The 1,022,033-nt window shown below is 36.6% G+C and overlaps 4 protein-coding genes, 3 long non-coding RNA genes and 1 pseudogene across 20 annotated transcripts; 4 read left to right on the forward strand and 4 right to left on the reverse strand.

The window, feature by feature from the left end:
- Nucleotides 1-9,774: 9,774 nt before the first annotated feature.
- On the reverse strand, nt 9,775-227,026 carry ABLIM1 (actin binding LIM protein 1). 12 transcript variants are annotated; one of them, XM_088131674.1, is made up of 25 exons: nt 182,100-182,227; nt 127,590-127,724; nt 107,651-107,834; nt 105,806-105,915; nt 95,570-95,696; nt 94,403-94,496; nt 76,008-76,095; nt 72,896-72,954; nt 70,573-70,635; nt 60,933-61,010; nt 59,713-59,868; nt 55,928-55,966; nt 54,139-54,174; nt 53,670-53,799; nt 40,560-40,664; nt 36,959-37,006; nt 31,694-31,840; nt 28,707-28,798; nt 28,510-28,606; nt 26,287-26,351; nt 24,601-24,661; nt 23,759-23,766; nt 22,536-22,610; nt 18,328-18,408; nt 9,775-15,920 (listed from the first exon to the last, which is right to left on the reverse strand). In XM_088131674.1, exons 1-25 carry the CDS (start codon nt 182,170-182,172, stop codon nt 15,807-15,809), a joined length of 2,265 nt encoding a protein of 754 aa, XP_087987800.1. In that variant the 5' UTR covers nt 182,173-182,227; the 3' UTR covers nt 9,775-15,806. The 12 variants fall into 12 exon arrangements, with proteins under 12 accessions (XP_087987800.1, XP_025022780.2, XP_025022784.2 ...); XM_025167012.2 differs by lacking the exons at nt 9,775-15,920; nt 18,328-18,408; nt 22,536-22,610; nt 182,100-182,227 and adding exons at nt 191,519-191,545; nt 226,806-227,026 and having other exon boundaries at nt 22,665-23,766; nt 28,707-28,801; XM_025167016.2 differs by lacking the exons at nt 9,775-15,920; nt 18,328-18,408; nt 22,536-22,610; nt 182,100-182,227 and adding an exon at nt 226,806-227,026 and having other exon boundaries at nt 22,665-23,766; nt 28,707-28,801.
- Nucleotides 89,229-136,779, forward strand: LOC148213591 (uncharacterized). Its single transcript, XR_015794272.1, has 3 exons — nt 89,229-89,510; nt 100,500-100,537; nt 135,494-136,779. It is a non-coding gene; the product is annotated as an uncharacterized LOC148213591 (long non-coding RNA).
- A 13,755-nt stretch (nt 227,027-240,781) lies between the features above and the next one.
- On the forward strand, nt 240,782-281,872 carry FHIP2A (FHF complex subunit HOOK interacting protein 2A). Of its 2 annotated transcripts, XM_088131856.1 has the most exons (18): nt 241,078-241,230; nt 251,235-251,313; nt 252,166-252,335; nt 253,490-253,594; nt 253,795-253,917; nt 260,196-260,234; nt 262,253-262,537; nt 264,046-264,242; nt 264,514-264,628; nt 264,725-264,801; nt 264,902-265,094; nt 266,546-266,715; nt 270,541-270,684; nt 273,379-273,469; nt 274,227-274,370; nt 277,636-277,776; nt 278,098-278,201; nt 278,290-281,872. In XM_088131856.1, the coding sequence occupies exons 1-18, from the start codon at nt 241,186-241,188 to the stop codon at nt 278,393-278,395; spliced, it is 2,328 nt and encodes a 775-aa protein (XP_087987982.1). In that variant the 5' UTR covers nt 241,078-241,185; the 3' UTR covers nt 278,396-281,872. The 2 variants fall into 2 exon arrangements, with proteins under 2 accessions (XP_007432455.1, XP_087987982.1); XM_007432393.4 differs by lacking the exon at nt 260,196-260,234 and having other exon boundaries at nt 240,782-241,230.
- A 30,539-nt stretch (nt 281,873-312,411) lies between these two features.
- On the forward strand, nt 312,412-316,774 carry TRUB1 (TruB pseudouridine synthase family member 1). Its single transcript, XM_088132583.1, has 3 exons — nt 312,412-312,547; nt 314,066-314,170; nt 316,168-316,774. The coding sequence occupies exons 1-3, from the start codon at nt 312,412-312,414 to the stop codon at nt 316,395-316,397; spliced, it is 471 nt and encodes a 156-aa protein (XP_087988709.1). The 3' UTR covers nt 316,398-316,774.
- Nucleotides 316,775-327,024: 10,250 nt separating this feature from the next.
- On the reverse strand, nt 327,025-327,533 carry LOC112541140 (alpha-crystallin B chain pseudogene; annotated as a pseudogene).
- A 47,480-nt stretch (nt 327,534-375,013) lies between these two features.
- ATRNL1 (attractin like 1) lies at nt 375,014-953,200 on the forward strand. Of its 2 annotated transcripts, XM_088131807.1 has the most exons (29): nt 375,014-376,942; nt 404,669-404,752; nt 405,928-406,041; nt 407,052-407,180; nt 408,937-409,145; nt 421,608-421,782; nt 423,219-423,306; nt 431,271-431,526; nt 445,859-446,042; nt 450,856-451,010; nt 460,959-461,043; nt 462,802-463,010; nt 469,836-469,954; nt 481,648-481,780; nt 483,287-483,468; nt 494,250-494,463; nt 496,361-496,549; nt 510,517-510,735; nt 515,112-515,249; nt 527,886-527,979; nt 554,544-554,596; nt 571,752-571,846; nt 573,875-573,953; nt 579,869-580,026; nt 609,912-609,973; nt 648,642-648,720; nt 758,830-758,937; nt 871,263-871,377; nt 951,301-953,200. In XM_088131807.1, the coding sequence occupies exons 1-29, from the start codon at nt 376,638-376,640 to the stop codon at nt 951,423-951,425; spliced, it is 4,155 nt and encodes a 1,384-aa protein (XP_087987933.1). In that variant the 5' UTR covers nt 375,014-376,637; the 3' UTR covers nt 951,426-953,200. The 2 variants fall into 2 exon arrangements, with proteins under 2 accessions (XP_087987933.1, XP_087987934.1); XM_088131808.1 differs by lacking the exons at nt 648,642-648,720; nt 758,830-758,937; nt 871,263-871,377; nt 951,301-953,200 and adding an exon at nt 611,569-614,146.
- On the reverse strand, nt 793,415-845,660 carry LOC148213592 (uncharacterized). Its single transcript, XR_015794290.1, has 3 exons — nt 843,429-845,660; nt 797,613-797,823; nt 793,415-795,902 (listed from the first exon to the last, which is right to left on the reverse strand). It is a non-coding gene; the product is annotated as an uncharacterized LOC148213592 (long non-coding RNA).
- Nucleotides 851,378-853,604, reverse strand: LOC103056808 (uncharacterized). The gene is made up of 2 exons (XR_456401.3): nt 853,459-853,604; nt 851,378-851,726 (listed from the first exon to the last, which is right to left on the reverse strand). It is a non-coding gene; the product is annotated as an uncharacterized LOC103056808 (long non-coding RNA).
- Nucleotides 953,201-1,022,033: the final 68,833 nt, after the last annotated feature.

A 1,022,033-nucleotide genomic window follows, 5' to 3' on the forward strand; every position in this document is an offset into this window, starting at 1 on the left:
TCCTTGGATTAGTAGTAGCTGTGCTTAACAGGAAGAAAGTAGCAGCGTGTTCACTTTTAAATGGTGTGAATGCCAAAGCTACTTCCAAAGCTTTTTCCAAGAAAACAATCTTTCTGGGCAAATGAAAGTGAACATGGAAATCTGAAAAGGTTTGAGATTGGAGAGGTGGCAGACAGTTGCACTTTTGCATTTCTACAGTGACAAGGGGCTGATCTGCTCCTCCAGTGTGAAGACAACCCAATAACCATTTCCTGAGGAGGAAACACAAACTTGCCCTGAACCAGGTTCAGTCCATTGTGAATGCAGCCTCCACCTGTCTTGCTCCAGTAAAAAGAAGTGTCTTCTCACTTTCGCCATAGTTTCTTGATAGTCTTTAAGGACGGCTCCATGCAGAGCATATTATAGTAAGTAGTTCAAACATGAGATCTCGGCTGTCAGACCCTCCAGCTCCAGAAAAGGCTGCAATGGAATCTAAGCTTCAGTCCTGGCCACAGCCCCTACCAGTAGCAGCCAGTTAACCCAGGAGAATCCCAGCTGGTGCACCTGCTCCTTAGGGGAAGTGCAATGCTGTCTAGAGCCTTAGATAGAGCTGGCCTGGAGCAAGAGAGCTTCTGAAGAAACAGCAATTCTGTAATGCTAAAATTCAGCCTTTTGTCCTATCCAGGTCCCTCCAGGCACCAGGTCGTATCTCCTACTTGGCCTGGGGTAGAGATATGGAACTGGGTATCAGCATACTGATGATATCTCACTCCAGATTGACATATTATCTCCTACTGGTTCATTTATTGTAAGAATTTAAAAAGAATGGGGCCAAACACCTAGCCTGGAGGCATCCTGCAGTGGAATGACTGAGAGATCCAGCTCTCCTTCTCCCACTGAGTGAAACTACAATAAGTAGGGAAACCACTGCAAAACAGTGTCTCAGGCCCTTAACTCTCGCCAACAGTCCAGAAGGACACCATAGTTGATGGCATCCAATGCCCCTAAGAGATTAGGCAGAACCAGAATAGTAAGCCAGCATTGTATACCAGTCAGAATTTTATCAGATAGATTCCATATTAGGTGAGGTTTAAAGCCATCTTCAAAAACACTACATCCCAGTCAGACAGTTATCAGAAAGAAGGTCACTGTAATTTGGCTGTCCTTCAGATATTCCTTGCCCCAACCGCCCCAGCTTTCATTCCCCAGGCTGTGAACCTACCCTCTTTAGCCTCACTTAGAGTCTGCAAGCCACTGATCCAGAATGCATCTGCCTTCATTTATTAGTTGTCAGACCATTATCTGGTCCTGAAGAATATTTCAGTACCTGTCCAGCTTCATCATGATTACCTGATGCAGAGAAATAGATTGGATATCTATTTATATAGATAGTATATAGTATATTTCAGATCTTCAGCTGGTGTCACCAAACAGATCTCAAAGAGAACAGGGAATTAGGGAGTATTTTGTCATAATGTTTTTCGTGTGGTTTTAAAGATGCTCCAACCTGCCTCTTTTTATTAGACCATTTAGTATTGTTCTGTTCCACCAGTGTCATCTGAGCATGTACAGAGTAGCACTATTCAGAATTTAGATCTGGAAAAGAAATTCTGAAAAAAAAAGTAAAATATTGTGAAGTAGGGTGAGTTAGTCAGTTTCACTCATCCCACAGGGTAGCTCTGGGGGAAAATTTAGCTCTCATACAAAAAGCAGAATAAAAATGCAGTTGTCATAATCATAGTCACCATACAAAAGTGAGCAATGACAATCATACTAGTTTTGCTTCTTCCATGTGATATTTAAAGTTTGGAAGATCAAGGTTCTAAGTCATGTGGGAAGTCTTCAGGAATATGAAATGTAAGTAAATATATTTCAGACAAGATGGAGGATTTTGAAAATGTACTGTGTTAGTCTTTATTAACTTTACAGTAAATTTGCTAAGGATGATAATTTTCATATTACGTCTTTAGTTTCAAATGCAAACTAACCCTTTGCACTTGGTGAAAGTTTCAGTTACTCCAAAAAGAATTGGCAGCTGGTTATCTAGTGGGATGGAATACAGTTTAAAGCTATCAGTTTCTGCTGGTTGAATTTTTAATTGAAACGTAAATGACAAGAAACTAGATACATGTGGTATATCACACATTGCTATATTAGTAAGAAAAATAAATGACAGTGTTTCTGCTTAAATTGATATAGGAATATGGGAATACAGGCAGTTTTTTTTAAAAATCAAAATCTATTAGTATTCTGGAATATCTAGGTTTAAATAATAGATTGATACTGGTTTCAGCAATGAGTTGTTAGCATTTAGCTGCTACTGGTTCTCACGGTTAGAAAAAAGCTAAACGACTTCCATTCTTGATGTAAAGAAAGCTTCAACAGAGTAAATCAAATTCAGAGTCAATATATTTAGTGGTTTAGAACAGTTTTCCCAAACCTGATGGCTTCCAGATGTATTGGAGTTCGACTCCCAATATACTGAGCGTACCCTGTCCCCATTTTGTATGGAAATATATGATAATAAAGAAAATAATTTAAGGCAAATTTGACCAGATTGCTTGAAAATCTTTTTATTAGACTTATTGGAAAAGAGATAATTCAAACATATATGAAGAGCACATATTAAAAATCCCATGTTGCAGATCAGGTGAATATCCTTCCAATATTATATAACCATTCTCATGGCTACAACCTAACCATGGGGCATCTATAGCTCAGTGTGTTGATAGATTCCATATACCCAAAATGCAGTTGAGAAAAACATGCATGAAAAGTGATAAATGCTGTGAAATTATGTTGACGGTCCTATGAATTTCAAATCAAATTGTAACAGTAATAGAACAGGTCTAAACCATATAAGTTAATATTCCACCTTTCAAATTATGCTTCCAACTATAGAATGTTTGCAACCACATCTTATTAAATATTCTTTGAGGTGTCCAATTTGATCTCCATTTTGAGTTTAAAAGAAGTTTTTTTTTTTTACTGTTTTTAAAACCACCTGTAGAATTTGATACCTAAGATCACATACCATACAACTTACAATGAATTTGACCTTCCATTTAGAAAGTCTCAAAATTCATCATATTCTGTGCTATTGCCCCACACAGACTCATGCTTGCCAATCCCACCTCTCATATTTAAGGACTTTTGATTTCACAAGGCATTTTTTTTTATCCCTTAATGTTACCTGAAACTTATCCTCCAAATCAGATGACTCAATGTGCCTCACATTGCTCCCAATAATTTTATCTCAAGGTAAGGGTGCCCCTGATAAGAATGTAAGATCTTCTCTTAGAGTTTCCTGTGAGATCAGTGGTGTTTAGCTTGAAACCAGACAAAGAAGTGAGTTGTGAAGAGTGCCAAGGGACACAAAAAGGAAATGAAATGCCATATTGAATTGTGGGCTGAATCAGTTCCCTGTCAGCCTAGGCCATTTTGGATAATGCCTCTGTGTAAATCAGTGTTCTCAACCTGGGAACTTTAAGATGTGTGGACTTCAACTTCTAGAATTCCCCAGCCAGCCATGCTGGTTGGGGAATTCTGGGAGTTGAAGACCACACATCTTAAAGTTCTCAAGGTTGAGAAACACTGGTGTAGACTGAACTGATTGGAAGAGATGGTGACTTTACTTTTTACAATGGAGCACTGAGACTTCTAGTGACAGTCTTCAATCTCACAGAGAGTTTAGGAGCAGAAGTCCTAATGCTACATAAATTACTATTGGATCATGCAGAAAAGTGATTTCACAGAAGCATGTTTTTTTTTTTCTGAATAATCCCAAATGTAAATGTTTTTTGTTTTTTCCCAGTTCCAATTTGGTCCAGCCAAAGTCAATAACCTTCTAAGTCTTTCAAATCACAGCTGCATTTGCAGGGAAAATAATATTTTCTGAATCTCTGATATAAATGTGTGTGGGGAAAGGGAATATATGTACCGTATCATCAATTAATAGGTAGATTCAAAAGTCTTCTGTCACAAATGTGACACTGAACAGTGTGTTTGTGGAAATAGCTTCTGCTTAGCGCATCTGTCGCAAATGGCTCCATTTCTTTCTCATAGCCTTCCTGCCCTCCTTTTATGTACACATAAGAAGTAAATTTTGTAAACACAAAATTTCGTTCCTCATTTTCCCATGCAGCCTAACAGTTTCCGTTGTTGCTTGCTAATACCATTAGCAATAGGTTAATTGCTGGAAATAGGACATATTCTGCCCCTCTTAATTAATGGTAATATGTTTCCTTCTTTGTTCTTTCAGAGAAATTGAGGCAATTTCTTTCCTCCACCCCACCAAAACAAATAACAAGAAACCAACCCAACCAAACAAAACTCAGCCATACATTCTATAATCCAAATTGCTGTTCAAAACTGCCTATCTATCGTGTGAAATCAGGGAGAAGCAATGAAAGCATATAAATTGATGTCCAAAAGAAGGGAATTTCCAATAGGGAAGAAGCAATTGAAATTTATTGTGAAATGGTAAGGTAGCTGACTGGAAATACTGTTCTCCAACACAATTAGAACTTTATATAGGACTTTTACAAACATTGTTTGTAAAACAATTATCTGACCAAACATCTTACATATTTTACATACATCCTACATATCCTAAGTATTTTAATTTTGTAGAACAGAGGCAGTGGCCTCAATCCTACCAGTGTCTGCTCTGTGTGTGTGTGTGTGAGAAGACAGTCACAACTGTGTGATTGAAGTCATCTTGATTTTTTTAAACCCCCACCCCCACCCCAAAGTACAAGTTCAGCATATTTGATTTAGAGACCTTTAAACCAGTAGACAAGACTCACTCTTTAGTCTGGAGTTCTAGGTAGGCCTAGTTATGAGGAGGAAAAAGACAATCTAAGCAACCTATCATTGCCTCCTTATTTATGGAGACTTGCTTCCTTTCATTTATATATTAAGGGGAGGGGGGGTGTTGAAACTAAGCAATCCAGTTCAGAGGACTGATTGAGGGAACTGATCTGATCTATGTTGCTCTGAAAGTGTTTCAGTCATAGTGCTCATACCTGGAGCAAAAGTCAAAACAATAGCATTGTCCTTTCATAATGTAGCATGGAAAAACATAAATGGTTATAACCCCCCCCCCCCTTTTAAGAATAGGAAAGCTACAGAGGCACAATATGGCAGGTTCACAGAAATTAGTAGAATATGTTTTCAATTATGCTTTTTATTTTTATTTTTCAGACAGAATACAATCTCTCTCAACCCTCAGGATATTTTCATCTCTTAAGAGGCATCCTGAGAATTGCAAGGATCACTCTAGTTTGAGGACAAATCCATTAGTTACAGAATCCAGTGTTCCCTTTTTTCATTTGGCCTTGAGATCCAGGCTTGGCCAAATCCAGTGTATCGCTCTATCATGTAACTATTACCTAGATGTTGTGGGATCTTTCTGGATTCAACCAGAAGCAAACCAAGCTGCCATCTGGATAAGCATTTGCTCATTCAGTTCTTTCTTCTTAATAGAGTGAGTCAGCTTGGGCACTGGAACTAGTAGAAGAGTCAAATAATGAAATGTGTGTGATCACATCATCATGTAAACACAACTTACTGTACTATTGTCAGACATCTGAACACAAGTACATAATTGCAGCATTTGCCTGATGACTTCACTATGTACCTATCATAAATTTGGCACCATTTTGGTTGCTGCTACAACTGATAGTAGAAACAAAGAAAACATTTTACATACTCCCTCAAGAAAATCAGTCCCAGAGGTCTAGGGATGGAGGTAGGAGAGAGGGACAGTTGATAGGACCCACTAAACTCTTTGAATAATTAAATGAAAAGCAGCAGTCTAAAGCTTTGAAAAAAAGGAATGAAAACGACTATGAAAGTTTTAAAACAATATTGTCGTTCTTTCAAAATAGATATGGACAACGTGTGAGCCTAGCACTGGATGTGGCTTGTGGTCTCATTTCAAAATTGCTGAGGAACCTCTGGTAAGATGTATCTGTTTCTTCCTGCAGCACAATGGCCCCACTGCTTGCTTACTTTAATCCTGCAGATCATAAGGCCTGTGCAAATTACCCCTGAACAAATGCAACTCTTATCAGAAAGAAGACTGCCCAGCCCAGTTTTAAAAGGAGTCAAAGAAAAGCATGATGGAAATTACCAAGAGGATATTCCAGATCAGTTCTTCAGAAGACTGTCTCTTTCTTGTTTACTTGCCTGATATGACAGAGGAATTATCTTATAGCAACTGTACTTAGTTACACTGACAACATAAATATTCCCTCAAGCCAACCTCATCTTTTGGGAGCTATATGGACATGCCCATATGACTTTCTTGGCACCACATGGAAAAAGTTTACCGTTGTCTTTTGGTTTCTCTTTGCCTAGTCAACAGTCCTGGGATTTTCTATTCACCCCATCTAAGTATTAAACTGGTCCAATTCTCCTTAGATTGTTTGGGGACAACTAAGTTCATTTAGGTGCAGCCACTGAATTGGACTTACTGAATTTAAATTATCTCAAATTTATTTTTTGTTCTCACCCTGCTGTTTTTTTGTTTGTTTGGAGTTCAGGCTTGATATACAACTGAAAACCATTAGCCACCAAATTGCACAAATCTGTTTTAAAGAAATGTGATGTTTATGGCATACGTTTGAAACATTCATTTCTTATTTACACAACATCCTTAGCAAGCAGTAAGGCTTAAACCAAACTCTAGTTTTCTCAAGATCACTTTTCAGCTGCAGTAGGAAGATACTCTACAATTTACCCATTTTCATATTAATTCTGTAGCCTTTTTGGCATTTTTATTACATTCACAATTCTATACTCTCACAATCATGCATGCTCAAAGATTCTAGAGTCCTGATCTCACTAATCTGTCAGAAGAAACAGCAGCCCAGAGGCTCATCTAAACTATAGATTGTTCTAAGCTCTCTGGGGGTCTAAATATAAAAGGCATAATCCATAAAAGGACAACTTTGAAAGGGGCATGCCTGGAACAATGACCCATATTTTTTTCTTTATTCAAGCCCCGGTACAAAGTCTGTACATGTTCCTGAGGCCCTTTCATCACAGAAAACTTTGGATAAGGCTTATTCCCAGCCTGATAGAAACTCAAGCAAAGGAAACTAAATGTGGAATGCAGAGGGAGGGGGAAGAAATTGGGGGGGGGGAGTTTTTTTTCCTGTGTTGGTAAAGAAAAAAAACAACATAGTGTGTTATTATGTAGTTCTTAAAGGAAGTAATCCCTGGGAAGCATATGTATTTAGCAGCAAATTAGTGTTGACATTTGTCTATGTTTCAATCAGATCTGGTTTTTGGCATCATTATCTGTATTTTTAACATGCTGTGAAGATTCACTTTACCAGCTGCCTTGCTGTGTTGGGAGATGTAATACATTCCTCAATCCTTACTCAGAGGTCAGAAACTCACAATTATTTCTGTATCAGGAAACAGGAAAGAAAACCAGACTTTTAGAATTTGGAATTTATTTTTTTCATTATCTGAGAAGAAAATGCTTTAAATAAGTATGAAGAATAATGATGGTGAATCATTTGCTAGGGTCAACGTGCACAGCAAACATCAGGGTGGTTGGCTAAATGATCAATATCACTTTTTCTTGGCTTCTCAAATATGAAATAAATTTGGCTTTTGGCCTGACACTTTTATATGTAGTGACTGACATATTTCACTATTGGTTCATTTAAACAAACAAAAAAGTCTGCTGACCAGGGTCAAGATTGTAATCTGAGATATCTACCTAGGATGAGTATGATTGCCCTCATCTGGTGCAATGGTTGGTTTATTCATTTATTTTTACATCACATCTTTCAGTTCTGGGGAATAGGCAAGGCAGCTAACAGCATTTAAAGGACAAGAACAATATGAACATTTTAAAATGCAGATCAGAATTAACACTAAATTAGTAAAGTTGTTGAACAATTAAAAGCTTGGTGAAAGGGATGTGTCTTCAACAGATTTTCAAAACACTCTTTTATGAAGTCTTTTCTATTACATAGTCGAAATGTGTCTTCTATCACTTAAACCGATTTTTCTGGGTTCTGCACTCTGGAGTAATACAGACTGTGCCTTTCTCATGTGACATCCATCCAGATACTTGAGTGCTGTCCTCCTCAGTCTTTCCAGAGCTAAACATTCCCAGTTCCGTCACTTATTTTCACAGGACTTTTTACTTTCTTTCTTGTTCTTGTTGCCCGTATCTGAGTTTAAGTCTGTCTGCCCAGAATGGACACAATAGTTGACGTGGAATCTATCCAGTGTAGAATAGAATTTTTCTTCCCATGATTTGGTGAACTAGACTGCTGTTGATGCAGCCTAAAATTCTATTTTTTTTCTTTTTTTACAACCACATTGCTGACTTGTATTCATTTTTAATCAATCACTGTTCTAAGTTTTTTTTTCATTTCAATGTTTTCTGTTGTTGAACCAGATCTCCTCCATTTTGTACTTGTGTTTATCTTCTGTCTCCCGTTGCTCTGCATTAATGTTGTGACTTGCTTTTGCATAGCTCTCACCAGTTGTCTATTACTTACACTACTAACCATATTCTGCTCTAATTTTAGATTTTGATGATTAAAGTGATTACAAATTCATGCTCCTCTGCAATGAGTGAGAGATTAAAGACGACTGATGAATTTTACATTCTAAAGCCATCAATTTTGCAAAACCTTTACAACTGTGCACAACTCTTACAAAGCATGCTATGTTAATTATAGGACATTAGGAGAGCTGAACTGGCCTAGGCAACAATGCTGCTATGAAATTAAGGTTGAGATCTCAAAACCATGTGTCTGTTATTTATCAGTCATAGTAATAATTATTCAATAATTTTAAAAAATTGTGGCCAAGGGAACATTCACCGTTATTTTAAGCATTCCCCCAAGTACCTTTTTAGAAAATATCACAAGATCTTCAAAATGTGTAAAGACTTTTCCATATTCACTTCCTAACATAATTCATTCACACTGACTCTTCACGTATCGTCTAGCTTTGGTACTTCAACCAGTATTCTGAGGGATGGGAATTGAATCCCCCTCATCTCCCAGAGTTTGTCACAGTGACGGTGTTACCTAGATAGTCACAGCATCAGCAGAAGTCAGTGATGGTAAAACAAAACGTAACTTGTAGAATGTTTTTCCCCCTAGTTGGTTGAATTTACATGACCCAAGTCTCAGGCATACATGTGTGCAGGCCCCACCAAATTTTCCCCATTGTGTATGCAGGTAGATGCTTTGTTAGTTGGTCTTAATTCCTTAATTCCCTTGTCAGAGACTAAATGGAAGCTACTGGAAAAAGGATGGGGGGGGAGAGAGAGTGGGAGAAGATGGCTGCTGCCTATATAACCAGGACAGCCCTTGTTTTCTTCAGTGGTACAGGATTTTAAGCTAATTCATGGTTTACCCATGGTTTGCGCCTGACTAGGTCAGGGTGTGTGGTTTTGCTTCAGCATGTCATTAAATACAATCTTAGGTCAGTATTATCCTCTCCATTAGTCAGCAGATAATTAAATTATTAAAACGGGATGTCTAGATGGGAGCATGAAGGTACCAGCTTTGAACCTGAGCCTTGTGTAGATTAAAACAATTAGCATACCTGTCTGTAAATGTCTGTCATGGGAGTAACCTTCCCTAGAGCCTGAAGATAATTATCTTTTTATCAATAACTGTTCCCAACATATCCTCTGTTTTGTAAGCAGTATGTTTCTCACAAGCTGTATCATCAAGCATAACCAAACCGATTTTCACAGTATTAACATGAACTGAATAAAGGAAAGAAACAAAAATCCAAACAACAGGGTAAGAATAAAGTTTTAAACTTTATTCATCTACTTGGTTTGAGTACAACAGCAATGTAGATTATAGTGGCATCAGGGTGACATTTGCAAACAGCATGAACAGCAACAATGGCCAATGTTCATTTTGCAAAGAAGCAGATTTAACTCTATCAACAGGCATTGGTGACTTTCTTTTTCAACAAAGGCTCTTAATCAGAGCTGTTCCATAACCAAAAAAAAAAAAAAGGTGGGGGGAGAGACAAACAAAAAGGGAAATTCTGAAAAAGGCTTTTTCTCAGTTCTGAAAATGGGCTGGTCATGGGAAGAATGGATAAATTAAAACCTTGAGATTTGAAGCAAAATATATTTAATTAAAGTGATGGTTCCTAAAAATCAGGAATATGGCTTCATCACTATAAAGATTGTCAGTAATTTAAGCTACTGTATAGCAAATACTGCTATTAACAATACACAGTATAACTGAATAAACAGGTTCTTCTCTAATCTTGGTGGCTGAGAAATAGCCTAGTATTCAACCTTTACCATCTGACTCAACTGGGTCTGATTTGGGGTCATAAATTACTTTGCAAAATATAGTGTGCAAATTAGTGCTCATTCCCCTTGAAGAAACAGAACCAGGCAGGGCTACCAGATCTGGACTGCAAAAATCACTAGATGCCAATAAAGAGATTTTTAAATATCTTATCCTTCTAACTCATGGTTCACCAGATTCTTGTAACCCAAATCTGATAGCCTTAGATTTGGATGTAAGATCTATTCTCTTGAAAATCTTTACTCTTGAAGAGGGATTTGCCATGAATTTACCTTACAGCAGCAAAACTCAAGTTTTAGTGGTTTTAGATAGAAGCCACTGGAAAACAGTGATCAAACTCATGTTGGGTCATTATTTTCACACATGGATGAATACCCTAAGCATGCAGTACTAAACATATTCATTCCTCCCTGTTAGAAATAATTTTTCACAGTGAAGGAAACATCTGGAAGATCCTTTTTCATATTTTTTGACTTTATATTTGGAATTAAGCTATGCTTATTTGACAGTCTTTGTAGAGTTGTCACTATTTTTCCAAGCAGGAAAAAAAAATTCTAACAGCTCTGCTTTAGAAAGCAATTTAGCTGGTTGTAATTTCTTCACATTATATTTCTGCTACAGAGTGAGAAGATGGCATTCTTGAAACATGAAAAAGGGTGTGAACCAGAATATCTACCTCTTTAGTAGATATTAGAAATGCAGAAGAAATGCATAAAAGAAGAGTGGGCATCATAAAATCTCTTAGATAAGCACCAATAAAATCTCCTTCCGGAGATTATTTTTTTCTCGCATAGAAAGTTTCTGAAGCTTTTTTCCCAACACTACAAAGGTGAGTTGAACAATATATAAGTCCTTCATAATGATAATCTGCATTTTGCAGTGCTTCCACAGTGTTTATTCTGCAATAGCCATGTGTTGCTTACTCATATTTTTGTTTGGCATTTACCTGCATTTTTAAGATGTGGTTTTGCTGTGTGCAATAATTTATCAAATGAATTTCTACATCACTATCCATCTATTCACCACAGCTTTGGTATTACTCTTTCCATCAGTGTACAACTGAATTAATGCTTAAAAAAAAAACCTTAAAATTTGGGCTAAAATGTCTTTTTGGATACATATAAGGTGGGGGATGGGGATGGTGGTAAGTAGGAAGTTAGATAACTGAATTATTTGCACAATACCACTTCAAGTCATTTTAGCACATTTTAAAAAAAATGATAGAAAAAGCTCAGTTTTTCTAATCAGCTCCATTTTAGCACCACATTAAATATGCTTGCTGGTCTTCTGTCCTTTATATTTATAGTGAGACCGTTTTTAGCCTGCCTTTAAAAAATGAATAAGGTGATTGGGAAATAGTGTCCAAAATAAATTGTACTTCCTCACAAAATAAATAAAGCATTTTAAAAGAATTATTATTCTGACATAATTGTCAGCCTTATTACATTGGTATGTCATGCTCACATGTTGGCAAATAATTGTGGAACACGCATAACACACATTCATTAACGTATAGAAAGACAATTGCAATTTCATATGCATTTTGCAACAGAAGAGTACAATTACTGATTAATAATGCTGGGAATTGTTATTCTGGAAGCATCCACATCATCTCTAAGTTTTCATTTGTGAATGGCTTTTTTTCTGGAATTACAGACCAGGACTGGTCAGGGATAAAATAACTGCTCAATCATGGATTCATCTGCACTTGAAAAGGGGGGGGAAAAACCCTATTTTTTGTTTCAGAGTGTAAGAGAGATGACAAGGTACTTTGCAAAGCATTGGAATGATGTCTTAACTAGCCATTTCTCTTAAAGGAGGTCTATTTACAAGGAATATATTACTTTCTGAAAGTTAAAAAGTGGCGTTATTCTTGGAATAATATGTGTGGAAAGTGAGAATATAGAATTCAGGTTTCATTAGGTCAAAGCTGATTGGCTAATCAAGAATGAGAGGGAACACTGGATTTTCTTTCTGGTTGGAACCAATAAATGCTTGGCTTCCTGGTCAGTTTGAAGCATATGTGGAATGATTTCAAATAGCAGCCATGCTGTAGGTTACATCTCTTACTGCTCAGCTTAGGAAAATGCAATTGAAGAATGAAAGGTTATGGAGATATCATTCCTTGGGGGGGGGGGGGAGCAACTGTTCCAATTTTCAAGATATAAACATCCTGAATAAAAAAAGAGGAAGCCCAGATATGGCCTGCTGTTGGCTAATTTGATGCACTGCAATCAGGATATGCTGCTTTAATCCTTTCTGTGCACCAGATACAAATGTCTATCCAGAGCTCGTTGTACAAAAGCACTGAACCAAGGACAAAAAAGCAGAAAGGATGCCTAATCACACAGAAACCGTTGATGGGTTGAAGCAACAGCATGTACAGGGAAGAGGCAGCCCAGCTAGCTCTCTTCAGTTGATTGGCTTCCAGTCCAGAATTTGCTTTTGGGATAAAGGCCCCATTTCTCTGATAAACAGCGCATTCCTTTGTAAATCACTCATCAAATTGTCCTCTTGGCTAAATTATAGCTAGTTTAATAGGCCAGTCGAATACATAATTACAGAAAATTACAGAAATGAAACACAGCTACATGTTGTCACTTTAAGGTTTTCTTGACCCTTCTGACTACTGCTACAATTTGTTTTAATTGATAATATTGCTTGAGATAATAGGACAGAATTAGAAAGATGAAAAATGTCATATGGCATGTCTGTCCCTCCCCTCCTGAGATATTTATTTTTCTGATTCCTAGACATCCTCCTCCCACTATTCCTCAAGAGTGCCCTTCAGCTATTTTGGATTTCAATTCCTAGAATATCAAGCAAGCAACACTAATCCTGAGATGGGAGGTTGGAAGGCATCAGTTTGGGGGAAGCTGTGCATTAGGCTAAAGAGAAATTTTCTTTGGCCAGGTGATAAATTCCCATAAACAATAACATGTCACCAGTATGATCATGCCACTCCTCTCTTCCTCCTATTTGCAATATTTTTTATTTTCAGCATTTGTCAGAGTTAACATTTTACATGAATTCTGCCACACAACCTTCTAAACATCTGTACCAATGTGCTGAAAATCATCCTTATCATTTTGTATATAGGCTGCAAAAATCACTAAATGGCAGCAAATAAAACTCTTCACTCTTTGCTTCCACATAGTGGTCCCCAAGATTTTTGCAGACCAGATCTGGTAGCCTAATTTAGAGGGATAATACAAATAGGTTAAGTAAGAGCAAAGAGATCAGCCATTAGTATCTTGATCACCTGTTATGGATTCAGATAGTATGGTCACTGGAATCCACCTATGCTTAGCTCTGAAATGTAAGAGCAAAAAATACCACTTTCTGCATAAACCTTATACTGATAGGAATTACTATCTAAACAAGGGAAGAGACAGGGAATCTGTAGCCTTACAGATATTGCTGAATAACATTCCCAAGTGCTGGTCCCCATGGCCAATGGTAAGAAAAGCTGGGAGTTGGGGTCTTGCAACATCTGGAGAGCAACAGGTTCCTCATCTATGCTATACAGACTTACTAGAAGGCAGGCTTCATTGAATTTAGTGGATTTTTACTACTAGATTAGTATAAACTATTGTATATACACATACAGGATTATACTGTAGGCAGAAACTGCACATTAAAAGAGAAAAAGTAAAAATTTATATAGTGGCAGTCATCACTCAGGTAAAAAATTAATATATCACTGCACCCTATTGTTGGTCAAAAACAGCTTCTGATTCTATCAAAGTAAATTTTATGTGTCCTTTACAGAAGATGCACAACCTACCAAGCAATTTAGGTAGACAGAGGCCAGGTCACACAATATTTTCTAAAAAAAGGCTGCATGTAGCTGAGCGGATCATTTGATTCAGAAACTGCCCAAGGTTTTTTTTTTTTCCCCAGGCACTGATAGTAAATAAGAAGGGAAAAAATATTTGCAACTCTGTAATAGTAAAAGAACACAAAATTCAAGTCTTCTTATATGAATGAGTGTTTGATTACATGAAGAAAATCAAATTAAACATAGTTTATCATGAAATATTGTGCAATATTATCAGTGCATACAAGAAAATAGCTTGAACGGTCACTGTTTAGCAGCAAAGTCACTCTGTATAATAGTTAAAATACCATAATAAAATTCAGAGTTCACTATTCCAGTAGATGTTTTTAAAAATTCAAATGTAACCTTTGCAGTGGGATGGAACTAGGTATATGAAAAATACTGTTCCAATCCTGGAACAGGCTATATTGAGTACTCTGAAAGTGTCCAACCTCCACTGGGATTGGATGTGACTTGCTTGGTATCAGCTGATCTCACCAAACACTCTTCACCTTTCAGCTTCACAATAAGGATGACAGCATGGTTACTTTCAATGCTACCTATGCTAGATCCTATGAAAGTTGATCATGTATCAGATCCTGCAACATATGGTAACACCATGAAAAGAGAACTGGAGAGCTTCAAAGTTCATACAATATTTTGTGCCTTTTGGTTGACCCTAATAAGACATTGCCCTAGTACAGACCTTTTTTTTCCTGGACCAACATGATTAATATTGTTTATTTTAACGTGAAAAGTACAAACATCAACACATTGGCCCACACAGTGCTTACTTTCAAGCACAATCAGAGCAATGTATGATCATACTATGTCATAGTGATTCTCACACAGCAAAGGTCACATCTAAATTAAACCTAAGATTGCATTTCACTATGGCTTACATTTAACATGACAGTTGAAATAACGTCTTCACAATTAAACTAAGAAACCAATTTTTGGTTTACTTGCTTGCTGTTCTTGTTAATTTTCAACCAAGTGGTTTAAAGCAAGAAATATATTCGGTTAATGCAGGAAAAGATGGAGGAACAAAGAGTTTCAACAACAAAACATGGCAATTTACTACCAGATATGTGCAAGTGCAAGCTGGGAGCTTGTTCTCAAAGAATTTGGCCAGTACACAGCAGAATAAAGTACCTCCGTTCAGCAGCCTGTTTTATTGATGGGTACTGCGGAAAGAATAAGCCATTTGACAATAAGGCCAATTAATTGTAATAGCTGTGCCCAGAGGATAAATATATTACACAGGACTCCTTCCTTAAATACAGAATATATTCATTCATTGCTTGGAAAGTCCATGACCACATAATTGTGGGCTGGCATCCTATGGGCACTTCCTGGGTCTTCTCAATTATTGTCCTTGACCTTTGAATAAAAGTCAAGGGGAAATGAGGAAGGCAGAAGACTAAATATATACGCCATGTAAAAACTTCATGAGTGAAAACCATGGCTGAGATTTGAACAAAGAACCTTTCATGTCACCATCTATGGCAAGCTTGACAGGCCATTGCACAATCTCAAGACATTAATAGGTGCCTTTCTCAGATTGTCCCTTTTCCCCCTCCCCACCTTTTTGAGTGTTTGCTCTCCAAAAAGGGTTTGGACTTAATTATAATATATTATCCTATTACGTGAGATCTTTCCCCTCCCAAGGACAGAAGAATTCAGAAGAGCTTGGCTTTCTTCTTCATATCGTTGCGCCTCCAGAGAGGTAACTTATCAAATTCCTGTATTGTCATGCCAAATATTTCTTGAAAAACCTCAGGTGCTAAATGACGCTAAAGAAAGACAAGGAAGAAGTACAGCCATCACTCCAGTGGTAGAAACAAGAAATCTATATACCATAACATTGCCCTCAGCATATTAGATCTGATATACCCTTAGCCCAAACTTGCATTTGGAGACTAATTTTTTAATTTTGTTTGTTTCCCAGAGATTTTTACATGGAAGTAAGATCTACCTTAGCTCCAACAGAATGCTGTGAGCACCGGTTGAAGGCCAGTATCGTACAGAACTATGGGGCCTTCCTGGATTTTTTTTTTTTTGGTTCCCAAAGCATTCAAGAGCAGATGAAGCCATTTTTGTTTTTACCCTTAGGGCAGTGTTGTCCAAACTTGGCCACTTTAAGATGAGAGGACTTCAACTCCCAGAATTCCCAGCCAGCATGGCTGGTTGGGGAATTCTGGGAGTTGAAGTCCACTCATCTTAAAGTGGCCAAGTTTGGACAACACTGCCTTAGGGGATTTTAAGTAATGAAATGGAAACCATAATCTCTAGCCAATAGGAATCCCAGTGTAACATTGCAGTAGATAGCTCAGCAAACAATTTAGAGATTGAGCAAAAAGTGATAGTAGCCTTTCCCAATCTAGTGCCCACACACAGGCTTTCACATGTATCAAGACTTTACATTTTCCTTTGAATGACACTGACAGGGAGTGACACTTAAACTGGAACACTCACATGGTATTTCAAGAATACATAACAGCTTATAATTCCCAAAGTTTTAATCCAGTTGGCTATGCTGATTGGGAATTTTAGGGATTATAATTTCAGCATGTAGAAAAGACCTTTGCTTAGGATCCCGATGAGATGCTACATGGTATAGGTAAAGTTTGATTAAATGGATCAACTGACCAGGTTTTATTTCTATGAATATGCCTGGACATATGTCTGTATTTTTAAAAAAGATACGCATATCTTATATTCATATGTTTCCAATTGATTGCTACTATGAACATGTAACGCAAAGTATTTCTATACAGCAGGGATATGTAGCTCTCAACCCTATTTTTAAATATTCCCCTAGAATTATATTACCAAAATTAGATGGCAGTTGCTATTTTTTTTTTAAACAGTTTAAGTCTTAAAATAGATGCATTAAGCTGGGGGTGGGGGGACTGAAAAATTGGGCCCTATGCACTCTGGTGACATCGTTATATTATATGATTGAAAACAGTTTTACAAATAGAGTGTAACCTTGAGGAAAAACGTGGCAATACACTATGATACCTATGGTTATTCTTACAATTTAGTTATGCTATATTGGTTTTGAGAATTTTAGCTGCGACAAGAATTTCTGATTCAACTAGAATGATACCATAAATCATCAGATTCATGCATATTTTCTGATTCAATAAATGCTTGCTCTTATAAAGAAGCTGACTTGTAAGTTGTTGTGATGGAAAAATAATAAAATAAAGCTGGAAACTCTCTCCCCCCTCCCCCTTGCCTCTCTACAGCAAACTCTTTCCCCCATTTCCCTCTGCTGTTCCTTCCCCCCACTTGCACATGTAAAACAGGACCTATGGGATGACCCAAGGATGACCATGTTTCCACTGCTGAAATAGCCCTCTTGACACTATTACAGTAAAACAATGAGAGGGCCATCACCTGTCTAGTTAAGGATTTGTCCAGAGGGGAGCCTCAGTGAGAAAGCCTTTGTTGACCAGGTGAGAAACAGCAGGAATTCCATTCTTAATAAGAAAATCACGCGCCTGCTTTTCTTAACCTTCCATTCTCTTTGACAATGGATTCCTTGACTCAGGCTGCCTTGTTATAAAAGCATGGTTTTTGTTTCACTATAGAAAAACACTTGTCCCCTGTTGAACACCTATCCAAAACTTGCCCACCAATCAGATGCCAAGGATTTCCTGCCTCTCAACCCCAAAGTGTGTAAGAACCTCTGCCTTTCTATTGTTCAGGGTCCCCCTTTCTTGGAAAGTAGGCACCCAATGATCATTGCAATAAACACGGCTCTTCTCCTCAGCGCTGTGCTGTCTTTGGCAAAAATTCCACAACACTGTGGTTTATGCTTTAGCACAATCTAGTTGGTTAACTTATTTTTAAGCAATGATGGCTTAATGCAGTACATTAATCTAATTACAAATTTCAAGGTCCTGATATTAAACACATGCTGCTTATTCATGGAATGTCATTTGTGTGATAAATAACCATAACTCCAGCTCCAATCCTATACATATTTACTTCAGAAAGGATCACTCAACTCAGTGAAGCTTACTTCTGAGTAGGCATGCATAGATTTGTGCTGTTAGTTTAGGTTTGTTTTAACAAAGCAGTTATTTCAGATTAATATACTATTTTGTAAGCTTATGAATAATAAGCAAACCATATCCTTACAAGACTTCCTTCTATTACCAAAGCAGTAACTAGACACAAAGTTCTTACCTCCAGCCTGGTTCTATCAACTTCTCTTAGAATTTTATTTCGCCCTCTGTTGGTCACCATGAGCATTTCATAAGGAAATATCTGTTAATGATATAGAAGAGGCCTTTATGTAGAATTTATTAAATGCCACAAATAGACATAATCAAATTCACAAGCATAATGTGGTCATTGTTGAAAGACAGCTGCAAGTTCATTAAAGGGCTGCTTTAAGTACGCAAATGCAAAGTGCAGTCTTTTATAAGCTTCCTTGGATTATTTGTTACTGAAAAATGAATTGTCATAATTATAATGATGTCCACATCATCGCTCTCTCTCTCTCTCTTTTTGCACAAAACAATTTTTAACTATTTGATGAGCTCACTATCTTCTTTCGTTTATAGATCATCTTTGGTTTGCCTTTATCTTCTTGGTGTATGCACACAGAAGCAAATACTTTGTTAAAGAGTTATTTCATTGGTCCTTCCTTTCCTTAAAATTGTCCTGTCCATTTCTCTTTTTAAGTTAAAGAAAACTAATTTGCAACTGTTTTAATTTGTTGTAATTAACTAAAGTTACTTTCCTACATATCCATGTATGCATTGTACCACCACCTATTAAGGTAGTTATAGGTGATGGTGTAATCATCTTGTGCAGAAACTTTGGGTTTTAATAAAATAAATATTTTGAGACTAGGAAAACAGTAATATGTACAAGCTTCTCTATGGCTGTGTTCACATATTGTGTTAAACCAGAATGTGATTTGTTTGGGTTTGGCTTATTTATCTGAAGTCAGACAACCTGGCTTTATGCAATGTGTGAACTCAATGTGACAATGGAATACTTATATTTATGGTCTCTGAAGATTTCAACTCACTATACTCTGAGATAAATGTGTATGCATTGCAGCTTCATATGCCATTAATTTTCCCATGACTATCTCTCTGCACAATGTACAATCCCAGGTTAGGACTGGATATGTTAAAAAATGGCCAGGATGTTGTACATTCTGAGCATATTTCTAAAGACCTAACTTGATATCCTGTATCAGAGACCATTAGCCAATGAATAATAAAAATGAGGTCCCAGAAAGGACAGTATCTGTAAAACACTGTGGCTAAAGAAGTGGTTCTCTCTGGCCATGCAGACCTACCTACCTACTTACCTCTCTCTCTCTCTCCCCCTCTCTTATATATATATATATATATATATATATATATATATATATATATATATATATATAATGGAAATTAATGGAGAAAGTGGTTCTTTCTCACTGTCCATATCTCAGTTCAAACCTATTCCTCTTCACATCTTAAAATCACCTCCTTCCCCTTTTTTATGCTACATCAAAAATAGTGAGATGTGTATGGACAAATAGCAATTCCTGCATTCTTTTTGGTCTTATTAAGAAAAGAAAATGCGCAGCCCTAATTAGTTTGGTTTTGGAAACGGCCTTCCATTTAACAGCCCCTTCCTGCACACATACTTTGGATTGCTTTGGATATCAAATTCTGAAGCATGAGACTTTGGGAATAAACCTCATTGAATTATTAGGATTTACTGCTGAATAAAAATGAGCACAAAGACACCGCATGAAAGGCTATGGACTCAGAGAATTAGATCATCTGCTTGGAAAGTTTCTGTCGCTTAGTTTTGAAATTACAAATCTAACATTTGTTTTTTCTAGCTCCATGAATATATGGGAACAGGGTTTCCTTAATAGGTCAAGGATTAGGAATTTACTGAGCTGGTTAATTATAGATAATCAAAATTTGTGTAAGATTTGCATATATTAAAACCTAGGATATAAGGCCATACTATCAATCTTTCCTCCTGTTAAAAAATGCTGTCCAGTTTCTAAACATTTTTAAATTTAATCATTAAATTATTATAATAAATTAAAGCTACAGCAACTGTCTTATTATCTTATAAAGCATCTAAGAAGCCTAATATAGAAGATTCAGCCATTGGTAAACATACACCACTTAATTTATTGTAAGTACTTAAATAATATGTACCTGTGTACAATGTGGAAAAAAATTAGTAATAGACCAACAATTTCACAGTAATACTGTTAATTACAACTAAGAATTTCATTACATTAAAAAGTATTTTTAAATAACAGTAATAGCCAAAATCAACAAAATTTTGTTGAGATCTTTGATCTCATTATTATGTTCTTACATTTACAAAATCACAACACATTGTCGGTATGACTGCTTTAATTTGATCCTAAATTGAGGAGAATCTTCAAGTTGTTTCTTTTACATGATTATAAAAATCAGCCTCAGATTTTTAAATTAGATCTCATTAGCCACAGTATGGCTAGCCTATCTGGAGATTTGTTTTTTTTTAGAAAAAGAATAAACAATACACTTTTCCAGAAAAATTCAGATTAGCTTTATCCCTTGAAAAAAGACTGTGTTTTATCTTAATCAGCTTACTGTTTGGGCTTCCCCATAGCAATAATACAAATGATGAATACCTGTGCAAATCAAACAAGCATTCATGAATGACACTATAGTCTAACAGACCACATTAAACTTTAACCTGTATTTTTATTGCAATTCAAGCAGTGGTATACCAGTGACCCCAGCCTCAATTTCCCATAGACAAAATGGGAACAAATGTAGCATCCTAACTAATATTAAAATATTCCCAGTTTCACATTGTGTTATCCTCTCCACTCCTGTACCCAAGATTTCATTTACTGCATTGTTCAATATCTTACTCTGTTGACCTGTTGTGGCAGAGAAGTCTTATTCCTCCACAGCTCAGTGCTCTCCATATAGGTTTCTAACCACTGTCCATGCCAGTTAGGAATACTGAGAGTTTTAAGTCCTAACATATATGGAAGACATCAGGTTTTGGAAAGCTACACTAGATTCTTTCTCCCTAGTGGCTTCCCTTAAATGTGACAGGTCATTTATGTACTACCATTTCTCTTAAAAAGTTGTATGAAGGAACAGTGTAAACTTTCAACATGGAAGCATATGTAAAAAGACAACAAACAAAACAACCACTTCATCTAACCTAAATACATGATTGATATTTAAATGATGAGGTGAGGTTTATTAACTGCATCTATCTTAGAATGTTATTACACATTACGTGGATTTTGCTAACAGCAACCCACACCTCACTCTCCTTTCCTCCAATGTACACACCCAGTATTGCAAAAAACATCATATGGTATTTTTCCCTTAGCTTCTGGTTTGCACATCTGGCAGCCTCAATGAATGAGGCCATGTGGGGAGGAAGGAGATTTGAAGCACAGTAATGGTATATCACACATGTTGGTTTACTCCAAAGATAATTATAACAGAGAAAGATAGAAAGGTCTTAGCTCCTGATTTTACACTTTATAATAGAGCTACTGATACAATCAAGGATATGTAAATGCCAAAATGTAGCAAGCTTTCTATTTTCTGGGAGGAGGTGTCACAGAATATCCTATATCCTACATGGCTCATAGAAGGCTACTGCAGAATTAAAAATAAATGCTCTGCTCCCAGTATCAAGGTTCATGAGTAGTGCATGTGCGGAAGATTTGCCTTGGAACATATGGGACTAAGCTTTTGGGCTGGAGTTCTAGAGTGTTTTGTGATAGCACTGTGTTAGACCCACATCTAGAACAGGCCATATCTACAGCAACACAGAGAACCATTGAACACATTTTCAGTGCTGCCACCTTTTGTGGGAAAGAGGCCATCTAGTCTAAGTCTAGCAGCAGCTCCCCTGGACTGTTACCATTATTGGAGCAGATGATCCCAACCATCATTTTAGTGCCTGGAGAATCTTCCAAGTGCATTATTCTAATCATTAATGTGCATGGTCAATCTCCCCTTTCCCCTTTGATTTCCATTTTACTATTTTCATGCCCACAGCACAAGCAAGAATGAATTCTCCCCCACTGCATTCTCCTGATTTACTGCAATTAATAATGCTGTCACATTGTTAGTAGATCTAACTAGCTTCACACTAGTTAGGTCTATTTGTTTTAGGTCTGCACAGAATACTGCTGTCTAGTCTCCTATATATTAAATCTCTTATCCCGTATGCTCACTACAAATAAAGGGGGACATCCTACTGACCTGGACAAGAGAGGGCTGGCAGATAAATAAACATATTAAAAAGTGGATGCAGCAACATTTTTAATACCATGCTATCATCATTCCAAAAGTCACCCTTCATTGTTGTGAAGCCAAATGAATGAAGTCAGCACTTGCCTTTGGTTCCAACATGTTAGGCATAGATACTCCTCGGTCCATTCGCATTCCAGGGACATGACCATCCGGGTGGAACTGTATCAGATACAGGTAAGCATATAGATTACATCCACACCCACGCAAACCCACCCAAATAGAGTAAAGGCATTCCTGCTGAGTATGGACATGAATTTCTGCTACGGCTCCAAAGTTGAGATATGTATAATAAATGTAATTATGCCCAATACATATTATACTTAAATATTTGACTCCTAACTGAAGCGGCCTTTATTCATGGTCCTCTCTTTGAATTATGAAGATTCCCAGGGACTCTTCCCAGAGACTGATTGACAAGATAAGAGAACTTTCTGGTCATAAAAAATACAAACTGTTAGATCAGTTTTAAAAAATATTGAACATTCTATTTTTAGGCCGTAGCTTCTTATTTAAAAACATAGCCCCTTTTGCTCATCCAGAATATCCATAGACCATTATTCAGGGAATGAGGAATGGTAAGAAAACTGCCCCACAGAGTGATTCATTGCTGTAGTTCTAGCTATCATCTTTACAGTATTTGATTGCTTTCCAGCTGAACTATATTCTGAGCATTTTACCCTTTTACTTTTTAACAAGTAAAATTTTTAATTCCCATCTACATCAATTAATTCCTATGAACATGTCTTTCTTTTTAAAAAGGCATAATGCATAATAAAGGCTTTCCTGTAACTGTTTACCTAGTGTATAGAAACTTCCATAACAAGTAGTAATATTCAATCATCTAAAGAGAAGGATTACGTTTAGGAAATAATGGCCATTTTATAAAGCCTCAAAAGTGCCTGTTTTATATAAAATTCTTTGGCAGTTTTTTATTCCAAGCCCACAATAAAATATAAAGAAGACGACAGGGAATCAACTGGAAAAGAAGAGGAAGGATATAGCTACAGAATAAGCAGGATTATATTTAGATTTTCTTTGGATAGTACCAAAGTGATCAGGAGAAATCCATCAATGAGAGAACTGTCATTGATTGCTTCTATGACAATCTTAGGAAAGCTTGCTAAGAAAATCACAAAACTGACTGTTGAAGATACTCTGTTATTTATGTCTTTTCCATAGTGATGTAATTATATCATTAATAGTAATAAAACATGCAGATTAATATGTGCTAAGAAACTCCTCTCAGATGTGAATGCATTGTTGATGAATTTGTTTCTGTTACTTGATGGACGAAAATCTCTACCAACCTGGTAATCTGAAAAGTGATATATGGAGAAAAGACACACAATCAGAATGAGATTCTGAACAATAAAGGTTTTAAGCACAGAGTCTTTCATAAAGATTATTACCCCATAGTCTGCAAACATAAACTGATCAGAATGAAGCAATATATTGATACACATATGCCTGTCTGCATTAAACTTCAGTTTCATTTTTACAATGTCCTCTTCAATTTGAGTATAGTATTGAACCAGATCCTCCCCCCCGACTTTTTTTTGGAGAAATGGCAAGTATACCCATATTCCAAGATTAAAGATGGTGTCCAAAAGCTATACAGGTAGTCCTTGCTTAAAGACCACAATAGAGACCATAAAATTGGTCATTAAGTAGGGCAGTCATTAAGCGAGTCACCATGTGACCAGACCGATTTTACAACCATTTTTACGATGGCTGTAAAGCGAATCACATGGTCATTAAGTGAATCATGTGGTCATTAAATGAATCATGTCATTGTTAAGCAAATCATGTGGTTGTTAAGTGAATCCAGCTTCCCCAATGGATTTTTTTGCCAGAATTCACTTAACAACCACATGATTTGCTTAATGACCACAGTGATTTGCTTTACGGCCGTTGTAAAAATGGTTGCAAATTGCGATCACATGACCACATGGGTGGTGCGACACTTTTCAATGGTTATAAGTGTGAGTACAGATCATAAAGCACTTTTTCTAAGGCTGTCGTAACTGCAAACTGTTGTTAAATGATGTTTAACTACAAAAACGTAACAGAAGTATCCTAGCAAGCATAAGGGATGATGAAAACACACCTATAGCCCAAACCCCACACTCTATTTCCTTTACAAACTTACCTCGAGCTGCACTGCTTACATCACCATAACTGCTGTATTGACCAAAGTCTGTGGACATCGGCTATATATATATATGTATATATAAAAAAAAGTTTGAACAGGTAAATCACATTATCTGCACATTGAACAATAGTAAAAAGATCAGCGCAAAGCCCATGTGAAAACATGTCAATACCACTCTCATCTTATCTGGAAGTATCCATGGCATTCACAAAATGTGCATATAAAAACTGACAGAAGACAATGAAAGGGAAAATAAGATAGTGGTACAGAAGGAATGTTATTGTACCATATGCCTATAAAGCTATATGTAAAATATACACTGAGGGTGAGAAAGAGCAGAAATCTCTAGTCTACAATGTTATTTTATGACTCCTTAAAGTGTCCATTTTTGTCAATAATTTATCACTATATCTTTCCTGAGAGGAGCAAATTCAGATTTTTCATATTTCTGCCCATGGAGCCAGAATATCTTGCACCAGCTTTATATGGACAGTATTGAAATATGTGCTCAAATTAAACTGTTTCTTAACTATCACACGGCTTCCACAAATAAATAATATTTATGATAAAATCCACCAACAATTTAAAAGACATTTTATGTAACAATTGATTATCATTCTTGGTTTCCTATCTGAGTTCTGCAGCTTATCTTTAGATATTGCCTGTAAAGATTTCCCCAAAGAATGTTCATAGTCCAAGATGTTCAGATAATGTTCAATTCTTTTTGATAGAGAGCTAGAGAGGAATGTTCTAAATATAAAAAAGTGATGAGATGGAGATAGCAGACATAAATCTCTACTCCCTCTCCCCCGAGACAAGGATGAGTAATCAAGGTCTATTTTTGAAAAAGAAACAACAGAAAGTATCAAGAGCCTTTTTTAGGACTCTGAGAGACTGGAGTGGGAGCAGAACATTTATTTGAATCTCTTATTTCTTTTCACCATATCTTATGACAATATAATGTTTTTTTCCATTGGATTTTACCCACTGAAATAAATGACCCAATAAAGGGGAGACTGTCACCTCCACTAAGTAGATCAGACCACAGAATCAATTCCACAGGATGTCTACAACCATTTTCATTGAGATTTGCTGTAATAAAAGAATCTTGCAAGTCTGATTTTGCTGTACCTCTTCCTCTTCCTTATTGTCCAGTGAATTAAGGAGGCGTTTGTCTGAGCCACTTCTGAACATTACCTGGACATTCTGGACTTATTTAGATCCATTGGATCATTTCAAATGTTAAGCCCTCCTCCAGGTGAGGTGGCCTTTGTAATTGCCCCTTTTGTTTTCTTCCACCACACACATAAAAAGCCTAAAAGTACAGTTTGAAGCAGGAAATAAGGCAGACTGGAAGAAAAAAATGGAAGAACAATCTTGAATGCTAAGTAAGAACTTCTGTGCTGTTTGTATGATGTTTCTATTTTTATTGTTTTTTCCTATTTTGTTTTTATTTTATTTTTAACATTCCTGATGTATGTTACTTTAAGCATTTTTGTTTTATATTGTGTTTTTAACATATGTATCTACAGAATTTTACTAAAGTGTAGTTTTGCTGTTATACAACAGAAAAAACGGTTTCAGAACCAGTTAACTTTCCCCCTTATTTAAAGCTTTTTAGAGGCTCATCAGAATTTGAAATTTGAACTGCACTTTCTTGTGTGTGAAGAATTGTCTGCTCACCCTGTGAAGTCCATTTCGTCCATACCCAGGGAGTGAAGAAGTTTTAGAAGCAGATGCATGTAAAGCTAAGTGAGAAGGAGAAAACAATAAAACTTTCATTATTAGGACATAACAATACATAGTCAAAGTCGCAACATCTTAGAAATCAGTTAAAAATGTTGAAAGTGTAAAATTGGCAATAATTTTACCTTGATTTTTTATCCAGCATATAACATTTGGCTGTGGAATTTTCATTTCCTCTCTAATTTTACAGACATAGTTGGATTTTAACTGTCTACAAGTCACTCTACACGTTACAGAGCAACCATCTCTTGCAAGTTGTGCCATATGTTCATGGTTCAGCACAATGTCAAATCCCGACTGATTCAAATTGGTTAAAACATACTTTCTCTCTTAATTTATTTTCTTGCACACACTAAATAAGCAAAATGCTGCTCTTCTGTCCGTGGTTATTTGCAAGCTGGAATTACTATTGTTTCCATATGGTACAAATAGGAGGCAGAGTCTGAGGTTAAAAAAAAGTAGCTTGTCTAAGGCAATCTACTAGCTTTATGACTCAAATGAGGTTTGAACAGGCTACTCTCTGTAACCATACACACAGACACATTTGTATACACTGAAGTGAGTCATTTTTATAGGATTTCTGCCTTGATGCAGACAGATGGAATGAAAGCTATAATCACCCTTGTCCTTCTTTAGTTCTGTTACTGTCATGGCCCTGGATCTCCTGGCACAGGTTTGTGTGTGTAAAATATATTTTAGAGATCTGAAAAGGGCATCAAAAGCTCACAAATTATAATGAAAATATGTGCACATAAGCATACACACAATTCCTGTAACAGTAATTATATCTTTGCTTATTCTCTGAAATGTATCACAGTTTGCCCCAAAGACCTGTCTGATGATGTTGCTGAAAATCCAGCATTTTGAATGCATTGCCCCACTCATTGAGGCTAATTTCCTCTCCTAATGAGGGAACATCTAAAAGGCTATGAGAATCAACAAGGTAAATGTTGCTTTCTCAATCATTATTCATGAATTTACTTGCTGGATTTTTAGAGACACCCATATCCTTTCATAAAGATGCCCATTATAAGAGTGGGACACAGTCTTTTTTCCCTAAACTTTTTTAAACATTTAAAAATGGAGATGCGTTTACTGTCTAAAATTTATTTTATATGAAGAGGTAGTAAAATCTTGTATTTTTAAAAAGTACTGTGTCACCATATGTGATTTCTGCATAGATTAGCAGTACAATTTTCTGCAGCCAATCCTAAATATAATCTTCTCACAGACTTGCATTAAACTGTTTGGTGCATGTTCTTCAAAGGATCCACTGACAGCTCTGAATGACGTGGAAGAGACAGCTGACTGGTGGCAGATATACACTCAATACTGGAAGGATTTTATCTTATAAACTGTAAAATGGGTCAATAAAAGCTTTTCATCAGAGATGATCAAAACATGAATTAGAATTTAAATTAGTTCTAATTTAAAGAGGTACTGAAACACAATATATACCACAGTATCTTTATATTATTTTAGAAGCTCATGCAAGTGTGCTTTTCAAGAAATCAGCATTGCGAGCTACTTCTCTGTATTACTGATTAGCTATAAGATAACATAAAATTTCAGAGAGGTAGCCAGTTTTAGTTTGCTGCAGCAAGGACAACTGTTGCCCACAAAGGCTTAGCAATAAACTTTTTAAGATGCTACAAAATTTTCTGCCTTAAAATAAAATGTATTCAGATATCCTAGATCTTCCAAACAGTTAACAGTTTCTGGTGTAATTGCAATTATAATTGGAACGCAGTTCCAATGGGAACACAGTTACTTTTTGGGCATTTCTTCTTTTGATTTATTCAGTAGATGCTGAGAAACTTGCATTTGGAACCTTTCTTCATTTAAAAGCATCAGATAATTAATTGTGGGAAATAATTAGAGTTATAATGGAGACTGGTGACAAATTAGAGAGAAAGCTACTTCCTTGTTATTATTTAGAAGCTATGTTTTGCATTTTCAGAAACTGAACTGCAATAACTTAGATGAGATGCAGCCTTAATTTAAACACTTGACAATACAATTCTCTTCTGTACAAGTCTATTCAAAAATAAATCTCACTGAAGTCAATTGGCCCAATTGTCAGCTATGTGCATATAGGGATTGTAGACCTAGTTCACCATGTCCCATAATCCCTTATAGTTTTCTAGATTTGCTGCTTACATGAATTAACTGGAGAGTCGTAACGACTGCTGGCAAGCAATGACCTTTCCTTTTCCATCTCTTCTTTTAGTATCAATTGTCCCAGACCTGAGTTTAACTGCAAATGAGAATTTCAAAGAAAAAGTAAGCTAGTGAAAAAGATTCACATTATGCATACTATGGCACAGACAGAGAATTTACATTAAGATGATAGCCACCTTCATTAATTGTTCCTCCTGCAGCTGCCGACGCCTCTGAAGTTCTTCAAGGTCTTCATCTCTGCCAGTGGATCGGCGTCGCATATCAGAGCCTACTTCCATAAACCACAGTAAAAGAACTTCTTATTTCAAGTGTAGGTAAGGAGTGATAATCAACATCTTTCCTCTGAGCTGATTGTTGAAGAAATAAACTAAATACCTAAGTAAATACATAAATAATCTACCAATTTTGCCTCAAAACAGTCCTAATAAGATAATCTCCTGGTTCTGAATCAAGTAATCATTTTTTTGTATGTAAAATCATTTTTATTGCCTCTTACTATCTAATGCATGCTGTTATGTTCTGGAGGGATATACAGTAATAGGGCAGAGTCTACAGCATAAGTAGTAACATTTTGATTAATACTGACAATTTTGTTAAGTAAAGGGATGTGTTGAGAAAAACATCCAACTTCTACAAAATTGTTTGCAGCAAGTCCTTTCATCACAGCTATTATTCTGGTGAAAATATCTTTCATCACTGCATTTCCAATATTGGAGTAATAATTTGACCCACAACCATTTTTATTTATTTCTTCGTTTATTTAAAAAATTGCTGTAATGAACTAACTTTTCCTAAAATGTTACATGTCAATCTCAAATGCTAAATTAGTCTGAAAGGTTACAGGTTAGGGTGTCTACAAACACACTAGCAAAAGATATTATGATGGTGACGCTATTCTGTACTGTTCCTTAGGCCAGATATATGCTGTTTCGAAAACAATAAATAATAATCAGAATTGGTTACTGGATAAATATTTGGATCTGGAAGCCTTGGATATAATAACTTGACATCAGGCTGCCCATACAGATGTACCTGGTGAAAATCCTATTAAACTCAACAAGATTTATTTCTGAGCAAACATGCATAGATTTTATTTCTGATTTTTAAGGACTGCTTTGATGAAAATGCAAACAAGTCAAAATAAAAAAAGAGTGGGCAGGGAAAAGTTCATTAAACCCATTTTTCTCTCCTCCCCAAAGTTAATTACTGAAAACTCTCCATAATTGAAGCTATTTTTCCTTATAAAAAACTATCACTGACAACTTGAATATACATATGCAAACAGAATTGAGGCCAAAGAAACTTTGCTTCTGGATCTGTAGCAGACATAAGTGACATTTTCAAAATAAATATATGGAAGGATTAGCAATTCACTTTAAAAATAAATAAATAGTCTATTTTTATAACAAACATATATTCTGTATTAGGACAATAAATGGCAGCCTGATCTTTCTTTCTTTCCTTTTCCCTTTTTGAGAACTATAAATCCTTTTTTGCTGTTATAATTCCCTCCTACTTTTAATTATGGTGATATCAATATATGATTTTAACAATCTCAATCTTTTATGGTAAATGTACTAACTTCACACACCTAACTGTGGTCAAAATTGGTCAGTTCAATATAGTTTGGTGTATGACAAGGAGCAGCAACTGATCTCATCTCAAGTTACTCTACATAATCCCAAGGACAATCAAATTACTGTGACATAAAAGACAGAAGATTCTACAACTGGCTTTTTGTCATCTTTGGATTTTTAAAAAAAGAAATAGTAATTTAAATAATTATATACATTCTTTCCTTTCATGACACCCCAAACCAGATTCCTGAGACAAACATCTTATGCTGTCTAATGGTAAGTTACACACTGCACAGGGCACACATAATTGTTTTTATCACCTAACATCTTGATACTACTGTCCTATTCCTTATCATTTTGTCTAATGGTAAATCAGTTGTGGAACAGCATGTATGGCCTAACCCATATTTAAATATTCAGATTTATAATATATACTATGAAAGTAAAATGTCACTAGGAGATGTCTTTTTCTTGCATGAAGCTGAGATATAATGCTGGCAGAAGAGAGAATGAATATGGTCCACTAAAATTGTCTCATATTGAATTCCTTAAAGAAGGAATACATGAATCATATTTCGTCTATGCAGCTAGGAACCAAATGATCAAACATAAACAAGATGTCATGGCACACAGGGTCTAAAATAATATTTAGAGAAATGAAACGTAGAATGGAAAATAAAGTTAAGAACTTTAAGGCATAAAAATGATACAATGGCGCCATAATAAATTTTGCTGCTTCAATGTTATTCATGCTGTTACTGTCAACAACAAGCCAAAAGAGACTGGTTTCAAGATGCGGCAGTGACTACACTGCACACCAATTCCAGGTAGAGAAGAGGACTGAACTGGCAGTGGACTTGTACTTCAATATTGGCAGTAGGCTGGCTTTCCTGAAGCCAGCAAACTAGGTTAAGGATTGCATTCAACTTTGTCTTCCAATATGTCAGCATTCATAGCTCATGGCTGATCATTGCTTGTTTGGATGAATTGTGTAGAAGGTGAACAGAGCAATGCATGAGAAGGTATAATGTATGTGTAACCTGGGCTGGATGCTTTACTCTGTGTGTATCCTTCGGGAGCAATATCTGTACACGCCAGTAGAAAGTGAGTAGGTGAGGCAACCAGTGAATCCAAGCCAGGAGGAAGTAAATGTTGGCACGAGATGCCAACTCTGAGGAATAGTTGTAACCAGTGGGGTTGGGCACTATATACTCTGGCGGTACCTTTGCTTTTTAAAACTCCTGTGCTAAAACCCTTAACACCTTTATAGATTCCAGGGAAGCCATTCAAATGAAGGGACTTCTAGTGAGGAGAATCTTGAAGCATCCACCCCTCTGTGATGTAGACTTTGGGGACTGAAATCCCCACAGGTAATTCTAATGCCATCAATCCTATAAAGTTGGTGACACTTCCTCACAACCCCAATATTAATGATATACTTAGCATAACACTCCTAAGAGATTAAGCAGTCAATGCAAAAAAGTTCAATACCCCCCGTTAGATGCTTTCCAGCATTCATAGCAGTCTAAATGTGCTTATTGATAGCAGGAAGCTGTGCATGGGTTTTCACATCACTTGTTTCATACCTACAGCCGCAAGTGAGGGAGGACCTGGCCAGTATTCTGTCTCAATCTTTGGAATCTCGTTGGGTGCTGGAGCATGGGCTGCTGGGAACTTGGAGGACTTGACGATATCATCAAAAGGCTTGTTCTGGGCTGCCAGAGCAGCTGCATCTAGATGGTAATTAGGGGAACTTAAAACTAGCCAATTAAATTGCTGTGTTATGGCCTACATTAATGCTATGGATCTTTTGTATTCCAAGTTCTCTTACAATTCACATATAAGTACTGTTTTTCACATTCTCTTTTAGTAACAGATGAAGTTCATCCAATGAGTCCCAATTTCTGTAATAAAATCCTGAGTTTCCTGAAAACTGCAGTTGTATGGTGCATACAAACAAAGCATTAAAACAAGAATCAAAGGGGGCATTTTTCTCCTGGACTGAGCCTCGTTCCCTCCTACACAGTGTAAATGAGGTACACAGAGCAATTCAAAAGCTGATTCAGCCATCAGTCTTGCCTGTCCCTCGTGTTTCATTCATTCATTCACTTATGAAATTTATTTATTCATTTAAATCAAAGGTCCTTTGGCAGGAACAAACTGGCCTTTCAAAATACCTTGCTGGGTGGCACAAAAGAAGGAAGGGGAAGAGATAGAGGTAGAGGGTGAAGGTGGAGTCCCTCGCAGAATGAAGCTCCTGACAAATTACCCGTGGCTCTTCACAAAAAACAGAAAATCTCCCCAGTTCTGATTTCAATGGTCCCTATTGCCTTATTTAAAAAATAATAATAAATGCACAATTAAAATCATGGCAATCTACAGTGTGTAAAGCCAGTGTCTCCAACAAATTCACAAAACTAGATTTCCCTAAGCTCAGTCCAATAGAGAAAATTGGTCATTCTCAGTGTGGTCCAATTATGTATATAATGCTAGATCTGTATGCAGCTTTTGAATGGCTGGGAATATGTAAGTTTATTGGAATAACAGAAGCTCTACACAGCAGCATTTTTAGTATAATAATGACAATAATGGTATTTTTCCCCATGTGTAGGGAATATACAGTATGTTCAACTTTTCTATGTTACGTCCTGGTCAATTCATTCATAAATATTTGCTCACAGGTCCAGAACTATAGATACATAACTGAAAGATAATTAACTGAATTTCTAGAATTTATGTCGGAATTGCCTATGAATTTTCATTTTAATTCCTTATATATCAGGATTCATTCAAACAACACAAATATCATTTAAAATCTGTTGGAATATTTAGAAGCAATACACTAAAGATGAAGTTAGGCCTTGACTATCTATAAGGAAGCATCACCATGAGATGCACCTAAATTGTGGTAAGGTCAGCATATCATTGGAACTATAATGTTATATTCAGTGCAGAAAAATGACAAAATTCCTGAAAGTTTTAATTAATCCCCTAACAGTTTTTAATTACACTATGTATGAAGCAAGTGGGGAAAAAAGATAAAAAGCATCTGAACAACAACAATAAAATAGAATAGTTCCAACATAGGCTGGTCTGTTGGGGGGCAAGTGGGACTTTTTCAGATGTCAGAGAATTTGAATCAACATATTTTCAGATGTCAGAGAATTATTTAAAGCACAGAAACCTGGTTTTGAATGTGTAAGCAAGATCTCTGAAGGCATACTTGCATCAGGAGAGATTTGCAGCACTTGAACATATTAAAATAATTAAAACAATAAAGGTAGTAATTCTGTTAAAATGAATGAAGCTTTATCAGTGCTCCTTTTTAAACAAGGAAGCTTTGCCCATCCTCTCTATTGTACACCTTTAAAATCTGACCAGTCCCTTCTCATTAAATAAATTCAAGTCCAAGAAAATTAAATAAATGGACTTTTAAAAACATGGCAAGAATAGCAATGAAAAAAGGTATGGTGTCCACAGCTCTGATGGAGTTCTACAACTTTTTTTTCACAATCTGTGAAAAGTTAAGACTTGTTCAAAACATGGATTAAAAATGAGCATGATTGTAGAGGGTTGTGGGAGTGTTGTTGCCTTGTTGGCAAATAGCTACTTAATTATTTTTGCCACTAAACATTATTTCTCTTCAGAGCCCCACTGTGCTTCAGTTGTACATGTTGCTGACAATTTGCATATTCGGTGGGATGGCTGCAAAGGAGAAAGCTATACTGCAAGTGAAACAGAATTCCTGATTGTTCTGGAATCTTGATTTCTGGGGCATCAAAACTTCTACTTACATCTCTTTGCAGCCATGATGTGCTGAATGATGAACATGAAGGATGAACCAGCAGCATGTTTTAACTCCTTCCCTTTCAGATTTCAGGTATGCCACGCACAGAGATATTTTGCAAGCAATATCCAACACAGACTACTCATAATCAACTTCTGAGAGCAGTAATCCATGCTCTGTCTGGGAAAGAAAGGATTGTATTTTCCTAGCTACAGACTAATGGATTGCAGATGTGTTGTGACCATAACATCCAAAAGTCAGCTGCAACTTCTGGATGTTATAATCTCAACACATCTGGGGAGCAGGAGTTTGAAGAAGGCTGGTATTTAAGAAAGAATCAACCAGAAATAGGTATTAATTTACTGACTATGTGAGAGAGAACTTTTGGGTATTTGTTTTTAAACTGTAGCAACGACTGCTCAGAAAAAATACAATCAACTTGGGGGGAAAAAAACTGGACTAGCAAAACAAATGGAAGCTGTCCCAGTGTCTGATGTACTTTCTTCCATTTCCAAGATAACATATTTTAGGAGAAATCCTTGAACAGTGATATAGTTTTAATGGATAAAAAGCAGCTACCTTGGCTCATTGCTTGACACTACAAAGGCATGACTTCAAACAATACTTACGTATTGGAATGGATGAGTTCAGTGGTAAAATATTCACAAGTTAATGGGAGATGAGATGACACAATAAAATCATAAAGAAATAAAAATAACATTATGAAAAAATGAAATGACAGGGTTAAAATTTAAAATAATATAATAAGACACTGTAATATAAATACAATGTAATGATCAGCATTTGCACTCAAGCAAACGAATCTTGTTATATTCTATATTCTGGAGGGCTTCATTTTTTCTAGGATTTTGATTTGCTCTAAATCTTTTTATGGAACCTTTATTTACTGAAACTTTATAATGGTCATTTCTACTGTATTTCCAGATGCCATGAAGAATGTATTTTCAAAAAAGAGAAAAATTAAACGCAATCCCTACAGAAAATATAGCAATAAGACCTTTGTTGTTAATTAGGAAAGTTTAACTTGAGGAATACTCTAGTGCATACTTTCTAAAATGAACACTGCTGGGACTTAAAACTGGAAATACCTTGGGTGTGCAAGAAGTAACAATGATTACTGACTGGGAAAAGGAAGGCACTTGAGGCAGATCTTTCTGTAAGCACTGCCTCACTGTACCTTCTCCAGCCAGGAGCAGTAGATGCAATCAGTCAATGTGGGATTCTCTTCTTTGACTCCTTTACATTCCCTTTTTGGGATTAGCTACCATGTCTCTAATTGATTATTCTCAGACTGTCATCACTTCCAGTTGCTGGTCCTTGTTCTCTCTCTCAATTCTGGTAATGGGATAGATATCATACTAGGCTCTTTATGGGCTAGAATAGTACATAATTTTTTTCCCCATTTACTTAGAATAAAGCTAGATTAGGTGTTTTAGGCTTTCTATCTAAATGTGATTTTCTAATAAAAATTTGTTATTTTTAAAAAGAAAAGCATTAGCTTCCAGAAATCCTTCTCTGAATTACTCTATTATTTTTATTTCTCCCTTACCAGCATATTCTGCTGTATATAGCTATTCCTACACTTGGCACATGTACAAATATACTGCCATTTGTGAGTTTAGATGACTTGCTGCTTGGCTTCAACTTGGAAAAGAGATTCTCATTAGTTACACTTCAGTTTAAGATAGGTCAAGCACAGCAAGACACAGTAGGGACAAGATGTATTCGTATGCCAGTTTTTTTAAAAACCAATAAGAGTTCCAGCAGAGATGGATTTGTTTGGCAGATGATGTCTCTTATTAGATACCTTTCCCATTGCTTTCCATATTCCTAAAGTGAATAATCTGTCTATATACAGTATTTGGAGGAGGAGGAGGGGGGGGAGGAAGAGGAGGAGGAGGAGGTGGGTATTTGTGTATTTTTTTAAAAAATATCTATTTTCCCAAGTCAACAGGAACTGAAGGCCTTTGAAAATATATTACTCTCAAGCTACCTCAGAATGTATAAGGTAGTTTGCAAGGGTAAGCTCTTAGCCAGTCCAGGATGGGAATCAGGGGAATTTAACTAGGGAACAAATTTGGCTGAGAATAGATCATTTTGCCAACACTTCTTCCATTAGGAATGGCACTGAAACTAGTCCAAGGTCTGGTTTATTTTCTTAGGCAGTCTGTTTAGCCAGGTGAAGTTAAGAGATGAGAGTTCAGAAAGGAGAACCACAGCAAGACACCGTCTTGTATGTATTTTTAAAAGAATGGCTCCGTGTGTGATCTCCAGACTGGTAACCATTATGGTTCTTAGGGCCAAAAATCTTCAGGAATGGGTGTTAATAAAATAAAATAAAATTAAAATTAAATTAAAATTGCTTTTAGAAATAGAGCAATAAAAACTCCAGCTGCAAACAAGGTAACTTGTATATGCAGTATATGCTTCTGAATTAGTAATATTTTAGGGTTTCAGTTAAGGTTGTCCCTTCAAATATTCTTAATTTGCCATGACCATTTCTAGAAATTCAAAAGCCAATCTAATATAGAGATTAAGTTGTTGGACCAAGTTTGGTTCTGTATAACCACAGAGCTCATTAGGTGACCGTGGGCCGCTCATGCTTCCCAGCCTATTGCACAAATTTTATTGTGGAGATAAGGCATTGTCAGTTTCTGGGACTAGTTTAAAAACAAATCCTTCTATTCTAATTTTTAAAGTGAAGTAAAGGCAGTTTGAAGTACTAAAATGAACACCAATGTACATTTTTGTGTCAAAGGGGGCCTGTGTAAATACAGTATATAATCATAATGGATTTGCATGCCATACGTAGCAAATGACAAATTAAAATACAGAGGCATATTAAGTATGCCTACATAATTCAAATCTATCTTATTTACATCAACACAGAGAAAGAAAAGAAAAAGAAAAAAAATAATAGTTTTGAAAAGTAAGCAATAACAATTAATATGAAAATTATATGATAATACTAAAGAATTGTATTATTATGTAGTATTTAATTATTTGATTGTCCCATTTTGAAGACAGAAAGAATAAAGTTTACCATGCTGTTTGTAGATAGGCGGTTTTCTATAAATATTGACTCCTTGATCTGTAAAAAAAAATAAAAAATAAAAAGCAGAGAAATATGAACAAATTTACATTTTCAATTATTTTGCAGGAAAGAGAAGAACAAAAACCCCAAACATAAAATTAATGGATGTTCCAAACCAAAGACTTGGCACATGAATCGAAAAACTGTGACACCAAAGTGGGAAGTGTCTTATGAAAGACACCCGCACTCACACAAACGTAGAAAAATATCACAGACAGATGATAAGAAATTTTTGACATTCGTGATTGGCCACGTGGGATGTTCCTAAGGTCTAAGCCCTTTTGCTTATATTCTTAGGGGGTTGTTAGTGAGATAAACATTTCAGGGGAAGTGTAATGAGGATGCCTCAGTTGGAGACAAGAATAATTTGCAAAGAACATAACCCATCATAACAACTGGGAAACTGGGCCACAGGAGCTCAATTTCTTCTCCAACCACACACATCAATGAGGTGCGTTTACACAGAGGTTTCAGAACTTGCTTCTGAAGTTCCCTTTTGAACTACAGCTACTTCCTTCAAGTCTATGTGGCACCTTAGAGAAGATTCTTGCCATGTTTCTTGGTTTGGACCTGAACCAGCTTACATTGCAAAAAGGTTATCTCCCCTTTCAGGAGAATTTTAGGGCAAATTTTCAAAGCTCCAAATTCCAATAGTTTTAAACAGGGTGTTTTTTTTTTAAAATGAGTTTGCTATAAAAGGAAAAGTCCCTATTGTGCTGAAATATAGAAAAACAAGAACCCTAACCATTATTGCATTGTGACAACACAAAGGGGATTCTTAGAAACTGTGCTGTAAAACCAAAATCACTCTTTGGCTTAAGAAATTCTCTCATCTATGTTTACTCACCAACCAGAGAAAAATGGGAATGCTATCGAGTCTATTCCTATCTCAATCCCATACATGCTTACACAGAAGTAAGCACGACTGTGTTTAGTGGAGCTTATTTCTAAGTATGCATATGATTACAGAAAGCTGTATGCATTATATAGTACAGCATTCTTATATTAGACAGCTTGTTGCAAATTAATTAACATGGCCAATCAAAAACTTGGAAATTATAAAAATGATGTTAATAGCTATTATGAAGGGCAATCATTAAAAGCTGTGTTCGCTCCAGAGATTTCAGAAAAATTTCTCACTACCTGCCTACACCTCTTTTGTACACTAAGCAATGCCACTATCTTATTTTTTTATTTATAAGATTCCCAATTTTCCTATGAGAGCTCAAGAGAGCTGACAGCACTCTTTCTTCCATTTTTTCCCCACAACAGCCCTCTGAGGTAGGTTGGGTTAAGCAGTAGTATTGGCTCAAAGTCACATAGTCAGATTTGGAGTCCCCTAAGCATGCACTGGAAATCGATGGCTGTGAAGTTAAATGCTCTGTTGAAAGCAGGTCTATTTCTGTGCTTAAAGAGTTACAATCATAGTTATCACTAGAAAAATATAATTGACATGTTTAACAGCAAATATCCCTAAAATTATAAAGGGACTGGCACATAGCTTCCTTCTCTCTTCCAAGCACTTTGAAACAAGAAAGCTCTGTGATACACTAATTTACCACATGTAACAGGGTCACTTCATGCTGGCAAGGATATTTATCTTTGGATAATATCTAGGGAATGGTACATAACGGATAGTTTTCTTCATTTAAGGAACTTTAGATAAATGATCTGCTTGCCAACAATTTATTCTTCCAAAAAAATTATCTTTTACCCTAAGATATGACCATCTCTAAAAGTATTCCCAGTATCAGCAGTGGATATTGTATAGTCCTGTAACAGCCAGATTAAATGTATGCAAGACTGAAAGTTGGGCTGTACTACTAGAATTCATTTGAGCTCTTGACTCCAACCTCTTGGGATGTGCAGGAATCCATTCTTGAAATATAGCTTCATAGCGGGAAGAAAGCTATTGGAGCAGGGAATTCCCAGATATAATCAAAAGGTTATGGTCCATGCCATAAGGCTTAGTTTTATATGCTGTCCCAGAGCTTTAGATACAGCCTTCTGACCCTTCTAAATGTTGGCTGGAAAATATTAAATATTCTTAATTAATTTCATTCATTTAAATCAAATATAGTTCTTGTCCTGCTCTGTCCATCCTTTTGTCCTATTCTACTAACCATTTGGAGTGCAATCTCCCCATAGACCATACCAAGTCTGTGAATGGTTAAAGTAACTGTGACCCCTTGTCTTACAGCTCTCCTCGCACAGCAGTTCTGACGTGAAAGGGCAACATGAGTTGCAGTGAAAGGTGGCAAATGGGACATGTCAGAAAGCTGATCACTGCTGCCATGTGCCATGGGTGCTCCATAGTTGTGCCAGCCTGCCAGTTTTCCTCTTAGGGATTCTTGGAATAATGAGAGAGACAGCAATGCTGACCAAGAAGGGAGTCCTGCAGTCCTAAGTACTTCAGGAACACCTTCTATCTATCTGACATTTAAATAATATGCCTACAATATTATTTATAAATAGTTGTTGGGTTATATTAAATTAGGTATGCAAAGGTACAGGGAAAGAACTAGAGTATCAATACATCAAATCTAAATAGAAAGTTATTTTGGCCTCTAGACATATCTCTATTGACTGAGAATTATAAATCACAGGGAGTATTAATTCATGTGGAGAGGAGGCAATCAACCTGCCACACTGAGTCACAGGATGCAGCTGTGTACCACAGGAGACAAAAGCTATCTACATATTAATTTGAAGGGTTTTACTGGAAGATTCATGTTCTTTTTTAATTATGTACCAATTGGTGGCTGCTAATCAGAAGACAAACAACATGGATATTCCATGTTCCTAATAACAGCAAAAAGGCTAATACCATAAGAATGGAAGGATACCCCTTCTTTTTCAATTATACAATGATATCAAGAACTTACCTCTATATCGATATTGATAAAGCATTCTGTTGCCATGAGGTTTTCAATGGAGGCCTATTTAGATGTTTTGTCTCTTTATACCACCGTGTTTAGTTAATTTCCCATTTTTTCTAAGACTATGTAAACCAATCAATTGCATAGTATGATATGAACATATACATAAGGCTAATTGAATAATCTAAGAGAGATGATATTCATGTAAATTCTTCCTTTCACTATCCTTAGTTTTTTTTTCTTTTGCAAATTTATAAGAAAAGCTGATCATGTTTACTTACTGTACTTTCAAGTATGCTTAGGACCACATCCTGTATCCTGTTCTTTCTTAAAAATACTAACCAATAGGTCAAATCTCTATGGTGTAATTCTGATTTAAGCAAGAAGAGACTTGGGCCTTGCACTAAACTAAACCACTGTGTATCGCTGTCTTCTCGATGCTATAATTTGGAGAAATATTCAATTTTGTAACTAAAAACCTCCCCATATCCAGCATTTTCTAACTCTTCCCCAAATAAACGAACATGTCTGGATCTCAAACCAATTCAGGGTATACCCCAAGTTCAAAAAAACGAAACAGCATGCAGTGATGGAGACAAAAACAAAGGGTTACAAAGGCTACTACAGTCTACACTTGGACAGGACACCAAGACACATAATGCCACTCCTACCTGGAACATGGAAATGTTTAGGGGCCTGAGCGTAAGTTGGTGTTAGAGGGCGACTGTCGGGCCGATAAGGGGCAGGGGAATTCCGACCGCTGGACGGCTCATTGCCTCCAATGAGGAGAATGGAAAAAACAAACAAACAAACAAACAAACAAAACAAAGAGAGCAGTAAAGAAGCAGGCATAAGTCAAAACCCAACCAAAAGTCAATGGCAAGGGAAAACCAGAGAAGGAAAAACAAGCGAAAATATATACAGGGGGGTTAAGAAATGTGGCTAGTATTGGAAGGCACTGCTATTATGTATTAAAGGAGTCATTCACCTCAGGCTGGAATTTGGCTAACTCGCTCATTCATTCATATCCACCGCATGCGTAAGGGTACCATGCATTTAAATTACATGGAGGAGGTGTGAAAAGGAATGGAAAAAGTTGGTATTACTGGAGTTAAATGTTTCAGTATACAAGTCACAGCATTTGGCAAAATCATTGCTAGGCAAACTGCAAATCAAGTTGGTTTCCAAGTTAATTCTCATGCAAAAGAAGCTCTCATACTTAAAATGATCTCACATGAAAAATGAGCAAAGAGGCTACAAGTTATTCCAGTTAATGTCTGGTGCAGTTGTTCATTCCTTATTTAAACCACATTACTCCTCATTGGAGATACATTTTGTTCAATTGGAGAATCATCTCCAGATAAGCTTCTGGGGAAGGAAGGCTGGCCCAAACATTTTCTTGCCTGAGACAGAAGAGTAAATGCTGTGAGTCCTTCTCCCCTCTTCCCCATGTCAAGGCACATATATGATTAGTACTTAAAGCAGAAAATATCACAAACATATTTTATTGGAAAGATACAGATATAGATAGATAGATATAGTTGCTACCCCGTTTTACTGGAGATATCTGTTATCTGTATCTGTATCTATATCTAATCTCTCTGTATCATTGCTACCCCATTTATGACACCCAAATGAACTGTGCCTAATGGTAAGGCTAGCTCTAAAAAACGCATGGAGGAAAGAACAACAAGGAAGTGTTTGAGTAGCAGTTTTTGAAGCTTTGTGGAGAAAATGCACAGCTAGCTTTCCTCTCCTGTCAACTGCATGGCTAATTCTAGTGATGCAGTCACTTGGAAAAAGTGTAGGTACAAAATTGCAGATGAACCAGTAATGTCCTCTTTGACCTCAAGCATGTTTAGATTTCAGAATCTTTCATGGCCAGCTACATGAAAGAGTTCCTTGTCTTCATGAAGAAGATCACTGCAAATAATAAAGTCCCCCAACTTCTGGCTCACAACAGGATTTATTGATTGACTGATTGCACAGATATACTTTTATTTATTTATTTATTTAAAACATTTATATATCCACCCATCTTGTACAAAACTCTGGGCAGCTCACCACCACCAGTTAAAATAACATCTGTGCACAATAAAAATATTAAAACCACAAATATTAAAACCTGGCACCACAGTTAAACTTTCACTTGCAGTCCACCATGAAGTCTTCTCTTCAGTCTCATCCTATCCCAGCTTTTGGAGGAAAAACCAGGTCTTAAGTGCTTTTCAGAAGGTATTAAGGGGTGGGAGTCTGCCAAAGCTCAGGGGGAAAGGTGTTCCATAGGACAGGGGCAGCCACAGAAAAGTACTTCCGATGGGGAAGGGACTAGGAGCGTGCCCACCCTACCCAATCTGGTAGGACAGGCAGATGTTCTTAGGGAGAATTCTTAGGTCCTGTGCCATATAAGGCTTTAAAGGTAATAACTAGCACCTTGAATTACACCCAGAAGGAAACTGGAAGCCAGTGCAGCTTGTGCAACAGGGCTGTAACTTGGGTAAATCTAGGGGCACCCATCACTGCACACGCCATCACATTCTGGACCAGTTGTAACTTCCAGGTGGTCTTCAAGGGCAGCCTCATGTAGAGCATTTTGCAGTAATCCAAATGGGAAGTGACCAAGTCATGAGTGACCGTGAGCAAGGCCTCCCAGTCCAGGAAGGGGCACAATTGGTGCACGAGACAAATCTGTGCAAAGGCCTCCCCAGCCATGGCTGCCACCTGCTCCTTGGGCAGGAGCCATGAGTCTAGGAAGACCCCCAAATTCCACATCAGCTCAGTCCGGGGGAATGCCACCTCATACAGAGTCAAAGATGAAGTATCACCTGGGCCTGGGGAGCCAAAAACCCAGAACAACTCCATCTTGCCAGGGTTGAGTCGAAGCCAGTTTCTCGCCATCCAGACCCTTACAGCCTCCAGGCACTCAGCCAGCACAACAGCATGACTTGTCTGGCTAGGGGTGGAGATGTATAACTGGGTATCATCAGCATACTGATGATACTGTACCCCATGCTGTTGGATAACCTCCCCCAGCAGTTTCATGTAGATGTTAAAGAGAAGAGGTGAAAGACTCAAGCCCTAAGGCACCCCACACTGCAAGGGCCTAGGGCTCAACCTCTTCTCCCCCACCAACACCGACTGGAACCGGCCATGGAGGAAGAAAGAAAACCACTGTGGCACAGTGCCTCCCACTCCCAACCCCCAAAGCTGGTCCAGAAGGATGTCATGATTGATGGTATCGAAAGCCACTGAGAGGTCCAGGAGTGCCAGAATGGTTGCATCACTCCCATCCCAAGCTCTCCAAAGGTCATCTACAAGTGTGACCAATGCTGCTTCAGTGCTGTGCCCTGGCCTGAACCCAGATTGAAAAGGATCCAGATGATCTGCTTCATCCAGAATCCTTTGTAGCTGCACGCCAACCACATTCTCAACAACCTTCCCTAAAAAAGGAAGGTTGGAGACTGGACGGAAGTTGTTTAGCACTGTTGGGTCCAGGAATGGCCTCTTGAGAAGGAGTATCACCCCCTCCTGCAAAGAGGCATTAACCACCGCTTGGATCCAATCACGTGTCACCTCCTGAGAGGCCTTGACTAACCAAGAAGGATATGAGTCCAGAACACAGGGGGCCAAGCTCACAGTCACAAGGATCCTGTCCACTTCCTCAGAATCAACCAGCTCAAACTCCTCCCAGATAACAGGGCTCAGACATGTCTTCATCACTTCCAAAGGATCTGCCCAGCCAAAGTCCAACTTCAAGTGAAAATGAGCAACTTTATCTGACAGATCCCAAGAATATTCCTCACAGTGGCCTTGCTGGGCTCCCCCAGCTCCTCTTTATCCAGGAGGGACCTAGCCACCCAAAACAGAGCTGCTCGGCAGCTATCTGCAGATGCAATAAGGGTGGTGAAGTAAATACACTTCGCCACCCTTATCACCACAAGGTAAGTCCTAATATAGGCTCTTACCTGTGCTCGGTTGGCCTTATTCTTTGTCTTCCTCCAGTGGCACTTTAGGTGTCTCTTGTGTTGCTTCATTTACTGGAGCTTCTCAGTAAACCATGGTGCTCTACGAGATCCACGTACACAGAGAGTCCACACAGGCGCGATTCAGTCCATGGCCCCCATCACCTGCTCATTCCAAACTGTGACCAGGGCCTCTGCCAAGCTGTGTACCAGAGTTTTGGGAAAAACCCCAAGCTTCCTCTGAAATCACACTGGGTACATCAGGCATCTGGGGTGAGCCGATTAAACAGGCTCCACCTCCCTGCGGTGGGGAGCAGCTATAGAGAACTCTAGGGCCAAGAGAGCGTGATCTGTCCATGGCAAGGGACAGATGTTAATGTCCCCAAAATCCAGATCATGATGCCACTGCCCTGAGGCAAACACCAAGTCTAATGTGTGACCCCTCTGTATGAGTAGGACCATGAATAAGTTGGACCAGGTCCATGGCTGGCATGGTGGCCATGAACTCCTGGGCTACCTCAGACTCTGGGCCCAGAGAAGGCAAGTTGAATTCCCCAGAACCATAAAACTGGGGAACTCCACTGCCAACCCATACTCCTGGAGTATACTCCTGGAGTATAGTATAGCTAGGTTATCACAGTTGTCTCTTGAAAAAAAAAACTTGATGAATAAAAAGATCTTCAATAGGTGCCCAAATGTAACAAAGATAATGGTAGATGTAGAGAGAAGTTATAGATAATAGATCCTAGGGAGAATTCATGTTTTAAGTGTTACTCTCTGATCCTATTCCTAAATAACTTATGACATTTGAATGCAAAACTTGAAATTTGAGGCAAGGGAGAACTAGGATGCTGGGAAAAAAGTCCTACTCTACAGTATTCAGTTTTTAGTTCACCTATCCCAGATGCTCAAAGTCAGTAAAACATTTGCCAAGCATCATTGTAGCTTTTCAAAGAAATGGATTAATACAATCTGGCAGCAAAACACCTAAATTATTAATAACCTACAGTTATTAATGAATATAAATTGATCAAAGAATACACATAATATCTTTCAGTATAGTACATTTAAAACATGTTATGGTAGCCTCCCTATTATCAAGATCTGGTAGATCTTAATAATTTTAATTATAGCCTATTCATGTATTGTTGTTGTTCAGTCGTTAAGTCGTGTCCGACTCTTCGTGACCCCATGAACCATATTGCGCCAGGCCTTCCTGTCCTTCACTGCCTCCCTGAGTTTGCTCAGTTTCATGCTCATTGCTTCAGTGATGCTATCTAACCATCTCATCCTCTGCCGTCCTCTTCTCCTTTTGCCTTCAATCTTTCCCAGCATCAGGGTCTTTTCCAAAGACTCCTCTCTTCGCATTCATGTATATAGTATGCCAATAAAAATAACAGCTATCAAAAATCCTAAATAGATCAGATTTTATATGCCAAATGGAAGAAAAACATTTAACAGACAAAATGGATTAAATTGGGGTTAACATGCAACTTTCAGATCTGTATGATTCTCCTACCCAATAAGTATTTGCCTTTTATCCAAAAAGTAGAAATGAGCAATCAATATTTGATCACACACAACAACACTGGCAGTTCACCAAGTGTGGTGTGTGTTTTAATGATTGTAAAGTTAGCATTTTATTATCTTTGTCATTTGGATCTCCAATAGATTGTTTCTTAAATGTTCTATATAGAAATATGCAAATTGACAGTAATATTTATGCTAAAAAAGGGTTGAAAATGCACTGATAACAAATATTTAATGGAAAGGACATACAAACTTTGACTCTTGATTAAAAGCAACAATGTTTTGATATAGACTAAGTCGTATATTTGTAGTTTTGAGCAATGCCCGCAATGAATGGACTGTTAAATAATGCAGTCAAAATAACCTGTCAGTGGGCAACTGCAACTTAAAAGCATTAAAGATGGTGTGACGCTTTGTTTTAAAAAGCCAAAAAACCAAAACCAAAAAAACCCCAGATCTACCAAGGATGCGGCTGATGAGAAAGCTGAGAAATGGCATTCCTAGGTAGTGTGAGAGGAAAAATGCTAGTGGCCTAAAACTTATTTTAATATAGATATATGTTGCTTAATCACATTTAATAATAAAAGCAAGGGCTAGCTTGGAGATGACCCTTGGGGCAATGACAGGAAATAAGTAAGACTTGAAAAACTAAAGCAAACTGTTAAATAAGCAAACTTGTTGATGGGAACAGATGTGACAGGGACAGAGGGAACAGGAAAGTGTGGTGAAATTAGCCCTGGGAACGTTATGAAAATCCTGAGAGTCATGATTGTGCTTTGCGGTTTTAAAGGATAAAAAGGATTGCACCTAAGTGAACGGGACCACTTGGTCAAGCTGTCTACCTGACAGCTCGGTCCGGTTGGTCCGCATTGCAATGTGTATCTAAGTAAGTACCTTGTATGTCATTGATTGCATTTTGCTTGCTTACTGAACTAACTTTTAATAAAGCTTTTAGAACTTTGAAGTGACTTGTTTTATGGTGTGTCTGTTTCCCGTGTTTAATGTGGTTTTTCCCTGACAGTAGAATGAAGCAGCATCTGAAAAATGTAAAAGGAGAAATTCATGTAGGGGAATAATATGTAAAAAAAGTGGGGGGAAACAGGAAAATAAAGCAAAACGATAGTATAAAAACTTAGTGCTGATTCTTAGCATTAAATTAACAAGAGTCTCATGACAGAGGGATTTCATAAAATGAAATCTGTGACATAATTGGTCCTTGTGTTAAATAAACTTAATATCTACTATCAGTGGAGCCACATTTTCTGCCTCTGATCAATTATTTTTGTGATTTTTAAAATCTGCATGTAAAAAAAATCTCATATTTTATTTGTCTATTTATTCATTTACTTTATATGGCTGCCCATCTCAAGTTAATGACCCTGGGTGGTTAACAATGTTAACAATACATACATACACAGAGAGAGAGAGAGAGAGATAGACAGAGAGACAGACAAGACAGACAGGAAAAACAAAAACAACAGAAATAAAACAGCAATGGTTGCTGCCGCTATAAAACAGGGTGGTTCTTTGGATTTTGCCTTCTCATTACCCACTAGTTTAGAAAATGGAGCTGTGTATAAATACTTAGAAGAATGTTAAATATAACTTTAATTTGCAATATTTAAATTTATAGAGAAAAATGTGATTTAGCCATTGATTTTCACCTGTGGTCAGTTGTTTTTAATGCTGTTGTCAGGTAGAAGGGTGGAATATAAATATTTGTATTTAAAAATTAAGATCAGCTTAATTGTGTATTGCCAGGTCTCTTTGGTGCAGTATATATGTTGTTAACATGGAAGCCACAAGCTTTTCCAGTTCTTCATGTTTAGCAAATACTTACTTCAGGAACAGCTTCCTTTTGTATTCCTCCACTTGGCTCATATATTATCATGGGAAAAAAGAAGTTGTTCCTGTAGCATTCAAATCCTTTTCCTATCCAGTTCTTGATGACCACCAGCCAGCACTTGCTTTGATAGATTCTATCACTTGGCTCTGCAGCATGGCTCATGGGGGCACCAATTTGCATCAGATAATTTTCTTGATGCCTGCCAGACTCCTCCCACATACATCTTTCCAGGCTTCTTGTCTCCAGCACTAAAAACAAAACCCTCTGAGATGGTGTCAGACATCACCAGTAGATATGAGTTTCCTAAGGTTAGGAATCATAAAGCCTGGATTTACTGGACATGTTTAGTTTCCTTCTAGACAGACATTCTTCTACAAAGGTTGAGGTTGATGGGGTAAGAGACTAATGTTTCTCATATTTTAAATACATTTGAAAAAACTGCACAAGCCAAATTTTACACCTGTGACATTCCACAACTAAGCTAAAGTAATCTTGGTTTCAAGTTCACACTGGATATGACACAACATTGATTCAGGAGTAGAGTCTAACATACATCGCCACTATTATGATGATTTGTCCAGAAGCACACAAATAGTTCCTTAGTTAGAACAGCACACAACATATTTTGGAATATTGTACTTCAAGTTTAAAATACAGTGGGGCAAAAAAGTATTTAGTCAGCCACCAATTGTGCAAGTTCTCCCACTTAAAAAGATGAGAGAGGCCTGTAATTTTCATCATAGGTATACCTCAACTATGAGAGACAAAATGAGAAAAAAATCCAGAAAATCACATTGTCTGATTTTTAAAGAATTTATTTGCAAATCATGGTGGAAAATAAGTATTTGGTCACCTACAAACAAGCAAGATGTCTGGCTCTCACAGACCTGTAACTACTTCTTTAAGAGCCTCCTCTGTCCTCCACTTGTTACCTGTAGTAATGGCACCTGTTTGACCTTGTTATCAGTATAAAAGACACCTGTCCACAACCTCAAACAGTCACACTCCAAACTCCACTATGGCCAAGACCAAAGAGCTGTTGAAGGACACCAGAAACAAAATTGTAGACCTGCATCAGGCTGGGAAGACTGAATCTGCAACAGGCAAGCAGCTTGGTGTGAAGAAATCAACTGTGGGAGCAATAATTAGAAAATGGAAGACATACAAGACCACTGATAATCTCCCTTGATCTGGGGCTCCATGCAAGATCTCACCCTGTGGGGTCAAAATGATCACAAGAACGGTGAGCAAAAATCCCAGAACCACACGGGGGGACCTAGTGAATGACCTGCAGAGAGCTGGGGCCAAAGTAATAAAGGCTACCATCAGTAACACACTATGCCGCCAGGGACTCAAATCCTGCAGTGCCAGATGTGTCCCCCTGCTTAAGCCAGTACATGTCTGGGCCTGTCTGAAGTTTGCTAGAGAGCATTTGGATGATCCAGAAGAGGATTGGGAGAATGTCATATGGTCAGATGAAACCAAAGTAGAATGTTTTGGTTTAAACTCAACTCCTTGTGTTTGGAGGAGAGAGAATGCTGAGTTGCATCCAAAGAACACCATACCTACTGTGAAGCATGGGGGTGGAAACATCATGCTTTGGGGCTGTTTTTCTGCAAAGGGACCAGGACGACTGATCCGTGTAAAGGAAAGAATGAATGAGGCCATGTATTGTGAGATTGTGAGTGAACACCTCCTTCCATCAGCAAGGGCATTGAAGATGAAACGTGGCTGGGTCTTTCAGCATGACAATGATCCCAAACACACCGCCCGGGCAACGAAGGAGTGGCTTCGTAAGAAGCATTTCAAGGTCCTGGAGTGGCCTAGCCAGTCTCCAGATCTCAACCCCATGGAAAACCTTTGGAGGGAGTGGAAAGTCCGTGTTGCCCAGCGACAGCCCCAAAACATCACTGCTCTAGAGGAGATCTGCATGGAGGAATGGGCCAAAATACCAGCAACAGTGTGTGAAAACCTTGTGAAGGCTTACAGAAAACGTTTGACCTCTGTCATTGCCAACAAAGGATATATAACAAAGTATTAAGATGAACTTTTGATATTGACCAAATACTTACTTTCCACCATGATTTGCAAATAAATTCTTTAAAAATCAGACAATGTGATTTTCTGGATTTTTCCCCCCATTTTGTCTCTCATAGTTGAGGTATACCTATGATGAAAATTACAGGCCTCTCTCATCTTTTTAAGTGGGAGAACTTGCACAATTGGTGGCTGACTAAATACTTTTTTGCCCCACTGTATGTGTAGAAAGATGCAAATGGGAGACGAGCTAACAGGAAAAGAAGTAAATTAAAATGGAAGGTCAAAAGCAGAACTTCTAAAACAAGCAAAACAAAGTATCATTAAGTGCTTGGTAATTAAGCAGGATCAGTATTTTCTGTTATAACGTCATGACCTGCAGGGAAATCATTTGGAGAATTCTGACTGAACCTCGGAGCTCCCCAGCTGCTCAGCACACTGATCCTAGGTTTGAGGGACCAACTCAGTAGTTAAGTGTTCCTAATTTGAAAGTACCTGGAAAGAAGATGGATCCTGTTCTCACAACACCTCTAGGGAAATAATTCTAAACAATGGAAACTACAGTTAAAGTGTATCAGTGAATATCCTGTTATTGATTTTTTTTCAGTGTTAGCAAAGATCATTTAGTGACCAAATATGTATCCTAATGACCTTAGGATATGTGGTTGACAGCATCCTATTTCTCATTTTTTTTAGTTGGGTGAAAAGAATTCCTAGGAATTCCTTATATTTTGGGGTGTGCAATGTAAGTATTATGAAACCACTGAGCATATTTGCAAAATCAATGCTAGGTTCACAACCATCACTATTAGCAAAGTGTAGAAGCAAGTTGTCAAGCAGCACAAGTTGAAGCTGCCAGTGAGTATGGACTGAGAGATGAGAAGAAAGTAACACTTAGTCACTGACACTCACACTCATTCTTACAAATCTTTGAAGTACCTAAAACATACAGAATCCAGTTAGTATTCTTCCACCAGATTTTTTACACCAGTGAATTAGGAATGGAGCAATCTCCCAAAATGTATCAGCAGATTTGGAGGGCATGGCAGGACTTTGTTCTACTAATGGAGATCTTTCATTATGGTGAAGGACCTCTAATTTAATTCCACTTAATTCGCCTAGATACATATATTTCCCTCCCCACCCCCTGAATTTGAAATGCCAACCCAAACCACAAATTCCATCTTCCAGATAGATTTATATTTCAGGAAATGATAACTATGAGTTGATCTTTAATGAAGCTTTGCCATGACAGATTTAAAAGAGCCAGTAGGAGGGAGAATGCCTTAGAAAGCATGAGATAAACATGGAAATGTAGAACTAGAGTTTGTGCATCAAGTGCATGCAAATATGAGCTGTGCCTTTGTTTTTAAGGGACCTCATGACTAAAACCAAGTGAGAAGAAAGGTTGTAATTGTATTTTATACTAGCAAAATTAGGAGATTGAGATCTACGTATACTGATATATTTATTTCACATAAATTGTTTCATTTGCTTTTGGAAGGCATGCATTTAAAACTTGTTTCCCTTTTATTAATTAAGCCAATTCTACTGTTTAACCACTCCTGAGTAAGTAATGCTGAATAAAGGGACTAGGTGATGCAATAGTTTTTAAGGAGAACTAGAGTTCTGTACAGGAAGACCAAAGTGGTAGATGGAGCAAGAGAACTGGAAGAAAATCAGAAAATTCTCAGAGTGTAGCTATTATGTAAGTTAAAGGTATTACATCAGTCTCAGACGATGAAATGTTGTACGACTGACCACTTCACAGTGTGAAGGGTCATAGTTTTGTGTTAGAATACATGTTTCCCATAAACAAATTCACAGGTTTCCTTTTGAAACTTCCACGTACAGCTGAGAAAACCTCTTGACTGAAATGCTAGAGAGCCACTGACAATTGCTATAGACAAGATATAAAGCAGCTTTCTACCTTGGGGATTTAAATTTGCAATTTAAGCATGCTCCATTATTCAGATCGCAAGTATGTGGGATGAAAGGGCACATTTAAACATAGTGTTCATCCCAAAAGTTTGAGACAACATTTTCTTGGGACTTTGTAATCTAGGAAACTGTCCTTTTATACAAACATACGTATGTATGTATGTAAACCTACACTGAAAGCTAGTATATATGCAAGATATCCTTAAGCTTCATGCTAAACTGGTACGTGGTCTGGGAGTTTAAGTTTAGGAAAATGTGAAGCATGTCAATGTGTTTGAAAAGAGATATGAACTTACAATGATAGTTTCCAAATTGAACTCCAAAGATGATAAATATCTCAGTTTTCAAACAGTCACATTTTCTTGAGAAATCTTTACTCCTGACCACTTCATCTATGGAGGACCCTTAGAAAGGACATACTTTCTCAAAGAAAAGAAGATATGCCAGGTCTAGCATAATCGTTATGACAAAAGTCTGAGCATGCTGGCACCACAGAGTTGATAGCCATCTTATGGAGATGTGCCTTATTAGCTTCCCTAGAATGCTAATAAATCTCCAGTCATTTGGACACTAGCTTGAATGGCCTATCTCCTTACCTTTGACATAGGGAAAGAAGTGGTGTCGGAAAGGGGAGTAGGGGCGGGAATCATTGTGGGTGGAGATTGGACTATTAGAGCGCAGGAGGGCTAACCGCTGTACACCATTAGACAGCAGCTCTGCGGCAGCAAGGATTCATGAAGCAGGACCAAGCAGAAACAAAGAAAAGAGAAGACCAAATAAGACAGAAGCAGGAAAAGTGGTTGGAGGCTGAGGGAAACACAGGAGACAAGCTCTCAACAGCTAGGAATCTGAAGACTACACAAAGGAAATGGAAGAAGTTTCTTACTGCAGAAAAATTCATAGGAAGAAATGTGAAAAAAATCAGATTTACATTGAATACTCCTTTGCTTCAACTTAAATCTGTATCTCCTTATATACAGACAAGCAAGGTATAATTGGCATTCACAGAACTCACATTTTTAACTCAAATTATTTTCCAAGGCACAATTATCTGGGGAAGAACTGGGCCAAACAATTCTAAATGTAGGTTATAGAATTGTTCTTTATATGTTGTGCTAAAACATTTTAGAAGAAAAGTTATAGTTGCTTGGCAAATATGCAGCTATATAAATCAAATAAATAATTTCCACAATAACAACAAAGAACACCTTGTGATGAAAACATTTAATACAGTATAAACACTAGAGAAGAACCATATTAAAAATAGAATATAAGTTCTAATCACTATAACTTTTCATTTGGTTTAACAGAAGAAAACATTCAGGAAATAAATCAATATGAAATTGTAGAGGCTTACAAAAGGTGAAGACAGATATAATATTTTAGGTGGGTGGGCACCCATAAAGACAAGCTCTCTTTCCAGTGAAATCCAAAGTTACCTTTCTTCTCCATCAATACGATCTGGAAAAATAATCAAGTCTGAGGCTGTCTAAACTGTTGATGGTGTGAGTTGGTTGGCTTCTTATGACATCATCAAAAAGATGATATTCTAAAATCCCTCAAAAAAGTATTAACTTTATATTGTTGGTTTTAAAGGTAAAGTAAAATGACAAATGGCTATGTAAGTATTAACAAATTACTAAATTAATATTGATGCAGAACTTTAAAAAAAAAGACCTAAGATGTAAGAGGAGGGAACTAATTGAATCAAGATGGCAGTATTTACATGACTTTGGCAGGTCATGGAAGCTAAACAAAGTTGATTCTAGTAATGCTTGGATGAGGGATTGTTCAGGTAGTTCAGTGCTGTTGACTAAATTGGGTAGTTGAAAAGAAAATCACAGAAGAAAGCAAAGATAGGCAACTTCTGTAACATTTCCCAGGCCACCAGCAATTGAGTTTGAAAGGATGGCTTTACTTCTGTATGTATGTCTGGCACTTCAGCTGTGAAACTACTTCATGACAACTTTTTTTAAAAAAACAATTCTTTCCCTCTTTTACAAAAACATTATATCTGTCTTTACCCTAGAGTTTAACAAAGACTTTTTTTTTAAAAAAAGAATGGCTTTACATTTTCATCATCAAAGCAATGAGGAGAAGGAATTAAGGAATATTCAAACAATCAGAAAACCTGACTTTATTAAAAATGCCCATAACCTGAAATTCAGAATTATTTGCCATTGATGAAAGAAACTACAGAAATTTAATTTTCCATGTTCTCCTAATAAATTATTGCCTCAAGTAACTTAGTTCATTTCAGGAAACTGTTTAATCTCTAATTAGCAGATATTCCTGTTCTCCTTTGATAAAGAAAGATCCACTTAACAAAGAGTGATAAGGAAAAGGAAACAGTTTTATAATGAATAGTTTTGTAACTGAAAGAAAAAGATCATTTTTCTGTGTAATTGCAAAAGGTAAAGAATGATAGTTTCTTAAATTTGGTTCTATGGTTTCATTAGCCTTACCAGGTCTATGGAAATGCTGTGGCGAACGTGACATAGTGGGAGTGTAGCTATGACGACTGTATACAGGGGAACCAATGGAACCCTGACTGGTTGACCGGTGTATCATTCGATCTCGAATATCCTGATAACCCTGAAGAAAATATTTCATGTATTATAGCAGATGATCCAATAAAAGTCCTTCATAAGCTACTCATGCTTAGCAGGTACAGTAAGTTATTCCAAAAATGTTTCTCCACTTGCTTGATGATCAGAACCAGACTAAATGTTATAAAGAAGCATTTCTCTTGCAGTCCTTATATGATGGAGGGGAGTCTATTAACAGGACAATCAGCAAGTAGAATTAGGAAGGGGGCTTGATCTACTAATTCTCTTTTACAGAAACAGTTCTCTGACCATCATATAGCAGTCAATTTAACAGGATTACAGAAAGTTTGATTGGTCATATATAGCACATATTCATCAAACTTACTTCTGCAGATGGAGTTGGAGAGAGTGTTCTTGGTGACTGAAAGACACAGCAGAAAGGAGATTACAGGTAAGACATTTTACTCCAATCTGTCATAAATGCTTTAATGGTAATTTCATGAGAAAGATTGTTTGATCCAATTAAATCAAGAGATTTCCAACAGAATTCCCACAGTCAGATTCCTGGATCTAAAAAAATGCTTGAGTTCAAGGCCATAATTATGCTAATATGTGCTTAATGTAATCAGATGTTAATCAATGACTGTAGTAATTATTTCATGTACTACAAACTTGATAATCTTAAACATTAATAATGTGACTTCTCTAGTTCTACAGAACGAAAAATAAACATGACAGATTTTCATTGGCTTTTGTCTTTCAGTGACCTTTGAAATTTTATTAGGAATTTACCAAATATATCTGACACTGAAGGCATACTTAAAAGAAACAATTTCTCTATAAACTATGGCCAAACTTTTAAAGAGAAAGAGGAACAAGTCTTTTTTGACACTTCTTGGGTAAAAATGTCTTCACTGTTTACAAAATTTTGTAAACTCTATCTTTATTGTCGAAGGCTTTCACGGCCGGCATACGATGGCTGGTGTGGGTCTTCTGGGCTGTGTGGCCGTGGTCTTGAAGTTTTGTTTCCTAACGTTTCGCCAGCACCTGTGACCGGCATCTTCAGAGTGCAGGAGCACAGACAGGAGCAGTTCTCTCTGCGCCCAGGGTGAAGTGACCCTTCTGTGGGTATTTATAGATTCAAATCTATAGATTTATAGATACAATTCAGTAGAAGAAAAAACCCTGCCTAATCCCCAGGAAGATACACACAGATGCTGACACCAAAACAAGCAGCCACTCAGTAACCCAACCCCACCCACACACACCCATCCCCCCCTTCCCCCCCCCCCGATCTCTATAAATACCCACAGAAGGGTCACTTCACCCTGGGCACAGAGAGAACTGCTCCTGTCTGTGCTCCTGCACTCTGAAGATGCCGGTCACAGGTGCTGGCGAAACGTTAGGAAACAAAACTTCAAGACCACGGCCACACAGCCCGGAAGACCCACACCAGCCATCTATCTTTATTTGCTGATCCCAAATAAAACGGCCATTTCAGACCAAAAGGAAATTTGTTTAGCCTTACCATCTACATTCTCTGATGTATATAAAGCAAAGAGACAGTTACCAATACCATTCTGTCATTTCCATAGCCAGACAGGTATTTAAAATAACATCTAAGTCCAATTTTATGCCATTATGACCTATAGGTTCTTAGACATGCCTTGGAGAACCTGAATTTGTGATGAAGTTCGGCATATCTGTTTAATCACATATCTTTGCTGCAGCTCAGTCCACGCTGCAGTTCTTCAAAATGGATCTAAAAAATCTTAGTGGAAGGCAAATGGCAAGAAATGCTGCTTTACAAACGATTCTACAGGAACTTTCACAACAGTTCACAAGAACCTAAGAGATGGGCTCTCTAGCAGTTCTTCTGCTTTACAAGAAGTTGCACAAACTCATGCATGTAAAAGAACTAATCTTCGCTTTTTGTGTGCAGAGCTGTAGTAGAAATCTGTACACCTTGTCACCTACCAAGCTGAATGCTTATGGTGTAGAAGTTAGTATCTTATAATTTAAACATATTGATATTTTATCCAACAGTTATTCTTCAGATATATGTACAGATAACATGTACATAAATCAACCAAACTAGAGACTGTCTCATGCCAGTTGCTTTTATATCATCACCCATTACTTTATGGATTTTGCACCTTCTGTTTCCAACTTACACTTTCATCATGCACAGGGGAACTGCCGTATCTTGAACTCTGAGGGGAAAAAAATGGGGTCGTCACTGCTTTTATAAATTCTTTTTAACAGAAAACAGTAAAGTACTGAACCTCCCTACTATATAAAGTCCAGTAAGCTACAAGAATATACCAAGCCGCAATCTAATAAAAATGGAAAATCAAATATTTTGTTAATATCTGGGGTCTAGCATCTTCTGAATATTTCATAATCAGGTATTAATCATTTTTTTTCCTGATGCTTAATATGTAAACTATAAGGGTTTTCATAACTGGTAGTCCTGTTTCATAACTGCATACCCCACTTGTAAAGGACATTTTATCAATTCAGAGGTAATTTTACAGTGTGTTATGCCCATAGTTCTCTGTATCCAGGGACAGAAAATGTGACTAGCCTCCAAGTATATGAAGAGCCCTTGGATATATTCCTGAGAAGAACTGAGTAATGCTATTGTATTAAATACATTATGAGGGGTGGGCGGACTCAGATAAAAGCCTATCTAGTCCAGCACACTGTTTTCACAGAGGCCAACCAGATGTCTATAAAATCCTACAAGCAGGACTATTCTGCTTGTTCTCACAGCACCCTCCGTATGGGAGAAAATATGCAGTCATCATGAGTAATAGCCCTTTATGTTTTTATCTGCTGCGCATCAATCTAATCTACTTTTACAGCCACTGCTTTCTTTCTTCCTACTGAGACTAAGCACAATACAGAAAAAGAAATGATAATATATGACCCAGCGAATGGAACAAAGTGAGACCTATGTGATTCATTTGCCTATCTACCATGCCCCTAAATTAAGTTATTGGACTATATGAGATAACATTTTCACACATTCAATATTTATCAAAACTTCAAGTATTCAGTAAAATTATGAACAATTGAAGCAAAGTCAGTAGAATTCCAATAAATGTTAATCTTCCAATAACAGAGAGGAAGCTTTAAAATCTAGTAAAATCTAGGTTATTTTGTATTGTTTGATTCATCTAAGTAAAGTTTTCCAAAATCCATGCCAGGGTTGATATTACAATAGGGATTGCTCACTTTACGATGGAAATCAGACCTGGCCACAAGAAAAAGGCCATCCCTCCAAGTTCTCAAGAAAAGCATAAATATGCATCTACCTAAAACCATCTCAACCCATTTTAATCACTCCTATTAAAATCTCTAACTATGCTTTTTCTTTTTAACATGTTTGGGTTGTTATCTACCCTGCCAACACATATGGAAATATCATCTACTCTACTAATAATATTGTCTGTGCTTTGTTAATGGATAAGGTGCTCCAATAATTACATAGCAGCAGTGAGCTTATTCGAAAATACACTGACTCTTACAAAAGCAAGGGTGAGAAAAACATCTCATGTGGGTGAGAGGAGCAGCCAATCAAATCAAATCAAAAAAGGAAGAGAGCAGAGGCCCTTGAAAAGAAATGCAGCCTGAAGTGCATGACTGAGTAAATGTGCACAAAGACAAAATGGATCAGAGCTATACCACAAAAGCAGTAGATAATCAAATTTTTCCTTAACTGTATATAAAAATTGTATATAATTTTTATTAAAGAAATTTTAGCAAGATAAAAGCAATACAAATATTAGAAAAGAAACATAGAAAGTGAAGAATAGTGAATAAGAAAGAAAAAGAAAGAAAAGAAAAAAGAAAAGAAAAAAGAAAAAAGATTCTTAAAGAAGTTTTAGGCTCACTAGCAGAATAGTCTATGCATTTATTGGCTTCCACTAGGTGGCACTCTGTGAAAACATTTTGTGTAGGAGCCTGAGTTACAGTCTTTCCAGGAAAACACATTCTATGATCAAAGACTTTTAGGACAATGCTGTGAATATTAATGTTTTTCTTTTCTCTTTTGTACATCTATGTTGTGGTTGCTACAGAACTTTTCTTTTGCATCTGAATATACGTGTGCGTGTGTGTGTGTGTGTGTGTGTGAGAAAGGATGTGGGCAGGGAGGAACTCTCATCTTAAAATACTGCGCAGTTAAGATAAGATGTAGGAAATGGCCAAGTACTATAAAATGCAAAACAGATATTTATTATGCTTGAAGAGTTGTGAAAAGAATTCATGCAAATTAAATGATGGTCTCTTATCCTCTTATTTATTTATTTATTACAAATATTTGCATGCTGCCTACTTGTATGATCCTAGGTGACTTACAATATCCCTAAATTAAAATCCATTAAAATCAATCCAGTATTAGAATAATATCCATTGTTGTCCCATTTAAAATTTTCCTCACTGAATGCTCTACAGGAAAGGATTGTATTCATCAATATCCTATAAGACAAGAGGGTGGGAGCTTACTTAACCTCAGGGAGGTTCCCAAGTGAGACGTTTGCCATTTTTCAAGTTGCAATCCTCCTAATCACTCTAGGGGGGGTACCTGCAGCATCCTCTTTCAGCTAAACATATCTAGCCACATGGAAGATGAAACCAGAAATAATAAGAGAAAACATCTGCTTTTGGAGTAAAAGACATAGTGTGGAGGCCCCTCTGTTCTCCACAAGGAGAGGCTCTTCTGCACAAAGAAAGGTAGTCCTTCATCTATGCCAAAGCAGACAGGAGGTGATTCCCTACAGGCCAGTTTTCCTCATGACAGGAAGTAGTTGCTCCTTGTCTCTCTCAACTAGGAGCAAGGGAGTCCTCCTGATGAGGTTTCCAAAAGCTTTGGCCACCAAATTAGGTTCCCTCCTTCTGGCACAAAGGATGTTTACCATACTCTAAAATAATGTTGAATGAAACTTAATCTCTAGATGAAAAAGTAATTTAGGAATTTGGAAACATTTTGAAAAAATGCAGTCCAGTGGGAAAGTGGAACTGCTTAGAATCAAGCTGGAAAATCATTATCCACAATACTGGAAGAAAAAGAAGAAAGGTTCAGCTTTGAGTCTCTATAAAGTGGCCAGTACTGGTTGTCTCTTTGAATGACCAACCAGAGACTTTCTTGCATTTTCACATAATCTGAACTACAGACTACATCCTGAAATTAAAACAAAAACAAAAAACAAAAAAACAAGCTTTACATGAATAATGGCATTTTGAAAATGAAACATCCCATACAACACCACAGTTAGAAAGCAACTGTATTCTTACCTTGATCCTCTTAATGTTTTACATGTTATATTTTATTTATTTATTTAAACAATTTATAAAGCCACCCATCTCACAACAGTGCACAGAGGATTAAAACAATAAAACAAAGAACCCTACATTAACAATAATACATAAACATAGCTTATGTCTGGGTCCAAACATTCCATATTCAATCCATACAGACTGAAACAAAATAATCTACCAACAGATCTGGTTCATCCCCCTGGTCCAAGGAGGAACATCCAGGTCTTCAATGCCCTATAAAAGGCCAGAAGGGTTGGGGCCATCCTGATCTCTGGAGGAATGCTATTCCATACCAACTGAAGTAGCTAGTTTAATTAAGAAATATTTCTGTATAAACACAGAAACTCCTGCCATATTTAAGGGACCCCAGAAGACATTTGCCATAAAGATACTTTGATAGTGGTTCCACATTATTATTAAGTGGAGCCTATTAAAGCAAAGAGCAGAATCAAAAGTCAGGATTTTGTGATTCTGTCTTGCCTACCTAAGAAAAACCTATGATTTTTTTTGAAACTATGAAGCATTTGGACCAGTGCATCAGCTGTTTATAAAAACAACAGAAGCTAAGCTAGCTTTTCATAATTATACATATAAGAAGTGAATAGGGTTCCAAATTGAACTCCCAGATCATTACCTCTCCAAGACTCTGCCTTTCTTGTCTCTCTTCGTAAGCAGAAGTGTAAAAAGGTTCGTAAGTAATTAGGTCTGGACGCTCAATGTCATAGATGGCCTTGACTTTGGGAATGGCTGCTAAGTCCTTATAATCAAGGATCTCATTGTCTACTTTTGCCTAAAAATCAAAGACAACAGGTAATTTGAACATAGAAACACAAATCTGTAGATTCGCTTGAATACCATCCAGTTCTAAGTGATTTTGCTTATAAGAAAAACAAATGCTGTTAGGCCACAACTTTTAAAGGAAAGAAAACCTTTCCTCCTCCACTCCCCAAATTCATTTTGGATTTGATAATACACTGATTTCAGCCTGGATTTGATAATACATTAATTCCTTTGGAGAGCCCCTGTCCTATTAGTTTAGTTTTCCCTTCAGCAATATCTGTCTCAAACAGGTATAAGGAAAAAAAGGGCAGCAGTCAGAGGGTAGAAAAGTGGCAATTTCTAAACATGGTGACTTCCCTCCAAAGTATAATTGTAGCTTGAAATCAGCGGTCCACATCCATCACAGAAGAGGTGAACAGAAAAATCCCCACTGATTTTATTGGTTCACTAACGTGGTTAATTTGTAACCCATGGTTTATGGCTCGGTGAATTGTAAGTACTAAGCCAGTTGTGATTTATTCATAATCATAGACATAATAATTACGGCTTACTGTGAGCTGTATCCAGCATCAATATCATGTAACTGATTAATTATGTGCCCTATAAGAACAGTATTTGGAGACCATACCCACAGCTGGCACTCATACACTTGTACATTTTGATGGTTCACAGCAGGTGTCTATCTAGCCAAGCTTCACAGAGCATCACATACAGACAGAAAAACAAATCTTCACATTTCCAAGCTTTATTATTTTGTCAGCCACTCATTATGGGATAGAATGATATCCTTAAATTACAATTTTGGAGTATTACTGACAATACCTGAACAACAAATCAACAATTTACAAAGGAGTCTCTCTAAGTTTTTTTGTAAGACATGTCATTCTGGCAGAAGTTTTTGAGTTTAACTGATAAAAATGTGAATAAATTGAGTAAGTAATTCTGATTTCCCTGATGACAAACTGCTCACCGTTTTTCTTTATGAATGATAATACATCTAAATAAGTATATCTCTAATAATACATCACTAAATCAAAAGCTAATTAATAAAAAGTTTTATGAAAGTATACATACATAGATTGTATGCCCTGGTGAGCCAGGAATACTGGATCCAGGCCTAGAATAAATACTCTCTGAGGATGTCCGTGTAGGCTGTAAGGGGAAAAAAAAAACTACTGTAAAAATATGGTTGGGTTAGATATCCTGTTTGGGACATTCAGAGCTAAGCTGATTTTCAAATGTCCAAGTTTTTTTTGTTTTTTTTTTAAGAAAAATTCAGCGAAAACCTTTCTTGTCTTATAAAACAGGCTGGATTTACCTTTGCAGAGAGGTTACTAAGCGTTATGGACTGGAAAACCTTTTCATAGTAAAGTCTATACAAGGAGGAATAAAAACCACCGAAGTGTTTATTTGCCTACTCCTGGGAACCTTTGGAAGTCTGGAGAACAACCTGTATAGCCCTATACTTCAGGCTGGGGATGTCTTTTTAAAAACCATGTTGAATTAGGAGATCTGACAGGCACTGCTCCTTTGGATTATTTGTTCTCGTCCCTTTTCCTGGTCTTTCTACAGGATTATATAACTGCTAGGAGGCAGGAAGACAGAAACATCTGGATGGCGTTTTCCACCTCCTTATGTGGTGGCATCATTTAAAGGTCTACCTTAGTTAAAATGAGATATCCAGGTTGTGCCCTGGCCATTTAATCCTAGCTTTATCTGTTCCCTTGGGATACATCAATAATCAGTGAAATAAGATGGTTAGGCAGAATTTTCACATTATACTTGACCTGAGTTGTTGTTGTTGTTTTTTAAAATTATTATTATCTGTGTATGTTGGGAAATATGGTGGTTCAATAAGCTCAGTATACAAATACTCATAGAACTACCTAAGAGCCGTCTCATTCCACAGGAAGAAGCATTTGGATGGTCAAAGGTGAGCCACTCTACCACTTCTCCCATTATCAGTCTGTTCCTTTCCCCAAACTCATATTCTCTATTGTGTCAAACTCTCATACCTTCCAGACGGTGTGGTCAAAAGATTATGAGAGTTGAAGTTCAGTACATCTGGAGAGCCTCAGGTTGGGTAAGGCTGCTCATAAGATTCCCTCACCCCCGTTCTTTCACTGAGAGCTGGAATTTGCACCCACAGAGTTTATAGTTAAAATCACATCTCATAAGCTGAAAATTACAGATTCATTAAGACTGCATATAAATTGAGAGACAGGAGGGTATTGCCAGACAGGATAAAGTTTGCCAGGGTTGTCCTACTGCACATTTAACTAAAATAAAACTGGAACAAAAATTGGGTTATGTTTCAAGAACACTCAAATCTAACATACAAAACACAAAACACAGACAAACAGAAAAACAAAAACTGGGAGCTTGTATTTTATTATAGCAGAATAAAATTAAATCATGGCAATACACTTAAGCTTTGTTTTTCTTTAAAAAGCACACACCAATAAATTCAACTGAAAAACAATTAATTGGTAAAGAAAAAAGATGAGCATGCATGAATATGATTAAAAAGAAGTGCAAAACATTCAGATTATCTGAACAGAAACAGGATTTACCTTCAACAGAACTAAGTACTCGCTAATCAAATTCATACTAGGAGCTTTGCTGAACTAGATCCAAAATTGAAAAGATTCTTACCTGATTAAGGGAAATAACAATTTAGCTAATATCTGAACTACTTTGAGATGGAAACATTCTTTTAGGGGCAAAACCCTTTCATATTTAAATAACACATTATCTATTGCTGCTTATAGGAATTTGTAGGTTTCATTAGTCCCTCTCTATTGCTGCCTAGTATTACTATTTCTGGGAGAAAGGGTAACCATCCTTCATTCCAAGTAACTAAAACCATGGAGCCAATACCACTGAGGTCAAATGAAGCCAACCCTTCATTCTCCACTAAAACAGACAGATGGGATAAGAATGCCCCTACTGCAAATCCAGCTTGACCACAAGATCTCTCATCTGAATTCAGAGCGAAACACCCATGTTGTTTATTTGCCTCATAACCAGCGCAGTAGGATCCACCAGAGCTGGATAGGGAAGACTAGAAAGCCTCAACCAATTGCCTTGCTAATATATACACATTCCCTCTCTCACAAATGTTCTTTCAAGGTCCAAGAAATAATCAAAATAAATGCTTGCCTTTTTTTTTTTTACTTGAACCAAACACCATTTATAATTAAACTCTTGGTGAACTTTTCCTTGTCTCTCACTGGCTAGAAACCAAGGATGAAGATTTGAGAAAGCAAACATTATTCATTCCAGACATTACTGTGGAAATATTTGTAAAGAGATAGGAGCAAGGCAATAAGTATGTTTTCCTTATTTTGTAGAAGATAAAGGATCTTCCAATTTTTTGGTGGGAAATCCAATCCCCAACTTCAGCAAAATGCTGTGTTCCTTTTTCTTTTTAAAAATGGGATGCAAGGGGGGAGAAAAAAAAGCAAGAGAATGAGTTATTCTTGCATAATAGTCTGTAAGAAAGAACAGGAGGATCTTCAGAGGCAGTAAGCCAATACAGAAAGGCAGAATGAACATGCCATAAGACATATATCAACTATATAATTTTTTTTGGTAAAGCAAGATTTTTTTTTAAAAAAATATTACTATTGTGTCATATTTTGGATATTTTGCAAACAAATACTTGGTGTTTGTTTTAAGAAAATTGGAAAGGCTATGCTTTTCATTTGCTTTGCAACTCATTCTTCTTTTCCCATTATCACTGATCGCAATTAATTTTGTCTGCTGATCAACTTTCTGTTATATTGATCTTTAATAAAATGACTATCTGATTCTTTTGCCAGTCGACACGTTTTGGCTCATTCTTATTTGGCTATCCTTTTGGATCCATAAGAAAACTTTCAGTTTTATTGGCAGATTTCTACATTCGCAGGGTTTTTTAAAAATCATTTCTGCACTGTGCAAAATTCGTGGTTGTTTGTTTAAAGAGACCACCTATTTTTAATGACCTTTTCCTAAAGTGTTAACTATTCTATTCATTCAGACTCAGCTTCAGCTGGAAAGCCCTTTTTTTTTTTCCAGTCAAAGTCATGGAAAGTTAATTTTAATCATTTTCCTCAAAATTTTTCCAATTTACTTCTACTCCTCTGTGTGGGAAATCTACACAAATCTAAACATTTAATGTTGTTTATTTATTTATGGGAAAAAATGGTTCTGAGTTTTAAAAAATGCATTTGCTGAAAAGTATTAGTTTGTTTTGTTCAACTTATTTCCTAATAGCTGTAACACTACAATATTGACTGACACCCCCTAAAAAAACACCCTTCTGACTCTTTTTACGATAATTAGGTTTGCAATTGTATGGACACTTATTGTGAAGTAAATTTCATTAAATGTAAGGAACATCCATCTAAGTCAATTCAGGTATGACTGCTGCACAAAAAATATGTATATAGAATAGATACCATCCAAGGGAAGAACTCAATTTTTGCTGAAATGCAACCTTAAGATCAGCTGATATAAGTATTACAGAATGTCCAACACTCCAAATATGAAATGCCAATGATATAAGGCATGTACAATTGGAGGGCACTGTACATTTGTTCTGACCACACTGGTAACCAAATCTGTCAATATTGTTCCTATACCTCAGGTAACTAATGGACAACTAAGAGTCTGAATCTTGCTATCCTTTAATTAGCTCTATTTGCTGTTACTTTATATACTCACTCCATTTGTTGTGATGATTATGGTTTCTCTCTTCACAATATTTGTATTTTTATACAAAAGTATCCCTACATGCCTTTTACACATTAGGACAAATTCATTTATTATTCTTACATCTCACCATCCATGGGGAGGTTCAAGGCAGCATACAAGGGGCTCTCTTCTCCCCTCTGCCCCTCTCCCTTTTTTTTTTTTGTGCCATTGAGTCAGTAGCGACTCCTAGCTACAGCCTGGATAAGTCCATACAGTTTTCTTGATAACATTTTAGCAGTAGTTTGCCACTGCCCTCTTCCTAGGGCTGAGAAAGAGTGACTGGCCCAGGATCACCCAGTTGGATTCATACATAAGGTAGGTCTAAAATTCAGTCTCCTGGCTTTTACCCTGGTGCCTTTAACTACTACACCAAACTGTCTCTCCTCCTCCTTTTATCTTTATAATAACAGACAAGTGAAGCAGGTTGCTCCAATGATATTAAATTGTATGGTGAAGTCCCAATCCAACATCTGAATTACTACACCACACTGACACTACATTTGTTTTAGTTGCTATTTAAAAATGCCAACTTTTACATGCAACATCAACATTATCCCAAGGAACTTGTTTCCTTTGTTAATAAAAAGTTTAACTGGTTCATATCTCAAAAATCAACACCTCTACTTTACTGTGACATTGATTTTGCCATGCATGGCTTGTAATTTACACAGATAATCTCTAAAAAACAAAACAAAGCAACACTGGAGCCATCCACATCCTTCCGTGAGAGTGATGTGATGCTGCCCATCTCTGAACTGCAGATGTTCAAGTCATGCTCTGGAGAATTATAGAGGGCAAGTTCACCATATGAATAATAATCCCTTGAACATCAAGCCAACTGGATGCACTACTACTAGGTATAAGGACACTGATCCAGCGTGGCTTACAGTACCTGCCTTAACGTTTTGATGGTGTTCAGTATACAAGATGGTGAAAACAGCTGGAGAAGAAGGAACAGTTTGGTTTGGGTTTGCAATCATACTATATTCATATAACATTATCATGTAATAGGCCCAAGAACAGCTCCTTAGATGCAGAAGAGTGTGGCTCATACAGAGATAAACATATGCTTAGACTACAGTTACTTTTTAGATAGAATTTTTTTTTTTTTACAGCAGGCATGCACAACTTCCATCAGTTGAAGGGCTACATCAGGTTTTGTGTGACACAAAGGCTACAATGGGAGGTGCCAGAAACCTTTTTGAAGGAGTTTGAAGGGATTTTAAGTCTGAGAAGGATGTAAGAATTTTGGCCCCTTAATCTTCCCCAATTCTGTTATTTTTAACCAAAACGGCTAAAAAAACATTAGGTCCTACCCATTCTGGAGTAACTTCTGGGGGGCCACAAAAAGAAAGTTGGCAAGGTCACTTTGGTTTTTGGAGACATGCTGGTTTACAGAAATAATTTTATGACATCTTTTATATTAGTAGTCTGCATTTGCACATGATGTTAGGCTATGATTGATCTTTATGAAGAGATACTGTAGTAGTGAGACTTCAGTCTGTACATTTTTGTTTCTTCTACCAATTAACCTCTGTGAAAACTAGAAAATTTTAACTTTCTTTAAATTTTAACTTGCTTTAGGATAGCCATAGTTTAAGAGCATGTCCATATCCTAAACTGTAATTTTTAAAAAGATGGAATCCTAACACAGGGTTTGGTGCTGAGTTGTTTTGATGATTAAGACTGCCTAGGTCCTAATATCATGGCAAGTTTTTTAGTTAATCTAAAAAAGAAATTAAAGCTTCTGTGGCTATGTTGGAGGAGAAAAGAAAAGTTCCAAGGCCAAGTGTTATTTGTTTTAGCTTGTCATTGCAAGGTTAACTATAGTTTAGGCATTATATATAATACAACTACTGAATTATGTATAACATGAGCACCATTAATTTAATAAGCTCAGAGTAAAACTGCAGAAGGTTCACATTCAAAAACCTTTTTAGGAAAATGACACTTAGGCTGCAGGAGAGGGGTGGAAATCTACATTTTTGCATTTAAATTTCTTCCTTTTTGTATATGTATATAAGTGGTACAAGAACAAAAGATTACACATTTCATTTACAAGTACTGCTGTTGCAATCACATTTGAACTTTCCTCTTGAACTCTCCTTTTTGAAAATGTACGAGATCCATCATGGATCTTTTGACATCCTGTATAATTTGGTTCTCAATGTATTACTGAGCTTTTAAAAATTATACTCCCATCAATTTCAGGAATTATTAAATGAACCAAAACAATGCATATTAGCTCCTTAACTTATATAAAAAATAAAATTTTGTCCTGAAATTTGAGGTTGAAATCTTCAGTCAAAAAGACCCCTCTAAATAATCAAGCTCCTAAGAGAGGCTAAATCCAACATGTAGGGTAAGAAGTTAACTATAACATTTTCTGGCTGTTACTCTTGCAGATAAGAAGACACTTGTTTTGCAAGGTTTTATCCATCAACTCTTGATGGCTTGTACAATTCAAGACAGCTATTCAGAATGAAAGAAATAGCATATGTGTTTTGCTTGACCATCAATCTCTTTTGTTTCTCCTGGCTCATACACTGTCCCCAAAACAATCAGTTAGAATCTATTCTGCAGTGAAATAATTAAAGACATCTAAGATGGGAGAAAGAATAAAGTATTAAAAAACAAAGTGATGTCTTATATGAATTCAACACACATGGTCAAAGAATACTGCAAGGAAAGAAAGTAAGAAAGAAAGGCTGTTTAAAAGTTTAAGAAATCTTTTACATTTCAAAACATAAATTAAGTCTTTCATAACATTTCTGGCTTGGTCTTTAACTGATACTTGATAGATTGAAATTTAGTAGATGAAACGTTCTCCAAGTCTAGTGACAGTAAAAAGTTATTCTATTCAATTCAACTTTTCAAGCTGCTTTTAAATGACATTAGATGTTCAGAACTTTTGTCAGAGAAGTCTATAAACTTCAACTGTAAAAAATTAATATTGGACTTCCAGGGAAGCAATGGAAGACTGAAGATGGCTTTGCTTTTAGTGGAGCTGACAAATGGATTGGTGCCTTGAAATTCCTCTCCAGATAAAGGGAGGACTTGGGATTGCCCACAGTGCTCCATACAGATGCTCCCTGTGACAAGACCATAAAACAGTGGTCTCTGGCAGGTTTTAGAGCTTTGGGAGCCGGGAGAATCAGCTTTGCCCAAGCTGCAGTTCAGAGCCTTCAAAGGGACACTGGGTTTGCCCACTTCCTCTCTTAAGCACTTCTGCAAATGGCTTGTAATTGCTTTTTAGATATTAAGAGACTTCAGAAGGGCAAGTTTCATTACACTGGGTGATTCTTCAATCCTCAATGAAAGAAATTTCATGTAAGTTTAAGAACTTAAAGAAAGAAAATTATTCGGAAACAAGCAGCAAAAGGGGGATTAGAAAGTTGATTTTGGAAGTTATAAGCAGACTAAGGGACCAGATTGATTGGAAATAAGACTTTGAAACTAATTATATAAATGTTTCCTCTGGTTTGTTTAAAATCCTATTAAAAATATATGAAGATTTTGAATATAAATGTAAGAAACCTTTCCATGGGAATGGTTTAGAGAAAAACATGATAAGAGGAGACCATGAAGGCTGGTTACTAGAGGCAACCAGAAAGAACTAAAGATTATAATTAAACAAGAAAACCCACTAATACAGAATGGAGAAAAGTATTTTAACTCTAGAAGAATTCAAGGATATTTGGTAACAATGTACTCAGAACTTTTTCTTAAGTTTGTCTGATACTATAAAAATAGATTTTAAAAAGGAAATAGAATAGGATACAACTGAGAATCAGGCTGTTTTGGATATGGATTCAAAAATGACAGGATATGATATTTACAAAGATACAAAGATATTTACAGGACTTACAAATGGAACTGGCTGATGTTTTAATAGCTGACACACAAATAATAAATCAGAACAGTGATGTGTGGATTTCAACTCAGAAGAGTGATTTGGACAACTTTCTTATTTTGGACCTACAAAAGATATGTGTTATACTTATGAAGGAGTTCCTGAGAAAGATAAAGAGAGAATGAAAAGAAATCAGCTTTTGGGACACTATTTAAAAGGAATAAACATCAAGACTTATAAAAGCAAAAAGAAGGATGATAAAGTTGGCTTATTTGATCAAGCTTAAAATATATATGATTTTTTTTCTAGTAGCTTTTAATGGGCTTTTCTTGACCAGGATTGAATAACAAGGCTTTAAAAAATTGTCTATAGATATGATATGGGAAGAAGAGATTTTTTGTTGTATGTTTAGAGAAAGTGGTAAGCTATGGTGTTAAAACTGAAGGAAAGTCTTAAACTTGTGAAGGGACTTCTGAGAGGAGACAAGAAAATGATAAGAAATTAATTTGTGGGACATTATTTGAAGGGATTAAAGATCAAAATTTTCAATATATTGGTGTTTCCGATAACTCTTAATGGAATTTTTCTTGATTACGTTTGAGTAATAAGGCTTTAAAGATTTGTTTAGAGATATAAGATATAGGAAGAAGATATTCTTTTTCTTGTAGTTTTAGAGAAAATGTTAAGTTACTGTGTATGAAATATGAATATGAATCTGAAATATGAATATGAAATCGATTTACTTGTCTAAAGTTAAAATATACATATTATTTCTCGTAACTCTTAATGGACTTTTGCCGATTAAGATTGAATGATGAGGCTTTATTATTTGCTAATAGATAAAAGATGAGATATGGAATGAAGAGATTTTTGGTTGAAATGGTAGAGAAGGTGATAAGTTAATGAAATAGTTTGTACTTGTCTTGATGAAGGGGGAAGTCATTTCTTTATATATTTTTTCTTTATATTTTTCCCTTCTCCCCCCTTTTTCTCTCTCTGCACTTTTAATTTTTTCTTTTTCTTTTTTATATTTTTCTTAGTTTGTATTAGTCTTTTATCTTTGTATTTTTAAACTTCAATAAAAATTATTATAAAAAAAAATTAATATCAAGAAACTGTCAATATTCAATCTCAAGTAGTAGTAGCATGCATCTACTCATTACAGAACAGCAAACAGATACCTCAAACACATGACTTAGTGATTATTTGTTCTGTATCGTCCATAAAATTTTACTGACAGTACATTTTACAATAAGTAACAATTTTAATTACAGCCAAATACTTGACTTGAACAGCAACCAAATAAATTGGGCATGCAATACATATATATTACCCATGCTATCATGCTTACACAAAAATAAATACAACCACAAACAAATATACATAACTGTTTAATTTGTGCAGAAAATCTACTACACTAGAATAAAACAATGTCAAGTAGCTGTGCCTAAATACATTGCTTACTTAGTGCTACCAAAATGGAGAATATCTAAATTGAGTCTATGTTGAAACTTGGGGGTATAAACTGTGGACTCTAGCTTGAGAAGTAATGCTTAAGTAAGTAAGTATGTGTAGATGGCATGGAATGCAGTCTGATATTTAGGCAAATGAATGCCTGCTTCATCACTAAACTAGGCCCATTGAGAATTTAAAAAAAGACTGCCTATACTTATTTTAACCCCTTCTTTTAGGCAAGAAAGAACTGTAAAGTGGAAGGAATATCTGAAGTATTATCTGAAGTGAGGTTGGGCTACCATATTTACAGGTGGTGTTTTTGTATAAAACAAGGACTGAAGAATGTCCTTTTTCCAAAAGATGATCTGGATGATTTATTTTTCTTTTAAAACAGTATCTTCCAGAATTCATTTTCATTGCCATAACCTTGGGCAAACCTTGGACCCTCAGTATAGTCTTTTTAGCATCCTTATTCATTACTTTTTGCAATCTCTGCAAACATACACATTAGCAACAACTAGTGACATTTGCTTGTGAAAATTCAAAATCAAGTGTGCATTATGTGGTTTAAAAGAAGAGGGGGCAAAGCGAAAAGTAAGGGTGGTGAAAGAAGTGGGAGCAGCAGCAGCAAACTTAAGTGCAGAAAGAAGTAACACAACTGCAAACCTCTGAAGAGCGTGGCCTGCGAAGAACCAAACTTTTTGGATAAAAGAAATCAGATGAGGAATGCTGTCATAAAACAGAAACAACAAGGAAAGTGAAAAAAGGAGAAAGGTTTCCCAAACATACATTAAAGAGAGGTTCCACGCTCTCCACAAAAATTATTATCTCCTTAAAATCAGTGTGATAATGAAAAGCATGGTACATGACATTAGTTAGAGTTATAGTCAACCCCCTTCAAAAAAAACCCTTATAGGCAGTGTTTGAAAAGAATAAACACTCCCCGCAGTTTTATACCTGATTACTTTATTTCCTGCTTTTTCTGGCATCTGTAACCTTCCATAGAAATATCCAAAGGGGAACAGATCTTAAATAATCATTGTTTTTTATGGACTCCACCTAAAATCTAACCCAGCAGGAACTCTTGATAATAAGAAGCATGCAGTCCAAGATCCGTTGTAGACAAAATGCTGTATATTGTTCTGATGACAGCTGAAGCTATTTGAACAAGTAATTCTGGTTGTGTATTTTGGCTATCAGGGGAAATACAATGAGAACAGTTTTGATTCTCTGTAGCACTGCACACTTTTTGGGACTACCATTTCTCAAGAAATAGACTTTATATTTTAGATGCAAATCTCTTACTAGGCTGAACCAGAAAAGATCACTTGCTCGTATAGGAGAGAAAGGAAGGAATGACTGCAGTTTCCTTGGAAACTGAGAATAAGTCTAAATGGTTTTGAAAGGTCAATAACAATTAGCTGAAGGATTCTTACCACACTAATAACAACAGATAAACAATCTGGCCAACAGCATCTGTTTACATCTTCAATTTAGAGATGAATTAATCCTATCACAAACGTGTTTATTAACATTTATATCCTGCCCACATCCCAAGACACCAGGTGGCTAACAACCATTCAAAAAGAACCATACTTCTGGCTTTACTATTAATCAATAGTTCCATCTTGATGGCTAGTTAAGCTGGCTTACAGATTTTAATGATATCCAAAGTTGGTATTTAAGGAATTAATCTATATACCAGGAGTCAAGTCTGACACAAAGGTGCACACACACAAAAAGAAGAAGAAGAAGAAGAAGCCGAATGAAGAAAATGAAGCAAAATATAAGCCAATGTATTTTTGTGGAACAGAAATGGATACAACATCCAATTTAATAATAAACATAATGGTTTGTTCATACAAGTAACAAGAGTGAATTTTGCTGATGCCTCTTTCCTTTGTGTTCCCCCCCTCAAAAAAAACCATACTGCTCCAGTGTAACGAGAAATCTTTTGGGAAAATGTGGGAGATAAATTCAACTCCTTCCTTCGCCCAGTGGGAACCTTTCAATTTATTTCAGGAATAGAACAATAAATCCAGATCCAGCATTATCAGTAACAGTGGAATGTATTACCTTGAAATCTGCAAATGATGGAAATTAATTTATGTATTTATGAATTGTATATACTGCTGAACTGTATGATAATGTAAGGGTGCAGAAAGAGGAAAAATGTCAAAATGACACAGGTGGTTTAAAGTAATAGTAAACTGCACAACAGTTTTCTCCAAGGCCTTCTTTGGGACACTGGAATACCATTTTCCTAGAAAGGCAATAGACATTTGCCAAAATATCACGGAATTTCACATGACTGTTTTCCAGAATCTGAGAATACTTTTTATTTCTTTGTTACTGTTCCTTTCTTTTTCCTCCAGGGATCTACAGTCATGCATATGATGTTTTTGGGAAATGCACAAGCAACTTTCAATTTAGCAACTGTTCAGAAGCCTTTGCAAGACTAAAATCATTACAGAAATGGAAGACCCTTGAACAACAATCAAGCCACTTGTTTTTCTTTCATGGAATCTGGACAAAGCCACGTGATCCACCTCACATATGTAAGATTATTCTATCAGTTATGAGTATGTACGCTTGTAAGTATATGGGATTACACGATCAGTTTATAGCATAATCATGTATTCAGATGACTCCCATTTTCTTTACTGGGATTTAAAATGATAAAATACATAAATTGGCAGAGATCTTATACATGATTTATTCCAATTCTCTTGGAATAAATACTGATACTTATCCTAGAGTTACGTTAAATTTAAATAAACAGCATTATATGCTTAAGGCTGTAAGAAAGCTTTCCCATTCCTAAAGAAATCAAATCAAAACAACATTTTATTTATGGCCCAAGACCAAGAAAAAGACCAACAATTATAAAAAGGAATTTTTTAAAGTTGCGAAAAAAGTAACATTTTTTATATAAAAAAAAACAACAAACAATTTAAAAAATTACCAGAAAATACAAATTACTTCTTACCCGTAGCTTTTCATCTCCCTTTGTAGACTGCTTACAGTCGGGATGCCAAACTGTAGAACCTAGTGTGGAAAACAACGAGACAAATCATATTACATTACATTCAACTCAGAAGAAATTTAAAATAGTGAGTTTGATACTTCCCATTTTCCTTAACAGTAGAACCTTCTGCAGTAGCATCTCGACTTGGATCAGTTTCATTTTTAAGGGAAGACCAATGAAGACCTAATTTCTGTTCTGTAATATTCTCTTTATTTACAATTAATCACATATTGTAGAGTTCCCAGGAGCAAGTATGCAGCACACAGTGCAATGTCAGTGCATTGAAATCTCAAAAACATTTTCTGCTAACAACGTCTTTTGGCAGACCCAATCTACTGTCTGTTCGCTTTTTCTAAGCCCCCTCCTTCAACCTTGATTCAGCTTGAGAAAATAACTTTCAGAGCACCCTCCATCAAAATAGAAAGGTATACTGGTTTTCCATTACTTCACATCAAAAAAGATCAGACTAAATCAAATATTAATTTTGAATAAACTTTTCAGTCAACAAATGTGTTTTCTCTCATGTTCTCCTCTAACCTCCATGGATCCACCAACAGACTGGATGTCCCTTCTCTCACACCTTTTTGGGTACCTCAAAATTGGCTCTGAAGGTTGAAACGTTTCCTTGAGACAGATTTGGGAGGCACCAAACAGATATGTGAATGCAAAGCAAAGGGAGATGTGAAAAAAGGGAAATTCAGTTCTGTGAACATAGAAATATGACTAACATTAGATACATTCATTTATTGCATTGACAATTGTACTAAGTCTTTTTTTGTTTTGTTTTGTTTTAGCTTACCATATTGCACGGATCTACCCACAGTGGTTTATAAACCATGGTTGAAGGCTTAGTATGCTGTGTGAATTCACCTAATTACTTTTTATTTAATAGCATGTTTAAGTAAATTAAAATTCCATACAATGTTGAACCGAGACACCTAAAGTATGCCAATTAGGTTTCTAGTCATTACACCCTATCAAATCCATTCTGGGGGCATCCCATAAGTGTCCAAATTCCTTTCACTATCATGCTCATTTTGTATATTTTCTATTGTTGGAAATGGAATACTACAAGAAATGGATCTTTGATTGGTTTTAGAACAGAGGGGGACTCTTATACTCTTACATTTATTGGGTTTATAAGCAGGCAGGGTTTATTGGTTCACTTTTATATTTAAAAGGAAATGTTACTAATAAACTCCTTGCTCCTTGGGAGGAAAGCTATGGCAAACCTAGATAGCATATCAAAAAGCAGAGACGTCACCTTGCCGACAAAGATCCACATAGTCAAAGCTATGGTTTTTCCAGTAGTAATGTATGGCTGTGAGAGCTGGACCATAAAGAAGGCTGAGCGCCGAAGAATTGATGCCTTTGAACTGTGGTGCTGGAGAAGACTCTTAAGAGTCCCCTGGACTGCTAGGAGTTCAAACCAGTCAATCTTAAAGGAAATCAACCCTGATTGCTCATTGGAAGGATTGATAATGAAGCTGAAGCTCAGATACTTTGGTCACCTAATGCGAAGAGAGGACTCTTTGGAAAAGTCCCTGATGCTGGGAAAGATTGAAGGCAAAAGGAGAAGAGGATGGCAGAGGATGAGATGGTTAGATAGCATCAGTGAAGCAATGAGCATGAAACTGAGCAAACTCAGGGAGGCAGTTAAGGACAGGAAGGCCTGGCGCAATATGGTTCATGGGGTCACAAAGAGTCGGACACGACTTACCGACTGAACAACAACAACAAAAAGGGATTTTTGAAAAAAAACCACTATTCAATCTTGCCTACACAAAAGTAATGACCACACTAAGCATCCCCATTTGACTGAGGAAGGGAGTATAAAGACCATGCCTGATACAGCAAAAACTAGAAAACTCCGTCACTTTTTCTTATTTTCATTAGCTATGTGGCATGCTATAAAGTAAAGAACATCTTTTTCTCAGAAGGCGGAAAGATTTATGGAGTAAATGTCAAGTTTCCTGCATTTACCATGCAGGACCTTTAATTAAAACACCTACATTTAGCAGTAAAATAAAGGACAATTTTATTTTATTAATGGCACACTCCATTGTAAACATTAATTCTCATGAGGACAGAGGAAGCACTTAGGTTTCGACTGGATGAAGAGAGAAGTCCAGATATCTTCAGCAGGAAGATATGACAACAATTTCCATATTGTAAGATTACTTGGCTCACAGACAAATCTAATGTACAGTGAACATACTACCCAATTTGAAGTTTCTGTCTTTATACTTTCTGATCATATAGCTTCGTATTGCATTACTTTCTTCAAGAAAAGTTACAATACTTAAAAAAAAAACACTTGCATTTTGTATTTTTGATGCTGATAAATAATGGAAGTAAGCTCTAATCACAAGAGCACCAGAAGAAACATCTTTTTCCATGGGGAAATGCTGGTACTTCTTATTTTTGTTAAAAAAAAAAAAAAAGAAAAAGAAAAAGAAAAAGTAAACAAGGGTCTATTTCTTTTTACATAGCATCTACCTGTGTTTAGATTCAGGAAGTTCTAAGTTGACTTATATTTTAATCCCATTTAGCTTTAGATCATTTCATAATGAAACATCTGGATAAGGATATGCACTGAAGCAAACCGGTACTTTTATATTTGGTCAGAATCAGAATCAGAAAAAAAGAAATGAAAAAAAATCCACACAGATTAATCAATGAAACAGAAAGCAATACAGTCTGCTATAACCTCAGTTCAGCCTTGAAGACCTTGTTAAGATGTTCCAGAGGACAAGTATTGTGATAGAGAAGGTGTGCTTCCTAGGTCCCATCAGAAGTTACTGATTAATGGATGGGATCTGGAGTATGCCAACTATGCCTGATTGTACAGGATGAGCAGAAACTGTGGAAGTTCCTTAGATAACCATGACATGAAGGGCTTTAAAGGTAATGACCAGTACCCTGAACTGCACCTGGAAGCCTACTTGTAACCAGTGCAATTCACAAAGCAGAGGTGTTATATGGGCATGTTGTTGTATGCCCATAACTGCCATGCTGCTGCATTTTGCACCACCTGCAGCTTCTGAGTGGTTTCAATATATAATTTCCATACCTTGCAGATACATTTCTTCTCCTTCTGTGAACATTTGGTTGCATCTGCTGCATCGTGCACAACTTGGATGGTAATGTTTGTCACCTGCCTGCAGAAAAAACAAATGCAGAAAATAGAATGTGATCTACATTAACTTTCACCAGTACTTGTACAATAATGACATAGCTTCAGCTCAAAATGCTATCCATGAGCTAGCCTAGCCTAGCCTTTCATGAGCTATGTTTTTTAATGTAGTGCACCTTTCTAAAACTAGCATACTGCCCAATCTGAGAAGGCAAGTTGCAGTCCTATCAGTTGGATGAGTTAGTATAAAGTATGCCAATCTGTAGTCATATTCCTTTCTTCTGTGCCTTTTCTTAAGGCCCATGGGGTTATTTATAGAAAATATTTTTTCATTCCCTCCCCCCCCCCTTTTTAACTTTCACTGCTATTAAAACAATTAGGAGGTATTTTGTCTTTGTATATAAGTGGAGCTGGCACTTTTATTTTATTTACCTTCACCGCTCACTGACTGCAATTAAATACTAAATATATTGACTTCAGCTGGATCTGGACTACTAATTGATCCAAATATACTGAGGCACCCAAATCTCCTAAATATATTATTATGGAATGGACTACACTGAGTACATTTGCTACTGAGTACATTTGCTACTTTATTTACATACCTTTTTATTTCCCAAGGTGAATTCAAAATGGTGTCACATAATAATTAAATAATATAGTAATAGCAAACAAATCCAATATAAAATTGAAATAAATAAGGTACCCATTCAATATATAATAGAATCATAGAGTTGGAATGGGCCATTTAGACCACCTAGTTCAATTCCATGCTCAGTGTAGGAATCCAACATCCCTGAGAGATGGTTATCTAGCTTCCAACTGAGCACACCCAATGGAAGGAGCCCAGTAACTCTTAAAATAATTAAGTCCACTGTCTATCTGTTGTTACAGTTAGGAAGCTTTTACTAATATGCGGTTGGAATTTGCATTCCTGCATACTAGAATAAGAAAGAGGAGGTGCTGTCAGCTTCTATTTCAATCTTCTCAAGACTAAACATTTGCAATAACTTCATGAGACTTAGTTTATCCTCATAATATGGGAGATCCTTCTTTGAACCTGTTCCAGTTTGTTAAGTTTGTCTATAAAAGATCTACATGTTTAAAAAAAGCATCATTCAGATTATTCTTGATTTGGCAGGTGATAGTACTTGCCAACATTGTTTTTTTTTTTATTATTATTATTTAACCAGAGGCTCTCTACAGGTCTTCCAAGTTAATTGGAAGTTAAGTTTGGATTTCTGAGCTCGAATGGATATTTTTAATATACAATGAATTCTTTTTCCCTTTCTGTTGCTTCTGGGCTTTTTAACATATTGATTTCTTCAATTGCTATATTCTAATAATGGGAATCAATTCCATTATAACTATTTAATCATGTTTGCAGGTGAGCCTCATTTAGGAAGCATTTCACATGTGTGACCATACAGTATTGCTTTTGATAATGGCAGACAGAGCAAGACTTCTGAATTGAAGAAGGCAGTCTTTAAAGTATCTATGGATTGCAATTTATGTTCTGTTTTCTTCATACAATTAACTTTTGCTTGAATTTTAATTAGAATTCTGATTAACTTGGTGTATCTCATATTGATATATTTATCATGTGAATCAAGATATTGAGATACTGTTCTACTTTTCTAACTGCACTGATCAGACAGAATGGAAACTGGCAAAGTTCCAACTTACACATTATAAAATGGAAGTGAACCTATTGCTTTTTAATACTATAAATGGCAATAATTACTTATTCATTATTTTAAGATGAATTTATACCCTGTGCATAAATTACCCTAATATTGCTGATATTCTTCTAACTGTGTGTATCAATTAACTCAAGAGTACTATGGTAAAAGCTTTAAATACAGTATTACTCCATACTGCGGTTAGAAAATAAAGCTAAAGGCTTTATAATGTAAGAATCTACTATCAAATGAAAAGGAATTGTAGGCTTATATTTAATAGTAAACTCTTACTGCAAATAAAACCAAAAATTTTGGCCTCGAATTTATGTGTATCTCTCTACAACGGTAGCTGTTGAGAATTACATCCTACTTCTAGTGATAGAAGCATTTATATGCTTTTTGAACAATTGCACTATTTTACTCTTGGAGACACTGTACAATCCTTGAAAAAGCCTACTAAAATAATGTTAAGGTCAGTACAAGTGTGATGGAATGGAATTATGAAGGCCAGGCTCAGGGAGATAAACATTTTCTTAGCTCGCCAGAACAGTGTGGGAGGAACAAGAGGATGAGACTGACACCTCCCTGAGGAATTCACACTATTGTGGCTGGCTGACTTTGGGAGCTGGGGTTTCAGTCTGGGAAGATTCACGTCAAGCCTAGCCCAAGGAACTCCAAGAGACAATGCAAATTCAGTCCAGCTATGTTTATTAGCTACAACCTCTGGCAAGTTTCCCAGACTGAAACCCCAGCTCCCAAAGTCAGCCAGCCACAACAGTGTGAATTCCTCAGGGAGGTGCCAGTCTCATCCTCTTGTTCCTCCCACGCTCTTCTGGCGAGCTAAGAAAATGTTTATCTCTCTGAGCCTGGCCTTCATAATTCCATTCCATCACAACAAGTTACTATTTGCAGATACTTGTATCACACATTTTTTTTCAGAGTTAAGAAAGGATGAGTAATGAGTAATGGAGAATTCATTTTTGATTACAGAAAAGGTATACCATGAATATATAGATGTATCCATATATTTAACTGGGGACTGATAAACTACGCATATTTGCTAAACTATGCATATGATTAATAAATATTTACTTCTCAGTGAGAACAGTAATACTGTTTCAGATAATTAATCCAAAACATGAGATTATTTCCAAACAGTTTGCCTTCAAAATTTGGTAGCAATCCTTGGGTCAAATAAAGAAGAGACTTTGGGTATTATGGAAGCAGCAGTCGTAACACATCTGGAGGGCTTCAGGTTGGGGAAAAATGGTCTAGATTGGAGGGCTTTTTTTAAAATTTGTACTTAGGTACACAATTATCACTGATAAATGGAGGCTAACAGATTGTTTTCTATTGTGCCCTTTCAGGCAAAGGTTAGCATTGGCAAGATATTTAAGTAGTATTGTAAGTTAATGATAAAAATTACTTCTTCCATAAAGCTTTCATATCTCTATAGGTAAATCAGGGCAAGAATAACTGTCTGAGAGTTGTCTAAACTTACTAAGAAAGAAAGATTTTAAATAGCACAAACATCAGTGTCTACAGCTGCCAACATTTGCATAACCATGAACTAAAGGACAAGACACACACACACAACAAAATTTATTAAATTAAAGTGAGATAGTGGGATATCAGAAAGCTAACATCTTCTCATTCAAGAACATAATTCACTGAATCAGGCACTGGCCTTACTTTATTCAGAAACGACCTATTCTTAACAAGCCAGTAAAGCTAACATTAGAGCTTCTGAAAATCTATGAAACCTTCCTTCCCAAAACTTTAGGCTGCTTATATAAAATAAATAACAACATCCTTTGCATGGGATTAGAGAATCATGAGTTCAGGGCTACAGAAATGTACCAAAGGTTATCAGAAATAGATTTAACTGACCACCTGGCAAATATTTAGATAAAGCCTCTTTGGTTAAAAAGTCAAATTGTTAATTATTGTGTCCAATATTTAAATGACAAAATTCTGTTTGCAAATCATATTATTTAAAGGATATATTCCTTTTATAGCCATTGATATTATTACAATGAAATCCGATGCATGGCTACTTGGAAATAAGTCATAGGAAGCTTAACAGGATTTATTCCCATATAGGACAGTAATCTTGAATGTTCGTAACTTTCTCTATGGAGCACTGAAAATGCCCAGTCCTAGCTTGGGGATCCATATATGTAAACGTGTAGATACACACTCCATATACAACCTTATATCAGGGTGGGTATTTTTCCTGGCTTTCATTTCCTATTTGTAGACTGTAAGTGTTCTTGGAAGTATATCGTGAGAGATGTTTCTTCCCTGTGTCAGATTAAGAGAACATAATTTTCTAATACTTCTGATCTCATTGTGTACTTTTTTCCAAAATAACGGCCATTGGGATGTAGAAATGCACATTATCAGGCATCACAAGGGCTACTTCACTGCCAATGGATGTGGAGGAAAGACTAATTACAAACAGATTTTTTCTTTTGGCCAAAGAATACATTTTTATAGTATTACAACTGAACAGCTGGCGCAGTTCTTCTATCTTAATAATTCTATCCAACCATTTGAAAAATAATTACTTTTACTAAAAAATGAAGCTATCGAAGATAGCACTCTGTTTTGTCCATGGTAAATGGTTTCTCTTTGCACAACAGTAATTCAGTCCACTGACACCTGGGTCTACTAAAATATTTGATGATATCCTATTTCTTTATATCTTGCCCTTGTTTTAATGTTCTCCAAGGAGCAGTATATACTTAGAAACAGCTTATTTTATGACCCTGGAAATTTAATGGAACACCTTATGTAACAGAGACATTGACTGTTCATGGTGTGGCTTTATTTCAGCTACTTCCCAAAAGCTATAGATAACTTCCTTCCTTTCTTCTGGTGCCTTCTTAACATATTTTTCTAATGTTTGGTTTTATAACTTTTAATGGTATTTATGTTTTTTAGTGTGTTGTAAGCTGCCCAGAGTCCCCCACTGTGGGGAGATGGGCGGGGACTAAATAAATAAATAAATAAATAAATAAATAAATAAATAAATAAAATATTACAACTCTTGAATTTGCAATGGTTATTTTATAATGCCATGTCACTTTCACAGTACTTCTTAGCTTGGTAGCACTAACTAAAGGTTGCATTTGGAGATGGCATATCACTTTCCCTTGCTTCCTTTTTACTAACACCATAAGTGAATATCATTTTTCCAATGTGTGCTCATTTTTGTGAAACATAAGAAGACCACTCAAATGCCAGTCAGAAAAATTATTACAATATAGGCAGTAAGGGATGGAAGACAAAACATCCCAAGGATTTCAACTCCTGAAACAGGAAAAGCCAAAATACAAAAAAGCTTTCTAAAATTTGTATCAATGTTTTCATCATGAAATGTTCTGTCCTCAGAGTGGGCTGGTGCTGAGATTTGTTTCATTTCAAAACCAAGTAAAGACCTGACTGTTGGCCCAAGCTCTGACATCTTAATGATCACAGCTTGGTCTTCATTCACCATTCCGTATATACTGCACTGTATAGTGTATCTCTAAAAGCATAAGGATGTTATGCTTTTAGAGCTTTATTGTTCCTATGCTTTTATTTTGGTACCCACTTTTGGCACTCTGTGTTTTAAAAATATGCCAATAAACAATTTATAAATATTTCAGGTGTTCTATTTTTTATTTTAATTTCAAGAACACATCTCTTGACTCTGTATGTCCAATATATCACACTGGTAGATAATTCTATATAAGATGTATATGCCATGGGGAACATTGCAAAGGCTGGTTTTACTTCCTGGTGACTGCAAAGCAAAGGTATATATTTTGAAAGTCATGAAAATACATTACAGCAACAGATTTCTAGTTCCCAACTGTTTTTCCAATAATTGTGTAATTAAATACTAATGATGAATTTCAGCAGAAATACAAAATCTTTGCATAGTGACATGGGCAGCTATACAAGTCGAAGAAAAAGGAAGGAAGGAAGGAAGGAAGGAAGGAAGGAAGGAAGGAAGGAAGGAAGGAAGGAAGGAAGGAAGGAAGTTAGTTAGTTAGTTAGTTAGTTCAGGCCAGTACCCACATTTCTATACCACTAGAATCCAAAGAGACCTAGCAGTTCATATAAAATAATATAGTTAAAAGACAAAAATAGAGTAAAAGATCAACTGAAGTACCACCATTACTTCAGATAATGGCAACCAACACTAAGTAATTTTTACATCAAAGAAAGTGGAAAAGCATGATTGTGTGGAAAGGAGGAGCAGCTGGAACCATTCAGAAAGAATTTGAAATGAAATGAAAAGAGAAGGGCCAAAGCTTAGTGGCAGTACACATCTTTGGCATGCTGAATGGCCCAGTTTCAATCCTTGCATTTCTAGTTTAAAAAATCAAGTAACACAACATATGGATCTGTTGGTCACTATTCCCCTTTAAAAGTCAAAAGGATTTTGATGGATTCAAGAAAGAGGCCTTAAATAGGTTGAATGCATCTGCCAAAACTCTGCATTTCCTGATCTTATCTAATGTTACATGAAAAAAATATAAAGCCCAATATCTGTGTTGATCCAGAAAGGATCATTTCAAACTATGAAGAATAATCAAATAGAACTGTATTTCCTATGAACATCCATTTTGCATATGTGACACAGCTACCCTAAAAAGGGAAACCAGTGATAGGGAAAATGAAGTTCATTTCACTATAGATGAAAATTCCATCCAACTGGTATTATTGAGATGTTACTTAAAACAGCAATTAAATCAAGTACTATAAAAAGAAAAAACCCTCTCACCCCTATGGGTGGTATGCGTTTCCCTCAATCTTGGATCCTCTACCAAAAGCCTGGGAGTTTGAGGGTTCTTCACAGTATCTTAGCTGTTCCTAGCACTGCACTCTTCTGGACAGAGAGCTCTGAAGTTGTTCCTGGGATCTGTTGGAGCCACTCTCCCAGCTTAGGAGTCACAGCCCTGAGTGCTCCTACCACCACTGGGATTACTTTGGCCTTTACTTTCCACATCCTCTTTAGTTCTTCCTTCAGGACTTGGTACTTCTCCAGCTTCTCATATTCCTTCTTCTTGATGTTGCTGTCACTTGGCACTGCTACATCTATCACCACTGCTATGTTCTGGTCCTTATCTACTACCACAATGTCTGATTGACTGGCCTGTACCTGCCTGTCCATCTGGACCTGGAAGTTCCACAGGATCTTAGCCCTGTTATTCTCCACAACCTTATGTGGAATGGACTTGGGTGGGTCTAGCCCATACACTGTGCAGATGTTCCTGTACACAATGCCAGCTACTTGGTTTTGCCATTCAGTGTATGCTATTCCTGCCTGCATCTTACACCCTGCCACTAAGTGTTGGACTATCTCTGAGGCCTCTTTGCACAATCTGCACCTTGGGTCCTGTCTAGTGTGGTAGACCCTTGCTTCTATGGATCTGGTGCTTAGTGCCTGTTCTTGTGCTGCTATGATCAGTGCTTCAGTGCTGTCTTTTAGTTCAGCCCTTTCCAACCACTGGTAGGATTTCCCAATGTCAGCCACCTCAGCTACCTGTCAATAGTACATCCCATGCAGGGTCTTGTCTTGCCATGGCACTCTTCTGCTTGAACTTCCTCCTGAGTCTGTTGCTGCATCAGGCATTCTCTCAGCAACTCATCTTTGGGGGTCATCTTATTGATGTACTCCTGGATGCTTTGGGTTTCATCCAGGAAATTGGCTTTGACACTCACCAGACCCTGACTGCCCTCTTTCTGGTTGGTGTACAATCTCTGGGTGTTGGACTGAGGGTGGAAACCTCCTTACATTGTGAGGAGCTTCCAGGTGTTCACATCAGCACCCTCCATGTTGTGCTTTGGCCAGCTCACTATGCCAGCAGGGTATCTGATGACTGTCAGGGCGTACGTGTTGATAGCATGATCTTGTTCTTCCCACTGAGCTGGGTCTTGAGGACCTGTCTTATCCTCCGATGGTACTGGGATGTTGCTGTCTTCCTTGCCTCATCATTATGGTTCCCATGTGGCTCTGGGATACCAAGATACTTGTAGCTGGTCTGTATGTCTGCTATGTGGCCCGCTGGTACTTCCACCCCATCAATCTTAACTACCTTTCCTCTTTAGGAGCACTTGGGGCTGTGACTCCTAAGTTGGGAGAGGGTGGAGGACCCAAGATTGAGGAAGGCACATATCACCATAGGAATGAGAGGGTATGTATGTGTGTATGTGTGTGTGTGTGTATAAAATCAAATATATCATAATCAGAAAATGTATCACAAGAGGGATCTGATTATCACCTAAATCCTCTGTCATGTGTAGTTTGTCCTCCCCAAATGTAAACCGTCATTCACTGAAGACTGTGCATATTCAATGACATTCAAAGGTATGATCCATTGGAAAAAGATATTCAGAAAGGGAGAAAGAAGGACTCAGTTATCATATTTGACTTCTTGTTAGCTAAAATATCCTGAAAGAAGGCATGGCTAGCAGTAATCCTGTTATGGATGAGGATATACTGCATCTTTTTCTACCAGTCCCATTTCCTTTATTTGTACTGTTACAATCTTTTAACTGACCCCACCCCTCAACAGGAAGACTCCAACAAGTTTGATAAGCAAACAAAAATAATGTTAAAGAAAGAAAAGCATTTCCTATTCTGATGTACAGCCAACCAACTAGGAAGATATTGCAAGCCTTGGGGAGTTTTCCCAATGTGCCTCCAATTTCAGTTTATGCAAAAGTGAAGTATCATTGGATTCTTGTTAATGATTCAGATAGCCTGAACAACTGGATCTATAAACTGTGGTGTGGTACAATCTACAGAATAGAGGCACCTTCGCGTGGCATATGAATTAGGGGTCCATATACATTTGTTGTGTATGCATATGCAGGAAGATGTTCCAACATTCCTCATTTCATGGGGAAAAAAATTGGAATAGCTCCCCCCACCCCAAAAGTCTTTCAATATATAAACATAGTGGCTTTGACAGATGCCTAGAGACTACAAAATCCAGCAAGAAAGGACTATACATTTTACTCAGGAAGACACCAAACATATCCCAGAATTGACATGTGCTGGGTCTCCAAGGCTTTTATGTAATCCATCAAGGAAGGAGAAATTCTCTGAATGACAGTTGCAGATCATAACCCTATTTCAATAATGTGGTTCCAAGAAGAAGAAAAAATCATTCCTTTAAATGGTGGATTGTTACTTCAAGTAGCCATACTAAGGAAATGTAAATAAGATTTTTAAAAAATTGAATGTAACTCCAGGAATGTCAGAGAAAACTATATGGAAGACAAGTAAAGCTTATATGAGAAGAATTTTTATGAGCTTTGCAACCATTCAGAAAAAAGAATATAACAGACAGAAATCACAATTGGAAGAAGAAAAAAAATCAAGGAGAACAAATACATAAAACCAACTCAGAGTGACAGGTATTGAGAAAATTCAAGTTAAACAACTGTTTCACTTATTAGACATGGAAGCACTCCAAAAGAAAGAAATATGTCAGAGAAAATCATTTTGAGAATGCAAATAAGCCAGGAAAAGTTTGCTATATCAAATTAGAAAACAGAAGGAAAGAAGGACAATAACGGCAATAAAGAAAGGGAACAAATTGTTCTATATAAGTTTGGAAATCACAGAACTTACAGAATTTTTCAAAAAAATTATATTCTAAGCACAATATTGACAAAGAAGATTTGAACACATAAATTGGTGACTCAGAGTTCAAAGAATTTAATGAACAAGATGGACTGATAGCCCAATACTATAAAAAGTTAGAGGAAGAACTTTTGGAACCACTGGTAAGAACAATGAATGAAATTAAAGAGATAAACATAATATCAAAAACATGGGAAGAAAGGTATATAACTCTGATCTATAAAGAAGGGAATGATCTGGAGAAGCCTCAGTCATATAGACCAATTTCTTTACTGAATGTTTATTAAAAGCTATTTACTGCAATATTTCTGAAATAATACATACAGATCAAATAGGTTATATTTCAAGAGGAAAATTAAGGACAACAGTAGCTTTATAATAAATGCATTAGAAGATATCAACAATTTTTTTAAAAAGATGGCAGTAATATTTTTAGACACAGAAAAAGTGTTTGACAACTTGGGGTAGGCTTTTTTATTAGCAGTTTTAAAGAAAATGAACCCAGGAGAAAAAAAATAAAACTTGGATGGAGAGTATATATCAAAAGCAAATAGCAAAAATTACAGCAAGTAGAGTATTTGCCATGAGTTTTCCAATAAGCAAAGGGATCAGGCAAGGGTGGCCACCTTCTCCCTTATTATTTGTAACTGCTTTAGAAGTTTTGGCAGACAAAGTTCATAGAGACAAACAAATATTTGGGAATAAAATTCAAGAAGAGGAACACAAGTTGAAATGCTACATGGATGAAGAAATACTAACCATTATGCAACCACAGAGCTCCATAAGACAGATGTTGAACACAAGCAAAGACTTCAATGAATTCTTCAGATACAAAATTAATTGGGGGGGGGACCCAAATAAAATAACAAGATATTTCACCCCGAAGAATGCTTTTGAAAGTCCTAATGTACCAGGTTAACACGGTCACCTCCAACCACATGGCGAGGATGGAGGTGGGGATGGTGAGGCAGGGGTGGTGAAGCGGGATTTACTTTTGCGGAATCTGTGCTGATTTTTCTTCAGTAAGGTTTGTTCTCCTACGTGCTTGGTCATTTTTGTTTGACTATTTTTAGCAGTTTTTCCAGAACAGACACTGAACTGAGCAATGTATAATTTTCCCTCAGTCTATAATCTTCCTTGGGTCCTTTTTCAAAAACTGGTGTTACAGTGGCTACCCTCCAATAGCTCAGCAATGAGCCTCCTAGGAATTTGTTTTTGAGTTCCTTATAAATTCTTGGGTGGATGCCATCAGGCCCACCTTTTTCCCTACTTAAACCACAAAGAATTCATATCTAGCACATGTGCTGTGCATGTGGAAATGTCAATGTTATGTATGTTTCAGAAAAGCACTATTAGTAGAAGACAGTCCCTGTATGAGAGAAGCCCAGAGGACTTACTGTGGAATTATTTAACAAAATAAAGAGAAAAGCAGATTTTTCCTTTTTCCAAAGAAAGTTATGTTTAGTGTAGCACAGTGTTTAATATAGTGTTTGCAAATGAAATACATAATGATAAGACTAATCAGAAAAAAGATGTGTGGCTGAATTTATATAAGTAAGATTAAAGAGTCCTCAAGCAACAGACCCACAGCTGATCTCCTTAATGAACAGGAGGCAGAGACAATTACAGACCTGTTTTCATACATTCTCCCATAATTCTCTGCACTACATAAGCACCCAGTCCAAACTTCAAAGATGTGGAAATGAAGAACCCCCACCCCCCCTGGCCTCTGCACTTGCATTGTGAGGTAGCACAAGTTTTGTGGCTTGCTAAATGATCCAAGTTTTGTCATTTATTCCCCTACCCTGTCTCCTTCTGCAGCACCATAAAAGATGGTGAGACAGTAGAATCCCTTACTCATTCATTAAAACTAAGACAAAAGGTTGAAAACAATATGATTCTGTCAGAGTACTGAGAAAAGGATGGAGGTGAAAGGCAACAGCAAGAGGAAAAAAAAAACTTTAACATATTTCTGGAACTCTTTAGCAAATGATTCCAGATTTTGAAAACTGATTCTAGCGGACTTAATTTCTCCCATCCTTAAGAAAGAGACTGCAATGACATCCATTTCTCTTTGCCTTAACGAAGTGACAAACTGCTGACAGCTTGTTTCATTAAAGGGGCAAATTGGAGCCCATCAAAAGCTCGTATGACAAACTGGGTTGGCTGCAAAAACAGTATGATACCTTCTAGGCCAATCCAAAATTCACTATATTGTACTCCCTGATTGCATTCATCCATAATATAATAATGATGTGTGGACTTAGCTATTCTAGTTAGCATTATGTGTGAACCCAGATACCTTTTCTGGAGACTCCACATACATTTCTGATATACCACTATTGCTTTGGCTCTCTTTTCAGAACCTTCTTATAGGTTTGCATACTTTCCAGAGACTGAATCCAAGTGCCACACAGCCATACTAAAAATCCCTTAACCTGTTTAACTAAACTGGATTATGGATAAAATAATACTTGCACATGTATCATGAACAATTATGTATCTACTAACCCATTTTCACCCTCAGAAAAACCCACTGTACTAAAACACAGGAAGAAAGGACATTTGAATCCTGAAATTTTGCAAGTACATTCAGGAAACCTGGCCAATATTTTTTGACAGGCAATTTAGCATCTCAGAATAAAGCTCACACGGAAAGTCTTTTCTCCCTCCTTAAATGCCATCAACTGCCACAAGCTTCTACAGAGTAAAAATGATATCTGAGTTTCATAAAACATATGCATGGTTCTACTTCAGTGTTCTCTACTGTCGCTCATTAGCAATGTGCAAAGGTGTTGGTCGATGCTGATAGAAATAAGGCTACAAACCAACACCCAAATCCCTGTCCCAAAACAGCTAAGTGGCTGACCCCCTTTTGTTGACACATTTTCAATTTCCTGCATTGTGAAATATGGTCAAGCAGAAGCTTGAAATCTTTCTGCAACTGAAAGATCTGTAGACTGGCTGCTAGTTGCAGTAAGTTAGAATCACACACTCTTATCAAAAGCTAAAACTGTAATGGGGAGGTATATATAGAAACTATAAAGTTTCCTGTACAGATAATAATTATTTATTTCAAAACATTTTTATCCCACTTCTCCTTAAAAACAGTAGTGCACAATTAATTACAATACAACGTAAAAAAAAAAGATCACCTCTTTTAAAAGGGTGTCTTTAGTGTACTAATTCATAAATCTGGACATACATTTTCAGACTCCAATAATGAAAAGTAGGCTGTTATCTATCTCAATATGCCTCTTGGGTAATGATTGTCTATATGTGTGCATGCACGCCTGCATCAGTTTTAGATAAAAAATCTCTTTCACCAAAGTATGCATGAACTATAGCTACATTCTCCCTTTCTATATGCTTACTTAAAGGCAGGTACATGGACTCTTAATATTTCTCCCACATTAATGTATTAATTCTTTGGACTTATTTCTCAATAAATATATACATGATTGCTTCTATATTAGCTAATTAGAGAAACATCTGCCCATGTATCATATTTTTAAAATGGATAGAAATAGCATTGGTTAATAAGAAATGAAATTTAATACACGCACATACTACTGATTCCTTTAATATCTACACTCCCCAAGACAAGAAGTCACACCAAATTCACATAAATGTATTTTGTTCTTGCTATTTGTTTGCTATAAGATAACAACACCCTATCCTTCCTTCCCCCATTCCACTCCTCCTTTAAAGTTACATGCTTTATTTTAAATAATTGTAATGCTACATATTCAAACAATTTTCTCAGGAAGATTAATTTACCTTCTGCTAAGACCTCTTTGATACGTTTTCTAAAGCTTCACCATCCAATGAGTTGTATGTTCCATTTCCCTCTGACTCAAATAAATGTGAGAATCATCTTGCTGACATGAAAAAACTTCCAGATTATTTTATCACAGAGAAAACTCTGGCAATATCGTTCCTAATCCAAAGTACAGCCCTCTCTTCTTTCAAAATCACAACTCTGTAGTTTGGTCCCCAATGACTCACAGTGCAGAAGCAGAGAGATTTTTCTAGCTTTTCAGTTGAAGCTAGCAATCAACAGACCAGTCCATTATAGAAAAAAGAAAGAGGGATGTCCCACTGCTTCAGGTGAGGGTGGTACCATTTGTCTATATTTATCTATGTACTATACAGTAATTTGAGTAGAACTGCTCAGAACCTTGCTCCTTATAGTAAAGTGCTAAAGCTAGGATCTTGGAGATTTTGTTTCCTTCTACAACCAAACAAAACAGAGGATCAATTCTTCTCAAAGAAGCAGATATTCGATACCTCAAACTGTAGTTTATATTTTAATGAGGAGATATGCATTGTTAAGATAAATCTAAATCTTTTCTGTTCACGTTCAAGAGTCTTTACATTCATAATTGATTTCTTTAAAAACTGCCTTTAATTCAATTATCTTGATTAGACTCCTATCAAGCTATACTACAACATTATGTGAGCATGCCATTTAATAGCAAATACCTAATTAATGCATTCCTCTACATATACTGTATACATATAATTTGAATGGTTTGAACTGGATAACAACTGAAATCAGTGAGAACTTTGTACGATATACTTATTTTTATGAAGCATTTCATATATTCCATTTTCCCTGGCAAACATTCAGCTCAACTTCATTACTAAATCTGCAATCTAATTGGGTTACCCCAGTTAGGTTGGGTTAATTGTAATTTCAGTTTGGCAGTTCAATTCTTTTTCAGTGAGATTTCATTCCTTAAGGGAAAAAAACCTGATATAATTCTAATTAGTCAAATTCTAGTGGGAAAGATAGACAGATATAAATCTAAGATGTAACACCTGTCAAATATATTTCCTGAACTGAAAACAAGATAACTCATAACTCCCTAGGTGGCCTTAAAAAAACAATTTAATGGTATCTAAAATTTAAGTTCAAAGCTACTAATTTTAAGAGTAGGATAGAGAATTCACTGTCAGCAGTCACCACAGCAACTACAATGACACGATCATACATAATGTTGTCATTTAAACCCTCTCTCCCCCATGGGCACCCATGCTATCTGTGATGGGCAATGGTCTGGGACTGAACTCTTGTAATGGCCATGATTGAAAATGATAGTGGGCACAACCAAGGCTGGCATCTCTATAACCCCCTGTTCTCTCCCAGTCACATAAAATACAGTTTAGGCATAGACCTCAGTAACAAGGCACAATAATGTCAGAATGGCAGTATGTGTATCATGACAACATCATACAAATAATGTAATTGTGTACTTTGAATTATGATGCATGATGTAGTCATTTGCTCCCTTGCATCCCCCCCCCCCAGAAGCCTGTGACTTGGGGTTGAGATTTACACATTATGCTAAGCTGTAACATAATTTGTTTGGTTTCAGTTAAATTTGATGTGTGAACTGCCCATTGTGGTTTATTAAATATATTTTATGGCTTAGTACAATATGATGTTAATGCTACAAATTGGGGATTGGCCAATAAATCATAGTTTGGATACTAAATTCAATTAAAGCTTCAGCTGTCCTACACACATACACATGGATAGACTTACACATCAGAAATACACACACAAGTGATAGGGTCACTTATCGGTGGAGAGATCTTCAAGGAAGTACAGCAATTTTGGCTGCATTAAGTGTGCTGGCTTTGAAATTAAAATCTTACTGTTTGTTTCCAAATTAGCCAAATTACTAACCATACCACCTAGGTGATGGCTGTACAATTGAGCGCTGGTTGTGATCTCCCAAGACAAGTAGAGAAAAACCATGGGTTATCCATCTATGTTTTCAAAGAATAAGCCAGGTCTTTTTAACATATCTATTTCTATATATCAACTGTACTGAAATTTAATAGGAAAGTTGTTGAAACTGACAAAACAGTGTAATAAAACAGCAGTTGTTTCTGAATGTTGTACAGGTAACTATTTCTGTTTAACCATTTGTTTTACCATTAGATGTTTTACACTATCAAAATTAATTCATTTGAGAAAAGCCATTTTTAAAAAAATCATTCTGGCCTCTCCATAAATTAACAATGTATACCTGATGGCTTTATTTTTGTTCATCTATGACTAATTACAAGAAGCTATATGGTAGCTCCTAGAAATCCAACCTAGCAGGTCTTGACCTGCACAATAAATCTGCTTGTTATACCAAAGTTAGACAGGTAGATCAAGGGTTTTCTTTTTTTTTGGCACAGGAATGGATGTCTTTTAAAAAAAAACAAATCCTCTCCCCAGATTGTCAGAAGATGAGTCAAAAATTAACTTGTTGCTATATACCATAAAATAAATTCAGTATCTGTTTATGTGTATGTGGTGTGTATGTAGATATGTGGAACAAATATTAAAATAAGTGTCTCTCTATTTTCAAGAGTTTTCCATTCTCCAAGATGCTTGATTGTGATGAAAAAGGGATGAATAAGGGTGTTCTGTTCTGATCACAAATCCCTCTGGAGGACATTATCTGTACCTGAATCCCATACTCAACTCCCTTTTGCTCCCCATCATGGCATTTTACACAAATAACAAAAACTGTTTTCCGACTGCAGCTGCTTCCTGATCATTTTGTAATGCAACAATGCTCTAGATAAACAAATCAGAATGAGAGCAGCACAGAGGCCCAGAATTACAATGGAGTGAATTCACCCATCGGTTCCGTTCTCAGGAAGAAAGATTTGTTCCAAATTATCCCGCTCCTCCTTGAGATCCAACATTTGGCCAAAACTGAGCCACACCCTTAACATTTTATCTTTACAATTCCAAAAGATTTGGATCCAAGTAAATTAAGAAGTGACTCTTCCAAACTTTCCAGTAGTGAGAGAACAGTATTTTCCAGTATATCAAGAAAGGAGTGAAGATTTTTAATCGTGGCCCCTGACTGGGGAATGCACTCCCAATGGAAACACAACTGGCTTCTTTTCAACATCAGGTGAAAAACCTATTTGCTTGTCCAGGCAATTTAGACTAGTTTATTTCCACTGACTGATGTGTATTTTCTGTCTTCTTTCACTGTAGGTAATTTAAATATTCTGCACAGTACTGGCATTTTAAAACATTTTGCTAAACATTTAATACCTATTAAAATATGTTTATGTTTAGTATTAAGAGTGAATAAATTAAAAATTAAAAACAACAAATTACATCAATTGCCCTCCTTTATGTCTCAAAACAAAATTGTCTGTTTTCTGAAGTAAAGAAGTTTGTGTTTATATTATATTTAAAAATACTATGAAGGGGAAATTTTGGGAGGGGGGGGTTCCCCACAAGGTCACATTCTTTTCATACTACCTGCTCTAGATAACAATAGCCAACAGAAAAGATGCTGCTTATGGCTGATGTTACCTTTTTCCCCACTGACAAGTGTGCCACAATAGCAATAGTCAATGGCATATTTATACCATAAACACTAACAGTTCTTGTTTATCTCACTGATATTTATCAGCTTTTAATGAGTTTGTATAAAGTTGCTGCACTTCGTATATAAAACAAGCAGCAAAAGAACAAGGAAAGAACTGACACCTTTCTTCAAACATGTTATTTTTCTAGACAAATAGATGATGAGAAAGTGGTAATAAGTGACGCCTTCTGTTTGCCTTAGCGAGAATGTGGAATTTATTACATCGAGATTCCCTCAATCTATGCTCTAAGATAACAGAAAAATCCACTCTTTTCTTGCTTTAATGACGATGTAAGGTACCAAAAGGGATACCTGTTTGTTTAGATATGCAAACATTTCCTCCACTGTAAAAGCAGGAAGTCAGTTTATTACATCTTAGCAGGTCACAGTCCCTATGTTAATGTTATGGTCTCCACTGGACAGGTGATAATAACTTTAAAAGAAATTATGAAAAAAACCCAAAAACCTGCTACTTATGCAGTCTCCATCAATACAATTACTTTTCTTCCTTACAGAATCTAGTGCTGCCCTCTGGTGTTTACTTTTTACTATTATAGTACTGCTTACCACAACTTAACTGAAATATATTTATAACATACATTCAAATCTCATTATGGAGCCTTGAATAAAAACATACTGAGGAAAGCTTTTAAAAGTACACAAAGTTAGACAAACTTTTAAAATAATAAGTAGCCGTTATTTGAAAATATTTAAACATCTACTCCTACTAAAACCAAAATACAAATGATAAAAAAGTATATGGAATATTTGACAAATGCTTGCTCCTTAATTTGGAAATGAGTGGAACACATTTGGTGATTGTTTTGTTATTACAAACTTGTATCTCTGTACCATATTTAAGAGCAGAGGCATCCACAAGGCAGCAAGGAAGTCAGACTGCTAAAAGTAACATTAAAATTCAAGTACCTCCCTTTTCTACATGCATTGTGAAGTTGCCTCCATGCCCCAAGGAGCGGTTCTTGAAGCAGAGTCCTGCAAGAGGGCATTCAGTTGAGGAAGGTTGTCGTGAAGTATCTCCATTTTGCTGTAATAATGCCTCATATGTAAATTAACAGTGAAGACTGGAGGAAAAAGAATAGATGCTGGATCCCCCTACACAACAGTGTCCCCTCCTTTTCCTTCATCTGCTCTACACTGAAAGTTCTGGTCAGGCAGTGGTTGCTTCTGTTAGCTTTAAATCTTCCCACCTATTTTTGTATCAATTAATTCACCCCACTACACCTTGTAAGGAAAAATTGGACTGTTTATATCCAGATGACCACTACAAGGCAAAAAAAGAGTTATTTCACTGTGTCTTTTTGATGTTATCTAGTGTTAGTCAAGATTCTTGCAGGCCAGATATGCCAGCCTAAGATATGCCAAAGATATCTTCATTGTGTAAAGTCCTTGCTGCTCAGTGCTTCTGATGTCAAACAACATGTGGAGTTTTTCCAAAACATGAAGCCTTGGTCATAGTCTATTTACATTAAATAATATGTGCCTTTTCTTCCTTGTATAACATAAAAATACATATACATGCACATACATACATCTGTAAAATACAAATATATTAAACAGCTACACTTAATTTTGCATATTACTTACTTCTAGGACCTTCCCAGTGATGAACTGGTGACATGCTTCACATTTGACCCCAAAGAGAACTTGATAGTCCTTTTCACAGTAAGGGGCACCATCTCTGAATGTAAACCACAAGATAGGAATTAGCTTCACTAATACAGTGGAACCTCGGTTTACGAACTTAATTCATTCCGTGACTCTGGTCACACCCCGAATTGGTTGCACCCCGAAGCAAATTTCCCCATAAGGTTCAATGTAATTACCGTTAATCCGTTCTGGCGTGGAGGACAGGGAGGCAGCTATTGCTTGGAGGGAGAGTCCCCCTCCCTATGACCACGTGTCAGGGGTGGAAAATGGCCACAGACCACGTGTCAGGGGCGGAAAATGGCCGTGGACCACGTGTCAGGGGTGGAAAAATGGCCGTGGACCGTGTCACGGGAGGGAAAATGGCCGCGTATCCTGCTCGTATCCCGAGGCGGAGTTCGCAAACCGAGGTAAATTTTTGTGGCCGGAGCTGGTCGTAACCCGAAAAGTTCGTTAACAGAGGCGTTCGTAACCCAAGGTTCCACTGTATGTTATACACATTATTTTACATCCAATTCCCTTGGATGTCCTCATATTTTAGGTTGAACACAAGGCAGCTATTAATGATGGTGCACTCAGAAACATTAAAAACAGTTTCTTAGATTTCTCATCAGCTATATCCCACTGTGCACTTATTATTACCACTCAACATAAATGCATTTCTGACAGCCGAAGAATATACACATTAAGTGTTGGAACTCTGACAAATAAAATCCAGATTTAAATTTCTTTTTAGCCAGCAAACTCACTAAGTAACCATCTCTTGGCCTAATCTACCTTCAAAGAATGTTGTAATAAAACATGAAAAAGGAGGAACAGGAACAAGTAAGCTTATGCCTCTGTCAAAATCTGGTCTCAGCATTCTAAGAATATCTTACTACGTGTTTGGATGTGATGCCACATGAGGGAGGGCCTAACACACAAGCGTTTTCTTTCTCCATGATTCACATGATGCTTCCTTTATAGGAATGAATCCTGAAGGGCAAAGAAATTATTCACACCTGAATAAAGAGCAGGTATTTTGAGTCTTCTTTACGATAGTAAAGGATTTAAATGCCAGTTGTTTAAAGACCCCATCAAATAATTGTGTTTTCTATGTGGACTTACTTGCTGATGTATTCTCCAGTTAGGACCTTTGCACAGGCCTTACACTTGAAGCAGCCAAGATGCCATTGCTTGTCCAAAGCTAGCAAGGCTTGTCCATTTTTTATATCTCTTCCGCAGCCTGCACAATCTGCAAACAGACCAAAACACATATGTCAGAGTACTCAATTTTACTGATCTGTATTTACTGAGTCTTCCACTCCCAGATTAAGCCATGTATGGTCGTTTTAAAACAATTCAACGAAAAAAACTAGAAATTGATGCACAGATAATATTACAGATAGAGGTGTGTGTGTGTGTGTGTGTGTGTGTGTGTACATACACACAGACATACAGACAGACCTTTCCTTACAGAAGGATCCTCTATAAAAAGCAACAGACAATTTTATTTCACCTTTGCCTAATAATGATTTTAATTTCATATGCTGGTTTATCAATAATACTGATTGATTTTAATTTTGCATATAATTTCCGCATTTTAATTTTAATTTTGCATGTTCTGCATTTTAATTTATTTTAATTTTGCATATAATTTCTAGAAATAAATATATTTTCTTAGGAGGTTGACAATCCTGTTTTTCCCTCTCTCTTCTCATTGATCTTTACAAATTATCACATTTCAATCCTCTAGATGGCAGCAACATTCTAAATGTTTGTATAAAACTAGCAAAATAAGAGAGAAACATTAAAACTACCCAACATTTTATCATGATAGAGGTTTGATACGAAACGAAACAGTTCCCTTAAATAGATTCCGGTACCAGAATCAAGGGACTTCCTTTTCAGTTCCAAAGCATTTATTTTCCTATCTAATGAAAATGAGTGACCAGGAAAGGCAAGGTAAGCTAAAAATGTAAATATGTTATCTTTTAATGTTTTTGTTTTTTAATTATCTAGTTTTTGCCTCTAGCACTGATTTTTCCTGGAGGTTTCCTATACCATAACCAGGCTCCAACCTTGCATAGTTTTCAAGAAAGTTGGCTAGGTACCTTGAACTACTGTGATATTCAATTAAAAAAAAAAAATCAAATAATGGGTTGATCCAGAGTATGATGCTTAGAACAAACCCATCAAAATCAACAGGAGTTAAATTAGACATGACTAACTTGTCTCAGAGAACCAGTTTGGTATAATGGTTAAGACACCAGGCTAGAAAGCAGGAGACTGAATTCTAGTCCCGCCTTAGGCATGGAGCCAGCTGGGTGACCTTGGGCCAGTCCCTCTCTCTCAGCCCTAGAAAACAGGCAATGGCAAGCCAATTCTGAAATCTTGCTAAGAAAACTCCAGGGACTAGTCCAGGCAGTTGCCTGGAGTCAACATTGACTTGAAAGCACACACATACACACACACACCTTGCCTCAGTGAATTCAATAAATCTAATTGTAAGCATGATTTTTTAAAAATTTAATCCAATCAAGTTATGTCAATGAATGTTGGACTAGATCTTGGATGAGGGAGATTCTGGATGTTGTTATACTCCAACTCCAATAATCTCTGACTATTGGCTATTTTGCCTATGGATGCTCAGTAGTACAACATCTGTTTTGCATGCAGAAAGTCCAAAATTAATTCCCTGGTATTTCCAAGGAGGGCTGGGGAAGTTTCCATCCAAAACCTTAGAAAACCACTGCCAGTTAATTAAGTCATCGTTGAACCTGATAATACAGTGACATAATCCAATACGATTCTGCTCCTATTGGAGGAGAGACAAGCTCCCTACCCCTGGACCAGATTGTTATATTGTTCTTCTTAGGCTACAATCTTCTTGAAACATTTAAATACTGTTATCAACAGAAAGAATGTCAGACAAAAAGAATGGATTCAACCACTCATCAGAATTGCCAATGTGTCTTACTTCCTATACTGTATTTTAAGTTGAGTTGGATGAACCCTTAGTCTTCATCAAGTAGTACAGATCAGGTATCCTCAGATGCTCTTGATTCACAATATAAGCCTTAAACTGTCTATCTTTTAACTACACATGATTGCTCCAGGATAATTGCAATATGCCCAGTACTCTCTTTGATATAAAATCAAACAGCTCAAATGGCCCCAGGCAGTCATTCAAAATAAAAAATTTAAGTGTCTATGGTGTCTAGTTATAAAGCTTCTCTATGTTCTCCAAAAAAAAAAAAAATTCAAACATTTAAAAAAGGAAAAATAATCTAAACTTGAACAGTGAGTCAATATTCATCTGTCCATTTCAAAAATCCCCCTAAACTATGCTTCAAAAGCATAGCAATGTTCCTTTCAAGTCTTCTGCATTATAAAATCTTTGACAGGCAGATTTATCTCTAGAATAATAAATCTAAATTTTGTACCTTGCAAGCAAGTAAATAAAGTACACAAAAAAGAATAGATTATGATGCCCACCTACAAATTAGTCAAAAGGTTTTGAGAAGAGCTTTCAAATGCATAATTTAATGGTATGATAAATACTAGAGGCAGAAGCAGGAAGAAGGTCAGGGCACACAGGAGAGGGACACGAAACAGATTTGTACAAGATGTTATAACTAGTAGTAGTACATGAGTCTTGTTCCTTTTCCAAAAGGCCCAGTGCATTAGGGATCTCTAAGAATATGCTTGTTATTTAGGATGAAGGTAAAATGCCTTAACAACCACTTCAGGGTGACCATGGACCATCAACCTAACATATAACCACTACTGTGGGACTACCAAAGTGCAGATTACACATTCTGCCAGTTCCTCAATTATCAAGAGCCATCCATTCTCCTTGAAAATAGTAACTGGATTAGATTTCCTCTAAAAAAAATGTTCTTTGTTTCTATTTCTTGGTCACATATGAACACCAGGATTTAGTTTTAAAAGCAGATTGACAACATACTTTTAAAGTTATTAAACAACTGAAAGACTTAAACATAAAAATGACTTAAATAACCTAAAGTGGAAAAAAATATTATCCGTTCCGGTTTTTCAAGCTTTCGGCTTTTAGAGAACACTTTATTTATGAATACAGCAATGAATGAGCAATATTCACCACAAGAGCTTTGCTCTGAAGAATATGAGATGTGCTTTAGAGTGCACAGGTCAGCTTCCTACTAAACAACTATCAGAATCAACTGGGCCATTATCATGTGGAAACTGACTTCTGACAAAGAAAAAGGATTCTCCATGCCCTTATTTATCAGCATTGGAAAGATAAATACAAGTCCCCAATTTTTCCTTGTTCTGCAGAATTAATGTTATTAAAACTCTATGAATGAATGATTCTTGATGTTGATAGCTATAGATGATTATAATGAAATATGATTACCATTCACTGAAATGCTTACTGGAATACATCATAACAAATTAATTCACTGTAGAATGAAGGCTTTTCACTGAAGGTTAGGGAGCATCATACTATTCCTGTATGGTTTGGTAGACAGATGTTTTTTGACTCCCAAAGAGAGAATGATTGGTCCAAACACACTCAGCTGGTTTCTGTGCCTAAGGGAAGACTAGAACCTGGGTCTTCCCAGCCTAGTTATGCCCCTTAACAACTACACCACACTGGCTCCCATGTATGTAAATATGCCGTGAATATATGTCCTGTATAGGTTTTTTTTTTTTTTAGTTTTCATTTATTTCATTCTTGCTTTATAAATTTGTGTGTTGCTTATTTTTCTCTGTTTTTATAGTCAAGTAATAAAAGTGCACACACACATACACACTAGGCATAACAAATACTTCTCTGAACAGTACAAGGCTCTACAATCAATATGGTGGTCAACTATCAGTCATTAAAGCTTGTCTGTCACTACCTCAGGATTTAGTGAAATCCAGTTTGGAAACTATGCTTTTAGAGTAATCTTCTTCACCCATGATCTTCCAAATATATTCCATTTGCAGTTCCCAGAATTCCCTGTCAGCATGGTTTACACGAAGCAACTTGAAAATGTCAGGTTGGGGGAGGATGGTCTAAACAATTGTTTGATTTATTCATTTGTTACCAAGATTTCAAAGTTTGTATTAACCAGAAGTTGAAAAAAGCATTTCAGCAGATTCCTCAGAAGTGACTCCTTATCACCTTACACGTATCTCCTTTATATAACATAAAATAGAACTTTTAAAAATAAAATAGCAGTTAGAAATATTAACACTATGCAAGGAAATAACAGCATTACAAGGACAAGGCAAGACATGCTATATCTGGGCCACTTTTAAGCTTTTCTTTTCCCTTCCTCCTCCCCTTTTTTATTTTTATGCAAGGGTGTGTGAGAGAGAGTAAGCAGAGAAATAACTTCCACACAGTTGGCAAGCAAAGAAAAGAGAATGGAAGAAAAAACCTGGGTGTGTCATGTAACTGACAAAGTTAAAATAGTACAACCTGCAGATGTACAATCAGTTGCCAGCAATGATGTTAGCCGATGTAATCTTTTCAAAATAAACATATCAATGAACCTATTTTAAAGGGCACTACCAACAAATTTAAGACTTGAAGAAAATGAATATACCTATAGGTTGTAATAAAACCATGCCTATTGCCTAATTTTGAATGTTGGCTTCTCCCCAGTTTAATTGTGTAACTTTATGAACATTATATGACATAATCAGATCCTAGCTGCTGAAAGTAAACTGCATAGGAAGTTAATGGTACAGCTTCCCACACTTCATGGGAACAATTGATTAATGTCAGAAGGGGGAATTTTTATGCCCAAATCTAGGAAACAGCTGCAAATCCAAACCTGGCCTGATCTCCAATAGAAACAACATCAAATTTGCTTCCAAGATTTAGTTACTGTTGTGCCATTTCAAAAAATAAAATTTCTGGAAGACTCTGAGAGCACTTATTGAAAAAGAGAAAAAGTTTCTGATAGAGATGCCCCAAGTTACAGACTTGCATCTCTGTTGTGTTCCTTCAAAGCAGCATCTTTGCCAACAGAGCAGCACTGTAAATAGTAACATGATGCATTTTCCCTCTGCATTGCAGGTTACAAGGAGACCAAGACCAATAAAAATTGTTGCCAGGTAAGAGTTTTAGAGCTAATTCTTGAGACAGAGAGACGTGTGTGTGTGTGCCTGTGTACGCGTGTGCCTTTGTTAAAAGCCTTTCCATTTTCAATCAGTGAGCAAACTGGGATGGTTACCAAGATGATCCAAGCTTTGGCCTACAACAATGACTCAGTGTTCTTTCTAAAAGGACAAAAACCCTGAATTCTCAGGCTAATGGACAGAAACAATACAACGTTCTCATTTCCAAGGTTCTTTCACACTTGAAAGAAAAAAGAACAAATTTACAAAAGCCATGTCATGTTCACAGAAGCATATACGCTTCATAGAAGTTTCAAGAAGAAGAGTCAAAACAGCTTTGCAGACATGTAATATATTACAATACTGTGGGAAGATGGTATTTAAAAGGCAACTTGATTTAATTTATTTCCTCTGAACTGACAAGATGTGCCATTTTCTAGGCTGTTTATAGGTTGGGAAAAAGATAATAGGACTTGCTGACTAGAAACAATTTACAAGTTTCCTGTGTCTCAAGTAAATACGGTACCAACATTTCCAGCATTTTATAACAAAATGCGCAAACCATATTGAAGCATGGGACTAGCTTATCTAATGGATCACCTCCTTTTGGATGAAGTTGTATGTCATCTGGCAAACTTGTAAAATTTCAATTATTAAAAAAAATGAGGGTGGGCCTGGGCTGTGAAAACTTTGCCTGAAGTACTTTAATTAATCAATATATAACCTTCACTTTCCCTGGATGGCACAGGTATTGTGACTGATGAAAAAGAATCACTATAGTGCAGTGATCAGGGGGTTGGATTAGGATCAGGGAGACCCAAATGCAAGTTCACTTTCAGCTGTGGAATCTGACTCGGGGATTTTGGGCCATCACTTTCTCTCACTCCAAACTACCATACAGGATTATTGTTGTGGGGAAAAAATGAAGGGAGATCCAAGTCCTATACAAAACCACATATAAATGTAACATGAATTTAACAGATAACAACAACACATTCTCACATTAACGTTTTGCATACCATGCATAATTTTCTACATCTCTATCACTTCCTCCTACTTACTGAACTACAAAACTCTAAACATAACCTTTCTTAATCCCAACAGCTCAAAACAAAATATTTCTTAGTTAGTCTGCTGTCCATTTCTGAATCTTAATCAGCTCTGCAATATCCGCTTTGAGATATGACGGCAGAAACTATGTATAGTATTCCCAAAATGGTTGGACCCAGAATGCTTGTACCATTTATAGAGAGATATGATGATACTGTTAATTTCTGAACAATTTACAACATGAAATTTATCTTTTTCATGGTAACCTTGAAGGGGTTACCATGGGTCAAGGTTTTGATTAAGACATCCCATTAAGGAGTAAAACACTGTCTTTTGTCTGTTCTCTTCAATCTTCCTCCTTGAATGTATTAGTTCACAATAAGTACCCTACATCTTCAGTTGTCAAGACATACACAAATAATTGGTTTCTTCAATATTCCTTTCTTCTTCCAAAACTCCTTTAACTTCAACAGACTGGTCACCAACAAAGGTAAATTCCTGCTTTGGTATATTTAATTTTTTTTTTTTTTTACTTAAATCCTTCTCTTTCCTGCTTCTCTTTCACACAGCTGTTTTTTGAGAAATGGTAATAACTGAGATGTTTTGATACTAGTAATTAATGTCTTCTGACTCCCATCAATCTAAACAACTGGATGGACAATGGAGTAACCCTGAAAGAGATCTAGACTAGAGCTTGGTACCATCTGTCCACTTTCATTTTTTTAGCTCCTTCTCCTAAAAAGACTGTTTATCATTACCATGTTCATTCTTTATTCTCTCTCTCTCTCTCATTCAGGAGCTACAACTTATCCCATAAAATGTATGACGCAGCTCATAACTGTATTGTCACTAGGTGGGGCCATGGATCTGGCTTGATTCATTACTTCCGTCTAACCTAGTCTTATTATTACTTATCATGCCTTTATTATTTTATTATATAATTTTATAAGTAACTCAAGGCAGTACCTAATACTCCTTCCTCCTATTTTCCCTACAACAACAACCCTGTGAGGTGAGTTGAGCTGAAAGAGAGTGACTGGCCAAAGTCACCCAGTCAGCTTTCATGCCTAACCATGTCCTGGTTTCTAGCCTTGTGCCTTAACCACTAGACCAAACTGGCTCTTATCTAGTCTTCTCTTTTCCCAATAAAAATGATCCAGAACTATGCCAGTTCTCCAATCTTTCTTTAATGAAATACAACATGACTCTGGCTTTTTCTCCTTAAGCCATACCCTTTTTGAACTAAAAAGACACATTGAGATTATAGCAATAACATCACAGCATGTAAGGTAATCCTCACTTAATGACCACAATTGGGACCGGAATTTAGGTCGCTAGGTGATGTGTTCGTTAAGCGAATCATCATGTGACTAGACCTGATTTTATGACCTTTTTTGGGGTGGTTCTTAAGTGAATTTCCCAAGGTCATTAAGTGAATCATGTCATTAAATGAATCATACAGTCATTAAGTGAATCACACAGTTCCCCAATGATTTTGCTTACTGGACGTTGGTTGGAACGGTCGCAAATGGCGATTACATGACCTTGGGATGCTGCAACTGTCATAACTTTGGACATCATAAGTCATTTTAGAGCCATTGTAACTTCAAACGGTCACTAAACAAACAGTCATTAAGTGAGGACTACGTGTATCCCCAAAACAGAGTTAGGATCTCAGTCTTACAAGTCTTTAGGGAATCCCACAAACGCAGGAAAAAAAATTAACATTAAGTTTACTTGATCCTTCTGTAACACAACGTTCTATCTCAAAGTTTCAGATGCTTATTCAGTGACATTCTCCCAAAAATAAGCCTGTAGGTGCAAGACAGTTCTTATTATCTGGCATAAAATTTCCTGCTTTCCCAGACTTCAATTGGACCATTTACAGCACAAATGCTTCTCTTTTCAATAGAAAGGACAAGAGGATTCCATTAAATTTATTTCAAAGCAAAGTATGTTTATATTCATAGCAGATATAATACATTATACCCTCAATACCCAAACTTGTTCTCATTACATCAAAACTGCTCTATCTAAAGTTATAACATTCTAAAATTTTTGTTTGGAAAATATTAGAATATGCTTTTGTGCCAGTACTGTGTTTCCTTAGAATTTCTATACTGTTTTGTTAAAAGGAACTCTAGCTGTAATTACAGACTGTAGCAGACAGATGTAATAAGAATGTAATGTGAGTTATTCAATGAAATGTTACATAAGAACCCCAAGCCTATGGAGTTTCTGATTTGTGATTTTTAAAATGAATGAAAGGCACACCTCCATTTATTTCTACTTCAGGTAACTTAATGGAGAAATGTATCTGTTTTAATGTTTTCTCATAGGAGAGAGTCTTTTTGATGTTTCACTGCATTGTTCCCACAAAAGAGGACATCTTGCAGGATTTAAAAAGACTCAGTTGAAACATGCAAATATTCTCTCCAGGGCCTGTAAAAAAAAAAATGCCTGAGGGCCTTTAAGTTGATTTATTCTTTAAAGAAAAGGATTTTGGAACTCTCCAAAGAAAACAAGAATATTGGTCCAAACAACATGCAATCACATAGAGGAGATGACTGTGTCCCTTGGTCCCAGCCACAATGTTAAGTTCCCCATTATTCATGCCTTAGTGACATTGTCTATAAAAAGAATTCTGCAATACATATGTAAGCTCACCTTGTTACTTGGAATGATGTGCAGTTATAGATGGGCAGGACTAATATAGAACATGATGTGTGTTTCTTTAGGGATATATCTATATGAACACGCGCACACACACAGAATAGTCAGTTTAAAGGAGGAAGACACAATTGACAGCAAGCCAACATTAGTGAAAGCAAGAAGTCAGTTCCACGTTTTAGACAACAGCTCTAAAAATATGGCACAAAATCCATTTGCTATATCTGGTGGAAAGACATGTTTAAGTCTGTGGAATGTGCTTGACCAAGAATGATATATGTGGAGTCCTTGGGGTTCTCTGAGCTTGGTTGTTTTCTTACAAACATTTCGTTACCCAGCTAGGAAACATCTTCAGTGCTAGAATGGAATAGTTCAACACTGAGCTGCACATATTCTCTTCTATTAATGATATATGTATGCACCTATAGACAAGCGATCGTTACCTTTATCAACGGAATACATTATTTTACAGGCACTCAATTTTAATAAGTAGCTATTAATTCACATATATGTATGTATGTATGTTCTGCCCTTGTGCCTATGTATATACACAATACATTGATGGAGAGGAAAAAAAATGTCAGCTGCAGTTGGGCCACCCAGGTTAAGAAGGTAGGGAAGAGAGGCATTGCATGTGTCTATAGTTGTTTTTTGGCCTATCTTCCTTTTTGTGGGAAAATGATTTAATTCAGTCTTCCCTTCAGGTAATTTGCTACATGCCTGAAGTTTTCCTTCCAAAGAAATATTTATTATATATTAAAGAAGACACACAAGACACACACAGAGACACATGTTATTTACTATTGAGGAAATAAAATAAAATAAGATTAAATTAAATTAAATTAAAATTAAATAAGCAAAAAGGTCTGTGTAGAATTTGGATTCAAATACATCCAGGAGAAAGTTGGAAAAAGAAAGAGCTTCTAGACCAGTTACATCAAGAAACATACCCATTAACCAATTTAGCCTGTTTTGAAAACTCTCTGGCAAATTCGACATCTTCTCATCTAACATCCACAACTAATATAATCTTAACCTCCTTCTGCTTCTCTTAAATATTTCCCTTACCAATTTTCTTAAAAGCAAGTAACTACAGAACAGAGATATCTTATAAATGGGTTTTACTTCTGAATAGGAAACATTTTTAAAGCAATTACCTGAAACTCTGAAAATGTTGTAGATGCTATTTTAATACACATATTAGTGCTTCTAATGTTTCCAACAGGTCAAAACTAGAATAACATAACCTCTGAATATTTGTCAACAAAAGAATTTGATCTCTTTTGAATGGCAAGAATCACACTGGATCTCCTTAAGGGACATATGCACAAAGTAATTTCCCCAGATGCATAAACAAAAAAATAAAAAGCAGTAGGCTGGATAGGAAAGGGGAGATTGCACAAATTCAGATTTCTAGAATGCAAACCCACCTCGCAGCCAAAGTCAGCACTACACATTAGAGTAAAGTAGCAGCACAAAATAGAAATATAGCCATTGAGGCTTTGGAGCTATTTTGGCATTTAGTAAAGATGATGAAATACTTACTACTGGAACTGGAGAGTTCTTTTGGACTGGATGCCATTGGTTGGGCACACATTTGACAGAGACAGTCTCTTCCATTAAAGGTAACCCGGTCTCCTGGTGGAAAAGGACGCCTGGGAAACAAAAGAAGCACTTCAATGCAAGTGTATCTCTGGGGTTTCATTATCTTTCTCAGCTCTTTTCTGTTGTTGCCACTGGTATAAATCAATATCTTGCAGGAAAAAGGGCCAAAGCATGTTGAAAATGCAGTACTGGCAAAGCTAGGCATTTGGAGAAAATCCAAACACTAAATGTACCTCCATAAGGAAAAAAAATGATGCTAGAAGAAATTGACCAATACATTTTTATTTCAGAAGGTTTGCTTGTTTAAAAAAGCCCGGGCCTTTATCAGCATTGTCATTAGGAAATGAAGCCTGCTTATTAGTGGTTTGAGTGCTCATGTGAAAATAAATATTTAGAAATTTCCGTTACTTTTTTTTCACAGAAAGTGTATGTTGATTAGATAGCTCATTTTTTTGGCAATCAATGTAAGCAACAAATCCCAGAATTTAAGCAGTTCTTGGTCTTCTGGACAATCAGAGAGCAGCATTGAGTATTGTATTCTACAAGAATGCGGCTACTGGACACTATACTGTGTGTTTCATTACTCAGAGCAAGCTGAGCTACATTTCTTTAGGAAAAGGATGAGTTGATTAAAACTAGATACCAAAGGAATGAACAAGTCCTGCAACTACCGTGAAAAAAATTAAACCAGAAATTCTGGCATGAGGCAGTTTCAGCCTTCAACAATAGCAGTAAAGATCCAGTTCTTCAGTCAGTAGACAACAGATAGGAATAGGAATATCTGCCTTATAACAAGTCAGACTAATGGTCCATCTAGCTGTCCATTACATCGATTGATTAGCTAAAGCTCTCCAGAGTTTCAAAGAACTTTTTTTCCAGTGCTATCCAGACTCTGTGGGAGGGGAAGGAGGACAATCCTCCTGGACACCCCATGGAGATGAGCTCCATTCAAAGTATATTTAAGTATGTGCAATTATCACACAAATAAATACATTTTCCAAGGCACTGATGTTTATGAGTGAAAATGTAATCCCAAAAGATACTTCAGTATTTTGATATTACAGATGCAGAGTGTAGCGAGAAGAAAGGGAGGACCAGAAATTAACATTCAGCCCCTAGAATTCTCAGAGTCTTAAAAGGCCTGACACCCTCGGCATTTCTAGAAAGTGCTCTAACACAGAGATATGGTCTTTCCTCTGAACGACTGGTGAGAACCATATAGTCCTCCAAATCTTATGGAAATTCAAAGCAAATCATTCTTGACCATTGACCATGCTGGGTAGGGATGATCAAATCCAATACTTTGTTTCTTTATCTTGACCCAAGGAGAAACAGCCAGAACCCAATCTTCTCAAGATGTCTTCCATTTAAATACTAGTTAAAGCAAGAATTACATTGCTTAGTTTCTGTTTCCAGGTAAGATTAGGTGTATTGAGGATTACACCAATATTTAACCTTTACAAATGAGTAGCGAAAAAATGAAACACCACAATGAATTTATTGGTCTTCTACTTCAGGGATAAAAGCATATATTTTAAAAAATCTGTCTAACTCTTCCATGGGGAGAAATGGTAGAACAGATTTCAGCAGGAGAGGATTACCACTGCTCTTCCATGCCTCTTTACCATTTATATAAATGTTACAATATATGTACGTATGTCTGTATACACACACCCACACACACATATATGTGTATATTTATCAACATTTCAACAAAAATCAAGATTTTTTTTTGAACGTTTTTTGTTTTCTTTAGTATTTATAATCTTTAAACAGTTGACTTACTTGCACATAGTGCAGGCAAAGCAGTTGGGATGATAGGTTTTTCCCAGAGCTGTTACAACTTCTCCTTCCACAAACTCCCCACAGCCATTGCATCGGGTCCCATACATCCGCTGGTAATCCACAGTACAAAGGTATTCTCCATTCTTAATGAAAAAGCCTCCTTGAGCCAAATCACACCCGCACACTGTGAAAATACAAAAACCAACCAAGAACAAATCAGTTTGAATATAGAAAAATACAGCCATTCATAAGACTTGATGGAACACAGTTTGTTCCCGTGTTAGTTTCTGGAAGCCTACATAGCGAGGTTGGAAAGAAGAAAAGAAGAAAATTAGAAGATGGCAAAGAGGTCAGGAAATTTTAAAAAACCATACAAATAAAGTAATAAACAGAGACGGTTGATGAACGAAGCAGGCAACAAGAAAGGCATCAAGATGGTTGTTGGAGACTAGTTGCTTTTATAAATAGAAAGCATTAAAAAAAGAGAAAATAATTAGAAGAAAAAATAGCATAAATAATGGACCAAAGGAACAGCGGTCTGTTTCTAAACCTGCAGCTGTGACTAAACTAACACAGAATAAACATCAGATTTGAAACCAGGTTTTCCTTCATAGTTCCCTCAATTATAAACGAAATCCTTATATAGCTGTTTAGTTTGGGAATTCACATGTTTCTTCCTTAAAGGAAACTCAAATATATTTATTCATTGTTCTGTTTAAACTGAATGTATAGATACAATGAATGTTTAGCTCATATAGAATGAAGTTCTATCAAAGGAACCATACACTTAATAAGGGCCAAAGATACATGATCTTGAAGAAGCCATCAGCATATATGATGGCACCAACTTCTAAATACTTATTTGCACATCAGCTTGAAGAAAAGTAAACCTAGCTCTGCTTTATATTCTCTTTTATTAGCTTTATCTTCAAATAGTTTATGGTACAAATAAACATAATTGCAGAAATAATTTAAAAATCCTACTGAAATTGCCATACATTTCCTCTCTCTCTTAATATTGCTTGCAGAACAAAATCAACAGAAAAAATCATCTCTCATGGCTTAAAATCTAATTTCAAGCACACCATGAAGTTGCCTTAGTTGAAATAAATTCATCTGGCTGACAGTTACTTACTATTGAAATGTAACATTTTTATACATTGTTAACTTATCTACTACATTTAGTTTGATAGGCAGCACAGTGTCATACTAGGCAGGTTAACACAAAACAGTAAGTTATAAAGTTGTTTATTTAAATTTGGTTTAATGTGCTATACACTGTGGTTTGTTCAACAAGCCACTGGTATAGAAATCCTGGTTCAGATATGGCCCAGATCACTGTGCATAGTGAATTTCTTGATTTTTAGCCTTTTTTATTTCTGCAGTGGAATGACTGCTTTATATTCTACTCACTCCAGCATATGAGTCACAAATGCAGCATCTCAAGGTTAAAAGATCACACATTTGCAAAAGCTTTTTTTTAAAAAAAAAAAGAAAGCCGATACATGATATAATCCTTTCTTTAGTTGTTTCTGGAAATGTTGCATGTGGAGCCAACAGTATTCCAGTAAACAAGTACATAAATAAAAAAGAAAATTAAGAAATAAATAAGATTATTTTAAGTAAATGAGGTTTACAAGCTTTACAAATGCTGCAAAGTAGGAGAAGACACACTTCTGACTTTTCCTCTGGAGCATGCCTAGCCTTTCCACCCAATATGCTACAGAAGAGAATAGCTTTCCAATGGGCAGAAATAAAAGGAACGTATGCTCCAAGTGGTCTACAAGACAATGGCATCTGGATTCACTGTGCAGAGACTCAGAGTCACTGGGAATCTTTCTCTGAGATCTCCAACTGCTAAACAAAGGATCTCTTCTCAGGATTGCTAGGCCAACTCTAAGAATGCTCTAAGAACAGCATTCACAATTCAGTTGCATAACTGCATAAAACATCACAAACTTGAAGCAATCTAGAGCATTCCATAGTTACTTATTACCATACATATAATAACACACACAGGGCATAGCCTATGCATTTATACATTTAAGTTCAAAAACACTTTGCTCTAGGAAGTGTAATGTTAACCTAGGTCAGCATTTGCTGCAAAATAATTTAGCGATTATAAATGATAAGAAATTCAGAGAGCCTCATGTTTCTCAAACTAGATTAATCATATGGGACTCTGATGTTATCACTTTGAAGTCTTTGCCACACCCAACAGATTTTCTTCTTGGACTCAATTAGCCAGAATATCAGCATAAAAACTTTGGCTTCACAAGTCTTAAGTACTGATCAATGTTAAATTACATTTTCTAAGTGGATGGAAATACAGATTACTTATGAGGTGCTTTCTTTTCATTGGCTCACTAATTGCTATGTCCCTACTGTGGCTAGAAAGGCTAGATGGAAGTAGTCCAAATTGTATACATCCTTGGGTTGGGAAATCCCCATTTAGCACAAGTGTGAGTTCCATGCTGTTAGCAGGGAATTCAGCGCTCCTGCTTTCTAAAATGTATGTTCCAGGAACTTTCTTAAGTAGCTTACTGTGTAAATGTGGATAGTAACTCCAAATTTATAGCAGACAGCCAACATACAGTACTACAGAGCTGAATGTACCTTCTTCCTACTCTTTTCCTTAAGCTTGAATGATACTTTAACACCATGTCCTGCATTCAGTTCAAATTAAGTTCAGCTTTAAAATAGAAAAGATTTCACTAGAGCACACTGGCAGCAGCATTTTCCCCTAAATGCTCGTTCCATTTCAGTGTTTTACAACTGGCTGGTGTTACTTTTCAAAATAATTAATATTTCACAAATGGCACATGATTTGGGAAGTACAGCACATTACCTTTGTTTTTAACATTTCTTAGAGTTGGGCAGTTCCTACAAGCAATTTGTTTTCTTTCCAAATGCAGAAAAATTTGGGGCTTTTTCTTTGGGAATAAAAATGTTGTGTTGTTGTTCATTAAATTCACAATAAGTACAATAACAATAACAACTACTAGTAGTTGCCATCCAGCAGATAATGAAGAAAACAGTCCATGAAAACCAAGGATGTTCTGAAGAATGCATCAACATGATCTTGATCATCCATCATTATTTAATATAAGTTTAATGTATGACTGAGAGCCCAGATCAATTAGGGAAGAATGACTTAAAATTATAGGTAGATCTTTGTTCTTCTGCTAATTAGGTACTGGAGATCACTGGAAATTAAAAGTTATTGAAATACAATCTTGGTTAGAAAGGTAATAATCTGTGAATTTTGTATTAAATGATGCTCTTAGTATATCCCATTTACAAAATACATGCTAACAATGCTATGTGCACTTCAACATTAGAGCTGAAAAATCCAACAAAATGGTAAAAAGTTGTGTATCAAATATGATTCTAGATCTTTAAAAGGAGTTTTAACTGAGAGTGAAATAAATGAAACAGCATGGCTGTACACTGACAATGTAAAGGTCTTTTGGTATACAGTATTAAAGCTATTTTCAACCTATCATTGTATTCAAGAGAAATTTCTTGAATGCAATGAACATAGTCATCTAGTTCTAATAAGTAAATATAGTAGTTTGAATCAAACCTTGGTATAACAAAAATCATTTGACAATTAGTAGCTCAAAGCCTAAATACAAACATTGTTCAGTGACAAATCATGTGTTTTAATTGTCTGTAAACAAAGATCCCAGATTCAATTAGTTCTGTGTCTCTAGGCAGACATGGGAACCACTCCTGTCTGATACTATGGAAAGTTGCTGTCAGCATGATGACCTGACTAAATACAAGGCAGTGTCTTATGAATTCAAGATATTATTTTGGATCACAATTCCTAAAGGTCATTTGGACTGCTCTGCATCTTTGCTGAGTTTACTATAATAGGAGAAATAGGTATCCATACTGAAATAAGAGATGTATAACACTTGCAATTTTGGAATGTATTTTCCTCAAATCTCCTGAGCAAGCAGCAGCAAGCTATAAATGTTACCTTTACATTATATCACTATGTTACATTATATTACCAATGGCAGCATTATCCCTATCTATTTCAGTTACAAGTCCACATAACAAATAACTTGAAAAAATGTTACTTAATTAAAAACTGCAGTAAAATTGAGAAAAAAAGATCCATTTCTAATTTCCAATTCTCCCATAGCACTATTATTTCTGAACCACTTAATATATCCATTCTTCAACGTATGGTCTCTCCTCAGTTTTATTAAAGTGATTTCTACTAATTACTATGGGCCTCTTATCTAAAAAAAACAGGCTCCTAAAGACGCTACAGGTAGTCCTTGAGTTATGACCATTCGTTCACCATTTGATGGTACTGAAAAAATGGACTTATGACTGGTCCCCGAAGTTTCAGCCATTGAAGTGCCCCCGCAGTCACAATCTGGGTGCTTGGTAACCTATTCGCACTTATGGTCAGTTGTCAAGCACCCCACAATCATGTGATTGCCATTTGCAACCTTCTCTGCCAGTTTCCCACAAAAAAGCCAATGGGGAAGCCAGCAGGAAAGGTCATGAGTTGCTTGGGTAAGTCTCCGCCACCCACCCCGGCCTTTCTCCATTCGTTCGCATGCACCGCACCCTCCTTCCCCCCTTCGCTCACATGCAGGAGGAGGAATGTGAGGCACTGATGACTGGCTCTATCAATGAGTCTAGCAACAACTGAAGGCAAAAGTCTTATATTCACAGCAGCTACACCAAATTTTAGGTTCCTGAATTTCTATTCAATACAATCAGTAAGTCACTTAGAGGATTACATTGCCATACAAAACAAGGTCAATCAATTCATGTTTCTTAAGCAAAATACTGCTGAGTAAAATACTACTGTTAATACAGATTTTGAATTCTGAACAATTTTAAGTTTTGGATATACACATAGAACAGTGACAGAGCAGTTTCTAGTGACTCCAATATATGTTTCTTGTCAGCATCCTGTTGGCTTTGAATATAAACAAGCAGCCGTAGATTCCTTAAAGCAACTGTTCCTCCCTGGAATCATGTGGGTGCCTTTTGCAGCTGGAGCACGATTTTGGAGAAAAATAACTTATATGGTTTGGAGTTGTAGACAGTATCATATATACACCTACACACGCTCTAAAGCACGTTTTTGTCTTTGAATCTGAAATGCTGCACAGCCATATTATTTGTATCTCTCCAAAAACAGTGCACGCTCTACATGGGAATACGTCTGTCTTCAACAAAAGCACATTAAGAACTGTTGAACTGAAATAGCAGACTTCATACACAAGGCAACAACTGAATACATTTCAGATTCAGTTTTGTACTCCACACATGGTTCATCTTACAGTTAAACATATCACTGTTGTGTTTCAAGTTCAAATGTTCAATTGCTACTTCTGACCTCTTCATTCATCGCTCAAAATTTGAAAAAAAATTAACTGAATCAAAGAAGCACTACTAAGGTTAGACTCTTCTCATAATCATGTCAGCAGTTTGATTTCAGTCCCTTGTCAGGCACTGTTATAACACCAGCAAGTGGGAATTTCTGGTTTCCTCCAACTTATGCACTAGTGTACTCTTGTTTTTCACTCAACATATCCAGTAAGAGCTCAATTTTAAGCAATTTCTCTTCTTCATCTGAAACATACATACCCAGTAACAATTTTAAATTTAAGTTATGTAAATTTTACCTTCCCTCATATTTTGCAGGCAAATCTAAGTGTAAGCCAGTACTGCTTTCCTAAAGAGACTGGAGCTTTTTCTTTTTATATTTTTGAGCTAAGATAGAAGTTGAGAGTTTTGTAAGACATACAGAATCCCTCACTATTTATCTTTGCATTTATTTTTATTTTTTAATGTCTTATTGATTTTACTGTAATTTCTTTGATTGTTGTGAGCTGCCCAGAGTTGTTGAGAGTCAGGCAGCATAAAAGTTTAATGAATTATTTTTATTATTCCTACAGATCGAAGCTGCTAGGAACTGTAGTTCAACATTTGGAGAGCTAACTTACCTAACTTTGAATTTAAGCAAAACAGATTATTTATAGCCTGAAACAAAAAGTAAAGTTAGCTCACACGTCTCAAAGAGTCACAGTTGATTGAACGTCTTGTCTTTCTGATACCTTTTCCGTCTGTAATAAAAAAGTATTTCCTCCTATACAATATGACATGAACCACAGAGATTGTTAACATAGGAAACTGGATTTCTGTGGAAGGTAAATTCCTCAGACCACAGAGAGACATTACTGCTTACAAATCATAATATATTTTCTTGGAATGGGCTCTTCTGGGTCTTCCATATTATTCTCAGATCACATTACAGCGCAGGGCTCTTCACTGGCATCCTATTTTGACCCAATACAGAGTTTAAACTATGGGTGCTTATGTTAGAACCTCTCATCGCAAACTCCCCAGGATCTGTCTGCCCTTATTACTCCCAACCATCCTGCTCATTCTTTGTGTTCTGCTGAGCAGGGCCTCACTCCAGGGTCCTGATCTCCAATCTCTGGGCCTTTAGGAGCCTAGCCCCACAACTATAAACTCAGCTCCTTTCTTTCCTTTTTCTCTAAGGAAATGTAATGTCTTTTAAAAGGCATTTAAAGGTTTTTAAAAAAACCTTTAAAGGTTTTAAAAAACCTTTAAATTAGTGTAAGGTCTACTATTACCTTACCGTTATAGGTCAACAATTGTTTGATGTAAATTATTTAATTATTAAATAATAAAAACAATCTTTTAGGCTACAAAATAATCATTCATTATCATTGTAATTCAGAAAGACTACACCTAGAATACAACATGCTGCGTATCAGAATATCCAAGGGAAAGCAGTTTCACTTGTAGATGTGGCAATACCAAACAACAGTAGAGTAGTTGCAAAGGTATTGGAAAAGACTGTAAAATATTGGGACTTTATAAATGAAATACAGAGGTTATGAAACAAACCAGCAAAAGTTTTCACCATAGTTACTGCAGCTTTAATAGAGTTGTTAAAAGAATTGAAAAAAACTAGTTATTCAACTTTACAACCTTCAGCTTACAAAACACAGCTGTGCTTGAAACCACATAAATGTTATGGCAATAGCTGGACAATACTTAGGCTTTGGAATAAAGCCTGAAGTGATCTTAAACCACCCACATTGGCTGAGCATTCTACAGGAGAGAATACATCATCATCATAACCATCTAATTTAGGTAAATAATGAGTTGGTGATTCTGACGCACTTGTGGCATGAAAAAAATCTGATCACAAAAAGATATCATAGATTAGGCAAAAAATAGGATTACTTAACAGAACAATGTGGCAGCTTCCTCACTTGCCATCCCAGGATTTTCTACATTCCTCCACATTCCATCTCCTGAATCTAATTATGGCCATCTAATGCAGCAGTGCAGTAGATCAGAAAATGTATAGCTTTATAAAAATATTGTTCTATTGTGTTCATAAATTCTCCTATAACAAGATTAAATGAGTCATTGTGGTGCCAGACAGTCTGCCCACAGAAGAATTTATTCAACAGGAAACTACAGTATTGGATATAGAAAGGTAAGTTTCTTCTGATAAATCTACCAGTAGAGAAGAGTGTGTGTGTGTTTATGTGTATAGGGATGCGTGTTTGTATAATATGCTAATCTGTGTGTGTGTCTATAATATGCTTCTTGTGATGATAGCCATAAAGGTATTTTCAAACACAATCTAGATTTATATCTATTTCAAATTCTCAAAATGGCACGTCCAATAAAATGATTTTTGAAATCTACATTAACCTTAACTTTGTCATACCATAAATACCTATGCCACCAAATCTCAAATCATACTCTTCCAAGCCCAGTAACCTTCTCCTATGCTAACCATAGAAATGAATGTGAAATTCTGCCCTATGTCTGCAGCTGGGTAATCATTACTGTCTAGCTATTGCTGCCTTCTGTGCCAATTAATGAAAGTAACCCATGACTGATTTAGGCCTGTTGAACACTCAAAAAACCTTCAGCACCCATTGGCAAATCCTAAGATGTAGCAGGATTGGGTCAGCTAGTGTGACTGAGAACATTCACAGTTAATTGTAAGTTATAATGAATATGTCATTCAAGTACATCCATATATATAAATGCTGTTACATTATGAACATTGTTCAGGAAGCAGCTGTTATGACAATACTTGTATTATACTCTATATCCAATAACCACTGTTAGAAACCAGATACTTTTCTATACTAATGATTACACTAATTTTCTTACATTAATGTCCTATTTATGCCAAGTATTTCTTGAACCAAAGGTAGACTGTTCATGTAATGATATTCTATTTTGCCCAGAGAAACTATAAAACAATGAATATGATTTTTTTCTCTTAGCAACAGATCTGTTTTCTGCTTTAACAAACTCAAAAAAACAACAACAAACAAACCAAGTTTTACAGGTGCTGATAAACACTAACCATTAACATCATCCATTTATAGAACTGCAGAAATAAAACTAGCTTGACATTCCACAATTTAGAAACATATGCACTGTTAGTGGAAGTGTATACTTTTGCTGTGAAACTGCAATTAATTAAGTTTGGGTAGGCTTTACAATTTATAGAAATAATTAGGTAATGAACAGGAAGAGGAATTAATTGTATTAGTAGATGCAGTTTGAATCCAGATATTTGTTAGGAACATAAAAAGCTGCTGAGTCCAAGCATCTGTGCAGCTACGTCAGCGTTGTGGATATTTTCCAGTCCTATCTTGACATAGCAGATATTGAATCTGGCATCTTGTACGTGCAAAGCTTGTGCTACCTCCAAGCTATGGCTTTTCCTTTAGCAAACCAAAGCCAAAAATATGTATTAGTAGTGCTTACACTTTTATCAGGAGACAATGCATTACATACCAATTTTGAACATACAAATAATGTTTGTAGCACTTAACCAACCTTACCTGGGCAGAGAAACTAAGAAGGATTGGCCTTGGTTACTAAACAGATAGGAGACTACTAGGAAATCTTAAGGCTATAAACTAGATTGGGAAATTGCAAAACAATCCCAGAAGAAGGTAATGGCAATTTACCTCTATTCTCACCAGGATTCAAGCATGGCCTGGGAGTGCCTTTATCCATATTTAACTGCAACATTCTTTGCAGTCTATTTCTTCTTTATCTTGTAATAAGGCAATCAATATAGCACCATAGGCACAATGTGAGCCATGTCAATCTTAAGTGATTTGTCCACAGATGCCCCCTCCCATTTTAAAAATAAAGACTGCAATCTTGTGAGATCACCAAATCTCATGAGATTTCCACATACTCACACAAGGTATCTTGAATTTTTATGTAACAAAATATCAGCAGATTTGGCTAGATTTGGTATGCAGACATGAGATCACATGAGAACTTCCAAGATTTTGACCATTTAAAACATACGTTTCATTTGGCACCTGGGCCATTGTACAAAGTCCACAACGGCGCCAAGCACCTGAAAAAGTTGCCAAAATATTTTATTTTATAAGAACAAAAAGCAGGACAGTTTTGGCAAATATTGCAAAATGTCAATTAACCTGACAACCTACCAGGTGGAAAGTTAAGCCTATATACAGTGAACTACCATGAAGTCATAAGCAATTTCTGCATTTCACAAAAATAAAGCAAACTAGGTTTGTTTATACTGCTAAAGGTAAAGTCTTCTGAAATCCTGTTGACTTCATGGACACATAAATGTAGTTTCCTTGATGGCAATACTGAAATGGCTTGCCACTGCTTTCTTTCAGGATGTTTTCTTCAATTTTCCTACCTAATATAGAGCCCTCTGGGGACTGAGAATAGCAACATACTTTTCCCACTAACCAGTTTTATCTTCTTCATAAATATAAAATGTACTAGATATAGCTTTTTCATATGTCATTAGAATAAAAATTTTAAAATGCCCCTGTCTGCTGCTTATGGCTGTTTTTTTCCCCCCCGAAGAGGATTTAACATTCTTGCAGCCTGAGAACCAGTCAATTTTATCTCATACTCCCTACACATTTTGTTCATTTTATTTTGAGACCATCAGTCAAGGCACTTTAGTCTCTTCAAAGAACAGATGGGACATTTTTAAGAAACACCAGAATCTTTTTTATATTATAGCTTTTATACACAGTAATTAATGCTTTTGCTTAAAATTCTGTGAGCCACAGTGTTTCAACCCTTTTATTTGAGTGCTGAATTCAATTTTCTGTGTGGTTTTCCCTCTTGAATTATTGGGTTGAAATGGGTCATAAAGCAAAGGTTAAAAGTTCTAATGTTCTGACTATATTGCAGATTTAACATGCCCACTTAACAGATTCCAGTTTTCTAGTTCATAATATGCAAATAATACAAGTGAAAATCTCTAAATGAAAACTTAAAGTTTTGTGCCTAAAAGTAACCAGCATGTTTAGTAGTAAAAGTCAGGTCCGCACTAACCAGCTCTGCCATCCAACAAAGAGAGGAGCTCAGAAGGAAAGGTAATAGAGGCTGTTGCTATTTTCCCTTACCTCCTCACCACTGTAGACCCATACCAGGAACTGCCATCCAAGGTTGCAGAAGATATTGTTTAGGGAAATCAACAGGTTGCTTTAAATGTTAGTGTTATTTGATTATGTGCCATGAAGTTTGTGTCAACTCTTAGCAACCACATAGATAGATTTTCTCCATGGTAGTAATAATAATAATTTAATTTGGGCTCCCATATTGGGCAAAAAAATTCAGATGATCAGTAGAGAGAAGGAAAAGACACCCAAAAATGCTAGTTCTTTGCTGCAACTCTGTGGTCCTTCAGATTTTTGCAGTAGTTACTATTATTAATATTTTAATATTAATTAATATATTAATATTAATATTATTAATAGTTACTACTAAGAATAGTTTACTTGATTAGTGTCTGTAACAATCAATGGCTCATTGTCATTGAAATTTAAAAGAAACAAGTAACATTTGAATTATTATAGTTATCTCCTCACTCTGCTGAGTCTGCAAAAGTTCTGAATTCCCTCTAGGAAAGGAAAATAGACAGGGGAAGTATTTTTTCACTTTCCCACAAGGTAGTAGGTTATAATGGCCTCTGTGAAAGGAAGAACTGTTTTGTTCAGGAGATTCATTTGCAGAAAAAGAACAATGTAAACCTTAAATGTTATAGTAAATGGCACTAGTATGTAACAGCCCCACCCTACTTTAGATACTGCCTTGAATTCATTTATGTTTGATTCCTCACCAAAGGCAATAATTACGCTATGCAGCAGAGATATTTTAATCTTGATAATGGTCTCAGCTTGGCTCATTTAGTCTCAGTATTGTTATTTGCAATTATAGATGTGATTGCATCAGGGACAGTTCTATGGTGATCATGAAACTGCTGGACTATTTTTATTTCACAGAAAGAGAAGAATAAGGGGCATTTGGATAATGAACCACAAGGCTGGAAGCGGTGTTATCTGAGAGCTCAAACTCAACATGTAGTTGTGCCTTGCATTTTTCCACTGAGATTACCCTGATATTTTTGTTCTAGCTGAGCAGTTGAGCAAAAGCTTGACAGATTTCTAAGGATGAGTATAATCCCTCAAGTGTCTGTGAAGAGGTTAAAACTTGGTAGCTTCTGCAGATTCTCCTTCATTTTATTTTAAAAAGCATCCATGTTTTCACCAGCGGAGAACTCCCAGAACATCCAAATGCTGCTAGACTGGCAGAGTCACCACCCATTCACATAGAGATACGTCCATATTGGCTGATCTGCAATGGGGGGGGGGGAGTAGCCGAAACTTGCAATTTTCCCAGCTCAGACACTTTCATGATACCTCATGTTCTTACATCTCTTTACTGATCTGTAACATGACTTTTCATTTTATGCAATAGATTTAAAAGGATGAATTTTCCCTTCTTACTTCCAGAATATATTACAGATTCTTTTGTTATCCATTTTAAGCCATCCTAAAAGCCATTAATAATTCTTCTAAAATTGTGTCTATACTTTGTTTTGAGTTCTATAACTGCTTTTAGGCATGGGCATCAGGGATCTCTTTTTAAGTTTGGGACCTCAGTTCATTTTTGGCTTTTAGTTCAGATCAAAGACTGATTCAGGAATTCAAAGATCATACATCCTGATCTAACACTAGGTCAGGATCTCCAGTGTACTTTGATGCTTTCCCCAGGACTAAAGTTACCCATTTACTTTTCTTAAATTATTTTGTTGCCTTGTGAGTAAAATGATCCATTTATCTTATTCATTCAAAAAGAAGGGTTAACACCTTGAAAAGTGCTTGTGGAATAAAAATGCTGGTCCTGTACATGGTACAACGTAGGCTTCTTTCTCCCACTTTCGGGAGAAATAATCCTAAATATGATACCTACCAAGCTGGGTTTTGTGACCAGTTGCAGTGATGGTTTTATTACCATTTACATACTTTTTACCCCTTGAATTGTATGTGTTTCTGTAGTAATCTAATAACAATTGATCTTCAATTTAATTTCTGCTGTGAGAACCTGCTGTGCTAGAACCTCTTTTTGTTATAACATCCAGTATTTTATACAACGGTGTACTTATGTTCTTGACCAGCTTGAGGTTTTTTATGCATTTTAGATTCATAATCAAAAGTATCATTTCCCCATCTCCATCTTTCAGTATCTCTGCTATAATGGTTAGAAATAGCATCCCTGTTCACATGTTAGATGAGAGTAGATATAGCTGTCAAGCTGTTTCACCTTGCTGTAATGTATCTGCCTATGTGCATGTGTATTTGCAAAATAAAGTTGGTAACTCTGGACTTGAATATTTTAACTTACTATTACCACTTTAGAAGGAGCTATTATCCAATTTGTAAGAGCACTGTACATAAATCTGCTGTATACACATCCCTTGAAAAACTCTCTTCTACATCCATTGGTACGTTTATTCACCAATGTATATATTTTAATGAAGGACAGATGATAACTGTGAACGTAATAGTAAGATACAATTTACTGAGTCTTCTCAGAGCACTCTCCATATTCTTTTTCATTATGAAAAATTTCTACTTCTCCTACTTAAAAAAAGAAATCCTATAGAAATCCAGGATTTTACACTTAAAATAGTTACCATCAAGTCTGCGCAAATGCTACAGTGGGGCAAAAAAGTATTTAGTCAGCCACCAATTGTGCAAGTTCTCCCACTTAAAAAGATGAGAGAGGCCTGTAATTTCCATCATAGGTATACCTCAACTATGAGAGACAAAATGGGGAAAAAAATCCAGAAAATCACATTGTCTGATTTTTAAAGAATTTATTTGCAAAGCATGGTGGAAAATAAGTATTTGGTCACCTACAAACAAGCAAGATGTCTGGCTCTCACAGACCTGTAACTACTTCTTTAAGAGGCTCCTCTGTCCTCCACTCGTTACCTGTAGTAATGGCACCTGTTTGACCTTGTTATCAGTATAAAAGACACCTGTCCACAACCTCAAACAGTCACACTCCAAACTCCACTATGGCCAAGACCAAAGAGCTGTTGAAGGAAACTAGAAACAAAATTGTAGACCTGCACCAGGCTGGGAAGACTGAATCTGCAATAGGCAAGCAGCTTGGTGTGAAGAAATCAACTGTGGGAGCAATAATTAGAAAATGGAAGACATATAAGACCACTGATAATCTCCCTTGATCTGGGGCTCCATGCAAGATCTCACCCTGTGGGGTCAAAATGACCACAAGAATGGTGAGCAAAAATCCCAGAACCACACGGGGGGACCTAGTGAATGACCTGCAGAGAGCTGGGACCAAAGTAACAAAGGCTACCATCAGTAACACACTACGCTGCCAGGGACTCAAATCCTGCAGTGCCAGACGTGTCCCCTGCTTAAGCCAGTACATGTCTGGGCCTGTCTGAAGTTTGCTAGAGAGCATTTGGATGATCCAGAAGAGGATTGGGAGAATGTCATATGGTCAGATGAAACCAAAGTAGAACATTTTGGTCTAAACTCAACTCGTCGTGTTTGGAGGAGAGAGAATGCTGAGTTGCATCCAAAGAACACCATACCTACTGTGAAGCATGGGGGTGGAAACATCATGCTTTGGGGCTGTTTTTCTGCAAAGGGACCAGGATGACTGATCCGTGTAAAGGAAAGAATGAATGGGGCCATGTATTGTGAGATTTTGAGTGAACACCTCCTTGCATCAGCAAGGGCATTGAAGATGAAACGTGGCTGGGTCTTTCAGCATGACAATGATCCCAAACACACCGCCCGGGCAACGAAGGAGTGGCTTCGTAAGAAGCATTTCAAGGTCCTGGAGTGGCCTAGCCAGTCTCCAGATCTCAACCCCATGGAAAACCTTTGGAGGGAGTGGAAAGTCCGTGTTGCCCAGCGACAGCCCCAAAACATCACTGCTCTAGAGGAGATCTGCATGGAGGAATGGGCCAAAATACCAGCAACAGTGTGTGAAAACCTTGTGAAGACTTACAGAAAATGTTTGACCTCTGTCATTGCCAACAAAGGATATATAACAAAGTATTGAGATGAACTTTTGATATTGACCAAATACTTATTTTCCACCATGATTTGCAAATAAATTCTTTAAAAATCAGACAATGTGATTTTCTGGATTTTTTCCCCCATTTTGTCTCTCATAGTTGAGGTATACCTATGATGAAAATTACAGGCCTCTCTCATCTTTTTAAGTGGGAGAACTTGCACAACTGGTGCCCGACTAATTACTTTTTTGCCCCACTGTATATTTTGTAAGCAATTCTATGCAGATTGGTGAATACAGGAAAATTCTCCCAGATAAAGTTAAGCCTTTACTGTTGTTTATGTGACCTCAAACAACAACTTGTTTAAAAAAAAAAAAAACCTCACACCTTGTACTTTCCTTCAGTACATTTTTTAGATGGCTGCTGAATAAGTGAGATGCTTTGCATATTATATGAAGAGTTCACTTCCTGGATAGTGATATTTGTAGCTGACTGGGACTTTATCAGCCTTCAGCCAGTTCTAGAAATAGCCAAAGGTTCTCTGATCATGTACGACTAGGACATAAAAGCGTCAAAGATTATTTTTAAAGGGTACAAAGGGAATAAAGGTTGTACATAAAGGTAAAAGTTACAGCTGTTTCTAAAATAATAAGTATAGCATGCATTTCAAATATGGTCTTCAGTAAGATGAACCTATCTTTAATGCTTAGCAAAAGCAGCTTTCTAAAAAAAATATTTAAATCAGTGATATTCCTCTCCTGTCCTTTTATGAAAGTTGTTTCCCAAGGTAATACAGAACTTCAGTAAATAATTGGCTATGTATGTAAGTGTGTGTACATAAAAACCCCTGACAGACAAAACAATTTTAATTGATGCTTAAAGTTAGCAATGTAAAAAATCCAGTCTGAAATTTGAAATGTTAAAAAAAAAAAAAGAAGCTTTAGCTGAAGATTGTAATATAAAATGAGTCAATGAGAGAGACATGGGCAATCAGCAGTCTTAAAGTTAGATGAATTTCTCAGTCTAATCTAAGGAGCCCTTTAGCTTCCTCTAAAACTCAACTATACTTGATTAATTCAGCCCCTTGGCAAAATGATCTATCCTTTTCCTACCAATCTACTGCATTAAAGAGGAGAGAGAGACAGAGAGAGAATCTTGTCTCTCTGGAAGAGAAAAAGCAGAACAGAATATTATGAAAAGAACAAAGAAAGAATGGATGACCATTCCTACTTTGAGTTTTTGTTCCTTTCACTTCTTCTATAAGCCATCATCACCAATAAGTATGTACCCCTTAAATGGTTATCCCTGACAAAAAACCTATTGTCTGCCCTTGCTTTAGAGTCATGTTAATTCATACCCATCTTGTCAACAGCTGTGCAGCACTCAATTGTTAGATAAGCAAGTTTATTTTTATTTATTTAAAACATTTATATAGCCGCTTATATTGAACTCTGGGCAGCTCCCAACAAAGTTGAAGGTGGTTGGGGACGGAGAGATACATTGACCCAGTTTTCCTAACAACAGAATCAAAATCTAGATTTTCAAAACAAAAGAGGACTACTATTCAGGGAAGCCCAACATATCTTCCAGGGAGATTGCAATTACGTTTTTTTTTTTTTTTTTTGCTCATGCTAGTATTGTTTTAGGGCACCAGAGCATCCTCAGAGGTCTGCAAACTTTAATATCAGAGTGGGTCTTCATGTCCCACTCTGGTATTAAAGAAAATGTCCCATCTTGCAGTGACTACAAAATATTACATGGGAAAGATATCATATGGTAAATGTTTTAAAACTAAGTTTTCTTATTGCAGAAAACCTAGCAGCCTACAACTCTTTAAATATATGAGGGAATTCACTTCACACCTCACACAGAGGCCATGAATCCTCATAACCCTGGGCTGTGGTACAAGAATCTTCTCTCTCTCCCTCTGTCTCTCTAATAAATAGACAATACAAAGATTATGATCATGCAAACATGAATTAAGATTTTTATGTAGATTGGTTTCCCAAATAAAAACTGCAGGGTGGCACTGCACTGGCAGTAAGGGACACTTTGGACATTTATTTATTTATCAGATTTCTAGACTGCTGCAATCAAACAGCTCTTTATATTACTTTTCACACAATAAAGGTACCTATGCTACAAATTCATAGGATGAGCTAATGATTTGTAATGATTTTATTCACTCTTATCCATTTAACTCTGATTTGGCAACTCATTGCAAATAATTAATATATTACCAGCTTATAAATGTCTTCATCTGCAACAATACCCCAAAATTAACCCCAAAGTTGGAAAAAACATATAGTTCTAAACATGATGCTCAGAAACTTATCTTGGTTATTTAGTGAGAAATTTGTTTTTACATAATGAGTTTATGAATCAGGATTTAATTCATTCATTTAGTCCAACAATGTGACATCTACCTCACATCTGACAAACTACCCAGGTCGATTGGACAGTGGCCTGTCAATGGTGGAACAATTCCTTACGTTCGTATCTAGTAAATGGATCTCAATGACAATAGTATCGTTTTATAGTATTCAGAAGAGCTGCAAACAGAAAATTTGGCAAAATTTAATACAGCAAAATGAATTCGTGTAATTACGGTGCATAATGCAGAGCCACCAGTCTTTCTGTTTATCCTTGGAGAAGTTATTCACTCTTATCCGTGTGACTCTGATTTGGCAATTCATTGCAAATAATTAATATATTACCAGCTTCTAAATATCTTCATCTGCAACAATATCCCAAAGTTAACCCCAAAGTTGGAAAGAACATGTATTCTATTAAACTACACGAGAGGTGTTCAGTTTCTGCCAGCAGATATGAAATTCTACAGGATGAGATACAACTGGGGAGGGAATATAAGCATATAGATGGATAGCTGTGCAAGGGAAAATAAAAGATGTAAACAAAGGCACTGAAATCCTCCTGTTTCTGCAATCAGTACTATTTCTGCATTGCATTTAAAAACCTCCTGTGATTTGTGAAGGTGAAATAATAGCATATTGGCAATTTTGCAATCACTTGTTTTTCCCAGTAGTTGTAACCATAGTTGTTTTGCAAATGAACTGGGAGAGGGGAGGATATAAATTCTAAAATATGCACATAGAAAGTGACAAGCTTCAGAAACAGGATGTTAACTCCTGTGGAGTGGAGTGGGTGGGTGGAGGAAGAATAATGGTTGACTTGAACCCAGGAACAATAAGGCAGAGGGCGGCATTATTATTCCTAATTATTGTATTATTCCTAATAATCAATAAATCTGCAGAATGAAAATCTGAGCCAAATAAAGCTTTGCTGCAGTTTCTAATAATCATACCAGAATAAAAAAACAAATGGACTCAGCTCTTATAAACAACCAACACTGTCAAATAAAAAAAGTTTTTAAACTGATCCTGAAGTGGTACAGAACACTGCTGTGGAAATGCCCTTAGTATCAAATCAGGGACACAGCCAGCTTACTGCTTAGTCTAGTGATCACATAAAACAGACTCCTATTAATCAAAGCCAGAAACAGCCTATTTGCAATTACGTTATGAATCAAATTTCAACAGAACTTTTTAACATCCTACCAGAACTTTTTAACATTTTACCAAATCGCATCCAGTTTTTGTAGAACTTGCTTATTTCTGATATACAGGTAGTCCTCACTAAATGTGAGGTTCAGCAACCATTCGAAATTGTAACAGTGCTGAACGAAGGGATTTACAACTGGTCATCAAAGTACTGGCCGTTGTAGCGCCCCCATGGTCACACAAACAAAATTCGGGCCCACTTGAGCCCAACCACATTTATGACCACCTTTTGGCCACCCACTTACCCGCTATCATCAGCTGCCCCCACTACCCAGCCCTGCCAGCCACTGCTGCGCCCTCTGCATCATGTGCCAGTACTGTATCAGCTACAGCTTCCTTCAGCTGCCTTCTTTTACACTACTGGCTACCGGGGCCCCTCTCACAACCCAGCCAGGGCCTCTGTTCGCTCCCCGGCCAAGGCCTCCATTTGCATGCCAGCGAGGGCTTTCTTTCACAAAAGAAGGAGCCAGCTAGAAGGGGGCTTCTTTCAAACTGGTGCAGCTGGGGCCTTCTTTCACGCACCTGCCTCAGAAAAGGGGTGCATCCCTGGACAGGATGTCAGAGAGTATATTATGATGTAATCAACATTTACTTATTATCTTTCTTTTTTATCCCATTTATCCCAAGTGCTGCAAGAGGACAGCAATATTATTATATATACTCACAACATATTTGAAGAGTAAGCTAAAGGCTTGATCGAAACAGACCTCTTAATAAACATCTGAATGGATTTCTATTACTGCTCAGTCATTTTCAACAGTTCACTCACAATTATAACCGTGGCCTGCTGGAGCCAACTCATACCGGCTCGCAAGAGCCAACTGTCAAATTTTCAGGAATTTTGTGAGCCAGTTGAGAACAAAGCTGAGCCATGACTCCCAGTATGCCCATCAGCTGTCTGGCTGGGAGTGGCACAAAGGTGGCAATGGAACCAGCAGAGCTAGTAGTTATACATTTATTAGCGTGCAACTGAATATACTATACTGTATATGCCTCACTGGATTGCTGATATGTGCTCTTTGCCAGTCTTTGAATTAACCGTTTTTCAACAAAGGGGCAAATAAGACTTTTGCTAAATTTGGACAAATCTGCTTGTTTTGTCTATTAGATACATTTTCAGACTCATATATACGTGTGTCTGTGTCCATGTCTCTGTGTATGGTATTTATTAAGGCTGTACAAACCTTTGAAAGAGGCATTTTATAACATGTGGGAGCACATGCAAACCAGCTTCATTTGAACCACAGCTTTTCTAGCCATTCTGGAAAAAATATGCTTCAATGGCCCAAGCAGTATTTTATACAAGCTCCCACATGTTGTAAAATATTTTTTGAAGGGGTTGGATAGCCCTTATAGCTGTTAACCTGTTAATGCAAACTCTAAAGTTTCAAATGGGAAAGTATTTGAAAACTACTGAAATTGACATTTGTAGTAGTAGTAGTAGTAGTAGTAGTAGTAGTAGCAGCTGTAGTACTGCATTTATATGGCTGCCCAACCTAGACCATGTAACTCTGGGTGGAGAGAGGGAGAGAGAGGGAGAGAGGGGGAGAGAGGGAGAGAGAGAGCCAGTTTGGTGTAGTGGTTAAGGCATCAGGCTAGAAACCAGGAGACAGTGAGTTCTAGACCTGCCTAGGCACAAACCCAGCTGGGTAACCTTGGGCCAGTTGCTTTCTCTTAGCCCTAGGAAGGAGGTAATGGCAAACCACTTCTGAAAAACCTTGCCAAGAAAACTGCAGGGACTTGTCCAGGTGGTCTCCAGGAATCAGACATGACTGAACAGAATCTATAAGGAATACTTTTATCTGTTCGTTTAAGTGAAGTTCTTTCTCTATAGTTTTCTTCATGGGTCTAAACCCAGTCACAAACCCATAAAAGAGATCCAGCCAATCTCTTCTGAATAAAGAAATACAAACAATTTGATTGCCTCAGAGGCTAGCAATAAGATGTAATACGGTACCTTTGCAGGTAAAGCACTTGATGTGAAAATGCTTGGCCTGGACTCGAAGCACTTCTCCTTTACATTGCTCCCCACATTTGTGGCAGTGGATGACTGGCTTCTCTGTGGAGTGATGAGGGTCCTGAGGATGGGCCACTGTAAAAATAAGTTTTGTATATTAAATGTATACATTTTTCTACTTCTCGTAAACGATTACTGAAAGAAGAATATTTTTAAAAAACAACAAATATTCTATAATGCTGGTTGGAGAGCTATGGAAAACCATATTAAACTGTATGATATTCCTAAGGTCACTTCCTCATACCAGAACATATGCTTCTGATAACATCCTGTCCCAACAGCTGTTTGCCTGATCAACTGGGCTTGGGGGAATTACATTATCTGTGACTTTAACCCGAACTGTATGTAACCTTTAATCTAATTTCAAAAGCCTTCTGCGTAAGATTAGTTCAGAACTCTAGTTGGAAAGGGTGTATGTGTGTGTGAGAGAGAGAGAAAGAGAGAGAGAGAGAAAGGGCAGCCATTAACTGTTGGCTGTAGTCCAACTCACCAACTCTCCTTTTGGCTTCTACTGTGCCTGCTTCCAGCAGGCAGCCCCAAGAGCTGACTTTTCATGCTCGAGCACAACCTAGGGTCCTCCAAGTCTTTAGACCAGAAATCATATTACACTGACCAAGCCATTATGGCTAGGGCAGAAAGGTATTGTAATTCTGAACATTCCTAAAGCACTCGGCTATGAAAGTGTTTAAACGGTTCCTTTTACCACAATGAATCAATAACCAATTTTCAAATACTAGAGAAATTAAAATATGTTTCCACCTGAGATAGTTCCAAAAGGAAAAAAATCAGGGTTTTTTGTTCATATGACACAATCAGCAAACCATAATCAAAACTGTTTAGATTTGTTGGCAATGTCATATACTTGTCAATGGTTTTCTTATGTACAATTCTCAGAAAGGTTTAAAGTGGATAAAAGATGTTATGATTTTGAACAATGCAAGACTGAGCTTAAAACAGAATTATGTACAAATGATGAACATGTTATTGCTAAAATGTATAAACTTTTGCTGAAATATGAGACTGAAGAACAAGTGAAAGAATGTATGATAAAATGGGCTAAAAATTTTGGCTACAATATGCAAATGGATGAATGGGAAAATATGTGGTTGAAAGGATTGGAATTTACATTATGGGCTAGCCTTAAAGAGAATTTTTTTATAAAATGATGTATCATTGGTATTTGTCACCAGAAAAATTGTCTAGAATGTATAAAGGTACTTCGAATCTTTGCTGGAAATCTCAACAACATGAGGGCACATTTTATCAGGTATGGTGGACATGTAAAAAGCCAAAAAAAAAGAAAATTAGATACAAATAAATACATTAATTTAGAAGATTTTAAAGACTAATGTGCAATTGAAACCAGAGACTTTTCTTTTGGGATTAATGGACAGACAGCTAGAAAAAAGCCATGGAACTTTGTTTTTATATATGACAACTGCAGTGAGATTACTATATGCTCAAAAGTGGAAAAGTTCAACACTACCCACAATAGAGGAATGGTTGGTGAAGATGATGGAATTTGCAGAGATGGCTAAATTGATTTCCTTGATTAGAGAAAAGTCAGTATTTATGGCTGACTGGAAACTCCTTATAGACTTTTTGCATGAAACAGAAAAAAATGGACTTAAGACTTGTGACTTTGATTAGAAAAAAAATTAGATAACAGACAAAAAAGTTTTTTTTTTTTAATCATAGAGTAAGAGATAACTTTGTAATCATTTGCTGCAAAGGAAAATGGAAGCTTCTTTTTATTTCTTTTTATCTTTTCTCTCTGCACTTCTGTCTTTTTTCCTTTCTTTCTCTCTCTTTTTTATTTCTTTGTTTTCTTTATTCTGTATTAGTTTGTGTTAATTTTATGCTCTTTTTAAAACCTTTAATAAAATTTATTTAAAAAAAAGATGTCTTGGCAGCGTCCACTGGAAGGAATCACTGGAAGCAACTGGAATTGCCTATCACAACCTTCTGCTTATTCGCTGATTCACAAGAACTCTGGAGAATTCTAGTTCAGTATTGACTGTGAACAATGAATAACTGCTCTGTTTTTTTAGAGAATCTCATGATGACTGCAGAACCTGTTTTATAGCACTTTATACAGAACAAGCAAGAAATAAATAATGCCCCTCTTAAAAAAACAAAACAAAACTAGAAGCTAATGACTAGGAATACAAAATGCTTTTCCTCTTTTCATCCCCCAACCAGAAGTTTTTAGATTTATATGTACAGTCCTCTGTTATTTAATCCATATAAGTACAGAGGACACTAAAAAGAATGCCTACTAATATTTCAATTAGAATTATTTTCAAAAAAAGACTTTGATATAACATAGCCTTCAGTGAGCTGTCCTAATCTTTAAGTAAAGAAGTTCTATTTCTGAAACTTAAGGACTGGGTTATTGGCTCCCCCCCAAAACACAATGACAATAACTGGTAATTGTGGTGACACATTATTTATACAAAAGGGTGGACGGGTATACAAAAGGGCAAGCCCAAGCTATTAAAAGTAACATTATTCACTCAGAACCCATTGACATGAAAACTCCAGTGTGTAAAACTTGAAACAGTAACTGGCTGATCCTCAGTTGCCTACATTCTAATCTTTTATGATATCAATGTGCTCTAGGAACAGCACTGCAGAAATCAGAAGTGTTTTATGCATGCCTTTCTGATACTAACTCTTAAACGGATTTCTCTAGGAGTCAATGATATAGAATTACTTTGCTCATAGTGGTTTTCATATGTGCTAGCTTATCCCACAAATTAGATTGTCCTTTAAATAAATAAATAAATTTGTTCACTTTCATGCCAGCACTGGTTGGGGAATTCTGCGAGTTGAAGTCCACACGTCTTACACTTGCCAAAGTTGAAAAACATTGCTCTAGCGCCTTCCTCCTCTCCTTCCTCGCTCCCTCCCTTTCGCCCATACATAAAAGATTATCATGTCATTGGTGGGATGACTCATATTAGACAGGTGCCCAATGCAAATAAGGGTTGTAATCCTCACTGAAAATGAATGCTACTTCTGTTTCATTTTCTCCCCAGGGTGCTGGGAAGACTGCCCAATAACTGAAGCAACAAGCAAAATGCTAAAGAACCTACTAGGGGCTTGGAAACTCATACTGCCATTTCTACTAGTACTCAAACCAGATTAATTATGTGTCTGCTCAAGTGTAGGGCCAAAGTATGGGGAGGAAAGCTGGTAAGCACACGAGGCACACTCTCACATCTCTAAGTGATGCTCAAGTGCTTGGAAAAAATCTTCATGTACTGGTTGAAATAAAGGTTCCAAAGTAAAAACTGCTATGGTCCTTCTAATATTATTATTATATGTCATAAACCACTTACCAACAATATTCTCTGATGCTGGCAATTATAAAGCTGCACTTACCATAAATTTCTAACTGAAGCTAGACAGCTGACTACAGTTCCTCTGCAAGAAGCTAATATTTGAAAATCTTGATCCCATTGGAATCTTTGCACTAACAGAGAAGACCTTGCATTCAGGAGAAAGGATTCACAGGCAGACAGCAGTGAAAGGAGGAAACCACTATTTTTGTCAGAGATTTTCATTTCTAAATCTCTCATATTGTCAGAATTTAAGTCCTCTGGGCAGGATCTTGGACAAGAGTACAATGCATTTACCCAAAGCCAATAAAATGGGCTAAACCTGCTTGTTATCATGTTGAGCACTGCAGTACAAAAAATATTGAAGTAAAAACAAAGGATATTCAAGCTGAACACTAGGAGGAATTTCCTGATGGTAAGTGAGCTGTTAAATAATGGAACAGTCTTTTAGAATAATGGTGGACTTAAACTCACTGGAGATTTTCCAATGTGGACTGGGCTTTTCAGGGAAATCTAGTGGAGTTCTGCAATGACTTATAAGGTCCCTCCCAGTTCATATATTCCAGGTTTCTATAATTCTATTTAGAAACATATTTTGGAATCATTCCAACCATGCCATGATGGTCTAAGGATTACAACTGCATGATTCTAGTCATAAACAAAATATGAATGTTGAAGCCTTAAAATAAGCAGGAGCTATGAGCCCAGAATGTAGGTAGTAGCTTCACCTTCAAAAGATGTTCATTAAGAGCCAACCAGGACCTCTTTAAGATAAATTGTTGCCTTATCACATCTATAGTTACAAGTGCCCTCCCCTGCTGACACTGTAAAGAGGAAATTCTGGTTTTCTATAGTACTGTATATGCCAATAATCTCAATAAACTCAGTAGCCACACAGTAAGTGCATAACAGATACCAATACCTCTACTCTGCAAAGGCACCATGTGGGGGTGCCTCTAGCCACAGAACTATTCCTCCACATTCTTCACAATTTCTATTTCTATTCCCTGCTCTGATATTGCTGTGAAATTACCCAAATCAGGAAAGTTATTTTATTTATTTATTCCCTGCCTTTCATTCCAGAGCTCAAGGCAGGGTACATACCATTACATTGTCCTATTTTAATCCACAACAACAACCTTGTGAAGTGGATTGGGCTGAGTGAGCTCCCATGGTTAAGATGTCTCCCTTCTCCAACCTTATAAGCAACTCCCATCAACAATGGTATAAAACTGCTGTACAGTAATAACAAACCATATTAAAAAATATATGTCCTTTCATGACACTCAAGAATCTGCTCATAAATTGGCCACTTCACTTTTCCTACAGATAGGATTGGTCCTATTATTTCACTTATCCAGGAAAACTGCAAATATGGATAAACAGTAGATAATACACTACTTGGCTATAAGAACAGGAAAGTTTATGCCAGGCCACTGAAATTAAATGGCCACATTTCTAGAAAACTTTATGTGAATAAACAAATACCCTATTTTCCTTCTGTATCATCCTGTTAAAGAAAACATGATATTAATATCTTCCATTAAAGCATTATCATCTTCTTCCTCTTCCCATCTTAACTCACTTGCAGAGTTGACCTCAGTGATCAATATAAAAGTTCAGAGACTCAGAATTTAACCTTAACTTTCCCACCTGAACAAATAGTATGAAAAAAGAAACTGACTAAATCCACAGATACTGGTTGCCACCTGAACAGTGGCTTCTTTCAGGGCCACTTCAGATACTGCAAAATGTCTACAAAAAAGCACTTCTGTTATACACAGGATATAAAACAATGCTATAAAACAATCTGATATCAACAAACGTGTTCAATTTCATCTCTTATAATCTCTTAGGCAGAATGATATATGGAGTTGAAATGTACCCCAAAGGGCACCAATTTGGGGAAGGTTGTGTAAAGTGTGGCCATTCCTTATATTGTGTGTATGCAGTGCTTTATATACAGGGTGTTCTCATGTCTTGATTCATACCAGAAGTGTACAATCTGCAGGACCAAGGTCATACATGTCCCAAAACATGTAGATGTGCCTTCAGAAACCTTTCAGCTGTTATTGGGTTAAATTGTAATGTTCCAACGTCGTGGAAAAAGGATTGTATTAAATATGAAATAGAGGAGGAGTGGGGAGTAATTCTGATCAACCACAAACACTGCTATCTCTACATGTAACATCTTAACTATGATGTGCTTTTTTAAAATTCTTTTTATTTTTTACGTAAAGTGCTTCAGTATGTAATCAAAATCTTTAGATATACATAGAATATATTTTTCCAATAGCTGGAGGCTTTCAGTCTAACACTGTGTCTTCGTTGACCTGTCTGCAAGGATATTGAGTATGCTCTGGTATCCTTGGCTCTCATTCACCCTCTGTTGTAACTAGCTCTGAGATTTTTTTTTTTTTAATTCTTCTAACTTATCAAATGCACCATAGGTCATATTGACCTCTGAGTCAATTTAAACAGTGAAATGTGCCAGGTAAGCAGTTTGTGCTTACTGTATCTGAATGAAACAGATTCCACTTTGCTAGGAATGAAAACAATCTAATGTGAATGAGACATTCTGAAATGGTATCAAAAAGCAACATCAGCTGCATGAGCCAAAAATATCTGATATCCACAATTTGATTAGGCCAACTGGAGACATGCGAAATGATTGCAGCAAGTTTTCAAGTTTCCAAAATTTTACTAGGCAAGATCTAGGCATAATAAAGAAGGATAGGAAGAAAATGTAGCTAGTGATTAGTCACCGAGGACTGTGGGAGTGGGAGTGCCTGTGACTCTGAGGCACAGATTATATACTCTGGTCTAAAACTTTCTCCACTCTTTCATACTTTGCTGGTAGCAATCAAAACCATGTGCATACCACTACCAATAGATAAAACACCTCTAGCACATTACTTTAGGAAGCCTTAGCTGCTATCATCAATCTTTCATCAAGGTAAAGTCACATCAAAGAAAGCATCTATAGCAAGCAAGCAATCTCTGCATAAGGACCATAACTGGTGACATTCTTCATTCTTCAATTCATTTATCTTGATTTCTAAAAGCAATGCCTTGAAAAGACAGCACAAGTTCTGAGGATGAGGAAATTAACAGGGAAGCCAGATTGCTTTTGACTACAAAGAGACTGGTACATTCACCTCAGACACGAAAGCCTTCTCAACTGCATGTTCAAATGGGGGGGTAGGGGGTGGAGGGATGGAAGGGTATAAATATGGTAATTTTTAACAGTCCATCAGCAACTGGGAACACTGTGCCATCATTTAGTTAATTCTTTTTATAGACTTGATTTTAAGATAGAGACGATGGTTACAAATTATATGCTTTTGTGGGGCAGCTATCTACACATGATGATGGATCATTTGCAGTTGGTCCCGTTTGCTTTGTTTTACAAATTAGTCTGTAAACATTATACATTAAAGCACTAGATTGGCTCAGATACAGAAAAAAATAATTTTTCCTGGGGGGGGGGATGTGACAAGGATTCACCCCCCTCTACGGTGAAAAGTGACCTAAGGAGAAGTCAGTAAGTCATTTTTATCAGAAAAATAAAAATGTATTCAAGTTGAGTTTTGCACTTCCCTAGGTCTAAATCATACAGAGGGACAGATAACCCAGATCCTTGTGTTTGGGACTACAACTTTCATAATCCCTTATATGCCGAGGCTAATGGGACTTATATTTTCAAACATGTGGAGGGGAGCAGGTTTTCTACCTTGTTCTAATAGCTATTCACTTTACACCAACATTCAAACATTTACTTACCATTTCTACTAAGCATCAACCCTATTGTGCCTTGTGGGATTTGCCTATTTTAGAGCACATTCTAATTAAAGGGACGTAATGTTCTTTATACATCAATCATTGAATGCTTGATGCACAAGATCTACTGAACACCTATTCTAATTCCAGAGAAGCTACTGAACAATAAAAGGAAACCAGAAATAATAACACCATTGTGATATCACTCATGCAAGTGACCTTATGCATTACAAATTTTAACAAGACATTCAAGTGATAAAATCCAGTTCCTGGATTTTAGGTTAAGCATTACATCACATTAGTCACTCCACGTAATCTGGACCTGATTTTGAGCATCTCATGCAGCTTTCTAGGACACAACCTATGTCTGTAAGCCTATACAATGGTATACATTCTTCCATGTTGAGATATTTTATTTAATTTATTTACAATAACTATAGATGGCTCCAATCATGAGTTCTGGACTATGTTTAACAAGATAGAACAAAATGAAAGAGCAGGCTAAAACACACAACTACATACATCCTATGGTGAATGCCTACAATCAATATTAGCCAAAACCACATTAGAATAAAAAATGTTTAAACCGCTCTGTATGGTTTAAGATAGAAGAAGGGAAGGTGCGACATGCACTTGGAGGAAGCCAGCCCTTTCAGAAAAGGACTTCACATTAGGCTGGCTACAATGAAGTTGACTTTTTTTTTTTTCTTTTTTCCCAAGGATGATCTAAGAAGCTTGTCTTCTAAGACAACAACCAGCACACTTCCTTCTGTACATTATTTTAATATATATCTATTTTTAATTAACAACAATCTGTACACTGCCTACTCATTGGACTCTTTCTGCATGGGGTTACTATTCCCCTCAGAAGACAACAAAGTGACAAAGACAATGAGGTGACTGCTCCTACCTTGGCCATTATGCACCCAGAAAATGAGAATATACAGGCGGGATTTTAATCTTCACCTGCAACAGTGTTAACACTGCATTCACTTTTATCTGCGCTGTAAGCAACTAATCAGGATAAGAAAATGCTGATGATCCAAACATGTTTAGAGTATCTATTTGCTAAGATCAGCACTTCAAATGGCGGACAGCAAGCAGCCTTTCCCCGATACAAGGATGCAGCTTGAAAATGACCCAGGGAGAAGAAAAAGTGATGCTCTTCTTTTACAGTAGAGAACTGTTTTTCCAAACCTTCTCTCTTTAGAGAATCATCCCCACATCCAATTTATCTGCCAGGCATATTGCAGAGAATTCTAAAGGAGGATAAACACTTACCCTCAAGCCTTAGAATGCTGGTCTTCAACCACGGACTCAGCATTCCTACTGGAGTGGCTACAGAAAGCTGCAATCACAATTCCACTACTGTACTAATATGTGGTAAGTAAAATAAAAAGTATGTTTGGACTAAAGGTGGATCCTACATCAGAAGATGTTGGCTTCTACTGCCCTAAAGCACATAACAACCTTGTATAATTATATCCAAAATTGATTTTAAACCAAATGGCATTGTTAGCAGCCCCTCTAATTATTCAACTGCTGAATGCTTTACTGTAGCCCACAGCACACCTTTAATGCACTTTTTCCATGATGTCATATAATGGGACACACTGGCATGTACAAATGTACAAATCATTTATTAAAGGGGCACACATATTAAACTAAATAAATGAATATATCAACACATATTACCAGAATTCTACTCTATTGTTGCAGGGTATAATAACAGAATATTGAAAGCCTGACAGAGTCTCTCTCTCCCTGCTCTTATAACAAAGAACATCAAGACCAGACAGTCCTGAGTTTCCTTCTCATTCCTTCCAGAATAAAAATGGATGTCAAGAAATACTCTGGTGCTTCATCATTTTCAACACATTGTTCATTTTGTCATATGCTTTATGTTTCTGAAGCTTCTCATATCTTTTGAATATGTAGTTGAATTTAGTGTGTTACCTCATTATTTATTATGCCACTTAAATTATTCTACCATTCAGGAAGAACTAGTTATGAATATGATCCTACTTTATTCACAGTAAATACTTTTTCAAAAGAATTGAACAGTACTGTGCAAAAGTTTTAGGCAGGTGTGAAAAAATGCTGTAAAGTAAGAAGGCTTTCAAAAATATATATTGTAATTGTTTATGTATATCAATTTACAAAATGCAAAGTGAGCTAACAGAAGAAAAATCTAAATCAAATCAATATTTGATGTGACTACCCTTTGGCTTCAAACCAGCATCAATTTTTACACTTGCACACTTTGTACACTTGCACAAAGTCAGGGATCTTGTAGGATTAGAGTCAGGCATATGAGTAACCAATTATACCAAGCAGGTGCTAATGATCATCAATTTTATATGTAGGTTGAAACACAGTCATTAACTGAAACAGAAACAGCTGTGTAGGAGGCTTAAAACTGGGTGAGGAACAGCCAAACTCTGCTACTAAGATGAGGTTGTGGAAGACAGTTTCATGTCCCAGTCATACACCATGGCAAGACCGAGTGCAGCAACAAGACACAAGGTAGTTTAGACTGCATCAGCAAGGGCTCTCCCAGGCAAAAATTTCAAAGCAGATTGGGGTTTCAAGATGTGCTATTCAAGCTCTTTCGAAGAAGCACAAAGAAACAGGCAACACTGAGGACTGTAGATGCAGTGGTCGGCCAAGGAAACTTAATGCAGCAGATGAAAGATGCATCATGCTTACTTCCCTTTGACATCGGAAGATGTCTGGCACTGCCAGCACAGAACTGGGAGACACCAGTGGGACCCAGGTACACCCATCTACTGTCCAGAGATGTCTGGCCAGAAGTGGTCTTCATGGAAGAATTGCGGCCAAAAAGCCAGACCTCCAACGTGGAAACAAGGCTAAGTGACTCAACTATACATGAAAACATAGCAACTGGGGTGCAGAAAAATGGCAGTAGGTGCTTGGGACTGATGAGTCAAAAGCTGAAATATTTGGCTGTAGCAGGAGGCAGTCTGTTCACCAAAGGGCTGCAGAGCGGTACAAGAATGAGTGTCTGCAGGCAACAGTGAAGCATGGTGGAGGTTCCTTGCATGTTCGGGGCTACATTTCTGCAAATGGAGTTGGAGATTTGGTCAGGATCAATGGTGTCCTCAATGCTGAGAAATACAGTCAGATACTTATCCATCATGCCATACCATCAGGGAGGCGTGTGATTGGGCCCAAATTTATTCTGCAGCAGGACGACGACCCCAAACATACAGCCAATGTCATTAAGAACTATCTTCAGCGTAAAGAAGAACAAGGAGTCCTGGAAGTGATGGTTTTCCCCCCAGAGAGTCCTGATCTCAACATCATTGAGTCTGTCTGGGATTACATGAAGAGACAGAAGGATTTGAGGCAGCCTACATACACAGGAGATCTGTGGTTAGTTCTCCAAGATGTCTGGAACAACCTACCTGCTGAGTTCCTTCAAAAACTCTGTGCAAGTGTACCCAGAATAATTGATGCTGTTTTGAAGGCAAAGGGTGGTCACACCAAATATTGATTTGATTTGGGTTTTTCTTCTGTTTGCTCACTTTGCATTTTGTAAATTGATAAACATAAACAATTACAATATATATTTTTGAAAGCATTCTTACTTTATAGCATTTTTTCACACCTGCCTAAAACTTGTGCACAGTACTGTATATAGTGGAGAAATTATTTGATGGAAGACAAGCTCTGCTGCAGACATCTCCAGAAAATATTAAGACATTTCCTGAATTTTATACTGATAGATATTTTCATAATGCTTAAATATATATGTATTAATATACATCACAGGTGCCAACTTGTGCAGTCAGGGAAACACCAGAGGCCTTGTTCAGAAATAAGACATTTGCTCCTAACAGTACATTGTTAAATTGTGTGTTATGTTGACAGTGCCAGAAGCAAATGCAAATAGAGCAGTATTAGGTATGGGCCAATGAACAAAGAAAAAGGAGAAAAACTGGGCAAGTTGGGGAATTTGAATCTTAGAAGTCAACTGCTGAAATTATGTAATGATGGTTCTTCTTCAAAATTCCAGCTCGAGTGGAAGATACTACCATAACAGTCAAAGCCAATTAATTCATTTATCATAGAAATGAAAAAGAGTTCTTTACAAAATGCCACAGTGTTGGTGACATTATGAAACAAGAAACATAAACCTCAACATATTCTGAAATAGGGTCTAGTTATAAATCATGCTAACATTTACAATATGGGTGCCCTTTTAAGAAACAAAATTGCTACAGATTTTAGAATTAAGGTGCACACATGCTTGACATGTCTACTACCTTTTTCAGTAAGGCAAATTCAAGTTATTATGCCTATTTAATATTTGCTCACCAACTAGAGAACTCAGATTGTTGACTTCCACTAAAGAAATGGTGTTAACAAAGGACTGCCAATTTGCTGGAATGTCCATGGACACACTGTGTTACATTCCTTAGTGACGTTTCTAATTCTAATTGATGGGTAGATGTTCAAAACATAGATAGAAATGGATAAGTACACATAATCTGATTCTGTTTTTCATTGCCTCTGCTTTTACAGAAGGAAAAAAAATGTCCTTGGATACACACAGAAAGGACAGCTTAGAGAAATATATTTGGACACATCTATGTACCTCTCAATAAGACGCATGTGAGAATGAAACAATGGTATCAGATACATACAGTGGGGCAAAAGAGTATTTAGTCAGCCACCAATTGTGCAAGTTCTCCCACTTAAAAAGATGAGAGAGGCCTGTAATTTTCATCATAGGTATACCTCAACTATGAGAGACAAAATGAGAAAAAAAATCCAGAAAATCACATTGTCTGATTTTTAAAGAATTTATTTGCAAAGCATGGTGGAAAATAAGTATTTGGTCACCTACAAACAAGCAAGATGTCTGGCTCTCACAGACCTGTAACTACTTCTTTAAGAGGCTCCTCTGTCCTCCACTCGTTACCTGTAGTAATGGCACCTGTTTGACCTTGTTGTCAGTATAAAAGACACCTGTCCACAACCTCAAACAGTCACACTCCAAACTCCACTATGGCCAAGACCAAAGAGCTGTTGAAGGACACCAGAAACAAAATTGTAGACCTGCACCAGGCTGGGAAGACTGAATCTGCAACAGGCAAGCAGCTTGGTGTGAAGAAATCAACTGTGGGAGCAATAATTAGAAAATGGAAGACATACAAGATCACTGATAATCTCCCTCGATCTGGGGCTCCATGCAAGATCTCACCCCATGGGGTCAAAATGATCACAAGAACGGTGAGCAAGAATCCCAGAACCACACGGGGGGACCTAGTGAATGACCTGCAGAGATCTGGGACCAAAGTAACAAAGGCTACCATCAGTAACACACTACGCCGCCAGGGACTCAAATCCTGCAGTGCCAGATGTGTCCCCCTGCTTAAGCCAGTACATGTCCGGGCCCATCTGAAGTTTGCTAGAGAGCATTTGGATGATCCAGAAGAGGATTGGGAGAATGTCATATGGTCAGATGAAACCGAAGTAGAATGTTTTGGTCTAAACTCAACTCGTCGTGTTTGGAGGAGAGAGAATGCTGAGTTGCATCCAAAGAACACCATACCTACTGTGAAGCATGGGGGTGGAAACATCATGCTTTGGGGCTGTTTTTCTGCAAAGGGACCAGGACGACTGATCCGTGTAAAGGAAAGAATGAATGGGGCCATGTATCGTGAGATTTTGAGTGAACACCTCCTTCCATCAGCAAGGGCATTGAAGATGAAACGTGGCTGGGTCTTTCAGCATGACAATGATCCCAAACACCCCGCCTGGGCAACGAAGGAGTGGCTTCATAAGAAGCATTTCAAGGTCCTGGAGTGGCCTAGCCAGTCTCCAGATCTCAACCCCATGGAAAACCTTTGGAGGGAGTTGAAAGTCTGTGTTGCCCAGCGACAGCCCCAAAACATCACTGCTCTAGAGGAGATCTGCATGGAGGAATGGGCCAAAATACCAGCAACAGTGTGTGAGAACCTTGTGAAGACTTACAGAAAATGTTTGACCTCTGTCATTGCCAACAAAGGATATATAACAAAGTATTGAGATGAACTTTTGATATTGACCAAATACTTATTTTCCACCATGATTTGCAAATAAATTCTTTAAAAATCAGACAATGTGATTTTCTGGATTTTTTCCCCCATTTTGTCTCTCATAGTTGAGGTATACCTATGATGAAAATTACAGGCCTCTCTCATCTTTTTAAGTGGGAGAACTTGCACAATTGGTGGCTGACGAAATACTTTTTTGCCCCACTGTATATACAGTTTATTTGATTTCCATTTCACTATGTCAGGACACTTAACATTTATCTTATTAAAATGAAACTTGCAGTTTTAATTTAATTCACTTAATTGATTTTTCCAGAATGCTCAGGATGATGGAGTTCCACCTAGGCAAGAGAAGCAAGAAGGTAGAAAACAAGCTACTTCCTATATGAAGTTTTAATCTGCAATATTAGTGTTGTGTGCATTAGGCTATGCCTAAGTTTTTTCCATAGCAGCACAGCCTTTGCATGGGGCAGAATGTCAGTGGGTGTAGTCTATGGTTCAAGTGTGGTATTTGCAGCTGGAAAAAGCAACAGCTTCTATGGAACATTCAATACTAAAGCCACTTCTAATCATCAGTAATTCTTGGCAGTAAGATGAATGTTTCAGCTGCTCTCTTATTCTTCTGATATTAACAAGACTCAGATACCATACCTCAAAGGAAGAACACATGCTTTGCATACAACAGTTTCCACATTCACTCCCTGGCCACCATTTCCCGGCCAGGAAGGGTTGGGGGAAAATGCTCTGGCCTGAAATTTAGGAGGAACACTGCCAAAGGGAGTTTTGTGGGAAATAAGGAGCACAGAACTGCAGTTGTTATTTTGACACTATCAGTCAAAACAAGACAGCCAAACCTAGATGTTTCCTTAGAACCATTTCCAGTTATTTCAGGGGAGAAAAAAAAGTCTACACTGAGTAGTACTTTTCTTCAGAGATTCACAAACTAGCATGAGCTGAAGTTGTCAACATTTTATTGGAAGAATTCCTGTACTTTTAAAAGCAGGCCTGACAAACCAGAATTCTTTAACGTTTCCCACAACGAAACTTCAATGCAGAAATCTCTCCGCTTTATTTCTACCGGGTATGAATCTGTTAAATGCACCAGAACTGAAAAATTAAACTTTACTACAATTACTTCATATTACATGTTATGTTCAAAAATCATACCTGTTGTTTTATTCATTTAGAATAATATCACACTCTTCTTTTAGGAGCTCAAAGCAGCAAAAACAGCACTTCCTCCTCCCATTTTTCCCTGCAGCAAAGACCCTTTGAGGCAGTTTGGCCTGAGGGAGATTGATTGGCCCAAAGTCTCCCAGTGAGCTTTTGTGGTTTAGGGTAGCCTTGACCCTGGGTATCCCAGTTCTAATCTAACTCTTTATTTTTTATCTATCTGTCTGTCTGTCTATCTATCTATCAAATTTGTCACTGCCCGTCTCATTAAAAAAGCGACTTTAACCATTACAACAGATATCCACATTAATCTTTTGATTTTTATAATATAGGGAATATAACCTCTCATGCCTACTTACACCACAGAAATATATTTGCCAGACTGGTTTCCTGAGGTTTTGTTTTGTTTTTAAATAAGTATGTATTTTAAAACCATATCATCAGAAATAGGCCTTACCTATTTAATCATCATGATATTTAGAGACCTCCCTTGAGTCAAGTACAAGCACAGTGCTGAAATTAACCTTTCTTATACAAAGGGTGTGTACCCACACACAAATAAAACAAAACAAAAAAGAGAGACTATATAAACAGTCATGAGTCAATTCTCAACCCAATGCTTATTATTTCTGGAAAAAGTACAATAGTTTTTTTCTAAAATGGGTGAGTCCTCTGCACTTTTCTATAAATCTAAAAGTGAATAAATTAGAACAGTTGCTTCAGAATAGCACCACATATTCAACAGCGCTTCAACGTGCAAAAGAATCCTCGAAATGTACTTTGTTAGGCTGTGAACCATATGGTGTTCAAGGTTCTTAAACTGCTTTTCTAGTCAAGTTTCAAGATAGGACACTTCTAAGATATGCAGCTTCAGAACTGAAACTGTATCGCATTTCAATCCAGTCTCAAGGTCTCCACTAAACAGATTCCTAACTAAGTACTTTCACAGTAACCTTGTGAACATACCCCATGCAATAACTCCTTTAATTCAAAAAAATATTGCCCAGAAGATACCTTTTAATCATACTACCCACCAAAAACTGTAAGAAATTTAAGAAACAACAACGAAAAACACCATGGAAAAGCAAACCTAGGTGATCCCCTATTTTCCCAGTCTCAACCTACAAGGTACATATGATTCAATTACCTTTTTCTTTTACCATGACAGAAAAAAGTCACAGCAGCAGCAGCAGCAGCGGAAAGGCGGAAGTTCAACTGAAATGTTTTATAAACACGCACAGATATATATCCATATACATACACTCGTCCTCCTTTTCCAGAAGTAATGAACAAAACAAATGCCCAGAAGGCTGGCTATTCCAGAGAGCTAGTGTTATTTCTCCCACCAGATCTGATGTAATCAAAATGCTTGGTGTCGTCTTTCTGTCTCTCTCTTTTTAACTCTCACCACTTTGCTTTTCCCTCCTGCGTCTGTTTTATTTGTCCTAATGACACTTCATTCCCGGAGCATGAACTCTGCTCCCTCTGAATGGGAGGGAGAGAACCCAGCAACAGCCACTGAGTAACGAAGGAGAAATTTCACCGTCTCTAATCTAGTCATTGGCACCACCTTCTAACAAGGTGTAAGAGAGCTGGTAAGCTAGGACTCCCCCAAGTGACAGATTTTAGAAATGTCATGGGAATTGCTTCTATTGACAACACGGGCAGGAGAGATTTATACTAGAGTGAGCATGTGTGTGTTCTTCTTGATCTTTCTTGTGGCCAAACTAAGAGAGAAGAAAATCTATCATAAATATACAAGACATGCCTAAACTTAGGGCTGAATAAATCTTTTGAGGAAGATGCTTTAGAACACCTGAGAGCATGTAGAAAGCGCTTTTTTTTTTTTTTTGCTTTAATTAACTGAATACAAAAACAAACAGAAAGAAAAAATAATGCAGGAAGTTATACAAACAGAAGATAACTAAAAGAAAATGAAACAAAAATATGCAGGACATATACTCATGGATACATATACAAACATAAAAGTTCTATATAAGCATTTCAATTAATGGTAGCCATCGTTCACTGTAATCTTCCATAGCTAATCTATGTCAATATGTGGTTCATTGATAAATTACTAATAACTTCAACTCTGTAGACCACTGAATAGTTGAGGCTGTATGTTTATCTTTCCAATGCTGAAGATTACATATAATTCTAAGTAGGTTACAAACAATCTTTCTTTGTTGTCCAGATACCAATTTTCATGCAATAGGAATATAGTTCAAGACAGTCTTGTTAAAGCAGCTGCATCTTTTTCCATTGGTTTAAGAGATGACTAGTTTAGGGAAAGCAAGGCATTAAACTCTGGTGATAAAGGGCTTTCAAAGAATGTGTAGGGGACTATTATGGTATTCACAGCATTTTCCCCAAAAGCTCAAATTCTGGCACTACAGTCAGCTGGTAAGTGATCACAGCCATTTGCTTGACAGAGGGACAGATGGCTGCTACATTTTAGAAAGCTGAGAATGTACAATCATTGTTACATTTTATTTGCTGCAAATATTTTCAAGATTGTTGTATTTCTTTTTTAAAAAAAACACATACTACTAAGTATGACAAAGATGAAGCCATCTGGGTTTTCTTTCTTCTTTTCTTAGTCGTCTAATTCTGCAATTGACATAGATGACTCAGGCAGGAAAATGCATAAGAAAATGTTGGTATTCTTTCTTAACTAGAAGTTCAGCTTCTGTAGTCACCCATAGTAAGTAGAAGAATCATAGCCCCAAAGGACTGACATTCCAATTGTTGCGGCTGATTAAAATTACTAAAAATAGTTCTAGGGCCTCACAGTATGATAATAGGTTAAGACTGTTATGCACTTAGAATACTGGCCTGGCTTGGATGTAGCAATAAACAATGACTTATTATTTTATTTAAAGTATTTATATGCTGCCCACCCAGAAATACAATTAAAATAAAAGTGCAATGGAAAAGTGAATCCTGGAACACTATTAAAATAATGTTATAAAACAGTAATCATTCAAAAGGCTAAAGCAATTAAAATTAAGACAATTAAAATGCATAAGTAGACAAATAGGTTTTAAGTCCCATCCTAGCTTATAATAAGGAATAGACCTGCTTTAATTCTGACATCTTGTTCCATAACATGAGCTCCAATAAAGAGAAAACTGAGTGTAGCTGTCAAATGCACATGCAGTAGGACCCTGAAAAGGTGCCATGCTGACGATATAACAATGTGAAGTAGACCAAATGGAAACAGAAGACCTGCAAGTAACTTGATCCTAAGCTAAGACACTGTATACCAATCTGTGCACTTTGATACGGAAGGCAACAGGTAATCAGTGGAGTTGTTCCAGTACAAGAATTACAGGGGACCATCAAAAGGTATCACTAATTACCTTGCTATTACATCCTGAATTAGGTACAATTTCTGACCACCTTCAAGAGCCACCACTGAAGGAGGCATGATAATAAACCAAGTCTGAGGTTACTTCGGTATGAGTCACTGAAGCCAGGTCCCTCTCATTGAAGTAGGGCCATGGTTGGTTTGTTAGCTGAAGCTGATAAAGGTTCCTCTTGACACGATATACACAACTGTCTAGCAACAACGTTGCATCCAGGACCCCAAAAGTGCAAGAGCTTTGGGTTATTCATCCTTTTCTTCTATCTTCAGATTTTTGCTTTCAATTTAAATTGACCGGTTTAATGTTGCATCAATTGGGGTTAATCTTAATCATCATTAAATATATTATATGAAGTTGGACTATTTTAACTAATTGCAGGGGGTTTTTAGTTCAGTGACAGTACTGAACATTCAATGATTCTAAACAGAAATAAAAGCTTCTAATTTCTGAGCATTCTATAAGTGAGGGAAACAAGGATTACATAATAATTAGCCATGGTTTATTATTACATTCAAATGGGGACACTGTCATTTGCCATTTGGACTAATTTACATATTTGCTGTATTCAGAGCTATGAAAGAGGTATATTACTTGGCTTTTGTTAATATACTTTCCCAAAACTGCCATAGTATTCCCCTCTAAATCCCTCCTCCTATTCTTGTACACGGGGGGGGGGGGGGGGGGAAGAGTTTTGGTTGCAGCGTCCTTTTTTTAAATGTTTTTCAGTAGAACTTATTTTCCATTCCAAAAGCTTCTGACGTGTAAGAGCAACTGCTGGAGCCTGGGACATTAACTCATCGAGTGGCCAAGTCCCATTTTTCACATGTGATGAGGATTAACACTGTTGTGTTTCATCTCTTTCCCTGTTTCAGCCATTCTCTACAGCAACAAGCTGGAGAGAGGAGTAAATGAAGCTTAGTATCCACCTAGCCTACAAATGAAAGCCACTGAATTCAAAATATATCACTGTATCTCTTCCAAGAAGATAGATTAGATTTGTGTCATTAACCCACAAGAAAGAACCACATGGCCACATACATTCTGGACATTACACCAAAACAATTCATGCATCCCTTACTCCATGATAAAAGCACTGCAGAATGATAGCTAAAATAAAACTGGTGGGGAAAGTCCAAGATTAGATGTGTGGATACATGGAAAACCCAATTGCAGGGGATCAGAGCTGTACTGCAAGAGAATTAACTCTTTCTCTATACCAAATTTGTAACTAATCTCTAAGCCACTTTTAAGTATAGTAAGGAAACTAGCCAGGCATAATCAAACAAGGCTCCTTCCATGATTGCTTTCTGCAAAAGAAAAGAATGTCAGGATCTGCTAAGTCCTATTAATTATGACTTCTATTTATGGACATTGCAACATTTTGTATATAGAACTTTTCTGTTTGGATATAGGGGCTTTTGGTTCACTTGTAAACAGAAGTGTATTGTGATTTTTGTAGAAAACAATTAAAACATGGATGCTTATATATCTTTAAATATATATTTTACTTCCACATTTTATAATCTGTTCCAGAAAAAGAATAACATCTACTTCAGCTGAAGCTTGACTCCTGATGATTTTATAGACTTGTCAATGTATTTTTCTTATTACCGATAAAGAAGTGGTTTTATCCTTTTCTTTTTCTGGAATGTTTTTCAACTGCCCTCTCTGCCCTGAAAACCCTGGTGTTAAAGCTCCCCATCCAAGGACTGACGAGGCCCAACCTTGTTTAGCTCCCAAGCTTCTGCTGAGCCCCACATACCAATCATCTATAGCAGTGTTTCTCAACCTTGGCAACTTTGAACTGGGTGGACCAACTCCTGGAATGCTGGTTGGGGAATTCTGGCAGTTGAGAACCACCCAGCTTAAAGTTGCCACGGTTGAGAAACTCTATAGCATTGCCAAGAGATTTGGGTTCATGCTTCCATTCCCTATTCATACAACTAGTGAAATACCTTCTCTATAAGCATAGTAGGGCACTGATGTAAAGAAAGCTGAAGTACGTCCTTATTCCTTTGGCTCAGTCCGTGTTCACATCAATTCTAAGTAGTTTCAGTGTCAAAATATATTTTAAGATACATATGCGGAGAAATTTAAGGCTGGGACAGGCCGTAGAATTAACTCTGGGCCAGTGACTTTTTCAAAGAAGCAAGAATAGGACATACAACTTATCTACACAGTGCTTGGCATATGACTTGTCTTTGAACTGGAATTCTGAAATGATTAAGGAGACTGGCTGAAATATTAGCAGTCTATAAATTATAATAATCCAGAAAGGAAATCTGCCACATTGAATAACATGCTTCTCTTAACAGTAGTGTGCTTAAGTTGACCTCACCAATCACAGTGGAGGTATTTGCTTCTGGTGGTCGTCTTCTCCTCAGAGAAGGGGGAGTCTTCTTGTGACTATTACTGTAAAACATTGGCCCACCAACAACAGTCATAACAGCTACTAACAATTACACTGAAGTGTATTCCTTCCATGATAAAAGTACAGGGGGAAAAAGGGGGTTTGTGTTGATATTGTCTGCATTTTTAAAAAAGTGTTTGGGTACATTAGTCTGGCTTCAGGGTATAAAGAAACAAAATTGTATCCTTCATGAAACTTGCCAAGTAGCTGGCCTAACATGCCTAATGCAAACTGACATTGACCAATAAATGCTGCATGCTAGCCTCTCCGAATCTTACTCTGTCAGTTGCATTGCGCCTGTAACTCCCAGAATTTTAGCCTTTGACAAACTGGTAATTCTGGGAGTTGCAATCCAACAAATAGGAAGAGTGCTAGGTTGGGGAAGGCTATTGTGGGTCAACTAAACCTGCAATAATATTGTTCTTTAGTTGATACTTTCTCTTTCAAAAAGGCTCCAGATTAACTCTTGAGCCTGTATCCTGGGCAGATGCAGAAGAGTCAGCTGAACCAGATGAGTTACCAGCAATGTGAAGGACTTAGCAGAAAGAGGTGGCAGAGGTTATGGTGGCAACAAGAAAGACCAAGAGCATGTCTGATTCTGTGTGTAGGGGGTTATTCTAGTCCTCTACACCACATCAATGCATGGATATGAGTCGGGTACATCTCTCCTACCTTTGCATGTGGAGGAACATAAAACAGCCTTAGACAGTAAGATTTTAAAAGTAACCAGGGGCACTAATTATGCATAAAATTGTTATGTGTGTATAGCTCTATCCATACAATGATCATTCTCAAATTTTGCCCATGGAGGCTGATGAAGGGTCAACAACCACAATCCCAATCCTTCTCCACATTTCATTAGATTATATATATCATAATATTAATATCAGTGGCCAATTTTATTATCAATGAGAAGTGGAATGAGAATTAGCTTTTTAAAAAAGAAGACTAACATGCGGGATCTGTCTTTCATCTTCTGTCCTCCTCCTTTCCAAAAATTTAATACTCAGAAATCAAGAATGTTCATAATAGAAACTAATTTAAACAACTTCACACATTATGAGCTAAGAATCTATGCATTATGGGTGTATCAGCAAATATACGTCCTGATATGCATCTACAAAAGTAGATGCATAGCAGATAGCTTGAACTGGCTGCAAATGCCTTGATTACATTCAAGGAATCCAATATTTATAAATTGCAAATGTGATGATGCATACCTCTGTCCCCTTTCTTAATGTGTAAGCAACCATTAGTAATGCATCCAGTATAAAAACTCCACTCCACACAATCCCTTTCATTTGTGCTATGCTTCCATCTGTTTCTAGAAATACAAAAGTTTTAGGGAAATATCTGATTAAGAGAACAAGTAGTCCTGTTAGAGTAAACAGGATCATCATGTAACACTACAATTCTGTCAATGTTCATCTGGCAGTAAACAGCACAGAATATACTGGGGTTTACTTCAAAATGTGAAATTGTGAAGAAAATGGGCCATATATGGATTAGAATATAGATTGATTAGCTTTTTTTTTTTTTTTTCTTTTGCTAATGCTAAGCAAAGTTTGTAATTGACCATAGGGGACCAAAACTATTCAGTAACATTTCAGATTTGAGGCAAAATATCATGTATCTTGTACTATGTTTATCAAGTAGCATAAAGCCCAGAGGTTGAGGTTTGATGGTGGCAAGGTCTGTTGGCACATATGTGAATGGGTTACTTTCAGGTCAACTTATGTATTGCAGGACTGACTCTAGATTTAGATTCACTATATACTGTACTATCACAAAAGAAGACTTACTTCTTTGCATTGTGATGCACAGCTCAAACTTGCCAAAACGATGAAATAAAAGGACTTTCATAGAAAGACAATAAAAGCATGATTTTCTTTGTTCAGAGATCATTTATATTTCTTACAACCAATTTCAAGAAGATAGCAAATCCATTTTTCAGTCATATACTCACTCATAAGAAAATTATTTGAACCTTTATTGCATTTTTTTTCCCCACCCAGAGGCTAAACTCCAATGCAGTTATTTTATGAGAGCTGATGATATCAGAAATTACTGCTAAGGGATGAGAATGCCTAACTATCACTACTAAAATCAAACTAAAATACACACCCTTGCCAGCCTTTTACTTTTTGGCTGAATATTCACAACCAGGCTGTTTCAAACCCTGCATCTCTCCAAATACTTGCTACCAGGATGACAGACCTGGAGGCTTCTTTGATCTGTCATGTCTCCCAGCCCTGGCAGCTGATCCCCAGGCTGGGAGTGGTGGCAGAACAAGGAGGAAGGGGCTGAAAAAGTTGACAGGCTTTAAGGAGATTGAATGATGCAGCAGGAGAGAGACTCCCACTGTATCACAGAACACCCCAAGTGATACAATGCAGTTGTACTCCATGCAACTTCCCCTTCTGCACCTGTTAACTGCAACTTAACAGCTGACAGACACTTGGGGTGAAAAGTTGCACATTGTGGCTAGAGATAGATTCTTAGGCAACATGCAATCCACATCAAGCCTGTTAGGTTATTTTATACATAGATTTAGCACTCCTTCAGAAGAGTGCTAGACCTGTGTTTAAAAATAGCCCACCTAACCTGCTGTGTGGCACAGCCTTCATAACCCGCCTGTCAGCAAAACCTCCAGGCCAGATTGGCCCAGAGATCTAGGAGGTACAAGGGAAGAGCCCAGTTTGAAAGAACCAAACTCTCCCACTGCCCAAAGCTAATGGCTCTGGAGGATATGCCATGGATCACAGTGGAAGTGGCATGCTGTAGATCAGATGAAAGCAACACTGTGAAGACACAGAAGGTGCGGGGGGGGGGGGGGGAAGTTGCCTGGAATGTCTGTGCATTGGTTGGATGCAAATGAAACGAGGCTTTTTAACTGTGGAAGTGAGTTTTCAGGAAAGGGGAAGTAGTCTGTCAATGGCATTAGGGAGCTTCCATTTTACAAAATAAACTGCAAAGTTCTGAGCTAAAAATATAATAATTATGTAAAACAAAATGCTGCCTTTTGTAAAGGAATGTAGAGCTGACCTTGAGGATAGGGAAGGAATGAGTGTGATCTTAAGGGACATTCTGCAGAAAAGATTACTCAGTTTTGAAAAAGAAGAAAGTTGCAAGAATGAAATTCAAAACCAAAGGGGGCTCCCCTGCAGCCAGAACCCCATGTTTAGGTGAGACCCACTGAAAAGAATGGCACTGAAGTTAATCAGTAATAAGTTAAACTTCATAGTATTTTCTGGGGGGAAAAGCTATACAGTATGTTAACAGTTCAGTTCAATTAGTTACAAGTCAAAGGTAATATATTAGAAGGACAGAATATCTTAAAATTGGCTTAGCACATCTGCAAACTGTTATGGCTAGTGGCCGTGCTGTTGTGAAATCTTCAAAACAACTGAGAAGCTGAAAGGGAAAGAGCCAACTGTGGATGAAATCAGTAAGCTGCATCTAAGAGAAGCAGATGGTCAGTTCACCTCACCAGTCCTGTGTGAGATTTGCCCCGTTCGACAGAGAAACTCTCGTGACACGTGTGGTTCACAAAGAAGGTTTACTCATGCGTAACGTAGTAGTCACAAGCAAAGCCAGGACTGGCTTGGTACAATTGCATCACTTGTTATATTCCCCCCTTCCCGCGCTTTTTCCCGCCTCGTGATCACGTTGCTGCTGCGGATTATTGGCCCCCCCAATAATCCCCCTTGATTGTCCATGATGGCAGGTTCGGTCAGGGTCCATTGTCCTTGATGGGCAGTCCCCCCCGGCTTGGGTTGGTCCCTCCCCGTTACGTGCAAGCCCGCGGGTTCTGTGCTGCGCGCGATCTTGTTTCGCTGCCTGCGGCCCCGTTCATTGTTGGCTCGCGCCGTTATCAGTTTATAGTTAAAAGCTTCCGCTGCGGTTTTCCTGTTTGGCTGGGCGCAGGTGGCCCGTTAATTAGCGGCGCTTTCAGTTCCTCTTTTCCTCGCTAGCTGCCGCCGGTGGAGTTCGCTGGCTACGAGCTTCCCCGAAGCCCCGTGCTGACCGAACCTGACATCCTGTCTCTTAAAGATAAAATAAAGTGCAGAAAGCAGATGGAAGGAAGGCAAAGGGATTGTATGGGATTGGTGAAGAATAAGACAGTGGGGGTAGCTACTCTACAATGCATGGATACATTTAAGGCTAGTCAGAAAGGGAAGCTGGAGAATACTGGATTTCAGAGTTAAAATCTTTTCAACCACTGTCTTCTGACAAACTACAAAAATGGTTCAGACATTATTTAGAAAATATAAACATAACCTCCAAATTGAAACAAAGGAATTTTAGGCTCTAAATTAGATCCATCTCTTCTTATGTAAGCTTTTCTCATGGGTGAAACACACTTCAGACAAGGTTTTTCTTTAAACAGGAGTTTATTGTTCTGCTGGGCAACTTCACCAAACTTCTTAGAAGAAAAATGTACAGTTAACACCTGTTCTTGGTTAGAGAGGTGGAAGTAAGTATTGTAAGTAAGTAGATTTATGCACCGTATTATGATAGACATCACTTATTCTTAGTATTTTGAACACTCCCCAAAAAACATGTGTGTAAACCAATTTATTAAAAGTGAAATACCATACCAGTTGCCTAAAAATAAACTGCATATGTATTGAATTTATTATTATTATGGTTGGTCGCACAGTCAGCCAGATGTTTAGACTGGATTTGGCGTTTTTATCCACCTATTGAGTCCTTCCTAAGGACCTGGGATAGGAAGATGTTGTTTGATGGCATTAGAGGTATCGTCGCAGGATATAAGCTGTTCCAAGTAAAGCTGCCTTTTGCAACTGACTGATGGTGATTTTGTCCATGCCTATGGTGTTCAAGTGGTGCTCCAGAGGTTTTGGGATAGCACCTAAGACACCTATTACTATTGGTACTATCTTTGCTTTCTTTTGCCATACTCGTTCTACTTTTATTGGCAGGTCTTTATATTTTGCAATTTTCTCCAGTTCTTTCTCTTCTCTTCTGCTGTCTCCTGGTATCACAATGTCCACTATCCAGACTTTTTTGTCTTTCTTATCAACAATGGTTAAGTCTGGGGTGTTGTGTGACAGGTGCTTGTCTGTTTGAATTCTAAAGTCCCAGAGGACTTTAGCTTCTTCATTTCTATTACTTTGTCTGTTTTGTGGTCCCACCAGTTCTTGCTTGCAGGCAAGTGGTATTTCTTGCAGATATTCCAATGCACCATTGATGCTACTTTGTCATGCCATTGTTTGTAGTCAGTCTGTGCGATCTTCTTCAAGCAGCTAATTAGCTGGTCCATTGTTTCTTCAGCTTCTTTGCAGAGGCGGCATTTGCTGTCTGTTGCTGTCTTTCAATTCTGGCTTTATATGCATTTGTTCTTAAGGCTTGGTCTTGTGCAGCCAAAATTAGCCCCTCTGCTCTTAAGCCATTGCCAGGTCTTGTTGTTATCTGCTTTGCCTGCTAGTTTTTTGTGTACTGGCCATATAATACTTTGCCTTGTCATGTCACCTTTCTATTCTTCATTTGGTCTTTCTTATAGGCCAGTTTGATCTCTTCAGTATTCAGTAAGTCTTCATGGTGTAGTAGCTTCAGTGCATCTTCTTCACTGTCCTTCAGATATTCTTCCAATGCCCTTTTTCTTCTTCAATTGTCTGGTGTACTTGTAACATTCCATGCCCACCCATGCTCCTTGGTAAGTAGAGACTGTCAATGTCACTTCATGGATGACTGTGTCTTCCACTGTGCCATTGATCTTTGCACAAAGTTTCTGATTAGCAAATGACTGTATATTCTCTCCTTATTTATTCAACCTATATGCTAAGTATATATTGAGGGATGAATTGGAAGGTGATTTTTAAACCTATCAATAACCTAAACTATACTAATGACACAGCCAAGGAGCACAATGAAAAAAATGGGACTAGAATTAAATATAAAGGCCAAACTAATGACAACAGGTACAGCAACCAGCCTTAGAGCTGATAATGAATCAGGATCTAATGAATTTGGAATCCCCTATCAACAGTAAAGGAGCCAGCAGCCAAGAAATATCCTGCAAACTAGCACTTTGTGGAATAGCAATGAAGTCCTTGGAAAAGATAGTCAGATGCTTAAATGAGTCTATCGCCACAAAGATCAGAATTGTGTAGGCAATGGTTTTCCCTGTGAGACCTTATAGAAGCAAAAGTTGGATTTTGAAGAAGCAGAATGGAAAGATTATTGATGCCTTTGAACTCTGATGTTAGAAAAGACCCCTGAGAATACCATGGATAGCCAATAAAACAAAACAAAACAAAACAAAAAAAGAATCATTAAACATATCAACCCAGAGTTCTCACTCGAACCACAAATGTCCAGGCTAATTATTATACTTTAGGCATTATATAAAGACTTAGCTCTCTGGAGAAGTTTATAATTCTGGGAAAGGTGGATGGAAAAAGAAGAGGACAACCAGGAACAACATGGATGAATTCAATTATAGACACAATGAAAGACCTGAAGGACTAGGTTGGAGACAGATAATCATGGAGAAAATCTATCTGTGTGGTTGCTAAGAGTCAACACCAACTTGATGGCACATGACTGAATAAGTCTGAAATCAATACAAACCAATTCAAGACCATTGTTGGTAAGTATATTGCAAGTAAATTCAGGACAGTGTGAAAACTGATCAAATGGGATTTTATTTATGCATTTGGCACAAATTTTCTTTGTGTTCAACAGGTGCTTTTATCCTTTTCAATTCCTGTTTTACCATTTTGAAAACAGAGATAATGACTACTATTATAAAACACTTTAATCTTTTACAGTGACAGAGATGAGCAATTTAAATGCAAGAACTGTTCACCCCACTGCCTCCTTTATCTTGATAGTGGCAGAAATTACATCAATTCAAAGGGGGGAAAAAGCAGTGAATAAGTCTGCAGCTCTAGAACAAGAATAGTTAGAGTTGGTAACTATCCATTTTAAGAGGATAGGAATGTAATGTTTCTTATTATTTAAAATTACCATCATTTCATAATAGAGACACAAGACATCTTAAAATGTTCCAAGATTTACTTAATTATGCTACCCTTTCTGATCAAACTGAATACTCAAGGCAGCTTACAATTCAAAACAATATATACACATACACACACAGGTATAGAAATATTAACCAAAGCTTGAGGAGTTCAGAAACAGTCAGTGGTGGATAACTAGAATTAAAAAGACTATGACATAATTGTTATTTGCAGTATGATTATCATATTGCAAACCCAGAACTTTGGAAAAGTAAGAGCTGCTTTTCATAATATGAACTATCTAGACTAGCCTTCCTCAACATAGTACCTTCCAGACGTGCTAAGATGCAGACCTCAGAACTACCCACCATATTCAGAGAATGCCAACTTGGCAAAGGCTATTTTGGATGTTCTGTTCGTTCCACTCCTTCTGCCAACAGTTTATGCTCATCAGTACTCTTAACTGGTTATCAAATGGCTGATGTACTCTCGCATATAAAACAGAATTAGGTTCCCTCACTTACCTGAACTTTCCAATTGTTCAAACAACCATTCATACAAATAGTAGCCATCTGGTTTCAAGTATGGCAACTGCTTCTTTGTAGGCTGCTTAGGGACACGGTACAAGACCTCAGCAGTATCACCCTCCTCTATAAGAGACATACTTTGGATAGACTTTTTGTATTTCATCTGCTCAGACACCAATTTTTTTTTTTTCCCTGCTCCACAGAGCTTCCCAAAACTCTTTAAAATAGGAAAAGATAGCATGTTTATGCACCTATAAAGTGATGAGCAAAGGAAGTCAACCTTAGTGAGACAGAGAGAAATAACATGAAGTTTCCCAGCTATCTATCTGTCATGCTATGCTCATACATACCTTCTTCTCTTCCTCATCCATAAAGTAGATTAAGGAAGAAGTATTTTTAGCACTAAGCTTTGGAAGATTATGAGAAGCACACTGTATAAAGCAATAGCTGCAAACACTATTGGAACCAGCAATGCTTTGCTAGCGTATACATAAATGTGAAGTAAAAGCTGTGAGTATGGCACAATCAGATTAGTATCTTGAGCAAAAAGTTGGATATAACTGAGAATTACTTTTGGAAAACATTTAGTAAAGAGGCAATAATCTTGTTAGGATAGAAGCAATGTAACCTTGCAAATTTACATGTGCATTTAATTTACCCCAAACCCATTTTAATCAAACTTACTATGCTTCTTTTTCTTTTTATCTTGTTTACAGAAATATATGTGAAGGGTGATTCTCTCCTACAGTTTAGTTTAGTTTATTGCTGAAACAATTTCTGTCCAATAGGATTGTTGTTGAAATGCATTTAAGGGAGTCAGGTTCAAACGTTAATTGCACATGTGAATACTATTTGAGAGTTAGTGAATACAGGATGAACATTTAACTGCTTGACAGAACAAGTCAAAAGTTGTTTTATTCAATGCAGCAGATCCAGTAAAATACAGAAGTTGGTTCTTATCTGGAAACAAATAAATCTAAGTGGTTTACTATGTGCTTCATGTGTGGTAACCATTCAGGCTACCATATCTGGACTGCAAAAATATAACTCATAGTTGGCCAAAACAAAACACAGAAACAAAAACTCTCTTTGCTGCCATTAAGGTACATCAGGACTTACTTATTTAATGAAAACCTAAGGGTAATCTTATTGTGACATATGTACTGTTGCATCATTCAACAACGTAATTCTAATATGTTTCAGCCACATAGATGGACCACCTATTTCACTTACTTTATTCTTCAAATGGATATAGTATAAATTGTGTGGTATAAACAGTTTCCTTTAAAAATACTTAAGTGTGTTTACTAGAAACTGTAGAACATTTTACGTGATATCGATTTAGATGTATTTACTATGGGAGAGCTGCAACATAAGGAATACTTGGTCAAGTCACTTAAGACAGATTTAATTTACCCAAAGGCTAAGTTTAGTTATATGATTTAAAAGCAGGGATGTTTTTAAACGAGAGAGAGAGAGAGAGAGAGGGAGGGAGGGATGGATGATAAATATATAAATTTTCTGTGACCATATTTGCAGTGCAAATATTAATTTCATCACCTGCAACATAAATACAGCATGCCAGCTTAACATTAATGTGTGTGCCTATTAATTGTTTTACACACACACACATACACACACTCTGCAGGCAATTGTGTAGCAACTTCTTTATGAAAAAAAAAATCAGTAGGTAAGTTTGCAAAGCTAACATTTCTGATTAGTTACTTAATTTGGTAGAGGCAAATACCACATTCATCAAAACCAAGTCAGGAGGTAGATGTTTAAGTACTATATCCTGAAGAGTCAAATCACAAATTTATATTGAAATGGCTTTAAAAATGTATCAGAAATAAATATTTAACATATTATAATTGTCAATTGATGCAGGATTGTAAACTCTCACCCAAGGAACCTTCAGCTCTCAGACTCCTTCCAATTCAATGCCATTTCAGATCACTGAACTTTTTTTAATTAGCATTCTGCTTTATGTAATATACAGATGACATATAGCCACAATATCTGACCAGGTACATATAAGGTTTATGCCATTAATACATTTGTTAGTTTAAAACAGTACTTCTCAAATTTTCTGCCCTTGCGAACCACTAAATAAAAGTTCAGAAAATGTGGGAAAAAATTAAACCAACACCCATTCCTTATATTTTCAGCTTTAAGAGCATAATGGGAGTTCACATATTTTGGTGAAGAAGAACGGTTATAGTTGTTTTGTGAATGAATTCCTGTTTAAGAGCTTTTTAAAACTAGACCTCGCATTTAAAAAAATCTAACCCAAAATTCAGTACTTATTTTACCATTTGTATTTTTTTAGGTATGATGGGTCATAAAAACAAACAACTTTTAGTATAAACATATTGGTCAAGAATGATCTTCATAAGAATCTCTGAGTATTAACAGGCTAAGGTTGAAAGAATCTTTAGCCCACTAAAATCCTATTTTTAGATATTCGTTGTTGTATTTCTTCTATGTACCTTGTACATAGGTTCTTGTGTGAGATCAGAATAGTTACATGTGGACTCATAATCAGCAACTGTACCTAATACATGTTAGCTAATGTCAGTTTTCTGAATTGTATCCCATTGCTATTTATACTATCACTTGTATGCTCCAGTAAACCAGTTTTCAGCCACTGATCCATTTCATGAACCACTGACTGGCAGTGAACCCAGTGAGGTGGGGACTGAGGCAGTGAGCAAGCTGTGGCCTGGCCAGCTGACAGGCAGTGAATGTGGGGCCCCAATGGACCTCAGAAGACAACTGGTAGTCCATGAACCACAATCTGAGAATCACTGGTTTATAAAGTGCTATATAAATATTGGCATAACAAACTTTTCTAATAACATATGGGTATTGAGTTCTGTGGGTTTGAATTTAGTGGGACCTTTTCTAAAGTAACTTCCATTTTGAAAAATATGCTAGGTATGGTTCTTTGGAAGTATAAAGGCAAAAATCTACAGGAAAATATGTTTAAATGACAGACTTTTATATTAAAAGCAGAAGTCATACTATTCATTGTGTGAATAGAGCTGCCTTCACTGCTTCAGTCATAAAAACACAAACTCCAGCTCTTTTCTTTTCTATCACTCTTGTTTATTGCTATACACAAAAGGTCAAATTCAACTGAGGCTAATAACCATAGCACAACAGAAAAGATTGGCAGCTTAATGTATAAAGTTTTTTGTTTTACAAAGCTCCAGTTATATAGAATCAAACAAACTCAAAATCCTTCTTTTTGGGTTTTGTTTTTTTTAAGATAAAACTGCCAGCTTTTGTGGAAGCGAGGCATTTATTCAGATACTCCTGAATTGTGAATTGGGCTGTAATAACAATAACAAACTTCAACTATTGTTCCAGGAAACAGAACAGGGGGTGATTTATTTCATCTCTGTTAAAAAGGGTTAGGGTTAGTTTATCACTCTAAAAAGTGATAAAACAATAATGACATCATTATTAAGTTCTTCTCATACAATATTTTAAATTGATTTAGGCTCAGTTTATTTCCACAAAGTTGGTATTAGTGTTACAATTTATATTTTCATTCCATGTGGCTTATTCCCAGGTAAGTATAGTAAGGAATGTAGCTAACCACTTAACCGCCATAAAAATAATACTATAGACATATCAAAATTTAAAGATGCAATATAAAACACTAAGGCATTCAATTAGTCAAGCAGCTTCATTCAGTTACAAGCCATAGTAATTTACAACTACTACATTAAATTGTTCAGAACAATATGCAACAGATTATTCACATTGAGAATCTACAAGTTCAAGCATGCAGAAACACAGAAAGAAGAGTTCACCAATGACCTGAAAACAAACAGCTTACTCATAAAAAGAAGATTCACTGAGTGATTCATCCTTTCAATAAAATGTTACTCTATTTTCCCTCTTACACCAATTCTCTTACCTATCCCTCCAAAGCAAGCTGTGATCTTCTGGGCATATTGGCAAAAGCCATTCTTGCAGACAGACCCTTCAGTCATTGTTCTGAACGTTACCAACTGGTTCTCCTAGCTTCAACTTGCTGGAGACAAGTACAAGTTTCCTTGAGCTTTCTCCTGCATGTTCATGTTCTCTCTATTAATAATTCAAGCACAACTTAAAATCTGCTTGGCTCTTGGAGTTGATTAAAGCAGCCATTTTAAGCTTTGTCAGTAAATGCATGCGTGCATATGCACATGCATGTGTGTAACATATATGATTATGACATTTCATTACTTTATAGAAGCTGTCTCCAAATTCTCCATGAGGCACAGATAAATGCTCACTTCAGAAGCAAAAAAGGATGTAGAAAACATTCTGCTGACAGCTAGTATAATCACACCGAGTACTACAAAATTCACGTATGCCCTGAAACCTCCTAGACTTTGTCGTTTCTATATGTGCAGCAATTTTAGTATTCTGTTGTGCAGTATATAACATATATTTAAAAAAACCCGTCATTCAAAAATTAGAATAAAAAGCTGCTCCTAAAATTTTGATGGGATCTAAAACTACATTTCTGTATTTCTTAAACACAGTTTATACTGTATATGGACCTGTAGATTATCTAGGCGAAGAAAAACTAGCAAAACACAAAACAAAACCCCAAGTTGGCATGAATTGTAGTGTCATACCTGTGATAATAATTACTTTATTTCCCACTCATTGAAACTTTTTGTACATTATCAGTTAATAGTTTCAGGGGCAAGTGAAATGATCCAGTATCAAAGATATAAACTAGAACAACTAGTATGAGTCAGGTTTTAATTCCTATTAACTTTCACTCACCATATAGTACAACCCTTTTCAACCTGGTGTCCTTCAGATGTGCAATTATTTTAGCTTCACTTTCTGGTCATATAATGGGCCTAATGATGCTCTTCTACTATAAAGCTCCTATAGATGAGAATACATTTGCAGTAAATAAAATACCCACCCTATTTCATTAATAAATTATTAGGAGAAGATACATAGTAAAGAGCATTAAGGATCCATGCATAAGCCATTACTTGATACAATATTGCTCTTTATTGATTTGGCCTAACATTTTAACGTTTTAATAGAGCTCTAGAGTATCTTAATATGCCTTACTTGCTTCCTGTTGTCTCATTACCTTCAACCACAGAGGTGGGCTCTTAAGAATGTCTACAGTACAGATATAACAACTACTGGCTGTATTCTATTGTATTCTGTGAAATATAAAAAAAGATGCAGAAGCTCTTGGGTAGCTAAGCCACTTGAATTACAATTAACAGTCTACAAGTCACCACCCTTTGAAAACACTTTCACAATCCTTAGCATTTTTACTTATAGATTCTCCAAATGGTTCATTGTCTTCCATTTTAATTTAAATCTTAAATGATACTTTTTCTAAACTGATAAAATAGATAACTTCATTACTCATTTATCTAGAATGATTTTACATATCTTTCTAGAGGTAATCTGTGTGTAGCTGATCTGTGTAGGTAGCCAAATTCCAAGTGAATGGAGTAAAATCAGCCCAAATAGATCTACAACAAATGCTTTCCAAAGAGACAATAAAAAGATGGAAAATGCTACTTTAACTAGCTTATTTAAAATGTTAATATTACATGCCTATACATTACTAGAGAGCTTCTTTCCCATATAGAGAGATTACCTCTAGAAAGCCCATTTCTCTTTATTCTCTTGTTCTTACAATCATAACCACACATAGTAAGAACATTATTATATCTATCTTCTGACAAATTCAACTGCTTCTCTTCTTAGGCACTTTTTAACATTGTCTAATGTATTCTGCAGAGCAAATTCAGATATTTAGATACTAGAATATCTGGACCAAGCTTTATGCTAAGATATGTTAAGATACCAAGAAGCCTACAACAATCATGGCGGCAGGGATATGATCACCCTCTTCAAATGCCCCAACATATGTCATATAAAAGGTCAAGATGGTTTCCTCCTGTTCCACAGTGCAGGATGCAGAATAATAGATTTAGGTAGAGGAAGACGGGGGGGGGGGGGAAAACCTGCAATAAGCGCAGTCCCTCTTGGCTTTCAGAAAGCCTTGGTTGCTCCATCAGGCCCTGGCGGCAGGGTTGTTGTGACCATGCCTCAATATTACGAGGAGATAGATATATATAGATATATAGATATAGATATAGATATATATATTTGCTTTTGAATGTTTAGATTCCCAACTGATGTTATGGGAAATTGTGATTTATGGTTTTCAGTTTGATTATTGATTATGTTGTTAATGATGTTGTGCTTAGCTTTGTTTCTAACCAAGATAAAGAGTTTGGGAATTGTATGCCCCTCAGGGTCAATCTGATTTGAGCAGATTATAAGCTCTGTAAATGAATGAATAAATAAATACCCAGAGAGATGGTGGGTCCCCATTTATTGGATGTTTTCAAGCAGAAGCTACACAGCCAGCTTTAATATGGATTTCTGCCCTGGGCAGGAGCTGTTCAGCCTAAATAGAACCTCTCAGTTCTATTACTGTATAATTCTATTTTGCAAAGTTAAGGTTGCATAAAGGTTGCAATCTCTGGTACACAGTAACAAGAGGAGTTTACTGTTCTATCTAGCTGCCATCTATCCTTGAAATAGCAAGCAATAACTGAGACAAATTTCCTAATAAATTAACAGCTGCCAGTATGGAACATAGCTTATATGTTGTGGAGTGACTATTGTCATAAATAAAAAGACTGAGGATACTAAAGGTCACACAGGGATAAACAAACTTGCTTGACAATATCTCTGATAAGACATATGAAGAACTCTCCAGAATAGCTTGCTTGTTTTCTGAAACTGTCTAATAAATTAGTGCCAGATCAACTACCAAGAAAACAAAGCCCTAACAAATCTGTTCCTTTCCTCTCCAAAAAAAAAAAAAAAAAAAAAGGAAAACTGTATACGGATTTTGGAAACCCTGGGCACAAAGGAGTGTGGATAATGACATATGGGTTAATCCTTTGTGGTAGGCCAGGTCAAGATACTACAGGGATTCCAAGAATGCTATTTCATTGTTGCATGGAATAATATTAAAGAATCTTAGAAGCTAACATGTACCCCAAGCTGTTTATGCTGAACAGCTAGAATAAAAGGCATTAAAATGAAGGCTTATCAATGATCAGCAGTGACATTACCATGGCACTATAAAACATTGTGGGAAAATTACATAGAAGTCCCAGATACTGCTGAAATGCTTCTACCACTGTAACTCCCAGGCAAGCTGGAAGATGCCATGGTATATTTGCCCTATCTCAACTCTTCCACTTAACTCTTTGCTAAAGATGATCATTATTATGTTGATCAGTTGTTCCATTCTGGTTGGCTTCTACAGATGACAATAACACACATTAGGTGGATTCCTACCTCTTCCTCTTTTTTTCATTATTTTTACAGAAATTATTAAGCAGGGGAGAAGTCCAAGAAACCAAGGAAACACATCACAACAACACTGCATACTTTTAAAATGGCAGATTAATTTAACAGGGGAACACATTTCTATGTTTGCCTGACACCATGTTGTTTCCATATTCATCTGGCACCTCAAATGTAGAAAATAACTAGGATCCCATTTTAACTCAGAGATTTAAATTCAGATTTGGAATGAGAGGTCTTCCTATTCAGCTATGAATAGGTCATTAGGTATAAAAAGAAAGGCTTAGCTATGCTCCAAGAATCATTTAACTACAGCATAAGAGAGGGAAAAGCCAATGCACCATACTAAAATCCACTTTTAGCCCTAGCTTTTAGCAAGGAAGGTGTGGCAGCAGATGATCCAGTCTAAAGTCATTTTGGCACTCAATAAAAGCTCTATTTTCTGAAACATATAACAGGTTATTTTTAGGGCTGTTTCTAACACTAAACCCTTCCTCTGGCTTCCATTGACTATGCGAGGTTTAAAGACTGTTTGGGATAGTAGCATTTGAGAGCTCCTGAAATTTGGGGAATTAAGAAAAGGATTACACTGGAACTCTGGCCATAATTTTACATACACCGTCATATGGCTTTGCTTGTGAAAACTCAAGGGTGTTCAAACATATCTGATTGCTAGAGATTTTGATATATTTTTTTTTCATCAGAAAAATAACTCTGCCCTGTCTCAGGGCAAAATTACATGTGATATTAGCTACTACTTTAGTAAGTGTGCTTAACTCAGCATTTTGTGTTTCATGGAAAAAGTAACTGCATGACTTCAATACAAAATGTATTCTTGATATATTTATAGGAGGATGTTTTCTGCAGGGTCCTCCCCACCTTCAAATCTGGTCTGCAAGTGATGTTTGCAATAATTAGGAAGTTGGTGAGCACAAAGTCTTGTCTTCCCCATGAACAATTTAATGCTTTGTTTTGGAAGCAAGGCTAATGGAATGGGATTGTAGGAGTGATCATTTAAAACATTTAAAGAACACATGGTTGTTCATCATTAAGGAAGCCAATTCTGACCTATGCAGGTACAAGTAAATTATCTGTGTTTCTATGTATTGAAAGCTCAAGCTCTTAATATTTGGCTAACTATACCTGGAACCCCTATTCAGGTATTCTAACTATATAATCAATGAATGCATCTAGAAGTCAAATAGATTCTGCTTACCCTCATATACTGAACAGCTGAGGGAAGTCCATATGCATACAACCTATGGAAGGCTCTGTCCTCCATAGCTGTATGTATTGAAATTGAAAACCTAAGTTTCAGACAAATTCTGGTTCTTAGAGGTAGAAATCCTCCATGCTTAACAGCTATTTCTGTTAGGTTCTAGTCAAGCATTCTGTGCAGGGGTCATCAGACACATATAAATTGAACATGTTATCTGAATGCCAAAATAAGACTGGAATCTCTCTTGTTTTCAATAAAACACTCTACCAGCATGTTTTATAAGTTCATTTTGCTTTTTGCTAAATCCACAATGTGCTGAATAAATATGTTTGTCTTGCTTATTCATTTATTGGATTTATATTTGGTTGGGCAGCATTTGAGATTCAGTCTCTGAAATATGCTTTGGAGCATGAGGATGAATGTAGCATCTTACTGCAACAACTTAAAAGTAGTTGCAGCTTTTCCTGGCATTCTGCAGAGTTGCTTTAAGGTGTTGCAGATAGGTGCTATATTTGTGCTCCAAGGCACTTTTTGGAGACTGGATTCAAAGCATGCATTGCTCTAATTTACATCCCACCTTTCTCTGAGCCCTCAAGATGGTATAAATGAGTGGTTATTCTAATTTTATTCCTTCCAACAGCAATTAAACAGAGCTGAGAGACAGTGAGTGGCCTCTCAGCTGGTTGAGCTGAGAGACAGTGAGTGGCCTAAAGTTGCCTCATTAGCACCATGGCTTAGAAAGGATTTGAACTGGGTCACCTTGTTCTAAGACCAGCACCTTAATGTCTATACACTGTCAGCCAAGATTCGGAAGCCAACTTTATATCATCAATCAGCTAGGCAGAGGGGGATACATGTACAATTTGTTCTTTTCTCCATGCTGAGATGGCAGAGGGGAGTTCCTGTGTCTATGGGCGTATCTGATGTTGGTAAAAAGTCAGAGAACGTTTGTGAAGACGTTTGTGAAGATGGAGAACAGGATAAGAAGCTGCTAGTTCTGCCCATGTCCACCTCTGGTATGTGGCCCGTGATCACTGCATGCAGACTTCAGAGGAAAAAAAGCTTGCCCTCTCCTGCTTTATCCTTTAATCAGTTTAGTCACAGAGCCATTCTCAGATCTACCTGATGGGAGCAGGAAAACCTAATCTCCTTTCTGGTGTAAAAGTTCATTAGAAAAAAAAAAAGCGAGGGGAAGGATCTTATTAAAGTAATTACTTTCATGCTGCTCAACTCTATTCATCTTGCTGATTCGACATGCCCTTTTCAACTATATGAAGAAAGAGATTAATGTGGAATAGAATGGAGCAATTCATCTGCAAGCCACTTTTATGAGTCAAAAGCCAGTAAAACTGCTGCGAATGGGATGTAGGGCTAAGCTCCTAGTTCGTTTCTACTGTTGTACATTTAGTTGTTACCTTACTTCCTACTTCATTGATTGTGAAGACAAAAGTAAACTCAATCTCAATCTGTAAAGAAAACAAGAGTACTTTCCTGTGGATTTAAAATCCTGATTAAAATGATCAGACAGGCAATGACAAATTTAGGCAGTGATAGCAGGCAAGGAGTTCTCAAAGGATGGCAACATCTCAGCCTAAAACTTTGAACTGTAATTGTGTCCCAAGATGCTTATCCCTGCCTTCTTTATGTGCAATTCCTGAATACAAAATCCCTTGTTATTGTAATGGACTAGTGTGGTCACTGGCAGTTGGCTTCTAACTTTACCATAATTAACTCTCACATTAATTAGCATTAAAATAGTAATGGTTAAGAATGAGAGGTCGAACATCCTTGTTCATCTATGAATTAAACACAATTCTTGGGAATGCAACCATGTGCCTTAAAATCTACATTTATAATATTAGTTATTTTTTAAAAATGCATATGCTACATTCTTTGCCATTCAAATATTGCACTCAGTGTGGCAAATAGATAAGTATGCTATGTTGCAATTATGCAAGTTCTATACTTTCTTTCTCCTCCCCATAAATCATCATCCTCATCATCATCACCACCACCACCACCATCAGTCAATTGCAAAAGGCAGCTTTACCTGGAACAGCTTATGTCCTGCAACAATATCTTTAATACCATCAAACCATCAAACAACAACATCTGCCTATCCCAGTTCCTTGGGAAGAACTTGATAGGTGGATAAAAATGCCAAATCCAATCTAAACTTCTAGCTGACTGTGTGACCAACCATAATAACAATGTGATAATAATAAATAAATAAATAAATAACGAAGACCATCGACATTGACAAAATCACCATCAGTCAGTTGCAAAAGGCAGCTTACTTGAACAGCTTATATCCTGTGATACCTTTAACATCATCAAACAACAACATCTGCCTATCCCAAGTCCTTGGGAAGGACTTGATAGGTGGATAAAAATGCCAAATCCAGTCTAAACATCTGGCTGTGTGACCAACCATATTTATTATTTAGATAGCAATACTATTTGTAATTGTTTTTATGTATTTATTCTTTTTAATTGTTGTACACCACCCAGAGTCACTTTGTGTGAGATGGGGAGCTGTACAAATATGACAATAGATAGATAGATAGATAGATAGATAGATAGATAGATAGATAGATAGATAGATAGATAGACAGACAGACAGACAGACAGACAGACAGACAGACAGATCTGCCCAATTCATCTAATTTCTTCTCCCTGTTCATGTTCCCAAAGCAAATACACATTAGCTATAAACTGAATATTATCACTTTGTTTTTGATAGCATTCTTTCTGTTCTAAGGCAGGAACAAGGACTTTTATCCCCTATCAGAATAGAAAGCAACCAGTTTGGAGGCTGGGATGTGGAAATCAAACAATATTTTTTTTCCTTGACACATCAAAATAAATTGTGAATGTGATTGACAAAAAATCTGCATTATTCTATCTCTTGGGTGTATGTGCATTACAGAAACCAACATACTGTGTTCCCAGCATAACAGATCAATAAAATTGAGGCTTCAATCACTGTGCCAGGAAATCAAGGTGCTGACTCACTCCTTATAAATGTAGCCAATCAGCTTATCTGTTACTGAACTCTTTCTCTCTCTCTCTCTTACAGTGAAAATTTTTTAAAATAATAATAATGAAATACAAAAGCACTAAAAGAAAAAAAGATTGTGATTACACAGTGAAAAAAGAAAGTTTAGATAAATTATAATGATTAAAATAAACTAAATGTGTTTAAACAAACAAAAAAGAATAGCAGAAACAAGAAAAAAAAATCCTTATAACTATAGTTAGGAATATAAAATTTATTTAATCCTTAAGCATATCATTAGACCATATAAAAAGATATTGCTTCATCTTCTCATTTTTTGAGATTTTTCAAAAACAGGTTAACAAACTCATATTCTGGATCCATTCAAATCAGGAGGGAAAGCTTTCCAATTGTATAAAATTATCCTTTTTGCCAAGCTCCTAGCTCAACAGAGCCAGACCCAAGTTGGAGCTCTATATGAGATGACAAATTCTATGTTTTAGGAATATAGTTTAACATCTGATTAAGGTCCTTAACTATAATATTTCTTCCCAAAATTTTACTGACAACGTATAGTCAAAGTAAATGTAGAACAAGCTCAGAGTTCACTGGGACTTTCTTGAAGTTTTGTTGTTCCTAATCTGTAATAATTAGGAATTACTACACCAGTGTTTAGATGTTAGTCCTGAAATAACTTAAGCAAGAAACAATTAAATTCTGAAGAATGAATTTGGAGTACAATTTCTTTAAGTCCTCCAAAAGTCATATGGTGAACTGAACAACAAAATGAAAATGCAATGTTATTGAGTTAAACTCTCTGTCTCTCTGTAGTCTTCTAATTTCATTTTTCTACCACATGAGAGAAACACCAAAGAAACCCCCTCTGTATCATAAGAAGTCAAAATATTAAGCAGGGCCAATTGAGAAAAAGGTGCTGCTTGACTGGTGTAAAAGAATGTAGACCTGGCCTTGGAAAGGAATGAGCAAACCATTAAGGGAGGACTTCCAGAAAAAAAGTATTCAGTCCTGAGAAAGAAGAAAGTGTGAGAAAGAAACTGAAAATAACCCTGTCCTTGCCCACTTTGAAGAGCTGACAACTGATCACAGCAACCACCTGTCACAATTAAATAAATCAAGCCAGTAAAATGTAAACTGTGCCAAGTACAGGCAGACCACTGGCCTACATAATAATAGAACTGAAAAACAAGTTTAAAAATGGCCAAGTATGTATTACCAAGATGTAGATTTAAAAACACCTATCAGGCAATTTTCATTCTTGTATGTGGGAGTTCTATCTAAAGACATTAATAATAGCATTACAGACAGGAAAACACAGTACTAAACAGTAATATTTGTCAGATAGAATTATATTTCATGTCTTATTATACTTTCACTTTGTTAAAGCTGTCAAGAAAGATTTTTCATTTGGTTGTGTGGGAAGTCCTAGTGGGAGACTTAGGAGAAGCCAACATAACTTGGGTCAGGCCTCATATGCAGGCTCAGCAATAACTTATCAATCTCCAGACACTTAACCCTTAGTTTAATGCTTTGACTTAACTTTGCAGAAGACTCACAAACATGGTTTGGTTATATGAGAATCTTTATTGCAAACACAAGTGAAGCCTCTTACACAACAGCTGATTGCCCAGTACAGTGCAAAGATGTTGCTAGGCTTCTTCCTCCTGCCCTTTGAAGTTAACAGACACTTGGTATGCTGCTTGGTGACCTCATGTAACTGTGAGATATTTAAATAATTTTCATCTGTTGCTTAGGAGTCACTGGTTCTACCTCAGCAAGCTCAACTCTTACAAGCAGAGGAAATCAAGGGCAGGGCTGAATAGAAGATTTATCTCTGATGAATGGAGAATCGATTAGAAACGTTCAGGAGGAGGAGGTTACTAACAGGTGAGACAGAATAACAGGTGAACCATAGTTGTTGAAGCAACAAAAGTACAAGAAGAATGAAATTGACTGAGTTGATCATGGGTGGAGAAATGTAAAACAGGAGTCTGGTTCAAGAAAAAAGTTGTTACTGACTGGTAGGACATCTATTCTATCCCTGTTGCAAAAAAAAAAAAAAAAGTGTGTTGCAAAGAGGATCATCTTGGATTTCTCTAATGAGATTTGATAGGAGCCATCACTGATTAATGCTGTTCCATTCAGGGGTAGCTGTCATGGTATGTTTGAGAGTGTCAGAAAGACTGCTGTTGGTTCCCAGGATATGGATTGCTAGAATGAAGATGGAGTGACCTATGCACCATTGCCAGATGTGGAAGAGTAGCAGATTATGTGCCACCTTGCTTGCATATGTACTGGACCAACACATAACTGTCCAACAGAAGATGACTGGCCATGGAAACAGTCCCAGGTCTGGAGAGCATTCCAATTGTGAAGACTGCAAACTGACTGATGAGATATGATGGGCATTGGATAAGGACACATATCAGAGAGGGAGATGGAATGACCACAGTGAGAATGTCAGAATTTGTCCACCAACAGAGGGACTCACTCACACATGCAGATTCATAATGACAGTAGGAAGACAATTTATCTGACAGTATCTGTGGCTACCCCAATGAACTGAATAATCTGGAAGGGAATAACGCCTTGAGTATGTGGCAGAAAACCAGCTATCTAGATAAGGAAACACAATGAAGCATTGGAAGAGGAAGGAAGTGATTATAGGTGCCATATACTTAGAAAATTAGGTATATGTGTAGCTCCAAGTCAGATGAGAAAGGAATGATGGCAGGATACTATGGAAATGTGAAAATAAGCATTCTACAAGTCACATTCTGTTTTATAGGAGAAGTTTAATGGTAAATTCAGAGCCTACAAGATTCACATCGTGGCCACCTGGACATTTCTCTCTTATCAGTTAAGAGAATAGTCTTCACACAAAGTCCAAAAATAAAAGACTGAAAAAGTATCTTAACAAGCTGAGAGACAAATTAGATTCTAAAATAAAAGCAATCCAGTTCTATAATCCTAGCCTATTGTCTTTCAGTAAATCTTATTTAAAAATTGCTTTCTGTTGGTTGAATCATTTGTTAAAATGTGCTGCCAAGAACTTGACAGGGAAGATGGAAGGAATTTGTATTATCCTGAAGTGAGGGAGCCTCAAAAAATGATTAAAGCAATGAAGATAGAGTATAAATCTGGGCCTGCCATCCTTCTTAGGGACCATAAAGTACCAAGAAAAGAAGGGGGTTATAATCCCCTAAAGAAATGCTCTCAATTACTCCAGTGCCAAATTCCCTTGGAATTCATTCATTCATTCATTCATTCATTCATTCATTCATTCATTCATTCATTCATTTATAAAATTTAGATGCTGCCCGATTCCAAATGACTTTGGATAACTTATATTTAAAAAAAAAGAGAAAAAGAAAAAGATCATATCTATTGTCCAGAAGACAAGCTGTCTATAACAAACAAAACATCCTACAGGGGCTCAACCAGCACCCTACCCCAAAGCCTGGGAGAACCACCAGGTTTTCAGTGACTTTCTGAACTTCATCAGGATGGGAGCCACAAGGATCTCTGGGAGGATGCTGTTCCAGAGGGTGGTTTGTATGGGGTTAAAACAAAACTCAATATGATAATTTTGAAAAAAATATTTTTTAAAAAATTCATTGGTCATAGAAGACCGTGTACTTTGAAACTGGGCCTTGAATTCATGCATGTTCTATAGGGAGAATATCCAGGTCAAGCAAGCTGCTAAAATCTTTGAGGCTCATGATGATCACTTTGCTAAGATAGCATGAAGATACTGCCAATGTCTGGCAAAGAAATCCCAGGCATAGGGTAGTAGGTTCTCTGTCTGAAAAGGCCACTTTTGTTGAATCACAAACTGGAACATAAATGTGAAATAGAAGTAAGGAAATTAGATTGCTGTAGACCCCATTTGCAGGCTGCTGTACAAATATTTTGGACTATATCCAGAGTACCTCCAGTCTTACTGAATAGACCATTCTTGCTAGATAGAATATCTACTTTACTTCCAATGAGAGGTCAGTGGAGCAGAGCTAGGCATGATGATTCAAAGCAATCGAAAATGCCATACCACTGGCTACCAAGGCAGCTGCATGTTGAACAATGTTTAGTTCCTGCTTGGCAAAATAAGTTGTTTTCATCTAGAAAACTTGGACTATATGTCTCTTGTCCTCTGGCAAATGAGACAGAGGAAGATATGTTACTTTGGCATACAAGGTTGCTAATAGGCAATACGAAGGGAGAAAGTCCTCAATGATCATAACTTGAGCCCAAGGTAGTCTATGTTCTGCCCTCTGTATCTGTGGGTACAGAATGTTGTTGAAGATGAGCTCCAGTTGCAATGGATGATAAGAGAATGTAGTGGTCAGTGCTGAATAAGAAATGCCATCCCTCTTCTCTTATCTATAGAGACCTTTGAGGGGACAAGAGTAGAAGCATGACGCCTGGTAAAATGGCAGAATTTTGGACAAAGTAGTAGATCATGTCCTTTACTGTCTGGGAAGGCTGCTGAACTTCAAGGCCAAGAGACTGTGCCATTTTGCTCATGGGTTCACTACAGGTACAAAGGCCTTCTGAGGGAGAGCCTCAGTATATCTTGGAGTGTTCCAGAGAGTGGTAATCGTTTGATCAGAACTGTAAAATGTTCAGAGCCAAGAAACCCGGTGATCCACTCCAGAAGAACAGCAATAATGGAAACAAAGGAGAGAGGCACTGCTTAGGGTGGGCACAAAGCAATTGACCAGGATCTCTGTACTCTCAAAACAGACAAAAGGCTAGGCTACAAGTATCCCCGTGGATGAATCAGCAATCTGGGGAAAAAGATCTCAACGGTGATCATTCAGGAGCCTCTCCTTCTGAGAATTACCCATAAGAGGGCCAGCATAAGCTGGACAGTACAAATTGGAGCATCTATCAATGTCATAACTGGCAGCAGCAGATTCGGAGAAGGCCATAATGCAGAATAATTTGAGGCGACTTAAAATGGATGAGTTCAGCATCCTAGCTCTGGCAAATGAGTATTTATATTGGGTTTTCTCCCCTTTCTTTCTGTTTATGCTTGGGATGGAATTGGGCAAAGCAAGCCACTTGGGTTGATTTCAACCTCAGAACTGATAATGGCACAGCAAAGACCTGAGGTTTTACCATGGAGTGCATTTTGTCCAGTCTTTTGAAGAGACAGGAGCCATCCAACAATTTCTGGAATACTGTGGAAAACCTAAGTGAGGGAGCTACAATAATTGTGAAGACTATTTAGTTTAGAGTCTGCTCAGAGTCTGAGAGTGGCCCACAAGTAGGAGGAACAGCTGCATGCAGCCTGTTTCATAAATTTTTGTGAACTTGCAAATAAAATGAAGGAAATAAAGATGATAGTTAAAAATTAAGAATTTCAATAAAAATTAAGATCCTCAATAAATGTATTGCTCAAGGACAAGTATGCTATTGCTGTGTTTTCCATAAGCTCTAAAAGGTTCTGCACAGGGTTCTACACAGTCACTTAATCCATGTGTATGAATTACAGAGAACACAATGAAAAGGTATGAAGCTGCTCAGGGCATTAAAACTGCATACATAGTTTATTGAAAACTCTACCAATTAAGTAACAAACACAGCTGTGTGGTTCTGAGACTTCTCCAAACCACCACAGCTTTTCAAGCTTCACTCACAGACATGAATTTGTATGTGTTTATAGTCAAAATATGGCAAAGATATTTGGAGCATATAAAACCCTGCTTACAATAGAGTCTCAGTAAATCAGTATTGGGTTCAGTATCTGCCTAATACTGAAATGATACAGATATACGTCTCATTCACATCCAATTCCACAATTCCACAACATCCTGGACATAAGAAAAAGAAGCTGTGGCAGAAAGAGAAGAATCATTCAGAATAGAACAACAAAAATCAAGTAGCCAAATAAGTTGATGTAAAGAAAAGCCTAGTTTACCAGTTCAGATTTTAATCATATTCAAATAATGTGTGTGTGTGTGTGTGTGCCAACCAGTAGCTGATGCCAAAAGATTCTCTGTCTTTCCATCTGGTGGCAGCCTAATTATTAGTTATATTTTCATAAAAGATTTGTTCAAGTTACCCACATTTTTGTCTACAAGGAAGAAAGTCCTGATATTATTTTCTACATTTAATCTGAAGAGTTCATTATTTGCAAGGCTGCTGCATTATAGTGTTTTCAGTGATCTGCAATTTAAAAAGCCATTCAGCTGGTGACAGCTAGTCACTATGTCAGTTATATAATTCCATTCAATTGTACAAAGCACAACAAAGCTTTATTATTTAATAACTTTAAAATACTAGATTGCCAAATGAAAACTAAACATCTCTAGGTCTTAGCCATAAAGATCGTGACAAGGTAATTGGTCTGTTCCTTGTATTGAAAAATTAATATAATACCTGCCCCATGTTACACTCTAAGGCACAGATGTTCAAAGTCTGAAATACTGCAAACCCCAAATGACAAATGAATCCTTGTGATACTTACTAAACAAAGCCAGTGTTTTCATTGGAACTAGGGCTATGCAAGAAATAAATACACCACTCACCATCAATAATCAAATTTCAATCTGCATCCCAACCCAAAATGACAGGGACATGCAACCTCATAAAACAAAACCCTAAGCATTTCTTCACTAGGAAGGATAAGCCCACCCAATTCCACACAGCTGAAAGCTGTTCCCCATCTTCCAGCAGTTCTCTCACTATCTACCCCATACTCACTATGGTTCAATATTTGCTGTCCACAGCATCAACCACAGAAAATGTTGAGCTTGCCACTTATCAATCCAGGAATAAAATGCAACAGTGGTCCAGCCCCAGGCAGACATATCATGAGTACCCTGAGCTGGATCCCTTCATGATCATGCCAGAGCATTGCTAAACTGTGCTCTTGATCCTCTTGGAAAAGCACCTGTCCAGGTAGAGCAGGAGTGACTTTGTGTAGTAAACTTGTTCTGCCTGTTCAAACCCCACCAAATTTGCCACCCCCATCAAATTTGCTCACAAATCCCAGGATGATGTGATCCAGTCAGAGGAGAGGTTCATCTTCCAATGTATTCATCCATACTTTCTTACATTTTGCAAATAGCAAACTTTCAACGAACAGTATTCTGCATGATTATGATTTATCAATGATGTACAGAACATAGTTGCACTGGTCATTATACTAGATCATGATATAATTGTGAGAATCTGTGACAGCTAGTTCTGGCAAGGTCTGAAGCAGTCTAAGATCAGAATGGTCCATTACAATAGCAAGGCAGGAGTGGCAACCACTTTTCCCATCCTAAAGTGTAAGGCCTCCAGACCGTTGCACAGTATAAATAGGAGAAAAAGGCAGAAAAATTGAACCTTGCTTCAATAATAAATGGAGCTTGGATTTTATTTTTCACTATTATTTATTGTAATTAGAATTACATACTAATTGTACTATTATCTTTTGGGGAGGGTGGTTGTTTGGAGATGTTTAAAAAATTCTTGTTTGTATTTGGTTTTTTCTTTTCTTTTTTGTACTTTATAGCAATAAAAATTTAAAACATAAATCTAAAAGTTAACAGCAACTATAATTAAAACAAGTTAATTTTAGAAACAATAGTTTGAAGTAAAGATTAATCATAGTTCGTCCAGGTTAATATGGTAACATGGTATGATATCCAAAAGTCTAAAACTAAAGCTACTGAATGTCCATTCACAAACACATCAGAGGAAAAGAAAAAAGCTGAAACATGAAAGCTCAGGATTCACTGAGGCTCATTTCCATGATCCTCAAGCACGGCTGTGCACAAATATGCTTAATTTTATGCATAAACAAGCCCTGTATGATTAATCAACAGGACTCTGGACAATATTGGCTAGATATATTTAAATTCCAAATTGTAATCCTGAAAAATATACATATTCAGGATGCTGTGCTTTGCTTTATTCCAAATGAACAGATTATTTGCCTGACAATGACACAAGAACCATCTTCTAATTAGAAAGAATGCTGGCTTTCTCTCTCCCCCTTTTAAATACATATCTAATTGAGGAACCACTTGAAATTGTATTGATACTTTCAAGAGGAATACTTTTTAATCCTCAAAAATAGATTATCAGAGGAATTAGCCATTAAAATCTTTATGTTTAAGCATATTCTGGATATTTATTTATTCATTCATTCATGCATTCTGGTGCCAGTTAGGCAACATCTATATCCCTTTCACTATGCCCAAGCTGCAAGCCAATTTTTAGTGTTTTGCAATCCTCTTTGTTTTAATGTATATTATTTTCCTCTAAGTCAGACATCTGATATATTTTTTTAAAAAGTAGTATTTTCTCCTTCCCTCCACACTCCATGTACCTATCATTAAGAACTAAAAGAAGAGCAGAAATTTCACAGTCTCAAAGCACTGCTTTTATCACCTTAAGGGTCTGAAAATGAAAACATCCAACTGTCATGTTCTTGGGAAGAAAACAATCTATGAAAGTGAATACAGTACATCTGTTACTCAAACCAGTTCAATAATCTAAAAGGAGAAAAATAATTGCAACATATATATGGGTCCTCTTTAGTTACAGACACCACGTAGAAAAGCAATAAAATCAGCACTGCCTACTTAGACAGAATCTAAAATATGCAGTAAACTGTATCTTTTTATTTAGGAATTATGTTTAAGGCTGTCTAGGAACTGAACAAGGAACTCTGAACTAATTTCTATATAGAAAGTTAGGTGAAAGTGGAAAATCTAAATTTGATTCCACTAGTCCTTTCCTGGGAGGCAGACTATCCCAAGGGCTTGTGGGTTCAGGAGAACTGATCTAACATACAGCACACCAAACGGACAATGGCATAAAAGATCAAATATATGGAATCTCTGGAAGGGATCTAAAACTCTAATCCTTCAATTGGTTCATACTAGTTTGGAAGATAATTTCGGTATACTTGCAGTAACATAATTTCTTCCAAAGAGATGGAAAAAATGTGAAACACTTAGTGACAGCTGTTAAGAAATGCATGAGAATGAGGAAAGACACTTAATGTTATAATTCAGGCTAGTGGCTATGGAATTACCATGCTTTTTCTCCCCCTCTCTAAGAACGCATAAAACCTCAATCCTAATGTATGCCGATGACATGCCTCTTATTTCCTTCAAGATTAACCTTAGAAGATTGTTGATCAGATAGGCTGACTGTTGTGAAAGGTAAAGGATAAACCATGTCAAAACAAAATAAATAACAAACATCAGTGGTCAATTAATGCCCATCACATAGAACAATATTTTTCCTTTAAATACTTAACTATCTGTTTTAGGATCAACCATCAACAGTAAAGGAACAAGCACTCAAGAAATATGCCACAGACTAGCATTTGGTAGAGCAACCATGAAGGCCTTGGAAAACATATTCAAATGCCGTGATGTGTCTATACCTTCAAAGATCAGAATCATGCAAGCTGTAGCAAGAGTACTGATGCCTGGTGTTGGAGAAGACTTCCCAATATGCCATGGACAACCAAGAAAACAAACTGATGGATCATCGAAGAAATCAACCCAGAGTTCTCACTCAAGACACAAATGACCAGGCTCAAATTATCTTACTTTGGACACATTATGCAAAGACCCCGCTCTCTGGAAAAGGCTCTAATACGGTAAAGGTGGAAGGAAAGGGAAGAGGTGGATGAACTCAGTTACAGTGGCGATGAGTGCACCATTGGGAGACTTGAAATAACAGATTAGAGGTAGATCATCATGGAGAAAATCTATGTGGTTGCTAGGAGTCAAAAATGACTTGATGGCACATAATCAATTAATCTTTTTTCACCAGTCTTTTGGTTGAAAAACAAACATATTATTTTAACAACTGCCCAACGCTCAGTGGGGCTTATCCTAAAGTTTTTCTACTCCAAAGGAAGGCAGTTAGTAGCACCTGCACTCAAAATATTTCATGTTAAAGAGATAACTCAGGTCTTATATGGGGCTGACATCTGGTATGTGATGAGAAGGTCATTGCCCAATTAGAAGTAATCCAGGACAGTTTCCTAAGGAAGATTCTGGGCCTCCCTGAGGGTATTCCTGCTGCCTCTTTTAGGATGGAAGTTAAATTACCCTCAATCTCTGTAAGTATTCTTGCATTGCTAAGGTACTGTAAGAAATTAGAAAGCATCCAATATCTCTGCTTAAATTAAACTTTATTTCTTGTATTACATGGATGGAAATCAATTACTAAACTCCTATCTCCTATCCTACAAATGTATTCCCTGCTTTCTTTAAGGCAACTTAGTTCTTGGAACAGTGAAAACATCAGAGATAAACTTTTCAAACAGCATGCCTGTAGAGGTGCTATTGTGGTGCTGGCTTCAGTTTTCATCTTGGAATCACCCTTATAAGAAACATAGAAGCCTCTCCCAGGATCTGCCAACTTCACTAACCCTTCATTGAGAAAACTTTTATATTTTTCTGCTTTCAGACCAGGCCACCACATACAATATGGTACCTTGAAGGGAAATTCTGTAAACATCCAGCTGAACAGCACTATTACATCCTCTACTGCCCTGTCTATAATGAAATCAGGGGGGAAATATTGATAATTAAAATTAAAAGGTCAAATGCTGAACAACTCGTGGATGTGGTTTCAACTGTTGTCAGGTTGCTACCCATGCCATGTTTAAGTTGTCTGCTTTAGTATTGGTTCCATATTAATTCTGTTGCATACCTTTTCTTTGTTGTTGTTGTCATTTCTTTTTTTTTCCTATTGCTAATTTCATTTCTTTTGTTATTCTCTGTAAGGTTGTTACAACCTGTGCTCAGCAATAATAATTAATTGATTGATACTCTAGGCAGCAAACATCATTACTAATACCATCCTAATTTTTTTTTTCAAATTAAGATAGTTACATTGGGAACCTAGCAGGCATTCGTACATCTTCTACCAAAACAGCTACTGCATGTTTAATTTCCCTCCCTTCCTTTTAATCTCCCAGCCCACCCATTCACTTGTTCATGAAGGAACAAAAAGGGGGTCTTGCCCTTGTGAGCAGCCTATATGATTTCCTGCAGGATATCTCAGCCAATTGATCTCTCACACCACTATATCATATATCTGTCACCATCTATAACTAGAAACGGTGCATGCCAAACATAATTAGTCACAATTAGCCAATGTTCCATGATCTAGAGGAAGAGGTAGAGATATCCTTGAAGAAGGTATGAAGAAACAAGCAAGGGAAAATAAATGGTCTTGGAAAGGAGAAGGTGTGAAAAAGAAACTCAAAATAACCCAACTTTGATTCTGTTTAGTATAATATCGGCAGAGAGAAATTGTGGTGGCTAGTAGCCTGTTGCAAGGAATGGATGTTGATCAAAAGAAATGAAAATGGTTGTCTATAAGAGTATGCTTTCCCCACTTTACGATATAGAAATGAGAATTAGATATGTCATGAGAAGCATAAATATTAAATACAGCATGAATGTGTTTCTTAAGAAGTGAATGTGGTAAAACATAAAAATAAATTTGCAAAATGCAAAAACAAATGGCCAGTTACAATGATGAGAGCATTTTAAAGATGTGAATGAACTTCTGAATTATTTATATAAAATTTGGAAACTGATGGAACGTAAGGACTAGCAGCAAAAAAATTACTGTTGAATACTGGAAAAATAGTACAACCTCAGGTTTACAATCTGCAGCCACCAATACATGTTGCACCATGGGTAACATAATGTTTTTATTCCTTTCTTTTCCCTTCCTCTGTTCATTATTTTTCTTTTTTTCTCTCTTCTTCTTGTCTTTTTTCCTTTGGTACAGTTGCTATTATTTAGTTGTAGCATACATGATTTGGCATGACTGATGTGCTAAACTACCACTTTGCATTTCTTCATGAAGAATTTTGTTTGCAACATGTTTCACTTCCTTAGAGTGACCCTTTCAAACAAACAATTCCCACCAGGACCACTTGTACTGAGACTCCACACATATATGTTCCCTTTTGCAAATATCAATATTTCCAATGATGAATGTAGAAAAAGCTGCTATATTTGTAGAACTGCCCACGCTTAAATTACTTCCCACCAGTTGTATGCTCTCCCAATGGAATCAGCTATTTTTAAGAACTAAATAGAAGTCACCATCATCTGCATCATTTTCATAAACAATCTGCACAATTATTTGTTATTCTTTTTGTGGAAAGTAAAAGCTGTTTCTCAGGGCTTCTAGCTTCAAAAAGACAAGTTGGAAGATGAGCAGCTTATACAGAGCAGCTGTAGAATCTCCTTAGGAAATACCGAAATGCCAGTCGGATTGAAACTAAGTTACACTTTACGTGGCTCTCCTATGTGGAGCAGATAAGTAATCAATATGCCTGCAGAAATCTCTCTTGTAAACTCCCTTCTGGCTAGTTTTAGCTTTTAATATCTTATAGTTTATCTCCATTTTTAATAAACATTTAAAAAGGGAATTCACATGCTAGAAAGTAAAGCACAAGCCTCCAAAATAATCCTTATTTCTAATCATGTTGTTAGATTCCAGGTAGCCTGGGGGGGGGCACTCTTTAAAGGATTAGGGTACCACAACTCAGCTTCTCAGCTGCTCTGAGGTCCACAAAAGGCCATCTAGATCACCATTAGGGGTATGGCTGCCCTTTTTAAGGTGTATATTTGTGGCTTTTCTTGGAGGGTGGAGTGGCAGCAAGTGGCCTCCCAGAGGCAAACCAGTCCAATTTCCAACCTTAAAACTTTCCCAAATGGCCTTTTTGGCCCCTTTTTGTTACCTTTTGGCATTATGTGTTGGTTCTAAGGTAGAAATGGAAGCCAAAGCATTCTGAGAAACAAGCACACCAATTATAATCCTTAAAACCACCCCATCACAAAATAGGCTGAAATCACACAATCAGAATCCAGTTATTCTGCTGGAGTGATGGAAGGGCTACAAGCAGCCCATGGTTGCTCACCTCTGACATGACCCCTGTGCTGTTCTTAATTTTTTTTTTTTTTTAAAGATGGCTGGATGCAGAGCTGTATGTTGTTTGCAAAGATGGCAATGAAGGAATGGAGAGAGTGATTGGAAGAAATATTAAGCATGGCTTAACAAGATGCGTGCACCAGGACTATTTCAGTATTGCTCTAACTGGTTCTCTAGGACCTTAGGTGGAGATATTTCACATTTTCCTCTAACTGAAGAGAACAGCAATCAACCTGGAATTTTCAGCATGCAATATATATGCTGTTCATAGACACTGAACTCCTTTCCCCATTCCTTCTACATATTTAATAATAAATTTCTAGAACTGGCTTATCTCTAGGGAATATTGCAATCACAACCATTAGCTGACTAAGTCTGGGACACCAATTTCACATTTATGAAGATGTGGCATAATGAAATTCTCCTAGTTAGTTTTTAAACTGTCAAGCAGTAAGCATTAACCTGAAAAAGTATAAGGCGCTAATGACGCTTCTTCAACCTCATTGATAAAAATCTTACAAAGCTTATGGATACATGATTCTTTCTTGAGTAGTCCTCTAAATTAAGAATTCTATTTGTAACCATCTTTTCCATAAAGAAAAGGAAATAAGGCCTGAAGTACATTCACCTCTATTTTCATATTATGCTTTTATGCCAATTCAGCCAAAAGCAACCAAATTTCGGACCTTGTAATTATAGTTATGAAGCCTATTTGTAATTTAACATCATTCTAACACACATGCATCCATTCATATAGCCATAATAATATGCATAACGAAAGGTGGGAGGGGGAAGGTGAGCAAAAGACAACATGCCAAGGATTTCTTCTAGTGTATGCTTTAGAAGGGTGTAATGTGTGTGTAATGTGTGTGTGTGTATAATGTGAGTAAAAAGTAATATACTTACTATACTGCAACACATTATTGATATGCATTGTAGATAATAAATAAAAGATTAATGTTTTCCCAAGACAATGCAACAAAAAAAGCCAAAAGAACTCTCCATGAGAAGCAATTATTGTGCGAATGGTATGGACCAACTCCCATCAGGGGTGACAACACAAGGAAAATTTACATAACTGTTGCCAAGAATTCTTCAAATAATATTTCATTAAAGGCAGTCTTTGGATGATGAGATCCACCACACTGGTTTGGCTAGTTCTGTTTCAAGAATAACCTTTTAATTCAATTAATATGATCCTGTGTGTGGTTCAGATCTTGTCAAAGATATCTCAGTTGCACAATTTTCCTGTAAAGACTCTTTCTAAACTTGCCACTTGTAAGGAACTGTGGTAGGCATTTCTCTAACAAGCATACACATGCAAGCGATTGTCATCATCAACATCATGCCTAAACAAATACATTTCTCAACAGGACAGCTAAAGGAGAAAAGTGATCAGGTTGGACACACCTGTTCCCAAAAATCTGCCCAAGGATCATCATACAAATCTGCATGATCTATGCATAAAAATTCCATATGAAAAGCTATCAAGGCAAGAATTCCTTATCTCTGGGGATGAACATTTATCCTGATATATACATTCCATTTCTATTTTTTATGCTTATCTTCCTAAACCCACACATCTTTGAAAAGCATTCCTGGAAACTGAAGTTTTAAACTGAGCACAGGTTAATTTATAGATTCATGAGCAAAATGAACAATATACAGAGCCAATACACAGCCTGCAACTCGGTTCATACTACAGTAAATGCAAAACATTCCTTGCTTTGCTAAACAGATTGCTTAGAGCATTAAAGCAAATAACACATGTCAGTCTCTTTATATAGGCGATCCATATTTAAATAAACACAGAGTGAATTCCTTTTCCGACTACAGATTCAGTATATCCTGAAAATGTACACAATTCCTTCAGCAACAGTGCAAAAGAAAATCAATCAAGCCACTTTCTTGCCTTTCTTAGTTATTCCAAGAGCAGAATTAAAAAAAGTGAATCAGACACATCAAATGCATGGAGGAGATCCATCCATCCATCCATCCATCCTTCCTTCCTTCCTTCCTTCACTATCCTGATGAGGCCATACCATAATGGACCCCAGATCTGCATTTCTAAACAACTGCACTTTCTGCCTGCACAGTCTGACTGAATATTAATAGTTTTGTAACCCAACAGCCCATATACTTGCTTCAGTCCAGTAAAACTTTCCTATCAGCTTCCTGCTTGACGAATAATATCCTGGATACGATATAAACAATATACCAGATTGTGAGACATTTACATAGCAAAGCTGCTTAGGACAGACCTTGGCTACTTGCAGAACTGTGGTGTATTTGTAACGCCATTTGTTTTCTCCAGCTGCAATATCTCCCCAACATAAAAAAAAAAAGCTACAATTTCTCCAAGTGCAGAAAGGAACAACTCGTCCCTTGAAGTGGCTGTTCTCCTTCTGGCTGTTCTCCCTCAACCACTTGGCGAGTGTTCAAAGCAAGGGAGGAGTGGCCATGTCAAGCAGGGTGTGCTGCTGCTTCTCCCATGTAATGCTAAAAGAATAGGAAGGATTTACTCTTTACAAACCTTACCTTAGTCATCCTGCTTTCTGATTCAGAGCACCTGTGGAAGGAGGGAACTTTTTGCAGGTTGCAACATAAACACTAAGAAAGCCAATATTATTGATCTTGCAGTTCTTTCACTTGGGCAATGGTAAAGGGCTTTGTGAAGGATAGATCCGGCAATGTCAGAAATAAGGCACCTGTGAGTCCAGATTGGTCCATTACAATAACAATACACTACCGTGAACCTCACTTGCCACCAAAAGTGGGACTCTCTCAGCCCATTATACCACACAAACGAGAGAAAGAAATCTAAGATTTTAAGGCTCGCATCTTAAACTCATGTTTGCTCAATTTCTTCATTAACAGCTTTTCTTGCAATAAAATTAGCTTATCGAGATCTGTGTCCTTGAATCATTGCCTGTGAGGCTTCTAATCCTAGTATTGGTTTGGGGAAAGCCTGACAGCCTGATGCTAGATAGCCTTCTCAGCTACTTCTGTTGTGTACAGAAGTCATTATGACTGCTCTGCACCCCAGCTTTGTGTGCATAATATGCCCCTGCGCATACTATCTATATCACATCCAAGTCACATCTTATCATTCTACTCACTACATTTCACACATATTAACTTTTGCACAGAAAATGGTGAGTTTTTCAATTCACCTGACTATATTCCAACTGTATCTGAGCAAAGCCCAAATTCACAGACATTTCCAGGTAATTAAATCCAATCATATTTCATTTATTAGTAGTGAGTGAGATACACTAGCAAATAACAACTGAGGTTGTGGAACAATGAACAAGGGAGGGAAAGTTCTTCTTTAATGAACTTGTTGCAGGAGTTATTATTGGGTAGTCTAATTCCATCTTCAGACTTCAGCACAGAAATACACAGCCAGATGATCTCATCCAGTTTGTTGATGTTCTGAAAAGCTAAAGGATAGAAGTGATATAACATCTTGTCAAAATGTACATGTATGGCATAATAATAACGGATGATAGGACAAAAGGGCAAAGTAGAAAGATAGATGTAAGCACTTCTTGTTTGTTTGTTTGTTTATTTATCATATTTATATAGTCGCCCATCTCACAGAAGGCGACTCTGGGTGGCGTAATACGATGTTTTCTATTCAAGCTCAGGATTATGGTTCAGATTTTGGCTGCTAGTGTTCCTCTGTAATTTTTCTTGTACCAGTCATTCACCAAGGCCAAATGTTAATTTTTTTTTTTTTTTTTGATGGGGGACTATTTTTTCCCACTTTAATCGTTTATTATAGAAAGACTTTCAATTGTGCTGATCATGTCAAGCTGCAGAATGTGCTTAAAAGAATGGGAATCCCAGAAAGTATCATTGCACTATTAAGCAAAACCTTATACAAAGGTAAGGAAGCCACAGAACATGGCAAATCAGACTGGCTCTAGATCAGCAGAAGAGGGAGGCAAAGCTGAATATTCTCCCCTTATTTCTTCAACCTATATGCTAAATAGATATTAAGGGGAGTTGGATTAGAAGAAGATGAGTATGATTTTAAAAATGGAGAAAGAAACATCAATAACCTGTGCTATGCTAATACTACTACTCTGATAGCGTAAATATAAAGGATCTGCAAGCTCAAGTAATAGAAGTCAACGAGCAGAGTTAAAAATCGGTCTAAAATTAAATATAAAGAAGACCAAACTAATGACTACAGATACAATAACCAGCTTCAGAACTGATAGTGAAGATACTGAAGTGGGAGATATCTTCTGCCTTTTAGGATCAATTATCAACAGTAAATGCACCAGCAGTCAAGAAATATGCCACAAACCAGCACATGGTAGAGTAGTCCTAAAGTCCCTGAAAGAAATATTCAGATGTTGTGATATGTCCATACCTACAAAGATCAGGATCGTGCAGACAGTGGTTTTCCCTGTGACACTCTATGGAAGTGAAAGTTGGACTTTGAAGAAGCAAGACAGAAAGAGTACTGACACTTTTAAACTTTGGGTTTTGGAAAGAATTCCTGAAATACCATGGTAGGCAAGGAAACAAACCAATGGATCATCAAACATATCATCTCAGAGTTCTCACTTGAGACACAAATGACCAGACTCAAATTATTCTACTTTGGACACCTTATGCGAAAACCCAGGTCTCTGGAAAAGGCTCTAATGCTGGGAAAGGTAGAAGGAAAGAGAAGAGGATGACCAGCAGCAAGGTGGATGGACTCAGTTACAGTGGTGATGAGTATACCATTGGAGGACCTGAAGGACCAGGTTACGGACAGATCATCATTAAGAAAATGTATCGATTTGGTCCCTAAAATTCAACACCAATCTGATGGCACATAATCAGTCAATCCCCACTAGGCAAAAGCACTCAACCTGACACGGTGAAAAAAAGCCCTGAGCAAAGTGCAACCCTAGGGCAGGGAAAACATGTGCTTTGCAAGGAGAACTGTCAGGTTCAGCCCAAAGAACTCCCCGAGACAGTGCAGATACAATTCTGTTGCGTTTATTGGCTTCCACTTCAAGACAGAAATCTCTCCAGACTGAATCTAACTTCCCAAACCAGCAAGCCAAAACACCGTGAATTCCTTAGAGTGGTGCCAGTCTCATCTTCTTAAACTTCCCACACTCCTGTTGAGGGCTAAGGGAATGCTTATCTCGAGCGCGGCCTTCATCCAACCATTCCTTCACAAGAACATCCCAGATTCAACTCCTAACATCTCCAAGCAGAACTAGAAAAACTTTCCCGCCTGATGTCTTGGAAAGCTATTGCCAGTGAGTTGATAACAGTATGCTAGATGGGCTCCAGTTTCGCTTACTATACTTTTAATTTTCATTTCCCAAGTGTTAATGCCATTCATATGATTTTAGGATAAACTGTTTAAATTAGTGCTTCACTTCTTAAATCAGAAGTGCCAAAATCTGTCTGGAAAGCAATACTTTGGACCTAGAACAACTTTTGCTTAATATAAGTCACATGAGTGGTATTATTATTATTATTATTATTATTATTATTATTATTACACAGCTGCAATGTAAAAGCATTTGCTATAGACTTAAAACTACTTTCATTTCTATCTCCATAAGCAAGGACTGGGCACTGAAAATCTTTTATAGAGATTTAGTACTAGTGAAACTACCTCTTCTAGGCCTTCCTGCTGAAATGGCCCTATCCTGTTAGAAAACTAAAACTAACTCATGCAAACTTTTTTCCCTTCTCCTATCACTTGTCACTCTCTTTTAAACTCAAATTCATTGCTTTAATCATTCTTCCATACCAACATTTGCACTTACATGCAGATTCCCACACTTTTCTCCATGGCAAGCAAATGAAACTAACCTCCCTAATAGACCAGAATAAAGAAAACTAAACAAAAGAACTGAGTACCTGAAATATCTCAGCATTATTCAGGGACAACAAAGATTAAAAAGTAGTTTTTGATACTAATGTGAAAAATTCCATTGATCCTATCTGCTGGAAGACTATAATCACTCAAAGCCATTTAGGCCTAAAAGATTTTTTTTTTTTTTTTTTGGTCTGCGCTCAGTCATTGCTGACCCTGCAGTGACTGCTTGGACGAGTCCTTGCAGTTTTCAAGGCAATTGTTTTTCAGAAGTGGTTTGCCAGAGCCTCCTTCCTAGAGCAGAGCCCAGCTGGCGAGCGCAGGAGGCAGGGTTTCCGTTGCTTCGCGCCCTTTTCGGGCGCGCACGGTTTTTCACGCTTACCGGCAACTGCTCCCGACTCCTTTTTGCAAGGCGCCGCCAGCATTTTTCCTCCCACCGGAGTGAGAGTCCCCATTTATCTACTCACGTGAGTTTTCGACCTGTTGGGTTGACAGGAACTGGGGAGGAAACAGGAGCTCACCCTGTTTAACGCGAAGGCTGGACTCAAACCTCTGAAGCGGCGACCATTTCTGGCCGGCAACTTTCAGCGTCATTAAGCCGCTGCGCCACCGCGTCCCCCTAAACCCTAAAAGATTAGCCTTTAGTTAAAAAACAACAAATAACCCAGTTTTCTTTAGTTTATTGTTTTACATATTGTTGGAGCAAACCATAGCACTGAATGCTAGTTTTAAATCTCTACTGAAGATTTACACTTGACATCTCTTTTTTAAAAAAGACACAGGGATTCCCAATTTGTCCTGGGATGATGACATAAAGGATGGTACTAGACCTTTTCATTCATGGCATTTTTGTTGTTGTTGAACTCTTCCCCCTCCCTTTTTTTCCAACTTTGGCTGACCTCAAAAATCTAAGCAGTGCCAAAAGTAGCTGATATTTGGATATAAGACCACTGGAAAATACCAAGACTGTAGACTAAGCTGAAAAGTTAAAATATCATCCAAGAAGAAGGCAATGGCAAGCCCCTTCCATGTTATTGCCAGGAAAACTACACAGATGTGCCCATAAAATCATTACAAGTAGAGCTAAAGTTAAAGGAAACTTTACCTTCTTTTGTTCCAATTTGGTACATGATTTTATTAAAAGCTAGGAAAAACTGTAAGAAATCTTTGACAAAAAATGGTTACTATTACTCTTTTAGTATTAACTGCCTTCCCCAACCTGTTGTTCTTCAGAAGTGTACATTGTCTCCCATTGTTTTCAGCCAGCACAATCCTGAAACTAGCATTCCTAACACATCAAGACAGTGCCACATTGGGAAAGGCTGAGCTACATCATATATTTAGAATATCTATTTTCGCATGGAGCAGTTTCATACAAAATGCCTAACTTCCTTTATACTGTATTTCCTTCTTTCATTAACTGCATCTAAAGTTCATATTTAGGACCAAAGTACATACAGTATTTATTACAAGAATTTTTATGCAAATGTTATCTCTACGACAGATCCTTCATCATATGTCCCAAGCCATAAAAAATAGAATTACTACAAAAATGGGTGCTATAGAGAAAGCCATAATAATATTTTTAAAATATTAAAAATATAAACTGGGGAGAGCAAATTTTAAGAACAGTTGTTTCCACATTACTCTTTCAAAATTTCCCTAATTCCTCTTTCCTTATTTTGCTTTTCTACCTAGAATTTTTTGGAATGCTTGTTTCCAAACCCCTAATTAATATCCCTTGGGGGTAAATATTAATGGGTATCAGGGCCAGCCCAAGATCACTGTGAATTTCAAATTGCCCTGTAATTTCAATTCTGTAACAATTTAATCAAAGAATATGGACACTGAAACAGGCAAAAGACTCTTCTGTGCCAAGCTGGCATAGACAGAAAATCTGGCGGCTCCCAGTATTCATACAATAGACCTTGTACATTCTAATTGTGTCAATATATTGGTCAGTCTAATGCACATGTTCTTTTCTCCACTGAGCAAGAACTTAAGAATGACAAAACAGTCACTTGGCATCTAACTACAAAATCTAATAATAATAATACAAAAATCTGGGCATTAAACATACTGTAGTTATGTTAAATGGGAATGAATAAGTACATTCTGGTAGAGGTAGTCCTCGCTTAACGACCATTTGTTTAACGATGGTCCAGAGTTACAACAGCCTCGGGAAAAGTGCTTTACAAGCCCAGTGGTCACGTAATTGTGATTTAACAGTCATTAAGCGAATCACCATGGTCGTTAAGTGAATCACATGGTCATTAAGCGAATCACATGGTCGTCAAGCAAATTCCAGCAAAAAAGTCCATTGGGGAAGCTGGATTCGCTTAATGACCATGTGATTTGCTTAACAACTGCAGTGATTCACTTAATGACTGTAGTAAAAAAAAGGGTTAGGCTCTGATTAGCTTAATGACCAAATTGCTTAGTGACCTAAATTCCAGTCCCTATTGTGGTCAGATAGCGAGGACTACCTGTAATCATTGGAGCCTCTCAAGCACAGAGGATTCCATGAGATCACAGGGAAGAACAACCAATGGGCAAAGCAACCCCATTATTATAAATATGTGCTTATAGGCAATGCTAATTACCTAGATAGCTCATTGTGGTATCACAGTAAAATATATTACATTTGTTCAAATGCTCCTATACTAGATATTCATTCACTTCCATCATGAAATTGGATTCAATATTTGGATTTACCACTATGAAGGTGGTACAGTATGATATAAAGCTCAAATCAAATTTAAACAGAACATTCAGCATATCACTCAAACTGGAGTTTACGTCAATAAAATGATGGATATAAGAGGCAATAACACTGAGTGCCAATAGTAATTGTGTCTTCTGGCTTGTCCCCATTTATAGTTGATAAATGGAGGACAGGATCCTACCCTAACCCTTTGATTGCTAGAAATTACATGCTACTTAGATACAATTTCCATTTATGTGTTTAATAATAAAGCACACATAATTTAATGTACTGCAGACTTTTTTTACAATATTCTCCATTCATTACATCCTCTTTGATTGATTACACAATAACATTTGTGAAATCTTCATTATCACCCAGCTGAAACCTTCACAAACACTGTTCATTTGTATCAAAACTGTGTATCTATTAGTACTTATTAGGAGTATGATAATCACTCTGAGGGTCCTGGGAGTTTCTCTCTGAAGTCAAGGATCTAGAAAAGCAGGACAGTTCAAAAAATGGAAAAAGAATAATTAATTTCCTCAAATTAAAATTCCCTTTGCTAAAAAGAACAAGAGGACTAAGATTGGTGGATCGCTCATTGCTTTTTTAAGCCTTCAGTCTTGACCATATGCTGTACCCTTTCTTTACGTTCTTCCATATTTGGGCACAGTTGGAAAACCTGCCAATTCTAATCACTTTTCTTTAGTGGACAGCAAGAAAGAGATAAGAGTGGATCTAACACAGATTAAAAAAAACTGGAAACATGAGCTATATGATAAGGGGATTTTCTGCCAAGACAGTAGAAAGGGGAATCAAACACTGTTTAACATCCTCTACTTAATGAGCAGACACATTCTTCACTGCTATGTATTGACTTCTCCTTTTGATAGCAAAATGCTTTTGTTCAAGGACATGCCCGGGTAGTATTTGATTTTTTTCCTTTTGCAAAAAAAAATGAACTAAAAGGACAACACAAAGTGGAAAGCACAATAAACCATGACAAAAACAAAAACAGCTGAAAGGGAACAAATAAAATAAAAGCTCACCAATGCATTACTATATGATGTTTAGGAGAAGCACAAATATTTTAAAAAACATATTTGTGTATTATGTGTAGAATTACCATTGTATATACTAATATTTGGTATGTGTGCACGTGCGTGTGCAACTTCAAGTCAATCTTGTCAAGTCAAGCCATGTTATTTTCTTGGCAATATTTCTGGAAGGAAGCTGTCATGGATTTCTTCCTAGGGCTGAGAGAGAGTGACTGCCCAAAGTCACCCAGCTGGCTTCATGCCCAAAGCAGGATTAAAACCCAAAGTCTCCTGATTTCTTGGCCAGAGCCTTTAATCACTACAATAAACTGGGTCTCATGTATTAACCTATTTTAAAAACATGACTCACGTAGCCAATAAATAGTGACTAAATGTGTGTATATTTATCCTTTATTGTAGAAGAAATTTGTGTATACAATATCCTTTATTGCAGAGTATTCCAAAGGCCTTGGTCATTTCATTTTCCAGCTAAAACAATCCCACATTTTAAAAATATCCTTCAATGGGTCAATTGTGTTTTAGTTTTCCAATGTTTTGCAATAACAAATCTGGTAGATAAAATACAAATAGAATTCAAAGTTACATCAATGTATTCACTTTAGGAAAAATGAGCAATAAATCAACAGCACGATTAATTATAAAACACTGATTTTCTCAATTTGTTCAAAAAAATTTTAATTAAAAGAAATAATTAGATATTCTCACCAGACATGTATCATGGGGCTTATGACTCCCCCAACATAGTTTAGAAAGATTACAATTAGGATAGCAGGATGTAATATGGATTGTGTCCATGTTCAATTTCTAATAGCTTGCGAAAATATATTTAAGTGAAATTTTAATTGATGACCAATATTGCAAAATAAAGCTTCATATTAAGAATTCAATATTTTTGTTATCCTAATATGCTGTGATGAAATTACTGTAAGATTAAGTTAAAATTAAAATTACTGTAAGATTGAGCAAGAAAGTCAAGAATAGGAATCTTTAGCGGCCTTATTTATTTGAAAAATATTTTCTCTAATCAAGTGATGTTGTACCAGTTAATTATTGCTTGTGCTGGTTTATATAATTTATTTAATTATAAGGATACACTTACAATCAAACCCTATTTCCAAGTATTTTTAGAATTATGTCCCACTATATCAAATGTTTTTAAAATATTTAAAGGAAACTAAACTAGTAGAGTTCGGGTACATTTATTATACAGTATTTTATTTCATTCCTACTCTTCTGATTGAATCCAGGTATTTCTTTAAAGGACAAACCCAAAGTGGACAGGTCGTATATAATTATTTTAAAGTGTGTTTAACTTTTTGTCCAATATGCAATTAATATTTTTTTATCTTGATTCCACAATTCAGGAGGCCTAAATGACGTCTGTTCATTATCTTTATTTGGTTTAAGAACATGCTAAAAAACTATGAATGTCAGGTTAGAGTCTCTTCTGATACTGATATATAGATATAGATTTATACACGCACAGACACACGCACACATAAAACGCGCACACACATACACACACAGCCAGTTTGGTTTAGTGGTTAAGGCATCAGCCAGAAACTGGGAGACCATGAGTTCTAGTCCCATCTTAGGCACAAAGCCAGCTGGGTGACCTTGGGCCAGTCATTCTCTCTCAGCCCTAGGAAGGAAGCAATGGCAAACCACTTCTGGAAAACCTTGCCAAGAAAACTGCAGGGACTTGTCCAGGCAGTGGCCAGGAGTCAAGACTGACTAGAAGGCACAAAACACACACACACACACAAATGCAAGGCTATGTCTAAACATGCATTTCTGCAAATGAATCATAAAGCAGAGGACTCATAAAGAGAACAAACTTAAGATAAGAAAAGTATGACATGTGTGTGATTCAAGGTGACAGCAGTCCAAATATATAAACGGTAAGAATCGTGAATCCAGATTTGTCATGTAGATCAGACACAGAGGAGAGAAGAGCCAATAGAATTTTAATGATATCAGCCATAAATTGGAATAGATGTAATAGGAAGGCACAAGGGCATAACATTTTAAGGTCAATATTAGATGCATAAACTAAGGGAGAAGATTACTTACATTCCAATGAAACTGGACATACAGGAGCTACAGAACAAATGAAAAGTAGAAAATGAAATGAATAAAATAGATATGAATAGAGCTTATGCAGATAGACTGAACATATGTTTTTAAGTAAGTCTTGCTTCAAATGAATCATGAGAAATTCTTCAGGGAAGAAGAAAATATTTTAATCTGACCATATAATCTGCATCAATTAAAGGTGAACAATATATATATATATATATATATTTACACACTGAAAACATAATTTATGAACCTTTAGGAGAAATGACAGGCAGTATCAAGGCATTTGCAATGTCTTATTCAAAGGTACCCACTGGAACTGGAGAGCTAGAGGGCAGAGCAACTTATTTTAAGTGAAGTATGTGAGGGCAGAACTGGGGGTCATAATAAGTAGAATTAATAATATGTAGAACAAAAGATACAATAGGCAGATAACTTCAAGTCAAAAGTAACTTCAAATCATGACTATAAAACAGAGAGCTGGAGGAAGCTCATGAAACCCTGACTCCAAACCAAAAAATCCAAAAAACAAAAGAGACATCTCAAGAAATGTCTCACCACTGGATATATATGGAGGATGAAAAGGAAATATGACAATGTCCCATATGTTCAAACTAATACTGTATGAAGAATATTATGGAAAGATTAGTCAAATGCATCTAACTTCAGTCAGAAGAATCCAGATATGGACTGCTAGTTAAGAATACCATTGACCAAAAAAGGAGTCATAGGATAGAAAATGAGATGAAACTGAATATGAATGTATAGCTCAAATGAAAGATATAGCACAGACACAGAATTTTTATGCAAAGCAACTCCTTCCATTTCAGAGAAGCCATCTGTAAAAATAAGAACGCCTCATCTCGATTTATCTCCCAAGATGAAATGAAGAGGAATAAAGCAACAGCTGTAAAACATTTGGCATATTAAAGCATCTATATAACCAATTATAAACAAATTCTTATTTTAAAAATGCTTCTACAAATAACCTTAGCTAACAGTTTTGTAAAAACTGCTGTTTACTATCAAAACACTCTCATCTCATTTCCACCACTCTCCAGAGGGAGCATTGCTGTGTTTTGAGCATCCATAATTTAAAACAATCTTCATTAAATCTACTTACAAATACTCTCATGATTAACTACAATCATATCTGAACTGCAAAGTCCTCTTACTTATCCCTGCAGTTTGCTCAGAGCTGTTGCAATATTCTTTTCATCAAAATGTTTATATCTGAATACAGTGGGCACATGCAGGTCATGAATGCAAACCAAGATAATTTTTTTAAAAAAAAATTATTGCAAAGATTTAAAACACACAGTCACACATCAAGAATAGTGGCCAAATAAGTAAGAGCCAAGCCTGTGAGACTTCATGACAAACTAGACAAGAGCTTAAGTTTGCCAGAAACCCACTTCCACCTATTTTCCCAGTTGCAGTGGTACTACTGCTAAAAAATCATTATCAAGAAACCTTTAAAAGATGTATTTAAATCAGTTTTACTAGCCAACGATGGGCAACTCATGGGTCACAGAATCTCTCTCTCTCTCCCCCCCCTCCCTCTCTCTCTCTGAAATATATATAAGCACAGCACCAGCCGCAGGGAGAATCTGTATTTCCAACAACGCAACTGAACCCCCACAGATCCAAGAGACATTTTTATAAAATAAAAAGGTGGTAATTTTGAAAGGATGACTACCCAGCCAGATGTTTTTTAAAGGCAAAGATAACTTAAGAAATTTAGAGGGGACAGTGAGGAGCAATCTCACCAGTGTCCCTTCTAATAAAGAGCTGTTTTGTGGTAAGTCATGCCCACTGTGGTAGCCATTTTGTCAAAATGTGCATGATATGCTCTCAAAATTCCAAATGTGCTGTTAGCCATATCATTTCAGGACCCCTTATTTAGATGGATGTCCTGGCTGGAACACTGGCTTTTAAGGATTATAATCCCCTACTTTCCTCTTATGGAACTGATGCAGTGAGCCAGGTACTTCTGGTTACATGGTACCTGTAAAGAACCACAGATATGATCTTGGAGAAAGAATATGCCAGTTAAGAAAACATGAATGAAGTCTGGGAAAGAAGAAGGCATTAGAAAGAAACTTAAAATGACTCCACTTTAACTCTCTTTGGTATAAGAGGGAAGTAAGGGAAAACACTATCAGTCTTTCAAGATGCTGGTACTATAGCCTATATCAATAAAGTAGAGTTCCAGTATTTCTGGTGGAGTGTCTTTCCTGATCTGGTGTACCTCAAAGACTGACCATACTGGACTCTTATCAAAATCTAATGACATACATTTCCTTAAAAAAAAAATGATTTCTTACATATGACATCTTATACCTAAACTTTTAAGGCCTACTTGCTGTTCTTTAACAACAACACACTACTGTTTATTATGTTTTTATTTAATTATAGTCTGTGAGACAGAGTAGCAATACAATCTTTATTGGGAATACAGTACACAGGAGAAGAAAGAAAAAGGACTTGAAAAATCTACCAGCAACTTTCTTCTTCACATTTTTTTCATACTACAGCCATTGCTAATCAATTTTAACTAGGGAGCAATATGGAATTTGGATCTAGAGATGAGGTTTAAGTTAAATAATTATTTTGATAAAATTAATTTTATAACATTGCCTTTTGGGAAATTTAAGTAGGTTCTAATTACTTTCAAATTTGTGTCTGTCTAGAATCTTTTAATTATCGAGTTACACTCCTGAGGATATGTAAAGAAAATTCTAGCTTGACAATAACTCCGAAGAAGAAAACAGGTCAAATTGGTGCATCACTTCTACGTTCCAATTAAAAGTTAAAAAGCAGATGACACAATGGTTCTACACCATGAGGAAAGCAAGAGTTGGCAGTAAAACAATTTATCCAAAATACTCAGGAAAAAATATCTTAATTTTTGCAACAATGTATAACTTGTTGGATTGAAAATTAAGTGCTAAAGATGAACCATAGTAACCATTACACAAGATAGGGATTCACAAACTATGGTCAAGGAAGAAGAAATTATCTTTTTCACATGGGCTGCTTATTCAATTTGGTTTCTAAATCAACTCACATTTTAAAATCCATATCTTTACACACAATTTTCTCTAGTATGCACAATGTGTGCAAACACTTTCCCCCAATAATGCTTTTTTGTACACTATTTTCTTTATTAACTAGCTTTAATGCATAATTTTTCCTAATTTACCTAAATTTCATACACTATACATGTTTGATTAGAAGACTGCATTACACTGCTCAGAGAGATGCAAAAATATTTCAATTTAATTATCCATATTTAGCTTCCTATCTGCGGTATTTGTTGGGCACTGGAAGACCTCTAGCAAATGAGAATACCGCAATAACTGTCACAATGCAAACTTTGGCAATAACCAAATGTGCACTTTCTTTTAATGTTTTATAAGCTATTACTGTATATATAAAGCACTTATTTTATATTAAGGGTACAGTTCAATCAAAATATGCTATCAAAGGCTACGTCTAGGCGGCTGCTTTGCTATACTCCCATTTTTATCCCAGAGTTGGCAGGAAATTGTACCATCTTAAATGTTGCTGCATGCACAGCACAGCTTCACCACACACTTGGAACACATCTGTGCTTTGCTGCTGCCCATACATCTTTAATGCACAACGTTCTAAGAGTTGTGATTGGCATCCCCCAATTGAAATTCCAGCCCCACCCAATCTAATCCAGCATATGAAAAGCCTCCTCCAATTAGCATTCACAATTGTCTGGTTACTCCATGCTTTGCAATTTATTTATTTAATTATAGTGTCAACCAACTTAATATATCCATAATTTAAATATACACACACAGACATATTTAAAACTATGGGTCAACTGGCTGCAAAGAATTAGGTTGTCTTGTATCACTTGGCTACCTCCTAGTGGCTATCTGGATTTGTGCAGTGGAGATACAGCCAACAATTGAGTGCTGCTGAAGAACTGGCAGACAGACCAAATAGAACCATAAGATTGCTGGCACAAAGCATGTAATTTCAGGCTACATATCAAAATGGCCAGTGTTATCTGCATATAGCATCTTGAGGCAAGATACTCAAGAAAACACCACTTCCATAGCATAGCAGCAATTTGCAAATTAAATCATGCCTTTCAGTAAGGGATCAGTTCTCAAATTCCTACTTTCATCACATTGCCCATTAGTTATTTTTATTGCCAAAATAATTTCCAATCTCTCTGTGTGTTAGCATGCACATGAAAAGTTTCTCCTAATTCCTTGTTGTTGTTGTTTAGTCGTTAAGTCATGTCCGACTCTTCGTGACCCCATGAACCATATTGCGCCAGGCCTTCCAGTCCTTCACTGCCTCCCTGAGTTTAGACATTATAAAAATGCAATTCCTTTCCTGGGAATAAGCCACATTAAAGACAGTGTCCTTGTTTCCAAGTATAGATGTTATCAGGTTGCATTGTCAGTCAAGTATCAATACACTGATGATTGAATTAAATGGTACATTAGCATAAAGTGGCATTAAAAATAATTACACCCCAGAAGCCTAGAGAATGCAACAAAGAAATAGGACTAACATGTAAATAATTATAAATCTAGGCTGTACTCTATCTAACTAAAGGTAAGTTGTACATTTTATTCTGTTGCTAGGTTTCACTTTTTATTAGGTATCTCTACTCCAACTTCTTACTATCTTGAAATATATAGTAAGTGGAATAAAAGTGTACCTGAGAATAATAATACTGGGGGGAGGGGGGGCGCAACAACCTAGGTGAGTCCCAATTTGCAACTGCTGCAAGAATGACTCAGGAAAGTGAAAGTAATTAGTTTGCTAACTGTTGCTAATAATACCAGTATTATTGTTACAGCTTAGAGACATAATGATCTTCCTGTTTGTTGAACTTAATGAGAGAGAAAAACACGTTATCTATTTTTCCAAGAAATGAGACTTGGATGGCTCAATCTAATCTGGTTTAAACTTTTCTGGGGATAACATAGTTGCGAAATTTGCTCTTTCAATGGGAGAATCACATATATTAGAATGCTTGTTTCATTTTCAGAATAAGTTGGATAAATGAGAATAAGCTCACCATATTTCATAATTGCCACTGTTGTATTTATACCAAGGAGATAAGGTACTCCTGGACCTCAACTACAGAAATCTAGATCAAGGAACCAGTGTGGGAACAGCTGTGTGCTCAGGCCATCTCTGTCATCTCCCTAGCATACATCTGTTCCCATGCTTGTTCCATAGTTGCTGTAGATCTCTCAACATTTCAGTTCCTTTCACTTCCAATCTCCTCACTCCCACTTTGTCCAATCCTTGTTTCTCACTGATGCACAGGCCATACAGCCAACCATTCTGTTGTCTGCCTTCTATTCTTTCTCCACACTCTCACATTATGTTGCTCCAGGTCCTACTCAGTCACTTTTGTCCAGTTTTACAATGAAATACTTTTTAATCCAGTGCAACAGAAATCCCAAATTCAGCCACAGCCCAATTCTGGAACTCTCTCTTTCCCTTTCACAGTCATGTCTCAGGAAGAGTGTAGATGTTGCCAGATAGTATTCAGCTCCATGGTATTACCAGCCTCCAGCCATCATGATGGATACTGTTTGTATCCTTGCTACAAACAGGTACAGACAAAAACATATTGATAATGAGCTTGGATGACTCCTTCAGTCAGGTCTGGAAGAGACAATGTCCAACTGAGTCTCAAAGGGGTACTTATATATGCAACAATAACTTACAATATCATACCCCAAACAGCACAAGTCCACAGACCATGTATTGGAAAGGATAGTGTGGGTTAGTCTTCTCTCCATTATACAAGATTGTGATGTGGCAATACTTATGCTCAATTTAAAAGTAATAATTGGTCTGATCAACACACTTCCTGATAAAGAGGCCACATGGACCCAAAGAAGGCACTAGAAGTTTTCACTTCTCAATTAGGTAGCAGCTAGAATGCTACAAGAAAGGGGAAATACAAAGCATAGGTAAATTCCAAATATATAGAAAGGACTAATAAAGAAAAGAGATACGGAATAAAATGTACAACTTACCTTTAGTTAGAGTACAGCCGCGTGTGCGTTTGCGTGTGCGTGTGTGTATTGGATAAAATCCAAAAAGAGCAAGAAGCCAAGATTAAAATTCAAGTGGAGATAGGAAAGAATGTCATGGTTCTCAAGCACAACCAGAACATGCTCACAATATGATCCTTCACTACAAGAACATGTGCATTGCATTGATCACAAATCTTTACACCTTAAACATTAGGCCTATAGGCTACAAAACCCCAAGAAATAAAGGAAAACAAAACTTTCATGAATCCCTAAATCCAAATTAAAAGTATCAAACAAGAAAAGAGAAAGTGGACATGAGCTTAACGACAAAAACACAAAAAGTTATAGTTTTTTATGGGGGCAAAGGGTAGAGGCAGCCCTGACCAAAACCAGAACTGAGCAATACAAGAAGGATGGTTAGTGTAAGGCCACCTGAGAGCCACCTGACTTGGGTATCCAGGATGACTCTGTCCACCACATTCTAATGTGCTGGTTTAGTCTAAGAAGGTATGTCTCATCATCTTGGACAAAAATCAAAACAAGGATACGTAAGGAAACTGTGCTCTCTCACAGAATACCGTTTCAGAATGTTACAGGAAATGGTTCTTGATTTTTGGCCAAGATATTGGAACACAGTTTCTTAAATATTGGACAGAGGACCACACATTATTTACAGTATATTAAATAAATCCATTTTTACAGATTCATTATCTGATTGGGTATATTGAATATAACTGATCTCAAATATAGCCATACAACATAATATTAACTCTACATTTTATATTAATGGTCTCATAAGTATGCATCAGCACTAAAGTGAAGGGGCAAGAAAGAAGCTGGCTACCTAACAAGCGATGGTTAGCATTCATTGTATTTCTACAGCAAATACTTTTTGTAAATGTAATTGATGTAAACATTCTTAGGATCACAGATTGGATCAAATAACAGATACAGGATATAGTCCTTGCTTAACAACCATTCATTCAGAGACTACTTGAAGTCATGACAGCACTGAACAAATGGTATTTATGACTGGTCCTCAAAGTTATGGCCATTAGAGTGCCCCCGTGGTCACATGATCAAAATTCAGGTGTTTGGCAGCCCACCTGCATTTACTATCATGTGTGCTTCAACTCACCCATCTCCCCCCATCTCTGCCCTTTTGGCCACCCTGCACTCCACTGCCCCTGCCACCTGTTGGATGCCCTCCATCACCCCTGCCACCTTGCACTCCAATGCCCCTGCCACCCTGCCATTTTATTCCTCCCACTGCTGACGAGGCGCACCTGGCCTGGCCCTTCACAAGGCAGCTGCTGGCCACGCAAGGGCTTCCCGAGGTCGCAAGGGCTTCCTGAGGCTGCAAGGCCTCGCAAAGGGCCAGGCCAGGCACTGCTCCTCAGCAGTCAGAGGAAGAAGCTGGGGGTGGCAGCGGCAGTAGAGTGCAGGATGGTGGGATTGCAAGGCAAAGGGTAGGGCAGCAGGGGCAGTGGAATGCCAGGCAGAGTGCAGGGAGTTGAAGCAGAGGTGAGAGTGGCAGGGCAGAAGCATGAGATCCTGGCCTAATGACAGCACAGTTCTGGCCTAATGACTGCAACCGGATCTACCAGAACTGCTGTCACTAAGTGGTGTGGTCATATGATGTTTTACCTAATGACTGCTTCACTTAGTGACAGAAATTCTAATACTTGTACCCAAATTCTGGCTTATATGCAAGTAACTCAGAACAAAAGAATGAAAATAGATTGTGTCTATATATGAAAATACTGTCAGAAGCAACATATTTTTCTTACAGCAACTACTACAAGGAGTTCCAGCTCAGTGGCAGAATATAAAAGATCCAAATGCAATCTCTACCAGGAATTAGAGCTGGAAAAACTCCAGCCTAAAAACTAATCACTGTCAACAGAGCTTGGCTAAATTAATCTATGGTCTGACTCACTGGCTGTGTTCTCACAATACATTAAACCACACATTCGCCGACTACATTTTAGCCTAGCACATTGTGTGAATCCAGCACAGACTTCATGATACAATGCATAAACACTGTATAAAAAATCTCACGCAAGCACAAAAAAGTAGGATTTCAATAAACCATGATTAAGGGTATTGTCTGTGAACAGAGCATGTTCTAGGAAACTTTTGTTTCCTGGTAATTAATTCTAGTTAAGAATGCATAAAAGTGTTGTCCTAAGCCTATTAGAATCCTGATTCATGGTATGAATCCTCCAATCTCTCTTTTTTCTTTTAGACTTTTTGTTCAACTGTTGCTTAAAAGAGATATATGTGTAAAAGTAAAAAGCTTAATAATGGTTGAAAAAAAAAAGAATTACAGTATTGCAGACTGCATGATGAATTAGATCAACAGCAACAAAAGCTGGAACCAGGCAGCAGACTTTGGCAACAGAATGTGCCTTCTAGGAACCAGGCCAGATAGAAAGCACTTGTTCTGAGTGGGATGGGGGGAGAGGGGAGAGAATTTCAGGATTGGTACTTGCCTTTTCAAGCAGCTATTTGGAATAATTTTGGCATTTTTACAGGAGCAAGCTGTTAAGACCAGTTTGTTCAAGTGCAAGAATGAGATGCCACACACCAGTTGCAGCTGTCATCGAGGGAGGAAAAACAAACTTATACCAAGAAATAATACACCCCAATAAAAGCATAACGTAAGAGGTTTATCAACAAGACCATTCAATGGGATTCTGACTGTTACAATGTCAGGTCAATTTCTGAAGATGTCTTGAATGTCAGTTGCTTGAGGAACTACTATACTAGCAACATCTGAATCATAAGCATGCATTTAAAAGCATTTGTAGGAAAAGTAAATTCCTGGTTGGATATTTAAGTTGTAGGTACATTGACATTTATTCAGTGCCATTATAACTTCTACCATATGGCCTTGTAGCTTTCTTGTTCTGAATTCTATTTGTTGAAGAGCTTAAAAAGAAAGCTAGCCCTTTCATTCAACCCAGAGTTGAGGCACAAATGATCAGGCTCAAATTATCTTATTTTGGAACATTATGCAAAGATCTAGCTCTCTGGAGAAGATTCAAATGCTGGGAAAGGTAGAAGGAAAGAGAAGAAGAGGATGACCAGCAGCAAGATAGATAGACTCAGTTATAGTGGTGATGGATGTACCATCAGAAGACCTGAAAGACCAGGTAAGGGATAGATCATTGTGGAGAAAATATATCTATGTGGTCACTAACAGTTGACACCAATTTGATGGCATATCATCAATCAATCAAAAAGTCCTTTCATACTACACTGTTGTGTATAGTGTATACACAAAAGAATTCACTGGAAGTAGTATCAAATCTACCAAAGTATAAAAAAAACACATTATGTTTCCTTTAGCTTCTTATAACTTTGTCTCATATATATTTGTTACGCCTTATCTAAACTACTTTATGTTTCCCAGTCTGGATCTAAGTTTCCTTCAGGGGCAGAGGAATGAAAGAGGAATAGAAAACATAATCCCACATCTGACAGGCACATATGACCACTAGGAGAATTACTGAGCTGGGCAGTGTAAAAATGCTTGCACATAGTTATTGTAGACTGTTTCTATTTCTCCTGGCAAGCTCACTAAAGAAGGAATTTGGTGGGGACCAGAGTCAAATGGAAAATTTCACTCTCATCACCACCACAATATAGCTGAATATCCCTTTGGGTAATAATTAACACAAATTAGTATTATTCAAGAGTCTAAGAAAAGAAAGGAATCTTTAATTCATTTTGCCTTCAGGAAAAAATGAGGCCTCTTTGAAACTGTAATGAACTGTAACTTAACACTGGAAAGGAGGCTTTTTAAAAAATGAGCATTGGAATGGGACCACTCACACATAAGATTTATTTGGAGACAGGATAGATAAGTTTGGTTACCACAGGCATAAAGGCCTATAAGTGACAGCATTTTAATTTCATTTGACATTCCAGAGCATGGAATTATCCCAAATCAGTTTTCATTCCCTTATGCAGCTTGTCTGGAAGGCAGTAGTACTAAATTTGATGGCAAAAACAAAAACAGGAGAAAACAACTAAGGGCAAGAAAGAAAAAGATCTGATTCAGCATGGAAAATGCTTGCAAAGCCATTCTTTCGGACAACTGTATTTGTTCAGCTCTTGCTAGCTCCCTCTTGAATAATGGAGATCACCACAACAGGCATTGTTGACACCAACACTTGGTCAATAGCCAGGTCCGACTCAAGTTCAACAACTCAATTCTATATACGTTTATTGCAAATAAACTCCACTGAACTCAGGACTTACTGAGATATCACTTTTCCCCAAAGGAGGAGGAGCAATTAAAAGATTTTAATGTAGACAAAACAATTAAAAGGACTAGTTAAAAAAAGTTGAATTTATTATGTTATTTATTTATTGCTTTTTCATATCTACATAAAGCCACTGAACAAGGTCATCCATTGTTACAGGTGAAGTATCAATATGCTGATGACATCTGCTTGTACATCTCTGTCCCGGGCCATCCAAGTGAAGTTACTGAGGTTCTGTCCCAGCATCTGGAAGGTGTGAGAGTCTGGATGGGGAAGAACAGATTGCAACTCAACTCTGATAAGACTGAGTGGATGTGAATGTTAGGTCCCCCAGATCTGGGAAATGGAGTGTTTCCATCTTTGGTTCTGGACAGGGTAATACTGCCCCATTCAGATTCAGTGTGCTTCTGGACTCAAATAGCAGTTGGAAGCTGTGACTAGGGGAGCCTTTGTACAATTGTGTTTTGTGGATCAGTTGCACCCATTTTTAGACTGGCAGGCTTTGTTCATGGTCACTCACATCTTAATCACCTCCTGACTGAGCTACTACTGCAATGATCTTTACATAGGGCTGCCCTTGAAGTCCATCTGGAAGCTTTGGGTGGTCTAGAATCAGTAGTGCAAGTAATTATGAGCACAGCTCATTATGCCCATATTACATGTTATTCCACAAGCTGCACTGGTTCCCAATAGGGTTCTGTGTGTGATGCAGGATGGTGGTATTCACTTTTAAAGCCCTACATAGCATAGGACTGGGTTACATGTGGGATCGTCTTCTTCCAAGAATATCTGCCAGCCCCGCATACTCCCATAGTGTAGAGAGTATGGAAGATGACCTTGACAGAAATATGCAAGAACCATGACGTAGGCAAAAGCTGAAACATTTTTTGAAAGTTCAGAACAATGAGATAACATTCAGAACAGCTCAGGCAAACACGTCCCCAATTCACTGGAGTTAAGAAGGGGGAGAAGGTACAGCACAATCAGACTTGTAAGATTCTGTTACTATAGCCAAACTCAATAAAAGTAGTTTTAGCCTTCATGTAGAGTAGATTTCCTGGTCTGGTCTACCTAATGGGGCTGACACATAGGGAGGGCACGCTCCAGAAACACTGCCATCTTATGGGACCTAGGAAGTGTGCCTTCTCAGGGACTGCCTCTGTTCTCTGAAACAATCTCCCCCCCCATATACAATGGGCCCCCACTCTCCCTTACTTTAGAAAAGCCGTTTAAACCTGGCTTTTTCCCCAGGCATTTGATTCCAGTTGAGTAGAATGCCCTTTCAGTTGTTTAATTACTCTATTTGGTTTGTCATTTTATATATTGGGGTGTTTTTTAATAATGTAGGGTTATTTTTGTCACTGTTTATTTCTGTTGTATGCTCCCTAGAGTCACACTGCTTGAGTTGAGTGGCCTTACAAATGTGTGAAATACATACATACATACATACATAATCTTCTCCATGTTTACTCTTGTTAGAACAAGAATATAGATAAACAAGCCAAAATTTTAATAGAACAGTATCTATAGTGGAAGAGATTCAGGCATCCTGAGTCAGTACATAGAGCAAGCCATCTGTTCCAGATCTTACTGAATGTGCAGATATCGCTAGGAATATGTTAGTCTAAGATACCTACATCTATGTTGGGCCATAAGGATGACAACCAGAACATTGAATTGCACCTGGAATAAACTGATAACCACTGCAGCTCTCAAATTAGCAGTGTTATATGGGTGAACTATGATGTACCCATATCTCCTTAAGGAGGCATTCTGGACCAGCTGTAGCTTCTGAGTGGTCTTCAATGGCAGCCCCATGTAGAGCTGCAGTCCAAATGGGAGACAATCAAAGCATGAGTTCACCACTTTAAAAGCTCTTACAACAGCACTCTTTTATTCCACAATGTCTTTTCTTTTATTCCCCCCTCCCCATTTATAGCAAAACATTATTACCAGAACAAAGGGAGAGAATGTGAGGAAACCAGCAACAAAAACACTCTCAGCAAACAGAACAATACCTTTCTGGTGCAACATTTCAATACTACAGTACTAAACAGGGAACAATAGCAGGCTTAAATTTGAGGACAACCTACCAACGGTATGGACATACCGCACTCTACTGTGGATGGATGGGGAGAATTGGGGGCATGGAAGCACCTTTGTTTTCATGTTCTGCTCAAAGACTTTCTTTTAGAAACATCTGGCAAGCTACTATCATACATAAGATGATGTACACAGATGTATCGAGTAATCCAAAAGTGAATTTAAAGGGATATTGCATTTGCATTGAAGAGCATCCTTACTTTACTGCTAGTCACTTTGCTTTTGAAGACACATAGAAATAAGCTTTTCTTGCCTTATTGGGAAATGATGCAACATAACATTTACAAATAATACCTGGACAGTAAATGACCACTTCTTATTAGTTAAGGGCAGATGAACCAACCTACTGATATAAGCTCACTGTTCTAAATCATCACTATATCAAGGCTTGGGGTTTTTTCCACATATAGAAACAGCCACTCAATGCTTCTTTCTTCATTCTCTCTAAATATTTCCCAAGTCTAAAACAGCTCCATGAAACTGATGTCAAGAAACACAAGGGGGATGCATAAGTTTTCAAGACAAAAATTGTCAGAAGAAAATCCCAGTCCCAAGAACTAATACAGCCAGTTGGAAATACATAAAATCAAGACATATAATAACACCTTCTTTACTATACAGAGTAGAAATTACAAATTAGGAATTTTCTGGAAGACCTTCTGACAAGACAATATTGTATAGTTTCTCTTCTTCCATTGTTACCCAGTAGATGGCTAAATAATGTCTTCCTAAGAGGAAGAGTCATACTGTTGTAGAAAGGATCTGCAGTTTCTGAAGATCCACTGCCAACATGTTGCAGCATCTTCTACACCACTACAATGCTACTAAAAGACACCTCTAAATTTAGTGCTACCATGATGGAAACTGTAAGCAGCCACCATATCAATGTTGATTGTAATGCTATGCACAGACTTGCCTGCATTTTTTTATCATTTCTCATTTAGTTACTGTGAAAGAGAATTTGCCGTTAAAATTTGTTTCAGATGAGAACATAATTTTGGTGAAATTCTCATGGATGATGGAAGGAGTTGTTCTTGCACTTATTTAATTACTCACTCTTAAACATTTTGCAGCCTCCATAGCTTTTCACAAGGAAAGACATTTTTACACACTAGGAAGTAACAGCAGCCAAGGGGGGTTTACAGAGATGGATATATGGGCAACAGAAAACTACATCAGCACATTACCCTCTGCCATCCCTGACAATAACATAAGCATAGTATAATAAACATGATATCAGGAGACAATCAAAAGAAATCCTCAAACACTCAAGAATTCAGTAGAAAAACAGAGACTTCTCAAGAGAGAGAAACAAATCTTTGAGAAATTGCAAGACAAGGATTGGCCCGGTCTTAGCTGAATGTGGAAACAACTGACAGACAGGCAAGCTTTAGCTGACACTCTTTAACTTTATTTTTGATGAATATAAATATGAATATTTGTTCATTTATTAATATAAATTTCATACCTGTAGGAACAAATATGATTTTGAATTCGGATAGCAGAAGAGAAAGCATTACAACATTTAAATCAAAGCAGAAACATAAGACAGCGTTAACACAAACAAAGCACCCACTTATAGTTTCAGAAGTCTATATTATTGGATGCCAATCTGTGCTAGCCTGAGTAGTGGGAATGGGTCTCAGACACATTTTCTGCTTCTCCCAATACTCTAGAGATGATGTCTTAGGATGTCAGTACCAATTTGAAACACTCTGCAGAAATTTCCAAGCTCAGCAACTGTCAAGAAGCACTAGAGGGTTTCTCCCCTCCACCAAAAGGGAGAATCATTTGTTTGTGTTTGAAGTATATAGTACAGTATCTGGAAAGCAAGGACATTTTCAGAAATATAAGAACTATAAAAAGGGACACCAAGCCCCATTTTTTTGAATGAAATATCTTGAAGAACTAGGCATAATCATTCAAATTACTATATACCAAGGGAAGAGAAAAATAAATAGGATCACCTTTAAAAGAAAGGGTATGCTTAGTACAAATAAGTTAAGCCAGATCAAAACAGTCAGTCATACTACAAAGATAATTGTTTTTTGCTTTCTACGGCCATTTATTTCATCATAGCAATAAATCCGATTTGTGGCACTGACAGCAGAGATGAAAGAAGAGCCATCATACTCTGTCTAGTAGTGTGGACAGCTACTGCATAAAGCACCACGTGCAAACCTGGAAGCAGATAGGAATTTCCATGGCAATCGCTAAACTGAACTACAAATAGTAGGAAAGCTACTGCAACTAATGAAGCTGTTGGCAAGCTCTATTTTATCCTCCTGTCCATCCATCTCCCAGGCTGAGCTGATAAAGATAGCCTCAGATTTGCATTAGGTGTTTCACTGATGTCACTGCTTTTATTTTGTGGGGATATATGAAAAAAGCATAAAAATGTATCACACCAATTATGGCAGCCTGTTTAAATCTGGTCTTGGTTTAAGGATTTCCATTAGCAGCCAAAGAACGGCACTCAGACTTGCAGAGGGATATTGCTAGCACATAAATCTATTTGAAAGACTGCAATTGACACCACACAGAATATTCAGGTCTCCATGGAGACTGCATATAAAATACTGCAATCGAGTCACAAAATATTGCTGATTTCCTTTGTTTTTCATAGACTGCGGCAACTGCTAATAGCTTTATTTAGCATTTGTCTAGTAGTAACCAGATTTGGGATATTTTGTGTATGTAATTACCAGTCTAGTTTCCACTCCACTGTAAATTAATTGTGTGGGAGAGGTGGGGCTGGGAGGAAAGGAGGAAAAAAAGCTTTCTTCTTTAGGTGAAATAAATGTGTGCTGGTAGATTAATAAAAACTTAATTAATAAAAACTGGACACTAAATCTATCACTCCTTGCTCCCTACAACACTAGATTTAAGAAAACAATTTAAAATTTAATCATTGTGGCAAGGTCATTCCCAAACTCTATGCTGATCTACTTGGAGGATTCTCAAATGCATGGCAGGAATGCTTTGAATTTTACTAAAACCCTAAGGAACTCCAGTTGGGCCAAAGTTTAAGATACAGGTAGTCCTTGTTTAGTGACCAATTTGGACCCGCACCTCTGTTGCTAAGCGCTAGGGTCGCTAAGCAGAAAATGTGATCATGATGGACTTACAACCTCACTTCTGCTTTGGTCGTTAAGTGAATCACTGCAGTTGTTAAGCAAAATATCACATGACCATGACTTGGATTTTACTTCCAATTCTCCAACAACTCTGCTTGTCGCAAGCCAGTTGAGAAGCACACAAATGGCAATCAGGTGACCACAGGACTCAATTTTTTTTTACACTGTCATAACTTTGAATGGTTGCTAAATGAGGCAGTCGGTAAGCAAGGTCTACCTGTGCTGACAGGGACTTAGCAGAACAGAGGCTAGTTCCAAATCCATAATCAATACCAGCATCGAGCTCACATGTTTTCTCATATGCAAATCCCAACATTCCTTTTCAACAATTATTGCTAATTATTGTTATTTTTAGAACATTGGGAGTCAGAGACTCTTACTTAATTATAACTGTGATACCAAATACAGATCATTCTTCACCTAGCCTACCTCAGTGCCGTGAACTACCCTTAAGCATTCTGATATGTACATCAGAAGATATTCAGAAATCAGAAGCCCCAGTAAAGTTGATCCAGGAAATGCCTACATATTCTGGAAGGAAACTACTCAGCTGGGTCTTCTTCCAACTCAGGAAAGTATCCAAGAGAATTGGAACCATCTATTAACTGCATTCTCAACCCCAGTATTTCAAAGAATGCTGCAACGATTCATTTTGAATATTTGAGGAAAGAGAAACACAGTAGACAGAATTATTAGAGTTGTTATATAGATTTTTAGAGGGTACAAATCTTATAGCAGGAAAAATATGCCAGGGTAGGGAACCAGGTGCCTACGCACCACAATATCATGATGCCTGCCTAAATAGCTTTGATTTATTTATTTTTTTTGAGAGTAGGAAGCTGAAAAGCTATAAAGTTGCACAGTGCTACTTCTTAGCATCATCTTCATTCACAAGAATCCCTCTGAATACTATGCAAGTATTCTGAGAAAATTAATATTACTTAGTTTGGAAATACACCCAACCTGTTCATTTTTTTTTTTTTAAAGTAAGCTGGATCATCCCCTTGCTCCCCAAGTCTCACTGTGCTGCTTTGCTGTACTGGAGGTGTTTGGTGGGTATTCCTGGGAAGGATGAGCAAAGCACTCCAGGAATATACACTAAGGGTATGTCCTTCCAGCAGGGTCACCAAAACATGAAGAACATCCCATTTGTCCAGATAAAGCAAGTAGATACCTATATCAGGCAGCAACACTATAGGAAGGTGCTGGAGGCAGATGATCACTTTAGTGACACTGACAAAGCCAAGCCATTGTTTCATAGCGTGGAGAAGGTGGTAATGGTAATTTCTGTTTTGTTTTGTTTTTAACCAAGGAAACCACATGGATAGACAAGATAAAGTGATTGCCAATATAACGCTGGAAGCAGTCAATGTGCTACAGAGGGAGAGCTGAGAATCTTTTAGAATACAAATAGTGCTATGAGGCAGCCTTCCAAATATCTAGTTGCTGATTTTAGCATGAAGAAAAAGAAAATCCAAAGCCGCAAAGACAGAATTACAGTAGGAACATGAAATTAAGAAGTACAAACATGGGAAAGCTCAACACAGTGAAATATGAAATGAATACGTTAAATAATGACATTTTAGATAACAGTAAATTGACATGGACTAGAACTGAACACTTCAACCCAGATCATACTGCTTACTACTCAGGACATGAAAAACAAAACAAAACAAAAATGATGTTGCTTTCATAGACAGGAAAGATATACTTGAGTGCAATGCAATCAATGGCTAACTGCTATTAATTAGATTTCATGAACAACCCTTTAATATTGAACTGCTTATGTGGAAGCTTCAAGTCACGCTAAAGTGGAAGAACAAAGCCAAACAGTTTCCAAGATATGACCTGAAGTATACTGCATACCCGATATATTCTAAGACAACATCAGGAACTGCTTTGAAGTCCTGAACCTCTTCGATAAGAAACCAGAGGAACTGTGGAATGAAATCTAAGAATTTGTTAACAATGAAGGTGAAAAGAAACTGCCAAAACCAAGAAACACACACAAGCAACGCCCCCCCCCACCCCCAAACTGGGTATCCGAACAGATGGTGGAAACTGCCAGGAAGAAAAGAGAAGCCAAAGTAAAAAAAGACAAACATCTCAGGAAGAAACTTAACAAAGAATTTCAAAGAGCTGTTAAAAGAGACAAGGAACAGCATTACAACAATATCTGTAAAGACATCAAAGATTACAACAAACAGGGAAAAACAAGGAAAGTTTTCCAAAAGATATCTGAACTCAGAATGAGGTTCCAACCTTGAACTAGTATGCTAAAGAACATTTATAGTAACTGATTCAAAGATTAAAAGAGATGGAAGTAGTATACTGAAATACTGTACATTAGGGATGCCAACATCTAAGATACCATAAAAGATATTCCCAAGATCCTCTAGTACTAGAAGATGAAGTTAGATCAGCACTCCAACTATTATGAAGTTGGAAGGCTACAAGAATTGATAGAATAGTTACAGAAATATGGCACGCAACAGAAGAATCAATACGCTAATTAATCTATATAAGCACATCTTGACAATGACATAGCGGCCAACAGATTGGAAGAGAACAATCTAATACCAAAGAGAGGAGACTTAACAGAGTGGGCATAATATCGTACAATATCATTAATTTCACATGCAGCAAAATAATCTTAGGATCACCCAACACAAATTAAAGGCCTATGTGGAAAAAGAAATGCCAGCTGTTCAAGCTAGTTTGAGAAAAGTCTGGGGAACAAGAGACAATTTGCTCATGCAGATTGAATGACTGAGAAAGCCAAAGAATACCAAAAGATAGCTGAAAATGCAAATGATCTACAAGCTTTAGTAATAAAAGTCAAGGAGCACAGTGAAAAAATGGGTGCTATAATTAAATATAAGGAAGAACAAACTAATGACAACAGGTATAGCAACCACCCTTAAAATTGACAATGACTAAATAATGAATAGCATCTGCCTTTTAACTATCAACAATAAAGGAGCCAACAGTCAAGAAATATGCTGCAGAACAGCACTCAGTAGAGTAGCAATGAAGTCCTTGGAAAAGATAGTCAGGTGTTCTGACATTTCTATACCTACAAAGATTAGAATCATGCACATAGTATTTTTCCCTATGACAGTCTATGGAAGCAAAAGTTGGACATTGAAGAAGCAGGATAAAAAGAGAATGAATGCTTTTGAATTCTGATACTGGAGAAGACTTGAGAATACCATGGGCAGCCAGCAAAACAAATGAATCATAGAACAAGTCAATCCAGAGTACTTACTGAAGGCACAAATGACCAGTCTCAAACTATAATATTTTGGACACATTATGTGAAGACCCAGCTCCCTTGAAAAGTCCATAATCCTTGGAAAAGTGGAGGGAAAGAGAGGGTTGTCAGCAGCAAGATGGATATACTCACAACAAATGTATGCACCACTGAGAGACCTAAAAGGCCAAATTGCAGACAGATCATCTTGGAGAAAGTCTGTCTGTGTGACTGCTAAGAATCCTCACTGACTTGAGGCACATAATCAATGAAGCTGGATCAATAGAGACCAACTTGAAAAGCTGTAGTTCTTCCAGTAAAGACTGTATTGTGACAGACCAGCAATTTTGGCAGCTGTTTTATAAGAATGCCCAGAATGTGCTGTCAACTTTACAAAAAATATCACCAGTTCTCAAAAGCTGCCTATCCCTGCCATATCCTTCTAATATATCTCAGTTGAAACAGAATCCTGGATTGATTTTAGGCAAAATATTAAATGAGGTGGATCCAGAACATTTCGGGGCTCCATATCTGAGGCCCCCACCCACAATCCATATAAATATATCAAGTCATAGATTTTGGATTTCATGTGCATTAATCTTAATCTTATCATGACTTCAAGCAGTAGCAGATCTTTGGAGGAGTAATAGACAGATTTTTTTCATTATATGTTGTGATCCTGTTTGTGAGTTTTAAAGTATTTTAGAGCAATGATATGGTAAGTTTATTCCTTAATTGCACAAAAATATGCATTAAGTATATTCCATGTTGACTTACATGCTTAAAAAAAGGCTTGCTAAAAATTCGGTTTCAGAAATGCTTATTTGGGTATTAAAAGGAAGGATATTTATTCTATTTTTTTTAAAAAAAAATCTCTACAGTGAGACTTTCATGCCAGAGAGAATATGCCTATTTGCAGTTTTAGAGGTCAGTGCTTACAGATGTAGCTATTTTATTGTCTGCTACAGGAAAAACAAGGAACCCTGGCTAGCCATATAAATCATGTCACCAAACATTAACAATAGGAATCAATAGTTAACCAGGCAAAAGAACATTCCAACAGCTCTCTGAAAAGGGAGAATGCTGTAGAAAAGAAACACAGACAACAAAACGAGTTTGGCTGCCAGGATGCTGACTTCATGTACTCTGGAGTCTGCACATGATTGTTCAGCCGTTACATTTATCCACTAACAACTAGGTTTATTCATATAGATTTCAAAGCAGGCATTTATTTCTATAGCACAGTCCTTAAAAGCACTTGATTAATACTTACAAAAAATGCATCCATCAAGGCTGCAGCATATTTCAATAGTCTGTGTGTGTGCCTTTTAATGAAGCTACAGAGGTCATTCTCAAGGTCTCCCTGTCAATGTCTATTTTGTACTGATTTAAGCAGAGAATCAGCTCTTCTTCACTCTTGTCTTGATTCAGAGCATCTCCCATCTGCTAAACTACAAGGAAGTATATTCTACTGGTAGATTGAAAGCAATATATTCTTCTATTTAGAATCAATTATATTTGAATTAGCAGTTATTTCCATTTAAACATTTCATCCTGAAATACATTTATAAAGCAGAGATTAATAACCTGAGTTTTCATAACCCTATGCAGCCCTCTGCTTAATTCTATTAGTTCTTGGTCTAATTTGAACCCATCACCATCCATAAATTTCCTGCATTCCACTTTTGAGGAAGGAGAGAAGAGGATATCAGAAAGAGAGATTAATTTTCAGAGAGAAAATGGATGTTACCACCACTGCTGGCTTGGGTACCACATGATTCGCTTCAATACTCTCCATCATATAAGCCCCCACCTGCCCAAATAACATCTATGTAAAGGAATGTGGCCTACCATGGAAAAAAAGGCTTCCCACACTTGTTACAGAGGGTCTGCAATTAACATAAGATAGCCTGTTTTGTCTTATGCTGTCAAGAACCATTAAGATCTTCCCTTTGTTATCAGTTAAGTACTCGAAATTAACTGAAAGTAGCTTTGCCAGTTCCCTTAACTTTTAATAGCAATGCAAACAAAATATTTATATTTCAGCTTTCAGAGATTTTTGTTATGGAAAAACTTCAAAACATAGGAAGCATGTATCTACTACAACTTATTTGATAAGGAACAGCAAATACATTCTGGCTAAAACAATTGTTTTATGTCTTTCATTTGAACAAAATTAGAAAAGATCAGCTTTGCAATTGGAAATTAAAGCAGATTCTGTATTTATGGTAATTAATTGCCTAAGTATCATGATATCCACTCTCAGCCTATCCCATTATTGTGTCCCTAGATGTAATTGGACTAGAATGCCCATATTCCACAGCCAGAATGACCAAATTAAATGGATTATATGGGGTTGCAGTTCCTTATCATGTGGAAATCCAAGATTGTGAAAGGCCACATAAACTCCATGTTAAAGAGGAAGTATGGACAATGTTTTCTCACTTGGTCCTTCAACTGGACCACATTGCCATCTTCTGGAACAAAGAGGCAGATTTAGTTTTTTTAATTACCAAGAGAAAATTACTTCAGTAACCCTAATGAAGGACCATTTCTTACACTTCAATTGTCTCAAAGAAGTATTTCTTACATATTACCCACTTTTTATTATGGGATTCTCCAATTATTTTTTTAACTTCCTGAGTTAATTTTTCTGCCAATACCATTGTGACATAGGGTACAGTTACTATAACCAGACAGTTCCAAACCACAGGGCGTGAGGCTTCAGTCATGCTTACTCGCCCTCAAGCATACATGGCAATGTGATGGTTCTTTGGCCCTATTCACACTAGTAAGAGCATCAAAATGGACATTCACATGCACAGGACATTGCTTCCACATTGCTTCAGAACATGAATTATGGTGTAATAATCTAGACAGTGAAGCAACCTCATACTTTAGGTTAAATGCCATAGACCATTATCCTGGGTTCAAAGGTTATACAAGGTTATCCCTTTCCTGGTTTATTTATCTCCTTATGGAAACTGAATAGAAAAAGAGGACAAAATAGGTTGTAATGCTTAGCAATTCTCATTCACATTCTGGTATAATCTATACTACATCGCTGAAAATCATGCATGAATGAGATGATGTCATCTTAACAAATCACAATAAATAAAAATTTCTAAAAGTGGTCCTTCTAAAGTTCTGTCCATCATGAAAGTGAGCATAAATGTTCAGAATCTATTGGGTAGTTTAAATATTTTAATAAATTCTTACTTGATTTTATTGTAGATGTTTTTCTTCAAATTGTATTTTTTAGTGTGCTTTATTGTAAACTATCCAGAGAGCTTTGGCTATTGGGCAGCTTAAAAATTTTAATAAAAATTCAGTGTTCCTGGTCATTAGCAGGATGAGAACAGGGGGTCTTATCAGTGCTTAGCAGTGGACCTACATTCTATGCTCTCAGCTTGCCATCTGCTCTTCATGTCCAATCTGAACTAGGCAAATACGCCACACATAAATAATTTTAAAGGGGAAATTAGAATAAAAAAATTCAGTATGCAATTCCAATATTAATAGAGCCAGATTAATTGATTTCTAGGAGCTGTTTTTAATATGATATTCTGGAAGCAGCTCTTCTTTAACATATTATTTGGTAAAGATTTAAGGAGTAACTGAATGTTTACTTTGACCCAGGAGTATTTTGCTCACAATTAGCATAATCCACAGGGGGACCCGCTGGTGTGTATTTCTGATCTTTCCTCAGCTACAGTGATCTCCATGATATTTGTTAGCAGGCCCATCCCGATCATAAATCAAAGATAGCTTGCTGGGAACCAGTTTCCTTACACTTGACAGATCCCCCCAAGACTGCTGTAGGAATCTGATCATTTGTCGACAAGTGACAAAATGCAACATGGATCCCATATGACAGTTTTCTCCAAGTTCAACAAATGTCCAGACCAAAACTGAAACATACTGCCAGCAAGTGAAGCTTAGACACAGAGAAGAAATTCTCATTCTACCTTGAAATACAGTAGGAGAATTGTTATCATTCCAGGTCCAAGCAGACTTCTTCTGGTAGTCCTTTGTGATGGTTAAAAAGGAAGACATGGGCATAGTTCACTGAACCTGGTATATTTCTGTCCAATGCATATTTTCCTCAGTGTCATGATGAAATAAATAAAGGAAAACCTTTCACCTTTTCATAGGGCATTTTGGACATAGAAGTTTTGAGGATTCCCCCTCCCTCCAGCTAATAAGGACAAAGGCAGCTGCTTCTTCCTTTGATTCAGGCTAGATTATTAATTGCGCTGAAGAAACAGAACAGCAGTTGCATATGCCAAGAGACTTGGTGGTTAACACAGGGAGTTATGTGTGAATCAGTGCCCATGTTAAAAGTTAAATCCTTTGCAGTTTTAAACTGAATGGCTAGGCGACTTTGCCAATGTGTCCTTCTTATGTCAAAGAGCTCTCATGTCTAGATACTGGACACATGGATCTGGGACTTGCAATCTCCCAGCAGATATTACATATACACCAAAGCCAGTTACAAGCCTGTGATATAACTAAAGAACAGAAAGAAAGTTAAGTCATTTTCAGACTAACAATTTCCCCTTTTTTAAAGCAGTTCTCAACCCCCCAAAAGTGTGCATGTAATATGAAAGTGGCATACAATATGTTTATTTTAATAAAAGTTGTTTGTAGAATGAAATGCTTTGATATTCCTAGGATATTTGTATCCTATGTACTGGCTAAAATCAAAAAGGTATCCTGCCACAAAGAGAATGTGTTCATTGGGTAATGGCCAGAAGATGTTCTTAGTCAATTGGGCCACATATTTTTGTAATTCAGCTAACACTCTTTTATAGCCAATGCACCACAAATAGCATGGGACAAAAGGGGAATTGTGTGATCATACAAGACTGACTGTTCTCAATTTTTCCAGACAAACTGTTTACATTATTTCATACCCAACTGTTTTATTTGCCACTATTCAAGTCAAATAACCCATGTATGTATCAGAATTCATTTTTATTTATGAGTGCATTTGCTATTATTATCATTGGTAAACAATTCTGATGAAAACCAACAATCCTGTCACAGATACCTGGAGTTTTTGTTGTCATTTTGCTGTTTCAAACAATATCTTCTCACAGTTCTTCAATGTCTTGCATTTATTTATCATTATAGCTGTCTTAAGCAATAACTTCATCATGTCCCATAGCTCATGCCTTTGAAGCACCTACATATTTCAAAATGTAGAAGAGAAAAAGTAAAATTTTGCCCTATACACAATCTTTCACAGAAAAAAAAGCATACGTCATATGAAAAGGGCTATGGATATTGGGTATGGATCATATTTTATATATTCAGTTATGCGAACATACAAACCACCCAGAGTCATTCAACGAGGTGGGCAGTGACAAATTCAATAAACAAACAAACCTACTAACCAAGAAACCCCAGGAATATTAAAGCAAAGTGACTGGGTAAAAAGCTGATTTTAGTCTAATATTGCTGAATCTGTTCCCTCTCATGTTCAGATGTCAATTGCTTATGCAGTATAACACTGAATTAATCAAAAGCTACAGACTTTCTTATTGTCAAGAAAGGCAACCTACAGCCCAATCATTCCAACACAGTCCTTTGCACTCACAACTTAAGTACACCACTGGCCTCAATGGAACTTATTCACCAATAACAGCACATAAAGGTTTCAGCCTTAAAAAGAACACTGATCTCCACAAAAGGAGAATACTTTTTAGGCATTTCAGGCATAGAAAACTTCAACTTTTAAAATTATCCTGTACTTCTAATTCATGTTAACCACTGCATAGAAGGCAATCTCAATATGTGTTTCATCAGTTATAGAAAGGCCTTTGATTGTGTCAGTCACGTGCTCAGAAACATGGGAATCCCAGAACATCTCATTGTCCTCATGAGAAACTTATATACAGATCAGGAAGCCACAGTACAGACCGAACATGGTGAAGCAGACTGACTCCAGGTCAGCAAAGGAATGCAACAAGGCTGTGTACTCTCCCCTTATTTATTCAACCTATATGCTGAATATATATTAAGGGAAGCTGCATTGGAAGAGGATGAGCATGCACAGTGAAAAAATGGCACTAAAATTAAATATAAAGAAGACCAAATTAATGAAACAGGTAAAACAACCAGCCTTAGAATTTACAATGAACATATCAAAATGGTGGGTAGCTTCTGCCTTTTAGGATCAACCATCAACAGTAAAGGAACAAGCAATCAAGAAATACACTACAGATTAGCATTTGGTAGAGCAGCCATGAAGGCCTTGGAAAAGATATTCAAATGCTGTGATATATCTAGACCTACAAAGATCAGAATCATGCAAGTCATAGCATTCCCTGTAACACTCTATGGAAATGAAAGTTGGACTTTAAAGAAGCAGGATAGGAAGAGTATTGAAGCCTTTGAACTTTGGTGTTGGAAAAGACTCCTGAGAATACCATAGACAGCCAAGAAAACAAATTGATGGATCATCGAACAAATTAACCCAGAGTTCTCACTCGAGGCACAAATGATCAGACTCAAATTATCCTACTTCAGACACATTATGTGAAGACCTAGCTCTCTGGAAAAGGCTCTCATGCTGGGAAAGGTGGAAGGAAAGAGAGTTCCTAGGAGCAAGGTCGGTGGACTCAGTTACAGTTTTGATTAATGCACCATTGGGAGATTTGAAATAACAGGCTAAGGATAGACCTTCATGGAGAAAATCTATCTATATGGTCGCTAGGAGTCAAAAATGACTTGATGGCACATAATCAATCAAATAATTCCAATTCTATGTTTGTCACATCCTTTGACAGGACTGAACTGATGCCCCACCCCCACCCTTCCACAATTCCATGTAATCAATGAAATAATTCAAGCAGGATGGGCTGGTTTAACATGAAGTAGAAAGTCTGATCCCTTTCCTACACTTGTACAACAACATGAAATATAGATATTAGCTTAAATGTGAACAGACCAACTACAGAAATAAAGCAGATAGGGCAATGGAAACTCGTGATACAGGAAACAGAGTGATCTACTTCTCTCCTGTTTGCCAAAGACAACATTATGTTTCAGGTACAGTGATAACAACTCTTGCTGGCTGTTACAGTTTATGATGGCTCTGTGAGCCAAAAAAATAATAATAATAAAAAAGAATTTTACTGCTGTATTTGTTGTCAAATATCCCAGTAACGAGGTACAGTCTTATCCAACTCTAAAGAATAGAATGAGTATAGTTGTTTTGATCCTCAAACAGCATAAACCCATGCAGAACCAAAAACAGAAATTCCCTAGATCCCCCAAATCCACAGTGACTTGGTCTTGCAAGGGTTGAATTTGACCTGTTTTCCCCCATCCAGTTCCCCACAGGCTCCAGACGCCAGCAACATCACTTAGATGGCCAAGGGTCAAGATATATAACTGATATCATAAGTACTGATGTTACCTAACCCTGTGCCAATGGATGACCTCACCCCCAACAGCCTCATATAGATGTTAAACAGGAATGTGGAGAGAGTTGAGCCACAGGTACCATACAACTCATGGGCCAAGGACTGGACCTTTCCCCCTTCTATCAACACCAACTAGAACTGACCCTGGAGGAAGGAGAATCACCACAATATCCCACAGAGTCCAATGGGTACCATGTGCAGTGCAGAAAATAGATCTAACAAACAAAATGGAGGCTGTACCCTTTTTCCTCCTTGTCCTTTGGACATGACCAAAGTCAAATCCAGCTCCTCTCTGCCTCATTCTATCAGACCCAAAAAGACCCTCCCTGCCCCCAGACAAAGCCTCTGCAATCCCATCTCAATCAAAGAATAGAAGCCTTGTTCACTAGTTCACAGGACAGCCCTAGGGCAACCTAACAAGGGAACTGCAACATGGTGAGAAACGTCAATGTTCCACCCTCAGTCAAGGACACTGGCCTGATTACCTCAACATTCCATCTTAACCACGGTCTTGGCAGTTCTGCTGCCAAGTTTTGCCTAACAATAGAAATAACCCCAGGTGTACAGATAAAGATCTGTCTAAACTGGCCAGCAAATCAGATCCCTAGGAATTCCCACCTTGTAGTCCTCAACTTCTATAAACATTTTTTGTTTTCCCATTGTTCATGGTTCCTCTTTCTTGTAAAGCAGGCACCCAATGATCTTTGCAATAGGCATGGCTCTTTCTCCTCAGTGTTGTGCTCTGTACTTCTGAATTTTCCATGACACCATGATGGTACTGAAGGCCACGAAGAAATGAAGGAGGGCCAGTATGGATGCATCACCTCCATCCACAGGTCATCAACAAGTGCAATCATGAATCATCAAAAAGTGTGATCAGTGCTGTTTCAATACTGTGACCAGGCCTGAAACCTGACTTAATGGGGTTCAAAAGCTGCAGGCTGACCATTTCTGAACAATCTTCTTCAGAAAGGGAAAGTTGGAGATAGGATGGAAATTATCGAATGCCACAGGGTCTAGCAGTGGCCTCTTGAATTAACTATTTGCAGCATTTAACATATAAACAGCAGAATTTCTTGGTGGAAGGTAAGTAGCCATCTTCAATGTGATTCTACTAGGCCCTTTTGAAAAAAAAAGATAATCATAATTTCTTTAATTCTTTTCAAATCTGTATACCAGAATACCTATATTTGTTTATCATTCAACCATCAGCAAGGAAAATACACTTCTGAGAGGTCTGCCAGCAAACCATACTTGGTCAATGAGCATATTTAAGACTCCCAATGACTAAGAACAACTATATTTTCTAAGATTCATATCAACACATAAAAAGGAACTTAAGCAAATAATATTTCTGGTGGTCAAGCACAATAGCTTGGATCCTAGATCTAAGTTAATTTTCTAATGAATGAACTGGGAGTTTCTAGCTTTTCCTTTCCACTAAGGGTTAGATTCCCATTCCAAACATCATTTCTGAGAATTACCTTGGGAAGCTCTTCTGAACAGTATTTGATGTATTTGATGCAGCTAAAACAGTAAAAACAGTGGTTTTGTGGGTCTTCACAGCATGCTGAATCCTAAATTAATTACACCTGCTGGCTTAATATAATGAGCTAAACTAAAATGTGGCTGAGTAGTTTATGGTTTAACTGGTTTTGCAAACATAGCCTAAAACTTTAACTCTCTCACCAACTCCTTCCACATATCCTCTAATATCTGTTAGTAGCAAATGACAAAAAGGAGATTCTTCTAAAGACAAGTATCATAAAATCTTTATACCATTAAGGCTCCATAAACAAAGCCATGTGGGCTGCAGCTGTCTGACAAAAATTATGCAATTGAGCACGAATCATATCTCACTACTGAAAACAAAAAGGCAATCACAATTATAATTATAATGTAAGGGGGTCATCCCTAATTTAAAGATGGATGGCCATGCAATTCACCCAGCTGGATAGACTTGTAGACAAAAGGGGTCATTAGAAAGATCCATTTTGGTTTGATCAGCACAGCCTGGTAAAAGAGAAGAAAAGTTGCCACAGTACAAATAAAGAAAAAAGCATGGTTATAATGGTGGTTTTATGGTATTTTCTTAATATAAAGAAGACCACATAAGATTATAATGTTACTGAAATGCATTACTCCACTCCAGCAAGTTACAGATACTTTTATGAAGTCAGAAGTGATGCAGACATCAGTATCAATAATGGAAATAATTATCAAAGTCAGAATAACAGAAAGTGTTTAGATGTACTTATATGATGTACTGAATTTATCTCTCAAGAAGACCTTGTTCTCCCAAATAATTTATCTTTAAAATGGGAGGCTTATTTTAGATTCACTGAACAAATGATCATGGAGATAGGAGATTATTTCCTGTCTTCTGTTTTCAAAGAGACCATCCTAAATTTAATATAATATTTTCTGTATATTTTCCATACATTACCCATACATGCATGTTGGCCAACAACTGAAACTGGATTGTTTAGGGTCTGGGATCTGTTCCAGTAAGTCATGACTTCCCATGATGCTTCTTTAGTTCTATTCTATATGATTCTATATGTTCATGTGTGCAAGTATAGTACAGGAAAAGAAAAGAACTATATCTCAGTTTGGGATCTAGAAAACTAAAATGGCCCCATCATGTTTATATCCACTCCTGCAACTGGTGAATAGGAGTTCAGAAGCAAGAGATTCCTATTGTTGTAGTTTTATTACCCCTTCCTAGTCCATTTGAAGATAGTGTTGTAGGCAAAACACTGAAAAGCTTAACTGTGCTTTACAAAGTTAATTTCAACATCTTTGAGTGGCAGACTCAGATTTCTGAATTATGTTTCCCACGGTTGTGTTCCTTTCCTGCCACTCTTCCTGCTAATTGCTATTTACTGAATATTCACTTTGGGAAGCCAATGGCCACAGCTGTTTGTTTTTTTTTTAAGTGGCAGGCCATGGGGATGTGGCAGTAATATAGTAGAATCACCAGGGGTGGTGGCATGAAATTTTCATCCCCCCCCCATGATTTTGTTTTGTTTTAAAATAAATAAAATAGATTCAGCTGTGCAGCACAGAAATAGAAATGAAAGCATCCCTAACCAGTGGTTCTTCACCCTCTTCCTGAACACATCCAGCAATAGAAGGCTCACCTTCCCCACTCATATTTGGCTTCACAGTTAAATGACTTCCGGCAATTTAAGTCTTTTATTCCATATCCTGCATTCTCAAATTACAGACAACAGGCCCTAATTCTGTGTGACAGCCCTTCCGAAATGTGAAAACGTATTCATTTAATTGGTGCATAAATGCCCAAAACTAAACAACATCACAGGAAATTTGGCCACTGCTGTCTTTACGCACAGGCAACATCATGAGCAGGTAACTTAATGATTAGTTGGAGCAGCAGGATCATGCTGGCTTGTGTTACATTTGTGTTATTGTCTCTATTGCTTGTGAAGCATAGCATTCTGATTATATTAGGTTCAAATAACTTCCCTCCTTTTAAGGAACATCTGAGGGGCCGCACACCTGCCCAAGCTGATGCTGGTGACTGTCATACAGTTCTGTATATATTTACATGGGCATCCCGCTTACTGAACTCCAAGAAACTTATTTTCAGCAACCATGCACAGAATAGCACGGTTAACTGTTTAGCCACAGGCTAATCTTACTTTCTTTTTTTAAAGTCATACAGACGCATGGGCATTCAAAATAGCTTATAGGTCATTGTACTGACAAACAATGACAGGAAACTAGCAGCTTACAATCATTCTGGTGCTCATTAATGCTGACCTATTTATAATTCCCCCCCCAGGAATTCCAATGAGCTTGTAACCAAAACAAGGAGAGATTTTTTTTAAAAAAAATAAAAGATGCAACTCAAGATGAATGGGTACCTTGTTTTTGTTAAGTCTAGCACCTTAACAGCTTTTTTTCCTCATGAAAACCACATTCTAATATAGCCTTCGAGTTGTGAAACTAATTTATGGTATGTTAAAAAGTAATCACGTAATAAAATGTATCTAAGTAACCTAACAAATACCTATAGCAAAAATACTAACCCAGACTAGGATTTTATTCTGCAATCATCTTGCGTTAATCAGATAATTTTACTAAGTGTCCATACATCAATACCTTCCATTTGTAACATGCCCATGCTTTCTCATCATTTTTATTTCCATGCCTCCCCTAAAATCTGTTAGAAATGGAATAGTCTGCTGGCTAGTAGCTATGGAACTGGTCAATACATTTGAAGAATACCAAGTTTGGGGAAGCTATTCAATCATAGAACATTAGCCCTTCACAGTCTCCATAAACTCTGCTTTTCTGTAAAACTGACAAATATATGCCCATCCAAACACCATATCAATAGCCTTATAAAATACGAATATAACCTGATTTTAATTTTGGGGCTCAACCATGGAAAGTTCTACATGTACAATTAACAAAACTGTGGGGATATGCAAAGTTCTTTTCTCCTTGGCCATCATTCTGATATTATTACCTTACACTTCTGTTTTTAAAAACTAACCACAACCCTTATAACAGCTAAGGGACACAGAATAATTAGTTGCTTAGTTGTTGCATTTTAGATGATTAGATGACAACACTTGACTATGTCTTCCGAGAATTTAACATTTTGAAAAAATATGTTAAGGCACTCGGCTACAAGGAACACTGAATTATCAAATTTGACTCCCTTCCACAAGTACCCCAAAAATATTACTTAGGCCTACACATATGTTGTTAACCCCTGAGTGCCAAATGCATTGAAAAACATCAGCTGAACTTCCAGGCTTGCCTAGAGTCTAGGCCCACGTTCGGTTTAAGGTTCTCAGGTACCACAGACAGGATACTAGGAAGAACACACTAAACAGTAGATTACCTTCAGTCAATAGGGAAGTGAAATTCCTTTTTAATACATACTATAGTTTAATTCCAGAATTCCCTTCTCCCATCCTGAGCTTCTTGGCCTTGAAACAGTGTGATTATTAATTGATACAGCCGATATCTGAACTATACTAGAAAGCATTCCTGGATGTATGGTGAAATGTCTGCAAAATGTGATCAATACTGATACCTTAAGTCCAGAGACCCCCAACTAAAACTATGCATAACTGGTATCTCTGCTGTGAAGAACTGGCTCTCAAGTGGTATAGCTGGTGGGTTTTGCAAAGCCATCAAAGCCATAGATGCAGCTTTTATCCATCTAGGATGATACGTGAGCAGAAGGCTGAAGCCTAGTCATATAAAAGGCTGCTGGTTACAAATTTAAGCCACTGGGGTAGGAAAACAGGAAACAATTTGTGGATGCCATGTTGCAGGGGAACCTGGTCAAGCCCTGTCAACTGACCTCATTTTCTTGCTTCCAGATACCTACAGGAAGCCTGTGCTTAAATCAACTGTTATTTTTAATTTTCTTTACCTCTTCTTCAGTTGATTGCCATTCTTTTGGTGGTTCTGGTGTTTACATTCAGCCCTTAACTTTTTTGGAAACTGTCTATTTCTGTTGTGTTCTTTCTCTTTCTCCAAAGTCTTCAAGGGAGTTGATTGGCTTGCAATACTACTCAGTAGTTAAATTGTATATTATCCAGCCCTGGTGAATACTATTAATTCTGCTGCCCACTTGGCCAGAAGGGGCAGTATGACATAGAGTTAAGCTTATAGTATGATGGTATTGTGAAGAGTGCAAGTCTGGCACTAGCCACAGATAAGCCACTAACTCAGTAGTTTGTAGCCAGATGATACGCCAGCTGCAACCTTTACGTTACAGTATTGTTCATTTTAACAAAGCTCCTGGTTAGTTGACACGTCCTTGATTTTTTAAAAATATAAAATATTCTATAAAATAAGTGACCCAACTGAGGTCATAACCATTATGGACAAAGTGGGAGATGGGTGAGTCTCTTTTCATATTATTCCCCATTTCTGCATCCCCCATATACCAATAGGGGTGGACAAAAGGGATGGGACCCATAGAGAAGCTGCTTGATTTTGTATTCTACAACAGCCTGCTGAGAAGCCAGATGGGGTAGCTTACCAGTAGTTAATTCACACACCTGGGTTTGAGCAACATGCTAATCCATGGTTAGTTGAGTAAACCAACAAACTGTAATTTAAAATGTAGAAAACAAAGTTTTGCAATAATAAATATGTCAGTCTTTAAATGACTTTTCTGTCCTGCCTATAGACTGCTGGTGCTTACTAAAACGACCATTTTCACTGGACTCTGCCAAAGATTGCACCCCAAATAGTTCTGATCTCATACGCAGGCAACTAAGAGGATTTGAGTAAGGCTTGATTACTCTTATCTAGTGGGATCCTGAGCATTCTGGTATGTAACCAAACCCTGTGAGCACATATGGTTTTGTCCTATGTGTACAGATAGCTCTGTCTGGTGGCTCTGGTGAGTACGTATAAATGGAGAATATAAATATAGCTTAGCACAAAACAGATCATAGACTACTTTAACTGGTATAGCTTTAATAAAAGCAATTTTTATAGTAGTCATCTGTGTTTATATACTTTACCTTATCTATCTTTAGACACCTTCTTGGGAATACTTGAGACCACTGAATACAGCGCTCACACATCTGAATCTGGGACTGGTAGCCAAAGACCACAGAAGATGGATATCCAATAGTATTTTTGTGTTTAAGTTCTTATATCCTTTTATTTTTCCTTTTTGAAGGGGGGTTGTTGTCAAGGCAAGAAGCAGCACGATCATCAGAAGGATGGAGTAGCATGCGCCCCACAGACTACCATTCCTGTTCAATACCATAATTGGTTTAGGCCTGATTAGCAAAATAACAAGTTGTCTCAATATAAACCTGCCTGGACTTTTACAATCTGCTTCCCAAGGCCTTTTTGACAGATATCTCCCAAACTGCTGAATATGCTGTCTTCGAAGCGGCAGTTAGCCCCCACCCTTTGCTTTCCAAAAAGGTTCCAAGATGATACTTTACATTTGGCTTTCTAAACTCTTACATTAAAATTAAATGTAAAGCTACCAATGTTACTTCCTTACAGCTACTAAAAGCTCCCAAAGCTACTACATTCTAATATGACTGGATGTGGTCATTTTTTATGTTATAATCATAGTATTTTAAAGTTATACAGTATTTTGAATATTTTTTAAAAATTCAAGAGAAGGATATAAAAGTTTGTCTTAAAGGACTTGAGTCCACTGGACTATGTCTAAATTATTCAATAATGTTGATATGTATAACCATTTCCAGCTCCATATTTCCAGCATGCTGGACTGCTGAGAAGCATAGTACAGTATGTGGTATCCAATGCCTTTCCCCACTTATTTCTTGCAGAAATGCAAGAACATTGAAAGGAGACCAGGACTACTCACCTCTCTAATAATAAGGGCTGCTCCAATTTTCCCTATTTTACAATAATTTTACAGCACGGTTTCTACAATGGTTAACATAGTCTTGTAACTCAAGAGCTGGCCAGCAATAGATGTTGGGAAACAAAAAGCAGCACAAGGTTTTCCATTCAACAATTAATCAAAAAAGATGAAACAATTGAAGGTGAAGAGATCTGGAAGTAACTGCTTTGTAGGACTTGTAAATCAGAGTAACTCAAGAGCACCCCCTAAAATAAATTAACTAAAGGCGCTTTCGGATTTCAGCTGAGTCAGTACTGTGACATCACAAAACTTAGAAGAAACTAGGCAATATTAAGGAGCCTTGTCAGAATATGCAAAGTTCCTCCCACATCTCCACCTTTTCTTTTTCTAGTTCCAAGCATGGCCACACCCATGAATTTGCAGACAAATCAGTATTTGCAGATTTCTACAGGAGTTTTGTTCTAGTCAGGGTACATATCATCTAGTTCAAATATTAATGAAACAATAATCACAGTATGAGTAAAATAAAGCAATGCATATAGTGTCAATCAGAGAAAACATGTCTTTGATCCTGTTATTTCTTTTCAAGCACACACATTTAAAAGATCTTGCATAAAGTATACACAATGCATTACAGCTAGAAATATCAAATGTACTGGTTTCTCAGAAGAAATATTTTCTGCCCTTGTATCACAGCACATAAGACAGATATTATGCACCAGTTCCAAAGAAGAATTTCACATCTGGGCTTCTTTATATCACAATCCTATGCATCTATATTCAAAAGGATTTCTGACTGGGTGCAAGGAAAGTGTGTAAATGGCTGTTGAGAAATATACATGTTAAAAATTATAATATTTTTATACCCAGATGATAAAGGCTGTTTGTAGATTTCAACAACAATACTAAGAATATGCATTTCTATGAATAACCCCCTTACTGAATAATCTGTAACACTTCATTAACTCAAGTACCTACAAGGCTTAAACTGACTAAAATCACTGTACCAGCAACTTCATCTAGCTCAGAAAGGGGAACGTACCAGTATTATTTTTCTGGTATTTTCCTTCACTTCCTATCAGTGCAAAATTTTAGCTCCCAAATTCTTCACAGAAAGATTTCTTCTTTAAAAAGACAGCCTGGCAAAGCTCTGAAATAATGGTGATGTTCTTTCTTTCTCCATTCTCCCTCCCTCTTTCCCAAAAGGATTCACTGCAGCTTTAAACATCTTGGTGCATCAATTCCTGAGTTTTTCCATCAATGCTGTAAAATGGTCCAAGAAGGGTGGGGTGGAAACAAAATCTCACCCCACCCCTAGGAAGGTAGGTTCACAGACCAGGCCAGGCCAGGCTTCCTCGCATCCACAAAAGGGAGCTGTGGTGTAACACAAACATTTGCTAAAGGATCCCTCAAGCTTAGCTCTTCACCTCCCTCAAAAGGATCAAGCAAATGCAAAATTAAAGGGGAGGTACAGCGAAGTTCTTATGCACAGCAGGTGCACATTGCAGGGGAATGGGGAGGGGGCAAAGAGAAGGAGAAAAGGGACACATGAATGCAACTGCCGGCCCAGGGAGGAAGATACGAAAGAGGCGGAGAGTTGGCCTTATCGCTAAGCATTAGCTGGATGAAAAGACGTTGATCCGATCTACTGTCCCGACCCAGATGCTCACTCACCTCTGGCGGACATGGCTCAGATGGAACAAGAGAGAGGCGGCGGCAGCAGCGAGCGCAAGAAGCGAAGCCCCCCCGACGTTAACCGGGCGCAGCTGAGAGGCATCTCCTCATGTGCCGCCGGGACCGCCAGCGAGAGGGCGGTACCTGTCTGCGTCTCAAAGCGAGGGAGCGCCGCGGACTAGCACAACAGCCGACCGCTGCAGCCAGTGCGAGCAGCGACCGGCTGGGCCTGGGCGGGGCCATCGCCGTTTCGCCAGCCGCTGCAGCACCAGTCGGATCTGGCTAAAAACAACCGCCTTTCCCGGCCCAGCAATGCATCCTTGGGGCCTCCTGCGGAAGAGCGGGGAGGCGATTTGCGCGTTCATTCCTTGATGCAATAACATTCCGGAATGAGTTCTGGCTTAGCAGCCGGATAGAGGAGCCAAAGTCTGTTTTACTGAGGGCAATCCAGGACATTTAAGCCGTTTGAAAAGAACTAGCAACAGGTACTACCGTCATCCACGGTATTTTTAAAAGGGGAGGCGGCGGAAACAACGGTAGCAGTTGCCTCCGGGGGCACGCAATGAAGGAACCTCATCCAGTCTGAATTGATATTTGAAATACTATCGGTATTTTGATCAATATTTTGCATTCAAAGCAGCTAAATCAGTTCAAATCTAACGGCAAGAATTATTCTAATGGGATAGGTTCCCCATACAAACTGAATTACCGGAGTATTGCCTTCAACGGACAAAGAATAATGGAGGGGAAAAAAATATTATATTGAGGAAGGATGCAATAAGAAAAGGGAGAGGTATTCAAATGATCATTCTGCATTCTGGGCATTTCAGAGCCTTTAAAAAGTCCTGTTGTCTCTTTGTCCTATGAAGTACTTAGAGTTTGTGATGTTGTACGTACCATAGAGTTCGTGTGAATCATGAACTGAAGCACAACCATATCATGGTTACAAAAACAGTAAATATTGTTGATGCCTCCTGGTATGGAAGAAATGGAAACTCACCTCAAGCGTGGCTGATGGGCTGCATTTTCCAAGAGGGAGGTGACAGTGTTCATCTTGCTGTATTATTGCACAGCTCATTCTTTGGGCACAAATGGCAAGACTCCTAATCCTGGAAGAGCTTCCAGATGGATTTGTTTTCTCAGAGTTTGCAAGGTAGATGGATGGTCAGGATGCTATCACAGAGTTAATAACAGTAATGTCTGAAATGTCAAGCAGTATTTATTTAGCGTAGTGCAGTAGTTAAGATATTGAAGTAAGACCAAGGAGACCCGGGTGAAGGTTCTTTAGGCCCCTGGTGACCTTAGACCAATCACTTTCTCTCAACCAATTTCACAGATGGTTGCTATTCCCATAAGCGGAGGCAGAAATACTATGTATGAACTGATGGAGAAAAATGTACATCTAATAAATGTTGCAATTAGCAATTCATATTTTTCATTGTTACATAAATGGAAAGGCCTAACAAAGCTGCATGGTACATTTTACAAATATATACACTTGCATTTCTTTTTCAATGTGGCACAACTCTTTTTATTTATGTGTGTGTGTGTGTGTGTGTGTAGGATCCACGGTGAACGTTTCTATTTTGGCTAAACAGTTGCCCCCATCATTAGGTAATGGAAGGTTGTCATATCAGCAAAGGGCAAGTATAGGCGAATAAAGTAGCCTCAGTCCTGTATGTAGACAATGCACCATCCTTTCTATTTTCGAAGCGGGCATGAGACAACTCCTTTGGGCTGTTGCGTCATACTATAGAGAAGATAAGCTTACTATCAATTATGGGGAAAAACCCCACAAAAACTTAACGTTATGGTATTTTCCAGAGGCTCCTTTAGGCATTACCACTTCTGGAAAATTATCAGTATTTAGCACTGAACAAACCAGGTCATTCAAATATCTAGAAATTCTAGTCCAAGCCTTGACATCTTGGTCCAAAGAAATGCGACCCATATCTCTGCAATTTCAAGGTATAGGAAGCACCATCCTTCTACCTGCAGTGGAAATAGGTATATAGTGGCCACAACCAAAATGTTCAGAACAGCTAAAGTAGTGAGTTATCTGCTCTATGCCACACTATGTACAGCTATCACAGTGGTTAAATCAAAATTTCTGAGAGCCCCATTCTGTGTGCCTAGGTGTACAGGCAAGTCTTTAATAAGTCTAGAAACTATCCTGATTTTATCAGAAGCGTGAATTGGACTCTGCCATATGAGATACAGGCTCAAACTGATATCTGAAAATCCTTTAGTGGTGTTGACTTTGCAAGACATTTTTTCTCCTCATGGCTATTTAGATTAAAGTCCAAAGATGATGGATTTCACACTCATCATCATCATATTTATTTCGGTCATTGACCAATAAAAATAGATACAATAAAACAGGCAATATTACCCCTTTCATCAATAACTACTAGCAACCATTTGTGGGAGGAGCTTACACATTATGTAGCAAAATTTTGCAACTTTTAAAGAAATAGATCTGTTTTGATTATTTAACAAATAATGCAAGTAAAAATTATCGGAATGCCCGGGGAATTTAAATAAAAGAGGGGTAATTTACACTCAATATGTCGTCTCAATTGGCTATGAGCAAGTTATGTTGGAAATAAAACAAGAGGACTTAAACCTTACTCCAAAAATGTACAACTTAGGTATGCCACTTGCAGCGCAAAATATCTTACCAATATTTCATGCTCAGGCACAGAAAAGCTTTTATATTAGCTAGATTCAATGTCTTATCTTCATCTCCTCTGGAAAGGAAATTTAACAGCACATCTATACTCAGAGGACCCCAGAGGGGATCGAAAAAGTCATAATGGCCATCTCAACTGCGTGATCAACCCCTGTCTCTTTGTCCATGTGTGCAATTTCGATGTACATGCAAAAGAAGGGTTTTACTTGTGTTGCCATGACTACCATTTTGACTATTTTGGCCTCTCCTGCAGATACTAGGAGAGCCAGTTAGGTGTAGTGGTTAAGGCATCAGGCTAGAAACTGGAAGACCGTGAGTTCTAGTCCTACCTTAGGCACAAAGCCAGCTGAGTGACCTTGAGCCAGTCACACACTCTCAGCCCTAGGAAACAGACAATGGCAAACCACTTCTGAAATCTTGTCAAGAAAACTGCAAGGACTTGTCCAGGAAGTCACCAGGAGCCAACACTGATTCAAAGGAACAAATACATGTACACACACACACACACACATATGTGTGTGTGTGTGCTTTTTAAAAGTTCAGATACTCTTGAAATGGTACTGTTTTTATTATTGACCATAATAATAAAATTACCTAAACATCTACCCTGTGATATCTGCAATAACCTCTTATTTTCACATGCAGTGGAAAAGGCTGCCCTTCAGCAACGTTGAGTAAAGTTCACTTGGCAGTTGGCTGTTATTCATACTGTTAGAAATTGTGACAGGCATGGAACTTCCGGGGGAGGCATGATGAACTAAATACATCTCCGAAAGAGTGGAGATGAGGACCACAGCAAAGAGTAGCCCAGTTCTTTGGAACTTCTCCAGACAAGGGAAGGATGGGAGATTACCCACATGTGTGCTGGATGGCTGCCCTTTACGAGGAGACCCCAGGACAGCAGTCTCCCATGGGTTTGAGTGCTGAGAGATGAAGGGATCAGCCATCATGCTCGCAGCCTTTTAAAGGACACTGAGTTCGCTAACCTCACATTCTAATCACTTTCAGAAATTGCTTATTTAACTACTCTAAGGCTATTTGAGACCTTCGGAATGACAAGTTTGAAAAGGCACCTGGTGAGTTTAGCTTCCTTGGACAAAAGAAAATTTAACTATAAATGTAAGAACTTAAAATAATTGAAAAAGCTAAATACTGTAAGATTTTAATCTAACAAAGTTATAAACAAATTAAGGGTCCAGACACATTTGGAATATTGAGATTTTTACTTGGATTTTGGAAATAATTAAATAAACAGTTTTTTGTGGGAACCAAATTGTTTCATCTATCTTAAGACATAACTGAGATCTGAGACTTTATGATTTCAGAAATGACACTAGAGGGGACTAAAGATTCCAGGCAGAAAAGAAAAAGGGGGAAAAAAGTGTAAACCTGCCTTTGGTTTTTAGTTAGTACAGGATTTACAAAATGACACAAAACACTATAACATTTGAAATATTTCAAGAGATTTTCAAAGAATGGGGCCAGAAATTAGTAGCTACAGTGTCAGAAATATGAACTATGATGTCTGCTTCCATGGGTAGACTATGTCCAAAATATGCTAATGAATAAATAACAGATATGAAACAAATTTTACCTGATGCAGAAATAGTAGAATCAGAAATACTGTATTTAAAAAAAAGTGTGGATTACAAGATATAGAAGGCAGCTAAAGTGGAAATACAAATGACAAGCCAAGAGAATGGTCCTGATAAGACTTTTTACTGGATACACAAAAGAAATTAGTTAAAGCTTTGAATATCAAAGTGGAATTACAAATGATAAACCAAGAGAATGACCTGGATAATGACTTTTTACTGGATTTACAAAAGAGGTTTGCTAAAGCCTTGAAGAAGCCTTTGGGATGGGGGGAAAAAAATTGAAGAGAGACCAAATCCTATGACAACATCTGAATGAATTAAAAATCAAAATTGTTTGAAGTAAAGAAGAAATATAAAGTTGATTTGTTTGAACAAGGTTAAAATAAGACAAGTTCCTATAAAGCTCTGGTAACCTTTACAGACTTTTTGCTGACACCAGGACTGAAAAGTTGATGATTTATGTATTTGCATATAGATAAGTGATGGGCTATGGGACGAAGAGATACCTGTTTGTAACCTTATTGGGTGAGGTGTTACCAAATTTGTTTATACGTGTGATGAAGATCAGAACTCACTTCTTTATATATTTTTTCCCTTTATCTTTTTCTTCCTTTTTCTTTTTCTTTCTTTGTACTTTTTCTTTCTCTTTCTCTTTCTCTGAGTTTTAGAAGGCTCAAGAAGATACAATATTCTTGAGTTGATACTAATCAATCTGGAAGACATGTTGATTAGTATCAACTCAAGAATATTGTATCTTCTTAACATAGTTAAAGAGGAACTAACATAGGAACATTGAAAAGTGGCTGTGTAGTGCTGGAGTTTGTTACTTTCAATTTCCCTTAAAGTGATTGTAGTTAAATGTGTATCTTGGACTTAAAGCTTATTTCATCGGAGCATTGATAGGTAGATCCCAGAGCATGAAAATCTAATGAGAAAAGGAGCTAAGGTGGGTGGGAGTTCCTAAAGAAGGAGATACCAAAAGCACTATTGCAAATAATTCCAATTAGGAAAAAAGATCAGCAGAAGACACCTAAATGGTTACACAAACACTTTCTGAAGAACTGAAAGCAGAAAAGGTAATATGTAAGAAAATTTAAGAGGGCCAGGTCACTAAGATGAGCAAAAGGCTTCTTTAGATATCTTCAGAATAAAAGGAAAAGAAAAGAATTTGTAATCCAGTTGTTCAATGAAGGTGACAAAATGCTAACTGGAAACAAAGAAAAGGCAGAGTAATTTAATTCCTACTTTGGTTAAATCTTCTCCAGTAAAGCACAAAAAATTAAAATTAAAAAGTCACAGGTAATTGTAAGGAGTAGAATAAATAGGGAGGATTGAAGTTTAAGATTAATGGAAATGTGGTTAGGCGATACCTTTTTACTTTGAATTACTTAATCTCCAGGAACAAATGAATTACATTTTAGGGTACCAAATAAACTAGCTGATAATCTGGCTGAACTCTCATATTATTTTTGAGAAATCTTGGGCAACTGGTGATGTGGCAGTTAACAGGAGGGGAGCAAATGCAGGCTGGAGAATTCTGGGAGTTGAAGTCCACACATCTTAAAAGTTGCCTACTTTGAAAAACATTGCTCTAACTCCTTATATTGATGATTGCAAAACAATTATTCAATTAGCCTATACTCCTTAGAATATCATGTAACGTGATGGAACCTACATAAGATCCTTGCCCGGGGATCACTGTATTCCTTTGCTAGTTTAAATAAACGAGTTTTATTTCAAACTCTCCAGTCTTTGGGCTTTCTTTAGATGAGTGTTTCCATCACAGATTGAAAAACCAGGGTAAGTATGTATCTCATTAACCAAAACAATGAAAAACACATGGATCTCATTAATCAAAACGAGAAGCACTGGCAGCAAGTGATAGAACACTTAACTGCTTTGGGGCTTATCCTCATGTTCCTCTAACTGCAGCAACTCATGCCCCACTAATCTTTACTATATGAACTATCCTCATAACTTACCTTTATCTCAGCTTAAAATTGTCATGACCCAATGTTTTGATGTAGCATTTTTTCTTCTTCTTCTTCTGATACTTTTTTTTTATATAGTCATGAACTAGGACACTTCGTTTGTGGACAGTGTGATTAATGACCTGGTCCTGGGCTGGGATCTGCCCAGCTCCTATTTGTTATGGACATGTTCCCTCTCCTCTGGTTACTGGTCACTGCCTTCCACTGTCATTTTGGCTTGGGTTGACTTCTCTGGAGACAACATTGTTTTTGTTAGGCCACTTTTACTGAAACTGAGCTCCTACTCTCTAAGCACTTCTGCCACTCCTTAAACTTTGTGCTAAATTCCATATACAAAAAGAAAATAAAAATAATTAGTTTTCAGTCTTCGTTTTCTCCCACAACTGTCCCAGTTTCCATCTTCCCTGCTATGTACCCTAGCCCTCACCTTATCCCTTTCCATCTCAAAATTCCCAAGTTCAAATTCAAAGTCAGCAGTCTTGTTTTCAAATTCAAAATCAACCAGGTTATGTTCTTATCATCATGAGCCACTTCTGCCACCACTCACATCTCAGGATTAGTATGTCAAAAGTCCCACTATCAGTTCATCAGAGGTATTGTGACTTATTTTACCCACCTGCCTTCAACAATAACAAAGGTGCATTCATGTATACTCTGAGTCCTACATGATGGGCAACAAAAAGTTATTTTTTCAGGGCCAGAATCTTCTCAGTTTTTCAGGTCCCAGCCTTTATTCCACTCAACTAAGACATTGAAAATGAACAAACACAACCCTGGCCATTTTGTCCACCTTTCACTGCTTCATCTTTTTCCTGCTGAGGATGATGTCATCATGGCTGCCATCCTTGTCAATATTTGTCTCACCAGCTAGTCCAGTCCTCCTTCTCCTCCTCCTGTCCCATTATCCTGGTGGCCCCCTATATTGTTGATGCTGTCACTGCTCGTTTCAATTCAGCAATGGCTGGCAAGACCAACAAAAACAGCAAACAAACCATTGACCAAGGGGGGAAGGTGTCAGCTCTACTAGGTAGGCCAGATCATGAAATCAACTCCGCAGGAAAGCTAAAACTACTTTTATTGAGATTGATTATAACAGAATCTTGCAAGTCTCATTGTGCTGTACCTTCCCCTTCCCATAGTTCAGTTAATTAGGGATGTATCTGTCTGAGATGCTTCCAAATGCTATCCAGACATTCTGAACTTCAAAAATGCTTCAGCCCCTTTTGTCTAGGCAACAGATATTCCTGTCACAGATCCATTACAAATTGTTGTTGTTTAGTCGTTAAGTCGTGTCTGACTCTTCGTGACCCCATGAACCATATTGCGCCAGGCCTTCCTGTCCTTCACTGCCTCCCTGAGTTTGCTCAGTTTCATGCTCATTGCTTCAGTGATGCTATCTAACCATCTCATCCTCTGCCGTCCTCTTCTCCTTTTGCCTTCAATCTTTCCCAGCATCAGGGTCTTCTCCAAAGAGATCTCTCTTCGCATTAGGTGACCAAAGTATCTGAGCTTGAGCTTCATTATCGATCCTTCCAATGAGCAATCAGGGTTGATTTCCTTTAAGATTGACTGGTTTGACCTCCTAGCAGTCCAGGGGACTCTCAAGAGTCTTCTCCAGCACCACAGTTCAAAGGCATCAATTCTTCGGCGCTCAGCCTTCTTTGTGGTCCAGCTCTCACAGCCATACATTACTACTGGAAAAACCATAGCTTTGACTATGCGGATCTTTGTCGGCAAGGTGACATCTCTGCTTTTTAATATGCTATCTAGGCTTGCCATAGCTTTCCTCCCAAGGAGCAAGCGTCTTTTAATTTCATGGCTGCAGTCTCCGTCTGCGGTGATCTTGGAGCCCAAATAAATGAAGTCTGTTACTGCTTCCATTTCTACCCCTTCTATTTGCCAGGAATTGATGGGTTCAGATGCCATGATCTTAGTTTTTTTAATGTTGAGTTTCAAGCCAGCTTTCGCACTCTCCTCTTTCACCCTCATCAAGAGGCTCTTTAGTTCTTCTTCACTTTCTGCCATTAGGGTGGTATCGTCTGCATATCTGAGGTTGTTGATGATTCTCCCTGCAATCTTAATTCCGGCTTGTGATTCTTCCAGCCTGGCATTTCTCATGATGTACTCTGCATATAGGTTAAATAAGCAGGGTGACAGTATACAGCCTTGTCGTACACCTTTCCCTATTTTGAACCAATCGGTTGTTCCGTGACCGGTTCTAACTGTTGCTTCTTGGCCCGCATACAGATTTCTCAGGAGACAGGTAAGGTGGTCTGGTACTCCCATCTCTTTAAGAATTTGCCACAGTTTGTTGTGATCCACACAATCAAAGGCTTTTGCATAGTCAATGAAGCAGAAGTAGATATTTTTCTGGAACTCTCGTGCTTTCTCCATGATCCAGCGAATGTTGGCGATTTGATCTCTAGTTCCTCTGCCTCTTCGAAACCCAGCTTGTACATCCGGTAGTTCTCGGTTCATGTATTGCTGAAGCCTAGCTTGTAGGATTTTGAGCATAACCTTGCTAGCATGTGAAATGAGTGCAATTGTGCGATAGTTTGAGCATTCTTTGGCATTGCCCTTCTTTGGAATTGGAACATAAACTGACCTTTTCCAATCTCGTGGCCACTGTTGCGTTTTCCAAACTCCAGTGGACCACATTTTGTCAGAACTCTCTGTCATGACCTGTCCGTCTTGGGTGGCCCTACACGGTATAGCTCATGGCTTCACTGAGTTACGCAAGCCCCTTTGCCACAACAAGGCAGTGATCCATGAAGGGGCCATTACAAATAGCACACCAGATTTGAATCATAATAGTAATGATGGACCAAGATGTAAAGTGTGCCAAAAAATGTAGAATACATTTTAAGAAAATTATGAATAAATTGCATTAGATTGACTGGTATGAAAAACAAGTCCTATGAGCAAAAGAATTTTCCTTGCATTTTGTACACATTTCTCCTATTTATTTATTTATTTGGTAATTTATTCATTTTTACAAATCTTTTTTTAATAAAATGAAATTGTAAAATCCAGGTTTTTTGAATACTTTGAATAAATCAGGTAGGTTTGCTTCAAAATGCAAACAAATTTTTTCCCCATCCACAGGCTAGTAGCACCCACTTTAAAATGTGTGAACCTACTGCCATCTGTCGGGCAATATCTGATCTTCTCCCCCTATGCTCATTGTCTATTTCCTCAAAATTAGAGAATTCTGCACAGAATTCATTTCTATTTTGTTTACACTGTAACTAATGTATGAACAACTTCACAAATCACTAGATATCTGCAAAGGATAGTATATGGCCTACTTCAGTATATTTGACTGAATGAGGTGGGGGTGGAGATATTTGAAACAAAACAAATCTGGCTGAATTGCTTGTTATCTTCCATGACCTTTCTTGAAAAAAGCCTAATTAAAACGTTGAAAGAGATCAACAGTTATCAGCAATCCCTGTAGATTTATCCTTGGTATTATATAATACTGAAATCAGTATTATATAATACTGAAATCAGTATTTTGATGCATGAGAATTGCATAGTTCTTGATAAATTCCCAAAACTGGGGATTTAACCAAGCATAACACACGCATCCTTAACCCACAAGTCTAACCTTTTAAAAATTGTCCTGTGGATTTTAACTCCAAATCTAGTGGTTTCAAAAAAATCAGACTACATAGGTTGTGTTCCAACTCCTGGTTTCCATCTCTCTCAGCAAAGTGATTGCAACCAACCCTTATTAAGCATTCTCTGCGGTGTCCATTATAGCCAAAATTTTGCTGTTGCATTAAATTCATTTTAAGATAAAAATAAACTATTTTCACATCATTTAAAGACACCCTCCACTGATTTACAAGAATGGGAGATTCTTGCTTGTTCTTTCAAAGTTGTCTCAATTAGTATCAATTTTTAAAGTTTATTTCAACTTTTCAGAAAAACAGGTTTAGAAACACAAGGCTTAGGAGCTTTAACTGACTTCCCCCAGATCCTCTAATAGTGTGAAACCTTAGAAACACTAGTGGTAATAGGACCAAATAATTCAAAGAGCAAGTACTTAACATAGATGATCTGTAAGAAGCTTTCTTAGATAACTCAAACTTAATTTTAAAAGTTTTTAAAATAGCTTTGATAGAACTGAGTTGATCCAAACTAATAAAATTACAAAAGAGTCATCTGGGTTGCTAGGTATTTTAAACTCCATTTATCCTATAGAGTAAGCATTTCATGGGTAACAAGGTCAAAATAATATCTATAACCTAAATATTTTTCATGTCTAACTTGCGGCATTAAAGAAGCCTAATATCCTGTAATTACCAGGAGTGCAACTGGGGGAAACATTACTTTTCAAGCTAAGTCAAAACAGGAGCTGAATTCTGAAATTCTTTATTCTATCCGGTGATTGAAGCTGAAATAAGTGTCCAATGTTAGGTTTGAAAATATGGAAAATTAAATCCATGGTTCCCAATATTCATAATTTATGCAAATCTGCTGTAGTCAAAGTTATTGCGCTCTCTGCAAACTTAGTACCCATTGAATCATTAAATCATCATTTAACAGAAGCAAGTAAGCATTAATTACATGTTCTTTAGTCAGACATTAATGCTTGTCTGACTAAAGTGCCATTTTGAATGGAAATCTAGTATATTAGCAACATCTCTTGCAACTTTTCAGAAAAGCAGTATTGCAAACATGTCTAGCCCTTCTTTTTTAAAATTACATTATGCCCTGTTTTCAGCTATGTTTTTAGTGCATGATACCAATTTCATTCCATCAAAATATATTTATTAGCTATCTTTTACACTTCTTTCTCCTGGCTTGCCCTGGCAGAAATCACACTGTCTGACTTTACTGAAACCTTTTAGAAATGATCGGCTGGGATACCCAACCTTAGATATGGCTGATGACATCCAGCTATACATCGCCACCCCTGACTGCGCAAATGATACCGTCAAGGGTTTTTTGGGTGTCTGGAGGCTGTGGGGATTGGGATGGGGAGCAATAGGCTTAGGCTCAACCTCAGTATGACTGATTTGCTGTGGGTTTTCAGACCCACCCAGATCTGGGGACTTTCCATCTCTAGTTCTGAATGAGATAGCATTACCCAAATAGAGCTAGTGCACAATTTAGGGATCCTCCTGAACTCTTGGCTCTTGCTCAAAGAGCAGCCTTGGCCAGGAAAGCCTTTAAACAAATCATCCGGTGTGCAGTTCTGCCTATTCATGGAGCAGGAGGCCCTTCTCATGGTTACGCATGGCTTTGTCATCTCCCTTTTGGATTACTGCAATATGCTTTACATGAGGCTGCCATTGAAAACCATTTGGAAGTTGCAACTGGTTTAGAACGCAGCAGTGTGGCTAGTTATAAGTGAGCTGTGCTGGCTTCCAGTAGGCTTCTGGGTATAATGCAAGGTGCTGACTATTTTTTTTTTTACTCCTTCATTCATTCATCCGTCAAATATGGAAGGGCATATAAGGTTCTTGGCTACCCAGAAAACTTGAAATCAATCAACAGCCCAAAATAAAACACTTCAAGCAGGGACTTCTCTAAGCAGCATTTTATTTGGCCAAGCAAAAGTCTGGGTGCCCACACCATGCACCAAGAGAGAGCAGGGTGGCACACCCTTGGAGACAAAAACCACAGCCTTTTATAATATTTTTTAAAAGGCACATCTTAGTACCATTATAATAAAGATGAGTTTTACAGCCAAAGAAACTTAAACAGAATACATTATTTCCCACCCTTGTTTGCTTACATTAACTCTATTCCCCACCCTTGTTTGCTTACATTAATTTAAAGGAGTTCCCCCTAACTCTTATATCTTGTCAGTCCCTGCAGACCCTTGTTCTGGGTCCTCCTTCCTTATCAGGCCTCAGACTTAGTCTCTTCGGGAGGAGTTTTCCCTATTACCTGAGCTAGCTCGTCTGTGGTTAGTTGCTTCCTCCTGCAATTTCGCTAAGTGCTGTTAGTATTGAAGCTTGGCTATAAAGAACTATGCGCATGCTCTACAGCTATGAAGTTAACATTGCCAATTTAGATATTGCTTCATTGCCACTTTAGATATTGATCCTTTCAGGCGCCTAACTCCATAAAGTCTCTGGATGTACAACATTAAAAAACAGTAAGAACAATAAAACAAAGAATGACGTGTATCCAGAAGAGAGATCATTCAGACTAACATATACAATCCTACAAGGGTCTCACCACCCACTCTAAGCCAAATCTGGGGGAAAAGCCAAGTTTTCAGACTTCTTAAACACAGTTAGAGTGGGACTGTACAAATCTCTAGGGAATGCTGTTCCAGAGGGCAGATGCTGTGACAGAGAAGGTCTGCTTCCTGACCTGATAGATGCCCATTCTATCCAATCACAGAGGACACTGATGGTCCCTCAGATAGTCAGGACTTACAACATGAAGAGCATTATAGCAGTGTTTCTCAACCTTGGGAACTTTAAGATGTGTGGACTTCAACTCCCAAAATTCCCCAGCCAGCATGGCTGGCTGGGGAATTCTGGGAGTTGAAGTCCACACATCTTAAAGTCCCCAAGGTTGAGAAACACTGCATTAGTGTAACCAGCACCTTTAATTACAAGCCAAATGGCAACCAGTTAGTTTGCGAAGCAGCAGTATCTAGCCATTACTGCCTTTGCAACTGTAATGGATTGTGCTTGCCTGGCTCAGCCTTATTTCTTACTATCACCACAGCCAGAGATACTTGGGTGGGAATATTTGTTGGCCAGAACTAGGTTCAGGAGGAAGTGCACAACACAGAGCACCCATTGAACAAAGCTGGAGAGGTTCCTCACCCTGAAGCATTTCAAATACTGTAGTCCTAATCCCCACTTGTTTTTGGTTCTTCTAAAAACTTATACTATTTTAATCCGCCTAAGCATTATGCTAGAAATTACCTAACGATTTATATACAGTAGTAACAGGTCCTGATGGCGGTTTTCATTCAGACTACAATGTATGGGAAGTTTGACTTCTTCCTTCCTTCCCATTCAATCCCACTCATGGTGCCAGGTAAACTCAAGCATATTCTGTTTTAAGAGGTCCATCAGGAGCACTTTAGAACTGTGTTTATCAAGATGTGTTAACCCATCCTTTGTGTATGGATTGAAAAGTTTTATTGATATAGCAATTTATTCTACAGTAATCATGCATTCCCTTAAAGGCTCCCTGAAGTTGAGCTTAATTCTCTGTTGTCTGTGTGGACATAAACCTATGATTTTTCTGCAAAACATGGAAGGAGTTTGCCTTTGCCTTTGGGTATGCTTTTTGGACTTCCCAATCTAGCCAACAATATTGCCTGGTGATCTCAGTCCCTGTACTAACAAGATTGAGACCCTAGTCAGCTTTTCATCAAGATCATGTAGGTGCTACCATTTGCTATGATATTCTGTTTAATGATCCTTGTCATACACCGGTAAAATATAGAATAGTTATTGAAGTCAAAAGAAAAGAGACAGAAAGCTGTCTTATCAGTGACAATAGTTTCTCTTGGAAGTAAGCAAGGGTTAATTCGTTTAAGAATTAACAAATAGGCCCTCTGAAAGGCAATGCTAAATGCTACCCTTGGATTTATAAATGAGAAAACAGGGTATTGTTGGGAGTGAGCTGCAGCCGACGAAAACTTTAATAAAATTGAATCTGAAGAGGTGCTACCAGACTCCTCTTGATTTCTGGCTCCCGCAAGAAAAGCTGAGAGAAGCTGCGCTCAGCCTGCAGTTCTTTCCTTCTCTGAGCCCACGTTGTTTTCCTCTTCCGCGAAACCGGCTCTGGCAAAAGGGCTGCGGCACCGGTGTCCGCGGAGGTAGCGGCTCCTGGAGGCCCCTGAGAGGGGAGGGAGCAGAAGCAGCGGCGCCGGGCGAAGGCGTTCGGCTTCCGGGCTCCCTAGCTGAGCCCGGCGCGGGTGGGTGTTCGCCTCCGTCAGTGCCACGGTGTCTCTTGCGGCAGGCAGAGCTAGGCAGCCCGACTTGCTTCGGTAGCCGATCCGATCCCCGCTGCCCGGTCACCCGCATGCAGCCCTCACCCTGGAGCGGAGGCGGCGGATCGAAGAGCTCTCCAGAACCTCCCGGCAGCGGCTGCTTCAGTCCAGGGACAAGATGTTCTCCAAGTTCACCTCCATCCTGCAGCACGCCGTGGAGGCGGTAAGGCCACCGGAAGCGCCCGCCACGCAAGGCCGGGGCTTACCTCGGGCCTAAGCTGGGGAAAACTCGTTTTCAGGGCCCTCTCGCGGTTTCCCTCTCCTGCTCGACCGACTTCACCTTTCTGCCTCAGATCACCTAATAGCTTAAACTTTATTTTTTTTTCCCTGTGGGGGGGGAAGGGGGGACCCCACCGGACTCGAATCCGGATCAGATGGCGAGGTAGGAGCTTGACGATGTAATTCTTACTTCCTTTTTTCCTTCTAGTCCCTAGTTGAACTCAGCTACATAGCTCAGTTTAGCTTCTTTATTTGTTCGTTTATTGGAAATATTTTATATTTCTCTTCAATTATGCTTCAAGGGCGGTTTACAGGAGGGAGTTTACAACCAATAGACAAATGTTTATGTTAAACAAAATTGTAGCCAAATAAAAACTAGCTAAAAGGCACTGGTAAATAAAAAGGTACTTGCTTAGCAATAAAGGACAATTAGACAATTAAAACGGGTGTAGTTCTGTTTTTGGCTCAGTAGAAGCTTTCAGAACAATGGTAAACGGGCCTTGTAACAAAATATAGCTTGCCTTGTGTATGAGTCTTCCAAACTTCATTTTCAGAGGAGGAGGATGCTCCCACAGTGAAGGAAGAGGTGTTTGAAGACAGGATAATAGTCTGTTATCCATGATTTTAAAGATGTTCCCTTGGGGATGAGAAGCGTAGAGATAAGATTGAAGGCTCAGATCTGGCTCCTTGACAACCCTGGTATAGAAACCTAGGAGTTTGTTGGCAGGAATAGGATGATCTGAACTTTGGCCACATATCCATTGAGGTTCTATCCTGGACACAGAGGAGACAAAGTCCCCTGTTGCATGTTCAGCACAGAAATCAAGAAGATGACAGCATAGGCACAGATTGATTCAGGGCTCTATCGCTGTTGTGCCATGCTTGAATTCTGGATGTATAGGAAGCATAGCTTGTTCACTTTAATTTTGATTGATTGATTATGTGCCATCAAGTTGTTTTCGACTCCTAGCGACCACATAGATTTTCTCCAAGACGATCTATCCCTAACCTGTTCTTTCATGTCTCCCAATAGTGCACTCATTGCTTCTATAACTGAGTCCATCCACCTTGCTGCTGGTCTTCCTCTTCTTTTCTTTCCTTCTACTTTTCCCAGCATTAGAGCCTTTTCTAGAGAGCTGGGTCTTTGCATAATCTGTGCAAAATAGGATAATTTGATCCTGGCCTCAGAATGTTCAAAAGCATCAATACCCTTCTATCCTGCTTCTTTAAAGTCCAACTTTTGCTTCCATAGGGTGTCACAAGGAATACCTGTGGCTTGCACAATCTTGATCTTTGTAGGTTTAGACACAACAATATTTGAATATCTTTTCCAAGGCCTTCATGGCTGCTCTACCAAGTGCTAATCTGCAGCATATTTAATCATGGGAGTCAACTAAGCTAGTGGAAAGGGCAGAAGTGAAAGTGTTTTATTAGTAAAACAGGGTTTTAGTAAGCATATATTTTGCATATAAGGGGCTAGCACAAGTGGAAATGCATCCTCTACCTGTACACCTTGATGAGTAAAAAGCAGTTGGAAAAACTCAGCACGATGACAGAAATTAACTGTAGCCTTATACATATTTAACCAGAGAGTAAGCTCTATCAAACTTTGCAGGACTTTTTGCTAAGCAAACCTTGGTTAAAACCTTGATTAAGATTAAAACTTTGATTGATTCTAGGAGGATAAAAATTAGCCTTACAGTTTACAAAGCACAGATTCAAGTACAATGGGCATTGAAGAAATATAATATGAGTTGACATACAGGGGAGTTACATGACACCCACATGCATTGAAAACTTGTCAGTAGGGGCCACACAGGCTACCTCTGCATTTAATATATGCTGAAGACATGCCATTGTCTGTTCCCCTGAAAAGGAAATGCTTCCCTGCATGCTGCTTGACTATGGTAAATAAGGGCATACATATGTATTATAGGTATGCTTTATGTGGTGAAGGGATTGCATCCCAGTCAAATATATAGATTATGGAACTATTTCTGCTGCAAGTACCAGCAGTATCTAGGTTTATGGTATCTAGATGGAATCTTGTCCCTCTTTAGGTATTATTGCTATATTGGCCTCTTTCCTCCCTGTAACATAGAATTCATCATATTTTGTAAAGGTTGTAAAAGTTAATTCTCAGAACATAATAAGAACCTGATAATCTATCTGGTCCAGGCACCTTTCCTGGTTTAATCATTTTTATAACTTCAGAAACTTCCCTTATTGTTATAGATCCATTCACAATCTGTTTCTGTAATCCTTGGGAAAATTTTGTTTCTTTAGATATTAATGTATTTTCTCTGGAGAGATGTCACTTCCTTTATACAAGCTGGAATAATATTGATGAAATGCCTTTTGTGTAGCCACGCTATCCGCTAATACAGTATCTCCCTCTTGTAATTTCAATATAATTTTCTTTTCTTTTTCTTTTTGTAATTTATGTGCCAACAACTTCCCTGTTTGTTTGCAGACTTTTTTTTTTTTTTTTGCTTTACATAGTTCATTTTTATTTCCATTTCTCTTACTGTTAACATAGATAACTGTGGTTGTAAAAGCTTAATTTGTTGAGAAATGCTTACTGTATCTTCTCTGGAAATTTCTTTAATTCTTTTTTTCTCTTTATCTCATCCAAAATAGCTTGTGTTTTCTCTTGACTCTTCTTTTTGAGTTCACTATTATGTTGTATAAAATAATAACAAATAAAAACTTTACTTGCTTCCCAAACCATTCTTAAATCAGTACCTTTATCTAAATTATATTTAAAAAATCTTTTAATTTATTTTTACAGTCCTCCTCTATTGCTTCTTTCTGTAGCAACATTTCATTTAGTCTCCGCCTAAAAGAACTGGATTTCCTTTTATAAAACAAACTCACAGAATCATGATCTGAAAAAGTCTTCAGTAGTATCTCTGCTTTAGAAATCTTAGTAGCCAGATTCTTTGAAATCCAAATCATGTCTATTGTTGAAAAGAATCTATGTCTTTCAGAACAGTAGGAGGCAGTTTGGTCTAGTGGTTAAGACACCAGGCTACAGACTGAGTTCTAGTTCTGTCTTAGCCATGAAAGCCAGCCAGGTCACTTTGGGCCAGTCACTCTCAGGGTTGTTGTTGTGGGCAAAATATGAGGAGGAAGGAGTATTAGGTATGTTCACTGCCTTGAGTTATTTATAAAAATAATAAAGACAGATAAAAAATCTTTTAAAAAATTGCCATTTTTCTGCCTCAATATATCAACCAGCCCTAAATTGTCTATCAAAGAAAATCAAAGAAAATTTTTGGTAATTTGCCGTGATTTTAATATTTTTCTCAGAAGTTCTATCCAGTTGTGAGGAGATCATTCCATTTCAATCCCCAATCAAACACCAATTTTCATAAGAGAAACCATTAATCTCTCTATAAGTCCTTTATAGAACAGTACATTTATATTTGGGGCATAAATTCCCAATATCAAATTCTTAGTCCTGTGCAAATTAATTTCCAGCCCAACAAATCTACTGTGCTCATCAGTCAATACAAGTTCTGGTTTTAGTTGGGGATTTATATGCAAAACAACTCCATTTCTTTTTTAGTTCCTGCTGAAATAAATTCTTCACCCAAATTTTTATAAATCAAATATTTTATGTCTTTTTTCCTAATATGTGTCTCTTGTAGGCAAATTACATTTTGTTTTGATTTTTTCAACTAATAATTTTTTTTCTCTCTTTTGAGGAGCATTTGCTCCATTTATATTCCATGTTAAGCATTTGTAATCCATAATCAAGCCAAAAACTTAGAAAAATCGATACCTGTAGCACCTAGTTCAGTATCATCCCTTTCAGTTTCCTGTTGCACCTGTTGAAGTTTTTGCGTAATCTCATCTGATACCTCCATTTGAATTGCCAATTCTTCTTTAAATTTTTCTAGAAATTCCCTTGCCTTCTGGAGAGAATTCAGTTGAAACCTCTGCTGTTTAAAAGTAAAAATTACACCTTCCAATTTGTCCCATTAAAATGGAATATTTTTCTGTTTTAATCTGTCAGTCAAAAAAGAATATTCTTTTCTCTGTGTTGCAGGTGGACTAAGTCCTGAAGGTTTTTCTATTTTTTTTTTTTTTTACATATGTATGTGAAAGGATGTTGTGAACATTTTTGGGAAATCTGTGATTCAGTGAAAGCTTGAAAAAGGAGGTAATTAAAATTAGCAATAAGTGAAGGCTAATACTAACTGAGGCTTGCCTCAGTTCTTGCTCACTTTCAAGTATTCAGTCACCTCCACCCCACCGCATGCACACACATCAATACTCAGTGCATTGCAAGGGATCAACATGTGAAAGTTATAAGTGATCTTTCTCACTTTTCACTCTCACGTGATCCATCAACCTAACCCATTTATTTCTAGCCCATCACTATAGGTATGTAAAACATTTTGAGTTGTTTCAAATTCAGATCTGATGCTGTTCCAATGATTCCAGAAGAGTTTTGAGCTCAAAACAGCTCTGTTTTGAATTCAAAACAAGTGTCCTGGTAAAGGATGTTCCTAAAGCTCCTTCCATTTGTGATGCAGAAAAGGAATTAAAAGAGAATTTGCAGGCCACTGCTGCTTAGTATACTGTATTTTTCCGACTATAAGACGATACTTTTTTCTAAAATCCTTACCCTAAAAACTGAAGGGGGTCTTATTCAAGGAAGTCAGCCGAGAATTGCGGTTGGAAAACTGCCAAACTTTGTTTCTGCAGAGAGGCTTCTTCCTATTGCTAGCCTCCAATCACGAGTGAAATAGCTTGTCTCCCAAACAGACTTCCTCCAATCACGAGCCTGATGTAACTGACGTCAGCTGATGCTGAACAAACCAATTAGAGGAAGCCTGTTTGCAGAGACAGCTATCTGCAGTTTCACTCGTGCTTGAATGTAATCAGTTATGCAAAAGAGCCTGGAAATAGAGCTGCAGAGAGACGGTTTGGACCTCCTCCCACCGAGTGTATCAGGTAAATGTAAACTAATTACTAAATAAAAAGTGTTCTGCACTATCTTTAAAATATTGATTTTTTAATTTTGGGCTGGAAAAGTGGGGGTCGTCTTGTACATGGGGGCATCTTATTGTCGGAAAAATACGGTATGTTATCAGGTCAGGAGAGAGAGAAAGTGACAGTAGGCAGGGGAAACTCCAGTTTATCTAAGCTCTGGTTTTGGAAATATCTGATATTGTGGAGTTTAATATTGTAATAAGGCTTTTTGAATTATTTTAATTTCTGAACTCTTCCAAAGAAAACTTTGCATCTGTCATTGATTAAAAACAGTTGTAAAATTAAGGGGCCATTTAGCTTTCCTAATATTAGATATTTCCAGTATTTAGTTGATGTTTCTTTGTTTGTGGTATATTTTGACAGTCATGCCAATTAGGCAGTAAGCGTCATATATCTGAAGCCTATCAGAATTTGATAGGTGGGTTATTTTTGGCCATGATTAATAAAACATGCTTGTTAAGATGCTTCATATACCAGTGCACTTCTGTTTATTAACACTACTATTTTGCCTTTTGTAAAGCAGGCTAGGTTATTCCAGCTGATTCTGTGACCTGTATCAGAGAATTTTAAAGGTGGATTTGTAAATTTTTAAATAAGAAAAATTGGTTTAACTAACTGGTTCAGTATACTTCATATGCAACAGACGATTTTTCTGTTTGGACACACATTTAACATATAAAATCCATTGTTTCTGAAATATTCAAGACAACTTTTGTCATTTGCATCAATTTATGTCCTTTGAGTAATGACATATTACAAGTTATCCATGGTTTCTCATTTCTGCGATAGATAAATAAAGGACAAGCCTTGGTATATATGTAAAGATTTTAATGTATCCTTAGTTTTGACCTTGTGCTTTGTTACTTTACGAAAGCATAGAATGATGGATGGGCTTTGTTACTTTATGAAAGCATAGAATGATGGATGGGCTTTGTGGTTACATAAGGTAAGTTTTTTAAGGATAGGGGTTAGGTTGCCTGCACAATGTATGTATATTTGCTCATTCTCATGGTGGAATTCTAGTTCTACCACTGAATGCTAGTAGTACTGCAAAAGACTGCATGCAATTTAATTATTGCAAGCAATTAATGGGCAGTGTTGCTGTCCAGTGCTGTGATCAAGAGATCCCTATGTTGAGATCATAAAAGAGCAACAGAGAGCAGAAAAGCTAGTGTGACCCACAAGATGCAAATGGGGCATTTCCATCTATCACCAGCCAAGCAAATTCAGTCTGAAGAAGAGACTACATGAAGCACTGTCAGGCTGACCTAGTGAGATGCACCATGAGTGAGCGAGGAGGTACATTGCACAGATGATAGCTATGGAAGAAAGAGAGATGAAGTTCTCATTGGAAGAAGAGAATGATCATAGGGTCTGGAGTAGAGGCTGATGGGTGCAAAAAGAAGTGTGAGCAACCAAATAGGCATCTCCAGAGCTGTGCCATAATATGATTTGGATACTTTGTTCTCCAGAAAGTAAGATCTCAGCCACTGCAATTGAGAATTTATTAAACTGAAGCTAGGAAACTAATTGCTAGGCAGCAATTAGAGGAAAGCAGGATTTTAAAACCTTGGGATGATGTTTTCAGATCCTATTTATTATAGTACCTAGGACTGGGTGTAAGAGGGAAGTATAGTTAATTAAACAGGATGTTTTTAGTTGAAGTAAAATATGGTGATATAAGCATGGAAGGTGCAGACAAAAAGTTTGTGCATATCTCAGTTAAATAAATCATTATAAAATATGTACCAATATCAAATTAAAGTAACCTCTATTTATTGTTTTATATATTTTATGGAAATTGGGATATGAACAAGAATTCTGATTCTAAATATATTTAATTAATACATAGAGTCTCTGGAATATATTGGGAATTAAGATTACACAGTTTTATATTTTAAAATGTGCTGGTTTTTACTAGCCCAAATTGATAATGAGAATGTGTCTGGACCTACATTTAAAGATTAATATTGAAAGTTCATCTTTATCTTTTTGACATACATGTTCATAAATATCATATACAGCAGGTTATATTTTCTCAACCTCAGTTCTTTACAAGTCATTCCATTAGACTGCTGCCAAGATCTGGTGTCACTTAGTGTCATTTGGGGGATGCCAGGTATTGACATAGCAATAATATTAAATCAGTCATGTTAGCTTAATTAGAATTTTTTATTTATGCATTTACAACACTTATAGGCTGCTCCAGTCAGAACTGATCCTGAGCAGTATGCAATTTTCTCTCCATAAAAGATTAAAAAGATAAGAAACCCCATCATATAACATAATAATGCAATGGTAGCCTGTGAGTTATAATATCAAAAGTTAACCTGCTATCATAATTGTTCTGTTTCAGGTTGCAGGCACATGCACACACAGACATAGTTGCTAAGGAGTTGAGTTTTTTTCTACAGCTAAGCAGACAACACCAGACAAAATCGTAAATCAAGGACTTTGCTAAGAGTGCTTGCCTGAATAATTCCATTTAAAGTCCAAGTAGCAAGAGAGTGGTCTAAATATATTCCAGGAGTCACAGAGAGCCAAGTCAGGTAGTCAGACAGTCCAAAAGTCAGGGATTCAAGAGCAAGATACAAGAAGAAGAGCCACGAGCTGGAATTTTGAACAGTTGATTCCAACAAGGCTGAAGGCAAAGTGGCTACGTCTATCTATCTGCAGGCAGCTAGCTGCAATTACTCAGGCCTCACCCTTTGCCTAGCGAGGAGCCTCAGGGAGTGGCATTGCTCTGCTCACTGTTGCATGCGTCGAGACCTGGGGCATGGAGGTTGTGCCTCATCATCCAGCTGATCAGGAGATGCCTATGGTTGATCAGCCTCAGATGAATCGTGGCTTGATGATTCCTGTGGCTGACATTCCTGAGGTTGACAAACCACAGGCTCAGTTGAAGCAACTTTGTCAGAGTCAGATTCTGAATCGTGGCTCATAACAATAATGTTTGTATTAAAACTTGTGGAAAGTATGATCAGAAATAGGTACGCTAATAACCATAAGGATTTGTTCTGATTCTTGGTACAGGTAGTCCCTGGGTTAAGAACACCCAAATTACAGGCAACCCATAGGTAAGAGCGGAGCCTATTGTAGCAAAATTCAAGTTAAATACACAGTGATTCAGGTTAAATAAGAATGTTTCAAGTTAATTACACAATACTACTTATACAGTTTTATACAATAATACAGTTCCGACTTACGTATAAATTTGACTTAAGGACAGACCTTGGGAATGGAACTCATTCTTAAACTGGGGACTACCTGTACTAAATTTCATTTGTGTTTATCACACTTGAAGTGTTTGCTCAACAAATCTGATTCCTCTATTCAGAATGATGGGTTATACACATTATATTAGAAGAAACATTTGTCCTGTACCAAACCTGGATTTTAGTAGATTTCATCTTTATTGACAAAGATACTCATTGGAAGTCTCATATTTCTCAGGTGCTCATTGGTGGGATGGCAGAGCAGAAAATAGAATGTCCCTTTGCAAAAGTTTTGGAATAAATATGAGATATAGTGGCCTTTTCCTTTTATTCTCCCTCACATACCCTGGGTAGGAGATGTAGAGTTGTTGGGAGTCAAGCAGCATATAAATTTAAATAATAATAAAAATTATGGTGGTGGTGATGATGTAGTGATGAGAACATATATAGCTATTGAACTTTGATGGTGAAAATACAACATTTTTATAAAATGAGTGGAAGTCCAAAAGAGCAGACGGTCTTTTCAAGGTGGCATTATTTGTGAAAGTGGTGTTATTTATGAAAATCAAGGTGTAGATAGTTTACATATTGCTGTACAATATTTAAATGAATAAAACCTGCATATTAACACATTAGATAAGTCCCAAGTTCACCTAGAAAAGTTAAGATTGAATAAAACAGGAACTACAATGCAAATCTCTGAAGATAAGATATGATATCTAAAATCATTTTTATTGACTGTTCAGTGAACTCTCATTTAAAATTTGAGGCCTAAAAAGCTAATAGAACACAGCTTCATCCCCATCCAGTTCTCTGCAGTCTGTTTTAGAAAGTTATGTTTGTATTACACATCTAAGAAATAGATTCTAGTAACAAGTGAAATTATTTTCATAAGTACATTAGAGGAATGTGGGGGGTGGGTGTATATGTTTTTTTAAAGCTTGAATGGCAAATTTAGGTGATAATGGTTATTATTATTTTATATGACTGCATTTTCCCCAGGCTGTGGTACACAGTTCCACAAGGGTTGTGTTTCACCACCATTTTCAGAGTTTACAAAGTCTGTAAAATATCTCTCTTTCACCAGACTTTTCACTGTTAAATCATTTTAATACCAATTTCACTATTAATTGTAATTCATGCTTATAACTTTCAATATTTTGTTTTTGTTCTTATTCTGTTAACCTATTGGGTACTTGAAGGGTAGAAAGGCAGGATAGAAATGAAATAAATAAAAATATTTTATATGCCAAAATATTGGAGTTATTACTTATAAAAATGGAGATCTAGTTCGATATCCATTGTTGAATGGAGAACCTTCATGAAGAGTTATACATTTCTGAAAGCTTCTAAAAGGCAGAGTCATTGTAGTATCCTGCAAGCTGATCTGATAATTCAATTTAGCAATATAGCCCCTTCTCATATAATTGCTATTATTTTGTTTTGTTATAATTCTTCCTTATGTTCTTTCCCCTAAAGGAAATCAATAATATATTTTGTAAGTAAAAGACAATACACATAGGGTTATGGACCATTTCTTCAGAATTATATGACCTGATGTAATGAGTTTAGGACAAATGATGACTGCATTTTATATAATTGTCTTGTTAAACAATGTATTGGTTCATGTATTTGTGACAACTTTAGAAGTAAACTGCAGAGATTATTGGAGGAATATAAAATACATCTTTTTGGAGAAAATGTCTTATACCTGGTTGTATTTCTCCAGCTTGCACCTTCCCTTCCATTGCAAGAGGACTTTGTTTACCATTGGAAGGCAATTACCCATTACTACATAGAAACATCAGGTAAAAGAAAGTTCATTGTTGTCACAAGTAGTGATCTTTGTTGTCACAAGTAGTGATCTAAAATAATCTTCTTGAATTTATTGCCCTCCAGCTGGTTGTACCCTATGTTTGCTAGGATGGGTAGGATCTGGCATACACAGAATCGGATCAGAGAAGTAATAAAATTAAGGGGAATCTTGTTGATGACCTCTGGATGGTGTACTTGGCAAGACTTCTAAAACACATTTGTAGTATTAGCAGAAGTCCAGAATCTTCAGCTGTTGCAAGTTGTTCCTATGACTTTGACCTTCTTTACATTTAAATATCATTTATTTGTAGACAGTTGCATGGGGGGGGGGTGATGGAACAAACTTTCCATGGGTTTATTTATAATCTAACAGTTTCTTTAGACAAAGTTATATCACCATTGCTTTTAGCATCCTGAGACAAATAAATACCATGTAGGCTTCAGTTAAATGTATTTACACCAATAGTATAAATGTTTTGTTTGCTTTTTCTCATATGTTAAATATATTTTATACTGAGATTTAACATCAGAAAATATGTGTAATTAGCAGCATGGAAGATGTGGATATGTAACTGAAACTTTTTTCCAAGGACCTTTCACCAAGATTGTTTCTGTCCTTTCATGCCAAAATGTTGTCACCCATTTGCTTTAATAGGAAGCTAATAGGACAGATAATGCACCAATTTCACAGTTAGCAAAAATAACAGATATATTTGCCTTTTCTATTTCTTCTATTACATGAGAAATTTTAAAAGTAAATAAAAAGAATATTTGCTGTAATGGTAAATTACTGTGCCATGCTAATGATACAGAGGCTGGATCTTTAACGGAAATACTTTCTATAGATGACAAAGCTCCTGTGACTGATACCAATATTCCATCACATCTGGAGCAAATGTTGGACATTTTGGTTCAGGAAGAAAATGAAAGGGAATTTGGGGAAACAGGGCCTTGTATGGAATATCTGCTACATCACAAAATCTTGGAGACTTTATACACCTTGGGCAAGGCTGATGTAAGTATATAAGGTTTTATTAAGAAAGGCCAGATTTTATGATTGGATGTAAATGTGTTTACTTAACATATGTATACTTTTTTAGTATTGGGAATATTAAGTCATCGTGTTTTTCCAGTCTTCTTGAACAAGAAATGATATGTTGGAAATGATAATTCAGAGATATTGCTAGATAGATAGAAATGTATAAACACATGAAAATGATGACATCTGTGAGGGTCTCACAAGTTATGCTGATTGAAAACTATTGAATTCTGAATTTGTTGGTTCCTAAGTTAATCAATCCAATTTTCTTAAAAAGTACATTGCCCAGTTTATATTAACCTTTACTGGAATTATCAATCTGTGATTGATCTGAATTGTAAATCTCATCAAACTCTGCAATACAGCTTAAAGGCACATCTCTGTCAGCCTTTCTGTGATGTTGCTTTCATCATTCTGCCCATCCCATGCCTGAGGTCGCTGCTGGGACAGTGACAGCATACATGGTCTCATCTATCCAGTTTTAGGCCCATAAGTGCTAATTACATTTTCAGTAAATCAATACCTAAACTATATTGGTAGCTTTCCATACAACCAGTGCAGTCATGCCAATGCACAGGGCTCATGTATCTCTGTTAGTTTGAAATGCTGGTATGGCATAAAAACAGGTCTGTGCAGAGATAGATTCAAATGGAAAAATGTGAGTCCGTGTGGGCAAGCACATAGCACCTGGTGGGAATCTTTAAAGCAGCTACATCTTTTTTTCAGCTCATGCAGGTACACTTCATAGAGGATGAACAATCCTAGGAAAGATATACTTATTTTAAGGTGTTTCCAACAGGTACTATGTGTTCAGCTCTAATATATAAGGTGTGTTACAAAGATGCTGTAATTCTAGAAAAGAATTCTAGATGCTATAAAAGATGTTTTCATAACTATAGTAATTGTGTACTAATTCTTTGTTATAACATTAATCCAGTATTTATTTTTTTATTGTATGTTAATAAAATGGTATCTGTTACCATCTTTCAATCAAAATAGGACTCAAGAGAGCTAAATACAAATTTTAAAAAATAAAGTTTTATATAACATCAGATATAAAAATAATATTGAAAATAATTATTTTCATCAGTATCCATATAGTTTTTAATTTTTGCTCATTTTTTTTCCAGTGTCCTCCAGGCATGAAACAGCAGGTTTTATCTTTTTATACTAAACTTCTGGGAAGAATACAGCAACCTCTTCTTCCACACATAAATGTACACAGACCTGTGCAGGTATTGGATTAATTTTAAAATGACACATTTTTAAATAGATTCTTCTTGATTGTTAAATATATTTCAGTTTTGCTATTTTAAGAACATCGAAAGCAGCATTATACAATATACTCAGAAATAAAAATTGTTACTTTTTTTAAAAGAAATCTATTTGATTTTTTAAATTTGTATTACATTTTCTATATGTTTTTTTTCAACAGAAATTAATCAGACTTTGTGGTGAAGTCCTAGCAACACCTACAGAAAATGAAGAAATCCAATTTCTCTGCACAGTATGTTCAAAATTGAAACAAGATCCATACCTGGTTAACTTTTTCCTTGAGGTAAGTAAATCCATTGACTGTGCTTTTGTTACTGAAAAGTCAGTTTAAGTGCTTAAAAGTCCGCTTATGTATCAGATTTTCTTCTAAGAGTGTCTTTTCAATTTTACAAAAAAGGAAACAGCTACTTGTACTTTAGTAGCTACATCAGGACACAATAGATTTAATGAATTATTTCAGCTTTGTTAAGTAAGAAGCATATTTTTCATGGTAGATTCATATACATTCATAAATCCAGCATAGCCTTTTACTTTAATTTCCTACCCTAAAATTCCTTGTAATAGGCATTCATAGTACTTTATTACCTTGAAGCAATTTAAACAGAGTTGCTTCCTAATTCATAGATTCCTTGGATAGAAATTTTTAAAAAGATTGGATCTGCATGGAAAAAAATGATACTAGATTAGTTTGTAGTACTCATAATTTCCTCTTGATTTCAAGCATTCTGCTTTAAATTGAGCCTTAAAGCACTTGAACTTAATGGTTAGGGTCTGGGATTATTTTAGTAATCCCATTGCTATAAGGAGGGAATTTCCTCATCAAACAGCAAAAAGTAACAGCCTTCCAGTCACTTTTGGACCACATACCCCCTTTGACCAGGGTATTGATGATCATTGTTCCTGATCCACAGTCATAAATGTTTCTCCTGGGAATAGCTGACTAAATCAACTTTTTTGTGCAAACAGGGTTAAAAAGCCTTATTGTATATCTTCTATTTCATCCTTGAGAGGTTGCTGAACGGAATTATTCTAGGTGAAATAGAATTGGTGATGAACAATCATCCCTTCTATGATAAATTTGCTAAATACCTTTGAGAAAAAAAATGTATTTCCACACAGATTTGGATATACAATTACAACAGTTATGGAAGAAGTTTTAGAGCACTTCCAATTCAAGTGTTTTCAGAATAGTTCCAATTAGTGTGATCTGAGGGGGGAGTCAAAATGTTTGAATTGAAATTCTTCACAACATTTAGCTTGACCCTATTGTGGCTTGTAAATATTAATTAGATGTGTCCAGTTAGTAATAAAATAATGAGGTCATTTTCAGGGAGACAGTAGCACAGCTTCTGCTGAAGAGGACCCCTCCACTAGTTTCGGAGAGACATGAAAATTAAGGTACTGGAGAGACAGGTGGTTGGTTAGCTTTAAGTGTTCTTGGAGGAAACAGATTATCTAGAACCATTACAATATGGTTTACGTTAAGGGGTTGGAACCAACATCATGTTGATCATCCTAATAGGTGGTCTGCTGTAAGAGAAAAATGTGAAAGTATAACCCTGTGCTTCTGGATCTCTCAATCACTTTAGATACTACTGACTATACAGTAATATATTGCTGGACTGGCTCTATGAGTGGTAGCTGGAATCACAGTATTGTGGGATTAGGGGATTTTGCTTATCTCCATAATGAAGGAGTGGTGCAGTGTGGAGTGCCCCAGGGATCAATTTTATGTCCTGTCTTTAATATCAGTATGAAGTTGCTTAGTGAAATGATCACTTAGTGACTCTGAGTCATTGCATCAGAGTTAGATTCTAGCCTACTTTGTTTGGACATTGTAATGGGATGATGAGGACTTAAAAACTGAGGCTGAATCCTGTTAAAAACAGAAACTCTGGAGGGTTGTTTTTTTTTTTTAAAAAAAAGAATTACTGTGTTTATTTTATAGGTCAAAAGAAACTAAAAAGAGAAAAAGGAACACCCCCCCAATCAAAACTAATATGACAAATTCATGTCATGTTATACAGGTAGTCCTCACTTAATGACCATTTGTTCAGCAACTGTTCAAAGTTACAGTGGTGCTGAAAAAATAACTTTATGATCATTTATGACCTTTGCAGCATCCCTCAGTCACGTGATCACCATTATAGTCAGTACACCTGACCTGTGTTGCCTCCCCCTTGCAGAGCAGAGAGATTGGAGAGGAAGGGATTGCAAGAGAGTAAGCTGTTTGCTTTTCCACACATTGAAAGCAGTGTGATTGAGCCAGCAGCCCAGGGCTGGGAACCGCAGGCGCGCTATGCAAACAGCTTACGTTACTCTCTTGAAATCTCTTCCTCTCCAATTTCTCCACTGGAGGTGGGAAGCAAGCAATTTCTGTAGGGAACCTCTCTTTTGCCTAACCTTTTCCCCCCTCATAGAGCAGAGAGATTGGAGATGAAGGAATTGCAAGAGAGTAAGTTGTTTGTGTAGTGCACCTGCAGCTCCCAGCCCTGGGCTGCCAGCATGATCGTGTTGCTTTCAATGTATACAAGACCATAAGCAGGCATTCAAGCATTCCAAAGGGTGGGGGAGTGGTTAGGAGGTCAACAAAAGCTGAAGGTGTGAAACTGAGTAGTCTTGTCTCTTTCCAGCCAGAAAGCACAGTCGCAGTCCGTTGATTTCCCACTTAGCGACCACTTCGCTTATTGCCAGAGTTGCCGGTTCCAATTAGGGTCATTAAGCAAGGACTACCTATACATTAAAATTATTAAAACTTAAAGCAGTTTATTTAGCAAAAGAAAATGCACATGCAGTCCAAGTTTTTGAACAGTCCTCCAGTCAGGACTTCCAATGGTAACATGTTTGATCAAATACAGATAAAGAGGTACCATTGTGGAACTGACTGAGAATACATATGGTTAAAATCTTCAGAATTTTTTGCTAGCGTAAAAGCATGCAGTATTGACTTCTGCTATCCTTTTAATTTTTGAACCATTCGTGAGTAATTCAAAAGATCATGAGGATTTACAAAAATAGTTAGTCTTCCAGAACAAAATTAACGTGTAGGAAATTCCTTTCATTCCATTCACAATACAACACATAAATCTGTGCTGCATTTTTCTAACAATTTAGTTGAACCCATTGATACCTTCTTAAATAGATTAAAAATGCCAACATAAAATATTTTTATTGAATTAATAATGAATTTAGATGTATAAAAATATCATGCATGAAATGGTCTTCCTCAATGTTATGTACCAGACATTCCATTTCCATATTCTCTGCCTCTTCACCTTCTAATTTAGTATATTTGAAGCTTATTATTTTGTATATAAATTGTTAAAGCTTCTAGAGTTGGAGGGGGCTCTGAACCAACATTGATTACCAACACATACCTAGATGTCAGAAGATGTTTAACTGAACATATTGCTGGTCTGCATTTTTGGGGAGCTATAATTTAATAACAGCAATTATTCCATTAATCCTATTAATCCTGCTAATTGCTCTGAGATATATATTCCAACAAAAACTCTGTGTTTGCCAACAAAAGTATTGTCTGGCTATTTTTCAGTGTGGATTCCTTGTAATGTTTACTTAAGAGAATAATAACAATAAAACAGGCATTAGCTTAGCATTGCATACCATGGCTCTCTAGAAAAGAGTATAGAGGGAGAATTCATCATTGGATGTTTAAATTGCCTTTTAAATTTTTTTGTAAAGTGAAAAAGCAAGTGCTAAAAATAATATGTATTTGGAAAAAAAGTAACCCAAAACAATGCTGAGAGCAACTAATAAAAATATAAAAAATAACAGATAATTGGAAAAATGTATCTGTGGTCTTCAGAGAAATACTATTATATTATGTATCAATTTTCAATATTTCATCTCCCAAAAACATTTGAATATACAAGGGCTATCTGTTAGGAAAAATGCTATTAACAGAGCAAATACATAGTAGCCAAATTGGATGGAATTTGTCCTTTATTGTGGAGTTTTTCAGAAATTTTTGTTGTTTATTTTTTGACCAAAGCAATTTCACAAAATCAAGTCTTGGTGGTCTACCGCACAATTGTAATTCTCCAGTTCTAGTAATTCTCCATACCCTGAGCTCAGCTGCTCTTGGACACAATTTGGAAGTTATAGTTAGTGTATAATATGGCAAATAGCATACATAGATTATATGGAAACAGTTGAACCAAACCGCATGAGCTTGCCAGTATATTTCCAGTGATTTCAAGGTATTAGAGGTGATACTAAGTGCTAAAAAGCTTGATATTTTGATACATGAGGATATGCATCTCACCGTGCTCTGCAGCTCTAGGGCTTTTCCTTTATTCTCCATCATTAGAAGCAATACATTATGTAGAAAATGAGACAAATTCTTCTCAGTTTGGGGTCCTGACTTTGGTATACTCTCTAAATAGAAGACTGCCTGGTTAGCTGGCGCTGATGTTAACTTAGCCTCAAGTTAAAAATGGCTACTTACCCAAATACTAGAATTTTATTGATTTTGCTAATTGTATTTTGTATGCTTGTGGTTTGTTATTTTGTTATTCTGTATTATATGCATCATACCCTAAGATCTATAGCTGTAAAGTGGATTTAGACATAAATGTGAACTGGAAATTCTGTGGATGCAAATATGCTAAGTATTATGTATAGTTTCCAACACATTGTTGTCAAAAAGTAAATGCAAAATATTAATTTCAGGATTCTGCTTTCCTTCTGCAGCTTCTCAGTTCTTTTGTTAATCATACACTCAGTGTGCATCAGTAGGAAGAGGGGAGCGGTATATGCTCAGATTTCATACTGTGTGACTTCCAGTTGTAGATTCATTGGTTACCAACTAAACAGCAGTTCTGTAGATGAAGTGGGCTCATGAGCAATAGATAACTTTTTAACATTATTGAACATCCTTTGTTCAATAATAAAGATAGTAAATAGCAAGAACAACAGTAGTCTCTGAGAGAGTCATCTGGAAAAGGATTACATTCTTTATTACTGCCCTGTGGTAGTCAGGTACTGCCCTTGCCTTGTCCAAATAAGGCTCAGGATTTGGATCAGTCAGCCTTTTCTCTTTTGTTATAGTTTCTCTCTAAAATAATATTCAGTTAATGTAAAATTAATTTTTTTAAAAAATCCTGTGCCCAGGGATGAGTTTTTATTTTCTTTTTATCACTTTTTTTTATCACTTTTTATCAAGGGTTGCACGTGGCTGTTAATATTGTTCCAATAGCCAGTAGAATCATTCACAGTCCAGTAAGGCAATATATAGAATCTTTTGAGGGAAAAGCCAAGGTTCTTATTCACCCTCCTTGTCATCTCAATGGTTATTAAAGCTGATACCAGGAGTTAAAAAAATGTTGAATGTGATATATAAAGCCTTGGTTATCTAAAAGTCTGCTAAGGTTTCCTATTCACAGACTGATTGCTGGCATGCAGGCTTAGCTTACACAAAGTAGTAAAGAATCTGTGGGCAAATAAGAGTCCCAAGTGGGTTTTATATAACCTATAGGCAGTCTGCCATTAAAATTCTGAAACTCATATTAACTTTGAAACTAAATACTTTTCAGCCTTCTCTTTGGAGACACTTTGTTGTATTTAAAGTATCAGGACTAAGAAAAGCATAGCCAAAATTTTTGAGGACATACATTGACAATTTTCTTCTGTTCCTTTTGTACTTTCAAGATAAGAAGTCTTTACAAATATACATAATTCTCATTTTATGGAAAGAAAGAATTATATAAACTGAATTCGGTTTAAGAGTTTAACAGCCCAACTGGATTAGAGTAAAAGTTTATTTACTTCACTATTCCCATAATGATCAACCAGATGTCTGTGGGAAACTCGTAGCCATGAAACATTGCCTATGGAGCAAAGAATAGTAATCTTGAGAGAAATCTTTCAAGTCTGGAATTGTGTACTTATTTTTGGAAGTATCTCCAACTGAATTTATTGCGACTTATTTCTGAGTAGACATGTATAAAATTAAACTGGACTTTTGTTGAAGGCATTAAAGGTTTTAATGAATGATAGATGGTTGAAAGCAGTTCACCTTTTGAATTTTTTTAGAAGCACTGCTTTTTAGAAAAGTGGCAGTTATTATTGCAACTATTTGCAGATTTATGTGACAATATTACAGACAGCTAGAATATGTAGAACACTGCTGCATTTTTCAGTATAGTACTTTTTCTGATAAATAATGCTTCCTGTCTCATGAATTTATGTGTTTGTATTTTTAATTACCCTTGTTCCATGATTTTGTGTCTAATAGAGTGAAAAGTGAAAACGCACAGCATACCCTGACAGAGTGTGTATGATTACATTTGTTTGGATGTTTTAGTTACCACAGTTAATTATTTTGGGTTTTTTATGTAGTGTTTGTTTGTTTGTTTGTTTGTTTGTTTGACAAGATGCTTTCCACAGACCTTTTGCTGCTGAACTGAGTTGGCTTTTTTCTTTCTGTTAAGTTCAGCAAACTGTTGCTTGCTCTTGCTATCCCCAGTGGTCTGGTAGTGAAGTCCCTTGGTGATGATGATCTTGAATCAGAAAGCCTATTTCATTAAACTTTCCTAATAGGTGATTCCAGGCCCTGTCCTACACATTTCTTCGAGGCAGGTGAGCAGGTGGGCTTCAGAACTGCATGAACAAATCAGTGAATCTTGACTGTTTTGCATAGTGTGATACATAAACCATCTCTTACTGCAACCCCTAACAATAATACAGGGAGCAACCACCACATTGAAATGTCTTACATTTTTTTACTGTTTCCAGGGAAAACCCTGTTTCTTTGATAGGAGAAGAAACATCTAGTTCCATATAGTTTTCTTTGACTACAAATCCCATAAACCAGCAGTGTCATACTGCTGGAGCTTTTAAAATTATAGTACAAAATGCTGGACAGCACTAGGTTCTCCATTCTTAATTTAGGCATAGTCATCAAGTCTGTGTCACCATTTGGCAGGTTGATTCTTTCTGCAGGTTGTTCTTTTTAGAAGAAGACTAACATGGGCAATCTCGCATCACACCTCTGCTGAAACCTCGCTACAGGTCTGAGGTCTATTTAAAAGAGGCATTGAAACGCTAAGAATACTTATTTTGTGAAGTTACATACAATAATTTAAGGTCTCAGTTTTCCAAGTGTCATTTTAGCATAGTTGGAATCCATGAATGTTAAAATGATGCCAGCTAGTCATGCATGAATTACTGTCTTTTATAGTTTCACTTTCAAAAGCCAAGAAAGAAAGCTATTCTGTTTGGAAACTGTATGTGTTCCTTCTTGTAGTAAAATATTTTCAGGCAAATGGTAGGCTTCTCTGCAATATTACTCCAGTCTTCTTTTTTTATCTCTGATGTTCATAATGGGTATTATTCCAATTATGTTGTAGACTTAAATATATTACACACTTATATGTTTGTTTGCTGTAATGCATGGAGTATTGCATGTTCTTCCAAAATAACAGAATATTACTCAAGGATAATGATTATAACCAATTGTTTATGCAAGCTTATTATAATACAGTTGTGCCATCTTGCCAAGTATAAAAAAGGAAACTGTGAGGTCCATTATCATCATTCTTAAGGATTTTTTTAAAAAACTGGCAAAACTGGAGCTTTGGATCTGTTCTATCATTCACAAATCAGAAGCAGATATATAGACAGGAGTGCAGTCTTTCCACTTGAAGTAGGTAAGGTAAGAAACTTTAGGCAGCCTTTAGAAAAGTTTGCACAATTCTCTGATAATGTTAAGTACAGATTTCCTAATTCTAAAATAACATCTTTCTTTCTCAGAGGTGTGCAGTTAGAAGCATGATTAGATTAGCACCTAAAACTGTTTTTAGAATCAGAATAACAAAGTGAATTGAGGTCTTAACCTCAATATCCACATTTTCTGTTGAACTTGGAGGCATTAGAAGATTCCTTGCATGTTGTAAATGTCTGCATTCATTTGGAAAGATAGTATGTGTAGACTATCACACCTGATTGTACTATTTCTAGCAAATTTTTGCAGTGTAGTTTAAATTGTTGAAGGATGTCCTGTTTCTTCTATTCTTTAACATGTAACATGACAATTTTAACTAACTTTATTGATGGGAAGTGTTTTAATTAGATAAGAAGCAGAAGAAGTAAACCACTAGGCCTAACCAATCAAGTGATAATGTGTGAGTTTTTTTTTTTTAAAGTCGAAGTATATAAATGTATAGGTTGCAAGTAAACACGAGATAGTAGCTGATGAAATCAGGCTAAAATTCATGGAAGATTGCTTGATGGTTATAAATTTCATAGTCTGTACAAGATATATAAGGCAATAAACTCTTGCAGTTTTTTCTGCTTTAAGATAAATTGCTTGTCTGAGAATCAGAGATACATTCTGTGATTAAAAGTTCTTAAAACATGAGAGGCATAATGAAAAGCTTCCTTATGTTACAGTCTTCATAAATTCAGATGCATTTTAGTGACTGAGAAGTTGAGAGCCTCTGGAATCATCTTAACATTTTTGGTTTCTTCTACTGTTTCTTCATTTCCTTTGTGTTTCTTCTTGATTTATTAAGGAAGCACCAGATTGCTGTGTTTCTGCTATAGAACAAACATTAATTTTATCTTTGTAATTCTACATTTTGATTTTTTTTTTTCAGAACAAGCAGAAAGGATTGGCTTCAAAAGATGCAGCAAACTCAGTCATAGAAGACGTGGTAGAAGGGCAAGGTTCTGGGGTGACAGATACAGGACAATCCATTCAGTCTGAAGAAACATCAAATAGGACAAAACAAGCAGAGAGAGAGAATAACCTTCAGCAAGCAGATGACTTGTCTGCAAATCAAGTTGAATTAAACATCCCTTCATCTCCAGAGGCTATAGCTGTTCGCCCACATGGGGACTATAATTTGGTGAATTCTCTGCTCAATCTTACCAAAAGCCCGGTGAGTGACTATCAGATACAGCAGAATTAATGTTGGATTTAAAGAGGGAGATCATTTCTCTGTTGATGTGTAATGTACATGGATATACAGTCAGCATGTTATATGCTGAAACTGCAAGTCACATATTTTAAATACACTGATTACTCTTCATATGTCAAAATATTTTGCATGAGATTAGTTTTATTTTGAGGACAACTACTCCTCACCTAATAGGAAATGCAGTGCATTCTCCCCACTTTTCAACTAAGCAATCCAATCATGTAGGATAAAAACAGAGCCTTATTACTGCTAATTCTGAGTCCAAACATGAATCTTACCAAAGTTTTAAGCTGAACTTTCAGAGGAATGGAAGTTTCACAGTGTGTTATGTTTGGTGGTTGTTTGACTGCTAAGCAGTCATGGTGATGACACATCTATTTTTAACCAAAATTCATGGGAAGTTCAGAATTCTTCCAAACTTGCTCAGTCAGGGGTTCCCAAACTGTGGATCAGGATTGCTGGTGAATTGTAAACTACAGGATGGGGGCGTGGGGGCGAATGTCACAGATGAGGCTTTGGCAGGCAAAGTGGTAACATTTTCCAAATGCTTTCTAGGCTTTGCTTTTCATTTTCCCTATGCAGTTCATAGGGGGAAACTGTTGTAAAGGTAAGTCTGAGAAACCTTGCTGTACATGGAAGAAAATATAATTATTAAAAGTGGTTTATTTATCTCTTACCCAACATTAACACCAACAATATCATTAATTTTTCTTTGTAGAGGAGTCAGTACATTAATTTACTATTTTTCAGGAGGGCAAACTACAAAGTTAGAGGACCACTATTGTAAGTTGCTTAAGTCTTGCTCTAAATAGTATGCTATTTAGTACCCAATGTACTAAATAATGCTTTAGTTTAACAAGGACTTTTAGACCTTGTTAAAACTATCAATATTTTGTTGGCCATGTTGGTAGAAGTTCCCATGCTAGCAGTGTTGTGAAACCCATTTATTTTTTATAAAGTTAATAAAGGTGCCTTTGAGAATGGAAACTTTCTCACTCATGGACCGGCTAATTTGGTATCTCTGTCAATATTTCTAGGAACCAAAGTCCATTTTTTAAATTTTTCCGAGCTCTTTAATTTTTATGTTGTTATATCCTTTTAACTATTTTGTAAACTGCTAGGAGTCAATCTGATTATGATGGTCTGTATGTTTAATAAATAAACAAACAAGCAAAATTAGTCTTAAATATATATTCACGCCATATTATGCAATAAATTATTAATCTTAATCTGTTCTACCCACCCCTACGTTGTGTTTTAGCCTTCCTGTTCTATGTACTTTCTGTTACATTTTGATTTAAAATATTTTAAATATAAATAAACTTACTGGAATTCCTTCTTCATAAGCATGCATAGGCTTGAGGTTCAGAGTCTATCATAAGCTGTCTGATTTCCTTATAATGGGTCATGGAAACTATGGTAAGTAGAAGTGCTTCAACTAAGTAAAATGGATTGTTCTTCCTTTGCAGGATGGCCGAATAGCAGTGAAAGCTTGTGAAGGCCTCATGCTTCTAGTGAGTCTGCCTGAGCCAGCAGCTGCCAAGTGCTTAACACAGAGTACCTGTTTATGTGAACTGCTGACAGATAGGCTGGCCTCTCTCTACAAAGCCCTTCCTCAGTCATTGGATCCCTTAGATATCGAAACAGTCGAAGGCATTAACTGGGGGTAAACATTCTGTCCTTGCATATTTGTATTACATTGTGGACTCTTGGGCATGTTATGGGAGTTATTTCTAAGCTATACATTGACTTATGTTTATAACCTACCTTATGCTTGAGATGGGTTAAACTTTCAATGTGTCTCAGTTGGTAAAAGCATCCAAATATCAATAAAATAATGAAAATTATCTAAATGTTTAGAATTGTTGCTTCTCGTTATGTTATCATGGTAGTCAATATCAAATATGTTTCATTTGCCTTCATTTCCTGCACTCTAGTTTGGATTCCTACAGCTACAAAGAAGATGCATCTGCTTTCCCAGGGAAAAGAGCTCTGATTTCATTCCTATCCTGGTTTGATTACTGTGATCAGCTCATTAAGGAAGCTCACAAGGTTTGTAATCCCTGTATTAGTCATTGCCAAAACAAGTTCACAAAGCTATGGTTTGTAAACCATGAAGATGACATCTTGATGCCCTCTATGTTTCAGACAACTGCTGTTGCCATGGCAAGCTCAGTGCGGGAGCGTTTTTTCATTGGCGTGATGGAACCTCAGCTAATGCAAACGTGAGTAATCTTCCATTGAAAAATGAAGAGGGCTTTCCCTGATCCTTTTTTTAACTAAGGAACCCATGTCACTTGTTTAAAAAATTCTTATTTTGATCAGTTCAGAGATTGGAATTCTTACTTCAACTGCCCTGTTGCATCGTATCGTTCGGCAAGTCACATCAGATGCCTTAGTTCATGAAATGGTTTGCTTTATCCTTGGAGAGCAGAGGGAGCCAGAAAAACTAATGGATGTCAACAGGCACCCATTGCGACATCGCTTAATTGAGCACTGTGATCACATTTCAGATGAGGTAAGAAATTCAAATAGAGCAAGTGCATACTGCTGTTGGATTCAAAGCTACTCTGTGCAGAAACAACTTGTCTTCAAATGTTTAGTAATAAGAGATCTTTTAAATGGTGAACAGCATTGCAAAATAGTTCATCTTTAGGTACCAGATAACCATAAATAAAATATATTTTAAAACATTGAATGCAACCTGAAGGTTACACTACTACACCTTCTACTAGTCTCATTTCTAAGTGACAGACCACTCTGAGGATAAATAATTTAGTGTAACCTATAAGGTGCTGAAGAACAAATACTTAGAAGTGCTATATTCAGTCCCCAGCATATGTGCTTCCTTTCCTATCTGACAAATATAAGACGCTAACATTTTGGGAGCTGATACAGAGATGGGTAAGAGACAGAATGGAAAACTGTGAGGCAGAAATGCCATTCAACACTTTCAGAGGCTGAGCAGATCACTGATAACCTAAAGTGCTCTGCTGGTCTAGCGATTAGAAAACTAACATCTCAAGATTTGCCTCAGGCTAGCAAGCCTGTAACTAACACTTACTTAACTGCTACTTTGAACTTGTGGCATGTCTTGTGTCCAGTGTCTAAGCAGTTAAAATAGGCATGAGAAAGTTGTGGTCCTCCAGTTGTTGCTGAATTGCAGCTTCAGTGATAGTCATACTAACCAGGCTAATTCAGTAACATCTGGAAGGGTAAAGATTTCTCACCCCCAACCTAGAATAGTTCATTCAGATGGACTCTCAAAATATTATTTCGTACAGCAGCTTTTCCTAATAGCTACCTATAGAGAGCCACCAAATTAGGACATACAGTGAGGGAAAAAAGTATTTGATCCCCTGCTGATTTTGTACGTTTGCCCACTGACAAAGAAATGATCAGTCTATAATTGTAATGGTAGGTTTATTTTAACAGTGAGAGACAGAATAACAACAAAAAAATCCAGAAAAACGCATTGCAAAAAAGTTATACATTGATTTACAGTTTAATGAGTGAAATAAGTATTTGATCCCTTATCAATCAGCAAGATTTCTGGCTCCGACGTGTCTTTTACTATATACAGATACAGTATCACTTATTAAACTGCAAATCAATGTATAACTTTTTTGAAATGCGTTTTTCTGGATTTTTTTTGTTGTTATTCTGTCTCTCACTGTTAAAATAAACCTACCATTACAATTATAGACTGATCATTTCTTTGTCAGTGGGCAAACGTACAAAATCAGCAGGGGATCAAATACTTTTTTCCCTCACTGTACTAATGATTATGGTTGTCTGAACCAAAGCCTATTTTCCAAGTTCTGATTGCAGTTCTAAGTATAAAGTACATATCTCTATAAGTTCACTTTCTAGTGACAAGCATAATAACACTGAGAAGACATGTGAAAAAGACAATTATTCAGCCCTTGCCAGCATCTTTTAATGCCTTTTTTCCCTTTATTTCTACAGATCAGCATAATGACCCTCAGAATGTTTGAACATCTTTTGCAAAAGCCTGATGAACACATTCTTTATAACCTGGTTCTTAGAAATTTAGAGGAGAGGAACTATACTGAATATAAACCACCCTGCCAAGAAGATAAAGATGTGGTAGAAAATGGGCAGATAGCAGGAGCAGTGTATGTTTTATTATGTTCTGAATTTCCTCTGAAGTAGCTGGGATAGGTTTCACTGGTTTTTTAAAAACCAAAATTATTTTAGAGTCAAATGGGTTTATTTTACTATGAAAATAATTTTGAATGTAGATGTGATGCTTTAATCTAGGGTTTATAGAAGTTACAGGATGTATCATTTTAACAGGTGATGAATTGTAAAAAGTAGAAGCAAAATCTTGAAGGTTTGTTGAAAAATACCACAGTTTCATGCAAGAGATATGAATGAAGAATGTGCATCTCCCCCTGTTTCAAGAGCAACCTTACCTGGCATAAGATGCTCTGAAGAGAGTTATTCATGCCCTTGTCATCTCTGATTAGATTACTGTAATTCACTCTATATGGTTTGGCCCTTGAAGACCACCTGGAAGCTTCAGCTGGTCTAGAATGCAGTGGCCTGCATGCTCACTGACCAGTCTTTGTAATGCCATGTTACACCATTGCTGCAGGAGCTGTCCAGGCTGCCATTGTGTTTCCTTTTTTTAAAATTAATTTTCATTGAAGAATTTTTTTATAGCATAAAAACAATACAAATTTTTAAAAAAGGAAAGAAAAGAAAAGTGATAAGTAAGGAAGAAAGAAAAGAGACAGAAAAGAAAGAAAAAGTTATAAAGGAGTGGTTTCCGATCTTCTTTACAGCAGTTATAAATGCATTTATATTTTATCCTCTCTATGGTTACACCATGGCTCCTTTCTTTCCATATTCTACCCTTTCAAATCATCAAACCCATAAATCACAAATTCATTTTTTTCCATTTTCAGCAAAAAGTCCATAAAGGGTTTCCAGTCACTAACAAATGTAGTTATTGTCTTTTCCCTAATGAAACAAGTCAATTTTGCAATCTCTGCAAATTTTGTCATCTTCACCAACCATTCTTCCATTGTGGGTATTTCAGAGTCTTTCCATCTTTGTGCATATAATAATCTTACTGCAATTACCATGTACAAAAGCAATCTTCCATTAGGCTTTTCTAATTGTCTGTCCATTAGTCCCAGCAAGAAAAGTTCTGGTTTCAGCTGAATATTAATCTTTAAAATTCTTTTTATCGCTATATATATTTGAACCCAAAATTTTCTAGCTTTTTTACAAGTCCACCTAGGATGATAAAATAACCCTTCATGTTTTCCACATATCCAACATAGATTTAAAGTACCTTTATACATTCTAGATAGTTTTTCTGGTGTCATGTACCAATGGTACATCATTTTATAAAAATCCTCTTTTAAATTGTAACATAATGTGAATTTCAGTCCTTTCAGCCACATATTTTTCCATTGTTCCATCTGAATGTTATAACCAAAGTTCTTAGCCCATTTTATCATACGCTCTTTAACTTGTTCTTCTGTTTCAAATTTCAGTAAAAGCTTATACATTTTAGAAATTACATGTTCATCATTTGCACATACAGTAATTCAGTTTCAAATTCTGTCTTATGTTGCTCAATTCCAATTGTCCTTTTGTTTACTTTGAATCTTTCTGTTAACTGTACATATGAAAACCATTGAAAACTAAATCCCTCTGCAGTCAGTTGATCTCTTGACTTCATCTTGTATTCTCCATGTTCTTGTTCTAACAACTCTCAATATGTTAACCATTTCTCTTTGTCTGCTGTTTCTTTCCTATAAAATGCTTCTTGTGCTGAGATCCGCAAAGGCATTTTTGGCACAGTCTGGGTTTGTATCTATTCCATATTCTCACTATGGCACTTCTAATATAATGATTTTAAAAGTCTACATTAACCTTAACTTTGTCATACCTTAAAAAACCATGCCATCCAAACCAAAGGTTGTGCCTTTCTAATTCTAAAATTATCGTATTTCTCAGTAACACCCACTCTTTCATCGAAACCAAACAGCAGGCTGCAAAGTATAATTTCAAATCAGGCAATCTCAGTCCTCCTTGTTCCTTTGCATCTTGAAGAATTTTAAATTTAACTCTTGGTTTTTTCCCATGCCATATAAACCTAGATATATCTTTCTGCCATTGCTTAAAGGTGAATCAGTTGTCAAAATAGATATTGTTTGAAACAGAAACATAATTCTAGGTAATACGTTCATTTTTATCATGGAAATTCTCTCCAACAATGATAATTGTAATTTTTCCCATCTTAACATATTCTTCTTGATTTCATTCCATACCTTATGAAATAATGTTATTATTTTGAAATAACATACAATTCATATTAGTTATAACAATACCCAAGTATTTTACTTTTTTCTCAGTCTTAAAACCAGTTTTTTCCATCAATTCTATTTGGTCTTCCATTTTCATGTTTTTTGTTAACACCTTCGTCTTTTGGTTATTAATTTTAAAACCAGCTAACACACCAAAATCCTTTCCATTAATATTTCTATTCCTTCCAAAGGGCCTTCCAAAATTAACCAACAGATCGTCAGCAAATGTAATGGAAGGCATGTGTAAGGAGGATACTATCCTGGGTGCAAACTAATAAAGGTCGTCGTTCTTGGGCTGGGCCTGACATCATTCTTGCCAGACTAAACCTATGCTAAAGCAACTAGTGGCTATACCCCATGAGACTCTAGGGAGGGGCTAGTCTCAGCTTCTTCATCTTCCCACGGTCCTGCTGCAGGCTGAGGAAGTGCTTGCCTGTATCCTTTCCAGGAATGCTCCCCCTCCCTCCTGATAACCTTGATCTTCCATTCCAGTATCCTCCCTGTACATGCCTTCCATTGCCGCAAATGCCCAATTACAATTCAAGGTACTGATGACTTCCTTTAAAACTGTATATGGTTGGGCCTGGGAATCTAACAGATCACCTTTCCCAAATCATGTCTGCCCATCTAACCTAGGTGGCCAGAGAGTGCATACTAAGGGTCCCCACCTACAAGGAGGTGTGGCATGAAGGGATCCAACGTCAGTTGTTCTTGGTGGCAGTTCTCTTCCTGTGAAACAGTTTACTCCCTGAGATGAGGATGGCCCAGCCTCATAGCCTGCCAAAAGCTAGTAAAGGCTTAGCTTTTCTGGAAGTCCTTTGAGGACTGACTGTAGAATCACAAGTGACTAGTGTATGTGTGCATGTATTATTATTTGATCTTAATAGTTACAGTAACAGTATACTACCTCAAGGTAGACTATCTCATCCTCTACATGATGGTCATGATGATACTTGAGGATAGTTATATCTCTTTGAAGTCTCCTCTTCTCCAGGCTTTAGATACCTTTTACCTTCAAACTATTCCTCAGTAGATTTTTCTTCGAGGGTCCTTATCATCTTGGTTGCTGTCCTCTGGGCAGACTCCAGCATGTGAATACCCTAAAAACACTGTGGGCCCTTATTAGGCACTGATTAGCAGTTTTTTTTTCTGACTCCATGCATGTATCATTCATTTCTGATTAATCTATGTGAACCTGATTAAGTATATGTTCTTCAAGACAGTGTGCCTGTGTTTTGTGTTGGTAAAGTTTGATGGAACTCAAAGCATTTTATTTATTTGTTTGTTTATTACATTTCAACTAAGATTATGAGGCTTGCTTAGAATCATTAAGTTGTTCAATCTTTGAGATTCTGTTTCTCAAATATGCTTCAAATATTTTGAGGTTGGAATGGCCTATTTTGTGATTAAGTCTTCTGTAACAGAATGTTTGCATATCTTTTGGAACATATTTTAAAAGCTGCTTGTAAGTTGAAGGATGTAGTTGAAAGGGAGAGGAAGCAGAAATTGTACTGGATGTATCTTCAGGCTGCAGACATAAAGTTGTCTTTTCAAACAAAGCAGTAACTTTTCAAACAAAGGAAACCAAAATTCTGTCCTTTCTTTATTTTGCTACAGAGACCTAGAAGAAGATCCTTTGTTTACAGATCTTTCTCCTGATACTGTATTGTCAAATCAAGAGTGGCTTAGCGCTTCACCACCTACAACCCCAGATCATCCAAAAAATGATGGGAAGACTGAAGTCCATAAAATTGTAAATAGGTGTGTTAAACTTAATATATGTTCTTAGGTTACTAATTCTATAACACTTCCCTTAGGTTTTTCTTGTACTGATTTCTGCAATAACAGTCAAAAAGATTCTTAAGATTGGTGAAGTATGTATTTTATTTATTGTTTGTTATATTCATATCTGACCTGCCTTTCAGGAGTAAAAGTGACATGCACAGCACTTTCTTGTCAAGTTTTTCTCACAAGAATAACCCTGTTTTTCATAGCTTAGATTGGACTTGAATCTGAGTCTTCCTGTTCCTACATATGAACACCTTAACTTCTATACCACATTACTCTTATGTGCACTACAGCAAGCCCTCTATTTTACAAATCTTGGTTTAATAGAATTTGGACAGTGGACAAAAGCTTTGTGCTTTATGCTTCTATGCATGCTAAAATCTCATTCACTATTTTAGATGTGCATAAATTACATATGCATAACATCCCATTCCAATGTTATGTGTGCATTAAAAGCACATGACCATATTCCCTTCAGATTTAACAACATCCTGATTTAAGGATTAAAATTAGGACACTAATTCCCCACATTAGTCTGTTAAATCAAGAGTTTATTGTAAGTTGGAACTGAAGAATTAAAGGAGAGCAATTAATTGATCACTTTTTTCTGATGAACATTGAGCCATCATGTGATAGTATGGGTTAGGGTTAGGGTTCTTGTCCATGTGTGTGTGTTCACTGAGCACGAGAGAAAATTGCAAACATAGTGTATGCAAGGTAGAGAAGGGTAAGTACAAATGAGTAGATTGCTTTGAATATAATGAATCAGCCAGAAGGGAGTGACTGACTTATCATACCTGAGCTGGATTCCTGCAATCTTAAATTTAGTATTTAAAGCCTTTTTTAATATATTCAAAATCATAAAATTAGTTACAATACATGGGCTTGATTATGCAACAATATTCACTCTTCAACCACTGCACTGAGAAGTATGTCAAAACTATTACAAATAGCTCCTTAGAGTACAGAATTACAATAGAAAGCTAATAATGAAATCCTGAGAGATGTGCCACTAGATAGTAATGCTTATCCCTTAAATTCATTAGAAAAATAATCTGAAATGCCCTTTTCGGTCTTTATGTCTAGTGGGAGTTTTTCCCCTCCTTACAATACCAACATAATTTGTTGCAATTCCATGTAAGATCTCAGCCAGAATGTTTGGTTGAGACAATTACTGTTTCTCCTAAACCCAAACCTGCATTTTTCTGAAGTAATTATTTTGTTTATTCAACTACAATATTCATTATAATTTGTAAATATTACACCATGGTATATTATTATGTATAAGTTTAGAAAGAAGTCCTTAATAAGATACTAATGCATGTTTTGTAAGTACTGTATTGCTATAATTAGCTTAGTAGTTTAGAGTAAAAAATTAATAAACATAGAAGAAAGGAACAAAGTATAAAATGTAAAAAATCAAATACATTAAATAGTTTTTTTAACATTCTGTAACAGCAAAGGAAAATGAAGGACTTTAACATTTATGTATATATAAGGATTTTAAAATGTATGTATATGTAAGGGAGTATATCAGTATGTGAATGAAATATATGAAATGCTCTTTGATCATGGCATGATGCAGATTTTTTCTATTTTTTTATATATGTTTGATTTTTGATCTCTAAAGGGCATGTAATTGATGGACACTAAACTGAAATAAAATATAAATAATCTATGTAAGTATACCAAAATGAATAAAAAGCAAAATAAAATGAGTTGGGGATAATACAGTAGACAAGAAAGAAAAATGTTTCAAACCTGATCAAAAGCTGGGAAAAGTGGAAAGTTCTTAGTTGAAAAAGAGAAGCCTACATTTTTTAGGATTCTGTAACACCAACCTAGTGTTCTCTGCCTTTAAGTAGAAGTCAGGTGTGAGGCAGCAAGAAGGATAGAGAGACAGATGACAAGAATCTGCAGAAATTAGTCTTTAACTCTGGATCTTCCATTGTTAACTAAGATGATAAAATAATTCCAGTATTTCCTGTGCATCCTTTCTTTTGAAAAAGTTTTCAGTAGCAACGATAATTCATTTTTACATGCAATAGGCTCAACATTTTGTTAATCTAATACCTTTTGCTCTCTTTATGGGTAGAAAAATATATTGTCTGAGATAAATCCAAATATTCCAGGAAGGTTAAAAATACAACATATTTTACATAGATTAATATTTATTTAAGTTTTTATTTCTTCAGAGTTAGGTGCTGTACTGTTAACGTTGTTGCTGTTAATTATTATTTGGGCATGTTAATTTTCAGATGCTGTATTAGTTTTATTTCAGTACTTTTTAAAAAGGAATTAAATATCTCATCCCATATTGTAGTAGGATCTTTTTTATCTTTTATGGCTTCCTGATCTTGATTAGTTTCTTCTTTTTAATCCCAGCAAATTAAACAATTTTAAGAATAACTCAATTTTGGATCACTTCAAATACAAGCAGCCTATCTACAGATGCTAATATGCCATCTGAAATAACTGGGAGTGGGTTAAACATTCTTCTCTAGCAGTGCAAAATTTCAGTAACCAGATTGCGTGAAACGTCCAACTGATTTCTTTGTATTCAGTTCCATAGCAATCCATCTAATTAGCAGAGGTTAAATAACATTTGAGATGCCCCTTGTTCTAAAAGCATATAAACAAATCACCTTTTTTTATATGTATTTGCAGTTTTCTCTGTCTTGTACCAGATGAAGCCAAATCTTCTTACCATGTGGAAGGAACAGGTTATGATACCTACCTCAGAGATGCCCATCGACAAGTAAGCGAAAACAGAAAATGCTATTTTATATATAATATAATGGATTCAGAAAAGGGGGAGGAGGAAGCCAACTTTATTTCATAGATATATAATGTTATAAATCACTAGAGATACTGGAATATTCTCATTGAAGTCCCTTTTTATAAGAAAATTCAGTTCAGCCTTTTTAGTTTCAGTCTGAAACTAAAGAAATGTTGATGTATTTCTAATGCTTCCATTTCATTGGGTTCAAAAGTGTCTCAGCTCCTGACACTTTGCTAAATTGTTTTTAAAACAAGCAACCAGATAATAGCTATATCTCATTCTTCATTTTCTCTATCAAGCAGTATGAACTGAACCAGTGTTTGAGTAATAAATGGGCATGGTCTAGATTAAATTTTGTAGGGTTCTAGCATCCTAACTTGTCTCAAATTAGTACCTTAATTTTTCTTCACAAGTGATGTTTGTGATATATTATGTACATGTATACTGTTTAAACATACAGTTGTAGCCTGACAAAGAATTCAGAAGTTTGTGTGCATGAGATATTTCCACAAGAAAATAACTTTCATCAAGTTCACAATGCTTTTTACAATATTCTAAGAAGGATACTTTAATGCAGTTAATAAGACAGACAGACAGAGTCACTTATCGGTGTTTTAGGAACTCTTGTTTTTTAGGGAATTCTTTCTAAAAAAGTAGATAATTAATTGCTTCCTGTAGTGACTATTTCTTCTTCAGTTTATTAATTAGTAATCAACTGTGTTTCTTTCTTTAGTTTCGGGATTATTGTTCCACATGCTTACGATGGGAATGGCCAGGATCTCCTAAGCCTCTGGAAAAGTGCAATTTAGAAGCTGCATTCTTTGAAGGACATTTCTTAAAAGTTCTCTTTGATAGAATGGGCAGAATTCTTGATCAGGTAGATCTGCATTTTGTGATGCTTCCTCTTGTGATATGGCTGGTTTTCAGGCACAACATTCCTACTGGTAGGGAAATTAGTAGCAGTTTGCTGCCCACACTGTAGGGAGTGATTTTGTGTACCTGGGGATTGTTGAATGTGCATAAACTCAGCTTTAAAGAGATGGTACTCTCCCAAATGGAAGAGCTAAGAGTCATGGAATCTGAACAGAATAAAGAGAGAGAACAGTATTAATTGCTGAGTGTGCTAGGTTATACTAAAGGAAGAGAAGCTGCTGCTTTTTCTTTTTCTTAAGCTTTAAATGCTAGCATTAAAATGCTAATCTAAATCAGAAACAAAATATTCTTATGCACCCATTCCAGATTAAAATGAAAAACTTGATTTAGTTATTTTAACAATATGCTCTGTGAATATTTACTTACAAATTGAATACTATTCTGTTGACATAAGTCTTAATTTTGTACAGGCTTTATTAGTGGTATAAAGCATGTCATGTACTACTGGCCTCTTTAGCTGTATAATTTGAGTTTTTCCTGATCTTCTTTTATATAGAAACTGAAATTCTGTATTTAGAACTTCCAAATTACAAAATTTTGCATATTATCACATTGCCATAAAGTTTTGAAATTTGCAAAACACCCCCCCCCAAAAAACACTAGTCATAGCTATTCATTGTTAACATCAATGTTAAACACTCAAAGAATATTGGTGACTTTAGAAATTTTTAATTCTATATTCTGATTATCATTTTGGATGTTCCCCCTTTCTATGAATATAATGCCACTTTACTAGACTAGAAATTGCTTTATTTAATTCCAGGTGTTCTTGATTGAGCCTGACAATCATTCCAATCATGCTGCCACTTTTCAGTTTAAGAAAGTGGGCATAATTATTCAGTTATTTACTTAAACCAAAAACAAGCAATCTACAGGCCATGTTAGCTAGGAAGTGGGAAAAAAGATCATTCTACTACTGATATTAGCATGAAATTATCATTTTTTAAATCAAAATTGTTGTGGGAGATTACTTACTAGCCATATGATTTGGCTTCATCTCCAGATTCATTGTCCATTGACTCAAGCAGCCATTAATAGCAAAATATTGCCTGCTTTGGATTATATAAATGATCTTTTTTTTTTTTTTAGAGTAGTTGGTACCACTGAAAGAAAATAGTGCTTTAAAATTCAAGTACAGTGGTACCTCAGTTCATGAACTTAATTTGTTCCACGATTCTGGTCGCAAACCGAATTGGTCGCAAACCGAATCAAATTTTCCCATAAGGTTCAATGTAAATATGGTTAATCCGTTCTGACCTCTATGAATGTGGTCGCCAACCAATTTTGGTCGCCAACCGAATCAAATTTTCCCATAAGGTTCAATGTAAATACGGTTAATCCATTCTGAAACATATGTTGTTGTTTTTTAAACCACAAAAATATGAAACAAAGTACAGTACAGTACAGTATGAAGAGAAAGAACACTAACCTTGGTTGAGGTGACTTCTGGCGTGGGGGACAGGAAGGCAGGTGGGGAGGCGGTTATTGTTTGGAGGGAGAGTCCCCCTCGACAGGAAGCCACGACCACGTGTCACAGTGGGGAAAATGGCCGCGGGTCGTGTTCATCACCCGATGCGGAGTTCGCGAACGGAAGCAAAATTTTGCGAACGGTGCTGTTCATGAACCAAATTGTTCATGAACAGAAGCGTTCGTGAACCGAGGTATTACTGTACTTAACATACAATTATATGCTTCCTCCCACAGAAGGAAATGCTGCTGCTTTGGGTATGCTTGCAGCAACTTGAGTGCATCAACTAAAACAAATCGCCTTCTAAATATTATTTTATACACATGGACATTATTTATTGAATTGATTCGTTCCTCATTTAACTCATATATTGTAATTAATTAGTGACAATCTTTTTTTTTTTTATGATATTCCTAATACTATAGTGGAGTGCTTGGATTCACTTTGGAGCATGAAGGGGTGTGAACACAGTACCCCTTGATTGTAGCCGCTGCATGATCCTGGGAAAAGATCTAGTTGCTTTCAGAAATGGCAGACAGATGCTACTTTGGCACCAAAGCACTTTTTTGGGAACTGAATCTCACATGAGCCACAGCAATAAATCCTAGTAGAAGTTGCTCATTTACAATATTCCAGTAATACTTTTATCATCCATAATACTAGAAATTGATAGTGATTCACATGCTTGATTCCTTATGTGCAAGATAGCCCCTGATTGCAGGTTTAGCATGAGTGCTCCGTGCATTTTCTCCTTGTCTGTTAAACAGCTCAAAGCCAACATCCTCTTATTTGCTTGATATTGATATCAATAGGTTTTTGCTAATCACATTCTTCATTTTTTATGTAAATGAAAAGTCTCAGAAGGCTCTAAGCGATCTATTTGCTGCCACTTCTTGCTTTCTGTGTCTGCAGGATTGAATTTCTCTTACTGTTCTATAATAACTGTAAAACAAAGGGTAAAGTGTACTTTTGGCTGATAAGAAAAAAATCCATTAAAGTGACTTTCCATCAGTCAGTGTCTCTAAGCCCAACCTTTCTTACAGGGTTGCTAATATAATAACGTTGGAGCGCTGTATGAATGCTCTCTTGAGCTATGGGCAGAAGATGGAATGTAAATCTCAACAAACAAGTGAATGGTTGTACATTTACGAAAATTGTTTTGTTCTATCAGCCCAATTTCTGAGAGCTTCATCTGATGAGACTCTTCTTTTGCTGAAATGTATTCAGGGACCGGAAGTAGAGGCAGAAAGAAAAAACAGATTCTTTTATGCTGTACTCAGCCTGCTATTAACTTTACAAGAGTAACCATAAGATTCTCTCAATCACCACAGTCCAATATAGATGACAGTTGTCTAGTGTCTTGAATAGGACACATAGAAACCTCCTTCCCCACGCAGTCTAAACAGTAATCATAACTGATCCATTATACACCTTCTGTCCCATTTCTGCTTGCAGTTTGTGGCTTTAAACCAATACCAGCCCTAAAGAAATAAAATTGAAATCATAGCCATTGGCTTTCCTTGAGTAATATAATGGAAATTTTTAAAGGCTGAACAGGAGACTTTGATGTTTTAACTGTGTCAAGACAGTTAAAACATCTGCTTGCATGGTTGATAAAAATCACTCGTAAATCTTGCATATGGAAAAAAGCAAGGCTAGTAATTTTCTGCTGAAATTCAGGTATCTGCAACAATGAATGTGAATATTTGGGAAATATCTTCTTTTGCTTTTTACCCCACAGCCATATGATGTCAATTTACAAGTCACATCTGTATTGTCCAAGCTCTCCTTGTTTCCACATCCACATATTCATGAATACCTTTTGGATCCCTATGTAAACCTGGCTTCTGGCTGCCGTTCTCTTTTTTCAGTAATTGTTAGAGTAAGTATGCCACCTGATTAGTCTCATAGTTGTGTAAATGTGAATGGTGTTGCTGCTGAGCAATTGGAGACAGAAGGCAGCTTTTATTTTTGTTAATGTTCATATTTTCTTCAATGCAATTTCATCAGGTGGACTAGAGTGGGAATTGATGGGGTTCCTGGGACCCGTATGGGCCACAGAGAGGGGCCAAGAATTGCATGAAGCCCACATATGTCCATATGTACTTTAGAAAGTTGAATTTGATTTCTTATCACCAGATGCAGATCCAAATAATTACACTGACTCTTTGCTTCATTTCATTCAATGTTTTGGGGATAATAGGTTGTTGGGGATCTCATGGTACGGATTCAGCGCATACCTGATTTCACACCTAAACTTCTACTGGTCAGGAAGCGTCTTCTTGGTTTAGAACCGGAAGGGCCTATGTAAGTATATGCATTACCAGTCCAATACAGATTGTTTCCTAATGACATTGTATGGCTTCTTAATTAATTCCTTGTCTTCTCTTCACAGTGTTGACCACATGACATTACTTGAAGGTGTGATAGTATTAGAAGAGTTTTGTAAAGAGCTGGCTGCAATTGCATTTGTGAAATACCACTCTTCATCAACACCATGAGCAGCAATCTTGGGTTGTTGAAATTTCATGATCATTTAGGGTTTCAGTCAGAAATGGCTGATAAATCTTCCCAGGCAAGAAAGCAAAAAAGCAAAGCATTGGCATTCATTTGGAAAGTTGATATGGGACACATTCAAATTGTAGAAGTGCTTTCTTCGTTCATTGGCAGTAGCCACTTGGAAATGCAAAACAGACATCTTACCATCAATGCAAATCAAGGGATAGTGGCCCAAAAAAAGTGCATGCTTCAAGAGTTACAGCGATTGGGACTTTAGTTAAAACATTTTCTTTTAATAACCTTCTGGGAAGTAGGAGTTTTTTTTTTTTATTTTTATATATATATATATATATATATATATATATTAGGGTTCATAGGCTTTAAATAATAGCTTTTGTCTCATAGCTAAGGTGTGTTTTATCCCTTTATATAAAAATCAGTAAGCGATTAAAGCGTTTTAAAATATTCCAGGCAATTAGAGGAAAAAGAAAGAAAAAGAGGCTGCAGACATGTACAGAAACTAGATTTTCCCTATTATCTTTCACGTTCTTTGAATACTTTCTCCCTAGTGATGCCCAGTTTAATATAAGTTTTATTTGAATACTTGTTCATTATCTCGTTATGCTACATATAATTTTATTTGTCTTTGAATTGGAGTCCTATAATATTCGATCTAACTGTCCATTTATAAGAACGGCAAAGGGCTTTTTATATGATTGTTTGGCTGAGACATATTTTGTGCCTTGATTATTGAAAATACACACGTTTTTTGCTATTAAATTACTTTACTATCCAGCTAATTTGAAAGGCTTATCATCTACCACAAGGGATAATTGATAGGCTATTTGGATCCAAAATCTTTGCAGGCTGTTACAAATGGATTGGCTTGTAGATTTGTGATGTTATTGTTTGCGAAAGGAATTCATTACAAGTCAGAGAGAGAAAAGAGCTCTTTGTTTTGGTGTAGTCAGTCATTGAATAGGCTAGCATACCAAATAATCTAGGGTAGATAGAACATGAGAAACCAAATGCCCCTGTTATTCATCTCTTCTGGTATCCCATGGGCTCAAAACTCAGAATAAGCACATTGTCCATCCTGTATATTTTTATTGGTTTTTTCCTCCATGTGAGAGTTGGGGTTCATAGAATCATTAAATGGGGAAAAATGGACCCTTTATATCACTTTTCCTTTATTTGTTGTAACAACAAATAACAACAACAAAGTCAATTTTAATCCCAAAGATTTCTTCAGTTCTTTTTGAAAAGTCGTGGGCATTTAATGTAATTTTAGTTCTGCCTTCATAATAATTTCCTTACATGTTTGCTAACTATTTCAGATATCATTTGGACTGGTGTAAATTTATTGTTTTGTTTTGTTTTGTTTTGTTTTGTCTTTAGCACTCTGATTTGTATTTTAAGAAAAATACAATACCTGCTTGGTCATAATGTTACATAAATTTGCCAGATTTGAGCACAGATTATTGGAAACAGTATAACTTTGTACTTAAATAACTTAAATGTAGAACTTTACATTGGGAAAATTAAAATAATGTTAAAAGGTATGAAGTAGGGCTGACTTGATGACAAAAGAGGGCTGAAAGAGTAGATTTGTCTGTGGTGCTGCCTCTTGGCATTCAGAGGGGTATTTTTTAATGCTTTTGTTCGTGAACGTTACTGAATTTGGCTGTTGTAACTAGAAAAACATTGACTCAGGAAATAAATAAAGTTTTATGGAAATAGATCCATCTATAAAGCTTTTAAAATTGTATAGGTATCTTAAGTAATTTAGTCAGATTGTTGTCATAGATCTTTTAAATATAATGGAGCTTGAGTAAATGCCTGAAAATTAGCCACAGTCTTAAATTCTGGGTAATGTTCTTGAGACTTAGGGAAATACTACAGTTTGAATGTTTTAGCTGTTTTATGCATTGTTGGCTCTATACTTTTAGCTGATAAGTATAGTCTATGTCATCCAGATAAATCGTACTGGATTCCACAGAAATCAAAGTGCCCCAAAGTAAGCAGAAAGACAGACTCCACAAAGACAGCCCTGTTTTGCTATTAGAAAGGTCACAGTAAATATCTAATATTAAAATTAATGCCTGAATATGCCATGCACATTAAGGAAATTCACTATGTACTAAATATGTTCATTTTGCCAGTAAATTCCTGAAATATTAAGGAACCAACATTTTCCTGTATTTTTTAAGATTTACAGCTGAGGATTTCTTTGCCATAATAATGCATTTCAAAGCTAGAGAAAGCTTTACCCATTCTCTAGTCATTGAGTTGTTTTTATGGATCCATAAAGTTTAGAAACTACATTTTATTTTTGTAAAAACAGGTTGAATTTTCCTTCCAAAATGGAGCTCTTTTAATCTTCTAAATATTGTGATTTCCATGCACTTTTGTTGTAAAGGCTAGTTATTTTCTTCCTTGAATTGGTTGAATTATGCATGTCATAACAACCCTCAGCCTGAAGAAAGAGTGTTTATTGTGTGTGTGGATACACGTATATATGGTTATTTATTATTCACACAGATGAACATACAATCCATTCTACAGAATTGCCACTAGGTTTAAAGAAGTTAAACCTAGTACTCTTAAACCTAGTACTCAAGTACTCTTTGGTACTTGTTACCATTACAGATACAGCAATATATCTGTATATTTATATACGTGAATGGATGAAGAAAGCTGGAATTGTATGATTCTGGGATATAGGTCTAATTTTAATTTTTATTCTGAATGCACATTTATGTAAATAAAGGCACCTTTTCATCTTTCTGTCATTAATTGTATCTATTTTAATTTTAATTTAGTTTCTGATGTTTAAAATGTTGTAATAAGACAAGAGAACTAGTAGGATAGCTATTTTTCCTTAAGCTATTTTATTATTATAAATGTATTGGTCTAGTAATCATATCTTTTCTTTGTAGCATTCTGATACTATTCTGTATTCATTGGTGCAATTTCACAGTTGTGATGCAAGGTACAACTTCAGGCTGGTTGTACATTACCTGTTTACATATGTATATTTGTATATTAATGGACTAAAACCTAGTATTCGCTTGCAGTATTACCAGGGCAAAGATCCCAACATTGTACAATCATCATGGTATTTCTTTAAAAATGAATGGCATCTTTCTAGGAGTTGCTGAATCTCTATCAGTCATAAACTAACATCCTCATTCAACTTGTCGAGACAAACAGTGCAAACACTGTATTTTCATTGCTCCCATGGTATGAAAAAATTGGATTAATATCATTTAACAAACTTATCAGCATAGCTATGATTAATAATCCTTATGCCGTGTTGCCCACTGCTATACAAAATTCTCTCCTCCTATCCATCCATCTATGCACATGAGTTGAGTCCCCCCCCCCACTGTTTAAATGTAAAATGTTCATCAAACCCTTCCTGTTGGACTTTGTCCAGTCTGATGACACTGTTTGCCAAAGTTTAATAGATTCTTGAGGAGCTGTTGGAATTACCACATTATAGAACAATTATAACTTATGTCAGAAGTTTCTGTTGAAAGACTTTTATGTTGAAAACGTGCATGAAGGATTTAAAAGGGATATTCATAAAAATAAACTAATGTAATTTAAACAAGTGACTGCTTATTTTTGTTGAAGTCTGAGCATTTTCACTTTCTATGCAGAGGGGATAAGCCAGAGTGAAAAGATGTTGCTTTCCTACCTTTGGTTTGTCTGCCCAGCCTCTCAGTCAAAAAACCTTCAGGATTAACATTACATGGTAACCCTGCAGATATTGGTGGCAGCCCTAATTAGCCTAATTCCCTTTCATCGTTTTCTTATTGGGTTTTCTGGGTAAGTATAAGAGAGCAAAAACGTTGCTCTCATATACTAATACATAAATAAAACTAATACATTTTATTTATGTATTAGTTTTTATGGGAATAATCAAAGCAGCCATGAAATATAGATTTCTGACTACCTTGGAAGTGCATAGATTGGGTATTGCAGGAAAACAAATCAACAACTGATCTTAAATACTCTCTTATGTAATTATTCTTCATATCTCTAATGCCTACAACTTAAGGCTAGCACAATTCCTTCCTTTTCAAAATATTTTAATCAGATAATATATAACACAGTTCTCCAGAATGTTCTAAAACTATGGCTGCATAAACCTCTTAATTAAAGGCCTTTTTCTAAAACAAGTGTTTGAGAACAACTGATGTTTAAACCATGATGGATCAGTGCAAAAATGAGGATTTGGCTGTCATTAAATCATGCTTAGTATATACCTCATTATAGTTTTATCCTTAAAGTGTTTCCTGCTTTAGGCATATGCATACATGCATAAAATACTTTTTTAGACTCTAGACTCAGACATTTATTTTGAATAACTAGTTGTGGTCAACCTATGAAGCTTGAAGTCTTATACACATCCCTCAGGATTCCCCCTCTTTTTTTTTCTTCCTTCCAGATGCACCTCTTCTCCACAACCTCATTTTCTAATAAAAATCCATCATGTAGTTTGTATATTGGTTTCTTACTTATCCTCCTTCTATTTGTTCTTATATTCATTTATCCACACTTACTCGGCAAAACAGAAATAGTCTGGTTCCCACTAGGTGCTTTAATCCATTTGATCCCAACTTTTTCATTTATTTTTTTCACTTATGGCACTACATGGTAATACTGGCACCAATGGCATGATGTTGCCAACTCATACTCTTAAAATTGTTTTGATCCATCTTGAACCATGCTACCATTGCAATTGCTCATTTAGGTCTAAATGTAGGGGTATTCTGATTATGAAGTTCAGCTCTCTTCAGTGCCTGTTCAGTACACAGAAATGTAAGCAGCAAGCATATTAAATATGAATGACCTAACAGACAAATGATGTGGCAAGCTTCTCTGTTTCCCTAAGTAGCCTTAAGAGAAATGCACTTCAGATGTATTTCAGAGGTGGAATACAGGTAGTCCTCAACTTAAGCAATTGGGACCAGAATTTCCATTGCTAAGTGATGCAGTTGTAAAGCATTACCAAATTGCTTAAAGACGGCAATCCCTGCAGTCCTGATTGCCGTCATTAACCAAATCTCACGGTGGTTAGGCGAGGCAACTTCCTAACAGCTTCCCACAACCAATCAGTGGGGAAGTGACAGGAAGTTGCAAGTCCCAGGCTGGCAGGCAAGTAAATGGCTGCTGCTGAGGGGGGGAGGGGGGAGGGGATGTGCAAGGGAGGGCCAGGGAGGTTGTGCAGTGGTGCACAAGAGGCACTTGGTCAGGGAGGGTGTGCAGGGGTGCACAGCAGTGTGTGACAGGCACCATGTGGGCGGGGAAGGGTGCACAGGGGTGCACAGGGGTGCAGCACAGGTCAGGGAGGGTGTGCAGTGGTGTGTTAGGGTTAGGGTGCAAGTGCACAGGGGCTGGGGGAGAGTGCACAGATAGGGGAGACTTACCCCAGTGACTTGCGATCTTCCTTGCTGGCTTCCCCTTTGACTTTCTGGGGAAGCCAGCATGGAATGTTGCACATGGTGCTCATGTGTGTGTGGGTTGCTTGGCAACTGGTTGTAAGTGCAAACAGGTTGCCAAGCTCCCAGAACATGATAGTATGATCGCAGGTCTGCTGGGACGGCTGCAACTTCGAGGACTGGTTGTAAGTCTCCTTCAGAGTCTCCTAACTTTGGTCGCTGAACAAATGGTCGTAAATTGTGGATACCTATAACTTGATGATTTCTAGAAAATATACTGGTGGAAAATAAGATTATTTCAGAAAAAATGTCAATCCCATTTGGCTACACGTATTGTATACTAGGGATGTACAAAAGGTTCTGTACCTGAATTAATGTGTTAATATGTGGGAATAACCTTGGGAGATAAGAGGAAGACCCTTGCCTAGGCTGCAGGTCTTCCTCCTGTCTCCCAAAGTCATTTCCACATACCATAATACAGCAGTCCACATGCTCATGCATGGACCTGGAGCACTGGGGTAGGAGATCATAGGAAGAAGGAAGGTTGGTGGTGCATAGTAGTGGAGAGGTAGTATGGGTTCATGAGGTATCTGTGAAATATCAAGATTTCATCCATTGGTTTGTGATCAGGTGCCATTAGTATTATATCTCAACCCTGGGTCAATCAAGTGATGCTGGTCTTATTACAGTGCTGGAGGCTGTGAGGGTCTGGATGGAGAGGAACAGACTCAGACTCAACTCTAGCAAGACTGAACGAATGGGGGTATTTGGACCACCTGGTTCCTAACTATTTCCATCCAATTCTCTTAGATGGAGTTGCATTGCCATATATGGTGCCTAGTGTGTAATCTGGATATTTTCTTGGATTTGCAGCTCCTGGTCAAACAGCAGGTGGCAGCTGTGGCCAGGAAAGCCTTTGTATAGATTCCTCTTGTGTGCCAGTTGTGCCTATTCCTGGACTGGGAGGCCCTCCAGACACTCACATTTTGTTCACCTTGGAACCTGCAGCTAGTCCAGAATGCAGCTATACAGCTCTTCATGGCATAGGGCCTAACTAAGGGGCCATTTGTCTCCAGTAGTTTCTGCCCATATGTACAGAGAGAGTTGGCATGTTCTTGGTCCTACCAATTAAACAGTGTCATCTGATAGGACCCAAGAAACAGGCCTTTTCTGTCACAGCCCCAGGCCTCTGGAACAGCATCCCTCAGAGATCCATACCGTCACTGCTCCATCTTCATGTAAATGGCATTAAAAACAGCTTTTCCCACAAGCCTTGGGCTAAGTGGGTAGTAGGCCTCTAATGGGACTATATTTGTTTAGGTCGGATCTTTCTGGGCTCCTGGATGTCTACTGTTCTTTCTTAGAACTTGGTTAGGTGGGGGTGGGGGTGGGGGTTAGACTTTTTTATTGCCATAAGTTGGCCAGTGTTGTTATAGAGTTGGGCAGCTTTATAAGTCTGACAGAAAGAGAGAGATTAGATAGATAGATAGATAGATAGATAGATAGATAGATAGATAGATAGATAGATAGATAGATAGATAATTAGAATTCTTCCTTTTGCTATAATGAAGTTGCAGTAGTTCATGAGTTCTTGTCAAAAGAATTTGAGGGAAGGTGGAGCTTTTGGACTAAGTACATCACTAGTTGCAGCCTCTTTCTCCAATCTGTAAAATGATTGATGATGATGATGATGATGATGATGATGATGATGATGATGATGATGATACCACCACCTTTAACCCCATCAAACAACAACATCTGCCTATCTCAGGTCCTTGATAGATGGATAAAAATGCCAAATCCAGTCTAAACATCTGGCTGACTGTGCAACCAACCATAATGATGATGATGATGATGATGATGATGATGATGATGATGATGATTGATGATGATGATGATGCCATTTATACCAATAAAGTCGCATTAGCAGATACAGCTTTTCTCCCTGCAGTTATGCTTTCCAAATGGAATGGCAAATACAGATGAAGTCATATAAATGAATACTTAACATTAATGTATACTTGTAGTTTTACATTAACATGTCTTTAATAAATAAACTGCAATTCAGAATAATTTGTCTTTGCAGTTGGGATCCATTACCAGTATTTTAGAGAGGACCAAATTCCAACCACAGAAAGCAAACAGAGATAGATTTGTAAAAAACTATAACATCCTTCGTTCAGTACTGCAGGCATCTTCAGTAGTGTAACAGATTAAATAATCTCAGTTTAGTATATAATATGTAATGAAGTTTCCTTCAGTGTAGAAGAAAAGCCTGTAATAGCTTAAAATATTGAATAATGCTGTCAGAATACTTTAGTAGTCATATTCTCCATAGATCAGCAGGAGAATGATATGGAATATATGGAATATATTGGAAATGGCACAGTTGGACAAAGCAGTCTTGTGAATGCTGATGGAAAGTGCTGATTCCATCAGCTGATACAAGGTTTCCCAGCCCTGCCCTAATGTATATCTGCCTGATAACAGCTTCAATATCTTTCTACTTCTGTGTTTGATAAGTTCAACGTAAGAACTACAAGCTAAAAGCAAAGTTCAGAAATGATATGCCTCTGAAAACCCATTGGGAGCATCATCAGAAAAGGAATACAGCTTCTAACTGTGCATGACGTATCTGTGAAGGGTAGAGATGGGCTTTCCCTACTGACAGTCTCCTTTTTGTTAAGTGTTTTCCCCAAGTAATGCCAACAACCTGATACTACAAGTTGATCTTATTCTGAATAATTGAACAAGCAGCATAGCTGCTTGGACAGCTTTCGAATCCTACTGCCAGGTATTTTCTCCTTTTAGCTTGTGAATTTTTTTCAGTATTCTTGTAATGCTACCATGAACCATTATTAGCAAATGATTCATTTTTTCCACTAGTGTTTTGGATCAGTCAACTCGGTGTTTTTCCTCTGTGAGTTTACTGGCAAAGTGGTAGCTTTTTGTTTGTGTATGTAAAAGAAATGTGCACCTGTAAAACATTATGAGAAAATACAAGAACACTTGCCCTTTTGTGTGTGTGTGTGTCTTGATCTGATCCTGGGTATAACTCATGGTCATTGATAGCCTTTTGTAAACTTTGTCCTTAAGCAATCAATTCCCCTTGAGTCTGGAGACTTATCATCCATTCTTTTTCAGACCATTTCTTGTTGCAGTCATTACCTTGCTGAAACTCTCAGCATATTGATTTGGCTCTTGTGAGCCTAGCACTACAGTTGCTATATTCTGGCACTAACGCATGCTAGAAATATCAAACCATGCCGGATCTTTGGATTTACTATCCTAAAACCCAGACCCTATCAAAATCTTGCAAAATACCATAAATGTGTAAGGAATAGTTGAAAAACAATGCAGTCTCAACAGAGAGTGAAGATTTCAGGGATAATTCTAAAGAACTGCTTTTTAAAAAACAAGGAAACCATAGATCATGCACATAAAGGAATTTATTTGGGGGAAGAATGAAAAGGGGAAGGCAAAAATTAGACATACAGAAATGCACATACAAATCTGCAAATAATTAAAATTAATTCAGTTATATGCTTAAGGAGAATCTTCAGGTCAGAGCACCTGTAAAGTTCTTTGTGGATCCTGTAGACCATCTGCCTTTGTCAGGCATCTCACCAAGATGCTTCTCAGGATCCAGACTACTAAAATATCGTTGCATCTAGAAATCTGATTTCACACAGAAAACTTTGCTATTGAAGGTGAACAAGGAACAAAAGTATTGAAATACTGATGCTCATACTTAAGAGAATCTGAGTGTATTTTACTAGAAATATTGCCTATGTCAACATCAGACTCGGTGACAAGCTGGGAGGTTAATTCCTGTCAGAACCAATGGATCAACATTCAGTTGATCCAAAAAAAACCAGACTCTGCACCTGTGGGAAAAATGCTAGGAAGGAAAAAAAAATAGCCTATATTAATGCAAAGCACTGAACTGCAAATTAGCAAACCCCATTTTAGCCGAGTATACTGGGCAAACTCAGCCCAAATGATTGGTTTACAGTTAACATAAAAACCTGGTAAGATAAGCTATGCTGAGAGACAATTGACTCTCTCAGAACTTCTTGGATAAATGGGGAATTGAACTGGATCTCTGTAGCTAGACATGCTAACCATCTGTTGTGTCTATAGCTTAGACAGAGAACACATATGTTCTTATCTCAGACAGCATCCACATTTTCACAAGGGAAATATGCTCTTTGCCATATACACACAGAGAGAGATACCCTAACCCTTCCCTAACTGGGGAAAGAAAATTTGAAACCTTTTAAGATCAAAAGCAGAACTGGCCATTCCATTATACTACACTGACTTTCTATTTTCAGACAGTCTATAGTGGAACTTATTAATATTTGATCACCCATTTTCACCTTGCTCTTGATAATTCACAGTCTCATTATTGCTACTGAAAATGAAGCACATCAAGATACAGCAACTCCCAGCATTAAAGACCTACAGTGAATATAAAGTAGGATATTCTTAGGGCCCACGTCTTAGATAATGACAATTTTCTTTTGAACTGATATCATGCTATCCATATATCTAATTTATTCCATTATGACTGCCATCTTATTGAATCCATATCTTTCAAGTACTCTAGGGCCTTGAGTGATGAGTTTTTCACAGTAGTTGAAGGAAACAAATAGTTACAAGCCTGCACTTGGAATTGTTTGTAAGGCTTTGTACAAGCAGTTAAGATTAATAGACTGAGCAACTGATCAGTGTCATATAATTATTTTAAGATGTGCAATGAAGCTGCAGTGACAATCCAAGTGATGGGTAAAGAAGATGAGGGAAGTGCCAGCTTTCTGAACCAATTGTTCAGAAAATAGTGACACCTCTTTGTTCAGAGTGATGCATTGTCTCTAAAAACCCTTCCACTTTCTTACCTGTAGAAGCAGGATATAAACCATGACTTGAAATATTATTTATTTTTAAATATTACATCCCAGTGTGATATTAAGGAAAATAAATTAGTTGATTATGCTCAAGGAAGCTGTCTCTGTCATCATCTTCTCCAGGTCCCAGTAAATATAGGTAGTCATTGGGTTACGATGGCAATTGGGACCGGAAATTCTGTCACTTAGCGATGCAGTCTTAAGTGTGACATCATGTGATCACTTTGCTGTTGTTAAATGAGGACTGCACTGGTCATTAAGTGAGGACTTCACTTCCAATTTCCTGCCGGCTTCCCCATTGATTTTGCTTGTGGGGAGCTGGCAGGGAATGTCAGAAATCGCAATCATGTGACTGGAGGGACACTGCAATGGCCAGAACTCTGTGGACCTACCATAAGTCCCCCTTGTTCAGTGCTGTTGTAATTTTGAATGGTCATAACCTGAGGACTACCTGTAATAAATACATTATCCTGGTAGCATACCCTGGAATTCCCGGTGCTTTCCCATTGAAAAACTTAGCAGGTCCAACCCTGCATAGTTTTTATAACAACACCTCGGTGGTCTAGATACTATTGCCTTTCTGGGAAAGGAAAGAGGGACAGAAGAACATACATACAATGCCTGTTTTGTGTTGTTTTCTTGTAGCATAATAAAATAATGTTTTTTTCTACCTTTAAAAAAAGCTGTTGCTGAATAGCACACCTGTAAATTAATAATATGCAAAATAATACTGAGTAAATCCCATAACAAATTTACACATCTGAACAAAATCAACATGGTTTGTTCAGTTTTGGCCCAGTATATTGTGTGAACCAAAAGCTCTGCATTTTGTAAAACATGGTTTATGTTTTAGCAGTATTTGTGGAGTCAGCCAATTGCAGCTTAAGCCCTTTCCACAAACAAGGGCTGCCCTGTGTCTTTACAAACTAAGTAGAGAAGCATTCAGCTCTGATTCTGAGGAATGAAGCAGGGAAGGACACAGGGCACCAGGTCTTCAGGAGAATGGAGGGGAACCCTGGCAAGCATGGGGATCGCAACTCCATGCTCAGCAGGGATCCCACTCACCTTCTTGAAGGCAAGGAGTTTTGTTTCTTCAGCCATGTCCCCCACCACCATTCTGGTCTTCCCCATGGCTCCAAGGAAACCCTTTGCTGGATTGAAAAATGAAGCAAAGGCTGAAGATAGCCAGGGGACGCTGGACAAAAGTGCTGCAGATAGGGTAGTGGTGAAACAGATGGCTGGGTGGAAGTACTGCCACAGTAAATCATGGTTCCAAGGACTATCAGAAAAAGGGAACTACTTGTTTTCATAACCAGGATGATGCAGTCCTATTTCTATTCCAATTTACCTGAAGTTCTGATATGGTCTTCAGAAGGTTTGTACCTCCTTTATTACAATTGTTTTCAAAACTCTGTAGTGACCCATTTTTACTCATTTTATGAATACTTTTATTTATTTCACTTATTTTTTTCCCCTCCTGTTCAACTATCCCATCCAAAAAAATCCAAAAGCCTACTGGAGCAGGAAACACAACCAGTAGAAAAAGAACTTGTATCATCTGTACTAATGAGTATGAACAGTTCTGTTCCCCTCCTGGTATACTATATGATTCATACTGTTTTAATTTCAGAGTATTTTAGGCTACCTCAAATAATTACACTATGCTGGTCCAGAAGAAAGTCCTCAAATCATGCTGGTCAAAGGCTGTAATAAAGAAATTTCATTTCATTTCCCAATCCACAGATGGACAATATTTTTATTTGGATCAACCCAAATATCACAAAATGAAAAGCAAGAGTTTGAGTCTACTAGAATTTTTAATATGATTGGAAGGTGGTTGGGAGACAATTAAAGTGGGGAAAAAACCAAAGAAAAAAGTATGAGATTTAAATCTTCATTTAAAACTAGTTATAAAATGGTTTGCATGCTTTCTGCAAGGTGCTACAGATACCATCTTACAACTAGGTATCATAATGGTGTTAATTCTGTTCTAAAGACAAAGGTCAAGCTAATCATATTGCTGAAACTTTACTGCTGTCTGTGTTGCTTGTTTGGGGGGGTTAGGGTTACGATTTTGATTCTCTTTTTGGCTACTTCCAGTTTTCTATTTGCATGTGCATGTGTGTGAGTGTGTCTTCCTTCAGTCTATATATTATTTATCCCTCAGTTTTATCATTTATCACATTTATTTCTCTGCCTACTGTTCAAGTAAAATTACTTAATGTTTCTTTTAATTTGTCCAGGTTGTAATAATATTATTTGGTTTTTCTTCTTTATCTTTCTTCTGCTTTTTGTACTCTTTATTGTTCCCATAAAGTTCCCTATCATCTTAATCAATGATTTGTTTTTATTCTTTATTTTTTATTATTCCATTTCTTGATCATATATCTATTATGCTAGTTTCAATTATGTTTTTTCTGTCTCTAATTTGTTCTCTCTTTTTAAAAAAGTAATCCTTTCCGTTGCCTTGCTATCATTGTAATGGAAAAGGCTGACAAGGTAGTAACCAGCACTTCTGAGGCTAGAACAGACCATTATGTAAACATATTATAATCACCTACTTCAAGGTCACCAAGCATCACACAAGTATCTAGTTTGAAAGAGCGGGTGGAAAAAGCTTTGAATATATAAAAGTCCCTGAAATCTTTGCAACACAGGAGGCAATGGACTCTTCTTCTTGTTGTCTTCTTTCTTATTTGCAGTAAAAATTCTTATCTAGACACACCATGTCTGCAATTCTTCTGCCAAACCAAATCAAGAACTAAGGTGAAGTGTTAAGAGATCAGGAATTTATTGCTGAGTCCAGGGGTGAAGCCTGACAGCTTGATTGCCCACAACTGCTTTCATCTGTGGAAGAAGAGTCATTGCCTAGGAGTCAACTGAATAGCTACAGACTTCATAGGAACTCATCAAGTTATCAATATCTTGCTCCTGTATCAGAACCAAGTACAAGCTCAGGCTGAACCAACTAGCCTAGCAAGTAGAATAGAATCTACCACAACTGGTGGTCCCGAGCCCAAGACTCGGCAGCTGTTAGAGCTGGCATTGAGTACCTGGACAAATAAAATGAGTACTGCCTTCTCACTCAATGTATGTTATATATCTTTCTAAGACAAGGTAATTTCCTCACCAACTGGGAAGCAATTATCTGAATCTTGTGACATGCTTGAGACCTAACTTTGAAAGTTCAGTCAAGCAAGTGACTGCCAGCCATGAGATCAGTCATAACACGGACTGGTCATTCTGTGGAGTTGATTTTCTCACATTCAAAGATGGTGGGGAATTCTGAAATTGGTGTTTCTGATGAAGTAGTAGAAGAGGAATATCCCCCTTCCTGCTGCTCTCAATCAGGAGAATTCTGAAGTGGAGTGACTTCTGACAAAGAGAGATAGAAGGGGAAATATTCCCCTTTCTGCTGCTCCCAGTCAGCCATGAGGAAGACTGGAGAATGTTGAAATGGTGAAAGTTTCTGACAAAGGAGATATGGAGATGAAAGGAGCAGGAAAACTCACTACAACTGCCCATGACCAGAAAGAGGGAGAAGTATCTGATATGCCAGATTTAAGGGCAAGGCAAAATTGGAAAATAGAGATGGGAGTGGTACTTGTTTGAGGCTGGCAAGGAGCTAAATGTTATCAGGTGGCTATTATGTATGCATACCAAAACTGTCCAATTTCAAGGCTGCTAAGCCCATTACCAAATATCCATTAATTTGGAAGGCTGGGAGGAAACCCCTTGAATTTAAACCTTTGGGAATCAATAAAAATCTCTGACATCTTTTCGTTGGAGTGGGCAATCAATTGTTATTTATTTGCTTTATTTTTGTCTGTCATAAATAATCCATCTGAGCTGTGTTGGGTATCTTCTGTCAAGTGGATGAAGTGCCAGAAGATTGGTGTTTTATTACTGAACCCAGTTTGAAGCCTGACAAGTGATAATTCTTTGAAGATCAAGGATAGAATTTATTGTTCCTAACCTACTGATGTTTTTTTAAATTTTCCTCAACATGATGGATTTAATACTGTTATTTTTTCCACAGATTTCATTGTTGGATTAAGTTCTATTAATACAATTACTATAGTTGTAAACTATTAGAATTGTTGTCCTTTCTCCTGTTACACAGGCTGCTCCCAGGTTCGGCTTATGGTCACTCACACACAAACTCACAGCCTGTTGAGGCACGCGGATCTTGTCAGCCCCCCTTGCTTTTTACCTGGGTTTTCCAGATAGGTGCAGCTGGAGCAGACAGACACACAGCCCTGGTCAACAGCCGGGTGGGAAATAATAGGGATACACACAAATCACTTCCAACCGAACACTGAGGCACAAGAGGTTCTTTGTAATACACGGAGACCCAGTGAATTTAAAGGAACAGCAAAACTTTACTGGTTGCAAGGTACATTTGCTCTTTCTCCTACACACACATACACGCTCTTCCACACTTACCCACGTCCTTCCCAACTAGGCTGCCAGGCACTAGCTAGAGGGATGGAAGCCGCCAAGTCTGGATCCAAAGGTGACTCAGATGACTCAGCTCAGACTACTCAGACGACTCAGACGACTCAGAGTGGGCGGGCTTTGGGACCCCTTTTATCCCCAAAAGTCCTTGCTTTGTTGATTCACAAGCCTGGCAGTTGTTGATGGGATTGGGGTTTCCATATGCTCAGACCCAACTTTTTTTCTGGTTTAGGTCCTTTGTTTTTTTCCTTAACGACTTGCTTCCTTCTTATCTACCTCCCCAAAGGGATCCCATAGATAAGTTTCCTGGCTTTTGTCCTCTCTGCTTACATGCCTGCTTCATCTTTAGGTTATGGCAGCTTCAGCCTAGTCTCACATTCCCTGTTCATTTAGCCCACTGTAATATTTCTACTTGGTTTTCCTGGTCTTATATTAAGAACCTTTATTGTTATGTTTTGTATGGTATAAATAATTTTATTTTTCTTAACTGATTTTCCTTTTGTTTTATGGTAATTGGAGTCTAACACCAAGTTGAGGAAGGGTGATCTAGCTTCAGATTGATTTTAATCCCAGGCTTCCTTATGTTCTCCTTTCCAGTTTTTATTTTTTTGGTTCTTAGTTACTTATTACTCATTATTCTTCTGTTTCAGGTTTTCATACATTTTTCCTATTATTACCTGCCTGTGGAATTCTTTGAATAAACAAAAACAGTTCAGTTGATGTTCGTTTCCCCCCCAGTGCCTTGACTCATTGGATGTATATTCATTTATACTTTAGGATCAATAATACGAATAGGTGTGTCTTTAAAAATTCCTTCTAATGTATGTTCATTTTTTCCTCATTATCCAGTTTTATTTTTATCTTTAATTCTCATTTTCATAGGGCATATTTTGGATGATTGCTTTTGTGCAGTAACCAATATAATAGGTGTTTTACAAAGAATATATCCAACTGACCTTGCCCCTGGTTCCATTTTCCGAATTTGTTAGAGTGGAGAATTGATGACTTCACTGAATATGAAAGTATTTCCACAAATCCAATTGTGTAATTTGAAAAAAAGTAAGAAGGGAAAGCATTTAAAGGTTAAATTTATACACAGTAGATCATGCATGGCAAACTCATATAATAGTATAAATTTGGAAATGCCACTGTTACGTATATAGTGCTGCACTATATACGTAAGTTTGCAGATGGTACATGTGTAACCTTATTGGTTAGTGTCCTTATTTAATATATATTTATATATATTATAAATATATATTATTTATATAATTAGGCTTTTTTAAAGTTAGAGTGGAATTTTGTTAAACTGGGAATTTAGTTGAGAAAGTAGAAGCAAATATATATATATATTTGTCATTGGAAACATTTTCAAATGTGCTTTTGGTATATATTTCTACTGATCTTCCTTATTAGATTCATCTATTATAGAATCCTATTAATGATTACTCTTAATTTCCAAGATACACATTTGATTATACTCAGCATTGCTTCCCTTAAAATCTAGAATTCCAACATTATTATCACTTTCCCCATGATTTTTGCTTCTACTTTCTCAACTAAATTTCCAGTTTAACAAAATTCCACTCTAACTTTAACAAAGCCTAATCCTTCCTTTTGGGAAGACAGTTAGCTAGAAGCCAGCTTTAGTTTTCTTTCATGATCTTTTCCTGAGAACAAAATTAAAGGCAAACTTCAAATCCATGAAGGCAACAAAGAGGCGCACATCAGATGCTGACATGTATGTTTCAGCCCTGTATCTTAAAATAATAAATCTATCCAATGTTGAATTACCTTGCCTAGAAACTGCCTGCTCAGGGCCCAGTAATTTATTATATCGAACAATCAAGTTTTCCATTAAGATAAATGGTATATATAATGTATCAATTGCTGAAATCAGGGTATTTCAAACAGTATCCCTACTAGTTATAAGTAGGGATGATAATAACTTGCAGCTAGGATATAGGTGTGACACTTCAGACCATGGTCTGAAATTTAGTTGTCTCAGTAGCAGTTCCTCTTTCTCTTTTAGCACAGCTCCAATAATATAATGGGCCATTACCACTTATTTAGCCCTGTCAAACAGCAAATAAATCAAGAACATTAAAATACATCCAACAAGAAGCATTCTCCATTCTCCATTCTCCATATCCATCCATCCATCCATCCATCCAATATTTAAGCCACCTCAATAACTGAAGCAACTCCAGGCAACATACAATACATTCAAAATATTAAAGCAAAGAAAAAAACCCACTAAAGTAGTAACAAAATCATACTGGGGAAGGAGAAGATCCTAAGTACCAAGGGAATAATGTCCCAAGATCATTGCAGGGTGACGAATCACTATTCGTCCCATCTCAAAGCAATAACCCACTGAGCAGGACCAAAGCGGGGCTCACTCTTGTCGCACGGGAGGCCGCCCCAATTGGTCTCACAGTCTCACTTCCAGGGCACGGTGCAGCTCCCATGGATGCAACCAGAGAAGAGAAGGCATCTGTCGCAGAGGGGACCTGTCCAGCCATAATGGCACCTGAGAGGGGAAGGGTAGTTACTGGTTGTAGAGGGCACAGGGAATGGCCTTGAAGGGAGAGCCTCTACTAAGGCAGTGGTTGGATAAGAAGGGCTTGAGTCTGGGCCAAGAAAGTAGCGTGAGAAAATATCAAGAGAGAGAGATGTTCTAGGCCTTGCTGAAAAAGGCCTAGATGACAGCAGAGTTGGGACCATGCAGACTTCAGGGGGGGTTCTTTAGAAGTGCCTGGCAAATTTGAACCCCATGCCTTGAATTTGCCACGATGCCAAATTTGGGGAGTGTTGCAGTCTGTATACAGCAATGGGTACAGTGCAGATTCTAGCTGCAAGAATTAGACCTTTGTTGCATTAAGGACTCACTAAGTGGAAACTATGAGTATTTACAGCTCTGTCAGTGCATTTCCTAGGCCCTAGAATGCAACTACTTGGAAGATACCTTGTTTTGAACAGAATGCTAAAACTACTTACTGATACTTGCTCCACCAATCCACAAGGTATATTCTGAGGCAACAGGATCAATAATGGTCCTTCAGCAAAAAAACACAGTTAAGCAAAAGTCCTTTAGTATGAAATGCAGCCTTTTTTTCAAGTCAGGGATTTCAATTTTTTTCTGGGAATGAGAGACTCTGTGAAAATCTGTGCTATGGTGTCCATTCTCTAGGTGGTTGAAAAATTGCTTTTTGAAAAATGAAGAATTACAGACTAGCTGCTTTTTTTTCTCCTAAACCCCTAGGAGTTAGCTAACATATAGAAGATTAGAACTGACTTTCCTACACTAATTGCGATTTCTCATTTAAGTAGTACAGGTGACCTAAGCATTTGATCTTGAAGGTTGCCATCTCTCTAGAGAGCTTTATTATTAAGATGTCATCTCAATAACATTACTTCCAAGCTCCAGATGACCTGTAAGGTTAGGGATGAAAAAAAAATGAAGGGAACAAGAGGAATAATAGCTTATCATGGTCTTGAACCACTCAGATCTTTATAGTCAACTAAATTCCCAGGGATCGATGGAAGCCATTTTAACTGTCTATAATCGAACTGCAAACTTCAAAAGAATTCTTGGAGCTTAATGGTTATTTTCCTCTAGACTGAGACTTTTGCCAGCTTATATGTTTTAACAGCATCCTTCCCTAGTGATGTCTTCCTTGTTTTTAAGGCAGGATGCCTTAGTTTTAGATCACAAACATGACATATTTGATACGTTGCATGTGCATTTCATACTCAGGAACCAAGCATCCAAATAAACAAACAAATAAACAAACAAACAAACAAATAACTTGTAGAATCAGATGTAATGTTAAAAAGCCATTTTATAGAGATAATTATTAACAGTTGATGCAAAAGCAGCTTAGATGCCTAAATGGAAGCAGAGTTGATTCAGTGAGCAACTTTCTCATCTAATATTTCCTATTAAGTATAGGCTGGTCCTCTTGTACACTGCAGAACTGAAATAACATTGGATGTCTTCAAAATCTTCCTATCCATATATATGGAATTGTAGAAATCAAGAGTTAGTAAAACAATGTGAAAAGCTGGTGGTATTTGCCCTTTTGTTTCTTGCCACATTGCACTTAGTTTTTAATATTAATATCTAAAACTGTGAGCATCTAAAACAATTTAGATATGATATCTAATATTCTAATAAGCCTTTGGATCTCCTAAAAAGATGCATAGACTCCTGTTGATGAAGCAGGATTACCATGGAAAGTGAAACATCTCTCTTGTCAAATATGCATTTAACTTCTAAGTGTGATACCTCACAATGGAATACATAATGGTGCTTTTTAGATTTTTTCAGTCCTTCTGTCCTTTTATTTGTAGATTTATTCCTTGGCTTCAGATTTTATATTTGATTGTATTATATTTCTATACGTTACTGCTTTAATCTCTGTTTGTGGACTGTCCAGAGAGCTATTAGCTACAGTATTGGCATTCTAAAAATGCATCAAATAAAGCATCTGGTATATATTGCATTCCAGTTAATTGATAAGGGCTAGATGGCTTTCTTTTCTGAAAACGGATTTTTACAAACTGTTCTTTTGGATAATAGTTAGCTTTCAGCAACCTTGTGATGCTGCATATTCAATAGCACTTTGGCTAAACTTCCTTACTGCGAGAAGCTCTTCATTTTAATGGAAATGCTAATTGGTAGCAAAGGTGTAAATTTTACTTGTCGCAGGGCAAAGCTATCCTTTCTGAAATCTATTAAATACCTGCAGTGTGCAAGTAATTACTATGAAAGATTATAAACAATTTTAAATTGGCACTCAGTTTTCATGAATGTATTTAAGTCTGAGCATTAGTTCTGCTGAACAAATAAAGATTTAAAGCTACTTTACTAGGCTGACTTGGTGCTTTGTTATTTGTAATGCCAAACTTGCCATTTTCCCCATTAGTTCCTCATTACTAAAATAGAACTCTTGGTTCTATTTTAAGGTCTATTCAGTTGATGAAAGTTATTAAATCTTAACCATTAATAGCAAACTCTTTAGTAGTATTCCCCCTAATAGATTTGTTCACAAGAGAAAAAAGTTGATCTAAAAGTTGCTTCTGTGTAGTAAATTGATAACAGTTCATCTGCATGTACAGGTCATCATCTCCTTGTGGAATCATCAAGGAGATGATGGCGATCATCAGGATCTTGAAAATGCCCTTATTTGTTTGATAGAATGTGAGTTGTGATGTCAACCTGGCTGCTCTTCTAAGAACACTTTCCTGGAGTAAACTATATGGAAATCAGTTTTGAAACTATAGGTGTCCATTATGAATTACAATGATGGGGAAAAAATGACACAATATGTGTCATACTGTCGCAGTGAAATCTCCTGGATTTGAAAAGGCTTTGTTCTTGAAAATTAGAGGCAGAATTTTGGGGAACTGGTGAAGGAAAGTACTATGCTTGCTTTAGGGTAGGGGTCTGGTAAATGGCTGGAATAAACCACAGAGGATGTAGGAACTGCAGGGAAAAAAGCAAAGAACTTTGCTTTGGGATTCAAGTTTAAGAAATAGATAAATGTTTAAGCAGAAGTTGTATTAAATTTTAATTTCTTTCATCTGTATGTGCTTACGTATATCTTTACACAAGTTCAGTGACTGTATATTCAGTATTTTATGCCAATAACAGAGTGTGAATGAAGATAATTCCTTTCTTTCAAATCTCTTGAGATCGTAATTTTTTTCCATAGCAATTATTTGAGCTCAATAAACCTTGCAGGCTAATAGAACTGTAACAAGTCAGTGCCATCTTGTGGTCTTTTGGATTTTACAGTTTAACCAGTTTGCCAGCTGCTGTATATTGGAAATTGGACAGCTCTATACTCTAGAGTCTGCAACATTGTATGTTTCATTTTTAATATTTTAAAGTTAAAAAGTGATTTTTATATATTTTGTCTTTTTAAAATTATGCTTGATTTTTCTTTATCTCTTGTGAGATTGGTCTGTTTCCCAGGGTGGTAGGGACAGAGAAGGGCTGATAGGAGTAGTCACATGTCTCAAAGATATATGGCCGGGTGGCACTATAGTAATTATTTTATTATTTCATCTTTTACCTGTTTACTTACTAGAAATGCAGCAGCGTGTAGGACCCTTATCTTTCTCACATACCTGAGAACATGAAGTAAAGTTTCCCATTTAGGTGGGATAGGTGGTGGCAACAGGAATTTAAAAGTCACTACCCTAGGGCAGGAGGTGGAGCAAGGGTGTGAAGAAGACTCAGGTTTTCTGGGAGAGGAGGCTAGAGACCTCCAGTTTACTACACTGTGGGTTCAGTCTTGTTCCTCCCTGAGCCCAGTTGCCTCCCTGACACCCAGTCATGAAATAACTTTTAAAAGTGATGTTTTGTTATTACATCTCAATGCAGTTAATGTACTCGGAATATGTAGAACAAGGAATAGTATATTGGATTGATTTAAGAACAGTTTTTACACTATGAAAATAATAGTATAGTTTCATATACAGTCATAATGTTCAAGTTTGAAATACCAATTCATTTGAACAGAACTGTATGACATTGGTATGCAATCTCATATGGCCTTATAAGTCATTGTACCAGCTTCCTGGCTTTCCAAGAGTAAGAAGTTCTTTGAGTCTTTTTAGTTATCTACTACAGATGCTCCTTTAAATGCCAATGCCTATTATTTGTCTTTGTGGAAATAAAGTTACCTTGGGACTTAGTTCACTCTCAAAGTAGGGATGACTATATAGAATCAAGCAATGTGCTACTTGTAGGGTAAAGATCTTCAGCAGTGGCAGGACAATTACAGCATCTTGTAGTAAATACATACGATAGATAGATAGATAGATAGATAGATAGATAGATAGATAGATAGATAGATAGATAGATAGATGATAGATGGATAGATGGATAGATAGATAGATAGATAGATAGATAGATAGATAGATAGATAGAATGTATTTACTACAAGATACTACATATGAAATTGATGATCATTAGCATTGGTATAATTGGTTAATCATACACCTGACTTTAATCCCACAAGATCCCTGACTTTGTGCAAGTGTACAAAGTGTGCAAGTGTAAGAATTGATGCTGGTTTGAAGCCAAAGGGTAGTCACACCAAATATTGATTTGATTTAGATTTCTGTTATGTTTGCTCACTTTGCATTTTGTAAATTGATAAACATAAACAATTACAATATATATTTTTGAAAGCACTCTTACTTTACAGCATTTCACACCTGCCTAAAACTTTTGCACAGTACTGCACATTGCTGTGTTATTACAAAGTCAGCCTTTTCTTGCTGGGGAAGAATAATGCTAGAAGAAGATACAATATTGGTTGATATTAAGACATCATATTGGCTGTTAAATTTAAACAAGTTCATGATGCCTATAATTTGCTCTTTGTCCCAGATTTTGCTCCGAGGGCTTGAATTGCTTCATGTTTCTGCATTCATCTGATCTGCATGTTTGAAATTCCTTGATTGTATAACTGGGAGGGGATAATGTTTACATTCTTTCATAGCAACGTAGAGGAGAAAAAAATTAGTTTGAATTTGTATTTTGCACATAGGACTCTTGGTAAAAACAGTAAAAAGCTGTTGTAATTTCTCCCCACAACATTCTACTGATATTGTAAGAATTATACATCTCATCAATTCTGAGCTAATTATGTGATATAATAAATAATAGGACTGTGCAAATCAGTTGGAAGGGCTCTTCACTTGAAGCAACACCACAAGCCAAATGTTATTCCTCAAACCATTGTAGCAGTCATGTTTATCCAAGAATTTGGTGTAGCCTTTGCAGGTCATCTCAACATGCACATTCCTGCATGGAAGACACAGCCTTCTTTCACTTCATTGCCTGTTCCAGTAAAAGTGGTTTGGGGTAGATACACGACATGTACAGATGACCTGGGAAATTTCTTGAGGTTGCTGTACAGGACCTTAGAGAGGATGCAGCCACTTCCATGCTTTGAGGAGTGGTGCTTTTGTGTTGCCACAAAGTAGCATCAAATGATTGTTCCAGTGATTTGCATTGCCTTACTAAGTATGTCCTGCTAGAATCATATGTTTTGGGCTTATCCATAATCACTTGCTTTGCTGAGTAGATAGAAAATATCTGGATATTATGTCTAATCTCATCTGTGTGAGAATTTACTTTATGATTACCATTCTAATATCCCAGGAGTAGAATTCCAATCATGGGATGCTGCACTGGAGGAAAATTATCACATTTTCATTGCCTTGCAATTCCTGGTGTTTTTCCCAAGCTATTTCGGAGGGGTCTCAAATTCTCTCAAATCCAGCTTCCACATTGTGGATGGAATAGAGGAGACTTGGGCAAAAGCAGTTCAGTTGGGTCTGAAACCCATCTGCAGTCGGAATGAAATGACATGAATGAACGTAACTTAAAGCTAGCTAGATCCTCTAAATAATACATGGAGTTTCCTAAATGATGCAACTCCAGGGTGCTTGCTGTTCCAGACAACTGCATTACTTAATCTAGACAGTGCCCTCTCAAATTCCTTGCAAAGTTGAGATGATGTTTTATGATCTCCCTTCTTTCCAGAAATTACATCTCTAAACATTCTACCATTCCAAGAATTGCCTAAGTTGCTTTTGTTATTGGAACCAGATGGTTAATTTCCTCATTATCAATCCTTTCATTGCTACTTGCTCTTTCTATTCTCTTCCAGGTATATGCAAACGTGTATTCAAATAGACATGAGAATAGGAAATCTTTTCCAGAGGCATGGAGCATACATAGGCTTATGTACTCTATTTCATAAGAATAGAGAATAGCTGCTGTAAACAGAATGATTACTCAGTCAGTCACCAGGTTCAAATAGTTTTAGTATAACTTGCATACCCATGCCCATTACACAAGAGAAAAACATGCAATTACTACATCTACTTCATAGCACTTGGACTGGTACATTATTTTTCATTGTCAGTATAGAAAGAGATGAATGCAGAGATGGAAGGAATTTCCTTTTTTTATCAAAAAAAGGAAAAGGCACGATGGAAATGGTTGTGCAGGAGTTCAGGAAAAGTTCAAGCCAGCTGAAAATAGCCCTGGGTTGCATAGAAGAAATGGGTAATAATTACTTCTTTCCAGAGTAAAAAGATGTAAAATATTTTGCTTTCATATTATTTGAGTTAGAAAAAAATATTCCAATAATAATTCAGGTAAATTTAAGACAAACAATGTTTCATGTTGCTTATGCGTATACAACTTTATTCTGTTGTAAAGAAAACCCTGGACAGTGTTCCAAAAAACTATGGTTTATTATGCTGGTACTAAAATTGTTATGAGAACATATTTAGAGAATCCACAGTCACAACACGCACACACATGTGTGGAGAGACAGAGAGAATAAATACTTTAGATTGGCAGATCCTAAATTTTGGGGGGCATTGATGCACACAGAATAGGAGTGGATGCTCCCGTTGTTGTGTTGGCATTAGAAGCATATTGTTGAGAATGAGCAAACACCAGCTTAAGTGGCTAGAAAGATTTCTATATTAAAACTTCTCCAAATATATAGCGTTCCATTGTGGGGTCCATAATTTTCCTTGAAAACTCTATTCTGTCCACCACTCAAACCATTACATCTGATTTCCCTCCAACATATGACTAGAAAGTGATCAGTTACTTTAGCTAGAAAATCTGGAAAATCTCTCTTCCAGAAAAGAGCTTTGTATCTTTCAAGATGGGGCCACCTGTTTTGTGGCTGAGGCCTACACATTTCTTAATTTTCTTTCTTTTCTTTTTTTCCAGCCCCAGTGGTGCAATTATATCACTGGAAAGACATGAGGCTAACATTTTGGACCTTTGGGTGGTGATAGTTTTTGATGATGATGATGATGATGATGGTGATAATGATGTTCCTATTTTGCTTCTTCCTTTCACAACTTCCATTCCCCACCCCGCACCCCCACACACACTGCTGAATTTCCGTGGCATAACCAGAGTACATGTGAAGAACAGTAAAAAAAATCACTTAAGGGATCTTGGATTCTCCCCCAGTCCTGCTTTAAATGGAGACTTGATGGAAGGGACTTTGTGGCTTAATAACTGATGTTTCCTTTCAGGTCCCACTAATTCTCTGAAGTGAGATCTTTTTTCTGGATCTTTCTGCCACCCCTGAATGATCTTTTAAGTTTCAGACAAAAAGCTAAACAAAAAAACAATTTTATCCATGCAATACAGGAGTGCTCTTCCAATAGCTAAAATTATTGCTAGGCTTCCGCTTTGCTGCTTGGCTTGTGAATGGACATACACACAGATGAATCTCTTCTGAGCTTCTGAGGAATAATATTCCACTAATTGGACAGCAACTTGCAACTATTGCCATTAATTCTTTTACAAGTTAAAAAGACCCGGGGGGAGGGGAAGCTATAGATAGCTAGTCTCCTAGCAACTGCTATGCAGGACTCAGTATTTATAATTACCAATAGCAGGTATAAATGGTAAATTATCTGCACTTGCTTTGTGGTTGTGGTAGAAAAGAGATCCTTGATGGATTTTTCTTTCTGTTTCTTGCATGAGGTCTGTTCTTGCATTTTGGCATTCTGTCGAAATGTTGTTAAGTGTGGTGGGAATTTCCAGAACCTATATTTGCTATATATTCAGAGCTGATTCATGTTCATTGTTCACTAAATAATTACCTATTGGCTCAATATGAATGATTTGAACCAGGTATAGGCAACTACAATTTCCACAGTCCACTATCATTGGACATCCTGGCTAGGGTACTAGATCGCTTATCTGGATTTTTTGTGATTACGCTCTCAGAATTTCTGGCTAGCATGGATGTTGGCCCTGGTGCCTAGAGATTTGAAGAGCTGTATTCCCAACAAATCTGGAAGGTGTCAGGTTGGACAGGCTAGTTTAGATAATCACAAATTAACTGAAGTGACAATAGGCTTGTTTCTTACTCATGTGAGAGGAATTATAGAATCAGCTTCACTATTGACTAAATCACTATTTCCACCAATGTCTTACATGGAAGATGCTTCCTTTGAGTTTTTCTGGAAGTGATTTCACCTAATTTAAAATATGTATATACTTTTTTTTTTTGGGTGCCTTCAACTCAACTTGAGTCTGGGTGGGAGTCAGCTGTTTGAGATTGACCAGAGCTTGAAATAGACACCACAAGAAATACAAGAATTCTACTGATACAGGCTATGATAAAAAATTTTCTGAAAGCTTAACAGTGTTTCTCCTCTCCTCCCTTTTATATTGAAGAAAGTCAAGATAGGGCAATCTTAAGTTTCTTCTTCATGCCTTCCTGTTTTCCAGGGCTAAGTTTATGTTGTCCTAATAGTGCATCTCCATATTCCTCTACAATGGGAAACAGCAAGCATATACAAAATTTAAATAAGCACTAAAGGGCAAAAAAAAAAAAAAGTATCCAAAATTCCACTAATGATAATTCATAATTAACTAGGGTAAAAGTATGTTGGAATAATACCAATTTTAGCAGCTACTGGAATGCAAGTAGGCTCCAAACAGACCGCTCAGGGAAGGTTATCTAAAGAATGGGAGTTATCATTGAGAAGAACTGTCATTTTGTCTGCATCCATGTATCTCTTAAATACATGGGTGGTGGGGAGGAATCTCAACAGGCCCACCTTAGATGACCATACCAGATGGGCAGATTCAATTCTGGCAAGGCACTCCTTATCATAACCTAGTGCTGCAGTATAAAGGGTTTTCATAGTGTCTGCAGGTGCTTTGTCTTTCCCATTCTTCCTTAAAAGGCTCTGGATTTCTCTAACAAAACCACTGGGGAGGAATCTGCAGATGCAGTAAGTACAAAAAATACTCTTATCTCTGCTTGGATACATCCACTTCTGGTCTTCTGTCATCTTTGTTCTAAGTGTCTGTTAAGTTGCTGGATTTTCTTCAAGGGACCTTTTGGGGTTGTTGAATGCACAAAAGACTTGCTGGAGCCATCTCATCCAGTGTTCTACTTACCTCCACATTCCACAGATCAACCAGATGTGAGGTTCAACAGCCCATCTAATTGTTGGGAAAGACTCTTAGCACCCTCTGAAACCCCAGGGTATATGTGATTCAGGGTGACAAAGAAATGATCAGACCATAGCCAGACTTCAAAGCAATGCATCATGGAAATGTTTGTGTTTTGTATTCAGGAGCTCCTCCTAAGTAGTTACGTACCACAGAAACATCAGCAACAACCATGCCTTGTATCCTCTGAGACACAAACCTACATTTTTAACTTGCTTCTTCTTACTGCTGAGACCATGCCTTGTTGCTTAATCCTTTGAACTTGCTGCTTGTATTTTGCTCATGTATTGTGACCTCCGGACCATTTTCTACATGTTTTTCTGCTAATTCTGTTGCAATTATTTAGATAATTTAAGCATCAGATTAATTGCATAAGCTTTAGCACGTTGCCTAAGACAAATCACTGCCTTAAATGAGGTGTCTATCTGAAAAAGAATAAACATATTTTCCTAGGAAAAGGCATAGTTTCCAAATGCATTCATAGACTAGAACAACCTGATTAACTCCAGCTTTAATAACCCTGGCTCTCAGCTTGGGCACTCCTTAAATACAAACAGGTATGGATAGATTTACAAGATGGTGGACTGATGGCTTGCAAATGCTTATGATATATGACTATAACGACAGTCTTGTCATGTCATTGTGATAAAATTTTAAAAGGTATGGTTTTTGCCATGCATGGACAAAACTAATGCAATATACTGTTGATGTTGAGCAAGCGTGACTTAACCTCATTCTTCTTCTGCCGTTGGTATGTACTGTAACTTGTAACAACAGATGCCTCACTTTTTCCCCATGCTGATATTTACAAAACCTCTGTTATCGCAGTATCACTTTGATGGCAGAAGTGCAGCACTTAAAATTCTCTTTTCTTTGAGCATTATCTTTGTGAGAAATATGTTGTTGGGCAGCCAATATAAATGGTGTAAATAGAAGATTCAATAAATAAGAGATTGATCTTATAAACCCAACAGGGAATACATATCTCCTTAGAGACTATGCCTTTCTATTTCCCCATTGCAGAATATTTGTTTTCTTCTTGACTGATTTATGAAATGCCACAGCATTATCATTAATGATATTTCATTTAAACTGCTGCTGGGCACAGTAGAAGCATCTGCCATCAAGAATCCAAATGTTCTCTTTGTATAAAGTGAGTTATTAAAGTTGTTTCCTTCTGATACAGCATAAGAAATGAAATGTTTTCTTTTCAGGGAATAACCTTCTTATCTGTATCATGAGAGCCATCTGTTCAAAAAGAGAATTGTAACTGCTGGGAAGATTAGAGAACAAGTATAAAAGAATAATGGGAAAAACCCATTCATATTTGCTTGCTTCTTCTGCAAAAGCCCATGGTATTTGCTTAAACAAAGAAGGATGAGATTAATGATGGAACAAGCAATAAAAATATTTTGATCAAATTTCAAATGGCTGAAGTTTCTAAATTCCATATATGATTCTGTGCTCAGGTGACACTTCATGCTAACCTTAATTTAGCATGACTTGAACAAATCAAATCAAGTCCTGGGCTTGTAAGCTTTATTTACTTCCATATACCCAAGTTTTCATTTTTGCTTCTGTTAATCATAGTTCATTATCTCTCTAGACCAACAGCTATGGTTAACTTTAGGATTAGATTCAGACCAACCAATTACAAGCAATAGTTACTGGAGCTGTCTTTTTTAAACAATCAACAGTTAAACTTAATCCCAGGTTCAAGTTTGGGTGAGGCATAAATTGAGGTTCCTCAAAGCTGATGCCCAGATCCTCTTCCCAGCTCTATGTTCCAAACTTTGATTAAGTGCAATGAGTAAATGTATTTATTTATTTATTCAATTTGCATGGCTGCCCAACTCAACAAGTGACTCTGGATGGCAAACAAAATTAAACATAAAATAAAAACAATTACAGTAATACAAAGATTAAAAAAATAAAAAAAGATTTGTTTTAAATGATTAGCAGCTGAGAATAAATCATACACCCTAATAATGAACATAACCAAGAAATGGGTCCTTGCACACACTTGGGGCCCAAGGTCCGGACACAGAAACAGACTTATAGAAAGCCAGCAGGGTTGGGGCCATTCTGATCTCTGGAGGAAGAATGTTCCATAGGGTGGGTGCTACGGCAGAAAAGGTATGTCTTCTAGGCTCCACCAACCAGCATTCCTTAGCCGATGGGACCCGGAGCTTGCCCATCTTACTAACCGGATTGGAGTATGAACAAAGAAATTGGATGAAACTCAGCTGAAGATGTAATTGAGAGTCTTTATTAGTTCTTGGAATATTTTTTGCCCTTTTGATTTGACAGGAATTGTTCTTGGTATGTTTCTAATTCTTTGATTTTCTTGACATAGGAAGACTAATTACAAAGAGATATTTTAAATTTACTGGACTGAAAGAAGCCTCCCAAAAATAAATATAATGCACATATGGATCTACATAACTGAAACATTCAAATATTATATTGACATTTCCTCTTGAATCTCTCATAAGAATAAAATGCTTTTTTCACTTGATATTTCACTAAATGTGTCTACATTAGCCTTTTCTATATTCTAGTTATTAAGATTAAGGTTAGTACATCTGAAACAATTTGACAAAGGAAGAATTTCATAACAGTATATAGACTAACAGAAAGAGCATTCAAATGAGAGTGTAGCCGTATTCTGTACATAAAGTTAATCTGAAAAAAAAAACACTGTATATTTTGCCTAAAATTGGAAGAGTATTTCAAGTAACAGATGGATTATATATTTTTCAAATGAGAGCTCATTGATTCTCCATGCCAGCAGTTCTTGGGCAAGCCCAAGGCACTAAGTGAAACTACCCTAATACCTGATTAAGCTTAATTTATCTGTTGGCCATCTTCTTCCACAAACTTCATGCAGACTCCATGGCTTTAGCATCAACCCCTCTCCCTCCCCTTCTCACACACTTTGCCTGATGAAGAATTCTGGAAACCCACAAGCCTGCCGGTGAGGTTGTGGCCTAATAAAGGTCTTGCTTATATGGAATATGTAGTCATGATATTTTATTTAGCAGCATCCTCTGAGGGGAATCACAAAAGTCAAGATGGCAGGGATGATGCATATTAAAAAGGAATCGGGCTTTGATTGCATGGTTGTGCCTGACATCTTTTTTTTTTTTAATCTCCTCCCCTGACATGGATGCCCCTGCTTCTAATTTTTTTCCCTTTGGTATTATGAATATATGTGTGTGTGTGTGTATGTATGTATGTGTATGTACACACACACATATACTCCGAGATAAATACTACCAAAACTAAAGTGAGAAAGGGGTTTTTTTTAGCTGCGTGTTCAGTATTCACATAGGTTTCACAGCTGCTTTGCGACTTAAGTCAAGCTGATAAGTAATGGCCAACTCAGACTCAGTGAATTTTGTGGCAAATGAGGATTTAAATCCAGGTCATTTCAGCCCCATTTGGCCTTCAGAACAGTACAGTACATTAGCTGTCCAACATTAGATTTCAATAGCACCAGCTGCTACAGCAAGAGCTTGTGCTTCTTCATCCAAGTTAAAATACAGGTAGTCCTCGTTTAGTGACTGCCTCGTTTAGCAATTGTTTGCAGTTACGATGGTGATGAAAAAATAACTTTATGACCAGTCCTTACATTTATGACTTTTGCAGATCTGTAAAGCAAATGAAATCTGAAGATTATAAGCACATTTGTGGTTTCACTTACGACCACTTTGCTTAACGACTGAGTTGCTGGTCCCAATGTGGTCGCTAAAGGAGGACTACCTGTATGGCTTTCATAAAAACGGAGAAAAAAATACACCTTGCATTTAAAGTGAAGCTCAGGTGGCTTACATTATTTTGGGGTTTTTTGTTCTCAGTTGCCTGCCATTTCTGTTTTTGGGGATTATATGTTGTGTGTTTCTACATGTGTTTGTAGTATTGTTTTTAATCTTTAAACATGTTCACTGCCCAGAGTCACTTTGGTGAGAGAGGTGGCCATATAAATCTAAATAAATTAATTTTCTTTGTGGAATACGAGGAAACAATGGAAATAAAACCCAGAAAACACTTTTGGTATTTTACCTGTTTTGCAGTCACAGTTTCAAATGCTCCGAATCATTTTTGCAATCAAGATACAGATTATCTTTTATTGGCCAAGATCACATTGCACTTACTTATTTTGGAGGACCAAAGGCCACAACAGAGAGTGGGGTATGAAATTTATGTGTGGCTCTGCCTCACATGCAGGTGGATTATTTTGGAAAGAGTCTTGGGGACTTTCCTTTTACATAATGTTTGCAGTCAGACTTGCTCTATTTTTTGGGACAGTTTCTGAAGACTACAGATAGGAGCTGATTCTAATACTATCCAAAAATGTACATCAGGGTTTCTCAAACCTGGCAAATTTAAGATGTGTGGACTTCAGTTCCCAGAATTACCTACCCAGCAGCTGGCTGGGGAATTCTGGGAGATAAAGTCCACACATCTTAATGTTGCCAAGATTGAGAAACACTGATGTACAAATTTGGCACTGCCTACCCAGTTTCATCCCTGGATATTCCACAGCAGTTGCAAATTGTGTTAGAATGTCTCCAGTTGCAGATGGCTGCTATTTATCTTCCAGAACTGTGCAGTCTGATTTGCATCTCATATTTGCTGCACTGTCAGAATCCTGCTCATAGGGAAGTCAGTGCATGTCCAGCGGACACACTAAGGCTTTTCTCCCTGCAGACAATTGCATTTAATGTGTAACTGCCTGCAGGAAGCTGAAAAGGTTGTAGACTGTGATGGATCTTTTTATTCTCCTGCCTCAGATTCATGCTACTGGCCCTACAGGACTTTGTTTGGGTTGTTGTTATTCTTGTTGTTTTTAATATAAAATTGAACATGCTCAAAATTCATCAGTTGCTAAATTAATAACCAATGTTGAAGTGGAAATAGAGATTTTATACTTTCTGGCAGATGGGTGACCCAAAGAAAATCTTCAGAACACCCTATAAAAATTCACAGGGAAGATTATGCAAATTCCTCCCTTGCAAACGTTTTGGTAAATTGCAATCCTGCAGAAAGCTCATTTTGCCTACAGAAAGAAGTAACTTCTGTGCAACAGAAAACTGGCAAGAACAAGTCAACCTGAAAAGGACGAATTAACTTGACAGAATTACAGTAATACTTGCAAATGGCCCTTGATGCTGGCTCCTTAAACAAATTATCTTCCAAATTTTCAGTCACTGATAAACTTTTCTCTTCCCTTGAATATATAAGTAAAAAATCAAATAGCTGTAGTGCTGCTATTCATTTGGCTTGATTATATTAAAAATAGAGATTTTTCCCTGTATGGCAGGTTGAGTTGGTCCACTTTGATTTCACATTCCCTGAAATGCTGAGGATTATAATGTCATTTGCTTTTGGCCAATACTAATCCCTAAATGGCATACTAAGAATGGGTCATGTATGAATGCAGTTATAATTATGAAAATGAACAACTATTTGATTTTTTACTTATATATTCAAGGGAATATATATGTAATGTATGTTACTAGAAATTTAATAAATAAATAAATAAACTGTGTTACATTATACATCATTGCAGAAAACTGAAGTTTCTCCTTTTTAAACGGGCATTTTATTTGATGGTAACCAGTTATTTTTTGAGCTGGTTCAAGAAGGCTGAGTTTTCATTTATGGATTATTTTTCCTATTAACCACCCAGAGTCAAATAGCTAAGGTGGAATAAATATTTTATGAATATTTATGAATTAAATGAATTAAATCAGCAGGGTTATGTCTTTTTGATAATGGTGGCATTAAATGATGGATTGCTTGAGGATGTGCCATTAAGTCAGTGCTGACTCCTGGCAACCACATAGATAGACCTTTTTCAAGAGGATCTATCCTCAACCTGGTCCTTCAGGTCTTCCAATGGAGCACCCATAACTGCCCCAGTTGAGCCCAACCACCTCACTCCTGGTTGTCTTCTCTTTTTTTTCCTTTTTGTCCAGCATTATATGCTTCTTTGGAGAGTTAGGTCTTCACAATATGTGTCTAGAATATGATAATTTGGCTATCCAGTTTTCTCAGGAGCTTTCCCCAATACCAAAGATCAAAAGCATCAATACTGTTTCTATCCTGCTTCTTCAAAGTTCAACTTTCACTCCCATACAGTCTCATAGGCAAAACCATTGCTTCGATGATTCTGGTGTTTGTAGGTATAAACATGTCATGGCAGATGAATATCTTTTTCAAGGCCCTCACTGCTACCCTACCAAATGCTAGCCTGTGGTATATTTCTTGACAGTGGTTCTTATACTGTGGATAGTTAATCCTAAAGGACAGAAGCTATCCATCACTTTAATATGATTCAAAGACTGTCTGCTGTACCTGGTGTTAGTCTGATCTTCTTCACATTTAACTTTAGTCTCATTTTAATTAATTAAATTTATTCAATTTTGGCGCCTGACTGTGCAATGTGCAATAAAACCAAACAAAAGAGAAAATACAATATAATAAAATTAGGGAAAAAAAAGAATGGAATAAGAAATGGAATAAATAACAAGTTTAGATGGCAAGTCCAACTAACAATACCTGCACCCCCAAATATATCTGCCAGGAGTCCCAACCACCCAAACTCAAGGTTTGGGAGAACATGCAGGTCTTCAGGGTTTTCCAGAGTGCTATAATTGTGGAAGCCACATGGATATCAGGAGGAATTCATTCCAGAGGGTTTGTCAGATGCTGGTTTCCCAACTTATGATATTCCTCAAGGTGATGTTGCATATGATAGGCTGCTGAACTCAGCCAAGCTAGCAATGCCTTCACAGGAATTCAAATACTTAGTTAAATTCAACCTATCAAAATGCATGACTACCTAATACTCACAAGCAGAAGGAAAGAGAATGCACACTGTAGTTCTGCACAGTTCTCGTTTAGATGCTCTCCTTTTCACAGTTCTGGTACAGATGTTTCAACTCCCCCCCCCCATGGTTACAATGATTATTAAATCTTTTTAAAACTTCTACCTTATTCTGAATTAATTCTATCAGATTTTTTCCCACTGATCACCTTTTAGTGAGAGGATTTAAAACAGTGAGAAGTTTTAATATACAAAAAACAGAGTGTGTCAGCTACTTGTATAGTTGTTTTTTCCCAAAGAATCATTAATCTCTTGTATGCTTTCTTCAATGAGCTATTCTGCCCTGAAGAAAGAAGAAAGGTTGTCCACACTGATTAAGAAAAGAGAAGCTGTGGAACCAAAGCCTGCCAGGCCAGCAATGGTCAGCAGTCTCACTCTGACAAACTTCAAGCCACTCTTTTTTTGTGGGTTGGAAAATTCCTATACATAATTTCCAGTTTACTTTGCACCCAGCACATTCCCAGTCAATCCCTACATTCAGATTAGAGCAAGTGCACATGCACCACTCAGTTCAGCTAGCAAAAATGATGTTTGATTATGTTTATTAAACATTAGCAAACATCAAAAACAGTTACCTGGCAAAAATGAGATAAAAGGCAGGCAAAAGCAGGGAGAGACATGAACAATAGACAAATGATAAAAGGGCAGAGGACTTACTATCAACCATCGACATTATCTCTCTCTATAGCTCTATACATCCATCTATGTCAGTGTTGTCCAAACTTGGCCACTTTAAGATGAGTGGACTTCAACTCCCAGAATTCCCCAGCCAGCCATGGGAGTTGAAGTCCACTCATCTTAAAGTGGCCAAGTTTGGACAACACTGCATTAGAAGCAACACTGTGGGTGATTAGCACAGACAATCTCAAAGGGTTAGAGAAAAATCCATCTAAGTACAGGTATGTGCTTTAAGATGGACTAGGTATGGAGTGGGCATGCAGTCCAAGTCCCCTCTGAATCCCTTTCTCTGTGCAAAGGAAGAGATGTGTAGGAGAGATTTGAGCTTAAGGGAGGAGCTTCCTCTTCCAAAACCCTGTTTGGAATCTAGACCACTGTTTCTCAATGTCAGCAACTTTAAGATGTGTGGACTTCAATTCCCAGAATTCCCCATCAGTACTGCTCAGCCTCAGCGATTTTCTGGGAGTTGAAGTCCACGCATCTTAAAGTTGCTGAGGTTGAGCACCACTGATCTAGACTGCTTGCGGATAAGGGAAGAAGATGCACCCCTTGGGCACTATTGACTTGATTATTTTTCAGATTTATAGACAAATATATATCAGTCCCTTGATCATTCTGGGAGGCTACAGCAATATCTTAAAATAGCCATAAAAACACTTATTTAAAAATGTAACCAGTAAAAATATAAACAAATTCAAGAAAATCATAAAATGCTTTTCTGCCTGAATAAGGAAGGTTTCAGGGGTAGAAAGGCCTTCTCACCTAGTGAGAGTAGGAAGCTTTATTCTATTTATTTTATATTTATTTTATATTTATTCCCAGGAGCAGCTTTTTCTACAACAGGGAAAGATTGAACCCTGTTTTTTTAGCTTTTGCTAGCATTTTAAAGTCACCTTTTATAATTACTGCTGGGTGATTATTATGACCTTTTATGACCCATTTTTCCTTCCTCAAAGGAGGGGCCTAAAGTATTTATAAAAATCCTAAGATTAATGGTTATATGGTGAACAATGGTTGAGCCACTACATTTTATTTCTGTTTGCTTTTCACTCTTTGCTGACTTCACAATCTCACCCACCCATATGTTACAGGATGAATAATTTATATTAGAACCCATAAATATTTCAATCGCTCTCTTGTTTGCTTAGTGCATTTCTGCATTTCTATGTAAAATAGATTTTTGTCCTACATTGGCAATTTACCATGTCACAGTTAACTTGTGGTGGCTGTTTTTATGCAAAAAGCTCGGTCGGTGACATTGGCAAAGGTAGACGGAAAGAAAGAGCAGACAACCATGTGGGCACCAGCGAACAGGGATGCATTTGCTTCCATATCTCTGGCTGCCAGATGTGAGTGCTGGGGCCAGGCTTGCTGTTTTCTGCAGTCTTTGTATGTCCTTAGAGCAAAAAGTGCACCTGAATGACCTGATTGTACTGTGGTCCATTGAGGACCGAAACAAAGTGGAATTGGGGGGAAGACAACCTCTTTTTTCTTCTGCCAGATGAACAGATTAGGTAGGCAAGGCAAGAACATTCTTATCTTTAAAATAATATTAAGACACCATGCTTTCCCTCTCCCTAGGTAATGATAATTGATAATACTGACCTGAAGCAAGATCTATTAGAGGAATTTGGATGTGACTGTATTTAATCCAAAGAATCACTGGGTTAGTTATAGATATTTATGTTATGTCACCAGGCCTGGGGTTCCCAGAGAACCAGAGACATGCTTAGATGGCTCCATTGTTGAGTTAGCTACCCTTATTCTCTCTTGCCTTGAGTTTGTATATTAGTTCTTTATCATATTTATCTTTTAATATTGATTTTTATATTTTTACATGGATTGTTATGTATATGTTGTTTTTAATTGCATTGTTGCATGCTGCCCAGAGTCGCTTTTCTGTGAGATGGGAAGCTATACAAATTTAATTAAGAAGTAAATATTTGCTCTACTTGAATCATGTTTCGAAATGCAGCTACATGCCAACAAGAACTGAAAATATACTGGTAGCTGTACAATTGGGATGGACAACCTTTTCATGTCTAAGGAACACGCTTGCTGAATATTTTATGGCTGCAGACTGCAGACTGACACTGAAGGGCTTACAAGAAAAATGTAAGACATAAATAAGAATACAAGAAATTCCATCTAAGCTGCTGCAAAACTATTTTAAAAAGTTTAAAGGGTGAGGAAAAAGTTAAGGGATCACACTAAGATACCAACTTCAGTGCTGTATGTTGAGAATCACTGATTAGGTCATAATGGTAATGTGCAGAGGGATGTCATGACGCACACTCCATGCTTATTACTTGCACCTCAATTTCTGATACGTCACATTTTTTGCATCATGTGTCTTCATCTGTCTTCTGACCTCTCCCTATAGATACTATGCTGATAGTGACTGTTTTGTAAAATGAGAGGCTGCGTCTGTTTTTCATTTTTAGAGAATTCAAGGGAAAGTTGCACATAATTGCTTATTTATTTGTGTGATTGGCAAAAAAAATGAGGCTTTTTAACAAAGATTATATATATACCTGCTGTGTTCAGAGTTCCTATGTATTAACTTTACAATCCATATAACAAACTGTAAGATGGATCAGCGTTATTATCTCCCATACGCAGGTGTCTGGGAGGATATAACTTGAGTGCCTAATGAATTCGTGGTAAATAGAAGATACAAAACAAGGACTTCCAGATAGTCTTTAACATAGAACATGTACATAGTACAAGTTCTCCCTCAACAGAAGTATTAAGTATTGCCCTGAAAAACAAATGGATCTATTTGCAGTGATGTTGGATGGGATGGAGGAATTAATAATGAAAGGAGAAAACAGCAGTACATGAAATGTAGGATAGGGGAATAAAATTAGCCACAGATAGTGGTCAGTCACAAAACAGTTTATGATGTGACACAAGCATTCTTGCACTGATGAGCTGCTTCATTCACTCAGTGCTGTAAGAACTCTGCCTGTGTGAAGGTGCAGCGTGTTACATTTCTTCCATTCCAGCTCAAATATGTTATGATGAAATCAATCATTATAATCTCTTTGTTCAATAATGGCTTTAAGATCAGTGACATGGTATCCCAAGGAGCTGAAATAATCCCTTTGGTTTTCAGACATTGCCTTTTCTAAGGCAGAATTGTGCATTTCTTCTTTTATATAGGCACTGGCCAGTTTATCCTGCATAGGAACTGGACCATTTATTCTTTTTCCTCCGGGATGCTGATTTAAATTCTGTAAAACATTGATGCATCTTTCACTGGTTTGTCTTTTGTTTTGTCCCTTCCTTTGCTCTAGAACTGCCCTCCCGTGCCAGCATGCAGAAGCTATTTCAAGCCAGTGAAACAAGGGACTGTTTACACTAGAAGAGCATGTGCTTTATGAAGACAATTGGACAATTAATAAAGTTGCCCGGGCCCCAGAATGTTGCAGGCTTCTTCTCCAGGCAGAGCCATCCCATAAGAAAGAAATGAAAAAAGAAAGAAAGAAAGAAAGAAAGAAAGAAAGAAAGAAAGAAAGAAAGAAAGAAAGAAAGAAAGAAAGAAAAGAGCTGGCTAAAGACAGAACTGTCTGAAGACATGCCAAGAGCTGTAAAGATAAGAGATAATTTGTGTCAAGGAGAGAGACTGAATGACTGAGAAGGTTTAAGATTGCTCTGGGATTGGCTTGTCTTATCTTCCCCTGTATATATACAGTCCTATGGATGGAAGATGACAAATTATAATCCAGTAAGAGCAATGCCTTTTCCTTGTCTTTTTCACACATTGAGAAACAGGAGACTCAGCCTTTTTTTTTTCTCTCCCATGTCTGTATTGTCGTCTGGATATATTTCACAGGGAAACAGATTCATAGCAGTACCCTTGAGAGGAGCTTGTAGGACAGACTTTTCTTCAATTTTATTTTGGTTTTTAATGGTATTTGTTTAACTGCATTTGTATACGTGTCCTGCTTTTCAACAACCCCCCCCCAAAAGACGGGGAGCATTCAATATGCAAATGAAATAAATGTAATATAAAATAATAAAAAATGAGTAGTAATCAATACAGAGAAGGCATGCTTCGGACCCCCTCAGTAAAAGAACTTCGATTAGTGGGGTCCAGAAGGCGGGCCTTCTCTGTGGTAGCCCCCGCTCTTTGGAACATTCTGCCCCCGGAGGTGCGATTGGCCCCCACACTCCTGGCCTTCCAAAGGGCCTTGAAGACCTGGCTCTGTCACTTGGCCTGGGATGGGGAGGGAACACTTTAAGCAGGGGGATGGCTAGCCCCATAGTGGCTGGCTGTCCTCAGCCCGATTTTCTATCTTCTTGGATTTTCCTTTTTTAGTACTGTTTTTAAATTTTAGATGTAGTATGTATTTTATATATATTTATGGTTTTAATGTTTTTTGTAAGTCGCCCAGAGTCCCCCATTGGAGGGAGATGGGCAGGGGAGAAATTTGATTAAATAAATAAATAAATAAACAAACACAATAAAAAGGCATTCACAGTAAAAATGGAATTTAAACACTCAAAACAGGTTTTAATAAAATGTGACTCAGCTTTGCTTGTATTTGTATTGAGAGATGAGAAATAACCAGTCTTTATAATAACATTTGATTTCACAACAATAATAGAGTGTTGCATTGGCATGGAATAATGTTTACACAGCTATATGTAAGGGCTTGAGCAATTTTCTCTTTTTCCCTTCTTTCCATTTCTCTTATCAGCTTCCCCAGCTTTCCCAGTTCAGTATCTGAATAATACTAGCACGCATTGCTGAAACGAGCACCACTGATCATAATGTGAGTGTGCCTCTTAAGGTGCCTTAAAGGCTTAGAAGCACCACTGTTATCTGTGCACTTTGTTTGCAAGGTATGACCAGCCATATCAGTAGCCAGTAGGTTCAGGGCAAGCACAAGAAAGAGTCCTTTATTGCTGTACACAATTTAAAGAATTGGGTAATTAGATTCATTCATTCATTCATTCATTCATTCACTCACTCACTCACTCACTCATTCATTCATTCATTCATTCATTCATTCATTCATTCATATAACTTTGTTTTATTAAATAATAAATTAGCCTGCAGATAATGCAGGCATGCATAAGGTTCCCTGGTGACTTTCCATCTAACTGCTAGCTAAAGCCACATCGCTGTAGTGTTAGTAACATTGTCTGGGATCATCGCTTAGTTGTATGTTTCACCTTGCCCAAAGAACAAAGCTGCCATTGTCACTGGTAGCATACATGTAATCAGAAAATACCGAGGGGGTAAATTATTTCACTTGTTGGATCTTCAGTCTAATCGAGGAATGCAATGTTAGATAGTACAACTCTCTCCCCTATTACTTCTATAAGATTTTGTACACCTCACAAAGAAGGCTCTTCTCCCTAGCCCATATAGATGCTCTCCCTATTAGGGTGACAGCTGGTTGATGTGCCAACCTTTCATATGAAGATTGAGTATGTATTTGCTCAAACACAGAGGTTGAGTCTGTTTTACACATCCCTTTAAAGTGCCCGCTGTACTCTCATTGGCGATCAGAGCTAATATACCCATACTTGAATTTGATAAACTCTACGCATGGTGAGGAGATTGAGGCATTCTTACTAAATGATCAATACCCAGGTGTTTAGAAGGCAGTAGCAAAATGTTTATTTATAGCCTTAGCTTATAGAAACCGTTTGGTCCTTCAGTGAATTGTTAGTTTTATAGGACAAAACTAACTCTTAGATATGCATATATTGGGACATATGTATTTTAAATTCTGTGATTTGGTCTTGGACCATAAATTAACAAATAAATAAATACGTAGTGCAAGATTCAGCTGTTTAGTTCTGGTTAGTCACTTATCCAAACTTGCTTACAATGGAATGTTTTTGCTGCAACATTTTAGAAATTTAGTAGAAATAATATTCCCTTTGTTTGCACCCTAGATCAGGAAAGCTTAGAGAGAATTGTTGTTATGGCACAGCTGACATAAAACTCTTTTTAAAAAGAAAAAAATGTTCCATAGTTCTATACTCACATTTTTGTTTATAAATTGGAAAAAAAAAAAAAAAAGGCAAGCAGCACAAAGATTTCCAAAGTTTCCTTGGGCATAGAAAGAATAATGAATGACAGTTAACATTTTAACAAGTTCTTTTCCCCAGAATAAGTGACTTGTACTTGGATCTTCATGGGTATACATATTTTGGGAAGCTTTAGACCTTTGATTAAGTATATTGAGAACGCAAATACAATGTGGCATTTTGAGGACCCATTTCCATCTCTGTAAAAAACAATCACATAGAGTTTATTTATTATTACAGTAGCAGTATTGCTCTTGTAATGCAATAATGCATTATTTATTGTGTGAAAAATATTGACCTAGAAGCCTAGGATTACAGATAGCTGAAGGTCAGTTAGGACCAATGTAGATCAGTGTTTTTCAAGTTTGGCAATTTTAAGATGCGTGGACTTCAACTCCCAGAATTGGCTGGGGAATTCTGGGGGTTGAAATCCACACATCTTAAAGTTGCTAAGTTTGAGAAACACTGACATAGATGTACCTGTGGACTTATATGAAAAAGATTCACAGATACTCTTCACAGTATCATTTCTTTTCAAAGATTCAACTCAAGCAGAGCTACCCTGAAGTTACTTCTATTAAGAATTTTATTTTTCCTGTGTAAACTCTCTTTTAAATGCTCAGGACATTGTTTCTTAGAGATTATAAATGTTCCTAGAGAATCTTACATTTATATGAACTGTCCTCCATATGTTATCCTGCTACAAATACAGATATTAATGTATTGTTAAGCTTTTCAGGTGCAAAGCTGTAACTTTAAATACTTTTTGGGTTTTTTTGCAACATCTTTAAAACCGCTGAAGTAGTGGGATCTCTGCAATGATGACAGTGGTGGAGTCTGTATCCTCCAGGTGAGGGTGCAGATGGTGCATCAAATAAAAATGTTTAAAAAGGACTCTGGGAAATAGACAATACCTCAGCATCAACAATAAAGCTGACTCTAAGAGTTTGTGTAAGTTTACTTTTATATCCAGATACTTCTACTCTTCTCCAGGAGTGTGGTCTTCACTAAAAAATGGCAACTCCTAGGTGTGATGGTAATGCTTCTTCTAGTTGCCTCTCCTTTTGAGGTTAGACTGCTGGCAAATGTAGAAAAGGATTGTCCACCCATGTTCTAGACACTAGAGAAAGTTCTTTCCAAACCAGCACTACTACCAAGACATGTTATGACAATCAGATTTAATCCACCGCAGAGACCCAAAGAACAACAAAAATAAACCCAAACACACAAAAATAGTTAATACATAATATTGCTAGGCAAAGTTTATTCTTCCAAACCTTGTGAACTGTTACTATTGTGTTTATCTGCTGTTATGTTCTTATCATTGTGCATAGTACCAGTATTGTTTTACTTATCCATTCTCCCTGTGAAGGATATATTCATGTTTGTATTCAATCTTAACACATGTAGCTTATGCACGTATGTAATTAAAAAAAGCGGAAAAATCTTGCTAGGACAATCATTATCACCAAACACTTGGGCTCAGAGATTAAGCTCACAAATCAAACTAAATTAATTGGGATTTGTTTAGTTTTGGCTCATATTGTGCAAACCCAACCATTTTTGCATATTAATCATGGTTTATGGCTTCTCTGTGATCCAGCCTTTTTTGCTTTGCTTGATGCAGAAGAAGTGGATGACTTTTACATTTAGCTGTTTCAGCTATAATATGTGATATGACCTGCACTACTTTTTCCGTTCAAGCAATTACTTTTAATTGGAGTTGTGAATAAAAATGAGTGTAGCAGTGAAAGAGTAAGTACGTATTTTCTAAAGAAATATTCTCCATAGCACACCGTATGAATATTAACAACTTGACAGAACTTGAAATTTTTTCTTCAGGAAAAAGGGTTAGCTTTTAAGGTATAGTTGCACTCTGCAGCTGTATGTCTGCATATGCACTGATTGGCTTTTTGCCCCATGGAGTTTGATTAAGAACTAATGTATTGGGAATTGTGCAAAATAACAATAGCCATCAATGTTTAGTGACTGTTTTGGTGCATGTAATAATTTTATTGATCAAGATAGTATGATTTACAGAAGTTTTGACGTGAAGTTTTGTGCTTCAGCTTCCAAGATTCCAGTCAGTATGAAATCCAACACACCTGGAGTACACCAGGTTGGAGAAGGCTTAAAAAAAAAAATGCTGGGACAACCTTCCCATGCTCTCCTCTGAGACTGGACTGTATACTAGACTGGAAATGTGAAAAAAATCTCTGGAGACAGCAGTGGGAAACTACTTCTGTATTGCTGTCAAGAAAACAGTAAGGAGATGCCCATGGAACTCAATTCAAAGAGGTTTTTACCTTTGTCATATGCTAAGACAAAACATAGATAATTTATTATTATTTTAGCCACTTATATTCTGTTTCTCCTTAGAAAATCACTTCAACAAACCATAAAAACATGCAATAAATCCATAAAACCCCTCCAGTTAAACTTGAAGAGAATAACATACTTTATAATAAATATTTTATGTAACATGGAAAAATATCAAAATTACCAATAACATAAGCATCACCAGTTTTAAGATTTACTCAGTAGAGGTTTAAAAGTACTTCCTGGAAAATTAAAAAATGGACAATAAAGAGGAAAAACAAAAAGCAAGTAGAAAAGAGATTTAAAAGCTATATAAAACTGAGTAAAAATTTCAAGTTGGTGTTGACTCTTAATGACCACATAGATAAATGTTCTCTGCAATGATCTGTCCCATCCTGGTCTTTCAGGTCTTCCAGTAATGCACCCATTACCATTGCAACTGAGTCCTTCCACCTTGCTACTAGTTGTCCTCTTCTTTCCCCCATCCCACAAAGTGCTGCATACCATTATTACAATCAAATCAATATTCAGCAATTAACAAAGGTTGCCAATATAATGAGAATCATAAGTCAGAATATAATTAACAAGAATTTCTTTTGATCTACAAAGTTCTATCCTTGTTTAACAAATCAGACAAAAGTTAATTTATTAAATCCTGATGTTAAGAGAAACCCAAACGTTGCATCTGGTAGAAGTCCATATGTGGATTTGTAATCCATGAATGGTTTCCAAGTTGAATTAAATTCTGTATCAGACATACTTTTCAAAAACAAAGTGATTTTTGACATTGATGGCTACTCCTCCAGGTTAGTCTGGCATTGTTCTAAAGAGAGAATCATATGTGATTTCCCTATAAGCGGCATAAAGTATTCTAACAGCTGTTATCAAACACAGAGCCAATTCTGTATACTTTGTAGACATATAAGGTTTAGTGTTTAACAGAAAAGCAACTGGAAGGAAAGCATTCCACCTTTAAGATTTGTTTCATTCTATAATAAATCACCTGAAATTGTTGAGCTTCGTAACATTTCCAACAAATGATGCAATCTGATAATTGCATTTACAACAGTTTTTAGAAAACAAATGACCTCTTTTGGCAATCAGCACTGGAGTATTGCACCAATGGTAAAACATCTTGTATCAGGTTTTTTTTAAGATATTTACAATAATTTTAATATTTGGCTTCAATTTATATTCCCATTGTTGCATGCTCATTGTCCTTTTTAGATTTGGCGTCTGTAACTTTTTCAGTTTCTGAGTCATCTTTCAATAACAACTTGTAAATAAGCTTTGAGTGGTGTTCTCAGTTTTGTTTCTCAAATTCAATCAAATCTCTAAGTATTCCACCTTGTTCTTGTAATGTCTTATTTGAAGATACCTATTTGAAAATACTAAAATCAATGATATTATTCTGACCTCTATTCTGAGACTCCAAAGAAAGAGTCTCAAAAGACTTCATCTTTCTTTTATTAGGACTGAGTCTTGTAATCTATTCATTATTTTTTTTTCATTGGTTAACATTTTTGTACATTCACCTTTATGAAAATAAATATTTAATATTGAGCAAAGTGTGATAAGTCTGGACTAATTTTTTTCAAGTGTTTAATCCAATACTTTTAGTATGCTCTTTGTGAATCTCATAGGTTGCACATTTCTGTTTGTATCCAGACAAAGATATTTTTGCAAATCATCTGGGAGTCCTGCTATCTCAATAGAAGTAACCTAGTTATAAGGTTATTTAATTTAGTATGCAAACCAAGTCAGACAGCTGGCTTGATAACATAAAATTTGGTTCTGCCAATCTATCTCACTATTTCATGTTTTATAAAATCCTAAGCTAAATTCTTGATCTTTTGTTTGACCATATAAAATTATGTTTTTTTGTCTCTGTACTCATTTAATATGTTATCATCTATTCTTACTGAAATCATTTGAAATTTTTTAAAAATTGAACCTTTATTTTTACTGCTAACATTCTTCCTAGCCAGAACAAGTTTAACTTGCTCCATCTAAAAATATCAGCCATTATATTTCTCCAAGTATGTGAGTTCTTATATTCTTAAATAAATATTTATTGCTTTTTTGTTAAATAAATTCTGATTCTAGGGAATCCCTTGGTGAGTAACTGTAAGAACATCATAAGCATATAATTTTGTGTTCTTAAGTTGTCAATTTACCTGCTGAAATGTCACTTTATTTTCATATCTTCGTTGCCAAGGGTTCTAATGCCAATAAAAATAAAGAAGGAAAGAGGGGGCAACCTTGTCTTGTTTCCTTTGTTATAATATATTTTTGTGATAAAAATAAATTTACTAGTAACTTGGCTTTCTGATTTTCACAAATACTTTCTCTCCATGTGAGAAAATTTAGAGTTTATTTATATTGTTGGTAGCATTTAAATATCTCTGATATTATCCCTCATATATCTCTTTGGGACAAATCCAGTCTCATCAGGATGTATTAGATCAGTTAAAAGGCCATTTGATCTCTTTGCATCTCTTTGTTTTTGTGTAACCATAAAAACACTGTAATCTACATTCAGTAGAAAGGCCTATATGACTCTGTATGAGTTGGATTATTCTTCTCTGCCTAAATGAAAGGAATGAAAGCCTCTTGCCACAAGGAAGGGAGTACCTGACAGTGTTGTATCTCATTCATTACCTGTGTTAATGGCTTGAACACAATGTCTTGAAAGGTCTGATAATATATTGCAGAAAAAATGTAAGAACTCAAGCAGTGCCCTGCTGGATCGGACCCCTGGCCCACCTAGTTGAGCAGTCTGTTTCTGCAACCAGCTGCACAAGGAGCCCCTACTCTCCCAGCAGATGGCCTTCTGAGGCAGTCTCACCACCATCTAATAGCCACTGATTCCCATGACTTCCATATTCCTTTGATTATCATTAATTCAGCCAAATTTTGCCTGTACTTGCATTACGCTTATAATTTCTTTTTACATGCTGACCAAATATCATATATTATGCTTGATTTATTAATAAATCACAGCTGTGTTTATACAAAATGTTAAATACAGTACCATGGTTTACGAAAGATAATGGCTGGCTTTGAGCTATCCGCTAAGCCAAGGCCAAACAAGCCACATTATGACTTAAAATACAGTATATGTTCCCTTTCATGTGTGCAATGCTCAGGGGTATCTTCTGAATATTTGATTTTTACCCCAATAAATTTAAAGAGTAAATTTAGGGATACTGGAAACATTTACTATTAAAATGTTAGTATTAATAATTAGTCTATGAGATAAAAATTATTAGCTGCACATCACTCAGTGAGTTTCAGAGTTTGGAAAAATTTGAAGCCTCCTTGATAAAGCATCCAAAATGTCTTAAATAGAAATGATTTATCCCTAAATTGAATGAATGAATGGCTATTAAAATATATGTTATATGTTATACATTGTTTTGTATTTTTGATATTTACTTTATGTAGTTCTTATTGTGCACTGCTGTGGAGATTAGCATAAAGCAGCATAAACCATTTAAGGACTTGAAGATTACAACTAGCTTTTTAAATTGGTCCTACAGTAAAAGTTTCTTTTCTCAGTTTTGAATCTTTTACCTGAACCTACTTCCAATCATGTTTCTCCCACTGTCTAGTAATTGCAGTAATAAATAAGCTGCAACATATTGATTTACAGCTAAAGCTTTCATACAAGCAAAGACTATTATTCAAACTCTTCAGTCATGCAACCCAAGTAGAATACAGAATTATGTCTACTAAGAAATGGATTTCTAATTGCCCTCTGATTCATAGAAGGACATTAAGAAATAAAATAGCTGATGAAGCTATTTGGAAGCAAATTTTATGACTTACTTGTAAACCTAAACTTTCCAAAAATAAGTCTGATTTTTTTCTTTTTAAATGAGGTTGAAAGTTTGGACATGTTATATGAGAAGTGAAAAAAATGGAGGATCCCCATGGACCATTAAGTCCAAGTTGAACATTATTTCAATGGCAGGAATTATTGCACCTCCAGGCTGCAAGTATGACAACAGCATGGAAGAGAATTCTGAGTGAGCTGCAATCACTTGCCTGAAATTGTAGGTGACTGTGAAATAGGCACTGGTTCCAGTAATAGCTCCATCTCTGGTTATTTGAAATGATGTTTGGTAAAATCATGCAAAGGGAAAACAGGAAATCTAGGATAGTATGCCATTATAAAATATTCGTATGAATGGAAGAATCGTGGAAGGGACTAAAGAATCCCTTGGGATTTTCAGTGGTGAAAAGATTGTTTCCCTACTACTTTTAACACTTTTATGTTATTCCAGTCAGCTGTATTGGCTAACAGAAACCTCTTTTTCAATAGAACTATGTTTTACTTTGAAATAAATTAAACACAGGGGCAGGAAAAAATACAGTGCAATACAAATAAAACAAAGGAACAATGACAATCCTTATCATTTCATGAATGATCTTGTGGGACTGCTGCACCTAAGAAGCAGCTTGTTATCAAAATATTTAAAAATACTATTAATCACAGCAGGGTATACATCCACACTAGGCCTCTTTTCTTGATGATGATGGACTGAAAAGTGAGAGATGCTACTTTTGTCCCCCCCACTCCTCCTCATCTTCCTCCTCCTCCTCCTCCTCTGCCAGAGAGATTCTGGTACTTGGTTTTGTTTTACTTGAAGGGAATATATACTGTTCTGGGAGAGTTCCACACTTCCACATTTGCATATAGAAACTTGTCTAATCACTGACATTTCTGAAAGAGAGGTCTTTCAAGTAGGGTCAAAAAACAAAACAAAACCAGATTTGAAATATACAGCCAGAACTGCTAATTTTGTGGTGGAACTAAAAAGGTGCAGGTATAATTTAGGTATAATTACCTTACTTCAGAAGGTAAGGTAATACCAGATTTTCTTCCCAATATCTCCTTTGAAACTCCTTAAGGTAGCAGACGTGGTTACTTCCTGCCTGAGTTGTTGGAAAGCTTTCACAATCTACTTGATTGCACAAGACTGCCACTAATCTATCCTTTAGGGGATAATTCTAGAAATTATCCCAAAGCTGCTGGAGTATTCCCAGCTGTGAATGCTGTTTTAAACTTTGGTATACTGATTTGGATTATGATCCTCGTTCTGAACTTTTATTCAGAAAGGTGTCTGTAGTTGTTGCTGCTGCTGTTATTGTTGTTGTTTTTACAATAATAGCTTCCAGCTTATTAGCAAGTATCCATCGAGAACATTCGGCTTTTAAGCAAAAGGTACTTCATTACAAATGGGTATATATAGAAGGAAATAAATTCGACATGAAGAGTGAGGCAGAGTAAGCATGCAGAAGAAAGGATACTCCTAGCCAGAGGAAGAAAATCGCCCTCTCTTCTCCAATACAGAGACTGAAATGTTAAGGGAACAGAGTCTTTGCTGTCAGCATCCCAGCAGGAATCAGGAAAGGAATGTCACTCCCTCAAAGGCTTAAGAGTGAACAACCTTGTACCTACAAGCAAGACGACAACAAGTATAATGGAAGGCATGTGCGAGGAGGTCACTGGCATGGAGGATCAAGGTTATTGTGAGGGAGAGGGGACATTCCAGAGCAAGTGCTTTCTCAGCCTGCAACAGGACTGTGGGAAGATGAAGAGGATGAGGCTAGCCCCTCCCTAGAGTCTCACGGGGTATATCCACTAGTTGCTTTAGCATAGGTTTAGTCTGGCGAGATTCTGTCTATTAGGTGCAAGCTAATAAAGGAACTACACTGGACTGGATTGCCTTGTTGTTGTTCTTGGGCTGAACCCGACACAAGCTTACAATGCTGGTACATAATGGGGAAAAAAATATTACAGATGTTGGGCCAGGCCGCTTCCCCCTTATTTTCCAGTGACAGCTGGCTTCTCTTGGTGAGTGATAGGAATGCTCCATTCCAATGTGGGGGCTTTATTGGGGACAATAATGGAGAGTATCCCATCTGGAGACAAGGCAGTTGTGAGAACTGCTGGATTGACCCCTTGGGGATCATGTAGTAATGGTGGAATTTATGGGAGATGTAACCGTGCTTGTATAGACACTCCTCATGTTTGATGTGTACTTCAGTGTAGTTGCCTACCACCTTCACGTTTAACTCCTGTGGTGAAACATAATTGACATCTAGCAAGACAGAGAACTTATCCTTGTCCAGCTTCGTCTCTGATAGTCCTGTGTCCCACATACTTGACATCTGCATGCTTAAAAAGTGCATGTAATATGGGCAGAGGGTGGCCAACATCAGGTTGGTCTCCAGCAGCACCTCTCTGAAACTTTGGTTGAAAAGGTGAGGAGAGAAAAGCAAAGGGAAGCCCATGGTCTGGCAGAACCAAGGGTGGTGGATGCTAATGTCCATGATGCAGGAGGGAGCAGCAGCTGAGCTCTACCAAACTAGCAAGTGTTGACTGCATTGTTAAACATAGACTAGAAAGATGTCTGGTTTTTGATATATCCTGCCCAACAGCAGCTCTCTTAAGTGCCAAAAAGAGGTCACACAAATCTTATCACCTGAAGTCCTTTATATTGGAAATGCCAGGGATTTGACCTGGAACTTTCTACACGAAGAATAAATATAATATTCCATAGTTATAGGTCTTTTTCAAACTATTGTTGGACTTGTTTTCAAATAACCTTTTTTTCATTAAATGAGTGCACATAGTTAGAAATAACATTATTATCCTTGGAAGGATTCTTTTAAGCTTTCTTTTAAGCTTTATCCACAGCTTACAGGGGAAGGAAGAAGATTATAGCTGGGATGTTGTTTTGTGTGGGCCACCTTATAAGCTTTGTGAATGATCTGAGAAGACATACTTGCATTTAGGGACTGGTTTTGTCACAAATCAAAATGTACCATGTTTTAATAGGAAAAATCAAAAGTAGCCAACAGTAGTGAAACTGTTGAGTTCATAGTCAAATTGATAGCAGTTTTAAAACAAATTACCACTTCCTGGCTGGAACTAGTAGCTTGCCCTAGTTTACCGTAATTGCTGCGTCTAAGATCCAAAGCTGAAGCTTAAATTTGATCTTACAATTGGCCGCTTTTACACTCCTTTAAGGGCTATTTTTATTGCTAAACCTGAGTAGAAAAAGCAGGGTAAATTGGTGGGGGGGGGGGAAGACATGGCAGCAGCAATTCTTCTTTGTTGAGTTATCAGAATTGCACTGATGTTGCCTTAAAGTATAAAACTAAATTCCTATATCTACGGTATGTATTTACATATTAGGCAGAAATGAACTCTGCAAATTGTCTGTGTATGTAAGCAGTTTGAAAAAAAATGATCTTGCATCATTTATATGGTATTATTTAGTCACGCAAAGCACTGGAGACAATTCAGCTTACTCCCATGTTAGGCAAGATTTAGAAGAGACACCAGCAATGATCTCTTAAACAAGAGCTGCAACAGAAAATATCACCCAGAAACAAATAAGCCCACCACCACCTAATGATTAAATTCTACAACGACACTAACTACAACCCTCTAGTTTCTAAAACTTACAGGAATTGCCCATACACTTCCAAGCATATAAATCATATCTTCTAAAAACATGCTTAAAGGAAGCTCTCCTACTGAGATTGTGGCTGATGGGAATAGTACTAAATCATACGTTTTCTTCGGCACTTCAGAGCAAATTTTCACATTTTTTTCAGCCATCCTAACAATCAAAAGACCAACAAGGCATCTAGTAAAAAATCTGCTCCATTTTATTCATGTTTCCTTCCTTTTTCTTTTTTGAAAAGGTAGAAACCGTTTTATCAGAAACATACAGTATATGCATACAAAATAATGATGATTATATTTTGTCACCGTATTTTATAAGCTATGTTCTGTGTGTAGGTCATTTCTGCGACATAGTCATATAAGTTGTTTAAATAAATGCCTGTATATTTCTATGAGATTAAATATATGATTCCATATATCATGGAATATATTATATGAATTAGTGTATCGTTCAGTATTTACTTTATTGTGCAAAGCATCCATAGTTATATCCACATGCAGTGTTTTTGCCTTACAGCTCACTAATAAAAAACAGCTGTAGGATTTATTAATAAAGTGATCCGGTTCTAAAAACTGATCTAATCCAAAACTAAGATCAGACACTGAGGATCTGTCGCTGCATTCTGAAGTGTAAAATAGCCAATCCCATGCTCAGAGAAGTTTGTAATGGAAAATGGATTCAGATAAGATGTCCCAGTTAGTACTGTGTCCCCTGAACTGGCTCAAATCCTCTAACTACCCCGTAACAACTATCCAGTGATGTAATTAAACCATAAATATTGCTTTTGCTTTGTTTGTATGACATATTGCTTGCCATAGCGCACGTTTGGGATGAAGGTATTCTGAAAATAGTCTACAAAAGAATAAAGAAATAACAACCCATTAATATTAAAGATGGGGAACTTTGTTCTATGGAACCCAGATATGTATCTATAAATAGATATCAGTCTTCAACTCTATACAATCTAAATTTCTAAAAACAATAGCACACATCCCTCAACCCAACTTCTAATGCTGTCATTCAATTAGAATTGGGTTGCATCTCACCCAGGGGCTGTATAAGATTATGCCTCTTAACATCTTGGGTAAAGCAAATCCTTTGGGGGACCTTTTTGGTTCAGCTTACCCTGATTTGAAACCACCCTGAGAAGGCAGATTGAGATCACTGCTTTCCTTTTAAGTGACCAATTTTTAGATGTATCAAGGCTGGTGGTGAAATATTTATTAACAGCATTAGCTTATAGGAATTGACTGGTGCCTTCCTCACAGTTTTGATAGTTTCTGGATTTATTGTAATTTATATATATGCATTGTTAACTATTGTATAGGTTTTAATGCTTGTTGGTTTGATCTTGGATTGTAAATTAAATAATATTAGAGCACTAAACCAGCAACAATTTAACAATGCAGCAAGTTGGAATGGCTGCCAACTCTAAAGACCAGAAAGAACCAAAAGCATTAAATTAAAATTAAGCATTTTTAAAAGTACAGAAATGGATAACTATAGAATATAAAGTTATAGAGAGTGGATTGGTAGATATATTAGAAAGAAAATAGGAGAGAAAAATAGAAAACAAAGCGCTAGATTAATTTCTAGAAATAATAATAATAATAATAATAATAATAATAATAATAATAATAAAGAAACAACTCCTTGTATTTCACAGAAAACTTTATTTTTGTAATAAAAATCCATTTTAAAGGAATTGTGCGTCACCCTACCTCTGACTGATGCCATCTTGCAAAACAAACCAATGACACAGTGTTAGGACTCAGCTCTGTGGCTCTTAATCTGTTTTAATTTAAGATACGCATTTTACACTATTATAAATAATGCATTGTGCAAAACCACTCTTTCTTGTGTTGCAATGGAAATCGGCTTCTCTGCACTGTAAGCTGCTGTAAAGAGAATAGTGTTCCTTAGCATTTTGCCTGCATTATAGATGTCAATATCCATTGCCAAGGAAATTCTAAAGTTACACTAATAGCTACATGTTATATTACATAACATTTTTCTGAATGTTTCCCCAAAGCCTTTACTCTTGCTTCTGCTGGTTACCAAGAATTTGAAAAAAACCACCTTGTTCAGGAATCTGATAGTATCTGAGTTATTCCAGTGTGATGCCTAGATGTAATATGAGATGTAGAGACAAATGAGCCCCAGTTTCATATAATCTGGTGCAGGGAAAACACAGTTACTTTTTGTTTTAGCAGAATCAAAGAAAATATGTTGGCAAGCAAGAGCTTAATGAAAGACAACAAAGTCCAAATTTTAACATGCTATGAGTTTTGAGATATACCATTGAAAACTATGATTTTAAAAAACACGTGGCCATAACTTTATGGTTATGGCCTTATGGACAATGTGATAAAATTTGCAGAGAAAATAACCACTACAGAAGAGATACTGTAATTATGGTAAAAAATGGTATCTGATTAGAAAGAATACAGACTCATAAATCTGGATCTGCCCTTCCCTTCCCTCTCCACCGTGGCATATATCATAGTTTTTATTGCTGGTGGTGATTGTGAAGTTTCCACAGCTCTGTTCTCACAACATGCCTGAGCTCCAGGGAAGCTTAGAATCAGACTGGAGTACATTCAGACTAGAAAAAAGGAAAAAAAAAAACTGTTTTAAATTCCTTTGCTCCATCTTGTTACCCAGGATATGGCCAAATGCAATGTGTGATTCTACTGACGGGCCTTTGGGTAGTTCATACAGTATATTGTTTCTGAATGCATACTGTATGGATGAATTTTCAATAGAACCAAGTAATACAAGTTCAGTTTGTACTATTTCAATTATTGGATAGATATATGATTCACACTGACCCTGTCCAAATCATCACACTCAAATATATTAAATGGCACATCTTAAAAGAAAAGAAAAACATTGCTTCTAGTTTCCACATTAACTTTCTATAGGTTCTGAGAGGATATAGCATCATTAGCTTATAAAGTCCAGGACAAAAACTTTGCAAGTATTCCATATATATATATATATATATCCACACATACTAGTTTTCGAAATAAGAGAGTGTGTTACTATATAAAATTTGGCTGCCTCAGTTCTTAGTGGTTTTCATGGGACAAAATAAAAGGGTTGTAATTTGGAATATAAAATCTGAGTATATTCCATGAGTGAGTGGTTGCTATTTGCTCATGCGGTGAAATATAAAAGTTACAGCTACTGCACTGAAGATTAGAGCTATTTGGTACTCCTAACAATGGGCACTGCAGAGTTCACCAGCAAGAGATTCATATAGAGACAATTAATAATTTCATGTCTCCTCTAGGAACCCTATTTTATATTAATGTCCATCTACCATAATTATTAGCACATAACCAACCATGTAAATCCATTTCTGAATTCTGCTATAGATCCTTTTCTTGTCTTCTCTTCAGTATATTGTCTGAATGCAGAAAATTTGCAACCATTACCCTTTTGCTGAGTAACCATTACCTTTAGCTCACATTGGGCAGACGTTGAGAATGGAATTGCACAAACAGTGACAAATTCTGGTTGTAGAAGAGACGCTCTGCATAGACACATTTGCACATTATTCCTACTTCTGTTCTACATGTTGTCAAATATGGAGCAAAAGAAAAAACTAGAGCTATTGTTTTATCTTGATCAGGAAATAGAACTCAACAAAAGTCAGTTGTTTGCTTCAGTTCAGTTCTACATAGTTTCTTCAAATGGTACAAACCAGTATCTTCCTTGATTTATAATGCTGAACAGGAATTCAAAGGTAATATTTTATAATTGTACTCCCCTCTATTTCATCCAGTCTTAAGTGTTCTCCTGGGTCAGATAATTTGCAATATTGTATTTTCTGTTAAAGTCTTTGGAGGGTGAATATTTTGCTTGAATATCTGCTGTTTAATCTGAAAAAGAAAAAAAGTATTGGTATGTATTAGAATTCAGAGAAGAATTAGGATAATGAACACTATTCTGTCCCTTTCTCTCTCTTTCTCTCTCTCTCTTTCCCCCCACCTCTCTGATGAACAAAGTCAACAAAACCACTTGCACATATCGAATGGGGTAACTGTGGCTATTAAGACTAAATCTGAAACTGCAGTTCTATTTGCTGAACTTGTCTCAGTAAGGGGTTATTGTTCATATTCAGTCATTCTCCAGCTGGAACTGCCAATGCCAATGCTTGCAAAACTAACAGTGCATTTCAAAATCCATCTGATTGTATTTGACAGATTTTAATTGCTCCTTTAAACATTTATACACTGTGTCATTTTAAAAGGATCCTGGTTTTGCTTTTAGTCCCATTAACACATAATATTTCTTCCTGTGGGATTAGAACTTCAGGAACATGCTTTTCCATTTGGATTATATGGCTCCAATTTGAGGGCATGAGCAGTATGCTGATTTTTCACATTCGGGGGAGTAAATGGATATAAAGAACCATCTGTACCACTCTACCCAAACCTTAAAATAGTTAAATAGGCAATATCCAAAAGCGATTAGAAGTGAGGTTAGCGAACTTAGAGTCCTTTAAAAGGCTCCACCGTGGTTGTGAGCTTAATGATTGATCCCTAAAGATTGATCTTAAGCCTATTAGAAATCTTCAGAACAACAAGTTTGAAAAGCCGCTTGGTGAGTCTATCGTCATTTCTGAATAATAAAAAAAATTAACTATAAGTTTAAGAACTTAAAGAATTTGAAATAAATGGCAAAAAGTTAAACACGTTTTTGAATCAAGAAAGTTAAAATTAATTAAGGGTTTAGATAAATTTGGAGCACTGAAACTTTTACTATAAGATTTTGGAACTAACTATATAAAATAAACAGCTTTTTGTGGGAACCATAATTATTTTGTCTACTGTAAGTCATAACAGAGATTAGAGACCTAATGATTTAGATTGGACACTAGAGGGGACTAAAGATTCCACCAAAAAAACCCAAAGAACAAAAAAAGCCCCAACCAACCAACCAACCAAAAAAAAACCTCACGTGCCTTTGGTTTGGTTTTGGACTGGGATTTACAAAGTGACACAGAACACTATAACATTTGAAACATAGGAGATCTTCAAAGAATGGGGCCAGAAATTAGTAGCCACAATATCAACAATATCAGTAATGATGTCTGCTTCTATGGATAGACTTTGTTTAAAGTATGTTAATGAAGCAATTACAGATGTAAAAGAAATCTTGTTTGATGCAGAAATAGTACAATCAGAAATATTGGATTTAAAAAAGTGCGGATTACAAGATAGAGAAGGTATTTAAAGTGGGAATACAAGTGGCAGGCCAAGAGAATGACCCTGATAAGGACTCTTTACTGGATATACAAAATCAGCTGGTTGAAGTTTTAAAAATTAAAGGAGAAATGTAAATGATAAACCAAGAGAATGACCTGGATAATGCATTTTTATTGGATTTATAAAAGAGGCTTGTTAAAGCCTCAAAGAAGCCCATGCGGTGGGACAAAGAATAATGGAAGAGAGATAAAATCCTATGACAATATTTGAATGAACCAAAGATTAAAATTTTCAGAGGTAAAAGGAAGGAATATAAAGTTGGTTTATTTGATGAAGGCTAAAATAAGATATGTTCTTATGAAATTTTGGCAACTCTTTATGGACTTTTTGCTGACACCAGGATTGAAAAGTTGATGTCTTATGGATTTGCTTATAGGTAAGGGATAGGTTATGGGAAGAATAAATTCTTTCCAGACAAGAAAAGAGACATTTTCAATATCTCCAACTGAAACCTAAAGGGTAATAGATATTAGTGTGGAAATAGCATGAAATGGTGTGTTTAGAGGAAAAAAGTTTTGTTTTGCTTAAATCCCATCCATTCTCTTTCATTTTATCCAGTATTAAAAACAAAACAAAACACTAAATTAAATTTGGCAGCAGCTAACACGGTGGAGGCTATAGGTTATGTTTAGTTCCCTACAGGTCTTCAAAACAGGAGCTGTGCAATTGGGTATTACTGTGCTGATAAGTTAAAAGGACAAAAAATGAGCTTTTTATGTTAAATATGGTCCTTGACTGGGCACCATATCTGAATACGCAGTTGATAAAAGCAAACAGCACATTTTTTCCAGGTTCTACTGGTATGATCGGAGCAAATATATCGTATGAAATTAGACCTCATCATGGTAATTGACACCACAGTTAACTCCAGATTGGAATACTACTATATAATTTACATAAGATTATGCTTGAAAAGCAATTTTCAATTTATCCCAAGTGGGACATATTAAAACATCTCAGATGTGCTACAGATCATGTATGCTACCTTCCTTCCTAATTATGTGTGTGTATACCTTTCATATGTAAGGCATATTTTTTCAATGTACCTGGCAAGTTAATTTTTATTCAATTTATATCCCAGCTTTCTGTGCATTTGATCACTGTTTTAGTAGAAAGCAAGCAAGCAAACAGAAAATATACAGAAAACGTGAGATGCTCAGAATGCAACGATCAACATGTACAGGCATGGCTAAAGAGAGACATCTTAACTGTTCTTATTCAGGTGGACAAAAGAACCCCAAGGCAATAAATTCCCAGGCAATGCATTCTGCCATTTGAGAACAATGCAGAAGCTCCTCTCCCACAGGTTTTTGAAAGTCAGTGTATCTTCAGAATAACTCACCTGTAGACATTAAGGACTGTCAGATTTGTAATAGGAAAGACAGCGTTTAGATAATCAGCCTTTAATGTTTAGTGTAAAATACTGATCCCAAAGATCCAAAAATCCTGTTTAGATGTTACCAGAATGTTTAGATAACATGGGATTCTGTGAAGCATTCACACATTAGTAGTCTAGAATGGTACCTAGATGAAAGGCTATCTAGCTCTCTTAGAGAGAAGCAGTAAATTGGAAAAAGAAAACCTGGGTTTAACAATTATCCTATATCTGGAATCTTGCTGTCATTCTTTCCCCCCAAAGCACCGAAAAACCTATGCCTACTTTCAGGAGATTTGACAAATGTCCTCAAGTACAATTAAATATCTATACCATGAACTCCATAAAACCACTGAATACGCCTGCTGAGAATTGTGCTCTTGATGTATTTTACTCTTCCCGTGTTTTCCCACCACTCTGAGAAGAAGAATATTTTAAACTGGTTAAGGTTTAAAAGTTTTATAATGTCATGCCCAGCACCTGAAGCAACAGGAGATGATGGTAGCATTTGCAATCATTAGTCTTTTCTTCAATAGTAGCCTCCCTGTACAGCCCTGAGTTCATTAAGCCTAGTATTCTTATTTCTCAATATTTGGAACCAGAAATCAATCCCTAATTAATGCTAACAACCAGGGGCTTAAAATTAGTCTAGTTGAGACAAATTTGCTTCCTAGTTTTCAGAATTACCCTTGAAGTTGACATTTTAGCCGTGAAATGAGGGCTGAAGAAAATAAAAAGAAGTACCCTAACAGGCCTGCTGGCAATGTAGTCAGTTCCTTCATTAAAGGAATTTGGAACAGCAATTTGAAAGGTCAAATTGCTGCCGATGAATTCATGATTTGTAAGCCATGGAGAAATGGATATGATAATAGCTTCTTTTTCAGAAAGAAGGAATTGTTCTAAGGGTGTTTCTGCCAAATGCATCCTGAAGAAATATTTAACACTCATATCATACCCCTGAAACCTTGCATAAGGAAAGGAGAGAAGGGATGATTCCAAGGAAATGTGACAAAGTTTTAACACATTTCCCTATTCCTTTCTTTTAATTTCAGAGTTTTTTCTCTCTCTCTTCTTCTTTCCCTCCCTCTCTTCACTGTAAACTTCTATAAACAATGATATATCTCTATCTCCATCTCTAGATCTTGAGTCAGTCTTGACTCTGGTGACTCCCTGTGGGTTTCTTGGCAGCATTTTCAGAAATGGTTTGCCATTGCTGCTGCTTAGGGCTGAGAGAGAGTGACTGGCCTAAAGTCACTGAGCTGGCTTCATGTCTAAGGTAGGACTAGAACTTAGGTTTCCCTGCTCCTAGTCCAGGGCATACATGCATGTAGCACACACACACAGAAAGCCATCTATTTTTATTACTTACCTATGCATTAGCATGTGAAAAAGTAGTTTTTACACCCAATTGCTAAGGAAACATAAATGCAAGAAATAAATTACTACTGGAAACCAATATAATGCTCCTAATGGTTAATTGGATACATTTGTTTTATCTCTTCCAATACAGCTGTACAATGAAGAATGGAGGAATCTGTTTCTTCAAGGATTTCTACCAAGTGATTGGTATGTTCTAGAATTATTTGTAGCTACTTAAAAATGGAATCTGTAAGAAAATATTCCAGGGTGGAGTAGCCTTGTTTAGAGTTCCAGTCACCCATGCCTATTTTTGGGGTAGCCCATTCCATATTGCCCAACTTTTCCTCGAATAGGAAACTTTTATTAAATGGAGAGACATGAGACCACTTCAGGTATTTGGCTGAGCAAAGTAGGCCTGCAATCTGTGTAGTTTATTCCCTCCATCCTCCCTTCACATTTCCCCATCCTTTCAGTCTGAAACTTTATTGCATTGTATAGCAAATCTGGAAGGAAATTCCCTTCACATTCAACTGAGTGCAAACAGCCATCCCATTTTCAGCATGGCTCCCACTCCCATTGTGAATGTGAAAAAACAGCTTCTTGAAACCTCGCCATACAATACAGCAAAATCTATGGTGAAAGGGGTATACCTACACAAAGAAGATATAGGAAACTAAGCCAGTGAGTGAGTCTTCATTTCTATTTATATTGCAGTATTCATCTGTGACTTGTCCAGTTACTGAAAAAAAACCCCTATCCTAACATTTAGTGGCTTTACATCATGAAATGAATATTTTTTCCATGTAAAGGCCAATTCTTCTTAAAAGGATATAACTTATAAAAACATTACATCTTCTATTTCCTAGAATGTTTCTGATTATATTGGAAATAGGCGGTTGTGTGATTCTTCAGTTGTTTCTTGGTAATAGATTTGCTGTAGCACTTTATTTTCTTATTAGTAATACTGGTCAATTTCATTCAGATGCCCTGTAATTCCCAAGAATCTGCAAAAAAATTGCAAAGATGTATCTATTTTTAAAAACAGTAGCATTGTGTGTATTTTTCCCCATTATAAAACCAAGTTGTAATGTACTGTACCTCTGTTTTTTTCTTCTTAGCAGAAAATTCTGAACTGTAAGTACAGAGAGATAATATTGAGCAAATTGCAGGAGAGCTGTGTTAGTCTATGGTGGCAAAAAATCAGGAGTCTGGTAATGCCTTTTCCAGCTAACAAAGTTTATTAAAAGGCATACCCTTTTAATTTTTTAAACTATTTTTTGTTAATAAATATACTAGTCTCAATTATGATGACAAGCTGTAGTTTTTTGTGTAGATCAAGAGGCAAACACAACAGCACAGGCATTTCTTGGGGCATACTTCACAAAGGTTAGGCCAGTTATATTAATGACTAGTACTACTTGGGTGTCAGAAAAAAGACAGGTGGAGGTTGCTAGTTAATATATATTTTCAACATTGGCCCTGACTGTATGAGTTTGGTAATTTTAATTGCTGGGCTTATGGTCTCACGCCCCCACCCATACATGGAAATATGTGTGACTTCATTTCTTTGAGTAGGATCTTGGACCTGTGCCCTGGACATGTTTCTCATAACTCTACTAGCAGTAGCTACCCAACATTTCCAAATGCAAGACTTCCTTTATCATTAGGCAGAAGAAGGGATTTATTTACACACACACACACACACACACACATATATATATATACATATACATACACACATACACACATACACACATACACACACATATACATATATACACACACACATACACATACATACACACATACATACACATACACACACACATACACACATGCACATACATACACACACATGCACATACATGCACATACATACACACACATACACACATACATACATACACATATATACACACACATACATCCACATACATACATACATATACATACATACATACACACACACATACATCCACATACATACATACATACATACATACATACATACACACAGTATATCCTAGCTAAAGGCAGGGAAACATTTAGTTTTCCAGTTTCCCATGTTAAATTATTTGGATTGGTTCTACAGTTAAACTGCAAATATAGACCCTGGCCTGGATGTTTATCCCATGCATCAGCCTTTTCCACACATGGTACACTTCATCTACTGACATTTTCCAGTGATTCAGAGTAAAGCAGGAGTTTGTTGTAAAAGAAAAGAATGATCTGAATCAGTCTAAATCAGCTTTCTCCAACCTGGTATATCCAAACACTTGCAACTTCAGTCTCAACGTACTATATCTAGAGAGCATTGTTGGAGAAGGCTGCTCTACACTACTTGCAGTTTTCTCCAGAATTAATTTTGCAAAATTGTTAGGGGAAGCAGAACCCTATTTAAAAGATGGATTCCTCTGCTTTGACCACGAGAATTTGAAGGACATAAGTATTAATCAAATCTAATTGTTTTCAGTTGGGGGAGAGTTTTTTTTTATCTCTGCAAAGTTAGCAGTAATTTAAAATTGGTAATCTCATGTACATTTCTAAAGTGAATTTTAAATACACACACACACTCGTAAACAATCAGCATCACTGTAAAATAAAATTAATGAACAAATACATGGCTATGGTTCATAACTGTCTTTATGATTTTTTCTTAAAGTTTTGAGAAATCCTTTCCTCTTAGAATTCTTGCCTAGTTCTTATTAAATTTGCAAAAATGTAACTGAAATAATATTGTTATAGTGAAATACGTTTTAAAGCAATGATATTGTGATCTGCATTGGCATGAAGTACCATTTTTCTTTCCCACTACTGGTAGAGAATTAAACACTGGGTTTCTTAAAACAGTATTGATTTCCTTTAAGTGAATAAAAAGGAAATTCCCATCTCAAAAAAGCTGCTGACAAAAATCCATCAATAATAGAGGAAGATTAGAAGGCAGCAAGAGATAAAATGGAATTACATGTGAGTGTTTGTTGTCTCCTTTGAACTGACTCTTTAGGGATATCTAGCAGGAAAAGAGAAAATTCCTTGGGCTTCACTGTTGATGTTTTTGTCATGACACCAGTTCTATTTAACTGTTATTTAGAAAGAGGGACGTGTGAAAAATGAAGTTTTTAATTAGAATTTAGGAAATTGGTGCATAATTCCAATTACTCTTGAAAGTATTTATTAGCTTATTAAGCAGAGAATAATAGCAAAAAACCAATTGTTGTATGCTAGCATAGGACTAGGAATCTGATGGTCATCAATTTAAATCTCATCTATACCTTGACATCACCATGTTGTTGACATCTACTTCCTGCAATGGGGAGGTTTTAGATATGGCATCTCAGCCACAGATGATGATGTTGATTGTTATAGCAGTGGTAGGGCTTGCTAATGTCCTTCTTAGAACGTACACCTAGGGCCACTCAGGGCAGTGACCCAAGTAAATGCTCTGCTTCCAGATATCCTAGTAACTTCTGACAGCTTCAGAGGACTGTGGGTGAAGCGGATTTTCTTTTCAGTCAGGATTCAGACCCGGGTATGGAATGGAAACAGCATTGGCTGTGCTTTTGGATGATCTATGGCGTGGACAGGATGGTGGTAGTGTGTCCATCCTTGCCTTACGTAACCTCTCAGCAGCTTTCAATACCATCAACCATGGTATCCTTCTGGATCAACTCAGAGAATTGGGGGTGGGTGACATGTTTTGTGCTGGTTCATCTCCTTTCTCCAGGGTTGATTCCAGTCGGTGGTGATTGGGGGGAGAGATCCTGTCCTTGGCCCCTACTGTGTGAGGTGCTGCAGGGGTTGGCGCTCTCTCGTCTCCTATTCAACATCTACATGAGACCTCTGGGTGAGCTCATCTGTCGCCATGGGGTGAGGTGTCATCAGCATGCTGATGATACTCAATTGTAGATCTCTGTTCCTGGCAATTTAAGTGATGCTATGGATGTGTTATCCTGGTGTCTGAAGGCTGTGAGGGTCTGGATGGGGAACAAGAGGCTTCAACTGAACCCTGGCAAGACTGAGTGGCTTGGGGTTCTGAGGCCCTCCAGTTCTGGGATTATACCATCGCTGGTACTGGATGGAGTTGCACTGCCCCAAACAGACCCTGTGTGCAACTTGGGGGTCCTCCTCAACTCATGAATCCTGATCGATGAGCAGGGGGCAGTCGTGACTAGGAGGGCCTTTGCACATCTTCATGTTGTACGCCAGTTGCGTCCGTTCCTGGATGGAGGGGCCTTACTCATGGTCACCTACCGGTTGGACTACTGCAATGCACTCTACATGGGGCTGTCTTTGAAGAGTATCTGAAAACTTCAGCTGGTGCAGAATCCAGCAGAGCCGAGAGTTATGTGTGTTTCTGGTAGAACACACGTTACACCTCTGCTTTGCAAGTTGCATAGTTACTAGTCTGTTTCTGGGTCCAATTCAAGATGCTGGTGTTGACCTTTAAAGCCTTCATGGCATGGGATGGGGTTATTTGATGGACTGCCTCTCCCTGATTTCATCTGTCCATCCCACTACATCTAGCAGAGCAGGTATGTTAGGGGTTCTGTCATCTATGGAGCTACATTTGGTGGGCCCTAGACAGTGGATCTTTTCTGCTGTGGTGCCTGCATTGTGGAAACTTCTGCCCCCAGATATGAGATCAGTCTCATCATTCCTGAGTTTTTGAAGGTCCTTCAAGGCCTGGTCATGTCAGGAGGCCTGAGGACCCCAGGGGACATGTGAACTTATGAAGTGGCTCTATTATTAACATTCCTTCGCCTATTATTTTCCTTTTTTGTTTTAGTTTGTTTTTATAGTTTTTAATAATTGCTATATTTATTGTTTTATTGGACTGTGGTATACCACCCAGAGTCACTTTTTGTGAGATGGGCAGCCATATAAATTTGATAAATAAATAACTTGGATGGATGGATGGATGGATGGATGGATGGATGGATGGATGGATGGATGGATGGATAGATAGATAGATAGATAGATAGATAGATAGATAGATAGATAGATAAATGTAAACTGGGTAAAGCCAACAAAATGCTTGGCATGTTCCATGCCTTATAGCAATTTTGCCCAACCTGAATGCCCTTTAAATGTATGGACTTTGATGCCCAGAATTGTGCAACTAGCATAGATGTTGCTGAGATCTGTAATCAAGCCCTTCTGCTAAAGATTTTAAGGATGTCCTTAGGGGGTATGCTCATACTTGAATGATATTATTTAACAATAGTCTTGTTTATTTAACTATTTAACTATGTGACTATTTAACAATAGTCACATCACATTAAGTCAAAATGGTCAGGAAGTGCTGAAAGATTGATTTGTGCCCCACCATTCACTCTTTCCAATAAAAGAGAAGAGAATTTGTATTCACCCTGATCCTGCCCTTGCAGTCTATATTTTCATGTCCAGCTCCATGCATTATAATGCCTGTGTTCAAATGGCACACTTAACCAGGACAGTGAAAAACCTTGTTGTAGGAAAAATGCCTACTTAAATAGGGAATCAAAGCTTTTGGAGATAAATGCAACAACATATCTTTTATTGCATGTACAACTACAGTCATCACTGGCTCCTTTCCAAAGGAAAGCAGAAGAGCCCCAAGCCCTGCAAGGTTACAAGTTATATACCCTCTGGAAAAGTCACTTAAGATTTACAAAAGCAGTGTAAATTATGAGACGACCTTTACTGCAGGAATGTAGGATCTGCTAGCAACATAAGGTGGCCTTACTAAGGGCTGACCCAGCACCTCTATATTCTACTCTTCTAAGGAGACCCCAAGTCCATCCTTTTTACTGATAGTAGCATCTTCTAGCATAAAGAGTGTTCTTTATTATACCCATATATTGACTCCTTCACCCCACAGAAAAAAGACAATAACCTGGTTTTTGTTATCTGTCTTCTTCCTTTCGAGGGTCATTGGGCAGCTTCAGTTTGCCTGCTCTGCCTCATGGAGAATATTATTTGCCTTCCACAACCTAATAGTTGCATATGCAAAGTTTGGTAGATTTAGTCAGTTTCAAACTTGGTGTTGTAGCTTAGCATGTTTTGTGAACCCAGCCCATTTTGTTATTTGATGGCTGAATCTATAGGGCAAATCCCAAAAATGAGTTAACTGAGAATCAGGTTAAGAGTATTGTGTGAATATAGACAATGTGTAGATAATTGCATTTCCCAACATCTGGTTAACATGAACAGCAACAATAACAAATGGGAAATTACCAAGACTTATACTAGAAACAGGAAGAATTTAGCGAGATAAAATAGGCGTATTAAAATTGGGATTTATGCACAATGTGCATTTTCCCATTAAACCTTAACCAATTTGACACAGTTCTTTTCTCAGTCATTCAGAAACCAATTTTCTTTTGCTGTCCTTGGTATTGTAAAATTATTTGCTCTCCATAGTCATGTGTCCTTCTGCTGCATATACAGTAACATAGTCTAGACTATACTCTGGAACAATGCAGCTTTTAGCAACCTAGAGGACAAAGGTTTCATTATTCTATGCTACCGCTATGCTGTAGTAGGAATTCAGTGAGAATGTCTAAAAATAAGGACTTAGAAGCAAAGTCAGAGAAAGGAAAGCCACTTGGGTCTTCGTACTACTTATGATGCTCATGTGATTGTTAAATTGCAGCAGTGTTCACGGAACAGCACAATGCTGGGCTTGTATTGCCATTGTGGCAATAGATAAGGTTCGAAGAGCTACCTATGTACTTCAGCATACCCAGTGTAGTTTGGGGAGAGAGACATTTCATTCTAAATGAATATTTGAAATCTACCTGAGTTTTTCAAAATATTTTGCTGTTTTTTAAATATTGATAAAAAATAAAATAAAATTGAATAAGCTCCTATGCAAGTACAATAAAGTTGAAGTACATATTTATTATTTAATATATTTTATGTTGATACCACTTTCTATACAAAATCATCTCAGAGGAGCTTGCAAAATATAAAACATATCATAAAAGCCGCACATAAAAAACTATATTAAAAAACCACATGCAGGGGAAAAAAAGAGGGGGCAAGGAAAACAACAGCAGACATAAACAAAAAATATAAAGAGAAAGCCTGGATGAAGGCAGGGAATGTCATCAGTCACTAAGAATGTTTAATACTAAGGACCACACAAAAGTCAGGGGAGACAGCATTCCAGAGGGTCAGCCCCATCCCATAGTAAGCTGCCCTTTAGACACCACACAAAGTTATTCTGCAGTTCTTAGACACATGCAGAAGGACCTCCACCTATGACATCAGCGTTCAATCAGATTTGTAATGGCAAGGCTGGTCCATCAGCCATCTGGATCCCAGATGGTTTCCAGCTTTCTATGCCATAAGCAAAACCTTGAGTCCTACTTGGGAACTATAAATACAGAAAAATACAGGCTTTGCAATACAGCAGCACAGCTTAGACTATATTATCAGCAATGCACCCTAATAATTTCATTTGCGTAAAACTCCTTGCTCGTTCTGTATAAGAAGGCTTTCTTAATTAGAAATTGTTTTGTGCTTTTGAACACTGTGCCAGCAACCCAAACCATTTGATTTTGTACAATTAACAAAATAAGTACTGAGATTTCTAAAAACTCAACACTCATTCTTTTGCCAAGATTGACTCTGTCTAGGTTTTAACAAATATCAAGGATTAAGAGCATTTGCAAGGCTGTATTTTCACATAAACAAATTGCAGGAGCACAAAATGGAATGACTTGCTAATTTGCCTCAGAATTCCATGTCTGAAGATTTAATGTCACATGCATCTTCCCTTTTAAGTTATAACAATTTGGAGAATTGCTGTCACTTTATTACAAAGCCAGAATGTCATAAATGATGAATAGTCATCAAACTGCTATGCTACTGTACTGCAACGTCTCACGCACAGAGATGCAATGGAAACAAGATACTGTATTTCATAAAAAGTAAAAAGTAAATGCTGGGTTTATCCTTTGTTCAGAATGCCTGTACAGTAATATAAATGAAAAACGCTCCACAGAAGAAAGAAGTGAAAATTACAATTAGCTTTAATAAATAAAGTTACTCACAGGATTACAGATTCTGGAGGACAAATCAATGTTATTTGCATCTTTTTGTGTTTATTGATAAGGGTAGTGCCCTAATCCAGCAAGGGAAATCTGCAAAAGAAACAAAAAATCAAGACATTTTAACATGTTACTTTATCTTCTATATAGCCTGGATTTACTGTATATCCAATTTCTGTTAGCGTCAGTCTAGAGTCAACTTTGGTAGCGTATGCAGATTGGGAAACACCATCTCCCATGTTGTGCCTGTTCGACCCATTTTGGCATTCAAACAAGTTTCCGTCAGAATGGTGGCCTGAGTCCAGGACAGAATTTAATGCCTTTCAATAAGTCTAAAAGAAGCTATTGTAAGATAGTTGTTTAAGAAATATTCCCTGTACCTTCCAATTTAAATATTTCTAAATTCAGTGTCAGATTTCCCTTTCCTGATAAATATGATTGTAAAACACAAGCAAGCCAGGTTTTCTTACAGTCAAGGCCAGGCCAAGATACTGCATTGCCTGGTTCAGAGATTTAAGCACTGTTCCCTCACCTGGTTAAGGAATGGGCTACCTAAGGCAGGTCAAATTATTTTGGCACCTAAGGCAGAAAAGGTCAGAACTATGCTTTCTGCCCTGTTAGTAAAATATCTTCCTCTTCAAAATGTCATTCTCCTCATCTCCTTGCTGAGCCCTCCACATTTCTTCTGCCCAGAATGTTTACTTCTATGAGTGCTCATATGTATGGGTATGTCACATTTATTATGTGACATTGCTCATTACATGTTTTAAAAGTATTAATTTCCTGGTATGTCACTTAGCATAATGACAGTTTATCTTTAGTTAGTCGATGTTTGTAACTATTTTATGAGGAGACTGATCTATAAACCTGTGTGATGCATTTGCTATTTATTTATTTCCTTTATGTAAGAGAAGGGCCATAGATTTGGATGTCCAAAGAAGCAAGAATTGATGAATTGTAGCACTTTCATCTTTGCAGGGAGAAAAAATGCTATATTTGAATATATGGTTTGTTTTTGTTCTTTTGAGTGATTTTAATTTTGTACTGATTTCAATTGCTGCCCGCCATCTTGAGCGATATATATGCTAGGAGTCAGGAGATCCAGGTTCAAATTCATCCTCAGCTACAGAACTTGGTGACTTTGGGCCAGTAACACTCTCTTAGCCTAGCCTATCTCACAGTGTGGTCACTGTGGGGAAAAAAACAAAACACAAAAAACAGGAGAAGGAAGAGATATATTCAGCACTGTGAGCCCCTGAATAATAAACAGGATAGCAATCAATCAAATCAATAAATAAACAAATGATATTAGGGATAGTGCGTAACAAAAACATTTTAAGGATAAGCCAGTGGCAATATTCCTGTTCCAGGTCAAAAGAGGAAAAAAGTGGGTAAAAAAGCAGTAAGAACTGTTAAATAAGTTATAAAATTAGAAATAAAACCTGTACTCCATAACTGGCCGTAGTTATTGTTCAATACAATCCTGGCACTCTCTACAGAGATGAATAAACTAATCATGGTAATTATATAATGTGAAGCAGAGGAGTGGGGAGAGAAAGAAAGCTTGACTGCTTAACTTTTTGAAATACATGGAACTCAAACCATTTTTAAAAGAAGAACAAGGGAAGGGTAAGATAGAGAGTGAGATAAGAAAACAAAAATAAAACATAGCTCAGAAAAAACTGCAATTCATAATATTAACCTGTAGCCAAAGATATAACAAGCAAATACTTCATTAGGTACTAGAAATAAAGAATTTAACCACCTGGATACAAGAAAACCATAGCATGGAAAAATTCAATCCTTCCCCATAATAACTTAAAGAGATAAGACGCATTCCGAATATACACCAGTACACTGCATGGACCTCCAAGTTAGGGAGCTGTGAGCCATGGTATATTGGCCTGCAAGGTAATTTCTAGATTAGAAGCTTGATTTTACATAAAATAGCTTAAGCAGTCTTAAGGTAACCCTCAACTTTGGTAGCACTTGTTGCCTTTAGGTCAGAATGGAACAAAACTGGCTAGTACTTCCTTACCATTAAAAAGAAATTATGCATGTGGCACAGATTCAGCTAAGGCTGATAGCCTTGTTTAGACCTTCTCTATATTACAAAAATTATTATGTGAAAACCTCCGTAATGGGCATGGAGGTCAACAACTATGGATCCACCTGATGACAACTGTGATACACAGAAGATTTATGAACTTAGAATGTAAGAGAAGTAAGTGGAAAAGGGCAGGCATTAGCAAATGAAATGAAAGAAAGAAAAATATGTTGTATCTCTGTGAAACTGAGAGAAAGGGAAAGGATGTAGTTAGAATGCAGAAGGCACGACCTTGTGGAGTGGAATTGATGAATGCATGCAGAATGTAAATGTAGGTTTAATTATGAACGAACATGTATGAAATGGTGTAATCTAAATTATCGTGGGTGCTAATGATAGTAGGAATACATAGGAATGTAATAATTGAAAGTTACATTCCAGTAAATTGTGATAATGGAAGAATCAGAGATGAATTTGGGGGAAAATTGTGCAACATTGTGAATGAATGCATCTGGGAGGGGGATTATTCTGTTAGGTAACATGAATGAATAGGTGAGAGTAAGACATGAAAGTACAGAAGTAATTGGGCCTTTGGGACTGAAAGAATCAGTGAAGGTTGCATCCATTTTTTTTTTTTTTGGAAGTGACTTAGGAAAAAAAGAAACAGGAAAGAAAAGGAAAGAACTTTTAAAAACTATGGTGAAAGTACAATGACTGCAGGATTTCTATATGAGAGTTTTTCCAGGTAAGCTATTCTACTAATAGAATTAATGGAACAAAGCTGTAATAAAAGAAGTTCCAAAAAGCTGCTTAGAAATGAATGAAAAGAATGTGTGCAGCTGTGCTAATAAGTATGAAAAGGATTCATGGTAGACGGGTGAAGTGAAAGAAACTGTGAATAAGCAAAACTGTAATATAAGAGAATGGCTTAAATGCAGCTATAGGTTGCATATTTTATATGCAAAAATGAGAATGAGAGGAAGATACTGTGTACAGAGAGAAAACTTTGTCAAGAGAGTAAGGATCAGAAAAGATCAAGGATGTCATTCAGAGGGAAAAGGGCTAAACAAGCAGTTTCCAGCAGAGTCAATGGAATGATGAATAAAACCAGCACAAATAGCATTTTGTTATTCCTAAGTTCATGAAGATGATGGACATCTGTTCAAAAATACATGTTCTTGCTTTTCCTTTTGCAGTGCTAAAATCAAGCTTTCTTAGAAACAGTCCTTTGGATGTTTTTTCCCCTTCCATTCATTCCATAGCAAATAAATTGTCAAATTCTTTTAATGATGAAATGTTGAGTTCTATCCTGAATGCGTGTTAACACAGCATTGCCACTCGCACTTGCTGATTTGCCCTGTGAGTCAAAGCCTGCTTGATAGCTTTCATTCAGTCAGTTAATGCACCAGAGATCTATAACTAATTCTGGAAATGATGAAAACATGTCATCTTTCTGACATGTGTTCATAATGAAGAGGCTTCTACTTGTCTCTACACATACAATAGACAGCTTGCAATATCTTCATATCATCTGTAATTTTTTTTTCTGGCCTATGCTGCAAAATATTTTATTCATAGTACAGAGTGCTCACTTTCATAGGAGAGCTCTATTGGCCTCACAAAAAACAATATCGCTGTAAGAACATGTAAAAACAACAGATCAGAGCCCTCCATATTTGATTTGGTGTAAATAGGCTATAAACAGTTGTTTAAAAAAAAAAGACAAAGAAAAGCATTGTCATTTAGTTGTGCATAGATAGTATCTTTCATAGTTTAGGTTTAGTGCAGTCATAATCCACTAAAGTGAAACAGCTGGACTGCCCCTGACATTAAGGGAAACGTCTCTAGTTTCTAGTATTTTTACACACTCAGTAGCAAATACACAGAACTATCATCCATTCTGGCATATTAACTAAGGAAAACCAAAAATATTATCAACAGACACTGAGCACCAAACAGTGTTTTGACAATAGAGCAATTTTTTTCGATAAAATAATTTTATCCAAGCACCTATATATAACTGACTTTCATTTCTTTATTGTGTGTGATCATTACTTGCTCACAGTTATCGGCACTTAGAGAAGCAGAGTCTTAAAAAACTATTTATAGCACATTCCTCACAGGTAGTGGAATACGAGCAGATGCTGTTTATAGACCTTTGTGTTGTTCATCACTGTTGAACGCTGGTGTGCCTTCCCATCTCAATCTTCTTGTTCCCAAATCATCTTATTCAGAAAATAATCTTGCCTCAAATACAAATCTTTTTATGCAGGTGGTAGGGAGAATATTAACAAAAGGAAGCCACTCTCTACCTTGCTGTTTAACTCAAATAAATGCATCAATTTAAGTTGTTGGACAGTAGCATGTGCCAGATCATGAGCCTGGTCTGCATACCTTAAAACTATACTGGAAAAAATTAGATTGGAAAAAATTGACTTCGTGAAATAAAAATGATTTGAGAGACAAAATGTGATTTGAAATAGTCTGTTGACAGAAAACATATGGAATAAAATGCATAAGCTTTTTGTCTGGGAACAAACAAATGTACAGCCCACTGGGAATGAATATGTATTCTTGAACAGAGCAACAATGAAATGATAGTTTTATATGTTCTTCATCATTTTCTATCAGTGTTGAATGAAAATAATGCCTCCATTGTTATAAATCACCAACAGGTGGCAGTACTAACATGCTAGAAGCTCTAACATGTTCTTTAGCATCTGTTCTTTCACTTCAGTTTCTAAGAAGTTGCTGTGAGAAAACATTGTGTTGCTATTTTTTGTGAAATGGAAGTCTGTAGTGAGTACTCGTCAGTGTGCTTTAAGCAATCTGCCATGACTGAAGTTTTGACTGCCAAAGGAGTCCCTCCAATTGAATTCACCATCAAATGCAGGTTGTTTATTTTTTGGTTTTCCTTAATATGTCAGGATGGATGACAGCTCTGTGTATTTGCTACTGAAATGCATAAGACTACTAGAAACCAGAGATGTTTCCCTTAATGTCAGGGTCAGTCCAGCTGTTTCACTTCAGTGGATTATGAATGCATCACTGGGCAAAAAATGTATGGATGGTAAACTGGGAAGAGCTGATTTGTGTGATCAAGAATGAAGTGGATGACCTATGAGAGCAATCAATAAGTTTCACCTGAGAAAGTATGATAAACTGATTAAGAACAATTGGCAAATCAGTTGTTGGGAATTGCTGTAAACCTTGGCATTTCACAGGAATGTTTGGGTCTCATTGATGTTCTTCAATATTGGAAGGTTTGTGTAGGATGGGTTCCTTGCATGCTGGTGGCAGAGATGAAAATTTCAAAAACTGAAATTTGCCATGAATGAAGAATGAAAGTGAGAAATTTCTTCACAGCATCATAACAGCCAATGGATCATCTTCGTGACCCAGAAATTAAACATCAGTCCATGGAATATGAACACAAAGCTTCACCTTATACATGTGGGGGGGGGGGAGGAGGTGGAGGTGGGTGGAATTCAAACCCAGGCTTCAGCAGAAAAAATCATGGATATAGTTTTTTGGGATGCAGATGGTGTTATTCACAAGGTTTTCCCTGAACCTGGTATTGGTTTCAACTCAGACCATTAGACTGCAACACTCAAAATTTTGAAGCAACAATTAAACAGAGTTTGGGAATAAAAGAAGGGTATTTTGCTGCAAGATGACAATGTTGGACTTCACACAACGTGAGGCAATTGCAGAGTTGGATCTCACCATGTTACTCTACCTGCCATATAGTCTGGACTTGGCACCATGAGACTTCTACCTTTTCCCAAAATTGAAGGAATACCTTCATGGCAGGCTTAAATAGGTTGAGCCCTGAGCTTGTATTTTGCTTAATTTTGGAGGTTAAAATTGTACTTTTTCTGGCAGGACATATCCTGTTTGATAACTTTAAGACTGTTTGGTACAGGATTTTAGAGAGGAAATTGGGCTTGTATGGTTTTCCCCATATTTTTTAAAATTTCTCTGGAATATGAGAATGCTAAACAGATCTTCAGATAGTGAATTTTTGATAATAAATGGCAAAGATCCATTCTGAACTTATTGACTCATGTAAACTCATGTAAAACCCCCAGTTACCTGAGTAACATTGGGACCTAGAGTATTCACAGTTTATATAATGTATGTGTTGGTTATTTTTTTCTCTGTTTGTGGTATCTCTCTTTTTGGTCAAGAATGATAATAAAAATTTACTCACAGATACAACTGTTTTGTTCTTCTGTAACATTAAGTTTTCATGTGAGAAAATTTCTAGGCCACTTCCATTGCTCAGAAATGCACAACACACTTTCCTTTGCCCCTTCAGAATGTCCTGACAACCTCTTATAAGTTACTTCTTTTAAGGATACATCTCTTTTTTCAGCATGAGTCTTTAGCATTGCTGCTTGAACATATTTTTCTGAATGCAGCTCGTCAGTGGAGACCTGTGAATTCCTCTTTAGTGATTTATCAGCAGCAGTGCTGTGCTTTATGATGTGATATTCAGTGCTTTATTCAAATCTCTCCTTGTTCTCCATTTTTTTCTTCATTTTTCCAGCACTGATTTTCAACAGAACTTCAGCTGCCAGAAAGGCTGAAGTGAAATTATAATTAATTAAAGGTGGAATTGAGGAGTGGAGCTGTAGAAAAGACTTATACTTTAAGTCACAGCAGGAACCACAGTAGAAAATGTTCATGTGTATTTAGCATGTGTAAGAGTGTAGTGTTATATATTGTGAAAATAACAAAGAAAGGAAAAATGTAATTTGATAGTGCAGAAAAGAAAGGATAGTACCATGTCAAAGACAAGACAGTAGATATTTCTGAAATAAAATCAGTGCCATTCCAAACACTATGCACTAAAGTTCTATTAAATGGGATTAACAGAAATTAACCCAACACGTTGACTCACAGTTTGTTTTCACTCTATTCAGCTTCTATATTTTCCTCATCTGGACACAAAAAAATATGTCATGTACATGGGAGGGGTGGAGGATATAGGATTCCAGAGATTGGTAACCTTTCAAAAACGTATTTCTTTTAAAAAGCAAGTTATATAAGTTTTATGAATATATAATTGCCATACTTACTACAAGAACAACAATGACAACAGAAAAAAAAGACACAGTCATGAAGGAGGCACGTCTTACTTGGTTATTGATACAGTCAGCAAGATCATGGCAAGGAGAATCCTGTGATATTATCTGAATTCTATCCTTACATTTTTAGAAAACAATCCTTGGAATGTATTGTTATTCCTGAGCAGATGGCATGATTATAACTTCATTTCTGATTAGTTTTATTTATGTTGTACTACTGTGTTGACATATCAGAGTAAATCTTTCTACCACTGATAAATCAAAGAGTTTGAAAATGGTAAATGTACAGCGAAGAGGAAGACAAACAGACCAGAAAAAACCAGAAAGCTGATTCTTTCATTCTGCAGATGCTACAGCAGTATGGCATGTTATTTCTGTTAGAAACTGCAGTGTTTCTCAACCTTGGCTAGTTTAAGATGTGTGAACGTCAACTCCCAGAATTCCCCAGCCAAGGATGAGAAACACTGGGAACTGGATAGAGACCAAAATGGACAGATGTTTAAAGCTGAGAAAAGAACAGATTTTTCATACTTCCAGGGTTTTTAAAATGTAAAATTACTATCATCTATGCTTTTGAGAAAATGTTGAAGTATTTATACTATCCTAGAGACATATGAGCCTGTTGTAAATGATATAAATTTCCTTGTATCCTTAGTTTGTATATGAAATCTATGCCATAGCTTGAAGATGTGTTGAATGGTTCTATTTCCATGGCTACATATCTGATGAGATCCAGATGAATAAATTATCTCATCAAAGGTCAGTTGTGTAACAGCATAGATCCTTAATACTGCATCTGTGCTCAGTTAGGGAAAAGGAGGCAGCTCTTTAGACTGTGCCTCATGATAAACAACATTTTTTATTATTCAAGTCATCTTAATGTCTGCGGCCACTGCTGGAGCAAAATATTGCCTACAAGTAACTTTTTTGTATGTTTGAAATGCATTAATTAGTCTACATCCTTTAGACAGATGACACTAAATGTCAGTTAAGTGAAAAATAAATGAAACTACTGGGTTACAACTATTCTTTCTTTGTTTTATTTCTTTGCTACACTTTTTAGTTTGTCCTTCCTCTAATAATCTACAAGCAGTGTATTAACTCTCCTCTAGCCATCTGATCCTCACAAGAACCTCGTGAATGGTTAGACAGATAATGATCAGCTCAAGGTCACCCAGCAAGCTTCATGGCTGAGTGAGAATTTTACTCTGGGGATTGCCTAGTCAGAATCCAGTATGCTGTGAGGAAATTATACCATGTATTACTATAATCCCTGAGAACGAACCGGGAAGCTAGATAGCCACAGGGTAAGTAATACTGAAAAGCAATCTATATTTTACAGATTTTATAACAAAAATTTTAATATAGCAGCTATTTTACTGGATATATTATTAGCTTATGTATTTCCTATGTGTTAGACATAATACCAGAAACATAACTGCCTACTATAAATAGGGAAGACGCAGCATCTGAAGGAAGTAGACGCCAACATTATTTATTTCCTGTTTATCAAATTTATAGCCTATGTTTCCTTTAAAGATGTCACTGCTTCAAAATAGGTAATAAGAAAAAAAAGTTCTTAGGCTTTTTAATTTCAAAATCTATACCCTCAGCTGTGTCTAAAAGATAACAGGGAACAATGATAAAAATTTTTATTTACTTACTTACTTACTTATAGGACATATGGGCTGCTCCAATCAGAACTGCCTGACACAAATCAGGGGTAAAGCATCCAATACAGCAAATGCTTTTCTATATAATAAACACATGATAATCCAAGTTGTATCAGGGCCATTGCATTTGACAAGAGGAACTTAATTTCTTCTTCCACACACACAGACTTGGTGTGTGCATGGGAAAGTGATGACTAAAAAAATCCTCCCTTGATGTCAATGAAGTTTTTACTGTCGTATCCCAAATGACTGCTCTACCCTCAAAATTTATATTTTTAATTTCTTAAATGAACATTTCATAATGTTCTCTGCTGTTTACACAGTTACATACACAGTCAAGTTCTGATAACAAACTCAAAGTATTTATGGCAGTTTGCAAAAGAGGCCAGAGAGAGAAATCTTAAGTTCAGGAGATCCAAGAATAATCCATTTCCATTTGAAGGTTCCTGGTAATTGAACAACAGAATACAGGCAGAGTCACAGGTAGAGAATTAGACTATTATTTGCCACAAAGGGCCTCTTACAACAGACATTTATTTTATATAGCCTTGACTAATTGGCTGAGTTGTGCTTCTTTCTTTCACATAGCCAGCTTGACTTACTTTGCTCCTCTCTTCTTAATTTGTGGCATGGAGCTGGGCTAGGGACCTTGCCTAGGTAGGACTTTGGATCAGCTGACTCAATTCACACTGGTGTCTTTACAGGTGTGCTCTCTTCAGCAAATTCCTGTGGTGCAGGCTCTTCAGCTTCCGAAACAAAAGACTCAGACTGATTCCTAACAAGATAATCAACTTTCATGGATTTCAGCAATCATGTGCAATTTTAAATAAGAATGCCAACTGTATGACATCTTGTGAAGGAGAATGTTTGCATGAGATCGCTGAGATCTTACAAGAATTCACTGTTGTCATATAATCTCTCATGAGATCTGTGAGTGAGATCAATAAAATCTTGTGATCTTTTGTTTTTAGATGCAACTGGGCCATATACATAAGAACAGTAGAGTATCTACTTTGTGGGATCATACAGATTTTACTACAATCATTTTCTCTAAAGTGTGGGAAACATGGTTGGTTTGAATTTAAAAAAGTAGGTTTATCCACAAATAAAAATGATGAAAAGAACTATCAGCTATTTTCAAACTCTATGTGAAAAAAATCAGACAGTGACCTATAACACTGAATGTCAGGAACTGAGCTATGTCTACTACAGGAAAGAGTTACCATGGGTCATACAAAGACCCCAATTCTCAGCTGCAACACAAATTCCTGCCAATTTTCAGAGGGTGGTGTGTTAAGCCTCAAATAGATGTCAACATTGTTGGAAATGTTTTGAAACAGAAACTAGGGCAGAAATAAGCTAAAAATCTGTTCTTACCCCTTCTGATGACCTTGTTTCATTTCAGCCTGATTTACTACGACCTTCAATTCCCAGGCATAAAAATGAAAAGAAAGAAAAGCAAAGAGAAAAATTGGGTATAACTTCATTTGGCTCATCAAAAACCAGTTCTCTCCCCTAGCAATGTGCTGATTTAGGAACAAGTCTGCAAGTCTAGATTAGATTAAAGGAGTTGTGCAGCATTAATATTCAGTCAACAGTGGATATTGTGGATTCTTATAAACTTGAGAAGGCAACTTTTATATGTATAGTGCAACTGCATCATGAAAGGATTATTACTGTCCGCCCTTTAATGTAGGGCAGGTCAAGAAACATACCACAGGAATTTGGGGAATACTACTTCCTTATTGTAGAATATATTAACAGAATTTTGAAAGCCTGTCCAAGTCTATCTCTGTCCCATATTATACTAAACAAAATCAAAGTGAGGTTATTTTGAGTTTCTTTCTCATGTGTCCTTCTATCTCTGGACTATATAATCCCTTGTCCAGGTCCCTCCTTCATGGCTTACTCATATCTACCTCCAGGTCAGTTCTAAACTCCTTTACAATTATGAACCAAAATAATTTGAAAGATTTGTAGTGCTTTCATTCTAAACACATAGAATACATTCAACAATTTTTCATATGTTCTGAATAAGGAAGTAATTTTTATAAGTGATCAGTCTTTCATGTCTTATTCCAAATATGGTTTTACAAAGACAATAGTCTGTATACATCTTTAGAGAGGATGGCTATTCACTTAACTGAAGATAGTGTATTCCTGTCCTGAATCAGTGTATTCTTTGCCTGGAAATTAGGCATTCTTATTGTCCCCTATGATGGGAATCCAATTCATTTCTACAGAAATGTCCACAGATTTACTTGACATCTTAAGGCTGCTATTTTAAAGATATTGAGTTTTCAGGTTTTTATACATAGTTGCATCCAGTTTCTTTATTCGCTAATATGAAGACTATGCTTGGTGAATAATCACTTGTTACCTGGACTTATGTCAATCTTGGCTAGTGAAAGGTGACAGGAATACTCCTGATTCAGGAGATTTTTTTCTTTGAAGAAGGTCCAAACAATTGGAATGCTCTAGCCTTCTCTCCTACTGCCCTTCTAATGATGCACTGATAGTCTTAGCCAGCAAAAGATTCAGTTATTCCCAGACACCTTTCACTAGCCAAGATTGACATAAGTCCAGGTAACAAGTGATTATTCACCAAGCATAGTCTTCATATTAGCGAATAAAGAAACTGGATGCAACTATGTATAAAAACCTGAAAACTCAATATCTTTAAAATAGCAGCCTTAAGATGTCAAAGTAAATCTGTGGACATTTCTGTAGAAATGAATTGGATTCCCATCATAGGGGACAATAAGAATGCCTAATCTCCAGGCAAAGAATACACTGATTCAGGACATCATTCACTATATAGGACACCTCTATTGTAAAATGTCTTACAATGAAAAATGTAGTTCCTTGTTTATTGTCACCACCTATATATCTAAAAGGCTAGTTTATCCAAAAACAAAACAAAACAAAACAAAACAAAACAAAACAAAACAAAACAAAACAAAACTGTCCAGACTCTATACCTGTCCCAATGAATAGAAAATAATCATATCAAGAACCAGTGAATATTCACAGGCAATGAGAACTAATAACTCCTCAAGTTGTTATAGACCCTCTTCTCAATTCCCATTTGTGGAGAAGGGGAGTAGGAGTATAGAAGCAAGCCCTTTTCCTTGCCGTAAAAACCATCCATCCATCCATCCATCCATCCATCCATCCATCCATCCATCCATCCATCCATTTATTTGATTTATATAGCTGCATACAACATAACCCTGGGTGACTCACAAACCACAGTAAAAGCAATAAAAACAATAAAACATTCATATACTTGCATCTGCAATTTAAGGTAAAAGCCTGTTCCCTCCAGTATGAATTTGTTAAGGGTGAGTAGCTGAGTAGTTCAGCTGAAGCACTGGAAACAGATGTCCAGGATAGCCCTTTTTTCTGTAAATACTTACCCACTACCCAGTAGGAATATCAGAACAAATGAAAAACATGCTTCCTCCCTTGTTTTAGAATAAATGTTTTATATGCAAGTGTCAGCAGCCATTTAAAATGTAACAAGACAATAAGGCTTTCAGGCAATTTCTACTTAGTTGAGGTAGAACAAGAGGCACATGGTTTATCGTACTTTTCTGTTATTTCATACCTACTGATTAAGAACTATGAAATACAGTAATTAGTACATGAATCTGCAAGAATGTCCTTTGCTTTATTAAACAGAAAAGGAGAATCTACTAGAAAACCCTTTCTTTTCTACTAGAAACCCCTTTCTTTAAAGCAATCTGTCTATGCTATTCTACTAGGTTTTTAAAATATTATCTTCCCTTTTCTCGTTCTTTCACTTTCAAATGAATTCCTCTTTGAGAAAACAATTTACATGTTAAAAAGAGAAAGCACTCCCACACTCTGGTTGGCACTGTGATGAGATTCTATTCAGAAGGAAGATCAGGAATAAAACAGCAGGGGATATTGGCAGCCAGGAAATTAGCTAAATTAGAATTATTCAATGAATATGCCTGTGAACTGTCTGATCGCACAGATTTTGTGGATATCTGTGGGCGACAAATAATTGCCCAGTGAATGCAATGAATAGGAGACACAGAATAAAACAATTTGTATAACACGCCTATGAAAAGTCTGTTCATGAAGCAGAAAAATAACTGCCAGTGAAGTAGCAATATAAGCTTTTCTAACATTTCCAAAGAGTTGATTGTACCATCAAGTTGGTCAACTCTTAGTGACCACATAGATAGACCTTCTCCAGGGTGATCTATCCCCAGTCTGGTCTCTCAGGTCTTCCAGTGGTGCACCCTCTTTCCTTCCACCTTCCTCAGCATTATGAACTTCTCAAGAGAACGTAATGTGTTCAAAATATGATAAATTTAACCTGGTCATGTGTGCCTCAAGCAAAGATTCTGGACTGATTTATTCTATAGTCCATTGGTTTGTTTTCATGGCTGTCCATGGCAATCTCAGGAGTCTTTTCCAACACCAAAGTTCAAAAGTGTTAATATTTTTTCTATCCTGCTTTTTTGAAATTCAAATTTTACTACCATACTACCATATCATAGGTAGAATCATTGCCTAAATAATTCTGGCCATAGCATCTAAATATCTTTTCCAAGGCCTTCATGGTGTCTTACCAAGGGCTAGTCTGTAGTGTATTTCTTGACTGATGGTTCCTTTACTGTTGATAGTTGATCCAAAAGGCAGAAGCTATCCACCATTTCAGTATCTTCACAGTCAATTTAAGATGGGTTGCTGTACCTGTTGCCATTAGTTTGGTTTTCTTTATATTTAATCTTACTGTTAAGAGCTTGCAGAACACTTGCATTTTCTGCTATCAGAATAGTATCATCAGCACAGGATATGCTATTGATGTTTATTTCTTCAGTTTTATGTTTATCCTTTTCCAAACCAGGCTCCCTCAATATATATTCAGCATATAAAATGAATACATGAGAGTATAGAGCCTTGTCTAATTCCTTTGCTGACCTAGTGCCAGTCTATTTCACCATGTTCTATTTGAACGGTGGCTTCCTATCCTGTGTATAGGTTTTGCATGAATACAATGATATGTTCTGGGGCTCCCATTTTCTTAAGAATGTTTCACAGCTTGAAATAGTTGACACAACTGAATGCCTTTCTATAGTCAGTGGAACGCATGCTGACTTATTTGGCTTTCTCAGTTATCCAGCATGCATCAACAATAATGTTTATTGCTCCTCAATCTGTTCTAAAATCAGCTTCAACATCTGGCAATATAGGGCTATGATCTGTGTTAGATGTTCCTAAACATTATTGTGTGATAGTTTGCATACTCTGGTACATCTCCTTTCTTTGCTATTGGTATGCAGACTGACCTCTTCCAATCTGTTGGCAGCTATGATATTGTTCAGATTTGCTCGTATAGTTTGGTTAGAACCTTACTGATTCTTCTTTTGTTGCTTGCCATATTTCTGTACTGTAGATATTCCATCAGCTCCTGTAGCCTTCTGACTTGGTAATAACGGGAGTACTGATCTAACTTTATCTTCTACTACTGGAAGTTCTTATAAATTGGGAATATCTTCTAAAGTATCTTGGATCTTGACATCCCTACTGTATGGAATTTCAGTATGTTCCTTCCACCTTGTTTTATCTTCTTTGAATCCATTACTATCTGTTCATTGGCATCCTTTAGCATATCAATTTGAGGTGGAACTTCTTTCTGAATTCAAAGATCTTCTTGAAAAACTTCCTTGTTTTTCTGTGCCTGTATCCATATTCAGTTTTTTTAGAGGTGCCATTGTAATTCTGCTTTTTGTATTCTCTACCATTTTCCAAAATTCTTCTTAAGTTTCTTCCTGAGCTCTTTATCCTTCTTGGCTTTGGCTTCTTTTTTCTTCTCAGCAATTTCTACTGTCTGTTCTGACATCTATTTTGGTTTCTTGTTTTTGTCTTTGGCAGTTTCTTTTCCCATTCACTCTTAATAACTTATTGGATTTCATTTCATGATTTCTCTGATTCCCTATCAGTGGGGTTCAGAATTTTCATGATTTTTGATGGGTAAAATGGTGGACATATGTCAAGATTGTATTGTGATAAGTGGTTGATTTTGTTCTTCTGCTTTAGCTGGACTTGGAACTTGCATATGAGTAGTTTGTGATCTGTACAGATTCATATTTTTCAATCCCTGGACATAATTTATACCACTATATACTCTTGAAACCTGGATTTGCTCAAGTTTAGGAATCAGAAAGATAGTAGTAACCTTGAATTCCCCTAGAATATCCCATCCACCTATGCAGTAATTCTTACAATGTCTGGATTTATAAAGGATGAAAGTAATATGATAATTATGCTTGTTCTACACATTGCTTCATGATATAGTTTATTTGATTTGATGTTAACTCAATTTGTAATTGTACTTTATTTACCTTATGTTATGATATACCCATGTTCATTGTGCACCAGGCCACTTTGACTTTCAATAAATCCTGATTAAAAGAAAACATGACTTAAAGCATGGTTTTCTCAACCTATTAAGTAATAAGTAGTATTTTCACCATGTTTTAACTATATGTGATAGAATGATTTCCCCACATTCTTCTAGTGAATATTGATTACATGTGGATTAAGACATTTTGGAAATGGTTAATTTCATTACTGTAAATAAGAAGCCAATGGTTTGGATTCTGAGTATGAAACAGAAATGGACAATGGGAGGACAGCTTGCTACTTTGCTGTATCTGCCTTACCCACTGCTTTCTTGAACCCACATTCAGACTCAAGTCAAGGTATACTGATTTTGACCTAGAAAATGATCTTCTATTTAGTTCCACAAAAATCAGACACTTTCTTTTTTCATAAGAAAATAGCCACTTTCTTCAATAAGATGAGTGTTATAGATTCATATGTGGGAACTCAGTGAAGGCTTTTCTGCTTTAGAACCTTTATTATGTTTCACTTGCTGGACACATCAACAAAATCTTACTTAGATTGACCTTTCAGCCTTTCATTTAATTATTTACTGTGCTTAGATTTTTTTTCCTGGCTTTTTAATGGTGTATATTTTTAAAATGTGTGTTAGCATTTGTAGGTTGATTTTACTTTAATCTAGTGGAGGACAGGTATTGCAACTATTAAATATATCAAAAGTAAGAGGAAGCTGGCCTTTCATCAGATACTGAAGGTTTGTATTTTAGCTTCTGTGACAAATAATGCTGTATAATCTATCCCCTGCTTGTTTCATACTTGGGGGGGGGCTGTTTTAACAGAATACAGAGTGACATTAAAAAAGGATTCCACTGCTGGTTAATAAGAATTCTGGGAAAGCTGAATAACAGATATGGGAAATATTCTCAGAAGAAATTCAGTAGCAGATCAAGCCTGTGAGTATGTGTAACTTTATCTGTTTGTACAAATGAGTGCATGAAAAGTAATAAAGACTACATTCATTCATGTCTGCCTTATATTATTAATTTGGTGCCACTCTAACTCTAAATGCATTCAGACCCTGACTTTATGCTTTGTTGTGAGTGATGGGCACTGTGTGGTTTTAGTCTCTCAGCTTGAATCAGCACTTTATTCAAGCATGTTAGTTTTTACCAAACTTAAAACAAGACTATGCAGGTCATACTTCAGAAAACAGACAGACAAGTAATACAGTGCATTGCAAAGACCAATGCTAGAAAGAGAATAACAAATCATTTCTTAAATAAGGTTTCAGATACAGATTTTCCTAACTGCAAGAGGTACAGTACATTCCAATAGTTGCCAGCTAAGATTTGAGTCCAGAGATATCTTGGCCAGTGGAAAGACACTTCATTTGGAACCAAGAAAGCCTCATTGCTAAGCAGACTTTGTGTTTGTGGCCCTTTCTTCTACAGACCAAAGGACTTCTGCCCATGGAACTTTTTGCTAATCTGTATTGTTCCAATTTTAGTATATGTGCTGCCGAAGCGAGCACTCCATGAAACTTTTTAATATGGCAGAGAGATGCAACTGGCAGCAGAAGAATGGCAAATTTTGCTGAATTTCCCTTATAATCGCTGTCACTGTGGGAGATATGGGATGTAAGGTCCAGGTTAGGGATATTGAAGAATAAGCAAAAGTTATCTCCTCACTTCTGTTGTGGGGAGATCTCTGAGTAGAACTTCTGTTATGGCTGATGGGAGACATCAGTGCTGATAGTGATAGATTTTTGGTAAATGGTCCACTTACTTTATTTATTCATTTGATTTCCATTATGAACTAAGCTGTATAGCTTACCTTTCAAAGAGCAGGAATAAAGTAATTTTATTGGATGATACAGAAATCTAAGCAGAGATGGGCGTGGTTACTACTTGGATGGAAGGCCGCTTGGGAAGCCCAGCCCTGTAGGCTAGAAAGGAAAGTTAAAAAAATATCCCCAAAGAAGACAGTGGTAAAGGGCTTCCATGATAAATCAAGAAAACAGCATGGATGCCTCCATGCAAATCAGCAAGAATCCAGCATAACTTGAAGGCAATATCCCTTTTTATTAAAAAATTAGCTAAGTCATTAAAAGCAGACATGTTCTAAACATGTATTCATGTCCACTGTCTTTCTCTTTTAAAATATTTCATTTTCTTGTCCGTGTGTTTTATTTTAGAATTAACCCCCTCCTTTTCAGTATTTATATAAAATAGCAGGAGGACCACCAAACTTTGATGTATGTTATGCTCTCATTTTGGAAACAAATATTTCTAACTTTCTTCAATATTTACTGAAGTTGCTGTCATTACCAAATTTGAAGCAATTTCTTCCTTCCTTCCTAGAAATATGCTATGATTTCATTGCTCAGTCTCCCAGAAGATCTTTTGTAGCATCTATGGCTTCCTGCATATATTTATGAGTTTCAGTATTGCTTATTTACTGGTGGAGAGTTGGATTTTAAAATACATTAACACTTGATTGAGCACTGGATGAGAGCCAAACAAATCCTGGATCTGAAATATATGCTGTATCAGCTTCTTGGAAAGTGAACTGATAGACAACCCCTTTAAGAATTCATTAAGATAGCTTCTAGTAGGTGATGTCTAGCAAAATTAGATGAGAAATAAATCACTAAACTACCAGCATATAGTTGAAGACAAGGAACATTTTACTCTATAGAACCTGGAACTGAAAATAAATGTTCCTGTATCTCAAGGGCATTGTAGTGTTTGATTTATAAATACAGTATCAATTTGGAGATAGATAGATAAAGTGTGTGTGTATGTATATATGCAAAAGGCAGTTGTGCAATCCCAGGAAAAAATATACATGTAGCTGTTTTAAAAAAATGCAGAAAGGTGTTATGTTTACATTTTCACATGCTCTGAAACATATTTTCTGAATTATGTCTGAAACGCTACATAGTCCTATTATTGTTGGTTACATAATCAGCCAGATGATTAGACTGGATTTGGCATTTTTATCCACCTATCAAGTCCTTCCCAAGGACTTGGGATAGGCAGGTGTTGTTAGATGGCATTAAAGGTATTGTCACAGGATGTAAGCTGTTCCAGATAAAGCTGCCTTTTACAATTGACTGATGGTGATTTTGTCAATGCCAGTGGTATTCAAGTGGTGCTCCAGATGTTTTGGGATTGCACCCAAGGGGCCTATAACTATTGGTACTATCTTTGCTTTCTTTTGCAATACTACTACTACTACTACTACTACTACTACATTGGATTTATTCTCCGCCCCTCTCCCCCCAATGGGGAACTCTGGGCAGCTCACAAAGTACAACTTTAACAACATATACATATACAATTAATTTATCTCTGTCTAACATTAACAACTATACTATATGGCCAGCAGCGGTCACTAGGGAGTCACAGCACATCCGGGCTTTTTCCTTCTCCATAGGTCTTCTCCCACCGATCGCGTCAGTCATGTCCAGTGTTATGTCGGGTCCAGCACCGGTTCCTGCTCCCTGCACAGCTCCACCGGTTCCTCCCACCGAAATGGGAGTACCTATTTATCTACTCGCAGATGGAAACGCTTTCGAACTGCTAGGTTGGCAGAAGCTGGGGATGAGTGACTGGAGCTCACCCCGTCATGTGGAGCCGGGCCCAAACCGCTGGAGTGCCGACCATTTCTGACCAGCAAACTCCAGCATCATTAAACCCTGCGCCACCGCGTCCCCATATTCTATAGTCATTCTATTTCTATTTGCAGGTCTTTGTATTTTGTGATTTTCTCCAGTTCTTTCTCTTCTCTTCTGCTGTCTCCAGGTATTGCAATGTCTGCTATCCAGACTTTTTTGTCTTTCTTATCAACAGTTGTTAAGTCTGCGGTGTTATGTGGCAAGTGCTTGTCTGTTTGAATTCTAAAGTCCCAGAGCACTTTAGCATCTTCATTTTCTATTACTTTGTCTGCTTTGTGGTCCCACCAGTTCTTGCTTGCAGGCAAATGGTATTTCTTGAAGATAATTATTAACATTGCAGATAAATAATATTACCTATTATTATTATTATTAATAATAATAATAAAAGTAGTAGTAGTATGCTGGCCAACTCTAGGCAGTTTACACATTATTTAAAACATGAAAACAAGATGTAAATAAAAAGAAGGGTAGAGATGGCAGGATAACAAATCAGGTAGAAACAAAAGAAAGTAACCTAGATTAAAAGGAGGCTTCAGTCATCCTCACCAAAGGCCTGAATGAAGAGCCAGGTCCTCAGGCCCCTTCAAAACACCAGCAGGGTGGGGGCTATTTGGATCTTGAAGGCAACCTTATTCCAGAGGGCAGGTGCTGTGACAGAGAAGTCATGCTTCTAGGGTCCCAATAGTTTAATCAATGGAACCCAAAGTGAGCCAATTCTGCCAGATTGAATCAGATGGACATATACTATAGGACACTATACAGGTAGTCCTTGGATTACGACGGCAATTGGGACCAGGATTGCCATCGCTTAGCGATGCAGTTGTAAAGCGCAATGTCACGTGACTGCATTGCTTAGCCACAGCAATCCCATCAGCCCCAGTTGCTGTTGTAACCCCAGGACCATGCAGGTCTTTAAGCAGGAAGAGGCAAAAGTCCCAGGCAAGGAACATGGGTGTGTGTGTGTGTGTTGGTGCTGTGGGGAGGGAGTGAGGGATGCTGCGGGCAGGTGCTACAGAACACAGGAGGGCCAGTGGGGGGCCTCAGATAGGCTGGCAGGGTTGTGGATAGGCTGGCAGGGCTTTGGACAGGTGCTATGGAGCACAGGAGGGGCATTGGTGGGCTGGCAGGGTCCACAGACAGGCTGATATGGGCTGTGGGCAGATACTATAGAGTGTGTGTGGGTCAGTGGCAGCTGAAGGTGGGATGGTGGAAGCCACATGTAGGTGCTACAGAACATGGTCAGATTGGTGGGGGTTGCAGGGGTGCACTACAGAGTGCACAGGGGCAGGAGGTGCTATGACTATGAGATGCTGGACGATGAGATCCTTGGGATAGCATAGCAGGGCTTCTTAGGAGAAAAAGCAGTGGGAGCAACTTGCGACCTTCCCTGCCACCTTCCCCATTGACTTTGTTTGTGGGAAGCTGGCAGAGAAGGTCGTAAATGGCGATCATGTGATCATGGGACACTGAAAGGATCGTAAGTGCAAGTAAGTTGCCAAGTGCCTGAATTGCAATCACATGACTGCGGGGGTGCTGCAATGGCCAGAACTTTGAGGACCGGTTGTAAGTACCACTCGTTCAGCGCTATCTTAACTTTGAACAGTCATAACTTTCCTCAGCTTAGACTATAAATTTAATTTAATCTGAATTTAATCTGTTTAGTGACTAGACATTATTGTTCCTTTTGTTTCCATATTCATTTAAATGTCTATTTTCTGTCAAGCTGAAGGGCAAGTAGAGATGAATTCCATGCTGCTGTTCTTCAGACTCATAAATTGCTGTTTCTTGCCAGGCAATAAAAATCATTGTTTTTGAAGTCACATTAAAAAAATTGTGTAGCAATTTTATCCTATATCCTTGGTAGCTTTAGAATTTAATTTATAACATTTTTAATTAAAATTAATTTTAACTATTTTGAATTTTTTCTAGAAAATTTAGCATTATTCATGCAGGCAGCCTAATCGTTATACTTTTTCTAGTGACTACAATGAAAAGACCTATATTAAAAGTGTTTACTGAAACAGCTGCTTATTTAGATTGAAGGAATATTTTTCCCATATCCCATCTCTTATCTATAAACAAACCCATAAAACCTCGTCATTTCAGTCCTGATGTCAGCAAAAGTCAATTAAGGGTTATCAGAGATAAGAACATATCTATTTTAACCTTGATCAAATAAACAACTTTATATTCCTTCCTTTTACTGCTAACAATCTTGATCTTTAGTCCCTTCAAATAATGTCCTAGAACTTGATTTCTTTTCATTTTTCCTTTGTCCCTCCTTACAAAATTCTTCAAAGTTTTAAGAAGCCTCTTTTATAAATCCAATATAGGAAAATTATCCAGGTCACTCTCTTGGTTTGTTATTTGTATATTCCTTTTAATTATTAGCATAAGACATGAATAAATCTTTCTTGAGATAATGTTTTATTCATTGTGCCTCTGAAAACTGATTGATATGTAAATATAGCATTCTATGGAGTTTAATTTTTAATATTTTTCCTATGTATGCATAACACATTCTCAAATCCTACTAAAAACTCCCACCATGAACTTTCCTTCTGAATAAAGCTATTTTGGCTTCTCTAGGAAGTGATGTTAAGCACAAGTAATTTTCATGTTTAATACTATATATTGTCAGTCTGTCTATACATTGGGACAAAAATGTTCAGAATGGGAAATACTATATATAAGGAAAAGAGTAATCAATTAAACATTTTACATGTAATAATATCAGTGTTGCTTTCACTCAGATTTCTCAGGTTCTTTGAATTGAGAGTGTTCATTATTAAATTAGCATAACCAGCTACAGGCATTTACAAATCCTACACAATCTAGAATTTTGACATCTCTAAATGATGCTATATGACATTCAGCAGTAAAAGAAGCATAATAGTTCTTTGTTTCCTTAATTGTATGTGCATATATTTCAATCTCACAGTGTATAAAAATATATAGGCATAACATGAACAATATAGCAATGAGAAAGGAAATACAATAATAAAAAGAAGATATAAATGCTCTTGTTATTTAAGCATAATCACAACTACATCTCTGTTCATTTATTGTATGGGTGTAACCTAGTACATGCAATAATTCAGAATGAATAAATAACAGAAGCTCCTTTATCGGGAATGGCATTCCATTATTGTACAGCAAAATAAATAAACAAACCCTTTATATCCAGTGTTGTTTTTCTTTGGCTTTCACAGAAAAGCACGTGATGTTTAAGTATAATATAAAGACATGCTTAAACTGGTGGGATTTTTAAATTGGTAGAATCAGGTAGAAACAATAAACCCAGATTGCTTTATTTAAACTACAGCTGATTGGAGGTCTCATATTTTGGTTCTCCTAAAACAGCCCTGCCCAATCTGATGTGTTGCAGCAATAAACTCCTAATATTCTCAGCCAGGATGCTCATTGTCTACACTGGCTAGGAATTCTGAATAGTCTGAACACAGATGATGGGCATGAGTTTGGTCAAGGCTGCCTTACTGCCTATGTTTCTCTTATATTTTATATCTTTTTGTCTCTAGATGGCTGCTATTATTATTACTATTATTATTATTATTATTATTAATTATTATTATTATTTAATATAATCTACAGTTAGATTCACGGTCTAAGACTGGTGGAAACTTAATCAAGTCCTAACCAAGAGTCTAAGAATTATTAAGATAGCGTCTAAGAATATAGGCAGTTCTTAAGCAGGGTGGTTTTTTGTATTAGAGCATTCAGGTCTGATAAATTCAATATTTCCAGATATCGAGGGAGTCCTTTAGGTATTGCTCTGAGAGTTCCAATCATGGTAAGCATTACAAATCGTTTTCCATAGGTGTTAAACTTCAATCTGCTAGTCCCAGTATTTCATAATTTTTTCCAACTGTTTTTCCTCAATCCTAGCATCACCCAGTACAGCAACATCAATGAACGAGACTTTCTTCTTTTCAGTAACTGTTATATCAGGCACGTTATGAACAAGATGCCTGTCTCTTCGGATCTTAAAGTCCCATAAGATCTTAACCTGCTCATTTTCCAAAACTTCTCAACTTGATGGCCCCAGTAGTTTTTACTCAAATTGAATCCAGACCTCTGGCAAAGTTTCCAATGAATACTTTTGGCAACTTGGTCATGATGCTGCTGGTAGTCAGTTTATGAAATTTTGCTGCAGCCACTGATCAAATGGTTAATTGTTTCATCCTTTTCACTACAAAGGTGACATTTGCTGTTGTTTGTTACAGGTTGAATTTTTGCCTTCATGCAGTTAGTTGGTAACGCTTGTTCTTGAGCTGCTAAAATAAAGCTTCAGTTTCTTTGTGTAACACTCCTGATCTTAACCAACTCCATATGGGGTTTTTATCAGCTTTTCCTTCTATATCCTTCAAGTATTGACCATGCATTGATTTGTTCTTCCAATTAACAAATCAGTTTTCAATTGTGTCTTTTCTATACTCTGCCTTCACCTTTGTTGTTTTCAAGAGCTTTGCTTGATTGACGTCCTTCAGCAAGGGTTCTTGGCTTTTCTTAATGTAGTCATTCAGGCCACGCTTTTCTTCCTCCACAGTTTGTGTCACCTACAGGAGTCTTCTACCCCCTTTGGCTCTGATCAATACAGCTGATCAATATCACTTTTTGGGTGCAAAACATGGTACACTGTCATTAGTTTTCTTGGCTTCCAATCCAGGTTATCAAGTTCCATCTGGGTTCAGTCAACTATTCCTGCTGTATATTGAATAACAGGGACTGCCCAGGTATTAATTGTTTTAACGATGCTTCCACCATTTAGCTTTGATTTCAAAATTTTCCGAACTCATTTGATATATTTGGTAGAAGTATTTTCTTTGACTTGATTCTGCAATAAATCAGAAGCTTCCAAAACTCCCAAATATTGTAGTCTTCTTCTGGTGCTACTACCTTTATCAAATCTTCATTGTCAAGCTGTATTCCATCATCTTCAACAATTTTGCCTGCCTTCATGGCTATGGTTGCACACTTGTATTCCAATATCTTTACTGAATCCTTTTGTGCTTTTTAATAAGGAGTCTGGTTTATTTTCGTTTTTCCAAATAACTTTAAATCATCCATATAGAGTAAATGTGAAGTTTTTACTCCTTTTTTTTTGGCCAATTCATATCCACAGTATGTCTTGTGCAAAATTGTCAGTGGGGCGATTGATAGTATAAAGAGTAAAGTGATAATGAGTCACCTTGGAAAATTCCACATTTGATTTTGACTTCTCCTAACTCTTCCCCATTAACCATCAGCTTCGTTCGCCAAAACTTAAGCAATTCATATATTGTTGAATGTTTCTGCTAATTTCAAAAATTGCAAGAAATGTCTCAATCCAGCTATGTGAAACAGAATTGAATGCCTTTTTTTATAATTTATCCAAACCATAAGCAAATTTGTTCTTTTTCTTGAATTCTTCAAAACCAACTTGTCCTTCATTCCTCTCAAATTTTTGCAGCACCCTTTTATACAGGGAGTAAATAATTTATTTTCAAATAGCTGTAGATTTGATTTGCAAATAGGCCCATAAGAAGCTTCTATGTTGTTGGCAAACAAGTTATGGATCTGTAGTTTCCAGCCTCATTTCCTTTCTCCTTCTCCTTCTGAATTAAGAAAGTCCTTCCAGTTGGTAGCCATTCTTTGTTTTCTGGTGCTTCCAAAACCTTATTCATCTGGTCTGCCAGCCTCAAGTGCAGATTTTTCAATGATTTTAGTCAGAATCCATGGAGCTCATCTGGTCCAGGAGCATTCCAGTTTTTGTGATTCCTGTTGTTTTCCAACAAACTTTTCCAAAATTTTAGGGTATCTTCTTTGTCAGGCTTTTCATTATCTGTGGTCAATCCTTTCTCATTTTCAAGGGTTTTGTAGAATTGATGCTGATTTGCTCTAAACTGCAAATTCTCCTGGAATTATTTGATTGTCATATTGCTTGATCTTCTCTGCAATAGCCATGACACTTTGTTTCAATTGTTCTACAGTCCCTACAATTCCTTTACTCTCCAGTTTGTACTTCATGCACAGACTAGTTTTGATTTTCTTATTCTTCAAGTTCCCTTGCCTCAAATTCTTCAAAATGCTAAAAATTTATGTGAATTTTCTTTATTTTCAATTCTAAGCACATTTTCCATTTAGGTTTTCCTTTCTTAATGACTTCATTCCTTCATATTTTAAGCCCCAGTTCTTCAGCTGGTTCATTTGGTTCAATGTTTCAGTTGGAATAATTTTAACACCTTTGTTAATAGTCTTTACTGTTTTAGCCAAAGGCTTCTTGTTAATTTGATTCAATTTTTGCAAACGTATTCTTTCATCATCTTTCATTTGGTCCTTGATTTTCCCAACTAGTTCTCCATTAACCTATAGTGTTAGCTCCATGTCCTGATTGCCTAGCAGAGGGAGCTGAGCCCTACAGCAGTTTTTGGTGAATTCCCAGGAGCCATAGCATCCAATGCGACTCTAGTTAATCCAGACAACAGTCGATCCAGCATGAAATTTGAATTGCGTATTCTCACCATATTGAATTTTTTTTTTTTGGAATGGATTTAGTCTGACCTTTCAGCTAAGACCTGTCTGATATGATTGCACCTGTTCAGCATAGCCATTAACATCACTAGAGCACGCAGGCCCTTCCACCATGACAAAGTACTGTTCCTTTGGAGGGGATTATTATTATTAAAAGAAAAACACATAATTTCCTAACATTTCTACTAGTTGCTGAGAACTGGACAATACATATACCAAAGTATCACTGAATATGGATTTTGTTCAGGCAGTTGCCTGAATCTGTAAGCACTCATAGTGGGCCTAGAATCATTCATTCTACTCTGATGTCATTTATTTACTGCTGGGCTACTCTTCCAGATATTGGCCTTGCCATGTCGAATAGAAAGGTCACTTTACCAAACAGAGAAATATCAATTCACTGGTGAGGAACTGATATGTGACTGGGAACATTTTCCCATTATTTTGTACATTGTAAGTTCCTTTTGGAGAACTCCTAATCAAAAAGCAGGAGTCTGAACGATCATTGCCAAAAAAAGTGTCACTCCGTCCTTGTTGAAATCCTGGCTTTTGATCTGTCCTTGCATCCCTTTGCTTTAGAAACATGATGAGCTTTTGCTTATCTACCTGTTTGAATCTTATGTACATACCTTGGATTGTCTATTGAATATATTGTAATTTAATGTCTTTCTCCATTCTTGACCTCACTCCTGATTAGCCTGGTAGCCATATTCTAAACAGGGTATACACTGACACATGTCATTGTACTATTTTTCTACTTGAATACCACCAAGAAAGAGAGTAGTTATATATAATATGCAAAGTAAGTCCTTATGCCCTAACCAAGGAAGGTGAAGTTGAGAGAATAAAGCACTACGTGTCTGATACATATATGTTACAAGATTACTAACATACACAAACACATGTATGTGTGTGTGTGTATAATGATATTGCATTTTTTCACTACTTAACAAAATTATTTTCAACAAAAAACCAGGTGTTAGGTGGACAAGCATAAATCTGTAGCAGCTGTATAGAGATCCATATACAAGAGGAAACAGATGGCTTGGAGAGTGTGTACACAGCATAGTTGGCAATGCCTTTAAAGAAGCTGCATCTTTTCCAAGGGTCATATGTATGTCTACTGCAACTTCAGTATGATTGGATGTAATAAGTTTAAGGAATTGTTGACAGATACTATGCAAGCATGCTCTGAATCAGTTCTCTGCTAAGTCATTCTAAACAGAGTTATCTGATACTATAGGAATAATCTTTTAATATTGGGCTTATTTAACCAGCAATTTTAAAAAAATGAAAGTGCCTACCTGGTTAATAAAATAAAAATAATGATATTTAATTAAACTGTTCAAAAGACTTTCAAAGTTTAAAGAATATTTAAAATTTCTCCTTAGTTGAGCATAGGTTGCTTAATCTGGTATGGAATGAAAAAAAAATGAGTTCATTTAATTTGTAGAACAATACATAATCTTAAATTAATGGAGATGCTGGTTTCACTTTACTCTTAAACAGCAAACAGCTATTCACTCGACCTAGTCCTATTTTTTTCTGTGCCAATTAACAGACTCCTAAGCAGTACAGCACAAAAGTGTTTTTACTCACCACAAAATGCAAAAACTAAGACATTATTTTAAACTAGACAAGTCATTATAGTATATATTACAATTAGAGCCTGTGACAAAAATATCAGATCTGAAATATTGTGTTACATTACTGAGGAATGGATAGAACAAGGTATTGCAAAGTGACAAGAAGATAACAATTTCGGCTGATTGGTTGATACAGTGTAATATTTTAAAGAAGGAATAAGGTTTTGAAAAAACATTTGATTTACTTTTTTGGAAAATGAAGGAAATAGAGATAAAAACATTACTTACCTTGAGAAGTCAGTGTAATTAGCTTACAAATTAAAAAATAAGAGTGTAACATACTGAGCACTACTTCGTTTACCTTTAAATTACATATTCCTCTCAGTACATATCTATTTGGTATAGCTATTAGCACATTTTCAAACATTCCAAAAGATATCTGCCAAAGCTGATGTAACTCTGTATTATTTAATGTTTGTCCTCCTAAGTTTTTCAATTTAGAATATTTAAACTATCAGTCTAAGAATGTTAGATTAATCAATCTGGATCAGTCTAAGCTTTAGATTATCATCTTTGCATTTTGAAAATAAAACTGTCCAATACTTTTGGAAGTATTATTTGAATTCCATACACTTTTCCTTTAATAACCTTAAATCTTATATAGTTTTGCAGATATGCAAAATCTAAATTTACAGTTCTTAAAAATACTATGATTATACCTTTGAAAAATTTGAGTAGATATCCCTCTGGTCTCTCATAAACTGAGACATTCTGCAGAGTATATTATTTGCTCATTACTTTTACTGTGATTACTCAATCCACGTTAGGATTGGTTTTGCTCAGACACACCCTTTTTACAATAATCCCAGTAATTACATTGTGATTGTTATTTTGTAATAATATCCCCAAAGTAGGTTCACATTGTCTTCTCTGAAGTGCCAAAGCTATTGGCTATTCCTCTTGTTGACTGACAAGAGAGAGAACCTCTGTTCAGAATCTACATTCTAATATTCCACAGGGGTAAAAGATATTTTCTCTCTCTCTGAGTGACACATTTTTCTTAGTTCTGGAGGAAAAGCCCATGTTTCCTCTCCCCATTACACTGATGGTAGACCTTGAAGCCCTCCCAAATACATCCCTGCCCTCAACTTCGATATCCACATACTCCTTGTCCAGTCAGATATGTAAGCAGATAAACTATGCAATTGCTAGTATGGGGTACACATCTCCAAATCTGTGGGCTGAGTTTTCCAAAAGATTAAAAAAAACCCTTGAATTAAAATTGGGAAATCTGCACCTGCCATTTGGTGGATAATTGCTTTCCTCTTTCACTTAGAGCTGCCACCCTGTTAATTACCTCTTACGGTGCAGTCTTATCTATTCAAGCATGCCTCAGCCACTTCAGTCTTTCATCTTGATCATACCACATTGGCTTACCTTATCCCCAGCTCACAAGCTAAGCAGCCTTATGTCACAAACCTGAATGTTGCAATAATTTCCCCCCTTAATCTTTCCTGCCCAACCCACAGTTTCAAGATGTGAAAAATCTAGAATGCTTTTCCACCCATTACTTTGGAGGAGAAGTTAAGTGGCATGTGTGACTACAGGTGTATTTTAAGCATGTTGAATAGTGTAAACATATGTTCTTCCCTGTAATCACTAACTGGTCTCCACAACTCTTTGAGTTTGCACTTTCAAATTAGTGGTTTGTTTCCTACTACCTATCAGCTCCCATTTCTGAAATCTAGTTTTCTTTAATTTTCAATCAGGCACAGGGGAGAAAAGCATGCTATTTTCTTCTGCGGAAAAGGTGTATTTGTGCAACTCTGAAATGGCATCAGTGGGGAGAACTTATCTAAATGTAACACTCCCACTTTTCTTCATAGCAGTGTCCTGAAAATAATGGAAGACCCTAACAATAGCTTTTATTTTTGCCAGTATCTCTGCATTTGTTAGTTTCAACCACTTTTGCCAATAAAGAGAAAGGCATCTACTCAACTTCAGCAGCTAGTTAATTTCCATTTTAAAAAAACTAACTAGCTGAACAATAAGACATTTGTTGCTTTTACTCTTTCTCAGGTGCTTCCCCCCGCCCTTGCTGTCTATACTGATCAAAATAGAATCTGATTGCACTCCTTTAAGGTTTTTTGGAGACAAGTAGTTTTGATTAGGAGCTACCTTCTAATGTGTTTCTTCATTTAACATTATTTTTAACTTACAAGAAGTTCAAATGGATTGTGAGAGGAGGGTAGACAAAACAGTTTAGAGAAGCTGAGAGGAACTTGCAGAATTGCTTAGTAATGTCAGATTCACTCCCATTTGTTCATTATTGTCTCAGGTGTTGCATCGTTTGTTGTAGGATATTCTTGTACTGAAGGGGATGGCAGCAAAACCAGAGGAGGAAACCAGTTGGAATGCTTATAATGAGACACGATAACCCAGTTTGGCAGATAGCCGCAACAGAAACGTGAGAGGGATTAGTAATGTGGATATCCAATTTTACGATAGCATTGTTTTGTGCTGACATAATGAGGCTTTCATACTACTTTAACTTAATATTGGGGAAATGGACTCTACATTCAGTGAAACCTATTCCCTAGTAAAATGGCATAGGATTGCTGCATAATTCTGATGGAGACTCTACATCATAAGTACCAATTTTTAAATCAATTTCAGGTCTTTCTATCAATTTGGTATACTATTTTAGCTTTTAGAAAGAGAAGCAGAGATTTTCCATTTGCAGGTTCCCTTAAAAGCCATCTCTATGTTATATGGCCGTACTTGTAAAAAAAGAAAAAATTCAATGCGAGGTGGGCACTGCAGCATAACACTAAGAGGGAAAAATCTATGGAAGGCCATCAGTTGTTTCATTAGAGAGGAAATGCTGCCACTAGGGGTTCAGCATAACTTTTTTTCAGTGTTCAGCAATTTCTGCATCTCATTTTATGGTCTGACCAAATAGAAGACAGTTTACAGCTTAGACAGGAAATCAAATGAAAACCTTGGAAAAGAAAGAATGGAAAGCTGATTTTAACAAGCAAACACTGAATGTAGTTATGGCTATGGAGCAAAGCAAATCTTAACACCATGTTTCAGATCACGTCAAATAATCAGAAGAGTTCTAAATATGCTATCTACTGCCCTTGGCACTAACAAACAGGATGCAGAAAAATTATACTTCTGGTATAATGGATTAGAAACAGAACTGGTACAGTATAACCTGACTTTAAGGTTAACACTTTATTCTTCAGCATCTTCATTTGAAATAGTACAAAGTTGAACCCTACTAAAGCATGAAACCATGGAAATGGTGGGGGGATAGGGCAATAGCAAGCTCCACTTGTTGCAAGTAGCTATACTGTGAAATGCAACAGAGCCATAATTGGAAAAAAAAAGTGGTAGCTATAGAAGACGCAGAAGTCATCGAAACAATGTTGGTAGCTTCCCTTCTTATTGGAAATTTTGCTGCAGTGAGTCACGACGCTTGCACAATAGGTTTGGAAATGGCTTCCAGTCTCGGCTTTGTTTGTTTCGTTTTGCACAAGAAGTTCAGGAACTCGCATTGTCTCCTGTGGAAAGGGGGACAAGCCTTGTCCCCCTTGCGCGTGCTCCCTCGCCTTCTTCCCGAGCAGACCCAGCGCTTCTCCTTCGCGCGTGCCGTCCTCCTGGCAGGTCACGCTCAAAGTGATGCAATGGAGATACGCGCTGCGCCTTTAAGGGGGCTCCTCGGCTGCTGCACATGCTCAGCTCTTCTTTGTGTAGTACTTTCTTTCTAGAGCTCCTCTGCAAAGCTGGCGGGGAGGCTGAAGCAGCAGCGAGCACGGCGTTGCAATCCCAAAGACGGAGATTTTCCTTTCGATCTTCAGGCCGCCGGAGTCTGGGGCAAGAACTTTCCGGGGCGGGAGGGAAGCGCGCTCCCCTCACTTTCAGCTGGGCTCAGAAACGGAAGGGAGTCTTAGTCTCTCCATCCTTTCCAGTGCAGTTGCTCCAGCAACGGGGATCCTGAACTGGAGTCTCTTGCGTCTTCCTGGCTGGGGATACCTCCAGAGAGAAGAGCCGCCGTCGCCGTCCTTCTCCCTGGCTGAGGTGGGGCCTGCCTGGTAGTCAAAAAGAAAGGGACGGGTCTAATCAGACCCGGCGGAGCGGGAGGGGGAAGAAGGAAGAGGAGGGATTCGGCCCCAGCCAGCCTCTGAAAGCAGATTACAATTAGCCTTTTAAAAATGGCTGCTTTAAAACTGTCAGCTGGGACAGACGAAGGCTTTTAACTCTCGCCCTTCCTTCCCACCCCCGCTTGGACGGCGGGGAGCAGAACCCGGAGCCGCTGCTAGCCTCCTGTCTCCGGCCCGCCGCTCTGGGATGCTGGGAAGACGCTGAGGAAATTTTCACGCTGCTCTCTCCCGGCGCCCTCCTGCCTGGAAAGCGAGCATCCCCTCCGCTGCCGTCCTTGCTCCCCGCTGCCGCTGCTGCAAGAGTCGGACTACAGAAGACGGGGGAGGTTTTGCGGGCGCGGGGAGAGAGGGGGACGGAGAAGGGGCATGTTGTGAGAGGAAGCGACAAGGGCAGGAAAGAAGCCTCTGCTCATGGAAAGCGGAGGGCAATGAGCCCTAAGGACGACGAGGAAGAGGAGGCGGGAAGCTGGTCGCCAGCGTTGTACCTGAAAAACAGGGCAGAGGTGTTGTGAGAAGCGTGGGGGAGAAGGTTTTCGATTTCTTATTTAACTAATTATCTTGAGGACTCCACAGCCCGTTCTCCGCACCCCCCGGAAGATCTGCTCTGTTTCTTCACCCTGATGAAAAGCGCCTTCTTTCTGATCTGAGTGATGTGCGTGGGGTGGCTTTGCTCCTGGTAGAACCTGCCCAAGGAACTGGATTAATCAGTCTTCCTGCTCCCATCCCGGCTCTTTAGGCAGGCGGGTTGCGGATGTGCTTTGTGGCAAAGATGCTGGATCTGTTGGGAAAAGTCCTGCGCAGAATAGGAGGCCCTCCTGTAATTCTTGGAGCCTGGAGACCTTTTTCTTGTTCCTCCTGCTGCTTTTCTACCTTCATGGATATAAATAACTGGCTGCTCTTTTATGGAATTCTCTACCTGGTGCTGTATGCCCAAGTTTCTCAGTCTAAGACTTGTGAAAGAACCTCGTGCTTTTCTGGTCGATGTGTCAATTCCAGCTGCCTCTGTGATCAAGGCTGGGTGGGGGATCAGTGCCAGCACTGCCAAGGCAGGTTCAAGTAAGTCTTTTGATGCTACCCTTTTTATGGTACTAGTTTTAGAGCTAGTTCATAACAAGACAGAAAATACCTGCCAGGGCTCCCCAGACCACAGTGTAGTTGGTTTTAGTGAAAAGATTTCAAGAATAAAATAGAATCTTGGTGGTGGTGTTCTTGTAATAATTCTATGTCATCTATTATTCTAAGTTAACAAGAAGTTAATGAAAGTATTTTTTTTCAAAACAATGCTATTTAAAATGTTCTTAAATAACTCTCAAATTACATTTAACATTGTCTGATAAGCCCTTATGGACTTTTTCTGGGAAACAGAAAAAAATGAACATACGATCTGTGGTTTTGATGATTAGATAGGATAGATTATAGAAAGAAGAGAGTTATGATGTAACTTTAGAGAAAGATGTAAATCTACAATTGTACTTATATTGTACTACTGCTGAAAAGACCGGAAGCTACTTTTTTATATATTTTTTTCTTTTCTATTTTTCTTCTATCTTTTTTTTTCTTTTTGCACTTAGCTTTTTCTTTTATTCCTTTTTCTTTTTTCCTTCTTACTCCTTCTTTTTTCCTTCTTAGTTTGTATTAATTTTTACTCTTGTTTTTAAAACTTTCTATAAAATTTTAAAAAATTAAATAACTCTCAAAGGTGCAGACTATTAAGTCAGAAATGCCTAATAGTCTGTGGTTTTGCTTACGATGTCATGGATTCTCTAAAAGTGATTATTGCCATCTTCAGCAATTTGACAAAACTGTTTCTTAAAACTGAATGGGTGAGTCAAAAGTATTAGCAAAAGAAGATTGACAACAAATATTGAGATCCCATGACTGTCTTCTCCATTTGTAGTAACTACTTCTTCTCCTCGACATACTGGCTAGCAATGATAGCCAGTTTGATATATTTAGAGACACCAGGTTGGAGATTAGCCTAGTGAATAAAGTTAACGAAGTGGAGCTTGGGAAATTGTCTTCAGTCCTTATGATCTGGGGTTTAACATTATGCAAGTTAGTTTGTTGCTCCATGCTTTCTTGTTTAATGATTTGTAAAAGGAGTTACACTTACTATTGGACACTGAACAGTGGTCTAAACTTTAATAGAATGTGACACCCAACTGCTAAATAAAACACCAATGTGTATACTATGGCTATTTGGGGACACTGGGTAAAAAACCCCATAGATTAAGTAGTATCTGTATTTTGGTATGATAAGGAACTGGATAGAAGCCACATCTTACAGAAATATGATTTCTGTACAGTGAGTGTTGTCCCCCACCCCATTTCCCTTAAAGTAGTGAAAACATACTTGCCTGAAGAAAAAGTTTTTTTCTGAAGAAAACCAGAATTTCAGGTGACAATTTTCATTTGTATATGAGAAGTTTTTAAGATAAATCTTCAGTATCACTCAGAACATTCATCTGCTGATTCTAATGTGATTCCTGAAAAAGATTAGCTTATATGAGTGTTAGATGTATACTTTTTACTTCTGGTACTACTTAGGCAATTCCCTGCCATAACATGTATAAACCTTAGAGTTTATATCATAACATATGAATCATGACAGTAATCAGTGTATCCTGTGAAGATATGAAATGCAGTTATCTATACCTCTTGATGGGATTTTCTTGATTATTTCCTGTATTTGCCACATACAATATTAACACTGTCAGAATGAATATTAGACCAAGTTTACTTGTGGACAACAATCAAGATTTCCTCCCTCTGGCAATGCATTAGGATGATCTGACCATGTTCAGGGTATAATTCTCCGCCTGCAAAATAGCAATAAGGTTTCAATATAAGGAATTTCAGGGCTTTGGAGGAAGTAAAAAATAACTGATCCTTGCATATGTATTAAAAATGATAACACGTGAGTCACTTGAACAATAGATTTGGAAATGCCTTTGTAACAATAAAAGAAAAAGACTGTACTGGAAGAAAGGTTTATTAGGCAAAATCAAGTGTTGGGTTATGCAGCTGTCCTTCTCTTATAATCCTAAATTAACTGCATAGCACTTTGAAGTGAAGAAATATAGTATGATTGATTTTCCCTTCCTGATAATATGAAAGTCACCTGTTACTCATATGTTTAACAAAATACTTAGCCTATATTCCTGATGCCTTATATAATATTTATTTGCCACTTAACAAGGAGCTTTTATCTGAGAATAGATATAGTTGCAAGTGCAACTTGAAATCATTGTAGCATCTTTTTAAGCCTACTCTGAATTAACTTGCTTCCTTATTTTATTTAAAACTGACTCATGATGTTGGACCCAGCCATTTTTCCTGCCTAATTAACATTCCTCCCCCCCCCTCTGCTTTTTGTGTAATGTTTGAGAGTTCTGAGGAACTAAAAGTTGCAAACTATTCTGTGTTTTTTTCCTGGGGGGCAGATATCACCATATCATGGAATTCAGAGTTTTACACCAATATTTCTCTTTATAAGAAAATTGTTTTAATGCACATTTGTTATAGTGTTTTGCTAATGTGAGCAGTGCTTCTTAGTACACTTCTGTCTGTATTTGACAGCAACCTAGTCTGAAGAAGAAATATCTAAAATTTGAACTTGCCAGAGTATCGAGAAGGTTAATACATATTGTACTAAAATGACTGCATGCTGAACAGTTGATTTAACTTGAATGCACGATTTCTGTAAGGATGATAAATAACTTAATTTAACTATAGTATGGAAGTGTGCAGGCCACAGACAGATTTTGTAGGAGTAATGAGTTAGTATATGACTAGACCAGCTTATGGAGATTACTTCTGCCAGTGTTACAAAGGTTACCCTATTTCATAGCTTGTACAACTTAAGGTTATCAGACTGCAGAGAGCCTTCTTCAGGATGGAATTGGGGCTGCTTCACTAGAGATATATCCTAAGCAATATGATCTAATTGGGAGAAATGTTTTAAATATATTAAATGTAAATGTATTAAAACACACTCATTGGTATTTTAAAGTGTTTTTTTTAATGTTTTATGTCTATTTTTAAAAAAATATAAATACCTTGAACCTTTTGTTTTAAGGGATAGTGTATACAGTTTAATAGAACTTTAAATCATTTAATTTTAAGGCTTGGATTTATTCCATGATTTGTCAATGGATTCAATAATATGAGGATCTTGTACCTTCCCATTCTCAGATTCAAAGTGGTATGTAGTTTATTTATTTATTTGTTTATTTTTTATTTATACATAGACTTATCCCCGCCCATCTCCCCACAGTGGGGGACTCTGGGCAGTTTACATCAAGTTAAAACAATAAATACATGATCAAAATTTATAAAGTTAGCTTAGATCATTGTAAAATGAGTGATTGACATTAGCAAACACTACTGGTATTAATACTCTGAAAGAATCAATCTGGGCAACTGGGTGTTAATTCTCATGTGAGGTTTTTTTTTTAGCTGAAAAAGAGTAGCTTAGCAGACATATCAGCAATGATTGATCAATCTTGATACGCATGTGTCAGCGTTAATTGACTGGTTCCATGGTAACGTGCCATTTCCTCTACAGGGAATTTGTTAAAATGATAAAATTATTCTTTGAAAGGTGCTCTGAAAGGGATGAATATTAAGTGATAAAAAAGAAGCAGTTGGGGTTCAAAGGACTAAGAGTTTGAAGAGTAACTACCTGTTATTTTGAACAAATTATCACTGTTTCATTAAAATGTCATGCTTCGGACCATTCCCTTTTACCTTGAAATGTCAAATAAAGATGACTATGCTAGAACTTAATGAACAAATCATCATACAACTTTGGCTAGAGTGAGGAAAAGGGAAAAGATGGATTTTGAAAGGTAACAGACTTATGATACTAATATTAAAAATATAATTAAATATAATATAAATCTACAGGTTCTTTTGTACTTCTGTTGAACTTTACGACAGTCTCCTCCGTGACTCTTTCCAGTCAATTTGGGCTTAGAAACTGAAAGTAAACATATCACTTTTTTGTCCGTTCAAAATGCTCATGTCCAAAGGACACTGAAATCTGGTCCTGGTCAACCATTTATTTCTTATTTCCAATTTGCTTCCTTAGGCTGTTTGCCCAAGGATCCATGTGGCTCTCCACTTCTGCCATTATCAACTACTTTGCCAGAACAGAATATTCAAAGTATTAGTAAAGATGTGAGAATTTTGGCATTTCAAATTCCTGAAGAATAGTCATATTTACAGCATTAAAAAATGCTATATAAAATAAAAGGTTTGTTTTATGTACTTATATAAAACTTACGCTGGAATGATCTTTCTTTATACTCTTCAGTGTGGAAAGTGGACTAATGGCACAGAATGTTACATCATGGATGCTAAAACAAGTTAAAACACAATGTCCTGGAGGGCAATCTGATAATTGTCACATTAACATCTCTTTGTTAACCAGACCAAATCTATGAGGTGGCACTTTTGCGTTACCTTGTTTGTTTAAAAAAAATGCAAAATAAAACATTGACTTTGTTTTTAAGTCTTCAAACTTTATATGAGGAAAATACTAATTATATTTTTAAACTATCCAATAACAAAAGCTATTTATCTGATTTATTTTTTGTAATATAAATAGGCCAGACTTCCAGTGAGGTTTTCTAGGCTTAATCCAGATTAAAAAACACACGCAAAGGTGTTTGCTATGTCATTAAAGCATGTATATTTGTATGCATTTATTATAAGCATTTTGAGGCTGCTTCAAGTAGTAAATCTGTGACATATGAATGAAAATACAATGTATATAACAAATATCAATAGCCATAATTTAATCAAACTTTAAAACCACAATAGATGACTTCACACATACCCAAGGTACCAAAGTAATTCCTGAATGCCTGCTTGAATATCCAAATTTTCAGTAGCTCCCTAAATGCTAATAATGAGGATGGAGTTCTTATTTCAAGGGTAAATGGTTTCACAGAAGGGTAACTTTGCCAGAGAATGTTGCTTTCAACTGCTTTTCACATGATGCTTTGACCCTGGATCAATGGAAGTCATTACATGGTGGAATAAATTTCTTTTGGTAGCCCACAGATAATAAAATGTAATTTATATGAGCTTCCATATAATTAAAACCATGTATTCCATTTGGAAGTAAAATAATTGTATAAATTGGACCTCCAGTTAGAATGATCAATTGGCAGATAATATTAGCTGTAAACATAAGCCTGCTACTTGTCCACACAAAAGGATATCAGCTGCCCGATTTTTATGAATATTTATTTATTTGATTTGGTGCCACCCAACTACAAATGTCTCTGGGTGGCTAACATAAACTAAACAATTAAAAAAACAATAGGAACAACATATAACAAAACCAAACTAGAAAAAGAGAAAGAAGAGCAAGATGGCAAACCCTAAAACATTCCTCTACCGTCTAACATCCAGCAAAGGGGACACCAACAACCCTAGCCCAAGGACTGAGGGCATAGCCAGGTTTTTATGGCCCTTTGGTGGGAGCCATCTGAATCTCAAAGGGAACCAGATGATACTGAACCAGAGTTATTCTTAACTTAGCAATAAAGAAAAGAGACAGATTAGGTCTAACTCTGGTTATTGGGGGCTACATGGCTTGAAGTGCTTTCCCAAAAAAGGCATTCTACTCACTTCCTCCTTCATACTACCCTCACACATTCTTGTCCCATTCACACAGTCAAATAGTTCTCTATTTAAGCATACCATCTCTCTTTCCATATGCTGCACACCCTCCATGTTCTCCACATTTATTAACTGACTCCCAAATCTTTGGGAGTCAGTTGCCTACAAAGCCTCTTTGTAGGCAACCTTAAAATAGATTATATTAACATTAAAGTTATAAAGGTAGATTTGGCAAAGCAGTATGTGGTTATAGGGAAAGGAAGATTAGAAATGCACATGCTGTTCTGCCTTCTGGCAGTCATGACAACTCTCAGAACTGCAGGAGTGGTTCCACTCTCTTCCATTCTCAGAAACTGCTCATTTGTAATGCTGAATCAGGCTGAAGTAAAGCCAAGATCATTCATGATTTGATCAAGGATCAGGGAGTCTAAGTGGAAGCTGTAATTGGCTTTTCCTTTGGCTGAACATTTTAGGTACTCTCCCTTTTCTAGGTCCAATAACACTTTTTTATTTGCTGTCTCTAATCAGTTGGTTTTACCTGCAATCCTATTCCCAGCAGATTTATGAGAGTACATGCATAGGATAGTCCAATGAGCCTTTTGTCTATGTATAAATATAGTGTTTTTAAAAATTATTATTATTTGAAAGCTACTTAGTGAGTCTTACCACTGAAGGAAGTCTGTGCTGCAGTACCTCTCATTTTAAAATGTATATTCTAATACCAGCATATGACCTAAATCAACCATTCATCCTAAATCAAACTTGGTGATTCTACTCAAAAGCTCTACCATAGAATATCACAGTAGCTCTATTATAAAATAGTTTGCTCAAGATTTAGCCAACTGCAAAATGCAAAAGAGTTTCCCAAAGAAGGCATCAACTCTCCAAAACCACTGCACGTGCTTTCTTTCTTAGAAGCACATTCTGTCTGCCTGACTACCAGGTAGGGTTATAAATGGATCAGAAACAGGTTTTGTTGGGATATAAGATCTGAGAGATGTGTTGAATTACACTGAAATCCCTGCATCTATAAATTTGTACCAAGAAGCAAGTTGACCATAGCTTATTTCCCACTAAATGTGAATAAGATCATAGCCTTAATGTATCATTCCTTGTTCTCTGGCTAAAGGCTCTTTAATTACATGTTCACATTTATCACAATTATGAAAGTGTGATGAATAAAATTCAAGAGTTTCACTATAGACCAAGGAATTAACCATTAAAAACATGACCTCTTATTTATTTTTTAATTTGCTATTGTACCTTCGATTAAAAAATATGATCTTTTACTAAAGATAAAATATAAAGTGAAGATGAGTATATAGTTAAAAACTAATCAGAACTCATTATGGAACTAATCTGCCCATCTAGTCCAGCATTCAAATGGGATAGTTGCTATTATTAATGCTATTAGATCCACAATATGACATAATTGCAATTGCACCCCTCCTTCAGTGGTATTGAGAGGCCTTTGATACCAAAAATAATACATGTCAGCCATGGCCGGTAGCCACCATTAATCTTATTCTCTATGAGTTTGCAAGTCTGTTTTTAATGTTCTACAAGTTGGTGGGCATAATTATATTTTGTGGTAAGGAAATGAGTTTTGCAAACAAGTACTCCCTTTATCTCTTCTAAACTTCCCATGTTCAGTGTCTCTAGCTCTAAATATTTGTGTGGGAAAAAAATCACTTCCTTATCCACAGTCTGCACATGATACATAGATGTGTGTTTCTGTCATATTCCCAATGTCAGTTCATGTTCTTTTTTGCTAAGGTAAAAAGTCCCATAAATGTCCTTGTAGAAGACTTAGTCTAGCCTTGTGTTATTCAGCACCTTATCTATAATGCAGTTTGTGGTTGTGCTGTAGGTTTGGCAGTTTTACTTTTGATTACTTCCCTAATGATTACTAGCATGGGATTTACCTTGTTCATAGCAGTTGCACAGTGGGGTACATTGTCAAGCTGAGAATACATGCTCAGCTTGGAGAGTATTCCGGTGGCTGATCAAGTCAACTTCCCTTTCTTTTATCGAGTTTCTCTTTTCATAGCAATCACATACTGGGTCCATGTTTCATTGAATTATCTACTCCCATCCCAAGATCTCTTTTTCTCAGTCACTGCTCACTCATTAATATTTGTAAAACGTTCATTCATGTGGACGTTTTGCAAATATGCACATCATTTTACAGTCATGAGAGATTCTTTTGGAGAGCTTTAATATCCCGTTCTTTAATCATCTGAAATAATGTATTATTGGCAAAAATTTAGCCACTCATCATTTATTATAATCTGGTTAAGAATAAGCAGTGTTAAAATGAAGCTCCCCTGGTAGAGAACGATGCAGGAATTTACTCTTTATATAACTTCTTTGCAAAAGTTCTTTGCAGTTTATTCAAATTATCCAAATTATTTTGAAATGGGTACTAGATTTCACCTATTTCTGAAAGTCTCAAAAAAATTCTTAATAGTAAAACATGCTTCATAATTTTGTATTTAATTATGGCTTTCATCAATTTTCCTGAAGTAGTTATTACTATAATTACTCTGCATTTTCTTATATTCTTACCCCCACTTTTAGTTTGACCATTTTTTAATCTTCTGATACACAGGTGAGTTTAGTGGGCAGTTACATATTTTTGTTAAAATTTAGCAATTTCACATTGAAATTCTTTTCAAACTTTTGGATATTTACTGCCAAAATTATGTTACATTTGCCTCTAAGTTCTACAACTTATATTCTGTTACTTTTGCTGTCTCTATTTCTCAGTCTTCCTAAATTGTTAGTTTGCACAGGCACATATAATTAATTAAGTTTTGGTGTCTGTGTGCGGGGTGTTTTTGGCAAGCTCCTTATATTTCTTTAATGCATTTTTTTTTCATTCTTTATTATCATATTGCACTGAAAAGCAAATTTTGTGTCCATTTTATTCTCCTTATTTGGTAAGACTTGATTTTTTTCAAGAAAACCACCTTAATAAGTTCCTTCCTTTTTGATTTTTTGGTTATATGCCATCAAGTCATTTTTGACTCCTAGCGACTACATAGATAGATTTTCTCCATGATGATCTATTCCTATTCTGTTCTTTCAAGTCTCCCAACAGTGCACTCATCACCACTGTAAATGAATCCATCCACTTTGCCGTTGATCATCTTCTTCCTCTCTTTCCTTCCACCTTTCCCAGTGTTAAGAGCCTTTTCCAGAGAGCTTTTTCCTTCCTTTACATTGCTTTTTATCTATGCTGTGATCTCTTGACACAATGGTACTTTGCTAGTGCAAATTCTAGTTACTATTATTGTAGTTTTGAATAATTTACCCTTGCTGCAATTTACTGAAAAAAATACAAGAAAAAAATAACACTGCTATTACCCCTGGACAGAATAAGAAACACTGGGGTGTAATGACATAACAGTGTGATCTGGATTCTCTCAGCATAAATAAAGGATAGTAATTACAAATGAAAGGACCATTTGGAGACAACTTTTGTATCACAAGGTTAACTAAAAACACAGGTAAAATTGACTTTAGAAACATTTAAAATTAGCCTGTATTTCACATTTTATAAAATGAATTATGAAAAATACATTGAACTTAATTTATATTTTAAAGAAAGAGACTACAGCATTTCAGATTTTAGAGTACTTTTATTTTAAGATTACTAACAATCCTCTAAAGCAACAGAACAGAGAGTTGAACATCAGTCATATTTACTGTATGAAGTTTCCAGTCATGCTGCTATAATTAATACAATGCTCAAGTGAGCTTAAAATTAATTATTAAAGCATTGGTTCAGTTCTAGGCACATGCAATTATGCTTGACAGTTTGCACCAAGATAGAGATGCTGGATTTGTATAAGTATCTAAGAAACAAATTTGTATATTATTTTAAAGAAATTAACCCCCCCCCCCCCACACACACATTCTCAAATATAACTGTAAAAATATTATCTGGTTTGACAGGCAAGAAAAGGAAGGCTCTGAAAGTTGGGCCTCTTTGCCTACAATTTACCTTGCAAAAAAAGCAGGGGGCCCCAAACCTTTCAGCTCATTGACCCCTTCATGAAGTTTTAGATTGTCATTGACCCCCAAACATTTATTATATTAAATAAATGCTACTTTAACTAATAGTACTATGAATAATAATAACAGCAGCATTGAGCCATAGTACCACTGACCCTTGGGGGTCAATATTGACCACTTTGGAGAACCTGCCTTAAAGTAATAACTGCATGGATGTAGAGTTGAAAAAACGTATGCTGGGTAGGCAGTAGTTTCCTATGGATATGCATCTGATTTACATCTAATGTTTCAGACCCTGGAAATAATTGAAATGAAGAATATACAGAATATATTTCTGGATATGGATATCGGTGTGTAACTGGATTGGAGTGTTCAGATACTTTTCTATATTGGATCCAAAATGTGAAAGAATAGCAGAGATTACTGTCACAAATTTACCAATCAGTATACTGTCCTGAACTGATACAGTTTAGGTCTCTAAACTGATTTGATAAAATTATTAATTAACAACAATTGAGAATTCTGCAGGCAATGTTTGACTGTAGTTTTCTTTCCTTTCCCTGAATATGTTATAAAAGACTGGTACATAGTGTTGTAATTACATGTGATCCAAAACTCAAATCCTTTGTTTTGTCTACAGAGCTTTAAGCTTTAAGCTCCCAAAATATATATCTTAGCTTCTGCGTTTTTTTATAAAGTAACACCTACTCATCTTTTATCAGATGAGAATTATTGGGCTACAGTATATTGTTACCTGGTCAGTAATTTCTCTTCAGAGGAAAGTTAATAATGAAGTTAATAATAAAGTTGATAATTTTACATTACCACTTCCTTCCCCAAATCTCTGAATGACAGCCAAAATAACTATAGTATTTGAAGAACATAATAAGATAGATAATGCTTAAGAACATCCTTATGCAAATAATGATATTTGCTGAATTGTCCAATAATTTTTATCTTAGAATGCAATATTCATTTAACTGCCATTTAAATTTAAAATAATGTGTCAGATTTCCAAATGCATAAGTTTTGGGGATTTATACAATAACTTATGGTTCTATTGTACAATAAAAATAGATAGAATGATAAAGGTCATGAAAAAATATTAAAATCTTTATCTCTTGTGAATGACTTGTTAAAATGTTGACCTACTTGAGGTTGAGAAAGCATAAAGTGACCTACTTTTTTTCCCCCACACTTCAAGCATCAGTTAACTGTATGTGTCTGGCACACTTAGCTTGAATGCTGATTTTTGGGGTTATAGGAAACAAACAATAGCAATTTAAATGTTCTAAAATAAGTTATCTATGGAATATATCTACATAGCTCAGGTTAATATAAAATGTTGAGGTATTACTGTATGATCAGTTCAGTTTAACTACCAACTATATAAATTATGTTGTTTAAGTTTGGTGATATGTTTATTATTACATCTGTGATGGTTTACAATCCATATTTATAAATTGAAGCAATTACTTCAAATATTACAGAAAAATTATTCTATGTGTTTCATTCTGTCCATTTCTGTTGGTTTCTTTACTTCTTTGTTGAGGCCTGAAAAATGTCTATATTGCCTTTGATACATATAATTCTAATCATAAAAATTATTTGAATTCCATAACTTCACTTCTAATCTTTGAAGTTCTGTAATTCTGTCAAATCAGAAGAGGAAAGATGCAGGTGATAATTTAAAATGAATTGTATACTCTGATTAAGTTACCGTGGAATATCTACATTAATTGGATGGTGCTTATGACTCTGAGAGTTTTATGAATTTATTTTTCGGACAGAATATCCAGAAGGGAAACTAGACAAGTGAGCTCACCTTATGTGAATAGAAGTAAAATGCACGATTTGACTTCTTGTTTCCAGTCTCAGTCATTTCAGCATTTGGGGAAAACAGCCATCCTTTCTTTTTGAAGTATGTGTTTTTTATTGTCTACTATAATGACATTATAGTAATGTTAAAACACATATGAAGGATTTCAAAATTGGGAAACATAACATGATTTGCTTGGCCTAGTGCAATATATGAACCCAACTATTGCAGTTTAAAAACTATAGATTATGGTTTGTTCAGATAACCATAGTTAAAACAACTAATGGCTCAGCACTATATGAATTTATCTATTTTTAAAACTTTAAATATTTTTAAAATAACTATACAGAACATTTACAACTCAAAACATTTTTTTCAGAAACTGCACAGTGCAAATAGTTCCAGTAAACATATGTAAGTATTAAAATGTTGCCACTTGGCCAAACTCCTACAACCAGTCTTAAAATCCATACTGTTTCTGAGGTTAAGATGTGATAAATTGTGGACAATTATTAAAAATTACATTCCAGTTTAATCATGTCTAATCTACACTTTAGTGTTTAATTTAATTTATTACATTTGTTACATCCACCTACTCTATTAGACTTCAGCCAGTTTACAAAATCGAGAAACAATAAAAACAATTAAATGCATATAAACACACAGTCCAGACTAAAACAACCAAACCAAATCCATACAGATAAACACATTAACCCCAGGCCTGGGCACAGAGCAAGGTTTTAAAAGAAACCCCGGGAGGGTGGGTGCCATTCATATCTCTGGGGAATGCTGTTCCAAAGGGCATGGGCAACTTCCTCAGTCCCACAAGATGGCAGTGTTTATTAGCGGGGACCTAGAATGCATCCACTCTGTGCAAAAGGTAGGGAGAGACAGTTGGAGATAGGTGGATCCTCAGATAACTAGGTCCTATGCTATGTTTAAAAGGTATGACTAGCACCTTGAATTGTATCTAGAAGCCTACTGGCAACCAATGCAGCTTGTGTAGCAGTGGTGACACATAGGCATACCCATTGCTGCTTGTGTCACTGCATTTTGTACCAGCTGTAGCTTCCAGATAGTTACTGCCTCCTTCAAGACCAATAGTATCACCCCCTCCCTCAAAGAGGCAGACACCACTGCATAGACCTATCCCTTGGTCACCTCCTGGCCACCCTAACAACCCAGGAAAGGGCAGGGAACAACAGACAGGAGGCTGGACTGACAGATCGGAGAACCCTGTCCACATCCTTGGAATCAGTGAATCAATCTCAGTTTAGATAACCTCACAAGACTGTGCTCCAGGCAACTCACTTGGACCTGCCCAGTCAGAGTCTAGCTCTGAGCGAATTGGAGTTATTGTGGAAGGCAGAATAAATAAATTTGTTAGCCATCAATTGTCATGCTATGTTGTAGCATTTGTTAGAATGTGTAGTAAAATTAAACACTGTAATTCATTTTATAATTGAGTACATATACAAGTATTTAAGTCTTAGTACAGTAGATGCAATACTTGGGAGTGTTACACTTTCAGTTACTAAATTTGGAACACATTTTTTACAAGCACATTTCCATGAACACTATTCTGTTCATGGGTAACACAGTTTCAAATATAAAGCTTGTGAGAGGAAAAATATCCATAGAGTAAGTACATGATAAACAGAGATGTGATGCAAATAAACGAGTGTCTTCTGAATTGCTTTTCCCAGTTCCATTTTAAGAAGGTTAAATATTAGTTAAGAATACATTGGATAAAATACATTGCCAGGTTGTTATGAAAGATAAAGAACTGTTTTGGGGATATGCTTTCTTGATTGATCAGAGCTTGTCTTCAGAGACTTTATTCACAGCTCTGTATTGCTTCAAGTTGGAATTGGTGCACTTTCTGCTTTGCTAGAAGAAGTAAGGCTGTTGAAGAGTGAGCTGGAAAGAAAATAGATTTTGTTGAAGGAGGACACCGTGCTGATCTTTTGTCAAGTTGTGCTACCTTTATCTTTTTCTATTAAAAAATATGTAGGGTATATTCACTGTTGCAGACAAAGAGGAGTTTATAGTTGTCGGAGTGGACTGATGCCTACATCAGATTTAGAAATAGGTAGCTGATGTCTGTACGTGCAACAGGATTAGAAGCTACAAAGGGCTGCACATTTCAGTTAGCGAGCGAACTGCTTTGGTTTAATGCTTCCCCATGTAAAAATAAAACCAAATCCCCTTCCCATGCATTAAGTAACAGCATGCTCTGATAATTCACTAACTGCAGGGAAAAAATCCTTTGACATGTAAACGTATTAAATAATACGATTTTTCAATTGCATCTGAAGTCCACTGTTTTCTGCCTCAAGCCACAATCTGTTGACAGGGACAGGAAATACTTATCTGAAAAGGAAATGCAGTAACCAGTCATAGCAGGGAAGATATAAGGGCATTTAAGCCAGTGTACAAATTGAAATGTAGCATACAATTGTCATAGAAGCACCATCCTTCTCCATAAGAAGCTTTGCCTGTTTTGAGAACATTGACTGGTATTTGGCTACTAGCCTCCAATGATTAATGTGAGTATTGCTGTGGAAGAGAAGCTAGAATAATAGTCTAGCAGCATTTTAACTGCTAAAGATTTATCTGATATCAGGAGAAATATACATATACATACATACATACATACATACATACATACATACATACACATACATACATATATATATATATATATACACACACACACACACACAAACACGCACACACACACACATACTCTGTGTGTGTGTGTGTGTATATATATATAGTTGTTACATAATAGATAAATGTAAAGAAAGAATATAAAGAAAAGATAAATAAGGAAGAAAATGTGAAGGCAAAGAAAGAAAAAAAAATTAAAGAAAGAAAAAGAGAGTAACTTCTGACCTTTTCCACAGTCATAAACAAACTGATTATGCCTCCTCCCCTACAAAAATCCCTCCAGCCCCTTATTTAATCCCCTTTCAGTCATCAAATCCATAAATCATCACTTCACTTTTTTCCATTTTCAGCAAAAAGTTTGTAAAACGTTCCCAGTCTTTTATAAAAGTACTTGTTTTGTCTCTGACCAAACAGGTCAGTTTTGCCGTTTCTGTCATCTTCACAATCCATTCCTCCATTGTGGGAATTTCAGTATTTCTCTGTCGCTTTATATATAATAATCTTGCTGCAGTCACCATATATAAAATCAGTTCTCATGAGTCTTTTCTAATTGGCTATCCGTAAGTCCCAATAAAAAAATTCTGGCTTTTTCTTAGTGTTAATCTTTAAAATTCTATGTATCATTGTATGTATTTGTATAATATTTTTTTAGCTTTTTCACCAGTCCATAATGCATGGCAAAATGTGCCTTCCTGTTTTTCACATTTTCAACACTGAATTCAGTATCTTTATCCATCTTTGATAATTTCTCTGGAGTCATATACCAATGGTACATCATTTTATAAAAATTCTCTCTTAAATTGTAATACAATGTGAATCTCATCCCATTTAACCACATTCTCTCCCATTTGTCCATCTGTATATTATAACCAAAATTCATGGCCCATTTTATCATATAATCCTTAACTTGTTCCTCTTCCATTTAGAATCTTAACAAAAGTTTATACATTTTTGTAATCACATGTACATATTTGTACTTAATTAAGCTTCAAATGCTATCTTATGTTGTTCAATTCATTACCTTTTTGTTTACATTAAATCTTTCTCTTAATTGTTCATATGAAGACCATCAAAAACTAAATCCCTCTGCTGTCAATTGTTCTCTTGACTTTATCTTAAGTTCTCCATCTTCTTGTACTAACAAATCTTGATGTTAACCATTTCTCTTTGCCTGCTGTTTCTTTTTTATAAAATGTTTCCTGTGCTGAGACTAACAGAGGTACTGTTGGGCACAGCCTGGGTTTGTATTTATTCTTAATATGGCACTTTTCACATAATGATTTTTGGAATCTACATTAACTTTAATGTTGTCCTATCATAAAAATCCATGCAACCAAACCTCATGTTATGTTCTTCTAACATTCTTTTATTTCTCAGCAACACCAACTCTTTCATCCAAACAAATAGCTGGCTGCAAAATACAATTTAAAATCAGGCAATCCTAATTCTCCTCTTTTTTTTTTTTTTCATCTTGAAGAATTATATATTTGACCCCTGGTTTCTTACCCTGCTACTGTATATAAATCTGGATATATCTTTCTGCCATTGCTTAAAAGGTGCATCATTTTTCAAAACAGGTATTGTTTGAAATAAAAACATTCTGGGTGATAACACTCATTTTCATGCAGAAATTCTTCCAAACAATGATCATTGTAACTTTTCTCATCTTATCAAGCTTCTCTTAATTTCATTCCATACCTTGACATAATTATTTTGAAATTACATACAATTCATATTAGTCATAGTAATGCCAAGATATTTTACTTTTTTCTCTATGTGAAAACCTGTTTTTACCATCAGCTGTTTTTGATTTTTATATTTTTTGTTAACATCTTTGTTTTCTGCTTGCTAACTTTAAATCCAGCTAACGCATCAAATTATTTTAGCTTTTCCATTAATGTATCTATCCCTTCCAGAGGATTTTCCGCAATTAAAACCAAGTCATCTGCAAATGCCCTTAATTTGTATACCCCTTTTTTTCACCTTCACCCCAGCTATTCTTTCAGTCTTTAGTCTCTGTTAAGAACTAAAACGAACAGCAGTGGCAAAAGTGGACACTCTTGTCTTTTTGTATTTCACAGGGTTTACGTTATCAAGAGAAATGGGATTGGGCAATCAATACCTCCTTTAAGCCTCCTGTGTTTCTTTGCTGGTCATCTCAGGGCCCAAGTAAAATGGCATCTCCAGCTCCCTCCATACTTGACCCCAAATATAGCTGTATTGCTTTCCTGCAAACTTTTGATGACTTATGGCACAGGTTTCCTGCTCAGCTTCCAAGACGGCTGCTGCTAATCTCTCTCTCTCTTCCCCGCAACACTGTCTACTACCTAGTAGTAATTGACAGCATGACATAGCAAAATACATAATCATAGACTTTTAGGAAATTTAGAGGTAATCTAGTCTTATTTACTAATCAGTGCAGAAACACTGCAGCTGTGGTGTTCCTTGCAGATGACTTTGTATTCGCTGCTTCAAATATCTCCAGTCTGCTTTCTTAGTGAACAATCATCCCCTTATCTCTTTATCCCACTTTATAGAAAGAAAGTGTAATATGTAACAAATATTTACTGGCAGAGTTCAGATTCTCAATTAGTTCCGGAGCTCCCACAGTGACGATGGAATCAATACAGGGTTGTTCAGCTACTGCCCATTCCTGGGATCTGTATCCAGCATTCAATATATCGCTCTGTTTTGTTACAAAAGCTGAGTTTTAAGTGTTAAAAATGCCTACCAGATTATATTATAGTTACATGAGTGCTTTGGCTGGTGTACAACTTAAGAAAGTGCTTATCTTAAAATAAAATAAAAATAAAGTAATAAACAGATGAATGTGGTAGAAGTTGCCTTGTGATTTTCCATTTGCATATACTGTTCATACAGATGTGAATGTTAACAAGTGCAGATGTTACGAGTGTCTTTTAATAATTTAGCACTACGAGAGAATACAAAACTTATTTATGCAAGTCTGTGATACCCTGCAAACTATGAACAGCTTTTTAAAAACAGTTTTATTGCCTCTGTTTCAGGATTTTCTACAACTTATGAAAACTATGGGTGAAACCTAAAAGACTAGTATCTTAATGATTTGGTAGTCTAAGCAGCCATGTAGGAAGTCATACACAGCTTCTTTCTTAAAACTAAAATGTTTTTGTGCTCCTTTAATGACACACAGTATTATAGAAACAGGGCAGTGCGTGGGCATGTGGTTTGGGACAATTTCCAGTAGTTTAACTTGTTAGAGGTGAAATAGATGGCACTAATTTGCCTTGTCCTCAGTTCAAAACGTTCATGAAGCTGTATGTTTGATATAGTATAGAACTCTGCTGGACATTAAAAAATGCTGTAAAAATTAAATCCTATAAAAATGGGCAATTTTATGTGAATAAATGGATTTTTAATATCCACCTAAATCTTGTTTCTGAATAGTACACAGATTCAAAAGTGTTGATTGTGACAACCATGCTAAAGCTGAGATCAGTCTTAAGAGTGTACTTTTAATACAGCTATCCTTTCATTCCATTGAGACTTTGAAGATATCGCTGCACTATTGACCCTTGTTAGAAACTTCAACAAGTATTGTTCAACAAATACAGTATTTTCTCCCTTTTTAACCACAGAGCTTTGTGCCTGAATATGTAATTAAATTATTAACTTCATAGTTATTAACTATTTATTTATTTATTTATATTTCAAATTTAGTCACCGCCCATCTCACTCAAAGAGTGACTCTGGGTGGTTCACAATAAAAACAAGAATAAATACTAATTAAAATACAGTAAAACAGTGTTCTTAAATAATGTATTCCAAAGAATAGATGGTAAATAAAAAGTTATTGGTCTACGGGAGCCTCTTCAGGGTGCTAGCCATAACTATGATTGGTTAATACCAAAAATGAGAAAAAAATGAAAGGAAGGATTGTTTTGCTTTTTAATAGCTAGCTTGTTATTTATGCAGAATATATAACTGATACAGTTGATGGCTGACTAATCAGATAAATAATATATTGGTTTAAGTTTTGTACAATTTATTTTAGCTATTGTTTTTGCCTCTTTGAAAAGGTAATTTTCTTGCCTAAAGAAGAACTGCAGCAACTATTCCTGTAATCATAGTAGCATAAATAGCTACCATTATCTGGTTGACCAGTTGCCTGCAATTTTCCAATTATCAGGAGGAAGGTAGGAAATTCTTGGTGGAATCTGTGGAGCTTACTTCCTGACTTCAGGTTAAATCAAATAAAGCAAAGTTGAGATTTAATTTTTTATTTTAGAGATACAAGACATCCTTATTCATATCCAAGGACTATATAAAAGTAAAAATCCTTACTCTTTAGGATCTGAACTGCGGTTAGTGGAGTATGCTAGCATGGACTAAAACACACATAATTGGTGTGCTCAGTTTTGGCAGTTCTGGCCACTGGTCAAACGATGCAATATCCAAGAATCCCTGGAAGGGTGGAAGGAAAGAGGACAACTAGCAGCAAGGTGGATGGCGTCAGTTACAGTGGGAATGGGTACACTGTTGGAAGACCTGAAAGACCAGGTTAGGGACAGATTGTTATGGAGAAAATGTGTCTGTGTGGTTGCTAAAAGTTTACAGTGACTTGATGGCAGATATCAATCAGTGTGCATCAACATACCCTAAATTGCCTGAATGCAGCTTCTGGAGGTGGGTTAAGTGGAAAAATACCACTTCTGGAGCAGAGCATATAAAGTTGCCCTTGGTGTATTTCAGCTGCAGGTGGATGATGAAAGACAGGCAGTGACCCATGGACATACATTCTGAAAACACTGTCCTCATGCAGTGAAGCTGTGTGGATTTGCTCATAGACAAATCAAGCAGGCATACCAATTCCCTTCTTTTCCTCCATCCTCCCTGCTGCCTATAAATGGTAGGAGGGATGTGGGAGAGAGACAACAGAGATCAGACAGCTGTCAAAAGAAAACCTACTTCCATCCCTTCTCCCTTCTGTGAAGTGAATTGGATCTTTTGAGTGGTAGGAGAACTGGTGCCCCAAAGACCTGCTTGCTGCTTCTCCTCTCCCTGCTTCTCCAACCATTCCTAGGTTATCAAGAGAAGTGGGCAAGAGGGCTTTTTGACAGTAAGGGCTCTCCCACTGAAAGGTAAATGAAGAAAGAAGCCCTCACCTCTAGACTAATCTGCAATACGTTGCTGTAGATTGACAATAGGAGAATGCTTGTGCTGGCAGTGCCAAAACCACGACTTACTCAGCATAATATGTTTTTAAATTATTTATAGTTTTTAGCCATCTTGGAGAGAATTGTATTTCTTCGTTTTTATTGTGAGCCGCCCAGAGTCACCCCTGGGGGAGATGGGCGGCATACAAGCCAAACAAACAAACAAACAAACAAACAAACAAACAAATAGCTAGCTAGCTAGCGGCTGCCTTCATAGTTAGCTGGAGATGGGCCGAGGATGTTCATGTCCTTAATAAGAAGTTAGTGGGCGATGTACAAATTATTTCCTCATTTGAAGTGCTTGGATGAATAGAAAAATATTCCTTTCTTTCTTTTTTTCTTTTTGATAGTTTATAAAATTCAGTTTGCACATAATCTGTATGGAAGTGTGAAAAAATGATGTGCTGCTCTGAAGAATCTTTGGAAAAATCTATTTCAGTTCAGTTGTTTCTTTATTTGAAAAATTACTGATAAAGAAACCCTTAGTTCAGATCATTAGGATTTATGTTACTCTAATGAATTTGATTTGTAATAGATTGCTTGAAATACTGCTTACCCAGCATGTACTGTAATGTATTTAAAAATATTGTCTTAAGATCATTGGCTGCTACCTTAGGCAGCTTTTACAAATTAATAGTTCATAGATCTCTCAGCAATTTATAATCATGTTGTCTGAAAATTGCACTGACAAGTATCATACTACAGGAAGAAACTCACAATACCCTCTTCTGTCATCAACTAGTGAGTTTTGAGGATGATTCAAAATTATAAAAATGTAAAGCCTCCATGGAGTTGAGATTAATTCTTGCTGAACTCCCTTGTAATTTTCTTGGAAACAGCACAGAAGGTATTTGCCATTGTTTTCTTATGAAATATTTTATGAACTTCCTACTTCTCATAGAGATTTCCTGGTAGTCTCTCATCCAAGTATTAACCAGGTGTTACTTGCTTAACTTTTTCAGCTCAGCGAGGTCAGTTAGTTGCCTCAAGTTAGTTAGATTACAACTATAGGTTTTTATTTTTACTTTGCAGTAATAAATGGTCACGTAGGCAACTTTGCCACTTTATTTAAAATCAGAAGGCACCAATATGAGGAGTTACCATGTTACTTATATGTGTGAGTCAGCTTTTAGTATTCTCCTGCATTAATTTATTATTATGCTGCATTAATCCATAACTGCTTGTGGCTAACTGTTATTTATGATCAGTTTACACTGATAGAAACAACATTACTTTTGTTCACATTTTTTATTTATAGAAGGCTGTAGAGCTGTTTCAGAATTTCATTTTGACATCATAAAATGAAAAGTGCCGTTTCAGTTACAGTTTTCTCTGCTTAGAAACAAAACTCCATCATTAATATGATATACATTCCTCAATACTAGTAAAATCTCATAAATGTTGTCTAGGAGATATTATAAAATCTCAAAATATAGTGTCTTAAAACAATAACTCTTGCCCACCATATGTTATAATGTACTCTAATTTGAGAATTAATATATTAAATTTTAAAAAAATAAAACAAAAATCATAGCCTTTATATATATGTGCATCAAAGACTTTTTCCTGGATAATATTGGCCATTATTCTATAGCACATTTAGAGTAAGAATCACACATGCTGTTACATAAGCCAGGTTATAAGAATGCTTATTACTAATATGTTTTATCAGTTTTGACATATGAACAATTCAAGGAAATATAATAGAGTACAACAGTGGTTCTGAAAATTCATTGCTATAACCTGTAAATTCAGAAGATTCATGTGCAATGTTGATTCTTCAGATGATTTTTTAAAAATTATTTTTTAGCAGAGCTGCTTTGGTAACACATGGCAAGATGTTTTTGGCTCCCAACTTTCAAACCTTTCCCATGGCCACCTCCCCACCTTCATATATGTGATAATATTTCAAAGAGTATAGGGAAAAATAGAAAAATACACTATGTAGTAGCCAAAGAATTGTATTGCAATACTTATTGCATCTCCTGAGACTTGCTATTATTGAGATAATGCCAACAGTAAGAATTTTGTACGTTCAGCTAAAAACAAAAAACAAAACAAAACATCTAGCAGTGGGCTGTTGACGATTTTGGCCTGTTATTGGAGTCTAGGAACTTAACTGTAGCAATCAGTCTTATAATAGGTTGTGCAGGAAGTCTTAGCCAAAAAAGAGAATAAAGAGAAGAGGGGCAGGGCACCATTACCTATGCCCACATTTACATTCATGCTGAATTGGATTTCTGTCAGCTAGATTTAATGTTTGGGAAATCTGCCGATTACTGGAAGTTTCCATTCTCTGACTTCAGGAATAGCAGCAACTTTGCTTCCTCTTGGTTAGTCAAGGCTGCATTTTACTTCTTACCCTGAAACTTTATCTCCCTTGCAAGAAAAAAAGACTGGGTACGTTTTCTTGACATAAAGAGAAATAGGGGAAATGAATACAAAACAGCAGCAAATGTGATGGTTGGAAAAGGAGGATGAAAAAAATCCACCTTAGAAGAGTTCTGAGAAGGAAAGAGCACGTCATATGTGCATTAGGGTGGGAACGCAACAAATTACCATTGATGTTTTCTATGGTAATTTAGAATATGGTCTCCAACAATGGACTCTGCATTAAAAAATTCCTTACTGTAAATGCAGCATATGCTGTCCTTGGACTCTGTTCTGGGAATGTAAAACGATCTTCCTCTCCTACTTTACAGATAATCATATGGAATAAAAAAAATCATGTTCCTTTTGGAGATACTTGAGTGGGTACTAAGTTGTCAGCATGCTAAGAAGAAGATATAGTTTATATGTTTCTAATCGTAAACAGATATACTTATACATACAGTATGCAGTATATGTACTAATACTAATGCATCCTATACATAGCTGTATGCTCATTTTCAACAGTGTGGATTCCAGAATACTTTAAAATTCTTTTATGTTACATACTCTTTTTGTGATTCCTTCCTTCAATGCTGCTTTTCATTTCTTTTATATTGGCAGGTAATTATATCTAATAAGACTCTAGCCTTTTTGCTTGCTTGGTTCTGAATTGTTTGAAGAAATTTAAATTTGCTCCTGAAAACCATGTACTGATTTGTCCATTGGTTATCTGTTCCTGTAACAGCCAGTTTGGTGTAATGGTTAAGGCATCAGCCAGAAACTGGGAGACCGTGAGTTCTAGTCCCATCTTAGGCATAAAGCCAGCTGGGTGACCTTGGGCCAGTCATTCTCTCTCAGCCCTAGGAAGGAGGCAATGACAAACCACTTCTGAAAAATCTTGCCAAGAAAACTGCAGAGACTAGTCCAGACAGCTGCCAGGATTCATTATCTGACTTGAAGGAACAAATCAATCTATCTGTCTGTCTATCTGTCTGTCCGTCCATCCATCCATCACATAAGATTTTTTTCTTTTTTTTATAAACTTAATTACATTTTTTAAAAAGAAAGATAAAAACAAACAGAAAACTAATATTTAGAATAAAGAAAAGAAGAAAATAAAAATAAAAAGACAAATTCTGATTAGTTCTGATTTTCTGATTTTTATAGCAATTATAGGTATATATGTAAATTAATTTTAAAGTTTATAATATAAATTAAGTTTTCATGGGACTATTTGAGATACAGCAGAATACTATTAGGTTTTCATTGATTTCTACTGCATATAAATTATTCGAGGAATGGAGAACTGCTTGAACGCTATCAGCACTTCATTTAACTATACATTTCAGGTGTTGAAACCTAATGTATTTTGTTATATGAACCTACAACTGTGCACTGCTTGGCTTTTTGCAATATTTATTATGATAACATTCTAAAAATATTGGCTTATATGTATTTTACATGTTTTAGAAAAATTACGTTCTAGTCTTTGACTTACATTGCTCCTGCTGTAAGAAATATACTGCTATTACATTGTGAAGAATACATTATTTCCTAGCCTGCAGTGGAAAGCTTATTAACATTCTTTGTTAAAATATCTACCTAAAACACAAATCATAACCATGTTTACTGGGAAATAAGTCTTAGTTTATACTGTTCAATTCTTCTACATATTTAGTATCATCAGTATCAGCTGCTGCTCCTGAGAGTAGTATCTTGTACTCAAATTTCTTATAGGCATTTATTTGCCACTGTGGATCACATTCGCTTAATCAGCAGGGTTCAGTCTTGAGAAATTAAAAAATAGTCAGTGTAGACCAACTTCAGAATATATTTGATATTGGTGATATGTCTACGATACTGAAGTACACGTGGCATGGGTTTTACTTTTTTACTTTTGCTGAGGACACCTTAATAGGTAACGTTCTTAACTCAGCAGTTGGCAATAAGCAAGGGTTATTGTGGCAAAATTACACTTTTGGTGGAAGAAGCTGGAACAGATACTTGCTACCAATCTAGACAAGAAAGCTAGGAAAAATAAATCTCTTCTGCCTTTCCCATTCCAGTTGCAGGAATGCATAATTACTTAGCTGTATGTGGTGGTCTCCTCCCTCTAAATACTATATGTTATAGTACATATAGTGAGTGAACTGATCTGCATGAATTCTGTTATACAGTTACAGATTTGGATATGAAGAAAGGAAATACAAGTTTTTAAATGCCCCCCTTGCCAAGTGGCCAAGGGGCATTCAATCTTGGTGAGATGGTAAGTAGATTGTAGATGACTTTTATGATGTATTCATCTATTGGCTTAAAATACATTCCACAGGACAGGATATATTCATAAAATATAATAGGACCCCCAAGGAGGAAGGAATTGTTGGAGGAATTTCTATCTTCTAGATAATGTGTGTTTTTTGTTCTTTAAGAGAGTTGTTGATTAGATGAGGCAATTTAATTCAACCTGGTGGAGAATACATTCAACTTCCATAATTAAGAAGCATCCTTCCAAAAACTCAACTGAGTTCAAAGAGGAATTCTAAAAACAAAACAAAACAAAACATATAAATTGTGTATTAGAAATTTATTACTAAATATAGAGGCCTTACTCATTTGTTTGAATAATTAAACCTACTATCTCCTTTACTATATTTATATCTTCTAGATCATTAAAAACACATTCTTGAAGAGTTGCCATTTTCAGCCATTTATTTGTATAAACAATATGTTTAATATAAATCTGAATTATAATATAATGATCTATACTGTAAATCTGAATTACCAGCAATACCTGAAGGTAGTCTATAATTTTTTAAATCAAATGTATCAATTAGATAGAAGTGTGGGCTAATTTATTGAATTAGCACTTCCCTTATTTATTTCATGAAATTACCTCATGCAATAATGAAGTGATTGTGTATAATGAATTAGGCAGAGATGTTTTCTTCAATTGTGCAATTATATGAATTAATCTTGAGGTTTTGCCATTTTTACAAATTAGGCAGATGATCTGCTTGTTTAATGACACAACATAATTCATGAATTAAACAATGCTTTAGCTCTTTCATTACTGTGGCACTGTTTTCCTGAAGTAACAAAATTGTTTGATTAGATTAGTACACTTTAAAAACCCAAGAAGCAATTCAGCAAATACTGGTAAATTCTCCACTTATTTTTGTGGATTTGTGTTCTGGGAGTCCATATTTGCATAATTAAGGGCAGAATCTATAAATTGTATTGAATCAGTATTTTCTCTTTTCCAGTGGGTAACTGTTTTGTCTAAACTGTTTTATTTGATGATACTAAAATAAATCTGCAAAGACTTTGCATACAAAGTTTAAAATAAAATACTCAACTACTTTTAGAAATAACTGTTTTTATAGATTTTGACAACAATACTGTGCATTCTAAATGCTTAAAGAACAGTTATTAAAGCTATACTTTGCTGCTTTTATAAACACTGAAGTCAGCATATAGCATTAAAATCAAATTAAAAATTTAAAAATTGACAGTGAGAGCCATGCAAGTTAAAAACAATGAAAAACAATGCCTTTAAAATAATTTAGCAGTTAAAAGCTAAAAAATATAAGTATTTTTTTACTGTTTTCCTAAACACAGGGAGATTGGAGGCTAAACAATGGGATAGTGAGGAGTGTACTCCTTAGCCTTGGAACAACACGGGTCCTCTCCTGTATAACAGTTAAGCTTCTGGAAGCAGGAGCATGTCCCCAAAACCTGGCAGACTGTCAGCCAAGGTTGTAATGGAAGGAATGTCTGAAGGTAAAGACATGCAACCGATTGAGATACCAAATTTGGAAAATATAGAGGATGATACAGTCAGAGCCTTGCATCTTCTATGAATATATCAGCTTAGTCTGGAGTTGTACCTTGTAGTCTTAAACAGTGCTGTCACCACTGAATAAAAGATAAAACATTTGAAAAATGGTGGATCAAGGCTTAGGAGATGAGCACCTAGGAGTAGAGAATTGCCTTCTGATTAACAAGTGCCAGCTGGGCCCATGAGGGGCCTCCTGCAGGGACTCTGAAAAGGGAAACTTAGGAAGATTTGTTTTACTGTGAACCCCCCAAAATACAATGCGTGTGATGACATCATCATGCAACCATTACATACCTGTATCTTTATCATCATACAACCATTATATATCTGTATCTTGTATGTATGACTGAAAACGTATGTGAGTTACAGCATTTGGGTGATGACACATACATTGCTGTTGTTTATCCTTCCTTGCCCCCCCATATTGATTCCCGTGGTTCAGTCCTTTTGCTTTCTGTGCTGGAATGCCCTGATGTATTCAGTCTTTTGCCTACTTCTGTGGACTATGTTTCTATATTGCTCCATGCATTGTATTGTACTTTATGGGTTGAAAAACTGGATTGAATGCTATCCGCATGTTGTCATATACATACTTTATTCCTGAAAGACATAACATAGACATGAAGGAATGAACTCTGTAATCTCAGCATGGCTATTAAAGTCCCCCAGTAAGAAGTCTGGGATCTTCCATTGCAACACCAAAGATCACCCTGGCCAACTCAGGAACAGACTGTTGTGCAGTGCAATAGGGCACCAAGAGAATCACACATTGTTCTGATCACCGTGATGAATTAGTAAAGACTAAAAAGTGGCAGATACTTAGAAGTTTCTAGTCAATGAAATGCAATGCCTGCATCCCATATCACTTTCCATCTCTGTAGCCCTCCACTGATGAACAGATAATGGAATCACTGCAGAGTGGCTTCAGCTGGGCCAAACCTCTGCAGTGCTAGCTCTGTAAGAAGATCAGCAGAGCAGTTGTTACCTCCACAGCTTTACTCCAAATGAATGCTGGTGTTAAGCAGGCTCAGGGCAATGTTCCTTTTACAGCCAGGGAGCAGGTAATGGACTCTATGCAGAGTATCATCAATCCTGGTCCTTCAGAGAGAATTAGAAGAACAGTTCTTACCTTCATTACTTCTTTTGATATGGTTGGTGAGCAGTTTTCCATATCTACCAAAAGGTGGATTCTCATAATGATCATTGACAGTAGAATTACAGTGCCCTCCCCATTGATGAAAAGATGGACTATCAGTTCAATATTGTGTGGAAGCAGCTGTATTTGCAAAGGATGAATAAAAACAGAAGTCAATTTTATTTTATCGAAGTTTTGATTGCTAGAGAGCAACTAATGATGTAAAGAACTAATTTAGACAAAGTGTCAAAACAGTACTATTACTTTAGGAAACTGCCAATTAATACAGTGATATTACACTAATTATGAAATATTTTAGAAATACATTACAGTTCCCAGAATTATAGAAGGAGGCATCCCTTTGTATAGCACATTACAGTAATCCAAATTAGTAGTGATAAGGGTGTGAGTTACAATTGCAAAGTCCTCATGCTTCAGGTAGGTCTGCAGCTGGTGCAATCTGCAGAAGAGATTCTATTCTGTTTGTCTCTGTCTCTGTCTCTCTGTTGTAAATTATACTGATAGAGAAATGTCCCTGATGGTTTCCAAGTTCTGAAGATTCTGTTGGAAAGAAGTTCATTCTATTTTTTTCCCTTCATGTACTGATGATAATTTATTATTTTCAGGGGTATTATAATATATAATAAATATGTATGCAGGTCATTTAACTTATTTTACACCTTTAATCTGTGGCTGCAAGTTTTTATTATGAATTGTATGTACTGATGTCTGCTCGTCAATGACTAAGCATTAAGTTTTCCTTGTAAAACATTTTCCCCAGTGGCATCATTTCCCTGCTTTGAAGACTAGAAAGATCCTTTGGTGCAAAATAAACTTGAATATAAGTTCACTGACATTACACTGGGTGGTGTCAATGCCTTTATTATCATGCCGCCAGCCACTTTATCACACGTTTATGCAACTGAGAAATATTTGCAAGTGGGAAAAGATAGGAGATGCTTTTATTTCAGTTCAAACAGAGTTTTATATGAAGTGTGCTTTTAAACTTCATTCAGATTGTAATATTTTTGTATGTACTTTACGAGGAAAATAGCTTTTAAAATAACTTTTCAAGCTAACTTTTTTTTTTTTTTGGTAGGTTAACTGAATCTTCTGGATATTTAACGGATGGGCCAATAAATTATAAATACAAAACTAAATGTACATGGTTAATTGAAGGATAGTAAGTATATATTTTGAATTAATGTTGTTTCTAAATTGTAGCTATTAAGAGATATCTTACAAAATTTTAAGCAAAAAATATTGTGAGTCTGCTATGACTGGCTGTAAAGATTGTACCATCTTTTGGTGATTTCCTAAAGAACTCTTGATGCGCCAGTTATATTTCAGAAAAAGATTGGGACATTTACTGTTGAGAGTTCAATGTTCAATTTAAAATTTAATTTACTGTTGAAATGCAGGCAAGGAATGTATGACTAATTCCACTTCCACATTTCAGTAGGGTTATGATATTGTGGCTGTCAATGGCCACATCCTGCCCACTAACTTTGAGCTTATCTGGCTGCGCAAATGGAGCTATAAAGCCACCTGCCATGGAAAATGTCCAGCAGTGCCTGACACTGTGAGTTATTTTTTGACTAGCTGCTGTTGCCACATAAGCTCATGGGCTGGTGGTTGCTTTGTCCTGATAATTGCCCAAAGATGTCTAAGATATGTTTTGTTCATACCTTTGTTTTTATAATAATCGATATGGCAGTTCCAAATGACAGATATTGGCTTTATTGCTTGTAAGGCAGATATATTTTGAAACTGGTATTCTTAAAGATGAAAATAATGCTAGTTTGAACAAGTGGATTATTGCTTTTTGATACTTTTCAGGTGTTATTTGAATAGCCAATGAATTGAGCTAAAGTGTTTTATATAGCAGCCTGTTCTCATCTTGGGTACTTTTAAACCCATGGTTTAGTATCCAGGTTTGGCAGCAGCACTTAAGCTACTGTACATTTTCTAAGTTTAAGCATCATGGCAAATGTGTTGTGATAAAGTATAGTTTGCTGCACAAGGTGAAGAAAAGAGTGTAAGGGTGAGAAGGGAGCATGTAGGCACAGAGGCTACAGGCTGATATTGCTGTGTCTGAACCAGCAAGTACATTTTAGTTCCACAAGTTTCAGCATATTGACTGGATTTTCTCAGATGCAGGTGAAATACGTGTCTAAAATTTAGGTAATAGTTGCATATATACTGTATAATACACTTTAAAAAACACGTATAATCACAAAATTGACAGTGGCATTTGCATACACGTCTTGCCTTTAATACTATACTGACATGCTCATGTGTATATTTCATTATAAAATGTGCTATTTCTGAATGCTATTTCTTGCTTTTCTCTTCTAGCCCTAATTCAGTTTTAAGATTAAGATTTAATCATTTTGCAACAGAATGTAGTTGGGACCATATGTATGTTTATGATGGAGATTCAATATATGCACCTTTAATAGCTGTATTTAGGTGAGTATTTCAGCTTAATGATTTTTATTAAAGTGTTATAAAAATGTGCATTAAATAGAAGTTTAGTATTAACAAGGTTAGGCTGGCTTTCAGTATGTAATTCCTCCTACTTTTCTGTTGCCTTTTTAAAGATCCTTCTTTGACCCTTTTCCGCATGCTCTACTTTGAACCAATTTTTAGTGAACCCATCGTTTTAAAGTTTTACAATGCCTGATTTTCTTGCATGTCATAGAAAGAGAGAGAAAAAGAGAAAGAAAGAAAGAAGTTTTACCATTCTTCCTATCTCTTGTCAGTTTGGTAAAACTGGTAAAAAAAAAAAAAAAGGAGAAGGAGAAGGCTTTACTTATTCACTTGTGAACATATTAAAAAATGGGTAGAGGGAGAGGTTCACTGGCTAAAGACCCTTCAGGCAGACAACCCAGTAGGTCAGGAAAAATTTGCTATGGAGAACAAAAACATGGCTGGAGGAGAAGGGAATTCCTTTCACAGTAAACAATAGGAATAGATGCTTTTGCATACAGTGAAATGAAGTATAGTAGGTGAACCAGACAGCATGGCAAAGTTAGAAAATACCACTTTGTATTTGTAGCAAGAAAAGAAGGTGGTGGTTGCCTTCTCTCTGGAGCAGGTACAGGGGGAGGAAAACATGTTCCTATCCTCAAGAAACATTTAGTGGCAACCTGGTTATACAGATGACGCTTAAGCCAGTCTGCACGAGAGTTAAGTCTATATTATAAACCTGTATCTTTGAAATCAAACATATGTTTAGAAGTTGCTTCTATGCATTGATTTGAATTTTTATTTTTTTTAAAGAAAATATTGCCTTTATGCATTTTAACTGCATTATTTTTATGGCAAGCATTTCTAGAAATGAATTGCAGAGTTCTGTTATTTTAAACTGCTTTGCATGGAAATCAGACATTATTTTTAAAAATCATCTGATTTGTTCAAATCCTGAGGTTTTTACTGTTTATTAGTAATACAAATCTCTTATGTTTAAAATTGTGCAGTGGTCTTATAGTTCCAGAAGTGCGTGGAAATGAAACTGTTCCTGAAGTAGTAACTACATCTGGCTATGCACTGCTACACTTTTTTAGTGATGCTGCTTATAATCTAACAGGATTTAATATTTTTTACTCGTAAGTATTTCTTATCAGTCATGTTCTTGTTAATTAATCAGCAGAGATGTAATTCTGTTAGTAAATAAGACCTGGAGCTTAAAATATTTGAAATAAGCTTATGCAACCTTGATTTTGGCAAGAATATATATAACACACATACATTAGCTTGAAAAATGCTAATGAAGAGGAATTCCATCAAATAGTCAAGAGTTCTTTAAAGAATAATTAATAAGTACTGTCTTTAGTATGTTAGTTATTACAGGTGATCCTCAGTTAACAAAGATAATTGGGACTGGGAATTCCGTCACTAAGTGACCTGATTGTAAAGCACGATACCATGTGACCACACCAATTTACAATGGCAGTTGTGGCAATTTTGGTTGCCATTATTAAGCGAATCCTACACAGTTGTTAGGTGCAACATCACAATGCCATTTGCAACCTCCTGCCAGTTTCCTCACTGACTTTGCTTGACAGAAGCTGGCAATGAAGTTTGCAAATGGTGATCACATGACTGCACAACACTGTGATGTCGTAATTGCGAGCCAGTTGTCAAGGGCCTGAATTGTGATCACATGACTGGGGACGCTGCAATGGCTGCAACTGCAAGAACTGGTCATAAGTCTCCTTGTTCAGCACTGTCATAATTTTGAATGGTCACTGAATGAGTGGTTGCTGAATGAGGACTACCTGTAGATGTTAGTGTGTAAAGTTGGTTATCTCAGAGAAGATAGATTGAAAACAGTGTTATGAACCAGTTAGGTCAGCACAATGTGTTTAAGGGAATATATAGATTTTGAGTGTCTGTGTATCTCTATCTCTGCCTCTGTCTCTATCTGTTCATGTGGATATACACAGTCACACACAGTCATTCGCTCACTTGGCTAGATTGGTTTTTCTAAGTAGGACAACTAGAAACAAATTGCTTAGACTGCAGAACAAACTTGAAGGCCAGGTCTTTATAGAATGGGAGCATGACAGCATTGGTCCATGGACAGCTGACTGATAGTGCAGCTTAAAAAGTAGCACCCTTGTTCCCCAAAGTTCAAAGTTGTAAAAGCAAACTTCAAGTGATACGATGATGAAAAGTTTTAGGACTCTGATTTCTGATACTTTCAGTATATATATTCCCCCATATTCACTTCCCTTGGAATACTTTGCTCCTTTTACCAACTGAAAAATGAGATTGCACCTATTTGGCTCTTAAGATATTAAATGTAATTACTTTAACTTTTGTGTCTTTGATTGATAAACAGTATGTTCTAAAAGGCCAAGTTAGTTACCTTTTCTGTTTGTCTCTCCCAAAACACACATTATGTGAACATTATGTTTTGTAAAGCTAGTATTAAAATAATACAGTGGGAATATTTCAAGTTCTATTAATTGAAAATCAAAGTTGTACGTTGATCCTGCTTGTATTCCGTTTGCTTCAGTGGTATAGAAATGCCAAAATCCTAAAAAAATTGGAAAGATACAGAAAACTGTATTTTCAACTCCTAGTTGTCCTTGGCTTATTCATAGATGTGTTTTAGCCTGTAGTTGGATAATAAAATATTACGGAAGAAGTATAAAAATGCATCCCATGAAATGCTTTTCACTGATTTCTGGTTTTGTTGTTTGGTAGCTGCATTTTACTTTAAGTAGTCTGAAGGCTGCTGTTCATAATGAAGAAATTGCTTACATAAAATAAAAAAAACCACATAAACATATAAATAATGACTATTTCTCTTTTATTACTGTATTGACTCATTTCTTCTGATCTTGTTCATTACAGAATTAATTCATGTCCTAATAACTGCTCAGGGCACGGGAAGTGCACAACTAGTAGCTCAATACCAAGCCAAGTATATTGTGAGTGTGACAAGTATTGGAAAGGAGAAGCCTGTGATATCCCTTATTGTAAAGCTAACTGTGGAAGCCCTGATCATGGCTACTGTGATTTGACAGGAGAGAAACTCTGTGTCTGCAATGATAGTTGGCAAGGTAAGTTGACAACATTTTTGCTAAAAGCTATGCCATGTATTTCATGGTATGTGAAACACAGAGTTTGTCTGTCTGCCTGTCTACAAGACTAAAAATATTAATGAATATACTACAGCTGGTTGTTTGCCTAATTCAACTTCTCTTAACTGAGGGACCCTGCATTATCTGTCAATAATTATCTAACATATGAAGTAATTTTAATTCCAGTGCCTGTGTTCTCATTGTTTCAGTAAACAGTCACATGGCTCTTTAATTTTTATTAAATAATTTCAGAACTTTGTAAGTACCTGGCTTCAAAGCATGGTGTACCTCTATGAACATTCCCTAGCTGTTATATTGAGGATTATACAGGTATTTCTGGTTGACTAATTCTGGGAGAATTTAGTGAATATCCTGGCATTGCAATTGAACTGTACAGCTGGAACAGGCTGTTTAGGCCAATGAGTCTAACCTATTCAGGGTAGGAATCAAAATTTTCATCCCTGACAGATTGAGAGCTCACCACTTCTCTAGGTTATTGGTTCCCCTGTCAATGTGCTCTTTTTGTTAAGAAGTTTTTTCTAAAATTTAGTTGGAATCTGCCTTCCTGTAAGTTAAAATGTGTTATTTCATGTCCTGCACAAAACACGTTTTGACCTCCTTATGCATGATATTTTATCAGATATTTAAATAATGCTGTAATACCCCCCTCAGTCTTCTCAAGACTTAATATTCCCAAATTCTTAAATCTCTATTTTTTTTTCTGGATTTGTTAGCCTGTTCCAGTTTTTCTGAATCCTTCTTAAAATGTGTTCCCTGGAATAGGAGACAGTAATCAAGCTTGGGTCTGAATAAAGTAGACCTATTCACTGATCTGAAGACTATGCTTCTGTTGATGCAACTTAAAATTGCACTTGTCTTTTTGTAGATGTATCACATTGCTGATTTATGTTCAGTTTATAATCAGCTGTTCAGAGATCTTTTTCATAACTACTGTTATCAAGCCAGATATATCCTATCCTTTACTGTGCATTTGGTTCATCTTTCACAAGTGAAGAATTCTGTATTTTTCTCTGATAAATTTTGTTCTGTTATTTCCAGTCCATTTTCCAGTATTAGATGTCCCACCTAGTTTTGATAACCAACCCCTCTACTTCTGCATTCAAATAAAGTATTGGATAATAGGGATTCTTTCCATCAAACCTTGTAGCATCTTTTCATACCTCAGTCCAGTTTGATTATCAATCAGTTATGCATGCATACCTTTTAAGGCAGTGATTTTGCCATTTAATTGTCATAACATCCAGCCAACCTTAGCTAGCTTGTTAATTACAATGTCATGAGATGGTTTGTCAAATGCTTTGCTGCAATCATGCTACTGTGTTCCCATAATCTGGTATGAAAAATTATTCAATTAAAATAAGATTAGTTCAGCAGGGCTTGCTCTTAACCAATTCATGCTGGGTTATCACTAAGTTTTCAAAATGCCTATGTTTTATGATTTGTTCTAGAATCTTCATTGGTCTGTTGATCCCTTGATCATCCTTTTTGATCTTAGAAACAACATTTGCCTTCGTCCAGTCATCTGGCGCTTCATCAGTCTTCTGAGATTTCTGAAATATAAGTTCTCAAATAACATTACTCAATGCTGTTTCAAAAAGGACTCAAATAACACTACTAATGCATAAAAGTTTAGCCACTCCATCAGCAATTCATATGATTCTGGAGATTTAAATTCATTCAGAGTGAATAGTTATTCTCTTACCTTGTTTCTGTCAGTCTCAAATTTCAATCCTGTCACTTCATGCTTCTCTTCCCAGTGTAACAAATACAGTGGTACCTCGGGATACGAATTTAATCCGTTCCGTGACTCTGGTTGCAACTCGAGTTGGTCTCAAGCTGAGGTAAAGTTTCCCATAAGGTTCAATGTAAATCCGGTTAATCTGTTCCGCCCTCCGCCCGAATTTGGTTGCAACCCGAGGCAATTTTCTCTTCAGAGCCTTACTCCCGCCAAGCCTGCTCTGCATTTTCTTTGGAGCCATGCTAACACGCACACCAAAAACCTTTGCAAAACACTGCAAAACACACCACAAGCCTCACCGAACATCTCCTTGCTACCGCGACCTCTCCCACAGGAAGCCGTGACCACGTGGCAGCAGGGAAAATGGCCGCAGATCCGGTTCGTAACTAGAGGCAACTTCGTAACCTGAGGTAAATTTTTCCTGCCGAAGCTGGTCGTAACCTGAAATGTTCGTTAGTAGAGGCGTTCATATCCCGAGGTACCACTGTACTAATACCTTATTGTGGGTAAAACAAATAAAACAAGATAGATAAAGGTTGCAGAGCAGGGCTTCTTGAATTCTTTCCAAAACTTTTACCAACAATGGCAAAGAAGATGTCTGTATTTTCTTTTGTGTAACAAAATAGTAGATTATGTCTTTGTGTGCACCTTTTCCCCTAGAGACTACTTAGAGAGGTTGCATATGTGTTGCCTTTGTGTGGCTTCTGCTATCCCGTCATTTTGCGTCTGTATATTGTTTATGTGTGCGCACTGGAAAGCATGAAATGGGCTTCATGTGTTCTGTTGTGTGTTATGTATCCAGGAAAGAGGAGGTTTAGCATGAAGCAGTCAGCAGCATTCCAGCCACTGACCAACTTCCTTTCCCGTAGGTGATTTTTTTCTTTTGACTACTTTTTCTGTCACACTAAATTTGGCCCCCTTCTGTTCCATTTTCAGAGAGTTATCCTGCTGAAGGACAGAGTTTTGAATCCCTTTACTTCAGGGTTCTTAACTTTATGTGCTTTTGATCACTTTGGGAGTCTGGTGAAACCATGGACCCCTTTGCAAAAAGTGTATTTAAATGGATAAAATAAGATACATAGATATAGAAAAGACTTCTTGGAAAACAAACACAATGGATTCTAGATTTCTAGAATCATAGGATTAATGGTTTGTATGAATATTTAGGTACAAAAGAACCTTGGAAATGTAAACTGTGTTGACAATTATCAGTTACATGCTTTTGAGGAAATGGTACTTTACACAACCACGTGTATACTAGTTTTGCTTTTTAAGGGTATAATAATTTTAGATACTGTAGTGAAATTTAAGTTAAACATCTTGGGAGTCTAGAGGCCATAAAATACTTTGTTGCCAACATTCATTACTGAATGAAATTCGATTTCAATTACTGTAGAGGTTAGTGAAAATAAAGTTGTAATTTTTTTTCCTGTTCAGGTTCCCAGCCCCTCTGAAATCTATCCATGGACCCCAGATTAAGAACCCCTGCTTTACATAATTTATTTTAATACTCTCTTGGGTTGGAAAGAAGAAAAATAAATTGAGTAGCTTTGCCTATACTTTGTTACAAAAACATAAACTTTCAAGCATTTCCAGTTGTGGACACTTGGATGCCTACAGGTTTCAGATATAGCCTAGGGAAATGGTACTCTTTACTGGGTTCTGGAGACAGGGATTGCAACCTAGTTGGCAATCTTATGCCAACACAAAAATAGATAAATAGCAAATCATGCTTGAAAATGTTTAGGAAAGCTTATTTCTCTGTATCTAGTAGGGATGTGTGATGCAAACTTGCTTTCCCTTAGCACTTTACTTCTTGTGATGGAGGTTGTATGTTCTCCTTTGAGCCTTACTTTACATGTTGGAGATAATATGTGCTATGCCATATGAAGCAATGAGGAGAGACAAATCTTCTTCATTCATACTATTCTGCTGCTTAGAAAGGGGAAGCAATTTACAGTTTTCCTGTAATGAGCGAGTCACTTAAAGCTTCATCAAAGTGAAGTGTCCCTCTTATGCTGATATGGTTCTAGAAGCCAGCTTCTAGCTGGGTTCATCAAGTCATGAAACAGTAATACAGTTTGTTTAGTTGTGTCTAAACAAACCAGCCAATTATGGCATATTCAGTAAACAGTGCTTTAAAAGCCTGGTTTTGATTTAAGTTTGTATGAACCCAGCACTGGTAGCCTTCATAAGGGAATTACTATTGGGAAGAAGGGATTGTGAGGGAAAATATACCCTATGGCCACGTTTCCACAGTTTGTTTGGGTTTTGTTTGAGCATGATCTGTGAACTCAGCTTTTGTGATTTGTAAACTCTGGTCAATGCCTTAGCATGAATTGTAAACTTATCACATTATTTCTTTCCCACATTGGTACCTGGAAAAGGTCCTGATGCTCTGTTTATATTTTGCTGCTTGGGGGAATTGTTTATAGCCTGAAAGGGAATTATCAGGATGATAAGCATGCACAAGTACTTCTGAGAAGGATTTCTTTCTGTTTTCTGAGCTGGGCTGTTTGAAGAACCTTTTTTTTTTCCTTGTGGTAATGTCTTTCTATTATGTTTGTGCAGGAAAATATTTTTTAGACCCTTTATGCAGACTGTTGAGCAAATGCTTACTCATTATGTTGATCTTGGATGCTTGTAATTGACCACCTGGTTTATTTTATATTTATGTGTTACACTGTATTTTAAATAAACTGAATTTGAGCTGATGGAAATTTGACATATTGAAGGTTAATGTATTTCAACTCTCAGTTCTGTGAACTGATATGAGCACAAACTATCAGAAAAATGGGCTCTATAGAATAACTGACCATAGAGATTTGCTCAAGTCAGTCAAAAGCAGTATGGGAACCAAAAAACCCAACATTCTGAATAGGTACCATATTCTTAAGAATGGCATAGGATGTTAAAAATTTAGCTATCATCTACTTCTTTTTCTTCCTCTTTACACATGCCTAGGAATTTTTATCCTCTCTTTTATTTAGAAGGAGGAGATTTAATACTTTTTTTCCAGCTCATGTTCCCCCTCCCCCCCACCATTAAATTTGATATGGCTATGTCTTAAGGAAAAAAAATGGCATCATTGGGTCTCTTCTCCTTAGCTTTGCAATTTTTATGTTGAGGTGAGGCTTTACTGGTGAAGAAGTTTAGAAAATTGACTTGACCACAATTTCAACTGTAGTTTATAGAAAGTTAACTGAACCATGGCATGTTGTCTGGAAGTGTAGATTAATCCCCTTCTGTCCCCCAGATATATAACTGTTTCCAGACACACTTCCCGACATTTATTGTTATTTTATTTGCTGTGAGGGTTGAATGAAAAGTAATGCTTCCATCTCTATGATGTTAGTTTATATAGGGATATTTTAATAATTGAAACAGAAAAATAATCCTTGAAATAAGCTCTTTTGTTATTGCATTGCTTCTCCACATAAACACCATCATTCGCTGCATGCTTCTGCCAACAACGGACAAACCTCTTAAAGCTGTCGTGAAAGAACTCCACACTTTATCTCTTCAATCAGGTCCTGACAGTTTTTTACCACCTCCTCATTTGGGTAAAACAAATGCCCATGAAGATATTCCCTCAATGTTGGGAAAAGGTGAAAGTCACGTGGTTCCAAGTCTGAACTGTATAATGGATGGGGCAAGACCATGAGACCCAATTTCACCATTGCCTCTTGGGTGGCTCATGAGGTGTGAGATCTAGAGTTCTCAGGTTGCAGCAGAATTTCCTTTTGGTGATTCCAAACTCTGCTTAATCATTGTTTCAAAGTTTTGTTGTTGCAATGTAGCACTCAGGCAGGTTCAAAGAAATGTATATGAGTAACACCATTTTTATCCCCGAAAAGTGTAAGCATGAGTTTTCCTGCTGAAGACTAGGTTTTGAATTTTTTTTTTCTGCAGGTGAAGCTTTGTGATAATATTCCATGGACTGACACTGTGTTTCTGAGTCAGTGATGAGGCCATGTTTCGTCAGCTGTTATTTCTTCATGTGATGCTGTGAAGAAATTCCTCACCTTCATTCTTGTAATGTGACAAATGCTGGCAGATTTCAACTCTTGAAGTTTTCCTTTCTGCCATCAGCATATGAGTAACCCATCTTGAACAAACCTTCCAATATTTAGGAACATCAATTATGCGACCCATGGGTTCTTGTGAAATGTCAAGTTTGACAGCAATTTCTCTTTAAGTTATCCATCAATTGTCCTTAAACAGTTCATCAACCTTTCTCATGTGCAATTTGTGCTGTTTCAGGTTGTCCACTTCGTTCTTGATCACACAAATCAGCTCTTCCTAGTTTACCATATTTACATTTTTTTGGCCCAGTGATGCACAGTACTGATGTCAAAACAGTCATCATCATAAACAACCTGCATTCTGTGGTGAATTTCAATCAGAGGGACTTCCTTGGCAGTCAAAAATTCAATCACAGTGTATTGCTTAAAGCGCACCGATGAGTACTCACTGCAGGCTTATATCATATCATGAAAAACAACAATAGAACCTTTTCTCACAGCAAATTCCTGCCAACTGAAGGAAAGAACCAATGTGAAAGAACACATCGGAGCTTCTGATACATCAGTACTGCCATCTGTTTGTGACTCATAACATTGGAATCATTACTTTTTATTCAACCCTCGTATATTTAACAATTCAGAAATTTAGAAGTTTTGCTATAACATGACTGAAGGTGCTGACTTCATTATTAATCAAGAATTGTATCAATCCCCCTGTGGAGTTGGCAGTATCAGAACAATTACTCATGAACTGCTATTTATCCCATTTTACAGACATTTGTAAAACAGTTAATTATTCCACTGTTATTATCTCTCTCTGACAATTTTTCAGATATTTTTGTGTTTTTTCTGCTAGCAGATTGAGATGGACTTGTGACAGTAAAACTAACAAGTGTTTACATCTATTTAAAAAAAATATCCTTCATAACACATTAAGATAAATTGTAGCTTCCAGTGAAAAAGAAATGGAAATTATACTCCTGAGATGCCTGAGCAGAAAGAAGGGGAGGAGACATCCTAGGGTGTGGCATTTCTGTCAGCTTCAACAGAAAAATGGATGGAAGTAGAAAAAGTAGTACAAGCCCTTTGGTTTCTTACAACTAAGGAGAAGGTGGGTGCGGGATGCTCACGGCATCTCCAGGCCTGTGGAAGAAGGAAAAGGACACACTAGAAGGAAGATGGTGTAAAGTGTGAGGTTGGCAAGCTAGAATTAGGATCTGAGACCACATAAGACATACCAAAACATTGTGGAGGGCTACAAACTGTTAGCAAAAAGTTTGTTACCATGTAAGCTTGAAAAAAGGAGCTGCAGGATTTAAACTTGAAGCTGACATATAAATATGGCTAGGTTCCTAGATTCTTCAGTAACAGATATTTATCATTACCAGAGGTTCTTTTGCAGTACATATATCAGAGCCTCATACATGACTCCTCCACTGGTAAATAAATTAATAAATATTTTTGTTCCTAAGAAAGAGATTTTTTGCATGCTCAGGTGAAGCCCTGACACAGTGTTTTATAATGGAGATTTTTTTTCCCCTCCTAAGTTTTGGCCATTGTCATGCTATGCTGTGAGTGAGACAAAATAGTCTTTTTGTTGTGAAAGAGCTAAGCCCACACAGTCAAGTGTGTTTGGGAAACAATGCTGTCTGTTGCTAGCATATTATTCCTGTCTATCAATCCTATTTTATAGGATCATTTAAGGTATACATAGTTTGCCTTTAAGGACAAAAAGCTTCCCAAGTTGGGTTTGTGTGTGGGGGGGTGTACCTTCAAGTCAGCATTGACTGGCCCAAGGTCACCCCGCTGGCTTCTCCTGGTTTTTGACCTGATACCTTAACCTCCAAACTGGTTCTCTTTTCAAGTTGGTTTGTATAGAATAAAACTAGAACTTTCCTTGGAGTAAATCTTTTCTCCAAAGTTTCAGTCAGTTTTAGTCTTAAATATATTTAATATATTCTATTTATCTTATAGAGAGCCAGTTTGGTATAGTGGTTAAGGTATCAGGCTAGAAGCTAGGAGATTGTGAGTTCTAGACCTACCTGAGGCACAAAGCCAGCTGGGTGACCTTGGGCCAGTCACTCTCTCTCCACTCAAGATGGAATGGAAACTACTTCTGAAATCTTGTCAAGAAAACTATAGGGACTTGTCCAGGTCACATCACTGACTCAAAGGCACAAAATAAAATTATATTATAAATATCTTAAAAGCTAGTGATAGGATCCTGACAAACTTCAGATAGCAAAGTATTCCAGAATTTAGATGCTGCAGTGCAAAAGGTCTTTTAATCAACCTAGTAGTCATCAAGGGAGGACAAGAGAAAAAGGCTTCTGTTTCTATTCCAGATCTTAAAGCGTGGGCAGGTTGAGATTTGGGTGAATCACAGGAACATGGTAAAGAAATGTGAAATACATCAATAAGAGTAAGAACTGAGTGAGATTAGCGTTAGCAGGTTGAACCAGAACAGAAAGTGGTTTTAAATATAGTGTGAATTAGGAACTGAGGAGAGTTTAGGAGAAATGTAGGGAATAAATTGGATTTGTCTATATAAGTACATCCATTGGGATCGGTGCAATAGATACTTGAAAACAGTGCAGTATCTCAGGCCAAGAAGTTAAGTTTTTAATGCTTAATTGGATTTTCAGGTATTTCTTTAAAACATTATCATTTATAAAGATAGATATTTCTATCCATTAAAAACATTCTTGTTTTTTAATATATGCTATTTAAAAAAATACAATATCAGTACAAAATTATGCAGACTTCAAGTCCATTCAGCTCTATGTTAGCATAAGTTGTTAATGGTTAACCAGACCCTTTTGGTTCAGATTATAAAGAGTTTATTTAGCATTCTAATATGTCTTTTTAAACAATTGTGACCTCTGGTGGATACACTGAAATGAACATCTAGAATGGTAGTCAAAGTTATGTGTGAAAAAAGCACTATTGTTCAAGATCTTTCTAAAATGTCCTTTTGAAATAAATCCTAATACTAGTCTAATTACTGAATCACACTATAATGTTTCAATTACAGACTGTTGTATACATTTCAATAATTTCCAATCTGCACATTTTAGCATTGCTGTCTCGTACATAGTGACATAATGAAGTGGAAAATGCAGCCTATTGTACATTAGTCATAGTGATATACAGTATCATTTACACCCATGCTTAGCTCTTTTAGCAGTGAAGGAGATTATACATGCTTTCTTATTATTAGAGACTTTGTTCCACCAATATTATGAATCAAATATACCAAAGAGAAGTGTTAAAAAATACAATGGTAAGTTATCTCTCTCTAATTCAGATTAGCAGGAATACTGCATTTTCAGTCTCAGAATTACAGTTGATCTCAGTATAATATATAGTGATATAAGATGACTAGAGCCTTTAAAAATGACAGTCTTGCCTAAATTCACACCAAATTCATTCCAGGCTAGTTTATAAGAATTAGACTTTAACTAGAAATGTTTTTCAGGCAATGAATAATGAATTCCTTCGGTCATTGTTTAATTATAACAGGTTTTTTGTTTTTTTTACTACACTGTCCATTTTTGCTTGGAAAATTTAATATATTGTGCAGATTCTATCTTTGTATATAACAACAATTAAATAAGGTGATTAGGGATATGGGCAATATGGTGGTAATTTAAGGCATTCCCAACCTGTGCAACAGATGTGCTCCAAATCAGATTTGCTGATTGAATATAGAGCCCTACCAAACAGTATGACATTAGGATTCAAGCAATGTGTTTCTCTTTATAATAAGTTTGATTAATGCAAATGTCTGTCACCTCTGGTATGGCATTGCTGGTACTGGAATAAGTAATGGTGCTAGTAGTGAGCTGTCACAATCTGGAATTCATTAAAGGAAAGTTGGCGCTTTGTGTTATTTTTCCTATTTAGTCTCAAAATTCTGTAACAGGACTCACGTGTCAAACATATTCCCTTATATGTCTGCATAACAGACTTATCAAATTAATATGGTATGTTAAAATAGGTAGTTTGTAAAATAAGTCAGATATCTTGTCTTCAGATTTACAAGCTGTGATATGTGCTGGTCCTAGTTCTCATCTTTTGGCTAGAATTTCATATGTGTACAGATCTATTATCCCCCTGCTGCATCTTAAACTACCGGTTCAAGTATACAAGTTTAATTAGACTATAATTGTTTAGAAAATTGTGCGGTGATAGATATCACAGTTCCAGCAGTAAAAACAGTTCCTATGTCATGGTATAAAAGGTGCGACTTGAAATATCTTACAGATCTCCATTATATTTAACCCTGTGTTATCCCCCCCCCCCCCTTTTGGTGCCCATGGATATAAGGAGCTGTCCAGTATACTGGATCAAGAAAATGAGCATTTATGTTTATTGTAGATGTAAAGGGCGCATAAATGGTTCATGTAAATGTAGACTTTCACACTCTATGATAATTTACTATAATATTGAGTGAAATAAGTATGAGAAATAAATAACTAATGTGTAAATTACTTCTTATTGTGTATATTTTCTTTGGTTTTTCTATAAATAATTATTTTTAAGATTATTCTGATTCAGAAGATAATACTTAAATACTTTAAAAAGTAGCAAGAAATATTGTATGTATTACAGTGCAATTCTCTGTATTGGGTACTATGGAAAAAACACATTTTCAAACATAGTTTCATTTTTTGCTTTTTTGCTTTTGTTTTTATTAGAATGGGATGAAATTTCTAGATACAGTAGATCTTTATGTTCAGTCCTGCCAAATTTCATATAAATAGATGTGAGGGGTTTCAGTCCTTAAACCTGGCTTTATTTTTAATGCATGATCTGTTTGTTTGGGATGGAAGTCATTAAAATTACAGCAATAATTGTGCCTTACGGGCCACAATTGTGAGGAATATCTATTACATACTGAGGAATTTGGAGACAAAGGGAATAAGTGTTGATAATGAACTATGAATACAGAAAGTCATATGCATAAATAGACTGTTAATGACAGATTCTTAATGATGTGTACAGCAGGGGATAATAGATAATAGATCTGTACACATAATAAGCAAAAATAAGCAAAATTATATGGAACAAATCTATAATAAAATCAAATAATAAAAAAAATTACGAGCGTATTGCTAGATATACTGTTATTAAACAGCTGCAAGTCACTGAAATCCAATATTCTATTATTCCTTTGCTTCCAACTAGCTGTTGAGGAAGAGGCTTCTGTAAAGGTTTAGGTGATACTCAAACTGAATTAAATTGTTCCTGTTTTATGAGGGGCCTTAAATATCTATTCAAATTTTAAAAATTGTCCAAATGGATAAAATTAACATAATTATAGCTGCTTAAAAAAAAAAGACAGAATGGATCCAAAACACTTTAATACTCATATGCATAATTTGCATATGGCATGCTCCAGAGCGGAACTGTGCTCATTTTGGCTCTGTGTCTGTCAAGAGAGGCTCCTGACATTATTGAGTCTACAAGGACATCCCTACAGACACTAGGCAGTAATGAATATACTTAGAAGCAAACTGCTGTCTGTCTGACCTCAATAATTCATGGCTGATCATCACTCAGCTGGTTTATTGAAAGGTGCTCTATATGGGTCTCCCTTTGGAGATAACCTGGAAGCTGCAGTTGGTACAAAGTGCAGCAGTAAGATTATTGGCAGGTCTGACCCACAATTTAGAATTAGACCTAGGCCCAGTTCAAAGTGCTGGCCTGCTGAAAGTTCTCTCCCATTGTGAGGTTAATGGGATATGAGGGTAATGAGATACAGGTCTTTTCTGTAAAAAAACCTATGGTATGGAATACCTTCCCCTAGAAGTACATGTAGCCCCCACCTTGCCACAATTCCATAAACAAAACGATTTTATTCCAATGTGCTCTCAGTCCCAGCTGATGACTGTGGGGGCCTGTGTTGCATTTTTTCTTGGGTGTTTGCTTTGCTTTTGTGGTTAATTTTTGTTTTTGATTTTGACTTAGTTATGTTTTTCTTTTTGCTTGATGTTGTACACAGCCCAGAGTTCTTCAGGACTGGGGTGGGTTATAAGTGCTTTAAAGTAAAATGAAGAAACCCAAACATAAATATTTCAGGGAGTTTTTAACATTCAAGATGAATTGGGTTGGGGTTTTTTTGGGGTGTGTGTGTGAAACAGTGGAACACATTAGTTTTCTCTGTAATATATTGTATCTCATAATTACTGTGCTGCATCAGATTACAATGAATCTGATGAACCATGAATTACACGAAAAAGAATAAAATTTTATAGGTGAATATATTTTTTCTTATACATAATTATTTTTGTTTAATTTACCACTTGGTGTCACTGTTCTTCACAATGTCTTTCTCCTACATGCTAAAAGTAATACAAAAGCATAACTTCTGTATGCCCTTAGGATCTTCTTTAAAGATATGAAAATATTTAGAGTAAAAATAAAATTTATCATCTCAGAAACCAATATGCTATTTAAAGTACATGACAATGCAATTTTTCCAGCTTTTAAAAATTTTCATACATAGTAAGTGTTCTACAATATATGAGGTCAGGTCACTTCATATATTGGACTATCTCAATTATAATTGCTACCAAAAATTATTGTGTTTGGATTGATAAGAGGACACCCCAGGTATGATTTTGTTCTCCCCCTGTATTTCTTTTTAAACAGGTCCTGATTGTTCTTTGAATGTTCCCTCAATGGAGTCATATTGGATTCTGCCTAATGTGAAGCCATTTAGTCCATCTGTAAGCAGGGCTTCCCATAAGGCAGTTCTGCATGGAAAGTTGATGTGGGTAATTGGTGGATACGCATTTAATTACAGTACCTTCCAGATGGTATTGAAGTAAGTTATTTCTTTCCTTAGTTGTATTTGTATTACTTTTGTGTACATTTGTTAACATTTAATGAAAAGCATTCCTCTCTCATATACCTGCCTTGCTTTCATGGCTGCCTCATGGTTCAATTGAGAACTTCCAGAAAAAGAGATGATTGAAAGTGAAGTTCTGTGGATTCATGGGCTAATTGGGGGTTTTTCTCTGGGATGGCAGGGCTGTTTGCTTTCACTTATATTTGGCTTATATACATGAATTTTATAAAAAAAATTATAAAGCTTCAGAGTTTTCTCCCTTAAATGATGCAAAGCTCTGCAGTAGTACTGCTGGACCTATTTCTCCTTAAGGAAGTGGAGACTGCAGAAATCCAGGGACTCACTCATAGAATAAGCAGATATGTGTCCAAATATAGCAAGACTGATCTACCCCATTTTGGAATTTGCCTCATTTCTAAGACTTCCTTTGGCAGTCCTGCTACCAATATCTGGAAGAGACTTCTGTGCGTGTGCAAAAGCATTTTCATAGATGAATGTCCACCTACTTCACCTCTAAAATGTGTGAAATTGTTCATAGAGTTCAGTATTTATCCTGCAGAATCATAAATATTACATATGTACTAGCAAAATTATTTCTACCTGAAAAATGGAGACCTGAACTTGTACAGGGGGACACACCGCAGGTTTCACTCTAAAGGAATGAAGGTAAAGGAAATCAGGAACAGGTCTGGGCCTTAGAATTTGAAGGAAATCTGCTCCACTGAGAGAGGCCTGAGAAAAAAGGCTTTATTTTGCATTAATTAATTAATTAATTTCTTTGGGAGTTGCATTTGACTCCCCACCTTCTTAGTGTTCAGATTATCTGTAAAGAGACATTTCTTTCACCTGGATTTTAATTACAAAATTGTATTAATTTTAATTTATGTCCTAATATTTTGGATTTTGTTTTTTATAATTTGAGTACTTGATTGACCAAATATCAAAATTGTGTTGTGCTTAAAGGTTTGCCCCTTCTGGGAGGAACATTAAATACCTTTAACTTCAGTGAGAAACAACTTGGCCTGGCATTGTCAATGTCAACTGATGGCTTTTTTGACAATGCTTTAATGAAAATGAACTGCCCCACAAAAGAAATACCTGCAACTTTCAGAGAATGCTCACCTCATTATTAAGGACAAGCCATAAACCCATTGAGAATAATCAGACACTCAGTAATAATCAATTGAAAATATTGTTTGAAATGTTATTTAATGTTTAAAAGTGTTTTATTGGTTAAAAATATTGGTGCGGTCAGGAGAAAGTTGCAAAAATAGGAAAATTTAAATTCTAATTTATTATATTTATTAGATGTTATATTAGGAAGAAACAGAAAATGATACCTTAATTTGTAAGAATATATAAGCCTAGAATTTGCTTCCAGGTAATAAACTATTTATCTATTCATTTTTTAGCTATAATTTGGAAAGCAGCATCTGGAATGTGGTACCTATATTGAAAGGACCTCTTCAGAGATATGGACACACTATTGCTTTATATCAGGTTTGTTCTATTCAGGATTGAGTTTGAAAGCTTCTATATTATTATTATTGTTGTTAGTTGCACAGTCAGCCAGTTGTTTAGACTGGATTTGGCATTTTTATCCACCTATCGAAGAAGTTAATATCAAGGGAGGAATCTTTTCAAGGAGGCTCACTATCATCACTACTGTTTGTCACTGCATTGATTCCTCTGTCAACAATACTGAACAAGTTAGGCCATGGCTATCAAACATCAAAAACATCTACCAGGCTATCCCACCTCCTTTACATGGACTATCTGAAGCTGCATGGAAAAGCACCATCTGAAATGGAATTGCTGCTCATCACTGTCCATATATACACCAAAATATTGTAATGGAGTTTGGATTGGACAAATGTGCCACCTTTACCATCAACAGGGGAAAAATAGTGAAAACTGAAGGAATCAAGATGTCCTATGGAAATCACATGAAGAGTCTGTATGAAGATGATCATTACAGATACTTGGGCATCCTTCAAGCTGACAACATCAAGCACACTGAAGAAGAAGGTTAGTAGTGAATACATCATGAGAGTGAAGAAGATCTTAAAGTTCCACTTCACAGGAGGAAATACCACCAAGGTGATTAACACCTGGACAATTCCAGTCATTAGATATACAGCTGAAATAGTGCACTGGACTCAAGCTAAACTAAAAGCCCTGCATAGGAAGACCAGAAAAACAATGGCAGTGAATCATGCCCGTCATCCCTGCACCGACATTGACAGACTCTATTTACCATGGGGCATAGATGGGCGTGGAATGTTGCAAGTACACTAGACAGTTGAAGAAGGAAAAAGGACATTAGAAGAAGTTGCACTGAAGATAGTACAACATGAAGACTTACTGAATACCAAAGAGACCAAAATGGCCTACAAGAAACACCAAATGAAAAGTAGAAAAGAGACATGGCAAGGCAAAGTATTACATGGCCAGTACACAAAAAACTAGCAGGCAAGGCAGATAACAACAAGACCTGGCAATGGCTAAGAGCAGGAAAGTTGAAGAAAGAGATAGAGGGGCTAATTCTGGCTGTACAAGACCAAGCCTTAAGAACAAATGTCTACTCAATTTTGGCTTTGTATACAACAACAGACAGCAAATGCTGCCTCTGCAAAGAAGCTGAAGAAGCAGTGGACCACCTAGTTAGCTACTGCAAGAAGATTGCACAGACTGACTACAATGGCTTGACAAAGTAGCAACAAAGGTGCATTGGAATATCTGCAAGAAATGCCATTTGCCTGCAAGCAAGAACTGCTAGGATCACAAAATAGACAAAGTAATAAAAAATGAAGAAGCTCTGGGATTTTATAATTCAAACAGACAAGCTCCTGCCACATAATACCCCAGACTTAACAACTGTTGATAAGAAAGACAAAAAACTCTGGATAGTGGACACTGCAATACCTGGAGAAAACAGAATAGAAGAGAAAGAACTGGAGAAAATCACAGAATACAAAGACCTGCAAATAGAAATAGAATGACTGTGGCCAAAGAAAGCAAAGATAGTACCAATAGTAATAGGTGCCTTGGGTGTTTTCCCAAAACCTCTGGAGCACCACTTGAACACCATTGGCATGGACAAAATCACCATCAGTCAATTGCAAAAGGCAGCTTTACTTGGAACAGCTTGCATCCTGAGACAATAACACCATCAAACAACAACATCTGCCTATCCCAGGTCCTTAGGAAGGACTCGATAGATGGATAAAAATGCCACATCTAGTCTAAATAACTGGCTGACTGTGCGACCAACAATAACACAAGTACTGCTACTCAAGAGTCAGGCAATCTCCCTTGCTCCAAAGATTTTTTAAAATTTCTTTTATCTAACAATGAATGGAGAAGTGATTGGGTATATATGAAAGGGGTTTATTAAATAGTGTTATGAATGCTGTTATGAACAGTGTTATGAATGCTTTCATATATACCTAGTGCTGTGCACTATTTTTTAAAATTATTTTTGGATTCTGTAGGGTAGAGAACTAGAAAAAGAATGATGTTGTGATGCTTAGCTGAAGTTTTCCTCCTCCTCCTTCGTCTTTCAAGAGTTGATTACTAACTGTTTTAGCCAGAACAAGTTAGGTGTTAAGAAAACTAGAGGTGTGTATCTCCAAGGTGGAATAAAAATCTGTATTGGACCCTCTGGGTACTTCTGTTTCTTACCCCTCTTTTCTAATTGTGCCTTACAAATATACATGCATAAAAAGGAGTAAGGAATAGTTTGCAACAGTAGATGAGAAAAACAGTGAGATGAGAAAAAGGGTATTGCAATTGTTCACTCCATTTTGTTTATTTACTTGTTTACTAGGTCTTTATATGGAACTCCAGTGCAGAATGACTGTGAGCAGCTTACAGTCCCCTTTTTATTAAAATTAACATAATAAAACAATGTAACAAAAGACCAAACTAACAATTTTAAAGAAGACTCTAGCCTCTGAGGAATAATAAACGTCCAAGCACAATCCAAACTGAGGCCAGTTTATACTAGATCCTCTCCCAGGGCTCTCTTATAAAGCCATGGTTTATGGCTTTCCTAAAACTCAACAGATTGGGGACTACTCTCTTCTTGGGAGATAAAGTATTCCAAACTAAACTAAAAATGATTGATGCTTTGGGCCCTATAGATTACAGTTCCTAAGATATAGGATGCAAAGTGAGCCTACCATACTTGATCTTATTTGATAGGCAGACACACTGGGAGTAAACAGTTTCACAGACATCTAGACCCTGAGCTGTGTGATATCCAGCCCCTTGAATTGCACCTGGAAGCCAACCAACAACCAGTGCAGTTCTAGCAGTAGGGGTGTTACCTTGAAGAACTTGGCATGGATGTCACTACTTGAATAGCTGTATTTGGACCAGTCGAAGTTTCTGGATGGTTTTCAAGGGCAGCCCCACATAGAATGAATTTGAAGCATTCCATTTATTTGCCATCTGCTTTACTTCCATCGTATACTATCCTTGGTGCATTCAGCATGAACTTCCAACTCAGTATTTACTCAAAATATTCCATAATCCAAGCCTGTTCATTTTTACATGTGCATTTTCTAAATCAACAAACATATAATACGTTTCTTTCTGTCATTCTTAATGAAAAATATTTTCCTCTTGATTGCATTCATTGTCAGCCTTGTGAGGTAGACAAGACAGGAAGCATGGCCAGATGAACTAATTCTACTTTATCGTATCGTAGGTTACATTAACAGAATCTTGCAAGTCTGAAAGTACTTTTCTCCCCCATCCCTTTTATAGCCCAGAAACTAGGGATGGTCCCTTCTGAGCCACTTGCCCCACCCACATTCCTGCTGTAGGCTAAGTTGCCTTTTATCTGACCATTCCCTTAGTTGCCTCTCTTCTCCTTATCTACCAAGGTCATTCCCACATACTGTTACATTCATTCAGAATCTTGCATACTTTTGCAAATCCCTGTACCACTTTCAGTATAAATGGAATGCTTTGACTCCCACAGTCTAACTTTCCTGCAAACTTTATCCCATTCTATCAAAAAACGGTTGTAGTAATTTTGTGTTTTTCCCACATTAATAAACAGTAGAATTATACCTCCTTTTAACAAATTTTCTTCATATATGGACAATGAGTTATGTGGAGTCCTTGGTGTTTTCTGAGCTTGGTTGTTTGATTGCATATGTTTCATTACCTGACTAAGTAACGTCACCAGTGCTAGTTAATCAAGCAGACAAACAATCAAGCAGAAGACAATGCCCTAATCAAGGAACTACCAAGGAGAAAGCCACAACCCCACCAACACTGGCAGGGCAAGCTACTGTATATAAACAGAGAACAAACCCCACACTCAGTAGCACTGATAATGTTACCTAGTCGGGTAATGAAACGTCTGCAATCAAACAACCAAGTTCAGAGAACATCAGGGACTCCACAGTTCAATCCTGAGCTTCATATATTCTCTTCTATTGGGACAATGAGTTAGTTGAGATTAACACCCTCCCCAAAGATCCATCTGTTTCCAGAACTCTTATTGACCTTCAAAGCAGATCAGAAGGTTTCTGCACATCATTAATGTAAATCAATGTACTGTGAAAGACTGAAGATAATTATATATAAAAATGATATGACTCTATCTACTAGTTAACAGTAAAAATATCTCTGATGAGCAAGGAGAATAGACTAATCTTGATTTATAGATTTGTCATTGTCTATATTGTTGCATGGTCTGAAATTCTTAAAAAGGATGCCTGGTACTGTTGACTTGAACAATGCTGATCACCTGCTGGAAAGAGAGGATGGTGGATGCAAATAAGTACCATAATCAAATTGTCATTATTCTCAGCAGATAGAATTAGTCCTGTCAGAACTGATAGCACCATCTGTTAGGTGTCCATATGGCAGCATAGTATGGTTCACGTGCTATTAGGTATTACATTCAGTTGTTCTCTTTTTTTGTATTCTTTTGCATCATACTTCTGTATTGAAATCCTGGAAGAAAATATGGACACTCTGTTAGCATTGTTTTCTGGATTGTAACAATCCTTTAAAAGGGAAAAATCATTTCCATTCTGTTTCTGAATGGAAAAGACTGGAAAACAGCCAAATCTCAAACCACAATATGATTATTTATAAAATCTTTTAAATGTTTTTTCTAATCTGCTAAGTTTCAATTTATTGATTTAAGTTATAATGATGTAAGAATAACTGATTTTAAATTATTTTATTTAAAAACATTTAATATGTATTTAAAACAATTGTTGCAGCAAACATAACATTTCTTTCAATTAGAATTTGTTTGGTAGTTGGAGACTGATGGTATGACTTCCAGTCATCTGCTACTTATCAACATAAAGACTATTGAGCATAGTTAGGAGTAAGAGAAAATGAATCAATAATTTTGTCTGCTTGTATTAATCTATTGCCTCTGTGGAGTTTGACTGTAATGATTCTGAGAAGCAATGACATCTTGAAAAACTCAGGACTAAGACTGTTGGTTCTAAGCATTTCCAGTTGTGTAAATAAAAAATATTATACAAAGGAAGGATTATTTCTCAGAGGGTTCTTACCATAATATAATTTTTACAGATTTATAATTTATTTACCAATAATGTTTAAAAAGCAAAGTAAATCTGAAGTATATTCAGTTGTAATCTATAGAAGATATTCAAATAGTAATTATGTTGATATTAAAATGAAACTACAGGTAGTCCTCGCTTAACAACCCTAATTGGGATCAGCAACTCTGGCCCTAAGCAAAGTGGTTGGTAAGTGGGAAATCATGTGACCACGACTCTGCTTTCTGGCTGGAAAGAGACAAGATTGCTCAGTTTCACACCTTTGGCTTTTGTTTGTCCCCTAACCACTCCCTGCCCTTTGGAATGCTCGAGTGCCTGTACTCGAGTCTGTCTAGTACTGTCTTGTACACGTTGAACGCAATGTGATCACGCTGGCAGCCCAGGGCTGAAAGCTGGGAACATGCTACGCAAACAGCCTACTCTCTTGCAATCCTTTACTCTCCATTCACTCTCTTCTGCAAAAGGGGGAAAAGAAGAAAATTACAGATCAGGCACAGGACACGGTGTACTAACTGTAAAGGTGATCACATAACTCAGAGCTGCTGCTAAGGTCTTAAATATCATAAATTGGCCTAACATTTTTTTAGCACCGTTGCAACTTCAAACAGTTGCTGAATGAGTAATTGGTATAATATTGTATAAATGCAATATTTATTACTATTTTGCAATGTAGAGGTTTTACAGGAGATGTCAGGAGAGGACTTTAAAAGAGTAACATGAACAAGATACTATAGTGATTTGTAAAGAACATTCATTTATGGTGGTACAAAGCACATTTTTAATGTACTAAAAATTTTTGCGATGATTGTAATATACATTGAGGGAAGACAATAGTATCAAAATGTTAACGGCAATCATGTTTTGTGAAGAAAACAGAATGATCATTCTGCCTCAGAAAGAAAAGTTCTTGCTAGTTTGAGCTAAAAGGGGAGGATTGGAAAAGTCAGTAGAACAGGAATCCTAGGACATGAGGAAGCTCGGGACAGCTTGGCTTAAAAAGGCTATCTGAGGCCATTTGAGCATGTAAGGCTGCTTTTTACAACTGGAGTACAGGGCAATAGTCTAGTACTGTCTGAAAGCGTTCAGGTTTAAAAAGAAAAAAACCCCACTATTTCCCACCCAAAGGTTATTCTGGTTAGGAACAGAACTCAGAACTGAGTGAGGTAAGGTTAGGAAAGAAAAGGGCTAGTGAAAAAGTGGAATATTGAGAAGCTAATATTATGCAACCAGTATAATATTAATTACACATATATTAATTTTCTCTAGATAATTGCCGAACCAATAACCTACTCTGAAATTTATACACGTGAGCTGTTAGAAAGTATTTACAGTGAAGGCTGCACCAAGGTTCCTTTGTAATTTATGGTTATATGCTGATTTTTTAAAAAGCAACTATATCATAGCTCATTAATCAATACACCTTGTAATTGGTTTGTCTTTAGTACAGTAAATTCTTGCTGGAAAAAAAAATGGAGTCTTTTCGAGTTTTTTCTAAGAAGCCACAGAAATAAGGCCCGAAAGTGGGGAAAACCATGGATTTAGCCATAGTAGAACAATGAGTTAGCTATAAATATTGGTCTGTACAACATTTCTCTTAAATCCAATTGAAGATATAAAGCAAGTTAAGCTAAAAAATCAGGCTGTCTTCTGTGATTGTGTTAGCATTTTTATTCACATTTTTGGTTATTCACTTAAAATCAGTCAACAGCCGTTAAAGCTTATTTTTTCCACAAGACTATTTTCTGTGTAAATTGATTGTATTATCAATATACAATTCCTTGATAAGTTAAACTGATAAATGAAGTACAAGTGTTTTGATTTTTCTTCGTTGATAATGGTATCAATCTTTCACACTTTTTTGTGCAGCCACAAAAACTGCTGCAAAAAGATGAAGATATATAACAATTCTATTATATTTACACTGGAAAGAATGATATTTAACCTGTTTCTAGTCTCACACTGTGAAAATCTTATGTTTTTAATAACCTACCAGGACTATCCTATGTTTGTTTTGGAAGATGTGGAGGACAAATTCATGATGAAATTTGTAATTGTTGTAGCAGTAGCAGCAGTAGCAGTAGCAATAATGATAATTATAATAGTAATAATAATGATTTTATTTACAAAGACCAAGACACCAAATATAATAATCAAAAATAAAATGGGAAATTAACACAGTAAGAAAAAGAAAAGAAAGAATGAAATGAATTGCAAGCCATCTAAATAGCAGTAAATTAAACAATAAAGAATTTCTGGAATTAAATTTAGAGTCTTCTTACGGCAGTCACAGAAAATTTTATATTTCTGTAGGCTAGTCTGTTAAGTAAATTACTGTAAAGTGTTCTTATCAGGCCCACCAAAATGGTTGATTAGTAAGAGTGTTATTAGTTCAGAACACCAGAACAGATACAAAAGGTGATACAGACCAACCAACCTGCCTGGTATGGGACATATATCATCTTGTATTGGTATATTATTAAACCTGCCCTTTAAAACCATAGATAGCAAACACTGAGTTTGAGTAGTAAAAATACTCTGCTATGTTTTTCAGGAAGATGGATAAAAGTAATTGATGGATAAAAATCTTAAAAACTGTTCTGATAAACTATATAAGTTCACAGGGCTATATTTTAATTGTTGACATATATAACTTGGGCTGAAACAAAGTCAGGGAAAATATTGGTATGCTGTTTATTAGAATTGAAATAACTAGAATGGATTTACCAGGCCTATTGAGTATTTAGCATTCAACATGAAGAATGGGGTATAAACTAATATACAAGTCCATGTCATTTCCACTACGCAAAGAATTATATTATCACAAGTTCAAAGTTTATTGTTTGTGTGTTTTGTATTTTATCTTAAGTTTAACTAATAATCATTTCCCCTTCTTTAAAACAGGATGATATTTACATGTATGGAGGCAAAATTGAAACAAATACTGGTAATGTCACTGATGAATTATGGATTTTCAACATTCCAAGTCAGACTTGGAGCACCAGAATTCCAGCAGTGCTTGTTCATGGCCAGCAATATGCAGTTGAGGGTCACTCAGCGCACATAGTGGAGCTTGACAGCAGGGATGTTATCATGCTTGTGATTTTTGGTTACTCTGTAATATATGGCTATACAAGCAGCATTCAAGAGTATTACATCAGTAAGTTGACTTTCTTTTTTTAAAATTATTTTATTAAAACTTTATGATGCAAACTAAAAGAAAGGGAAAGATATGCTAAACTGTACTTACAGCTACCAACCTGGTATTTTTTAACCTATTACAGATGTGCATCATTCAGTTTGGATAGGAATTCTAATATGGGAATTAATGAGGGTTTTAAATCCTCCTCTTCTGTTAATATGGACTACAGTTCTTGCTCTTTCAGTTTGTATTAACAAAAATGATCCATGTGTTTTAATAAAGCACAGTCAAAGCTGTACTAACCTTGAAAAAATGAAAAAATAACATTCCACATAGGAAATGCCTCTTTTAGGGCAACTTTGAAAAAAAAACCAGTTATAAATACAAAAGTTATTAAATGTTTTTATATTAAATAAATTGTACCAATTACATTTTTGTAAGGAAATTGCTGCCACAGAATCTCTCAGTTTCAATTAGAATATCAGCGAGAACGAACCATTATATCCCTGGATCTGGTTTCCTATACTTGTTTATATAGTTTTGTCTTGAGAGGGAGAAAAAAAAATCAGTAATTTAAACATTGTTTTTGGCCTAATATCAATTTCCTCTTCTGATCAACTTTCCTGCAGATATCTGTGGGAAACACTGGTAGTGGTAAATAGCTGGGGAAAGTTGCTTGATTGCGGCATCTTATACATTCAATAAGTAAATACTGAAGTGTGGATGAGTTTGACAAATAGGACAAAGTTGCATATTTTATCCATTTTTTTAAAAATTACACTTAACTAATTGTGATAGGGATGTAGATGTTAATTTTAGAAGTTACATGAAAAGGATATCCTTGATGCAAAGTGAAGATTATTTTCACAAAGTAGCTTAGAATTAACCTGTGTGAATAATGTACAAACAGGTACTTTCACAATGACAGTTGTGAAAAAAGCTCTCAGAATAGGATGCCTTAAAATTAAGTTCCATGAAAGCCATGAAAAATCCTTCATTCAATCCTTTTTTGGAAATATATGCTTAATATTAATATTACTGACATTAAACTGTTGGTTCCACCTCCTTTACTTTCTGAAAATCAGCTTTCACCCTTGATTTTAATGCCATTCAAGATAGTATTTGAGGGTATAAATTGTGTTTTTATGAATGAATTGATACTGTACAATTTTGAACTCTGCAGTTTCACTAAAATCCAGCAGGATGCACTGCTGTACCATGTTGTTCACTTCTGAGCTCATAAAAAATAATTTTCAGTAATTTACTGTTTTCTTCCAGACAACAAATTCTTTTTTGGTTATAATAATACTGAAGTGCATTGTTCTGTAGTTGGAATATGAGCAATATAGGTATTAATTAGTAAGCTTACAGTCTCCAACGGGGATATAAAGAATTGTGTTTCTTTCTAAAGTTCTTTGGTATTTAATTTTTTTAAAAATTGTGCATAGGATTCTTTAATCTCTAATTGATAGCTGCAGTATTTATATCAATGAGTCATATGTGATTCATTTTTAAGTAAGCAGGGTTATGACAGTAGCTAGTAACAATAACTATAATTTCAACTCCAGTTATTATGCTTTTTATAAAAATGCAATGGGCTAAAAACTAGCAATTGCCTGTTCATTAGCCGGATTTTCTTCTTTTTGTTCCCAGTCATTGCCTGAATGCTATAGTGCCCTAATTTTAGATATAAGAATAGTGAACAGCAACAAATAAACTGCAGTTTCTAGTGAAGCTGAGAAAAAACTAAGGTGACAAGGGATTTGAGTATAGGCAGGTAAGGTATTGAGAAGCAGGAACATCAGAAGAGTCCTGATGAAGCAGACCAGAAATTCTTATAATCAAGCATTTTGCATCCCCCAGAGGCCAAATTAGATGCCTTTGGATGCTCGTAAGCATACCATGACTGCTTTCTCCTAGTGTTGCTCACTAGCATCTGTTATTCACTTGCGTATTATCCCTGAATGTGAAGATTCACTCTGTCCATCAAGAATAATGTCTGCTGTACATATTCACCATGAATTTGCTTCCCTGTATTTCCTTTTAAGTGACAAGCTGCATATTAGGTTAAAGACATAGATTGGAGCTATGTATCTATCCATTTTTTTCTGGTGTGTGTATGTGGGAAAATAAGAGAAAGTATGATATTTGCAGTGAGATGCTTATCTGTGCAAAGAGATTATTCCTTCTCAGCGATGGTTTTAAGATAATTCCCCTACTCCCAATTATGGAACTGAAACAAAACGTCCCTAGTCATGCCCATAGTGGTAAATTGGGGAAATGATTGATTACACTGCAGCTGGAAAAGGACGCCTTAGCTCTGTGGAAATAAAAACTGATTCTTCAGTTGTTAAAAGAAAAAGAAAAGCTTCTTGCTGCACTTTTAATGTAATACACAGGCGGGCAACATGCAGCTCGTACATTCTCTTTTTATAAGTCCTGTAGCCTATCCAACTGAATACTAAAAGCTGATAGCACTGTTTGCTGTCATTTTCAGGTGTAATATAAGCCCTTAGTAATATTTCTGAGATAAAGTGTGTTGATGTTAAATGATGAATTGTATCATTAAGATAAATATATTATGCTCAAAATCTATTACGTAGCCTTAATACTAGTGAGATGTATAATTTCCAACAATGTTAACATTGGATGCATTTTTTTGGAGTACAAGTCTAACATTCTCACTGGAATTCTGCACTTGAAGTAGAAATACTAGACCTGTTAATTCTTCCATGGCAGACAGAGTTGAACTCTCATACAAAGGCTAAAGATGTACAGTTTTTAATGTGCCAGGATTGTATGCTTAAAAGTGATGTGGAAATGCTTTCAACTTTAGTATCTCTCTGTTGTTCATTAATGCAGACTGGCTTTTTTGGGGTTTTGTGGTGAGCCTGCGGGGGGAAAAAAAAGTTAATATGACTCTTAAAACAATGGCAACTTTTTTTCAGGCTCATACAGAAGCCTTAGAAGAGTTGGACTGCTTTAATGAATAGTAGACAGGTCTGCATTCACATACAGCATGAAATGCTTCTTCTGAATCATTTTCAGAGCATGCATAGCTCTATTGTGCATTGCTAAAATATAAATAATGAAAAAAGAAGAACAACATGAGAATCATACCACAAGTAACTTGTTACTGTGGCACTGTAGTGTTCATTAATAGTTAACATTGTGAAAATTATATTTCTAAGTATAAAGTCCTTGGAGGAATTCCAAGCAACATTATATGGAAGATATATGGTTGGCTAAATTAGCTTCTGCTTCACTTAACAACTGAAATGAAAATTTCATTGTCTATTGAATAGTTTATTACTGATGCTATAGTTGAAATCCAGGACTTGATTCCACTTTATAACTTCCTTAATAAATAAACAAATATACATATATATATATGTTTTTTTATATATAAAACAATTTGTAAAGTAGATTCTACTCCAAAGCACATTTTAATAAACTTCAGTTCATGGCTTTAAACTGTTAGTAGTGGGAATTTTTTTTTGCATAGTTAGCAGTTATTATTATTCAGGATTAATCTCAACTGTGTATATTTCTTTATAGTGATAATAGACTGTCAGCATCAAATATTAATCACGCTAATACTGGAAAGTAGATTTTGCCATTGTGAGAATTGTAGCTAGGAGTTCTTTTATTACCAGGGCCATTGGATTTTTTTGTAAGCATTCATTTGTTTTACAAAGCTTTAGTTTGCAGAATCTGGTCTTTACTTTGTAGTTTATTTTCTGAGGTTGATCATTTTATGTTTCATTTTACTTCTGTAGTTTTATTCCATGAAGGGTGAGTGCATTTTGTAATATGTTTTCCTGAATTCCTGTACAGGATTTATCTCTAGACCTGCAGCAGTAGGATTATTTTAAACTTTAAAATTCCAGATGGTGACTCTAAATACAAACTGAGTTTTGGAATGAAGCAACACAGAAAGCAGATTGGAAAAATCTGAATAGTAATATATATTGTTATTATAAAATGACAGTTTTATCCTGTTAAGAAAATGAAAATCTTTGAAAAGGAATTATGCTCTTCATTTTAAATCCCACTATTATTGTGTTACAGTTTTGAACTGGAATTCTTACCCCTTATCTTAATAGTGTAACTTTGTATATGTTTTCTTTCATAAAAATGATTTATTTATTTGAGTTTTATACTGCCTCAATTGCATTTGACTTTTAAGTATTTCCCAAGTCAAATAGTATAAACAGTAAAATCAACAATTCAATAAAGAACAATACATTGTTGTACAAATACAAAAATGTATCCTCATACAACATTCATTCATGGCACTGCATCTCTCTCAACAGTCTAGTCCTACACAGACTTTGCAGAATAGCCAGATTTTCTTTCTGGAAGATCATGTGGGTTGGGACCACCTTTGTCTCCAGGGATAAGATAGTCCATGAGTAGAAAGCCTGCAAAGAGAATGTCTACTTACATGTTCCTTCCTGCCAGACATCCCAGTAAGGAGGGACTCTCATTAGGCTTTCTGTTTGGATACATTGGATGGGTAGATCCTATCCAGAACAAGCATATAATGATACCCAGATCCTAAGGCTTAAGCACTCTGAATTGCAGTCGTAAACAAACTGGTACCCAATGCAGCACCTGTAACAATGATGTGACATGACAATCACAGGTCTGACCCATAAACCCACAAATAGCCCTATTTGTACCAACTGTAGTTCATGGTGGTCTTAAAGACAGACTCCTATAGGGTGAATCACACTAATTCAGTTGATAACAAGGCATGACCAACTGTCCTCTGTTTCCTATGTTCTAGAAAGGGTCACAACTAGTATATTAGTAAAAATTGGACAAAGGCCTTTATGGCTGTGGCCTTCATCTGCTTCTCAAGAGGGAGCTGTGAGTCCAGGAAATTTTCAGGTTGCAAGCCTGTTCTTTCAAGAGGAGCACAACCTCTTCAGGGGCAGTTGATACAATATACTAGAATCAGTACATTTATGAATTAATAGCAATGCCACACTATTCAGGCTGAGTCTGAACCTGTTTCTCTCCATCCCTGACAGCCTCCAGACATTGATTCAGGACTATCACCACATGTCCCATTTGGTTTGTGATAAAGGTTTATATCTAGGTATGTCTGCATTTTGATGAAATCACACCACAAATGGAAGAGTGACCTCCCCCAGCAGCTTCATGTAGGTGTTAAACAAATTAGGAAGAATGTCTCTAATCCAAAACTTGGGGCACCTTTATAACACAAATATTATCCTTCCTTGTATTGTCGAAGGCTTTCACGGCCGGCATATGATAGCTGGTGTGGGTCTTCCGGGCTGTGTGGCCGTGTTCTGGAAGTTTTGTTTCCTAACGTTTCGCCAGCACCTGTGACCGGCATCTTCAGAGTGCAGGAGCAATAGAAGAAAAGCTGTGCCTAATCCCCAGGAAGATACACACAGATGCTGACACCAAAACAAGCAGCCACTCAGTAACCCAACCCCCCCACACACCTCCAATCCCCCTCCCCCCAGATCTCTATACCCACAAAAAGGGTCACATCACCCTGGGCACACAGAGAACTGCTCCTGTCTGTGCTCCTGCACTTTGAAGATGCCGGTCACAGGTGCTGGCGAAACGTTAGGAAACAAAACTTCCAGAACACAGCCACACAGCCTGAAAGACCCACACCAGCCATTATCCTTCCTTCTCCCTCTGGTTCAACTTCACAAGTAATTCCTCATAGCTGCTCACCTGTGGAACAGTACTTCTCATGGCACTCCTCTCCCCTTTCTTTGGGTCAGAGCTCATGCAGTGACAGATCTCAGTGAGCCACTATCTTTTCTTCCGTGATTGGATGAGAACAGATTTATTACTGAAAGCTAGGGACTCAGCTGCATCAGCCAGGATCCCAGCAATCTAGCTACCTCACACTTTGAATTGGGTTCTGAAGATCAGAAGTAGAAATTTCCATCTTCCCTTATAACATCCACCTTCATTTCTCATATTTCTTTCATCTACTGTAATTTTCCCTTCCTTACTGTGTCCCCTTTGACTATCTCAGCCCAAACCATCTCAGGCCACTTTAGGGGCCTCCAATTGGTACAAATATCTTGAATCAACTCAGGTAATTTTCTAAGATATTCCTCTTAGTTCCCAACTAACCTTTGTGTAATGAACAGTCATTACCCTCTGATATAAAACTAACCTCCATCCAGGTTCCCATTCCCGAAGTCTTTCAGCCAAACTTTTACCCAGCCTAGAATCAAGGCTTGCATGTCATCCTGTTCTTTCACTTCTGGGAGTTCTTCCTACTGGTCCAAGTTTCTCAAGCAAAAACCATGTTCTATAAGCCACCCAACCAAGCAGAAGATACAGTATAGAAGCATGTGGCCATGTGTCCCAGAAACACACCACTTGAATTTCAACTACCTCAATATTAACTGGGAATCAAGCTCTTCAGCAAGTAGGATAGGAGATCCAATAGGATATCCAACAAGATCTTGATGTGTCTTGCAAACAACTTCATCACTCCAAAAGTGGAGAAGGAAACTAGGGGATCAGCTACAACTGGACTAAATATTTACTAAAAAGGAAGAAATGGCTGAGGAAGTGGAAGTTGTACGAATTTCAGGAGAGAGTGACCATATAATCCTAGAATTCACGCTAATGCAGCTGGGATAATTGAAGGTATCAAATAGTGTTCTAGATTTGAAGAGAACTGAGTTCAATAAATTAAATGAAAAAGTAGGAAGGATTCCATGGACAGAAATCTTGAAGAGAAAAACAATTCAGGAGCATTGGGAAATTCTGAAAAATGATATAATTAAGGCCGAAGCACAAGCAATATCAGAGAGAAAGAAGAATGGAAGACAGCTGATGAGAACTGGTGGTTGCACAGAGAACTCTCTGGTAAAATGAGAAACAAAAGGGTAGGGGACCAGTTTAAAAAATGGAAAGAGGAGCATGTAACAAAAAGAAAGTATCAGGAAATAGCCTGAATATGTCAGGATGGAGTCAGGAAGAATGTCCTGAGGGTTGCAGTGGATGCCAAAAATAGTTTTAAAAAGCTCCTTTGCGTATGAGGAGAACAAGAGGAAAATTAAAAAATGGTTGGTCTGCTGATAGGAGAAGTTGCGTTGGACAGCAGGGAGAAGGCTGAACTGCTAAACTCCTATTTTGCACCAGTTTTTCACAAAAGGAAAAAGTGGTCCAATCTGTCAGAAGCTGCACCATGGGGGTGGGGGACGGGGAGCAGAAGAGAAATGCAGCCAAATAGGCAGGGAAGTGATGAGAGGACACCCAGCTGCTTTTTTTTTATTAAACTTTTATTGTGATATATAAAAAGCACAGTTAAGTATAGCAGAGAAAGGAGATAGAACTAAAAGAAAAAAGACAAAAACTAAAATAGTGAAAGTAGTTAGAAAGATGAAACACAAATTGACTTCCAACTATCTCCAATACAGATATGAGTACAAATTTTGAAAAAAGTTAATCTCTTACCACTAATTAATCGAAATTTACGTTATTTCTATCAACACAAACCATCTAATCATTAAATCCCACAATCAGAGCTTCATTTTTTTCCCACGCAAGCACGTAATCTAAGAAGGGTTGCCATAAGGAGACACATTTAGAAACAGTATTATCTCTTATTAATACTGTTAACTTCACCATTTGAGCCAAGTCCATTAATTTAATGATCCATTCTTCCACTGTAGGTATTTGTGGATCCTTTGATCTTTGCACATATAACAGTCTTGCAGCTGAGATCATATACAAAAGCAAGGTTCCATATTGTTTCTCCAGTCCTTTCTCCATCAAGCCCAATAAAAATTCTGGGTTTTTTTGGATGTTCACTTTAAGACTCTTTTGAATAGCAATACATGTCTGATCCCAAATTTTTTTAGCCTTTTCACAGGTCCACCAAAGATGATAAAAAGTTCCTTCACCCTGCAAACATTTCCAACAAACATTTGTTACACCAGCATACATTTTTGATAACTTATCAGGAATTAAATACCAACAATACATCATTTTATTAAAAAATTCTTTTAAATTATAATTCAACGTAAATTTCAAACCTTTGTTCCACATATTTTCCCATTGTTCCAACATAATATTATATGTTATATTATTATTTTTAGCCCATTTAATCATGCATTCCTTGACTTGTTCATCTTCTAGATTCATCTGTAACATCTTATACATTTTAGCAATAACATGTTCATCATTTGTGCAAAGTTGAGTCTCAAAATAAGATGTTTCATTAACAAATCTAAAATTCTTTTTGTCCAGCTTAAAACGTTCAAACAATTGCATATGAGTAAACCAATGACATATAAAACCTTCTAGCTCTAACTGTTCTCTTGTTTTAAAACTTGGTTTACCCTCCTCAAAATTTAGCAAGTCTTTATATTTTAACCACTTCATTTCTCCCACATTTTCTCTTCTAGTAAATGTTTCCTGAGATGACAATCACAAAGGTACATTAGGAGACAATCTTACCTTATATTTATTCCAGATCCTCAGTAAGGCATTCCTAATATAGTGGTTTTTAAAATCCTTATTAACTTTAACTTTATCATACCACAAATAAGCATGCCACCCAAATCTTAATTCATGACCTTGAAGTTGTAATAATTCTGTTTTCCAAGGTTATTCAATCCTTCATCCAAAGCAAACAACAAGCATCAAAATACAATTTTAAATTAGGCAGATCCAAATCTCCTCATTCCTTGGCATCTTGTAACAATTTATATTTAATTCTTGTTTTTTTGCCTTGCCAAAGGAACTTAGAGATGTCTCTCTGCCACTGTTGGAATGGTAAATCTGTAGTCGAAATCAGTATAGTCTGAAAAAGAAAGAACATCCTAGGCAAAACATTCATTTTAATCACAGAGATTCTCCCCATGAGAGACAATTGTGATTTTTCCCATCTTACCAAATCTTTTTTCACTGCATTCCAAATTTTACCATAGTTATTCTGGAACAAAACATTATTTTTGGTTGCCAAAATCACCCCCAGATATCTCACTTTTTTTTCAGTCCTGAAGCCTATCTTACTCATCAGCGATCTTGATTAGGCTGGGTCATATTTTTAATTAACATTTTTGTTTTTTGTTTATTTACTTTAAAACCTGCCAGTGAGCCAAATTCCTTCAGTTTCTTCATCAGATGCTCTGCAGATTCCAGAGGATCCTGTAGTATCAGAACTAAGCCATCAGCAAAAGCCCTCAGTTTAAAAACCTCTTGTTTGATCTTTAAGCCCTTTATTTGTTTGTCCCTTCTGGTATCTCTATTAAAAACTTGGAGAACCAAAATAAAAAGCAGAGGCGATAATGGACAACCTTGTCTTCTTCCTTTTTGTATATGACATGGTTCAGTTAATTCTTCATTCACAATAATACTAGCCTTCTGAGGGATATATATGGACTTTATTCCCTGTATAAAATGTCCTCCAAAATCCATACTTTCCAAAACTTTAAACATAAATATCCAATTCAAATTGTCAAAAGCTTTCTCTGCATCCAAAAAAACGAGCTGACATTCATTATGATATTATAGATATTCTATAACATCCAGCACAGCTCTGACATTATCTTTTAATTGTCTTTTAGGCAGAAATCCACATTGATCATGATGAATAAATTTCTGTAAGATTTTTTTTAACCTTTCTGCCAACACTGAAGCAAATATTTTATAATCATTATTCAACAGTGAAATTGGTCTATAGTTCCAGATGTATCCTGTTCCAAGTTAGTTCCAAATCTAGCTAAGAATTCCTTAGCCTTAGGAATCGAAGTTAATTTGAATCTTTGTTGATGATAGGAAAAACTTATCCCTTCCAATTTTTCCCAACGAAAAGGGATTTTATTCTTTTTCAAAACATTTGTCAAAAAGGCATATTCTTTTCTCTTCCTTAAAATCCTTACTGGTATTTCTTTGAGGACTATTATATCCACATTTTAAATGTCAGGTTTAGGATCAAAATGCGCTTGCAAAATCAAATCCCTTGTTTTTCTCCTAGAAAACTGTACCAACACGTCTTTTGGCTTGCCCTGTGCAATTGCATATCTAGGATTTATACAGGATTTTTTTTCTATCTCATTTGACATTTTATCTTCTTCCCAGTCAGTTAGTTCTGCCAAAGCACGTGTAATCATCTTTGTTAGATTTTCTTCTTTAGCTTCAGGAATTCCCCTGAGCCTTAAACAAAACTCTTTATCTCTCAGCTCCAATAATGCAATTTTATCCAGCTCTTTCTCCCTTTCAATTTCCAGCAAAACAACTCTCTCATTAACATTTTTAATCCCTCCTTCCAATTTCTTTTCCATTTTATCAGTTTTTTGATCAAGCCTTTTTTCAAGTTCAACAAACTTTGAGTCAAGTGCTTGAGTAACACTTTGAGTAATCATTTGTGTAGTTTTTATAGTATATTCTTCAAACATACCTTTTATCCAGTCAAATTCACCAGACCCAAGACTTGTTAGCTTTCTGGTAGCCATTATCTCTATTTCTATCTTTTTCTTTCCCCCCTTGCTTAACAAATTTGAAAAAAAACTATTTCTTCCTTTCAGTAGTCCAATAGTCCAAATATAATGCTGAGAGGACACCCAGCTGCTTTGAATGGATTCAGGTCTCTTGGGCTGGATGGATTATATCCCAGGGTGCTAAAGGAACTGGCAGATGTGATGTCAGAACAACTGGTAGATGTGATGTCAGAACCACTATAATCTTTGAGAAATCCTAGAGAATAGGGAAAGTGCCAGAAAATTGAAGAAGAGCTGATGTTTTTCTGTTCTTTAAAAAAAGGGGGAAAACTGGACTCAGTAAATTACAGACCAATCAACTTGACATCAGTACCTGGGAAAATCCTAAAAAAGATAATTAAGCAGTGGGTTTGCAAGCACTTAGAAAGGAACAAGGTGATTACTTGAAGCTATCATGGGTTTGTTAAAAATCAGATATGCTAGAAAAACTTTACTGCATTTTTTGCAATGTCATTAGATTAGTAGATTGTGGATATAGCATTCTCTAGATTTCAGTAAAGCATTTGATAAAGTTGATCACAGCCACCTCCTTGATAAATGGAACAGTTTGGGATGGATGGTCCCACTACCAGATGGATCTATGTCTAATTGGAAGAAAATACGTGGTGGAGTATCTCAGGGTACTGTCCAGGGCCACTGCTCTTCAACGTTTTTATAAATTAGACATATCTTCATCAAATTTGCACAAGATAAAAGGACAGGGCTGGATGGAATTGCTAACACCTCAGAAGACAGACTTAAAGTTGAAAAGGAATTTAACAGACTTGAACATTAGGGTTTATTCACAAAATGCTGGTCAATGGTAAAAATGTACATTTCCGCACTTAGGTTGGAAAAAAAACAAAAACAGATGCACAGATACAAGACAGGCAGTAGCATGTGAGAAGAATCTAGGTTTCCTGGTAGACCATGGATTACCTATGAGCCAGTAGTGTGCTACAGATGCTGAAAGAGCCAGTGACAACTTTGGCTGTATCAATAGAGGCATAATCTTGAGATCACAGAAGGTGATAGTTTGTGCTCTGTTGCACCAGTCAGACTGCTCTGCCCAATTTTTGTCACCATATTAAAAGAAGGGCTCTAGAAAGACCACAGACAAGACTACAAAGATGGTGAGGGACTTGAAACTAAGTCCTGTGAAGAATAGTTAAAGGAACTGGAGTTGTTTAGCTTAAAGAAGACAAAGCTAAGGGGAAAGAGGATAGCAGTCTTCCAGTACTTGAAGGACAGTGACAGGGAGGAAGGTAGGATAAAAACCAATGGGTGGAAGCTTTACAGAGAGATCCAAATTTGAAATAAGGAGGAATTTCCTGACTCTGACAGCTATTAAGCAGGGGAAGAATCTGCTTCCTAGAGTTATGGGTGCTCCATCACTGGAGCATCAAGTAAAGGTTGGATAGCCATCTGTCTGGGATGGTCTGAGGATTCCTATACTGGGCAGTGAGTTGGATAGAAGACCTTCAAGATCCCTTCCAACCCTATGGTTTTGTAAAATATTTCAGTCTCAAGGCCTTGGTTTCAGTACTGGCCTTAATCTTCTCATCACCCTGTTGTCCCAAACTGCAGGTATTCAGGTAATACAAGACTTCACAAGATCCATCAGATTTAAACTTCAAACAGATTTAATTCAACAGGGCTACCCCAAAACAATAATAACACAATTATCACTTTGATTTGTATACCTACAATGATGAAACTAAAAAAGAGTTAAGGAGAGGACTGCAAAAATAGATTAAACCTAATTATCATTACATTTCCATAGTTTCTTTTTCCTTGGAACATTTTGGCAAAATCTCAGTGGGAATACAGAGGAAACCATATTACTTTCATAAGAGGAGGGTGGGAACAGCCTTTGTTTAGAGCCAAAAATGCTCTTATTTTCTTTTCTTTTTTTTTTAATCTAAAGAAACTCTTGACTTTGAGAGCAGACACCAGCTGGTTACTAATGTAAACAAGTCTGTGCAGTAGAAATTGTATTTCAAAATTTTCTAAGATACTAAAACACTATTTTGCTTTAGCTAAAAAAAAGCAATAATATTCTCTATATTCTCCTTGAGACTCATACTGAAATTCTTACAGAGTTTATGAAGTCTTGCCAAACCAAAGGAAAACAAATTTCCCAGTGGATTAGTCCAGAAGCACTTGCAAGTTAATAAAAGCATCCATACAGTTCCCCTGCTGATATTTATATCACAAATGCTATACTTCTCACAACCGTCATAGAAGGTGAAAGAAAGTTCCTTTGCTTTAGCGTGAGACCCAAAGGTGGTGATGGCACTTCACGAACAAGAAACACAATTCTGAAGTTTACACTGAATTTAACTGAAAAAGTTAGCAACTTCTTGATTTTTATTCTGTCTGAAAAATAAATTAGCTGATTAATTTGTCATAAGACACAAAAATGTTAGCCATCATTGTTTATTATACAAAATATATAGAGAAGAAGACACTGATAATAAAGATGGAGTTTATGTTTGGGTGTTCTTAACACAGATACCTAGGATTGTTTACATGGAATTGGAGCTGGAGAAGATTTAGTTTCTTTTTTTTAACCATATAGAGAACATACAGTTAAAACATAGTACATTATCATGATAAAACATCATGATAAAATGCCAGATTTCATTTTTTATATAACAACTGCAGTGAGACTATTATATTCTCGAAAGTGGAAAGGTTCAACACTACCTACAATGGAGGATTGGTTGGTGACGATGGTACTGCTTGCAGAGATGGCTAAATTAACTTCCTTGATCAGAGAAAAGCTATATTTATGGCTGATTGGAAACTCTTTATAGACTTTTTGCATGAAACAGAAAAAATGCACTTATGACTTGTGGTTTTAATGATTAGAAAAAAAATGGATAATAGAAAAAAATGGGCTTTTTTTTGTAACCATAGAGTAAGATGTAATTTTGTAATCATACTTACATTTGCTGCAGAGAAGATTGGAAGCTGCTGCTTTCTATTTCTTTTTATTCTTTCTCACTGCAATTTTGGTCTTTTTCTTTTTTTCCTTCCTTCCTTCCTTCCTTCCTTCCTTCCTTCCTTCCTTCCTTCCTTCCTTCCTTCCTTCCTTCCTTCCTTCCTTCCTTCCTTCCTTCCTTCCCTTTATTTGTATTAGTTTGTGTTAGTTTTTATGTTCTCTTTAAAACTTTTAACAAAATTTATTAATAAAATAAAATAAAATTTCTGATTTCACAGAACATGGTAAGCTATAACTTTTGCTTCAAAAACTACCATAGCTGATTTGGACAGCACATTGGGCCATAACCAAAGAAACCAAATTGTGGCTTATGCATACATATCCTGATATATGCTTCCTGGTAATGACCACACCTTATCTGTGATATTGTACATTTTAATGCTGGCTTGTTTTGGATTTTCTCCATTGGCTCATCCTCAAATTAACTAGGCTTGGCCAAAGTGATAAAACTTTTTTTCAGGATTATGTATGCTAGGTTTTCTCCATGAAAGTTGTTGAAATGTTTGAACAGTGAGTAAGTATTGATGATTAATTTGATATTAGGTATCATCAGTAACATTAATATTGGTATGTATTTTGTATTGATTGAATTTTTAGGACATTGGGTATTGTATTTTTAAGACAATGTTTATATTCTGTTGATCATTTTGACATTATTGTATACACTTTTATATATCAACCTTAGCCAGATAAGACTTAATTTTGGAATGAAATGTAAGGAGTAACATATGAAATGAAATTCTTGTTTTCTAAGAATGTTGATTATAATGTAGGAATTAGTAAATTAGAATAAATTTGTATTATATTTCCCTCAATTATTGCTCTGTTATACCTTTGTTTAAAGGATCAAATTCTTGGCTAGTGCCAGAAACAAAAGGAGCAATAGTACAAGGTGGATATGGCCATACCAGTGTCTATGATGATACAACAAAGTCTGTTTATGTTCATGGAGGCTACAAAGCATTGCCGAGTAATAAATATGGGTTGGTTGATGATCTTTACAAATATGAAGTTAATACTAGAATATGGTAAGATTTTGTTCCTAAATATTATATATGTATATATATAAAATATGAATGCTCTCATACATTTTGTCAAATGATTGAATATTCAGGTTATATAAGTGCTTTAAGTTGTGATACTGAAATGCAAAATTTGTGCTGGGTCCTTAGTAAAGAAAATAGTATTCTAGCATTGGGATTCAACCCGTTTTCTTTTCTGAGACAATAGTTTATATTGTTAAGCTTTCAATGTTGTTAAACATCAGCTTTCATCATCCCCAGTGTTATCAGACTGCCCGGAGGACCACAATTTTCCCATATATGTATTAACAGAAACAAAATCACACTACAGTACAGAACTTAACTCCCCTGCCCGCTTGGGTAGAATTGTGGGAAATATCAGTTCACATGTGGTAGATAAACAGAGGAGTATCGACAACAGTGAATAGGGAATTGTCAGGTTCAGCCCAAAGAACTCCACAAGACAAGTACAGATACAGTTCTGTTGCGTTTATTAGCTTCCACCTCAAAGACAGAAATCTCTCCAGACTGAATCTAAATTCCCCAAGCCAGCAAGCCAAAACACCTTGAATTCCTTAGGGTGGTACCAGTCTCATCTTCTTAACCTTCCCACGCTCCTGTTGGGGCCTAAGGGAATGCTTATCTCCCCGAGTGCGGCCTTCATCAAACCATTCCTTCATAGGAATCATCTTTGATCAATGTGATGTTTTTCCTAAAAGTTCATAGACTAATTTATACTTTATAATCTATAAATCTAGTTAAAACAAGCCATGAATTCTCTCTGGTTTATTGTAATCTTAAAGTAATATTCATCTGGATTTGCAATATAAAAATTCCCCTCTCACCCCTATGGGTGGTATGTGTCTTCCTCAATCTCAGGTCCTCTACCAGAGGCTGGGAGTTTGAGGGTTCTGGGCAGTGGTTCTGTGCTGTTCCTAGCACTGCACTCTTCTGGACAGAGACCTCTGATGTTGTTCCTGGGATCTGTTGGAGCCACTCTATCAGCTTGGGAGTCACAGCCCTGAGTGCTCCTACCACCACTGGGACCACTTTGGCCTTTACTTTTTACTCTCTATTTCCTCCTTCAGGCCCTGGTACTACTCCAGATTTTCATGCTCCTTCTTCCTGATGTTGCTATCACTTGGCACTGCTACGTCTATAACTACTGCTGTCTTCTGGTCTTTGTCTACTACCACGATGTCTGGTTGATTGGCCAGTACCTGCCTGTCTGTCTGGATCTGGAAGTCCCACAGGATCTTAGCCCTGTTATTCTCCATGACCTTCTGTGGAATCTCCCATCCGTACTTGGGCGAGTCTAGCCCATACACTATGCAGATGTTCCTGTTCACAATGCCAGCTACTTGGTTGTGCTGTTCAGTATATGCTATTCCTGCCTGCATCTTACACCCTATGTGTTGGACTGTCTCTGAGGCCTCTTTGCACAATCTGCACCTTGGGTCCTGTCTAGTGTGGTAGACTCCTGCTTCTATGGATCTGGTGCTTAGTGCCTGTTCTTGTGCTGCTATGATCAGTGCTTCAGTGCTGTATTTTAGTCCAGCCCTTTCCAGCCACTGATAGGATTTCCCAGTGTCAGCCACCTCAGCTATCTGTTGATGGTACATCCCATGCAGGAGCTTGGTACTGCCTCCACTTGAATTTCCTCCCATGTCTGCTGCTGCCTCAGGCATTCTCTCAGCAGCTCATCTTTGGGTGCCATCTTACTGATGTACTCCTGGATGCTCCGGGTTTCGTCCAGGACAGTGGCTTTGACACTCATCAGACCCCGCCTGCCCTCTTTGCGGCTGGTGTACAATCTCTGGCTGTTGATTTGGGGTGGAAACCTCTGTACATTGTGAGGAGCTTCTGGGTCTTCACATCGGCAGCGTCCTTGTCCTCCTTTGGCCCGCTCACTATACCGGCAGGGTATCTGATGACTGTCAGGGCGTACATGTTGATGGCATGGATCTTGTTCTTCCCATTGAGCTGGCTCTTCAGGATCTGTCTTATCCTTTGGTGGTACTTGGATGTTGCTGTCTTCTTTCCTCCTCATCATGGTTCCCATGTGACTGTGGGATACCAAAGTATTTATAGCTGGTCTCTATGTCTGCTATGTGGCTCACTGGTAGTTCCACTCCATCGGTCTTAACTGCCTTCCCTCTCTTTACTATCATCCTGCCACACTTCTCCAGTCTGAATGACATCCCAATGTCCTCACTGTAGATCCATGTCAGGTGGATCAGTGAGTCGATATCTTGTTCCCTCTTAGCATACAGCTTGATGTCATCCATGTAGAGGAGGTGGCTGATGGTGATTCCACTCTTGAACTTGTTCCCGTATCCAGTCCTTGTGATTGTCTGGTTGAGGGGGTTTAAGCCTATGCAGAAGAGCAGCGGGGACAGTGCATCACCTTGGTATATGTCGCACTTGATGACTACTTGTGCGAGCTGTCTTGAATTGACTTCCAGTGTTGTCTTCCACAGTCCCATTGAGTTCTTGAGGAAGGTCCTTAGTGTCCTGTTGACTTTGTATAGTGCCAGGCATTCACAGATCCATGAGTGTGGAATTGAGTTGTAGGCTTTCCTGTAGTCAATCCAGGCTGTGCTCAGATTGGTCTGCCTAGACCTTGAGCCTCTGGTGTTGTTCCCAATGCCCTTCTGAGCTGTGCTCATATACTGGCCCATATGGTCTTGTAGCTTGGTGGCTAGGATGCCTGATAGAACTTTCAATGTTGTGGGGAAGCAGGTTATTGGCCGGGAGTTGGATGGTGCTGTTCCCTTGTAAGGGTCTTTTATGATCATCACTGTCCTTCCTTGTGTTAGCCAGTCTGGGTGGGAGCCTGCTGCTAGCAGCTGGTTCATTTGTGCTGCTAGGCATTCATGCACTGCTGTTAGTTTCTTTAGCCAGTAGGTGTGGATCATGTCCGGGCCAGGTGCTGTCCAGCTCTTCATATTCTTGGCCCGCTGTTAGATGTCTGCTACTGTGATAGTGACTGGTTCCTGTTCTGGGAAATTGCTGTGGTCTGTGTTCAGGTCCTGCAGCCACTTTACAGTGGTGTTATGTGTCTTCTCTTTCTCCCATATGTTCTTCCAGTACTGTTCAGTTTCTGTTGCTGGTGGCTGTGCTGTTACTCTGTTGTTGCACTGCAATTGGGAGTATACCTTGGATGGTTCTTTGGAGAACAGGGCATTTATCTTCTTGGCCTCTGCTTCTCTAGTGTATCTCCTTAGCCTGGCAGCCAGTTCTGTGAGCCTTTGTTTAGCAGTCTCTAGGGCTTTAGATGGAGTCAGGCCCATGCACTTTTTCAGTAGCCGAGTCTTATCCTTAATCTCCACACCATTCTGTAGTTCCACCAGCTGACTGACTTCTCTCTGAGTTGCCTTGATGTTAGCCTCCAATCTCATTTTCCAGAGTTTCCAGGTATATACTGCTGTTCTTCTTGATTGTGTAGCCAAGCATTTCCAGGATTACAGCAGCTATAGCATATACCAGTTCATTGGTTTGAGTTATGGTGGTAGTAGGGATTGTCTGGAGGGCTCTATTGGCATCTTCTAGCATACTATCCAATGGTACTTCTCCACTGAGCCTTGGTAATCAGTTTATCCATTATCTTATGCCTCATATCAGCTGCTGTGCTCTGTAATGGAGGGGTGGCAGTGACGTTCCAGCTTCAGGTGCTGGCTGCACATCCAGTTGTTCTTCCAGGTTTGCTTGAGTCTGGGTTGTAATGTGGAGTTGGTTTATCTCAAGTTGTGAGAGCAGCTTCCTCATCACTGTGTTGAAGCACTGGGTTGTTGTTTCTCAGTTAGTGTGGATGTAAGTCTTCTATCCATAGTTCCTTCATACATTTCATATATCACCTCTCATTAGGTCTGCTGTTGTAGTAGCATTCCATCAATTCCAAATTCTCTTGTCTCATCCATGTATGGTTTGTTCCAGTAGCCCACTTATCGTCAGATTGTCCTGGTTCCCCAACATCTGATGCAGACCTTGTTAATCTGGGCGACTTCCGGCATGATCCTGTTAGTTCGTGTCACTTTCATATTTGAGGTAGGTAGGTAAAGCATTAGGGGGTCTTTGCCCAAGGACCCCTACTTGTAAGGTAGGTACCAGCCAGGATTTGAACCCCGGTCTTCTGCGTCAAAGGCGGTGTTCTAACCACTATGCTATCCAGCCACCATACATACATACATACATACATACATACATACAAACAGATATAAATACCATCATCAGAAAGTGAGCTGTAAATATATTGTTGGTACTCTTACAGCTGGGGAACAGGGGATTAGTAATGATGCTCATTAATAGGTTTTGGAGTACTCATTATTTGAGACACAAGTAATAAAATAGCACATACAGAAGGTCCACTGCTGCTGAATTGTGGTTTTCAGGTCTTAAGCTACTTTACACATTCATTCAGGGGTGGTATCAGTAAAACTATCACAGGTCACACTCCAAATTGTTGTAAATGAATTCATATTTTTAAAAGTTGTTAGGAAACACTCCTTAAAATAAGAGGGGAAAATATTGGATTTGCAAAGAAAATATAATGTCAGCTAAATTATAGATTGTATTTCCACTTTAAAGCCTCCAGGGTAATAGGGAATTTTAAGAAAAGGATGAATAGTTACAGCTTGTTTCTTTCCTGACCTATTTCAGGACTATCCATAATATAATTCTTGAAATTTGTTTGTGTGAGGATTTAACATATGTGTTTGCTAGCATTATGGCTAAATAAATGTTTATGATTTTACAGTTATTCTACACATATCACCCTGACTCCCTTTCCTGCCTTACATATACTTCTTTTTTTCCATAGGACAATTTTAAAAGAGAGTGGTTTTGCAAGATATCTCCACTCCGCTGTTTTAATGAATGGAGCAATGTTAATTTTTGGTGGAAACACTCATAATGATACTTCATTGAGTAATGGTGCAAAGTGTTTTTCTGCTGATTTCCTGGCCTATGACATTGGTAAGTATAAGAATTAATGTCTGAAAGGTTGGAACTCCAAATTTAATATATAATATAATATATTATAATATAATAAACAAAATTCTGTTTCTGTACATATACAATATCCTGTTCTATAAAAGTACTTCATTGCATAATTATGAATCTTTATAGCCATTTTTTTTAATTCTAGGACAAATCACATTTTTATCATTGCAATCCTGAGTTTGATCAATAGATACAAGATTGTGATGCTTCTGACAGCAAATTTATTTATTTCAGTTTACAGTATTTAAGTTTCAAGAGTCTTGGTTTAGCTTATATTTATTTATTTAATGTTTTTACACTGACCAACTTCTAGAGACTCTGAGCAGTTCACAGATTAAAAAACACAGAGAACCATAGAATAATGCAATCATAAGAACAAAGAACAGAAGATGATAACAACCAAAGCAAACCCACATTGTTTAGAAGGAAGCTTCAATCACTTTCCCCAGAGGCCTGGGTGAACAGCTTTTTTTGCTTCCCCATTATACATCTATAATTCTTAATATAGTAATAATTTCCTAGGTTTTGGCATAAAGATCAAGAATACATTTAGATATTTAAATGAAGTTAATCTTTCTAATGCCACTTTAACAAATTTATGGATGTTAAACTAGAATAGGGTAAGAAGGGGATAAGCCCATGTTGCATTACTATCTCCTTATTGATTAACATCACTCAACACAGTGACGTTGACAATCAACTTTTAAAAATATTCTCCAGTATGTCTAGTTGTTGTGAAAAAAAAATGTTATACATGATTAGATCTCGAAACACTGAATATTCATAGAGGGAACCTGTAATGTTTTCGATATTTCATATGTTCTAGTTTAACAGTGTTATGATTTGATATGATTGAGTTGAAGAGTTATGGCAATGTGTGATAGAAATAAAACCTTTTCTGAAATTACTGATGCTAGAAAAGATTGAAACAACGTATATCAGTGTTTGTCTGAGGAACTTAATTCCAAAATGAATGGAAAACAAGTACAGTGGTACCTCGGGATACGAACGCCTCTACGAACAAACATTTCAGGTTACGACCAGCTTCGGCAGGAAAATTTTACCTCAGGTTACGAACTTGCCTCTAGTTACGAACCGGATCTGCGGCCATTTTCCCTGCTGCCACGCGGTTGCAGCTTCCTGTGGGCGAGGTCGGGGTAGCAAGGAGACGTTCGGTGAGGCTTGTGGTGTGTTTTGCGGTGTTTTGCAAAGGTTTTTGGTGTGCGTGTTAGCATGGCTCCAAAGAAAATGCAGAGCAGGCTTGGCGGGAGTCAGGCTCTGAAGAGAAAATTGCCTCGGGTTGCGACCAAATTCGGGCGGAGGGCAGAACGGATTAACTGGATTTACATTGAACCCTATGGGAAAATTTGCTTCGGGTTACGACCAACTCGGGATATATCCAGAGTCACGGAACGGATGAAGTTCGTATCCCGAGGTACCACTGTATATATCAGATAATAAATATTTTCTTCAATCTTCCCCACCCTATGCTGTTAAGACTCATAGGGCCCACAAAATGTGCTATAGATAATGAATACATTTATTGTTTCTTCTTTTAATGGCATGAATTATATTAGTTGTTAAATCAATTATTACAATTTTAATACAGAGTTCTAAATGATTTAATACAAGAAAAAGTACCAATAGCTTAAAGGCAGTAATTTTTATTTGTAGCATTAAATTAAAATGTGTAGGCTCTGTGATTGTCTTCAACAGATTATCTTTAATGGTTATATTTTCTTGCCATGTAATATAGAAATGGTAATCAACTATGTGCATGCACTGAGAACATCATGAATGTAAAACTAGAGACTGCATTAACTGATTGTTATTTTAAAACATAAAAAATTACAGTGTGCTTTGGTTCTAAATTGTAATGCTACATTATTTCTTTTTCCTAGATAATTAAAACACTTAACATATTATCTATAATTTTAGCAGTCTCATTTCCCATGCATTATTAATCTGATATAATATAAATGGAACAGATGTAATTTCTGTCTTATTTTAATATTTGTGTGAAGATTAATTACATGTGAGTTTAATCTTCTATGCTATTCCTGAAGCCTAGATTAAAAACACTTCCTTACAATATCTCTCTAACCTAAAATACCAAGCATAGAAAAGGAAATTTTCTATTTCTCTATGAGTGTATATCAAAAATAAACAGAGGCTATAATATCTTTTTAATTAAAAAAACCTCAAATAATTAAGAGAATATTAGACATCTTATATTTTTCCTAATAATGTAGATCCTTTATGGCCAATAGAGATTTTGAACATTGGCCTTACTGTGGAAGAATCTGTTCCACTCAGCTCATGCATCAATATTTCCCCAGGGAACTAGAAATGCAAGGATTTGAACCTAGGAACTTTCCAATGTTGAGCTTGTCCTTCAATACTACAGGTAGTCCACATTTAGTGACTGCCTTGTACAGCGACTGTTCACAGTTACAATGGTGATGAAAAAGTAACTTTGCGACCAGTCCTTGCATTTATGACCTTTACAGGTCTGTAAAGCAAAGGAAAGTTGAAGTAAGATCATAAGCACAGTCACAGTTTCACTTAGGGACTGTTTTGCTTAGTTGCTTGTCCCAATGTGGTCGCTAAAGGAGGACTACCTGTAGTGATGACCCTTCTTTCAGTATACCTGGGCTTTCTGTGACTTGAACCTCAAGCTTTTGAAACTAAATCAAAAGGTGGGGTGTTCAAGCTGAGAGGGCCTGAAAGATTTTTAGAGGCTAAATCCAAAATTCAGTGCCAAGCCTGGTAGTTAAACTAATTACATATATGTTTCAATAGTACTTCTGGTGTATACAAGACTTAACAGTAATTAGAATGATGTAGTTGGAAATAGTTAAGCTTTTTAAAAAGTTTAAGTAGAGGATACTTTGTTGAATTTATAAAAGCTTAACAGCTTATTAGAGGAGTTCTAAATGCTAAGGGACTGAACCACAGTATGTTCAGTGATGTATGAGACTTGACATGAGAGCCAAGGCTCAATATTGCAATATTAGTATCTCAATTAGTTATGAGTGATGCATTAATGCTCAGTAATGGTGTGTTTCAGGTTAAAGGTAATGCTTTAGGAAAAGTTTTTCAAACGTATCTTTTCATAGCAGTGATTCCTAATCTCTATTGGCTCATGTTTCACAAGCTGATGAAAAATGCCCACAAATGCAGACAAAATTTAGCAATATTTTATTGTACTGGAAAATAATAATAATAGTAATAATTTACAAAATATATATGTTGATTGACTCCCAGCAACTCTGGGCGGTTTACAGTTGTTAAAAACATTTTAAAACAAAGAACAATGCAAAAACATGAAAACAGTCCAAGAGAAAAGAACAACAATAGCAAAGAAAACAAACCTGGAGGGGAACAAAAAAGGAAGAAAGGGGCGTCAGTCATTGATTTTGATTTATTTTTATTTTTATTGATTTTCTTCACATAGCCTGAATATGAAAACAAAGAAAATGGTCTTTCTCTTGTTTTTTTAATGCAAAAATTAACACTTTCTAAAAAAAAAAAAATCCATTTATTCTCCATTTACTCATTTTATATATGTTCATTGTAAAGCATAATGGAATATGCAGGATTTGAATTTAAATTCACAAATAAGCAGGTTCTTAAAAATGGGTGGAAACTGTTGTGACCATAGCAATGCTACCTGATGCTAAATAATTCTACATAATTTAATATAAATGCAGTTACCCATATTAAGCTGAATGAAATAGATGTAGGATGGTTTTCTCTTTCTGGGAAAAAATGCTATTTTGTAATTAATGTCGTTTTCACTTGTAATTAAAATTCATTTTATTAATATCAAGCTAGATTTATCAGAGCTATTTGAGGACAAATTTGACATAAATATTGTAGTACTTTGTTTTAAGCAATAATGAAGATCAGTATTCAAAAGGAAAATAAAAAAAGGGGGAAAATATGAGATGGTTTTGATTTGATTGATTGATTGATTGATTATGTCCCATCAAATCATTATTGACTCTTAGCAACCACATGGATATATTTTTTTCTTCTGTAATGATCATGGCTTTTATTGGAAGAGACTAAATACAGGCATTTGAACAAATTATTGACATATGCTTTCCAAAATGTAAAGTAGCAGTTGCAAAAGATTAGTTTAGGCAGGGCCATTAACTGCTAATTTATGTAGCATTAGGAAAGCAGACCAAAATAGCAGAAGACCATAATTGTTTCATTCAGTTAGCAAAACTAAGCATTTCTTTTAAGAGTGCTTAAGAGACAATCTATTCTTAAATCTCAATGTGGTATAAAGATAATATGTTGCTTGCTATTTCAGACAGACCTAAGTTCATGTTTGGCTGAGAAAGGCAATTAAAAAAAAACCCGAATAAAAATTTTACTCAGATTTTGGAACCCATGTAGTTCCAAACTTTAAATCCATGGTGAATGATGCTGGCTGGCTGGCAACAAAACAAGTGATTTTTTTTTTAAATTTCCAGTGAAACCCAGCTGTCTAAATGTAGGTTCAGGGTGTTTCATTCTAATAATAGCATTTACAGTTATTTGTGTTTCTGAACAATTGAATATCCCTGAAGTTACTTTGGTCAATGAGGCTAGAGTCCACATACTAACACTTTTATATCTCAAATGCTTTTGTTATGAGATATTTAATTATATATGTTTGTCTTTAGACATAATTTATGTGCTTGCACTGTTTACTGTAAGCAAGGACAAATAAAAATGGTTGAATACATTACATATTATGTGGTGTACATTCTCCTTTGAAACAGTTGCACTTGATAATGAATGAATATATACTTCATAAAAAAATCTATTTATAGGATCTTTATACCAAACAAATGACTTTTTTAGCCCAGAAATTTGTTCAATGTTTAGCTGTTACTGAGAAGACTAAAGAAGATAAGAAAGCCTATTTGTAACATGATTCTTTTTCTTTCTATAGCCTATTGAAAAGACCTGCCAGTATGACAAATAACATGAGCAAAAAAGGAGTTATATCTAGAGGCTGCAAGGATTCCTTATCTTAAACTTGGCTTTTAATAATGATTTTTCTTCAGAACTAAAGCCCACTTTCCCAGAAAAAAAAAAATCAAATAAAGCTCCTGAATTGCTCCACCCTCGATCAAATTAAAATGAATGGCATACATGTCTTTTAGTTGCAGGGTTCTCTTCCACTGACCACTATACGTTAAGATCTTCCAATGCTTCTAGTAAGCAGTCTGAGACAATTGAATTATAAGAAGTTGAATTCAATTTATAAAATAATTGAGAAGCTGCTGAGATAAAATATTTCTTCCTTATATTGTTCACATGAAAAATGTGTTCCTGAAATAGAATTCACTTCATAATTATTCAGTCTTTTTTATTTTCCAGTCCATAATATCACTTTATTAAGATTCATGTAAACTAAATACTCATAATATGAGAAATACACATTTCTTGTTAGCGTCATTCTCCCCTTGTTCTGCCATTTGTGATCAGCATCCTTTCATTATTTTATTATTGTAACATTCATTTTATGTGCTTTTTTAAGGCTGTTCCTTCAAGTCAGTACCTTTCTTCCAAACATTCTTGATATTCCTCATTGCTGCTTAAATCACTAGCAGAAAAATAACGAACCATCAAGAATATCAGTCGTCCTGGCAGGTTTTTGGCACATATGAAGATTCTATGTGTATATTTTGAATCAGTCCATAACAGCTGAAAGATTAATGCATGTTTCTTATGAACACTTACTAACTATATGTAATCAGATGACTTTTTTAAAGAAAGCTGTTGAGAAATAATGCAGCTTCTACTTTCAGACTATTTCTCCCTGATAAAGTATTAGCAAGAACTGAAAACATTAAACTGAGAATGTTAAACAAGTAGATTCCATGCATGCCATGAATTAGGACTGTGAAAATTATTAGGAGCAGTACTTCATTTGCAACAGTGCTGTGGATGAAGTATTGTTTCCTGAAATGTCAAGGTGGTGATGTCCTCTTGCTGCAGCTCTAGTGATGTAAAGGAATGTAGAGATGAAATTGGTGAGGAGCTGTTGAACGAACTGTTAAAGGAGAAGGAACAGTAACTCAGTTTTGAGAAGTGGAAAGTGTTGATCAACCCAAACTTGACTTTGTCTAATATACAATAGGGCAGAGTGAAACAGCTCTTGAAGGGCTGACGTCATCTCTCTACCTCAAAGATGTAGACCAGATCAAGAAACAAGACACTGCAGGGATTCCAGGAATATTACTGTATGTTGTAGGCTACAATGACAGAATCTTGAAAACCTGTCAGACTTTCTTTCTGCCTCATCTTATACCAGACAAAATCAAGTCACACTATTTTGAGTTTCTTTCTCATGGTTTTCAGTTTTTCAGAACTGACTTTTTGTTTTTCCTCCCTCAGTATTTCACTCCTTCCTTCCCCAGGGTCTTTTTTTACATTCCTTTACAAGTGAAAATATGGATGTTCCAGTGAAAATGCACACATAGTGGCCTGACCATATATGCAAATAATCTCATTGCCATGAGTGAAATATTTCACTCATGGCAACGCTAAGAGTGAATCATCCTTTCAAATCATTTGCACAGCTTTATTTGAAATATTCATCCTCATTTACTTAGGATGATGTAAGACATGAAAGTACAATTCCAACTATTGCTAATAGAATCATTAGAGGGTCTTAGATATATTATATTAAAGGTTCAGGGTAAGTTTAAGCTGGATGGGGGCAAAAGGGATCTAAAACACCACTAACACGAGAAAGATTCAGCTACTGCTTTTTGATACTAGAAATGTAGCAGATAAGTGGTCACAGTGATATTTTCTGGTCCTCAAACAGACAAGTGATATATTATTTGCAAAGTTTGAGGCACATTGTATTCCACATGTACAGTATCTGTGCAGAGGAAACTCTTCTGTGAAAGCAAGGAATGACAGGCTAAATCCATAAATAAGCTGTTATCTTAGGGTGCAAGATTTTTTTATACTCTATAATGTAGATGATATGATAAAGAACAGAATTCTAGAAGTATAGCAGTGAACAATTGCAGAAGGACAGTTTGACTTTGGGTGTTGCAAAGTTTATAAGAGTTCGTGCAATGGCAAAACCTCAGATGCAAACCCTATAGGACAAAGGAGAAATGTATGTAGTTTGCAAACAGCATGTCCACAGCAACCAACTAGAATGTCAGTACAAAGTCAGTATGCATATACTTGAGTTGTACATAGGAGACATTTCAGAAAAAACAGTTCTATTTTCATAGCCCTAAAATGAAAACAGTAAACAGATTAAAACTGAATAAGAAGAGTTAAAGAGATGAAAAGTAATGCAATCCTTTTCACATGTCTTTACAGGATTAGAATATATATCAAATTTGGGTCACTTCGAAAGCAGATACTGCATCACAAATTAATGTGCTTAGGAAGGAGTTACAGTACAGCAAATATAGTGATAATCCATACAAAGTCCATACTGGCTCAGTATGACATAATGAGAAGTTGGTCTCAGTTCACAGACCTCAATATAGTTCAGTAGGATATGGAACATTTGCCATGAATGGGGATTTAAATATGAGCATCAGGTCATACTTTCTAGAAATATTGATTACATATTGATAAAAATATATTCATTCATGAAAAACATGATTAGAAAATGATAACACAATAGTCGGGATGAAAATTTGGATAATAAACTAAAGAAACATACTTACATTAAGTACAGCATTAAGTGCAGCATTATAATTGCAAGCAAATCACAATTGCCAGTCAGGCTGCTGGATAAATACTACCACTACTACACTAACAGAACCCCAAGAAAAATCAAACAAAAGACATGACTCAAAGAAAGGGAATCTATTGCTACTACAAACATGGCAAGAAGAAAAAGATGGCAAGAAGAAAAAGAAAAAGCCTGACATATCTCTTTGTCCAATTGTATCGTTACCAGGGACCCCAAATACAACATAGCCAAAAAACTTACAAAAATTTTGGACATCTCACAGAGTGGAGTGAATATTATATCAACTCCCCATTACACTGCCTCCAGAAAATCAAAGACCTAAAAATAGAAGATGAAATTATGTTTTCATTCAGTGTCATAGCACTCTTTATGTCAATAGATCCAGAACTAGTGAAATAATCCATGGCAGCAGTACTACACAACACATCCGCCTGAGCCAAATACACTAGCCAAATACACTAAGATTGAAATATCCAGAATCGTGGACCTCATCAACCTTTGCCTCACTACCTACTTTCAGTTTGGTGGACAAATGTACCAACAAATCAGAGAAGCATCCATGGGATCACCACTCTCAGGATTCGTAGCAGAGACTGTAATGCAGCGTCTAGAAACTATGGCACTCCCACAGATACAACCAAAAGTATGGATCCAGTATGTAGACAACACCTTCAACCTAATAAAAGGAACAACTAGAGAAGACACATGAAACAATTAACAATTTCTTCAAAGGAAAAAAATTCACACTGGAATAAGAAAACAACACATTACCCTTTCTGGATATCCTGATCAGCAGAAGAAATGATGCAAATTAGAAACACAAGTCTATTGAAAAATAACCCACACTAACCAAGTGCTCCATTACCAAAGAAATAATCCAACCTCCCACAAGAGAAGCTGTTTAAGAACATTATTCAAATGAGTACAAGCAATTGCAGAAACCCAGAACACCAAAAACAGAAAACAGACGGCTTATGCAACATCTTCCAATACAATGGATACTCACACAACTTTATTAAAAAGTTGACCACTCAACCCACTACAGCACAACCAACACAAGCTATGAAAAGGATAACACTACCATACATCAAAAACATATCAGAAACAACCAACAGACTATTACAACCACACAGCATCACTGTAGCACACAAACCAACTAAAGCCCTCCAAAACATTCTAAGTAAACCAAAAGACCCAGTAGCCCAAGAAGAAAAAACAAGAGTCATCTACAACATGCAGTGTAAGGACTGTAACAGCCACTGTTTAGGACAGACAGGCAGAAGACTAGCAGAGCGCATCCATGAACACCAACTAGCAGTCAGAAGACATGATGAAAACTCCTTAATCTCACAACACAAGGACAAACTCAACCATAGCTTCAACTGGGAAACTCTGAGCATCCTAGACCAAGCTAAATCCAAAAATGCTAGGGAATTCCTGAAAGCTTGGTATTCAGACAAATCAGCCATCAGTAGACACATAGAGATAAACCACATTTACACACCATTTTAAAAAGACAATAAAAACGCTAAGAAGGAAACAAAAAGACCAGAACACATCCTCTCCAGCAGCCAACATCCAAATAAGCAGGGATTAATACCAGACAAACAAACAGAAAGCAATACCCTAATCAAGAACTACCAAGGAGAAAACCTTACCCTGACCAACACTGGCAGAGCAAGCTACTGTATATAAACAGGGAGCAAACCCCACACTCGCTAGCATTGATGATGATACCTAGTCAGGTAATGAAATGTCTGCAAGTAACTGAGCTCAGAGAGCACCAAAGATTCTGCATATTTTATTGCAGATCGTACATCTGCAATAAGATGATAATGTTAATCTATTTTAGAAGGTTGACTGGATTACAATGAATTGAAATTACACTGAGTTCAATACATTCAAGTACTGAATGTATAGTATTTAAATTAGTTAAAAGTTGTGTACAGATATATCAGTTGTTATTTTAAAATGCTGGGATATATTTTCTTGAAGCTTATGAACAGGAAATTGTAACCATATTTTTTACATTATTATTTTCGGATGAAAATTCTTTGTGAACTTTATTTTCATTGTGATGTGAGAGATTTGGGTTATTCTATAATTGTTACAGTTTCTACTAATACTGATTTATATTCTTTTGAAGTTCAATAACAGCAAATTACATTCTCTTCCCTTATTAGCTTGTGATGAGTGGAAAGTTCTTCCAAAACCAAGCCTTCATCGGGATGTGAACAGATTTGGTCATTCTGCAATTGTCAGCAATGGGTAAATATACATCTCTTACACTGTCAAAAGAAAACACCTCTAATGGCTGTTTCAGGATACAAAATTCATGAATAATATGAATTATTGTCTGACTAATATGTAAGCCAATATTATGTTCCATTTAAATTAGAACTTGTAAAACAGGAATATTTTCACTATTATAATTTACTTATTTAAATTTAAATACCAGCTCATCTGACCAACTCCTGGCAGTTTATAACAAATAAAATATAATGACTAAAATGCCATATAAAACGAAATGTATAAATAAGACTGAAATTAAAGTTTAAGATTAAAATCCCAGTATTGCATAAATCATAGGCAAAATCACAATTATCCTCCCCCAGAACAATTCCGTTTTGGACCAAGATCATCCCGTAAAAGTAACATTTTTGGGCCTCAGTCCCATTCACCTTTTGAAAATGGGTTGCTTTTCTTGGGGTAAGCATCTCAGAGAGGTCAAGTCTCAGAGGAGGTGGTTCTGAAGTTTTCTAGGTGCCAAGCCATAAGGATCAACTCCAACACTTTGAATTGCACTCTGAAACTTATTAGACTGCCACATTCTGAAACAATTGCAGTTTCTGAGTGGAATCTTAAAAGGCGTGTAGAGTATATTGAAGTGGTCCAGATGAGTATTGTTGAAGGCTTGAGTTGCCATAGTAGTTTCCAGTGTAATCTTGATCCATTCATTGTCTATTGTCTGATCTGAAGACAAATGAGAAGGGGAATCCTTGTCTGCCTTTTTTATCTCCACATAGAGTTCTCCTCTGATCGATTTACTTTTTTTATTATTGGTATTACTGTGTTCTGTGTAACTTACTGGATTGGTTTTATATTCATGGAAAAGCGGTTTCGAGCCATTGCTTTGACTTACGTTTTCAAATGCTTATATAAATGCTAAGATCAACATTTAGTTTTAAGATTGTTCACTTGTGCATCATATATTTTATGATATGCAAAAGTTGTGAACACAGTGAAAAATCATTACATGGATTTTCTGTGTTCTTCTATTTAAACAGGCAGCCAAACCTGTGAAGTTTTAAATTAAAACTAATTTAAATAGACATAGTTAATATCAAGTTGCCTAAAGGGAAAATGGAGACAATCTTGATTAAAACTATGCTCATGATAATGTTGTTTTGTATATATGGAATAACCTAGTGAATTATACAGATCTGAATGAATTTCTTTTCATTAGAAAGCTAAAAAAGTACTTACATGAATTCATACTTAATTCTGTCAGGATCTGCCTGGATCATATAGTTAGGTATATTATACTTTTTCCTTTCTATGAGTTTAGCCAAGAGTGAACAAGTTTGGGGACCTTCATTATTTGGATCTTTTTTTCAACTGCTCATGTTTGCAGTGCCAGTAATGTAATGATATTACTGGAGGAAACAGTGCTACCTTTTTTTCAGTCCATTTCTTCCATGTTTTGATTGGAAAGTTTAACTTTTATGGATGTGTAAAGTTGATTGTAGTCTTTTCATCTGTTTTATTTAGTTTCCTTCTGAAAATTGGCAGAATTTATTTAGCAGCTAGTTGCTCAGTTTCAGCAGAATGAGCTTAATGGGTTCAAGGGGCTGCAAAAATGGACTTATTAGCCATAGGCTGCCTACCTCTGGTTAGGACAAGTAATGCTAAAAATATACAGGTGCACCCACATACACTTTTAAAAGGGGGGTGTAAATAAGGCAGGTTCATGGCTTTGATATCTGTTCTTGTAGAAACACAATATTACTTTGTTTTATTTAATAGGTCCATGTATATATTTGGAGGCTTTTCAAGCATTTTGTTGAATGACATCCTTGTATACAAACCTCCCAATTGTGAAGCATTCAGAGATGAAGATCTTTGTAAAATGGCTGGGCCAGGGTTAAGGTGCTTATGGAACAAAAATCACTGCGTGTCATGGGAACCTAGACATGATACTAACATTCTTAGGGCAAAATGTCCCAGAAAAATAGGTAAGTAAATTGTCCTGTAATATTGATAATACATATTAAACTGAATGCATGAATGCAATGAGTGCATTGCCCTGGCCTATTCTGCCATGAAAATGCATTTAGCAGTACAGGTGTCTGTGCAAATGCAAGCTACCTAAATCAAAGCCCCAACTATACAGAGCAAGTTTTATATATGCAGGCTTTTTCACACTCCAGTCAGCACATTTATAAGACAGACTTATCATTCTGCTTCCTTTATGTACATGCTTGGTGTAACATTTGTAAAAATACTTACAGAATCTTTCAAGGATGTTATAAAGGCTTTTGTTTATTCCCCTATGAAAGATATCAAACAGCTATCTTAAAATTAACAGTGATAGCACTGTTTACCTCTAAGTGCCACATTAACTCATGGGATTATATTAGCATACTGTACATCTCTTCATTTTCTTCAGTAGGTTCTTGAGAAATAAGTTTTTCTTAAACTGAAATTCACTTGTTTAAATATGAAGATGTGTGACTAGAATTGGTGAAATAAACCTTTTCTTCCTACCTACCTGATGCGGTATGTTGCATCTCAGATACACCTAAGGTTTGAAGAACACTCTGGAACAAAAGAGAGTGAGTTAGGTAACTCCAATATAAAAGAGAAATGGGAAATTTGTTACTGTTGTGTGACATTATATGTTTTGGAAATCTTCAAAGAAAAAGTAATGATCATTTTATTATTTAGAGTTGACTGCACATTCTAAGCAGAAAGAATGGATGTAGTTCATCTATTTTGACAACTGATGTAAACATGTGTGATAATTTACTATGCTGTTTTTTTCTTCTATTTCAAAAGTTATTCAATGGTGCAACTTTAAATTATTAAAACATGATTATTCCGTGGTGCAACTTCAAATTATTAAGATCTTTTCTGAAAATAATGGATAATAAATATAACAAAAGATGAAAGAAACAGTATAAGATGTTGAGATGACATATTACTAATGCTTTATTAGTGCAGGAGAACATAGAAGGTTGAGAAAAAGGATCTTTAGTTTTAGAAGATATTACAAATAATAGAGAAAGTAACGAAGACATGATGCTAGACTAAAAGGTGAAATGATGTGAATAACCTTTGAAAAGTAGTCAAGGAAGGAAGGAATGTAAAAACCACTTAAAAAGGCCAATACAGCTTTCGTGATAACAGGCTGAAAAGGATGTGCAAAGAAATCAGGATGCTTTAAATGAGTTCCAAATACAGGAATCTTAAAATATAAGGAATAGAAGGAACCTTACAGATGAACTAGTCGAACCTCATGCCTAGTGCAGGAATCAACTACTACCATGTCCTCAATAGATAGCCACCTCCAGTCTCTGCTTAAACATGTCCCAGGTGAGAGAGTCCACCAACTCCTGTAGTCTGTTCCATTGTACAGCTCTTACTTTTGGGAAATTTTTCATGATGTCCAGCCTAGCTCTGTTTTCTTTTAACTGAAATCCATTGTTTCTTGTCCTGGTTCTGGAACCTGTGAACAATTCTGCCCTGTTTTCCAGAAAACAGCCCTTCAGATACTAGAAGACACCAATCACATCTCCTTCTCTTCTCTTCTCTTCTCTTCTCTTCTCTTCTCTTCTCTTCTCTTCTCTTCTCTTCTCTTCTCTTCTCTTCTCTTCTCTTCTCTTCCCCTTCCCCTTCCCCTTCCCCTTCCCCTTCCCCTTCCCCTTCCCCTTCCCCTTCCCCTTCCCCTTCCCCTTCCCCTTCCCCACATACCCAATGTCTCCTACCAAGTTTTTTTTTTTAAAGACTATTTACCATCTTGATTGCATTCATTCTCCCCCATTTATTCAATGTCTTACCTAAAATACACAGCAAAAAACAGGATATAATATTAGAGGTACATTATCTGACCAACACAAAATTAAGAAATGTGACTTCCTTTGGTCTTGACACTATACTTCTATTGATGTAGCCTGGGATTCCATGTGCTTTTTTTTTTTTTGGTAACTGCATCAGACTGATGCGTCATCTTCAGCTAGAAATCCACCAAGACACCCAGATACCTTCCTTATGCCCTGCTCCCAGCATGGTCCTCCATTCTATACCCATATCTTGGATTTTTTTCTACCTAAATGTAGGACTTTTCATTTGACCCTGTTGAAATTCACTTTACCATTGCCCATTATTCTAGTTTGTCACTATCCTCCTGAATCGTGTTACTTGCATCTAAGCAGTTTGCTATTTTTACATCTTTGTGAGAACTGTACATTTTCCACCCTCTTTATGTCAGCTTTTTTGCTTATATCCATTTTGAACAGAATCAAGGCAGGGTTATTTTGAGTTTCTTTCCCCTTTCCCAGAACTAAATTGTCATTTCTCCTCCTTAATGGCTTCTCCATGCCTTCATCAAGGCTATTTCCATATTCCGGTGCATCAGATGACCAATCCCAAGAAAATAATGCACAGTAGAAGGGAACAGGCTGAAACAGGCAGCTGCTAATTAGGGAAATAAATGAAAGTATTTCTTAAAGATTAGGGTGTTACTAATCTACATATTGGTAAACTTGGTGAGGAGTAAAAATTTCAAGATCCCAGCTCTGCCTATAGCATGTTCTTGAGTGCTCTCAGATCAAAGGTAAGGATCTCCTGTGCTTCTGGGGAAAGGCATAATTGTCAGAGACTTTGTCAGTGATATGAATAAAATTCATTTCTGACTGCAAGATGTAATGAATTGGCCTGCCTGACCTAGGCTTGCAGAGTGAAAGGTATTCAAATAGGTGGTCAGTGAGTGAATTGTCAATCATGGAATTGTGATTCCAGCAAACTCCTTCCAGGTTCCCTTTTATCAAATACAATAAAGTTAGGCTAAGATAACTTTCTTTCATAACACTTTTACCATTTTCAAGGTTGTATTTGCTGTGTCATTTGTACCCATGCGTCTCAGTAGAAAGGGATATTTATTCGTGGACTTAAAGAATCTTTTTTCCAACACATTCTGAATGTGTGCCACAGGAAGACAGCAGTCTCTTGACAGACTGGAAAGCAGATTACTGTTTTGGTTCTCTAGTAGGAAGTCTCCTGTTATTACCATCTATCATTTCTTTCCCTACTCTGTAGAATCCATCTCTTTGCAGATCCTAGTAGAGTTCTCTATCTTATTATTGAGGCTTGTAGAAGCTCTTCTTTATGCAGGGGTCCAGAAACTTTACCAGCAATGAAACCTTGGAATCTATTCTGAAGCCCCAGAGAATAAGATCTCTTCTTGATGGGCTTAGGGCATGTCATTTTATCTTTCCATCTCCTCTATTTCTTCTGTCTTCTAAGATGCTTCTTGGTACTAATCCGTCCACAGGCACTTTCTGTGCCTGATTCATCTTCCCTATAACTGAGGAATAGAAAACTTTGCCTCTAGCTCCTTCACTTCCTCCAAGAGGGCAGTCAACCTATACTTGAACCATATGTAGCATTCTTACTATGTTCAGGAAAAAAACAAACAGGTGTATCTAGTATAGGTCACAAGAGCAGTTTCCTCTGTCTCTGTCTTCTCTGATGAATAACAAGTGTCTCTCCTTTGACTTCTCCAAAGCTCCTGTTAGCTTCCTCTGTTGCTTCTTCAGTGAGCCCTGTCTTAGAGAAACTGGCTTCCTTATATATACCCTGTAGCTGCCTCAACTAAATCAGTAGCAAGTAGTGCTTCAGCCACACACAGTAGGCAACAAGCAACACTGTGTGCAATCAGCAATATGGAAACCATCAGCAGCAGTCAAGAATCAAGTAGTAGCAATCAGGAGTAAATAGAATGCATGATTAAAGCAGGAAGTAAAGACAGTTGCTTTTAAATATATTTTTGATTAATGCAAATGTTTTTTTTCCTACAACTATTTTTTGTTGTTTCATGGCTTGCCATATAGTTTTCTTTGGCAAACAGTTGAACTGATTGTTTCCATTTCAGCTTGGACAGTACTAGAGATAAATTAAATGTCTTGATGAATTCTTTAGGACACATTTTAAAATTTATTTTACATTGAGGACTCTTGGTAAGTCAAAGAGATATGTTTTTAAATATTTGTAGTCCTTGCAACTAGATGTCCTATTATTTTGAGTCAATCTTGAGGATGTAGATAGGGTGTGTGAAGACTTTAAGGCTACCACCTGCATGGCTTGCTACTGTGGCTGATTAAATTACCAAGACAGAACAGGCCCCAAGGTTAAAAGAGTTATTCATTGTTTCCTTGTGGTATGGATTTGTTTCTTCTTGCTAAAGGGGGCAGAAATTATACCTCCCCTGAAAAAACCTGCACCTGACCTGAATATTCTGTAGTTATGGAACAGTATCAAATATTTTGCTTTCGAGAAAGGAGATTGGGAAAAGGTGGATCCCATGGGGATGATGCTGATTATCTGTATACTTTTCAAGAGGTGTTTGGTCAGGATGTTATTGAAACACTTTGGTAGAAGACTTACACCAAAAAATGGATGGGGGAGTGTGGTCCTGCTAATTCTTTCGGACTCCTTGGCAGCTTTCATTATCATCACATTTCTAATAAATTAATAAATAAATTATTATTAATAATTTATTATTATTATTATGGATGGTCACACCATCAGCCAGGTGTTTAGACTGAATTTGGCATTTTTGTCCACCTGTTGAATCCTTCTGAAGGACCTGGGATAGGCAATTGTTGTTTAATAATATTAAAGGTATTGCCACAGGATGTAAGCTGTTCCAAGTAAAGCTGCCTTTTGCAATTGACTGATGATGATTTTGTCAATGCTGATGGTCTTCAAGTGGTGCTCCAGATGTTTTGGATTTGTATCCAAGGTGGCTATTACCATTGGTACTGTCTTTGCTTTTGTTTGTCACAGTCGTTCTATTTATATTTTTATTTGCAGGTCTATATTTTGTGATTTTCTCCAGTTCTTTCTCTGCTATTCTGCTGCCTCCAGGTATTGCAGTGTCCACTACCCAGACTTTTTTGTCTTTCTTATCAACGGTTGTTAAGTCTGGGATGTTATATGGCAGGTACTTGTTTGCTTGAATTCTAAAGTCTGAGAGCACTTTAGCTTCTTCATTTTCTAGTACTTTGTCTGGATGTGCTCTTTGTTAGTCCTCCTATCAAAAAAGATGGTAGTGAAGTATTGATTTTCAACACATAGGTCACTGTCTTATGTGACTGTCTATACGATTCCATCTTGTCTGCATGAAATGTCTTGGAAAGGTTGTCCACAGTTTTACCAATAAGTTCTAAGTGATCTGTACTGTTGTATGTTGTCTAAGTCTGGTACTGGGCTAGTATACCACTCTCTAATAATTTAAAGATGTGTCAAGGTTATGTCAACTTTTTGTGAGAAGTTAATAAAATGAGTAGAACAGAGCACAGTAGATTCCCCTTCAAATGGATGAATCCACTGATGTTTCAAGTTTAGAAATCAAGCATGTGTTTGTGCTTGTGTAGAATTATCTGTTGAGGAAGATATGCTTATTTACAATCCTCTTCCTCCCAGAACCAGGGAAGCAGAAATATTTACTTTGATTATGAGGGAATATGAAACCCCTTGGTATTTGTGTTGCAGTATATATATACACTGATGGAGTGGCAGCTGTAGTTGGAATAAGGTCAGGTGCTGTGGCCCACATAAAAGAACAGATCCACATATTAAGCATAACCACTGCTGTCTTCATTGTCATGCACCTGCCACAGGAAACACATGCCACAAGAACTCAAGGTTGTATTCAAAAGTTAAAACTGTGAGTTTTATAAAAGCAAAACCATTCATCCTCAGGATATTTACTGTTCTGTGTGAAGAAATCGGGAGCCTGCATAACTGATGCAAAGGGAAATGAGATGGCTATCTCATGAAAAAATGTTGGCATGGTTCTATGGATTGTAAGAAAAAATGCATTTTTATTGGAACATTATTCTGAACTGGCACAGAAATTAAGTGACAATTTTGAATACAGAAGGTGGCATCCATAGCTGATATAGTTATCTGAATGGCATTCATGTGTCACTGCGAGGTACAAAAATAACTAGATTCACACTTCAGAATATAATGGATGCAGTTCAAAAATCTTGCCTGCTTTCCAAATTTCAGCAATTTTTTATTGACAGATTTCTTTAGTGAAAGTGTTAAATCTTGATGATATAATGCCTGTCTGATTTCTATGACACAATTAGCGAATGTTTTTCCTTCCAAAAAAAAGTATTTGATTGGGTTCAGAATCCTTTAGTTGCACCTATTATTACCATTAAAGGAGAAATAATGATTTAAAAATCATTTTGTATTATTTATTGTGAAGATATAATAATATACTAAGATAAAGAGACACAGTAAGATGATGCCAGGCTCCTTCTTTACTTTGTATGTGCTTTGAATTGAATACATATCCAATAAATAAGAACATACAAACAGTCCAATATTAAAGAAAGTATAATTTGATCACAGAAAAGACCAGATCTTATTTTTTCAGATTTAAAAATGTATTTTGTAGATAGTTGCTAAAATTTGTTGTGACATTTTGTTAAATTAATGAATGAAGCAATGAAAACATTATACATTTTTGTTCACACTGTACAGAAATTAGAATTTTTAAAATTTTGTTCCAGGAATGATTGTTTGGTTGGCCTAAAACTAGAAAGGCATCCAGTAGAATATATTCATGACTGAGTTTAAATGAAAGATAACCTGTATTATTTGCTTCTTATTAAAGAATGTTAATCTTAGACTAAAAGTTGCATTTACAATTAATAGTACAAAAATACTGTTTATAGCAACAGTTGAAAATGTGCAAATTAAAAAGCATGACATTCTCAGTCTCTCATGTTGATGTTTTGCTATGCTTTTCATTTGTCTGATAGCCGCAGCAGATGACAGATGTTATAAATATGCAGACTGTGCCAGTTGCACTGCTAATACAAATGGCTGTCAGTGGTGTGATGATAAGAAGTGCATTTCTGCAAACAGTAACTGCAGCATGGTGAGTGTTGATTACTACATTGTGGTTTTGTTAATGGTTCTGCTTTGTAATCATTAGCTTGCTCTTTGGTGCCATCAAATGTAAATGTCATATTAAAATCAGAAGTTTGATGCTAATACTGAATTAACATCATGCATTAATTGCAAATGTATTTAATATAATTGAAAAGAGAAATAATGAAACTTGTACAGCAGCTTATTTTCCCATTCTCCTTGCCAATAAAGCAAAACACTTAAGCTTGAAATAACTAACTTAATAACCTAACATACTCTGAAGCATTCTTCTTATCTAACCATTTGGGAATTAGGAATTATCATCATGCAAAGGCCTTTTGGCTGTTTCCCCCCTTCTTCATAAGCTATCTCCAAACTTGCAGGATTAGTGCAGATAACAAAGGTGTGCATATCAAATAATCAAAATACATTTCTCAGAATAAAATAGAAGTTCATATCCTCTTTAGTTTATCAGAAAATATTGTTCACAACTGACATATTCAAAATGTTTTTCAAATTAATTCATTTCAAACATCACATTTACAGGTAAAGAGAACCACTGAAATAATAGAATTGCAGGGCTGAACGGGACGTTGGAGGTCTTCTAGTCCAACCCATTTTTTTTTGTATTGTGGCAACCAAACCCAGACACAATATTTCAGGCTCAGTCTGACCAGTCCTGCATAGAGCAGAACTGTCACTTGTGATTTTGACATCCTATCTCTGCTGATGCAGCCCAAGATTTCATTAGCTTACTGTGGCACACACTGCTGGCTCATGCTTAATCTGTGGTGTGCCAAGACACCCATATCTTTCTCAAAACTACTATTGCTGAGTCAAGTACCACCTATCTTGTACCTGAACATCTGATATTTCATACTTCAGTGTAGAACCCTAAATTTCTCACCAGCATTGTTTTCTGAGCCTGTTTTTTGAGATGTGGGCAATCCCTCTGAGCTTGGCATTATCTGCAAATCTGATGCACATTCTTTTTATCCTTCTTTTATCCTTTATTCTTTTTATGACTTCTTGTTTAAGTCATTTATAAAAAATGTTGATGAGCTTAGAACAGAACCCTGAGGCACCCTGCTTGTAGGGTAACTCTCTCCTTGTAGACTTAGATCCATTAAGGACCATGTGTTGGGTACAGTTGTTCAACCAACTGTAAATCTAACTGGTACTGGGACCATCCATCCCTCATTGTTCTACTTTATCCAAAAGGAGACTATAGTCAATTTTATCAAAACCAGTCTAGGTACATTACATCCTAGACTAAGTTACTTTGTCCAAAAAAAAAAAAAAGCAGTAAGATTTTTCTGGCACCACCCATGCTGGCTTCTAGTAATCACCTTCTTTCTTTCTGAGTGCAAACCCATTGCTTGATGATCCTTTCTAGGATTTTCCCAGGTATTGATGACAAATTAATTGGTCCATAGTTTCCTGGACTGAACTTTTTCCCTTTTTTTAAAAAAGATTAGAACAATAGCTCTTTTTCAATTTTCTGATACTTCCCTTATACTCCAGGAGTTTTCAGAGTTTACAGTCAGTGATTCTTACATCACATCTTACAGTTCCTTTAGCACCCTGAGATGTAATTTATCCAGTTCAGGAGATGTGAATTCATTCAGAGCAGCTAGGTATTCTCTGACCATCCCATTGCCTATTTTGACCTGCATTTTTCTTCTGCCCCCCATGGTACACCTTCTGATACATTGGATTACTCATTCCTTTTGTGAAAAGGCAGAAGTAAAGTAGGAATCAACCAGTTTAGCAGTTTGTTGTGCACCCCATTTGGCATCTTCTCCAACCAGAAGATTTTCTATTTCCTTAACTTCTTGTTCCTCAGATACCCAAGAACCCTTTTGTGTTATTTTTTAGTATTCTTGCAAGCCTTAACTCATTCTGAGCTTTAGTCTTCCTGATCCCATCCTTACAGATTCAGACTATTTCCTGATATTCTGCTTTTATTATATGGTCCTCTTTCCATTTTTTAAACTAATCCTTTTTTTATCTCAACTTATCAGAGAGCTCTTTATACAACCACCTCAGTCTCTCATCAGATGTTTCCTGATTTTTTTTTTTTTTAATTTCAGGGTATTGTGTTTGGGCCATAATCATCTCATTTTTCAAAATTTCCCAATGCTCCTGAATTGTTTTTTTTTCCTTCAGGATGTCTATCCTACTTTCATTTAGCCCCATAGAGTACAGTTGGTCTTATTCTGAGGTAAATGTATAAAGCTACAGGGCCATAGTCTCGTTTTTATGCCTGCAGTGTGGAATGTAGAAGAAGTTATAGTATGAATTGGATATTCTTCTTGATGTTGCTGGTCTTTATCTCCTAGGTTTTCCCACTGTTATCCATGCAGCCTGAAGCTATTACAAATTGGTTCAGCATTATCTGGAGGGCCTTAGACTGTCCCACTGTTAATATAAATGAACACATAAACAAAGTAAAAGATTTATGAAGATACATTGCAGAGTAATGTTAGGAAAAATGTGGAGCATTTGAGCAGTTTGATAATGCAACTAGCTAGTTAGGAGATAGTGAACTCTCCTTTGTTGGGAGTGTTCAAGGAGAGGCCAGACATCCATCTATTGGCAATGTTTTGACTCTGCATTATATTGGATATTGAACCTGAAGGCCTAAATAGCACAATTTAATATAACTCTAGGATTGCAAAAGTATTTTGCAAAAAGTATAAAAATATTTAATTTTGAAGATTAACAATAGCGTCTTAATTGACACATTTGGGAGCTGCATATTCTGTTTGGGTTGATAGCCTGATTACTAAATATTCAGGATTAATTTTACAATAATAGTGTATATTCTCACAATAGTGTTGCTCTTATTAATATTATTGCCTTTTGTTTTTATATGATTTTTTCCATATTTTAGAGGCATATAACATTGTTTTTAAGAAAACATGGGGAATATTTTTCTGCTGTTTAGTTTCCTGAATTTAGTAAGAGAATATACTTCAACCGCCCTCCCCCCAGACACCTCTAACCACCCTGATATATGTTCCCTTGAGGGAAAAACATGAAGATGCTTATCAACAGTGATGGACTTTACTTATGTGTTATCGGTGGCATACAGTAGCGCTTTTGACAGAAAAATAAAATTGCTTGTGATAAGGCAAAGTCTCAAAAGTACATAAGAATACTATGGATATTTCTCTGAGTTGATAAAACCATTTATGGCTATGATAACTATTTATCTTTAAAAACATACAAATATTAGAAAAACTGCATTTACACAAATATTTTTTTAAATAATAAACTTCCAAATAACAGGTTATATGATTTTTCATATAGGATGCTTAGACAAGAGAACGTAAACAATCTAGATAAGAAATGAAGAAAGGGAAAGACCAAGAATATTACATTATGTATCATTTAAGGCCTAGTAGGCAAGGGCAGCTGGGTAACAAACAGAAATTATAGTTTAGAATTTTCCCATATCATATATCATCTTCACTGAGAAAGCAACGAAGCTGAAATTTCAAACTGGTCATGAATGTTAAAATACAGAAAACATAGTTGAAATGTAAATGTGTTAAAGCTTACCCTTCTCAATCACTTGCTTTTGCCAAAAGCCTATTAGTTCTGTATCAGTCAGGCTGGAGTCATCTATCACATTCACACACAATACGGTACAACCAGATCTCCTGCAAATTTAGTTTCTCTCTGGACCAATTTTTCAATATTTTCTTTGATTCCTACCCTTGTAATTTTCAACATAGAAGTCCCAACTGGTTGTATGCACATCTTCCATGCTCTTACTGACATTGCAATTGTTGCCTCTTAGTGAATTGAGTCCTCCTGGACAAGTTATTTCCAGGGTCCAGAGGTTAAAAGAAGGCTGTCAGAGGAACTATGGTTACTGCTAATTAATAGAAACTGTACAGATATTCAAAGTACTTTTTTTTCTCCACCCTCCCTCCCTCCCTGTTTTATTTGCTTGAATAAAGGAGATCAAACTGAAGTTTATAATATGTCAAGATATATTCATGATTTGCCCAAGAAAATATTTTTGAAATTTAAGTGCTAAGTGGCTTATGCAAGTAGTTTGTTCTTCATAAGCATCTTCATAGTTCACTGTTACCCTTAACAGTAATAATAGAAAATATTTACATTGTGAAACTAGATGAAATTGGTGCTTTTTAACAAAAGTCTACTACCAGTTGGCTGGGCTCATATGTTAATTGCAGGGCTAGAAACAATGCTAGAGGTATACAGTATTTGGATTTGAAGAAGTACGAGTGCTTTGGATCCTGTGGGGGCACCTTATCTCTACTATTGGTTCCTTCTTAAATCTCTGTTGCTACCTCCTTAACTCAAACACATATTTTCCTGAATCCATACAGGCACAATGTGGACACAGGAAAAGGCACAGCTTCTTTAAGGAGCAGGTGACAGAAGGTGCACGTGTCAGATCTGAAGTATCCTTACCTGATTGAGATCTGAATACTGCACACATTTACAGAACTCAGTTCCTCATTCATATAATGTGTAATGTTGAAGTAAATTATAGCTGTGATGGCCTGATTTACAGTGTATGCTAAAATAATGTATGGGTTCCTGATACATGCTGCACTACAAGGTAACAAATGTCATTCCAGCTTAGAAAAACATATTGTGTGAACTTTGCCATTTTCCAATAGAAGTATCCCCTTTCTCTGAGTCATTCTACAGGATCATACTTGGTAACTCCAAAGAACAGAATATCCTGTTATGAGATTGTATATAGCTAAGGATTCTTCTGCAGTATTGGATCACCTCTGGATATGATGATTAAATATGTAAATATCATCTTTGCAAAGCTTCTCTTTTCTCATTTCCATTGGAGCATTAAATTAATATCTAGTTCTTGATCTTATACCATTTATATCCTTGAAGTTAGCTTCATTAAAGACTTCTGAGAACAGCTGTTATTAAATGTTGATGAAAATAACTTCACCAATTAAAGGCCTTATCTGAGAGCCATTTCACATCTCCAAATATATGGTAACACCATCATGGTAGGCTCAGATTCGGAGTCAGACTGAAGAGCAGTTTGCTTCAGAAGTGCCCACAGACAAGGAGCCATCAGCTCCAGAGGCACCAGACAGACTGCCATCTGAGCAGGCAGAGGAGTTAAGTGATCAGCAGACACAGTTGTCCCCGCTCTCTGAAGATGAAGGAGAGGAATTACCGCGCCATCCCAACACAAGACGTTAGCGGCTGCAAAGAGAGTAGAGCAAAGATGTTCTGTGAGATTACTCATGAGGAAGGAGTCTTGCCCCGCTAAATAAGCTACACCAGAGCTGCTTCTATTAAAATGGGACAGCAAGTTCAGCTTCTCTGTTGTGAGAAATGTCTGTGAACCCCTGCTCTGTGCACCTTGCTTTTGGACCTTTGAACCTCAAGACCTTGACTTTAGACCTGGACTGGCTGATGAATCTTGTACCCAGTTTTGACCTTTGGACTTTGCCTGACTATTTTCTCTCTCTGCCTGCTGTTTTGGACTGTACTCGCTAAGGCAAGCTTGCTAAGCCTTGGGGCTTGTCGCTTTACTATGTGTATGTGTTTGCACTTGTATTTACTTTACCAAGCCATTTATAGTAAAGCATTGCAACCACCTCTTTGTGTATGTGTGCTGGCCTGGAACAGGACAATAACACCTGCAGTTTAGATGAGCTGCCTTTCAACTGTAAACAGAGGAGGGGTCTCAATGATCTAATCATGCATGAGATCTCTAAGTCTCTCTTTATCTTTTATAGTAGAACTGGGAAATTGTAGTAAAATGGCCAGATTCTTCTTCATCACTTATTTATAACACAGCTAATAAGTGAAACTACTAATTCCCCTATAAGAAATATATAGTAATTAATTTCTTCTGCAGATAATTTCCAATGTAGTTACAATTTTCTTTCTGCTTTTGTAGAAAGCACAACTCTATTAGGTAGCCAGAAGCACTGTGTGAAGGGATTCAACAGCATCCTATTTTGCTAATGCAAAAAAAAATGAGGTTTGGGCTGGCAATCTACTCCTTTTTAGTGAGCACACAACTGAGAACAAAAGTGTAGTTAAAGGTGCTCATAGTTTCCAGAATAATTCATAGGCCTTCATAGAAAGGAAAGTAAGAATATAATAAAGAAAAAGAAATAAAGTAACTTCCCACCTTCATCACAAGTATAAACAATTTTAGTAACTTATCACCTTCTCCTAAAATATAATAAATGTTCTCTTCTTCCCATGTCCCATCTCTTATCTGTAAACAAATCCATAAAGCATCATCATTTCAGTCCTGGTGTCACAAAAGTCCATTAAGGGTTGCCAGAAATAACAACATATCTATTTTAACTTTGATCAAATAAACCAATCTAGAATTAGTAGGTACCTAGAATTAGAATTGATTGTGATGGTGTAAAAATATGATAAATAAATAAATAATGTGCAAGGGTCATTCATGATAATCTGAACAAAAGCTATGGCCTTGCTAAATAAAAATCTTACCTGAAATCTAACAAATCATGGCTAGATGGAAGGAGAAATATGAGAAAAAAGTACTGCTCCTTCTGTTAGAGAGAATGGTTATGTAAGTATCTTAGAATTCTTAGAATCTAACTTTTAATAAGTATCTAGGCATTCATAGAAACTTAGGAAGAAAGAAATGTCATTTGTAGCATTAAAAAGAAGCAGGGGAATGCTTAAAATATCTAGAAAACTGGAACGAACAAAAGAAGCCACGGAGCACTATAATCAAGCTGAGCCATTGTATATACATCTAGAGCTTAAGGGAATTAACTAATGAATGCAATAAACCACTAACAATTACTTTTGATAACTCATGGAGAACAGGAAGGCAATAGAGAATATGAAGAAATGGAAAAACAAGTATTGTTTCAAATTTATCAATTACTACTACATAATACAAACTTCAGTAAAGTAATTCTGGAGCCACACAGCAGCTTCAGCTATGGCTAACTTTCAGTGCTACTCCAAAAATGAACAATATTGTTCCTGGGAATGAAACACAGACCCTTGTGTCGATTTCCTTGATAGTCCCTAGACAGCTATTTTGGCTTCCTATATTCAATATAGATGGTGATTAGCAGTTAAATACAGACCATAAAATAAAGCTTGCCTCAAAAGCCTGTCTCAGAAGAAAATACAAGTCATCCTCATTGTTCTAGCTAACTTTCTATAAATTAACATATCCATTCTAAATCTGTCCATCTGATATGCTATCTTAATTTTGAATTTATTATTTTAGCTCTAACTGCAACCTTAGTGTAAACAAGGATTACTTACTGGATTTGCATTTATACTAGACTACCAAGATTTTTTCCGAAAGCAATGCATACCTTGAATATAAAAATAGTATAGGTTAGGAGCAGGGCCTTGACTTTTCTTTTAAACGTGTTTAAAAAGCTTTGGATTATCTATAATCAGAAAGTCATTATCTACCAAAAATGGAAAAAAATACTTTTTTGGAAAGTTTTTTGGAAAAATGGAAAAAAATACTTTTTTGGAAAGTCATTATCTACAAAAAATGGAAAAAATTACTTTTACTGAACACTGCTTTCTACCATATGGATTCATTTTCAGGAGTAGCCTAAAACTGTTCAGGAATTTGACATTGTGATAATGAAGTGTTAACAAGGAATATTAGGTAGAGCTGATATTAAATGAGCAGATGGTGCTTGCAATTTAAAATTCATTGTAAAGTACCTATCAGGAAGGATTGTCAATAATGTATAATGACTGAACCAACCTAAATGCAAAAAGGTATAAAAAAAAGTTACTGGAATTTATCTGTGCATATTTTGCAGGTGACTTTTGTGTTGCTTCCAGATAATTTGTTTATATATAGTTATGTGCTGTTGTGTTTTCATGTTTGCCATTACCTTGTCAGCCAGTTACTTTGTAGACTATTTTTAGGTTGATCTTAAAAACAGAGGCTTTCTTTTTATTACCTATAGTGAAATGCTACATGGTTTAGTAATTGCTTAGAATAGCATAAGTTCTATTTCTATTCAACTGAAAACTATTGTTTCAGCCAATAATGGGAAACTTTTTTTCCTCCTAGTGGATACATATCTAATTTACAAAATTAAGGTGACATACTAACATTCTTCTCCCCAATAAATTTATATTTGGAAATTATATTTTCAATTAGAGGGAACAGAGAAATGGCTAGGCTACTCTCATCATGACTGCAACAATGACAAATTTTCCTTCACAGGTACTCCACATCCCACTGTTTCTTTTTGTATAGCTGTTATAGCCAATGGAGTTTTTTTCTTTTTCTTTTCTTTTCCTGATATTGCTACCTTGTTTCCCTCCATCTGCCCTTAATCTGTGCTCAGCATACTCATTTCCTTTTAACTTTCTCAGATGCCATGCATTTTCATTTTTCTGATCTTCATTTTTCTGATCTTGCAATTCTCACTTTACTTTTGCCTTCTAATATGGATGCCTTAACATGAAACACATTTATCTTTCATTAATTTAGAAAGGAACATGCATGTATACTAGTTGCAATTGGAGGCTACAACTGTCTTAATCACTAATTCCAATTAATGGTAAGAGATGGCATATTTTCTGCATGTCTGGATCTTGACATCTGTACAATAAATTTGCAGAAAAAGAACAGTTTATGTTATGCTTTAAAAGCATTGATACTAGTCTGGGCAAAGTTGTGAGAGGTATTTTGCAATGTGTGGAAACACAAACCAACTCTCCTTGAACCATTAAAGCAGCTGCATCTTTTGCAGGGCTACATGATATTTGGTGGCTGTTCCCTGCACAACTATTTGCTTTGCTGAAAAGAAAGCAAAGCTTTACTATGAGTGTGACTAATATTATATTTTAAGTTAGTATGAAAAGTTAAAAATACAGTGATTTAGAGAATTTAGTTTTATAGATTTATTTATAACTATTCTGTGGATTTTAGCCTTATTGCTATTTTTATAGATTTTAGATTCATAGACGTTGACTTCTAGTTTTCAGTTTATAGCTTGTAATCTCATATGTATTTTATAAATATATTTTGCATTGTTAAAACTTAGCATTATAGGTAGAGACTTAATTTGGGGATTAATTTTGTGTTCTGTGTTTTTATGCATGTCAAACACTGAAATAAACTGAACACTAATATTATAGATTTTTATTTAAACACAAAAGAAAAAAGCACATAACATCAGTAAAATTGCTTAAAATAAAAAAGAATTATTCAGGCAACAAATGTTGTTAAAAAGCTTTGTTAAAAATATTTTTAATCAGCTCTTGTAATGTCTTTAATGAGATGAGCCTTCTCTGAAACAAAGTGTCTCTTCCTCAAATATTCCTAATTAAAAGTATTATTTATTTATGTGTAGTTCCTGTTTTAAGGCAGAAGCTGTCCTGAGTTTGAAAAGCTGACTCTTTCAAGATCTCTCCAGCTCTTTTGCAATTTACTTTAAAGGCTTGATGCCAAATCTCCAATCAGCTTGGGGGGTTAGGTTCTAAGGAATGATTTCTCTCCTCCCTCCTGAGACACCAAATAAGCAGACCTCTGGTTCTGAATAAAGAAGACCAGTTGGTAACTTGGTGTAAAGAAATAACTGTACAGATATACAAATAATATCATACAGTTAGAAGAAAAAGTTTAAACAACACTAAGCTATTGAATTCTTTTGGATGAATTTTGTTGTATTCCACAGCAGCCTATCCCGTTTAAGGATATTTTTAAATAAACCAACTCTCCCCCCTCCTTTGCATAACCTTTAAGACATGAACTGGGAGATGTAGTGCCTTGGGAGATTCTTTTGTGCCTTGGGTTGGGAGTCTGCTTCTGTCTTGGCCTGTTTGATATAGGTTGCTCATCTCTTCACTTTTCAGACTCAATCCTTATCCAGGTAATCCACTAAGTGTTTTTGCTTTCCACATTGCTGAAAAGCTATCAGCTTCCCTTTTTCCATTAGCTGATTTATATTCCCAATTCGTTTGCATCTCCCCAGCTGTAGCCCTCTTTCTTATTAGCTGTAGCCAGTAGAACATCGTTTGGCAGAGTATTGCAGGGAGAACAGCCTTTAACTTTCTCCTTTTTTACCCAGAGCTTGCTCATGAGTATTCTTAATCTCATGCTTTAAACCATTATGTCGTACTACCTTATCTCTTAGCCTGTGCCTTTCCATTTCTTCTTTTCCCTGGACATGGCTCCAGACTAACTTCTACTTCTTTCCTTTCTTCCTACCCCCTGGCATCTCTCTGTCTTGTATCAAGGTCCGCAATGTTTATGCCTTTCATAATTGATCTAAAATTCATGCCTCTTCTTCCTTGGGACATCTCCTTCTCTTGTCCAGAGGTCTCTGATTTATTTCTTTGCTGACTCCAAGGTGTCTGTCAGCAGACAGTCTCTTCATCTCTATTCTCTGTTTGCTCTTTCTGAAGGTTCTTATTTCTCCCCGATTTGTTATTGACAGTTATTAGTTATTAGGAGTTACTGACAGACCTAAAACCTTGGTAGCCAGGTTTTATCATCCTTATCTCTCCTGGCAAAGTCCTACCAGTTTGTACCAGTTTGTTATTCCTTTAATTATACCTGTGCTTTGCTGCACCCTTCTGGGTTGCATATGAATGACTCCTTAATCTTGTGGTATTCTTTTTTCTGTGATGGCTATTCAAAATGAGGACGTGTTGAGAAGAATTCATTTCATTGCCAGGCACTGCCTGTAGCCCAAGGGGAAGTTTAATGACACCACTTGGCCAGCAGGAGCCAAGACTGGGGCAATCCTGGGAAAGTGAGTCCCTTTCCTGAGCTGCTTCTAAGTCCTACAAGGGAGTTTTGCATACAGACTCACCAGCTTCATTCTTAATTGCTATGAACTGAGGTTAAACACTTATTGAAAGGGCCAGAAAGGAATTCTGTCACTATTGCCACTTAATATGAATGCCTTCCTCAGAGACACCCTGCAATTTGAATGTTATGTATATGGGCTGTGCTGAAGTTGGTCTGAGTCTGCTGTCACTGCCTGCACTGTCCCAGCATATATGGCAAAATAGAAAAAAATCAGGGCCATTTTAATATTATTCAGACTATCTGTAGTCATTTCCTTCTTATTTAGACTCCTTCCCTCAAAATAAGTGTAGCAGCTCTCTGTGGTTGCAGGCAGAGAAGCTTTCTATCATCAGCTTCCTGGCTATTTTACTACAATATTGTACTGAACCTATGTTCTTCTAATGAATTATGGCTCTGTGGGTATAACAGAGTTTTAGGTAATCTGTTGAAATCATTCAGAAAATTCAGAAACTGTTAATGCTGTTCTTTCTTCCAAAAGATGCGTTATATGGATAAGGATATACAGTAGATAAACATCAAACCCTAAATGATAACTGCTGATTTGCCTGGCAGTATTTAATTACTAATAATAATATCATCATCATCATCATCATCATCATCATCATCATCATCATATTTTTATCCTATTTGTGTGTGTGTGTGTGTGTGTGTGTGCGCATGTGTGCCCAAACACACCTCAAGTCAGTTTTTGACTTCTGGGGACTGCCTGGACAATTCCCTGCAGTTTTCTTGGAAATGGTTGCCATTGCCTGCTTCCTAGGGTTGAAAGAGAGGGACTGGCCCAAAGTTGATCATAAGCTCCTTCACTACTTTTTGTTATTTCTCCTTCATTCTGAAAATTAACAAAATTTGTACATATGCTTATATTTTAGTCAGTGAAGAACTACACCAAATGTCATGTAAGAAACGAACAGATATGTAATAAATTGACTAGTTGCAAAAGCTGTTCACTAAACCTCAATTGCCAGTGGGATCAGCGACAGCAAGAATGTCAAGCTTTGCCAGGTAAAAAAAAATTTAAAAATTAAAAAATAATATTTGAATAATGCAATATTTAATAACAAATAATCTTTGCTATTAAAGAAAGAATGGGGCAATCAGATCAGGAATGCAGGCTGTTCTCAGTTTGACAAAACTGTAATATTAAGTATTCAGTGTAATCAGTACAATAGTAATAATAATGGACCAATGGGGGGGGGGGTTGTCCATTGTTCCCAGTTGTTGAAAGTACTGCATTGCAGTGATTTTCATCATTTTGGTCATAACATAAATTATACCATTTGTTTTTCAATGGAAATGATGCAAATTGCTGTAAGTAAGGTCATTATAACTTTTTTGTGTTTACTTTTTATGTGATGCTTTAAATGCAATGGACACATTGTTTCGGGATGTCTAGACATACATTTTGTCTTTTGCATCCAAAGCCAGATAAATGGGATTCCATTAAATCAAAGTCTCATTGTATTTGATTCAAATGTAGTTATTTTTCTGGAAAACACTTTAGTAAATTCCAAAACACCCCTCAGTGTGTCCTCTAAACATTATGCAACGGATAACTTTTATGATTCAAAATGCTTATTAATCCCCTGACATTTTTGGCATAACCCATTATATAGCTTATTATTACTTATAGTTTTACTTTAGTCATTTATCATGTTAGTACTGTTTGCTCACAACAACAACAAAAAGGGCTTCTTTCTTTATGTTGAAAATAAAAGGAAGACAGTAAAATGTAATAGACAGTAAAATGTAATACAAAAGGAAAAGCAGAGTACTAATCTCTTGTTCAGTTTTGTGTTCTCCGAGGTACCTCTGAAAGGCAAGATGAAGGGGCAGGACTGAAGCCTGAGACTGATAGAAACCTCATTAAGGGATGTACTTTTACTATGAATGAGTTTAAATTTCTAGGGCCAATATATTCTAGATTATTGAAAGAACAAGCTGATGGTCTGGCTGAACTCTTAGGTAATTTCTTTGAGAAATGATAAACTCTGATGTAGTATGGCGTTATTGGAGGAGAGCAGATGTCCTTATTTTCAAAGAGAGAAAAAAGGAGGAGCTAAGGAACTACTAATAAGTTATTCTGATATCAATATTTAAGAAGATTGTAGAGCAGATCATAAAGACCTTGATCTCTAAGCACATTGAACATATTGCAGTAATTAGCAGGTGTTGAGCATGAAACTGAGCAAACTCAGGGAGGCAGTGAAGGACAGGAAGGCCTGGCGCGATATGGTTCATAGGGTCACGAAGAGTCGGACACGACTTAACGACTGAACAACAACAACAAAGCAGGTGTCAGTGTGGACTTATATGTTATTGCACTAATTTATCCAGTTTGGATCTATTGCTTTGTGTATGTACTTTTTCCCCTTAAAGCAGATATAAAGCTTAGTATATAATGGACATGATGTGTTTAGAAAGTGTTTTAAAATATGAATTCTTTTGCTGTTCAAAATGGATTTTTTTAAAATTCACAATTACTTTTAATCTTGTGTAATGTTTTACTAGCTCACCTATGTGGAGAAGGATGGAATCATGTTGGAGATGCTTGCCTGCGTATAAACTCTAGTCGTGAAAACTATGACAATGCCAGACTTTATTGTTATGGCTTAAATGGGATTCTTGCTTCACTAACAACCTCCAAAGAAGTAGAGTTTGTTCTGGATGAAATACAGAAGTACACTATCCAGGTAACTTGAATAATTCATAAGTGGATGTGTGTATGTAAAGTACTGCTTGGCTTTATTTTAAGAATAGTGATGACAAATCTTAGAAAAAATATGTATCAGCATTTCACCCAATGTGATACCAAGTTTATGTACATCGGATCTACTGATGTATTACAGTAGGTGAGGTAGATACTGAAGGATTTCTTTTTTCTATTATTCCATATTAGATTGAACCCTTCTGATTTGCAATATAGGTCTATATTCTATTTTTAAAAAATCAGTAAAAAAATTATTGTTGAAAGAATTGAATCCAAACCTAGAGAAGTAATTTTTTAAAAGAAAAAAATAGTTAAATTTAACATCACTGCAGTGTTTGCAATTATTTAATCAGCTGATATCATAGCTGGCATGTTGTCATTGGTTTTATCATTTGGAGAATAGCTATAACAATGATGGCTGAAGCCGTTCTGAAAACAGTTCGGTTGCATTTCCTTCAGTTGGGTTGAATTGAAAACCCAGTTGTTGTTTTTTACCATACTGTACCACCTGTACATTGATCTTTATTTATAATTTTTATTTTTAGCTTTTCCACTATTGGGTAAATTACTAATAAATTTAGTACTAATGAAAGAAAAAAAAAAAAGAAAAACATAAATCTTGTGAATGGCTCAGTATTGCATAGGTTGCCATTGTAGCCACATCTACATGCCACCTACATCTGCAATTCTTTTCTCATCTTCCAATCAGTAACAATTACGTAGTGGATGGAGACAAGAAAGGTTGGGATGTATGTATCCTTTTAATAATGTAGGGTCTTCCTTCTGGAACTGTGTGTTTATATTTGAAAGAACTGTTCCTTCCAATTTTGGATAGAGATATGTGGCTAACAATTCACCTGGTTCTTTCTTTCAATTAATACAGTAGCTACTGATTTATTATTCTTGTTTATTAATAGGGAAATGATTTCATAAAACATAAATGTTATTCATAGATGCTACTAGTAAGTATAATTGCCAGTAGACATAATCTTCTTTATATTAAGTAAGGTTATTAAACTTTCTAGTGCAGTATAGACTATTCTTATATTCAGTAGTAGTTAAAAGCACAATATAAATATAATAATACTAAACAGCTAGCACAACTATTAAAAGATGCCAATACTGTGATATCAAATATGAGCACCAGCTCACTGCAAGAAACAAACCAAATGATGTACTGCACAGCTGCAGTAATAACTGAAGATCATGGATGCAAAGTCAACAAAAAAAGCAAGTAACAGCATAGCCAAGAAAATCAGCAGATATGAAGCTTGAATTGCACACTATAGGCAGAATCTCCAATTTCAGTCGAATCAGAAACATTTTTATTAATCCATCAATGGAGAGACTGCAGTGAACCAGCCAACACCTGACAAAGAAGAAACAGCGCAGTTCTGGGTGCAGCTATGGGACAACCCAAAGAAATACAAGAATGCAGCTTGGATAAAGGACATAGATAAGAATAAAAAGGGGGCTGAAATGAAAGAACTTGTATATCAGCAGAAATGGTAGAGAAAATGGCAAGGAAGATCAAGAATTGGTCAGCACCATGCAAACCAGCATGGTTTTTGGTCGAAACATCTGACTGGTTTGCACCCACTTATTGCCAAGCAGTTTAACAACATACTGCATAGAGATGAAATTGAAGATTGATTAACATCTGGCAAAACCTACCTGATAATGAAAGATCCAACAAAAAGGACAGCACCAGGCCAATTACCTGCTTGCCAACAAATTGCTAACTGGTGTGATAGCTGATGCAGTCCAGCAGCATCTAGTAAATAAACAAGCTCTTTACATCTGAGCAGAAAGGAAACCACCCAAACAGCAGAGTGACAAAAGATCAGCTCCTAATTGACAGGATGATTTTGGAAAACTGTAAGATAAGGAAGACCAACTTGAATGTAGCTTGGATTGGCAAACTACTGTTTGTCATTGCATTGATTCCTCTGTCAACAATACTGAACAAGTCAGGCCACGGCTATCAAACATCAAAAATATCTGCTAGGCTATCCCACCTCCTTTACATGGATGATCTAAAGCTGCATGGAAAAGCACCATCTGAAATGGAATTGCTGCTCAACACTGTCCAAATATACAGCCAAGATATTGCAATGGAGTTCAGATGGACAAATGTGCCACCCTTACCATCAACTGGAGAAAAATAGTGAAAACTAAAGGAATCAAGATGCCCAGTGGAAATAACATCAAGAGTCTGGATGAAGAGGATCACCACAAATCACCTGGACATCCTTCAGGCTGACAGCATCAAACACGCTGAAGTCAAGAAGAAGGTTAGCAGTGAATACATCATGAGGGTGAAGAAGAAATACTATCAAGGTGATTAATACCTGGGCAATTCCAGTCATTAGATATACAGCTGAAATAGTGGACTGGACTCAAGCTAAACTAAAAGCTGTGGCCAGGAAGACCAGAAAAATAATGACAATGAATCATGCCCTTCATCCATGCAGCGATGTTGACAGACTCTATTTACCAAGGAGCATAGGTGGGTGTGAAATGTTGCAAGTACACCAGACAGTTGAAGAAGAAAAAAGGGCATTGAAAGAATATCTGAAGGACAGTAAAGAAGATGCACTGAAGCTAGTATACCATGAAGGCTTACTGAATACCAAATTGACCAAACTGGCCTGTAAGAAAGATTGAATGAAGAATAGAAAACGGACATGGCAAGGCAAAGTATTACATGGCCAGGATGGATGGATGGATGGATGGATGGATGGATGGATGGATGGATGGATGGATGGATGGATGATTGATAGATAGATAGATAGATAGATAGATAGATAGATAGATAGATAGATAGATAGATAGATAAAAAACTAGCAAGCAAGGCAGATGACAAGACCTGGCAATCTCTAAAAGCAGGAAAGTTGAAGAAAGGGACAGAGGGGCTAATTCTGGCTGCACCAGACCAAGCCTTAAGAACAAATGCATAGAAAGCCAGAATTGAGAAGACAGCAACAGACAGCAAATGCTGCTTCTGCAAAGAAGCTGAAGAAACAGTGGACCATCTAGTTAGCTACGGTAAGAAGATTGCACAGACTGATTACAAACAATGGCATGACAAAGTAGCAACAATAGTGCATTGGAATATCTGCAAGAAATATCACTTGCCTGCAAGCAAGAACTGGTGGGAATCACAAAAAAAGTAATAGAAAATGAAGAAGCTAAAGTGCTTTGGGACTTTAGAATTCAAACAGACAAGCATCTACCACATAACACCCAGCTTACCAACTGTTGATAAGAAAGACAAAAAAGTCTGGATAATTAATGAAATTAATGGACATTGCAATACCAGGAGACAACAGAATAGAAGAGAAAGAACTGGAGAAAAATCACAAAATATAAAGACCTGGAAAGAAAAGTAGAATGACTGTGGCAAAAGAAAGCAAAGATAATATCCTTAGTAATAATCACCTTGGGTGCAACTCCAAAACATCTGGAATACCACTTGAATATCATCAGTATTGATAAAATCACCACCAATGAATTGCAAAAGGCAGCTTTACTTGGAACAGCTTATGTCCTGTGACAATACCTTTAATATTATTAAAGAACAACATCTGCCTATCCCAGGTCCTTAGGAAGGACTCGATAGGTGGACAAAAATGCCAAATCCAGTCTAAACATCTGGCTGACTATGCAAGCAACCATAAATTAAAATAAGGGTAGCAGTTCTATGTAGTTACTTCCTGGCTATTTTACAGCAAAGAACTGAACCTTTGCTCTTTTAGTGAGTTATGACTCTGCTATGATGCAAAGTATAGATTTATTGGGGTAGGGGAATAAAATCTCACATTGATTTAATAGAGTAGACAGGCTGTATTATTGGTGGGCAGAAGCTATAATATATTTAATAATGCATTACCAAAGACCTGTGGATAATGTGCATATATTTACACTTGGGCTTGCCTAAGATTACCCACCTCACAGGTGCACGATATTAAATACCTGCTACTAAAAATATAAGATTTTAATCTTATTTAATCTAAAAATGGATAAATCAGTTTGGACCTTCTTCCTGACTTCTTCCTCCCCAAGTAATAAATTACTCCTCCAAATTAACTACCTAAAAATGCAATGGTAAATTTAGGAAGAGTTTTGTCTCAAACCATGTATTGTTTTAATTTCTTTTTTGAATGATACAGAAACACTTAAATCCAAGAATCTGGTTTCTGGTGACTTGTCATTTTGATAAGTTACTGATTAAAGAAATGGCTGTTCCATTTGTTGTTTTTTTAAATTTCTGAAAGGAAACATAGTGTTAAACTTCTTGAATTACACCTTGAACTACAGAGGTTTTATTAATTTGAAATAATCCACATGTGCTATTCAACCAACAGAGACAAATGCATGCATTTCTTTGATTAAATAATCATTTACTTATCAAAAATTTCTAATGAAATATTATTGTGAGTTATATCTCACTTCTGATTTTCTCTTCACCCAAAAGTAATTTCTTTTTCAGTCCTATCTATATCTCCCATTCTATTTATTCTGTATGTCATTCCGAATGTGTTATCAGTTGCCAGAGATACTTGTTGAGATTTTCCTTGAATTTCCCTTATATGCCAGCTGGAACCTTCAGACTACAGTCATGATGATTTAGAGCATTTGATTTCATTTTAGATGACCTTTTTGTTACAGAAACTTTAGTAAGTTTCAAAATGGAGGCAGAGGAATCCTGTTAATCTGGAATATTTCTGATCATTTGAGTCATAAAATGTATGTTTCCCCAAACAGATTCCATTTTTAATAATGCGGAAATATGAATATAAATTTTTAAATTTAAATAAAAACTGGAGGGTTTTTATTTAAAATACTATGTCAGCAAATACTGTTAGCCAAACTATTATAGGGATGCTAAAATGATTATTATTTATATTATATAAAAATATTAGCAATTGTCTAGGCTTTCATTCTTCTTTCCATCATGATGATAAACACAAAACACATTCGTATTATATCTCCAGACCAGTATGATTTCCATATTGGATTCAGAATGCATACTTGATTTTTGAAATAATATCAAAGGCTAAAATGTCACTTCTGATGGTTACACAGATGAAAAGTTCTTATAATGATGGATCTTCCACACTATTAGCAAGAAGAGAGGACAGTTGTATCCTGTCAATGTATGCATCCTTACAAAAAACTTTTATCTTCTGCTTTTCTAGGCAAGGAGGTATGCAGCGATTTAAATGTAATATGCTTAACGCAGAGAAGAGACAATTTAAAATTAATTTTGTTTCTCAATCAACCCCCATAATTTAATTTAATGGTACAAAATTAGTCATCACTCATAGTTAATTAAATAACCAAGTGAAACATAATCTTGAATATGCCAACAGTTTTTTTTTATGATTAGCATTCTAAAATACTAACAATATAATGAGCACCTGACATAACATTATCTCCATCCCTTTTTTGAAATGACCGAAGTAACCAAAGAATCACCAGTAGCTAAATTCATACATCTTGCCAGGCTATGCCCTTGTTTTTGGATCATGGCTGCAGGAAGTCTCCCATAATTTAATACAATGTTTCCCAACCATAACAACTTCCAGTTATGTGAGCTTCAATTCCCATAATTCAGCATGCTGGATTGGAATTCTGGAAGTTGAGATCCACACATCTGGATGTTGCCCTGGTTGGGAAACACTGATTTAATATATGGTAAGACTTACATTTTTTATTGTAAGATGTATTATAAAACTTACATTTTTATGGTAAGATTTACATCAGACTTTTATTACTGTAATCCATCTGGAATTGAAGAAATGTTGGTAAGAAATAAGTGAATGAATAAGCAATTTGTTTTGCTAGTGATACGGGATATTGTAGTGTCACAAAATATATCATGAAGGTAGATTCTTGTCTGTTAACAAAATAGGTCCTATACACAGTATAGCAAAGCCTCTGAACTATCCTCTCAAGTCCCATGATACTGTCTAAGCTACTACTTTATCATTGTCCTTTTTCTGGGCAAGTGGACATATTTCCAAATATATTCACTACTGGCTGGATAAATATATTTATCAATATTTATATTTGCTAGGAAGTCATATGGTCCCTTGTGGAGTTGAAAGGTATTCTGGTTTGTTTTTGCAGTGTGCGGAAATCTCATTTATCTTTTTTTCAGTTGAAAGTATATAATCAAATTAAGTCAGGTCAATAAGAGCTACTGTGATGAATATTGCAGGTATCTGACAGATAAAGTCACTCAGATGTGTTGTGAGTTGGATTCTGACTGAACAGGTCCTACTATGTTGGCTGGAGTACCCTGTTATCTGGGAGGAATTTCAACCTGTGGATTTTGAGGAAATGGATAGGGTTCTCAATATGACCATCTGTATATCAGATCCATGTTCCTCCTAGCTGGCTAAAGTTGCCTGGGAAATGATGTATGTGTCAGCCTAGGGAGGTAGTCTAGACAAGAAGCATGCCCAGATGAACTAATTCTACTTTATTATAAGGTTACATTAACAGAATCTTGCAAGTCTGAAAGTACACTTCTTCCCCACCACCTTACAGAAAAGAAACTAGGCAGGGTCCTTTCTGAAATGTTTGCCATGCCCACATCCTGCTACAGGCTAAGATGCCACTTATCTGATCATTCCCCTGGCTGTGGCTCATCCCCCTGTCTCCCAAGGTCATCCCCGCATACCATTACAGTGTGGTTGGTCCAAGCAGTGGTGAATTCATCCTTGAGTGATGGGGTGGTTTCACCTGTCTTGAAAGAAGCAGTGGTATGCTCCCTTCTCAAGAAGTCATCACCAAACTCAGTAGGATAATTTCCTGCTAGTCTCCAAACTTCCTTTTTAGAGGAAGATTGTAGAGAAGGAGTTGGGGCTGCAGCTTTTTCCTAGAGGTAGCAGATTATCTGGACCTTTTTCGGTTGGGTGTCAGGCCTATATAAAGTACTGAGATGGCACAGATTGTACTTGTGGACAGCCTCTGGCAGAACTGGGATAGGGTTGGTTAAGCTCTCCTGGTCCTTCTGAATCACATTTTTCAGGCATTGGGATTAGGGAGCACTGCATTGCAGTGATTTTTCTCCTTTCTCTAAGGTTGGTTCCAGCTACTACTGGGGGAGAGGAAGAGATTGAGCCTGAGATCCCTTCTGTACAGGGCTCCTCAGAACTTGATGTTCTCCATGCTTCTACATAACATCTACCTGTGTGATGCATGCTGGCATGGCATCAGGTTTTATCAATATGTAGATACTACTTTATTATATATCTCAACTCCTGGCCAGCCACATGATGCTGCTGAAGTTCTGTCTTGGTGTCTGATGCTTTTACAGTATGGTTGGGAAAGAAATGGCTCATGCTTAACCCTAGTAAAACTGAATGGCTGTAGATTCACACTTAACCCTAGTAAAACTGAGTGGCTGAAGATTCACATTTAACCCTAGTAAAACTGAGTGGCTGTAGATTCACACTTAACCCTGGTAAAACTGAGTAGCTGTAGATCTATGGTGCTCCATTTCTGAGACCTACCAACTTTAGTTTTTGATGGAGTTGTACTTTTCCATACAGAACTGGGACATAATTTGTGTGTGGGGGGGTCTTCCCTTTTTTTTTTTCCAAGGAGCAGTAGCAACTGTGGAAAGAAATATCTTTGCACAGATCCATTTTGTGCACCAAGTATATCTTTTCCTGAATTGGTGTGGGGGGTGGGGAGCTTAGTCACCTTGTAGTTGGACTATTGTAACATACTCCACATAGTGCCGTCTTTGAAGAACATTGAAATTTAAGTTGTTCATGAGTGGTTATTGGTGCATTTGTTTCACCTGGGTCAAACCTCTGCTGTGTGAACTGTATTGGTTGCTAGTTAGCCTTTGGGTGAAGTTCAAGATATTTGTCATCAACTATAAAGTCCTTTATGGCTCAGGACCTGGTTAAGTGTGGGACCACCTTTTTCCAGTTACATCTGGTCATCCGATTAGTTCTAGTAGAACAGGCATGCTGTAAGTCCCAACTGTTAAAATTATATTGGTGGTTGTGGATCCTTCAAGATGTATGTTTTCTATGGCTGCCCGTGCCCTGTGGGATAGACTGCCCCCTCCCCATTGCAGTCTACATGGCCTGTTATCATTTAATAAGTATCTCTCTCAGTAGGCCCTGGGGAGCACAATTTGTGACCCTGCACTGATATTGGGATTTATTCCTTGGTTCTTGGTTTCTTATATTTTTTATAAAATATTCTACCTTTATTATGCACAACCCAAGGCAGCATACATAATGTCTGTTCCTCCTATTTTTCTCACAACAATACTGTGAGATGGATTGGGCTGAGAGAGAATGACTAGCCCAGAGTTACTGAGCCAGCTTTCATGCCTAAGGAATGACTAGAATTCACAGTCTTCCAATGTCTAATCCACCACCTTAACTACCACACTAAACTGACTCTCAGATATTGTTGTTGTTTAGTCGTTAAGTCGTGTCCGACTCTTCGTGACCCCATGAACCATATTGCGCCAGGCCTTCCTGTCCTTCACTGCCTCCCTGAGTTTGCTCAGTTTCATGCTCATTGCTTCAGTGATGCTATCTAGCCATCTCATCCTCTGCTGTCCTCTTCTCCTTTTGCCTGCAATCTTTCCCAGCATCAGGGTCTTCTCCAAAGAGATCTCTCTTCGCATTAGACCAAAGTATCTGAGCTTGAGCTTCATTATCGATCCTTCCAATGAGCAATCAGGGTTGATTTCCTTTAAGATTGACTGGTTTGACCTCCTAGCAGTCCAGGGGACTCTCAAGAGTCTTCTCCAGCACCAGAGTTCAAAGGCATCAATTCTTCGGCGCTCGGCCTTTTTTATGGTCCAGCTCTCACAGCCATACATTACTACTGGAAAAACCATAGCTTTGACTATGCGGATCTTTGTCGGCAAGGTGACGTCCCTGCTTTTTAATATGCTATCTAGGCTTGCCATAGCTTTCCTCCCAAGGAGCAAGCGTCTTTTAATTTCATGGCTGCAGTCTCCATCTGCGGTGATCTTGGAGCCCAAATAAATGAAGTCTGTTACTGCTTCCATTTCTACCCCTTCTATTTGCCAGGAATTGATGGGTCCAGATGCCATGATCTTAGTTTTTTTAATGTTGAGTTTCAAGCCAGCTTTTGCACTCTCCTCTTTCACCCTCATCAAGAGGCTCTTTAGTTCTTCTTCACTTTCTGCCATTAGGGTGGTATCGTCCGCATATCTGAGGTTGTTGATGATTCTCCCTGCAACCTTAATTCCGGCTTGTGATTCTTCCAGCCTGGCATTTCTCATGATGTACTCTGCATATAGGTTAAATAAGCAGGATGACAGTATATAGCCTTGTCGTACACCTTTCCCTATTTTGAACCAGTCGGTTGTTCCATGACTGGTTCTAACTGTTGCTTCTTGGCCCGCATACAGATTTCTCAGGAGACAGGTAAGGTGGTCCGGTACTCCCATCTCTTTAAGAATTTGCCACAGTTTGTTGTGATCCACACAGTCAAAGGCTTTTGCATAGTCAATGAAGCAGAAGTAGATATTTTTCTGGAACTCTCGTGCTTTCTCCATGATCCAGCGAATGTTGGCGATTTGATTTCTAGTTCCTCTGCCTCTTCGAAACCCAGCTTGTACATCTGGTAGTTCTTGGTTCATGTATTGCTGAAGCCTAGCTTGTAGGATTTTGAGCATAACCTTGCTAGCATGTGAAATGAGTGCAATTGTGCGATAGTTTGAGCATTCTTTGGCGTTGCCCTTCTTTGGAATTGGAACATAAACTGACCTTTTCCAATCCCGTGGCCACTGTTGCATTTTCCCTCTCAGATATAAATATGTCTATTTCTGTTTTCTACTTGTTTTATTGTTTTAATGTGTTGTACATAACCTAGAGTTGCTTGGATAATTGAAATGACTTATAAATTGAACAAACAAATAAGAAATTGCCCAGTGCTAAGAAGATGTCCACTATGTTACCTAAAGTGTCCTTTAAAGTGTTTTGTTGTTTAGTCGTTAAGTCGTGTCCGACTCTTCGTGACCCCATGAACCATATTGCGCCAGGCCTTCCTGTCCTTCACTGCCTCCCTGAGTTTGCTCAGTTTCATGCTCATTGCTTCAGTGATGCTATCTAACCATCTCATCCTCTGCCGTCCTCTTCTCCTTTTGCCTTCAATCTTTCCCAGCATCAGGGTCTTCTCCAAAGAGATCTCTCTTCGCATTAGGTGGCCAAAATATCTGAGCTTGAGCTTCATTACCTTTAAAGTGTACATAGAACAAAAAGGATATTTGTTCCATCCCCAAATGAATGACTTTTGCATATCTCTAATATTTACCTTTATTAGTTTGTCAGGCTTTGGGGCTATTTTGTTTTTATTTATTCATTCAATTATTTTATTATTAGTTATAGCAACAAACTATCAGGTAGAAAATAGTCCTATGTGTATTCAGTTTGAAATTAGAAAAAATAGTCCAGAATTAATCTTACGCAAATAGCATATGTTTCCATTGTTTTTAGGAAGACATAACAATAATTAGTAAATTGTGGTTAATGTAAGTATATACAAATACAATACAAAATACTTTAATGACCAAGTATAAAATATATCCAAGGAATTTGTCTTCAGTGACAAACAGGATATATATTTCACATAATGGAAGATGATTGTATAAAATGTGCAAAATGTCATTAATGTGCCTGAAGTAATATGTAATAAAAATATCTATGTTTGATTATCCATATGGGGTTTTTTTTGCATTCTTCTTCACAGAAAATATCTCCCTGGGTGGGTCTACGCAAGATTAACATCTCCTACTGGGGATGGGATGATATGTCTCCCTTTACTAACACAACATTGCAGTGGCTTCCTGGAGAACCAAATGATTCTGGATTCTGTGCCTATCTTGAAAGGGCTGAAGTGGCAGGTTTAAAAGCAAATCCTTGTACAGCCAAGGCTGATGGCCTTGTTTGTGAGAAACCTGTTGGTAAGAAAGCTTACTATATGACATATATACTTCTGGAATACTTTTAGTGTTGCATAATGAATAGAATGAGTATTGACTAAATTCTAAATTTATTTAAATTACAAAGTATACCAGGGAATGTTTTCTTAAAAATGTATCTTATTTCTCTGAAGGATTTTAACTGGAATCTTAGACTAGGTTCACACATCATGTACCTCACACCACAGAGTAATAGAATTTTGTGAAAATTATTCTCTATTGTTGACATCAGCTTCAAGCAACATAAATGTAGATTCTATACAAGGACAGCAGCAGATGGACAGTTGAATGAAATAAGCTATATAATAAGAAATAGAAGCTGCAGAAGTGCGACCCGGTCAGATTGAACACTTTCCGGTGCAAAGTGTGGAACAGAGCATAAATAAATGATGTGCAATATATGGCTTAATCTTAGAAAATTAGAGATTAGATGTGACAGCAAGAATATAGAATCGGAATATAAGATGAATGTATGGCACAAATATAGCGTACTTATGCAAAAGAGAACTTGAGAAAGTTTTGATAACTGAAGCAAAAAAAAAAAAAGGAAAAAATCTAAGTGGCTTTTAGAAAAAAGAATTAAGAAAGCTAGGGAAAGATGGAAGATGAAAGCCTTGGGCAACAAGAAGGATGCATAACAAATGAATGTAAACTTCAAACATCCATCAAGAAGGACAAGGACAGTTACATAGTTAAGAATGTCAACAGATAGAGGAACATGTTGAGAGGAAAATGGAAGACATTTTTAAGAAGATCAGAGAAATTCCAGGAAAATGTATTTAATCAGTTTATAGGCTTTCTCAGTTGCAATTGCATTTGACAAACTTTTACAAGATTGTGAAGGATAAGGATCTCTATGACAACAAAGATAAAAAAAATAAAATAGTGATATTTCCAGTGGTAATAGATGGCTGTGGAAGCTGGACACTAAGAAACAGTGAAAGAAGAAAGATAAATGTCTTAGAAGTATACAATAGCATGTCTAACCAGTTGATCCTGAGTGGGATAAAGAGTTGGACAGCTTGCTTGTGGCAATGATCAGCATGCTCAAACTCATACGGGTGGATAGGTGAAATGAGTGCATAATAAACTAGAAGAAACAGCTGTGCTTGGCAAAGTGAAGGCAGTAGATAAGGTGGATAGACAGAATCAAGGAGATTACCAAAAAATTCTTGAAACAGCTTGTACTAGGGACAGGCCGAGATGGCAAATATTTGCTCATTGCAGTCAGCAAGTATTAAAGTCAACTTGATAGCATCTCATTAACTAATTAGCCAACTGCTTTTTACTTGTTTTAATTATACACTATAAGCTTTTGTATTTTCATTTCATGAACCATGCATCATATTAGGAAAACAGAATATATTGTGTTGGTAAAAAGAAGAGAAAACCCAGTACATTTAAATGTTTAGCTTGTTTTCTGTTTGCATTTGTTTTGGCTGCAAATATGGTTGCCAGGAGGCAAGCCTCATTTGCTAAATAATGCCCTTAGGCAAAATGCGAAGTTATCACCTGCAAAGTAAATAATTAGTCTTTATGTATGAAGTATGGTTTGTTACATCTAATTAAAATATCTTCAAGTATGTTGTTTTATTATGTAAATACTGTTGTGTCACATTTGTTAGTAACTGAGCTCAAGTAAAATAATTTGTAGATTTCACAATCTAGACAAATATAATCAAAGTTTGCTGCGTGGAAGAAAGTGTGTAAATTAGTATAAATTCTACTATAACATAGCACAGTATTACAAATTAAAAAGAAAAAAAACTATTGATACAGAGAGAGAGAGAGAGACAGAAACATGATAATTCAGCAACAATATTGAATTTTCTTTTCTTTTCTTTTCTTTTCTTTTTTTGTTATTCTCTTTTTCTTTCAGTTAGTCCAAACCAAAATGCTCGACCCTGCAAAAAACCATGTTCTTTAAGGACAACATGTTCCAACTGTACCAGCAGTGGCATGGAATGCATGTGGTGTAGCAGCACAAAACGATGTGTTGACTCAAATGCCTACATCATCTCCTTTCCATATGGCCAGTGTTTAGAGTGGCAGACTACCACCTGTTCTCGTAAGTATTTGCATTGATATTGAATGAACATACTTAATTAAGGTACTTAATAGAAATAAAAATGATAAAAGAAATAGCACAGGATAGAGTGTTCCTGTTGTGGGTTTCTGCCAGCCAGCAACCATGACCTTTTGCAAAATATTCCATTTCTTCATGTGTTTTGGTTTTTCATTTTTCCTGGTGGCCATATCCTTAAGGGTTTCCCCAATTTGTGGGACTTCCAGAGGAAGAAATGGCAGACTGAAGATGGCTCTATGAAAAGCGGAGCAAACGACTGAGGTGAAGAATGAAGAGTCAATGAATATACCAGCTCTTTGAATCTCTCTGTTCAAAAAGAGTATAGGAGATTGCTCACAAGTGCTCCAGACAGTTGCTCCTTATGAGGAGATTGGCCCCCGGCAGGTTTTGAGCATTGAGAGATGAGGGAATAGCCATCTTTTTCAAACTGCAATTGGTGCCTTTAAAAGGACACTAAGTCCACATACTTCCTTTTCCAATCACATTCATAAATTGCTTATTAACTACTTTTCAGCTATTAGAAACCTTTGGATTGACAAGTCTGAAAACACCAGTGAGTCTGCCTTCAATCATTAATGAAAGAAAATTTTAACTACAAGCTTAAGAACTTTTAAAAAAATTGAAATGAACAGTAAAAAGCTGTTTAAGACTTTCATTTTAGAAAGTTATAAATGAATTAAGAGTCCAGATAAATTTGAAATAAGATTTTGAAATTATTTATAAAGAATCCTTCCTGTGGGAAAGTTGAATGGTTTTGAATTGTTTTTAAACATAATAAGATTTTAAAAATTGGACACTAGAGGGAACTAAAGATTTCAATTAAAGGAGAAGAACATGACTTGACTAACAGTGGTGCAAAATATTCTAACACTGGAAATATTGAAGGACACTTTTAAAAAATGGAGTCAAAAGTTAATATTAACAATGTCAACAGTGATGTCTGTCTCTATGGATAGACTGTGTCTAATCGATGTTATGGAAGAGGAACAAGTTTTACTTGTTACTCTGTCTTATCGACAGAGACTGAGTTGAAAGTGGATTTATAAATGACAGGCTACAAGAATGACATGGAAAAAGTTGTTACATTGGACATACAAAAGAAATTGGCTGATGTTTTAATAATTAAAAGGGACATATACAGTGGGGCAAAAAAGTATGTAGTCAGCCACCAATTGTGCAAGTTCTCCCACTTAAAAAGATGAGAGAGGCCTGTAATTTTCATCATAGCTATACCTCAACTATGAGAGACAAAATGGGAAAAAAAATCCAGAAAATCACACTGTCTGATTTTTAAAGAATTTATTTGCAAATCATGGTGGAAAATAAGTATTTGGTCACCTACAAACAAGCAAGATGTCTGGCTCTCACAGACCTGTAACTACTTCTTTAAGAGGCTCCTCTGTCCTCCACTCGTTACCTGTAGTAATGGCACCTGTTTGACCTTGTTATCAGTATAAAAGACACCTGTCCACAACCTCAAACAGTCACACTCCAAACTCCACTATGGCCAAGACCAAAGAGCTGTTGAAGGACACCAGAAACAAAATTGTAGACCTGCACCAGGCTGGGAAGACTGAATCTGCAATAGGCAAGCAGCTTGATGTGAAGAAATCAACTGTGGGAGCAATAATTAGAAAATGGAAGACATACAAGACCATTGATAATCTCCCTTGATCTGGGGCTCCATGCAAGATCTCACCCCGTGGGGTCAAAATGATCACAAGAACGGTGAGCAAAAATCCCAGAACCACATGGGGGGACCTAGTGAATGACCTGCAGAGAGCTGGGACCAAAGTAACAAAGGCTACCATCAGTAACACACCACGCTGCCAGGGACTCAAATCCTGCAGTGCCAGATGTGTCCCCCTGCTTAAGCCAGTACATGTCCGGACCCGTCTGAAGTTTGCTAGAGAGCATTTGGATGATCCAGAAGAGGATTGGGAGAATGTCATATGGTCAGATGAAACCAAAATAGAACGTTTTGGTCTAAACTCAACTCGTGTTTGGAGGAGAGAGAATGCTGAGTTGCATCCAAAGAACACCATACCTACTGTGAAGCATGGGAGTGGAAACATCATGCTTTGGGGCTGTTTTTCTGCAAAGGGACCAGGACGACTGATCCGTGTAAAGGAAAGAATGAATGGGGCCATGTATCGTGAGATTTTGAGTGAACACCTCCTTCCATCAGCAAGGGCATTGAAGATGAAACGTGGCTGGGTCTTTCAGCATGACAATGATCCCAAACACACCGCCCGGGCAACAAAGGAGTGGCTTCGTAAGAAGCATTTCAAGGTCCTGGACTGGCCTAGCCAGTCTCCAGATCTCAACCCCATGGAAAACCTTTGGAGGGAGTGGAAAGTCCGTGTTGCCCAGCGACAGCCCCAAAACATCACTGCTCTAGAGGAGATCTGCATGGAGGAATGGGCCAAAATACCAGCAACAGTGTGTGAAAACCTTGTGAAGACTTACAGAAAACATTTGACCTCTGTCATTGCCAACAAAGGATATATAACAAAGTGTTGAGATGAACTTTTGATATTGACCAAATACTTATTTTCCACCATGATTTGCAAATAAATTCTTTAAAAATCAGACAATGTGATTTTCTGGATTTTTTTCCCCATTTTGTCTCTCATAGTTGAGGTATACCTATGATGAAAATTACAGGCCTCTCTCATCTTTTTAAGTGGGAGAACTTGCACAATTGGTGGCTGACTAAATACTTTTTTGCCCCACTGTAAACAATAAACCAAGAGAGTGATCTGGATAACTTTTCTATATTGGACTTACAAAAGAGACTTGTTAAAGCTTTGAAGAATCTTGTGAGAAGGGATAAAGAAGAAATGAAAAGAAATCAAGTTCTATGACATTATTTGAATGGACTAAACATTAAGATTGTTAGAAGTAAAAGGAAGGAATATAAAATTGGTTTATTTGACCAAGGTTAAAATAGATATGTTGTTATTTCTGGTAACCCTTAATGGACTTTTGCTAACACCAGGACTGAAATAATGATGCTTTATGGCTCTGTTTATAGATAAGAGATGGGATATGGGAAGAAGAGATCATTTGTTGTAATTTAAGAGGACGTGAAAAGTTACTAAAATTGTTTATACTTGTCATGATGAATGTAGGAAGTCACTTCTTTATATATTTTTCTTTTTCTTTACTATATTCTTATTTTTCTTTCTTTTCTTTTTTCTTTCTATTCTTTCTATTCTTTCCTTTTCCCATTGTACCTTTAATATTTTTTTCTATTTTTCTACCTTTCTTTTAGTTTCTAATGGTGTTTACTATTGTAATTATAAGCTTTAGTAAAATTACTTGAAAAAAAAAGTTTCTCCAACTTATGAAATTACAGTACTATCTTGTTTTATGCGGTTTTAATGCAACATTATCATACTGAGAGAGAGAAGCTGTAATTTATACAATGCATTTGCAGTCACTGATGTACAGACATTATCTCATTCTACCAGTGTCTTTGTCATGTATTACTCTTCCCATCAAAATAAAGGGAAGGAGATGGAAAAGGAAAAGCTAAAGCAAATGTTCCTAATTCCAGTCTAAATTTGAACCATTTATTTATTTATTTTTCCTGTATATGTTTAGATAATCATATACAGCTCAGTAATTTGTTTATAGAAAGTCTCAAAATCAATAGGACTTTAGGTCTCTTCTTGAAAGCTAAGAGAGGTGGTAGAAGTAATATATAGACCAATGATATGACACAGTATAAAGCTCCCAAGGGTAATGGTAAATAAAACATACAATCACCTTAAAAACACAAGCATCTGAACATAGTACTGAACTGGACACATGCATTCTATAGCTTTTTGGCTCCCTATTTAAATAACTGATTTATTTATTTTTTTAAAAGAAAGATATACATACTTGATAGCTTGCTTGCTGAGTTGCAAATGTTATTAAAAAATGCCATCATCATGAAGGAATAATTTCTACTATTCTTAAAAGGCTGATGATCCCTTGGGTTTTGAGAAAACCCACACTTCAGAATTCTTTTACACTTTACAATCCAGTCTGAGGACAAACATTTTAAGAGGCCTGAATATACAAACACACACACACTCAAAATGTGTAGCTGCCTCAGTAGTCTCTGTATGTGCTATGTGTGCCTCCATGCACTTACAGAAACACACATTTAGATTAAGAAAGTTCTTATTTCTTCTCCTATTTCAAATAATATATGAGCAGCAATCATATTTTGAAATTGTTTTGTTGAACTTGAAAGCAGGATTCAGTGCAACAATATGCTACTTTGGTTCACTGTTCATTAGCTTCTCTCATCCATTTGATTCTCTAATGTTGTCCCTCATTTTCACGCTGGGGCAGATGCAATTGTGGAGTTTTATATCATCAGTATCCATTTTTCTTCTGACCTACTAGCAGCCTTATCCTTATAAAGAGATTTGACATAATCCATACATTTTGAAACTTTATTTAATTTTGATTGGAAAAAACAAAACAAAACCAAGAGATTAGAATTAACCTTTTAAGGGTGTTAGTTTAATTTAGGGTACGAGAAAGATGAAGATCCTTTAACGGATAACTTTCTGAAACATATCTGTCCTCCAGTTTGATTTCCAGGCAACATTCAGTCCTATCCTGGAAAACCCACTGTTATTAACCTTTATTATGCTGAACATAACATAGAAATGATTAGCTTCTTGCTTTCTTCCAACATGTTTCAGATATTGTAGCCAAATACTCCCAACAGGATTTGGATAAATTAGCAGAGCTCCAGAAAATTATTATAACTCAGGTTTGGAGGTAGGGTCAGAAGTGTTAGAACAATGATTTGACAATATTGCTCCCCCATCCTCCCCAAATTATATGGAAGGTTTTTTGTTTTTAACCTTAAGAGCCCATTTCAATTATAGAAATAAATGAAATTGTTAATGGAAATTGGCAAATGATGTGAAACTTCTAGATTTCCTAAATAGCTTGGATATTTGCTATGGTCTAATGAGTCCTGAACAACTAATGCCACTAGATGCAAATAGGTATAAATATTGTTTGTGCATGTTCTGAAAAATATGTTGCTCTTTCCTGTTTGATTTAGTGAATTAATCTTGGATGCCTTAGGTCTACTCTGTTTCCAGGTCAGTAGAAGGCAGTACTCTATATTCTCTATTTTTGAGTTCAGCTTTTGCAAATTTCTATATTTAATATTTGTTTTTGGGTAGCTACCCTACCCAGGTTACCCTATGTTCTATGTTTAAAAAAGTACAGTTGAAGAAGTCTGTTTAATTTAGTTGTCATTTTAGACAAGGCTATAAAATATATATATTAAATAAACCTATTAGGGTTTATTGCATGTCAGTTCAATAAGATATAGAAAGAATTATTTCTTAAATTGTATTTTTGTGTAGAACAGAAATATATAACCTTCCATCAGAATCAAGCCCTTTAGAAATTTGAGTGCAAAACAGAGAATATTCTAATAAAACATATTTATATTTTTGACTTGCATTCCATAGGTAATTTTAATTTATGCTCATTTGCACAGAAGCGAGTATACATAAAATAATCACTTTGTGTGAGATAGGCGGCTATATAAATATGATAAATAAAAATAAATAATACTGGTGAGAACTTATGTTACTGTGCATAGCAAATACTTGACTGAAGTTTGCATTGGGTACTTGATACATTTTTCAAAAGCTTAGTATGAGATGAATTCTTTTAGATACATGGTAACAGTATGAGTGTCAGAGTCTGCACACTCAATCCCAAAGTTCAGTAAATCCTCTGGAGTCCAAAAGTTCCATCAGAGATTTCTTTATTCAGGGGAAGCATACAGCATCATAGTTTGTTGAGTCTAATTCTACAAAGCAAACCCTTGTCCTTTTAAGCCCAAATTCCCCCCCCCTTCTAGGTTTTCTTTCCCGCTTGAAACTCTTCGCGCCTTGCCCCAGTTCTCACACCTCTTGGCCTTGGATGCTTGTTTCAAGATAAAGATAACGGCACCTGGCCTCCTCTCCCCCCTTTTTATGGCAGGTCAAGCAAGTGGTTTAAAATAACATTCCCACCATTCCACTATTCACCTATTGATATATACTTAGCAATAAAAGTAAAAGCAATAAGAAAACAAATGAAGGTTCTGGCTTGCGTAGATCCTGACAATGAGAATGGCATGTTTATTTTCTACAGCCAAGAAAGAAAACAAAGACTTCATTTTGCAGAAAAAAGTAACTTTCCATTGTTTGAAGCTTTAAGTCATTAATTGGGGAAACATGCTTATGGCTTGACTTGCTAAAAATGATGGAAAGGTAGTTCTTCTCTATCACTGTTCTTCTATCTTTCCGAGTTGCCTTTGCCTTCCCAATTGCTTAATGTTCAGAATTTAGTCAAAACAGAAACCTTGCCCACTTGATAAAGCTAATGTTCTAGATCAGAGGACATCAGACATCATAGTCATCTCCATTGCTAGAAATCTTTGAGATTTTGATGATCTCACCTTGAGCACTGCACATGAGTTTGGCACTGTTATGTAAAATGTTGGTCCATTTTTCATGAGATCTTGCAAAGTTCTGGTATTTGTACACAGAATTTGATAAGATTTTAATAATTTCTTCAAATTGTTTTATTATTTTAACTATAATTTAACTGTGGGAAGCAATTGATGTCCTAGTATTTATTGGACATTGTGTTGCCAGCCTCTAGGTTAGGGCATGCTTCCACTCAGTTTGGACAAATCTGACAGCAAGAAGTTTATGCAGTCATCTTTTGAACCCATGAATTTATCAATACGTTGGCTCAATATTTAGTGCCTCATAGAAGAGGTTGATGTGAGGGAATGTATCTACGAGGAGGAGAGTGATGTGGGAGATCAAGGCTATCAGGATAGGAAGGGGCGGCATTCCAGCAGGGGAAAGGCAAAAGACAACACAGTCCATAGGGGGAGCATGAGAAGAGTAAGAGGTTCAGGTTAGCCACTCCCTAGAATCTCACAGGGTATATCCACTAGTAGCTGTGGATTTAATTTGGCAAGATTCTGTCTTTGAGGTGTTAGAAAATAAAGGAACTATACCCGACTGGACTGTTTCATCGTTGTTCTTGGGCTTGGCTTGACAGTTACACAGAATATAACATTTATTTTATTTGTCTTGACCCCCAAGACACACCAGAGCCATGATTTAAAAGTGTAAATTAAGGAAAGTTTTCCTCAAAGGAGCATTAGTATGATTAAATATGAAATAAATGTATTTGTTTCTCTATTTGCTTTTTTAGAGAAGACATAGCAGAAAGAAAATTTAAGGCATTGAACCAAGATGATAGTTTGGTTGGCATCTTCTTGAAAAACTAATAACATGTTTTGGTAATGTCTTTCTTTGAGAGCAAAAACTTTATTTACAATATGAGTTCAGCATATACACATAAATATGTATATTTTTGTGTGTGTGTTTACACACACACACACATGCACATACCAGTTAGCCTAGAAATTCCCTTGTGTTTCAAGTATTTAGATATTTAGTAATAAGGATTTTAAACAAATCTTAAAAAAAAGAGAGAGTAGAATTGCTAAATTAGAAAAAAAACATTTTAAAAAGACAAATTACAGTAAGAAGCACTTACCTAGCTTCTATTTTTTTTAAGTGTTATTTCTGTTGTTATTACCCATTGTCTGATTTTGTCGATTGCAGATTTTAAAAAAGAATTACAAATTTAATACAACAATAAGTAAATAATATATGCTAAGCATGGTCCTTTTCTACAATCAGAAAAATCACAGGACGAAAATATTATTAACTCCTAAACCTGCTATCCCGCCCATGGAAAAAATGACAGTGTAACATCCAGGGGAACTAATTGTCTTTCTGCTAAGTAGAATCAGGTTAGATGTTGGCAGTTACTGGAAAGGTCTAGCTATGGACTATAGTTTGTAACTAGAGCTGAGTAGCTAACTCATTAACTCTGGCAAAGAAACAGGTAAAGCTTCTTCACTGAATGGTGTAATTTAACTTCTTTGCAGAGACTCATGGAATAAAACAGTGTAAGATGCATCTGCATGGCTAATAGAAAAGTACTTTCTTTAAATCGAAGGAACAGTTAGCTACATCCTTATGAACAGATCTTCTGATGTGACAATACTTTGTAAAGAACTGCATCCATGTGCCACATGAACGCACACACACCTTTATCCATCCATATATCCATATCCATAGTCATATTTGTATTTCCTTTGAGCATAATAACAAAAAAGGGTTGTCAGAGTTTCAGCTCACTAGCTTTTTATGCAAGAACTTATATTGAAGAATATTTTAATGATTCAACTGATGTATTAGTAGAAGTAGTCCTTGCTTACCAACTGCTTGTTCAGTGACTGAAGTTACAACGGCACTGAAAAAGTAGGTTTACAACTGGTCCTGGAACTTGTGGTTGTTGAAGTGTCCCCACAGTCATGTGATTGTGATTCCAGCACTTGGCAACCGGGGCACATTTATGGTGGTCGCAGCATCCTGTGGTTGCTTGATAGTCGTTTGCAACTTTCACAGCTGGTTTCTGGCAAGCAAAGTCAATGGGGAAGCTGGCAGGAAGTCACAATCATTGTCATGTGATGTCATGCTTAACAACCATGGGTGATTTGCTTAATGACCACAGCTGGAACTAACATTGTAAGTTGGGCACAGTCATGTGATGTTTCATTTTATGACTGCATCACTTAGTGATAGAGTTGTCCGCCCCAGTTATGGTTGGTAAGTGAAGACTACCTGTATTCCAAATATATTCCAAAAATACATAGCTTAAGTATTATAAGGAAATCAATGGATTACTGCCAAGTTACATGTTTTTAGCTCTTTAGTTATATTTTTGCCTAGAGTAAATATTGGTTTATCAGTTATTTTTCAAACACATTTAATTAATAATAGGACAGGATGGATGTTACCATTCTACCCTGCATTAGTTTAGTGCTATGGTTTAGCATCCCTACTGTTCTGGATGGCATTTTGTTTTCTTAATGTCAGTAATGGCATTGCAAGAAAAATTCTGGGTCAACTACTGTAATTTTGATTTAGAAATGTACTTGAATAAAATTTTAAGAGAGATGGACTGTCTGCTCCATATTGGGAAATTGTTTGTGCAATTCCTAAGACATCCAAGAGAGAACAAATTGAACAAACTAAGTGGAAACAAAAGCCGATGCAAATGCCACCATTTAGCTCTCTTCACTGAATATCTAGCATTTTCTGTAGTACGTAGTGATAAAAGCAGTTCCCAGAAAATAAAATGATATAACATCATAACATATCAATATAATAACATCACCCATCACTATCCACCAATTCAAATGTTTTGTTACTTAACGTTCTTTACATTTTTCATTTATATAAATAAAGCACTAGCACACTTAGGATACTGTGAGATAAAATATAATGTAATGACATTTCCTTTCTCATTAGGTTAAAATAATAAATATTCATGTACTTTGGTACATGATTCATGGTATCTATTACATTTTAATATAACATTTTAGGACAATAATTTGTTTCCCATTCATCTATATAAATGCAACTCCAGTGTAATTAGGACTTCCATTATATACTGTCTTACATGGGGGGTGGGAGAAGTAAATGACAAATGACGTGACTTCTGTACTAGCATCAGATATGATGTCATTGCCTGATGATTTCATGACATATGTGACATTTTAACATTATGGCTGCTATGGGTGCTGCCTGTGTCCTCTTTAAATAACTAAATAGACTAGTGCTGAACTGGACTGTGTGCATTTGTTCTGTGACCATTTCCAAGTGAACTTTTGTTAAATAGAATAAGGAAGTTTATAAACTATTTTTTAAATATATATTTTATGCATTCCTTTTCATCAAAGTCAAAGTTGAATTCAGATAAGAAGGGAGTGTACATAGCTTTCTTAATTCATGTAGAATAAGCAGTTAATTGACTTTTACAGATGGTTGTTCTACAGGTACATTTTATGGTATACTTTTCCCTAATAGTGTTTTGGAGCATGAACAGTGTTCTTTTAAGGATATAATTGTGTCAGTTTCCAGCAGTTTTGTATTGATTATCTGATCTTTACGTGGCCTGTCAAAATGGTATGCTTTTATTTGAATCATTATATTGTAAGTATCAGATGCATTTATTTGAGAACATGAAGTAATAGAGAAACAAAGCAAGTTGTTTAATTCAAAGGTCTGAAGTCTAGCACCAAAATTCATATAATCACTAATGGATAAACTCAGAAGTTCTTCCTCTTAGAAGTGGTGTTCTATAAGAATCAGCCAATAATGCAGCACAAGTATTTTAAAACTTTAACTGTGCTTTGATTTTCATTTGAAGATCAGTTCAATTGCATGTTAACAATGAGGCCAACAATAGAAAAACTATTTATTTATTTATTTATTTATTTATTTATTTATTTAATGAGAGGCAACTAAGGACAACTTTAGGAAAACGATAAGTTGCTTTAAGAGGAGGGTTGAGGGAGTATCTAAAGCAGAGGTCTAATTAGGCTACACCAGGCAATTCTCTAGACATTGAACTCTATATCTAGAAACTTATTTTACAGCATAAGCTTCAGAGATTGAACATAGTTACATAACTTGCTTGTTATAGTCAAGAAGGAAATTATATATACATTCTGCACAGTCTTCCAGGTTTGGGAAAGGTGGGCACTGTGACACAGTACAAGTAGTCTTTGTTTAGCAACCACAGTTGGAACTGGCAACTTGGTCATTGAGTGAAGTGGTTGCTAAATGAAACCATGACTGTGCTTTTGATCTTACTTCAGGTTTCCTTTGCTTTACAGACCTGCAAAGATCATGAATGTGAGGATTGGTTGTAAAGTTACTTTTTCATCACTGTTGGAACTGAACAGTCTCTAAACAAGGCAATCGCTAAATGAGGTCTACCTGTAATTCTCCTCCCTTCTGAAGAGGTGGTTCCACTTGGTGGTGATGGGGGGAAGAGATTGAGCCCTAAGATCCTCAGGGCTTTATTAAACAGCTACATGAAACCTTTGGTTTATCATCCATCTACATTGATGATACTTAACTTTACATAAAATGGGTTAGGCTATCAAAGCAGTATCTAGGTATCTGGAGGCTGTTACAGTTTGAATAAGGAGGAACAGACTTATGTTTAATCCCACAGGACAGAGCAGCTTTTGGTTTGGAAGCCATCCAATTCTAGAGAAATATCACCTCTACTTCTGGATGAGTTTGCCTTCCCCTGAGTGGAACTGGCTCATAATTTGGGGTCCTGCTCTCCCTTGATGGGCAGATGGCAGCTGTGGCTAGGAAGGCCTTCATACAGTTCTATCTTGTGCACCAGTCATGACCCCCCTCTGAAACTGGAGGTTTTACTCACTGTCACTCATGCCTTAGTCACTTCTCAGCTGGACTACTGTAATGGGTTCTATGTGGGGCTGCTCTTGAGAGCATTCAGAAGCTACAGCTGGTCTAGAATGCAGTGGCTCAAGTGGTTATGAGTACCCATCTAACACCAGTACTTGGGGAGCTGCACTGGGTGTCAGTTGGCTTTCAGGTCTCCCTGCCTTAAAGGAAATAGTGGTTTGTTCTCTTTTAAAAAAGCCATTGCTGGATCCAATAGTACTGGACAATTTTCATCTGGTCTCCAACCTTTTTTTTTTTTGGAAAGTTGTTGAGAAGGTGGTAGACTTGCCTGTCCAAAGGGCCTTGGAGTAAGCAAATTATCTAGTCTCTTTTTAATTGAGTTTCAAGTATTGAGACCACATTGATTGTGCCTTAAAGATGATCTCTGGTGGGCTTGGGATAGGGCTAATGTATCCATCCTTGATCTTTCCAGCAACCTTTGATACTGATGATTACACTATATTTCTGGACCAGCTTAAGGTGTTTGGAGTGGGAGCATGGTTTTACAATTGTTCTCCTCCTCCTTAATGATAAGAACAAGCTTCAATTCAACCTTAGTAGGATTGAGTGGCTATGGATTTTAGGGCCCACTGGATGTGGACTCCCCCAGACAAAGTTGGTGTACAATTTGGGGGTCTCTGGATTCATGGCTTTTGCTTCAGGAGCACATGGCAGAATGGGCAGAAGGACCTTAGTCAAATTCAACTTGTGCACCAGTTCTAATGGTTCCTGGATCAGGAAGCACTACTTGCAGTCACTTATACCTTAGTTATTTCCTGATTGGACTATTGTAATGCATTCTACATCAGGCTGCCCTTTAAAAGCATTTTGCATAACAGCTAAAGTTGGGCAAAGGCCCCTCTGTAGCCATGGACATCACCTGCTGTTCTTCCTGTGAGTCCAGAAAGACCCCCAAATTGCAAACCTACTGTTTTAAAAGTAATGCTTGCTGATCCGGAGACAACATTGTCATTGACAAAGAACATCAATGTATAAACAATGTGTAAACAGTGACTCCATCTTATCTGGGTGAAGCTTTGGTCGGTTCTCTCTCATCCAGACCCTTACAGCCTCCAATCACTAAGAGATTAGCAGCATCTTCTCTGCAGTCCAGGGTGGTGAGGTAAAATTGGTTATCATCAGCATTGATAATATTGCATCCTGAATTGTTGGATAACCTCACCCAGTGACTTCAAATAGATGTTTAAAATATATGGAGAATGTTACTGTGGTGCTCTATGTGTTAGAGCCATCAGGTAGACTTCTCCCCCATTGCCACTGACTGAAACAGCTCAGTAGGGAACCACTGCAGAAGACTACTTCCCAACCCCTGTAGGCAGTTCAGTAAGATACCATGGACAATGCTATTGGCCAAGAGGCCCCAAAATACAGAAAATGACTTTGAAAAGAGAAGTTTAGGTGGTTACACATTGAAGCTATTTTGATCATCTTTTGGGATGCCATCTTTTCCCAAAGAAAGAAGAAAAGTTCTGGAGTAGCCAAATGGCATGATAAAATAATAAAGCTTCCCATAACACATAGTTCTACATGTCAAATCCCTGGACAAAAATGGTACTGTCAAAAATATTCAGTTAAGTTTTCCTATGATTCCTGTTCAACCACTTTTTATATACAAGTTGTATCCCTGAGATTGTATTGAAATTATCAGTTTGGTGTAGTGTTTAAGGCATCAGGCTAGAAACTGGGAGACTGTGAGTTCTAGTCCTGTCTTAGGCATGAAGCCAGCTGGGTGACTTTGGGCTAGTCACCATCTCTGAGCTCTAGGAAGGAGGCAATGGCAAATCACTTCCAAAAAACCTTGCCAAGAAAACTGAAGACCCTAGTCCAGGCAGTCGCCAGGAGTCAAAAACTGACTTGAAGGAGCCAGTTCAGTGTAGTGGTTATAGCAGGTTACTCCAAAGTAGTCAATATTGACCCCCAAGGCTCGATCGGTCTATCCAAAGAGGAGTTGTTGTTGTTGTTGTTGTTGTTAATATTATTATTTGTAGTACTGTTAAAGTAGTATTTATTAAACTATTTTCATATAATTAATGTTTGGAGATCAGTGAACAACCTGAAACTTAACAAAGGGGTCAATGAGCTGAAGAGTTTGGGGACCCCTGGGTTAAGGCATCAGGCTAGAAATGAGCAGACTGTGAGTTCTAGTTCTGCCTTAGGCATGAAGCTGGCTAGGTGATCTTGGGCTAATCACACTCTCTCAGCCCTAGGAAAAAGGCAATGGCAAACCACTTCTGAAAATCTTGCCAAGAAAAGTGCAGGGACTTGTCCAGATAGTCACCAGGAGTCCTGACTTAAAGGCACCAAAAAGAAAAAAAGATTATGTTGAAGTATTTTATACAAGTTTACTGAGTTTGGCATTAGTTTTGTTTATATCTGATACATCTATAGCCATAGAAGTTATACAGCCATAGATGTTATACAGTTGCTAAATACAACAATGGTAGTAATGTTGAATGATATCAATCTGATTTCATGTCCTTAATTGTTCTAAAGCCCTCTCACGCAAACTCAGCTTTTGCTGACTTTTCTTTACTCTGTGTATTACAGCTCAAAACTGTTCAGGACTGAGGACTTGCGGTCAGTGTCTGGAACACCCAGGATGTGGATGGTGCAATGATCCCAGTAATACAGGCAAAGGCCATTGTGTGGAAGGTTCAGCAAGGGGGCCAGTGAAGTTCAGTGGGATACATTCTACTGAAATAATTATTGACAACAACCTTTGTCCTAAAGAAAAAAATTATGAATGGTCTTTTATCCAATGCCCAGGTAGGATGAATTTGTTATTGTTGTTGCCACTTGTATCACTGAAATTATGGAAGGTTAATCATTTACTTCCAAAAATGGGATAAATTGTGTGTCATGTTTTGTTGATTGATTTATTAATATATTTTTAAAGTTTTTCAAATACAGATCCTGATCAATAAAACATTTCTCATTCTTAATATCCCTTGTATCCACTTTTTAAAACTATGTCAAATTTCAGGTACATTAAATCATACTGAAGATGTATGCTGTTATGTAAAGTTGTGAAAAATGGCTCAAAAAGTGATCTTTTTATTGAAATTCCTCTTCATATGCTGTGTTGATTCAAGACAGAAATAGTATAAATAATGTTTTAAAAATATGAAGAAGTTTTTATAACCAAAGCTAGGACATAGATGAAATATTCTTCCTGGAGTCCCCTTGAATACTAGACTATTGATAAATATGCATAGGGATTCTAGAGCTTTATGACTTGACAAATTTACAGTAAGTACCAAGCATATATAAAATGTTCCATATTTGGGAGCTAAACATTCTGGGGAACTCCAAAATGTTCCACCATATTAATCCAGTCATTCTAGGGATGAACTGGCAGTTTTCCAAAATTAATTTTTTTAGAAGAGGAATAGATTTTTGGTGTTCTGGTATGTAATAGATATCACATTTAGCTGAGCTCTTAAGAGATTAAGTATCTGTTTGCAATTCAATCTCACTGTAGCATCTGGGACAATAAACATAGTGAACATTTAATTTTATTATTTATTTTTAATATAACATGTACTCTTTTTTGAAGCACTTAGCTATAAAAACAACAGCATACAACATAATATAAATCAATTTAGGCCACTATATTTCATTAAAAAAAAAAAGAATAAAATTTCTCTTTAAAACAGCCAGGTTTCCTATAGGCCTAGGACCACATGTGGGCCTCAGTCTTATTTCAAAAGCACTGTTCAAGAAAATAGTTCAGACTTCAGGTAAGAGCAGCTCTCCTAATCTGTTTCATGGACCAGGTGATGGAAGGAATGTGTTAGAAAGAGTGAAGAGAAGAGATTTTGGAAAAAGAATGAAGTAGTGGTCTTGCCAAATTTTCCATTTGGCTCTGCCTAATTGTTGTTTCAGTCCAAAACACTATTGTGATCCTCAACCTAAAAAAAGATTGACTATTCATACTTTAATTCCACCAATAGTAATACATATCCCTAATGTTTCCAAAGGCCTATAGAAACAAACGTGGTCCAGGTAATAGCTATTACAGCCATAGAGATCAGGGCAAAATTACTTACCACAGCATCTTACCACAGCATTACTTATTGCCTCTTTTGTTAAAAAATAACAGTACTATACTAGGTACAGATTATTAACACAAAAACAGGCAGAGTTGAAACAAGAGGGGCATTTACCATAAGCCCTATGAAAAGATTCCCATTTTTCTGAGGAATGTTCATATCAACCACACTTTTAGGATGAAAGTAGTACAGAGATTCTTGGTGGTAAAAAGCAGTTCATATCTGGCTATTGTTATTGTTGTATTAATGCATGATTCCTAATTACTTGACAGCATTTATTTTAAACAGCCCCCCCCACACACACACACACAAAGGACTAATGTCAAGAAGAGTGATAATCAGAAGGAAAAAGGTAAACATGTTTCAAGAGACACTTTGAGTCCTTATTGGAAGATCTTCATCTTCATCCAGATTGTTAGGTCTATGGTGAATGGTCATTAGCAATGCTATTTAAAATTATATGTTGCTGATTAATTAGTTTAATTTAACTCTCTGCAATTTATAGTGAACTTAATGCTAAATAAACACAAAGACTAATAAGTCCCCAGTTAGCTGTTCCCAAATTTGTGACCATTATCAGGTTAATTAAATTACATGGCAATCTTTAGTTAATCAGCATTATAGGAAGTAATTCAATAAAAAGAAACAAATAAATACAGAATCAAAACAGTTTAGCCATGCTCCATGTTAAGGAAAAGAATGTAACATCTGCTCATATAAAACCAATGAGACTAATCCCATTAACCTCTCTTTATTTTACTAGCATCGAAGTATAATTTGTTTAATAGGTGAAGCATACAGTATAGTGAAAATTACTTATTGAGTTTACCTATTTCAACTGTATATAGTAGGCATCTAGTAAAATAAGACCACTTAAAAATAAGCAATCAGTATTTTAAAGGAATACTGGTAAGTATTAGGTGGAAGTTCTTTCTAATTGAAACTAGATAATGTTAGCACAATTATATGTTCAACAGGATTATTATTTTGAATTTTCCAAATATTTGAATGGACAGAAAAGAATATTTAGATATACTGTGTGGGGGTTGCTGATTCTGTATCCAGTGCCTGAAGTGAATCAGTCTAAATTAAATTCACTCAATTCATTAGGTCTAGAAATCAGTGGAAACCACCAGGAATTGACCATGCCCTTATTTGCATAGATATAAATGTATAGAGATATATATTTTCACTGAATTGAGAAGCATTTGAAATCAATAGTTGAATCTTCAACTTAAATCAGAAAGCCAAATTCTGTCATCAGATCAGATGCCTCCAGATCAGTTCAGTGATTTGGAAGGGCTTTATACATGTATGTTTAAAAAACATTTATTTGATTTTCTTAATTAATATGAATCATTCAACTGACTCACCTATTCCTTAATATCATGCCTTAGGTTTTACTTCTTGTCATGCTTCTGGGAAAAGGATTTTGTGGTTCATATATTATATTTTTATCTCTAAGATAGATCACTGTATAAGCAATATAAGGAATTGTGGTATTTACTAAAGCTCATCTGTACGTCTACTTCACACAATGGCTGAGTGTCAAAGATACACTTGGGAACCCAATTTTGTAAACAGGCTCAAAGTATTTTACCAGTGACCCACATTATAAAGAATGTTTTCTTTTATCAGCATAATAATTGGCATTTATATGAATAGCTCATGTTCTGTTAGCTGCTTTAAGGATTTGAAAACTGGTGCTTTCTACATATTCCAGTTAGTTGCAAAGCACCGTTTTCCAGTGCTTCACACAGTCCTAGTATGTAGTGTTGCCTGATAGCACTTATCTTACCTTTTTACTAGCTAGCAGCCATATAGCCATAATCAGAAATTCATCCTTGATGTCAAAATCAATGCATACATATCCTGGCTTTTGAGTCCCAACAGAACTCTTTCTTCACAGTGTCCCTTACAGGATGAGGGATTAAAAAACAATCTCTTAAAAAGGCAGAGAGATGAAAGGGCAGGTGACCGAGAAGGCAGGTTGTTTGAAGGAACTGCCATGACTGACAGGTGCAAGTATTCTTTAGGTTTGTACATTAGCACAACCTTGGTATAGCACCCTGCTTTATTCTGGCCACAAGTAGTGAACTCATAGCTAACTAAAGTGCCAAATTAAGAAGCAAGCAGAGATGCTATTTTAGCACAGGACACTGTGGATGGACAGTAAGGAATAATGACCCATGTAAGTTAGCAGCAGGAAGAGGTAATTAGTAATAAGGGCATTCAAAAATGTTCAGGCTGGGGAGACTAAGAGGCAGAAAGTTGATTTTCATGAATAGTGCATCAGTTCAGTTTGGAATGGCTAGGGTGGGATATAATGGTTTTCCTCAGGATAAAAAACATCATATTGCTTGTGCAGTTTTGGACAACTATAGCAGGCCCTGGCAGCTGGTTAATTAGTACTTGCAGATGAGATTTGCATATTTAATATTCCACAGATTTCACCAGGCAATGCACTACATAGCCAAAGAGTTAAACTGGTGGATGTGTTGGTTGTTTCTTTGACTGTTTCCCCATGGCCAATAATATAAATTTCCTTGGTGTTCTCACAAAGGAATCTGAGTTACTGGACACTGCTGCTGCTATAGGAAGAAATGGACCCTTTTTCTCCAGTCTGTTTGGCAGTTGCCTTTTTCTATGGGTGTCCTTCGCTATCTTCCTTAATATGTTCTGCTAGCCCCTGCAGGTGTTTGGAATGCAAAGGCTGCCCTTGATCTGGGGGTGTTCTGTGGCCAACATCTACGCTCTTTTCTAGCATAGCTGTCTCATTGCGCCTTCTCTCTGTCACTGGATTGCAATATGCATTTTCCCCCGCATTGCCATCACTGCAGCAAAGGAACAGGATCCAAGGTTCCTAATAAAAGAAATTAGATTGCACACAGGCAACTATATATCCAAGGTATATTCTTTGGAGTTCTCAGTCAACTATTCTAAATTTATATTTATCCATTTTACTAAATCTGTATGTTGATTAAAAAGTGCTAAACACACTGTTCTATGTTTTTTAAGAATGACTGTTATTTTGCTCTTTCATTCAGTTCCCCAAATATATAAAACCTGGTTATTTTGTTTTAATTGCAGCTTGCCAATGCAATGGACATAGCACCTGCATTAGTGGCAATGTGTGTGACCAGTGCAAAAATCTAACTACAGGAAAACAGTGTGAAGCATGCATGCCAGGTTATTATGGAGATCCAACAAATGGAGGACAGTGCACAGGTAACTGTCTTAAAATTCAGTTTCTGCTATTTATATGAATGAAATAATGGGAAAATGTTTTTTTTAAACTCAGTCTGATTCAGTGATTTTTTAAAAGGTCATGATACAGTTAATCTGCTGCATTTTCTATAACTGGTAATAATTTAGCTGGTTTAAATATGAGAAATGCATTCATTTTAAATGAATAATTCCTTTATTGTATTAGATTACTTTTAAATTGTCCTATCACAGAATTTTGAAACTGTTGTTGTATAAAGGGTTATATCCAACGGATATCACTCCACTGCCAGAATGCTCTATGATCCAGTATCATCAGAATAAAGGAAATTAGTTTCAGTCCATCTCCAAACACTCTTTTGGGTAGCTGGCAATCTTTCACAATAGTGGGAGGTGTCACACAGAATGGAAGGACAATTGTTTGTCTTGTAGCATGTTTTACATTTCCCTCCTGTTCCATAAATGAAAACCACTGCTGATTCAGAAAACAGCAGAGTGAACTTGGTTTCATTGAAGACGAGTTATGGCTTCTGCAAAAGTAAATCTTATTAATCTGCTAAACATTTTTGAGAATGCCAGTAAGGAAGTAGATAGAAATGATATTTCGTGCTTGAATATTTAAACTACTTTGACGCAATTGTTCATGAAATATTCCTGAGCAAACTTAACAATACTATAAATTGCTGTTCACTTTGGAACTAAATAGATATCTAATTTATATTTGTAAGAAGACCCTTACATTAACCATTTATATAGTCAGTCTTTGAAAATGCTACCTTCCAATAATGTTATGAAAATTAGACAATTCTGGTGAATTTGATAGCAATCACTTCCTTTTATAAATGCTGCCTGAAACAGGAATATTGAAACTGTCCTTAAATGTATTTTAAAACCATATAAACGGTTTCATTTACTTCAGAATAAATTACAAGATTTGTATTGAAACATACTCATACTTTTCTTTTCAGTTGTTTTTGAAATAAGAGGGACACAACTACTATATTTCAAATTAAATTACTTAAAATGTATGCTTCATGAAAACATTTATGGTTATTCTGGTATCAGTATCAGGAATTCAGAAATTTTTCTTCATTTTTGCTCAGCCAGCAGTCCAGAAGCAATTGCAGTACAGCTTATTAATAAATGTTATACAGGTGGTAATTAATAATTAGTAAAAAATGTTTCCTTAAAATAACCTTTTGTTTCTCAGGCAGTCTCCAAACTGTATATACCAGTTTGCGTGTAGTTATTTGCCTCAATAACATTTAAATGTGTATTCTTTAAAAAAAAGATAATAATTAGAAACTTGAGGCGCTAAAATATGTTTTAGCATTAGAAAGGTATTTGCATTATTTGCATTTAAAATATGGAAATTGTCAATAATGTGGGCTTTCTTTCTGTAGTGACTCTAAGTAATAGTTGTTTAAGGGAAATTTATTTATTTATTGCAATATTGAGATATACATTGTCCAAAAATACTAATGTTATGTAATAATTTTATTTTCAATATGATATATTGAATAATGCAATAATATAGTATGTTCTTCACATTATGTTCTTATTATATTATTTCAATGCAAAAAAAATGATAAAAGAAATTCATCAGTACTTCTGTCATAAGGATGTCTTCCTAAAATTATAGTCTGAATATCTTTTAGTACAGAAAACTGTTAGGTGCAGTGCTGATATTTTTTATCATCTAAATTAATAATTTAAATGTGGCTATTTCACAGAAAATATTCCTGTGTTTACAGATAAGGAACAAGAATTAAATAAACATGGCCCCCATGCCTCCTACTTATATGTTGACATTAGTGTTTATGTTAGTTTCGTGTTTTTTATCTTCCTGAGACAATAATTTGTTTTTACTGTGACCTGAAAACATTGTTTTAAAGACTAGTTACTAAACAAAAATGAAAATATGCTTCCTTGCTCAGATGGAATAAGAAAGTTGGTTTCAATTGTGACTTTACTGCTAAAGTCAATTTTGAGGGAAGAAGATTGAGGACAAAGTATGTAGGCCCTGTCATGTCTATCTTGCATTCTTCTTCAGGCTGGAGGAGATATTATTATCATGAATGCCAGCAGAGCTTGAAAGAAGCCATCTGTTGGCAAATGAGTAAGGCAGTATAAAAGACTGAGACTGTTGAAACAAATATCGAGACAATATTTGTTTCTGCCCATTTTATTCCCCCTTCTCCACTTCTAAGTTTTGTTGGATATAGTTATATATACGTGGACTACCATCACTCTTCAAGCTGACTCTTTTTGTATCTTATGCAAACTGGCTTGAATAAGTCTTTGCCTCTAGTGTCTCTGTAGGTCTGATTAACAGGCTCTTGACTTTGGCTCTCTTGATACCTGCCTCTGTGGGCAGAAAAGGTTAATGTCTGCTTTTAGTGTAGTAAATGTTTGGCTTAAGGCAAGATAGCTGTTACTGAATTGCACTAAAGCTTTCTGCTTTCATATTTTAACTGTTTCTGTTTGCTATTTCATGTGAAAATATTATAAAATAGGGTCAATCCTAATTTGTAGGTGAGTGAATAGAGTCCATTTCTATGATTTTCAGAGGATTGCATTTTATTATCCTCTCCAGATAATATGCAATATAAGAATTAGAGTAATATTCTAATCTTGAATTACTGTTACAAGACAACTATGCTATTGTCAGCCCTTTCAGACAGGCAGGGCCAGGAAACAGATCGCACAAGAATTACTGAAACTCTACTTTATTGATGTAGGCTATAGTAACAGAATCTTGAAAGCCTGACAGTGTTTTCCCTTCCTCTTATATCAAAGAGTTAATTCTGGAGCAAGTTTAAGTTTCTTTCTAATGCTCTCTTTCTATCCAGATCATAGATCATATTTCTAATTGTCACCGCATTCCTCATTTCCATAATTCAAAGATTGAAGGCAAAAGGAGAAGAGGACGGCAGAGGATGAGATGGTTAGATAGCATCACTGAAGCAATGACCATGAAACTGAGCAAACTCAGGGAGGCAGTGAAGGACAGGAAGGCCTGGCGCAATATGGTTCATGGGGTCACGAAGAGTCGGACACGACTTAACGACTGAACAACAACAAATATCTATTATGATCAGAATAATATAAAACATTTTGAATTCTGCAGTGAAAGTAGGGACTTTCCCATCATGTATATTTTCCTACAAGGCCTTCATGCAGTAGCTCTGCTGTTACTGAAGAATTCACCCTGCATTAAGGTGACTGACTTTCAGCCACTTTGAATGACTAGAAAGGGGCCTCAGTGCAAAGTGCAGCACAAATTGTAGTGGGTAGAAGGAGTGACTTTGGGAGACAGGAATAAGAATGAAAATGACCAAGTATGCAAATGAGTAAGGCAGTATAAAAGACTGAGACTGTTGAAACAAATATCGAGACAATATTTGTTTCTGCCCATTTTATTCCCCCTTCTCCACTTCTAAGTTTTGTTGGATATAGTTATATATACGTGGACTACCATCACTCTTCAAGCTGACTCTTTTTGTATCTTATGCAAAAGGTAACCATAGTTCATCAGCTGATGTAATTTTTGGAAAAATTGGAGAAGAGAAAATGCTTTGTTGAATCCCTCCTGGTTGAGCAGGGATAGAGCAGAGATAGAGATAGATATATAATTTAGTTGATTAAATTATACAAGGTGTCCTTTTTATTCAACTGTTTTTATTCAATTAACTAAAAATAAAATAAAATAAAATCTCCTTAATCTCTTTAATGAATATTATATAGGACATTATTGAAATGTCCCTGTAGTCAAGCTGCCAGAAAGGGAAATAAAAGCATATTGCACCAGGAGGCTAGGAAGTTAGAAGGTGAACCTGATTTAAATGAAAACCAAGGTCTGTCATGAACCTATTTTGTGTAGAAAAGTGGTTTCTTGAACTGACTTGATTTCTACTTTGGAGGGAATTGTAGGTTACAAATGCATACAAAAATATGCATGAATACAGGAAATTGACAACCTTTGATTCCATTGTGATCCTTTCCATGTGTCGCAGTTTTATATGGGGTTAAACGCCTGAGAATGGTTCCAGAATGTCATTGTCTTATGAAAAAAAACTTGTGAACAATGTGTTAAAATATCATTATACTGTGACCTGTCATGATATGAATAGTAGTCCTTGGATCTACTGTGCTTGGAGTAGAGTAAAGAGCAGTGATAACTATGGATAGTTGTCTAACCCTGATAAACTGCTGAGATACCCAACTATGTACTACTCTACCTGATCATAGTCTCCTGATGGGATATCTAAAGTGTAAATCTCATGTATGATTAAAATGCTCTGAATTCTACCTCTCACCTCTGTAGTGTCTACCTACTTTGGTTGATTTTGTTCTCCACTAGCTTCCACAACCCGTTTCGTATTGTTCAAGGCAGATCCTATTGTGCAGAGGCATTTTAGAGTATCTGATTGAAGAGGTGACAGACAACTTTCCTGCCATGAATTTGAGTTAATTAATCATGGCATTCAAATCACTGTTTTCTGAAAAGATTAGTATAGTGTATAGTGTTAGCAGCGCAACTTATATGTTTATCTGTTCTTCCAGTGAATCTGCCAGCTCACAGAAAGCAGGAAAATCCTTTGGTTTCTAAAGGATGCCTGCTAAGATATCTTGCAGGAAAAAAAAGCTAAGTGACAACAACATCTTTAAAATCTGATTTATTAATCATAGCTTGAAATTGTGTATTCATTAATCTTTCTGATACATACAGTGGATAGAAAAGTTAATGGGTATATGGAACAAAACACTAAAAATAGATTTAACAGCTAAACTCAAAGCAAATCAGAAAAATATGAAGTTTCTTGATTGTTTGTAAGCATTTGTAGATGGGTAGGGAAAACTTACATGATGTAACAGATATGAAAGGAAAGAGAAGCAGAAACTTCCTATGTGATCAAAATTATACTTTTCCCTTGGTAATGCCTCATCAAGGTAGGCAGCCCATGCCAAAACAAATGGAGGAAGGAGAGGGAAGCTCATGAATTATTTGAAACTCAAAATTTTAAGTGAGAATTTGTGCCAAATTATTTCCTACTAGACTCTTGTTCTGTGAAATTATGAGCAATTTGGAAAAATTCTACTGATTTTATATTTTTAAGGGGCTGTTGTAATATAAATTAGTAGGAAGGGGCTTTAATTGTGCTCCCTTCCACAAACTGTGTTTCTAATTTGTGATTTGAATTCCATTTTTGAATTATAAATGAAAGTTAACTTTTTATGTTTATGTCTTGTATTTATAATGATGACTTTCTCCTAATTTCAGATTTTGAGTTGTTTTTCTTTCTAGTCTTTAAATTAATGGCTGGACATTATCAAACCTTCATTCAGACTAAATCCACATCTAGAATAGGGTATTAAGGCTGAATTCATCCAAATGTTTAAAAATTCAAATACTAAATGTATTTACTTACTTACTTACTTACTTTTACTTTGGTACTGCCCAACTGTGGGCAGTTTACAATATAAAAACAACACAAATACAATAAAATAAGTAGAAATATAGTAAGGAAAATGAACCAAAGAGCAAATCCAAAAAGCTAAATCAGAACATATATGATATATGGCAAAGATATCTAAATACAATTATATATCAGTAAACTGTGGACTTATTTTTGCCACAGTTTTGTTACTTACTTTTGTTGAAAGTATGCAGTATATTAATATTTAGAGTATTTGAAAATCACTATTTTGCATTTATTTAGTTACAGGAGTGTCTTGTAATCAGTTGCTATAAAATGAAGTACTCAAGCTTTAGGGTTATCATAAATAGTACACATTGCTTATATTAAAAACTTGTTGTTTCTTGTATGTTTGTCAAGGGCAAATAAAGGGAAAAATAAGCAGAGACTTGCAAACATAACGGAGAATATATATTTCTCACCAAACATGCTATAAAACATTCCTTTGTTGTATGTATATTTTTAATTTAACAGAAAGTATCATGTTGATTTCATTTGAAGATCTTCTGATGAATGGTATTGCTAGATTTATTTCTTTGTATATTATTAGATTTGTCTCCCACCAAATCCAAACAGACTTATGACAGCTTGCTAAATAACAGTTAAAACATCAAGTATATGGTATAGCTCAAAATATAAACAATAAATATCCATGGTGGGTGGATGTAATAAATACATCAAATAGTTGCTGTTTTATTTCCAATTTATTTTGAATTCTCCTCATTTACTGAATGAATAATTGTTGATTGATGGTGAAATATTTTAGGAAAAAAGTAGAAATTTCTTTACCCCATAAGGTTCTGTAGAATTGCAATTCTGTATCCACAGCTGGGAATAAACTCCATTTAAATAAATGGAGTTTATTTTCGAGTAGATTTACGATTATTTTTGAATAGACTAATATAATCAAGATTGCTTGATTATATTAGCAAACTGATAAATTTAAAATTAGCAAGAAGGAAATTGCATGCATAATTGGAAGAAAAATAATATCATAATTGAAAAAGCAGAGGATTTTAATTCTTAGGGTATTTACTTTTCATTTAATCTTAACTTGGAAAAATTAAAATCTGAGTGCACAGATACATAACCCTATAGCTCTATTTCTCAGTGATAATTTTGCCAGCAGCAGTAATAGTCTTTAAGGTATTAAGCAAAATGCTTTGCATGCATAATTTTGCCTGTAGAAGGACTTGAGAGCATTAGTACTGGTCCAAAATAAATTGATCAATGTAATGCTTTGCATTACCTTGGTGGATTCCAAAGGCACTTTTATATCTAGAAACTGCCCTCCCTCCCATAGAGACATATGTGAGAACTTGCCAGCTAAAATATTGATTAAAAGTAAACTGTATGAAAGACTCTCACAAACATTAATTCTCAAGGACAAGTTCATTTTTCCTCAGAAAAAAAACCATAATACCGATTTAAAATACTGTGTCTTTTCAGCTCACTCCTGTTTCAACAAGGTTATATCTCTGGAGATAAAAATGACATGTGATGTATAGAGGGATTAAAGACTACCTCCTACAGTTCTATGGGCAGTCTGTGCAGAAGGCCTTTTATGCCAGTTCATTCATTTACTAATATTTGGTCTGCCACACAGAATAGTTTTCTTGCAGGCTACATTTAGTAGAATAGAATAGAATAGAATAGAATAGAATAGAATAGAATAGAATAGAATAGAATAGAATAGAATAGAATAGAATAGAATAGAATAATAACTTTATTGTCATTCCGCTATACACTATATGCCAAGTGCATAATAAAATGAAATTATGTTGCAATTGGCTTACAATCATACACTAAAATACAATATTTCAGCATTTTACTGCTTCTCAAGGAATTGCCGCTAATTCCTTGAGAATTTAACATTCCTTGAGAAGTTAAACATTCAGACATCTAATAGCCTGGGGGACAATTTAGCCTGGGGGAGAATTTAACATTCCTTGAGAAGTTAAACATTCAGACATCTAATAGCCTGGGGGACAAAGCTATTTCCCAGTCTGGCTGTTCTATATCGGATACAGTGGAACCTCTTCCCAGAAGGTAACAAAGAAAACAGGCCATGATGAGGATGGGAGGCATCACTGATGATCTTTCGAGCTCTAGACAAACAGCGCACATATGCTAGGTCTTGGATGAGAGGCAGAGAGATCCCAATTATCTTCTCTGCTGCCCTTACTACCCTCTGCACAGACTTCCTGTCTGAGTCACTACAGCCTCCATACCAGATGGAAATACAGTTAGTGAGTACACTCTCTATAATACGTAAGGAGAATGGAGGATGAGAGATGTACTTTCCTCATCCAGTGCAAAAAATGCAAATGTTGCTGCTCTCGTTTCACCAAAAATGTGGTGTTAAGAGACCAGGTCAGACTATTCATTAACTGCAACCCTAGAAATCTAATGCTATTGACTGACTCCACAGCTATGTTATTAATAAAAGGTGGAGTGTGACTAGTGCTATGCCATCTATCGTTTTGGAGGGCAGATTTAAGAACATCCCTCTGCAAGATGATCTTTGTCTTTGTTGGGAAGATTCAAGAAAATCAGTTCCAGATATTTTGTTGCATTACTCCATCTATTGTGCCTGTCTTGGCATTCAGTGTTAACACTCAGCTGGCAGCAGGCTGACTGGACAAGCCAGATGAGGCTGAAGTATAACTCCTGATAGCAGACTCCTGCCATGAAATATCTAAGAAGGTTGCTTAGTTTTGCTCAATGGCAATTGTTGTAAGGAAGACTTGGGTCTATTTCAGGAACTGTTCGCTTGAATTCATTGTAATTCATAGGTATTGACATGTATATAATTAACCAGATTATATTTTATTTAACATTTATTTTATGTAATTTTGTATCATATAACAGTTTTGATCTCTCATCTTAAAGAACTAAACTAATCATTCAGTCTGCTGTAAAAGCTAGTGTGGATAAGCATTAACTGTTGATATTTAAAGCATTTTATCATCTTTGAGAAAATAAATAGTAAATTATTTTTGACTTTGGGTTTAGTTTGTGTCATGGTCATTCAGAACAGTATTTCAGAACAATTTCAGCAAAGAGGAAAGTATGCATATATTAAATCTGAAGAACCCTTGCTTGGCCTTTTGTATTGTTTATTCTCAGTTATATTTCAGCATTTTACTGCTTCTCAAGGAATTGCCAGTAACATTCACCTGATTAGAAAAGGGCAATAAAATAACAGGAATTCCAACTTTAAAAGGACAAATGAAAGACAATATGCAATATATTCTTTGTTCAATTATCCTGCTCCGATTAAATGATATTGTTTGTTATGATACAACTCACACTTTTAAGAAAAGAATTCCTAGCATTATTGTTAAATTTCTATGTCATAGGTTTTTCTTTAAAGCACATCTACTACTGTACGATTACAGTATATAAGAACATTCTGTTGGTTATTACATTTATTGTACCTCTGCCCAAGTTTACTGAATGCTTTCCTCACAGAATGGGTTTCCCATTATTTTTCTGTATTCTGTCCCAGCACATCCCATCAGCCTTGAGAATAATAAGAGGTTATGGTACAACAGGCAGCCAGTAGAGAGAAGAGTTGGAAAGTATATTATTTGTGCTAAGGAGGCATGAGTTGCCTGCTTGCGAATGACAGCAGAACATTAGTTCTAGCATAAGCAGCAGCTTTTTAGCTAAAAGAAGTCAAATTCTCAGTTAAATCCTTGCTGCTTTGTTTCTTACATAGTTATTGAAGAGATATATACCCTGTCCCATCCTATCTCCTTGTTCTAAAATGGGCATAATTAATTAATTAAATGTCTATGCCACTTAATTCATTTAGACTACATTAACTGTAGTTAACAAATAGCAAATATTAATCTTTAAGTTTAAATTACAACTTCCTGTACTGTATACCATGTTACCAATGTGAATAAAGATTTCTTGCACATTTTACAGAAAGTACTCAAGTTTGTGGTAGCTGTAGCCAGTGTGATTTTAGAGTAAAGGAGAGTACATCCTTGAATATTTATAATTTGTTCCTGTTGAACGTTTGAATGATTGTCAGCAAGTCATTCAATATTGGCAAACTGCAAGACCCAGGCCAAGTCCAACATTTCCAAGATGTACTTAATGAAAAACGCTCTGGCAATTTACCACTTGTACGAACCTGTCCTGAAAAGTGGATGCTATTTAAAGATGTCATCACACAAACTGCAACAACTGTACTCGGACTGAAAACCCGGGTGCATCAAGGCTGGTTTGATGAAAACCACGAGTCCATTTCAGCAGCCCTCCAGGCCAAGAACAAGGCCTATGCAGACTGGTAGAACAATCCATCATCTGTCTCAAAGAAAGACAAGTTTAAGCATCTGCAGTCCAAAATACAGGCAGAACTGCAAGAAATGCAAGATGAGTGGTGACAGAGAAAGGCTGAGCAGGTGGAATGCTATGCAGACATGCATGCCACTAGAGAGTTCTTTAGTGCCATAAAGTTAGTTTATGGTCCTTCTAAATCAGGAGTCTCCCCCCTGCTGTCATCTGATGGGTCGAGCCTGACCAAAGACCAGGAAGAACTGAAAAAATGCTGGGCTGAACACTTTTCAATCTGCTCAATAGGCTGTCCACAGCTGATCATGATGTCTTACAGCAGATTCCTCAACTGCCAGTCTTGGATGCCCTAGACCTGCCTCTCTCTGTTGACAAGATCAAGAAAGTGATCTCGCAGATGAACTCAAAGCAACAGGACAGGATGGCATTCCTGCTAAGATTTACAAAGCGCTAGACCCAAACACCTTACAGGCATTCCAAGACATCTTAGAAGACATTTGGTCCACAGAGGAGATGCCTGATGACTTCCGCAATGCCCTCATTGTGGCTCTATACAAAAATAAGTGAAGCAAATCAGACTGCGGAAACTACAGGGGTATTTCACTGCTGTCCATTGCAGGCAAAATCTTTGCCCATGTTCTCCTGAACAGACTTGTCATTGTCTTGGAAAGGAACCTCCCAGAGGTGCAGTGTGGCTTTCGGCCAGAATGGAGTACAGCAGACATATTTGCCATGAGGCAAGTCCAGAAGTGCATTGAGCAGAACAAGCTTGTTTATTCTGTCTTCATTGACCTGACAAAAGCATTTGACACTTTAAACAGGGAGGCTCTCTTGATCATCCTGAGACATGATGGATGCTTGAGGAAATTTGTGAAATTGATTCAGCTAATCTACAATGGAATGACAGGACAGGTTCTTTACAATGGTGATACATCAGCTGCATTTGCCATTTCCAGTGGGGTAAAACAGGGTTGTGTGCTAGCCCCAGTCCTGTTCAATCTGTTCTTCACTTGTCATGTGCTGTTCAGGGTCTGAAGGAGGGAGTGTATATCAGGTACCAATTGGACGGCTTTCTCTTTGATCTTCGCTGCTTGAATGCACAGACGAAGTGCCTCCATACAGTCATCCAAGAAACCCTCTTTGCTGATGACTATGCACTCTTGGTGCACAAAGATAGTGATCTACAGTTGATGCTGAACAAATTCTCAGACACTGCTATGGTTTTTGCCCTGACTGTCAGCCTGAACAAGACTGAAGTACTTTACCAACTGGTGCCAAATACCAACCCTATAGAACCAAAAATCACTGTTGACGACACCAACCTGACAAATGTAAACAGCTTCAAATACTTGGGAAGCATCATCTAGAGTGATGGGTCTTTGGACAAAGCAATTAACTCCAGGATCAGCACTGGGGTGGCTAGGCACTGGGGTGGCTGTGTACTAGAGTGCTCAATCAATACAACATCCATATCTCCATCAAGCTGAAAGTCTACAGAACTGCGGCTATTCCTTCTCTAGTATATGGATGTTAGTCTGGGACTCTGTACCAAAGGCACCTCAAACAACTGGAGAAATTTCATATGTGCACTTTCTGCTCCAACTTCAGCAGTCATTGGCAAAACTGTGTCTCTGACCTGAAGGTCTTGGATTGTATAGATTCCACCAGCATTGAGTCCCTGATTATCAGAACCCAAATGCAGTGGGTGTTACAGGTCATCAGAATGGATGACCACCATATGCCTTGACAGTTGCTCTATAGTGTACTGGGATCTGGAAGGAGACCTTGAGGTTGTTCACACAAGCGCTACAAAGGCACTGTGAAGAAAACCTATACCACTGTGACATCCAGCCAAGGGAACTAGAAGCTATGGCTGCTGACAGAACCCACTGGCAAGTTCTGTGCTATGAAGCCTCCACTGGCTTTGAAGACAGGCACCGCTAAAAACCAATAGAAAATTGTGAGCAGTGTCACAGAATAACACCCACAGTCACTATAACAATGGACAGTACCCCCATTGCACTAGACTCTGCGCTTCCAGACTGGGACTGCAGAGCCACCTCTGGGTCCTCAGATGAACTGCACAACAGTGTGTCTTCTTCAAACCCAAAGGACTACCACTTTTCAGACACATGTAGTTAAACCTTGCTTAAGGAAGTGTTTAGTTCCTCAAATTGTTGGTTGAATGAATACATTTTCTTGCTCTGAGATAGAATCAGGGTGTTTTATATGGTCTTTAATTCAACTTATTATTTGAATCTCTCTCTCTCTCTCTCTCTTTTTCTTTTAGTTATAGCTTTATTATTTTTTAAATGGTTGCAGTGATAACTTCTGGGGTTTGATGTTGGTTTCTGCAAATATCATTTCTCAAATAATATTGCTTTTATGAATGTGTATTTCTATTATATTCGGTAAACCAACAAAGCTTACATATCTGCCTCCCCCCAAAAAGATATGGAACTATATATCTGAGGACTTTAAAATGGAAAGATGGCTTCTGTGACAGTGTGCCTCCACTTGCACTCTTCCTTCCTTCCTTCCTTCCTTCCTTCCTTCCTTCCTTCCTTCCTTCCTTCCTTCCTTCCTTCCTTCCTTCCTTCCTTCCTTCCTTCCTTCCTTCCTTCTTTTTTTTCTCCATGAAGGGAGTCGCATTGGAAGATAAAAACAGATTTTAAAAAATCACTACAGTATACTCTCTTCTAATTAGTTAAAATCTCATGTGACTGAAAGGCTCTTTTTGTTTATGGAGCTGTTTAATATTCAAGCCATCAAATGCATAGTCTTGATATCCAAAGTATTGTATTAATAAATAATTATAATTGTTAAACCTGTTTCCTTTTTGATTTTATAGCTTGCACATGCAGTGGTCATGCAAATATTTGTCACATGCAAACAGGAAAATGCTTCTGCACAACCAAAGGAATCAAAGGAGACCAGTGTCAACTGTAAGTATGAATGATAAAATCTTAATTTAAATCTAATGTTTATGGACAACTCATACAACAAATTTAATTCTGTCAGTATTTGTGAATTGATAAATAGGTTTTATGCTGAACTAGCTCTTCTATAGATCTCCTTTATAGAAAAGCTTTTTGCATTATGCAAAAGGATGTTGCAAATATTAAAGTTCAGCTTTAAGAATTATTTATCTTGAACATCTAGAAAAAGTTCCATACATTCAATTATTATATTTTCAAAATTATGGTAATGTTTCAAAGTAGACAATATAAATGTCTGGCTTTCTCTCTGATACCCAACTATAGGTCAGAACCCATCAAAGCCTATGGCTCAATGCTGGTGCTAGTCTTTTTTGGCAGGGTATCAAGAATAACTAGTGCTAATGGGTAGCTCATTACTTCTGTGATTCCCTTAATTTCTGTTTGCCCCAGCCTCTAAGGCCTTGGAGGTGCTCTTGGTTCCTGTCAGATGAGATGAGAAGCACAACCCTTCCTTACAAGTATGGCATTTTACTGATGCTTTGGAAGGAGGCAGACTACTCTCATGCATAGTGTGATACAGATGAAATTGGTGAGATAAGAACCTGCAGTTCTCAGACTTAAGACAACTTTTATGTCAAGAGATCCCAGCTGCCTTGCATGTCTTGAAGAGAATGGGTAAATATACTTTGAGTCAAAGTTTGGGAGGAAAAAAAAGCTTAGGTTTTAAACCTATATAAAGGATTTAAATCATACATAAATGTCAAAGTGGTCAATGAGAAGATATGGTGAGAGACTGGGGGCAGGCCGCTAACAGGGAAGGCGGGCCCTGTGTCTTTTCCAGTCCTTTGTTTCAGCCCCTGGGTCTCGTCCACTTCTCCTGGTCAGCAGATCTTCAGAGGCCCTGGCTGTTGCTGCTAAATGCCAAATCAGTCTGTAATAAGGCCTCCCTCATCTGTAATTTAATCACAGATGAGAGGGCCAACTTGACATGTATTACCAAGACCTGGCTGGGTCTGGAGGGGGGAAGATTCCATGCTTAGAAATGTGCCCAGCTGGGTTTCAGGTCTGGCACCAGCTGGGACTCTGTGGCAGGGGCAGGGGTGTGGCCGTTGTAATCTGGGTCTCTTACAGCTTTCAGGGGCACTGCCTCACAAGTTGCTGGATGTGAGAACCTGTTCCTGAAGTTGGGCTCTTGGGATCAGTTGGGATTGTTGCTACTGTACCAGCCTCCCTGCTGAGTAGCAACCTCCCTGCCTGAGCTCCTTGACTCAATCTCTGGGTTGGCGGTGGAGTTTCCCAGGCTTATGGTTCTGGGAGACTTTAATTCTCCTTTCCTGGGGGTGGGGTCTCAGGTAGCTCAGGAGTTCATGGCCACCATGACAGCCAGGGCTTGACTTGGGGCGGTGGTCATACTCTTGATCTGGCTTTCTTGTTGGAGCAGTGGCAATGTGATCTGGTATTGGGTGAGTGTTTGGTGGCTTCCCTGTCATGGTCAGATCATGCCCTGGTAGCCATGAGATTCTTTCACTCTGCACCCTGCTGCAAGGAGGTGGGACTCATTAAATTGGTTCACCTCTAGCAATTAATGGACCTGGATGGGTTTCAGAGTGAGCTAGAGGTTATTCCTGATGATCTGCTGCATGGTCCATCTGAGTCCTTGGCCGTTGCCTGGAATGAAAGAGTGGCTGAGACTTTAGATCAGATTGTGCCCATGCAACCTCTCCCCTCTTGTGGATCCTGTCACTTTCCATGGTTTACAGAGGAGCTTAGGGAAATGAAATGGGAGAAGAGACGTCTAGAGCATTGCTGGAGGTTGACATGGGATGAACTTGAGTGAACATTGCTGAGAGCTGCTGTTAAGGCCTACCTTGTGGTGGTAAGGGTGGTGAAGCGTCAATACTTCTCCACCCTTATTGCGTCTGCAGATAGCCACCTTGCAGCCTTGTTTAAGGGAACATGAGCTCTCCTGGGAAAGGAGGACTCAGACGTTTACTTGCAAGGCCATGCAGAGGAATTTGCGGAGCATCTGATGGACAAAATCACTCAGATTTGTTCCAAGCTGGACTCCAGTTTTAATGCAGATCCAGTAGAGGTATCCAGGGCACAGTCTTGCCCTGTTATCTGAGAATGGTTTGATCCTGTTGGACCTGAGGAAGTGGAGCCACCTGCTCCTTAGATCCATGCCCTTCCTGGCTAGTTAAGCCTGCCTGGAGGGTGTTGTTTGGTTGGATCCTAGCAATGGTGAACTCTTCTTTGAAAGGGGGTTGTTCCATCACTTCTTAAGGAGGCGGTGGTCACCTCCTCCTCAAGAAGCCATCGCTGGATTCAACCATGGAGAATTTTCATCTGGTGTCTAACCTCTCTTTTTTGGGAAGGTTTTGGAGAAGGTGGCTGTGCAGCAGCTTTAGTGGGCCCTCGATGAAGTGGATGACCTGGACCCCTTTCAGTTGGGATTCAGGCCTGGATATGAGATGGAGAGAGCATTGGCAGCACTTTTGGATGAACTCTGGCAGGAACGTGACAGAAGTTGTACACCTGTCCTTGCTCTTGACCTCTCAGTGGCTTTCAATTCCTTTGACCATGGTATTCTTCTGGATCAGCTCTGCAGGTTAGGAGTGGATGGCATAGGATTATGCTGGTTTGCTTTCTTTCTGTGGGGCACCAGTTATGCCCTTTCCTGGACCATGAGGCCCTACTCAAAGTTACTCATGCCATGGTCACCTCTAGAATGGATTACTGCAATGTGCTGTACATGGGGCTGCCCTTGAAGAGTATCTGGAAGCTTTAGCTGGTGCAGAATGCAACTGTGCAGACAGTTATATGTTTCCTTAGAATGACACATGTTATGTCTCTGTTCTGCAAGCTGCATTGGTTGCCAGTTTGCTTTGAAATGCAATTCAAGGTGCTGGTTTTGACCTTTAATGCCCTACATGGCATGGGACCAGGTTATTTGAGGGACCACCTCTTCCCGATTACATCTACCCATCTCATCAGGTTGAACAGGAGGGATATGCTACAGGTCCAGTCTGCTAAGGAGTGTAAGGAGTCCCACATCTGGTGGGACTCAGGCAGTGTGCCTTTTCTGCTATGGCCCTGAGGTGATCATTCCCCCTGAGGTGAGATCGGCCCCATCCCTACTTGCCTTCCTGAAAGCCTCAAGGTGTTTTTTCCATCAATTTTGGGGGTCCCATGGTGAGTTGGCAAGATGGTTGTGTGATGTTAAGTGATGGTTGTCTCTCCCACTATCCTGAGTTGTATCTCTTTTGTTTTTACTTAATGTTGTATGATGTGTATTATTTTTATGTATTGTATGCTGCCCAAAGTCATGTTTTGTGAGATGAGGGGGCTATATAAATTTGTTAAATAAACAAACAAACAAACAAACAATCATACATAAGTAATACTGCCCTTGTGTCATCTTTCCTGGAGAATACCCTCTTCTGGGATGCTGAAACTGCCAGTCAACTATTCTAAGTCTGGACTTACTAAAGTGAGTCTTGTATGTCTTCTATTTCTAGTATATCATGCTTGTTAATTTTTTTTTTATATTGGATAGAAGGAGCTGATACAAAACAAAGCTAAATTTGGATGTGTTGTCACTCTGCACTGGTTTAGACATAGGTTTTCTGAACAACTAAATTAGGTTTTGAAATAATTATAAAACCTTGTCTATAAACAAAAAAATCTATTCCCATTTTTGATAGTTTACATCACTTACAGCTAAATCATCAGAATAAAACAAACCTTGAATTGTAATTTAAACAGAAACTGCAAATTTAATGAGTGAATATGGTATTTCATAAATGGGGTTAGGAAGTATAAAACAAATTCTTGCTAATTAGGTTTAGCAATGTAACATTTGTTAGAATTTGATCTAGTCTTTCTTTTCCCCTCCTCCAAAGTACATCTGTGTCTGCATTGTTAAGAGAACTTCAAGCTGATGTGATTACAAGTTGGAGTTGTGCAAAACCTTCTTACATGCACTTACCTGGAACAGCTGTTTTTGGATGGTCCATGCCCAAATATGTTCTGAATATTTTGATTCTTTATACGAATTGAAAAGGGGATGTTTGGAATATAGACCATAATGTGTTTTCTAGGCAGAAGTGGTTGGAGGGCTAAGTGGTTTCCTTGCCAATGGTGTCTGCTAACATCAGTGGAAGCAGGCAGGAAAGGAGGGAAGACAAGGTCCCGGGGCCCTCAGGCAGTGGGTCACTGGCAGCGAGACAATGGGAGAGAGAAGGAATGTAAAGAAAGGGCTAGAAAGAAAGATGGAGAAGGTGGCTGGTGTTGGAATAAGTTGCCCTGGGACATCAGTGAAGGGGATGGTTGAGGGGAGGAACAGCAAGGAAGGTGCTAGGATGATGGGAAAGGCTTGTCAGCCGCAGGCCAAGTGGAGGAGAAGGGGTTGTTTACAAGCCTTGTCCTATTGATCCTATAAAATTACACTGGGATCCCTTGGCCAAACCATGACAGAACTTTTGGAACACAATGATGTATTCCAGATTTGGAAAAAAAAAAATTGCTGCTTTGTGCACAACTCTATTATAACTTTAATTAGTTAAAAGCAAGCCATTAATATATTAATATATTCAATGAGTTAATATTACAAATGTGAATATTAATGTGCACGTGTTTTTTTTCCAAAGGCACGTAACTTTAATTATGTTCATAATTACTGAGAAATGAGAATAGCTTTCAGTGTTTGTGAATTTTATGTTACATTTGCACAATTAGTGTTTGAACAATAACTATATATTGTACATACTCAAACATTAATATGTTATAGCTGAGGATATATATTGTTTTTATGCTTTGTTGGCAAGCCACTGTGTAATTTCAGCAGCAAGTCTATATAACTGTGATTACTGAAGTAGGATTTCCATGAAAGTTTCAAACTGTAGTAGTTCCCTGTGTAAGTTAGATTCATCTTCCTGTCAAGAATCCCACTGATTACAGTCATAGGTATAAGACAGAATGTTTCTCCTTTCTAACTAAAAACTCTCTTCTACTAATCAATTTACCTCTTTTATAGTAAACATGTGTGGCAATGCTTGTAGTAGCATTTAGACATCATTAATAGTATGATTTTAATTCCAGAATATTTATGAGAAATCAGTTTTGAAAACTCCCACATTTGGGTTAATATGTTGTTGATGTCAATCTTTATTTAGAATATTTGTATGCTGCCACCTCCTTTAACAGGTCAGGGCAGCTTACAAAAATAGAATTAAAGCACCAAAATATTTTTTTTTATTTTTTTATTTTTAAATAATTTTAAACCATTAAAACATAATTAAAACAATATAGTTTAAAATAATTACAGTGCTTAAAAATTAAAGTAATTATAGCTTGGGTAAAGAAGTTTGTTTTGAGCATCCTCCTAAGCCAGTACATTTGTTGTAATGTAGAAATTCCAGATATATGTGTGTATGTGTGTATATGTGTATATTCTATCCTGCACAGTTAAGGAGACTGTGGCTTTCTTCCACAAGATGTTCATACTTCAGCAACAGTGTACAACTTTTTCCTAGAGTAGGACCCTAGTAGGACCCTAGTTGTCGTAGTCCCAAAAGTAGCGGGTGTGCAGGCCAGGAACAAAGCTAATTTCTTTTAAGATTTTTTATCCCACTTTCATTATTTTTTTATAAATAACTCAAGGCAGTGAGCATATCTAATACTCCTTCCTCCTCCTATTTTCCCCACAACAACCCTGTGAGGTGAGCTGGGCTGAAAGAGAGTGACTGGCCCAGAGTCACCCAGCCAGCTTCCATGCCTAAGGTGGGACTAGAATTCACAGTCTCCTGGTTTCTAGCCTGGTGTCTTAACCACATTTCATTCAGATTTGATTAAATAATATACATAGTCATCATACCATTCAAATATTATCCAAAGAAAAGAAAAGGGGTAAGAAGTCATAGTGAAAATAATTTAAGACATGAGATAAGAAAAAGGAAAAAGAAAAAGGAAATAAAAAGGAAAAAGAAAAAAGAGGAATCTCATCAGTTGTATCCAGACACAACTTTCTCTGTTTTCCTTTTCCTCTCAAACCATTCACTTCCTTCATGTATTTATTTTGAGATTCATTCATTCCCTTTGTATAGCCAGATCACATCAACAAACTTCTTTTACAGTGGGGCAAAAAAGTATTTAGTCAGCCACCAATTGTGCAAGTTCTCCCACTTAAAAAGATGAGAGAGGCCTGTAATTTTCATCATAGGTATAGCTCAACTATGAGAGACAAAATGAGAAAAAAAAATCCAGAAAATCACATTGTCTGATTTTTAAAGAATTTATTTGCAAATCAAGGTGGAAAATAAGTATTTGGTCACCTACAAACAAACAAGATGTCTGGCTCTCACAGACCTGTAACTACTTCTTTAAGAGGCTCCTCTGTCCTCCACTTGTTACCTGTGGTAATGGCACCTGTTTGACCTTGTTATCAGTATAAAAGACACCTGTCCACAACCTCAAACAGTCACACTCCAAACTCCACTATGGCCAAGACCAAAGAGCTGTTGAAGGACACCAGAAACAAAATTGTAGACCTGCACCAGGCTGGGAAGACTGAATCTACAACAGGCAAGCAGCTTGGTGTGAAGAAATCAACTGTGGGAGCAATAATTAGAAAATGGAAGACATACAAGACCACTGATAATCTCCCTTGATCTGGGGCTCCACGCAAGATCTCACCCTGTGGGGTCAAAATGATCACAAGAACGGTGAGCAAAAATCCCAGAACCACATGGGGGGACCTAGTGAATGACCTGCAGAGAGCTGGGACCAAAGTAACAAAGGCTACCATCAGTAACACACTACGCCGCCAGGGACTCAAATCCTGCAGTGCCAGACGTGTCCCCCTGCTTAAGCCAGTACATGTCCAGGCCCATCTGAAGTTTGCTAGAGAGCATTTGGATGATCCAGAAGAGGATTGGGAGAATGTCATATGGTTAGATGAAACCAAAGTAGAATGTTTTGGTTTAAACTCAACTCGTCGTGTTTGGAGGAGAGAGAATGCTGAGTTGCATCCAAAGAACACCATACCTGATGTGATTTTCTGGATTTTTTTTCTCATTTTGTCTCTCATAGTTGAGGTATACCTATGATGGAAATTACAGACCTCTCTCATCTTTTTAAGTGGGGGAAATGGCACAATTGGTGGCTGACTAAATACTTTTTTGCCCCACTGTATATGATACATACAGACAGATTCACATCTGCAACCAATACAGCTCTGATGTCACCACAAGTGTTCCATGTGCATTTATCCATAAATACATGGAACAATCAAGGAATGTAACACAGCCTTGTCTTACTCCCTGCATAATGCTAATGCATTGATTAAACATTCCATTTATGCTCACACATGTTTTACTTCCATCGTTTGCTGTTCCATTCAGCACCAATCTTCAGCTCCCAGATTCAAAACACCATAATTCAAGCCTATTCGGTATATTTTACAAAACCTCTTAAACCACAAACATAGAATTAATTTTTTTCACATTCATATATCCTCAGTGACCTTCTGAAGAGCAAACATTGTGGCTTTATACCCCCTGTCCTGTATAATAAAATACCATATTTTTCATACCCTTTCAATCAGAATTCTGCCAAACACCCTGACATGCACAATTAACAAACCAAACTAATCTTCTCCCAACACAGAATACAGTGGAATAATGGCTTCTGTTGGTTTATTGTTACTGCTTTTATTATATTATTATTTCAGTCTATGCAGCTTGGAAGTGCATATTAATATCAAAACAATATTTTAACTCCCACTCCATATTAACTTAGTAATAATAAATCCAAACAGGATAATAATGGAGTGAACCTGTAGTTACAGCATAATTAAGTTTAACCGCTATGCTTAAGTTTAAGCATAACCAACTCTTTCTGAACATTCCCTGAAGCATTCAGTAAAAATGAAAACATATTCTGTGGAATTGTTATCCATATCTTAATATCATAAGAAACATATTTAATATTTTATGACTCTTTATCTTGAGTTGTTAACAGGAATAGGAATAAATAGTTTTGTTGACTTACAGATAGTTTCAAATAGTTTTGCTGGATCACACTTTAATTGCATTTGCCATGATAGCTACAATAATTGCTAGAGATTTTTGATATGTACCAATATATCTATGTCACAAAATCTTAAACTGGCCATTTAATAACATTAAGAGAAGTTCCATTATGATGAAACTATAATATTTATGCAGTATTAAATGATAACTCAAACTATCTATATAACTTTCAGAAGGAATTTAATTCATAATCTAAAATTTCTGCTCACCATTCATTAATAAAGAAAAATGGGAATAATGCCAGTGATATGAATCCGATGTCAGCTTTGCAGTTATGCAAGCATAAGTTACTCATTTCTAACATTCTGGAAAATCTAAGTTCAGTATCAAAGTTGGAAATTATTTATAAAAAGTAATATTCTTATGCTTCTACTTTAATTAGTGCCTATTTTATTTTTTCAAATAGGAATACACTGGCATCAGCATTGAATGCATGTATTATACTGATTCTATACCAAAATGAATTAATTGCCTACACATAAATTATCTTTTAGAGGCCCAGAATCTTGTAAATTTAGGTAAGCACCTTATCAGTAAACATGTAGCTAAATGATGCACAGTTAATTAATTATACTTATTTGGACAGTAAAATACTTCATGTTTAGATTAATCCACCTTGATCCATTTCCTTTATTTACAACTTTAAAAATAATCTGAGAGGGCATGATACAACAATGATTAGTTAGCGTTAACCCAGTATCCATGGCATTCACATCCTAACAGGTAAATTGGCTAATCCATATATAAGATGAGTTGAGCTGGCCTTTCTTAGTTATAGTTGTGGTTGATCCTCTGTCTGTTCTCTTCTTTAAACAATAAACTTCTTTAATTGTGAATCAAATTATCCTGAAATTAATACTTGTTTCTTTTCTTTAGATAAAACAAATTTCTTTATCTAAAGAATCCAAATATCCAAATCTTTAATTTTTCTTAATGGCAAAGTTAAATATCAGACCCTTTAAATGAGAAGCCATGGGACTGACATATATCTGTAACTTGATAATTTATCAAGTAAATTATCAGGTGGATAGTGGAATTTCCAGTACTGAACAATCAGTTGCCTAGTGTCTAAATCACCATACTTTATAATCTGTCTTGTTTGAGAATGATCAGCTACAAGAGTTTTGCAGTCATGTAGCAGTAAAAAGTTATAGAGAAGCCAGTAAATAGCCAGAAGTCACAAATAAGGAGATTATAATAAAAGGATTAAAAGAAATGAGGAATAAATTGGCATTCAGAACCTTGTATGTTCTTCACTTACGATCCTGATATAATTATATATATTCTGATATATATTATATATATCCTGATATATATTATATACAGTGGGGCAAAAAAGTATTTAGTCAGCCACCAATTGTGCAAGTTCTCCCACTTAAAAAGATGAGAGAGGCCTGTAATTTTCATCATAGGTATACCTCAACTATGAGAGACAAAATGGGGAAAAAAATCCAGAAAATCACATTGTCTGATTTTTAAAGAATTTATTTGCAAATCATGGTGGAAAATAAGTATTTGGTCAATATCAAAAGTTCATCTCAATACTTTGTTATATATCCTTTGTTGGCAATGACAGAGGTCAAACGTTTTCTGTAAGTCTTCACAAGGTTTTCACACACTGTTGCTGGTATTTTGGCCCATTCCTCCATGCAGATCTCCTCTAGAGCAGTGATGTTTTGGGGCTGTCGCTGGGCAACATGGACTTTCAACTCCCTCCAAAGGTTTTCCATGGGGTTGAGATCTGGAGACTGGCTAGGCCAGTCCAGGACCTTGAAATGCTTCTTACGAAGCCACTCCTTTGTTGCCCGGGCGGTGTGTTTGGGATCATTGTCATGCTGAAAGACCCAGCCACGTTTCATCTTCAATGCCCTTGCTGATGGAAGGAGGTATTCACTCAAAATCTCATGATACATGGCCCCATTCATTCTTTCCTTTACACGGATCAGTCGTCCTGGTCCCTTTGCAGAAAAACAGCCCCAAAGCATGATGTTTCCACCCCCGTGCTTCACAGTAGGTATGGTGTTCTTTGGATGCAACTCAGCATTCTCTCTCCTCCAAACACGACAAGTTGAGTTTAAACCAAAACATTCTACTTTGGTTTCATCTAACCATATGACATTCTCCCAATCCTCTTCTGGATCATCCAAATGCTCTCTAGCAAACTTCAGATGGGCCTGGACATGTACTGGCTTAAGCAGGGGGACACGTCTGGCACTGCAGGATTTGAGTCCCCGGCGGCATAGTGTGTTACTGATGGTAGCCTTTGTTACTTTGGTCCCAGCTCTCTGCAGGTCATTCACTAGGTCCCCCCATGTGGTCCTGGGATTTTTGCTCACCGTTCTTGTGATCATTTTGACCCCACAGGGTGAGATCTTGCGTGGAGCCCCAGATCAAGGGAGATTATCAGTGGTCTTGTATGTCTTCCATTTTCTAATTATTGCTCCCACAGTTGATTTCTTCACACCAAGCTGCTTGCCTGTTGCAGATTCAGTCTTACCAGCCTGGTGCAGGTCTACAATTTTGTTTCTAGTGTCCTTCGACAGCTCTTTGGTCTTGGCCATAGTGGAGTTTGGAGTGTGACTGTTTGAGGTTGTGGACAGGTGTCTTTTATACTGATAACAAGGTCAAACAGGTGCCATTACCACAGGTAACGAGTGGAGGACAGAGGAGCCTCTTAAAGAAGTAGTTACAGGTCTGTGAGAGCCAGACATCTTGTTTGTTTGTAGGTGACCAAATACTTATTTTCCACCTTGATTTGCAAATAAATTCTTTAAAAATCAGACAATGTGATTTTCTGGATTTTTTTCTCATTTTGTCTCTCATAGTTGAGGTATACCTATGATGAAAATTACAGGCCTCTCTCATCTTTGGGAGAACTTGCACAATTGGTGGCTGACTAAATACTTTTTTGCCCCACTGTATATTATATATTATATATATTATATAATATAATATAATATTATATATATTATATATATCCTGATATATATTATATTATATAATCCTGATATAATGAATTCTAGCAATATGACTGATTTCTTAATTTCTATTTATAACTGGCATTTCTTTTACATGTTCTTCTATTCCACTGTGTTTGAATAATTTCAGAAAGTGAAACTGATATCAGATGAAAGAGCTGATACAGAGTTTTAGATCTGAGACCTAAAACAATCAATTTGAGGAGCTTCACTTCTTAAGTGGTAACTACATTGGAAAGTCTGAAAGACTGTTGCACAGAATGGGAAAGAAAACAAGCAGCAGTTCAAGTCATCATAATTGGGATAATAGCATCTGGCACAGCTGCTGAACAATAAGTTAAAAAGGGAATGGCAGAAGCAAAGGCCATAGAAGATGTATTGCTACCCTAATAACTATTAAAAGGGACTTAATGTTTTCCAATTGCAAGATCCTTACCCTTCTCCCTAAATAAATATATGATCCCCACCTGATTTCTGCACATATGCAAGAAATACTGTTTGTTGTAACAGAAAAATATGAAGGAAGACATTTTAAATAGATCGTTCGAAATTATTTATTGCATGTGGATGCTTAAATAGCTATTCTAGTAATCTGTATCAAATTGATTTAATGTTGAAGTGTGGTGATACTGTGGCTCCTCAGTCAAAATTACCCATCTCTAAGTGATCTGTACTATATATTTGTAAACTCTTTTAAGAGAAATTCTTGAAGTTTACAAATTCTTCTTTGTGTCTTTCCATAATGGAAATGTCAGCTCTTGATCTTGATCAACTGACCATGAATCACTAAGAAATGATGAATGCATTTCACTTGACTTCTCATCATTCTCAGCTGAATATATTAATATTCTCCATCAAGATGTATTCTGTTTAAGTTAACATCTGGTGATGTGAAACTTCTATCTGCAGTATGTAATTTGAGATGATCATCAGTTCAAGCAAGAAATATATACTAGCTTGTATGAACCATTACTCTATATAGCAGAAAAGCTTTTTGATGAATTTATTCTCTATTTTTTTGAAGTCATAAATAGCAGTAACAATTTCAGAAAGAATATATGCATTTCTGGCTCACGTATGCAATATGGTAAAGATAATTGTGTTTGGATTGAATGAGTAAACTCAAATTCTTACTCATGTCTGAAGCACACAAGGTGACTCCAGGACAACTTTGAAGATACTTGGTATACCCCTTTGAGGAATGGAAAAGTGAAAATGTTGGTGCTTTCTGCTTGACTGTTTATAAGCATTAAATAAACATACAGAATGAACATGCTTTCATTAGTTTTAGATCCAGAACATTCTGAAAACAGTTAAAAACTGATACTGAAATCTGAGCAATGTACTTTTTCTGTATGAAGTGAAACTGTTGGTTTTTCTTATTCTTAAAACAATTGAAGCATAGCTTTGCCTTGGTCAGGAGGAAGAAAGTACAGATACTTTTACATAGATATTTAACTTGAAAATGCATTCAGTGATATGAATCGATAAGATTTGATGGATGGTAGTAAAGCCTGTTAGAAAATTTTTACCAATTGTATGGTTCCTGTGTGAAATTAATTACATGTCATCATTTTTGTTTGGTTCCCAGTGAAAATAAGTCCAAAATATTAGCTTAATTTAAATAGGGATAGAAAACACAAAAGGTGTGGGAAATAGTTTGCTTTTTAAACTGTCCTGTCATTTTAATATATTATTCAGCAAACTATGAATTGGATTTAAATTTTACTAACATTATAGTTATTCTGGTATTTCACAGCTAATCATTGTGTAGAACACACTAGCAGTTATTTGTTGAGATGGCAGATAGCTCTAAATAGTTTAAAAACATAAATTACTTCTAATTCAAAGCAATTTACCACCCGAAAAGTTGGAAGTAGAAAATTTAAAGGGTTACTGAATATAAAGTTTGAATAAAGTCATCTTTAGTGGTCATATGGAAAGCTAAACCAAATGAATATGATCACAGTTTTTCCTGTGATTACTCTTAAGAAAATTCTTAATTCTAGAAGAAAATTCACAGGTGTTTTTCTTCGTGCTGACATGTACATTTTTAAAATACCCTGATGTTTTGCAAAGAAGTAATATAGGTTATGGAGAAGCAATATGTAGATTTTGAAATAATAAACTGAAGATACTCTTGTCTGAAACTTTGAGCTCCATCAAACACCATGCTCTTACCATCGGACCTTCAGTTTTTTCCCCAAACTTGTCTTATACAAACATCCTTAAATACAATCTCTTGATTACATTGATATTTCTGGGCAAGTGATCTAAAAGAGGATAAAGTTTTGAACACTGATATAAAAATATTTTATATTTTCAAATGTAAAATTAATATAAAACCAAAATACTGACTTTGTTGTTTTCTAAATATTGAACAGTCATGGGTACTGTAACTAGATATACAAAAGAAACTGCCCTGCTTTATTTATGAAAACTGCCACTTTATTAATTGGGCATGCAAGCCTGGAGGCACATAGGTTGGAGATAGAAAAGTTCCTCCTAATGGTTTTGATAGATTGTTCCAAAGTATATCATTCATGTTTAGAAAGAGAAAGAAAATAAACGTGCATTCATGAAGCAAAAGAAAAATATTAAGTCAAATTGGTACTGGGGATAGTATGTGTTTATTAAAAAGCTCCTAGTGTAGCAAAGATTGCTTTTTATTTCTTATAGTTTCTAATGGATATAATATGTACCACCTACTGCTATTTTCATTTCCATTTTCCCCATCTTTTAGGCAGCAGAGTGAAATGTGAATAAAGAAGAAACATTTTAGTGACAGTGTTTATGTTTGTAAAAAGAAAGTAGCTTTTCATGTTACATTTCCATCTTGTTATGAGCTATCATTAATACCAGTTGCCCTAGCAATCGTCACATATAAAAAGAAAAATCTTAGATAAATGGACGCGAAGAAATTAGCTACTGACAAAGCTTTCTTTAAGTTTTTCTGTTTATTCTGGGTTTTGTATTTTGTTAACAATGCCTATTCATTTGTATTAATTGCTCTTAAATTCTGCTTCTCCCATGTGTTTTTATCTCTTTAATCTTCTTAATACTCTCTTAGCATCATATTAGTCTACACAAGGGTGTTGGTTCCAGAAATTTATTTCCACGTGTCTCAAAAAACATATCAGTAATTACCATTAGAAAGTGAGATAAAAAGAAATATGCTTAATCAGGATAGTGTAACAAAGATGAATGATCAAAAGTCCAAATTCAGCTCTATAAGATAATTAATAAAAATATATTACTTAACTTGTACATTGTGTGTATATTCTGACTGAAAAGCACAGTAAGGATAGCAAATGTTTAGGTATGTTCATATTGCTCTTCTGATTATATTAACTTTTCTACTGGGATGAAGTGTGAGGAATATAGCTTAATGTTACAGGAAACAAAGGAGGTCAATGTGGCCCATTATATTGAAATAATATATGATGAAAGGCATATCCTACCATAGTGGTGTGGCTGATAGCCATAACATCTGGACCTGGTCAGGAAAAAAAAATCTTCATGTGTATGCTGACATGCACATGGCACTACCATTTGGGAGACATTTTTTTCTCACATTGATGACTTCTGTGTGTCTGTTACTCTTTCTGATGTTCTGTGAACATGGATGTAATCTAAGATATGGCTACTGACTGGATTAGTGTTGGGTCAAGACAGTGTTGTCTGATGTTGCAGATAACCTCATTTGTTATTTCAGTGCATGAGCAGGGATAGGCAGACTGTGGCAGTCACATAGCCAATTATGAGTGAAGTTTGGAATGTCACAGATTGACTACAACTGCTCTAATTTGAAATGCATGCCTTTGTTGGATAATATTATGTAAATTTGTGAACATTTCTATTATGTTCATGTTGGCTATATATTAAATCACATAAATCTTTGGCAGCTGTAATTATGACTGATAAAACTTTGTTTCCTAAATTTACATGTAATCCTCGACCTAATTTGACCTCTCATTTCAAACATCGTAAATGCCTTGTGAAAGATAACAGTTCAAATGTTGCATGAGAGCTATTTATCCTTAAAATTCCTGCTCCCAGATTAAAAAACAGTAAATTTTAATACTGTTAAAAACTAAATACTAAATACTAAGAAAAACAGTAATATTTTTGCAAATATTGGTTCTAAATGATTCTTAAATTTTCTTATTAGATCTGTGTTCTTGTAGTCCTTAGATATATCCATACATGAACATTCTTTTAATTCTATGTTTCAGGTACAAAAAGCAGGAGAAAGTAAATGTCCTGTTGGGAGTAGTTTCCTAGACTTCACATTATTTAATATCACCATATAGTTCCTGTAACCTTGCAGGTCATCTATTTGGATTCAGTAATATATAGTTTATGAGTATTGCTCTGATGCACTGATTTATAAAGTTTTCAGCCTTCTAAACTGGAGCACTTAAATATATTGAAAATACAGTCACAGAACAATGTGAATTGCTGTTTGAGGGTTACTTAATTGAGGACCTAATCTTTTGGATTTACTTGTTCTCTTCTCAACTTTTTGTTCCTCTACTACGGTCTGCTTTCAGAGGTGTTGTCAGATAAAACTGAAACTGAGAAAGAATAGTTGTAAAGATGTAGCTTTTGTGCAACTAAGAAGATTGCTTACTTCAGTTAGGTAAAGAAAAGGATAATACAAGATGTAAGCAAAAATTCTACACATTTTTGAACATTGCCATCCAGGAACAAGTAATATGGCCTCAAAAACAGTAACTGGCTGGATCCATTGCTTTAGTATACCAGTGGTGCAGAAACAGGGTAATAACATAGTAAGCAGTGGGAAATAATTTGCTTACATTCTATGAGATATTACTTTTTATAGTGAGGAAACTATATTTTTTGTAGTTCCTTTGTGTTTATATAAGTAAAAATACTTTTTTTTCCCTTCCTTCCTTCCTTCCTTCCTTCCTTCCTTCCTTCCTTCCTTCCTTCCTTCCTTCCTTCCTTCCTTCCTTCCTTCCTTCCTTCCTTCCTTCTATATAGCCACCCATCCCAGACCAGTGACTCTCCCTAATTTTAGAGCTGATAGGACAGTTCAAAATATAATTCCAATTTCTGTATTCTAATGGAGTTTGTAAAAGTTTATTTTTAGTAACAGACTCGTGGCGTTTATTTTTTTGTTCATAAACTGCTTTACCAGTGGGGGAACATATTTTTCTCAATTCTCCTTCTGCAGCTTGTAATTAGAGTTGCCTTTATGTTTAGATACTGTAGAACTGCATCTCACATTCTGCCTTTTCTCTTTACCTAGTCAGTGACCCAAGTCAGTTTTTCATCTCTCTTTCCAGTATAATTATATTAATTAACTAAGCTGGGGTTTGTGCGTGGTTGGCTTTCAGCTGTTTTGCACATTTCAGGTTAAATTTCCATTATTCTTACTTTGGCATTACATTTTAATTTTGTTAATGTCAAAATTCTTGGTCCCGTGGTTAAACTGCTTCAGACATCACCGTAAAGCATAGTTATCCTTATGAGATCAAACAGTGGCAGACCTCAGCCTTTCGGGTTTCATATTCCTCTCTTCTGGGCCAGCCTGGGAAGGTAATTGGAAGTTTTTGTTCCTAGTTATAATTACCTGCATCTTTTTCAGCCAAACTTTCCCCCCCCCCCCTATTCAACTCCTGATATGCATGTTTTTTTTCTCTTGGGAGCAGTGAGAAGAAAGGTGAGAAAGAAATCTATTTGTATGCTAATTTACTATATAACTGAAGCCAGACATATTAAATTTTAAACATGAAGAAATTGTTTCCAATGGAAAAAAATAGCTTCTGCTTATAGTTACATAATATTTTCAAAAGGAAGAAAGGAAATTGTTTGTTTGTCCCAAATTGATCTTTCGGAGTTCATTAATGTGTCAGCCTTAAAGTTTAAGGTTTGTTTTTTAAAAAGTAAAGTCTTCCCTGAATTGACTTCAACTACAAGTGGCTACATGGGCACAACTATTGTATTCAGTTTTCTTGGCAACAGTACTGAACTGATTTACCATTGCATTCTTCAGAGATCTTTTTTAAGCCAACCTACATTCCTGATACTCCATTATGTGCAAATAGTAATTTGACTTTTGAGCCCAAAGACTTGCTATTAATGATAAAATGCTTTGTCTGTTTTTTTGGGGGGGGGGCAAGCTTGGTATTACTTAAAATGTTTTTTTCCAAGTACTCCATTACTTATCCTTGCAAGGTATAATAGATTTTTTAAAAATGGCAGCCTGTTTTTACTTTGGAAATTGTGTGTGTGGTTATATTAGGATACACTTTTTCTTTGTTATAGTTCAAATGTAATTTTCAGGGTGATTTTGTACATAAAATTCTAAAGCAAAATTCTTGCTCATGCAGTGGACTTTTCTGTCTCTCCATTTCACTAGAATCCTTCAAACTGGCAATTTTATATGTTCCTGACATTGGGGAAGGACTTCCAGAGAGGGAATAAATGCAATATAAAATTGAAAAGAAAAGCCCTTTTGAATGAAAGTGGTTATTTTCATGGAGAATTATTTTGATATCCAAGTTTGGAATGAAAGCAAGGGAAAATAACACATCATTTTTAAGATTCAGAGAAGTTCAACCAAGCTTCAGAACAAGGTGTTATTGGTGTTATTCTGACAGTATTGTTCGTGTATGACCAATAACCTGAATGTTTTATGGTTTTTTTGCATTAAGGGGAAAAGCGCTTAGCTAGTAAAACAATTGTCAAAATGTGGACTTACCATATATTATTATGGTTTAGGACTGGTCATGATACTGGCATGCAAACCAGTTTGCTTGAATTAAAGTTCAATATCTGTAAATGTCATTGGGGTCCACACATTGAAGGAGGACAAAGGAATAAAAATGACTTAGGCAAATGCTGGAACAATTCAGCCAGTCATGGCTGAATCATAGACTTCCCACTATGAACAAGATTTCATGTTGTCACTTTCTATTCTTCATGTAACACTTGATTTATTTGTCATTAATAAATGGCATTCATGAGGAGTGGACTATATTCAAGGCCATAGCATATTTTTGGTTTCCTAATGGTGACTTGGCTATAACATCTCAGCTGAGTCAGTGTGAGAGAGCTAGTTGCAGACCTTGCATCCATAATTTTCCACAGGACTATGACAACGAAAGCCTTATTTGCCTGAGTCTTTGGCATTGTTATTTATGCCTTCTTCTCACCATTTATCAGAATGCAGATATTCACCATAAAACTAGGCTCTTTTTAATAGCAAATTTTGAAATAATTCAATGTATATTATTTTCAGATTTTTGTTGATAAACTAATTTTAAAAACTGAAAGACAAATAACAGAAATAAAACTAGTCAAAGGACAAGTGCAGATTGCATGAACTATCCTCAAGTGAAAAACAGAACAGGATGAACACACTGGCCTTCATTCAATCATCTAAACTATCTGATAACCTTGGTTAAATACATGGAAGTTTTGGGTAGGGCCTATTATTTGTTAGATATATTTGTTTGATTTCTATCTCACTGGATAATCCAGAGACATCAAGTGAGGTTCCTTGATTGAGTGTGGACTTGAAATCTGTAGTCTCGGTCTGAATAGGACTTCAGAAATATGCATCCCTGAAAAAGAAGAAACTTTTTTCTATTTCTTTTCACATATCTTATTTTGTTACCAATAGAGCAAAAGCACTAATTATTTTGTAGTTAGTATATCCTCCTGTCCCTCTTTTTTTGTTGGAAGAAAAAATAGTTGATTTTTAAATTGTGAATTCAGTTCAGATTGGCATTCTTTTTTTAAAAAAGCCATTATGTAATGACACGCTCTGCCTGAGTAGCTAAAACATAGTTTTGAAATGAAAAGTAAAAAATTAAAATGTCAGTCTCTGTATTTTGTTCTGTTAATATAGAAATTATAGGGTATAACTAATATTTCAGGATCTGTATTTCTTAAATCGTTCAAAAACTGGACTTTGTGGTTACTTGCAGTATGAATGTTCTTTCATACTAAACATGAAAGAAGAAAAACTAAAGTGGAAACAGGAATATAACAATCTTTTTAAAATATTGGTGGATACATTCATTGTTAATGCTTTGCTTAAGGATATGATTGCCATTTCTTAGTAGACAGTTGAACTGTTTGTTGTATTTAAGCTGTGCTGAACAATTGTAATAAAAATAATAAAAATCTAGATGACTTCAAAGGGGATGCAAGCATATAAGACAACAGGAAATGTTGCTTAAATTGCATGTTTTGTAACAACATGATTAAGTATGTTTTCTTAATTACTATTACAATTATATAATTTCATCAGATATATGATTCAGTTGAACTTTACTAATTTACAGTATGTTTTATATATACGTTACATATACACTGCAATGGTCACTTGTCCGTTTGTTGGCATCACTAAGTACGAAATGATATGAAAGATCTTTGCTGAAGCCCTGGAAAGCTGCTATCCGACAGACATTATTCGATTAATGGAATAGAAATCCAGCCTGATAATATGCACCTTCCTATATTCCCTAACAGGAAATAGGGATAAGAGAAAATTGCCTAATACAATTCAGTCTGTAGAACATTTTTCAGTCACCAAGATTTATCCTATGGAAAAGCTTATGGAGAATTATCCCTTTGCGGATGTATGATGGATGGAGGGAAAGTTTTGCTTTTGTTTCCTGTTCTTTTTTAATGAGTAGGATTCAGTCCATGGATATCACTTGGTTTGGGTCCCAAATATTGTGATACTGGAGCTCCATGTTTGTTTTGGTTATTAAGTGTTCCTTTCATTCAACAAATGTTAATTTAATTAATGGGACAAGCCTGACAAATTTCAGTCTCACAAATTGCTACCCACCAAATTCAAAGTATATCTTCTAGGACTGTATCATAAAATAGAAAGGGTCAAAGATCTAATGATTTCCAATTATCAAGTATAAAAAAGAGTATTGGAAGGTTGGGCTAGAAAAAAATCTCAAAAATACCCAACACATCTTACAGTAATCTAAGGGACTAGTTTAAATAATAGTAGCATGATCCAAAGAAGACTAGAGCTAATAACAGAAGAAAGATCTGGGATGGTAAATTACTAGGAACAAAATAAATAATTCAACTTGGATTATAATCTCTGAAAATTGAGTTGTAACTCTGAACAAATTTAAGTGAATAATCAGAAAGCCAAGCTTGAGTATCATCTGTAAGATTATCTGGTAAGATATTTACAAATAGTAAATACCTGTATCTGAGTCAGAACCTGTATCTGAATTGGAACTTTACTGAACACAGTAAGCTTGTTATTTTATTCAGTATAGAGAAATCCTAACTTCATTGAAAGTTTTGAAGTTAAATAATAAATGTATTTTACAATATTGCTTGTTTCTAAACATTATATCATTTGTTGAGCTTATTATATTCTATCCATGTTCCACAACATGGATTAGAATGTAACTATTCTACCTATGTTCCATGTTCCATGTTCTACAACATGGATAGATTGTTCCACAATATTATATTATGTTACTCAAATGTACAGAAAAATTCCAAACTGGGAAAAAAATTGGTTTTGACAGCAATACTAGGAGGGATTTCAATACACCCCTCTGCCCCCCCCCCTCAGAACACCACAGTTTCCATGATTTCTTCAGGATTACTCAAACAATGTACTGGTTCCATCCAGTCTCCATCCATAGAGGGAAAGGGAGGGAAAAAAAGGAATCTAATAGCAGAACATTTCCACTGAATAATTCCCTTAAAGAATGAGTTCTCTTAAAGAATTCCATTAAAGAATGAATAAACAATGAATTCTGAGAAGTATACATGGAAGAAGTGGTGGCATTTTCTGTCAACTTTATACAATTACAATATTGTGCAAATGTTGTGCAAATAATGGATATCATCTGGAGAAATTGTATAAGTCCTTACACAATATCCTGCGCAAAGAAAAGTACCCTTCTCTTTTTCATGGAAACCTGGAAAAAAGCCCAGTTTGCTTTCCACTTCCAGAAGATATTTCTGAATCCAACCCATTATAGTAGGCCAAAATAAATCCATTATTCAAAAATATATATAAAAACTGTAATGCCAAAAAATGTACTGCCAGAGAAACAAATGGATAAAACACACAATATTCCAAGCAAACTTAATTTCTCAAAGCTGTAAGTAGGAATGCACAGTAGTCTGGTAGAAAGACATCATCATGAAATCAAATAGAATCTGTTTTAAGACTGACAAGCAGGTGACACATGCAAGAAGTAATTATTTTAATTGCAATGGCCAACATACTGAATTTTGCTTGATATCCATCTACACAGCTATCTTGTTTTTCAGAGCAATGAATCAGAACAAATTGCACTTTAGTCATGTTTTGAATATGTCATCCTATTTTCCTTAAATATGATAGTATCTGCTCATATAAGTAGTGCTGAAGAGTAGCAGCCAACTCTGCAGGGTCACATAAAGACTAGGGAAAGGCCAGATAGAAAATTTGCTTCCCAAGTTCCACTTACTTTAGGATTGTCTTCCAGGAATCAGCCAATATTCTGAGGGAGTCTTCAACTGGGTAAGGATAGGCATTCACTACTTTCACTCATACCTATGAGCTGTGAGAAACATAGTTGTCCTTCTGCTTCCCCTGCCTGGTGGTACGAATATAGCAGCAGCTCCTTATCTGAGACTGAAGTCGTAGTATGTACTCTATTGTATTCTGTGCCATAAAATTAGACTAGCATAAATAGCCACTTGTTTAAGAGGATGTGTGGCACATTTTTATGTTCAAAACAATAATAAAATGCAACCTTTATATATGATTCTGTGAATAGAGAGTTTAACTCTTTCACTTTCACCCTTTCCTTTATTAGAAAGTCTTCACTGAAATCTTCAATGATATCTCATGGCTTTTAAATATAGTAGGGAATTCAGAATAGATTATGTGGATCAGATCATTATAAGAAGTACTGAAAGATTTGACAGAATTTGAAAATATTATAACACACAACTTCAAACATTTATTGTATTTAATTTATGCACTATTCCTGAAATTTGACTCAGAGTTGGCACAGTTGAACAAGTCGGATTATTTTTATAAACATTGGGTGGTAATGCTGTAAAGCTCAAAAATCATGGAAAATTATTAATATTAGAATGAAATTTTGAAAGTTGAATTCCCCTTGCAACCTGAGATATTTTTTTGATTAAATTTTACTGATCTAGCTGTGGGAAGGATATTATATACTTCTTACTGGAAAGGATGTTCAATTCCTTCTTTGGAAAAATGACTAAACAAATTATGGGAATATGCATCAGCATCCAAAATAACCTCATATTTGATGGAAAGATTCACCATTACCCACAATGGAGGAATGGTTGGTGAAGACGATGGAACTTGCTGAGATGGCTAAATTGACTTCTTTGATCAGAGAAAAGACAATATGTATGTTTATTGTTGACTGGAAACCCCTTATAGACTTTTTGCATAAAACATTAAAAAAATGAACTTATGATTTATAGTTTTGACGATTAGGCAGAATAGATTATAGAAAGTTATGTTGTAACCATAGAGTAAAAGGTAAATTTATATTGTACTTACAACTCCTGTAAAGAAGATGGGAAGATACTTCTTTGGATATTTTTTCTATTTTTTTCTTTTTCTTTTACTTTTTTTCCTTTCTTGCACTTTTACCTTTCTTTTTGACTTCTTTCATTTTTTCCCTTTTTCTTACTTTATATTAGTTTGTATTAGTTTTTATCTTCCTTTCTTAAAATCTTAAATAAAAATTATGTATATATTAAAAAAAATAACCTTGTATTTAAAAAGCAAATCTGATGTAGAATTCAAGTCCAATTGGAAACCATTATTGGATTATAACTTAGTACGCAGATATGTGCTACACCCCAAATTTAGTTTTTTTTTTTAATGTTTAGAGTCTATATTTTAATTGTATAAGAAATTTAGATTTCTAATGTTAATTTAATTCATTGCAGCCTATAATTTTAATTAGCGATTTATCCTGTGTTAGCCAGGTATTTTTACTTTAAAGCTTATTGCAACTTAGTTTTTTTCTTTAAAAAGTGATGTAACACATTTATAATTTTATAACTAATTAAACCTATATTGAAAAACTATAATGTCCACAATATTTTGGGTCCCATGTTTACTTATTTTTATTTTATTTATTGTACTTTACCATTATATTCTTGTTATATGTCTTTTACCTTTCATGGTTTCATGGCTTTTTTAAATGTTCAATTAAAAAAAGAGAAAAAATGATATGTTAATAATATGCAGAAATCATTGTAATTCGTACAAGTTTTACATTAGGATGCATTTTTTGTTTTGTTTATAGATTTATTAACAATATTGGATCATTTGCATAAAACAAGGGCAATTTTTGTTTGACAATTATGAATACATGTCACCCATGTATTTGTTTTAATGTTAACATGTTAATATTTTGATAGCCAACTAGAATTTGCAATAATTGGCTTGCCTCTCTAAGCAACTGATAATTTGACTCAATTTGCCCTCTAGAGAATGATCATAGATTTTTTCATTTCAATCTATGTTATATTTCAGAGTGTCTATTCATAGATAGAGAAAATTCTAAGTAATGTCACAATGCTCTTTTACCTTGGGAGAGAATTCTACAAAGTAAGGGCTTCTATTGAGAAGCCACTATCTTAAATAATTTTTGGTAATAAAAATCCTGCTCTAATGTAAGTATACATAAAGTTCATTGCTAATTTGGGAGGATAAGATCCTACCCCTATCTTACTCAAATTTGTTTTAATAATTTATATATTTAAAAAAACCAAACACTATATTGAAATTAAGTTTCCTGATGTCACTAAGTATAGATAATGCTTCAGATACTCAAAAAAAAGAAGAAGAAGAAGAAGAGGGGAAATGTGTAGAAAATAAGATGTGAGTATAGTGACCTACTTATAGACATGGAACGTTGATAAATATATTTTTCACTGAACAGCAGCATGTACTTGACCTTCAAAGAGGTCAACAGAGAAGAGTTAGAGAAAAACTATAAATAGCTAGACAAATGTGATAGATTGAATCTTATTGGAACATATTATAGATTTTATAGTTAACATTTTAAAAATGTTCTTGCGTTTGTCCTCAGAAATGTACTTTTGGTGTCATGCCAGGGTGTTAATGCCTTTTGAAATAAAATGAGCATATATTTAAGCATTTAATTTACTGTCTTGCACTAGTCACAAGTTGCAAAACAATGGGAAAATGCTGGGAGAGGTTCAGCTTCCTTGTAAATTGAAGTGAGTATTGTGAGAAGAAAGTGGGAGGAAGTTGGAGGGACTTTACAAAACGGCCCAAGAACAGAACTGCAATGCCAGAGTACATAATACTATGACAAGAAGATGACTTATTATTTTTTGAGGGGGAAGGGATTTAGGTTTTGGCATGAAACTGAGGGCTGGCGTGAGATACTCTGTTGCTGGCACTGATTGGCTGACAGACATCTCTGTTCATATATTGACCAAGAAAGGCAAGCTCTGACTGGCTGTCGCTTCTCTGTGAGGGCTATAGATTTACAAAAGAGCAAATATACTTGCATTGTAACATCCAGATAACTTAAATAGTCAGCGCAGCCAGTAGAAGCCCTGTTCCATTTAAATTGTTCAATGAAAAGGCCTGGAGAACAGAAAGGCTGGTTATTTGTATGGTTGTGGATGCTAAAATGGAGTAGCCAAAAATAATTTAAAAATTCATCTCTGTTTCATTCTTGGAATGAAAAGTGAGCTATTTACAATCAAATTGGTTTTAGCCTTTAACATATGTATATGTAATGGTATGTGGGAATGACCTTGGGAGGCAGGACAATGAGATGCAGCCAAGGGAACTGTAGATTAAAGACAGCTTAGCCTGAAGCAGGAATGTGGGTGAGGCAAGAGGGAAGAGGAAGGGAAGAGATCCTCCCTAGTTTCTTGGGCTGTAAAGGGGGTGGGAGCAGAGAAGTACTTTCAGACTTGCAAGATTGATGTCAGCTTTACAAAGTAGACCAGATAGGAAACACCACCAGATGAGCTAATTCTACTTTGTTGTAAGGTTGCAATAACTTAAGTACTACTTCCCCCCACCCCTTTTCAGCCCAAGAAACTATGGAGCATCTCTTCTGATCCTCTTGCCCTGCCCACATTCCTGCTGCGGGCTAAGCTGTCTTTTTTTCTGACCTTCCCCACGGCTATGTCTTGTTTCCCTGTCTCCTAAGGTCATTCCTACATACCGTTACAGTATATTTTAATCATAAATGATGGCATTACTGAGGAAAGGAACAAAAATGGTTTTCAAGTTTCTTGTCTAGTGTAGGCCTACTGATGTCTTTATTTAGGGGTTTCCTGTTCTGCCAAAGTCATTAGGTGTCAGGCCTAGCCCAAGGAACTCCAAGAGACAATGCCAATTCAGTCCAGCTATGTATATTAGCTACAACCTCTAGCAAGAATCTTCCCAGACTAAAACCTCCAGCCACAACAGTGTGAATTCCTCAGGGAGGTGCCAGTCTCATCCTCTTGTTCCTCCCACGCGGTTCTGGTGAGCTAAGAAAATGTTTAGCTCCCTGAGCTTGGCCTTCATAATTCCATTCCATCACATTGGGAGACGTGATTATGCTGTCCTTTAAAAATCATCTTCAAAGTATACAAAGAAGTTATTTGAGAAATAGAAGGTAAAAAAAACTTTACTAAACAACAAAAATCTAAAATTCTATGAAAAAAAGATTGTGTTAAATGTCTTACATTATTATGTACGAGAGTTCCAATATTTTAGAATAAAAATAATGATATAACTGCCATATATTTGGAAATAATTATATAGTAGTAGAGAGACTGTTTAACCCTTCCCCACTCCCTGATAAACTTGTAGAGGGAATTTGAAATAAGACCAGTAGTGGCAGATTATCTATCCCAGAGTTAGACATGAAAAGTGAGCTTCCAGAGTTTAACTTGATTTGATAAGCATTGTTTCTGCTGCAGGTAACTATTGCCTATGTGTGTCTTATTTCTGTAATTAGATCTGAATGCAACATTCTACTGTCTTTTAATAAATGTTATACTAAATTAACAAAGATTCAACATAATAAATGATAGAGGCACAGAGACAATTGCAATTAACACGTTTTGTTCCATGTAGTTCCTCTAGCTTTTTCTATCTTGCTAAGAATAAAAATGCAAACCAAATGGAAACTATCACCAAACAAACATAAGTTACCCAAACATGTCAACAGAAGACCAGTGTATTCCATATCCTCTGTACATGCTGAGGATTATTGTAAATTATTGTAAAAATAGGCTGAGGAAGGAATTGTATATTCTACCTTAAATTCATTGGTATAAAGGCATAGAAATATATTATTGCATATGCTGACAAAAACTGAAAGGTAGTTTCAGTGATGTTTGTGTTTCCTTTTCTCTGGTTGTATGAACTTTATATTTAAAATGTTTAATGCACTATAATGTTTATAATTGTCAGATGTTTAGCTACTTGTTTTGTCTTTTTTCCTGGCAGTTGTGACTCTGAAAACAGATACCTTGGTAATCCACTCAGGGGAACATGTTACTGTAAGTATTTGTATATTTCACTTTCCTCTGATCTTGCCTTTGAAATAATATACATGCTAAAATTTACTTAAACTAATAGTGATGAGTTGTTATTAATTGGTGACATCCAATAAACTGTTATTATGAAAGCTATTGATCAGTGTTAAGTTTATGATGGATAAGGGTAGATGAAGTTTATGGTAGATATGGGGTATATGATGTTAAATTGTGACACTGTCAATATCACAAGGTTTGCTGAACTCCTTGGGCTAGGAGAGATATGCATGGGAAAAATAAAATCTTTATCATTATTAATTATTTCAGGATAAATTATTAAAATTTAACTTGCGAACATGTATCATTGCTGTGTAAGATAAATTACTATACTTTCTACTAAAAATAGGGAGATGGTAACTTGCCTTTGGCTGTTGGAGGGATGGTTGCTAAGCTTTAAAAATGTAATTATAGATAATTATACATATCTACATGTTTTCTTCTTAGAGATTGATGTTACTATGCCAATCATGTTAATTATACTTAAGCTTCAATACGAGAGTCAAATAGTGGAAAAAATAAAGCTAAAGAATTTATCTAATGAATTTAAAGTAACTACAGTTAAATAAAGCTTATAATAAATCTATAACAAAAGATAAGTATAGAATATTTCATGAATGTTTGTGAGATTTAGTGGTACAAACAGAATGTTTTGCATCTATAGACATTCTTGTTTTCAACACTTTTTTGTGCTTGGAAAAATAAATACAGCCAAATGTAACCAATGTCCAAGAAGTGACACAATAAAACTTGTGGGCACTGAACAACTTAAAGAAAAATCTTATTGTAATTCTCTAGTAGCTTCATAACTCTTCTTTGACAAAAATTGTATCATACTGTACTCAGATAGCCTTTTTTTTTAAATAGCCAAAGCTGTTTGTCTTCTATTAGTATTTTAGAAATGTGTGGGCTTGGATTTATATCATTTTATAGCACTTACATTAATTGTAAATCTACACTCTGAATAGATTTATCATTTTTTAAAATTCATTTTCATTCTATGTTGATGCGTCATTAACCAGATATAAGTTTTCTTAAGTTAAATATTCAGGTAAGGCAAAGACCCATGGAGAACAACACAAATGATCTGGCTGTTGCAGCAACTCCTCTTTAAAGACAGGTTACTACATTTTGAGCTTTGTAGTTTATAAAAAGACAAGTGAGAGGGACACATTACATTTTATAAAATTATGATAATGTGGAGATAAGTCTCTCTGATATAACACTAGAATTTGGTGTTATCCAGTTTAAAAGTTGCAATAATAATTTTAAAAATCCCCTTGAAGTAATGCGCAGAGCAAATAGTATAGAATTTGTTTCACGAATTGTGGTAATGGCCATTTATATAGATAATTCTGAGTATTGTTTGCTATGGAGAAGGCTATTTCCTTCATTTCACTTTGTGGTCTCCCCAGAAATGTCTTTGGCCTTAATAAGAAACAGGACGCTAGGCAAGGTTTTTGTTTTGTTTTGATACAGCAGCCTTATGTTGCATTTTAGAAGATAGCTGCATCATCAAGAATAATCTCTGTAAAAAAAGGATGTTCAATTTCAGGTACTGAAACCATTTTAAAATCCCAGATTGATTTAATGCCCCTGCCAAATTATCACAGTCCACTAGTGCAGCTGTTTCCATCCCTTTTCTGCCATTTCTTTAAGCACGGTTACAGCATCATTGACTTTTGTAGATCTCCATGTATGCTGGGAGTTGTCAGTGAGATGCCTGCCTGCAGGTGCCATGGCATATGTGATTGCCCAAAGAAGATACTTGAGACCTGAAAAATAACCATTCTTTTCACCAAGAATTTCCACATTGATAGTAAGATAGGTTTGTTGGTAGGTAGGTAAGTAAGTAGGTATTACACAGGTTGAGAACTATTGCATTAATGTATTTTTTCATTGTGTTATATATTAACTACATTAGTATATTATCTAAACTCAGTGTCTAGTTGTTGAAGATGTGGGGGTTCTCAGTCTATGCAGGATATTTGGATATTTCAATAATTTTTGTTAGTGATATTTAAACTACCTATTTTTTTTCTCAGTCAATTGGGTGATTTCACTTTGTCAGTTATGCTGTGAATGAAATGACATTGTCCAATATAATGGTAATATATATAGCTACATACTGTCATCTATTAAAGGAGAGGAAACAAAGAACTGAATATTTTCAAAACGTCCTTTAGTAAATGAAAGATGAATGCATTTTCTGGCACTATTGAAGATATTCACATGAAGTAAAAAGTAGATACTGCTAAACCTTATTTTTTATACAAAGGCTGCTACTTATGTAACATTAAATATATGCATCCAGATTTCTAAGGAGAAGAGTTTTAGTGAAAGTTTTAAGATGATAGTTCTACATACATTTTCATGGAAGCAAATTGTGTTTTCATTGAATAGTCTATTCATTTATAGATGGCTTGCTTCTGCGTGCATTCAACTATTCAGGTTTTCTGAAAAAGTCATCAGAATAAGTTATGCCAGTGATCCATCCTTGCCAGCAGTATTGACTCTGACAATGGTCAGATCCAGGAAGGTTGCAGAAATTTATAATCGTACAAAGCAATTATAACTTTATTATAGCTCTTGGATATGTAGCAGAGGCTGTTGGAATTTTGGTCTCCCTCTCCATCTGTTTCTTTCATCCAGTCTGCTTGGAGATTCAAATATTATTTTCACAAAAGGTCACTCAGCTTTGAATTTTGTAATGTTACAAAAATTGTAAGCAATTCTAACTTACGAAAATGACTTTTAGGATAATTGATCAATCCTTATACTTTATACTTTCTCATAGAGGCTTATATATTCAGTAATGTTCAAAGTGCCAGTTAGGTGCTTGGAAATCAAATAACTCTTAAAACCTTTCATAATTACTCCCTATCTGTATCTACCTCAGTACTTCAAACTGTATTGGAGATTTGTGTCAAACAACACTGCAGTCACTCAAATCATGATGTACATTTTATGAGATGGAGAACTGCTTCATAATCTCCCATATGTGTGAACATCTAAAAACATCAAGAAAGCAAACAAATGGAATTGTTTTTTATTTTGCCCAGCTTTCTGACTATTCAAGTTACAAACATACGTGGGAATGGATTGAATGGAAGGAATTGTTATTAGCTGAAATAGAAATATTTTGGAATATGTTTATTGTATTTTTTTCTTAAGTGTTTTAACAAGTTTGATTTCATAGAACCAAAGCTTTTTGGATGGGGGAATGGGTGAAGGACTTTGGTAAATACTGATATTTTATCAAATCTGGATTTGGTTTGTATGTCTGGATATTGCCAGTGCAAGATCCTGAGTGATTTCCCTTCTCAATGAAGAGCTAGTATTGTTCTTAATGGCAAATGGAAAGAATAGAGAATAGATAAAAAGTTTCAGTGATAGAGTAGATGGATCAGCAAACTTTAATAGGATTAGTTATTTTACAGCAAAGAAAATTACAAGTTAAGATGAATAACACAAACAGCAAATACAATGAGCTACTTTGGAAAATTCTCATCATATGCTATATTTAGCTTGGCTTATATTTTTCCAAAGGAAAAAAAATATTTCAGTACTAAGTATGCATATCTAATGTATTTTATATAGATTATAATTCTAAATCTAAATTCAAAATAGTTGTAAATTTAGGGAATGATTTAAATATAATTTAATTCATATAGATAATATTAATGGAATGTTACTTCAGTATTAGTAACATTCCTATTAATTTATTAATTTGAACACCTATTTCTGAAAATCTGTTTACATCAGTGGTTTTTAAACTGTGGGTTATGATTGCTGGAGGATTCCAAGAACTTGTGGGGAGGTCACATTTAAAAAATGCTTTCACAAACAGAGTGGGATCCCTGTCATGAGTAAAGTAGGTATAAAATTCAGAACAAGTATATTAACTGTGTTCCAGCTTTGCTGCTAAAAATTAGTTTATTAATGCAGGGGAAGGACACATAAATTGACTTATAGCTTACAAATTCTTCACTGGAAATTTAAGTTTTCTTTGGCAAGTAGTAACTGACGATCAGTTCTAATATCTTTGATAGCTACTAGGTGTCTTAAAAAATAAAATTCAGAATAACTCATGCAATACAAATAGTTTAGCATAGTTTCAATATAATTGTTTTAGCATTGTTTTGAATTTAAGTGATGGAAATAAAATGCATTCCAGATTCAGTTTACTAGGCAGCTCGCTGGAAAAAGAGGAAAATAAGTGCAGTAAAAGAATGCTGATGAAAAGACTGAATTCTATAATTTTTGTTCAGCATACTTTGAGTTTTACGCCTACAGGCTAATTTTTTTAATGCTTATATATTAGATATCCACATTCCAAATCTCAAGCCATTTTGTTTTAAGCCAACATTAAATTTAGTGAGCCATAAAGAAGCTGATTTGGCACATGTTCATGTATACAGAATGGACACAAATAATTTTGTGAGGACACAAGCTGCAGATGCAATATTTTATCACAGTGCATTTCCCCCTATTTGTTTTATATGATGGATGTTGATGAATTCTAGATGGTAAAGGAGGCATCCAAATTTCTGGATTAGCTTTTCATATATTAGCAGCTGAAATCCATGTGGTTTTAGAATCCGTGCTTCTGGGTATTAGTTACAGAAGCAGATGGTTTTGAAATAATGAGGAAAAATTTGTTGAATTTGATGCCACCTTTATAGTTTTAACAAATTGCACTTGAACTAAAATACTTTAACATTATTGATAATTATTTTCAGAAAAAGATATTAGAATAAACAATTGTTTAGAGTTACCAAGTTTCTCTTGAGCACATATAATTGTCATAGGTGTTGGTTGGTAGGATTATTAACAATAGTATTTGAAATTTGCCCCCCAATTTATTATTATTGATTTGTTGTGTGTATATTTTATATTTGTGTATTATATTTTATGTATAGTCAAAACAAAATCCTATTTGATTTGTTTAGAAAAGAGATTAAGATCTGAGCCTCTATAATTTTGAAAGGATAAAAGGTATAAAGAGGCTAAATGTCTTTTCCATAACTTGGAAACATGCTATCAAGTGAACAGATGGTAATTTCCAAGCAACGTCTGCTATAAGTCTCTTCAGACTTATATATTTCCTTGTTTCCTTAAATGCCAAGTTGTTCGCTTAAATTTTTTCTTTGATACAATTATTGGCAATTTAATTCTAAAAATTATTTCTAATTGACACTGCAATCTGATAAACACTTTATATGCCATTGTGGATGAAAAGACTGGAGGAATGTGTATTTATCAAATATTTTCCTGGAGTTGACAGTATCGGAGAGCTTCAGTAGTTATGATCTTGAAACTATTCCATTCTGACTGTGAGTGAAAGCTTACAGGAAAAGAAGAAGGTGTTTGGGATGGTGTAGAGAGTGAGGAAGATGACCTTGATGGAGATATGCAGGCACCTAAGCGAAAGGGGTTGAAACATCATTTAAGTTCAGAACAATGATAACATTCAGAAGCAGCTCAAGCAGACACCTCCCTAATTCATGGAGTATTAGAAGGGGGAGGAGGTACAGCACAGACTTGCACAATTCTGTGATTATAGCCAATATCAATAAAAGTTGTTTTAACCATCATGTGAATTGATTTCCTGGTCTGGTCTACCTAGAGGGGCTGACAGATGGATGGGTGGGTGGGGTAAAATTCAGCTATAGATAGTTGGGGGTGTAACAAGTGGTAACAGCATGTTGGATACTCTGATCTTGTAAGTTATTCTACCAAACTTTGTGACATAACTGACTCCTATTGGCTTTCTCTGGTCTAGCTTGGCTATTTATCTTAATTTATCTGCATCATTTGACATGGATTACAGTGCTTAAAGGGGCACTCCTCATGGCTAAAATCTTGTTCTCAGTAACTGCTCAGCTTTGATGAGAGGGGAGGGGGAGTCTTGTAGATCAAAGCAGTGGCAGCTTAGAGTGTTTGGCCTAGGAGCACATTAATTGGTATTTTGGGTGCAGTTTCATTTCAGTAGACTCTGGTATCAATGCCCTGCAGTAATAACAAATCTGTGCTTCAGGTTTCTGCAATCAGACACCAGAGCTTAGAATTTTTCTTCTTTCTGAATCTGTACTTTGGTTACTGCTCAGTGCCATGGGCGTAAGAATCCATGTGCAAGTGTGTCAAAGTCTGGAAAGTGGTAGGGCATATACTATAGGAAGAGGGCTTGAATTATATGCTCCACCATTTTGCCAATTTTGATCCTTCCACAGATGGCCTTGGTGACAATAGTCCATAAGCTGCATTTGACTGAATATCAAATAAGCTTGTTTTAAAAGCGAGTGACTGTACTGTTGATTTAATATTTTGTATTTGGGTAGGACAAATGCATATAAAAAGAAGATATTGTATTAGAAGTTTATATATGCTTTTCATTCTCTGCCATTTGTGCTGATTTAGCAGAACACAGAAGTAAAGAAGAATGAGTCCCTGTATCAGCAAAAACAGTTGATGTTATATTTCTGTAGTTCTGCTCACTGCTAGACCAAAAGTTTGTATGTTTTGCCCATGGCAGAAGACAAATTGAAATTAATGAGGGGCCTTTAAATTTTCAGAACTCCAGTTGGGGTGGGAAGACACGTGGTCAGCCATTATTCTTTGTCTCTGAGTGCTTGACATAATTTGCTACTCACAACACCTACTACTGAGTAATGTATTCATCTACAGACTTCATTTTAAGATTGAATTTCAAGTCTACCACTCGTGCTAAAACATCTAGCCTAAACTTTGAGCTCTTCTCTTCTCTTCTCTTCTCTTCTCTTCTCTTCTCTTCTCTTCTCTTCTCTTCTCTTCTCTTCTCTTCTCTTCTCTTCTCTTCTCTTCTCTTCTCTTCTCTCTCTCCTCTCCCCTCCCCTCCCCTCCCCTCCCCTCCCCTCCCCATCTCACTAGAAGTGACTCTGGGTGGTGTACTTGCCTCTTTTGTATCAACAATTGTGCAAAAGTCATTTTTCTTTGCTCTTATTACCAATGTATTATTAGATTTCTATTTTTATTGTTATTGGTGTTGCTCTCATTGACTAACAATTTCTTTTCTTTAAATTTCTTTTTTGTAGCTAGCATTACATTAAATATTCCAGGAGAAGCATAATATCCAATATGCTTTTGATGGAATATTTTAAATGTATTCTGCTTCTTTCAAATGTGCACTTGCACATAAGCAATGTCATAGTAATATAATACATTTCTTTTAAAAAATCATTTTGAAATTAGTTTTAAATTTTATTTTAAAAAGGCTCTTTAAGCACTAGATGGCAGCCTTACAGTACTTAAATACTTAATGTCTTATGAGCATTGTTTTAAAGTATAAATGGAAGTAATACTAGAATGTGTTAGAAATCAGTTTTAATAAATGAAGTTGGAATTTCAGTTCAAGAACTCCAACAATGGTAGGTTCATGATGCAAGAAGAGCAATACACATAGTCCAGGTGAACTGAGAGACATGGCCTACCAATCTGATTATCTGCTACTGCCTTTTTATTGCAAGTTTTCTTCTGGGATCCCATTTGTTTAAACTAAGTACCTACTATAATTGTAAAGCTGTCATGCTTGACTTAGAGTAATGAGTTCCAGCAATTATGTTTGACACTAATTGACTTTGCAGATTGAGGCTATTTTTATTACTGTTAAATGTAGTAGTAATGATCACCACAAACTGTCATTGTACTCTCAGTGTTTGGTAATTTAGGAATAAAAGCTGTATGGAAAAAACTCTTCCTAATATCTAAGGATAGTTAGTGGAACAAATTGCTTCCTGGGTTAGAACCCCAGTATACTGCATAAAAAAGAATAGTTTTAGCAGGTTTAATGACAAAATATGGTTTGTGTAATGAGGTTATTGGAAAACACAGCCTGTTCTGAAATGCGGAGCCTAGAGTTGTGATATAACAATAATGGGACAAAACTGAGTATTGTTGTACTGAAAAAATACAGCATTTTCCACCTTGTTTTCTTTTTTAAAAAATCATGGATATTACTTCTTTAATTATGTGTAGGTATTTTTAGATTTGTTTTGTACTTGGTCTTTAAATTGTTCAGAAAGGAGGTATAATATATAGCTTGCTTTTCCTATCGTAGATGTTCCACAGCAGCCTCTTGACGGGAATAAAGCTGCAGGGTGATGGGAGTGGTAGGGGCCATTATGCAAAGGAAATGAATTAGGCACTCCCAAAGTTGCCCCTTCTTTCAGGAGAAGCACCAACATATTTGCATATTCCAAGACAGAAATACCTCATAAAATAGGAGGGATTGTAGAAACAAAGACGTAAAGGATATCTCCTTCATGTCCTGCTACTGACTTTTGATAAATATCTGAGAGGGAGCTGATTCAGCAAAATCCATTTGCTGTCTTGCTGTGTTCTCTCTTGGATCCCTTCAAAATGAATTTATCCCAATCATTGTCTGGTTTTTTTTTTGTTACTATCATTTTTCATATACCAAAAATCTAAATTAGAATTTTCATCCAAATTTTTCTTCATTTTTTTTGCAGTTTCTACTCCTTTGTATTATCACCATATTTTAAAGCAAATATCTGTAATTTCAGGCATAATCCATTTTTGGAATAGGATTCTGAAAGGGTTCCTGCCTGGAATCAAATTAAAGAGCTTTTATAAGGTGTTTCTGCAAATTAGGATTGCAGTTTATAAGAGTAAAAAAGATTCAACCAATTTTCTAGTTATTTGTGTTGTATTAACTTGGAATGGACTATTATACTGAATATATTGTTTGGGATCCTGATGGTAAAAGATTTCTTATTTTTAAGTGAAAAAAAGCAAAAACAGTTATTGTATTTTTTTAATGTAACCTAATATCACTGAAGTTCAATAATTCCTGAGAAATACAGTACTGTACAAAAGTTTTAGGCAGGTGTGAAAAAATGCTGTAAAGTAAGAATGCTTTCAAAAATATATATTGTAATTGTTTGTTTATCACTTTACAAAATGCAAAGTGATCGAACAGAAGAGAAATCCAAATCAAATCAATATTTGGTGTGACCACCCTTTGCCTTCAAAACAGCATCAATTCTTCTGGGTACACTTGCACAGAGTTTTTGAAGGAACTTGGCAGGTAGGTTGTTCCAAACATCTTGGAGAACTAACCACAGATCTTCTGTGGATGTAGGCTGCCTCAAATCCTTCTGTCTCTTCATGTAATCCCAGACAGACTCAATGATGTTGAGATCAGGGCTCTGTGGGGGCCTAACCATCATTTCCAGGTCTCCTTGTTCTTCTTTACTCTGAAGATAGTTCTTAATGACATTGGCTGTACGTTTGGGATCGTTGTCCTGCTGCAGAATAAATTTGGGGCTAATCGCATGCCTCCCTGATGGTATGGCATGATGGATAAGTATCTGTCTGTATTTCTCAGCATTGAGGACACCATTGATTCTGACCAAATCTCCACTTCATTTGCAGAAATGCAGCCCCAAACTTGCAAGGAACCTCCACCATGCTTCACTGTTGCCTTCAGACACTCATTCTTGTACCCCTCTGCAGCCCTTCAGCAAACAAACTGCCTCTTGCTACAGCCAAATCTTTCAGATTTTGACTCATCAGTCCAGAGCACCTGGTGCCATTTTTCTGCACCCAGTTCCTATGTTTTCATGCATAGTTGAGTTGCTTAGCCTTGTTTCCACATTGGAGGTATGTCAATTCTTCCATGAAAACCACTTCTGGCCAGACTTCTCTGAACAGTAGATGGGTATACGTGGGTCCCACTGGTTTCCACCAGTTCTGTGCTGATGGCACTGCTGGACATCTTTCATTGTCAAAGGGAAGTAAGCATGATGTGTCTTCCATCTGCTGCATTAGGTTTCCTTGGCCGACCACTGCATCTACAGTCCTCAGCGTTGCCCATTTCTTTGTGCTTCTTCAAAAGAGCTTCTTCAAGAACAACACATGTTGAAACCCCAGTCTGCTTTGAAATTTTTGCCTGGGAGAGCCCTTGCTGATGTAGTATAACTACCTTGTGTCTTGTTGCTGTGCTCAGTCTTGCCATGGTGTATGACTTGTGACATGAAACTGTCTTCCACAACCTCACCTTAGTAACAGAGTTTGGCTGTTCCTCACCCACTTTAAACCTCACCTACACAGCTGTTTCTGTTTCAGTTAATGACTGTGTTTCAACCTACATATGAAATTGATGATCATTAGCACCTGCTTGCTATAACTGGTTAATCATACACCTGACTCTAATCCTACAAGATCCCTGACTTTGTGCAAGTGTACAAGTATAAGAATTGATACTGGTTTGAAGCCAAAGGGTAGTCACACCAAATTTTAATTTGATTTAGATTTCTCTTGTTTGCTTATTTTGCATTTTGTAAATTGATAAACATAAACAATTATAATATATATTTTTGAAAGCATTCTTACTTTACAGCATTTTTTCACACCTGCCTAACATTTTTGCACAGTACTGTATATTGAAAAAAACCCAGTCTCTCATTTCAGTTTGGTGAAAGAAAAAATATATTTTATTTAATCTGATTTTAATGAAGGCGCATTGTGGAGTGTAGGTCTGTTTGCACTGCTGCAGAAAGGATTTATTTAAATCAGCTGGAAATGGTATCAGGTGTGGGACCAGTGTTGAATTAAGGTCTATTTTCATTGTTTTCTAATTTTATGTTTTTGTTAATTGCTGTAATAGCTAATGGATACACATATTTAATAAATTAATTTTAATGCAATTCAGGGAAGCAACTGGAAACAATTCACATGTTTTGAATTATTACTTCCACAGTTGCTTGCTTTGACTATCCTTGATGTTATCCTAATACAATAATTACTCAACCATTTACCTGTGACAAAACAGTCATGGTATGAAAAGAATGGAAATGAAAAAAGTATTATCTTGAATATTATATAATGACAGGGTTTTTTTAAAAAAGAAACCAAATTGGAAACTAAATATCAGAACTAATGTTTATATGGATTTTGTAACAAACAATAGAAAGTTTCATCAGAGGGTGAGCCTTATAATTGAAAACTATTGGATTTTTTTCGGAAGGTAAAGAGCTGGCAGAGAAAGAAATACTTCTGTAAAAAAGTAATCTTTTTAGACTTAGATTTGGGCAATAACAGTAAATGTAGCTTTCAGTAAAAAAATCCAAACTGGAACAGAAACTAGTAAAAAGAAAAGTGCTTCAAAGAACACACAAACATATTGTGGCTACTACGTGAGTGAGATATTACTGCAAGATTGTAGAGATCCCCATCATTAGTACTGCACCGAGTGTCTGTGCCATTTTGTTTCATTTAATGCTGGTGTGTTTTCTCTGGGCTGCTTTGTCAAAACTCTGCCTTCCGTTGCTTATGATTGGCTGACCAAACTACATCTCTAGTTTTTTTTTTTTTTGGTCAATGGCATTGTACATATACTAGGGTGGGAAAAAATAGGCAGACAACTGCAGTGTTCTTCCCAATTGCCTTCAAAATATCCCTGAGCAAATAACAACCAAAAGATATTGAAGCCTATTCTCCATTTCATTCCTTCCTACAAAGGTTTGGTAGTGATCTTTGTTCATCTCTTTCTTTCAGTTTCCTTAAAATATGCAAAGAATGGAATACTGTTCTTATGGAAACAGTGAGCAAAAACTGTATAAACCTGTTTGGTGGTTTCATCTCTTTAGAAATTTCCTTCTGCATCCTTAAGCCATTCAAAATTCTTAGGGATTGGGCTTTGCTGCCTTCTTAGCTGTTTAGCCAAATCTTTTCTGTTTTCTTTTGCAATTTAAAAATTATAAAATACAAAGGTAAATGACTTAAAATTGTTTTTTAATGTTATTAGAATAGAAATCTGAGTTTTGTCTCTTTAAAAAAACATGCTGACATGGGGAGAAAACTGCAGTTTGTGTCTACATCAAATCTACATATTGATGTCCAAAGATACTTTTTAACAATAGCAAAATTTGTTGAGGAAGTGAAGTTCTGTACGTAAATATTTGATAAGGATATGTTAATCTTACAGTGACTTTATCTTCATATTTTTCATATTACATGGCAACATTTAAGCTCTTTGTGCTGTTAAAACAACCAGTATCTTTACATTGTAGTTGTGATGCTAAATTGAACATTACGTGAGTGTACTTCACTCATGCTATAGGAGTTTCTCTTTTCTTTTTCTCCCTGAAGTCCCATACATGTCCATTGTTCCAGAGGAACCTATTGTCCCCTGGACAAAATTTGGGATGTGCATGGAACCTACAGAGGAGAAGATGTTATTTTGTCTACCAATTGTGTTAATTCTGCTGTTTGAAGAACACAAATGGATGCTACTAGACAGATCAATGGAATTGTCCGTGGTATTAACTTCATTACAAAACCCAGTCTTCATCATTTGTATAATAATTTCTTTTGATTGTAATATTTGAGTCCAAAATAGATACAGACCAAGAGGCTTAAAAGACAGGGTAAGTAAGTTAAAAATATTCCTAATACAGTACTAGCAACTGGATAGGACTATGCAAGTCTAGTTAAGTGGACTTGACTCCACAAGCTGTATAATATAAATTTATTTTTGAAATTTTCAAAACATTTTATTTCTGAAAACTGTCCAAAGTTGGAATAGTCATAGTGTAATAATTTTGCTGCTATAGAAGGTTAGATTTGCTCTCAATTTGTTTCTGGGCATTAATAGGTTGCAGCAAAGCATTTTAAAGGCTAAGTGTTAAGGTATATTTTATAACTATTTTGACTAGAGCAATGTGTTTATTCCCTACAGGATACAGTCACAAAACTCCCATTAACCTTCTACAGAGTCTTGTGTGCTCATCAGGAAAGGAATTGCTCCTTAAAAACTCAGCAAAGATACTGAAATTAAACAATTGCTTAGACTGTTACATCCTTATTTAAAGAGTTTGTTTAAAGCTTGTGATATCTAGCATACTAAAATGAGTACATTATACACGTGTGCAGGATTTATAAAGCAGTAATCACTGGGGTCTCTGATATCTGTAATGACTGTAATAAATAATATTTTTATATAAAGCAGGTACCTCGAGACTGGTCCTGATCTATAATTTTAAGGAGTGCAAGATGCTTCTGCAGTAATTTAGTGTGGTTTCAAGTGTGAAGTGATATATTTGCTTATACAAGGTGCAAAGAAAAAAAAGAGAAACCTTTGTATGCATATGAATACAAAAATCATATGGGGGAGTTTTCATGCAGAAAACTTTTATAAATTAATAAAAAGAAGTTTGACTATAAATAAAGCTATCCAAATGAATTAGTTTTATGTACTAAAACTAATGAAAGCAATTATCTTAAATATTTTAAAAAAATATCAAGTAAAAAAATTAAAATTCAGTATGCATAAGTTCATCAAAATTTCCTTCATACATTAGTAAGGCATCTAATGTAATCCAGCAGTTATCCATTATAACTAATTAATACTTTATGAATTAACTACTATTATAAGATATTATAAGACAAAAAATATTTGAAAGACAAGATGTATCCATTATTTGTATAATTTTACTCAGTAATAAATAATATGACACTTTTGGGAGGTAAGATAAATGAATTTAGGAACAATCTGGATGTATATTTCTGTCTGAAACAATGCAGTGTTGTGATCCAACTTTCCATACCATTTAAAGATTATGGGAACTAAAACAGCATATTTTAGAGGTTACCGTTTGAACAAGCCGGCCATAGTCAGTCACAAACGTAGTTGTACCTTAGGCTTGCACATTTGTTTTATGCTTTATTTATAGAAATTATTTTGTGATTTCTGTAAAACAAACTGTTTCATGAAAGTGGTGCTCAGCTTTGGTTGCCACAGAGCCCGAAGGAAAAAGAAATTTAGACATTCAGATTTGCCTCAGAAGTTCAGGGAGGTGAAAAGGACAGGATTAGAAGTGGGCAAACCCTTCACAGTGCACTATGACTTATTTGGTAAATTTTCTGAATTTGGTAAGAAAAAAATTTCAAGACCTAATCCAAAGAGTAGAAAAGTTATCCAGCCCTCCCTATATCCCATTTTTATGGGTCCCAACATTTTTTATATTTCCATCTCACATGTTTTAAATAATGTTAATTATTTGGTTGTTACAGATCTTAATACAATAGGATGATATAAACATGGTGAGCCCTCCAGATTCCCTTGGGATGAAAAACCACTCCCAAATATGGATGTGTTCTGTTGGGTTTTCATCTATATTCTATCTTTTGGCCATTTTTGGCAAAGATTGTGACACACACACAGATACACACACACTCACACACACATATATGCATACTCTGTGTGTGTGTGTGTATTTTATTTAAATACCAGCCTGTTATATTCTATATTGAACTATATAACTCATTGCTTTTCTAAGACCTGTAGGAGAGTAAGAGATCTTTGTATAGCAGTATTGGGATATTGGTGCCTAGTAATTTGGGGATGTGACAATCTGAATTTTCTATGATTCAATTATTGAACTAATAAACAAACAGATCAGGGGCCATCCCCGTAACATAACTCTCTGTATGTGTATCACCTCAGAAAACAGCCCTTGGTTGTTACTCTTACTGTCTTACTCTCATGGAATAATTGATATGCAAATTGATATGCAAAATCAGATAAAGAAGTTCCATACTCATGATGGTATTTTTGAGCTTCTCCTACAAAATCTTTCTAGATGCAAATGGCAAATTTAAAGTCCAGGAATGCTATCTATAAATGTGATTTTAAATTGGGAATTTGCTTCCAAATAGCATGGTGTAGTACCAGAACATGGTCTACAGTTGACCAACGTTATCTAAAACCAGCTTATTCACCCTATAAAATTCGTTCTGATTCCATCCAGAACTGAAGCTTGTTATTTAGATGCTTTGCATATAGTTAATTACTATCCCACCAATCTATAGGGATCTGTATGTTTAACAAATGTAAACAGAGTTTAATAAAAATGAGTTGTAATTTTTTGCAATTTATTTTATAAAACTAAACTTTTATTTAGTTTCATTATTTAATAGTCTGAAAGAATAACTTGCACATGGTGTTAGGAGGCTTTCTTTTACTTTTTGGACCAATGGCCAAAGTTTGTCCACATATCAAATATGCTTGCCTAGCTTATATTACAGAGGTTAACATTCATTGGTATATAAGTTGCTAAGGAAATTGCCTTATACTAAAATCTGATGGGCTGTACCTAATAGAAATGAAAAAGAAATCTTGGAAATAAATGCTTTCTTCTAATGTGACTTTGTATATAATATATTAATATATATTATATATTAAATAAGTGTAGTCTCAGTGACTGATACTCATGGTAGGATATTGCTAAAAATGTAGCAAAGAAACAGCACATAGACATCATGCATTGATGGATTTTGTTGTTGTTCAGTCGTTAAGTCATGTCCGACTCTTCGTGACCCCATGAACCATATTGCGCCAGGCCTTCCTGTCCTTCACTGCCTCCCTGAGTTTGCTCAGTTTCATGCTCATTGCTTCAGTGATGCTATCTAACCATCTCATCCTCTGCTGTCCCCTTCTCCTTTTGCCTTCAATCTTTCCCAGCATCAGGGTCTTTTCCAAAGAGTCCTCTCTTCTCATTAGGTGACCAAAGTATCTGAGCTTGAGCTTCATTATCAATCCTTCCAATGAGCAATCATGATTTCCTTTAAGATTGACTGGTTTGACCTCCTAGCAGTCCAGGGGACTCTTAAGAGTCTTCTCCAGCACCACAGTTCAAAATTGATGGATTACTTTACTGCTATTCTTTAAATCATATTGGGTTTTGAAAAATATAGGATGACTGCTAAGTTTCATTGTCCCAAACTGAATTGCTATACTGAAGTTATTTTGCCAATTAAATGGTTTTGCACTATATACTGTACATGGTGCTAAAGAAGAATATATGGAGCAGTGTGAATCCATACCCATGGTCTACTCCAAAAGTCCCTGTTCCCTCCTAGTCCTTCTTCAGTGAGTAGCACAATCTGTTCATTTTCACTTGTGGGGTTCCAGATATACTCAAGCAAATACAAGCAGAACTTCCCATTAGATTCTGCTCCTCAGTATAGCCTGATTAAGAACAGGGAATGGAATCAGTTATGACATTTGTACTTGGAAGAAAACTTACATTTTTAGTTGATGGTAACCTGACTGCTTAGAACTTTGAAGGAGTGATTAAAGGCTTTGCTTTTGGTTTTGTTTCTGGTGAGTTTATTTTATTATTTTGCAGTTCAGAAAACAGAGGATTCCAACTAAGGTTATATATATATTTAGATTTGTTTTTATAATAAATTTGATTGACCTCATCATGTGACCTCATGTAAAAATATCTAATCCTGTTTACTGAAACGCTGGAAGCATTTCTCATATATTGAAGGTCTATTATAATCCATGTTTATTTAATTTGGGGGTGGCATCAGCCTGACAAGACCTTATGCTGGTCCCTGAAAGTTAATTCACATAGAACAGTAAGCAATAAAGTAGTTTGCTTGGCTTAGTATGATGTATGAATCTGTTCACTGCCATAATATCTTTGTTAGATAGGATTCACACATTATGGCAAACTGAAAGCAAGCTGATAAAGAGACCTTCATTCAAGTTCAGTGAAAAAGAAGTGTGTGTGTGTGTTTGTGTGTGTGTATATTCATTAATTCATTCATTCACTCACTTTTGATAAATCAAAACTAATATCAAATAGACAGTAGTCAACATGCAACAGGAACATTTATTATTGCTTTCTTCCATTACAATTATCTCCTATATGGCCTCAGAAGGTTTGTTGGAATTGGGTAATCCTTCTATAGCATGAAAGGCTATAGGGAGGAGAGAGAATGATCTCTGTCCTTCTCCATTTATTGGATTTACTCTTTGAAATTATTAATTTAAATTATTGATAGATAATAAAATAATGAAAATGTGTGATTTATTCAACCTATTAATCATATACGCATCGTATTTTGGTGTTATTTTTCTCACTGTCTGTGGTTTAAGCATGAGAAAAAAAAATGAATGCAATAAAGAATGAGAAAATGTCTCTAACTGTAACATATAGATTGTAGACTATATTGAAGTTTTCATGAATCTGAACAAGGTATTGATTCTATAGTTTCTGTTTGAAATTCAACATGATCACACGTGTTCGTTTTAATACTTTGTTCACAGATAGTTTACTGATTGACTACCAGTTTACCTTCAGTCTATTACAAGAAGACGATCGCCATCACACTGCCATAAACTTCATTGCAAACCCTGAACAGGTAAGCTGATATAAATGAGTACCTATAATAAATTTTGCTATTATAGATTGAGTTTTATTTGTACGTAGCTCTTTTTTAAACAATCTCTTTGCAGAAACAGAATGGAGCCAAGTAGGACTGTTATAGATAACTTTAAGACAATCAGGAACTGAAGTCTCGGGTGATGTAACTGTTAGCTTTGTAAGCCTTATTACCGAAGCTGAGAAAAATGGCTGTACTTCTATCAGTATTGTTGTTCTTACAGCTGAGGCATAACAAACTAGGTTGTTATTCCCTTAGTCCATCCCTTCATTATTCAGTGTCCCTAATTTGGTCTGCAGAGCATATCGTTAGGATTAATTATGCTGCTTCATGCTTCTTCTGGGGAGTGCAACAATCCTCCTCTGAAAGCAGCCATATAAACATGAAGCATATAATGGTAAATGGACACAGGTATGAAAAAAAGAATTCCACCCTAACTCCATAATATTGTCAAATGTTATGTATTTAGGAAAAAATAAAAACTTTTTGTAGACTTATTGATATTGGTGGCTGAACCTTTATTTCTTAGATGTTTGTAGCTTGAAGGATTATTCTACTCTATTATTGTTGTAAATAAACTCCTTTACTTTACAAAGTGAGAAATTGCTAGGAGGAAGAGTTTAGCTGTCTGAACTACCCCACTATTCCCCTTGTCAGAGGCCAGAGCTGAGCTACACCCAGTAAAGCTAACCTCGTGCTCTAGAAGTGGCAGAAGGAACTATCATGTTGGTAGTGCTGGAGTCAGAGTCACATGGAGCAGTGTTGCTGATTTCTGTCCATTGGCAATTGCCTCTTTTTTTCTTAATCAAATCTATATAGCTGTCCATTTCCATACAAGACTCTGAACAGCTCACAGATAATTAAAAAACAATATAAAACAGCAAACCAATGCAAGTAAAAAAAAATAAAAACAATATAAAATCATATAAAATCATGGAAAGCCAGTTTGGTGTAGTGGGAAGGCATCAGGCTAGAAAGCAGGAGACCGTGAGTTCTAGTCTCACCTTAGGCACAAAGCCAGCTGGGTGACCCTGGGCCAGACACTCTCTCTCAGCCCCAGGAAGCAGGCAACAGCAAACCACTTCCAAAAACCCTTGCCAAGAAAACTGCAGGGACTAGTCCAGGCAGTTGCCGGGAGTCAAAAATTGACTTGAAGGCAACAGCAACAACAATAATAATAATCATATAACAAAATTCCTAGCCAATTTTTTAAGGATAAAATAATTAAAAGAAGGAACTGCTGATAGTGATATTAGTTCAAATATAATATTTGAAAATGATTAGACAGTGTTTCAGTATGTCATACTGGGTGTTTTCAGACTGTTTCCCTTTTTTCCCTTAAAAGAAAAAAATGTGCCATTCCATATCTGTCCAAAATATTTTTTTTTCATCTTTGTGCAATGTTGATGTTTTCTTATGTTCTCATTCTTAAATGGTTGTCTATTTATGTAATACTTTAATACTATCTCCTGCTGAGGAAGCAAAAATTAACAGCTGTTATATTTATAGGCAAATCATTCATTAAAGTTTAATGGTTTGGAGATGCAGTATTAAAAACTTTTTAAAATAAATTCAAACTGTAAGCAATACTTCTTCAAATTTATGCATAAAGCATATTTTTCTAAGCAAAGTTATATATAATGTATCTTACAAAATAATGAAGTGACTGTATAACTCTGAAAGATGATAAAAGTGTTACATATAATTCAAATTTCTCCAAATTTAATGGTTTTTCTGGCCTTTTCCCCCCTGTTGTTTTGGATGTTGAAAAATTTGGGTCTTCTACCAGTAGCTGTACCTAATAGTTCTCTGCTGTCTGTAGAGATCTTCACTCTTGATGGCTGTAGAAGGGGAAGGATGCCCTTCTACAGCCATCAAGAAGAAGTGAACTTCTTCCTGAATAAAGTCCAGTGTGTTAGGGTCAGTGTATATGTTTGACTACCTATGATCAAAGTTTAAGCTGTTTTTCAATGTAATGTTCATGTTTTCTATTTTTAAAATTTTTAGTCAAACAAAAATTTGGACATATCAATCAATGCATCAAATAACTTTAACCTGAATATCACATGGTCTATTGGCTCTACAGGTAAGAAAGGCATTAGTACTATTTTTCCCTTTTTAAATATTATTTCATGTATTGCAATCATGTATCATGTATACATGATTGCTTTTTAGTAAATGTTAATAAAATACATTCTTTTCCCATTCTCATTATGACATTATTAATGACATTACTTAAAACAGATAATTTGCAAATTAAATAAAGGTTCATTAACATGTTAACTTACTTTCTTATTCAATTAAAATTACTTGAGTAACAAAACCTTGTATGCTCTTTAAAATTTTATAGTGGCAGTATTATGAACACAGTGATTTTAATTAAGATAAATTACTTCCTTGACGACAGCAGAGACTGAGTTTTTAATTTCTTTGTTTCAGTGTTGAAGCTTGGAATTTAATTATTAACCTTAACATTGATATGAAACAAAAAAAATTCTTCTGAGTCTTCTGATAAAAGAATCTGCTTATCATCTGTTCCTTCCCCCCACACTCAAACTTTGGACCCAGTTTTTTCATTGATTTTAATAAAAAGCTTTGTTTAGAAAGTTTCCTTGTATTGGTTCTGTTGACTTTCTGAAAATATATCCAAGGAGAGTATCCTTGATTGTATTTGACTGAATTATGCAGGATGGGTAGGAAATGGAGGCTCTTTATACTTTGTGCAACAGATATATGACTTTAAGTATCTGTACATATATTTGAGGAAGACCACATGTCCATACATATTAGATGGAGCCAAGCTTCCGCGGGTATATACATTCCATATATCTGATTTATAGATCATCTGTAAATCTTTTAAATGCTACACCTCACATGCCACATCTGAAGACAGTGAAGTAGTTAAAAGTCATTACAATCACACTGTAATATTCCATGTGTTATATACATACACCTCTATTATGTTGAAGAACTTCCTTTTATTCTGACATCTATGTTGGGATTACAGGATATTCATAATACCTAATATGCTTAGCATAAGCAAGTTAAGTCAAAGCTGATAATGATATTTCAAAAAGAAGAATGGGGGACAGTATCCTGCAGTGATTTTGCCAAAAAATACCTTTTCCATAAACTCCTTGTACTGCTTTTTTTCCCCTAACAATAATAAAAGGACTAACAACAACAACAAATGCCTATCCCAGGTCCTTCGGAAGGACTCATTGGGTGGGTAAAAATGCCAAATCCAGTCTAAACATCTGGCTGACTCTGTGACCCACCATAATAATCTCCCAGTGAGGCACTGCCTTGTTGTGGGGTTTGCATGCTCCAAAGAGGATGTGAGCTACGCCAGAGGTTCAACCATACTGGACAGGTCTCATCAGAGGAGCCAAACAAAGAGTGTCTCTCCCATAAACAATATGGTGAGACGTAGTTTAAGGAAACCCATACTGGATCGGTCATCACCCGGGTCAACCGTACTAGGTTTTATCTCTTGGACATCTGGTGACAAGTGGGCTACAGGGCTCAGGACGGTTGGCTGAGCAATGAGGCCAGCAGCTGCAGAACTACTGGAAGAAAAGTTGTTTACCTGTCGCAAATACACAAAGACTGAAAAAAAAAAAGAAATAATGATCTGCTATTACAGATCAAGTCTAATGAGAAGAGGATATCTGAAAAGAATGTACCAGTTCTGGAAAGAACAACCTCCAGAATCAGAAATAACAGAACAGAGGCTAACAGATCAAAGTCAATTTATAACATGTATTCACAGAAGTAGAATTGGAAGAACTGGAAAGGTCTACCCAGGGCAAAGAAATCGAAGCCTTGCCAGAAGTAGCTCAGATGGTAGAGCCTTCTCCTCAGAAAGAACAAAGCCCTCTAACTAAAAAAGAAGAGGCATTGAAACAAAGAATAACTGAGCATCTAGAACAGCACAAAAACAACAGAATAAGTTTGCCTGCATTGAAGCTTGTTAGAAAGAAACAGCTAACATGAGTATTAAACGATGCCAATACTGTAATATCAAATATAAGCACCAGGCCACTGCAAGAAAGAAACCAACTGATGTACAGAATGGCTGCAATTATAACTGAATACATTGGATGCAAAATCAACAAACTAGAAAAAAAGCCAAGCAGTGCACCACCAAAATGGAAGATCAGATTGGAAAATAAGATCAGCATGCTAAGGTCAGATGCAAGCAAGCTAGAACAGAGGTAAGAAAAGAAGCTGAAGAACAAATAACAAAGAATACCTGATCAAGAGATATCACCTAGAAACAAGGAAGATCAAGGAAGCACTGGAAATAATAAAGCAACAAATAACAGCCATAGACAAGAAGATCAGCAGATATAAACTTGAATAGCACACTACAGGCAGAATCTCCACTTTCAGTTGAATCAAAAATGTTTCTACCAGTCCATCAATAGAGAGACTGCAATGAACCAATCAACATCTGACAAAGAAGAAACGGTGAAGTTCTGGGCGCAGCTGTGGGACAACCCAAAGAAACACAACAAGAATGCAGCTTGGATAAAGGAGGTAGATAAGAATAAAAAAGAAGCTGAAATGAAAGAACTTGTAATAACAGCGGAAATAGTGGAGAAAAGGGCAAGGAAGATCAAGAATTGGTCAGCATCAGGTGAAGATGAACTGTATGTTTTTTGGTTGAAATATCTGACTGGTGGGCACCCACTCATTGCCAAGCAATTTAACAACATACTACAAAGAAGTGAAATTGAATATTGGTTAACATCTGGCAAAACCTACCTAATAATGAAAGATCCAGCAAAAGGGGCAGCACCAGGCAACTATAGGCCAATTTGTTTGTTTCAAATTTAGATACTGCCCATCTCACAAAAAGTGACTCTGGGTGGTTCACAATAAAATAGCAATAAATATTAAAATACAATAAAACAATATAAAATACAATACAAATAGAATAAAAACCAAACACATACAAAAATAATATCTTCCAAGATGTTGATGGTCAGTTACCTGCTTGCTAACAACTTTCAAATTGCTAACTGGTGTGGTAGCTGATGCAGTCCAACAGCATCTAGTTGAAAACAAGCTCCTTCCATCTGAGCAGCAAGGAAACCACCCAAACAGCAGAGGGACAAAAGATCAGCTCCTAATTGAAAAGATGATTTTGGAAAACTGTAGGAGAAGGAAGACCAACTTGAATGTAACTTGGATTGATTACAAGAAGGCATTCAACTCCCTGCCACATGATTGGATAATCAAGTGCCTAGAAATAATAGGAGCCAGTAGAAACATCAGAAGCTTTGTGCAAAGATCAATGGCACAATGGAAGATACAGTTGCTAGTCAATGGCACAATGGAAGACACAGTTGCAAGTTAACATCAAGAGAAGGATCTTTCAGGGAGACTCACTATCATCACTACTGTTTGTCATTGCATTGATTCCTCTGTCAACAATACTGAACAAGTCAGGCCATGGCTATCAAACATCAAAAACATCTGCCAGGTTATCCCACTTCCTTTATATGGATGATCTGAAGCTGTATGGGAAAATACCATCTGGAGTTGAATCGCTGCTCAATACTGTCCATATATACAGCCAAGATATTACAGGGGAGTTTGGACTGGACATATGTGCCACCCTTACCATCAACAGGGGAAAAATAGTGAAATCAAGATGCCCAACTGAAATAACATCAAGAGTCTGGATGAAGAAGATCACCACAAATACCTGGGCATCCTTAAAGCTGACAACATCAAGCACACTGAAGTCAAGAAGAAAGTTATTAGTGAATACATCAGAAGAGTGAAGAAGATCTTAAAGTCCAAACTCAGTGGTGGAAATACCATCAAGGTGATGAATACCTGGGCAATTCCAGTCATTAGATGTATAGCTGGAATAGTGGACTGGACTCAAGCTGAACTAAAAGCCCTGCAGAGGAAGACCAGAAAAATAATGACAATGACTCATACCCTTCATCCATGCAGTGATATTGACAGTCCCTACTTACCAAGGAGCATAGGTGGGCGTGGAATGTTGCAAGTACACCAGACGGTTGAAGAAGAAAAAGGCATTGGAAGAATATCTGAAGGACAGTGAAGATGCACTGAAGCTAGTATACCATGAAGGCTTACTGAATACCAAAGAGACCAAACTGGCCTATAAGAAAGACCAAATGAAGAACAGAAAAGAGACATGGCAAGGCAAAGTATTACATGGCCAGTACACACACACACACACACACACACACACACACTAACAGGCAAAGCAGATAACAAGAAGACCTGGCAATGTCTAAAAGCAGGAAAGTTGAAGAAAGGGACAGAGGGGCTAATTCTGGCTGCACAAGACCAAGCCTTAAGAACAAATGCATATAAAGCCAGAATTGAGGCAACAGACAGCAAATGCTGCCACTGCAAAGAAGCTGAAGAAGCAGTGGACCACCTGGTTAACTGCTGCAAGATCTCACAGACTGACTACAAACAAGGACATGACAAAGTAGCAACAATGGTGCATTGGAATATATGCAAGAAATACCACTTGTCTGCAAGCAAGTACTGGTGGGACCACAAAATAGACAAAGTAATAGAAAATGAAGAAGCTAAAGTGCTCTGCGACTTTAGAATTCAAACAGACAAGCACCTGCCACACAACACCCCAGATTTAACAATTGTTGGTAAGAAAGATAAAAAAGTCTGGATAATGGACATTGCAATACCAGGAGACAGTAGAAGAGAAGAGAAAGAACTGGAGAAAATCACAAAATACAAAAATCTGCAAATAGAAATAGAGCGACTGTGGCAAAAGAAAGCAAAGTTAGTGCCAATATAATAGGCCCTTGGGTGCAGTCCCCAAACATCTGGAGTACTACTTGAAGACCACCAGCACTGACAAAATCACCATCAGTCAATTGCAAAAGGCAAGTTATATCCTGCAATGATACCTTTAACACCATCAAGCAACAACATCTGCCTATCCCAGGTCCTTGAGAAGGGCTCAATAGATGGACAAAAATGCCAAATCCAGTCTAAACTTCTGGCTGACTGTGCAACCAACAACAAGAACAATAATAAAAGGAATTTCATTTCTGCATAATACTGACACTGGATAATGAATTCCAGAGAACCAAGCTATGTATGTTACTTAATTATTTAGAATGCATAATACAGAAGAATGTGGCATTCGTTTTACAAATTTTTAGTAACAAAAAAGCATATTATGCTCTTATATCAAATTTTAAAGAAGGGCCCTCCCTAGATTGTTATACTTAATTGCATTTTATATGGAACTATGAATTTGATAAATATTTTGATAAATATTTTGATAAATGAGAGTGTTTCCCAATCTCATGCCTGACTGACACAGGAGGATGGATAAGCCCTTTTACTAAGCACTCTCCTCCAGTGGTTTCCTAACTGGAACCCACTTCTCCTGTGCAACTTTCCCTGAGTTCTGCGTAGAGTTTTTAAAAACTCACTGTTGTCTGATTCTACCAGTTCAGCAGTATACAGATTAAACGGCATAGCTGAATAGTCTCATTTCTTGCAAATGAAATAAATTTATCTGGTATGATATTATCCTTCTTAGGAGCACTTGAAAAACTAGAGCAATATTTCACAATCAAGACAATTCTATACTTGAATAACTTTGCAGTTTTAGGATAAATTACTAAGTATAAATTACTTTTGGAAACTATATTAACCATTTAAATGAAACAAAGTTGCTATAATTACAGTTCCATTATCTATATGTGGCTGAAACAGATATGTAATAGAATATATGTATACATTCACATGGTGACAGATTTTTTTAATCTATAAAATTGCTTCTTTATAGGTTAGATACATTTCTCTATTATGCTCCATTATCGCATTTAACTTTAATCAAGTGTGCAGATTGTACATTTTTACCTATCTCTCACGGACACACCATATATAATTTTGGATGAGGTGGCCTAACAATCACTTTTTTTTTAATGGTCCTGTCTGTTATTGGCTTTTTGTATTTTTTAATAGCTGGAACAATATCTGGAGAAGAGATTCCTGTAGTCTCGAAGACTAATATCAAGGAATATAAGGACAGTTTTTCCTGTGAAAAATTCAATTTCAGGAGCAACCCAAACATCACTTTCTATGTATATGTCAGCAACTTTTCATGGCCAATCAAAATACAGGTTAGTATAAACAGTAATGGTATTGGTACTTCAGTTACATTAAGTTATAGTGCTGGTTCCAGGCCACCAGAAATGCATATCTGAATGCAGAATATGAAGTGAGATCTTGGATTATAAATTATTTGACATGTTCCTCTTATTGTGTGTATGATTGTTGTTTTTTTAAAAAAACATTCCCAGCTTTTCTGAAACTGCAGCCTCTAGAAGTACAAAATAAAGATCTGATTTTGTTGTTTGGTGAAGTACCAAATCTGCATGTTTTGTATACTTTTGAGGACCACTGATTAGCTGTGTCATAACTTTATAATTCGATAGATGAAATAATTGTTATGCTTCTATAGGAAAAAGAAAAAAAAATACAGAATTTGATAAAGCATATGTTAACTGCTGATCTGTCACAAAAGCCCTAGTTTATATCTTACCTCTTAGAGGCATGTATGAAGGCTATGGAAATATTTCATTTTTTTTTTTAATTGTTAGACCTATATCCTATCTTTCCTGCAGGACTTCAGGGTGTGTATATATCCTTCCCTCCTCCTTTTTTCTCCACCACCACAACTTTTGAGATTAATTGACTAAGGACAAGTGATCCACTGAGCTTCTTTGGTTTAGAATAAACTTGAACCTGAGTATCCCCAGTCCTAGTCTATATATAATTTCTAATATTTCAGAAGAAGAATATTATAGATTGCATCTATGGATGTATGAATCAATCAGTCTATAATTTATTCATGGAACTGTCACATACAGCAGGGTTCCTCAACCTTGGCAACTTTAAGACGGGTGGACTTCAATTCCCAGATTTCTCCAGCCAGCAAGGCTGGCTGGGGAATTCTGGGAATTGAAGTCCACCCGTCTTAAAGTTGTCAGGGTTCCTCAACCTTGGCAACTTTAAGACCGTGGCAACCTTGGCAACCCTGACATACATTATATCCAATTGTTCGTGCTTTAAAATTGGATTTTCCTGCCATTTTAAAAGTATTGCTTTGTTTTATATGCAAGTTTCTCTAACATGCCCAATTAATATACTAACTTTTAAATATATCCTTTTTTGCATATACCTCTATGCACATTTTTGTACACAACTTTGTTCTAATATGTGCAGGTTTTGAGTGATAACTATTTTAAGAGCCATAGTAATAGAGTTCATTATTATGTATGCATAGGTGCTGTGAAAAAAATTGTTTAGGTGAAACACAGTACTTCATCTGAAAACAAATTTGGGACAGCTGGCTTTCATGGCTCTGATTTCATCTAGGCTTATGCTTCTGCAATTGGAAACACACATTTCATAGTGGAAACCAAGAACTAGTGAATACTCTGATGAAAGAAGAGGCAGCAATTACCACTAAACCTTTCTTTCTCTCACAACTTTGGAGGGTTCCTTAACTCCCTGGATAACTTTTTAGGGGGCAGAGGGGGTAGAGATAAAAAGCAGAATTTCAGAATGTTCCAGAGAATTTGCTTTAAGAGATGAGCAGCCCTCTGCCACTTTCCAAAGCATTATTCTCGTTCCTACCTGTTTCACATGTATCCAGATTTGCTGCTTTCATTTTTTGGAACAAGTTTGATTCTTGAATCAAGATGGCAGGATAATGTCATTGAAAAATACAAGTAACAGCAGCACAGATTTGACATGTCTAAGAATCTTTATAACATTTTCAAATACAAAGGCCCTCTAAACTCTTGCAGTTTACACTAAGTCACATATGGTTAACAGAATGATTTTAACATTTAAGTAATAAAAATAATTTATTAAACTTGTATTTGATAAATACCTGACTCTCAACGACTCTGAGGAGCTCACAACAAACACAGAAATTACAATAAAAGTGATAAAAGATAAAAGATAAGGATAAACGATGGCAAGTGCAATGAAGCAAGGGATCTCACTTAAAATAACAAGAGCTGCTAGCTTTGATTTAACAATATGTTCTAATAAATTTAACCAGGAAGTTCATAGTTCTAATTTTCTTCAAGGATATATCAATAGGTAGCATTATTTGATATTTCAATCCTATTTATATTTTTATTGAATGAGACTTCTCCTTAATCTTTGTTTATAGCTACCTGTGTTATGCAAAGCCTTTGATTGAAAGGGATGTGTTGCAGTATATAGGACTGTGTGTACAAACTACTTCTTTCAAAATTGTTAGAAGAAGCCTTTTATTTGCAAAGTCTACACAACTGCTTAGGAAGCTGCTCCTGGCTGCCTTTGTGTGCACATGTGCAACCACTTTGCTAGAATGAAATTAAAGTGAAGTGCCTGTCCATGCACATATATGCGGCCACAGCAGAGATCAATTTCTGAAGCAGCTGTGCAAGTCTTACCAATAACAGGAATGTTTTAATTATTTGAAAAGAAATGCTTCCTTTGTTTTAATAGGCATTGCAAAACAACCCTTTTGAAGCTGTTGTATAGATGTAGTAGCTGCTATTAAAAATATTAGGGTACACTAGCCATTTTCTTCATTTCCTTCAATTCAAAACAGGATCTGAGGTTTGCATGCACAAGAGGCAGCATATAAATTGTGTTGTTCACAGCAACTTAAATGATGTGAAACAATATTGATTTACTGCTCAGTGTTCTAAACGTTCTAAACCCCATAATGATTTTGGTGGCAGCTGTTTGTCAATGAGTAAAGACTACATTTTTAAAATATATTTATCAGATGCTGGAATGTTAAAGCCAGATACTCTCATTTTCTAAAATGTATCATTTTATATAATAAAGATATTTTATTATATAAAAATACATTATTTTGGTAACTGAAATATCTATTTGTCATCAAAGAAATATCAAAACAGAATTCTAATAGCAACAGCTTCAAACATGAGCTGGGGGCAGGGGAAAGGGAGGCACTGTAATGAAAATTAAAGTTTAAAACTATTTTTTAAAATAGCTGAAATTTCATGAGATTGCCAATTAGTATTCTTGCTCAAAATGTTCAGGCAAGATAAGAACAATGAAATCTCATGACATTTGGTAATCTCATGAGATTTCAGTCATTATTTTTATTAAAAGTAATATTTATTTAGTTTAGGATTGCATAAATACCATCTGTGAGTAACACATGTCTCACTGGGGCTACACTACAAAGCTTTGGCACTGAGTCAACAGAATGGTTACTTTAGCTTATTACTTCAGAACTAAACATACCACTGCAGTTGGGGCAATTTTAAGTGAACCAAACATGTAAAATTGAATTCAAGTTATACTTTCACAAATCTTTTAATGATATCATTATAAATGTATTGTATTGGAATATATTTCAAATATTCAGACTTGGAATTATCAATCTCTCTACAAGCAAGTAGCAAGACATCACAGAATTGTGGAGTTCTTGGGGTTCTCTGAGTTTGGTTCTTTTCTTGCAAACGTTTCATTACCTGGCTAGGTAACATCTTCTAGGTAGGTAGGCTAGGAAAAAGCCAGGTAATGAAATGTTTGCAAGAAAAGGACCAAGCTCAGAGAACCCCAAGGACTCCACAGTTCAACCCTGAGCTACACATATTCGCCTCTATTGACATCACAGAATCTATAGCATAACATATTCTTATATGTCAAGCTTAATTCTTAATGTGTCAAGCTTCCCAGCTAACTGAAAAAAGATAATTTTTTGCTTCCTACAAGACCTGTGCTCCAGATAACAGCCCTATGCTAAGTAGATTAAATAGTCAGTGGGTACCATACCATATTTTATAGTAAGATTCACAAAGGAAACTCACTTAGCTAGTCTGCCTTTGCATCCGAGCTGTAAAATAACACTGAACTGGATGGTATCACCTGACAAATGAAGACGGTTTTTCATCTCTTGGCCTCAGCAAATTTTGTTTTCTGGTTTTTGTCTGTTTGTGGGGGAGTCACCAGATATTAGAAGACAGTAGGAGTCTGTACCAGGGACCTTCTGATTCTTTTCTTTTTTTTCCTTCTAACTTCCTGATTGCAATTCAGAAAATAAGATAGCCTGTTAAGGAAACACTTTGTATATCTGTACCATATTTCTTATGGGAACGCGGTGGCGCAGCGGCTTAATGACACTTAAAGCTGCCGGCCAGAAATGGTTGACACTTCAGCGGTTTGAGCCCAGCCCTTGCACAGCAGAGTGAGCTCCTGCTTCCTCCCCCAGTTCCTGTCAACCCAACAGTTCGAAAACTTACGTGAGTAGATAAATGGGTACTCTCACTCTGGTGGGAGGAAAAATGCTGGCGGCGCCTTGCAAAAAGGAGTCAGGGGCAGTTGCCAGTAGCGTGGAAGCCGCGCTCGCCCGAAAAAGGCACGAAGCAATGGAAACCCTGCCTCCTGCACTCTCCAGCTGGGCTCTGCTCTAGGAAGGAGGCCCTGGCAAACCACTTCCAAAACACCTTGCCTTGAAAACTGCAAAAGGACTCGTCCAAAAAAGCAGTCACTGCAGAGTTGGTAACAACTGAGTGCAGATTAAAAAAACAACAACTATATTTCTTAACACAACACAAACCTCTAAAAACTGTTTTAAACTTTTGAGAGAATATGATAAAGATATAAAATTGTAAACATTTCTAGGATGTTATTGGATGATTCCCACTAGAAAAGTGTGCAAATTTGTGAAATACAAGACACATGGTGATACATTATAGTACAAACATACTATAAATGATATCTTAATTCTGGTTTTCCTATTTCTTCCAATGATCCTTAATGATATTTGTATGAAACTATTTATTTTGTCTGCTTACTGAAAACACAGCCCTATTATTGCAGAGCTGGTGAAAGACTTGCTGTGGTATTAGACTGAAAATAGTCATCAACAGCCCTTGATTTTTTTTTCTTGACCTTAAAAAGTCATATATTCGGCAGTGTTCAAGTGGTTAATTTTTTTGTCCATCAATGGAAATAGAATTTTTCCCTCAGCTCTTACTTTTCCCATATCTATTAGGAAAGAGGGGAAAATACTACTTAAGGCACACTGTGCCTCTAATAACTTCCCTAAGCTGATTAAGCACTTTTTGTAAAATGATTACACTGATTTTTGTAACCGAATAAAAGTTCATTTATATTTGTAGGCATTCGCTTAAAGAAACTCTTACACTTGTTTTGAAAATGCATCTTTAGAATTGTGTTTGGCTTTTCCAGGGAGCTAGTGGGGAGAAAAAAAATCAATTGAAGTAGTACTGCTTGCAAAGCAATCAATTTGCTTCTATTACAAGTTGAAGAGGTATCCTGAAGGGTTGAAGGAGATATCTGCTGTTGCTGTGGTTATTTTTCTGTAGTGTGGAGAATAAGACACATTTTAATTCTTTCTTTAACTTTTCATGGTGGTGCATATAAGTAAAATTTATTAGAAACATTTTGTGGGTTTGTGCCTTTGAGTCATTGGTGACTCCTGGCGACTGCCTGGACTAGTCTCTGCAGTTTTCTTAGCAAGGCTTTTTAGAAGTGGTTGCACTGGGTGGCACTGTACTGGGAGAGAAATGAGAAATTTGTGAACCTTATCAGGATAAATATAACAATACCTTTTTTTATGTTTGCTTTTTTATGTCATTCAATGAGAACAGTAATGATTTTGTTTCCCCAGTGCTTTCAGGGTTACCTGGGTTGGCATGGGAAACTCTCAGCTCAGCATTAATAAGGATTCTACACATATCAGAACCACACACACACGTCTCCCCAAACTAAAGAAGAAATGCTTTAAAATTCTGTCACAAGTAAGCTGTAAATGTTTAGCACAGTCATACTTATAAATTACACTCTTTACATCTGCACTTTTCTCTGGTATTCACTTTGATTTTGGGATGAAGTCTTTACAAACACTTTGCTTGAAGTAAGTCTCACTGAACTTTATAGAACATACTTTGAGTTAATATGTATAGGAGAGAACTGTTAGTAAGTCTTGGTAGGAAACAGTTTTCTGCAAGGTTCATGCCTTGCAAGCCTGCATAGAAGGGCATGAAATCCTTTCTCCCTTATGGAACTGTCAGTCTGTGCCCTTTACTTACCTGCAATTTGCATTAACCTTATTTTAAAACAGGGATCCATTTTTGTTTTTGTAATGCAAATTTTAGATGCTGGTTAGACACCCAATGGAAGGATCCCAGTAATATTCCATTTGAGATGTGTCCCTTTTGCACTGGCAATCTGTAATCCACACATACATGCTATTTTATTATTTATTTATTTTCCACATTTCTATCCTGCCCGAATCCAGAGACTTTTGGTGGCTATCAGGGCTGAATGAAAAGTAATGCCTCCAATGTTATATGTCATCAACAGAGAGCAGTGCTCATGCACTAGAAACTCTGACGTGTTCTTTAGCATCTGTTCTTTTCCTTCCGTTGGTGAAAAGTTGCTTTGAGAAATGGTTGTGTAACTGATGTTTGCAAGATGTACGTTTGCAGTGTCAGTTTATCAGTGTGTTTTAAGTAGCACACCATTATTGAATTTTTGAATGCCGAAGAGTCTCTCCAATTGAAATATACCACCAAATGCACATTATTTATGGTAATGACCATGTTGTTGTAATGTGCACTGCTGGGCCAAAAAATGTGAAGATGGTGAACTGGGAAGCTGATTTGTATGATGAACAACAAAGTGGACAACATGTGACAACAACCAATGAGTTTCACTTGAAAAGGGTTGCTGAACTGATGGACAATTGGCAGATCATTCAAAGGGAAATTGTTGTTGAGCTTGGCATTTCTCTGGAATGTGTGGTCATATTATTGATGTTCTTCAATATCAGAAAGCTTGTTCAAGACTCTTTCCTTATTTGCTGTCAGGAGAGATTTCAGCAATTGAAATTTGCCAGCAATTGTCGCACTAGAAGAATGGAGGAATTTCTCTGTAGCCGAAAGTGACAAAACATGGGCTTATCATTATGACCTAGAAATGAAGCATCAGTCATGAAATATCATTAGAAAGCTTCACCTGCGAAAAAAAACTTCAAAAGCAAGTCTTTGGCAGGAAAACTCATGCTTACAATTTTTTGGGACACAGATGGTGTTATTCACATGAATTTCCTTGAACCTGCCACTATTAACTCAGAGTGCTATATTGCAGCACTCCAAACTTTGAAAAAAATATTGAACAGAGTTTATAAGCACAAGAAGGAAATTTTGTGCAATGTAAGAATACTAGGCCTTAAACTTATGAGCCACCCAAGAGGTATTTCTGAAGTTGGAACTCATCATCTTATTCCATCTACTATACAGTCCAGACCTTTTTCCCCAAATTGAAGCAATACCTTTATGGGTATCTGTTTGATTCAGATGAAGAGATGTCAAGATCTAGTCAAAGAAACAAAGTGTGGAGTTCTTTCATGATGGCTCTGAGAAGCTGTTCCACTATTGACAGAAGTATGTAGCAAATAGTGATTATATCAAAAAGTAAATAAGATAACGATTAACTCATTAAAAGAATTATTTACCTAAATTTATTTATTTATTAAAATATTCCTATGTTAAAGTTATGGAGCTGGAGGCATTACTTTTTTAAAGTTTCTTTTCCATTATAATTTATGTTCTGTATTATAGTAATGCAGAAAAGTGAATTCACCTCCCAGAGTGAGTAGGCATTTTTCCCTCCTGGGATCAGAATTTTGTTGCTGCCTGAGAAGGAGGGTTAAAACAACCCCACCCTCTCCTTAATTGGAGAGTTTGTTTCATAAAAGGGAACCAAAAGAAACATGTGTGGGTGTATCAAGAAAGGAGTCAAGCCAGGAAGACAGCAGAGACATGGGAAAGAGAAACATCCAACCCAAAGACAAGCACCTCAACAGCTGTATTCAGACAGTGAGAGAAAACTGCAATTCTTGGAGCTGCAAGACTGGCTGAGAGGCAGAGCTGAGAGACAGGGGAGGAAAAGAGTCTGACCAAAGTCTGCAAACCCAAGCAAGCCTGCCAACCCAAGCAAGCCCAGTGTGTGGAGCAGCCCAGGTGCAGAGCTCCACAAACCAGCTCCAGCAACTGAAGACTGTGTATGCCGGGGAGAGAAAAGCCAATTTACAAGTCTATAGAGGAGTAAAAAGGGTTTTCACATGCAAATGGACTGAGATTGGCCACAAGAGCTGAAGACCTGGAGGAAAAGGAAAAACAACATAGTGCTACAAACATAGGACTAGGAACATAGACATAGAAATGTATAGATTAAATAAGAATAGAAATAGTTGTAAACTTATAGTAATAGGAAGACAGTAGAATAGGATGGGTAGGAAAATAGAAACAAGCATAGAATTAGCATTAAGTTTAGAAGTAAGGAATAAAAGTTTGTGCAATAAAACAGTGTTGTGGGAAAAACAAATGCAGTCTTTGTGTCCATGTTCTGTACCATATTAAGAAAAACGCTAAGAAATAAGCATTAATTTATAATTAATTTTTTAAAAAAATTGTTGCAGAAATCAGCACATCCAAATGAGACAAAAGAACAATTCAATAAGCACAGAATAAATGTAATACAGGTAGTCCCCGGGTTAAGAACACCCAGGTTACAGATAACCTATAATTAAGAATGGAGCCTATTGTAGCAAAATTCAAGTTAAATACACAATGATTCAAGTTAAATACACAATGGTTTGAATTCATTACATAATACAACTTACACAGTATTATACAATGATACTGTTCCGGCCTACATACAAATTCGACATAAGGATGGACCTTGGGAATGGAACTCATTCTTAAACTGGGGACTACCTATATTACAGAAGATAAGCAACAATTATAGAGCACTATAAAAACAAACTGCAATAAAGATCATTTCCACTAATAGTCTTGCTATTCTTTAAGTAGTAGCAGCAGCAAATTAATTAGAGTTTCAGAAGTGATAGAGCCTTAAACAGGGCTAAATGGTGGGTCCTTCTGCACCTCCAGGATGACTTGCAACAGTAAAAGGGAAATGTTGGGAGTGGCAATTATGGCCCTCTTGTCTGCTGGTTAGGGATTTCAATTCCTAACACTGGTCTATTTGTAATAACGCCATCTGGTCAATTTTTGATATGCATGTCACGATTTTTCTTTTTTTTAGTTTTCTTTTAGTTTTAATTTTATATTTTTCATAGTTTGTATATACTATTAATTGTTAAATTAGACTACAGGTAGTCCTCACATACCAACCATTCATTCATTGACCGTTTGAAGTTACGGTGGTGTTGAAAAAATAACTTTATGGCCCATTTACAGCCATTTACAATCTTCACAGAATCCTTCAGTCATGTGATTACCATTACAGTAAGAGATTGGAGAGAAAGGGATTGCAAGAGAGTAAGCTGCTCTTCTACACATCAAAAACAATGTGATCGTGCCAGCAGCCCGGGTCTGGGAGCCATGGGTGCGCTATGCAAACAGCTTACCATACTCTCTTGAAATCCCTTTCTCTCCAATCTCTCCACTCCGGGGGGGGGGCGGGGGGGGAAGCAAGCTATTTCTGTAGGCAATCTCTCCTTTTCCTGACCCTTTCCTGCTGCCAGCATGATCGCATTGCTTTTGATGTGTAGAAAAGCAAACAGCTTACTCTCTTGAAATCTTTTCTTCTCCAATCTCCACTCTGTGGGAAGAGTCAGACAAAGGAGAGATTGCCTACAGAAATTGGTTGGGTTTTTTTTCTGCCCCCCTCCCCCACCTTGCAAACCAAGGAGAGGAGAGAAAGGAGAGAAAGGGATTTCAAGAATTTCTACATGTTAGGCTAAATGTTAGTATTTAATGTAAGTCCATGTATGAGATGCCATACGCTAAATAAATACAACATGGAATATGTATAACCAAGCAAGGATATATTGGTGTAATATACTTTATATTTATGACAATTTATGTTTGCACATTTTATTAAATATCCTGATATGAAACGGGAGATAGTCCACTGCAGTCTTATTAATTGTAATTAATATATGCCCCATTAATTTTAATTTAATTTCAATAAAAGTTCTTCTGGTTTTAGATGCATTTTTTATTATCTGTACGTGGGTATTTCTAATGTGAAATTTCTTAAATCTATAAAGCTGCTCAATAGCTAGTGGTGCAAATACACTGAAAAATAAATTTTAAAAAAAGGAATTTTGAATTCTTGAATTCTCCTTTGATATGTAGGGCAACAAAAAAACTGCAATTATCACATTAATCTTTAAGCATTATATAAACCATATACAGGTAGTCCTCACTTAACAACCCTAACTGAGACTGGCAATTCCATCACTAAGCAAAGTTGTCACTAAGTGGGAAATCACATCACCACAACTGTGCTTTCCTGCTGGAAAGAGACAAAACTAGTCAGTTTCACACCTTCAGCTTTTGTTTACTCCAAACCACTTCCCTGCCCTTTGGAATGATAGTAGGTATTGAAAAGAATACCTACTATCTGTGATATAATGTAATATTGCTCTTAAGAGAATTTTTTTAGGTAATATTTTCTAATGCAGCTTAACCTTTCACAAAACTTCTTGACGTTTTAACCTTGTAAGTCCTTTAAAGATTTGTAAAGATTGCTTTAAAGAGAACAGAAGGAGTGATCTAAATTAAATGCTAATGATTTTTTTTTGCAAAATGTATTAACTTTTCTATTTAACATTGATTACAAGACAAGGAAAGAAATCAAGCAATTAGAAACTAGTGCAGTATAAAAAAAAATCTGTGAGCACTGCTTCACCAATGCTAATTCTATTAGGTCTCTAAGTGACTTTCATATAACTTTGCTTCAGTTTGTTATACTGTTCTGGTGTGACCTGAATTCTGATGGGATTGTATGATTGTATTACATGCACAGTGTATGGGGATTAAACAAGAAGAACTAGAAGTCTTAATGCAGAAAGGTGAATAAGATTTAGTAGGCATTAGATGAAGCCTGGTGGGATGAAACTAATGAATGGAATGCAACAATTGAAAGGTATAATTTATTCAAAAGAAATAGTCCAGATGGAAGGGGTGGAAAGAAGACTAGTATTATATGTGAGGGAATGCATACAGTAAGTGTATTGAGATTTAGGAATTTGAGCATGAGTGTCCTGTTGAAAACATTTAGGGAGGAGTAAATGGCACAAGAAATAACAATGATTATTGTGAAAGTCTTATAGAGTGCCAAACCCGGGACAAGATGTAATAATACTCTCCTGGACCAGATTACAACCTGTCAGGAAAGAGAGACATAGTCATATGTCTCCATCTAACCAGAAATCTGTTGGTAAACCAATTTGGCTTAGACTTCAAATTCTTGTGGAATGTTTCATTTTCTAAAAGACTGAGGAAGAGTGCCAGAGTTGTTTTTACTGCATTTTGTCCTACCCAGTAGAGAAGAACTGGTTGAAAAGTTAAAAGCAACAAGAACTTTGGGAGGAAGTGACCATGTAATCTTGGAGTTCAAGATACAGTAGAAAGAGAAATTATGGCATAATTATACATGTACATTTGATTTCAGGGGAGCCAATTTCAACAGCCTTGGAAAAGTACTACATGAGATGGTACAAACAGAAATCCTTAGGTCAGAGGGAATGCAATACAGCTGGGAGCTCTTTAAAAATGAGATACTGAAGTATAATAATAATAAACTATTCCAGTGAGAAAAAATGATGTGGGGCCAGTTTATTCATTGGGTCATTATGGATGCATAGGGAGCTTTCAAAGGGACATGTATAGGGAATGGAAGATCAGTGGGAACCAAAGGAGCTTAACTAACAAATATTTTGTATCTGCAGGAAAAAAAGTCAGAAACACTAATATAGAAAAGGAGCTTAGGCTCACAAGAAAAGCTAAAGGCAACTAAAAGGCTTTGGGGTTTTGGCTATTTTGTAATGAAATGAAAACAAATGAAGGGATGGGACTGTTGCTAGGATAATATGGTAGGACACTGACAGGGAGACAGCAGTGTTCTTAATTTCCTTTTTTTTTTTTCCCCCAATTTTCTCCACAAAGGGGAACCGTGTTCCTATGGGCCTAGCAGAGCAATTGACAGAGGAGGGAGTGGCAATCCAGACTAAGTAAAGACATTGTTAGGGGGCACCTGGCAAACATAAAATAGTTTTAGTGCCCAGGACCATACCAGTTACAGCCAAGAGTCTTAGAGGAGTTTGCAGATTTCCCTGAGAAATCATAGAGGATGGGCGTAGTGCCAGAAGATTGGAGAAGTCAAAATGTTCCCATCTTTTTTAAAAAAATGGAAAGATGAGCCTGGGTAACTACAGACCAGTCATACTGGGGAAAACTCTAGAACAGATTATTAAGTAATTGGCTTGTGAACATTTAGAAAATAATGTTGTAATTGGCAGTAGCCAGCATGGGCTTCTTTTATTCTTTAAATAAATTTTATTCTCTATTTTAATAAATTTTATTCTCTATTTTATTCTTTAAATAAATCACACCAAATTAGGCTGATCTTATTTTTTGACAGAATAAGTTTTGTTGAGTATAGGAATGCAGTAGATATAGTATATCTTAACTTCAGCAAGTATCTTGATAAAGGTTCTTCATTCCTGCTTTATAGAATAACAAATCATATTCCAATTCCTTAGGGGAACAAATAGATTTGTCCATATACTTTCCATTCCATTAATTATAGTGATATGACATGGCACCTGTGTGTGTGTGTGTGTGTGTGTGTGTGTAATAACACATGGGAAATGAAATATAGGGCTTTCTTAAACTTCTATGCTGATCTTTATGTGTGTAGCCCTATATCTGCGGAGAACTAGTTTAAGTTCTGAAGCAATGAATATCTCCATTGGCAAGAATCATGGAAGAAAATTATTGATGTGTTGCATAAATATATTTAAATATATTGTGCTTAATTATAAGTCCACATTAAATAAAAAATATTATAATTTATAAAAATGCACAAAGACCTGCGATTGCTGTTAAGAACTTTCCTAGTCCTATAGTAGCAATGCAGTTTTACAACCTTAATGTGGAATAGGGTTAAAAATATTTACAGCCGCAACATGGAGAGAGAGAGAAACAGACAGACCGACAGACAGACAAGAAGACAGACATAAAAAAACCCCTCTAATTCACTGCTGCCATCTAGTGGGCACCCAGGTATTTGCAGCCCAGATAAAGTTCCCTTTCTTAAGTATCCAGCTTAAAATTATTGGCTTAAGAAGTTCTTCATTTTGGTTTGGTCATTTATTGAAAGATATTATTAGTATATGTATTTTAAATTTGCTTAGGGCTAAAAGCAGTTGGCTGCCCCAACTGACCTTGTCTGGACTCAAAAGCTAAATAATATTGGACTAAATATGTTAGTACTTGAGAGATCCCTCCTGAAACTCCAGAGCTTTTAGGCTAGACTGGGAGGTCAAAAAATGTTCTAGAAGAAGACTGTGGTAAACTAATTCTGTCTGCTGCCAAGAAAACTGCATGGTCTCCAAATAGTCACCAAGAGTTGATCCAGAGCAATTTTATAAATAATGTAAATTTATATTTTTGAATATAAAAATACAGAAATACAGAAATACAGTATTATTACTTTTTATAACAAGAGAGGAACAAGGCTCTTTCTCCGAAGAATATTTATGCAAAATCCTGTTAATATACTTTGGTTAAGAAGAATTTTTTTTTCTTTTTTTCAGGCTCCATAAATTAATGAGTGCTTAAGAGCAAATGAATGAGTTTCTTTCTTGAGTCTTCCCTCAAAAATTAGGTCTTTGATATAGAAAAATGTGACCTTTTTATTTCATGTAACTGTTCCTTATATTGTTAAATTGTTTTCTTCTTATTCTGCAGAGTGGATTTAGAAAATGCAAGTTTTATATTATCTGATTTCTTGGGAAGGAATTTGAATATACATTTTATTGTAGCAAGCTTTTTTAAATGTTGCACAGTCCTTTAGGTGGTTGAAGGTTTTTTTTGTTTAGCGTGTCACAGTTCCCATGCCTTTTGTAATAGGAAAATCAGGTGGTTAAGCTTTGACAGGATTTAGTTTAAATAAAAGGAGATAAAATAATATTGTACTTGAGAATCTCAAGTTATGCAAAAATAAAAACATAAAAAGGAAGCCTGTTAATATCAAATAATAATAATAATTTAGTAAACATGTGCTGCCCAGTTCTCAGTGACTCTGGGTGGCTCACAACAAAGAAATTATAATAAAATCAATATAAGATAAAAGATGGCAAGCATGATGAAGTGAGGGGTGTCGCTCTCTGTCGCCAAAGGTCTGGGTAAAAAGCCAGGTCTTCATGGCTCTTCTAAGCAACAGCAGAGTGGGGGGCATCTGGATCATGGGGGGAATTCCAGAGGGCATGTGCTGCTGCAGAGAAGTTGTACTTCCAAGGTCCCAATAGATGACATTTTTAATCAAAGGAATGCGGAGCATGCCAACCCTTCAGGATTGAATCAGCTGGGCAGAAGTTATGGGAGACAAGTAGTCCCTCAAGTAACCAGGCCCTGTGCCATGTAGGGCTTCTGTCAGGTTCAGCCCAAAGAACTCCACGAGACACTACAGTTACAGTTCTATTGCATTTATTAGCTTCCACCTACAAGGTAGAATCTCGCCAGACTGAATCTAAACTTCCCAAGCCAGCAAGCAAACACTGCGAATTCCTTAGGGTGGTGCCAGTTTCATCCTCTTCACCTTCCCACGCTTATTCTGGGGGCTAAGGAAATGCTTATTTCCCCGAGCATGGCCTTCGCCATACCTGTCAGGATCTACGCAAACCAGAACCTTCAATTGTTTTTACTTTGCTTTTCTTGCTAACCATAGATGAATAGTGAAATACTGGGAATGTTATTCTAACCGTTTGCTTGACCTGCCATAAAAGGGGGGGAAGGGGGAGGCCAGGTGCCGTTATCTCTATCTTGAACCAGACATCCAAGGCCAGGAGGTGTGAGAACCGAGGCAAGGCGTGAAGAGCTGCAAGCGGGAATAGAAACCTAGAAGGGGGGGAAGTTGGGCTTAAAAGGACAAGGCTTTGCTATGTAGAATTAGACTCAACAAACTATGATGCTGTGTGCTTCTCCTGAATAAAGAAATCTCTGATGGAACTTTTAGTCTCCAGAGGATTTACTGAATTTTGGGATTGAGTGTGCAGACTCTGACAATACCATTCCATCACAGCTTCATAGGTAACAACCAGCATCTTGAATTGCACCTAGAAGCAAACTGGCAACCAGTGCAGCTTGCGAAACAGAGGTGTTATATGGGCATACTGAGGCATGCTCATTACTGCTCATGTTGCCTCATTCTGGACCAGTTGAAGCCTCTGGGTGGTCTTCAAGGGCACCCCATGAACACTGTGTTGCAATAGTCAAGCCACAAGGTGACCAGGGAATGAGTGACTGTCTGAAGGGCCCCCTAATCTAGGAAAGGGTGCAACTGGCACACCAGATGGAGTTGTACAAAGGCCTTCCTGGCCACAGCTGACACCTGCTCTTCAAGCATGAGCTGTGAGTCAGGAAGACCCCCAGATTGCATACCAATTTTGAAGGGGGAAGTGCAGCCCCTCACAGCCCCACACACTCTCCCTGAGCCTTACCATACCTCCCTCACACCCTAATGCACCCCTTGTCCATTCCCCCACCCAGAAGCATCCACTTACCTGCCTGCTGGCCTGCTTGCAAGCCTCCTGGGACTTGCAACTTCCTGCCAGCTTCCCCAATGACTTGGTTGTGGGAAGCCGGCAGGAAGTTTCCTTGCCTAACATCCCTGGGATTTGGTTAATAACAGCAACTGGAGCCACAGGGATTGCCATTACTAAGCGATATGGTTCTGCTTTGTGACCTCATTGCTTAGCAACGGAAATTCCAGTCCCAATTGCCATAGTAAGTCAAGGACTATCTGTATACTTATTTGGAAGCTCCGATAAAAAGACTAAGAGCAACAGAAGGGGTTAGGGGAAAGGTGGAAAGCAGGGGCAGTGTTTCTGTGGGACAGAGCATGGGGGAAAATATCTTGAAAAACTGAAGAAAATATGAGACTAAGATACTTAAGTAGATTTTGTGTAATTGTTCTTATATATTGGAAGTGTAAGTAAAAGAGAGAAATTGGGAGTTAAATAGAAGAGGGAATATAGTGTCAGAATATGAATTTTAGTGTTGAAGCAGTTTCTTCAGTTTCTTGGCTCACTTGCTCATCTTTTAGGCCCACCGGCTTATTTTTCTTTGAAATGGCTGTCTCACGTGGCTGCAATTTATGAATGGTAGTGTACCACAGCATTTTTCACAACTCTCACTGTGCCCATGAAACACTCCCCCGCTCAAATTGAAGACACTATATTATGCCACCTTTATCTAATGGTAAGTAAATCAGGATGTCTTTCTGTGGAGAGATGTTTCAATGAGCTATAGATATCAGAAGAGAGGGCAGCTTTAGTGTATCATGTAACTTGTAAAATTCACAATACCTTGCATTAGGCAATACTGTACTTTATATCAGAATGTGAACTCTTAGGCAAACTAGCATATGTTTATTAGGATTCATGATACCTTAACTCAAATGTTGTTTTCTTGAATCACTGAAGACAGAAAGAAGGCATGGGAGGAGACAGAACCTGTAGGGCATTTTTACTTTATTATATCTGTTTGTACCCAAGCAGTCATGATAAGTTTTGTATTTTGGCTGTTTTCTGATTTTTTTTAGTCCTACGGCATTTTTATTTGTTGTAAACTACCCACAGTCATTATGGTGAGACCGGTGGCCATATATATCTAAACAAACAACTTGATTTCTTGTTGCCTTTTTGCTGTTTTATATGGGGACCTAAAATAGACATTTATTAAAACTACAGATGGTTGTAATACTGAGCAAGGTAATTTAAATCTGCAGTCATAATGACATTCAAAAATATCAAAATCATGCTTATGAAATACGTGGCAGAAATGGCAGGCAATTTAAATGAAATATAATTTGTATATTACTGTTTGTCCTGGACTAAGAAAATATACTTAATGATGATATTTTATAAATGCTGATCAGCACATTGTGCAGTATTGTTATAATCTTTAGTGACATTCACAATATATTATATACCAGCTGAAGTATACTCAATTTTAAAAATTATTGTACAGTTGGAGCGTCACCACCACTGAATCTACAGTCAGATAGCAGGATAAGAGAGATATACTTTCAATTTTTTTTGCTGCTACTGGAGATAATAATTGATTTACTTCTGTTGTAGATAAGTTGAGTATCTCAACTTTTTCTGTTTCTTTCTAACAAAGGCTTCAAGAACCTTGGAGAGTTAGTCTGATAAACTTGCTGTGATTCTTTTCAATAAAGTAAAAGCATAAGGCAAATACTGGAAGGCCAAACAAATTATTGTTACAAAGACTGTAATATTAAATGGCATATTGTGATGGAATGGAATTATGAAGGCCAAGCTCAGAGAGATAAACATTTTCTTAGCTCCCCAGAAGAGCGTGGGAGGATGAGAATGGCACCTCCCTGAGGAATTCACACTGTTGTGGCTGGTTGACTTTGGGATCTGGGGTTTTAGTCTGGGAAGATTGATGTCAGGGCTAGCCCAAGGAACTCCAAGAGACAATGCCAATTCAGTCCAGCTATGTTTATTAGCTACAACCTCTAGCAAGAATCTTCCCAGACTAAAAGCCGAGTTCCCAAAGTCCTCCAGCCACAACAGTGTGAATTCCTCAGGGAGGTGCCAGTCTCATCCTCTTGTTCCTCCCACAATGTTCTGGCGAGCTAAGAAAATGTTTATCTCTCTGAGCCTGGCCTTCATAATTCCATTCCATCACACATATATATTACAATTAATACTGGATCAAATGCTTAATGTCCAAATGGTCTTACTGAAAACATTTTCTTTTCTTTAAAAAAAAAAAAGCTTCTTACTTATATATGACATAACATAGATCTAAGTTTCGTTTTGTAAACTGTGCTTTCCTACAGTGAGCTGGGCAACCATTTCCAAATTCTTTGCTGTCTTGACACAGACAAGGAATAGTTGTTGTTGACTGTGAATTAATAAGTAGAAATCACATTTGTTATCATCTATTCACTGATGTATATTGGATGTATGCTGAAAAGCTGACACATTTTTTGAAAAAATGCAGGAAAGGTTCCATGCTCTATTAAAATTCATAGCTCTTCCACCCATCTTTTCACAAATGTATAATTACTTGTAAAATGTAACAAATACATCGTAAACAAATGTCTCACTGCCCCAAAGCAAAACATTTAGCCAAACAGTAAGGGTAATAACAAAAACAAACAAAAAATCTATCCCTTAAGCAAGAAACGTTCGTTATTGATAGAAATAATCTAAAAATTTGAGTAAAAAATGCAGAATTATATGTTATGTTGATAGACATTGAGATCTTTCCCAAAGGCAATCTTGTCATCACATGATATAATGCTTCCTGTAGCATTTTGAAATGTTTAATGAATGCTATAAAATATAAACAAAACTTCAGTTTTGAATTGTAGAATCAAGCATGCATATAGCCAATGGATCTGAAGTAATTCTCCATATGGAAAACATGGTGGCATATAATATAATTCACAACTTAACATTTAAGTTCCCAACAATATTTGCATGAAAACAGGAGGTAGTCCAGCATTAAAAAATATGAATGTTTGTGTATTAAAGACTTTTAAAATTTCAGAATGTTTTGTTACTACCACTCTCCAGGGAGAAATTGCTTTAATTATTTTTATACCTCCTACGGAAAACCATTAAGCTGGGTAATATTGTTACTTTATTCCACTTACAAACAAATTAAAGAGAGAAGTACTTGATTTGGGGAGCTTGAACCCTTTCATCCAATGATTTCTGTACTGGGGAATAATCAAATTATTCCTGCCTCTAGCATAGGCATAATTGCTTGCCTAGCTATACCAACAGCAAAAGAAGAAGTGAATTACCAAACAGGGTTAATAAAATATATCTCTTTTGAGATAATCTCAGCAATATCAAATGCTCGACATAATGTACATTTTCAAGGTAGATGGGGCTGTAGAAGAAAAGAAGAAGAAAAGCTGCACTCTGTGATAGAAAGTAAAAATGCTTTCAGTAGAACCTGAATTTCCTTCCTTCTGTATTTAGAATAAAATATATTTTCAAAATCCATGTTAGGTTTGAATCAATGCTGTTCATTACAGTCACAAATTAACTAAAAAGAAATAAAATAATAAAGTAAACTAAAATAATGATTTAACTAAACTAAAATTATGAAAATAGTAGCACATTACACTGGTTTGCTGAAAGCATCAAATTATTCAGAATGAAGAAGTCTGGATGACTCCTTAGATTTCTATTATAAAAGAATATTGCTTGGAAAGAAATAGAGGATGGCCTAACCCAGTGTTTTCATGTAGATGTTGAAAAGGAAGGGAGAGAGAGTAGAACCCTGTGGCACCCCACACAGAAGGATCTCTGCCCCCCAACCAACACTGACTGGGGCCAACCCTGGAGAAAGGAAGAGAACCACCACAAAATGGTGCCCCCAATCCTCAAAACCCATGGAGCTGGCTAGAAGGATACAGTGCTCGACAATATAGAAAGCCACTGAGAGATCAAGGAGCACAAGGATGGATTGCCACTGTCATCCTGGCTCTGCCACAGGTCATCGACAAATGCAACCAAGGCTGCCTTAGTACTGGTTCCCAGCCTGAAACCCAGCTGAAAAGAAAAGACAAGAATCAGTATTCAAAACTCAGAGGAAGGTTCCAACCTTGACTTGGTATGCTAAGGTATGCCAATGGACAGACAATAACTGAATCAAAGAATTTCAAGAGGTGTTAGAAAAGACAAGAAGCAATATTATATATACATCTATAAAGACACTGAAGATGGAAACAGACAGGGAAAAATAAGGAGTTTTCCCAAAAAACAAAACAAAACAAAAAACTTCAAATAGTGTCCAACAGACTGGAAGAGGTAAGTCTATATACCAACAACAGGAGACTTAATAGAATGTACAGACTTTCACACAATATACCTAATTTCATGTGTTGAGGATTATACAGTGCAGACTAGAGCTGTATATGGAAAGGGAAATGCCAAAAATTCAATTTGGTTTTATAAAAGGCTGAGGAACAAGCTATATTATTGCTGATACATGCCAAAAAGAAGTCCCCATGCTTCATTGACTATAGAAAGACTTTTGATTGTGTTGACCATGTCAAGCTGTGGAAAATCCTTTGGAAAATGGGAACCCCAGAACATCTCATTGTTCTCGTGTGAAAGCTGTACACAGGACAGGAAGCTACAGTCTGGACAGTATATGGTGAAACAGACTGGCTCCAAATTGCAAAAAAGTGAGACAAAGCAGTCCTTATTTATTCAACTTATATGCTAAACATATATTGAGAGAAGCTGGATTGGAAAAAGATACTTTTAAAACTGGAAGAAGTAAAATCAATAACCTGTGGTATGTTGATGACACTACTCTGATAACTGAAAATGAAAATGACCTGCAGTCCCTTGTAATGAAAATCAAGGAGCACAGTGAAATAAGATTAAATATAAAGAAGACCAAACTAATGACAACAGGTATAGCAACCAGTCTTAGAATTGACATTGAAGTAGTGGATAGCTTCTATCTTTTAGGACTGACTATCAAGAGTAAATGAGCCAGCAATTAAGAAATACAACAGATTAACGCTTGGCAGTGTAGCAGTGAAGGTCTTGGAAATGATATACAGGTGCTGTGACATTTCTATCCCTGTAAATGTAGAATTATACAGATATAGGTTTTCCCTGTGACACTCTATGGAAGGGAAAGTCAGATTTTGAAGAAGCAGGATCGAAAGAGTAATGATGCTTTTGAATATTGGTGCTGGAGAAAACTCTTGAGAATAGCATGGATAGCTAGGAAAATAACCAAATAGATTGTAGGGCAAAACAACCCAGAATTTTTACTCCAGGCACAAATAACCAGGCTCAAATTATTGTATTTTGGACATAATATGCAAAGAACCAGTTCCCTTTAATCCATAATGCTGGGAAAAGTAGAAGGAAAGGAAAAAAAAGGATGAGCAGAAGCAAGTTGAATGGATTCAACAGCAATGAAACTAGTAAGAGACTAAAAAAGCCAAGATGAGAATAATCATCTTGGAGAAGAAAAAAGTATAATTTGACATCTTGTACATGGTTTGTTCTCTGATCTGTTTATAGCATCTTACATATTGTCCTGTTGTATGTTATGTAGTCTGTTATGTAGAAAAGTCTTGGGGATCTATCATCTGTAGGATATTCTAAAGATGTATGTTTGAATAAAGCTTTCTTCATTATACAATAATCCTTACTATATAAAATTTGTTAGGTGATTTTCTACAAAATAATTCAAATGTTGATGTTTTTATACCAATGCTTGATTAGCTTTGCATTAATATATGAAATTGTTCAATAACAGATGATAGCCCATTCTCTGTAGACCATTTCCTGCTCTCTCTTTGACACTCCCTTTCTACATATAGTTAAAAAGGGGAGAAGGTTGAGGTTGGGGAGCCACATGGTCTGAAGGGTTTCCCCATCCTGATTATATTTAGGTGATTTATAGTTGGCAGAACCAATTCTCAATATAGTAGTGCATCTATATAATAAAGCTTCAAATTTCAAACCAGGGCATTTAATAGATCAAGTACATTTACTTTAGTAGTGAACAAATTCTGAGGAAAAAATCATCTCAATGTGAATATACAATTGATAGACCTATCTGATGCACCTCTGTTTCACTTTGACAAGACACTTTGTGCCATAGTGCAAATCAGTGGGTAAAGAGATTATGTGAATTGTCTTGATGAGGCTTTCAGTGTTGGCTTCTAGTAGTCTCCTTGTAGCCTCCTTAGGAATTTGCAAAAGTCAGCTTTTACAAGTTCTGCAAATGGCAAAGAGAGTAAAGAAAACAATGAGGCTGCTTCATTTCACTCTTGAGAGACTACTTTGCCTGAACCATCAAATAGTTTAAGCAAATCATCAACCATCAAATGCCTGCTTGAATCTCTGCACAACCCTTGTTACACTTGCATTTCATGGTACATTGTAGAATCCTTAGAATAAAACTGAATTATGGAATAAAGTAGTTTTGTAAAATGCTCACCAAAGCACTTTATTTTTATTCACAAATTGTATTGATTACAAAATGTATAGCCTCTACATTTCCATCACTCCTTAAGTAAAGGCTGGACAGATGATTATGATGGATGAATGAACCATTATAGATAGAAGGAGCTTTCACATCGCTTCCAAAAGAGTAGCTTTAAGTAGAGTCAGTTATGTTTCCAGTTACAAATAATGAAGGGATGAATGATCAAATAATGCACATGTAAGTGTAAATTAGCCATTAGATTAACATGTATCTGTTAGATAATAGAGTCAGAGAAAAGCTCTATAGTTCTGCCATACCCATTGTACTACCTATAATATACATTGCTTGTGGATTTTGTAACCCAAAAGTGTAATTTTTAATATATCTTCCTTTTCAGAAACTTTTATTATAATAATTACTGTCCCTATATCTTATTAGGCTTCCATTGGGTAATACTAATTCAAAGAATCTTTGGATCAACCAGTGGTATGATTTTCTTTTTTTAAGAACACTTTGCATGCTAAATATATTGCTATAAAAATTGAAAGACTATAAAAATATTTGCTTATGTATATTTATGGTACTTTCAAATACTAATCACGAGAAAAGAGCTTACAAGAATGAGTCTCCTTGGTGAAAGAAACTTGATTTGTATCCAGTGAATAGAGAGAAAATGAGTGCCATTTGGATCATAAATTATATAACAAAATATAATTTCTTACTGAGCATTAGAAAGGTGTATGTTATGAAAGGCATCTGTTTTGAGGAGATGATAAGTGAAAAGAGTTCCATGTAATTTATTATTTCCTCCAATAAAATCCTTTTGATTTGTGGGTTAAATTCTAAGCTCTAGAGTAACTTGGTAAATATGCTAGTCTAAGAACAAGCAGTATTGCAAATACAAATTATCATTTGTTTATTCCACAGTTTATGCAGTTTAATAGTATATATTGTGATGGAATGGAATTATGAAGGCCAGGCTCAGGGAGATAAACATTTTCTTAGCTCCCCAGAAGAGCATGGGAGGAACAAGAGGATGAGATTGGCACCTCCCTGAGGAATTCACACTGTTGTGGCTGGTTGACTTTGGGATCTGGGGTTTCAGTCTGGGAAGATTCTTGCTAGAGGTTGTAGCTAATAAACATAACTAGACTGAATTTGCACTGTCTCTTGGAATTCCTTGGGCTGGGCCTGACATCAATCTTCCCAGACTCTAACCCCAAATCCCAAAGTCAACCAGCCACAACAGTGTGAATTCCTCAGGGAGGTGCCAGTCTCATCCTCCCACGCTCTTCTGGGGAGCTAAGAAAATGTTTATCTCTCTGAGCTTGGCCTTCATAATTCCATTCCATCACATATATTAATGAAAATAAAATTTGTTGTGTTCTTTATATTTGAGAATGGCTTTCTCTTCTGTTTGGCATCTTACCAATGATAGGCAGATTTTTCATATAGAAATATACAGATGAAAAATATTCTAATGTTACTCACCGATTTTTTTTTAATTCAAAGAACTCTCAGATGATATGATTTTTAAAAGAGGAAATTCTATCAAATGAAAAATTGTGATTGTTAGCAAGTTTATTATGTCAGAGCTGGAAACCATATGTTTAATATATGAATATTGTTACCATAAGCCTACCAGTTTATTTATCTATTGTTCCTGCAAAGACAATTTGACTTTTTTTCTTTTCTTCAAGCAATATGTTTTGTGCATTTTCAATCAAATATAAAACTTACCAATATGTGTAAACTTTAAATATTATAATAGTGATCATATTGGATGACCATATTTGCAAAAACTGCCTCATAATTAGTATATTTTATAAAGCAATTTGAATACCCTCTTGGAATAATCTAGGATTAAGAAGAACCCCTAACTTGCTGCTGTCATCAGTTTCAAGGTACTAAGGCGTAGGTATTTCTGAATGTGATTAGGACCCTTAATGCAAGGAGAAATACAATTTTAGCATTCTGAGTAGTCTGCGAGGAGAATTTGGCCTACTTCATATAATCCTGCTATTTGGTGTCCCTGGACTTGTGCCAGTATCATCAGGGTGCATTAAGATGTATAAAGCTTTAGAAAGTTGTATACTGGCCAGCTTCCTTTCTGATTTTGGATTTTCAATTCAAATCAAAAGGCACTGGCATTCTCTTGCATACTGGCTTGAGATTGAGAAAGGTTTGATGTCAGAATTTGATGAGAGATACATATTTTTATGGATTTTATATCTTAGAGGATCTTTTTGTTCTTCCTGTTGGAAATCCAAAAAACACAGAAGGTGGATATACATTTTAGTCAGTAGCTTCTTTGGTTGGGGGTGGAGGAGGGAACAGGCTTGCACTGTGACATTCAATCTACCATACCTCCCCCCATACACATGCATGCATGCACACTACTGCTCCCAGTGCTCAATTTAATTGTTTTGATTCTTTTACATAAACAGGTTACAGCTGTAAGACCTTTAGACTAGATTCCAGGTCTATCTTTAGCTACTCTCAGTCATAGCTTCCACTTGCCTGATCTTGCAAGCTGGGAAAAAATAACTGAGAGATGAATTGATTTTGCATTAGAACACTTTATGCATGCAAACTACAATCTGAAAGTGTGAATGCTCCCTATTTTGTATCATTAATGTGAGATAGAGAAACTTACCTGCCCAACTGGAGCTGATACATGCAGTACTCATTTTTATTAACAGTGATCACTTTTACCCAACCTGAAGCTATAGCAACACAAAGCTCAAAATAATAAGTCCTATCTCCAAACAATAGTGGAATTGGTACCTTGTGTGTATCTATCCATCTTTTCATCCATGATTAATACATGCACACACGTGATAAGCAGGCCTGGTTTATTTCTTTTTAAGTTTCAGACATCCCATAGCATCAAGTCTAGATATGAGATAATATTGTTCTGTAATAGCAAATCCAGTTGGTAGTACAAGTAGAAAAGGAAAAATCAGGAACAAAACATAAGACTACTGCTAAAGGCTTAATGAGGACTAAACCTACTAATTGGAGAACCTTCTCTGAAGACAAGAATTAGCATCAAGCTGAAGTATTTAGCCTTGGTATTCATTTATTTTTACATTTGAAGCAGATAGGGATAGGCAGAAATACCCTGAAGTATAACATTTTGGGGGGGAATGAAGGAAAGGAAGAATGTTTGGAAGTTGGCATATCACTAAAATGAGGTGCCTGATGGTTTTGGTTTTCTTGTATTTCCTAAAACAAAGCTTTCCTGCTGCTTGGCTGTTCTGAGCAGCCCAGTGGCGTTCCCTTTGTCCTTTAAGATGCAGCATTTCACATCACTGTTCATAGGGGCACTCCGGGAGAGAAGGACTTGGTTGTCCCACTGGCACGAGATGCTTGAAATTATCTGAAACATCTTATGTTTGTTTTTCTTTATGAGGGTCTTCAAGAGAGCATGTGGGGGTGAGATGGAAGATTTGACAACCCCCAACATATAGGCACATCAAGTTGGATGCTATTTGTTGTTTGTGTTGTTTCTAATTGTTTTAACCCTATTTTTGGCTTGCTGTAAATTGCTCAGAATCTCCAAATTAGCATGGCATATAAACTGGAGTAAATAAGTGAATGAACGAATAAATAGTTTTTCCATCTTCCTTTTCTCCTAAAACATGGTTTCTCCTATAATATTTTATTTTTACAGAAGTTATTGAATTTTGGAATAAACATCTTAATTCTTTGCACTATTTAACATTATGATTCATTATCTAGACATTAAGGTCCATTTATTTTTTGCTAAATTTCTGTAAAAAACTATTACGTTACATCTGCCAATGGTTATGTATTAGTATTAGTATTAGGACAGTTCACCACAAAACAAAAATAAAAACAATGGAAACAGTATAAAAATAAATATGCACAAACCAAACAGAGATTATAAATAATCTATAATGGTACCCATAATCCCCTCAGGCCAAAGTCATGCTGGAAAAGCAGGTCTTATATACATATTTGATGTACATTGTGTTATTTGGCTGTAAGTGTAATAGGGATGTTAAATTTGTGAATCCAGTCAGTTGGGAGAATTTCTACTGCAGCAAGTAAACAAAATATTAAATTGTGTAAGAATTTTAGCTGTTTTAGCTTCTCATAGGATTCAGTATGTAAAATTATCTGCTACTTGCATCACAGTTTTAAGATCATCCTATTGATAAAAGCCTTTGGCTTTAGAGGTCAAGATTTTAGTACCCAATTGATATGAAATGTATACATAATTATTCTGCTTTTTAAAATTTGTTACATATTTTCATCCTCCACAGTGTGTGTGTGTCTGTCTGTCTGTCTGTCTCTCTCTCTCTCTGATAATCTTAAGGCTTAAAGGTTGTCAATGACATTTCTTATAAACAAGGGACAAATACACATTTCAGTGTGTCTGAAGCAAACTGAGTAAATGAAACCATTCAGTTTATAGATACCTCTTGGTTACATTTTAAATATCTGTGTGTGTGTGTGTGTGTGTGTGTGTGTGTGTGTGTGTGTGTAACTGTAGGTTTCCTCCAAGATTTGAACAGCCCCCACCCCACTGGTATTTCGAAGAACCCTAAAAATGTGTCTCTTTGCCCAGGCCTTTTGCGAAGATGATTGACGCACCTTTTCTTCCTTATTCTACCTGGGTGTGTTTCTTCACCATTTTGTTCCGTGTTCTGTGTGTGTGTGGTGGTGGGGTTGTATTGTTATTTGTTTTTAAATGGTTTTAATGTTTTTAACAATTTGTAAACCACTCAGAGTCTCTGGGAGTCAGGTGGCATATAACTTGAATAAATTATAATTATAATTTATAATTAGTAATAATTATTATTATTAATATCAGAGTAGGAATCCAGGATAGGACCAGAATTCTTTTGGCTAGGAACTGCCAACTGCAATTCCTAGCAGCCCATCTCAGTACAGTCGATGTTGAAGGAAGCTAGCAAGTTCACTACATTAAAAGGCCATAAGTTCTTCATGCGGTAAAGAAAGATATATGATACAAGCAGTATCTATGCAACATTCATGCATTAACTATTCTGTTTTTAAAAATACAGCAATTCTTTGTAATTGGCAGGACAATAAGAGACTGTTAATTTCAATAGTCTGGGGTGAGAATAACTGTGTACCGAGGTACAATTAAAATTGAAGCTGATATCGTAAGTGAAAATAATTATCATTATGCATTATTGCTGCTTCACAACTGGCTTTTTATTAGTATTACTATAACAAGAAACAGTTGGAAATTGCTTGTATTTTCCTTTCCATTTTAGATAAGAAAATTAGTGCTTTGAGAAAGTTAGTAGTTATCCTAAACACTATGTCAGAAGTTCATGTAGTCCAAAATAGAGTATTCGGGTTGACAAAGAATTGTCAAAGTCTTGGACAGAGGATTTTTCCACTTTAGTATTAAAGATTCCTTTTTCTTTTCTAGCTGGGAAATGGTACCTTTTCCTGGCTACATTGTTGGGAACCTTATGGCTGTGAAAAAGATAAATAATGGGAAATATAAGAAAGATATATAATATTAAATGTAGTGAAAAATTATATATAGTGTAGAGAAAAAATATATACTAGAACCCAAGAGGTCAAATAAAGGAACTGTTTACATAATGCATAACAGAGCCATGAATTTGCTACCATAGAAAGTATTTATAACCACCAACATGGTCAGTGTTAAAAAATAATTAGATACGTTCATGGAGATAAAGCTTGTCATCAGTCATACATTGCCTCCAGTAATGCTGAGGAACTTACATGAGGAAGCATTATCACTTTCAACTCTGCTTATGAACTTCCCATTGGTGCCTGACTGCCCATTGCAGAACCTGATCTAGCATATTTCTATGCTGTCATTTGTGCTTATTCATGTCAAATACATGCTATTGGTCTCCTTCTGATTTTTTGCCATCATAGACTAACATGGCTTCCTTCCTACAATTATTGTTTGAAGGGAAGTGTGCAGCTTTGAAAAAAAGTATGCTATTAGATTATATTTATTTTCAGCATCTCCTAAACTTACATTATATATTTAATTAGCTTTTATCTATTTCTTATTTATCTATTTTGAATTTCTATTTCCATGTTCATTGCAACCAGTATAGTAGTTCTGAAAGTGTTTATGTAGACTTCAAGGTTACATGTAAAATAAATGATTTTTTCTCTGCCAATTTGTGGGTGAGAGTTTAAGATTATGTTGTTTATAGCTTCTAGCGTCACATGATACTATTCCCCATGTAAATTGAAATTATGGAAATATATTGGTTTGTTTCAGTAAAGCCACTACCAGGAATAAAAAAAAGAACTATCAAAATAAAGTGTATCAGCAGGTGTAGTATTTCAACACAACACATTTTAATCCTAAAAATTGTATGAATTGCTGCATGATGTTATGTAGGCAGGCAAGAAAATATGGTGACATGGCAAGAAGAAAAAGCAATGTAAGCATTTATGACATATGGCTGTAATGCTCAATAACAAGAGCTTAGCTTTTGTTAAGTCCTCAGAGACCATCAGATTTAAGGGGAAATATGCTTCCATAAGCGATTTATGGAGTACTTATGTGCAAGGTATTTGAAAGTACAATTACTGAAAATTCTGCATACATACTATAAAACATTAAACAAGGTTGACTCCAGGGACAGCATAAGTTGATAAACAACAACAAAACACTTAAATATATTTTGAAGGAGATACACTAGAGGTAGAGTTAATTATTCTGTGTTTTCCTGAGGACCCAAGTCTCAATTCAGCTAGTCTTTGTGTTTAGCAGCCAAGTTGGCATGTGAAGATATTTCAGAATGCTGTTATTGCTACTCTTCTGCTTAATGTATTCCTTACCACCATAACATATCAATTTACCAATCAGCCATCAATAGACACATAGAGATAAAACATATTTACACACCATTCAAAAGAAGCAATAAAAAAGCTAAGAAGGAAACAAAAAGACCAGAACATACCCTCTCCAGCATCCAACACCCAGATAACAGCGGTTAACACCAGACAACCAATCAGGCAGAAAACAATACCCTAATCAAGGCACTACCAAGGAGAAAACCACACCCCCACCAACACTGGCAGAGCAAGCTACTGTATATAAACAGGGAGCAAATCTCACACTTACTTGTATGTTACTTAGTTGAGTAATGAAATGTCTGTAAGCAAACAACCAAGCTCAGACAGCATCAAGGACTCCACAATTCAACCCTGAGCTACATGTATTCTTTTCTATTGTTTCTGATTTCAGTTGATCAACCAGAAAGTATTCTCTGGTTATGAAAACATTCTTCCTCTCCCATCTGCAAGTCTAAATACCCCATCTCCCTGAATAATTTCAACCCCATTCTATTTTGTTTCCAGATAAAACACAAGTGGAAGCTAGCCTGAGTGGGTTCTGCGGGTTAGAGCTCTATGTATTTGTAAAGCAGGGAACATGAAGCCCTTTATAGGCTAGTGAAAACTGTTACTGAGCTCATCCCTTCATAGTCAAGTTCTCTAAGAGCCTGTGGTTAATTCTGTATCTACTGCCTTCAGCACGGTCAGATGCAAGAAGTCCTCTGAATGGGAGGACAACTTAGAAAAAGGTACCACAGTTTCCCTTTGGTGAAGTAGACAGTGTGTCATCCTCTTCTGATTCTCCAGGAATTCGAAGACCCTGTGTTCAGAAGCCATTACCGTCTTCATATTTCCAAATGTATGCAGCTGTTAATCTAGGGTTTCAGACTTTGAACAAGGCAGATGGATGGGCTGAACAGCTAATTAAAAATGTTATTATATATGATAGATGTTACAAACTAATGAATATTAAGCACAATAGTTTGATTTGATTTTATAAGTATATTTGCATCATTATAGTTTACACGGAATGTTTCTGCTTATAATGTTCTTAATGGAATTGGCTATAACATTATTTCATGTTTCTCTCTCTGTCTCTTCTTCAGATTGCCTTTTCACAGCACAACACCATCATGGACCTGGTGCAGTTTTTTGTTACTTTCTTCAGGTAGTGTTTCTACTTTTAATCATTTTATAGTATAACATTTGCTAAATCACTGACAAATGTCAGTCTTTAGCTACTCTACCCCTTGGATACTCTTTCTAATGCTGAGAGTCATTTTGATTGTGGTGGCATAGAAATCTGTTAACAAATAAATACAATCATAGTAAACAGTACTTTCGTAGATTATTATATAGTACGCAATATGCATGTATTATTGCATGCATTTATACATACAATATAGTTCATTATTTCATGTTAGCTATTTACCCTGTGAGCAGTTATATCTGCATACTGAATGTTGTCTTCCCATACTTAAAGTTAAGGTTCTATTACACGGTATGCTGCTGATTTTTCTCAGCATTTGCACTAGTAGGCTTTTATTTCTGTTTTTTTTTTTAATCCACACTTTATAATATTTTCAGCATAAGAGGATAAGTCTATTTCCACTCTACAGAGTTATTAGGGATGATACCCTGTGGCTCAATTTCCAGACTAGATTCATACAATATACTGTACCTTGGTTCAACTGTGTTTGATGAATAAATCACAACTGCTCAATACATTAACTTGTTAACAAAGTACAGTGGCTGGTTCCATACAGCAGATTAATCATATTATGGCATAGTGTGCATTGTCAACCAGGCCATAATTTTGTAGGAAGATAGCAAAGGATGTATTATTTTAGTGAAACCGTTGTTAAAATCGGTTCCAGCACAACATTAATCATGGTGAAGCCTGAAAAGGGGAAATTGCACTGAAGACTGGGAAGCATAGAATATTATGCTATCCACAGCAGTTCTATGCATCTTTTTAATGCCCTTTATTGTTTTGTGGTAAATATATATCCAATATTATTTTTGCAACTGTTTTGAAAAATTCCAGTAAAACAACTGCAATTAAAGTTAGATGCTCAGCCTTCATTGTTAAAGTTGATGGGTTATATGACAAAGCTGGATGGTTCCAATAGTGTGTTTAATAATACCTTGATTCTATATTGGCCGGGGCTTGTTTCTTTTTTTTAAAAAAGCAGGTGAGTTTAAGCTCACAAGTCTATTTCTTGTCTGCTGCTTAGTGGGATATATTGAATAGAACAAAGTTGTCTTTCTTATCTTCAGCTTGTTTCATTATAATATCTGGGTGCTTTCTTAGGTCCTTACATTATGTCCTAGATATGACTGAGTGATACTCATACAGCAGCAGCCTCTTCAGTTTACTCCTGTGTCACAATTCATTTGGGCATTAGATAGAATTAATGTAAAGGTTGCATATCAAACATAAAAACCTACTTTAATAGATGGAATGCTGCATGAAACTACAACTTGTTTTAAACCTTATTTATGTTTTCCTAAACAAGGCTTAATTTTTTGGCTTTGTTTTTAGTGTTACGTTTCTTGAGTTTGTAAATATAATGAAAAAGCTATGACCTCAACATTAAAACATATAACATTTGCTTAGCTGTATTAATCTGCTGCAATAAAAACAATAAAATGAATTGTTTCTGTTTTATAGGTCACATTATCAAAACTTACAAATCCATTACTATCTGGGGGTTGTTATATCTCCATTTGCACAAATATCCTCAATATTTTATTCTACAGGGAAACTCTTCTAGCAAATGCTGGATTCCATGTGACCCCTTCCTCCTCTCCTCTAGTTTGTAAAAAGGCAGAACAAACATGGTAATTTAAATTCGTATAACTCTATCTATCTGAGATCTGGTGTGGTATAAAGGATAATGTGCTGAAGAAGGAGCAGGGAGGCCCAAGCTTTAGTTGTGTCTTAGGCACAGAAACTGGCTGGATAGCTTTTGACCCGTTATTCTCTTTCGGCCTTGGACTGGGGAGACCAAATACATCTACTTACCAACCCACACTGGACCAGCATGGTAGATTAAGTCCATAGCTGTCAATAATGAGACTTCAGTGGATTTTTTTTGGCTGATCATCTTCATCACATATACACACACTTGACTGTATGTATATTGTGACTAATGGTGACTTATACCTATGTTTAAATTCTATTGTTTATGTTCTTTTTAAAAAGCAAATTCACTGCGAACTAAACTTTACTCAGAGTACTAAAGTGCTAATTCAGGCACAGTATCTCCCAGAGTTTTTTTGAGATCCATTCACTTTTACAAATGTAAATTAATTGTTCCCTATAAAATCTCTTACGATGTCTTATATTGTTCTACATATTGTATAACTGCAGGGTCCCTTCTTAATGCATAATACCAATAGAAGATCCAGAATTCAAAGCGGGTTTTTTTTTTTTTACATTTTTTAAAATCTGCCTTTATTATTTTTATAAATAACTCAAGGCAGAGAACATATATAATACTCTTTCTTCCTCTTATTTTCCCCACAACAGCAACCCTGTGAGGTAAGTTAGGCTGAGGGAGAATGACTGGCCCAAAGTCACCCAGCCAGCTTTTCATGCCTAAGGCAGGACTAGAGCTTCCAGTCTCCTGGTTTCTAGCCTGGGGCCTTAACCACTAGACCAAACTGGATCTCACATTTTCCTTGCATGTTTTAAACATATCAATTATTGAGCCCTTCTCAGTATATAAAAAAATTAGACTAAAGAGGTTCATGGAAGACAAATGTTTCCAAAGATCAATTTATCCTGTGGTGCAGAGAGTGAATTTTAACACAATATGAGAATGCACTGTTGGAGTATAATGGATCTTAATGGAGGGACGTGGTGGCGCAGGGAGTTTGCCGGTCAGAAATGGTCGGCACTCCAGCGGTTTGGGCCTGGCAACATGGGACGGGGTGAGCTCCCATCACTCATCCCAGCTCCTGCCCACCGAGCAGTTCGAAAGCGTTTCCATCTGCGAGTAGATAAATGGGGCCTCCCATCTCGGTGGGAGGAACTGGCGGTGCTGTGCAGGGAGCAACATACCAGGGTTGGACCGGACTCTGAACGCAACCGTCGTGAGCGACGATTGATGCGAGCAGTAAGGAAAGATCTACGGAGGAAGAAAAAGGCCAGACGTGCTGTGACTCCCTAGTAACCACTGCTGGTCACATAGTATAATATATCACTGTAGTTACTGTTAAGAATTGTTAGTCACTGTTAAGAATTGTATTAGAATTGTATACTTTGTGAGCTGCCCAGAGTTCCCCATTGGGGGAGATGGGCGGAGAATAAATCGAATGTATCATCATCATCATCATCATCATCATCATCATCATCATCATCATCTTACAGCTACTACAGCAGTGCCTCTAGGATCCTTTGCCCACAATTGTAAAAGCATCAATACTAACATTTTACATTTTCCAAATGAAGTAACATATATTTAAATAAGAATACTGATTCTGGTTTTCTGAATTCATATAAGATTCAGTGATATTCTGCCCCAGTTTAGGAGGCTACAGGGGCATGGATGAAGGAAGATAGGCTTTGGCTGAACCCTTGTAAGACCAAATGCTGGATATTTGGGCCCCTTCAATCCATGAACTGGAAGATATTCTACCAGTGTTTCTGGAGCAGGTGACAGTCTCTCACTCAAAATTTCGTGAGTCTGAGCAGTTTGGGAGTTCTCATGGATGCTCGGCTCCTGCTTGAGGAGTAGTGGCCAGGAAGCCCTTTGCATAATTCTATCTTATGTACCAATCACATACCTTCCTGAATTGGGAGATGTGCTTGCAGTAACTCATGCCTTAGTCGCATCCGTATTGGACTATTGAAGTACAATACGGAGCTGCCTTTGAATCTGGAAGCTGCAATTGGTCCGTAATGCAGAGGTGTGGCTAGGATTCCACGTGTATTTCTTACATGGTACAGAATAGGTTATTTGCAGAATCACCTGTCTCGAGTTATTTCTGCCAATCCCACCCACTTTAACAGGATAGGCATGCTCTAGATCCCTTCATGAAGGAACTTCATCTGATGGGACTAGGAGGCATGCCTTCCCTCTGTAGTACCTACCCTTTGGAATATTTTCTCACTGAAATTCAGAAAGCTTTAAAAATGTCTTTTTCCTGGCATTGGGCCCGGATGATAGATAATCCCATCTTTGGGAGGTTGCATGTGTATTGATAGGCCCCAATTGTATATGATTGGTATGCCTTTTTCTTTGCTTGTTTTTGTCAATATTATTAACTTTAATTGTAATGTGGATATTATTGTAATTTGGGTTTTGTTGATGTATGCTGCCTACAGTCAAGATCACATAGTTGGGCAGCCATATCAATCTTCTAAAAATAAATAAATAAAATAATAAATAATAAATCCAAGGCTGAAATCATTTTAAAGCTTTTTAAAGACCATATAAATTGGACACATTTGTATATTGAATCAGGTAATCTTTATTCTTGAATAATGAAGATAGCAAAACTGAGTCAAGCAAAAGCGAGAATCCAGCAAGAAGTGAAATAGGAATAATGGGGGGAAAAAACAAGGAAGGAAGGATTGGCAACTAAATACAGTGTGCCAGACTGGAAAGAAGGATGAAAACTCAGCCGCATGCACATTTTCATGTGGAGTATGGCTTCATTAACAGCTAGAGGGAGGCTGATCATTCTGTGGACAGAAATGGAAACTGCAGACACATAGGCTAAGATAGTGTAACTTTTAGAGTCTTTTCACCTGCTTATCACAAATCCATTTCTTTTTTTCTTCCTAGACCAGGAAGACAAATGTCTTAGTGAAAAGAAAAGCCTAGCTCCTTTGCAATCTACATTACTAGGATGAGATTTGCATAAAAAATGGAAGTCAAATAGTTCTGAATGATATGTGAACAGTCCTGACTCTATTTGAATTGGAGATTTGAGGTTCAAAGATTGTATGGTTCAATTTCAGCTAATGCTTCAAGAATCAAGGACAAAATGATTCAGTTCTAGTCAATTCAGGATTTGAATTCAAATTCATAGGCTGTAATCTTAATGATGCTGAAAGTTGCTGGCCAGAAATGGTCGACACTTCAGTGGTTCGAGCCGAGCTTCGCACAGCAGAGTGAGCTCCTGCTTCCTCCCCAGCTCCTGTCAACCCAGCTCCTCGAAAACTTATGTGAGTAGATAAATGGGTACTCTCATTCAGGTGGGAGGAAAAATGCTGGCAGCGCCTTGCAAAAAGGAGTCGGGAGCAGTTGCTGGTAGCGTGGAAGCCGCGCTCGCCTGAAAAAGGTGCGAAGCAACGGAAACCCTGCCTCCTGCACTTGCCAGCTGGGCTCTGGTCTAGGAAGGAGGCACTGGCAAACCACTTCCGAAAACACCTTGCCTTGAAAACTGCAGGGATTTGTCCAGGCAGTCACCATAGAATCGGTAACAATTGAGTGCGGATTAAAAAAAAAAAAATGGGGAAGCATAAAAAAATCTGTAGTTTTTTGGGATGAAAATAGTAGGAATGGTAGTCTGCTTAAAGGATGTTTGTTTGTTTTTTAATGTGCACTCAGTCGTTACCGACTCTGCAGTGACTGCTTTTGGACGAGTCCTTTTGCAGTTTTCAAGGCAAGGTGTTTCAGAAGTGGCTTGCCAGTGCCTCCTTCCTAGAGCAGAGCCCAGCTGGTGAGCGCAGGAGGTGGGGTTTCCATTGCTTCGCGCCTTTTTTGGGCGAGCGCGGCTTCCACGCTACCGGCAACTGCTCCTGACTCCTTTTTGCAAGGCGCCGCCAGCATTTTTCCTCCCACCAGAGTGAGAGTACCCATTTATCTACTCACGTAATTTTCGAACTGTTGGGTTGACAGGAACTGGGAGAGGAAGCAGGAGCTCACTTTGCTGCGCGAAGGCTGGGCTTGTACCACTGAAGTGTCAACCATTTCTGGCCGGCTGCTTTCAGCGTCATTAAGCCGCTGTGCCACTGCATCTCCCTTAAAGGACGTTAGCTATCCCTAGTTTCAGCTGGATATCTTCATAGGTTTTGCAGCAGTATATTGCATGTTTTAAATATTCCCCCTGTAACTCTTTTAAGGCAAGGATAGTAGGGCCAAGGAAAGGATAAACTTTGCAGCTGCCAAATTGTTCAGCAGTGAGCCTAAGTTGTGCTGAACCAATGCAGAAAGATCCTTATTCCATTTTCATTTGAATAATATTTATTTCTGGTCAGAGGCCCTTTGTTAAAGAAAAGTTCATACAAAAGCAAGTGGATTCAAATAAGGTATATGTATAAGTCCAAACAGTAAAATAATTAATATGATAAGCAATTACCTGACATAAGAACATTGCCATTTTAGCCCCCTAAACCAGGGTTCCTCAACCTTGGCAACTTTAAGACGGGTGGACTTCAACTCCCAGAATTCCCCAGCCAGTCCACCCTTCTTAAAGTTGCTAAGGTTGAGGAACCCTGCCCTAAACAATGGCCTGTCAGTTGTAATGGAGCAGAACCTAGTGACATTTTTAAAAAGTTTTCCGTGGAACAATTGCTGGTAAGAATTGTACAATCTCAGACTGGTGAAACCCCTGCACCAAATAAAAAATTGATACAGTAATGTAGATTGTGAATCCTGATATAGTGGCCAAAGCAATAGGATGTAGTCTGTTGTTTCATTGGCTACATCTGAGCATGCAGTGATGATCTATATGAGGAACGTTATTGACCCCTCCACCAGCTTTAAGCTAGGGTGCTGAAACTAGCTAATTTAAATGCAAGAAATTTTCTTAAAGCATAGTTTGGAACAACAAAAGGGAGGTGATAAAAGTTCCCTGAAACACAGTTTGGAATTTAGATCTGTCAGCTTGTAAATTGAGGTCAAGGATGTGTTGTTTGGCCTTAGTGATAGCATTTTTTTTAGATGTTTTACTCCGCCTTTATTATTTTTATAAATAACTCAAGGTGGTAAGCATACTTAATACTCCTTTTTCCTCCTATTTTCCCCACATCAACAACCCTGTGAGGTAAGTTGGGCTGAGAGAGAGTGACTGGCCCAAAGTCACCCAGCTGGTTCTCCATGCCTAAGTCAGGACTAGAACTCACAGTCTCCTGGTTTCTAGCCTGGTGCCTTAATCACTAGACCAAACTGGCTGTCCAGTTCCGGAACTATCATTGTTAATTCTTAAACTGAGGGACTACATTTTTTTTCTGTGAAGAATTAAATTTACCCACAGTATAAGAATCAACTGGGCCAATGGATCACTTCTACAGCTTAGTTTCAGCTGTAACTTAAGCAGCATATTCTTATCCAGGGAGCTGTGGAAGGAGATCCTAACTCAAGTCTCAGTAGGATGTTGGGGATAAATCGGGATGTGGAGAATGATTCTCAAAAATTTGGACTGCACTGCTTCTAAATCATCCCAGCATAAAAGGGGAGAAGGATTCTTGGGCAGACTGGTGTGACATAATTGCAAGATTCTTTACAGACAAATTTGTTTCATTTGGGCTGAGTCCAGAGTGATGATGGGAGCAACGTCTTGTTAAATCACCTGGAGTTATTCTGAGCTTCTGCAATTCAAGAAAGCAAATAGGGTGAATAGTATGAACTTTGCCACCTATAAGCTGTATCCGTTAAGCATCAATCAATGCTTCTGAGGTAGAGGGGGTAGTATTATCTGCCTTAAAGGAGGTCGTGGTGTCCCTACACTTGAAGAGGCCACCAGCTATTCTGATAGTTTCCTCCCAGTCTCCAGTATATCCTTTGGAGGGAAAGGGTTTTGGAGAAAGTATGGGGCTTTGGCTACAAAGGATCCTGGATGAAGCAAATTATCTGGCTTCCTTCCATTCAAGCTTGAGACTTGTACATGAACCTGAAACTGCATGGTCTGTCTAGAGAATGGTGTATAATTTGGACGCGGTGGTGGAAGTGAAGCCCTCCTAGTCCTATTAGACATTTCTGTGGTGTTTGATACCATTGACCTAATATCTTTCTGAACTGCTGAGAGGATTGAGAATTGGGGGTACAATTTTACAGAGTTTCCGCTCTTTCCAGAGTGGGTATTATCAGGAATTAATGGTCTAGCTCATGGTTGTGCCAGTGTGGGGTACCAGAGTGCTTGGCTGTTTCCCCCATGCTTAACATCTATATGAAACTTTTGGGGAAGATCGTCTACTAATATGGGGCGAATTATCATTACTACCCTTTTCTTTTTCTTCTTTTTTCCATTTTATTATTATATGTGTTTGAAAGAATATAAGAAATGGGTGATACAAATAGCAGGTAGTGAAATATGGGTGGATGAGCAACAAATCTGAAATATCAGAAAGCTAGTATATATTTAATATAGCATTAGGAGCCTATAATAGTGTAATATATTTAATAAAACCCCATGTGCCCTGAACTTTAAGCTAAAAATGCGTTATTAACATAGTTCAAATAATTTAAAATGTATAGATAGTAAATAATGCATGAAATCAATACTATAAATTATAAATTAAGATATGAACTCTAGAACCTAAGTTTTGGATGTGGCAGAATCCTACGCATGAGATTATCATACAAGAATGATTTCCAGTTAGAATTAAATCTAAGGTCAGATTTACTTTTTAAATACAAAATTATTGGAGACATTGAGGTATACTCTAACAAGTTTTTTAGCCAGTCTTTTAGAATGGAATTGAGATCTTTCCAAGAAAAGGCACACAAAATCCTTGCAACCATTGGCACATAAAATGCCAATTCACTGTATTTTGAAGTTATATATGGTTTAGTGAAATTTAGTAAGAATATCTCAGGTTGCATTGGGATTATAACTTTCAAAATGTATTCCTTTCTACAATGAATCATTTTCCAGTATTGTTGGGCTTTACAACGTAGCCACCACATATGAAAAAATATAATCGCTATCCTTATTATATTTAACTACGTATTACCACCTCAGACTGGGCCAAGATAAGGTCCTTATTTGGTGCCTGGATCCTAGGAAGGACTGGAGCAAAACAAGTTTAAATTGAATCCCAGCAAGACGGAAATGCTATTTTTAGGTAAACAGTATCTCTCTGTCACAGTTCCTAGGTTAGCTCTGCAAGGGGTGTCCCTGAAGGAGCAGGACCACAATTTGAAGTTTCTCTTGAACTTATAACTGCTGCTCAAGCAGCAGGTGGAAGCTGTGGCCAGGGGGACCTATGTGGACTTTTTGTTGTTTTTTAAATAATTTTATAGAAGTTTTTAGTAAACATAGTAACAACTAATACAAACTAAACTAGAAGGAAAAAGAAAAGTAAAATACCAGTTGAGAAGATGCAGGGAGAAGAAAAACAAAAGAAAAAAGTAGAAGGGGTGGGAAAGAAAGACAATAATAAACAAGTGGCTTCCAACCTTCATCGCACTGAGTGTAAGCTAATATAGTAACTTTTTACCTTCTTTTAAAATTACAAATTAAAAACCTCTTCTTCCCATAGCCTAATTTTTATCTAGGCAGACTCCACAAATTGTCATCTTTTCAGCCTTGGTTCAGCAAAAAGTCCATTAGGAGTTACCATAAATATGAAAGAAGTAATGTATCCCTGATCAAATAGTCCAACTTTATATTCCTTCTTTTTGCTCTTCACAATCTTGACCTTTAAATCATCCCAATGGCATTGCAGGATTTGTTATTTCATTAATCTTTGGCATTCAAAAGATGTCTTCAAAGCTTTCACCAGCCTACTGTGTAAATCCCATAAAGAGGCATCATCCAAGATTTCTTGTCGCAGCTGTTCCATGTCCAGATCCTTTTCTTGATTTGTCTTTTGTATTCCCATTTTGGTAATCTCAATTTTGTTGTCTTCCATGCCTTCAAATTCTATAATGTCTGTGTCAGGTAAGAGTTGTTTTTTTAAAATTTTTCTTATCATTTTCTAAAAGTTTAATAATTGAAATCTGTATCATTTCTGAGACATTAGTTATTAATATCTCAGTCCATTTTTCAAAGGATTCTTTAAGACAGCTAAAAGTTATAGCTGGCTTAGCCATTTTATCTCTTTTCTCCCTGGCCCTTTAGTTCCCTCTAGTGTCCATTTGCAACCTTCATCAAGCCTTAGTCCTAATACGGGTTTAGTTCCATTTCAATCATCTCCCACAGGTATATTATTTAATTTTATACTTGTTTTTCAAACCTAAAGGAAAAATAACCAATATTCCAAATCTCTCTGATCTCTCAGTCCATTTTAAACATTCTTAAATCTTTTTTTTTTTTTTTTTTTGCTTTTTGCCAATTGTATATTATTTTAAGCTCTTAAGTACCAATAGAACAGAATATATGTAGCTCAGAGTTGAACTGTGGAGTCCTTGGTGTTCTCTGAGCTTGGTTGTTTCATTGCAGACTATAGCATTCCCATGCATACAACCAAAAGTATGGCTCTGATATGTAGACTACACCTCTGTCATAATAAAAAAAGAACAACTAGAGAAGACATGTGAAACAATCAACAATATCTTCAAAGGAATAACATTCACAAGGGAAGAAGAAAACAGCACACTACCCCTCCTGGATATCCTCATCAGCAGAGGAAATGATGGCAAATTAGAAACACAAGTCTATTGCAAAACAACCCACATTAACCAAGTGCTCCATTACCAAAGTAACAACTCAACCTCCCACAAGAGGAGCTGTGTAAGAACATTATTCAGATGAACATAAACACATTGCAGCAACCAGAAAAAGGAAACAGATTGCCTATACAACATCTTCCAACAAAATGGATACCCATGCAACTTTATCAAAAAGTGCCCAACCACTCAACCCACTACAGCACAACCAACACAAGCTATGAAAAAGATAACACTGCCATACATCAGAAACATCTCATAAACAACCAACAGACTATTACAACTACATGACATCACTATAGCACAGAAACTAACTAACAAAACATCTTAGGTAAACCAAAAGACCCAGCAGCCCAGGAAGAAAAAACAGGAGTCCTCTACAACATACAATGTAAGGACTGTACACTGAACAGCCACTATGTAAGACAGACAGGCAGACGACTAGCAGAGCACATCCATGAACACCAACTAACAGTCAGAAGACACAATGAAAATTCCTTAATCTCAGAATACATGGACAGACTCAACTGTAGTTTCAACTAGGAAACTGAGTATCCTAGACGAAGCCAAATCCAAAAATTTCCAGGGAATTCCTGGAAGCTTGGCACTCAGACACATCAGCCATCAATAGACACATAGAGATAAACTACATATACACACACTATTGGAAAGAGACAATATGAAAGCTAAGAAGGAAGCAAAAAGATCAGAACACATCCTCTCCAGCATCCAACACCCAGATAACAGCGGTTAACACCAGACAACCAATCAAGCAGAAAACAATATCCTAATCAAGGAACTACCAAGGAGAAAATCACACCCCCACCAACACTGGCAGGGCAAGCTACTGTATGTAAGCAGGGAGCAAACCCCACCCTTGCTAGCACTGATGATGTTACCTAGTTAATGAAATGTCTGCAATCAAACAACCAAGCTCAGAGAGCACCAAGGACTCCACAGACTCTTAAGTCTCTGTTTAAAATTCCTTAAATCCAAAGAAAAAGGTAAAACTCACCAGGTATCAAATTAAGCTGCCTGTTTTGAAGGTCTCTAATACCCATAAAGTAGTTAAATTGAACATTTCTGAATGTGATTAGAAAGTGAGGTTATCTGGCTTAGTGTCCTTATTAAAGGCTCTGTCACTTCTGAGAGGAAATGTCATTTCCTTCAGTTCCTGGCACTAAAGCCCATGGGAGACCACTGTTTTACAGTCCCTAACACGAGGAGCTGCCATTCAGAATGCTCGTGGGCGATCTGCCATTCTCTCCTTCTTCAAAGAAATTCCAAACAACTGGTCTACTCGCCAGTCCTTCATTCTTCACAGTAGTCATTGTCTCCGCCATTCGCAGAGACATCTTCAGTCAGCCATGACTTACCTGTAAGCTCCCGATGTGGCCTTTTTTGGATATGTAATCCCTTATGACAGTGGGCCAGGTCCTTCTCACCTCAAATTCGACTATTATAATGCCCTGTACCTGAGGCTGCCTTAGAAGATGATTTGGAAACTACACTTCGTTCAAAATTCAGCAGCTAGCTGATTACAGGGTTGAACCACTTTAGCAGCATAATGACATTGGTTCAGTGAGCCTCATTGGTTACCAGTAGATTTCCAAGTCCAGTTCAAAGTGCTGATTTTAAACTGTAAAGCCTCTCAGGACCATCTTATTTGTTAAGAATCAACTTGTCCTATGCACTTAATACCATGTGAGGTTAAGAGAATGGAGCTTGATGGTAGCCCCAATACCATGGAGTAGCTTGTTTTCAGAGATTTGTTTGGCTCTTGACCTCCTAGCTTTTTGAAAAGTGGTTAAAATTATCTTGTCCCAGTAGAGATATGGGTGATAGTTGGGTGTCCTTTTGTTCTAATTGGGTGAAATGTTTAAGTTATTTGGATTATATTGACTTAGATGTTTATATTATGCTGTTGTAAACTGCCTGGATTCTTTTTGATTGGGTAGTATAGACATTTCTGGAATAATTTTTCTTTTTCTCTCTTCCTTTTTTTTCTTTTCTTTATCTATTCACCACTTTTATTTACTCTTTTCTCTTTTTCTTAAATTTGTATCATTTTTACTACTATATAAAATTCTTCAATAAATATTAATATTATAAAGAATTCTGCAATATATAGTTAAATAAATACATAAATATCATTTATTATATTCTTATGCATTATGTATTGGGTGCGGTGCAAAAAGTAACACATGAACAAGGTCACACCACCTTTTTTTTAAAGGCACTGCCACTACTGACTTTCTGAAGTATTTACATATAATGAAATGACACTTGTGCATCTAGTCATGTTATATTTGTAAAGCAAGCTCCCTTCTTGTAAGAAATAGAATTTTTTAGCCATGAAGGTCATGCATTTTGTTTCTTTCTGAGTAGAAGCATAACATTAAATGAAATTTGAATGTCTTTTCCATGAACAACAGAGTTTTACTTAACGGATCAGAAGTTTTATTTATTTTAGATTGTGCTCCTGTTTTTTAAGATATAAGATCATTGTGAGAATAAAGCTTTTTCTTTAAAAAGAAAATAGATATGAGAGAGATTTTTTATACAAATCTTAATTATGCTGAATACAATGAGATATGCTGAATACTATCAATTTTGTAATTAAGAAGGAATCTGGTTGACCTTTTTTCTCACTTAGGATTGAGCATCAATATATATTTAGACCACATATAATTTTTCAGAATATTGACCATCTTGTACTAACCTTTGCCGGGTTAAGGCATGTAGAAGACAGGGAGGACAGTGAATAGGTTGTATGGACAAGATCAAGGAAATTATAGAACTGTCCTTGAAAGAGATACTGTATATTGTAATTTTAATTTATTTTAACTGTTTTGTAAACCACCTAGAGTTGTTTCAGTGGGATGGGTGGTGACAAATTTGATAAATAAATAAATAAATAAATAAACACACACACACACACACACACACACACACACACTAATACTAAGGATCAAGATGGCAAACATTTATCACCAGGAAACAAGAACTGATTCAGTGGCTCTTAATTAACTTTTTAGTTTTTAGCTGACTGGGATTTGCAGTCCCAACACATCCAAAGGGCATCTTGCTGGGTTTAATCAACCTTCATTACAAAGCTTCCTTGCTTCCTTGCTTCCTTGCTTCCTTGCTTCCTTGCTTCCTTGCTTCCTTGCTTCCTTGCTTCCTTGCTTCCTTCCTTCCTTCCTTCCTTCCTTCCTTCCTTCCTTCCTTCCTTCCTTCCTTCCTTCCTTCCTTCCTTCCAGATAATCGTAACTTAAGGCACATCAAATGTGATTCCACCTATTGAGCCTGAACAAGTCACACACACCAAAGCCTTAATACCTTAATATTTCAGCCCTAGACACTGATATTTGAAATGTACTACAGCCAAAATGCACCATCTAATAAGGCTGAATAACTTTGCTATAACAGACCTGTTCTGTTGTACTATTAAAGCTTTAGGCTTAATATAAAACACCAATAATCTGTGCTATGCTGATGACAGTACTCAACTGAAAGTAAAAATGATTTGGAACCTCCGTTAATGAAAATTAAGGAGCACTGTGGAAAAATACAAAGAAGACCAAACTAATTATAACAAGTACAGCAACCAGATTTAGAATTGACAATGAAGTTACAACAACAGTGACAATGACAGTGAAGCTACAATGACAGTGAAATGGTAATAGTTTCTGCTTTTTAGGATCGGCTATCAACAATAAAAACCAGAAGTCAAGAAATTTGCCACAGATTAGTACTTGGTAGAGTAGCAATGAAGGCCTTGGAAAAGATATTGATATGTCCTGACAGACCTATACTTACAAAAAGATAAAAGTTTTCTCTATGACAGTCTATGGAAGCAAAAATTGGGCTTTGGAGGAGCAGGATAGAAAGAGTATTGGCACATGTGAACTTGGAGTTGGAGAAAATTCCTAAGAACACCATGAATAACCAAGAAAACAAAGAAATGGATCATAGAACAAACTGATCCAGAACCCTCACCTAAGACACAAATGACCAGGTTCAAATTATATTTTGAACACTTATGCAAAGATATACCTCCCTTGAGGAGTCCATACTGCTAGGAACAGTAGAAAGGAAGAGAAGAAGAGGATGACCAGCCGCAAGGTGGTGTTATGGCTATGTTTTTATCCACTGGCCATTTGGGTTGAATTAAGGATAGAGCCCCTTGACCAGCTGGAGAACTCCATGCCAGGCTGTATTCCTCTGCACCTAATGTGTTTTGTGTGAGTTATTGCCTTTTCTTCCCCCTTTAGATTCTTGGTAACAGCATCTGTTGTCCTGAACATTTTGGGAGAGGAGTGGAGGCTGTGCCAGTCCCAACTCTTCCTGTCATCCCAGCAACAACCTGTAGCATCTTTATGGGGTGGGAGTGACTTCATGCTGACCTCTCTTAGCCTTTTTCACTTCTCTCACAGCCTCTGTAGAAATAATTATTTTATTCCTAATATCTTAATGATATTATCTAAAATATATGAAATAAATACCCATTTTTAAAACACCCATACTTAAAATGTTACTGAGTGTTTATCTACTATCTCCATGTCTGTATTAGTTTTATTGGGCACAGAGAATAGTATGTTTTAAAAAATCATTTCAGAGTCAGGATGCATTCAGAGAAGGGGGGAAAAGACTATATTCCTTGTCTTAGCTCTGACAAAGCATGATTCCTTGGATCTGAAATATCAGCTTGGTAAAAAATATAGGATCTTGTTAAATAAACATAAACATAAACTAAAAATCCTCCCAGTGTTTCTCAGAGTCTTACTCATCAGATGCATGATTCGAACTCAATAGTTACTATTCCTTTGTATAATATTATACAAAATACTCTTTTTAGTAGGATGATGAAGAAGGATGGTGATTTGATTTGAAACAATTCAAGTGAATCTCTGAATCAAAATGACTTTCCAAATGAAATAAGAAACTTAAAATTTATTTAGTTATTTCATTAATATATCACCATATTTCAATCAGCAGTGAATAAAATACAGTGAAAACATCCATGGCAAAATATGTATGTATGTATGTATGTATGTATATATGTATGTAAAACAGCCCTCATAAATTACTAACAGTAATACTACATTAAAAATAAATCAACTGATAAATATCCCTACTTGATCAGTACTATCATTCAAAAAAAAAAATCAACCTGCATGGAGTCATATCAGTTTATAAATGTCCTGCACAAGTGCTCAGCTTTAAGTGATTTTCTGAATTATATCAGGAAAGGGGAAGTTGATTTTCAGCTAGCAGACTGTTACAAAGAATAGCCCTACCACTGAAAGCAGAGCTCCCTAGCTTCAACCCCCCTCACTTCCTGGAAATAGGACATTTCTAGTTGCTTTTCCCAAGATAACCAATTGGTCAGGATGAATCTGGTTGGAATATATACATTACCAATATATATACAATTAATAATATTCCATAATAATATTCCATATTATTTACCTGGAATAATATTTTATTCCAGGTAAAACCTAATACCTGGTTTTAGAGGTATTTAGACACCAAGCCATATAGGGCTTTACAGGACAAACCAGCACTTCAAGTTGCATCCAGAAGCCTACCTGAAGTTCCATCAATTGATTTGAATTGTTGAAGCAAATTGGATCAAATTTACAAATTGAAAATGGATTTTGCTTCATAATTTTAATAATTGATGCAGAGGTCAGGACTTAGTTCAGTTTCTGGAATAAGTTCCCATTAGTACGTTTAAAGTTCTGTGTGGCTTTAGTCTAGGCTACTTGATAACACATTGTTCTATATTATCCCTGGCCTCCAGTCTCTGAAGAGATTTATTCATGGTTGCTGTGGACTTGTCTTACAGTGACTTGGAGTTAAGCCTGCTCTGTAGAACTCCCTAGCCAAATTCTTTGGAAGGTACTCCCTATTAAAATATTCTCTCTCTTTTAAAACATACTTTTTATTGATGCTTTTAATTGTTTTTAATGTCTCTTTTTTAATTTTGACTTTAAATTTTATTGTAAACTACAAAATAAACTAAATTTTATTGTATTGGTAGTCAGCAGTAGAATAAGATAATAAAATAGTGAAGATAGAATGTTTTTCATTATTTCCTTATTAGAAGACTCAACAATTCTATTCCATTCATGAATATTTGCTGTATCAATGTGACATTTTAGCATTTTTTTTCTTGGCACTGTGTATAAGCTATCCAGTATTCTGTATTATGCCTGAAGGAATAAAATGATATTTCCTTGTAAAAACTCTGTAGTTTTAAAATTATAAGGTTAAAAACATCCCCAATTTCAAAGGGCCTTAAAGACCTGGCTCTTTGCCCAGGACTTTGGAGAAGACAGTTGATGCCCCTTTCTTCCTTTCTGTTCCCCTCTGGCTTTATTTAATTTATTTATTTATTTTGCCATTGTTCTTTTTTCTTGTGCTGTTTTTGGTCTGTTTGTTTGTATTGTTCTTTGTTTTTAAATGCTTTAAAAATTGTAAACTGCCCAGAGTCACTGGAAGTTGGGCAAAAATCTATGAGTTAAGTAATTTATGGCTTTTTGTGTGTGGGGGATGCCTTTGGGTCAGTGTTGATTCCTGGTGACTGTTTGGACTTGTCCCAGCAGTTTTCTTGATAATATTTTCAGAAGTGCCTTCCTTGGGCTGAAAGAAAGTGACTAGCTGTTTCTGTTAATCTGCATGTCGACACTTAATTTAGAATTTGCAGGACTGATACCAAAGAATGAGTATACTAAGGGAAATCCCAGGTGATCTTGAAAAAAGTTTTATTAAGAAATCTTCAGGTTTATAAACCCTGAACACTTACAGTGCCAGAAGAACCCCAAAATAGCCAAGTGAGCCCTAATGGCATGGAGGAGGTTACATTCTGGAATTTGACTTACAAGGAAGCTGGGGAAAAGAGGTAAATCTTGTAGGCCCTTTTCCCCACTCCCCCACCCATTGGAATTTTCACCTCTTGTTCTGGGATAATTAGCAAGGGGAAATTAATGTTTGTATTTACATTTATCGAAAAGGAAAAGATTATAAAAGAGTATGCAAGCACACAATGGGAATACCCATTGAAAAGGATACCTTGGTGCTGGCTGTTTGCTTAGCATGCTGGTGACTGTGATCCTGGAGCCACTTTAAATATTACAAGAAAGCCTTTAGGATGAAACTGGATAAGGCCTTTGCTAATTTCAGATAGCAGCCCAAGCAGGCTAAAGGTGCTAATTAACTTGCGGCTAACACTTTTTAGAGAAGTGCTGGGCTACAAAGAAAAGCAGTTCAGGAAGAGATAGCTTGTTTAAGCAATCTCTCCCCTCTGCAAGGGGGAAATTTTGTGAAGGGGGAAAGGGAAGAAACAAAGATACAATTTAGGCAGTCAGACACAGGACACTAGCCCAGGGTCACCCAACTTGCTTTGTGCCTAAAGCAGGACTAGAATTCATGGTCTCCCAGTTTCTAGCCTGGTGCCCTAACCACTATACCAGACTAGTTCTTTTAATTTATAACTACTGAATAAATAATAATAGGTAAGGAATGTGCTGCATTTTGCAGTTTTCCTCCTTTTGGTCTAGTAAGAAGGAGGTTATAGAGGCAGAGAGCAGTGGACTGAAGCAGTGACTTCTGTCTCAACAGTAAGTTTGCAAGAATATTTCAGGGGAGGAGATTGTCTGAAATTTATCTGATTTCCTTGCATGATTTCCTTTGCAATTTTTTAAAATGAGTGCCATGGATTCATTTAATAATCTTTGTGTCACACATAGGAATTATGACTTATGTAATTCTTGATTTAGAAAGTTGTATCAGTTGATTTTTTTTTCTAATCATGCTTATGTTCTCATCCTGTGAGGTATGACACATGTTGGGGCTCCCTGCTAATATGTTTTGTTGTTATTATTGTCAGGTTCAGCCCAAGAAACTGCATGAGACAGTTCTGGAATTGCTTAGTTACTTTATTAGCTTACACCTGCTAGACAGAATCTAGCCAGACTAACTCTAACTCCCAAAGTCTGCAACTAAACACTACAAATTCCTTAGGGTGATGCCAGTCTTATCCTCTTTGCTTTCACACGCTCAGGCTGTGGGCTGAGGAGAGGCTTCTCCCCATGACCTTGAACCTCTTCATCCAAGTCCTCCATCACAATTATTTTATTTTGTTGTGTTTATTATATTCTGTTTTATTGTTGCATGCTGCCTGGAGTCCCATTTTGCAAATTGGGCAGCCATATAAATAGTTAAACAAACGATTTATTGAACTTACTACAAAGGTATTCTACTGGTTTTAGGTACCCAAGGCCAAGGCTCCAAGTGCCTCTGTCTTTTAAATGTAATTATCTTTCTCAAGAAGGATACCTACTAGCCTAGAAACAAAGGCTACTCATTATTCTTTCTGGAGGCAGTAAACTGGGGATACTATAGATGGCCTCATAGATCTCACCTAGGCACTGTACTAAAATGGTTGTTAGGAATCCAGAAATGTTCTGTTTCTGTAATAAGTAGTTTTGTCTAACTGGTCAAATATAGTGATATTTAGTTGGCATAGCTCAGGTTTGGCTTTTTCCCTTCCCCTCCTTCCCCCTCCTTCCCCCTTCCCTTCCCTTCCCTTCCCTTCCCTTCCCTTCTCCCCATGTTAATTAAAAGTTAATTAACAGTTAATTAAAAGATCAAGCTTTCTATAACTGGAGTAAATTTGTACTATTTTTGAATAGTGGTTGATTGTTCTTGTCAACTACATACTGGCATACTACAGTACATTAAAGCAATCTTAATACAAAGTAGAATTCCTAGTGATAAAAGTTAATGGTGCTATTCGTAGAAGTAACTGATAGATATACAGTATATGTCTTTAATGCAAATTATGTTGGTGAGTGTAAAATGAATATGAATTATATTATTTGAGAATTTAATTTTAGTATTAAAACTGCATATTATCATTTAAATACTTCTAACACTTGCATAATAATAATTTGCTTTAGAATATACCATCTGAAACCCATATTTATTTTGGTTACAATTCTAATTTAAAAAAGAACAATGCCAGTAAAATAGAAAATGAGTAAATACCCCCTCTCCAAAAAAAACCCCTCTAAGTGGGATCTGATGTGTTAGCATAGTGACTTTCTGCTGAGATGTTGGGGGAAAAAGCAGAATAAAACCTTAATTGGACAAAATTTGCTACCTCATTAGAAATATGCAGAGAATATAAAATGTGACTGCCAGTGCTAATTAAGTCTAATATTTGAGAAGAATTATTCAGATAATATAGAAACATTAAATTTGGTCTAAATTCATGCTGTATTAAGTTGATCAAAATAGGATATGGGCATAACAAAGCTTTAATATTCATATGGAAATAGAAAAAGATACAAATGTCTTGGATGATATATGGATTTTCAATTGTTTTTCCAAAATTGAAAAATAAAAATGTATTATACTAATGTAATATCAGATTTAATGGCTATAATTAAATATAGAATAACAACTATAATTAATTTCATCATTTTATTTTTTTGACACATTTTTATGGCTAAATGTCCAATGGCATCTCTTGACTTCTCAAATGATAATAGTCTTGAATATTGTATCATTGGGCCTTCTGTTACTCACTAGGTTTATGTAAATGCAAATTTACATAATATACCCTTCCCAAATAATGTGTAATGCAATATAGCAATATGTTGTTATCCACACTTTTTTGATTTTAATGCAGTCTGTGGCCCTAAAAACAAATATTAAGACAGCAAACTGTATGCTATGTATAAGACTGCATAAATTAGGAGAAAGGCTCTAACTTGGAAAAAAAAAAAAGGAAACAAATAGATGCAGAACAGAATGGAACAAATTTAAAGTCAGAAAAATAGAAAAATGAAGAAAATGAACTTGATAGTTAGCTTATTTCTATTCTATACACTGTAGAATAATATAAGTTTGAAGTTGCAAGTGCTCAACTGCAAGTGATATCAGGCTTTATAATACCCATGCCTTAGGTATTTTAAGGAATCTAAAAATGGGATTTTGCTTATTATGTGTACATGGGTCCGTAAACATAATTATTGATAAGGAAAATAACATATTTGATTATTCAGTTTCCACAAGGTGCAGTATTTCATTGTGTTGTTTCTATCCACATTATCTCCCTGAATGTTTCTCCAAGTAAAAATGATGCTGAAATTTGTAATTACTTGATTTCACATATAAATATATCATAATGCTCACATATATTAAGAATTTTGTACAAGAAGTTAACGTCAGGGTTGGAATATAAAATGAGATATGCATGTGTGAAAAAAAGGTGACCTGCCTATTTTGCAGGTACAGGGCAAATTTCTTAAATATTAATGGTGTTATATTTTTTCCCTGTTTACCCTTGCATCTAATATGTGAAGTAGCTGGGAGTTACTATTTGCAAGACATAATAAGGAGGCTGTGAGTTAGCTGTGGCTATGTGGCTTCTTGGGATATTGAGGTAGCAATTAATCACACATACTGGGCAAACTCCATGGGCCTGAAAACTCTTAGCCTTTGTTGTCATGTAGACCAAGGGTGATAAAGTACTAACAGGGTGAAGAATGATTACAAACTACTGGCTCTACACAACATGGTATGCAATGCACTTTAAGAAAAGAATTTCAAATGGCGGGCACTGAAGCAATGCCATTTTAAAGTCCTTGACTAACCTTAGGAAAATAAACATTAATAAAAGAAAAAGAAAGCTGAAAGCAAGGAAAGGAAGGAAGGAGGGTAACTGGATGTTCCTTGCTCACAATCCCACATCTCAATGCCTTTTGCTTTTAGCTTAATTGCTAGTAGGAAAAATCACTGAGCTTAAAAATAATATTGTAAGAGTTAAATTGGTTGTTTTCTCTGGAAAATATAAGTTCTTCAAGTTCAGAGTGATGCACAAAAAATCTACAAAGTATTGTAGTCTATGTAATGCAGAAATATCTCAGACCATAAATATTTAGCTTTGCTCCCAGTTAAGTTTAGACAACACCATTAAAATTCTTATTATCTAAATGTAACAATTTTTCATAGGAGCTGAAGTGCTACCAAAATATGGAAGAAGTGGAGTTTCTGAATGTATAATGTGGCAAAGTACAAATAGCAAGAGGAACACTCTGGCCCTGAAAATGTAGATACAGTTCCAGAATGAGATTGCTTACATCACACCCACTTAATTTAGCAACTCTCCCCCAAAGCATTAAGATTACTATAATTAACAGCTAGAGACATCTGTCCTGAAATTCAACTCCAAGTTGCTTTTATTTTTGAAAATATTTTTTATTAAGAATTTTGATTACAGTAGTAAAAACTAATACAAACTAAACATAGAAAAAGAGAAGAGTATAAAAGAATAAAAAGTGCAGGACAAAAGAAAAAAAAGAAAAGGAATAATATAATATAATAAAGAAAAAGAAAGGAAATGAAGACGTGACTTCCAACCTTCACAACAAGTATAAGCAAATTTAGTAACTCTTCAGCCTCTATAATGTTACAAATAAGATATCTCATCATCCCATACCCATTTCTTATCTATAAGCAAATCCATTAAACATCAACTTTTCAATCTTGGTATCACCAAAAAGTCCATAAAGGGTTGCATTTGTAGTTCCACATCCTGTACTTTCTTATCTTATCAGATAAAATTTGTTCCACATCTGTCATTCCTTCATTAACCAAGTTAATTCCAAAATCTTATAGGAAAAGTCAATATTCCAAATTTATCTGGACCCTTAATTCATTTATAACTTTCTTAGATCAAAATCTTATTTAGCTTTTTGCTGTTTATTTCAAATTCTTTAAGTTCTTAAGCTTATAATTAATTTTTCTTTTGTTCAGAGTTGAAGATAAATTCACCTGATGAAGACTTTTCAGACATGTCATTCCGAAGGTCTCTAATAATTTTAAGATGGTTAATAGGCAATTTCCAAAAGTGATTAGAAAGTGAGGCTTCTGAACTTAGTATCCTTTAAAAGGCTCTGTGCAGTTGCGAGCAAGATGGCTAATCCCTTCGTCTCCTAGTGCTCAATCCCATGGAAAACCGCTGTCCTGCAGCCTCTTTGTGAGGGGCAGCCATTCCAGAGTACATGTGGGTGATCTCCCGTCCTTTCCTTATTCAGAGAGGTTCCGAGGAACCAGTCTACTCATCGGTTCTTTGGTCTTTGCCGCAGTGGTCAGCCCCACTTTCATGGAAATGTCTTCAGTTTGCTATACCACCTCCAGAAGTCCTTTATGTCCCTTTTATTCAGGCATTTTCCTTACATGAAAATGTGCTAATTTTTGTAGATTCTCCCTCTGGTCTTCTGAATCAGAAGCTAAAGGGCTAGGTTCAGTGTAGTCTATTTCAGATTATATCTTCTTTAATTTGTGTATTTTTCAAAAGTTTCAAATCAGCCAAATTCAATCCTAGATCCATCATTATGGAAATTTGACATATAGTCCTAATGAAAACTCCATGAGAGTATTCTGGAATCAATCTGAATCCATCACCTTAACAGGTAACCCACACCTCAATGAAAATAATGAGCAGAAATAAATATTAATGTAAAAGCCTATAATCCAGATCACCATCTTTTTGTCATTTTGAAAATATCAGATCTAATATGAAATTGGGCACATCTTGAGACAGAGATATGCTGGGAACCTGTATGTTTACTGTGTCAGTCAACATTCAGACTGAACTTGACAAAGTCTCAAGGACTACCAGTTCTGGGCTACAAAAATGTGGACAACCACTAGATGGAAGTAATCTTTCTTTCCATTAATCTAGTAATTGTCCAGATTTAGTAGCTCAGATCTGGTACCCCTAAAATTAACTTCAGTCATTCAGAAGAGTGGGGGAGGGGTTCAACTCTACCATAGATGCCATATTAATATGATCCATTTGTCATTTGCTTGGAAAATGGCTACATAAAATGAATGAATGAATGAATGAATGAATGAATGAATGAATGAATGAGAAAGAAAGAAAGAAAGAAAGAAAGAAAGAAAGAAAGAAAGAAAGAAAGAAAGAAAGAAAGAAAGAAAGAAAGAAAGAAAGAAAGAAAGATTAAATTAGTAAACCCAACCTTTGTAACCAAGCAGCTTGGAGTAATTAATGAATGGCTGCTGATTAGTATGCAATAAATGTTATTTCTAAAGGTGTTAAAAATTAAAAATTGTTCTATGTCAATATTTTATCAGCAGGCAGGAACTATGTTGTGCCAAATGCAGCAAGTCTCAAATTAGTCCCCATATTTGATAAGTGAGATGAACACTTACCAGTGCTGTTTTCAAACTTCATGGCAACTGATGATTGCAAGTGCGAAGTGGCCAGTTTTGTTTATGAAGTTATTTTCTCTGTGTCTGTTTTTTTAACTGTACAAGCATTTTATTATTTTTAATCAAATATTTATGAGGCACAAATATTTCTAACAGTAATTTGTGCAGGTTTTCAAAATAGTACTTTCAATAGCAATCTTGCAAATATCAAGGATAAATATTAAATTGTGCCAATTTAAGCAATTTTAAGCAATTCACAGATATTCAATGCTTATGCATTACATGGTAAGCTATATGAGAAATACTACCTTTTTCCAGATTTCAAGTGGTTTGATGCTTTCAAAAAACAAAACAGGGGAACACTACATATGATTTGAATGTCATTTTTGTGCTATAAAATGAGTGTTCCTTATCTAGGTCTATCATACCTGGGCTGCAAAAATCCAGAGAACTATATACTGTATTACATCTCTTATAAATCACTTGACCAGCACAGAGTTAGAGTTTCTTTTACTTTTTGCTGATGTATAGTGGTCACCTGGATTTTTGCAGCCAAGGTATTGTACCCTTTCTTTATCTTAAATAGAAAAGGGAGGTATTGACCAGCTCCTTTTAGCTACTTTGAGAGTTGTATGCTAATCAGAAATAGGTCCTTGAAAATTAGGAATTATCAATTAATTTCTTTGCTATCATGGCAACAGCATATTTTCTCTGCCAGCAATCGACATTTGATGCCTGGGAGTTTGCTTTGAGTATTTTGTATATCAGCCATAATATAATGCAATGCGAAGCTTCTACTACTAATTGTGATAATAAAAGCATGAAATGAATAAAATCAACGAAACTTCTTTCTAAGGCATTCTTTTCAAGTCACTTAGCATCTCTTTGCAAATAGAAAGTTTAGAATTTGGCTGGTCTTCATAGCAAGGATAAACCAACATCCAGTATATAATTGTCTATTTAGTGTTCTTTGTCTTTTAAGTGTTCTATTTATTACATTTGTTAGATGCTGCAATCAAATAACTCAGCAGCATTCATTATTATCCAATATAGTAAAGCATTAATTAATGTTAATTGTAGTAAAGTCCCATGTTTCATTCATTATTACACTGTCTTTTTTGAAAACCAAGTATCAAAAATAAGAGAACTTAAAGCTGATATTCCAGTGGACATTATTAGTATGTATGATACTCGGTTTGATTGAAAACTCACTACTATTAATTCTACCTGAGTGGGAATAATAATATCCTTATAAAGATAAGGAAAAATAGCAATTGAATTATAGTTTGAAGTCTTCCTTACATATTGTTACAAAATGAATATCAATTTTTCTGCAGAACTAACCACTTATAAGTAAGAGAAAACATATACAGTGGGGCAAAAAAGTATTTAGTCAGCCACCAATTGTGCAAGTTCTCCCACTTAAAAAGATGAGAGTGGCCTGTAATTTTCATCATAGATATACCTCAACTATGAGAGACAAAATGGGGGAAAAAATCCAGAAAATCACATTGTCTGATTTTTAAAGAATTTATTTGCAAATCATGGTGGAAAATAAGTATTTGGTCAATATCAAAAGTTCATCTCAATACTTTGTTATATATCCTTTGTTGGCAATGACAGAGGTCAAACGTTTTCTGTAAGTCTTCACAAGGTTTTCACACACTGCTGCTAGTATTTTGGCCCATTCCTCCATGCAGATCTCCTCTAGAGCAGTGATGTTTTGGGGCTGTCGCTGGGCAACACGGACTTTCCACTCCCTCCAAAGGTTTTCCATGGGGTTGAGATCTGGAGACTGGCTAGGCCACTCCAGGACCTTGAAATGCTTCTTACAAAGCCACTCCTTCATTGCCCGGGCGGTGTGTTTGGGATCATTGTCATGCTGAAAGACCTAGCCACGTTTCATCTTCAATGCCCTTGCTGATGGAAGGAGGTGTTCACTCAAAATCTCACGATACATGGCCCCATTCATTCTTTCCTTTACACGGATCAGTCGTCCTGGTCCCTTTGCAGAAAAACAGCCCCAAAGCATGATGTTTCCACCCCCATGCTTCACAGTAGGTATGGTGTTCTTTGGATGCAACTCAGCATTCTCTCTCCTCCAAACACGACGAGTTGAATTTAGACCAAAACGTTGTACTTTGGTTTCATCTGACCATATGACATTCTCCCAATCCTCTTCTGGATCATCCAAATGCTCTCTAGCAAACTTCAGATGGGCCTGGACATGTACTGGCTTAAGCAGGGGGACACATCTGGCACTGCAGGATTTGAGTCCCTGGCAGCATAGTGTGTTACTGATGGTAGCCTTTGTTACTTTGGTCCCAGCTCTCTGCAGGTCATTCACTAGGTCCCCCCGTGTGGTTCTGGGATTTTTGCTCACCGTTCTTGTGATCATTTTGACCCCACAGGGTGAGATCTTGCGTGGAGCCCCAGATCAAGGGAGATTATCAGTGGTCTTGTGTGTCTTCCATTTTCTAATTATTGCTCCCACAGTTGATTTCTTCACACCAAGCTGCTTGCCTATTGCAGATTCAATCTTCCCAGCCTGGTGCAGGTCTACAATTTTATTTCTGGTGTCCTTCAACAGCTCTTTAGTCTTCACCATAGTGGAGTTTGGAGTGTGACTGTTTGAGGTTGTGGACAGGTGTCTTTTATACTGACAACAAGGTCAAACAGGTGCCATTACTACAGGTAACGAGTGGAGGACAGAGGAGCCTCTTAAAGAAGTAGTTACAGGTCTGTGGGAGCCAGACATCTTGCTTGTTTGTAGGTGACCAAATACTTATTTTCCACCATGATTTGCAAATAAATTCTTTAAAAATCAGACAATGTGATTTTCTGGATTTTTTCCCCCATTTTGTCTCTCATAGTTGAGGTATACCTATGATGAAAATTACAGGCCTCTCTCATCTTTTTAAGTTGGAGAACTTGCACAATTGGTGGCTGACTAAATACTTTTTTGCCCCACTGTAAATCCTTACATTCAGAACATGTAAAGACATTTGAATTTCGTTTAGCATTTTATCTCATCTGATCTTTCCCAATTCATCATGACCATTCTTGAAATACATTCCTGTGATTTAGAATATACAAAGCAAGACTATGAGAAGCATTTGCCTCTTGAGTATGTTTTTTCATGCTATCACCTATCCTGGTGGAGGTGCATCGCTAGCAGACAGCGATAGCCTCAAAGCAACTGTGCCAAGCCTTTGAAGATGTGAGGAGTAAATCCAGGGGTGTGTTTCACACTGCAAGCAAAGTGTCTTGTAATGCAAAGTAATATTTAAATTAGCTGAATTAATTCAGTTACAATGGTCAAGTGATTTATAAGAGATGTAATTCATTATAACCTTGGGGAATAATCTTCAACCTCAGTTATCTGCTAATACAGTACAGGAATAATAGACAGGGTTCTAGCATATATCTTGGTAGTCCCTATTAGCATACCAGGACAAATTTGCTGTCATTGCAGTGTACTAGGAAATGCTCTGAATGTACATAGAGGGGAAAAAAAGAAAAGCAGGTGGCGAGGGTGGGGGAGGAGAAAAGAAAAAGGGGCCTGTACTTGAACATTGTCACATTTTATCTGGAAATGATTTTTTTTTAAGTTAATATAGTTATAATTAGGATAGCCAGATGGTTTGTATCATTTTGTACATAAATATTTATATTTATATATAAATATATATAAATAAATATAAACATAAATATCTACTCTAGATATTTCTCATGCTGAGAAACGCTATGCAATCAGTCACACTGTGCAATCAGTCTGTAATCAATTGGTATTTCGTCACTTAGTTCAATGGACTATAAACATCTTCACATATACAACTTGCACATAAAATGCATGACTTCATTAAAGTGGGTGATCTGGCTTGCATTCCACATATACAGTTAATGTTATCATGTTTTAGGGAGTCACATTATTGCAAAGAAATGGCAAAATCTGATCTTTTGGTTTCTCAGCAGCGGTTCTGAGAAATTATGGTCGTTTTTGTAATGTAATTTCAGATGCATTCAATGTCAATAAAATTACCACACTTGTGAGCACACTGATGGTTATTATTATAAACCAGAATTCTTTTAATACACATGAGTTATGACTAATTCATGTTTTTGATAAAGTTAAAGAAACTAAATTTATGCAGTTTAGCACTTCAGAGGTGTAGATTGGCTGCTTGAGATAAGAGAAGAATAAACAATTTAGCAAGTAATATTAATTTGAATTAGTCAGGCACCTAGGATAAGCAATTTACAGACCAGTGGAAAGATCCATAGTGTAAAATCACACTTTTCTAGTATAGACAGTGATCAAGCCATGTTTATGTAACAAAGTTTCAGAGTTGCAGTTTTTCTTTTTCATTAATATAAGAAAGGAAAAAAAAAGAAAGAAAGAAAGAAATCCAAGCCACATATGCAGTTTTTAGTTAAAGGACAAATAAAGTAGGATCTATTTAGCAAGAATTAAAAAGTTAACTTGAACTACAAGATACAGTTGATATGAATTTTATCCAAACAATTAATTTCAGAAGACCCGATAAAGTATGATTGAAAGATTCTGTAGCTGACATTTTGAATAAAAGGGTATGATACTGTATTCAATGTTTGTTTTAGCCTATTCTTTGAAGTTTTGAAGTGATACACACTATTGATATAGAACTTGACAAAAGCTGATCAGAATATTTCTGTGTTTTTGTTGTTTCAGGGTGAGTTGCCATTAACAAGAATATGACATTCATTGTGCAATTGTCAGATAATAGTAGAAGTATTTGTATTAGAAAAGAAAATATGACCACATACTATTATATTGTCCTTACCAGTTCCCCTGTCTGATGGAACTTAGTCGAAGTGGGATTAAGTATCAACAGTGTTCAATTTTCAGTGTTTTTTTAATCAGAGAGTACAGATGTAAATACTTTTTTTTCTGAATAAACATCAAGAAAAGGGTTGTCAATAATACCTAGTACCATAGAGTGAAATAGTAAATGCTGGTTCTAATGACTCAGTGAGCTGTCAATGCTAACTGTAAATTTGAATACACTCCATACTGGCTGTCACAAATTCTTGTTTGGCTTTACACTTTGATTTGGTGCAATGATGGATCCAAATGTTCTGAATGCCTTTATTGGGAGAAAGACTTGGGGAGTACTACTGTGGTGATTCTCCTGTATCTCTCAGTGGTGTTTGACATCCTCATTGGGGGATATTCTGGAATGTCTCGATAAATTAGGTTTTGGAGGCATTTTTGTGTAAATGTGCCTACTTGCAGGATCACTACCAGGATATATCAGTGGAAATCTCTGTTTGATCTCATGGTGCTTGAATAATGGGATTCCACAGAACTTTGCTCCTCTTTCCTGTTCAAAATCTACATGAAATCATTGGGGATAGTCACTGGAGAGTTGGAACACAGGAACATCAGTATGTTTCCTTTATGCCTAAATGAGAGACTGTTAGATGCCTTTTGCTTTCTTACATGCAAGTTTCCTGGATAAGCTGAGGGCCAACAAACAAGCTGAATCCCACTTAGATAGAAGCCGTATAGCTAGGTGGTTCTGATTGTCTGGAAATTAATTGATGATGCAATGGCACCTATTTGGGTTTCATCCTGAGAGGATGAGGGGTCAGGGGTTCATCTTGGTGAATGATGGGAGCAAGGATCTAGGCCCAACTGGAGAAGTGATAAAAAAACTAGCCTTTATTACTTTGATACCTACAAGTAAGTTTCCATCAAGACTCTCCACAATAATGAGCTGACAATTAATGGCGCAAAGTACAGAAATGCAAGACCACGGGGAAATATACTCAGGGAGTAGTTATGTATTTGGGAAATGATGTTAACCCTGAGTAGACCAGCATACTGGCTGAACTAGTGCTATCCAGATGGTTTAGGGATAGGTACTTGAAACAGGCTAGCTAGATATGGCCAAATGCTGGAAATACCTTTACTGTATGTTTGCCTATGATCAACAGCCAGAAATTTTGACTCATGGTCTACAACTGACTACTGGAACTACTGGATCTTGCTATTTTGCCTGATCTCTAGGCTGTTGTCATATTTTGTGTTATTTAACTCAGGGGTGTTATGTGAACCAGGCAAGAAGTGGTTCTGACACTAATCTATATTAGCCCTTTAATATGAGAAATGTCTAAGTAGAACAATACAGAAAGCTGTTTTATTTTATTTTTTAAATTAAAAAACAGTTACAGCTACTCCAGGAAGATGGGTTCTTAAAGTTGCAGCACCATAACACTAACATATTCAATAGAGCTGACCTTTCTCAGCATCTTGAATCTGCCCTAAATAATACAATTTAATTAAGTTTAAATTGAAACCCTTGAGGAATGCATTAGTTTGGGAATATAAGAAAAAAAATCTTACAGAAAAAAAAAAGTATAAAGAATTCCCTTTGAGCTGGATGACACTTCTTGATAATAAAAGGTTAGAAAATTTGCTCCTGGCTGCATTACTCAGAGAACTGATAATATAAAGAGAAATAGCTTGATATTTATCCTCTTGAGTGTGGATAATGGTGAAAGTATGAATTAGAGTTTGAGCATTTTTTTTCTTAATTTAATTCCCTTTCCTTTTTAATTGTGCTAATATGGTACATAGTTAGATAATTAAAACAATATTAAATAACAATATCCTCTTGTTAGTTAAGAGACATCAATTGGAGTTCTAAATTCACTAACCATATTTCCGTTTGAATTGGACTGATGAAATAAGTTTTGTGCTCAGGGTTTTTGTGCTTTATCTAAATGGGCATACATATAAAAAATAGGGGAAAATATCCATAAATCAATGCATGGAATGAAAATATGAATAATAAATCAATAGCATTAGATGCTTAAGTCCCAGGCAGATCCTGCTGCTTTCCATAAAGCATTACAAATTTGACCTTTTCCCCAGGCACTGGGCCAGGAAGTTGTGAGCCTGTCTTTTATGGGGTTGTAGATACGGATATGTGTGCTACTTGAGGCATGATGTGTTTGGTTTTTTGTTGATGTTTTTATTGCTAATTTTATTTTGTTGTTTGCCTCCTAAAGTCCTATACTGAAGGGGTGCCCATAAAAATAGAAATAAAGTTAAGATATAATCTCACATTTTGCCCTACCCTGCCTGGACAATCTGGCTATTTGTACAACCCAGCATGTGATGATCCCTGCCAAATGGTCTCCAGGCTTCCCTTTCTACCATACCTAAAGATGCCAGCTTCTCCAGGCAGAGCAGGAAAGAGATTTTGCCTAGCTTTAATGTAAATGACAGTTTAACAACTCATGAACTAGACCAAACTGGCTAGACAACAATTCCAGGCCAGTTGTGGTTGGCTAGGAGAGGAGCTAGTTTAGCTATCTAGCTAGTTTTATCTACTGGCCAAGCATTGTGACTTCTCTGAGAGTCGATGGCCTCTTCTAGAAGAGATAGCACTCTGGAATCCTTGGTTCTCTGAGCTTCGTTGTTTGCTTGCAGACATTTTATTAGCCAAGTAGGTAACATCGTCAGTGCCTTTCTCAGAGGTTGCTATGTCTTTGATGTCAACTGTCACTAAAAACACAGTGATCTCAGTGGCAAAGAGATCAACTACCATTTTTTATTTGGACTTCAGTTGTAATTAACTCTACTTGCAATTAGCCTTAATGATACAAGAGCTGCAGATAATGCAGACTATCTTGCATTGTGTAAGTTGCCTATGAACTACTGGGCTCAATTTAAGATGTTGCTACAGGTAGTCCTTGGTTAACAACCATTTGAAGTTACAGTGGCGCTGAACAAGTGGTACTTACTACTGGTTCTTGAAGTTCTGGACATTCCAGCACCTCTGTTGTCATGTGATTGCAATCCAGGCACTTGGCAACAGGACTTTGCACTTATGATGGTTGCAACTCTTGTCATGTGATCACCATTTGTGACCTTCCCTGCCAGCTTCCCACAAGCAAAGTCAATGGGGAAGCTGGCAGGGAAGGTCACAAGTTGCTCTTGTTAGTTGCTCCCATTCCTGCTGCTTTTTCTCCTGAGTAGCCCAGCTATGGAGTAGAAGATCCCCAAGATCTTGTACTCTGTAGCATATGCATTCCTGCACTCCATAGTGCATCCCTGCATGCCCAGCTGCGCTTGTGCAGCACAACAGCAGCCACTGGTGTACCCTCTCACAGCTGACAGCAGCCACCACTGGCCCATCTGCACTTGCGCTGTGTGACAGCAACCACTTACCCTCCCTCCTCCCGCTTGCGAGCTGCCTGGACTTGCAACTTCCTCCTGTTTCCCCATTGACTTTACTTGTTGGAAGCTAGCAGAAAGTCATGAGGAGGTCCTCACTTAACGATGGCAATGGGGACTGCTGGGATTGCCCTCGTTAAGCAATGCAGTCATGTAACATCGCACTTTACAGCTGCATCACTTAGCGACAGAAATTCTGGTCCCAATTACCATCGTTAAGCAAGGACTATATTAGTGGCTAAAGCTATATCTATCTGTCTATCTACCTACCTACCTATCTATTTATATAGCTACCCATTTCATGTCAGTGATTTTGGGTGGTTCACAAAAGATTAAAACCAACAAAATAAATACAACAAATAGAGATCTAAATTATTCATAATAATATATAACATATAGTATGCCTGGGCTTATATAGCTTGGGATCCAAGTATTGTTGGGCAAAGCAATCATACATGTACATAAAAGGGTTAATTGTAGCAGCTGGTACCTTGTTAATATGTATAGGTTAAGCAGTCCCTTGGTGGTGGTAAGATTCTGGAAGATTCCCTTAACCTCACCCTTATCGTTGCCTGTTACTGTTTATTCCTTTTCTCTCATGGTATGATCACACAGTATAATGTCTTTTTCTCCTACCTCTTTGTGAACATCTGTATTGTTTGAAGTGTAAGTAAAATACATATTTGCTTATATGGAGATGGTATAATTCTGTAAGACAGGCAATTGGCTTGAGAAGGGATGGAGAAGGAAGAGGAAAGAGATGAAGATAAAAGACAGAGCTGAGACCAATTAAATACTAATCATAAGGTTGTCCAATAATTTCTATTTACCATGCCTTTCGCTGCCTAGAGTAACTCATACTACACAACAAGTATTTCTCCCAATACCATTCAGTCTATGAATTTATATTAGCTGGGGAGGCTCATGGCTCCACTGATGCTTTAAAATCACAATATAGTAGGGAGTAGGGCCTTATCAGTGGGATTGCCCTAGTTGTGTCACTTTCCCAAAGGAAGTATAGAAAGTAGGTCAGCTCATCTAAAATCAGACCTTCAAGATAAGCTAGGTCAAGGAACAGACAATGCAAGGATTACTTGAAGTCTATTGTTTTAGGATATAATAACAGAATTTTTGGTTATTATAAAAGGTCCCCTCCTTTAAATGTTGTCATCTGGTGGGACCTCAGAGGCATGCCTTCTTGATGGTTGCCCCAGCCCTTTGGAATAGTCTCCCATCTGAGATCTGAGGGATCCTTACTGTTTTAGCCTTCCAGAAGGCCATGAAGACCTGGCTTTCCCACAAGGGCTAGTGGTTTTTTTTTTGCTGGGGGCTGTTTGGTCTGGGGGGAAGGGTGGTTTTGTTTTTATCATTGTTTTTATTGATTGCTGTGAGATGCCTAAAATTATGATACGAGATGGGTGGCCATATAAGTTCTGTAAATAAATAAATGAATCTTGAAAGCTTGCCAGAGTATCTTTCTGCCCCCTTAAAAAAAAAAAAAGAAGAATGAAGGCAGAGTTGTTTTGATTATTTTATCTTTTTTTCACATCCTGTTCTTTTCCAGGACTTAATTGTTTTTACTTAACAGTTCTTGATTTCTTTTCCAAGGTTATACTCCTCTACATCTAAGCTTTGTAGCATAACAACTACACAAAGAACAAGTTGTCCTTTAGAATGCTCCTTCCTTCCTTCTTCTCTCCTTTTGTATTTATTATTTTTAAGTATTGTTGTATTTTTTTAAAAAAAATGGTTTTGTTTTGAAAACTATTCTGCATTCCTCTGGCAGAAAGAGGATTAAATGAAATATTATAGCTGTATCACACTAATATAAATAGACCATGTTACCAATAATCTATATGTACACAATTTAAATTAGAATGCATTTCTATTGTACGTCATTTATGTTTTTAATACTATCTAAAATCTCCCACCAATATTACACTTTACAAATCGAATTTCACAAGAACTTTCCAGAAAGCAGTATAGAATGCTAATTTAGTGTTATTGAAGGCAATTGTTGGGCAATAATACTAATAAAGCTTAGCATTTCTATAGCATTTTAAAGTGTAGTAAACACTTGACATGTTTAATCCTTAGTGACTAGGACATTAAGGCTGCAGTTCCATACACCATTGAGAAAATGTCCCATGAACTCCTTTTGTCATATATTTGTCTTTAGCAACAGCATTCATTGGTTTTAATTTTAAAACATGCTTTAACCTAAAACATTTTAAAAGATTCAGCAGTCTTCTTATATACTGTATATACTTGCAGAAAAGCAAAGAATTTTAGGTGCCAAAATATACCCACAAAAATGGGTTCAGCTTATCCGCGAGCATACAGTATAAGGCTTCCCTGTGTAAGCATATAGGCTTACCTGCAAGTATATAAGGTAGTTTTTTCCCTCAGCTTTTTTAAAGTGCCCATATATCCCGTATATATTTGGATGTAAACCTATCTATGGAGAAGCCGACCCCTGAGTTTTTAAGCAAAATAATATGAAAAATGTTCCACTTGTGGATAAACCGACCCTTGAAATGTTCATATGTTTTAATTTTCACAAGTGGCTTATCTGTGACTGGTACATTTTTCATGGTATTTTGGTTAAAAAATTGAGGGTTGGGTTATCTACAGATAGGCTTATATGCAAGTATATGTGATAAGCAATATAACTGGTGGGTAGAGATGGACCATGTGTTGACATTCTGTAATAAATACTTTATTCTTGAATAGGTGCATATAGAATTGTCCTCCCTGAAACTTGTGAATTTCTGATTAAAATTGTGCCATGTATCGTGCCTTGTAAAAAGTAATAGTATCATATGCTAGTAAAGAATGCCCCCGAAGACATTTCCTATTCAGAATTAGTAGAAATGATACAATAGGTCTCAGTAAATGCAGTAGTGCAGAGATAGGAGCTGCAGCAATGCAACTTCATGTGGTCAAAGCCATAACCAGCCTTCCCACCAGTGGATACTCTTCTGATGCATGGGCTTCAATTCTCAGGATCCTAGGCAAGGCCATATGGCTGGAGAATTCTGAAACTTAATACAGGTAGTCCTCATGTAATGACTACTCGTTTAGCAACCAAAGTTACAACAGCACTGAACAAGGACTTATGGCTGCTCCTTGTAGTTGAGGCCATTGCAGCATCCCATGGTCCCAAAAAGATTTGGGTGCTTGGCAGCCGTCTCGCAATTATGACACTGCAGTGTCCTGCAGCCATGTGTTTACCATTTTCAACCTTCACTGCTGGCTTCCAACAAGCAAAGTCAATGGGAGAGCCTGCTGCAGATTGCAAATAGTGATCATGTGACCATGGGACACTGCAACCATGTGGGATTTGCCTAACAATGGCAACTGGGACTGCTGGGACTGCTGGAACTGCCATTGTAAATTGGAGTGGTCACGTGACATTGCAGTTTACACCCACATTGCTTAGCGATGAACTTCCTGGTCCCAATTACCATCAGTAAGCAAGGACTACCTATACATCTGAAGTGTCCCCAGGTTGGGAAGGGTGCCATAGATATTCTTCTTTTTCACCATTCACTAATCTGAAATTCAGACTTTTTCATAGAAGATACTATGCTAGGCTGTACACTAACATATTTGAATTTTCACAGATCACAAGCTTTAAGGAGACTGAAAACAGGAGGACTGCGAGCACACATAAAACACACACAAATTATGTTAGATTAAATACCACACATTACAAGTAGCTGACTAATTTCAGAGATGCAGATAAAACAAATCACCCTTCCCCCAAATGCTGCTGTTTCATAGAATGTAAACTGCATTGAAGTGCAGTACAAGGAGAAAGAAATAATAAATGTGATACACCTGGATCAATCTGCTTGTTCTCCATCCTTTGCCCCAGTAATTTTGGTCTATGAAAACTATCTTTGCTGAAGTGCTGTTCTCTGCTGAAGTACAGCAGAGCAATTTTCTGTTAAATGCTATTCATAGCATCTCACATCTTGCACTGAAGAAGCTAGTATTGTTGGATTTGCCAAGCCATCTAAGAAATTAATATCTTGACCATCTAAAGCACTTGAATACTATGAAACTGCAGGAATTCTGAAGCATAAGAAAAAGGAAGCCTCTCAAAAAAGTAACCTCTCTTTTCTTTACATCAATGCAGTTCACATTTTATCTTTTAATATTTATCTAATGTAATTAAAAAAAATAGTAGTGGGAATCCAATAATTTCTGTGAGATACGTATAAAGGCATCGATATAAATATCAGATTTGTAGCCCATAACAGAATTTTGAGATCTTTAAAATAATAAACATGTTTAAGAAACACACTTGTATTGTGTTTCTTCACTGTTGCTTTGTTTATTCGAAACAAAATGGTTTCTTCAAAATCTTCTGAGACAGCATGGAAAGCTAGTCTCTGGGCAGAGACCTTGCTCAGGTTGCCTTCTTTTCCAATTTTGTTTTCCAAATATAATTTTGATTAAGCATTTTGATTACAATAGTAAAAACTAAACTTAGAGAAAGAGACTGGAAAGAAAGTATAAAAAGTGCAAGAAAAGATAAAAGAAAGAAATAAGAAAAAAAGAGAGAATATAATAAAGAAAACGAAAAGAAATATATAAAGAAGTGACTTCCAACCTTCATCACAGCAAGTATAAACAAATTTAATAACTCTTCACTCCCTATAAGGCTAAACATATATCTCTTCATCCCATATCCCATCCCTTATCTATAAGCAAATCTATAAAACATCAACTTTTCAATCCTGGTGTCAGCAAAAAGTCTGTAAAGGGTTGCCAGAACATTGCAAAAAATTGGGGGGGGGGATGGAGGGAGGGAGGGAAGGAAGGAGAGGGAGGGAGGAAGGAAGGAAGATTTCTGACACTCCCTGCCAGCTTTCCATAAGCAAAGTCAATGGGAAGCCAGCAGCAAGTCATAAGTCTCTCACCCTCCCACTGCTTTTTTGCCCTTGGTCATTCTCTTTCTCTGTTTAGGTAAGGGAATGTTTCTGTAGCAATGACCCAACAGGTCACAGGTTGTCTAGGGTCCTTTAAAAGGTTCCACCATACTTGTGAGTAAGATGGCTGATCCTGTGGTCTCCTGGTGCTCAGACCTGTGGAACACTGCTGTCCTGCAGTTTCCTTATGAAGAGCAGCTGTCCAGAGCACATGCAGGAGATCTCTGGTCCTCTCCTTATCCAGAGAGGTTCCAGGGAACCAGTCTACTCATCGGTTCCTTGGTCTTTGCCATGGTTGTCGGCTCCACTTTCACAGAGCTATCTTTAGTTCACCATAACTCCCCCAGAAGTCCCCTTCTTTTCCATTGTTTGTGGTTTTTTTGTGGGTGTGTGTCTTTGAGTGATGCCTTTACCACTACACCAAACTGGCTCTCCTTCTCCTTTTCCAATAACTTCTTGCAAAATGAGGGTTGCTACTGTCCTCTTAAGTACTAAGGAATAATTTTCTGCCAGGTTAATGAAAGTTGCATTTTTTCCCTTTCCTTATACTACTCAGCCCAGTTATGGAGTATTTCAGTTCCACAATTCTTTGTTGCCAAGAAATCCTTTACATGGCTAGGTCTTCTCCTTGAGGTAATTTTTTTTTTTTTTTAATTACACGATGGCATAGAATATTGGCTGATGATGAACTTCATACCAGCTTGGCCCAAACTTCAGAGGTGAATTAGGCTTAGTTGGTATTTTGAGAATTCCTGAACATTTTCCAGACTCCCCAATTCTACATTTGCTGATTACTGTAGTTCTTATTCAAGAACACTTTTTGTCTGATAAGGGAGTGATAGCATTATTAGTGAAGAACTTGTGTTGATCTGTGGAAGATCAGCAGCCTTGTAAGAGTGGGCACTGTCTAGTGATTTCCCATGATGATACAGGTGCCCTCTTCCCAAATAATAAAATGGCCTATATTGGTTGTACAAATCTTGAGAGATTTGTTATTTCATTTGATTTAGACACTTAAATTTTGTAATTAAATTTTTACTGAGTGCCATTAGAAGAGAACTATTAGACAGGTAAGCGGCAAGCCAAGTGACTAATTACAAGTATCCATCAATAACTTGAAACTTGTGTTATGTGGATTAAAAGCTGACAATGTGTATGATATGGTATATATATCCTGACAGTTGAGCTTAAAAAATTCATAATGTTTAGCAATTCAGTGTGTGATGCTTAGCTAGAGTCAGTGTATTTATTTTGGATATATGTCTTTCCAAAAGGATTGTATATCGAAAGTACTTCTGGATTTGGTCGTGTTTGAGATGCTGATATAAATAGTAGGTTTATGCAGTGTTATGGATTCAAAAAATGAATGTTTTTTCCTGATCTGTTTATATAGTTGTGAAATTCTCCCTAAAGAAGCTTGTCTGGCATTCACTTTATTATAATTTTGGTGTCGTTAACACATTTTCACTGCTGATTTTTTAAAAAAGAACTATTAGAAGAATAATATAGTAAACATACTGAAGATTATATTCTGTTGTTTCAATTTTTATTGTGATTGTATTAATTTAGTTTTTTCTTTTCATAAGTTTCACTTGTGGCATGATAAAACTTTGGCATTTTTGGCAGAAATGTAAACTTTCAAATAAATAAATGCAAATACTTTGTTGCTATCATCCATCATAATACTTCAGAAAATTCTGGATATGCATATTGGATAGCTGGCACGTGTTTAATATTTTTTGGGGGGTGTTCTTAAAATACTGTCTTCCAAACTATGAAGTCAAATGTGCATGTTGTATAAAACACTCTCATCTCTAATTCATTTTTCATGTTTTACAATTGCAGTTGTTTCTTGTCATTGCTATTGGTTGCTGCTGTGGTCTGGAAAATCAAGCAAACCTGTTGGGCTTCTCGACGGAGAGAGGTATAAGTATTATTTTCACTTCTTTTTTCTCCTTTGCTCAAAGAGAATTCAGAGCTGCAGGTGAACATGCAATCTGATTATCCTGCTTTGGGAAATTCCTTTCATGTGGAGGATTTTTTTTGTGTGCCAGAACATCACATTTTCTTTGTGTATGGAAATATAGTTAATTTGCTATGTGCTGGACACCTTTAAAATGTTTCTACTTTTTGAATGGTTCCTTTTAAAAGAATGCATTAATGTACTGTATCCATTGTGTGCCTAACCCTAACACATTCTCAATAGAGAAACGTTCTCTAATTTGAATTTTTTTAAAAAAAAAATTGCTATACACTTCAAGGATGTACAATGACTTGATTCTTACTTTAGTCTGGGTTTATTCTGAATACATAAATTATTTATTATTTGATGGTGATGGAATTTGCTGTTCCCTTGTTAAAATAACAGTCTCAACTTTAAGCTTTTGTATATCTACAGATGTTTGTATATATTCTCTTGTATATATGGGTAGAATGAGATAACAGGCTGGACTCAATGGACTGACCACCATCTCACAATCCCCTCTTAATTCATCCCTCCCCTTACCAACATCTCATGAAGAAAAATCTCACACAGAGAACCTTCCAGGGATTATTAATTCCTCGGGCACTTTAGACACTCCACTAGATTCAAAATCACGTAGGGAAGTAACTTCATTCCTTCCCACTCCCTACAGTGCATGCATAGTAAAAGTGATGAACCAAACAATGATGTAGTTGTGTGTGGGGATGAGTTTTATGTGGGGATGAGTAAATCAGTCTGCAGCCATTTTTTGCAGTTTTGCATGCATTTAACCTCATTCTCCCAAATGTCAGCATCAGTTTGCAAACTGTAAAAAAAAAAAAAAAAAGAAGTATCAGGTCATTTTGAGTTTATTTTTTATAAATGGCTTTTCCTGGCATGCAAGTTATGTACATCTCTTTCTGTAATATATATTTTTATATGCACATTTCTTAATATTCACATTTCAGTATGCAATTTTAAAACTTAGAATTGTATTGCAAATTTGGTGTAATGTGAAATTACAAGGGTAATTGTGTTCTGATTTACATAGGAATTCAGTAATTGAAAATTTGGGAAGATTGCTTAAAAATGCAGACCAAATGAAAATAGTTGGAGTTGCTCAAATGATTTCCATTCTTTTCGACTTAATCTTGCTATTGTAATCATATGAAGAAAACCTGTCAAGTCCTTTTAAGCATCTCAGAAAGACCTTTTTTTATCTTATTTCTAACGATATTACATTAGCATTATAATATAAGGCCTGACCGATGCTGGGTACATGAAAATATAGACTTGCATCATGTAGGTTGGTGCTAATGCTTCATGGCTCTACATCCTAATAGGGTACAAGTAAACCTTGCTTAATGTCTGCCTTGTTTAGCAATCATTCAAGGTTATGACAACACTGGAAGAGTCCTCTCATTTTTGACCATCACAGCATCCTCACGGTAACATGATTGAAATTTGGGTGTTTCACAACCAGTGGGCATTTATGATGGCCACAGTGTTCTGTGGTCACATGATTGCTATTTGCATACTTCACAGCCGGCTTCCAACAAGCTGAGTCAATGCAGAAGCCAGCAGTAAAATCGCAAGTCACGGTCACGCAAAGTTTCGCTTAATGACCCGCACTGACTCACTCAACAACCAAATGGGAAGTGACGTAAGTCCAACATAGTCACATGATGTTTCACTGAGTGATGGAGGTGCTGGTCCCAACTGTGGTCGCTAATTGAGGACTGCCTATACTTTCTTGTTCCATAATTTCTTCTGTTTAGATAATAGGTATGACTAAACTTACAGAATGTAATGAAGCAGTGCTTTTGATTCTTTATGATGCCCTACTTTTGATTCTGGATACCAAAAGCAATAAGGAGTGAACTTGAAAAATTTCACCTTATTCTTTCTGAATAATACACTGTATCCCTATCATAGCTGATGTTTCTTCAAGCAATTTTTGAATCTTAGACCTCTGTAGTGGAAAATTGGAATAATTTCTTAACAATAGGAAATACTGACTTCTACATAGAGAAATGTAAAGAAATCAGAAATCAGAAAATGTAAAAAAGATTTTGTTCTCATTCTTCAGTTAGTATAGATGCTTCTGCTTGAAGTAGCAGGAAGGTATAATGGTATGTGGGAATAGCCTTGGGAGACAGGGGGAATATCCACAGTCAGGGGACCAGTCAGATAAGTGGCAGCTTAACCCACAAAAGGAATGTGGGCATGGCAAATTTCTCAGAAAGGACCCTTCCTAGTTTCTTGGGTTGTAAAGGTGAGGGGGAGAAATTTACTTTCATACTTGTAAGATTCTGTTAATGTAACCTTACAATAAAGTACAGCTAGTTCTTCTGGGTATGCTTCTTGTCTGGACTATCACGTTAGGCTGAAAGGAGAGACCCTGCATATACATTTACTAAATACGGTTTTCTTTCTAAATTCCATTTTAGTAAGATTAGCTGAAACGCTACAGATACATAATACATTGCTGATAATTAGATTAATTATAAGATTAGTAAAGCTTCTATATGCTTTGTAAATATTTCAAGGTAATATATTTATAAATTGCTAGGGGTTTGTTTTTTTTTACATTGTCCAAAAGATTGCATTCAATGTGTGCTTAATCATGAAATATTTTATACATAAATAACTACATTCTTTTTGAATTTTGCAAGGATAGAAATAATTGTAAAAAAACTATATTTCAGTTTTAGTTGTTATTTATCATTTGCAATTTTAATGGTACTATTCCTATTGCAATATAATCATTTGAAAGAGCAACTGACCCAAGTCTCCCATTGAGCTTCTATTGTGGCAATGGAATTAAACCTGGGTTCCAGTCCAATGTGTAACAATTACAAGTAGTCCTCACTTACTGACAGTAATTGGGACTGGGAATTCTATTGCTAAGTGACATGGTCGTAAGACGCAATGTCATGTGACCGCATCAACTTACAATAGCAGTTCTGGCAATCCCAGGTGCTGTTGTTAGGTGAATCCTGAGGGTTGTTGCATCCTGCAGTCATGTGATTACTATTTGTGACCTCCTGCTGGCTTCCCCATTGACTTTGCTTGTTGAAAGCCAGCAGCGAAGTTCTCAAATGGTAATCATGTGACTGTGGGATGCTACATTGTGAGCCAATTGTCAAGCACCCAGATCACAAACATATTACCACAAGGATGCTGCGACAGCCTCAACTAAGAGGACCTGTTGTAAGTCCCCCTTATTCAGCGCCATCGTAACTTTGAATGGTTGCTGAATAAATAGACGTTAAGTGAGGACTACCTGTAGACCATACTGGGTCCCTTAATATGAAAAGGTTTAATGGAAATGTTTATTAAAAGTATAACTAGAATGTTTGGAATGTACTATAATAAGACCACTTCCTAATATTTCACTTCTATTCTTTTGGCAGCTTATTGATGCATTGCTTGTTTTAACATCAGTCTCACTCGTATAACATTCCAGTTCCTATATGATTTCCTTAATATGTATATTCTTAAACTACACAGCATGAGACTGATTTAACATTTGTTAGCATTAGCAAGAGAAAAAAAAAACAGAAATAAACAAGTTAATCTCCATGGTAACTCTATTAACAGCATGAAAGTTTAAATTAATCAATGTAGACAATATAAGAAAATAAACGCTACTGTTAGAACATTGTAGTGGCAATTTCATTTTTAAAAAATCATTTTTCTATTACAGGTATTAGTAGCCTTGAGTAGGTTTAGAACAGTTTGATTGTGATATTTAATGTAAATTAATTAATGTGCCAAATGATATATTATTTGAGGGCAAGCTGACAAAAATGGATACACCTCTGTTATAGAACTGAAATATTGCTCCTGTCTGTAAAGTTAGTTGGAGTAAACTGCTCTGTATTTCTTTTCCTAAATGATCAGAATGTGGTAAATGTACAGTACTTCACAATCACTGGATTCTACTATGTTTCTGTGCACTCTATTGGCCACTGAGAGTATGAAACAACAGGGCATTATAATGCTGATTCTTTAAAGTCATTCATATTGTTATATCTCAAAATTTATTTTCAACAAATAGTATATTGTTACAGTCAAAGAACCAACATACAGAATATTAAAAAATCCAAACATATCCACAAACTCAAAATTATATCTGTAAATATACCAAAGTGCAAAACAAAGGTTAATAGAGGACAGAAATCTTTATCAAGAGTTGGGCCCCTTAAATCATGCTAATCAGAATGCTACTTTTGAGGTGATACAGGTAGTCCCTGGGTTAAGAATGCCCAGTTTACAGATGACTCATAGTTAAGAACGGAGCCTATTGTAGCAAAATTCGAGTTAAATACACAGTGATTTGAGTTAAATACACAATGGTTCAAGTGAATTACACAATACTACTTATACAGTATTATATAATAATACAGTTCTGGCTTATGTACAAATTCAACTTAAGGACAGACCTTGGGAACGGAACTCGTTCTTAAACTAGGGACTACCTGTAATGGAAAACATTGTGTAATGCTTGCAATGCCCCAACTTTGGTTTTAAAGAGATAAGAAACATAGAATATAAATTCCATGCCCGGACAACTGTTTAAAAGAAGCACGATCACTCTCCGTGAATATCATTTCAAAATGGGCAGTTTAGAAGAACATGCTTCACTATCTCCCGCTTTCCAGTCCACAAGGGCAGACACATTGCTCAGATGGGATATTCTGATATATGCCCACCATTAGTGCTGAGAGTAGACCATTAAATCAAACTAACATAAAAATTCTGTAATATTTGATGTAGGAAGAGTAGATGGTGGAGAGAAAGCTGTGACCAGGCAAGCCTTCATAGAAATTACATGACACTGAACTCCTAAACTGTTGTAAATCTGAATCTGAGATATGTTGCATTATTGTTCTTTTTTGACATTTTCAAAACTGAATGAGTAACAAACTGGAAACAGACAATAGAACTGAAATGTGTCTTTCTGGAGTCTATACAATGTAGATTTAAATTTGCTAATACAAAGCCAAATTTTAGTCATGGATTGAAGAAGCAGAACAATGTCCGTCCTTTCACTGAAACTAGACCTGTTCCAGATATAGTACTGTGTTTGATACCTATTTGGAACTTCAAGAAAGAACAAAGGAATTTAGACAGAACCATTTCTAATCTCTCACAATCTCTGTGGGGGCATATTTTGATTCTGTAGAGCAACTGGAGGAGCTCTCTCTCTTCATATCTCTACCTTTTTCTATCATCTGTATACATCCACACACATGCTCTCACATACACTTTCTCATAAAAATAAAAATTGTACTACCTTTGCATCCTCAAAAAGGGAGGAATGATAGAGAACAAGAGCAAATATTCAATTGGGTGTATGGACATGGTAGAAGCAAGGATATTTTGCAAATAAAGATATGGAGAGAGGTATATAGTGAATGGTGCTAGTGTAAACTAGATTTAGTTAGATTTCCTTTTTAAAAATCTCTTACTTTTAATTTATTTTGCCTACTACTTCTTTCTTCTTTTCTGAATTTTGTACAACATTGCTTACTCAGAAAGGAAATACTATGATGGATATACATGCATAAGTGTTGTGTGTGTTATTTATGTATATATTAGACTATATATGACTTTGCATTGGTTTTGCTTTTTAAAAGCAACATAGTAACACTTGACACCTGCAGTATTCAATTTCTTATACTGTAGGCTTCCAATAAGCTTGCAGTTCAGCTACTGAATCTAAGCCAGCCTGGTCCTGCAAGCTGCTTGAATGAGAAACCAACTGGAAATGTTAAATAAACTCTTTAAGAGAAAAGCAGAATATAAGTAAAACAAATAGCTTATTCAGTTTTTCAAATGATTTCCTGAAATACTATTTAAATTGACAGTTACATTTTATTTGGAGAAATTTGACTGGAAATTTTTAGAAACTCCTAAATGAACTATAAGAGCTTTTTCAATTTTTATTTATTTATTTATTTATTTTTTGGTGTGCCTTCGAGTCAGTGTTGACTCCTGGACAAGTCCCTGCAATTTTTTGGCAAGATTTCTGAAGTAGCTTGCCATTGCCTCCTTCCTAAGGCTGAGGGAGAATGACTGATCCAAGGTCATCCAGCTGGCTTTGTGCCTAAGATGGGACCAGAACTCACCATCTCCTGATTTCTAGCCTGGTACCTTAACTGCTATACCAAACTGGCTGTTTTCAAATAGTAGTGTTATACAAAATAATTGTATTCTATTCATTTGTTTAAAAAATATACAGCTTGATCTTTTATAAGTAATAATATCAAAACAATCATATTGCTTTGGGGATGTTGTAAAGTTGCATGCGGCTTTCTTGTTTCAAAAGTGTTGAAGTTAAATGTTTAACTTTTCTTTTTTAGAAGCGCTTCCAGATAGATCTGATACAAGTGTTTTACCTTCTGAAATAAATCAGGGATGATTTTTATTGCCAAAGATTGTTAGGAGAGATCTGGGGACTTCTGGAGAAAAGCACATACATTCCACCAGTTTTCCTCCTTGTGGATGGAACAGTTCAGTATAATCCTTGAGAATTCAGATGTAACTCTTTGTGCTGTCACAACATTTACAGATATGCATCAGTTTGCTTTACTGTTTACAGTATTAAGACAAGGCCTTGATCTATCCCATTGGGAAAAAATAAATAAAAATGGCATCTGATTTTGTTTATAGCTTTTTTCAAAGTAATTTTTTATATAACTTCCTCTAAGAAAGCACTTCAATACTGTGTTTTCTGATATTCTTCATTATGTCAGTTTCCTCAATTTAGACTTTTAAGACTCTAATTTTTCACTGTAAGTTAATTCTCTACACACACATGCACACACACACACAAACACACCATCTTTTGCATCATAGAGAGGTATTCCTTTTTCTGGGAACTTTCAGAAACAAAGATATTCTAAGAAAAGAATGTATGTTCTCCCAAGAAATGGGTTGGATTTTTGTGGAGATGGGCATAGACTCACATCAAGAAGTTACAGTATATTTATTTATTCACAGATGAAGTAAGAAAACACCTTAAGTGTTGATATATACTTTCAACAGCATTTAGCACCAGTTACGTATAATCAGAATAAAATTGGGCAAGTAATTCATTATAAGAGAGTAGAAAAATGTTTTATTTTATGATGTATGTACTTTTATGCCTCTGAAGTGACATGTCTTTAACTTAATATATTCTGTAACTTTTTTGTAATTTTTCCAGTAGTGTATAATTACTGTAGAAGGGTAATGGTGATAATGTAATTTATCCATTATCTCAATTACTTTAATTAAGCCTATTTATAATATTCTTAATAGTGAAAAATTAATAGTATTTTGGAGTCTTGAAGAAAATATTTAATCTCAAGAAAATTGATTCACAAATGATATATTGATGTACAATCAAAGCCTAGCACTGCTTATTAAACTTTGAACAAATATTACACTAGAAAAGTGATGCAAAGTTCATGCTTTAATGTAAAAGCTTACCAATTCAGGGATTTAGCCATTGCTGCCTTCTCAAAGATTCACATGAAAATTTAACATCAAGCTGATTGGTGGAGAAGGCAATTGATTTTATCTGACAGTTGGGACTCCCATATGTTTACCTCAAAGCAATCCAGTTATAACTTTATGTACAACCCCCACCTGCCACCCCCGGATTATCAAAAACCTTTGGACAGATTATGTACACATAATTTATGAAACTAACTACCACTCAGGTGTGGGTTTTGGCCAGATATCCAGCTTCAAGCTGTAGCTTTGAGTTCTGTATGTGTTTACTATCTGTTGGTATATCTAGCAAGGACACAGACACACATAAGTAATACATATCATAATGCTTTTATTAAGGCTATACTGGTGATTGGTACAACACATACTCAGCACTTATGTTCTATGCAAGACTGTACTAACAGATAATCTGCTAAAATCAAAGTTATAAATATCGGGATGGGTCCTCCTCTGAGAGTCTTTAGATCAAAGGTACGAACATTACCTAAGAGGTGAACCCAGGTGGTATATCTTCTTGAATAATTCCATGACCTAATCCCAGGACCTGGCAATAATTTGTCAAATCAGCAGAAAAACTTCTGGCAAAATAAAAACCCCAGAAATATTCAGAGAGAAGGCATCTTAACAACAGTTCAATCAAGATGCAGCAAAGAAGTTAAAAAACATGTGCAATTAAAAATAGGCAATATGAAACATGACAGCCAAATGTTGGCACACAGATAGAAAAATAAAGCAGGAAGAATTCTGGTTAGTCCTCAGAAGTCAGATCAACAAGTCCAAGGATTTCCAAATGCATAGCCTATGACATCTTCTAATGAGGTTGATTGGAGGAAAATTGTAACAGACAGAAGTACATAATTAATTTGTGGAATCTGTGGAATTCATTGCCACAATACATGATTATGGCCATTAGCGTGGATACTTGTAAAAAAGGATTAGATAAATTCATGGAAGGTGTGTCTCTAAATGTGATAGAATGTGAGGGTGGCCTTGGAAGACGGGGGAAAGAGATGCCATCTAGGGAAGGATCAGATAAAAGAGAAAGGAGTCCGCTTAAGGTAATGGTCAAAGAAAGAAACTTAGGAAAGATCTTAACTACTCAAGTGGTAAATAGGGAGGCCGGAAGATTTGTGCTTTCAGACTTGCAAAATTCTGTTAATGTAGCCTTACACTAAAGTAGAATTAGTTCATCTAGTCTTGTTTCCTATCTGGTGTACCTGGGAGGGCTGACACTAAAAAACTACTGAGTCTTAATATTCAGTATTACCTCCAGTTTATGGGTAGAATGTTTCCAAATATGAGTTGCAGGGAAACAATAGTAAGAGATCTGTCTATCTGTTTCATATAAGTACCCTAGAGGAATCTAGCTGACCACTATGAGAAATAAAATGGCCTGATACAGCAGGACTACTGTTATATTCCAAAATTATAAGTGGATTCAGTAGAAAATAAAAGAGGCTATTTGTAGAAAAGAAGCAACTAAGACTAATAATCAATTTGCAGAACTGCCTATTCCTGAGGGCATCTGCCCATCCCACTAGATCAGGTAGGTTGGGCATGTTCCAGATCCTTTGCCGGAAATATTGCCATCTAGAAGGACCTAGGAAGCAGGCCTTTTCTGTGGCTGCTCCTCCCTGACGGAACACTGCCTCCCCCGGCAGGCCCCCATCCTCTTAGCTATCTGGAAGGCCATTAAAACATGGCTCTTTACCCAGGCACTGGGGTAGAGTAGTGGTGCCTATGGTGTTGGGGTATCCTGGGAGGTTGACTGGGGGGCCAGGTTTTTAGTTTTTGTTACATGGTTTTTATGATTTTTAAAGTTTTACTGTTGTTACGAGCCTCCCAGAGTTGTTTTAAGATGGGCGGCCATACAAATCGTTTAAGTAAAAATAATCTTTTATAGTTTTGGTTAGAATTTATGTGGTCATGATATGATAGTAAACTGAACTGAAATTTTAGTTAATTCTAAGCAGTCTGTAGAAACATGGAATAAAAAGTATCATTCAAACATTGCTATTTATTGTATTTAAGAGACTAAGCAATAGTTGTGGGGGGAAATAACACTGAGATAGGTACCCATGGAGTCTGTTCAGTCCTACAAGATTCCAATATAAAAAGTCCAAGACATACTTGTATTATTTTATAGCAGAATACATTAAGAGAATTATTAAATGACAATAAATGGGACAAAAACAGTGAAGAAAATTAATCAGTGCATACAGCCTAACACATTTGCAATTGCAAAGCAATGTCCCTTATTGAAAGTACTCAGGTCAAATCCAGGAGGTACGTAAGTGTCTAAAATGTAATGTTATTCTGCTTCATGTACATAGGTATGTGGAGATGCAAGGGTAATGTAGCTGGGCTTGGGCTGCCTAGACAAATACAACAGAAATGTGTAATACAATAGGAAACAGGTTAATAAATGGCTTCTTTTAATTTGAAGGCAATTCTACAGCAAGCAGTCTTCTCACTCCATAAAAATTGATTCTTTTTATGTGCCTGATTCAGGGAGGTTGTCAGACCCATACTCTTCATTTGATTGCATGCACTTTATTGTGTGCAATAAGCAGGCAAGTATCCAGAAACCTAGTGTTTATTAGTAGGAAATAGAAAATTGTATGTGTTATATAATAACATTTTGGCGTTCGCTTCTAATTCATTCAGTATTGCAGAGACACAAGATTCACATTTTTCATAATGATAAACTGAGAGATTGCAAAAAGAAGAAATTGAGTTAGATGGAGTCTTTTTGGCTGCTTTTTTGCTTTCTGCTTGAGTTTTTGATAAAGCAAGCATATATACAAGAAAGAATAGATCATTCTTTCTTGTATATATGCTTGTATGGAAATTGTGAATAGTAGTGTTTTAGATACTCAGAGAAAGAGAGAGCAAACGTTAAGACCTACCCCCTATTATTAACTTATTATTACCTTATATAAAGTCATAGTTTTAAATCAGATGATTATTTTTAAAATATTTGTTGCAGGAACAGTTCATTTCAGTAAAGAATAATAACATGCAATATCAGTGAAAGCACTAGGGAAAAAAAGTCTAGATGAGGAATGAAAGGGTAAAGTAATTTCTGAAGGTCAAGCTTTGTTGTATGTATTAAATTTACCAAATAAATATTGGTACTGTCTACTTTACATTAATGCTCTGACTTTAAAAATACATGCTGCAAAATCAGTTACACTGATTTCAATAATTTTTAAGATGTAGTATTGCAATTTTAATTATGATTCAAGATGTTTCACAGTTGGTACTGAGAATTCAACACCCATCATGCCCCAATTTGCATAACTTTATACTTGTTAGATTTGATTTCCTGATTGCCATTTCACCTAGTTCAAGGAGATATTTTTTGGAATTCTTTGCAGTCTGCCTGCATTTTTAGAACCTTGATTAATTAGATGCCATCCACTGATAGGACCAGTTTGCTACCTGATAGAGTAGTATGTGGAGAAAGCATAGCATGGGAGGAATTTTTTATTTCAAAAGTGGGTGAACCATGTGGTCCTACACCATTTAAGACATATCAGCTGAGAGCTGACTTATAGCTAGCAGCCAAGACAATTAGCAAAATTGGAGGCTGCACCTCTATGGTCCCTTGCCATGTGCTACTGGAGGCAATAAAGCTTTCTTGGTCGGCATTTACCATCTGACCTTTTAGAGAAAATTAAAAAATGAGAAATTGAGTTTTTTAGATGATGGTTTCTAATAGACCTTTGTTTCTTTGATATTACTGGACAGTTTTCTGTTTTATTTGCACTACATTGCCGAACATATTTAATATGCTCCTCTCTTGCAATTGGAGTTCTTTTTCTAAAATGGATTTTTGTTAAATCTCAACTGAAGGTGCCTTTGATTTTGAATGGCTGGCATTTATGATAACCAGAAAATAACATCTATAAATGCGGGTACACATAATCATAGCTGGCAGCAGTTTATTGTTATATGTAGTCTGTGTCCTGAATATTTAATATATGTTTCTGGCAAGATAATATGACTATAACTATGTGAGACTAATGGTAATTGGTGTTCTTCATACAACTTACAGATCTGTAGGTACATTTAGTTTACAAACTTAAAAAAAAGGCATATACAGGAAAAAGTGCTTCAGATTTATTTTTTAGGAATGTTGTTGCAAAATATTTCTGTGAAAGGAGGTTGTAAATAGGGTTTTAGGAGAATCTTTGATTTTGTATATTGAAAAGGACAAAGTATTTTTTGAGTACAGAATTTACATAATAAATAACCTAACAATAAGCATAAAAACTGAAGTTTGGTTCTAAGAACAGAGCTGAAATTTATCTTTTCATATAACATAATTGGCAAAAATACAAGACTATTTGTTTTGAAAATGTTTACCTGAGATGCATTATCTAAAGATAATGACAACTTTGGTTACATAATTAATAATTTCACACTCAGATCCACAGTAATAAGTGTTTCTTTTGTTTCTTCTCCATGTTGTTCAGAGAAAGCTATATTTGAGAATATGGCATTCCATGGATTATTCTACATATTACACAGAAGCAAATACACTTTTGTTATAATCCTGTGCTCACTTCATGGTTTTGTTGTGCTGCGGCAAAACTTGGCCATGGATTCTTTGAAATCCATGGAACATTTGGGCAAAATAATAAGACTAACCAAGAAAAATGCAGTCTTTGTGTGATGGAAAAACCTTGTCAGTGCTTGAAGAATAATCATGAAGTGATACTTCTGTCTAAAGGATTGGAGCCCAATATTTTCTACTAAAGTATTGCTCAGACTGTTGACCTCAACATTCACCTAAAGTGCTGCTTATAGATGCCCGATATCAACTGTGATATTAACAAGCCCTACCAGATAAGGAAATATTGACTTTTTATTCTGATGTGGTTTTAGGTGCTTTTCTTTAGAGTGGTTTAATTAAAAGTGAAATGGAATCGAAACAGTCTCCATACTGCATTTAATATACTGCTATATTATTTAACAGTATATTTCTAAATTCCAAGGTTCTTCTAGAATTTTATGCACAAGTAAGTTCTATTTAGAGAAGGCTGCTTCTAATACTGTTTGAAATCTTGTTGGTATAGACTGGTAATTAATTATGAATAACGTCTGATTCTATCCTCATATACTTCCCTAAGTTGTCTTAATATCAATTTCTTTTCCGCAGGGAAGAAGCACTATTTATCTTACAATTTTAATTTAAATAAGGAACAAAATAGAAAGGGAGGAAATTATAATTAAAGGAAGGAATTAGGCAGCCAAACAATTTAGAAAAGCTATTTATTGGGCAGATTGCTAGATATTCATCGCTAATCCCCTAGCCCATTTAATAGGAAGCACTCCAGTGCACAAAGTAACATTTGTAAAGTATAAGAATCGTGAAGTATTTTAGAGCATTTTGACAATGCTGCTGTCTCCACTCCCAGTCTCCTCCCAACCTTCATATCCAAACTTGCAACAACCTGTTGTTATCACTGTAGGCATCCACTACTGTCCACCAGTGGTTCCACAGGCTAGCCAAGGAAAATGTGCCAGAATCTATCTCCTGTCTCCAGTCTCCCCATTCCTATCCCTTCCTTGTCATGTCATGCTTATTCGTGCAGTAAGGCAACAAACAAACAAATGCCCGACACTGATTGACATACTCCTCCAAAGCCAAGTATGAGATCACTGAAAGTGGCTCGTCAGCTGCAAGGAAGGGGAGGAACCAGGGATCTGGGACGTGAGGAGAGGTGGGAATTGCCACCAGTGCAACCTGGCTTGCCTCCAAATATCAAGTAGCTCAGGACATAAACTTTGCAGTTTGAAATTTGAAGCAGTACATGTAGAAAAAGGTCAACAATGACAGTAGGATGAGAACACAGGGACAGAGTATTGGTGTGGGAAGGGTGCCAAAGACCCATGTAGAAGTGACCTAGTTTATTCATTACATTGACATTTTAATTGGTTTTCTGATTAAGGGAATGAAATAAAAAGAAATAAAATCTAGAACAATAAAATGTGTCAGGTAAAAATGGTAAGCGGTGAGTAGTAAGAGCATTACGGGAAATAAAAAACAGTGCTAAAATGCTCTGATAAGATAAATGGTTGTTTTTCAATCTGTTTATTCAGCACCTTTGTTAAACTTTGTTTTAAAATACAATATATAAAACACAATAATAAAATTGATGCAATTAAAATCAAAACATTAACATTAATACCATTAAAATCTCCAGAAAGGGGGAAATAAATAGCTACTGAACAGGTAGCTACATTATCACCTACACCTTCTGATCATGGCAGGACAGCAGGCACAGCTCATTTGATGATTTCAGCAGTGAGTCTTAACAGATTATTGCCTAGGCCAGTGTTCTTCAACCTTAGCAACTTTAAGATGTCTGGACTATCAATTCCCAGAATTCCCTAGCCAGCACTGGCTGGGGAATTCTGGGAGTTGAAGTCCAGACAGCTTAAAGTTGCTATGGTTGAAGAACACTGGCCTAGGCAAACTGATCCAGTCAAGAATTTTGCACATTTGTGTGAGTACCTCAACATTCACTGGAATAACAGATTATTAACGGGATGAAGGTGCTCTAAAATATGAGTTAACAAAAGATTATGCCCTGTGAAAGGCAAAATGTTACTTCCAAGTAATAGGAAAAGCAAATGGTAGTAAATAAATTGTCTTGATCAAAACTCAGAGAATCATATGATCGAACTGAGGAAAATTAGGATCCAGGTCTTATGAGTGGAGATATGAAGTAAACCGGAATCAACTGACTGATATTATGAGAACAAGAACAAGCACCCTTGTCAGAAGAAAGGATTTATGACTGCTCATTTCATGGGAATTCAGTGGTCTTGGAATTGTATTTATAAATTATACTTTTTATCTTCTCATCTATCCAAGCTTGTTCTCTTCCAAGTAATTTTAAGTAATTTCAGATTCTTCTTTCCCTTCCTAATCTGGAATCTATGATTCTATCTCTGGCTATTAATACGTATGCTTGGGAGCATTCAGATCAGTACTAGATCCAGAAACTAGCCGGCAATTTACTCAGCTGTTTTTAAATTAAGCATTTATGCTTCTTGAACCACCTCTTGCAATTCAACCTTATTTCAGCAGTTTGAAAACAGTGATACTTCCTGAACAGCCTCTTCCTCTTCCTCAGACTGATGTGTTCTGGTAGCTTCTAGCTTAATATTTAAAAGACACCTAAAATGTCAATAACTAAAGCTTAACATGAAACATTGTGATTTGTCTGTATATTTGAACTTTCTCTGGAAGAATTTCTAACTAAAGGTGGAAGAACATAAAAGTATGATCCCAGACCTTGGGACTGTTGTTATATACGGCATTAATTTTACAGTTACAGCAGCTATGCTTTTATTAAGGTTTTTAATGTAAGTGATCTAATGGCAAAGCAGCACAGAAATAGAAGACGTGTTCTGTAATATATGTGTAAAATAAGGAGAGCAAATATAACGGATTAATATGAATTTCAAGTAGATACATATGAAAATACTCTCATACCATCACTCATAGCTTTTTTATTATTACTGAAAAATATGTGCTTGAGGAACAATCTTACACAGCATGTGACCTGTGTTTTATAAAAAGTTGTAAGGGCGGACTTTATTCCCATCACCCTCCTTTCATGTTTGATGAGGATAAAATTAGAGAAAATCCATTTTATTCCCTTAGTAAAAAGTTAACAAAGCATTTTATTGCCACCTGGCCATCTGTTTGGCTTAAATCGTTGTTATTATCTAGGATGTTGCTCTGACTGTTTTCAGACTTGATATGCATGCTTATTTCATTATTCAAAGGCACTGTGCTTGGCCCTGGATAGGTTGCAGTTTTTGTTCAACTTCATTTACACCTGAATAAATGCACGGTAGTTCAGGTTTTGTAGGAATGATGGGGAAATAGAGAACGTCTCCATGAAACAACTATTTACGGTTAAAATATCTGTGCTGTCTACTAAACCTTTTTATTTTTTTCTACAATAGCAATATTGCCAGAGCCAGACTTTAAGTGCTTTTGAATGAGCTGGCAGTGAAGATGACTTGCTGGTATTAACACTCCTCCTTCGCTTCACGCCACTGGCAACATCATTCCCATGATTATTTGGGAAAGAGGAAAGCCTTCAGGCTTTTGCATAAACTCTCATAAAGTTCATCACAGTATCACCTTGATTTCATATTTCAATATTTTAATTAATGTTACCATAAAAACAGAAATTGTTTTGTTTGTTGTGTACTTCAAGGGACGGTTATTAGTCAGGCAGGCATAGTGGGATACAATGAGTCTTTTTAGCAGGAAGTTAAGTTTTGCTTGCCATACAATAGATGATCAAAATACATGCATAGTAAACATGTATAGACTATTCACCTACTGACTGAGATATATGATAATTTATAAAAAACATAACCACTTTATTTTCCTCCTATTCATTTGCATTTTTCTGTTTCTGTTCTGATTTTTCTGAAATCAGTTATGCTTTCAGGTAGAATGAGTGAAAAGTCCCCTTCCCAATCTTTGCATTCAGTCTGAGGTTAAACGTATGCAAAAACAGAAATAGAGTCTCAAGTCTTCTAAATTTTGCAATGCTGTCTAGTGTGTTTCAGACATACATTCAAGGACACTATTTTAAATATAGGAGGAGAGATATAAAATTGTCAAAAACATGAAATGGGCATAAAAAGAAAAGTGGAATGAAATTGACTTTTGCTCTATTGTAAAGGCTGAGTCTCATTATGAAACATAGAAATAAGCTCTTATGAAACTTTCCAAATAGGCTATTTTACTAAGTTGTGGAGTTTTTTGGGTGTTAAGTCTAAGTGGAACAATTCTTCTCACTTTTCTACATAGAGTGTCCTCTAATAGATTCTTTGGAATTTCATCTTAGCATTTTTTTTTTCTTTTACTTCCACTGGCAGTTTAAAACTTTTTGGTGTTACGTGTCCTTTGAAAAATCTGGAGTAAGATCAGTTTTATATTAGGTAAGAAATGGATTCTATAACCATTCATCATACATTAAAGCAGGAAAGTAGATTTGAATGAATGGTCTTCTCCCTACCCTCCCAAACGTTTTACTACTTTTAATTATTTATTTATTTGGCTGATATGCTGTTCCAAACATAGCTGACTCTGAGTGGCTTACAAACTGTATCAACATTATATTATGTATATAATATTTCTGCTATTGTATGTAGTAAAATGCCTTATATTGTACTTTTCCCCATCTACCGGGCTGATTGAGCATTTCATGCTGCTGTTAGAGTTTTCAACAGACACATGAGAAATTACATGGTGGATGAGGGAATGTGCGGGACAGTGCCATATATTATCTTGAAATTAAGAGGGTGTTGCACAAAACTCTAGCTAGTATATCTTTTAAGCTTGTTGTGTCTTCCTGAATGACAAACAGGGTTGTTTTGGGTGTAACGGAATATTCTAGACTGAACTCCAGGGTTCATTTATGTATTTTTAGTGCTACATTGCATATATTACAATATATCTACATCACATATGTTAGGTTTTTCTTTTGCATTTCTGGAATTAGCATCAATCAGTATTTGTAGTTACACTCTGATTAGAAGTTGGTTTTTCAACTTTTGCTGTTGTTGTTGAAAATATGCTTCTGAGAAACAATTGTATTTAACTCTCAAAATTGTCCAGAGTATACACATGGAAAGGGCCTGGTTGCTTGAGGGACCACCTATCTCCTGGAATATAACCCTGGTTGGTTTGATCCAACAGGGTTGGTGTGTTCTGGTTCCTTCAATCAAGCATTGCCATTTATCGAGACCCTAGAATCGTGCCTTCTCTATCACAATGCCTGTGCTCTGGAGTGAGTTTCCCCCTGAGGCCTGGGTGCCTACCCTGATGGCATTCTGGAGAGCCATAAGACTTGGCTCTTCTCCCAGGCTTTTGGGCTAGGGTAGTTGAAGACCTTTTTATCTGGATTGCATATTGCTGTTTGTCTTTATGCTGTGGGGCACCAGAATCAACTTGAGTCGGACAGTATCTAAGTCAATAAATAAATAAATAGTTTCTTATTTATATGGGATGGGAACTATCATATCTTAAAGAAGAATTCTTGTCTCTGGATTTGCTATATAAAGTAGTTATTAGAATATTGTTTTATTTGAATAAAATCACAATCTGAATATAGATTTATTTACCAACATGTTCAATATCAATTGAATTGATTCATTTTGTATGTGGCTGAGTTTCCAAGTTTCCTTTATGTGGCTGAGTTTCCAAGTTTCCTTTATACCTATAAAATATATCATCAGGTTATTTCATGAGTCTCTTATGTGTTTAAAATAAAGATTATGTATTTTTCTTTTAATGAACCCATATATAAATTTATCACTTTCAGATTTGTGGTGCAATCTATGGACACTCTGTTAACTGAGACAGAAAAATAATGGATCACTTAACTACAAGTTTAGCAAACAGTTTGAAAAAGAACCCATATATCTAAAAGAAACCGGATGACATAAAATCTTTGTTTAGACACCTTGAAGATTATCTTCCCATTTTTTCATGTTTATCCTCTATATCTTCTTGACAACACATCTGTCAATTTTGGTGGAACTGGGATCTCCAGCCCTGACTTTTTCTGTACTTCATTCTCACATATCATTTGAACACTTTAACTATGGACTCTAGGGACTTTGAAATATATTCATGTGCGGGAGTGTCCGTAGGATGGTGGTGGTCAAAGCAGTAAATATGGCAGTCAAAACCACAGAGTCAAAGCTCCAGCAAAATTTCTGACTGTTAAAAACACTATGTGCCAACTAGCTCTTACAGTTGCTACCATGATAACCCAGGAAAATATGCTGCTTCTTTAAGGATGTGTAATATACATGCCCACATACTCAGAAGCATCTGTTCACCTTCCGATCCCAAACCCTGCACTTCACTGTTGTTGTTGTTGTTGTTTAGTCGTTAAGTCGTGTCCGACTCTTCGTGACCCCATGAACCATATTGCGCCAGGCCTTCCTGTCCTTCACTGCCTCCCTGAGTTTGCTCAGTTTCATGCTCATTGCTTCAGTGATGCTATCTAACCATCTCATCCTCTGCCGTCCTCTTCTCCTTTTGCCTTCAATCTTTCCCAGCATCAGGGTCTTCTCCAAAGAGATCTCTCTTCGCATTAGGTGACCAAAATATCTGAGCTTGAGCTTCATTATCGATCCTTCCAATGAGCAATCAGGGTTGATTTCCTTTAAGATTGACTGGTTTGACCTCCTAGCAGTCCAGGGGACTCTCAAGAGTCTTCTCCAGCACCACAGTTCAAAGGCATCAATTCTTCGGCGCTCGGCCTTTTTATGGTCCAGCTCTCACAGCCATACATTACTACTGGAAAAACCATAGCTTTGACTATGCGGATCTTTGTTGGCAAGGTGACGTCTCTGCTTTTTAATATGCTATCTAGGCTTGCCATAGCTTTCCTCCCAAGGAGCAAGCGTCTTTTAATTTCATGGCTGCAGTCTCCGTCTGCGGTGATCTTGGAGCCCAAATAAATGAAGTCTGTTACTGCTTCCATTTCTACCCCTTCTATTTGCCAGGAATTGATGGGTCCAGATGCCATGATCTTAGTTTTTTTAATGTTGAGTTTCAAGCCAGCTTTTGCACTCTCCTCTTTCACCCTCATCAAGAGGCTCTTTAGTTCTTCTTCACTTTCTGCCATTAGGGTGGTATCGTCCGCATATCTGAGGTTGTTGATGATTCTCCCTGCAATCTTAATTCCGGCTTGTGATTCTTCCAGCCTGGCATTTCTCATGATGTACTCTGCATATAGGTCAAATAAGCAGGGTGACAGTATACAGCCTTGTCGTACACCTTTCCCTATTTTGAACCAATCGGTTGTTCCATGACCGGTTCTAACTGTTGCTTCTTGGCCCGCATACAGATTTCTCAGGAGACAGGTAAGGTGGTCTGGTATTCCCATCTCTTTAAGAATTTGCCACAGTTTGTTGTGATCCACACAATCAAAGGCTTTTGCATAGTCAATGAAGCAGAAGTAGAGATTTTTCTGGAACTCTCGTGCTTTCTCCATGATCCAGCGAATGTTGGCGATTTGATCTCTAGTTCCTCTGCCTCTTCGAAACCCAGCTTGTACATCTGGTAGTTCTTGGTTCATGTATTGCTGAAGCCTAGCTTGTAGGATTTTGAGCATAACCTTGCTAGCATGTGAAATGAGTGCAATTGTGCGATAGTTTGAGCATTCTTTGGCATTGCCCTTCTTTGGAATTGGAACGTAAACTGACCTTTTCCAATCCCGTGGCCACTGTTGTGTTTTCCAAACTTGCTGGCATATTGAGTGCAGCACTTTAACACCATCATCTTTTAGTATTTTAAATAACTCAACTGGAATACTGTCATCTCCACTAGCTTTGTTGTTAGCAATGCTTCCTAAGGCCCACTTGACTTCACTCTCTAGGATGTCTGGCTCAAGGTCAGTGATCACACCAGCGTGGACATCAGGGACATTAAGATCTTTCTTGTATAGTTCTTCTGTGTATTCTTGCCACCTCTTCTTAATCTCTTCTGCTTCTGTTAGGTCCCTGCCTTTTTTGTCCTTTATCATGCCCATCTTTGCACTAAACGTTCCTTTCATATCTCCAATTTTCTTGTAGAGATCTCTAGTCTTCCCCATTCTATTGTTTTCCTCGATTTCTTTGCATTGTTCATTTAAGAAGGCCTTCTTATCTCTCCTGGCTATTCTCTGGAAATCTGCATTCAGTTGCTTATATCTTTCCCTTTCACCCTTGCTTTTCGCATTCCTTCTTTCCACAGCTATTTGTAAAGCCTCATCAGACAGCCATTTTGCTTTCTTGCATTTCTTTTTCTTTGGGATGGTTTTAGTTGCTGCCTCCTGTACAATGTTACGGACCTCCGTCCATAGTTCTTCAGGCACTCTGTCTACCAAATCTAATCCTCTAAATCTATTCATCACCTTTACTGTGTACTCACAAGGAATATGATCTAAGTCATACCTGAGTGGTCTAGTGGTTTTCCCTACATTCTTCAATTTAAGCCTAAATTTTGCAGTAAGAAGCTCATGATCTGAGCCACAGTCAGCTCCTGGTCTTGTTTTTGCTGTCTGTATAGAGCTTCTCCATCTTTGGCTGCAAAGTATATAATCAATCTGGTTTCGGTATTGACCATCTGGTGATGTCCATGTGTAGAGTCGTCTCTTGTGTTGTTGGAAAAGAGTGTTTGCTATGACTAGCTTGTTCTCTTGACAGAACTCTATTAGCCTTTGCCCTGCTTCATTTTGTACTCCAAGGCCAAACTTGCCTGTTATCCCGATTACTCCTTGACTTCCTACTTTAGCATTCCAATCCCCTATGATGAAAAGGACATCTTTTTTTGGTGCTAGTTCTAGAAGGTGTTGTAGGTCTTCATAGAAGCGGTCAACTTCAGCTTCTTCAGCATCAGTGGTTGGGGCATAGACTTGGATGACTGTGATATTGAATGGTTTGCCTTGGATACGCACTGAGATCATTCTGTCGTTTTTGAGGTTGTACCCCATTACTGCCTTTCCCACTCTCTTATTCACTATGAGTGCAACTCCATTTCTTCTAAGGTTTCTTGCCCATGAGTAAATGTGGATTGAACAGAGAGTGAGTGATCAGTACAAAAGAAGTATGTTGAAATGGTTTGGACATATAGAAAGAATGAATGAGGATCAAATCACAAATTTAGGATAGAATGACTGAGTCAAGAAGAAAGGGAAGGGTGAGAAAACCATGATGGAATTTTGGAGATCCTTAAAAAGAGAGGGTTAGGATTTAAAAGTAAAAGGCAATGCATGCCTCAGTGTGTGGACAGGGTAAAAATAAAGATAATTTGCAGAGTACAAAAATATGGAGAATAGAGAAGCTCTATTTCTTTTCCTTTCTCTTTATCTTGCTGTTACTTTAGTTGCTTATTATTGCTTATTCCTTTTCTGGGCTTTGCATAATTTATTTATTTATTTATTCATCAAATTTATATGGCCCTCCCATCTCATGAAAAAGTTAAAACAGTGAACATATAAAAAGAACTATTATAGAAAAAATAAAAAATCACAAAGGCTAAGAGAATACAGCAAATGTTAACAACAGTGGAGCCACCTCAGTACCTCGCTGGTCCCTTGGGGTCCCCAGGCCTGATGGCACAACCAGGTTTTGAGAGACTTCTGGAAAATCAAGAGGGATGGAGCCAGCCTCACTTCGGGCGGGGGGGGGGAATGCTCCATAAGGCAGGCGCCACGGCAGAGTTTGTTGCTTACCACAAACAGGAATAGAATGATGAGCAGTGTGTATATATTTATGGATGGCAGAAAGTCAGTAACATTGCTAGAGATGTAAAACAATCAGAGGCTACCTTTGGGGCACTCAACGAATGAGGGCACTGGAGTAGCAACAGGAAGAGTTTATGCTGCTGTAGTGCCCTCACTCCCTACAGGACTAGAAAGGCGGTACAGTGGTACCTCGAGTTACGAACGCCTCTCCTTACGAATTTTTCGAGATACGACCAGCTCCGGCCCCAAAAATTTACCTCGACTTGCAAACTCCGCCTCGAGTTACGAACTGGATCCGCGGCCATTTTCCCTGCTGCCACGTGGTCGCGGCTTCCTGTGGGCGAGATCGCGGTAGCAAGGAGACGTTCGGTGAGGCTTGTGGTGTGTTTTGTGGCATTTGGAAGGTGTTTGGTGTGCTTGTCAGCATGGCTCCAAAGAAAACGCAGAGCAGGCTTGGCAAGAATAAGGCTTTGAAGAAAAAAGTGACAATCGAACTTAAGAAGGACATTATAGAAAAGCACGATCGTGGTATTCATGTGACTGATCTGGCCTTGGAGTACAAGATGGCGAAGTCGACCATCTCGACTATTTTCATGTTTTTGTGGTTTAAAAATAAAATGCATATGTTTCAGAACTGTTTAACCGTATGTATTTACATTGAACCTTATGGGGGAAATTTGCCTCGTGGTGCGACCAAGTTCAGAGGGCGGATTAGCCGTATTTACATTGAACCTTATGGGGAAATTTGCCTCGTGGTGCAACCAACTCGAGTTGCAACCAGAGTCACGGAACGGATTAAGTTCGTAACTAGAGGTACCACTGTATATGACTGTACATACATACACTACATACCATTCCTGTTTGTCTTAGCTGGGTGCTTTACTGGCTGGCCATGCAACTGCTTGTCATTGCTGCTGTTTGGGGGGATTTTTATCAGGCCTCCTAGGCTCCAGAACCAACCCCTCTGGTTACTGTGCTTTTGCATGAGGCATTCAGGCCCAAAGAAGCAAGGAAAATATGGCACCCAGAATCTGCAAGGTGAGCAAATGATTTCAATGTAGGCGGGCAAATTATCATTTACCTCAAGAAAGAGATGAAGGTAGTACTCATCAACCCAGAGAATCTTCTGAAGTACATTGATGAGTTTTCCCCTCTTTATTTTTGTAAACAATTGTTTATGTATTCCACTGTATATTTTTAGCCTTGAACATGTTTAAGGCCAACATGGATTGGCTGTTGCTATTTTTATCGAACTGGAAATAGATTAAAAAGGAGTATGTAGGGGTGACTTGAAGACCACAGCCTCTTAATAGAAATCTAAACTTAATGTTCACATTCAAAGATGTTTTAAATCTTTGTGGTTGCACAATTTATTTTCAATAGTGGCTTCAAATGTGACCTAGTTTAATACATTTATGGTTTTCAGTGGCTATTTTAAGTTTTCTTGTCTATTTAGGCTATTTTGCTTACTTGGCTTCTTTTCAGACGTTTCCTGTCTTGAAATCGCTTATGCCGAAGCGTTTATGAAAGCACAGCAGCCAAGCTGCCGCAGTAAACAAATACAAGCCACTGATATTTTAAGTTCTTTTGACATGCCCTGTTTTTGTTTGTTTAACATTTATTTATTTTATTTAATATGTATAATTCACACAAAAGCCTCTTGTAACAGATTCATTGGAAAAGATGCCCAATGTGAGGCAGGGCCTGAAACGATAAATAAGGGGAGTCAGGGGAATGTAGTTATTAACTGCATGGCCGTGCTTCCATTTGAGGCAAAGTATTGCCAGTGTATATCAACTGCATATATAAGATAGATGAATTGTAGTTGAGCAATATTAATTATTGGTTGTATTAGAAATCAGTCAGGAACCTGTTTCAGAATGTGAAATGCACAAGCCCAGAATGCAACAAGTCAAATGAAATTAGTTTCATATTCACCATTGTTAAATTGGAGAGCTGTTGGCTCTGGTAGCACTTCAAAAACCAGTCTGAATGGTAAAGAGTCTGATTGTTAAATGATTACAATCGCTTATTGCCATAGGCCATAAAAATTAAAGGGATCTAAGTGCTGCTTTGTGAGAGAGATGTAGAGACTAATTTTACATAAACACATAACCTAACAAGATTAGCTGGCTTATTCAGGCATGTGAATTACACTTTTGTTCTTTCTGTTGAACAAGCCTATAACGTTAGAGTCATTCTGTAGTTATTGTGATTTCCATCACTCTCTTATGGATGCAGTATGTTCTCTTTTTGACTCATTGGATTTTTTTTTACATTGTATTATGCAGTACCCTGTTGGATTTGCTTATGGATTTTATTCTCTTTTGTGTCCTATCCAATATGATCTAAGTAAAAGCCTCAGTTGCAGTCCACTGGCACATATTAGTCTTGCTCACAACGCATGGTTACTTGGAAGCAATAGAAATTCCTAAGTAGACCATTATTCCCATGGAGTTCTTCCCTGAAATGTAGTACTTCTGTGTCATTTCCTTTTTTAAAAAAAAATTGATATTGGATTGTCAGTGTATCCATGGGTTTTGAGATTATGTCAGAAATTCTGGACTGGGATCTATGTAAGCAGGTTTAGGACTTATGGGAGTCTGGTTCTATGAATTCAGTGACTTTGAGAGCCACCCTTGATTTATCATCTTCCTCCAAGGATGGGGGCTTCATGAGAGTTCATCATAGTATGGGTCATTGTGACTCATGATAAATTCATACATAACCAAGGTCTGGGTACAACTTTATTGTGTTTTGTGCTATTTTTCAGCTATTATCACAGTAACATAGTAAAATAGTTTCTCATTTCAGAAAGAGCGTTTTGAAAGTTTAGCCATTTCTGTGACATATTTTTATATGATTATCCTAGTAGGCTACTACAGGGTATGCCATGCACTAACCAATATAATGTAAGCATCAAGACAAATGGCTATTCATAAGCAGTTTTCAACAAAGAGCTCTTTATTAAATCTGAAGTTAAAAATGGAGATTCGTATGATAGCTGCTTCATTGATGATGAATTCAGGAAATGTCTGGATTGTTTCAGAGGGACAATAACAATTCTGCTGCCCTTCCACTTTCTGGAAAAAAGGTGTTTTGGTTTGATTGGATAACTCAGTGAGGTACAGAAATTTATTAGAATTAATTACTGATCTTTTTGTTAATTACAAATACCAAGGTTATGCCAAGAGAAGTTCTAGGATGATTAGCAGAATTTTCTTCAGCAGTAAAGAAGTATATGATATATTTGGTTTTGTGAAGATGAAGCCCATCATGATGCAACTAATTGAACACATACTGTATGGGTATTTCTTTTTATATAGCTGGCAACAGGAAAGCTTACAGCTTGGCTAAATTACAGCTAATGTGTATAATTCATCTCTGGATTCATTCAGCAGTAGGTACAAATGTGTTTGTACTTTAGTCATGAAATCAGCCATAATGCCCATCAGTTATTTACTGAGAAAGAAAAAACAATATGGTAGAAGAAAAAAATAAATATGGTGGTTGCTCCCTCTCCTGAGATCAGTGGAACTGCTGACTGTATTATGTAATGGTGGCAATTTTTAAAATGTTTATTTATTTGTCAAATTTATATAGCTGCCCATCTCACAGTGACTCTGGATGGCATACAGCAAGACTAAAAACAATTAACAATAAATACCAAATAAAAATATTTATTATTAATATTTAAAAACCATTAAAATTGTAAAAACAAACTAAAAAAGGAGAATATTAGGCAAAAAGTTGTTAATAATTGTATTGTATAGCCACCTCAATAATTCACCAATCCCCTGGGGTCCCCAGGCCTAATGACACATCCAGGTTTTGAGGAACCTGTGGAAGCACGTAAGTGATGAAGCCAAATCATGGATCATGCAGGAATGGATCATGCAGGAATTTCTTACACATCACTTATTTCGTTTGTGTGAAAATCTCAACCTGTTTCTTCGGAACATATATATAATTTTTGGATGCACTGAAGATCTCTTAAACTTACAGATAGGAGGCATTTTTCTCACAGAGCATATGGAATTGGGGACAAGGTAAAATTAGAGCCATGTATGCCACTTGTGTAAGTTAAAAGTTATGTGAAATTGCCCTGATCCTTACTGCATGGCACCAAGGTACAACAAAGGCCAAATTTTTAGTTTGGAACAATATAAGCAACAGGGGACAATAGATATTTTTGAAATTATGTGGAGAAAACATCAAGGAAGATTTTAATTTTCAACTCTCATAGAAATATACCTGGCATCATCCAGTATTCCATGAAAGTTTCATGCAGAAGATGTGGTGACAATCACCTACTTTGATTGCTATTAAAGGATATAAGAACATTCATAGAGGCTAAAGTGGTAAGAATATTAATGGTTATTTACATAAAGGTAAAGTGACTGTACAGACAACAGTCCTCTCTATGAAAGCTTTAAAAAACAATATATAATGAAGTGTCCAGTTCAAGTCTTAGAGTTTAAAAATTAAAAACCATACCAAGGGAGAACAAAAGCCTTAGAAGTTTCCATACACAACAGATTGAGTAGGCACAAAAGCTAGCTATTATTCCAGTATGGTATGATGCAATGATGTGAGTGAAGAGACCCCTGGAGTGATGCTGGTCAAAAACAAGAAGTGAATATGATAAAGGTTGCAATGTACTGTAAGTTCACTTTTCTTCCCTTAATGCATCTGCAGAATGTCAGTCAGCAGTACAATTCAGAGTCTCCCAAACCTTATTAGGGAAGTACAGCCTGGAAAAGCATGTTAGCATAAGTTAAAATTGACTAACCAAACATTTCATGAACAAATTTGCTTGTATTCACTCTGTGTTTGTGATGGACTGGAATGGAGGAAGGGGGGTGAAAATGGTGATAAAAACTGGAGATAAGTGGAGAAAGCTGGCGCATCCCTAAACATTCCAGAAGATGGTGAATAGCTGTGCCTGGGAACTAGTGGTCAATCTGAGAAGATTCGTGTAAACAGGCACTGGCTAATAAACCTTGCTGATTGAACCTGCATGATCTCCAGGAGTTTTTTGGGCTAGGCCTGACAGTGTTGGAGTCATCTGTCAGAGTCCACTCAGATGACTGTGGTGATATCATGCAATGTTACCTGGGAGGTTTTTAAGCATGTTAAGGAAATGGATAGGATTTTGTATGATAGGTTCTGCCACATTTGAACTGAACCATACTTTTCCTGCTGGATGTTTTAATGCTATTTGATACTATCAACCACACTGTCCTTCTAGATCTCCTATGAGAGCTAGGAGTTGGAAGCACCAGATAATGGTGGTTCTGCTCCTTCTTGACTGGACAAGTCCACTTGGAGGTTGCAAGAAGAGTGTCAAATCCTGGGTGCTTTGTTATGGGATAACCAGTATGCTCCCCTATCCTGTTTAATATCTACAAGAATGTGCTGGGAGAGGTAATTCTTCAGTTTGAGGTGAAGTATAATCAATATGTGGATGATATAGAACTATAGCTTTCTACCCAGCCACCAACGCAGATATGGTAGAAATTTGTATCATTTCCAGGAGGGTATCATGGTCTGGATGGAGAAACAGACTCAGATGGCTTATCATATGGAGGTGCTTTTGTACTCACAGCACCTGCTTAAAAGGCCTTTGGCCATTAATATTTACATTCCAGTAGTGGCCATAGCTGCCTTAAGGCACACTGAGAACAGTCACTTGTGTTGTTGTCATCTTTCGATTGAATTACTATAATTCACTTTACACAGAGCTGTTCTTGAGTCCACCTAGAAACTTCAACTTGTACAGTTATCCAGTTTCCCAGGTGTTTATGGGGCATACTGCAAGAGTTGCATTGGTTGCCAATATTTTTCTAGGTGCAATTCAAGTTGATGGTCCCTACCTTTAAAGCCCTATATAGCTTGGGGCTTAGAGACCTAAGATGCTACTTTTTTCAAATAGTTTCTTCACCCCTAATCCAGCAATCAAAGAACTTCAGCTAAAAGTCCCCTCCTACCAGGAGATATAGTGGGAGGGGCATGGCAGCAGCCGTTTTCTGTGAGAATTCCCTCTTTTGGAACAGTGATGGCTGCTGCTTTCATGGCCTTGGGGAAGTGTGCTGTTCCAGAAGGCCTTTGGAGTTAATTTTTGGATTATGTACTGTATTATTATCATCATTTCTGTTATTATTTTGTAAATTCTGTGTTCCTTACTTTGTAAACATCTGTGTACCTCCTAGAGTCTTCTTGGATTGAAGCTTTAGATAAATTGCATAAATGAATATTCAAAATTTTAATCTGTATATATAAATTAACATATTTACATCCTATTTGATGCTCTCTCTCTTTGTCCTTATTTTCAATTATTCCATTTCACTTGTCTTTGGAGATGGAATAATTTAATCGTTTCTGAAATCAACACAAAATACTGTTTCAAATGTTATTTATTACACTTTTTGACATTCATATCCTGTACCTGGTATTAGCCTGTTTTAGATTCCTACCTTCTCTCTGATTAACATGAAAAGTGATAACTTATAAAAAGCCATTTTGTTCAGTTCATGGCTGATTTGAACTGTGGTGTTCTGAGTCCACATTGAGCATGCTGTCAACTAAGCAACAGTTTCAGGTAAAAGATAACAGGAAAGCAAAAAAGATTTGGCAGTAAGGGTCAGAGGGTGGAAGGCTTCTAAAACCTGGAAAATTGTTTGTGGCATCTCTAGAAAATTAGCAAAATGCACCACATAACTCTTAAATATAACAGTAGTTAAAATGCTGCTTTCATAATTATACTTTATTTTTTTTTACTTAAATATTAATATATATATATAGAGAGAGAGAGAGAGAGAGCGCGCGCGCAAACATTATATAACACATAGTATATTTTTGTTTGTTAGATTTATCTCCTATCTTTTCTTCAGAGTTCAAGATAGTGTACATAGCTCTCCCTCCAGCAATTTCCCCACAACAATAATGCTGTGAGATAGGTTGGGCTGAAAGAAGGTAACTGGCCCAAAGTCACATAGTGAGTTTCCATGCCTAAGAGTGGCCTTGGATCTGGGTCTCTACAGTCCTACTGGAATGTCCTCAGCACTACACCACGCTGGCTCTCCATGCTTCTATGTTGTCTTTATGTTTTTAACAATATATATTTTTAAATCTTCTTACTTAAGGGAAGAACTGGGGATTATGGATCAGAACAGAAGTTGCATACATCTGAAAAATCTCTGATGTTGGTAATTTGTCTGGAACTGGGAGTAAAACAGTTTAAGGACAGGCAGAGAGAACTGTACAGTGTAATAAAAATGAAATGGAGAACTAAAAATACAAATATTCTTTATAGTCAAGTATCTATTTGACACTATGCACAATGGCACATTCTATTTTTTCTTCATTCTTGATGTTGCATTGGTGCAACCATGGCTGTCAGACACAAAGCTCTAGGGATCCAAGGAAAAATCAGGTTGCTGAGTCTAGCCATCAGAAACAACCAAGGGATATTACCTGTTTACATTCCTTTCTCTTTGTTGAGAATTTAATGTCATAGAAATCTTTCATGCGCACATGTTTTCTGTGAACTTCACATAATATGGGGCAGTAGAAGGACTTCATAAAAAAAAATGCTGCTTTTGTAGTGTCAAAAATACTAAGCCCTTTCTGCAGCATGATGCTTAGCCTGAGGACTTTTCAGTCTCAATAGTATCACAACATTACAAATCACTAGAAAATTACAAAGGAGTTCAGGGGAAGTGGTAAAACTCAGGATATTCATAAATTATCACATGACTGCCAACAGAGTTTAAAGCACTGTTCTTAAAATGTTCTTTTCTTCTATTTTTGTTATAAATGCAAAGTGCCTGACTTAGTATAGCATTATTTAAGTTTCTGAGGCATGGCAACTTATTTTAATGCACTTTAGTATTTAATCAAAAAACTGAAAAAGCATTGTTTGGGGCAGGAATTTAAAGTGTAAAAGGAAAGATGCAATCATTTGGTTAAGTGGATATTGTATTGATTAGCTTTTCTTGTTCCCAGACAGCAGACATTTGGGAACCCTAAGGACGTAAATCACCCATATATTTAATTTGCATTAATCATTGCTGGAGTTCTGTTCTCCTGAGAGCCTCAGGGTCTACATGTTAACTTAACTCTTTACTTTATCTTACCCTTTCTCTGAGTTCAGAGTGGCATAATGTCCCTCATTATTTTATCCTTAAAAAAATGCTGTGTAAGATAGATTAGAAGGAGCAATATATTGGCAGAGGTTGGAACCAAGTATCTAGATGTCCTGGAACTTCTATGCTGGCTGGGAATTCTAGAAATTGCAGAGCCAACAGCATCTGGAAGTCATCGTGTTATAGAAGACTGCTGTAATCGCTATATCGCACTAGGTTACAATATTCCAAATAAGCCCCAACTAGGCTTCATGAGCATGCATTTGTTAGGCAATGGTGAAATGTAAATACAAGTATAGTACATAAGCCAAATGACAGAAATACTTTGAAAGATTATTAACTGTAAGCTAGCATGTCAGCAATCATTAAAATGTCAAGAATGGCTGGGGTAATCATTGCAAACTTGTAATTTAGCAGCATTGTTATAGATCTGAGAATCCCATGGTGTTTAGTTATCTTTGAAACTGCATACTCCAGGTAGAATGTGCCTGTGTAAGCCATGTGTGCAGAGGATGCATGGGAACAGCCCTACTCCTTGTGAGGTGAGGCAGGAGAGAAGTCAGAGGAGAGCATTTGGGGGGGGGGGCATTCTTCTGAAACATCTTACTGCTGAGGTGAGTTCCGTCCCTTCCCTGAAAACATTTTGGAATCAATTGAAGATCTGCTTGAACTGTAAAAACTCTGAGGATAGAGAGCGTATGGTTGTCCTAAGAATGAGAAAGGGATGATTTGAGTATTAAGGTGTTCTTATTGTTGGATTTATTATTTATTATTGCTTTTTATTGCTTTAGTATTGATTGTTATATTGCACTTAGCGTTATTTTTGTTCTGTATTATGAGATTCTATATGCTGCTTAGAGTTGTTACATTTAAATGGCAAAAAAATTACACTATAAATAAATATCTACCAAGCATTACTGAGGAGGTTAAAAATGGAAGAAAGGCAGGAAGTAGTATTCACTTTCAGTTCTAATAATTTTCCTTGTGTTGTCACAGAGGATTTAGGAGGAGAAATTTGGAGAACAGCCTTCATCTGCTGCATTGCATACAGTTATGCACTCCACAGCATCCTGCAAGGGATTGTCAGCTAGATTTTCTAACCTATGTCTGCCATGGCATCTTTTCCCCCATATAACACACTGTTCCAAGACAACTTTATTTCAGTTAGATTTTTCTTAGAGTAATTGTGAATTAAACATGTATTTAAGGATGCAGTTTATCCTTAACGAATGAAATTGTGAGGAATAGTACCCAGAAAGTTTGGGAAATCAAAATGAAAAAGAAACCACAAGTGTCAGCACTTAGTCAATCTTGACTGATCTCAGAAGCTAAGCAGTACTGCTCTTAGTCTCAGAAGCTAAACAACTTTGCTCCTAGCATGGAGGAACATCTTAAAAGTGTAGGTCTCTTGGGTAGAGTTGGAAGTTGAAAAACCTCCCATAATAAGGCAAGTAGAAAATTCCTTCCATAACATTTTAGAAAACTGCATGGATGAAGTCACCAGAAGTATAATTTTAATTAAATTGTTTTATGATATTAACATTTATCAGATTGAAACATTTAGACTTTGGTTCCTGACACTTTAGGGAATTATTTGTAATGACTCATGACTGACCACTTAGGACTACAATATGTGTGAGAGGTTATGTGCTATTATGCACTTTTTTTGGGGGGGGTGATATTTTATTCACTAGCTGTTGGATGGCTGGCCTCATTTAAAATAAATAAAGTGACTTATCTTGCCTTCCAGTCTTGTGACTTTGAAATTTATTTCTACTACTTGGTGTTGTAGAACACCTATGTACTGAAATTATTTCCAAATCTGTGGTTCTGTAAAAGAAAAATGTATGTGTGTTCTGAAAAATGACTCACAAAATTTCTAGTGTTGAATGGAAACTTTCCAGAAGACTGTTAAAATGTAGGAAAAATGGTATTTATAGTTCAGAGATTCATTGCTATTATTAATAAAACAATTTAGTGATAGCCAATCTAGTTGGCATAATGAGCATGGATAAGAAAGTTCATTGTTTTGCTTAGAGAAATCCACAGATATTGAATTGCTTTGGAGTACTGAGTATAGAAAATGAATGCTCAGTAGAAATTGTAGAAAAAGTCCTATACTGATCCACAATAATGATAATCTTTTATAAGTACAAACGTTTGTTTTTTAGTCAGTTATACTTTCCAATGTAATAAAACCTGGATTCTAGCTTAGTGAGTTTTATTATATTGCTAATATTTTCACATAAAAAGTGGCATGCCCCCCAAATAGTAATCTGTGGTTTATAGAGGGTAAAGTTTGTCTTTAATGAGTTTGGGGCGAAAAATAACTTTGTGAAGAACAAAAAGTGACTGGGCTAACATCAAAATATTCTTCAACCTCAATCTCAGGGGCAAAACTGTTGTTTCTGCTGTTTCATTTATATCAGTCCTTGAATTCTGCATCTGTTATGCTCAGAAAGCATCAAAGCAAGTTCCATAGCTACGTTCACTTAATTTGTACATCCAGTAGATTGTGTTAGCCTAAGACATTAACCTAAGTAATTTTATTGTTACCAGTTCATTAATGTCTCATAAAATTTATGCTTAGAAATATTGTAACGGGTATACATTTGACAAATAAACCTTTAAATATGCCAATATCTATCCTTATCTATAATATATGATGTTTGAAAAATTAGAAGATTAGACTTTGGTACATTATTTTTTTTAATAAGAACTTTATTATATTGTATTTCAAAATACAATTAAAATACAAAACAAAGTACAGCAAAGAGAGAAGATAGACCTAAAAGAAAAAAGACAAAAACTATAATAGTGAAGATAGATAAAAAATTGAAACAGAAAGTGACTTCCGACTATCTCCAATACTGTGATGGAATGGAATTATGAAAGCCAAGCTCAGACAGATAAACATTTGCTTAGCTTGCCAGAACCGCATGGGAGGAACAAGAGGATGAGATTGACACCTCCCTGAGGAATTCACACTGTTGTGGCTGGAGGACTTTGGGAACTGGGGTTTTAGTCTGTGAAGATGCGACTGCCATGCGATTGAAGAAGAAAAACAGAAAAACAGCCACCACAGCCACCCACCAACAAAGTATTTCTGCCCTACATCAAAGGGGTCACAGACCGCATGGGAAAACTGATGGAAAAACACAATTTCCAAACAATCTTCAGACCCACCAGAAAAATACAACAAGTGCTAAAATCAGCAAAAGACAAAAGGGATCCCCTCACCACCGCAGGAGTATACCGCATACCATGCAGCTGTGGGCAAGTATATATCGGGACCACAAAAGATTGTTTGGAAATTGTGTTTTACCAGGATAAAAGAACACGAAAGACACTGCAGACTACAGCAACCAGAAAAATCTGCAGTAGCTGAACATGCTCTCAAGTACACTGGACACAAAATCCTATTTGAAAACAAAGAGATACTGGACAACACCAACAGCCACTATACCAGGCTATACCAGGAAGCCATTGAGATTCACAAACACCAGCACAGTTTCAATAAAAAAGAGGAGAGTCTAAAAATCAACAAAACTTGGCTACCAATCCTGAAAAATACAGCCTGCAAAAGGTCAACGAACTCAGCTCAACCACCAGGACGCATGAACAGTTCACACAATGAACATGCTAATCACCCTCAGCAGCCACTTGTTAACAACTCAATAGAAGAAAAAACCCTGCCTAACCCCCAGGAAGATACACACATATTCTGACACCAAAACAAGCAGCCACTCGTTAACCCAAACCCCCACACACCCCCTAACCCCCCCAATGCCCCCATCCCCCCTTCAGATCTCTATAAATACCCACAAAAGGGTCACATCATCCTGGGCACAGAGAGAACTGCTCCTGTCTGTGCTCCTGCACTCTGAAGATGCCAGTCACAGATGCTGGCAAAACGTTAGGAAACAAAACTTCCAGAACACAGCCACACAGCCCGGAAGACCCACACCAGCCATTCTTGCTAGAGGTTGTAGCTAATAAACATAGCTGGATTGAATTGGCACTGTCTCTTGGAGTTCTTTGGGCTAGGCCTGACATCAATCTTCCCAAATGTTTATCTGCCTGAGCTTGGCCTTCATAATTCCATTCCATCACAAATACAGATATAAAAACAAATTTTTAAAAAATTAATCTCTTACTACTAATTAATCCAAGTTCACATTATTTCTATCAGCACAAACCATCTAATCATTAAAGCCCACAATCAAAGCCTCATTTTTTCCCATACAAGTACATAACCTAAGAAGGGTTGCCATAAGGAGACAAATTTAGAAACAGTATTATCTCTTATTAACACAGACTTTGGTACATTATATTTATTTAATGAAATACTGTATGTCCTGGTTAAGAAACATTAATCCTAAATTTCCTTGAACTAGAATAGTCAGATTTAAATGCCAACGGGTACATATTGTTCCTTTTGCAAAAATTCACTGCAAATATGCCCCAGTGGAGTTCCTGACCGATACATAGTTATGCTAACATACAGAGACTTTTTAAAAATTCCTTCTCTCTATGTAAATCTTCCATTTCTTGTATAGTATGATTACGGTTGTGATGTAGCCTGTCAAAATATCATAATACAAATAATTTGAATGATTTTTTCCATGACAAACATTTTTTGTGGATATTAACCTATGCTTATGTATATTCAGTGGTGCTTAAAAGTTTGTGAACCCTTTTCAATATTTCTGCATAAATATAACCTAAAACATGATCTGATCTCTACACAAGTCCTAAAACTAGATAAGAACAACCCAATTAAACAAATGAGTCAAAAATATTACACTTTTTCATTGATTTATTGAGGACTTTGGCTGCCCACGGGGGGCAAAAGTATGTGAACCTTTGCTTTCTATAACTGATGTGTCCCCCGTGGGCAGCAAAAACTGAAACTAAATGTCTCTGACAGCTATTGATCAGTCCTGCACATAGTCCTGGAGGAATTTTAGGGCATTCTTCCATCTCAGCTCCACCACAGGTCATCAATAAGCAGAACCAAAGCTGTATCAGTACTAAATCCTGGCCTGAAATCTGACTGAAATGGGTCTAGATAATCTGTTTCCTCCAGGGTTGTCATCAGCTGCAGACCAATCACCTTCTCAACAACCTTCCCTAAAAAGAGAACGTTGGAGACTGGTCAATAGATATCAAAGGCTTTGGATCCAAGAATAGCCTCTTGGAGAGGGGGTGCAACATTGCCTCTTTCAACTCTGGGGGCACCACCCCTTCTGTCAAAAAAACTGACACTACTGCATGGATCCAAGCATGGCTCACCTCCCTGTCTGCTTTCACAACCCAGGAGGGACCTGGATTCAGTAAAGTGGATCCCTGCCAGTTCCTCAGGAGTCACCAGATCAAACCCATCCCAGATCATACCGCCAGGCCATACTCCAGGGACCGCAGCCTGCTCTGCCCAGTCAGAGTCCAAGGTAGAGCAAATCTGAGTGACTTTATCCACCAGATAGCCTGAATAATCTTCACAGTGGTCCAGCAGATGTTCCAGGGGGTCCTTCCTACCTAAAAGTGACTAGGTCACCCTAAGCAGGACTGGTGCATGGCTATCAACAGATGCAAGAAGGTACAAAAATATTAACATTTCACCACCCTTATCGCCATGAGGTAATCCTTAATAATTACCCATGTCCAGTCAGACTCACTTTGAGTCTTCCTCCAGTGGTACTCAAGACATCTCTTCTGGCTCTTCATCTACCAGAGGTGCAAATGGGCCCTGTCTCCCTGCAGGGAGGAGTGACACCAGTGAGTTGAAAGGCAAACAGGGAGTGATGTTAATGTCCTCAATTGCCAGAACAATCTCAACTGCCCCAAGATAATAACTAGATCTAATGTGCAGCCTCCAGTATGTGTTGGGCCATTGATGACTTAAGACAGGTCCATAGTTGCAGTGGAGGCCATGAACTCCTGACCTGCCCCAATCTCAACATCGCTGGGTGGCAGATGGAATCCAGCAGCTCAGACAGGGAAGCTGCTGGGCAGCAGGGAGGCCAGTACATCAGCAGCAACTCCGACTGATCCCTTAAGCCCAACTTCAGCCAGAGCATCTCACATCCAGTTATCTATATAACAGAGCCTCTGAAATGACTTCTGGATGACAATAGCCACCCATCCCTGCCTCCCCTGGGCTCCTGGCTGGTGCAGAACCTGGAACCTGGCTGGGTGTAGGGTGCCCTAGAATAAGAGAAACACTAAGGAGAATGATTGTACAGTTTGTTGAACTCAGGCTATACAGATTTTCCCTTAAACTGAGAAGAAACAGCTTTTGACAGCATTCTTTATAAGTTATATTTTATTCTTTCTACACACTTTCTATATTATCGTTCTCTCATACTTATTTTTTGCAGTAATTATTCTTATATAAATTTCTTTTTCCATCCACAGCCTCTTTCATTTCATCATTCCACCAAACATCCTTTTAAATCACACCTATCATTAGCATAACATTATGTCCATAACATATTTTCTTAGTGCATAACAAACATCTGGGGCATTTTTAATGTAATTCTTTTCATTCTCTTCCAAGCAGCTTCCACATCCTCTTTCCTTACATCCATTCTCTATTCAGTGGGTAGGTTAATCTGTTGTCGTCATATCTTTTTGCAGTCAGTCTACTTTCACTCTAATTTCTTTCAGTTCTTTTCTTCCATGTCCTCCTTGACTACCTCCCAAAAAGTCTGCTTGATCATCCTTTTATTTTTACTATTTTTTTGGGTCTTTTATCATGAATATTCCGATCAGTCATGCTATTAGATTTATATTAATTCTTTTGCCATGTGTACACATGAATTGACTTATGTTTAAACTATGTATTCAACATCAGTGGCATATGTTCATCTTCACTGCCCCTTTTATTCCAGTTGGCACTCTTCTTTTAGTTACCAGGCACTGCAAAACTGAAGCTGATTTTATTCTTCCATTTTTAGAAGATACCTCATGGACAACCTCCAAGTAGATAAATTCAGTTTAATAACTATTGCTGCCTGCCAAGAGATAAAGTAGCTCCAGATGTTTATGATCTTAAGGACATTACAGGGTAGAATTATAAAATCACCATTTTATGCTAAGCGATGGTCTGTGAAAGTAAATAAATCTATGCTCATTTACTCTACCTATGGCTATCTTTTAAGTAGTTTATAATTTTAATATCTCTTAAATTACACCTTGGCACCTCTGTATTTTAGCAATTTCACAGTCATTTATCCAATTGTTCTAGTAATTTAGTAAATTAATTTTGTCTTTTTTAGATTTCTTTTACTATCTTGTCATTTTATTGGTAGAATATTTTAGTTCATTTTATTCTAATACCCTTATAAAATTGTATGCAATTCTGGTCACTGGCTGTAATGAAGAGATTTGAATTGTCTACTGTCTTTTTAGAACAGACCTTGCAGCTGCTTACCAAATAATTTCCCTTCTCAATCATTCTCCAAATGGCCATTCAAACGGTGAATCACTTTTTCTGTATTCTTTCATCTTGTGATCCATTCATGATGCTTAGCAGAATCACTTTCCTTTTTATTAAGATAGAGAAGGAATAAACTAAGTTATTGCCTTTTGTTATTCTCATGCCTGTGCAGCATTTCCTGCCAACATTAAAGACGAGAGTGCTGATTTTAGCACTTTGGGGGCAGTTTGCCACAAGTGCAACAAAAGCCAATTTAACCCTGGGCATGCTCACACTATCCAAGCTAGAATCTCTAATCTAGAGACTGCCTGGCAAACCAACATACTGTTGCCCATTCCTTACCAACTAGAAGTATATTTCCAATATTCAGACACACTGAGGTTACAGTACAATATAATACACAATATACTGAAACAGTAATGCTACTAATGCACTCAGGATACAGAAATAGTTAATTAGAATAAACATACATGAGGAAATTAGTGGCTGAGGAAAGCAAATATAAAAATGTAGGTTTTGAAAAGATGCCTTAAATATAACAGCTCTGATGTTCATATTGTAGAGCAGAAGGCTGTTCAAAGCAAGGTGCTATTGCAGAAAAAGTTTACCACCATGTCACCATCAAGCAGTAATTTGCAAACTACAAACAGAGAACAGACCCTCTCCAGATAGAAGGTGCCTGAGAACCTGATGAAATTGGAGATGTTCTTTAAGGTACCAGGGTGTTTGAGCTTATGATGATGTGAAGCTGGCCATAGAATAAATGAGCCATCTCTGCCTCTTTGGGAATAGCTGGGATTTTATTGCCTAGATTTACCCTGTTTATTTGATTGTAGAGGTTGCATTCTGGTTCAGAATTTAGTATTACCATTATATGAGCTCTTTCATATTAAAATATGTTCAAATGTTGATTAATACTTTGAAGAGACATAGAATCTTTTCAGAAAGTTACAGGATGCTGTGTAACAAAAGATTATTCAGTTTGTCTTCCTCAACTTTTCACCAAATGAATTTAGAAAATGTTGTATTCATTAAAGCCTTTTTCTTTTCAGATTTTGTCATTTTTAATATCCCCTTAGTTCTGGCCAGTCCAACATTATTTTAGATTAAGTTCTTGTGAAAAGCCTAGTATAAGCCTGGTATAATATTTGCAAAAGGATTCTGTGCTAGTTAAATGGAAAAAAAAGTGTACTGAGGAAACCCCTCCCCCCCTCCCCCCCCCCATACATATTAGAACTAAGTAGGTAAATAGGCATTGCTATCTTGGTTAAACTGCATAATTGTCCAACCTGGCAATTTGAGACAGGAATTTAACTAAGCATATCTTTGAAAATATACCCATATTCTGAGTCTCTTGAGTTCATTAATTCTCTTAATCTGTTATCACTCTAAAGTATAGTTCTAAAGTGTTCTAAAATAACATAACTTTTATAGACATTTAGTGGGAGAATTTAATTTATTAGAAAATCTCTCATAAATTGTGTTGTGATGTTCCAAATTTCAGCCCTCGCATGCAGTTATTATGCAAATATGATTACTACTGTATAGCAAATGACCTTTCTCATGAATTCTCTTTGAATGGAGGGAAATTACTGAACAAATCAGGTATTAAAACTCACCCAGACAGCTTTCTATGACAGCGTTACTCACAAAATCGGTAGACCAACTGACCAATTTTCAAATGATAGCAATTATATATGGCATTTCTCTTAACATTACATTATGAAGAATTCAACATTTAACTGGTTGCATTACATATGCATCATTTTTCTCTTATTTTTTTTCCTCAACATATTGCAGGAATATCATCTCTGAATAAATTTGAGAATTGTGGTTGTGTCCAATATTTCCATTCCAGCTGTCAAAACAAGAGTGCCTCACTATTTGGAGATGCATAGTATGCTTGTCAGAGTTTGTTACAGTTCAGTGATGCATGTGAAGTGTAAGGGACACAGAGGGATCCTACATAGCTGACAGTATAAATTCAGTCATGATGCTTCACAATTATTTCTTCTCCAAGGTCAGCATAAAGAACTTAGTATGTAGAAATCGCAGGGCTGGAGGCTAGACAGGGAAGCTGAAAAAGCATCCTGGAAGAAAGCAGTGGCAAGCCACGTTGGTATTGCTGCCAAGAAAACTATGTGGGCATTTCTGTGTAATAACCGGCAGTTGTGATCAGCTCAAGGGAGTTTTCACTTACCAGTTCACTGGCTAATGGACACATTCTCAAACTCTGGTTCAGTTTTTCTTCATATGACTAGAATAAATATATGAAATTGTATTTCAGGTGGGCTGCATAGAAATGTAGCTTCAAAAGTCTTGGCCTGAAATATCTCTTTTTTGCATGAATTAGGTTTCTTTGTTTCTGTTTTCCTGGTTGTCAGATATGGATTCTTCTACCACAGGTACTTGGAGCTACCTCAAATGTATGAAGTATTATGTAAACAGGTGAAATTAATCATAGGTTGGTTTTAATAGAAATTGAAAATTAAAACTTTAAAAAAATCATGGAACAAAGAAGAACAATTCAGTCTAGGCTTCTGGGTCAATAAACTGGAAAGAGATACTTTTCAGGGAGATCCAACATGCTAAACCTTTTGGGAAGTTCATACTATCACATGTTGCAGGATGAAGGCCTATTCCAATTTGTAAGGTTAAGAGGAAGATTTTAACTTAATCTGGCATGCAACAGAAACATAATAAGGCTTACTCGTCTAATTGTCTTAAACATGCCAGAAGTGTTCATGTGTAGGAAACAGGGGAACATCTTTGAAACAGCCATGCAAGTTTTCTAGACACTTTCCTAGACTCTTCTGCTTTAACACTTCAGACTGAAGTGCTTTGTTTAAGCTGATTTTGCAAATGCTTTGCACAGCACTGCAAGTTAAATAAACTATGAAGTTGGTGTAATTCCAGATCGTAAATGCACACATTCTGTGTTGTGATCTAACCTGCATGAACAAAACAATGTTCCCTCCTGAAACTGTTACTATTTAGCAGTCTGAACAAAATAAAAAGTGAACCACAGAGAAGATAACATGCACACCCCCCCCCATATATCTATATATCAATAGCAAGTGGTCCTTTGGAAATTAATCAGACATGCAATAGTAAAAAAAAAAAAATGTGGTGGGAATTAGGGAATAGGCTATTGAGTTTTTCCATCATGAAATGTGGATCTAACAATTGCTCTTACAGTTCTTTCTTTAAAAAAAAAATTCTGGATATTTATAGTTTTCTGCTCCTCAATGTTTCCTGTTCCAAAGCTTTTTTTTTCCTTAATATGTTTTCAGTAATTCTTACTCCAAATCTCAGTTTTAATGGATGTGAGCATTACCTGTGTTTTGCCTATCAAGCACTTTTTAGTGTTTCTACCTTCCCGTTGTCCAGCTCTGTTGAGCTTACAAAAGTAATAACAATTGGAATAATGTTTTTGTCAAATGGTATATACTTCCAACTTTAATATTTTAAAAATAGTCATTTTTTTCCGTTCTAGGTATGTAATATTCCAGATGTTTCTGTTTCTTTAAAACTGCTGGAAAAAGAAACATCCAAACCACCATGGAAGTTCTGGCATAATAAAGTATTTATTTATTACCATTTTTAAAATTCTAGCCTTATATCAGTAAGGGCAATAATTTCAGGGAAGTATATATAAAATCAGTGAAACAAAATTACAATAAACATAACATTATAAAAATCTATGCATTGCATTGATTATCTCCATGTTACTTCCTAATCAATTTTTTTTTCTATTGTAACTTTTAACACAGCTATGGTTATTTATTAATCTTTGGCTGTTCTACTTCAACCTTTTAAACATCCACTTTATATGTAATTTCAAAACTCTGCCAATATCAGAGAATTTATAGAAAAATTATTGACAAGTTTTGGGGCTGAGTTGATCTTTGCAGCATGTGTTAGCATATGGACCTATTTATTTCAGGTTAAGTACTAGTCTGCTATAAAAAGGCTGCCATGCAGTGAAAGTTAAAGAGAATAAACTCAACTTTTAATTTTTATTTGTTGAAACATCCTAGACTGACCATTTGCAGATTGCAGCTGAAGTTGTAATAAATCTCGATCCACAACTATTAATCCTGCAAATCCTTTGTTGTTTCAGAGATATCAATTAATATGGCTGCACTTGCAACTGTTCTTTATTAAAACAGAAATAGTCTAGGAACCTACATTTCAGTTGAAGCTTGGAACCAGAATATATTCACTACTGAAAAAGTCTGGACAAGAATAAACTCCCATTTCATAATTTTGCTTGAATCACAGAACAATGATTATAAAAGCTATTGTCTATAATGCTGTTAGATGAAAGTTTATTACTACTATATATTGAAATAGCCCAAATATGTCACTGACAATTCATGAGTATTATTGAAATAATGCATTAATGTTGGCAGTTACTTTGAAAAATGATCTGTGTTTAATAGTTTCATTTACTATTACTTAACCATCTATACTGCATGGAGACATGATTTGTCAAGGCTGTTTATTCTGTTACAGAAGATAGGAATTGTCCTAGAGAATTTCAGGTCACTCCTCTATTATATAAAAACTGTTGTGTGGCAAAGATTATTTATTAATAAAGGCATTCCATCCACCCCATCCCCAACTGTTGTTTTAAAGTTTAAAAAAAAATTTAACATACACAATTAACAAAATAATATTTCAACTTAAAAGAACAATAAAAATAAAAAGTAGAAAAGAGACAACCCCAAACAAACTAAAAATACAAATTAAAAAAAAAAGAAAAAAGGAAAAGAGGCATAGAAAAATCTACTTTATATTTTATGCTTATCAATAGTCATTGGTTGACTAATAAATACATTACTATAATATAATCAGTACAAATGTTACTGTAAAATATCACCAAATCTATGCCATAGTAACATATATTGTGGCATCCTTTGATTAGTAGAAAATACTTCCTTTTCCAAGACAGAGAGATCACACATTTCTGACAACCATTCCTTAACATCTGGTATAATATTACATTTCCAATTTCTCAGTATGTTTGATACAACCATAATTCCTGATAAATAGTCAAATTCCAAAGCTTTGGTTTATAATTCAACATGGCATCAACACCTTTAATATTTAAGGATTTCCCCATAAATCTGCTTATATACACTAATACACTATTCCCATAAGATATCAAATGATCACATGTCCATATCATATGGGTCAGTGAACCCTAAATATTTTTACACCTCCAACATAATCTGATGTCCATCCTTTCAAATACATTCTCTGGGGAGGCCAGTTCACTCTAAATACAATTTTTTGATGAATCAATTTTAATCTCAGATATGTTGATACCATTTAAACACATTTAAAGCCATTTAAGGACATGAATCCATTTATAGGCATTATCAGAAATTTAGTCCATATTTGAAATATCTCATAAATATCCATCCAAATATTCTTGAGCTTTTGATAGGGATAAGTTATAGCTTTTAATTCTGTCATGGATTCCATCAAGTAGGAGAGCATCTCGGGTGCCTTTGAGGCAGCCATATTGCTCCATTAGAATGTGCTTAAGTTGAAGATATCACCACTGTTGCAAATTGGGAAGACCAAATTCAATCTGAAGTCAGGAAAAACCCTTAAACAGTAATTATATAACAATTGATTAAAGTCATGATTCCAGGTTCTGCCCAAAGTTTCCAATAGAATGTTCTACTACCAGTGTTCAAAGTAGAATTTTTCCAAATAGTTAAATATTTACAAGTCTCGTTATCAAAACTCAATCTACATCACAATATCATCCCAAAATTTCTCAACACCTTTTCTACTATATGTTGTTCAAAGCCCTTGCCATGCTTGCAGCAGAAATAAATATAGTAACTTTCCAACATAGCCCATAAAGGGTAATAGTCAACTATATTTTTTATGCTGGCAGCTGATAAAATATATGTTTTATAGCCTCGAATGCTCTTTTATTATTTATTGTCAGATCACAAGAAAATGATTTAGTTTAGCAATTGTGTGAATACAGCTAGTGTGTTGTGTAACTAGCTAGTGTGTTAAGCAAGCCATGGCTTAATATGATGTCTCAAGTCAATCACTGTGTTTTTATATTACAATTAATGTTGTAGGTAGCATTCATGTTACCTATTACTGATTTTGAAAAAAAATGAAATATCTAAATTCTGAAGTAGCAGCAATTTCTAACATTAAGTAATGTTACATTTATTTATTTATATTCTATTGAAAAGTTAAAGCAAAAGAGATTCATTTGCTTCTCTTTGACAATCTGTTTAATTACTCATCACTTTGTGTCAAGGTAATTGTGCTTCTCAGCCATCTTATGTCATAACAGCATCAGAAACGTAACACTTAAAGTGTTTTTCATTTTCTTTGACAGTGAAGTCAGATATCTAAATGCTTATCAGCTTGCAAGTGAAAGATGGTATTCAAAAATATAAGTAATTTTTGTTAGTATCTGCAATGTTTCAGATTCTGGAGGCAGTCATGACAGTCAAGATATAGCTACATTAAAACGTTGCAATCAATTGCTGTATAATCACTTCCATGCACTCTGTAGCACCTTTTCTGAATTATTTTTGAAGTACACTTCAGTCTACTTTCCACATTCTTGTAGGAAATCTATGAACCTCCAATTCTCACAGTACTTTGCTATTAGCCATGCTGTCTAGAATTGCTGACAGCTGTAATCTAAAATATCTGCTGAAACTTCCAGGTTGTTTGTCACTTCTTTCAGCATTCCTAAGGATATATACATATATTAGTACATTAAAGATAGCCACTGTGGTATAATGTTTAGAGCAATGAATTAGGACTTGGGAGACCCAAGTTTAAGTCCCAACTCATTGATAGTTCTTGCTAGATGTCTTTAGACAAGTAACTGTCATTCAGAACAGCCTGCCTGCCTGCCTGCCTGCCTGCCTGCCTGCCTGCCTGCCTGCCTGCCTGCCTGCCTTTTCAATTTGGATGTCTGCTGACGCCAACCGATTCTGGGTAGCTATGTTACTTTGACCATAAAAATTAAGGGAGACCATATGATTGAGTTTCTTAGAAGAAAGATATAATGTAAGAATGTCACTTTCTGGAGCTTATGAACTTTTTTAGCACTTTAAGACCATGTGCTGTATGTGCATATAAACTGTATAGTTTCTTTTCTAAAGAACAACAATTCTAGTCCTAAAGTAAACACATTGGAAATCTTTTCATATTTGTCTTTGCTGACTTTGTGCCATTATGTAATTGCTTTTCAGTTTTGAGTAGTAATAGAGGTAGCAAAATTTGAAAATAAATGTCATAATCTTGCATTATTATTTCTTTCACTTATAACTTTAATGTTTTAACTTCAGTAATGTTCACTTCATTAGACAACATAAATATATCTTCAATCACAGGATCACTTTACTGTTCTGGATACAACAGAACAACAAAACAAGTTTAATAAGGTACAACTGATTGGGTTGGATATTTGTATACCTCTCTGGTATTGTTTAATTGACCATGAGATTGAACAGTTAAATAAGCAGATTGAAATAAACTGAATAGCATAAAAAGTCAACTAATAACAGGAAAAATGGTTTTAGTATTTTATTCTTAATTATAATGTGCTTTAGAAGCAATACCTGGAAGACTTAATTTAATTTCTATTTTTGCAGAAAAGCCCAGTAAATATTTATTATCATCTGTACTTCAGAATTCTCTCTGGTAGTTTCAATTCATAGCCTATTTCAAAAGTTGAAATTCATAAATTGTACAGCACCCAAATTAAATCCTGAATTAGGTAGAATGTACTTGACTAGCTATAAATTCTAATTATGTTTCTGCTCTTTACCTAATTTGGGGAGAGGTACAAAATACCTGCCTTACCAACATGAAATCCCCCTAACAGTTTACACATAAAACACAAAATCAGATAAAGGCTGACCATCCAGTAATACTGAGAAAAACGTCTTATTATAGTTAATTCTTTGCACCCAAAGCTGTGGAGTCTATTTTATCCTGAAGGACTATTATTGTTTATATACATGGCTCCCTATAGAATTTAATGAAGACAAACATTGGATTCACACATTTTGTTAAGCTAGAGTTTGTTTGAACATGGTTTATTGAATCTGCCTCAATTGGCTTAGTTCACAGAACACTCTAGCCATTAACTATGGATTGCAAAACACAGTAGCTGAATTCAATTGGATATTAAACTAGAAGCAAACAAACCATATCATGGCTTTGAAAGCTATGTAAATAAGTTCATATAGCCATCCTTTGATAGTAGCCTTATGAAGTTTTGCATTCTGATTCTCATTCTGTTATAAGAGGTCTGTACAGTATGTCTTTATTTGTTTATGTAGATGATTTATATGGCCACCCATCTCAACATAGTGACTCTGGGCAGCCAACAGTACATAAAAACATGCCAACAATGTAACAAAAATAAAAACAACTTAAATATCTATAACCTAATATCTATGAGTAAACATACCTGTCACCCCTTCAAGGCAGTCCAAGAAACCAAAACCATGAGTGATAACACTACCTTTATTGTAAGGTTACAATAACAGAATCTTGCAAGTCTGAAAGCACTTTTCCCCTCCCTTGCTTTTGCTTTCCAGAGAACTAGGAAGGGTCCTTTCTGAAACACTTTCTCCACCCAAATCCCTTCTGTGGGCTGAGATATCTGTTGCCTGACCGTTGCCCTGGTTGTGGCCCTTCCTCCTGTTTCCCAAGGTGATTCTCACAGCCCACTACAATACCTGAACCATATAATTGCCAAATATCCAGTTTTCATTGAATACAGGTAGTCCTCATTTAGCAACTGCTGCAGACAGCAACCTTTCACAGTTACGATGGTGATGAAAAAGTAACTTTGTAACCAATCCTTACATTTACAACCTTCGCAGGTCTGTAAAGCAAAGGAAAGCTGAAGTAAGAGCATAAGCACAGTCACAGTTTCACTTAGACCTCTTCACTTAATGACCGAGTTGCCAGTCCCAGTTGTGGTCGCTAAATGAGGACTACCTGTACCTCACTGGAAACTAGCAGCAGACTTATTTCTTAGTAATGTATCATATATTCAATATTGGAATATTTTTGATAATGCTATTTTCAAGGGCATTCACAGGGATGATCAATGATATCAAAATCTCATTTAATAACCATATATGATTCTATATCTTACCACTATTATCATTTTCATTACATATCACTGAATAGGTGAAGCTCATATAAAAAAAGGATGACTAACTATAAAGTTAAATCTGTATAGTAATGATTGCACAACTTACATAAAATCTGCAATAATTTTTTTATTATTAAATAGATTTATTACAACTCTGATTGTTTAAAACATTATTCTACGGTTAGGGCTGTCTATGTATTATCATTAGGGCTATCTATGTATTTTTTGTGTTTCATTTTATAACACGCTGCTTAACAATATGCTTTAGGATGAAAATCTCTGAAAATCTGATTTCTGAAATATTAAGCAGTTCTTAGATACAATTTGTACATCTTATTTTTAGAATATACTAAACATTTCCAAACACTTTGTAAAAACACACCGCACTAAAGCCATTTATATTTTATTTGATTAGTTTTGTCTTGGTTTTCATCTCAGAACACTGTCCACAGTTCTTCCAAGTATGTAATGGCTGGGGAATTGGAGTAGATTGCTTGGTGATTATGTTTTAAGTCATTGCTTTGTATTGCTAGACTTATACTGTGTTTTAATTAAATTATTATACAAATGTTAATAATAAGTGAACTAATAATGGCAACACTAATATTTATTGGCTGCTAGATAGATTCATTAAGGGATTTGGTACTAGGTGACAGCTCTCTTTCTCTATTTTTTCCGATATCTGGAGGAAGCTACTGATTCAAGGTTTAATTTGACTTCCACTACTTTTAGGTAAACACCTTATCGAACATTTACTGAGGAATGTGTGTTCCATTTTTTCTAAAGAAGGATGCATTCTCCTAAAGACAAGATACATAGTGCAGAATACAACTGAAAGGTTTATAATGAAAGCAGTCAGCTAGAGTCCCATAACACCGATTTAAAAAAAAACTACAGTGGCTACTATTCATTTCTGAGCCCAATTTAAGTACATTGATAGAGATGACTCTGTAGTTTTCAGCTTGAATACAGTGCATCACTATTGATGGCTTATTAGTTTATTCATTAAGTTTATATTATGCTTTTCCTGGAACACAACATGGCATAGATCACATTCTTGTCAGGTAGTTTACACTGAGAGATATGACTGTTCCAACTCATCAAGTGATCTTCCATAGTTCAAGCTGGGTCTCTGTGGTCTGGTCCAGTCCCTCAACAGTGAACCACATTCAGTCATTACAAATAATTTTCTTAAACATTATTGGCACTTTAATGTGTTATCTGCATGAAAGAATAAAATTTGGGGTGATACATAGCTTTTCCATCCTTCTCTGAGAGTAGATTTCTGCCAGAATGGGCATGCATAGTAGACTAATTCTCAGAAAATTTTTGGAAGCTGATTATCTTTTTTTTTTTTAAAGGAAATGTTTCTGAAGGCAGGTGCTTATCTTTTTAAAGATTTAAATAGATGGTCCAAATAATTGACCCAACTGTATTCTATGTAAACAAATGAAAGTCCAAGTAATCTGCTAAATTACATGGAGACTGGCATGGTATCTACTCCATTACAGAAGGTAAAGAGAAATTGGGGCAAAAAGGAGGTGCGCAAGAACTGGAATTGATTACAGACAGCTATCTCTATAGCTGTATCTATTGCCCCTAATAAGCTGAGAAGGGGTAACAAGGCAAGACATGTAGAAATGGATCTTCCAACATCCTCTCTCCAATATGGAGGCTCTGCTATGTTTGTTTTTAATTTTTTAAAACCTCCTTGGAAGAATTTTTATATTGATGCCAACACCAAAAATAGAGATTTAAAAGTAAATGTGTGTAGTTCTGAAAATATCCCTCCCCTTAAGAGGGAATATTCCTAGTGGTAAGAAATAAAGTGTCTCAGTATTGGAGCATATATAACTTGATAATGCAAAACATTCCATTATGGGAAAAATAACACAGAATGTGTTTGCATTGGTCTTGTAGAAAAATGTTGGAAGTAATGAAAAATAGAAAATGAGTCTTTGTCTGTGTGTGTGTGTGTGTGTGTGTGTGAGAGAGAGAGAGAGAGAGAGAGAGAGAGAGAGTTATTTTATATATATGTTCCTTTTCCATCTGTCCTTCCTATGAGGAAGAGAGAGAAATCATTTTTTTCTAGGAAAGGAAAAGACCTATACTTCTCTGTACATGATTCCTAAATTAGTACAATTTCTAAAGAAGTACAATTACTAGGTGAAAACTAGCACCAGTTTTTAAAGCAACAGATACCAAAGTCTGATTGATCAAATATACTACACTTCCTCTACTCTTTATATAAACATTGTTTTGAACAGTAATTGTGTGATAATTTAAATTGTGATAAGCTTCATCTCATCTAAGCTGTACGAAGAATTTGTGATCATACTGTTCTGGAAGGAGGACAGCCAATAACTGATACAGAAATGCAATGTAAAATATTTTTTATCCTTCACTGAGTTGTGAACTGAGGCTAGCAGAAAAAATAATTATCTTGCAATAAGGTAAAGTGTGGGAATAAAAAGTATACCCTCAGGGCCTCTGTCAAATAAATCTTAGAGACTACAAGTTTCCTCATAACTATGTTGATTAGATTTTTAAAAAGCATTAAACTGTTTTATGGCACATATGCAAGACTTATATTTGAAGTCATAATGGAAGCATGACACCTGACATTTCAGTTTGTTGTCTACTGAATAAAGGACAGACCTCAACCATGTTGGGGAATTAACAACACAGTATAAGATCTAGTTCAGATACGAAAAATAATCAAACACTAATATGTAAGTCACAGTATACTTATTAGTTAATTTTATTTGGTGCTGTGTCTACATTGTAATGCCTCAAATGATTTCGTAATGGATGTTGATGAAACTTTTCCCAGAGATTGGCTGATGGGAGAGGAAGAGAGAGAGAGAGAGAGAGATGCCCAGGAGCTACAAAACTGCAGAAGGCTGAACTTGGTGTAGGCCAAAGCTATATATGTAATGTTTTTCTTCCCCAACCTTGCCTAAATACAACCAGAAATAAGGAACCTATCATCATCAGATACTTCTAAAGATACTGCTGAAGTGGAACCCCTATCATCCCTTAATAATAGTTGTGATGGCTAGAACGAATGGGAATTATAATTGAACAATATCTCAAGGCCCATAAATTCCGCACCCTGATATAGGGAGAACTTCATTTTTACCCTTTCCCTCCTCTGACGTTTTGCCTGCCTTGGGATGGAATGACGGATTTTGTCCTATAAAGTGGAAGTATGACCTATATACATGCATAAAATATATGTATCCCTATTATTGATGTTAGCTCCGCAACTCTACAGTAGTTGTATGTAAAGAATTTTAAATTTTTAAACAATCAAGCTTTGAGTGACTTGTTCCTCTTTTAAATTCCTTCACTGGAAACAATACTCCAGCTCAGAATAGTCTCAAAATGTTTTGAGCTCAAAACACTTCCACTATGGTCAGAACAGTGCCAGAACACATCTTCTAATGTTGGGACAATCTGTTTCAAACTTGAAGGATTTCAAATTCAGAATATTTTTCAGAACCCTAATGTGTGATCCTAGCATTGTTTTCATAATTGAAAATAATGTTTTGGTTCCAAACTTACTCATATGGGCTAATTCAGTGGGATTTATGATTAATTTAAGTGTAATTTATTTCAATAGGCCTTTAAAAGTTTGATTAACTCCAGTCCATTAATTTCAAGCATAGTCAGTAGATTATACTCAGCAATATCCATTTATATCCTGAGCAAACTTTAAATTTGTCTGAAAAGCTATAGGTATTTGCTGTTAATTGTAGTCCATTTGTTCTGACCTTCTAATATGGTTGTAGGATAACTGGTTCTTATTTATATATCATTATTTGGTGATCAAAATTCTAAACTAATTCACAATTTTTCATACATTGTTTTACAGGAAGCCCATGAATTTAAATAATTTATCAGATATTATCTAGGAAGCTGACATTTTATTTTGACACAGAAATACCCTCCATAATACATTGATCTTAAGATAAATTTCTAAATCTATTAGTAGTAACAGAAGATTAAATTGTCATAAAAATACCAGGACAAGAAATACAGATTCTTAAAATAATTCTGAGACATCTTTGTGCAGAGAACTATCTTTAGTTATCGTATATAAAAGACAGCAGGTGTCCTTAGGTGAAATGTTGTAACGTGGAACCACACTTTACTCACACTACAGGTCTTCCTATTTTCTATTTACAGTTCCCTTTCCAAATCTGCTCCAGAAAGTTCTCCGTTGGCTTAAAGTCACCAGAAATGGAACAGTAAATTAATAATTTCCTTTTCTAAGATAATACTAATTCTTCTTTGTCAAGATTTGTCCTTCTGTATGTTTGATGATTTTATCTTTAATAATGTCTACTAAATAACGGAACAGACACTGAGAAAGCCTGTGGTGAGACCAGATTTGTTTTGTCAGAAGTGACAGATTTTCTTCAATTATTTTGGTAATTTTGGTTACTTCAAAACCTCATTGCCATTCACCCCCTGAACAACTAAGTTATACTGATGTTCTTTAGGCCTTCCTTTTTCTGATTAATTTTTGTTTTTAGATTTCTTTTTTTATCCCACCTTTATTATTTTTATAAATAACTCAAGGTGACGAATATACTAATATTCTTTCCTCCTCCTATTTTCCCCACAACAACAACTTGTGAGGTGAGTTAGGCTGAGAGAATGTTACTAGCCCAAAGTCATCCAGCCGGCTTTCATGCCTAAGGAGGGGCTAGAACTCACAGTCTCCTGCTTTCTAGCCTGCTGCCTTAACCACTAGACCAAATTATGTAGTGTTTAGGACTCACTCAGAGAACTCATTGTTGCTATGAACAATTAAAATTTCATTTATAAATCCAGGTGTGTGAATAGATAGTACAGGATATGTTGTTCTACTTCAAGGTCCTTCAAAGCTCCTAAGTGCTTAATTAGAGAATAATTGTCACAAGATTTCTTTACTTTCTTTTTAAAATATACAAATTATGTCTTTTTCCTTTCCCACAGTTTACTTTGTCCAAATATTAAGCAACTCTTTTTTTTCTTTTGGTACCTCCCTCAGTTATTCCAGCTTCTGCCTGCTTGCCTGCCTTATGAGGAAGTGTCCAGTTAACTCTTTACTTTATGCTTTACCAGATTGCAAGAAATCTACCATTTGCAATTTATAATTTTATGGATAGCTCCTAGATTCCTTTTTTAAGGGAGGGTGTTACACTGACTATTTTCCAAATAGGCAACTTATTCTACAAATGTCTTGTATATTTTATTAGAAAATCATCAGGTTACATTTGAATTTGTGAATGGATAGATATTTTCCAGTAAGGTCTAGAATGTTCTTCCCTTCCTTCCTCCTGGTTAGCATTAGCATTTTTCAGATTGCCATCTTAGAAATACAATTCAGACCCAGGTATCTGCCTTATCTTCTGCAAGGAAACAAGAACAGGGGAAAAACAGCAGACAGCTTTGTCTATTGTTAAACTGTCTCCTCTCCTTTTCTCTCTTGTCAGCACAAACAGAATCACTCCAAGACAGTTGGCTGCAGAAATCTATGGGGTTGCTTCTAAAAACACTTTCTTTTGGTGTTTGCACTTTATGTGGGGGACAGATTAGGTAAATAAGAGTTTGGCTGATATACCTTTAATTCTGATAATGCAGTTCAGTATACTGAATTACCCAGCAAGTAGGAAAGAGTAAGAAGAAGTTAGCTCTTCTGCTTCCTGAAAAAGCCAGATCCATCTGACAAATCAGTCATCTCATCAGGATCTAAACCTCATAAAATGAAATGTTGGATGCTTGTTTACTCAGGAAGCTGCACAGGATGGTGCCTGCTGAACTTGGTTTGTGAGTAGATGTAGGCAAAGAGTACATTGACTAGGGTTGGTGATCCTTCACCTAATTTTGTGCTTAAGACAACAGTTCACTTTGGCTAATGAAAGTCACAGAGCTGAGTTGCTGTCCTGTGTGTGTGCATATATATGCACATATACTCATACATACATTCATAGTCATATTTACAACAGTTATTGGATATTGGGCTTGTGGGTTTGACTTGGCTAGGAATTTGTGTTCCTTTTTTTTGTTCCTGAAATGCTTGAATAGGTTAAACACAGAAATTCTGCCTTATACATGGACGGGCCAGTGGTCCCTCAAAGCATATGAGGAGCATGAAAAAACAGGAGCAATTAAGTATTAGATGCAATAGGTTAAGCCAGGATTTATCACATTAGAACTGTGATATTTGAACCTGGCCAGCCACTCACCTCATTACAAAATACAGTTATTTTATAAAGCCATTCCAAGACATAATACTTAATAAAGGAGTCTACATTTTTGCATAAGAGTCAGTGTATGTATTTCTAAAATTAGACATTCCTTCAATTTTTAAAGTTTATTTTTAGAATTTTCCATCATTATCACCAATCCTCAAAACTGAGTTTTTAAATTTTTTTTGGCATTAATTAGAAATAGCTACTACTTTATTAATTAATATTGATTAAATAGTAGCTAGTAAATTTGTCTTTGTGAAGCGAAAAGCAGAGTGCCAGTTTAATTCGCTCCCTAGCTGGCACAGTCAGACTAGATCAGATTTTTTTCCAATATGTTTTTCATAGAAAGGGCAATATTTAAATTCTTTCTCTCTGAATGTAAATGTGATTACATCTAATCACATATAAAATATCCACTCAAAATGAGAATATATCATTGTTTTACAAAACTATAATTGTAACCCTCTGTTTACCATTGTTTGATTCTAAAGTTTGAAGAACACAATGCAGCATGCATAACATGTATATCAGCCAAGTTCATTTGAAACATCAGCTGTCTCTGCAATTAGGATGCTTATCATTTAACTGGGTTTTGGCCCTGCGTTATGTTTGGACTGTACATTGTTTAGACATCTGTCCTTGAATTAGATGCCTTCGTGTTACAATATGTTCTGTTTGTGTTCAGCATCTTTTGATCCCAGGCCTTTTATAAGTGAAAGATAATGTTCAGCTAGAATTCTTATTTATTGAGAGAAAACATTACATTAAACTGGAATGGAACCATTTTTACATTAAAATGTAAAATTTTACATTACATTAAAACTATGTGCACGTTTTCAACTGAAGAAGGGATAACCGAGAGTTTTGTCTGTTTTTCAATTTTAAATTAAATTTTATGATTTACAAATGGCTTTGGATATTTGGAATTTCTTTTCATCCTTGGTCAATAATAAATGCTTTACTCCTTCAGAACAGCAACAAGTGAAAATAAACACCTTCCTTGTAATAAGTCAGTAATTCAAGGACTAAAGTGTTATTATACTATAGTAGCACTATGCAAGATTCTGGATGGATCTGTGCCTTAAAAACAATGATAGTATGTTCAAAAAATATTTACAAATAAAAGTCGGTATCAAATAATAAACACTTCTGAAATTATTTGCCCTCTTCAGTATAGTATTTTTAGTATCAGAATTTAGTCCTACCCAGATTTGGAAACTTGAGTATCTTTAAAAGAATGAAGGCCCTTTAGCAAGCACTACTGTTACTGAGATATACAGTATAGGCACCCAATGTTAGGATCCAAATATGACAGGCTGAGATTTTCATTGTTCATTGTTCATTTCATTGAGATTTTCATTGCACATGTTTTTCATCAGTCCTTTTTGTAGTGGATGTCTATGAGATCACTCCCATTCTTGAAAAATACTCAAATCCCACTGCCTCAACTTTTCTGTAGGGCTATAGGAATTTAGCAACTTGTGAACTAGCCATACAGGGGTTACCATTCAAGTAAGAGTATTTGGGAGACATTGGTATCAGGCTTTGGAAGGATGGATCCTACAGACCCTAGAAAACCACTTGGTTTGAACCCCTATCCATAGCCAGCCAGCCATCAGGTTCAGACTGGAAAACTTTTAGAACCAGAAAATGAACAGGAATTTGAAGTAGAAAACCGAATCTAGGATTCCACAGTCTCATACTTATACAAGGCTCTCCAAACATTTATTTATTTGATTTATATCCAATTTTTCCTTCAGGGGATCAAGGTGGCTTATATGCTGATATCTCTTGATTCTGTCCTCAGACTAAGAAGCATGTATAGAGAAATTTTTCAAAGTCACCCTCTGAATGCCCGTAGCCATAAATGGGTCTTCCTAATCCTATTCCAAATCTTTAACCACTACACCATACTGGCTCTGAAGCTGCTGCCAAACAGTAATTTTAATGTGACAGAAATTACATTAAATACAAATTTAATGTGAGAGAAATTATTAAATATATGGCAGCCAATCATTATTTTTAATATAATCCAAGTCTGTTTTCCTTCTCGATCTCCTATGAAATTATAAAGTGTGTTTAATACTGCATATGTTCTAAGTTTTTAAAAAATTGTGTGTTTCCTAACATTAGATCCATTCAACAAATTGGGTTGTTTCTTAACAGAGACTGCATAACTATTCTTTTTACATATTCTTTGCCTGTTCTGTTACATAAATAGTGATGTACCCCAAAATCCAGGAGACTGAAAACTTCACTATCAGTAGAAGTCAAGATCCTAGTGTCCCATACCCATTCAATCTCTGTTTTTAATTAACTTTAAAAGCAAGGGTGTTTCCACACATACAAACAAAAGTATGGATCCGGTATGTAGATGACACCTTTGTAATAATAAAAAAGGAACAACTAGAGAAGGCACATGAAATTATCAACAACATCTTCAAAGGAATAAAATTCACTAGAGATGAGAAAACAACAACATGCTACCCTTCCTGGATATCCACATCAGCAGATGAAATGATGGCAAGTAGAAACACAAGTCTATTGAAAAACAACCCACACTAACCAAGTACTCCATTACCAAAGTAACAACCCAACCTTCCACAAGAGGAGCTGTGTAAGAACATTATTCAAGCGAGCACAAAGACACTGCAGCAACCCAGAACAGCAGAAAAAGGAAACAGACCACCTATACAACATCTTCCAACAAAATGGATATCCATGCAACTTTATCAAAAAGTGCCTGACCACTCAACCTACTACAACACAACCAACACAAGCTATGAAAAGGATAACACTGCCATACATCAGAAATGTCTCAGAAACTACCAACAGACTATTACAACCACATAGCATCTCTGTAGCACACAAACCAACTAAAGCCCTCCAAAACATCTTAAATAAACCAAAAAACCCAGTAGCCCTCCCCCCCAAAAAAGGAGTCATCTACAACATACAGTGTAAGGACTGTAACAATCACTATGTAGGACAGACAGGCAGAAGGCTAGCAGAGCACATCCATGAACACCAACTAGCAATCAGAAGACATGATGAAAACTCCTTAATGTAACAACACTTGGACAGACTTAACTATAGTTTCAACTGGGAAACTGTCAGCATCTTAAACCAAGCTAAATCCAAAAATGCAAGGGAATTCCTGGAAGCTTGGTATTCAGACAAGTCAGCCATCAACAGGCACATAAACAACATCTACAAACTATTCAAAAGAGACAATAAAAAGGAAACAAAAAGACCAGAACACCTCCTCACCAGCAATCAACACCCAGATAAGCAGAGATTAACACAAAACAAACAATCAAGCAGTAAACAATACAGCAATTAAGGAACTATCAACGCAGACAGACCATCAAGCAGTAAGCAACAGCCTGATCAAGGAACTATCAAGAAAAAACAACACCCCCTCCAACACTGACAAGGCAAGCTACTGTATATAAACAGAGAACAATCCCCACTCCCTTCTAGCACTGAAAATGTTATCTAGCCAGGTAACAAAATGTCTGCAAGAAAACAACCAAGCTCAGAGAACCCCAAGGACTCCACAGACAAAGGTGTTGTATTTCTACTTCTACAGTTATATTAGTCATGGTTAGTAGTTATTCCCAACATGTCCTCAGCTCTTAGGTCACTCTTAACCAAGATATGATGGGCCCTGAAGTACACTGTGCACCAGCAGTTAAATGAAAACTGAATGGTGACATTTTCTTGCAAATTGATTGCTTTCTCTAATCATTGCTTATCCTAATACCATCTGTGTGAGAAATAATGTTTGATCAGTAGAGCATTATCAGTGTAAAAAATGTGGTGATGGGTAAGGGGAAGGTGATTAAATGATTATTTACATTGGTGGAGTTCTACTGAATTAAACAGAACAATATTAACATAAGTAGTAATTGAATCATTTATCTTTAAAAGGGGTATTAGTAAAAAAGAGTGGATAAAACATAATATTTTCTTCAGTATCAGTTAACATATTAAGCCTTATTCAATAAATCCATATTTCTGATATGCATTATGTCATAGTTATGAATTTTTATTATCTTTGCCAAATTATCCTTGCTGTTCTTTGACTGACTTAAGCTGGACAGATTTTCCATTTCATGCTACACAAAAAAAGCAATTCATTAGTGCTTCTAATGACAGTTGAATTCTATCATCCATAATAAATGGTGACCTATTTACAATATGGTTCAGAGAGTTTTCAGTACCTAAATTTGGGTTGAAATGGACATGCCATCCAGAAAACTATTTTAGTGGAGCTATAATTTAAACTGGAACAATGAATTTAATTGGGCACTGGTTAGTAAGCAAATAATATGCAGAAAATCCATATATTTAGAAGTCTATAAAGCCTAATGAAGCTACTTTCCACATATTCAGGAATCGTTAGCCATAACATTTTAAATCTAGCTATAATCCATTGCTGTACTAAGCCATATTACCCTGCAGATTACACTGAATATCTAATTTAAAACTGCTTATTCTAGCACTTTGCTGAGATGAATTTCTTGTTACTGTTGCAACTTTCCCACATAGTGTTGTCGTTTTCCCTTGTATATGTTTATTTTTGATATTACAAAGGGATTAGACCATGCTGTCATAATTAAAGAATATGTCTGCATTTGCATAAAGTTATATGCAAAATATAAAATATTTAATGACCCTAGTTTGAATTTGTAGAACATTTTCAAACACTTTGGTAAAGTAAATCACTAGTTTGCTGTAGATCTGAATCCAAAAATCTTTCATATTTGGAATTAAGAGAATATGAGATGCTTTTCCACTTGGAAAAAAAAAAAAAGCACAAAGCTGTGATGAAATAAGTAAGTGGATCTCACAGAGATGTTATAATAATTCATGGAGGGACAAAGAACAGGACAGAAACATAAAGAATAATCTTTTCACTGCTTTAACCATCTCCCTTCCTAGGCTCAACCTACTCATAGTTGTTGAAAGGACCCAGTGTTATGTAATGTCATTTTCTCAGCCCTGGGGAACTCAAAGCAAGAATCAAAGCAATTGATCCAAGAAGGTGTAAACCAGACTGGGTGTTCTACACAAACACTTAAAAAGGGAGAGGGAGAAGATTCTATAGGAAAAGGCGGGGGCTGATGGTATTGAATATTACGGTACTGAAAAAGACTGGGAGGCTAAAGAAACTGAAATCAGTAGACCAATTGCTTGAGAATTGGGACCGGAAGAACATGAGTATTAGAGATGGAGGAGAACAGTTATACAGAAATATTGTAAAGGATAAAGTTAAATTAGAAAGCACAATGAAAATACCTTCCTTTTGTCAGGAAACAAACAAGCAGGGAAGAAAGTTTGGGGACAGGAATAGATGTTGATGACTATCTCTGACACTTAACAGAACTGTAAGTGCCAAAGATGTGTGTGCTCAGGAGGAGGACAGGCTGCAATTCACTTGGATTTGAGGCGTCTAGTGAATGAATTTTACAATATTTTCCCCCTTTAAGTTCTCCCTTTGTTAGACCTTTCTATACAATAGTGTTTTGGCTTTCTTCCAGTAGAATCTTCCAGTGTTTATCCCTTTTGCACTCAGAACAAGGATTTTAGTGGTGAGTTACTCTGATGTCAAATGACTTTTTCTTCTCTCTTTATGAAAAGGTCAGTGTATGTGAGTATGATTTCTATAATTTTGCCTCTGGCAAAGATTGATTCATCAGCATCCATTTCATGTTAGCAGAACAGAGATACTGGTTTATGAGGTAGACTCTTGAAATGGTGTTTATGGACTTTGCACTGTTTAGGGTCTTTTATTCCTTTGTTTGACATGTACCAAGAAGACATGCCCATTTCTTCTCAAAGTATGATGGGGTTACAATAGTTCCTTTTAGATAGCTGGTCATTAGTATTTAACTTATCAAGCATTGTACTGAGACTAGGCTACAGATATTTTTGTACTGTTTCCTTCACCACATTTGTTTGTATAATTATGAGCTTTCTTAGGACAAAGAATGACTTTAAGTGGGTTATAAACCTATGATAGTAATAAGTGTACACTTATTTGCTTATCCATTTTTTTTCCAAAGGCACACTACTGAAGGAATTTAGGCATAATGATTAGCTATATTATCACTTCAGATTTCATTTTTCCTACAAGTGGATGATGGATTATAGATTTATTTGTTGACTCCTAAACAATTTGTGATGAGATGTCTGAAAGATCAGTCCTTCCACATTTGCCTGACTACATCCACAATGTATACTCTTGAACAGACACCCCATTATCTATCTCCATTAGATACACAACCTTCACGGTGCTGAATTATAGACATACATGATATATCCATTTCTGTACTAGTACCATGGTCATGGTGCTCCTTCTTCAGAGAGATTAGATTCTCTCAGTGTTTGCTTTGGTTTATTTGGGCTAAAACTTTGTTTACTGAATTGCTTTGTTCTACTTTTTAGTTGGTGGCTTCAAATTAGTAACACTGGGATCCTGGGACTCTGAAGGTCAAATTACTGTACTCTAAATAAAATAATTTGCTGTTAGATTATTTGGATCTAGATGGATTGCAGAGAAGAATGTCTGTAACCCAAGCCATCTCTATGTTAGTGACTGTGGGTTTGTTTGCTGCTACAAGGATTAGATGATTCCTATGAAAAGAATCTGTAGGTTACTTCTCATTTGACCATTAACTGAAATATCAGTTTTCTGCAACTTTTCTTGTCTGCCCTGATGCTAGAGCCACATATGATTGTTGAAGAGATCACTTTTATTTAGTTTGTTTACTGTAGGTAGCATCCCATCCACCTAAAGAAGAACCACTATAATTAATGTGGGTACAACAATTACTCTGTAAATTCAAGTTCAGATTTATTGAACATAATGTGTTCTGCTAGCTGTCTTGCCATTAAATATTCTTTGCAATCTATATATCTTTAAATGCTGCACTTCCAGTGTTTGTTTATTTCACATTTTGCAAAACTGTGAACCTATTGCATTACTATAAGATCCAAAGAACTCAAAGTAGACATATGCAGGATTGCAACTGTGTGCAGTACCTGTAAGAATCTTACAAAGTTGAGACATAATTGTATCAGCACAAACTAATCAAAACAAGCTGAATTTTCTTCTAAGCCAACATTTCTGTTTCCTTCAACCTCAATCAGAAAGTGTCTATGAAAGAAGGGAATCTCTGTACAAAAGAGCTGGCTACTAGAAAATTCCCCAAGGATACTTTTGACCATAGTGTATGGGTTTCCGGATGGTATCAAAGAAGTTCAGAAGCATGTTCATGACCTTGATTTTGAATGAAGAATTATTCCTTAGCCTCATTACAAAAGAAGTTTTCACAAGCGATTTGACATTATACAACCTAAGGATGAAATGGTGAACGTCAGTTAATGAAGATTCTAGGATAATTGTTTACATGCATTATATCAAAACACAGTAATTAGTGCTATTAATGTACCCTAAAATGGAAATTCTGCCATTCCGTTCTCTCTCTCTTTCTCTTTTATTTGGCTTATATGTTGTTCCAGTCATGACTGACTCTAAGCCATGCCAAAGACTGATTTATTGTTTTCTTCCCCAAACTGCTTTCTTTCCAGCACACTCTTTTATAAAATAGGATAGTATACGTTTGAAAGGGACAGAACATGATACAAAACATTTACCCAGTAACAGAAGAATTAGACCCTTCTCCCATATAGGAGATGCATAGCTTTCCAGGAAGGAAAGTGGCCCCAAACAACCACAAATGGTTCATTCTGATACACAAAATATATAGTTTTAAAGTATTTTTTAAAAAGTAAGACTTAGAAAAGAATTGTATGACTCATGTAATACAGTTTAGATGAACTTTCAGAAGCTGTCAATATTTAAAATTAATCTGTATATTTTTATAGACTTTGTCTGTGTCACTCCATATTCATTTGTGAAGGATTATATCATTAAAAGATATTTGTTACTCAGTATCCTAGTTCACATATCATTTGGTGTTGCTTGATTCACTTTGACATATAGTGCAAACCCAGCCATTATAGTCTGTAAATCATGGTTTGTGGCTTAGCATTTTGTGCAATGAAACCTGAACAAATTTTTGTTCAAGAAACAAATAATGACTTAGCACGAGGTACAAAAGCAGTCTGGAACTGTCCTGATCAAGGAATCTGTCATTTTAAAGAGGTGTGCTCAGTGTCTCAATCATAATTGCATGTACTATGATTTCTATCTTATGCTGTAGTCACGTAATTATTATTACGCACTTATACTAGGGGGAGTTAGTAAATATTAGTAAAATGACATGAGAATGGATCAGGTCACCCAGTCAAACAGTAAAGCCCATTTTTAATTAGTTTTATGGTAAATGACTAACATGTCGCCAACACAGACTGGTAAAGTATGAACTTGGTAAAAAAATCATTATGGTGGGTTATCTGTACAGTCTTTATAATCCTTTTCCATATCTGTGTGTTTGCATATACTTAAGAATTCCTCATGGACAATAGATCGCTATTTCATCTGGCAGTTTAGCCTATTCCAGCTTTCTTTATACCTCATGACTTTAAGCAGTGTTAAAGCAATTAAACAAAGTGATCTAAATTTTATGTTGACTTTACATCTTTTCTAGGTGGTACATTTAAACATGCATTAATTAAACAAAGAGCTTTTTAGTATGTTGGCCTATTACTATGGCAGCACTTGTAAATGAGCCAACTATTCCATGCAGTTAAATGTCTGTTTTTAAGCTTTTAGGCATTACTTGAAGACGAAGGGCATTGTCCTGGAAAACCGGGTGTCAAAATCTGTACTGCGCCAAGATAGATTTTGTCCTCTGCCTGCGTTCTCAATTATCACTATAGCATTTGTATTCATTAAGTGTATTAGAGCCTTTTGTTTGTCCTTACAATAATGCTGTGAAGGAGGCCACAAACATCTCTGAGATAAATAAAAGTTTAATGTTTGGGACTTGCTTGGCTAAATCCATGTCTCACACTAAGCCATGTTTTATTTTAATCATGTTTTACTAAACACATAATAATTTCTGAGTTCACACATAATGCTGAACCATTAAGTACTTCCATTAGTTCATGCATTATGCTATACTAGTATATGGTTTCTTGGTTCTGGGTTAATGGGACATAAAAACCCAAATATTGTGTTTTATAAACCATACTTAGGGTTACATGTAAATTAGTTTTCTATAGCTTATTCATCAAATGATAATTAATAACATATTTTAACATTAAGTCCATGGCAGAGAAAAGACTAGTTTTCTATCTTTCTGATCTCAGTTTATCTACATTGTTTCTGAAATACTATTGACTTCAGGAAGCCTCCTAATAACGTAGAAGATTTAAGTAATTTATTTAGCAACCACTGTTAAACTGGATCAGTACTGAAACAGTCATGCTATATTATAAGGTAAGATAAGGCTGCTGATGAGTAGTTTACTATCCCTAAGTACTCTGAAGTTTTAAAAATTCACTCTAGGTGTTCTTTTTTTTAAGGCCCTTCAACCTGACATAATAGATTAGGCCATCAGTTTCTCTTCATTTTCCCATCTTGAGTTTCTGGCTGAAAGTAGTGAAGGCAATTTTTCCTAGTGACAGATGGCTGATTTCTCTGTCTACAGGACAAAGGTTGTTCTAGTTATATAATTTTGCTCCTGAGCCTGGAATATTGGGTTCATGTAGATCAAAAATATCATATGGTTATGTGAGCAATAAAGAGGTAGGTGAAGAAATATTTTTATTAGTGGGAGATGCTTCTGAAAAGATGGCTCACAATTAATGGTACAACAAATTCAATAAATGGCAAAATGTTTGTAAACAGAAACAGGTAGGAGTGACAACGATCACATGTTTGCTACGTCGGATACCTAAGGCAGCAATATACTGCAGCTGGTTCCATCATATTATTTGTTTGCTATCTATTTCATGGCTGTTGTCCTACCAGAATGAAACAATTTGAGCATTGGATTATATCAGTAGCCAATAACACGCAATAGTAGATTCAAAGTGTGAAATTATTTATTCATGCTTAGTTAAATTTAACTACAACATGAAATAAATGATTACCTGTTTTGGAGATAATTTCATAATCAAGACTCTGAAGGTCATTTGAAGTACTGTGCTAATTAATGCTTTATTTCCAGCCTTCCTTAATTATTCTTGCCAGATGGTGCTTTATTTACGTTATTGCTTAGCATTTCCAGCTGAGGCTGTTTGATTGTTGAAGAAAAATATGTGATGGCACCATAAGATAACTGTAATTGAAATGTTAGGTATGTTAGAACATTTGAGCCTTCTGTCCCTGCTTTAGCCACATCTGGGAAATAAGTTTGTTAACAAAGTGCTTTGGCATCTCATACAACTACAGTGATTTGTAGAAACATGCATTGGAAAAACAGGAATGAACTATAGTGCAATTCCTTGCAACTCCACTTCAGTAAGTTGATACACAACTACATCCTAGTGTTTATTACCTCTTTAAGAAACAAAATCAGATAAGCAGATGGTGTAAAACTTATTTTTTTTTAAAAAAATACTTCTAAGATTTGTTTTCAGTTACCAACATATAAATAATATTCAACTGAATATCATATTCAACATGTATTAGAAGAAAACCCCATACTACAAAAATGCCAACTTATTTTATAATATTTCTGTTTTTCTGAAAATATAATTGTTTAATATATTTATTCCCTTACATGCTGTACAAAGCTAATGTAATCTAAAAACCATTGGTGTCAGATATTTGAGCTTTTTTAAGTACAAGAAATATAAGCACAACTAATAAATTACTTACTAGGACATGATTTTCAGAAAGGATATTTTGGATAACCTCAATTGTAAAATCTGTAATTACATTCATTACTCTAGGCCTAGACACTGAAACCAAGTACAGTCTACAGTTTTTTGTTTATAGTTCTAGTAAGATACTACTAATAAAATAGGTTATAGACATTTTCCATAACAGCAGCACTTATAAAATATCCAACTTCCTGGGTGTGCTTCAGTAGGCAAGAGGGTAGAATACACGTCAAAAAAACACAATTGTACTGAATGAGGCTTTTAAAAACTCTGAACAAATGTTCATGATTGCAAATAAGTGGGAAACGAAATCAAGTTAATCCTTCTGACTTCTACTCTTCAGCTTTCGGAAGGATGCTTTGCTTCCAGTTTTGGAAAATCACATTGAAACTCACAACGGTGAACTTTACTTGATATGCTTTACATATTCTAATTTAACACAATACTGATGCGCTCACTCTTAGAAATTAGAGTTGGACTTTTTAAAAAGCAGAACTTCTGGCATGAAGTCCAAAGCAATTTTTGGATCACATAACCAGATATACCTGATTGGAGTGGGCAAAACAGAATTGGAATTGTGGCCTTTATCCTTAGTTCCAATGGATTCATTAGGCTGAATTGATTTATATGTGTGTTTATTTGATATGCATGACTGTGTACCCCCACCCCCCCGAAAAAAGCAGGTCCATTATTTTGCAGGATAATTTCCATCTGTAGAAATCTATTCAAGCAAGTTATAATGTCCAATTCATTTGGAGGCAGATCCTGGCACCATAGTCCAGCTCCCCATTTCTGACTCTTCATAAATCCAGGTATATCATCTGAAAAGAATGATGGAAAGAATATAAGCAAACCTACCATCTTGGCCTGTGATTGACATATAAAAGGAAGACAAGACAAAAAGCTATACATAGGGTGGCATAGAGTGAGCTCCTGTCTCATCCCCAGTTTCTGCCAACCCAGCAGCTCGAAAGCATCCACGAGTAGATAAATGGGTACTCTCACCCCGGTGGGAGGAAAAACGCTGGTGGCGCCTTGCATGGGAGACAGGGCCAGTTGCCAGTAATGCAGAAGTCATGTACACCCAAAAACAGCGCGAAGCAACAGAAAACCCCCGCCTCCTGCGCTCGCCAGCTGGGCTCCGCTCTAGGAAGGAGGCAATGGCAAACCACTTCCGAAACACCTTGCCATGAAAACTGCAGGGACTCGTCCAGGCAGTCGCCACAGAATCAGCCACGATTGAGTGCAGATTAAAAAAAAAAAAAAAAGGCGGCACTGGGTTTGAATGAATCCTAGCATATTGCAGACAATGCCTCCTAGCATAAGCACCTGCTCACATATCTTTTCTGCTGCCACATTTACCCCTCCCCAATGAGAAGTGCACTCCTGCTGCTATCAACTTCCTCCTTATCTGGGAAAGCAAACTTATTTTATCAGACTTCAGGGGCAGCAAAGCAGTGTCAGCTGTAACTGGAGGCAGGCTACTTACTTCACATCAGTGCCTGTTACTAGAAATTGTATTGTGGGCATTTAAAACAATGGCCACTTGGATGTAATTAAAATAAAGCACCTGTTTGGTTCTCCTCTAACATTCTATTATAAAATCCATTTTTTATATATGTGTATGTGTGTGTATGTATATATATATATATATATATATATATATATATACACACATACATACATACATACATGCACACACACACACACACACACACACAAACACACACACTGATTTTAATTAAAATTAATCATAGTTTTACTTAATTTAAATTGTGTTCCAGGAGGGTGTGTTTTTTTGGCAGAAAATTATAGGAGAAGGCTAGTAACATCCTCTAAAACCAATTTATGTATGTTAGGACAAATTATATGCAAGTTATTATATACATGGAAGTGTATTATTTACATGTTAAAAAGTCCAACAATAGGTGTATCACTTCCATAGGTACAGAACTTTCAGAACAAGAATTTTTATTTGTTTTTGTCAGGTGCAGTTGCCCTCGACTGTAATTTCTCAGTTATTAAGGTAGATGTAAAATATAGTCACATGTGGAGCTGTTCTTGTACTTAGTGTCAAGTGCTTTTCGCTTTTGACTTTTTGATTTTAATTCAGTCCAGTGTGATGGATCATTGTCTTTTTTGAAAATAAATAAAATAATGTGTTTTTGAAGTAAACGCTACTTAAATTTCTCTCTGCTGTTTTATGCTACAAAGAGCTCTAAGAATCTATATCATTGATTTATTCTGGTGGTTGCTAGACATCTCTATTCACATTCAAATTCTTGGGGCTAAAGGAACAATTCAGACCCTGAACAACATTTATTCCAAACTATCAACTTGTTTGCATCTTTGAGCCATCGGGTAGAATATTAGGTGAAACAAGGGAAAGGGAGGGACCTGAAATGGAAAGGAGCAAGTTTAAAGTTTAGGTTCAATGATGAGAACTTGCAAACTGTTTTTCTCCCCACTATTTATCAATATAACTTGAAGTTTCGTTCTGCAGTAATGATCATGTGACATGTCCTGCTCTTCTATGCAGTTCCTATTTGCATTTGCAATTATTAATTCTTATTCCCTTGTTTCTTGTATCCTGTGTTGGATTGGAGTGCACTATACACTCCCAACCTATTTGCCCTTGGTGGAAAGGGGAAGCTAGAGCTATTTATCTAAAGGCTCATGTTCTGTCCCATCCAGATTCCAGATAAGGAACACGTTCATCGAGTCATGCAGGGGCACGATAATAACTGCTTGGCTGGAACTCTTTCACTTTTGGGAAAAGCTATACTGAGACATGCCAGAACTGGGAAGAAGGGATGGGGGCAGAGAGGTCCCAGGGAGAGATCTGGAAGATTTGTCTTGTGAAAGAAACCTTCTGTCTCTGCCCTTACCCCTTACAGGAAAAACCACTAAGGAAATATACTTACCTTTGATTTTAATATCCTATCAAAGTAGCATTAAGGTGCAGAAACTGATTTAGCCAAGGCATCATCTCTAAAACCCTTGTGTAAAAGTGATAATTTATCAGCTAAGCTAGGGATAAACTTGTCCTCCAACTGACATACTAGTCACTGCAGTAAAAAGATACTAGTGAGGGAAAGAAATAGGTTTATTATGGTCTTCAATATACTTTTCCCCTTCAAAACCGGGAAGGTGCCTCTGTTTGTAGATCCTGTGCTTCGGTCCATTGCTATCTCACTCAATCCCTCTACTATATAAATTTTAGAATCTCTGGGGAAACAATTGTTGGAGCTCCCAAAGACCAACTGTTTGGTCCCTTAAATTATGAAAACCACTACCTGAATATTGAGGGAGATGATTTTTCTACTGCCCTGTTTCTGTTTGGCAGCTTATAGTGCTGCTGCTATAAGTCCAACAACGAAGAACATTTTTAAAAGGCAAACATGTCGGAAGGGCAAAGGAAAGTAGTCAGAACCACTGCCTGGGAGTTAACAGGATCAGGTAATCCAAATAATAGCAGCAACAACTTCTTTAAACAATATTGAAGTGACAAATGTACATGCACACAAGTTTCTAAAGAGAATTCCTTATAAGGCCATTATTGGGAGAAAGACAGCAGAGAGGCCAGGCACCATGGCTGGCCAATCAGGAGCCATCACTCAGTTGGAAGGCTTCTCTGTAGGTTCTGCTCTTCACAAAACTGAAGAACTAAGATCTATATTTGTAATGTATTCAATACCAAGATTTGCTTTGTATACAATAATGTACTCTGATTCCTGTCTTCTCATGAGGCTTCAGGACATTGCTTTACAGCAGTGATTCTCAACGTTTTGAAGCTGCCGCCCCCCTAAGGAGCGGAAAATTTTTCAACGCCACCCTTTGTGAAAATCCTGTAATTTAGGGTATGGGGAGGGGGGTAGTTGCACATGGGTAGTTGCGAGTTCGACGGCGAAGGAACAAATCCGAACTTCAAGTACGTGGAACTGTATTGACAGCACTTCTTTTTATTAACCAACATCGTTGGTGGCTGCAAAATATGATGAGGGAAAGATAACTATTTCTCAAAATTAATAATTCACAACCACGATAAAGAACTAATAAGCGCACTTACCTAGCCGACTGGCCAAATAAACAATGAAAGTAAATCGAAACTGAGGGGAAAAAACAGAAATGAAGCGAACAAAAAGCAACTCAAGAAACACGGGTCAAATCAAACATTCATATTGAAAGGACGCTCAACGCACGCACTGCGATGAATCGCGCGGGAAAACAGCTGACGCATGCGCTGTGCTGGTTGGGATCGGAGAAGAATCGTAGTGTCGAGTTCTTCAAGGTCAGCCTACCTAGAATACAAATTCGTCTCACCATTCTTAGAAGTGCGTGGGGGCAGCTGTCGCGTAAGTTCGTATTATTGCTGGTACAAATGGTGTAAACCGGATAATTGATTTAATAAATTTTTGGGGGAGTTTTAAAATTAAGTTCGAATGCCAAAACATGCTCATCGCCCCCCTACCGCCCAAAACAAGTTCACCGCCCCTCAGCATCCTCCCACTGCCCCCTGGGGGGCGGTACCACCCCCGTTGAAAACCAATGCTTTACAGGAACCAGAAAGTAGGATCTGCTTAAGATGGAGAAGTTAGAATATACTTTTGTTTGGATCTTGTTTTCTCTTGTGTGCTGCCCTTTTTGTGTTTTCATGCAAACCAGGAATGAAAAAAAGTGGCAGAAAGTGGCAGAGACAAGTTACTGAGCTTTGATAAAAGTAGAAAGGTTGTTTGAGTTACTCTGGTCTAGAGTTTGTACTGTATTGCCATTGCTGCAGCTGTTAAAATACTAGAAGAAGGGACTGTTGGAAAGGAGATTTAATAAAATTCTCTGTGTAAATGAAATCCTTTCCATATTGAAATATGATTGGGATTGTCACCTCTTCTTCTGTTTACAAATTTTAAATCAGTTATATTTTAACTAATGGGTGATATTACTATTATTAGTTTTATGTTGATATTGATTTGTTCTTTGTTTTGTTTTTCCAAACAGAAGTGGGACTGTCTTAAGAGCTGATTGTTGCCAGGATCCCCACCTTTTGGGGTATCCTAGTTCAGTTATAATAGAATGTCTCCTGTTATCAATGATCTCCCTAGCACTAATGCAGATCTCCTGTATCAGGAATGCTATAGATAAGAGTCCTTCAGTGGTGATATGCAATTAGTCAGGAAAGCTCATTTCCTTTCCTCATTTCCTTTAAGTGATTACTCTATTCGTTAGCACAGTAGCTGAAACCTGGCTGGGTAATGTGCATACCACTATGATAGTTGTTTTGATTACTGTAAATTATCAGTTGCAAGCCTTTGGATCACCAACTATGGAAATACATTAGCCTTTTTGTTAAAGTTGACTTGAAAATTTTGTTGTAACCCTGAATCATTAACAATTTTGTTTTCTTTTGAATTTCTGATCTTTCATTAAAGTCACTTGCTTTTAATTTGTTTGATTGTAATAGTAATTTAAATTGTTAAAGAGTTCTCTCTTTTTTTTAACCTTCTTAAAATTTCACCCCTCTTGAAGTCCTCTTAATTCATGTTTGGTGTACTATGATGGTTCTTGAGTGGTGTCATGGTAACAGTTGGTTAGCTGGACTTCCTGTTCTACTTTGTCCTGTTTTTAATGACTAAAGCAATGCAATGAGAGGTATTTAGACCACCTGGAACTTTCCTGGAACTTCTCTTTTGATGCAGTTTCTCCATTTCCTTCCATATTATCAATTTAGGCTCCCTGTCTTGGCATTTTCAGGTTCTTCATAGAGGAATTACTGCATATCCTCATGGTTTATTGATCCTTAGTGTTTGTGCAGGTAACCCAGTCTATGAACCGGGGGCTATGGTTGCAGTTACTTTTATTCACTGAATTGTGACATCTGGTTAAAGATGGGATTTGGTTTAGGGGAATCAACTGCCTTTGGCCTTTCCATTAGAGACTAAATTAATTCTATTTCAAAAAGACCTAAAACTGATGTTATTTAATGTCCTACTGTAATGGAAGGGTTACTGCTATTTTATGGTGATTTAACAATATCATTGGGTGGTGTTTTATAGAAGCTTGTGGATACTGAACATTTTTATGAGTAAAGTATATTATGCTGGTCACTGGTTTTATTTGGCTATGTTGTATATTACCTTGTTGAGTTTATTGTGCCAGCTTTATTTTGTCTTATATAACTAGGTTCATTGCTACATTGTTGTGCTGAAGAATAATTTGACTTTAATTTGATATTATATTTTATGTTGCTTATAATACATTGTACTTTGTACAATATATCTTGTAATACATTTAGTTATAGGCTTGAAATTAAAAAGTTACTATTATTATTAACGAATTGAAGTGTGAGAACATGGATATTATCCTTACTAAGGAAACATTAATGTATGGCAATGTAATTTATTTTCTTTTTGTGATTCAAGCAGCAAACCAATATAGCATTAAAAAAAATTCTAAAATTGCTATCAGAAAAGTAAGGGAGTCCTAAAGAAAAAAAATAAATATTGTCATTTTTATCATGGGAGGGGGGAGCAGGTCCTGTAATTTGTTTGGATTTATTTATTTGTACTACAAAACCATTTTGCTCACGCTATGAGATTTATGCAGAAGTACTGAGGCATTCCATCCAATACTAGCCACTAGGATCCTATATCATGTTATAGCTGGACCCTTCCTTCCTTCCTTCCTTCCTTCCTTCCTTCCTTCCTTCCTTCCTTCCTTCCTTCCTTCCTTCCTCTTGTATACCACCTACTCCCATAGGACATATATCACCTTTTGAGTTATAGTTACCCTCTTTTTTACTACTATTCTTTGCCTTTTCTTGTTATGAATTTTTTAAAGGTACAGAACATTCATCCACCTCAGTTACAGAGATTTAATTCATTATCTTCAGCATGGACAGAAAAGCAAATGCCTGGGAAATTCCTACACTTAGGTCCCAGAACACATTCTATTCTTAACACAACAATAACATATTTGCTTCCTATTGAATTATTTGCTGACAATATATATCCGATCACAGTTAAGTTGGGCAGGTGGTTAGCAGAATGGAACACAGGGAGGCACAAAGCAATATAAACCCCCAAGCACTCTTTGTTCAGAAGCCTATAGCTCAGTGATGTTTCAAAAGCAAAAAGTCTGCTTTATTAAAGGTCCAGCAATGTTGATGTCTACTGTGATGGGCTAGAAAAAAGCCAATCAAATAAATTCCTATCCTATGCCATTATACATTATATTTGAAATCTAACTTTGTTAAATAATAATTTTATCAAAGATTACATTGTACAGATAAAACTAATACAAAGTATAAAAAAATAAAAAGTAAAAAAAAATGAAACAGTGTGAAGAAAAAAAAGAAAAGAGAAAGAAAAGAAATAACTTCCCCCTTTGTCCGAGCAAATATAAACAACTTTAACAACTTATCACCATCTCTTAAAATTCAACAATCTCTTCATCTCATATTTCACCTCATTCTCTATAAACAAATCTTTAAAATCTTAATCATTAGTCCCTTCAAGTAGTATCCAACACTTGGGTTCTTTTTATTTTCGTTGTCTCTTCTCACAAAATCACTGACAAAATTAACAAATTCCTTTTGTAAATCCAATATAGAAAGGTTATCCATGTCTTGGATATGCCCTTTTTAGTTATCAAAACATCAGCTGGTTTTGTTTGCATATTTCATCTTTTTCCATGTCCTTCTTTTAGTCTGTCATTTTTAAGTCTACATTTAAATCAATTTCAGTCTTGTCCAAAAAGACCTGTTCCTCTTCCATAGGATCATTTAGTTTATCAATAATGGCAGAGATCTTTAAAAGTAACTTCATTGTTCACAAATGTCTCTCGGTGCATCAACTGGTAAAAGATGTTGCTCTATTCTGCATTATTAGATCAAGTTTAAGTATTCTTCCCCTTTCATTATAATCTTTATTTCATTCTGGTGCCCTCTAGTGTCCAAGCTTCAATGCCCCATCTTACCATGTTTTTCTTCTGGGTGCAAAAACATGGATAGTTTCCCACAGGAAGGATTCTTATATTCAATTTCAGAATGTTATTAAATCTATCTGGACCCTTAGTCCATTTATAACTTTCTAAAATCAATACTCTAATCTCCTTTTTGTTGTTAATTGCGAAAAAATTGTTTAAAAAATTAAATCCTTAAACTCATACTTAAAACTTCTTTTGTAGAGGATTGAAGAAAACTCACCCAATCAGTACCATGAAACTTGTCTTTCCAGAGGTTCTCAATATTTAAAAAGCAATAAAAACTTAATTCCAAAGTGATTAAAAATGAGCCAAGCCTTATATCCTTAGAGACTACATTATGCCTATGAGCTTTGATGGAATCCCTGACTCCCAACCACTCAACTCACAAGCAGATCACAAAAACATTGGTTCCTGCCATCTGTTCATAAGGAGCTGCTGTCCAGAGTACATGTGGGCGATCTCACGTTCTCTCCTTTATCTGGAGAGATTTTACCAGCCTGGATCCCGCATCTGGCTGGTGATTTCAGCCGTTATGTTGTCCCCACTTCTTCAGTTTGCCATGTCCTCAATGGAAGCCCCAAAAATTTGAAATCTAACTTTTATGTTGTATTTTAAGATAAGCTCCCATAAATGATCCAAAAATATATGGTCAGCATTCGTCACATTTTCTATTGAATGAAAAACACACTTGTAGGATGAAAAGTGCTCCTGTCAGACTCATCTCTTATTTATGTATGGGATGTTAAAGTCCCAGATTTCCTCTTCCTACCTCCTGCTTAAGGAAGCTCAGCTGGATTGACCTCATCTTGATAGGTTCTGTAAGCTTTGATTATAAACAAATTTAAATCCTGCCTCTTTGGTCTTTATATCCTGTCTACCTTTGCATATGGCATTCCTAGTGTAAGATTTCTTCCCTAGGGTCCAAAATTCATTCACAATCTATATCTTGAAACATAAATTTCTTTCTATTACTATACATAAAGTCAGCTTCTTTTAGCTGCAGTTTGAAACTGGTCATATCCTAATGTGCTGTAGCTTGTTGCAGTATTAATGGGAATTTCAGTTGTTTCTGAAAACATAATAAAAATTGTCTGGTTTGCATGAAGACAGAGACTAATTGCATGTCAAGGCCCAGCCCAAGAACAATGGGGAAACTGTCTAACCAAGTTTAATTCTTTTATTGCTTACACCATTTAGACAAAATCTTGCCAGACTAAATCTCTGCTATGCTAACCCAATAGATATATCCTGGGAGATTCTAGGGAGTGGCTATCTTAAGTTTCTTCTTCCCATGCTCCTGCTCTGGACTGTCTCTTGTCCTGCCCTCCTTACTGGGAACCTAGATCTCTACTGCATTCTATCACACCGCACTCTGCCTTCCTCAGTTTAAGGATATAGAGAGAGAAAAGAAAAGGCTTCCTCAGACTTGGGTACCACATTTGGTATTGTCTGGCTTCCCAGGTAATACTGGAAATACTGGCCTTTGGATTGAATTAGGTTCCCTATGTCAGGATTTTCATTCTCATGGGAAAGGAGTCATCCCATTATCCCGTTATCTTTACAACAATAACACTGGCAATGTGTCTTTGCGTGATAATTGTATCCATTATTATCACAGAGTGCTTGGACATCCAGGATGGAAATGTTTGTCAAAAATGGCAAAAGTATATCCAGATTTGAGATTCAAGAAGTGTGAAAAATTCCTTGATTGTACTGTGTGTAAGCAATCTAAGATAAAATCTGCACCTATTGCTAGGAAAAGTAGCAGAATTGCTAAAAAACCATTTGATCTTGTGCATGCAGATCTGGCTGGTCCGTTTCCTTTAAGTGAAGGTGGAGCAAGATTTATGTTTGTGTTAGTGGACGATAAAACACGTTTCACGTTTTGTTATTTGCTTAAACAGAAATCTGAAGCTTTCTCTCGTTTCAAAGAGTTTGTGGCTTTTGTTGAGAGAAAACATGGGCACAAAGTAGGGAGTTTGCAAACGGACAGAGGGGGTGAGTTTGTAAGCAATGAGTTTCAAAACTGGCTACGTAGAAAAGGCATTTTCCACAGGTTAACAAATGTTGGTGTGTCTGCAGAAAATGGCGTAGCTGAGCGCAAGGTTGGCATTCTGAAGGTTTTGAAAGATAGCCTACTGAAGGATGCTAATGTGCCATCTCATTTCTGGGGTGAAACAATGTTAACAGCAGTGTTTCTCACAAATAGACACTGGAATTCAGCTGTGAATGAAGTTCCTTATTTTTTGCTGTATGGGAGATATCCTTCCTTAAAGCACTTGCGTACGTTTGGAACGTTTGCCTACGTACAGATTCCTCAGGCTCAAAGGAGGAAAAACCAACCAAAAACACAGCATCTTAGATTTGTTGGATATGCAGGAGAATCTAAAGGACATAGATTTTCAGTAGGAAATGGAAGAGTAGTTATTTCCAGAAATTGTAATTTTGAAGAGCCTTCTAATTGGCAAAGGCTGCATGCAAATTCAGAAGTCATTTTGCCTTCATACACAGACTTAGCTAGAGGGCAAGCAGCCCGTACACCCCCCTCTCCGCAGATAAAACAAGAAGCGGCAGCAGAGGAGTTGCCGGCTGTAGCTGAAGCTGAGCAGTTAAAGGCACAGGCACAGGAGAAAAGTGAAAAACAGGAACAAAGCGTTTTTGAGATTCCACGTAGGTCAACCCATATAACAAAAGGGGTTCCACCTGAAAGGTTTGTTGTTCAACAAGTGAGAGTATGTCACATCACTTGCGAACCAAAAGACTTCAAAGAAATGTTAGCTTTACCTGTTGATGAGCAAGATAAATGGAACATTGCTACGGACACAGAATTTAATTCATTGGTAAAACAAAATGTTTTTGAAATTGTTGATTTACCTGTATCAGAAAAGGCCATAGGTTCCAGATGGGTATTTAGAAAGAAGCTTTTACCTGATGATACTGTGCAGTATAAAGCTAGGTTGGTGGCACAAGGTTATTCACAAGAGCAGTTTGTGAATTACAACCTGACATATGCACCCACAGTTAGGCCTGAATCATTGCGTGTAATGTTGGCCTTAGCTGCACAGAGAAACATGGTTGTTCATCATTTTGATGTGGATACAGCTTATTTAAATGCTGATCTTCCTGAAGTTGTTTACATGAAACAAGCGCCAGGATATTCATGTGGAGATTCCCAGAAAGTTTACAGGTTGCGTAAAGCATTGTATGGATTGAAACAAGCTGGGAGATGTTGGCATCAATGTTTAGATAAAGCTTTGTTAGAAATTGGTTTCAAAAAATCATTAGCTGATTCATGTGTGTACACCAGAGGAACTGGAGAAAATTATACAGTCCTTATCACTTATGTTGATGATTTTTGTCTTGTCACTGGTTCTTTAAACTTGGTGAAAGAATTTGCAAAGCAAATGGAGAAATATTTTAAAATGAAGGATTTGGGTATGTTAAGATACCACCTTGGTATAGAAGTGCATAGAACTGAAAATGGAGAAATCTATCTGAGTCAGAAGAAAAAGATAGAACAGTTGTTAACACAGATGGGGATGTCAGATGCAAAACCTGTAAAGACCCCAATGACATGTGATTTTTTAAAACATGAGTCGTGAAAAGTTGTGTGAAAAACCTGAAGTGTACCATTCTGTGATAGGTTCAATCCTTCACCTAGCCCAATGGACACGTCCTGATTTATCCTATGCTGTTGGAGTTTTGAGCCGTAAAATAGCTAAACCAACTGAGCATGATTGGCAAGGATTAAAAAGGGTAATGAGATATTTAAAAGGTACAGTAGATTTTTGTCTCAAAATATCAACCAAAGGGCCTGAAAAGCCAGTAATTTTTGTTGATAGTTCATTTGCAGAAGAAGGTGACAGAAAGTCAATAACTGGGTTTGTTTGTAAATTTAGTGAATCCACAATTGTGTGGAAAACAAAGAAACAAACATCAATTGCCTTGTCTACTGCAGAAGCAGAATTCGCTGCTTTGTCAGAAACAATTTGTGAGTTAAGATGGTTTCATCAATTATTCACTGATTTAGGCATCAAAGTGTCATTGCCTTATACAGTGCATGAAGATTCCCAGGCCTGTATAGGGTTAGCTAAAACAGAAAACTTAAAAGCTCGTACTAAGTATGTGGATGTAAAGTACAAAAATGTAAGACAAGCTATGTTAGAAAATTTCATTGATCTTGTGTATTGTGTATCTGAAGCAAATCTTGCAGATGTATTTACCAAATCATTGCCTATTGTACAACATGAAACAATATTAACCAGACTTGGATTTGAACAAATGTAATTGATTCTATATTGATGTAATCAATTGTCTGTATTATTTTTGTAACGTGTAATTGTTGTGTCGAAAACGGGCTGAGAGGGGTGTCAGGATTTTCATTCTCATGGGAAAGGATTCATCCCGTTATCTTTACAACAATAACAAATAATATTTTGGCTACAGAGATCATGTGAAAAACACCTGTTATTGTGTGTTGTGTATTGTGCTATTTACTGCCACCTATTGGCGTGTGTATGCTAGTTACCCAGTGGGGGTGGCATAGAGCTATAATACAAGGAGAGGAAAATGTTCAGTCTCTCTGAGTAGTTGTTGGTTGTTTTAGTGTTAGCCACCATGTTGGTTTTATGGGCTACGTAGTTGTAACAAAGTACCAAGCAGTGTACCTCTTCTCTAAGAGTTTGTAGCTAGAGATTTTGTTAAGCTTGTGTTGCTAATAAGTCTTGGATGCTACATTAAATGAGAAAATGTGTTTTTCTTTATATTTTGTATGATATTTGCATTTTATGGAATTTTGCATTTTTATCAATAAACACCAGTTAGTATATATTTTCTGACTGGATTTCTTTGGGAAACAAGAAATGGACATTGCATTGTGTTTGCTGTCATGGCTAATATTTTCCTGCAGTTTTGCTGCGCTCTGCACAAACAGGAGTGTTTGTGATTATCACTCTGCCCGACACCCTACACTTTGTTCTGTACAGTGGTTCCCAGTTAGTAATTTGAAGCTATATTGTATTTCAGCTGGAATTTTTGAACCGTATTCAGAGATAAGTTCATGTGTAATCCAATATGTCTAATACATCTTTCCCCATTCCTGGTGTCCTCTACATATGTTAGAACTATGATTCTCAATATTGGTAATTCCAGGGATTGTAGACACAGAAGGTTGAGGAAGAATGATAAACAGTATAGTTAGCTGGGGGAAAATCAGCATTTCAAAGGAAGGAATACATCTGTTGTTTCAGTTCTTTAATGGCAGAGTTGTATGCAACACTGAAGAATAGATTTTTGGAGATGTGCTGTCATCAAACAGAGCAGTGGATAAGATTTTACTTTTTATTGTTCAATGGACCATAAATTTGCTTGAATTTACAAAGTTCAGAAGACTAGGACATACTGAAGATCAAGAGCTTGAAACTATCAGAAGAATGAAAGAACCAGTCTTGGGTATTTATCATTTTGTTTCATAAAGACAGTAAAAATGACTTATGGGTATTGTAAAAAAAAAAAAAAATGTATGCATACATTGGTGGCACAAATCAGAGTTAGATTATATTTCACGTGTCCCATCTGTCAACACATTCTACTACTTTCTGAGTCATTATGTTTTACTCCTGAATAGTTTAGACAACCATGAAATTCCTCTTAAAGCTTAGCTGGATACTTCTCTTGTAATACTGGTTTAGGTGCTATTTTCTGGAGTTGTAGTCAGCAACCTTTTTGAAGTTATTTCATACAGTCATGTACAAGGCCCTCATTTTTTTCTAAAAATGGCTAAAATCAAATGTGCCAAGATTTCAGTAATATTAATTTGAATGTCAAAATATTGCAAGACATCGTGTGAAATTTCTGTAAGATTTTATGGCACTGTGAGATCTGGAGTATTCTTATTTTTAAAAAACAATGTTTAATTTTAATTTAACTTTGGAGAGCTTGGCGTTATTTTAGGGTTGCCCTGATACCTGTGGATGTCTGGACCACTTAAAGCAAAATTGTCCTATTATTTGTCCTTTCAAACATTAAGAATAGCTATCTTATTATATCTTAGTTATCATTTTTTCTGCTGAACATATACATCAGTTGCTTATCATATCATTTGGACTCCAGCCCCCTCACCATATTTCTCAACTTCCTCTGCACATATATCAGTTTCTCATTATTCTTCTTAAACCCTGCTTTGAAAAATGACAGAATCCTCAGCAGAATTTTTGGCTTTGAAGTAAATATTTCAGTTTCTTTTTACAGGTCATTAAATTTTAAACTCCAGAGTCAATAGTTTGAAGCTCCCATATTTTTATAACCTAATAGCAACAGTGGAAACAAACAGATCACAGTATGGTTCTCTTATGCTTTTATATCATTGCATTTTCCTACCCACTTCAGACGCACAGAGTTGTTATCCATGGAAGAGAAACAACAAATACCTGTACCAAAATGCTATAAGTACCCCCCAGAAGTTTAATTATGGTGGCACAGAATAAAGAAATAAACATCAAAAAGACAAATAAACAATCAAAAATACAAAATTCTATTCATCTCCTCTGATTCTAATTAAATCCAAAAGAATGTAATACGTACAAAAGCTGCAGATTTTTAAAATCCAAAATTAATGTTAGGACAATATTTTCATTAAATTAATAGAATGTTTAGAAAACACTATGCGAGCTTCAAAAAGAAAAAAAATCAAACATCTTGGTCACCTATTACAGAAAACATGAAAAGGAAGATTGTTTTTTAAGCCACACAGGCACCAGTTTGGAATCTTGAGTATCTATAGACTTCCAAATCCAATACTATCTGCTAGAAAACCGGACTCTCCCAAAACCTGCTTGTAGTGGAAAGGCATGCATTCACAAAGAATAAAGCCATAGTGTAGATAACTTAACATTTTAAAAATATTTTTATAAAAGCAGCCATTTTTCTGTTGGCCCAAGGAGAATATACTGAAGTCTAAACAAAAAATAATCACAACAGAAGAATTTTTATTTTCAAAAGATGCCTATCTATCTATCTATCTATCTATCTATCTATCTATCTATCTATCTATCTATCTATCTATCTATCTCAGCATTTATTCAATAGCTGCAATCTAAAAATTACTTCTGTCTTTTCTACATTGAACCTGATTACAGGTTTCTTGGTAGTTATGTGACCTGCAAAGATTATCAGAATCTCAGGTTAGCATTACACAATGTTAATTCTAACATTCAGGGGGCTGCATTTTAAAGCATGCCAGCTGAAGAAGGGAACAAACTACTATGTTTTTAGTTAATGAATTGGTTTAAAAACCAATTCATCAACCAAACCTTCCTGCTTATTCTCTACACACACACACACACTTTTGTTTATTTCATATGCCCACTATATTGTGGTTTTAAAGGATTCACAAGAAGCTACACAAGAATTTTTTTTTTTTAGCAACAACAGAATAGTATAAGATTAAAAATATGCCTTGGGTCATTTGAGTAAGGTGGAATATAAATGTAACATAAGTAATTAATACATTCAAGAAAGATTAATATATATTTTTATCCTTCATTCCTTCATTAGACACAGTTCTTTTCAATTCTCATGAGAAATCAAATTGTTTAAGTTTTTTTTTTCTTTGTTCTATCCAAGGAAGTTTTCTGGGTATATCAAGATGCTGAGCCTTGATTTCACAGCTAACACATATTACCATGAATAATTAAATAACCAATTATGCAGATAGCTAAATAATTTGTGTTATCAGTTAACTCTCTGTTGCAATATTATTCCATATGTTCTTTATGTTTCTTGGTAGATGATGATATTCTGCCAACAAGATAAATTAATTTTGGAATGTCCACAATGATGTTTTTGCATGCATCCTTCTAGTTTTCTTGTTATGTATTTTCTCTTCCATTTGATTCCTTTTCATTTTTAAATTCATTTTCTTCGAACACTAGCAATCCAGCTTGAATTTCTAATATATATATTAAATAAAGAATACAAGTCTTGCAGCTTAAACTAAAAATTAAACTGATGCTTCTACACTCACCCCCCTCTTATTCCTGCATATTTTTTGAAATACATGTAGTCAACCTATCTGCAATAGCATTTAAAGGCCAAGTAAAAACTAAAATACCCTTTTTTAACAAATGAAAGAAATACTTATCTGTGTGATAAGTATTTAGCTTAGTTTAATATAATGTCTTCCTTCATTTCTGAGTCTGCTAACCATTGTGTACAGCACAAATTTGGAAACGTGGTTTTACAATAGGTTTTGAAGAACCTTAGATTTCACCATTATCATCATCAGTGCTGGTGATAAAAAGTTTGGTCAGTTTTCAAACATGAAATTTGAAAGGGTTCAACAGGATAACCTATGTAAGCATTCTTATTAATTACTAGCACGGAGCACTGGCCAAAGCCAACAGCGTGTTCTCAATACTAAAAACCCAGTGTGCACATATAGTTCACTTTCACTTTCACCCTTTTCATAACATTGGTGGGTAGCTTCACACAAGCAGTGCTCAGCTATGGTAGGTTATGCTTTAGCTCTCCTTCAAACTTCTCGCTCCATGCCTGTAATTTATATATATAAGTACAGCACTGGAGAGATTTTTGCTGGCTCCATTGCACCTACTTTTCATGTTAAACAGAATGAGCCCAACAGGATATTGTAGTTGCCACATTTTGCCTTAACAGAAAGCCCCAAGGAAGTAGATTGTAGCAGAAGCATTTCTAACTATTTTATACCACAGTGTGTAAGATGGAGTTGTGCCTAGTAAAGTAAAATCAACACATACAAGGCAGAGTATTAAGAGCCGCAGAATTATCAGAACTTTCAACAGCATACTGTAGTTAATAATTTATCTTTTAAATGAAGCTCTAAATCTGTAGGATCTTGAACTGATCACTGTTAGGGATAGGAGGGATAGGAGAAGCTGCTGGGGAATCATGTTTAGTATAAAAGAGGGTGGTTTCACATTTGCTGTGGAGTTCTCCTGGGATATGCTATAGACTAAGTTCTCCTTTGGGTGATGCTGAGCTTTTGATTTTTAGCATTTCAACTATCCCAAAAAAATCCACTCCAATCAAAGCTAGTAGGTGCAATGTAAATTCAAGCTGAAGAAAGAAGTATACATTCAACACATGCCTAGAATTCTAGAAGAGTCCTTATAAGTTTTTCATTTTATATTTAATTTGGATCTGACTTGAGATTTCTTTAAGGAGGCCCTTTTTCAGATGCCACTGAAACCTTACAATTTTATTTACTCTAGATATCTGGTAAATTGTCTGAATCATTCACTATACTTACTTTTGAGGAAAGCCAAAATCATACATATTAAATATTATATTCAGAGCCACTACACAACTGATGTACTACCATTTCTCATTTTCTCATTAATATGACACAAGATAGAAGGTTGGAATATTTACCACACAAGCCGTGTTATATGAACACTTAAAAACAGTTGCCAAGGAATATATAGTCAGGCAGGTTATCAGAGAAGAGCATGTAAGAGAGATAGTATTTCATTCTATATCATTGTATGCATTTATAAGTGGTAGTTTAGTTCGCAGTAATAGCACAGCAGCATTATTTAATTGGTTGTATCGCTGACTAAGGAATCAGACACTAATTTGGTGGAAGGCTTAAATAAAGTTTTGACATCTTCCAAACAACAACTGAAAATCAATAGAGTGTTTCATTAGAAGATTTGAAAATGTTTCCAATGCTATGACTTACTCTGTTTACTTGAAATAATTTTCCTCCCTCAAATTATTTCCTTTGAAATAGGAGGGTCATCTCATAAGATGTTGGTACCAGTATGTCACTTGACATAGACATCATACAGTCCTATAAAAGCAAGGACATCAAATTATAATTAACAATAAACAGTGTTAAAAAAAACTTGTGGAAGGAAAATAATTGAAAGTGAAGAAATTTCAGTGCAGTACGGACACCTTAATGACATATCCTACTTCGAATATCTGAAGAAGTCTGGGAACTTCATAACATGTCATTACTTCATAATCAATAAGATGTCTTCATTTTTAAAATCCAAGTAGGTGATACTTAATGCATAACAGGATATGTATCAAGTCATGATTATTTAACTTGGGAGCATGGAATATGGACTTGCAAATAGTTTTTAATTATATTCAGCTACTAAAAAAGGAGAAGATTCTTTGAAGTGGCACTTTTAAAAGTAGATGTTCCTTGATATACAGAGAATTTTATGTTGCTATGTACCTAGATTTATTTTCTTCTGTACTATTTATGAAAGTTACAAATGTATTCCATTTGGATCCCTTCAGGGCATCCACAGCAACCACTAAAGGGTTGGTGGGGCAAGGTGAGCAAAGCCCCACCCTTCCTTTAAATGTATGCAATTCATGCAGTACATGTTAAAAACAGTTGGAGCTTTGATTGTCTGGTCTACCTCATCTTTTGAAAACTAGTGACCATCACTGGGGATGCCCCTGGATCCCCCTCCCCACTTGAGTTGTTATTCCATGCAATAGCATTACCTCCATGCCCTCCTTTACCTGTCTTTGCCTTAAATTGGAGACTTTCTAAAGTAAAATCCAATACTGGTAGCATGTATTTTATTAAATGTTACACTCTTTGTATCTTTCAGGCTTTTAATCAACATTAATACATATTGACTGGATTAGCTTCACATTGACTAAAACCAACTCAATAACAATTAATCTATTATGCAACAAAATATGATTAACTTACATGCATATTAATAACCAATAAAAGGAAGAAAATATATGAAAAATGTGACAAAATAGAACATATGCTAGTTCTCAGCCCTTGGTTCAAAATGTGGTAGCAAGTATGACTTGTCCCCAGGGGGCAAAAGCATAGATGGTCCATAGTTGGGAATATGCAAGTCAGTTATGAGCAAACTAAGCAAGCAAAGGAAATCATTGAAGTCCGATATGTACTGTTTGAGATACTAGGAAAGAGTCATAATAATCAAGTGCTGAGAAGCTAAGATTTCAGGTTTAAGGCATATATACATGAAACTAGGCACTAGGCGCAAACCCCAACTATTAACTTGTTGCTGAAAGATTATAAATTTGCCTTGATATTCAAGGTAACTCTCATTTAAGAGGAGGAATCTGGGTTAGTCATGCTCAAAAGCAGTATGTCTATCAATATAACTTCCTGTGGGAAAAAGAAGAAATGGGCTGTTTCATGGTCGTCTTGTAGGGTTTCCAGAAGTAGTTTATTGTATTCTGTTGGCGAGGTGATGCTGGGATGGAGGGATCCCTGATGTGATCTAAATTCTTGCATTACTTCTTACTATTTTCTAGAAAGAAAAATATGTTGCATGTTTGTGGGCTAAAGTCAATTTGTTTCATCTCTCTTTCCCTTCTTGCCTGTGATGTATCTCTTCCTTTCTCTTTCTCTTTCTCTTTCTCCTCTCTTAGAGGATCTTATTTACAGTACATTGCTGAAATAGTTAAGGGCTTATTAATGTTTCATTTTCATAAATACTATATGTATTTTGCCCCCATCCACCAGGAAAAAGAGAATTAAAGAGCTTATCCTCTGGCAACTGTGATCAACAGTGCTTTGTGCTCGATTGAGTAATTTGTCAATAACCCAGCAAGCATCTATTTGGATTGGTTGCAAATACTCACTTGTTTGCCGGACGTCTCATAGGAATAAATTATCTTTCCTGTGGAAATATTAGGAACTCCCTCTTTCACCTAAGAAAACATGGATTGAAAATAAGATTCCCTCCATCTTCATGCAATGTACATGGTCAGAATTCTGTGTTATGATATAAGCCCTTCATTTTTTAATTTTTTTTGCTTGTTGTCTGTAATAAACTAGCTTTTCTGAATAACATAAACAATGAAGCTCAGAAGTTAATGAGTCTGGAAGAACATCTGTTAAAAAGACCTTGATTATCATAAATTTGCAGGGAAATGAGAACATAAGGAAAGACAGAAGCTGATGAAGAGCCTGTTTTGCTTAAGCAAATAAATAATGCAGTCCAGAACACAAGATGAGTTTTTCAAAGGAGACTAATAAACACTGTTCCTTTCCCCCAGTGGTTAACACCAAATGCTAATCTGATGTCATCTTCAATTGTTCTGTCCTGTTTCTCTGCCAAACATAAATCATTAATGCCAGTAGAATCTTCCTTCTCTTTAATTCTTCTAAAGAAACAATATCTGATATATTGTCTAATGACCCAGAATATTGTTTTGTAAGATGCTCCTGTAATGTTGTCTACTTTCAGAAATAAAGTCATGGTTTCTTGTTAATTTATTGCACAAGGTATAGTGAAACAGGACAAAGATACTTTTCTGATCCTGTATACCAATTTTGCAGGCCAATTTCATATGTGCTTTCGGTGGTGTGTGTGTGTGTGTGTAGTCCTGTATATGGATTTTGTGGGATTTTTTAACCAGTACATGTTAGAACTTCTGAAAGTTCTCTCTCTCTCCCTCCCTCTCTCTGATGGAATAGGTAGATTAAAATTAAATTCATACATTTGCTATATCACAGTGTTTGTTTGATTCAGGTTTACAATAAACCCAATTACACTAACAGATAAACAAAGGTAAAAAAAAAAAGGTTCACTTTGATGAAGTGATTCAGCCCCCAGAGGCAACTTATTTTGCTTCACTGGGGTAAGTAATTGTTCAGTGAAACAATTTGGGTGGCTTTGAATTGCTTTGGGCCAGAAATATACCACTTAGCTTCCTTTCCCAGTAGTGACTAAGTACAGGTATTCCCCAGTTTAAGAACAAGTTTCGTTCCCAAGGTCTGTCCTTAAGTCAATTTTTTATGTAAGCCAGAACAGTATTATTGTATAATACTGTATAAGTAGTATTGTGTAATGAACTTGAATCATTGTGTATTTAACTTTTTTTGCTACAATAGGCTCCTTTCTTAACTATGGGTTATCCTTAAACCAGGCGCTCTTAACCCAGGGGCTACCTATACCTCCAATCTAAGTAGCTTTTTGGAGTATTTGCTGAAGTGATCATCCTGGAAAACCTTCAGCACATGCATGCTAAGGAACTCCAGACTGAGTAGTTTGACTAAGGACAGGTAGGAGATTTGAAGTCATGTGTTTTGTATACCAATCTTACAATTTTATGTGTGCTTTCTGTTGTGTGTATAGCATACATATATTGATGTTTGTGTTTTTTTCCATGATCAGTGCTTTGACAAAGCAAATAACATTGTGGCTTTGTTTTGACAAAGAAAATCATATTGACTTACTGGCACAAATCTCTTTGTTGAGGGAAATCTGTAAGTTATATCACTTAGGCCTACTAAATATTCTCCCATAGTTCTAGCCAGAATACTTTGTGGCTGGGCAGCTTCAGCAAGTGATGGGGGATTGTCCAAAGTACTTGGCTTCAGGAGCACTTGCATGGATATGGCACAACAATACCTTTTTAAAATATTACAGTTGATATCAATATATATTAAATTTATACATAATCTAATACTAATGTAGGGAAGCCTATATTCATGAAAGGAGAAACCAAAAGAAGGATTTTAAAAAACAGAAAGAAATCCCAACAAGAAAAAAAAATGTTAAAAAGAGCCAAAAAAGAAATTAAGAAAAAAAAGAAAAGAAAAATGCAATAAAAGAAATACAAAACAATTCAGATTTCAAGATTTTATTTTTCACTTTTGAAATCTTATATTTTATTTAAATAAAATATTACAATTCAATTTTTTGAATAATGGACTGAATCTAGACCATAAGAAAACACATTGTCTGATCTTGCCACTTCATTGAAACAAACTCAATTCAAAAAGTGAGAGTTGACAAATTTCATTAAGCCTGCCTGCCTGCCTTCCAACCAACTTGTATGCTGTTTCAACCAACAAAGTAACTTTAAGTAGCTTTCATATTAGCATTAAAAAAAAAGTGGAAATAAGAAAAGAAAACCAAAGCCAAAGGACCATAATTTATACTGTGCATTGGGGGAAGGATAACCAACTCAGTCATAATCATATAAACCAGAATAAAAGAATCTAACTTCTTATTAAATTTTGCTCAAGCTCCTTTATCCTTTCTCTCTTCTTCTAAATTTCCCTTTTATGCCTGCTTGCTTGCTTGTTTTCCCAAGGTTAATATTTACTTTCTTGACATCACCTTCTGCTGCACATGCACACTCTCCTTCCTATCCCAGACCCCTTGCTATGACATTTTGTCACTATTCAACTCTATCCTTTATATCTCTGGGTTGGTCCAATCATTTTTTCTGTCCTCACCGGGTTTGCAGCAACAGTCTCTCTCTTCCTCGGGTCCGCTACATCCAAACCAACTGCCCCATCTCCTATTTCTCCTTTTTTCTTCAACAAATTAATATTATTGCATTATCCCCAATCAGAGGATTCCACAAATTTATACCTTGCCTTTCTGCTTATATAAGCATTCTGGGTGGTTTACAACAAAATATAAAATATAAAACAAGACAGTAATATAAATTTAGGAGAAATTCACTTCCCTGGGGAGAGGATTCGGTACTGTGGGAATCACCCAGGATAATGCCCTCTCCCACATATTAGATGGCTGAACTTCTGGAAGTGGGAGCTTGTGCAAAACAGCCTCTCCTGCTAATCTAAGTAACTGAGCAGATTTGTAACAGGAAGGAGAATTCCTCAGACAATTAAGACTTAAGCTATTTAGTACTTTGAAATTTAACACCCACTCCTTAAACAGTACCCAAGCCAGTAGGCAAGTGCCAGGCACTGTAGTTGTTTCAGTACATTTTTGTATTTTGCACTACAAAACAGCTTGATTGCCACATTTTGCATCAGTTCCAATTTCTGGACATTTTTCAACCATAATTTTACATTCAGTGCATTACAGTCAAGACAGTTGTAACAAGTCATAAATCACTGTTACCAAATTCAACCTGTTCAGAAAGAATCACAGTTGGTGTACTATCTGCAGCCCCAGCTGCTGTCTGCAAATCAAGTGACAGCTGAGGGTCAAGGAACATTCTCAGACTGTGATCTTACTGTTTCTGGAGTAATCATCTTCACTCAAACCTCCAGCATAGGGGACAAGGCTGAACTCTGTGAGACATCAAAGATCAGTGTATGAGATGTTGAACAGTAGTTCCCTATCATCACATTTTGGACAAGAAGGATTGAACGCTTAGGAAACAGTGCTGCCAAAGCTCAATCCCATCAATGGTCCCAAAAGGATACACCACAAATAGTACTGAAAGCCACTGAGAGGTCCAGAAGTACTAGGACAGTTGCAGTGATCTAGTGATCTAATGGGCTATGAGAATAACCTTGAGGAAGAAGAGGAAGAGCCACAGCCAAGGCAGCAGTCAGATAAGAGAAATTTCAGCAGAAATATAATTTGAGAAAATGTCTCAGATTTGACTCCCGCTAGTTCTCTTTAGGATAAAGACAGGGAAGGAGGAGGCACATTGAGCTGCAAAATTTCATTACTGTAACCCTATGATTAAGGTAGTTTTAATATTCATGACTTTGGTGTTTGAGTCTGGTCTGCCTTGTAGGGCTGATAAGTTTTTCCATCTAGTTCCTAGTATACCAATATACACAAAATAATCCCAGGATTATATCCTGGACAAAAACCCAATTTGAATGGGTTCAGATACACAATTCACCCAAATGCATCTGGAATTGCAAGACTAACATTTTTCTGATCACCATACCCAAAGATGGATGGATGAATGGATGAATGAAATATACAGTGGGGCAAAAAAGTATTTAGTCAGCCACCAATTGTGCAAGTTCTCCCACTTAAAAAGATGAGAGAGGCCTGTAATTTTCATCATAGGTATACCTCAACTATGACAGACAAAATGGGGGAAAAAATCCAGAAAATCACATTGTCTGATTTTTAAAGAATTTATTTGCAAATCATGGTGGAAAATAAGTATTTGGTCAATATCAAAAGTTCATCTCAATACTTTGTTATATATCCTTTGGTGGCAATGACAGAGGTCAAACGTTTTCTGTAAGTCTTCACAAGGTTTTCACACACTGTTGCTGGTATTTTGGCCCATTCCTCCATGCAGATCTCCTCTAGAGCAGTGATGTTTTGGGGCTGTCGCTGGGCAACATGGACTTTCAACTCCCTCCAAAGGTTTTCCATTGGGTTGAGATCTGGAGACTGGCTAGGCCAGTCCAGGACCTTGAAATGCTTCTTACGAAGCCACTCCTTCGTTGCCCGGGTGGTGTGTTTGGGATCATTGTCATGCTGAAAGACCCAGCCACGTTTCATCTTCAATGCCCTTGCTGATGGAAGGAGGTGTTCACCCAAAATCTCACGATACATGGCCCCATTCATTCTTTCCTTTGCACGGATCAGTCGTCCTGGTCCCTTTGCAGAAAAACAGCCCCAAAGCATGATGTTTCCACCCCCATGCTTCACAGTAGGTATGGTGTTCTTTGGATGCAACTCAGCATTCTCTCTCCTCCAAACACGACGAGTTGAGTTTAGACCAAAACGTACTTTGGTTTCATCTGACCATATGACATTCTCCCAATCCTCTTCTGGATCATCCAAATGCTCTCTAGCAAGCGTCAGACGGGCCCAGACATGTACTGGCTTAAGCAGGGGGACACGTCTGGCACTGCAGGATTTGAGTCCCTAGCAGCGTAGTGTGTTACTGATGGTAGCCTTTGTTACTTTGGTCCCAGCTCTCTGTAGGTCATTCACTAGGTCCCCCCGTGTGGTTCTGGGATTTTTGCTCACCGTTCTTGTGATCATTTTGACCCCACGGGGTGAGATCTTGCGTGGAGCCCCAGATCGAGGGAGATTATCAGTGGTCTTGTATGTCTTCCATTTTCTAATTATTGCTCCCACAGTTGATTTCTTCACACCAAGCTGCTTGCCTATTGCAGATTCAGTCTTCCCAGCCTGGTGCAGGTCTACAATTTTGTTTCTGGTGTCCTTCGACAGCTCTTTGGCCTTGGCCATAGTGGAGTTTGGAGTGTGACTGTTTGAGGTTGTGGACAGGTGTCTTTTATACTGATAACAAGGTCAAACAGGTGCCATTACTACAGGTAACGAGTGGAGGACAGAGGAGCCTCTTAAAGAAGTAGTTACAGGTCTGTGAGAGCCAGACATCTTGCTTGTTTGTAGGTGACCAAATACTTATTTTCTACCATGATTTGCAAATAAATTCTTTAAAAATCAGACAATGTGATTTTCTGGATTTTTTTCCCCATTTTGTTTCTCATAGTTGAGGTATACCTATTGAGTTGAGGTATACCTATTGAGTTGAGGCCTCTCTCATCTTTTTAAGTGGGAGAACTTGCACAATTGGTGGCTGACTAAATACTTTTTTGCCCCACTGTATGTATGTATGTTTGTGTGTGTATGTAGACACACACATACTCACACACATATATACACACACACAAAACACACAAAACAGAAAAGATAAAGTTTTAGCACATACATGGAAGTACATTTCCTTTGAAGCATCAGAGAATCAACAGTAGAGAAGGTGAGCTGCTCTTTAATGTATGTATATATTTATTTATTTATATTTCAAAATTCCAGGCCATCCAACTGCAATGACTCTGGACAGCTTAACATGTAAAAACAGTAAAACATCAGAATAAAATTCAAAAAGAAGCAATAACACCCCACTTTCTCCCCCAACCACAGAGATAAAAACAGACAAAATCTCCCTCTCCAATCACCCTGACCCAAGTCTTGGGGAAAGAGACACCTTTTTAATGCTTTTTAAAGGCTGATTAGGTGGGGATCCTGCAAATCTTCAGCAGGATGCTGAATGTGGCAAGTGCTCTGAGAGAAAAGGCCCACCTTTATCCTGCTAGAAAGAACTGCCTAATGGACAGGACCAGGAGAGAGTCAACTCTGCCAGATCATAAAGGGCAACATAAACCCTTTATAAACCATGGGAGGCAGGTGGTCTCTAAATAACTAGGCCTTATGGCATGTAAAGCTTTAAAGGTGATGACATGCACCCTGAATTGCACCAGAAGCCAACTGATGACCAGTGCACCTCACAGAGTATGGGAATGAATTGGCACCCACCCATCAGTGTTCATGCTGCTGCATTCTGAACCAGACTAGTTTCCTAATAGTTTTCAAGGGCGGCTCCAGGTAGAGTGCATTGCAATAGGCCAAGAGGGGCTTGATTTTTTGTCCATTTCTTCTGTGAAGATAACCAGTGTAAAAGTCTATTGTCTCCATTATTTGGAAGATATTCCTGTAATTTATGTTCCTTAAGATATTCGCATACTGAGATTTCTATTTGAAGAGCTCTAAATAGTGAAAATGTTTTAATATTTATACACAGAGCAAGACAGTAAATAAATCCTTGTCTAAAGAAAAAAGAGTGCCATTTAATAGAATTCCCCACTCGAATTGTTATAATCTACTGTTATTTACTGTCTATGAAAGAAGGTTAAATGTGGCCATTTTTGAAAAGGCTCTAGGGCTCTTGAATATTTTTGTACACATCTGCTAAAAGGATTGGCGCACAATACATTATGAAAGAAATCAAATAACTGCTTCTGTCTAGGTCAGACAATGTAAAAGCATGTTCAGAAGTATGGTTTGACATACATGGGGTAAATATAAATGTGTCTTTCTGCACTTGTCCTGGTTTTTCATATATGTGCTCACAATTTCTAGTTTTTATGAATTTTTAATGCAAGGAATATGTATTTTCTAAAATATAGATGCCCTAAGATTATGAAAAAGGGGAGAGTAGGGTGTAATACTATAAACTTGAATCTATAGCTTAAAGTTGTATAAAATACAAGGCACAGGGGACATATTCATTCCTTTAAAAAGATTTTTTTTAAAAGAAAATTATGTTCAATCACATATTTTGCAGAATTCAAATGAAAAATATCCTGTAATAATTCAGTAAAGTAAATGAAGACCAATGTTATATGCTGTTAACTCACAGGTAAGTTTGAAAAATATTTGAGATGTGTTTTTTTCTTCCATTCATGCTTGATTATTCACAGAACCCAAAATTCTTTTCTGACATAAAGAAAAATCTTTGTTTATTTGATTCACGTTCTCTCTCTGAATTCAAGCAGGGCAGTCAAGATAGTTAAGAATACAATAAAAATACAAATACAGTAATGCATCAGAATGATATGTTCACATGGATTTTGCAACCAAGATCCATAAACAGGGTTTTGCAGTTATTTCTACAATGCCCATTAATTCTTTGTACTCTTTGTTCAGATAGAGGGTTTAGAAGGTTCTAAAAAGTCAATTTCTGCTTGTCAAACTAAAGCTATATATAACTACATAGCTTAGAATCAATGAACTGAACCAGTTAATCCAAAGTCTTTTTACAAACAAACAAGGAAGATAGAAGTTGCTGATAAAGAACAACAAATTCCCAATAGCAAGTGATATACTAATGCCAGGAGCACTAAATGTGTGAAAAAAGATTTCCTTGTTAATCAGTCCAATGTTCTATTTCCATCAGTGATATTCCAGATGCCTCCGGATCCTGCAAAACAACCCATATGGTTTGTTCCCATATAACGTACCCAAGAAATAGAGTAATTACAATTGTTACAATGTAGTGTATTTATCACACAATAGTAGAGTATGAGCTTTTTTTAAATTATTTTTTTATCCTGCTTTTATTATTTTAATAAATAACTCAAGGCAGTGAACATACCTAATACTCCTTACTCTTCCTATTTTCCCAGCAACAACAACCCTGTGAGGTGAGTTGGACTGAGAGAGAGTGACTGGCCCAAAGTCACCCAGCTGGCTTTCGTGCCTAAGGCAGGACTAGAACTCACAGTCTCCTGCTTTCTAGCCTGGTGCCTTAACCACTAGACAAAAGTGGCTCACTTTGAGCTTTGCAGGATGAGTCACTGGCATTATCGTTTGGATATCCATGAGGAAGCATTACGTTTTTTGAAAGCCCAAAGAGCTGTTGTCTATTCCAACTGACCATAGATAGGTAACTTGGGTGCCTTCCACATATCTTGTTCAACCTCCATTACTTCATGCACCATGACCAAGGAGCAGGTATTATTGGAGCATAGGTACACGTTAAAAAAAAAAGGCAAAAGATTCTTCCTTCCAAATGCGTTGACTAAATGATACATAGGAGTTGGAGGAAAGGCAGAAGAAAGAGAAAGAATGCATGAAGCATAAGCATTTAAGAATATTCTGGAAACACATTTTGCATTTTTAATCAATTTTTTAATTTTTAATCAATTCATCATTTTAAATCAATTTATCGTGTTTCTGTAATTCATGCAGACAGCTGCTAAGGATTTGAACTTGATTAGTTGTCCACTATGGCATCTGGCAGTTTTGCCCACTCATCTTGGGTCTATGGCTGCATTGTGAGGACTGGGTTAAAAAAAATGACGTAAGATTGAATCCAGAGTTTGTTTCTGCTGGTAGTAGCATTCTTTGAGTGAAATTCTATTCAGAACCCTTTCTGTTCAGAACTATTTCGAAGGGGCAGGGCACGTTTTGTTGATTTTTGCTAACTTCTAACCTCACAAGGCCTGAAAGACTTCATTGTCTTCACTATAACAAGTTTAAGGAGGGGAGGGACAAGGAGCTGCTGTAGGAGAGGAGGTTAAAACAAAAATAAAAACCCCTTCATCCATTCCATTAGAGGCAATCCTCTCCTAGATCATTTTTCTGTGAGGAATGACAATCTATCGCATAACAAGCAATGGACTGAGCCATTTTTTTCCTGTTCTTTTTTTCTGTTTTCACAAGTGATTTGGCTTATTTTGTGGGAGGCAATCCAAGTTTTTATTTCCCCCTCCCAGATTTTTTCTTAATTAATTCTGAATAGATGTTTTTATTCCTATAAAATAACTGAGTGTTATTTTCTTCTTTTGGGAAAGAGAGACAGAGAATATTATTGATATTCATTCTGGGATCTATAAGTGTGCCATGTCCAGTATGGGCCTTTTTTAATGTCCATCACTGGAGTTGCTTTAAGTGATAGAAAACAATTACTTAGCAAATAATTGAACATCACAGATTTCTTCTTAGATCTCCCACTGTTGCATATGTGCTAATTTTCATGTAATAGATATATATCACTATTTACATTTGTCACTTGCATAAATAAGAAAATTTCTAGCTGCAGAAGTATTTTCCAAATATGCATATAAAATCAAAACAGCAGATTTTTTGTGATTGCAAGGAAACAATTATTTTTAAAAAGAGCAAAATTTAAAGAACAATCAATTTTTTACCTCAAAATTGCAGATGTGTTCACTAATAAGTTCCTGGGATTTCTTCCTTCACTTCACTTTCTTCCTTCACTTCAGCAAGAACTCCCAGGAAGTTCTTGCAATATATCATCTTTTAATCTTTCTGAGATTATGGAAATAATTTTGAATGTTTGCAATTAAAAATATAAATACTGTTGAAATTAGTAGATCATGTAATAATGCCATTTTAAGTTCTTCAGAATTTCTCTGTAAGATTAGCATTAATTTTATTTCTGCTAAGCACCAATTATGGGAAATGCTGCAAATTGTTGAATATATAAATTAAAAATAAACTATCACAAAGGGAAAATTTGGTATATTAAGAGAATTGATGCCATCTGTACCTGGTTCCATATATAATACACATTTTCACATTGATTTAAATAGCTGCTGTTATATTTATTAAAATTCTTACAACAAACATCAATAGCTTTAGCTACACTGATATCTTTTAGGTATATATTATTGATCCCTAAGTAAAATCTGCTGTTAATGCTATTAATCTCTAATATAAAATACTTTCCCAGAAAATAGATCACTTGTACCACACAGCTGCCATATCTGATAAGAGACTGACTTTCACTTGGAACAACCAGTTCCTTTGTCTGCAGGAGGGGGTCCCAAAAGCTCAAGATGAAGGCTACAACCATGTATTTGAAGTCCCATTAGATGAATAAAGGAGTGTCAGTGCTAGATGTAAAAATATAGGCTCGCTTTCAGGTTTTATTTGTTCTTTCTAAAGTTATTTAGTTTATGTGTTAGATTATATCCCCCTTTTCCTACATTATCTTAAGGCAGATTTCATGGGGTTCACCCCTTCCTCCCCATCCCATGCCCCTGTGAGATATGCTAGGCTGAAAAAGAAAAACTGGTCCAAAATCATCCAGCGAGCTTTGGAAGTTGAGGGTGGATTTGCACTTGGATCTCCCCAGTCATATTCCAACACTGTAACTAAACCACACTTTCAGTAGACAATAATGTAGTTATATTCACAATAATAGTCCTTCTTGTCCTAGTGGAAAACCACATTTCCAAGCTATCCTCTGCTTCTGTTCTTGGCATATCATGGATTAGCTGCTGCTTCTCCTATTTACTGACTACCTTTCAATACAATATTTGTAACTAGAGCCTCAGCTTATTAGGGTGGGATAAATTGATATGTCTCAAGCATATATTCATTCATCTGATACCAACATATGTGCTGCCTCTTTAGAAAGCATATGGCCTTTAGAGTGCCTGTTTATGTTGCCTGAAACTATGTACAATGTATGTTCAGAGATTTCAAAACATTTCTATATGCAATATTGATCCAGAATGGTCTTTTCTATTCTGGAGTAACACCAATATTTTAGCAGTCCCCTACATGTACAGTTGCACCCAGCTAAATACTGGACCATACTGTGTAGCAATATATTTAAGCTAGATATTCAGAGTTTTTGCATAACTTTTGCTACAAATATAAAAGTTTCACTGGCTAATAGCAAAATCATTACATTTGGTGCTGAACAGTTTTTTAATTGTTTTAAAATGCTCTTGGTTAAGAAGAAAAGGTAAATCAGGTGGGCCATTATCAAATGTAGTACCTCTTGAGGAATTTGTAGCATGATTAATATAACTGAGTACATAAATGCTCAGCATGAACTCCTAAATTGCTAAAATGAAGACAAAAATGGGTAACCAGATTAGATCTCATTTAGCATTACAGTTAAGTGAAAATAAAGCAGAGCACTACTGGGCAGAGAATTGGATTCTGTGCTGAATATTGATTGTAGTTGTACAAAAATCATTACGTAGCAGATAAAGTTCTAGGGAAAATAATATATACAGTATCACAGTGCGTTCTAACAAGAATCTTCAGTCAAATTACACGTGCACAATCCGTAGTCATTTTTTTTATGTGCTAATTATCTGCCTTAATAATTCCTGAAATTTAGGGCATAACTAATTGTGACTCAAGAGATTCATGGTCAGGTCTCCTGAGTCATAATAACAAACAAAACAAAACAACTGTAGCAGCTATTTGATGTGAAGGGGAAGAGAGTATCAGGAGAGCATCATATCTACATAAATAAGAAATGAATAATATACATTTTGTTTCCTTCTCCCAATAGGGTTAATTCCTTTTTTAAGCATCATAGCACAGATCTAACTTTTTACAGTTTATTTTAAATTATTGGATTATTTTAAAAGAAATCATAGGCGATCCAATCCCGGATATTCTCTGTCACATACAGTCCTCCCTAAAAATTAAAGTAGCCTGAAACAATAAGGATACAATTTCTTTATTTCCAATCTCTTCTGAAACAAACCCAAATTCTTAAGTAACTAAAATACCCATACATTTCTGAAAATATGGCTATTACATGGAATGCTGCTGTGCTTACTCTCCTTTTATTTGCATTACTGATGCATACACAGATATAAATCTTCTCCAGACTTCTCTCTGAATGCATGGGAATGGTGGAGAGAAAAAGTTGGGGTTGGGATGCAGACTCCATTCTCTAATCCAGGGTTCCTCAACCTTGGCAACTTTAAGATGGGTGGACTTCAACTCCCAGAATTCCCCAGCCAGGCTGGGGAAAGTTGCCAAGGTTGAGGAACCCTGCTCTAATCAGCTTGAAGCTTTCCGTGCATTTGGCTAAATGGTTGAAGAAAAGATGTAAGCATATACAATACTGATAATTTGAATACACATGAATGCAAAATACGTGTTGAATTTAATGAATGATCGTCCCTCAAGAGAACCAACGTTCTTTTGATATTGGATCTCAGTCCTACATGTTAGGATAGCCTCATGTTTTACTTCATTCCTTTAAAGGTGCCATGCAGATGCCTCATGTATAAGGGGCGCATAAGACATTATAAGAGCATATCAAAGAAGATGGCTACTAGAGGTGGGAGCTTTGCCCATTTAAAAGATGTGTGCCAAGGCACAAAATACCAGATTACTGGAAAGCAAGTTGATGAGGTTGTGACATACCACTGTTTAACCCCCAGGTACTCACTGTGAACCTGCAGATTTCCTTGGGCATGTGGACATGGTTATCAAAAACACTGGACTACCACACTCCACCATGATTTTCTCCCTATAGAGTGCCTATAGAGTGCATATGGGCTCAGAGGACTATTTGGAAATAAAAATGAAGCTTTATTTGTTGCATCGCTTTGCAGCATGCCAGGTTCAGTTCAAACCTCCTTTAAAAATATAAAACAAAAAACAAAACAAAATCCTCTGCAAATGTAAGAAACAGAACAGGGAAAGGACCTGGCAAAGTATCCGTGGAAACTTTGTGCCTACGGGCATCTCATTGATCAGTTAGGCCTGCAGCATATAGTTGCTTGGCTTTGCGTTAAATATACACAGGTCCAGTAATTTATTCTTTCAGATATTACAGGATACCTATAATTCCTCATGCTATTTATGGAATCTTACACTGGAAGCAAAAAATTAATCTGGAGTGGTAGGGGAAGATTCATATTTTGTTCTTTGAGAAGCAACATGCACTTTGCTAAATGTTCCTTGGATCCAAATACAAAATGACCTTTTCAGTGATCATCCTTTTTCTCTTTTTGATTTGTTCTGGGGAAATTGCAAGCACCTGGTATTTGGTTTCCAAAATTGACCTTTTGATACTGTTTGGATGGGATTGTAGTGTACAAAACTGGGCAAAGAACAAGCATGCACTTTATTTTAAAGTGCATTTTAGCTATTGCTTATTGAATTATGCTTTGTTTAATTTTTTGTATCACTTTGTATAAAACCAGGATGAAAGTACATGAAATTCTTTGTCTCTCCTGTGGTAAACTGTAATAAACTACTTTCGTCATCTACATCTTTTCTCAAGAGACATAGAAGAGTTGTTTGGTAGGGCTTAGAAAAAGAATGTTTCAAATAAAGTTCCAAAAATTATCTTTCTTTAAAACTGGAATCAAAGATCGGTCATTTTATATATGCCTATTGGAACAATTGTGAAGCTGCTAGTCTAAAAGCTTCATATATAAAGGCTGCATTTACCCATAAAGCCAAACCATACCTCAGGTTACAAGAATGAATCACAGTGTGCTTCAGACTTATATACTCCTCTGTCTTATATTATAGCCATAAAGTAGAGTTCAGAAACTATTGTTTTGGCTTTAATTTAAGACAGTTTATCATGTCAGCTAAACTCAGAAAATCTGTAATTTGTTCCAAATTATTGGTTGTGAAACCATCTTATTTTAACTAACCATACCGAACATTAATATTAACTATAGGCATCAGTTACTATAATAAGCTGCAGTTCATCTAACATGAAAGTAGAATCTTCTGATCTGTTTGTGGTTGCACAGGAGGAGAGAGGACCACAGAATGTGCAAGTGCAGGGATCATGAAGCCTTATTCCCTTAGTTTACTGCTACCTGTAATGCTGCCACATTGTTTTCTGTGTAAAAGTCAAACTATATTATCTTTGCCAGCTTAGAATGAAACATAATTCAAGTAGAGTTAGAACATCTAATTGTCATAGAATAATGAATGAACATGCATCACTTTAACCTTTTTACTAAGGAGCATTAACTTAATAGCTTAAAAAATGAATGTATCCTTGCTGGGTGTGTCTTATTTAGACAGATTAACCCAACAAACTAAACACATATTATCATTTGGCTTGATATTTTCAAGTGATTAGTATGAATATCCCTTTATCAGTTGGGTTGCTTCTTAGATTGTTGAAATATATTTGGTTAAGCCAGGTCTTTAGTTGGCAGAGTACACTTGGTTAACCCATTTAATCCTGAGATTTATGAGTTAATAAAACATTCAGAAGTTTGGGCCCTTAATGTATGAAATCTTAATGCTAAGAATAATTTCATATATTTCCCAGCTTTGTCAGTTTTAAAACCTGTTTGTAATAAAGCTGTTTTGTGGTATATTGTCAGTCCCATAAAGACATACAAGGGAAATTCTCTGCTTGCGCTTAGAACTTTTTGCTTCGAAGTGCTTCTTCACTTAGAGGAGCAACAGGCAAGTTCAAAGTGAATGGCAGAAAAAGCATTCAGTCTCCTGATAACATATTTACAACTGCAGTGTTAAAGAAAGTAGCTGTTTCTTGCCAATATATTGATTAAGCTTGAAGGTCAAAAACAGAATTTTAAAAAATCGATTCTTCCACTGAAAATAGTGGTCCAGTGAGGGGAAGGTATGGCAGATTTAAATCCTAAAATTTATCCTTAAGACTGGGTTGAAAATTCTCCAGTGAGAATTTTAATCCAAATGGGCATGAGGGTAGAGTGGCAATTTTAGAGTGCCAGTGGATCTTTTTCCAGTGACCACTGACTGCTGGCCATCACTTATATGAGAGTGCCCCAGCAACTGTGCTACATCAATGCATAATATTAGCAGATAAATTATGGGAAAGAAAAATAGCCTGAACTCTCCAGTGGCCACTGGGAAGAGCTCTGCCATCTCCTTGTTAATAATAGAGCTGCCAGCTGTCATCCATTCTGTCCTAGAATTGAAGAAATACAGTGGTACCTCGGGATACGAACGCCTCTACTAACGGACGTTTCGGGTTACAACCAGCTTCGGCAGGAAAAATTTACCTCGGGTTATGAACTCGCCTCTAGTTACGAACCGGATCTGCGGCCGTTTTCCCTGCTGCCACGCGGTCGCGGCTTCCTGTGGGCGAGGTCGCGGTAGCAAGGAGACGTTTGGTGAGGCTTGTGGTGTGTTTTGCGGTGTTTTGCGAAGGTTTTTGCTGTGCGTGTTAGCATGGCTCCAAAGAAAATGCAGAGCAGGCTTGGCGGGAGTAAGGCTCTGAAGAGAAAATTGCCTCGGGTTGCGACCAAATTCGGGCGGAGGGCGGAACGGATTAACCGGATTTACATTGAACCCTATGGGGAAATTTGCCTCGGGTTGCGACCAAATTCGGAGGGCGGAACGGATTAACCGGATTTACATTGAACCCTATGGGAAACTTTACCTCGACTTGAGACCAACTCGAGTTGCAACCAGAGTCACGGAACGGATTAAGTTCGTATCCCGAGGTACCACTGTACCTTTCACATTTTTGCCACGTCAAATGGGATGCAAAAATGTGGGAGCCACTTTAGGTCAGTTCTGTGAGATTTATATTTTTCCTGAATAAGACAGTGTTACTGCCTTGGAAGAAAATTTGCTGGAAATTTCTGGTCTGATGAAAGGGGCATGTCTCTTTTCCATCATATTATCTGATATTTCTTCTGGAAGAGATTCAAGATAACTTACATCATTGAGAAATAACTTAGTCCATGTATTGTTTGAGACACAAGTGGTAATATTTAGTTAATTTCTGGGAAGCCCCACAGTTTCACTATAGTTCACTAACTAGATGTGACTATTTCTAGATATCAGTTGATGTTGAATCAAAGCAAGTTATCATGTTGAAGACTCAGTGGTATGCTATTGAAGTCCAAGAGATTACTGTTGCCTTTTTTCATTGATGGTAGGTTTTATTTCAGAAGTACAGTGGAACCTCGGGTTACGAACGCTTCTGTTCACGAACTTTTCGGGTGACGACCAGCTCCGGCCACAAAATTTTGCTTCGGTTCGCGAACTCCGCCTCGGGTCACAAACAGGATCCGAGGCCATTTTCCCTCCCGTGACATGGTCCGCGGCCATTTCCCCGCCCATGACACGTGGTCCGCGGCCATTTTTCCACCCGACACGTGGTCCGCAGCCATTTTCCGCCTCTGACACGTGGTCCACGGCCATTTTTCCACCCCTGACACGTGGTCCACGGCCATTTTCCGCCCCTGACACGTAGTCGTAGGGAGGGGGACTCTCCCTCCTAGCAATAGCCACCTCCCTGTCCTCCACGCCAGAACGGATTAACAGTAATTACATTGAACCTTATGGGAAAATTTGCTTCGGGTCGCGGAACGAATTAAGTTCGTGAACCGAGGTTCCACTGTATTTTTCAAGTTGTTAATTTGACTATAGAAATATGAAAATGATTTTAAATTAATTTCTTGTTATTTTTAAAATGGGAAATGGAATTCATGAGCAATGGAATAAATGATCTAGGATGTCAAAAATGTTTGTTTTAGGAAAAGTGTTATAAAATTACGTATCATTTCTGAAATAATAAAAACTTCACAATCATTTTCTGACATGGTCACATCTGTAAAGATGCTTAACAATGTGCAATTATACCAGTTCAAAGATGTATTGTGATGGTAAAAGTGTCAGTTTTCATGTGGCAGAGATAGGTTGTAGCTTCTGTAAAACAAAACAAACATATAATTAACCATTCTCATTGCTATACGAGGATTTACTGGGATTTAGTTTATAGGCTCAATGTATTAGTAGTTAGACAAAATGCCTTTAAAGAAAAATAATAGCCAGCAATTTTTCAACCAAATAAGACCTCATCTGTATAGTTAAGATCGCATTAAGATTATGTTCAGTTTCTGGCTATGTAAGCAGGATTGCACAGCTGTTCCACTTGCAGTTGGCTGGGTTGCCCCCCTTCACCCCATGTCTGGAAATAGGCAATTTTCTGTATTAAGAGTTCACTATAAGCCAGCCAAAGTCATTCTGCTATCTCAACCAGCTGCACTACATTGTCTGAGAGATTCTGGCTTCAATACTGCCATGGATTAAGTTGTAAATGCTGTGCTCGGTTCATATTGAGTTTTCCTACAAGTGATCCCAAGGTCCCTATATGTATTTTTTTTTTATAAAAAAAAGATAAGATTCAGATCTAGCATTTATATAGAAGCTACAAAATCAATGGCAAAGTATAGATATTTGTCTCCCATTGTTTTTAGTTATCCAGTGTGTGATTGTTACAGATGGCTTTTCACATCAGGGCAGCTTGTGTGAAACATTTGTGCATGCATATATGAGCATCTTTCACATTATTTTGGCACATCAACCTATTGCAGGATTATCAGTGATTCTGTGACATATGGATTGTGATGAATGTGGGACAACTGTTCAGACTGATTTTTTTGCCCCTGTTTTTTTAGCGTAATCATCTACACTTCACCACATAGTGGCCTTAAACTTGCTAGGATCGTCATTGCTCAGTGAATTTCAGCTGAACTCTGAGAGTGTTGTACTGATTGTGTATCTTCCTCAGTGAAATTTTGTTCTCCCACTCACTGTGTATTTAAAAAATGTTCTGATGTAGATAACAGGAACACTGTTTAAGAAAGCTGTTACATTAATAAACTTTGACCTTTTCTAAATTATTGTTTGGTTTATTGTTACACTAAAAGCTAAAGCTCATTCATTAAAGCATTAAGTATATTGGAACTGTATTTTAGAAATAGCATACTCAATAAATGATTGCTTTTAGTTAGTAACCTTTTTCTTCATGGCCACATTTATTGTAAAACATTGCAGTCTCTTTTTCTCTGTTCTTATTCTAGCCCGTTCTCCCCAAACATAGTCCTGAATACAGAGTGAAAGAGCCAATTTTTTTCCTACATACCTATGGTAGAAAGTTTATTGGTAACTGACTCATCCTCATCTAGTTACATTTTTTAAAACCTACTATAAATAGAGCAAGTCATAAAGATGCACACAGATACATCTTTATATCTATGTTTTTAGAATATACCCTTCTGAATGAGAGTTGATTTCATAGATTTAAATGAATAAGAAAATAGAATTCTAGAGCACACCGTCTTTTCCTACTTGAAGAGTTAATGATATTGAATACATTGATGACCTGCAGAATTAGTCTTTTCATCTATTTGCTTTAGATACTTATTAAATTGAATTATCCAAAATTTCTGATCTAGGATAATCATGGATAATCATCATCATCCACCACAGGTCCTATTTCCCAGGTGGATAATTGAGTTAGTTCACTACAATGATAGCAACATAGGAATATAAACAACAAAAATTTTGTAGTACCTTATTTTGATTATAATGAATGGTTATCATCTAGAAAATCTTATGCCAAAATAAAGTGCCACAAAACTTTGTTATTTATATTTCCTATACTGTTCAGACTGAAACAACCATATAACCTTTTGTTAATTCAGGTATATCATGAAATATTGGTATATCTAGTAATTCTGGTATACTGTATCTGGTTAATTCTGGTATATCATGAAATATTCAAATACTGAATCTCCAGTCAAAAATCCTTTTTAATAATACATTGCTTTGGCAACTTTTTAAGGATTTAAATAATCTTCAATGATTTAGTTTCCATCTTGTCATATAATTAAAATTCTAATAAAATCACCTCTGGGCTGCATCATAGAAGTAATCTGAGCTGATTTTGGCTATTGTGAAGTGGAGTAAAAACAGGATATAGACATCTGGTTTGGGAGAGTCTAGTACAATTATCTAACATCCACACAAATGTTAAGGGATCTATCATTTGTGAATTATGTCCATTACAGGTATAGGTTAGCATGTAAACACTTTCAATAATGATGACTAGCTTCAGGCAAGATTTCAAGGATGATTTTTTTCATTGTACAGGTAATCTTCACTTACTTACAGTAATTGAGACCGGAATTTCCATTGTTAAGTGATGAAGTCATAAAGGGTGGTCATGTGACCACACTGCTTAGTGACAGCAGTTCTGGCTGTCTCTGATTACCATTTTTAAGTGAATCACCATGGGTTGTTAAGTGAAGACTTCATGGAAGTTAAGTCACAGCTAGAACAAAAAATGCAATAGCAAAGGTCTTATTTTAGAATTTATGGCCCCTAGCAGTGTTTGAATGGTCTCATTTGTAGCAATGGCAGCTTTTGGATCACCTTTTAAAATTTTTATTAAAATAAACTCATATACAAACATGAAAAGAACAAAAACAGGATAATATATCCTACAAATATAGCACAACAACCATGTTTCTATAAAAGGGAAAGGAATTGATTATTACAGTATCTCCCTCATTAAACGACCCAACAAATTGAGCTATAAATCACCAGGGATCACAAGGGGGTTGAATATTCCCAGCTTCACTATTAAAGAAGTTGAAATCTTCAACCATATTAAAGAAAAGTTATCTTTATAATTATTATTTCTGCTCCCTTACATGATTGGTTAATCGCTCAGCCAGGGCCAAACTTCATACCTTCTTATACCACAAACTGATCGAAAATCCTACTGCATTCTTCATGAGCGGGCTATAAATTGATGGGAGGCTGTCAGGGGATATGTCAATAACTCTTTATGTGATGATTATATGCAAGTCCTCAGAAACTGATAACAAAGCCAATGGTGGGCTTTTGTGGGTGATTTTGAAAGCAGGCCACATACAAAATGTATTTATAGTACTCCGCTTGGAAATTCTCCACTGCCATGTTAGCTGCAATATTTCTGCTACAGTCACAACCTGCAGTCCAGAATATCTACAAATTGTGTACCTTTATCCTGCAAGAATATGTTTAACTACATCAAGGACAAAACTGTCCTGTCCAAATCCCAGCAGAATACAGATCCTGCTATGTATGTTGGAACTACTATTTATTAAGATAACTCAGAATCAGTATAAAAACCATGAGGTCCTGGGCTACTACATGCAAAGCAACTTCTGCATGCATATTAAATTCTCCTGAAGTCTGCTAGTAAAAGATGGGGTGAACAATTTTAACAAGGAGGAGTGATTTCATCAATATAATGGCAGGAGTTCTATTATCCCCTTGTGGTAAGTGATGCCGAGGACCAGGAAGGGGCTCTTCCTCCAGAATAAATAGAGGAGGTGGTAGCTCTGCTTTTTAGTTTAATCAACTCAGTCCCCTAATTAGATCCCAGAATGTTTGAATGAGGGTCATCAGGAGGAGAAGCTGCCCTCTTCTGAATCCCAATTCACATCTGCTGGAGCTAGTGAACCACAGGAACCAGCAGACAAGAAATCACCAACAAACTGAGCACACTATAAGTCCAGTGGTAGCTTAATATGAAAGCATTTAACGTTTGAACTTAAAAACTATACTGTGCTGCCTGCAGTCACAGCAATGCACAGGTCAGAACAGCGACAGACACTGCACATCTTTACACTGCAGAAAGGCTTAAATGTTTGCTTGGGCATCATCCAAGTATATTTCCCATTACTGCCAGCAGTAAATAACATGATTGTAACTGCATAATGACCCACAGGGCAGGCTCACACAGCAGATGAACTCAACAGGAATATCATCCAATGTGGAAATCTGATTAGTTGGGCATCAATCATGGCTTTATGGCAGTGTTGTCCAAACTTGGCCACTTTAAGATGAGTGGACTTCAACTCCCAGAATTCCCCAGCCAGCATGTTGGAGTTGAAGTCCACTCATCTTAAAGTGGCCAAGTTTGGACAACATTGCTGTATGGTCATAGACAATGAAGGCAACCCAACAGACACCAGTTTGCCATCAACAACAATTCACAGAAACTGTATGGCCTACATTTGAAAGGGTTAGCACCAAGAATATCATAGCCAGCACTGAGTTCTGAGAAAAAGTACTCTGGATGCTCTTGTGACTTTTATTATTGACATTCTGGAGTGCATTTTAAAACTCTGAATATTCCATTCAGGATTGTTTTGTGAGCATTATTATTATTATTATTATTATTATTACATTTGATTTATTGTCCGCCCATCTCCCCCCAATGGGGAACTCTGGGCGGCTCACAAAGTACATATAATGCAATTATACAATTAATTACACTGTGTGACCGGCAGGGGTTGCTAGGGGGTCATCCGGGCTTTTCCTCCTCCGTAGATCTTCCTCGCCACTCGCCGCTCATGCCGGCTGCATTCCGAGTTTGGCCAGCACCGGTATTTTGCTCCCCTGCGCAGCACCGCCGGTTCCTCCCATCTAAACGGGAGTACCCATTTATCTACTCGCAAGTGGAATAGCTTTTGAATTGCTGGGTGAGCAAGGAGCTAGGACAAGGGACAGGAGCTCACCCTGTCCTGCGGAGCTGGGCTTGAACCGCTGGAGACCCAATCATTTCTGACCGGCAACTCCCACATCATTAAGCCCTTTCTCTTGTCCTGTCCTGTTTGCAATTCAAGTCTGAATTGTGGCTAATTCTTGTCCTTTTTTAAAATAGAATTTCTATTGAAGAAATTTTTAACAAGATAAAAACAATACAAATATTAGAAAAGGAACAAAGAAAATTAGGAAAAATAGTGAAGAAGTAAGAAAGACAATAGAAATAGAAATAGAAAAGATCATAAAGAAGTAGCTTCTGATCTTTTTGACACCAGTTATAAATGCATTTATATTTTACCCTCTCTTTCTAAGGTTACATCATAATTTCCTTCTTTTCATAAGCTACCCTTTCTAATCTTCCAATCCATAAATCACAAGTTTGTTTTTCCCTTTTTTCAGCCAAAAGTCCATAAGAGGTTTTCAGTCACTAATAAATGTAGTTGTTCTTTCTCTAATCAAACAAGTTAATTCTGCCATCTCTGCTAGTTCTGTCATCTTCACCAACCATTCGTCCATTGTGGGTATTTCAGAGTCTTTCCATTTTTGTGCATATAATAGTGTCACAGCAGTAATAATATGTAAAAATAATCTTCCATTCTTATTTTTGTAATTGTCCATTAATCACAGCAGGAAAAGTTCTGGTTTCAGCTGAATGTTGAACTTTAAAATTCTTTGTATCATTATATGTATTTGAATCCAGAAATGTATAGCTTTTTTACAAGTCTACCAGGCATGATAAAATGAGCCTTCATGTTGTCCACATTTCCAACATAAATTTGAAGTACCTTTAAACATTCTAGACAATTTTTCTTGAGTCATATACCCAACAGTACATCATTTTATGACAATTCTCTTTTAAGTTATAGCATAATATAAATTTCAGTCATTTTAACCACATATTTTCCCATTGTTCCATAGTATGTTGTGTCCAAAGTTCTCAGCCCATTTTATCATATAGTCTTTCACTTGTTCTTCTTCTGTTTCAAATTTCAATAAAAGTTTATACATTTTAGCAATTACATGTTCATCATTTGTGTATAGTTCAACTTCAAATTCTATCTTCTGCTGCTCAAGTCCAAATGTCCTATTATCTACCTTAAATCTTTGTTGTAACTGCATATGAAAACCATTGAAAACTAAATCCCTCTGCAGCCAATTGCTCTCTTGATTTCATTCTCCATGTTCCTGTTCTAACAACTCTCGATAAGTTTTTCTTTACCTTCTGTTTCTTTCCTGTAAAATGCTTTTTGTGCTGAGACCCGTAAAGGAATTTTTGTGCAGTCTGTTCCATATTCTCAATATGGCACTTCTAATATAATGATTCTTAAAATCTGCATTAATCTTAACATTACCATGCCATAGAAAACCATACCATCCAAACCTCAGATCGTGCCCTTCTAATTATAAAATCCTCTTATTTCTCAGCAAAACCCATTCTTTCATCCAGACTAAGCAGAAATATAATTTCATTCAGACTAAGCAGAAATACAATTTCAAACCAGGCAGCCCCAATCCTCTTCATTCCTTGTGGGACATTCTTGTCCTGAGCAAAACTATTCACAGCGCTTTCTGATTTCATAGGAGTACTGTATTGACATATTCTATTTATTCATGCAAGAACTATAATAAAATAGCAGGCAGGCAGCAAGTGACTTTCTTTTAAAGTTATTTGACAATAAAAGAATTAACAAACCAGATAGGAATGGGAATTCATGGTATGAATTAACTTTGTGTCTGTGTTGATTGTGGCTTTAGCTTGTTGGCTTCTGAATGTTCCATCTTGCCAAAAAAATTGATGAGAAAGATTAGTTCTTTCATTCTCTTTTCCTTTCTCTTTCTCTTGCTGTAATGGATTGGCTGGATGCCCCAGGAATTTATTTAAAGAAATAAAAATGACTCCTGTTCCTTTTGTTGAGAATCTAGAGAACTTCCAAATGATCGCCAGCTTTACCTCATTGGCCATAGTTATTTTTGCACTGCTATACAGTGCCTAACAACTGTGACCACCTTCCCTTGGTCAGCTAGTGCTCCTTCCTACCAGCCAGCAAGATAGCACCAAAATGAGTAGATAACCAGTACCCCATTCTCACACTTGACTGTTATGTCTTTGCAGCAACAAAATAAGGGAGAAGAAAGTAAACTAGTCCATGATGGCAAGCTACAAAGCCACTCCTTCCTTTGATGGGGAAGGATGGTGGGGCGGGGGGGGGGGAACTAAACTGCCTCAAAAGAGGAGAATCCTGTAGATGGGAAGAAGGTGGGAAGCTCTCTTGACTTGCAGCTGCAGAAGAAGCACCTTGAAACTATCACTTCTGTTGGAGTAGGAGTAGATCTGATTAACCTGTGGAATTAATATGCTTAATGTTTAGATAGTCCAAAACTTCTTGCATGTGAAAAGGACCTATGCTGCATTTTCAACAATCCAGTACTTTCCTATACGTTTTTTTTAAAAATGCCCTTCTCTAATCTTTTGCATCACAAGGCCACAAAAAAATGTGCAAAACGTGGAAATGAGGTGTAAGTTCTGAGTTCCCACTGTTTCCTGGATTCAAACTACTTGAAACATTTCAATTTTTTTTCCTGCAGAACACTGAATATTTGATTTGTTTTGTGGCTTGTTCCATCAGAAAGCAGGTTTGTTCTGAAGCAAAATATTTTCCATTTTTTCTGCGCCCTTCCAACTCCTTCTCCAACATCCTTCAGTGTATTTGAGAAAACCAAATATGCAAGAATAGAGTATATTAAGATACTCATCTCTGTCTTCCAAGCATTCAGAGTTGTTCCCTGCCCCTTTATGAGTTGTCACATTAAGCCTGAAGAATAGTATTGGCAGTAATAACATTAGAAATATATAGTATATACTTAATAGTATTCAGTACCTTGTGCCTAAGAGCTCAGTGTAATTATTTATCAGTTTGGATTGAGGTACAGCCCACACATCAAAGCCAGGAAATATATTGTCCAAATAAGTCTTAGCCAGTAGCGTAAGTACAGCTCTTTGGACCCAAAGCAATCTCTCAGATGGTCCCTCAAGAATAAGAGAGTTCAGGTGATGAGACGTGGATGGCAATTGGGAAGAGCAGAAGACAAGGAAGAGGAGTATCCCATGGCCATTTCCCCGCTGCTGCCACAATGGACCCAAATGCCCTAAGGATCTCTCCTCTTTACAATCACCTCCCATTCAGAATATAGGCACAGATGCACAGGAGAAGAAGGAGATGGTGCAACAACAGCATCCTTCTGTCCCTCACTCCTTCTTCCTCCTATGCTGCCTTTACTGCCACTGCTCTTATGGCCTCAGATAACCATTTTATTTCCCTTTAAGATTGAAGACAAGGACAGCCTAAGTCCCTTGTGCCTATAGGCCCCAAAGCAGCCCGTTTTCCTGCCTTCAGTGTTTGGCAATTTATTCCAAATGCAGCCAAATCCAGTTCGTATGAAAAAGCAAGCAACTAAGCTTAATTGGGCAACTAATTTGATTTAAATATTTAATATTGCCTTTATTAGTTTTTCAAATGCAGAGAAGTAAGATTTGTATTATTTAGTGCTGCTCATCATTTTTATTTGCTCTGGTTTAATTAGTATTATTGTTAGAGGTTGAAAGGAAAATATAAATTAACTCAGAAGGGTGTACATTGTGGCTCACTGAATATTTTGTGATATCAGTGGACTTTTTTTAACAATCTGTGACTAGTGTAGGTCTTTAAGTTCCACAGTTGCACTGGCACCTGTGTAATAATGTTCTCTGATACTGAGACATTATTCTTCATGTTTAAGTAATCAGAGAAGGGACTGTACTTAAGCATCTGTAGACATTGTTACTAATAACTCCATCTGACTATGGTACAAATACACAGGGAATACGAAGGCTGAAACTCAGGATGGATTCACTGAGTTTGTTCCATGAAATAAGATTTCAGGTCATACTGTCTTGCTACCATTTTTCACATGTGTTCTTTGTTTAGAAATATGCCATATGTATGTGTGTGAGAAAGATTTTGATAATTATGCAATATGATATATGTGCTTTTTCTAACTTATACAGAACTAGGTAATTGGTAATGACAAGATACACTGGTTGCTGGCTAACTTTATAAATATTAACTTGTACTTAATGTATTTCTTCACTCTGAAGCATTTACACCCAAGGTAGCCATACTGAAATGGCTTTGACTTTCTTGTAACAGAGTTCAAATTCTACAGCAAAGACAGATGCAGATTAAATGTGATTTTAGGAGAGCACCGAAATAATATCTGAGAAAATAAAGTTTGACAGAGTAATTAGCAGAGCAAAAGAAAGTGATCACAATTTATTTTGATTAAAAAATAAACTTTCAAAAATTTTCATATGTGAGCAAGGTTCCTTTTTCAGACAATCATTCTGACTCTTGATGTTGACCTTATTGCATTGTATCAGTGTTATTAAGTGGCCAAATATTGTCACACAGGATTTCTGTCAGCTATAAGGTTGGGGATTTGTAACAGTAGAGAAGTAGAACTGTATTAGATCTATGATGCTTTCCATACTGTCCATGCTGTCTTCTCCTTGACTTCACTGTAGTTTCTTTTGCTGCTACACAATTTATTTGTCATCTTCTGCTCTTCTAATTCCTATTCTACAACTAAAATATCAAGTATCTTCTAGACAAATCACATGGAGGGAGGGAGAAGTTTTTTAGCATCATTCCTTTAATGAACCTCGTAACAGGTTTCAGTGGAAAAAAATAAAATAAAAATCAAACACCGTTCGAAGCCATGGTTCTTGATAATTCTGCTATATAAATATGGAGAGTAAATAGATGGATACGTGTGAGTGGGCATGGAACAGTAAGAGTTAGTGCATATTTTAAGGAGAAATAACACCTTCAACATGGCTATCACTTTTCCCCTTTTTCTCTTTTAAGTTTTTTTTCAAGTGAAAATGAAGGTGAGACACTAGTGCTTTTAAGAAAAAGAAGTAAGTTTTAACCATACTGAGAACTAGCTGTTTTCAGCCTGTGCTCCTGATAGCTTATCTCTAAGAAATGTGTCCAGTACTAAAAATAATAAAAACAACCCAACCCAGCCCCTAGTTGATCTAATGGTATGGAACCCAAGGAAACCCATCAAAACTTGATGTTGCCCGTGTGACTCTATAAAACAAACAACAAACATTTCTGGCTTTATTATATTCTTCCCCAAGAGTAGAAAACCACATTATCACACTACTGAACTCCTTTGGAATATAGTTCAGAAGCTCCACTCTTCCCATCAGTGGATCAATGTTAAATGAATAATTGATTGACTCTACTAAATATTCTATTTTAAATATATTTTACTAACATAGGGTTTTTTTTCCCCTCTCCCCTTAGCAACTTTTGCGAGAGCGACAGCAGATGGCCAGCCGTCCCTTTGCTTCTGTGGATGTAGCACTCGAAGTAGGAGCTGAGCAAACAGACTTTCTACGAGGTCCATTAGAGGTAGGCACTGTGCCGCTGACTAGGGACCATTTCAATTTGCATATTTATATTGCTAGTCTCATCTGCATCTGCTTCTGAAACTAAGAAGAGCATGATTACCTGTAGCCAACCAGTTGAAGCTACATATGTTGTGTCATTTTCAAGGCTCATCATTTCAGTAGTATAACATGAGCAGTAACAAAAGCCACTGGAGGATCCATTAGCTTAGCCTGGAATGACAATCTGCTCACCTGGCAACCCTTTTCTGGCAGACAACTGATAGATGCATGTATTAAACAAGCCTTGTGTTTGGTCTTCTGAGTATACTGTGCCCCCTGGTTAACAGTTCATATCTGTCTTAATTTACTAAGATTGTATTTTAAAATGAGCTTTGCTTTGCATCGCATTTCTTTATTCTGATTTTATAAATGAAGTTTGGAGAGATACTGTGTATGGAATATGCTATTTTTGTGACTAATGGATACATTATAACATTTTTATTGTAAAGGCAGCACTCTGAAAAAGAAATTATAAAACACTACACAATGTAATATGGCACAGGAATAGTGTAATAATGCATGAAATAGATTCTGGAAGCATCACCTAAAAAATAAAAAGAGAGCTGCAAATAAAGGATGATAATGACTGCCTGACATTAACTAGGACCAGCTTTTTCTTCCCTCTTATTCCCATAGTTCTGTACCTTTAGCTACCATAGTGTATGTATGATCATTAATGTGTCTTTTCTACAAAAATGTTAGTTCTGACATTTTTCCAAATTATAAAGTAACTTGTATTATTTCTGTCATTTCTTATACTTAACTTGAGGTCTTTTTCATATGGGAAACAAGCAAGAACATGGATGATTAGAAAAAAATAAAAGCATGACCTCTTGCTTGGATACTGTTGGATATTTCTCATTAGAGCCATAATTCCCTCTCTCACAGCTTAGAGAAACAGCACACTGGACACTATATGTCCTTAGATGGTACAAGTTACTCAAACTGAAAGCTTGATTAATGAGATAGGATAAGCATGTGAGACTTCCCAGTCCTATTTATAAGTGTAGGAATCAAAAGAAATCCTACATGCATGTTCTACACCCAAATTAGCAGATTATTTGCTCCCAGAAGAGATACAAACTGTAAAGATACCTAATTCGCCTTGCCTGTATTTGCTTTTCTTTTAGCACTACATGACCACTTAAGTAGTATGTGACCACTTACACAAGTAGTACATGACCACTTAAGTAGTGGAGTGTTCAGCAATAAATCAGGGATAAGTGAACCTCCAGATGTATTAGAATTTAACGAGTCTGAGCTAGTTTAGGAAATAGTCAAGGATTATGATTGTGATCTGAAATATCTAGCGGGCACCATACTGCCTTCTCTTGCCTCAAGAGCTCAAGCAAGCAAATTGGCATGAGTATGAGTTAAGGAGCATTCTGGGTATCAGAAATTAGGTAACAAATATTAATATAGGTAGGTTTTATCTCTGTAAAATTATGATGGATGTGCTGGCTGTGGAACAGAATTACACTGACTAAATAACAAAATATTTTGATTTGAATCTATTTGAGTAGCAGTGGTTTCCTTTCTTAAAGAAGGTGATTAAGATCCTCAGCAAGATCCTCATGCATTCCCACAGCACATTTATTGGGCTTAAGTGGGGCACACTGAAGGATAAATCAGCAGGCTTAGTCTGGGTCTCCTCTTATCCATGGATTAGCAAAAAATGTACAGTAAGAAGAGGGAGCAAGAGAGAGAGGAGGCTTAGGAAAAAGTAGTCATCTTCTCCTTATAAAATACCACATGGAAGGGAACAAAGAAACCATGTTTTATTTCTATTGAAGTATTTTAAAACAAGGAAGCAGCCAAGGCTGTGTAGTATAGATGGGCATGTATCCATGGGCCTGGGGTTGAGAAAAGGAGAGGAACTGTTGGAGTTGTAGTGTTCCCAGAGGACATCTTTTTAGGGCCTTTGAATGACAGAGCAGAGCTCCTGCTCTTATTATTTATTTAATTAAATATTAGAAATAAACATCAAAAGTTAATTGCTGCCATTTTCTATGACATGATTATTTAGAAACCAATTGATATAGCAACAGAACATTTTAATTGTATATTTTTAAAGTTCTTATTAATCCCCCTTCCCCAATTCTGATAATTTTATTAATGTTTATTAGTGTTCACTGCATGGCTTTGTTCAGCTTCCCCTGATAATACATATATGGAGCGTGGATACTATTTAACATTTCTATGAAAGGATTGCAATCTGCAGGAATTAAAGTGCATTGCCCTAAATATTTAGTAAATGTGGTGCACTGTATTGATTGTTCTGTGATGTCTACTACATGGAGCTCAGTACAAAGAAAAAGCACTGTATGATCAAATTAAATTACCAGTCTGTTCTGAACTTATAAAAGAAAAGTAATAAAAATCACACTTCCTCTAAATTGTCACAGTTCTTCTTAGCCCATATAGTTGCATTATAATTATTTATCTGAAAATTCTGCAATAAAGGAGGCCATTTCCTTACTATTTTATTTTTACATTTTTATTTTATTACATTTGTGATGTGATTTATTGGAAACAACCCTTCATATAATAATTCCTCCATTTATTTATTGGGAAGTGGATTCCATCCAGTAGTCCTAATCATGTTGTTTTAACTACTGTGCTCCTCAGTGAGTATGCCTGTTAGTTGATATCACTAGAATGGATGCATATGTGTGACTGGCAGAGCACCGTGGCTATTCAGTCTATTGGAATAAAGATAATCTTTTTTCCATCCCATTTATACTGGTGGAATAGAATCTTCTATTTATTTCTAATGGTAATGAAATCATAATTTCTTTCCAACTTCTTTAGCCAATCTTCTTTGTTCTATTTGATTGAAGGCTGATTTTGGATCAGTTTTAATCTCAGAACCACTATTTTATTGTGTTGCAATAGTTCTGTCACATCTGAATATGTGAGTTTGACCTGTGCATCTTTTAGATAAATGTGGTGTCAGAATAATCACTATACCCATTGTGTTACAAGTCTTCTACTAAGCTTGTTAGTATAAATGCATTAACACCCCTCATGAAGTTTTAGAATGGGATATTTCAATAGTTTCAACAGAACTTTTAATGCTTGGGACCGTTATTTATTTATTTATTGCCTCTGAGAGCTGCAGGGAGCATGGTGAGGTCACTGCTGGGGTGGACTGAAATTTTGGGGATTTGGGAGGATTATGGGGATATTCCAGTGTAAATAAGTATATTAAACCTAGTGGAAGTTGATTATCATTGTTTTTGGGTTTTTTTGTTTTTTTTTACCTATCCACCTCCAAAGAGCAAAAATCACACTAAACTGACAATTTGGGAAGTTTGAGAGCCACAAACATGGGGCTGGATGACACCTGTGGCCCAGGTTTATCTCCCTTTAACTGGGGTGATTGTATATGTTCAGCAGTGACCTTTTAGCTTCCCTGGTTTACCTAATATTGGTCATGCAGGGCATCCAAGGAATGGAATATATTATTGTAATAATGTAAATATAACAATGAAATTTATGGGCTTAGAGAAAACATTTTGAATATTTGAGTGGTACAAATTTATTTCCACACTCTCTTCTAGAAACCAGTTCATGTTCGCTGTAAATAATTACATTATATATATTCTGCATATAGACTTTTGAGCAGGATATTATAGTGGGACTGGAATGTGGGAACTCAGTGACAGATTAGGATAATTAATTAATGCATTTGTAGTTATGCTTGTTTTATTCCTTCTTAATTTTTATATGATTCCTTACATTTACATGCTCTGCTGCCTTTTCTGAAGGCTGCTTTAGGACAGACTTTATGGGGATATAAATGATTAAAAATAGACTGTTAAGTTGGAGGAAGAGAAGAAGTTTTAATTAAATTTAAGAGACAGGAATAAAAAAAGAGGTAGAAGAGATAGTTAGGATACAGTAGGGGCAAGATATTTCAACTAAGTGTTTGGTGAAGGGATAAATCTATTATTTTATTACTTAGATTTATATCCTTTCTCCAGAAACTCAAAGTTTACACAGAGGTTTCACTTTTGTTTCATCCCCACAACTACTATGGGATGAAGGTTGGCCTGAAAAAAAGTGACTGGCCCAAAGTCCCATACTAAGTTTCCAGAGCTAAGGATGGACTGAGGTCTCCTCACTTTTAGTCCAACACCTTTAACTATACACACTTGGTATAAGGTGGCCATATGAGAGATGAAATATTTCACATCTATAGGCAACTACATATAAATTCAGGTCCTATATTCACTACCAGTGTTGTAAGATACTGATGTAAGCTTGTGTGATTCAGCCCTGACTCAATTCAAACTGGAGACCTGAGAGTCAAAAAGGCATGATTCAGTTTGAGTTTGTGATTCAGGATTCCTGGGCAACCCAGTTTAAGCCATTTCAAGATTTGATTTACTAAAAAATGTATGTAGGCTATAACGGGGAAGCTTTAAAATGCTTGAAGCTGCTGCATTTTTTTGGAAGTATGGATGAGCATAGGAAAACAGATCCTTTCAGTGACACTAACCTTGCCAAGTTTCAAGTGGATACATTCAAACATTTTACCATAGTACATTTTCAAAATATTCCCATTGCAACTGTTTTAGAAGGGTAGAAGAAAAAATGACACATCAGCCTCCAAAATTTTTACTAAAGAACCTATAGAAAGATTGGCTGAGCCCAGTCTAGAAAGTGTCCTACTTCAATTTAAAAATGCAAATTATCCAAAAAAAATTTAAGTTCTTACCTTTCTATTTCTTTTTCTTGTTCCAAGTTGAACAGTCTTTGAAGAATGACCATTGACTTTCCTTTGTGAAGTGGTGTACCTATGCTATCTCTGATTACTGGGATTTCTGGAATAGGAGGAGGGCTGGCAGAGGGCATCCTGCACTTTTGGTGGTTAGAGGTTACAAAGCAGGAATCATCTTCTTCCTGCTGCAAGTAATCTCATGCAGTGCTGCCTGCATGCTTCTTAGATGAGGGCGTGGATTCTGCATCTTCCTCCTCTAGTTAGACGAAAGGAAAGTTCAGAGGGGAATGGATCATGAGATCCTCTTCACTTCCCAAGCGTTTTGTTCTCCATTTCTACCATATCTTCCTCCCTCTGTTCTACAAAACTTGCTGCCATTGCCACAGAGAAATTTACCAAGCTGCTACCTTTGGGTCTTTCCTCTGTTGTAGCTGACACAGGAGCTGTCTCTACCTGCACCACACTGATACCTGCCACATGAGGATAGAGTGCACTAGAGCTCACTTCTATTTTTCTCCTCCTACCAGAACGTGCACCATGATCACAGCCACACTTTATTTTATTGATATTTATTTTAATTAACTTAATAAAATAGTGTATTAAACTATTTGAATCATTCAATTAAACCTCAGAGATGTATATGTGCTATTATTATTGTTTATAGCAATAAACAACTGCTGTGATAAAAATATTATATTCTCTGTAGAGTAGCATAATCCCAAACATAGTCTTAGATCCCTTGGAGAAGCGGTCCACAGAGGAATGTTTAAAATTATTGGGCTGAGGGGGTGGGGTGGGGTGGGAAGAATTAAAGGAGTATGAAAGGAACAGACACAGAAAGACTAACGGGATTAGATCATAGACAAATAGCATTGTAATATATGGATTTGGGAAGGATCACACACAAGAACAAAAGAACATGGTGTAAGAGTGAGAGCTAGCTCTAGATTCTGTTTCTCTCTCCTTAAAAGCAATAAGCTGCAGATCCCATGCATAATGCAATAAGACAAGGCTAGACAAAACAGCTCTGAGTGGGACACTTTAATGAGTGGATAAAACTCACTGGTGAACCAAGGGTATCTGAACCAAGTGGAGCAGTCACAAAAATGGTGAACTCTGCTTCAGGACTTCCCAACATCAGCCTTGATCCTTACATACATACATACAGTACATACAAATAATGTTAGAAGAAAAATGTTACATACAAAAAATGTTAGAAGAAAAGGCATCAAAATAAATTATTTTGACAGTGAGACACTCTTTTTTTTAGATTTTTTTATCTCACCTTTATTATTTTTTATAAATAACTCAAGGCAGCAAACATACCTAATACTCCTTTCTCCCCCTGTTTTCCCCACAACAACAACCCTGAGAGAGAGTGACTGGCCCAAAGTCACTCAGCTGGCTTTCATGCCTAAGGTGGGACTAGAACTCACAGTCTCCTGGTTTCTAGCCTGGTGCCTTAACCTAGTGTGTCTACATGTGAGCAAGTAACATAAAGAGAGAGAACTCTTGATGGGGAGAAGAAACGTTTTTTGTGTATATGTTGCTATGCATATGTGAAAGCTGTTGCTGCAGAAAGGCGAAGAGAGGCTAAAATCTTCAGGACAGTGGAATGGAACCTGAAAGGAGTAGCTGTGTTAGAAGCAGATGCTGCTAAGCTTTGGTGAGCAGGGCAGTGACTGTGTGCAGCTAGAAAAGTCCCACACTGTAACTGGGAAAAGAAGGGGCATTGCTATGATATAGCTGGAAAACTAGATTGTAGCTTGAAAAAAATATTAAAGACTTACATTTAGAAGTTAAGCAGATAAGAATAGGACTCAGGTAGTTAGAAATTATGAAAGAGATAGAATAGAAATCAGGGAAATAGAACAGAGTTTAGAAGATAGCCTATAAAAATAGGAGACATGGAATAGAGAAACTCATTGTACATAACAAAGCGGCATTAGTAGTAGAATTTATTAGTCATTTGACCATATCAAAGAACAAAGTGGTAGGTGGCCTTTGGTTTGTAATATAGTTTTTATTAAAGGAAAAAAAAACTTTCCAAAAGGGCTATGTGTGTGCATTGTGCTTGAAGTCTACACTATTTCTGAATCCATGGCATTTCAAAAGGTCTGCTTGCTGGCTTATTTTTCCCCCTTTTTGTGATTCCTAAACAGATCAGATCAGATCAGATCAGGTCAGGTCAGGTCAGGTCAGGTCAGGTCAGGTCTTCCCTTCCCTTCCCTTCCCTTCCCTTCCCTTCCCTTCCCTTCCCTTCCCTTCCCTTCCCTTCCCTTCCCTTCCCTTCCCTTCCCTTCTCTTCCCTTCCCTTCCCTTCCCTTCGGATCATCCCCATCCAGTTTTGTTCCCCACCTATCCCATCACATCTCCATGCAGCTATCTCTTCCTTTTGCCTCATCTCCATCCTATGTTTTTCTTCTTTACTCTTATTTCTGCTGGAAGGAGAGAGGGGAACATGTCTCTCTGTGCACATATTTTCATGCTTTTGTGTATGTGGGAGGGAATAGTTGGTATATTCAGTTGTAATTTTATTAAAAAATTACATTATTGTACAATTAATGTTAATCAGTCATTCATTCCATCAATACTTTCTTTTCCTAATTCTGGTGTGCCCTTTGTTTAGAATGTGGTTTTAGCACATATGTACATAGTCTGTGTGATAGATACACATATATGCATGCAGAAGTGTGTCATATGCACATTTATTGGGAAAGGGAAAATTACTGTTTTGGGCTAGTCTTGACAACGGCGATTTGACAGGGTGGAGAAGCCAAGCATTATATAGTATTTTTGTCTATTTTTATTTTTTCTTTGCTTCTGTCAATTCTTCCTTTGGGGAGGAGATATTTTAAATTAGGGATCGTCCTCTCCTGTAATACTATTGTTCTCCAGATGTGTAAAATACATTGTATTACTGCTGTCATAAGGCAAGGATCAAGCATTTGCATAGGGGTTAGCTTGAACCCAAGCTTTTGTGCTATTACTGCAATGTGCCATAAATGGCTGCTGAGAACTAAGGGTGATTTATTAAAAATACAATAAGAACCAGTACTTGACTTTTCTGCATTCAATTAATTGACGTTTACACTAACCAGCTGGTTTTCAGTTTTCTCTTGCCATTAATGTAGCTGGACTTTTAAAAACTTGCTTTGTGTACAATAGCTTTTGCTGGGCTTATTTTCTTTTTAATTTAAATAATACAATGAGCAATTTTAGAATCTGCAGTCCAAGCATACTTGATTATTTTGTGCAAAATGAAACTGGTATGTATGCTTGATCAGCAGTATACTTTCCCTGCTCGCTTAATAGGAAAAGATCTGTACAAACTGGAAGTGCATTCTTTCAACCCCTTTTTCACAGATCATTTAATCAGTCTGTTTCACAGATCTTTTATCACAGTTGTTCTCATACATAAAGCACTATGTTGCCAAATTAGTACTGTGTAACTTCACTGAAAGCTGTAACTATTTCTGATAGAAACGTAAACATGACACTTATCCAAACGGTAATGGGCATAAACAATTAAGTATTCTTTTGTAAAATCCACTGAATCAGCTTTATACAATAGGAATATTTCAGGAATATAGCTTCTAATTATGTTGTAAGTTGAATAAAACTTGCAGAAATAATATTGCTATCAAATTCTCTTTATTCCTAAAGGATATAGAAGGAGTGAACAAGGTAGCCTTCCTCCTTTTGTTTCTAAAAGCATTCTACTTCTGGAGATCTCTTATAGGATTTTGGAATAACATTTCAAGTCCAATATGTGTGTTATTATTTAGTTATTATTTCAATTTCGAGGCCGCCTGACTACAGTAACTCATGGGCAGCCTACAATTTAAAAATTTGAAGAAATTTAAAACATATAACAAATTTAAAACATATAACAAAGAAAAAGAATGTAGCTGACCAGAAAACAGAACCAAAAACCATAGGGCCTTGACCACCATCCTAGCCCAAGACCTGTGAGAACAACCATGTCTTTAACAAGTTGTGGAAAGTCAAAAGGGTATGAAAAGTCAAAAGGATGGGAATATGCTTCTCTGGTGTAAAATCATTCCACAGGCAGGAATCATCACTGAAAAGGCACACTGCCAGGTCCCACAAGGTGACATTGCTTAATTGACAGGAGCTGGAGTGTGTCTCCTCTAGGTGACCTCACTGGACATGTGAATACATGAAGGTAGACAGTCCCTCCTCAAGTAACCAGGCCCTATGCCATGAAGGGCTTTATAGATGATAATCAGCACCTTGAATTGTACCCAGGAGCCACCCAGGTTGCAAGATCAGGCCACTGTATCATTACATTCTATAGTGGACCCAAGATTCTTGCCATCTGTCAACATCTTATTTCTCATGTCGAATGGATGCTACTATGGACCTGGTCAATGTATGGTTTCTTGCCTTAAGCCAGACAGATTCTGTTAGCTGTTATAACCAAAGAAAGACACATCCCTCTAAAACAGACTTCAGTATTTGCATAGTTCTTGCTGTTTCTTCCCTGCCCTGCACAGCAGACCCCAAAATTTCAATTGTAAAGCTGTTGACCATAGAGGAATAATATTTATGAATATTTATATTTTACTATTAGCATTTATTGAGTAAATCCATCTAATGTATTATGAGGAGCAGACAGTCTATACAGCAATAATAAGAAAGGCAAATGACAAGATATTTTTTCTTGTGTATTTACTAATTTATTTTATACATTTATAATATACTTTTCTAAAATTTGTATGGCACACATGCAAAAAAAAGCATGTTCATAACATCTTCTGGCATTTTTTTTTTCCAAAATCCTGTAAGATGCTGTATGTTTCAAATGAGGGTATTCATCATTTTCCTGCTACAGAACATGAGTGTTTCATACTCCTTCATACCTGGTTACAGTGCAAGACCTCCACTTACACTGTAGTGGCACCTTGTCGTCTCTCTGAAGTTTTAGATGTAATGTCTTGCCAAGTATCTCTGACTAGATACTGATATCTATTGCTCCACTTATTTCTTCTTTTTGCCTAAGCTTAAGTCTCACCCTAGTAGCACCACTATGATTCTATTATTCCTTGGATTGGGACTCTGATTCTGGTCCCTCTGACCAGCCTTGATTACACTGATATGGACAATTATCCTCCCTCTAATCCCTTGGATCTTGTTCTGCTTGTCCAGTTCAGCTTTGCATTGTCACCCAACAATCATGAGGAAATCCCTACTATGGTCTGTTTTCTGCTATACAAAAACATTAGGCCAGTCTTCTTGTTTGGGCTCTGAATGCTTTATCTGAATATTCATAGCCAGGATTAGGACATCTTCAATCAATATAACCTATCTACTCCTTGGCCACATGTGGATAAATTATTTGTGGCTCTCTTCCATGGAAATAGTCGACATTTAGTCATCAGTAATTGTTCTACTTGCAGCAGCTGCACATTTAGATTCATTTGGAGTCCCAAGGTTCTCAGTGTCTAGATCTGTAAATAGGGCACTTTATATATAATATTCTCTTCCTACACATAACCTTGGAAGGTAGGGTAAATTGGATCATAGGATCATCGAATTCTACAATTCGATGATCCTATGATCCAATTTACCCTACCTTCCAAGGTTATGTGTAAGAAGAGAATGTTATATATAAAGTGCCCTATTGGGCACTGGAAGGGATCACAAAGATCATCTAATTCAACCCTCTGCTATGTGTGCAAAAAAATCAATTAAGCTAGCCATGAGAGATGGCTGTCCAGCCTCTTACAAACCTCCATAGACACAACTGCCATAAGAAGACATTCTGATTTTTTATCTTCTCTTATATACTGTTTTAGTCTTATTTATAAAAGAAGGTGGGTAAGCTGCTGAGAGTCAGCAATGACTGAAGGGACATGTAAGCCCAGTAAGGTAGGTAAGTAAGTAAATAAAGTAGCAAAGGATTTAGAATATCTGGATCAATATGTGAAGCCTAGGCATATTATCAAAATAACTCTTGTAGTTAGAAAAATATATCTAATAAATAAATAAATAGAGAACTAGAAATTTGCATCAGTTCATTTGTAACAGTGCCTAAAGAAGTTCCAGTAAGTTATTCTTTACTATTTTATGGTGAAAATAAAGGTTGAGGGATTTGATCCCATAATTGTACTTTCATTACATTCATCCTTCCTTAATTTCCACTATCTAATAGTTCCCAATGTTAGTTAAAACACTGTATATAGTCTTCATTGTCCATCTACTGAAATCTTATTTTTTGTTTACTTTCTTCATTATTTCATGCTTTTCTGTTTATTATTCTGAGTTCCAAGTCTGCCCGGTAGTCATCATAATTTTGAGGCTCCAGGAAATGGAAGATCGTATCAGCCCCTTTTCTGTCCTTTTTGTAGCTTTCTTGTTTTTTCCAACCCAGTCTCAAATTGCTTTTCTACCTTTCTGCATGTCCACTGATTTACTCCCCTTTGACCTCAAAACATACAGTAGCAACTGTTTTTTCCCCCATTCCATCATGCTGTATGTATTTCTCTGACTTGTCATAACTCTGTGGTAGCTAGAAATTGCCCTTCCAGTCAGACGGTCTCATTTATCTAAAAAATGTTTTGGCCTCCCAGGCAGTTGAATCTCTTCATTTGAGATATTGCTTCAAGACCTTTCTTTTTCCTTCAAATGCCAATTTTTTGTTTTTTCACTGAAAAAACATTTTGTGATACCTTGATGAAGGATGTTATTTTCAGAAAAGCAGTCTGTAATTTCCTATTGAGGAATAGTGCTAATCTCAGAGGGAAACAGGAATTTTGGCTTATCTGCAGTAATGATTCCACCTGTCATACCCACACCTGCAAATCTAATTGGACACATAACTGAGAATTTTGAATTATACATTTTCAATGCTTTGTCCTATGATAATTTTAAAGCTTCTGCTATTTAAAGATACCAAATCCAAATCTAGGTTCTAAACAAAGTACCTTAATTTCAATATCTTAAACATTAAGGCTAGAATTAGACTTAATGTAGATATAAAGCAAACATAACATTGCTACATCGTGTAACTTATTTTGCTTTTCTGTCCTTTCACAGCAGAGGAAAAGAATGAAAGCTGTAGCCTTAGGTTTCAACAACTGGTCTGCTTCTTCAGCACAAAGGAGATCTGTTCATAACCATGCCTAGAAATGATACACCCTCTGGCTAGATTTATACCATTGGAAAAACTATAGTTCATTTATACTGTAGTTTTTTTCTTCCTGAGAAAAGGTACCAATACTCCTAGCTTGTGTGTTCTAAATAATTTGAGGGAGTTTGGATGGACATTGGGTGGAATATGAGGGAGTTTGGATGGACATTGGATGGAATGTGAGGGACCTTAGAAGACAGGAGGAAGAGATGCTGCCTAGGAAACGACCAGATAAAAGAGAAGGGAGCCCACAACAGAGTAATGGCCAGAAAAAGAAATTTAGGAAGGACCCACCCTAACTACTCAAGCAGTAAGCAGGAGATTTGTACTTTCAGGTTTGCAAGATTCTGTTAATGTAGCCTTACAGTAAAGTAGAATCAGCTCATCTAGTCGTGTTTCCTGTCTGGTTTACCTGGGAGGGCTGACAGAAACTTTGGGAAAGGAGGATTTATGGTAACAATGTACAACTAAAAGTTATTCACACCTCTGAACTCTGTCTGCACCTCCCCAGGGCAAGATTGGAACTAGGTCTTGAGCTTTGCTAACAGGCACGTACCCACATGCACTCATGCATATATATCCATCCCTTCCTCTGGCATCTTTGAAGAGAGTTAAATGATAAACCAGGAGATGACATGGTTACTTAAATGAAAGAGCTTTCTGAACCTAGAAGCTTGTACATTGTGCTGTGATAAAATGGGAGACTATAACAGACACGAGTCTCATTCTCAGTATTTCTGTGGGAAAGCAGAATGTTCTGAACTAATGGCTAAGTTCATACAATGTCCCAAGCCATGATTTTGTTAAACATGGTTTCTTAAAGAAATTACATTCTGCTAAGCAATAAATGAACAAATCACACTGTGGCTTACTGCAGTGTATGAACTCAGTTAAAGCATGTGAGGTCTGGGTCATCCATTAAACACAATATTGTTTTAATGGATGTGAATTCTCTTATTAATACTCTATAGCTTACTGTGCATTTAGTTCAAATATTAATAAAAATTAAGATAATAAAAAATAATCTTAATGTCGTGGGCATTCTCACTTTTCTTAATCTGAATCCCTAAAAGTGATGAAAGATAACATTTTTGCAGATTTCATTCTCAATTGCCATGAATAAAAATTAACAACCTCAAAATACAGGCACAATAAAAGTTATTGTATTTGAATATCAGCTTTACAAGAAAAATAATACTATAAATGCCTAGTTTTACTGAAATGAAAATGTTGTATATTCTCCTACTTTATTAAATAGGTAACATATTAGTACAAACCAAAATATTTTATCTTTTCTATCCTGACTAACCTCTTCTAAATGGCATTGTTTACATACCAGGCTCACTGCAATCCTGTCCTACACAGAATGATTGAAAGGTAACATCAAAATCAAAATAGGGTTGAATAACTAAATATTAATAACAAAATGTATTTTCAGAGATATTTCTATTAAATAATACATTGCCTACTGAAAATATTAGCATATTATTTATTTGTATACCTTGTAGCCTTTTAGTTATAGCAGGTGTTGAGTGAGAAGAATGTAAACTATGGGAATAATGAAAGACATGAACCTGTCATTTTTTTGCTGGTCTTTGACTGTACTAAAGATTTGATTTGATTTGATTTGATTACCTGTAATTTTGACCATAATGAGTAGAATTATTATGGCTAAAGAAATTACATAAGTTGAATTCTGTTGTTCAAGATGAGATCCACAATGCATGCAGTACAAAATTTCCTGACTATGGAGAAACATATGAATTCAAATATAACATGCTGTACATTTCCCCATTAATTTAGATAGATGCTGCTCTGATGCATTGTAGTATAATGACTATAAAGCATTTAATTATTAGTATTTCAGAATTCCCCTCCCCAAAGGTTTCTAAATACTTCTGTCAGCAGGTGTATATGCTGTAATTAAGAAAAGCAGCTATTATATAGTTATATGATGATTCTGACCGCAAAACAATATAGTTACTGTTTTACTCTCCCTAATGCTTTTTAACCTGCAGATATCATTTTTAAGTATACATGTGGTGGCTGAATAAAGTAATCAGCCTAACATTATTGTCCAAGGCATATCATGATATGATTGCCAGGCTGTTGCGATCAGCAGAGTGCTTTGTCAAGAGGAGCCATTCTATTCACAGATAGAGCAGCGATAATACCTAAGTGGGAAGACAGCGTGGTGTGAAAGGCAAAGTAGAAGAAAATCCCAGCTTTTCCTCTTCCTCTGTCCTGTTTGTTTTTGCAACATGAGCAGCCATCTTACTAGCAGCTGCTCCCACCTACATGAGAGGGGAAATGTCCTTCTGATAAAACAGAATGCAGTGATGAAAAGAAGCTGAGCTATCTTCATATAAATGACTTCTTAATGAAGAAGATGGTAAAAGTGCTGCTCCTTAAGGCAGGCTAGCTTCTGTTGGGTTGGAGTTATGTAAAGGTTTCTGGGATAAAGATCCTTGGAAGTAGGGATAGGTAATATACAGAATTACAGGTGGAAGAAAAGAAAATGTGGACGAAAAGGAGGACCAAGGGAGAGAAAACAGGAAGAGGAAGATGTCATGGAGTTTGCATATCTATCTAAATTTATACATGTGATGAATGTCTTGGATCTTATGCAATTAGCACTATAGGCGTTAAACCAGAAAATTGCCTATAACTATCGGTCATCAGAGCCAGTCTTTCCATTAGGCAGAATGACAATGTTTCCTTAGGCAACAGATGCTAGGAAACAAGCAAGATGTTAAAGGAAAAATAAATCCTGCTACTCTGCTGTGCAATCACTACTATTGAAGAATGATTCAACTGAGGCACTTCCTGCGAGGAATGGCGAACTAGCAGGTCTCCAAATGAGTGGAAAGGATGATTGCGGCAAAGACCGAAGAACTGGTGAGTAGACCGGTTCTATGGAACCTCTCTGTATAAGGAGAAGATGGGAGATTACCCACATGTGCTCTGGATGGCTGCTTCTCACAAGGAGACTGCAGGACAGCAGTCTTCTGCAGGTTTGAGTGCTGGGAGATGATGGGAAGCCATGATGCTCACAACTGTGGCAGAGACTTTTAAAGGACACCGGGCTTCCTAACCTCTCTTTCTAAGCACTTTTGGAAATTACCTACTTAACTATCTTAAGGCTAATAGAGACCTTCAAAGCCTGAAAAGCCTGAAAAAGTCCAAAAAGCCACCTGGTGAGTTTACCTTCATTCTTGAATAAAAGAAAAATTAACTATAAGCTTCAGAATTTAAAGAGCTGGAAATAAATGGCAAAAAGCTAAATAAGACTCTGATCTAACGACGTTATAAATGGATCAAGGGACCAGACAAATTTGGAATATTAGGACTTTTACTATAAGATTTTGGAAATAATTATATAAATAAACAGCCTCTCTTGGGAACTAAATTGTTTTTTCCATCCTAAGTCATAACAGAAATTCGAGATTTTATGATTTCAGAAATTGGATACTAGAGGGGATAAAGATTCCAGGCAGAAAAAGAAAAAAAAGTGAAAGCTTGCCCTTTGTTTTTGGTTAGTACTGGGATTTTCAAAATGACCAAAAAAGTGTTATGACATTTGAAATACTCCAGGAGATTTTTGAAGAATAGGGTCAGAAATTAGCAGCTATAATGTCAACAGTGATGTCTGCTTCTATGGATAGTTTATGTCCAAATGATGTTAATGAAGGAATGATAGATGTGAAAGAGGACATTTTAAGAGATTTGCAGCATAAAAGAGGTAAAACAAATTTTGTCTGATGTAGAAATATTAGAACCAGATATACTGGAAAATTTAAAAAAAGTGTGGAATATAAGACAGAGAAGAGAACTAAAGTAGAAACACAAATGATAAACCAAGACAATGACCTGGATAATGACTTTTTATTGGATTTACAGAGAGGTTTGCTAAAGCCTCAAAGAAGCCTTTGGGATGGGAAAAAGAAGAGAGATCAAATCCTATGACAACATCTGAATGAATTAAAGATCAAGATTGTTAAAAGTAAAAGGAAGGAATATAAAGTTGGTTTGTTTGATCAAGGTTAAAATAAGACATGTTTCTACAAAGCTCTGGTAACCCTTTATGAACATTTTGCTGCCACCAGGTTTGAAAAGTTGATGGTTTATGGATTTGCATATGGATAAGGGTCAGGTTATGGGAAGAAGAGATATTTGTTTGTAACCTTAGAGGGGGTGAAGAGTTATTAAGTTTGTTTATACTTCTTGTGAAGATTGTAAGTAACTTCTTTAAATATTTCTTTTTTCTTCTCCCTTTTTCTTTTTCTTTCTCTTTTTCTTTCCTTGCACCTTTTATTCTTTCTTTCTATCTCTCTTTTTCTCTCTCAGTTTAGTTTGTATTTGTTTTTACTACTGTAATCAACATTTCCAATAAAAATTATTAAAAAAAAGAATGATTCAACTGCTGGGGAAGTCAGTTTTTGCACCTAGATGGGTGGGGTTTCATCTTGTTCTTTACAAGAAAACAAAATATCTTGGTCTGACCGTTAAAGGCAGGTCAGAGAGGAAGCAAAAAAGACGTAGTCCTGCATCTGCTCCTTTCTGGTAAATTTGCTGCAATGGAGGTAACTGGAAACTTCAAAACTAGGTGTGGCATTTCTACTGCTTTAGAGAAATAATGCTGCTTTAGATAAAGAAGACAGTCTATATTACTTGGAGTCATTCTATTTACCTTATCAGCATTATAAATTTTATAAGCTGTGTTTATACTTGTTTTCTTTGTTGTATTTTCATCAGTGGTTTGTTTTAAAATCACCATATTTCTATTTTTATATTACTTTTTCCTGAACTACTTTATTAATTCTGCTCATTTAATCAGGCCACCTCAACTGTAATTACAATTCTGGGCAGTGAACAGTATATAAATAATTGGCATCAGAACAAAACAAGGAATGAAAAAGAAAAAAATAACAACAAAAATAAGATTATCAGACATTATAAAACACAAAAGAACATATACCTGGGAGCCAGATCAGGGCCTATGGAACACAATAATACAGGTGAAACTCGAAAAATTAGAATATCATGCAAATGTTCATTTATGTCAGTAAGGCAACTCAAAAGGTGAAACCAATATATGAGATAGACGCATTACATGCAAAGCGAGATAAGTTAAGCCTTACTTTGGTATAATTGTGATGATTATGGCGTACAGCTTATGAAAACCCCAAATTCACAATCTCAGAAAATTAGAATATTACACGACATCAATAACACAAGGATTGGAAATAGAACAATATCGGACCTCTGCAAAGTATAAGCATGCATATGTACTCAGTACTTGGTTTGGGCCCCTTTTGCAGCAATGACTGCTGCAATGCGGTGTGGCATGGATGCTATCAGCCTGTGGCACTGCTGAGGTGTTATGGAAGACCAGGATGCTTCAATAGCGGCCTTCAGCTCTGCTGCATTGTTCGGTCTCATGTCCCTCATCTTTCTCTTGGCAATGCCCCATAGATTCTCTATGGGGTTCAGGTCAGGTGAGTTTGCTGGCCAATCAAGCACAGTAATCCCATGGTCACTGAACCAGGTTTTGGTACTTTTGGCAGTGTGGGCAGGTGCCAAGTCCTGCTGGAAAATGAAGTCAGCATCCCCATAAAGCTCGTCTGCGGAAGGAAGCATGAAGTGCTCCAAAATCTCCTGGTAGACAGCTGCGTTGACCCTGGACTTAATGAAGCACAGTGGACCAACACCAGCAGATGACATGGCTCCCCAAATCAACACAGACTGTGGAAACTTCACACTGGACTTCAAGCATCGTGCATTGTGTGCCTCTCCATTCTTCCTCCAGACTCTGGGTCCTTGGTTCCCAAAAGATGCAAAAGTTGCTCTCATCAGAAAAGAGGACTTTGGACCACTGGGCAACAGACCAGTTCTTTTTTTCGGTAGCCCAGGTAAGACGCTTCTGACGTTGTTTGTTGTTCAGGAGCGGCTTGACAAGAGGAATACGACATTTGAAGCCCATGTCCAGGATCCGTCTGTGTGTGGTGGCTCTTGATGCACTAACTCCAGCCTCAGTCCACTCCTTGTGAAAGTCCCCAACACTTTTGAATGGCCTTTTCCTGACAATCCTCTCCAGGCTGCGGTCATCCCTGCTGCTTGTGCACCTTTTTCGTCCACACTTTTCCCTTCCACATAACCTTCTATTGATGTGCTTTGATACAGCACTTTGGGAACATCCAACTTCTTTTGCAATTACCTTTTGAGGCTTTCCCTCCTTGTGGAGGGTGTCAATGATGGTTTTCTGCACAACTGTCAGGTCAGCAGTCTTTCCCATGCTTGTGATTCCTACTGAACCAGCCTGAGAGACCATTTAAAGGCTCAGGAACCCTTTGCAGGTGTTATGGATTCATTAGCTGATTAGAGTGGGACACTTTGAGCCTAGAATATTGAACCTTTTCACACTATTCTAGTTTTCTGAGATTGTGAATTTGGGGTTTTCCTAGCTGTACGCCATAATCATCACAATTATACCAAAGTAAGGCTTGACATATCTCGCTTTGCATGTAATGCGTCTATCTCATATATTGGTTTCACCTTTTGAGTTGCCTTACTGACATAAATGAACATTTGCACGATATTCTAATTTTTCGAGTTTCACCTGTATATAGTTATGGCTTGGAGAACATTTTTTTTTAAATGGAAGCTAAAACAAAACAAAAAACAATTCCTTAGTGTTCCTATCTTATAAGTAGTATGTAAAGCCCTATCTCAAATGTACTGCTAAGCCTGAGAAAATGATATTCAGAAGTCTAAGAACTCTTTTGTCTTAATATGTGTCAGCCTTGAAAGACTGCAGCTTAAATATTAGAAGGAATTTTTTTTTGCCTCAAAACTATCACTTTGTACTTCAAATATCCAGTAACTTGGGTCAACAACCTCTTAACATACTTTATCCTCATGTGCTTGACAATATGCCAAGTAAGGTTACAATAAGGTCAGACTGAAGTGCAATTTTGTTCTATTGGTTAGATCCTAAGGAAGATAACTTAATTTTTTTGTGGGAGGGGAAACAGTAAGCTCTACAGTAAAGTTATATATAAACTGAGGACTGTAATGGGGAATTGAGTGAGTAACCTTTGATACATTTCACCTAAAGTCCAGGCATGACTCCATGGCTGAGATTACTGCATGATATGAAAAGCAGCCCCAGTAATGTAGTATGATTCTATGCCTATTCTTTTTTAAGCCTTCTAAAAAAACAAGTATATATTTTGATTTACTTCTATCTCTACTACCTTAGATGTGGCTTCTGTATCAAACAATGAAATTATCTTAGTCCAAAATGTGTGGTTTTGCATGTTAACATGAAAGTTACTGATATATGGAAAATCTATAGTGTCTTTGACATGTAAAAGACATTGTTCTGTCCCAGAGCAATATTTATTTACTGTGATTTATTTCACCTTGCTGAAGAGACAGTTTATACCAGAGACAATGAACCTGTGTCCTGCTTCTCCCTTGTGACTTTCCATAAGCTGGGAAGAAAGAACCATCAAATCAGGAATTACAAGGCTCCTATGAATTGACAAGAGGAGGAAAAAAGTACCTTTAACAGAAATGTGGCATTAAATCATGCTTTGATATTCTGGCTCAAAGCAGGTTTCATAATGTAGTAGTATTATTGTGGATTTTTGCCATTTATATACATTCTCTCTTGATATAATTTTTCCTACATAACTTACGGAAGAAAAACATATTCTTAAACTTTTCTTTCAGTAAAGAAGGATTAGGCATTATAAAAGTATCTAAAATGATTTTCAAAATATCATCATGCACACATAACACACCAGCAGTCACACATACCTGTTGCCTGGCTTTAAGACTGTAGAGTCACTAAGCAATAAATAGGGAGAGCTAACAGGAGTTTTCCTAGGAAATTAAATAGGAGAAAGTGAGGTGACCAGAGAAGCTGTGGGTACTGAGAGATTGGATATTGAGGTGTGAGGGAAATGATTTCTCAGTAGCCGCTGATATTAAGGGGTGTGCCCTGAGAGTTGCTGATTACCAAGTGGGAATGATTAAGTAACTGCTTCTTGTTGAGTAATCAGAGACTGTAAGGAGACTATAATGTAGCCAGTTTCAGGGTGTAAGCTAACAGAGCAAATGAACAAGGAGAGCTAACAGCTTTTTCTCTGTGGAGTTTAAAAGAGAGTCCAAAGCCTGAGAAGTGACCAAAAAATAAAAGTATTTCTACTGATGAAGCTTTAAGAAGCAAAAGTGAAGATGAATGGGCAGGAGTTTGCAGTTGTGACCTATAATGCTTCTAGAACATTTGTCTTCTTCTCTGAAAAAAAAAAGGCATATACCTGAAGCAAATACAATCTTGTAGAAACCCTGAATAAAAAGTCAAGGAATTGGAACAGTGAGTAGTCACACTTGAGCTGATGGGAAAAGACAAAAATGTATCACTTCAAAGAAAATAGGATCTACAACAGAAACTGACAATGGAAGAAATTCTCCCGAAGGAAGATGGAGGACAGAGAAGACCAGTAGATAAGGATAACTCCTTGAAGCAAGAGATGTAGATGATATTTTGCAGCACTGGAATTTAGAAACAGTTTTTAAGCATTTGGGGAAGAAAAATGAAGTGCAGAACAGAAGAAGGATGAAGGTGCCCTAGCGGTAGAGAAAATGAATCTATGCCCTGTAAGAAGACAGAGAATCATGTTAGGTGGTGAGCTGTTACTCAGAGAAACAGATCTATACCAACCAAGTCCATCAAGAGTCATTAGGAGTTGGCAACATGAAAATGTAATAATAAATAAATAAACAAACTTGTGAAGAGTGCTGTCTATCAGGAACAAGAGTGATTCGAGATTTATCAAGTTCACAATGATAATTCCCTCCCTCTAATACACGTGAGACAATTAATATGGCAAAGAACCATATTATGAGAGACTTCAAAATGTATGCAAGGAAATTCAAACTTGGGCCCTAACCTAATGTTTTCATCCATCTTTTCAGTCCACGGAAAAGGTTCAGAAAAGAAAAAGAATATTGCATGGAAACAGCTAGCTATGGAAATGTATTGACAGAAGAGATTTTGGGCCGCCATGGTCTGAGTTATCTAGCTAATGAACTGCTGGCACAAGATATGTTTCACCTCACAACGGCTGCCAAAAATAAGCTTAGTGAAAGCATGGCGTGGCATGATTGTTGAGAGACAAACTCAGCCAAGCATGATGCTTCCAGGAAATTCCTGATTTGCCTTGCTGACAACTTTCTCGTTTAAATGGGGGAAGAAGGCACAAGTTATTTTGATACCTATTAATTAGCAAATATAATTTCCAAATCACAGGAAGTAATTCTGCTTCACTGAGACTTCACCTTAAGTACTATGTCCAGACTTTGAGACTCTCTTCAGGCTCATCTTTGTCCTCAGAGGATGAGTCACTAATAAAAGACATGTTAACGTTTATCTTCATTTCTCAATGAAATACCAGTAAAATCTATGTGTTTTTTAAATTTTCCTAAAATTTATTGTGAAAAATACAGTCAGTATCCAAATGTACACAGTAACACATCCACAAACACCAAAAGAACAAATACAGAATAAAAGAACCCAACATCCATAATCATAAAAAAGGCAATTCCTAACCATAATAAGAGTATATAAAAACTACTAATAATAATACAATTAATGCTAATCATCTGCATATACATGCATATACATGACTGTCTCAACAGATCATCTTATAAATCAGCATGGGTGATAGTGGATGGATATTCATAACTTCGCTATTAATAAAACCCAAAAACTTTGACCGTGTTAAACAAAAATGTCCTTATAATTAATATTTCTAGTCACTCTGATTAGTTTCCATTCAGCCAAAGCCAGATTCCATACTCTCTTACACCACTGATTGATTATCCTGTTTCATTTTTCCATGAGTTGACTATAACTTGACAGATGGCTATCATGAGAAAAATCAGTAACACTTTATCTAATGATTTGTAGATAAATCATCCAAAACTGATAGTAAGGTCAATAAACGATTTGGGGTTATTGGTCATTAAAGGTCATATGGAGAGATCCTGTCATGTTATGTTGGAAAATTCATTTTGACACCATAACAAAAACCTTATATGCAATTTGAAATCTGACAGACATGAGGAATGATATGCAATTGCCCGCTGCTGTCTAACAAACTGCAGTAATTAGAAAAGTAACCTTGACTTATTTCAGCTGAGGCCTGAGTACCCATAGTTTATTATATTTCAGACAGTATCCATTAACAGAGATGTAAAGCCAAATTAACTTCAGTGTTGCAATTTTCATGAAACATTCCATAGCTAGAAATAATGGTAGAATTACAGTCTTAAAATACAAATTTCAATTATGAGCCAGATGAAGCTGGGGAAAAGAATGACAGTTTTAATGAGCAATAGGAGTTAACATTTACTTTAATAAAGATTAGAATTATCAAAGATAAATTAAGGCAACCCAAGAAGCAATGGAAAGGTATTTACAATGGTGCCTTATTGCTAGTAGTCAATGATAGAATGGACCTTTAACCTTTCTGCACCAAGTCAAGCAAATACCTTGAAACAGATTATGTTCCCAACTCCTGCTGAGTACTTATGGCAGCACTTTATAAGTTCTTCAAAGGCAGATATGCTCCTATTGTTCTGAAGCAGTGGAAATACTGGTTCACATCTTCTTTCTGTAGAGATTTATGTAGTGTTACACTTATAACAAATTAAGCAATCTGAACAAATACAGCATCATACAGTGCTACAAGATTTTATTTGGCTGCCAGAAGAACTGAACAAAAAAATAATGTCAAATTTAGCTTTGGATGCTTTTATGGAATAGATATATGCCTGATTACATCATTCCATAAAATAACCACTTTTATTTTATCATGTCCGATTCTCAGAGACTGGCACTGTGCCTAGGTAGAACTAGAATTCACGATCTCCTGGTTTCTATCCTGATGCCTAACCACTATACCAAACTGGCTCTCTATTTTATATATATATATGTGTGTGTGTGTGTTATGTGTGTATGTACACACACGCACACACAGAGATAATTTGTATATAATCTATTTTATACGTGTGTGTGTGTGTGTGTATGTGTGTGTCAACTCAAGCCAGCAAACATACCTAATAATCCTGCCTCCCACAACAACAACCCTGTGAGGTTGGTTGGGTCAAGAGAGGGTGACTGGCTCAAAGTCACCCAGCTGGCTTTCATGCCTAAGGGAGGCCTAAAACTCACAGTCTCTTGGTTTCTAGGCCAATACCTTAACCACTACAAACAGGCTGCTAATTAAAAATAGTCCCTTAACACAACTTTGTAGACCAGTGATTTCACGATTTTGACTTTGTTTTCCTCAAATTTCTAAAAATGAAAATCTTTGGGAGTTATCATTCTCCAGCTGACTATATGCATAACAAAGTGGAATTCCAACAGCACCCAGATGTTGGTTGTGGTTGGAGTAGGTGATTATGACTGTGCTGAAGGGCCTACTGATGTAATTTAGCAAGAAAAAATGTAAGTTGAAATCTGAAACGTGTGATTGAAGGCTCAGTCAGGTTTGGCTACAATGTCATTCTCCAGATTTGCTGGCATAGCTTGGATAGAACCTTTACTGATTCTTGTTCTGTGGCTTGCTATATATCAATGGCATCAGTTCCTGTAGCCTTCTGACTTGGTAATGACCAGAGTGCTGATCTCACTTCATCTTCTAGTGCTACAGGTTCTGGTATGTAGGGAATATCTTCTAAGGTATCTTGGATGTCGACATCTCTACTGTTCAGTATTCTAGTATACTCCATCCATCTTCTTTAAATTGGTTACTATTTGTTCATTGGATTCTTTTAGCATACCAATTCAAGGCTGGAACCTCCTTCTGAGTTCAGAGATCTTTTGAAATATTTCCTTGTTTTTCCATGTCTGTTTCCATCTTCAGTGTCTTTACAAATGTTGCAATACTGCTTCTTATCTTTTCTAACAGCTTTCTAAGACTTTTTGTTAAGTTCCGTTCTGAGATTTTTGTCTTTCTGGGCTTCTCTTCTCTTCTCTTAGCAATTTCCACAGTTTGTTCTGACATCCAGTTTGCTTTCTTCTGTTTCTTCACATTTGGCAATCTCTTTTCACATTCATCTTTAACAACTTCTTTAAGTCCATTCCACAATTCCTCTCGCTCTAACAATGAGGTTCAGGACTTCAAAGTGATTCCTGATGTTCTCCTTGAAAATGGTGGATATATATTCAAGATCATATTGTGGAAACTGACTGGCTTTCTTCTTGTTCTTTAGCATAACTTGGAAGTTGCCCGTGAGCAATTTGTGATCTGTCCCACAGTCGGCACCTGGCCATGTCTTTGATGCTGTAACTGAGCTCCTCCATTTCCTTTAGCAATATACAGCCAATTTGATTTTTGTATAGGAAAAGGAAAGGAATAAGAAATAACAGCAGCAACAAACAGTTATGATGCAGGCATTTCAAGAGTAGCTGAGCTGGAGATGTTGACTGTATTTGCACTTAAGTTGAGGTTGCCAAAGAAAAGGCAGAATTCTTCACAGTTCTCCTACTTTTTTTGTTATTTTCAGATAAACCTGTATTTTCCTTATCTTAGAATTATATTTGTGACCACTTATATCTTCTACTTGCTTTGTATCGTTTATTTGTTTTCAGCATTTCTGAAATCTACCTGCAGTTTATAATAGAAATATGAGATATAAAAGCCATTTTGTGGATTAGAAATTATCCCTGAATACACAGGTACAATAGGTTTGGGGGTTCAGTTTGGTTGGATTCTGGTTGAGGGGGAAGGAAATGAAACATTTAGGCAGCTAAAATGGTTTGGGGAGTGAAAATATTGTATTTATCTCTTTTAGAGATAAAATGTTATATTCAGTGGGAGATTAGGAAACAATAGGAAAGTAATGTGAAATGGGTGTTAGAGCACAAATGGCATGCATCATGTGTGATGACATCGTGATGCATGCAATGTTATTTTGACATCATCATGGCTTCTACCGGATACAAATGTTCATCATATTTAAACCTTTGTTTGCTATAAAATCTGAGAAAAAAAAAACTGCCTTTTCTCTGGTATCTTTCTCCTGTCTATATTAATTAGACTGAAATATATTAATATATATTTATTGCATATATTAATTATGTATATTGATTACTACCTATGGTTATATAATTGTGAGACTTTGATGAATTCTCCCATGGTCTTATTTATATTTAATTGTTTTTAATGGTTAAGACTTGTTTTAATTGTTTTGTTTTATTGTACACTACCCAGAGTCACATTTGTGAGGTGGGTGGCCATATAAATTTGATAAATAAATAAAATATAGAGCAAGACTATAGCAATGTTATCTTAACTGGAACAGCCTAGCTGCACTTAATGGAAAAAGAAAGGCACACTGTTGACTATTTAAATAAAATAAATTGCTTTTTTAAGCTGTCTAAGAGCTGTGAATTATGCAACCCATAATTAAAAGAAACTCCATTTTTCTACGTAAGAAGATAGCAGCTATTACAGCAAATATAATTAGAAAAAAAAGTTGATGCTGGTGATAATGATAGTGATGAGGATGGTGATGATGACTGTCAACCTTGCTTTGGGGAAAGTGTTATTCACAAGCAGAAAAAAATGCACAGAGGAGACACATTTTCCATCTTGAATTTTGGTTGCTTTCTTAACTTGGCACTAGATTCACTTTAGCCTTTTCACGTGATGAAGCTGCTATTTAGCTAAAGTTGAATTACCCATTGTAGAGAGCCACAAAGATGACTCAGAAGAAATATGCAGAAACAGTTATAAAAACAAAAGCATGCATTAAGCCCTGGAAACAGCGAAAGCTTTAGAAAGAAGCTCAGACTTCTTTCACTGGGGTGTAAGAGGGAGGGAAGGGAAAACACAGACTTTCAAGGTTCTGTTACTTTGACCTGTATCAATAGAATAGAGTTTCAGTCAATCTTATGCAGTCTGTTTTCTGACCTGGCCTACCTCAAAGGGTTGAAAGCCTGACTGTGTTTTTCCTTCCTTCCCTCTTATGTGCCAGTGAATTAGAGTGGAGCCAGTTTGAGCCTCTTTATTTTTATTTGTCTACATTTTCTAGCATACAATTACTCAAGAGTATCTTTATGTCAAGTGGACAAATTTCTTCTATATGGAAAATACTTTAAATAGCCCTTTTTAAATAGTCATCCTTTGGGAGGAAGAATAAGATAAAATAAAGAAAAAGTATGTTGTTATTATGATTATTATAATTATTAATATTAGTACTTTGGGGATAATTAAGTGGAATATTCATATATTCAACTTCACTTAATTATATTCTGCTTAGAATAATTTACAATAAAAAAATAAATTGGACTCTGCAATTTCTTTCAGTCTGTATTTTCTCCTCTTTCTGCACTTTTGAGAAGTTGACAGCTTAATGTGATCCAAATTAAAATAAACATGAGGAAGAAAATATATGAAAATATGCATGTCCAATGACTGAGGTCTAAACAATCCTAAAATTGTGAACATTTCAAAATTCAATATAAAAGCTAGTTCATGTTAGTTATAAAATTAGTTAGTTATAAAATTATTTCTAGCTCCAGGAATAGAAGTAAAAAAGCCCTATTATCTAGATATTATAATAGGCAATCTATATATTCTATAATACTCTATAAAATCATATACTTACTAACAAAGAAGCCATTACTCTAGGTAATATTACTGAATAGTACTTTGGTATGATAATCAGTAACTTTTAACATAAAAACACATATTTTTACACCAAATTAGAGTAATTAGATATCAATGTCATTTAAGAAAAACATAAGTAAATTGTGGTCAGTTGAAGTCCTTAGCAAGACCAATATATAATTCAACACTCATTCTAAGACATATTTGGACTAAGCTATATTCTTCAAAATTAAATTTCTACACTTCAGTCAAAGTTTTTAAAAAGCTGAAAAATAAATTTTAAATAAATAAATTTTAAAGAGATTTTTGCCCTCATTTATCAAATGCTTTTTAATTATATAAAAACTAATAGAATTTTTCAAGAGGAAAAAGGGATTTCTTTTAAAGTATGTTTATATAGACTACAACTTTTTTTCCCTCTAGGATTTCTATATCCTTATACAGAATTACAAGTGGATTCTTACTGTTCTTTTATATACTGGTGCAATTCTATTAACCTGTCTCAAGAAAAAATATAGAATGCTTAAAGCAAAGTTTATTAGATATTTAGATAGAATTATTAAATAACAGGTAATATTAATATTTATGCACATACATATGCATATAGACACACTTGCTCATATGCATACATATACACACAATAAACATATTACTTAATATTAATTTAGAATTACATATTAATTCTAAAACTAAAAAAAATTGTTATAGATTTTGTACATTTTCCAGTAAGGCAATAGACATAGAATCAGATGCAACAATTTTTTTAAAAAATTTGCACCAAGGAAGAATAGCCCAATAAAGAGTTTCAGTAACACACCTCAAAAAGCTCACATCTTAGAAACAGTAGACCTATATCCACACTAACTGAGAAACAAACAGTTACCCAATGCTTCAACATAGTGAAGAGGAAGCTGCTCTCAGAGCTTGAAACAGACCAGCTACACATTACCTCCTGGATTCAAGAAGACCCAGAAGACAAACTGGATGTGCAGCCAACACCTGAAGCTGGAATGTCACTGCCACCCCCTCCATTACAGAGCACAGCAGCTGATATGAGGCATAAGATCATGGATAAACTAGCTACAGCCAACCCTTGAGGCTGATTACCAAGGCTCAGTGGAGAAGTACCACCAGATAGGATGCTAGAAGATGCCAATACAGTCCTCACGACAATCCCTACTACCACCATAACTCAAACCAATGAACTGCTATATGCTACAGCTGTTATAATCTTGGAGATGCTTGGCTACACGATCAAGAGGAATAGCAGTACATGCCTCCACCCACCCACCCCCTGTAAAATGAGGTTGGAGGCTAAGATCAAGGCACCTCAGAGAGAAGTTAGCTGGTGGAACTACAGAAGGGTGTGGAGATTAAGGGTAAGACTTGGCTACTGAAAAAATACAAGGGCCTGACTCCATCTGAAGACCTAGAGAATAAAGCTAAACAAAGGCTCATAGCACTGGCTACCAGGCTAAGGAGATACACTAGAGAAGCAGAGGCTAAGAAAATAAATGCCATGTTCTCCAAAGAACCATCGAAGGTGTACTCCCAACTGCAACAACACAGTAACAGCAGAACCACCAACAGCAGAAACTGAACAGTTCTGAAAGAACATATGGGAGAAAGAGAAGACACTTAACACCAGTGCAGTGTGACTGCAGCACCTGACAGCAGACCACAGCAATCTCTCAGAACAGGAACCAGTCACCATCACAGTAGCAGACATCCAATAGCTGGTCAAGAACATGAAGATCTGGACAGCACCTGGCCTGGAAATGATCCACACCTACTGGCTAAAGAAACTAACAGCAGTGCATGAACATCTAGCAGCACAGATGAACCAGCTGCTAGCAGCAGGTCCCCACCCAGGCTGGCTAACAAGAGGAAGGACAGGGCTGATCATGAAAGACCCCCCACAAGGTAACAGCACTGTCCAATTAACAGCCAATAACCTGCCTCCCCACAACATGAAAAATCATATCAGGCATCACAGCTGCCAAGCTACAGACACGAGACAGTCTAACACATAGTGGCAATGTGTAAAATGCAGGCAGGAACAACATACATTGAATAGCACAAGCAAGTAGCTGACATTGTGTACTGGAACATCTGCTATATGGGCTAAACCCTCCCAAGTCCAAATGGAAGACTCCACAGAAGGTTGTGGAGAATAACAGGGCTAAGATCCTGTGGGACTTCCAGATCCAGACAGATAGGCAGGTAGTAGCCAATGAACCAGATATTGTGGTAGTAGGCAAGGACCAGAAGACAGTGGTGGTGATAGATGAGGTGGTGCTAAGTGGCAGCAACATCAGGAAGAAGGAGTATGAGAAGCTGGAGAAGTACCAGGGCCTGAAGGAGGAACTAGAGAGGATGTGGAAAGTAAAGGCAAAAGTGTTCCCAGTGGTGGTAGGAGCACTTGGGGCTGTGACTCCTAAGCTGGGAGAGTGGCTCCAACAGATCCCAGGAACAACATCAGAGCTCTCTGTTTAAAAGAGTGCAGTGCTAGGAACAGCTAAGATACTGCGCAGGACCCTCAAACTCCCAGGCGTCTGGTGGAGGATCCAAGATTGAGGGAAATGCATACCGCCCATAGGGGTGAGAGGTTTTTGGTTTTTTGTTTTTTGTTTTAATTCATTCATTTCCCTCTTTTAAGAAGTACATCAACAGTACTTGGTGCTTATTTTATTAATATTATTATTTAGTCTTATAATAATCCTTTTATTTAATTTAAAATAAAGGTATATTTTCAAAAAATATCTATGAATAAACATAATTACTGAGATTGTGTGATTATTACTCAATATGACATTAGGAAGAGTTCCAAGCAGAGTATATTGTTATTTTTATGATATTAAAAAAGCACAATTTTTTTAATTTAATGCCCAAATCTCCACTGTATTATTGTTTATAAATGTTTTTAAAAAGAAAAAGAAATCATAAAATAATACAGGTAAATATTTAATTTCTGACTACATTTCTTCAGACTCCAACTGATCTAAAGCTTTTGATGTAAGCTTTTAAAAAAAAATACTCTAGGTCTATATTTACCTTGTTGCACAATAAGAACAGTATAGTTTTTTACAGACTTGCAAAAGGCAAGCAGGAGCTCAGTAAGGAGGGTGTTCTATAAAGTTGAAGCTACTATTCAGAAGGCATGCCCCTGGGACCCCACTTCTTTCATCTCACGTGGGTTGGGGACCCACAGTCACCCCTCTCAGGATAAATGCACAGGATAGGTTAAATCTGAGAGACCATATGGTAAGTGTAAGTGTTACGCAAGCCATATGCAGAACTCTATATTTTCCAATCACTTGGCTATTTTGTATTGCTTCCTAATACATCCAGAAACTTCTATTAGTGTAACTGAACATCAACAACTTGCTTTCACTTTAGTCTGATTATTTAATGTGGGTTTAAGAATCAATAAGATATTGAGCAGTAATAATATTAAATGGCTTCATTTCAATGCATTAATATACTGTATCAGACAGGTTGGTCCAGGTCTTAGGAAAGAAAAAGTAGCGAGGCCTGAAAAGTGTCGATCTTTCAAGTAAATTGAGATTGCAGTCTTATACCCAATTACTTGTGATTAATAAATCCTTCTAAACTGAATGTTCTGAGTAGACATGTATAGGATTGTACTATGAGTGAGATTTTCATGAAGGAAGGGGAAAAGAAGTAGGTATATCTTTATATTGTAGCACAGTTGCTCAGAATCTAAACTTTGGTAATGTTTCCCCATGGACAGCTCAAGTTTGTTTTATGAGAGTCTCAGTCAATGGATTCTTTTTCTCTCTCACTCTCTCTTTTCTATTTTTTTTTCAAAGAGAAATGATCCATGAGAGCTCCCAGAAGAAGAGAAAGCATGAGAAAACACATCCAGACTTTCATACTCTGTAGGCAGTTAGAGTCTGACCTATTTTGAAGTGGTGTTTCAAAGACATGCTGCTCAAGCTTTTTCTTATTAAAAAAAATCAATCTATTTCAACTCTTGCAAAGCCTCTCCTTAGACAACAATGCCAGCAGATGCAATGGCTCCATAAAGGATTCATCATGAATCAGTAATAAGCTGAAATAGATTTTGCATGTTATATGTAGGGCCAGTTTTCACAAATTAAATAATATGAAGGAGTTTGAATAAATGGATCTCTGTACAGAATGGCATGTGATGAAGCAGTTTGACTCCATTGCAGGACAGAGTGACACCTGGATCAAAACATAAGCTATGTCAGAAACGAAATGGAAAGTCCAATATATTATGCTATTCAAAACAAATGTGTTAATAGGTTAGAGTGATTCAAGATAATAAAGTACTTTCCACACGTGTTAGGACTGCAGCTCCAATATCCTCCCCCCTCCAAAAAAAAAGACTTTGGCCAGATTGGGAAAGGAGGTTATAAACTGAGAGAGGTGGAGCAGATGAAAAAGAAAGTGGAGCTAGGATGATGCAAAATAGAGGGACATGTCTAGAAGCTAAATAAGGTGAAAGAAACTTAGGGGCAGCTCAAGGCAAGGTGAAGCTGAATAGAACTGAGCAAATATTACAGATATAAGTGGCAACTGGGAAGAACTGAGATGCCAAGAAGTTATTGAAGGGGCCACATTTTGCCAACTTAGGCTGTTAATATGAAAACTGTAAAATAAATCTCTTTCAGTACCTATTGATGGTGTACTTGCTTCCAGAAAATCAGCGCTTCTGGGCATCTTTGAAATTAGATACAAGTCTACTTTTCCACGTGACAAAATCTAGATTAGCAGGCTAGTTTAATTGTGTAGATTTGTTTTGATATACAACAATACTTCAATAGTATTCAATAATAGAATTCAATAATTCAAACAGATGTACAATAAATGCTTATATAACAGTATGACCCTGGAAGAATTTTGTTTGATTTCCCCTTTTCCCCTTGTGTACTTGGCAGAGTATTACAATGTCTCTCTTTCTGAATAATGCAATATGTAATTGCACCCAGCGACAATAAGATTGGGGTGGAGGTTCTTTATAGAAATTGCCAGCTGCATTATGAATAAGAGATGTACAACAGATAACACAACCCATGTGCAAGAAATGTCCATATCAGTGCTATCCCTGTGCTCCTTAGGCACCAATCTATTTCCCAAGGAAAGTATCTGTCTCTCTATTGGCTGGTAGTGATGGTGTAAGAACTGCAGTACTCAGTTCCCAATGAAAGCAACTCCCATTGAAGCCAATGCAAAGTTCAAAGAAAAGCTCATTTATTGGAAAGTAGTATACACCTCTAAAGCATAGCTGGAACTGAGTTCCGCATGCGCCAAAACTTAATTTTATTTCCCTCCCATTTCCCCCCTCCCTCTCTGTCTTTGGATCTCCTCTGCGCATGGCGACAAAGTTCTCATCTTCCCAGGTTGGTACCACCTTGGAAGTCCTGGGCGCCAGATAATAGCTGATCTGCACTTAGCGGTTCCCATTCCATTCCCCCCCCCTTCTTCTGTGATAGCAGAATCAAACAAGCAAACTAGCAGCAAACTGGCAGAGCTGGATTGCGAGGTTCTGATAGATGGACCCCAGGGATTCCACCCATTGGATTCAGGTTTTAGAAAATGAGAGGGAAAATTTGTTCTGTTTTCCAGATCAGAGAGGACAGGGGTTGATGTTCCCATCAAGAACAGTTTCATTGACTTGTTCATTGTTGGTCCTTCTACAGAGATTACTGGGCATGTGTATAGTTCTGAACTGAAGGGCACATGGCATGATCTCTAGTTACCACATTCTGAGTCATAGAATCATAATTGCTACTTCAGTGAACCAAGGCCCACAATCGGCCTTGGTACACATTAAACTCTAAGGCAATTAAGAACTTTCATGTTCAGCTGTTTATGTTGTTGATGCATATCTCTTCCTCTAGAATAGATGGCAGAGCACTGAATCTAGCCAGGGAATAGGCTCCCTGTGCGGCACACTGTGCTGGTTAGACAGTTGTCTGGAATAAAAGGTCTTTCATACAAACTACTACTGTAGCAGGGAGAAGCTTCTATTATTCTTAAAATCAAAATCAAAGATATGTTGTTTCACTTCCAAATTGGCTCTTGCCTTGGTGAGACCAAGTGTTGGGCAGAAAAGCCATTAGTGTCTGAAATCAGATCCAGTGCCTTTCTTCCAGAATGAATGAAAGTATGCCAGAGATCATTGGGTCAGAAATCCATTAAAGGATTTTTAACAATTTTAACAAATTGTTTCTTAAAAACAAGCCTCATACATTTGGAAGGTAGTCCAAACATAATAAAAAGATACACGCTGAAGGTCTTGGGGTATAAGCCTTTAGAATTGGAACAGGAGTGTTTCAGGGAATCTTGAGTTTTGTAACTGCAAATTGTTTTAGCTTTATAGATGTTTATAGCAGTGGACACATCATTGCTGCCCCTACTACCACCAGAGCACAAAATTAAATTAGCAGATATGATATGAGCCCAATCAGTGCCAGTTTTTATTTGTTCTCTTCAGGTATCAGAGGATTGACAGAAAATCCTCAAATATTTAAAGAACTTGATGTGTTGTATATGAATCTCATTTATTCCTCTTCACTATATAAGGAAAGAGCTTGGGGGCTCTGCCTTAGCCATATTTGCTTTGTGAAGTGGGTGGCTGTATATTAACATAAAGAAGTACTGAAATGGGATGATCAAATTAATTGTTACTCAAAACGTGTTGTTTATGTACTTACTTATTTAATTACTGAGGCAGATATGCTATTCCAATCCAGCAAGAATTGAAAAGAAACTTTTACTGCAGATTTTGGCCATGAGACCAATTATGACTTATGACCACAGCAACATCATGAAATGATAAATGCATTCAAAATATAGTTATATAGAGAGGGGAAAAAATGCTACCTGGAAAATAGACACTTGACATTTCCACTCACAAAGCTACATTGGCAATGTTACATGCTATAAAGACAGTTTTTATAATATCTCCATTGCTATTTGTTGTTCTTATTTGTCCAAGGACTCAGAATATGTCAAAAGAAATGAAGGTTTCCAACTTTAACTGATCACTTTCCGTATTAAAAATATCACTCACACATGCAACCACCTGTGCATATCTATCCAACTCAAAGTCTAGATGGACACATGTCCTAAAATGGTTGTATTTTGGGGAGAAGTTACTAGATATATTAATTTGACTTTGAGAGAGGGTTTAATATTTTCAGATATCCATATTCTTTTGAACTATATACTTATTACATAGAAATTGACAGCTGACCTGACTTTATTATTGCTAAGTGATGTGTCCTTTGACATTGGAAAGGTAGATTTATAACCCCAGTTATATAGTGGATTGAAGACCTGATGTTACTTGTGACTTATGAATAAGTTGCTTACAGTCATAGATTATGTATGGATGGTTACAATGAAATATGGTCACCATTTATTGAAACTGTTGTGTAAAACTTTATATGGATATATACTTGTATGCAAAGCCCTTGAATATATACTTTGTTGTGGTGGTTGTGTGTGTATGTGTTCTTTTTTTGTTTGTTTGTTTGTTTATTTAAATTAAGGCAAATGAAAAAAGGTCTAGCAGGGCAGACTAGATCTGAATTCCATAGGCTTAAGCCAGTATGGCCACCATACCTGCCACCTCATTCTATGATAGTTCCAAAGTACTGTAATTTTCATCCCCTTTTTAACTGACAAAAAGACTTAGCCAGTCTCAGGTTGATTATTTTCTCATGCCCCCTGGTACTCTTCCAGTTGAGTAACATTTCATTCCTCATATGAGAACTATTATTTTGAGAGTCATTATGCTTTTTGAAAACCATCTCTCTCTCTCTCCCTCTCTCTCTCTCTCCCCCCCCCCTTAGAAATCTTCATTCTGGTAGAACTCTTCTGAAAAAGAAAAACTTTCTGTTTCTAAGGCTTGCTTTAAGTAGGTCTCATGTAATCTAGCATTCATGAATATTCATTCATACTTAAAACATGGTACAGGAATTGTGTGTATGTGTGTATGAACCAAAAAGCTGAGACAACTACATACCGTATTAATAGTAGTAGCAATCTAATACAGGGTAACAGCAAAGACTATCCTGTTTCCTATTTTTTATGAAGCAGGAATTTTCTAAGGAACAAGCCCTTTTTCAACCCTTTGCTCTAGGTGGAAAAATAACCTACTGAGAAAGATTGGAGAAACTAATCCTAGTATAAATGACTGCTGTACTAGTTTCTAATTCACAATTAAAGAACATAGTTTTGCTTTTGGAAATGAAAAACTGTCCTGATGGAAGTCTGAAATTTTTATTGATGCTCTTTGCATTATTAAGTATGAAGACATCTATGGGTTTCTCTCAAGTCTGTAGATAAATTCATGGAAGAAGCAGATAAAAATAATACTATATGCCAGTAAGCTTTAGTTGCAAAATGCATATAATTCATATTTATTCACACACATACAATTTATTTACTTAATGTCTTAATGTGATTTTGCCAGAATAGCATTCAAATAACACAGGGATTGAGGTGAATCATGAATTGATTATGTTATCTCCTCTTTCACTTGGATACCTCTTTACCTTCTGAAATAGCAAATAACCTTTTGTGCATGTAGCTAAGCCCATTTTCATGTTATTACTTGACAATGACTGAACCTATTATAATTGGTGCCTTTTAAAGTGGCTATTTAATAGCAATTTGCATTGCTATGCCCTTATTTCACATAATTGCTCAACAGGAACCAGCTGATTTATTAATCACAATGTAAATCAACTTTGATTTCTATGTTCCATGTAATAAATTGTTTACATTTAATGTATCTTAATAACTTTTGTTTCCATTCATATAACTGTTTTACATATCTAATACAATCTTCTAAGCTTTCTGTAGTAGAGACAAAACTGAATAGGTTAAATTATGAAACATAAACAAATCCCAGACTAGAAAAGCATTTAACTTCAGAAAAAGTATGGAAACCTCACTCTGGATAAAGTTTCTAAAAAATTAATCATAGGAGAAACAAATGCTATGTAATATATTGATATCAGAATTATTTTAATGGATTCCAGTTTAACTATTTTGAAATATAAGAGCCATTATTAATTCCTCTTTAGACCAGCTATTGTCTTTTCTTGTAGTTGAGAGGCTTAACAAAATCCATGAGCAGCAGAAAAATCCAGAATTAGGAAAATATTCGGAACGACTTGCCAGTAGTTTACAACAGGTAGGTTTGTTTCCAGTGCCATTTGTAACAGGGAAGAGTGAACAGATTAATTTCTGCAATTAATATTCAACTTGAACTTGAACTTTAGTGCAATCTATCTAATGTTTTATTATTAGGAAATAATAAATATTTCATATTTTCTATTGTTTGATATTTTCTCTTTGAAATAGCTTTGTGTATCATGCTAGCTTGTCTAGATATGGTGATGTGCTGAATTGATGACTTCAATCACTCTCAGCCTAAGTAGCAATATCCTTAATTCTTGACTGCTTTATTGCCTAGCTGGCAAACATGAAACCTTTTTCTTTCTAAGCACTAACTAGTAGTGTCTCACATTTGATTTATCATGGGTCTGAATGGACCAGGAAAAAAAATCCCAAACAACCTGTACATTCACAGAATGTCATCTATCTCTCTGGAAAAAATAGAATGACTATTCCTTACACTAGCTGATAACTAGACATGATCTAATACAGCTATAGTTTGCATATATTAATATTTTAAAGATTGAGATAAGAGAAAATAACCTAGTCAAGAACAATCTTCTGATGAAACTATAAAAAATAAAATACATTCTTATGGTGAAGGATTTAAGCATTGTCATATATCCTCCAAAGTAAACTACAACATATAAACTTGAAATACTTTCCAGGTATGAGAAACAGATTTATATGGAGTAGCAAAACTTTATTCAAATCTCCAGTGATAATTAACTGATCCAAATCCAAAGTAAAAAGATGTTGAAAAAAACCTGTGCAATATATCTGGAAAATCTTTAGAAGGATCATAATAATTAATACATTCAGTACATTTAAGTGACCAATATTTAAAAAAAAAATCCTTCTAGATCATTTATTTCTTGTTCCACCACAGATTAGAGCACTTGTTAATCAAAATTACTACACCTAGTAGATTTTGAATTTATTCATAAAATTATTATTATTATTATTATCCGCACTCAGTCATGACCGATTCTGTGACGACTGCCTGGATGAGTCCCTGCAGTTTTCATGGCAAGGTGTTTGGAAGTGGTTTCCCATTGCCTCCTTCCTAGGGCGGGGCCCAGCTGGTGGACGCAGGAAGGCGGGGTTTCCATCACTTCGCGTCTTTTTCGGATATACACAACTTCCATGTTACCGGCAACTGGTCCCGTCTCCTGTACAAGGCGCCACCCGCATTTTTTATGAATAAGTATAATATAATATAAATTATTATATACTTTTTATAAAATTATACCCTGGGATAATCCCAATTTGAAAATAGCAGGGTTTTTTTTAAAGTCATGGATAAGCAGAGGTATTAATTGAGTTATTGTAAAAGGAAGCTGGGTTAATTAAAATTACAAAATGGCAGTATATTTGATTAAAACATCTCTTGATTTCACAGTTTGCTCCAGATACATTGGCAATATATAAAACACTAGAATTACTATCAGTTTTGGAATGTGTTTTGGATTAGTCTTTTTATATAGAATTATTTTTTAGCTAATTTAATATGGATATTTATATTTTTACTGTTTTTATTGTTTTGGATTTTAATTGTGAGCTGCCCAGAGTCACACTCTGGGGGAGATGGGTGGCATATAAATTTAATAAATAAATAAATGAATATTCTTAAATCTACAGTAATTTTAAAATAAATAATTAAGGAATATCACTAAAGTGAGTATAGGTTATTTGCAACTTTGGAATAAAGAGTTGGAATATCCCATATTACCAAATTAATGACTAAGTGTTTTAAAGAATATTAAGTTTGTTTCTTACAATCTTAAAATTAATCAAATTCAAAATTATTTTTTACATTTAGAAATCCAAGAATAGCAGACTATTAGAATGATTGCTACAGAAGAAAGAAAGAAAGAAAGAAAGAAAGAAAGAAAGAAAGAAAGAAAGAAAGAAAGAAAGAAAGAAAGAAAGAAAGAAAGAAAGAAAGAAAGAAAGAAAGAAAGAAAGAAAGAAAGAAAGAAAGAAAGAAAGTATAACATGTATAAAAGATAGTTGCACAAAGAACTTAGTCAAGGAAACATTATCCTAAATTTCTGAGATAGAGATTTTGATGGAATTAAAAAAATGTTCTGGAAGTAAATGAAGAGGGGAAAAAACAGTAGCCTCCAGGAGCCTGAATGTTATTAAAAATGAAACAGATGAAATAATTTGGGAAATGAAATATTTCATCAGGCTTTAAAAAAAAAATCCATTCACTCTCTTGGAGGCTGCTTGTTCAGGAAATACTGGGAGGAGTATTTAGAAATTTGTATGGGGATCTTCATGATATGTAGAAGATATGTAAAACAAATTCTATCAATATTAGTGTTTAAGAAAAAGATGATAAAAAGAAGTCATAAATGTGAGAATGTTGAAAATGCTAATGTTGGAGGTGTAGATATGTAATTATTAACTGTTAACACATGCATGTGGTTTGCTTATAGAGCAGCTGTATAGTTTATTTAATGTGTGTGTGAAGACTGAATAGCTGTCAGACCATTGCAAGAATTCATTATTGTTCCCTTATGCAAAGGGAAAGATACCAAGAGTGAATGCAAAACTATAGAGGGATTAGTTTGTTAAGTGAGCCTGAGAAGGTGTTTGACAGCATTCTGGTTGAAAAGGTAGAAGAAGTGACAATGAGCAAATTTGGAAAGTGCAGTGTAATTTTATTTCATGCAGGAGATGCACATGTATTTTGGCTGTTCAGCAGATCATTAAAATGTGTGAATGTGGGAAAGGAAGTTTATTGTACATTTGTGGATTTATAAAAAAATATATGACAAAGTGAATAGGTCTGAATTATGAAATTTTTCACACAAATAAGCAGTTGAATATGATAAGAGCATATGATAGAAATAAAATTAATTCAGTGTGCTTACCAAATGGTTCAGCATAAGGAATGTGTGATATCTCATTGGTTGTTAAATGTATAAGGAGTATTTGTAGTGACACTGGAGATGTGTTGATTTACTTTTGCATGAAAATAATGCCATATTGTTGGATGAAAACTCAAATGATTTGCAGTGAATATTAGACTGTATGATGCATCAAGGAATCTGAAAATGTTTCAGACACCAAAACATCTTTGACCTGGAAAAGAAATGAACAACTGCAAGTTATACATAAATGGCGAAAAATTAAAGCAACTGTGTAGATAGAATATATTCTGTGCTCAATATTGACAACAAAAACATTTAGTGCAGAAATCATGCTTTGGGTAGAGTTGGACTGAAATATTTCTTGGTCATTTTTTCTCTCCATACAAGTACTCTCTATTCAATCACCAGCTGATTAAATGCCAGTTTAAATATATTTTAGATGATTGTCTTCCTTATCTGTCTTCTTGTACATAATTCCAGTCCAAGTATGAACCATATTATTAGTATGAGTTCATGATTGGTGATGGGCAAACTCTCCCAATCAAGAGTAGAAATAATCTATTAAAAATGCATTTCTTTCCTTCCAAATGGGAAGATAACATGGATATTTTTGAACCTAATTCTGAACTTGATTTGGACTTCGTCTGTTATGACCTTATGTCAGGCCCGGCCCAAGAACAACGGTGAAACAGTGCAGTTGAGTAAAGTTCCTTTATTTGCTTACTCTTTATAGACAGAATCTTGCCAGACTAAATCTATACTACTGCAACTAGTGGATGTACTCTGGGAGATTCTAGGGAGTGGCTATCCTGAACTTTTTTCATTTCCCACACTCCTCCTGCAGACTGTGTTGTCTTTTGTCTCCTTTCCCTTCCTGGAATGCACCCCCTCCTTCCTGATAGCCTTGATGTCTCACACCTTCCCAACTGCTGAAACCATGCAACCTGCACTTCCATTTTGGTGGTCCTTCTCAAGCTTTTTCTTTTTGCTGCCCCCCCCCCCCCAGTAATGGTCAGAATAGCAGGAAGAATGTCTGTCTGTCCCCTTCTCTGATTTTTGGCATATTGCTATGTTCTGTGTCATATATAAGAGCACTTGGTACAATTGACATGAATGGAGAGGTATCAAACAAAATGACATTACCTTTTTTTTTTTTTTTGCACATATATCTAAGACTTTGTTAGTGTATAGTTCTCGTAATGATTATCAAATGTCAGCAGTATGGCAGAGCGCAGCAATACTGGAATGAAATAATCTCTCCCATATCATATGTTCATTTGGCATTGCCTGCAAACTGGCTTAAGGGTAATGCTAGTTTAAAGGAAGTAGATATCTATTACTTGTATTATTGCTATCCTGCAATCTCCATGGTTGCTAGGCTGATATATGTACTGCATTATTTAGAGTGTTCAAAATATTGCTGCCTGGTGCATCTACAGAATGGAAAACATGATACTGAATAAACTCTTTTTTTTTTCTTTCGAAATTTCAAATATAGATGATAGAGAAGCAAAAAATATTATTTTGATCAAAGTAATGACACAGTTCTGTTTAGCTGCAGCAATGATCACAGGGATATGTGCTTCTGCAGTGGAAGAATAATGCAAAGTCTGGCACGCATGGTACAAGCTCTGCTTTGTTTGCTAGGTTAGTCAGGTCATACAGAAAGAATAGTCTGTCATACTCTTTCCTTTTATAGGGTGCTAGCTAATGTCCTTTAAAGTACTAAGTAAAACAAATGTTCCCTTATCTGCCTGTTCTGTCTGAATTAGAAAAATAAATATAAATGATAGATTTCTATGCATTTGAAGAGACTGCAGTGCTTTTCCCACTATTAACTACCTTGTCCTTTCTTTGCCTTCCCTAGTACTTTTCTCTGGACCTATCTGTATCCTGAAAATACTAGTAGGTGAGGCCTTGACTGTCAGCTACCTGTCGAAAAAGACAAGGATCTGCTGTATTTTTATATCCCTCTGCAACATACAGAAATGAAACTATATGCAAGGAAGTCCTTCACTAGATTATGAGACCTCCTAGGTGGCTTTGGTCTATATTTAGACCATTTTTTTACCAACCAAAAGGAACAAGTCTGGAACAAGATATTAATAGAAATGGAACTTGCTGTACAATTCTCCAAATTCCTCTGAACATTAACCTCCTTCAGAAAATCATGAGCGTGACAAATCAGCTCAGATGTTGAAGGATTTGATTGGAATGCTCAATTTTACTATAATGGCATCTCCTGAAAGGTTTATCTCAAATGCTTATTCTGTCGCAGCCTTTTTCCACCACTGGAAAATTGTTCATAACAACAGCCTTTTTTCCTAAAGGTGGTTCAGACAATTTAATGATTTACAACCATGGTACAAGATACACTTTGTCTGAAATGATGGTCCTGGATGTCTAAGCAAAAGTCTGGTGGAAGTTTAACATAACAAAATCTTTTTTGGCAATGTCATGCTTTTATTAGAGTTGGAAAGATATACTGGTTATTAGATAAAATATATGCTTTTGTGAAGCCCCAGTACTAATCTGTGCTATGCATAAATGATTATTTTCAGCCAGTTCACTACACCATACTTTATTTTCCTCTGAACCTCTTTAATATAGATGAAGCCAGGAGCTCATTTAGCATTCAGTGACAGGAGAACAGCCTATTTCTGACTTGATACCTGTGTAGCAATTTGAAAGAGCTGCAACATATTGGTACTAGCTAGTCATGATTTGAGGGGACCATAGTATGAGGAAGGGGAAATTGTTCTTTATAAACTGTCCTGAGGTTTGGAGTTAAACAACAGTAATTTAGTTTATTTGCAGTAATAAAATTATATAAACTGCTTATATTTCTTAATCTGCTTTCAGTAAAAGAAATCTTACTATCTGGCTAACTTCAACTGCTGTTTCTTTTCTGGGTTCTTTCTGGCCATGTTGTTGTTTTATCCTTCTCCTATTCGCTGATTAGGATTGCGTTTCACTAATTTTCCCTTCCTTTGAATCATAAAATACAAGTAATTCACAAAAAGGTAGTAAATAATATACATAAGAAATTTGCATTCTGTGACAGTCATTGAAGTGGAAGGCTGTTATAAGCTATTTTTGCTTTTACATCTGGTACAGGCTTCCATGAAATTAGAGCAGTTAAAAATGCATATTTATCTCCAAGACTGAAACTGGGGACTGAAACTGATTAATTGCTGATGGCTGATATTTAATGGCATTGATTGGACTTGCTTTTTAATTTAATAAAGCTAAGAATGGATCTTTCTATTGTAACGTTTTATAGCCCAGAATCTATACTTTCCAATGAGACTCTAGACCGAGGTTTTTCCAAAGAAAATTCAGCTTTTATTTTGGCCAAGAGAAAAGCAGGGTGGACCACTCTCTGTCCGACTGGCAGAGGGAAGACAGAGAACAGCCACACCCTAAAACAGTTTACAACAGCTTTTATACCTTTTTGTCATCAGGAAGCATCTAGGGCCACACACACAAGCGTGCCCGCCTTCTAAGGTTGACATAACATTAGCTTAAGTAGCATAAACTAATAGTCAAGTCTCTAGTCCTCACTTGTTCCAGGGGTTCCTCATATGCAGAGGATGTGGTGGCATTGTGTGGTTAGAGGCAAGAGCAGGTGCAAAAGTTCATGCATGCTCAGGAAATGTTTCTAGGAGCTGGGAGGAGGAAAGGGGAAAACTGCAGACGTTTCCCCTTTCCAGAACCTCTGATATGAGCAAGCAAAACATTTGGCCTTTAGCTTAATCACATCTTCCCATTTCTTTTTGCAACTCTGCAAACTGTTAAAATGTCCCTTTACAATCAGCATAACTTTTATATGCTTAGCACCTTATAACTTTAGCATCTAGGCTGACCCTTAGCCACACAGTCACTAGGTCAGCAAAAGCTTGAGGTACAGAAGCAAAGAAGCAACAGGCCGTTAACGATCCCTACACTATGTTAGAATTTGCTTTGCAGTATTTCTGCTTCCCCATTGCCTTGTGGATAGTAGGGGCTTATTATAAATAAAGTTAGGCTTTTCTTCAAACTCTCCCTGTGAACAATGGGAAATTGTCTCCTATGAGTTTATTGGAACATCCCATCTAGATATTATTTTTTAAAGCACTTAACTGCAATAGAATAGCTATCTATGGTTGCAAATTCTAGATGCCTGGAAAAAATGTTCTATAATGGCTAAGTATTTTATGACCCCCAAGTTCACAAATATGAATTCTAGTTCTTTTTTGAAGATAAATTGAACATTGGCGAGAAGACTTAAATCACTGATAAAGTTTATTCTTTTGACGAGGCTTAGAGTCTGCTACAAATGTTTTAAGATTTTGACTAAGACACATTCTTTGCATTTAGTGATGTTTCAGTGACTTTCAAGAAGTTTTTCCAGTGTTTCTTGCCAGATCTCGGCTGGCGTAACAGTCCCTGTGCTATTGTAAGTCTTCTTTTTTCTGCAAAGAAGAGGTTGAATGCATGCTGCATGCATGTGACAGAATTATTTTGAATAAAATTAAGTATGGCCTATCACTGTGGTTCAGAAAAAAAGGATCAGATATAACTTTTGAGACTGCAATGTTGCTTTGGAAGTCTCAATTTCCTCTAAAAAGTTGAAATTCAGTTTGGATGAGAGGATTTTACTGAGTTTTGACACAAAGTATCTGCTACAACAACTGTTCTGCATCCATATTATTCAATGTGAGGTTTATATCAACACTCACAAGAGCATGACAGGTGACATCATAGAACGCCAGCACTGAGGTTTCAGTTAAGATTCTAAAGCTGCATATGTTTTGACATATGATGCTTGTTTTGAGCATTTAAAAGATGTAAGAACTCTCCCAGTTGTGGAACACATATCTTCCAAAGTATTGTACCATGCCACAAATATTCCTTAGACCACTGATGGATTCCTAAATACCTTCCAGTTTATTTGGTCTTGCTCTATGCTCATGTATGTGAAGTCAAATATATGTGAGCTCTTTTAGACACAGGAGCCACTTTCTTTTGTTCAGTTTTAGCTTATGGCTGCTAAGACTTTAAACAATTTTGCAGGAAGACCGTAAGCACAATTAGATGTGTCAAGGTACCAGAGAACAAACAGTTCCCTTTGGGACAGCTTCGAACCATTAGAAATCCCAGAAAATAGTCTTGAAGAACTTTATCAAATGGTACAATAAACTTAATTTGTTTATTATAAACATTGTTTGGTACAATCAAAGTGTAACTGGATCTGCCAAAATCTCCTGGTAGAATGAAGGTCTGTACATATGCAAACTCTGTAATTTTCTTTGTTACTGATATCACTGGTACTGATCAGTCGCACTGATACCACTGATTCAGTAATTGTTTCAATAACTCTGTGCACCATTTTTCCTAGTCCTGCTTTCAGCTGGAAAGAGCATTGTGGGACCAATATCATTTTGGCTCCATGCTATTCCTTACTCCTTTATTGGAGGAAACTTTAAGGGTTCTATTTCCATATTGAGCTTTGGGGAGGCAGCACACTAACCTCATTAGAGCAGATGCTTCTTGACTGAAAAAAAAACTTTATCTGAATATGTAGCGCATACAATTTACACTTATATTCTCTTTATGGCATACCAGCCATAAAGTATCCTAGGCAATGTAAAATTTTGCTGTTGGGGCCTACAAGAAGCACAATGATCCGTTGGAGATGAAATAGGCTTTGCAAGTTCTGTAGACAGATTGTGAAATCATAATCACATCCATTTCTATCCCACTTTTAAAGTACACTGCATGAAAATTGATTTATAAAGACACTTCTATTCATTATAGTGCCAAAAAGAAATGCTCATTGTTATTTCCATGTTTTTCAATTTCTCTCACTTTATGAAGATGACAAAGTGGCCCATCTCCTTGCATTTGAACTGCAAAGTGGCATAACCTTTATTCAGCAGACTTAGCCTCTGAACAGGCTCTATCCCATGGCAAACTTACCTAGAATCTTTCTGCTGTCTTCGGTCAGAGTGTATTGATCATGAGGCAAAGTTTGTCTTAGGGGTTTTCAACACTATAATGTTGCCCTATTATCAATACTGTGTGTTTTCATGTTCCACTTTCAAGGTGGTGGCATAAACCTAGGATAGGAACAGCTTTAGCATGCAGTACAGATATGTCCTTCCTCTAGAATGTTGACTTCTCTGGCCTGCAGTTTCTCCTTGTAGACTTGTTTGGATGGCTGGGACCTGATAGAAATTTTCTGTTGCCTCCATAAAGGTTCATTGGACATGGACCTGATTTATTCTCATCTCCACAGTCTCTTCTAGATTAAATCAATTTATCACCATACTTCTTGAAACAAAGCCTTATGCTAAATGCCTACAGTTAGTTTGTCCCAAATTGTTTATTTTCTGCTTTCTAAATTCAGTAACAACTTTTTCATGCAGCATCTGCATCTGAATTTTTTCAGATTTTTCAAGTTTATGTCTTATGGGAAACCCAAGCTTTCTCATTCATTAAATCCCACAAGACACAAATATAGCAGAATGTAAAAAGAAAAAATGCTTAAAAAAACTTTTTTAAAAAAATGCTCTGCCTGTGGCCAATGGCTTATAGTATATGATGGTATGTATCTGGCATTCTTCTTCTTATGTATTCTGTTCAGTAGCAGTCCTCTGATGAGGGAATCTCTGCTTCTGATCAGGCTATCCATCAGGCCTGCTCAACTGAAAGTCTTCTAGTGGGGAAAATTTTTTATCCTAGCGCTTCAAAGAGCATGACTTCAGGCTTCAAATGGGAATTCTTCAAAGCCATGAGGTGGTTCAGATTTCTGACTGTTATATAATGACTTGAGACTTGCAGGTGAACAATAACTTATTTTGTTTACAATAACAGCATCATATAAACTACTTATAGTCCTTTACCTGATTCCCCTAGTAGAAATCTTACTCTCCAACAAACTCCAGCTTTTGCTTTGGGGGTTCTTCCTTGCCATTGTAAGGAATTGTCTTCTCCAGTTGAGTAAATTTGAAGATCAAATTTCAGTACAGATGGTAGGGTTGCAATCAGTGGGTGGAAATTAGTGAGAAGCAAATTTTGCCTAAACATGAGAAATTTGTGATTTGCTGAAGTTGTTCACCTACAACTGACTTCAGCAGAACTCAAAAAAGGATAAACAAGATTTGACCTGACTACTACCTGAATAGGAGACCATAATGAAATCGCAGGACTATAGTTTGGTATTAAAATTTAAAAAAAAAAATCCAAGAAGGCAAACCGCTTCTGTATTGCTATCAAGAAAACTAGAAGGACATGTTAATGTAGTCACTAGGAGCTGAGGAAAGCTAATGGGGTTTTTCAAGAGCCTTCTCAGGAAATTCACCTACCTTCTCTAGAGGCATTTAAGCAGAACCTCCTTAGTGGTTTGAATACTAGACAGCAACTAATTCTACTAAGAAAAGACATTATATCTTTTCCTCTTCAATGAATCTGCTGTTAGTAGGAAAATGTGGAGGATTACTATTGGAAAACAATGTTGTCTGGCTGCGTCTTAACATTCCATGTTCAAAGGTTGTGAATTTTTTGTTCTGATTGCACAATAGTTTAATTTAATAGTATCCTAAATCCCTTCCAACTTCACAATTTTGTAATGTAAGATATATAGTAAGAAGTGTCAGCAGTGAGAGAAAGTTAATTCTTCTAGTATCTATAGCATAGATGCACAAGGAATATACAGATAGTCCTTGCTTAGCGACTGCCTCATTCAGTGACTATTTGAAGTTACGATGGTGCTGAAGAAATAACTTTATGACCAATACCCACATTTACAACCTTCACAGCATCCCTTAGTTACATGATCACCATTACAGTCAGTACATGTTGTCATGTGTCTGACCTGTTGTTTTTTCTCCCCTTGCAGAGCAAAGAGATGGGAGAGGAAGGGATTACAAGAAAGTAAGCAGGCATACAATGGGGAATACACATTGAAAGGTATGTGGTGGTGCCAGCAGTCCCAAGTGTTCTCAGGGCTGGGAGCCACAAGTGTACTACACAAATAGCCCAGTGTATTCCCTGTTGTGTGCCTGCTTACACTCTTGTAATCCCTTACCTTGGTCTCTGTGAGGGGAGGGGGGAGAAAAAAACAAACAATTTCACTAGGCAATCTGTCCTGTTCCTGACCTGTTTTTTCTCTCTCTCCACCTCCCCGCAGAGCAGAGAGATTGGAAAGGAAGGGATTACAACAGAGTACACAGGCACACAATGGGGAATACAATGGGAGCGAGAGGTCTGACCCACGGCCCCTCTGTTATGGGGTACTGCAGGGTGTGGTACTCTTGCTGCTCCTGTTTAACATCTACATGAAACCACTGGGTGAGATCATCAGCCACCATGGGATGAGGTATCATCAGTATGCAGATGATACGCAATTATACATCTCCATCCCGGGTGATTTGGGTGATGCTGTGACCACCGTTTTGCAGCACCTGGAGGCTATAGGGGTCTGGATGGGCTACAACAGGCTTCAGCTGAACCCTGATAAGATGGAGTGGCTGTGGATTGGAGGCTCCTCTGTATCTGGGGGTTTACCATTTTTGGTTTTTGATGGGGTTGCACTGCCCCAGATAGACCCAGTGCATAATCTGGGGGTCCTCCTGGACTCACAACTCCTGCTCGAGGAGCAGGTGGCAGTTGTGGCCAGGAGGGCCTTTGCGCAACTTCGTGTTGTGCACCATTATGCCCCTTCCTGGATACGTAGTCCCTCCGGTTTGTCACTCACACCCTGGTCATCTCTCATTTAGACTACTGCAATGCGCTCTACGTGGGGCTACCCTTGAAGAGTATCCAGAAGCTACAGCTGGTTCAAAATGCAGCCGCGTGGGCAATCATGGGTGCTCCAAGGAGGGCACATGTAACACCTTTGCTGTGGGAGCTGCATTGGGTTCCAGTTTGTTTCCGGGTCCAATTCAAGGTGATTGTTATCCCCTTTAAAGCCTTACATGGCATGGGTCCAGGTTACCTGAGGGATCGTCTCACCCCCATTACATTGACCCATCCCACCCAGTCCAGCAGAGGAGGCATGTTGCAGATCCCGTCAGGGAGAGAATGTCAACTGGCAGGTCTTAGGAGGAGAGCCTTCTCTGCCGTTGCCCTCGCCCTATGGAATACTCTCCCCCCAGAGGTGAGGCAGGCCCCTACCCTCCCAATTTTTCGGAGGGAATTGAAGACTTGGCTCTGCCAACTTTCCTGCAGTGAGGAAAGATACAATCGACCCTGGGGATGGCTGGCACCTTGACGATGTTCCTTGAGTTTATTAACAGCTAATTAACATCTGCCTCTTGGAAGTATTATAAAGGAAGTGTGTTTTTAACATATTTTAATTAATTAATTAATATTTATCTATTTTAATCAATATTTATTCTATTTTTACTGTAAACCATCCAGAGTCACAGTGAGATGGGTGGTGACAAATTTGAAAAATACCTACCTACATATATATATACATACACTGGCGGTTTGTGTAGTGTACTCACGGCTCCCAGCCCTGAGGCTGCTAGTGTCAATGCATTTGTTTCAATGTGTATTCCCCATTCTGTGCCTGCCTACTCTCTTGTAATCCTTTCCTTTGCAATAAATGTAAATACAAACATTAATTCCCTTCTTGCTAATTATCCCAGCAGGAGGTGAGCATTCCAAAGCATGGAGGAGTGGTTAGGAGGTAAACAAAAGTCAAGGTGTGAAACTGATTACTCTTGTCAGTTACAGGCAGCATCTGCCAGCATGCTATCCCAGTGCCAAGGTAGCATTCCAAAAGACAGGAGAGTGGGCAAAAGAAAACATGTGATTTCCCATTTAGTGACTGATTCACTTAATGACAGAGCTGTGGGTCCCAATTGTGGTCACTAAATGAGGACTATCTGATAGGGCTCTACCAGAGACTATTGGGAACAGAATTTCAGAAACTTTAAAAGGGAGACTGGCTTTTATAAGCAACTTCAATATTTAAATACCTATTTTGCCCCTTAGAAGTCTCCCAAATAAGGAGGAAAAAACCCCGACTATTTTTGGTTCTTTTGACTCTGAGAGAGGAATGAAAGAGCCACAAAAACAATACTGTCAGGCCTCATAAAACCATTGAAACTCACTTTTGCCCCTCTGATCTACAGTTTTAAAAGGGAAATCATAAATTATGATATTTAAGTAATTCTTGATTATCAAAAGTTGAAATAATATTGTTAAAATCTGTTTATTTTCCCTAACAATCATGCAGTGTCCTACCTGCATAAATACCGCAAAATAAAGAACATTGCCAATGTGAAGTTGTGAAAAATCCATTTTTGGTCAAATGTGGTCAGGTTGGTGCTGCTTTTAGTAAAAATATATTTTCAGATAAATGTTCAGATGTGCTTATATTTTTTATAAAAATCAATGGAGGTTTGGAAGATAGTTTTAATCCCTTGTCATTAGTCATTTCTTTCCACCATCATCTAGTCCAATAACAGCATGCATATATATATATATATATATATATATATATATATATATATATATATATATATAGGTTTGGCACTGAGTTGTGCTTTCCATTTGCATATATTTCATTTGTGCTGACCTTACTTCTTTCTAGTTGACAATAAGGATATTTCTTCTCCTTCCATTATCATAATACAAAGATGACTTAAAAAATAGGGGGAAATAAGATACCAGACTGCTTTTGCAATTGTGACTATTGGGTAAAAATGCTTTCTCCACTTTCTGGATATACCAGACCACACTTCCATCATCCCTTTGCTGACATAGGTGTAAGTGAAGGCTGATCCATTTTCTTCAGATAGCATGGCAACTGTCAAACACATCAAAAGTGGCAAAGGGGAACCCTTCCACTGAGATCACTTGCGTCTTGATACGTAATACAAGTGCTAAGGGAATCTCCAAGCTACAAACCTGCTTCTTCAGAAGGCCCAAGGTTCCATCTGGAATCTTCAACCAGGTCAGAAACTTCTCAGTGGCATTTCTGTCTTTTCTAGTTTAGGTTTTATACACTGTTAAAACTCATGGTGTGCCAATATTTGTCCTCCAATTTTCCTGTTGTTTTTCTTCCCCTGCATAAGTGACCTTTTTTAAACCTTATTCTCAGGAGTCTGAGAATTTTGATAAAATATTGCATTTTAGTGTTTTCCAGATTATATTATTGTTTAGGGTAATAGATGGTGTTACTGCCAATATTAGCTTCTGTTATATTTCTTGTAAGCCTCTCTGAAAACAAATAAACAAACAAACAAATGTTTTTATGGAAGCATGGGAAACCATTAAGATACTGAATGCTGGAAATATGATTATGCATTCAAAACAGCACATTCATATATCTCATCTCACTTATAGTCATCTCATAATTAAACACCAGACTCCATTCACAGTAATTTCACTATTTTTTTTCCTTCAAAATAAATGTTTAAATAAATTCTCTTTCATCAAAATGAATGGCAATTGGAACAAATAAACACGGGATTATTTTTCTGTAGATCTCTTGCTAAAACTCTAATGAAGTTTTGAAATGAAAACTCCTTAATCTCACAACACATGGACAGACTCAACCATAGTTTCAACTAGGAAACTGTGAACATCTTAGAGCAAGCTAAATCCAGAAATGCTAGGGAATTCCTGGAAGCTTGGTATTCAGACAAATCAGCCATCAATAGTCTATCTTTTAAACTACATTTATACACTCTTCAAAAGAGACAATAAAAAACCTAATAAGGAAACAAAAAGACCAGAACGTGCCCTCTCCAGCAGCCCACATCCAGATAAGTAGGGATTAATACCAGACAAACAATCAAGCAGAAAACCATATCCTAATCAAGGAACTACCAAAGAGAAAACCATATCATTAGCAGGGAACAAAGCCCACATTCACTTGCACTGAAAATGTTCCATATGGAGTCCTTGCTGTTCTCTGGTTGTTTTCTTGCAGACATTTCATGACCTGACTAGGTAACATCTTCAGTGCTAGAAGGAAGTGGGGTTTGCTCTCTGTTTATATACAGTACCTTGCCCTGACAGTGTTGGAAGGGGTGTTGTTTTTTCCTTGATAGTTGATTAGGCTGTTGTTTACTGCTTGATTGTCTGTCTGAGTTGGTAGTTCCTTGATTAGGGTATTGTTTACTGCTTGATTGTTTGCCTGATCTTGGTGTTAATTCCCACTTATCTGTGAGTTGATTGCTGCCGAGGAGGTGTTGTGGCCTTTTTGTTTTCTTTTTATTGTCTCTTTTGAATAGTGTGTAAATGTTGTTTATCTCTATGTGCCTGTTGATGGCTGACTTGTCTGAATATCAAGTTACATATATTCTATTCTATTAGTATAGAAATTAGGCTAGGTGAGGTGTGTGGTGTAGTACTGCTGCCATGGATTCTTTCACTAGTTCTGGATCTGTGGACATAAAGAGTGCTGTGAATCAACAGACACATAGAAATAAATCATATTTACATACCATTCAAAAGAGGCAATAAAAAAGCTAAGAAGGAAACAAACAGAACATATCCTCTCCAGTAGCCTATACCCAGATAAGCAGGGATTAACACCAGACAAACAATCAAGCAGAAAACAATACTCTAATCAAGGAACTACCAAGGGAAAAAAACCACTCCCACCAAGACTGGCAGGGCAAGCTACTGTATATTAACAGGGAGCAAACCCCACACTCACTTGCACCAAGGACTCCACACTAAAACTCTCATGTTACATCAGATAGAACAGGCTACTGAAATATACTGTGCAGGGTTTAACTGCTGGGTAGAGTTTTTAATTGCATTATAGATCAACTCTTTCTTGTTTCTAGGATTTAGACTTAGCTTCTTTCTACTTTCTTTGATATACCTTTCTGCAGGACACAGAACTATATTATTTTCCTTCTTTTTTCATTATTGTCCCATTAGTTAATAAAATGAACTTTGGTTTTAAATGTTTGTTTTCTGCCCTTTCACTGACATATGAGTATTATTAATGGAGGATAATTAAATTGTACTGCTGGCAGAATAGTACAGTGTATTATTTCTGTTATTATTCAGTGCCAATTATCCTAAAACAGTTACTTTTCTGACTTTTTAATTCTTCTACTCATCTTCTTGTATATAGCACAGAAGATAAATAAAGCTATTGTTTTACCAACTGGGTTCTCTTTCTCTGTTATTCCTCATTGCAAAATGCAAAAATGAAACAGTATTTTTTTCTCCTACTCTTCCTTTCTTTGTATATTGGCATTCATAATCAAGAAACATAAAAGCCATGAGTCAAGCCATTACATTCCTTTATAATATCAAATACAACAGAATGAATTCATTGAATGTGTCATAGTTTTAAATTATGTTTTTTCTGCTTTACGTATGTATTATGCTATTAAAAAATAGATTAGTATTAAATATGCTCTATACACAGAACAGTTTTGTTAGTTCATTTTCAATGGCTTTATTAAAAAAAGTTTTGTGGGCTTTCATCTTTATGAAATATAACCCAGTGATTTTGCCCAAGTAATTGTAGCAGAAGACAATGCCTGATCAGAATAGTATTCATTTTCACAGTCAATTTACAGTAGTTTAAAATGAGTCCTTTTCACCACAGGATTGTCTTGACTTTCTCAGAGAGTATACCTGGCATATGTAAAGAATGCTTAAGCACAAGGAATATTTAAATAACAGCATCATTTGATGTTTCTAGATTACCCTTCCTCAGTGAACAGCTTTAGAAATTTCTCCTGTACTCTTTCATGCTTTAAATTGCCATTTATCTTTTAAATCACTCATGTATGCAGACCCCTCATAGTTAGAAATATAGGTGAAAAGTGTTTCAACAAAAATGTTTTAGCAGTAAGGTACATTCTTGTAAAAATTGTAAGAAGACCTTAAAGATTCCATTCTTTTTTCAGAACAGGTTGGACTCTACAGAGCAGTAGAAAAAAAAATTCTACAACAGATTTCTGAGAGTTGCATCACTTGGAGATCACTTGATAATTAGTAGGGCCATAAACTCTAAACATGACCTTGTATCTGACCAAAAGGTTAATTCAGGAAGACAAGAATATAAGCTAATATATAAATGTAGGATTTCTCAAAATTCAAATCAAACAATGTAATGTTTTGCTCCTAAACTATGAAATTCTCTTCATTGGAGAACTGTCCTTAGATTCCACTATTTCCATTTTTCAAGAAAGGAGTAAAAACTTCCTCTTCGGACTTAAATTGTCAGATTTAGTTTAATAGTAATTTAATAGTTTTATGGGATTTACACTACAAACACACACACACTACTCATATGTGTATACATAACCATGAGTGCCCTATGGGCAAAAAGATGAGTTATAGATTATAGGGAGGGAGGGAGGGAGGGAGGGAGGGAGGGAGGACTGGATACAGCCAAGAATTGTCAGCTACAAATGTATCTTGTGGTTGAAGATGAACAAACTTAAACTAGACAAGTCATAGATTAGAAATTCTTCTTATTTGGATAGCAATATTTATTTCATGCTAGATAACCAATTAATAAGGTTTTGGGATTCTCGAACCCAGCACAGATAACAGTGGGTGACCTGGAGTGCTTATTAACAGTTTCAGCTGGCTCATTAGCTAACAGCCTTTGTAGAAATGGCAGAACTGTCATATTTATTCAGATAAATGCATTTTAGACTATGCAGTGCTTTTAGATTATTGCAGCGCTTTCTATACAGTCAAGAGTCTGTAAACTACAGATGCCCATAACTAAGGTGCTGAAATGCTGGCACTCTTGTCTCCTATCACCATGATTTTTCATTCAATGCATTGACAATCAGTTTTCAGGCTCTTGTTTAAAATGCTGTTTTAAAAATTTAAATAGCTTAAGACCCAGGTTCAAATTAACATGCCCACTTAAACTCTCCCATGCCCAAAGCTTAGACTTAGAAATTTTGCCTACTGGGCCATCATAAGATAAAACTTGATTGCTGGGTAATGGGGGAAGGACTTTTTCAGTGAAAGATGTGAAATTTCCTCCCCAGGAAAATCTGACAAGGCTCCTCTCTTTCCATCATTAGAAAAACTAATGAAGATTTCCCCCTAGGCTTTCTAAATCTTACTGTCTGCTGAATCTTGAAAGTTCTTGTACTCATATATCCTGTGATGTTCCTTTTAATTGTTTTTACACATGTTTAAATAATGTTTTTGAAAGTTGTTTTTATCTTGAATAGCAGAGTATAAATGAATACAACAAACAGAAAATAAATAAACAGTATAAAAGAGGATACATAGTCAGAATTCCATTATTTTAATCTAATATTAATGCAATAAAATATGCCCTCATGTCACTTTCAGCAATATAATACCTGTAATCCTATTGCAAGGGTCCAACTGTTAAATATTTCACATCTTCCTAAAAAGATACCATTCCTTAGCTGTTCTTGGAAGATCAACCTCTGAAATTATTAAGCATCTTGTTATATAATATTCTGTTACTTTTTTTAAAGAGATTTTCTGATACCAGCATGATACTGGGAGAAAGTATGTTTTTGTTGTTCTTGTTGCTCTTTTATCAGTTTACTAGTAGTTATGTTGAAATAGAATCAAACTGGAAGATATATACAGGAAGGACAGATTATTGTCTCAAAGTTCACTAAAATAGCTCTGCAAATAATATGATTTTCCCCCTATGGCCTACTCTGTCCTGTGGAAAAAGTAATTAAGGGTTATACCCATTGCAGCCTTTAAACTGAACATGACAATAGACAAAGGAAGTATTCTAACAGAAATTGAAGCAGTAGCCCTAGAATGGGTCAATTACTGTAATGATTTGGGATTTGTGATGAATTAGAACTCTAAAAGCTTTCATGAAAAATGCACAAGGCTGTCAATTGCTTGTGCAGGACTGATAATCCCTGATAAATATTAGGTCTCATCAGATGTTGGTGGTAAGAAAAATGCCCCAGACAGGTGGATTATTTCAGTTATCTCCACTTCAGTGTTAAAAATACAACACATTTCTCTGGAGATCCAGAGGGTAAGCGGCTACTTGATTAAGTATGACATCACTGGCAAATATCACAAGGCAGCAAGTAATCATGCCAGATCCAAAGCCAGAGAGGAACACAGAGCAGATGGATTGTTTCAATTATTTGGGCCCAATGAATACAAAGCACATCTGCCCTCAGCGAGATCTGATGGAAGGCAAGTAATAATAACTGCATTGCTATGACATCATTTAAAAATCTGGCAGGACTTAAGTATTTCAACAGCTGTAAAGCTTGAGATTATCCAACCATTGATTTTAACCCACAGTCACCTTTTAGCAATGAGAACAGAGTCATAAGAGAACAGTTTGGGGTAGCATTTCAAATCCTTTGAGCTGTGGCATTTTTCAATATATTTTTGACTGCTATGCGGGAAGCAGCTTCTTTGGTCTCATAGTAACTTTAGTGTATATTTCTGCTGCTAGGAGATGAAGTTCCTTATTTTGTTTTGTTTTGTTTTGTTTAGAGAAGGAGTGATTACTAAGAAACTACTGAAGATTGTACTGAAGAATGTGCATGGGTCACATTGGGATTCATAAATAGAGCGCAGAAGCAGGAACAACAGAAGCCCAGCCCACATTTTATTTCCCATTATCTTTGACGATTCATAATGTATTCATGCATTATTGAAAGAAGCACTTTTTTGTTTATCCTGAACCTTGTTCCTTTTTACTTAATTGTATGATAGGCTTCCATTATTAGGTTTTTAAAAATATTTATATATTATTCTGTTAGAATTTAGATATATCCTCTACAAATTATACTTATCAGGGTTAAACTCAGATATCCCACTGATAGCCAGTTTTAGATAGTAGGGTATCAAATTAGAAAGACATGAAGTTAATTGAATAATATCTAACCGATGCTTGAACATTCCCCAAATTAAAAGACACTTTGTGTTCTTCTCCCTCCATTCAATGAGTTTAGGCAGCATAACATGGGCCACAAGCTTGAAGTGCTCCAAAAGGACACTGGGTTCAGGGCTGCAGAGACAGTTTCAGTAGTTTTCTAAGTCACTACCACCTCCAGCAATGGACATGCATGTGAAAATAAGCAGCTCTTCCTTCTCTGGTCACCCAATCTCAACCTCTGGGTTGTTAAAACGGAGTGGGCTTGCCTGGCAAATAGGTAGCTCTACCACTTTCTCCATCTATTTGTGCTGGGAGAAGAGCCCTTCCCTTAGTATTGGATCCTTGTCAGCATTACCCTGCACACCAGGTAGTGGTGTCCCTGTTACTGCAGGACCACAAACTTCTCAGAATGTCAAACTTCCATGCAGTTGGCAGCCCCCCCAGTTCCTAATATGAGCAGGAAACTTGCCCTGGTTCTTCTTCTTAGTAGTAACCTTCTGCCTATAGTGTCTGTTTGCCTTCATGGTATGTCATGATTTGGGACATGGAAAGGTGTTGATCTCACTAGCTCAAGCAACAGTATCAGTCCATTCAAAGTTGGTCATTTCTTGGTCCTGTCTTTCAAGCAGCAGAGCAGAGTTTACAATGGTTTTTCAGCCATCCTGCTTTCCCCTAGAATTTTATCCCTAGCTTCGAATCACTCCATCTATTCCAAATCAAAATAGCAGCAGCTATACTGGAAAAAGTAAAATAAACAATGTACATTCTGAAATATCAGTTTAGTTGTAGAGCATGGAACACTCAAATACTGCTTGAATAGGAAAACACAGAAATGTTTTCTTTCAAGCTTGAGACAAAATTATTTGGAACAGTATTTTGCCTTGAGCTCAGAACAGCCGTGTTGAGCTTGGAATGTTTCAAGCTTGGAATATTTTGCACACTCCTAATGGCCATTTCATGCTGTAACTGTGCTCTGAAAGAGATTAGGAGAAAGCACTGCATTGGATAGTATATAATGAGATGCATGTATCAAATTAAAGTCCAGGTTGGATCCTTAGATTGGTTCTAGGGGTTTAGTCATCTTCTTGTGCGTTTGTGCTTTAGTCAAGCATCCTTAGGTGTGATGCATTAGATTTATAGTATTCTTGACAACATGAATGGCTTGTTTTTAGTTTCTCGATGTACAGGATGCTGGATTCAGATTCTATTTGTTTTTTAAGCTAAGTAAGCCTTTTCACCCCAATATGCCATTTCTCGACCCTGTTAATATGTGATACATGGGAAACAGGCTGTTAAGATATTACACTTGAATTTATGAGTGCAGGAAATGTTGGAAGCCATTGTAAAAATTACCCCAATGTCACTTAAGCAATTAACAAATAACATGTGTTGAGCTATGTCTTATCGTAATGTTAACCTTGCTTAGTTCTTCAGTCATTCTGCATGCTGCTACACACTCAATCTCTTTCATTTCATATATGATGCTATCATGTGAGGGAACAGAAGAGGAGAAAATTAAGCATTCAAGTTTTATCATCACTGAACAATTATGAATCTTTTTTCTTTTTTACTAGAATAGGAATGACCTAAGTCAGTCTGAATTTTGATTAATGGGAAAATAGGGAAAAATAATATTAGAAATTTGATGTGCTGCTCATTTTTGCAATATAAACAGATGCAAAATTATTCTTGCAAATATCAGAACACTTAACTATTTCATAAGCCTTTGCCCCAGTACATGGATGTTAGGCATCTGGCTCATTGTAACTAAAATCTAATGGTGCTAAACCAACAAACAATGCCACTTTAAAAACTCTTATAATTCCTTTTCACAGAACATTTTGAACAAATCAACAGGTTGTTGTTTGTAAGTTTATAAGCTGTTATTCATTTTAGGCCAGCATTATACTGTAATCTAGAATGGAATATAAAGCCATTTCCTATTGATTTATAGCACCATCCAGCTATCAATGTGCCAATATAATTGTAATGAAGACTGGCTTAATGTCATCACAAGGATGGCTGGTTATACTGGATAAGATACTATAAGATGTTACTGAGGAAACGGACATGTCAGCTTCTGCCACAGATAGCAAGGCATGAATATACAATTGGGAAAACTTATGCGCATGGCTTCTTTCCTTTGACAAGCTTCAGTTTGTTTCTACAATTAATCTCTTCAACAGTTCATTTCCAAGAATACAGGTACTTTTTTTTCCTTTACGGTCTTCTTTTCTATGTCCAGAAGAAAAGATTAAATGGTATTCTACATCTTCAAGGACCAGAGGCCTTTTTGAACTTGATGGAATTTTTAGCCTTAAGTAAGGATGAATCAACATTAAATAAATCATAGCTGTTATCTTTCTTTTATTAACTGTCTAAATTGCAAATCTCAGAGAAAATTATGATTCATAGTAGGACTTTTAAAGAATATGGAACCTAAATCTTTGATATTAGACTTTGTCTTCATATTCCTCTCTAGTGAAATCATAGTTTTTTCGTTATCTTGAATTTCTTCCTTTACTATTTTAAAAACTTGAAATGGCAATATTAAAAAGTATTTTCAGTTTTGAGAAACAGAAAGGTTATATGTTGACATTACCACCTCTAAGATTTACTTAGTGTATTTTAGATAAAGACAAGAATTTTGCTCAGATAAAAAAGCCCTGCATTATTTCTGGCTCACTGACTTAATACCATATAATTTCTTTCAGCCAAACAAGAAGCTTCATATTAAGCTGTTGTTTTTTGTCATATTTAACGATTTAGCCCAGTTTAAATGCCAAGAGTTCATTAACCAACTCAGTGAATTGATATTCAGTTCAAGATGTGGTCAGAGGAAACAAATAGTTGGTAGTTGATTGTTCGGATGGATTTGTTGTTTGAATATATTGAATGACTTATAGGTCAGTATGAAACCTTAAAACAGTTTCCTAAATCTCTGTGTATTCTGTCCCACATATTTGTTTCTTGTAATTAATATATATGGGAGTTGTGTATGTTTGTGTCTGTGTGTGTATACAAATGTACATATACATATGTATCCACACATATGCATATCTATATATATGTATTCCCTTTGAATACATACCCTTAGTTGGTGTTCATGGATATGCTCTGCTATTCTTCTGCCTTCTGAATAATGTTCTTACACAGGTCCTTTTGTGGGAGGTTGAATTGTTACTAGTAACTCCTCATATCAGTGGTTAGATTGTTACTAGTAACAACCCCACCTCCCACAAGAGGAGCTGTGTAAGAATATTATTCAGACAAGTACAAACGGAGTCATCTACAACATACCAGTCATCTACAATATACAGGGTAAGGACAGTAATAGCCACTATGTAGGACAGACAGAAGACTAGCAGAACGCATCCATGAACACCAACTAGCAGTCAGAAGACACGATGAAAATTCCTTAATCTCACAACACATGAACAGACTCAACTGTAGTTTCAGCTGAGAAACTGTGAGCATCCAAGACCAAGCTAAATCCAAAAATGCTAGGGAATTCCTGGAAACTTGGCGTTCAGACAAATCAGCCATCAATAGACACATAGAAATATACCATATTTATACACCATTCAAGAGAGACAATAAAAATGGTAAGAAGCAAACAAAAAGACCAGAATGCATCCTGTCCAGCACCAACATCCAGATAAGCAGGGATTAATGCCAGGTAAACAAACAAGCAGAAAACAATACCCTAATCAAGGAACTACCAAGGATAAAACCACACCCCCACCAAGACTGGCAGGGCAAGGGCAAGCTACTGCATGTAAACAGGGAGCAAACCCCACACTAACTAGCACTGATGATGTTACGTAGTCAGGTAATGAAACATCTGCAAGCAAACAACCAAGCTCAGGGAGCACCAAGAACTCCACAGATAGAAAGGGTGGATGGATGGATGGATGGATGGATGGATGGATGGATGGATGGGAGGGAGGGAGGGAGGGAGGGAGGGAGGAAGGAACTGTCAAAGCCATTCACAGTCATCCCTCCCCCCACCCCACCCCACCCCACCCATCAATCCAGTGCCATCAGCTTGATAAACAGGAAACAATTCCCTGGATTTTTGCTGTCCTTTTTTCTGAGAATCAGCTGATCAGTTATCTGGGGAGTATCATTGCCTTTTTACCACTATGAAAATCAGAAATTGATTGGTTTATTGAGGGAAGGAGGAAACCAGTGATCTACTCAAGAGCAAAACTACAAGGAGGGAGTGTTCTGGATTTCCCAGCTGCTCCTCACAATACTTAATTCCATTAAGGAAACTAGCAAGTTTGAAAGTAGGCTGCTGAGCAGACTAAAGACTTAATATTTTCTTTTCCCTCCCATTGACTGTGCTCAAGATAGCTGGAAGAACAAGGGACAAAAAGGAGTACATATATAAGAGAAGATAGAGAATAATCATATGGTACAACTGTGAATAAGAATATCTTCTATACCCCCAAGGTTGAAAAGTTTATTCATCAAAGTTTTAAAGTATTGGATCTAGTGCATGTGTGCAGGGATTGTATTATGCGTGCTTCAGTTTCAAGTGCAAAGTGTTTTGGCAGGCTCAGTTAAATTTTGCATCTTATATTTTTATATGTGGAACTCTTCTTGAAAATTCATCAACAGTAAAAATTGTAACATGATAAAGTTTGCTCAATAGGTGGGAGGTGGAGCAGCATAACATATGTATGTTTACTTGAAAAAGGTAATATGGGAAGCACTGATTAGCATAGCTTGAGTTCAGCAAATAAATACCAAAACATCAATGCCCTACCCTGCATCTAACTCCTTGAATATAGAAAACAATTTTGACTGAATTTTAAGCCACAGATAATTCTTGTGGCTGGTAGCTAAACATCTTATTATGTTAGCATAAATAAAGAAAATTGTAGAGTTAGAAGAACATATTGATCAGTCACTATCATAAAAAAAAAGAAAGAACTGAACTGATTTGGAAGAAGAACAGCAAAGGCTCTTAGTGAATGATAGGATTTTTATACCCATCATATGAATTTTAAAGTAATTCATTACAATTTGATTCTACTCACCATAAAGTCTATTTTAATGTTTTATAATATAAGATAGCTGGTTTGTGTGTGTGTGTGTGTTTCCTTTTTATTCATGCCCACTCTCTGTTCAGTGCAAGAATGCCCATGGAGGCATATTTGGATCTGTGTTTCAGTATCTGCATCACACACTGAAGTAGACAACTTCTTTGGATATTTATTTAATGCACCAAAAGCTTGTGTAGGTATTAATAGTAACAGGTATACCTGTACAAATAAATATTATGTGGATAGTATAATCATATGGTTAGTCAACTAAGTGGAACATCAATTTGCAAAGTACTGTAACCTTCATATTTACATTCTTTATATTCTTGTTCTGGAATGCAAGATTTCATTTTTCTGTAGATTAATATCATGGGTTCCCCCAGTCTAAATTGCAATCCTGGTTTAATTATTTTTTCCTCAACTACAGCTCTAATCTAGAAGCATTTGAAAAGAAAGACAGATGTATTATAGTGGAACTAATAGGATTTTGTTTCCAATGCAAACTGTAGGTGTGCTCCACGCAATCTGGATAGACTCATGCTTCCCATGTTATTGTGCTGATCTAAATAAAAAATCACACAGGGGCAATTTTTGGGGAGAAAAGTCCTTACATTCAAAAGCAAAAGCATGCAATCAAGGTTGTGTCCTTTGCTATTCTACTTGGAGAAGATAATTAAAGTTTTTGTCTAGCCTTCTGCCTGTGGAGAATTTTCCTAACAAGTGTTTTCAGTTGAACTATATTTGAAATGAAGTCCAGGCTAGGATCAAAGAGATAAACAGAAATGCTTCCAATACTTGCTATATGAATACTAATTTTCTTTCAGTGAGAATGTTTTTTAATGGTCATGAATAACAGAGGTATTCATTTATTAAGAATTATGTGGCTCTTTTTCATTACAAGATTTTCTTCAGTCTTCCATCTTTCACTTCAGTTTCTTTATTTGACACATCATAAGTGGTATTTTTTTGGCAGCAATATTCATGAAAATAAAAGAGAGCAGAGGATATTCAAGTGCTCAGACCTATTTTGCACCAAGTCAAATAGTTTTCACATGAGAAGAGAGAAAGATTTGTCAACAAGTTGACACTATGAACATCAGAAAGTATTAAAATCCATTGTTAAGAAAAAGTGTGAATCATTCTATGTCATAGCACATTTCAGAACTGCCACAAACAGCACAAATTATAGGGTGTTTGATTGTTTCCCAAATAATATATTCCAGGGTGCTTCTATCAGCCTCCAAAGTTATAACCAAAGAGGCTTGGTTGCCTTATCTTTCTGTAATAAATTTCTGCACAAACATCTTATAGTTGTTCAAGATACTATTGGTTAATAAGATTAAAAAGTTTCACTCCATTAATATAAGAAATAACTATGTTTCTCCTATCTTAAAAGTTTATGCTTGCAAGTAAACTAAAATAAAACAAAAAAGAGACAATTAGCAAGTCATTCCTTCAGGGAAAATATAAGGCTGCAAAATGTGGTTCTGAGGAAGAGAAGAGTTTCCTTTCCAGGGACTCTAGAGGTTTATTCTAGATCTGTGCAAAATTTACAAAGGATGTTTCAATTTAAGGACATTTGATCAATGCACTCTACTGAAGCAAATTTGGGAATCTGTGTCAACAGAGCAATTTGAATCAGATGTCTACAAAGCATTTTATCAATTTACTACTTGGGATTTGTAGTCAATACAGGCTGTTGAATTTCACTTCCATGTACAGTGAATGTTGGGGCGGGGGAAAGTGGTGCGATGAGGTTTCTGAGACTGATATGAGTACCTAGGCAATGAAATTTATTGCCTTAACAACCTCTCTAACAGAAAAAAACTGGTGAGATGTACCATCAGGTAAAATGTATACTGTCTTGGGAACAAATGCCTTCTTAAACATGATTGGTGAAAGATCATCAGATAAAATGAATCAGGGATTTCCACAATTAAGTGCAGCCACTGAGAGGGCCTTTTATCTTGTCTCCGTCAGTTATACTTTGGTCACAGAGGGGGCTTGTCCATCAGATCATGAATGAGCAGACTAGCAATGTAGGAAGTAGTATCTTGGATCTAGGCATTTTAGTGATTTAGTGGTTTAGAAATTATCATCCACAGTTTTAGATTGTGTTTAGAAGCAAATTAGAATTGTATAGCTCTTGCAGGACTAGATTCTCCAATCCTGATTCTCCCTAAACTTCCTTTTGTGAAAGTCAAGGCAGAAGCAGCAACAGAACTATTACTAGCTGAAAATTTCTCAGACTTTTTGCTTTATAGGCCTGAAGAACCCCAAGCCCTTTGTGGGGCCAGGAGTATTATGGTGTTACAGCAAGGCAATCCTGTCCCATTAGATGACAACAAACAGATTCTGTTAAACCTCTGTTTCCTGAATTGGAGGGCAATTTAACGAGGCCAGGTCACAGCGAGAAGGTGACACCCAAATGGCAATATTAAAGGTATTTTTCCTTCTAGAGAAAATTCCTTTTTCTTCTAGTGAGGGATGTACCTGCCTTTATTTTTGTTCTATATTCTGTGTTGGTAGAATGAAAAAATGGACCCAAAGCCATGTTTTCTATTGAAGGCTAGACGTGACAGTTTAAAGCTTTTTTAAAATACTTGAAATGCTTAAAAAATAATAACAGAACAAAAGCAGTTATCTTTGGGAGCCTTTTCTTCACATTCATTAGAGGATGAAGATAATATGTTCCCTTAATTTTATTAAGTGGTCTGTGTTTGTCAAATGAGGAAGTAGGCCACAAAGCCTTGCCTTTCAAAGAACATTAAGAATTAAGGCTAATTAGAGTTATTGTATCTGGGCTGCAAATATCCAGATGACCACAAGATGGAAGCAAAGAGTTAGTTGTCAGTATCACTTTGCTTCCATCTAGTGCTCATGTGGTTTTTACAACCCAAATATGGTAGCCTTAATTTTAATTTTTTTTAAAAAAAAATTCTGATTATTTTGAGTGATTTTAGGCTAAAAATAGTAAAATCATTTTAATAGGAGATGCAGATGTATAATAAATACTTCATCGTTTTAAAAACAATTTAAACAAATTTAAATTATTTAACAAATTTAAATTATTTAAAAAAGCATACCTTTTTTCTATTCTCATTTTCTCCGTCTCCCTCTCCCCCTCCCTCTGTGTGTGTGTCTTTTTCACACCATCTAAGCATATTAGGAATAAATAAATATCCACTGTGCATGCCTTTTGAAGAAGCTACCTAGATGAACTTACATTTGACTCAGAAATCTTTTCATTTCTTAAATTAAATCTGAGGTCCAATAACCAGAGCAACATCAGTGCATACTAGCATCTGTTTCCTGTATCATGAAGATAAAAATACATTGTAAGCATTGACACCCACTAACATGATATGAAGAAAGCTAAATAGAAACAGAAGATTCTTCAACTGCATCATTGTGTTGCTTTTACTTTTACCTCAGCTGCAACAGAATTATAGCGGCATTTGTACCAATTGCTATGAACTGCATTCTTTGTGTGGGCATTGCCTATGGGGTAGAAGCAGGAAGAAAGGAGGCAGACTGGTACTTAATCAGTTTTCAAGACTGAAGTTTGAGATCAAGCTTGATAGTATGAACCCATCTGCAGCAACAGCAAAAGTATGGTGTGATTTCCCTAAGTGGAAGGTAATGCAAGCTTTCTCATTGTAAGAGTGTCATACATCTCCTCCATTGCACCAGGAAACCTTCTTGTTTAATAGTTCTGCTCAGACTGAGAAGCCATAGAAATGCACAGGCATACTTTATTACTAACCCTGATTATGTAGCTGTGGGGGGCATGGTCAGGGGATGTATTACCATAACATATTGTTTTAATGGATGAATGTGTCATTCATCACCACATATATGATATCACCACATATATGATATCACCACATATATACATACATGAACCAGGACAAGCTAAAGTTCATAATCATTATATTTATCTGCCTAATTATTAGATCACTAGCACCATAATATGAAGACCAGACAGCTTGATAAGGTCTGTGGAATATATGCTTCATATATTCCTTGGATAGATTTTTGTAACATCTGCTTTTTGCTTGCTAAATAGTTATTGAATACTGGTATTTTGCCTGCCTCATATGAGTCAGAGCAGACTTAAATTCACTCCTGTGAAAGTTTGCTAAGTTTCTACCAACTGTGTTAATGAGCAAGTAAAGAAATACATACCAAGATGTATGGTAAGAAATATATACCATGATGTAAGTAAAATAAGACTGATTATTTTTGGATGATGATCATAAAATAGAATGATTCAAGTTTAGTTGCGAGATTCAGAGTTAGGAAGTATTCTCTTTAGCCTCCAGCTGTATTATTTCTTTAATTTTAAAAAATAATTAGTGAGTGATTTTTTTTTTCTTAATGGTGAGTTAGGAAGCCCTTGCTACAGAATAGAAACACACTGGATGCATACAGACTTCCTTTACCACTGGCACTTACTTTTGAGAAGTCATTAAAAAGCTATGGAAGCACCAATAAACCAGAGTCATTACTGCTTTTCTTTGTCAGTAATAAGAAGTCTGACCCTAAGCATAATGCAATTAAATGAAGGAAAACCAGAAGCTAATTATCAGGGCAAAACATGACAGGCTGTTCAGTGTACTCCCAAGAAAATTCTGGCTGACTGAAATATTTTAAACTATGTGGGCAAGGCAGAATGTTTGTGCAAGTACTGTCCAACAGAAGGCTGTTCTTGCCACTTACCCATCAAGGAGAAAAGGAGCTGTCCTTATTCTGTAGGTCTTTAATTAGGAAAAAAAAGTATGTTTATAATCAAATGCAAATGCTACATGTTTTCTAGTTTGTTCCATTTACTTTTTTCCATTACTAGTTTGTTCCATTTACTTGGTAGATGAAAACACCCTAAGGATGTTTCTAGGATTGGAAAATTATAACTGTAAGGTCTAGTTTAAAGTTTAATTTGAGGACTTTAGCCTAAAAGGTTGTTTACTTGTACATTGGACTCAGCAATTTTTTTCCTTCCCAGCTATTCTTGGCCAGGTATCACTAGAGACAGTAACTGTTGTAGACCTGAGGCCATATTTGAAACCCTGAGGAAGTGTCAGAGGCATCATTTAAGGTGCCTTTCATACAAATGTGGCTGTATGCAAAATGACTACCATGGAAGAGTAACCCCTCACAGAAATGCTGTTGCCATCAATTTTTATCATAAACTTAAAGCATTGATTCCTATAAAACCCACAGCCACAACTTTAAAAGTAGGTATAAGTATTAATTTTTACTTCTTGTCTGCCAGAGATCTGTTGAAAATGGATGTTCCCATGAAAGATTCTTGAAATAATGTTAGCCTTGAAGTGGAATGGGCTTCTGATTTCCTCTACCAAATTTCTGGCAGAACTGCCCCACCCTTCATGAAAATCAAAAAGGTATTGCTCTAGTAGTGCATGTGCAATGGAGGGGGAGAGATCTCTGTTGCTCTAAATTGGGGAAAAATAGCATCCTTGGAGGGAAGGAAGCTTCCAGCTTGGCCCAGTGTGTTTATGGAAAGAAAGCTCCCTTCACTCCATGTAAGTCATGAGGTCCCTCCACTGGCTTATTTGAGAGAATGAAATATATCACTAGCCAAAATTATGCATTCTGCACTAAGGATTCCTGTGGGTCTTTGGTGAAGAGATGGGTTTCCACTGTCCTCAGGGCTTCTGGAGCTTGGTAGCACCTTATCCTTCTAAGAAATTTTATTAAAAGCCATAAACTTTCATGAATTGCAGCTTATTTCATCAGATACATAGAGTGGTTAGACTGGGGTGGATGGGAGCTAAAGATGGGGTGAAACCAGCATGAAACTTTATGCCTTTTAATCAAATTTATTATAAGGAAAAGATGCTATTAGACTCCTGAGTTTTTGCTACCGTAGACTAACGTAGCTCTCCTCCTACAATGTCCTTAAATCAGTTTTTGAGAAGAGATAGGCATATCTCGTGTGCCAAATTCAAGACGTGTGGCCTAAATTTCTGAGGAACAACTGTTTATTCCATCTTCTCTTTGGTATATGGATTGCTCTTTACTCCATACAGTACCCCTTCTTTGTATTAAAAAAAAAAGTGTTTCTTTTCCTTTACCAGGAAAAGAAGCATTCTCTTAGAAACCTTCTGGATGTTTCCTTAGTTCTATCTACTCTCCAAGTATTTTCTCTTTCTTTGGCCACCCAGTGTGTTCTATGGATGGTGAGAAAAGATGCTAGGTTCCTCCTTTTTTCTATCTTTTCCTCTACCTGTTTCTTGGCCAGAGAGTAGTGGTTACTCCTCCTTCTGCTCAATAACATTCATTATCTTCCTCTCTCATCAGGAGGAGGGGGAAATTAGTGCCTACCAACAGGTCAAATGTGATCCAAGAAGCCTTCTAGAAAACAGCTTATCTCAAAACCGAGGCAACATGACACCATCCTTGATCCCACAACATTGAAGAGGGGGTGGGGTGATCAGGATTGCTGATGAACATTTTGCTTCCTTTTATTTCAAGGGGCAGTCCACACTCCTCTCTCAGGGTTTCTCACCTTGCTCCACATCCCAGCACCTTAGTTCCTATCTATAGACACTAGCTAATATCATCCAAGAAAAGTGCCTAAATGCAAAACTGCTATTCTGCCATCATTGTAAGTCACAGGGACTTGGATATTTATTTACTTGCTTGCTTGCCATGGCAGTATGAAGCTTTGAGGGTTTTCAATACATTTGCATTTATTTTTTAACTTTTTTTTTTCTGCACAACTTGCACTCATGTAGCTCTTGGGATTTTTTTGCATATCAATAGATGAATATTAATGTGTGTGTGTATGTATATATATACATACACACACACAGTACATGAAACTAAGAGGGGGTATGCTATAAATATTCTTATTCACAGAGGGAAGAGATGTTTGATTAAGGATAACTCACTATAGCAAGGTTAAAGTAATAGCAAGTGAGTACTGATTGGCTGATCAGTATCTATGCTCAGCTGTTGGCCACAAATTGCAAACATATAGATGGGGGCATGCTATACTATCTTGATGTCTGTGTAAATCTCTTAATAGTCAAAAGATCAATTTTGGGTGCATTTTAAATTGAATTGAAAAGGCTGGTCATCTGGTAGACTTTCAAAAGCAAGAACCAGTGCTATCTAATAATGTGGTTACCTATGTTTCAGTATGTATTAAAGCACTGACAGAGGAAAGGTTGGAAACACCCAAAATATAAAATGCTAGGACTTGTAGTAAAACCTTGCAGTTAGGAAAACTCTATTTTAGGATTTCAAACACTCTGTTCCGTTTTTTTTAATGCCAGTTGGTATTTGGGGGTCATTAGGCTTGTCCAGTGCTTATTAGACAGTTTTGTGGCCCCAACAAACATTGGCAATTTTTTTTAAAAGTGGATTTGTATTTGGGGGAAATGTTGAATGATGTGTATGAATGATGCCATTTGCACTGCATCTGGATCATTCCCAGTCTTAATATCATTTGCAAGAGAATGATACAGCTTATCCCTTCAGGTTCGTTGAATTCCAGTTTTATCTGGGAAACTGAAATAAGAGGCCAAAATCAATAAAATGGCACCAGAAATCTATCAACTATCATTTCCTCCAATTGTCTAGCTGCTCCTATGGGTTTTACCTAGGTGGCTTCTTAGACTCTAATGGGGCATACAGAACTCCATTGGTGGGTAAACATAATCAAAATACTTGCAAGCAAACTCTTTTATTATATTTTATTCCAGTTTTTTCAAATTTTAATTCCGTCATTTCATTTTAATATTTTTACAGTTATAATAACTAACTGAAAATTATGCTGTCACAAACTTAACATTTCTGATGAAAATTGGAGAGTATGTTGGCAACAAGCAACTGATTTAAACTAAAATGCATTCACTAATTAGACAAGAAATCATAAGACTGTCAAGTAAGAGTTATAATGAAAATAATTTTGGATATTTCCACACAATTAAAGTCTCTTTAAAGAATCTCAGAAGGCCCATTCAGATAACTCTGGGCATTTGCCAACATTCACATTTAGTATTTCTCCTGATTTGCACAGACAACTCAGTGCTTCTGTAATTGTTAATCAGTACACTCAATTGCTATTATATCAACTGCTCTTCACAATTCACAAATAGCCATCCCAAGCATTTTCACAGGCATGAAAAAATATGAGCATTTATTGGAAATTTAAGAACGAACTATGTGGGAAAATGATCAGAAACTATGTAACTACACATAATTGAGTATAATCATCAATTGCTCCTCAGTTAATGAGAATCTTAGGCATCCAGGATGAGCCACAATGCTATTATATGTGTCATGATATCATTGTGCACATAATGTAGTATTATTACATCAGTTACCTCTCCTTCTTGTCATGGACACCCACAATGAAGACTCTGAGAATATGACAACCTGATGAACATATATTCAAATGTGTTACTGGTCATTAAACTATCACTTGTCATCTAAATATGTACAAAATTACTTTCTTAGTTCCATTTTTTTTAAGTAGTTCAAGAGACAAAAATATATCTAAAAGGCATTCCACATTGCAAGATTTAAAATACTCTTAAGATGTTTCAGGGACATCTTACAATTTAAATATAAGTCACGTTTCAGGGACATCTTACAATTTAAATGTAAGACACTAGAAAGAGACACAGCAACCTTGGCTATGCTTCAGGTGGCAATTCAGTCTCACTCCAATTTGTGGAGTTTAAGTTCTTCAGAAAGATAACAGACATTGATACGGATGCTAGATATTAGATATTAGATATGGGTTCCACAACTTAGAAGCTTTTTTAAAGGCATGCATCTAACTTCACATGAGACACATACACATATTTCATCTTTATATATACAACACTTGGTTCTCTTGGATGGTTCCTTATGTTTCCTCAATATTATTTAAATTAATAATATTTACATTTAAGTAAAATAATTGCACAACATTGTTCATTTCAGGTATTCAAATAATTTCATTTATTATTTCTATAAAAGCAGAAGTAGAAGGCACATGTAAATCAAATGAGGCATGCAGGAATTCACCAGCGTTCCACAGTTAGTAATGGGTGAGATGAAAGCCCTTATATTTAAGCTGAATCGTTTGGTCTTACGTATTGTAACTAGATACACATCCTGATAAAGATGTATATCTAGGATGTAGGTTCATTTTACCCTTAGATCTAGCATTGTCATTGATGCCTTTCATTGACAAACAATGGCTTTATTTGGATAGAAGTGGCACCTGGCAATTTCGCAGGTGGATTACTGTAATACATTATATGTGGGTTAGTCCCAAATACTGCAGAAAGCAGCTTCTAGAACTGTAACTAGCATATCCAGATAGGTTAATATATACCTATTTTGAGACAGTACTCTAATTGCCATTTCCTTCTAAACTTCAAGGTGCCATTTACTTCCCTTTAGAGCCCTAAAAGTTTGAAAAAAAAAATACCTGAAGAATGTAGTCACCTCTCACAACTTCCTGCCCATGTCAAGATAACTAAGAGGCTTTTTTCCACGTTTTCTTGACCACAATAAGTTTTCTCTGTGGAATTGTATAAACATCTTTATTTTGATTGCCATCTCTCTAAAATTCAATTGGTTCCACCATTGATTTCAATAGTTAAACTGTGATGTTGGATTTAGTTTAGTATGTCTTGCTTATTGTATGTCTGATCTGTTTTATTGGCTTTTTTATTGTAATTTAAGTTTTTATTGTATGTTGGATTTCATTTATTTTGCTCATTTGGAATTTTAAAATGAAGGACAAGTTAAAAATATTTATAATAAAAAATGGTGCTGCAAATTTCAGGAAGTAAAACTGAGTGATTGCCGAAACAGCATTCGTACTTCTGCACTCTATGTCTCACTTTGTTAGTGGAGTAAGATAGGTTGGAGAGACCTTCTAATCTGTTGTAGGCATTCCACTTTTGCTTTGCCTCTGACCTATAAATATTCAACAGGACACTGCTTTGGCTCTATGCCCTGGAGAACCCTTTAAATGACTTCAGAAAATATCTCTTAAAAATACTTTAATTGGTTGCACATGTTTAAACAATGACAGGTTAACTGGAAGTTGGTTGATATAAGTCTCTTATCTAAGAGAGAATGTATTTGCTAATAATGGAACCTCATCAAAAACTGGAAAGGACTTTTCTAAAAATGAGAAAAACGAGTCAGTCAGTGCCAGCCAAAAACACAGCATTTGGCAAGTTACTTTGTTAACAGAGCCAGCCCAACCTTTCATCACTGCAGATGAAGCTGTTTTCCCAGGCTTTTGCACAAAAATGCCCCTACAAAAAAAGGGAAGAACACATGTTTTTCCAGAATTGTTCTTTTTCAAAACAATTGGGAAAATTTTTATTACAACTAATTGCTACTTTCTATCTACTATATTTGAACCATGTCCCTAAATATTATGCACATTTGGGGGCTATCAATTATATAATGTATATTGGAGTGATCCAGGAAACCATTAGTGTAATTTATGGTAGTCAGAACAACAAAATGCTATTTGTATCACTTCAACTAATATAGCATTATAACTGGGGAACTTTGAGAAAGGTGATCATTGCAAATATAAATTAATATGGTCCATACTCCCATATGTAGAACAGAATTTAATTGTCAACTTGTTTTACTATTTCCTAAAATATATTTAGCCTGCAACCCTCATACATAGGAGCAGTTCTTCTTGAATGCAGTGAGCCTTACTCCTAAGTATATATGTGTAGGATCATTCTGCTAGAAATGTGTATTTTAAACTTCAAAATTTCAGAAAAGTCTATTTATTTTTTGGTCTGGTGCTACGGGAGACTTTAAAGTTTGGGGATAGGAAGCATCATTTGTTTCCAATTCTTCTTCCTGACATGTTTGCCTTGATCTTATTCCAAGTTCGTATCTCTGATTCAGCTGCCTATGATTTAGTCCTGAGTATGCTTACCATGATTTAAGACTATGAGGAAGAAAGTGGTTGTCACAACTTTCCTTAATGTAGGCCAACTGCTTTTTTATGCCATAAATATGCTGTGCCTGGGGCAAAGACTAGTAGTGTAATACACAGATACTACTATTGCTGTGCCCTTCAGCACTAGTGGTAATAATGCAAGTTATGGACTGCGAAGGCTTTTGGACATTGAAATTCTGGAATTTTTTCCAATGCAGCAAGACTAAGCAATGGGATAATGATATATATGCAATTTCCAAATACCATGAATCAGTCCTTTCCCATAGCAAAAGTGCACTAAACAATGGTAAATATGTAGTGAACAAAGTTTTTTTTTAATTGATTAGCAGTTGTTTGAAACATAGGAAAAAGGAATGATACAAGAGGATTGGCTATCATAGCTGAAATGGATGAGTACTATAAATCTAAGAATTGTATATTAGGAAATAAGCTTTTTAATAAAATCTTCACTGACCAAGAAAAGTCATGAATGGCATATTGATAACCCATGTGGGATGCTTTGGAAGGAAGAAAAATCATTACAGTGACTTTTACACTATGAATTAGTTCTTTAATTCAAAAGACTAATCTTGAAGGCATTGGAATAGTTCCCTGAAAGTTTCTATCAAAGGCAATGCAGAGATGAATAAGGAAAACAGTTTATTAAATAATAATACTAGGAAAATATTCAAACCAAAGTTAGGATTAAATACTTTTTGTGTGTTTTGGAAAAACAGTTTTTTATTTAAAAATAGAGATGAAAACGTCTGATCTCACAATTATGACAACGTAGCAAAAGGAGGCTCATGATAGCCTTTTTTCCACCAAAAACCACCAGTTAAATATGTGTATCTTGTACGTTGTATAGTCCAGAACCAGAGAGTGATTATTAGTCTTTCCTTGTTTAGTCTAGATCAAATTAGTGAGTGTTGATTTCATTTGTGGGATCCATTAACTCTTTGAAAGAGTCAGAGAACAAAACTGTGATGCAGGAATCAAAATCTCAGAGTCAATAGAATGAAATGACATTGGAGTAAACCCTGTAAAGCTCATGAGAACACAAACACCGGAAAACAAAAAAGTGCTTGTTTACAAAGAAAGACCTTTTCAAGAAGCAATGTCTCTGCTGAAGATATTACTGAAAAACCCTTTTCACTGATGAATCCTACAGATTAACTCTTGAATAAGATGAGGTCTTGTAAGCAAGAGCATTAAACATCCATTTCCAATAGACAAACTCCAGGTGTTGGAATAGCACCTGTATGCTGGTATTAGGGTCTATCCTGTGTTTAAGACCATGCTGCCCAACTAAATTTCTTTTGCACTGACTCTTGGATTACTTTAGAGCTCACTTGGGATTACGATATCTGCTTGATATCTTCGTTCTGCTTTAGAAAACAAGTTTAGATTTTAGCATGTCTTGGGCCTTCTTTGATTGACCTGTGAGTGCTGAAGTGAGTTCTTCTTAGAGCTCTAGGCCATTACTTGGAGATTGGTACTCTGGAGTGTGCTCCAGAGCAAAATATGGAGAATAAACCAATCTGGATCGAGTGGCACTTGATCTGCCTATCAAGTTTAATTTGAGTTTTCCTCATGTTCAGCATTTATTTAAATATTAGATATTAGCAAGGTACTTTTCATGACAGACAGCATTATGAAAAAATGATTGTTTCGGGGGGGGGATTACAGGAAAAAGAGTATTTTGAGCATGGAAGGCTGGAACATAGCAAAAGGCAACTGTCTTTCCATCTGTTCCAGAACTCTTGGCCTATTGGGATCCTTTATCAGGAATTACACCAATTTCTAACTACAGATGTCAGTACAATACAAAATGCAAATTTTTGCTTCCTTTTTTTTTAAAGTATCCATTAGCCCTGTTCATTATAGAGAAAAATAGGAAGAGGCAGCACTATGTATGGTGCCTTGAACTCCTGTTTAAAAGGTGAATACAAGTGTGTGTGTGTATGTACACACACACACAAAACCTTTTTGCAGCCAGGGAACACACTTTTATTTTTAATTATTTTTCATCCTCAAAAGTAAGCAGTTTCCTGGCCAATTGTATGATGATGTCACTGCAATGGCTGGTCCATTTTTTTAAACCTGATTTATGTTTTAAAGGTGCCTTAGTACATACTTTATTTCAATAAGGGAATAATTCTGGAATGTAGTTGTAGAGTGAAATGAACATAGGCATTCATGGGAGGGTATTCATGATGTACATTTTGTCATTTTGATGTCATGTGTGGTTAGGAACAGACGCCTATGGAAATGGATACTTTATTTGGCTTGAGAAACAGAAAAACAGATGAATATAACAAAAAATATAAATCTGATGATGGAATCATGAAACAAGCATGCTTTGTATGCATGGACAGAAGAAATTATTTTAAGAAAGAATAGGAAAAACATATAGAATCCTCTATATCATATATTCACTATATCACTCTATCATATAGTGAATCACTTTGTCTCAGTTTCAATATCCCTTTTATCCTATTTAGAAATACAATTAGATAATAAAGCACTGTGTGTTTCTTTCACACATTACTACTGCCCAAATGCAAAGCATTTGTATTGACAGCTGTAATAAATTACAAGAAACCAAAGGAGTAAAAAAGTGTCATCACAGATTTTACACTTTACACAACTCAGGCGATTATGAAAATAACAGAACCCTTTAAATAACTCGGGAAATCAAAAGGTAACTTTAATAAAGCAACTTTAATAACAGGACACACTCAAATGAGCTCACTAGCTCATGTTAATCAAAAATATGAAATAATTTCAGGTAAGCAAATGATTAGCTGCTTACATATAGCTAAAATTAAACAAAATACAAATATATTCTACATAGCTGCTCAGATAAATGAGGAAACGATGACATTAAGACCCATAAACACTTGAATAAATTACTAGCATAAATTATATGTTTGTAATTATTTAGAAAACAAAGCAGCGCCCATTGAATCATGAACACTTGATGTAACAGACAAGCTTAATGGAGATGTTTATCTATAGGGGAGTCTTAGTTTTATCAACCTGATTGTAAACTTCAAATTCTAATATGCAAGCTTTTTAATATGATAGCAGGCATTACTTATTTCTTTCACTTTCATACCAATGGAAGTTATTACAGGCTGCTGTGTACCAATTTATAGGAAATCCTGTTTCCTGATCATTCAAGTTAGAGTGTTTCCCTTAAATGCAGCAGCAATATACTATTCTATGGATATAAAAGAATTTCATCAGACAGCACATAATTTCCTGATGCAGCATATATCTATTTTCATTTGTACAACACATCTGCAAACTGCTGTAATGTAAAAGAATTTTCAGGGTGAAGACATTTAGAATTAGTGGACAACTTCTGAGGGATCAAGAGCCATAACTCAGAACTTCTGGAAGGTTTCAAGAGGTTGCTTGGAGAAGTGGTGACATGCTCTGGAAAGAATGTAATAAAAAATTTCCAGCATTTTTTGGGGAGGCAGAGCAAGCTTTGGTGGGAAAGCAATGTCTATTCCTACCCTTAAACGTTTCTCAAATCCCTTAGAATCCCAAAATCCTATCACTAAAATTTGGCCATTTGGATTCTGAATTTCATCAGTGTTGATGGGCTGACAAGGTTGGTTCAACAGTGGAGCCCTTTAGTGCTAGGAATATACAAACTGGTTCAAGTGTGAACCTAATTGCTTTGAGTGTTGTGTACTCATAACAAAACTCATGTGTTCCAAAAGTTCGTTTTTCAGTTTAGGACAATAATCCTGGGTGAATTGTAAACCTGAGCTCCAGTAGTTGTCTTGCATAGTTCTGGCAGGGGGATTCCATCTAGAAAAGTTGAAGAAGTGGTTGTAACTCATGTAGAACAACCACAGATCTAGAGACCGCATGATTGCTTAGCATGTTCATAACAACATTTGATGACTGCAGCTGTTCATTTGGAAAAATGCTGAAGAAAGCCAAAACAGATATTGGTCCCTTTGAAATTATGTTGTTCAGTACAAGTAGAAAGGAAATGGAGAGGCTGGGAAAATTGTAGTGAGTATAATGTTTTATCCTAAATGGAATGTCGAGACAGACTTTAGAAGAGTTATCTGAGAAAAGAAATGCTTTGTCTCTGCGAAGAATAAGAAACGGTGGGTCCAAAAATAAGGTATGTAGCTCTTCTGTCCAATGATCTGTATTAACTGCTACTAAGAATGTAGTTTTCTACAAAAACAAATGAATGAAAGCAGAAGCCATTAGTATAAAAGGTTCTGACATTAGCACAAAAGGAACTAGGGAAAAACTGATGGGTAAATGTGAATCAAGCTCTTCATAAAATGCTTTATGAATGAGTTATAAAACAGGGAACATCATTTGTTAGATGTAGAAGGAAGAAATGCAAAGAGACAAACACACCATGTTACTTCAACATAAGTAAAATAGATATAATAAAAATCTTGGGAGAAGAGGATTAAAATATTCCCCTTTTGCATAGTCTACAAAGGCTGTCTGCTTAACCATGTAGAAGGATCTTGAACAACCCTTCTGAGAAACTAGGAAGACCTAATCGACTCTGGTCCTGCCAGAATCAAATCCTCCAAGCAGGTAGGTGGAGGAAGGTGGGATCCTAGTGTTAGAACTATCTCTTATGAATGGATAGCAGATTGGGACATGTCAGGAACTCGATGCAACAACAAAGCAAACCATGGCTGCATAGGCCACCACATGGATGGAACTGATTGAATCCATGTAGAACTTTGTAAAGACCCTTGTCAGTAGGGGAATCAGCAGAAAGGGCTACAAGAGAGGTCTCTTCCATGAGAACAACACCACATCACCTAGGGATTAAAGATCTATTTCATCTCTGCTTCAGAAACAGAGACATTAGACATCTGTTATGCAGCTGGAAGCAGGCAAACTGAACAACGGAGGTCTGGCTATTGTGTAGCCTTGCTACTGAAAAATGACATAATCCTTCACTGCCACAGTGGAAGAAAATTTGTGTGCAGAAACTTGCAACATATTCACTTCCTGACATAGAAGGAATTCAGCTCTCTTTGTGGCAGTTATTATTTCCCCTCCAAATTGGATAACCTGTAAAGAAACAAGGCTTTTCATAGCTGATCCAAAACTCAGATCATGTAAAAGGAAAAACACTTGTGATGTGTGTGGTATACTGGTCAGGATGTCATACTAGGACTGGGGAGAGAGTCAATAGGTCCATTCTTAGCTACTGAAACTCACTGTGTTGACTTTGAACCAGTCACTAATTCAGCCCCACCTTCCTCACAGGACTGCTGTGGGAATAAAAGAAGGGAGATTCCTATGTAAGGTCACCTTGAGCTCTTGGAAAAATGGTACAATTAAAATGTACCAATAATGTTGTCTATAGCTTCTGGACTATGTAGGGTATCATCAGTACTAAATAGCCATCATCAAAGGAGAGATGGTTCTCAGTTTCAGTTTTGGCCTCCACTGAAAGGCCAGTGGAACATAGTCATACACGATGGAAAAGAGTATCCAAGTCAGTATGACGGATGATGAACAGGCTGCATAATTAGCTATACAGGTAGTTCTCGAGTTACGACAGCAGTAGGTACCAGAATTTCAGTCGCTAAGCTACGCAGTCATACAGCTCAATGTCATGTGACTACATTGCTTAGCCATGGCAATCCTGGCACTTCTGGTTGCTGTCATTAATCAAATACCACCAGTTATTAGCCAAGGACCCAACCTGATCCAAGCCATTCCCAGCTTGGTCCCTCCCAGCCCCGAGCCTTGGTTCTTCCTAGGTAAGGGACTGCCTTTCCTTCAACTCCTCCCAACTGCCTATTCCCCCCTGCCCTTTGGCCACCCTGCACCCTGCCTTGTGAGGTGGCAAGCACCTCCAAAACTGCATGATTCTGAGGCTGCTTGCTGTGTTGCAGATCTGGGGCTTCTTGGCGCCCTATGGCTCTGGGGGGTACAAGAAGCCCCTGAGCCACAGTATAGTGCAAAGCTGTAGCCACTCTGGGAAGCCCCAGCTACTGCTGGAAGCCCCTGCTAGCCCAGCCCAGTGCCATGGCATGAAGCCCCAACCGCCCAGCCCAGCCCAGCCCAGCCCAGCCCTACTCCTGGAAGCCCCAGCTGCAGCCACCCTTGCTGCCCTGCACCCCGAGGCCTACGCTGCCCTGCATTCTGCCACCACAGCTAACCTTCCCCATCTTCTTGCTCCCGCTGCTGATGAGACATGTCCAGCCTGGCCCTTCGCGAGGCAGCTGCTGGCCATGTGGAGCCATCTTCCCCAGGTCTCTCAAGGAAACCACCTCACAACGCCACATTGTTCTATCTCAACAAACTGTCAGGGCAGGACCGAACTGTCTCAATCAGCTGATTTACCCCACTAACAGTAGTTTATACTCACCCAAGGTCATTTGCAGCAAATGCTGCTTCCAAGCCATCCCGCTACATAATAGCAGGACACCCTTCACTTTGCAATGCTGCTTTAAAGGGGAGCTTCATTTGTCCAGTGAAATAGGCATCCCTTCAAAGATATGTGCAGACCTTGTACAATACCATTGTAAAGGATTAAATATTGATGAGAGGGAAAAAAATATCCTTTTACCAAAAGAAATTAAAATGTAATTTGGATCAGACCCATAAATAGAATTGCTTAAGTTGACAGCATAGTGACTCTGAAAAGTATCGGTGCCCCTTTATTTATACCAGGTTGGCTGGAGCTACAATAGAGTTTTATTGCTCATTCATCCCAGAAAGACTTGCCACAAAGCAGTTATAAAAAAAATGGAAGGGCTGTGCCACAGCAATCTGAAAGAGATACTCCCCCATTTTGAACAGTTTTGTACTGGAGTGTCAAGAACCAGAACAGGTATGTTCTAAATTCTCTTATTTCTCTATTAACTCTTAGTACAATATATTTAAAGTACATCTGAAATGTTTAGATTCATTTTCAATAAATCCAAGTATAGAATTTATTTAGGCATGTTTCTTATTTCATTCAAATGAATTTTGGCAATTTACAGTTATACTATTTATTTGCAGCAGCCATTCCTCCCAGTTTACTCATTTCCTAAAGGAAATTGCAAGTTAATAGAAAAAGCAGCACTGGAACTGCCTCACATCCTATAGTTATTAATTAAGCAAAGTCTGGTTCAGTAATTCTGGATACTAAAAAAAGAAAGACAGAAAAAATAGAGTTAAACAAAACCCAGTGCTTCTTGAAATGAAGTTTCAACTTCAGTAGTCATTCTGTAAACATTTATGCATTAAAAAGGATGTTACTTTTGAAAAATGCATATACAGTCTACATAAAATGTGCAATAGAAACAGCTGATAGGTACTGTCTCAGAAACTGTGCTGATATCATATTAAATTAGTAGTAGTAGTAGTAGTAGTAGTTCTGCAGGACTATGTCAGGAATTTTGATCTGTAGTTAATCAAGCAATGATTTAATAATTATCTTAGTAATCATATATAAAAGGTTAGAAACTTTTGTGCAACTAATACATAAGTCTTTCAGATGTTTTTGATAACTATAAATCTTACTAGCTAATTATATTTGTACCACAGGGGAAAAAATATTAAGTGGCTAGCATGCTGGGGAAATGTACATAATTCTACTTTTCTTACCATTTCTTTCTTTTTTCCTTTTTTATATCGAACATTTTATTCAAAGGTAACAGGTTATCATTACACTGATTCTTAGAGTCAGCTTCAACAAAAGGTACTGAGAAATTTATCAAATGAGTCTGTACAATTTGGAGGGAAAAAATGCTAAAATTCTGGATGATGTAGAGATGGCAAATGTTTTATTAAGAAAATGGGAGTACAAGCTGTCATCTTTAGGCAAGTCTCATACAGGTTGTAAACACATCAAATAACAAAAACATTTCTGAAATGGAACAAACACAGCCCCCAATTTAGGTAAACTAAGAGATAGGAAAAGCTGTTTAAAAAGTAACATGTTTTAAAAACAAAACAAATAGATTTTACATTCCATTCAGTTTCATGAAAAGGAGAAAGAAAGCCATTCCCTGCTGTTTGTTCACTAGGCATTCAGGTTTGCTTTGAGTAAACTATTCTTTTTATTAAGGTTCTTCTTGCCAGCTCCATCCCCCTGTCCCTGCAGAAAAATGCCCCACTAGAAACAAATAAATGTTAAAGTCAGCTAGTAGATGAAACTTGCAACAGTGTGCTTTGGCAGGATTAAGTCTATTTTTTTAATTATTTTTTTAAATTGTTGATTACAAAAAGAAGAAAAAAATATAAAAGTTAATAGAAAAAGCAGCACTGGAACTGCCTCACATCCTATAGTTATTAATTAAGCAAAATTAATTTCATTTCAACAAAATGAAAAAACAAGAGAAAAAAGTGTTAATATATCATTATAACAATAAACAATTACAATTCTATATATGCTTATCTAATACCAATATTATTCAAGTACCTATATATTTCTAATAGATTGATATGACTATCATGGATGTTTTTTTTTAACCTACTGTATTTTGTATAAATGAGTCCCATATTAAGGATTAAGTCTTTTAACAAATTGGGCTTTAATCAAAAATGTGCTTGAATGTGTCAGGAATGTTGTAATGATGTATAGCTATTTACAAACAAAAACTCTTTAATTGTAGGTTTGCTATTGTTGAAAATTACTTCATTTATTTCAGTGTCCTTTACAATGAACCTAAGATTTAGAAGGACACAAGAAAGCACTGTCTGAAAACTTCCAAAGTCTGATTTTTTAACATTCCATACATACATGAACAAACTCTGATTGGTTCAGAATTAAACCTGTTGTGTTTTTTAGCCATGTTAACAGGTCAGTAATCTGGGCCATCTGATGTTTTACAAATTTTTTTTTGTTGTTGTTTACAACTTTTCTTAACAAGAGTTTGGCAATTTTCCATTATGTACATAATTACTATATGTAAATTCCATAACAATAATGATAATGATAATGATAATGTTTTACTTGGAACAGCTTACATTCTGTGATGATACCTTTAAAACCATCAAACAACATCTGCCTATCCCAGGTCCTTGGGAAAGACTCGATAGGTGGATAAAAATGCCAAATCCAGTCTAAATATCTGGCTGACTGTGTGACTAACAACAACAACAACGATGGTGGTGGTGGTGGTGGTGGTGATAGACTGGGAGAGGTTAACATCTAGACTGGAATCTTTCAAGGAGACTCACTATCATCACCACTGTTTGTCATTGCATTGATTCCTCTGTCAACAATACTGAACAAGTCAGGCCATGGCTATCAAACATCAAAAACATCTGCCAGGTTATTCCAACTCCTTTACATGGACTATCTGAAGCTGCATGGAAAACACCATCTGAAATGGAATTGCTGCTCAATTCTGTCCAAATATACAGCCAAGATATTGCAGTGGAGTTTGGACTGCACAAATGTGTCACCCTTACCATCAACAGGGGGAAAATAGTGAAAATTGAAGGAACCAAGATGCCCAATGGAAATAACATCAAGAGTCTGGATGAAGCTCACTACAAATACCTGGCATCCTTCAAGCTGACAACATCAAGCACATTGAAGTCAAGAAGAAGGTTAGTAGTGAATACATCATGAGAGTGAAGATCTTAAAGTCCAAACTCAGTGGGGGAAGTACCATCAAGGCAATTAACACCTGGGTAATTCCAGTCATTAGATACACAGCTGGAATAGTGGACTGGACTGAAGCAGAACTAGAAGCCCTGGATAAGAAGATCAGAAAAATAAGACAATGAATCATGCCCTTCATCCACATAGCAATGTTGACAGACTCTGCTTAGCAAGGAGCATAGGTGGGCATGGAATGTTACAAGTACACCAGACAGTTGAAGAAGAAAAAGGCATTGGAAGAATATCTGAAGGACATTGAAGAAGATGCACCGAAACTAGTATACCATGAAGGCTTACTGAATACCAAATTGACCAAACTGGCCTATAAGAAAGACCAAATGAAGAATAGAAAAAAAACATGGCAAGACAAAGTATTACATGGCCAGTACACACACACACACACACACACACACACAACTATTTTGCAAAGCAGATAACAACAAGACCTGGCAATGGCTAAGAGCAGGAAAATTGAAGAAAGAGATAGAGAGGCTAATTCTGGCTGCACAAGACAAAGCCTTAAGAACAAATGCATCTAAAGCCAGAATTGAGAAGACAGCAACAGACAACAAATGCTGTCTTTGCAAAGAAGTTGAAGAAACAGTGGATCACCTAGTTAGCTGCTGCAAGATCACACAGACTGACTACAAACAACGGCATGACAAAGTAGCAACAATGATGCACTGGAATATCTGCAAGAAATACCACTTGCCTGCAAGCAAGAACTGGTGGGACCACAAAACAGACAAAGTCATAGAAAATGAAGAAGCTAAAGTGCTCTGGGACTTTAGAATTCAAACAGACAAGCACCCCAGACTTAACCATTGTTGATAAGAAAGGCAAAAAAGTCTGGATAGTGGACATTGCAATACCTAGAGACAGCAGAATAGAAGAGAAAGAACTGGAGAAAATTACAGAATATAAAGACCTGCAAATAGAAATAGAACAACTGTGGCAAATAAAAGCAAAGATAGTACCAGTGGCAATAGGCACCTTGGGTACAAATCCAAAACATCTGGAGCACCACTTGAACACCATCGGCATTGACAAAATCACCATTGATCAATTACAAAAGGCAGCTTTACTTGGAAGAGCTTATATCCTGTGACGATACCTTTAACACCAACAAACAAACAGATCTGCCTATCCCAGGTCCTTGGGAAGGACTCGATAGGTGGATAAAAATGCCAAATTGACTGGCTCACTGTGCGGCCAACCATAATAATAATTTTCCTCACTTATATTCTTTTTGTAATTTTTTAAATTTATTTTCTATACTGTGGGCTACTTTAAGTACATTTCTTTCATGTCAACTCTTTTTTCTAATATTACCCCTTTTTTATACAAAACTTTCAGAATCAATATACTTCAGTCATTTTTTTCACAAATGATTTCCTTGTATGGATAGAAGATACCATCTCCTGATGCTGAAGCCATCTGTTCTGTCTTCTCCAGTAGTGCGCACAGTGATGTATCAAATACCATTAATAAAAAGCATTCATTTCTGTTTGCGTATCTTGCTATAGTTCCATTCCACCTGCTGAAATCCTCCTCTGCTTTTCTCCAACCTCCAAACATATAGGCAGGTCTGAATGGAACCTGTACTTCTGTATATTTACTTGAATACAGGTATAGCTGTCCATGTGTTCAGAACCTTGCTTAATTCAGGCCACATGCTGAGCAACACTTTATTCAGATACAGCTAGCCACCTGAAGATATGGAGGTTAGATAGAGGTTGTATCTCCTAGAGTATCTGGCATCTGTGGTATTAACATTTCAGGTGCCATACATCTCTCAAATCTTCACTTTTCTTCCTTCTCTGTATTTTTTTCTACTTTTTGATAGCCATACCAGTGGATGACAATGAGAGTGAATGACAAAAGGTAGTGATAGGAGCTAAAGAGGTCATTCCTTCTGATTTCAGTGGGAGTATGATAGTGCTTTTAAATGCAGAGATGGGCTTAAAAGAAGCAAAGATTGTTTTCAGATGTTCAGTTTATTAGGCCAGATTTCAAATAAAGGTAGGGTAGAGGTGTGAATCTATCTGTAGCCCTAACTATTCAACACCAGATTGCTGGAGTTGTCATTTAGTGATAAGATGGAAGCCTGCATGATCACAATTTGGGAGCTTGGCATCCATCAAGCATTTATGATGGTCACAGAGTCCTATGGTCACATGATACCATTTGCGACCCTCCCAGCCAGGTTCTGACAAGCAAAGTTAATGGGGAAACCAGCAGGAGGTCACAAGTCACGGTCATGTGATGTCTCGCTTAACAACCAAGGGTGATTCACTTAACCACAACTGGGATTGCCAGAACTGCCATCACAAGCAGGGTGGTCATGTGATGTTTTGCTTAGTGACAGAGTTACCAGTCCCAATTAGGGGCATTAAATGAGGACTACTTATATTGTTTTGATAGGCAAGAAACACATGGGTATGTGCACTGTTACCAGATCTCTAATAAACTAAATTTTCCATTTCACCTTTTATCATAGGGATCCTAATCCTCACTTTTTTGTCATTTTTTTTGATAAAATCAGAGATTTTGGAGCACTTCAATGCTTCAAAGTGCTGCCAGTTAGCATTGCTTAGTTATGATCATTTCTGGCTCCCAAGAATCGATGAAAAGGGTATATAAAAGGGAACAGGAGATAAATGTTCCTCCTTTCCAGGAAAGGAAGTACCGGCCATTGCTGAATAATTGAGTTTAAAACTGATTTGTATGAAACTGGTCTGCCTGGGAATGCAACGGTGAAAGCTACAAAAATAGCCTATATTGCAGTGAAAATGTATCACTGCCAAAACAAGTAAGCAGTAATGAACTTAACAGCAATACTGTCCTTATCTTCTAACTAGCAAATAAACGTACAGTAGTAATGTCAGTTAGAAACTGATAAATTTACGGAGAAATGTTATTTGACTTCCATGGTCAGTTTCATCACTTAATGGTGAAGAATAGCCATTACACAACAGTCTTTATGCAGTCTGAAGATTAGCTTATTTAGTTCATTTATACAGCATGCTTCAAACTAAAATTTTTGGAATCTGTCCTTCAAACGAATTCATGCACCATTTAAATTTACCTAAACGATTTTCAGGGTAAGAGGATTGAACAAATGCAGCTCACTCCAAACCTACTTAAATAATTTTGCAGTATGAATAACTCAATAGTCTGTTGCTTTTGGAAAGCACTTCAATCGATCCAAAACATTCCTGCTGCAGTACACTAGTTTATTATTAGTGTAAATTATTTTATACGTCTCTGTTTTTTTTAATTGACCATACAAATCTCTATTAAATTTACAATCTTGTACAATGAGTGTGATTGAAATCTTTCCCCATCTTACCTACTGGGTTTGTTCCATATTTCCAGGCTTTGCATCTATCGAACCATCTGAATCTAGTTTAACATTTACCCAAGACTGTTTTGACTAATTTCATGTCTATTCAAACATCACAATACCATGAGTCAAGACAATTTTATATCTTTGTGGGACTAAAGGTCACAAAGAACCACTAGCCAATCAGTTTTACCCTTTCTGGTCAATAACTGAGTACAATCAATCAAAACTTGCTTTTCAGCCAGCTACTAATTGTCTTTTCCTGCCTCTTCAGGTCTGTGTCTGAACACACATCATTTCATTCTTATCACAAAAATAAAAGAATGCATTGCTAGCAGTGTTGTGCTCTTGCCAAGGTGGCAAGACTCCATAGCCTTCCAAATTCCCAATGCTTGCAAGCTGGCAATTCTGCATCTGGGTTTCTTTACCTAATCAAGAAAATCCCAGGAACTCAAAGGCAGATGAGGCTTAAATATCTTCCAGTGAAACTACATACACCACTTCAAGCATAAGGCAGTAATATGTTACTGTTTCTGAAGCAGTTATTGTTGACTTGAAAGAGTATTTTCACATCTGTAGAAATGGCATGGGGATATACCAGCTTACTCACAATTAATCAACATAGCTTGATCAATAGGGAGATCTTCTCACTGCATTACCAGGGCTACAGTTCTATGCAGTTCTATGCAGTTCTCATCTGCTCATCTGCTCCAGTGGGCCCTTCAAGATGACATTGTTGTAACTGCTCTGGCATCACAGACAATCTCTTGGTCTTTGCTTGGGCTGATGGGTGGTTAAAACTAATTTTAAATCTAAGAGCATTATACTAATTTATCTATGGCAGTATAATTTGGGCTTTCTAAACATACTTGGTAAGTGTAAATTAGTTCAGTATCTCCATAGTATCTTGTTGGAGAAGGACAAATGACACATAACTTGTAACGTATAGTGTGTGATTATCTATTTGCTAAGGAAGTAATTCAGCCTCCAGTGATTAACTGTCTGGGAGAAAATTCTAATAAATTCAGTAGGATTTACTTCTGAATCAACATAACAACTAGATTGTGATGTATATCTTGTAGATCCTTCACTTCCATGAGTAAGGAACTTCCTTATTACAGAAGGCAAAGATTTTATGAACAGAATTACAGATTATTATAAAGATGGAGCTAGCATGTAAAATGACAAACCTTCCTTTTTTCCTATAATTTGCACTATAATGTAAAATGTGATATCAAAACATTATCTTATATTTTAAGAAAATAGCCAAGTTTAATTTGTTGTGAAAAAAACCAAATGTCTAATGATTTTTTTTTCCCTGGCATATGCTTGTTAAGACTCAATCCATCAAATTTATGAAGTGTAATACAGAGGTAGGAATAATATACATTTAGGTGTGTAGGTTGTAAATAGTAATTTGAAATCAGAGGGCATTGAATTGCAATATATATTAATTTTCTTCACATCTGACATCCATAAATCAATTGTTAGACTCAAAATTAATATTCTTGCTTTAATGAGCCGATAAATAAGTGCATGATCATGAAACAATCCTTTGTTTAGGTCACATGACCCCATTTTAAGAAATTGTACTTTGCTTTTTTCACATTGGAAATTGTCTTTGGAAATGCCTTTAAGAATGGCCATATTAAGTTTTATAACTCAATGTTTAGTTTCCTACACTGCTATTACAACCAATAATATAGAAGTGCTATGACAGGCATAAAGCACAATACTGCTATGTTAAATTCATTCTCATGTTAGCTGCAAGTACTAAACATGGTTCTGCCATTTTTGGCAATCTCACTTCATAATGAAATCCAGTTGTGTTGTAAAATTTAGCTCAGAAAGGTGTTTTATTTCTTTAAGAATCATTGTCATGCCTCTATTAAAACATATCTGCAAAATGGGGAGAGCTGGGTTTGAAGCAGAATCTGCAGGCGGATGGATGGATTTAAGATGCCAAATTCTTCACACTAGTCTCAAAACCAGCATTTATGATAATCAACTGTGTTCATAAGCTCTTGTTGTTTTCTCCTGTTTTTGACCAAGTACAATACTGAGCAATCAATGCAACACTGACTCCTTTGTAAAATAATAGAATATTTTTTGCAAACCTTTTTTCCGGGTTGTATCGTATCCTATGCTCTTGTTTTCTAATCTCTTTTGTGAAATGTTTAAACAGTTTTTTAAAAACTAAAATGAATTATTTTATATTTTTATATATTTGGAAACATCTATTTGCAGTCTTGTACTAGTTTATTCAAAATAGCATTTCAAATGGGATTTTTTTTTTTTTTTTTTACCAAAAATGAATATCATAGGATTGCAATCTTATTTGCTTTCATTTAGTATATTATGAGCAACTTGTACACTACTGTCATTTAAGCTCTGGCAGGCTAAACACATCTCATATTTATGAGTGTCACTATGTTGAATTTCTATTTATATTATTAGCCGGTTCTCTTGAAGCAGATGGTTTCTCTTTAAATTGCTATTGTGAAGTGTTTCAAGTTTTTAATAGACTTGCCACAGAACAAAAAAATTGTTTGCTGACAATGATCAAATGTCCTTATTCTGAGACCAAATATAATAATCCACAGCATGCAAGGAGATAGATAAGTGATTTCTAATAATTCTCCGTGTTTTTGCTAGACTTACCTAGATTACAAATGATTTATCCTCAGCTTTGCTAGGTTTTCTTTATATCAAATGAATATATGTAAACAGAAAACTGACACAAATCATGTAAAGTTTCATTTCTATTTGTTTTGTATTTTAAGAAGATTTTGGAAAAGAATCTTTGCTGATGAAAATTAAAAACTGATATGATATGAGGCTGATAAGATATTAAGAAATGCAGTGATTTTTTTTGAGAGTGGTGGTGTTTCAATGAAGTTAAAAGTTGCTTCAGAGAACCTGCAGTACAAATTCTTCTATCCCCACCTTTTTCTCTTCCAACTGACAACGCTGATTATTAATTACTAAGTCTACTTCTAAACCACATAGTTCATAACAATAAGAAGAAAGCTAGAGAGGAGGAAATGGATTTACACTAGTTAATTTGTAAAACTATGGTTTCAAACCTGCTGTGAATAATGATACAACATTTATCCTCTTTCCTGTTGATCTGAATTACGTTTTTAACAGTGTATATTCTTCAAGCTGATTTGAGAGTCAATAAAAATGTTATAAAGGATTAAACAATTATAAACTATTTTAGCAGAAATGGGTTAGAAAAAGACTTACTTTCATGTGACTCATTCCTAAGAGGATTCAATGCTGGGTCAGTGACAAGGGAAGCACATTGTGCAAAACCGTAAATTACTCAGCTCTGGGGCTGTTCTAAAGCTCTGGCTAGTGAATCATCTAACAAAAGGAATTAGAGATAAGATTGGTGAAAAGAAAGGCTCTCCAGTATAGAAGAGTCCATAGACTTATATAGCACATTTTTCTAGGACTGATAGATTGGGGTGCCCAGGTCACAACCACAGCTACTTGCTAGCCAATGGAGAAAGAGCTAGTGATATAATGCTGTGCACGCCTTATCTGGGTATCTGGAGGCTATGAGGGTCTGGATGGGGAACAACAGGTTTCAACTGAACCCTGGCAAGACTGAGTGGCTTTGGGTTGGGGTGCTGCCAGTTCTGGGACTATATCATCTTTGGTGCTGGATGGGGTGGCACCGCCCTGGATTTGGGGTCCTCCTAGAAGAGCAAGTGGCAGTTGTGGCTAGGAGGGCCTTCGCACAACTCCATATTATGTGCCAATTCGCCCCTTTCTGGATCGGGAGGCTCTGCTCACAGACACTCATGCCCTACTCACCTCCAGGTTGGACTACTGTAATGTGTTCTACATGGAGCTGCCCTTGAAGAGTATCTGGAAGCTTCAACTGCAGAATGCTGCAGCACGGGCAGTTATGTGTGCTCCTAGAACACATATTACACCTCTGCTTCGCAAACTGCATTGGCTGCCAGTTTGCTTCCAGGTCCAATTCAGGGTGTGTTTTTGACCTCTAAAGCCCTTCATGGCATGGGGCCAGGTTATCTGAGGGACCACCTCTCCCCAATCACATCAGCCTATCCCATTAGATCCATCAGGGAAGGTATGCTACGCATTCCATGGGCCAGGGACTTGCATTTGGTGGGTCCCAGAAGGCAGGCCTTCTCTGCCATGGCTCCCTCCTTGTGGAATATTCTCCCTCCTGAAATTAGGCTCATACCTTCCCTGCTGTTGTTTAGGAAGACCCTCAAGACCTGGTTGTGTCATTGGGCCTGGGGGTCTTTGGGAATTGGAGACATTCTTAGATGGCTCCACTGTGATTGATATTCTGCTCTCTCCATGGGGTGGGTATATTTTGAAACCTAATTTTTAAAAAAGATTTGTGATAGCTTTTGTTTTAATAATAACTTATTTTCCTTTTATATGCCTGTTTTTATTCACTTTTTGTTTTATTAATTGTTGTACGCTGCCCAGAGTTGCTTTGCGTGAGATGGGAGGCTATATAAATGTGATGAATGAATGAATGAGGAAATATTGATTTCCAAATATTTTCCTACCTGCATATCTGAAACACAACTATTTTGTGTACTGAGGAGCTGTCATTGAAATTTTTCAGAAGTTATTGGTGAAGAGACTCTAGGTGAGAATGAAAGATTTGAGAGACTAAAAAGATCTGAGACAGGGAATTACAAAGAAAGTAAACAAAAATTAATAGAGAAATCTGCCAAGGAAAGAATTGTATCCATATAGGCTCACATAGCTTTCTTCCACCAGCAACTTTGATGTCAAAATTGCAAGTTGAAGCTTCAGGGCTATGCAGTTGCATAACTAAGTTGAGACACTAGTTTCATGTTGTACATGGCCCCCCCTCATTTGCTGCTAAACTTCATCAGTATACAGTGGTACCTCGGGATACGAACTTAATCCGTTCCGTGACTTTGGGCGTATCCTGAGTTGGCCATAACCCAACGCAAATTTCCCCATAGGGTTCAATGTAAATCCAGTTAATCCGTTCCGCCCTCTGAATTTGGCTGCACCCCGAAGCAAATTTTCCCATAAGGTTCAATGTAATTACCGTTAATCCGTTCTGGCATCCACGGACCACACGTCAGGGGTGGGAAAATGGCCAGGCGCCGTGCTGCGCAGCGGGAAAACGGCCGGGTGCCAGGCAGCGGGGCGGGAAAACAGCCGGGTGCCGGGCAGCGGGGCGGGAAAACGGCCGGGCGCTGCACGGCGGGGCGGGAAAACGGCCGGGCGCCGCATGGCGTGGCAGGAAAATGGCCACAGACCATGTGTCAGGGGCAGAAATATGGCCGCGGACCACGTGCCAGGGTGGAAAAATGACCGCACCCCGAGGCAGAGTTCGCACATCAAGGTAAATTTTTGCGGCCAGAGCTGGTTGTAACCCGAAAAGTTTGTTAGTAGAGGTGTTCGTATCCCGAGGTACCACTGTACTTTTAATGTTTGTGAAATAGCCAAATAATACAAACACTGGGGAGAAAAAAATCAAATAAGAGCCACAAATATTGTTCCAGCTTCCCTGCACAACTACTCTATTTCCCTTTAGTTAGCTTGGTCCATTGTTTCAGCAGTCTTTAGAGCCTGCCAAAATACCGTCTGTAAAAGTCTGTCCATCCCTGCTGTAAGTATCATTAATACTATGTTGAAATGTATCTCCTGTTATTTGTTAACTTTGTTTATAAATATACTGTACATGAAATACTGTTCCTTTTACTTTGTTGTTAAATATCTTGGCCCCAATTCGCAACAAATGCTCTGCAACACTTTTCCCATCCTGATTGACTAGCAGATTTCCTTAACTCAATCACCAACTCTACCTCAACTGGCCTCAATCTTTATCAAGTGATTGCCCCCATTCAGTTTTTTAAACTGTAAGTTTAAAGTACACCCTTCAGTGTACTGTAGTAACATTTAAGGCAGCCACAGCTAGCTCAAGTCAAATACTTAATTACATAAAGCCAGGCTTCTGCCTACTTTATTACATTAAAACCTCACAAAAGATTACTCACAGAATATAAATATTACAAAATATCAAGCAATGCTAGATTTCACACTATAATAAAATCCTTAGCTGTTACTGTATTACAACTGCAGAAGCTTAAACTACAATTCTTTGCATACATAATTGGGAAATGCATCTCATTAAACTCTGTGATACTTCCACATATAAAGCATCTGCCAGAAAGTCCACATGGAAGTCATAGAGAAAGATTAGATACAGTGCAAACAGCTGTTGTATACAATGCATTTATGGACTACTAGATCAATCTTTCCTAATTTGTAGCTATCTAGATGTATGGGGATATGTTGAGAAGGTAATTCCCAGAATTCCCACCAGCAGTTGGCCTGGAATTCTGGAAACCTACAGTTGAAATACTTTTGGAGAGCACCCAGTCAGGAAAGGTTGAACTAAATTACAAACTCCAGATGGTGAACATTGACATAGTAACTAAAGGTAGGAGAAAAAAGCCTAGGATTTGAAACTTTGAGTCTCTCTCTCTCTTTGTGTGACAGAAACACAGACACACATATAATGATTTCTGTTCTGTACAGCAGTCAATCTTCTGTGTATATATGACACCATTGCCGCAAAAACTACTAATAGAGCTGTGCCACATCCCTGAAGTTTCTGCAGAGGATGGGGTTGAGTTTCTGAAGAGGTGAGATTTATTTCTAGGTCTGCTGTGAAGTCTGACAGGTCTCTAACCATCTTGGGTAAAAGAATGTTATAAAGACTTGGGCTCAGACATTTAATATATCAAGGATCTTTTTGTCTGAAGGTGTACAATGAGCATCCCAAGATAAGAATTGTTATAATGTTCTCACATATTGATTTATGTACAGAAATCATGCATGTTATTAGTTTAGACCTCAGAAGTCTTCAAATCAGAAAGGCAGATAATTAGACTTGAGAAGATAATTAGATTTTATTACTAAGCAAGACTATCTATAACCTATCTGCCATGCTGAGATGGAAAGGAGAAAAAGAGAGTCTTTCCATTAGGAACAAAAAGCAGACTGTTAAAATCTCTGCCTACAGTTAATGTTTCAGAATTGTGACGTTCCTATTACTGTGATAAGAAGTACAGATAGAAATCCCAGCTGGATGACAATTGCACTGTGCTCTTCTGGACTTCTAGGAGAAGCCAGAAAACAAAAGCAGGCTTGCATGAAAAATCTCTGATAATGAGTCAAATGCTGCAGATAGAGAGACCTTTGTCAACTTTATAGTAATGGAGCTTTTTCTCTTTTACTTCAGAATATTACATGTTCTTTGTTTTTGTTTCATGACTTTCATTTTGACTTTGTTCACTAGTACTACATTTTTTGTACCTTCTACTTTATTTGTGCTGTGACGTGGGACTAATTAGGTGACATTGATGTTTCCCTGGAACTGGCCATACCAATTTCATCATTGTAATCGGTTGTAGTTTCCAATATCTTTTTACATGTAGTGGTACCACCCATGTTAACCCAGGTCTTTTTTCGTGATCACAAAACATATTCCACAATTGTGAGAGACTTGCATACTCTCACTAAGCTTTTACAAAAGGCAGCTGGGATTTAATATCCTGTAACAATAATAGCTGATGTCACTACTGGCAAATGAAACCTACTATTGAGAAATGGTGCCTGTTTGAAACTGGGCACATCTGACAGGAGCAGCTGCATACAGAAGCTGTTCCTTTATTTATTGGCAAATAAAAATACTTAGTGTAGCAGGACAGTTCAATTTGCCTGTTAGAAGACTTACCAAAATTAGGGTTCTTATTCATGCTGTTTGAATGTAATATCTTATATTTATGTTGTAAATGAAAGTCAGTTTTCATTTCTGTCTTTTTCTCAGCTAAAGAAATGGTCTATTTCAACTTTCCCAGGAGAAGTTGCAAAGTAAGATAGTATTTCTGAAAGCCCAGCCAAGTGATCCTATAATCTTTTTAAAGTATTTTATTTGAAAAACCATGTTAAGGCAATATTTTTGTCCCATTCACTGCTTACAAAATAAGTATGCAAATTTTCAAATTCTCCCAAAATCTTCATTAGGCAAGATAGCAAACAATTTCATTTGCAGTGAGAGATGAAGAGAAGTGAGGGAAAAATATTGACTTAAAGCTATGAAGCTTGTATGTAGTCCCAGTCTTAAGGGAAATTATTGAAGGAGATGGTAGACATACAAATTCTGTTCAGCTTGGTGGTATAATGGTTATGTTGCACCGAGGAGTCTCCCAGCCACAACTGGCATGAAGAAATAAACAAGCAATGACTGATTTCCCCCATCTTCTAAAAAAAAAAAAAAAAAAAATCCAATTATTATTCAAAACTGCCTCCTTTACCAAAGTTAAAAAAAATCTAAAATGATTGACTACAACAAACCATAATAAACTTAAAGTAGATTTTCCTTAAAAATGGAACATTTCTAGTATGTTTTATAACTTTCCATTAGTGAAATACATTACCTCCCTATTGTTGCTTATAACAGATATAGAATGCATCATGCTCTGTCTTAAGTACTTAGAATCAGGAAGCTCCAAAACATTGTTTTAGTACAATGATGTCCTTCCTTAATAAAAATGACTTTGAATTAATTAAAAAGAATATTAATTCAAATTGACTGTGGGATTCTTTCACAGATTAATTCCTGCCTTGCTGTGAAGGCAGTATATCCCCAGAAGTAAAGCAAGCAACATAATGATATTCCTAAACCAATGGTGACACCACTTACACAATCATTCTGTTTATAGCTGGTTAATTAGAGAACTAGCTGAATCTTATTTTTGAGAGGAAAAAAAGACAGGTGCAAATTGGCTAACACCTATAGTATCTTCAGGAGTATTCATTAATAAGATGAATGTGCAAAACAATTCCATAATGTGATATATAACTATTAACATCTCTTGCTTATTCAGCAGTTCATTGAATGAGTTATAGCAGATTAAAAAACTCTCAGGGGATCAAATTCACAAAAAAGTAGTTAAAGACTATTTCAGCTACTATTTTCTACCTTGTGCTTATGTTTGTTTATGTATTTTAAAATGTTTTTATCTCACTTTTCTATTTTGTAGTTCAAGGTAGCAAGCAAAAGTAAACAAAAAGTTCCTTTAGAAGAAGACTCATCTGGTGGGATTGTATCCAGTACACAACCATTGCAAAAGAAGGGGGTAGGCCCAAGCAGATTCAGGGAAATGTTAACCATTGCAGAAATATGATCTTTAATGGGCAAGGTATGAGGTCGGAAGGGGACTGAATAAACTTGTAATCTGCCCCTCTTCCCTTATCCCTCTTAACATTCTATAATTCCAGGCTGTATAGACATTTTAATTCTGAAATTATGTTTTTTACATTATGGAAAATATAACTAGGGCTTTCCTATTATGTTGTCAAGCAATCCCCAGTTCTGTTATTATTATAACATCTATTCTGGGGAAGCTTGCTAACTGTTAAGGCTATATGAATTTGGCAAGGTCTGATTTAAATCATCAGTCTAAATGTGTCAAATCATTAATTTGAATTGGTTTGCACCATTGAATTCTTTTGAATCAAATCAGTTTGCTTCAGAGGTTCAATTTGATTCAGTAGAAGTATGTATGCAAAATTCCATTGAATGACTAAATAATTCAAAGACAACTGATTCACTTCAATATGGAGTTCAAGAAGTGATTTGGTCAATCTTTGAATCAAAGCTTCATTTAGCATTAATTTTGGTTGGCAATAGCATGTCTGTTTATTTTGATTATCCCTCCCACTAGCAGTTCGCCCTACCTGCCTTTGCACGAGGAACTCTGAGACTGGTTGTTGCTGTAACAAAATATCAGATAGCAAAATTATACAAAATTGATTTCATTATCGGACTACAATTTGTAGCTTAACTATACAGCAAGACTGCTGTTTCTGATTGACACCAGCAAACCTCACAAGAACTGTACCATATTCACATACATGCAAATAAATGTTGCAAAAAATCATGATCTACCAAGATCGTTTTTTCTTACAGAAATTGGGTTGCTAAACTTACGTGAATTTTTGGATTGTGATAAAGTGAATTCCTCTTCTACTTCCTCACCAGGCTTGGACTTAATATATGTTAACTGAACTACACAGGGTTCACCTTTTTCCAGCTGATAAACTCTTTATGCATTGTGTCTGTGTTAAAAGACCAGCGTGACTGATCTGAGATATTTATTTTTAACCACCACTTGTGTGTCAAGGCCAAATTGAATGACACATGAAAAAATATACTAACCAAGTCAGCCTGAAGCATCAGCCTGAAGCCTGAGTAAAACAGTGAAAAGTCATCAGAAGCAACCTGCAGTGTTCTGCTTACCACTAGGTGAAAGCTGTGATCCAGTGATCTGGTTTCTTACACATTTAAAGTTTGAGAATAGGTTGAGATTGTTTCAGCCCCAAGACCTCTAATCATTCACTTGACTGGAGAAAGCTGCAGCAGCCTTGTGTCTGCAAGTGCTAGCTATGCAGAGGAACCAGCTACTAGTTGATTCAATTAGTCTTTCACCCCTATATCCAGGCCAAATAGCCAATTTGTACATCAGGACCATTATCTTCCCCAGAATTTTCTCTGGCTTCCCCCTACCCAGATATAATTCACCAACTTTCAGGTTCTAGCACTCACACTAGACCTCCCCAATGTGGCAGGTGAGACAGATCAGAGGCCTCAGCATCCCACCTTGGCTGGTACACATCAGCCCTCACCTTCATTGCACCACGAAGCTTTTGGTTCCAGCCCTGCTTCACTCATCAGCCTCAGTGAAACTAGAGATACCAGGGAAGACCTCATAATTTTCACATGGACAAGAATTGAAGACTCATTAAAGCTCATCTCAGTAGAGAAGGGAGCTTTATAAGCCACCCAATTATTTTCTCCATAGATTTAAAATTGAGCAGGAGTCCTCAAGTTCCCAGTATACTTAGTGTTCTATACTGAAAATAATGGAGTGATGTGTCCAATTATATTTAATAGGAAGGAATTAGAATCCTGCAAGAGTAAACTGATGGAATAAAATTTACCATGTGCAAGAGAACCTTGTGGGGGGAGTGGGTTTCTCCCCTCAATTTTTGGACAGTCAACAATTGCAGAGGAATCTCTTCATCCCTTCATAAAGAAAAACCTCCTCAATCCTATGCATTCATATTTGCTTTCAGTTACTATTTGTCAGAAAAAAGGCTTAGATCACATGGACTGGAGGTAGAAAAGGAGGAGACTTTCTGGCCCTTTGACTTGGGTCTTAAAATTACCCAACATAATAGATAGGCATAAAAATTAAGTTAATCTCACATGAGCATCATCTATTCACTTCATACAGCAGAGCTAACAAATAAAAATTACATGTATGTAGTATTAGGACTAAGTTTTTAAAATAACTCCTTTGGCCACTCTAGTATCAGTTACCAATTGAGTCTGATTGCAGAATTAGAATTAAGGATATAATTTAGTCCAAGAGGAGATTAAGCATCCACAAAAATACACATAATACATGTGCATTGTTATGTGTTTTTAGGTTTTACTCTTCAAGAATTTTAATTCACTGTGTGCATTTGATAATTAAGTTTCTGAGATAATTCTACTGTAAATTGTTGAAAGTTTTTCATCAGCCTGTAAAATGTCTCAATGATTTCCATCCTCCCATGTATAATACAATAGAAATATTTTTCAGCACCTTTTTCTTGCAACCCACTATCCTGAACTGAGGGACAGTTAGACCTGCCTTTATTAGTGATATGCTTAGGAGCAAAATGTTATGGAGGATTAGACTCCATTCTTGGTTTTGCCTTTGGATAGTCCAAAAGCAGGGGAAACTTGCTGATGTTTTTTTCCTATTTCCAACATTCAGTTGCTTGCAAACAGTATGAGTATTTTTAGCATTTTATGTTGTCTGATGTTTGATGCTATTAGAATTTCTTTTTTCTTGCTCGAAAATAGACACATTTGCAGTATTTTGAGAAATTGTTATCATTTTTCATATAAACAAGTATAAGTTTATGCCTGTCTATCTGTATGTCATATCTTCCAACCATACATATGATAGCATTTTATATGTGAATGATTTGAGAATACATTTGTCTTTTATGTGAAGCACCTAATGAGACTCCTTTACCTATTATATTCATCAGGAAATAAGGCATAGATTTGCAGTGTCCCCTTGGTTGTTTAATGTATTTATGGATAAATGTATAAGGAATGTTTGTGGTGGTGTATACTGATTTGAGATATAAATATATGTGTACTTTGGTATGCAGATAGTACCATGTTGTTAGCTACGAATCTGAATGATTTACAGGAAATGTTAGATAGATTATATGATGCAATGAAGATTACAGATTTTAAAATTAATGTATCCAAGATCAAGGTAGTTGTGTTTACACATGGTTGAATGAACAATATAACAAAATTGAGTGAACAGTGTAAAAGATAGAATAAGTACCTGAATGTGTGTACCTTGTAGAATGATTGCTAAAAATGAGGAAATGGATGGAGAATTTTTAAGCCATGCAAGTGCTGGTAGAAAGTTTATAGGTAGTATGTGGTCAGTTGTGAAAAATGAATGCCACAAGAAGTGAAATGTGTGTACGGGTGTGCTTTTACTTTCTTTGTTATGTGGAATTGAGAATGTCAGAAGATATGTAACAATTGAATGCAATAGAAATAATAGTACTTAATAAGTGGGTGGGGTAAAAAAAGGAGAGAAGGTCAAGAATGAATAGATGCTGAATGAAAGTGGATTAAAAACCAAAGTGAGTGACCAATACAAAAGAAGTACACTGAGGTGGTTTGATCATATAGAGAGAATGAAGGATTGCAAAACAAACACATGAAGGAAGAGTCAATCAGTCTAGAGAAAGGAAAAGGCCAAAAAAAAAAAAAATGGTTAGATGAAGTTGATGAGATCCTCAGAAAGAGAGAGGTGACAAAATTAAAGAACAAAAGGAAGTTGTCCATGGATGTGTAGAAACATGGATGCTTTGCAAGGATAGAAGGATATCAAGAAATATAGTCAGTGCTATTTGTGTAAACTAGATTTAGCTATGTTTCATTTTCTTTTTCTTATTTCATGCCTTTTATTTATTTTGCTTACTATTTCTTGCTTTGTTTCTGCACTTCACATAATGCTGCTTATCCTGAAAGGAAATAGCATGATGGGAATATATGCTCCCTTTCCATAGCCCAATGTCCCTCTTTGAATTTGCTTTTCTTGGCAGTCTCTCTTCTTCTTTTTTATAGTCACTATCCTGTTTCATTGGCACAGTCTTTGGACATGTGGTAAAGTAATAAAAAAGTTGCTGTTCTTGATTATGTGTCTAGAACTGTTGTCCAGGAAAGACTTACATTAGTTTTCTTTTGTCATAAACCAAATGGTTGTCAATTCCACCTACTTGGAATTGGAGGGATCACTGGAGAAAAATCTGTGTAGCATATTGGAATAACTACTCTGTGTTAAAATCGGCTGTGCAGTGTAGTTAAATGTCCATAAGACTTTATTACTTTTATTGTTATTCTTGCTGTTGTATTTTTGATAACATTTTCAGTGGGTTCTGGAAATGAGATGGAATATACTTTTTCGATATTATATTATGAACCCTGAGGATAAGTTCACTTTGATGAGGTTGAGTTAGCTATGGAAGAAAGAAATTAGCTTAATTCTCCCTTCAGATTGGTGGCAGCATTTTAAGAAGCCAAGGGAGAGAATCCTGTCAGTAGATCACTGTTCTAAAATAGATAATAATGCTTACTTGCCACTTGGGGGATGGTGGAGTTTAATTAATTAAAGTTGTAAATCACTATGAAAGTCTCAACTGGAAAGCTTTGTAGGAAAAAAAAACCCTGCAAAATATTGATAATGTTCATGTTCATTCTTGAGAGTAAGTTGCAGCTAAGTTTATGTATATAATTTAATGAAGGTGAAGATATCAAAGTAAACAAGCAAAGCTAGCAAGCAAATAAACAAAAAATATGGTGGTAACTAACAGAGAATCCTCATGAAATGTATGAACAGATACCTTGTTCCAGGATTTTCTGAAGAATATTCCTCCTGAAGCATAGATTTTACTCTGGTGGAAGAGTTTGTGCAATAATTTCATTAATGTTTAAATTATTCATTGTTTCTTTTCATATTCCACTGAAATAACTGAGGCAGCAAAAAACTGTATTAAATAATTAACATTTATAGTAAAGCCAATAATTTTGGGCAGAATTTCCAGTTGTGAGAGCCACAGAAGATGGACTTCAATAAGGAAAAACTGCAAACACCTGTCCTTATTCAGATTTTGAAAACTGCTTGCTAGAGAGTCTCATGGGATTAAGTCGATGCTATCATGAAGGTTGAAAACACTGCAATTCACAAGGGTGGGATTCCATTATTCTTGTTCAGTGAAGTCTAGGAAAGATGCTAAACTTCCAAAATAAGCATTCAGATTCTTTGGTGTGCATGCCAATGCATATAGCATGCAATGTGACGAAAGACAGCATTTTGTCATAATCATCACCAGAATATTACACCAAGGAAAAGAGCGAGTACATTAGCAAGATGATAATAGGATTGGACTATTAATGTGGCTTGCATTGCAAATGTCAAGACCAGTTGTTTTCATATTAATTCTATTCCTGCCAGGTTTAATTCAGTTTTCAAAGGGTGGGGAAGTTTTGACTATTTAATGTTGTCACAAATGTAACTTTAAGAATCAGCTATGAGGATTTGAAATTGCTGTGTTAATTACATCAAATCAACACACATGATTGCTTGTATATAAAGCAATCATGTTTACTCTAGTTGGGTTTACCAGATAAATACAGTGTTAATAATGTGATTAAGAATTCAATTTTATGTATAAATTATCATTATTTCTTAAGGGGAAACATTTGAGCAGAGCAGAGATTCATTTTTATTTATGGACTAATTGTGATAAGCCTAGCATTCAGATATTTACTTTAGCAATGTGGAAGTGAGTAATACATACTTGTTTGTATTTTAAATGTTTAGTGTATCTGATCAGTATTTGTGCACCATGTCAAATTTTATTCTGCTCATGTCAAAATACTATTATTGCTGACAAGTGTAACATATTCACATTAATTCCTTAATCCAATTTTCTAATTGCTTTTTTGGCATAAGATGGTAGCCAGTTAGTCTTTTGTGATTTGTTTGTCTTTATGGCATAATAATGCACTTTTAAAAATTAGATGCACCTAGCTTTCAAGTGACTGCCCAGAAATATATGGCCAATGCTTAGCTATAGTGGATTTTTTTTCTTGCAATATAAATTACTAGAGAAACTTCACCTTATTTCACTTTGTGAATATAATGAATACTTATTTCGAGATATTTTTTTATCCCTGTTCTGATTGTTCATACTGCAATAAAGAATTAAATATTTTTTAAAAAGAAAGAGCCTAGGAAGTAAAATCCATTTTTTTCCTCAAATATCCAATCATCCTATCATTGATTTTCTATACAATTTGCATTTTCTCATCCCTTCTATATAATGTGTATGCTAGAAAATCATGTTTGCCATCTAGCAAACCCCTCTGTGCATAAATCCCATTCATCCTCAGTGATGTAAGAGGTTTATCAGCCCAGTTTCTTACCATTCTAGTGGACTAGTAGCAGTTGCCAAGCTTCACATTTAGCCCCTTTCCTTCTGCTGTTCAAACTCTTTCAAGACTTCTACTGTGTAAATCAAGTGCTCTGCAGAGCTACAGGCAAAGCAGTCAGCCCTAAAATAGATTATTTACTGTAACGTTCTGTAGATCAAGATTCTGTGATTTTGTTTTTGATACAGAAGTTCAATGAAATGAACTTTTGTTCATTTGTTCAAAAGTTTGTGTTACTTTTTCTGCCATTTGTCTTGTCTAATAGTTATGTTTTCTTTGCACAGTTTAAAATACTGTGCCACAGACCCAAAAATATTAATTTTTCTACATTTGGTTCTGTTACTTTCAAATCAATGTTTACTGAAATGAAACGTAAAAGAGGGGAAGTGGCTGTTCCAGCCCAAAGAATTAGAAAGGACACTGACCTGGAGAAGGCTTAGCATAGAATGAAAGGGTCTTCAGGTAGAATAACAATTGTGGGATTTGAATGACTACTGTTGTGAGTCTATTGACAAGCCCAAAGTAGTAAAAGGACCATTATTTCAATATCTGACCAGATCATTATGTTGATGCAAAACATGTTTTAAGCTGCTTAATTTTAACTGGGCTGTTCCTTTTGGGGGTACTTAATTTTGCTTTTTATAAGTTGCTTTTATTCTGGCCAGAAAAGCAAAACCGGAAAAGCATATTGTCTCAATTTATTTTAAGAAGTTCACTATTTCCTGCATATATTATGTATTCCAATGGTTTATTTATGGTCTGGCTCTCTTTGACGGCTTTTTTGGCAAAGCTTAACAGCTGCTGCTTCTTTCCATCCAAAACATGACAATTCTGGTAAATAAATTGAAGTTGCTAAGTGCTTTGGGCAAATAAACATGTGCCTTATCTCTCCCCCCCAAAGCTGCGAAAACTGTATGATAAACTATACATTTCAAAGAACGTGTCATGTCCCACTGAAATAACTTTGATTTAGGGTTATGTATTTATCTTTAAACAACTGACAAACCTAAGGGTATCTGAATTATTATCATTTGCTCTATGCTGCCTGGATCTCTTACTGCAAAATTGAAATGATATATGCTAAGATTGCACTTCTGCTTCCCCTGCCTTAAAGCATGCTATAAAACACTTTCTCAGGCAGAAACGAAACTGCTGGATATAGTTGTCTTTGATGAAGTTCAGCTGAAAATGGTTAATGGTAATACTATTTGAATCAGTTTTTTAATTTATTGCAAGCAAAGACAGCAAAGATCTTTGCACTTCTAGAAGTGTTGCATTTGGCAACAATGGTGTGTGTGTGTGTGTATATATATATATATATATATATATATATATGTGTGTGTGTGTGTGTTTGTGTTTCAGAAGTGATAGTATGCTCTACATTGTCCTCTCAGAAGTTGTCCATGTTCTGCAATGGTATCTTAAGCCCATTCCAAATGAGGCTTAAGATTTTCACTGTCTCTTAGGGGTTACATATATAAGAAGACATCATCCTTCAGGGGAAAAAAATCAAACATGCAAACTCTTTCTCTATCAATAGAAGAGAATATGTGTAGCTCAGGGTTGAACTATGGAGTCCTTGGAGTTCTCTGAGCTTTGTTGTTTTCTTGCAAATCTTTCATTACCCGGCTAGGTAACATCTTCAGTGCTAGAATGGAGTGGAGTTTGCTCTCTGTTTATATGCAGTGGCTTGCCCTGCCTGTGTTGGTGGTCCCCCCCCCCCCAATAGTTCCTTGATTAGGGTATTATTTACTGCTTGATTGTATGTCTGGTGATAATCTTGGTGTTAATCTCTGCTTATCTGGGTGATGATTGCTGGTGAGATGTTCTGGTCTTTGTTTCCTTTTTATTGTCTCTCTTGAATAATGTGTAGATGTTGTTTATCTCTATGTGCCTGTTGATGGCTACCTAGTTGGAATGCCAAGCTTCCAGGAATTCCCTCGCATTTTTGGATTTAGCTTGGTCTAAGATACTGAGTTTCCCAGTTGAAACTATGGTTAAGTCTGTCCATGTATTGTGAGATTAAGGAGTTTTCATCATGTCTTCTGACTGCTAATTGGTGTTCATGGATGCGCTCTGCTAGCCTTCTGCCCTACATAGTGGTTGTTACAGTCCTTACACTGTATGTTGTAGATGACTCCTGTTTTTTCTTCTTGGGCTACTGGGTCTTTCAGTTTGCTTAGGATGTTTTGGAGGGCTTTAGTTGGTTTGTGTGCTACAGAGATGCTATGTGGTTGTAATACACTGTTGGTAGTTTCTGAAAAATTTCTGATGTATAGCAGTGTTATTCTTTTCATAGCTTGTGTTGGTTGTGTGTAGTAAGTTGAGTGATCAGGCACTTTTTGATAAAGTTGAGTGGATATCCATTTTGTTGGAAAATGATGTATAGGTGGTCTGTTTCCTTTTTCTGCTGTTCTGGGTTGCTGCCCAGAACTTAGATCTTTCTCTATGTCAGAAATGGAAATCAATAAATTCAGACACAAATTCTTAAGGGCCAAACTATACAGAATTTAGATGACACATAATAAAGCTACATTTCCTAATGTTCTTTATTTTTATATAGTGCAGTATACAAACATATATATATTTGCAGCTAATAGCAGTTGGGGATGGCATCAGCAAGAAGAGAAATGATTGAAGTTTACCTCCCATGCTACTGCAATTCTAATCAAAATCATACCCCTTTCAAGCAGCAGTTAGTTGAAAAATGAAAAACAAACCTTTTGACAATACAGGTAGTCCTAGACTTATGACAATTCATTTAACAACCATTCATAGTCATGATGTCACTGAAAAAGTGACTTATAACTGGTCCTTGCATTTGCAACCATCACAATGTCCCCACGATCACATGATCAAAATTCAGGCACTTGGCAACCGGCATGTATTTATGATGATTGCAGCATCCTGGGGTCACATGATCACTATTTGTGATCTTCTCAGCAGGCTTCCAATAAGCAAAGTCATTGGGGAAAGTTGGATTCACTTAATGACCATGTAATTCACTTAACGACTGTGGCAAAAAAGGTTATAAAATTGAGCGCGATTCACTTAATGACCACATTGCTTAGCGATGGATGTTCTGGTCCCAATTCTGGTTGTAAGTCGAGAATTACCTGTACAGTGCATAACTGACAACAGTAAGGAAATAAGGTGTGAATCTGCTTCCAAGGTAGGCTAGGGGAGCTGTAATATTAGTATCATGATTTCTAGTGGCCTGTAGAGAATTGTGTTGCTCTTTTGTGACTTATTATGTGAAGATGAGATGTATTTTTGTACATATGTAAAAAATCAGGGCTGTGCTCTAACCCTTTACTATTCAGGTTTAGTACTGTATGAGTAATGAGTAATGAAATAACAACTATGTAGTTTTATGTTCATAAAATTTGATACACAAGTAGGGAATAACTTCCAGAAGCAAAGCCAATGTGCACCTACAAGTATCATAATTTTTAACAACACCAAATCTTTTAGCCCTTATTTTCTCCTATATGTTGCTCTTTTCCCAACTCTTTTAGAACTTGCAGCATCTCTCTCCCAAATCCTCCTCCTCCTTAAAAACCTTCCTGATATTTGAGACTTCTAGGTGGAGAAATGGAAAACTAACATGCCTTCACGTTGCGGAGACAACACTGAGGTGGAGAATGGTGGCCGGACAACAAGCCTGGACCTGTGCAGCTTCTCTGGACAAGGAGAAGCCAAGAGATCACCCACCTGGGCTCTAGAAATCAGCTCCTCATGAGTAAACCCCTCAGGATCCACATGGACCTGCAGGGGATTTTCAGATAGAGTGCCAGGAACCGAGGAAAAAAGGTCAAGCTCACACCATCAAGTGGAGCTGGCTTAAGGGACACTGAGTTCACCCACTCCACTTTCTAGAGCACATTAGAATGGAATTTTTTAAAAAGTTATAGAGATCTTCAGACCAGTAGGATACCTAAACCACCTGGTGAGTGTACCTTCGACCCAAAGGATTAAAGTAAAAGTAAAGAAATAATTATATGGAGTTAAAAAGAATTAAAAGCAAAAAGCTTGCCAAGAATGGAAAGTAAGAAAGTTTAAAATGGATTAAGGGAACAGCTGAATTTGAAATATTGTTTATTAAAGTACTTTTGAACTAATTAAATAATACATACTTCTACGGGGAAAGGGATTATTTAAACTTGTTAAGAAGGATGATTGATTGATTTCCATAAATAAAGAGATAAGGGAAACTGGAAGCTGTGAAAGACCATGTGACTATTAAACTATGGAGTGCTGAAAGGGATCAAAGAGTTAAGGACTTAGGGGAAAAAAGCCTCTTTGTTTTCTACTACTTCTTTCTGGATAACAAATTAAAAGAGAAAAATGGCTAATACTAAAAAAAAGCAGCAAACATCGCAGAAGGGAGGAGAGGATTATTTATAGAGCAAATAACAAAAAAAGGAATTACACCAGAGATTTTACCAAAGATGTTGGAAGAAATGGGGAGGAATGTCACAGCTTTAGTGACAGCATCAGTAACTGCAGCTGTGATTGCATCAGTTAAAAGAGATCTGGCTTCACTAGAAGGGAGAATGGAGGAGAGATTTGCAAATATGGAAGAAAGGATGAATAAAAAAAATCTGTAATACAGATGAGTGGAGAGGTTAAACAATTTAAAGAAAAATGGAAATTTTAGAAAATAAGACAGAAATAATGAACAGAAAAATGGAAAAAGATTTGGATAATTTGGCACAACTGGAATTAAGAGAGAGTTTTGTTTTGGACTGAGAGCAGTTCCAGAGGAACCTGATGAAGTTATTAGAGAGAGCGTTATTGGATCCTTAATAAAAGTTTTGGAATGGGACAAAGAAGATATGGATGCAGAAATGGAGAAAGTGTACAGAATTAGTACAAGACAGGTAAAACTAAGAAATGTACCAAGAGATACTTGTGTGCTTTGTCAGGAAGACAAGAGACCAGATTCTTCAACAACAGTAACATTAAATTAAGGATAAACAATTCAGAAGTAATTTTGTTCAAAGAAATACTCTTCTCTTCTATTGGAAAGAAATACTTATCAAAAAATTGGAATTGGAGAAGATGCAAGTGGATCAAAAGCACACAGATACAAGAGACTGAGGAAGGGGCTACTATGTTGGGAGCTACAGGTATAGACTTTGCTAACAGTGGAATGGACTGTGAAGATGGCAGAGTTGGCAGAGATGGCAGAACTGATCTGATTGGGGATAAAATTAAATACTTTTATAAAAGACTGGAAACCCTTTATGGACTTTTTGCTGAAAATGGGGAAAATGAGTTGGTGACTTTTGGATTTGTAGATTAAAAAGGGTTGAATATGGGATAGAGGGGAACTATGTAACATAACCTTAGGGAGGGAGGGAGGATAATAAGTTTGTAAGTGCTGCAATGAAGATCAGAAGTTGCTTCTTTAATTATCTTTCCTTGTTTTTCCATGTCTGTTTCCATCTTCAATGTCTTTACAGATGTTGTTGTAATATTGCTTCTTGTCTCTTGTAACAGCTCCCTGAAACTCTGTTAAGTTCCTTTCAGAGATTTTTGTCTTTCTTGGTTTTGGCTTCTCTTCTTGGCGATTTCCATGGTTTGCTCTGACATTCAGTTAGCCTTCTTCTCTTTCTTCATTTTTGGGAGTCTCTTTTCACATTAATCCTTAACGACTTCTTTAAGTTCATCCTATAATTCCTCTGGTTCTCTATCAATGAGTTTTAGGACTTCAAAGAGATTCCTGATGTTCTCTTTGAAAATGGTATGTCTATGTTCAAGATCATAGTGTAGAAACTGACTGGCTTTCTCCTTCTTCTTTAGCTTAACTTGGACCTTGCACATGAGCAGTTTGTGATCTGTCCATAGTCAGCACCTAGCCATGTCTTTGATGCTATAATTGAGCTCATCCACCTCCTTTTAGCAATTATATAGTCAATTTGATTTCTATATACTCCATCTGGTGATATCCCTGTATAGAGGTGCCCTTTGGTTGTTTGGAGAAGTGTTAGCTATGAAAAAATCATTGGAGTGGCAGAAATTGTTAAGTCAGTCTCCATTTCAGTTTCCTAAGCCATACAATCCAACTACATTTTCCTCTTTCATGTTTCCAACTTTGGCATTCCAGTCACAATCACAACTTGGTGCATGTTCTGTCAATTTCAAATTGAACTTGATCATAGAAGTCTTCAACCTTCTCTTCTGCATCAGTGGTTGGAACATAAACTTGAATGATTGTCATAATATTATTCCATCATTGATTACATTGTAGCCAAGTACTGTTCTTGTTATACCTTTCCTAACTATAAAAGCAATACCATTTCTTCTTTGTTTTTCACGTCCTGAGTAATAAAAGATGTGTTCCTCTGACTGAAAGTGTCTGATCCCAGTCCATCTAAATTTGCTGATGCCTAAGATGTCAATTTGTAGTCATTTCATTTCATCTTTCACTGTGTTGAGCTTTCCTGTGTTCATGGTTCTTATGTTCCATGTTCCTACTGTAATTCTATCTTTGGAGCTTTGGATTTTCTTTTCCTGTATGGCAACATCAGCAACTAGATGTCCCGAAGGCTGTAATCTAGCCACGTCATAAACTCTATTAGTGCTCCAAAAGATCCTCAGCTCTTCCTCAGTAGCATGTTGAGTGCCTTCCAACCTAAGGGGCGCATCATCCAGCACTATATTGTCAATTATTTTATATTTTCTATCCATGTGGTTTTCTTGGTAAAAATACAGGAGTGGTTTATCATTGCCTTCTCCTGTGCAGTATGAATTGATGCCTTTGCCGTTGTCACTAAAATGATCATCTGCCTCCAGCATCTTCCTACATTGCTGCTGCCTAATATAGTTGCCTGCTTGCTTTAGCTGGGCATCTGGAATGACCTTCATGCCTTGGATACCCTGCTGAGAGTATATTCTCTTGGCATACATTCCCAACATTCTTGGTTCATTCCTCCCAGGAACACACATACTATACACACACATACTGCCATGATGAGGCAGCACAGTAGGACTTGGGGGGAGAGAAAAATATTTATTTTTATTTTATTAAATTAATTTTTATATATATATATGTTGAATATTTTATTAACATAAATCTGGGCGAGGGTGCGGTGTCCCTCATGGAGATGGGCTTATCTGGTTTCAATGTTGGATGGGGCTTAACCCCAGCGAAAGAGAGGAGGAATAATAATAGTCATCCAGGGGACTTTGCAAGGAGTCAGAGGCACCATTTGGCAGATAACTGGGTATATGACCCTGTTTGTGAGGATAGACTTTAGGGACAAGGCAAGGGTGCTGCTCTTGTACAGGTCTCTCTGCTGCAGACCTAATTGTGAGGATGATTTTAGAATGCCAAAGGGCATTTAGTGTTGGACACTTGAAGTTGCGACCTCTGTAAGATAATTGGTAAGTCCATGACCACCCTGACAACCATGGTTTTGTCCCAGGTGATCATGGGCTGACTCATGCAATAGACCCATTTGTTGTTTTGGAGCAGGTGAGAATGTTTTAAAGGTTTAGGACATTTCCATCGGTCTTTGTAATGGTCAGATCACTCTCTGGTTCCCATGGAGTTTTCCAAATGCCATCACTTTGTGCAGGAGAAACGATCTTTTTGATACATCCACCCAATGTGGATGGATCCACTAACATTCCAAAGGACCTTTGAGAAGATTCATGAAAGTCTGGTGGACAGTTCTGTGGAGTGCCTTACCATTGGAATTAATGGTTGACGGTGGTGAGGATTGCTCCTGAGCAGTCTGTCTATCTGTCTCTCTCTCTCTGCTGATCTAAAGGGGCTGTTTGATTTACTGAAGAATCTGGGAGATGAATTGGTGGAAGAGACCCCTTAAGTAATGCCAACACAGAACAAAGAATGAATGTTACCAAACATAGGTAAGGGCTCAATATTCAGTCTACACCATGGTAGTAAGAGTGATGAAGCAAACTTACTTCTCTATTCTTATTGCATCGATAGACAGCAACCCATCAGCTTTCTTCAGAGTTCCCCAATCTTTATTGGGTAAGCCCAGATAGGAGCAGCTTTTATTGGCCTATTGTGAATATTTTGGTTCGTATTTGAAGAATAAAATAATTTTGCTTCTGTTTAAAATTAGATGCCAACTAGCATGGTCCTACTGAGATGACAATGTCTTGTCTTACATAGTTATCTGGGGTGCCAGTGGATTCTAAAGAATTGACTGTACTGTTAATCAGCTACCTATGGATTTGATTCCTGTCCCATGTGGCTAATGAAACCTGCCAAGGAAGTGGCAGGGGGCTGGGTTTGGGTGCTGGTAAATATATTTTCTTCTTCAAGAATACATTGTAAGGTTTATCCCGTTCAGCTCCAAAGAAACTCTGGTGACACGTGGGTTCAACAAAGAAGTTTATTAGAGTGTAACGTAGGGTAGGTACAGACAAAGCCAGGGTTGGCTTGGCATAGCTTACATGGTATTTTATCATTTCCCCGTTCCTGTGTTTTGCCCCGTTGCTTAGTTACAGATTACCTGCAGTAATCCCCCCTCGCCCAAATGGCAGATTCAGTCCGGTTCTTTTGTCGTCTTGATTGCCGTCTATTGGCTGTGTGGTTGTTGTCTTTGTTGGGTTTTCCTGTTGCACGTAAAGCCGGGGGTTCTCAATTGCGCGTTGATTGCTGCGCTTCCGAGACACTGCGCTTCCCTTTGTCTGCAGCGCTTAAGGGGAGCCGGCAGCAATACAATGTATCCGCTTGCAGTTGGAGTTAAGTGCCGCCACTTGTTGCCAATCAGTCCATGGTTTGAACTTCCCCTTTTTCACTGCTAGCGCCTGGGGCAGTGAAATTGACTAGGCAAAGCTGAGCAGCAGCGTTCGCCTTGCCGTGCTGGCTGAATCCGACATACATCATTTGACATGGTTATCATAGACAATTACAGCCTAGTCTCCAACATTCCCTTCTTGAGGAAGATTGTTCAGAAAGTAGTTGGTTGACAGCTACAGATAATCCTGGAAGAAACAAATTATCTGGATCTCTATTAGCTGGGATTTAAGCCCTGGTATGAGACAGAAGATACATTAGTCATCCTGATAGATGACCTGTTGTGGGACTGGGATAGGGGAAGTATAATCTTTCTGCTCCTGCTAGATTTTTGGTGACTTTTGATACATTAGTAATTGTATTCTTTTGGATAAGCTATAAGGGCCAGGTTAGGACACTGTTTATGGTGGCTTTTTTTCCTGAGGGGTTGTTTTTAGTCAGTGATCGTGAATGAAGAAAAGTTGAGTCCATTTGACCTTCATTATGGAGTGACCATTTCCCCCATTAATACTGTAGTGAACTGAGGGAATGGCCTTGAGGGACAGGAAGAAGAGCTGCTACCAAGACAATGGTCAAATAAAAGAACCCTGAGTCCAGGGCAGAACTGTAACCTGAGAAAATGTCTCAGATAAGACACTCCCTAGTTCTCACAAAGATAAAGGGAGGGAAGGGAGAAGCGCGTTCAGACTTGCATGATTCTGTTACTATATCTTTATAATAAAAGTAATATTGGCCTGCATGACTTGTTTCCTGGTCTGGTCTGCCTTGAAGTGCTACCTTAAAGTGCTGACAAATATTTACACGAAACTGCTGCAAGACATTATTACAGGTGGTCCTCACTCAACAACTACTCGTTCAAGAACCATTTGAACTTAAAATGGCACTGAATGAATGGTACTTATGACTGGTCCTTGGAATTACAATGTTGCAGCATCCTATGGTCACATGACCACTATTTGCAACTTTCACTCCCAGTTTCCAACAAGCAAAGTCAATGGGGAAGCTGACAGAAGGTCACAGATGGTGACCATGTGATGTCACACTTAATGACAGCATAGGTTTCACTTAGTGATGGCAACCAGAAGTGCCAGAACTACCATCACTAACTGGCACAGTCACATGAAGTTGCTCTTTATGACCATGTTGTTTAGCAACAGAAATTCCAGCCCCAATTATTGTTGTTAAGTGGGGACTACCTGTAGTCAGCTCAGAATGAGGTATCAATATATGGATGATACTCGGTTATACATCTCCATGTTTGGCCAAACATGGCCAAAGACTTTTATTGCATCAGCTATGCAATAAACATATTGATCCAATGCTGGGATCAATAAGGGCCTGGATGAAGAAAAAAGGTTCAGGCTCTATCCTAACAAGTTTGAATGGCTATAGACTGTATATGGAAATATTCCAACTTTTTCACTAGAGTGATCTGTGCTCCCTGAAACAGAAGTTTCTCCTGGACTCATGGCTCCTGCTGGAATGGCAGGTAGAAACCATGGCCAGAGACCTTTGCACAATTACACCGTGTATGCCAATTGCAGCCATTTCTGTATTGGCAACTTAGTGCATGGTCATTCATACTTTCATCACCAGGCCTGACCTACTGCAGTTCAGTCCACACAGGGTTGATTTTGAAAACCATTCAGAAGCTTCAGATGGTACAACATGAAGTTGCTCAGGTAATTATGGGTACATTGAAATTTGCCCATGTGACTCCAGTAGCTGCATTGGCTGCCAGTTAGCTTCTGGATGTAATTTATCCAGTATCCAATCCTCTATTTTATTGGGCTTCCAAAGTACCATAAAGATTTGGCTGGTTAGGGTGGCATTTTGGAACATGGAGGTTTACCCTATCCTGTGGAATGGCACTGTCATGGTTTATCAGATATTTATGTGTTGTTGCTGTTTTAATTTTAACCTTTGTGATGTTCAGTAAACTGCAAAGAGTCTGTAGTAATTTAGCAACATAGACTGAGCAAGCAAATAAATAAATGCTCAAAGGAATACAGTGAATGAAAATAACAGGGGTTTTTTTAGAAAGAAATAATACAAATAGATAAATGGCAGTCTTAGTAAATATTGAATTTTCAGTGTTTCTTTTTTTTCTACATTTCTCCTGAGTTCAACCATTTTTGATAGTGTGCAAATATTTCAGTAATTATATGACTTCATTAATATCCTTCATTATCTATATCACTTTTACTTTTAAACATTTTTTTTGTTTTCTTTCATGTTTAAATAACCATTTTTCTAAGACTATGTATTTTTGGATGGTACACAATGCATTTCAGTGTGAGTTTCATTTTAAAAATAAGTTCTGTAGCTCAGTTGCATTCTGTTGGAGGAGGATAAACTGTCACAAACAAAGCTATATTTTTTGTGTGTAAATTGTTGAGTGATCTTTATCCCTTGAGTAATGAGTGCTGAAATGGTTGTTGATTAGATGATCAGATTTTTATTTAAACATTTTAGTAATTAATATTATATGCTACTACATTCGTTAGAATGAAAATTAATATCCATTACTGTATGCACTTTTTGTATTTAACTCAGTAGTCCAAATTATTCATGAAAATTTATATTTAAATCTATAAATGATATTTTAAAAGATAAATAGAAGAAGTACTTGTGGGGAAAAAAACTTAGAAGTTCTTGAATGGAAAAAAAAGAAAGTCTCATGGCATGTGAAAGTTACCACACTTATGCCATAAAACCTTCTGCATTACCCTACAAGCACATTAATAATAATAATAATAATAATAATAATAATAATAATAATAATAATACAACAGCAACAACAGCAACAACATTGGATTTATTCTCTGCCCATCTCCCCCCAATGGGGAACTCTGGGCGGCTCACAAGTACAACTTTAACAACACATACATATACAATTGATTTATCTCTAACTAACAACTATACTATATGGCCAGCAGTGGTCTCTAGATAGTCACAGCACATCTGGGCTTTTTCCTTCTCCATAGGTCTTCTCCCGCTGATCACGTCGGTTGCGTCCAGTGTTAGGTCGGGTGCAGCACCAGTTCCTGCTCCCCGCGCAGCGCCACCGGTTCCTCCCACTGAAATGGGAGTACCTATTATCTACTCGCAGATGGAAATGCTTTTGAACTGCTAGGTTGGCAGAAGCTGGGGACAAGTGATGGGAGCTCACCCCGCCACTCAGAGCTGGGTCCAAACTGCTGGAGTGGCGACCATTTCTGACTGGCAAACTCCAGCATCATTAAGCCCTGTGCCACAAATTATGCCATAATGCATTTCTAGGCTCCAAAAGACGTTCTGGAATTTGTGTTGAATGGCCTGCCTCTGCCTTTAAAAAAAAAATACTAGGTTGAAATGCAGTTTGATTTTTTAAAAAATAAAGCCAGAAAATAATCTCAATCAGATAATGCTATATTTTTTCCCCTAATTCCAGGGTTCTCCAAAACCAATTGCCATTGAGCCGTGCTCAGGAAACAAAGCTGCAGTACTCACGGTGTTTTTATGCCTGCCGAGAGGATCGCTAGGAGTTCCACCACCTGGTCAGTCAGGTAGGAATCCTCCCAAATAAGTTCCATAGCTCTAATCCAGTATTATTGTCCTAGCAGAAATGGATCTTTTTTTGAAAGTTAAAACTGAACAAGATGTCTGGGCCAGTTGATCAAATGTATACGTGGCTATTTAGAATTGGAATTAGTAGTAACTTGTGCTTTTCAGTCAGCATTCTATATTTTGTTAATATTAAACCCATTTCGAGTTGTTCTGCCTTATCTGGCAAACTAGTTATCTTTACACCAAGAAAAGTAAATCAAAACTGACAAGGTATAGTTGCATTGCTTTTATACTAGCATTTCATACTTTCAACCCTTTTAGATAAGGTGCTGCACTTAATAGAAAACCAGACAGGTAGAAAGCCATAACACTGTATGTATGTGTAGACATTATGTATGTGCGTATGTATTTTCTAAGCCTTATATGTTGCTGCAATTGAAAGCAACTGTGAATGGTTTACCTCCCAATATACAGTAAGAGGATTAAAATATAAGATAACAAAATTGCCATAATTCCTCAAAGGCCCCCTGGAAGAATCTGGTCTTGCCTTTTGAAATCCTAGCAAGACGCTTTACATTGTTAACAGAGAAGGGGGGCAGCAATGAAGAAGGACCATCCCCATAGTCCCTACTTCATGAAATAATGCACATAATGGCATGATTGACTTTGAACTGTTTTTTCCAGTCGCAAGGAGCTGGATCCTAATTAGTTTATCTCATTTGTTTGATATTAACTTCTCACTTTGTCAGGTAAGACTGTCCAGATTCCCTTTATAATATATCACTGAGGTAGATTCACTGCCAGCTCTCCTCTGACTTAAAAAAGTTACTGCACCTTAATCTGAATCCACAAGAATCCAAACCTAGATTCTTTTTCTAGAGATTTCCTTTTCTCTCCCTAAGAATCAGATAAATATGCACACCCAGCAATCTGGCAAATGGGTAAGGCCACTGCCCAGTTAGGCTAAAAGACAACCAACTCACGCTGAATCATAGGAAAAGCACCTCTGGATACAGACTCAGTTAGGTTTCAGTAGGTGAGCAGGTCTGGACATATTCTTTGTTTAAAGGAATAATCTAGTAAGGGGAGTCAGAATCTGTCACAGAGATAATCTAGAGAAAAATATATGAAAAATCATTTAAATTTGCATGCTTAATTTTAAGAAGGCCAGGCATAAGTATGTATGGCTAACTACGTGACATGCATTACAAATGAGCAAGTCATCCATAATCTAAGATAAAATATACTAGAATAAATTTAAGCTTGAAAATTGAGAATGGTCAGCTGTTCAACTAACATGCCACTTAATGTAGTGGTAGTAATTGTCTAAGCAGCTGATGATGGTACTTTCTGTACAGAGTCCTTCTCAAAATGGCACTCGTCATTTCAGAAATGGATTGAGGGCTTTTGACTTAGATTTAAAGACTTAGTTCGCAACGATAATTCATGTGAAACTGTTTAAAGAGGCTCACTTAACCTTATCACTGAGTGCACAGCTGCTTCTTTTTCCTTGTCTTGTTGCTATCATTTTCTTCTCTTCTTCATTGTACTGTGGGAGGTGGGCACTACCCTTCAGGAGGTCAGATTCATTCAAGAGCTGCAATTTCCCGGTCCCTATTATAGACTAATTTGCAACTGTGGGGATAATTATAGTGATAATTATACAATGATGGAAATACAGTTTTATATATTTCAACAAACAGCATGCAGAATTTTATGTAGCTGTGTTATACAAATAGAAACATTCTGGAACTGTGCAGATTGTATAACTGGAAGAAACTCTGCAAATTGGAAAACTTTTATAAATGTTCATAATTGTTATAATCTCTGTAATTCATTCAGCAGCACTGGGGCTGACCCTACAATATAACAAGGATTTTCCCCTCCTGCCCTCTCTCCTTTTGTAGTTTTAACTATAGTGTTAGAGCTTGAATTTATTAATTTAAAATCCATCCATTATCAAGAAGCTTCATTCACTCAGTCTTTTATCTCAGAATAAGCAGTAGAAATCAGTGCACCAGGTATTTAAGAGCCAGGCTAACTGCTTGGCTTCATTATAAGCAAGGGCCTGAACTGAGCAAAACCATATGAAGCTAGTCCTCTGAACAGTTTTGGAAATATGAAGCCAACAATGGAAGACAATTTTTAGTGAAGCAGAGTGCTTTAAAGAAAAGCAGATTTAGAGCTGTTGGATTTTTTAAAATGGAAGGCTAATGCTCTTTTAGTATGCAAAGAAGTGCTTGGCAAATTATTGTTCAAGGAAATTGACCAGTCAGAGGAATTTCAGACTGGAGAAGCTGTTAAGTAGTGAAACCATCAGCCTAGAACAATGATGGAGTACTCTTTCTGGAAGGTTTTTAAATGGGGGCTGGCTGGTGCCTGTCATGGGTGATTTGGTGGATTTCTGCACTAAGCCAAGTGTTGAACTAGTTATTCTATAAGATTCCTTCTAACTAATATGAAAATTGTAGGCAGATTTCTTTCTTGCTGCAACAGATACATTCAGTTTCATTGATAGACAGTAAACCAGTGTTCCTCCACCTTGGCAACTTGAAGATGTGTGGACTTCAACTCCCAGAATTCCCCAGCCAGCATGCTGGCTGGGGAATTCTGGGAGTTGAAGTCCACACATCTTCAAGTTGCCAAGGTGGAGAAACACTGCAGTAGACTAACAACAATAATTGCCTTACTGTACAAGTAATTAATAGATTGCAAATCTCTTGCTGCCATCATCATACCTTTGATATTTGATTCTCCAAAGTACTTATTGTAGAGGTGATGTTATTGGAATTGTTTTCCAAATTGGAGAGGTGAAGAATTTTCTGCTTCTGAAAAAAAGTGGTCTTCCATGGAACTGAAAATTAAGAAAATGAAGCAAAGAATAACAATAAAGTAGAAGCAATGCCAATTATGCCTCCTAATTCATAAAATATGTACCCAGGTGGTTTTCATTTCCATTGAAGAAAAATGAAATATTGGTTAGAGTCCCCAAAGTAGTGGTGAAAAAAGTTTTATCCAAGTTCCACTTGTCCATTTCCTCTAATCTTGCAATAGTTTCAATAATGAAAACATGCATATGACTGTATATCTGACATATTCAGTATTGGATTATAAAGAAATAATGAACATTAGATACAAAGAGTTCTAATCAATGAATTCAGAAAATGCATTTGGAATGACTATGCTTTAGAAATCTAACAATTCCAGTTTAACTGCTTTAGAAAGTGTACAGTATAATATAAAAGTAGGGCAAATATTTTTTTAGGAAATATGCTTGGGGAAAGTGTTCCTCTGAGATAACAGGACTGCTATAAAACAATATTAAATAATAAATGTATGGAATAGCATAAAATGCCACTGTATCATTATTTCCAGATTTGTCATGAAATATGTATACTGTTATGGCCAACAATTATAGCCACTGAAAAATAGTATAGATTTTGAAGTATTAATCTCTAGCAATAATTCAAAATGTTGCCTTCCCTAAATTGATGATAACATCAAAAGTAAGTCCTAAAGGAGTTAAGAAAGTGAACCAGTTCAAATAATACTTGGATTTATATCAGAATTAATTTTGTGCATGAATGTCATGGAAATGTTGTATTACTAGTTACATCTTCTATTTAGGTCTTTGTTTGCTAGTACTCCTGTGCCACTTCAACTCTTCCAACTGTAAGTGGCTCATAAAGAAAGAATGCAGTAATAGAGCACTGTAGGAAAATATGACAACCATGAAAAAAACATACAAAATCGTAACCCAAGCCCAATAACCATACACATAACCATGCATTAATGAACCATCACATACGATTCAGCACTTAAAATTCATGGCACTAGTGTTCTCAGTCATCCCAGGTACAATCTGTGCCTCAGTCCCTGAATTTTCTTTTTAACAGCCAGCTTTCCCAGAGCTTTCTAATAATCAGGAGTGAGGGCACAAATCTTATTTCTTGTAGGAAGGCATTTCACAAGAGGGGAGTTCCTGCAGGAAATGGTCACCCCTGAGTCCCTTCCAGCTGTACTTCATAGGAGTGAAGGACTCTTGGCAAGCACTCTCTGCAGGCACACTTTGGACAAGCAGATTCTGTATAATGGAAATGGTCTCTTAGATAGCCTCAAGCCATGTAGGATTACAAAGGAGATAGCTAACCCTTTGAATTGTACTTGGACATTCCTACAGTACTGGTGTTACGTGGGAATACTGAGTTGTCCATGTTATCACATTGGCTATATTGCATTTTGCACTAGTTGCAATTACTAGATTGTCTTCAAGGTCAATCCCATGTAGTGCACTTTAAAGTAGCCTACTTGTGAGATGACAAGGGCATGAGTGACTGCTGCCAGTGCCTCCTGTTTCAGAAACACCTCACCTGGCACACCAATTGTTGCTGGCAGGGGACATTCATAGCCACACCTTCCGTTTGCTTGTCTAACAGGAACAAAGAAACCAGGAGAACTTCCAGATATGTGTGTGTGTGTGTGTGTGTGTGTGGTTTTTAAAAGGAAGATAAAAATGAATACAAACTAATATAATGTAAGAAGGAAAAAAGAAAAAGAAAGAAATTAGAGAGAAAGCTGAAAGTACAAGAAAGGAAAAAAAGTAAAAGAAAAGTAGAAAAGAAAGAAAAAAGATACAAAGAAGTTGTAATCATGTTGTAACCATGGAGTAAGAGGTAAATTTATAATTGTACTTATAACTACTGTAAAGAAGATGAGAAGCCACTTTAATTTCTTTGAGAACCTCCAGACTATGTACGAGCTCTTCTGGGAAGCAGAAGTTGAAGTATTTGCTTGAGTTGTGTGTCAGCCCATTTCTCCACATTCAGACCTTACATTCTCCAGGCATTAGATCATGATTTCTACTGCATCTCCCATTTGGCCTTTAAAAGGGGCAGATCTAGAGGAAGCCTCCACTTGCCTTAATATGGGACTGGACAACCAGTTCCATCAGTTGCAAGTTGGGCCACAAATTTCCTTTAGTACAATTGCTGAAACATGTGATTAACTACCAGTAAGCCACACTGCTTTTAGTGAGAAAGCCAAGTCAAATCTCAGCTTTCGCAAACCAAGAAAACATAACTTCTCCCAAACAGAATAATGAGCCCCAAATCTCATTTTTCCCCCTCTGATGATGTCAATATATATAATTGTCCTGTGCTCTTCCTACATCTACTTTGGCTACATTGTTCTTAAGTGCAGTCTTGGCTGGTGAAAAGTTGTTTACTTCTGGTTAGATTAATGTCTTATGATAGTCAACATGAGTTTCATTTTTCATCCTTTGGGCTTGCACTGTAATTGCTACACAAGGGGAACTAGCTTCTGTTTAATTCTCTGTTCTAACCCATCAGCAATATACACCCTGACTGCATCTTGTAAAATGCTTGGGAAAATATACTTCTCAGGTGAAATTGTCCTTCACCTTCACCCAGAGCAAGTGTGGTGATTGATTAATGATCTCAAGAAATGTAATAACCCTCCCAATTTCTTCAGATGTTTGATAATTTGTTTACTTTGAATTACCAAGATGATCAACCTTTGCAGTGCAACATAATAGATTAAATCAGCTCAAACCAAGGGAAGTAGGCTTTAATTAGCCCCAAACCTTCTTCAGACAGCATGAAAATTTTGCCTGAAAGATAAATTAAATTTTAATTTTAATATGTTGCATGCAGCTATGTCTGCTTGTTCTCTTGTTAAACTATGAGGGACCCAGTTCACACTGAAGTCCCCAGCATGACCTTAATCCTTTACTATTGCTATAGTCCCAGTCCAAAATAGCATGAAAGTAGAAGGTTCAAAGGCAAACATTTTTGTATTATAGAAGTTGAAGAAATAGGGAGGCTGAGTTTAAAGCTACTTTACTTCTGTGCTAGAACTTGATCTAAACCATAATAGTTTTTGATTTGTTTTTGTTTTCGATTCTGAAAGTTTTGCACATTATATTTACAGTATTTATGTCAATCATTATTATTTATTAAATGTGTACACTGCCCAGCTCCCAGAAACTCTGGGGGCTTCACAAGTAAAAACATAGGGAAAAAAAATAGAACAATACAACAGCAAAGACAAAGAAGAAAGGATGGCAAGAAGCAGACCCACACTTCCCAGAAGGGGCTTCAAGGACCCTCACCAAAGGCCTTGACAAAGAACCAGAGCTTCAAGGCCCTCTGAAATACCAGCAGGGTGGGAGCCACCTGGATTTCAAGAGGAACCACATTCCAGAGGACAGGCATTGCGACACAGAAGGCACACTTCTGCAGTTTTGATAAATGGCAATGTTTAATCAAAAGAACCTGGAGCACAAATCAGCTGGGCAGATACTGTGGGAGATAGGCGGTCCCTTAAGTAACCAGGCTCTAGGCCAGTAATGGCGAACCTTTTGGGCTAAGCATGTCAAAAATTCAGAAAATGCCTAACTTGACTCTGCTGGCGTGTCACCTGCCCCCAAACAAAAGACAATTCTTTACATATTTATTTTTTAAAAATACACTCCAATCGTGTGTGGTGCTATGTATTATAGAAAGAAGCATCCAATAATTGCAAAAATGAGATAGAGGTAAAACAAACTCAGTTGCTTTGGTAACTCAAACAGGGAGAATAGTTGTTGGGTGTTGGTGAATGCTGCCACATCACCCAAAACATCATCGCATGTCACATTTGATGTGTGTCATAGGTTCACCATCACTGCTCTAGGATATGCTATTTCACTAGCTATTTACTATTAAATAAATATGATAATATTTATTATTTATTATTTATTTATTTACTAGCTACATTTGACTCTAAAAAAATTATTTTGACAAAGCTTTTCTGGTGATGTTTCATACTGCCTTAGACAAAATTCTGGGACTCATTTCCACTGGTAATCTAGGGCTAGAAAAATTTGGATGGCTGCTAGATGAAAGCAAAAGGATACAGAGAACTAACCTTCTGTTGTCATTTAGTGGTTCAGATTTTAGTAGCTCAGATCTGGTAGCCCTAGAAAATGAGCTACTTAATAAATCTTATATGTGACCTACTAACCACTTTTAGCCTTGTACGCATCTATCTCCTATTTGATTGCTGGTGCTAAACCATATTTCTGATAATGTAGTCTAATGCCTGGTTATGAAGGATCCTATAGCAGGTTGGATTAGAGCAGCAACTCAACCTCAGCAACTTTAAGATGTCTAGACTTCAGCAGTCAGAAATCCCAGCCAGCATGCCGGTTGCACTAGAGGACTTGTTCAAAGTGAAGCATATTTCTGCAAAGAATAATTCATTAGTATCTGTATAAATAAGTACAAATTTTGATAGCACTTACTACAGCTAGGATAAATATGTCTATATTATTACTCTTTCTTTAGTGTGCGTGTATGTGTGTGTGTGTTTGTGTGTACACAGTGTAATCGTACGCTTTAAATATCTTGTAAGATTCTCATCTTTTTTTCCTCCCTTCTGTTTCTCTGAAGTAGTCAGTGCTGGAACTGGCACGAAAATTTATTATAATTGTGCAGCAAAATTTATAATCCCTGCAAATACTCCATCCCTAAAGTTTGGTTTTCAGATTCTTTTCCCATTTTCAGTGCAATATTCTCAGCTCTCTTTTTAGAGGATTTATTTTGCTCCTAGACTGTTTTCTCTGTATAGCTTACCAAAGGTACATAGCCAGGTTTTAGGTTAGTTATTTCTTTCACTTGAAGAAATAAGTCACTAGTATTTTTCTTTTTCATTACCTCAGATAGTTTATGCATTATTTTATTCCCTTTATATTCCTGTTATCTTGTTTAGTTTGCTGCCCAAAGTATTAGAGAGGTATAATTTAGTCCTTTGGATGCTGTTCAAAGACTGAAACTTCTTAGACTGAAACTTCTCTGTTATTTAATGTCTCTCCTCCCCCCCAACCTTTGTTGTACAATGAAAAATATAAAGAACTATTAGATTAGGAGCAAACATCTATTGGTCCCACCTGCCTCCAATATTATGGCATGTTCTACAGGAGAGTAGGCTGGAAAGACTTTTAGGTACATAAATGGTTTCAACACTATTTTGCAGATCTGGGCTGCAGTAAAGTGTTGAAGTTTTCAGAATCTTTCTTGCATCTAGTAATCATCTACATTTTTGCAGCACAGAACTAATAGGCATAAAGGCAACCCACCTGCAAAGCATGTATACGTATGAAAATCGTTTCAGAGATTCCGGTATTGGCAGAATATGTTGCAGCAACAGAAGTTTTCCACTGTCCTCCAATAGTACATTCAGTTTCCAATATTGCTATCAGTCTTTTTGGGTAAGCATTGTAGGGCTAGAGTTTTTCACCTGAATGCACCTACATCACTTTTTATTTATATATACATTTAATGATGAATACAATAAGATGTTACCAAAGACCTGTACGTGTAGAGAAACTGGGTGTGGGAACTGCACACAGACCCATGTCCTCAACCCTGTTTATCCCTATGTGCAGAACACCTATATAACTCTGTTATATGGTAATTATGTAATTCTGTGCAATTAATTATTATATGAGTTGTTCACTTATAATTAAATAATAAAAATAACAAGTAGGTGGCTTGTATAGGTTTGCTCCAGCAACAAGAAGGATTCCTGCCAAAATATTGCTTCACTGCTGTTCCCTATATTTCTTGTAGTCATTTCTGGGAAAGCAACAACAACAACAACAACAACACCTTTTTAGTGGTCATCTTTTACAGTCTATCAAGGTCCTGCACAAAGGGCCAGATAAATCATAAATCAAATCCACTTACTATCACACTTGCCCACTAAACCATACATCAGGCTTTTACTTTTTGACCTGGATAACAAAGGAAACAAGGTAGCTATATCTAAGTCAGTCCAATTGTCACATGTAACCAGTATGTATGTATGTATGTATTTAATTTGTATGCCGCCCATCTCCCCCAACGGGTGACTCTGGGCGGCTCAGTATACCTCATGTAATAGTGCAGTATCAAGGGAATACTACTCATAATTGTCAGACCCAGTCTGGAATCAAGGAACTCACACCAACATAACATGGATCCAAGACAGGGCTGTTGCAGAACTTGTTTCAGTAAAGAATCTCCCATTTGAAGGGGGAATGCCTCAAATACCTTTACTCCCCACTCAGTCTTAGGCTGAAGCTAAGAAGCCTTATTTGCTAGGTCAGATTCTGCAAAACTGTAAGGTTTTGTCAAGAATTTCCCTCTACAAAAGCAACTCCTTTGTCTTGATATCATCTTGCTTTCCCCATATTACCACCAGATTCATGATGAGTACAAATACTTGGGTATCGCCAAGAAGACCATTTCATCATTGACATGCGAGGATCAGTCTAAAGTTCATTAATAATCTTGTGGAGGATAATAGGACAGATCATATGAAATTAATGTTCCAACTCTTGAATTATATCTCCAATAGCAAGGTGATTGCAGCCAACTCTTATTTAACATTCTCTGAGATGCTTGCTATTCATGAAGCAAATTTTATTTTGTCTTAACCACATTTTAAGATCATCAGAGACTAATTTCACATTCTTTAAAGCAAAACTCAACTGATTTATAATGTACAGAATGTTCAAATTAGTTAATTCAAAACTTATGTAAATAATTTATGTCAGTTTCATATGAATCCTTCCGTTTTCTATAAAAAAAGGATTACTAAGAGTAAGAGTTCATTTGATTCCTCTAAAACCTCTAACAGAGGTAGAGCTTCAGAACAGCAACAACATGAGGACTAAAGTGCTAAATGACAAATACTTTAGTTGAATAAATTGCAAAGCAACACACTGACATAAATCAAGTTCAGGTTTCTATTATACAAACGTTTTTTTAAAAAAGTTTCATCAGAAATGAGTTGATCCAAAGTAATATTATAAATCATACAGTCAGAACATTGAAAGGATGTTAGAGGTCATCTTGTCCTACTCCTTGTTCAATGCAGAATCCATTAGAATATCTTTGAGAGATGATCCTCTAGCTTCTATTTAAAGACCTGCAGCAAAGAATTCACCACTTGATGTGGCAGCCTGTCCCCTGGCTGATAGTTCATAGCATCAGGAAGTTTCCTCTGACATCTACTTCCTTGTAATTTTAATTCACCGTCACTAGTCCTGCCCTCCAGGTCAACAGAGATTAAATATACTCCTTCTTTTGTGTTTGAAAGGTGATTGGCTAAAAGTCACCAGGTGAAGTGTTTCCATGGCTAAAAATGGTCTAGAGCCTGGGTCTCTCCACTCCTAGTCCAACAGCTTAACCACTGTATCACAATGACTCTCCAACCTACCCAGATACTTCAACCATGCTTCATATGGCTTGGTTCCTAGAGCTGTCATCACCTTGGTACTTGTCTTCTGAACTTGTTTCAGTTGTCATCCAGAAATAGACCCTGTAGTCCAAGTGGGCTCTGATCAGGGCACAGTAGACTAGAATAATTATTCCCCTTTTATGATTTTCTCAATTTAATTCAGTTACATTGTTCAAAGGCATCCCACACATACCAACACAGAGGACACAGTCTGCGTTTCTTCTGGGAAGCAATATCACTTTATGGGACACAGGGGATATGCCTTCTCTGTGGTGGCCCCTGCCCTTTAAAACAATCTTTTCCCCTGACATACAGTTGGCCCTGACCCTGCTGGCCTATAGAAAGTTGATTAAGACATGGCTTTTTCCCAGGCCTCAGGGTCACCATACAAAGAACTTCACTATCCCCAGTTGAGGAGCCATCGAAGATTTCAGTTCCAATTGCCATTTGTTGTTTAGTAAGTTTTAGTGAGATAAGTTGTCTGCATTGGTTGAGAATGGTTTTTCCCCCCTTCTTTTCTTTTTGTATGCTGCCTGAGCTTGTCATGAGCTTGGCAACCATATAAACGGTTGAATGAATAAATAAATGAATAAATATATATAAGCACCCTAGTATGAAAATAAACTTACTGCTGTATAGTAGATTAGATTTCTTCAGCAGTAGAAATCAAAGAATGGATTGCTATGGCTGTAGTAGTCAAATATTTGTAAGGGAAAATCATTATTGTCTGCTAGTATTTAAGAGCACAATTGGTGCTTTATGGATCAATAAAAATGGGTGTGTGTGTGTGTGTGTATATGCATGTTCATTCATATATGCATGTCTGTCATGCTTTTTGTTGCTAGATATCTGTAAATATGAAATATAGAAAGAAATGGTTTTTTTTTAATGATCCTTCCTGTTTCCAGATTAAACAATGTTAGTTAGCTAACAAGACTGACTGGGGGTATCTCGGCATATATCACTCATTTAGATTATCTTTGAAATCTCTGTGATTAAGGGTATCTTGTAGGAACAGCAAAATTTTGAAGAAGTTGAAAGCTTCATAACAAAAATATCATGGCCCACTTGCTAACTAGCACTTTAACGTTTCTTAATCATGAAAGATCTGTCAGGTATTGTTTTTGTAGTCCCCACCTTTTCAGCTTTAAAGAAGATTAAATTTTAGAGCTTTGGGATGCAATATGAAGAGGCAGAATCACACATCACTGTACACCCCTGGAGTTCCTTAATATTAAACTACTTACTTTGCAGAGTGTTATTATGTGTTCCTGTTGTTGTAATTGCTGCTGTTCTATCCCAAGTTGCATGTTTTGGGAACACAAAGCTGAACACTCTCTTTGCCTGGTCAAAACTCATAGATAGATGTCTGGTGGGAAAAACAAAGGGTGTGACTGGAAGCTATAAAGTCACCATACAAAGAACTTTACTATCGGAACTGGTTTTATATATAATAGTCTTCCCTTTCCTTTCAGATATAAAGACAAATAAAAGAAAACTTCATAAAAATATTTTTCTAAGATATGTCCGTGTGTTTTTTTATTTTATTCAATGTGCATGGTGGCCACCCATCTCAGCAAGTGACTCTGGGTGGCAAACAATCTTAAAATAAATTAAAAACAAATTCCCTTTTATTCAATTTGTATGGCCACCCATCTCAGCAAGTGACTCTGGGTGGCAAACAATCTTAAAATAAATTAAAAACAAATTCCCATCATCACAAATGAAAAAATTATGCTACCTATCATTAGGCATGTGCTCTTTATTCAAATGGTTTATTCTTTGGAAATGTTTAAATGTCCTCAGTTTTAAGAGAACAGTGAAAAATAGGGGGGGGAAACAATATTATTTGCTTCCCAGCTTTAGCTAATGGACATTAACATTTTTCTCTACTTTTTTCCCAAACAGATCGAGCTGTTTTCTTCTAACTGTTGCAAAAATGTGTCAGCCATTAAGCATACATGAAAATTCAAATGTAATGACAGTAAGAAATACTTAGATATTAACACTTCTCAGTATAAAAACAGAAGACAATGTTCAATAAACATAAATCTCTCACACACATATACAGATACAAATGCCCTAGTCTGCCTCTGTTTCTTCCAAGTATCACTTCCGAAAAAACAGAGGTTGAATTTGGATGGTTAAAAAAAAAACCCTATAACTATACAACAAGTCATTTTATCCAAAAAGTTTGCTACATATAGAAAGTTAATGTTAATTTGTTCATGTTCCTCCTGTTATTTGACTGGTGAAATACGAAATGAAAAATTGTGTTGTTTTGCTGAGAACGTTTATTCACTGCAGCCTTGTGTTATCTCATACATTTACAAAGACTGTATAAAGGTTATGAGATGAGGAGAGGTTGGAATGATGGTTGTTAACTCTACATGTTCATCAGCATTTCTAGTTGAGACAACAAATGTATCAATTTTATTGGCACAATGGTAATATCTGTCATGGGCCCCTATTTTTGTCTCTCTCAAAGCCTAGTACTAAAAGCCTAGTCAGTTCTATTCAGAAAGTCTAATGAATATGGGGAAATTATCAGTAGGACAAGCTAGTCTTACGCGGGGTCTTCAGGGCCTCGAGGTTCTTATGGTCCGTCCACACCTCGAATGGTTCAGCTGCCCCCTCCAGTAGATGCCTCCACGTGGCCAGTGCCCACTTGACTGCGTACGCCTCTTTCTCCCACACCATCCACCTCCTCTCCGTCTCAGTGAATTTGCGGGAGGCGTAGGCGCATGGGTGGATGGCCCCCTCCGGGCTGGGCTGGAGCAGGACTGCCCCCGTTGCCACGTCTGACGCATCTACTTGGATTATAAACCGCCGATCTGGGTCGGGATGGCGCAGGATCGGCTCCGCTGTGAACCGCCGTTTTAGCTCCTCAAACGCCCCCTGGCATTCTGCAGTCCACGCAAGTGTCATGCTGGGCTTGGGGGGTTTTCCAGTGCCCTTGGTTTTTAGCAGGTCTGTTAGGGGAAGGGCGATTTGGGCGAAGTTCAGGATAAACTGTCTATAGAAGTTCGCAAACCCTAGGAAGCTTTGAAGTTGCCTCGGGGTTCGCGGCGCTTCCCAGCCCAGGACATCCTTTACCTTCGCCGGGTCCATCTCAATTCCCCGGCTGGATATTCGGTAGCCGAGGTAGTCTAGTTGCTCTCGATGGAACTCGCATTTCGATAGCTTCGCGTACAGCTGTGCCTTCAGCAGTCTCTGGAGCACCGTGCGCACCAGGCTCACGTGCTCCGCCAGGGTTTCGGTGTAGATGAGGATGTCATCCAGGTAGACCAGGACGCCCCGGTAGAGTAGGTCGTGCAGCACCTCATTTATTAGCTGCATAAATACCCCTGGGGCCCCTTTTAATCCGAACGGCATCACGGAAAATTGGTAGCTTCCGAGCGGCGTGTTGAACGCCGTTTTCCACTCATCTTTAGCGCGGATCCTGACCCTGAAGTAAGCTTCGCGCAAGTCCAGTTTTGTGAACACCCTCCCCTTAGACAGGTGCGACATCAAGTCCTTCATCAAGGGGAGGGGGTATTTGTACTCGGTGCTGATTGCGTTCAGCCCCCGGTAGTCCACGCACATTCGGAGCGAGCCATCCTTCTCCCAGAATAGTACCGGGGCCGCTAATGGTGACTTCGCGGGTTGGATGAATCCCCGCGCTAGGTTCTTGTCTATGAACTCCCGCAGAGCCCCCATCTCCCTCCTTGACAGGGAGTACATTTTCAGCTTAGGCAGAGTCGCCCCTGGCTCTAACTCGATGGCGCAATCACTGGGCCGGTGTGGAGGGAGCTGGTCGGACTCCTTCTCCCCGAACGCTGCCGCCAGGTCTCGATACTGCCTCGGGATTCCGCCGCCCGTCATGGGTTCCCCGGACCCTGCCTCTCGCTTTGCAGTTGTCTCGCCAGTCGCCGCTGCCTCCCCATGCCTCGGGATCGTTGCGAGTCTCCGGGGTCCCGGCGCTGCTGCTGCTGCTGTTGCCGCCCGGGTCTCAGGCTCCGTCTGCTCTCGCCCCGTCTCCCGGGGTCTCGGATCCTCTACTTGCCCGTCTGTGGTTGCGGCCGCACCCGTCTCCACGGCTCGGTCCCCTCTGCTCTCGCACTTCGCCGGTCTGTCGACCCCGAACCGCACTGCCTCCGCCATCCAGTCGACCCGTGGGTTCCGTCGCCGCAGCCACACCAAGCCGAGTACCACCGCGTAGTCGGCCACCGGGACCACCACAAATCTTAGTTCTTCCTGGTGACTCCCGATCGTCATCTGGACCGGCTCGGTGTAATACTGAGCTGGCCCCCCCCTGCCAGCGTGCCGTCTAGCTGGCTGAATGCAATGGGCTCCCGGAGGCGCCTCAGCTGTAGTCCGAGCCCCGAGACCACAGCTGGGTGCATCAAGCAGTGGGTGCAGCCTGAATCCAGTAGCGCCCGCAGCTGTGCCTCCCCTCCGGATCTCACCCCCCAGATGTGTATTCTCACCCGGAACGGAGGGCAGTCCTCATCTCCGATTGGGTCCGCGCGCCTCGACTCCCCTGCTCGCACTGGGACGCCGTTCAGTGCGAGCGCGCCTCGTTTCCCGCCAGCTCCGAGTCCTCTCCGGAGGACGCCGTCTCCGGGGTCGACCACCCCCCGCGTCCTTTTTCGGTCACCGCCGCCACTGCCCCCTTCCGCGGTCGGTCGCCGGCCCTTTTCCCGGTCGCACGCGGGGGCTTGACTTCGGGCCGTGGTGAGGCTCCTTCCCGCTCCGTCGGACACTGCGCCACTCGGTGGCCTCTGCCTCCGCACCGGAAGCACAGGTTCGGGGCTCTGGTCGCCTCTCGCCCCCCAGTGGACTGCCGCCGACTGTTCCGCCTTTCCTCGGGGGTTCTCTCCCTCGGCTGGTCCCTCGTCTGGTCCCGTCGCCTCGCGCTTTGTTGGATCTGCCGCCATGCCGATTCCGCCGTTCCGGCCAGCCAGATCCAATCTTTCACTGTGGACGGGTCGTCCCGTCCCAGTGCCCGCTCCAGGATCTCTGGATTGAGCCCCCTCTTAAAATACTTCACCCTCAGGGACTCCGGCCAGTCCGTGAGCTTCTCTGCCAACCTCCGGAACTCCAGGGCTTACTCCGATACCGACTTGCCCCGCTGTCTGAACTGCAGGATGTCGTCCTCCGCCCGCTTGGCGCTCAATGTGTCCTCGAATCTGTCCCGGAGCGCCTGCATGAAGTCCGGGAAACTCCGTAGTTCCGCCGCGTTGGCGTCATATAGTCTGATCACCCAGCTAGCTGCTTGGCCATCTAGCAGCTCGGCCACGTAGGATACTCTATCCTCGTCCCTAGCGAATAGGTGACCACCCCTCTGCATGAACCCCCTAACGTGCGTCAAAAAATGCGGCAGCTGTTCAGGGTCCCCTGAGAACTTCCCAGTGATGCCTCGAAGTCTCAGGGCGTCTGCCGCCCGTCGGTCCACCGACCGGGGCATCGTGGGCGGTGCTGGCTGGGGTGCCGGACCGCCACCCCCGTTGCTCGCCCCATCGCTCACCGCCGATGGTCCCACTCTCTGTAGCAGGGTCTGGAGCATCGCCTCCATGGCGTCTAGGCGCCGCTCGACTCTCTCCTCTAGTCAGGCGAACTTCTCATCCCACTCGCGGTTCCGGGACCCTGAACCTCGGGTCATCATGACGCCTGAACCGTCTGGCCCTTGGTTCACGCACATCGACCACCGCTCGGCTGGAGGGCGCCCGGTCCTGGTCGCTGTCCCGTCGCTCCCGGGTGGCTCTGACCATCCCTCCTCGAGCCTGGGCCCCTCGTGCTCCAGCTGACCCGCGGGTTCCTCATCACTGGTCATGCCTGTATTGGAAAGGGAAACGCTCCTCGGTGGTACCGGGTAGCGCTAACGGTGAGTCCTGGATTTATGTAAGGTTTGCCCCGTTCGACAGAGAAACTCTTGTGACACGTGTGGTTCACAAAGAAGGTTTACTCATGCGTAACGTAGTAGTCACAAGCAAAGCCAGGACTGGCTTGGTACAATTGCATCACTTGTTATATTCCCCCCTTCCCGCGCTTTTTTCCCGCCCCGCGATCACGTTGCTGCTGCGGATTATCGGCCCCCCAATAATCCCCCTTGATTGTCCATGATGGCAGGTTCGGTCAGGGTCCATTGTCCTTGATTGCCAGTTCCCCTCCGGCTGGGTTGGTCCCTCCCCGTTACGTGCAAGCCCGAGGGTTCTGTGCTGCGTTGCGATCTTGTTTCGCTGCCTGCGGCCCCGTTCATTGTTGGCTCGCGCCGTTATCAGTTTATAGTTAAAAGCTTCCGCTGCGGTTTTCCTGTTTGGCTGGGCGCAGGTGGCCCGTTAACTAGCGGCGCTTTCAGTTCCTCTTTTCCCCGCTAGCTACCGCCGGTGGATTCCGCGTGGTCTGGCTGCGAGCTTCCCTGAAGCCCCGTGCTGGCCGAACCTGACAACCGGCACCTTCAATTGCACCAAGAAGCCTATAATAAGCCAGTGCAGCTTGAAAATAGTGGTATTACAGGGGTGTACTGAGGTTCAGTACGCCCATTACTAGTTGCACTGCTGCATTCTGGACCAATTGCATATTCTGGGTGGTCTTCAAGGGCAGCTCCATGTAGAACATGTTGCAGTAATCCATTTGGGCATGAGGGACAACAAGCACAATGGCACATAAGACAAAGTTGTGCAAAGGCCCTCCTGGCCACAGCTGCCACCTGCTCTTTGAGCAGGAGCTATAAGTCCAGGAAGACCCCCAGATTGTGTACTAAGTCTGAGTGAGGGACTGCAACACTATCCAGAACCAAAGATGGAAAATCTCCAGTTCTGAGATCTAGGGTATCTAAAACCCAAAGACATTGTCTGCCACGCTTGAACTAAATCTCTTTCTTCCCTATCCAGGCCCCCACAGCCTTCAAACACTAGGACAGAATCTCAATAGCTTCACTCAGCCAAGGCAGAGATACACAATTTAGAATCAGAAATGGGGAGAGTGGAGAGCCATAAGGTACCCACAAAGAAAGAGTCTAGGGCTGGACTGTTACTCCCAAACACTGACTGGAACTGGCCCTGGAGAAAGAAGAGAACCACTATAATACCATGTCCTTCACTCCCAACCCTCTGAGCCAGTCCAGAAGGATACCATGATTGATGGTATCAAAGGCCACTGAGAGATCAAGTAAGGCCAGGACAGACCCACCAAAGATCATCAGCAAGTATGACCAAAGCTGTTTAGTTAGTTTAACATCTAACTATTTAATATACTTGGGGGAAAGGAGAATATGTTTGGGGTGGCTCAAGAACTAATTGCCTGAGTAATAACTGGCCCAGCTCTGGAGGCCATAAGATAGGTCTGGTTTTCATCTTGGAGTAATTGATATGTAATCTGAAGTTGGAGAATAATGTTGTTAGTCCTTTGCCATGGTCAGATCACTTTCTTCTCAACCTATGATTGTTTCCTGTGACCTCCACAAAGGTGGGAAACCAATTAAGATAGTCCATTTGAAGCATTTTATATATCCAGTTGTTTTCAGTGAGGACTTGGGATTTTGCCAGCTCTATGGCAAGCAGTTTTGGAACACATGTGGTCAAACTGTGGAACCCAGAAACTACTATAGCATTGCATGTGATTGTTCTCAAGCATCATCTCACTGTACATATATCCCAGAGAGTCCATGTGTGGGTTCACATGGTGGTGATCAAAGTGAAAGGTCAATATTTCTTTGTTCTTATTGCATAAGTCAAATGTGTGTCAATGGTGTTATTTAAGGTATCCATTCCATGTTGGGTACAGAAGCACAGGACATTCTGCTGGCAGGCTGTTGTGACATTTTTGCTAAACATTTTGCTGATAAAACCACTCAAATTTGCTCAGGTCTAGCATTTACCTCAGTAGGTTATGATAAGGAGACTGAGGCAAAGTCTTACAAGGTTATCTGGGATTTGCTTCAACTTGTGGACTCTGAGGAAGTAGATAAGGTTTTCTATAATATGAAGTCCATGTCTCACCTGGCTTCTTAATGCAGTCAGCAGGAATGTGTGCACATGGATTCAGCAGATGGTCAATGCTTCTTTGGGAGAAGAGTTTGTAGTATCTTGAAAGAGGCAGTGGTGCATCCCTATCTAAAGAAGCAATTTTGTGACCCAGCCAGTTAGACAATTTCACCCATATTCCTGCCTTTCCTTTTGATGGAAAGCTATGGAGAAGGAGTTGGGGTATTAATTGCAAAGCATCTTAGCCTAAACAGAGTAGTTGCTGCCATTTTAGTCAGGTTTCATACCTGGACACTGTATTGGCCACACTAGTATATGACCTGCATTTGGACCTGGATGAAGGTGAATGCAACCTTCCAGGACCTATTTAACCTCTCAGGAGCAATTGGTATTACCAACCATGGTATCTTAGGGACTAACTGTGAGATGTGAGGGTAGGTGGCACTCTTTTACACTGGTACCAGTTAAAGATGCTGGGGCAGGAATGGTCAACTCCAGTACATGATGCTCCAAGGCTAGGCTCTTTCCTCCTTACTTTTTAACAATAAACTGCTGGGGGAGAGTATCCATCAGTTCAGGGTGACCTATCATCAATATGCTGATGATACTCAGCTATAAATCTCCACCCTGGCTGGTAGAGGACTTGATCCTGTATCTGAAAGCCTTAGGAAATTAGACAGGAAGAATCACACTAAAGTGGAATCTTACCAAGATATGACAAGTGTTTGTCCAAAATCAGTCTAGCCTGCTGTTGATTCCTATTTTAACTGTAGATGTGATTGTGCTTCCCCTGAAGGAGTAGGTCCACAACTTGGGGGTTCTTCTGGACTCATGACTATTGCTGGAGATATTGCCAGAGGAGTCTTCACCCAGTTATGGCTGGTGCTCCAGTTCCAGTTCTTGTTTGATTAGAAGTCATTGGCAATGGTAACACATGTCCGAATGCCTTCTAAACTGGATTATTGCAATGCATTTTAGAGGGGGTGCCTTTGAATACTATCTGGAAACTGTCTATGATTGGTGCAGAGTATAGTGGCTTGACTGTTGGTAGAGGAGAACCACCATATGCATACACTATCAGAGCAGTAGGCACTGAATAGGGTTCTGAGTAAAATAGAAAGTTTTGGTTTCATTCTACAAAGCACTTCTACATGGAGGGCTCCTAGGTTGTTGCAAGACCATCTCTCCTGAATTAATTCTGCCACCCTACGCATTCAATCTGACAGTGGCTGTTCTGGGTGCCCACTCTTCAAGAAGAAATGTAGGAGGCAAAGGCAGACCTCCTCAGTCACAACCCATCCTTTTGGAATAGTCTCTCCCAGAGTTTTGAGGTATATATACCTACATTATTGTCCTTGAGGAAAATGGTAAGGACTATATTTTTTTAGAAGGCCTTAGACTGGTGTGACTTCTCCTGTCTCATTCATGACAAAGGTGCTAATGGCTGATTTTGATCATGATTTGATTTTGATAATGTAAAGAAATGGTTGAGTTTGTATCATTTACTGTTTTATCTATATGGTTCTTCTATTGTCAGCTGCTTAGAGTCATCTTGGAATAGGGTGATATAGAAGTATTATATGGAAGTAAATAAATAATAAAGTATTAATATATCGCTATCCATTCCACAGGATACTAAGATGATATACTCGCATCACTGAGGGTGAATGCTGCTTTAAAATGGAATTGATGCATTATTAAAAAAGGGATTGTGGGCTGTGTGGTATGTGTCTATGTGTATGTGGTGAGGGGAGAATGCATTTTCAAATTTAACCAGTTTCCCCAGGCAGGCCCTTGAGCAATTTACAGAGATAAGCTTTTTTTTAGTTTCATGAATTCTTAGCTTGCTATGCCTTCTTTTGATATGAGCTTTCTTACAACTTCAAAGGAACTAAAAAAAGTTTTGTAGAAAGCTAGAAAACTATAAAGTTACCATTTAAGGAGGTTGTTAAGAAACTAGTTAAATTCCATTTCCATATCTGTTTTGTTACCAATTTGAAGTATACTTGTATGGGTAAAGAAAGGTTGCTCGATTTCAGTATAAGTCTTCATAGCATATGGGTTTGTCCATATGCTAATATGCTTTGGGGTTATGAATCAGAAGGAGACAAAGGAGATATCTGTGTTTTAAATGCAGTGTGGTTTTGATTATTGACTGAGAATTCCAGGCAGTATTTCATTGCCTAGCATTTAACGTTAAGCTGTGAGGCAGCTGCCAAAAAGTGGTAAAACCTGCAGTCCAGAAAGTAAAAATTGTAATCCAGAAAGCCTGTGGATTGTTGACATGAAATAATGTTCTTTCTGCCATAGTAGCTAGATTAATTTTATTCTGATAATATTCTTTTGCCCATTTTACCCATTCTTGTTTAAACAATTTGGCTAATATAGTTATGGTTATATAACAAAATACAGCATGAATCTAGTAAATTACAAACAGCACGAAGGTACTATTGTACTAACAATACAAAGGTACCATAGAGGAAGTTGCATTGCCTTTCAGGGTAAAGCTAAAATGTATCAGAAATTGGGTATTTTGCACATATTATGCTTTATAGCTCAATAAGCTCCTGTTGTTTATTTCTTTGTTAGATCTATCTGTCCATCCATCCATCCATCCATCCATCCTACCTTGGCTCCAGGTTGTTCAACAGGATGGACCTAGCACTTTCTTCTCTAATTTCCCTACAGCAAACCTGAGAAATAGGTTGGTGGAGAGAGATTAATTGGCCCAAAATCATCCAATGAGCTTCCATGCTTAAGGGGGGACTTAAGCTTGACCTTCCTATCCTACCACAATACTTTAACACCTATGTCACACTGGCTCTCACATCTTTTTCAGTAGCTCATTCTGCACTCTGACTATTGTTGGAACAGTGATGTGTCCAATTTCAGTGGCAACTTTCTTATCTTTATAGGACTGTAAAAACAGGATGCAGTTTGCATACATCTGTAAGCTCACATTAGATGGCTTTCAGTGTGGAATATGTAATTTCCCAAGACAGACACCAACACACTCTTAGTTCATTTTTGCTTGCATCATCATGGTTTTTATAATGTGATTGCAATTTCACATTTGTTTGAGATGCTACTGCCACTGAGTCAGAGGGGAAGTTAGATAATTCTACTCCTTAGATTTATTCCTAGGGATTAGAAGATCACGGTAACTCCATTCAGTTCTGCTTTTTACTGTTGGGAACAGGTTGCTGCCCTGACTTTTTTTTTTTATTAAAAATCTGATTGGAAATTCACCAAATCACACCTATGAAGAGGAAAATTTTGACTTAAAGAACTACATTGGGACCAGGAAGCGACTCTCTTTTATTAACATTTTAAAATCTTAAGACTGTGTATGGCTGATCACAGATACTTTAAAAAAACGTAGCTCTTAGAATTTTTTTCTGTCATGTATAAGCTTCATAAAATGCAGGGGGAAATACATTCCATAAGAGTGACTGCCTTTTACGTATTAAATACAAGGAAAAAAGGCAAATCACCTTGTACAATTTTTCTGATAAAATCTCTCTCACTTTCATCATGGATATGTTTGTTTCAGAGGAAGACAGATACCAGCTGGATATGGCTCCAAGTAGTGCCTATCCAACCAAAACACCCACATTTCATTTTAATCCCCATTTCTGTGTACAGTATTATTTCATATTAAGGCTGCATTTAGAAGTCTTAAGAGTCCTTGACTTGCATCTCAAATTCCTGCCCTTGAGAGTACTATGGGCAGAGTTTGGGACAGGACTATTCAGTTATTTGGACACCAATTAAATTAGATATTTTGCAGCACTTGACAATGTTTTTACATAATTAGCTCATTTATTAACAAGCAGGCAGGAGGGAAACCATTTATCTATGGTTAAATTAAGGTTTTATGTCAGTCATCATTGCCTGCTGTATGCTGAATTGTATTCCCTAATGCAAGCCAAAGAGTCACTGGTCTGAGATGGGCAGCTATATAAATTGAATGAATGAACAAATAAATAAATAAATAAGAATATATGATGGTCATCCATTGCACATTAGGCCATTGGTTTGTCTTGCTCACTGTTTATTCTGATTCTAGTGACAGTTGCATTGTCAGAGATCTTTTTAACTATAGAAAAGCAGTGCTGTATTTAGAACTTTCTGCATGCAATGCTAAGATAGCTGTATCTATCAATGAACCACAGCCCCCACTTCCTCCATAGCCTTTATAACTATATTTGCTTCAGATCCTTTTAGGAGAATTTCTAATTCATCAGCAATTTGTGATTCACAAAAATGTCAGAAAGTTGTCAAGGCTTCGTATTATTACTATGATAGGGACAGTTTTGGCTTAAAAGTAGCACTTAAAACTTTGTAGCTGTCCAATTTCAAGAGTCTTTTCATCTCACACCTTTCAGTACTGGAAGAAGAAACCATTTCAAAAGTGACTATAGAGATACTGCTATTATAATATCTCTTATAGTTGTCAAGTAAAAATTAAATGGAATGAAAGCAGGAAGCAAACCTCTTTCATGCTCTTATATTATAAATTTATCATGTAGATGCCAGATATTTAGTCTTCGGGATCTCATAAATGGTATAGAAATATAAAATTCAGGTATTCATACAAAATTCACCTAGTTTTCAAGGATATTGAATACTCCAATTTTTTCAGCCAGTGTTATACAGGAGGGGGGAAAAAAGAGCAAAAGTCAGGACATTTCATTATATGAATGTTCTGTGCATTCAACTTTGTGAGATATCACTTTAATATAGGATATGATTTATTGTTTTTCTGGGGCTTCCTCCCGAAGAGAGTGGCTTTACCAAATTAAAATATATATATATCAGAGCTGAACATATTCATTAGGTTATAATGACAAAATGAATAGTGTATTTTAAAAGAAAAGAAAACCTCCATCAAAGGAGAAAAATATTGGGGGCTTGATGAATTGTATTTAGCACTCTTGTAAGCAATTTATTTACATCCCAAGGCTTGAGCATATACTGTATTTTAAATTACTTACTCTTAATTTAGTTGGGTTAACTGATTGGATTGCAGGTTCTAGTTTCATTAAATAACTTCAGAATTATATTTGGACCAAGGTAATATTCTTACTTTAACCTAAGAAAACACAGGATATAGTAACTTAATATGTTTATGCAAATTGATCCTAATTGGAGATTCAGGATTCAAGGAGGGCACAATTATATTTGAGATGCAAGGTGAGTCTTGTTCAGTTTCAGCCATTTTTAGATTCATAGTTTAATTTTATATTGATTTGTTCAAAGGCTATAATGGGAAATCTCCAAAATTCTTGCAACAGCTTCATTTTTTTTGGCAGAAAGGACTAGAAATAGCAGGGATGATATATCTTGAAATGGTACAATATTTATTAATCCTTGCATGTTTCAGATGGATATCTTCAAATGCTTCATTACCATAAATTTTTGAAAAATTTTCCCTGCATCTTTATAAAGACAGAAGTAGAAAATTTGAGAAAAGAACAGAGCAGCAGCCTACAAATTTTGTAGAAAAGAGTTGAAGTAATGCAAAAAGTGTTCTATTCTGTAATATGATTTGCTGCTTCAGAGTATGTCCCCATTTGAGTCACAAATCTATTTCACTGGGAAAATTCAACTTCAGCTTTGCTGAATCAAAGCATCTATCTGAAGCTTTACACAGTCTTCACTGGAGTTATTCAAGACAGTCCTGTCTCCCATACACTTCCATTGGAAATAAAGCAAATCCTTGTGCAAGTTTAAGCACTGTCATTTTTATTAAGCTATTTATGTAAAAAGGCAATTAGTTTGGATGAAAGTGTATGAGAAAGTTCAACATGTCTTTGTTACGGGTTAAACGTAAATTACACTTTGTGCATCACCATAGAACTGCCACATATTAACTGTTATGCCGTGAAATAATTAATTTTATGAATGATAAATGCATCCTTGAAAGTGCAGTTTTGCATAGAATGCATTTAATGGAGCTATAAAACTGACCACTAAGATTTGTATCTCTAATGGATTATATCAAGTAAGTGATGGGAATCTTACCAAGCTATCCATTCTTCAAAAGCCTGTATAAGCCTCATCCTTAAAGCAATATACCCATGTCATTTAAGCACAACTGTAGTCTCTAATCAATATAATTGCTATGAAACAAGTTTTTCATCACATTATATGCAGCACATTTCCCCTGCCTGATTCATATTGGTCTGTCCAAAGTCCAGTAGGTGTTTTACACTTACTAGGAAAAAATGATATTTATAATAAAATTAGTGACAGTTAATAATGATAATTAGTGATAAGAGATATAACTGCTATGCATATAATGAATTAATGTTGCAGAGGTGAAATGGAGATTCAAGTCTTACCATTTAATCTTACCCAGTTCCCAATGTGCATATAGACCATTCAGATGTGGACTGAACTTATTTAACTCTGTGATCCTACTCAGCATTCTTATTCATTAAAGGTATCAATGTCTTTTGAATGGTTTGATTAGTCTGGAATATTGAATGATAAAAGAAGTTCAAATGGCTGTATAATAAAGATGTAGGAAACATTCAAAATAGGAGTGCTTCATTGAATTAATCCCTCTTTGGATTTCTCTAGAGCAGTTTTTGTCACCCAGAGCATGGAATAGAAGGCATCCACCACTCACTGAAAGAATCATATCTAATGAATTTGGAGGCTGAGTTTAATTACTCCTTATGCATGAAATATTGAAACAATACAAGAAAGTGAAATAAGATATGGTGGAATGGTCCTATATAGAAAATGGTAAGAGAACCAATGCTTTTACAAGCTACAAGTAGTCCTTGCTTAGCAATTGCCTCAGACAGTGACCGTTCATAATTACGACAGGCACTGAAAAAATAACTTTGTGACCAGTGCCTAGATTTATGGCTTTCACAGCATCTCTCTCTGTCATATGTTCACTATTAGTCAGTTAGTATACACTGTCCTGTGTAAAATCATAAGCAGAGTTGCGGTCTTATGATTTTTTCACTTAGTGACCACTTTGGTCACTTTTTGACTCACTTAATGACTGAGTTACTGGTCCCAAGCGTGGTCACTAAACAAGGACTACCTAGTTGTTATTTCAACCATATCACTTATTTAAAAAATGCTTAGTATTAAAAAAGGCCACAAAGTCATTAAACAGTACAAAGCAAGAACTTCTAAGACACACCCAATTTAGGCTTTCTTTTAGATTTGTCCAAGAACTGCATGACCTGTTCCTCAGCTAGAATAATGTGACTTACCTTGTGTTGGACTGGGGTGGTAGCTGGTCCCTATTTGTACCCAATTCTGGAGTTTTATTAGCAAAAAAACAGGATTCAATTCTCCCATTATATAGCATGGGAGAAACACAATCAACTTACAGTGGTTATACTTTTACGATTTATTAATCAGAAAAAGTTGAAATTTGTAGGAATTATTATCATGGGGGATGAAACCCCCAATTTCATAATAATCAGATAAAGCAATTTTTAACATACTGTCTTTAAAATCTGGATTATCAAAGTACCCATTTTCCCTTTATCAAAATGGGATGAAAGGTATAAGAAAACCAGATTGTTATGAGATTATGAAGTGTGTCAAATTTCATAGGAACCAATGCAGCAGCTTTCAGGTAATGTGTTTCTAGGAATGTAGCAACTATTTGTTCAGACCATTTCTACAGTGTACCCATCAATAATCTTTTGCCTGCACAATTCCTCCCTCAATCTCTCCAGTGATTCTTCATAACGTACTAAGACATATATAATACCTCTCTGCAGAGCCAAAATGTAATAGAAGGAGAATACTGATTACAACAACAAAAGACAGAAAAATGATGTATTATTTACAAGGATATATTATTTACAATTATTTATACAGTTAAAATAAATAGAAGCTCCTAATATGTAATAAATGCTTTGCAGGAGAGAGAAATGAATGAGGGATGAGGTCTAAGTAAAAAAAAAAAAACTTGTACAACTAAAAATTATGGCCTTTAAACAAATACAAGATTGAAATACATTGTGGAAAAAAGGGAAATAGATGGGATGGAAAAGGAGATGAATAGAAAATTGTTACTAATTGTAATAAGAATCCAGTGAAAATAAGAAGGCAGGGTAATGAAAACCTAAAATCATCAGTGCCAAACATATGGCATGTATAAAAAATATATCCAATCCTTTTTGGATTCCAAAAGGAGTAATTTAAGTGATAGCAATTATACTTTAATCTCTACATCTTCCATGAACTCACCAATCCAGGGAGGGCACAATTGGGGTGGTTAACTACAAGTGTCATTCTGGTTTAAGAATTGATCTGTCAGTCTCTGAATGCAGTACTGTCTCTTCCAACCAAGACACCCGTCTTGTGCTCTGTTGTACATTTTGATACTGACAAGCAAATACAACTTTTTGTATGTCAGGGACTTTCTCAGCAAGTTTCACAGCTGAAAAAGACTACCAAGGGCAATGGACTTTTGAAAACAGCTTGAGTCTTGCAATCCAGCTGTTTTGCTATAAGACATCAGAACACATATCATTATAACATTAATATTAATTTTGTCCTCTATTCCCTAACTCTCTGCATATGATTACTTCTGCTATTCAATTATATAATGCTTGGGCACCATTACATACTGGCATTGGATGCCTTCAAGCATATGAAAAACCATGCTATAGTACAATATGAACAAGATAGGCATATGGATTTTACTTGCTGGTAAGTAAAGACACAGATATTTGGAAGGCACTTAAGTGACATCTGATTCCAGTTATGTATTCATAGTGTATGTGCCACTTTGCATTCAATTTACTTGGTAAAATAAACTATGAAATATAATAAAAGAGGAGTTTTAAAAGAGAGAGGAAACCAAGTTAAGTGGATGATTTTAGTCCTGTTCCTGGGATTTTGGGGCACTCTTCTTTAATCTCACTTAAACTTCAAGAGAGTTATTACTGAAAGGAAATCAATAATTTGTGAGGTGTATCTTAATAGAAGGCCATTATACTCTAGATGAAATTAATAGTATCTAATTAAGACAATTTTTTCTAAAGATGCATACACAAAACATGTCAAAGACAAAGTACTGTCATAATAGCACAAAGCCGAAACTTAATTGCTGCATACATGAAGCCAGACAGCTTCCAAATAGACTGCAAGCTATTACAGAAAATACAAACAAAATGCCAGTGCCAGTTTTAAGGGTGTAATTGAGAAAATTAGTGTAGGAAAAACAAGCTAATAACATCTGAAGTTTTTTGCAATGGATGCTGGATTGGTAGATATTTAAGTTACAAAAAATGAAGATACTGATATTTACAAAAGCAGAAAATAAACCTCAGAGAATTTGAAGTCATGAAAAAGTAGGCAACAGAAAGTAAGAGACGCAATATTCCATGCTAAACAGGCCTTGATTAAGAGATAATGTTGAAAATCGCAGCCAGTTTGAAAGTATTTTAATAAGAAGCAGCTTTACCAAAATCAAAACACTTGTTTGTGCATAAAGCTCTCTGTTGATTCAAATAGAATAATAAAGAGATGCCAGTTATTCAAATTTGGATAATTTTAAAGTGAATCTTCATTATTTTTACCATCCAGATATAAGTACTGAAGGCAACAATCTTGTCAGTAGCCTAAATCTGTCATTTAAAATAAATTTATATACTGAAAATATACACAGAGATCAGATATATTTGTGGAAAATTACATTTGGAAGTTTCATGTTAAAGGAACATATGCAGGGAGATACATATTGGCATAATTATAGAGAACCTTGAAAGTTTTTGATGCCCAGCATGCAGCAATTCATTCTAGATAAATTCTCTCCCATTGAAGTAAACAAGACTTGAGTGAGCAGATCACTTTTAAGACAGAAGCCCGGAACTGCTGTTTTGAGGATGCTAAGTATCTTACTCCCTCAAGTCCTGCTCTGCTGCCTCATCAGGGTGGTGGTAGGGTATTTCTGGGAGGGATGAATGAAGAATGCCAGGAGTATATGCCAAGAGTATATATTCCCTGCAGGATCACCCAAAGCATGAAGGTCATCCCAGTGGCCCACTAAAGCAAGCAGGCACCTATATTGGGCAGCACCAATATAGAAGGTAGATAATACCTTTAGTAACAATGGCAAAAGTATCGTTTCCTATTGCATGGTATAAGGTAGTGATAAACCATTCCTGTATTTTACCAAGAAAATCTTACGGATGGACAATGTAAAGTGGTTGATAATATAGTACTGGATGATGGGCCCCTCAGGTTGGATGTTACTGAGGAAGTCCTGACGACATTTCAAAGTACTAATGGAGTTTATGACATGGCCAGGTTAAAGCATTTGAGACATCTCGTTGCTGATGTTATCATTCAGGAAAATAAAATTCAAAACTGCAACACCAACTTGGTACATATCTGATAGAAGTGATTTCCATGGTTTAATTATGTCTTGTGTAAAGAAGTACCTCCTTTAATCATTCTGGATTTAGTTTTAATTGATACCCCAAATCCACTACTATGAGAGATAGAGAAATACTTCCCTCTATCTACATAGTCTATACCTTGCAATATTTTATATATCCTTATCACATCTCTTTTTACCTACTTTCATTCAAGTTAAACCCCCTCCCTCCCCCACCAAGTCTTTTAGGTTTTCTTTGCACAGGAATTGCCTTAATCTCCTAATAGTTTTGGTTACTTATTTTGCATATTTTCAGAGCCCCAATATCCTTCCTAAGGCCTTGTGATTACAACTGAGCAAATTTTTCCAAATACACTCATACCATAAATTTATTGATCCATAATAGAAGAATCCCAAATTCTATCTGAATCTGGACAGGGAAAAACCATTACAACTGCAGGCAAGTTTTGGGGAGGTGGAGTTCATAAGAGATAAAGAAGAGGAAGTATAAATATGATTGAGACTGGACCATGGAAACCCAACTTTCATATTGTGGACATTTAAATTCAACAGTTTCGTTTTTGCTGTTGGGCAATTAAAATATAAATGGGAGGATCCTGCTTTTGATTGAGCCAGGCATACACAAAGATCACTGTGGACAAACATTAACATTTTGGAATGCTTAATGAACAATTAAGACCTGATTGACTCTATAAGCAAGGGCAAAGGTATGCCAGCTGCAAATAGGATTCCTACAGATTTTCTTCCTCTAACTCTCAGCATGTCTTTGAGTTCACAGTTAATGTAATGGAGTAACCTAATTTTCCATGTATGATTGAGTAGTCAGTGAAATGCATCCTAGATGTGAGTTGCTTAGTGCTAATTAACTGAACATCTAGAGTTAAGTGTCAGAGTCTGTATTCCCTAAAATGAAAAAAAAAAAATGTTAAGAAAAATATTGGGCATGCTGGAATAAGGATTAGTCCAAAAACTCTAGATTAGCTGGAACAATAAAGAAATAAAATGTATACAAAGAACAGCTTGCAGCAAAGCATTAAATAATACTCTACATCCATCCCCAAGAGCACAGAAGAGCAAAGATTTTGGTAAATCATCCCCATAGATGAATGATAGACTTTTCATGCAACTTGTCGTCTTTCCCTACATATTTGGAAAAACAAACAAAAGTAGTGACCTTTTTTCTTTTTCTTTTGCATTCTGCTGCAAACTCTCTGAAGTACAAAATGATTCAGGTCCAGTTTCCCATTTTGGAGACCTGCAGAATCTCTTCAAAATAATGGCTTGTCTAACAAAAGTAATTAAGAGGGAAATGCTGGGCAGCCACCTAGAAGGATTTGTAGCTATATTAATCTTCATCCAATGAGATTTTGTGATGGGGAGCACACATGGCAGCAGCTACTCTTCTTTTTCTCCCATATTTGACATGCATTCAGGATATTTTGGACTAATTCCTTTCCTTCATTACTCCTGTAAAGAAGGGCACTCAGACATCAAATGCTTTGTTCTTATTCTGGCAACTTCTGACCTCATTGATGAAGCCTTTGACCCTCTCTTTTTGTGTCAAGGAAGCAGCTGGGTTGGGGGAAAAAAGTCCAAGTAAGGCAGCTGTATAGAGTAGCAGCAAGCAATGACTGAACTTTGTAAGAACCTTCTTGTGTTCTTATATATTTTGGTAACTTTAATCATTTCATTTAAACTTTATGCATTTCATTTGCATGTTTGTGAAATGGAAACTCAAACACTCATATCAGAATACTGGTGAATCCTTTGTAATTTAGAAATATTATAAATGTGCTGGGATGATCACAATAATACTCACAGGTTTGGGGATTATGATATCTGTTAAAGGTGCTTCCCTAGCTTAGGTACAAAAAGCGGTACAGCCAGGGTAGATTGCTTATTAACTTTAGTGTAGTCTTCGACCAGCGTTGTGTGCATATATACATAAAGTTCTACATACATCATAACAAATAACAATTAAAAGAAGTTAAAAGAGTTTTTTTAAAAAAGGAAAGAAGAGGAAAAGGATAAAATGTTGAAGGTATTAAAGAAATGCAATTTTATTGGCCAATATCTGCTGTCTCACCCTCAGCACAATTTGGCTACATTATGGGTAATAGTGGTCTTATGATCTGCTAGAAGACAGGAGACGTACCAGTAGTCATCTCTCCCTGGGAGCTCCTTTTTGAGGGGCTGAATTATGGCAGGGTAGTCACCTGGAAAAAGTGTTCGTGGAAGGAAACTTTTTTGATATTTACCATCAATGACTGCTCAAGGGAGCGTGTTGAATCTAGCTAGAACAAATGCTCTGTGATGTCTATTGTTTATTAAGGATTAGCAATAATCAGTTGGCTTGGTGGTAAAAGACAGTCTCGAAGACTTACATCGCCTTGGTGCTAAATAAATATCTTGTTGCCACCCTGTGCCAAGGATCCTCTCCTTCAGTGAGCCTCTTGTTTGGTTGTATCCCAATCATAGATTTTTTATTGTTGATTGTTCAAAAAAAAAAAAAAAGATCAATAGAACAAAGTTCATGGTACTCTGATTAGTTTCTGTAAAGAGAACTACAGACAAATCCATTATCCTTCCCTGGATAAATGTTTCCCATCAAATATCCCCATCATTTTACCTTCAGTAAAGAAGATGCTGATTAGTTGTGATATGAGAAAATGATGATTTAGAAGCTTGAATAGCATCTTGTATAGAGGCCTGGCTGAGGCAATATATTTTTGTTTTGTTTTGTTTTGTTTGTAAAAGTTCACATTTGTTATCAAGCATGCACACACAAGTAATAATCATGTGATTTGCAATTACTGAATGCCTTGAGAATGATGGCCAACATGTACATGTTGATGTTGCTAACATGCACAGATGCACACACACAGACATCAACATATGCTAATATAATTAATCGTTATTTAGTTATACATATACAGATGCATAAATGTACCCACTGCAACTGGAGGTTTTGGAGAAACGATATCATGAAGAACATCATCTCAGAAAAGATACTGTACAACTCAGTAAAATGCAGGAAAATGACAAAAAACATTATCTCCTTTTAACATAGGGAAAATATTTGCTGGATAGGGAGCATGACAAAGATCTCGCTCTCTCTCTCACACAGAAGATCTATTGGAACTAGAGATGTTCTATGAAACTTATGGCTAAAAAGTATGGCATAAAAAAGTACTTTGGCATGTGGTGCATCATTAAATATTAATGTGGAGTTTACCACCAGTTTATACGGCTTTAAAAAGGGAATTTGGGGAAAAAGTGTCTGTCTGTGGCCACTATATAGGACCTTCAGAAGCATTGGCGATATACCACTTAACACCAATAACTCATAGTAAGACTGGAGAAATGCCTCTAACAATATACCAGCCAACATATCTATAAAAGATTTATACAAGGAGGGCTCTTCCTGTTCTTCTGCCAAGTTTCTTTCTACATGTATTAGAAACAAACAAAGCTCAGCACAGAGAAACAAATAAGAGATAATAAGAGACAATGAGAGACAAATCAAAACAGAAGAAAAAGACCAGTCTCGGAACACAGCACAAACATATCTTATATGTAATGAAAAAAGAAAACTTTGTAGCTGTCAGAATTCTATCATATCATGAATTCAGTAAGCAACAAAATGGTATTCAAGTTATCTTTAATATTACAAGAGCCGTCCCATAGGAATACAGCCAATTTTATAAATAAATTCAGATTTTACATTATCTCACTGCATTTTCATTTGATTTTTTCTTTCTTTTTTTCTTTCGGTATTACATTGAAAGAGAAAGTATGGAATGAAATTGAAATACTCTCCCATTAGGTTTGTTGTTCCTATTTGCAATATCTAATTTGTATCCATTCTTCTTAGATTTTCTCTTTGCAAGATTTTAACAGGTGTTCCATTCCACTATAGAGTGTCTAGCTTTATAACAATATTCTCTGTGATCAGAATATTCTTAGCTTCCAAATCATAGAGCTGAATTAACTTTATCAGATCCTGTGAACATTCTTTCAAACTGGATCACTTATATCTGTACATGATGTTCGAGTTTGACTTCCCCCAGCAGGCAGAAATTAAGAAAGCTTCATGCAGATGCTTGAGATGGACTTCATATCTCAAATGTGAGGGAGGTTGATTAAGCTTCTGTTATTTAATTGTAATAGCTTAACTTACTGCTACCCTTGCTGTTCTGAATCAGCCTATATTATGTATGTAATACAGTCTCTATGGGGTAAATTTTGTGTGATGGAGAGCAGGTATAGTCCTCATTTAGCAACAGTTCGCAATTACAACAGTGATGAAAAAGTAACTTTATGATCAATCCTCACATTTATGACCTTCACAGGTCTGTAAAGCAAAGGAAAGCTGAAGTAAGATCATAAGCACAGTTATGGTTTCACTTAGTGTCCGCTTTGCTTAATGACTGAGTTACTGGTCCCAATTGTCATAAGGACTACTTGTATATTTCTAAATATTGGGTGAAACCACTCTGAGCTGGGCTAGAAGTTTGAGTTTTCACATTTTGGACTTGATTTTTGCAAGAAAGACTGAAAACTATGTCCAAGCTTGAGAAGAATAATTCCAAGAGAAACTTTTTGAACTTAAAGAACAGAACAAAACTTTGGGGAGGTGCTTACAGTTGAGGATGAAATAATCATAGCCCTTTTTTTCAGCTTTGCTATCATCTGTGGCTATGACAGATGTCTAAGTCTTTGGACAGAGCTCTACATCATGAAGTAAAAGCAACATCTTAACACAAAAGAGCTGTAACATGGAAGCAGCTCTGTGAGGGGATTGTAAACAACACAAATGCTTTGAATTGTAGCCAGGCATATTGTTTATATGTTTGTTTAAAAGCATCTATATTCCACCCACTTTATATACTTTATCAGTGGCTTATACCAGATAAAATCTAAAGCCATGCATAACATAAAAAAAATAAAAAACCTCATCATTCAAAACATTAGGATAAGAGTTAAAAAGCAAACTAAAAAATGCCGTCCACCACCATGATTCAATTATTCAGGTTCCAAAAGCTTGTTGAAATAGCCAGGTCTTTATGGCTCTCCTAAAAATTAGAAAAGTGGGGGGATTCTGGATCTTTAGTGGCAACTTATTCTTTGTCAAGAGGATTGCTAGGCTCTTGCCTTCCTAAACTCCCAGAGAGAAAGGACATGTATCATTTCCTCCTAGGATAATTTAGCAGAATGGGAAGGCAACATTTGAGGGGGGACAATTGCTAAGTAACCTGAAACCAAGCCATAACTGAAGATACAGCAATACATATTCATGGTGACTTCTAAGGGCTGTCATGCTAAAAGCAGTATCTTAAGAAAGATACTGGAAATCTTGAATGTCTTTTCTGTCCACTTCATCTGAACCTTAGTGAGTTTTTTTTAATGAAAAACAATTTTTTGAAAAATTGTATAGGTAAGGGGGGTGTGTGCGTGTGTGTGTGTGTGTATAAAACTACATTTCGCTGTAATCAACCATACAAAATCTATGTCTATAGGCAATTCATTCATAAATCACAAGTAATATCAGGTCCTCAATCCACTGAATAATTGGGGCCATAAATTTGCCTTTCCAATGTTGAAGGACTAATCTCTTGGCAATAGTAATGGTAAGAGAATCTATTTCCACTGCCTAGATGCCATTTTCCATAAAGTAGTTATGCAGTTCAAAGGAATGTTGCATCTGAAATTATTAAACTTTATCTCAAAGTCAAATTAATATATGTAATGATTTCTCCAGAGGACATAACTTTAGGACATTGCAAAAATATATGTATTAATGAAGCATTATTCTAGTTGTGTCTCCAACAACATGATGATTTACTTATTCCTTTTCTGTACAAACTCAATCAGTGTTCAATCAGTCTGAAATATTATTTTTTGTTGCGTAAGCTGTAATCTTAAATCTAGTTAGGTTTTTGATATTAAGTTCAAATGTTTTCCAATTGCTTAGACAAAATGGGGTTGCTATTCTATTCAGTCTTTAAAAAGTATGTGCAAATTGATTTATTGAAGACAGATAATTATACAGATTGATTGTGGAGGTGGGTGCCTCATAAGATTTAATAATTATTTCTAATAACTTAAGTATCTCTAAAATGGAAAATGCTACTAGTCCAAATTAAGATGAATAAATATTGTACTTATAAATACTGCCAGTGGGTGGCAACTGACAAACTCACCTTTTAACATAGAAAATGAGTTAAAAACTCATATTATCATCCACTAGTTGATTTAATATAATAATCCCATCATCCATCCAGTTCTTCCATAAAACCAGGTTTCTGTCAGTTTTGAAATTTACCTTACCTTATAGTTTCAGTTTAACTTGAAAAAGGTTTTGTTTTTGTTTTTTTAATTAAAAATGTTTGATATGTGCCCCTGACAATACTCTGTCAGAATTTTTCTTACTTTATTATATTCTATATTTTCATCAGGACAAATGAAACTCATCAACATCTTAGTCTCTGCCCATAGTAAAGGTGACAAAAAGAAAAGAAGAGCACAGTGACAAAAAGAAAAGTTCACAGTGCAGCTTAGAAATAAAATATATAAGAAATTAAAAATAAGAAATACATTAAAACAGCAGTCAGAAAATAATATTCAAAATACAAACAAAATCCTGTAGTCGTTAACCTAAATCAGTTGCTGAATATCTGAAAGAAGAAGAAGGAGAAGGAGCAGGAGTTCTTTAAGGTCTTAAAGGACTTAAAGGTATAAAGATGCTCTGAAAGTTCAAATATTGCGCAGCATGTAGAGAGAAACCCTCTTTGAGATATTCTAATCTCAAATTATTCATTACTTTAACAGTTAAAGCTATCTTTTCCTGTTTCAAAATGTTGTTATAACCTATAGTAACGTCATACTTCAATATTCCAGTATTAACAGGCAGTCTGTTAATTAATAATAATTGTTCAATGTCCTTTTTAAAGTCTTTAAAGCTTCTAGCCATAAATACTCATGGTAGTCAAATTATAGTTTTAACAATATTCTGTGTAAAGAACAATTTCTTTTTGTGTGCTGTATGAGGATGTTAGATTATGATCCTTTTTTTGGGGGGGGGGGTAGCTGTGATGTGTAAAGAAGCTACTTTTGAGATGACTTCCTGCCATTTTCTGCAAAGTTCCTTACATTCAAGCCCAATTATCTCTTCCCATTAATCACAAAAATTGTTTATTATCAGCTTCAAATTAACAGAATATATATATATATATATATATATATATATAGAGAGAGAGAGAGAGAGAGAGAGAGAGAGAGAGAGAGAGAGAGAGGTTCAGTGTGGCCCATCCATGTCTTCCCATAGAATTTTTTTTTCTGTGTAACAGGTTGTTCAAAGCAAGTACTTAAATAAGTTGCAATAAGTATTGACATTTCATAGTGGGCCATATAGGACCAGAAACTTTTCCAGTTAGCCCAAAGAATAAGCTGTGATTTATATCCTTGGAAATACAATGTTTGCTTGCTAAGAGAGTTTGCAGTTTCCCTTCATTATTAAAAATCCAAAGCTTTATTCAGATAATAGTTTTCTGATATTATATTTCAGGGAAGTAGTCTCTTATCTCTGATTTTTCCATCGATCAAAAAACAATCTAGTGATTTGTGAAGAAGCTGCAATAAAAGGAGCAGATAAATTACTTTTTTTTTCATGATAGTAGATGGCTTCCTAATAATAAAAATGCTTATTAAAATGATTCAGGTTCTAAGTCTGTATTAACAATTTCCATTCAAAGGGTGATTTGCAAAAGCATAGTAGACGAAGCAAAGCACCCCTTCTCCAAGGATTAAGCAGCTGCATCCTCATTCACTCAACTACTCTGTGGGGCTTTTCCAGGTCATCGCTGCCTGCTTGGGCATGCGCAGATGCTTCAGGCTGCTTGCAACGTGGTGAAAGTGCTGGTTGTGTCCTAGGGCAGATTGGCTGGGCAAAGTTTCTCAAAAAGCATGCTGAGCCTTCTGGAGGATGCAGTTACTTTGGTGCTTTGAGGAAGAATGGCTTGTGAAGAATCTCCTTAAACTCTTTGCACAAACTGCATGTAAACACAGGCACTGTAAGGTCTTGAGTTTGAGGATTTTAGTGTTTTAACATATGTTCAGTACAGCTGGTGTTGATTCTATTGAAGGATAAGATGGTCTGGCTGTAACATCTGTCATATACTAATCACTTTGGCTGATTAGACTGCCAAGACAGATGACCTCTTCCTCTATCATGTGAATCCCTTTCAAGCTGCTTGTTCAGGATGACCATTCTGGATAATGTATAGCTATCCTAGAAATGAGCATATTAGGGTTGTAGAAAGCTTTGAAGTGCTGCTTCGCTTTGACAGTATTTCAAGTGTAGCTCTTAATTGGAACTGCTTTGCAATGCAGAGGCCCCACACTTCCAAAAGTGAAATGGAAATGCTCCATTGCTTCTGAGGCCTTCTCTCTAAAAGCACTGCAAAGGAACTCAGTGAGGCCAGTCGCATCATAATTGCCCTTCATCAAGGTGAATGAAATAGCCTCTGTGGCACAAAACTCTTCTTCCTAATCACATGTGGTTTCCTTGCACAGACTGAAGTACCATTCTTCAATTCCTTGTTCCATAGAATGCTTTAACATCATTGGAAGCTTGTCCTGATTTATCTGATAAAGGTGTTTTTAACCGTTTGTTATGGAACAGCTGCTCTATTAATAAGAAGACTCAGTCCTTATTTGATTATCTACATGAACTATCTATTTGCTACTATCACCAAAATCTGGTTAAGACCTGATCGCATACTTCCCCAGCTAGTACTGGCTCTGAGATTTTGGGGACAGGGTGGCAGTTTGGACATAGTCTTTAAATAGGTTTGCAAATCTTTGTACTGACATTCAGAAGTAACCAATAATTCTTTTGAATTCCTAGTTGTAGAGTTGAAATTTCCATTACTGTGCTGGTCCTAATGGTCAATTGGTTTAGATTTTTTTCTTGTGGCTATTGCCTCTGTCGAAGCAGTGTATTCTGATATGGTTACTTGAGGATTTTAATATCCCTGATACTTCTAATCTTGGTAAGGATGTTTAGGCATTGTTAACTTCTTTTGATCTGAAGGGAAGTTATTCCTGCTGCCCACGTGGTGGGTTTTCCTCTTTTTTATTACATCTAAATAAGGAAAATGTCTATGTTCAAACTAGCTTTATAGACACGGTTTGTGCCTGGCTTTACAGAAAGATCAGGATTCACACAAATTAGACATCAAAGTGTCAGATCTACTAACAGACAGATATTGTATCTTAATTCAGAACATAGACTTTCATCCTGGAGTTTAGAGATGATTCTGGTAGTTGTGGAGCAAAGGTGCAGGAACAATTAAAGCACTTCGGTCCTTCCAGTTCTGGAATCTCCCTGAATGGTGCGTTACTCTGAGTGGTGGTAGAGGCAGGACTTACTTCCTTTTATATGTACTGGGGCCAGTAAAAGAAGTTTCCTTTTCCAATGTCTCCTCCAATGGTGGAACATGATGACAAATTTCTTCAGTACCTTAGTATACAATTGATCTGGGTCGGGTCAGGTTAAATCATCTTAAAAAAAATAATAATCCCCTGATCTTGTTCCTATTAGCTCAAGCTCCTTTACTCTCTTCATTATTGCCTGAACACAGGATGGAACACATATCCTAATGTTGATGAAGATTGGATCAAGATAGAAGTAGTCACAAAGTTCTGCAGCTCTTCATCATCTCGCAGAGCACAACTGCATCCCCTCTGACCTTCTGAGAGCTCCTCTGTCCCTTTTCTCCAAGTTCTGTTTTGTTCCCCTGAATATTCAGACCATGTCTTTTTTGTGAAGACCTGAAGACTTTTTCTAAAGTTTAGAAGTGGATGAGGCATTGGCTCCCCTGGTTCCTGATAGAATGATGCCTTCTAATGCTCTTTTCTGCACTTTGTCTTCCATATCTGCTATCCTCAAACCTCTCCATATTCCCAACCACAATAATTTTATAAACTCCCATCCACCCCAATAATGCTGTTATGCAGAAATACGGCTCTTTTATTTATTATTCATTTGAAGATTTATATTTTGCCTTTTGATTAAATGATCCTCAAAGCATCTTACAAGAGATTGCCATTATAGAAAACAACTCACGTATAATTCAGCAGCCCTTATGTTTTATTCTGAAGTTAGAGGGCAGAGTGTATTTCCTTTTAGTCCTGCAATCTCAGAGTAACTGGTAACTGGTTCTTTTTGGCAAGGAGTTGGAAAGTAAACTTATATGGGAATATTTGGAAGATCAATTTTACAATGAGACTAGTAGTTTAATCTGAAAATGTATAGATTGACCTTTTACAAAAATTCAAAGTCACTGTCTTCTATGCTACCTTTTGTTTATTTTTAAGACTTAATTTATTACAGTGTTTTAAAAGTGCAGTTGCAGAGGCAGTTTATTCAGCATGGGTTAGCAATGCACTTTTTGGTTTTTCCAATGCTACAATGCCTTTACTTCCATGCATCCTAATTGTGACTTCTAATTGTTTCCCGTTTAATGTAGCCAAAGAATTGCCCCTTAATTGCACATAATTTCTATCCCCTGGGGGCTTTAATTTCTAGTTTCCTTTCATTATTATTTTGTTCCCTTATTGGAAAATATGACACCTTACAATTTAAAAAAAGATAATAAGACAAAACTAGTAATTAAAAGTAGAAACAGGAAATTATTAATTAAGAGGTAATTCATCCATATGTTGGGAGCATACAGAACAAGAAACAATTAATAGCAAAACCCAAGAAGGGATCTTCTAATTAAAGTTGTAGGGACTATTGTTAAATGAAACCTCTTAAGAAATAAAAGTATTTGAGCCATGAGGAAAAGCATTGCTGGATAATGTAACACTGACTCAGAAGTCTTAAGAAGTAACTGTTTTAACCCTACTTCCAGGTGATTATAGAAAGCAGTCCAAAACTGCTACCGATATAGATGATAATCAACAGGTTCATTTTTGAAGGTAAATATTGTAATTCCACCATGGCAACATATATTCAGATCCAGTTATGATCAATTGTTGCCTGCTTACTTTCTTCTGGAAGCTGTTAATTACATCCTATAACACCCCATAAACATCCCATAAACAAACCTTGGAAAGTTCATCATGGCTGCTTGTTTGGATGTTCATTCTTTCGACAGCAATGAAGAAGTGAAGATTTTATACATTTCTTCCTGCTAATTATTTTCAGTCCCAGACCTGTCTTCTTTGAAGTCCCAATAATTTAGTAAGAATTATTCATAGGTTACTGTAATCAGAATTATGGCCTTAGTGATTAGGTAGCAAGAGATTATATCTATAGATGACTGCCTAGTTCTTTTCTTTTCAGTATTGTGTATTTATTATTAAACTTTTCAGATGATAAAATTCTCTTTCAAAATAAGTGGTGAAAAAAGATCAGTGCTCTCCACATGTTCTTATAGCTTAATTTTTTTAACTGTATTCTAAAACTTTAAATGCCTTTTTAAAGATGGCACTTTTATTAGGGGCTTTTCTGGAAATCATTCTGAAGTTTATGAATGGTATTTCAGTTACACACACCTATTACTTTCCGGCTGGAAAACAGGTATGGCAAACCTTGTGAAATAAAATATTTTTTTCAATTATTGCCATCATCTCTGCATTATTTTCTTTTAAGTCATCTGATCCCAACCTGGGTTTCCAGTTTAAAGCTGAGTTGCTTTGGTGATTCTATATCTGAATGTCATTTTTCTCATGACCTGACTCATTACAAATTAAAGAATATTTTGTGCTTTTTTCCAGTATAACAAAACTGTATACCTTTGTTATAAAGTCAGATTATGTTTTAATGCTTGTCTGCTACTTACAAACCAGTGAGGCAGAAATGGAGAAAAATACATCTGATTGAAGCTACTATGCTACTTTTCGTACTTTGTTCCACACACAATTGGAATCAATTTTGTCTGCTACTAATTTTGAACAGAAAGGTCATTTATCCTCACTATAGTCTCCATGAAAAAAAAAGCACTAACAATGTACTTTCATATTTTTATTTCAGAGAAAAGTCTGTGTGTGTGTGTGTGTGTGTGTGTACGTGTGTGTTTAAGTTGCCCCATTATATCTTTTTGGGTTAGTTGAAGTGCTAAGTGGGTGTGTTGCTACATGTCCAATATAGCTACTCCAATTTTTTTAATGTTTAAAAACAAAGTAAAAAATTCAGACTGAACCATAACAGATATACCATACTTATATTTTTCAAAGCCCTTTTAGAGCAAACAGCTAGTATTTGTAGATATATTTTTCTTTTAATTAAGGATGTGCCCAAATCCAGGAATGTGCCAGGAATTCTTCCCAGAAAGTTCCATTTTTGCATACTTCCCAGAAAGTATTGAATACTCTCAGAAAGTTCAATTTTATTTTTAGAATATGCTGATCCAGGTATTCTGGGAGTCATTTGTCATTCTCTAGAAGTTATATTTTTTTGGAAACAGAAAGCGATTCATGGTATTCTGGACATGGTTCCATTCTGAACCATTGAAGTGGTTTGGCACATAACTACTTTTTATAATAACATGCACATGTGCATTTGCTATGTTTTGTATTACAGCTATATAGCATAGATTAAAGAAACAAGCATCATATTCCAAATAAAAATTAATTACAAAGACAGTGTTTTCAAACATATGAATAATGTATCTCTTAAGTCTGTATTTGCAATAAATAATTTAACAAATTATAGATTCATTGGGTATAGTTATTTTTCACCCGTATTTAATATGGCAACTATTCAATTAGCTGATAGAAAGTAAAATTATTTGGCCCCAGCTAGGAAACTTTATGATAAGGCCCAACTTTTAACAGTTCCAAAATTTAGTCTAAATTTATTGGATGAAAATTAATCAATGCTAAGTTATCCTTCCTTTTGCATTTTGGGACATGGAAATTTACTGGAGATGTTTTGTTTTTGTTTTGTTTTTGTTTTTTACAACTGCAATTCATTAGCAGCTATTCTGGGAAAATAATAGGAGTATCAGTATTTGAAATAGTCAAATAGTTCAATTTCCCACAAGGCAGTAAAACTGACCAGCTAAAATACTATCTCAAGAGTTGTTCCAACATTCTGAATTACCCCAAACATTCCTACTTAGAAGGTCATCTATTTAAATAGAGGAAAAAAGACAGAGAAAATGTTATACTGACAAAAGTACTGAGAAGAAAGGATGTGGAAGTAGAGTTAAAATGGATCTCAGAGTCTAAAAAGCCACTCAAATTGCTCATCCTCCTCTTCAAGTGGCAGTGATGTCTTTGTGACCTCTATTTTATATATCTAATAATAGCATCCATTTATTTCATTTGCTTTAAACAAAGCATGTCAACTCTAATCATGCTTACTTATAAACATGAAGCTTTCTTCCACTTTTAGTTGACGCTTTGCATGTGGTCTCATAGTGATACAGATACTTGTATAATCCTGTTTATGCCATTTCCCTTTCACATCCTCCTCTATCAACATTGTCCACCACAAAATAATCCATACGTTTCATGTATGCAATCCAAATCAAACCTGTGTGGCGAATCAGTGTGCCATATGTACCCAGAGCTATCGTAATTTCCTCAGGTTTAATATAGCAGTTTGCAGAGAAAGGGGACTAGAAGTGAATAACCAAGAATTGTATATATGAAGGCTGAGTTGAAACAAATATACTGCATGCATAATAGTTGTTTGTTTATTTCTTTTTAATTCTAGAATGTTTTTTGAGGAGAGATATGTAAATAATGAAATTGGTTTGTACATATTGCATAAAATATGTTGCATTTGCTAAGTATCTCAAAGTAATGCTTCAAGGTGAAATAATATTTTCTGCAAGGTGGATATTTAACCTGAGATATTTTGGAATGTCAAACTGGCTATGTAATTGTTGCTCTTTGGTGAAATATGCATTGTTCTTAAACTATCTTTTCACTTTAGTCTGAAGGAATATGAGTAAATTGCACTGAGATAAGCACTTTATTCCAGTAGCTTGAAATGTTTTTAAATAAAGTTCATAGGTGAGTGACTAAGAAAACATATAAAGATAACTAAAAAGATTGTCATAGCAGGTTTTAAAATGCAAAACCAAAAATAATATTAGGATTGAGAAGAAGAGAAATAAATTACTTATTAATATTTTTTTCTTTACCCATGTTATCCATCCATTATATCATATAAAAATTGTACTTGAAGTTGAAGTATTTTGTGTTCCGGACACCTCTATATCCTATGCAAATGCCATTATTACTCACCATGTTTTGGTGCTTACTGAATTGTGGTTCATGCATTATCTGAAACATCAAAGTTGGCACTATCTGGAAAAAACTACCCATAGCATTAATTAAATATCCTCCTTAAAGCATTATCTCCATAGGCACAAAGTGTGTAATACATGGAGAAAGAGGATCCTGGAGGTGGGTGTGTCTCTTCTTTATTTTGAAGTAGAAATTGTTGAGTTAATCTAAGCTGCTCTGATATGCCTTTCGAGACATAGAACAGTTTTGGCTTTAAATCACTGGATGGGGAAAACAGGCTCAGGCCAAATCCTAGTGGCTATCTTGTTTAGCAACTGTTCACAAAAACGATGACCAAAAAAAAAAAAAAATCATTTTCCTACCAATGCACACATTTATGAACTAATTTTGTGCAACTTCAAAAGCCTTCAGTGTGAAACTGATTAAGTTCTGATCAGTTTCAGGCAGCAAGTCAGTCAGAGGATTTTAATCAACTAATTAAGGTCACAAAGCTGAACTGTAAACTTGCAGTTAGTGCTTCTGAGGGAAGCACTGTGCTGGGGACAAAAGCAGCTCAGGAAGAGATAGCTTGTTTAAGCAATTTCTCTGCCCTGTGAGGGGAGGAAAAGGGAGGGGGAACAGACCTGGCACAGGACACTGCACAAGATAACTTTAAAGATAAATGAGCCGGCAGCAACCGGTGATCTTTGCAGCATCTCTCACTCTTTCACTTAGCAACCAATTCATTTCCAATTTAAGGAAAAGATTGTGATCGCTAAACAAAGAAAGTGTTGGGGGGAGGGTGTTTTAAATTTCTTTCTCATGCTTTCCACTTTCCTCAGATTGAGATACCTTTTTTGTAACGCTTCCACATTCTCTTGATATTCCATTATAGATTTTAATCGTACGACTGGCATTGTATAAACTGCTTTGTGCCTATAGAAATTAGCAGCATAAAACCCCAAGTAAATTAGTAAACAAAAAATAATAAATAAAATAACCCAGCATTGTATTATTTCTATTTAATTATTTACATTGTTAAGTATATAATTATCAATTGGAATTCATTGTACATTGACTATATATTATAGAAAATTCACTAATGATCTAGGCCATCTCCTTTTTAAATTTAAAATCAACTGATTAGAGATCATCATTCCAACCTTTGATTTAGAACATTTGCAATCTTATCCATATAAACATATGTACATATATACATCTGTAGTAAGAATATAGAGCCAGTTTGGTGTAGTGATTAAGGCATCTGGCTAGAAACTGGGAGACTCTGAGTTCTAGTCCTGCCTTCGACATGAAGCCAGCTTGGCCAGTCACTCTTTCTTACCCTAGGAAGGAGGCAATGGCAAATCACTTCCAAAATCTTGCCAAGAAAACTGCAGGGACTTGTTCAGGCACTTGTCAGGAGTCAGCTGACTTGAAGGTACACACACACTAAGAATATATTCCATTAAATTTAGCGGCCTTTCATTTGAATAGGTAAGTATAGGATTGTGCCATCATCTTTTTTTAAAGGAAGCCTAAGTGAAGCATTTGTAAATGCATCTTATGTGTTCATTGCTTTCAGGTCATTTTAGCTCTGTAGAAGAATCTTTAAAAGAAAAATTTAAAAATGTAGGCCAGTGCTTCCCTCTTGGAAGGAAGGAAGGAAGGAAGGAAGGAAGGAAGGAAGGAAGGAAGGAAGGAAGGAAGAAAGAAAGAAAGAAAGAAAGAAAGAAAGAAAGAAAGAAAGAAAGAAAGAAAGAAAGAAAGAAAGAAAGAAAGAACGCTAGCTAGCTAGCTAGCTAGCTAGCTAGCTAGCTTTTCTGGAAGTTCTTAAAATTGGAATGAAATCATATGGTGAATACATGGGATTTTCTTATTGAATACAGTAACATGTATCCACAGGTTAATTGCAGGCTTCTATAGATTACTTGATAATTACATTTAAGAGGCTTAAAGATTTAGAAGGAAGAAACTAGTAGGTATTTACTCTATTGTTACTTTTGTTTATGTATTCTGTTCTGTGGAATTTATTATTATAGATTTAAATTTTCCTAAGATAAAGAAATGGCAGACATTCAGCTCATTCCACAGCAATTTCGAAAAACCTGAATGTGAAATAGTGACTATAATTTATTTAGCAAACATTAATTAAAGAGGAGTAAAATCCTCTGGAAATCCAACTCCCCCACCCCCAACTTTCACAAGATTATTCATTACCTGTAGAATTGGGAAATGGTACTGTATATTCAACTTTGGAGAAGAAGGGGCAGGAGAATTCTATGGAATAATAAGTCACTAAGGGTTTCTTTTTCTTTCCTTCTTTTTCTTTTACCTGAGAATGTGAAGCAAGGGAGTTATATTAGCAAGGCCGCTGGGAGGAAGGAAGGAGGGAAGGAAAGAAGGAAGGAAGGACGGACGGACGGACTTCGGAACTGTGAAATCTATATACAGTAGCTGCTCTGTCTCCATCTCATTTCTTTGGATGTTGGAATTCTCCAACATTGGAAAGGGCCAAGTATAGAGGCTGAGAGAGAAGCAGAAGAAAGAATCTGATGTTATACTTTTCCTTCTCTAGTCTTGCAAAGAATATCCATATAAGTTTTTGGTCAGTGGGACAACATCCATATGATTGCAGCCTTAGGGTTATGTTTTACTGCAGAATATTTTGCTGCTATATAATAAAATTGACTAATTGAACCAGCAAAGTGATACTTAAGTACTGAAGGAAAAATATACTCAATGGGATTTAACATATATGAATAGTTTTTTTTTTCTATTAGATTCTCCCACTGATTTTTTTTCTTTTTCTTTTCCCTCTTTTTAAAAATTTAATAGATATTTAAAAACTCAAGTCAGAAAAAAGCAGAAAAAAACAAGAATGCAGAAAGAAGATAGGAAAGAGCACATAAAAGTGATCAAAATTACTTTTATTAAATTCTACATTACTAAAATCAAGACAATATTCAATAATTAGCAAGGATAGCCAGTATAATAAAATGCATAAATGAGAATAAACAGTTAACAGAGTTTCTGTCTGATCTAAAAAATTCTATCCTTATTTAGCAAGTCAGGCAAAAACTACTATATTAATGCCTGATGTTAAGAGAAAGCCAAACTTTGCATGTGATATATGTAAACTTATAATCATGAATGGTTTCCGAGTTGAATTAAATTCTATATCAGGCTTATTTTTCAAATACAAAATTATTTTTTATGTTGATGCATACTTTCACCATTTAGTTTGCCATTCTTCGAAAGATAGATTTATATGTGATTCCAACTAAGAGCATAAAGTGCCCTGGCAGTTGATATCATATTCAGAGCCACCTCTGTATACTTTGGTTTAGTGAAGTTTAACAAAAAGAAAAGCTGGCAAAAAAGAAAATTCCACCTTTAAGTGTCTTTAAATAGTCTTAAAGAATTTTTGAGCTTGCCACCAAATGTGAAAGAATGATTATTCTATTTCCAAAAGTTTTTAGAAAATGAATTATCTGTATTGGCACTAGAGTAATATTCCAAAAGTAAAATATTTTGTACCAGTTTTCTCGAAGGGTGATATTAATTACTGTAAACAGTGAATTTAATTTTTGCCTTCCATTGATACTTCCATTGTTGCATGTCTATTGTCCTGTTTAGACTCTTCATCCATTTAATCATAGGGTCTTTAACCTCTTTAAGTTTCTAAGTCATCTTTCAATAGCAAGTGTAAATAAGCCCCAAGAGATGTTCTGAGTTCTTTATCAGGAGTTTTCTAATTCAGTCAAGTATCTAAATATTCTACCTTGTTTTGTAATTCCTTTTGGACTATGCTACTTATTTGAAGATATTGAAACAGTGAGGTGATTTTCACCATTCCAAAGAAAGAATCTTGAAAGATTTCATCTTTGTTTTATTAAGGTTTGTGTCTGGCAATCTGTACAGGTTATCTGTCCACTGATCAAATATTTTTGAACATTTACCTTCATGAAAATAAATAATTAACACTGAACCCAAGGGCAATAAGTCTACACAAATTATTTTTCTTTGTTTCCCCCATACTTTTAATACAATGTTTATGACTGCATAATCTGTCTTAGACTGGGTGTTTCTGTTTGCCTCCAGCTAGGTATATTTATGCAAACCATCTGGGAGCCCTATTCCCTCAATAAAGTGATATAATTCAGTCTGAACCAAGTTAGACAGCTGACTTGATAAAATCATTTAAAATTTGGTACTGCCAATCCGCCTCATTCTTTCTTGTCCTGTAAAATCTTAAACTTCATCCTCAGTTTCTGCCACTTATTTATTATGTTATCTTCCATTCCTATTGGAATTGTTTAAAATACAAAAATCAAGCCTTGGCAAAATATTCCAAATTTTGGAATCCTTGGTAAAATATTCCAAAAACTTGCCATTATGCTTTTCCAATATTGTAATTATTATTAAATAATTATTGTTTTTGTTAACTAAATTCCCAGGTAGCTGATCATTTTAGCAGTAATATTGAACCCTGTCATTTGTTGTAGATAATTGCTTTTCTTCTAAAACTAAATTCCATCTGATCTGAGTTTTGCTCTTATTAATCTGATATCAGATCATACTACTGTATATATTCCATTATTGATTCCAGGGAATTCCTTGAATGAGTAAATGTAAGTACAACTTCATCAGCTTACAGTTTTGTGTTCTTGATTTGTCAATTTAACTTATGAAATTGTTATGGGATTTGTAAATCAAAGAAATGAAAGCCTGCTGCCATGAGGAAGGAGGTACTTAATGTTGTTGTATCTGATTCATTTCCTGGATTAATGGTTTCTTGGAAGGTCTTCTAATATATTGCAGAAATTGTATCTTTAAGGTACAATTTGTGTTACAGGCTTCAGAATTGTTTGGTGGAACTCCACCCTCATGGTTCCTTCAAACCTCTTTGGTTTATTTTCAACTGCTCCTGCATTAACATGTTCATTCTTGAATTGACTGGCCTTCTGATCTTGTGATGGACTGGAATGGTGGGAGGGAAGTAAAGAATGTGCTCTCATCTCCAGAGGAGTGAGGAAGAGCTAAGCAGAGGAGACTGGCACCTCCCTAAGAAAATCCATTGGTGTGAACTGGCTGAGCCTGGGAACTGGTTTCATTCTGGGAACATTCTTGTTAAGGGGTTGTAGCTAATAAACCTTGCTGGATTGATTCTGCATGGTCTCCTGGAGTTCCTTGGGCTAGGCCTGACATCAGTGTTCCCAGAATCAAACCAGTTCCCAGGCTCAGCCAGTTCACACCGATGGATTTTCTTAGGGAGGTGCCAGTCTCCTCCGCTTATCTCTTCCTCGCTCCTCTGGAGATGAGAGCACATTCTTTACTCCCCTCCCACTTTTCCAGTCCATCACAGATCTATCAAATGTAATTTTTTTTTCTTATTTTCTATACTGTTTTTTCAACTGTTCTTCAAAACTCCTTATCATACAACCATCTGATCTTAAGGACCCAACTCCCTCCCACTGATAGGCATAAACTGGTTCTGCTGTTGATGGGCCTCTAATTTGTTCTGTTCAATTGTCAGTGGCTCATTTTTAGGCATAAGAGTCTGTACCAGAAAGATAGAAAATTGGATATCTCATGCACATTATACTCTTCAGGGATTCTTTTTACTCTGTGTTGCCAGCATTCAAGAAACATAACAAGAGCCCTTGTCATTCTTTACTTACTAGGCCATATAGAGAATGAAGATGTTTCATGGCAGTCATGCCTAACTGTATAACATGTGTAAGTTCTATAAGGTTCTGAACTGGAGTCTGCACAGGTACATGTATGAATTCCCAGATTAACATTAGAGAAAGGTTGTTGTGGATAAGTGACCAATTGTTGTTATTCAACTACAGTCAGCATTTTCCACTTGGTTGATTACTTGTTTCTTTGTTCATAATATGATTCTCATACTGTAGAGTAGGCTTCTTATTTCTCATCACAGAAATAGAGATAAAAATGAAAGAGAGAGAGAAAGATAGATGTTATTATCACCCCAAATCAATCCACCACGGGATGAAAGCCTCTTCATTGAAAGCTATGGACAATAATCTATTCTGCTGGTCCAGTGCAGCTTGATAGATGTTTTTTGACTTCCCAGTCTAGGCCTGTAAGAAGGTAACTGGCCTGATGTCACTCAGCCATCTTCCATGCCTAAGTGAGGACTAGACCCTGGGCCTCCCTGCTTCTAGTCCAGCTTAACCACTGCACTACACTAAATCTCATCTGTCTCTATCTCTATATACCTATATATTATATCTTGTGTATGATACATACATGCATATATATATATCATGGTGGGTATACACCCACATACATACATATCACTTTCCCCTATTGTTCTTTGTGATTGTGTGGGATGCTGTAACCCATTAGACTGGCTGTTCACTTCATGGGAAGTAGCTCAGTGTGTATATACAGAGCTTTACGGAGGTAAGGGGGAAGGGGGAAAATGTTTTTCTATAGAAATAAAATGTTAAAAAAAATATTTTCTCAGGGTATCCAACAGCAAAATAATGTAATATCTTATTATATGTATTTTTTTAGATAACAAACTTTGTTTAAACGTGCTATAATATCCTATCCATTATGAAATTTATATATTGTCTCCCCTATTTATATTTCATAACATAAAAAACAATGATTGTCATACAAATGTATAATCTACAGTTTGTGAGTTGTAATGTTCAGAAAACAGCACTTCATCAGCACTGTGTACTGTATTTAACTCAAGGATTTGCTGGGATGTCAAGGCCATGATTCTGTCCTATATCCTTCTATTTGTCTTCACAACTCTTAAAACTGTTTATTTATTTATTGAAAATATAGGCAACACTTTATGAAGGACAGAGTCCCTGTAATCCTAAAGGTTGATTTTTCCCCAAAAATAATACTTTTGAAAAGTGCTTATTTTTCAAAAGTAAGATAAAATGTGTAGGCTAAGAAATGGTATATAGTAAGCTCTTGATATTTTATTCATTTTGATAGTTCACCATGATATGTAAGCCTCCCCATCCTGCCTCCGAAGATTCTATCTGTTTCTGAAAGGCTGCCAATAAAATTTCAGCTAGAAGTTAAATCATTATTTAATGATACGTTGCTTGTATCTAAAAGGCTTGAAACTGTTTAATAACTGTCTTAAATGACTTGTAGTATTGTGGTTGCAATCATCTCTTTGTTACTTCCCTCCAAATAATGAGTACATCTTCTGCCAAAATTTATGATAGAATGCCTGGAGCAGCAAGAGAGCAACCCTAGAAGCAGCAACAAGAATGCTGTTTATGAAAACATATAAACTATGTTATTTCCCCAACACAGGCTTGACTACTTTAGAAAATCAGATACCATTTAGTAGTAGGTAGGAGCAGATCTTTCCCAAGCTACTCATAGATCTATATAGATAACATACATAGATATCAGTTGCATTGAATTATGGGATGTATTTCTATATAACAATGTACCGTAAAGGTCATAGCAAGGAAGAGGTATTGCTTTTTATGGATCATTAATATATCTTACTCAATATTGTCTAATCTATACTGACTGGGAATGTCTCTCCAGAGTTTCAGACAAGAACTTTCCTCACTGTTATATGGGGATACTAGGAATTAAACCAGCAACAGATCCTTGCAGAATATGTGCTCCATTGTCAAGTTATAACATTTTCAATCACATCCCTCTCTTTTCATCAATTGGGAAAACCACCAGGGACTTGACATGGCACACATATGAGGACTGGTGTTTGCTGATTGCATCCATACTTTGTTCCAAGTCTTTTTATTATTATTATTATTTTTAATGCTCAGACCTGTGTATTGACATATGCAAGAACCACAGATAAGAAACAGCCACAGAGATCTTGTTGAAAGATCTGTTAGTATTTGTTTAAAAGGAAGTAGGAATTAAAGATAAAGAATGGATTTTCAATTTTCTTAGCACTATAGCTGCATACAGTTCTAACATATGTATATATAAAATAGGCCCTGTGGAAACTTGGCAAACTGTTAAGTAGACTTTATCCCATTTTATACAAAAGAAAATTGGGTGACTCAGGTCAAAGTTTTCCATTTCCATTCCAGACATTTAAATCCACTCAAGGACATCTTATTTCAGGTTTGATTTGCACATGTTTAAGGGATTTTTAAATCAAATATATAAGCAAAATAGAGATACGTCAGTGATATTGTAAAACAAGTTATATGCAAAATAGAAGTATTATTGACTAGGCAATGATAACTTACATAGATACTAGATTTTGTACATAAGGCAACAGAATAGAAAAAAAGTAGACATCTCCAAAAGTTGCAGTGATGCCAGATATTGCACTCCAGTAATCAAGTCCAATTAGTAGAAACCTTAATAAATAACAGACCTGTTGAAAATAAGTCCAATAGAATAGATTTATCACCCTTCCTAGAAAGACAGTTCTTTGCATTTATGTTAAATGATGTGAACACACCAGATCCAATTAAATGTTCAAAAATTAAATAAGATGGCAGAATTGGGGGAAGAAAAATCTAGGAAGCATTGCAAGTATTTCTTCAAGAAATAGTTGCTTTTGGGAGTTTATACATGGACTCAAAAGTCTGTATATTTTATGGGAAGTAATTGAAGTAAAACAGTAAAAGATATGGATGAACAGAACCACTTATTTCCATCTTCTACAGTTTTGGCAAAAAAAAAATAAAAATGTCCACAGTAGATTATAGAAACTGTAGATATAATTCAGAGCAAAGAGGTTGTGTTTTAACCTGATTGCTAGCTTGGAAACCTCTCCTGGAAATATAAAGAATTTAAAGTTTCAAGTCAAGCAAAAAGTAAGCTAAAAATACTATCCCTCTTACTGGGATTGAATTTGGTAGGAAGGTAGGAAGGAGATGGATGAGTTAATGCAGTCTTATCCTGATGCTCATTTTGAGGCAGAGAAATTAAGGTTATAAAACTTCCGTCTTGCTGGAGTAGAAGGATACAGGAATGAGGGTAACCACCTCACCTTCACTGTCCTCTTATCTTAATGCTTCCATTGAATGGCTAGGCCTGACCCTCGGAACATAGGTCTTTCTCAGTGTTGAAAGGAACGTGGCCGTCCTTGCTGATGAAAAACTTTATTGTACATTGAAAACCTTGCCAACTTTTGAATCATGGTCACATCATTTTAACTACAAGAACTATTTCTGCTAATTGATCTTATCTCAGAAAATACACCTAGGATAGATGAATATCCTCAGGAAAACTGCAGATGATCTCAGGAGTTTGTAGACCTACTTTTATAAAATCTGCATTCCCCAGTTAGTAAAAAAAAAAAAAGATTTTGAAGAACATTCTTATATTATTATAGCACAGAAAGTGCTTCTTACTGGGATGTTTTCTGACTATAGATTCTTATATTGCACAACAGTTTCTGTGGATCTCCCTTATCTGAGTGATGTAAATGCTGCTCTTTTCTCTCTGTAGTTTCACAAGGTCCTGAAATATATCCTTCCTGATAATTAATATAAACTTCTTGGAAAATGGTGTACATATTTCCCAATCAAAATTTTATTGGCCTTTATATACAGTAAGCAGGAAACACTGTAAAGAGATATTCATAAGTTCTGTGATAATTCAAAAAGACATTTTATTACATGATTTATTAGTTAATAATTAATTTACCTCATATTTATTGCTATTTTTTTTCTATTGAACTTGTCAATTTGAGCCAACATATTTTGAAAGCACAGTTTGTAGTTTTTCTTGTGGATATTCTAGTTTATTCATTTTTCCTAAATAAAAACAACAGAATGTGTGAATATGAAAATCTGTCTTAATGAAAATGTTGAAATGCTTACTACTGGTAAGCCTAACTGGGTTGCATAATTAAAACAATTATTTCATCAAAGAATTGATCATTTTAATTGTCTAGTACACAATTAATGATTTTTACACTTTTTTTAATTTTTAAAAAATAATTCCGTTTTGATTCTGTCCAAAGGACATTTTATCATAAAAAGCAAAAGAGTTTAACATATATAATTATACTTTAACCAATTAAAGCAGTGCATAATACTAAATGCCATTAGTAAGCCATAGTAAGCCCAAGGGGATATACTGGAATAAGCAATTCTGAAATGGCAAGGCAATGAATTAGGTAAATAGTGTTTTTTTGGTTTTTGTTTTTTAATTTCCAACTTCAACATCATTATGCAAATTTCTCCAGGGAAACTGCAAAATAATTCTGAGCTCATGCCATTTCTCTTTTGGCCTGAGTTTAAAATGGCTGGCTAAATGTCGTGAACAATTATGAACTTGTCTTGAGAGTAACTTAGCACTTTTTCTTTTTATTCCCACTGGATATTTACATTCATGAAAAAGAGCTATGTGTTTTAGGCAAATTCCCAGATTTGATTGATTTGTATTTAAAACATCTTTTTGAATGTGTCATATGCCATTTGGGACATTTTCCTTTTAGCTATTTGTGACCTCTCATTATTTACATGGCATGGGGCCTGGTTACTTGAGGGACCACCTGTCTCCCATAACATCTGCCCAGCTGATTCAATCCTGCAGGGCTGGCACACTCTGGGTTCCTTCAATTAAACAATGTCATTTCTCAGGACCCGAGAAGCATGCTTTCTCTGTAGCAGCACTTGCCTCTGGAACAAAGTTCCCCCCGAGATTTGGATGGCCCCCACTCTGCTGTTGTATGGAAGAGCTGTGAAAACCTGGCTTTTCACCCAGGCCTTTGGCGAGGGAGAATGAGGCCCTTCACCTCAGTGCACTTGCCATCTTTTATCTTTTTTATTGATTTTATTGTAAATTTGTTTAAATCTTTGTTTGAGCCACTTTGAGCTGATTGAGTTTAATACATTAGTAGTAGTAGTAGTAGTATTTGAAGTATTTAATGTCTCTTTCTATTGACAGAAAACAGCTGTTTACATATTACCAGCCGAAATATATTTATTAGTATTTATTGGTAGCATATGTGTACCACCAATTCTGCAAGGAGTCTTGGTGATTTGCAAAAAATAAAAAATAAACACATAAAACTATAATCTCATCCCATAACCCAGTGTCCAAATAAGTAGCACTCCTACCCTTCTTCACAGTTAAAAGCTTTACAGAAGAGTTGTTTGAGTGCCACCAAAAAACATTAGGGAAGATGCCATTCAGATCTCCAGAGGTAAGCTGTTCCATAACAATGGGCCATATGCTGAAACACTGTGCCCTGCCACCACCCCCACCACCCCACTTTCTCTGATTTCACATGGGGAGGCACTCTCAATATTCATATTTATTTCTATTGCTTTTTAGACCATTTCAGTCATTTGACTTCCAGTGATTTACCAGCAACAATATACAATATATAGCAACATAATCAAAGAATTATTAAAAGTTATCAATTTCAAAAATACATTCAACAGTTAGAATATTATAATCATAATATCATGTCATATATCATCAAACAACAAAAATGCATGCCATACTACAAACAGGTGTTGAAATAGCCTTGTTTTCAAAAGCTTCCTGAGTATTGAAAATGAGTTCTTATATCTGGTGGGAAGGCACTGCACAGGAGGGGAGCATCTCCAAATCCCCTCTCATCAGGAAAGAGAACTCTCAGCAAACGCTCAGTATAAGTCTAAGACAGGGCACTGAATTTTGTATCTACTGCAGCTTTTGGGTAGTCTTCAAAGACTGACCCATTGTAGAGCACATTCTTGCAACGCAAGAATTGATAAGAGGGTGGGCAGCAATTATCAGGGTATCATGCTGCAGGAAGAGACACAATTGTCACATCAGACAAAGCTGGATGAAAATCCATAGCCATCCATGGTGTCTTTATCTTACAGTAACTCTGAGCCTAAGAGGATCCCTAAGTCATGGAACTGCTACTTCAAGGGGAGTGTTCCCCCATCCAGAGTTCTTACTGGATCAGGCAAAGTGTGAGATGCTTTCTGGACAAGAAACACCTCAATTTTGCAAGGATTCGACCTCAGTGTTATTCTTCCCATCCAGATAGGATTTCTACCACATTCCTGATTCAGTTTGGTATAATTGGGTATCATCAGCATATGATACTACACCCTGAACCATGAATCAATGGATGACCTTTCCCAGGGTTTTTGTGAAAATGTTGAATGAATCCTGCACCATCCCACAAGAGAGCTTTTGGATGACCTCTTCTCACCTACCACCAAGAAGGAGTGCCCTTGACTCCCAACCCTTACAGTGGTTCAGAAGAATATCATGGTCAGCGGTATTGAAAGCCAGAGATCTAAAACAGAGATCTATGTATAGTATATCTGTTCATGAACAGAACAGTGAAATGGATGTATCTATCTCCTGCAGCATCTTGAAAGCTCCCCAAATCTGTTTTCACTTGTTGGAGTTTCTCTAGAGTAAATTTGGAATATATGCAGGAGTTGGAAAGAAGGAAAAGAAACTATGTCCCCTGTATAGCATTATACCATTTGCAGAATATTATAACCCAAGGTTCATAACTTTAGATAAAATGTTTCTTTTTTATAATGCACTTAGTAGGGTTTTTCAGATTTTTCAGCTGCAACCACAGTGATAAAAGGCAGATACTTTTTGAGAAATAATGTAATCTCTAAAACTATTTCTGGTTTGCATCAGTGAATTTCATTGTTAATTGGTTTCTTGTCCTCCAATAGATCATGTTTGCACTTGCATTGCCTCATTCAAGCAGAGGTTGCCTTATTCATCATTTTCCAGTTCATAGAATGTGTATCATTTAAAAAATATGTATATCTTTTTTACTAAGCTACTATGATCTCCTCAATCCAAGCATATTCATTTATGTTTTTCTCTCTTTAATATCTGGGAGCAAGCCAAGATTCTGCATAGAATCATCTCTAAATACGAATGCCTGAAAGAATTTGAAATTTATCCTAAATGCATCAGAACATGAAAAACATTTTATACATTTATGACACTAATTAACAAGGTTCACTATTCTTTGACGTGCTCTGAGGCCATTAAAACCATGTGACAATCTCTATATGCATTCAGCCCATCATATTTCATTTTGCAAACCATTTTCATATTATTCAGCATAAGAACAGATTTTCACAATCTTAACATATACCAGCAATTCAGAACTTCATTTTGAATTCTTCCCCACTGATATGAGCACAGATATTGCAGAAAAGAACTTGGGTAGTCTGTGTGTGTGTGTGTGTGTGTGTATAATTTCACCTCAGAATCTGTTATTTCAACATTGCAGCTCAAGAAGTTACAGAAATAATTCAGTAATGAAAGGCAATTAGAGTTTTGATATATCTGTACTTTGAAAAAGTCATATGAGAACAATTTTTTGAGGCAGAGGTAAAAGAAGAAATTGATTTATCTGAAAATCTCTGGTATAGAATTTGCATTCTTAAGGAAAGTTATCTGTTCATGTTAGAGTTAACTCTGACACCTGTAGCCTGAAGTGTATCACAACTGTAACCTTTTCCTAATTTTTCAGTTTATTTCTGATTACTTAAAAGAAACTTGGTAAAAGGTATCTAATTGATAATTTCTTCATTATAATCTATCATAATTGATACAAGGATTTTTAGTCTCAGAAACTAACCTTGAGGGCCATTGAAGTTCAAGATTTCAGTCAAGATTTCAAGCCTAAGAACAGTGTATTTCCCTCTCTGTTCCTTTCCTCATCCTTGAAAGTAGGTGCATATCCACCCCCAAAACCTTTACACTCCTTCCCTTATTTTTATGTGATAGAAACAGAAACAACGTAGTGACAGGAGTCAAGAGCACAGGATGTACTTTCCGCCTTGCTGTGGCTCCTGGTTTACTTTTTAATATCACAGTCAGATTGGCCACAGTCCCTTATTCTTGGCCATGCTGATTGGAGCTGATGAGAGCTAAAGTCCAAAATGCCTTGAGGGTCCATTCCTATTCTAAACTTAAATTATGAGGTTCAATATTTTTAAACAGGCCATCATTTCTGCTTTGTGAGTAATACAAAATGTGTATATCAGTACTTGTTTTACATGTATGGAATGAGTTGGCCCTACAGTATCTTCTTTAGATGAAAGTTTGATGAAAAATCAACTAATTGTTAGCTATTTAATTTATTATTAATCTATTTTTTAATGTCAGAAAGTACTTATGGGATTTCCTGCTTCAGGCACCAAATAGTGTTGTTTGCCTTGGGCAGCTTGAATTGCTATGTGTGTGAAAAATATTAGAGGAGGAGGGGTCACAATTATTATATGACTTTTCCCTAAAACTGGACTTTAATACAGCTTGATGAAATAATACAAAACAAATTGTATTTTCTCCCCATAAAGTTCAGCAGAGTATTCTTATGTAAGTCTTTCTAAGTTAAGGAGCACAATATAAGGACAATGGTCAAATTGCACAGAACAGTACCTAAAAATATTTAAAATATTCATGGATTTCAGTATTTATAGAATTTTGTAGGGCCATATATGCCAAATTAAACCACATTTCACAAGTGTTTTAGGAAGAAATTTTGCACGGAAAAAGATTAATTGAAGAATTTATTCTGCTCTTCAGTCATAGCTACACCTAGGAATGTAACAATATAAATAAAATGCCTATTCTCATTGTTACTGACATCACCACCACTCCCATATAACCTAAAAGTTACAAATCATTTTAAAAATAGCCAAACATTGTTTTAAAAAAACCCAAAGAAAATAAGTTTTGCTTGTTTCCAAAAAAAATACTACAACACCCATCAAGTGAACCGATGCGAAGGTCATCTATCTTTAGCTCTTTAGATCACCTAATATAGAAGGGGATCCCCAGTATAAATAACCCTGTTTTATGTCTTTGAGGGAAACCATGCTGAACCTGTTGCCTTATGTTGGTGACCACATTTCAGTTGGAGTCAGGCAGCTTCAGAAAATAATTAATTAATTAATTAATTAATTTCATTCTGACCTAGGATGGCTCTGTCTAAACGCTGTTGAGTAAGAACAGGGGATCACTGTTCCTCAGGGACAAACCTGAACATGTGAAATGAGAAAGTCTCAAATATTACTTTTTTCTCACCTCCTTGAATTCCCAAAGAGAAATCTACCCTTTTTGTCATAATATATGATGATTTTTCATCAGCCAACTGCCTCTCAAATAGGATAATGATGAAGGTCATCCTCCAACATCTTTTGGGAAGTGTATAGTCTGTGTCAGGAGTCTCATCACTCATTTTGCTGTCAAGGAATTTGGAAGCTGCCTCAGGATAACTCACCAGGTCATCATTCCTCCCCGGTCATAGTCCTGAAGATACCATGTTCTGTACAAATACCTCCATATAGGCCTGAGAATATGTCAGACCTTCAGAAGAAAACCACTGAAAGTTCCTCACCGTAAGCCAGTATGGTTGAATACTAGAAAAGAAACCATTGCAATTATGATGTCCAAGCTTGGAAATCAAATACATTTCCAAGACTTTTATGTGTTTTTCTGTTTTATTTGAACTACTTTTATAGATACAGAATTTTAGTTTTTGTTACAATACTACTTATTGTACATTATTCTGATAATATACTTGAAGGGTGTTTTTATTCTGAGCTGGAGCTTATTAAAAGTTATTCTGATCTTTACATAACATGCTCTGCGGTGTGAATGTTAACTGTTACATTTACACCGGTCTTCTTCTTACTAACTTGCAAAAACAAGCAACTTAAGTGTCACCCATCATAGGTGGGAATTGCGAATCCATTCAGAAGAAATTAGAAATTGATCATTACTAGATGAGTAACACATAGTGAGAGAAACATATGGACTCGCTCAAGAGAAAGTTTGTTAGACGCATCTATTAAGACTGAAATTAGGCTGTTTGATTTCACCTACATGTTGTTTTCATTCCGTGATTTGGGGACTTAGGCTGCACCATTTTAACTTGAGTACTTTGCATCAGTTGCTTGCTTCTTTGCCTACCTATCCGCATTTTGCAAGCTGAAAGCCCTTTCACAAAGCTACACCAAATGCACATCTAACAGAACCAGCTAATTTGGTAACGTTATAAGTTTTAGTATGCGAATTAATCAATGCACAACTGACAAATTGAACTCCGGGATTCCTTTCAACACCACAGTGGATACTGTAATTGAATATGAACTCTGATACAGACTAGGCTATGGACTGTAGCTTGGAATAAACTGTCCTGCACTGTCTCTATTGTTTATATCCTGCCATATTTAACCCTGAAGCTTACTGTGGGAAGGAAATCAAGGCCTCTCGCCATACCGTCTTCCCACTGTAATCGGGGCAAAAGGTTAAAAATCACAGAATTAGAATGGGCTCAACACAAAGATTAAAATGGAGCAGGAAACGCCAATCTAATCGGGTGGATATGCCTTCCAGGCTGAACTTAGCTGGAGGTCTCCTTTGTTAAATAAGGAAAGATCTTTCCCTGAAGAGCTTACCGTTTCAATCAACAATGCTAAACAAACCATGACTCAGCAGGGTGCCTGATGACAGAGCGCTCCCACCGAATGCTGGCTAAGTGCACTTGCTCAGAATTCCTAAAGGGCATGCTTTCTTGTGCTTTCAAGGAACAAAAGCAAGGTTTCTCTATATAAAGGGCATCCAGGGAAGACTCAGTGCAGCCATCTCCGACAGCTGACCCTGTACGTTGGGTTCTCAGAAATAAACCTCACCTCTGGTTCAGGCAACTGCCTGCCTATGTTATTCCCGGCTCAGAAACTATCCTGGTAAGATTTCTTTCTAACATTACAAAACATGAACAAAAGCTTCTGATTAAACTTGAGCTGTCCCATTTGTGATACACACACGCACACGCACACATACATACACACATACATAGTGTGTGTGAGAGAGAAAGAGAGAAAGAACTGGACTGACTACTAGGGCTAATTACAAAAAGGATTGGAACATATGGTGACATGAATGTAGTACTAGTCAGCAATTCCTTGAAGCAACTCCATCTCTTCCCAGGTTTTACCAGTTTCTGGTAGTCAGTGTGGAGAGACTTAGTCTTTCTTAACCATGTACTAGATTATCCCTCTGCCACCGCAAGACACAGACTGGCATCAAAAAAATCTGCTGAAAATAGTACTCAGTTTGTTAAAACTACACAGTAGCCATACCTAGAGGAAAGGGATTCAGATTCAAAGAGAAGGGATACACACACACACAAGCACACGAGCAATGGGTAGGCCCATCCAAATGTAGATTAACATCAGAAAGCAATAACTTGAAAGCAATCAGGAAAGCCCTGAGCACATCAAAATAAAATAGAAACTCTGACTCACTGTTTCCAGTTACTCACTGTATTTGTCCCTTAGAAATGAAGGTTTGTTGGATTCCTTCCTGAATCCTAGATTTTACCCCACAACCCAGAGTGACTGTAACTTTTTTTCTTCCCTATAGTCACCAATCACAGTTCTCAGAATGATTCAAAGAACAAAAAGCCTCTAGCAACCTTATTCCTTGCTATTTAACTTCACAAGAAAGGATTTGTGTTTGCTTAGCTCTCCTGGGCTTTCTCACTAGAGGTAGAAAAGATTAGGTCGTAGGTCAAATATGTGTGCATTCTGATATAATGGGGATCTCTGGAGGTGTGTCTTGCTAGATATGGTGTAACGATATAATTGCCACATGCAGGACCCCTAGCTTGAAAGCAATTCTTTTCCTTGTTTTTAAAGCATTTTTTTTGTTTTAATATAAGGGACAAGAACATGCCACTGATTTACTAATAAACATTTAAGAAGGTTGGGGGACTTGCTTTGGGGGGTAGTTGTGTTCTGTGATCAGAAATGATAAATATTGCAATTTTTATATCACATCCCAAGCCACTTTAGTTAGAATAAAAACTCATTGTATATGCTTTATTAGGTGATGTTGAGACTTACTTTCTGGACTATTATAGAAGTTATATTTATTTCATAGTGTGTATTTGGATACAGACACACCATACTAAGCTAAGCTCATGTGCCTTGTGTCAACCATGAAGAATATAACCATTTAAAATAAAACTCCTCGGGACATGTCCATTTTAAAATACTGATTAGTGTATGTCTGATCTCTTCCAAGAATTTTAATAGAACAAATGCCAGACTGCACCTGCAGATGCCTTCAGGCTTCATAAGATGACTTTTGTTATGAATTTACATACCCGTACCAAAATAAACACTGTAAGTTAGGAAACAGAAGACTGCTCAAATTTCGTGGGCTGCATCACATGCCAGACTAATTCCTTTCAGATTTGATGTGATCTTATGAAGGAGTGTGTGGGATGTCCACATCTCAGCCAGTTCTGAATATAATACAAATAGCTCACAAATGTGTACTCTCTTCCTATGGAAAAAAGACAACTACAAATCATGCAATAGCTATTTATGACATTTCATTATGATGCATCAAGTTCACAAATAGTTTGGCACTACTCCAGAAAAGTTTCAGGCCCAGTCTTTACTATATTGCTAGTAAGAATGGTTCTGGTAAATGGTGACTGATTCTTCCCATGTAGTTTCAGTCAAAATGTGATGATAAGTTCATTGTTTACTGGCTGGTCACTGGTGCATGGGTTTCCATTTATTTATTTGTATACGAATTTCATATACTGTTTTATCATTTTTTTAAAAAATGTTCCCAGCATAGTCAAGTAGGAGAAGAAAAACAATGAAAGTAGAGGGTGCTCTAGAAAAAGCAGAGTAAACTCCATTTGCAGCCTTGGTTTACTAAGTGGTGCTTCACAGGCCCTAGAGCCAACTTGCATAGCTATGCGTAGGGAAACTGCCAACACCCACAATAAAATTGTGAATTATTAGTACAGCTGTACAGTTCTCCAAATTGACTTCAACAGAGCTTGAAGTGAAGCATCTTCACCAAGCTGTTTCACTGAGCAATGTGTTTCCTGTGCTTTAAAAAACAGTGCAAAATCGCCAGGTTGTTTTCTTTTGCCTTCCTCTGTAGCCTTCTTGCAGTGGCCAAAAGAAGTGTTTGTGAAGACAAGCCCCTTCTGGCTTTGTAAGTGCTGGAGGGGCTATGAAGTGACAGAAACAGATCATCAGTGCAAATCATGTCATCTCTGTATCATCAAGGCAAATCAAAGTTGCCATAAACAATCTTAATTATTGTTCTTCTCTCTTCTATATCATCCTTTTAGATTTCTCCAAACTTCCTTGTGAACCTTATAGCATCATATATCATATTTCCAATTACTTAATACCAGCACAATATTCATACACAAACCTCTATAGTTGCTTAAATCTGTGTACTAATGGATTTGTGGAAAGGATTGGAATCATATCTGTTAGTCATTCAGCCTGATATCTTGTATATTATCTCATGTAGTGAAGTATGTTCTATACTTTACTTGTCAAATACAGATTGTATTATCAAATACATAAAGAAAGGATCTGCCCCTTTGAAACAATGGATACATACAAGTCAGGGCTGGATCTGAATCAGGTCAGGTATAGTCCCAATATACCACTATAGTATACCCTGTGGCCTCCAGTTCTATGGGAACTGTTACGTCTCAAACCTACTCTTCCTGGGTGTTCTAGGACTTTTAATCCCGACTCAGATGAACACTGCCAATTTAGGGAAGGCTGGTTCATTACATGTTTCTCTAGTTATTGATTGGCATATATACATAGGGACCCACTCTAAAGGTATTGTAAACATAACCAATAGTTGTTAAATATACAACTGGGCTTCCCATTTAATTGACATTTCTTTTCAAATTCACAAAATTCAATTCACTAGCCATGTAGCAACTGAACTTCTTGATATACATGTGAATTGAACATATTTGAACAATAGGCCACAATAAAAGCTAGAATTTTTGAACTAAATGAAGAGAAAAATGAATTACTTTTATATGTTGTATGTTGTTCCTTCAGTATTTATTATTGCTCCACCAAGCACATCTCTTCTTTGGACAGTTGGGCTAATAAGATATTGAAAGACTGGATTAGTGCAAATAAGTTTGAAGAAAGACATATTAAAAATAAAATCTAATTTAAATTAGGACAGTATTTGAAATGCTAAGCAAGGTGTTTTTTTTTTTAAGCCTTCCCAGGAGCATAGAAGGATATGGTTGTGTAATACATTGCCAGATCAATTTCTCCTGAAAAAATAATCTCTAAAGCAAAAGCAAACCTTGTGCCTTTAATACGGACTGGTCTTAAATGGAAATATGTACATCCAATTATTTTCTTGCTGAAAAGCAAGGTATATGAAGCAGTGTTAAAGAAGGCAGAGATTAATCCAGGCTCAAACTGTAGGCCAGTTAATATATTACTTTCTGAGGACTCGTAACATTAACAAAGAATAATTTATTTTAGAAGAGGAATCTCCAAAATGTATCTTACAAGCCATAGAAACTGCTGCACAGTTTCTGCAAGAGCTCTTTGCTTAGAAGTTAAGTTAGTTTATCACTCTTATATGTGAAATAAGCAGGTAGAAGTTTAAATACCATCAGAAAGAAAAGGTGCATGGAGAAAAGGTAGTGGGGCAAATAGATTCTCTGCAATACCCCAAAGAATGAACAAAGGAAATATATACAGTATGTCTAAGACTGGATTTAGGCATAAGTTAGTTGTGTTTAATTACTATTAATTTAAGTTTCAAAGGGATGTATTAAACTAATTTAGTGTGAATCTAACACTATAACCTAGTGATTATAAAATGTCCTTCTGGCATATATTATAATATATGTTGAGTTTAAATTGGAAATAGGGAAATTAGGTATACAGTACTTATTTGGATACTCCAGATTGTCTTTAGAATAATCTAAATATTAATTACTATGAACTAGAAGTCCATCATCAAAGGGAGAGTCTTTCCAGCAGTTAGAGTTTTCAGTATTTACTTTAGCAGAGTGGTAATTCAGCCTTCGTGCACTCATTATAACAATAATCTGTCTCTAGACTTGTGGTCTGCAAATGATTCAATATATCAATTTCCTATTCTGCTGAAAACCCCAAAAGTGTCAGCAGTAAGTCTACAGAATTGATAGTGAATTCTTATCTTGGATTATTGTTTTATTCCTACAGTGTTCTGAGCCCCCAAATTAAATGGATTGCTCTAAGGAAATGTTCACATATCCTGCATGATGGATATGCCTTTTTCTTAGTTTGTAAATGTGCATTATACTAGAGCATTATGCTGTAATGGCTGTGAGAATGCTCAAAATAGGAGAAATAAGTTTCTTTTTTAAAATAAATTCTCTGCAATTCAAAGATGAAATGGATTCCAAGTATAATTTGAAACTCAGAGAATGAAGATTTGTACTCCACCTGTGTCACCCATCCTTTGCGTGCATAGATTGTTCCAAAAATTGTTTCCCGTAGACAGGTGAAAAAAGATGATAGAGCGGATGCAGATTAGAAAATGTTCCTTTTCCATGTTTTTCTTCATGTAATTTCCAATAGATATGAAGAATTGAGAACAAAGTGCATGATTTATAACATTAAGATTTAATATCCATAACATTTTTTTAAAAACCCTACCCAATATTGATTTTCACAAGAGGTTTCTTTAGAAACATGTTCTAATCTTACAACTTTTCCAATGAGGAAATGTAAGCATAAAACATGGTAAAGACATGTAAACCAATTGTGCCCCAAACTTCCATCTCTGTGCCAGCTCCACCCACATCCCTCCAGCATTGCTGGATGATACAACTGATATACTTAGAATCATCTAGGCAAACAGAAACTCTGGGTAATCATCATAGGAAGCTGGGGCATTGGATCAGAAACACTAGGCGAGGAGCTGGCATGTAGTCATCACATCTTTACATTTTATCCCTATTTTTTAAACACTTGCATACGACTCCTTAATGAATCACAGCAATTAAATCTGAAAATTTCACAATATTAAAGACAGATATTTTCTTTGGGCATTACTAATAGAATACTTAACACCTTTGGATCCATGGAAACTCACCTTTCAATTTCTTAGATCCTCGTTGCAAGACTAAATATTTATATTCAGGTTTTCAAGGTTGCTACTAAAATTGTAACCAAAAAAAATGTTTGGAATGAGAAAAAAGCATCTGTCAAGGAGGAAAACATAAAATGAAGAAGGATAAAGGAGGGGAAATAAAGGAAGACCAAAAAAGAAAAAGAAATAAAAGATTGATTCATGCAGTTAAATTATATATAAAAACGTTTTGTAATTAAAGTAAAATAATGTGAAGCACATCTTCAGTTTCTTTAGCAAAACAGAAAAAAATGACCCTATCATTGCCAATATGGCCCACATGCAGACACTCAAAACTGCATAATTGCACAAGCAAGATGACGAACAGATTCCATCTACTTCTTATCTCGATATTGTATAGTATACTGAGGAGAAAACTAAACTGATTCATATATAAAGACAGACACAAAAATGGGCTCATGCAGCTGAGCTAACAAATTTTTTAGATTGTTCATGGAGATCAAGAGGAAGACACTTCTTCAAGTATACTATTTATTTATTTTTATTTATTTATATATCAAATTTGTCACCGCCCATCTCTTAAACTTTGCAAAGAGGTTTTGTCGTTCTTGGTACTTAAATGCAAATTGTGCCCCAATTGACTAAAAAGGCCATATTAGAGTAGGCCATCCACCACATATCCTAATAAAGTTAGTGCAAATTTGATGGTGTTGGCACATACTTAGGCTCAGTGGGGATTAGAGAATATTAGCATAATTTGTACATATGAATTCTGGGAAGTGACATTTGGATACTATCATATGGGGTATAAGAGATATTGTACAGATATTGTACAGTGGGGGGAAAAGTCAGCTCCTGAACTCTGTTTCCTGGATATCTGATTTGGCCTCAGGATTCAGAAGGGAGTTTCCACCAAGCATCTGTGTGTCTGTTTTCTTTGTCTTCTACTGAATCCAGTCTTTGCTTTCATATGAACAGTGAGTTTAAATTTAAAAGAAACAGTATATACTGTATTATCTGAGTGTCTCCTTTTATGTAACTATATGGTGCATATAGTTTAATAAATATGTTATTGTTTAATCAACATATAATATGTTTTATGTGTTTTATTTAATAATAGATTATTGCTTAATAAAATATATCCTGTTTTATTTAAATGGTGTCGGAACCATTTCATACAAAAGGCAAGTATATCACAGTCACAAATTCTGAGAAGTTCCTTGCAGGTAAAATTAGACATGTCTAAATTATTCTCCTGAAAATATGTGAACAAAGTTCTGGGCAGATTTCATTTCAGCTTTTTTCCTCATTAGAATTTCTCTGTTTCTCTCTGTGTGCTGCTGTTTGTGATCTAATCTTGTTAGCTCCATGTGTTTATGGTTGTCATTAAGCTATTATTAGGAAAATGAATCAAACATGTTTTTCCCCATTCATCAAGCTTTTCTTTTCATTCTACTGCAAGTATCACAGTGTTATCAACTTACTAGTGCTGAGTCAAAGGAGAGGCCATGATAGTGATAAAGGGAAAAATCGATCTGTTCTATAGAGCCAGTAGTCAGTGATCAGCCTTAAAATGTATGATGCATACAACAAAGTAAGAATGTAATGATTAAAACAAAAACCTAAGAGAAAAAAAAACCTATTAGGTAGTAATCAGTATAGTTGATAAATGAGGAGTAGCTGAGAGGTAGTTTATAATTTGGAATTATACATGGGATGCATAATGCTATATAGTAGAAACAGAAGGGGGAAAAAACACATTTCAAAAGTGGATATATCGTTTGTCAGTATCAAAGAATCCTCTATAATTTGTCAGTATAAGATTCCAGATTTTTTCCCCTATTATTTATTATTCTCTAGATTAGCTCACTTGATGGAAAACATTCATGTGATTCACATTTATAAGTGAAATTCTTCAGGGTTAAGTAAAATCAATGTGCTGGTGAAGTTGCACCAGTATTTTCAATAGACCTACTCTAAATGTATTCCTTTACTTCTCTCTCTTTCTCTCTTTCCCTTAAAAGTACTATGTTAATGTGTGTACTTAAATAATGTGAATAGCTGAGCATTACAAATGTTGGGAAGCCTGAAACTGTCAGACAGTTAATATTTCAGAGATCTAGGAGTTGGTTGACTAAATCTTGAACATAATCACAAATATAGTTTACACTGCATGCACAATTATTAGGCAAGTTGTATTTTTGAGGATGAATTTCATTACTGAACAATTGCAGTGCTCTTGGTCAATCCAAAGTATTAATAAACCTCAAACCTGAATATTTAAGAAAGTAAAAGTGAGGTTTTGGCTTTCTTAGGAGCATATCTATATGTGCACAATTATTGGGCAACTATTAGTTTGCAGAATTATTATGCAACTAAATGAAAAACGAAAATTCCCCCATCTCACTCATTTATTTTCATCTGTTAAAGTGAGAATAATAAACAACTCAAAATTTATAAATAAACATTTCTGACATTTCAAACAAAAAATCAGTGACCAATATACCCACCCTTCTTTGCAATAACAGTCATAAGCCTTCCATTCATGGAGTCTGTCAGTTTCTTGATCTGTTGACGATCAACTTTTTGTGCAGCAGCAACAGTGTCTCTCCCAGACACTGTTCAGAGAGGTGTACTGTTTTCCTTCACCGTAAATCTCCCATTTGAGAAGGGTCCACAAGTTCTCAATAGGGTTTAGGTCAAGTGAGGAAGGGGGGCATGTCATTATTCTTTCATCTTTGAGGTCTTTACTGGCTAGCCATGCAGTGGACTACTTCGATGCATGTGATGGAGCACTGTCCTGCATAAACATCATGGTCTTCTTGAAAGATGCAGACTTTTTCCTGTACCACTGCTTGAAGAAAGTGTCTTCTAAAAACTGGCAGTAGGTTTGGGAGTTGATTTTGAGTCCATCTTCAACCCGAAAAGGTCCAACTATCTCATCTGTAATAATACCAGCCCATACCAGTACCCCACCTCCACGTTGCTGGTGTCTGAGTCGAAGTGGAGCTCTGTGCCCATTACTGATCCAGCTACGGGCCCATCCATCTGGTCCGTCAAGAGTCACTCTCATCTCATCAGTCCATAAAACCTTTGAAAAACCTGTCTTCAGATGTTTCTTGGCCCAGTCTTGCCATTTCAACTTATGTGTCTTGTTCAGTGGTGGTCGAGTTTCAGCCTTCCTTATCTTGGCCATGTCTCTGAGCACTGAACACCTTGTACTTCTGGGCACTCCAGGTAGGTTGCAGTTCTGGAATATAACAGTACTGGAGGATAATGGTAGTGTTCCTGGTAGCGTCACATTTAATTCTTCTCAAAGCTTTGGCAGTTAATTTGCATCTTTTTTTCTCAACACGTTTCTTGCGACCCTGTTGACTATTTGCAACAAAACGTTTGATGGTTCTGTGGTCACGCCCCAATATCTTAGCAATTTCAAGAGTGCTGCATCCCTCTGAAAGACTTCTTACAATTTTTGACTTTTCAGAGTCAGTTACATCTCTTTTTTGGCCCATTTTGCCTGAGGAAAAGAAGCTGCCTAATAATTATGCACACCTTGATATAGGGCATTGATCTCCTTAGGCCACACCCTCCCTCATTACACAAATACACATCACCTGATATGCTTATATCCAATAAGCATTCAGGTTTATACAGCTTGGAGGTGGAAAATATGCATAAAAATGATAATATGGTCAAAATACTCACTTGCCTAATAATTGTGCACACAGTGTATTTGGCATGGTGTTTAATTACAGCAGAATCAGGGATCCAATGAATATTTAATTGCAGAATTCTCCTGGATACTGAATAACTGACATTCTGCTTAAAACAAGTCTAAAGGTAAAAAATTGATATATTGCAGCAGAATGCTAGCAATACCAGCAAAAAACAAAAAAGCTTTTTTGTTCCTGTAGTTACTCAGTTTCACTACATGTAATGTATGGGTTAGAATGCATTATGGTTATATCCAGCAGTTAGAATAAAGCATTAATTTTTGAATAAACAAGCGTACCAGAATTTCAGTGTAACTCCACAATATTCATCACCAACTGAAATTTCTGGATTGTAAGAAAAATATAACTCTAAAATGCAAACTACAAAATTTCTATCATGCAACTCTTTTTTAAAGCTGCAAGTCTAAGCACAAACCATTTGAGAATATATCAGCAGTCAAGAATTATATTGGAATATGTAAGATGAGAACAAGGGTCAACTCATCCTTACACATTTGAAAGCAAGCTTTAGAAGAGAATTTTAGTGTCTAGGCATAGCAATGGAAATAAAGCTAAAATAGATGTGGTCATGCATCTTGGCTGTTGGTTAGCAACAAGGCTTACCCAACTACTCTTACATAAAAGCTGGCACTGACTGTGCTAATTAGATTACAATTAGCCTTGATCAGTGGTTTCCAATAACAAATGTCTTTTAGATGCAAAGAAGTCATCATTCAAAACACCAAGACATTGAAAGGCAGAAACTAAGGAAGGTAAAGAGAAATGATTCATAATTGTTACCCTGAACATTCTTCCTCTCAATTCAGTTCCTTAAGTCTCCATTAGCTTTCCACATGTGCATTTTGCTTTCCCTTTTTCTATTAACTATCATATTGGCTGGCTCTGTCCTTTTCTCTAAAAGAAGTGATTTACATTTATTTTTCGTTTGGGGACTTCCAGATGATAAAAGTAGCTTTTCCTGCATTCATTTGGTTTTCTGTTTTTAATTTTTTAATTATTATTTTGCATATATATATATATATATATATATATATATATATATACACATACATACACATACATACATACATACATACACATACATACATACATACATACATAAACACACACACACATACATACATACACATACATACATACATATACGCACACACAATTTTGGGGTATAGGAGGGCAGATGAAAGAAATAGACATACCGAATGCCTTTTTTTTTTTTTTCCCCCCAGCAACTGGACCTTTTCCTTGACTGCAATTAGTGTACAGGGTACCAGTATCTCTATTTCCAGTTTCTTTTCTTTCTCTAAGGAGTTTTCTCTTTACATAAGAGCTGGGTAAGGCAGTGGGCTTATGTGGTGCTGAGAGCCTTGAGGAGCAGGCAGTTCTGAGTGTTTGTCAATTCAAATACCCCAAGTGCTGGGGAGTGAGAGGGACTACTCTGCTATCTATTGATTTAGTTCTTTCTATGAGTTCATTTGACTTAAAATGTTTGTTTTATCCAATGCACAAATCTTTTAGATGTAGTTCCCTTTTATAAATGGACTTATGCACACACATATGTATACTGAACAGTAGCTCACTATGCAGCATACTCACCTTAAGGTCTTTGGTCTTGCAACACAGTTGTAACCCATGCAGAATTAACTGGGATCAACTTTCAATCATATATGGAACAACTGCTCGATAGCAAAAGTCTTAGAAAACTTATGCTATCTGCCTTGCTGGGCACCAGCTCTAGACTTTCCCATATCTCTGAATAATACCTTTCAGGAACTGGCAACTTTAGTTCAGGTAAGAATCACAGATAATTAATAATAGTTCCATTTACAAATCTCTTTCCAAGTTGTGTTCAATGAAAAAGACAGTCTGAAAATTATAATAGTATATTACATTGGTTATATTTTAATACACCTAGCCCTCTCACTTCATCAGGTGTTGCTTGATGGCAGATTCCTGTAAGGGGAGATTCTTTTCTTCATGGGCCTAATAAAGAGTTGGGCTCTGTAGTGGAAGAGGAAACAAATTGAAGGGTATAAGGATGTTCTGACAAAGAGGTCAGCACATTCTGCCAAGAGCAGGTTATATAATAAGGAATCAAAAAGTGTCTGCAGCAATATCAAATGGGGAATTTACATTTCCAATCTGGTTTGTTTGTTTTTTGCTAAGCTGCTAGGAAAAGGTTGTCAAAACCCAACCATGATATCAGCACAAAGATGAGGATGCTTTGGTCATATCTCACATTGAGCATGTAACATTGTGAGCCTCTTCTGAAATGACAGGTTTTGTACAGAAGAGAATCAAAGATCAGTTTTACAGAGTTGTGTCAAGAATACTAGCAAAAACAAAAAGAAAGAAAAGTATGACAAAGCCCTCTCTGGCATTTCTAGCAAAAACAATTGTATCAAATTTTATTATTACTGATAATTTCCACAGTGGTTTAACTCTGTAGCCATGGCAGTCCTTATCTCACATACCTTCACAAACCTTCTTCTCTGTATTATTCCCACCTTTTAGGTGGAAAACTGAGGTGAATAGTAGTGAAGTACCAACAGACTGCATTTTAAATCTGTATTTTTCAAAATATAACACTTAATACGCTACAGAGAACACTTTTTTAATTATTATTATTTTGGAAAGTCTTCAGTTTCCGTTACAACAGATAAAATAGAAAATATGAATGAAAAGGTCTGGATAAAATAAAGACCTAACTTTTGTGATTCAAGGACTATCATTTGTTTAATGTGTGTGACATTTCTCTGTGAGTACTTGACTTTGATTAACATGAGAGAGTCTAGCAGAATTAGATTTATAAAGTTATAGACTAAATGCTCTAATTTTATCTGTTTTTGAAAATAGTATGAAGTGTCCATTCTAAATCATGGTCATAACATATATACAGTCTAGATGGTGTGTATGTTTTATCTCATGGACATTGACATCCCCCACCCCACCCCCTTTAAATCATCCACCATTTTTATTGAAATTATAATTTTATGGTTACATTTTAAAATAAACCTAGCCCATTCTTTTTAGTTATTGCTCATAGTCAGAATCAACTATAACTATTAAAAAATGTAGGTCTGCATGCTTGTAAAAGTTTTGCCTATACACGCTTTTAAAATGTATTCCAATGAAAAGATTTGAACAACAAACTGTGTTGACACCAAAATGATGAAATATACATAATTATGTCATCATGAAAACTTGCATCCTAACATCTGACGCCATCATGCACATTTTGTCATTTATTTCCTTTTGCCACCATTATTCTACAAATGCTCATGGATTTGAATGTGCTGAAAGGTAGGAGGGATACAATTCCTAACTTTCTAGTTAAACCTTGTCTCCAGTTCAATACTAATAATGTATTCTTACTGATCTGAATGTACTGATAGTAATTTAATAGCAGAAAACAGGATCTGATGAAGAATAGAACTTGCAAAGCAGTAATCTTGCAGGAGTGTCACTATTTTCATTTAGTTATGTTCTGCCATGAACATCTCTCAGGTTGCATATGTAATTAATGAATTATACCATCTACTTGTAAAGTCACAAATCAATAAGAATTTTCTGAAAAGCAAATTAGAATGACAGCAGTAGGATGAGTGTGGAAATATGTTTTCTTATGATTAACTATTCTCTATTAATGAATAGACACCCTTTAAAAATGGAAAGTGATTATATAGGTAGAAAAGATCTATCATGCGTTAAATATCTATGCTCAAGAAAAGCTCCTGTAATTGAATTTTTATGAAGCTAGGTTCAATATTAAATAGTGACTTGAACAAAAATTGCTTCTAGAATTCTCAGTTTATAATTCTATATACACTATTGTCTCTAAAAGAGATCATGTTTATTTTGTTACAGATTTAGAGATAAGAGTTGTGGTAGCAGTTCTTTTCATGTAATGTGTGTATGCCCAACACAAATTTACTTGTCCCATAAAATTAAAGGACACCTATTGTATATAATTGATAAGTCTATATATGGAGTTATCCAGAGGAACAAGTGATGTCTTAGGGAAAGAGTTCCACTTGTAAGAACTAATTGTGCCATCAAGTCAGTCTTGACTCTTAACAACCATATAGATAGATCTTCTCCATGTCCCTATCCTGGTTTTTCAGGTCTTCCAACAGTGCACCCATCACCACTGTGACTGAGTCTATCCTGCTGCTGGCCATCCTCTTCTCTTTCCTTCCACCTTTCCCAGTATTACACCCTTCTCTAGTGTGATGGTATGTGGGAATGACCTTGGGAAACAGGAGAAGACCCACAGCCAGAGCAATGATCTGATAAGAGGCAGCTCAGTCCCCAGGAGAGGGAAAAGAATGGGAAGCGTTTCAGAAGGGACCTTCCCTAGTTTTCTAGAGACTAAAAAGTGAGGAGGGAATAAATACTTTCAGTCTTGCAAGATTCTGTTTAATGTAACCTTTCAATCAAGGTAGCGGTAATGCTCCTGGTTGTGCTTCTTATCTGGAATACTTTGAAGGGCTAACACTAGAGACCTAGGTCTTCTCATAATGTGTCTAAAGTAGGTTAATTTGAGCCTGTTCATTTGTGCCTCAAGTGAGAACTCTGGCTTGATTTGTTCAATGATCCATATGTTTGTTTACTTGGCTATCCAGAGTCTTCTCCAACACCAACATTCAAAAGCATCAATACTCTTCCTATCCTGCTTCTTCAAAGTATAACTTTTACTTCCATGGAGTAACATAGGGAATACCATGGCTTGCAACAAAGGACAGTAGGAAAGCATAGGAGTTCCTCAATCAGCTTCAAAGTTATTTGTTTCCAAGTAAGCTTAGCTGAACTAAGTGGAAGTGGATAAAACTTTGTTCAGTGCAACATGAAAAATCCAGAGTGAGGATGAGAAATGGGTGTGGACCTCTGGTTTGACTATGCACTTCAATTTTACTCCAGAAAACAATGGGTTGAATGAATGAATGAATGAATGAATGAATGAATGAATGAATGAATGAAGTGTGGACACTGCTATAAATGGTTGAAAACTGATGAACCAGGATATTTTCATATGTGCCTGCAGAGTGCTTTAGTGCAGTGAAATGTTGATAATAAATGAGAGGATGCACTAAAAAAAGGGAGCAGCATGTAATTATAAATAGTGCTGATGAGATAAAGATGAAGATATACTTATTGAGCTCTATGGTGATCTGTGTTAACCACAGATTAGGCATTTTAATTTCCATCATTTTCTCAGTGGGTTTTAAAACTGTTGCATTAACTTTCAGGGACACTGGGATTCCTGATAGTAATATCCTGAGTAATGAGTTCACAGCACTAATGCAGCTACATTTAGTTTACTGTCCATGTTACAATAGCTTTTAGAGCAGGGAAAATAAAATGAAAAATGGCAGTAATGATGTAACACTTTTGATGGGTGAAGCATTTGATTTTCACATAGCATTATGGGAGCAGCTTTCCTCTTTTCAGCTTGCCTGCACTGCAGTTCTTCTTAATTATTTCATTTAATTTCTTGATGGCAATTCTCTTTTCTTTTGGTTAAAAGGCATAAAACAGTCTGTGCCAATGTGTGCTTTATTATAGCTGCATTCTGTATTGTGAATGTTCAGATTCTGCATAACAATGTGAAAATGCCTGAAATGTAATCTAATCTAATAAAGTTATCTGTCCAGAATGATATGTTACAATAATATATATTTAAAGGGGAAAATTGTATTGCAATTATCTTCCTAACCAAACCTAGCAGGTCATCTTTAACATCCTTCAGTCGAACAAAGGAGAGAAATGTGAACTTGATAAATTTTTAATTAAAATGAACAATGGCAGAAAGGGAAAAACTTGCATTTCCCTGCCACCAAATAAGGCTGAAGTATAAAATGTTGGCTTCTTCTTCTGGAAGATAATGTGGCCTTGCATCAGTTAGTGTCTATCTGTATAAAACAGCAAGGGAGGAAAACATTTAAATATCCTCAGCCATGGTATTTCTATTTAAATCTGATTACACTGAAATAAAATTGTAGCTATTAAAGGTTTAAAAGAACTACGAATACAAGCAGTAAAAGGAGACAGTTAGTAAATGAGGTAGTAAAACATTTCAGCGGGGCAAACAGTTTATAGCATGCTGCTTCTTCTGTCAAGCTGCTCCATTCACCACAGACTTGTGTGTTGTTGCTTGAATTGCATTTAAGGCTACAATTAACCTTTCATGCCTAATGAAGCTGTTTTGCTAGGGAAAAAAAATAAAATGTATAATGCTGCCTTTCTTTTGCAAAAGTTTGGGAAAGGAAAGACTACTTCAAAATGAATCCACTTTCAGAGCCTATTGTTCTAATGAAATTTTCAATGTTGTACTTATACTTAAATTGCACACATTTTACAAAGCAATCTGCTTTGATGTGGTACATTTTATTTCTGTACTTATTAATTGTTCTACATAATTGCTATAAATAAAATAAACATCACACAAATACAAGCACACAAGTAATTTTACAGCTAGAGATTCACTGTTCAACTATTACCATTATATTGTCTTTCAGGATGACTGTAATATTTCTGTGTGTAACCTAAATAATACTGTTTTTCCCTCTGTTCCAATGCATGCAACATTATTTATTATTAATAATAAATTTCCTTTTCCACTGACTTATTTTATTGGGCACACTTTTAATGTTTGTATGTAAGCATTTGGAAAAAAGTATTGCTTGCTCTTTGGGCAAAGTTCATCAAAATAACCAGACCCATTTTTGTAAATAATGATAATATTAATCATCATCCTCAGCAACAAGTCTACACTTGAGGTTGGCAGACCAGATGAATAGGGCTTTGGAAACACCAGAAAATGAGCAGAAGGACATTCCTAATTTAGATGGATAAGGAGAAGGGAAATTAGTCTGGAAACTATAGGAAATGAGTCCTATATCCTGTTTGCCAATAGCATACTAGCTACTTACAGGCATAATTGCAAATCAATTCTACAGCTATTTGAAAAGGAATGATTTACTCCCTGTAGAACAAAAAGGGTGCTGCAAAAATGTGAGAGGAATGAAGGACCAGTTATTGATTAACAAGTTGGTTTTGAAGAATTCAGAAGAAAAGAACAAATTTACTTATGGCTTGGATAGACAATAAAAAGGCATTCAATTCTGTTTCATTTAGCTGGATTGAGATATGTCTTGAAATTTTTGGAATCAGCAGAAACATTCAGCCATTTATGAATACATCAATGAAGTTTTGGTGAACAAAGTTGATGGGGAAGAGCTAGGAGAAGTCAAAATTAAATGTGGAATTTTCCAATTTTCATTATCACCTTTACTTTTTATACTATCAATGGCCCCACTAACAACAATTTTGAACAAGACAAACTTTGGATATGAATTGGCCAAAAAAGGAGTAAAGAATTTTGCATTTATTCTATATGGATGATTTAAAATTATTTGGAAAAACAAAGGCTGAACTAGATTCCTTATTAAAAAGCATAAAAGAATTCAGTAAAGATATTGGAATGCAATTTGACATCAACAAGTGTGCAACCAAAGCCATAAAGGCAGGCAAAATTGTTGAAGATGTTGGAATACAGCTTGACAATGAAGATTTGATAACAGCAGTAGCACCAGAAGAAGACTACAATATTTGGGAGTTTTGTAGTCCCAATTTATTACAGAATCAAACCAAGGAAAGTATTTCTACCAAGTATATAAAACAAGTTCAGAAATTTTTGAAGTCAAAGCTAAATGTGGAAACATCATCAAAGCAATTAATACATGGGCAGTTCCTCTTATTCAATATACAGCAGGAATAGTTGAGTGTAGCCAGATGGAACTTGGTAATTTGGATCAGAAAACAAGAAAACGAATGACAATGCACCATGCTTTACACCCAAAAAGTGATATTGATCAGCTGTATTTCCCAAGAGCTGAAGAGGGTAAAGGACTTCTACAGGTGAAATAAACTGTGGAGGAAGAAAAGCATGGCCTGAATGACTACATTAAAAAAAGCCAAGAACCCTTGCTGAAGGAAATCAATCTAGAAAAGCTTTTGAAAACAACAAAGGTGAAGGCTGAGTATAGAAAAGAAACATTTGAAAACTGATTTGTTAATTGGAAGAACAAGCCAACGCATGGTCGATACTTGAAGGATATAGAAGGAAAAGCTGATAAAAACTCACATGGAGTTGGTTAAGATCAGGAGTGTTAAAGAAAGAAACTGAATGAAGGCTTTATTTTAGCAGCTCAAGAACAAGCTTTACCAGCTAAGTGCATGAAGGCAAAAACTGAACATGTAACAAACAACGGTAAATGTTGCCTTTGTAGTGAAAAAGATGAAACAATTGACCATTTGATCAGTGGCTGCCGCAAAATTTCACAAACTGGCTGCAAGCAGCATCTTGAGCAAGTTGCCAAAATTCACTGGAAACTCTGCCAGAAGTTTGGATTTGAATGTAGTAAAAACTACTGGGACCATCAAGTTGAGAAGTTTTGGAAAATGAGCAAGTTAAGATCTTATGGGACTTTAAGTTCCAAATAGACAGGCATCTTGTTCATAACATGCCTGATGTCACCATCATTGAAAAGAAGAAAATAAAAAGATAATTAAAATCTTTTCAAAAAGGTGCCTTTCATACAGTGTGCTTTCATAATTTCAAGCCATTCTGAGAACTGAATCCCAACACATCTGGAGAATACCAGATTAAGGAATGCTACAATAAACAGGTCTCATTCCTAGATGAACCTCAATACCTACATTTTCAAAATAGAGAGAAGGGTCTAGACTAGGCAGGTGACTTACAGCATTGAACCATGTTAATTTTACACTACTGTATGGCTTCAATGTTGAAAAATAGGAGCAGTCGTCTCAGAAGGAAGGTATTTTCAAATGGGGAATGCGTGAAGGGTCAGTAAATTAAACAAGCCATGAAAATAAGGGAAATAAGTGGTAGCTATCATAGGATTTACATTTCCAGCCAATAATATTAACTGTCTTGGGGGGAAAACCTATTAAATAAAGGTAAAGCATATAATAAATATTTAAGTCCTAGCATTTTTATTGACTCTTGGTTGCATTTTGATGTAAATTCTACTTGCCGGCAGCATCTGTGCACCATTTTGACTTGGTAAATGAAATTCTTTTAGGTGCCAGTGTAAAATAATGAATTGATCCCTCCTGTTAATTGTATTGCTTTGATAACAAGAAAGTGTGTTGAGCCCAGAGAAAACAGTAAGTGAATTTCTTTGGATGATTTGTGTGATGCTTTGAGAAATGATCTTCTGGAGTGACCTGATTTTAATGGAACTTTGCCAGCATGCCAGTAGGTCTCAGAATGCAATGCTAGACTGAAAAGCATGGCTCCTTCAGAATTGCTAGCCTAAACAAAATAAGTGGAATAGCACACAAATAAACCTCTTGTAGGAAAATATGAATTTGAGAAAGTGATTTCTTTGATAGAAAGTACCATCTCCAGGATCACTGAGGGGCACATTTAATCCCTGTCATTTGATGTTATTTTAGAGAATCACTTATTCTGTTGTAGAAGCAGAATAACTAAAGAAGAATCCTGCATTTAACAAGCAGGTCTTATCCTGCTATTTACTTTCTAGCAAATGCACTCACAATAAAGTGGCTTGTTCACTGGAGCTGTTATGGACCCAGACAGTATAAACAAGGGTGAGGATTGCACAGCGGGGAAGGGGCACAGTATGGATGGAGGTCCTATTGCATGGGAGCTTGAGACAATTGGATTTATGGAATTGGGATTTTCTTTTTTAATCACATTAATTCTATTTTACATCATAAGCTACATTTTAAGTGATTTCAAAATATTGGGAAATCATAATGCTGAAATCAATGGCCTAGTCAATTAGAAAGGGCAAAAAGGAATTTGGAGACTATATGTTGCTCTGAGGTTGCATGTTCCCATCCATGCTTCCAAATCATACCTCTTTGTAAGGGAATAATTGAGATTGGCCACGAAAGAGATTCTACTATTATGTATAGCACTAGGGCAACAGTAAGAAAGGCTTTTGTGCTGATATTAAGGGAAATAGTTACATATAAGGGAATAAAATGAATTTCTTAAACTAAGAGTAAAGACAGGAGGTAGAATTCAGGGATCAGTAAGAATTCTTGTTCAGTAGCCCTGATGTCTAGATTAGAGATTTGATGTCCTCTTAACAACTTAAAGTCGTATTATGGATATAACACAGGAGTAAACAATTTGTGGAGTTCTAGATATTGCTGCAGTACAATTCCCAACTGCTGTTGCCAATGCCCAATGCTGGGTGCCCAATGCCCAATGCAGACAGATGCTAGGAGTGACACAGTTTACTTTGTGAAAAGTGTGTGAAGTTGCAGATATTTTTTTTCTTACAGCTTTATTTGTTTGCACAGATTTGCTGGTAAATTCATCCTGAACGATAAAAGCAAGCATTAATACTATTAAGAATACTTTTGTGCCAAGAATACTAGCCCAATTACCTTGCTATGTATCCGAATTATGCAGAAGTAGGGCCTGATAAATACAATAAAATAAAGGATTTCATTATACCTGTGTATTTAATTAACTCTGAATGTGCCATGTACATTTTTGTATAGTTGGTGAGTTACAACAAAAAAGAATAGTACATTAAATGTTCAGCTTGTGAATCTTCCCCAACCCACCTCCCTCTTGAAAAGCTGGGAGAAAGCTATTTCACCGGAAAAGTCATTCTACTTTGGAACCTTCTCAGAATGGACAAATACAACTCAGAATTCAGTTCAATAGAATGTGAAGCAGTATGATAAATAAATAGGAGAATGTCCCCCACCTTGGGGAACATATTTCTGTATGCATGCATGATGGAAAGCCAGGTGTCCACATCACTGATCTGAACAGCAAGTTATGGCAGCATAATTCAAATTCAGAGCCAGACTTGGAATTTTAATCTTAATAACTTCATGACTGTTTTCCAGTGAAATAGCATTCATTCCCACTTCCCAGTTTACAGAAAGTCACATGAATGTTAATATGGCTTTTTCACTGCATTGTTCATGAGCTTGTTTTGCAGTTAAATTACTCCAGTGAAGTTAGAAATTTCATTTCTCACTCAGAAACAGACGTGTACTGAAAAATTAATATAGGCTGGAACTCTGTTTGTTTAAAAAGTGCTTTGGACCTCACACAAACTCAGTCTTTCTCTCTACTATCCATTCAGTCAGCTCATTGGCTTTAGCCTTGTCTCCTTTGAGGACTCATACAGAAGTCTTTAAAAGGATATGGCTGCTTTAATTAGTAACGGTGAGGTGCTATGCTGATCAAAGACTGAAATAAATCTTCCAAAACGTTTTCAAAACATGCACAATTTACATCCTGGACATGAAAGGTTAAAGGAAGCTGGAAAATATTCTCACAATAGGGTATTACATTGTTCTTTTTATCTTTTCTTACAGGGCTGGCAATTGCAAGTGCACTGATAGACATTTCACAACAGAAGCCCTCAGAGTGTAAAGATAAGAGTTTGGGAGTCAGAAATCGAAAGCATCACCTTTCAACCCGTCAAGGGACTTGCGTCTGAGATAACAAGAATGCATTTGTATATTCTGTAATGTTTTATTCTTCTCCCCCCAACCTTTTTTTTTTTAAGAGCTTCCATTGAAAGCTAAAATACAGCCTCAGTTTTTATGGAGGCAATCTCTGGATGGTGGCAAAGATGATGGTAAGAAGTATCAAGCTTAGATGAATTAACATGTCTTCTTCCCACTGAGCCCCCAAAATGTGGTGTCCTAATGGGCAATGTGAATATATTGGCTGAACTTTAAGAAAATATTCTAGTATCAGTACTAATATAAAAAAATATTTCTCCATGATTCTTATTATCCCTACCAGGAAAAAAAGGAAAAGTATAAATTGCTTTATAACGGGGAAGGAAATATATATTTGAAAATTTAAATATTTCTGAAGGACTCATTACATAGGTAGAAGTAATGGGTTACTCAGTTTTTCAGTTTGATCAGCATTCAGATACCTTCAGTTAAATAAAGCAGGAACTGACATTGTTAGGGATATAAATATTATTATCACTCCCCAGGTATGACAGTAGAACTCAAGCTAGGTGTTAGACTAATACAACAAAAATGTATTTCAGTGAAGCAAATATAACAAGAACAAAATACATATATTTCAATAAGTAGAAAGTTGGATACATGCTTATCAAACATACCTTTCAACAGCAGGATAAAGTATAAGAATTCAGAATGTGGAATGCAGCAGAAAGAACATTCCTGTCTTCCATAGCAAACCAACTCATTGTAAGGGCTGTCTGAGTGTGGAAAAGCCTATCCAGCGGCAAAGTATCAACCACCATTCCATTTTTTTCCCCTTGCCCCAGCCATGTTGAAAATTGAAAGACTCGGGAGGGCAGAGTTGAAAAACGTTATATTCCTACATAGAACTGCCTTGAATTCTGCATTAATGTAATACTGATGGCCAATGAAATCCATGGATTTAAAGCCAGTTGCAGATTTTAGCCTTCATATCCAATGGGAAAATCATTGCCATGATCACTACAAAGTAATGTTGCTCTGGCTATATTCTCCCCTTTATTGCAGCTATTAAAAATCCTCTCTCTATTAGAAGCAAATATATATTCTTCTCCCTTTAAAATAATCTTTAAAAGCATACATTAAACTATCCAATGGCCTAGTAACAGTTTTCTTGTTGAGGGCTGTTGGAATGGCATTTTGGTACAGAACATTACCAAATTGCTGTATACCAATCAAAAGCTAGAAGAAAACAATTTTCTAGCTTACCAATTTCCACTACTACTTTATTAAAAGCCACCTCATAAGCCATGGGAGAGCAAAATGGTACCTGTAGGCATCAGAGCATACATGTTTTCCTATAGTATCCACAGAATCCGAACATTAAATTAAATTAAAAAAAATAATTATTAAAATCACATGTCTAAATATTGTAGTATTACCAAAACTCAACATTTTTGGTTATTTCAAACTTGTGAAACTTGGAGTGAGAATGCCAAAATCTTATAAGATGTGGCAGAGTCTCAATATTTTGGCCGTATGATCTCACTAGGGTTCACCTGCAGTACCTCATGAACCATCGGTGCTCCCTAGACCATAATCTGAGAACCACTTATCTAGTTATTTGAAAGGGAATAATAATTATAAAATACTTTCACTGCTTCATAATTGCTGCTTAATTGTAAATCCACTTTATATTTTCAGCAGCCATTCTTTTGTTGATGAAAGGCCTTATGATTTAATTAGGGAGATCTGATTTTTGCCATTTTCCTGTGTCTCCTTCTGCCCGCCCTCCCAACATCCCCCACCCTTGCTACAATACAGTTCTCCAAACATAAGGAGGACTCACATCACATTTAATGAGAAAAGGTCTTTCAGAGGTGGGCAAGAGATTAATTGTTTTGACAACATTATTCTTTAGGCTTCCTGGTCTTAAATCTAGAAAACATGAAATGCATTTAAATAATAGAAATACTATTATTTCTATTATTTCTATTTCTATAAGTACTTAATTTGTTTACTTAACCTTATACATTGCAGTGTACATTAAATGTACAATTTTAGTTGAAGGTGATATGTACTCAAAACTGGTAATGGCAGATTACATGTTCCAGTGGACTTGTTAAAATCCCGGGGAAGAGCAGAACAGCAGTTCTTAGTCTGCAGAGCTGCTATTGTGGTAATTATGCACAGAGGTATAAACTCTTACCAGTGGTGGAGTTGTGTTAATTAAAAAAGGCATACAAATATAATTGGTGTTTATATTATATTTTCATTTTCTTCCAGGAAGGGGAAAGATTTAACTGTTTACAGTTTGACTACATAGTTCCTTGCATGTCAAGATGGTGCAGTAGCAGTAATAAAGGCCTGTTTGTGACTTGATGGTGTTTCTCTTTGAAAATAATTTGACTACTTAATTTGGATGAGGAGTGATTGTTATGAAAAAAGATAGAAATCCATTAAATTGAACTGTTGTACAGTATGTAGTTCTCTCTCATCCAAGATCATTAGGTTACATTTTATCATGATTGCTCTACTGTTTTTGATTCATTGCACAGTGATAAATTATGCTGGCATGATTGTTGGAATATTTTCATTCTCAAAAGGAGACTGATTCTTATTCTAAAGTTATGTTGTCAAGGTATGATGATTTTGTTTTAAATTCAATTTCTTATTCTAAAACAAAGGGTTACAGTTCTACAGGCATTTTGTGTTAAGTCTATTCGATATCCTTATTTACATATAAATACTTCCAGAATTAGGGAGAGGGAGGGCTATTGCTATCAGAAAAAAATCAGTTAATGAACTTTTGTAGCTCTGATAAGGCTCTTGTTTTGTTTTGTTTGGTTTTTAAAAAACCTATTATGCTAATATTGATTTGGTAAAAGAAAAAAATGTCATTAGAATGGGCATGTATGATGAGTAAGGGGATTATTCAGGGAATAACAAACGAGAAATAAAAGACTTGGCTGTAAATTTCCTAATTTGTTCCTACCTATTTGAATTTTTGATGCATCGTATATTTTACCTCAGAAAGTGCAAATACCTCTAAAGAGTTCGGTATTCCTGAGATGGAAATTGAAATTAGGAAGCTATTCGAAGGAGAAGCTGACATATACCTTCAATTACTCATTGGTAGATCACATGAATATCCATTTTGGTCTCAATAAACAGGCATGGTAGGCCTAATTTATGAATGCAAAATATTATTGGCTCTGCTTTAGGAAATAGCATATACCAATTTTTATTTTTATTTTAATCTGCACTCAATTGTTACCGATTCTGCAGCAACTGCCTGGACAAGTCCCTGCAGTTTTCAAGGCAAGGTGTTTCGGAAGTGGTTTGCCATTGCCTCCTTCCTAGAGCAGAGCCCAGCTGGCGAGCGTAGGAGGTGGGGTTTCCATTGCTTCGCGCCTTTTTCGGGCGTGCGCGGCTTCCGTGTTACCGGCAACTTGGTCCTGTCTCCCATGCAAGGGCCGCCAGCCTTTTTCCTCCCACCGGAGAGTACCCATTTATCTACTCACGTAAGTTTTTGAGCTGCTGGGTTGGCAGGAGCTGGGGAGGAAGCAGGAGCTCGCTCTGCTGCATGGTGCTGGGCTCGAACCGCTCAAGTGTCAACCATTTCTGGCCGGCAACTTTCAGTGTTATTAAGCCTCTGCGCCACCCCATCCCCTTATACCAAATTATATGCTGCTAATACAAAATTCAGGCCTATCTGGCCTATGAAGACACCTGCAGCTCTGTAACCATCTGATACAGAGGTGTCTCATCAGTTTAAGGGAGGAATGAGAATCCAATTTACTGTGCTAATCCAGTGATTAGGAGGAGGAAACATCTCCAGAATGGTATGATGTGTGAGTTCTTTTCCTCAATTCCAAATATGGCAATATTATAATTGGACAGTGATCTATATGAATAAGACTTCATTATGTAATTCAGCATTCTTCATTGGCTTTCTGGGCATCCAACATTGGTTCTCTGGGCACTGTAGGTTGCACCTGCATAAAAGCTTTCATTTGTGCAGAATTTACTATAGTTGGATTTTCAGATAGGAAGCCCCCTCCTGAGGAGGCATTAAGGTACTTGCTTGTCAGAATTATCTCAAGAAATCCAGAAGATCTGCTTGATGTCAAAAGTGGGTTAGCCTGAAAACAAAAAATGCAATAGACAGAATGCAGAAATGAAAACAGTAGCAAATAAAACAGGCTTGAGCTTGAATCATTTTAGCCAATACCAATGATAGCTTATAATCCTGAAGCAATATTAGCAGTAGGGACTTTTATCCACCTGGATTTCCCCTGGCCAGAAAATGCTTGATCTGGCTAGATTGAATGGATCCAGAAAAATGCCATAGATTAAATCTGGGAAGCACTGGAACTGGCACTTTAATTCCAACTCAGGATCCATCTTCAGGCATATGCTGCGCTAATTAGAACTGTTGTTGTAACGTTGGCTGGGGAATTCTGCGGGTTGAAGTCCACACAGCTGAAAGTTGCTGAGCTTGAGAAACACCGTTCTAAGGGAATGTTACACTTCTATGCTGGCCTTGCCAACATAACTGGGAGTTTAGCTCACAGCACTTTAAATATGGGTTCTGAGCTGACTAACCCTCTTGAGTGGAACCTGACTTTTAAAGTGTGCCTGATTGGGGCAGGTTTAAGTCACATGGCAATTAATAAATAGGTATTGGGCTAACACAGTTGCTAGGAGAAAGACTATGTCTTTGCATCTACTAAGTAAAAGAATATTGCCAGCAAGTCACAACCTTAACACAACCAAACTCTGCCAGTTACGACAGCTTTTCCTGGAGGAGCCAGGTGTTCTAATCAGCTATGTCAGCCCTCCTGGCCCTCCAGAAGATGCAGCAATCACACAGCTACAACAGTCTCACAAAGGGCTAGTCAGTGGTCGTTTTTCATGTCAGGCCAAGCCTTGCAAATGGAAAGGTAGAGATTCAGCTTTTAAACCGCTTTTGATTTCCCCCCCCTAAGTTTTAATTTGGCACATGATGCTACCATTTCAGCCCAACTGAGATTCTTTGCAGGACAATTTGGAGGCTGCTATGCAATCCTTTCCTCATCCCTGCTAGCTCTGCCTTAGAAGAGGTTCAGGAGGAATGTTTCAGAAATATTTTGCAGTGATATCCTTGAAGATACCCAGCTGAAACTTGGCAGGGTTAATGTCCTCTAAAGAGTTTATCATCCCTGCTGCTTTCATCTTATTCTGCCAAAAGAAGAAGCAGCTGCAGGCATTTTTATGCTTCCCCATTATAACTTATGGACAAATAGTTTTTTGTTTTTTTTATCAATTCTCAAACCAGCTTGGATCAAATTGGCTTGCCCTTGAAGCTCAAATCACAAATGCAAATCTAATCATGCCCTCTTGGCATACTGAATTCCTGCATGAGACTGCTTATGAAGATGATTTGAAAATTTCAGTGCAGAAGCTGAGGGGAACCAGCATTTCAATATTATAATACTTGTCCTGCAGCCATTGTACTGCTTACCAGGCCCAATACAAAGTGCTACCTACATACCAGCATTTACCTACAAAGACTTAACATGGCTTGGCTCTCACTTGCCTTGGGACTGTCTCTCCCATGAGGTCTCCCCTAGAAAGTGTTCTCAGAGTCTTCATCCTACGAGAAGTTTGAGAAATAGAAGCTCATAGACAGTCCTTCATGGTGGAATATTATGGAAAAGCCTACCATGGAAGTTTGGTTAGTCCTCTCTTTATTGGTTTTTCAGTAGAAGTTTAACCCAATTTTCTTCTGAGAAGTATCTGGGCCTTAAAGGTGGCATTAGATTGCCCTTGAGGGTTTGTTTAGATGATTTTTGGAGATGTTTTAAATATGCTAATTGTGTTAGAAGGGAGGACATCTTATGGTCATTTTACTTATGTGTTTGATTCATGTAAACCTCCTTAAAAGAATTCATTTGGGTGCTATGCAAGTAGATGTAAATCAATCAACCAATCACTAGGCATATCTATATACTACTAAAACTCTCCTGTCTGTGTGTAACCTTCAATTGGCCAAAAAGGTACATAATAGAGCAACAATTTTTGAAGCAAGGTGCCTCAAATGGGCTAACTTAAAGAATGCATCCAAAACCTGGGATTGATGACTCCCTTGGAACTGAAATTTCAAGAAACTTCACACCAGTTTCGCAAAGTTGTGGCCGCTGCAGTGTGACCACGTTTAGCCATGGTCACGTGTTCATGATTTCAGTCTACACTTCCCAGAAACCCATAGGTTGTGTGGCACAAGGGAAGATGGGAGGGGCTTATCCCTGCTGTCTTTCCCACCTCCTTCTGGCCCCTGTACCCAATCAGCTGGCAGCAAGGCCCAACAGGCAAGTAGCAATTGGCTGCTTTGGAACCGAGGCCAAAAATTTAAATCTCTTAATGGTAGTGGGCAGCGAGGGAAGGATGAGGAAGCAACTTGGTTGCCTGCTGGTGAGGTAGGGCTGGCTGGGGGGCGATGGCAGTTGACAGTCAGCCCTCTTCCTCCCTGGAGGGAGATAGACATTGGGGACACACCGGGATGGGGAGCGAGGATGCAGTTTCCCTTGTGGTCTCCAGCTCCCTTTGTTCCCCCTCCCCTCAGCTAAGTGGCAGGCAGTTCTGCAGGTCAGCTGAGGAGGAGGGGGAGAGAAGGAGGAGGAGGCTTCACCAGGGACCTGCTGAGGGTTGTGAGGGGAGGGAAAATGGTGCCAGCCCATATTATATGTGTAAAGAAGGATGACCCAACGGATTATGGGTTGTCTAGTATAGTTCTAAAAGGCTTCTGTGGAGGATAGAACTCTTTTTATCTGAATATATAGATGAACACTTAAAGGGCCACAGTTATACTGTTGCATTTAATTTAATCAACTCAGTTTTAATTACATTAAAATGAAGTTATATTTTGTTTTTGTCCTTGAGCCACCTACTTCTTTTTCCTTTCCATACTTATTTGGAGTTTGGCTCCTGGAACACCACTTTAATGTCAGTTGGGGCTGAAAAAAATGGGCACTTCAGCTATAGACTGTCACTGCATTGGTTATGCCACATAAAACAATGATGTGCCAAAATAAGCCAGGGAAATCAGGGACCTTTGATCAAACCCAGTCAATTCGAGCAATTGTAGTTTTGTAGTGGCAACTGTGAATGTCCATTTATTTGCATACAGAATAAGAAGAAATATTACTAGCTAGCATTCAAGTAACTGCTGTTTGGTAGATTTTTCATTTACAGTTGAGTGTATGTTTGCTGCTTTATGTAATGAAACATGTTATGTTTGGTCTACCACACCTAAGCTGCAACAATCTAGATAAACACTAAGTGACCAAAAAGTCTTAGAATTTACCAAAGAACTGAAATTTAAAAAATTGAAAAAAAATATTTATAAATAGTGTATATCAGAGTACAACAAAGAAGAAATTAGAAACCAAATATTATCTATAATGTTATAGTAGGTTTTTCCTTTTTTCCTTTTTCTTTTTTTTTAATGGTATCTTTAAATAACAAAATAGTGGAGACCCTGGCACTCAGCTCAGAAATTCAAAAAGATCTCTAAAATCCCTTTCCATATTGTTAAAAATAATTTAATGTATTCTGTTTTGTTTGCTTTTTATGATTAGTTGTAAAAAATGATTTTAAAAAGAGTTTTAAAAAAGCCTTCTCTATCTCTTTGCTGCCGATTAGTGGTAGTGTAGAGTTTTGCAACCCAGATTTGGTAGCCCTAGGTAAATACAATGAAGAGTCTTTGTGAAAAGGAACTCTAAAGGAAATGCAATGAGAATTTTCTATTATTTGGCCTGGAAGTCTGCTGAATCCTCTTCCCTATTATGACTTAAGGCAAATCTCAGGCATCTGAGAAAAGATCTTGGAAGAGAAACATGTTTAGGAACAATTTCATTGCCACAAAGCCTGGGAAAATGGCATGGGACTCAGGTGGTCAGGATTTGCTAAATATTACCTCTCAGGTGCAAGAACTAGCAGTTGGCTGAAATACAATTCGAGAAAGCATAACAGAACACCAAGCAACAAGAACAGCAGATCATCTTATCTGATGAACTACAGCTCTTTTTGCCTGATTATTTCAACCATTCTTATGGGATGTGCATAAGAATGTACATCAAAAGATGTAATTGAAATCATACTGAACAACAAATCCAGTAGAAATCATTGTTTTGAGTATAATAAGTGAATAAATGTATGCTTTGCGAGCATTTAGGGGCTACATCACTACAAACTCACCTTGTGGTGACTTTTTGCTTTGTCCCGGATCATATGAATGAGATTTCATAAGACTGAAAATTAGCATTCTCTTACCTATTGTTCTCCAAATATGTTGAACTGCATCTCACGGTAAGTCAGCTCAGCACAGGTAATATTTATGCTGTTGTGAAAGTATGATAGTTGCAGTCCAACACATCTGGATAGCACCAGGTTAAGGAAAAGTTGTAATATAAGAGAATCAACAAATCAAGTACAATGCCTTTTCAAGGGAGTGTTTTCCATCACTACTATATAATTAACAAAACAGAGTTGAACATTCTAGTATTTAGATCTGGTGAACTTGTTGAAAACATGAACAGTTTGCCAAAGTGAAAGAAGAGATTTCATCTGTTTTGATAACTGATGTTTTTTTGCTAGGATAAGTTATCACCTTTAGAAAAGTTTTAAAAAGCATTAATTTTACATTTGTTTTTATGAATGCATAAGAAGACATCAGCTATTTTCCTTCCCCTCTAGGGAAACCTGCTTGAGTGATTCACCATCAACAGCTATTTAAGTTAAAGGCCAGCACCCATTAACTTTAAAATATTTAGATTTCAGCAGAAGCAGATAATACTCTCTTACTCTAAGGGCCGTATCATCACATTAGAGTATCTAACTTATAATTCCCAAACAAGCAGAATAAGGAGCTTATTCTGCAACTATATCTCCAGAATTTCACTATTTATGAAGAATGCCATTCACACATTTAATCCAAAAAGAAAACGCTACTCTAAGACCATGCGCAACAGCCTGGAATATTGTAAAATTCTAATCTTGGGAAGCACAAGATTCCCCAGGAATTATTTAAGCAGGAGTTGCTGGAAACAGAAACAAAAACTGTAATGTCACCAATTGGTCTTTGACGCTTTGTTCTTCTATGTCCAGAATGAGGTGCTGGACAATTACCGTTCAATATCTTTGTCACTGATTGAAGGTGGTCCACAGAAATCCAATGTTCAGCGCAACACAGCATACACACATTTCCAGTGGACATGGAAATCATTTGGAATGGTGTGCCCCCAGTATGCAGCTGGCACCAAGCATTACTCTCTGATTCAAGGGAAGTAATTAGCATCCATTAAAATTGCACGAGTTTGATAATGGCCTGAATAAGGGAGAACAAACTTCAGTTAAATTCAAGCACAATGGAGGTACTCCTGATCAACAGTTGTGGCTGTTCCTGAGCAGGCTTTGTTAATAATTATCTATGCATCTCAAATTATGTTTGGTAAGCAACTGGCAAATAGTAGAGATCTTTCAGAAGAGGTATGATCTGTCCCTTGCAATGGTTAGCATTTGTCCCCTATTCCCCTTTCTTTTAGGTGAACAATAAAGATGTATTTCTTTAAGCATTTAAAAGTTTACATTGGGTCTAATGTATGCCTTTTAACTTTTTGTATTCTGTACTGTATTTATTCTTAGCCATCTTGAGTGCCCATACTGAATACAAAGGAGAGATATTCATAAAACTGAATAGGGAATTCTGGAACTCCAAAGATCTGGATGGCTCCCACTTTGCTGTTGTTTAGAAGAGTGTGAAGACCTGGCTCTTCACTCAGGCCTTCAGCGAGGGAGAGCGAGACCCTCGCTTCATTGCGCTTGCCATCTTTTCTCTTCATTTTTAATTTTTTTTATTGATTTTATGTAATTTCTTTGATTGTTGTGAGTTGCCCAGAGTCACTGAGAGTTGGATGGCATACAAGTTTTAAAAATTATTATTATTATTTGAATGATATTATAAACATCAGTAATTATCATGTGGGTGGTTATTAAAACTTGCAACTTGCAGGCCTGTGCATACTTCAAAAATGCTTGGAAGAAATGCTTTTGACCCTGTGGAAATACAACATCTCTCTGCTATTCATTCAAATCTTTTTTTTAAAAAAAGTGACTATGCCAGCCTGATTTTGGGGGGGGGGGAATTACAGCTGTTTTAAGAGTCACATTATTTGAATGACAACCCCTTAAAGCAGCTGTACATTTTTCAGATTTTTAAAAAAGGCAGGCTGGTTGAGTGAATTCGAGATGATGTGGTCAGTTACATGAGGCCATGAGCATTTCTGAATAATTTTTGAATTGTGCACAGTTCCAGTAACCTATACTTCCTCCCATACAGCTACCATAAAGTTTCCATAAATGTAGCATAAAAAATACTTAAAATTTAGCTTCTTCTCCCCCCTCCCCCCATTTTGGTAGTAGAATCACAGTTGAGAAAAGAAATCAGCAAAGGCTGAACTTCTTTTTTCTTGGAAGGGATGAGATTTCTGTTTCACTCAGTTTAAGTCATAGCATTGTTTCTGCAATATTTTTGTATTCCTAATTAAAAGCAAATGGGCGTGTTTAATTTCAGCTGACATGCTTTAACGTCTTTCGTTAAATGAGTATGTCCTTTACAAGTTGGATCTACTGAATTCAGTCAAATGAATGCAACATAACTATACATAAGATTGTGGTCATATCCTAATAAAGTTGCAACTGCTCTTCTGGTGCTAGTGAGAGGATATATTCACTTACTATAACAAGCTTCTGTATGTCAATATTTACCACTCAATCACAGTTGCTATTACATACTTCTTTTTTGCCAGCTATTAACACTCTCCTTTATCCCCTGCGAGAGAATCTTGCAGAGAGTTCCCCCCAACAGATTTGCAAATGGAGTTTTCATCCAGCAGACACTAAAAACTAAGTCACTATGCATGATGCACACTGGTCTGTTAGAAACCCAGGATTATTTGTTCTCTGGCTGTTCTAAAAGTAATTAAACAGCATTGCATGTTCTTCAGTTAATGATTCTTCATTCAACTGGGAGATTTTTGATCCTAATATGTTTTAATCAGGACAGAGGTTGCAAAAAGGGGGAAGCAAATCCTATAAAAATTAAATGAAGAAGAAGAAAGAATTGTTAACCAAGGAGGGAAGACCTACATGTTATGACATTCCTCTTACAAGTTTGGCTTTTTGCTTTGTTTTTGTTTTCTTCATTCAAGACTCATAAAACAGAGTGATGATAATAATCAGTGAAGACTATTTATTTGATACAGCAGAATGATGAATGATCAAAAAGCAAAAGGAATTCTAGAAATATATTTACACTTGAAGGCTATTGTTTCAGAATTCCCTATTCAGTTGTATAAAACATTTCTGGATGTTATTCTATATAAAGATATAATCTCTTTAGAGATGAGGAGTGCTTTAATCCTTAAAGCCCATGTGTCATTTGTTAATTCTGAATAGTTTATCAGTCCACTTCTTCATCCATCCTCTGCAATCGTGCTGTGGAGTAACGCAAGGCACTGTTTTATACTGAATACTATTTCATATTTATATTAATCCAAAAAGAGTAATTTTGGTAGCAACAATGTTGTCAATATGTCATAAAAGTGTTCTAAAGTTGACCTCACTGATAAGAGTAGGACCACAATGCCTTCAACTCCAACTATACCATGTTGATCCAGATGACACTGTTTCAAGCGATCAAAAAATATTGAGAGATATAGGAGAAAGAACAAGATCTCATCCCCTCCTTCCTTCCTAATAAATGTCATTCATCAGGATAACAAACGCCAATCTGATCTGAAAACTGAATCTGGACCCAAACTGGAATGGAAGCAAAACCAACAAGACTCCAAACGGCATTTACGCTTAAATATTTGTCCAAAAATGGGGTGGGGGTTGTGACTGATTTTGTTTTCATTCACATTAGTTCCCAAGTGCTAGGGATATCTTATATGAGCTGCAAATTCTCTGGGATGCCTTTTATTGTCATCCATTAATTATCTGGAATTTGCAGCCCAGATATGATAACCCATGGTTACTGATTCCAAACTATTCAGTGGTGCTTATTGTGTTCTCTTGCTGGTGACAAGAAGTCTTTTGTCACTGCATCTTGAGTTTGGAAACCCCCAACTAGCCCTTATTCATCCATATATTGATTTTTTTTTTAATTTGCCAGAATGCTGATGTGCATCCTCTTATATAAGCTAGCTGATTCCCTCCAAGAATTTTTTATTATTTCTCTGCAAAGAAATAATTTAATTTGCCTCATTCATGCGCATGTGTGTGTGTTACTCATAATCGTCCACGGGAAGGCAAAAAGGGACATCCAAAAAAAGGCCATGGGTGTGGTGGCATAATGCAAATGCTACAACTTATTTGTCAGATGTTGAATTGTGAGTATGTAGTGGTGGTATTTGGGTGATGAGATCACTGCACACATGTCATGATTTTGATGTTATTGTGGTTTCCTATAGACACTCCTGGTGTTACTTGCTACATTTACCAAATTCAGTTGTCAATGTCAAAGACTTTGTAATATGTGTCTAAGTGCAGATGTGATAACATAGTGCTTGGAAGAAAGAAATCAATTAGACTCCTTTCTATCTATGGATTTTCACACATACCTCTTAGTAAAGCAGTTTCTTTGGTTTCTGATTGGCTTAATCCCTACAGTGTTGATGAATTTCTCCGCAAAGATCTCTATTTTCAAAACGGTGCTATTTTTCTCATTGAGAAAAAATGGTTCCTGTGTGAGTCCTTGTATTTATTTAAGACTCAGCATTTTCTCTCTCTGATTAATATGTGCCTTGATCCTACAGGGCACTTCTATAGCAAACTAAGCAACCTCAGAGCAAATTAATAAAAATCCTCCTTCCAACCACTTTATTCTCAATCTATCTTTAAAGTTTTACATAATTATCCAAAGCAATGCATGCAGTTGTATTTTTTAAAATTTTATGAGAGTGTATCACCAGGCCTCTGTCCCGAGCATTCAGTATGAGGCTTGGAAGCTTCACTCAGAAAGATGCCTCTCTGGGTTCATTATACAGATTCAAATAGATGTGTGTAGGATTGAAGATTATAAATGTCTTATGCATTTTTACTCAGCCTAACTGTGATTAATGGGGCTTACTGCTTAGTAAATGTGTACAGATTTTGCACTTTTCTGAGCAATCACTTAAAAAAAAAAACTTTCTTTGCATCATCCTTGCACAAAACATGGCATTAGTTTTCATCTGAAGCAAGTCTACGAAAGGGGCTAATCATCTTCTTCCAAAGGCTATATTTCCTGTGATTTTTTTTTTAAATCGTTTTCTTAACTACGTAGTTTCATCACCATAATTCTATTGGTCCTGACAAATGCTAATACCTGCTAATTATGAATCTTGTTGGAAAACCTCTTGGCCTTTAGTCTAATTAGAGGTTGACCTATTACCCTGGTAGTTCAGATTAACAGTTATAATTTGGGATTAACTTTCATACATTTAAATTTATGAAACCCTAAACAATATGATTCTTTTGTGCAAACAGTAACAAAAAGCACACAAAGAGGGATTATTTTACATACTGTTAGTATGTTTAAATGGTTTTTAACTGTACACTATTAATGTTTTCTCTGATTTGAACTCCAGAAATTAATATGACTCGGCTGGCACTGTCTATTATTATCTGAGGAAACAAGAAGAATTTGTTCTTGTTGACCTGGAGACTTGAGTCAAGTTGACAACTTTTAAATGAACTCTCACAATGAGCTTTTATTAAAAACTTTTATTAAAAATTAGGGCTGCTCATAAAATAATCTGCAATGGCTTCAGTAGAAGAATCCTTCAATCAAACTATAATGCACTGATAAAAGAAGTTGTGTTTACTTTAAAAGAGATTAGACAATTTCATGGAGAACAAGTCTTTCATTAGGAATGAATATTGGTTATAATGTCAAGAAATGGGAATATACTGTATATGCATGTTTTGGCTTATGAGTATCCTAGGGGCTGTTGGAGTTGGCTGGATTTTGACTAGGTGACATAGTTAAGGTTGAGGTGATGCTAAGGAGACATTTGACCTAAAATACTCCCTCTCATGCAAATACCCATCATATTCAGGTATATTTCATGCCTTTCACCAAAGGTCTTCCAGAGTTCTGAGGTAGGGATTTCATTAATCACCTTTGGATCCAATCCAAAATTGAAAGGAGAGCAGTCTTTTTCTTTAAGTTGGAAAAAAAAAAAAAAACTAAAACAAGGATCATATTGTGAAAAGCCTCACAGAAATATACTTAATTTGGTACCTTGAGCAACTGTTTAAGTCGTAGGTGGAGGGATCAACTGAAAAAGTGGCAACCCACGTTTTAATACCAGGCTGCCACTTTTTAAACTGCTATTGACATTCAGATGCAGCAGCTGGGAAGTGGTGATGTCCAGAAGTTTTGTATATCTCACAGCTTATTAAAGGTGCAGCGCCTTTAACAGAGCTCTATATGCATCAACGCTTCTTCAGGTCAAAATTGATCTTAAGTCGAAAAAAGGCTTAATTAAGAGATTTTATAAAACTTCTACAAGAAAACTGCAAGTAGAGAAAATGTATATATAGAATAAATGAGCAAATATATTTTTATTATTATTTCTCTTTCAGGTTTTACAGAAAGGAATAGAAAAATAATAAAATACAAATAACAGCCAGGAAAAATACATGAAAAACTACAAAAATAAAAGAAAACCAACAAACAAAAAGAACAAAAAATGGGGGGGGGGGAGGACGATTAATATACTGTATGTCACATACTAATCAAATATTAGATTTCTAAATCTACCTTAGGAAAAACTATAATTATTGTCTAACATTACAAAATATCATAAAATCTGTGTCACAGAAAAAGATATTGAGTCATTTTTTGATTAGTAGATAAAATTGCCTTTTCAAAAAGAGATAAGCCACGCATCTCTTGAATCCAATCCTTAATATCATGAGTATTGCTGGTGTTTTCCAGTTTCTCAAAATAATTCTCTTAGCAACATCCCAGATCCAATACAACCATAACTCCTAAAAAATTGTCCAAATTCCAAACATAACCTTAGCATCTTTAACAGTAAAAAAAACAAAACCCTATAAATCTATTTAAGCACATTAAAATATTATTCTAAAAGGATGTCAATGATTCATAGGACCAAATCATATGAGCCAATGACCTCTCAAATGTTTATGTTGTCAACAGAGAAAATCTGATGTCCACCTTTTGAATATATTCTCTGGAGTATCCAGTAAACTTGAAGTAGGATATTTGGATGTATCAGTTTTAATTTTAAATCTACTGATGTGAATGTAACATTTTTAAGAACTGCAATCATTGATATTCCATTACTGGTTTCCAATTCTTTAATCCATGAACTACAAATATCATGAAAAATATTCACAGGTTGTTGCTAGGAAGTAACAATATAATTTATACTATTTGAACTACCTCCATCAACTTTCAATATGCTGGCAAACGTGCAGCAAATCTGTTACACAAGTGCTAGATATTTACCTTGGTGTATCTTTACAAAATCCTTCTTAAAATGGTATCTTCTAAGTGAGGAGATGTCCTGTCCCAGGCTGACATGATTCCTAAATTCAATAGTTAGAATGCCATCAGCAACCATAGGTCAGTTTATCATGATAGCAAGTGATAAAGACTACATGTGACAATGGAAATGCAAATATGTCAGGGGTCTTAAATCAAGGTGGTTCTCAGCCAACGTGGTTCAAGAGGTCAGATACAAGAGAGTTAAAGAAAAAGTTTTCCAGAATACTTGCAGGAGTAAGTTAACACTGATTGTTTCAGAAGTTCTTAATGAAGGCTTTTATGCTTCTGGTTTAAAACTTTTGTCCATCCATTTATTGTTAATTTTATTTGAATCACGGGATTACTCAGGAACAAGGATTGATTCCGTATTAAACCTCTTAAAGCTCATCCATGATGTTAAGTGCTTCTCTACTTTTGAGTCCTCTGATTTGGATACTGAGTCAACGGCATTCATGAAGACTTGGCAAAGTTTTTAGATCTGTTTGGATTCAACTGCCAGGAACCTAAGTGTTCCAAAAGATAGTCCCGGCATGTTTATAATTTTGTTCTTTTTTTTTTCCAAATAATTTTATTAAGAATTACAAATAGAAAAAATAAAAAATAATACAAACTATAAAAAATATAGGAATACAAAAAGAAAAATACCAAAAAAAATGGAAAAAAGTGTAGAAAAGAAAAAAAAGAAGTAACTTCCCCCTTCATCCCAGCAAGTAAAAACAATTTTAATAGCTTAACGCCATCTCATAATACAACATATACCCTCTTTACCCCATAACTCATCTCTTAGCTAAAAAACAAAGTCCAAAATCCTTGTCATTCATTCTTTATCAGCAAAAATCCAGTAAGGGAAACTAGATATAACTAATTTTCTATTTTAACTTTGATCAAATATGCCAACCTTGTATTGCTTCCCTGAATTTTTAACAATCTTAATTTTAACCCTTCCAAAATAGTCCCAGAGATTGTTTTCTGTTCATCTTCTCCTGGACCCAAAAATATTTCAAAACTTTGGCAGACCTCTTTTGTACATCCAATAAGTAAAGTTTTTTTTAATCACTTCTCATAAAGTCCTTCAAGACTTTAAGAGACCTCTTTTTTGTAAATCCAGTAAGAAAAAGTTATCCAAATTGCTTTTCTGGTTTAGTAATTGAACATCTCCTTTAAGTAGTGAAACACCCATTGGTTTTGTTTGAAAATACAGTGCATCTTTCTCCATATCCTTCTCATTGCTTGGCACAATTGAATCCACATTCAAATTAATTTCAAACCTCTCCATTGTAGCTTTATCTTCTTCTGTAACTTAACTGACACACAATCTGTCTATCATATCAAGTAATTTTAAAGACCAATATTCAAAAAAGTCCATTAAAGTTGTTTGCCCTATTCTTTCTTTGTTAATGAAACAAAAGTTTTGTCCTCTAGCTGCGTCTAGTGTCCATCCTTCAATATCCCATTATCATATTTCCTCTTAAAAGAACCCAAACAATCGCCATTTCCCACAGGAAGAATTCTTCTAATTAATTCAAAACTGTAATTCCAAGTCCATATAGACCCTTAATCTGTTGTTAACTTTCCAAAATCCATATTCTAAGCACCCTTTTGCTGTTTAAACAAAAAAATAATATTTTCCACAGCTTTTAAAATTATATTTAAAGCGTCTTCTCCAAAGAGAAGGCAACTCACCCAATGAATACAGTAAAACCTGGCTGATCTGAAGGGTCTTAATATTTCCAGTACAATTTAAAAAAAAAATAATCAAAAAGTTATTAAGAAACGAGGCTGTCAAGCTTTACGTCCTTAAAAGGCTGTGTCATGAGTATGAGCTTGATATAATCCCAACTCCCAGCCCCTCAACTCATAAGCTGACTACAAAACAACAGTTCCTGCAGTTTACTCACGAAAAGCAGCTGTCTGGAGTCACATGGGTTATCTCAATGATCTCGCCTTCCTCCAGAGAGATTTTGTCACTCTGGATCCAGCATCCAGCCACAATTTTCCTCATAAACACAGTCCTGCAGCCAGCAGGATGTCAGTTCACCATGGCATTGGCCAGAAGTCTATAATTTTGCATCCAACTATGATCAAATGGGAAAAATATCCCAAGAAAATTTCCAAATATAAAACTGGGAGAAATCAAGCAATCAGATGTTACACGTTTGCTTTAGTCATAGGTTATGGGAACTGAAAAGATAGCTTTGAAATTGTAGTAAATGTAGGACCTACCAAAGCAGAAAAAATGCTGAAAGTTGTTCTCTAATGTCAAGGATAGTCTTGAGAGTGAGCTTGCTGTTCCGTCCAAGAAAGACATCTCAGTTACTTCAAAACTATCACCAATAAAAAATGTTTTAAAAATGTATCACCACTCTACATATTTTTAATTTTTGCTGAAGCCCAACTATTTATGAAACTATTTATGAAATCTCTTGTTTTTTCTTCTTACAGTAATCATGAATTTCTATTCCCTCTTTAATTATTTTCATGTCATCACCATTTATAATGTGAAAAAAGTAGCATTGGACAAGCATATTTTAATGCTTATTTTTTGCATAGTATCAGTGTTCTTTCAAATATAGCACTACATTTCTTACTTTATTTCATTAGTACTTTTGTGAAACAGGCAAGTGGGCCATGTTCAGAAATACTGTACTATCTCTCAATTGTTGTCACAAATCAACAGCACCTCACCATTCCTTGGATGTAGCTCTTGTGCAGACAGGATGTAAGTACTTTTGAATGAGTATATACATTATCAGTCCCTCTCGTCCTCCATTCTAAACAGAAGAAGGATCTGGATAGCTTTCATTATAAATATTATAAATATTGCAATTATCACATAGTCTCCTACTCCTCTGAAACAAATACATGATAACTGCAGTGTCTACATGAAGAGGTGGGCATTGAATTGATCAGATCATTAAGGTGAATTAGATGGAGTCACAGCTCTGCACTGTGCAACATTATAAATCTGCTGCACAGATTTATGCACCTCAATCTATTATTTATGATTGTAACAAAAGGTTGCCAATTTCATTCCCAGCCCCAGAATAAGGTCTCTCTGTCTCTCTCTCCTGCTCACTCTCACACACATTGCTATTGTTTCTCTGAAGCCTCCATCTGTAAAGTATTCTTGAGGTCTGGATCCTGCTGATTCTGACCCAAACTAGGCATCCACCCAGTCATCAACAATGTTGTTACTTTTACTTAAGTAACAATGTTGTTACTTTTACTTAAGGGAGAACCCCTTAAGACAGAGGGGCATAAGAGTGCTGAATGCTCACTAGATCTGGTGGAGCTTTTCAGGAGTTAATGACTAAAGGATGTCAGATTTAATAAGGGCCAAATATACTTCATAAGGATCAAAGAATGCTAATATTTAGGAAGCAAACTGGATTGGATAAGATTGCTGGAACAGTGCCTTCTTGTGAAGGCTGTGTTGTGAAAACCTCTAGCTGTCAGATTCTTTCTTGGAAATCTGCCTTGGTTTGTCTTTGCTCTTTTGCTGGTCAGTTGCTTTTCCTACATATATAGGATACTTGGATAAGATTTGACCCTGCCAGATAAGAATAGCTGCTTGTGAGGCCTGGACACCAGGAAAAAGAGTGGGAGAAAGATATATCATATATTTTTGCTGCTTCTAAGATAACTGCTCCAGATACCTTGCTATAAATGAAAGCATAGTGCTGGGTCAGACTAAACTTAATGATAAATGATATTTCCCTAACAATGAATGCAAGCTGAGAAAACATTGTGTCACAAGGGAAATGGCAGTTCTGTCAACTCTCCACAGACCTTGCAGGATACAGGCTCCTGTGAAATGACTGTATGCCATGTTGATTGCGGGAAGGACATAACTGGGCTAGTTTGCTGCTCGCATATAAATGGACATGGAAAAGAACCATACATCCTTCCTGCCACCCAAAAGCTCCTGCCCATATGAATCGTGCTTTCAAGACAAGAGGTTTGAAAGTCACTTCTGTGGAAAGACATTTGGTCTGTTTTGTTCAAGAGCACATGGATTTTCTTTTCAGCAGCATTGTGTTTTGAAATAGTTGAAAAATACAGGCACCACCCAGAAACATGGGGGGAACAGTACATAACAGTACAAAAGCTCCATTAAAATTATTGTATGCTCAGACAGGTAATACTAGCACATATAAACCCTGGAATAGAGGACTGTGGGTTCAGTATCTTCAGGCATTACTACTCAAACCAGCTACTGTAAATTGGGAACAGTGAAACTGGGATCAGAATATAGAGACGAGCGCATATGTATATCTCCATTCCTCTTTCACATTTGAATATCATTTTTGGGTATAAAGCTTGAACAGGAGGTTATGCGTACCAGCAATATTCAGAGCCATCCAGCTATCACTGGGTTCAAATATAATGAATGTGGGTAAGCTTTATATTGTCAAAGCAATAGCTGGATGATGCTCTAAATTGATAGTATTAGTAGCTTCCAAACTGCAATCTCAGTTTTGCAGAGTTTTCTTACTGATCTCAGTAGGATCAGATGGAATGCTCACAAACGACTGAGAAATTGATGAAATCCTGTGTGTATCTACTTGTGGGCAAGTGCCAACATTTTAAAAGGAGCATATTTCCATTGGACAAAGGATCATATATTTAGTTATATCACTGAGGCTTGGGCTAATCCCCTTTTGAATTTATTTTATCTCATTTTAAAGCTTTGTATCATGTTGGAGAACTCAAAATCTCCAACCCTTCAATTTAACTGAATGATCTCAGTTCTGGAATGAGGAAGGGGAAAAAACCATTTTAGGCCCTAGTCTTGGGGGAGCACTCACATTTACTTTATCAGACCTAAAAAAAGCCAGATAAGATTCACCTTTTGGGAGTGTCTGTCCCCTGAACTTTTAGGCTGGCCACAGCCTTTCTGACCATAGAAATAGTTTTAATTAAGGACTTTGCTTTCCTTTTTCTGTATATTCTTCATTCTGCAATATTGTTTCTGAGCTGAAGCAAATAGAACTTTAAACAACAGTAATTCAAATGTGCTTGCCCCATACATTTGTAGAGTGAGAATATCTCAAGGAATGTCTCTTACCTTATGAGTTCCCTCCATAACTGAGCTATTCTGGTTATCCTTAGAAGCCCTCTTCTGGGTACCCACAAGTGAATTGAGAAGGATTGTTAGAAGTCTTGCTCAGCTGTGGGACTCCACGTGTGGAATGGTAGGATGTATCTGACCTGGAAGCATGCAGACAACCACTAGATAGTTCTGGGTATCTTTTGGCTGCTGTCTGGTGGTCTTCTAAATTTTGGCTTCCTAGATATGATAGCCCAAATGCCTTCCACGGGAAAGTGTGTTTGAGACCAGACCAAGGGTCCATCCTCCCTTCCCTCTAACCACAACACAAAGATGCTTCACTAATGGTTCTTAAAGGATGTGTTTTCATGACATTGCCTTTGATTCATCTCATCATCTCTGCCACTGCAGAAGCAGTTACGTTTGTCTAATTGTTCCAGCTTTTTCCTCTTTTTCTGATAGAGCTTTATGCCTCATTAATGATGTTGGTGATTCAGGGGTTGGCATCTGTCCAGCTCCTATAGGTCAATTTAGGCCTTTTCCCCTTGGCCTCTTTCTTCTTGGTTATTTTGGCTTGGATGTGCAGAAGAATAAATATTATAAATCTAGAGCAGCCCAGAGTAACAGTGGACTTACAATAAATAAACAGCTGTTCTGTACATCTCCTTGGAAACAGACAATACTCTTACTTTAGTGGGGAGAACGATGGAAATCTTGAAATAAATGATATGAAGGAGTGAGAAACAAATTAAAACAAATACTATTAAGGAATGAGAGAATTTTATGAGCATATATCTGTATGGGTATGTATATACTGTACACACACACACATACAGTACATATATACATATAAACACGTGCCAACAGAGACTTGGTGTGTGTGTGGGGGGGGGGGGTTGGCGGAGGAATTGACCATGCTGATTGATTGATGATTGATTATGTGCCATAATCACATCACCTGTTCTTTCAGGTCTCCCAATGGTGCATTCATCACCATTGTAACTGAGTTCTTCCACCTTGCTGCTGATCGTTCTCTTCTTCTCTTTCTTTTCACCTTTCCCTGCATTAGAGCTTTTTCCAGAGGGCTACAAGTAAATTTAATGTTTCCAAGTTAGTTTGCAGAAGGGAGGGAAGGTAGTAAAACAAAGCTTCTCCAACCAAGCCATTATCTATTACTCCTACTACTCCTAATCCCTTTCCTAATATTCTTTAACAGAAACTGCATATTAGGTCAATTTTTTATTGAGTTGTCTTCCACCAACCCAAGTTCCTTTCTTCTCAAAAATATAGCCAGCTCAGGCTCCATCCACATACATTCCAAGCAATAAGTTTGTGTCCCAAAATTGCCCCATGGCAGAGCTTCTTTCAATATGAAGGGTTTCTTTAAAAAGATTTTTTTAATTAAAAAAAAGCCATTTAAAATCGTCATTAGAAAACAGATTTATATTATCATAATTATTTGCAAAGGAATCCTAAATCATGCTGAATCCAGAAGTGTTCTCTATCAAAAAGAATTGGACAAATATCTCCTAAATGCTGGCTAAAGAGTGTTGGCAGTTATCCTATGTTTTTACTAAAAGAAACAAAAGCAGGGTCAGGAGGATACGATTTGACTCTGCCACCAGGTGTATTTGGCTCCCATTCAAAGTAATCTCCACACAATTCAGGAGCCTTTGCACAAGACACTAACGTGGATGACATTCTTCCCCATACAGAGTCACCATCTGTGTTTAAGGAATACTGAATGGTAGATGTTAGATTGCAGCACCCTAAACAGGCCCTGGAAATACTTGCCAGGGAACTCTCCATCTTTGTCAGGTTCATGGTGTGTGGGGTCACCCATTCCTATCCCATTATAGCTCTGTAATATTTCCCATATCAGAACTGTCTATTATTTGGGAAAAGAAGGAGTCAGTGGTTTTTTCTGAGTTGCAGTGGATGTTCCTTTTTCCTATTCTTTTCTATTCCCATTTCCAATTCAGTGTTATTGGGTGAGGGTGAACTTAAGTGATCTTGGAAGAACCAGCATATACTACATCAGCAAATCTGAACAGAAGAAAGCCTTTCTGCTTCAGGTGAGCGGAAACCAAGTTAATGCTGGTTGCAAAACCCACAGTTTTAAAGATGGTACAGGTAGTCCTTGGTTAACAATCACTTGTTCAGCAACCGTTCAAAGTTACGATGGTGCTGAACGAGTGGTGGTTACAACCAGTCCTTGAAGTTCTGGCCACCCCAACATCTCTGTAGTCACGTGGCCAGAATTTGTGACCTTCCTGCTGGCTTCCCACAAGCAAAGTCAATGGGGAAGCCAGAAGGGAAGGTTGTAAGTTGCTCTGGTAAATGTCTCCCACCAGCGTACCCTCCTCCAGCCCTTCTGTGCTTGTGCTGTACCTTGCCAGCTGCCTGGACACCCTCCCTGGCCACCCACATCTCCTACCCAGCCACTCGTGTATCCTTGCACACCCTCCCTGAATCTCCCTGAGTTTACACCATATCTCCCCAGCCACTCACACACCCTCCCTGGCCACTTGCGCACCTTCACGCACCCTCTCCCACCTGGCAGCAGCCCCATCACACTTACACTGCACCTCCATGGCCATTCATGCACTGTCATGCACCCTACCCAGCCACTCACACACTCTCTCCCACTCAGCAGCAGCCATCCCATGCCCCACCACACTTGTGCCGTGTCTTCCCAAACACCTGTGCATTCCCTCACTCCTTCCCCCACTCAGCAGCAGCCACTTACCTGCTTGTTGGCCTGCTTGCAAGCCACCTCTGACTTGCATCTTCCTGCCAGCTTCCCCACTGACTTTAGTTCTTAGAAGCTGGCAGGAAGTTGCAAGGAGGTGCTCACTTAACAACCCATAATCCTTGCTTAACAGCAGAAACAGGGACTGCAGGGATTGCCATTGCTAAGTGATACATTCACATATCTTGCTTTACAACCACATCGCTTAGCGACAGAAATTCTAGTCACAATTGCCATCATAACTCAAGGACTACCTGTACTTATTTACAGTGTCTCTAGCCTTAGGCCATTCCACATATTGATGACTCTTTTCCATCAGTCCTGTTCAGCTTGTGAAGGTGTTCAGCCTTCAGGAAAAGAGTCAGTGAAAAGGAGGGATCCTGGAGTGATGCATTTAATTTAAATTACAGGGCTGAAGAACTGAACAGGAACACAAGCAAGACATTACATTTGTTGATTTGTCCTGAGGTGCTCCTTTTAGTGAGCATGCAAAGTCATGGTCCTACCTGTCCAACAGGAAGATAATGAAATGATGACAATGAAGGAAGAGTCAAAACAGGGGAAATGATGAGAGCTGACATGTCAGGTGGGAGAATCAGAAATTATCATGAATACTGTAAGCTGATCAGGAGGCAAAAGATAAATTCCAACAAGATTTAGTGGCCTAGTGAATTGCTGCTTTCCACTAGGCACTGGTGGATGCACAAGCAGCAATGAAATGTAGCCGCAGAGAAAAAGAGAGGGAGAAGGAAAAGAAATATTTCTTTCTGTGTTCAGCAGTTATTCTTTTTTTACAGGCTAACACCTCATTTTCTGCCATAGTAAAAGTTTACACAGATTGGAAAGGGAAGATGCTAGCTCAAAGGTAAAATGCTACATCCAATTGAGACAGCTATTTTTATTTGGGGTTTGTTTCGAAAAGCTGCTTTCCTTAAGTAAATCATGTGAAATCTTCACTTCTAACCGATGGCAAATAGAAAAGGGTAATTTATGATGGGAGCAAAATGTGTGTCTGTATAAATGGAGAAATCAATCTCTTTTTCTCTTATTCTCTATCTACATGCACACACACACATATGACTCAAAGAACAAAAAGTCTAGAAGGAGGAGAGCTGTAGTTCAAAGATCAGGTTTTGCCTATGGCAGTAGATCATAAACCGTGGCTGTTAACATAGCTATGGTAATAATGGTCAGGAAAGTACAAAGTAGATAGCCAGGGATTATTCACAACACACATAGACCTAGAACTAAAATGGAAGGTCTTAGGTTACTTCAATACTTAGAAAAACATTATGCGGCATTATAATAGGTTCCTAGGTTACAAAATAGTTTCTAGAGTTCAGTGGTTTTAAAGTTCAAAATACTTCAAAATAGACAAGAAAAGGCCACACAGCAATTCTTTCCTATCCATGTCGGCCCTGTGGAAGTTGGGGTGATGCTGATGCAAGAAGGTCACAACAGCCTCCATAGTATGCAAAGCTCTTTATTGCACCTCCCCCAATCTTGTCATTAGAAGGCAAATGTTTTTCCTCAGGGTGTAGGCTACAATGCTGAAAACCCAGGAAATTCAAATTCTGGTATTTAAGCCAACTGGATGCTAAAGCCAAGCCCACTTACACCATTTCGTCTTGTTGCTATGTTCTCCATCACACCATTGCTTAGACTGCAATGTAGGATTTTTATAAGAACATCTTAGTCCTCTCTCTCCAGGCAATAGAATATGGAAATTATAACCATTGCAATTTGTTCATTCATTTTTGCAATGGAAACTGGAGGGGGAAAAAAGCTATCAAAGTCTAGTCACTTTCTCAGTATCCAATTTGTTGTCAAAGCACATGAACTAATATGGTAAATTTGCATTCGATACTGAGTACAGAAATTCATATATATATATATATATATATATATATATATATATATATATAAATATAAATATAAATATGAAATATATATATTGTTTCATTCACTTGGAAGAAAGAATTTGCTGCAAAAATCTGATCCAAAGACAAACAGAATTTCAAGGAAATAGGTGTCATTGCTAGCATACACATATGAATGTCCTGCTATTGTACCCTCATCTCTATAGAATTCTCCCCTCACCCCCCACTGTTTTCCATGTTTCAGTGAAAACTCTGCAGAGACATTATGGAAACTTCTTTCATTAGGCTTTTTCATCGATGGTGCATTCTGAATGTATGTCAGTATACTGCACATACCTCTTAGTTGGTGGGATGCAAGCAACAATATAGGCTGATGATAGTTGCACATTATCCGTCAGTGAACGGTGATACCAAACACCAAATATGAATTCTGTGCAACATTCTGAATGAATACAATCCAAGAGAAAACCTATTCTGTTAGGTGATATGAATGGATGGGTAAGAACAAGATGAGAAAGAAATAGTAATTGGTGCCATTCAGAAACCCAAAAGAGAATGAGAATGGGGACTGGTCAGAATCTGCTCAGAAAAAGATCTGTTTGTTTTGAATGAGCCCATTCATGCCTTTACATGGTAAAAGAACGCATCTACCTCTAAAAGCACGATTCAATTTTTTTTTTTTAATGATGAAATACTTAGAGAATTAGTGAAGGATATAAAGGTGATGGGAAGTTCAAAATGTTGGGTAGACCATTGTGTTTGTTTGTGTAGCCTTTACTGCCATTTCAATCAATCGAGATTTTGAGTGGCTTACATTGTATACATACAGTGTTTAAAATTAAAGCAATGTTTTTGGTAGTGGAAAGGGTGTATCTTGGGGGAAAATTGACAAACAATGAAAGAAATGAGAAGTGAAATACAACTTAATATCAAGCAGGGATTTGCAGACCAGATTTTTGCTCCTTAACAGATTCCGGAGAAATGTAACAAAGCACATTTACATGTTTGTTGATTTAGAGAAAGCATAAAGTGAATACACTTGAATTATGGAACATTTTGCATGAATAAGGGATTGAAGGTAAGTAGCTAAATGTGACAACAGCAGTGTACAATGGAAGTAAAGCATGCATGAGTATAAATGGAATGCTTGGGTTATGGTTCAACACTGAGCGGGGAGTAAGATAAGGATATATGATATCTCCTTGATTGTTTAAAGCATTTATAAATAAATATATGAGGAATGCTTGTGATGGTATCCATGTTGGCTGAAAACATGAAACTTTGTATTATATACTTTTGTATACAGATGATGCCATGTTGTTGACTGAGAATTTGATGACGCACAGGAAATGTTAGTTAGATTGTGCGATGCAATGAAGATTATGGATCCAAATGCAAATGCTAAAAAAAATAGACCAAGCAGATGACTCCATGTAGAATGTTTACTAAAGATGGGAAATAGATGAAGAAATTTTAGATCATGCAAATCCTGGTAGACAAATAATGAGTGATATTTATTTTTTTATTTATTTTATTTATTTAATTTGTCCCTGCCCATCTCCCCACAATGGGGGACTCTGGGTGGCTTACAACACACTAAAAAACATAAATACCATTAAAAGTTATAAAACCAAACATTAGAAAAATAAACAACTAAAAAATCCAAGAGGCCGCTGGGGGCACAGCATACCACTAAGGGGCCAGCCAACCCCACTTCTGATATCCTCCCTCCCTGCCCCAGGCCAGAAGGCAGAGCCAGGTCTTCAAGTCCCTCCGAAAGGCCTGGAGTGAGGGGGCCTCTCTCACCTCCGGGGGCAAGATGTTCCAAAGGGCGGGGGCCACAGCAGAGAAGGCCCGCCTTCGGGACCCCGCTAATCGAAGTTCTTTTACCGCGGGGATCCGAAGCATGCCCTCTCTGTGAGATCGGGTGGGACAGGTAGAGATCGTGGGGGTGAGGCGGTCCTTCAGGTAGCCTGGCCCCATGCCATGTAGGGGTTTAAAGGTGATAACCAACACCTTGAATTGGACCCGGAAGCAAACTGGTACCCAATGCAGCTCACGGAACAGAGGTGTTATATGGGTCCTTCTTCGGGCCCCAAAAATTGCTCGCGCGGCCGCATTCTGGACCAGCTGAAGCTTCCGGATATTCTTCAAGGGCAGCCCCATGTAGAGCGCATTGCAGTAGTCTATCTGGGAGATAACGAGGGCATGAGTGACTGTCCGCAAGGATATGTGGTATGTTGCAAAGAATGAACATTTGTTGAAAGAATTAAAAAATGCTGTATACAAAAGTATACTTCTGCCTATTTTGAGAGTTGAGTATGTCAGTAGGAACAAAAAAGAAAATTGGATATAAAGAAAATAGGGAACTAAGAAGGGTAAGTTGTAAAATATGGGTTTTAAATGAATATGGCCTGAATGAAAATGTCCATGGAATCCTTCTGGGTTAGCTCTGTGAATTGGGAATGGGAGAAACTTTTTTGCAGTAGTTGTCCTCCTTCCTCTGTGGCCAGTTCCATTTGGTGTTGGTGGTAGCGGAAAGGTCCAGCCCTAGGCCCCTGGAGAGCAGGGTGCCTCAGGACTCAGATCTCATGGAATGGCTTTGGGATTTTGCCCCACCTGGATCTAGTGATGTGTCATCTTTGATTCTAGACAGGGTGGCATTCCCTCTGAACTGAGCTGGTGCATAATTTGGAGGTCCTCCTAGATTCACAGTTCTTGCTTAAGGAGCAGGGGGCAGCCATGGTTAGTGGAGGGGGGAGCTTTGCACAGATTCAGCTTGTGCATCAGTTGTGCCCATACTGGACTGGGAGGCCTTGTTTGCTGTCAGTCATACTTTGGTAAATTCCCAAAGTATGGGAATTTCAAAGTATCCAACACTTTGGTTGGATACTGCAATGAGCTCTACATGGGACTCCCCTTGAAAGACCACCCTAAAGTTACAACTAGTCCAGGTGCATGCACACTGTTGGCCATTCCTAGGTTTGCTCATGTTACACCTGTTGTACTGGTTCCCAATTTTCTTCCAGGTGCAATTCAAGGTGCTGGTTATTACTACATGGCATGGGGCCAGGTTATCTGTGGGACTGCCTCTCCCTGAGTGTATCTCTGCTGTACTACCAGATCAGATAGAGTAAGCATGCTCCAGGTCCTTTCTCTTAAATGGGACCTAGGAAGGTGCCTTTTCTGTGGCAGCCCCTGCCCTGTGAAACACTTCCCCTTTGGATCTGGCAGTACCACACCTTCTTAACTTTCCAGAAAGCCAGAAAAAGTTGGCTATTCCCGCAAGCATAGGGGAAGGGAGATAGGGTAAAGTTGGAGCTGAGAAGTTGAAAGAACAAAGGCAACATATGAAGCTTTGGATGGTTAGGGTGGGAGCAAGAATGATTTGTAAGGACACAAAGGTATAAAAATGGCCTTCATACAAACTAGTTTTAGCTATGATTCTTTTTCCTTTTCTTAACTCATACCCTTCATTCTTTTGGCACACTATTTCTTACTTCTTTTCTACACTATGCATAACACTGCTCACCTTGAACAAGAACAGCATGATGGGTCCTCCCTAGAGAAACTGTAGGAGAAATTATCCTTGCCCTGGATAAATTTAGAAAAACTGTCCACCTGATTTTTCTGCCCAGAACTTTGGTGGATATTTTCAAAAGAGTCAAGTCTAGCTGCATCTGTCAACATAACATAATCTTATATTGGTACAAAGTATTCAATGTTGACAATACCAGTGCTGGTTTTTCTTAAGTTTTCTTCAGACCTGCAGAAACCTCTTGCAGCATCTTCTATCCCAGATCTGTTACATTTTGGTTATGTTTCCTACTGTTCCTACTCTCAAAAAGTCAGAAAATGTGACCAATTGGAGCCTCTTCAGATTTAGCTTTTATATTCCTTGGACTGTGATTCTTGTGCTCTATACTTGTCTCGTCTTCTGAATGTAAGAAATGAGAAATGGCTTGAGAAATTAAATGTAAAGCACCTGTTATGAATTTTAGACTGAACATTGCTTAGTCTGTATCTTGATTTCATTTCTAAAGAGTAATTAAGAGCATCCACTAATTAGATCCCTGAAGAAAACTTTTTGCAAACTTGCAATAGGTGCTTTGAAATACAGAAAAAACCTATTATAATATTTTAATTAAATATTGCAAATTGTAACAATGCCACACTCACATGGTTACAGCATCTTCATAAAGCTAAGCTGCGGGGGAACTAGTCATAAGAACATAAATTGCGTGACTATCCAGTACAGTAGATCAATGTGGAAAGTTTTTAAATATATTTATTAAACTGCCCTCCTCAGATTTAGTGCGTAATCTTGGGGTCCTCCTGGACTCACAGCTTCTACTAAGAAAGTGCCAGCTGTGCCTGTTCCTGAACCAAGAGGCCTTGCTTACATCACTCATGCCTCAGTCATCTTCCAATTGGATTATTGCAACACACTATATGTGGAGCTGCCCTTGAAGACCACCTAGAAGCTTCATCTGGATAGAATGCAGCAGTGCAGGTAGTTATGGCTACAGCTCATTATACCCCTGTGACACCCTTACTCTGAGAGCTGCATTGGCTCCCAATAGGCTTCAGGGTACAGTTCAAGGTTCTGGTTATCAGCCCTACATGGCATATTTGGTGGCAGCCCCTGTGCTCTGGAACCATCCCACTCCCTCCCCATCCCGCTTCCCAATATATATCTGGATGGGGAACAATAGGCTTCAGCTGAACCCTGGTAAGACGGAGTGGCTGTGGGTTGGGGCTCCTCTGTATCTGGAAGTTTACCATCTTTGATTCTGGATGAGGTCACACTATCCCAGACAGGCCGGGTGCATAACCTGGGGGTCCTCCTGGACTCATGACTCCTGCTCGAAGACCAGGTAGCAGTCGTGGCCAGGAGGGCCTTTGCTCAACTATGGGTTGTGCACCAGTTACACCCTTTTCTGGATCAGGAGTCCCTTCAGTCAGTCACTCAGGCCCTAGCCATCTCCCGTATAGACTATTGCAATGCGCTCTACATGGGGCTACCCTTGAAAAGTATCCGGAAGCTTCAGCTGGTTCAAAATGCAGCCGCGCAGGCAATTTTAAGTGCCCCAAGGATGGCACATGTTACACCATTACTACATGAGCTGTAGTACACCATTACTACCAGTTCGCTTCTGGGTCCAATTCAAAGTGTTGGTTATCATCTTTAAAGCCCTACATGGCATGGGACCGGGTTACCTGAGGGACCGTCTCATCCCCATTATATCCACCCATCCCACCCGGTCAGGCAGGGAGGATATGCTGTGGATCCCATTGATGAAAGAATGTCGACTGGTGAGGTCCAGAAAGAGAGCCTTCTCTGCCGTGGCCCCCGCCCTATGGAATACTCTCCCCCCAGAGGTGAGGCAGGCTCCAACTCTCTTGTCCTGCCGGAAAGCAGTCAAGACCTGGCTCTGCCAACTGGCATGGGGGGCAAAAAAGGGCAACCAACCCTGGGGGTGGCTAGCACCTTGAAGATGCTCCCATATGTTAACATCTTACTGACCATCAACAACTTGGAAGATATTATTTGTGTATGTGTTTGGTTTTTATTCTATTTTTACTGTATTTTATATTGTTTTGTTGTATTTTAATATTTATTGCTGTTTTACTGTAAGCCACCCAGAATCACTTTTTGTAAGATGGACAGTGTCTAAATTTGATAAATAAATAAATAAATAAATAAATAAATAAATAAGACAGGTCCCAACCTGGTTTTTTCCACTGGTGTTTGAATCCCCTTTAAGTTGCTGTAATTGTCCTGTTCAGATTGCCATTTTACATATTGGGTTGTTGTTGTTATTTTACATTGTTTATTTCTGTTGAACATTGCCAGAGTCTCATTGTTTGAACTGGGTGGATTTACAAATACTTTAATTAAATAAATACAAGAATAAAGGAATAAAACTGGACAAAATTCTTAGGGTAATACCAGACTGGCTAAGACTCAGTGATCGTATTCAGGAAAAGCAACCACAGAAGCACACGTTCAGGCATGGGTGTCCAATGCAAGTAGCAAGCGATGATATCTTTGTGCCAATGACTCAAATTTGAGTCATTTGTAGAATGACATTACAACACATGCGACATCATCATGACTTGTACTAGATATCTATTCCTTCAAATCTGCCTTTATAATGAACACCAGATTTTGATCGAGGCAAAAGTTGTTAAGATGATGCTGAGATCTGCAAAACCTAGTTCCCAATGGTATTTAACTATCCACCACATATGTAAAGAATATGCCTACCTCATTGCAAACTCTCTTGCATATGGGTTAGGCTTCTTCAATCTGTAACTCTTCAGATATTTTGGGACTATAACTTATTTCGGTTATTAAAGATTGTTAATCGTTCTATAGCTTTATTGCAGGGAAACAGAATCTGCATCTAGATCACAGGCAGCCTTGTCATAATAAGAATTGTGATTTGGGAAAATATGGGTTGCCATGGTTCACCCTTTCTGCGTTTATGAGTATAAATGCTAGTAATTGTCTTTTCTTTTCTTATACACTTATAGACATGGCATCTTATCCTTTGCCGTTTTCCTTAGAAACTGCATATTGTAGATAGAATTTTTATGCTTGCCAGCTTATGAGAAGAGGGGTTTCGGGCTTAATGTTAATACTATATTATACAGTGTGAAGCCAATGATATGTTTAGTAGCATAGAAGTGTTTAGTACCAATGTCTCAAAGACTTAAGAAAAGATGTTGGCAATATTTTCTGGCCCCTGAGTGCAGAAAAGAGAATTCCTTCCCTCCAAAACCTCCTAAGATTTTGGTGATTTCTGAGATTTAGCACAAAATTCTGATGAATTGTTTATTATTATTCTATTAGGGTGAGTCCCTACTGAAAACTATTTTCCTTGTGAATGCTTACAGGAAAATTCTGACCCAGTTAGCAGTGTGGAAGAGAAATACAGGTCCCTTTCAACATGTCTTCAACGCAAACGTTTTGTATAGATCACACAGATGTCTGCTTTGAATGCTTGTTCCCTCAGGAAAAACTCAGCTTCCTACTCAACTATAGTATTTTAGAATAATCCTTGGTTAAATGGATAAATTTTGAGGCAGTCTGTGGTGGATCTTCTTCCTCTCATAACTATAAATATGGCTGGGTTTTGGGTTTTTTTGGTACTTTTCCTTGATCCCATTGATAACTGAAGTAAGTTTATAACACAAGTTATGAGACACTAAAAACCTGAGTTGCCATTCTGAAAGGTATCACCAGAGATATAAACATTTGTGTACAAACACATAGAGGATCCCTATTTCCTTTGACACAGTCTTAACTTGTAGCAACTGATCTGTGGTGGAAAGAGAAAAGGAAGCCAAATGTAAAAAAAATATAATTTTGAGAAGGGATGCTAAGGTCTGCAGTTTCCATGGACACCAATATTTTTGTAGCATGGTAAGTTTCTCCTCTTATTAAATATGCATAGCTAAGTTATAGCTAAAGATGCAATGGGAGGGCTTCGATTTTCTTTATGTTGCCATCAGGGAATTGCTAATGGGAAAGAAGATTTCTGAAGGCAATTATGATGCATTTTAACTTCCACACTCCACAGGTGGCTGAACCTTGAGAAAACCAGCAATTTCCTGAGCTGAATTGCTCAGACAGGGGATGAATGTGAGCCTTGAACACCACCTTAGGCTGCTGTGATTTTGAGATCATGTTGCAGCAAGTGCTGCTTTGCCTTGGAACACACAACAGACCTGTCCCCACTTATATTCACCATTTCTTTTTCGAAAGCATACCTCTTGTGCTGTCTGACACAAGTAGATAAGGACAGTTCTATCTGGGAGTAAAAAAAAATGCCCCTAAAATGCGTATGACTCCTTTCAGTAAATTGTTTTCTCACACCTGTAGAACAAAAGTATTCATACTGAAGAATTTGGGACATTGCAATCTCCCCACCCCATCCTTTTTTTTTAAATCTCTTTTTCCCCTCTTGTGGTTTGGGAAAGTTACAGCTTCTTAGGTTTGGTTCCCTACCTGTATCAAAGACAAAAGGGTAATCTTCTTCATGAAGCAGCTGTAAGGGGTGAATACTATAAAGATTAAAAGCACTCTGCAAATTTAGATGGCCATAAAAATGACAAATAGCAGGTTAGCAATTCTAAGTGCTGGCAAGAAGAGTCAGTTGCCTGGCCAGGTGGAACCTCTTCGGATGACTTCATCTCTCCTTCAGAAATAGTTTCTTTTAAAAAGAGAGAAAGGAAATAAGCAGGAAACTGGTAGAAATTATTGAAGCTTCACTGGTGCAGGGAGAAATACATTAGTTAATTTAAAAAGGACAGAGGACTGCCATTGTTCAGCTGCTCACCTAACACACAATTGCTGAAGCTAGCTCCTCCTTCTCTCCCCCAAGAAAATGAAGAGGAAAAAAAGCTCATAGAAGAAAAGATGAGAAAGATCACATTGTCAGATAATAGAGCATCTTAGTCCCTGCACTTGTGGAAGGGTGATAACATGAAGATGTTCAGAACAACCGTTTTGTGTTCTAATAAGAAATTTTTGCAAGAGAAAGGTACAATCCCAGAAGAATATCAGATATTAGACTTGGTTGCCCTTTTCCACTGAAAAGTGTAATGCATCAAGCAATAAATAAAGGTTAGGCACCTATACAAATTCTTCTTCCTTTAGAACATGTTTGCATGCCCAACCCACTTTCTCTGCCATTCCTTAATCCTATGGAAGGGTAGGCAACATGTTGCCTTCTGGATATTTTAGACATTAACTACCATAATTCCTGAACTTCTGTAGTTCAAGACATTTTGGGGATACCAGATTGCCAACCACTGTCCAATGGAATCCCTTTCTTATGTCTTAAATTAGCTTATAGGAATTATTTACTACTGGTGGAAAATGGGCCTCCCAATCATGCAGGTAAGTAGAACTAGCTTTCCAGGAATTTACAAACATGCATAAGACAAAAGCAAATAGTTTTAGGCATAACAAACATTATGTTTTTCTGCCTGTCTTCTTTCTATAAGCTGCAGTTTTCAGCTGGGTTTCACTGTCTCTTCCCTTCCTCCTCATTAAGAAATCAGAACATTCATGATATCATCAGTTTATATAGAAATACACCATATAGAACATTCTTCAGGTATGTACCTACACCATGCAGGGTAGAACTATGATTGACAACTATGTCCCTTTGCCGTCCGATCTACTCTTCTGAAGTCTATTATGGCTTTGGAAGATGGGAAGGAGAGGAGCAATGCATTCACTAGGCTGTCACATTGCAGTGATGGGTTGCCTTTACCACCATGACTGCCCTGACACACCAAATGCCTTTGAATTAAAAACCGGAAAAGAATTAAAAGCTGTCATTGATGGCCTTTGCTGTGTTTGAAGGGACAGTTTGAAAGAGAGTGTTTTCCCTATGAAGTTTCACAGTCAGCACCACTGCCATTATATTAAAGCCTGTATATCTAGCTCTTGACTGTGATAAATGTACCATCTAGTCACCTGCTGTATTCTGTCTGAGTTCTGTGTGGCTTGTCAGTATTAATTGCAGGGTTCTTGGGTCAGGGATCACTCATCCCAGATCCTGTCAATACATATTGCAGCCAGCAAAGTGCTAAATCCAAAGATGACAGCTGGCAGAAACTGGAAGTGAATTAAAAACAGCTTTGCCAGGCCTGCGAATTCCGCAAGAAAAGAGCAGCCCCCTTAGAAAGGTTGGCGCAGGTCATTCTCGTGCTGGGCTGGTTTTGGGAGAAGCCGGGACTTAGCAGAACTGTTCTTTGGCATTTCCTTTGCTCCTGCATCAAGCGGCATCTGCAGCAGTGGTAGCTGGGGAGCAAAGAAGCATAGCAAAGAACAGGCACCCTGTGGGTAAAGTGGAAGGAAATGAATCATTTAACATTTTCTTCTGATCACATTAATGCATTTAATTGAGCTATTGGAAACTGAAGTGTTTCTAGAAAACTGGCCAATTTCAGGCATGGGGGAAAGACAGATGGAAATTGGGCATCCTGAAAACATCACAAACTGTGCCTTACTTAAAGCAGTGATTGTTCAGACTATTTCTGGTGTTAGCTAGAGCTACCAATAATGGTAACTATTGCTGTCCATCCTAAATGGAATTGTACATTCAAAGTGACTCTTCATTTCTCCTCTCCCTTCTTCTTTGCAGTGATGCATTAGTAATTTTAATTCTGGACCAGATGACCTTACAGAGGAGGAGAAGCTTTAGGTGTGTATGTTATTACTTGGAAATAAGCATTCTTTCTGTTGAAGCAAAGCACGAAATAAGCATCTAGAATTCTGTACAATTCTACCTGCTCAGCCTCTGATAGTTGATATGGTTGGTATATTTGTTTTACAAAGAAGAAACAACAGATTCTGTAATGAGCACTGCAAACACTGATGCTAGACCTCTTTGTCATCTCACCCTCCATCAGCTGCTGTTTTCTGGGTCATTTGTGGTCTCCTGTAGCTGGGGGGTCATGGACGTTTGACCTAAAATCTAGCTCTAACTCCAGTACTATTTCAGCCAGAAGCAAATTGTCAGGGAAACAAAGTCATGAATTGGGATGGATATCTTTGGCAGAGTTCAAAAGAACATTTCAGTATGAAATTAGATGCAATGACAAAGCCATTCATATAGCTCTGGCCCTGAGAGAGATAACTGACCTCTGCTGTCCTATTTACCTGTCCCAGTCTTTTTATCCTCTATGCTTCAGTTCATCTTTTTTCAGGATTGAAGTCTTAACCCTATTTTTTTTTTCTGTTTATGCCTTTCAGCTTAATCTGCTGACAAAGCAACCAGTTATATGACTTGGATGGATGCAATTATGCTGAATTCAGCTACTGCTTCTCATGTTTACCTCTTTCTGTTGGAATGGAAACTTTTAACAAGGGTTTCCTGATCTTCCAGTAGTACTTTCTTCCGAAGAATACTTGAATAGGATGGCTGGTGTGGGTCTTCCAGGCTGTGTGGCCGTGTTCTGGAAGTTTTGTTTCCTAACGTTTCGCCAGCACCTGTGACCGGCATCTTCAGAGTGCAGGAGCACAGACAGGCAGTTCTCTCTGTGCCCAGGGTGATGTGGCCCTGTCTGTGCCCGTCTGTGCTCCTGCACTCTGAAGATGCCAGTCACAGGTGCTGGTGAAATGTTAGGAAACAAAACTTCCAGAACACGGCCACACAGCCCGGAAGACCCACACCAGCCATCGTATGCCGGCCGTGAAAGCCTTCAACAATACATCAATACTTGAATACCTTGTTCATGCTGCATTTTGGAATGAACTTTGCCCATTCCCACTTGCAGTGAGATCAAATCACAGTTTAGATATGTGAATTGGCTGAGGTTTTTTAATGTTCCATGCCGCCATTGGATAGCTTAGGTTTTAAGAAGGGGGTCTTTATTTCTGTCTACCTACCTACCTACATACCTACCTACCATTTCCTAGGTTCTGGTGTCTTGGAATAGCTGTAAATTGATATATGTCATACACATTCAAATACAGTATGTCTGAACATGCCATAGAAAGTGGAAGTACAATCCTATATGAACTTATGGGGCAACCATCTTTTTCCATACAATATTTCTTTTCAGACTATCTTGGATTTTATTGAAAAAATATTATTCTTCCATCGGTATATGTCAAACAGCACTTTATTATTTGCAATCCTTGATTTATGCTCCCTTTTAAGAGATCAATGTTTAATAATTAAGGGTTATATCTATTTTATATTTTATTTGAAATCTGTATACTGTCTTGTAAGATGTATTTTAATAAGTAAGTAGGAGGAGCTGGCACATCCTTATATACAATCCCTTTCAAGGCATTTTCAGATGCATTTTCAGTGAAAGTGACAGACTTGGTACTATCTAGCTGCTTTAAGTGGCCCTGAGGAAGTGAAAGAAGGAAGGAAGAACCATTTATTCAGCTATTTATTTCCTCAGCTGAAAGGGATGAAGATAGCCAGATAGTGTCAACTGTTTTTCGTCATAGTATTTTTTAAAAAAATATTTTTAAAAATATTCTTCCTGTACCTTGTGCTGTTAAAGCACAAATAGCAGGGTTAAGGAAAGAACGGCATAGCTGCCTCCAAACCATCCAAGAGAGAACTTATAAGAAGTTGTAATGAATTAATGTAGAAAATGGCCTACCCAACCTGAAAATAAAACCTTTCAAGAAATGATTAAAAGTTCATAAATATCAAAAGAGCCTGCCCCTCTGACCACTTACTTTTTAAGCTGCTATGCTCCTAGATCTATTTGAAGATTCAATTCAAAAATTAAATTTGAAGAAGTGATTTAATTGAATCTTTCTCAAATCAAATTTACATCTTCAAAGCTACGTACAACCTTAGTCTTCCCTCATCCCATGAGTGGCAGCAATTAGGTCTTTGATTATATTTTTCTTACATTGTATCTCCCCAAAATGAGCAATAACAATAGAACTTGCTTCTATCCATAATAGTTCCTGCTATTTGTTCTCAGAATATTCCAGGTTTGCTGTGAACTTGCATTCACAAGCTATAAGTAATAAATTGTACTTCCTCCCTCTCATTATTTCCTTAGTTTGAGACAAATGATACATTTTGTAATCCATTTTTACATTAGCCAGGCCATTTTTTCACTGCCTTAAAACACTTCTGAGTAAATGGTATTTTTCTGTAATTCTAGACAAATGTACATTGTGAATTTTGCAGAGTTTGCAGAGCATGTATATGATGGAGTTCAAATAGTTTGGCTAAGTTAAGTGTGTCTGCTGCTTTCAACCAATCATCCTGTTTTTGTAATATAAAATACCCAAACTGATGGGAATGTTCTCTGTACAATTCTGCTTGAAATGAATACAAATTTTGCATTTGTTACAGTCTTTATTCAGCTCAATTAGATTTCTGTGGGAAAAATTCCTGTTGGATTATGCACAAAATCACTAAGGACATCTCTTAAAACATGCATATTCTTAGTATCTTCAGCAGAAGAAAGAGTGAGAGAAGCCAATAGCAGCTGTCTTATTAAACATTATTCCCAAAGAAATTTCTTCTTAGTATAAACAAACAAGAAATATTATTTGTCATTCTGCAGTAGCCCATAATGCCAAACGTCCTGCGGTGACGTAATGTCATGGCACATTTATCTGATATGATCCAGCATCTTGTGCTTGGCAATCACACTAACTCCATTCTTGGCCATTGTTTTCAGTCTCATACTGCTATACTTAATACTTTAAGTATAGCATTAGATGCCAAGATTTTTGGGATTTATTACGATTTACTGTGCTAACAACTTTCCCAATCTTTAGAACCATACCAACTCCCCAGATAGTTTGTTTCATTAAGGAAGTTGTATCCTGACACTTTCAATCTGCCCCAGAGCCCAATCACCATGGGCAGACATGTTCAGAGGCCTTTATAAACTTCTTGTGTAATGCCAAGTATTTTTTATGTAATCCACTTTGTGAACCAAAAGATATTTGGGCAGGTTCAGACAGCTAGGAGATAAAAGCACACTGTGGTGTTCCTCTGTGTAAAAACAATCTCTGCCAGTAGAAATATAGCACAGCAATAAAATCTTTCTTTCTGATGCTAGACTCTATTTGGACAAAGTGAAACACTAAAGAATCATGTCCTCCAATATGCTGGCTGAAGAAATGAAGATAATCTGCTGGAGAATACATCTTATAAAACTCCTTTCCATTTCACCCAGCTCGGCACTTTTCACTCAGCCTTCAAACTATTTGATCCACTAAAATAAGTGTGAGAGTATAGCCACTTGGCCCATTAATTGTTGCATGAAAAGAATTTGGGAATGTACACAGCCTGGTTCTCCCCTGTGCAACTGCCTAGTTTGAATGGAGCATCTTCATTGTTCAAAGAGCCTTCACCATAGGAACAGAATTCTGACTGCCTGTTAATTGGAAAAGCATTTCCAGAGTTTGCATTGTGATCAGTGAAAGTGACCTAGCCAGCGTATTCTTAGAGGCCTCTTCACACATTCAGGTGAATATCTACAGTTTGCAAGGAAACTGCAATAAAGCAATATTGTCTTTCTTGGCTGTTGCCCATTCTTTAATCAATAGCACCAAGCCTTACTTTTCTCTCTCCCACCTTCCTTATCTGCCAGATTTCCCTTTAGCTAGTTATAACTGATTGAGCATTTATATATATATATATATATATATATATATATATATATATATATATATATATATATATATATATATTTCTCTCTATGCTATGCTCTTTCTTTGATTTGTAAGTTCCCTATTGGCCCTAATCAAGCTTATATTGAGCCTGGCAGACTTGGCAAGTTTGCTCAGCTTTAATGAAAGGTGAATTTTTGTCCCCAGGCAGCTTCATCTCTGTTTTTCCAGCTCAAATTCAGACTTTTTCAGTATTGCATTATTTAAAAACACATATACTAACTTTCCATCTTTGTACAATAGCCAGGGCTAACATATTATCTTCTTTGCTATCACTGTACTCTGTTTAACTTTTCCAAGGCTTCATCATGCCATTTCTGCAATGTCCTATTCTAGATCAAATAAGGTGCTACAATCAGGAGATTCAGATCTGTGGAGACAGATCTACATTAGAAATAGAGTTTTCTGGATAATTTTTATTACTGCTTCAACCATAGTGGAGCCTAGTAATTACAACCAAAATCTTTCACTCACTGGGGTTCAAGGGATGAGAATCTATCATACTAAGCAAGGGATCAGAAAATAATTGTCCAATATTTTAATAATTAATATTAATATTTTAATAATTAAGACCAAGTATGTCAACGCTATTAGCCCACATAATTAAAACGGAACACTGAATGTTATCAAAGTTGTATTTTTAAGACACTTTTTATTTCAACTATTCAATGTAACAACTGTACAGAGCAGTTCAAAGAACAATAGGGAAAATTTCATTTAATAAGCAGAAACATATAAATGGAACAAAACATCAATACATCAATGCATACACATATCAAAAGATTATATATAATAATGGGCTTTGATGTGTTGTTAACAAGAGAAAGCAAGTCTAAACTTGTTTTGAAATAACAGATACAAGGATTAAACAGGAGACAGCAATCACCATCATTCCTTATTTGTATGTTTCTAGAGATTTGTGATTGGATTCTTTGGGGGACAAAGTGCTACACAGACTTATGGTAGGATACAACAAAAGAACAAATCTTTGCATACATCTTTCTGATTGCTTTTTCTTATGTCTGTTAATTGATAGAAAAATGAAGGATCACGTATAGGGATTTGGGACTTAATGATTTAATCCCTTCTTTCCCAGCAGACTACAAACTGCTAATTTAAATGCAAAATTCTAAAATGATGCTAATGAGGATGGCGAGGACCATGATGATGATAACATAGCTTTCAAAGAGCAACTGTTATGACCTGGGATGATGGGTCCTTAACTAACTGACATGTGACTTTCACAAAGCAAGGCATACAACAAATATAATGGTATAAAATCATCAAATTATAATCCATGGAAAGGATGAGCAATAAAGCCTCCTAAGGACATAACAATAAATATAAAGCAGCTTGGAGTGAAAAGATCTTCAGATTCTGAATATTGGACCATCTGTACTTCCTTAGGAGAGGGCATTTTAAAAGGATGAAGCCACCTTCTTGCATTTCCTCCTTCCTATCTCTTATTTCTCTTTTTATTCTGTTACCTTATGTTCCTATTTAACAGACTGAAAGCAACAGACTGGATAATAATCTGGTAGAGGACTAAGACTATAACAAAGGCAAAGCCATAATTAAACCAGAAGCCTTGTCTTCCCTGATAATCTGGCATTACTAAAGAGATATGATTGCTTTCCAGAGTTTAAACTTTGTGCTTAATTTAGTGACAATTCATCTTTAAATTTTTACACCGCTATTTCTCATGAAAAATAATATTTAATTCCTCCATGTTTAAACTAGAGACTCTGTATGTAATCTTGGAGATCCAGTGTCGTGGAGTGTTAACGGGTTGGACTGGCACCAGGTTCAAGCCCACACTCAGCTATGGCGGCATGTTGGATGACTTTGGGGCAGTCACATTTTCTCAACCCAATCTGCCTCACAGGTGGAGGAAGCTCTATGTGTGCCATCTCAAGCTTTTTAGTCTGAAAAGGGGCTACCAGATGCCTTCAGGTTTTTAATTTGCATTGAATGAGTGTTATTTTGTTCGCAAATGAAATTAAGGACATTGTGTGATAGTTTGCACTCTTTGTTAGGTCTCCTTTCTTTGGTATTGGTATGTAGGCTGATCTCTTCCAGTTTGTTAGCCAGGGAGTAATTCTCCAGATTTGCTGGTAGTTTGGTTAGAACCTTTGCTGATTCTTCTGCTGCTGCTGCTATATTTCTGTAGTATTCCATCAGGTCTGTAGATTTCTGGTTTAGCAATAACTGGAGTGCTGATCTAACTTCATCTTCTAGTACCAGAGGTTCTTGTAAGTAGAGAATACATTCTAAGGTATCTTGGATGTTGAAGTCTCTACTGCACAGTATACTTTTTCCAACTTTGTTTGATCTATCTACTTTGAATCAGTTATTATCTGTCCTTATATCAGTTCAAACTTGGGGCCTCCCTCTGAGTTCAGAGATCTTTTAGAAGATTTTTCCCCCTCTTTTTCCATGTCTGTTTCCATCTTTACAGATGTTGTTGTAATACTACTTCTTGTCTTTTCTAGCAGCTGCCTGAATTTTTTGTGAAGGTTCTTCCTGAGATCTTTATCTTTCTTGGCTTTGGCTTCTTTTCTTGGCAATTTCTGTTGTTTTTTCTGACATCCAGTTTGCTTTCTTTGGCAGTCTTTTCTCACATTCACCCTTAACGACTTTTTAAAAAGTTTCATTCAACAGTTCCTCTGGTTCTGTGTCAATGAGGCTCAGCGCTTCAAAGCAATTCCTGACATTCTCCTTGAAAATGGTGAGTATATGCTCAAAATCACATCATGGAAACTAGTTGGCTTTGTTCTTCCACTTTAGCTGGACTTGGAACTTGCACATGAAGAGTTCATGATTTGTTCCACAGTGAGCCTCTGGCCACATCTTTGCTTTTATAAGTAAGCTATTCCATCTCCTTGTATGGCACATAATAATAATAAGAAACATAGTAATGATAATTTTGATGAAGATGTTCTGTCCTTTCATGACACCCCAAATATTTGGCCTTCCATAGCTGACTCTGCCAAATGGTAGAGGTGGCCTGTATGCTCTCAATGAGAGACAGTCAGAACAATCTGGTTGGCTTTAGATCATACTATAATGAAACAAAGCTGCAAAAGGAACTACAACATTTAGATTGCAGAAATATATGGAGATTAGTCATTAATCCAGAATGTTGTAGTGCTATTTTACAGAAACCTAAAATAACTGAGTCAGGCCACTTGGTCTATCTAGACAAGCTTTGTCAAGAATGAGGGGCCACTGTTCTTTAAGACTTCAGACAGGCATTTTTTAATCCCACTGGAGCTTGAACATGTGACCTTCAGCAGACAAAACAGGTGCTGTGCCACTGAATTATAGCTCCCTGTATTCTCTTTGGTCTTCTCTTGCCAGGAACATCCAAAGCATGGCACTAATAACTACATTTTGTGCTGCACTTGTACATTTTCCTTGGCATTTGCTCAGTACTATTGGAAAAAGAACAATCAGGTGAGTAAGGTCTGGGAAATGTAGTGATCCAGATGTTGTTGGACTATACTTCCATTTTCCATGATTACTGAAAGACCAACAGTCTCCCACTTGTGTAGGTAATTCCCTATTCTGCTCCAACAAAGTGGTTCCTAAGTTCCTATTATTCTGTAAGGTTTAAATGCATGGTGAAAACTTCGATAAGCATGAAAACCAAATGGTAAAAAGGTCAGAATATTCAGACAGAATATTACATTTAAAGATTGGAATGATCTTATCATCTTCTGCAACATTACTGGCATTAAATCAACAATCTTCACCTCAGACTGATAAGCAATGTGAAGATGAAAAGCTGCGTAGGAAATCCACAGATACTAATACATGGCATTAACGTAAAATCAGAAAGAGATTCATGTGGTCTGTAATCACATGATATGGTGGCGATGCTTTACAAAGGTGATATATAGGCCACAAAAGCACACAATTCTTATTTTTATGTTCCTCCTACTTATACACATTGGGAAGTGATGGTTGCATAGATTTCACATGCAATCAATTACCTAAGGCCTATGCATGTATCAGTATAAATAGACCTCTGAGAGGCACATCATAAAATGTTGCAGCATTTGTAGAAAAGCACAAAGATCACAACATTAATGAAGCATGAATGAAAGAGAGACACTAATATCAGGGACACATTTGTGGCACATAGCACAGAATACTTTATGTAGGTTGGAGGCGTTTAGTTATTTATTTATTATAATTAAATGCATTTCATAAATTAAATTTGTATCTAGTTATATTAAAGGTAAATCTTTTTTGTCTATACCACACTCAGTGGTGGTTTGCAGACGCTAAAAATGCAGGTTAGAAAAACGTCAGTATCTTAACAGTACAATTAAAATTGATGCAAAAATTAAAATCAGTATCATCAAAACTATAAAATCCAGTTGTTATGGAACAATGGGTTCTGAACAGGCCTTGAGTGAGTTTCAAGGTTAATTTTATGAACAAAGCCCAAAAAACAACATATAACGGTTTCAAATAAACAAAAGCCAGAAAGGAAAAATCAGAGACTTAAAATTCAAAACAGTAAACAACCAAGGATGAGATATAGCTACCAAGTTTACAATTCCGGAAAATTAAATTCCTGTCACTACTATTACTAAGTTCCTTCTAAGCAGAATTTAGCCAGCCTCCTGGTTATTTCTACAGACAAATCCACTAGCGGAAAAAATGCATTTTATTCACCTGGTAGGCCCAACAATAAGGCATTATTGGGTTGGGCTGCCAGGAGTGGTACATAGGGCAGCACAAAAAATATGGGAAACCTGGGTCCATCAACTGTTCTATGCAGGAATATTTTTATACCTCTCTTCTGGAACCAAAGACAGAAAGACGTTAAATCTAGCCAGTGAACATGTTTTCCTGTGACAGACAAGATATTATTAAGGCAGTTGGCTAGAATAAATGGTGGCCTCTCCACCCCAGTCACAAAGATACTACCAAAATACTGAAATGTGCATCATGATATCACAGTGCAAGCTTTGCCCCTTCACCCTTACTTTGCAACATCACACATACTCATATGAGCAGCAGAGTGTGGTCACAGTTCTGTGATCCATGTTTCATGACTTGTCCCTTCTGCACCCTCCCATAGGTGCCCATGGAAGTGGTGGGGAATCTTTCTGTAAGTTGGCATCCAGAACATGCTGTTTTACCTCTGAGGTTGCTTTCTCTTATCTTTGTTGGAGAAAGCATCCAACCTGTCTGAATAATTAATACAGGTAGTAGGGATGGAATTGTCTGAAAGAGTTATTTAAAAGTTGGTGATGTACCATCTATTCATTTGGGCAAAGTGTAGCCAACCATCCCACAGTCTTTACAGATTGTATTTGTACATACAATCCAGAAGCACAGTGAGCTGTAGTAGAAAGCAGGCATAGCACAGAAGAGTTTTCATACAGAAATGCCTTCAAATTACTTACAAAAATAAGCAAAACTATGTCATCCAAAGTTGAATTTCAGCCTAACAGTCTTGTCCAAATTCCAAATTTCAAAATTTGCAGAAGTCATAGCATATCAACATATCTCAAAGGGGGTTATTCGTATAGTATAGCAGGGGTCCTCAAACTTTTTAAACAGGGGGCCAGTTCACGGTCCCTCAGAATGTTGGGGGGCCGGACTATAGTTTGAGGAGAGGAGGAGAGCCGCCGGACCCGGCATACCTGTCATGTAGAATAGTCCGGCTCTGCGATCTCACTCCTCGTGCATCGCCCACAGCTCCTGACACAGCCCCGACACTTCCGCTTCTGACAGACAGCGGTGGCGGCCAATCAGGCGGGTGGGCTGGATAAATGACCCTGGCAGGCCGTATCTGGTCCACAGGCCGTACTTTAAGAACCCCTGTAGTATAGAAATGTTTGGCGGCAGATTAAATACAGATTGATGAAGGGAAGAAAAAAGAAAAAAGGAATGCGTTACATTTTATGCAAGTTAACTTTAACATGCACTGATTCAACTGGAATAAAAACCTGCCTGCAATGAGCAATGCAATGCTTTGTGCTTCAATCTCCAGTTGCCTTGTGCCCTTTTCCAGTCACCAACCCCAAATGACAGCAACTTTTCAGTCAATTTGTGCAAGTGCAAGAATAGGCATCAGCTTCCGTGGATCATATTAATATTCAAAGTTTATGGCTGCTGGGGAATCTTAAAGTTGAAGAAAAATATGTTATCTCTCTTCCAAGTGGCAGAGAAACAATTAAAGTCTTTTAAAATGCTATACAGTCTGTCAGCCATGCACAGTTTTGCAGAGAGCCAAATGAATTAAATTAGGCCCAGTTTAAGAAAGATAAGAAATTAATTGAACTTTTTAGAAGACTGGGTGGAGGAAAATGAATCTTCTCCTAGACGTGAGCATTCCATTAACTGCGTACAATAATGTAGTACAGTTCTCTTGTTCTCCTTCCATAGAATCATGTGCAGGTCTACTCAGTATCAGCTCTGTTGGACCCTACTGAGTGTTCTAATAGTGCAGTATTAACTGACACATCTATAGAGCCATTTCCAAAGGGGTAATAGGACTTGGCCATAAACACAATATCTTGGGATACATTCTTTATGATGTGAAGAGTTTGAAGATAATACAGAAGATTTCTGAAATATAGTAGGGATTATGGCCATTATGACTTTGTACCGTTTTGACCAAAAGGTGAAAGTGCAGCAATGCCATTGTGGTGTCAGAGTCTGCACGCTCAATTCCCAAGTCCAGTAAATCCTCTGGAGCCTATTTGTTTCCAGTAAAGATTTCTTTATTGAGAAGCAGCATACAGCATTCCATAGATTGCTGAGACTGACCCTCCCCGGCCACAGCTTTCCTTTTAACCCCCCTCTATTCTAATTTTCCCACTTGATTCCTTCACACCTCTTCGCGCCTCTTCTTTGGTCCCACAACTGGCCGACCTTGCTGGCGCCTCTTGGCGAGATAACGGTGTACCTGGTCTCTGTTGTTTGTGGTCTACCCTCTCTCTTGACTTTTATGGTAGGAACAAGCAAGCGGGTATACAAGTTATTGTTCTTGTCTAAACTAACATTTGAACTTACTAGTTATTTGTCTACACTACAAATTTTCTGATGACTTTCTAATAGCCTTTCAATAGTTGCTTGCGTAGATCCTGACATGTGGCTGCATACCATGGTCCTTGTAGAGAATAATCATGGGGGAATAGTCCTCAGTCATTTATGTGCAGCAGTACTAACAGCAAGATTAAATTCTGATGTAAATATCGAAAATTCGTCTCCTGATAGCAGGATCCTTACATGGCCATTCAGGGCTGATCTATTCCATTAGTAGCTTATAGGAATGAAATATTTCATAGTATTCTTTCCTCCTCAGAAATAGTTTCTGAAGGAACAAGCATGGAAAAGTGAACTAATTATGTGAAAGAATTGGAACTCCCGCATGGTTTTGAGGAACTATTATCTCAGTAGGCTTTCTGTCATGTACAGAGGCATATGCTAATTTTCTCCATACTGTATGATTTTTGTCATTCAGAACTAATAGAAAGTATTGTCCAAACAGATCTCATGGAGGCAAGCTGTAAGTTAGCCTCCTCCAACCTGGCGTTCTTCAGTTGTATTTGATTTCAAATCCCATAATTCCCCTGCCAGCTCTTATTAGATAATCTGGTTGTGCTGAAATAATAATGAACATATTCACTCATAAGATTTACCTCAGAAGAGTATTGTTTTGTTTTGTTTAAAAAAAGACAAAATACTGACAATAATTGTAATGTTTCATATTCCAGTTTAGGAAGGTTTTCTCGTCTTGATGTGATAAACAGGCAAATTGCTTTTTTTTTCCATCAGAGGAAGGAATGATGGAATAGCCAAGGAGAACTGATAATTTATTTCCCATTTTAGAAAGAAGCTGCACTTCTCAAGGGGATATGCACACCATTTTTCAAATTTTGAGTCAATCTTTTAAAGAAGTTGTCTGTAGATCATGATCAGATTTGTCTAGGGAGTGTATCTATCATGGTGCAATGAAAATCATTCATTTTTCAGATCCGTCAGGCATAGTAGACATCTGTCCTCTAAAGCAATGGAAAAATGATAAGATCCATATACTCTGTGATGAGCAAAGGATGATACTCCATTACAGATAGCCTATGAGTGAGAAGAGAAAGAAAAGGTCGGAGAAAAGAATAGTTTTTATTTAGTTTAGTTTTTTTTTTAAATTAAATTCAATCAAGAATTGCTCCCTTACATATGATATATTGCACAGCAAGGCAGGTTTAAACATTTAGAATATGTGCTTTTAGAAAAAAAAATAAGAAATCAATTTAAAAATATCAGGCAAAGCAATTTAAATAAATATAAGCAACAATTTCCCATATTTCAAGAAAATACAAGTACTTAAGTAGTGATTAGTGGCTAGGGCCAATGGAAGGGGAGGGGAAAATAAGCTATTAGAAGTTCCTCCTTAAGATAGTGTTTTATGTTTTACTCTTTCAGTTTGTTTCAGTATTTCATTTTCCATATCTATACTCTTAATTTTTTTGCTATCAGCTTGAAGAATTTAAAGTGGCCATATGTTTATAATAAAGTAATCATTTTAATGCTCAACTTGATTCTCAATTTTGTGTTTGCCAGAAAAAGCAATGGAATAGCATCTAGCCTGTGGTATTTCTTCCTCTTTGAGACCCTTGAGAAATTTGTACACTCCTTTAAGCCAACTTTAGGGGGGTTTATCCAAGAATTGCATTGAAATCCAAGATAAATGTTAGTTCCAGTGTCATCACCCAGAAATGGTTTGTACCTACACTCTTTTATCATGGATGTGCAAATAATTTGAAATGGAATAAAAGTGAAACATATTTTTTCATGTCTCTGTAAACTGTGTGTTAAAGATCATCAGATGAAGTGTAGTAAAGGCTGATTTATTACTTTTTTTCACTGACATAAGTGCCTTTTCTGTTTTATGCTTTAATTCTGCCTGGGTGCCTTCAAAATGTTCCCTTTTCTTGCTGTTATAACTGTGTTCTTGGTTTCAGTCTCAGCTAAATTGTAGAAGGAGGGAAGGGAGGGAAGGGAGGGAGGGAGGGAGGGAGGAAGGAAGGAAGGAAGGAAGGAAGGAAGGAAGGAAGGAAGGAAGGAAGGAAGGAAGGAAGGAAGGAAGGAAGGAAGGAAGGAAGGGACAGCCTTAGGCATAGTATTAAGTTGAAATACCATGTGAAAAATATATATGCCTTTGAGACTCATTTAATTAGGTTGACTTTCAAAAATATATTTGTATATATTTCTTCTAATAGCATAAGAAGCTTCTATATACTAAATTACTGGTCCTACTAGCTCAAAATTGTTCACATTAACTGGCAGGGTTTCAGACAGGTATTAGGCATTGCAGAGGTGCATCTATAGTTTCTTACGTCATTCTTGTATTTCTCTTCAGAGGGTGGAGAAAATTTGATTATTTGTTTGGAATCAAGTCATCACAGCTGAAAACCTATGAACAATTCTACAAAAATCCAATTCCTATATGCACATGTAAGCACATGTAAGCTTCTATTGGGGGAAAAAAACAAAACCTCAACAGCTATTGAATATCTATGAAATGACAGTTTTTGGCTATTCTCCAAAACATAATCCTACATTTTACTAATTTCTTCAGGATAAGTCAGGCAGTGATAAATAAGAAAAATTTTCTCCAGTAACACTGGAGAGTAAACCTAATATGCAGTAACAATACTGCTGGATGGCTTTTAACCACATTCATCAGAATCCTGCCTTTGATGTTTCTCCATGCATTGTTGTTGGCTAATATATCCATCAAAATATGGAACACTCTCCAGATCTACACAGTAACTGCTGCTACGTAATCACCACTCCTTGTATCTGGCGAAGTGAGCTGTAGCTCACAAAAGTGCATACTTTTTAATAAAATGTGTTAATCTGAAAAGGTGCTCCCAGACTCATTTTTTGCTGCTACATTAGAAGCTGATATCTCTGGAATGAGAAAATGCAAATTAGTTTGACCAACTATTCCATGATTTTCAGTTTTAATTGCTATTCTCTAAAGGCTGGCACATCAAGTACCCAAAGCTGCAAGCAGAACTTTTTTCACCTTTAAATCTCCTTCAGACACTTTAGTAATTTATGATTACTGACAAACTCACAATACCAACAACTGAAATAGATGAGTTTAATAAAACAGTCATGTTGCTTTCCAAAGGAAGTGTAACTTTGTATGCCAGTGACTTGGTATGGATGAATTGTGTCTGATTGATGTCAATGTTAAACCTATCCTTACTTTAAAAGAGACAGGAGGAAGGTGGAGGAAAATAAAAGCATTACTACCAGAATCTGGTAAACAACCTCAGTTAGTTTCTCTAGATTTTGAGTTTGTAAATTTTATTCAGTTATCTCTAGCTCTCCCTATAGCAGCACACACGATAATCCCTCTAGAGATGTGTGGCTCATCCAACATATTATGAGGGGATAAGAATATATTTTACTTTGGACAACTGAAAGATTTAGCACAATCTTGTAAACTTCACATCTCCACTTTCCATATATTGATTTCTGCATGTGAAAAGAAAGGAAACGATGGTATCATTTATATTGCTCTGATGGTAGAATTTGGCATACTATTTAGTGTCCTCAGCAAGTGAAATATAAAGATGATATCAACGGAAAGCAGTGGAGTCATTTAAGGCAAAGGTAAATGCAACTGCTCAGTCATTCCTAGTGTCAACTCCTGAGACCTTGGCACCCAGTACTAGACCACTAATGCATAGCTGCCTAATTTTGACAAAAAAGAAAGATGTGTGACTACAGAATTATAGAATAAACAAGCCCTGTTCAGATTTTCTCCCTTCCAGTGGCTAATAATCACATGAAGGTGAATTACTGCAGCTGATGGCTCCACACCCGCTGATGCAGCCCCACCGGCCACATCATTTATACAGTAGAAAAGGCATATCTGTAGAAGAGAGCCTGCTAGATCCATGCACACATGACTGAGGACTTCGCAGAGTTCCATATTATGGGATGGATGAAACATACACATATAGGAAGATATAAGTTCTAAATGATGTGGCTGGCAAAGACACACATGCAAGGATGGGTCTAACTGCTACCCTACTCTCATATCTATACTCATCATATCTAGAAAAAGTTCAAATAGGGCTCCTGTCTCCTGATTACTTGATGAAACCTGCAAGTTTTTAGAACTAAAATATAGAGTATATATCAAGATTTATAAAATGCTGAGACAAGAAGAAAAGGAAGGAAGGAAGGAAGGAAGGAAGGAAGGAAGGAAGGAAGGAAGGAAGGAAGGAAGGAAGGAAGGAAGGAAGGAAGGAAGGAAGGAAGGAAGGAAGGAAGGAAGGAAGGAAGGAAGATAGCTCCCGAAGGTAGGGAAATGTTAGTCACACATCTATTAAAAGAAATGTGAATAGGTATGACTTAAAAAAACCTTCTCCTTGACTGAAGAAGAAAATATGCTGTTGTGTGGTCTACATTAGATAGCTTACCTGTTGCAACAATTAGTGATGCAATTTCATAACAATTCTTTCAGATAATGTGCAAGTGCTGGGGGAGAGGAGCAACTTAAGACACATATTTCTTCTGGGATATGTCATCTGAGAAAATGTTAATCTAACAAATACACGGAAGACTATCCTTCGAAGAATGATGAATCCTCCTACTCATCACAAGACATTGGAAGTACTGAAGTATCAGAACTACCTCATACTCAAATTTGATGTTGTCTGCACTATATTTGACAATCCATTTGATATTAATCAGTGGAAAAATGTCTCATTTTATTACATTTAACCACAAAGATTGATCAGCTGCATACGATTTTAACTCTATTGTTGCATGTCCAGCACCTTTTATTTTTTATTTTTAAATGAGAGAATAATACCTAGAGAATATAGGATTAAATGTTATGTGAAATTAAAGAGAAGTATAGCCCAGAGACTTCTAGGCAGAATACTACTGCTATTGTTTCTCATTTTTTCTGGGCCTCCAAGGTGTCTCTGCTAAAGCTTGTCAAAAGATTCTCATTGCATTCGAGAAAGACCCAAGGTTCTTGGTAACACACAGGTGTATGTCTGGGCAGTTAAAAACTGATGGCTCTACTTAGACATTCATGTAAAATGTTAAAAAGAAAAATACAGCGTAACACTTCTAAAACTAAGGCATGCCAGTGTTTCAGTGTTAACATTTTTCTCTTTAATGTTTTTTTTAAAAAAACACCTGTGCTTTTGAAGAGAAATATTGTTACTATAGCCTTCTCTGAAATAAAGTATATACTGTACTTCATCTGTTTTTAGTTTTTTACATTCATATTATTATATATTGTACTTTTATTTCAATTATGGATGCTGCTGTGATACAATAAAATCTAGAATCCTGAATGGCAGGAAAGAGATCACAGTAAACTTATTTATTTATTTATTTATTTATTTATTTATTTATTTATTTATTTATGCAGTGTTTGCCCAAATTTTCTCTTCAAATGGGTACTTAAGATGGCTTCACTCATGTAGTAATAAAAGTAGCATCTTCTCTTGCTGAGTTCAACTTTTTGAAGTATGTTGAAAATCTTCTGTGTGTCTGTGTCTGTGTGTGTATGTATGTGTGTGTATGTATATGTGTGTATGTGTGTGTGTGTATGTATGCTAATTATTCTTCCAGTAGTAAAATATTCCATATATACATACATACATACATACATACATACATATATATATATATACACACACACACACACACACACACACATACATACATACATACATACACACATATATATATATATATGGAATATTTTACTACTGGAAGAATAATTAGCGCCAAGCATATTAGGGATATGCTTCTCAAGTGCTGAAAGAGTGAATAAGTAGCTATTTGCTGCCAAGGTTAAAAAGAAAAAGAAAGGAATGGGATGGCTTATTGAGGACCAGAAGAAATCTGTCTGAGGTTGGCATTACCAATCATTGAAAACCCTGGAAAACCAAGACTGTGCCTGAACTGCCAGATTGTAGTGATGCGTTTAGCATTTAAAGAAACTGGGATTTCAACTCTGCCCCCCAAAAAGATTTCAGAAGTATTTTCAGCTCAATAAAACAAAGTTGTCTGAAATTAATGATGTCAGCAAAGAAAATACCATAGTGAGAGAAGACTGCATGAAATCTTTTCTTTTTTAGCACAACAGACTTTTGAACCTTTATTATGGAACATGTGGAGAGACCATCCTTTATCCTAAGACCGTGTTCCTTCCCTTCTTAAAGACATGCATGCAGTAACTGCCCTTCCAAATATCCTTATCCAATTAAGATCCTCTGCAGGTTAGCAGAACTACTGAAGTTCTTTCCATGTCACTAAACTAGGTTCAGTGCCCTGACTCCAGAAATAAAAATTCAGTGCTTCATAAATGGTCTCAGTATTAATAAGAACTGGTAGGAATGCAATTGGAGGGGGGGGGGTTCTTCCTTTTTCTAGGCAAGTTTCATACTATTCTCTCTATCTACTAAAATGCACTTTCTGCATCAGGCCTGGAGGAAGAGGAAACTTCCTTTATTATTGACGCAAGAGGAGAACATTGTCATTATTTCTGATTTGTACTGTTCTCTTTTGCAAAATAACCTATAGGTTATTCTGCAGAATTTCACAATAAAGATATTCAGAAAGAGTTGGCTTTACTTTTGTTTTACTGATTTGCATTAGTTTTTCAGACAGCTTTAACCTTGGCTGAACAGCTCAAAACTAAGGCTCATTATTATAGTCAAGTGACTGCTCAGAAAGCAAATATTCTTAGCACCACAGCCACACCCTTCTAGCTTAATCACTTTATTTAAAGAGCAGGGCAGAATCCCAGATGCCTTCTCTCAACCCTTTGTTGTGCTCTTTGCATGGGTCCCCAGGATATCTTTGACATAATTAACTCAGAAGTCCATTCATACTGGTCACCAGTTACATTTGTAGAGGAAGACCACAGGAAAAGGAAGAGGCACATGGGCAAACATCCAGCATTCAGTCCTTAATTTTTTTCTCAGTAGCAATTTTAGGAAGAGAGGGTTGGTAGAAGGTTTTTAAAATGTGTTTTTTAAAAGCCTAATCTGTTCAGCCAGTGGTGTCAAAAGTAAAAGCTTTTCTTCAACTTGGGGTTGATGCTTGGTTGAGTCTTAAAGCTCCATGGTTTTTTGACACAATATTGTATCTGAAGCTTTGATGTTTGAGTCTGCTTCCTTCACAGAATAAATCATATTTTAAAGTTTATCAGTAGAGTCACTATTGCATTCTCTCACAAATGCATACACAGCACCTTATCTTCTCACTGCTTTTCTTCTTGATGTTAAATATGTCTTCTACTTAACAGTCTCTCAGCACCTTTCACCTGCTTTTCCCCCCCTTTCTTTTCCAAGCCTTCTAGGTATATTTTATATTCCTGCAGCTGGCATTATGATTCTTGTCCTAAATAAGTATAGGAGAGAATTTTTGAATGTTATATACATATCCACTATTGTTTATTTTAACTACCCTAACTTAGCTCCTTAATATCACCATGTGTTCAAAGCATTCTGAGTTTTGCTGTGATAGCCACTGAAGTATTCTACTTCAATTTTTATTGATTCAGTCTGTTCTTATAGATAAAGATAGACCATATCTCATAGTGTTTCATTGGTGCCCATCATCATAAATCCTTTGAAGATGTGTATATAAATGAATAAATAAATAAATAAATAAATAAATAAATAAATAAATAAATAAATAAATCTCTTCTCCACACCCATTGAATAAATAGAAGGTTAGCACTCAGGTCATCATGTTTCCTTCCAATAACATATACAAATTACTCCCTGGATGACAGGACCTATGCAATATTGTCTCTTTCCCATTCCATCTTTAAAAAGAGCTTCAGTTATTCTTTAAGTTCCAGGAGATTCATTCAACCCCACTATCTGCTGTAGTTACATCAGAAGATAAACTGATTTTCCCTCTCTTTCTTGCCAATCAACTCTCTCTTGTCATAGCTGTGCATCGTGCAGAGCTCAGAGTAATTGGAGTGGAGAGAACTCTCTTTTATTTAGAGATAAGGAACTCTACAACCATTAAATCTTTCCTTTCAATATTTTCTATTATTCTAACAGTTTTCCAAAGTGGACATTCTCCTGGACAAATGTGTTCTAATCAACAGCAAACATACTCTGCCATTTTAAGATCTCTCCAAGAGTCAGTTTTGATGGAGGCAAGGCAATAAATAAATAAACAGCCTATGAAAATGTCTAAGTATCAGAATTTTTGAGAAAACAATGCATGAAGTCAGAGAAAGATAGGCTAAAAAGAGAGGGCTTAGGAAATAAAGGTGATCATTAAAAAAAAAGTTAGCCTTGTGAAGTTTTTCCCAACTGATGGGAAATCTTCAAACTTACATATGTCACTGAATTACAACCTCCAGCAGTTCCACTTAACATGGCTAATGCTGAAAAATAGTATTTCAGCTATCTCTGAAGAACCAGAGGTTTTGTGATCCTGATTTAACTTATTTAAAAAAAAAGGAGAAATGAACTACTAACTCATCTGTTGAAGATGTGATAGAAAGCAATTGTTTACATTATATTCAGGTATATTCAGACAAACCTTAGTGAACATACATAGGTTTGTGGAGTGGCAGACATAACATGATCAGGCTCGCTATATGTTAATCTTCTGTTAATTCTATCTTTCTATTTTGTCCAGACAGCAGGAAATCCAGGTGTTTCAGAACCCTTTAAAATATGTGTTTCCATCTCCCATTAAGTAAAAAGGCTATACAAATATACTTTATTATAAGATTTTTTTTTCTCAAAAAAAATTCTCAAGGTTTTTTTTGAGGGCGTGGAGGGAGCTCATTCTTTTTAAATATAGTTTTGGATTCCAGGGCAAGTATGGAAAACTGAAGATGGCTCTGCGAAAGTGGAGCCAATGACCGCAGCAAAGACCAAGGAACCAGTGAGTTGGAACCTCTCCGGATAAGGAGAGGATGAGAGATTGCCCACATGTGCTCTAGATGGTTGCTTCTGATGAGGAGACTGCAAGGCAGTGGTTTTCTATGGTTTGAGTGCTGGGAGATGAAGGGATTAGCCATCTTGCTCACAACTGCAGCGGAGCCTTTTAAAGGACACTAAATTCGCAAACCCTACTTTCTAATCAGTATAATTTCCAGCAAAATCAGAATACAATATAGCTGGATAAGAGATAACCCTATAAGCGGATTTGGTTAAAGGTCTATATTTTAACAACTTTCATCATATTTAGCTATTTAACCTAAGAAAAAGGAACTTACCTTACACAATTTTTTTCTACACAAATTTCCCAAATATACATTCTTATGAAGCATACCTTTTACAAATAAACAGTTCTACACAAGTGCCTTTTATTGTAACGCAGCAGAGTGGCAGGTTATGCTAAATAGGTCTCCTAGGAATCCTTTTGTTTTGTTTGTTTACATCTGTATTTTTAGCATGAAACAGATAATGAAATTACAGGGACTGTAGTTATATACAAGCTACATAATAATCATGTAAGGTTTTTCAAAATGAGATCATAAGGTATGGCTGGCAACATATTTTACTTGCTCAAAATTTAGTCTGACCTTCATGGATGTAATTTTATATACATCTCATGGAAGAAACTATCAGTTCCCTCACTTATATTTTTTATGGGTGCCATCACACCTCCTGAAAAATGACATGCAGCTTTCAGTAAATCATCTCTTTTTTGATGACATATGCCACTTTAATGTGATGGAGGGAAAAGAACACTGCAGATAATTGAAGGGGGGAAAAGAAGTGCTTAAATTAACACAGGTCATGAATCTTGATTTGCAAGTCTGTGTTGGAAAGCAGGCTCAAATTGGTACATCTGAAGAAACTGGTATTCCAAAATTATTAAACACAGAAAAGGCAGTAATTATGCAAGTTAACTTTGGTAATGGGTTATTTGGAACTAACATAAAAGTTACACAAGAGTATTTCTCCAGTGTATCTAATTTTGCATTTGTCCACCTTGAATTTTGTGTTCTATTTTGTTAAACTTGAACCTTTACCGACCAATTCAAGAAGTGTGGGGAAAGAACCTCTTCTAGCCTAATCAACATTTCTAGATTCTGTTTCTATTTTCCCTTCTACCTTTTTATGGCCACCTGAGGGAAAAAAACCCCTTGGTGTTATCTTTTGTATTCTTTAACAACGTGAGTAAAACAAGTACACCAGCTCCAACTGACATCATTTTTCTATTGTTGGAGAACAGGAGAGTTTGGGATCTAAGAGTTTCAAAAGCTTTCCTGCTTTACCCTGGAATAGCTCTGGCATGTCTTTGACACCACGCAAAATGGAGAGGGAACAGCAGCAGCAGTTCATCTTCCTATGCTTCCATCTCTTTCTCTGACAGTATGACTCCTGAAACTACACACTTGCAGCCAGAGGTTCATTTACTCTGTTTTAGTGTTGATTGGCTTGGATTCACAGAGTAAGTCACTCTGTTCCATCTGATTAGTTCAATTTGCTTATCGTTTCAGCCTGTTCTTACTCTTTGGAGATTGTTAATGCTATATGTGGATGGTACAAAGTTGCATGGATTGTTGGAGTAGTCATGATTATAGAAGTCTGTCCTTTCCTACTCCACACTGAACTACAGATACTCTTATATAGAATCAAAGTTATTTATTTATTTATCAAATTTATATAGCCACCATCTCACATGAAGTGACTTTGGATGGTGTAAAATAATAAAACAATAAATATATAAAAACAATCATTGCCAAAAATATAAAACTGTCATTCTTAAAAATACAAACATCAAGTACAGGAGAGAGTAAATTAGTAATACAGCCATCTTAGAATAACCCCATCCCCTAGGACACCCAGGCCTGATGGCAAAGCCAGGTATTAAGGGACTTACAGAACATTAGCAGGGATGGAGCTAGCCTCATTTTGTGGGGGAGGAGAATGTTCCATAAGGTGGGTGCCATGGCAGAGAAGGCCCACCTCCTGGGACCCAGCAAGTATAAATCCCTAGTAGACGGGACCTGAAACATGCCCCCTCTGCTGGATCTAATGGGATGGGCCAATGTAATTGGGGAGAGGTGATCCCTCAGAAAACTCAGCCCCATGACATGAAGGGCTTTAAAGTTAAAACCAGCACATAAATTGGACTTGGAAGCAAACTGGAAACCAATGCAGCTCGTGGAGCAGAGGTGTAACATGCTCTGTTCTAGGAGCACACATAACCGCATCAGCTAAAGCTTTGGGATATTTTTCAAAGACAGCCCCATGTAGAGTGCTTTACAGTAATCCAATCTGGAGGTGACTAGGGCATGAGTGACTGTGAGCAGAACCTCCCAATCTAGGGATGGGCACAACTGGCCCGCAACATGAAGCTGTGCAAAGGCCCTCCTAGTCACGACAGCCACCTGCTCCTTGAACAGGAGTTGTGAGTCCAGGAGGACCTCCAAATTGCACACCGTGTCTATCTGGGGCAGTGCTACCCCATTTAGCACCGAAGATGGCATAGTCCTAGAGCTGGCAGGTCCCAAAACGTAAAGCCACTCAGTCTTTCCAGGGTTCAGTTGAAGCCTGTTGTTCCCCATCCAGACCCTCGCAGCTTCCAGGCACTGGGATAAGACATTCACAACATTGCTTAATTCATCAGGAGTAGAGATAGATAATTGGGTATCATCAGCATTCTGATGATACCTCATCCCATGGCAATGCATATGCTCACCAAATCTACATGCTTCATGTAGATGTTGAAAAGGAGAGGAAAGAGCAGTGAACCCTGTGGCACCCCACATAGTAGGGGGTCAAGGTTGGGACCTCTCCCCCTAATCACCATTGAGTGGAATCAGCCTGGAGAAAGAAGGCAAACCAGAATAACACTGTGCTGCCCACTCCCAATCCTTTGAGCCAATCCAGAAGGATACTATGGTCAATGGTATCAAAGGCCACAGAGAGGACAAGGAGAGCAAGGATGGATGCAGAACCCCCATCCGGCCCTTGTCAGAGATAAATCAAAAAGCATGACCAATGCTGTTTACACACTATACCCAGGCCTGAATCCTGACAGAAAGGGATCCAGATAATGCGCTTCTTCCAAGGTCCTCTGAAGCTGCTATGCAACCACCTTCTTGTTTCTATTCATTTATTTTCTATTTATGCCATTTATAATCCACCCTGAACAATACTAAATAATAGATGTGTGCACACGGATGCACACACACATACACACACTAAACCAGCTCTTTGAATTGGGCCCAGGAATAGGCCAAGAGCCAATGACAATAACGAAGAGCTTTATTGTGGAATATGATCCCATAAATAATAGCCTACTGTATAAAATGCATAAAATTGATTCCACTCAAACAATCTTTCAGGCACATTGATTGATTAATATGCTGTAAATCATCTGCATGAATTCTTTAACTTAGTATGAATTATCTTTCAGGTATAGTGTTTAAACAATATGACATCAACTTGTTTATTGTGAGAACAGGCGCTATCCACCTCCCATTCAAATTACACTGGTTCTTGACATTCTTCTGCATGCTCTGTTGGTGATCTTATTGGCCTTCTAGCTTTCTGAAGTTTCCCATGATTTATTTCACTTTTAAATAATCTGAACATTATACTAATTATTAGACAGCTAATTCATACCAATGTACCAGCCAGGAAGCACAAGGCATTTTTCATTGCTGCCAAGCATAAATCCAACAAAATCTTCCAAGATAATCATCCATCAAGGTATCCATTGCATGATCTCATAGAAGGTACATGGAGAAGTTTTAGATGACTAGTTAATAGAGTATGTTTATGTCCTTGGAGAAAAAGTAAGTGTTTGAGATCCTGAAAGATAAAAGCTAAAAAGAATACCTGCTATCTCAATGTGGTTGAGTCAGGCCAAAATGACCAGTAATGGGTTTTTGGAAACCTAATATCTCCATCTCCTGGATAATTTATGAACTATATTTTATAAACAGCTTCATTAAAGGGATTAAACTGCTATTATATTACATCTGTTGTACAATTTTTGCTTATCCATGATGTTGATACATATTGTATTGACAATATTTGGAAAATTGGTCATAGTTGAATTTATTTGTGGAACCCATGTTGATATAGTTGTTGTCTTCAAATATTAAATCCTTGGTTCTGTAGGACTGTTTGCTTTTAAGATTAGTATCTGTAATACATTTTATATAGCAGCCTGTTCTGTAATATTGGTAAAATTTCTTCTACATTATACATTCCTTTATGTATGTACCATACAGTGGCTGACACAGAATGACTATAGGGCTACTTCTGACAGCCGAAAGTCTGCTGGGATCATGCTGAAGCATCTGGGTAAGAACAAGTCTTTCACATGGGCATACATTCAGCAAAAACACAGGATACTTTGGAGGACCCAGTTCATGATTTAGTGAATTCTCTGCAATCACTGTGGCAGCTTATTATCCCAGAAGCAGGGCAGAGCCATAGGTGCCACCTTTTGCATGAATGGAGTTCCATAGAGAAAGCAATTTTATCACCAACATCCCAGCCACATGGATGTACTGTCTTACTTGCATGATGCCAGTATAATTTTGCACACACAGAGATACTGATTCTTGTAAGTGATAGTCAAATGGTGGAGAAGAGTTTTAAATGTTGAAACAAGCTTATGAACTGTCATTGGTTAAGATGTTTTGTGAGTCAGGATGTAGTAGTTGGCTTGTTGGACTAGAACCAAGGAAATCCATGTTTAAATTTTCAACTCAGCCAAGGAAGCTTGTTGGGAAACTTAAACCAGTCATTATCTCTCACTCCACACCAGCTCAAAAGGTTGTTTCTGTAGAGATAAAATTGGAAGGCCTACTACACACCCTGCTTTCAGCTTCTGTCTTGGAAGAGAGGCAGGATATAAATCTGATGCTATCAACCATAATGTTTCAGATGCTTTCATTGCATGAAAGGGAATTGGTAGGGCTTTGACAAGATCATAGCATTGTCCCTCTTTTGGCTGATGGCATACCTATAAAATCTGAAAGTCTAAGACTGGGCATTGTCTCCTTAATGCTAGATAATTCCTGCCAGTCAAGACAGATAATCTAGCTTTCTCTTTTTTATGTATTTTAGATTCTACTCAAGCCTTTCAATATAATGATGTGACAAAACAGAAGTAAACTGAGATTTAGAATCTATGAAAATTCAAATATTTGATTGGGTGTGTTCTTTTTAAAAGTATGAAAAAACTCAAAAATCTCAAATCCATTTTTTTTTCAGTTCCATCTCGCCAAGACACTATTTTCTACTTATTCCAAAAGCAATTTTTAAAAAGAAAAGTTGCAGCTGTTACAGCTGTTCCTGATCAGACTATAAATGACAGAAGATACACAGTAGAACAACTCTGTTTTCTTCCTTTCCAGATTAATTCCTTATTTATTCTTCTGGCTAATGGAAAGACCACTGTAAAATATTGTTGTCTGATACTTACACAAAAACGGTAAGGGTAGGCAGTTAGTCAGCTTATGGTTTATTATTTATATTCTTGCTGCTGAAGCCAGCTAAGTAGTGAATTTAGGATTGTCTATTGTCTTCACATATTCAGTAAAATGTTAAATGACAATGGAAACAGTGATTCAGGCAATAAGAATAGCGATTTGAGCAGCTTTTGGGCAAAGATATCATGATGTGATCTAAAACTTGCTACCAGAACCACAAATTTTGAGAGAGGCTGCTTTATAAATCTTATAAATAAACCAACTGTTTTGACTGTTTGATAGCCAGGATTCATGAAAAACAAATTCAAAACAGAGATGCAGGTAAAGAGTTCCTTTGTCCCTCCCTTCCTTCCTTCCTTCCTTCCTTCCTTCCTTCCTTCCTTCCTTCCTTCCTTCCTTCCTTCCTTCCTTCCTTCCTTCCTTCCTTCCTTCCTTCCTTCCTCCCTCAGATGTGAAAATGCAAAAAGCCGTGTAGACTTAATTCTACAGCAAGATGATTTATTTAGAAATACCCCATTCAAGCACAGCATTCTGAAGAACATATAATAAATAATATCCCCCTCAGAAATGATGAACACGTAAGGCTGGGGAATATTGCCACAGAGACCTTTTAATCAGATGTGTGGACAAACACACACCTTTGAGCTGTTCTATAGGAATAATATGCCTTCCTTTTCACCCAATTCTGTGCCTCTAATGCCTGTTCTGTTACACTGTTAATCCTTGCAAATATCCTTTTACATTATATGTCTGCATTTAGTGTGGTAATTCACTAGGGGAAGATTCAAATAGACCATTTTAGAAGAAATAGCATGTTATTCTAATTATTCACACATATGCTAAATTACATTCCCAGATCTTTTCTCCATTCCACTTGATTTAAAAAAAACAAAACAAAACTTTGATCAAGGTGGTTTAGACTGCTTAAACTTTAAGAAATAGAAACTAGATTTGTTCTTTCTATGTCTTACCTTATCTATAAGTTCATTTCCCCTGTTGGTTGTCCACATGCACAAGGTTTGGTTTACCTCATGTGAATGTGGTAACTTGTACAATGTTACTCTGAACAGAGCTGCATTTCACTAGACCTGCAGAGGGATAAGGAGAACTGCATTTTTCTCCATTGCTTCCACCACAATCCATGATTTCTCTTTTGCTAATATGATAGTTTGTGTTGATTTTTTTTTCCAATTCATACTAAAGACACTTGAGCCAGAAGTAGATTTTTCTGCTGCTTCCTCTACAGAAAGTTCTATAACAGTGTTTCTCAACCATGGCAACTTGCAGATATGTGTGAAATCCACACATCTTCAAGTTGCCAAGGTTGAGAAACACTGTTATAGAAGAACACCAGTGAGTCTGCAAGAATTACAACATACACAGGCAGGCATGGTAACTGAGTAATAATACAATATCACAGCATGCTTAATAACAATAACTCAATATACTATACTTTGCCCTTGCACATACAAACTTGGTTCTGCTGCCAATTAGTTAGTGTTCAATCCATATTTACAAAGCATTTGCTCATCTATATTAAAGATAGTGATATATAGCATTTTTTCAACCAAGCCTATGTTTAAATTTAATTACATGTTGGAATGGCTGTAAATGGTATTAATACCTAGCTCCCTAAATATTCCTCCTTCTCTGATTTCTTTAACAAAAATTTTAAAAGGTTCTGTATTTAAGTTTCTTATAACAACATTATATTGGGCATTTTGACCATAAACAAAGATTTTTAAATGTATAATATATACAGAGCAACATCATCACAGCCTTCAGTCTTCTGGCTTTGTGATAATCCATTCATATATAATCCATTCATAGATCATGGATAATCCATTCATAGATCATTGATTTCACACATATAAAACACACATCTACAGCAGTACTTGAAATTCTGTAATGTGGTGAGCTTATGACAAAACGTTTCTGTCCTCTGCTTTAGATTTAACTGTGATGGCCAAGATACTTTATGGAAAGGCTTTACATAGTGTAAAATAGTCAGCGGTTATTAGTTTTGCAACTGGAAGATTCAAATTACAGAAATAGATGTACATATCCACTTTTTATTTCCAGGCATTTTATCACTTTCACCATTCAAAGCATTCATGTTCATATTCATATTCATATTCATATTCATAGCTGCCTTAACAGATCCAATGAGAGGATTTTACATACCTTATTTTGTCCCTCAGTTTGGACAGTGTTTCTGCTTAAGGACAATTGTTTTCAAGCCTTAGTGTATCTCAGCATGTTGTCAGATAGTGTCTTCAACATGCACATAATTACAGCTGGTCACTGAAGCATGACCTATCATGGCTGCATCTCAGTTGCTTGTCTCATTGAAATTGTCACAAGTCATCAGACTAACAATAATCCCTCTTTGTTATGGGTATATCAGAAAAGCAGCCCTAGTGGGAAAAGGAGATTGCCAGTAACTGGCCAGGATGTGATAGTTTTGCAGATCTGGTGGTTTAAACATGAAACATCAGAATTGAATCAACTGAAAACAAAATGCCATTTGGTGAACAAAATTCAAATTCTCCCAGGGGAGACTGAAAGGAAGTCTTCCTATATTTAAATTATGGGAAATTCATATAGAGGAAACAGGAGAATATAGAGATTGGTACAAATAGACTTCTAGAATATATGGGACTAAAAGTCATGAACCAAGGTCAAAGTGATATGGCTGCGAAATAGAAGATAATGGAGAAAAGCATGAGATTGGGGAAGCATGTACAATAGCCCTTTGCAGGTCAGACAGCACCAGGTGGAGTCCATGAAACAGAGAACAAATTTTATTGAATACAAACAAAACACCTATATATTCCAGGAACTTAATCAGCTGACTGTATTTTGACAAAACACAGTTCAAAATGGCTTAATGATATATTATTTGATGGAACAAATCTCAAAATATTTCACGTATTCTAATCATAAGAAGCCATGGGAACTTGGAAGAAGCCTTGGGAAATTTTTTCTTGTTGCTCATCCTAGGACTTGGTGGCTTGGTATTCCATTCTGCCTGCTACTAGTTATGCAGCTTGAAGGGAAATTAGCAAAAGAGATGAGCATGTCTGAATCAGTTAATTCAGAATAGAATTCATTATCAGATAAACCTCTGGTTCTTGCTACAACAGATAGATACAACACACTTCAGTTCCTTGATTACATGTTTCTGGTGGCATCTGGCAGTAGTCTTTGCACAACCAAACAACAACAACATACGAAGCACCTTTAGTTCTTACAGCAGCAATGTCCAACTTTATAATTACCAGTGGTAATCCAGAAAGCCATATTACGCTCTGAGTTAGTATATACTATATGAATATTACAGCTCTGAAAACTAGATAGGCATTAAATGGTTTGCAAACATAGATACAGCTGAGCTGGCTCTACATCCAGCGAACAGAGTCTTTCTAATGAAAGGTTTCATGGAGGAGGGGGCTACAAGTCCTTGTTCTGAAAAGTCCATTACAAGTTGGCATTGTAGAAGCAGACATAAAGGAGAAGCATTGGAATTGAAGACTGCTGGTGTGCCTCTATTCACATTGGACTAATTTACCAGCCCAAGTGGCCTGCATTGCTGGAATTGGAAGCCTCTCATAGACACTTGTCCATAAAGTGAACTTTATGGATATTCATATGAAGCCATTATAAGCCTTTTGTGTTTGTTAACTGGTCATCAATTTCAGCTGCAATTAAACTGAAATTACCTCCGATAGACACATGGTTATGCACTTGCAGCTATAACTCCCTTGCTACTGCATTATTGTTTCAGATTAAAATTGGTGTTTCTCTTGTGCTTAAAACCTCTCAGCATTTTTTTTAAAAAAACCCTGTGGCATGGGTAGAAAGTGATAAAATGCAAAATTCACAGCTTTGCAGAAGCTTATAAAACACTCCCTAAGATACTATTTCAGAATAATAAAGACAAGAATTATACATTTATTATTTTATATTATTGCTTTATAGCAGAATAGTGGAAGTCAATAGTTTGGCTATTCTAGAAAGGAGAATGAGTAACAGCAAGTTGTCACAGGCCACTATTAGCCCAATTAGCTGATTATTCATTGGATAACTAAATAATGTAATGCTTTTATATCATAAATATTATTTGGGGTAAACTAAAACAGGGGATTTGGGATCTAGATATTCAAAATGACAGAGCCAAAGTCTCCCATCCTTTTTATAGCACAATGGCTCCTCCTCCCACGACTGTCTCTAGATATTTCTTTACCATCTTATATGTTCTACATAGCAGACTTTTACTTTGGCCCAAATTCTGGCACCACCTGCTAGGGCAACAACGAGTAGATATGAAAGCCACACTTGTTTCTGTTCAGACTTGGAGGTAGAACTTGTCTCATGTGTGCTATTAAAATGTCCATTGTATACCCACTGGTGATCAAGCTTAATACTTCCAATTGTTAACAGCTCTAATTGCCATTGTGACCAAGTAGCCATTATCCTTCTCCTTGAGTGACCACTCTTCAGAAACCTCTTAAAAAGTTGCAAAATTCTTATCAATAGCTATAGCTGTTAGAAGCTGGCTGGGTCTTCTATCATGTTATTAACTGTTAACTGCTAACTGTCTGAGGATTTTCTCACCATTTTTAAAATTCCTTTTTATAGTTACTGTATTATATTACTGATCTTTTTATTGTGTTTGGTCTTTGTAAATAAATTTTGACTAATTGCTACTGTTATTGTTCATTTATTCACTGTGAACTGACCCATTAAGCGGAACCTGGCAGGACAGTCAACTTCACACTGATGGAGAAGGGTCCCCCTATATGCAGTACACGAAAACATGTGGACTTTATGACAATTAGTGTATCCAAGTGGGAAATGATAAATACAAATGCTGATCAATACTATTCCCACTATTTCCAGTGCTCTAGCACCACCTTGCATGACAAGGATATATGAATGGGCTTGTGGAAATTCAGTCTGCAAAATGCCAAGAAACTTTAGGAAGAAATAAGGGAAACTGGAAATTCCCCAAACAGCCCAATGAAATTTGTTCTGTGGGAAGATAATAGTAGCCACTTGGGGAAAAAAATGAAAAGTGGGGGATGGGAAAAGAATGGCACTGTTGAATCCTAAATTGTAGCATGCTATTCTTTTGCAGAGGCCATATTGATTTTTCTTCACAAAGGCTTGTCCTTTTCTATGCTTGATAAATTGATCTTGAATCAGGCTTTCCACCAATTTACTCAGAACATACATTAAGCTAAATGGCCTGTAATTTTATGGCTCTCTCTGCACCTCTTTTAAAAATTGGCATTACTTTGGCCACTTTCCAGTTTCCCAATACAGTGGCTACACTGAAGCACATATTAGATGTTTTTGTAGAAGGCTAGCAATGTTACATCTGAGTTCTTTCAGAACTCTTGGTTGGAAGCCACCTGGACCCATGATTTATTTTCTTTTAATTTATCAATAAGGTCTAGAACTTCATCTCTTGTCATCAGTGATTTTTCAGTTCGTCAGACTTTTTTGGAAAAAAATCATTTGAAGCATTGGAATCTGCTATATTATCTGCAGTGCTGAGAATTCATTAAGTTTTCTTTGCACGGTTTTCCCTCTGGTGCTACTCCTTTACTTTTTGTCTTGTTATCGGTGTATGTGTGTGTGTGTCTGTGTGGTGCAAAGGTGTGCTCCTGTTTGTTGTTCCAATTTGGGCAAGCTTTTCATTTTATAAAGGAAAACATTTTTTTCCTAATAATTTTTCTTGGCATCATTCAATAGCCATGGAAGTAATTTCATTTATTTACTGATATATCTTTCCTATTGATAGTAACTGGTACAATACTGTAGGAAAGTAGTAAATCAAAAAGAAGACTAAAAGAATTCTTCTCACTGATCTGCTAGCTTTCCATTGGCATGGAGTAAATGAAATGGCTTACTCAGTAATCTGCATCTGTGTTTTACAGTTCTTCAGTGCCAAAAGTGTCACCATGTGATTCTTCTGAATGGATACATCTATCCTCAGCAGGTTTCTTTCACTGGATTTCCCTTACTTGCTGAAGAATTCATGCTATTTCATACTGATCTCTACCAACATGATATGGTATGCAAAATAATAATAAACATGTTTCCTATTTTTCAAAGAACTTCTGGTTTGTTTACATAACTGAGATAATGATACTGTGGTATCTGGTTTTTGCTTTCCCAGGCATAAAGGAAACACTTCTCTAATCTATGACATTTGGCATCCTTTTCCACTGTAACATGGGTAGCATGCAGATCTTCAAAATGATGTAGTCTATGTGTAAGAGGTATAGAAATGATTATGTTATATAGAAAGGCACTAGAAGTATGAAACTGTCACTGACCAGATACATAGATTTTATTTCACAGAGTCTATTCGTACAACCCATTTTGAGTGAGGATGTATGGAACTGCTTTATTCTCTTTGCCATGCTTCAACCATCAGCTGCATACTTCATTACAGGTCTAAGAATTTTTTATGAGTTCTGCAAAATTTCAGTCATTATTCCTGCTCTTCAGTGAGGCAAACATGCTTTATTTTGTGATCTTCAATATCATTACTCTTGGTTATCTATAAAGGGATGGCAATGAGAACCATTTGAAGATTTAAACAAGAAATGCCAATTTACAAAAGTAGTTCCGGGGATGTCAAATTTCTCCAACCGTAAACAATAGCAACATGTTGGTTAACAAAAAAGTATAATTTGAAGCCAGGCTTTAGAAACATAGTTTCTGTTGTCCTGATTTGCCAAGCTGGTAATTTTTTAAACATTTGCAACAATCCTAATGTCTTTAGTGATAATAGTGAATACACCTGGACTCAATTATAGGCCCTTCCACCATTTGTCCTCTCCAGATCATTTGGCTCTCATGCAGCAATAAATGTCTGTGTAATGATCCTAAAAAAATGTGGCTTCGTAATTGGACTCAGCACAAATATTGATCTAAAAACAAATTGGGGGAAAGTTACAACATGGCAAATGTCATATTTCCTAGAGCACCTTTCTGATGTTTGAAATCCTAAGTTAACTCCTCCTGATTTCACATTTGTACTTTTTGTTGTAAAATGAGGGTGAATGACAACTGCGAGTTAAAAGAATAATTGAACAGGAAAGATCCAGGGCAAATACTAGTGTGTATGATGTTGATTGCCTGATGAATATGAAAGCAGGCAAACAAAAGAGAATCTAAGCTATATATGCAGACATTACTTTTTGGGCATACAAACTGCACTGCTGTTTCTGTATCAGTGCAAAGTGGCTATTATGCATTTTAAACTGTTCTCCTACAGTCACAATCAAAATCAAATCCATGAACAGTTTATGTTTGGAATGATTTTATAGAAAACTATGCTGCAATATTATTAAAAAGCAGAGACGTCACCTTGCCGACAAAGATCCGCATAGTCAAAGCTATGGTTTTTCCAGTAGTAATGTATGGCTGTGAGAGCTGGACCATAAAGAAGGCTGAGCGCCGAAGAATTGATGCCTTTGAACTGTGGTGCTGGAGAAGACTCTTGAGAGTCCCCTGGACTGCTAGGAGGTCAAACCAGTCAGTCTTAAAGGAAATCAACCCCGATAGCTCATTGGAAGGATCGATAATGAAGCTCAAGCTCAGATACTTTGGTCACCTAATGCGAAGAAAGATCTCTTTGGAGAAGACCCTGATGCTGGGAAAGATTGAAGGCAAAAGGAGAAGAGGATGGCAGAGGATGAGATGGTTAGATAGCATCACTGAAGCAATGAGCATGAAACTGAGCAAACTCAGGGAGGCAGTGAAGGACAGGAAGGCCTGGTGCGATATGGTTCATGGGATCATGAAGAGTCGGACACGACTAAACAACAACAACAATGCTGCAATATACAAAACAAACAGTAAAAAGTCATAATGCTCCAGTTATATAATAGATCTAGTTCTGATGAAAGAATCAATCAGTATTCGATGTTTAGTTCCTATGAAGTTGATAGAAATGAGCACTTCAAATTCACTACATAGTTATTTTCTGTTTTTCTTTATTCAACACAAAACACATTTTATATTAAAGAGAAAAGTCTCCGTACGTCGGTGTCCTAATTACTGTTCAGCATTTTATACGAAGAAAAAAATTAGTAGAACTTTGTGACTCATTAAAAGCAAGTGATCACAATCTCTTAATAGAAAAAGAAACTGAGCTAATGATAGAAACTCTGATTAATGATTTTGACCTTAAGACATGAAGTCAACTGAAATTAATAACTCTGAATAGTGAATGTAAGGTTAATATCTCTGGGTAAAGAGAAAAAAGACAAACAGATAAGTATTGTGAAAAATTTAAGAACTCTGCATGTACACTATGCAGCTTCTCTTCCTACTCACATTTTTTTTAACACAACATGATGTTTTGTTTCTGAGTACAATAGTAGCTGAGGAATCAAAAACAAAAGGACCATTTTTGTAACAATTATAATGAAAGTAATATTTCTTAGAACTCCAGGAAGCTGATTTATATTGAGTCAGACAGCGTATCCAGCTATGTATTGTCTACAATGACTGACATCAACTCTTCAAAGAGTTTCTCTAGCACTGTTTGTAGATGCAAGGATAAAACTTATTTTTTACTGTTCACTCTGTGCTAGTCAAATTAAAGGGAAGCACTTATGTGAATTACAGTAAATTTAACAAATCATTCAGAGGAGAGGGAGGTATGTTAAACTGAAATTACCTCATTTATGTCATCCCTTGAATAATTAACACAATTAATATAAATAGATTAAACTTTGCAGTAAACCTTAATTTAATAGATAATCAATTTAGTAGACATTAGCTAGTTAAGGAAAAGTGGATCCTAAAAAAAATTGCCCATCATATTAGAAGTCCATCAAATCAAGGTATATTATACACAGTTTTCTTGTATTTGAGATTTAGAGTGACAATAATTATTCCTCGCCTTCAAAGAACAACTCTGAGACAACTCTTTCATCTAATCTTGGGTTCCCCATCCTGGTGCTAACCAAATATACTGAAGCTTCATCTCGCAAAGTTTTCAGTTAGCATGGTCAAAGACTGAGAAGTTTGGTGGTTGTGGGCCCAACACATCTGGAAGGCAATAGTTTTAAACTGACAGAAGATCCATGCTGAATTCATCAAAGAGTACATCACCTACCTGTACTTTTCACATCTGGTTGTGATAAATGGTAAATTTACCTTCTTCCTCAGCTTTAAATATTTCAAGCTGGTATAGCAGCTTGTAGTATTTAAAACTCAGGAGGAAGGTGAATACAATCAGATTATTTTTATAGATTAAGTTTGACAATTTTTCAAAAATGGGCAGGAAGAATTACAGTCAATACATTACAAGCAGTAGCAACAGAATTTTGAAAGTGATCAAATAAAATATGCTGATATTACTCTGTTTAGCTGTAGTTTTCTGCCTCTCTTGACCACCCAGGTTGCCATCAACATGATTGCAGCTTATTTTGCAAAGTTATAGGGAGACCCTACTAAGACCCCAGTACCTTCCCCTCACCATATGGAACACACTGTAAAGAGGACTTTTTGAGACTATCACAACAAAACCTTAAAAAAAAAGTGTTAATGCTACTTAAGGATGAAAATGGAATGACAAATCAAGAGAGCAAGAAAGAAGGTCATTTGATATTATCTTTTGAAGCCAGGTAGAACAAATTGCCCCTGAAGGAGGAATACATTTCTAGAACACATT

The sequence above is a fragment of the Python bivittatus genome, unplaced genomic scaffold (assembly GCF_059951505.1).
Source record: "Python bivittatus isolate LINGU-HERP-01145 unplaced genomic scaffold, Pbiv_v1 ctg000980_np1212, whole genome shotgun sequence".
Taxonomy (NCBI): Eukaryota; Metazoa; Chordata; class Lepidosauria; order Squamata; family Pythonidae; genus Python; species Python bivittatus.

Coding starts and splice junctions, on each gene's coding strand:
- FHIP2A (XM_088131856.1), top strand. CDS start 241,186: ATGTTCTCCAAGTTCACCTCCATCCTGCAGCACGCCGTGGAGGCG. Junction 253,918..260,195: donor TGGTTAACTTTTTCCTTGAG/GTAAGTAAATCC, acceptor CTTTCCTAATAG/GTGATTCCAGGCCCTGTCCT. Junction 264,629..264,724: donor TCATTAAGGAAGCTCACAAG/GTTTGTAATCCC, acceptor TCTATGTTTCAG/ACAACTGCTGTTGCCATGGC.
- TRUB1 (XM_088132583.1), top strand. CDS start 312,412: ATGAGCTATTCTGCCCTGAAGAAAGAAGAAAGGTTGTCCACACTGATT. Junction 312,548..314,065: donor CTTCAAGCCACTCTTTTTTT/GTGGGTTGGAAA, acceptor TTATGCAAAAAG/CTCGGTCGGTGACATTGGCA. Junction 314,171..316,167: donor CATATCTCTGGCTGCCAGAT/GTGAGTGCTGGG, acceptor CAAGCCAGTGAA/ACAAGGGACTGTTTACACTA.
- ATRNL1 (XM_088131807.1), top strand. CDS start 376,638: ATGTGCTTTGTGGCAAAGATGCTGGATCTGTTGGGAAAAGTCCTGCGC. Junction 527,980..554,543: donor AAAGGAGACCAGTGTCAACT/GTAAGTATGAAT, acceptor TTTTCCTGGCAG/TTGTGACTCTGAAAACAGAT. Junction 609,974..648,641: donor TTTTTTGTTACTTTCTTCAG/GTAGTGTTTCTA, acceptor TTACAATTGCAG/TTGTTTCTTGTCATTGCTAT.
- ABLIM1 (XM_088131674.1), bottom strand. CDS start 182,172: ATGTTGGGGAGATATTGCAGCTGGAGAAAACAAATGGCGTTACAAATA. Junction 61,011..70,572: donor GCAGGCCACGCTCTTCAGAG/GTTTGCAGTTGT, acceptor TTCCCCTTACAG/CCTACACGGACATCCTCAGA. Junction 26,352..28,509: donor CGACTCTCCAGTTAATTCAT/GTAAGCAGCAAA, acceptor CTTCTCACTTAG/CTTTACATGCATCTGCTTCT.